The 1111628-nt window shown below is 42.0% G+C and overlaps 124 protein-coding genes, 3 long non-coding RNA genes, 2 other non-coding genes and 2 pseudogenes across 260 annotated transcripts; 64 read left to right on the top strand and 67 right to left on the bottom strand.

Moving 5' to 3' along the window:
• The first annotated feature begins 20615 nt into the window (after window positions 1-20615).
• LOC128256804 (neuroligin 4-like) lies at window positions 20616-63503 on the top strand. Of its 13 annotated transcripts, none has more exons than XM_052987544.1 (14): window positions 20616-21366; window positions 22051-22452; window positions 26760-27184; window positions 27634-27851; window positions 28338-28487; window positions 28554-28987; window positions 29494-29877; window positions 32616-33049; window positions 33484-33602; window positions 36521-36835; window positions 43115-43624; window positions 44137-44772; window positions 54944-55413; window positions 61832-63503. In XM_052987544.1, the coding sequence occupies exons 3-14, from the start codon at window positions 26934-26936 to the stop codon at window positions 62318-62320; spliced, it is 4410 nt and encodes a 1469-aa protein (XP_052843504.1). In that variant the 5' UTR covers window positions 20616-21366; window positions 22051-22452; window positions 26760-26933; the 3' UTR covers window positions 62321-63503. The 13 variants fall into 13 exon arrangements, with proteins under 13 accessions (XP_052843504.1, XP_052843460.1, XP_052843478.1 ...); XM_052987500.1 differs by having other exon boundaries at window positions 20616-20675; window positions 54941-55460; window positions 61798-61937; XM_052987518.1 differs by having other exon boundaries at window positions 20616-20867; window positions 22206-22452; window positions 54941-55460; window positions 61798-61937.
• Window positions 24052-25519, bottom strand: LOC128256861 (uncharacterized oxidoreductase YjmC). The gene is given in 2 exon segments (XM_052987556.1): window positions 24052-25194; window positions 25197-25519. Coding segments are annotated over 2 exon segments (1365 nt in total). The 5' UTR covers window positions 25434-25519; the 3' UTR covers window positions 24052-24066.
• A 3486-nt stretch (window positions 63504-66989) lies between the features above and the next one.
• Window positions 66990-111389, top strand: LOC128252420 (putative transcription factor capicua). Of its 10 annotated transcripts, none has more exons than XM_052980117.1 (19): window positions 66990-67094; window positions 67882-68010; window positions 95684-96899; window positions 96968-97108; window positions 97871-98568; window positions 98835-99059; window positions 99489-99613; window positions 102133-102867; window positions 103004-104304; window positions 104380-104596; window positions 104672-104971; window positions 106852-107003; window positions 107064-107478; window positions 107540-107864; window positions 107921-108087; window positions 108152-108244; window positions 108410-108609; window positions 108673-108868; window positions 109021-111389. In XM_052980117.1, the coding sequence occupies exons 3-19, from the start codon at window positions 95802-95804 to the stop codon at window positions 109035-109037; spliced, it is 6405 nt and encodes a 2134-aa protein (XP_052836077.1). In that variant the 5' UTR covers window positions 66990-67094; window positions 67882-68010; window positions 95684-95801; the 3' UTR covers window positions 109038-111389. The 10 variants fall into 10 exon arrangements, with proteins under 10 accessions (XP_052836077.1, XP_052836081.1, XP_052836080.1 ...); XM_052980121.1 differs by having other exon boundaries at window positions 67798-68010; window positions 98847-99059; XM_052980120.1 differs by having other exon boundaries at window positions 67798-68010; window positions 107924-108087; window positions 109048-111389.
• A 1181-nt stretch (window positions 111390-112570) lies between these two features.
• On the bottom strand, window positions 112571-113432 carry LOC128252422 (uncharacterized). The gene is made up of 2 exons (XM_052980126.1): window positions 113226-113432; window positions 112571-113164 (listed from the first exon to the last, which is right to left on the bottom strand). The coding sequence occupies exons 1-2, from the start codon at window positions 113397-113399 to the stop codon at window positions 112646-112648; spliced, it is 693 nt and encodes a 230-aa protein (XP_052836086.1). The 5' UTR covers window positions 113400-113432; the 3' UTR covers window positions 112571-112645.
• Window positions 113433-115530: 2098 nt separating this feature from the next.
• Window positions 115531-116993, bottom strand: LOC128258059 (uncharacterized). Its single transcript, XM_052989444.1, has 3 exons — window positions 116647-116993; window positions 115862-116234; window positions 115531-115791 (listed from the first exon to the last, which is right to left on the bottom strand). Exons 1-3 carry the CDS (start codon window positions 116809-116811, stop codon window positions 115628-115630), a joined length of 702 nt encoding a protein of 233 aa, XP_052845404.1. The 5' UTR covers window positions 116812-116993; the 3' UTR covers window positions 115531-115627.
• A 965-nt stretch (window positions 116994-117958) lies between these two features.
• Window positions 117959-133042, top strand: LOC128252299 (oxysterol-binding protein-related protein 8). The gene is given in 11 exon segments (XM_052979922.1): window positions 117959-118997; window positions 118999-119155; window positions 124558-124659; window positions 127774-127823; window positions 128337-128483; window positions 128540-128771; window positions 129018-129254; window positions 130328-130488; window positions 130551-130729; window positions 130793-131983; window positions 132055-133042. Coding segments are annotated over 11 exon segments (2967 nt in total). The 5' UTR covers window positions 117959-118721; the 3' UTR covers window positions 132290-133042.
• Window positions 133043-133183: 141 nt separating this feature from the next.
• On the bottom strand, window positions 133184-136592 carry LOC128252303 (zinc finger protein 501). 2 transcript variants are annotated; one of them, XM_052979925.1, is made up of 3 exons: window positions 135818-136592; window positions 135263-135742; window positions 133184-135097 (listed from the first exon to the last, which is right to left on the bottom strand). In XM_052979925.1, exons 1-3 carry the CDS (start codon window positions 136443-136445, stop codon window positions 134574-134576), a joined length of 1632 nt encoding a protein of 543 aa, XP_052835885.1. In that variant the 5' UTR covers window positions 136446-136592; the 3' UTR covers window positions 133184-134573. The 2 variants fall into 2 exon arrangements, with proteins under 2 accessions (XP_052835885.1, XP_052835886.1); XM_052979926.1 differs by having other exon boundaries at window positions 135033-135175.
• Window positions 136593-137220: 628 nt separating this feature from the next.
• On the top strand, window positions 137221-138817 carry LOC128252304 (NAD-dependent protein deacetylase Sirt2). The gene is made up of 4 exons (XM_052979928.1): window positions 137221-137444; window positions 137500-137591; window positions 137661-137757; window positions 137811-138817. Exons 1-4 carry the CDS (start codon window positions 137366-137368, stop codon window positions 138698-138700), a joined length of 1158 nt encoding a protein of 385 aa, XP_052835888.1. The 5' UTR covers window positions 137221-137365; the 3' UTR covers window positions 138701-138817.
• Window positions 138818-147429: 8612 nt separating this feature from the next.
• LOC128252302 (uncharacterized) lies at window positions 147430-152920 on the top strand. Its single transcript, XM_052979924.1, has 10 exons — window positions 147430-147481; window positions 147529-147746; window positions 147836-147989; window positions 148848-149224; window positions 150795-150927; window positions 151405-151585; window positions 151643-151870; window positions 152014-152386; window positions 152446-152577; window positions 152681-152920. The coding sequence occupies exons 1-10, from the start codon at window positions 147430-147432 to the stop codon at window positions 152879-152881; spliced, it is 2049 nt and encodes a 682-aa protein (XP_052835884.1). The 3' UTR covers window positions 152882-152920.
• Window positions 152921-168298: 15378 nt separating this feature from the next.
• LOC128252189 (metallothionein-3) lies at window positions 168299-168498 on the top strand. The gene is given in 2 exon segments (XM_052979701.1): window positions 168299-168323; window positions 168392-168498. Coding segments are annotated over 2 exon segments (132 nt in total).
• Window positions 168499-187103: 18605 nt separating this feature from the next.
• Window positions 187104-262602, bottom strand: LOC128266697 (uncharacterized). Of its 6 annotated transcripts, XM_053003388.1 has the most exons (20): window positions 262154-262602; window positions 250324-250765; window positions 221289-221411; window positions 213354-213524; window positions 213151-213298; window positions 211249-211376; window positions 209281-209941; window positions 208454-208554; window positions 203653-204009; window positions 200870-200925; window positions 200304-200488; window positions 200014-200205; window positions 196601-196806; window positions 196072-196295; window positions 194499-194859; window positions 192624-192688; window positions 191913-192135; window positions 190836-190963; window positions 190634-190744; window positions 187104-190057 (listed from the first exon to the last, which is right to left on the bottom strand). In XM_053003388.1, the coding sequence occupies exons 2-20, from the start codon at window positions 250565-250567 to the stop codon at window positions 189791-189793; spliced, it is 3951 nt and encodes a 1316-aa protein (XP_052859348.1). In that variant the 5' UTR covers window positions 250568-250765; window positions 262154-262602; the 3' UTR covers window positions 187104-189790. The 6 variants fall into 6 exon arrangements, 5 of the variants coding, with proteins under 5 accessions (XP_052859348.1, XP_052859349.1, XP_052859350.1 ...); XM_053003389.1 differs by lacking the exon at window positions 203653-204009; XM_053003390.1 differs by lacking the exons at window positions 208454-208554; window positions 209281-209941.
• LOC128266715 (trimethyllysine dioxygenase, mitochondrial) lies at window positions 216881-218121 on the bottom strand. Its single transcript, XM_053003423.1, has 2 exons — window positions 217874-218121; window positions 216881-217818 (listed from the first exon to the last, which is right to left on the bottom strand). The coding sequence occupies exons 1-2, from the start codon at window positions 218061-218063 to the stop codon at window positions 216914-216916; spliced, it is 1095 nt and encodes a 364-aa protein (XP_052859383.1). The 5' UTR covers window positions 218064-218121; the 3' UTR covers window positions 216881-216913.
• LOC128266723 (eukaryotic translation initiation factor 3 subunit G-2) lies at window positions 218453-219425 on the top strand. Its single transcript, XM_053003437.1, has one exon. It carries the CDS (start codon window positions 218503-218505, stop codon window positions 219316-219318), a length of 816 nt encoding a protein of 271 aa, XP_052859397.1. The 5' UTR covers window positions 218453-218502; the 3' UTR covers window positions 219319-219425.
• LOC128266711 (serine/threonine-protein phosphatase 2A regulatory subunit B'' subunit gamma-like) lies at window positions 221819-223492 on the top strand. Of its 4 annotated transcripts, XM_053003418.1 has the most exons (4): window positions 221896-222012; window positions 222126-222911; window positions 222967-223142; window positions 223194-223492. In XM_053003418.1, exons 2-4 carry the CDS (start codon window positions 222159-222161, stop codon window positions 223282-223284), a joined length of 1020 nt encoding a protein of 339 aa, XP_052859378.1. In that variant the 5' UTR covers window positions 221896-222012; window positions 222126-222158; the 3' UTR covers window positions 223285-223492. The 4 variants fall into 4 exon arrangements, with proteins under 4 accessions (XP_052859375.1, XP_052859376.1, XP_052859377.1 ...); XM_053003415.1 differs by having other exon boundaries at window positions 221819-222911; XM_053003416.1 differs by lacking the exon at window positions 223194-223492 and having other exon boundaries at window positions 221819-222911; window positions 222959-223131.
• A 53754-nt stretch (window positions 262603-316356) lies between the features above and the next one.
• LOC128266718 (mitochondrial dicarboxylate carrier) lies at window positions 316357-317686 on the bottom strand. Its single transcript, XM_053003427.1, has 2 exons — window positions 317239-317686; window positions 316357-316891 (listed from the first exon to the last, which is right to left on the bottom strand). The coding sequence occupies exons 1-2, from the start codon at window positions 317664-317666 to the stop codon at window positions 316408-316410; spliced, it is 912 nt and encodes a 303-aa protein (XP_052859387.1). The 5' UTR covers window positions 317667-317686; the 3' UTR covers window positions 316357-316407.
• Window positions 317687-317756: 70 nt separating this feature from the next.
• Window positions 317757-318351, bottom strand: LOC128266728 (uncharacterized). The gene is made up of 3 exons (XM_053003445.1): window positions 318198-318351; window positions 317956-318149; window positions 317757-317898 (listed from the first exon to the last, which is right to left on the bottom strand). The coding sequence occupies exons 1-3, from the start codon at window positions 318253-318255 to the stop codon at window positions 317860-317862; spliced, it is 291 nt and encodes a 96-aa protein (XP_052859405.1). The 5' UTR covers window positions 318256-318351; the 3' UTR covers window positions 317757-317859.
• Window positions 318352-319472: 1121 nt separating this feature from the next.
• LOC128266732 (metallothionein-2) lies at window positions 319473-319977 on the bottom strand. The gene is made up of 2 exons (XM_053003449.1): window positions 319738-319977; window positions 319473-319677 (listed from the first exon to the last, which is right to left on the bottom strand). Exons 1-2 carry the CDS (start codon window positions 319760-319762, stop codon window positions 319571-319573), a joined length of 132 nt encoding a protein of 43 aa, XP_052859409.1. The 5' UTR covers window positions 319763-319977; the 3' UTR covers window positions 319473-319570.
• Window positions 319978-320604: 627 nt separating this feature from the next.
• LOC128266707 (sialin) lies at window positions 320605-325520 on the bottom strand. The gene is made up of 6 exons (XM_053003406.1): window positions 325361-325520; window positions 323279-323360; window positions 322385-322688; window positions 321555-322095; window positions 321172-321448; window positions 320605-321112 (listed from the first exon to the last, which is right to left on the bottom strand). The coding sequence occupies exons 2-6, from the start codon at window positions 323335-323337 to the stop codon at window positions 320785-320787; spliced, it is 1509 nt and encodes a 502-aa protein (XP_052859366.1). The 5' UTR covers window positions 323338-323360; window positions 325361-325520; the 3' UTR covers window positions 320605-320784.
• A 19572-nt stretch (window positions 325521-345092) lies between these two features.
• On the bottom strand, window positions 345093-345522 carry LOC128266733 (metallothionein-2). Its single transcript, XM_053003450.1, has 2 exons — window positions 345483-345522; window positions 345093-345405 (listed from the first exon to the last, which is right to left on the bottom strand). Exons 1-2 carry the CDS (start codon window positions 345505-345507, stop codon window positions 345305-345307), a joined length of 126 nt encoding a protein of 41 aa, XP_052859410.1. The 5' UTR covers window positions 345508-345522; the 3' UTR covers window positions 345093-345304.
• Window positions 345523-345652: 130 nt separating this feature from the next.
• Window positions 345653-346190, top strand: LOC128266731 (metallothionein-4). The gene is made up of 2 exons (XM_053003448.1): window positions 345653-345925; window positions 345991-346190. Exons 1-2 carry the CDS (start codon window positions 345901-345903, stop codon window positions 346098-346100), a joined length of 135 nt encoding a protein of 44 aa, XP_052859408.1. The 5' UTR covers window positions 345653-345900; the 3' UTR covers window positions 346101-346190.
• On the bottom strand, window positions 346191-362352 carry LOC128266700 (signal transducer and transcription activator). 4 transcript variants are annotated; one of them, XM_053003396.1, is made up of 10 exons: window positions 361976-362352; window positions 352678-353087; window positions 351533-352554; window positions 350988-351464; window positions 350664-350921; window positions 350403-350603; window positions 350216-350336; window positions 349517-349693; window positions 348094-348369; window positions 346191-347495 (listed from the first exon to the last, which is right to left on the bottom strand). In XM_053003396.1, exons 2-9 carry the CDS (start codon window positions 352800-352802, stop codon window positions 348312-348314), a joined length of 2439 nt encoding a protein of 812 aa, XP_052859356.1. In that variant the 5' UTR covers window positions 352803-353087; window positions 361976-362352; the 3' UTR covers window positions 346191-347495; window positions 348094-348311. The 4 variants fall into 4 exon arrangements, with proteins under 4 accessions (XP_052859356.1, XP_052859354.1, XP_052859358.1 ...); XM_053003394.1 differs by having other exon boundaries at window positions 350216-350357; window positions 361976-362351; XM_053003398.1 differs by lacking the exon at window positions 349517-349693 and having other exon boundaries at window positions 361976-362350.
• Window positions 362353-363309: 957 nt separating this feature from the next.
• LOC128266713 (mitochondrial coenzyme A transporter SLC25A42) lies at window positions 363310-368772 on the bottom strand. 3 transcript variants are annotated; one of them, XM_053003421.1, is made up of 6 exons: window positions 368532-368772; window positions 365753-365968; window positions 364940-365243; window positions 364612-364877; window positions 364042-364228; window positions 363310-363976 (listed from the first exon to the last, which is right to left on the bottom strand). In XM_053003421.1, exons 2-6 carry the CDS (start codon window positions 365946-365948, stop codon window positions 363823-363825), a joined length of 1107 nt encoding a protein of 368 aa, XP_052859381.1. In that variant the 5' UTR covers window positions 365949-365968; window positions 368532-368772; the 3' UTR covers window positions 363310-363822. The 3 variants fall into 3 exon arrangements, with proteins under 3 accessions (XP_052859381.1, XP_052859380.1, XP_052859382.1); XM_053003420.1 differs by lacking the exon at window positions 368532-368772 and adding an exon at window positions 366711-367051; XM_053003422.1 differs by lacking the exons at window positions 365753-365968; window positions 368532-368772 and adding an exon at window positions 365354-365532.
• Window positions 368773-369040: 268 nt separating this feature from the next.
• Window positions 369041-370521, top strand: LOC128266716 (uncharacterized). The gene is made up of 3 exons (XM_053003424.1): window positions 369041-369345; window positions 369403-369952; window positions 370017-370521. Exons 1-3 carry the CDS (start codon window positions 369152-369154, stop codon window positions 370341-370343), a joined length of 1071 nt encoding a protein of 356 aa, XP_052859384.1. The 5' UTR covers window positions 369041-369151; the 3' UTR covers window positions 370344-370521.
• Window positions 370461-372075, bottom strand: LOC128266729 (uncharacterized). Of its 2 annotated transcripts, none has more exons than XM_053003446.1 (3): window positions 371936-372075; window positions 370650-370801; window positions 370461-370590 (listed from the first exon to the last, which is right to left on the bottom strand). In XM_053003446.1, exons 1-3 carry the CDS (start codon window positions 371946-371948, stop codon window positions 370537-370539), a joined length of 219 nt encoding a protein of 72 aa, XP_052859406.1. In that variant the 5' UTR covers window positions 371949-372075; the 3' UTR covers window positions 370461-370536. The 2 variants fall into 2 exon arrangements, with proteins under 2 accessions (XP_052859406.1, XP_052859407.1); XM_053003447.1 differs by lacking the exon at window positions 371936-372075 and adding an exon at window positions 371042-371152.
• On the top strand, window positions 371653-383532 carry LOC128266706 (fatty-acid amide hydrolase 2). Its single transcript, XM_053003405.1, has 5 exons — window positions 371653-371902; window positions 371968-372022; window positions 376756-376936; window positions 381097-381144; window positions 381628-383532. Coding segments are annotated over exons 1-5 (1659 nt in total). The 5' UTR covers window positions 371653-371901; the 3' UTR covers window positions 383002-383532.
• On the bottom strand, window positions 372711-374566 carry LOC128266710 (succinate--hydroxymethylglutarate CoA-transferase). Its single transcript, XM_053003414.1, is given in 2 exon segments — window positions 372711-373707; window positions 373709-374566. Coding segments are annotated over 2 exon segments (1332 nt in total). The 5' UTR covers window positions 374444-374566; the 3' UTR covers window positions 372711-373110.
• A 2333-nt stretch (window positions 383533-385865) lies between the features above and the next one.
• LOC128266720 (transcription factor A, mitochondrial) lies at window positions 385866-387746 on the bottom strand. Of its 3 annotated transcripts, none has more exons than XM_053003434.1 (3): window positions 387532-387746; window positions 386866-387468; window positions 385866-386231 (listed from the first exon to the last, which is right to left on the bottom strand). In XM_053003434.1, exons 1-3 carry the CDS (start codon window positions 387597-387599, stop codon window positions 386105-386107), a joined length of 798 nt encoding a protein of 265 aa, XP_052859394.1. In that variant the 5' UTR covers window positions 387600-387746; the 3' UTR covers window positions 385866-386104. The 3 variants fall into 3 exon arrangements, with proteins under 3 accessions (XP_052859394.1, XP_052859395.1, XP_052859393.1); XM_053003435.1 differs by having other exon boundaries at window positions 386866-387444; XM_053003433.1 differs by having other exon boundaries at window positions 386866-387746.
• Window positions 387747-387768: 22 nt separating this feature from the next.
• On the top strand, window positions 387769-388895 carry LOC128266722 (esterase CG5412). The gene is made up of 2 exons (XM_053003436.1): window positions 387769-388341; window positions 388404-388895. Exons 1-2 carry the CDS (start codon window positions 387894-387896, stop codon window positions 388793-388795), a joined length of 840 nt encoding a protein of 279 aa, XP_052859396.1. The 5' UTR covers window positions 387769-387893; the 3' UTR covers window positions 388796-388895.
• Window positions 388896-388960: 65 nt separating this feature from the next.
• Window positions 388961-390568, bottom strand: LOC128266725 (elongin-B). Its single transcript, XM_053003442.1, has 4 exons — window positions 390160-390568; window positions 389860-389953; window positions 389645-389789; window positions 388961-389536 (listed from the first exon to the last, which is right to left on the bottom strand). The coding sequence occupies exons 1-4, from the start codon at window positions 390160-390162 to the stop codon at window positions 389422-389424; spliced, it is 357 nt and encodes a 118-aa protein (XP_052859402.1). The 5' UTR covers window positions 390163-390568; the 3' UTR covers window positions 388961-389421.
• A 252-nt stretch (window positions 390569-390820) lies between these two features.
• LOC128266726 (signal recognition particle 14 kDa protein) lies at window positions 390821-391533 on the top strand. Its single transcript, XM_053003443.1, has 4 exons — window positions 390821-390973; window positions 391031-391103; window positions 391165-391265; window positions 391324-391533. Exons 1-4 carry the CDS (start codon window positions 390950-390952, stop codon window positions 391453-391455), a joined length of 330 nt encoding a protein of 109 aa, XP_052859403.1. The 5' UTR covers window positions 390821-390949; the 3' UTR covers window positions 391456-391533.
• LOC128266724 (uncharacterized) lies at window positions 391499-392351 on the bottom strand. Of its 2 annotated transcripts, none has more exons than XM_053003440.1 (3): window positions 392204-392351; window positions 391876-392149; window positions 391499-391816 (listed from the first exon to the last, which is right to left on the bottom strand). In XM_053003440.1, exons 1-3 carry the CDS (start codon window positions 392270-392272, stop codon window positions 391554-391556), a joined length of 606 nt encoding a protein of 201 aa, XP_052859400.1. In that variant the 5' UTR covers window positions 392273-392351; the 3' UTR covers window positions 391499-391553. The 2 variants fall into 2 exon arrangements, with proteins under 2 accessions (XP_052859400.1, XP_052859401.1); XM_053003441.1 differs by having other exon boundaries at window positions 391681-391816; window positions 391872-392149.
• Window positions 392352-392813: 462 nt separating this feature from the next.
• LOC128266704 (probable transcription-associated protein 1) lies at window positions 392814-397472 on the bottom strand. The gene is made up of 7 exons (XM_053003402.1): window positions 397078-397472; window positions 396853-397001; window positions 394555-395416; window positions 394377-394496; window positions 394088-394252; window positions 393910-394018; window positions 392814-393851 (listed from the first exon to the last, which is right to left on the bottom strand). Exons 1-7 carry the CDS (start codon window positions 397121-397123, stop codon window positions 393617-393619), a joined length of 1686 nt encoding a protein of 561 aa, XP_052859362.1. The 5' UTR covers window positions 397124-397472; the 3' UTR covers window positions 392814-393616.
• Window positions 397473-397630: 158 nt separating this feature from the next.
• On the bottom strand, window positions 397631-399907 carry LOC128266712 (septin-2). The gene is made up of 2 exons (XM_053003419.1): window positions 399657-399907; window positions 397631-398967 (listed from the first exon to the last, which is right to left on the bottom strand). The coding sequence occupies exons 1-2, from the start codon at window positions 399802-399804 to the stop codon at window positions 397859-397861; spliced, it is 1257 nt and encodes a 418-aa protein (XP_052859379.1). The 5' UTR covers window positions 399805-399907; the 3' UTR covers window positions 397631-397858.
• Window positions 399908-400017: 110 nt separating this feature from the next.
• LOC128266705 (cell cycle checkpoint protein RAD17) lies at window positions 400018-402339 on the top strand. Its single transcript, XM_053003403.1, has 4 exons — window positions 400018-400154; window positions 400211-400878; window positions 401203-401663; window positions 401719-402339. The coding sequence occupies exons 1-4, from the start codon at window positions 400059-400061 to the stop codon at window positions 402168-402170; spliced, it is 1677 nt and encodes a 558-aa protein (XP_052859363.1). The 5' UTR covers window positions 400018-400058; the 3' UTR covers window positions 402171-402339.
• A 185-nt stretch (window positions 402340-402524) lies between these two features.
• Window positions 402525-404465, bottom strand: LOC128266717 (protein HEXIM1). The gene is made up of 3 exons (XM_053003426.1): window positions 404292-404465; window positions 403580-404128; window positions 402525-403300 (listed from the first exon to the last, which is right to left on the bottom strand). The coding sequence occupies exons 1-3, from the start codon at window positions 404311-404313 to the stop codon at window positions 402837-402839; spliced, it is 1035 nt and encodes a 344-aa protein (XP_052859386.1). The 5' UTR covers window positions 404314-404465; the 3' UTR covers window positions 402525-402836.
• A 451-nt stretch (window positions 404466-404916) lies between these two features.
• LOC128266708 (loricrin) lies at window positions 404917-408216 on the top strand. Of its 7 annotated transcripts, none has more exons than XM_053003413.1 (6): window positions 404918-405579; window positions 405665-406063; window positions 406133-406322; window positions 406662-406880; window positions 406963-407132; window positions 407189-408216. In XM_053003413.1, exons 1-6 carry the CDS (start codon window positions 405252-405254, stop codon window positions 407236-407238), a joined length of 1356 nt encoding a protein of 451 aa, XP_052859373.1. In that variant the 5' UTR covers window positions 404918-405251; the 3' UTR covers window positions 407239-408216. The 7 variants fall into 7 exon arrangements, with proteins under 7 accessions (XP_052859370.1, XP_052859373.1, XP_052859369.1 ...); XM_053003412.1 differs by having other exon boundaries at window positions 404919-405579; window positions 405647-406063; XM_053003411.1 differs by having other exon boundaries at window positions 404919-405579; window positions 405647-406063; window positions 406960-407132.
• A 2652-nt stretch (window positions 408217-410868) lies between these two features.
• LOC128266727 (dromyosuppressin) lies at window positions 410869-413159 on the bottom strand. The gene is made up of 3 exons (XM_053003444.1): window positions 413043-413159; window positions 411488-411699; window positions 410869-411345 (listed from the first exon to the last, which is right to left on the bottom strand). Exons 2-3 carry the CDS (start codon window positions 411696-411698, stop codon window positions 411254-411256), a joined length of 303 nt encoding a protein of 100 aa, XP_052859404.1. The 5' UTR covers window position 411699; window positions 413043-413159; the 3' UTR covers window positions 410869-411253.
• A 930-nt stretch (window positions 413160-414089) lies between these two features.
• LOC128266703 (acyl-CoA synthetase short-chain family member 3, mitochondrial) lies at window positions 414090-418733 on the bottom strand. Of its 2 annotated transcripts, none has more exons than XM_053003400.1 (5): window positions 418543-418733; window positions 416691-417708; window positions 416018-416328; window positions 415802-415947; window positions 414090-415227 (listed from the first exon to the last, which is right to left on the bottom strand). In XM_053003400.1, exons 1-5 carry the CDS (start codon window positions 418586-418588, stop codon window positions 414715-414717), a joined length of 2034 nt encoding a protein of 677 aa, XP_052859360.1. In that variant the 5' UTR covers window positions 418589-418733; the 3' UTR covers window positions 414090-414714. The 2 variants fall into 2 exon arrangements, with proteins under 2 accessions (XP_052859360.1, XP_052859361.1); XM_053003401.1 differs by having other exon boundaries at window positions 418552-418733.
• Window positions 418734-418833: 100 nt separating this feature from the next.
• On the bottom strand, window positions 418834-422170 carry LOC128266702 (exosome complex exonuclease RRP44). The gene is given in 6 exon segments (XM_053003399.1): window positions 418834-419169; window positions 419172-419302; window positions 419360-420028; window positions 420089-421167; window positions 421228-421672; window positions 421732-422170. Coding segments are annotated over 6 exon segments (2946 nt in total). The 5' UTR covers window positions 422112-422170; the 3' UTR covers window positions 418834-418927.
• Window positions 422171-422566: 396 nt separating this feature from the next.
• LOC128266696 (protein RRP5 homolog) lies at window positions 422567-427300 on the top strand. The gene is given in 6 exon segments (XM_053003387.1): window positions 422567-422725; window positions 422782-425060; window positions 425121-425479; window positions 425482-426684; window positions 426745-426910; window positions 426975-427300. Coding segments are annotated over 6 exon segments (4257 nt in total). The 5' UTR covers window positions 422567-422644; the 3' UTR covers window positions 427144-427300.
• LOC128266695 (bromodomain and WD repeat-containing protein 3) lies at window positions 427205-437197 on the bottom strand. The gene is made up of 15 exons (XM_053003386.1): window positions 437059-437197; window positions 436749-436807; window positions 436589-436618; window positions 436168-436227; window positions 435341-435587; window positions 434293-435100; window positions 434114-434210; window positions 433736-434050; window positions 431647-433683; window positions 431319-431578; window positions 431085-431255; window positions 430592-430865; window positions 428982-430133; window positions 428737-428917; window positions 427205-428676 (listed from the first exon to the last, which is right to left on the bottom strand). Exons 1-15 carry the CDS (start codon window positions 437099-437101, stop codon window positions 427670-427672), a joined length of 6741 nt encoding a protein of 2246 aa, XP_052859346.1. The 5' UTR covers window positions 437102-437197; the 3' UTR covers window positions 427205-427669.
• Window positions 436300-437412, top strand: LOC128266734 (uncharacterized). Its single transcript, XR_008269074.1, has 2 exons — window positions 436300-437050; window positions 437172-437412. It is a non-coding gene; the product is annotated as an uncharacterized LOC128266734 (long non-coding RNA).
• Window positions 437413-437953: 541 nt separating this feature from the next.
• Window positions 437954-441846, top strand: LOC128266699 (zinc finger CCCH domain-containing protein 14). The gene is given in 10 exon segments (XM_053003393.1): window positions 437954-438218; window positions 438303-438528; window positions 438583-438887; window positions 438889-439974; window positions 439976-440014; window positions 440016-440069; window positions 440071-440142; window positions 440144-440876; window positions 440933-441202; window positions 441267-441846. Coding segments are annotated over 10 exon segments (3054 nt in total). The 5' UTR covers window positions 437954-438176; the 3' UTR covers window positions 441494-441846.
• An 82-nt stretch (window positions 441847-441928) lies between these two features.
• Window positions 441929-463623, bottom strand: LOC128266694 (protein crumbs). 3 transcript variants are annotated; one of them, XM_053003384.1, is made up of 14 exons: window positions 462859-463623; window positions 452642-452986; window positions 450924-451925; window positions 450651-450779; window positions 448889-449421; window positions 447857-448401; window positions 447692-447797; window positions 447209-447403; window positions 446344-447115; window positions 446092-446274; window positions 444019-445782; window positions 443772-443896; window positions 443294-443707; window positions 441929-442856 (listed from the first exon to the last, which is right to left on the bottom strand). In XM_053003384.1, exons 1-14 carry the CDS (start codon window positions 463076-463078, stop codon window positions 442626-442628), a joined length of 6564 nt encoding a protein of 2187 aa, XP_052859344.1. In that variant the 5' UTR covers window positions 463079-463623; the 3' UTR covers window positions 441929-442625. The 3 variants fall into 3 exon arrangements, with proteins under 3 accessions (XP_052859344.1, XP_052859343.1, XP_052859345.1); XM_053003383.1 differs by lacking the exon at window positions 450651-450779 and adding an exon at window positions 450074-450394; XM_053003385.1 differs by lacking the exon at window positions 450651-450779.
• A 597-nt stretch (window positions 463624-464220) lies between these two features.
• Window positions 464221-465702, top strand: LOC128266719 (hatching enzyme 1.2-like). 5 transcript variants are annotated; one of them, XM_053003431.1, is made up of 4 exons: window positions 464221-464421; window positions 464487-464554; window positions 464660-465009; window positions 465168-465702. In XM_053003431.1, exons 3-4 carry the CDS (start codon window positions 464689-464691, stop codon window positions 465660-465662), a joined length of 816 nt encoding a protein of 271 aa, XP_052859391.1. In that variant the 5' UTR covers window positions 464221-464421; window positions 464487-464554; window positions 464660-464688; the 3' UTR covers window positions 465663-465702. The 5 variants fall into 5 exon arrangements, with proteins under 5 accessions (XP_052859391.1, XP_052859389.1, XP_052859390.1 ...); XM_053003429.1 differs by having other exon boundaries at window positions 464480-464554; XM_053003430.1 differs by having other exon boundaries at window positions 464221-464434.
• Window positions 465703-466155: 453 nt separating this feature from the next.
• Window positions 466156-467395, top strand: LOC128264290 (astacin-like). The gene is made up of 2 exons (XM_052999699.1): window positions 466156-466559; window positions 466712-467395. The coding sequence occupies exons 1-2, from the start codon at window positions 466182-466184 to the stop codon at window positions 467228-467230; spliced, it is 897 nt and encodes a 298-aa protein (XP_052855659.1). The 5' UTR covers window positions 466156-466181; the 3' UTR covers window positions 467231-467395.
• On the bottom strand, window positions 467381-470884 carry LOC128264274 (uridine-cytidine kinase). Of its 2 annotated transcripts, XM_052999685.1 has the most exons (6): window positions 470439-470884; window positions 470020-470165; window positions 469868-469965; window positions 469759-469807; window positions 467779-467910; window positions 467381-467630 (listed from the first exon to the last, which is right to left on the bottom strand). In XM_052999685.1, exons 1-6 carry the CDS (start codon window positions 470810-470812, stop codon window positions 467509-467511), a joined length of 921 nt encoding a protein of 306 aa, XP_052855645.1. In that variant the 5' UTR covers window positions 470813-470884; the 3' UTR covers window positions 467381-467508. The 2 variants fall into 2 exon arrangements, with proteins under 2 accessions (XP_052855645.1, XP_052855647.1); XM_052999687.1 differs by lacking the exons at window positions 467381-467630; window positions 467779-467910 and adding an exon at window positions 469032-469414 and having other exon boundaries at window positions 470439-470882.
• Window positions 470885-471366: 482 nt separating this feature from the next.
• Window positions 471367-472770, top strand: LOC128266781 (elastase-1). 2 transcript variants are annotated; one of them, XM_053003571.1, is made up of 6 exons: window positions 471367-471590; window positions 471658-471805; window positions 471862-471966; window positions 472101-472219; window positions 472276-472471; window positions 472534-472770. In XM_053003571.1, the coding sequence occupies exons 2-6, from the start codon at window positions 471681-471683 to the stop codon at window positions 472679-472681; spliced, it is 693 nt and encodes a 230-aa protein (XP_052859531.1). In that variant the 5' UTR covers window positions 471367-471590; window positions 471658-471680; the 3' UTR covers window positions 472682-472770. The 2 variants fall into 2 exon arrangements, with proteins under 2 accessions (XP_052859531.1, XP_052859522.1); XM_053003562.1 differs by having other exon boundaries at window positions 471376-471594.
• LOC128266766 (organic cation transporter protein) lies at window positions 472685-478272 on the bottom strand. The gene is made up of 7 exons (XM_053003497.1): window positions 477335-478272; window positions 475126-475572; window positions 474909-475063; window positions 474511-474679; window positions 474310-474451; window positions 474070-474223; window positions 472685-473740 (listed from the first exon to the last, which is right to left on the bottom strand). Exons 1-7 carry the CDS (start codon window positions 477451-477453, stop codon window positions 473205-473207), a joined length of 1722 nt encoding a protein of 573 aa, XP_052859457.1. The 5' UTR covers window positions 477454-478272; the 3' UTR covers window positions 472685-473204.
• Window positions 478273-481004: 2732 nt separating this feature from the next.
• On the bottom strand, window positions 481005-483631 carry LOC128266778 (putative flavin-containing monoamine oxidase AofH). 3 transcript variants are annotated; one of them, XM_053003535.1, is made up of 4 exons: window positions 483403-483539; window positions 483137-483274; window positions 482892-483074; window positions 481005-481932 (listed from the first exon to the last, which is right to left on the bottom strand). In XM_053003535.1, exons 2-4 carry the CDS (start codon window positions 483178-483180, stop codon window positions 481056-481058), a joined length of 1104 nt encoding a protein of 367 aa, XP_052859495.1. In that variant the 5' UTR covers window positions 483181-483274; window positions 483403-483539; the 3' UTR covers window positions 481005-481055. The 3 variants fall into 3 exon arrangements, with proteins under 3 accessions (XP_052859495.1, XP_052859484.1, XP_052859506.1); XM_053003524.1 differs by having other exon boundaries at window positions 483137-483631; XM_053003546.1 differs by lacking the exons at window positions 483137-483274; window positions 483403-483539 and having other exon boundaries at window positions 482885-483023.
• A 907-nt stretch (window positions 483632-484538) lies between these two features.
• On the bottom strand, window positions 484539-486669 carry LOC128266774 (organic cation transporter protein). The gene has a single exon (XM_053003512.1). It carries the CDS (start codon window positions 486385-486387, stop codon window positions 484741-484743), a length of 1647 nt encoding a protein of 548 aa, XP_052859472.1. The 5' UTR covers window positions 486388-486669; the 3' UTR covers window positions 484539-484740.
• Window positions 486670-487897: 1228 nt separating this feature from the next.
• Window positions 487898-490590, bottom strand: LOC128266146 (organic cation transporter-like protein). The gene has a single exon (XM_053002446.1). It carries the CDS (start codon window positions 490043-490045, stop codon window positions 488345-488347), a length of 1701 nt encoding a protein of 566 aa, XP_052858406.1. The 5' UTR covers window positions 490046-490590; the 3' UTR covers window positions 487898-488344.
• Window positions 490591-492867: 2277 nt separating this feature from the next.
• LOC128256548 (myosin heavy chain 95F) lies at window positions 492868-512629 on the top strand. 7 transcript variants are annotated; one of them, XM_052987023.1, is made up of 18 exons: window positions 492868-493250; window positions 505852-506046; window positions 506815-506888; window positions 506950-507079; window positions 507142-507303; window positions 507406-507668; window positions 507728-508134; window positions 508196-508940; window positions 509002-509434; window positions 509504-509745; window positions 509801-510021; window positions 510080-510310; window positions 510718-510762; window positions 510934-510978; window positions 511243-511363; window positions 511554-511671; window positions 511738-511839; window positions 511903-512629. In XM_052987023.1, the coding sequence occupies exons 2-18, from the start codon at window positions 505860-505862 to the stop codon at window positions 512181-512183; spliced, it is 3807 nt and encodes a 1268-aa protein (XP_052842983.1). In that variant the 5' UTR covers window positions 492868-493250; window positions 505852-505859; the 3' UTR covers window positions 512184-512629. The 7 variants fall into 7 exon arrangements, with proteins under 7 accessions (XP_052842983.1, XP_052842975.1, XP_052842947.1 ...); XM_052987015.1 differs by lacking the exon at window positions 492868-493250 and adding an exon at window positions 500989-501696; XM_052986987.1 differs by lacking the exon at window positions 492868-493250 and adding an exon at window positions 505581-505717.
• Window positions 499442-499525, bottom strand: Trnal-uaa (transfer RNA leucine (anticodon UAA)). Its single transcript has one exon. It is a non-coding gene; the product is annotated as a tRNA-Leu (tRNA).
• A 280-nt stretch (window positions 512630-512909) lies between the features above and the next one.
• LOC128256611 (phenylalanine--tRNA ligase beta subunit) lies at window positions 512910-515145 on the top strand. The gene is made up of 5 exons (XM_052987099.1): window positions 512910-513088; window positions 513169-513224; window positions 513289-513446; window positions 513504-514849; window positions 514908-515145. Exons 1-5 carry the CDS (start codon window positions 513031-513033, stop codon window positions 515057-515059), a joined length of 1770 nt encoding a protein of 589 aa, XP_052843059.1. The 5' UTR covers window positions 512910-513030; the 3' UTR covers window positions 515060-515145.
• Window positions 515146-516836: 1691 nt separating this feature from the next.
• On the bottom strand, window positions 516837-536008 carry LOC128256517 (ankyrin repeat and KH domain-containing protein mask). Of its 6 annotated transcripts, XM_052986958.1 has the most exons (19): window positions 535868-536008; window positions 533629-534865; window positions 531076-531114; window positions 530541-530676; window positions 530231-530474; window positions 529988-530159; window positions 529311-529610; window positions 526962-528918; window positions 526829-526893; window positions 526541-526768; window positions 525273-526461; window positions 525118-525203; window positions 524750-525025; window positions 524071-524685; window positions 523718-524003; window positions 522706-523634; window positions 518551-522600; window positions 518303-518482; window positions 516837-517711 (listed from the first exon to the last, which is right to left on the bottom strand). In XM_052986958.1, exons 2-19 carry the CDS (start codon window positions 534796-534798, stop codon window positions 517673-517675), a joined length of 11961 nt encoding a protein of 3986 aa, XP_052842918.1. In that variant the 5' UTR covers window positions 534799-534865; window positions 535868-536008; the 3' UTR covers window positions 516837-517672. The 6 variants fall into 6 exon arrangements, with proteins under 6 accessions (XP_052842918.1, XP_052842892.1, XP_052842901.1 ...); XM_052986932.1 differs by having other exon boundaries at window positions 518551-523634; XM_052986941.1 differs by having other exon boundaries at window positions 518551-523634; window positions 529988-530156.
• A 450-nt stretch (window positions 536009-536458) lies between these two features.
• Window positions 536459-537306, top strand: LOC128256670 (signal peptidase complex subunit 3). Its single transcript, XM_052987186.1, has one exon. The coding sequence runs from the start codon at window positions 536548-536550 to the stop codon at window positions 537085-537087; it is 540 nt and encodes a 179-aa protein (XP_052843146.1). The 5' UTR covers window positions 536459-536547; the 3' UTR covers window positions 537088-537306.
• Window positions 537307-538294: 988 nt separating this feature from the next.
• On the top strand, window positions 538295-541797 carry LOC128256587 (transcription factor Sp4). The gene has a single exon (XM_052987063.1). It carries the CDS (start codon window positions 538553-538555, stop codon window positions 541439-541441), a length of 2889 nt encoding a protein of 962 aa, XP_052843023.1. The 5' UTR covers window positions 538295-538552; the 3' UTR covers window positions 541442-541797.
• A 16-nt stretch (window positions 541798-541813) lies between these two features.
• On the bottom strand, window positions 541814-543922 carry LOC128256666 (telomere-binding protein cav). The gene is made up of 3 exons (XM_052987171.1): window positions 543788-543922; window positions 542615-542897; window positions 541814-542553 (listed from the first exon to the last, which is right to left on the bottom strand). The coding sequence occupies exons 2-3, from the start codon at window positions 542735-542737 to the stop codon at window positions 541822-541824; spliced, it is 855 nt and encodes a 284-aa protein (XP_052843131.1). The 5' UTR covers window positions 542738-542897; window positions 543788-543922; the 3' UTR covers window positions 541814-541821.
• LOC128256620 (CCR4-NOT transcription complex subunit 6-like) lies at window positions 543094-564819 on the top strand. Of its 7 annotated transcripts, XM_052987142.1 has the most exons (8): window positions 543095-543291; window positions 544618-544649; window positions 544835-544963; window positions 545024-545210; window positions 545830-546005; window positions 561544-561612; window positions 562019-562331; window positions 562396-564819. In XM_052987142.1, exons 2-8 carry the CDS (start codon window positions 544643-544645, stop codon window positions 563171-563173), a joined length of 1659 nt encoding a protein of 552 aa, XP_052843102.1. In that variant the 5' UTR covers window positions 543095-543291; window positions 544618-544642; the 3' UTR covers window positions 563174-564819. The 7 variants fall into 7 exon arrangements, with proteins under 7 accessions (XP_052843071.1, XP_052843095.1, XP_052843102.1 ...); XM_052987111.1 differs by having other exon boundaries at window positions 543094-543291; window positions 544835-545210; XM_052987119.1 differs by lacking the exon at window positions 543095-543291 and adding an exon at window positions 543778-543919 and having other exon boundaries at window positions 544835-545210.
• On the top strand, window positions 546836-550514 carry LOC128256604 (Ca(2+)/calmodulin-responsive adenylate cyclase). Its single transcript, XM_052987086.1, has one exon. The coding sequence runs from the start codon at window positions 547545-547547 to the stop codon at window positions 549333-549335; it is 1791 nt and encodes a 596-aa protein (XP_052843046.1). The 5' UTR covers window positions 546836-547544; the 3' UTR covers window positions 549336-550514.
• On the bottom strand, window positions 564811-567901 carry LOC128256594 (NFX1-type zinc finger-containing protein 1). The gene is made up of 5 exons (XM_052987075.1): window positions 567683-567901; window positions 566650-567626; window positions 566423-566590; window positions 565201-566364; window positions 564811-565141 (listed from the first exon to the last, which is right to left on the bottom strand). The coding sequence occupies exons 1-5, from the start codon at window positions 567807-567809 to the stop codon at window positions 564842-564844; spliced, it is 2736 nt and encodes a 911-aa protein (XP_052843035.1). The 5' UTR covers window positions 567810-567901; the 3' UTR covers window positions 564811-564841.
• Window positions 567902-568224: 323 nt separating this feature from the next.
• On the top strand, window positions 568225-572772 carry LOC128256582 (structural maintenance of chromosomes protein 6). The gene is made up of 14 exons (XM_052987052.1): window positions 568225-568388; window positions 568455-568749; window positions 568802-569021; window positions 569081-569354; window positions 569414-569540; window positions 569604-569681; window positions 569744-569916; window positions 569984-570381; window positions 570436-570835; window positions 570906-571368; window positions 571428-572039; window positions 572104-572322; window positions 572379-572509; window positions 572568-572772. The coding sequence occupies exons 2-14, from the start codon at window positions 568468-568470 to the stop codon at window positions 572587-572589; spliced, it is 3399 nt and encodes a 1132-aa protein (XP_052843012.1). The 5' UTR covers window positions 568225-568388; window positions 568455-568467; the 3' UTR covers window positions 572590-572772.
• Window positions 572773-573048: 276 nt separating this feature from the next.
• Window positions 573049-574023, top strand: LOC128266109 (RWD domain-containing protein 1). The gene is made up of 2 exons (XM_053002382.1): window positions 573049-573225; window positions 573279-574023. The coding sequence occupies exons 1-2, from the start codon at window positions 573150-573152 to the stop codon at window positions 573935-573937; spliced, it is 735 nt and encodes a 244-aa protein (XP_052858342.1). The 5' UTR covers window positions 573049-573149; the 3' UTR covers window positions 573938-574023.
• On the bottom strand, window positions 573968-576572 carry LOC128266108 (cysteine and histidine-rich domain-containing protein morgana). Of its 4 annotated transcripts, none has more exons than XM_053002379.1 (5): window positions 576431-576572; window positions 575218-575299; window positions 574604-575154; window positions 574344-574538; window positions 573968-574283 (listed from the first exon to the last, which is right to left on the bottom strand). In XM_053002379.1, exons 2-5 carry the CDS (start codon window positions 575276-575278, stop codon window positions 574020-574022), a joined length of 1071 nt encoding a protein of 356 aa, XP_052858339.1. In that variant the 5' UTR covers window positions 575279-575299; window positions 576431-576572; the 3' UTR covers window positions 573968-574019. The 4 variants fall into 4 exon arrangements, with proteins under 4 accessions (XP_052858339.1, XP_052858336.1, XP_052858338.1 ...); XM_053002376.1 differs by having other exon boundaries at window positions 575218-575400; window positions 576431-576571; XM_053002378.1 differs by having other exon boundaries at window positions 575218-575327; window positions 576431-576539.
• Window positions 576573-578057: 1485 nt separating this feature from the next.
• Window positions 578058-591325, bottom strand: LOC128264507 (uncharacterized). Of its 2 annotated transcripts, none has more exons than XM_053000021.1 (5): window positions 591184-591325; window positions 590821-590873; window positions 582573-582732; window positions 581954-582052; window positions 578058-578357 (listed from the first exon to the last, which is right to left on the bottom strand). In XM_053000021.1, the coding sequence occupies exons 2-5, from the start codon at window positions 590827-590829 to the stop codon at window positions 578215-578217; spliced, it is 411 nt and encodes a 136-aa protein (XP_052855981.1). In that variant the 5' UTR covers window positions 590830-590873; window positions 591184-591325; the 3' UTR covers window positions 578058-578214. The 2 variants fall into 2 exon arrangements, with proteins under 2 accessions (XP_052855981.1, XP_052855989.1); XM_053000029.1 differs by lacking the exon at window positions 578058-578357 and adding an exon at window positions 581283-581722 and having other exon boundaries at window positions 591184-591324.
• A 3372-nt stretch (window positions 591326-594697) lies between these two features.
• LOC128260273 (vesicular integral-membrane protein VIP36) lies at window positions 594698-596617 on the top strand. The gene is made up of 5 exons (XM_052993099.1): window positions 594698-594954; window positions 595017-595132; window positions 595196-595393; window positions 595445-595774; window positions 596131-596617. Exons 1-5 carry the CDS (start codon window positions 594813-594815, stop codon window positions 596335-596337), a joined length of 993 nt encoding a protein of 330 aa, XP_052849059.1. The 5' UTR covers window positions 594698-594812; the 3' UTR covers window positions 596338-596617.
• On the bottom strand, window positions 596524-600567 carry LOC128260263 (adenomatous polyposis coli protein). The gene is made up of 3 exons (XM_052993085.1): window positions 599622-600567; window positions 597349-599562; window positions 596524-596999 (listed from the first exon to the last, which is right to left on the bottom strand). Exons 1-3 carry the CDS (start codon window positions 600258-600260, stop codon window positions 596652-596654), a joined length of 3201 nt encoding a protein of 1066 aa, XP_052849045.1. The 5' UTR covers window positions 600261-600567; the 3' UTR covers window positions 596524-596651.
• Window positions 600568-600882: 315 nt separating this feature from the next.
• Window positions 600883-601663, top strand: LOC128266394 (28S ribosomal protein S24, mitochondrial). The gene is made up of 3 exons (XM_053002886.1): window positions 600883-601021; window positions 601084-601273; window positions 601330-601663. Exons 1-3 carry the CDS (start codon window positions 601004-601006, stop codon window positions 601617-601619), a joined length of 498 nt encoding a protein of 165 aa, XP_052858846.1. The 5' UTR covers window positions 600883-601003; the 3' UTR covers window positions 601620-601663.
• Window positions 601610-602697, bottom strand: LOC128266393 (TBC1 domain family member 7). Its single transcript, XM_053002884.1, has 3 exons — window positions 602096-602697; window positions 601807-602038; window positions 601610-601750 (listed from the first exon to the last, which is right to left on the bottom strand). Exons 1-3 carry the CDS (start codon window positions 602656-602658, stop codon window positions 601667-601669), a joined length of 879 nt encoding a protein of 292 aa, XP_052858844.1. The 5' UTR covers window positions 602659-602697; the 3' UTR covers window positions 601610-601666.
• A 288-nt stretch (window positions 602698-602985) lies between these two features.
• On the top strand, window positions 602986-609645 carry LOC128252832 (unconventional myosin-Ia). 3 transcript variants are annotated; one of them, XM_052980937.1, is made up of 18 exons: window positions 602989-603053; window positions 603365-603573; window positions 603632-603747; window positions 603810-604857; window positions 604928-604991; window positions 605063-605076; window positions 605144-605228; window positions 605283-605377; window positions 605449-605596; window positions 605651-605973; window positions 606086-606333; window positions 606398-607094; window positions 607166-607225; window positions 607308-607639; window positions 607712-607847; window positions 607908-608060; window positions 608112-608239; window positions 608300-609645. In XM_052980937.1, exons 2-18 carry the CDS (start codon window positions 603469-603471, stop codon window positions 608421-608423), a joined length of 3876 nt encoding a protein of 1291 aa, XP_052836897.1. In that variant the 5' UTR covers window positions 602989-603053; window positions 603365-603468; the 3' UTR covers window positions 608424-609645. The 3 variants fall into 3 exon arrangements, 2 of the variants coding, with proteins under 2 accessions (XP_052836897.1, XP_052836898.1); XM_052980938.1 differs by lacking the exon at window positions 607166-607225 and having other exon boundaries at window positions 602989-603573; XR_008267341.1 differs by lacking the exons at window positions 605063-605076; window positions 605651-605973; window positions 606086-606333; ... (5 more) ...; window positions 608112-608239; window positions 608300-609645 and having other exon boundaries at window positions 602986-603573; window positions 605449-605491.
• On the bottom strand, window positions 609575-612039 carry LOC128252834 (uncharacterized). Its single transcript, XM_052980939.1, has 3 exons — window positions 611846-612039; window positions 610704-611381; window positions 609575-610645 (listed from the first exon to the last, which is right to left on the bottom strand). The coding sequence occupies exons 2-3, from the start codon at window positions 611372-611374 to the stop codon at window positions 609682-609684; spliced, it is 1635 nt and encodes a 544-aa protein (XP_052836899.1). The 5' UTR covers window positions 611375-611381; window positions 611846-612039; the 3' UTR covers window positions 609575-609681.
• A 355-nt stretch (window positions 612040-612394) lies between these two features.
• Window positions 612395-613992, top strand: LOC128252835 (mitogen-activated protein kinase p38a). Its single transcript, XM_052980940.1, has 2 exons — window positions 612395-612603; window positions 612663-613992. The coding sequence occupies exon 2, from the start codon at window positions 612700-612702 to the stop codon at window positions 613798-613800; it is 1101 nt and encodes a 366-aa protein (XP_052836900.1). The 5' UTR covers window positions 612395-612603; window positions 612663-612699; the 3' UTR covers window positions 613801-613992.
• Window positions 613993-614173: 181 nt separating this feature from the next.
• Window positions 614174-615480, top strand: LOC128252836 (putative mitogen-activated protein kinase 14C). The gene has a single exon (XM_052980941.1). The coding sequence runs from the start codon at window positions 614287-614289 to the stop codon at window positions 615382-615384; it is 1098 nt and encodes a 365-aa protein (XP_052836901.1). The 5' UTR covers window positions 614174-614286; the 3' UTR covers window positions 615385-615480.
• An 85-nt stretch (window positions 615481-615565) lies between these two features.
• LOC128264121 (serine--tRNA synthetase-like protein Slimp) lies at window positions 615566-617136 on the top strand. The gene has a single exon (XM_052999468.1). It carries the CDS (start codon window positions 615665-615667, stop codon window positions 617060-617062), a length of 1398 nt encoding a protein of 465 aa, XP_052855428.1. The 5' UTR covers window positions 615566-615664; the 3' UTR covers window positions 617063-617136.
• Window positions 617054-624729, bottom strand: LOC128264106 (anosmin-1). Of its 2 annotated transcripts, none has more exons than XM_052999447.1 (7): window positions 624440-624729; window positions 618998-619663; window positions 618818-618936; window positions 618266-618459; window positions 617843-618213; window positions 617710-617776; window positions 617054-617372 (listed from the first exon to the last, which is right to left on the bottom strand). In XM_052999447.1, the coding sequence occupies exons 2-7, from the start codon at window positions 619630-619632 to the stop codon at window positions 617196-617198; spliced, it is 1563 nt and encodes a 520-aa protein (XP_052855407.1). In that variant the 5' UTR covers window positions 619633-619663; window positions 624440-624729; the 3' UTR covers window positions 617054-617195. The 2 variants fall into 2 exon arrangements, with proteins under 2 accessions (XP_052855407.1, XP_052855417.1); XM_052999457.1 differs by having other exon boundaries at window positions 617843-618204.
• A 621-nt stretch (window positions 624730-625350) lies between these two features.
• LOC128264440 (NPC intracellular cholesterol transporter 2) lies at window positions 625351-628855 on the bottom strand. 2 transcript variants are annotated; one of them, XM_052999903.1, is made up of 5 exons: window positions 628344-628855; window positions 627927-627938; window positions 626641-626748; window positions 625574-625743; window positions 625351-625480 (listed from the first exon to the last, which is right to left on the bottom strand). In XM_052999903.1, the coding sequence occupies exons 1-5, from the start codon at window positions 628489-628491 to the stop codon at window positions 625394-625396; spliced, it is 525 nt and encodes a 174-aa protein (XP_052855863.1). In that variant the 5' UTR covers window positions 628492-628855; the 3' UTR covers window positions 625351-625393. The 2 variants fall into 2 exon arrangements, with proteins under 2 accessions (XP_052855863.1, XP_052855867.1); XM_052999907.1 differs by lacking the exon at window positions 627927-627938 and having other exon boundaries at window positions 628344-628834.
• Window positions 628856-629023: 168 nt separating this feature from the next.
• Window positions 629024-631761, bottom strand: LOC128264430 (exocyst complex component 5). The gene is made up of 6 exons (XM_052999891.1): window positions 631650-631761; window positions 630684-631588; window positions 629987-630574; window positions 629735-629924; window positions 629355-629672; window positions 629024-629291 (listed from the first exon to the last, which is right to left on the bottom strand). Exons 1-6 carry the CDS (start codon window positions 631680-631682, stop codon window positions 629193-629195), a joined length of 2133 nt encoding a protein of 710 aa, XP_052855851.1. The 5' UTR covers window positions 631683-631761; the 3' UTR covers window positions 629024-629192.
• A 292-nt stretch (window positions 631762-632053) lies between these two features.
• LOC128252198 (hamartin) lies at window positions 632054-636387 on the bottom strand. The gene is made up of 7 exons (XM_052979732.1): window positions 636255-636387; window positions 635893-636165; window positions 635579-635835; window positions 633153-635514; window positions 632931-633088; window positions 632662-632791; window positions 632054-632604 (listed from the first exon to the last, which is right to left on the bottom strand). The coding sequence occupies exons 2-7, from the start codon at window positions 635984-635986 to the stop codon at window positions 632213-632215; spliced, it is 3393 nt and encodes a 1130-aa protein (XP_052835692.1). The 5' UTR covers window positions 635987-636165; window positions 636255-636387; the 3' UTR covers window positions 632054-632212.
• Window positions 636385-638616, top strand: LOC128252200 (glutamyl-tRNA(Gln) amidotransferase subunit B, mitochondrial). Its single transcript, XM_052979734.1, has 8 exons — window positions 636385-636544; window positions 636602-636746; window positions 636805-636918; window positions 636979-637294; window positions 637352-637776; window positions 637832-637968; window positions 638028-638151; window positions 638215-638616. Exons 1-8 carry the CDS (start codon window positions 636483-636485, stop codon window positions 638440-638442), a joined length of 1551 nt encoding a protein of 516 aa, XP_052835694.1. The 5' UTR covers window positions 636385-636482; the 3' UTR covers window positions 638443-638616.
• A 212-nt stretch (window positions 638617-638828) lies between these two features.
• Window positions 638829-654924, bottom strand: LOC128252197 (rootletin). Of its 5 annotated transcripts, XM_052979727.1 has the most exons (11): window positions 649251-650212; window positions 648057-648800; window positions 647021-647533; window positions 645088-646365; window positions 644078-644229; window positions 642637-644013; window positions 642055-642230; window positions 640000-641987; window positions 639332-639760; window positions 639096-639271; window positions 638829-639029 (listed from the first exon to the last, which is right to left on the bottom strand). In XM_052979727.1, exons 3-11 carry the CDS (start codon window positions 647531-647533, stop codon window positions 638966-638968), a joined length of 6153 nt encoding a protein of 2050 aa, XP_052835687.1. In that variant the 5' UTR covers window positions 648057-648800; window positions 649251-650212; the 3' UTR covers window positions 638829-638965. The 5 variants fall into 5 exon arrangements, with proteins under 5 accessions (XP_052835687.1, XP_052835690.1, XP_052835689.1 ...); XM_052979730.1 differs by lacking the exons at window positions 648057-648800; window positions 649251-650212 and adding an exon at window positions 654832-654924; XM_052979729.1 differs by lacking the exons at window positions 648057-648800; window positions 649251-650212 and adding an exon at window positions 651079-651639.
• LOC128252201 (uncharacterized) lies at window positions 639636-645149 on the top strand. Its single transcript, XR_008267290.1, has 3 exons — window positions 639636-639776; window positions 644576-644992; window positions 645052-645149. It is a non-coding gene; the product is annotated as an uncharacterized LOC128252201 (long non-coding RNA).
• Window positions 652212-654420, top strand: LOC128252199 (uncharacterized). The gene has a single exon (XM_052979733.1). It carries the CDS (start codon window positions 652405-652407, stop codon window positions 654043-654045), a length of 1641 nt encoding a protein of 546 aa, XP_052835693.1. The 5' UTR covers window positions 652212-652404; the 3' UTR covers window positions 654046-654420.
• Window positions 654925-655443: 519 nt separating the features above from the next.
• Trnal-uaa (transfer RNA leucine (anticodon UAA)) lies at window positions 655444-655527 on the bottom strand. Its single transcript has one exon. It is a non-coding gene; the product is annotated as a tRNA-Leu (tRNA).
• A 554-nt stretch (window positions 655528-656081) lies between these two features.
• LOC128263628 (E3 ubiquitin-protein ligase RNFT1) lies at window positions 656082-658910 on the top strand. The gene is made up of 3 exons (XM_052998712.1): window positions 656082-657733; window positions 658295-658510; window positions 658569-658910. Exons 1-3 carry the CDS (start codon window positions 656123-656125, stop codon window positions 658800-658802), a joined length of 2061 nt encoding a protein of 686 aa, XP_052854672.1. The 5' UTR covers window positions 656082-656122; the 3' UTR covers window positions 658803-658910.
• On the bottom strand, window positions 658830-659504 carry LOC128263707 (ADP-ribosylation factor-like protein 6-interacting protein 4). Its single transcript, XM_052998802.1, has 2 exons — window positions 659255-659504; window positions 658830-659184 (listed from the first exon to the last, which is right to left on the bottom strand). The coding sequence occupies exons 1-2, from the start codon at window positions 659439-659441 to the stop codon at window positions 658943-658945; spliced, it is 429 nt and encodes a 142-aa protein (XP_052854762.1). The 5' UTR covers window positions 659442-659504; the 3' UTR covers window positions 658830-658942.
• A 457-nt stretch (window positions 659505-659961) lies between these two features.
• On the top strand, window positions 659962-705463 carry LOC128263684 (eukaryotic translation initiation factor 4E type 2). Of its 3 annotated transcripts, none has more exons than XM_052998784.1 (4): window positions 659962-660462; window positions 661640-662099; window positions 703927-704075; window positions 704257-704436. In XM_052998784.1, exons 1-4 carry the CDS (start codon window positions 660425-660427, stop codon window positions 704336-704338), a joined length of 729 nt encoding a protein of 242 aa, XP_052854744.1. In that variant the 5' UTR covers window positions 659962-660424; the 3' UTR covers window positions 704339-704436. The 3 variants fall into 3 exon arrangements, with proteins under 3 accessions (XP_052854744.1, XP_052854737.1, XP_052854733.1); XM_052998773.1 differs by lacking the exon at window positions 704257-704436 and adding an exon at window positions 704456-705463 and having other exon boundaries at window positions 659964-660462; XM_052998777.1 differs by lacking the exons at window positions 703927-704075; window positions 704257-704436 and adding an exon at window positions 662716-663758.
• Window positions 660489-661620, bottom strand: LOC128263673 (uncharacterized). The gene has a single exon (XM_052998760.1). The coding sequence runs from the start codon at window positions 661476-661478 to the stop codon at window positions 660621-660623; it is 858 nt and encodes a 285-aa protein (XP_052854720.1). The 5' UTR covers window positions 661479-661620; the 3' UTR covers window positions 660489-660620.
• Window positions 663601-667293, top strand: LOC128263669 (syntaxin-1A). Its single transcript, XM_052998752.1, has 2 exons — window positions 663601-665694; window positions 667171-667293. Exons 1-2 carry the CDS (start codon window positions 664823-664825, stop codon window positions 667187-667189), a joined length of 891 nt encoding a protein of 296 aa, XP_052854712.1. The 5' UTR covers window positions 663601-664822; the 3' UTR covers window positions 667190-667293.
• A 307-nt stretch (window positions 705464-705770) lies between the features above and the next one.
• Window positions 705771-710348, bottom strand: LOC128263612 (structural maintenance of chromosomes protein 1A). The gene is made up of 11 exons (XM_052998711.1): window positions 709838-710348; window positions 709632-709780; window positions 709388-709556; window positions 708307-709329; window positions 707674-708243; window positions 707355-707610; window positions 706998-707302; window positions 706838-706938; window positions 706281-706784; window positions 706045-706222; window positions 705771-705981 (listed from the first exon to the last, which is right to left on the bottom strand). Exons 1-11 carry the CDS (start codon window positions 710231-710233, stop codon window positions 705919-705921), a joined length of 3714 nt encoding a protein of 1237 aa, XP_052854671.1. The 5' UTR covers window positions 710234-710348; the 3' UTR covers window positions 705771-705918.
• An 844-nt stretch (window positions 710349-711192) lies between these two features.
• On the top strand, window positions 711193-713402 carry LOC128263643 (heat shock protein 68). Its single transcript, XM_052998718.1, has one exon. The coding sequence runs from the start codon at window positions 711367-711369 to the stop codon at window positions 713272-713274; it is 1908 nt and encodes a 635-aa protein (XP_052854678.1). The 5' UTR covers window positions 711193-711366; the 3' UTR covers window positions 713275-713402.
• On the bottom strand, window positions 713365-714276 carry LOC128263694 (rhodanese domain-containing protein CG4456). Of its 2 annotated transcripts, XM_052998795.1 has the most exons (2): window positions 713564-714276; window positions 713365-713506 (listed from the first exon to the last, which is right to left on the bottom strand). In XM_052998795.1, exons 1-2 carry the CDS (start codon window positions 714025-714027, stop codon window positions 713503-713505), a joined length of 468 nt encoding a protein of 155 aa, XP_052854755.1. In that variant the 5' UTR covers window positions 714028-714276; the 3' UTR covers window positions 713365-713502. The 2 variants fall into 2 exon arrangements, with proteins under 2 accessions (XP_052854755.1, XP_052854757.1); XM_052998797.1 differs by lacking the exon at window positions 713365-713506 and having other exon boundaries at window positions 713527-714276.
• A 771-nt stretch (window positions 714277-715047) lies between these two features.
• LOC128263655 (phosphatidylserine decarboxylase proenzyme, mitochondrial) lies at window positions 715048-717874 on the bottom strand. Of its 2 annotated transcripts, none has more exons than XM_052998730.1 (2): window positions 717680-717874; window positions 715048-716954 (listed from the first exon to the last, which is right to left on the bottom strand). In XM_052998730.1, exon 2 carries the CDS (start codon window positions 716600-716602, stop codon window positions 715259-715261), a length of 1344 nt encoding a protein of 447 aa, XP_052854690.1. In that variant the 5' UTR covers window positions 716603-716954; window positions 717680-717874; the 3' UTR covers window positions 715048-715258. The 2 variants fall into 2 exon arrangements, with proteins under 2 accessions (XP_052854690.1, XP_052854693.1); XM_052998733.1 differs by having other exon boundaries at window positions 715048-716944.
• A 13-nt stretch (window positions 717875-717887) lies between these two features.
• Window positions 717888-719490, top strand: LOC128263662 (beclin-1-like protein). Its single transcript, XM_052998738.1, has 3 exons — window positions 717888-718137; window positions 718191-719238; window positions 719294-719490. The coding sequence occupies exons 1-3, from the start codon at window positions 718023-718025 to the stop codon at window positions 719397-719399; spliced, it is 1269 nt and encodes a 422-aa protein (XP_052854698.1). The 5' UTR covers window positions 717888-718022; the 3' UTR covers window positions 719400-719490.
• A 2-nt stretch (window positions 719491-719492) lies between these two features.
• On the bottom strand, window positions 719493-720558 carry LOC128263676 (splicing regulator SDE2). Its single transcript, XM_052998766.1, has 2 exons — window positions 720333-720558; window positions 719493-720270 (listed from the first exon to the last, which is right to left on the bottom strand). Exons 1-2 carry the CDS (start codon window positions 720426-720428, stop codon window positions 719662-719664), a joined length of 705 nt encoding a protein of 234 aa, XP_052854726.1. The 5' UTR covers window positions 720429-720558; the 3' UTR covers window positions 719493-719661.
• A 162-nt stretch (window positions 720559-720720) lies between these two features.
• Window positions 720721-725842, top strand: LOC128263647 (nucleolysin TIAR). 2 transcript variants are annotated; one of them, XM_052998726.1, is made up of 5 exons: window positions 720721-720804; window positions 722169-723204; window positions 723559-724482; window positions 724613-724706; window positions 724775-725842. In XM_052998726.1, the coding sequence occupies exons 2-5, from the start codon at window positions 722977-722979 to the stop codon at window positions 724933-724935; spliced, it is 1407 nt and encodes a 468-aa protein (XP_052854686.1). In that variant the 5' UTR covers window positions 720721-720804; window positions 722169-722976; the 3' UTR covers window positions 724936-725842. The 2 variants fall into 2 exon arrangements, with proteins under 2 accessions (XP_052854686.1, XP_052854683.1); XM_052998723.1 differs by lacking the exon at window positions 720721-720804 and adding an exon at window positions 720811-720946.
• A 1057-nt stretch (window positions 725843-726899) lies between these two features.
• On the bottom strand, window positions 726900-731688 carry LOC128263145 (spastin). Of its 2 annotated transcripts, XM_052997920.1 has the most exons (6): window positions 730563-731686; window positions 729732-729902; window positions 729400-729585; window positions 729018-729184; window positions 728463-728715; window positions 726900-728404 (listed from the first exon to the last, which is right to left on the bottom strand). In XM_052997920.1, exons 1-6 carry the CDS (start codon window positions 731308-731310, stop codon window positions 727659-727661), a joined length of 2271 nt encoding a protein of 756 aa, XP_052853880.1. In that variant the 5' UTR covers window positions 731311-731686; the 3' UTR covers window positions 726900-727658. The 2 variants fall into 2 exon arrangements, with proteins under 2 accessions (XP_052853880.1, XP_052853975.1); XM_052998015.1 differs by lacking the exon at window positions 729400-729585 and having other exon boundaries at window positions 730563-731688.
• Window positions 731689-732058: 370 nt separating this feature from the next.
• On the top strand, window positions 732059-735662 carry LOC128263229 (mitochondrial Rho GTPase). Of its 3 annotated transcripts, none has more exons than XM_052998243.1 (4): window positions 732059-732987; window positions 733123-734327; window positions 734663-734701; window positions 734967-735662. In XM_052998243.1, exons 1-4 carry the CDS (start codon window positions 732370-732372, stop codon window positions 735100-735102), a joined length of 1998 nt encoding a protein of 665 aa, XP_052854203.1. In that variant the 5' UTR covers window positions 732059-732369; the 3' UTR covers window positions 735103-735662. The 3 variants fall into 3 exon arrangements, with proteins under 3 accessions (XP_052854203.1, XP_052854110.1, XP_052854290.1); XM_052998150.1 differs by having other exon boundaries at window positions 734663-734725; XM_052998330.1 differs by lacking the exon at window positions 734663-734701.
• A 166-nt stretch (window positions 735663-735828) lies between these two features.
• On the bottom strand, window positions 735829-737974 carry LOC128266287 (N6-adenosine-methyltransferase MT-A70-like protein). Its single transcript, XM_053002698.1, has 3 exons — window positions 737754-737974; window positions 737392-737685; window positions 735829-737328 (listed from the first exon to the last, which is right to left on the bottom strand). Exons 1-3 carry the CDS (start codon window positions 737890-737892, stop codon window positions 735932-735934), a joined length of 1830 nt encoding a protein of 609 aa, XP_052858658.1. The 5' UTR covers window positions 737893-737974; the 3' UTR covers window positions 735829-735931.
• Window positions 737975-738337: 363 nt separating this feature from the next.
• On the top strand, window positions 738338-773101 carry LOC128251763 (phosphofurin acidic cluster sorting protein 2). Of its 8 annotated transcripts, none has more exons than XM_052978912.1 (12): window positions 738338-738471; window positions 739073-739579; window positions 757382-757702; window positions 757763-758013; window positions 765350-765657; window positions 767660-768008; window positions 768998-769123; window positions 770912-771530; window positions 771593-772076; window positions 772135-772690; window positions 772748-772864; window positions 772926-773101. In XM_052978912.1, exons 2-12 carry the CDS (start codon window positions 739332-739334, stop codon window positions 773054-773056), a joined length of 3510 nt encoding a protein of 1169 aa, XP_052834872.1. In that variant the 5' UTR covers window positions 738338-738471; window positions 739073-739331; the 3' UTR covers window positions 773057-773101. The 8 variants fall into 8 exon arrangements, with proteins under 8 accessions (XP_052834872.1, XP_052834873.1, XP_052834875.1 ...); XM_052978913.1 differs by having other exon boundaries at window positions 738362-738945; XM_052978914.1 differs by having other exon boundaries at window positions 738413-738430.
• Window positions 773102-774081: 980 nt separating this feature from the next.
• On the bottom strand, window positions 774082-776050 carry LOC128251766 (UPF0692 protein CG33108). Its single transcript, XM_052978922.1, has 4 exons — window positions 775716-776050; window positions 775408-775655; window positions 774403-774499; window positions 774082-774346 (listed from the first exon to the last, which is right to left on the bottom strand). Exons 1-4 carry the CDS (start codon window positions 775947-775949, stop codon window positions 774125-774127), a joined length of 801 nt encoding a protein of 266 aa, XP_052834882.1. The 5' UTR covers window positions 775950-776050; the 3' UTR covers window positions 774082-774124.
• LOC128251770 (U6 snRNA-associated Sm-like protein LSm3) lies at window positions 774607-775258 on the bottom strand. The gene is made up of 3 exons (XM_052978928.1): window positions 775098-775258; window positions 774931-775044; window positions 774607-774870 (listed from the first exon to the last, which is right to left on the bottom strand). Exons 1-3 carry the CDS (start codon window positions 775116-775118, stop codon window positions 774694-774696), a joined length of 312 nt encoding a protein of 103 aa, XP_052834888.1. The 5' UTR covers window positions 775119-775258; the 3' UTR covers window positions 774607-774693.
• A 73-nt stretch (window positions 776051-776123) lies between the features above and the next one.
• Window positions 776124-778847, bottom strand: LOC128251769 (ras-related protein Rab-7a). Its single transcript, XM_052978927.1, has 4 exons — window positions 778696-778847; window positions 777493-777727; window positions 777071-777427; window positions 776124-777009 (listed from the first exon to the last, which is right to left on the bottom strand). Exons 2-4 carry the CDS (start codon window positions 777670-777672, stop codon window positions 776923-776925), a joined length of 624 nt encoding a protein of 207 aa, XP_052834887.1. The 5' UTR covers window positions 777673-777727; window positions 778696-778847; the 3' UTR covers window positions 776124-776922.
• A 46-nt stretch (window positions 778848-778893) lies between these two features.
• Window positions 778894-783287, top strand: LOC128251765 (protein UBASH3A homolog). 2 transcript variants are annotated; one of them, XM_052978920.1, is made up of 8 exons: window positions 778894-779151; window positions 779299-779539; window positions 779593-779788; window positions 779989-780090; window positions 780726-780895; window positions 780954-781266; window positions 781476-782357; window positions 782422-783287. In XM_052978920.1, exons 1-8 carry the CDS (start codon window positions 779039-779041, stop codon window positions 782658-782660), a joined length of 2256 nt encoding a protein of 751 aa, XP_052834880.1. In that variant the 5' UTR covers window positions 778894-779038; the 3' UTR covers window positions 782661-783287. The 2 variants fall into 2 exon arrangements, with proteins under 2 accessions (XP_052834880.1, XP_052834881.1); XM_052978921.1 differs by lacking the exon at window positions 779989-780090.
• A 350-nt stretch (window positions 783288-783637) lies between these two features.
• Window positions 783638-785506, bottom strand: LOC128251767 (uncharacterized protein CG5902). Of its 2 annotated transcripts, none has more exons than XM_052978924.1 (3): window positions 785366-785506; window positions 784857-785034; window positions 783638-784799 (listed from the first exon to the last, which is right to left on the bottom strand). In XM_052978924.1, the coding sequence occupies exon 3, from the start codon at window positions 784635-784637 to the stop codon at window positions 783909-783911; it is 729 nt and encodes a 242-aa protein (XP_052834884.1). In that variant the 5' UTR covers window positions 784638-784799; window positions 784857-785034; window positions 785366-785506; the 3' UTR covers window positions 783638-783908. The 2 variants fall into 2 exon arrangements, with proteins under 2 accessions (XP_052834884.1, XP_052834885.1); XM_052978925.1 differs by lacking the exon at window positions 785366-785506 and adding an exon at window positions 785130-785310.
• On the top strand, window positions 785486-787138 carry LOC128251768 (transmembrane protein 179). The gene is made up of 4 exons (XM_052978926.1): window positions 785486-785693; window positions 785757-785900; window positions 785958-786201; window positions 786472-787138. Exons 1-4 carry the CDS (start codon window positions 785584-785586, stop codon window positions 786673-786675), a joined length of 702 nt encoding a protein of 233 aa, XP_052834886.1. The 5' UTR covers window positions 785486-785583; the 3' UTR covers window positions 786676-787138.
• Window positions 787139-788534: 1396 nt separating this feature from the next.
• Window positions 788535-810662, bottom strand: LOC128251630 (diacylglycerol kinase theta). Of its 8 annotated transcripts, none has more exons than XM_052978686.1 (18): window positions 810362-810652; window positions 806998-807869; window positions 800761-800840; window positions 800586-800688; window positions 800094-800200; window positions 799948-800032; window positions 799672-799872; window positions 797382-798899; window positions 796470-796739; window positions 795968-796397; window positions 795437-795758; window positions 795138-795367; window positions 794930-795078; window positions 794558-794833; window positions 793492-793777; window positions 793246-793402; window positions 793075-793182; window positions 788535-790840 (listed from the first exon to the last, which is right to left on the bottom strand). In XM_052978686.1, the coding sequence occupies exons 2-18, from the start codon at window positions 807107-807109 to the stop codon at window positions 790661-790663; spliced, it is 4614 nt and encodes a 1537-aa protein (XP_052834646.1). In that variant the 5' UTR covers window positions 807110-807869; window positions 810362-810652; the 3' UTR covers window positions 788535-790660. The 8 variants fall into 8 exon arrangements, with proteins under 8 accessions (XP_052834646.1, XP_052834648.1, XP_052834645.1 ...); XM_052978688.1 differs by having other exon boundaries at window positions 794654-794833; window positions 810362-810651; XM_052978685.1 differs by having other exon boundaries at window positions 790698-792101; window positions 810362-810654.
• Window positions 810663-810956: 294 nt separating this feature from the next.
• On the bottom strand, window positions 810957-815038 carry LOC128251631 (AP-1 complex subunit sigma-2). 3 transcript variants are annotated; one of them, XM_052978695.1, is made up of 5 exons: window positions 814879-815038; window positions 814476-814654; window positions 814164-814272; window positions 813960-814097; window positions 810957-811467 (listed from the first exon to the last, which is right to left on the bottom strand). In XM_052978695.1, the coding sequence occupies exons 1-5, from the start codon at window positions 814879-814881 to the stop codon at window positions 811423-811425; spliced, it is 474 nt and encodes a 157-aa protein (XP_052834655.1). In that variant the 5' UTR covers window positions 814882-815038; the 3' UTR covers window positions 810957-811422. The 3 variants fall into 3 exon arrangements, with proteins under 3 accessions (XP_052834655.1, XP_052834656.1, XP_052834657.1); XM_052978696.1 differs by lacking the exon at window positions 810957-811467 and adding an exon at window positions 811866-812627; XM_052978697.1 differs by lacking the exon at window positions 810957-811467 and adding an exon at window positions 812634-813053.
• A 353-nt stretch (window positions 815039-815391) lies between these two features.
• Window positions 815392-821868, top strand: LOC128251629 (bifunctional glutamate/proline--tRNA ligase). Of its 2 annotated transcripts, XM_052978682.1 has the most exons (6): window positions 815392-815567; window positions 815738-816655; window positions 816980-817151; window positions 817207-818269; window positions 818750-820609; window positions 820691-821868. In XM_052978682.1, exons 1-6 carry the CDS (start codon window positions 815525-815527, stop codon window positions 821777-821779), a joined length of 5145 nt encoding a protein of 1714 aa, XP_052834642.1. In that variant the 5' UTR covers window positions 815392-815524; the 3' UTR covers window positions 821780-821868. The 2 variants fall into 2 exon arrangements, with proteins under 2 accessions (XP_052834642.1, XP_052834644.1); XM_052978684.1 differs by lacking the exons at window positions 815392-815567; window positions 815738-816655; window positions 816980-817151; window positions 817207-818269 and adding an exon at window positions 818401-818604.
• A 4131-nt stretch (window positions 821869-825999) lies between these two features.
• On the top strand, window positions 826000-832067 carry LOC128252951 (putative fatty acyl-CoA reductase CG5065). The gene is made up of 6 exons (XM_052981186.1): window positions 826000-826245; window positions 828144-828379; window positions 829510-829904; window positions 830471-830580; window positions 830645-831095; window positions 831597-832067. Exons 2-6 carry the CDS (start codon window positions 828158-828160, stop codon window positions 832012-832014), a joined length of 1596 nt encoding a protein of 531 aa, XP_052837146.1. The 5' UTR covers window positions 826000-826245; window positions 828144-828157; the 3' UTR covers window positions 832015-832067.
• Window positions 832068-832618: 551 nt separating this feature from the next.
• On the top strand, window positions 832619-840180 carry LOC128252950 (glutamate dehydrogenase, mitochondrial). 2 transcript variants are annotated; one of them, XM_052981184.1, is made up of 6 exons: window positions 832619-833201; window positions 837322-837756; window positions 837826-838145; window positions 838480-838684; window positions 839078-839116; window positions 839480-840180. In XM_052981184.1, exons 1-6 carry the CDS (start codon window positions 832784-832786, stop codon window positions 839749-839751), a joined length of 1689 nt encoding a protein of 562 aa, XP_052837144.1. In that variant the 5' UTR covers window positions 832619-832783; the 3' UTR covers window positions 839752-840180. The 2 variants fall into 2 exon arrangements, with proteins under 2 accessions (XP_052837144.1, XP_052837145.1); XM_052981185.1 differs by lacking the exon at window positions 839078-839116 and having other exon boundaries at window positions 832622-833201.
• LOC128252952 (aurachin B dehydrogenase) lies at window positions 840167-842657 on the bottom strand. Its single transcript, XM_052981187.1, has 5 exons — window positions 842499-842657; window positions 842229-842402; window positions 841443-841811; window positions 841103-841371; window positions 840167-840814 (listed from the first exon to the last, which is right to left on the bottom strand). The coding sequence occupies exons 1-5, from the start codon at window positions 842530-842532 to the stop codon at window positions 840545-840547; spliced, it is 1116 nt and encodes a 371-aa protein (XP_052837147.1). The 5' UTR covers window positions 842533-842657; the 3' UTR covers window positions 840167-840544.
• A 519-nt stretch (window positions 842658-843176) lies between these two features.
• LOC128262330 (uncharacterized) lies at window positions 843177-844292 on the bottom strand. The gene is made up of 2 exons (XM_052996514.1): window positions 843885-844292; window positions 843177-843824 (listed from the first exon to the last, which is right to left on the bottom strand). Exons 1-2 carry the CDS (start codon window positions 844158-844160, stop codon window positions 843228-843230), a joined length of 873 nt encoding a protein of 290 aa, XP_052852474.1. The 5' UTR covers window positions 844161-844292; the 3' UTR covers window positions 843177-843227.
• Window positions 844293-844462: 170 nt separating this feature from the next.
• LOC128262323 (26S proteasome regulatory subunit 4) lies at window positions 844463-846072 on the top strand. Its single transcript, XM_052996501.1, has 2 exons — window positions 844463-844621; window positions 844683-846072. Exons 1-2 carry the CDS (start codon window positions 844619-844621, stop codon window positions 845997-845999), a joined length of 1320 nt encoding a protein of 439 aa, XP_052852461.1. The 5' UTR covers window positions 844463-844618; the 3' UTR covers window positions 846000-846072.
• On the bottom strand, window positions 845989-846731 carry LOC128262346 (uncharacterized). The gene is made up of 2 exons (XM_052996538.1): window positions 846533-846731; window positions 845989-846426 (listed from the first exon to the last, which is right to left on the bottom strand). Exons 1-2 carry the CDS (start codon window positions 846620-846622, stop codon window positions 846052-846054), a joined length of 465 nt encoding a protein of 154 aa, XP_052852498.1. The 5' UTR covers window positions 846623-846731; the 3' UTR covers window positions 845989-846051.
• A 48-nt stretch (window positions 846732-846779) lies between these two features.
• On the top strand, window positions 846780-847586 carry LOC128262336 (optic atrophy 3 protein homolog). The gene is given in 5 exon segments (XM_052996525.1): window positions 846780-846911; window positions 846967-847133; window positions 847184-847352; window positions 847398-847429; window positions 847432-847586. Coding segments are annotated over 4 exon segments (498 nt in total). The 5' UTR covers window positions 846780-846911; window positions 846967-846991.
• A 56-nt stretch (window positions 847587-847642) lies between these two features.
• Window positions 847643-848180, top strand: LOC128262355 (putative OPA3-like protein CG43998). Its single transcript, XM_052996550.1, has one exon. It carries the CDS (start codon window positions 847643-847645, stop codon window positions 848093-848095), a length of 453 nt encoding a protein of 150 aa, XP_052852510.1. The 3' UTR covers window positions 848096-848180.
• A 346-nt stretch (window positions 848181-848526) lies between these two features.
• Window positions 848527-849766, top strand: LOC128264940 (putative OPA3-like protein CG13603). 2 transcript variants are annotated; one of them, XM_053000670.1, is made up of 4 exons: window positions 848527-848746; window positions 848802-848970; window positions 849026-849168; window positions 849228-849766. In XM_053000670.1, exons 1-4 carry the CDS (start codon window positions 848605-848607, stop codon window positions 849536-849538), a joined length of 765 nt encoding a protein of 254 aa, XP_052856630.1. In that variant the 5' UTR covers window positions 848527-848604; the 3' UTR covers window positions 849539-849766. The 2 variants fall into 2 exon arrangements, with proteins under 2 accessions (XP_052856630.1, XP_052856638.1); XM_053000678.1 differs by having other exon boundaries at window positions 848560-848720.
• On the bottom strand, window positions 849710-851781 carry LOC128264931 (nucleoporin Ndc1). The gene is made up of 2 exons (XM_053000656.1): window positions 851247-851781; window positions 849710-851171 (listed from the first exon to the last, which is right to left on the bottom strand). The coding sequence occupies exons 1-2, from the start codon at window positions 851642-851644 to the stop codon at window positions 849833-849835; spliced, it is 1737 nt and encodes a 578-aa protein (XP_052856616.1). The 5' UTR covers window positions 851645-851781; the 3' UTR covers window positions 849710-849832.
• Window positions 851782-851886: 105 nt separating this feature from the next.
• LOC128256319 (elongation of very long chain fatty acids protein F) lies at window positions 851887-852908 on the bottom strand. Of its 3 annotated transcripts, none has more exons than XM_052986622.1 (3): window positions 852692-852908; window positions 852524-852628; window positions 851887-852444 (listed from the first exon to the last, which is right to left on the bottom strand). In XM_052986622.1, the coding sequence occupies exons 1-3, from the start codon at window positions 852800-852802 to the stop codon at window positions 851926-851928; spliced, it is 735 nt and encodes a 244-aa protein (XP_052842582.1). In that variant the 5' UTR covers window positions 852803-852908; the 3' UTR covers window positions 851887-851925. The 3 variants fall into 3 exon arrangements, with proteins under 3 accessions (XP_052842582.1, XP_052842579.1, XP_052842589.1); XM_052986619.1 differs by having other exon boundaries at window positions 851887-852471; window positions 852692-852903; XM_052986629.1 differs by lacking the exon at window positions 852692-852908 and having other exon boundaries at window positions 852505-852560.
• A 194-nt stretch (window positions 852909-853102) lies between these two features.
• On the top strand, window positions 853103-882406 carry LOC128256195 (methyl-CpG-binding domain protein 5). Of its 10 annotated transcripts, none has more exons than XM_052986402.1 (10): window positions 853106-853331; window positions 854677-854854; window positions 855695-856502; window positions 862817-862940; window positions 872977-873331; window positions 876690-879058; window positions 879119-879212; window positions 879274-879630; window positions 879912-880302; window positions 881042-882406. In XM_052986402.1, exons 3-10 carry the CDS (start codon window positions 855739-855741, stop codon window positions 881529-881531), a joined length of 4944 nt encoding a protein of 1647 aa, XP_052842362.1. In that variant the 5' UTR covers window positions 853106-853331; window positions 854677-854854; window positions 855695-855738; the 3' UTR covers window positions 881532-882406. The 10 variants fall into 10 exon arrangements, with proteins under 10 accessions (XP_052842442.1, XP_052842406.1, XP_052842424.1 ...); XM_052986433.1 differs by having other exon boundaries at window positions 854643-854854; XM_052986411.1 differs by having other exon boundaries at window positions 854619-854854.
• Window positions 882407-883052: 646 nt separating this feature from the next.
• LOC128256248 (bromodomain-containing protein 3) lies at window positions 883053-884777 on the top strand. Of its 2 annotated transcripts, none has more exons than XM_052986524.1 (2): window positions 883053-883122; window positions 883199-884777. In XM_052986524.1, the coding sequence occupies exon 2, from the start codon at window positions 883236-883238 to the stop codon at window positions 884760-884762; it is 1527 nt and encodes a 508-aa protein (XP_052842484.1). In that variant the 5' UTR covers window positions 883053-883122; window positions 883199-883235; the 3' UTR covers window positions 884763-884777. The 2 variants fall into 2 exon arrangements, with proteins under 2 accessions (XP_052842484.1, XP_052842475.1); XM_052986515.1 differs by having other exon boundaries at window positions 883076-883122; window positions 883189-884777.
• A 649-nt stretch (window positions 884778-885426) lies between these two features.
• Window positions 885427-886111, top strand: LOC128256345 (transcription initiation factor IIA subunit 2). The gene is made up of 2 exons (XM_052986643.1): window positions 885427-885617; window positions 885697-886111. Exons 1-2 carry the CDS (start codon window positions 885546-885548, stop codon window positions 885943-885945), a joined length of 321 nt encoding a protein of 106 aa, XP_052842603.1. The 5' UTR covers window positions 885427-885545; the 3' UTR covers window positions 885946-886111.
• Window positions 886112-886454: 343 nt separating this feature from the next.
• Window positions 886455-897702, bottom strand: LOC128256236 (protein Skeletor, isoforms B/C). 2 transcript variants are annotated; one of them, XM_052986502.1, is made up of 8 exons: window positions 897315-897698; window positions 894305-894808; window positions 893503-893762; window positions 892603-892702; window positions 890367-891143; window positions 889880-890073; window positions 888939-889352; window positions 888634-888808 (listed from the first exon to the last, which is right to left on the bottom strand). In XM_052986502.1, exons 1-8 carry the CDS (start codon window positions 897373-897375, stop codon window positions 888767-888769), a joined length of 2352 nt encoding a protein of 783 aa, XP_052842462.1. In that variant the 5' UTR covers window positions 897376-897698; the 3' UTR covers window positions 888634-888766. The 2 variants fall into 2 exon arrangements, with proteins under 2 accessions (XP_052842454.1, XP_052842462.1); XM_052986494.1 differs by having other exon boundaries at window positions 886455-889352; window positions 897315-897702.
• Window positions 889292-890498, top strand: LOC128256349 (uncharacterized). Its single transcript, XR_008267749.1, has 3 exons — window positions 889292-889430; window positions 889834-890099; window positions 890359-890498. It is a non-coding gene; the product is annotated as an uncharacterized LOC128256349 (long non-coding RNA).
• Window positions 897703-904044: 6342 nt separating the features above from the next.
• Window positions 904045-907569, top strand: LOC128256300 (phytanoyl-CoA dioxygenase domain-containing protein 1). Its single transcript, XM_052986604.1, has 3 exons — window positions 904045-904236; window positions 906207-906864; window positions 907258-907569. The coding sequence occupies exons 1-3, from the start codon at window positions 904213-904215 to the stop codon at window positions 907440-907442; spliced, it is 867 nt and encodes a 288-aa protein (XP_052842564.1). The 5' UTR covers window positions 904045-904212; the 3' UTR covers window positions 907443-907569.
• A 698-nt stretch (window positions 907570-908267) lies between these two features.
• Window positions 908268-910036, top strand: LOC128256294 (aminoacylase-1-like). The gene is made up of 6 exons (XM_052986592.1): window positions 908268-908459; window positions 908547-908891; window positions 908962-909108; window positions 909188-909471; window positions 909528-909661; window positions 909729-910036. The coding sequence occupies exons 1-6, from the start codon at window positions 908369-908371 to the stop codon at window positions 909931-909933; spliced, it is 1206 nt and encodes a 401-aa protein (XP_052842552.1). The 5' UTR covers window positions 908268-908368; the 3' UTR covers window positions 909934-910036.
• Window positions 910037-910127: 91 nt separating this feature from the next.
• On the top strand, window positions 910128-911803 carry LOC128256285 (aminoacylase-1A-like; annotated as a pseudogene).
• A 17107-nt stretch (window positions 911804-928910) lies between these two features.
• On the bottom strand, window positions 928911-934537 carry LOC128256306 (uncharacterized; annotated as a pseudogene).
• A 14854-nt stretch (window positions 934538-949391) lies between these two features.
• LOC128256337 (NADH dehydrogenase [ubiquinone] 1 beta subcomplex subunit 9-like) lies at window positions 949392-950146 on the top strand. Its single transcript, XM_052986642.1, has one exon. It carries the CDS (start codon window positions 949556-949558, stop codon window positions 949979-949981), a length of 426 nt encoding a protein of 141 aa, XP_052842602.1. The 5' UTR covers window positions 949392-949555; the 3' UTR covers window positions 949982-950146.
• Window positions 950147-980894: 30748 nt separating this feature from the next.
• LOC128256255 (homeobox protein homothorax) lies at window positions 980895-1087166 on the top strand. Of its 5 annotated transcripts, XM_052986539.1 has the most exons (14): window positions 980902-982235; window positions 990169-990449; window positions 992635-992776; window positions 1002018-1002068; window positions 1004313-1004363; window positions 1009770-1009955; window positions 1034434-1034557; window positions 1047888-1047935; window positions 1062923-1063018; window positions 1067572-1067595; window positions 1075592-1075740; window positions 1082814-1082890; window positions 1085181-1085239; window positions 1085446-1087166. In XM_052986539.1, exons 1-14 carry the CDS (start codon window positions 982221-982223, stop codon window positions 1085604-1085606), a joined length of 1464 nt encoding a protein of 487 aa, XP_052842499.1. In that variant the 5' UTR covers window positions 980902-982220; the 3' UTR covers window positions 1085607-1087166. The 5 variants fall into 5 exon arrangements, with proteins under 5 accessions (XP_052842508.1, XP_052842522.1, XP_052842499.1 ...); XM_052986548.1 differs by lacking the exon at window positions 1067572-1067595 and having other exon boundaries at window positions 980895-982235; XM_052986556.1 differs by lacking the exon at window positions 1047888-1047935 and having other exon boundaries at window positions 980903-982235.
• The last annotated feature ends 24462 nt before the right edge of the window (window positions 1087167-1111628 follow it).

Genomic DNA, 1111628 nt, shown 5'->3' with positions numbered 1-1111628 from the left:
ATTAAACTTTTGTTACGTATGCTTTTAGTACATGTTTTTTGCTCAGTGCACAACCATCCCACCTTCCCAAAAATTAGCTGTGCTGTTTAGAAATTGTATGTGCCACACATGATTGGCATTGCGATGCAGTGGAGGGGAGGCAGGTGAAAAGGGGGCGGCAGCTCGCACACAACATAACAATACACATGCCACGTGTAGCCAAGCAGCTGGAAAAGGGGGAAAGGAAAGGGGCGTGGCTGGGGTTATGCGAATGCGAAGCAATTTTTATTGATTGCATTGATTTTAGTGCTCGATTCGTTGCGTTCCAAGTAACCGATATTGTTGGGCTCCCCAGAGACTTCTTATGTGGTTTGTCGGCTAGTGCCCTCATTGGGTCAGGTATCCCGTCCATTATTTATCAATTCAGTTGCAATTATTTCTCACTTAACCATAGCCAATATAATCAATTATCTTACCCCTCTATAATTCCCAAAAAAATATATTTAATTAACTTAAACAAGATATAAATTTTACCCAGTTTCAAAATCAAATTAGGCTGCAAGGCAAATTGTTTTCGTTTCTTGTCAAACTTTCAACCGTCCCCATTTTTTTTTCAACTTTACATAGAAAAGGTGTTTGCCTTTAATTGATGGCCAGAAAATTAATTGAGTGGCATTTCGGAGCCAGTCGGGTGGCACGCCCCGAAAATGTTGTCCCCTGCTTTTTCCTCGCCCAATTCTGTTTTTCATGTAAACCAGATTTGTTTAGAACTTTTTTACGTGCAGATTCGCTTTGAAAGTTACTGACAAACTTTTTCTGAATTTAATTTTTTTTTTGCCATTTACAACTCTTGCTGTAATTAACTTTATCGATAAATATTTTTTCCGCCGACTAGCCCGTGGCTGCCGGCCCCTATGTGTTGTAAAAATTTCGGATTTCACGGAAGTTTAACGGTCACTTGACAGCACTTTCTGGCATTTGTTTGAAATATTAATTAGTTTGTTGGCTGGCTTGCTGGCTGGTTAAAAGTTGTGCCTTTCAGTTTGACAGATTGCACAAAAGGCAAATCCATGGAAATGGCGGCGACAACAATTTGGCGGTTTCGTTTGTGAAATTCGTTAACAATTGTTTAACAAGGGTGGTGCAAGCAATGCATTGCAATTTACGGTTCACATACCCATGGCCAGACCCCAATCCAAATCCCCCATGGCAAAGTTACCCCGAATGGCACACACCAGCGGGGGCAGAACGATTGTGATGGGGCTGAGGGCGACGGCTGGCAACTGGAGCAGTGGTAAATACTCGGGCGTTTGTTGTATAATCCCCTGGCGGCTAACAAATGTGCGCACATCCGTATCCCGGCCACCAAAGCCCCGCCTGCAATCCCAGCCCCGACTCGGAGCAAACACAAGCTCAGCTCAACTCCACTCCACTCCACTCTACTCTACCCCCAGGCAAACTCAACTCAACTCAACTCCACTTTCCTCGCCTCGACACGCAAAATGCAAACATACGCATTGCAGTCGGACAAATGTGTTGAGCACACAGAGCCAGAGTCGTTGTTTTCTGGTCCATTGCCATCACCTGGCTATAACTCTATCTGCTATCTGCCGTGTACTATCTGCGATATCTGGGATATCTGGTCTCAGGGTCTCAACTCTGGTCAGCACCGGCTTGTACCGGTGCGCAAATTGCTTAGTGAAAGCAAACAAATTAATCAAAATAAACTGGAAAGGTGTGCCACAGAGCCGGAATCAAACAATGTCGACAAAAGCTGCAGTTCCTTGCACACCTTCGACACCATATCCATTTTTTGTACAGAAAGAAAAATAATCCTTTTTCAAAAATCCTGTTTTCCAAAGGTGTTCAAAACCCAAAACAAAGACAAGATTAGGGAGGTGAATAGAGTTAAAAATGATTAAAATAAATCTAGTGGATATAAAATCACATATAAAATAATAAAAAAAAAACAAACTGGTTTTATTTTTGTGATAATAAGAATTTATTAATAATATTAGTACAATTATTTTTATCTCATTATCAATAATATTAGAATTATATTTATTATCAATCTATAATGATTTGACTGAATAATTTGACTGCTTTTTAATTATTTATAGTTTATAGTTATATAAAGTTTTAATAAGTTTACTGGAGCAATTTTCCCAAATGCAATTTAATATATGTGCATTGCATTATATTTCATGTATTCAAGGCTATAATATCCATATTCCGATTTTTCTGCCACTCTCTGAATTTGACTTAAATAATATATATGTTTTTTCTGCAAGTACATGTGCATGGAGTCATCAGGGACCCGCACTCACAGTTTGCATCCCACGTTCGAGTTTTCCCTCTTATTTGGCCAGTGGCAGCTGCAGGTGGAGCCGATTGAGGTGGCTTGCGGACTGGAGTGAAAGGTCTCCGGAGAGCCGTTGGCTTGGGGTTAACTAACGCAACGATTGGCTTCGTTAGGCAAACCGAAAAATTGAGGTTTGCGGGGGTCACTTTGTTTTCGAGTGGCGCCCATACTGGCATTTCCTAACCCCACAAGCAGTTCAGGTTGCGTGTGAAGGAGCCTTGTCCCACCTTACCTGGGTAAAATATTTTTGGATGCATATTGGTGCATTAGGGAAAAGTTTCGTATGCTTTTTGCCGAGATATAAGAGCCAACTAAAGTTGAGAAAGGTCAGGTGGGAAAATTTGGAGAAGTTTGCAAGGGAAAGTTTCTCTCCAAAATTGGGAAAAACAAGACCAGTATAGATTACATTAGGTAATTTACGTTTAAATAAATAAGAACATTAAGCGTTACGAACCACAAAGTAGGATCCCACTTACTGTTATCTGTTATTCAAAATTCGTCAATTCTAAAAGGAATTTGAAAGGAATTTCAATGGAGAGATTATTACACAAAATTAAAGAGAATAAACTTAAGGTTGGGCAAAAATAACACATGTCAAACACACAATTGTGATTATATTAATCTATTATAATATAAGTTCTCTTCTCTTGTTTGTCATAACCCTACACCTATAATTTATTTCTAATTTGATTAGACACATAAGCAAACAAAAATATTTCTCTACCAAAAACAATGACTTCCACGAAATTAGATTTGTTTTCCCTTAAAATCCAGCACATTAGACTAGGCAATTCCGTCGCCCACTTTTAATTGGTTTATTTAAGGAAACCGGCAGGAGGGTAATATGTGGGTTAAGAGAACCCATTCGACCCGCATTTTCCGGGTGGGAGTTTTCCACAGAAAAGGGGGCCGCATTGATTGTGCAACAATTGTGCACGACGAACCGAAAGCAGCTATAGGTTGGAAAAAATGAGGGGGTTCGGATGGGGTCAGACCTATTGGTTCATCCTCTCACCTGACTTTACCGTGCCGGCGTCTGACGTTTAACCTTTTTTGATGGGGGCGAATAGAGCACGCAGGCCCGTCCTTGTAAATCGTACCTGCGTGCCAGCCTGATAATACCCTCCGGCAATTTTTCGCATTTGCCGCCATGTCACAACCGCCGTTTCGGTTGTTTTGCGGGGTGTCGGGGCAAGAAGGGCGGCCTGGTGAACCGACTGAGCCCCTGACAACGCACGCTAATTGCCATGTATGAAACAATTTTTTTGTTGTCCTGTGTCGGCCTTTGGGCGCTACAACGGACTAAATGGAGCACAAGCCCGGAACACAAGTGACCTGCGGCCAACTTCCTTGTTACTACGAAATCAATTTTCGGCCCACCCTCCTTCCTATATGTTCCTCTTACACTTACGACGGGGTATTGCGAAAATGCTAAATTGGATTGCACACAAGACCAAAAATATGTAACAAAAGGAAATACGACACAAAAAATATAAACTCAATGAAAAAGAGAATACATAACCTTGGAGCTGTAATAAATAAACAAACAATTTATACTACAACATTTATTGGCGTTGAGCATTTGAAGAAGTTGAGCATTTGTAGAACATAAATTTCGATCACTATTTAAGCGGGAGTTCACGAACTGTTATTAGTATACAATATCTTACTTTTATTTTAAAATAAGGTTTGTAAATACAACATTCTACTAATAGAAAGGGGTTCTGCCAACTCAAGCTGGTCGAGTCACGTATATTAGGGAAGCGCATTGGTCGGCTATTTTTTCTTGGCAATTTTTGTTTTTTGAGGATTGCTGATTTGATAGTTTGGCCGCTGGCTTTGGTGTTTTGAGCAGCTGCTTGTGACTTAAGTGTTGGCATCAGCTGTGGTGCCGGCCGAAGAGCGGAAGCCGAATTGGAAAAAGAAACCTAAAACCATCCACAAAGGCAAACAAAAGTGCGAAAAGCTTTCTTTCCGGTTTTTTTTTTTCGCCCTTTAAGAGTGTCCCCTTTTTTCATTGAAGCACTTGGGGGCTGCATACCAAATTTGTCGTGGGTGGATGTAGAAGGAGTTCCCCGCATTAAATATGCATGACCAGAGTGGATCCCCAGGACATCACCGAGACATCGCATCAACTCATCATCTTCGGGGGATGCGTGTTTGCATAATGGCGATGCGGGTGCGAAATGTGTGACGAGCAGAAGCAGAAGCTGAAGCTGAAGCACAAGCCCGACACATGCCTGCTTAATTAGGCAATTTAATAGTTGGCTTTCTTGTTTATGACCGGGATTCCAGGGCTCTGAAGATGTTCAAGTCGCTGGCACGCATGGCCAGGACATGAAACTCTAATTAAGCGACAAATATAAAAGTCTGCTCGGTGATTATTTATTATTTGCCATCGGAATAAGAATTCGCAGCTGTCCTCCATCCGAAAACGAAAAATTACGCCCCAAGGAGCTAAATTTTCTAATTAAACTGAATGCGGGAAAAAAGAATAGAACAGGACAGAACAGAACCGAATACAATATAAAACGGGCAGAGCAAAACAACCCGAAATGTTTTCTAATTAAAATGGAACACAATTCGAAACATGCAAAGAAAAGAAGGCAAAAGCCAAAAGAAAGCAATTTTTGTGAAAAAAATGAAAAGTTAGCAGCCGAACAAGAAAAGTGAAAACATGCTAAACGAAGTAAAAGCAACAAATCACCGAAGAAGGTAGGCGCATACCATCAAAGAGAGTGGGACTAGGACCACGCCCATACACAAGAGTGGTCAAAAACTTTCAAAATTAATTTTCAACTTTATTCTGAAGGAAGAGAATAAAAAGAAATATAATAAACAAGTCGGCAATCAAAAGCACGCACACTCTGGCGACAATGTGTGCGAGTGTCAGGACAGGTCTGCTGCAAATCCTCCCCCTCGCCAGCAACAAAGGCACAAAAATATCAATTAAAATGGCAGCTTGACTTGAGAACTGCTCCTAAACAGGCTTCGTTGTAGTTGTTTCTGGTGTGGTTATTCTTGGTTCTAGTTGTTGACTCAGCCCAACCGCACAGAAAGAAACTTTATAGTGAGGGCACGAATTGGAACTGGTAAGGGGGCAAAGTTGAAGGAACAATTCCCCACTCGCCCAGCCAAGCTTAAAGTTGTTTCTGTTGCTGCGGCAGACAGTTTTGATAGTTGCCAGCAGGGCCCCATACCGGAGTCCCCGAATCCCCCGAAACCCCCGATTCCCCCACCCTACAATCAGTCAACCCAAGTTGAATGGCATCTCGGGCAGAAAGTTCAAAATGCAACCCCTGCTCCTGAATTATTTTCAGACTGACGTGAAGATGACTATCAATAAATCCAGGCACTCATATGTGTATGCGAACAGTAGCGGTAAAGATTTAAGAAACTCTTAACAACAAAAATAAACAAATTACATAAAAGCAATGTGAAAATTTGTATTTTAAATATTAAATGAAATCTTTTAGTCGGACACTAACAAAAAATCTTTTTAAAGCACAGTCTTGCCACCTTGAACTTATTTTGGTGCTTTGATTCTTGGATAAAGGATTATTTTGATCTTAATATCATATTCTTTCTATACTTTTCAATCAAAATATTGTTGTTTTACTGTACAAATATAATATGTCAAAAATTCACCACTAATTATTCAACCCCAACTGTCTACAAGCAAATTGCTGCCGCAGTCGACGCGCAATAGGATGCAAAGTTAATTAATCATACGCACCGCATGCAGGAATTGCCAATAAGTTAAATTGAATTTTAAAATGTGCGCAAAACAGATTCAGCAATGAAGCACAGCACATTGGTAGACCCGAAATGAAATCAATCACAATTTTCAAAAATCACTCCAGAAAATGTTAGGGCTATATTATGAATTATAATTATCTTAAATTACTTTTCAATAGTTATGATCCATGGAGAAAGACTCTTATATATTACATATATTAAGTTTTACATTTTACATTACAAATTAGTAGTATGTTAAAAAAACAGCAACTTCTAAATTTGAATATTTCTTCTGCTTAGAAAAAATCCTTAAACATAATATGAGGTTAAAGTAAATATAAATCTAAAATAAGAAAAAGATTTTGAGCTTAACGTTCCAGATGATGGCTGCCTAGCTTTCTGCTCGAGGTTGAATTTCCTAAATTTACGTCGGCTGTCATCGTATAACCCCGGCATCTGTGTCAGTTTTCATTTAAGCCCTGGCCGTGGCTCTGCTTCTCCTGGGCAACCGACTTTGTCCGTGGCCCATTTCTGCTGTTGCCGCTGTGCACGATGTGATTTACTCCATACAAATTGTGTACGGCAGTCGGTGCACCAGTAACAGCAGCAGGAGCAATCCTTAAAACGGAAGGCGGGCTGAGGCTACAGCAACGGCAACAGCAACAGCAACAGTTAAATGAATCAAATCCATTTCAAAGCTATTCATCAAATGTCAGCGCTTTCGCTGGCCAACCGCGCACCAAGCGAAAGCCACATCCAGTCGCAACAACAACGGTAGTATGTAGATTTAGCTTTAGGGGGTATACATCTGAACGGTACGGTACGGAGCGGAACGGATCCGGGTCCCTCAGCTTCGGTCGTGAAGCTCTGAGGAGCAAACTCGTTTTATAATTGAATTGATCCCATTATGTAGATGAAATCGTTTTTACGTTTCGTTTCGTTTCGCTTCGTGCAAAATGGCGGCCAGTGTCTGGTAGTGCAACTTCCGGCCAAATCAGAGGAGTAGAAATGGGGGATGATGGGCTGGGATGTTGCTGCCTGCCAAAAGCATAAACACCAAATGGAACTTTAGTTCAGCTAAGAGCAAGTGGCGTCCAAGCTGTTGTGGCTGCTTTATTTATACTCTGAACTCTTGGAGTGGTACTTAAAGGAAAAAATATAATTAAAAGGTATATAATTCAAATAGAAAAGTATTTTTAAATTAAAAGAAACATGGTTTCGTACAAGACTAACAACTATTGTTTACATTTTTTTGAATTCGGCAGAACTTTAAGCATTCAAAAAAAGGAGTTGGCAGTATAAGAAAAAATTGTACAGCCAATGTTGGTTATTGTGAAAATAATTTGTTACACATTTTAAATTTGTCTTTTGTAGACTGAGTTTAATGAAAAGAACTTAAGTGCTAATTAATGTGTGGAGTCTTAAGCTTTGTTATTAAAAGCAAGTTTAACATTGTAAAGTTTAATTTAAAAACTATTATTTGACTTAAATTAAAAAAATATGTTTATGTTATGCTATGCTATGCTTAAAGTCTTAAGTAATAAGGTTATAATTATGTTTGTTAAATTATCATTACAGTGGAATGACTAAAAAGTCTATAATATTATACCATACGGTATATGCCTTAGGCACAGTAGTTCTAACTTATTAAAGCAATAAATTAAATTAATAAAAACAATTAAGTCCAGTAGTATTTTATGACATTAAGCTTAAATTATTGTCAGCTTTAGTGTCCCTAATTAATTATAATAATGTTTAAGTGCTTTCGAATAATTTTATCAGTAGTGTTTCCCAGTAAGTTGTACTATAATTATCGATTAGTTTAAAAACGACAAAAAGCACATCAAAAATTTCCCTGAACTCCACTAGAGCATTTGGTTTTCGTAGTTACATTTTCAAGAAACCCATTTTCTCCGCTGCCTCTCCGCTGTCTTTATTGCCTTTGGCTTGGCTGGGAAAATGCAAGGAAAGGATACAGTTTGAGCAAAATAAATTGAATTTAGTGCTTATGTCCTGACATTCGCTTTTAATTTCATTTGGTCTTAAGCCAAGCCACCCTGAAAGCAAACACAGCCAAAGGGGGTAGATATAGAGGGTAAAAGTCCGGGGGCGAAGGGAAAAATGGACAACGGATCGCTGGTTCGCGTTTAATTTGCCACAGTTTCCAGCGTTTTCCGTTGTTGTTCATGTTGCTTTCGCTCGCTTAGTTTGTTTGATTGCCTCGGCTGCGAATGCATCTTGCACTGTCAGTTAGACCACACCCAATATTCCCAGCTACATATACACTGGGAACAAATATCACAACAATTATTCTTCATTTTAAATGGTTATTACAACTTTTTTTGTTTCTCTTAAGAAGTATATTTAAAAAAAATAGTGAAAGGTGTTTTAAAACCTTATGTTTGCTTCTTTTCTAAAGTGATTTACGTAAAGTTAAACAAAAAATTGGCTTACTATCATTAAAATGAACTAGAAAGAAATTATGGTGTTTAATTTATTATATAATTGGCTTTAGATCTTGATTCAGAGGTCAATACTATTTAAATACACTCAAAATAAAAAACATTTCTTATTAAATAGTTGATTTTTTAGTGTAGAAAAAAGAATCATCCGCAAACATCCCGAGGGCAAGATAACATTTTTGAAATCAGCAGTTTAATTACAAATTAGCTGCCGGTAATTCTGTTACCGCTTCCTGGTAATGCTTTCTAATTGGTAATGAGGGTAAATCTGGAAAAATCTCGCCAAGAAGCTCTTTCCAAATTTGCATATCGTATAAAGGAATCATTTCTCTTATTTAGTCACGATTCGGTCAATCAAAACTCTTATGTTCAACTGCGAGTCCACATCGATATCGGTTCGGTTCCATGCATTGCTGCCGCAGACAATGCCCAACTCAACTCTTTCAACAATGTGGCACATTGGAAGTACAAAATGCATAAATCATTTTGCCCGCTTCTCATGCAGCAAACTACTTTTGCATGCGGCACCAAAACATAAATGTTTAAGCGTGTTTTGTTTTGTTTTGTTTGGTTTTGTTTTCCCATAATGAAAGATATGCACACACACACAGCACACACATGCTGGGAAACAATGCTATTCACATCTCGAAACAATGTGTAAGAGGCTGAGCCGCCTCGAACATTTTGTTGCACACAACTTTCAATGGGGGTAAATCTGTTCAACAAAATCGATGCACAATAAATTTCGTTGCAACATTTTTGCGACTGGAAGTCTATCGAGCATGTGGAATGGCCAGAAACCCTTCATCATTTCATTTCAGAGCAGTGCGGTGCAGTGCAGCTGTCCTCGTTTCTGGGTTGAGGTCTAAGGATTATCAATGTGGATTTTGATGTATTACAAGTCCTGGCAAGCTCATTGATATGCAGCAGCAATCGGGGCTGAGCTGCTCTGTAATCGGCGTCAGAGGACTACTGGCATAGGTCGTAATGGAATAGAGAAAAGGGGAATTTAAATTAAAGTGGGCCATGTCCATGGGGACATAAGTATACAAAAAAAATTAAGAGGCTGCATAAATTTTGTAAAGCTGCTTAATAAATGTTTCATAGTTTCTTCTTGTAATCAATAATCCTTACAAATACGAATATTTCCGTTTTTTATAGCTTTTAAATATCTAGTTTTTATACTTATTCTTAAATTCTTTTATATATGATAAAACAAAACAAAAAGTTTTTTGTCATTATAGATATATTTAGAACAAAATTGGAGCTAACATTATTAAAATTTTTAAATGATTGAAATATAAATAGATGCATTTCCATTTTCGTGAAAAAAATACATCATTAAATCATAATTAATTTTTGCAATGCTACAAATAATTGGTTTTATAATTCAATTTCATATATCTGTTTCCAAATAAATAAAGTCCATTTAAAACGTAATTGGAAGTTGGGGTTTTTGAACTAACGTACCCCGAAAATGAATGTTATTTTGGTGTTTTTCCCCTTAAATGCCACCAATGAAATACATTTTTAAAGTATTTGCATATTCCAGTTGAAAGCGGGTAGCCAACTGGTTAGCTGGATGTCCACCTGATTGGCCTTAAGCTGCATTTGTCTTTGACCAACACACACCGATATAGATGCATAAATGTTCATAGTTCAACCTGCAGGTCGTCACGCGCTTTTGGCATAAATTATCCATGGCATATGTGCCAAAGCGATGTTGCCAGCACCGTCCGCATAGGTCCATAAAAAACCAGTACCTGCCTTCCCTTGCACTGACTCAATCCCTTGCCAATCTATCGTGTCATGTCAGCAGCTGCTGTGTTTAATTTACGCTCCCCCTCTAAAACACAGGTAAATCCCGTAAAGCGTTTCCACAGTGCACAACAAAACACCGCCGGACTGCATCCATACAAATGGCGAACGCACACAGGCGGACATCGATATATGTACCTTAAGGGGGCGGATATATGTGCATCAAATATCAACGCCATCATTTGTGTTTTGCTTCCACTGATGTTGTAACTGTTGCCGCTGCTGCTCGTTCTATTGAATAAGCGGGCACCGTAACTGGGTTAATTTATATATATAGTTCGTGGGCTAAGCTGTTGATATAGAATATGGGGATATAAATTGTGAGCATGGCGGGGTAAACTCAGCGTAAAGCAGGCATTGTAAAGCAACATATATTCTTCCACTTGCGTTAAAAATGACTTAAACGAAATGTTAAGTATTTCTTACACATGCAAAGTATTAAACATCGTGAATAAAATATTTGTACATGATAAAAACAGGAGGAAAGTATTTATAAATGTAAATATACTGCGTTTGCAACTCTGTGAAATGTATGACAATGATTATAATTATTTAAAGGTTTATTACATTTTGAAGACTATTTTGGTCAAAGTTCAAAAAGTAGTACACAACAAGTTTTCAAGAGTCGAATGTCAAGTGCTATAAAATTGCATTGCTCGTCTACCTTTCCTTTCCACTCTGTGTTTACTTTCTTCCGCACATCCATCCCACTTCCTGATTCTTTCTTTATATTTTTGTCTACTTTTTTGTCAGCTTGTTGTGCCCATCCAAACTGGGTGACTGAAGACTAAAGAAACGCGGCCAAGAGAAGGAAAACGTATCCGAAGACGAAACTTAATTACCCTAACGATACAGTGGGGAAACAAAAAAAGTAATAAAGGACAACAAGGTAGTATTTTTCAGAGGACGTACAATAATTGAAAAATTAGTAGGCTAATAGGTAATAGGATATTTAAAAATTGTATATTTCTGAAGACAATAGACAGTTTTTTTTTTTTGGTTTTAAAGCAAGCTAAAGTTTTAGATATAGAAGAATAAAAATTAATAAAATGTTGATTACTGAGACTTAAAATCCAGTTCATCTTTCGTACCAAGTCAAGTAAATCAAAAATTATGTTTATATTGTATCGAATGCTTTCGGTATTGTTAAAAAAAGGATTAAAAATATATAGCCATTAATAACATATAACATGAATTAAGATCAAAATTTGAAAACTAAATTATAAAATCTGTCTTGGAAATGTATACTTATAATGCAACTCAAACCTTATACTTAAAGTTAAAAATTCAAAAGGTACCTAGGTATATCGTTAGTAATTTTACTAAAATTCAGTTCAGTAAAATTACCTCTTAAAGGGTATTTCTAAAAATACCAAGCTTGCACTGCTAGGTTGGGTAGAAAAAGTTATTTACAATAAACGGGCCAATTTCCATGACTGTCCAGACAGACAGAGATGGAGTGAGATGGCAGATGGACAGGCGGGCAGACATAAGGACAGACATTCTGTCACATTTAGGGGCCAGGGCACAGTCCAAAGTCCACTTAGGAACAACAAAAAACGGGAATGAAAAGCGCGACAGAAATTGAAAACGAAATAGCCCAACTGATGCCAGAGAGTGAAATGCCTTGCTTATATTTATTTTCCTCTTTTTTTTCCACCCTTGTTCTATAAATATTTTGATAAATTCTTAAATGGCTTAAAGCGCCGGGCAGTTTGTTCAGTGCAGTGTTCTGAGAAAGGAACTGCATGTGGAATTTAAGTAATTTTCCTGGCTAAAAAGGAAACACCCTGCAGGACCGAGCCAAGCAGGTCCCATCAAGTTCATTAATTTTATGCACATTGCCCTGCCAGTCATTCAGTCAGCTGCAGCTTCCTTTCCGATTTGTTCGCTTTTCATTCAAGAAGAACTCGGGCAATCAAATTAAAGCGCTCGACAATTCCGAATACTCAGTGCGGTTCATTGGGTTTTTACCCACTCTGACTTGGCCTCAAAGACTCGGGCTTTCCTGCCTGCCGATTCTGAAACTGCCATTGCCAACTGGGAGTGACATCGAAACTTCAGTTGCACTTTTCGTTTTGATTGCATTTAATTTGGGTTAAGGCCCGTGCAAATGAGCTTTCCAATTGAGCGCCAATCAAATTGCCGGTGTCAGCATTTCACTGTAAGAATTTCGTATGTGGTCTTAATTACATTAATTCGATTTTGGTTGTTTTTAAATTTGATTTTTTATGATACGTTATATTAAGATAGGATAGCAACTTTCAGTTATTATTTGCTACTTTTGTCACCGATTTCTAATTAGAAAAATAATATTTGCCCATAGTTGAAGATTTTGTATTACATTAAGTCCGGACAAATAAAAATTAAGGTAAGCTAAATTAACGAATTGATAAAACCTTAAGCAAAGAGCAGTTACTCGTCAAGGTTTCTGAGTTGTAAAACCACTTTTTATATATCTTATTTGAAAAATCTTTTCAAGTTTATTCCTCAAAAAACAGAGAACCTCCCAAGTTCTACAAACCGAAAACATATGTCTCTGATGAGGGTTCGAATGGAAATCTCCGGGGTATTAAATTAACAAGTTGCCAACAACAGAAATAGGCGCGAACACTTTGCCAAGATTTTGACCAAGACGGAAACGCAACTGGGACGATTCTCGGCTTCCGTCTGTCCTCCAGTTTCACCAGTCTCCACTTGTGTCCCTGTCTCCATCTCCGCCTCCTGTTAGTGTTGCCCTTCCACTTCCTGCTGCGTTTGCCAAGATTACAGCCGCAATGGTCGCGACAAACAGGTCACGAACTTAAACGCACGGAGACACACACCGTATACGTACACTTACTCGAACATACTTCCGTTTCCGGTTGGCTTTCTGAATACAATTAACAGTTAGCGGGTAAAATGGCCTGCCAAAAGGATTGTCTGGAGGAGGGGTGAACTTGGTTTACAAAAGCCTTTGCATAAATTATGAGCAGGGCCGCCAGATAAACGCGATAAATTATCGGACAGACATCGCCAAAGTGCACTGAAAATGCAATCTACTGCATTTCCATACGCTCTCCTTCGCATTATCCTTTGTTTGAGTGTCAAGAAAAACTACACCCCCCACACCAACCCACACAACTCGTGTCAAAGCACCCACACCCACATGGTCTTTGCTTTGTCTTAAGTAGCCAGCCTTGCCATGTTGTTCTCGTTGTTTTTGTGCCGTTTGCCGGTTTGCTTTTTATGGGCAACGCCTGACAGGAAGCGGAAGTTTCAACGCGCAGGCGGAAATTATTGTTTAGCTTTATTGTTTAGACTGCTTTAGAAATTTGTTTGCCGAATTATTTCTGTTCAGTCATCGCTTTTGGTATCGCCGGGCGCTGCGTTCAGCAGTCCTAATTCGCAGGGCGTGTTTTATACCCGCCAAATTTATGGATAGTCCGAAATGTCTGGCCCCATCCAGTGCGTGTGTGCAAATGGAATCGCACAAATAGGCACACACTCCCGAAACTTAGACAATGCTGGGCCCATAAAATAACCGAAAACACAAGCCCAACTCACAAGCAGACAACAGCTTTGCATTCAAAATAGTTTTGGCTAGGCAAGTTTATGCAAAAATACACAGATTTGTATGCACGCTCTGGCAGACGGCAAATGTAGAAACTTAAATTCTAAAGAATGCACATTTACGCAATGTTTAAGTAACCCGTTTATTTGTGCTTGAATTAATTAAGTTTTTCAAATACATTCAGGTTACATTTTACAACGAAAACTTTATTTACGTTACTTCCTAATCATGTTTTTTTCACATTTTACTTAATTAATATTTAAGTGAGATATTTAAAAATTCATATTTAGCTCCAAGCTGTAATACACTTCAGGATACAGTTTTCCTTAAACTCATTCAATAAAGAATTGGGTTATTAAACATTTTTGGGTTTTAACATATGAACACATACATATATCCATATAACTCAAGATATAAATACATTTTACAGTTCAAAAAAAAAAAAAACTGACTATTTGAGATATAAATACATTTTACAGTTAAAAAAAAAAACAGACTATTTGACCAAAAAATTATTGGGGAAAAAAAGTTTGTTTTCTTTCTTGATAGGCTTGATTTTCCTAAATCAACTATATATATAGGCATTTAAACTTTTTAGATCCATTAAGCATTTAAATTACTTAGCTCACAAAAAATTAAAATTACACACAACAAAGTTTTTCGCTACTTATGTTGCGTTTAAAATGCAAATGGAATTAATTTTGAGCGAGATTTGTTTCTCCATTCGAAATTTAAAAAATTATTTTTCCCTCTCCTCTCAATCGATTTATTCAAATTAGAATTGCCTCTCAAATGGTCCGCATAATTTAATTAATTTTAAGACCCTTAATATTTACAAAATTCATTTAATGATAAAAGTTATGTTTGGCATTAATAAAAGTCCGAAAAGCTTTCAAGGTAATTAAACATTTGTCACCCCAACAAGGCCGCGGCAAGAAGACAAAGCAAGTGCTCAAATAAAGTGTGGCTTTTCCAAGGAGGCTGTGGTGGTGGTGCCCAAATATGTATATATGTTTATGCATGTATATGCAGAAGGCATTCATAACGTTTTTTAATGCATTTTAAAGGCACGCTTTCCGGGCGACAGGTAGGTAATGCAAAGATTATGAGCGCAAACAAAGGCGCACGGAAAACAAACCGGAAAGCTTCGCGCTTTCCTTTTAAGCAGAGAGCCTATTAAAATAAATTACAGTGCAGTTTTTTTTGTCCGCCCGCCCTGTACGAAAATTAACAGCAACGAGAAGAGAAAAAAATATAAAACAAAGGAGGGGCTGGCAAAATGTGTTTGGTGGGTAGTGAGGCGGGCGAAGCAGAAGGACTACGCACTGAATAATTCATGAATGTCGCCGGCGCAAGCTGAGTATAGTGTTATATTTAATAAGCTGCGGGAGGGGCTTTCAGGGGGACAGCACTGGGCAGCAGCTGAAATCAGACACAAAGGGCATGACTATCAAAAATTCAAAAGTCCCTCCGCCCCATTCAAACGAAAGCGGGCAGCTCAAATTTGACAAATTTCGTTGCCTACTTTCTGGGGTCTTCGGCCAATGCTTTAACTTAATCATTTAATAAAACTTTTATGCTGACGATGCCAACGCCGTCGTCGATGTCGCCTCCTCCACTTCAAATACTTGTGTACACATTTTTTTTTTTCGTTCCCAATCTCTGTCCCTGGTGGCTGGCGAAGGACACTTATTAGCCCACTGCTGTCCTGTGCTGTGCTGTGCTGCCTTTTTATATGGGCATCTTTGTCGCCCTTTTCGCCGCGTTCTTATATTTTAAAATTATGTCAATTTCTTTTGAGCATAAAGCGCGAATATTCAGCGCACTGTACCATGGAGCTGGAGGTCCTTGGCGGAAGGATGAAAAGATCGCAGTGGGATGACTACCCGGCTGCAAAGGGTCGAACGTTTAAGCTGATTGTGTGTTAATCGCGGTTAACTTGACGGCCGACGCCTATAAAGAGGCCAAAGTTTAATTATAGCCTGTCGCTTTCTGAGAAAACTTTTGTCATAATTATTAAGTTGACGGAGCCTAAAACCTTTCTGTACATTGGAGGCAGGGTCTTATTTTAAAATCAAATATATGTTTAGTTTATAATGAAATGACTAAATAGGTTTAGGGTTCACTATTAAAATTTGTCTTATTATATGGCTTATCACTGCTACGACTTAAAGAATGATGATTATGAGAACTCGTTTTGGGATAATTCTAACTATACTTAAAAGACTAAGCTCTACATTTTTGCTTAATCAAACCTTTATATATATCTTTCTTAAATAAAAACTGCTTTATAACAATTGGTTATACTTAATCTCTAAAATTATGTTTGATATTTTCAAGGCTGGACAAATATTTGTTCAATAAATTGTAGACTTTAATATATTTTCACGAAGTTTGAAATTTTTAAAAACTTTAATAAATATTTCAATTACTTTGCCCACAAGTGTACTCAGTGCGTTGCTTCTTTTTGCTGGCATCGTAAAATGTCAAAAAAATTTAAATGCCACAAAATTCTCAGCATTCGGGGGAAATTCTACAAATCCTTGCCATATAAAATATGCAAATCCGACTCACTTAGCTTGCAAAATGTTACCCCCCTTAGTAGTTTCCTCGATTTTCTCTGTGAGAATTCTTCCCCAGTGAGACGGCGGAGAGACACACCTGAAAATAACTCAATGACTGCCACAAATTTGCCATTTTTATGCGACTCATAAATACTGCCAGCCATCAATGGGCCCGAGGGCTGAGCAAAGGTTGTCTGTCCAGGGTTAAGGAGGGAAATATGCAGAAGAAACACGACGATGCAGGTGAATCTTGTTGGGGAAATAAAAATAAAGCGAAAGTAAAGAAACATCGCTGGTGCACATCACGCATTCGCACCGTGGCACTTCGTGGGCAAACATATGCAAAATCATCGACTCAGTATTTGCATACAAATGCCATACATATGCCTGCGCTGCAGGAGTGTAAGTGTGTGTATGGCAAGTATTTCTGTTGCAATTTCCGGCTACTATAACCGGAAGTGATGCTGCTCAAAAATTCATGCAACCGTAAAAGGAGCAAAGTGCGCCAATAAGCAGAAGGAGAAACCAACGGCATTTCGACGGTTTTTTTATTTCTTTTTTGTTTCGTCTCCCTTTTTGCAATATTATTCCTTGGCAAAATACTCTTTGCATATTTCCTGGCATCGCCAGAAATCGACGGTCGCCTTGCGTCTTTCTCCGCAATTTGCATATAAAATATTTTGTGCGAATTACACACACATTCGAGCATCAAGTGCTGGCATCGCATAAATCGTATTTGGCTCTGTATTTTTATTGATTTATGACAGAATTTTTAATAGTTTGGAAATGGTTATCGATAAATATATTCTATTTATGTATTATTGCATTTTTTGAATCATAAATTCAACGCACAACGCACAGAAAGTCTTATGATCAATGATAGTGGTTACTTCATTTAAAAACGAACTAAAATATGTATCTCTATGACCTTTCAACTCGATTTAAAATTTCCCCTAGTTTTTCTTTATTTATTTCTTTTAATGGAAATAAACAAAATGTTTATTCGGCTTTATTTTATTCGAATGTAGACCGAACTTAATTTCGAAATAAATCTTTTATGTCCGCAGCCCTTTGCCAGTGAAATCAATTCACTTGTGAACAGAGCGACAGCCGACTGAAAGTGGAATGTTTGCTATAAGAATTGTTCGGGTTCACAGAATGTTTAAATGGTTCGCCATTTTTTTCAATTTGAGCCTCAAACAAATCAGAGAAACGGAAATAATTAAATTTTTGGCGTCGGGAAAAATACAATTTTTCGCACGGTTGCCATGCAAAAGGGTCTGGGCAGAAAAAAGCACCGGAAAAATGCATAGCACTGGGAGTCCTGTCCCTGCTGGTTGCTCCTTGTGCCAACACGCCGGATGCCTATGAAATGCAGCTGCTGTGTAAAATGATTTTTGCTCCCTCATTCATTAAAAAACAATTAAATGTGCGACACGCGAACTTAATTACACTTTTATGTGGCCGGCTCGGATGACAACAACCATGCTGCCAATGTCGGCTGTACTGAGGGATCTGATTCTGCCCCCTCATCCATCCACATGCTCAACCCATCATCCAGTACCATTTGTGGTTTTTAGTGCGTGCCCGTCGTGGAAAACTCTTCAACTTGAATATTTTATGGCCTTGCAACGGCCCACGGCCCACGGACCACAGAGCGTGGGCTACATGGGCATCAAACAATTTGTATAATCAACAATTAAAGTGCGGATCGGCTCGTGGCCGAGCATTAAGTGAGCATTGTCTGGACACCCGCCTCCGGCCGCCTGGAGGGAGATTTTCCAATTTGTACTCGCAGCAAATTGCAAAGTTTTGTTTTGCGGTTGTTTCCATCTCGGCAGGACAGACAGACACACGGACAGACGAGCGGAAAAACAGACAAGGCTCCGCATTTTCGGACGGCTGTTAACTTCAATTGCGCGTTAAAAATCACCCCGCAGACCCCCGTTGACGATTTTTCAGTCTTAACCCATTTAAACATGCCTTGCTCTGCGGATCTTGTTGTTATTAATGACATTAATTAAAAATTAAATTTGTTGCAAGCCCGTTCAACGGCGCTCTGTCTGGAATTTGCGTAACATAAATTGTTTGAGATGCTGTCTGAGATTCCATGATAGCTTATAAAATAATTTGATATCCGGTTCTTACATCTGACATTTCGCTATGCCAAGTAACTTTGCGAAAATTTGAAAACATTTCAAGCTGAAATTTTGCGTGCCAAGCTTTGCATATAAAGCCTATAAATTTTAGCCAACGCACACATTACGGTAAATATATAAATATGTATATCAATGATGCTTACACGCGCAACTCGTAACCATGGCGGATGTCCATAGGTGGCATGGCTCAACATTTCAGGAGCCGAGAACTAAGCTTAGCGGCTTTTGGTTTTTGTCAACGCAAGAAATCCCCAAATTAAATAGAAAATAATTTGATTTATGCTTGTGTGCAGACCATTCCAGTGTATATACGCTTTTGGCTGATTAACCATTGTTATTTTTGAATATTTACGACCTCGGAAATGGGTGAAACAGACACCAACCGAGTATTATGTGGAATGAGTGCAATAACCTCTCATTAATCTAATAAGACATGAGACATCAAGCATCACGCATACGCATTGTGGACCGGTCCGACACAGCATGATTTCTACTACTACTTCATTAGACATCTCTGCGTCTCCTCCCTCGAACGAAACTTTTATTTATACATTTATTTATCGGACATTTATCTTGAAATTACTGTAATAACTTGGCGTGCTATGATTTATGCTGGAAAATTATTTCCACTTGTTTTTCATGGACCCCCGTCACCGCCTTTCGCTTTCAATTATGTCCTGGTCGTTTTGTCCTTCGCCTTGTGTATGGATTTTCGATGATGAAATCACACGAACTGCGGTCAGATCGCACGCACGCTTGGCTCGGCAACATTTAGCTAACTGATTTGTCGCCATTCATTGAAGTTGTCATTGTTGCTCTCAGGGTAGTTTTCGGTTTTCTCGGCATTTTTGATGATGACAAAGGATCTCATGGCTGGCGGAATCTGCTGCTGGTAAGCTGATTTGTCTTGTTAGCGTTCTGCCCGTCGACATGTGTGAAATTTCCAGGACTAGGATTTATGTGGCAAAATAAATCACAAAGTTTTCGTATTTAAGTTTGTCACCATTTGAAGGAAAACTCATTTCAAAACTTATATTTTTTCAGAAACCTATAGTTGCTTAATTTTTTTTCAGATTAACTTAGTTTGAAACTTTTGTTGGAAATATTGATACTGGTAGTAGTGCGATATTATTTTGCTCCTTACACATAACATTAACCTATTACAATTTTTAAAAGAAAAGCCAAAATGTTCTTACCAAATTAAATACAAAATTATGAAACAACACAAAATTAATTTGAAAAAAAATGATCTAAATAATTTTTTAAAGAAATATTGGAATGCAACTTTTAGAGTTTAAAATACTACAACTACTTTTATAACAGTCAAGTATTGCACACAAGTAAGCTGTCATAAAAGTCGAAGCTACTTATCACTTGCCTGTGGAACTATTAAAATAATAATAATAACAATAATTTGTTTTGTTCTACACCTGACGTAATAATAAAATTCGAATTTTTATGACATTTTTACCAATGACTCTCCCCTTCGAGCCATTTAAATATGAAATAAAAACTCTGTCATTCGTCGAATAGGATGTGGCATCGAGGAACCATTACCTGCCCCAATAAAAGCTGAGTGAGCCTGTCGCCATGTGACTACGGTAATAACGACGGCATAAAATTCGTAGAAAAGGAAAATCAAAGCGCAAAAACAAAAGAGCTTGGAAGAGGAAGCGGGTGTGCTAGAAGTAGAAACAAAAAATAAAAGCGGCACCAAATTGACTTAATTCCCCATTGTTGTTTTGGTTTTTCCCCGTTATTTTTTTCGATTTTAAGGGGGTGGAGCCATCAGCTGATTTGATTTAAGCGAGAGAAATAGAGAGAGAGAGAGAGCGAGCTTTGAATGCGTTCCACTTCCAGGGTACTCTTCCTCTCTCCGGCGAGAGAGAATAGCGATTTACTTTTGGAGCTTAACCCACATTGCCGAGGAGGCCTGAAGCCTGGCCACCAACGAAGGACATCTTCAATCGTTGGAATACACTCGTTCGTCGTGGACACAACTAAATTCGTCGCGGAGCCGGAAATTTGCACGTGGCAACGGTACTTGGTCCTTTTCTCTCATCTCCTCGCGCTGTGTGTGTGTTGGTGTGCTGATGTGCCGGATTGCGGCTGTGTGTTAGTGTATCATCGCAAGTTGTAAATGTGAGCAATTGAAAATGTGTTTTAGGCAGAAGTTGTCCTTTTATCTATGCGAAATTAAAGCAAATCGACAAACACATCTACGTCCTGTGTGTGCGTGAAATGTAAATGTATGCCAAGGCTTAAGAGTACGTTATAGAGCCGCGTCATCTTCATCTTTGTCTGCTGTCTTGTGGCATTTCTCCATCTTTATTTATTTTACGCTTTTTCTCGTCTCACACAAAATTTTTGTTGCGTAGGGCAGGCGCCTAACAAGTTTTTGTCGAATCGAAAATAAAAACGACATTCCTGAAGCACTATAATGCTCCAGCCACATCGCTCACATTCCACTTAACGGTCATTGACGCTCGAGTGTTTTTATTTCGGGGTAGCAACGTTGCATGGCTTTTATTTGTCCCGTAGCAGCACGACTTGCATGCAATTAGGCTCTTGTAAAAGTAATCGTCGTGGATGGAATAATTATGCCAAGCAAAAGCCAACGACACCGTAACCCCTAAGAGTTGGCAAGCAAAAGTTGCAATTGTTGGCAGCTCAGGTCGTCAAAAGCTAAGGCCAAGACCTTAATTTCCAACTACTTTTTGACAACAATTTAGTAAGATATTTTAATTTGCCTATTTGCCTTCGTAAAATATGTGTATATTTTATACTCAGGTTCTTTATTTTTTAATTTTACAATTTTGTTTATTTGTTGTTGTTTAATATTTTAAATATATAGACATTTTGAAATTCTTTTATTCTTTTGTTTTATAAAACTAAACCAAACCGATAAATCATTTATTTATTCGCAGTTTTAATTTTTATTTGGCAATATTACATTTTGTTAAAAGATAGTTGCGAATGTATTTTTTACTTTTTGTTATTTTTTAATCTTCAGTTATTTTCTGAATAATTAACACCTTTAAATAAAAAAAAGAACGTCATTCAATATTTACTTTGGGGAACATTTTTTTACCAGCATTGTGGAAAGCAAACAAGTTTATACATTTAATCAGTTTTTCACGTTTAAAATTCGGGAAGTTATTACCTGAAAAAATCCCAGTCAATCTAAAAGTTTATAGCGGTTTTTATAATCGGAGCTGAATGCGTTTTATTTTATTTTTATTGTTTGGGTGAAATACGTTTTCATATTATTTATTTTCAAATTAACTAACAAAAAATGAAATCCGAGATATTCGTTCAAAGCGTTAAATTAATATACAAAATAATAACATGGCAATTTGAAATTACCACAAAAAATAAAGAAAATAAATCGCAAACGAATCAATTTCTAACAAAGGAACTAACGAAAACGAAAGGAAACGACAGCGAAATAAGCAAATTAAAGCCAAATCCCTTGAAAAGTGAAAGCAATTAAAACGCACTTTAAAACATGAAATGAAATATTTTTCGGTGCACGATGTATGAAATATCAACAGAATGGTTTCCCAATAGTGTTTATCAATAAGGGAGTGAGTGTGCAATTGTGTGAGCACCTACAAAAGAAATAAAAAGGAAATAACAAATAAAGGAGGAAAAGGATACGCGAGCTTAAAGCAAAAGGAATTTCGACTGTCCCATTTGACCGAGCCGAAGACAAGGATTATTTTCGCCAGTAGAACAAACAATAAAACTGCCAGTAGTCATAAAAGCAGCAGCTATATATATGGATGTGTGTATATAGATCATTGACTTTCAGAAGGTAAGTCGAGCAGAAAGAAGTTGTCAATTTCGCAAAGCTAGGATATGTCTAAAATAAATAATCGTGTCCACTTGCCCTGGGAGATCATCGAATGATTTACCCAACAGAAAATTTGTTCAGTGAAGTCTGTTCTCTGCTCAGATCAATCACATTGTTTCCTAATTTACCCAGCGTCAACAAAAATAAAATCAATTCAATGAAGATAAATGAGTTCAAAGTGAAAACCGAGACGTCAGGAGACTATATATAAACCAGGCCCCTTATCCTAGCTTGGTTTCCACTTTCACTAGCGATTGGCAGCGGTAATAAGCGATTACAATGTCATGAATCTAAATCCAAGTCGCAGCAAGGACGCCGAAGTCACGTGCGTTGGGTAAAAGCAACCGCAGGACCTCAATAGGTCGCAGGTGTTGCGCTCCAAGGAAACCGGGAATACGGATAAGAATAGGGCCATCGACTAGCGACGACAACGCACATCATAAGAACTGGGTGGTGGCCATAATTTACCCCGCCACCCTGGGGCTGTCATAAAAAGTTTCAGCTTATTACTCATACGCCCCCACGGCCAGACTCTGATGAGCAAGGCAATCATATTAATCATTCTGCCAATGATTGGGATGATTTCTCCGCCACTCTCGACCGTTTTTTGCCGTCTTCCATATCGATTTGGATACTTGGCTCTGACAGACACGCACACAATCGCCCAATCAAATACCTGAGTTGCTATTTTTAGTTGGCCCAGCTGTTGGGCCCCCACTTTTTGCGACTAGAAGTACGAGTTGCGGTTTCCGGGGAGTGCATAAATTAGCGAAAATAATTATGCTGATTTTTTCCCCTTTTTATTGCCGTGCGCAAATAGACGCCGGCAGATGAAGAAAGACGAGCTGGTTTTGAACTTTTGAATATTTTAACGCTCCATAATTAGTCGACGGGCAAGGAATTTACTTAAATTTTCTCGTTTTCCTTTCCATATTAGAGGTGAACTTTTGCTGAACGTGTACTAGGCATCATTTAATTTCACCAAAGAGAAATCGAAGTCTGAACTCAAAGTAAAATATAAATCTATTTTATTCCGGTTTATTTTTACATCGTACTATCGTTTTATCGTGATATCGTTCTATTATATAGCTAATATAATATTATAGGTATTCGTTTAGTTCTCGAATTTTTTTTTTATAAATCTCCAATTTAATTTTTTAATTTATTTTCATATATTCTAATTTTGACCTTAAAGTTATATGTAAATTAATTTAATTCCAGTTTACTTTCACATATCAAAGCTTATGAATTTCCTTTAAATACTAGATATTTTACAAGAAATAAAAATGCGTTGAAAATATATCTGCTTTTAATTAAATTATAATTTATTTGAATTTGTTTATATGTTTTTTCTTTGTAAATTTGTATTACTTTAATACACTTTAATTGTTTGCACATTAAACCAGAAGGTCCGTAAGGCAACACAGGCTAAACAAATAATGAGCACATTATTTTTTATTCTGTGCTACCTCACTTCTGGTTTCTAACAAGTATTTTTTATTTGTTAAATTTTATTTAATAAGGCTTAATATTACTTGCTTATATTAAATATGGTATTAAGCAAGCAAGATTTTGCTATGCCACATTCAGATCCTCAGAAATAGCTGCTTCACTAAGTTTGCTGCCATTTATCTTTAGTGGAACGATGTCGAACTTTGTGGCCAGTTCCTCTAGAACGCACAGGGTGCACGGTGACATTGTTAGTCCGCCCTGTTCGTCGACCATCTTCATGTGCTGCATCTCCTTATCGCCCGGAACCATCGCGGTTTTTCCCACCTTGGTGGGCATCGCCTGTCTTAACAACCGATGAAAATCGCCCAATCGGTCTTCGAAAGAGGGACAAAAACGCATTGGGTCGATGGCCACGTAAACTTGGCCCAAATCCGCCGCTGCATTTTCCCTACTATAGACTCCACGTCGTTGAATTTGATTTGCATATCGAGCACCTGTCATCACACCACACAAAATGTCCACCATTGCAGCCATGCCAAACCCCTTGTGTTCCGGCTGAAAGGCTCGTATTCTTTGGGCCCTCAAAGCCTCCTCCGTTGAGGTGGTCTCCCTTCCATTCCTGTCCAAAGCCACTAATTTGGGCACTTCCTTTGACCAGCCGTTGCAATAGGATAGCTCCAGTTCCTCCACCGAACAGGCGGCCATGCCGAAATCGGCCAGAAATTGCTCATGGACACCGGACGCAGCACAGGCAATGGGGTTTTCTCCCAAAATTGGCTCAATCCCTCCGGAGGGCACCAGAGCAGGAGCTGCGTTGGTCATGCACAGTCCAATCATTCTCTGCTCCAACGCTTGGCAGGCATACCAAGAGGCGAAACCAATGCAATTTGAGCCGCGAGCGGAAACCCAACCGACTCCCACTTCCCTGGCCTTTTGCAGGGCCAAGTCCATACAAAAGTTGGCCACCACGGGACCAGGAGCATTATGGCCATCTACCAAGGCTATGGCCTTCTTTTCGGACACGATTCCTGGTGTGGCATCCCCCGCAACGGTACAATTGAGAAGATCAGCTGCAATCGCCGGCAACCGATGGATGCCCATGGAACGCTGGCCCATATAATCGGCTGCTATCAAGGCATCGGCCATTTCACTGGCCGCCTGTTTGGGCACCTGCATGGCAGCGAACACCTGGCTAACGAATCGCTGCGCCTCCAGGACATCCACCAAGCGACAGGAGTCCTGCATCCGTTCTCCTCAACGCCGTCTGGTTTCTTCTGGCCGCCGCACATGAGCAACACCCTCTTGATATTCTGCCACAGGTCCTCGGAGCCTTCGATCTCCTGTTTTGACTTCTTAACCGACTGAAACACACTTTTCATTTCCTTGGCTGCCAAGCTGTTCGCCGCCTGGTTGGTGCTGCCAAAGTTTTCCATGGACAACTTGAGACGCACCTTTCGCAGGGCATCCAAAAAGTTTACCACCAGCTTCATTTTATCAGTTTCAAATGTTATGTTTTTATAGTGTTTGTAGTATTTGTCTGAGGTAAATAGAGTTTCCAAATCTAAAACTTATAATTCTTAGTTGTTGACTATATAATCATATCAAAAGCCTTATAAAAACTACCTTTTACTATGAAGTTTAGTACACATAAAATGCTGGGTTAACTGATAGTTTTAGTTTTTTATTATAAGCCCAGCCGAAACCATTTCGAAATACAAGTTAAGTTAAAAAACAAAATCCCTATTTACTGCGTAACCATTCGAACAGATACATTTTTTTAAGCATATTTCCTCCGCAGCTTTTTTGCTTTCATATTCATTTCGTTGTATTCCCAACGGTTAGCTAACATTTCGCATATGCTTATATATATATATATATATATATATATATATATATATATATATATAAAGAGCTATTTTTTGTTACAAATAAGCGTACATATTCAAATGAGCTACTTACACAGCCACCACTTGCTGTGCGTACTTGGATTGTCAGCGCAGAAACAAGGAGATATCAGCACAGAAATAAAAAGAGTAATGCCAAAAAGCCAGAACAAATGCAATGCAAAATCTTAAAAAATGCACACAAATTGCAATGGCACAGTTAAGCATGTGTAAAGTAACCTTGAGGCATACACCACACAGACACATGAATGCACAGATAGAGATACATTTTGAGGGTACCAGATGCACATTCATGTGGATTTGGAAAATGTTCTCGTGACCTTGTTTATTCGTGTACTTGCCCACCTTGGTTCGCATAAAAATAAAACAGCACTCATATTAAATTTTCTCAGTTTTTGTATGCCAGGCTTAAAATGAAAAATAAATATACTATGGTGTGCAATTCATATTCATGATAATAAACGACCAATTTGTTTTCACGACTATCGGTAAAAAAGATAATTGAATTAGTTAACTTTCAGCAGCTGGGATACGAATATATAATCCAAATAATAAGTTATTTTAATAATCAATTGGTAACTCGGTATTTTCATCAGGCTTGTATTTCTGCATAAATATAAAAAAGGTCTATTCCGATATATAAAATGGAAATTGCATGCTAAAATTTCTACCTTATCTCAATTTTGTTTATATAACTATTGAAATGAATCGTTTCTTCTTAAGAAAAAATCCGACTCGTATCTCTTCAGGGGTATTTGATTATTTAAATAACTACCAAGTCAGACCTGTTCTTGAATTTAAATATGTTTAACGTAAGCAAACTTTTAAACTTTAATAAGCTCATAATATCCTATACCCACACCAACTTTATGCAACCCTTAAATTAACTTAAAACAATCCTCTTATTTCAAGATCAAGATGAAATCCAGCCAGCTGGCAGCTCGTCTTATCATCCCAGCCCATCAGCACAGGTAGTCTAAATGACAAGAAAGAAAACACGTCAATCGAGAGCCACATCAAAATAGGTGAAGACAGTTTGACAATAGCTCGGTCAGGTAGCACAACTTGAAGCTCCACTGTGCCACGATGGGGGAAAGCCAGCTGCTGCTGTTGCTGCGGCTCCTGCTGCTTCCGACCGTCCTCTTTGGCTGGATGGACTGTGCCGAGGCCTCCACTGCGGACATCTACAAGGGCGCCCGGCTGGGCCACCGCATCGTCCAGACGCGATACGGCCGACTCCACGGACTCATCCTGCCGCTGGACAGCTTTCGCTTCCTGCGATCCGTGGAGGTCTTCCTCGGAGTGCCATATGCAACGCCACCCACCAAACAAAATCGGTAAGTAAGATACGAACAAATATGATGTATATAAAAGTTGGTTAAGACTACTTACAAAGTTGTTTTCTTCAACTAATTTTTAATGAAGTTTTTAATCAAGTTTATTTCGTTTTTTTTAAGTGTTTCATATTTAGTAAGTCTAAAGTAAAATGGTGCTGAACAACAGTACCTTTAACTTTTGTTTTATTTAGCTTTTAATCAGGATATGGAAATACAACAAGTTTATTCATTGATTCATAATATTCATGATAAGATTAAAATTAGTGTTGTAATAAAAACTTTAAGTCATAGCAACTATTTGAAAGGAACTCTTTTCATACTTTAAATTTTATTCATTCAAATTTTATGTTTATTTATTTCCTATAGGACAATGTTTTTTCAATAGCTTTCTCTTCCTATTTCTAAAGCAAATATGTCAAGCTAACAAGCTTTCAATTTCTATTATTTAGGTTTAGCCCCACAAGAGCTCCAGCGCCTTGGGACGGCATTCGCATATCGGATAAATACAGTCCAGTTTGTCCGCAGCGATTGCCCAACATTCAAAACGAAACGGCGGCGCTGGAGAAGATGCCCAAGGGTCGCCTGGAATACTTGAAGAGACTGCTGCCCTTTCTGGAGAACCAGTCTGAGGACTGCCTTTACCTAAATGTCTTCTCGCCGGTCAATGGTAAGCACAATAAAGTAAACTCTAAGTGCTGGAATTCCACGAAAAATGACCGCCGCCAAATTAAGCGCAAAAAGCTTCACATAAATCTCATTTAAATTCAATTAATTAAGATTAATCGTATGCCACGTAATGCCAATAATTTCTACGCAAAAGAAAACCGAGAGCTCACGTAACCACTGCGCAAATCTTATCGCAAATGCCACCCCACTAAGCTCACAATCCCAGGGCAGCCGGATCCGGGGAAATCGCTAATCTCAAGCGATTCCTCCGTCGGAGTGCTGGCGCAATCCGCTTTGCACGCAAACGGAAACGTTTAATGGGTCATGAGCGCTTTCGGGCACTTGGCGGTGGTGTGTTGAAAGGGAAAAACGCGATATGACAAGTTTAAACAAAAAAAAAATACAACGGAAATACATTTGTATCATGATTTCTACAGCTGATACTCTAATACGGTTTAATTCGCTTTCCTTTCTTGTGTAATGTCAGCCGGAGCCAATGAGAAGAAATTGCCTGTGATGGTGTTCATACACGGCGAGTCCTTCGAGTGGAGCAGCGGAAATCCCTACGATGGCAGTGTCCTGGCCAGCTACGGAGAAGTGGTGGTGGTGACCCTCAACTACCGATTGGGAATACTAGGTAGGCTATTTGAAAAAAAAAAATTAATTTTACTATTATTCATCATGTATCTTAAATATTCGACAGGTTTCCTCAATGCCAATCCCAATCCGCATGCCCATGCGAGGGTGGCCAACTATGGGCTTATGGATCAAATGGCCGCCCTCCATTGGATCCAGCAGAATATCCAAAAGTTCGGCGGAGACCCCAACTCGGTGACCTTGGCGGGTCATGGAACGGGGGCGGCCTGCATTAATTACCTGATGACCTTGCCCACGATGGCCCGGGGTCTATTCCATCGGGCCATTCTAATGTCCGGTTCAGCCTACTCATCCTGGGCCCTGGTCGAAGATCCGGTTCTGTTCGCCATCAAGTTGGCCAAGGAGGTGAACTGCACCATTCCCGAGGACATCAATCGACATCACGAGCAAATTGTTGACTGTCTAAGGGATGTGCCGCTCGAGGATCTCTACTCTGCCGACATTCAGGCTCCCAATTTTCTCACGTCCTTCGGGCCATCGGTAAGATAAAAAGGCTTTTAAATCATTATCATTCATTACTTGAAAACACTTGATTTATTAAAAAAAAAAACAAAAACAAGACATGAATGAAAGTAGAAATTAAAAATTAATAAGCCATTTATAATTAAAATCATTTCTAGATCGGTTTTCAAAATCCAAGCTATCATTATAATTATTTCATATACTTGAAAAATTACTTTAAATTGCTTTAAAAATTTTTCATTCAAATGTAAGACAATCATCGAATTGAATAATGAACCCTCAGCTCTTTGCCTGACCAAAAGTCTTTACTTCTTGAGGAAAATTTAATGCCATTTTAGAAAAGATTTAGTCATCGGAGAGAACTCATTTAAAGCCATTGATTTCGCTTTTTGTGGCACTTGCTCCTTTTGTGCGCCCTCGCTTCAATGGACTTTATTACTTACTTACGCTCTCCTCTTTTCGTGCCTGGACCACTACTGCTGTCATTTACTTGCGATTCCTTTCCCTCCTCGATTTCAATTTAGGTTGATGGCGTTGTCATACGACCCGGACATTCCAATCTCGATATCGATGATTTAATGGCGCGCAACTCGAGACGTTCGTCAGCGGACTCCGGCTTCCAGTCGTCCGCCGGCGGAGGGGGCGGTCCGGGTGGCGGTGGCGCTGGTGGCGGGGGCGGTGGCTCCGGATCGGCGTTCGGCGGTGGATATTTTGGCGGCGGCGGGGCGGGAGCGGCCAGCATGGGCGGTCACTATGACGTCCTGTTTGGCGTCGTTACGGGCGAATCGATTTGGCGCTTCAGTGCGCACGACATACAAAATGGTTTTGAGGGCGAGAGACGAGATAAAATTATTCGCACCTACGTTCGCAATGCCTACAATTATCACCTCAACGAGATATTCTACACGGTGAGTACAATTATTTTTTATATAACATATTTTTCTATATATACATATAACTGTTAGAGGGAAAGAGATGTCTGCGCTTCGAACAATAAATCTTTTCTATCAGATTTATCTTTCCCTTCAAATGACTTGATGTGGTCTACTAGCCTTTTGCCCTCAGTTAAAGCTTAATTATGCCCTTAATCTTGGAGTTTACTTTGTAACTTGGAAAGTTTAAGCTTAAAAACTTTACAGACAGTTCGCGAATGAAAGAAATATGTTGCGCCCTAGTGAATCATCTATTTTACTTGTCATTTCTTTTTGCTTTCAATTTTGTGTGCAAATTGAGCGTTGACTTATGGATGCTTATGCAAATTTAATCCCACTGGCTATTTTACACACCCAAAAAACCTTTAAATTCTCCTTTTTGTAAAAATATTATATTTATAGTTGTGGAGAAAATGTTCAATAAAGTTAAAAGCTTAGTATATATAGATGCAATCAAATACATTTAAAACTAAAATACAAAAGACAGAAAAAAGTGCATTTCTTTATTTTCATTAAGACTTTGATTTTTACTGCAAGTTTTAAAACCAAACAAAGTGCCCTTCAATTCTAATCCATTAAAATGATTAAAAGCCCCTTAAAGTAGGTGGTGGAAAAGTTCATACTTTCCCTAGGGTAATTGGCTGAAATGAAACACTTCTAGAGCCTAAGCTCAAACAGCAACCCCGGCTGCAACTGAAAAAAGTCAATTAAAATATTGCTACTGTTCTGAGTGCGTACGAGTGTAATTATAATTTCACATTGCGTATGTTTAGCATTTCGCCACTCAAACAGATACACATGCACACTGTATAAATGTGTGTCTCATGTTTCAGGGAATTTGTTTTATGCTCGCTGGCTGGCTTTTTGTTTTTATTTTTGTTTTGTGCAAGCGAGCGAAATGGAAGGCAGTTAACACGCCATTGCTGCCAAAACATTAACACGCTTTATTTGGCAAATGTGTGCAAGGACATAGGCACACTCACACACACACACTCACACACATGAGCGTGTACACATATAGTACACTCACAGATATAGAGACACACATGTACCTACTTAAAAGCGCACAAGCAGCACTTAACCCAAATCACAGCAAACAGCAGCGGAGAAAACAGAGAAGCATCCAACGACAACCGTCACCAGTCGACGTCTGAAACTGGAACTGAAACTGAATCTGTATCTGAATCAGAATCAGAATCAGAATCAGAATCCGTAGCTGTATCTGTATCTGAATCCGCAGCTGTATCTGTGCCTGTGACTGTACCTCAGCCTTGGTCACCATTCAAGGCATTAACACACACGCAACGTGAATGCGCTTATGGGCAGATATATTCACACACACACACACACACAGTCGTATATCAAGAAGTCGTAAATTGCCAGGGCATATATCACGATTATAGCGCTTAAGTCCGTATTTATTTTACTTCATTATACTTTTGTATAACCGCAACGCAATCCCTCTCTTTATACTTCATAAAGCTCAACTTATATAGGTCACAATTCAGCCTTGATTGGTAGGCATTCAAGTGGCCTCAATCGAAACCACAAGCTAATCATGACTTATCAAATATTTTTAATAAAGTAAAAAGTAAAAACACTTAAAATGGAAACCCAATTTATAGTAAAAAAAATCAATGCTTTTCCAAAAATAAATCCATTGCCTGGGAAATCGAATAACCATGTAAATGTATTCCACACACCATTGTTAGAATCGGTTTTTGTTCTTTGTTTTTTCGCTTTTTTTATGATGGGGTTCCTAAATTATGCATGACATCGATTTTACAGATGCATTTTGCGGTCGTTTATTTTTCGCACACATGCTGGGTAGAAATAATCATTGTGGTGGTAACAAGTTCTCATCCTGCTCGATTTGCGGTAGCGAATGGCCACCGCAAACAAGGACAGCAAACAGTTGCAATCCGCTTGTAATCCAGCCAGGATTTGACTTGGCACACATGCAGCCAATGCAAATCTAAAATTCCCCTCGCTCCCTTATACTTCACAAAAGAAAGATAGAACAATCGCTGTAGCATTTTAAATTTTGGTAAATGAACAATAAAACAAAGGAAATTTCGGTGATGCATTTGAAATTTCGAATTAATTGAAAGTAAACAAAAGTAAGAAACTCATTAATTTAAAAAAATAAATAATTCTTATAGTTTCAAGAGATTATAAATATATGTAAATAACTTAAAGCATCTAAGCTTTTACTACACCAAAAAAAAAAAAAATAAATAAACTAAACTATTGTTTCATGAATTTTAAACTATTGAGGATGAAAATTTTTTCAATAAGAAGAGTATTAAATTAATACATCAAAAGTATCAAAATATAACTTATACGCTTTAAAAATAAGGCCTTTGACTACAGTTTTAGACTCTTCGGTATAGAGTTGAAACTTAAAAGTATAGGAGTTATATTATTAAGTAATTAATACTTATATTTTAATACTGTCTGTATCTTGTGTGTTAAATATTTATTTTTCAAACAAAAATCGGTTTTTGTTCCATTTTGAACTTTGGGAATTTATTCAACACTACGAATTATAATTTATATTGCGAACCAAGCAGTTCTAAGTTTCCCAAGAATAGCCGAACTTTGAGAATTTTAGTTATGGACACTTTGAGTTAAACAATTGATTTTACCTGTTTCCAAATTACGAGTATATTTATAAAAGAAAATATTTTTCTATATATATTTCTACCCCCCAGATCGTCAACGAGTACACGGATTGGGATCGCACCTCGCAGCATCCGATCAACACAAGGGACACGGCAGTGGCCGCCTTGTCCGATGCCCAGTTCGTGGCTCCGATTGTCCGTGCAGGGGACATCCTGGCGGCAAATTCCCCGCCGCCAGTGAGCTCATCCTCGCCGGCTGGGTCGGCGGGTGCGAATGCAGCTGCCTCGACTTCGGCTGGCTCAACTCAGCCCTCCGGTCGCTGCTACTTTTATGTGTTCGATTACCAAACGAAGGACGGCGACTATCCCCAAAGGATGGGCACTGTGCACGGCGAGGACTTGCCCTACATATTCGGAGCGCCACTGGTCGATGGCTTCAGTCACTTTCCGCAGAACTACACCAAATCGGAGACGGCTCTTTCCGAGGCGGTGATGATTTTCTGGACCAACTTTGCACGCACCGGGTAAGTTGAGGAAGCTTTGGGTGCTGAAAGTCTTCCTGAACGGACTTAGGACACCTGCTGTCTGCTTGGCACTTTTAAGCCCCACTTTAACGTCTTACTAACTTATGCACTGGGGGAAAATGTGTCACCAAAGCCGAAGCACTTAAAATCTGTAGGTGCTATATTTTGGTGTTGCACTTTAAGCTTCGTGTTTGCTTAGGCAGTGAAGAAAAACCAAAATTAATCTCTTTTTAAATCAGTAAATTTTATATCAAACTTCTAATAAATATATAAGTATTTAATTTTGAAGTGCATATTTTGGTATTTCTGTTATTTTTCTGACCGAAATTAAATCCGTTCAAATTCTGAACATTTATTGTTCTATTAAAATCCATTTAATATTTTCTTAACGACTTGTTAACAGTGCTTTCTCAACACTTCCTTTGCTTTTCCAGCAATCCAAATGAACATCATCGCCAAGACTCGTCGCTGCCCGTTTCAAAGGAGCGCAACCGTTTTCGCAGCATTACCTGGGAAAATTATGATCCGCTGCATCAAAAGTATTTGGAAATAGGTGTGTAAAAAGAAACTTTAGATATCTATCGCATTTTCCTTTATTTTTGTGTGAATGGTTCAAACGAAAATCTTTTCGTAAACTTCTCACGAAGTATGGGGTAGTTTTTGTTAAAAATGGAAATGGAAAACTGTTAAATACCTGTGTATAAATTTTCTTTCATTTTTTGTTTTTAAATGAAATTTCAGTTGCTTGTTAATACGCAAGTAGCCTAAGTAACAATCTCATTTCTAATAAATCGCTCACCCCCAAATGCCTGAAAAATGTTGTACGGCTACTTTGGCATGCAGTAAAAGAGAACTCAAGGAATTCAAGCCAAATAAGAGCTACAAATATCCAAAAATATAAAAGAATAACCTAAGCACACACAGCCAGCAGAAAAAAAGAGGAATCAAATTTAATTTGAATTTTAAAGAAGGCAACGCCCGAACATGCTCTGCTTGCTAACAACAACAAATTGAAGGGGAGGTTTCGGGAGGGTTGAAAAACGAGGGAGTTAACACACAAGTACTTGAACGAAATGTGAGTGGAAAAAAAATCTTCACACCGTCGACTGTCGGTACATTTAAGCAGCAGCAGCCGAACCACCAGGTAGATGAAGGGCAATCAAAACGCCCAGAGATTGTCGAAACATTACCTGAAGTGAGGGGCTGAGAACTAAGGGGTTGTTTGAGGGGCTTGAGGGGGCGGAAGCGCATAAAGCTTTATGTGTGCGTTAAAATGGCACCGTTGCTTCATGTCAAATGTACGAAAATGTTATTAATTTCAAATTTTTCACACCTTTTGTGCCCACACGCAAGGGGAAAATGGTGAAAAATTCAAAGACGATAGAGAGTGACGTGTACATGTCATTTGCATAATGTTACGATTATCAAATACTCTGAGATGTGCGAAAATTAAGTATATTGAAATGAGGACTTAATATTTTATTTTATCAAAATCACGTTCGTTTTGTATTGCCTCATATATTTTATTATACAAGAAAACATACTTGCAAATTATATTTTCTGTTTAATATTTATTTTTAATACTTAAAGCGCGAACTTTAATTAAAAAAATATATAAAATATCAAATCGCATTTAAAATATTTCTATCATAATTTATAAAATAAATTGGGTAATGTTTATAACAAGTTGAAAAGCTTTTGTTGAACACAACTTTATATTTCGTTTGCAAAATTTCTTAAAAAAAAAAGCGAATTAAATGAAAAGTGTGTGCCATCACTCAAAATCGAAATGCCCACTTAATACACACATAAGCTAAAAGCACTCAAACTCACACTCGCACTTGACGTAGATAGCGAAAGATATGCGAGCTTAACGCTTTATGAAAATTACGCACAGGTTATGGCAATGGATTTGCCTTACATTGTGCACACAAGAATGGCTTTTTTTTATATTTTTAGTAAGCTAAGCGCTGAAATGGAGAGGGAGTGAAGCATGAAGAAAGCAGTGCCAGCACGCACTTTACGCACATGTAAGCATTGAAGGACGATGCGTATCAAAAGATATGTCTGCGCGCATGTAGAACATTCTCCTTCTTCACTGAATATTTTCCTTTTTTTTACTTGATTTTAATTGAAACGACACACAGCGACAGCTGCCATTCTACACAGTACCGCCCACTCTTCAACGCCACGCCTGCATTTTGCATAAGCCAGTTGAAAGGATTCCGCCGTGGAGTGGCGGGCACAGTTTTCATTTGATACGACAGGAAACTGAAATCGAAATCAAATAATGTTTGTTGGGGAGCTGGCAAACAAGGATCTCCGGCACACAAAGGCAGCTGTCACACATATGCGTCAAATATATATACAGATCGAACTAAAAGCATATCTTATGTATAAGCCTGTTTGAATGAGAGTTCTGTTGCGTAAATTATGCATCGCCCCAAAGGTGTGCAGTATTTATGTGGATTTCGGATTTGCACTTGCGATTGATGATTGCAGGTGGAAAGGTCCTTCGATCGGCAATCATATTTTCTTGTGAATGCCCATTCCCCCTGTGGACGAGGACTAAGAGTTCAAAGGTGTGTGAAAACTTTGTGAATTCTTGTCAGTTATTTATAAATACATATGTAGAGATGTGAGGGAGTGATATACTCATTCCCCTGTTTACTCTCGAAAGAAGTAGGCTACGATGCTTCATTTTTTTGTGGCTCTGCTCTTCAAAGAAATCGTCTTCACTTGGCTACACTCAGAAAAAATTAAATAAAAAATAAATGAATTTAATAAACTTTATGCAATAGTAATATATAAAACTTAATAAACATCTAATCAAAACATTAAATTTTGTATTATAAAATATTTGTATTCATATTAGATATACAGATAAAATTATTTTATTTATATTTTTGTTAAATAAACATGTCTATTAGCTTGATATACTATTTTAAATTTATGATATTAAATATAAAATGAAACTTGCAAACTATTTTGGCTGATAGCACAAGCCATTATTTTATTAATTCTCTATTTATCTGTAAAGTATTTTCTCGTAGTGCAGAGGGCGGGATCCTAGCAGGAAAAGCTGGGGGCATCAAAAATTAAACAGTTATGTCGCTTTCACCCCGCCAAAGTAAACAAGACATCAGGTCTCCGAACTGTGGGTGTAGTTCTATAACCTGTGGACGGAGGAGGTCTAACCTCAATTGAGCCAAGTGTCTGTCGCTCACCTTTTTGGCATGCAAATGACACGAAAGTGGCCCAAAAGCAGTGGCAACGGCCAAATGGAATAGTTTAGCATTAGAGCTATTTGCATGCATGTTTCGTGTGCGGATGAGTGTGTGTTTTGGTATCTGTCACATGGAAATGAAAATGAAGATGTTTACACTAGCCCGCCCCTATGTTTTTCCGGCCTGCTGGCGGAAGCACCCATCTCTCATACCCATACTCACCGGAATACTCTTTATATTCTAGGAATGAAGCCGCGCATTAAGAATCACTTTCGGGCCCATCAACTCTCGATTTGGCTGCGTCTGATACCGGAGCTCCATCGCGCCGGAATGGAGGATGTGATAGCCCGGCACAATCTGTTCCGCAATCACGACGATATGGACCTGTACGAGGGACCCGTTAAACCGGATCCGTTTGGCATATCCTCAGCCGGCGGAGCGACCGGCTCTACATCCTCGTCCTCCGCGTCATCGCGCCTCCTGCTCATCGATGAGCAATTGATGATGAAGAAGGGACGCGGTCTGAATGCCACCGCCTATTTAAACGGCATATTGGGCGGTAAGTAGAGCACCCCACCCCACCCCAAGACAAACACACTGACACACCGCAGTCGTAAGGTCGCTGCGGCTTGTCACTGTCACTTAAATACCAACAAAAAAAAAAACAAATAAGCCGGCTCAAAACGGCAAACCGAGCCCAAAGGAATAATGCCTATCGCCTTTGTAGATTGTATTTCGGTCTCGTCCCTTTTTGCCATTTTCACAGTCTGCAGTTGTCGTTTAATACGGTTGACAAAGGCCGAGACAAAATGACACTTGACTGGCCCTTGGGCTCGACTTATTTAATTGCAGATTCTGAATAGGTCTGACAATTTAAACCAGTGGAAAACTCCTTTCGATTTATGCTTTAACACTTTGTTACCTATTTATGTTGAATAATTTTTATGGTAATTTTAGGTCGTTTAGCACAAGTGAGTGCTGTCCAAAGGTCCAAAATTCCAGTTTCTTTTATTCTCTGGTTACAAAAAGTATTACTTGTACGCCAAGTACCCGCATAGATAAACAAACTATTTAGTGCAAAAACGGAAATGATAAGTAGGCAAATGTTTTGTTTCTTGTTGAAGTTAATTCACTCAAGGGGATAGGACTTCTTGATATGACTTAAATTTTTAAACTCAATAACATTTAATCCCATCAAATCAAATTTTGTGCACATCATATCTACTTTTCTTAGCTGACCTCAATTATTTTGGCAAAACCATTCAGTTTTTTCCAATATTACTCATACGCCACGTATGTTGCTCTTTGAGATCGAAAGTCAAACATTTAGGATAGTTTGCACATGTGCGCATTTGTTTAATAACTAGACGGAAAGTGAAATATATTCTACATCGCCATATGCGGTCCCTCTCGAATAAAACCAAATTCAGAGGAGCAAACTCGTTCTATTTATTTGGCTCCACCCATTTTTCTCGAAAGGTTTGTTTGTTGGCGAGTGAGTTGAAAATCAACACTTTCGGAAGCAAAGATTTCTGTTTACTCTTGATGTTGGCCTCGGCCTAGTCAGTGTTTACTTCACTTTGTGGTCTGGCAAGTTAAATTGCAAAGTTGGCATTTTTGCGGGGCTGAGGCCTCAACTCTACCGAGTCCCCAGTCCCCAGTCCCAATCCGATTCCCAGCCATTCAGTCCCTGGCATGACATTTCCATTTGACCCAGCCCCGAACTTGGACCTCCAGCTGGGGCTCTGGTTATTGAAATTGCGTCCTGCCCGGGATACGGTTTGGCTTTTGAATTTATATTGTGTCGAGTGCTGACTTTTGGAAATGCACTCAACTGTAATCTCTATAAGCATTAAGTGTGTGTAACCTTTTTTCAAATCTTCCCTTTCCTTTTATTTCCCGCTCCAGCTGTCTGTGGCATGAATTTCTCGTTTACATTTACCCGACTGCCAGGAGGTGGGTTGGAATAAAAGAGGGTCGTCTGTCTAAGATGCCACAAATGTAAATAGCGCATAATTTTAATGCACTTGCCTCCCCATTTGGCCGTTCCCTCGTTTTCAGATGGGAAGTCATTAAACCAGTTTATGTAAAACTCGTTGGCGGAAACTTTTTCAACACTTACTCTAAATTAAGAGCAAACTTTGCTGCTTGTTTTTTCCTCGTTTTCTTTATGTTGCTGCAATTTTTAATAAACTGTCCCCCCAGCTGGGGCAACTGCAGCTGCTTTTCTCTGGCTGCGGGAGAATGGGGAAATCCAACTCAAACATCAAATGCTTATGTGCAACGGCTGTGGGGGCGGGCTCTTGCCTCGTGGGCGTGTCCTTGTTTCAAGCCATGGCAACTGCTTCCACTTCGTTCCACCGACGCTGGCTTATCTCAAAGTCAAAACTAAGACAGTCAATTTCAGGCGAAACTTTCTACTTTCCCCCAGCTAAGTCTCTAAATGCCTCAACCCTCATCTGTTTCCCGCTTCTTGCTAAGTTGGCCAATGCAAAATGCATTAGCTCACGGGGGCAGAGACGTGGACGGGGCGTGGCAGTTGAGAACGCTTTCGCTTGGCAAAGTCGGGTAAATTAGAAAATATTGAAATGTTGACATTGGCCGGAAGAAAGTTGGAGCAATCGTGCTTTCATTTCTCAAATTTCATTTAAATTTATTTTAAGCTTTAATATAATTGCTTAAATTGCTTAAATGTTTTTTTATTAAATAACCATTTAATTTTTATCTTGGGAAAGTAACAATTGTTAATTGATAATTTTAAAAGACTGTTTCAATGGAAACAAATATGTCCAAAAACACTTTAACAGCAATTCTGATTTAATGATAACCTTACATAAGTTAATGTTAGGCTTGAAGGACTAGAAAACTATTTAAACAACTAGTATCCTTTGTTTTGAGCTTATAACGTAAAAAAAACGGAAAATTATAACATATATTTCTTTTTTTAGGTACAAATTGGTTTTTAATATTAAATAACCCACTAAAACGACGATGATTAATATGAAACAAAATTAAATTTAGTTCAATTTGGTAGTTCGGTTTTCGCAGACAAACACCTAATCTGTGACCCAAACAAACAAGCTGGGGAAAGGATGGAGGTCAAAGTGCGACTTCTGGTGGCTAATGTAGAATGCTGATGAGAGAAAAGTGTTGGACCACAGACAACAAATGTTCATTTCAATTAGTGCAGGGGCCAGAAATGCTGCAAAACTAAATCCGACCATCAAAACAAACTTGCAAGCCGGTCAGGGCCAAAAAATACAAAACGCAGATGGAGATGGGACTGAAGAGCGGTAGATAAAAGCGAACTGGAGTGGGCAAAAAGTGGAAATAGAAGATGATAAAATGCCTGAAATGCGACAAACAGCTGTCAGGTTGACAGCCGACGAGGACGCACCCAGGCCACAAAAAACACCCAGCACTAGCTGGGAAATTTGGTGATGAGTGGGTGGGAAATGTCGGAAAATCACAGGAGATCGGATATCCACCGAAAAACCCCAGACTAGCTGCGAGGCAGCGACCGAGTCACAGTGTCATATGGACTCGACATACTTTGACATGCTTTTCATTTAAGCGTTGACTTTGCCAACTGTGCCGCCTTGTCTTGTCTTTCCCCAGATTTCCCTAGCTTTTCCCCCGTCACACCTCCTTTTCCCCTGTCATCGCTGTCGTCACCACCTCAGCCATTGGTTATACAACGTGGCCAGAACGGGGTGGCAGAGATATGTAAGTAAAAGCCAAAAAATCCGCAAGCCAAACGAACAAGTTTCCCGAAAACACAGCAGCCGCAACAAAATATAAATCTAAAAACGTGCAAAACAAAAAGATGGCAAAAATTTATGGAAACAACTTTTCCGCAAGAAGTTTAAGTCGGTGAAGTGCTTGGATTTCTATTTTTCATGGTTACTGTTTTTTTGCCCAGGTTCTGACGGAATCGTCAAGTAACTTTTTGGCGAAGGAGGTTCAGATGAGATAGATTTCTCGGGTCTTTACATGTATATATACAATTCCTGCTAATATGTGTAGGTAATAATTATTAAAATTTTTTCCCTTAACGACATTTATATCGAAACACTGTCTGACTTAAGTTCGGATATATGGGAAATCCTCTCAATAATTAGGGCTACTTTAAGAGACTTACGTTGTTAGCCCAGCTATCCTTCCTAACTCATTTCCAATCCCACTGAGTACGCTTTCAATCCGTCTTGCTGAGCTTTGGTTACCAGTTTTCCAAAACAGAACAGAACAGAAGAAAAAAACAAACAAACCACATCCTACGGTACACACACAAAAGTCAACTCTGTGCTACTTTGCCTGACCTGGATTCCAGGGAAAATGGAAATAGAAAAGAAAACCAGGCAGGATTCGGCTCACCTGAGTTATTTGGCAAAGAGATGGAGATAAAGCAACATGTGGAAGCAGACTTAGCCGAAAGCCTACTGAGAAAATCCTTCGCCATTTCGCCCTCTGATCATTTGCATAATTCCTGCGATTCCTTTTTTTGGGGAAGCTGGGCTGATTAAGCTGGGAAATGTCAAACTATCAGTGAAAATTGAAATGGTTCACTTAATAAATGCCAGAGTCTCCTTCGCAGGATGGCAGCCTCGGCTGATGCCGTTGTCCCGGCTAATATCTAATTTATGCAAGGACATTTCGGCCTCAAATATTTTTCGCTTTGGTGGCACAAAAAGCAGCCAGGGCTTTCGGTTTGATTTTATGGCTTGGGGTTGCTCTACTTCTTCTTATTATTTTTTTGTTGTTTTATTTTTTTCTTGTGATTCCACTAATTAAAGCCACATTAAGCATTGCTTTTTCCCCCTGCCATTTGGTTATCTGTCTGCTTCAAGCTGGAGCCATGTGTCCTCGTAACATAATTATCTGAAGTCCTTGAACGCAAGCGGCCCTTGGAAAAGCGAAATGAAAATGAGAGTACAAATAAAAAAGGAATTAAAAATAAGAGGGAATTGGGGAAAATGGCAAATGCTGCACACCAACTGAAAAGTATTTGTACTTGCAAAATTAAATGCAAAATGGGGCGGAATGATAAAGAGCTTAGTGGCCGGGGTCGAATCTGCTGATGGGGGGATCACAATTTATCTGTTTATGCAATTTAGCAAAAGGGTTGTCCACCCCCACACACACACCCAAACACGCACACAAACACAGAGTGAGGAAAAAAGGGTCTTAAGCATTTTCCTGAGTGAACTCAAGTGACAGGTTGAGAGTTTTTGAGCCCGAGAGCGGCCGCCCTTGCCATCATGATTGATGGACAAAGTTGGTGAGAAATTATTATGTATAGATAGGGGCTAATTCCAAATTGGATTCCCTGGCAAGCCCACAAAAACTTTGAGAGAGAGCTCACCTGATGCTTTTCCGACCAAACAATCTTGAGTAAATTAAATGCCACACTTGAATGAAAATTGAAAAACCCCTCACACAAAGCAGTAAGTGGCTGAAAGGCGGCTGCAAATCTTCACACGATTATTGACACCCGACTTGGGTGGCAGTGGCATATGGACCCACTTTCCCTCCTATTTGCCGATTATTACGAGAGATTTATTTGGGAAATATTTATGCAAAATACGTGCATAAGTCTTTAATCTTGAGCCAAGGAACTTTGGCGAAATTGTTTGATATGCAGAAAATTGAAAGACAAAACTTTGCAGACAAACAGCTAGAGCACAGACACACGGCATTCATTTACCCACACTTGATACAAAACAATGCCAAGTGTAGGAAACACTTGGGGGGACTGCAGAATACAATGCCGGGAAGCTTCCAGCACAATGACAAATACATTTTCAAGGGGAGCGAGGCCAGGCTTCAAAGGCTGCTAGAAACCCATTTGTTTTCTCAGACATTTGCGCTTCCAACTCCTTCAGTCTCTTTCGAATACCTTGGCAAACACAATGGCGGCCAAGTGGAGCGCAAAATATTCCTGCGCTCTTATAGGAAATGGGAATAACTCAGTCCTCTGGACATTCGAGACAAAGGAGCTAAAGACGGAAAGGATTGTAACACAGAAGAGCCTAAGCCCAGCTAATCCGAAAGCATTTCTTACTCAAATATTGTACAGCATTGGAGTTTAACTAACTTTTATTGAATTAACCTGTATAGAAATGATTTATGACTTTCATTATATTTTCAAAACAAATCTGCTTTAATATCTTAAATAAATTTTCTGTTTAATTGACACCAACATAACAAACAGTTATATATTTGAACAAACAGTTTTATTCAAACAACAAAAATGTTGCCAAAAGTCCAAATGCATTAGATATTTACACAAATTGTAAATTTTCGGCTGTTGTTTATTAATTATCTCTGTTTCAGTTTTTGCTTATAAGGTAAAACTAGACAGAAATTTAATATCAAGCTAATGTGTTTAATGACATGTATATGGAATTAGCTGTCTACTTTTGTTTTACTATGTACCAGAAATATAATACTTTCAATTCACGTTCATTATTTCCAGTTTTGTTGAAGCCTGAAACTATTTTACAGGCATTATTTAGAACTACAAGTTGGCTGCAGGCAAAACTTGCTTTTTGTTATATGCTAAGCAAACTATGTTGTGTTTAATTAAATATCAATATTGAATCTCTGCAAATTGACTTGAAGGATGTGTGCTCAACATTAAAGTGTGTCACAGGATACGAAACATAAACAATATTGTGTCCTCGATCACCCCTTCGCCCCAAATGAATAATTTGCCCGCCAGTGGGCATTACTCATCCGACCCGTGAACCGCCTGTCGACCCCCAGAGAGCAAAATGAACTACAGCCAGTCCACGGAGATTAATATGCAACCCACTTCTCGTTTCTTTCGCAATTGCAGTTACCACCGTTGAGCCGAACAACATGTATACGACCTGTATACCCATCGGAGGAAATTACTCGGGCGGCGGAGGTGTTTTTGCACCCACTACTCTGGCCAACGCCTCGTCGGATACCTTGGCCTCCGGTTTCGAGGCGGCCGGCTATGCGGCCTATTCGACAGCTCTCAGTGTAACGATTGCCATCGGCTGCAGCCTGCTGATACTCAATGTGCTGATTTTCGCCGGCGTCTACTATCAGCGGGATAAGACGCGCCTAGAGGTGAAGACCCTGCAGAAGCAGTACCAGCAGCGCAGTCTGCACCAGCAGGTGCCCTACCCACCGGAGCCCATCAAGCACGCCCACTACCACATGGGTCACTCGCAGAGCTCGGCCAACGTGATCGTGGACGTGGAGAGCCATCAGGACCAGGCCGGCCAGGCGGCAATGCTGCTCCAAGCTGCGGCGGCGGCGGCAGCGGCTGCGGCCAACGATGTAAAGCCGCCACCACCGCACATCTGCTCAAATACAGGTGGGTGGGGCTAGCCTAACACAATGACCCATTATACTGGCCATACCAGAACGTAATTCTAAGACTTAAAGCTTTAATAAATGTTTATGTATCTTATTAGATAGATCTTTCCATAGTTAAATTCATTGCCTAAAAATAAAAAGTAGTTCAAAGGATTTTTATTTGTTCCCTTATCAATAATTATACATAAATATTATTATATAATTTATTTTTTAACAATTTTGAAAAAGAAGTTTGAATGTCTAAACCTCAGACTTTATTGTTTAAGTTAACAACTTAACAATGACAAGCCCAAAAACTAAGCAACTGTTATTATTAATAGTAGAGTTAAATAAGATAATTACACCTTTTAATGAAGTACAAATGGTTTGGTTTAATAGTTAAAAAACCTTTAAATTAAATATTTTTTAAACTAGTTATTTCTGTGGCCCCCTCGTGTAGAGTCTTTTCTTACATTTATTATTTTAAATAAAACTTGCTTTAATAACAGTATTTCTTCAAATCTTCTACAGGTATGCAGCAGCAGCAGCAGCAGCAAGTGGGTGGCGGCAGTGGTGGGGCACTAAATAACGGTGGCATCGAGGGGTCAAAGGTGACCACAGACAACCTGGGCAGCGTCACCTACAGCACCAGCTCCAAACAGCAGCAGCAACATCAGCACCAGCAGCAGCAACAGCAGCAACGTGAGCACATGCAAATCAAGGGAATGACCGGCACGCAAACCTTTGGCCGAGGGGGCGTCTCTGGTTCAGGGGGCGTGGCTGGAGGAGGAGGAGGAGGTGGAGGCGGAGGCGGAGGCGGCGGTTCCGCTTCCGCTGGCGCCTCCGTGGTGGTGTCCGGCAGCAGTGTGAGCTACAATCCCGGCATGATGACGCTGCCCAAGTCGGGCGGACTTCATCACGCAGCCACTTTGAACTATGCGCGCAACACGGCCGCCCTGAATTTGGCAGGTGGCGGAACTGCCCTCGTGGACAGTCGCGGCAATGTGCTGCTCACTAGCACCGCAGTGGGACCAGGATTGGGCGGAGGTGGTGGTGGTGGTGGCGGTGCAGGTGGTGTCGGAGGAGGAGGATCCAACAGCAGTGATTGCATGACCCTGCCACGCAATCTCAGTCTGGCGGCCGCAGGACGACACAATCCCACGACAGGTGAGTACCACACAATACATTTAAGCGCAACTCAAAGTCGCTGCAGAGCCAAAGAAATTGGATTTTAAGCTTGCCAAAGTTGCAAGTTTGGTTTACGCTCTCACCGCAGAATCGAGAAAGCAGCAATATTGCGGGCAGGCAGCAATCAAGCTGAAATGTGATAAGATTTCATTTCATTATGAAGTGCTTGTTTCCCCTTCTCTCGTATCTCTTACCTCGTACCTCGTGTCTCGTACCTCACTTATCGATTCCCTGTTTCTGCGTTTCTGCAAGTCTGCTTATTCGATTTCAAGCAAATGAATTCGAGATTGAAAAGCTTTTGTGCGAGCTCACACTTGGCAAGCTGCAAATTGTAAAATACAGTTTGCATTACAATCAGACGGAAACTTTGATGCGGTTGGGAATAAGAGTTTATTGCGTGCCATATAAGTTGGATGAGATGGAATGGGATAAATAATATTTTTACTTTGGCGCAGCAAATATATTGAATAACATTTTTAGTAACAACTTACAGTCTGTCAAAGGTTGAAGATTAATTCAATTTTAATGTCGATTTCCAAGAGGATAACTTATTAGTTCTGTTTTTTTTTTTTTGTCGATTAGGCTAAGGGCAAAGAAATGTTTCAATTTATAAGTTAAATACATTTGTTTTCTTTTTCAATTTAGTTTATTATAGTATTTATTTGGTTGACTACTAATGTATGGAAAAAAGGCCCAAGACCGCTCTTTAAGTCCTTAAATCCAAACAATGGGTTAATGGATGGCTAAAGTTTTCCCCAAACCGAAAGTCAGAAAAAGAGCGACGAGCATGACATTGGAATGTTGGACCTGTCACGTGGTGTACACCCACATACACATAAATTTCCTGCTAAATCATCCCAAACAAACGAAAATATTGCTTAATCAAATTGAATGACCTTCGTGCCAAAAGGTCTGACGGCGCAAAAAAAAAACGCCATAGGCAACAAAAAACGAGAATGTCCGCGTGAAAATTGAAATTGTTCTAATCAGCCGCCGAGGAGGTTGTTTCGCTCTGGTTTCATTTTTTTTTTCTGGGCCGGCTAACACGTGTTATTGAATCATTGGAAAGGAAAAACGAAGCACCAAGATGAAAAACCAGAAGAGGACCGGGAAAAACATTTACGCTTCGCTGGGGTTCAACGGACTTTTGACTTTTGACCACACCGAAACACAGACACCGAACAGGGCAAACAAGGCGAACCGTAATCCCGGTTTGTGGACTTGGTCTGAAGCGGAAATTGTTGTACAAATTATGCTCCACTGATTGCCAAGGTTTGTAGTGTGTTTCCCTGCTCTCCTTGCAACTTCTGTTGCCTGATGAGCTGTTAAATGCGAGAGGAGGCGGCAGGGTGCTCCATCCATCGCCCAGCTATTGACAGTTTCTACCAGCCATCACGCAATAAAGTCGTTATGGGCCACTTCAAGAAATATGCCCCGTCTAATAAATCTCCAATATAAATGGCAAATAAAATAAAGATTCGTTTTGCGATTGTATCCTTCTGCTGCATTCAGCCCCATTACTGTTTTCCAAGTCACGACATGATTTTTATGATAAGATTTTCAATTTCAATCGGCAGACAAATGTAACGATAACGATAAAAGAAAATCTACAGTTCTACCCATAAAGGTAGCGCCAGCCGTAAAACAAGTGGATAGCCACGATAACCGTGAAGCGTATTAGGCCAATAAAAAAATCGCATAAAACTGTTGGTTTTAGTTTAGCATAATAAAATGTAAACATTAACCCCGCTAGCTGTGTAAAACTGGTGGGGCATGCGGTAACCCCACAATCCTTGCATGTGGAATTATGGGAATATTATTGCGGGTCCCGCACTGCAAAGCCCAAAACAATTTCTGCTCTTGGCCAATGTCGCTGGCATATTTGTTCGTAAATACATTTTTAGCCATCGATGGCGATAAAAAAAAAAAACGATGAGGTGACCAGGTCGGCAAACTTCAATTGTTTTTTCAAATAACAAAACTGTTGTTTCTGTTCAATTCATTCCTGAACCTGACAGATGAGGGAACACGATTTAATTTTTCCCAAAATAAATTAGGGTTGAGCGTTGATAATACCAAAAACAAACACATTTTAGTATGGGTTTGACAGATAATTTATACAAAAATAAATTGAGGGACATTTTTTGGCGGAATTTAAAATTGAAACCGATGTTCGGAGACAAATTGAATTTATGCATTTTGATTAGAAAATATATATTTTTATTCTGCTGAACATATTCAATTTTCTCTTTAGGATTTATCAATATTCACAAAACTATTTTGGTTGACTTTTAAATTCTGTAATGTGCAATATAAAAGTAACCAAAAACTAAAATAGTTTTTGTAACATTTGCGGTCAAAAAATAAAATTCATTTTGGATTTTTATTAATTTAACAGCTACATTCAAATAGTAAAAAGCTTAAATTAAATTGAAATATATATAAAATTTTATTTGCTTACAAAAACTAAGCTCGCTACATAGCTACTAAAACTTATTCCAGTGACCAACTAGAATTTGTTAAGAGTGAGAACTAAAATTTATTTAATCAAACATTTTACTTTATTTCCCACTTTTGGCCTACTTCAGTCAAAAACCTTCAGTTAAAACCAATTTTCATAGACGAAAAATTCTTGGGAGTCAAATTTGTAGCTACTTGAGCAGGTTTATGCACTTCTATTTTGTCAGCATTCTAATTGCTGGTCGATGACGAAGAAATGGTGAAAAATACAGATAGTAACAGAAGAAAAGAATGAGCGAAATACATATTTTCCATTGGTTTGGCAGGTCTGAGTGCATTCTTTTTCGTTTTTTGTATAGAATATTTTGTTGCTGATTTAATTTTACGCTCGCGACTCTACGGAAGCGGAAATTCGAAGTGGTTAAATAGGATGGTGGGCGTGCCACTCGACGAGGTTTTCGCTGATTATGATGATGATAATGATGTCGCGCCATCAGGTGGCGACGTTGTCGGAAGTGGCGAGTGTTTCTGTGCTGGCATTTTGAGCGCTCTTTGCATTATTTATAATTATTGCGAATTTTCATATAATTATGCGTGGGCGCATATTTTCAGCGTCTCCCCTGCTGCTTAATTTTCCTTCCCGACTCTCAGCTCTGCATGTATTTTGGATTTTTTTTTCTCTGGCAGTTATTTATTTAAGCAGCAAATTTTTCTTTCCGGCGGCAACGAGACTATAAATATTAAAGTCAACGGTAGTTTGTGTCTTGGCGAGAATCCTTGTGTAATTAATGTTTGTTCTGAGATTTTTGCTGGCTGGCCGTTCGCCTGAGGCACTCAAGTGGCACATTACAGTCCTTGTTGTTGCTGTAACTTCCTCTTACTTTTGTGTTTGTAAAGGCCTGTGGATTATGTGAGTTTGCTGACATTGTTGAACGGCACTTAAATGCCTCATTAGGTTAAGTTGCTCTCACTTAAATTTGTTTTTGTCGGTATATTGGTAAAATAATTCATAACTTAATTGGAAGCAATTTTAATTCAGATTTGATTTAAATTCAATGTTCTGGCAGGAACTGTATATCCAGAAAGAGAAAACAAAGGTTTTTAGTACAATCGATTAAAGACAAACAAAATGACTTTAAAATCAATGACGTGCACTGCTATTATTATTAAAAAGGCTTTTTGTATCAGGAAAACTTAATATTTCGAATACAACATAATCAAGAGAAAACTTTGTCGATTAAGCAATATAGCATAAATTTTATTCAGCTCTACAAAATAATAATACAAGTATTAAGTACTTACCTTTTCCCATTCGCTCATAAATCATAGGAAAAGCTTCATACAAACAATTTACACACACACAAGCTAAGCGTTCAATTTACGGATTTGCAAAGTGAATTGGAAAATGTGTTGGCAACTTTTGGGGCAGTGGAATGCCGCCGTATTATGTTGGCGTAAAAGGGAAACTTTGTTTGGCAAAAAATTTGATTAGAGAGAGACTTAAAACTAAGCTGGCCTCATGCATACATGTATGAATGGGAACTGGAAACTTCGACATGTTCAATCGATAAAAATCCTTAGTCAGCCTTTTTAGGGCCTTAATCATTTTTGATATATATATATATTTTTTTTACTTTTGTGCAATGGGCTTTGAGCTCTTTGAAGCCAGCGTTAAGCACTCAAAGTGGGGCTACTTTATGTTTGCTTTTTTCCTAGTGGCAGTTTTCAATTTATTCAGATTTATACTTAGCATAGAGAACTTTTGGCGGATGAGCGCATCTGTGGAGCTAAAATAAAAGAGCCAAAATCCGACAAAAGAAAAAAAAGAAAAAAAAGGGAGAGTGAGGCGGAAAAAAATCAACAAAATTGAGTAAAAACAATGAAGCGTAAACGATTTTTGCTGACATGTGTGGGGGGGTGCAGCAGCATAAATATAATAAAAATAAGGCAGAAAACAAAAGGCAAACGCGAGTTGCCTGTTAAGCACCCCAAAAAGGTCCAAAATAATATATGATGGGTGGTAAAGTATAGAGAGGAGCCAAAAGCACCTTATCCGTGACGTGACATGATTGTCATCCACATTGTCAACGGCAGGCAACCGCAGAACAACAGTTCCCTTGGCCGCCGGGACATAAACAGCTTCATACAAATGTTATTATTGAAATTTCAGCAGAAAAAACAGGACAAACAGGAAAAAACCCCAGAGGAAAGAGAGTGCAAAAAGTGTTCATCACACATACGCCGTGTGTACGCAACGGAAAATGACAAAAAATGATGAAAAATCTATTTGCAAACCAGCCCAGCCAGCCAACCCCAGCTCTGACCATATTTCTGCCCCATGCCAACAGCATATGTTTGCCGTTTGTCGTTTGTACTCGAAATCCCGACCAGAAACTGGTGCCTCGATGGGAAACAGACCAAACCAAACATTATTCGAAGCCATCGATGCCGTCACATTGTGTGCGGTTTTCTCCCCACATATACTCGTATATGTATTTCCCTCTTTGTTTACGATTCCCCTTCTTTGGTTTTATTATTTCGTCTAGGCTTTGACGATTTTCCCCAAAATGATAGACGCTTGCCAACTCCGGGCACACGAATAATACATACCCCCCTTCCGCGCCGGAAATTCCCTCATCGAAAATAGTTGGCGCACTTTTTTCCATTTGCCCTTTTGTTGTTGTGCATTGCGCACATAGTTAGATAAGACAATATTATTTTATTGCCTTGGACTTGGAGATTTCCGGTGGGGATCTAGTATCACTGTTAGTGGTCAGTTGTTTTGCCCTAGGCAAAGGGTCGCATATAAGGACAGTACTGCAGGAAAAATTGGTGGGAAAAATATATTTTGAGTCTGGGGGGATTGTTGGTAAAGGCAGGGAGAGGCGCCTTTTTATTTAGCCTTTGGGTTTCACCGTTATTATACGAAAATGGTTGAAATGGTTTTATTTGCAACATATTTGAAATCATTCATAAAGATTTTGAATACTATTCCATGATAAAAATGTAAAGTTTTTCTCTTTGAAAGCTAATTTTAGATTATAAGGATGATGAGTTTATGGATATATTTAATACTATTTTATCTTTTTTTAAACTATCTATATATTTAAAAATATTTTGCACATTAATTAAGTTATTAAATCATTTTTAAGATAAAACGATTCTTAAAAATCAAAAAGGCAATAAAAACCGTCTTATTTTCAAGAACTAAGTTCAAAATTTTTTTTGATTTCATTTACACATACAAAAAAAACAAAAAGCTAAATTTATTAGGACTTATTTGGTATATGTTCCTTCCATCATTTAAAATTCTAGTCTCAAAGCAAATACTGTAATTAAAATCTCCCTCTGGTAATTAAAATTACATTTTGGAGGCTGCAAACTCATTTCAACCAGCTTTCAATGCGAAAGCAAATGATTTTATTGTTGCCGGAAGTTGAAGAACCTTTTTCCGCTGGCCATTTGTCATCAATCAATTAGAAGCGTTTCCCCTGTCAAATGTGTCAAACTATTGCATAAACTAACATTAACCCAGGCACAACTATGACCGGCTGGATGGCTAATAAATTTTGCAGACTCGCCAGCGCTGGGCCAACATAAATCTACATGGCCAGCAACTCGTACATATTTCATTGGTGCGCTTCGCCTCAATTTCCCGCTCGAGTTTGCCCCTACATGAGTGTTGCTGGGTTTCATTTCCTTGGCACTTCCTTGCACACTCCCATGTAATACTTTCCCTTTTTTAATATGCTCATTCAATTTACTTGCGCCGGCTCCCGACTGCTCCTCGATTATTGATGACATGACAAACAAGGTACGATTTCCGCCCGGCGTCCCATCGACGAAGTTCGAGAATCATTTTTCTTTCAGCTCGATTGTATTTGTGTGCGCATTAACTTCATTTTGCAATCATGCGCGCCATAAATCCAATTTAATTGTCCTGCTCACTCACACACATACACACACACACACAAAAGCACAGCCATAGTGCACAGATACAAATACGAAAACACACGCATGAGCTGCTTGAGTGCACGGCGGCGTATACCTAATTTTTGCTCGTTCGTGCGCTCGATTCCGCTTCCGCGCAACTTCTAACTCAATGCTAAATAGAAGCACATAAATTTCCGTTCACCACCCGCCCCCTCGATATCCGGTCTGATTTCTTCGGATTGCATTTTGAAAAATAGATTTTTTATACTGTTGCTCCTTTGCTTCTTTATCTACCTGTCTCTGTTTCTGTTTCTGTCTGCGTCTATCTCTGTCCCCCATTGATTTACAACGCACAATTTCGTACCTTCTGCGCAAAACGGTCGAGCTTCAGGTCCAGTCCAGTTGGAGTCGCTCGTTGTGATTTATGTTTGATTGAAATGCTCTAAATTGTATGCTAATCTGGACTTTGACACAAAGCTCATTTGTTGTTGCCCCCGCACTCTGCTGTCCCTATTGCTATTGCAATCGCAATCGCATTTAAATGTTGTGCTTGGCTTTTGGCAGTTTGCCTAAGCGCTTGCTAATTTGAAAACCATTTCGGTTTCGAGCGGCTATCAAGGGGTTGCTACTTCGAATGCTCAAGTAATTTGTCAGGCTTTTGGGTTCTCCATTTTGATTCGAAATAATTTGCCCCGCTTGGGTGTGAACCCAAAATGAATGTGTTGCAGGCAAACGAACTCTTAATTGCCAAGGAATGTTTTGGAGATATTTGGTAATGTAACTTTTATTATGGTTTAAAACTGTATTGAGATTTGTCAATTATTTGGTCATTTATTTCGATGTGTGGCCGAAATCGCTTTAGACTTCAGTTTAGATTTTATCAATTTATACTTGTTTAATAAAGATTGAAGATATATTTCGTTTAAAAGATGTCACACTAACAATTGCAGAAAACACAAGCCTTCCATAATCACGTAGCACCCATCACAAGTTGATGTGATTGCAGACATTATGTGCAGCTGGTTGGGCGCGGTTGGCTCACAGTCTCTTGGCCATTAATTTTAGCGGATCCCATTCCAACAATTTCCTGTCGCATGCCCTGCTAAGTATGCTATATAGTTTTTTTTAATAAGTCCCACAACTGTCAACCGCGTGGGGAAACAGCTGAAATTCAGCAATAAATTGCCGTGAGTGAGTCAGACTAGGGCACGCTTCATTAATGCGACAAGCATGGGGGTGACTGTACAACACCCCTTCACCCCTTCACCCCTTGACCCATGACCCTCCAGCCCTAACTGGTCACAAACAACCAGCACAATTGGCTGCACTTGTGTGTCCATTTAGTTGGGCGAACAAAACCCACAATATGCACATAGCCGAGTGGTTGCACTCACGCCCCCACCGCCCCTTGACCCCTCAACCACCTAACCCCTTAACCCCTTAACCACCCACTGACCAGTGGCTCCTCATGTCCGTGTGGTTAAGTGAGCGCCGTGCGGCTGACGTTTCTGTTTTATTTTGGCCTTTTTTGAGTTATGCGCCGCATTTCCGGTCTTGTCATTTCATACTAATCAACATCCGTTGAGCGGAATTCGGGCCAAGCACTTTGGACTGCATTATTTCGCGGCTTTATGTTCGGGGAAGCCCCGATATTGGGGGTAATATTTTCTGACCCGCATTATAGGCATTTGTTGCAGCATTTGCATTGTAATTGCAACAGTGCGTATAAGTGATGTGCATATAAATTAGATTTGCTTCGCTGCGGCGGGTTCTCGGTTGGGCAAAAAGTCCAACTATGGAAATTGAAAATTTATTGCAAACCCCCTGGCCAGCGTTCGGTTAATGTTTCGGGTGTGGGTGAGTCTGTGGTTAGGCCTGGCTTTCATTACAAATTACGCATACGCACCGTTGTTAATTTCATATTCATAAATGATGGCCGCACTCCCTGGGGAAATTGCATGAAGCACTCCAGCTCTGCGGTCCTTTATGCCACAGGTCCTCTTTGTATGCGAGTGTGTGTGAGTATTATTTATTTCCATGAAAAAAAAAAAAAAAATGGTTAAATTATGCCTCAGTTGAGGCCTTCTTTCACTCGTCTTTGAACTCTGCCCCACCAAGCTTTGTGGCAAATCTCCGCTTTGGTCTACTCCAACTAGCCAAAGCCAGGGAACATAATCTGGTACATTTGAGTCTGAATGCTCTCTTAGGTCCAGTCCATTTGGCCACTTGACTGGCCCGAAAGCGGAGCTGGCCATCAAATCCCCAGAAAGTCCTAGCCATAAACATAAAAACCAAAAGGGCACAATTCTCCACTGGTCCGCTCGACCATCGAGTACTTTGTTGAATTAAACCTCTAATTAGTGAAAGCTGTTCTTGGCCGGGATTAAAGGTTGCTCAGGGACATCTTGATTTTGTAATGAAAATGGCTTTGAATTTTTAAAAGATTTGCTTATAAGATGGGGCTCAGAAAAGCTGCCTTGATTAAAAATATTCATTAAGCTTCCAGCTTAGGCAAAGGCAAGAGGGTTCCTTAATTTTACAAGCTAAGCCAGAGGAAGTTATGGATTAAGGAAATTTGTAAGGGTACATAATTCTCTCAGCAAATCATTAAGGTTAATAAACTCTGACGGAATTATAAAAAGTTTTCTGGAACAGGAAATTATTTCAGTCAAAGAGCAGTAGTTTTTTTTTAATTTATTAGAAATATTTCGATTTTCATTGCTCAACTTTTCTTTTTTATGTAAGCTCTTGCTGTGGCATCTATACATTGGAACTTTTTGCATTATTAAAAAAACTGTTATACAAACACTTTATAAAACTCATTCCGGACGAATTCACCTTTTGAATTTTAGCTGCATCAAAATTTCAAATCTTACCAGGATTTGATTGCTCCTTTTTGCTTCATGACAGTTAGCACTTGCCCGTTACCAACTTCAGTTTATATTACATGACACGACATTCCAGTCGGAGCAGTCTGCTCTTTTAGTGCCGACTCACCAATAAAACTGCATTGTGTCTATAGAACCCAGGCAAACAAATTAGTTCTGCCCAGACACACACTCTGGAGCGAAAACGGGGCACTCCGGGCGTTTGGGGGGCATCAAAATATTAGACGCGTCAATAGCTGGCACATTTTGCACGCTTTGCACTTTGAAGGCAATCGGGGCGACAAGTTGAACGACATCGAATGCTGAAAAGGGCTTGGGGGTAGGGTAGTATGCCAATTCAATAGAACAAAAAGTGCAACCAACTCTGATGAACGCGCACTCTCTGTTGGACGAAGGATGTGGAAGTGGATGTGGATGTGGATGATATGGGAATGTGTGTTTAATGGTTGACATTGTTGTTTACAAATTGACTTTTTGTTGGTGCTGCTGCTGCTGCTCGTCAATAAACATTTGCCTGATAACATGCCAACATATGCATAACGTGCGTAAGTAGCTTACATGCCCATACCGTCAATGCTTCTAAGCACTGCAAAAAAATGTCATCAAAGTTGCCAAAAACTAATAAAATAAGAAAGCAACTTATTAGATTTAAAATTTGTTTTTATTTAATATCAAATCAATTCAACATCTTTAATTTAAAATTCCGCAAGAATTTCTTGATGGTTTTTTATTAAAGTTACATGGTATACAAAGTTAAAGTTTAGGAAAAGGATCAGAAATTCATTAGGAACTAAATTAATTAAACATTTAAATGTTTCAAAGACAATCCAAACTGATTTTGTTTTGTTTTTTTATTTTCTGTGCAGCAGAGCTGCAGCAATATCAACAGCAACAGCAGTCAAGCAAACATCAGGCAAATGGAGCTGTCCTCACTGGCATACAGTCGCATCACATACGCGGACCACGCCCACCGCTCCGCACCGCCTCATCGACGACAACGAACAGCAGCAGCAATAACTCTGCGATGGGCGTGGCCGTGGGCGGGACCGGCGGCGGCGGCGGTGTCAACATGCTGCTGGACCAAACGCCATCCGGCGGCAGCAGCAGCAGCGGCGTGAGCAGCGCTCCCAGCTCCTCGAAGGGCCATCACACCCACTCGCACTCCCACGCCGCCCACCTGGTCCACTCGCACGGCGACGGCCTTGTCCTGACCTCCGCCTCGCCTCTGGGCGGGCAGCAGCAGCTGCAGCAGCATCCGCAGCAGCATCCGCAGCAGCATCAGCATCCGCAGCAGCAGCAACAGCAGCAAGTTCCGCAGGCGGCCATGGACGAGATGCGCGTCTGATAGGTATCGGTCTTTGAGTTGGACTTATAGTCATCAACGGGGTAAGTCTTCTTTATATACATAATTTTATTATGTTTATTTTGCATACACATTAAAATATATTATGGTCAAGAACTGCTATTTTCTTTTCATTTTTTTTCTGAAAGACTTATTTAGTCTGAAATTGAAAATAAGTTTATAAGCTATGATCTCGTAATTTGTATTTAAGAAAAAAAACTGTTTAAAATTAAATTGGACTACATCCGTAAATTTGTTAAGCACTTCTAAAAAAGAGGCCAATTATTTTTGTACTGCCTTGACTTTTAATCTGTTTTAATAGTTTTTAAACAAAGTTGCTCTTTTAATGGATTTTAATATTTATCTACACTAACAAAGTAAAACTTTAACATCTGCAAAAAAAGTAACGTTTTGTAATTGGAGAATTATTTGAAACCTTTATCAAATAGCTTTGGTAAAAATGTATTAGTTAAATTAATTAACTTTAAGATTTGAATAACTAAGTTTAAGGGAAACCACAATATTGTTGATTGAAATCTAAGAGTTTTGTATCAATCATTTAATTTTGAAACGTGGGAATTTAGTTTAATTTTTTTCCAAAAGTTGTTCAGTCACTATCTTGAAGATCTGTTCTTGTATGCCTTGAATCCTTCTCCAAGTTGAACACTATATCATTTTGCTCTGAGCAGCTCTCACCTTCGTCCTTCTCCTCATCATCATCCTGCTCCTTCTCATCATCCTTCTCCTCTTCATTCTTTAAACGCGAAATACTCAGGGGGTTGTCGGTAAACTCGTATGAAATTTCTCCAAACGAATTTATTTCGCATATTCATACAGATAATATTTGCTTTTCATTTCGCGTATTATGCCAAAGCGTAGTCCAACTTCCAATTCTTTGGTGTAATATTTGGGACGCCACGTGGAGTTCAGGGTGGTCAAGACGAACTCCAGGATATCCTCCCAATCTGTCGGTGGGTCAAGCTTCTTTAAGGCAAATGTGAGGTAGTGCGATATAGTGCGGTTCTCCATTTCTGATTTTTTTTTGTACTTCTAAAGAGACATTAAATACAAACGAATATTGACAGCAAATTCGTACAACTGTTGCATTTACTTTAAATCAATTCCGTTCTTACTGAATTTCTTTAAAATAATGTTCTTGCATTTCCCCTGGCCAAATAATGACAAAAATGCTGAACCCTTTAGAGAGCCGAAAAAAATGTAAAGGTCATGACGGGACATCCCAAAAAGGTAAAATAAAATATCTGCGCACACAGGCTCTGATCAAGAATAACAAACGGCATGTCAAACATGCGACAGCAAAAAATTCTGGCTCTTTATTTGATAAAAAAAAGTGAACAAATAAAGCATAAATATGCATGAAAAACCCGAAACATAGCCGAGTTCATGGTTCAAGGTGGACTCAAATGTCGCAGCCACTGGTATGGAGAAATTCTCAAAAGTGGGCGGAAAAAAGACTGAGTGGCTTTAATGGGAACTTTTACGCAGTACAAAAAACAAGTTACTACAAGTAAATATATAGAGGAAATAAAGCCAGACCAGAGGGGAGTGAAATTATAAACGAAATTAAAAATGAAACCACCAGACTAAGCCATAACAAGTGGCAAGGTGCAAGGCAATTTGCGGCATGCAACTTGAAACCGAGCACCCAACTAATTTATGAGCCCAATGTCGGACACTGGAAATTCGAGCTAAGCCAAATTAAAACTGCAATGTGGCCAGTAAAAAAACTTAAAAATTGCATTAGCTAGAGCCAAGCTAGGTAACTATAACTGAGCCCCATTTCCATTGCTGTCAACTCAAAAGGAAAGTCGAAAAACCAAGCAATTATTTTGGCACAACACCTGAGTTAAAGGTAAGCCCATTCTACGGAAAAGAACACTGGACTTTCTGGAATTTATGCTTATATTAACACTAACTGAAAAATGTGGTTCGCTTATTCAAAGTAAATACAAGTGGTAAGTGTAAATAAATTTACACTTAATTCCCTAAGTGATGCCAGTGAAGTCAACCAAATTAAATAATACTGGTGGCAGTATTATTTCATATGGGGAAACGATTTAAATCCAGGGTTGATACAATAAAAAGTTTTAAAAATATATGGAATATTAATTAAAGTGCAATCTAAAGATAATTTATCAACGTTGTTCTGTTTCTGACAGGCTTTAATAAAGTGGAAACATGGAGGAAGATTGGCTTAAAGATTTAAAAATTCAAGCAATACAAATAAAAATCAGGGTTGATACAATAAAAAGTTTTACAATTATAACGAATACTATTTAATGCTTAATCTAAAGACAATTTTAAATGTTGCTCTGTGTCTGACAGACTTTAAAAAATTTGAAACATGAGGAAAGATTGCTTTAAGCTTGTGAAAATCAAGCAAATGGATTGCAATACAATTTATTTATTAAACCCCCTACGTTGGTAGCCTTTTTCGCCCACCGACATGGAACCGGCTGAAAAGATCAAGCCACTCACAGAACATTTTATCACCTACTTTGCTGCCCACTCGCAGCCACTTTTACATGAGCTCGTGTATGTGGGTGTGTGTCGGTCAGGACACTATTTCACCTGGCGTACAATTAAATTTGCATTTCCTTCCTTTTTGTTTAACCCACGCTGCCTGCACAGCCTCCGCCTTGGTTTGCTTAACTTTTAGCTGATTAACATTTCTGCGCTGTGCTCTTGGCGCGGTGGAAAATGCAATTTTCCCTTCCAACTGAAGTGAAAGGGGGCACAGGGCAAATGGCAACTTTTATGTAAATTTACACCCCCAAACACGCACACACACTCGCCCAAAGGGGGCGTGTCGAAGTGTGTATGTGTTAAAAGCGCAATAAACATTAATTTCACATTCTTTTTCCTTAAGCCACTCCACTGGCTTGTGCTTCTTACACTTTGCTTAAGTTTCCTCTGGTACTCAGTTTTCTTTTCGACTTATTTAAATTATGATCAAAAGGTTGGAAATTGGGGGGATAAAAACCAACAAAATTTAGCATAGCCGACCCAGACAATTTCTTTGATTGTATTGCGTAAAGCAACGCAACCAGAGGCTACACTTTAAGAAGCATCATTTGAAAGTTAAACAAATTATTATGCAGATTTCCGAATATGCAAATTACTCACATTTAATCACTAGGCAAATTTTAGAATTCCAATTAATTTGGGCAGCAAACATAAATAATTTCAATTTACTTGCTTAAATGTCTGCTCAATTGAAGTGACCGTCTAACGCATTGCCAAGCAATTAAGTCAACAAATGGCCAAAAATGCATCTTAAGTTTCTAATCAATTACAGCTCCTCGTTACTTTTTAAGTGCGGTTACCTTAGTTGTGTTTAGGTAGGACTTATTAAGCAAACAGAATATTTACTGCGGCTTTCTGTTGCAAAATGTGGCGTGAACTTTATAAAATTCTTTGCTAAAATTACATGAACAAGCTAACAGTATAAAGTAGAATCCGTTCACACACTAATTCTCGCAAAGGATTGTGTGTAATTAGCGCGAAACTTGCAAGTTGCATTAGGCACCCAAGAGCTGGGAGTTAAGTATATAATTTAGCTTTTAGCTACAGGACCCGCACATTATATGGGTTAAATTTTGTTATGAATTAATGAGTTCATAGCGGCATAGTGGCAATGTTCCCGGAAATACCAACTCTCAATGTGCTTCAAATTTTTATGAACTACCTATATAACAAGCTTGACCATGTTAAAACGGAAGCACTGTTTGTTTACATTTCAATTTATTTTATATATTTAAACATAAGCCTCTTTTAAATTTCGTTACGGTTTTATATTTAAATCTTTGAATTTAAAATTGTTATATTTTATTCTGACTATATTCTTGATAAGTCTTTTCTCTTTTAAAGCAAAATATTAATTAATTAAATTAAAATTTATTCTTTGCGCTTATAATTCAACTATAAATTTGTTGGTTATTTCATTTATATTTTTTAGTGCTTAATATTATCATTTTTCAATTTATTTCAATAATTTTTAAAATTTAATATTGATTATCTACAGAGTCTCTTTTGAAATGCCTATTATGAAGCTCCAACACCTTAAAGGTATAATGCAGTAAAAATAATATTTTTAATTACCAACTATTTCCCCATTTTAAATTTATAACAATGAGTGTGCCAATTTTCAACACTTGACTGATGTATATTATTTCTGGGGGAATTTTATACGCGTCAGTTGCCCCGATGGATAGACTCAGTCTCCCTGCTTTTCTCCTGCGGAGCCAGTTGTCCCCCTTTAGCAGTACAAGATATGCAAAGTGGCTGCACAAACATGCGCGTAATACGTTAATGATGGTCTCTGGCTTTTTCCCCCCACCAAAACTTCCCATCGTACCCTTTTTTTAGCCGTAACTTGCACACATTGTAGCAGCGATTTGCATTACGCGCATTACTCAGTTCACTCATTTTGCCGGGGCTTCTTTTCCTTTAGTTTTTGGTATCTTGCAAGTAGAAGGTCTAAGCTGCAGAGCAGCAGCACCCCCTGAAAACCACTCACGCCCCTTCAACGACCCCAGTCAACAAGCTGCGCCAAATTGTGCGCTCAACTGTGCAGCAGCCTTGCCGACCCACCACCCCCCTTAACCTTTTCCATCCTAGCCACCCTAGCCACCATAGCCACCCAACACCAAGCACCACCAACCACCCACGATGGCCAAAGAGCTGGCAAAACAAAAGGCAGCCGCGCATTTTTCGCAACTGCACTTTACTTTGCACTTTTCGCTTTCTTTGCATAAATTCTCGCCCACCCGAGTTTACTGTACTGCTAAAATGGGTACGCATAGCGAAAAAAAAAGAAAACAAATTGGCAGAAAATTGTCACGCGAATAGACCGGAAGATATCCTATATTTCTTCAACCTTCATAGTGATCTTGAGAATTAATAAAGCTATATAAATAAACAAAATCATTTATTTGTTTCTGCTTTTAGATTATTTTAAATATTTAACTTATCAATATTATAGTTTCTTTATTTTCCTTCAGTTCCAATTGCCATCTGTTTGTCTGTTGATGTTTCATTTTGAAAGAAAAAAATGACATTAAATACTTTGTAAACATCTTATTTCTATGCAAACTCCTAACGCATAGCACCCTCCGAATTCCTGTGTACCCAGTATAAAAACACAAACAGTGGTAGTTGAAGAAAAAATTGAAGAAGAGAACTTAGGAAAAAAGGAGGAAGCTGAATAAATATGGCATGCAGCTGCTGCAGAAGATTTCCCGCTGAATTTTAAACTAAACACAAAAGCATAATGGAAAAATAGAAAGCGCCAGCAGAGCGCAATGAAGTGTACGGCCATGAGAAAGGCGTAACATCAACGGATTCGCGACCAAATGGAGCCAAGTTCCACGATAGGACAGATATGCAAAGGGAATAGGTCGGAATATAGGGCGATATAGCGCAGCCAACTGAGTGGCACTGATGGGGCTGCACTTCAGGCAGGCACTGTGTCGTTAACGTTGATGTCGGGGAAAGGGCGCAACAGAAGGGGAAACTCATGACTGCAATCGCCAAGTCAAAGTGGAGAAGTACTGACTCCACTAAAGACGACTTAGATAAAGTGTACAAATTTTCAGAACCGCCAATGAATTAATACATCAATCATCCGAGTAACAAAGGTTTTTCCAAACTGCCAAACACTAAGATAGAGGGCTGTATAACTTACAGCTCAATTCCAAATTAATCTGCGCACAGAAATAAGCTTCTGGAGAGTTAAAAAAAAGCATAAGTAAATCTTAATATTGAATTTTCCTTTTGCAAAGCTGCATAAGTTGCTCACAATATATATATATATATATATACATAAACATACTTACAATATATACGTTTGTAAAACTGTTTGCATTAAATCAAAAAATGACAACAATAAATAAGATTAAATTATTTATATATAAATTTCTCATTCGACATTTAAAAAAAATGTAAAGAGTTTATCTTTTGCAAAGCTGGACAAATAATTATTAACCCACTCATTTACTGTTTTGTGACAAATTAGATTATTCATGAAGCTAATATCATTATTAATCTTAAATGAATAACTGTTAACTATATTAAATTATTATCAATCTTCAATATTAAATTGTCATACAAATATCTTCACACTATTATGACGTAAAACATGACAGTATCTTATATAATATCCACTCAATTTTAATCTCTTTGATTTTTTTATTAAAGCCGTTTGCATTTACGACCAATAAGCTTTCACACAACTTATGAATAATTACGATAAGTTCAACATGTTTTTTAAATTGTTTAATTTTAACTTAACACCAGAAAATATGATTAATAAAGCTAGTGAAATGACTTTAATCCGCAACCTCAACATTTCTTTTGCAGCTCCATAGAAACCCTGAGAGCGGAAACGCCCGAGGAGTTCTTTGCGCCGAAGCATGGGGGGGATGATGACAGCCAACTCAATGGGACACCAACAGATGCCGATGCAGCCGGATTGGGGGCGGGACCGGGAACGGGACCGGGAGCGGGAAAGGCTGGAGGAGCACTGCCGCCCATCTGCGCCAGTGACCACAAGCAGCGGCAGCAGCTGAAGAAGCTGCGTTTCAAGCGGGAAATGCACGCCCTGGCGCTGGAGGGGGGCGATGTGGCCAGGGGCTACTGCTCCTGCGACGAGCAGTGGACCAACTCCTCCTCGCCGACGTCCACCACCACTTCGGCCACCATGTCGCCGACACTGCCAGCTGCCGGAAACGCCGGCGGCGGACGCCACGCAACCGGAAATGGGACTGGGAACTCGGGCGGCAGCAGCGGAATTGTGAAAATGGCGGCGGCGGGAAAACGGGGCGGGCGGCTCAAGCAGCAGCACCATGTGCGCTTCTCCGACGAGAAGAATTTCTCGGATTGAGGACAACAACAAACTACTAGACTGCACCTAATCTCTGTTTAGTCATAGGCTAACATATTTTCACCCTTGTCAGTGGGGCGGAAGTCGAAAACAAATCATCTGAAAACCAAACAAATTATATGAAAATCCGTAGATAAAGGATCGATAAGATCGACTAAGGAACCTGTACATATAGTTCGGAAGTGTTAATTAATTATCTGTGTTTAGTTGCTCGATAGATCTGTTGTGAACCATATATATAAACATATATGAATATAATCAAGTAATCAAATAAGTGTAGCACAAATGCATTTTTTCCATTCATCAGCAAGTTAAACGCAAATATTGAAGCAAATTGTTGATAACGGAATTCTGTTGACGGCATTGTAAATATTCTAGTCGAAATAAACATAAAATGTGGTATTATTTACTTGAAGTAAACAATTAAAAATAAATTAAAGGTACACTAAATACATGAAAAAACACAAACATGGCTCAAAATAGATTAGATTAACAATGAAAGTAATCAAAGGCATAATTGACACCAAATAACTAGTTAATTATTTAATTAATGCTTCGGGATGACCCCTTTTTTTATTGTGTACAAAGACAGTCAAATGCACAAGAGGATAAAAAGAGATGTATAAATGCTTAGTTTACCAATTATTCAAACTCAATAGAATTCTTTTTAAAACAGCAAGATAATTTGTTTTTAAGGCTTTTAGAGAATATTTTAAATTTTTTCTTATTGAAAAACTTTAACAATTTGTTTCTTATGTAATAGTTACCTCAACCTAACGAAAACTGCCAATTTATCATTTTATTTATTATTAAACCTTTTGTTTAGTCTCTAAGATTATTCAAACAAGTCTGCATACTTCTAAGTACTCTTCCATATAATTTGTAAAACATTCTGATTACATTCAAAAGAAGCGTCGCCAAAAACAAAAAAAAAAAACACAAAGTATGATATTTGTATTTCTAAGACTAAATTTATAATCGTCTAGTTTACAATACAAAAAAAATGATTGCAGCACACGCAAAAACTAAGTTAAGTGATTAATACATAAAAAGTTAAACTAAAAGAGATATAAACAAACCATTAAACTAAAAACAAAAAAGCTAAATAAAATAAATACTAAAAAAAAATGTATGTTATTGAAAACATGTTTCCTCGTAAAGGGCACCAGAGGTATTCACATTCCACCACAAAAACTGGACAACGGTTTTTCGTTTCGCAATTTATGAGCTTTGAAAATGCCAGCGAACAGCTAATAAAGACCTTAAGACCCTGGTGAACCCGTTCTAACCCGGAGGATTTCTGGATTCATTTCGTATTAAATGTTCTTCGTTTATGAGCGGAATTGTCGTTCGGTAATTTTAATGGCTCAAATTTTTATGGCAGCCAGCAACGGTTATTAAATCAAATTTTATGTCTGGCCTGCAATATGGCAGAAAAAGATTTGCGAAGTAGGGGAGAAAGTTTGGTAAGTTCAGACCGAAAATTCAAGGTTCCTTGGGAATTAATTTGTATCGTGGAGCTGAGTTTTTGGCAGTGAGCACATCAAATATGTAACCACGCCACGCCCCAGCCCCTAAAACCGCCACTCTATCCGCTCATGAAGCTTGTTTATGTTCGGCGAAAACTATTCCAATTAACTGGCCAAAAACGAAAACAAGAACGGCGGAAAAATAGAAAATGAAAGCTAAAAAAACAAAATGCCCGCTGGTCATTTTGAAACTCTTTTGTAGACTTACTTTTCCGCCCATTTCCCGTCCAGTTTGTTTGTTTTGTTTGATGTGTGTTGCATGCAAAATTGTTTTTATTTTTTGTGGGTCAGTCGCCTTCTCTTTTAGTCGTTTACAAAAAGCCAAAGTTTTATGCGCAAATTTCATTATTTAAAATGTGTTGGTAAATGAGTGTGAGTATGTGTAAAAGTGGAGAGCTTGCGGGCAAAGTTAATTTAAAATTAAATACACTTCACATTTGTTAAACCATTTTGATGAGCACCAAAAGTTTGTGGAAGTATTCCGCGCTCGCTTAAAATTGTCAATTTATGTGCACTTGTTTATAAAGTATTTGGGCGATTTAATTACTTGTCAAAAATGTAACAGTGTAAACTGAATGAAAAAAAAATTAGCTCGCAGATAAAATTTTAAAATCCACAGGTTCAAGCGAGGAAATTCCTGCAGCTTTTACAAAAATGCTCTAAACTATAGCCATCCTCTATCCCAAAGAAAAAGTTTAACCAGCAACCCACGAACCAAGTTAACGTCCCTCGAATCCTCCCCGCATCAACCACAACTTGCCCTAATGTCGGTTTTGAAGTGAATATTCGCTTTTAATGTTTGCTTTTTATTACAAACTAAATGCGAAAAATGTGTTGGCGAAGTGAGTTATGTGAAAGGGAGGTTGGGTTTGGGGTGTCTTAGCTTAACACTTGCTACCTTTTTAATATAAATGTTTTATAGCGGGGAATTTTACAAATTACTTTTTGTGCAGCACCAGTCACACACATGCGGACATAAAAACTTGACGACAGGTGTAACAAATTAGGATTATTATTTTAAATACCAACGTCTACCGCCTTTGCCCTTACATTTACAATGCTAATTAATGCGTTAAGCAAACTGCGAAAGTTTTATGATGCATTTCAGCAGGGATTTTATTAAAGTTTTAACCCTCATGTATTGTTTAAAACACATCATTTTTACGATTTCTTTTACAAACCGTAAAAGCAAAATAATTTTATGAAGCCTTTAATTTATAAATAGGTAATTTTAAGCTGCATCTTGATAAAGGTATCCTGTAATTATTTATAGCAAAGTCAGAGCTTCATTATGTGTCCTGGAGTTTTTCTTCCCAGCCACTGCATCAATTAATTAATTAAACTGATTACACTTTGGTCTTCCTCTCCCAGCATGCAGTCTTTTCGGCTCATTAAATTTGAAGTGTTACATTTTCGTAAGCTAAACCCGACTTCACTTGCCACTCAGACTTGACTGCTCATAAAAGTCTAAAGTTATGGCAATAATAGCAGCACCAACAGAAGGTACAACAATTTGTTTTGGCCGCTGTCGTGTATGAGGCGAACACATTCATATGTTTTCCCACGGCTAACACGACGTATGCGTAATTTATGTAGCTAGCCGGCTGCAGGTGTACAGGTCGCATAGCGCGGTTTTCATATTTCTAAAGTTCTGGCGCAAATTTGATGTATGTTTGCACTTTTTTAAGGCTGTTCCATACAAGCCAGTCTCATTTGGCTGTGACTCTAGCTCGCGTAGATAGTGCTTTCATAAATTATCCACTCAAGAACCTGCATTTTTTTGTTTTTGAAAACAGGCGCACTTGGATCAGGGATTATATTTGAACAGGTAGTGCCAAGTGTGGCTGCACAAACTGGCGTTAAAATTTTTTTTGTCTAAATTAAGTTTAACAATTCGTTTTATCAAAAAATAAAAATTACCCAAAATTTGGTAAGCAGTTTTTTTTAAACAAATTCATAATCCAGGCAACATTGCCAGCTTATTCGTTTGCCAATGGACTTTCCCAACCAATTTTGACAGACTTTAAACAAAATTAATTTGAATTGAGCAAAATAAACAACAGAAATAATTGTTATACTGGTGACATTTGTTCCAACGTAGTTAAAACTACATATCTTAAGGGAAAATTTCGTAGGATTCCAACGAAACTTTGAATTAATTCTGCCCATAACAGCTTGACCGTCCGATTTGGATTAAATGCAATAGATAGGATGGATAAAAATAAATTATATTATTTTTTATTAGCAACCATGTATTAGTGATTTAAAAAAAAAAAAACCCGTTAACAATAATACAACCCGAGATTCCAACCAATGTTATCTACATCAAAGTTTGCCTTTTTGGCCGCTTTGGCGCTATAAAATACAGAATCGCCGTTTTTTAACATAACTGTTAGCAGCAAAGGACTCTTCAATGTTAAAAGGAGGAAAAAGAGCCATAGACTGAAAATTGTTGATTTTGAGTGATTTTTTTAGTGTGACCATTTCTATAAAACAAATTTAAGTCTCAATATAAGAGATGGAAAAACATCGATGTCATCTTTGCAAGACACAAACCCCTTTTGCCGATAGATAGCGGATACTCACTCCATAGGTACTCTCATGTAATTGTAAAACGAGGGCTGGCCGCTTCGAAATTTGGCAATCGAACTATAAGTTTTTTAATCGATACTCCACTTCTTGCACACTCAGCCTGGTTCCGCTCCATTTCTTGACATCCTCTGTTAAAGTTCTTAGCATCTGCTAAATGCAGTCAATATTTAATAAAGTGTTGCCAGATAAGAGTTTTCCCCCTAGTCTTAGTGTTTTTTTGTTTGTCTCGTTTCAGAGGGGAATAATTTTTAATGAATTTTACTATTTACAACTGTGTGTATTTAAAAAAAATTGCAATATACAGAAGTTACCTAATTTGTCAACAAGACTACAAAATATCGAGCACCAACATTAATTTTCAGTACATGTTTAATATGTTTCCATCTCTTTCCACAATATATTTCTTAAAGAAGAATTAATTTTTTTTTGAAATTTAACGTATGATAAATTTAGGTGTAAAACTGGATTTTTTAGGCGAAAATCGGAGTTCTGCGAGATTTTTCAGTGGGAGACATCTGGCAACACTGTTTTACATTTAAAAAAAACTCGGGAACGAAGGCGGACGTGTCGCGGATGAAGGAGGAGCTATTGTGAATTGTTCCTGTGCCCCGCGCAAAAAAAGCCAATAAGAGCAGCTTTTTGTGAATAAATCGGTTCGTGACCAGGTTTTTAACCATTTTTAAGGATAATTAAATCGCTTCGTTCTGAAAACAACGCACTTACGCACACCCACACTTACGCGGTCGCACGCACAAGTTTAGGTGTGGAAACAAGTGAAATAGGGCTGGGAGCACAAACTGAGATATGTTTCTTGCTAAATATTGGATTAAGCTAAAATAAAAAGCAAAATAATAACAACAACAACAATCAATCGAATATGCGCGTGTGACAAAGAGGGTGCGAGTGACGAAAGAAAGAGGGGGACAAGAACAGCAAACACCACACACACACACCTACACGCTGACGTCGACGCGCTGTCTGTTCAGTGGAGCAGTGTTGCCAGCCCACAAGAGATCTGCCCGAAAATCCCAATTAAATTATTAATGTATTTAAATCAGAGTTGAAGAAATTGGTGCAGAGCTTTTAATTTGCAAACTCCTTTTTCCCAATTCGGCTTATTGGCATTGGGGCTATTCTGCTGAGTTGGCAACACTGGCCCCCAGAGAATAAGAGAGAGCAAGCGCGAGAGAGAGCGTCACATGCTGGGGCGCTCATTTCAGTTTTCCTCAATGAACACTTTTCACGGTTTTCGATTCGTTGGTTCGCGTTTTCCACAGTCGTGCGTTGTTTGCTCGTGAAAAAGTTGTAAAGCCCAGCCAACTACAAGTATATAATAAAGCCAACTTTTATTCGCAGTGCATGTGCAGCGCGGGAGAGCGACACCCAGCCCAGTGAGCTGTTAAATAATTTGTAAAGTGTTTGTGTTTTTAACGTGTACAGCCGAAAATTCTTTGCCTTTTGCATAACAAAAACAAACTGAGCAAATAAGTGTTGAAAAAGCCATACTACACATAGACACACACACGCAGAGAGAGAGAAAAGGACGCCTACGTCAATAAGCGAAAAACGGTAAGCGCAATTCTTTTACCCCATGTTGTGTGCTTGCCAATTGGAAAATTTCGTATGTCCCCTCCCGCTCTCGCGTGTTTCCCCTCTCCCTTGCTCGCTCTTACACTTGCTTTTACGTTGTTGGCAAGCAGCGTTTCATCTTCATTCATTTCCACAAACAGCCACACATACCAGCACACCCCCGCTCTCTTTCAGAGAGCTATGGAGTTCAGTGTGACCATGTGTATTTGTTGTAGCTGGTCAGGCCACAAAATTTGTATTCGAGAAATTCTATTCGACTTTTGTTTAAATAAAATTCAACCACGATGCTTTAAAAATTTGCACAGTATATTGTTCATAAAAAACAAAGTTAACAATGGCTCATAGAATTGGGGTTTTGCGCGTGTGTGTTTTGTGTGCATTCTTTATCATTGATATGTTAAATGTGAAATGTTGAAATTCAAATTAAGATCTGCCTTTTTGTAAACAAAAACAATAGAGTGAGAATCAGCTACTGAAATTAGCTAAAGACAAAAGTTACTGGTTTTTTGTTGGTTTAAATCATGATTGGTATTTGAGAATTTGTTGGTAGCAACTAAGTTAACAAAAACAAAGTGCACAGAGAAAAAAATAGTATATGTAATTGTTATTTTTGTTAACTTAACTTAAAAATATAAATGTCCAGATTGGATATAATTTTACTGTTTTATTAATGCTGTGTGTTTTAATAGAGATTTAATTCCATTGAATTAATCAAATATCATACAGTTTTTTTTTTTGTGTGGCACGGGTCCCACGGTTACTAACTGAAGTTAACCGCCCCCAGCCTATCCTCCACACACACATAGATGCACTTACACTTGGACGTGCTCGGGCATAGATGTATGTGTGTAATTAGCAACAAAACCCTCGATGGCAACTGCATCGCATGAGATTTGTTATTGTTATTGTTGCTGCTGCCCGGACCAAATTTCTCTCTCTCTCTCTCTCTCGCTCTCTCCCACCCTTTTCATGGATCCACTGTCTAATTTACATTTGAATGTGCGTGAGCGCGCATTTGTTGATAATTATCAGCAAATTACTAGACGCACTTAGCAGCAGCAACAGACCCAAAGTGAAAAGTAATGCATACATACCATAAGCTTGTACAGTGGGGAAAATAACAAAAAAAACAAAAAAATTAATATCGATATTTATTTTTTAAAAGTTTAAAATCTTATGCCAGTTAACTTAACAGCCTTAAATTAAAACAACTCTTGCAAGTAACTTATTTGTCTTATATTTTAAGAGCAAGTCGTTGTTAAAATAGGCGTATTACCAATAGATTAATAACGAATTTGAACATTTAAAATGCAGATTTCATTCCTATGGTTGGCCTCAAAAAGTGTTTTTTTTTTCTATCACATATTTTCTATAATTATTTTATTTTCATTCGCTTATACGGGTAGGTGGGGTTACTGAATTTTTAAAATAATTAATCAACGACAAGAACTTTTTGTTGCTTATTGGCAAGTCGTTCTGTGAATTAATACAAACACCGATACAGAAATAGACCCGTTGCTATGTCTACGACTTCGGCATGAATATACTATAAAATGGCAGTCCCACTTTGGTGGCAGAAGCTTAGTAATTCACTCACACGCACACACACATCGAACGAAACGCGCACGCCTTATGTTTATTAATTTATTTTATTTGTACACATTTGGTTTATCGTTAGCGGCCAATGTTTCTTTTTTCATTTTTATTATTAACTTCATTATTTGAAGCATAGCACGTTTTTCTTGCCTAGTTATTTTTTTTTTCGTATTTTATTACATTATGTTGATAGTGTGCGAGTGTATGTGCCTTTTATGGCCAGGACAATAAGTCCATTTCGGTATTGCAGCTAGTTTCTCAATTAGGCCAATGCACTGAAAAAAATGTATATTTGTATACCTTACCAAAGAAACTAAGTTAATTTCAACATTAAAATCCAATTTAACGTCATTAGTTGGAACCCTGAAGATATCATCTTCAATTACTACTAGGAAAAAACCATTTACATGATATATGTATCTCAAGATCTTTTGTTTACATGACCAACAAACCGAGAGAACCATTAAAAAGTTGAAATAAGCCACAAAAGCTGCAAACAACAAACAGCAAAACTTCAATAACAATCCATCAAAAAGTTGAAATTGCCCAAATCCAAGACAAAACCAGATCATGTAGCATTAAAAAAAAACCCAGACAGAAGGGCAGGCAGGCAGATCCCCAGCAGTCATGCCCAGATCGAATTATAAACACGAAATGAAAAGAAAAGCATTTGTAATGGATTGTCTTTAAGTTCTGTCTGCTGCCGATTTTGCCTCTCACAGTGACTACAATGAATCGAAGTCTTTATTCCGGCATATGGTCGCAGCCAAAGTTCGATGTCAAGTAGAGTTGGGAAGATAGAACGAAAACATCTGAGGGAATAGGGAGTATAGATGTAGGGTAGTGAATGGCTTTATCGTTTATGAGGTTGACTTTATAAAAATTCGTTTTGTTTAAATTTTAAGGAATCCTAATTTGTTATATATTACATTAAACCGACTTAAATCTTTACAAATTTTATTAAATATTAGATTTCATAATAAGTATAATATTATTCCCTATTACTATTTGTAAAGTAATTATTAAAAGTGTTTAAATCAGGTTTTTAAATAGACGAAAACATATTTAAAGTTTCTAAAAAAAACAAATTCAAATTTTTCTAAACAAAATTTTACAGAAGAAATAACATTAAATTTGGATGAATTAAATTAAAAAAGAATGAAAGTATATAAAGTCCAAAATCGGAGATATTCAGATAATATAAAATATAGATATATAGTATGAAATAATTGAAGGACACATTGAAGACAATATTTTGAAATTGTGCAACTTGGATAAATGTTTTACGTTATCACCCAGTCAGAGAATTGGGGGCTTCCCTGTTGGCCTCCACACTTAATCTCTCGCTACTGAATTCCAATTGGGGGGCTGGGCGGGTACCATCACTGGCACTTGGGGGCTTCTTCTTCGGGCATTCGGTCTGCAACAGGCTGCACAGATGACGATCGTCCGGGAATCGGCAATGTATATATGTGTATATACAGTGAGCTAAGGCGTTAAAGAGTAGAGGGAATGGAGTTGGAAAAGAAAAAAACTCAAAAGACGAACGATAAGGCAGGCAGGCGGCGAAGACGTTGTCAGCCAGACATGGCGTATACGCAGCGTTGTACGCGCTCGTATATATGTATATACATATATGGTAGTATCTGTGTGTTGGCTGTGCTGCTGCTGGCTGATTTTTACTACTATGTACTACGGGTTAACACCAGTAGCTGTCTGACGGCTTGACGTTGTTGTTTGTTTCTTCGTTTTTATTTGTTTTATGCTGGGTTTTTGTTCGATTTTCATCGTTTTACTTTTTGAAGTTCAAGAATATGGAAAGCAAGAAGGAGGTAGATTTGTGTGTGTGAGAGTGGGGCTTTGCAGAGTCGCGTTTTGCGTCTGCTTCTCGGCTCTCTTCCTATAACCCAACACCTTCCCCAGCCCCCATTCACAGCGTTGTTGTTATAAAGACTTTGTCTTCTTGTTTGACACTAACACATGCTTAAGTGGCATAGTATCTGTGTGTATGGCAACACACATTGATGTGTAACTTGTTGTTGTTGCCCCAAACCAGTTTTCATGTTGCGTTAGCTGTTGTTGTTGTTGTTGTTGTGTATCTTGTAGTACGTCTTGCAGACTCGCCCCTCGGCATTCTACAAATACTATAAACATCGAGTTGTAGTACAACTTCTTATGGCATCCAGTTGTGGAGTCTGCAAAGATATTTCTGGCTGGAATTTCCTTGCTGCTTTTTTATATTCTTTTTATTCTCTACTATATTTGCTTTTCACGATTAATAAACGCTCACTATAAGAAAAAAAACCCCTGTGATTCACATAAAAGGATATATTATTAATAAGTTTCTGGTGGGTTTTTTCAGCATAATGACCCTTAATAATTTTGTTATAATTTTCTTGGGATTTCTTAATTTTTAAAAAAATCATTTTAAAAGCTACAGCTATTAGTATTTTATGTAGAGCTCTTAAAGAATATAGTTCGTTATTTAGTCATTAAAATTATTTAAGTCATGATGACTTAAAAGTCTTAAATATATTAAAAAAAAAAGGAGAATTGCGAAAAGAATAATTAGTACAAGTACATTAGTACTTGTTGTTCTTTTTCAAACCGACCAGTTGAATGAGATTTATAAATCCGTGAGGATATATCCATTTCTCCGCTCAACCAGCCTTTTTGATTCACCTCGACTCACTCAATCTGGGGCTCCATTCGAACGTCTGACCTTAATCCGCACCTGTATTCCACTTTTGGTATTTCATCTGCCAACCGACCAAACTGAAAAAAAGGTCCAAAACATGCGTTTGCCCCTTCATGGGCTTACTGCTGTTGCTGCTGCTGGTTGCCGTCGTCAACGTTTTCGGGATCATTAATTACGTCTGCTGGGTCTCGGCCTCTCACAGATTCTCCCTGCGCCCTCTGCTTCTGGCCCAAAAGATCCAAAGAACCGGAATGTTCAAGAAGGAAACAAGAAGTTGTCGTTGAAACTCTCAGATTTGTATTTGCTTTAGTTGGCTCGCACCAAACCAAGCTTCAAACTTCTCCATCTTTTCTTTGTCGAATCCCTCTAACGTTAATGGTTCATATTAGAATTTTATATTGTTCGGAGCTGCCTGTGATAATAATAAATATAAATATGAATCAAGAGGCGGCGGCAAGGGGCAGCATGAACTGGTTTTCATAAACTATAAAAATAATACCTTTTCGTTGATATACTACTGGGATTTGCATTTTCCTCTACCTCCTGTTCGTAGGAATGACTCCGGTGGAGTCCACCACGTTCGACATATTCGATGAGTAAGCCGTCTTGGCCTCATTATCGTTTCTGGTATTACTCATCGCCTCTCCCCCTTTCCAGATCCAGACTCCGCTCATTTACTTATCGAGAATTATGCGCACAGCTTTCGGTTTCTGTGAAAATGTATGACAATTTAAATACAAATTCGATGCGATAGCTAGCGGTCGTCCTGTATTATAAACACGTTCCAAATAAGCCGGCAAATGTTTGTTTGTTGGCCCCAACAATGGCACACATGGCGCAAAACAACATAAATTCTGGTATTTATATTGAAAACATTCCAAAACCGGTTCACAAATCTATGCTGTAATAAAAAAACCACCAAACAAACCGGAAAAATTTTGGGTTTCGGTTATTTTTTATTTCATGTGCCCCGCTCTAAACGCTGCTGTCTCGGGGGCTACCGTTCCAGTCTATGTATCCGTTTCAGTTTCAGAACCGGCCTATGAAGCCGAATCAAGATCAAACCAGATATTTTTAGCTCTTACTTTTCTACAAACAAATATATGCGCAAATTATGAAGGTATGTTTTATTGCAATATTAAAATACGCAAAGATTTTCTTTTATGTGCCGAAGAACTATTGGAATTAAATACTTAACAAGTATAGTTATTTATTCAATTGAAAATGCTAGCCTCAGCCAAATGCTATAATAATAATAATAAGGTGTAATTTGTTATATTCGGTTAAAAGTAATGTGTTACAAATAAGTACAAGCCATTATTAAACACCAAGTGATAATGTCAATCGGAAATTGTGCTTCAAACTGAAAACAAAAATTAAATCAGTGTTTTAATAATCAGATTAGATGTTATATAGTATATTTTAGTTAGAAAAGGCCATTAAAGTTTAAACACAATATTTAAATGTGTTAAAAAAATGCAAAAACGTTGACGAGGTAAACAAGGCATACTTATCAATCTACACACACTCAGAAATTCAGGCACAGTCAACAGAAGAGGTAAAAACAACCAGAGAAAAGCAAAAATGGAAACACACACACACACACACACACACATAAATCGCTGATAACTCAATATGTAATTTAAATTTTTGTATTTTAATAATGATAAGCCGGCAAAGTCGAGAACATACATATGTTTATTGTGAAGAGCGAACACACACGAGTATGGACATTTTTATTGATTTTCTTCAGTCAGTCAGTTTGTCAATTGGTCAAATACTCGCCCTGCCAACTGGAATCGCTATCAGTAAGTAATACTTTTATACTGATACACATAGATATTCGAGTGCAAGTATACAAAAGTCTTTATGTTCCGTACTCTCGAACGCAGATGTTAGGATTCAGATACAATTACCAGTACGTCCAAATAATATTTCCATAACATTGTATTTTTTTAATTTTGTCTACATTACTGAGAATTTGTTTATTTATTCAATTGCTCTCACACATCTCTCGCTCGTTTTCAGTGAGTGAGAACATCTAAAAGCAATGCATCATAGATACGTATATATTCAGATAGAAAGATATACTGACAGACAGACATTCTCCAACAAAGCAAACAAAACAGGCGAACGATGAATTCATTCTTAATGAAAAACACATACATCTGCATTGGTCTCTGTATTTGTTAACAACAATAGCTAAAGGCACAAAATAAAACAAATTTTTATCTTCTTTTGAGGCAAAATGAATGAGAAGGCAATTTTGCAATAAAATTTATTACTTTCTGGGTGTTTTGTGTAGTTTTTACTCAAATACATTTTAAAGCGCTTCGCTTTGTTGGCGTCTAATGAAAATGATCAAACAGCTGTACCAGGCAATAATAAATGATACTTAAGGAACTTTATTTGCCTATTTATGTGAATGAACAGAGAAATGTTAAAAACAAATGAATCAATTAATTGGGCTATTAACATTCTTGAAAAAGGGAAAATTCATTTATTTTTTGGGGCACTTAAACAATGCATTTGCAAATTAGTGGGCCGTAGAACATTTACTTTATTTAAAATGTTGCCAATAAAAGCCTAATAATTGTAATTATTTTTTTCAAAGTAGATAGAAAGTATTTCCAAAAGAAACTTTTTGTGGAAGATGGGGTTTTAGGATTGTTTACGAAGAATTCATTAGTCCTTTGATAAAATTTTATTCTTTTCTTTTGCTCAGTCATTTCAAAAATATTTCCGGTGATAGCTGGACTGAATCTTGTTTCAATATTCATCAGTGACATATTTGTTTGCCACCGCATAAAAGCTCTGAAAACAGATATGAAATTTTTACAAGACCGCACAGATGCCAACTCAGTGGGCTCTGTTTTTTTCGTTTTGATGTATATTATTACTGTTCAACTGATCGTCAGTTAATGCGTTTTTTTCTGCACATTTAAGTTAATACTCTTAAGCCGTTTTCTTGACAAACATTTGAGTGCCCAATAAAGTCGATGAAAAATCCACTGGTCTGCGTAAAGTTAAGGGCCTAGTTAATCTCTATAGTTATAACTCACGACACGTCACAACAAATACAAATAAAAAAGGGGGAAAAAAAAAACAAAAACAGATCGGCGAAATGAACCGAAAACTAAACTCGAAATTAAGATATGCTAAGAAGGCGAATGAAACTTGGTTGATTATAACTGATAGCGGTGGGGGCTGGGCGGTGATGAGAGTTACAGATGTGTGGGGCGTACGTATGTACAAATGTATGTTAGCGGGTTTGACTCGTAAACTTGTTGACAACAACTTTTGTGCAAGTGTTTGTAGTTCTTTTTTGGGTGCTATTGCTGCTTGAGTATCGCCTGTTATTTTATCTCCATATATACATATATACTTCAGTAGGTGGGGATAGGGGGTAGCAAATTGGAGGGGTTTGGTGTTGGGGTTGTAATTTGTATTCATCGTTTTACTCTTTTTTCACTGTTGCTGATATGGCATTTAAACCATATATTGTGTCGACTCTTTACCCATATCACACACTATTAAAAACAAACTTATAAATATACACATGCATGCGCATACAGTACGTTTCGAATCTGTTTGGCGGCAGGCTTAAATTTAATTTAATAACGGTATGTTATCTTTACTTTCAACTATATTTTTTAGACATTTACCAAAATAAGTAATAATAAATGTATTATTGTTTGAATAAAATATTAGAGCATTGTGCAACGAATTAATATAACTATGTTAGTCTTGTTTACCATGAATAACAATGTTTATTTTTATTATAAAATCTAAATTTGTTATACAATTATTGTCTTGAAATATTTAATATATGGTTCGTCTATTTTGCCTGACTTAAGATTTTGTTGGACACTGTACTGCTTTACGGCCGGGGTCTCTGATTAATCTTAACTCGACTGGCGGTCGGTTGCTCTGCCTTCCGATCATTCGTTCATTCGCTGGTTGATTGGTTGCTCAGTCAGTCAGTCAGTTAGTCACACAGTCAGCCAGTTCGTACGCAGTCATGTCATTCATTTGCCATTTCAAGTGCTATACACACTCATGATTGTGTTATACGAACTCGGAATATCTATATAAACGGTCAGTATAGTTTTGTGTGCACTGGATGCCGGCTGTTGTCTGTTTGTACGTACGTATATATATATATATATAAATATATAAAGAGTGTGTTCCGTAATAAGCTTAAAAGTGTAGCTTTTGCTGGTAGAGCGTATGCTATTCATTAATAAGTTGTTTAGCTGTCAACTGTCGGTTGTCATGCTCAATCCATTTTGTATATACTGATTGTTCAGATCTAGTATAGATACATGTGCACTATAATGGATATCATTATTAATTTTCATTATACAAATGACTTATAAGATTATTTGAGCTACAGGAACCAAAACAAAGTGACACCTCAAGTGATATTCTTTGTATTATATAATCATTAAGTTTTATAAAACTTTTAATGGTTCTTGTTAGGCCGACTTATTTAAATTTTGCTTATTAATGGATAACTTTCCATATTCCCTTGTCACCTTTTCTTGCACAATCTCTTAAGTTGGAAATCGATTTATTTTTAAATACCCAAAAATCAAGTTATACACATTCCCAGACATTTGTTTACGTTTCTGAACCGTCTGCTGATTTAATTAATGTTGAATTTGTAATCATAAGTGGGAGCAGGTGTGTGATATTGCTTGAGTTAAAATTAATTTTTGGTAGGCTGATTTCTCCCAGGCTGGGCATTATAAAGGTTATCGTACACTACACTCATACGAGCTTCATCAATCAAGTAGCCAATAAATCAAGTAATCAATTTTCTGATATAGAAAAAATGGTCACGTTCAATAAAAAGATTTAAAAATTGAAGAATTTTAGGATGATTGGGGGTTTACTAGTTTGAATCGGGATGTTTGAACTTAATAGATCGATTACATATTTTTTTAAGTGAGCTACCATTGTGTTTTCTTATGATTAAATTAATTTATATTTACAATTGAAAAAACGCTTGACTTGATCCACTGTGGTTCCCCTCCACCTTCCCCAACCCCATTTAAAAGATTGAGGTATGTACCTGGGCTACCTGTTAAATTGTATAGTAAATAATCCACATGAGGCACACTTTTGAGCAAACTACCAAATTACACACAACCCTTCACCCGGCCGCTTTTATCCCGCTGTTCCACTCAAAAAGCAAATAAACCTGAGTGCCTTCTCCCGCTACTTAATTCGATTTTAGTGGTATTTGTGGTTCGTGTTTTAGTTGTTGTTGTTGCTGCTGCCGAAGTACGGTAGCCTCAAAATCGTTTCGGAGATTGCCTTTCAAGTCTTTGGATGGGGAACTCTTCTAACCAAGTTTAAATTCAGCTTGTAGTTTGCTTGATTTATGTATTTAAACTTATCTAAAATATTCTATCCTATCCCTTTGATATTTTGTAAATTAACTAAGTTTTTCCAAATTTCAAAGGGTAACTTCCAGTCGCATCCGTTCAGTTATTATCAGACTCACCTTATGTAATGCTCACTCACGAAATTCACTTAAGCAAAAGCGTCAGTAAATATCAAAACAAAAAACCAGAGGAAAAAAAGAAAAAGCATGGAATGAAGAACAAGTGTAGCATTTGTTAGATGCCTTTCTTTACATTTCTTTCGACCTTTTTTTCTGTGAGCTTGAAAATAATATTTATTTTTTTGTTTATTTTTTACTTAGGTATTATTTAGGCCTTAATGGCTAAGCGAGAGAGAGATACAGATACTGTGACCACATGCATGTGCGAGCCCGTCCGGCTGTATTTGTATCTCAAAGTTTGTTGTGTATCTATAGTAAACAAATGCGCGTAAAAGAACAACATGCACGTAAGAGCGGCGGGGCCATCGAAAAAATTGGCTCGAAAGAATGGACTGGTAGTGAAAAGAACGAGCAGCATAATGAAACCGACGGCACAAACAGGCGGACACATCGTTAGCGTGCTGGTCGATCCTATCCAATCCCATCCCATCCACTCCAATCCAAAACAAACTGAAACGAGCCCCGCTGTCAGTTGCCTATCGAGATACATGCGGGTGCCTCGGGGGGTGGCGGTGGGCTGGTTCAGGGGGCGGTAAAGTGGAGGAACGGTACGATATTATAAGGACCGCTCCACAGCACACACGTATGCGTAAAAATTCTTTTGGTCTCGCGCGCGCGTAAAACGTAAAAAAGAAAATGAGAATGAGTTGGGAAAATATATCTTTTTCACTTCTCCGTACAATGCGAGTATATGTGCACCACTATACATACATATAAGAACAAAAAGAAACACAATTTGTTGCTATTTGGCCCCACAGGCATCTCAAAGATGGAGACGAACCAGAGGAGTTCATGTCTGGATTTTATATTCATTTATGTGCAATTTTTTATGTCGGTTTTCGTTTATTTTTTTTTTTTTGTGTTTTTTTTCATTAAATTGATTTGCTTGTGTGCAGGAGTTTTCAAACCGGTTGCAGATGGATGTTTTCAGTTTTTACGGTTTTGTTTATTCGGTATTTGCCCGGGCAGCAACAGGATTTGGTCAGAAAATTTACCGTTTTATTGCCTAGCTTATCAATATCACAACCATATTGATTGCAATATATTTCAGCAAACATTATGAAATTGCATTCATGGATATTGGCCCCATTATCAGCTTACTAATAAGTCAACATTTGAACTGAGATAAATGCATTCATTGCATACATGTTTGACTTATTAAGAAAACATTTTTATCTTGAGAAAACTTGGTTTGCATTTCATTCCCTGCCTTGTTTATTACTCTTGTTATATGTTTATAATAAATACCAAGTTCGATTTCGTTTGAAATGTTTTTTGATTTCTTTCCACCGGTCTTATCTAAATCCTCCCTCCCCAGGGAGAGTTCTCCGATAGGAACTCAAGGGAGACCCAAGAAAATGGGCGCCTGACTGAAATACCAATCAAACTCACTTCAATTATGCGACATCGCACGATAAACAGCACAAAAGAAATAACTATATAAATAAATGTGTATATATTCGGACAGTGTACAGTGTACGCGTAGTACGTGTGCACATTGCCAATCTATAAGTAGAATATGAATATATAACGCCAACGTACAACACGTTTTGTTCATTTTTAATTAATGAAACTTATTTCGAGCTGAGACCGACAAGACGCAGACAAAAATAAGGCATCAAAATCAAACAAAACAAAATTTACTTGTAGAAACAAAAATAAAGATGCGGAAGGAAAGTTAAATAGTGAAATGTAAAATACCCTGACTTTTAAACTAGACTATACTAAAAAAGTGAGGCTGTTATCACACACTCATTTCATGGAAAGAGTGGACGGTTAAAAAACTTCTAGAAAGGTTACCTGTTTCTCCAAATCCCATTATGCACGTCTAAAAAAAAATCTTCAGTAAAATTATTGGTTCCGGTTAGTCAAATAGATTAGATCTTTATCTAATCTAACCTCACGATTTTCTATATTACATCATATTATTTAAATATTAACAAGCTTAACCCATGTAATTAAATTAAATTTACATTAGTTTAAAGAGCACTCTCAATATCAATAAACCAGCAAAGATAAAAGTTGACCAACGATTATTATATAATTAAGTGTTCAATTCATTTAAAAATAGTGATATAAATTATAAACATTCCTGTGCAACTTTTAACCTTTTTAACCTATTTAAAGACTTATGCAATAATCCAAATACCCCTTTATTCCCGTTGTCTGCACATATCAGTACAAGTTGGTCTGTGTTTTGTCTGTCGTCTGTTTCTATAGCCTCCATATACATATTTATATTTTCCGCATAAGCACAAACACATTGGCAGTGGATTGGCCATATCTGCTGATGGGTCTGACTATAGCAACAGCGCACTGAATTTTATATCTATTTCTGGGAAAGAGAGCCCAAATCAATTTAGTGTGGTTTTTATTCTAACACCGAAACGAATAATCAGGTAATTTATAAAAAAGAGAGGAACGGTGGAGGCCTCGATAAAGGCCGCCTGTGCCGTGTCCCCCGAAAACAAATGAACCGAAAAAGTAAAAATATTTTGCTACCAGCGTCGTATAATTTTTTCATTCATGCGCTAATCGTTCGAATCATACGCAAACACACCCAGTGCTTTTCTTATAAGTCTTTTTGTATGTGAATGTGTGTGTTATATCTACACACTCGAACGTAGTACGGGTTTATATGGCCGATAAAAATATATATTTACACACTTTGGCCGCTTTCGTACGCTCTACACGCGTCAATGCGACGGCCTCCCACCGCCCACCACCGCCTTCAACCCATCCAAAATACAAAAAAAAAAAACACCACCCATCACCAGTGCACCTGTCAGCCCGAAACTCTCAGAGAACCTATAAACATACTTGTGTACGTATTTTGTGCGGTTTAAACACATTTTAATGCTGCGTAAATAAAGCAAACAATCTGAACAATCCACGTGCTTTCTTTCACCGCCCCGATTTCCCATCGCACCACACCTTTAAAGCTTTTTTCGTTCACTATATTTGTGAAGAAAACGAATATTTTTATTATAAATCTATGTGTATGCATATATTTGGTGGATTATTTTTGCAAATATTTTCTCAAGCCAAAATAAGTGTGATTCTGGTTGAGTACACATTTGGCTTGGTGATCTTTGAGTGATTAAATTAGCGTAATGATAATTTTAGTGATACAAATATGTTGGGGAAAAAACAATTATGACGTAAACTAATCTGAAGGCATACAAAATGTGAATTAATATTGTCTTGGGAAATAAAATCATATAAGTTATTTGTCAAAATTTAATATTGACTACTATTTGCCCATAACCTAGCTATTAAAAAACACACGAATTGAACGAATGTATTTAAAAAGTTATTTTTAAAACATCGATTAGCATTTCATAAGCTTTATTTCTGAATTTTACTACCAACTCATAAAGTGCAAATATTTAAAGCCCATAAATCTTCTCCCAATGTTTGTTTTTCTTTAATTTGGGTAGCGGGTTTGAACCATAGATTGCTGTGCTAATTCTCACTCGGCCAACAAGCGAAATAGCTGGAAAAAATATAAAAAAAATCACCGAAAATTTGCACACATCATAAACGATAGATTGCCGGTCTCGAAAGTTATTAATTCGTTGGCGCCACTCAATCAGCCACCAATGGCAAGAACAACACAAAAAAGGCGTCGTTGTGTCGCCATCAGTCAAAGTTCTTGTTTGATTTACATGTTTATCTTTATCGGCTTGTCTGAGTGTGCGGAATAAATTATACAACAAATATTCCACAAGATTCATGCAACCTCTCGCCACATATCTTTCTAGCTGAATTTTGTTGTTTGTCCCCAGTGCCGCCTTTTGACCAAATTAAGTTGTGTTAAGTTTCACACATAAGCGATACGAGCAACAGCTGCTTCATATTCAAAAGGCGAGGGGAAAAAAAATTAAGTTGGCCAAATACAACTCGCCCTGTAATTAAAAGCCACAAAAGGCAAAAATGTTATAAAGTAAATTTCTCGGAAATTTAGCCAAACAAAACTGAATATACAGTCATATCAATAAAGAGCGACCTTTAAAAGTATTTTTTACGTTAACCATTCCCCCAACTGGCGCCAGAATTGTTATCCAATTGGAAAGGGGGGAAAACGGATACTATTATTTCTTGGGGTCTGCTCGCCCATTCAACAGATTACTTAGAATCGCAGTACAGTAAACAACAATTTAATAAATATTTTTTCTTTTTTGTTTTTCAGGTATGTGTATCCAAATGGAAATGATATATTATGGTTTAATCTGGCGTTTTCCTAAATGGAGTTAAAAAGGATAAATCCAAAATTGGGTAAATCTAATAGTTTACACAATTTGGAGTTCCCTTAGATAAATTTAAATATAACAACGAAAATTTGTATTTACTTAACAAATGAAAATAGTCGTCCATTTGACTTTCTAAATAATTATAATTTATTAAAATTCGATTTAAAATATAATTAAAATTTGTAGATGTTTGTTCGTAAACATTCTCTAGTGATTGTTTGTGCTTACAGATTATTTATTTAGTGTCTAGAGTCTAGACCATAAATTAATCTATATAAACAAAAATTTCTTATACCTATAGCCACACAGAAGCAATTTATACTGGTACTGAACTGATATGATATGTTGATTCTCGGTGAACTTCGACCATTACATGGGCACGTTTCATATATGCAACCTTGATTTTCCTAGCGCATTTTTTGTCGCCTTTTTTAAGGTCTCGTCATCATTTTCATTATTTCACATGCATCAACAGTATGCACTTTTTGTCTCGTTTTTTTTGCTTTTTTTCTTCTTTCTTTCTTAGCTTTATTGTGTGTATAGTATTTTATATATATATTTTTTTTTTGCCCAACCTAATCAGTTACAAAAGCAAGCGGCAGCGACGTGCTTTGGGTTTGTCGTGATTGCACTTTTAATTTACTACGGTCGTAGTACGAAATCGTATGCTCATATGGTGCATATACTCGTATAATACTGCACACACAACAGATATGCGAGTCTGAACAAAAAACCGGCCGGCCCACGCAGGCACATGAATCGGGTTGCCAAGTCGGAGCCCCCAGTCTCCATACCCCAGTGCCCAGTCTCCGGATCCTACGGCCTACACAGAAATCGCTGGTTCTCTGCTTTGACACGATTCCCGGCGACGGTTGATTGGGTGATCAGTTGGGGGGGTTGGGCTTAGATCCAATGAAATTAATTAATGAGTGGCTTGCCCCAAAAGCGTGGGTCGTTTCTTTTTTCTTTGTTTACTATTATTATGTTGTTTTATTTGTTTTTTTTTTTTTTTTTTTTTTTTTTTGCTGTACCGGGCGCCTACTGGTGGCAGAAGCTCATTGAATTTTCGCGTAGGCGTAGTTTTTGGGCTCAAGTTTATTGTTTTCACTTATCGTCTTGTGAAAAGGGTCTTAAAAGCTTTGATTGTAAAATATAACTAATTTAACATGTCAAAACTCGAAGATCCGGCACGATTATAAACGTGAAAAACTTGAAAAGGTATCTTTAATTTCAAAAACTACACAATTTGTTGTGTATTTAATACATTTTATTGAATGAAAGACTAGGGCATAAATCCTCTTAAATTTACTATGTGCAGGAATATCAATTACATTTCTTAGGCTTAGGTAAATCTCTAATCCCAGTTAATCATGGATCAACCCAATCAACGATTTCTCCTAAATAACCCTTTACTAATCTCATATTAATTTCATTATCTCTCGACCCACACACCCAAATCGATTTCAATCGCCCAAGTTTCCACTAATTGTGAAATCCGAAATACAACAAAGAAAACTGGTGGAGAGATTTCTTAGATATTGACTAAGCCTTAGACCAGAGGAGTAGCCAAGGGGGTAAATTCCACGCTTTGTTTCCCAGATGATCTGGGAGTGGAGAGCTGTCGCAATTCCACGCACCTGAACCACTGACTCAGCCACCTGCTGAACAAGTTGGTAGCAGTCGGTGGCTCGGCTTATGAAAATCAAAGCGTTTCATGAGTCAAGCCAAAGTCGGTAATTTCAGGAATGTAGTAACAAATGCCACCACACACGTGAACAACATTTTCATCTGGCGATATGACCAACCAACGACCTTTCAGCTGACGGGACCCTGACATTATCCTTTTGGTTCGCACTTTCCTGTTTGCACAAAGCAAGAATAAACAATAACCAAGAGGGACCCAGACGAAAAAAAAAACCTTAAAAAATGTTTCAGCTTGGGTTGAGTTTTCTCTAAGGTCCACATATTTGTTTAGGTCTTTCGGTCAATCAACAAAAAAAAAGTGGGAAAAAATGAACTGGCCATGTTTAAATAAATAATTTTGAAGGTTTATTTTTAGGCCATCCTCGGACACCACCGCTCACAAAAGGCCAGTAAGCCAATTACCACGGAGGCAGGGGGGTCGGTAAAAGTGTGTAGACGTCGAGGGCATTTTGGTAATTTTATAGTGAATGAAAATTGAAGTTTAAGCTGACCTGTAATGGTAATGGAATTGTCGATCAAATTATATTTGCATTATTAAGAACTGTTACGGTTAGGAACTAAAAAGAATTTTTAGGAAATTCTAGTTTAATTTTCAGAATTATACATTTTAGTTGTAAATCAACCTTAAAATTTGAATTGATTAATACCACGGCTTAAGTTTCAATGCGTTTTATATAAAAACCATCCTAGTATTGGATGTAATTATTATAATTATTATTATTTTCTTTAGTCAAGCGTTTTTAAATTGTATTTATTTCACTTTTTTTTTCCAACTGTTGGTCGTTTGTCTTGTTTTCTCCTTATTTAATATTCTCTCGGCGACTCTTTTTCCAACAACCCGTGCTCTGATCTGAAAATAGAGATAAGCTACAAGCAATTAGTGGCTATATAAATAGAGCATCGTCTCCTCACTGTGGTCAAGTAAATAGAGTGACAAGCCCGCGACTACAATCCGGCCAAAAGCCTTCGATTTGGGTTTATTTATTTATAACCATGTATGTAGTACAATTTCCTTTTTGTGCCTATGTGAAGGGTCTAACCGGGGTCTTACCTTTCCATCAGACCCTAAGCCCCGTAAAGATAGCATGGAAATGGGAATGGAAATGATAATGGGAATAAAAACGAAATAGGGCCAAACACGATGCGACACACGCATTTTGCTAAGTGGTGTCAAATATTTACATGATATTATATTTCAATTTTCTATTCACCTTTACACAAATTTACTTTTGGCAGTTAATTGGAGAGTACGTGTACATGATACACTTTTGAACATTCAATTGTCTGGATTTCTTTACTCTAGTTTGTGTTTAATTTTAATAAGTTTAATTTGAATTGCTGAAAATGAAAAAGGATTTTACAAATTTATAATTCAATGTGAGTTCCAGATATTATGCTGGCCTATATGTCATTTGATGTGTATTTGTTCAGGATCTCCACTTTCAAGTGTTCTACTTTCCGAGATATCGCTTAATAAAGGCGTTTGTTTTCCCCTCGTTAGTAGTTCATTATTTGTATACGAAACGCTGGTTTATTATAGTTAATTGAGGTGTTCGAGGTGGCGTCGGTTGAAGCCAATTACAGTGAGCTATCTTGGTTAGGACACTTGGCCAGCTTAGCTGCTGACGCTGACCAGCACACACCCGGCTCCCATTCATCGATGCCATCGCCAATGCCATCCTTCAACATACGCTTCAGATATTTGCTCCCGGATGGAAAGGTGAGAGGCACAAAGCGCAAAGAGAATAGACGATGCCGAAGATTACAAGGAAATCGGGGAAACCGTGAGGCAAACAGAGGGAAAAGCCACTTAGCCAGCAGCTGACGCACATAAAACTCTCCCTCTCGTGTGGGTGGCGGTGGGCAACGGCATCCTTGAGATTGCCCATGCTCATCGCCATGCCAGCGCACGTTCCGAACTGGGAAACGAACCCTTGGCCAGTAGGCAAATGAATTTTCCTTTTTCCAGCTTTTCCCTCGCCTCCTTTTTAGTGCTAGTGTTGTGCCTCGGTTTGAGTAAATCAATTTGAGGCCCCGTGTTATGTTAAGAAACAACTACAAACGTGTTGTTCACAGTTCATTCATCCCCTATCCAATAAAGCTGATGAGGATGAAGTCCTGGCCTGCCTTTGACACTTTTAGCCATAATAGTTTGCTCTGAAAGCCGGTCCCCTAATCATTTTTCCTTGCATCGCCCGCCTTGCCTTCTTCGGCTTTACTTAAGCAAAGAAAACTGAATTCTAAAGATTTTTCTCCCCTATGCTGGGTTTTTTGCCTTTATGGTTTTTGATATACATTTGTCGAGAAAAGTTCTCTATGCACTTGCTGTTTTGAAAGGGTGCGTAACGAAGGGTAGGCTCTCTCGACGGTTGTAATACTATTTTAAAAAACAGGTAAAGAAATAGGTTAAAAACGAAATGATAGTTTGATACCTTCCCAACAGGTCCCATTAAAATATCTTTTGTTATTATGACTAAAAACTTTTCAACTAACTATTTACGACCATAAATTAAAATCTATTGCGTCTAATGCGAAGCCAATAATAAGTCCAATATTCCCCAAGTTTGGTTCCCAACAGTTATACCAACTATCTTTTATCACTTTACCAAACATACACCGCTTCTGTAGATCCGACAAGAGTTATCGAGTCAAAGTTTTGCTTTAGCCTCATTAGTATTGTTAGTTGGCCCAAAGTTGATAGTAGACTTTAACGGGAACTCGTGAGCGTTACCTTGTTTTTCTTTTATTGATTTTCTTTTTTACCTTTATTGGGTGCAGGCGAATACAATAATAAAGCTGGAACAGTTCGTGATTAAATGTATTAATTTAAATAAAATTTTAAAATCTCATTGTTTTTTTGAGTTGACTATCCTCGCTGTGTTATTGTGGTTTCAGCATTCTAAACTTATATGTTTTCAAATAGTACATAAATACGTACATAAAATTATGATTCACAAGTGAATAAAAAAAATGTTCTTTCATTTTACTTTGAATGCTTGTACCAGCTGCCAAATAGTAAAAAAAGTTTCCGTTTAGTCATTGATATTTTAAACACAATTTTTAGTACCTTCACACACGGTAAATACTTTTCATAAGGTTTTTTTTAGTTTTGTGTAATAAATTAAAACGTTTATACCAGAAAAAATTGTTCATTGCTGGCCGTTATGAAACGTGATGAATTAAACTGAAAAACACAAGTATAAATATATGTACGTATCCCAAATGTATTTGCAATCTCACGCATTTATAACAATGAAATCAAAATACTCCGAGGCACTCAAACAGCAGCAGAATTTGCATTTAGAGCTCAATCAAATGCATTTTTCATAGAACAAACAAGCAAACTGACATGCACACACACATATCAAAGCATATGTATTCGCAATTTTTTATGCAGTTCTTCAATGTATTCGCATTTTTTTTCTGCTGTCATAAATATTTGATAGTGAAAATTGCATAAGAACAGCAAAATTGCAGCGTTTAAATGAACGAAAAAATAAGAACAGGGTTGCCATCTTGATTGACTCGTCGGCAAAACAAATACACTATCGGAGGCGTGAGACAAAAAATAAGAACTGCCAAGCACATTTTTGATAGACATCGATTTCGAATTATGGCAATTATTAAAGGTTGTGCGAAGTTGCACGGGATACATGGGAACGTTCTCATGTGCTGGGTTTGTCGGCCGCATTGTGGTTTCGGTCTAATTTGCGTTAAAAATTTATTTGCAATCAAGTCATTACATTATTACATTGGGTGTTTTTGAGAATTGATATTGTAATGGCAAGAAAGTCTTATCGAAGGTGTTTTTGAATAGTTAATGTGATCACTGATCAAATATCTGAGAAATATGTCAGCTCCAAATTGGAACAGTGCAGAAATATTACAGTTTGTTTTGAACAAAGATTTATATTTCTGCTTTGGCAATTAATGGTTCTTCCGTGAACCCCTCATAAAATATATGTAAGCGTACCCCTCTGTGAGGTTTCGCATTGATTTATTAGTTTTTTATAGGTTTTTTGTAGTATAATTTCATATGCTCATATGCTGATACTTCAAATAAAATGCCCACGATCCTAAATCATCAAAGTCGGTTAGCTTAAGGCAACAATGTGGCCAGCAACATTTCTGTTTACGAACGCCGAAATGTTGCCGTTCTAAGCCAAATAAAATTTTGTTTTTAACCCACTCGCTGGCAAAAACAAATAAACAAACAGTAGGAAAAACCAAATCGGTTTGAGGCAGGGGCTGACTTAGGCACAGTTCCAATTTCTTTATGGCCAGCCGAGAGCTATTGACACGAACGAGAGATGCCGACGCCCGTAGGTTCTTCCATTTTTTTATTTTTTATTTCTGCTCCATCCGCAATCCATCCTTAAACAGTAGCGGGGCATAAAGCATAGAGCTTTGGCTGTTTATTTTTTTGAACAAAATTTTTTTTTGTTTACTTTCATACTTTTTTCAGCTTAACTCTTTGCTCATGCGCCTCCTCGCCCGCCTTTTCCAACGTTTCTCAGCTCAACTTAGCATCATTACATAAAAAAATTAATGTAAAATGTTATAAATAATTTATAAATATAAAAAATATCATACACAATATTTTTAGTAGTAGTTTTTGTTGTAGTAAAATTATGGTTTTTAAATAAATATTAATTCAAACCTTTTTAAGTCTCAGATAAAAATGTTGCTTGTGGCTGCCTAATAAATAATAAAATACATTTCAATTGGGTGGTCGTATAACTTTGATGGAAAAATTCAAGTCAATTGATAACCAATTTCATGGATATTATTTTCCAGTGTACATCCCTATTCGACGTCGTCAGCAATGTCGGCGGCATATTGCATTGAAATTTGCAACACATTCCACTTTGTTGGGTCTTTGGCTACCGTTTGATGATTGCGTCGAGAAGAGGGTGAATAAGAAGAAGGAGGGAGCTGAAATGGGGGATGCCAAAGAGGCAGACAGAAGAAAAAAGTCGAAAAAAAAGAAATGATTTAATGCAAATTTTATGCGCCATACTTTTTCCAAAGCCTTTGCTCCTGTTGCTGCCTCTGGCTGTTGTCGATGTCGCTACTGAACCGCCTTCTCCGTTCTGCATCGTCATATTTAATCATGATCGTGATCAAGATCGTCAACGGTTGTCATTGCTTGTCAACCCAAAACGATGGCAACATTTTAATACGTTTTGCAATGGGGTTTCGAATTCCTCCTGCATTGCTTATTTATTCAGAAGTGCAGTTGTCGTTTGTGTAATTGAAGATGACACTTGCTTGCAATAAAAATATTTGAAAATTTTCTAGTGTAAATGTTTGATTATGTTTCGCTTTGGCTCGAACTATAAAAAATAATAAAATATAACTTGCACAAACGTATAAAATTTTAAGAAAAACATCAACTTTTTCAAGTACAATAGTAAAATAGTTTCCATAAGGATAAAAAGCTTTAAGATATATACATATGTATATAGGAAATAGGCGTGTTTAAGTAGATAGCAACTCACACGGGTACTTATTTCAAGTGCAAATATGCTATGCTTCACGTAATGATAAGTTCACTGATCTTTTGCTGCACACACACAACCCTTTATTTAAAGTGCAATGTATTTTTAGTAATAAATTGTTTCTTAACTGCAATTAGCTGGAAACACCAGGCGACACAAAGACGTACAGCATTAGCAGCTGCAATGCCGTCAATGTTGATAGTGATGATGGCCAGGAAAATTCTTGGCTAACTTCCCTGCCGCTAGACACAGCAAACAATTTTAATTAGTTTGTGGACCTAAGCAGAAACTTTTCGCAACATTGGCAAATTAATCGAAATGCATTAAAGCCAATTAAGAGACTGCAACTAAATTGTGGATTCTAGATGGCGCCAAAAGGCAGAATCCTATATTGTTGTTGTTCCTTTTGCTGCATTTGTTGTAATCAAGAAGATGTAAACCCGTCTGGCTACCGTTAAAGTTGTACTCTTCGTTTATTTTTTTTTATTTTGTTCTCAAGTTGAGAACTGTGTGGCGTAAAAGAGCTCACACCACCGCAGATCCGCTCTTCAGGCTTTACAGTGGAGCTTCATTGACCTGAACACATTATTAGTAACACAAAGTAATTGACGTTAAGAAAACTTTACATTTTTAGCATTATACACTTTATAATGTCGCAAATGTCTCTTTCACCGCTCCAAAAGCCTCTATAGAGACGATTAATTAATTGGCTTTTAATATAAAGATAAAAAGTACAGTAAATCTTTTTTTTTTTTTTTGATTTACTGAAGGTGTTCTATTTATTCGTTTTTTCCTATCATTTTGCGTAATTTGCCACGTCATCTTATCGGTTGGCCTCTGCAATCGGTTGTCGTCGCCCGCGTTGCTCCACATTTCAATTTTGCTCCGCCGAATAGAGGGAACAAGGAATAAACATTTTTTTTGCTGCCCCTTCTGGTTTCTTTCTTCTGCTTTTCTGCACTTTCGCGCGCTTCGTGTTGCCAGGGACAGTCTGCTCTGCTACTGGTGTTGGTATTGGTATGGAGCCCTTCGTGTCCCCAACACACACACTTACGCACACAAGCTCATAGGTGGCACTTCGTCTCTACAACTTTACAACATCAGACAGGGAGAAGGAAGCCTTCGTCAGCATTCAACAACCCGCATCAGTCTTTTTCATTCTTCTCTGCTGCATTCTTATATTCCCCATAGTGCAATTGTAACAACAACAACAACGACAGCCGCATAAGCTCAAGCGCAGCGCATACAAATAATTTACGCCATGCAAGACCGAAAAGCTAAAAATGAGTAAATGCTACCAATACACACACAAATAGTAGTCACAGACGAAGGGAACAAATATAAACCAATTATAAAAATATTAAATTTAGGAAATGTTTAATATTCAAATTTTATAGAATGTCTTAATTGTACAACATTTTTATTTTATTTATTACTTAAGGTCCAAAAAATTTACTCCGGAGGACACTGACTAAAGCAAAAACAATATGTTATTCCATTTACTCAAATATTACATATATTATTTTTCAGATATTACCAGGAAAAAAATTCGAACTTTATCCATTCGTTTTGTCCATTTTCGTGAACTTAGAATTATCTTTAACGGCAGAATAAGTATACAATTAGATTATAGCTACGTGTAAAACTAAATTCTTAAAACGGACAATTAAAAATTAAAAAGTATTCTTTGGCAATGATTACAATTGTTTTTTTTTTTTGTCTATATTTGCGATCATTGTTGTTTTTGACTGTTACACGCGCCAATATAAATCATCCTCCACTACTCTAGTTGCTGTTGTTGCCACTGCAGCACATTGCATTCATGCGTGTCCATGTGTGGGTACGCAAGCTCTGTGTGTGTACGTGTTGTGGGCGAGAAAGCGGGAGGAAGAAGGGTATGCGAATGCATGAGTTGTTTGCATTTACTCTACGCAAATGAGCGGCATTCTGGGTTCCTCGTTCTCAAAATGTTCATGGAGAGAAAGAAAGGGAGGCAGAAAAAGGAGGAAAGAGAGTGGGCGGGCAAAGGGGGACGTGCGCATAACTCACTCTCACTTGATGCTGCATTATTTTGTTCTTGCCTGCTTTGAATGACTAAGAGCTTACTTTTTTTTGTTGATTTGGAGAATGGGCAAAGGACTGTCGACGAGTTGGCAACAGCATAAAATACAACGTAAAAATGACAGAAAATAAATGCACAGAAAAATCACAGCAAACAAATTCACAACGCTAACTGCACTCCCCCGTTCTCTCGGTCTCTCTCTATCTTTTGCTCCCTCTGTTTCACTAGAGTGGGGTTACTGACATTGCAGCAGCCGGGCAGCGACGTCGGCAGAGCTGCGTTTGTACCGTTGCTAAGTGCAATGAGTGCTGGAGAGGAAGGGGGAGCAGCCCAGTGATTGGGAAAGAGTGGGAGGTAGTAGAAGAGACTACCTTTCTGCATGGATTTTTCGGCTTGCTCTCTTCACTGCTCGTGTATTCTACACTTTTCGTTTCATTTTCGATTTGGCGCCAAAACAAATGACCATTAGGGTTCAAGGAACTCTCTTCTAATTACACTGCAAATTAACACAGAGAAAAATTGAAAAACGTTTTACTTTAATATTTACATTAAAATATAAAAATAAAAAGGCTGAACATAAAATAACAATTAAAAAGGCAGCGGGGAGATTTTAACCCGGTCGTTTCTTACACATGGCAATCGGTGTACGCTAAGTCCCAAAATCTTACATGAAATAATTCATTTAATTGATACAAAAAAACCTCACCTTTTAAAAATATTTTTCTTCTGTGTAAAAAATGCTCTTTTATTACATTCACATCGTCGTCTCGTTTGCACGCATGTTTTGCTTTCAATTTAGCACGTCTGCATTAAAATCGATCGCGCGTAGGTATTAGTTATTTTGTCTGTATGACATGTGTGTATTTGTGTCATAAAACTGAATTTGCCAATTAACAACAGCAGCCAACAATAACTAACTAAAACAATAACAGCAAAAACCAAGTGCAATGAGAGTACAAGAAATTGACATGCATGCCAAATGCAGTTGCTGAACCACATCATAAAAAGCAACAATGGCAACAATAAAGACAATGCAGATGGAAATGATGGCAATTGAAAGAGCTGCACTTACACTGATGCACACACGTTCTCTAAAATATAAACGAAAACGAAAATTGCTGAAATTTTGGCAATGGTGCCTACAATAAACAGATAACTGTAATAATGCTCATATGCATTGCAAAGCTTTGTTTTTTTCAAGTTAAATTGCAAGTAAATCCCATTGTTTGGCAATTAAACATATTTACGTCCACATAAAAGTTAATCATCAATGAAGGATAATAATCGTTTATTTACTTTAAGGCTTTAAACTTGATTTAAAAATTAAAGCTCTTGAATTCTTGTATGCATAATTGAGAACTAGATAGTAAAAATGTACATATGTAGTTTACTGACGTTATATCATTTTTTATAAAATAGGTGTGTCCTTTGAGTTTGACAATTTTGTGTTAAAAACATAACACCTGTATTTAAATACATACATATGTTACATTCCGAACTGTAAGGTACAGATGGATCCCAAATCGCCATGACAGTTTTTTATTCTTAATAATTTTTGTTTCGTATTAAAATGCAGATTCAAAGTCATTTTAAATGCCTGATTATAACCGATATTGAGATTAGGCTGTTTGTTAGTTAATTTTTGTCGAAAAGTAAAAAGCACTTATGTATTTTATTGACTGCCAGAAACTGTGAATCGCACACAAGATTCGGATTTCCAGCCATCCAAGTTAAGCTAAAAGCGGTGGATAAGGTTAGATTCACTTAGGCACGCATTGGCAGCAACCTTTCCCCCTCTGGCCCCCTTTCTTCCCCACTTTACCACCACTTTGATGTTGTTTTCTGTAACTGAGCACTCACACAGTCACGCAGAACACTCCCACGCACGTCACATGCTGCAACGCATGAACAAATATAGAAGATATGCAGTTATTTACATAAAAGCTTTATAAATATGTGCATAAGCTTGCCACTGTGTTCTATGGATGTGTGTGTGTGTGTGCAGGGAAGGGAGTAATGGTGTGTAGATGTCAGCTTGTGTCCAACTAATCGCAATCCCAACTCGCTGACTCCACGAGTCGAGTTTTGAGTCTGATCCTAAGGTTGAGCCTTCATCTAAGGCATCATGTTTAGCTTACTTTCGTTCTGACAGAGAATTTTCTTCGTTCAGCAAAAAGCACTACAAAATTACACTAGAAAAAACGTCCGCGCTAATGTCTGGAACAACGAAAGCTTCTCCAAAAAAAAAAACAAACATATAACGTTTGCTGATTAGATCGTCGCAGTCGATTAAACGCTTTATAGAAACGAAAATACATAAAATAGTTTTTTTTTTATTCTGCATATAAGTTAAATTCTTTAGTTTTAATGTTAGATAAAATATTAATTATTTATTTATCTACCTATATACACAAAATTATACATAAAAAGTATAGTTATAAGGAGTATAACATCCAGATAGATTTGTTGTTTAAACGATTGGCCAATTTGAAGTCTTGTTGTCGACGAAGCAAAGCCGTTTCCTAACTAAAGATACCCAGTTGATAGGATCCTTTTCCCACACGTTTCCCAAAATGTCTTTGGCTATTTTTCACAGTGTACATTGGCATTTTCTACGCTTGCCCTAACAACTGTACCAGACACCGTGTCTGCCACCTTTCAGCGTCTTCTTCTCGCCTGTGCAACGCCGCCCTTGTGGGTTTTTCCTAACAATTGCAAGTCGCTGCTGGCAACCTAGCAACCGAAAGCGCGAAAGCCCTGGCCGCAGTAATGAAAAGCAAAGTTGTGAAAAGCGAGCTGCAAAAAAAGAATGGTTGGGCAGGAAAAATAAAGCAATCATTGCACTTGTCCCGCGCAGCAGCAACAACTAGCTGCAGCAACAATATGGCCAAGGCTGCAGGTTTTTTTTATTCATTGCTGGTTGCTACGTTGCTTCAATTTAGCTTCGTTTTCACTGTGGGTGTGTGTGTGTGTGTGTGTGTATGTTTGAGTGAGTGAGTGTAGTAGTAAGTGTGTATGGGCTTAAGCGCTCGCCCACAATGGGCGTGGCAGTCATTTCCCGCAATTACGCCTACACACAAGCAACCTGGGTTGGGGGATATACCGATGTAGATGAATGCGGATTGTGGATGGAAGTGAAAAAGGATATGGCGATGGAGATGCAGGCGGACATGAGTTGGTCCTGCGACCATATTTGCAGCAGATGCCAGCGAGATGTGGCAACTCTGGCCCACAACTACAAAGCTAAACGGACGTATACGTATCATGCCCAGAAGTATGCTACACTTTTTTGAGCCTCAAAGTCTGATGAATTAAAAGCGAAACTGGGAAATGGACGAGGATGGTAAAAGTAGGATGAAAAAAAAATAAAAAATAGATGGACTGGGCAGGTGGTTCTGTTGGGGCGTGGATATAGCTGTGGCAGTTTAGGTATCGATAAGTTTAATAATGTATTTGTTTTATTGTACCTTAAAGGGAATATTTCTAAAAAGTTTAATCAATTGTTTTACACAGATGATCACATAAAAGTATGTTTAGACCAAGTTTATTTAAATGTTTATAGTTTGAAGACCATACAAAATACTAATCAGTAGTCTCTTAATTTTTGTAAACAAGTAGTTTTATTGTTCATGAAAAAATATTTCGAAAGCAATGCATAATTATCCGCCGTTTAATTGTAATGAGCTGATTAAATTTCTTCGAATATACTCGTTGCTCTGTAAATTTGTAAGCCATTAAGCACTTAACCCTCCATAGACGTACCTTTAAACCCCCGTTTGGAAAGTCGAGGCTGCCTGCAGTTGGGTCTACATTTGCGCCTCATTCTGTGTGTGTATTTGTGGTTGCCGGATGTTTTTGACTTTTTGTGCAACTGTACGTCCGTGTGTCTGTGTGGCTTTGGCATAAAATGTTTCAAGTGTCATTTATATTTCATTTTTACCCTTTTTTAATGCCAGCTACGGCCACGCCCACCGCCCACAAGCAAACCCAGACCACTGGTCGTCTGCGCAAATTAAAATGTTTCCGTTGTCGCGTCAAATTCCCACACAGAGACAGAGAGGCCCATAGTTGGGCGAGATTGAATTTTATGGCCTGACGTCGGGCGCCAGAGTTTCTGCGAGTCCTGCGGATCGTGGCAGGGTGTCAGGGTTTTCCGGACGGGGATTCGCTAATTATGAAATGACCTCGACATCGGCGTCGTTGATTTTAATGGTATTCTGTTGTCAACTTAATTAACAAATTTTCTTGCCTTTGCCTTGATTGCAGAAAGGATGTTGCTGATGTCACCGCCGTTGCAGTAGCAACACCAGCCGAAGGAAAACAAAAAAGACCCACTCCTCCTCCCCCGATAACAAGCCACACACATGTTGCTGCCACAACTAAGATGCTCAGCGCTGCCAATGCAACTGCAACAGCAACACATGCAGGAGCAGCAGCCGCGATTGCCGCAGCCGAGACTTATGTCATAACAAACAAACAGCAGCAACATCAGCAGCAGCAGCAACAAGTCTTTGTTGTTGCCGCCAACAAAATGGTGATACCAGCAACGGGAGCAACAATCGCCGGTATACCAACAGCAACAACAACAGCCGCTGTCGAGTCAACAGCAACACAGCAGCATCAGCAGCAACACCAGCAACATGTGCTGTTCCAGCCGCACCTACAGACAACAACAGCAGCAACCAGCACACCTCAGCAACAGCAGCAGCAGCAACCACCTCAGCCGCGGCAACATCCCAAGAAGCGAAAGTTCGATCCAGCCGAGCTGGACAAGACCGAGCAGCATCCCCAGCAGCAGCAGCAGCATCCACAGCAACAGCAGCAACTGAGTGTGCAGAAGCTGCAGAAACCCGCCGATACCAATGGCAATAGCGATGGACTGGCCAACGGCAATCAGCTTCATCGCATGATCGTGAGTTGCGGTGCAGGCACCGGCAACAACAGTAGCAACAGCAGCAGTAACAGCAGTAGCAGTGATATCAAGCAGCAGCAACGTATTATCATTGCATCTCCGCTGCAACATGGCAGCGGTAGTACTTACAAGCAACATGTATCCAGCGGCAACAATAGTCACGCAGCCACAATTATTCATCAACAACGCACACACACGCCCACAACCGCCGTCTACTACCAACAACAACAACAGCAGCAGCAGCAACAACAACAACAACAACGTTTTAGCTTTAATTCAAACAATCAGCAACATGTACAGGAACAACAGCAGCACCTGCAACAACAACAACAACAGCAGCAGCAGCAGCCGCAATCCCTGCTCGATCTCAGCGAGTGGAACAACACGCGTGTCCTAGCCAAAATCCACAATCACTATGCCCCCGGGATAATACGCCAAGTGCAGGAGGCGTCTCCCGACTCAATACTCGTGGAATTTGATTCCACCGAATTGGGATTGCTGTTATATCAGGATGTTTTGCACCAGGGCCGCAACCATGTGATACTCGATGCCAGCCCGCCCATGGCGGATGTAAGTAGACCCAACGAAACTTTTTTGTCATTCGCACATTCTAATGAAGCTGTCTCATCCACGATTAGATTACGCTGGATGCCCGTGTTTGTGTGCGACAACGGTTGGAGGGTCGTGGCTCCGGCAGCTTCGTCTACGTGGAAGGCGTCATCACGGACATCAACCAGGCCACGAAACAATATAGCGTGCAACTGATCGGCGATGAATTGGTGAGGCGAATGGCAAATTTAATAATAAAATGCAGACTGATGTTATATATACAGATTTTAGTAGGGCTTTTGGTTCTGTTAATCTTTCTCTTCTTTTATTTAAATAAGATCAGCTCGGGTTTTCGAATAATCTTTTAACTTTGATTTCAAGTTATTTGAATGGAAAAACTCAAAGGGTTATTTTAAAAAAACACAATTTCCAATATGATTAACGTAACATCTGGGTAGTCATTGCTATTATATAACACATTCTCGAGTATTAATGTATGTTGATGATGTTAAACTTTGTTCGTCCTATAATAATTTGCAATCGGGTTTCGGATTACAGTCTGATATTGATTGTTTTCAGAGTTGGTGTCAATCTAACCTCTTGAACCTGAATTGCCTTAAATGTAACGTAATGACATTTTATAGGAATACGCCTTCATTTATACGCTATCCTCTTCAGTATATGCCACTGGACCGAATATATTCGGTCAACGATTTAGGACCAAAATTAAAATTCGACTGTCACATAAAGTCTAGTTAACAGTCATTTTTATGTGAAGCAAACGTTAAATAAAACTTTTCGGATTTTGTAAGAGGAGTTATTTCCTATTTCAGTTTATTGATAAGTGAGAAAAATCCGAGATTCAGCGTACCAAATTATTTAAGGACATATTAACATGGTAAACGCTTTTTTTTTAAGATTTTAAATTTGTTTTGACTTATAGGCTTTTGTGATCAGTTATAATTATTTTATTGTGAACTTCTTTTTTGCAGGCTAACAACAAAGTCGTACGTCGCGCCGATCTGCGTCTCCTGCAGCCGCCGTGGTGGGATGAGCTTAACGAACTGACACCCACGGGTGTAGCAACTGCCCCAGCATCCAGCGGCAAGCGGAAAGTGTCAGCGGGGGGAGCAGGGTCGGCAGCAGGCGAAGCGATGACCGTGCCCAGTGGCAATATCGTTTACCCAAAGGCGGCCACCGGCACGCCATTGACTTTCGTGGCCACCCGCTACGACGGCAAGCTGCCCACGGCACCGCCCACGTCTACACCCCAACAGTCGCAGCAGCATCTTGTCAAACAAGAAGAGTATTATCGGACGACGGCCACGTCGCCGTTCCCAACGCGACCTCCATTCGCCGGTCCTACCCACGGATCGGAGCAAGTGGCTCAGTCGCATCCCCAGCAGACCAACGGCCTGCCGGACATCGTGATCTCCCCGGGCAGCAATGGGCAGCACCCCAAGATGCAACAGCAGCAGCAGCAACAGCAACAGTCGTCGCGGGGCTACGACGACTACGACTCGGACGACGAACTCAAGCGGGTCGGCATCGGATACTCGCCAGCCGCCGGTGAGCTGGACACGGAGAAGATGAGTGCCTGCAGCAAGAGGAGCAGCATGCAGAGCCGCGGCAGCACGTCCAGTCTACTCGACCAGAGGCTCACTCCACGATCTCATCCAGCAACACCAAGGTGAGTGGGAAACTTCCGATAAAATATTGATTCTTTGGTATATGAAGTTTTAAAGTTTTAATTAATACATAGTATACCTCATTAATAATTCTAGTAAAGCATAAGCGAAGCAAAACTCAAATCAAATTAAAAATTTAACTGTTTACTAATAAATTATGAACCTAACAAGATTGTAATTAACTAAATTACATCATATCCAAAGACTTTGTTACCCTGTTATTCATAACTTATCCACTATCCTTTACCGCTTGCTAATGAACCGGCAGTGCCATCCACAGATCTCAGGCCACCACGCCGCACCGCTTCAAGAAGGGAGACATCGTGGAGTCGGAGTCCGGCGTGCGCAAGAAGTACAACGGGAAGCAGTGGCGCCGCCTGTGCATGCTCTGCACCAAGGAATCTCAGCGGCGCGGCTACTGCTCGCGGCACCTCAACCAGAAGGGCAATAACAGCGCCCTGCCCTCGTCGACGGGCCCAGGACGTCTGCTCAGGTAAGCTCTACTCTTCGTTTTCCTCCATCATTTTCATAATCATCTTTAAAACATTGTCATTTCCTAAGATTAGGAAAAATTATATTTATTTAAAGAAACATTTTTTGATCTTAATATCTTGTTTTTTTTTTTTGTATCAATGTGTCATTTTTAATAAAGAAAAAAATGTATGTAGAGTTAGAAAAAAAGGAATAAAGAGAGAATAATGAGTCTATAAAGCGAACACTTAGGTATTTTACTTAGAGACGGAATGTTAACAAAAAATGTAATTTAGGCTAATGGTAAATCGATTCACAAATTTGAACGATACAACTTTAAGATCGGAAGCAAATAAAATAATTTTAAATTACATTGTATTGACATACTTAACATATATCAATGAGTGATTTTCAACTTACCTGTCCATCTGTTTTGTAACCCATTTAATAGTGACAGCCGATCAAGCAGCAAGACGCAGATCGATGAGGACACCTCTCGCGACTCGGAGACGTCGCCCAACTATCGGGTCAAAGGCCGCTACGATCAGGAGGAGACCGATGCGGCCGTCATGCTGGGTAAGTCTCTGCGCCACCATCACACCTCTTGACTCTTTACGATCCGGGCAGAAGGTATCATAAAAGCATTTAAGATTCTGTTTTGGAATTCGGGCTCAACAATTTATTCATAGTTCGAAGCAATTCATTTCAAGGCTGGCCCTTCCCAGCCCCTCGTGCCGTCCCTTTCGAGCCTGACCAGCGCCGGCTTAACCGTTAATCTATCTCTGTTCACGCAATTAAAGAGAAAAGGACAGCAGGCATAGCGTACCAAAAACGATATTCTTCACGGCGCTTCTGGAAAAATGTTCTTTGGTTTCGTTTTCGGGGCAGGAGAACTTTTGTGCACCCTACACAGCTTAGGGAACCTCTCTCTTCCATACCTTTATACCGAGTTCCCCTATTAAAGTATTCTTTTGGAATGCAGAAGAAACGAATGTTTTTCATTCAGAGCAGAACCGGATTTCTGAGGCACTGTAAAAAGTGTTTGTTAAAAGACCATAAAAAGCAGAACTCCAATTAAAGGCTTGTCAAGCTCCTTTGGAACATTAAATTCACTTCAATAAAGAGGTTTATTTGAGCGATGCATAAAGGTTTTATGATTTAAAATAATGTTTTTAGGCTTATGACTGGTATATTAAGCTTATGGCTAATAATCGGAGAATTCGGAGATATTGAAACGGCTCATTGCACACCATAACAGATTTTATGAAAAATGATAATGAATTGGTAATCGTAATTTAAATATGATTTATAGGTATATAAAGCCTTTTACTATGAAAATACCATGTAACGATGGTTATTAAACTTAATATTTTAGGAAAAGATTAATTTTCGATTTCGGATTTTTATGATAACTTTTAAAACATTGTCGAAACAGTTCTTAATTTCAATAAACTGACTTCATAATGATGCTGTAATGGCTATAACTTTATTCCATAATTGTTTAAAATATAAACTTCTGAATAGTTAAGGATTGGCAATCGTTTAGGTAGGTCTCCTTTTAAGTTTCTCCAAAAGGTTAGCGCACTTGCTTCAGTCGATACAACCGGACCTTTCTCATATCTTGTTTTCTAGTTCGATGCATTTCCAATTCACCATAAAATGCATATCATAAAGTTTTATTGTGGCAGCGCCGTCGTTCTTTCTGTTTTCCTATCCCTACCGTCCTCCCGACCCCTGTCCATTTTTCACACACCTCAACAAAGGTCGTTTGTCCGTCCGCCAGTCCGCTGCTTTTCATGAAAGGTGTCGCTGCTGCGGCGCAAAGGTCGTGTACGATTCCAATTTCGATCCCAAAAACGCATCAAGGGTTCCATTGTCCGCCGGAGAGAAAGAGGGAGAGAGAACTGCCCCTACCACTCCACCCGCCCGGCCACTTGAGAGTGTGACCGCAGCGTGATTTACACGCCAGACGCAGCGACGTCGGCAGCGACAGCGACTGCGCAGCAGCAACGAAGGAAGATGCTCAGGCAGAGGCGTACGAAGGACTTTTATTGGGGGGAATATAACGTGCTTTTATAGAGTTATCAATTTGACATTATCGTTAAGATATTTAACGTCATTCTAATGCGAGTTACAGTTAAGATTAGGGACAAATAAACCCGGTTTAAATATCCTGTGAACATAAATAAAATTAAAATTCTGGAACACCAAAAATATGTTTGGGCGATCATTAAACAGACCGACATACAATTTTCTAAAACCTAGAATAAGTAGTAGGGACCTCTGACTCCTGAGGCCCTTACCCCCTGCGTACTATGCCACTGTGCCCACGCATTCCTGAGCACCTGCAGAAGGTAAAATACGTCGTGATCGCTCCGGCAGAGCCACTTGAGACGAAACAAAGCGGAGGCAGAGACGTCGACGTCGGCAGAGGCTGCGTGCGAAGCGCAACAGATTCTTTTCTTTTATTCAGCTCTTTTCTTGTTATTTGCCCTGCCTTTGATTCGTTTTTACCTAAACAAAAATGCACTTGAGAGCGGCCAGGCACGCACACACCTTTACGGCAGGTAAACAAACATGGCGAGCGGCGGCTCAGAGAGAAGGAGAGAGTCTAAGAGAGATAGAGAGAGCGGCGCTCGACTTATGCTGCTGACGTCGACGTCGCCGCGCCGCCCTTGGAATGAAACGTACGTCTCTGAAGAATCAGATCGACGATTGCCGCATTTATGCTGAAAAGTGGGAACTGTCAAGAGCACAAAAACTGAAGAACCAAGAGCAAGAACGGAAAAAGCAAAGCGATGCGAATGCAGCGGACAAAGCGAATGTGACAAACACACGACGTCGACGAGCGCAGAAAAGTGTATTTTAAGCGGATTCGGTTGGCAAGCGAAGACGAGATTTCCGTGGAAATGCACAAGAGGAGCGAAAGGACGTCATGAATGCGTTCCAGGACTTTGAGCTGGGGGCCAAACTATATCTGCAGTGCTTATGTAATGCCAAGAGATCGAAAGAGAGAGACAGTTTTAACACCCTCATGATTGTATTTATCAAAAGCAGGATTTAATTGTTCACCTTTTTTTTTATATTTTTTATAGTATCCCTAAGCAGCTCTCGATCTGCCACGCCCTCGTACACCTCACCTGTGAACCACGCCGGAGCATCACCGCTAAATGCCATCGCCCATTCGCCGGTAAATGTGTCCGCCAGTCACAGGCAGAACTTTTTTACGCCCATCGCCAACCAGTCGCAGCAACAACAGCAACAGCAGCAGCAACCTGTTGCCGTACCGCTCGACTCTAAGTGGAAAGCAACACCCAGTCCGGTGCTCTACAATGCCAACAACAACAATAATAACAACAATGGCTGGGAAGCTAGCAGCAGCCAGAGCAACAGCAACAATACTCATGTTGCAGCTACGACAGCAACATCGATTGCTAGCACTCAACCACTGCCGCCGCAAACGACGCCCGTTTCGCTGGTGATGCATGCCCCACCGCCGCAGCAGCAGCACCACCAACCTCCGCCGCCGCCACCTGCCAGTTTGCCAGCGCCAGCGGCACCACCCACCAGCGGTAGCAGCAATAACAACAACAGCGTAGGCCATGCCACCAGCGTTATTCGCATCTCCAGCAGCCAGCAGCACCAGCACCAGCACCATCCACATGTGGTGGTATCCGGTGGTCAGACCTTTCACCCTGTGATTGTGGACGCCACTCAGCTGACGGTGCCCCTGCCCCCCACTACGGTTTCATTTCATCAACCTAACACGCCCACCACAACAGCGGCAACAGTGGCGTCCTTGGGTCAGGATAAGATGCTGCCAAAAAACGGTAAGTTAAAGTGATTTATACAAATGATTCCTGGTCCAAAAAAATTTTACTTCTTAGTTATTTATTTAAAAAAAACTTATTTAGCTCAGTTAATCAATCTCCAATTAAAAAGACCCTTTTTGTTCACTAATTTTAGGCTACAATGCGCCCTGGTACAAACTGCTGCCGCATATGACGCCCATGAGCAAGGCACCGCCAGCTCCGGCCACCCCAACCTTGACCACTTCGGGCAGCAACTACAGTGTAGTGATGATGCAGCAGCAGCAACACCAGCAGCATCAACAACAGCAACATCTACAGCAGCAACAGCCGCCGCCGCAAATGCCGCTAAACCACAACAACAACCATTTGATTGTGCCAGCACCACACTGTTCGCCGGGCAAACCGCTCAACTGCTCCATGAATGATGCCAAGGCAGCGGCAGCAGCAGCGGCTGCAGTGGCCAGCCAGAGGCAGCAACAGCAGCAGCAGCAGGAGGAGCCTGACGACCAGCTGGACGATGATGTATTCGAGGCCACTACACCTGGGATCAGTGGCAGCAGCAAGAAGCAAACGGCGGCCATGCGATTGGCCACCCACAACAGTAACATACGCAAGCTGGAGGAGTGTCATGATGCCAGCGATGGAGCAGCAGGTGCTCCAGCTACTTCGGCTGCCAAGCGGAGAAGTCAATCGTTGAGCGCACTGCAACAACAGCAGCAGCTGCAGCAGCAACAAGCTGGAGCGGCCGGAGCAGCGGCTGGGCAGCCGCCAAACAAGAAGATTCGGCGACCCATGAATGCCTTCATGATCTTCTCAAAGAAGCACCGCAAGATGGTGCATAAGAAGCATCCGAATCAGGACAACCGCACAGTTAGCAAGATCCTGGGCGAGTGGTGGTACGCCCTGAAGCCAGAGCAGAAGGCGCAATACCACGAGCTAGCCAGCTCCGTGAAGGATGCGCACTTTAAGTTGCATCCGGAGTGGAAGTGGTGTTCCAAGGATCGCCGAAAGTCATCCACATCGACGGCCACTCCTGGTGGCAAGGCGGGCGGAGCCCCCGGAGTGGGTGACGGCAAGCAGCGCCTGGTTTCAGTTGATGGCTCCGATTCCCTGGAGCACGATATGTGCCCCTCGACGCCAGGAGGCAGCGGCAGCTGTGGTGGCCAGGGCATGTCCTCTGATCTCCAGGGTGACATTATACCCTTGACGATCGACAATTACAATAGCACCTGCGATGAGGCGCCAACCACGATCTCGATGAAGGGCAGCGGCCACGGGAAGCTGATGAAGAACGAGTTGCCCTCCGACGAGGATGAGCAGATGCTGGTGGTGGAGGAGGAGCAACCGCAGCAGCCGGTAAAGAAGCTGGATCTGCACTGTCGCGAGCGGGTAAATGACTCAGACATGGACGACGCACCCTTTGACTTCCGCAAGCAGCAACCAGAAGCGAATCAGGTGATTAAAATCGATTTATCAGACTTTTATAAGTAGCAAACATCATAACCTAACTGGTTTTTCGAATATTTGCAGCGTTCGGCGGAGGAGCTCAATACGCCCGGTGCCAATGGCCAGGCCATGACCGCACCGCCGCTCAGTGGAGGAGAACGCGAGATTACAGTCAAACCGAAAGCCATTAAGGCCCATTCGGTGCTGGAGAGCAACATGCTGTCATATACCCAGATGTCCAACTACACGCAGTACACTAGTCCCAAGAATCCAATCGGTGTAACACCATTCCAACCCACAGGCGAGCAAACCCCCGCTTATCTTCACCCCGCATGCCATGCTAATCGAAGGATTCCCTCAAATTTTTGATCCGCAGGCGGCGCCTTCAAGTCGATGCCCATTAGCCCAAAGGGCAGCGGGTGCAAGCCGGAGGACGCTGCTTCCCTGCAGCCACATATCAAGCAGGAGGACATTAAGCAGGAGCCGCCATCGCCCTACAAGCTAAACGGTGGTTCAGGATCCCTTGCCGGAGGGGGCGTGGTCAGTGCTCCGCCACCCAGCAGCGGCAGTGTCGGTGCCATCTTCAACTTCAATGTGCCAACGGCGACGGCTTTGAGTCAGAAGCAGTTTCACTACCCCATGCATCATCCGCATCGCAGTCCCACGGATCTGAGAGGTAAGAAACCAGAGCCGGGAAAGGGCTCGTAACAGGCTGGGTTTTTTCGGGCATTAAGACAGTTGCCATTGTAATAAAGCTTTGGCATTTAGTACAATTTGCAATACCTGTTGTATCATTTTTAACCCCATGACAACATTGAATTAAAAGCAGTCTTAATGCCTTAAAGCGACACCGTTTTAATAGAAATATGTAGTGTCTTTTAGTTTGGTAACCTATTTTAATCATATTTTCCATATATAGTTTTTATATCATACTTTAAATTTTCATTTTATTTAGTGTAAACAAGAATTGGCATTATTTCTACTATGATTTGTTGACGTCGTATGATTTTATTTTCGTAGTGTTTTTTGCCAAAAATCAAGTGATTTGGTGAGATATAAAAAATTGGAACCTACCCAGACCTTTCATCGATCGCCTCACGCCCAATACCCCACTTTTCATTTAACATTCGCCAGCTCATCTGCAAAGTTTTTCCAACGAAAGCTTTCTGCATAACATAACATCTTTTTCTCTGTTTCTTTCACTTTTTCTCTCTCACACGATTAACACACCCCACTATTGATCTTCCTTTGTCGCGCTGTCATCTTTGTCACCTCACCCATAACAAAATAAATCGGTTGTAGAAGATGAAACAAATAGGGAAGATAGTAGAAAGGGCCCTAAGTCGGGGGAGGATAGCGGCAAGGATAATGCGGTCTTAAATGATGCAGATCCGGACGAAGAAGATGATGAGGATGAAGAAGAAGACGACGACGATGATGAAGATGACGAGGACGATGAGCAGTTTATGCAGGAGCTGGCCAGTGTGAATGCCAGTGCTGGTTTCGATGATCTTGCCCCCTATGCGATGCCAAAGACCGTGATTACGCCCACACCCACGCCAGCGCCGGTGGCCACCATTGTGACCCCAATCAAGCGCAAACAGTTCACCATAGTGCGATCCTTGACTCCGCTGCAACCGTCGATATCCCCGCACCAACAGTTGAAGCATCTGCACCATCGACGTGGCGAAACTCCGCCGACGGTCATCACCCGCGTGCCCACGCCCACAATTAATCACTTCACCATCATACGAACGCAACATCATCCACATCCACATTCCCATCAACACAACACTCCACCACCGTTGTTTTTCAAGCCGAAGGTTCAGGGCTCACCAGTGATTGCCACGGTCACAACCACATCATCACCATCATCATCAACATCATCGAACCCAGCCAGTAACGAAGCCCCTAATAAATTTTCCAATTTTCCAACACAACACCAACCAACAACCACAATCACATGCAATACTAACAACAATGCCACGCCAATCATACGAAAATTGTTGACGCTGCAAGAAGGTGCCGAACTCAGCGGTAGCCACAAGGGCACAGGACGCGCGGCGATCCTGTACGATGCCTTGGTCTTGGACACGTTGCACGGCCAGGATGAAGGGGACGAGGACGATCAAGGGGATGGCGAAAGGGAGGATGGGCCAAAGGTGTCAAGCAAAGAGCAGGTTGCCTCATCCCAGCCAGCAACCATGCTGCTTATCACCGACGTCAACACGTACAACCAGCAACACGCGACTGGCAGCAACTCAGCAACACCAGTGTCCGGAGCAGCCACTCTGCGACCCGTGTCCTTCATAAGCATCAATGCCTGCAATAAGATCACCTTGCCAGCCAATGCCCGCATCCTTAAAGCAACAACGGCAACGGCAACATCTACGACAAAAGCGACGGCCACAAATCATAGTAGTAGTAATGCCAACGAACTAACCATCACAGCAACAACATCGGCTGCTCCTGTGGCCACCAGTGGCTCCAGCATAGTCATGATTAACTCAACCTCAACACCCTCCTCATCCTCCAATTCCACCTCTTGTTCCGCAGCTGCCCACCAAGCGTGTGTGCCATCGTCGCCGGCGGGCATGGGACTGGGACATGCGGCCAGCATTGCAACGCCTCCGGCATCAGCGCCCGCCCAGATCATGGGAGGTGGGCCAGGGCAAGGCCAGAAGATGTTGTTCGCCATGAGCAATCCGGTAAGTGAAATTTAAATTCACTGCCAACACATTTGGATGATATTATGGTATGCATTTCAGTACCCTCTGCTGCAGCGTTCTCACCAGCCAGGTACGCCCAGTCTGGAGCACTTGCAGTTGGACGCCTTCGCGCCAGGAAGTTACATCTTCAAGAACCACAACGGTCTGTCCTCGCTGCCGCCGCCCGTCAGTGCGCAGCCCACGATGCTGCTGCACGGATACACACCAAGCCACAGTGCCGAACCGCCGGCCAGTTCGCCGTCGTACAAGTCGATGCCCTCCACTCCCAAGTCGGCCACATATCTCATGAGTGCGCCGCCGGAACGGAGCATGGAGGGGGGCATGGGTGGCTGTGCATCTGCAGCGGCGAGTGGAGGCAATGAGAACGACATGGAAGCCGATGGACAGCAGTTTATTCTGGCACCAACGCCGGCCCAGCTGGGACGAGCCCCACTTCAGCGCCGCAAGAATCTATGTATGTGGTCTCTCACGATTAACTTTGAACATGCGTTCCTAAACGAATCGTATCCTTTCAGCTCAAAGCAAGTCGGAAAACAATGTGTCCTTTGGAGCTAATCTGGGGGCCAGTAATGGGCAGCACATCAGCCGCAAGTTACACTCGCCCACAATGATGGATGCCTCTTCGCCGATCATTGGCCATGTGAACAGCAGCAGTCTCAGCTCGGCCCTGCCCACGCCCACGTCCTCAACCACTACGCCCAACAGCGATGAGCAACCGCCCCTGACGCCGACCACCAGCAGCAGCAACAGCGCCATCAACCAGCCGCCCAAGTCTCCGATGAAGGGAGCTCCGGGATCAGCGGCAGCGGCCCTCAAAAAGAAAAATGATGAGATGAATAAGTAAGATGATAAAAATTGCCAATTGATGTGCTCATCTAACAACTATCCATTTACAGCAGTGTGCTCAAGCAGGTGGACTTTGAGAAGAAGTACAAGGCTCTGCCGCAATTTCAGCCGGAGGACTGTCAGTCGCCAAGTGCCATCGCTGTGCCCTCCTCGCCACGCGTCTATGGCACGAACTACCGGAAAAAGAACACGGCTCCGCCGTCAGTGCAGAAGCTAAGTGAGTCCCGAAATCAGATAGTCCAGAAAAGTTGAATATATTTATTATTGAATATGCTTTTCAGTGTGCGAGGACGATTCGATTGAGGAGCCAGCCTCGGCACCGCCCACAACCACTCAGCGTTTCTTTGGTCCCGACTTTACCAACGAGCTAAAGGGTAAGCTTAAGCCACACACATTTTGAAATTCAGTTTTTAAACAATTATTGTTAAAGCTTACAGATAAGCTGTAAACTTTAAAATTTAATGATAATACAATTATTATAACTAGTAGAGGAGTTTGACTTTATATGTTTCATCTTTATTTTCAAATGCTTAATAAAGACGACCGCTTTATCGAACTGGAGAGCTCTGACCAAACGGGCCGCTCGCCCAGAACACCAAAGACACCGCTCCAGAGCGCTCGGTCCGATGCCAGCGAGAAGGGGCACCGCAAGGTGCTGGAGACACGTCGCCACCTGGTCATGCAGCTGTTTGCCGAGCACGGTAACTTCCCCACTACCCAGGCCACCATTGCCTTTCAGGTGGGTTCTTCACCACTATATCATTCAACAAGTTGATGTCATAATGTTAAAACTTATTCACAGACCAAGCACATCGATGTCTTTCCGCGCAAACAAGATCTGCAGCTAAAGATACGCGAGGTGCGCCAGAAGTTGCTGGGCCAGGCATCCTGCACTCCGCACTCGGCAGGTCCCAACACACCGTCCGACTCCAACTCGTCGTCGACCACGTTGAGTGCAAATAGCACCGGCTTGAATGTGCAGGCCACCAATGCAGCAGGTAATAAGAACCCCTCTAAAAGAATCTTAAATGGAATTAATTCCAATTAATTATTCTATAGTTTTGAGATTTAAGTTTATTTTATTTTAGTCTTTCATATTTTGAGTTTAATTTTAATTTAGTTTCCCTTTCTCAATGAAAACATTGTACAGATGTTTTTCAATATTAATAAACGACAGGTGGACACCAATAACAGCACTCTGAACAGTAGCCGCATTCCGTCTGCAATGCCACTGAATCAGATGCCGAGTACAAGTACAAGTAAAGTGGATGTGGTCGAGGACTTCGACGGGAACAGGACCAGACAACAGATTGTTTGCTGCATGTGACAAAATTACTTAAGGATAGTAAACGAATCGACAGCAACAACAATTGCAGCAGCGCACACTCAAAAAATGAAAAAGAGATACAAAACAAGCTCACACTTTGCTACAGCTCATGCATGAAATGCATGGTTTACTAGTTTTTATTATAAACTGCAAGTAGTGAGAGAAGTTACACAAAGAAAATAGAAAATATTACAAATTTTTAATTACAATAGGCATACAAAATATGTACAAGCAACGTAATTTGAGAGTGGAGATGAGAAACTTATTACGAATGAATTTATTAAGCAGCTTAATAAATCAGGAGCAACCCACACAGAGAAGAGGTAGAAATTTTGATGAAAATTTGAACTTTTGAAGCACATATGAAGTACATACATAATGAAAGCATTGTATAATCCCGGCGTAACGGCTTAGGTTTTAATTTACAGGCGAAACTGCAACTAACAAATTGGAAGAGCTAAGAGAAAATTACGGAAATAGCGGTTAAGCTTTAACATAAATTGCACATTAATTTTGAAGTGTATTAAGCACAAGCAAAGAATTGTATAAATCAAACAGCAAGAAACTTGAAATGAACACTGTAGTTGTATTGTATATTTAGTCGTAAAATTTTTAAACGAGAACAAATCCCTACAAAACACCCGCATTAACACCCACTTTCACACATCTAAATGCTTTTAAACTGTTTGCTTTTGTTCTCAAAGTTTATGCGAAAACAAATCGTTTTAAATTGTATGTACATTTCCTTTAATTGGCTTTTTACACTGTTGTCTAATTGAATTATAATTTATATATAGTTTTTTATTATTATTACTTTAGCATAGCCTGTTTTTAAATTGTACACACACCGAAAAATAAACTACAAAAAAGAAAATAATTGAAAGAAATTTATTACAGACGATTGAAAGAAAACAAAAAAAAAAGAGAGAGAATGAGAGAACTAACTGTCTTCCACTGTTGCTGCAATATACTATTTAATATTGTTTATCATTTCGGTTGAAATACATTTAGTTGTAAATTAATGTTTTAAGTATGTGACTGCATTTTATTCATATGCAAAATAATATTCTTTGTGAATTGTTTCATTTTTAATGTTGTCGCTGATTTATGTTTTTAATTATGTGGCTTTTTAAACTTAAATAATTTGTCAAATCTTTCTTCCCCAATGTCAGTCACAGTTCTTATCTATAATTAACGTGTTTCCCTCAAGAAGCAACAGTTGCAAACAATTCGCAAAATTAAAGAAAACTCTTACAGATATACACTCAATATAAAAAAATAAGCTAGTGACGCAAAAAAAAATATAGTAACAATATTCACATTATAGGTATTACAATAATTTTAAATACGCAATAATTAAAATCATCAAATATTCAACATGTGAATTTAATTGAATGCTGCTTCCATTTAGTTCCATTCTTGCTGGACGCTGCAATTATAGAAATTAACAAGAACAATAAAATAAAAAATCAACAAATTTTAAAAATTTAAAATCAACTCACGTAGTCGTTTATAATTTTGTTTAGTTTTGTGTTTAATAATATTTTAATTATACTTTCTTTATGACGATAAGTTATAGTTAGCTAATAGTTATTTGTATTATTTAGTGAACAAACGAAATTTTATATGATAAAAAGCAAAAGAGCGTGTAAACTGTAGCGTGTTAATGTTAAAAAATACGAATAAAACAAAAATAAAACCAAGTTTTTAAGCAAATTCGAACCAATGTGTGAACTTAATTGTAGAAGGAACACATAAATTTCCTATTTATTTTCCCCACCTCCCGAACTTTTCCCCTTAGCAAGCAAACTTGTGCCAATGACAAAGCTTAACTAACATAACTCACTTATCGAACCCTTAATGAAGCTAAGTAAAACATGTTTGTCAATTAGGTCAAGTGAAGACATAACACTAATTTTCTGACCTACACGGAGTTCGAAAACTTTAAACTGATACAACAAAGAACATTTTTGGACACCAACATTTCGGACTCAAAAAATAAAACACAAAAAAGGAAAAATAACAGGAAATACTAAACAAACTTTTGGCAATTACTAAAATGAGAACAAAAAGGAAACAATCTCAGTCAGAAAACACACAACAAAAAACGGCGTTTCGGATACAAAATTCTAAAATTCAGGTATTACAAGCAAAACAAAAATACAGATAGTGTTGTATAATGTTAAAAACAATTTTTGAAGAAAGTAAAAATAAAAGATGAACTATTTAGCTATTTATACAAGCAAGGCAAGTGAGCCCACTTTGCGAGTATGTGTAAAATTTATAAGGTGCTTTTATAACAAAATATTTGGTAAAGAAGCAAATCGCTCCTCCCCCACATTAATATATAAATATATACATCTATTTTTGTCAAACGGCATCCACTGTATTTTAAAATGCTTTTAAATGGAGGAGATTTCGAAACGAAAACCCAGAAAGGGTACAAAACTCTTGTAATTCAGTTGTGAGCGATTCGCACATTTTGACGATAAAAGAGCGTGTGTTTTTTATAGTTTTTAATCGAGGAGGGCATTTTTAATCGTAGCTGAGCTCTCCTCAATACGTAGAGCTAAGTATATATCTACAATCATCTGATTGATGACATCTCTAGTGGCAATCGAGGTTACATACTGTTGTTTGCGGTTTGTTTAGTTAATTGTTAAAAGATAACCGAAAAACAAGAAATATTCTTAAGTCAATGATTGATGGCACGATTCTGGAGTTACAATGCGATTTTTAAGTTCGTAGTGAAATTTCCCGACTTATGATTTGCAATTGACTTTTGAAGGCTTTGTAATATAAAAACAAAAGAATACAAATATATATACATATATATACAACTTATTTGTGAAGTTAACTAATAAGCCAGTTATTGTGAAATGTATTTTGTAAGCCACACTTAAGACAAATTACGAATATTAAAATACAATATACAAGTACGAACATATACAGGATAGCGTAAACAAATACAAATAAAAAAACAGAATATTCAATTATTCAAATGTGCAAATCTCATCCGATCGTTAAGAACACGTCGGAGGCAGGGTTTTCGAAAGAAATTATTTAATTAGTGGATCCAAGGAGGATCTGAGCAGAATCGTGTGCGTAGCCCTTGACCTCCAAGACAAACGGTCCTTACCAACAAAGCACAAACACAAACACTCGAAACACACACATATATATGTATGTATAAATAAATATATACGATAATAAATTTATTGAATAAAAGAAAAATATACATTCATAATTTTTGGAGTGTTTATTTATTAGAAGTCTTGAATTTTCGATTTAGGTGACATCTAGGAAACTTGCAAACAAGAAACCAAAACCGGTTTCTTTTTTGGCATGGTAATCAAATAAAATATATAAGGACTACATTTTAAAGAAAACGAATAAATAATTTATTGAGATTAGGAAAGTTGTTTGATTGGCCTCCGCGCAAACAGATTTATACCGATTCCGCCACCTCCACTGGCACCTCGTGAAAGATACTTCTCGCTGAGGACAGAACACTGACATCGGCGCAGTTGATGAAGGTTTCCTGGGCACCGCAGCCCATGGCCCCTGACCCATCCTCACACACTCCCCAATTATTTCCCGCCGTATATGTCCAGCGGAGCACGCAATGGATGCAGTTGAGCTCGGTGGGAAGTTGAACGACTACTGGTATATCTCCAGTTTTTGTGTTGATTTTGTACTTCGTGCTGCCATCTGCGAACTTCAAAGGATACTGATTGAAGCACTCTTCCGACTCGCTGCCATTTTCATCCAGGTTGCAGATGTGGAACCGGAAATAGCCCAGATGATTGGCAGTGATCCTAACGCTTATTTCAGTCTCGGTCACGCCGGCATAGCTCTTTACGATCACACCACTGCCATACTTTCCGCCTAGCTCATTGGGGCGTGGCTGCTCCAAGCTCCAATCATCACCGCAGAGTCCACAATTTCCACCATTTTCGGTTTGTTTCTAAAGGATAAAACGAACATTAATTAAAATCCGTAAAATCTTTTGCTTGCAAGAGCCTTACCCATAAGCCACCGCAATATAATGCATTATCATCATAATTTGTTGGTGCCGAGGAATCGGTGCGCCAACGTGAAGATCTTCCGGGTGGAGTCAACATCATGCCATGGGCATCCAATTCACCCAAGAAGCTAAAAATGCCCAAGCTTATAAGCAGGATCTCCTTGAAGAACTTCATTTCGCTTTCACTTTTGCTTTCACTTTAGTCTGAGTCGACCTAGTCCTTGGCTTATATAGTTCCATATTCTCAACCCTTATCAGTTACCGGGCGGTTTATGCTTGTTTTTGATTTTTCGCCAAATAACCGTGAATGTTTCTTATCGCTTCATAATCTTAATTTTGTTTACGGTTATTGGTAGTTAAAATTTGGGAGAATTCCTAGTATCTAACCTGGGAACTGGCAAAATACCTATGACACATATAAACAATACCCCAAATATTGCTAATGGAATCATTCTAAATTCAAAGACTTTTTTATTGGACTGTTGCTGTTTAGCCCACCAATGCCATTCTGATAACAGTTCATTGCTAAGAAATAATAATAAACTTGTTAACCAAGGTTGAAGTGTCTCAAGTACTATACTATTTACTTATAACACTAGATCGATATCAAATGGATATACAGTCATATTTTAAATTTCAAATGTTGTAAATGTTGTTTGGTTTTAAAAGAAAAGAAAAGAAAATAAAAGAAAAGAAAAGAAAAAAAAGAAAGAAAAGAAAAGACTATTCTGCTTATTATTTTATTTGATTCAGGGAGCAAAAAAATTCTTATTTAAATATAAATTAAAAAAATATATATATCCATGTGCCATTTGTCACATGTCAAACAACCCTATACAATAATAAAATATATTCTATATACTCACATCCAGCAAAAATAATTAATAAATCACAAAAATCCTAAGCTGAATATTGCTAAAAGCTTTATTTAAATGGTTAAGATAGGGCATGGCAAAGATAAATATACTTAAATAATATAATTATTTTTGCAAATAAAGTACAGATAAGCCCGCTGTGCTATTATGGCTGGATATTCTGCGAAAACGTTTTTGGTTTTACAAATGTTCGTTGTTGGCACAACTCTATTATGTAAAATATTGAATACAAGTAAAATTACTAATCTAACGTCGTTATTTGCATAGTTTTAGGCTGTAACTACTATTTTGATTTTATTTTACTTAGCCCGCACAGCTTATAATAGCAACTAAAAATCATAGAATACACCGATGGTTACTCTCATTCTATTAAAATAATACAAAATCTTGAAAGCTTGAAAGAACATAAAAGTAAAATATACATCCTTTTCATTCAACCACACATTAAATTATTATTCTTTAATATACGAGTCTACTTTACGTTTACTGGTACATCATCCGAAAGGCGCTGAAGGACTTGTAAGACACTTGCATGAGCTGCAAAAGGATAAGTTCAAAAAGATCTTTAAGATGCTAAGTGTTTATGAATCTTACAATGCTCATAGTCTCAAAGGGCACGTCCAAGAATATAGTGGCCCTTAAGCAGACGGGCTTCTGGGCCCGCATAGACATCAAAATAAGCATTTTGCGCAATCCGGGGGTCGGATTCCATCCAGTTCATTTCATGCATGGTAAGACAAGTGGAATATACTTATCACACCGCATGGCTAAAATAGCAGAATAGGAGGATTTCCATTAGAGCCGAAATCATAATTAAAACCTGCTTGAAAATATTTGGCCCACCACCATGGAAATCTTAAGGAAATCCGTGCTTTTATCGTTTCGCACGGAGTCAATCACAAACACCATCATTGAGACCCAGACAAAGATCAGTTTAACTACGTGAAACACAAGGTACAGAAGAGATCCAAGGCCGGATTTCTGGTCCGATTTGAAGGGTTACACACCCATTGAACGAAAGTAAATCATGGCCAGAAGCCATGGAAGCTATATGGAGTATAAACTAAATATAATTTCTTATGGTATTACTTAAGGGAGTATTCTGGTCTAGAAGTCTGAGTTTTGGGCATTTTTTAAGTAAGATAAAAAATAAATTAAAAAAAGTTTTAAATAAAAATTTTTTATTTCTTTTATATTAACATTTTAAGAATACAAAGAAAAAAAGAAAGAAAAAAACCCAATGTTCGCTTCAAAGGAATCAAGAAGGTAGTTTCTGGAAAAACCAAGAAACACTTGACCTCGTGCCGGCAAACATAAGAATAACAAATAGAAAAATTAAGGAACTGCATTACAACATAGTTAGTCAATTGCCTGAACATCTCTCCACCTCTTTTCCTTATTAATGTATAATACAAATAATAATAAATACCGTTTATAATGCTCAGATTTTTATTTAACTTTGGTTTACTTTCTGGCTTTTAGCACTTTCAGACTTAATTGGCAGTTAGTAATTTTGTTGACTGGGTTTTTAGACAACCTCGATGGGAGCCACGGGTAGGTCACCACTGACCAGCTCCTTGACCAAATTGCGACCCCAGTTGATGCTCACATCGGCGCAGTTCTTGAAGGTTTCCTGGGGACCACAGCCCAAGGCTCCGTTGCCGGAGTTATCGCAGATGCCCCAGTTGTTGGCTGGAATATATTTAAAACTCGGTCAACTACTGAAGCACGAAAGTATGGAGTTTATTGTTAAAATACTTACCACCCACATAGGTCCATCGGATCACGCAGTGACTGCAGGTAACTCCCTCTGGCAGCAAAACTGTCACATCGAATTCTCCAGCCTGGCTTCCAATTTGCAATCTATCACTGCCATCGGGAAAACGCAGGCGGTGCTGATCGAAGCACTCCTCCGATTCGCCACCGTAGGCATCCAGATTGCACAGATGGAACTCGAAGTGGCCCAAGTGGTTGGTGGTGATCTTCACGGCCACGGTGATGGCATGGCCAGCCGCGTAGCTCCTGGTCACCACGCCTGCTCCGCCGATACTACCTCCGATCTCGTTGGCACGGGGCTGGCCATCCAAGAAGTTGTCGCCGCACAGACCACAACGACCTCCGTTGTTCGATTGGGTCTATGGATTTATAAGTTGGTAATATATTTAACATGCTTAGGACCTTTTATAATGTTCGTTATGGTAAATTGAGATAATATTATAGCAATTTTGCTGAAAGTTACTAGTATTGCAAGCCAAAATACTATTCCATGGATATATTTTAGTTTTAACAAGGATCCTATAATCTTAGCTAAATAATTTAGCAGATGTGTCTTGTGTGGGCTGGTGTTGATTAATTTATAAAATGTATAAACGTAAAATGAAAAATGTTAAGAAAGTTGCCTATTTAAGAAGAAAACCTAAGCTAGCATAAGTATCTATTTTTTACAATTGTTTTCTGGCATTTCCATATCCATTCATTTACAACATTAACTTTTGTGGGGATGGTCAATGTAGAAGAAGCTTCCCATTCTGGAGATCCTTAACTCACATACAAGCCGCCGCAGAATAGTTCGTTATCGTTCCAGTTTTGGGGAGCGGATCCGTCGTAACGCCAGCGGGAGGAGCGACTGGGCGGGGACAGCATCATTCCGTGGGCATCGATCTGCTGCAGACCAATGGCCAACAACAAGGTCACGCTGAGCAGGTACTTCATGGCGTATATTTGGCTTTCACTTTCACAATGCCACCCGCATGGACGCCCACGGTTTTATATGCGCTCCTTTCCGACTTATCACTCCAATTTGGATCGAGAGTTTTACAGTAGCTCTCATGGCGATAACCAGGAGTGATAACACGCAGTATAAATAATAACAACTGCAGTTCCTCGTACCGGTGAAAATCCGCAGAATCAGCACTCCAGATAGGCCCCCGGATAAGCATCTTTCGATTGGCATAGTGAAATATTCATAAAAATGTCGATCGTAAGGAATGCCACTTACAAGAAGTAGGAAGGGATATTGTTAATTCCCTAATCACATTCGTGCAATCTGGAGTTCGTTTATTGGATTAAGAATTCTCAAGTATTGCCCATTGATTGTTTGTTTTGGGTTAACTTCTTATCGGTCGGTGATAGCCTTTATAACTGGGCATGTACATATGTATGAAGGTAGTCATATTATTCATTTAATTTCTAAATATAAAACTGATGTTGAAGCCAACGCACTTTTATGTCAGCACAGTGAGATTAAATCAAGACCTTTCACCACGAACTTATCAAATTGTCAAAAAACTGCAGCGCGGTTTAAGGAAAGTTTTCCGCGAAATCAAAACATTTTCAAGAAAAGCTTATGCATTTATTCCCTTTAAATTAAACTTAATTCATAATTAAAACTAGACCATTTATAAATTTGATGGGATATTTCAAAATTTGTTAAAAATTCGATTATGTATTTTTTTTTATTTAAAAATCAACAAAATTGTATTTACATATAATAACACACGCGAAAAAAATAGGTGTTTTTTTTATTAAAACAACAAAAATTAGTAGTAGTGAACTGATATAAAAATATACAGACAAAAAAATGATCAAAAGCAACATTTAAAAATCCTACTGCCACCCTAAGCTTTGAGTTGACAGTGACAGTTACTTTGCGCAGCCCTGGCTAAGCTGAACTGCATCCCTGGTAAACCGCATCCAGGGCTGGGCAACAGAACAGCTGGCGCCACGCTTGTAAAAATCCTCCCCAAAACAAACGAAGAAAAAAGAACGAAAAGCTTGTTTAGCTTTTACACTTCCAGCGTCTTGGCCGCGTCATGAAAATAATACGCCGCCTGTTTTGTGGGTGGGCTCGTTCGGGCGGGGGGTGGTGACGTCGGCAGCAGCGGTGGTGGATGAGCTCATACGAAAGCGAAAAGAAACAAGTTTAGCTTTTTGGAATACGGACGACTGCAGCTTCAGTTTCAATTGAACGCGAATCGCCAGCGACGCCGGACCGTGCCAGCAAGAGCGAGAGCGGACAAGTGAGAAATAGAGAAAGAGAGCCGCGAAACGAAAAAACCAAAACGAAAATTGAAAATCGAAAAAAGTGTGTGACAAGTGTGAGTGTGTGTGTTAGAATTGTACTAGCTTTGTCTATTAAGTATTGGTATTATTGCTAGTAGCAGCGACTTCTTTGCCACTAATTGGTACCAAAAACTAAAAAAAAAGGCACTAGAGAGCGTGTTACGTGGCTGTCTTTTCAAACTCACATTTCATGTCGACCAGCTGAGCTGCTGGAAACGCTTCTAGTCACAGGCACACACGCAGTTTCGAACTGCATTACTAAATGTTAAATTAAATTAAAATAGCCCCAAAGACTGCAAAGAATCCCAAAATTGTAGTGAAAAAAAACGAGAGGGGCTCAAACACTTGAGCGGCTAAAACAAAATCAATAATTGGCCTGCGTCCGGCCCTTAGTGTGTGTGTGTGTGTGTGAAAGAGTGGGGGAGTTTGTACGTGTATTCGTGAAAACGACAATTGGAGCAATGCCTGCTAATTGAATGAATAAAAGGGGGTAACAAATAAAGAGGAACCACAAAAGAAAAGGATTTTTATTTAGTGCAATAATTGATTGATCAAAAGCCATGCAGCCCGCAACGCCCGGTACGCCCATTAGTAATGCTCCATTAACGATTAATTCATCGAACACCCCTGCTGTCCCAGCCCCCGCTCCTGGCACCAGCGGGGGGGCTAGCAGCACCCCCATACGCATAAACAGTGCTAAATCGCATGCAGGTGGAGGGGACACTCTTGCCCCCTCCACCCCCCACTCGCACTCCACTCCTGGAACACCGCTACAGCAACAACAATCGAGCAGTGTACCCACCGGCACTCACCTGCTGCAGCTGCAGGCGCCCCTGGCCCTCGACTGGAGGTGGCGGTGGAGGTGCCGTGACCCCCTCTGGACTCTCCATGGGTGCATCAAATCAATCGCTGGGTGTTAGTGTTGGAGCCGCCAGCAGCGTCAGCGGGATCAGCATAACGCCACCAAATAGCGCGGGACTGCGTCAATCGACAGGTGAGTTTGGCCCCCTTTTTGCCCCCCTTTTACTCGCCCATCTCGTTGTCGTTCTCCTTCTCCCTCTCTCAATGTCACTCACACTCTCTGTCCCGCTCTTCCACACTTTTCGATACGATCACTCGCAATCGAATCTAATGCAAACGACTATCACCAGAACACAAACACTCACACAATTACGGTCAAAAAAATAGCACAAAAGAAACCATTCATAATCGGTCAAATCAAGTACATTTTGCTGATTAATGAGTCGAATTTCCCCATAAGAGTTTTAAACATAGATGTCTTACTTTTTGCTATTTTTCTGTTTATATTTGATATTGCTTCGCTGAAGTAAGTCTAGATAATATAAATAAGCCAATTTTTAGATTTGAACTGAATTTGAACAAATAATCTTCAGAGTTTTTTTAACACACAGTACAAATTTGTTAGCCGTTTTTATCTTATCTAATCTTTTATTTAACTGAAGCATCATTCAATAACGTTACAAGCAATCAATGAATCGATTTATTCAGTTAGAATAAATATAATATATAATATCAGCAAACAAAGAAAGTATGTAGTTTTTATCAACTCTATAAGGCTATATAAACATAAAGTAACTGAGTAGACCATTTAAAGATAAACACATTCCGATTAAGAGTTTTGTAGAGCTCTTGGTTTGACCGCATTTGTTCATTCGATCTGATTGTCTACTTCTGGTTTTCAGTTTGATTTTCGTTTCCGTATGCTGTGTGCTTTGCTTGTTTTGATTTTAATGCTGCTCACATTTCAAAATTCCTGTTCATTCATCAGCCGCTTGCCGGCTTATCCGTACCCCCATCCATCCGTAATTCCACTCGATCCCAGGGGCCACGCTATCGCTTAACACTCAGCTTTTGTTTGTCATTTAGCGCGCTTCCGCTCTGCGGGCCCATTCATCCATGCGAGATTTAGTCGCTAGTGTTAATTGATTTACATACCAGTTGTCTGGCTCTTTTGTCAGACTGGTTGGTTGCTAGGCTACTTGTTAGTCCGGATATTTTTGGGGTGGCTTTTTGGGGCTATGTGACTGTCAATTTGGTTCAATGGCGCTTGCCATTTGCACCTGTGCGGAAACCCACGGCCAAGGTTTGTCAATTTCCATGTTTTACCAGCTGGGTCCTAGGTAAATAGATCCCAAAGGGCGATGTTCTTCTGCCAGTCCGTATCACTTAGCAAAATATTTAAGTTTTTTGTGCCGATTATTCGAATAATTAAGTTAACCCGCATTTGTTGGCAATCATAGGGAATAACAGAATTTTCTCTAGAACTGATACAAGCGCATTTCGTAGAAATTTAGTAGTTTCCGTAATTTTTTTGATAAAATTCCTTATATATTATCAACCCATAGGGATGACATCACGTACTTTTAGCTCATAATTTTAGATATTCCCTTCAACTTCAGTTTTCAATGAAAATTATGTTGGTTTTTTTTTCAAAATGTTTTCTAAGATCACATTCCAACTAATTTTATTACTCAGCTTTAGGGATGACGTAACATTCAATTAGCTCATGTATAATATATGTACTCAAATTAAGCAAATAAATAAAAGCATTTTCCCAGCGATTGCTTATGTTTTTGACTTTTGTGTATAAATCAAAACAAGACATATGCGACGTTGTGTCAGTCATTTAATTAAGTTTAATCGTACTAACATGAGATCATACTTATAATGTTAAAACTAACACTATGGCTAACGTATCCTACGGATTTTGTTAGGTTTAACTAGCAATAGTATTTATTTTTGCGTTAAAAATACTTCCAATAAAGCAAACTAACATTTACACATGCAATCTAAATAGTAATTTAAAAAGTTCCCAGCTTTTCAGTTGTCAGATAACGCTAGACAACAATTATTTCTGAAAAACTCTATTCATATCGATTTCCATATGAATATTTTACTCTAAGTTCTCAGTAGCTCCGGTAAATTTTTAGGTAATTAAAGCTTTTGTGGCCTGTTAATTTTACCTACAATTAGTACGTTTTGAGTCGTTTGCTAACATTTGTTTAAGTTGTCAATGTCATATTTTATGCGATTTATCGATTAGCATTCGAATTTCGGTTTTTATCGACCGGGACATGGGTGTGCTGTTAGTTGGGGGTTGCGATGGCTAGGTGGGTTACCTGGTAACAGCATCGGTCTACGGGATTTTGCACACGCACCATTTGTTTTGATGCCATTGTGGTTGGTTACTGTTGTTTATTGTTTGCTTTATGGCGTGCAACTGTCTTTAATTTAATTAATTTCTTTTCGCATGCTGTATTACTTTATAGTCCAGATATATATACATATCTGAACACTATCTCCAAACATACATTAAGGAATTGGTGTAAATAAGGCTGGACCTTTATGTGTTAAGACTATATAAAATCAAGGTTAAGGTTAAAGGTTTAAGTATTTGTTAAAAAAATCAAACTTGCCGGTTCTTTTAACAAACCATAATTTGTTTATTATTAACAACTACTATTTTTTGTTCTGAAACCCACTTGAATATAAAGTTTTGCCCCCCGCTAGCTTATTTACTTTCTTTAGTAGGCATTTTAAATTTCCCTTACACCCAAGGTCCACCCTACTGCACCCTAAATCGCATATATACACAATTAGCTGACACAAGCACTCACACTTTTATCCACCTTTCATTCCAACGCGACTTTATAATTACTATTGTAGTCGCCTCGTCTTTTGCTGTTTATTTTTGCTGGCCCGGGCGGTTGGCACAGTGGGCGCGATTAAACAGTATCCACATGGAAATGTGTGCGAAAAACCGTATGTCATAAATGTTTGGAAGAACGAACACCTGCCAAACAGGTAAATACCCCACCACCCTACTCAACTATTCCGCTCTAGGTATTCTATGGCACATTGAATTGTTAATGTGGGAATGGAGAAACTGCGTACAATATAAATAGAAGAAAAATCGATGCATGACTGCAATTTGTGTGATGTCTTCGTTTCTGGGCTAGTCAGAGCTTAAGTGAATGATTTCTTTGTAGGATGTGGCATTTCTATTTGTTATTTATGCTAAGATAGGGCGAATCTCCAATAAAAAGTATTCGTAGTAACAGTAAAAGTTTATTTAAAATTATAGACCAAGATCAAAGATTAAAAACAATTTTATAACTCAAGCTTGTCTAATTAAATAAGCAGTTAGCTGTTATTTCTTAAAATAAAAAAAATATAAAAAAAATATTAAAAGTTGAATTATGAAACAAGCTGTTTACTTTATACGACAACGTATCTCTCAGTTTAAAACTGGGATGATTAAAGATGTTTGTTGACTAAAAAATATTTTTGAATTAATAGATAGAAATCAAAAAAAAAGATTTTGATTTCACCAACATTTTCAGCAGTCCCCAAAGTTTAAGTGAGCTACAAAAAGCAGATAAAAAGAAGGATGGGTAGTAGGTCAGTTTCGCTGCGTTCTATTTTTGTTTTCGCTGAAAATGGCCTTCCTCTTCAAAAGGTCAAAAGTGAGCTAGAGAAAGTAGAAGAGAGATGAAACTTACACCGAGAATTGACATCCACCAAATATGGCTTTGCTATGATTCCATATTCTTAAAATTAAAACATTTAATAGGTTTACCTATACCTAATATTAATTATTAATTAACATTCGTTTTAGAAATCCTATAAATGTTTGTGGTAGGAAACATTTTGCACAAAAGTGAAGATGAGAGTATAGAGCTGATATTATATTTTTTTCCATGTGTACTAAAGAATTCAGCCGACTTATGCATTTACATCTGCATTTGCATACTGAACGTTCCTGCGTTCCTCTCCGAAAATCGTGTAAATGTGTGTGTGTGTAATTCGATGAATATTTTATAGCATGCTTTTGGGCAAATTACCGTGCAATAAATAAAACATTAGAAAGCTAGTTAAGAGTTATTTTGTGTTGATCTCGGGCACATTTTGAGAGTAGTTTATATATGAAGTCTTTATATAGGCCACACGTACAGTGACCGACTGCACACCATAAAGTGTTTCTCCAATGACCCCAAACACACGCGCTCGAACTGAGGGCTAACGAAATTGTAATTGGATTACGTAAAAAAGAAGCAACAAAATAAACTTGGTTGTGGGTTCGTTGAGGTTGGGGGTCACTTAGAGCGGCGCCATTTCAGCGGCCAAATATGACGTCATTTTTGGCCAAGCCCAGCGGGCAACTCAAAATTGCACTTTCAGTGCTGCACATTCTTGCATCAGCTGGCATCCTTTGGCCGGGAATTTACTGCGCTGCCACACGCAAAGGGGAGTTTTGCTGGACCCTGGCCCTAATTTTTCACAAAACGGCAGGTACACTGCCAAAAAAAACATATGTTATTAATTACATTTTAAAAGTATTAATCCTAAAGAGACAAAATTATACAAATGCATATTGCTTTTAGTGTAAATTGACTTGTACAATTTTATTTTACTGTCGCAAATAATATGCAAAATATAAAGTACTGTTAAAACTTTTGTTTTGATATTTATTTTGCATTAGGGTTTAATTTATTGTAAAAATCACATGTTCCACAAAAGATTTAATTCTATTTCCCCAAGCGCATGGCCAATATGTGGGTATCGACTCTGAGCTGAACTCTGAACTATTCGAACTACGGAGGCGTGTTCTAATTGCGTAAATTGATTGCCTGCAAGGCGCTGGCGCTTTATTTAAAATCAATCAGGGCACTCCATTGTCTCTTCCATCCTATCGCCTATCCGCATCAGCATCGCCATCGCCATCGCAATCTTAATTGCCACCAGCCAGGCGGGCGCCTCCTTCAGCTGCGTGCTGAGCTCCCATGTCCGATGGCAGACAATTAAGGCCGTAATGGTAATGGATGTGCTCGGAGGCGTTGCGTCGAGGCTTCCTCACGCTAGATTGGATTAAGTGGCTTAAGGCTTAGTCCTGTCAAGGATTTCCCACTCCAAACTATATTACAATGAACTTAACTTTATGGTTTCAACAATATTGCTTAACGTTTCTCTTTGAATAGCTTGCATAGAAATAGTAATAGTAGTAAATACATTTTACAAAAATACCTTACTGATTCTTAGCTAATTTTGTGTGTATATATATTTTTTTTTGCAATTATCATAATTTTACAATGATTTTTTGATACTTAAATTTTTGGATTTGTATGACTATTGGTATGGAATTCTATGTGTTTCATGTGACCATCCCCCAAGTTTTTGTGTCTGTTTTGTTGTAGTAAAAACGTAAATGTAAAATTTTGTAGGTGTGTATGTGTCGTGCGTATTCCTAAAACTGTCTGTACCAGTGACCTAAAATCTATATGCCTAAAATCCTATATTACATATATCAATATACATATTGCTCGCTTTCTCTTTCTCCCCCGTATATATATGTATGTGCTGCTAACAACTCCTCAGTATTCGATTTCAAATTCAAAAGGCGACCTTCGCTAAAAGTGCTTATGACCAAACTTCCGTCCACGGACAGTTTGAGCAACAGTCCGGCGCCATCATCGCCAGGTGAAGTTCCAAAAAAAATAAATGAAAATTCCAGCACAGTTGAACAAACGTAGATCATCACTTAATCGATCATTAAATGTCATTATCATTCCTATACTTTATTAACTTCTATTATCTCTTATATTTTATCTCTCTATTTTAATAGCATAAACTGATTCGTTTTGCTTTGATTTATTTGTTTACTTATAAACTAAGGGTGAAATTACTTGGATATTTTCGATTAGCCAAATTCCAAAATCTTCATTGATCATTCAATTGATTATTCAATTTTTATTTAGCTTTTCTTTCATTTCGATCCGCATGTTAATAATTATTTCCAGCGCCCGTTCTGCACACAAAATATATAAATTATAGATTGCCACTTTCGATCAGTTATTGGGTTATACAACATCCGCAGCACTTCTCCATTCATCATCGCAAACAAGAAAATTATTTGGACTTACTCGATCGGCACGATCCTGAACACAATCATCATTTAGCCAACTTGAGGTTTGAAATTTTGGCATTTGCTATACTTTTAGTTACACAATCAGCACGTTCGTAATGTTCATGATTATCACCTGATCCGCACACTAAATAGAACCTGGCTAAAGGCGCATTTGTATGCATTGCCCATATGGCAACACCCCCCTCCCAAGAAATCCCCTTTGCCACCCAGCCATGCGTTCCAATTTTGGTGTGACGCATTTCGCCTTTTATTTATGTGTCGAGCTTTTGTTGCGCTTTTTGTGCTATTGTTTTTGGCGCATTATTATCAAATGATTTTGCGATTGTTCGGTGCGAGAGTATTATTAATAAAACTTAAAGTGCCCTGCCACTCAACTTCTGCCCGATGTGGCTGAGGACCCTGGATAAATGCTTGCCATGGCAATCATATCTTATCACCGCATTTATGACACTCATAAGCGTTTTACAGCCTGAAAGTTTCTGCACCTTGATAAGACATAATTAGGACATATATGTACATATAAAAGCACCACAATCGGTTTCTACGTGACGAAAAAGTCAAGGATTTTCCCTACGGTTTTAGAGAAGCCAATGACTGATCCGTATTTTGCCTGATTTATTGGACCCGAGTTAACATCAATATGACAAATACCATGCTCTCAGCCGGTTTAACACTTTCCTTTATCTAGAATGCTCCACATGGCTGATAGGGTTCACAGACATGTTTTGATTTCAGTGATGAGTAATGACCGACATTTAGATATCAACTATGCACACCTGGCTTTTTTTTGGATCCTCTTCTTTTACGGCCCACAAAACATCAGCAGGTGTGAAGATATTTCTATCTATGGTCGGCCTTAACGAATATTAAATGTTGCATTTACAGAGGCTTATCTGACTGACATAATTATGATATATTAACCGGGTGCTTCTTTGGACTTTGCAACACTCATATGTTGTTAATCGAACACTGTCCAAACACGATAGCACAAACAGAAACAGTTAGTGAAGGTCCCCATAATTATTATCTTAACTAGATCCATACATGTTTTATAACTTTTGAAATTTTTTAGACTGAAAAGAAATTTGTTGTGCCCTGTATAATTTTAGCCTGTTTAAAAGGGTGCTGATATGTACAATTTAAATTCAATTGAGAAAAATTTCAATTAAACCCGAAAATTAAATCTCTGTGTTGGGGTAGGTTCAGATTAACTTATCGTGAGCAAACAAACAAATAATGCCGTTTAAAGGGGCTACCACTTACTTTCAACCATCTGTCTTGAAGATGAGATCATATATCAGTAAGACTTGCTAATTACCTCATAGATTTTGCCGGCAGTTGTTTGTCGCTCTCCCGTTTGTGGGTTTAATTTCAAGAGAGCGCAGTCAGCGTTGATATCGTTATCTGGGCAGAAAAAGCACACAAAGTATCTACGTATCCACGCATTAGTATAATGAACTTGCTGGCAGAATCGGCAACTGTGTTGGCCACAGAGATGATCCTCTCACTTTGAGATAATTTGGCTTTGCAATTTTTTCTATATCTTTTTCTTTTTTTGTCAAAAATATGACGAAAGCCAGATAATTGTTGTAGTTGGTTCGGCTGTTCCTCTGCCGCAACGCTGCCACGGTGCTTTTGTCATTTGCCGCTGGTGCTTTTGTTGTGTTTGTGCTTCGTGCGCGCGTTTCGGGCAGACTCAATATATCTCAATCAGTCGGCGAGCGGCCAGCGGACGAGCGGCAGGCAGAAAATTGAAAAGCAGAAAGAAAAACAAGAAAATATAAATGAATAAATAAAATAAACCAAGCAGAGGTCGGCGTCTCTGAATCGGTTCTCGCATCACGCATACGCCATGTAGTGCCGCCCTGTGAAAACGTGAATGAGCGAAACACAACAAAATATGCAAAAATAAATAGAAAAACAAATTCGAAACGCATTTTGGAGCGGTGTCTGGTCATGAATCTCCTTCAAAGCAAGTGACAATTATTAAACCCATAATTCGAAGGAAATTATAATTAATTCTTCGAGCTTTCTTTTTCTCCCATATGTGTGGTTTTGCATATTAAGTGAGACTGGCTCTTTTGGGACGCTTTTATTTTTAGCCGAGCCATAAAAATAATTAATAAGAATGCGAAAGACACGAGGGCATCGGCAGTTGGGCGATGATTAAAGTGCAAGTGCGACACACTTGACAATGTACGAGAGATCTCGAGACCTCAAGACCCAGAGAATCTTTCTCGCGATGAGTTTGTGTTGTGCTGTGTGTGTGTGTGTGTGTGTGTGCCTGTGTATCTTGCGAAATTAAATAAAACATATTTGTAAAATAAATAAACCGCTGACCCTCGGACCTCCGTGCCCCATCGACCATCGCACCTTGAAACATTGTCGGTGCGAGTTTACCTTCTCTTGTTGTAGTTCTTCTTATCTTTCGAATTTTTCGCGCTCCTCCCACTGTTGTGTTTTTGTTTGGTCTCGTTTTTTTTTGATCGGTGAATAGGCGATGGAAAAGTTTCCAAAAAACAAAAAGGGCCCTACTATTTCATTGCTAGATCGATTACATACTTCTCGGAATTCAAATCATCATGTTTTCCATAAACATCACACACCCAACTCCCATGATACTTAGTTCATAAACAAAAAAAAAACCATGATTTTTCGTATTACAGGAATCGCCAATTGGGCCTCAGACAGTCGGGATGGCAATCTGGCAGATAAGGCAAGTAAACCCACACGCAAACCTAACTTTAATTTTGATTTGTTGAACCGAACATTAAATCTGGGTTATTTATGGGGAGGGCAGAGATAAGAGTCGCTACGGTTCGTTGTTGTCTAATTTAGTTATAATCGATGTGCTGGCGGTGTGATAAAAAGTAATAAATATAGGTCTGGGCTCGAAACACACCACGTGTCACATTCCGGCACTAAAGTGACAAATTTTTTCACTTTTATCCGGCAGCTAAGCAAATTATAAATGCTAATTAGATTAACAGTGCGCTTCGAGTTTCGCCTTAGAAAATTAATAGCTTACTAGACAATTGTTGCCGAACATTTGACGTAACCGCTGGCAAAATTTGTCCCAAAAACCCCGTAAACAAAATTATTACGAAATACATCGATGTATTTTAAGTATTTAAATATTTTTCACTTCTGCAATGGGAAAAAGGTTTAGTGCTAGCAATGTATTAAATATTTGAACTTTATTTAATCCATTTGTTTTTCTTGCCAACAGTCAGCTGCTGATGCCGCAAAGCTTAACAGAAAAGAGTCATACAAGGCCCAAAGGAAGAACTATAGGCGGGAGAAGAAGCGAGTGGCAAGCGAGCTGATGAATTCCCTTCAAGATCCGGCGGTTATAGTGCTGGCAGATTGGCTTAAGGTGAGCTTTTAGTGTATTTTATTATTTACATTTTATTAATTTTAAGTATACCCTAGGTTCGAGGAACTCTCAAGTCCTGGACGAAACTCTGGTGTGTGCTGAAGCCTGGCCTGCTGCTTATTTACAAGAGTCAAAAGACCAAGAGCAGCCACTGGGTGGGCACGGTGATGCTCACCTCGTGCCAGGTGATCGAGCGGCCCAGCAAAAAGGATGGCTTCTGCTTCAAACTCTTCCATCCGCTGGAGCAGTCCATTTGGGCGCCGCGAGGACCTGACAAGGAAACCATTGGTAAATTTAGTTGAAATTATAACTTTACTGGTCAAAATTTAATATACTTTTCAATTGTGTATCAAAGCACTACTAAGTTTTGTCGTTCCGTATCAAGTTTAATAAATTATTGACTGCAAACCGGGATTACGATTATCTGTAAAAATATAATTTAAAGTATTTCTCGGTTGTTCGGCTTTAGCTCATTATTTAAATTGTAATCTCTTTAATTACTTATTTAACTACTTATTTAACTATTTCCCCAAGGTGCCGTTGTCCAACCGTTGCCAACCGCTTACCTGATCTTTCGAGCTCCCAGCCAGGCGGCCGGCAAGTGTTGGATGGATGCCCTGGAGCTGTCCCTGAGATGCTCGGCCCTGCTGCTGCGTACCAACAGCAGCACGGGAACGGCTCCGTCATCCAGCTATGTGGGTGAACCGCTGCCCGTCTCGCATGAGACGCAATGGTCGGAGGCGGACTACGAGAAGCATTTCAACGATCAAGGTAAGTGGGCGCAGTTCCTGGCACTGCCGTCGGCCGAGCTGGAGACCACGCGCTCCGAGACCAGCCTGTCCGCCTCGCGGGCACCCACTCCACTGCTGCAGCAGCTCTACAGCAGCGCCGTTAGCAACTGGGAGCGCACCAAGCGGCTGCCGCGTTTCGGTCATCAGTCAGAGCAGCGAAAGAACTCGTACAGCGATGCCTCCAGCGTGGAGCAGGGCATGGGTATGGGCGTGTTGATGGGCATGGTTCAGGGTAAGCGACGCCACTTGAGCCCAATGAGCAAGTCCATGTCCCTGGGAGCCACCCTGTGCCACAGCAGCTCCAGCGACGAGGATGACAACGACTACGATCACAGTCAGACGGGCTTGCGGCCCGTGAGCGCTCCGCCCGATTGTCTAGTGCTGCCGCGCTTTCATCTGAACGTCAAGGGTGAAAAAGCCCCCTCCTTGCTGTCGTTTTAGTTGGTTGATTAACATGTTGTGGGAAATTAAATTGGAAGACATTTGTGTTATTATTTTTTTTTTATTGCAACAAGAAATGATTTTGACAATATTAACATTTATTCTGGCATTTTGATGAGACACTTTAGAGTAATCCAAAATATGGGATCACATTGCTTAAACAACCAAGTAACATTTAATAACAATTATTAAATATATACATGATTTTATATTTCAATTTAAAATACATATATTTTGTCTTATCGAACAAAAGCCTAATGTCCGTTCTAAATTTTAAATGTCAAACTTTTCTTAAAAAACTCTTCCAAATTGTTTTCCCTCCAAGTTAGCTAGTGATAATTAGACGTCATAGTAGCCGTGGAATTAATTGTTCAAAATTCCTGTTTTGTATTCTCACCGCCTGGCATAGGGAGCCCAATTTTTCGACAATTCGCGCTACACATATGGTTAATCTTAGTGCTACAGTTGATTCACAGTATTCTGCTTTTGAGCGCGAGCGACAGGTGGACAAAAGTCCCCTGATCTTCGCCAGACTCAGGCTGCTAGAGAAATGTCAGTGATTTGTTTATTGGTTTTGACAGTCTCATCTCATCGGCTTGGTTGTCTTTTCAGATCTGGACGCAGATAGCCAGAATGAAGCACCCAATGCCGTCATGTCTGGTCTGGAGTCAGAATCTGAGTCGGATGCGGCAGAGCCGGCGCAGGATGATGCCGCCGAGCAGCAGTGCGTGGAGACCTCATATGTGCCCTTCACCGAGGAGGAGTTTGGCGAGGTAAGCCATAGTGTTACTTTAATTTGTAACCAATTAAATGATGGTCTTATATCTACTTCCAGCAAGGGGAGCAGGTAGAGGAGTTGGCAGAGGAGAACAAGAGCCTAATTTGGTGCATTGTCAAGCAGGTGCGACCGGGGATGGATCTGAGCAAGGTAGTGCTGCCCACGTTTATCCTGGAGCCGCGCTCATTCCTGGACAAGCTGTCCGACTCGTACTACCATGCGGACTTGCTCTCCAAGTGGGTGCTACTTGATTACCCATGTCTCCTTACAACTTATTAGTAATCTGTTTTCGATCGCAGGGCCGTGCAGGAGGATGATGCATTCACGCGCATGAAGCTAGTTGTGCAATGGTACCTGTCCAGCTTCTACAAGAAGCCCAAGGGCTTGAAGAAACCCTACAATCCGATTCTGGGCGAGCGGTTCCGGTGCTTTTGGCAGCATCCCAGCGGCAGCCGAACCTTCTACATTGCGGAGCAGGTCTCGCACCATCCGCCCGTGTCGGCATTCTACGTGACGAACCGCGAGGACGGCTTCAGCATCACCTGCTCCATCCTGGCGAAATCGAAGTTCTACGGCAACAGCACTTCGGCGGTGCTCGAGGGCGCTGCCACGATGACGTTGCTGCCGCGCGGTGAGTGCTACACGGCGAACTCGCCGTACGCCCACTGCAAGGGCATCCTGATGGGCACGCTCTCCATGGAGCTGGGCGGCAAGATAAACATCGAGTGCGAGAACACCGGTTACAGGACGGAGCTGGAGTTCAAGCTGAAGCCGTTCCTCGGCGGCGCCGATGCCACCAACGTGGTTGTGGGCAAGATCAAGCTGGGCAAGGAGACGCTGGCCACCATCAACGGCCACTGGGACAAGGAGTGTCGCGTGAAGGACTCCAAGACGGGCGAGGAATCGCTGCTGTTCAAGGTGGATGCCGAGACGCGTTCCAAGCGGCTCACGCGCCATATGGTGCCGCTGGAGTCGCAGGAGCCCAACGAATCGCAGCGCCTGTGGCAGCACGTGTCCGATGCGATTGCCCGCGAGGATCAGGTGGCCGCCACCGAGGAGAAGACCGTGCTGGAAGAGCGCCAGCGAGCGGAGGCAAAGGAGCGGGTCAGCACTGATTCCACCCACATGCCCGATCTCTTCGAGTTGGACAGCTACGGCCAGTGGCTGTACAAGTACGCCGACCTGCGGCCTTGGGACTCGCGCAACGATGTCCGCCAGTATGAGTGCCAGTTCAAGGTGCTCACTCAGACGCGACACAAGTCGGTGCCAATTGTCCACGGCGCCGAAATGATCCATCCCCTGCGCAGCTCCCTCGAGACGCTCTCCCGCACCCAAAGACAATCGCCGGCCGGACAGGCCATACAGCCGGGCTCCGCGGTGAGCAAGGCCAAGAACAAGAGCTTGGTGCTGGCACCGCGTGACACCAACTCGGACTCCAGTCAGTCGCCGCAGGGAGCGGTGAAGCGCAGTTCGTCCAGCGCCATTAAGCAGTGAGTAGATCATTGGTGTTACATGACATTCGGAAACAGATCGTCTATAATCGTAATACGCCTAATTTCAGACTCGCTTTGGCCGTGGACCAGGTGAACCGTGTGCTGGAGCTGCACACCAGACAGCTGAACGAGATCAGCCAGCGCCTGGAGCGCATGCAGTACTCGCCTCCGTCTAGCAACATGAACGTGCAGTCGCATCACTTTCTGGGCGGCGGCGTTTCGCAGTCGACGGTGTTCAAGTCGCTCATCTACGCCCTTATCGGGCTGACCTTCAGCATGATCCTGCGCTGGCTGTTCAAGTAGAGTGATGGTGTCAATGTTGGTTTAGGCTTAAACAAACTTTTGGTCAACCTATAGATTACATATATATATATATATATATATATATATATATTTATATTTATATATATATGCTTACTCACCCTAAGTACAGACAACGTATATGCTTTACTGAATTGTACATTTGGTCCTACTCAATTGCCTTTGCACGATGCCAGAGATTTAAACCCCGACCGAGGCGCGTGGCTAGAACATCCGTTGTGAGAAATTCTAATCACGAACTATTTATAAGATTAAGTGTTTCTCGTATGTAAGTCCAAGTAACAATCCAAGTTTCTCCCTGAAGCAACGTCCATGTGCAAGTTTCTTCCCCATGTATCCCTGGGAACTCTTTAGTCAAGTTAGGCCCTCTGGATAGGTTAGGATGTCGGATATATATATATACATAAATATACACACACGTACGAGTAGATGCACCAGATTTCGTAAAAATTCCAATTTAACCGATGCTATTTGTTGGCAATTTTGGTTTTCCGTTTCCTTCTAAACACAACAATTAAATGACACGATTTAGGGTGAAAAATGAAACCAAGAGGTTATATATCCCTTAAACACCATTTGCACACAGTGCAACATACCATAGAGATTTATCGCGAAAAGTGCTTATAATTATAACTTCTAGAATATATCTTATACACGACCTGTTTTTCCTTTTCCCAAATTAAACCTGCATACCTAAAAATCTTAATAAATTTCCCTTTTTTCAAATCAATACAATTGCGTTTTCCTCCGATACTTTTGCCGATTAAATGACTTATTTAAAAGAAAACAAAATTTTAAACTGTTTATCTCAAGTTTCGTTGATAAACTGAAGGGTAAAATTCGATTAAGCATTTTAATAGAAACTTACATTAAAGGTTTTGTTTTGCATGTTTTATTGTTGTTTTAGCTTTTCGCTTCGCTTACATTTACAAGTAGTTTATATATATTTTTATATATACTATATATTCTCTACAACATTTACGATCGATCTCTGTCAATTCAATTATAGCTGGTTTTACTCGTTTTCTTTTCTCATCGATTCACTTAATTTAGGGACTCTTGTCTCTCCGTTTTCTAAGTTTTTGTTCTTTAAGCGACCCGGTTTTCATTTCTTCGTTCATTAAATTTATTATTGATTATTTATGCGATCGCCTTTGCTCCGCTTGAAGTCATGTGAGTAGAAGATGCTGCTAAATATGCGCTAAGAGTACACTTATTTAAATAGTTGCTTTTTTTCGTTTCGGTTTGTTTCGCTTCCGATGACGCCTTATGTAAGTTTAGAGCGGGCGGGGATTACACACAGTATAGCAATAACTGGTTTTACTTTTAATTATTTTACTTTACTTTGCTGGCGGGTTTAACATTTAACACGACGAGGAAAGCTGAGAAGCCGATACTCGGAACTAATTGGTAAGGATCGAGGGGACTGGGGGCATGGGTGACAACAGTTGCAGTGGGGATAGATTTGGTGTGGATCGATTTGTTTAAGAAATACGCTTGGCCGCAAAAGCAATCTTTTTGACAACTCTAAACCATTTCGCCTAAGTGGAGAATATTTTAAAATATATTATACCATAAAATAATAACGATTCCTCTTTATAAAACAAATTCCTTGTAAAGGAAATACTAATCTTGTATAAAAAGAAAATATTAAGGTTATTTTCTAGCAATGACCAAGTGATAATGTACTGGATTTGTTTGGCTTACAACAAAACAGGTGTAAAACATAAACGACCTTGGTGTCGGCTTAATTTATTTTAAATTTTCGTATGTGTTTCTTTTTCAAAACCAGGAATTATTCCTATGTATAATTTACAATATGGAGTTTTAAAAAGGGAAGAACATCAAAGCTTGTAAAAAATAAAAACTTTTTAGGCTAATCGGCTTAGAAGCATCTAAAGATACATTTTTGCAATGGCTCAAATCGACCCACTCAAGAATAGAATAAAGTTTAGGCTTAAACACCCTGTATCATATCATTCGTGGCTTATGCGAATACGGCTAGCCTTAATTTACAATTGGACACGCATGTGGATCAGCTCTCTACGATATAGTTACATACAATTGCGCTCTGCACAGCAGGTAAATAACACTTTCGAGTATATATTCAAATATAGTATTCATGTAATCGTATTCGTATGCCGTATATGCGATCTATAAGTGTATGTGCTATGTGGCATGCATATTGCACTATTCCTCAATGGCTGCTAGACTGGCTGGCTGGCTGCGGACCTGGATCGCGTCGCGATCTGGATCGGGATTGGGTCTAGCAGGTGTGCACCCTAAGGTGGTTCTGCAGCGTGCTCTTTTGCCGGAACTGTTTGGGGCAGTAGGAACAGTTGTAGGGCTTTTCGCCGGTGTGGATCTTCATGTGGTTGTTGAGCGTGGCCACCTGCCGGAAGTTGACCTCGCAGATCTTGCACTTGTACGGCTTCTCGCCGGTGTGCGTCTTGATGTGATTGACCAGGGTGCTCTGCTGCGAGAAGAACCGCTGGCAAACGCTGCAGCCGAACGGCCGGTCCGGATTGTCACCCTTCAGCATGTTGATGTTGCCCACCACGGTCATGCGGCCCGGCGGTGACCCGCCCGCCTGGAAGTGCTCCACCTTAGTGTTGGCCGCCGCCGTGGCCACCACCGAGCTTACCGTGGTGCTGCCATCGAGGAAATGCAGTAGCGGATGGTGGTCCAGCTGGATGATGTTCGGCGTGCTGCCGTGCAGGTTGTTTGGCAGCAGCCCACTCGTCAGCTGCTGCGTCCCGGGCGCCAGGGGAGCGGGCATTGAGTGATCCACTGCAGGTTGGCGGTACGGTGTTGGAGTTGATTGAATGGTTTGTCGATGTGGGCATGCGTACAAGATTTAAATAAAAGCTTCGTTAGGGAAGAGCGTTAATAATCGATGCACACAGTGATAACAGAAAGCGGCTCATTGGTAGGGCGAACACACAAGCGGCTCACCTGTGGCTGTGACGGCGCCTCCGCCGCCTCCTGCTCCGCCGCCACCAGGCGCGATCTGGTGCGTGTGCGTCTTGAGGTGGTTGGTGAGGGTGCTCTGCTGGCGGAACTGCATGTGGCAGTAGGAACACGTATACGGCTTGTCGCCCGTGTGGATCTTCTTGTGGTTGGCCAGCGTCGCCTGCTGGCTGAAGGACTTGTCGCACGTCTCGCACTTGTACGGCTTGGGATCGATGTGGGTCCGCTCGTGGTTGTGCAGCGTGCTTAGCTGCGGGAAGCGGCGCTTGCAGACGCTGCACTGGAACGGCTTCACCAGCTCCTCGGCCGCCGGCGAGCTATAGCTGCCGGAGTACAAGGTCTTTGAGATTTGGACGCGCTGATGCTGCTGCTGGTAGACCTGATGCATCTGCGACTTCCTGTGCTTGCCACTGCCTGTTTGCGGCTGGTAGTTCAGCAGGGACGTCGGCGTGCTGGACTCCGCCGCTGTTACCCGGAAACGAATCGAGAAAGGGCAGTTAAATCGTTAGTTCCATCTGGATGGCGCGCCCACACACTCACCCTTGTGCGTCTTGATGTGATTGATCAAGGTGCTCTGCTGGCGGAAGTCCTTGGCGCAGATGTTGCAGGTGAACGGCTTCTCGCCGGTGTGGATCTTCACGTGGTTGGTCAGCGTCGAGATCTGGCGGAAGGCCTTGTCGCAGTGCTTGCACTTGTAGGGCCGCTCGTCCGTGTGGATCTTCATGTGGTTGCGTAACGTGGTCAGTTGCCGGAACTTGTTTTTGCACACGTGGCACTGCTTCTTCTTGCGCGGATCATCCACCACCACCTCCTCCTCACTGATGACGCTCTGCACCTCCTGTTTCATGGGCGAGATGGGCGTGTGATTGCCGCCACCGCCGTTGCCGCTATTCGCCGTGGTGGTGGATATGTCCAGCAGGTGGACCAGCGGGTGCTGTGGATGGAGCATGGCCTGGTGGGTGGGATGTTGGATGGCCTGCACGGCGGTCAGTTGGTGCAGGGCAAAGGGGCTCTGCTGCAGGCTGGCCAGGGTGGTGGGCTGCTGCTGGCCGGAATTGGGACCCGGTCCAGAGCCACCATTGGCTCCGCCGCCATGTGAGGCTGGCAGCTGGTAGTGCTGATAGTTGGCCATGGCCGCCGTGGCGGCGGTCGCATGGTTCAGATGCATCTTATTCGAGATTGGATCCTAGCGCGGATCTATAGTCTGCCCATCGGCGTTATACAATGGCAGCCACCGACGAACATCGGCCATTCCCCGCCCCGCCGCCGCCTCCTCCGCCACCACGCTCCTTGGGCCTTCTTTGACTTTTGTTATTTTAGCCGTCTGGTTGCACTTCTGTGTACTTTTGCTGGTGCTGCTGCTTCTTCCTCTTCTTCTCCTCTTCTTCCACACGCTGCTCCGCTTCCACGTAGTACTTAGGGATGCTCAAATGCGCGCCCACTTTGTCGCGCACCGCCCACTGTTTGCTTTGCACCGCTTTGGCTAGGTTTTGGGGCGCTTTCTCCGCCGTTTCTGCAAGTTTTCCAGGCCACGCTCTTTTTGTATCCGTATCCTTATCAAAACAAAAATGACTGGCGTGGTTTACCAGGGATGGGCGAACGGCCAGAGCTGCACCCCCGCCGCACATCGAGTAATCGGCCAACGGCCGGCCAGGGCCGACAGCGAGAATATGCATATCGGTGGGTTGCCCGATAGCAGTTATCGGTTAGTCCTGTGCAATCGGAGGTGGCAGTCTAGCTTTTTTATGTTTAAGGCGGGGCTGGTAATAAATTACATATTAGAAACATCAATGTTGAACCTTTGATTGCAATGGGTTTTTTATTTTTCTTTCACCTTTTACAAATAGTGGTGTTCTATGATTGGTTAACGCAAATGTAATAATAAAATGTATAGAAAAATCTAACTATTTTATAGCTATTGGATATAATTTATTTGACTGCTTTTTTCTATCGATAGTTGGCACTGGTTGCTCGGCGTGTTTTGCTTGCGTGAAAGGAAAACAAATAATCAAAACAACGGGGGGAGTTAATAGAATTATACGCAGTTTCAGGTACTTTCACCAGCCTGGGTCAAGGATTATCCCAGCCATGAGCGAGTGTGAGAAAAAGGAGGAAAAGCCGCCGACGCACTCAAATTCATCATCTAGTGACGAAGAGGAGGGCTCAGGTTTGTCTAGAAACTCAGGTTTTCGCTGTTACCTATTAACCAGTTACGATTTCAGACGCCACAATGGATATGATTCGTCGCTTCTTTGCTCACACTCTGAATCTGGGTGGCTCCACGGACGCAAAGGCAGACCTCAAGGTGGAGAAGGTGAAAGACAGGAGAAGCACCAGATAATTTAATTATCATATTAATTAAGTCTCATACTCATATTGCCAGGTTATACCCAATTTGTCGTTCGAGGGTTTTGCCGACCACTGGCGTGAGCATGGATTCCGGAATATTGTGACCATGGTGGGAGCCGGCATTTCCACTTGTGGGTATAATTGTAGTTACCTCAAGAACCCCTACTGTATGACTGTTTCTCAGCTGCCGGCATTCCGGACTTCAGATCGCCCGGTTCCGGGCTATACAGCAACCTTAAGAAGTACAAGCTGCCACATCCCACGGCCATATTCGATCTGGACTATTTCGAGAAGAACCCGGCGCCGTTTTTTGCCCTGGCCAAGGAACTGTACCCGGGCTCCTTTATTCCCACGCCGGCCCACTACTTTGTCCGTTTGCTGAACGACAAGGGTCTGCTGCAGCGTCATTACACCCAGAATATAGACACTTTGGACCGACTAACGGGTCTGCCCGAGGAGAAGATCATCGAGGCACACGGCAGCTTCCACACCAACCATTGCCAGAAGTGCCGCAGGGAATACGACATGGCCTGGATGAAGGCGGAAATCTTCGCCGATCGTCTGCCCAAATGTGAGCAATGCAAGGGCGTAGTCAAACCGGACATCGTCTTCTTTGGCGAGAATCTGCCGGAGCGGTTTTATACCAGCCCCGATGAGGATTTCCAGGATTGCGATCTGCTCATTATTATGGGCACCTCGCTGGAGGTCCAGCCGTTTGCTTCTCTAGTCCAAAGGCCAGGACCACGCTGCCTGCGCCTGCTGATCAACCGCGATCCCGTGGGTCAGGCCAGTTTTGTGCCCTGGATGGATCCAAATGAGCGATCGCTGCTCTACGACAAGCCCAACAACACGAGGGACGTGGCCTACTTGGGTGACTGCGATTCTGGCGTTTTGGCTTTGGCCAAAGCTCTGGGCTGGGAGGATGAGCTGCAGCAGCTCATTACCAGTGAAAAGGAGAAACTGAATGCCAACCAGCCACAAAAGAAGAACAAGAAGCAGGGCAACGATAAACCGCATTCAGACCCAGATGACACAGCTTCCAGCAGTGAAACCAAGAAGGACGCTTCGCTTTAGACCCAGACATTAGTTAGTACGATTCGTAGTTAATTTGTAGTTGTTGAAGTGTGCAATTTGTTTACATGGATTACGTGGATAAAGCGGACAATGCCATGTGCAGGCAACGCTGGCTAATACCTCGCGTTTCGTTTCTCCTCCGTTTCCGGCATTCAATTATTCAAGTGCCATTTGTGAGCCATTAGCGTGTCCCTTTTCGCCGGACCACCATAAACCGCAAAAACTGATTGAGTTGCTCTGCTGTTTCCGGTGCACAAAAAGCTGAAACCGCCAACAAAGGTTAACTCTCGACATGTTTCTGTTTTGCTTTCTGTCCTGATCCGGCTTCGGATTCGGATTCTGGTGCTGATACTGATTCCGATTCAGTTACATCTGCCGCCCAGCCCCTCGACATCACATTGCTCGACCGCTGTTGTGGGCGTGGCATGTGGAATTCTAACTGCCTGTTTGTGTGGCTTACACAGATGTAGCTCCTGCTGCTGCTGTTGCTGCTGCTGCTGCTGCTGCATCAACTTAATGACTGGCAATCTGTCCTACAGAAATACACACGCACAAAGCGAAAGAGACACACACGGCAGTCCGGTAATGAAGCCTCTGCGGTGAATTGGCCAATAGAAAATACGTACGGGCTGCACTAATTAAAACCAAGCTTGCAACCAGGCCAGCGGGTGACCTCCGGCCGGGGCAGGCAAGCGGATATTGTTAATCGTTGACAGGGGCGCTTAGTGGGTGGTGGTTAAAGGCTGCACAGCCCGCCCATCCAACCGTCCGCCCGTCATCTTTGGCCCTGCCTTGCTGCGGATGCATTAGGAAATCAAATGCAGCCACGGAAATATTGATAGCCACGCAATTTGTTGCAGTTGCAGTTGCAGCTGCAATTCCAGTTGCTGCTACAACTGCTTAGAACTTTGGTAATTAAAGCTAATGGCCTAAGATCTTGTCTATTTGCAATTTTCCCGAGTGTTGCCATCTCAGCGAATGTGTGGCTGCACTGATAAAAGTCTTTACTAAATATGGCTATAAACAGATTTTAAGCTGATTAAAAAAAGGCGAACCCAAAAATGCTAGAAACTGTTTAATCTGATGATTCATTGGCATCGAAACAGTGAATTTAAGCTTTGCTTAAAAATGTTTTAAAAATATATTAAAAAAAGCAAAAAAGAAAAAACAGTTGTTTTTTAAGCATAATTGAATGGAAAACAAATTTTTTTTTTCATTTTTAATGTTTTTAAAAATTGTCCAATTAGAAAACGACTGACGATGGTAAACAAATTTTCTTTAAAGAAAAAAAGAAATTTGGTATGTCACTCTTATTCTATTATATAATTCGATATAAGTTTATAAAACAAAAAAAAATGTTCTCCTGTATTTTTAAATGATTTAAAATAGTGTTTTTGCGTAACCAACTTAAGATCACCGAATTTTTAAAAAAATTTCCAAAAATATCTTTTTATGTAATTTATATCACTTAAGTTTTTTTCAGTGTGTTTGGCCCACTCAGTCAAAATTGACTCAAGTTGGCTCAATATTAACTTAACTTTCACCCCCTCTCCCCACCGACAAATGCGGAACGCCATTAAGTGCACTCCATACACACGCCATTGATAAAGCTGTGTGTGCGATCCGAAGGGGCAGGTCATATTTGTGTGAACATGTTTCATATTTGTAATCAAAATGCGATGCTTTCCTATCAGCCACAACACCACGCCATCCAAGGAGACCACCCACCACCCAGTCCCTCTAAGCCTGTTCATCAATGGCATTGAAAGAAAGGCGCGGAGGGCGTGGCCGGGGTTGATGAAATCGTGGACATTCCCCGATGTCATCAGCGACAGCTGCGCTCGCGCTTTGATATTGAATTCTTGACATGATTGTGTGGCGCACAGCTTGCCCGGGAATTGATTGAGCCCCAAAATACAGTTTAAAGGCACCATAAACCCCGACCGCAAATAACTCAGGCGAGGCTAATAAAGCAGGCATCGCCATCGATTGTATGGGCGCCAGCCACAAACCTATTAAGTAGGGCGTTTATTCTAAAATATTCATTTTTATCGTAGCATAAACAAAATCTTTATGAATATTTTATTATTGCTTTAATAAAATGAAAAGCAGAAGGAGCTACTACTCCGGCTGCCAAATGGCGTCCTCAAAACGCAATTTGTGTCAATAAATATGGGAGCGTGCGAGTGCGTTTGTGTAAAGGGGATAACCTACAGCAGTGCCCACAATAATAGGATATAAATATAATGAAATAAATTAAAGTTCCTGTAGTTATCGGATTTATAAGTTCTTAAGGATTTCCCCAACAAATTTAAAAACACAGTAATAACTTTAAATAAAACACCTATTTATTTTAATTCAATTGCTAAAAAATATACCCTTTGTGTTTACTGTTTAATTTATTTTAGTTTATTATACTTAATAATATAAATTTCTATTGCTGTTCATTTAGAAAGCCTATCTACAACAAAATTATAAATTAACTTTTAATCGAAAAATGGAAAAATGTAAGATAACATTCTTAAGAGTGCCCAGTGCTGTATGTAATGGGTGCTTTTCCTTCCTTTTCGCATATTACATCCTTGGTGAATCAGTAGCAGCCGCTGAAGCTCCAGCATAATCGTTGTAATCATTTTATGTGCATGTTGTATGGCATACTTTTGTAAGCATACATTTTTATTTACGTCTTTGTCAACACAATGCTCCGAAAACGATTGAGTGTGTGGGTGGCAGTAACCCCCTTACCCATATGCAAAATTAAAGTGCGATTTGAAATGCTGCTTGCCGCACGTAGCCAAATTGGCGGTTTTCGTGGCTCCAAATGAGCTGCGGTGGTGCTCGCATGTATAAAATAAATTTTAGCTGCGGCCCGTTTCCGACATCCCCGATTGATGTCGATATGATGAACAATAAACATCGTTCGAGTGGTTTTGCAAATAGAATTATTCTCAACAGCCAAAATAAATCTTACCAGAGGCGCAAAACAAAACGAGTTTAGGGATTGTCATTAATGAAGTGTAACGAATTGGAAAACCAAATAATTTGCATTGATTTCGCTGGTTTTCGGACCGCAGGTTGCATTGATTTGGCGCAGCGGCAAAAACGGGTCCACGTCCAATTGATTGGCCAAAGCCAATCTTCAATGAATAAATGAACGGATGCGGATATATGCGGTGTATGTGGATCCGGATTCGTATCCGTGTTCGTCAGGTGCATTGACGAGTGCATTTAATTGTGGCCCAGGACGCACAGAGCAGTCCGACAAAAGGATTTGGCCAGGGTCCCTGAAATGGCAGGAAAAACTCCTCAAACAGATAGAAAGAGAGGAAAATGATTTAGCCAAAATGGTTGGCAGTAGCTGGACAATATATATATTTTTTTTTTCCTGTCTCTTTTTCAGTTTGCATCTCGTTTTGTTTTCTGTCCGGTTCGATTGGGTTGGCCATCGGTTTTTGCGGTTAATTGAAATTTTTCATTTGGCCCGTTTTGGTCGACGCCGCCTCAGCGGCTTTAAATTGATTTTGAATTGTTAGTTCTAAGCCCCGGGCAATTCCCGGGCGAGTTCGCAGCCTGCGCCAAAATATGCAATAAATTTCTAAAAGCACAACGGCAACAAAACTCTTTTTTGTCACTGGATTATGTAATTGCATAAACTCTCATATATTTAAATGCATACAGATAGGAATCGATTGGAAAAAAACAATTATCAATATTTAATTCGTATGGCGGCTTTTGTGGTCAGCAAATGCAAATGAAAAATGGAAATCGGTTTAGGCCCAAAGTAAAAACGATTCTTGCCCAGCTAAGTCAAGGCATTAGCATTAGGATGCAGTTCGACGCGAAAAAAGGTTGCCAAATTAAACTCATTTAATTAAATTTATAATTTCACACAACGAAATGGGCAAAAATGGCAGTAGGGGGAAAACCCATTTAGAGCGTGAAAGAAACTTGCATTTTGTAAAACATTTCCTCAGCCTGTTTATTTCGACTTACCTGTTTCGCTTGCAGGATGTGCCCGGGCACCTAACCAACTTTTCCCCTTATCCTTATCGTTCTGGCCCAAGTCCGACATTGGTAATTTAGAGAAAAATTCTGGGCCAGGGGCGGACAAGTGACGGGGCAGGGCAGGGGGGTACAAGTATTTTGTACTCGTTACTTGTATTGCCTTTTCGATTTGCACTTTACACGCTTTCATTACACTTCGTTTCCGTAGCAGGGAAAAGCGGCAGGGGAAAGCGAGGAAAGATGGAAATACTTGACCCGAAACCGTTGCATTGTTAGCATTTAAACTGTTTCTTTGCCGTTGCGCTTCACTTGAACTGCACACTCGAGAGATACAAAGACAGGCGAACTTTCCTATGTTAGATGTTCTATTGTTATATACAAATATTTGGATGTTTGAAATTCTGTCTTTCTAAACATAGGCTTCGCTACGATTCATACTCAAAATGTTTCACCCTGGCATAAATTTAATTGTTACCCTTTATAATTTTTGAAACTTCCAAACTTTTCATACTTAAACAAACACAATTTTTGGGTTAGTAAATTATTTATAAATATGTTTTTCTAAATAACATAAATAATAAAATACTTGTCTTAGTTCATTGGGCGCTTTATAATTGCTAGCATTTAAGACGATATTGTACCATTAGTAATAGGAATTTTTAATATTATCCACTTGACAATCTAAGTAATTTAGATAAGACATATAAATAATTTTTTCCACTAAACTGTAATTGATCTTATGTTGTGTATATATATTTATGTATTTAATGTCAATGTTGTAAAAGTTATAATTTCTTAAAAGAGGATCTACTGTAGTTGGAAGAAAGGAATTGGCAAGTGGATGGCGGGTATTATCTAAATACCCAACAGCAAAGTTTTGCAGCTGCAGTCTCATAATCATCCACAGCCGAATCATCGCAACGAGCACTCATCTTAACGTCAGTGGAAATGATTGTTGCCCCCCCCGAAAATGCCACCCACTTTGGCAGCAACCGACATGCTGCCTTGACACTTTAAGCTGCAATTTCGTTAAAATATTTCCAATCGATTTCGTTGGTTTATCGCCAAGTTTATTTCCACTTTCTTGTTGTTTGCAGTTGTTCTGCTACCCGCTTTTCCCCCCTCCGAAGTGCTGCACATTTTCCTTTTCCACTCTGCCAGATCTTACGGAAATGAAATGTGTTTCTATTTTAGTTTCACAAGCTTTATTTTTTTCGTGTGTGTGCATTTACACGCTCGAGTGTTTGCTTCAAACTCAAAGGAGAGGTATTGGTAAATAAAAAAAAGAAGTAGAAGAAATGGCAAACGGCCTCTTCAAATCATGAAAAAATTGCAATTTTCAAGATCCCGAAAATGGTGAACACAAATATGTGCTCCAAGCTGCAGGGGGCCTGGCCTCGGCCAAATGGCAAATGTTTGCGCAAACTTTCAACTCGCCGCCCACTCATCTCATTTTTGCAGTGGCAATCTACATAATTGTGCGGCAACAAAATGTTATAGGGAAAACATTTCCCCCCCTAGCACACGCAGCAGCAGCAGCAACAGCAGCAAATGAGAAATTCAAGGACAACGACTAATGCAGTGAAACCGTAGAGAAACTGATGTCCTGGCTAATTATCATGCAAATATTTACACATTTCCATGAACTGACAGAGAAATCTTGCAGAGCTTGTCGGATGCTTGTCAGATACCGTCAGATGTCACAAATGGTTATCAACCATACGCAATGTGTGCCGGGCACTTGATGAGCTGTGTGTAATTGTTTCTGACTCGGCATTGAGTACGTAGCAGGTGACAGATTGTGATTGTATTACTTTCAATACAAATAATTGCAAATAAAAAAAACAAGATATTTGATTAAAAAGTCAATAAGTATGTGTTATTAAAGTAATAAGGCTTACAAATCAGGTAAATAAGCATTCATCTTATTGAAAGATACCATAAGTAACTAACAAAATAGATAACAAAAAATGATTAATAAGCTTAAGTGAAATTTTTGTGATTATTATGTAAACTTTTATTATAGAATGTAAGTTGGAAGTTAATGAACAGAGATCAACTAGTTCTGTATATTTGGCCAAATTTCATACAAAGCTTTAGAATTGAAACCGTGTGCTAAATTTATAAGTGGTTATATAAATTTTATACATACTTAAGTTTGAGCTTGGCTTTAACATACAAAATTCCTTTTCAATATTTTCTGGCTCCGTCGCAATTATTGATCACATCGTATTGTTAGTCAGCTGCCGCAGAAAATGAGCAAGGGAAAGTCGTGAAAAGCGAAAACTCATTTGCATGGCTTATTCCCTTCGCAGTTTCAGCGGCCGTCAGCCATAATGAAGTGGCACGATTTACGCCGAAGCCTTCATGTTGCCATTGTTTAGTTGGCTGCCAAGGACTTCAAGGACATCGCCTTGTTTCGCTATTCATTAATGCAGCAGAGAGCCTTGATTGCCGCTCCCCACTCTCTGTTATTATTACTATTATTTAAATGCAAATGGATGGGCAAATATGCCTGTATGTGGTTTTTACTGGCGGGTAATTTGGCTTTAACATTGGAGGCAATTTAAAGTTCTTTCTGCGGCGAACACTTTTCATTAGCATGCAATTCGGTCTAGGCAAATTGCCCGCCAGCAGGCACCAGATGAAAGCATAACACAAAACTCTAAGCCACAGACGCCAAAGAGGAAAAGAATTAAAAAAAAAACTTTAGCTAAAAATGCGCCACGCACTCATACTCGCTCATACTCATACGCCCAGCCGTAAACCTTTTCCGTTTTTTGGCCATATGTTTCCACTGTGTTGGCCACTTCTGTAGCTTGTGGGCCACATTGCGGTCGGTTTGCCGGTCAGTCCGCCTGCGGTTCCTAGCCCTTTCTTCCCTTTTCTCCCCTTGTCCATCGCCAGCATGTTGGTTGTGTGTGCGTGTGGCAGGCGTGTAAATTCCATTTCTGCGGACAGACACGCACGCAGACAAACTACACGTAATCGCACAAATCTGCATTTGAGTCTTGATTAGTGTTGCATACTTCAAGGAGCTGCGAATTTGAAAGAATTTCCATTGGGTTTTTAGCAAAAACTAGAATTATCTGCTAAAAACCTAAATCCCAATATGTTTTAATGTGTATACGACATAAATATACAGTTATTATATAATATATTAAATAAATTATTTAATTTTTATAAATGAAAATCAAAAACATTTTATGGAATAATTAAAATTAAGATAAGTTTTTACCACATTTTTTCAAGGCTATTTATTGATTTTTCGTTAGATTAAAAATTCTACATTTCCCAGTCTGAACCTAATAAAAAGGTCAAAATATTATTATGTGAGCCACAAAATCCAAACTAATTTCATAACGTACTTTACCAAGTAAAAGTTAAATCACCTTATCGAACCATTGCCCCGTTCGCTTCATGGCCACATGGGAAAGCGTTTAAGAAAAAAAACACCGTTTCATGGATTTTTAATGCCATTGACTTTCGGACTGGGTTGGTAACACACCGCTCGAGTGTTTAATTGCCCTTCAGTGCCGAGCCATGTGTGTGGGTGGATGCAATGGTTATTTTTTTTTTGCTGGTTTTAGGGTGGATCCCAGCAGGTTGTCGAGGCAATAAAATCGCCGCCTGCTGTGCACTCAAATGCTCAGTACCCAACTGCTCGGCTGCTCCTTCTCCCTTTCTGACTCTTTGCTGTCGTCTGGACGGGATGCCTGTGCCACGATCTGGCTCTGCTTTGGCTCGCCAGGAGCAAATCCTTTAATCTGTCTTTCAATTTCAAATAACCCAATGGTTAAGCACTCGCAACACTCGCACATTCACTCCCAGAGCCTGCTTGTCTCGACTGTCCATTTGTGTTCCCACATCGGCGGTGGCGAAGGCTTCGTCGTCCTGCGTCCTGTGTCCTTAACCCCTTACTGCCCACAGAATTTGCTGGCAGACCAATTGAATTGTTTCAATTGACACTTGGCCCGGTCCCGGCTCAGTTTCTGTCGACCATCTGTGGTCCTTTAGTTTCGTTTGGGGCTTTGTTCGCATTCATAATGAAAGTCAGTCGTTTGGCCGCAATGTTGTCGCTAATTTGTGGGAGCGCTAATTGGCCCAATGCCAGGGGTTAGCCTAGATCACTGAGAAAAATGTGGATTGTAAAATTTAACAAAAAACTCTTTAATTTATTTGTAATATTTAAGTTGTGGCCAATACTAACTATTTTAATGAAGGTTAGTATCCTTAAACAGCAAATCGAAGACAACCACAATTATATTTAAAACACACATTTTTTGTTAGGAAACTTTCTAGTGTTTACCATTGACAGGGTAATATTGCTATGACTACTACTTTAGTACCTTATCCTGCCTCTTTTTTCCTGTGCTCAGGGTTGATAACTTAACTGAAAGATGCTTTTTCTGACTTTTATACTTACGACTCAGCTATGTGAGCTAAACCTAAGCTAAGGGCTTCCGACTGAATTACCTAGGGCACCCTTTTGTAATGTTCTTGTTTGTTTACTAAATTATGCAAATATCGAAATGTGTACGTTTCATTAGGCTAATGTCTGGGCAAATAGCGCTCATTTCCAGTTTGCGATGATAGGACCAGCCGTAGGTTTTCAATTACAGTTCGAATTAAAATCAATTTGCCGGCCAATCGAGGCAGAGTCATTAAATGTCAGTCCTATAAAAACCCCATTTTGGGTGAAATGAAATCAAAAGGCGGTAGAGATGTTGTTGCTACCACTGGTAATGCATTTAAGCCACTTGCTCCGGCTTATAGGTAACGAAATTCGACCCCTTAGCCATCTTGTTCTAATTCCTTTCTAGTTGGTCAATACTTTTCTGGATTTTCATCCATTCTGATTGTCTACAATAATTCCGGAAATGCGACACCTCTTCAAGTGGATTATTTAAGTGCTTTGGAATTGGTTCTCCGGGATTTGCGTCAGCCTATAAGGCTTCAATGGATAAATGTGGCTCTATTAAAGGATTTGACGGCCCTAGAGGATCAAGTTATGGGTGCTCTTAACAGCAGTGTCACCGAGGTGAGTTTTTCAAGATTTCCTTCTAAGGAAGCATTTATGTAAATAATTATTTAACAAATAGTTGTACATATTTCTTTTGATTGGTACAGGGATTTATCACCATCTTGTCGAAGACTGACCACTTTCTTCACGCTCGGTACTATGCCACTCGAAATGCTAATGTGCGTCTTAAAGACAAGCGATATTTGTTTCTTTGCGAGGACGAAAGCCCTGCGGAATTTCTGTCCATGGATATACTGCAGTGTGAGTACAGAATATCGATGTTAATGAAGCCACTTCAGATAACCCCTTTCAATTGAGTGTTTCTGTCTGGTTTCATTCGATTCAACCAACCCCGTCAGCATCAATTTATTAGCTTAAGCGGTGACTTCGCACCACCTCCCTGGGGGCGTTGCAAAACAAGTCAAACTGCAAAAGTTTCCTTTGCCGCACCCACACGAGGGGACTTCCGCGTAAACATGGTCGACAAACTGCCACAGGACGTTCGTGGCCAGTTGATCAAACTTTAGCACTTGCCAATAATTTCAACGCTCGACAGCGTCTTGTTGAATTGCAAACTTGGGCTTTTTTCGGGTTTTGGCTTTTATCTCCCTCTCTTATTTTTATTTCTGTTACGGTCTGCTGTTACCCTGTGGTAATAATTGTATACTAAATATTATACCTTAATATGAAATTACAATATTAAATGCAAAGCATAGTAAGTTACATGATTTAAAAATTTAAATTAATGAGAAAAATATTAGATTTTATATATTCCTATTTGATTTTAATTCATTTTATTTCAAATCAATATTGCTTACATTTTAAATATATTTTCAGATGTTTAAATCAAATCAGAAAGTAGTCAAATCAAAATTAAAACTATTTTTTAATATTTTCATTTTTAAAAAACTAAAAACCGCAATGGATGAGAATTAAAGCAAAAACATATAAATTGACTACAAAATATTTTGATTTACTACGTTTTTTTGACAAATTTGGGAAAGCTTTCAGTCGAGATCTCCCGATATCTAAGTAAAGTCCCTGCTCTTTTTTTTTCACCCTCACCCGATTGTTGTTTCTGCTTGTCCAACAACGGGAAATCGCTGTAATACGCTTTAGTCTACCCCCACCATCTGATGGTGCGACCTGGAACCAAAACGGAGGCAGGAACTGGACCAAAAACAGGACCCCCATCACCACTCCCCGAGAGCAGAGAAGGCGCAGCGGTAAACACGAGAAACAAGGACGATGGAGTGGCCCGATTGGCAGGGACAACCACCACTTCGCCCTACCGCGACATCAATTTCGAGCTGTGGACACAAAAGTTTGTCGGTGCCTTTGGTAATTTGGATGCCCTGCTCCTGGACGCATTCTTGCCGAACCAAACTTTTGCCAAGCGGGTCGAACTTTATCCCAACAAGCTGCTCAATCTGCAGCGCCGCAGCCTGCTCGTTGGCTCCATTACTTATGTCCCATATACGATTACTAATTATGTGGTAAGTAATTGCCGGTTAAGTTTATATTTATCGTTTGTTGTTGCCGCACTGGGGAAAATACCACCTTATTCGTTAGAAATATTTATATGAGAATGTTTTCATTACGGCTAGTTAAAAAAATGAAAACCAGACAACCATTAAACATTGTTTTTCTTTTTTTTTGTCCACAATATTTTTTTTTAGGTTTTAAGGCATGTTATTGAAACTGAAACTTAAACTTAAAATTAAAATGGCTAAATTGTATATTTTCTAGACATCTAGGATTAGGATTACTTTAGATTAATTACATTTATGATGTTTTAAAAATATGTACACGTACAATTTTAAAGAAGTCTTAACACTTATATTTTATATTTATAGATCTTTTTAGCGATTTTGACTGAAATAAAAGAAATGGGTTGTTAGTTAGATCTTTTTTTGTGTGCCTTTCTGATGGCCAGCCAGCTTTACCCAAATGCCAGAGATTTGCACCCCAACATTAAGCAAAGCCAATTGGTCGTCCTTGTGCCCCTCCCCCCCAGCTCTTCCATTCCCCCGAAGTGTGGAGGACTCCTCATCTTCATCAGGCTCATTCACATCGTTGTCTTTGCATTAGTCGGGCTCAGTGTGCGAACTCATCATGAATAAATGTCCAGTGGTTGCTCCTTTGCCCCACATACATATGTATGTGTGGGGATTGTTGGTGCTCGTGTGTGTTCGACGGTGGTTGTGTGGGTGCTTAGTTATTTGGCTTTGTTGTCGTTGTGGGCAACGATTTCGGCAACTAAAATGTAAGCACATGTTGTGATGCGGTGCCCAGTCCATGGTAATCACTGGTGGGAGATGTCAGGAGCCATATCCATGATTTGTCCGACTGCAAATACGGACTGTGGCTCAAAAAAACTTCAGAAAACTTGATCGAACCTTACAATTTGTAATGTGGTGAACGATTAATAACAAATTAACTTAAGCATAAATATTTCAAGCTCATTAAGTATGGTTTTTATTTAAATCATTGTAATTTGTCTTGTTTTTTAATTTGGATTTAATTTATTTCAATATCCACTAAGCGAAAATCTCATAACTAAAAATCTTAAAATCTTAACTTGGTCAGGTATTTTTTTGAGTCCATTAAACTTACCCTTATCCCACTGTAGCCACAGAATGAACGCAAAAAAAACGTGCTTTCGTTGTCATTTGACAAAAGTTTTGTTCGCACTCAATTGTTTGCCTTAAGGACATTTGCACATTTGTAAACACACGCACACGCGGTGAAACTCTAGCTTAAACACACACACCCTCACAGACAGACAAACAGCCACAAGCATGTGCATGTGGTATTGTTTGGGGCTTGGCTTTGGATCCTGCACAGCACCAACATTGATTTAAATTACGTGTTTCCATTTAATTGCCGCCCGACGAGCCAAGTGTCGATGTCCATTTGAATGTTACTTTGTGTTCCGAATGGAGTGTGAGTGGCTTTCCAAATTGATGAGGGTGTGGGCATGGCCCCAACAAGACCATTAACGTAATTAGCAGAGACACTTGATTGGCCGGCCATAGTTAACCATTGAGCATTAACCCATTGCAGCCTGCTGGCCAGGGCGACGTGGATCCCATTCACCCGGCGAAGGCCAACCGTTCGGTTACCTTCGACGGGGCCGAAGCCAATGTGATGAAGACCTTCTGCCAGGTGCACAACTGTCATCTGAGAGTGGAAGCCTGTAAGTCAATAAGGTACTTAAGAACCTTCACATTTTCTTAACTGAAATATTTGAGCTTGAATTTTAAAATTATTTCACAACTCCATTAAAAAATTGTTTTGCAAAACGTTTTAGTTAAAATTTTAAAGTCGTATATACTAAGCCTGTTCAAGAAATCATTTAAATATTTATACATAACATTTTTGCAAACTTAATTTCGAATGAAATATTTGTTGTATTTTTAACTTATATTTATTTACCATATTTGCTATCTTAACTATTTTATTTAAATATTTATTAGAAAATTCTCTAATTATTTAACTTTAATTTCACTTTTTTTTAAAGAAGGAAACTAAGTATAAATTATTTCATTTCCCTTTACTTGTCCTACAGGGATTCCTTTATAACTTAGTTCTCATTTCGATTAAAAAACCAATTATTGAATTGGTAAAGTCTTTGTTTTTTTAAGCTGAGATAATATAAAACAAATTCTTACAGATGGTGCTGACAACTGGGGCGGAATATACGACAACGAATCGAGTGATGGAATGCTGGGCGACATCTATGAGCAACGCGTGGAGATGGCCATTGGCTGCATCTACAATTGGTACGATGGAATTACGGAGACATCGCATACCATCGCTCGTTCGTCGGTGACCATATTGGGTCCAGGCCCAGAGTGAGTTCCATCAAGCATCCTAAACTCCAAAGTCAAAATAAAAGTCTGACATTTCAGACCCCTACCCAGTTGGCGCACTAACATTATGCCTTTCAGTGACTTTACTTGGCTAATGCTTATAGTAACATTAACGATTTGTGGCACCTTTCTGTATTTTATAAAATATGTCAGCTATCATCTGAGGCTTTGTTCCAACCAAGAGACATTTCATCATGGTAGGAAGCTTGAAAAATCCATGCTGGACATATTTGCTCTTTTTATACAACAGCCATCGGCTACTCTGAGGTATACTCGTTAATATCAACAAAAGAATGCTGTAAACATAATATAACATACTTTGTAACACCATAAAATATTTCAGTGTAAATATTTTTGAAATTTATTTATATATATATATTGTCAATTCATTTTTGCATTCTGTCTTTCAGCTTTGACCGATTTGCACCGCGATTCTTCTTGGCGACTCTTTTGTGTGCCACAATCACTCTGGAAAATATATACAGTGGCCAGCTGAAGTCGATACTCACTTTTCCCTTCTACTGCGCCCCAGTAGACACTATCGAAAAATGGGCCCAGTCGCAGTGGAAGTGGGCTGCTCCCTCCATCATCTGGGTGCAGACGGTCCAGAGCTCCGATCTGGAAACGGAACAGATATTGGCCCGCAACTTTGAGGTGCACGATTATGGCTACTTAAGTAATGTCAGTTTTATGCCCGACTATGGGTTCGGAATCGAACGATTGTCTTCGGGTTCGCTATCCGTTGGCGACTATGTGTCCACGGAGGCTCTGGAAAACCGTATTGTACAATACTTAAGATTACTTATCCAATTGGTATTTAAAATATGTATTTTTTTTGGAAGGTCTTGCATGATGATTTGTATTTTGACTATACGCGGGCTGTTTCGATACGTGGTTGGATATTGATGCCTGAATTGAACAAGCACATTCGGACTTGTCAGGAAACGGGTCTATATTACCGCTGGGAGCTGGAGGTAATAAATGTTGTTGGCTTTTAAATTTAACAACGAGTGTTTTATATTTATTTTTGTATCTCATTCACTTTTAATGTAAACACTTCTTTGCCCTTTTCGTCAGTTTATTGACAAGTATATGGACAAGAAAAAACAGGAGGTGCTTATGGATCTGGCCAATGGGCACAAGGTGAAGGGGGCTCCCCAGGCATTGGACGTGGACAACATTGCCGGTGCTCTGTTCGTCCTGGCCTTTGGGCTCACCTTCGCTGGATGTGCCCTGGTGATAGAGTTGCTGATCCACAGAATGGAAATAGGCAAATAATTTGGCCATTAAAATGAAGACCGTTTGTGCACTGCATCCTTGGGTTTCCAGCGCACGTGTCGCAGCAAACATCAAAATCGCATGCTGCACGACACGCTAAAGCCACAAAAACCCCGGATGACTGAGAGACACTAAGGGAAAAATTGCGATGAAGAATTAGAAATTCGCACCTTAAGGATTTAAAAAAATAAATATTTTCTTGTATTTGTAATTGTTTTGAAGTGGCTATTAGAGCAAAAGTAGTCGCAATAAAATAGTTCTAAAAATTTCCTAGTTAAAAGTTGAAAATAAAATAAAAATAATAATTAATTATGTTTTTTTTTATATTTTTATTATTTAACATAAATAAAGAATTTACACTTTTCTAGATAGTAGTTGGTTAAGGACGAGATTTCTCAGTGCTTGGCGGGTGTACCCATGGCAAAAATATGACGACAGTTTGCAGCCTGAAATCGACCACTGGCATTGTTGGCCTGGGATGGATAAGCGACACGGACGAGTGGCCAACTGAAAAGTGAAAAGTGGTCCCATCTCCTCGGATAAAGGGTGCAGGGAGTAGCAGGCTGTGGAGCTCGTTTTGCGGCCCTATCTGCTGCACTTGCCACGGAAATGAGGGTGGTATGGGGGCTTGTGGACATGCAAGCGGAAAATGACTTCTGCCCTGTATGCTGCGGTAATTGGAAAAGCGTTTAGTGCTAGACGAACGCAATTTTGTCGCAGGCAGCATTTTTAATGATGCCCTTAATTATTGCTGTGGGAAGTTATTCATTATCACTAATTTGCCGTAGCTAACAGGCCACTCGCATACGCCTGCCCACTCGAAGTTGCAAGTGTAGGAAAGTCTTTAGCTAAGCGATTTCTCATGGCCTTCTTATCCTACCACTCCGCTCCTTGCTCCACCAACCCTCATCGCTCACCTGCATCTGGAAATACGGCTTGTTCAGGTCGTTAACAGCTCGTTTCAAAGCGACAAACAAGCAAACCAACCAAGAAACCAACAGTAACAACAACCACTATTGCACTCACAGACAGCGGTAACAACAAGTTGGCCAACATGGCGGCTGTGTCATTTCCGTTGTCGTTTCGCCCGTTCCATGGTGTTGCATACCCTTACTAAATGTATTTAAGTTTTAGCAAAAGTAAGAATGTCTTTTTTAGTCACATTGTAAGTCGTAACATTAATCCGGAATGCCGAAAAATGGCTTTTATATTTCATTGTATACTTTTGGACTGATTTAAAGCTTATTCTTTGTGGTACACAAGTTAAAAACGCTTTAGTAATATTGGTAATAATTCCAATTGCCTTTTGGCATATGGATCGCCAAAAAAGTCTTAACAGATTAATTTAATTTTGCGCCTATATTAATCTAACTTAAGCTTAAAATGTGTCTGTCCCAAAGGGTATTTTCAGTTGTATCCTGTTTTTTTGTTTTCTTTATTTCTGGTCCAAGCTTTTGCATATTTCCGCTTTTGTGTTTGGAATTTTTAAGTGAGTGCGCTCAACTTTGTTTGTTGCTGTTTGCTGTTTCTGCTGCTGTTGCTGCTGTTGCTGTGAGTGCTGCTGATTTGCGGCTGCTAATGCAGCTGTTTGTTTCCGTTTGTTACCAGTCACTTGTTGTTGCTGCCGAAGTTTGGACTTTTCGCTCAGCTCAGTCAGCAATATGACAATTTGCTCCTCTTTTTGGGGTAACCCAAAAGTTCTCGGATCGAATGAAATTCGGGTATGCTGATAATCGCCGTCAAAGGGTTCAATATGCGGAAGGAGAGATAGAAAAGTTATACAAAGCCGAAACTCGAGTTCATAACTTTACCGTTTGCACTTAATTAAAAGGGCCACGGAAAAGGGAATATTTTTCACATGCAATCAGCGCAACCTGCAGCGTCTCAGATTTTAACTTAATTTATGGCCAGCAGCCAACAGGCGATAATTGAAATTATATGAAAAGGGAGCCAGCCAGCAAACTGTTTTTCCTTTGGCCGCTGTAAATAAAATAAATCTGTGCGAGGCGTTGTCGCCCGTCCGTGTTGAAATTTACGCGCTCCGATAAAAGTGCTATCCGGACGGAGAGTACGGGGGCTCTTGACTCCGGAGTGGATTGGCACGTGCAACTGCAGCCAGACGACAGCCCCGATAAAATATGAGCTCGATCCGGAGCTTTTCGGCGGCCGAGAGGTTGAGGCCAGGCCTTAAAATTGAATTAGCCTCGACGCAAAGCGAGATTCTTGTGAATTTTTAATGGACCACCATTCGAATCGATCCAATTAGAAATTCTGAATATTTCTTGCCCTGCATAATTGCTTGTGTTTTTTCACTGGGACGACGACGTTGCCCGAACAACTGCCTCCATTTCGCATCTCACAGCTCATTATCAACGCAGACGGATATGCCACCATCTTTCGCTTTTAGCGACAATTTTTCCAAGACGCCGGCAAATTTATCGCTCATAATTATTTCATTTTACAGTCTGCTGAAGTTCCCAGGCAAACGACCTCGTCTTTGACGTGCTTTTAAATTTGCGCAGCATTTGTTTGTTTTCTGCCAGCGTCCTTTTAATATTTCACGAGGTGTTTGCTATTGGCTTCTCCCATCAAACTTCTAGCTTAGCCTAATGCCGCTTAAAGGCATTACACAAATGCACTCGCTGGCACAGTTTTCGGCTACAAGCCGCTATTGTTCTAAGTATAAAGCGCCCAGCAAACATTCCCCCAAACTTCCTCCTTGGGAAAGTGTGTGTTAGAGGGTGTGCGAGGTGGATGGCGCCAATCAACACACATGACTACGCGGCAGGTGGGAGCTACCTCAGCGCTCGCTGCATTAGCATAATAAAACAACTGGGGGAAAGTTTAAGCAAGTGCTTCACTATTCAATTGCAAAGGACGATGTACCCTGTATAAAGTCAAATGGGTTCACAGAAGTCCTTAAACTTAAGTGAAATAATCAAATAATATACTAATTTGTTAGAAGGAGCAAGTGTAATTTATTTAGATACAAGCGATATTTGATAACGTGTTAACAAACAAGATTGTCAATGATGATTCATTATTAACTCATTTTTGGACTACCTTTTGTATATATTTATTATTATTATTTATTTGTTTTTTATTTTCTGACCAAAAATATTTATTTATTTATGGACAAATAAAATGTAATCTGCAAAAAAGCGAGCCATAACATGTATTTCAACTTAACCAAGTGATGAAAAGCTTTTGGAAAAACATATTTTTTGGGACACGACTCGCAAATTTAAAGAAACATGTTAAAAAAAACTACATATGCTTAATACCAGTTGATTGCTTGCATTCTGAACATTCGCTTTTTCTCAAATAACAGGGTATTAAATGCACAAAAACCAGAGACCGCAGAAGTGCGGGGCTGCTTTGGCAGGCTTTTCAACCGATGCAACAGAAACAAAAACAAAAAAACGGCAACGAAATCAAGAGAGTCGGGGGAGCAATTAAGCAAACATGTATGTATTTGTGCAAATGCTGTGGGGCTTGTGCGTGAGTGTGTGGGTGGCTGCGTTTGTGTGCTGTGGGAATTTAGGTAAATTGTTTTGCACTTAGCTAAAAAGTTGGCGTGCCAAATAAATACAGGGCACGAAAGCGGCTTAAGCTGTTATCTCCCGTCCTGTTTCACTTAGCTGCGTTTTTGGTGCGGATCTGAATCCAGAACCGGATCGAGATCGAGGGCCATTAATCACGAACGGAGGCTTAGAAGAGGAAGTATGTATATAGTGAGTGCTGTATAACTTCAGTGACGTGTGTAAAAGGGGCTTTTAGCTCTGGACCCCCCAAATATTTTTTTAAAATGTATGATTGGTTGATTGCTGGTAATTATTATTTATATTTCATAAAATCAGTTATCCTTTTAGAGGATTTTTTTTCGAAGTTTTTTGGTATGTAAGTAAAATATATATGAATTTTAATATTGAACTGTTCAATTTATATATTTGTAAAAGAGTAGTATATATATTTTTTTCTCATTTTTTAAGGTAAATAGTTTTGACAAAAAGTTGTATTTGCTAAATTTAAAAATATTGTTCCCCCCAAAGAGTTTTTTGTGATACCCACCCCTGTAACAGTGTAATTGAGGAGTTACAATTTGACTTTCTTTCACTCTCTCCCGTCTTATAACGGTAATCTTCCCTCTCCTCAGCACTCACTTCCTCCAATTGGAATGACGAGTGACAACAGCAAAGTCAAAGCCGGCAAAGCAGCATCAACAACAGCAACAACAACCCTGCTGGAATAACAGAAATGTAAGTGGGCTCAATCCATTGACTATCCTATCGGAATCTGCCTGAAACAAGACAAATTGCACTCCAGTTGGGATCTATGGCTACCAAATGAAACAGAGCCGCCGCTCAAAGTCTGGCATTTTTTCCCATCTGTAAAGAGTTCGGGCTAGGAATAAGGATAGCGGCAGGAGATGAAGTCCTGGAGGATTGCGAGTCAAAGAGAGTTACCAGGACCAGGGCATAATGGCAAGCCGTGTCGAAATGCTGCTGACGTTTTACATTCAAATGCAGAAGGAAAAGACAAAATCACCTCAAAAGGCATTAAAACGATGTTTGTGTGCTCTAAAAATGTACTCCTTAAATTGATATCCTTTTCTGTGTTTAAAAAAAACGAATCATTGAAAAATTAACTTTGTTTTTTTAATTGTACCAAAAATGTTTAAAGAAATTTTTGTTGTCAATTCTTAAATCCTTAAAAACAACTTTACAATTTAGTTAATATATCTATGCTAGCGATATCACCTTAATTTCAATATTGATCATCCATTTAACATATTATGTCGGGCATAATCAGCTTAAATTTTCTAAGTTAAATTATAAATAAACGAAGGAGTATTGCTATAGTTTTCAAAGTGTTAATATGTGTTTAACAAGCTTCTCAAAATGTTTTCTTTGTGTAAACAATGAATGTCCTTGCTAAATTTGAGTGCATAACTTGTAAATATACCCCTTGGGAAGGGAAATTACAACTGAATATGGATTGTAAGGACAAGCAGGCGGCTGGGATTGTGGAAAAGCTAGTCACACTGGCTGGCATATAAATTTTGCGGTCGGCGGCCATAAATCAGCGTTTGGCTGTCACCCATTTTGCCCTTTTGCTAGTGCAAATCGCAGGACTCGCTCCTGCCCCTCCCCTTTTCCCGTCTCCGTCTTTGGCTCCAAGGGCTGCTCTCTTTAACTGGTCATTAATTACAAATTATATGCCACTCCTGGCGGCAGGAACAAAATCCTTCTGGGCTGTCAGCTGTCTTGCGAGTGTCAGCCAACTCACAAATTAATGTTGACACCGTCACCAGGTCCTAAGCACTAAGAGAAAATATCACTTTATTTATTCGCTAATTTGGCATTTCTAATAAGGTATTTTTTTATAATTATAAATTATATTTCAAACATATGCGATATAAAATATAGATTAGGAAACGATTTTCATGAAATTTTTATAATTTTTTTAAAGATTTGATATGAAAAGTAATTTTGTAACTTTTTTTAGATCAAAATGTATTTTTATTGCACAGATTTTTATACTTATCTTAGAACACTTCGTGTTAGGCTAGGACCATATTCTTAAAAAAGAAATCAAGGTAAATTTTCTAATTTTCTAAAAGCTGATTGTATCGCTATGCAAATATTTTAATTCGGATTTCACTAATATTAGGATTATATTATTGAACTAAAATTATTTAATTATCTTACGACATTTCCGCTGTGTAGGTCTTCAGATTCCGGAGTTGAGTGGCGGCTTCGTTAGCGATGATGAAGCCGCCGCTGCACTTCAAAGACGCATTAATAATTAATAAGATTGTAGCCGGGGCAAAAAACTGTCGACCGGGCGCATTACTTGGCTCAGGTTGCTACTTGGCCACTTGGCAGCTGCCAAAGGATCTCCGTTCCTCCCGTTCCTCCGCGCGCCCCGAGTGTTTGCGTATGCAAATATTTGGCCCCTTTCCTCCGAACCGCTCCGCTCGCCGCCGCAACACACTAACAAATTCCGTTTCAAATTCAGAAAAGTCATTAAATAATTTTCCACACTTGCACTTAACGCCTGCCTAGGCGGGTGGAAAACAGGGGGCGTGGCGGGTCGGAGATACTTGTCCTGGTCTCATGCATGTGGATAATGACGCTGCCAGGGCAATTTGATGTATAAACAAAATTCTGCCGGGCTTTTGCTGCATTCCCTTCTGCATTTGCCACGGTCGGGAACTAAAATATGAAATGTGTTTGTCTGAATGCCACAACTTATGTGTAGGAATCCACTCAGTCGTCTAAGTGGGCTAAAAGGAGTTCCCGACATCTTCGGATGTTTACACGGAGAAAACTAAATTTTTAAGCGTAATAAAACATTATTTAAAAACTGGCTGCATACTTAATGTCTGAATAAATTGATATATAGCTTGATTGCCTTTAATATTTCTTCACTTTCCTCTATAAGTATTTCTAAAGCATTGTTAAACTATATTAATTTTCATACACATTTTTTTTAATTTGAAAAATCGAATAATTTTTTGTTTTCGATGCTCCTATACTAGAAAAGAATTGAATACCTTAAACTCCAAGCTGTTTAATTATCCTCAAATGTATCACTCAAGCAAATTAACTTAGAAATACTTATATTTTTGTAAAATCTGAGATACTAAGGCATACTAAGTGTAGTGGAATGATTTGAGTCCAATATGTTATTTAATCAATACGTGCTTTTGAAATAATATTAATTAGATCGCTTGCCATTTGGTAATTTGCTTGTCAATAGGACCAGAGCTATTCAGATAACAAAACCACTTGAACAAAAGGGCGTGAATAAGTCCTGAATGAAGCTAATGTAAAGTCGGATGGCAGCCAAACGAGAAGTGGCAGGCTCGAGTCGACGGGGGAAGGAAAAACGAAGTTGCCGAGAAGAACTCAGCCAACATTTCCGGCTCGATTGCGGCTTATTTGATTTTCATTAGGCATAACTCAATTTGAAGCAAATAAAATGCGCTCAGCCGCAGATGAGCTGCTTATACAATAACAGCAGGCGGATCCGGAGATTTAGATGGAGATGGAGACGGAGACGGAGCCGGAGCCGGACAAACCAGGAGAATAAAGCGAACGGAAACGGAGAAGAGGGCTGGCAGGGGGCAGACAAGTGGGCCCAAAGGGAAGAACCAGGCCAAGTCCCAGTCATGGTCGAAACCGGAGGCTGGCTGAGGAACTTCCCGACCACCAAGTGAAGATGATAAAGTTAAGCTACCAGCCACACGAACAAGGTGGTTCAGGCAGTCTCCGAATTGGGAAAATCAAGTAAAAGCCAACCTTTTGATTTCACTTCCTGTTAATATTGTCCGTACAAATGCGGTAGTCGGGGAAAGAGCAGTGATGAAAAGTGTCTAAGTAGCTGTACCTCAATAAAGGTTCAGGCATTTCTGTTATTTTTACCTTAGAAACTGAAGGGTCAATAAAAAAGGTACTCTTTGTCTGCCTAATAGCTTTATTATTTTTTCAACCGAAATAACTTAATATAAACTGGTTTATAAAAATGCCAGACAAAACGAATTTTGTTTACCATAAATAATTTATTTTAAGTAGGCTAGCAAGCAACACATTCCTTAGAGGGGTATACTTTTTTAATCCCTCCAGTACCTTAACATTAATATGGAGTTCCCTACACATCACTAAGATTTTAGTGCGGATAATTCTGGAGCACAACCCACAAGCAAAAGTAACTTTGGCAGCCGATTAAGGTGAGATGCCAAGCAATGCAAGCTGAATCTCAATTCAGGGCCTAATCAGCTCTGTCTGTCTGTATGGGGAGCTTATAAGCTGGTGAGAGTGGGTTTGGGTGTTCTGCTCGACACCCTGGGGAGATCATTATATCGTCAGTTTAGTCCCAGTGCAAAGTTTTCTTACCTTTCGACTTCTTAGTCCTGGGCGGCTGATAAAGTATTTATGAGCCACACACATGTAGGCAGTTGAACCCCTCGAATGTGCAGGCGGCGATTCGAGTTTCTTATTTGGTTGAATATAAAATAAAAGGAAGAAATGTTGTCTTTTTTATGCATGAAAAAAGGATAGACAATAGTAATAATTTTAGGGATGAGATATCTTTTTTAAAATTATTTTTAAATAATCCGGTTAAATCCCTTTCAGGATGTCTGCAAATAATTATTTTGGCCTTCTGATCACCAGGAATTAACTAATAAGCTTATATAGAATACGCATATATGGGAATTCTTTTAGTTATGTCGAAAAGTGCTTATAAACTTTGCACTCATTGTTCTAGTCTCTTAAAATCCTTTGGGTTTCAGGCTGAAGCCGCATGTTTTTCTCCACACAGTTTTCCCATCAGCCCCGCCCCTTTTTGAGGGTCAATCCCAGGGACCAGACAACTTTTGCCCGACTTTTATTTGAGTTTTCCTTCACCTTTCTAAGACTCACGTTCGGCGAAAGCTCGGTTTTCAATTTCATTATTTTTGCTCATGCTGGTTCCGATTGTTGTTGGCAGTGCTTCCTTTGTTTGTGGTAAACATTTATGTATTATTTTATGATATCATCAGTAAATATTTTCTCATTTTATTAAACTCAAGCAAAGGGGTCGGAGGAAGTCAAACGTCGAAAGTGGTTGGCAAAGTTTTAGCCGAGTTTGGGGATGAAAGTAATAGAGTTTTGCGTAAGCTTTAACTTGTTTTATCATTGCCTTGTTCTGCCTGCGTGCTATGTGTGCACTAATTAAATATTGAAAAAGAGAAAAAGCATCTCGAAGATAAATCTGTTAAGTGGGGGCAATTAAATCAAAACTAAATGCCGCCTTTCAACATGCCAAAGCCATTTATAAAAACGAGCAGACAAAAGGCGACAAGGAGACCGGGTATCCTTGAGTGAGCCACCTGAACCGCCCAGTTTGCAAACCGCGGAACCACTCCCACTCCAACCCACAGGCACACACTTGCACCCACAAAACCATAAAACAAAAGCCCGAACAAAAGCTAATTAAGTTTATGTCACCGGAAATTTGTTTCACCTCAAAAACCTCGAATTGTGTGGAGCAGCCGGAGGAGCAGCAGATAAAATGTACGTGGCCCCGTTTTAGGTTGTCACACGGAGCGCAACGGCAACGCAATGGAGCACGGCAAAGGGGGCGTGCCCGGGGCTGGGGGCGGAAAGTTCTGAAAAGCTTTCATCTCGAACTTGTACACACTCATTGGCAATTAATCTGCTCGCCAGCTAAGACAAATGTAATGTGGAGTGAACATTTGTTCCCTCAGCGACTGCCATTGCAATTCGACTTGTGCACTTCGAAAAGGATTTTAGTGGGTCCTGGCAGCTCGGTAATTCGGTTAGTCCCAGCTACCACACGGAAATAAACGATGGTACCGAAATGCGTATTCAATAAGAAATTTTTGTTCCTTAAAATCACCATGTGTCTTTTACTTATTGTAATACTTAGCCAATTATGCTTAGAAAAGATTCTAAATAAAATAAAAAAAAAATTCAAACAATTTGTACATCCAGTACATAAAACGAAAACCAATATACGGATCATGAATAAAATTTGTTTGTTTTTACTTTTCCCAAAAAAAATAAATAAAAGAAATGTAAACTAGTAATACGATAATCAATGTTACAATTTTCAGCTCTTACTTATTAAATTCATATATTACATATAAGCAATTATTATTATTATTGTTTCAAGCTAAATTAATGTTGTATATTTTTTACAATAATGACATTAACTAACCTGGCTATGTTTTTTCTCAGTGGAGCAGGTTGCAGGACAAGTCATGCTAATGAATTGATTATCTTAATCCGCTCGGGCGGGGGAGCCAGTTCATTGTGCATAAATCGGAGACGTTGGGTGTCAACAAGAATTATTAGCTTGTCTGGACTGTCAGCCTGCGGCGTGTTAACTTGATTTACGAGTCGTTTGTGGACACTGAGCTTGAAGCCCGGCGCTCAAAGCTTGAAGCCTGACGCTTTATAGCCGATTTTTATGGCCTTTGCAACTTTGCAAGTGCAGCATCAGTAACTTATGCGCCATATAACCAAAAAACGAACGATTGCACTTTGAACTTTGCTCTGTTCTGCTCTCTACCCATGGTAGTTTCTAGATTATTTTAGTTCTTCGGCGGCAACTTCTTGCACCTTGTGCACATTGTCATTTGGCCAATTACATGGTGGTTTCTCGAAGCCACACTGAAAGAAATATTTAAAAATAATTTTAGAAATATATTTTTTTTAGTTTAAATTAATTTGAAATATTGTTTTTGATTGGTTGGTTGGTTATATGGTTTTATCTTACTGAGTCGAAGACCCCAGCAGCCAAGCTAATTATTGTTTAATATTGTATACTAAATTAAATCGGCTAAATATTCAAATACTACTGGCTTTTGTTGGATAGACTTGCCATTTCTTTGAGTGACTCTGCCACCGTTAGCTTCCTTTGGCTGATCTTTAAATGGGCGTGGACAAGCGCACACTTGGCGCTCTATTGACGATGTAGCCAAACTCCTCCCCCAAGTGTGTACTTATGATTCCTCCCCAACGCCCCCAGTTCTCGGCTGATTTTTTTTTTTTTTTTTTTAAGAAATTTTCAGTTTGTGTTACTTTGGCAAGTTTTCCGGTGTCGCTTTTTGCACCTCGATGACTGTTGGCGGCTGTCGATGTCGTTGTCGTTGTCGTTGTCGTAGTTGTTGGCGGTGTGGCGCCGCCCGCTGTCAACAACTCAAAATGCTTCCGTGCAATCGCTTTTTACAGCTTCCGAACAATTTGATTTGATTCCATTAAAAAAGTTCCTCTAGTGATTTCCGTCAAGTTCTCACCTCTCATCGCGCCGCATGTGAAGTTGGCAGCCGTTGCAACGGATACGACATCACTTCAAAAAAAAGTTATTTCCGCTTACAATAAACTATAAAATCATTGAACAAAATTCTGTATAGGCAATTTTCCTGTTATATGTTTTTTGTCTATAAACAACATTTTAATTAAAAATTTTTAGATTTCGATTTCTTCTTTTATGAATGTATAATTTTTTTAATGTTATAGTTTTTACTTACAAAGTTATTTAGAAAAATCAAATAAATACGCTAATATATATATTTTTAAAGTATTTATAAAGTTAAACTTAAACTTAAATAGGAATTTATTGAATATAGTTTCTATTTAATATGCCTGGCAATCGTTTTAATTTATTTTAATGCTTGAATTATTTATCTTGGTTTTAAGACTTTTTTGCAGACCAATACATTTAAAGATTTGGTTCAAAAATATCTGGTTCAAATAGGTATGTCTCAAGATTCGAACGGTAAAAAGCGAATGTAATTATTTTTTTTAGTGCAGAGGCAATCTTCCTGCCCTTTTGGACTTTCTGTTCGAAGACTCTTAAGACTCATAAGCCGTGGTATAGGGTTGAGTGGTGCGAGGGGGTTTGCCTAAATAATTGTGACATTGGCACGTCAGAGCATCACGATGCTCAAAGCGCGCCGAGTGTTGCATACTTTTAAGTAGACCCCCTCGCCAGCCACACCCAACCACTACCACCCATTTCAAGGACTCAGCGCCGTCGTCAATGCATGTCATTTGCTGGCAGATTGACAAACTTTGGTGCGTTCTTCGGGGGTGAGTGTGTGATGAATATGGGGACCGTCAGCGTATAATGTCAGCTTGCAACTTGCACTACTGATGCCAAGCAATTTCAATTGACGACACGAACGACGGCAATTGCCGGCTTTAAAGGGATAAAGCGACATAATGATGGAACATAAGGGTTGCTGAAATTATCATAAAAACGCTTTGGCATCGCGGCAGTCGTTAAACCTTAACCCCCAGCGAAGCTAGTTATAATTGCAGAGTGGGAGTTGTTAAGCTTGAAGTCGATAAAAAATGTCAGATCATGAAATGGTTAAAAATGAGAAATCTAGAAGAATTTCTGCCGAAACTTGTCTAACTACATTGTTTTTATACTGAGTTATTAAATGTGCTTAAAAGCTAATTTCATGAATTTTAGAATGTATATAACATCTAAAAATCAAAATCAAAAGACAGAATGAGCAGATTTTTAGCAAGACGATGTTTTACAACTTTTCGGACAAAAACCTCTATCAAAAAAAAAAAAAGGAACAGATCTGTCCCAAAAAGAGACAAGCATTGGCAGCTCTGTTTTAGAGTGTTATCTAACTGACATTTATGCAAATCGAAATTCGGGTTAAAAGCGTCAGCAGTCAAGGAGTGTAATGTTATATATATATAAAATTTACTATCCCAGATGTTGCCGATTGTCGTCATTCCGTTGGTTATGGAATTTAAGCTCTGCAAATATGCATTTAACACACTTCGGCGTGTCGAGATGCGGCAACAGTCTGCCTGACGTACGTATGTATAAATAAAAATCGCCAGCAGCTGTTGGACGGACGGATTGGGTTGGGTTTCGGATGGGTTGGATATGGATGGATGGCTGCTTGGGACATGGGACGTGGACAGTGCAGTGCGGCGTTTTGAGGAGCATATGAAAAGTTTGGTTCCCATGTTGTCGCATGGAATTTATGATGAATTTTCCAACTCGACGCATATTGCAGAACATTTTTGGGTCCGTTCGGCCTAGGCCTGAATCATCCTCCCCGCTTTTCGGGGCCCTCCAACATGAACTGCAACCACAGCAGCCGCAACGCAGCCAGATCCAGAACCATAACCTGGGCACCATTTGGTCCATGCCTTGTTCCTGGCTCTGTCTCGTTTTTTTTTTTTGTTTTTAACTGAATCCAACCCAATCGCCAGTCCACCCAGCTTTTGCTGGTTGTTCGGCCACATGACGTAGTCGTCCTGCATCCAGAGTACGCCGTCCTGAATCCAGGAGCTGCCCAAGGGTGCGTACTCCGAAATTGTTTTAGTGCTGTTAGAAAATTTCAAATGCGATTTGACATGTATAAAGCAGTGAGTCCGGAAGGGCCAACGGCGTGACTGCCGCTAACAAATTCTGTTGAAATGAAATTGAGAAACTGGAATTATGCAGTTGTGTAATTTCGTTTTTTAAACCTTTTGGCACTTCGAACAATACATTGGTTTCAAGAAGAAATCAAATGAAAAACAAAGGAACTTTACAATATAGATTTACTAAAGCTTGTAATAATAAAAGTAGTTTAAATAAGAATAAAATTAATTCATTAATTAATTAATACAAAACTTAATGCCTGTTTTTTTGTGTCTATTGTGAAACATATATTACGAGACAATATGCATTTCAAGTAGTATTAGTGTATGCCCTAAACACTGAATTTGTACTTCTTAGGATATGTGTGCCTTCCCATTAATTGGTTCCATATTTTTAAGTCTTATAATTTTTTTTTTTCAAAATTTCTAACTAAATAAATGCCAGTCAGCTACGATCAGTCTGTCTGTATTATACTTATTGCTGACAATCCAAAACCACGAATGCAAGAATAAAAAGGTCTTGGAAATGAATTTAGTTGGGCTAAAAAGTTTTAAATAAACCAATCATACCAATAAACAAATACACCTTTAAAAATAAATGTCTAAGTTATAGCACAATATAAACTTTTCAAATAATCTTACACTTACAGAACACTTTAAGCAAATAAGTGACCAAATAATTGTGCTTCGGACTTAACAAATGATAAATATAACAAGAATGGATATTATTCCCACATTGCCAATCTAATCTGCTTTATTATTCCGCTCGCTTTCGGCACTCCATCTCCCCTATATTATTATGCCATTGAACAGACCATAATCATAATCATAGCATTTATCTAATACGCCAGCAAAAATATTTGCTCATTTAATAAGGGAGCGCGATGGTTGCCTCAGGCAGCCATTGACTGAAGTCGATTCGAAGCGACTCTCGGCCCAGAACCAAGCCCACAAGCCAATCCATGCCCCAGCCAAAAATGATGGTGAAACCGAACGAAGCCGGGAGCAAACAAGTCGCAAATTGATTGGCGGGAAAACAAGTGCCCACCCGGATGCCACGCCCCGAAAAAGGCGTGTAAACAGATCTGCGGACCCTAACCAGAATCTCTAACCAGAATCCAAAACCAGGCACAGGCCCTAATTGAGCGTGAACACAGAGAGCATAATGCGAGGCCGAAAATGCGGACTTCAATTTTGATAAGAAGCTCCCAGCTGGAACAGCGAAATTTGCAATTAGCCCCCTAAAAATGAAAATGGCCAGGCAAATTGTCAAAGAGCCGGTGAAATTGTTTACAAACCAATTACAAAACTGCGAGCCTCAGACAATGGCAACAGATTTCCAGCTTGCTGACCTTTGAACCCGACGCCCAACTTCTCCTTTGGACCTTCGGGCGCAGCTGCTCGAAAGTAAAATCCAGCGGAGCGCCAAAAATTGCGTTATCTTAATGAGTTTAAACGTTAATCAGGCAACGCAAAGCCACCGAAAAAGCGCAGGATGATGCGGAAATGGTGGCCATTTCGCTGGCCACTTTAGTTGGCCAGTGGGCCACAAAACCAAAAACGGGGGGAAAAAAAAAGCCCAAAACTGCCGGCTGCGGCAAACGGAAGTCGAAGAGTCGGGCAAAGTCCAAAGTCCGAGGCGGCACGGATGCATATTAAATTAATAATTTGACCTCATCCTGTGAGTGCCACAAGCTAGCAAACTCGAGCTAGAGACTGGGCTAATTTCTGCATCCGCCCGACGAGATTTTTGTTTGCTGATTGCGACAAGGACAACATGGGTGCGAGGGCCAAGCTGCGCTAATGTTTCACCCGAGACCGGGGACCACAGATTCAGAACCGGTCCCCGGCTCTCCACCCACCAACCGAGAGATAAACAATTAAAAACTTTTGCAATTTGCGGTAATTTCACTCTTAACCCCTTGGACGACGAGTGCGCATAACAAGTAGTACGTATTAGGGTTGGATTGGGGATAGTTAACACGGAACAAAATCGTTGTGAGACCAAACATATGTTCCTTGATGCTAATTCAAAAACGATCTAAAAGCACACTCAGGGGCAAAAATTCCTAAATCTAATGTAATCATGGACAACAATGCCTTAAATTAAGTTTTAAGACTATCTTGGACTTTAAAATGGAAAGCGTGCCCATAAGTGGCTCATTTAAAAAACATTTTAAGGAATACATTTTTTGGAAAACAGTCCAGCTGAGGAGCGTTGGTTTGACTTCTCGGATAGCCATTTGTCAGGTTTTACCTCAGTGTAATATATTCATGTATATATATATAATCTTATCATAATTTCTTATAAAGCTTATTTTACTGATAGTGTCGTGAGGTCTTACCTCGTGCAATTTCTGTTGATTTTGCGCACGTTCTAGCTTATCAATCAAAATAGAGTGTAAAATGTTAACGCGTCACTTTGTTGGTGGTTAAACCTATAAATACCCAAGGCACCCACAAGTTATTTATTAACCACATACAAATAAATATTTGTTTAACAATGGCTTGCAAAAATTGCGGAGCTAGTGAGTTACAATTTACAAAAATTAACTATAAAATGTAGATAAATAAGTAAATTAAAATATTTTTTCAGACTGCAAGTGCACGGACACCAAGTGAGGCGACAATTGCGCCTGCAACCAGGACTGCAAGTGCGTGTGCAAGCAAGGACCCAAGGATCAGTGCTGCAAGTCTAAGTAGAAAGATCTATGGATCGATCAAAATAAACAAATAATAAAGACCCCAAGCCCTCAAAGACCAAAACCTCAATCCAAAACACATATCACTGTTCACTGAGTGTCTGCGAGAAATGATATTCGCTTAATTACAATTTGGTACGCATGTCGTGGACAAATATTTACCATGGCATTATGGCGTATGTGGCCCAAGGGCCAAGTCCTCTTCTGGCCAAGTGTCACACATTTGGCCAGGGTCGCGTTGCAAAATGCGCAATTATTGCATTTGTGGCGCGTGGCTGGCGGGATGGCTGCAAAATTTATGCGGTCTCATTTGGAGCGGCGACGAGGACACAACTCGAAATTGTGACACTTGTAAGTGAGCGTGAAATAATTTCGCGCATTAAGTATACGCAACGGGGGCCCACAACAATGCGGCTGCCATTAGGAGTGCAATTGTTTAAGCAATTAATTAGCACTGTTCGCAGTAAAAATGGCCACAGCACAAATATATAAAGCGGCTGCCACTTAAGGACTTCTTCCACTCAGATTTTTCTCATAACAACCCCGGTAAAGTTGGTTTGGCGCAGGGGGGAAGCTCATGTTTCACCCCCAACAATGAACTTCGGTGGCATGGGAAAAATTCTAACCGCAAATTGCGGAAATGCCTGTCTGGCCCGTCTGCCGCTCTAATTGTCTGTACATAATTTAGGCAAACATTTTTAATTAAGTGCAATGCTCGACGCACACACAAGAACATGGCTTGGTTTTTAATTCCGCCATTAATCTTGCAGAGCCATTGCGAGGTGTACTCGAGCAGTTGAAGTCGGCAATTAGGGCGAGTTTCAGACTTTGGTCTTGAACACAACAAACAGTGGCCACTCTTCCTTCCAACGCACAACTTTGTTTACCCTCAGTGGTTTGTTGCTTGTGGCCTTAATGGTTTTACTCTTTTTAAATGGTTATATCAACTAGATCGTTCCGCTTGCTCTGGTTTAACATGACATCCGGTTTTATTCAGCCCAAAACATACCAGTTTTTTTTGCCGTATAAAGCAGACAAAATCTTAAACAAAGTCTGTTAATTATAAAATTGGCCATATCTAGGGCAAGAACTTGTTGAGTTACTTTGGCAAGAGAATGAAAACTTGCACACTTTGGAGTCATCTTGGCTTTCTTATCGCCACGTTTTTGTTTTTCTTGTCTGCGGCACTCGTAACTTTGCCGCAAAATTGCTTGTTTCCGCTTCCGCTCCCTTAACCCTCTTAGCCCCCTTAACCCTCGACTGCCCACGGCCGTCGCCCACTGATAGATGCCATTATGACCTACACTTGGGCATAAGTTTTCCCTCTTGGGCGACGACGTTGTCGTGGCTGAAGCTGCTGGCAGCAATTAAAGCCAATTATTCTGAAATAATTGTTTTAAGCAGATTTCTTGGGCGGTACTTTGTTGTTTTTTTTTGTTTTTCGTGCTTAATTTTTTTTCTGATTGTTGGTTGGGATTGTGACCCCTAATGTCTTGTTTTTTAGCGTTGATGGGCCTTTCGCGTCTGTTTTGGGTTGACATATGCGTCCTTAAAGCGATTCTCATTTTTAAATTGCAATGCTAAAAGCTCGTTAAAATAATTTGTCACAGTATTCTGTTTAATTAAAAAGTTTCAAATGAATGTGCGTTGCCATTAAATGATCCTATCCAGCTTCTCTCTCGCGTTTCTGTGTTTGGCTGCATGCCTAAAAAACAATTAACCCAACTGCAATGGCATGCACTGTATGTGTGTCTGTATCTGGCCGAATTTATATAGAAAACTCGAATTTTCCATAGAGGGGGCAGGGCTTTGAAAAAATGGCATCGAGAAAAAAATTAAACAACATTTTAACATGAGTTTACATTTGATATTCTGATGTTTAAGCCTATTAACTGTGAATAAAAACGGGTTGAAGACATTATCATGCTCAATTTGGTTTAATTATTTACGCATTTAATTCATCCAATATATATTGAGTTTAAATTAAATATTTTGTAGCCTTTTTGCCATATTTATATGCAACATATGCTAAAACAAAATAATTATATCGAAAAGAATTTACAATTTTATGATCAGGATATTTAAAAGATAAAATATCTTTCAAAAGTTAACTATATTTATTTTTAATTTTACTATATTTATTTCCATTTCCAGCTTTTTTTTGTAACAATTTGTCTATTGTTGTGAAGAATTTCATGTTTTAACAATTACAACTTTTAAATATTTTCAGTTTATTTATATAGATTCAACTAAACTTTTTAAATGATTTACATAGTTTTATTGAACATTTTTAGACTAAAATTAAATTTAAATAATAATTTGCCAAAAATATAGAAATAAGAAATTGAAATATTTATTTTCGCATTCGCATTTTAAATTATTACTCTATATAGTGTGCTCCTGGACTTTTTGTGAATTAGTTTGTTATCATCCAATGTGTGCTAATGCTTTTCTGCATGTGCATTTCTCTACGATTTCATTTGACGGACCAAAAAAAAACAAATAAAAAAGTTCCTATACAAAACTCGCACCAGCAATGTTGAATAAATCTATGTGAGTGTGAGTAGTTGTGGATGTGTTTTCGTGGGTGAGTTGAACAATAAAATTTATTGTTGTAGGAGCAATTGTTGTAAGCTCTTTGCGTTTTGTGTGTGTGTGCGTTTGTCACCCATAATGTCCGTGAGGGGCTTCATTGTTCGGCCACATAATTAATTGTCGTAGTTTTTGGGTGTTAAATAATTAGAAAACAAGTTTTACAGCAATTAATCACTCGAAGTGCTCAGGGGATGGAGACTTTCGAGAATATCGTGAAGCAGTCTGTGGTTCAATTTAATGGCCGTAAATTCTTGCCACAGCACAAAGCCTCAAATTAACCTCAACACCCTATCAATGCATAAGGAAAATAGCCTCTAATGCGCTCCTTAAGCTCCGATTGTAACCCATTTTAAATCACAACATAATCCAATAATTTACATAAAATGAAGCCAAATCGCTGGGACACGCATACAAAGAAGGTTGTGACCCACACACAAAGTGGGGAAAAAAAACTCAAAAAATAACCTTCCTAGACTCTACCACACACAAACATTGGACTAACGCAATTTGCCCCACTCAAATATCATTATGTCATAAATTGATGTTGAATCCTTGTTCGTTTATGAAATTTTCCCATTTTATTGTGTGTCTGTGTGTGAGCGCTTATAAAGTTCACAAGTTCGATTTTCCCAAGTGCTGCGGGGTCGTTTAAACTGAGTGTGTGGGTGTGCACGAATTTAAGTTTTTATGAGTGCCATCAGCATCAGCGTCATCATTAGCATCATCATCATTATTCGATTGACCTTTCTAATTGCCAAGGTATCAAGTTTAAAGTGCGTTCGATGAGGGCGTAAGAGATGGAAATTTGCATGGAAAATGTCCCTTAGCAGACAAAGAGATGATGCTAATGAAACGTCAATTATGTGCGACCGTTTACAAGAAGCAGAGGAAAATAGGACAAGCATGGATGACACGTTGCGACTATGCGTTACTTCACGGCCCTTTAGTATTTTTCATAGATATTTCGAATTAGAGATCATGGTTGGTAACACTTTTAGTGATAAAGTTAATGGGTTGCAGATTTAAGGATTTATTTTTTTACATCGATAGAAGTAGAAACGAATTTTTGCGTACGTAACTATCAAGAAAAGTTACTAATACATTAAATCACTTAAACAAAAAGATAATGCATACACTTATTTGAAATTTATTCAAATAATATTATATTTTTTTTTTTTTAGCTTTGACTTAACAGAGCTTTGACTCGACATCAATATACACATACCCCTCGAATTCTACCAATAGCGGGTATAAAAATGAGCACGTGACCAACTTTGTCAACGCTTGAGGCATATCCAATTTAACCCTCAAATTGCCGCCATTATGACAGCATCAGGGTCTGAGGAGTAGAAGAGCCGAGGAGCAGCATCAGCAGACCCCCTGAGTTATTAGCGAATCGTGATTGGCATAAATCAATGCAGCGGGGGATGCAGGGAATGCACCTGCCGTAGACACTTTACCAACTCACTGGCCACTCTTTTAGCCTAATGGGCTTGAAGCCAGTGCAAAATTTATGACTGCCATCCGTCGTGGGGCCATCCCACGAAGGTCCTTGTCGATGACATTGTTCCGCTGCGGGCTCACCCGTAATCTCACTTACATCAAGATGGATGCCTCTGATGCGCCATTTATGCTGAAATCGAAAGCATATCGATCACATTAACATAGAATAGAGAATAAGGACTTGGGCGGATTTTGTTACTTCGCTTTGGCGCATTGCAGATTTAATTTGCATAGAGCGCACTAGATTGTTAAGAAATGCAAATGCCCGACTGGAATAACTCTGCTAAATAGTTGACCCAACGATCTATTTATGTACAACGCTCCGCCGCCCCTTTTCGCCCTCTTCCTCTGCTTTGTATGACAAAATTCTGGACAAAGGATTTAATTAGTTTTTCTTTCATTTGCCATGGGAGCGATGTTGTAATTGCATTCGAACAGATATCACGACACGCGAGAACATTTCGCGCACGAAACTCGGGCAAAAGCCAAATTGAAAATTAGAGGAAACGCTGCTCCGGGAACGAGTGGCGTCAGGATGCGATGGGGCAGGATCAGGAACAGGAGCAGGAGCTGGAGGAGGAGCTAAAGCAGAATGGGGATGCCTTTTCTCTAATGAAATACTTGTGTCGTGCGCCTGTCGACATTATTAACAGCTTCCGAACTTTTGAATTTACGAAACGGGCTAAAAGGGAGCGAAAATGGATTAAAAACTGCAATCGCCAGCGCCAGACACTCAAAGAGAAAATGTGAAAAGTGTGCTAATTTCCATTGAGAGCTGCACTGGAGCAGCAGCATCACAAAGGCAGCGCATTAAAAAGTGTTTAATTCAAATAATGCACTGCGAGAAGTGGGGAAAATATAAGGTTGGAAAGCATACAGCCTTAGAAATTCACCTATATAAAAAGTAATTAAAGTTTACTTACATATCCCATCTTTACCCATCTTATCTGCTTTCAAAAACTGTATTCAATTTAACCTGAAGTATACTAATTTTATACAAGAAGGCATTCTTATTAGCTTTTAAGTTTCGCTTGATGATAGAACACAAATTTTGTTTAGTTTTTAAAAATATATTTAAATTTTTTATACATGAATTTTACATGTTCATAAATTACGCTAACTAAAAACTAAGAGAGTTTAACAACTTTTCTATTATTTCGAAAGCTTATTAGTCCTACGATTTTACTCTGAGTGTAGCTGTTTCTGACCGTGGCCGGAAAAGTAGCTGCTGTTTGGTTGTTTCCTGTTTGGTTGAGTCAAGTGCACCAGTAGCAGCAGTCGCAGTCAGTTTATTTATTTCCACAGCCAGTGGGTTTCTGCCTCGGATTCGGTGGTGCAAGTGGTGCAGTTTGGGAGTGGCAGGTCCTGGATCGAGGCTTGCATCGAATAAGTCGCTGCCTCGGCGACAGGAAGCCAATTTATGTGCTTTGTGTGCATTTTTGTTTGAGTTTGCTATATTTTTTATTGGCAGCACAATTTATTCACGAATATGGTTGCACCAGCCAAAAGCCTCACTCTACACGAGTGCGGGTGATGTTTATTGTATAAAGGATATATGATATTGCTGGAGCTACAGAGAAGTGCATATTTTATGTGAATTTGTTGAGATTTTATATTTGCAGGACTTTACATTTTTTTGGAGTTTAATTCAACAAAGAAATGAATATTTAGTGGTTCAAAATCGTTTACATATTAAATAAATTTTATTTCTATACCAATTGATAAATTCTGTTTCGCACAATATAGGGTATAGCATAACTTTACTTCAGTTTATGAAAAATAATAAAATTTGGTTTTAAATAAATATTGTTCTGGTTTTATTCTTTTCAGTTTGTTTGGGAATGCCCTTGACACTGCAAAATAATGACAAAACATCAATTGCATTGTGCTTTTTTTCATTTTCTCCGTTGGGCTTCAAATTAACTCCGCATATGAGCAATTTCCGATTGAGCGACAATTCTGATATGGAGTTCCTTTGGCATTTTCCGAAGTCAACATGCAATATTTGTCGTTGCTCGTTGGCTGGTGCCTTCTTCATTGTTGTGTGCGGTGCTTTTAAAAGTTAATAAATCCTTTTAACTTATTCCATATTTCAATGCCGCTTCTGTGGCGGCTGTTGCCTGCCTTTTCGCCTTTTCAGTAGTTTAAGTCGAGAAAAATGCCAGCCCACGTTGTGAGCTTCCTTTTGCGCTTGGAATCAATGGGAATACTGGCTGAATAAAAGCAATTCTGTTTATTGAACAACATTATTCAAATGGAGTTGTTGCTCGGCGGAGATTATGAAGTCGTGTTGTTGGCTCGATTTGTTCAACTCAACGCAGAGCAAAGCATCATTCATATCAGTTTCTCGATGCAAACACGACTCATCATTAAAGTTTCTATCTATTTCAATTTCAATCTCAATTTTAATCTGAAGGCCTACTATATTGAGGGGAAACTGGCCGTGCACAGTGGCTCATCATATATCATTGCCATTGTCAAGCTTTGTCTTCCATTTGCGACTTACATATCTCGCATATTGCGTTATTTTTCCGTTTCTGGCCTTACGTTTTTTTGATTTGTTGTGGCAACGAACATTTATATTCCTTCTCGTTTCGTTGTGCGGCCTTTTAACGATTCATTTTTTATAAGAGAACGCGCCGACTTACAGTAAGCTCGGATTCCTTTCAAGACCGGTCCTCCCTATCGCCATGTATTTTTATTATTTATTATCCGTTTTAAATCCCAGCTAAAGATCATTATACACATCAGTGCGTCCGATTGTGAGAATCGCAGCTACTTCTGATTTTCTGATTTCTTGTTTTCGACGTTTTGCCAGCCTCTCAAGCCAAATTCACTACCCCGCGGCACCTGCAAGTTCAGAAATTCCTCCCAAACCCTAGCAGTTCGCAAGTTTTCACCAAAATCTCTGGCAAAAAGGGGGGAAGGACGCACAAGCGCAAAACGAGGCTGGCAAGGAAAACGATTTAACTGAAAATTGAGGTTGAACTTAATCATAAATCAATGCTAATGATGCTAAAATGCTAGAAAATTTCCTACCCATCCGGGGACGCCATTCGGCATTCGGAGTGGATATCACTGCTCTGGAGGCTGAGGCTGGAAGGCGGGGATTTGCAGAGCTGGCATTTGCCAAGACACCGCCCACGTCCTCGTCCTTTGGCCACTTGGCAGATGTCTGACTGTCATTTATTACAATTGCTTTGACTTTTGTTAGTTTGTTGTCGTTGGCGTTTTTTATTATGCATCTCATTGCCGGATATCCCGAATCTCTGGGGAGTGGCAGTGGCTGGCCCTAAAAGTGGGACCTGCCGAACTTGTAATCAGTTTCTCGATACCACAACCCCGTTCATTTCCGTGCTGAGGAGGATAATAGTAATATAACACTAACTGTAGGACGGGAGAAATACATTTACTTAAAATGGCAACGGAGGTCTGAGAAAAACCGCAAGTCATTGAATAGTATTTTCATTCTCAAGAATTTCATTCTGAACAAACTAGAAACACCTTATTTCACAGGGCATTGTCAAAAAGTACGGTTGAAGGCCCCAACAAACGTAATGCTTGACATATAAATTACATTTAACCTATTATTCCAGACACAGTTATTATAAATTTTCTCTTGACGATTGATTTTAGCGCTTTAGGATTGCTTTTTAATTTTAAAAATCTCTTTTAATAAACTATTACGCATACGAACTAGGTCTTATTGAATTTAAAATAGAAATGCAACTTATTCTGACTTTTGTGGTATTAAGAAATTTACCATTTTGAAGGAAGTTCCTCTATCACAGAGTGATTTAGTAATTTTATTAGGTATGCGGGCACCTAAGGTGATACCAGGAGTTATTGAACGTAATTTTCAAATATACTTAACCTCCCACCACTGTGTAGCCATTATCGGTCGGCCAATACCCGTATCCTTTTTAATATACCTTTGGCCAAACAATGCTCGGGACTGATAGCTCGTTAAAGTGACGCCATAAAAGGAGCGCGTAATGTGACGCCAGAGAATTGCAAAATTCATGAGGGCAATGCGAAGAAAATTCAAGTTGAGAAATGGCCCAACTTGGGATGTTGAAAAATGAGTACTCTATTAAAGAAAAATATATGTTTGAAAAAGTTTTATAGTTTTAGGTTTAAAAATCGTTTTTCCCTTCATTCTACACATAACATATGTGTTATAATAGCTTATCTAATCTAACAAAGTTTCCGTCACGTTTTTCAACATTCATCAGTTAGCTGACATGTTTTCACAGAAGGGCATACTACATGGTTATATATTCAAAGCACTTTAAGTCATTTATATTTCGATAAAAGTGTTTATGCAAATCTTGTAAAACGTAATCGTAAAGCGGACGAAGAACCGCCACGATACGAAAGCCAATGTCGAAGCCTTAAAGCGCATTAAGAGTGCCGTCGGCAGATCGGGGAAAACTGAGGAAAAGCTGAGGGAAAAGCGGGGAAAAGAGTGCGAGAGGAATGGCATCCGAGTTGTAAAAATTGAAATAAATGTATGCTGGGGCCCACACCGACATATTGTATGCAAAACGCGGCCGTGTGCGTGTGTATCTTTGGCATAAGTTATGCCTGGCTGGTGGCCAAATGGACAGGGGGTGGCACCACGTCCCTTTCAGCCACCTCTCGCGCCCTTCTGACCTCAGGCCCGACCACAATGGATCCAGACATTTTTGCAAATAGAAAATTGAGTTAGCGGCTCTCGTCCTTCCAAAGCACCCGCCTCAAAAAAACAAACAACACCACACAAAAACAAATGCTTGAGGTGGCTGAGGTGCGTTGAATTTGTGGAAATTGCCTTTTTACGAGCATATTAGCATGCGTGTGGGAATCGCGTGTGCACTGAAAAAATACTTGTCAAATGTGAGGGCCCTTTTCCGTTTCCGCTGTGCGTGTTGTGTTGAGAAATCCATTTAATTAGGATTTGGTTTTTTGATTCTTAAAAATGTACCGTAAGCAAGGTAAGACTTTTTTGAAAAAAAGGAAAAAGTAACATTGGGAAATGGTTTGAAACTTTCTGAAAAATAATTATTCGAATCTGCTTATTTAGCTTTGAATTATTTAACAGAGTAAGCCACTGTTGCTTAAGTCCATTACCGTAATTCATTTGTACATTCTGATAAATTATTTTTAAATTTTAAAGTTAATGGAAAATGCAGTGAAAAAGTAAAAAAAATTGTATTGATACTAAATACTTTATGGATAACACAATAACTTTAAAATTAGATAAATTTTAGCCTTTATTATGTTATTTTTTTGCCCTTAGTAAATGTAAGAATTTTTGTTCCAATGTAGTCATTTGCATGCGAATGTGTGCGTGCGGGACTCGCGTCTAATGTGTCCCCAGTGAATGAAGCGGACCCTTCAGGCCACTGGTTTCTCCTGCCATTTCCCTTTTGTACGCCCCCTGGAAGTCTTCTTGTGCTTCAGATAAATCAATTTACTTTCATTTTATTTGTATACATTAATTTGGCTGAGTACGAGCATGTGAGTTTATTTTGGCGGCATCCGCAACTTTTAAAATGATTTTCCGAATCTTTTGTCCTCTATTTCACCTTCTGCTCAATTTTATTTAGAGTTCTAAATTAGAGAAAGCCGCCAGAATTTGTGACTTTTTTTATATCTCTATTTGTACGTAATTATTCAATTCGAAGCACTCGTTCGCTTGGCCAGCGAATCAATTTCATTTGGCCATTTAGGAAACGCTTTTTTGCTCACCTGAATTCTTCCCCTCTCACCTGTTTGAGTGACGATGGGTAAGCTAACAAAACATTTTCCAATTCATTGGGTTTTACAGTTGCCATCCATTGGCGTCATCAGTGATTTGGGATTGTTGTCGCCCCTTCTGCCATTTTGCGAGATATCAATGGGTTCCCGAGTTGTTCTCTTTGTCACGTACGATGTGTGTGTTTGGTTATATGTGTGTGTGTGTGTGTGTGAGTGTGTGTTTAAGAGACGTCAACAAATGTCAACATGCGATTTGTCAAATTGTTAAGAAATCTATATATAAATGCCAGGCAGCAGCGGCTTCCTGCAGATTTGGTCGAGCGTAAAAATGAAATTAGATTGACATTTGATACATTTCCTGATTTCCATTTTTTGTTGTGTTTTTTCGTATGCCTAGCAGGAGAGATTTGCCTACAGCCCCCGTCCCCGGATCACTGTCACTTTAAATCCCCGGCAGTCTGTCAGTGAGAGCCACCTGGGGGAATATGCATACTTATCCGAGCAGGCGCCGACACACATGCCTCAATATACGGCAAGTGCTTGACATGTTTTCGATTTTTCAGATAAACAAAGAGCACAACAAATCACTAAAGTGAAAAGTGTTCACAAAAATGCGGGCAAAAAAAACGATAACATGAAAAACAATTTACAATTGACATGTAAATAAGCGTTGGGCAGAGTGGGCTGAAGAATCTGGGGAGCTTAGAAGTAAGTTTCATGGCAACGCAGCTGGCATCTTAGTTGAGTACTTCAATAATTTCTTTGCTTTTGTTTCTGCTTAACTGCCGGCTGGTTTTTACCTTTAATCCCGCCAAATAGTACAAAGATCACAATAAAATACCTATAAATACATTTTAAGTCCTAAGTCCGAAATTCCTTGCTAAGTATAGATCCCAGAAGATGCACTAAATTGTATATTTACATTTTATTCCACTACTGTAACCATTTATTTCATAGATTTAATCCATTTATTTAATTGGTATGTTATGAGGCTAACTAATTTTAGTGATTTGTTTATTTTTGCTTTATTACGTATATAGACTCAATAAAACTAATAATTTTGCTGTTAAGTTTTAACAATATTTTGTGTTATTTTTGAGTGATTTGTTTACCATTTTTTAAAGTAATAATGTACATTCGAGTTATGTACCCTTTAATTTACAAAGTCTGAGAACATTTTTGTTGCACATTTGATGTAAGGCTTAAGGCTTGCCACAAAAAGACATTAAACGGAATTTAGAGATGACTCAACTAAATTAAATTGCCTGGATTAAAAGATTGCAAAATATTTAGCTGTGCAAAATGAAATATTGAAGTCAACTGTTGATTAAATATTTCAGACGCTGCTCGTCATTTAACTATACTCTATGTGCGGTAGTCAATAGCTTGACAGACCGGCTAATGAGACTCACTGGGAGACCGCAACACGTTTTGGCACTCAAATATTTATGCGCATCTTTGGCGACATAAAATATTTAAACACATCATCACCATGCACTCTGTCAACACTTTCGCCGCCCTTGCCGCGCATAAATTTTGACCTTTGCTCGGTTCTGGCCCGACTTTCTTTGACAGCATCAATCTGGGAGGAAAAGCCATCGGCAAAGTGCACACAGCCACCGCCACCACGACCACCGTCACTCGGGATCAGTCCGGAGGATTGGCTGCGCTGCTGGCAGTTTGACAGTTTCTTGCCTAAAACCTGCAACACGCCGCGCTTCATTTTTCTTCATTTAGTGCTAGTGGCTCTGGCACAACAGCTTGAGAGCAGGCGCCTCTGATTTATCTGCCAGTCAGCTTATAAATATTTCAAGTGCTTGCATTTTAGTGCACGTGTGCCGCATTATCATCATTGGCCTGGCCAAAAGACCCTGGCCGAGGAGTGTCGGGCATGCTTTTAATATGCAACGAAAATTCCCAGACCCGGACAGTTGAGCTGGTTGAGATTTTCGCCCTCTAAGACACATGCCAGCTGTTAAAAAGTGCGGGGGGAAAAGCTGCATTTTATGCACTTTAAGCTACGCCACACGGAAAATAAAAATATAGTTTGACCTAAAATTGTTAAATATTTGTCTGTAACCCAGATAAATTTGGTTCAAGCTATAAAGCTTTTTTTCTTTTTGCAATTGCTTAGTTTCAATATTATTTTATATAAAAAATTCAATGTTATATATTTTTCGGATAAATACTGAACCAGACGTGCAAAATCCAATTTTAAATGAAATGTAATTTTTATATTTTGATAGGACTGCTTTGCTTTATGTTTATAGAGGTTTAAATAAAACGCTAGTAATTTTTGTAAAATAGTCTCATTTAATGATTTTATTTCATCCCTAATTTAAATATTGAAATTTGTTTCGGTGCAATGCAAGTTTAGCTCAGTTTAGCCACTCCGTCAGGGGTCTAAACTTTGTCTGGGGCTGGTCTTAACATTGATTGTTTTGTGATTGGTTCATTATTTGCAGCTAACTCGGTGGGTGGCTCCCTTTATTGCCATTGGCGGGGTGATTTAAACTAATTAAAATATTCCACAAAGCCAAAGAGGCAGCATCTTTAAAATGCCATCAACAACATATTGCCATGTGTGTGTTGTTCGGAGCAAGTTTACTTTATGGTTGAGGTAATTTAAAGGCACACAGACACATGGACCTGGTTTACAACGTGGGCAATATTAACTAACGCACACACGTACGGACTAAATGAAATTCATGGCATATGTGCGTGCGTTCCATGCGTGTGAGTATCTGTGTGTGCGTGTGTGTCGACTGTGCTGGTGTGAAGCGACATGCATGGCATGGTGATAGTATCTCTGGCCAGCTTCCTTCTCTAACAGCCAACAGCTACTTTGGCCTGGCAGTAACCAAGCCACCGTGCCAGAAAGTGGTTTCCCTTCTGGCTGCTCGTTCTCTGTCTCTATCGTTTTTTTTTAGTTAAACATTTTTTAGGAATTCCTCTGCCGCTGCAGGCCAAATGAGATTTAAGGATGGGATAAGGCGGAGAGGCACACACAATTATGGCACTTTCTGCACTAAGTTCTGGCCACACACTTGGCCCGGTTTGCTTTTCGTGCTTCTTTTTTGGTCCAACTTTTTACTGGTCTGACTTTTTAGCATATTTCCCTTAGCATATTTTTATTTGTAGCATTTATAAGTGAATAAATGCGCGCATTTAAATGCCCCTTCCTAGCCCGGCTCAGCATGCTTCTGGTTCTGGTTTTGGCCTGGGAATCATCGTGTCCGCTCCGAGGCTCATTACGTATGCAGTGGAAATTTTTTTTGCTTCTCCTGCCGCTGCTCAGCATTTTATGCACGTCTTGCCAATTTATAAATCATTTTTGTTTGTCTGTTTGCATTTAGCCTGTTTGCTGCCGTCTGTGTGTTTGGGCTTGGACGTGGCCGGCTACGTGGCGTATACGTAGTGCCACCACTTGCATATGCTCGCTCAGTTTTATTCTGGCCCACTTTATGCCCCTCTTTCGCGCTCATTCGGCCTATACATTATGATTTATTTTAATCATGATGCTAAATGATTTTTTCGGGGCTCATCTTTCACTTTTATGACCTCTGACAAAATTATATTCCTGTCTATTCCCAGGTTTGTAATATCAATAAAGCTCACGCTCTAATAAATCATAACGGGAGCAGCTTATTAGCATGAACAACTTGAGAAAACAAAGGTAAATCAAGTAGATACTCACTCAAAGAGACAGATACAACAGGAATTGCGTCGGTATTTACTGATCCGGGGGGTATGGGGATGTATAACGCTGACCGGTTTATATTTTGACGAGTTTCGTCGAGACTAAAAGCATTTCCGTGTCTCTGTATTAGATTTTCGTGTTGTTTTATTGAATTGTTCGTTTCTTTTGAACACAACGAGATTTCTCTGTCGTGGCAACATTCCTCAAATATAATACTGCCCCTCATCTTGGTTCATTCGGCCGGCAAATGACCCGCATATGTATCTCCGGACCGCCAGACTTTGGCACGACGTCCGTCTTGAAGGACATCGAATAACACGCCACACTTGAGCGGACACATCCGACTGGATTTCAGTCTTGTGTGAATTTGGATGGGCTCGGTCCGGACAGCTGGCATAGGGGATGGGAATGGGGGTGGCCGGTCAAACAGAGGTGGCAATAACAATGGCAATGGGAATGGCAATGGTGGTGGCGGTGGCGGTGGCGGTGGGTCAGTGGTGTTCCAGTGGTGCCACAAGTGCGCTTGTTGTCCGCTTGTTGCGCACTGAATTATTTATTAGGCATGTGTTCTCCTGGTTTTGCACTAAGTGTCATTTTGTTGGCCAACAAAATTTGCCTTGTTCCGTTCGGGGTTTGTGTCTGCCCGTCAAACACTCTGCTCTGCTCTGCACGGCAGACAAAGTGTGTCAAAGTGCTTGAATATTTTATAAGACTTGCCGCTCAAATGATGCACACGAATAAAATAAGAGATGCCCAGGACAGAGAAGCAGCACGACGGAACGAATACGAATATAAAAATTGATTTAAAGTTGTGCTCTGCCGGCCGTAATTAAACTGGAGATTTGCATAATTTGATTTGCGCCGAATAAGCAGCAGGGGCATTCAAATGAACTGAGGAATGTGATAAACTTGCACGTTGGGCACCAGCCTAGTTCCTGGGCTTTTGTTTTACCAACTCTGTTTCTCCTTCGTTTTCGACCAAAAAATCAAGTGAGAAACACATTCCAAAAGTTGCCAGAGAAAATGTGCAAAATTTGCACTCCTCCAAGATTTCATATTTGAGCTCTGGCTCGAACCGAAGCCCAGGCACAGGAATGCAATCAATTTGCAAATTTTCGCTACTTTGCCGCGTTTGCAAATGCTCGAGCATTTGGCTCCTTAGCAGTTTTTCTTACGTTCATACTTATAAAGGAGCATGCATATATTTTTTTGTTCCCTTTCCGCCTCTATTATTTTTCCCATCACATTGCCATCTATTTTGTGTTATTTCTGCACTTGGCTGCTTGTCTGGCGCGCATAGAATGCTGAGCCTGAGCCTGTCTATCTGTCTCGACAATACACAGGAAAATAAACTGGTTATTGATTTCAAAAATTTCATGTTGAGCATACAACGTAGAGCTTAGTTTTAGAAGATAAGTTTGCTATGGCTAGCATTGATAACTTAAGTAATATATTTTTAAGAAGTTTCTGGGATATTATTTAAACACGGTATTAGATAGTCAAACCTACCATACTTATATTTCTTTGAAGAACAGATGTTTTCTTTTATTTATTATCGAGTCTGAAGCTCATATTAAGGTTTGATAAAACTATTATTGGATACATATTTTCTATTATATTTTTACGGAGTTTTAATTTTATATAATGATTAATTTTTGATAGGTTGATATAGTTTGGGAATAGAAATCATTATTTAAAAATTTCCATCTTTGCACTTCATTGTTTAGTTTTTAAATTATTTTACGATACTTTGTCATGATCATTGATTATATAAGTTCCTTATGTTGAAAGAATATTGCAGAAAATATTGCTTAGGAAACTGTTCTGGTGAGGTCTTTTCTTCTGTGGACCCTTTTTACATTTCTCCAGACCTGCTTTTTGTTCCTTGGGGAAGCGCGTTATGCAAATGCAGCTCTCCTGCGTCCTGGCCATGTTTCGTTGCATTTTCCCGGGCCAAAGGTGCTGGTTCCATGGGTTTTTGGCAAATAGCGTAAAAATAGTTCACAGTCCGACGGAGCAATCGAAGCCATCAAAAAGGGCTCACTGATCATTGGTGCGGGGAAACGGGTGAAACTGCTCTAATGAAAACTAGAACTGGGATTCGCACTTCCCTGGAATACCTCTATAAACATGGCTTCTTTTCCTCCGAACCGTACATTTTTCGCTTACATTTGCCATGTGCCATGTGTAAAATCGACAAATAATGGATGCCTCTGCTGGCAAAGCGCATTTGAATATCAATTCAATTGAATTCTTTGTGCTGTGGCTGAGGCTGATTCTGAAGTTGAGGCGTCTCCAGCTGAGGATGCTGCGGTGCATATTTCCTTTTGGCCGTGGCTCTTCCTTCGGCATCCTGGCAATATACATTCCCCTCAGCGTTATGCAAAGGAATTCGTTATGTGGCAATGGCTGTGTGCGGTAGTGTGTGTTCGCCACCTTATGTGCAATAAATTGCAGCGAAAAATGTTGCATACTTTCAGGCCATGTCGACAGAAATTTTAACTTTTCTTCATCTCGTTGCTGTTTTGTGTGGTCGATTTTGGGGCAATTAATGGTATTTTTCTTCCTTAAAGTGAAAAGCAATTTAAATATGCTTGAAAAAACATATCAAGTTTCTTATATCTTTATTAGTTTTACCATTTTTATATTACAATTTCATCAATTGGATCAAATTCCTTTTCCTTGTATTGAAAACTGTAGCTAAAAATTGTAATAAAATTGTAATTAGTAGATGAAACCATATATTTGTTTTTTTTTCACGTTGAGATAATCTAATCCTTTGAGTGAATTTACGTATTTACAGATTAAAACCAGATGAAAAATTGTCATTAATGAGCTTGCTTCAAATCAACCAATGCAGTGCGTTTACTTCTGTGTAATTCTGCTATTTCTATAATGTACATATTCGAAATAAATTATTCTGCTCACTCATCAGAATTTTGCGCTGTTATAAACACGTTTTTAATTAAAATTGCGAAAACAGGCAAAACATAGATGCGGCAATAAAGGCAAACGGCAAACATGTGTGTGGGTGAGTGTGGTCTGTGTTGGGGGAAAAAATATGATGGCAGCAACTTCAATTAGCACAAAATAAAAGGCAATTCCAAGTAGAACAAAGCCAGCAGCGGCAACAAAGTCACAAACAGACAGAGGCCCACTTTTCCCCGTAGAAAGAGATGGGGAGAATTGGAGCGAAAGAGAGGGCGCTTCCGGAGCACACAAAAAGGCGCAACAGTTTTAGCAATAAAATGGCAAACACGTAATCATCGCTGCCTGATAAATATGCGTGCATGACTTCTCCTGTACAGAGGGAATAATACTGACTATATTTTTTTTTATTTAACATTTTTACAAAACTTATAAGAATTATTAAAGCTTCTTGTTGAATGGAAGCTAACGGGTTGAAAATTAATAGTTTTCCTTACATACGTCTAACATTTTAGAGCTATATTTTATATGGATCACAATCTTAAAATCTAGACATTGTCAATGAACATTTCTTAAATGATAACTATTAAATGTAAATCATATCATTTATGATTAGAAACCTAAATAAATCAGGATTGGCCATTATTACTGAATCACATTTCTCAATCCACTTTTTAATAGCCAATTTGTTTAAACTTAGTATAGTTGCGAAAATGATTTTAAAATAATAATAAAGTAGATAAAATTTCAATAAAATTCATAACCAATTTTTCGTAGTATATTTTTCCTTGTGTTTATGAACATAGCTCACTCATCGACCTTCAGCATGTGCACCATATTAATGAACTGGTAAGCCCGCATCGCGTATACGCCCCGTCCCCGCTTTCATTAGGTTTCATTCGCAGTTTTGCTATTCAGGCATCGTCCGTCCTGTGAAGGCTTTATAAAATGCGAAATAAATATGTATGCCTGTGCAAGTGCTTTGTGTAAAAGCATTGCCACTTAGCGGCACTAGGTTATACAAATTGAATCAAAAAGAAATTGTTTACAATTTATGCTTGCTTTCAAATCACGGACAGCGCGGTGAGAATAATATACGAATCCTATTCAAATGTATGTCACAGAGCAGTAGTAGGATGTGTGATTGTGTGGAAATTCGCAACATTTCAACCCCTCACGTGCCGGGAATGAATTTGCTGAGTGTGTGTTAGCTTCAGCCAAGGCATCGGAATTGTCCTCACGTCTAGACATAATTTCTTCAATCATTTATTACCTAATTAAGTGGAAGTATAAATGCCAAACTCAGCATGCCAATGGGCGTGGCGGGTCAAAAGGGGCAGGCAGGCAAGCAGGCGGGCAAAAAAGGAGGGAAGGAGGTCGTGTTATTTTCGTTCTCTTCTGGGCCACCGCCTTTTGTATGCGAATTAACTGGCAAAATTCCAATGATTGACCTTACTCTTTGTTGTTCGAATATGTGTGTGTTTGTGGATGTGGATGTAGATGTAGATGTGGTGTTGCTTGTGGGTGTGTGGAGTGCAGTCGAGTGGTTCCCAGGGAACTTGAGTTTAAGCCATGAAACGGCGTTGCCTTGAGCAAGTGTCTTTGTCTTCGACTCATCTTTTGTTCCATGCCCCCACATACAATGGCATTGTGTGGTTGGCTTTTCTTTTCTCCTCAGTCAGTTCGTTTTGCTTTTCTGCTGCCGCCTTTTTGCCCTTGTTTACTCTGGTTTGTTGGCGAGTGTGCAGGTCTTCTTCATATTGCGCTGTCTTTGTTGTTCACCGCCCCCTGTTTCTTCCAGTGCCGGCACTCCCTGGCACGCCATTGTGTGGCCGGCTTTGTTCGTTTCGATAGTGTCACATACTTAGTCGCCGATCGCTGGGAGGCGTTTTGGGGGTCAATAATGAAGTGCACATCGAGAGTCTGTGACCCAGAAAATCTTTTATCAAGAAAAAACCGAAGCCTTTAACGAATATAATTTTTACTAGTAAATCTTCTTTTCTTACGTAACTAAAACAATGCAAAAATATAAAAAAAATCCTCCGATTTAAATCACAGATTTATACTTACCAAGTGATAAACTAAAATCAAACTCCATTATTTACTTTCTATACTTTGTGGTTTAATTTATTTTTTGCTTTTGTTTTTGTTGTTTCACTTACATTGTTCTTTATTACAAATATGCCACGACGTATCGCTTGGTTTCCATTCGCTTTGCATTACTCCATAATTTATATTTAAATCTATATTTATCCATGCACCTCAATTGGGTTGTATATGCTAACATAAAGCCCAGTAACTTACAAACACACACTCGTTTGCATTCCTAACATATCGTATATATAGATCATTTACTATTAAGGTTTCAACTTACAGCGTTAAACTTAAAGTGTGGCTCTCGTATTCCTCATGCATAATTTTCAAAGTATTTCCTCTGTTTTACGTTTATTACGATGCCTTTCTGATTCGCCCTACTCCATGCTTCAGATTGCCATTTGAGTTTTGCATTTTGTTTCTTTTTACATTAATGCGAATGTTTTGTAGTTTTCTTCATTTACTTCATTTACTTCTTGTTCTTCGTTTTTCATTTTTCACTTTTCATTTATCTGTTTACTTTAACGGTACTTTACATTGTAGCTACGCTTTGTCCGCACCCTTAAAGTGAGGGGATGAGATGAAACAATACACTCGACCTGCCACTGATATGCTCCAAAACTATAACGACTTGGTAACTGCTTTCGTTGGCCATTAAACGATATGGATAGGATAGCAAATGAACTAAAATCCAATGCCCCAACAATTCTACTAATTTGCTCTATTCCTTTAGTAAGTTTATTGCCTTAAATTCGTCTAATATTTAGCTAGAAGATTTTTAAGCAGGTTTCCAATAAACTTTACACTTTTATGTTGTTGCTGCCTTTAATTTTAGGTTAAAGCGTTGCTTTTTCTAGAGACTATTAAAGTAGTTTTCAATGCTTTCTAACGTTCATAACCTTACGCATATGTAAATTTCATTATATATTTAAATATATATTTATTTAGGGGCATATTTAACTTAGATATGCTGCGGTTAGTATTTATTTGTGTCAACAGTGTTATAACTTGCAAGGATATTCGATAGTGATATGGTTTAGCCCTTGGTGTCTATATTACATTATTCTTTGTCTAACTGAAGCGCAGGCTAGGGACTTGCCAGATATCGTATAGGTTAGTATGTGTATATATATATATATATATATGTATAAACGTGATACATATCGCCAAGTATATGCATTAAGGAAGACATTTTTTCATGATTGTGACCATTTTTAATATCCGCACATTTCACACCGCTACAAGTTTCCGTTCAAATGGTCAAGCTTAGACTTTAAGTGAGTAGTGCGTGTGTCTATATGTCAAACACTCAATTAATAATATTCATAAATGTTCCATTCGCTCAGGTGTTGTTATTTATTTACAATAGCAATTTTTCCTCCTTTTTACATACTTCATTTAAGGCTCAACTGAAGTATGGTTAAATTTACAGTTCTTCTTAGCGTTTTTTCAAGGGAATCAAGTAGTCATAAATATTTTATAAGGTTGACTTAGGCGTGTTTTTTGTATATCGTTGTAAATACTATGTATAGTTTTCGTATAAAGAACTATGTACAAAAGATTCGAGCAATCGAGGGGACATTGTAAGAATTTCGTTTCTGTGTAAAACTCGTTTAGGTGTTCATATTGATATGTACTGTTAGTATTAATTACGTAAATTGAGTTCAAGTTGTTAAGAGTATGTACAGCAAAATGAAGAGGCAATCAGGATTTTGGGGCAAGCAATGAAACCTGTTGGAACGAGGCGAGGTCACGGCTGTCGGCCCGCTGAAATTGTGGCAACAATCGAAATGCATAGCGCATAATTGATAATGAAACCGTAATTGTTTTCGCGCCTCCGAACGAAACGGAAACTATGAAATAAATTAACAATAACGTTTTGCACGCTCATCCGCGAAAGCGAGTGTTAAATGAGTTCATTCGCACGCCTGACTATTATTTGTTTGCCCGGCAGAAGGAAAATGGCGGAGGCCAGGCCACATTAAAATGTAATTAAAAATCAAAAGAGAGCTGGCATATCCAGGAGAGGAACTCACATCCTTTAACAAAGTAAACACTGTCAAGGCGGTTAATAATTCTTTTTAATTAAGGCAGCCGAGAACTTTATAGAGCTTAAAGAGCAAACAATAAGACCGAAGGCATGGGCGTTAATTGTTGAATGCTGTATGTGTTTGGGTGCGATAATGACGAACGGACAGGCGGACAGGAGTTGTGTGTATTGTTTACCGTATAAAACACTAGCTACGGATAGTACTTAATACGAATGCCTTCTATATACACGTCACTTCAAATCGAACTATCGAGTTTATCTCTGCTATTAGCTAACAATATTATTATGTAGACAGCAGTTTCCTTTCACTTTAAATTATAGATAAATCTAGATAAGTTTTTTAGGCGTATGCTCTAAATGTTTTGTATATCCCATAATGCTTTACATATGTACGTATCAAAAGAGACAGCAACATCGCCAAGGTCAACAACAAAGCCTCACAAAAATCGCAGCTAAACACAGAACTAGCCCCTAGATGTATACAACACTTTATGATATCTTGTTATGTGCCATGTGCGGCGCGTAAGAGTATGCACCATATCTTTATAGTTTATAGTTATCGCTATCGCTCCACATATCGTAACTTGCCTGGCGCTGTTTCCCACCGATGATCCCCCAACAAATATCTACTACGTACAGCTATGCAATTGTCCTTGCTCTAATCCTTCAGCTATGCGGCTGTCATGTCGCCACATCGCTCATCCGCAGCGTTGTCCAGCTGGAGAGATACGCCAGGGCGAGCGTCGCCGCGTAGAGCAGCCGGTAGCATTGGCATCCGGCAAACTGACCCGGACCGTGTCCACTCCGGGCCGCCGCACTGGTGCTCTCCGGCCAAACGACTTCGACTTCGGACATTTTGAAAATGCTCAGCAGTCGGTGGGATTGGAGCTCACTGTGCTCGCTATTGATTTGATGACTGATGGTCTTCAGTATCGCGGTGCACTCGTCCTGCAAACAGCCAGATAAGCAATAATAGTCGTCGATTGGATTAGTTGAGAAAATGGATTTGCTGACATTCGGTACACAGAGAAAAATGAAGGGGTTTAGCCAACGAAACTTTTTATATTATTGTAAAATGTGGGTATTTCTAAAATAGAGGTTTGTTAATGAAAGATGGGTTATGTATTTCCATTTCTCCAATCTCTTTTTGCTATTTTGATATATTTAAACTCGCGTTTCTATATACAAAAATGATTAAAAATATATTTTTTTTGTGACAGCGACAATATTCTATTTAAAAATCTTCTTAGTATCTGGCATCGAAATTTAATGTCTGAATAAACAAATTATTTACTAGGGCTGAAGTAATCTTTACTGACTTGAAGCATTTTATTTCTGAAATGCAAAGTCGCATCAGAACTTAGTTGCGAAATGGTAGGGTCTTTTTCAAATGAGAATTTTTTCAGCTCAGATCTTTTTTATATAAATATTATATTTTATAAATTTAAAACTAGGAAAAAAACGATGATAATGTTTATATTTTTCACTGTGTATATGTGTGTTGCCTGTGGCATCTCAACGAACCTTCTCCTTCCGCAGCAGCTCAATGTCCTTCAGTTTACCGTCGTGCGGTAGACGCGCAGCAATGATGATGTTCTCCTCGGTCATATTGAACAGGGTTAGGGTGCACTGCGTCTGAAGCGGGGGAAGAGTAGGGCAGCGACGGAATGCAATTAATATATGGCTGGCCATACTTTATTAAGCGTTCACCCGACCGGCGGCTTACCTGATTATCGATGTATGTGGTTACGTACTGTTGCAGAGCTCGCACGGCATCCTGCACCCCCAGGTTGGTGTGGGGCCTCAGCAGAGCCTCGTCGGCGGCACTGTAGCCCAGCAGCAGAAATATCCCACCTGGAAGCAGAAGGGGTCGAAATATGTAGCGAGTGCAACATCAATTGCAGCAAACGTAATTTACTGCCGGCATCCGCGCACAAAAACGCACGCAAGTGCCTTGTGGCAAGTGAACGACGACCACGCAACCTTGCTGCCACAATGGGTCCTTTTTTTGTGTCAAATACGGTCTAAAGTGGCTCGTCTACGAATGAGGTGCTCTGACAAAGGCTTTAAAGAATTGTGTCAGGACTACACCGGCAAAGAAATCGTCTTTACATTTGTCAAGGTGATGGCAAAATCCCCTTTAAGTTCAGCAATTACTAAGCAAAATATGTATTCTTCACTTGCCGAGTTAATAAAAATACATGATAAATTTGGGATTGATTTAATTATGACAAAATTGGGATTTAGTTATCCTTCTTCCAGTTTCAGTTTAGCAAAATAACATAGTCTATTATTTAATAAGAGCAACAATAATAAAATAGTTTATTCTCAAAAAAACGAACAATTTTAACAAATCAGTTTACCAGCATTCTCATATTCTAATGTCTTTATACAAACTTAGATTTGGCAATGTTATAGTTTTGGTACTAGACTTTTTTAAATCACTTATGGTTTTGAAAAATATGCTCTAAAAATGAAATAATTCTAACGGACAACAGACTTAAAATAAATTGTTGCATACTTTTACAACTAGTTTCAAAACTACTGTGAATTCTGTGGCAGCCCCATATATCTTGTGTTCCAAGTGTAGACCTCGTGCGGTGTTCTTAAACCTCAAAGGCGGACAGCCGCACACAAAAATGCTGCTGCATTCTTTCTGACAGACCTGCCTAGTCATTGCCTGTCGCCGGCGATAATCGCTAAGTGCTTAACGCACTGGGAACCCGACACGCCACCTCAGCAGTGCAGCAAGGAGTATCCTTGCCAGAGGAGGGACGCGCTAGAAGGGGAACTCGCAACTTACCTGGCAGAATGTACTCCCCGAGCGGCGGCTTCATGCAGATGAAGCGGCCCGAGTAGCACAAGCAGCGTCCGCGGAACGCCTGGTAGGCGGGCGAGGCGTGACTGTAGAAGGCCAGGGCGGTGCGGCAGGGGGCGAATGGCACGCAGAGGGCGTGGCAGGTGAGGGTGAGCGATTCGCCGCAGCTGCACAGCTCACTGCACTCGACGTCGTCCAAGGAGTAGATCTGAAACGAAAGAATATTCCCCGAAGGTGGAGGCCATGAGTGGTGCAATAAACTGGCATTGTACGGGTACATTACGTATACGCCGGGTGTACTCATAATTAAACGGTGCCACAAACAAGAGCGAAATTTATTTCCAGCTGAAGTTCTATTTATATTTCATGATTTCCTATTTTCCCCAGTACGTGCCAACACGTGCAACACACGAATCACACTTTTCGTACAAAAATATGTTTTCAACTTTCAGCTGGGTTGCCCGTTTTTTTCACCGGCTTAACTTTTAGTTATGTAAATGCGCTAGAAAGCACTTTCTCAACAAAGCCGGGCAGAAAAATAAATGAAATATTAATTTGCACTTATTTGGCTTCGGACTTGGTAATTTCATTTAAATGCGTTAATAATTAAAACACAATTAACTACTTGGACCATGTTTGGGTTGGTATTTGGAATTTAATTTGCAGTTGTTTTTGATATGGCTTTAATTTACTCACCCGCTTGCTGCTGCCTTCTCGAATAAGTTGATCCGACTGGCGTGGTCGCTGGACTACACAGTTTCCTGCAAATAAATTCATATTGAGAGCTTAATTGATGGAATAGTTCATTAAGCTAATTCGACGACACATGATTCTTTTGCATAAACAGGCTTAACACCTTTAATGGAACTTTAGTTGCACCGCATTGTTTGGCTTTAAGTGTGGATATAACAATAGAGGGCATGGTCCTGACTTCGCACCAACCCCAACCGGACAGACATCCTTTTTTCGGTGGCAGGCAACGCACACAATGCGACCCTGCCACTTATGCCCAAATAACGGATGTCCGCCACTCATGTGGAGCATTCATCATGTCATCAACGCCATTACGAGTTTTTCCTGGCCAAAAACTTTTCCCAACGAAGGGGTGTTTATGAGGCACAAATTTGCACATGCATACACACTCGAGACCGGAGTGCAAGACTTTTCCACCTAATTACTACCAACGGGCATTTTAAGCTGCCAAGATGTGACTTAACTAGCACCTGGGGCTTTGCCGTCTAATCAAAATACCTAGTTCTGGCCAACTTTGACAATAAAGCCGCCATAACATGCACATAAATAATAGAAACCTACTGCACGACGTTCAACAGTTCACAATGGTTAAATATAGTTTTTAAATCTCTGCCTCGCCGCACGAGAGAAATCAATTATAAATGAGACACAAACGGGTTCTGCTGCGGGCCAGAAACATTTCATGCAAAATTCAGAGCCAAATGTCCCAAGTGTCTAAATAATTACAACGGACAAGCTGACCACACGGGATGACGAACTGACGATTTGACAAACTGACGAACTGACGGACTGACAAACGGATGGACTGATGGACTGGTGGGCAAACAAACAAACTCATTTACATTTTTAATGATGTTTGTAAACACGTTTGCGACCCACGAGTCCCTGTGATAAATGAATGGACAATGAACGATGTCCTCGGCAGGAGGTTTTAAATAACGGAAGTATTATCACAAAGCAGCCGAGTGATATGTGTGCGTTTGGCATTCAAAACCTAATCGGATTTGCCAATGACCTAGGTTCACAAGGTTCTCCGGCATTTTGGAGGTCCTTTCATGCGATTTGCACACATATGTACTCATGTAATTGCCACATCGGCCGAGAGCAAACTCATTTCCGGCTGTGCGTATGGGTGTGCGGGTGCGGAAACCATTGCGGATTCTGAATTTTTAATGATTGGCGCACAAAATATTAAAATAATAATCACGGCCGACGCTGAGTTATGCTTTCAATTAGCCAAACAACCGCAGTCACCGCATAAATTATGTTGAAAATTCCAAAACGGAAACGATACCCAAAAGTACAAAAATTAAGAGTGATGTGTATGCACAAAAAACAAAAATGCCTGAATCAGGAAGATTTTATTAAATGATTTATGATTTATTATCGATTTATTGAATGGTTATAAATGCTTACAAATTTTTAAATAGCATAAAATTAAAGGTATGTTGAAAATTTTATAATTAAAAACAGTGTGTAAAACGTGAATAGATTTTAAAATAACAAAAAGAGAACGATATAAATTTAAAAAATATAACGAATATTTATTATAACTTCTTTCTACTAAAGTTTTAAATATATTTTTTTCTAAATTAATTTCGTATCATTCCAAATGCCTGATACAATTCATTCTGTAATCAGATTTTTTCTCAGTATGACTGCGCTATAACTAATATAAAGCTTAGACGACGCACCAGAGGCTTGGCCAATATTTCCGGAACAAAGGTAAAACATTTTTCAGACAGATCCGACCTCAATTGGACGCCCAACTCCAACCCGCTGGGAGGTCCAATTTATTACCCACTTGCATTTACTTACTTGGCGGCTGTGTTGTTGTCGTGGTGGCCATTGTTGTGGTTGTTGTGGTTACCGGCTCCGTGATGCTGACGCCCACAAATTCTGTTGTTTCCCTTGGGTCGACGAAAATTACTGGATCATCGAAATCTACATTGCCGCCACGTCCCTTTCCGCCATTTTTACGTCTGCCGCCATTGCCGTTGCCATTGCCGTTGCCGTTGCCGTTACCATTGCCATTTCCATTTCCGTGTCCATTGCCGTTGTGATAATCGTCATTTCCGCCATTTCCGCCACTCTCGACATTTACGCTGGGCAGCGGTATTGAATCGGGCGGATCGAGATAATTGTGTTCCACCGATGTTGGCTCTGATTTCTCCTTTGGCTGCCGTTTTCATTCACATTTTTTGTTGTCATTTTTTGTTCGGTTCGGTTTTGCGTTTCGCGGTTTTTCAATTTTGTTGCATATTTTTTGTTTCATATTTGTTGTTTCGCATTTTTTATTTATTTATTTGCATTTTTTGTGGTTTTTGCGGTTCATTGTTGCAATTGTTCGCCGTCAGTGTTGTTGTTTTGGGGGAGGAAGAAAAAAGTTGTTAAAGAGTTTGAAAACGAATGCGGATATATATATATATATTTGTGTACTGGGGAGCTTAATCTTTTTGCCAGTACGGCTGCAAAGGCAGCAGCAGTGGCTGCAGGTCAGGAATTGATTGCTTTGTCGGCTTGCCAACCCGAGGAACTGGGCCACAAGCAGCAACTGAAACAGAAACAGAAATTTACCGGGACGCGGACCCACACTCGAAAAATGTACCTTTTATTTATCACTTGATAGGGAAGTTAATGTTTTTGCAAGTGGGAAAGAAATGGTTTATACCTATTATTGTTATTATAAAACCAAAACGATTTATATGTAAGTTGTTTATCTTACGTAGAAATGAGAAGCGACTTTCAATCAAGTCATATGAAAAAGGTAAATATTTTTTTTATTTAATTAATTAAAATTAATTTGAATACAAAAAAATCTCATCCTTAGAAATTGTTTTAAAAGTCCTGTAATAAAAGGTTTTTTGACAAGAAAAAAAATGTTTTTTTGCGGTCTCTGTCATGGGCTTTATGAAAGTAAATCTTTTGTTACATTTTTACGTATGTCCCAATTTTATTGATTGCTTTTTCGACCAATAATTGTTTATTTTATTTTTGGAAATTGTAACACGTAAATCGAATCATTTTTTCGAGTGCAGGATACAGTGGCCAGAACAAGAATTCGTTGCTGAATATAGGGTGTGGACTTTGGTTTGACCTGGCTTGTTGTGTGGCATATTGTCCGATTTGCCGTTCGCTCAGCCACGCCCCCGCCGCCCCATTTGAGTCACTGATTGAGTGCTGATTGGAAAACAGAAAACGGACCGACAGATGGACGGCAGGACTAATGGACGGACGGACAACCGCGGGGGGAATTTGGCAGAGGTAACTGTTGTTGATGCCTGTTAAAATCGAACGGATCGGGGCGATTCGAAGGGATCGACCACTAGTTGACCGCAGCGAGGCAATTAGGACCCAAATGGCAGTAGCCGACGCCTAAGTAGGCACTCACCGCAGTGACGTCCTTGAAGATGTGCGTCGCCGGCTTCCTTGGCGTCTGCCTTGGCTGCAGGCTGGTCGTCGAAGTTGTTGTTGTGGTGGGCGGAGGTGGGGGAGGTGGTGCACGCGTGGTTGTCGTCGTCGTGGTTGTTGTCGTCGTGGTGGTCGTCGTTGTTGTGGTTGTTAGGAAACCGAGCTCAGCCAATCGCTTCATATGGAAATCTTTTTGAGCCTCAACTGGCAAAATTCCAAGATTACACAGGAGTTAATGGGTGTATACATATATAATAACAAAATTGTTTGAATAATATTTAAATTTGAATAAATCTTTTGATAATAAAGGGAAGAAAAAGTTTAATTTCAAATCGTTCAAAAGTCAATCATTTAGATAATTGTTTAAAAAAACTAAGTAAGATTAAAAGAAAGAGGTATAAATGAGTCATACAAAATTAAGAATTTATTTGGACTAAATTAAAATGGCGGTAGACTGTATGTTTTTCTTTTAGTGTAGCACCCTTTTATGCAGTTTTCGTGTGACTTACCCACACAGGGGTTCATCCAGAGAAGGCGCCGCCATCCCACGCACTGGTACAGGTGCTGGGGATCCGTTCCCTGACAGGCACAGGTCGTCCTCAACATGGTGCCCAGAATGCCAATCATGGCCGTACGACAGCCACTCGGTCTGCCGGCGCACTTTTTGGTCACGCTGTCAACGGCACAGGCCTGCTCATAATACTCCAACTTGAGTCTGTTTCATAAATAAGAAATACATATAAGCCGGTTAAGTGAATTAAAAGAATACAGTTGAATAGAGCTCTGGAAAGGCTCTACAAAAAATTTTTATTCTTTTTTTTATTTACAATTTTTAAGACCCAACCGGGTTAAGATTTTCAGTAAATCGGAGTAAAAAACTAAACTAAAAAAGACACAACGGTTAATTTTGTTTGTTAATTCTTTTTTATTAAAAAAATAAAAATCATCGCATTTTTTTTGCAAAACTGAATAAACAAAAAGGTTGTGTTATTGCCTTTCAAACGCCGTAAAGTTTATAATTTTCAGAAGAGTCTGTGAAGCCTTATAATGTGGACCGCTAACCACCTTCAATTTGATGGAGCTGGATGCCACACCCCTGTGTGTCCATATTTTTGAATGCATTTTTTTTTTAAATTTACTTCAAATGACAATGTTGCAACGCATTGCACACATTTTTTAAAACTAAATCACCTAGTAGTCCTTTTTGGGCTTTAAAACCCATATTCCTTTTAAGATTCCAACATTATCCTTAATTTTTTCAAGGTGCCATGACAGGCAGCCTCGTAAAACCCAAGTAAGCTCCTCAAAGAAGCTGACATCCCCGTTTCCGTCATGGAGGCAGTGCCTCTGCCGACGTCTTCGTGCCTGTCATGCGCCAGTTAGCTGCAGATGCAGTTCTCGTGGCCGGAGACTCCGGTGATAAGTGGGCTGTTACCTGCACTGCAGCTTCTCTCCAACCTGAGATTGATGTCGGCCAATTTGTGCCTGCATTACTCTCGGCATTCTACGGCATTTCATCGTCTTGGGGCGAATACCCATACCCATTCTGGTGCCACAACAACGCAACTGAATTGGAAATTTATGGGGCCGCAATCTCAGGCATTCGGGTAGTGATTTTTGGTCAAGTGTCATGCGACGAATGTGTAATATTTCAGTTGCAGCTTATCGACTCAAAGCGACGGCTTGGGCCTTCCGATCTGATTGGATGTTGTCCAATTGTGGTTTCAGATCAAAGGTGTCTACATTATACACCTCTAATAAGGGCTTTTCATTTCGGTTCAAAATTTGTAGTCTTTTTTTTAGGGTTAACACAATGTGCGCCACTGACTCATGTATTATTTCATATTCATTCACCATGCTTTTAAGCAAAATTTAGATTTAAAATAGTTAAGAATTTAGTTCGGTTTTCAAAACGTTTTTTTTTTTAGTTACATATAGTAAATTACTTTCTATAAAATAAATGATAACTTTTTTATCAAAGCAACATTTTTGAAAAATAATTTGAAATCAGGTGTTTGGATGGTTTTATTTTTATTAAAAGCTACTATAGTCATTATAATGAGTACTACTTTGACATTGACAAAATATACCATAGCTTTTTCTTTTGATTGACTTCTCTGTAGCACAAAAGTCATTTAAACCACTTCAGTTTTGTTTCAAACTATGTCCTCACAAAAACGCTTTAGAAATGCCAAGACGTTTTTTATAAGGTCTTAAGTTTTAAAAACTTTTACGTTCTGGGTGCGCCAGCAGAACTTTTGCAACCCTAAAAAGACTATATTTCTATATTTCCATTCTTTTATCTCAATCTACGACTGACGCAAAAGCTGAGATTTTCTTGCTCTTTCTTGGTTGCGTAATGCCTGCAACGTGTTGTGCAACCAAAAAGCTGACGCACACAGCCGCCGAAGTGCAGTTTAAAGCGTCGGGGCTGCAGCTTCGATGGCAGCCAAACAAATGAGCATTCCCCGCACCGAACACGTTTGCAAAAGGCACGTGTTGGCGCACAACGCGTCGTATACGTAATAAGTCAACATAAGCACTCCACACGTTTGCCAGCATCTTCTGGTAGGGCCTTTTGTCCCCTCCCATGCTGCAGCATACAAAATGAGCGTCATTAGTCCAATTTAGTTGTTTACCAAAGCAAGTGCGATTCACTTAAAAGGCAATTAATTTTCACAGCCACAGTTACGACCACGTACTTTGCGGTCGTTCAGCCGTAACATGACAACAAACAAACACACACCCCCACCACAGCCCTCCCACCCATTTCTAAGCATGTGCATCCGAGATGGAATCTGCTGGAGGGTGCTGCATCGTATTTATAACTTAACTTTGTGTTTGACACATTCACGCGGTTTGGCCTGCAAGTTTCAGCTGCCGCCGTCGCCGCCGCCGTCGCCTAATGAAGACCTGTTCCGATGAGATTGAGGAGCTGCCTTCAGCCAACTGGTAATTTTATGCACCGCTTGCTGGCAACTACGGTGTTTCGGAGTTTCAGAGTGACAAGCTTCGGCAGCCAACCAACCAACTAACCCGTGCCATGGTGTCAATTTAAGGAGTTCAGCTGAGTGCCATCAAAGTTGCGGCTTGCGCTGACTTTGCCGTGGCTAAACGCCTCTAATTAAATTTCAAGCCGCGCCTCAGACTGAGTCTGCAAAACTCAATTTGGCTTAATTGAATTGGAAGCAAAATTATAAACACGTTTTTGACAGCCTCATATGTGGTTGCTTGGAAAATAAACGAATTCAATGATTGCAAGTTTTTAAAATTAACAAATAAATATAGTTTAAGGATGTTGTGTTTGTTTTGTTTTAGTATTTTAATCAACCGAAAATATGGCAAAGTGGATTAGTTTAAACAAAGAAAGTAAAGGGTTTTAAAATACAGTTTTTATTTTGTATTTCTTTGTTAATTGTTATTTATTATTTTAATTAAAGTTTAAATTTAATTTTATTTTTTTTTTTTAATTTCTTATGGTCACCTGAACCTTTAATGTAATTCCAACTTGATTTTAATTTTGAATCTTTTATTTTAATTTTTGAATCCCTAAAATTTAGTTATGCTGGCTAGCTATGGGTTAAAAACTGATTCTCAATCAAAATCCGGCTGTGCACAAAGCATGAATTTATATATATATATGTTGATGTTATTTACATGTTGAAGTTATATGATTGGAGTTTTATTTAAATTGAAATGAAAAGTGTCAGACTTTTAAGAGTTTAAACTAAAGCAGATTTGCTATAAAGTTAAAGCAAAACGCCAACCAGCCAGTCGCATTTAAAATGTAGCCTTGCAACTTTACAGCTTGCCAGCACCATGGTCGGGAAATATACATTGCATCGCTCATATTTCCGCTTCCGCTTAACGCCCGATTTTTGAATTATGACCCCTGACCCCTGACCCCCGACCCTGGACCCACCTGCACTCGCGGTCTTCCTTGCAGCTCTCGGCGACCACGTGACAAGCGGGCGGTGGATGGTAGTAAATGCCATTGGAGCTGGCCGGATTGCTGTTATCGGGCGGTCGCTGCGCGCACACTGGATGCAGTTTTTCCTGTGCAATCATGCACATGTCGTGCCGATTGCCGTTCTGCTGGCTGCTGCTTGTTTTTCTGAAAGCGGGGAGCAGAACAATGAGCTTGTTGGCTCTCGTTCTAGTTCTCGTTCTCGTTGTCCCGTCTCCTGACCACTCGCATGGCCAGCCACTTACTTGCATAGACAAAAGGCGATGTCCAGATTGAGGTCCTCGTGGGGTCCCTTGTAGAAGGCCTGCAGCGAGGACATGCACGCGTTGCGATTGCACCGATGCAGCTCGCAGTGCGTCAGCATTGGCTGCAAGGACGATGAGCAGGACGGATCTTCCCGGCAAGTGTCCAATGCCGTGTGACAGGTACTCTGCGGGGAGAGAGACACGGCGAAAAAAAAGGATGGATATCAGTATCTAAATTGGTTATTGTTTTCGAACATAATAAAATTAGTTTTGATCGAAATACAACCAAAGCTCGATTATGGGCCCTACAGAACTATTTTCAAAATTTTTTTGAATTTTAGTTTGTGATAGCATATCTCTTTTATAATATCTTATTAGAATTGCCTAATAACAACAAGTATATTATGAGCTATTCGAACTTAATTTTAATACCATTAAATGAATACAAAATTTCATAGCTCTGAAAGCAATATTTTTCACACTGCACTGTAATAAAAGCTACAAATTGTGTGAGCTGCACTTTGCATTTTCCATGTCTCGTTTTGGGGGCTTTTCTTTGCACTCACCTGAAAGTGTTGCTTGATTATTTCCGTTGAGAGGTCAACTTCGACATCCTGACCACCTGCAACCGGTCAAACGTGCCCAAGTGTGTGAGTCGCATTTGCATTTGCATTCGCATTTGAATTTGCATCGAGTAAATGTTGCCCGGGGGAGAAAGTCGTTTGGGGATTTGTCGTTATAGAGTAGAGATGGTTACCGCAGCGGCGATGCGTAGAGAAAATGTTTGAAATAGTTCATTAGTTTTCGATTTGCGCAATTCTTTCCTAGCATATACGATTCGGAAACGGATTTGGCTTTTTCAACCGGCAATCGCACACCCAAAATATCCCGAGCCGTCTGTCTCCAACCAACCAGCTGTTTTAATCCAATTGGTCTTGGTTTGCGCTCAATCATCCACCTTTTTGTTAAAATTAATTGTAAAATCGCTGATTCCGCCAATCGAGAGTGAATGGGATTTAGAACTAATTAAAATTTTGAATTCATAGGCAGCCATTGTTTGTGCATATTTGCTGCGGCTGGGTCTTTATTAATTTAATTTATGTTTATCCGTTTTTAGCCTTTTGTTTGCTTACTCACTCTCAATAGGCTTATTTATTCATGGGATTCAGGTGTAATTCACACATGAAGCTGCATAATGCTTAACTGAAGGCCAGACAAGTGGTTTTCATTTTGCGAGGGCCTATAGGCCTAATCACAACTCAATTACTAAACCATTTGCAATCGGAATATCAATCACAGTCGCTGGTTGGTTCGGGCGACAGCAGTTATCGATTGCATTTTAATTAGCCAACTTTTTGTTCGCTCTTCAGTTTCAATTGGTAATCGCAAAACGTTCAAATGCCCCCCGCATCCCAGCCCCTTGCCTCAGCTCAAAAAATGATCGAAATTACTAAATAAAACTAAACAAAAATGCACATAAATAACGTAAATGAAATGCGAATATTCCACAAATTTGTTTATTGCCTATTACTGGAATCCGGAGGAGGCAGACAGATTGAGAGTGAGATTCAATTGGGGAGTTCAGGGATATTACTTTCAACGTTTTGGGGGCGTGGTCGCAGGGTCTGCAGGGCTGGCAAAACACAACTAAGTTCTATTATATGGATATTAGAGGTATAAGTTTAATAGTTTATTTATTGGTTTCGACTTTAAAAACTACCAAACCTACTGATAAAATATTCTGTTTTTGGGGGGATCAGAAACGATATTCTAGCGTTAAACTGTACTCCTTGTGCTGTATTTAAATGGGGGTATGATTTACTTATCGGGTTTTCTGGCTTCCCAGCGCGGGATTTATGATTCTATGCTAATGTTCTGACGACTGTGAAAATGTGTTTCTTTGGCATACTTTATTGGTTTTCTGTATTTGGTGTGGGTGTGGTCTTTGAAGGGAAAACATAAACGCGTTGATGCAGACTCGGTCGAGATGAAATGAATTTATGCTTCAAATAACGAAAGAAACGAATTAAAAAACGCAAATAATAAGATTTCGTACGGAACAGGGAATAAGCCAAACAGAAAGACGAGCGGCGGCCAAAAAGCGAACAAAAATGTCTTGACAAAATCAATTTGTATGTTTTCTCTTTGAGGGAAGTTCTGCGACTGCTTTTAGCGAATTCAACCTCAGTTGGTAGAATTGGATTGAATAGAAGTCCTGGATGTTTTTGATGTTGATTTTGTATGAAACAATGAACTCGATATCGTGTGAACTTGAATGTTAAATGTATGACACAAAAGTTTGCATTTGAAGGGGATTAAACGATGGCTTGGATCACAAAAAATTTGATCGAAAACGCATTAGTTGTTATGTTTGATTGTAGTAACTGTTATTGTTTTGGATTCAAAAACTGGGTGCGTTTGGAAAAAATTTGAAAAAGTGTGCTGGAATTGAATGTAACAAAATTGGATTGTTTTTTTTTTTTTGGGTTTAAGATTTAATATATATTTTAGGAAAAAATTAAATGAATTTTGTTTAGGTTTTGGTTTTGTTTAAGGTTTTCATTTTGCTCACTTAACATATGAAAAAGTTAGTATAGAAAATATTCACAACTTGTACACATTTTCTAATTTCATTTGTGTTTTCTAGAATTTTCTGTTAGATAAACAAAATGTCAAACAAAATTCATAGAATGGAATTGTTTTTTAACGTATTAGAAGCAAATGGTTTTTTTTATTTTGTTTTTTGGTATATTTTTTGTAGTGAAATTTCAAAAAACTGTCAAAACAATTGGCAAGCTACGTAAAAAGAATTGAACACAAAAGCAGTTGAAAGAGTTCGAGACATGAAAATATTTATATATGTATATTAATTGTAATGTATAAATTGTTTGTAATAGTAACTATAATATGGTTTCTTTTTTTTCGATTTATGAGCAATTGCCAAAAATTATGCACAAAGCCAAGAGGCGCACGGATCGCACCGAGTTGTATATATATATATATTCACCTTCAACACAAAAGCAAAAATTGAACTCGATGTTGTTTATCAAAAAATTTACCTGCAACTCGGGGGTGTTTTTGGTTACAGGGGGACGACACAGAAGGGAAAACATAAAAAACTCACAAAAATCTATCTAAAATGGTGAACGAACAAACGAACAAAAACGAACGAACTTTTTTTGCCTGTTAATTAGTTCTATTGGGTTTGCACACACATTTATCTGGATTTGATTGGCTGTGTGTGGACTGCTGCGTATTAATTTATTTGAATTTTTGCTTGGTTGGTTTGTAGTTGGTCGTGGATTTTGTTATTTATGGATTACGTTCATGCTAATACGTGTACACATACTTTGGTAGTAAACACCGGCGTTTCCGTTTCCGCCGTAGCCCAAGCCCGTATCAATGATATCGAATGGTTCATTATCGGCAGCCGCCGCTGCCATGTGTCGCTGATGGAAGCCACTAATATTGAACGGATAGCTGGGCACGCCGTGCATCGAGCCCGGATAGTTAAAGCTGCCCATGCCCGATCCCAGGCCCATGCCCATTCCCAGGCCGTAACCGGAAACGGATCCGGATGAGGTGACCGTGGAGCCGGAGCCGGAACCGGAGCCGGTGCCCATGGCTATAAGTGGCGTATCAATTAGGGCCAAATTATCATTGAAGATTCTCTGATGCAGTTTCTCGTCCATGCCCAATATTCTTACTGCAATTTGAGGTTAGCAAGAAGAGAGAGGGTAGAATGGTTGTAGTTGTTGTGGTTGTTGTTGTTCTTGTTCAGTGCCATCTATATAGTTGTTTGATTTGTAGTTGTAGTTGGAGTTATTGTTGTGACTGTAGTTACAGCTACGCAGCATTTGAGTTATCCAATCAGATTCGCATGAATTTCTGTATATATTTGGTTGTAGCATTTGGCTTTCTTACAATCAATTTAATTGCTATTATTGTACGTATGTAAAAAAAAACACTTGAAAAGAAAATGATATTGTCGAAATCGAAAGAATTTCTATTCGAAAAGAAAACGATTACAGATAGTGTCAACGAAATCGAAGAAAAACTTGAACAAACATACAGAGGAGAGTGTGAGAAACGGTGCCAGCAATTATCGTTTAAAATTAGTGCAGGGCAGACGGGTAAAACGTTTTGCATTGAAAAAGCAAAGAAACAGAACCAGAATCGCAGTCGGAATTGTTTTCAGCTTCCCAACCGATTTCCATTACAGGTTTTGCGTCTCGCCACGCTCCGATTGCCATTTGCTATCAATGGCGAAACATAAACAGAAGACAAACAGAAGCGCCTGTCTCAGTGTCTGTCAAATGTCATGCGCTGATAGAGCGGGCAAATGGCAAGTGGTAAATGGTAAATGGGAAGCGGGTCGGTATCAAAACGGTTTCCAACCGCAGCAGTAGCTTCGCTATCACCGCTGACACTTAGGAAAAAATCTTACATATTTCTACTATTTAATTTTATTTTTATTTTATTTTATGGAAATTTAAAATTTTGTTTTGGATAAAAAAAAGATAAATCTCTCGAACTTTCAATAATTTTTTTAAATGTTACTTAAAATGTTTTAGTTAGTATATACAAAATTTAAATCGTTAAAAATTTATTAAATTCTAATTAATAAAATATTTTAGCTTTACTACATTTGCTAATTTCAGACCATGAAATCTTAAAAAAAATACCCCGATTGTATTTTTTTTTGGTCCGATTTTTTTCAGTCAGTGCTAGAATAGCTTATCTCGGCGAGAGCACGCCGAAGTGCGCTTCATTTGCGGCGTCTGGCAAAGCTCAAAAGGATGCCAATCCCCGGGCCACTCCCCGAATGCCTGCTGGGTGCGGGGTCCACTGCTGGCGCTAAATGGCCAAGGATTTGCCAGGATACGTGCGACGTACTTATGTTTGTCGCTCGCACTGCCATCGCAAATATTTGCACAACAAACAGAAATGTCGGCTGGGAAGGATGAGTGGAATGTCTTGGGAGGGCGCCTTGAATGGGATTAGCTCCGTTTGTTAACTGTTATCGCGCTTGTAAGCTCCTGTCGTTGAGTGGATCTGTGTCATCTAATTGTTGCGTATACGCAGCGTTGACTCCAATACAAAACGTTTCAGCTGCGCCCGGGTCATTGCATGCCATTTAACATTTAACTAAAGCGCAAAGTTCCTATAAAGTTGAGAGTGCAGAAAGTGGCAGTGTGTCTGCCCATAAACATGAATGTTAGCTAAATGTAACTGCATGTGCAGATACGGTGCGCGAAATTTAAACCAACTCATAAACAATGGGAATAAATTTTGAGAATGTGCTATAATTTGGAAATTACATTCTGGCCAATGCGTGTGATGCTAGAAGCGCGAATGTGTTGGCTGTCCCATATCAAATAGCCGTGGTTTTCATGCCCTAATTGGGAAAGCCGTGAGCAGCTGCAGTACACAGATACGCAGACCGTTAGGGAAACACACACATGCAAGCGCACACTCACACATACACGGGCAGAGGTGCTTGGAACGGTTTGTGGCCCTCTGCTACTTCTAAGTGGATTGTACAATATTATGAAAATATTTATTGCACGCAAACATTGTGCGGATATATCCCAAACGAATACATAGAAATGTGGGTGCTCTTGTGGGCGGTATAAGTTTAATGGGTGGTGCTGGGTGCAGGGAGTCAAGTTAGTTGTTAGTGGGTGGGTGGTGGAGGTGTTAGGGTGCTTGGCAAGCGTGTTTGCTTCGTTTTGTTGCTGGCGCAATGCTGACAAATCGCTTTATTTGCTTTTTAGTTGTGCTTAATTAAATTTTCAAATTGAACGCTCAGCTTAATTTTTATACCGGAGATACCCATTAACTATGGAGTCTGTAAGAACTTTCAATTACGTGAAATATTGTGTTAAATTCATTGAACTTATTTAATTCATATGATGAAATTTTTTCTTTGCTTTGTATGAAAGTATTTCGTAAAAATCTTAATAGATAATAACATAGAAGTCATCATCTTATTGTTGATTTTAGAAGTCTAAACTCTATAAAATTAAGTGTGTAGTTTTCATTTTATTTTATTACTTAAATTAAGCAAAAGTTTTAAATATGGCGACCAACTAATTGCTATTTAATTTCTGTTATGAAGGCATTCTCTAGCTTAAAAGGTAAAAAGCGTGCCGACACATAAAGTGTTGGCCCCTATATTGTTTATTTGTTTTCATCTACCATTGTTGCTTGAATAGTGACATTGTTGATGCCATTCTGAAAGCTTAAAGCCCTCGAGGCCATTGACAATGTTTATGCTTTGCATTTGAGAATCCAATCAGCAACAATAACAATTCAATTAAAACAACGCAGCTCAAATAAAAAGAGTCGCTGAAGTACTGCCTTTAGCTTCGATATTTATGCATATCTCTCGCTGTATTGGGCACTAAATTCGCCCGAAAATCTGATAACCCGGCCAAATTCGGGCTTATTGTTGTGACTGCTTGCGTTGTTAATTTACTGGTCGCCATAAACGTAAATAAAGCAAGTGTCGGTGAAAATGTATGCACATCGGCGAGTGTGTGTGCGTTTGACGTGCATAAATAGTTTGCTAATATTTACAGCAATCCCATAGCTTGGCAGCTGCAACAATGGACAAAGCTGTATGCAGAAGTCCACCATGCACAATGCACCAGGCTGGGGAATTTATAACTTTGTCGAACAGATTGCCGAGTGCGTCGTGACGGAAACAAAACACCATCGATTATGATGGATGGCCATCGTCAAATGGCAAGTGAAATCAGTGGTAATAAATAAAAACAGGGATGCGCAGCGGACAAACAAAGGCCGAAACAAGAGAGGACGCATTGATTAGGCCATTGATTAGGCCACAAATGCAAGCAAGCCCTTTTATTGTATTTTGTGAAATCGTGCAGTCTGTAAATAGGCAGCAACCGAAAGGGGAAAAATTAACTAGGCAGAGAAAATAAATTCAAGTCCACAAAATCTTGATTTAATTCGAAAAGCTTGACATTAACATTAGAAAAAGGTACTCTAAATCATACTATAAATATATATACTTGGAGTTTTCTGTATTTTAAAAAAATTTGATAAACTTTGATCTTGAGTTGTCCAAAAAAATGTATTTTAATAAAAAGCTGGTCACTCAAATCCGGAAAATTGAATAATAATCTCAAGTTTTTATTTTCGTACTCTTTGTCAATCTCGTATTATTTTAAATCAAATTTTATTGTATTGAATATTGTTTTCTCAGTGTACTGTGAATATTTAGAATAGAATACCAATAAACCAAAAGCCACAGTGGAATGCAATGTTAAAGTTCTAAGGCTTCGCTTTCCGATGACGCGTTAAGGGTCCGAAATGCTTATTTATGGGACTTGTGTGCATTGTGAGTGTTTGTGTGCGTGTGAGTATCTGTGCATCCATGGAACTGCAACTGATTGCCCTGCAGATAGCTAATGCCATGGAGCGAGTTGCAAACAACAAAGGATGCCTGCTGGCCTGGCCAAAACGCTAGAGTTTGCCAGCTTTGTTTGCATAATAAGCTTTCAAACTGCGAGCGAGTGAGAGGGCAAGACGTGCGAGAGAGATGGGGGAGAACGGTGCAGTGGGACAATGGACATTGAAGTCCAGTGCTTCTTGGTGCGCTTAAATTCACCTGGCTCTTTGTGGAATACTTACTTTCGCGCCAATTGTCTAATTTATTACTTTGCTTCATTGCTCATTCGCAATGCAAAAATATTTAATTTAAATTAAGTGTGACCCAATTAAAGAACAGTTCTAAACCTTTGGACAAGTCCAAACAACTATCACCCTTTCCCTTCATGTGAACCAAAACATAGAACGAATCTGTTAAAATAAATAAAAGGGGGACTACACTTTCAAACTAGATTTGATTTCATATAGTTTAAGCTTAAAGAAAAAATAATAAACTCCTATTACCAAAATAAAACTGATTATAATTTAGTGATTTTAGATAATTATTTCCCACTTTAATTCTTTTAAAACATTATTTTTTGTCTTGCTGAATAGTTTTTCAAATATTCCTAGCAGTAATATATTCTCGTAAATATCTTTCATAAAAAACATAGCTCGTATAATTTTTAATTGCCGGGGGCGTGCGGATTAAATTACAGGGTAGCCAGGCCAAGTGGAATTAGTAAACTCACCTCGTTCATCCATCGAGGGGCCTGTGTAGGTGCGGTGGGTTATATCGCTGCCGGCAACTAAATCGCCGAGTGGTGCTGTTTTGTGCATTTTGGTGCCAGTGCTGGATAAATTGCAGATTTGTACAGATAATTAAGTGCAAATTACGAAACATAGTGCTCGGGTGTGGGTGTAAGGATAAGTAAGTAACCAAATGCATAAGTAGATTTATCAATTTACATAAATCATGTTTGTTACGGCAGAAAGAAACTGACTCAAGTTGGACATTAATCGGCTTAGGGCATTACAAGTGCAATGGACAATTACAAAGGCGAGGAGCCAAAGGTAATGAGTCATAGACGATGGAGCATCTCAATGCTCCTGGCAGGCATTATAAATTAATTGTGCGTCCAGTTCAGACTCTTGCTCCACTCACCGACTCACCGGGATGTTAACGAAGATGCAATGCATTAAAATCACATTATATAAATGCTCGATAAATGCCCAGGGAGCCGATTAGTTCGAGTGCTCGCTGTTGCTGCTTGTTTACTTGCCAGCAGCCGGACTTATTCATTAGTTGGCTTTTTAACCGGAAATTGTGGCATACCCAGGCGAGGCAATTATTTTAAAAGCTTTTTGCATAAAGTTTTCAGTTCCTTGGTGGTTAAGAGTGGAGTTAATGAAAGGCTGTCTGGAGTGAAAGGGGTGTTTTGGCAATCACATATGTACGTTGTACATATGTGTGCGGGCTCTAAACTTTCTCAAAAAGTTGCCAGTCGAAGATGCCGAACTCAAGTCAGGGGTAAACGGGAGCTAAGGAAACTTTCGAACAACTTGGCCAGCCGCATACTTAGGTGGGCTGGGAATAGTGGGTGCTGCTCCAGCAAGTCCAGAACCAGAGGCAGAGCCAGAGCCAGTTCCAGATCCAGATCCAGATCCCGTTGTGGAACCCTGATCGCCGTGGCTGTAGAAGGTGTGCGAATGCGGATGGGTGTGGGAGTGCGGCCCGGCATCCACCACCACCACCACGTCGTGTTCTAGCGGCTGCAGCGGTGGCTTCTTGTTGGCCACCATCACCTCCACCACCACGTCGTCGTCGTCGTCCAAAGTGTGCGGACTGTGCGAGGCCAGGACCAGGGGATTGTTGATGCCCCACGACGGCGGATGCAGGTAGTGCGGGTAATTTGAATAAATCTCGGCTCGTATGCGGTCATCATAATCGTCGTCCTCCTCCTCGTCCTCATCCTCATCCTGATTCTCATCCCCGTCGCCATCGGGGTCCTCGTCCTGCGTTCCATTCCCCTCGTCCTCCGGATCGTTCAGTCCGTTGGGCTCGTCGTGGTACTCGATATTGTTGGACATGAGCTCGGTGCCATTGGAGCCGTGGTGCCTTTGCCTCGGTTTGGGTTTCGGTTTTGGTTTCGCTTTCGGTTTCGACTTGGGCCGCGGCTTTGCCTTCGGTCTCGGTTGCTTCAATTTGGGCAGACCGTTGGGGAAAAATATTAGTCTATCTGGAAGGGTGGTGGAAGGGGGATGGAAGGGTGGAAAAGTGGAAAAGTGAGGTGGGGCATGCGTGCGGAAAAATAGAGAAAAACATTTAGTGCCGGTGTGGTGCAAATTGTTGCTATTAAAGCAAGTGTGCAACAGTGTGTGCGCGGGTATTTCATTAGTGCAATTAGTGTGTACTTGTGTAATAAAATTCAGCGAAACGAGAGAAAGGGATCATTTTGCTCTGGGGTGCTGTTAATCCATTAGTGCAGGTGAAGTGGCAGGGTGAAGTGAAAAATGAAATTATGCTTTAAAGAGTTTTGGTGGTGGTCTGGCGTGGGGAAATCAAAGCTTTCATCTGACTGAGATTATTCTAGCCCTACTCCTGCACATTGAATAGCAAAAATGACAGGACAAAGACGGCGTGGCTTTTTCAGAGTCAGAGTGTTAGTATAGCTTGGTCTAGCGTTGGTCTTACATCTAGGGTTAGAAGTTCTAGAAGTGTTTTTTTATTTTTGTTTTGGGTGCAATCAATCTAAAGCACAGACTCAGATCGCTGGGTGGCGGTTAACTTTAGCGAGTGACTGTATGTAGTTATGGGCTGATAGCTTACTGCTACAACAAACTTTGATAGTGACAGATAGAGAGCGAGAGAGAGGTAGAGAATTAGAGAGAGATAGAGAGAGATAGCACGGCAGCTTTGTTTAACATTGATATACATTCGTATACGTGATATTTAGGATTACTGAGCATAGCTAATATTCTTACAGTATGATATTTATTGGATATAGGCATATGGATTACTGTTTACTGATCGCAGAACATGGGATTCATTTTGGGTTTTCTCTAGTTTGGTTTTTGATGCAGAAGCGTGCGATAGTTTAGTTTCTGGTTTTTTGTTTAGGTTACTTAAATGGTTAGGCTAGTTTCGGTTTTTGAGCGTTTCACAAAATTACAATAACCAAAGGAATCGAAATCGATAAGGAAACGGAAACAGAAAAGGAAAATCAACTAAGTAGTCAGTTAAGAACAAATGAAGTCACTTTGGGTTTAGGCAGGTAAAGGTGATCATTTACCGTACCCATATAAGGAAAACAAAAACTTGATACCAGAGGTGGACAGAGAAAGAGAGACACATAATAACAGAGGACAATGAAAACAAGAACTATATAGTTTATCCACGATTTTCAAAGCATTAGCTTTCGCTTCTTTTTTTTTTGTTTTGTCTCTCAGCTGTTTGTGTTGTTGCTTGTTGTAGTTGTTATTGGTTGTTGTTACAGTTGTTTTTGAAGTCACGGTCAACAGTCCAGCCTCGCCAGACGAAACTTACCCACACACGGATTGTGATTAACAATATTAAAGATACGATCACAGCGCTTTTTCATATGGTTGTTCGGGCAGATGCATCCGAACATGGGCGACAGCCGTAGGTTGGTCCAGGAATCGTGGCAGGCGTCCCTGAAAAAAAAGAGCCAAGGTGATCCCGGTTAAGCAAACTCATACTCATACTCAACCTCATACTAGTACTCATTCCAACCCAATCGGGTCTGAGCAGTTTCGGGCTTCCAGACCCCAGCTAATTGAATTCGTTTCGAGTCCCTAACCGCCGCAACCGAAGCCGCATCGCCAGCGACTTCCGTTCGCGGGGCATGCAAACTTTAAAATTGCCAATTACATCAAAAATGCATGTGCACGATGAGAAATTTGAGTTCTCTAATTTACATTATAAATAACCATTAAAAACATAAATAATAAGCTTTCAATTTCTTATTCTGTATGCGCTGGTTATACGAACTTTACCAATTTTGAACTCAAACTTAATTTTACTGAGTTCATAAATTGTTTTATGTTTGTCTTCTAAATTAAATAGTTTACATTTTAAAATTTTATAAGTTGTAAATTCATTTAGATTTAATAACTTTAAAAAATGTACTGTTAACTTTTAAATAAAACATAAAAAGAAGATTTTTATTCGAAAATTCAAGTGCGCAAATTTTCTCACGGTGTACCCACACGGCACTGCAATTAATATTTTATCGCATAGGTGGATCTCAGCCCGAACCAAAAACCCGCAGCCATGCCTTGCATGCGTGCGGAAAGTTTTAGGCCGGGTTAAGGGGAGGTTGAGGATGGCAGTTGTTGGGGAAGTGGAGAAGCTTAAGACCAAGTTTTGAAATTGTGCACTGAAGTCAACACCCAGCGCCCAACTGCCGCCGCAAAAAGTCATTTCGAGTTATTAAAACATTCAGAACGTTTGTATTCAAGTGTATCGAGGCAACGAGCCATCGAGCCGTCGAGCCATCCGGGCAATGAGCCAGACGAGTCCTGGCAGGGAGGAAATCGCGTCAGCAAGGATATGTGATGGCTAAAGGAAGCAGCAAGATGCCGGCAAGCAGGAAGTTTCATTTCGCCTTCTGTTCGCTCAACTTGACTCCTGTTTACGCTGCTGTCTTGCTGTCTTGCTGTGTGCGTTGTGTTTTTTGCCAATAAAATCGAATATCGAAATTGAATGTTGCAAGGTGGCATTGCCTGCTTTTTAACCCATGAAAAAGGGGGCGGACACTCCGCTTTTTGCCGACTGCCAATGCAATTTGCGTTTGCCGTTAACCATTAAGCGGCATGGCCACGTTGCGGAATGGAGCAAATCAATTTTCTTATTAAGTCAAACACGTTTAAATTTAATTTTCATTATCGAAATTGGCTCTTGGTAGTGGACTTTGAATTTCCATTTCCATAATTTACTTGACACTTTAAACGGAAAGTCCCTATTATGCCACTAAAGTGAACTATCATTGGCGGTATTGATAAAATAAGGGTTAATCGTTAATTTTTAAGCTTTTTTAACACATAAAGCTGAAATTGGGTCACAAACTCATTATCTTGTCTATTTGCGGCAGTCTAAAAAGGGTTGACTTTGTTGGAATAAATTTTTTATCAATATGGATTTTTGTATTTGGTTGGCAAGGTTAAAATGTTAAATGTTTAGCTGTACCTAAAAAGAACAAAATTATTTTGCTAAAAAGGACATTGTTTTACCATTTTTACAATGAGTTGTTGACTTATATATAATGCATATGCTTTTATTAATGAATTTTTGACTTATTAGTTTTATGTATTACAACCTTGATTAATATTCTTTTCGAAAAATTTATAACTTTAAAAAACCTCTTTGTGAAACAGGGAGTGACTAGTAAGTAAAGTTTATGGAAGTAGTTTATTGCCCTTGACTTACCTGTTTTCCATTTTGCACTTGTTGTCGCGCACTTTGCAATGCGTTTTGAAGTCCTCAAAGAGCTTCAGGCATTTGCGTTCCTGTTGACAGACGGACAGGGCATGGTTGCAAGTTGGTAGTGCATCAATGGGATAAGGATCCTTCTCGGCTGCAAAAATATGAGTTTGAATGTGATGCATGTGCAAAGCGGCTACACGAAGTACCTTTCTTCAGTACGAATCCGCATGGGTGATCGAAGAGAAAGTCCCGAAAGTGATTGCAGTCGGGATCCATGCCGGGCTCCTTGCACAGGCAGGTGGGCCGGAAGAACTGGAAGGCCTGCAGGGTGCGGAGGGCAGCCTGGCACTTGGTCACCGTCACCGTGCTGCAGGACACTGCAAATAGGAGAAGGACCGGCGCTATTGAGTACAACATGTTGTGGCAAGTGAGTGACAGCTGGATCCATTTGGGGGATTGGGCGGATATGCTTAATGATCTTTAAATGGCAGCAGTGCTTAAACTTTGACATTCAATGTCGTGCTGGTTCATTTTGGGAGCTGCACATCGATTACCCACTGGTCAAATGGGTACACTAAGGAAAATTGTGCTTTTAATACCCAATAAAATCAAAACCAACACTAAATTATTACACAGTTACTATCACACTTCAAGCCTAAAACTCCTAGCTGTTGTTCCTTTAAGAAACAAATTATTATTTATAGACATTTGGATAAATATAATATAAAGTTAAAGTAGACTCTGAAAATTAATGCATATTAGACCTTAGTTACTATTCAAAAAGGAGAATACGCTTACTTAAAAAGACAATATTTCTCTACAGATTTCAAGGCCACACGAAACACATTAAATGTAACCTTTTTTCAGTGCAGGTATGGGCCATGACAGTTGTTATAAATGGCAGTCAGACAACTACAAACCAGACACATGTCATAATAAGAGCCTAGAGAGGGGTTGCAGCAACTACTATATGAATAATTGAGTCTCCAAACAAAACGGTCGATTTAAGCGGCCAATGAAGCGCTGCGCAGAGGACGTGGTCCGGATAATATTTTATAACATAATAAATTATGTTACACATAGCCACATACAGCAACGCATTTACGTGGGTGTGTGACAGCTTATTCGAGCATATGACAACTACTATGGCAAACAAAGGGCAAACATCTGTTGGCCATCTATTGTCCTTTTGGCCATAAAACATAAGCCCTACTAATAAACCCGGCTACGCCAACACTTCACAAACACAGCCAGCAGAGCCGGAGACGCACACACATTGAGAGGGACTCGTTTGGCTCGTCATAAGCCGTAAAATCGCCAAAAAGCAAAACAAGCAAACTGCCGGACAATGGGCGCCCAGCATAATGGAACCACGCCATGTGGTTCACGTCACTCAACTGACCCAATCCCAATCCCCACATCCATCCCCATCCCCAACCGCATCCCCATCCACATCCCTAACCCCTGTGATTGCCCCACGACCCCTCCAATAACGCCCTTGTCCCATGCAGACCGGACATGATTATTTGCTAGTTGAACATAAAGTTGCTTCCGAAAGCGGATTTTCGGAACACTGGCATCGACTGCGCAACAAGTGAGATTTTTCACAGGCATCCATCATTTTTATGCCCCTTGGTTCTGCACAGTTTTATTTTGCTTTCTTGTGTATCTGTCTTCTCGGGTTTTCGGATTTGGGGATATTTTGGGTCCCCTCGTGGTGTCAATTAAAGCTCGTTGGCTGCAGATCAGAGGCGAAACGCAGACTACTTTGGTTCCTACACAAAGATGTGCAATTTGCTGTTTTGAAAACTTGTTCAATAAAATTCCAAACGGATGATTAATCCAGATGCCACATATCAAAATAACACATAAGACAAATTTTTCAAAACCGGGTGGGGATTGAAAACACTCTGAAAATAATTATATATTGTACACAAAATGCAAAAACTTTGCATGGGTATAAAAATTTAAAGTATTTTCTTCACCGAAAGTACCAACGACAACTGTTATATAAAATGATTTCGAATAATTTTTGCAATAGTTTGTCAAAATATTGACAGAACCTCTAGTTTTTTCCCAATATTGTGCCATGCAGTATTGCTTTTATTTCTTAAAGTTAAGGTTCGAAGACTTTTCTGTCTGTGTGGCTAGTGCAACTATATTCTTGCTAATATACCGAAGCTCCTAGCCACCGGGTTCTCTTGGCATGTGGCACCTGGCTTTGGTTTCGTCATCGCATGCTGGGCGATCATAAAAAATAAAGCCAAGGCGAGTGGTTTTTATGCTTCGTCGCCATCAAGCGACGCCATTTGCTGTTTGTGTTGCTTTTTTTCGCTGCCGCCGCCATTGCCAATGCCCTTGCCTTTTACTGTTATTGTTAAGTCCTCAATTCGTTTTTATTCGAAACGCGTTTCCGGTTGTTGAGTTGGTCGCTGAATTGGTTCAATGATTTCTTTGTTTGCTTGTTTGTTGTTGCTGCCATCCGACTGTGTGTGTGTGTGTGTGCTGTCCGCTTTTTTGCAGTGCTTTATTTGATTTTAGTTTGATATTTGTTTTCCCTGCCCCGGCCATTGTTTTTATTATTTTTTGGCTTTTTATAGCCGTCTGTAGGTGAAATTTATGAGTCATTTATTAAGTTTAGCTAGCCATCCAGGGTCGCATTAATTATTATCGAGCATATTAATTACGAGTGAGTTAAGCAAGCACTTTGTGTTTGAACTATTTCGGCCGGAATGCCCTGTTTCCTGGGAGAAAACATGTGTGTCCTTTGAGTCCGTACTGCACTGAGTGCGCTTGTTGATTTTATTGAACCATCGACAAGTGCCCGGGTGGCTCAAAGTGAGTGCAGCGTTTTAAAACGGAAGTGGAATGCCGAAAAGTATGCCATGCAAAGGCACGACTGCTGCGCTGCAACTTCCGTCGAAGAAAAAGCGAGCAAAAATATATTTATCGCCCAGCTGGGGCATCGAAGCTGCTTTTAAAGGCTTTTACGGGTCGTGACGGCGCATATGAGAGCTGTGTGAGATACGCGAAAGCGGAAAATCGGGAAATCGGGAAGCCGGGACAAGCGGGCGGGAAAACCTGCATGAAATGCAATTATCATAAATATTCAGACACCGCTCGCTCGCCCGCTCTCTTTAAGGCACATCCATATTTGGAGGACATTTAAAGGACAGCTACGCGACAGCCATTAACCTGCACGGCCAACAAAAAGTAATTTCACTTTTAAATGAAAAAGTTCAAAGTGCGTTTGTTTATGCCACACACACACACACACACACACATACAAAGAAACCCACATGAGAGACTGGCCATAAAAACAAATGCCAAATGATTTTTGTTGCCGGTTTTCTGTATGTGCTCCACCTCCCCAATGACAAAAATTAGACGCTGGCCAGCAATTGTAATCGTAACTTTTTATTATGATGCGTTGGAATTTGCAATCGAAATTGAATTGGAGAAGAACTCAGTTCAGTAGAAGGAAAATATGTTTTGTACAAATTGGAATTTCGATTTGAGACATGGCAGTTTTTAAGAGTCACAATATAAATATTTATTAAATGGTGTACAGCTAAACATAACGAATAACTTTGTTTGATTAATTTATAAAGAACTAATGATACTCAAATGAAAGAACTTCCAACTTTGTTTGATCAAATGATAAATAACTAAAGATACTCAAATGAAACTCCATCTAAGACTTTGTTATATACACTTTCGTGAGGTAAAAAAAGCAATCAAAGTGATTTATTTATCAAAAACTGGTTTACTCTATAATTCCCAGCACTCGAGCCTTGCTTAAAAAGTCAGTTCGCTGCACGTAAGAACCGGACATAGTGCGACTTCCTGTATAAGCCTGGCGACCATGGAGTACCCGCCAGTTGTCGAAGAGCACAATGCTGCCGGGACAGAGCTTCAGACTCCACTGCTGCTCTTCGTCCCTAACAATCTGCAGAAGTTTCCGCAGACTGTCATAGAACTCGGCCATCTGCGGCTGTGGAATTGTATCGAACACAGCCCGATCGTAGACATTGAGCCTGAGTTGAACGAATTCCCCAGTCAGGGGATCCATCCGGATAATGGGGGCCGTGTGGCGATGGTGCTCCCCTTTTTCTACGTACTCCCCGGGAACCTGGATCCTGCACAACACATCATAGGCGGAGGGAAAGCGACGCTTCAGTTCGTGCACCACATGCAGACCATCCACAAAGAAATTTTCACCGCCCGAACCCGAGTGTTCGATGCAATGCAGGGCCTGCAGTCCAGCTGCATCGCAGAAATACGTATTATCCGTATGGGAACCCAGATAAAGTTTGGTGTAAGCGGTGTCCGCGTGATCGGGCTTGTCGCTAAAAGTCCACATTTCACCAAAGAATGTTTTCATCAAGGGAAAAACCCGACGCAGAGCCAGTTCGGTCATGTTTGGAGTGGGCGGCACATCATCGATGAAAACAATGCCATAGCGAACCAGAGATTCAACCAAAGATCTGACCACCTCATCACTGGAAACGAGCTGGGGCAAAGAGAATCTCAAGTGCCGTTCATTCTGCAAAATAATACAACGATTCCAGGGCGTCAGATTAGTGGACTTTGATCGCCGGCTTATCAACCGCTCCAGCTGGGAATCGAAGATAAAGTCCAGGTCATAGCTGGACTGGTGACCGTCACTCCCTAAGATTAAACCAAAAATTAAACTGAGACTGAGTGCAGTTACATTATCACTTACATTGCACTTGTAGTCTTATCCCTTCGCACTTTACCTCCAACGATTTCACATCAGCTGGCAGATCTAAAAGATCGTATCGCCTTTGATTTGTATCCAAATTTAGGCACTCCCCACAGCGACAATGATCGCGGAGCCAAAACTCATTGATCTCCAGACTTTGGCCGGTTTTCGGATGCTTCAAGAGTAGCATGTTAATGTCAATAGAACGACCGAATGATCACAGGAGTGAAAGTGAACTAGTATTTCAAATTCCGATTTGACTTTAGCTCGCACTTAAATAGACTCTTATCTATGGAAGAGGGCTTGCCTCTCGCTCTCAACAAAGTCGGTGATAAGAAACTATTTACACAACATGATTCCCGCAATAATGTGTTCAATTTGGGATTTTTCAATGCTTGTATAGTTGTTTAAGTGCTAATAAATAAGGATAACCAGCCTGTGTTGAACAGTGCATTTAAATTAATCTTAATTTGGTTAGAGTTGTTTAGTCTTTAGTGGAATTTTCAAAATACATCCCATCGAAACAGGCTGCCTTGTAAAGTTTCAGTGACTTTTTTAGTTCGAACTGACAGTATCCCAGTGATTTTTGAACAGTTTCGTAGCAGTTGTTAGGTAAAGTATCTCCAACAATGAAATCCTTTAATAACTCCTGGGCCGACGAGGTGGAGGTGGACTATGTGGACGGACTGCGGCCTTCGAATGAGTACATCGAGGGCGACTACAAGTACGTGACGGAGTACAAGTTCAACGAGGAAGGCAAGAAGGTGAAGGTGGTGCGCACCTTCAAGATCGAGAAGCAGATCGTTCCGAAGGCGGTGGCCCGTCGTCGCAGCTGGGTGAAGTTCGGGGACTCCCGCTCGGACAAGCCGGGGCCCAACTCTCAGACGACCATGGCCTCCGAGGAGATTTTTATGCAGTTCATCGGCTCCAAGGAGTTCGAGCAGGGCCACGAAGTCCAGTTGGACGTGGGCAAGAATATCGCCAAGTGCCGCATTTGCAATGGCGATCATTGGAGCGTCAACTGTCCCTACAAGGGCACCTCCATGGATAGCAAGACCATGATGGAGAGCAAGGCCAATGCTGCAGCTGCCGCTGCTGTCAGCGATCCCAACAAGACGGGAAAATATGTGCCGCCCTTCATGAAGGACGGCGGGGGCGGGGCCAGCGGCAAGGGCTGGGGTCGCGAACGAGACGATTCGTCGGCGGTTCGCATTTCAAACCTATCCGAATCCATGACCGAGGCTGATCTCGAGGAGCTGGTTAAGAAAATCGGGCCCCACACCAAGATGTATCTGGCCCGGGAAAAAAGCACTGGCCTCTGCAAGGGATTCGCCTATGTGCACTTCAAATTCCGCCAGGATGCAGCCGCCGCCATTGAAGTGCTCAATGGCCATGGCTACGACCACTTGATACTCTGCGTGGAGTGGTCCAAGCCCCAGACTTAAAGGGCATTGCCTTATAGCCTTGTTTACTCGATTCTCTGCTTCAATTCGAGAACGGAAATGAGCTGCAGGCGCATATAAATCAAAATAAAACAATTGTTGCACCAAGAGGAAAAAATGTATTATTTTAATATCATTTCCGTTATATTGGCTTGCATATTGTTGCAGCGAATTCAAAGGTCTTAAAAAACTTACACAATTACAAAATCCATTTACTTTTTTTAATGACATGCAACATAATGTAAAATAATTCTATCATTATTATTACCTAAAAAGTTTATCTCTTTACCAATTTAGGGCTGTAAATAATTGAAAGAACAATTTAAAATGTAATAAAAAATTTAAGAAATATGTTCGATATTTTCTGAGTGCATGGCATAGCGAAAGCTCGGCGAACCAAGGCCGATAATGCTTCGTTTTAAATGCGATTTTTCGTCGGGATTTCGCCCCAAACCAAACAAAGGTGAAAGCCACTTCGGGGCGGGCGGAAAAGCTGAGAAATGCCACAAGACGCTGGCCGGACTGAATGAACATTAATAATTAAATATAAGAGCGGACTTATGCGCTGGATACGCGAACGGAGCTCGAGGAGTAGGACACAAACTACGCGACCATGACGATGAACCGGGAATGGAGTGGTGGGTGGACGTGGATGTGGATGTGGATAGTGTTCGCGGAAAAGTCCCGGCTTAGATACACATTTTGAATGAGGGGCGGATCAAAGCGAGGCACAAAAGAAATTTATTTCCATTGTTGTTGCTCTTGCGGTGGGTGAGGCACCGGCTAAAGCGGAGTCTAAAACAAATTACTGAATAATTTATAAATTAACTTTTTCTCCGCCTTTGTTTGAGCGGCAGAATGAATGTGAAGGTGAATGAAATGGGTGGGCAGGTGGATGTAGACCCCGTCAACCACTCATTTCTTTTTCATTTTGGGCCTTCAGGTCATGTGCGTTCACCACACACACTCTTCCAAAGAATAACCAAAATACAGCGGATTTAAATTAAAATGTTTAAAAAAATGAATATCCATTACATTGATTTGTATTTTAAGAATACCAATACCAAAACAAAATAGGTAAAATCCTTTAATACATAAAAATTTAGGTTTAGATTTTAAAATTTTGAATAATTTACGAGTATTTAAAAGTGCCTTTTGTTTGGTGTAATAAATGAGTAAAGATTTGTCAGCCAAAGCTTTGAATTATATAATACAACATAAAATTAGTGTTATGTTTGTATTATCAAAGAGCTTTAAATAGTAATACTGATATAATGAATCATATGTAAGTATGCAAAAGGCCCAATGAAATAAATAAAAATTGTGTTTTTAATTTGGTATTGATATTGGTATATTAAAATTACTTTAATGCGTTCTGGGATATTCAAGTTATATTATAGTAAGTTATTTTTTTTAATGAATATTTCACATGTTTGTGCCTCAAAATGTTACCCATACGCACAGTGCGACAGAATGCATTACATTCAGCCCTCCTTTTCGAACAGGGTATTGCAGAAACAGGCCATCGACTCAACGGGCATCGCAGCTCTCTAGGGCATTTGAATATTCAAATGCCTTTTGCCGGCGTTTCGTGGCCGATTCTGCTCCTCGCTCTTTGTTGCGCTTTAAGTGTACACTGTTATTTACTGTTTTATTGCATGCGCGCCTACTCATGGAACACACAAAATTGCTAAAAATAATTACACAGTTGTCGAAACAGCTACACAAAACCCCCTCGAGCAAATAAAAACAAAGGAAACATGAAATAAAATATATTCAACCGACTCGCACTGGCCGCGGAAATGAATTCTCAAATGACCAAAACTTGCGCATAATCAGCGATGGACGCCACAAGCACTCAAGAGCTCTGCAAATACTTGACACAAAAACCCATAGATTTTGTGTAAACACTTCATCAGCGCGCGGTAAAAATATCGATTTGATTTAAATTATATTTGTTTTATGATATTTACCTGGTATGGGCCCGCAGACACGCGGTATAATTTCCAATATGGCCGAACATGAGGGATCCTCGAAACATAGCTGACGTGCCAGGATACAATTCAGTATGGCCACGACGCCCTTAATGGTGGAACCTGAAAATAGAAAGCAGGCCAAATTTAATATAGTCCCGAGGGTCAACATTTGTACTGCTTTATATTATAAGAATGTTTTTTACCAATAGTTTTATGTCGTTTCTCCATAAAAACAATTGTAGCTTATACAAAATAAAGAGAATTATGAAAATACGTTTATGTTCTATCCCTGAAAAAGATGGATGTCAGTGAAGATAGGTCGATATTTTTAAGCATAAAACTATAGGTATCTTTAGTTTTAAAGTTTCATAAAAAAAATAATTAAAATAAATTCAAAACAGCTTTATTTAGTTTGAATTTTGTTCATCACCACAATAATAATTAGAATAATCCTAAATCTAGTTTTAATTACTTGTAATTATTGATATCAAGTATCAAATTTATTTATATGTTTCTCTGTCACACTTATGTCATACATCAGAACATAATTAATTTGTTTTGTTTTGCTGAGTTTGAAAAGTTTATTTCTTAGCCCCACAAACAATGGAGCTGGAATCGGAAATCACTGGGGCCATTGCCAATCTGCAGGTTTCCCCAAGATCTATAAGGTCCAAAAAGCTGGGGACTTTTAATGCGAATGCCCCGCTAAAACAACGCGACGGTAAGGATCACCCTTCCTTTAAACAAATACCAAAGTTCTTTGTTCCTCCACCGAAACCGGAGGACAAAGTCCGACGGCTGCTTCATCAGGAGGCCCACTCCCTTTTTCTTCAGAATCAGGCGGATGAACTTCTCAATTCTGATGATATGAACGATCTGTGGAAGACGCTGGAGAAATATGTGACTGAGACCACGAGATCTAGGCGACAGCTGGTCAATTTGGATGGTTACCTAAAGGTCGTTTCGGAAGTGGGCGTCAAGTGTCGAAAAATCATGACAGTTGCACTTTTCTTTGAACTGCTGGTAACCTCCAATTTTCCCGACATGCTGGAGATCATTTCCATTTATAACTACATGATGAGTAGAGTGTTGCTTGTCCAGGGACGCATTGGTCTTTCCTTTTACGATGAAATCGGACAGGGATATTTAAATGAGAGCGATGTGGAAAGATATATCACGGACATTATACCCACGCTGGAGCAAGTTAGTGAACGTTTGCAGCCCTCATTCGAGAGTTTTTATGTCTGCACTGTGGTCAAGAAAATATTTTTCTTCCTGGACCATCTGCATTTACGACGTATTCGAATAAGAGACATTGTATCCTCGGGACTGCTCTCGCAGTTACTGGAGCTGCGTGATACGGCGATACCCAAGGATGCCGCGGAAATCAAGACGACGAACTGGTTTTCAATGTCGGCAGCCTTGGAGGTGTACGAAAACTATCTTGATTTAGATAGGGATCACGATGGCATGCTGAGCAGAAAGGAGTTGTCTGAATACGGCTCTGGTAGTCTTACCACCGTTTTTCTGGACCGCGCCTTCGAAGTGTGCCGTACTTATGGCGGGGAAATGGACTACAAAACCTTCTTGGACTTTTACTTTGCAATGGAACATCGAAAAGTGAGATCGTCTTATGAGTACCCTTAAAATAACTTATCAACCCAAAGCCCTTAAGACTCTTCCAGCCTTGCACTACATTTTCCGCATCCTAGACATAAATCAGCAAGGATATTTGACAGCCCAAACTTTGCGGTATTTCTTTGATGGCATTGAAGAGCGCATTAAAGCTGTGCAGGCCGAGGTTGTGAACTTTCAGGACCTCAAAATAACCCTCAAAGATTTGATCAACAGGTATCTTAAATATCCTTTTGTAAATCATCCCTGATTAATTATTCTCCGTAGTGGACAAGGCGCGACTGTGGTCTCCATACTAATTGAATTCGATAAATTCTTGGCCTACGAGAACCGTGTACAGAATCACCAGAATGTTTAATAACCGAATTCCAGGCAGCAGCCACAGCAGCAACATGCAACAAGCAGCAGCAGCAGCGGCAGCAACTCACTTGCGGTAACAACATTAAGCCAAATTTAATTAAACTCCGGACTCTGTTCGCTGCACTTCTTTTATACGAAGGATTTTCATTTGTATTTTTTATGCCAGACAATTGTATGCAAATTCAATGTGTAAAGTTCCTCAAATATTTCGGCTCATACGTATTTGTCTGCATATACATAATTGCAAATTGCTCATAAATATTTATGCCGCTTTTTTAATTATGTTAATTCAGAGTGAGCAGCTTTAAGCATTTACAATGATTTTTATTGAAAATCTGACCTGAAAAAGGGTATAGTGGACAAAAGCATTGCAATTATGTTTATATGTGGCTCTTAGTTTTTATCATAATTTTTTGTTCTGCTTGCTGCTAGAGAGTGGTGGGAAACAGCGCTCACGGTTTATAAAACATTCATTTCAATTTCATTTCATTACGTAAAATAAACCAAGTCATCCGGACAGCAGACTGGGAAGACGGGCTGCTGTCTATCTAAGCAGTCGGCTTTGTAGCCACTGCCTACCGGTCATGGTCCTTCCGCCATGGCCACCTCCTGCTCCTGCTACTGCTCCTCCGAACCCTCTTCATCCGCCGGATGGCCTGTAAAAGTTGTACTTCACTGCTGCTCCTGAGTTTTCCACTTCTTGTTCCCCTTCCCCTCAACCATCCTCAACCTCCCACAGCTGCCCCACGCTCATTAACGAAATGACCGTTTGCATATTGCAAGTCGGGTGGGGAAGTCCCGGCTGAGGGGGAGAGTGAGGGGTAGATTCCGGAGCCGGAATAACAAAAGAAGTGCCTTCAAAAATTCACGAATTGCATGCGGAGCAGCTGAACTTACTCCGGGGCGACTGCAGGAAGTGGCCTACTGCCGGACCGAGAAGTAACCAGAATAGTGGCAACAATTGCATGGCCGCAAAAGTTTCGTCGACTGCCAGTACCAGTTCCAGTGCCAGTGCCAGTGCCATTCGAATTGTTTGCGGAAGTACAAATAAACAAAGGTCTAAGGGGAATCCAGCGGACGAAATAGCAAGTTCGGTTGGACTTAAAGTGTTTTATGGTTATTGGGTGCTTAGAATTGCATTGAGATATGCAGCGCGCGTCTGGCCCGATGACAGCAAAGAAATTATCAGCGAATGGCCGTGGATTGGGGAACAATGGTCCGCATTGCTAGCCGCAAATTGCCAACAGACTGGGACTGGGACTGGGACTGGGACTGGAACGGGGACACTCCGCTCAATCCCCGGCGACCCATTTGGAATCACTTAAAACACACAAATCAAGCAAAAGTTGAAAACACAATAACAATTGTTTTGGGACACACCATAAATTTGCATGCCAAGAAGAGTAATGCTCCCAGCCACATAGAAAAAAAGCGAAATAGGCACATAAATATGCGACCGACCGGCGGTCCTGTTCCAGAGCTCCACCTCCACATCCACCTCCCCCTCCAAAACTCCGCCGACGACAACCAGAACAATTCGTTTGTGTCACAATCAGATTCGGCACAGGCACAAAAATGTTCGCATTTCGCGTTTCGCGCTCGCCATGTTTCATGAATTATTTCCCCGAACCCCAAAAAGTTTTCGACCAAAAACTTTGACTGCAGAAAGAGGCCAGAAAAAAGGCGAAGGAGGCAAGACATTGACTGGGAACTGGCCAGTATTGCAGGCCAACTCCCGCCGCTGCTCAGCGCTGCACTGTTGCAAAATATTTTCTAAAAAGGTTATATAAACGTTTACTGAGTTTGGCTCCTACCCTTAGATTTATTCATTTTTTTTCTTTCAATTTATTTATAGGCTGCCAAAAATGTTATAGTCGCCATGCTTTTTTTTGTAGGCAAAATTAGTTGTTAACAGCTTTATTAACTTTATTAAACTTTTATTTAAATTAAAGAGTTTAACCTTAATATTGCTTAGATAAAAAAAAAATTTAATATTTTTAATTAGGTTTGTTTTTAAGAATTTTGAGAAATCCAGAGGCTTAAGCCAATCCCTAATTCTATAACAAGTCTATAAATAACCATTAAATACCTAATAGCACAAATAAATTAATTAAAAAATGTTAATGTTGGCATTTGGCTTTGGCAATAGTTAAGAAATTAAAACTCTAGCATTTTTCTCTGTGTGGCTTGTTTGCGTTGATTCGTGCGGCGAACATTTCGATTACCATTTTCCCTGGTGGCGCGTTGCAGGCGGGGGATTCCTCCAGTGTTTCGCATTTTCTGCAACTTCGACGAAGCGCCGCCCTATGCCCTTTGACCCCCAGCCCTCCTGCCACTGCCACTGCTGCTGCTGCTGCTGCTTCTGCTGCTTAAATTTCAATTGTGTGCCGGGGGCGCTGGCCCGACGCTGGAGCACTCTGGTGCAGGCTTTAATAAATTATGGCCCACCTCGGGGGTGGCGTTCGAGAGGTATATTGTTGGTGTTGCCGCTGCTGCTGGCCCTGCATGCCACTTGGAAAAAGTTAATACAACAAATGCGCTACCATGCTGCCCAACTACCCGACAGCAACAACAATTGCAATAACAATGACCGCATTACGAGGCCGCGAATGGTTGCTCGAAAAGCCAAGTCGGTGGCAGTGGCAACATCAACAACATGGCCGAGAAATGGCAGCTTTACAACTTCCGGCAAGCAAGGACTATGGACTGCGGACTACGGACAACGCAGGACGAAGGGTCCGTCCCTGTAATATGTTCGCTGTGGCTGCCGGGTTTTTATTTTCCCGCTACTGTTGCTTGGAGGCCATCCTTATGTCATTCGGGATTATTTTGTGGGTTAAAAACTAATTTTCGGTCATGAAGTGGATTTCGCATGTTGCCGACATTCGGCGGCCCATAAATATGCGGCACTGCCAACTACACGGAGCTCACACAATTTGCATGGGCCAGCGTATAAAACATTGATTTCACTCCAGTCGCCGGATCAATGTAGCGACTTAAAGCGGGCGGGCGTGGATTATCCGCAATAATACTCATTCTGGGCGGAGCTGTTAAGGCAAATGTCAACAGTTGAAAGTGCGTGACCAAATTATTTCATTTCATTTTATTTAATTTATGGTCCGGCCCCGAGTGGAAGTCCTTGCCGCCTCGCCTACTGGCATTTAAATTTAACTACAGTCAGACAATGCGAACAGAGCTCGGCGGAAAACAACATTAACAGCAGCAGCAACATAAAATGTCGCCTGCGGCCATTTTCATGGGCAACCAACCGAATTGGGTGTTGAAGTTGGTGTTGGTCCTCGACCAAAACAACGAAAACAACCACCCCCAAAAAGGAACTCCAGGAATGAAAACATTCGAGACTAGTGACACGACTGATGGATACCCGGGATATTTGATGGCCCTTACAAAATATATGCTGTACTTAAAGCATTATCTTCCCTAGCGGAAACATTAATATATTTTAGAATTTCAGTTTTAGCCTTGTCGGTATACCTGTTGTATGCCAATTAAACTGTTCCAATTAAATCTTTTTAAATGTATTTGCATAATATACCTCTGTACGCTATAATTTAAAATTTATCAAATGGTATATCTGGAAGATTTAATGATATTGGCTGTATTAAAAAATTAAAAGCAACACAAAATGCTACCAGAATTGAGATTATAAGGATATCAATATCAGTTTATTTTATTAAACATGTGCAAATGCATGATAGCAGAAAGCATTTTACTAAACACAATATACCCCTGGAAAAGTACAAAAAGCGGGTATAAAAATCTGTCGTTCGAGGGGACAGGGACAGAATAACGAGAATGCTGCTGGGGATTATGGTCAATTATGTGTAAATACAATTATTGTTATTGTTGTCGCTGTTTCATGGTGTTGTTATTGTTGGTGCCTGTATTGATGTTGTAGTTGTTATTGCCATTGTCATTGATGTTTTTCCATAATTATAGTTACCGATGTGCAAGGCATCAAATTTGTTATTTTTACAGCACGCCAGGCTGATGATCGATTCATTAAAATGCACCAGTTTAAAACGCCAGCTAGTGACCTACCCTGCCTCGTAAATGTCGCTCCTTCTGATATTGTCCTTGTTTGGTTGCTTGGCACGTTTCCCGTGATTTAAGTACATTGCCAGCAAAACGAAGAATGAAATCAGGAAACAATACAAGAAATGTAAGTACAAGTAAAGAAGCATTTGCAGAGACGCTGCAGTAAATGCCTTGGTATCACTGGGTGGTCTTTCCTATTCTGGCTTAGTCACGTCACCAGTGCAGCGCTTGCCAAGACTGTGATTTCAAGGGGGTTACGTGGGGTTTTGCAGCTTTAAGTATTAAATTTTTATTTATTTATGTAACAGGGCAGTAAGTCATGCTGAGGAAAACACCTATCTTACCAAATCAAAAATTATTTGTATTGACTTAATATGAAACATGCCTGATATATATCAAAATAATTTAAAAAATATTGTTATTCCCTGGGAAAACGGTTTACAACTAATTATGTTCTCTCTAAAATTTAGTTTACTATTTTCATTGGGGTTATAAAAATAAAGGTCTTATTATAATATGATTTAAATAGGGTTCACATAAAGCATTTAATTATACGCTTGACTTTTATTGCAATTGTCTAGATTTTTTCGTAAGGTTCTAAAAAGTAACTGCCTTAAAAATTAAAATCCAGTTATCCCTGCAAACATAATAATTTGAAACCCCGCGGGGGAACCTATTAGTAAACATCATAAGCTTGTTAACTTCGACACTCCGGAGGGCTCCTCTTAAAATGTATTCCACTTGCTAAATGTTATTCAGCTGCCGGCATTATCAAAAAACCAAAACAAAATAAACACATCAATAAACAGAGTTGACAAAGATTTGATTGCATTATTATAAAACAATTTGCATTCGATAAAAGTCAAAAGCAGCGGCAGGCAAAGTCATAAAAGTCGCGCAATGAAAATTGGAGCACCATCCATCCCTCAAAGAAAAAAGGAAAAAAAGCAGCTGAATCAGGAGCGGAGGCCAAGTCGCTTTTGTTGCTTTTGAAATGAGGAGGAAAAGAAATATGCAAAATGCGCATAAATCTAAAGGCTCGACATGGGACACGGGAAATCACGGCGGAGGCAGGCTTCGGATAAGTTCCCATCTGCCTCTGACTTGGACTGAAAGAAAACGGGATACTAAATAGAGTTTTTATTCGTACTCAGTAATAATCTTTTAAATGCTAACACTGTGTAGTGCTTAAAGAAAATTAAATTTAGAATGGCATTAAATTAACTAAGTCGTAAGTGATCATTTCTTTTGCGAATAAGTTTATAAAATTATATCATTTAACCATTAAATGTAACCAGGAAAAAACTTTATAGCTTATACATTTACCATAAGAAAATGTATCATGATATTAAAATGTGTTGTTTAACTATCAAAATAAAATTTAAGGAATTTTGGAATTTAAAAATATATGAAATATTTTTAGCAAACGATTTTTTAAGTGCTCTCCTCCTCTGTGGGAAATCGAATCCCTGGCTGGCAGTGCGTCCACGTTCGCGCATGCAGAATAAATGATTTTCTATTTGTTAAGTCAAAGTGAAATTGTCTAGGGGCGGGCGACTGAGCGTGAGCCTTGTGTGTGTTGACATTTCTTTGAGCCGCCATCACTCACTGGCTTAGAGAAGGAAAAGAAGAGGGCTCACACGAGCCAAAGACAACATTTTCAGCATTTACATTTCATTTTTTGTCGTTCGTCAAATGTTTTGGCCGCCTTGCCGTCTCATTTACAAGGAATTCCATCGCCCCGCAGCTGGGGAAAGAGGTCAAAGGGCGGCACATATGTCAAGTGTTGCGCTCGGGTCGAAGGTTTTTTAGCGGCAGTGTGAGCTGCAGCACTCCCTGTGTGTGGGTCTCTGGGCCAGCATCTCTGGGCCAAGCTAAAAAAAAAAAATAAAGTATAGGTATACATTTTTATTCTTATCTTCCCGTTCTTTTGGCCCATTTTTTTTTTGTTTTTTCCCTCTCACTTTTGTACCATCTGTGTGCTTCTTTTTGCGCCTGCTGCTGGTGCTGCTGCTGCATTATCCTTTTCCCTTTTTACGTGTGTCCCATTGTTTTAAATTATTTATGCCTGCGTAAAATATTCAAAGCTTTGCCAAATGCAGAACAGAGGCGGCGGAAGTGCGGGATAGCACGGCAGTGACGTGAAATTCGAACGCACAATAACAAAACACAGGAGGCGGCGGCGGGCGGACAGTCCAAGTTATTATTCATAACACAGCAGCGCAGCATCAAAGTGTAAAGAAGTCTGCGACAATTCCCACTGCCATTTTCCGCCGCCCACTCCTGCAGCCAACCTTCAAGTTTACATAAATTATTTACGACCTTCAGCGGGAGCACAGCAAAAATAAAAACAGCAGCCGAAAGGTAAATGTTATTTTGACAATAATGCCGGGCACCATCTAATTTCGTGCTTTGTTTGCCATTTCGATTTCACTTTGCCGGCCAGCAACAGCAAACAAAAAAAGGATTTTTTGAGGCGGTGATTTCACTGTGTTTACTTTCCTCCATGTTCCCCAATGATATTTTAATTAATTTAAGTGCTTGGCCTGGGTTATTTTCACCGGGTCAATTAGGAATTACGTCAGAGATTTTATTGAATTTACCGCCGCCCTTATCAGGCTGTCAGCCCAAAATGACCTTGTCGCGGCCTTAAAGCGCTCAAAAGTCTTAAATACATTCGCGAACAGGAGCAGTGTCCTAATGCCACTTAATATCGGTTCAAAAGCAGGTCATTAGAGCAAGCAACCAGAAACTGTAAATTGAAAATCCAACACCACGAGAAGTGGAGCAGAGTTCAGGAGTTGAAAAGTCGAGGTAGCTGTATTAACTTAGCAGTTTGACATCCAACACCTTGCAACTGTTGCAGCCTCTGAGAACTCAAGTGTGCAATGCACACACTTGAAAAAATGTGCTCTTCCAATACGAAGGAAAATTAAAGTCAATGTAATTGTATATACCAATTGAAATATACATAGATGTACGCAAAAACAGTGAAAGTTATTGAACTAAACATTTTCTAATTTCTCTAACTTATATGAAGGAAAGGTTTTTTTAAGCCACAGAACTCATTTTAAGTTAAAATACGTCATAAAAAAGTTTCTCTCTGTGGCCAGCCTTTTGGCTTGGGTCTTAAGTGGCACTCGGTTTCGGGTTATCAAGCCAGGCAAAGCCGCCAGAAGAAGCCGGAAAACGGCAAGTGTTGCTGGTGGCATTTCTCGTTTTCTCGATTCAGCCGAGAAGTGCGGGAATACACCAGCCACTTCACCACCCACTCAAAGGTAAAGGTGTTCAGCAACTTTAAGCGAAGATTTCCACATTGGCCGCACACAAAAATATTGTCGCGCATTTGTTCGCAGCTTACGAAAACATTTTTCTTAACACGCTCCGCAATTTTTTGCACGCTCCTCTGGCAACTTTTGTTTCGCTCTGTTTTGTTCTCGTCGCGGCTTCACTTTTTCTCGCTCAACTTCAATTTGAAGCGGGCGGAGTGCACAATTTAAAGCATTTACGAGCGCAATTTGTCTGCCGCCTGCTCAGACCGCAGTCAACTCCACTTCCAGTTGGATTCCAAACTTTGCGGTCTTTTTCTGCAAATATTTTTTTTGGGTCGAGAAAACTTCAAACACGTTGAAAGTGTGGGCGAAATGCAGGTTGGCTGCCCGCAGCTGCCGGTCTGACATTTTTCTTGGCGTAAATCTGGCAGCAGCAGCGACTTTAGCTGCTTTTTGCAGCTCATTGAATTTCGTACGCTTTTGTCTGCCAATGCCAATGCCATAAAAGTGGATGCACTTTTTCCCTCTGGCTCTACACAACAAAGTGTTATATATTTAACCGAATTTACTAAAATAATGTTGAAAGTATATTTTTTTTAGATAGTGTTTTTTAATTGAAAAAATTGTTTGTATTAGATGTGCATAACGGACTTAAATATAAATATATGTGAGAATAAATATTATTTTTAGCTTATAGGAGCAGTTATAACCATTTATTGTAAGAAAAAGAAGTCTTATCCTTTTCTTATATTTAGAATATGCTCCACGGATCCTATTTACCTATTTCACAATGGTTACTTTTCTGGATTTAAACAACTTCGCAACAAACTAAACCTATTTGAGAGCATCATCGCAGCCTGCGGGTTTTATCTGAGTATGTGAATATGCACTTTTATCATTTGTCCCTTTCGCATTTTCCATATTCGGAAAGCCCTCTGTCGCCGCTTATTGTCAATACAAAAGTTTTATGCATTTGGGGAAACTTTATTTTTTTGCCGAACTTGTGCGTTAAATTGTGCAAACGGATTTTCACAGCAGATCCTTGAGGCTGAGAATGCGGGATCGCTGGGAGAGTGGAGAATGACTTTACAGAGACTTTCGAGTTGTTGGCCCACACATACCGACACTTGTGAACAAGTTAACAAAACGATTTCGCTGTTTGAAAACTTTTATTGTGTGAGCCGGCAGACAGACAGCCAGACTGCCACGCCCACATCGAGCATATGTATTATTCATGAGGCAGCACACACGCAATCAGGCTGTCCTTGTTCCTGTCGGAGTTTCTGTTTCCGCTGCAGCGATAATCTCGGGTCAATTTCATAAACAAATAAGGCGGCATTATCTGGATCCCATTGAGAGTGCGATTCGAGCCCATTGCCGAGCGGTAATAATGAAGCCATTCCATGCAGACCGGCATACCAGATACGCAGTACAGTATCGGAGTTATCTTCATTACAGATCGATTCACTTGAAGGACACTGACACACAACTCACAGCTGAGGTCATATTGACATGTTGGTTTTACTGAGTTTATAGGCTTTTTGGTTGTATCTAAAAATACAAATGTATTAGAATACTTTATAGAGCGAACACCCTAAAAACTTTAATATATATATTAAAGCGGTGTTACTACATAATTAAAATAAGAAAACATTTTGAGACCATGAAGAAAAACATAAAACGTCTATGAAAGAATAACTCATATTTTATATTTAACTAATTTTGTATTACAACCATTTTTTGTATCTGCAGATTATAACAAAAGACAAACAACTAACAATCATTTAATTTAACTAACATCATATTTAATAGATTGACCACGACTGTATGTGTGGAAGGTGTTGGCCAGTGTCTGCGTGTCGAGACTAATTTAGGCCTGAGTTGACACCATAATTTATAGCGATTTGCACGCCTGTCCCGCCCAATGACTTGGCTCAGACGTGCATGGCCTTTCAGCCACCTACAAAGGGAGTGAAAAATGCCGGGACTATTAATTGTAATTTTCAGTGAGGATTCAGCCGAGGTTAATTGGTGCAAACATGCCGCAGGACCAAGTGGCGTGTAGGTGAATGGCAAATTTCATTTCTGCCAACGAAGGGACTGCTGTCGACAGCAGGACCTCGGACTGGCGCTGCATTTATCCATTTTATTGACGCTCTAATTAAAGTGTTGGGCTCATCAATATGCCCAAGGTGAAGCTGCCGTGGTACCCACGTGTGGGTCCTTGTGTTTGTTAGCAAGGACACCAGTGTCGGCCGGAGCTCTGGCAGCAGTATTGTAGCAAAGTTTGCTGTTATGGCAAACGGAGACAGACAACACACACGACACCGATACAAGGTGAGGCCGGGTTAAGCTCCCAAGAAACACGACACGGCACTCAAAAAAAAAGTGTGTCCACAAAACAGGGTTTTAATATATAAAGTCATTCATCGGCACTGTCAAGATTTGGTCTTAAACTACCATAATGTGGATTATAAAAAAATTAAAGAAAAATGTATGGAAAATACATTTTATTGATTTCTGCTCACCTTTAAAACCAAATTTATAAAATATTTATTTTTCCAAACAATATTATTCACATTAAATTGAATTTAAATGTGGTCTCACAATAATAAGTTTCTTACCCTTTGTGGGTTACAATTTGTATTTTTGTTTCGTTTCTTCATAAGTTCGTTCGAAGAGTTAATCAATCTGGAGTTAAGCCCAATATCCAGGACTTAAAACTCAAATTTGCGCTCTGTGCAGCATCAACTAACCGAACGGCAGTTTCGACATCGGTCCGTATTTTGTGGCAGTAGCTGTACGAGAAGCAGTAACTGTTTTATCGCCAGCGACAACGCAATGGCAAAGGCAAAGTCGCAATAACAACGGCCGGGGTAAGTGACTGAAATTGCCTAGAAACAAAGAATGCTTTAGCAAATTCCCCCTTACGGGCCTGCGGCTTTTGTTGCTAACCACAGCCACAATGCGGTGCAACGCAGAACAAAAGCCCAGAAACGAAACATAGTGGCTAAAAAAAAGGGCTTCGTGTGACGGAAGGGGAATGCGAAATTCGCACAATGGCGGCAACAAAGTTGATGACATGCCGTGACGGGCGCGTTACTCATACGCAGCGTGAGCCCAGATGAGCTTCCAGCCAGGTTGGTCCACTTGACATATTCCCAATGAGCTTCTCGCATCTGGGGCTTATCCACTTTTTTGTTTTTTTTGTTTGCTGGTATTGTGACTTTTCAAACGGAATTGCTGACAAATCAATATGAAGAATGAGCAATGGGCAATGAACAATTTCGCCCCAACGGCCATCGCAATATCATAATTCCCTAATAGCCGAGTCGAAATGTGATATCTGGCATTCAATCACCGCAATGCCACAAAAGGTCAATTGCCACAAAGTAAACAATTAAATTGGGGCCAAAGTGGGCCCAGACCTCAGGCTAGTCAATGTCGGGCCGAATGCCTTTGACAATCCTCCACCGAGTCTGTTTACTGGCACGCGCCCTTGGGCCGGGCAATGAATTTTTGTCGTACTCAATAAAGGAAGCCAACGGGAATGACTGCGACAACGGGGCGGCTAAAATGGCAATAAAAACAGCAATTGATAAGCGAACCAGCATCAGTCCCGCCAAATAAGCCAACAAACAAGAAAGCCCACCAAACACAGGCGAAATGAAGGGCGGGGCAGACAAACAATCAAACGATAAACGGGTGCCAAAAAAAGGAGAGAGGCAGGCACGTGCACTTGAACAAAATTAGTTGTTTTACATTTTAGTTAATATAAATAAAAATGCCTCAAGAACCCTAAGTAATTTTACAGAAACTTTATCTTTATATACTTTTATAGTAAGTTAAATTAAATTATCTACATTAATTCTTTCTTCGCATTTAATTTGATTCATCGTGTTCTTAAATGTTGTTGTGTACAAGCAAAAATTTCTTAATTTTATGGATTACGAAAATGGAAAAAAATGTATGGCTCATTATTGAACTAGATATTTCTCTGCGTGCATGAAGGCAAACGAAGCCATGGTATTTCAACCTCAATTTGGCAAATTCTATTACGATAATATGGGAGCGGCGAGGGGGGCGTAGAAGCGAACGAGCAGCTCGGCGGGGAGTGGGAAAATGGCCGGAAAATGCTTGATGTAGCTGGAAAAGCAACCACACCAGCGGCAGGCAGTTAAAAGCAAAACAAAAAGGCAGCGCTGAACGGAGGCTGGGGCAAGAGTATCGACAATGAGTGAGATCCAATTTCAGTTCGATTCTTATCCAATTTCTGGGCAAATAAGTGAAAATGTTTTCATTTTCATGCCTTTGAGCATTGGATTTGGCCAGTTGATGGAGAGTCGGTCTCACTGTGTGCTCTTAGCGTGTCAATAATTTGTCCCGAGCTCTTTGGCTTGACTGAAGTGTGAATAAGCGGCAAATGGAAATGGTATTAGAAATGAGCAAATAAGTAAAGGATTTCCCAGCCCAAAAAAGGACTTCAGCACTTAAGGAGCTTTGCAGCCAGACCGCAAAGTTTGCCCCTGCCAAAACAGAAGCGTTTGATGTGACAAAAAGTTCTTTTAAATTATTTGATTTTTTCGCTCGGCTCTTTAGCCGAACATCCCCGATTAGAAGCATTAAAGCTGAGCTTATCCAACCATGACAGAAAGAATCTCAGTGGGAGGGGAAAAACGTAAAATGCAAATCTCAGATTTGGTTTGTTAAACATTTGCTTAACCACGAAAACGAAGGCGAAAGACGGAAGTGTCGCCCGCCTTGTAATTTTCCCCCAAAAAAGGACGAGAGGGAAAAAGAAAAGCCAAGGCGGAAGGAAGGACACCAAATGAAGACAACAGCACATGGCACGGGACTCAATCGTGGCCGTCGAGCTGCCAAATATGCCACATTATGTGGCAAGGGCAACATATGCTCGACAACAGTCCGGAAAATCTGCGTGGGGAAATGAGCTAGCTGCCGGCGGAGTGGTGGGGGGATCAGACACAGCAAATAAGGGAAAATTACGTTAAATAGAAAAGAAAAACTTTTCCACTTTTTAACTTTGCCGCTGAACAGCGCGCGGTTGTTGAACATTTTGCAAACAATTTAAGAGCCGCATTAAATTATTGTTACGCTCGCAGCTTAAACTTTAAGACAGGCAGTCCAACTGTGCTGCTTTTGGCCTTATTTTTATGGCCACCCTCGCTCTCGAGGGGCGATAAGAGTGAAAAATGGTAAATTAAGCAAAGCAAAAGCCAAGGCGGCTTGTTATTATTGTTCTTTCTGTTGTTGTTTTGCCAACGCGCGTCAGACTAAATTAGAGCAAAAAACTTAATTTGCCTGCCTTTTTTCTGCCTTTTTTTGGGTTGATGTTGAGCCAAAAAGTCGGCTAACGGCAACTGACAGAAAGGAAAATCAAAGAGGAAAATGCGCAAAATAACAATTATGTTTTAAGGCAATTGTTTTGGTTTTTCTTTTCGGTTTCCCTTGGCCTACCGCCCCCAACTTTTCTTGTTGTTTCGCTTGTTACAATTAGTGTTGTTCTTTTCTACTGTTTGCTCTTACCGTTTATAATTGAGAATGAAATAAGGTTAATTAGAGTAATGGCCACTTTGCCGCTTTGGCTCAAACTCTGGCAGAAAGATCGAGCAAAACATGTTTCCCTTTCGGCCAAGGCTGATTGACACAACTTGGTCGAAGGGCGCATGCAAATAATCATTGACCATTGGAAAAAATCAGGCTGACTAAAAAGAAAGATTTTAGCTGTTTAAATATATTTTAACTCAATTATTTTATTAATAATTAATAAATTTGAAGTGCATTTTTTTTACTTGACTTATTTTTCTGGTGCTGAAAGACTTTTCCTGATCCAATCACTTCGGTTTTTTCAGTGCCAAAGCGTAAGTCATCTTACTCCCTTTTGGACCGCAAGCAAATTTAAGTAGTTAATTTATTTATGACACCCACTTCAGTCCAATGAAGGGCCAGGCAAAGTTTTGTGTGCCCAACTGTGATAGTAAACTTGTCGACATCACACCACGTAGTTTGGTGAAAACACTTTTGAAATATTAAACACTTGAACCCATTTACTTTGTATGACCAGAAGCTGTCGGAAGACGACCGTTATTGGCCCTCTTTATAATCAAAGACAGTTGTGGTTAATAAAATAACTCTTAAAACTCCTTTCTTTGTTCAGAAATAACTTTTCCAATATTTGGAAACATTTCGTGTAGTTTTTAACTTTTTATTTACTATAGCCATGTTGATTTTTTTACTGCTTTAATAAAAAGTAATCTATTGAAAGTTGATTTATTCATAGCTAGCTATAGATTTTGATTATTCTAAGGCTCCTTCTAATCGAAGGAAAATTATGTTCCTAAAATATGTAGAAAATGTTTTTTAGAAACAACTTAGTATTTCAAAATCAAATTGATTTTAACATTAGCTCTTAAATTTAACCGTTAAACAGAGCTTGTGTTCATTTGAAAAATTCATATTTTTAGGACGCATCTTCAACAGTGGTTTTTTTAACCGCTGCTGTAGGAGAGTGTGCCCTTCATGAGGGTAGACGTTAAATGACTTTTAATTGCTGTTAGCTCACGTTGTCTTCAGCACTGCCGGGTTGTTGTTTGCCGTGTCAGGCGATATTCCTATCGGAGGGGTATGAAAATGCTACCAAAATAAGTTTTCCCTCGTCTCGGGCTTGTTTTTTCTTCCATTTTAGTTTTACATATGTAACTACAACAGCAACAAGAGCGGAGGGACAACCAGAACTAGAACTAGACAGACTTTTCGACCAGGCCGCAAAAGTTTTCGTACAATAATAATCACTTTGTAAAAGTTCTGCCTTGGGCAAAACCATTGCAGTTAACTGAAAGTCGCACAAACGTTCAAATCTGGTAAAAGCCAAACTGCGGGCCAAAAAACTTGTTCCTTATACATACGGCGGTTATCTCTTGGGTCCTAACAAATATCGGGGTAACTGAGTGGTGGTTAGTTGGTCAGGTCGTGCCAATTAATATGTCGCCGTGATTTTCACATACCCAAAGAATATGCTGTCAAATGATGACGTTTATTATGTCATAGAGACGGCGAAATTGTGGCATCTCGTGCCACACATAAATGGTCATATGAATGATTAAATCGCGAGCACATTTTTTCCCCACTCGTGTGTTGTTGTGCTTAATAAATTAAATTTTTTAGCACAACGCGCACAGGTTTTTGCTTCTGCTGTCGGTGGCCTTAAAAATTTATATGCGAATTTGATGTGCAAATTCAAATTAAATTTTTGCTGGTGTTGTTGCGTGTGCTAAAACAGCAACACACACATACACGGGCAGACAAATGTGTACATGTGTAATTTTTACGGCATGACTTTGCGACACACACAAAAAGAAAGCCAGCTATATATTTCATGCCAGACGGAAATTCAAAAAGCGGGCAACAAAAAACGACTCCAAAAGGGTTGCCAAAGCATGGCCAACAAAAACAACCACACGTAGATGATGATGTGCAGGCCTATACAGGCAACAAAAATACAAAAAAGTAAAAAAAAAAAAGAAAAGCTCTAACAAAAAAACAGCATACACGCAATTTTGTTGTTGTTTTTGACGTTTCATTTTGAACATTCTGCGTTTTTTGACCTTTTTTGATGAGTGTGTGGCACACAGGCTCATTACCCATATGTACACCACATAGCCACTCACACTCACACTCGCACTCACCCTCAAAGAGCACTCAATCATAAATGAATGCACGCACACACGTGCAGGAGCCATGTGAGTGGCATGTGACCGAACGGGTTAGCATTTGTACAAAAGGAAGTTGTTACTCTGGCTTCCGGTTTAGCCGAATCGTTATTATTTATAAGCGCTCACGTACACTCCAAGAAAATGCCAATTTATCTATGTTCACTTATAAAATTGTATCCCAGAAATCTCTTAAAATCAAACGGCCATATACAGCGTTGTTATAAGTTTTGGTTAATTAACAAACTGGCTTTCCATTTTAAAAAGTTTTTTATTTCTTTAGCCATAGTCTCTAAGCATTTTATAAACATTTAATTTTTATCTTTGATTTAAAATCCAATTACGTTCCAAAAAATATAGATATCAATAGACAATTATTAGCTAGGCATTGGGTAAAGTTTTTGTTTTTATAACATTCGTTTATATTTTCATTTTATATTTTTTCATGTGTCCCAGTGAATTTCTAGCAGAATCGTAACCAATCCACCTAACAAACCCCCTCAAAATTTGGTTTCTACATGGGTCAGCGGATTAAAGGTCAGCAGTGGGCTCCAGCGAATAGCTGACTCATCATCATAAGGGGCGATCGGTGGGGGATCATTAATCAATTAGGCCAACTCCACTGAGCTGCAAATAATCTGTGACCCAGTGTTAGTGTGTGTGCTAGCAGTTCTCCAACTTTGCTACAACTTGATCTGGCCAAAAAGCCGGAAAACAGACCAGGGAATGTCTTTTGGCCGGCTGCCCAAAATGCAATTGGCTTCATGCAAAATTCAGGAGCTTAATTTGTTTGTCCTTGCCGGCCATTTGTTGGCTTTGCATTTCGGGCATTGCCGGAGTTTGAGTTTCAGTTTGCTGTTTGCAGTTTCAGTTAGCAGTTTGCATTTGCCGTTTCCAGTTTGCTGCTGACATTTATTAGCTTGTAAACATAATGCGGAAGCTTTTATGAAGCTTACCGAAAGATTTTCCCGACTTTGCAGTCACATAATTGCCGCAACATCAACAGCAGCAGTAGTAGCAGTAGCAGCCATGCAAACTGCCTCAATTATTTATATATAGTTATATTTCAATTTGGCCAATTGACAGAGAGATGGACAGTTTTAATGCTTAAATTGTTTAACTTGTGCAGTGCCATTAATTTATGCATATTTAAATAATGTGGACGCTTTTGATTTGACTGGCAATCGCTGTGTTTATTCGTTGCATTTTAATTAAATCATATAAATGTCAATAAATTCAGTCGACGCTCAAAAGTATGCTTCAATTAACAGCGCGCATGAAAGTGACCGCACGAATTATAAATTATGCATATTATATCCACAATTGTTGTTACACATCGTTGTTATTTGGTGCGGTTGCCGGTGTTGTTGCCGCAGCTAATTGTGTGTGCCCAAACACACACACTGCCCGGTTTACGGGTTTGAGTAGGTGCACACAAACGAGCAATTACAAATTAGCATATTTCAGTCGAACAGGGGCCACAACAATGGGTTAAGGCGATAAACGGAACAATTTCAAACTCAGACTCTGGTCAATGAGGATAGGTTTAACAATCCTCGCCAGGAAATCGATATCTCCTATTGTGTTCTATAAACAAAGCCCTCAAGACAAGTTAATACATGATATCCTCGTTCATCTCAAAGGCGTACGTTGTTAAGTTTTTGTTAAAAATTAAATATTCTTGAATGTTTATAATAATTGATTTAACTTTATGATAATGTATTAAACCATTCAATTCCAGATTTCATTGAACATCGTTGAATCATTTTGATAAAGAGTCATTTAATAAGTTTAAATAATCTTAAAATATTTATTAGAAATAATTTTCCATATTCACACCGATATTTGGCTAAAAATCATTTTAAACTAGATCCTTCAAAACCGGAGCTTCAAGCCGTCACGTAGTCAAGCCATTTGAATGCCACCGTGAATAGAGATCCTGCATGGAATAGAAATAAATGCATGGAAGCCACCTAGATTATTTTCGGCCTGTCAACAAAATACATGCAAAATGTGAAAATGCCAAGAGGATAACAGGAAAAACTACAGCAGCTGCAGTCGCGGACAACAAAAAATCACGGAAAATGTTTTTCAATCTACAAAGACACGCGACAGGCGCCCAGGTCGCCCAGGGGAGGCAAAAGAAAAGCCATTGAAATATGCAAAGCAGCTGCGGTGATTGTGCAGCGCTTACGAGCGACAACAAGCACAACAAACACAACAAAAGCAACAAATACGGGCAGCTAAGCCAAACGGAAGCGGGCGAACAAGATGTCGACTAAAATCATCGACTGCCACAGCCACGGAAATGGAGCTAGAAACGAGGCGAAATGAGAAGCAATCGCAGAGTGCAGTGCGGATAGGAAAAAGTCGAGCACACAGATTTTTGCAGACACGAAAATACTTTTACTATCCATAAACACCGTTTCTTAATGAAGACGGATAACTTATAAATCCATTTAAAAAAATTATTTGTTTTGACATAAACGTTAAATACTTTTTCGATTTCATAAAAATTACTATTTCTCTTATGTTAGAATTTTTTATATTCTGTCACATAATCATAACTTATTTTAGAAAATTTATGCAAATTACTGTTCCAAAAAAAAAAATCGGTTCTTATACAGGTAAAAAAAAGTAATGCAAATTTTGTTTCCCAGTGTAATGAATTAGCCAGGAGAAGCACAGTCAGTGATTCGCGATTACCCCGAGCTGAGAGGCACACAGCCAGCAGCCGGGAGCCAGTGAAAGTGTTTTCGCAGCCGCGATGTGGGAAAGGCGCAAAATCATGGGCTGTCGTTGGTTCGTTAGAGTCCCGGGTGAACAGAGCAACAATGGAAGTGGCAGGGGCAACACCAATGGCAACAGCAACAGCAGCAGCACCAACACCTTTGGAAACAATAAAGTGCTGGCTGCTTAAACGCATTGTGCTCTCCTCTTGTTGCTGTGCTTGTCATTAAACTCCTTGCAATTTGCAAAAACACCACGCAGCTGCACACACAGGCAGATCATACACGCACACACACATGCTCGTACGTATCGCCATCGCTTATATAAACTTGGGGCGCACGAAACACTTCCGCAGCCGAAAAGCTTTCCGCTTCCGGTTCGCTGTTTTGCTGCTGCTGCGATTGCTAATGCACTGGAGGGAAAATGTTCCATAGAGTTAAGAATAAGGCTTATTAGTTATTGAAATCGATGTTGAATTCTCAGAAATAGGATTGTGCATTGTAAATTTGACTGAAAGTATTTATTTATTTGGATTAAAATAGGTTTAAACCATATTTTGCAACATTCAATTATCCTTTTAATTTGATCTTGTAGTTGATTTTAAAATTAAAAAGCTTTTTACTTAATTTGGATATATTTAAATTGTCAAAAAACTCTATTGTATTGATGTATATGAGGCACAACGTTATAGAATTTTTTCTATCCTTAAAAGGTTGAAATTCAATTATTGATTTTGATTTCTAATCTAACAACTGAAAGAGTAATACACGTAATGAATTTTGTTAGTTTTTTTTTTATATATTATTTTAGTCAGTTTTGTGATTTATAGTTTTTTTTCTAAGTGTTTTGCCGCTTCCCGTTGCAACTTTAAATATTAACAGTTAAGTAGCGTGTGTCGCGGGAATGTGAGCTGGCTGCCTCGATTTTTCTTCTTCTTATCGCCGCTGCCATCGACTGCGTGCAACTGAACGCCAGGTGAACAGCGCAGGAGTCACCGTCACCTCCACCTAGGAGGTTGCCGCACCCCGAACTCCGTGCCAGGTCCTGCTCCTGTCAAAGTGTCATTTAGATGGTAATGCTTTGATACGGGCCCGCGCTCAGGCACATTAACAGCTGCCGGGGGAAAGGGCCCAACATCGATATTCGGTCTGAGCCGCCTGGCGTAAGCGTAAGCGTAAACCACTTACCGGGCTGATTGCCCGCCATTTGTTGGTGGCTTGTTCGTTCGACGCGTTTCCAATTCATTTATTAGCAGTTTTCGTAAATGCCACACTGGCCATTAATTGAAATCAATAAAGTCAAGTTATGGCATATTGCGTAAACGTAATGATTCAGCAATTATATGGCAAACAAAGCTGATTGTCGGAAAGTTTGTCGATATAAATTTTATAAATAAAAAAGAAACTATCAAGAATTTTGTAAATAAGTGTAGTGAATGTAATGTATTAATTTAAGCTAACTTATAATTTATAAGAAAATTGGAGTGCATCGAACTCTGGATTAAGATGTACATTTCGAATATTTAAAACAAATTATATTGTATAAATAGTTGGTAAAAAAAAACCTAATCGTTTATTTATAGATCTAGTCATTAGGAAAATTTCATACAAAAATACCTTTGAGTAAATGTACATCAATAGGATAAATGATTGACTTAATGTCTCAGCAATTATTGAGAAAACATACCTGAAAGAAAAGAGAAACCAAAATGGAGAAATAGTTAGTTAAATTGCAATGGCTCAGAACGTAATTGGTTTATGAATAGGCATTTCCTTATATATATTAACATTAATAAGATTCACACAAGAAGAAATCACATTTGTGCCGGTTTTAATTTTATGCTCAACGACTTTCGACCTGTGGGAGCGGTGAAACGGCGTCTAAAGTGACTTTCTAATTAGTTTGGCTTGTCGAGCGAGGCGGGATATGTTCTCCAGCCCCCAGCGCCACCTTTCTGCCACTCATTTTCCCATCTCGCCATCGAGGAAGACGCACTTGACTCAATTTGTTTCTTTTTTCGGTGGTGGTGTGGTGTCGAGGAAAAAAGGGAAGTCAAAGCCAAAAGCAAGAGAGGCTGCAACCACTTCGACGGTATCAAAACTCATATCTGCTTTGGAATTCCGAGAATGTTTCGAAGAACCACTGCCGAGCTGGAGTCCAAAAGCAGAAACGGTGCTGCAGAAACCGACACGAAACTGTATGAAAGCAGAAAAATGTGAGGCCATAAAAATATGTTACAATGCTTGGTTGCGTTATGAAAGAAATTATAAAGGCAACGCTTTCTCAAGAATCTTCGTGAGGTGTGTCTGTGTGAGGGAGGCTTTGAGTGTGGTAGGCTATGCGAGTGTGTGTGTGTGGCGGGGCGAAGCCACAATTTCCGCAATTAAATAAAAACGCAAACTCAAGCCGCTGGCAATGTCGGTGGAGTGGCGGGGTCGGAACGAGCGTTGAGTGTCGCTTTGGTTTGCCTGAAATATTTGCATATTCCGTTGGTCCTGCCGCGCTGATGAAGTGGCTCACCCACTCGTCCTGCCCCAAACACGAACACACACAGTCTCAGACACGCAACGCGTTAATGTATTTTGATTTCAGGACCGACAGCACCAAACATTAGGCCTGCCTTCGTTTTTTTCTACAGCACTGCTAATATCAAAGAACATATTTCTCAAAATTAGGCTTTAAACTCAGTATAATAGGAACATTTTAATTGTTTTATAAAGGGTCCTTTAAATTGAGAAACATAGACATAGCTTAACTATGCTAAGAAAATTACACTTTAGGGTTCTAAAAATTTATATTTAGACTAAAATCCATTGTTAAAATTTTTTGTTGTTTATATATTGATAATAATATTTAAATTATAAGAATACCTCGATTTTTAATTCTATATTTCCTCTTTAAACACCATGTGAATTAAGTTCTAAAACCTTCTATGAATGTTTTTGATATTTTCCCCAGTGTCTGTGTGAGTTCATTTTTAATTTCACAGACATGCGAGTGGCAAACAGACACGCGTGTTAATATTTCCACCATTTGCTTGGCAAATTTGTATGACTTTTCGCTGTGAAAAAAGAAAGCAACAAAAATACGAAACGAGGGCAAACAGCCGCGAATTTGTTACGTTTGCTTTGGGTTTCGTGCAAATCAAATAAAAGTATAACTTTGCTCATTTGTTGGCCGATGAATTTCTCGGTGCGTGCCGGTATCTGTATCCCATTCATCCCGATCCCCGTCTCGGCTGGATATCTCAGTATCTTTGAAGTTTTGGAGTTGTGTAAGAGTTACAAATTACGAGTATTTGCCATAAAAATATCAACACTGCCGACTGCCGGGCTCCTTAAAATATGCTTTTAATTTTATATGCATAACAAATTTATGCAAAGTGCGCGGTCGCGTCGCCAGGTGTCCTCCGTAGCCATGTGTGTGTGCCGCTTTACCTGTATGTATGTGTGCTGACAGCCTCATGAAATTGTATAAAGATGCTTACTAGGTCGTTGATATGCCTTCAACTCAGCCCGCCATTATATTAAAATTGCGACTACGTGCGGGTTAAATGTATGCCATCCAGTCAGCCAAACGGACCGACATTCAGACATATAGACAGAGCCGGGTCGGGTCTATATGAAAAGTGAATTTTGATAGATGACGAGTGTGGGTGGGGGTGCCAGTGATATATGTGTGCGCCCTGCCGAGGCTGTATTTCAAAGCGCTGCTGCCTAAAAATGTAATTTATTTTTCCAGCTGTGTCAGTTGATTTTGTAGCACATTAAAGTGTCATTAACGAAATGCCACACGCGAGATGAATATATATGTATGTGCTTGAATGCAGCATCCTAATTAGATGGGTGCCAGTTTAATAATGAGAAAATCCGCCAGATACAAGGCAGTGCAACAATATAAGTTCTCTTCGTTTGTCGAGGTCACACACAGGCACACAAAGAGAAAGCTCTCAAAAATTGATGTTAAGCTCTGCAGCTTAAAACATGATCCAGCCAGCACACACACACAGCCAGAAAGAAAGCACTCTTAATAGCTGCGGCCCAGCACAGTTGGAATTGGCTGGATAAATCCCAGCTTTAGCCTGAGCTGTAACTGTGACTGAAGCTGCTCATACATATGTATTTAACCCCAAAAAAGCACTTAATTAGCAGCCTTGACTTTCAGCACAGTCACACTCACCAGGGGCGGATTTTTGCTGGAGTATTTTGGTTTTTGTAAATATATTGTCATATCTTTTGCTTTATTACATTAATACATCGGATTGTTTATCAGCTTTTTTAAGGCTCTTATTTGACTGCTTGGATTGATATAAGTCTGGGACATTATTGGCTTACAATATTACTTGAAGTTATGTCTTTAATTGAGCAGTAAGAAAATATTAAATTTATATAAATTATTGTTAATTTTAAGAACTTTATGAATCTGTAAAAATGTATACCTCAAAGAATATAACTAAATTGAATAAGAATTTTTACAAGGTTTTTGAATAGCGTTTTAACCCTTTTAAGAACCACCTAAATCCGACACTGGCACAAGCACACACACCGGATTTTAAAGAACTCCCGCCAAGTCAGCATTTTTGACTCTTTGCTTTGCCGGAATTTTGTACAAATAAACAGACAATTTTAATTTATTTTTTTTCTGCTTTCTGTGCGCTACGCCCTTGGAGTTCTCCGACTGCGAACATTTTTTCTCATTTCAAGTGAAATCGAGACAGGTCGAGTCCGACCAGCAGCCGCGAACAACCTTTGGCATCGCACTGAGGTCGTCGCCGCCCTCAGTCTTGTGCTGAATTTTTAATTTGCCTGGCAAACAGCAAGGAGCAGAAAGGCGGAGCAAAAGCAGCTACCTTTCGTTGATTTGATGAAGGTCACACTCATGGCGGTGGGATGCCATCACCATCACCAGCGCCATTGCCATCGCCATCTCCATCTCAAGTTGTTCTGTTTCGGGCAGAAGGTTAAGTGCCGAGAGCTTGTACTTCTTGGGTTCTGTTTTTTGGTCGAGTGTCCTACAAATTGAAATGTATGTGGGCTGCAGTTGTTGTCTCCATCTCGTGTTGCATTTTATTGTGGAAAGGCGTCTGTGACATGCATACATAATTTACATTTCACATGTGCGGGTGTTGAATTTAATTACAATTTTAACTGCTGCAAATGCACAATGATGCAAAAACGCACTGAGAACAAAAAAAACAACAAGACCCGTCTTCGATTTTATATTTTATTGCCCTAAATTTGATCATTTTCGTATTTTACTCATATAAATAACATTTATTTATAAAGCTTTTTAAAAATTTCAATCGTTCTAATTGAACAAATTAAATATTTTAATTGTTTGAAATATTGTTAAATGCTTAAAAACTTTTCTGTATGGCCGCTACTATAAAGGTTTATGGACTACTTTGTAATCTTTGTATAACAAACTGAGAGTCAAGTTTGGTTTGCAAAGAATTTAATTCAATATGACATTATAATGTGTTTGCAATCCTTAGTGTTCCATAAAAAGCAGATATTGTTGTGCTTTTGTCTCTGTGCACGCAGTACTTACCGACTATTGATAATGCCGGCCAATGGCACGTATACGCAATAACATTAAATTGGCATTGGCGGCGCTCTAAAAATATGGCCACACTCGAATGCAGCAGCGGCAACTCGAGGCAGAACTGCAGCGGGAAAAGAAGAGCTGCTGCTGACCCACTTTGACTTTGGCTTCATAACTAATTCACGCACACACCGGCACACACACTCACTCACACACATGCTCACATCGGAACACACACACTCACACTGTACGGGCACTACATAAAACATTGTGTTACATGGACCTTCAGGCACCTGAGCGCGATGTGTGCCTCGAATTGGGTCAGAATGGGTTGTTGTTGTGGGCCGGAATGGGTCGGTTCGGCACGGATCGGCAGCAGAGGGTTAAGCGGTTGGGGGTCGAGTCCGGGGTGTTGCAATATAATTAAGGTGGAATAACTTACGAGTGTTTGTGTCCATGCTCGTGTGTTTGTGTGCGGAGTGAAGTGTCTGTTACGTTTAAAATTGATGCGATTTAAGGGTAAGCGTGTTAGCGAGGAGTTGCGGTTGCAACAATATTATAGTCAACACAATGCTTAAGCCCTTTAAAGCTAACCCTCTTTTCGGATTTAAACACCTTTTTTTTGAGCATGTTTACGAGATTTTTAATATTTTTTTGAACTTGAATTGTTTTGGCTTTAGGTTTGACAGAAGTGTTTTTTTTTTTTACTAATTTATACCAATGTGTATCTTGTTTAAAATTACTCACTTCAACTGCAGTACTACTGCAAAAAGGTTTCAATATGATTTTCTTTCAGTTTTCAATCAAACCTTCAAAACCTTCAATTTCTAAACATGGCATCTTTTTGTACTTCGGGTATATTATTTTTCTTCAGAACAAGTTACGCCTTTAATAGATAAACTGGCAACCACTCTTACATCAATAGGAAAATCGAAAGCAAATAGGTTGAACAGCATGGACTCGAATAAACAGGTCAAATATTGTTAAATATGAAATTCCATTTTACATTGACCAACTCCACATATTTTTTTTGTATATGTCAAACGGGGAAAAGCAATCGAAGAAATAACGGAATAACGAAAATTTTATGCTGATTAAAATCTTATGTCATGGCTAAGCCCAACGACAGACAGACAGGCATGCAGAATGCCGTGCAGACAGATGGACCTGCAGACAGAGATCCAATCCAGTCCACGGCTCAAGGAGGCACATCCGTCGTCCTCGTTGGCCACTAAAAGAAATTCCCCATTCAAATGCGAATTCGAACAACTTGTGTACATTCGTGCAAACTCAATCTAAAGGCCATACACATAAACTGCAAGATGTTCTCGACGTTCCACACGTTTCACCTACATTTCCGCCCCACCACCGCCATCCCATATATGTCCAAGTAACATTGTTAGGAGCAGTATGAAAAAAGGCAAGCCGCTTACATAGAACGGAAATTTTTATGTCCCTCAACGTCAAACCCAATGCAGAAAGGACTCTATGTCCTTTTTGCCAGTTGGTTACGTCTTTCACCCCTGTGAGCTGCACGGCAAAAAGTATATTTATTTAATCAGATCAATTTGATGCTTTTTATGTGTCGAAACAGTACCAAGATTTTTTATAAATGTGTACTGAAATATGAAAATTTGAAGTTAACTTAATTTGGTTATTTAACTTAAAAGATTCCTTATGTTAAATGGTTTATATTTGAACGGGTTTGTGGAACTGTCTAGTTTATTACTCAGCTCAGAAAGTATTATATTTTTGCCTGTGTAAGCACTTTCTTAACATTTTAGTCCCATCGGTTCTGTAGTGTTCTCTCGACCTGCATTGCACTCAATGCGTCTGGCACTTTGAGAGCATCGCTTAATGACTAATTTGTCCTGCCAACCTGTGTGTGTTCGGGTCTTTTCCCGTCTGACAGACAGTCAGTCAATCAAGCTTGTTGCATAATAAACTTTTTTCAACATTTCGCATTTGTGCTGTCCAATCGGCCCTTTTCATTCAAATGCCCCGGCTCTTTCAAGTCGAGAGCAAAGGAAAATAAATTGAAACCAATCGATATTTGTGATTATTTAATAAACTCAATTACGGGGACATGAACCCCCCTCCCTACCACTTAGTGCGTGTATTGATCCCCAATCGAGGGGTTAATGCACTTTAACTTTTTCCACGAACCAGTGTCCGTCATAGTTAAAGTTTACTGCAGGAACGGGGAGGACGAGTAAGTCCTGCGGAGTGGAGTGGAGCCTTCAACTTTTTCAACTGACATTTTTAATTCGTGGCTAATTTGACATTTAAGGATGTATACAAAGCTTGCAATTGTGTGGGAGGAAAAGTTTTATGAACTCCGGCTTGAAAACTTTTGAAGTTATGGAAAAAATTGAAAATGAATAGTAATAGTAAATAATAATAGTAAACATTCTCCCCGGGCCATTAAATCTTTTTGTATTTTTTATACATCTTTTATTTTGGCTTTAACAGTTATTTTATGTTAATTGCGTCACTGCAAGCACATATAGAAATCTTTGCCAGAAATCGGAAAACAATGCAGCTTACAACCCAAAAAAATATTATACAACCTGGGCAAGAACTCAATCGAATTCTATATTTACTTAGTATGCTGCAGCCAATTTTTGTTGCTGCTGTTTACGACACGTAGTAACGTTCAGCAAACATTTAAAAGGAGTCAAGTTGGCAGCAAGAAACTGAGACACACACGTACCATAACCCTCTATATCCCCTCTACATTTACCCCACAGTCTGTGTGTCCTACCACACAATAAAATGCGAAACAAAACCTCAATTCAAAGTGAATATAAATTGTTTTACAGCTGACGTTTGCTTTGAATTTCAAATTGTTCCCACACCGCCAGCAAGGCCAATTCCCTGGTTAACCCCCTGTTGCCCCCGTGGGATCTGTGGGACCATTCAGCTGCATCGATGGCTGGATGACTGGCTGACTGGCGAAAGGTCATTGTGTTAATTGGAGCGTAAGTGATGATGATGTCCTTCACTATCTCTGTGTTCCCAAACCCTCGGGTGGATTCCAGCTGCTCATTGAGCCATTAAATATCGCTTGGCAATTAGACTTGGCCATTTTTAGTACCACTATGAATAGGCAATGGGCAACAAGCCGCAACCTGATGCAGTCGAAGAAATGTGGTTCTGCGTTATGCAATTAATTATGTTAAGGGCTTAAGAGTTTTGCTAAATATATCATTGCTATTGCATAACTTAGTTACTATGTATTTAGAAAAGGGGGTTTCACAAATAAATATATTTATTTTTAAATAGTAAAAACACTATTGAAAGCATTGCTTGCACTTCCAAATATTATTAAAAATAGTTCATATATATTTTGATATATTTTTTATGAAACCTTCATTTTTACTAAAACAATTTATAAACATTTTAACTGTATACATATTTTCTAAAACAGTCCTACGCCTGTTAATTTAATTTTGGAAAATATTGAAAATGTATTTTTAATTAGTGTTTTGTGAACATTTTAAGCAACAATTTAATTGTCTTTTTTATTTGTACTATGTTTTACTATAAAGAAAATATGTTTGAAGCATTTGATTTTATTATAATTTGGTCATTTATCAATCTGGCTGATAAAATGGGGAAAGTATGAAATTCTTTGAATTTAAGTTTTTCGCAATTTGTAGTACAAGTACATATTTTGGGTGCACCCAGTTAACCACTTACCCGATCGTCCGATGGCCAGATCCGTTTCCAAGGCCGTTGTGGCCGAGGACAGCGATTTGTCGGTGGGCAGCGCGGCGGGCGGCATGGGCAGCGGCCCTACTGTTGAGGTGGTGGTGAGGTCGCAGCACTCGCGCTCGGGAAACTCGCTGCCCTGCGCCAGGTGCAGGGCACCACCGAAGAGCACCACCCACAGGCTGAGGCAGCAGGAGAGGATTTTCAGGTTTTTTATGCGAAAGCGGGTCATGTTGTGGTTTTATCCTCCTGTTCCGCCACTTCAATTGTTGGTTAAAGTTGATTTTTTCTATTTGTTTTCACCACTCTCGCTGGCTTAATTTACGCTTCGAGCACTGTGCGGCATTATTTTCATGTTTCGTAGTTCGCACATGCTTTGAGCTTTGAAATGTGTTTATTTTATTTGTGCGACTGCATCACTTTTGTTTGCCTTAAAAATAAATTCGGGGATTAAAGCCAAACATTTAAAGGCAAACTCCCTTAGCCGAATGCCAAAATGTTGACTTTTAAACCAGTCTCTGTTAGCATTGCAAAAGCTGGAAAACTGGGCAAAGGAAAACTCTCGAATTGAGTGCCACAGAGGAAAATACTATGGGAAATAAAAGGAAGCGGACATCACGGCCACAGTCAAACTATGAACAGCATTTACAATTACTTTCGACAAAAATGTATATAGACAACAATAGACATAATGCAGCAATAACGAGAGAAACAACTACCGACAAATGAAAGAACAGAGGCGGCAGAGGAGGGCAGAAAGGGAGAGCTAGACGTCGGTTCCGCCCCCTGCAAACACTGAATAACATAAAAACTTTTTCATTTACAATTTGCTCAGTGGGTCTATGGCCATGTAGCAAAACGAAGAATACAGGCGGGTAACAAGAAAATGCTGAAAAGTTTTTTGGTAAATGCGAAAAGTTGTGGCCGCTACCGCCGCTCTTCCTGTTCTTGTTGCTGTTATTCCTTCTGCGGTTTTTGCCTTGCACCGCTCTGCTATCTAAATCCACCGTGTCGGTGGCGTATGCGCAATATGCAAACTGTAAAATCCCAAGCGGGAAAATTAATTCACTTTGCCACTCTAGCAGCGCCTCTATCGGGCAAATCGCGCAACTCAAATGTTTGCCGAATCAATAAAAATATAATTTGCTTCGATTTGGCTCAAAGGAAATGCAAACACTCGAGTGCTAATGCAGCAGGATAAGGAAAACGGGGAGCGGGCAAACACTCCTCCAGTGCACAATCATGTAAACAAACTCCGGCGACAGAGGACGGTCGGCAGTCGGGAGATAGGCAACTGCAACACGCATCTTTTGGCGCAGGAAAAGTGACTCGAGAAAATTATTACCAGGCAAGATACAAAAAAAAACCAACACACTCGCAAAACAAGGGAGCTTCAAATTATGTGTCTCAATGTATAAAACGTTTTTTATTGGGCTGTAATAAATTAATGATTTACAACATGGCTTCTTTCCTCCGTTTTATTTATTCAAAAGCTCAGGGGTGTGAATTTATTTAAAGGCAAAAAAATGGTTAAATCAAAAATTATAGACGTTAAAAAGAGTTCATCTTTGTATCAATATTTACACATTTATTAAGTTTTAAAGCGTTGACCTGTATTTGTAGGTATATCATTTTGCCTTCGTGGCTAGCAAATGAAATTGAATAGGAACAAAGAGTGTGCCAGTTCAAGTGTGATTTAAGGGGTGAGTTTTAAAAAACTGGTGCATATTCCAGGGAGTGAACAATTTTAAGTGAAGAATTATATACCCTGTACCTTTTTTTCTCTGTGAAAGAGACACGTCGCACTGCAGTCAATCAAGTGGGCGTCGTGTGGGCGGCAGGAGGTTGAAGGACGAAGGCCGAGGCGATGAAAGTTGCCAGTCAACGGAGCGAATGCAGGCAAACACAGACGACAAACGGCAGGGGGAAATGGTTGAGGAAAGCGGAGGGGCCCGAAAGGAAAGGCGCCAAGGCGTTTTCCGCATTTCCCTTGTTGTTTCTGCTTGAAATGATTTTTTTTCTACCAACCAGCTAGGCAGCTATCCAGCCAGCCCGCAGTTACCCCCGAGATGGAGATGCGTTTTTTATTTCTCGCTGTGCAAACGCGGCCGCCGTTTGAGATGTGTTCGGGGCTGTCGTTTGCTTTTGAGCCAAAGTGTTGCCATAACGAGCGTAAAATGGCGGCAAAAAGACGACGGCCAAAGACAACGTGCAACGCCGTGCTGCAATCTAAAAACAAACAGCAGCCCTTTGTGTGAGTGTGTGGAAAAATAACGAAGCGAAAATTGAAACTAAAATAAAGCCATGTTTACCTCGCAAATTGTTACATGTGAGCAGCGAAGAAGCGAAAGGAGCGCAGGAGCACAGGAGCACCGTCTCCGCCTCAAAGTTTATTTATTTAAAGTTTTAACTTTTTGCATAAGTTATCGTTGAGGCCAAGAGGCGGCCAGCTGTGCCTGCAATTGGGCTCGTAATGTGTAATAAATAAAGCAAATTAAAGCGCACCGAGTCGACCGCACGAGGGCATGATTCAGGATTCAGGGGCGTAACCGAAAGTCCGGTCTCAGCTCACCAGCTGTGCAAATAATGTCCATATGTGTGTCAGTGGCCCCCGACTTTGAGAGTCAGCTTAACATTTAAATATCTTTAGCTTTTTCTCTTGCCCTTGCCCTTTGACCCCCCTTCCCGCGTTCTATCCACATGTGTGACTGACCAAACAAGCCAATAAATGTACCACAAATTTGTATGTCAAGCTCTCTGAGTCAGTGCATCGACACACTTGGCCAGCCGTCGGCCTGGAAAATAGAGAGAATGCCAAATGCCTTTCACATGCCATGCCGAAAATTCGATTTAAATTGGAATTCCTTTGGTCTTAAGTCCGGCAAATTGCTGGCAAAGGGGTAGTTGAGCCGGATAGAAAGTGACACAACATTTCGCGTGGCATCCCAAGAATGCCGGCCGAGTCAAGTGCATTAAATAGAACGATAGAATATCTAATTAGCCGCCTGCCAGTGTCAGTATCTCATAAAAGTTTCTCCTCCACCGCCGGCTGGCTGAGTGGCAGTCAACAAAATTGCCGGGAAACTTTCGCGGCTCTGATATAATTATGTGCAGCATAACAACATGATACACCATCCACCCCCCTTTTATCCTTTGAGAGCTCCTCATCATGCGGTTGCACCTCGACGCCAGTGCACAGATGCAGTGTCGAGTGACAGTTGAAGACTTCTGAACCGCCTTCTATGCATGACAAATGCAATTGGAGCAGCTGGCAAAGTTAATCATGATCCCTTGTAATTAGCTCTTTAAAAGTTAAGGTTGCGTCACTCATTGCATAAAACAGAATTTTTCCCATTACTTAAAGCCATTTTTAACTAATTGAATTTCTACAAAATTCTATCGAAATTTTTATTCTAGACCACGAAATTCCGACAAATAGTGAAATGTTAATTAGTTGTTTTGTACAAGTTGTACGAGGCGGAAAAGAGCCAAGCAAATTAAAGAATTCTGAAAAGTATATTGCTAAGAAAGCCTCTTCGGCAAAAATTATATTTTTACCGAAAATATGAACCAAAAAATGTAATGCTTAACTAAATATTTAAGATATAAAAAAAAATCACCGGAAATGTAGTAGAAGAAATATTTAATGTTTATTTACATAGTTCTAATAAACAAAACTATCTATGAAACGAAACAGATATACTCCTCTAAATTAAATTTACTTTTAAGAAAACAATCAAGGATATTTATGCAATTTTTAATAGTTTCAGGGATGAGGGTTGAAAGGTTTTGGTTTTATGCTATACGAAATTATCTTCAGCGATCAGTTAACAAAGCCATCAATTTTAGTTGACTGTAATGTGATATTTTAACAAAACTAGCTAACTCTTTCTTAGTAAAAGTTTACTACAGTTTTTGGTCAACTGTCTGCTTTACTCCATTCATAATTACAAGCTAGAGCGAAACTCTAATGAAATTTTAATGGGGAAAATGTTGGGGCAGTCTGTGGGTAAACAATCAGATCCGTAATGAGGGCGCAAATGTTTGCCGCTGGTTTTATCAATTTAGTTCGTGCTGGCTTGTTTGAAAATCAGCCACGAGTCTAGTGGATTTTTTTGACTTATTTGGCCTGTCTGTCTGTCAGTCACACGGTCTCATGTAATATTTAGGACGATTTTATTGTTTGTGAAAGTTCAAATGAGCCTTGAGGCCGCGTCTGCGGATGCTTGCCATCGCAAACTTGTCCGAGCTGTTCTCCTCCTGATTTGCCAGCCACCGCATCTCACCTTAATTCAATGAGAAACACACATGACGGACGAAAAAGCTAACAATTGCTTAATTACCTACATTGGCTTTAAACTTTACCCTTTCTGTCCATATCCTTCTTCAAAGTTCAGCCATAAAATGACAGCCAGTAAAACAGGTGAATCGATTGATTCTACCTCACCGACTGGTTGTGGCACTTGAAAATTCGTGTCTGGCTTCTATTTATATTGACTGTATGGTTTGTTGCCATTTTATGACTTTAATTTATGAGTATTGATTTCAGGAACCCCTGTGCGAACTATGTACGTGTGACTATCTGAGAATCGCAGCAGATGTCGTCAGGGGTACACGAATATTTTTTGGCCGGGCAGGCAGGATAAGTTGGAAAATGAATCAAACATTTAAATTATACGTGGTGAATGGGGGAGGAATGTGGTTCCCCGTAATTGCCCGCAGTTGCAGTGACAGTGACGCACGAAGTCGAGAGTAGTCCCTTGCCCTTTCTGATTTTACAGTTTTACAAATATCGATTGATTGCCCCCTTTAATGGGCCAATTAAAACGATTACACCAATCGTTTGGGCCACTGCCTGGAAGTGGGCCAAAATAAAATTCCTGTCGCACCATTAATAAATGTCGCTGCGAAGGCTACAAAATGTCGAGCAGTGTACGCAAGTTAAAGGCGTAATCCAATCGACCAGTGCACACACACACACATGGTTCAGACTCGGGGGACCTAGGCATGGACCTGGCATTAGGATAATGGATGATTACGGGGAAACGTGTGGCATGGTCTCCTCCGATGTGGCCTGGGTTCGGGATTGAAAGTGGGATTTGGATTGGGTCCGGGTCCGGGTCCGGGGCTCGGCTTCGGTTTCGGTTTCGGCTGGCTTGGCGTGCGGCATGGTGCTATTTACATGCAGCGGCAACGTTAGTCAAAGTCATGTCTCGCACTAAGGTTTAACACAATATGCACATACCAACGCTCTGAAGGTGGACCTCGAGAATCGGAAAACGTGTTGTGTTATTAATAGGACTCAAAAGCATTCAGTATCCAGATAGTTTACTTGTTTCATTACAGTTTTCGCTTTTGGGCAATGCCTTTTGGATATAACTTTAAAGACTAAAAATCTAGTGTTTGTTATTATTTTTTTAATCCGTAAAAGAAGTTTAATGAAGTTCTTACAACTACTGACTTTAATAATATTGAAGGCAATATACACTACTTTAATTTAATTTCTGCTCGTTTTTGTGCCACCTTTTATTGTTAAAAGTATCAAATAACATTTTTGAAATATATTTATATAAAATAATTATAACTATTTCAAGGCATTTAAAATCCAACCGTATTTCATTCCACATGTTTCCTTTGACTATCAAAATGGATTTTACTATGCTGGCGGGGATCTATTAGAATTTCCCAAAAAAACACATACTGGCTCACCCTAACCCACACTAACATGTGTGGGGCCCTGCATAAAGTCAATTTCGTGTACAATTTTATTTGCATACAAGTAGGAGACCAGGAGGGCAGCTAGACAAGCCAGAGACACACTTAGACACACATTTGGCTCGTCCTCGTCTTATTGCATGTCTTGCAATTTATTTGTCTGCCCTTCCAGGACCGCCCCTCCCGCTACCGCTCCCCCTCCACCCTCATCACTGCCCCCACTTATGGCTTATCCCCCTGCAAAACCCACCGTCATGAAAGTAGAAGAAAAATAGCTGCAAAAGTCATTGGATGAATTTTATGCATTGACATTCGTCCCCATTCTGTTGGCCGCTTTCCCGTACCACATGCATTTCCAAATATTGCGGAGGAAGTGCGAGGGAGATGGAAGGCGAAAGGAAAAAAGAGAGGGCAAGAAGACGTCAGACGTCAGGGTTTGCTGCGACAACGACATGTCAAACTGACCCAGTTATGCATTGTTTCCATAGTTTGCTCTTGTGCTCGTTTTTTGCGGTATGTTTGCCCGAAAATTTGGTCAATAATTTTAAACTCGCTGCCAAGGGTGTTGGGCGGTGGTGGGTGATAGGTGGTAATCCGCCAAACCCACAACCACCTGCCACGCCCCCTGTCAAGCCCCATCACATCATTCATATTTGCCGCTTTTGTTGTTTGTCATTGTCGTGTTGCCATTTAGTGTTTGCACTTGCATTGGTTTTGTCGTACTCATTTGTGCATTCACTGGTGTTTTCATTTGAATTTGTTTGCAAGCGGAAAAACACAATACAGTTTCGGTCAATATAATGTAATTACTAAGAGCTTATGCTATTCTTCAAAACAAGACATGACTATTTCCATTTATTTTTTTTTTAGCCAATGCCATGCCTTTTCTGGTAAAACTTTATTCGTTATTTAATAAAGGGGTTTAATTTCAATTTGTGTAGTTCATTTTAAATATTATTTATTGACAACAAAGGCTTTTAAAATCTTAATAAACCATACCCAAAAAGAGAAACAATAAAAAATAAATTTTATTATAAAATGCTAATTTTTTTTGCAAGAGCCATTTCTATGACATCAACTGTAAATAGCTATGTGTTTGTTTTGGCACCTCGTTTCCATTTAAATTAATTTGCATAGCTTATGGATTCACAATTTAATTATCAGCGAGTTAGAAACTGAAATCCTTCAACCACAGCCATTGCCAGGATGTATCGCATTACTTATGGGATCGCAGGGTAAACGTCATTTCAACACAATCACACCCCTGGCGGGGAGTTAACAATGCAAACTGTGCATAGATATAGTGGATATTGGACTGCTGTCTTGGCCCAGGTGTTTGCCCTTTGACAGATTAATTGGGTCAACAAACTGCAGCAGTTTACCCCCAAATCACTTGAGTCGACAGTCTATAATTTAAACATGAGTTTAGCCAGCACACAGGCAAACGCAAAGCTTGGAGTGAACGAGAGGCAATTAGTGCTGGTCGGGACTTGAGCCCACAGACAGGGCTCTTAAAAATATTAAAAACCAAACTACCAACAAGCCACGTTGGACCAAAGTGACCGCATCAAAGCCTACACCGGTGCGTATGAGCAATATGGAAGAGCTCGAGCAGCACTTCACCAAATGCCAAATATAGTTTCTTTTTTTGTATCTCGCCGGATGTTTTCCTTGCCCGCATGATACGGAGCTGGGCTTGCTTGTTAGTTTTTTGGTCCTGCTGCCGTTTCTGCTCCTGAATCTGCTGCATATGGCAGCAGTAGACACGTATGCATACATACATCTGCCGTAAAGTAATTCAGTGTTGTTCCAATAAAGTGCTTCATAAATATTTATTGGATTATCGAACGTATCGGACACACACACACACACACATTCGCAGCGCTCCTGTCTGGAGAACGCACATTGCTCCATTGCCATAATGAATATGAAGCAATGAACATTGCAATAAGCGCACGTATGAATAAATGAGAGCACAGCGGAGCAGAGCAGCAAAACGAAAAGAAAGGGCGGTTGGAGAGGGGAGAAAGGAGCAGGGAGAAAAGAGAAAGCAGAAGGCAGAAGGTAGAAAGTAGGAAGAGGAACCAAAGAAGTTTCCCATCTGAATGGGAATGAATGAATGCTTACGGCAAATAAACTAATAGTTCAAGTGCTTTCAATTGCTGGCTTTCGAAGTTTAATAAACCGCCAACTCATTTATGGCTATTGTAAGCAGCACCCATTGATGGATATATAAATACCATAAATTTATTCATCGACGTTTAATTAACTAACACGGCTGGTCTGCTAATTACATAATCAATTTACACATTTGATACTTTAATTATACACGACCGTCGGCAGCAGCAGGAACATTGCCTGTAATTAAAAGCGGATTAAACCTATAATCTCTGAAATTAAAGCCTTGTTAAAGTCACAAAATGGCGGTATGTAATGGAATTTAAGGCGCCGTGTGGCGCCTGAAATTTGTATTTATTATTTATTCTGACATTTACATCAACAATCGGAATCAGGTGAGCAAACATGGCTCCCCCAGTCGCAGTATCCAGGGACAGAGGCAAAAACTGAATCAGAAAGCACCCAGGGCCTGCAGGTATTTAGGGTGCTTGCATATTTTATGGCCTGTCATTGTTTATATTGTTCAAATCTCTCGCCTCATGTGTGTCAGCCTGGGAATTTCTTACGGCGACTTCATTTGCACATTTTACAGTAACATCGAGGCGTGTAATTCAAGGGTTGACTTCAACGTCGACGACTGCTGACTGCACTGCTGGCAAAAAGTCAACCGAAAGCAACAGAAAGCTGTTGAAAGTGGCTGGTGCCGAGGCAGACTTCGGATATCGTAATGTATTCATATGAAATGACAACTGACAAGAGAGCCAGACAAATGGAAAATCTTACTCGCTCCATTCGGGCCATTCCGAATGACAGGACCAGACGAAGGACGGCCAATACTAATCACACATAAATCAAAAAATGACATAAAGTGTACCAACAGCAGCTGGCTGCTGATCTGGCTGTCAGGCAGCTGGCACATGGCAAACTGCCGACATGGAACACGGAATCGAATCGAATTGAACTCGAGCAAAATCGAAGTGAAAATGGGAGATAGCAGGAAAGTAGGCAAAAAGTAGGCAAATCGTACCATAGATTGCATGTGGTGCGCAAAAGCCGATTGCACTGGCATGTGGAAGGATCTCAGGCGGCGGACGGCATCCTGCAGCTCATGTATTATTAATTACAAATTACAGGCAAAGCACATTAAACATGCATTGTCAACTCCCCCGGGCAAACACGACCCCTCGATTGTAAGCGATGCAGGGAGCGATAAAAAAAAGGCAAAAAATACTGTACTGCCAGCATATCGGGGGCCTAACACAATGCTATTGTAATATCGATTACAAAGCCCTGGAAAGCAACGCGCAAGCTACATATTAGCCTGCGTCGGCAACACTGCGTATGCGTATTAATAAGTGAATGTGTGTGTGTGTGTGGTTCAGGTGTTTCAAGTGTGTGAGGGTCCGACCTCGCATAATTGCTGTCCTGAAACTCGTTATAATAGACCTAGTGTGCGTGGGGAGAGCTGGCGTATTGTCAGCTTATGAATCCACTCCACTTCACTTCATTTCACCCGATTTTCGACCCCTCCAAAAACATTGATTGATTCCCTTTGGTCGGCCAGTGAGTAATTGTTGTTGATTTAATAATTTATTGCGGTGGCAATTATTTAAACCGACCATCGACAAGCCATGACATCAGCTGCCTCGAATAGAAACCGTAAACATTTCGATCGAGGACGAACGGTGCGAATGGCAAATCCCCTTCATAGCGACACATTTGCATAAGCAAATCTGATGCTACATGCAAAGGCAGGAAGGTAGAAAGGGCAAATAAAAAAATAGAAAGTGGAATGTAGAAGCCAGGACGACTCGGCACACGTGTATGTCAAAGCGAATGAGTTGAAAAGCTGCATTAAACAACACTTAGATGTGGCCAAAAGGACGGCAGGAGCGAGTGGGTGCAGCGGTGGAAATGATTCATGATTCGGGTGCAGACAGCGGGGAATTCAAAGTGAAAGGAGCCCGGCGACGAACAAAGGCAACGGATCGCTGAGCAGAAGGTGGTGGGGTGTTGCAGCAAAACAAATATTGTTAAAGTTGTTCCACCAGCAGCTGCTGCTATTGCCACTGTACACAGGGAAAATATTTGACTTAATGTCTTATCCACTAATCACACTGCTTATAAATCAAACTTACATGGGTATCGTTTAAATTCGCAAGCATGTCACTAACTACATTTTACTATAAAAAATATCTTTAACATCTATCTCCAACAACTCGTTTTAAAACATTTACTCAAATAAAAGTTATAAAAAAATCTATTTCAAAATCTTTCGTACTGCAAATGCGCTCTATGAATTATTTATACAGTGCATTGTACAAATTCGTTAGTTTTGCCATTTCTTATAAACATTTAATTATTTTTTAATTTTCATTTATAATTTTTTTTGTAATGAACAATGGATTAACAAACTATTATATTTTAAATTTATTATATTTTAAAGAAAATTGAAATAATGTTTGTTTGAGGAAATGGACATTCAATAAAACTTTCGACTATTTCAATTTTAATTTCAATTTATACATTTTAATTTTTTAATGAGATTTAATGCCAATCTAAGCTTATTTTGGCTTGTGTAGCAAGAAAAAATTGCGCGCTGGTAACAAGGAAAACAAAGCGCACAAGAGGTAGCTGAAAAAAATACATATAGCACCGAGAAAAACTGCATAAAATGTCAAGGTAAAACTAACAAACTGGCTTAGGAGCGATTTAACGGAAACGGAAATGCCAGCGAACGTTTAAAGCGCCACCAACTTCGGACAGCTGCATTTAAAAGAAGCCGAGAACTTCTTCGTCTTGGCCGATAAGAAGCGGGAGCAGCAGAGCGAAGGGGCAAAAACAAAACAGGGCCTCTGAATGGGCCGCTTAATTAGAGTGTAAACGGGCGACAGGCGCAAAGTTCAAATCGCTGCTCAAAAGTAATTAAAAAGTTGCAAATAAAACGCAAAGAATACGGCCAAATTACGCGATTGCAAAGAACTTTGGGACAGTTGGCCGGACGCTTTAAAGCCCCATTTAAATTTCGGATTACAAATGGGGCGGTGGCAACGAACAATTGCAGCAATTTCAACTCCAACTCATTGAACAGCACTTGGAAACTACGCCAACAATTTTACGCTTCGGCCTAACCAGAAATTCCTCGCCAGGACTACTAGTAGTCCGCTTCAGTTGAATGCATTGCAACTATTTTTAGGGGCACTCATTTTTCAGTTGAGTTGCCAGCGGAGTGAGTTCCCATTTGGTTGTTTGGATGTTTGGATGTTACGTATTTAGACGCAGTTTATGCCCAAGTCCTGGCAGACAAGGATAGGCAGGCGACAGGGACAACAGTCGAAACAGCGAGTCATGTGCAGAGATCGCAACATGCTGGGCCTGTGTGCGCCAGGTAATCACGTCATTATCACGTGAAATTTCGGCATTAACGTGAATTTACGATTTGCACATGAGCACGAGCCAAGAAAGGCAACAAACCGGAGACCGAAAAAATAACTACCAAATGGCGGCACCGGCAGAGGAGCCAAGGTAGCGACGCACATAAACTCACATTAAATGCGATTGCCAATTTATTTACTAAGTGAACGCCGCTGAGGCGCAGCAACGTCGCAGGTTGGAATCGGGACTTCAGGAGCCCAGCTGGCAATGTTGGCAAGTCGGCTCAAATTTTAGAGCGGAAATAGTGCGGCAGGCGATGGGCCATGGGGCTATGGGGCTATGGGGTTATGGGGTTGTAATTGAACCCGCCACCCAAAAGTTGTTGTAGCGAATAAACCTGAGCCAAAAACTTCACTCACACAGCCACACAGCGGGGCGAATGTTGGCAACTTTTTTGCATACAATTAACGAAAGTGGCGCACCTAGGTAAATAACATGAAATATTTGCTTTTTCGGAACGGAGCGGAGTGGAATGGAAAATTGAGCATGGAGAATGGTGGGGGGTTAAAGTGTGGAGGCATGCGAGTGCTCAACCGCATTAACCCATTACCAGCATAAGCAGTAAGCAGCAAGCCGTGCGGCAGCGGCAGCTGCTGCTCGCAGTTTTCCTCTTCCATTGCCTTTCCCTTTCGCCGGGCCATACAATTTTCCAACACATTTGCCAAATTAAATTATATACTTTAGTATGCAGTGGCACAAATCTCGGGGCAAAGAAAGCACACTCGACTGATTTTTTCTCTGGGTTTGCTGACACTTTATGATTTACAGCTTAGCTCCGATTTCACTTGGCCTTATCCCGTTTCTGGATATTTTATTTACTCGACGATCATCGCACGCGCCACGCACACATTTCAGCCGTGCCATTTGCAATTCGTTGGCATTCGCATTCGCATTCGTATTTCCGCTTCCGCTCGAGTCGCATCGAAATGAAGCCTAAAAAGCGGTCCGATTGAGTCGCGCTGCCCGCTTGCCATTGGCCGCGCGTCCGTTCGTCACGAGTCTCAGTCGCAAACTGTTTGGCCCGCAGAGATCCCCAGCCCTCGGGTCCTTTCAACGCACGAAGCTGGCCCAAAGGACTCGGCTCGGAGTGCTCGGCTTTGGCCCTTCGGCTTGCCTCGTTTGTCGGGGGAAACGAGAGAGAGCCGTGGAGTGTGTAGAGAAGCATTTGGCGCCAATTTTCGGCTCACGTGGAGATTGTGACTCTCAAACTGTAAGCCGCAAGGACTCGCATCAATAGTTATTAATAATTAATCGTAGGGCACACAGATGCATTTTTGAGTTTTTCTTATGATTTTAAATTCCTTTTCAATATTTTTACAGAATTTTAGGTATGCAAATCTTATAGGTAGCACAAAAAAAAATATGGATTAGTAATTCGAAGAGCTCTATTAATTAAGTGCTTAACTTCATCAGCCAATTTATATTGCTCAACCTAATGTTACCAATTACCATTATTCTTAATAATTAGAATTAAAAGAACAATTTCCTTTAAATGTTGTTAGGAAATACATGCATTGCCTAGATAACAATAATAAAATATAACATATTTTAATAGTTTAATTGCTAACAATTATAAATTTTTTTTGAGGATTATGTCATTAAAGCTCCTACAATTTTAAACTGCATTTGTAGTCTTAAAAGTAGTTTCTTGTAAGCAGCTGAAATACAACTGCCGATAGCTAATCGGTTACATCACCATTTTTGCATTTACAGTAAGTAAATAAATGAATTCTTTATGGCTTAATCAATTGCCAACTGCAGTTGTGTGAGTCTGAAGTAGCGGTTAAGCAGCATCCATTGCTCACAAGCAAACACACACAGGTGGCCAAGTGGAGAGATTTCCAGCTGAGAGAAAGAGAGAGAGGGAGAGAGAGACAAGCACACAGATAGTCGGAGTTTCAGGTGGCCGTGCAATTATCCGTTTTTGTTTTGGTTGCATATTCGCCGAGCAAAGCTCGCCGTGTTGGCCTAGGACTCTGCGTACGAGCCAAAAGCTCACGATTTGACACACAAACGGATGGACGGCGGCTGGAAACGACGACAGACGATGGATGACGACGCGTGGAAGTGTCCAATAAAAATTACGTATACGCAGCGAGTGCCCGAAGCAGCGGCTCAGTGTCACGAAGCGTGCGGTAATTGGCAAAAAGAAAAAAAAACACACAAAAAAATAGAGATACCCCTTCGACACCTCACTGCCACTACTGTCAGCTCAATTTTCATGATTTCAAGCAAAATGAAACAAAAACAGAATACAGGAAACAGAAGAATTCGAGCTGGTATACGGTTAAACATGGTCCCCATTAAAATCAAAATAATATATATATCTATATTTAAAATACATATTTTTAATATGTATACTAAAAAATAAATATTACATTATTGTGGGAGTTATTAAAACCCTCTTGGAAAACTATTACAATTTTATGAAAAAGTTTAAAACTGTGAAAAGCGAACTCAGAGTGGTTAAATAAAAATGATGCATAAATTAAGTCATTACCTAAATCGAGTTTATTGCTTGCTAACCTCGAGGTCACCAATAAAAGCATTAGCTTTAAATTATTCAAATTTTTAATAATACCATAAAAGTGAGTATGAATATGCTCGGGAATTAGTTCTAAAAATAAGATTCTCCTTTTTATGTAAGTACAAGCAAGCCATGGAACAATTGCCCAGCGAATTGGCTGTGGCTCAAGAAATTGGCTTCGATATCGGCATGTCAACATGTCGCAGAGGCTATAAATCTGACCAGACCTTCCGATGGCCAGTGAACCGGTAGGCGGATTCATGAACGCGGGTCCCCAATTGTGCTCCTGAATAGGTGCACGAACACAAGCCGGAGTGTTTCTTCAGAGAGCACGTTGTAATTATCGCGTGAAATCAAAGCGATGCCGAGGACCCAATGCCCTGCCAAAACAATAAGTCCTGGCCGGTGGCCTGGCAACGCGGCTCCTCCACTGCGGGGCTCCTCTGTGCGGTCGGACTTTTATGTTTGCCTGGAGCCCAGCTAAGCTGATTATTTCATTTCCATTGTGCTCGCCCCCGGCATAACTTAATTTTTATGGCACTTATGATATTTTAATCTAATGAAAGTGTAATTACATTGCCATTGCTAATTTATACTCATTGCGGAGCTATTTCTTTTGAAGTATCCAAGGCAACAGGAAACTCCCTAGAGCAACCTAATAGTTTCTTAGTAATTTAATAAATTTTAGTGGAAAATAATATTGTTTTTATTACTTACTGCGAACAATGCGGAGAACAGGAAGTTGGTGGGACTTACCTGTAAAGTAAAGAAGACGTAGGAAATGTTATTCATGTGGTGGGTGCGGGAAAAACTGCTGCTGGCGGGAAATGCTAGCGAGCGCTTCCCGTCCAACATCAAAGACAGCGAAATAACTAAACTTGAATCGATTGCCAGCAGAAATAAAACAAATTTACTTTACTTCTCAAAAAAAAATAAGAAAACATAAACCAATGTAGCAGAGAAACAATACAGAAGGCACAGAGACAATCGGTGGCGAAGGCTCCTGAGGTGGAACCCCTACACACACGCTGCCAGTTGCAAATTGACTTGCTTTTGAAGTACAAAGCATTTGGCGTTGCCATCTGCAGCCCGTTGGCTAAACAACAACATGCCCAGGTTGGAAGTAAATCCACAGTGGAGGCTACACCACAGGCCAGCGGCACGCCACACCATACGAGCGAACGAGGCAGAAGGACAAAGACGTGAGAATTGCTTATTTTGTGAAAATTAGAAAATATCACAGAACGCACAAAAACACTCACACCACTTCATACACACACTGAGAAAGAAGAAAGGGAAATCCAAAATGAAAACAACCATTTGGACTAACTAAAATGCTGGCTTTATATAACAAATATTTAAAATATTTATTTCGATTTCTTTCCGACTTAAAAGTAATAATCAAATACCTTATTATTAAGGCGTTTAAAAAAAAATTATTTCAGAGACAAACTCTACTATTTTTAAGTCTTAAGAAACATTTTACACATTCAGTAGCGTGGCCGTCGTCGTCATGTCGTCAACTTAAAATGTAATACAAATTAAGATTACTTTAATACAAGTTTAAATATTACTTAGCAACTAATGATAAACAATTGTAATAATTATTTCCAAAAATCGAAATAGCCTTTTTCCAAATTTTACTTAAAACATTTTTTTTCAAATTAATTATATAATTATATAGCAACATAAATGTTTTTTGATTAATCGAAATTAATTTTTCACCTGATCTACTAATTTAATATTTAAAAACTTTTTAAAACTCCTATTAAACGGGCTATCTTTTCTCTCAGCGTAATACAAAACATGGCAACACACATTTGCGTCTTGAAGTACGAGCTGAAATCTCCAGTCGACTGTGTGACAGTTGCGAGCTCCTTCAGCGGCTCCTTGGCTTCTTTTCCATCTCGGTTTCGGTCCCCATCTCCATCTCTAAATTCAGATTCAGAGGAGAACCCTTTCTGGCTGTGTGTCAACATCAGCGTGGTTTTTTGCCTTGCAGTCCGTGCATAATTAGAAGCAATTGCAGGAGCCAGCTAGCCAGGCACTCGAAACCGCAACACGGAAGCAGTGCCACCAGGACTCTTGTCGCTTGTCCCTCTCCCTCATACGCATCCATGTCAGCCAGGACAATTGCCGCTGTCACTCAGCCAGTTGATTGGAGTGAAAGTTAAAGTTGAGCTCCTCAAAGTAATTGTCGCCTTGTTTTCGTTCTTTTTTTTCGAGCGACCCAAGCCTTTGGCTTCATAAAATTCCCATTGAGAAATTGCTAATGTTTTTAGGCCCAAAGCAGGACGAGCGTTGTTAAACTGATATACAAAGCAAATTGTGTGCATTAGCCAGGACCCGAGGAGGAGGGTGCTGAAATGTCCTTCCAAATTGAACAATTTTCAATAAAGGCCCGCACAAGGCAGCCAGCCGAAAGGTAGCATTGGCCCATTCTGCTGTGCAAATATATATATGTAGACTGTGCTGAGTGTGTGTTTGTGCCTCGGTTACGGTCAAAGGATACGTATAATAGATTGCCAGTTAGTTGCCTCAAAAAGGGACAAACACGCTTGTATACAGGCGGCAAATAAGCCGAAAAGTTATCAGACCTTAGACACCAAAGGTGTTTCCAGCGAAAGCTATTGAAAAAGTGCTCGGAAATTTTAAATAGCCCGTTGGCAAGGGAAAATGAACTTTTGTTGGAGTATGCCGGAAGGCAATTATCCTAGCTCATTTCCCCCTCTACATCAATCTTTTCCAGTGATAACACGCGTTTTCAATTAGCCAAAATTGGCGCTTACTAAGTTCCACATTAGCCAAAAAAACGAAATAGAAGCGACTCAAAGGGAAACTATTCGGTTTATCAAGCAACACCTGGCTAAAATGTAACTTTGACTAGGAAAGTACTTCAAAACTAAAGAAATGGTTAATAATAAAAAAACATTAGAAATAAATTAATTAAATCTAAGATCGAATGTCGAAAATCTACATACTTATTTATATGTTGTAATGACTACCACAAACTTGTATTTTGAATTTGTTTTCTAAATATTTTTAGATTTCTTGCTGTTATTAATCTATTTCCTCTAATTGCCCGTTCAGGCCCTAATATTATTTAAAGCATTTTATTTCATCTAAGCCTGTACTTTCCGATGAGAACTTCCTTTCAGACCGAAAACAGTGCAGTTTCGTTGCCAAACGAACTTGGATTTCGACGCGTTGTTGGAAGGGTGTATGTGCTTGTCTGTCTGGCTGTCTAGTCCCATTGTCTTGGCAAGTGTGACGAAGTGCTGTCTGTGAATGTGTGCGTGAGTGCCTTACGGAGTGTGTGGGTGTGTGTGTGTGCGAGGGTGTCCTGACTTCCGCTCATAACTCGACTCGACTTTTAGCCACCTCAAGAGGTGACTTGACGGACGTGGCTTATTGTTTCATTTTGCTGCCGCGTTGGCTTATGACTGAAACAGCATACAAAAGCAATTTATCAAGTCTTAATTGTGTGTGTGTGGGTGGGTGTACAGACGTGTGTACTTGTCATTGGTGTGTCAGGTGAACTTAGCTTTAGTTTGTTGTACTCTCAAGTTGTCTCTGTGCCATCCTTTTCCGTCCGTTTTTCCCACAATTCCGTTTACTGGGGGCTGACAATTGATGAACTTGAAAGTGGAGCACAGCGATGGTCTAAAAAAAGTGTGAGCCTAAAAAAATATTGCAAATCCGGATTGACACTTTCCATATCGCAAAGTGAACTCTGCGGCTCTGTTTCATTCCACATTTCGGCGGCATATTTCATGCACGAGAATAAAAAGCTATTAGGGCTAGGCGTGGAGCTGGGAAAACGAGAAAAGACAGCCGGGCAAACGACAGCTGTCTTCAACTGCAGCCCGAGTGCATAAATCTTCCGCGGAAATGTCAGCGCAGGACGAACGACAAAAACGCGCCCAGCACTGTGATAAAATGGCCGGCGTGCAGCTTTTATATGACACTACTGCCACAGACACTCAGAACAAAATTACAAAGCTATCTTAAAACAACTCATTCTGACGCAAAAATATATTTGCAACTCTCATCTTTGGAAAAAAGGATTTCATAGTTTTTTAAAACAATAAATAAATGTTTTACATTAAAACTTTGAACTAAATACTAAGACATAACCTTAACTTAATCTTAAAGAAACTTGAAATCAGTAGAGTCCACTGGAGCAAGCCTTAAAATAGTTTAGATAGTTTTAAAAGACGAATAAGCAAGCCTGTAAATAATACTGATGAAACTGATCTAAAAATGTTTAATACTACTGAGTTCTGTAGTCAACAAAAAGCCTTTTAGCCTTTTCTAAATTTATTTACCGAATAACAACACATTTTATAAATTTCTAATTGTGTAATTACTATTATTTGTATTGTAAGCTAATGGCATTTATTCTCAAAATATTAAATATCCTGGTACTCTTTCTGGTCTCAGAAATATCTTTATTGAGAAATAATCAATAGAGATTTTTCTAAGTGTTAGCTAGTGTTACAGTTACTGGGTACTCCCCGTTCACTCGTTACAGTCTGGGGTTTCTTAAGCTCGCAGATTAAGCCAAGGCGACGGGGCGGAGTAGCTTTGTGGGAGGGGGGAGGGCGGTAGGTCCTAGCTGTCGACAGGCAACAGAATCGCGCGGTTTTTGGCCTCCTTCCTTTCAGCGACAGAGCCAAGTCAAATTGCAAATTGCATATTCAAATGCGGCGGCTTTTTCCAGTCTGCGGCTGTCGCTTGTACAAATACTAAAGATTTGCTCATGCAGTACAAAAATAACTGCCTGACTATGGAGTATGGTATATAGAGTGCTTCGCATTTGACTGGCAGACAGCGTGAAATGAAAGGCGCAAATGTTTTGGCCCGAAATTGAAAATTAAATTCTCAATCCCACCTCCCTGGTGCAATCCCATGAAAAAAGAGTTGCACAATCGGCTTGCACATACCTCATATCTGACCCGATCTGACCTGGAAAAACGAGAACTGTCTTGTGAGATTTTGCCCCAAAGAAATGTCCCCAAAAAGATGCAGCCCCGAAAGCAGACAAGAGACATCAGACGCTAATGCTGATATGGCATCATCCTCTCAAAAGGCAAAGTGCATCCAGCGGCGGCAGTTGCCGAAGGGGTTCCCGTTCCCGGCAAAGTCGGCGGTTGCGCAATATGTGGGTTTTGGCTGGGGGAAACAGTTGCGATTAAGGTATTAGGTGCAATGCAAAAAAATTGGTAACCTCATTTAAAATATCGTATGTTCTTAAAACCATACTTATTGTACTTATAAGCCATACAGGCAATATTGTATTGTCTAGCAAAACATCTAATTTTACGATCAATTTCAAAAATTAAACTAATTTGCTTATTTATTTTAAAAATATTAGATGATTTATTTTTTTATTTGTAAATATATTTTCTTATAATTTTGTGAAGTTCTGTATTGCTTTAATTTGATTGTTAATTTAAACAATATATTATAATTATTGACTAACTTATTAAAATGAAAAGTTCTTACGAACTTAACATTTACAATAAGCCCGATTTATTTCATTAATAAAATCAAACATGTAACTTGCTATTCTTTTAACAATTTTTTTTTATTTTCCGAAAAGTTCCTTAATGGCTGTGCTATAACTCTGCCCCCTTCTGTTTATCCTCCAAGGAATCTGTTTGCGTGGGTTGTGTACGCTAATGATTCAACTCATTTTGTTGGTCTTACTCAATTTGATATTCCTGCCATGCCGGCAGCGCCAGCAACGACAATGCGAAGAAATGGGAAATGGGGCTGGGGCGAAAGGAATCGCGACGGCGACAGGATAAGATGCCACCAAGTCGGAGCTCAGTGCTAAAGGCAGTCAGCCTGCCAAGATAGTTGGCCCAATCGCTGTCCCCGGCGACTAGAGTCGTCCTATAGTTTAGCCAAGCAGCCAGCCAGACAGGCACCGGCACCGGCACCCAGTCAGCTAGTCAGCCACTGATGACAACTTAAGAATGTCATTAAATTCTCATACAGCACACAAAAGCTGCATGTGCTCCATGGCGAAAGAATTGCCACGAGGATTTTAGGGACGATTTAAGTAGCACGGATTTAGTGAGCGGAACAGCAGATGCTTGCTGCCGTTGCCCTGCTGACAACATGGAGAAACATGAAGACGGGCCCCCAAACAGTACAACAACAATGCCAACAGCTACAACAATAGCTGCAAGAACAAATTCAAGAGCCACTACAACAAAAGCCGCAACACTGAACAGTGTCTTTTACTTTTAACTCTATAAACAATTTGATTCAAAGATTAGGATGAGGAGTCAATTGTAAACTAAAACACATTAACATATTATAAAAAACAATGATGACGCTTAATCATTATCAGAACTTATCAATGAAAAGAATTACTTGAATTAAATTGTTAAACACAATAAATATTATACTCAGTTTTTAAGGTATGTGATTCAAGTACAAGTTTTTTTACTTGTCATGTCTACCCTAACTAAACTATATAATTTCTTTTTAATATTCATAAATGGTAATTAGAATATTTGTTACTAAACCTTTTTTTCCATTATTATTTGTCTTCATTTATTTGAATATTTTTAAACGATTTATTAAGCCCAAAAACACGTAATTTTCCACTGTGCGAGGTTTGCATTAGAAATAGCAAGCAAGTAGTTGTCCTTCCTGGAACACAAAAAAAGAAGGAAAACCTACTTGCAATTGCGAAGTAAAAGAAAAGAAAAGCAGGCAAAAAAAAGAAAACCTCCAATTGCTGGTAGATTTTGTTTTTTATTCTTTCTTCTCGCACTTTCTGTTCTTTTTTGCAACGTTTTCCCTCTTTTTTCTAAGCGCATTCCATCTGACATGTGCAACGCATTCGCATTCAAAAAGTCTATTTCCCGTGCAGTTGCAACAATGCGTGTGTTTGGCAGTGTGTGTGTGGTCTGTGTAATTGCATGAACATGTGGTGGTGTGGTTGTGTGTGTGCCCGTGAGAGTGTGTTTGTGGGAGGCTCCTTCTTCCTTTTAGTTCGCCTTTGGGCGCAAGAAACACAAATGAGTAGCGGCTGACGACTGCAAATGTAAAATGCATGAGCGCTGTGGACGGGAGGGGAAAATGTTGAGAAAGGCAAGGAAAAGTGGGAGGAAAAGTGGGTGGTACTGGGATGGAAAATTGGTTGCAAAATTCGGAAGAACGGAGGGGAGAGCAGATATGCGGATAGAGAGAAAGATGGTGGCAGCCAGCGGCTTATTTAGTATGCAAGTTTGTTGGCGACATCAACTAACCAAAATTGCATACACATGCACACTCATCAGACGAAAAAAACTTAAATGTTTGTCCTTTAAAAATTTAATAGCCCAGCCGTTTTCATAGCATATTCCCAGGGCTATACGGCGATTCGCTCCCGTTGTCAATTTAAATGTTACTGCTTCAGCTTACAGAATAAACATCGGAATGATGGGATTTGGTCAACGCAGATGACTGCAATATCTATTTGCTTATGCGCCAGGCATCTCGAAAGGACATGGCCGTGCACTTAACAAAAAACTCCCCAGGGAATTACAGAAATAAGTCCGAAGACATAAATTAATACAATAAATTTCCTTCCAATTCAAATTTAAAGTGTCCAATTAAATCAAGGCAACACAACATTTGCAAATAATTAATTAATTAAATATATATTTGCATGAATGTTGTACTCCATTTTATTTCAGTAATTTTTCATGAATTTTTGAGATTGCACAAACATTTATATAAATTTAGAAGTGTATATCTAGCAATCTGTGCTCAAATATAATTTTATTTATATCATAACAAGTCTATGGCTTACTATCTTTATTGAAAGCTAGTTTTATTGTGTTTAGCAATTATAAGTCTATTTTAATGATATAAGTACTATTTGAGAGTACCAAATTGTACTCATTTTCTGCCAGTGCAGCCAAGCACTTCCTCCTTCTTGGCTTTCAAAAGCTTCTTAGCCAAGAGCAGAGGGAGCCAATACATGGCAGCGGGCATTTATATTAAACATTAACATAACACACGGGAAATGCGAAATTCGAAATGCGAAGACAACGCACTTGGCATGCCCAACATGTTGGCCTGGAGCTGATGGCCCTGGCTTCGTGTGCTGTCATTGTTGATTGCTTATAAAAATATTTATAAAATGCAGATTGCATAAATACAATATGCAGCCCAGTTCAGCCCCCATCCGTCTATCTGTATCTGAATTCGAATCTCTGATCGCTTTTTGTTTGTGCCCTGGCTAATGCGGTAATCTGTGGAAGCCTGATGACAATCTATTTGTGCATTTCTGTTTGTAAGCGTTTATTTATTTACATTGATTCGTTTTTTCTCCCTGGCCCCGAAGGTAATGGTTGTAACCACAACAATTGCCATTGTAATTGAAAACACACACGTATGAAGACAAATGCCTGAAGGCCATTGGGACCCAAGTTGACGGTGTGTGCTTATGTTTTTTCACTGTTTTCCTGTTGCCAGCGCGATTTTCATTTTATTTCGCACATTTTTTCCCATTTCACACATGATTTCTGATTGCCAAGCCTAATGCGCTCGAAAATGTTGAGGAAACCCAGATAAACGAAAGTGAAGACGGCGCAAAAAATTGCATGTAATGAATAAATTTCGAGGCAAGGACAAGGGGTCTAAATAGGAGGTGGGTATTGGGATGAGGGTGTCGAAAGTGGAGGGGAAAGGGCCAAGCCCAAACGCGGTGAAAATGAGCCTGGCAAACGTAATGGAATTGCTGTTGCGTTAAATTTTTCAATTTCATTCAATTTACACGAGGCCCACCGCAGACGCACGCAGCAAATTTTCGAAAGTACTCCACCAGCGAAACGTTGAGCAGGAAAAGCGGAGTGGGCAAGGGGCAATACGTTTTGGGGGGCGGTAAGGTCGATCTGAAGGTTCAGGTTGAAAGTCTCGGGTAACGCCTTGAAGTTTGGCGGAAATGTAGCAATTTGTATGCTGCGCCTAAACGAATTTTAACGATATGTGAAATGATATTCGAGGCTGATCAAAAATGCCAGGCCATGCCACGCCCCCTCTTCCACTTGCCTAAGTGTGTGTGTTCCAGTGTTCTTCCTCACCTTTCGGCAAATTGCCGTGTTCATTAAAAAGTCAACGCCAGCGTCGTAAACTCGTATCTGGCCGGGAAATAGGAGAAAAGCGGGGTACAGAAGCATGGGCAGGGCAATATGCATATACACTTAAAAATAAATTATAATTGATGGGAAAAAATAAAATAAAGGAATTTGTATCAAGGGGTAAAGTATGCTTGCAATCGAAATAAAATGTACAAAGAAGTAGTTTTGCTAATTTATATTTAGTACTTATTTTGATGAAAAATTACTAAATTAAATGAATTGTTTTCCAACAGCTCTATAGGTTTATTTGAAATTTGATTTATTTATTTTTTCTTTTCGTTACTTGGAAAAAGTGGATATAACTTTTACAAAACTTCTCTGAACAGAAAATATTTGCAATTAAATTGGGCACCTGGTTGCACTTGCTTTCTAAAGAACCTTGAGACCTGATTTTTAGCCCATATCCTTATGAATATATAAAAATCGGTTAAGTACCCGAAAAGCTCACCTGGCAACCCTATAACATTGAGTGGCGCCCAAGTTGCCAGCTCCACAATTGCAGCAGCGGCCTGAAGACAAGTGGCGGTGAGGCGGCATTTTGGCCACGGTCACAGCCAGCCAGCCAACTTCGGCTCTCGCTTTGAGTCGGTGTGACCTGGGCTGAGTTGAGTTGTTGCCGCAAACTGCAAAAGTGTCAACAACTTGTAATCACCCAGGCAGCCAAGTGTTGAAGGCGGGGGCGGATGGGGGAGCGGAGTAGGCGTACCAAAGGACAGCCAGCACTTGGTCACATTTTAACACCTGCTCGTTATCAACTTTTGCCGGCAACAACAACATTTGGGGTGGGGAAATGGCAAAAAATGAGAGAGAAAATTGCAGCGACACCCGCAAACTTTCATATTTTTTGGTCAGCCTGGCAGCCCAGCCCTGAATTATGTCAAAGTTGCGGGCGGCAGAAACAAAACCAAAACTAAACTAAAAAAAAAAGAATAATAAAAAGGAAAAGATGCCAAGGGAAGGAAAGGTGAAAACTGCATAGAACAAATGCCGTTAAGCAATTCAGTGGGCGGGGGTCAAAGGGCACGGAGGCACAGGCGTGGCAAGTGCGCCCATCGCTCGTTCATTAGTGTTGTCAGCTTTGGTGTCACAGCCTGAGGCAGGACCCGCCGCTTGTTGTTGACACTTTTTCATGCAAAACAAGTTGGCCAAAACACTCAACCATGCCCCGCTCAAACATTCTGGCCTTAAATTTATGGCGAACCAAAGAAACACAGACCGAAACAATTGTAAATTCAAGCGTGATATAATTGCAGGCGAGGAATGTCTGGAAATAAATTTGGAAATCCCCAAAGCACACAAGGCAAATAAAAGGGAAATCGAATGGAATCCACTTTTTATCTGTTTAACATATTCGGCAGGGTCGTCCCTGGCATAAAACAATTTAGATCGAATGGAAGGGATATTGAAAGCGATTCGGTGCAGCGATAAATGTGTAAATTTTCCGGCAGCACGAACTGATTAAATGCCAATGGAGGAATAAATTCTGGAAATGTGTGTGGCCTGTGACCTTAATTTGAATGCAAATTAAGCGGCTCCTTCTCCAGTTTCTCTGTGCGGCTCAGGAAGCGCCTCCAAATCAAATGCCAACACATTTGACTTCAAAAACTTTTGCCTTATGCCACTAATTACTTGGCAAACACGGGGAAAACTAAAACAGAAATAAACAAAAAACTTGGCCGTACGACACGGAATGTCTTCATAATAATAGAAAATGCAAACGAATAGTTCCGCAACGGAGCACGCCCATCCAAAGCATTACACATACATCTCTGGTCCGACTTGATTAATGGACGCCCACTTGAGGTCCGAAGGCTTAGCAGCTTATCCCCCGACCTTTCGCCTTTGTCTGCCATCGCCCGAAAGTGTCGAAAAGTGAGCAATCACTGCAAAATGCGACGAGCTCTGGGAACAATCACGCAATCTACTTATTACCCATTAAGGCCCCAATTCTTCGGCTTTGGCATCGGCATCGGGATGGAATGGTAATCGATCAAGGCGCACCGGCCACGAGCTGGGTTAGACCACAAAGCCGACACGTCATGTCCTGCCAAGTGGACTCGACGCTCTGGCAGACACTCATCTGTCAGCCAGGAGCTGTCTGTTTGCCATGTCCTGCGAGGTGACAAATCATATTGCCGACAATAAAGTCAACATTGCGGACACAAGGACACGGTGATGGTGATGGTGATGGTGATGGTGATGGTGATGGTGATGGCGGTGGTGACCAGATCGAGGGACGCCTACACATGTCACTTGTCACCCGCCGATGATGCGTCCATGCTAATATCCTTTTAAATGGCTTTAAAGTCGGCCAGAGCCCAAGGCCTTCGCAATTGGTCATGCACACGCAAATATAATTAGGCACGCACGAAAAATGAAAAACTCAACACGCCAAGCGGCTGCCTCCTTCCATTTTGCTCCGGCAAGGACTTCCGGCCGCAGCGACGACAACTGGGAAAACAGCAACGACAGCTCTAAACGGAGAAATAACGAGAATAAAGTTCCGAATTTTCTTTTCGGTGTTCAAAGCTCAAACTTTAAATAATAGAATAAAGATCTAAATTGGATTACTTTTGAAAGCCCAATTGATAGTCATTTAGACTTGAGTACTCGCAATAATCTTTTTGTGTTTCACTGAAATAATTAAATCTGGTTAATCAAAAGCCTTTTTTGAATATGCGAAAGAAATCTTTAGTTGTTTTTTTCGAATTTCATATACATTTAACTGAGTGTAAGATATTAGATATTAGCTTGAACAATATCTTTCTATGAAATAAAACCGAAAAGAACTTGAATACAGATTTTATTTACTTTTAATAAAAAGTTGTTTATGTTTTTTTATGTCTTACGTTTTCTCTTTGTATGTCTTTTGCTGATTTACGCAGTTTACTTCCAAGCTAAACGTAATTTTTAAAATTGTCCAAGATTGGAAATTAAACTTGTATACCCTTTAAAGTTTTTTATTGTGTATTCTCTTTGTAGTGGGTGCCTTCATTTCAACACGACCGCAGCTTGAGTGCTTTTTGAAATATTTTACAAATGCCAATTGAGGCTCAAGTCCTGGGCAAGAGTTGCGTGTCGACTTTGCCCCTGCCATAGGGGCTCAATTAAAAATTTTGTACAGCCTGCTGCAGTAAAATCATGTCATAAGTCCAAGTCGTCCGACTTGACAACCCCTTTGAAAGTAGCCAAACAAAACGACACTAAGCACACACGTATTGGAAAAACTCAGGAGGAATGGAAATGCAAAGGAGTGCATTGAACTTTTCTTGCTTTAAGGTGACAGGAGTTGGGAATTAGTCCAGCCCGGAAATGTTGCTTTTCATTATATTTTATGAAACCGGGACGACACGCCAAGTGTGACGAATGTGAAACGAAACTCAGACCGACAAATGATGACGCTATTTTCAGTTAGGCCCCGAAATCATTGTGGGCTTTAAGATATTCACTACCACAAAAAAAATAAAGGCTGAAATTCCCAAAGAACTGAAGGAGCATCCGCCATGAGTTTAAGCAAATTGCCATAATGAACCCTTTTTTTTCATCTTGCTTTGCCGCCCGTTTTGACGCCTTGCCAATTTTATGTAGTCTCGAGCCTGCCAAGCGAAAGAGTGGGCGTGGCAGGGGCACAGACAGAGACAGAGACAGGGGCAAAGGGTCTGGAACGGCATCGGTTAAGTTTCCATGCGTTTGCCTTTTTCGGTGTTAAAATGAAATCTATAAAAATAAGTGTGGCATGTTCTGTGCCACTCTGGCTTTTTTCTTGCCAGCCCAAGCTGCTGTCTGTATGTCTGTGTGCCGTTTTTGTGGGGGAGTATTTGGGCCAAAAGAGCCCCATCGCATCGCATCGCTCGGCATTTAACCAGCTCACTTTTGGGTTATTAAATGATGAAGCAGTTTGCCGTTAATGACTGCCAAAATGGCGACGCTTGCTGGCATGGCAATCGAGCGGGTTTGGAAATAGGGGGTTTTTGTGGGCTAAGGGAGGACGACGACGTTACGAAGGGAGGACGCCGGCCAGCCCTTTGAGTTTATTGAGCTCTCTAAACCGTTAGCTGGCATCGTCCTGTGTGCCACCAATCTGGTCCTTTTCCTGGGCCTGGCATGTCAGCTTGTTTAATGAGGGTAAAATTAGCGCTGTCTCAAGCTTATTAGCCCCACTTGGGAGTTTGGTTAATGCCAGTCACTTTATGGACCCCAGCACTGCGACTCAAGTCAATTTAAAGCGACTTAATTATTTTGATTTATCGCCAGCGAAGACACTTGAACTATCGATGAACGTTCTTTAAAGTGCCCTTGATTAGCATAAATGATGAGACCGGCGAACGTTAAGCGCGAAATTTGTATGGCTTATGTAAGGGCAGAAAAACGAGAAGGGGTGGAGTTCAAAAGTCGCCACAAATCAAGGTAATGACGTGCAGTTTTATTTTTTTGCGTGTGTCGCTGGACTCGAGGCATTTTCTTTGCATTGCGCATACGCCGTTTGGCCCCAAAACTGCTCACAGGCACGCAAATGAAAATGACCAATGTGCTTAATTTTCTAGCATACTTTTCGGCGCTGCAAGGCGCAAGAAATCAAGAACAACAGCGAGGTCCTAGCAATTGTTCTGGCTCCATTAGAAACGCGTTTCACCACCCCACCTTGCCCCCGGCCATCATCACGTTTTATATGCAAATAAAGTGGAGAAGGAGGAGCAGGGGAACAAAGGCGCCACTCGGCAGTGACCACTTGGTGGCCTGGCTCGACCACTTTCTTTCTAGCTTTCTGGTGATTTGCCCACCCGTGATATGATTGCTCACGCTACCTAAAAGGCGGTGAGTGGACCTCTGGGCCACCTGCATGTAATAATAATTCCTTGGGGCTTTAGCCCCGCCGCCCATAAACATGGTAAATTGTTGCTGACTTTGTGACTTTGTTGCCGGTTAATAAGAAACTTAAGTCACGCAATATAATTAAGATAAACATAATTATAGTTTGCCGTTATGTGTTGGTTTTTACAGTCGCCTTTGTGGGTTTCTAATCGCAATAGTCTGGCGATTGAAGTGCGATTAAAGTTATGCTTTCATGGTATTTACATATTTTTAAATAAATTATCTTCATTTCACTGGTCAGCAAATTTGTGATTACATCGCTCATACGAACTGTGTGCCAGACTTAACTAATCGCAGTTCTTCGCTTATCAAGAAATTGGTGTCTGTCTGTATAGAAAAAAGCTTAAAAACTAAAATCGTCCTTAGAGCAACTTTCTTTAGAACAACTTCCTTTAGAACAACTTTCTCTAGAAGAACGTGTTTTGAAACCAAGTTTAAAACGTAAGTTTTAGTTTCGCCAAAACAGGCTTAAAAGCTTTATATTTGGACACTGGAAACAATTCACAAAGCTTGAGTAAAATACTCAAGAACTTTGTAAAAACCAAAAGCTTAAAGCACAGGACTGGAAAGCTTTCTGCTTTACATTATGAGCTTTGAAAGCTGTTAAAGCGACATGGTTTTGTAAGTTAATATAAACTTTGCACTGCTTTAAATAATAGTTTGAGAGGAACTACATCAAAGGCATCCAGTTTTCCAACCAATAATAATATAAGTAAAAGTATACGAGTCGTGAGGGTCCAATTTCGGTCAAAAAACATAGAAATTGGGAAAGCCCGCGAATCTTCAGTTCGACGGTCTGGCAGCACTCAGTTTTCCACTATATAACAAACTGTATAACAAACGTAACAAAGGGAAAACGGACGTACTCGAAAAACCAATCTCGGAGATCATTTAAACGCCCTCGGGAACCCGCGTCTTGCATTTTGTTGATTATTTCTTAAAATGGTCCTTCTGATGATGAAATTCTTCTCCATGTCGATCCTACCTGCTAATTTAATTTAATAATGGACTCAGCCGTCACCGGGAAACATTAAAAACATTTTAAACAAAAATAAATTGAATTTCCGTTATTGACAAAACATCGCCATTATTTCGTAAAAATCAAAAAATTAAATTCCATCAAAATTGTATTTGGCACTCGACGCGATTCGAGTCGAATTAAATCGACTTAATGAGCAAAAACTCTTTGAACACAAATCGTTTTCCGGAAAATGTGATTAATTAACTTTCGTCCGCTCGCATATTTCGCATGTTGAGATTTCATTTAACGAGTGTAATTAATAATACACGCCGGGTGAGTGGCGGAGATAGGACTTTCGAGGGACTCACCTAAATAAAAAATTCCAATAATCACGGCCAACGGTTTCAGCATGTTGTCATCGGTTGTAGCACAAATTAAATCCAGATATCAGAGGACGTTATCTACTGTTCAACTGCAATCGAGAGAGAAGTACAATTTGTTCAATTAATTATTGAAATTGAAGCGAACAGCTGAATAATAGTCAAGCGAAAATAAAGTAAACTGTGACACGGAAAAATATTAACAATTTCTCATTTTTTTGAGCGAAAATCGCTGTTCGAAAGGATAATGAAATGGCAGAAAATCAAATAGTAAATACGAAAAGTAAACTGTACAATTATGCTGCCAGTGTCAAGGCGTGCAATTGACCGGCTGCATCTTGGCAAATGCAAATGCAAATGCAAATGAAAATTGCAAATTATGCACATTTTGATTGGCCAAAAGCCAGCAGGAAGCGCATAAAATTCATTTGTCAAACTACTCTAGCATAAATAAAATTATCATCCTGATTTAAATAGCTTCTGATGCTTGTTTTATAATTATACAAGACGCAAAGTGAATGCCCTTCTTAATTTATTTTATTTTATGTTGTCAAACTCAAAAAAACTTCTTACATTTTTTTAAAAGCAATTAATACGCACACAAAATTTTAAACTGTGTGGAATTTTTGTGAACTTAACAAGTTACATAATGCTACTCAAACTTGTTTTGTTAATGGGCTGAGATTATGCTAGCCTTTGGCTAAGGCTAATGGTAAAACGAGGGTAACACTCTCAGCAGCCCTCATGCAATTATAATATCCATAATGGTATGGGCTATTCCGAATGCCATTTCGAGTTCACACATTAATTATTCGCAGATTTGTACATAGCCCCAGGGATTTATTAGTGTCGCGTGATTGCATTGTCCTTGCTATTGTTTTTGTTGCTGTAATAATTAATGTGGCACTTTATTGATTTTACAACTTAAATTTCTATTATCCATGCGAATGCTAATGAGGCAAACGGGCATCCAAGTGGCAGTGGAAATTGTTCGATAAAAATGCGAAAATGAATGCACGTAAAAAGGTGAAAGGAACAGCATAAATTATAATTGTGATTAATGGATTCGCGGAATTAGCATGCCTTACATAATTAATATTCATTTGTAACGCAGTCGACCATCAGAGGAAGTGGGTTTTATTTGGAGCCTCTCTTCATTTCGGTTTGCATCTTAAAGATGGCCCTAATTTAGTTCCTCTTGGCCCAGTTAGCCCCTCGTTTTGAGTGCATAGCAAATGAAGTTGGCAATAAAAACCGGCAATTCATCTTGCTTTTCAGCACATTTACAACTTTCAGGCTCAGGTTTTTAGATGACTTACTTTCCGCCAAGCCCACTGACAACATTTTTCGATCCCTGGCATTAACAAGGCATTTCATTTTTTGTGCCACGAGCATTTGAGTGATTAAAGTGGACAACCAGCTGGCCTAACATTGCGAGCCACGGAAAACCACTAAGCTAACAATTGTCAAAAGAACGACCAGAACTCAAGTTGGATGCTTGAGATAAAAACAAAATCGTTATGCATAAATTCTGTTGCCCCGGCAACAGCAAAGAATGGTCAATCCCTTTGCTACACACAAAAACCAAGCTTTTGCAAAATTACTGTTTATCAGAAGAAAAAATGTTTATAGGTTAACTTGTTACATTAATTTAAAGAATTTATAGAATATGAAACTCAACTGGTTTGGTAAATATTTAATTAAGCTGACCTGTAGGTTGCAAAAAAATGTACGGTTAAAAACATAAAAATACTTATCTAGGTATCTTTAAAACATGGATTTTCGGTAACATCAAAATAAATAAATGTGGCATTTACTTAACATTTTATAATTACTAGACAAATATTTCTATCTTTTTTCCATTATTATTATTATTTTCCAAAAACGTCTTTTAATTTAAACTTTACAAGCGTTTTGTTTAATTTTTTTGAGAGTGTAAGGCAACCGCAATGGTCGCATGCCACAAGTAAAGCAAAAGTCAAGTGGCAAGGACGAAAACAAAACAGCCACAGGACGACAATTGCTGTGGCCGGGTTGCGTTTGTGTGCGTAAGGGTACGTCCGTGTAGAGCCAGCCAATGGTATTGAAGGTGAGTCGGGTGCGACCGGTGCGACAGGTGAGCAGAACTATCCACAACCGCTGAGACAGGCGGATACAGAAGGAAACTCTACGGCAGACCAGCATGTAAACGGGCGCATTTCAGAGTAACGCTTCGCTGACGCATTTCCGCCATTTAGTTTCCCTCGAAAATCAAATGCGTGAGCATATGCGATGGATTCTGTGCATTCATTCGATTGATTTGAGTCGTAAGGGTGGAAGATCTTATTAGTAGTCAGACTGCGTTCAATTCGAGTATTTAGTTGCCCACTATTCATAACGAAAATTTGGACTTTACCTGTAATATTAATGGTTGAAAATAAACACACACTTTTATAAAGGTCAATGGCGTTACTTATACTTATTTCTTAAAGCGAAAGTTTTTGTATGGGAAAACTGATTGTATTGTTCGATGATTATTTATTTATTAAAATTTGATATTCATGCGCTAATACCAAACCATATTGAAAACCACATACGCTGTTCTGGCATTTAGTTTTCTACCGAAATAGAATTTATCGGTTCGCTTATGCGTTGGATTTTGTGCAGTCACTCGTTTAATTTAGATCGAATGAAAGGGAAATCTAATTACTATGGCCAGCCAAATGCATAAAATATGTTTTTTGGCGGTCATCGATTTGTGAATCAAAGCGATGAGAAGGTGTTCCAGTTGTTGGGACCACAAAAGGTCCCTGGTTGCGAATTGTAGGCGGCCAGCTGGCTGCTTCCGTTTCCGTCTTCGCCCACCCCGGCTGGTTCAATTTGCGGTTCCATTACTAACAGCACATTGGCACATGCTCAGCCCAGTCCCCCTTCATCCCGGGCTGTCACGTCGAGAAAAGTTGCCACCGACTTTGGCCACGACCCGATCTCCAATCCCCGGGTACTCCGCTCTGGTCACATCCCAGTCATCAGACGACCAGGTTCGGATCACGTCCCGTCCGCCAGGCACTCGGATTGAGGCTATCTGGCTGTTTTCTTCCACCCAGTATGGCAATTTCGGGGCCCAAGCGATAAACTCGAACATGACGCATTACGTAACCATCCTCCCACCACGCACACATGCACACTGAGAAAATAATTAGGCGCCATTACTAATTAACAAAAGAGGTAAATCTTTTTTATATATATCATATATCAAAGTTTAAACTAGCAACGACTTTTTATTATATTTTATTTGTCAAATTATTTAAGGACATTTGTCTTGGGTTAGCAACAAGAATATAAATTATAAAATAACTCTTCTCAATCTTAAAGTCTTAAGTTATATTTTTATTCGCCCAAAAAAAGGTTCCATTAATAATAATAAGGAAAAACCTTTGACTAGTTGATTATATCCTCATTGTAGTTAAATAACTTTACCAAAAGAATATATTGGTTAATTTAAACTCCTTACAGAATGTATTTATATCCAATTCAAATTTCCAAACGGTATTAAGTGGTTTTCTTTATTTTTCTCGGTACCTAACCTGAGTGAGAGGCTGTCTACGTGCTGAGTAGAGTGTAGAGTCTGCATGCCGGCACGCCCCCATGCTCCGCCCACACACACATGAGCCGTTAGCAAAAACTATCTACGTCGCAGAAAAAGTTTCCTTTTTCCACCACGTTCCCAGGAGTAACTTGTACACGATGCGGTTGTGGCTGCAGCTGAAATGTGAATCGCCGACGCCATCTCCCCCGATATCCTGCCGCCCTTAACCCCCGGCAGCCCCCTCGATGGCCAATCGAGTCGAGATGAGCTCCTGCTTCGGTGCCTGTCACTGTGTGCCAAATCGTCTCGAGCATTTAAATCCGACATTAATTGGATTATGTCCGTAGTTTGTTTACCCGAGCCACTCATACTCATCGCACTCTTGTGCATGAATGGGCTACACATGATTTCTAATTTATTTATTTTGCATAATTGCAGACAGGCTTATTAAATTACAAATTAAATTCTCAGCCCAGTCGCTCAGCCAGAAATGCACGAACGATGTTTATCATATAACATTTGTTTGGTAGCTTCTCCGGTATGCAGCAGAAATCATTGAAAGCCAGCTGGGTTCAATGAAATGACAATTAGATTTGATTTTTGAGCTCGATAAATTTGATTAATGACCTGCTCGATAAGGCGTTGTCCGATTATTCAAAAAGCAGGCGTAGATTGCATTTGTCATGAAAGCTAACCTGCCAAACAGGACACCTCAATTTATTTTGGGCATCTGATAAGAAACTCAATAATGAGAGTACGGTTACTTTTACACAGAAAAATTTAAGACATTTACAAACACATTATCACATTTGAGTAGTTTTCTTCAAGTAAAAGTTCTTTACTTTATTGATAAATATTTTACCTAGCAACCAAGTCGTAAGATACAATTCTGTTGGAATTCATGCTTCCATTTTAAATTTAAGCTGACTTGTTTAACTTGTTTACTTACTTACGTATAGGTACAATCATAAATATATTTCCAAACGAAAACAAAAACATTTTACGGCGAAGAAGAGTAGTAAGAGTTGTTTGTTTATATTCTGACTTAACTATTATTTAAAAGGAAAAACTGTTATTTCGAACTATCGTTGTGTAGGTTCAACCCACGGCATGCGAGCAAAAATGGAAAAATCAAATCATAGCTCGCCCAGTAATTTTCATTTGCACATCGGTATCGGATCACAGACAAACTTAAATCATTTGATTTTGCACCCAAAACCGACTGACTGCTCAAATGGGAAAAGCAAGCGAACAACTTCTATATTGTTTCGCAAATTAACTTGCCAGATAGAAATAGAGAAGCATCGGCATCAGCATCAGCGTCAGCCCCATGTGTGTGTCAGCCATCCAGTTTTAGCCCTAATTCGGGCCAAAACCACATTGGCAAAAGCGTGGGGTAACGAGAACATGAACTCTCAATCCAACTGCCAACAAGTTTATAACTTTTTTTTCGGCACGCTCGGCTGCCGGATTGATTCGATTAAAACGTCAACAGTGGCAGGCAGCTGAAGCCAAGGCGAAAACAATTCGCCAACTCCATATGTGTGTGTGTGTGTGTGTGTGTGTGTGTAAGGGCCAAGTGAGTATGCATGTGTGTTTTGGCCCTGTCATATCCATCTCGATCTCGTTTCGTTGCCTGCAAAGTTGTCACACCAAATTCGGCTTTACTTTTATTTTGTCATCTTTCTCGGCTCGTGGCTGTTTTCTACTTGGGGCCCATCCTTTGACATTCTGCCCCAAGGCTGGGGCTCAGGGGTCATGGATCAGGGGTCAGGGCCAAAGGAGGGGGTCACAGGCCTTAGTCTGTCATGTCGTTTGATCTTTTATTGTGTTTGTTTTACGAGGCGCAGTAAATCCCTTTTAAATTGCAAATTCTTTATGCTCGCATTTTCGGCTCACACACAAACACCCCCGAAACCCAAACTCATATGCAACATGGCGGCTTGATTTGTATTCGTTTTCGCATTTATTTGTGAATTTCATCCGCCATTTTATGATTATTATTTTTCGCCAGTGTTTTTTTTTTTCTTTTTGTTGTGCCTTCTGTGGTGAAAGTGAATGTGTGCTGTCACCGGCGGCCTTGTCACTTGGATATTTCGCACCTACCGCGCCCACGATTTCCTGGCCATTCGCCAGCTACCCCGGTGAGTGATAAAAATTTATTGCATCGAAAACAATAAATATTTGATTTGATTCATTTCGTCGGCTCTCGGGTGCCTTGGCTCTCTTCCCAGACAGCTCATGATTCAGTTTCGATTGATTTCGTGGCCCGTTCTTTCGGTTAATTGAAATACAAAACTGTTTATGTGCTCTAAACTTCACAAAGGACATCCGGAAATGGTTGAGCCCTTGACAAAAAATGTAAAAAATGGTTGCGTGCTGTTTGGGGTCAAAGCGTAATTAACTTTGAAGCTCGCCCTCATTTTCAGCCCATCAAGGAGATGAAGGAGCGAATTAGAGGAGCCGAATAAGAAATCCCACAGAAAGGATAAGAAACAAAGCCGTGGCGGCTGAAAGGGCCAAAATCCCCAGCATTTCAACGCCTATTACAACTGCAAATGAACCCATAAACCCATTTAAGCAATGCCCCGAACACGAAAACTTTTCTACCAGCACAGGGGGCATTGGTGCTGAAAAGGAGGGCGTGGGTTCGTCCAGCCTTTCTGATTATTGCTCAACACTTGAAAAGTTTTCGGTCGGCGGCTTTCTGCCTGCCACAAGTTTACTTACACCCACAGCAAGGCCAGCACTTTGAATAAGAGATAAAACTGTTACGTGCCTCGTGTCTGCCTAAATGTAGGAATATTTTTTGTTATCTCACTGAAAAGATGTTTCGTGCACTGCGTGTTTACCTTGGACATTGCTTTCGTTGTCGTTTTTTTTTCTATCCTATATTGGGTATATGGTATTCCTTTACATGTTTGTCACAAGCAATCCTTACAAGTTTTTGTGGGTTTCTGTATCCACAGCACCTTAACTTAAAATACAAATGTATTTTTTACAATTTCCACAATGTAGATGTATAAAGTACAGTTAGTTAATTAAATTATTTTAAGCCTCTTAAGAATTCAGTTAAGCTTAAGTTTAAAACAAATCCCTTCTCTGCTGAACTACTTAAGAAAAATATTGTAATGGCTATCCTTTTTTATATGCTCTTTTTCTTAAATAATTATATTTTTTTTTTACACTCCAAAGTAAGTTTCCTTGTACTCCTCCAAGGCAGCAAAAAAAAAAATACTAGACATACCCAAACCCTTTTTCTAAGTCCTGAGAATTTTAACGAAGAAAGTGGTGAATGACAGAAGGGGAAAAATTCCCTTTGTGCGCTAAGCAAATGCAATGAAAATGCCGAAACTGTAAAAATGAGCCGGGATAGACAACGCGATCTGACGTCACTCAAGTTACTACAAGGAATGCTACCCTTGCCCGATTTTCATTCGAATACCTTTTGCTCAGTTTTTTGCCCACCCTTTGTGCCACATCATCAACAAATCGTCAATAACACTTGACACTCGCTGCCGATTCTCGACCCTTTTGGCCCCAGCCATGCTGAACTTTTTTAAGAAATTACTTTTTTCGGCCAGCCGATAAACACTGAACCCGAGGAGAGAGCAAGACGCGGTTTAGAGCCCATTTCCAAATTTCCCATTTCCCCCCGCTTTTCAGCCATCTGCCTTCGAGTCATTGGAGCCGTTGTCAAAGGCATTCAGGCGAGGCAGACAAGCCACAAGGCAACAAAAAAAGGAAAGGAAAAGTTCCGGAACCTGACCTAACCACCGAATCCATGGCGAGGGAAGACAAAGCAGGAGGCGCAAGGAACCAGAGGCCATCAACGTTTTGACCTTGATGAATTCTTCCTGGCTTGACTGACAAGAGCTTCTGACCCAGCCACAAAATCAACGTGAAATGAATAAGAACGGGGGTTGAATGTTGAAAACAGCCCGGCGAATTTCAAATGCTCTTAGATACATTCTTTCATTGATCTTATGTCCGAAAATTTAAAACTCCATGTTAGCCTTATTACGAAATTAATTAATATTAGTAAATGAGTAGTATATACACTTTATAAAAAAAATATTATTTCCCTAGCTATTTAAAATTTAATTTTTCAAGTTAAGATAAAACTAAACCACTGCTGTTCAGAAAATAGATAATTCCCATGTAAATCATTAAATACAGTATTTACAGTACCTAATTATAAAAATACCTAAGTTTATTTACACCCAAAAATGATATTTTATTTGTTACTTATATTTATTTACTTAAGTAAGTAAATATATTGATATATATGTTGACAATCTACCTACCAAGATGGAGTAAAAACAATCTTTTACCAGTGTACTTTTAAAAAATGAATACAAAGCAAGCAGCCTGGGGAAGGAACTTTTACTTTAATTATTTGTCTCCTTTTGTTGCGCTTGGCTTTTTGTTGACTTTATTTTTACTGGCCCTCCTTATATTTGTCTTGCTGATTCCGCTGAATGTTTAGCTTCCTGTTTCTGCTGCTGTAGCTGTCGCTTTCAGCATTTTTCAGCATTTCCATTCCCAGCCAAACACACGCGTTAGTTTCGTTTGATTGCGAGCTGACGGAGATGCAACATGTTTGAAATTCCGGAAGCGTTGTTCACGTCCTTTTTCACTTTTATTAGTGTATTTCTTCTGGCGTCCTTGTTTCGGCTATGAGTGTGTGTGTGTGTGGGTGTGTCTGGTAGCTAAATTGAATGACTTGCTTGGCTGGGCCTGTATCGGGGTTAGTCCGCCACCCGTATCTCTCCGTATCTCCGGCGATTCCGCAATGTTTCCATTTCAGGCGGCATGTTAATGTCCCGCCCCTTGTTTCGATAGTGACACTCGCATCCGTGAAATGCAAATGTATGCGTGCCTCCTGAACATTATGAATAATTCCGGTTAAGATTCCTTTTCTGCCATGTGCCATTTTTTCCTTACCCATTGTGCTCCTTTGTGGGCCTCCACCTGAGCATAAGTAGTTGCTATTGCTTGTTGAGCGACTTGTTTTGCTTCTTGTGCTGCCATAGCCATAGCTACTGCTCATTCTCATTCTGGCTCTCGTTCTCAAAGCCATTGTAGTTCATTCCCTCTGCCATTCTCCCTCCCAGTCGTCAGCTGTGACATTTATAATGCAAACCGGAAAGCAAAGAGGCAGACAAGCAGCTTGGGAAATCGGTAATTACACTACACAAAATAGTCCTTTAGCTGGTTATTTCTTTAAGCCTAGTATCACCTCAAGAGTTATTGCAAATTTTATTTCTTGTATTCTTATGAGTATTGTCAGAAAAATATAAATAAATAATAATCAACTTAAGTGTTATTGCTAACTTCAAGTCTATGATCCTAAATTTAAAGTACACTTTTAGTTGGATATAGGCATTTGGCAGAAAAATATAAATAAATAAAAACCTAGTTAAGAGTTTTTGGCAAGTTTAAGTCTACCATCGCAAATTTAAAGTAAAATGTAGTTGGCTTGTTTGCCCGTTATGAGATTTGTCAGAAAAATATAACAACTTGAGATAATTCATATGTTCTATTCTTGTGTATTTGTTGTTAAAACTGCTAAATATTATATGATTTAATTTAAATTTCAACTTAAACATAAGGTTAAAAAATATTTAATACATATGATTTATGTTCCTTTTGCTTTAACTGTCACAAAAAATAATAAATTGTAAAAGTTATAATTTTCTTGCATCAGGTTTCAAAAAGTCATTAAAAACAATTCTTATTTTTACCATTTCTATTAATGGACAACTTTTCAAGGGTAACCTTATAATATAATTCCAACTTCTTGTGCTAGGATAGCTAGCTATCAAAAAATATTGTTAATGATTTGTTATTTTTTTTCAGTGCAGCCAAGTCGGTAAGTATGTTCTGGCTCCGGCTGTGCGATACATTTGCGGCTTAACACCAGACCGGGGGCGATGATTAAACCAACTACCTCAGAACGGGCACGAAAAACGAGGCAGCAGGCTGGAATGGATAAAATCCGATTCGATTCGGCTCCTCGAGCGTTTCTCATTACTTCCGCTACATTTGCCGGGTTTTGAATTTTGAATAACGCCAGGTGATAAAAGGGTCTTTGAAGCTCCAATTTAATTTGGGTAAATGCCTTGTCTCCCACCGCCCGGCACGTTTTCAACTCGAAATGAAGATGCGACACGAAATGATTGTTGACTCTGTCTATATGGTTGCCTGGCTTGGGCTTTTGGCCAAATTCGAAGGCGTCAAATTGATGGCCTGCCATTAAATCGAGCACACAGACAGGCACGACAGCTGGGCAAAGCACAGACTTGTCACCTTTCTGCGGTTTTCGTTTGGGCCAGGGTCATTTAGGGGGTCAGGGAGTACATTATGCCGGCGTCTGAATCAACTCAAAAACTATGCATCGGCCATTGCTTTCGTGATTAATCGATCGACATCAGCAGGACCATCAAAAATAATTTACTTTCTCCATTGTGAGCCAGCGGGATTGTGAATTATTTTCATCAAACGCCGCTCAATTATACTAAGTGACACCAGAGGGTCGCTGGCAAAGCGAGCTCTGTCATTAATAATAATAGACCACGCCCATTCCGCCCCTCCGGGCCTCACCCAATTAGCCCGATTCCAAGTGGCCGTGGCCGGGTGTGTGTATATGAGGGTGTGTGTGTATGAGGGTGAGGATGAGGGTGCCTATGTGTGCGGCAAATGTCACTGGGATAATTGAAAATTAATTATGTTGACATATTTGGAAAGTGATTGTTGAGATGGCGACTCATTGATGATGCCCGCGCCATATAATTTTCAGCTGCGACTCCGCCCCCATGTGGACAGTTGCGGACAACCCGCCGACGGCCAGTGGATTACCACAGTCCAGTTAGCCAGCCCCATTCCCCCATCAGGCGGCACACCATCACCATCACCATCACCATCACCATCACCACCACCATCACCAGCACCATCACCATCACCAGCACTCCAAGCCGGCTTAATAGATGCCTGCCAGGTGGCCATTCATTTGGTGACAGCGCGCCAAGCTTTGTCCCTGAATCCCGGGCCACCTAAATGGGCGCCATACATTTTTTGCTCTTTATTTCCCCGGCGCACGGCACAAAGTATTTGGCTTAAATTGATGGCACCGGGCGAGGACTTAAAGCCTGCCCTTCGCAATCTTACCTTTCTGGCTTAACCCTTCGTTGGGAAACGCGTTTGATTAAATATCCTAATTAAATGAGATATAATTCGATAATAAGATACATACACCCAAAAAAATATCCTTAATGTTACGAAAAATTCGATAGGTTAGGATCTTAACAAGGCCTTTATAATGTATATGACCTTAACAAAAATTTAAGGTTATGTAAAGGGATAAATTGCCTTAGTTATTTATAAGGTCAATATTCTTTAAATTAAGGAACTTTATTCTAAAATCAAATTTGTTTAAGATAATACATTTTTGTTATTAGTTTTTCAATAATTTATATAGATTCTGTGCAAATTGAATTATCTAAATAATTACACAGGCAAAACATATTTAATACTTAAATTATTTAAAAGGGATTGTAAATAAAAATTCAGACAATTTTACGCACAAATATATATGCATATAAAAATCAATATAGATTGTTTAAATAGCTTTGGTTCTTTAGAAAGAAAATATATATTTGTTTGTATATAAAAAAAAAATCAACCCTTTTACATTAAAAAAAACAATGTTTTTTTCAATGCTTAACTTATTTTATTAAAGACTAATATACGGAAGGAAAAAAATAAAAGGCTAGGTCATTTAAATCTAAATCGGTTGACAGGCTTTATAAACGGCAAACAAAATTAAATTTAAATTTATTTGAACGTTATTTTATTATTACTGTGTAATACAATAATCGAGCTTAACGACGCAGCAAGGGTTAAAGCCATTCGGACGAAGGGCTGCAGCGTGCACAAGTTAAATGGCAGCGCAAGGGACGGACGGAAGCTGGCCAAATGCTCCGCTCATTATGCCTCTCCACTTCCGCGTGGTCTGGGTGTGTGTGTGTGGGTGTGTGCTAGTGTGTCTGTGTGTGAGTAGGCAAACATAAAGACGGAAATGCAAACCAACTGGCAACAGCAAAAGAAACAACAGGCTCGTTGAAATAAACAAAAAAAGCAAGTACAGAAGAGGCGAATGTAAAAGGAGCGAAATAATAATTTCCAAAGAGCAGAAGTTAGGTTTGCATAAATAACGACAGTTTTGTGCCCGTTTTGTTTGCATACTAAATGAATTTTCTGCATTCAAACGCACACAGTCCCGCACACACACACACGCCTATTAAATGCAACCGCAGAGCAGTTCCTTGTGGATCCCGAGATTAAAGTGTTGCCTACATTTCAGCGCCAAGTGGTCAGCGGTCCTGCGAAGGCAAGCTTTAAACAACTGCTAGCTAAAGGGCCATTCGAAAATTAAACAAAATTGTTTAAATTATACAAATGGCTATGTAAAGTTGGCCCGCTTTTGTTGGCCGGCTATTAATAGCTGGCCTATCACAAAGGTTGGTGTGTGCCTGTCCCACAGACAAACAACTAATAAAGTCCTGCGAACACAGTGAGGTATGCCAAAACCGGTCTCAATGTGGCATTTCCTCGCAAAACAAACGCATTTCGCCACTAACGCGCAAATGTCACGCAAACGTTGTTCTATTCCAGTGCAGCGGTTCTGCCCTGGAATGCGATAAAACCCCCGGTTGGCCCTTCCAAGCGCCACCCACTCGCTGAGGATTCGGATACGGAGCCGGAACCATGACGCTATCAAGCGGAAGTGGCACATGCAGCCGACCGCGCATTGCTTACTCACTCAATCGAGAATGCGAAATACCAAACTCCCGTTGAAATTCCGAAAACGAAAGCAAACCGAATTCATAGCCATCGATGCGTAGCTCGACAATTAAGACGGCCGCTCTTTATAGGGAAAAACACACGGGAGCAATTAGTAGAACCGATTATAAGACACCCCTGTGCAAATACTCATATTTAACAATCGCTTACCACGGCCCAAAAACACCCGCTGCAATTATCGACTCCAACTTTTCGCATTCGACCGTGGTAACCTTTCGGTACAGTAATTATTATGTAGGTTAAAAGCCCCTTTTCCAACCAGAGGCGTGTTGTGTGCGCTTCGAGAGGCAGTCAGACACGAACATGTCCTCAAACACTCACGGACACTGCACGAAAATCCTGCAAAAATTATGGATTTCCGACAGACTCAATAATTAAATTCGAGACTGACCATAAAAAAATTGGTGCGTTGTATTTCACCAATCAAAGGAAATCTTGATATGTATACTCGAAACGTATATAATCTCATATTCTTAATAAATTTCTTCAGCAATCTGAAATTTTTTTTTTGTTTTATTTGATTCTTGGGTTATTAGTTATAGTCGATAATAATAAAAACATAGGTTTGATTAATTTAATAAATAATAAAATGGATTGTATTATTACTTTTATTATTTTTTTAATAAGCTAGCAATTGACTTATAAACAATGTATTCACCATTATTGTTGCCTTAAATAACACAAATTTAAAACAAAATTCAAACTATTATTTAATTAAATGCTTAATTATAAGGCAAATGTAATATAGTTTATATGATTCCTCTTAATTGCTCTCAATATCAACATGACAATAGATTTGTTTTTATTATTAACACTTCTCATTAGGTTCCATTACCAAATGAAAGCTTGTCTGCCTCTTAAGGCAATTGACAATTTCAAACTTCCCCTTACCCAGTTCTGCATGTGTCTTATTTAATGTTAAATTTTAGGCGACTCTTGAACCCTCTTTCTGTTTTTCAGACAAACATTTTCCCAGAGTGTAATCACGCCACCCCAGTGTGTCAATGTCTGGTTTTTAAAGTGTTATTTCAGTGGGCGAGGGCCACCACTTGGGAGGCACTGAGCCAAGCTTTTGCCTGTGCTGTCGGGAAAGTCAGTCGCCAGACTGTCAGTCAGTCATCCTGTCATTCTGTCAGTTAGTCAGTCGATCGGCTGGTCCGTCCTTTAGTCATGCACTATCTGACGTCATCGGCAGATTGCGTGGCCGATTCAATAAAAGGGTTAAGTGTCTTTTGCTTTTTATGTTCACTTTTCATTAGTGAATGAAAATCAATATGTGAGTCGGCCAGAGGAGCTTTGTCTTAATTGAACCAAGCTAAGACCGGGATGCCTTTCAGTCCTTTCTCATGGTCGCTTGGCCCGGTTTCATCTCATCTCTGTGCTGGGAACACGGGCGTACACAAAAGTGTTTACATTGTTGCCGGGCTTTCTGGCAAATCATTTTAGGGAGCCCGGGGCAAATAAACTTGACAAACATTTCAATCAAAAGTGGAAAGCCCCCATCCTCAACCCACAATCCACACCCCACAATCCGCAGGCTCAGGAAAAGGCAAAGGCAAAAGTTCAACTGTCGTCGGCAGATGGGGATTTAAGGCAATGTAAACGCACCGAAGGCAACATTAATATTTACCTAACCGCAGCGTCAACGTCGACGGCAGCAGGTGCACAATTAAAATACATTTTCACGCATAAAAACATTAATTAGTTGTGTGTGTGTTTTTTTTAAAGCAAAGCAGTTCAAAACAAACGGAAAACAGCAAACGGGAAACACTCTGGCAGGCTACTGGTTTATCAGGCGGCGGAGGCGGCGGCGGTGGGAAAATGCAGCCAAATAGTCATGTCCATCCGCCGGCCACGCCCCCAAAAGAGGGCAAGGACAGGGGGCGGGGGCGACAAGCATTTGCGCATTTCTTTCGCGGCTGCGTTTTGCCCCGTTTTCTTTCGGGGAATGAAAGGGACTTGAGGGAATTCCAGCGCGCATAATGTGCCGCATTGCGGTTTTTCCTCAGCGCTGGCAAGAGTTGCTTGCTCAACGCCGCAGGACACACACCAATACAAAGGACACACACAATTACACGTGCACAGACACAGATACAGACACAGTAAGTCCGGCGAAGGCAGCTCCTTGCTGCTGTTTTTGTATGAATCCAAAGTCGCGCATGTTGGGCTGAATTTTGAGCATAAACGGCATAAAATATGTGAGCAATAAAACAGGCGATTGAAATGCTCAAGTCAAAAACTTTTGCGAAAATGCCTTTAAGCGCCATCGGCTGCAGCATTGGTGGGCGGCCAAGAAGGCCGCCCACTGTGCATGCATGTGTGTGTGCTTGATTTATACACCACCCCCTCTTCCACACACATATGTGCGCCACACTTTTCCCATGCCAATGTGCCAAAGTCTAAGCCGGTGAATGAGCGCCATTGAATCCGAGCAGGCAGCCAGGCTGCCTATGAATTGCCTGTTTTAGGCCGGGCTTCTTACTTCTTGCCTCCCTATGCTGGCGCACAGAGTAAAAAATCAAGTATCTCCTACTTATAAGTAATAATTCAGGATATACAATAGTCAGCTCAAAATGATAACAGTCCTAGGGGAATAAAGTTTTTCCAAATAAAACTTTACGATTTATTAGAAATCTTCAATCTGAGGTCTTCAAAAATTTTGTACTTATATGAAGTTTTGTGTTGATCTTTTTCATTTTACAATCGTCTATTTGACTTATTTAATCAAAACAAAATTCTCAAATCAAGTATACCCCTAGTTAAACAATTTAATCAGGTAAAAATATTACTTATACGTTTTTACTTCGCGATTTAATTCCTTATACAATGTTTATGGGGAATAAACAAGTTATTAAGTACAATTTAAATGCTTATAAACATGTTGTTTATTAAACAAAACACGATTTTCTTAAATGATTTAATTAGCAGAATACTAAGTGTCATCTGAAATCTCTTTGACGGTATTGTTAAGCAGCTTTCATTCGAACAAAGATATTTAAAGCTCAAATTCATAAACAATAACACATTTTAAAGCAGCTAGTAACTTGAAAAAATGTATATACGCTTTATAGTTTTTGGAAAACAAGTTCTGGTTTATACTCCCAACATATGTATTAATATTTTTCCAGTGCCAGACATCTCTGGGCTTCGCTTTCGCATTCAGTTTACCAACTTTTCAATGGCTGCCAACAAACAAGATCCGATGCTTAGACTTGTAGGTGAGTGCGGCTTAGGTAAAAGTGTTTGAATTGAGAGAATTAGATGACTTTCAGAGCCCGTGCTGCCAAGATTTCGCTTTCAAGTTATGCATGTATATGCCTGCTTGTCCGATTTTTGGCAAACAAAATGCCAGTTCCACTCACCGCACACAATTCAATCCGAGACTCTATGAAAGCACAGACCTTGGGGCCTCCTGCCATTCGGATCCTTTCAGTTGCCTGCGCTCAAAAATTACTCGTATTTTCGGTGTTGTATTTTTAGTACAACCAAAACGGGCTAATAATAATAGCAACGGCAGATACCAAAACTCCTCTCGCTGCCGGCACGTTGCTATCTCTTTATAAATTCGTTCGCATTTTTGATGAGCGCTGAAGAGTATGCTGCTATTTTGGACATTACCCACAGGCAAATGTCTGTAATCTAATTTTAAAAACGAAATTACATATATAAAGTGAGGAACATTTTCCAGTAAATTGTTTGATTGCTGGTTGCAAGAGCATAAAGGATACAAATTTATTATGAGTCAAACATGGGGCTGTGCTTGTACACGATTTGGTTGCAATGTTACAATGTTGACCATGAAGAATATTAAATAATTAAAAAAGGAAAGAAAAAAGATTTTTATTAACGTAACCCAATTAAGGTGTATCAGCTTTCATTTCTATGAAAAAGCGAATGTTAATAGGTGAGCAAATACTCGCTCATTGTGGGTTTAAATTTCTGTGGTGTATTAAATCAAACGATTAATTCGGTCAAACTTTCCAAAGCTAAGGAAAATTTAAAACTATTTTTCATTGTTTTAAATAGTGTAAAGCTCTGTTTTAAATGAAAACTATCAAATTGACAGAAATAACGAGACTTTTGCGCTTAACTGAGTTAAATATATTCCCTTTACTTTGCGAATGGGGTCAGATTTCTTAGAGTACGTCCAGTACTTCTTACAGCCCCATCCTCTAGTCTTAAAACGCGATGATTACCAGAAATTAAAGCGTTCTCCGTCAGTCTCGTAAAGCGCCCGAGTGGACTCGTAAAAAAGTAGCGTAAAAGCACAAGCTCATCAACTTACTTGGAATTAATCAGCGACATTGGACACAGCGCAGCTGAATGCATTTTTCATTGGTTCGCTTATGCTCGTAAAGGACTCTATCTGGCGTTCTATCGCTATCTGGATCGGGGGGGTCCTGGACCTGGGTGGCTCCTTTGCCAGCGGGCACATCGTTAACGGCTTAATTGCTTGCCCATTTACACACTGTTGACGTCATGGGGGGCGCCAAGTCCCAGCTTCCTGCTGTTTTTGCCCTCTATTTCAGGGCCTTTTGTGTTTTGTGCCTTTATGTTGCAGCTAATCCGCTGTGCGATGGAATTCTAGGCCCCTTCGACTTTGGCTTACGGCCGGAGCATGCGTGTTTTCATTTATGCATATAAATCCGGACAGGAGCCAGGCAGCTGCTTTTACTTATCGCCTAAGCACTTGATCCGCTGAGAGGCATAAAGACATTACATGACAAAGCGATTTTGCGCGACACCGATGTGCGTGTTATAGAGAAAAACTCGCGTGATTCTTTATTTCCATTCAATTAAGATTGCATTCTTTATAACAGTCGAGTAAATTAAACATTTATTTTGCCGCCCGATTTTGGCTTAAAACGCTTCACTTGTTTTTCTCAGAATTTTAAATTGATCAAATTGCTCTAGGATATGCTCTCAACTTTGTTATTTTTACTCAATCTTAGCACTTTAAGTATTTTAATTTGTATATTGCTATTTAATTATTATTTTTTGTGACTCTAAGCTCTAATAGTATTGAAAGAAAATCAGACTAACATTGATATGTATCGTTAAAGTTAGGGCTTTAATTAAATTTTTTCTTTTACATTAATTGATTCTGGGTTATACCCTTTATTGGCTTTTAATTGGATTTTTAGCTTTTAATTGTTTGCTTCACAGTTCACCTGAAAGGAGAAAGAAAAAAGATAATTGCAATTTTTTGTTTAACTATCGACTATTATTTGTGGTAAACAATGATCATTTCCCGCAAGTGACAGCCCAATTAAACACATGCAAGGCCACTCGGCCATTGCGAAGGACCTTCAATTGGGCCACCACTATCTGGATTCCCTGGCGAGCAGGTGAACAAAAAGAATACAAGAGGAAAAAGTAACCAGGATTAAAGCCGCAGTCGGGCGGAGGAGGCCACACTTGGGTTGTAATTACATCACAGCAGAGATTTTTCTGTGCGCCACAGGCATACAAACACACACTCACTCGCTGGCACACACATATGGCATATAATTAGAGCATAATTACAGCTCGACTAATACTCGAGTATCAGGCGAAAAGCAGCAGAAAAGAAAAATTAGCAGCCAGCCAAGAAGAGGGAGCTCCAGCCGGTCATCTATTAAGTATAATCAACGCCACGGCAAGCGGAAATAGACAGATTTCCGGCTATTAAACGCCCAACGGCAAAGACTCTCACCGGCGGCATTCAGCTGACAGCACTGTAAGAGAAACAGTGACCTATAACAGTTTTCACTAAAATCAAAATTAATTCAAAATTGGCTTTCAAATTGTACTGAATATTTAAACACAGTTTTTGATTTGATTGCGAAAACTCCTTTTTGTTGGCATAGAAGTAGTACCATAATTTTTGAATTTTTATAGCAATAAATTAGCAATTAGCAAAGAAATGTTATTCAAAATATTGCCTTAAAAGGTTATTATACAGGAAAAATGGTAAAAGTTAAGATTTTGAACAATGTTCATTGTTGGTTCATGAATTAAAAGTTTTATAAGTAATTAATTTTGCCAATGTCATAAAAACTACTTTTACTTTTAGCATTTCATCCTATTGGGATTTAATTAAAAAAGCATAAACTATAAATAAATGCAATGTTTTAGCTGGAAACAAATAATAAACTCCTTCTTTTGGTTGACTGTATTCCTTTGGAGAATTCTGACCAAATATCTGTGGCACAAATTGAAAAAAAAGAAATGTTAATTAGCTGTAATTTGCTTGCAACATTACTGGGCATCCAGCTAGGTTCGGGGCGCCTCTTGACATTGACACACACACTTACACAGCACCCCATCCCCATTCTGACACACACACACACACACTCACACACACAGCAGGTGTTGCTTTAATGATGTAATACCCCCCTTTGGGAAACATGCCCCCCACACCAGAATCTGGCATAAGCCGGTGAGCTCATTTATTAACATAAACAGTTCATTTGTATTAAACTGACAGTCGCAACATGATAACTGGGCTGGCTGTTAGTTGATTGTGGGTCGATCGAAGACGTGGCCTTGCCCACCCCCTCCCCTATCGAAACATTTTCGGGGGAGTTACAATGAATGCAAAACATAAACTTCGATTAGCGGCAGCAAATAGCTAATGGCCGCCATCAAATGGCAAAAGGCCCGTGCCATTCGCAACCGAAAGTGCTCTTTTGTGCGGGTCGCTATCAGGTTTCTTGTTAGCCAAACGGTTCACACACTTGCCGGGAACGTTAGTCCATTGTTCCACTCGATGGCTGCCACTGGCCACAATTTCGTTTTCGTTTTCGTTACATTCATTTACCAAAAATTCCTTTTTTTTTGTTATTATTTTTTTTTTTTTGCGTGCTTGAGCACGCGATATGGCAATTGATAAAACACTGGGTATTCGATATTTGCCGTCACTGCGCAGGCAGCCAGTCATTGTTAAGACTTCCCAGCCATAAACGACATTCCCATACAGCCGAAACGTATTTTGCCTTGTTTCATATTTTTATTATTATGTGCAGTGTGTGCATGTATCTGGGAAAATCATTAATATTGTCATGTTATTTGCATTTTACTAATTTTGAGCAAGCAGAACTTTGATTTATTACGATTTGGTGGGGGTGGCACCGACGTAATGGCCTACATTTATGGCAGGTTAGTAAAAGAAACTACCTTTAGGAGTAAAACTAAATGTATAAATTTATTACTAAGCCTCACATCAGGGGAACTAGACTTCAAACGGAGACATAGAAACATGTCTATTTCATGAAAGGCTCCATCTTTCTCATTAATTGCATTGTTAGGGCTAGAATCAATTGTTTTTGTCATCGCTTTGCTCCGATCAATAACACTATCTTTATAGGTGCCCCAATATACACAAGGCCGTACATATGCTGGCGTATTTAGAAAACTGATGCACGACCCTCTTATAAATCATGCGGCTTTTGCTACGTCCTAATGGAGTTTGGTTTTAGTTTTTCTGATATTTTTCGACACAAAAACGTGTATCAGAGGAGCATCGCAAAATGGCCCGCGGCTCGAGTTCGACATGGTTCCATTGTTATTGAACAGAGGCACCCGAAAGGATAAAGAAAAAGACTGATGGCTGTATAATGCTACTGCTGCTGCTGCTGCCAGAGTGTCGTAAATTTTGATAAATTTTACAGAAATTTAATTACGCCAGAGCCTATCCGGAGGCGAGCAGGCGCAACTGCATTTCGATTCCGAAACATGTCAGTTGCCAGATAATTTATTGTGGCAGTACCTACGTCGACTGCACACACACACACACACACACACACACCCTCAGTTCCTGTGGCGGCAACTCGAAACCCATTCGGATATCACTTACATGGCCAGCGGTGACGATGGCGACACGTTCCGCGGATATAGGATGCAATCTGCAATCTGCGAGCCGAGCGCCCCTTTGCCTCCGTGTGCATATAGATAATGGCGCAACTAAACCGACATTTTTGGCTGTCAGCTCAACGAACCGCGACGCGAACACGGAACACGGAATACGGATGCGGATACGGATACGGTTCGGGAAACGGGTTACGGTTTACGGGTTACGGGTTACGGGTTACGGGTTATGGGCTGCGTGCTGCGGGCAACGACGGACACGGGATTTTTTGGGGGACCGAACGAGAGGTGGAGGTGTCAGTGTTTAGCCAGTGGCACGTTGTGAATTCGCAACTAGACGTTGCATTTGCGGCTTTGCCGCAGTCTCAATCTGCGTGTAGCTGGTCAAAGGGGAGGTGGTGACCCCGCTTCGCCATAGTGCCACTTTCACACACTTTCACAAGCTCACTATCACTTTTGTACGGATGGTTATTGTGTCGAGCCTTGCCTGTAGGGGCCACCTTTGACCGACACTCGAAGGATCGAGCACGATATTGTTATCCTGGCTGAGTTATCCTCGCGATGGGATGGAGAAAACCGCGCGCTGCGTGTTCATTGCTCGACTGCGGCAAACTGACAGCCGAGGAAAGCGCGCCGCTTTTCCATTTTCCGTTCGCCTAGGTCGTGTCCACAAGCCGAAGCCAAAAAAAGCCGAGCTCTTGGACGGATAAAAAGAGGGCAAAAGAGCAAAGGAGCCACGGACTGCAAGAGAGAGTTACTCTCTTCGTTGCGAAACAAAACTAAAGTCCATGTTTGCTCTGCGATTAAGGCGATTGGGAATGGCCCCTTTTCGGCTGGGGTCTTTTCGCTTCAAATTCAATTTAGCCATTCTACCAGCTGGCTGCTGCAATTTCTCGGGCACTCGAAAGCCCAAAAACCCCCCGGAATACCTCCGAAAAACAAGCCATCCTCCCGCACCCTGCCCAAACACACACACACACACACACACACACAAACAAACAGCGCCGCACATGCAAAGTGCGGGAAAAACGGGCAAACAATTGGGTCAATTGGTCATGGCTGTCAAGGTCTTAAACTTTCGTATTTATGGCATGCCATGCATTGTAATTTTAACTTTAATTTGTTAACTCCCTATCCATTCCCGAACGGCCGTTGATGGCATCTCGATGCCAGCGTTGGGTGGGAGGTGGTAGATGGCTTTTGGCCAAGTTACTGGCTGCGTGCCTTGCATGTGCAGCAATTTCCGCCGTAGTCGCGTGCTTCCGCTCGCCAGCCCGGCCGGACCACGGAATACAGCAGAATGTGGCGGAATCGGCGCTCGGGTCTGCCGGACGGCACTTAAGTATCTGTTGCCGACAAAGTGACACCCTCCAGATAATATCCGCAACTTGCGGTCGCCATTTGCGTCATAACGCGCGTGCCTCCCCTGAATACCAGCATTGATAATAACTACTTGCAGTGCTGACAGTAATGTAGAGCGTAACAAATACGAGGAAACGAGTTTTTAAAGTCTCAACATTTTGCAATTTCTTAAATTTATATGTACACATATGGAGATTTGTTAAAATCTTAAATATATCGATGGATATTAACCTGCCCGATTTGTGCTTACCCAAAATATTAATTTTTTGCTCTGCTTTAGATCTACCTCAGGCAAAACGGTAATTTTTCTGTCTGTACAATAATTATAATATTTTAACCTTATTTCTATTATTGACACAATTAAATGATCTAAAGAAGTCCTAAAATGAAGTGCAATATAAAATTGTAAATTTTTTATTTTGGGCTGTGCCTGCGGTCAATGGTTGGTTATCAATTTAGTAATATATTTACAGTTGCGTTTCTTAGCTAAACTACCTATTTATATAACAATACTCTTTCTGAAAATCTTTTGCTTTGTACATATGTGAAAAAACTTAAGCAAAGTTAACTTAACTTCCAGCCATCAAATATTCGAATTGTACATATTTTCGGGTTTTTTTATTCTACCCTTCGATAGCTTAGCAGTGAGGAATACAAATCCCCGGACATATATCAACCTGAATCATAAATTCCGCTTACATATATCCCGTCTGTCGAATCAATAATTATGTGGGATGTGTCCCTCACTTTTGGGTCGTATTTTTATAGCAAACTCCTGGTGCTAAATGTTATTTATTAGCAAACTTTTGCGGCTTTTGCAACTTTTTGCCGGTCGGCTACAAATTTCTGTCTGTCAATAAAGCGGCTAACAACGCGCTTGGTTCTTCATCTTTGTGTTGCCGATGCTGACGGCATTGGTTGCCGGCGAACATAAATGGCCGACAGTAAATTAATTTACGTACATCACAAGTGCGCTTAATGGTGTGTATGGGCGTGGCCATCGGTCGGTCTGCCAAACGCCCGTCGCTCGTCACCCGTTCCCCTTTGGTTTTTGCGAGCCCAGCTGAGTGGGTCCTGCAGAACCGTTGGGAGTCGAGTTTCCAGTCTTTTCGGCATGGCAAATGCGTGTTTGAACCGAGTCCCGCGGGCGGAGGGTGGCACTCGCACTCCATTTCGAGCTCTTTGCCCTCGCATGTTAGCCGGCCATTTTTCCGCCCTCGGGCAGCTCTGTTTCTGCATCGCTGACATTTTAATTGCATTCGGACAAGTCCAGCTGCAACTGTGACTCGTACTCGTACTGGTACTGGTGCTGGTACTGGGACGTCGATGACAGGGACAGCGAAGCCAAACGGTCCCGGATCACTCAAAAAAATATGTTAATTTTATCTTGTATTCTAATGTTTTTTGTAGACAAAGATGCACTGCACTATTGCCTCACTGCTTCAAAATTCGAAATATCCAATACAGTACTGCAATTCTTATCCGTTTGGGTAATTCATAAGTTTTAATAATGGATTAAGAATTACAGCAAAAAGTCAAAACCAATTCAGTCCATCATTAAAAAAATATGAGAAGCTACAGAATGTTCTCTTAATGTAACAGTTTCCTGAATAACACTACAATAACACTACAATCTATGGTTTATATTTTCAACTAGTGCTGTTAAATATTATTTATATATAACATAGATTATTTCACATTTATATTCTGACTAAATTCAGATTATGTTTGTCCTAGTTTAGTAATTTATATAATTTGACATTTATGTTATTCTGAAATAAAGGTCTTAGGCTTGATTATCATGTATTTCAGTGCAAGGAACGGGCACAGTTGTCGATGTTGGTGGTCCAAAGTGTTGCTGGGGGCACTGACTTTTTGATTTGCTTAATCCCAAATCGTTCGCTGAACGGGCAGAAATGGAGAGATACGGCTAAAAGAGGCAGCCAGCCCGGCAAAAGAAATCCTTTTAAATATTTCAATAGACAGAAGGAGCTGGCTCGGCACCCAATGGCAGCTTCATTTGGCCCGGCAATGACCATTAGGCGTACAATTTCCTTTTTGACGTTGCGCTTTTGCCTCATATCTTTTGTCTGCAGCCCGCCTAAGCAGTTTTCCCTCCATGTTTCTCAGTCCCTGTCCGGAATCTCCCCTTTTTTGTACATCCAAGATACGCCAGACAATGTAGCTAAATGTTTAATGAGCGCAAGTGCAGCGAGCCGGAGGAAAAGATACAGATAGGGAGATCTAGGGGGCCTGGCAAACAAGGAACCGGCTCCGGCTACCGGCTACCGGCTGCCGGCTAGGAAATGAAAGCAGCCGAATCGAAAGACAACATTTGGCCATATAAATAAATAAAATCCGGCTAAGACTACGAAAACGAATTGAAAAAGAATGGGGCCAAGTGTTTGCCCCATCTGCCACCTGCCACACTTAAACGTACGAATGTGTATGTGTTCCGAGTTCCTATGCATTTATGGTTCAGTGAACTCTTTGGTAGACTCTGCTCTTTGTACAAAACATAAAAAATAACAAAGATAAAAGGGATTAAAAGGGGGCTGTTGTGTAGCATACATTTTGTAGAGAATAATATTGAGAAGTACCATATAAAATCAGACTGTTGAACAAATCATATTAAATGTTTGTGTGACCTAATAGTATTCTCCTTTATTATAATACAAGAGTTTAAAAAACTGGGATTTAATAAATAAAAAGTTACAAAATCAAATGTTTTTGATTTCATATAATAAAAGCAACTTCCGATCCAAGTTTATTATTTGAAATCAATTTAAGTTAAGTTTATAAAACTTTCTTTAGCATTAAAAGCTTTACCAAACTAAATGGGATATCATTTTTTATTACTATCCCTACAACTGCCTGCATATTCGAACTATTTTCGAAACCCAGTAAGCCGATGGATATATACATTTCTAGCTTTCAGGCATTGAAGGTTCATTGAACTTCACTGAAGTCCATGGATTATAGGGCACAAGGCACACCAGAAGTTGCTGCAACTGTTGTTGCTCCTCGTGTGCTGGCTCTCATATGGAACAGTGTCACGTATTTTATTTCGTCAGAAGTCGAGGGATTGGGGGACGGAGGGTGACGGAGTATTCCGGACCTAAACTGGCCACCTAACTGGCGAAGCTCTGACGTTGCCGCCAAAACTTTACGAAACACAGTCAAAGTTTCTAATTTAATTGTAAACTCAAAATGTGCAAGGCAGAAAATAAATCCCACGTATATGTAATGTGATTTTCCACCTGCTACTGCGGAGGAGAAAAGGGGTGAGATTCTGCCACGGGTTCAAAGCTTGACCTATGACAAGCTGAATTCATGCGGTATTTTTGGGAGGTTAACGATTCCAAATGGAATTAAGCCGAGCCAGTGAGCCACGAAAATGGGATACTGCTGGCTCGTTTGCCACATTAGTTACTATTTTACCGTCGAGCGGTGTTGCACTTAAAAGCGAAATTTAATTACAGCCAAGCCAAGGGCACCATATCCACATCACGGAACGGATTTGGGCCTCAGCGTGCTTGCTGTTTGTCAGGCCAACAATGCCATAATAGCCCCACACTTGGCCCCGTTTTCAGCCCACCTCGTGAGCCCGCCCGGGACTTCCTTTGGCCGGGTCCAATTCACCTGATCCCATTGTTTTGCTCAGGCTTGACGGCACTGCCAAAAGCGAAAGTTTATAATGGACTTGGCTTGCGCACGGCGAGTGCAACTTTGATTCCAACCGCTCCGAAATTAGTTGACAATGGAAAGCCTGCAGTTGGCAGCTAAAACAGGGGCTAAAACAAGCCACCCGGTCCCCAAAGCAAGCCAAATGAAATTGGAATGTTTGCCTTTGGCTTGAGTTTGCCTCTGACTCTGCCTCTGCCTCGTTCTGCATCCTTCCACTCTGCCTCCTCTCCTCTGTTTAGTTCGCAACCAGAAACGATTTCCGGACACGGACTAGGACAAGCTTGCAATATCAGTCAGCGCGTCACAGTGAGTCGAACGCCGTGGGCAAACACTCGATTGTATTACTGAAACTAATCTCAAGTAAAAACTAGTTTTATTTAATAAATAACTATTTAAGTTCAGCATTAGAAAAGAACATTGTCCTTTGGGATTTGTTCAAATTGGTATGTATAAAACATTCTTATTTAAAATATATTGTTGTATATTTTTAGATACATTTATAAATGATTTTTTTTGGCATCCCCAGTATTTGGCTTTAGTAAAATTAATGAATAAATATAATTAAGCTATAAACGCTATTAAAGCTATTAAAGTAAATAATATGTAAAATCGAGAAGAGCATGCAAAAAAATGATATTCAAAAGTTCATTTATATATTTATTTTTGCTTATTTAGTTCATTCTTTATACATTAGTTCATTCTTTATAAAAAGAGTAATAAATAAATTGACATACTTTGTTGACCAAGAGAACTATGGTTTTAACTCCACTGTGCGAATTTTTTCTCCCGTGACTAGTCCCCCTCTTTGCCCTCCTGCTTGGTCCTAAACCAGCGGGCGTTTCAATTGACATTTTAATTGCTACTCACCGCCGCTGCGTTGCGTTGCCGTCATCGCCACGCAACCAGCGACGCCTGCCGCTCCTCGCTGACACACTCGAAACTCCAGGAGCGCTCCAGTTCGGCCTCCATCCGCTGCCAAGCCACTTCACTCGCCGGGCCAAAGGGGATCCCTCAGTGCATAATTTAATGTGGCTTAATGTCGGCTTATCTGCGCCAATTATTTGCCATCAACAGCCCGCCGACTGCGAGGAGAGGTCATTGACCTGTCTAATTGGAAAGGACAAAGGGGTAATTGCCGGGGTGGGGAGACGGACACCCATGGGGAATCGGTTGCACAAGAGCCAGCTGGCCAATTAATATCATCGCAGATAACAGACCCTAAATGACAAGTTCAAGTCGCCATGCACAGACCTTGCCAGATCATTGCGCCGCATAATTGCCTCGATTATGCTTGACAATGGCGGGCAAATTGCATTTAGGTAGGTGCCGTCTCTCCATAAACTTGGGAAGCTTTAAAAGTTACACAAGAAGAGCCGACGAAGCCCCAGCTGTGCCTTTGCCATCTTATCCCAGGCTGATTCGCTTCTTAGACGGTTCAAGCAATCCACACGGCGTATGCGCAATGTCAGCACAACACATCAATAACGAATTAAACACCTGGCAGTGCCAGTCCCGATTATTCAATTGCCAGTTTCAACTTTAAGAAGAGAGCGAAAAGCAGTTGGTGACCCAGGAATTGGCTTCCAGTTGCGAGCAGCGGGTAACTTGATATATTTTGGAAAATCATTGCTAACTAAACTTGTTTGGTTTCAACACCTGAGACTAACCAATAAACAGAAATCTCTTAAGTTCGAAATGTAAATACCTCAATATTTTTCAAAAGTATACTTTATTGCAAATAGTTAGATAATAAGATTCGTTTCGTAAATAAGAATACGCAATGTTCTCTCACAGAAGAACATCTTAATTTACAACAATTACTTAAAGTATTAACAAACTATTTCAAAAAAGTTTGCTTAACTTTTCTTTTTAAGGAACGAAGGAAAAAAAGTTTAACAGAAGTAAGAATTTTTTAAAATTCCACTCAAACCACTAAAACAAACAAGAAATATACTGAAGTATTCAGCGAAAATATATTATATATATTAAGCCAATACGTAAAATTATTAGGTAATTACGGTTTCTTAAGTTATCAAAATACTTAATGTCGGAAATCACCAACTTTGCCAGTTAGAAGCCTGCAGTGAATTTACAATTATTTGTTGTTAACTTCATAATTGTATTATTCTGTACGCAGTTTAATAATTAATTTTCTCCGAGTGCAGCACGACAAGTCTCTCGTTTTTGCGCTTTCCCTATTTAAATAGTCCTCTCGCTGTCCTCGCCTGTCCCTCCTTCTGACGTATTCCGAATCCAGAGCCAGATTCCAGGTTGCCAGGACTCTAACGGAATATAAAATTTGCCACTTTTGGTTGCCAGTCAACGGCGGATGTTGGCCACTGTTTGTGGCTCTGCCGTCACTGCGATTTCGAGTAAGCGAAATGCGCGTAAAAACTTTAATTAAAATGGAAACCTTCCAATTGCATTGTGGCCGTTGGTACTGTAGGCAGGGTATCGTCTACCGTCTGCCGTTCGCCTTCAAGCGTCGACATTTTAATTAAATTAAAAAAAAACTCCCTGTTGCCGGTCTGGCAGTCTCAAGATTCGCAGACTAGCTGGGCCAGGTTAAAGCCATCCGAACATTTCAATTGTGGCGGCCGTGGCAGGCCTAATTAAATCAGCGGTCGAGCTGGCGAAGCCATTGCGCACTGATTTTAAAGGAAATCAAATACACAATGTACCAGCCGGCTGCCAAACTTGGACGGGGATTCTCGTGGGCTCTGGACGGCACCAACAAAACAAACCGTAACTGTCGCCGTAATCGAAGACTGGCCGGAGACACTAATGAAAATCAATAATTCAGGCAAACAATGGCCAACAGCAGAGCAGGCTTAAAAAGCCACTTGCCATGCCGGCCTGCTCGTGAAGCAGCAATAAGTAAGCCGGACCAGGCCATAAATAAAGCAAAGTATGAGGCGATGAGGCACCTTATGTTACTTAAGCTGTGCAACTGTCGGCCTTTATTCTTTGTTGTTGCCGCTGCTTCTACTGCTGCTGCTGCTGCTGCTGTTGTTCTTCTGGCCACTGTTTCTTTATGGCTGCCTTCGATACACTAAACAAATATTGATAACACGCCTTAAAATGTCCATAAGTAATCAATTTAAAATGATTAAAACTCGGTTTGGATTTTTAAATTTTGTAGTCAATTTGACTTGGATATTTGAATTAAACTCACATAAAAAAAGTTAAAAAACAATATTAATATTCAATAAATTTCTAAAATTACTGATTAAGCACGGGCTGTTTAAAATTGCATTATTTTCAAGGATTTACATTTAAGATTTGTTAGAAAACTATCACCTGACTTTAGTTGACTTTACTAACTACGTAATACTTAAATTAGTTAGTTCTGTTATCAACGTAGTTACGATTTGTTAAAGTCAAAATCGAGCAATTTTTTCAGCTTTACGAAATTTACATGAAACTGTTTTCGGATCTTGAGCTTATTTAACCATTTTAAATGCGGCTTTGGAAATGTTTAGGACATTTATAAGACTTGTATGACTAATACTGCTTTCACAATTTAAAACATATTATTACTGTTGTATGTTGTTATGGGCAATTCATTTTCTAAGTGCTAAGGGCACTAGGAGCCAAATGGGCCATAAAGTTGGCCCGAGCAGAACGGCTGCAATCGATGGCATGTCTATGACAGACAACGAGCTGTTCAAAGGCGATATAGCCGGCATTATAATTGCTAGTACTCCACCGAGGAGCACCCAACAAGCCCTCCCAGCCCCCACCACCTCCATGTTAAAGCCATTCAAGAGCGAACAGTTCAACTTTGTTTCCCTCGAATAAACAAGAACAGATAAAGTTAAGAGCAGGGCCTGCAAGTGAAGCTTTTGTTCGTCTCGTGTATTAAATAATTGAGCGTATGAAAATGTAGCTGAGTGAATTCCTTGGTGCATTAGCTCATAACACAGCCATGCTCGCACTCGCAAATATTTTGTAGTGAAGCACACTTTCGGCTGAAACTTTTCAACATGTTGGAGATGGAGAGCAAATTACATTTTGGGATAAGCAAAACAAATCTGCCCGAAAAGACTGCCACCCAGAACACAGTGGGAGTGCATTAAAATTGCTCAGCACAAAAATGGCAGCAGAAACTGTGTTCCGAGTCCTGAGACTGCAAATTATTTCTCCTTTTTCGCTTTTGGCCGACAGCCTGACACATTGTTTCACACCTTGGTGGCCCACAAATGGAGGAAAATGGCCAAAAAAGAATGGCAGCCGTTCGATGAAATGAAGTGCGGCTTGAATGACATGCAAACTTTTAGCTCTCCCCTGCCCGCAGGACATGCACATCCTTTTGCGCCGTTTGCATTTGTCGAGTTACCAATAAAGTGTCTTTGAGCGGAGTAAATTGACTTTGGCATGACAAACAGTTCCTGGAATCCACGAGCGCGGATGAAAACTCGAGCATGAAAACGTTTGGCCACATGACTTGTACTATCCCTTCCAGCAACAGAAAATAACTTACGTTTGTTTGTATGTTTTTGGCCCTGTATTTTGTGGGCCTTTTCTTCGAGTCAGTTGCTTTTTAGACAATTTATGAGCTCACATTATGTCGAGTCCGTGTGAAGAGAAACAGAAGGTAGTCGGTTAAGTTATATGGTTTTGTCATTCCTCCATATAAAGAAAATCACTTCAATAGCACAAAAAGTGCTGAATATTTAATAGATATTATAAGGACTGTAATTAAAGCATTGAAGTAACTAAAATTTATATTCTTTTTTGAAAACAGCCCTTACCAAGGGTTTTAGTTTATATAAACAGTATTTAGGTTTCAAATTTGTAAAATAGTATTATAAGATGGTGTTTATTTAGAGTATACATTTCTTTAACCACTCGTTTATTACACAAGCCCTTGAATATTACTTTTCTATTTCCCCAGAATGTGCTTGACTTTTTAATGTGCAAATAAAGCGCTGCTAAGCTATTAAGGCACACGAGCGGTAAACAGGAAACCATTTATTATTTATCGCAGAGCTAATGAATTTCTTGACATTCCTGCGATTCATTTGTCTGCGCAAATGAGAGTGACGCGGCAGCCCAAGCAGATTAAATGGGTTATGCATATGGACAGCAAATTGGTAAGTGATCTGATATATGCTCCGTCTATCACCCACACAGCCCAGCTCACCTTGATTAAACAGCCTCGAAGCGGGCAAATATTATTGTGTGTAACTATAATTGTTTACACGGCATACAACCAATAAAATACGCCGCCCTTCGGCAATTGGCTTACACACAGTGCATACTTGTGTGCCTTTTGTTGGTGGCATGTCAGGAGTTGTATCTGTGATTAATGGCTGGCCATATTTCTACACTGCCAGCAATTAGCGCAAACGAAATCAAATTTGAGCAGCGGTAATAAAGCCAAACTGGCCAACGGGCGGTCCCGGCAATAGCCACCATAGCCCCAAATATATATATTTGCCTAATAATAGTGCCTAAGTGGAGAAAAGGGGGCCGCCACATAGTTGCCATTTTATTTATGACACTCGCCGCTTGCCACGCCCACCAACAAGAGATAATAACACGGCAAACATTATTCTTGGCCAACTGGTCTCAGGGGCCCAACTTGCCAACAGCAGTCGAGGGGCATAAAGCGGCGAAAGTGAAATGGAATTGGCATTGGCAGGATGAGCGGCAAGTGGCCAGATAATTATCTCAGTGCATAATCTGGGCCACCAGCATCAGGGTCTTGCCTTTGGCCAAGAATCTCGGCGAGTCAAGTGCCTCTGACTTTCGGTTGTGTCTTGTATCTTGTATCTTGTATTTACAGGAAAATTATGCTGATTATGAGATTGTTCATGCGGGGCGCAAAAGAAGGTGTGACTCCCGTTTTTTGGGGATACGCCTCGACATGTCGCAGCTTTAGGGCTCCCCAAAGATCGATTCCGGTCCCAGTGCGAGTGCGAAAACGTGTCTCCGACTTGCTTTTCTTCCATTAGCCATAGGCCGTGGTAATTTGCTTAATTAGTTAATGAACTGCATGCAGTTTGATGATGCCTTCTTGGCTAGTGGCACTCTTAAAAAGTCAAGCAATTGTACTCGAGTAGAGCGCCACTTCGGTCCGCTAAAATTGGCACACGCATTAAACGCGGCTCAAGCACATTGCTCATACGCCATGTGGGGCTAAAAGGCTTTAAGCACGCTGCTCATACGCCGTGTGGAGCGTGAAACGCTTAAAGCGCCATACATATCCATTTCCAGCCGCAGATAAATGATATACAACAGCCGAATAGTAGACGCAATAAATCCAAAACGTAAACTACATAAATTAGGAATTTTTGTATTTATGCGAACGCTTTCGGGCTCATCGGCTATGGGAGTCACGTAGGCGAGTTTACAGCCACAACTAGGCGAAACCTTTTGCTGATTACGACGTGACCAGCCGGGAGAAGTAAGTATGTAAGTCTATTTCTAAACGATGACTGTCTGGGTGTGTGGCTGCGGCACATAAAATTATTTTAAATTATTTTTGATAATTGAATGAAACACAGGAAAACGTAGAATGATTTAATGCCATATCTCATGCCGCCTTCCCACAAAATGAGAACTTTTTCCGGTTTATCCGCGCATGCGCCACTCCCACAGAGAGAATCCTTCAGGATTCGGGAGACCGAGAAGGAGGCGCATCGAGCACGTGCACTTTGTTTACACAAAGTAATGAAATTTCCACAAACAAGCAGCTGGGAAATTGCCATGTCTACGATGACAGTGTGGAGAGTGGGAGGTGGATGGCTGAGTGGGCCAACCGAAATTGCGCATAAATGCGTCTAATTGCATTAGGAAACAATGTTCCCAATAAGCATTTGACAGACATCAAAGCACCCGACAAGTTTTCCCACTCAATTCAAATTCAATGCATATTGATGAGCTCAGCTTGGAGCGAAAGTCGATAAACAAGCTAATCCGCTAAGGGAAAGCTATGCAAACTGAAATTAAGGAGTTTTCTTTCATAGGGAATGCAAAAATCCAGAACCTTTATTTCAAATGTTGTTGAATTGTTGGCTTCTACTTTTATAAATACACGATAATTTTAAAAATCCTAGCAGCTGCAAATAACAAAATATGTAAAAACATTGAAAAGTGGATTTTAGTTTCATATTCATAGACTAATTAAAACTTTGCATACATATATATCACATTTTCAGTCCTGTAGAACTCTAGTTTCATATTTCAACAGTTTTCATATTTTTCATTGCGAAACTCAAATTTTTCCAGCGGATATCTCCTTGAAATTGATATTTTTTGTGTGCGCCACAAAGAGCTGCGTCCTTTTACGGCCATCCAGCTGGAAATGGAATGCATGGCAGTTGACCTCAGATGCCGGCAGCTAGATCTTTATGCATTTCATTTATCTAAATCCTGGCAGCCTTGGCCGTTCAACTCAACTTACCTCGAAATTTTATGAGCTGGAAGTTGGTTTCGCTCCGTGGCAGCTTAAATTATACCGCATGCATTTGTTTGGCGAGAGTTTTCGTATTTTTTTGTAAGCTGAGGCGATGGCCTCGAGTGCGGGAAATGCAAACTGCCATGTCGAAACAAAGACCAGCTGCAGCGGGAAAACCAGCAACCAGCCAGCGGGAAAATCGAAAGGGGCGGGGGTTTGGGTTAAAAGCTCAAAGATGCAGCTGCAAGAGCGCCCAAACAACAAGGTCATTGGTAGCAAAATAATGGAAGAACTTTAAGAAACTTTTCAGTTTTCAGCCATCGAAACCCATGAGTTTAATTCTAATTAAATTTCAATTTTGGGCATTATCCGCAGCTATCTCAGTCGCAGAGCACTGAAAGTTTCCACAAGGCGGCCTTACGAAATAGGTACAAAATACTTGTAATCCCAATTTGCATAAATATTTACGCTGATGGCGCCCAAATTGCTAGACCCTCACACCATTTGTGTTAATGCGTCTTAATCTTTAATGAGCCAAGTTTCGCGATTCGCGGTTCGGTTCGGTTCACGATGGGTTTGGGTTCGCTTATGGCCTCCGGAGCGGAGTACGTGTAACCAGACATCATGACCCTCTGACGGGGGCAAATGGCTGTGGAAGTGGTTTTTGCCATTGTGCACTACTTTGGCCAAGATAGAAACGATGAGATCTAATTATAAAGATAAACTGTTATGCTTCCTGCTTTCATGTATGTGGCGAGCATTCAAATGGCCAACAAATCTCCGGCAGACAGATGCCAACTACCTTTCGATGTGTTCGGAATTTCTTATCGTACGTTTGTGTTTATTTTGTAAAATGGCTCCACTAAATGCAAAGTCCATTTGGCAAAATCATTTCAGAAGAAGTTCTCAAGTCATGAGTTCAATGGCGCAGTGAATTCTAGTTCACTCTAGGGTTTTATTTCAAGACATCTTAAATTGACAAAAGAGGTATTTTAGGAATTAAACGGCAGGGCATAAATATGGCTTTAATCTCTTATATTGACATTTTTCTGGACATTCTTTATGTATTTTTATTATGCTCTAAATTGCTTATTTTTGTTTGTAAGCGATTGACCTTCGGCACTTTAAGCCAACTTGAAAATAACAATTTAATTCAAATTTAACTCCAATAAAATGTTTAAAAATTCAAATATTGCTTTGAAAAATACATTAAGCATTTGTGAAAAATATAAGTAGCTAAAAAAAATAATATTGACTAATTTTACAATCCCATTTTCTTTTAAAAAGTGTGTATTTTTGTGCAATTGTGTATTTTTACACTTGCTTTGGCTTTAAATCACCTCCGAGTTGCCTTAAGCAGTGGTAAGCTAAATCCAAATTCGCTACCTACAATTAAATTAAAGCATAATTAAATGGTGCGAAATGTTCAGCTTAATCCACCCGTTTCCCCGGAGTTAATTTAACCCCCGGGCTCGCAGATTACTTTGCTGACAGTCAAATCCACACGAGAGATAACAAAGCGAACCGAAGCAGAGGCAACTTCCAATGGCAACTCACTCCCTCGAGGTTCTCGCTACTTATTTTAATTGCCCGACATTTTTCAGAAACTTTTTGCTCGTGCACATTTGGCACGCACTCTCATTCGCGTATGTTTCGTTTGCTTTTAGGGGCATTTGCAGTTCGCAGCTTAATCGACTGATTTAGAAGTTTATTGCATCCTGGCATCTCGGGGAAATGGAGGCGGCCACGAAGGTATTAAAGGGCTCCTCTGCGTGTTTCGTGCCGGGAACTCCACTTCATTTGTGCCTCGGCCGTCGCCGGTTGGCAATATAAATGGACTTCCGTGCATAAAACGGATAATGCCGGGATAAACGGCCGGGCCAGACAAAGCGCCACTTCAACTGCTCGAATTTATTGGCCTGCATTTAAATGGCCGGCAATTCCAAACGCCTTGCTGCGACTCCATTCTGTCATAAATGCACTCGAATAACTTATTGTGTTTAATAATGTAAATACTATATATTGGGCTATTTAAAATTGTTATTACTATAAGACACTTTAACCCATCACATTTTATGTTCAAACATTTGCAAAGAACTAATAACTATTTAACTAAATTTCTGTTAAAAAATTTAAATTCAGGAAACAAACCCACAATATCAATTTTAAATGAATGTAAACAGAAAACAAATATTACTCAATAAAATTTTTACAAATAAAAATAAAACGTGAATAAGTTTTTATTTTGTCTTCCAAAGATCTATTTATACTTTTAAGCAAAACATTTACTTAACCTAACAACGATTATGGATTTTCTTTGACTGCAGCCAAGTAATATTCCACGCCAATTGCTACGCAAAATGCCAACCACAAATGTGCGGCAACTGGTAGCTGTTGTCCTTGACCATCGCATGAATAATTGCTAAGGACCCGGATTGGTTGTTGTTCTTGCGACAGTGCGCACAATTAAGCAAAACCGCAAAAATCACACAATTTATGCAGCAGGCGCAGCATATTAATGACTGCTTATTGAGACGACAACACTGAATGTAACGAAATTTGCATTAAAACTGATTTATGCATTTGTCGCTGTGGTCGTTATTGCCCATGTTTCGACTGGCGTGTTTTTTGCCAACTGATGCTGCGCAGGCACATGGTAAATTTGCATACATTTTGCGCAACCAAATGGCACTTTTATTATGTACTTCCAGTGGGCATCAAATCGGTGCCATAAAGTTTCCGGGTGGTGTTTTGGCTAGAACAACAAGAAACGGTTGATTTAACAACAGCTAATTATTTTATCATCACCCTAAAAAATGAATTAATAAAGTCTTCAAAATGTTGATTTACTTTAAAAGTTTAAAAGTATTTTGTTTAACAAAATTTATATAGTGTTCAGATTATGGAGCCTTAACATGTCGGAAAAATATTAAATAAACATATTTAATGCCTGTATTTATTTTATACAATTTGCCACAACTTTCAACGATAAATATCTTTTTTTCGCAACCAATGAAATAACCATTAGTGTTGATGACAATTGATTTTATAACGGTTTTATCTTTCAAAACAATTAATCCACCACAGACACAGTTTAAATGTTTATTAACACATAAAATCGTTTTCAAACCGTTCAATGATTTTTCACCAAGCGAATATCACCGCAACCCGAGGGTTTCCGATTAAATTCAATTTTGCCATCAACGTTCAGCTTTAATCTGCGCACACATATGTAAGAACGACTATTAAACACAACGCATGTCTACTGCCCGGTGAAATTAAAATTTTTCCATAATAATTATTTATTATAATTTCCTCAGCCACTCACATGAGCAAGCTGATTCTGAGAAGCTTTGGGACGCATTGAATTTTTAATGCTTACGAAATGTAATTAGCTTTGGAGCGGCCTAAGGGCTGGCTGAAAACGAGCTGAAAAGTTGCCGTACAGTAAAGACTGTTTAGGACATTGAAAACTCCTTGGTTGGCTTTATTATATTATGGAAGATGGCATCGATAAATGCTCGAGTAACACTCACCTTGAGTCTTGTCCGGCTCACGAGGCGTATGATTGTTTTCCCGTGTGAAGAAATCGTGTCTCCACACCGACTTTCCTTTCTATTCTCCCATTTCTCGTGTTTCCTGTTAATGGCTTTAATGCGATTACACGACATCAGCCCTGTGCGCTCACATTATGACTTCCTCGCCGAAATGCGAGTTCCACTTTTACACGGCAGCTTCATTAGCTTTAAAGGACATTAAAGCATTCATCTGGGTAATGGAGGTCCTCACCTCATAAAGCATTCATTCAGTATGCCAGCAAAACGGGGCCAAAATAAAAAGAAGTGAATCGTGAAAGCAAAATAAAAGCAGAGAAAAAGTTTGGTCAAAAAAAAATGCAAGTTGCAAATTTGAGATTTTATTTTAATATTAAAAACCTGAAAATAGGACACAAATTGTAGTGATTATAATATGTCAGTTCACTGTAAAAAGTTTTCTTAAATTAAAAAAAATCTGTTTAATCTAAGCTGAATTTAACAACAACAATTTTAAATCAAATTTCTTTTACGTATTGCTCACAGCGCTGCGCTTTTATATTAAAAAAGACCTCTACAACAATCCAATATATTGGAACAGAACATGTAATATCGACACTGGAGATTTAAAACACATTGAAAGGCGATTAAACCTCGTCGCTGTAGCGATAATATGGTCCCGTCGGCTTTGGCTCAGGCAGGTAGCCAAAATGGGTCCTCAAGTACTCGAGACCCACAAAGAGTAAAACAGTGTGCGGCAGTAGTCGAGTTAAGGCGGGCGTATAACCCTTGAAGTAGGCCTGCGGTCCCTCCTTCGAAGTCTTGATAAATGCATCCGTTAGTCCCGAGAACTTGCCGGGCGGAGCGTTCATTAGCCGGGTCTTCACCACGTCGATCGGTTGGGTGAGGGTGGTGGCCACCATGGCCGAGATGATCGATCCAACAATGTAGGTGCCCATATTCTCCGGCATGCCCATTTTTACCAGACTGTCCTTGCTCTGCTCGTAAAAGGCGATCTGGCCCACGGTCATGAACATTCCGCGCAGGGCGGTCATCGAGGAGCCGTTGAACAGGCTGCGCCAGCCCTCCTCGCGGGTGATGCGTACCAGTCCGTCGATGGCGTGCTTGTAGCTGCAAATATGGTATTATAATTATAATTCATTTGAACAATATACATATACAAGTATACTTTTCCAAAAATTAAACCTAAAATGCAAAAATCACTTAAAAATTCACAAACAAATGGCCTTTAAATTGTCCCTAAAAGTTCCCTACCCAACTGTTTATATATATGTGTATTTATCAGTTTTCTCAAAAAATTAAGATATTAAGATTTGCGGCTGAAACGTATTTACTTTAATAAAAAATCTTTTCTTGTTTAGAAAAAAAGTTCATTGGACAAACTTACAATTTCTGACACATATTTTTTTTATATATTAATTTAGGTTTATTTATAAATAAAAATATGAATCACTTACTTGCGTCTCTGCTCTGGCGGCAGTTTGACATCGTTTTGCAGGCGCACGTTGATCAGATCCGCAGGGGCGCCTACATAGCCGCCAATTCCACCAGCAACCGCAGCAAGGGTTGTTTTGCGGCCCATGGTGCTGGTGTCCATCATGCCCGATCCCATCGAATAAATGCCAAAACGGGTTAGCGTATAGGTGTATTGCCGAAGCAACGAGGCCGAGATGCCATTGTACATGGCCAAAACACCCTGTTCCCGGACAATTTTGCGCGTTGTCTGAAGTAAAGACAACTTCTCCGCCTGTGTCTGGACAAGCACCTTCATCAGATCCAATGGATGTGTCACTAAGGCGGCCATCGAACTGGCCACACCTCCAAAGTACCAGCGGGCAATGCGCCGCTGGTTATAGGACATCAAACCACCCTTTCTGATCGACATCTTATGGCTTTACACTAAATTTCGGTCAGCTTTGTATCTTTCTTTGTATTTGTTGTGTATGTGAGGTAAATATATAGTTCACAAAATATAGAAAGTCTATCTAATAGTCACGAGTTTAGAGGCATGGATTGTTTGATTATAGAAACTTAGAATTTTGAGCCGAATCGTTGTGTTACACATAAATTATATCTAATTAAATGTAGTAGAAATTAGGTCTGTTCTTGGACAAATCCTGTGAAACACATACATCATTGACGAAAATTAAATATTTTTTTTTAATATTACTTACTCCCATTCTATACAACATCGGAATCGAAATAAGGGCTCCGCCAACGATAGTAAAGTCCAAAATTCGTTGTTTGGTCCCTTCGTTAACAGTGTTCAAATACAGGTATAAGAGTATAATTCCCGCAATGAAGCAAGCATTTAATAGTATCACCATTATTAAGGCTGTAACAGCTCTAAAAGGCTTGTCCTTATTATCTGGAACAAGATTGTTAAAGTTAGCATTAGTAGAGCCTCTTGCCCTACCTGGCTTAACTATGTTTATTGACTGTGGTAAACCGTCTTCAACATTCCTTACATCCATTCTTTGTTTTTGGTCCGGCTTGTGGTTTGTTTAAATATTTAAAGAAATTTTATTATTGCTTATGACACTCAACGCAATGCCACTTTGTATGCATGAAAAAGCAGAACTTTCAACAAATAAATAAAAACCCAAATAAGAAAGAAAAAATGAAGTATTGCTTTTATAAAACGCCGTATATAATGACTTTTATTGTTAAGGTACATTGCTTATTAAATTCAATAGTTTTCTGCACAACATCCATCCAAACTAGTCCAAGTTTAAGAGCGTTTTCTTGTCACATTATTTACACCTGATTAGCCGAAAGACTGCGACTCACTTCCGCCGAGGAACAAAGCAAAACGAAACAAAACGAGCTCGGCACGCAACAAAGGCCTGCTCGAAACGCCTCAATCACGCACCTCTGATTATGCTAATGGAACTGAACCACTGTTGTTTCATAAATATTTTGACAGCTCAAGCACCGGAAACGGACGCTTGAAATCGTCCACAAGGGCCTGTATTTTAATTGGTCATTTGGTTTTGACAGCTGGAAGTCCATGCCTAGCCACTCGATTGGAAAACTCAACCGCTCTTTAAATAGCCATTAAATAAATAAACCTAGGCCGGAAAGTTATTACTATTTGGCCAATACAGATACACTTTGATACCGTTGGCAGGCCATTTGAGTTGAGAAAAATCTAGCCAGGAGATTTATACATTTTTGGAATGCAATAAAAGTAGCAGGCAATTTTTGAGAAATTGCCTCAAAGGCCAAATACTTGTTATGCCCGAAACCAAATGGTTTATATTGCTACAAATAAAATGCATTTCACTGTCATTGCCATATTGGCAGAGTTCAGTAGCCAACAGAAACAACTAAATAATTTGGTTTCGTTTCGATGGCCAGGCAAATTAAATGGTATTTCTGTTATTTGCCGTTTAGGCAACCATTCAACGAACTTTCAATTCGCATTTCACCGAAATCACCGTTGATGGATTGGATTTTAATTCCGGTGCAAATATCAGCGAATGTACAGATATTTGCAGGCCCAGCCAAATTGTCGCATTGCGAACAGGTTTGTTTATTTTTCCTGTAATTCTCATTTGCGGTTTTCTTAACTGAAATGCCATCTCATGTTTATTATTTCATCATAATTGGTTTAGGCTGTCAAATGCCAAAAATATAATTATCGGATTGTCAAATGACCGAGCGCACAAGCGAAAGTTAAAAAGGAAACTTTTAAATGCTCGAAATCTTCACAAACTTTATTTATTATGGCCAACTCGATGGGAGTTGAGCGTTAGTTTAGAAGTTATATTCAGTTGGTTGGCTCCTTCATTTGTTGCTGCAGCACTGGTCCTTGGGTCCGTTCTTGCAAACGCAATGGCAGTCCTTGTTGCAGGCGCAATTGTCCCCACATTTCTGTGCCGAGCACTGGCAATCTGTGAGTGGTGGAGACCACTTGTCAATTATACGAGTTGCTGCTGTTTTAAATCACTTACTTGTTCCGCAACCCTTGCACACCATTTTGTAGGTATCTTATGTATTGCCTTGGCTGAGGAGAACTAAACTTCACTTGCTTGCTTGTTGGGTATTTAACTGATGACCCATTTCGTCAAAGCCTCCTTCCTTTATACCCATTAGGCTTGCCTCGAACTCGAACGAGTGCAAAATTACACAAATCCAAAACAAATTTGTTTATTTGACCCGTCTTATCAAGTCGTGTGCAAGCCGCGGGCGAGTGGTTCGCAATTTATCAGACAATAGGCTACGTTATTTTTTGCGCACGCGATTGTTCGCCTACTCGCTGCACACGACCTTCCTCCCATCGCCTTATCGGCTGGCCACGCTGCGTATACGTTGCGTATACGCCCCTTATCATGACGCAACCATTAGCCCAGAAGCACACAACCAAAAGTATAAATTGCACAGGCTGGTGAGCCTGCGAGGTATTTTTCACAATTCAAAAGGAAGGAAATATACGTTATTATATGACCAAACTTCAACACCTAAAATAGATCACTTATTTTTCAATGAGTTCTAAATATAAAACTAAACAAGTTCTCATAAATATATTAAGCTAATGCATTAAAACTTAAACTTCATAATTGAAGTTTATTGTAGTACATTGTTAGCATCAACAAGTTTTGTAATAAATGCATACTTACAAAAAAAAAAGTAAGAAATAAATATTTCACATACTAAGATTTTCTAACAATTGTATTTAAAAATCTGATAATACGTAACAGGAAATGTTAAAAGCAGATCTGCAGTTTATTAAGCATACTTTCGGACATTCATACAAAACACCAATGAAGTATGCTTTTTGCCTACTTTTCGGATCAGTCATGAAAAAGAACAACAAGCACTTGTAATTAAATGCCTGGTTTATTCGCAACCACACTCATTGCGAGTGTCGAGAAAAACTAAATGGATTAACATACATAAATACAGACACAATGGTGCGCATATCGCTAGCATCACAAAAACGTAACAACGACAAATACTAGAGCACAAATTCATGATGTAATGAAGCCCAACTAAAAAGCTTAGTCCTTCAATTCGGCGGCTGTGTTGACAAACCCGGTGGTTTGGGTCAACTGCAGTTGGGCCTTCTCCTCGGCCTCCTGGGCCTTCTGCTCGGGCGTTTTGGCCCATTCCTGCAGCTCGCCGGAGCAGTAGAACCAGTAAATGACGCAGCCTACCAGGTAAATGCCCGCCGAAATGAAGAAGATGATGCGCCACTCGTCACTCGTCTGGTTGGTGACCACGTAGCCGGTGAGCAGCGGACTGACGATGCCCGGAATGGTGGCGAAGGTGTTGCCAATGCCCATCAGCACACTGGCGTGCTGCGGCGCAATGTCCAGGTGATTAACCCTGCAAATGAAGTAATGAGTACCACATCTCCGAGAGACTTTCGCTTCCGAACAACTCACGCAAATCCAGACCAGGCGAACGCTCCCAAGCCCACGGCAATGGTCAGACTCACCACCGACCACGCGGGATCCAGCAGATAGGCCGTCAGCATCATGAAAACCGTCTGGGCCAGGAACGCTCCGCAGTTGAAGTTGCGCCTCACTTGAGTGGTCGTCCAAATGCCTTTCACCTGCAGCCAATCAGCCAAATAGCCGGACACGGCCAGCAGGATGCCCATGGCCAAATAAGGCACGGCCGACAGGATGCCCGTTTTGCCCAGGTCAAAGTTGAGTGTATCTAAAATGACAAAGAGATAAAGTGATAAGCATAAGATATAATTTATTTCGGTATTTAATCTTATGCTCTAGGTAATCTAACCAATTTTTTTTTTTGGAAAACTTACCCCTGAGGAAGCTGGGCAGCTGGGTGAGCAGGGTGTAGAAGCCCCAGTTCTCCGAGAAGTGCGAAGCCATGATGGCATAGAAGGGCATCGACGTGAAGATGGACTTCCACGGGTGCTTAATTTTCTTCGAGCCCACATATCCAATGGTCTTTTGTATGTACTCGCATTCCTCCTTCGAGCAGAAGCGATCCAGTTCGGGTCCGGCCTTAACGAAGACAAGCCAAATGAGGTACCAGATCACGCCGATAGTGCCGAATACGTAGAACACGCTTTCCCAGCCGTATTTGGTAGCCAGGAATCCGGAGCACGGCATCGCCACCACAGTGCCCGCATAGTTGCCCGCAAAGGCTATCGATGCCATTCGAGATCGCTCCAAGGGCGGCGACCAGCGGGCCCACACCGCATGGATTCCGGGGAAGGTGACGCCCTCGAAGAATCCCTCGATGATGCGGACGGCCAGGAACATCTCCAAGCTGTGATTGGCGGCCAGCGGGGTGAGCAGCGTCAGAATGGCAGTGCTACCAATTCCTGTACCAAATACCTTTGGGGAAAAAAATATAAGAATATTAATTTCTTGTATTTTTTATTTGGCAATAACTTGCAATAAATCGTGACAAAAAAACAACGGATTAATCTTCCGTTAACTATTCTCATTTAAAAGTTATTATATTTTGAAATAACTACCTACAAAACCGCAGTTAATAAAATGCAATGCAACAAACCAGTTTGTGCCTTAAATGTTTCACATTTCATCATTAAAGCCAAATGCAAAGCATTGGGATTAATAAAAATAAAATCTTAATTAATTAAAACTTGTGTTAGTTACTCACAATGTTGCCACCGATCTTGGTGCCAATATAGCCGCCCAGGAACTGGGTGAGGATGTAGCCATAGAAGAAGGAGCTGAGGATCAGGCCCTTCTGCTTTGAGTCCCAGGGGAAGTCCTGCACGTAGGATATGTTTCCATCACCATCCAGCACTGTTCGGTTCTCGGTCATGGCCACAATGGCCACCGAAAGGTTCACCCGCAATGAGTAGACATTGAAGAATCCAAAGAAGGCCAGCAGCACCACAATGTAGCGCTGTTTGCGCCAGAAGCGCCAGGTGAGTGGTTCGCTTTCCGTGATTTCATTGCTGCGAAATTTATTAATAATTGGTATGGTCAGCAGGGTTCTTCGGTGGAGGTGAGAGCCATGCAAATGGGGAACCGGCAAGTGTTACTTTCCCTTTCGGTTGGCCAGCATTTGCTGCAAACGGTTTCGGTTAGCTTGGTCTGCTTTTTTTTTGCGTCTAGCCCCGCAACCAGTTTTCAAGTTGTGTTATCGACTGGTTTATTCAACCCATATCGCCCCAGGGCCCCGAGGAGTTTGTTTACTTCGCCAAGTATACGGTGGCGTTGGCACAGTCTCACAAAAAAGGTATATTGATTTTATATTAAATAATTACTAAGAAACCAACAAACAATAATATGAACTTAGGCCAATGAAGTCTTAATAAATTGTTTTATATACAAAATAACATTGTAATTATCTATCGTTTTCTTTTAAATTTGTGTTTGTGTTTCACAACTTTTTTGTTTAAATAATTAAAATAAGTTTTTTAAGTATATTACTACCTAAACACACCCCTTACATTAACATTTAGTTATGGCTTGCATTTCTTGGGCACTTGAGGTATGCGGAACCAATTAGAAATAAGTAGATTGCCTTGCGGAAAGTACTCACTTGTTGTGGTGCACATGTTCCAGGTGCTTTCCGTTCTTCGGAGACTCCAAGTCAGTCATTGTGCCAGCCGATCAACGTGAGCCTGAAATACATTTAATTTGTTTATACAATACTTTATAAGTGCAATTGTCTGGCCCGGCAATTCGTGTGCGTGCTGGCGATTCATTAAACTCGAGTTTAAGCTGATTGAACCAACACAAATGCAGGCAACCCGATGATGAGGTCTCATCCACACAACTGCGTGTTATAATTCAGCGATTTGTTAGATCTCGGGTAGCACCCCAACTATATATAGCCGGGCGTTCTGTTGCGTGCCGGTCGCGTAATTGCCATTGACACTGACCGAAGAGCAAACATTTTGCTAAGCAATTTGTAGCCCACTAATGCGGAAACATAATACGTGAAAGATTCGAGATTCGAGATTCGCGATTCGAGATTAGAGATAAGAATAGAAGACTGGGCCGGGCATCCGCCATGGGAACGCATCTTAACTCAATTATCCATTTATCCTATTAAGCAAATAGTTCGCCAATTGCGGCACGCGAAATCTCGCACAGAACCTCACTCTCACTCTGGATGTCATAATCAAATAATTGTGGCGTAAGTGAGCCAAGTCTGGTCGAGTTGATTCGCTTTGAATTGCAAATTGCAGGAATTTTCGGCAATTCCAACACGCGCTGCTTTTGAATGCCAAACCAAATTGAAGCAATTGCACTGCACGCACGTGTTTGAAACCGTTCCCTATGAAATCAGTGAAAGTACCCACTTGTACACACAAAAATAAACTTCATAAGATCTTAACTAGTGCTAAATAAAACCTGATCTGATGAAGAAATATTTTTAGTCACAATACAACCGAAAGACTATACAACTTCGGTTCAATATTGGTCTTCAACACCAATTAAACTTAGTTGGAAGAGATTTTTGTAACACCCTAGTAAATAACTTGTCCATTAATTAGTGAAAAAGATAAGAATGTTATAATTTGTCTACCTACTATAGCTTCAAAAATAGTATTATTGGTTACAAGTAAATAAAGATACTTTATTTGGCATCTTTACATTATTAAAAACAAAAAAAGGAAAAAAAGTTTAATTATACTTATTTTAGGTCTATAAGTACTTGCAGGTACACCCCTACAGAGCTTACAAAGTGCTTATCATTATAGGTTTATGACAACTACCGTGTAATCGTCTATCATAAACCAAAGGAAAGTGCTTCCCGCAAGTTTTCCATGATAACAAATATTTCCACACGCCACGGCGTGCCATAAAACAAGTTGCTGGACGGGTTAAACCCTAATTGATAATTAATGGACTTATTTCTGACGGCTATATTTTCAACCCTTGTATATACTGCTAGATTAGTGATCCTAAAATATCACACATAGCTTGGTTTTGGCCTTTTATTACCACATGGTTATCTTCAGCGACTGCAAACTTAATTTTTCGGGCGCAGAATAATAAGAAAACCTGCTGAGATTTTTGTTTTATGGAGTGCTATTTTGGTATCATAAATTCCTGCCTCGGCTGATAGGTTCGCCTGGGGCAAAACTTTTCGACAGCTTCATAAGAAAGCTGTTGCATCTGATAAGTAGCAGCTTGGCAAAAAAATATTTACCCATTTACTTTTGAAAAGTGACTGACTGAAAAGAGTAATGAAAAAAATTGCACGTGATTGCAGAAACCATTAAACTAAATTGTTTATTAAGTATCAGAAACTATATGTTTTTGCTAAATACAGTTTTTTAATAGCTGTATTCCGTTAGAAAGCAGTCTTTACAAAAAACACGCCGAGGTAAAACGCATTACTAGTTTTTAGCAACAATTAATCTAAATTTCGCTACAAGTCTAATACAAATACAACGAAACAACCAACTGAAAACACATGCGATTTGCATCTCATCAAAATAGGCGGCGAAATGTCTTTAATAAAAACTTTATCGAACGCAGTTGAGCAAACAGAATGTTCGATAAACACCAGCACATAAGCACGAAAACACTTTGCAAAAATTAAAGATACTTTTCAGACTGCGGCACAACTTTTGCGATTCAAGAAACGAGAGTAAAAGTCAAAACGCACCGAGGAAAGTTGAAACTTTATAGCGCGGCTTGGCACTGGAACCCAAACTGCTTGCTCTGGTCTCGATCGATCCGTTCGACTGCACTGCTTGCCGCAATGGGGTTGTTTGGGCTTGAGCAGGTGTGAAGTCGCCGGTAGCTGGCAGTGGACTGAACCATCCAGCGGCTTTCGGCTTAACATCACAACTCGGCAGCAGCGGCAGCTCGATCACATCAGATGGGAGGGATCTGGGACTTCCATCCCACTCCTCAGCGCTCAGCGTTCAGTTCACTTCAATTGAGACACGGGCACGGTCAGGTAATAAAACCAGAGCTAAAACGAGAGAAAGAGGCAGGAACCTTGACGTGATTACTGATAGTGATCGGCATAAAGCTTATCGTTTGATTAGATGAAATATGTGGCGCTTGTAAAGATAAACTGTTTCGGCAGTTTCAGCGACCAGCAAGCGTTTCTGTTGCCTAATTGAACCTGCGAGATTTTTAGGCAATTTCGGTAGCTACTTTTAGCACAAAGAAAATATTTAATCGTAAATTTATAGGAAAAATATTAGAATTCAGCGTGGTATAACATAGGGGAAAAATTATGAAATGTGTTCAGGCATTGTTCTAAGAAACATACTTTTATTTTTCTGATGATCCAATTCCCCTAACAATCTTACAATTTAAAGTGTCTTTTAATTCCTTTTTGTATAACTTACTTTTACAAACTGGTTTTACCCAAGAAAATACCATATCTAAAATTTACTCTGTTTAAGAACATGGGGCGCAGAGCAATTTTAGGAGGCCAAAAATCGTCTCCCAAAAGTCAAACATTGCTTTTCTAATAATAATTTTTTTCTGCTAATAAGACAATCATGTTTATTAAAGGTTATTTTTACAAAAACGTTTTCCTAATTGAATTAACACATTTCATTAAATTTATCTGTTTTTGTCAATAAATTAGCAAACATAATTGATCTTATTGACCGACATGTTTTAGTATTAATTTTCGCAAAGTGTAGGAGTTAACTTAATTATGTTATTAGTTTAATGCTATTCATAGTGTTCCGTTATGAATGCGTATGACATTTTTTGTATTGTTTCGAAATAAATAACCTCGGTGCCAAAAACATATTAGCAAGCAGCTCACCACAGAAATTAACAGTTGGGAATCGAGCACGACTATTCTTTGGCCTACGCTTTAACTAATGTCATCTATTTTCATTGGCAAGTGCGGATTGTTTGCGAGTTGCCTGCAAACAAATAATTGCATAAATATCCGGTTCAAAGTTGTTTATTATATTATTCTAAGACATCCGCTTAATATGATTTTCGTGTAGCCACTAATTAACCAAAAGCTAAAAGTTAACAGCGGCAAGCAGTGCGATTAACAAAGGTAAGCAATTGGGCTTTATCGGCTCTGCCTGAAAAATAAAGTTTACATAACGTATGCGCCCCGTTGGCTCGAAATAATTGCTATTATTTGTTTGCTATATTTTTTTGGGAAAACGCAAACATAAAGAAAAAATTGACTCGATATATAGGAACAACAAAATGCCACACATAGAAAAAGTAAAGTATGAAAATATCAAGTATCAAACAAAATAATAAAAAAGGTTTTTTACTGTCAAAATATTTTTTATACTTAAGCTCTTTGTTTTTATTAAAAAAAAAGAATAAGTTCACAGTTGTTTACATAAAATCCTGAATGAAAAAAAACCTTTTTTTTACCATTTTTAAAACTTATATTTTAAATTGGTTGCTTAAATTTGAAATAATAAGGAGATGTAGAAAGCATTTGAACTTTACGATAAAATAATCCATTCTTTCTGTGCACCAATCGAAATGTTATAATAAAAGTGGCGAATTGATGTTGGGCTTTCTTCTGTGCGTTTTTTCGGGCACGGACATATCATAAACAATTGCCGCAGTCACACGTGCTGCAGAACAAATAAACAAAGTGTTGCAGCTCAATTTACATGCTGCGAGCGGCAGCAGCACGTGACAAAAACACTGGAACTGCAACACTCCGGCCCCGAATATTGGCAAAACAAAAGCAAGCGCAACTATAACAGCAACATGTGGACATGTTGAATTAAAAACGGAAAGAAAATAACCAGAATGGATTGCTTGAATGACAACTGCTGGTGCCTGTCGGGGCCAAGAGTCCCAAGGATATGTGTGTTCAGCAATTAATTGATTTCTGGGGTCTGCCCCGGCCCAAATACCATATGCGGGCTAAATAAGCGCCCAGGGCGATAATTTCACACTTCAATGCAAATCGAAGCCATGCCGTTTGCACACAACTCACTCACTTTAAAACGGGACCGGGTTGCTTGTGACAAACAGGAGGCCACAACCCGTCTTGAAACCAAGGCAAGCACTAAGCATAGCCAAAAAAGGTAACAAATTGGATTCGTAGCTGAAATCCATATTAAATTCGCCATTCGCTAGGGATTTGCGCTTATTTTCCACCGCTCCTCGGACCAGGCGTCGAATTTGCTGCTCGGCGAGCGCTTTGCATTCGGTGACTCCATTGTTTGCGTTTTTGTGAGCTTGCTGCTCTGCCAAATTGCATTTTAATTGTGCGCTCAAAGTAAACGCAACTAAGTGCAAACAATTTCAGCTGAATGCGCGACAAATAATACCAGAAAATCGTTCGCCATCCTTTAAGCGGACTGCAGATTTCCTTTTGCATTTCGAACCCGCTACATCTTCAAGCCGAAAAGAAATGGCCAAAGCGAAAAATACGTTCCAATGCAAATTTGTCTTTTGACTTTGGCTACGTGAGACTTTAATGGTTTTCCTGCTAGTAACTTTAGCAGAAAACTCGAAACTTTTCAACTTCCTGGGCCGTCCCCTTTGATTTCGAGTTGACAAAAGTTCGCAGCGCATATTACAAAGGTCCCATTCTCGGACTCGCAGGCGGTGAATGGGGCTCTCTGCTCATCGTTTTCCCGGAGCCAGGATCTGGGGCGTCTTGTGCCATTGCGCTTTTTCCTACTTGAAATGCAGCAGCTGCTGTAGCAGTGAGCGAACTCAAAGCACAAGTCTTAAACCTCTTCGATTCCCAGTCGCCAGCAAATGGACATTTTATTTCCATTTCATTTGGACTCACGTAATTCCCCGAAGGTTAACGCAACTCTCTGTCGAAGCTGTTTAAATATTTCAGCTGACTGCATAGCCAAACTTTGCCTAATTGCCAGCCAGATAGTGCTGTGAATTTGGGCCATGCCGAAAAGAGGTCAGCAGTCAAGGCTTTTCCTTGAAATACATGAGACCTATTTGAAGGGAACTGTATGTCCAGAATTTAACTTAATTATCATAGGCTAAATATATTTAATAACAACCATTGACGGCGCTGTCAGCCAACACAAAACTTTTATTTCTGTTGAATCCTTTTTAATGATATATTTATGTTAATGACGAAAACATAAATTTTGTATAGCATTTCAATTGAAACTGCCATTTCAAATAAATCCTTTTAAATATTTTTAATATATTTAAGAGCAGTTATGGGCTGAGCTTCTTTGTGAGTTATGAATAAAAAGCCTTCAAGAATTAGCATTTTATTTGAAATACAGACAAAATTATTGGACAAACCCAACTTTTTTGGATCAGTTGGTTTTGTTTAGATTTCCCGAATATGTATATTTGGATATTGTCCAAAAGTAGCAAGAAAAGCTTCGAGGACATGTTAAGTTATATGATAAATAAGAAATTTGTTTCAGTATGGAAATATTTAAGAATTGTCATTGAAAGTCCATATACTAAAATTGAATTTATAAATTAACGGCTATGCGAATGTTTTTAAATCGCTTATGCTTGAAGTCAATTCCGAGAGGGCTTAACGTACGTCAAAGTCCGATTATTGGACTCTCACGAATCGTACATTTGCATCCATGTTCTAATGTCCTTTGATATGTCCACGAGCTGAAAGCTTTCTAATGACCATCATTTAGCTGCAGCAGCTACTGTTGCTGCTGCGCGGAGAGCACGCATCCTGGGTCAAGGATGCACATGTGCTGGCTATATATCCAGTGTGCATAGTCGGGGCAAAGACGGGCTGACCTTGCGCATAATTAAGCTCGTGCACGCAGCAACCGCAACAGCAGCAGCAAGCAGCAGCAGCATCAGAGACATCCGCATGGTTAATCATACGCCACGTTGGCTCCGAAGACTTTGAAAAATTTATTCAGCAGGAGCCGAAAAGCCTTTCAGCACTAACAAGCAGGCGCAACGACAACGGCAAATATTGTGACAATAGCGAAAACAAAAAAGGGGATGGAGCAAGCAGTTCAGCGCTCGCTTTTGTAAATATAGAATTTTATAATAACAAAGCACGTAGCAGGTGCAATTAGTGTGCAAATAAGCGTTTATTTGCCTACCCAGATAGACAGACAGACAGACAGGACAGCCGGGACTTGGAAAAAGCCCGGAAGGGTGGTGGGGGGATGTACATATAACTGACCTCTTTTGCACCCCCCGGCGAAATTAGAATTCAATTCAGTTCAAGCAGCATTGTCACCGGGGGAGCCATATTCAAGAAAATTGCCCAAGATTATGTCAAGTGAAATTTGCTGGCCCATAAATCAAGCAACGCTTACAGGCGAACAACAAGCAGCATCTATTGCAGATACTGATGCAATTGCAGCCGAAGCAAAAGCAATAGCAGCAGCAAAAGCAGCAGCTCAGCTCACTCAGGGGCGGCTAAACAACATTACTCAAGGCACCGAGGACACGAGGACATGCAACATCCAACATCGAGCACACATGCCACACGAGGCAGCATAAACAAGAAAACTAAACCCTGACCAGTTGGGGACTTGCTATTTGCTCACATGCAAAGTGCACTGACACTCGCACACCCTCTACCCACACACCCTCACACACACCCACAAACACACACACGGCACCCAGGAGCAGACTCAATTGACTGCGAGATGGCAACAATGTTTTTATTCTCTCTGTACCGCTTTTGACTGCCTCTTTGGCCCTCTTCTCTTACACCGGAAACAATTGTTTACTAAAGAAAATATAATTGAGAGTCAAGAATTTATACTTTATGATGATGTCCAAGAATTGCTTCAGAAATCATAGAGATATATGAGATTTATGGAGCACTTACAAAATTGCTAGACAACAGCTCCCATAGCGACTCCGCTAAAATTGCATTTCTTTGTTATTTTTCTACTGCTCATAATTAATCAAGTCTTAGCTAATTAAAAGGTTACTAAAAATAGTACGTCAAATTTTAACATTTTTCCATAGTATTTTTGGATTGAACAGATGCTTTAAATTTTGAGGACTTTTTGAGGAATTGCCATTAGAAATCTTCCAAGACGATTTGCAACCATATCAGATTTATTTGGCATGCCTGTTTTTATAAGCACCATTTGGTAGTCTTATATTAATATCAGATTTTGCAACGGTAAGACAAATAAAATTGTTCAACTTAATTTTAAACTAGTTAAAAATTAAATGATATTTATCAAGTATCACTATTTTTGTAACCACATAGTTTTATTTCGGTGTAGTTACCGAGACCGCCAGGGGCCACAACCTGTCCTGGCCTGCTGATGCCTGTCCCTGCCACGCCCCTTCGTCGCCCCTCCCACCTGTGTGACAGTTGGCAGCTGCCTAAAAATTTGCCGAGAAATTCCCAGTGCCCCGAGACCTGATGGCAATCGCAGCAATTTGGCCAGCCTGCCATTCTGGGCAAATGGAAATTAAAATGTTTTTAACCCCGACTGTGTGAAATTGATTGCGGAGCTGGCCCAAGTGCCACGCCCTCCGACGAGCAGCACTCTTACCTCCTCGTGCGGTCGATCATTCCTCATACATATTTGCATGCTGCGGGCAGAAGTTCCGCCGGCAAGCTGCAAACTGTGCTAAAATGTTATTAGCGCTTAATTAGTGCACAACTTTTGCCATCACCTAGGTACTCGACTCGACCACAAAGGCAAGGTGAGCCCGGCTGAACTTTCACCGCAGCTTTGTGTGGCAAAGTTTTAATAATGTTCTGCTAAAATGAATTAATGCGTTTTACCACCAGACTAACTGAGGCGAGAGCCCCAATGAGAAGCGGATGATCCGGGCTAAGATGCGATGAGAACGGCTTATAGCAGGCACCGAGATGAGTAACAAAAAGCGACAGCACACAGCCCCAAAGAGGGGAAAAAAATGCAAAACTGGACACAAAAGTGGTTGGCAACAAATTCATTAAACATTCAGGACATCGCTTCTGTGACAGAAGGGAGTGCACTGGACAATTGTCGGGTCCTGAAAGGGGTCAACAAACTTGACAATTAGACAGAATTTTCCAACAAAAGTCCATGAATACATCATGCGTTCCGAATGTGGAAAATGGTTGCAGCATCTAACAACTAAATCAATGGCCAAATCAATCATACGCTGTGTTGCCACTTAAGCATCTGTAATATAATATAAAATAAGTAGAGTCTTAAATATAACACCACAGTCCTTACTCATTTAATTAAAAATATATGCGGCACATATGCCTATGGGCTAATTAAATTGCTCCGAAAAAGCTGAGCCACCAAGAGGAGCGCGTGAATTTATGGCATGTGCACATGGGGCTATCAACGAAAATTTAATGGACTGCCTGCCACGGGCTATGACATGCCTTTACGAGCGTATTACCAGGCTTTATGGTGCATTCGAAACGCATACATCAGATGGAATGTCAAACATCGCCGAGAACGAACCCCAAACGACTCGATGGAAAGCGCGGCACTAAACGCTTAATTAAATTGCATTTGTCACTAAATCGAAATTGAATTTTCAGAGTAAATGAAACCGAATTCAATGCCTTCCAATTTATGCACACGTCACCCACTGGCGGGCCTTATTTACAGGTGACCTACACCCCCCCTCCACCCGTTTTGCCACACCAATATCTTATTTGTGGACAGCCTGCTGCCGCCCAGGAAAGGTGAGCTATAAATGGAAGCAAGCCAGACATCGCCATCGCACAGCAGGAGCAGGCATCCTGTTTGCATACACACTCACCCTCGAACAGGTGCCCAAGCACACGTACACACCTCCCAGGCGCTCGTGTGCCATTTAAAGCGAATATATCGCATCTGCCCTTACGCCTCAATAAGTTTTCAATGAACACTTTGAAACTATTTTTATAGCGTTTAACATTTACACCTATGCAAATCAATGTGGCTGATTTACAAGCGCCAATTTATACGGCTGCTTATGTAAAATTGTACATGATCTATGGTTGCTTGAGCCTTAAAGCTTTAGAAATGCAAACAAGCTGCCTGAAAGTAAGCACACGAAATATTTTAAGAATAAAGATGAATATTTAATCTTTAAAAGTATGTATAAAGATAGTCGATATAATAATAAAAACTGTTAAAAAATTCCTGCTGGAGTATAGTGTAAGACAAGAAAATTTTATATGTGAGCAATCCCCAAATGTCCACAAAAAGTTATAAAAGAAATAAATAAATTAATTTAAGGCTAATCCGATTTTTGTGAGTTGCATTAGTTAATATTTCATGATTTCATACAAGTTTAAGTGCTTTCATTTTATTTTTGATCGTTCTTTCTTTTTAAAATGGGTTATTTCGACATGAAAAAAGCACCTGAATTGAAGCATAGCCCTAGAAATAGAGCTTAAGCCCACAGCATGTTTCCAACTGTGTGTCTCAGTAGAGTAACATAAACATTGCGTATACGCCGCAGTGTCCTTCTGCGTTCTCTTTTATCCAGTTGCTGGCCAGCTTACCCTTACTTTCTCTTCGCTGATAAGTTCCGCAGTATCCGCACATGCGCCGAGGTAAATATTTCTCCACTGCGGATAATTTTGCAGCACGTGTTTTTGTTTACCTTCTGCATTGTTGTGCTCAGTGCTTCCGCATGGACGTCATTGACTCGCCACTGCCGTTAGAGAATGTGTTTTTTTTTTGCTTAGAGTAACCCAGTTTGGTGCGTGAAACGGCACAGCAGATTCTGCTGCTCAAGTGGCTCGTCCTGCTGCTCGTGCTGCTCGTCATCCTGCTGTTATTTTGGTTGCTTGCGGTGAGCGTTGAGCGTTGAGGGTGCTCGTCCCATCCAAGCCACGTTTGTGAAGTTCGCTTTGCACATTTGTGTTGAGCACCCTTGAGCAGTTGCAGTCCTTCCCGGCCAAGAGCTCCAGTCCCTTTGTCAGTCCCACACACCCACACACCTGCGCTCCGCTCCTCTGGTTTTCGAGAGCAGTCAAGTGGGCGAAATTTGGGTAGATAATGCATGCGCATCGCACGACGTGGAGAAATGGATTTGCATAATTCACTTCAGATTTCTTCGCTGACCCAACTTCTGGCAACTGCTGACAAATGTTTTAGATTGCGGGAAGAGTTCTTTTAGAAATAGCTCAAGGTTATACAGAGTCCAATTAGACTGGGTCACGTTTTTCAAAAGATCTATCATTTGTTTTTCTACAAAATATCTGGACTTACACAGAAACTATTTTTGTTTTTTATATGGAAAATTTAAGGTACTAAGTAATTTAAGTAAGATGAGTCATATTTAATTTGAGTTCCTTGTGGCCTTGATTTTTATCCATGAACTTTATTTTACTTCCAATAATGTTCAAGGCCATGGCACTTGAAAAAAAAAAAGGGACCCAGAAAATATAAAAAATAACTTTTAAAGCAAGTTGCGTAAGTCAGTTCGTAAAAATGCATGCACATTCGAGCAGGCATAGAGACAGCTGCTTCAGTTTGGAATGGGTTAGAAAGAAAACTCACTGAAAACTTAATTATCCACCAACGACCATAAATGTTTTTACTCTCTCGCCCCCAATTTCATGGGTCCTCATATGTGTACGCCTTTGGCGCTTGCACAGAAAGCATAAAATTTATTGGTTGTGAAATTTGCAAAGAGTAAAAATAAAATGAAAACGATTTCAGTCAGGAAAAATTATTGCAAGTTTGCATGCATTATGCCCTCCCAAGTTGCAGTGGCTGTCTGCTGTTCTACAATTTTCCACTGGGAGCTGGCCAGTTGGTTTATGTTTATGCATAATCCGCACCTGGTGCTAAAGACACTGTATCCTTAGCAAGCGGCTGTCTCATGTGTAAAATTCATTTTCATCCTATGCAATTTGGCCGCCTGTTTTCCTTGTTCTCGTTGTGGTTGCTGGGGTTTCGTTACCCTTCTGTTGACACGATTTCTAGGACCGACTCTCTGGCCTGTAATTACAGAGGCGGTCAGTCGAATTTGCCGCAACTCCATTAATTTTGCCCTGCATAAAAAGCGGTATACAAAAAAAATATGCCAACAAATATTCTAAACCAAATTGAAGCGAATTGGGACCAATCTGCATTTAACTTTTGGCTCCGAGAATTTAATGAATAAACCTGAACCTGCTTAATTATTCCATTTCGGGCGAGTTTATTTCAGACACTCGCGTTTTTACGCGGCAATTGAAATTTTTAATAGGAAAATGCGTGGGCGCGTCCACAATCCGCAGTCGACTGTGCCCAGAGATGAGCTCTCCTGGGGGCTCAAGCCCCGTCGCTTTGTGGCATTCTAATTACAAGTCGAGCGGGACTGAAACAGGGAGGGGGGGGGAGGCTAATGAAATTAAAAAACGTCCACAAATAGAATTATAATAAAATAGAGTTGCCAGTGGAAAGCTCTAAGCTCGGTCGAATGAACTCAGCATGGGTCGAGTCGATGTTTTCGCCTAATTAATTGCCATTTGCGGTCAGCTCTATTTGCAATTAGTTACCTTTAATTATAATTAGTTTGATTCCACTATTTAGATTATTCAGCCGCGGTTACCGCAATGATTACCTAATTAACAATTATTGGTATTTTAATTATGTCAAGTGTTCGCAAAGTGCCCAACCCCAGAATGGGTAGTTATTAGTGATCCATCTACATTTGGCCCGGCAAAAGGTCGTGAGTCAGGCCCAACCATTGTGTATGCTGTCAAAGCCAATTAATCCAACTAATCGAGTCGAAGGGCATGCACAATTTGAAGAACCAATTCCCATTCAAAGCGTATTTCAACATTTTTCTAATTAAATAAAAGCCTCGCCGGTCCGGACTGACACAAAGTTCGGAATGTGATCTGCAAACAAACGAAATTTAATTTCAATTTGTCAAAGCCACACAACCGGTGCTCACACATTCGTCCATCTAGTTCCCTGCCAGGACGTTAGAATTTATCACATAAAATATAATTCGTTCAAGTAAAACGCTTTCACATTTCAGGGAAATGGAAAATGGGAATTGGATGGGATGGGATGTGATTGGATTGGATTGGGGCAAAACGGGTTATGTCCGACGACCATTTATAAAATATGCATGGCGCATAGATTTATATTGTATGCGGCGATTATAATGCAAATGCCCAAACATTTTGACAGCTCTCAAAAATGTTTTCCCCCAGCAAATGCCAAAAAAAGCAGCCAAGGGAATGAAATATTTATGTGTTAAATCCTTTGCGGTGTGACGCAGAACAATAAATAATAAAATCACTAACTGGTTTCGCCAAGTCCAAGTCGCTAGTGTCGCCATCGGGATCTGCAGCCACAGCCACAGCCACATCCTCATCCACATCCACATCCACATCGATGGTGTCCTGGGAGACGCTTACCTAAATCATAGTCGAGCGAAAAGCTTTCGCCATAAACCCCGAACATATTGACAGACTCGCATTCGTTGTGATAGCTATATCCGCCCGACGTGGGTGGTAAAGGGGGTGGTTCAGCGGGTGGTGCAGGAGGTGGCTGCTTGGGGAAATCAGCGGCTGCGACAAAGTGAATCGGGCACACGCAGCACACAGATATCGTCAGCCGCACAAATTCCATATATGGTTATAATATGCTGTGAACTAGAACGTGACTATTGGTTCCCTGGTAGATTTTACCGTTGTGACACACTCAAAAAAAATTTAGTAGAAATACTAAATTAAGTGATTTCCAAAACTGATGAAATAACTGTGGCACCCCCAAATCAATTCAAATTTTGAACTAAAAAATGTAAGTCTTTTAATTTTTATGATTTTTAGAAGGTTACTAAATATTAATATAAAATATTTGTTGTTTTGTTTTCTTACAAACTGTTACTGCCAAATACAAATGTGTCATAAAATTGTACTTCTTAACATTTCATTAAAAATTTAAATTTGTCAATATTATAATTGCTATTTATAGCTTAAACGAAGGCAGTCCCTCAAAGAAAACTATTTAAAGTATCTTAAGGAAAACAGCATTTGATTATAATACTAACAAATCTTTAATAACCGTACACAAATACAAAAAAAATATAAATATAAATATTATTTTTATGGTTTTTGTCGTGTAGTTATCAAAAAGCAATCATTGGTCTAGCAGCAAATGACAAGTATTTCAAAGAATCTAGAAATTTAATTAAATGTTTTCACCAGCTTTGAGTTATTTCGAGCGGCCGAAGTTTTATTCACCTTTTGGCACTCCATTTATTACGTATACGCAGCGTTGGTCAGGCCTCAGGCTAGAAGTGGGCAGAATACCGACAGTTTTCGGCTGTTTCGGCATATTTGCACAGGACTGGTTTTTATTAATGCATGAAGGAGACAAAAAATAAAGAAAATTCTGGCAAACAAACTCATTAAACGTCACTTATTGCACACTAATTGCAGAGAATTTTACTATACAGTTCAGTACATTTTTTTTTGTGGGCATTAAGGTGGCGTTGGCGATAGAAAAAGAATTGAAAACCGTTCGCAATTAAAGTCGATTCGCAATCCGAGGGATATATGCGAACCCCCGTCACACTGCTCGTGGCTCCATTAAAGTTTTCGACGTCGCTTAGCTTTCGGTTAGCTGAGAACTCGCTGCTGGGGCCAAACTTTTGATAATAGCACAGCAACTGGGCGGGAGTTGATTGTCTATATGTTGGTGCACATATATGCTGGGGGTGTGGTTCGATGAGGGGAGAATCAAGTCAATGAAGCCAAAACAAATATAGGGAAAAGTTTTCCAATTTTCGATTGCCAATTGTGGAGAATTTTTTGCCAGCAACTTGCTGGGGGAATACGAGAAAGTTTCTGTGCCATTTGGATACGTGTGCTTCTGACCATTTCGCTCTCGATTTCTTGCCCTCTTTCACCACCCTTTTAGAGCTGTGGAACATGCAAAATAATTTCAAAATAATTCTTTTAATTTTGTTTAATTGAGGCTTTCGTTGTGTTTAAGTATTTAATTGGTTTCGACCCGGCTTTAATATGTTTGCACTCATTAAATGGCCCGCAGCATGCCATTTGTCCGAATTTTGTTAACTGCGACTTTTTTGGGGGAATGTCTGTTTCGGCCCATGTCTGGTTAATGGTAAATGCGGAGAATTATTTTGTTTTGGCATATTCAAATTATTTCGCTTTAGCTTTAACTTTCGCTTTGACATCAAACTTTTGCTTTTTATATACTACAACTAGCGCCGAAAGTTTTCCTAACGCAATGCTGGAAAGTTTTTCCACTTCAAGTGCAAGCGACAAGCGGCAGGGAACCGTGAGCCACCCAACCGCCCACCACTTTTCCGGGACAATACAAAAGTTGTACAAGTTTTCACTTGGCAAACAGAGAGAGAAACCCACGGCGACACAGACTAGTTGACTAAGTTGGTGTCTTGATGTCCATTTTATTTGCAGCAACTGTGCAATTATTTATGCGGCAGTCAGTGCTTACGCCATACAGTTCAGTTGGCACGAGCATGTGGCCATAGTCGTTGGCTGCCACATTCCATATTTCTCATGCAACGATGGCGGCGGCACTTTAAACTTGCCATAAGTGTTTGAAATGCGCCCGTTGCATTTATTATTGAGTGGCTTTGTCGCCTGGCAGACAGGCGAGCGATGCACCCACTAGCGGGAGTATGTTTCAGTGGTGATCGGTGTTCCCAACCCCTTTCCCCCCTTTTGGCCCTAGCGCCCCATTTAAATGCAGGGCGAGAGAGATTTTGGCGCAATTCCCCATCACGTGGCCCGTAGCATACTTATCCGGGCAACGCCAGCAGCCACGAGAAGTTGTAAATGCATATTTTATATTTTCATTTCATTGAAACCAGCACGTAGAACGTTGGTCCAGCTGTCTAGGAACTCTACACATTTGCATTTAAGCCGCCTGCAAATATTTGCAATTTCTTTTAATTAAGTTTTTAGATGCAAAATGTCAAGAACTTTGTGGCCAATTTCGGATAAAATAGTAAATCACATTCCTGGTAACTTGTTGTTTTTACAATTCAGTGTTTTTCCTTGTGTTGATGTTTTACCCTCAGTTTGTATCACTATGAAGAAATTAAAAGAAAAGGCTTTAACCTATTTTATGTACTACAAAAAGTACTGGACGGAAACCATGTTTTTAATGCTTATAATAGAAGTGTAAAACATTTGCGTTATTAACAAAAAAAATATTAAATTAAAAAAAGTCGAAAATGTGGTTCTAGTAGATCTGTAAGAGTTCTTGCAAAAGGTTATTAGCGAGCCACTGAAATTCGCAAAAGCCTTTTCATGTTCGCACATGAGACACCGACATCTCGAATTGCATTTTTTATAAGGCAGCAGACGCTGAGAGGCTTTTTCAGCGGAACATAAAGACCAAAAATAAAGTTTGCACTTGCTGCATTATTAAGAGGTTGCAAATGAATGAACACCATTTCCTCTCGACGGCCACGCAATAAAGTCGCTCAAAGATGGCCTATCAAACAAAGTCACTCTGCGATTTGCATTTTCCGTATGGATTTTGATATACTTCGTTGCTTTCCGGAAGAGTTGGCACATAAAGCCGCCGGCGAGAGTGGAGCATAAGTTTGAATTTACGCTCCGCTTGTCGCGCAGATATTGCACTTTATAAATCATCTGGGGAGAAAGCCCGAAGGGCACGTGAAAGTAGACGAAAAATGTGCCCGGCGCCGAAACAAATATCCCCGTAAAAAGAAATTGTGGTTACTCAGCGATGCCGGTGTTGGTTTTCTCTTTTGTGTAAAGTTTATTGGAATTCTTAATGCACTTGAACTCTGGAGAGAAGTGTTTGCCTCCCGAAAATTAGGGGAACATCCTGAAATTGCCGGATAAGCTTGCCGTCCATATCAAGCAGGTCTAGATACAACGAAGCTCGTTTCTTTTTAGGACACTTTTCCTGGACTGCTTCCTGCTCATTTGGCATGGACATTGTGCTTTTGATTCGGTCTCACAAGTGCCTTTCTATTTGGTTGATCTACTCTTGCCATGGCTGATTCGCCTTTTACTGCCGAGCATTTGGTTTGTTTTTGGCCGCCGCCATTGTTGTTGATACGGGCCAAATTGCATCGTGCCCCCTGACGGGTCCTGTGGAAATGGCTCGGCTACGTGATGCATGCCGCTTTCCAGCCACTGATTAGAGTGAGAAGTCGGTGGCACTGAAGAGTTCAATTTGCCAGCGTCGAGCAGGCGAATCGAGTCACCGAATTGCGGCCACATCTCGGTGTATGCAAATGGGTCTCGTGGCCGGGATTTGTATGCAGCATGGAGGTTGGAGGAATCACATTACGAGTCTGTTGACTCAACGTGCTGGCTGTTTGGCTGGCAATTAAAGAAATACACAAAGCCACATAACCATTCCCAAAAGAAACGTCACAAGTGGCTTAAGCTAACGCTTCTATACATTGCCCAAAAAATTGTTGAAAAATGTTTAAATAAAGTATGACCTCGACTTTTTCACTTCGATTTATGTATACAGAACACAAGGTCAATTCACCAACACAATATGTTTAATTTAAATAGTTTACATTTATGAATAACTAAAAATTATTTAAAGATTTAATGACTAAATTTAATTATAAGTTCAATTTTTATCCTCGGTGCTTAAGCTTACCCACCCAATCAACAGCTTGAGTGTGCGGATGCCGGGGCGTAGACTTGGTTTGATTAATTTATGACATTTTCATCCGGCATTGGGCATCCAAGTCACGTGATTGTTTCCAACCACATTAGAGTAGTTCGCACTGATTTAATTTCCGCCCCGGCTGTCGTCAAGGGCCACTTACAATTAGAGCGTCAATTACGTGAAAACGATCCCGATACTTGAGCCCAATTGAGGGTCGTTAAATAGGCGCAGAGCAAAAGTTCAATAATTCAATGCCGAAAAAAATCTAAAGTTTGGCTAAGCCAAACTTCAAGCCCCCACTAATTGGTGTTTAATTGGGTCCGGGGAAGAATGCAGCAACAGCAATAGTCGAAAGTTTGCCAGTGTGCATAGAGCCGCCACGAATTCTGGTTAACTAAAAGCAAGCATTCTCTAAGCCTGGCCAAGCACTTGCCACATTTGCGCTGCATTAAAAATGCATTTCCCCCCTCCTCCTTGCAGTGTGTTTAATAGTCTATGCAACAATGCGATGTGTGTGTGTGTGTATTTGTGTATGTGTGTGCTTGGAGTTTGGGGGCGTAATGCTGATGGCACTCGGTCCCGGGCAGCCATATAATTTGAACATCATGAAGTGCACTTATCAGGACGGTTAGCAAGGGCTGCGATAGATAAGCATCAGCTGACTGAGTGTGTGGGCACAAACTGCATTATACTTACCGAAACTAAAGCAATCTTGGGCTCTCTACTGGTTGGATGAGCAACTGAAGCTCCTCCTAAGCCATTGCTTATTAAAAACACACCACGTCATCCCCGTAGTTTGATTGTGCTTGCACTCGAAATAGCATCCACTTCAGTTTTTATTTTATCTGTAAAAACTTAAGAAGATCAATTGGGCTGCCTTTTTAAACATAGTATTTATAAGGTATTTAATTTTAATATATATATTGAAAAACTGCAGCCTGATCAACCATTTCTTTTGTATAGCTTTAATAACATAAGATTTAAATTGAAATTGATTATAATTTTTAAAAAATTGTAAAAGATAGTGATGTTTTAAAATCATTTTTTATTTTGATTACGCTTTGTAAACTCAAAATATATCTCCAAAATCAGATTGCTTTTAAATATAATAGAAATGTAAACTATAAATGAGAAGAGCATTATAATTTTCCTTCAGTGTGGGATTTCCTTTTACAGTGTAAGCAGTTGACTTTGATTGCCGTTTGGACAACGCGTCGTATGATTGTTTTTAGCTTGGCTGCAGAAGAACGAGCACGGCAGAGCCAAATTGATTTGTGCACGTGCACGGTTAGCTAATAAGGCACGGACGGACCAACCCAATGCTCTGCCGGATGTCATTCGGAAATGCTTTGGAATCGCCGCTGACATTCTGTGTCCCTCGGTAGCCCTTCCCCTGCAGTTCTCCGGTTGCAACTGACACGTTGGACGGTTTTGAGGGGGCCGCTGGCAGGATATGTACATTCTGGACAGCTGCCAGGTCAGGGCGTTGGCCATGTTCACTTAATTAACAACATTACAGCATTAACACACACTCAGACCCGCACACAGACACAGACACAGACACACACACACACACACACACACACACATATGCTGCGAAAGTTGCATTAAAGTTTGATAATAAATCTAACGGTCAACAAGGACATAACTGTTATTTTGTTTGTTGGCTCGTCTGACAGGCGGACACGAGGGTTCGGGGGCGTGTCCCGCCGTAAGCCGCCTTTGTCTTTGCATTGGGTGTCACATCGTCTAATAGTGCATTCGTGCATATGAAATTGCTGTCAACAAAGGGCAGCACCCACAATTGGCGGGGTCAAAGGGAAAGGACGGGAATGGACGGGAAAGGGACTTCCTGCAACCACAGGATGTGCTGCCTTAATGGGTTTGCTTGGCCTTAGTTATGGCAATCACGAGGTGACACATTTACACGCTCCCCAACCTCCAAAGTGCTTGGGGAAATCAGTGACAAATCGAAAACTGAAAACGAAGTAAAAAATAAAAAATGAGAAAAATGCGAAGAGTGCCGGCAAAGCGATTGATAATCGCCCAGGCAGACGGGCGGCTTCCAAGGCCACCCACCTGGATGCTAGTGGGGTGTGGGTGGGCGTGTTTGATTACGCACTTGGGACCACTCCACCTAAACGCGAATATGTGCCAGCGTATCAAACCAATGTCGCTGTTGACAGATTTAATTTTCCTGCGTGCAGGAAATTTTCAATTTGAAGAAAGGCTTAGGGTTTAATTACTAAAATGTTATTAATGCAGGAAATTTTTAATGGCTTTAAGAGATATGTAGATAAATAACATAAATAGCATTTATTTTTTAGTTTTAACTTGAGTGAGGAGAAGCTTAATTTACAAAATTCCACCGCCTAACTAAAATTACCTTCAGTCATTTTTCATGTCTATACCGAATAGTCTAAAACTGAAGTGTAAGAATTTTATATCATACATTTGTGATGTTCATTTAATACTCATTCTCAATTCTTCAATTCTTCGTACCCTATAATTTAAATTTCATGTTTCGAGGGTGTATCGTTCAATAGTTTTGAGGCCATTAAATGGAGCCAATAATGTTATACATTTTACCTTTTATATTTAATTCCTGCAAAGTCCAAAACATGCAGGCATTTCCTTAGAGGTAAGCCAATAAAACAAATTATAAATTAATATGTTTTATGGTGAATGTGTGGTACCCAACTAGCCAAGTTGCCCACTCCCGATGGATTTCGCAACACACCAGACCGCAAATGGTGGCGAGATTTGCAAATTGGCCAAGATTTGTAGTGTTGGCCACAGCGGTTGGCTCACAAACGCAGCTCCGAGCGTACTGGTCTAAAGTTTTCCAGCTCGCTGGGAGGTGGAAATTAACGCAGGGACAACCGGAGCAGCTGAGCTGAAACCAAAACAGGACCTGTCTGGCCGCAGTCTGTGTGTTTTTTTTTCGGGCCTTTTGCGGGCTTTCGGGCCAACGGGACAACGGGGCAACGGGCACCTGGCTAAAACGATGGGCAGGGAGGGCTCACCCGCACAGTAGACGGCTGCCGACTAATCTGTTAATTTATGTTGAAAAGTTCAAGGAAGTTTCGAAGCGCTTAGCAAACAAATTGCAATAAATTATTAAGAATATTTGCGCACAACAGGGGCGTGTGACGTGATGTTGGGGCACAGTTTTTGTGCATTTCATTAATTTATGTTTCGTTGCCTGCCCAAACTTCTCGCCACTTGTGTGGATAATTTGATTTCGCCGTAGAACAACTTTACATCGCCAGGAGGCAAGATTCACACGCAAAGATAAACACGAGACAGGTCCTTCTGGTCCTTTGTCCCCAGCTCTGTGTCCCTTATCCCTTATCCCTCATCCCGTATCCCTTATACCGTCGAGGGTCGAAAGTGGCCAACGAAAAGTTAAAATGTTCTTATGCATAAGTGATGCGCTGGCGCCTCTCGTCCTTTTTCGCTTTTCGGCTGGCGACAAAGTCCTCACGAAGTGCCCGCATTGCAGTTGTTTCCGCTTTGCTTCGCTTCACTTTGCTGCGACATGAAAACTTAATGTCGTAATTAACTGTTTGCGTTTGCGCTTTAAGAATGCCGCCAAAAGCGGTGATGTGCACGAGTTGCGTATACGCCCTGTGTCCCTTAAATCGCGTATACGCCCCTTGTGCCATAAGCCGAGATTTAAACGCATCGCGTGTCCCACTTGCGGTCTGCAACTTTCAATGGCAACGTGTCACTTTATCGGGCACCATTTGGCAAATGGTGTGACACGAATTTCCTGCCAGCAGCAAATCAGAACCAAACAAAACAAAACAAATAGAGCAAAACGAGGTGCGATGATGGAAGCGAAACGGCTGACTGGCATTTCGACTGACTGAACCCAAACAGGAAATGGCTGTAAAAACATCATAGCTCGAACTTCCACCCATACGAATTAACTTTGATGAGTTGGCGCAAAAAGTAGTTACCAGGCGCGATTCCATTTCCGCCGCTTAACGTCATTAAAAGCGCTGAAATTGAAAATTCGGCCAGGAGCTAAGCTCCCAGGGTGTCAAATAGAAGCCACCACGCTCCCCACCTTGGCTTCGTTTCGTGCCCAATTTCCCAAGTGGCAGGCTGTGAAATAAGATTGTCAACTGCAATTAGCGCGCTTAATGCATCTTTCCGATGCGAATCGACTGCAAGGTAGCGTGTCCTTCACGGCTGTCAATCTGCCAGATGTTTATACACTTACCTGCCATCCTGTCAGTCTGCTTACGGCACGCATCCTGAAGGACTGTGGCAAGGACACGGCACTCAGACATGCATTCGCTGCTCACTACTCACTACTCAGTACTCACTTCTCAGTACTCGCCCCTCCAAGTTGCACATTTAAAGGCTGCGGCGACTCGAGTGCCCTTCCACAGCCTGATGGCCCTTCAACCAACGCACCTCCACAGCCAACCACACTTGGCTAAATGGGCCACACAAATGGTGGCGAGCTGTTTTGCTTGGCTGCAAATTAAATAAACCCTAAAGATTAAAAACTTATGACCAAAAGTGAGGCCTCGAGTTAAAACTTCCGCTGCAAATCCTCTGAAATCATTTGAGTCGTTTTTCCTATTTATTCATGGAGTTTAAATAGGTACTTTAGTGCAGAGTGAGCTGAAATTGTAATGTAATTTATAAGATTTAATTTAAATACGTTCTTGTTTAAATTCTTAAAGCTTTTGCATAAGCAATAACCATTTAAAAAAAGGCAACCGCCTAAATTTTTTTAGACAACTGTTGATGTACAATATGCAATTGCAATCGAAAATTGATATCATCAATATTCCGCTGGCTTTAAATTCAAAACTTATATTTAAATTGAGTGGAATAAAACAAAAGCTTTATAATTAAAAGCTGGTCTAAATTAACAAAACTGGTTTCTTATTTTAGTGAATTTAAATAATAAACCTTTCTATATTATTGATTGATTGTTTATTTTTTAACCTCCAGTTCTCTGGGGTTTCAATTAATTAAGAATTAAATTTACTATAACATTACAACGGGTGTTATTCAGGTTCAGTCGGAGATTAGCTACTAAGAACTATATAAATAATGCTTTATGTAGACGCCAATCACTTGGCCTGGCAGCATTTGGCTCCCGTCTTGGCGGCGCATTGGCATTGGCTGTTTCCGGCGCAGTTTCCTCCGCACTTTCCGGCTGAGCACTGGCAGTCTAGAGTTAAAGGGTTTATTCTATTAGTATTCAATTTTATTAGCTCGATTTCCCCGTTCCGGTGGACTGCTACTTACTGTTTCCGCATCCCTTGCAAGGCATCCTGTTGGTTTTTTGGTTTGCTGGTCTCTAGAGTTACCGAAACTTGGAGGTGTTGAAACTTTGTGATGACTTCTGGTGGCAGCACTCTGCTCTTTATACCCCATCCAACCAATCGAAACTATGAGCCGTGCTGACTGATTAGATAAGCAAGCCGTGTGCAGTTGCGCGCGATCAACGTGCGCAAAAAAACCTCATGATTTTTGTGCCCAGCGATGATAAGGCTAATTTGCGCACGCCCTGATAGGAATAGGATGGACTTGGTGGTGTGCAAAGCGCTGGATGTACTATAAGAGCGCTTGGCCACATAGCTGCATTCATCAAAGAGTGCTTTCTAGCAGCAAAGTTAATTAGTTCAAAATTAATATCCTCAAACCGAAGTCTAAGAAATACAACATGGGTTGCAAGGCTTGTGGAACAAGTAAGTATACAAGTTGTCAGGGGGCCAAACCAGGCAGATAATTCATTTAGAAACTTAATCCTCAGACTGCCAGTGCTCGGCCACAAATTGCGGCGATAACTGCGCCTGCAGTCAACAGTGCCAGTGTTCCTGCAAGAACGGACCCAAGGACAAGTGCTGCTCCACCAAGAATTAAATTCATATGCCCTTTATCAAGCTCATCTTAATTCGTGATATATAAACCTTTGGCATGAAATCGTAATAAATACACAATCAATTCACTCAATTTTATGTTTAAAATCAAATCTTTATTGGCCATTTTGACAAGAATAGTTCTTTAGTTATTTTCCACTGTTGTTTTTAAAATAGCACACCCAATTAGCGTTTGTAATTACATTTAGAACACTTACACAATGTACACAATTATTTCAAATACACAGCGAGTATAGGACATTAGTAATATCCAAAATATCAACATTGTTTTTGGCGAGCCTTTCTCAAGTGACTCTGTGTATGTGTATGTGTGGTTTGTGTGTGTGGGTGTGGGTGTTTGAGTTTGTGTATAGTTTTTGGGGAATGTGTGTGTGCGCTAGTTTTCACAATTAAACATTAAAAACTTTACGTACACATTATTAAATTTTGTTTCTCAAATTGTGAGTACACAAAAGGAATTCCGTTTCCATTCGCATTTAAGTGTTTCAAATGTTTATTGAATTGTTTATTTATTTGGGGGTGTACTTAAGTCTTATAAAATTCTTAAGGCTCACATAAAAAGCTAAGTGTAGTGAAGTGTTGTGTTGTGTTATTATTGTTGTTGTTTACATTAATGATTATGTTTACGATCTCTCAAACAAAGGTCGAGTGCTTCTCGTGTCTCTAATAACTGACTAAAAAGGCAACCGCATTTGGCGCATTTGAAATGCATTGCAAACTTTGCCCTGACTCAAATAAAAATGTTTAAAAAAAAAATATACATTGGTTGGTTAAATTTTTGCGCATTTTCAGCATTGGAAGCCAATAAAGGAGGGGTTCACATAAAGCATTTCACAATGATACTTAGATTAAAACTAAAATTAACGCAAACATTCCTTGCGTTGCTGCACTCGTTGATTTGTTTTTCACTTTCGTTAAACTTAGGCTTAGCAAAGTATTTCGTATTTCAAAATTTTAAAATTAGTCGATTAACATTAAAATCAAAATCAAAAATTTAGATTCAACAAATAGTTACTCACTAACTAAACCGATTCTCTCGTCAATATAATTTAAACATAATGCTTTGTCACAGACGAACACGTCTTAGTACAAAAATAAAATTATATGTATTTATATATATATATATATATATATATATATATAAAGGTATATATAAAAATATAAAACGATTAACATGCGGACACATTCCAAAGGTTTTTACAAAACAGAAATTCTAAGTTCAGCATAAGTCAGAAACGTTCATAATCACGAAATAGACAATGTTCTGATTGTGTGCTGAAGGTGTTTGTTTGTGTTGAGGTGTCGCAATTTGCATGCATTGCTCTGGTAGATCTTATTGTGGTTGATGTTGTTCTTGTGGTTTGGCGTTTCACAAAAGCTGCAAGGATAAAGGTAAGACTTGAGTTTAAAATTGATAAAAAAAATTGTTCTTAAAAAGTAGTAGGTTCACGATTAACATGTAAAATCTGCAGCTATCTTGTTTTTCAAAAACATATATATATTCACCACTGGTGGCAGAAAAGCGTCTGTGTACATATACGTATATAAATATATAGATAATCTGCATGTAAATTCGTAGTTTCATTTCGTTTCCTGTACGGAGTTTAATCTTTTCTAGCTAGTCTTAAAAAGCTATCGGGTCCCAGACCAGTGAATCCAACATACTTCCATTCCGAGTTCCCTAAACTTTCTCAAGATTTTCATCTTTACTGTGTATAACATGTGTAAGTAGCGTAAAACGACAATCAACGTTAAAAATACGTTTAACAATTAACTAGACAATTGTGAATATTAAATATGTAGCTTAATAAACCTCTCCATTAAAATTTATAATTTATCTATACTCATCTTAGGAATACACATTTAACAACTCATTTATTTGTTGTAGTTTTCGATCTGACCCCAAGTGCAAACAAAATCTAAGTGCGTTTAGGTGATGGTTTAGGTGGAGCAATGTCAAGAGATTAAATACATACCAAACAAAACCTTCCACTACGATGCATTCCCAAGTCTAATAATTACATCTAGATAACATTAAATAAAACTTTCGAATAGCACAATGAGTCATGCGCCATATCGTTGCAATCGCTGAGGTGGCGTAAACATCATCGTCGGACTTCCAAGATAGCGGCACACGTTCAGGTGTTTATCTGATTTCGTTTATACATAGACTTCTACATGTTTCATAGTTAGTTTAGTTATATACCTCAAAGTTTGTCATCGAATCGAAGTCCGCCATTCCAAAGTCACCACTAAAAAAGATTCAAACAAGTTGGGGTAAAAAACGGAAAGAAAGACATTAATAAATGAATAAAAACCAGGATAAGAAAAAACCATAATCATGCGTAATCAGGCTGGGGGTAAAGTAGGTAAGGTAGGGATAATGCATTATTTGTAGGGCATATAAGAATGAAATGGCAAAGAAGTGCGAAGCGAAATGAATATTTGAGTTTTTTGGAAATTTTAGATTCTATGACCTAACGCTTCTATTGAAGCCAGTCCCTAACACTTTGTAGTGTCGTTAGGATTACATATAAAAACAATAACATCAAATCACAATTAAGTATTACAACAGTAACAAGCATGCAGGCCTCAAAAAGGGCATGCAAAAATATTTTATATCTAAAACAACGATTAGTTTTGAACATTTGTCGAATTTGTAAGATTATTTTAAACCCGAAACTGCCAAAATCGGATGTTTGGTTATCTCAGATCGGCTTAGGTCAGTTTATAGGTGCATGATGGTGCTATTCTGTAAGCTGCGTTCAAAGCGAAATATAGAAGAGGGTATACATGAGCGGTTAGAGGGTTTATAATTTAAAGTTGTTTAAAAGTGTCTTAATTTTGTTTTTAAAAACAAATTTTCTTTAAGTTAAGGCTGAGAAGTTTAAAGAGATGGCAATACTTTGAAACTAAACTGTACAATATAAAAGACTCACTTAAACGTAACATAAATAATTGGTTAAATCTCTTAGGACTTATTTGCGAGTGACTAGAACTATAGTTAATAATCTCCAAGAATAGCCCATCTGAAGGTAATGGATTAAGGAAGTGATTTTTGGCATGTGCTGCTGATGAGGCGATGCATTTGCAATGAGAATGACGGGACGAGCGGCTATTCGATTAGGGGAATAGAGGGGATGGTGGTCAGGACGGATCGATCGGATGAGAGCGCTATTAGGGCGTGAATGAATGCGGACGAACAGCTCGGGAAATATCAACCCGTGAGCGCGTGAAGTGATCTGGATTGAGTGATTTGGATGCTAAACGTAATTAAAGCGTTATACCTTTCGGTAAGTGGTACAACCAACTTAAGCCCAATACCCAGCCATCAGTTATGAATGGATGGTCTGAGTTAAAGGCGATGGCACCGCTTATGCTCAATAATTGGTAACGTACTGTCTAGAGCCGCTCATCATTATGGCCTCATAGATCTCATTTATCACGGGATCGTCGGGAGAAGCGCATTCAACGATTCTCTCTAGGGCCTCGACCGTTTCGCTAGCATCGGAATCTGATTCCTCAGTTCGTGCTACGCTAGGGCTATAGTAATTGAAGAAGCTCTCTGGCGAGAAACTGAACCGTCACCCAAAAATCAATAGCCGCAGAAGGTTGAAAATGAAAATAAACAAAGAGTAGGGTAGGTAAGTTTCTGTGTAAGTACAAATAAGTAGAGTCAAGTGACATGAAGAGCTCATCGAAGTGCTCAGCCAGAATTCCAAATTAATTTTATTAGTTCGTATAACAACAAAGCCTCAATTTTGGGTTAGTCAGGGGGCAAACGCTTTCGGTTTCGTCGTTTTGCCCCTTTTTAACGTTTTCTTTTCGAATTCAAAGTATTGCAATCTGGTTAAACTTTTTGGTCAAAATCATAATCAAAACAACGCAAAGTAAAGCAAAGAAAGCTGAAACATAAAAGGCAGATCAGCCATGACATAGAGGCTTTGTCGATCATCTCGGGCCGAGGATTAGTTCTCTACTCAGGCACTTAAGCCAAGGGGAAAAGGCTCAATGGGTAACAAGTGGATTATTGTTTTTCTTGTTGCTGTTGGCGGTCGGATTGGCGTGTTAGATGTGGCGTCGACATGCAAAACTTACTTTCCCAGTTGCATGGAATCCTGTTGTGACACGTGATGCGGGGTTCCACTAGTGGATCCGTTGTCCCCGTTGCTGCAAACGTGGACGTGCAATTGGCTTTTCACATATCCGGTCACGGGATCTATAACGACGGGTTCAGGTTCTGATTAAGAGTGTTAGACCGTGCCTTCTAGGATTCCAATTTTACCTTGACGCTTCGAGTAGAACTCGCCGAAAGCGGCGTCCCTTTTCACGGGAGACGAATTGCGATCGCTGGGATGCAGCCAGCAGAGCACATCGAGATCTCGGATGCGATCGGCCAGGCTCAGCACCTGGAAATCACGTGCTGTCCAGGGCGCCAGCATGGTGACCAGCCCGTTTTCGTTCACATAGGCGATGGTGACTCCACCTGAAGTTCCAAAGGAAGTTTTAGCAAATCCGTGAAAGCATCAATTGAACCTGCACTCACCTAACTCGCTGTCGGAGAAACGAAGCAGGAAGGTGCCGATGCCACAGACTGAGCGCAGCAGATCATCCTGTGCCTTGACCTTGTTAATGAAGCCCATGATGCAGCCAGCCTTCCACATGCCCAACATGTGATCTTTGGTGAGTTTCATGATGGCAAAGAACCATTCCCAGAAGGTGAAAGACCGCTCGGGCAAGGGTTCCTTGCAGAACTGATTCCACGTAATGTATTCGGACCGCTCCTCACGCTGGAGCTTCTCGTCTATAACCATAAGCACAATTAGAATTGATTAGCATCAAATTTGAGTATTTATAGTATACCACTCACATAGGAAGTCCAGGTTATCAATAGTCAAGGAGCGCCCTGTGCAAGATCCGAATTTAATGTTTAGCGCCACCGAAAGCTGGGCCCAGGTAACACGATCGGTGATTACGAAGGGATCGCGCACAATCTCCGCGAACGCGTTGTCCCAAGTAATGGTGGCCCAAGACTGTGGCTCCTGGTTGCCGTGCACGATCACCACCACCGGGAGTGACAGGGTCCACACGCGGATCTGGAAATCGTTTACTGTGGTGGTGGTGTAGAAGAACAGGGTGAACTTCTCGTCCATGACGCTCTCGGTGCCCTTCTTCTCTGCCCGCTTGATCTTCTTCAGCTGCATGTTGCGGAAGCTGGCGGAGAACACATGGTTATTCTGCTGGTACTCCATGGTACTCGAGGCGTTCTGTATCTCGCCCGACGATTGCCCGGCCACGGTGTTGTCCATCTGGGGATTGCGGGTGACGTAGCGCTGCGCTTGGATCTCTATGGATGGGAATTAGGAAGGATTTAAGTCTCATATGTTATTCAGGAGTAGCCAATTTTGTCCTCACCTGACATGATGATGCACTCTACTGTTGGCGGATTGTTGTGGATGCCCAGCTGGGAGCCAATGAGCCAGCGCACAGAGGCCGCAAAGCGTGTGTTGGTCTTCATCACTTGCGGCGGCTGCTTGTCCACGATGAAGGCGGAGCATACCAGGTGCTTTTGCGCGTTCTGCACCTGTTCGAGCAGGTGTGTTAGCTCCGGTTCGTCGCTGACCAGACGCACGCGCATCGTCTCCTTAACAGCAGCCAGCATGTGGGCGATGAAAGTCTCAAGCATCTCGAAGCAGCGCTGGATGTCGTCCAGGGAGCCCTCATTGAATGGGGCTCCGTTGCCGGCTTGCGCTTGTTGGTGGCGCCAGTTCTTCAGCTCGTGTAAGACCATCTCGTGAAGGGACTCGTAGTACATAAAGCTGCGACGCATTGTGATCACGATGGTGGCCTTTTCGTCGATCAAGCTTCTGAAGGCCACGTCCGCGTTCGGCGAGGCTGTGGAGCTCAGCATGTAGCCGTAGTTCTGGACCAGCAGCTTCAGGGCGTTGGCGCAGTTGCCGAATTCGTTAAGGGTCTGCATGATCTGGTGCTGCACCTCGTAGAGCTCCACCTTGGGTGTGGCCATGCCGAGTGCTGGCGAGGCGATGCCGCCTGTATTTTGCACGTTGTGGATGCCCTGAACCACTGACGGATTGCAGCTGTTGGTCACCGCCATCAGATCACTGGCGTCCATATAGCCGGTAACCATTGGCGAGTTGTTCATGTTGTAGGGATTGAGCGGCATCGATTGGCCTGCGGTGGAAGCGACGCTTTTCTCGGTGACCAGCTGCAGCTCTTTCTGTAGGCCGCTGCGCAGGTGGGTGTACAGCTCGACGGCGGAGGTGCGTTGGATGAGGGCGCAGAGCTCCACCACTCGGAACTTGAGCGCCTGGTCGGTGGCGGTGCGCGTGGACAGAAGCTTCTGCTGCAGGTCCTCGTTGAACTTCAGGGACACGCGCTCTAGTTGCTCGGTGGAGTTGGGTGTGACCTGCTCGGACCTGAGGAGGTGGAAGATAATCGGCTATTAGATCATGCCCTGTTCATGGAGCTTAGCGAACTTAGTCGTATCCTGCTGCTGGCTTCAAACACCCCATTACCCCCCAACATCCCGCTCTACTCACATTATCCTGTCTTCGATCCAGGGCGCCAAGCAGAGGCGCAGGTCGAGCAGGCCCTTCTCTTCGTAGTAGGCCGCCATACGCTGCTCGCAGTCGGAATGACTGGAGACGCGCTTCCACAGGCTCATGCTCTTGATCTACCCAATGGATATGATGATGGTATTGTGATTTTTGATGCTTAGCTGTGACAGCTGAATGGGTATGGTAATCAGTGCAACGTTTGGGATTTGGTATTGGGCCCGATCTCAGTTTCTGTTGTGGGACTGTTTATTTTGAGGCTATTGGCCCGATCAAGGTCCGGCTGGCTTCGACAGGCAAATGAGTCGGATGTGTCCATAAAATGCAATCGCATACATGCGAACGAGATCGTGTTTTTCTGATTTGGTTTGGATTTTAGTATGGTTAGGAGGAAACTATAAATACACAAGCATATGTACATGAGGGTAAGTGCGTGGTTTTGAAAAAATAATGACTCCTAATATTGAATTAAAATGTGATGTGATGGAATGGTTTTGAGGGATCCAAAGGCATATGTAAAACCCAAAGCGATATTAACACTATTTGCACTGCAGCTCGAACTGCAAGTCATGTACCCATAAAGACAGCCAATTGTTGAATTATCTTTCAGGGTTTGGGGTCCCCCTTGGTCAAATAACCAAATGCACACAAAGAAAACGATGTTTGTGTCATAACGAAATGTAAAGAAAATGCTGTTCAGTAAACATATTTGTTACGCCTTCCAGAACTATAACCACCAGATAAAACTGATAAATGTATGGTTGTTTACGTTGGTTGTTTATATTACTCAAAACTAATAAGATTCAAGATAAAAACAGTATGATATTTGAAAGATTTGTATATATATAGTTTCTTTACCTTGCCCAAAATAATTTCATTGTAATATTAAGCTTGTTTTGAAATTGTGCTCAATTTGGTAATGGAAATTTAATTAGTCGTAAGTATTAGAAGAGAAGGAAGCAGATCCCCCAGTCGTATCGTGAGGTCATGGAACATCGCTTTGTGAGCGAGATAAAGAGCTGAATATGAAGGCGAATAGGCCGGCTTTAGCCTTTAATTACCATAACAAAAAATTATTGCAAATGGCAAACACAGCGAGAAAAACCAGCTCGCACGCAAGTGAGAAAGTAAACAAGACGAAGCAAAACAACGCGTGAGGTGAACTCGAGACGCTCCGAACAACAGGTGTGAAAATTAATTGCACCGCCGGGCGAGTCCGATCCGTGGGGAATATGACTCTTTATGGCCATGCTAAATGGTGCTGATAAGGCAGGCACTAGCCGAGCCCTTCTCCATGTCCTCCTTTGGCTCTTGGCCCGGTCCGCACCACCGGCGACAGTTTCTTGTCGTCGAAACGTGACCGTAAATGAGCGGTAACCCAGACGCAGGTCCAGACTCAAGACTGTAGACTCAAGACTGAAGAACCAAACCCAAAACCCGAACCGAAGCGTGTTTGCTTTTGTGGTCGATACGCTAATTTCTGTAGTTACCCGGAAAAAAGGCCAGCGCGACGCTCACGTAGCAAATATGAATGGCACAAGAAAACGAAGAAGTTGAAAGAGTGGTGTAAACAAGGCAAACCAGTCCATTTCCAGTCCAGGCAACGAAATTAGATAAGGATCTAATGACCGAAACAGACCCGAAAATGCAGCCCAAGCCAAAGGGACCAACTCGAGTGAGTGAGGTGGATGATCACAAAAAAACAGGTCGCGATACCTGCCCCAGGAACCGAATTCGGATGTGCGGCTCACTAGGTATGAGAGTCAGGGAGTCAGCTTAGGTAGATGGAACCAATATGATTGTGTGCAAGGTATACTCGCTATACTCGAAGGCAGGTTTATTTCTATTCATAAGTTAATGCTGCTGATGTTGCTGCTGTTACTGCCCTTCGACGCTTTTTAGTCCAAAGCAAAGTAGTTCAAGGTTCTGGATTGGTTGCCTCTAATATGCCAAGTCAGTTGGAAACAACTCCGCGAAGTTGGCAAAATTTTGTTGTCTTCTCTATCATTAGGAGCGCCAACATGCGGCCTTAGAAGAAATTTTCCGCTTTTAATCAACATAAAAAGCTGCAAACTAATGCAGCTACATTGTGAGTCACCAACTTCGAGGGTTATCAGTGAAAAAAACTTGAGGAAATACAAAAGGAAAACCTCGTTCTGATGGACGTGTTGATTTCGCGGATCGATTGACCAGCTTTACGAAGAATTCTCCCTGATCCCGATCCCACTTGGGTTATCTGAGAGGAGCTGAGCCTGTTCGCAGCCACCTGCGAAGCGATCGAGCAGACTGTTTACAAACAATCAAGAAGCGATAGCCAGTCGGGGTATATATGTCACATAAACAATAACAAAGCACAGAAAAACAAACAAATTAAAGTGATATTTAAATAGGATGATATTTGAGCAGGTCTTTACCGAACGATTGGGGGAACTAAACTGAAGGCTATCCTAATTTAACTCCTTACTTTTATACCCAAAACTTTTCAATTGATAAGGCCGAAACGAGAATGGCACAGTCGACATGGCGAACCGTTAAGAATGATATAAAAATTACGCCGAAGTTGTTAGAATAATCATTCCTCATATTATTACCATGCTCTGATAACACGATGGCCAAAAAGGCATTGATGAATCAATTGCTACGAAAGATTGCGTATGGATTAGGGGGAAAACTTGTCGAGCAACCGAACAAGACACTTATCAGGTCAGATGGCCAACTTTGAATAGCCCTCTATTACTTCGAGGAAAAGCGAAAGGGAACTGCAAAACTAGTGACCGAATGTCAAAAATTTGTATGCCAATAAACATATTATTATGAAATTTGGCTAATGGAATTATTATGTTAATTTACGCACAGCTAATGTATGTAATCATCGCAAATAACCAACCGCAGGCCATAATTAAAGTGCAAAATGCACGGATGGATGACTGGATGGCCTCCGCCCTCTTTGGGGGCCTTGGAATTCCCTTTGCAATAGTTTTTGGGGGAGTGCCGTCGTTGGGGACCAAAACTACATACCGGTAGTTTTCTAATACGGAAATGCCTTATCAACGTCTTTAAACATTCTAAACTAATCGCGTTCCAAAAAAGTTACTCATTTGAAATCCTTTTTTTTTGCCCTGAGTTTATCTTGTGATGCTGCGCCAATCAAATCCAGTTTCGGTTTCGCCATCCGCACGAGCGAGCTACGCTCAATGGAAGCAAAAACAAAGCCAAACAAACCAAGAAACAAACGCAGACGCGATAAAAAAGTTTTGTGGCTTTTTTAAGTTTCGGTATTGACTGCTAAAAGCGTAAGATAGCTCTATCATGCGACGTCAGAAAAAAAACTCACTGGGAACAATTTTTGAATAATATAACTGTTAGATAAGCAAGATTACTCAAGGAAGTAAATAAAAAATTTATAATAAAACCATTTTTTTTTACTTATTTTCGAAAAACACTTTAGCTTTGGTTTTAAAAACGAAGTAAAGAAATCAAAGAATGCAATTTTGATAAGCTTTTATTTAATAATTTTCAGAAAATAACCTAAAATACATGTTAATTTTAATAAGCAATAGTGTGCATGTATAAATAATGTTTGCTTTAAGTCTCAGAAATAGTCGGAAAGTATAGGTGCACAAGAGAAAATGGATAATATCGAACATTGGCATAAAATGAAACTTTAAAGAAAATCATCTTTTATAATAATGCCTGTTTTTTGCTTTGCATTAGAGGTACACAACCATTCGGCGTTCAGTTAACCGCAAAAGCCACGATAACCGGTAGTTACCTGGCGACCCAACCACCAACCGCTCCCCCGCACAGCCGACATTAGCGATTTATAGCGCCGTATAGAATGTGAGTTAGTCGGAGGGGCAGAGTTGGAGGGCGAAATATATTTACTTAGTTGCAGCCGCACACACGTTATAGTCGGCGTTATTTATACGCGGCTGGTTGTAAATGTTCACACATGTCCACGGGGGCTTCTGGGCCAAATGGAGAGGTGAAAGAAAACGCCGCCGCTGGCCGGCTTCAGAGGGTTAAAAACGTGTATACCACAGCAGACCTTAAAAGCGCGTCACACACGCAAACACAAGTATACTCCAACCACGGACACAATAAATGTGTAACGCGGTTTTTTTTCATTTTTTAAGTGTATGTATAAATTCATTTCGATCTCTCGACGGCGAAAATGTTTTCAGTTGCAAAACTTGAATTTGCATTGACGTCTATCTTTTCGGCGAGCGTTCCGAGAATCGCCGTTTATCCAATGCATATACTAAGTACATTCATATATTCTGACAAACAAAACACGACGGTTTCATTTGCCGGGAAATAAGACAGTTTGGATTCATATTATACCCACCTTCTAAGAACTGATAATATAAATTCATAATTTTGTATAATCAGTAAAGGTACATGGAGGTCAATGTTGTAAGGCTATGTCTAATCTCTCAGTGTCTCTAGCGACCTTGAGCCTTGAATTTTGCACAATGAAAATGCTGTGCATGCAAAGAAAGTGGTTTGGTTTCGTTGCGGGGAAAAGCGAACTGGTTGGGCGGCTTTTTGCATCCGTTTGTTTGTGGGGTATGTAAAGCAGCGGATCCAAGAAAAATATAAGTCAATTCAGCGTTAGTCGGGGGAAAACCCCAAGCTCATAGTTATCTACAATGCCAATTGTTATGGCATATATGCATTCATACATTCTTGACCAACGGATTGTTTGTTAGTATGTATCCGTATCTGTGCATGAGTATCTGTATCTCAACAAGCTCTCGCCGACCAGCTGCCCACACAAAAAACTGAATTTCTGCTGTCGTTCGGCTGACGGCGTCAAACAAAAACCGAATCGCAAACAAACAGAGAAATACAGCGAGAGATACAGAGAAAGAGGGAGAACAACAAAAAAAAGGCCCAATTGCACTTTTAGCCGTGTGATTAATGCTAAGCTAGTAAAAGCCAAATAGGCGCGTCTTAGATAAGCATTTGGCAATGACTCATCGGCACTGAAAATCGGGCAAACGTTACTTCATTTTGTTTATCTTTGTATATTTTTGTATATCTACGCTGCAAAATCTCTGGGATAAACAATCTGCAGATACAGATTGAGAATAATCCCCAAAAGTAGTATGCACACACAATTTGGCGTATTGCCACAGCGAAAATTCTGGAAAACGTGTTATCTGCAAGGTGGGCGTATAAACAAGATATAGGCCAGATAGAAAAGATCCCCACTTTCTTGCGAACTGAAATGCTTTAGAGAATCCAAGAACCGCTAGTGGAAAGTTTTATGGCAGCAGCCTGGCACTGATAAGAAGGTTTGTAACTACGTATCATAAAACGTGAGACAACTGGAAGACACAGTGACACCTCGGTATAAGGAATCGCACTATCTATAACTTGCCAAATGTTCAAATTTTCGTTTTCGAAGCACCCTATTTTAAGACCGCCCAGAAACGCAGCCACACATTTTTTGAGCCATTTAAGTACTAAAGGTCTATGCAAATTAAATCAATTTAAATAATTATTTATTGACACACAAATACCAAATTGAATGTTGCTCATGTCATATTTAATGCTATGTATTTGAGGTAAGTAGCGAAGACGGTGGAATTTATTACCAATCAGGTTGTGTTTAAGGCCAGTACAATTTTCCCGGCCCCTTGGTGGCTTCTATCCCTCGGTTTGGATCCCCAAGAACGAGGGTTCTGTCTTTGTTGTTTCTGGCTGTTCTTTTCGCTTTTTGCTTTCTGCTGCTTTGACATTTGTGTCAGCCAGCCGTACATTTTGTATTTTTCTTATTCAATTTTTTATAAACAACGCACACACTCACGATTTCGTTGAGGAGAGTGTCGTTTGTGGTATTTTGCACTCATAAAAGTTTAATAAGCATGCCTTTGGCCTGAGGGTGTGTGGGTGTAAGTCGTACATCGACAATGGTACCCTCACCCTCCCCACCATCGTTGCACCACCCCCAACCACCCCCCAAACTGCCTTCTTTACCCCGGCAAGTGTAATTTAAGTAATCATTTATCGTTGTTGCTCGCCTGACATTTTGCACGATGCTTGTCGGCTTTCGTTTCCCATACTGCGACACCGAATTGCTTTGGGTATAATGGACTAATTGCCAGTTGAATCAACATATAATTCAAAATCCCCAAAGTCTTGGAACATTGCCAGAAAGACAAATCAATGCTCGATGACACGCTTGCTCTAATTTTTTGAGCTCTCTTATCTGTTAAATAATTCAATGATTTCACGCCCATTATATTAACATAATAATTGATTTTTATTTTAATTGGTGAAGTGGACTTCCCAAAAAATAATTAATGTTTAGTATTTTTGCCAACGAAAGCTAAAATTTTGAATGTTACTGATACTGTCGCTTTTGATTTTTTTAATAAAATCCGTGTTTCAAATCAGTCAAACACCAGACAGGTTATCTCATACAATTTTAAACACTAAAAATCGCTGTTTTTATACCCTTGCAGAGGGTATTATAATTTCAGTCAGAAGTTTGCAACGCAGTGAAGGAGACATCTCCGACCCTATAAAGTATATATATTCTTGATCAGCATCACTAGGCGAGTTGATCTAGCCATGTCCGTCTGTCCGTCTGTCCGTCTGTCCGTCTGTCCGTCCGTTTATATGCAAACTAGTCTCTCAGTTTTAAAGCTATCTGCATGAAACTTTCCCAAAAGTTGTCTTTGTCTTGCAGGTAGTATATAAGTCGGAACGAGCCGGATCGGACGACTATAGCATATAGCTCCCATAGGAACAATCGGAAAAATAAATGAAAAAAAATTATAACTTTGCTGTTTTTTAATTTTTTTTTTAGTTCTTCGACATTTAGTAATGGTTTAATATTTCAGAATTATGGTTTAAATTTTATCAAAATCGGACGACTATAGTATATAGCTCCCATAGGAACAATCGGAAAAATAAATGAAAAAAATTATAACTTTGCTGTTTTTTAATTTTTTGTTTAGTTCTTCGGCATTTAGTAATGGTTTAATATTTCAGAATATCGGTTTAAATTTCATCAAAATCGGACGACTATATCATATAGCTCCCATAGGAACAATCGGAAAAAAATAAAAAAAACTTATAACTTTGCTGTTTTTTTATTTTTTTTTTAGTTCTTCGACATTTAGTAATGGTTTAATATTTCAGAATATCGGTTTAAATTAAAATTGTAATACTATGGCTGTCATAATAATTTTGTGCCAAATAAATATACCGAATAATTGTTATGACTGCAAGGGTATATAAACTTCGGCTAGCCGAAGTTTGCTTCCTTTCTTGTTTTTAATAACATTGGAATTTTGCCGGAATATAATTTAATAGATTTTCTTATCAGGTGATTAAAACAGAGGATGAGCCAAAATATAATAAACATTAAAACAATATTTAAAATTTTACTGCCAGCATGATATTTGTCTCTGCCCTGTTTAATTACTCCTACCAATTAAATAAATTGGTTTCCCCAACACAAGATCAATTTTAGAAACTTTTATAAGGCTTTGTCCGAATCGAAAGGTTAGAATGTTATATATATATATATATATATATATATATATATTTTAAATATGCAACTTATTAACAACAATGAGACACGACAAACACTCGGAATCTATGGATTTTGAAGTGCTATATTTTCGCGTCGTCTAGTGATTAACACTACAGAAGCATGAGGCGATCAAAAAGGGGGTGCAATAAGTGTAAGTACAGTAGGTACTCATTCTGTTGAGACGGGCAGAGGACTGCTCCACTTACGACTGTAGCACAAACGATTAAAAGCAACGCAGTAAGCGACTTTGATAACGAGGTGTCAATGTAACAAAGTAAATAAGTGGAGTCACCGATAAGGAGCAGGGCTCTATTTGCGCTCAAGGACAGTGATTCGCATAATCGCGAATTAATTAGCAGTGCCCATATCGAAGTTCCAAAAAATATCTTTAAACACATGTAGATTGGATTTATGGCGATAAACTGTTCTGCATATGTGTTCACATCTCTTATGTGAGCATGGAGAATTGAAGTTAACATTCCTTAGGAATTAAGTTGCTTTAATAGTTTGACAAAATAAACGAAAAACATAATTTCACTATGATAAAGTCTACATTTAATTAAATCCTTCTAAGTAAATTAAAATTGATTAATTATATTAAAAGAGATACACGAATAAGTACATTTTAAAACTAAATATTCTAGCGCTTATAACAAAACACATTTGGGGTTTTCGAATTTCGATAAAGAATTATAGTTGGGGGTAAACATTCTCCATCACATTAACGAAAACCTTTGTGACAACTACCATAAATCCCCTGTCCATTTAGCCATCGATTAGACGCCAGACTATGACCAATATTAATCTACTGTGCCCGCAACTATCAGGTTTATCAAATGTGAACCGTCGAGGGGTTAACGTTGGCGTCGCTGACAATCGTAATTTGTCCAGTGGTAAGAGCCAGCCGGGTTATAGCCAGGCCAAGAAGTCGGATTGTAGAGAGAAAGAGGGGGCAAGGAACGAGAACGACAGACGACAGCGTACAAGATATAAGTGTTGAGCGCGCAGAAGTTGGCGACGTATGAAAGCAAGAGTAGCATGTGAATATGAGAATGATACGCCAGGCACAGAAAAAAAATTTGTAAGTTCAAGTATTTGATGGCTTTTAACGGGGACCATATAACAAATTTACATTTTCTCAATAGGAAAATTATAATTTAGGCTCTAGCCTTTGGGCCATCTTATGTGTGATCTTTGATTTGAAAAATGTTTAACGAAAATACTACAAATTGCATTTTTTATAAAAAAAAAATAATAGGTTTCTCAATACAAGGCAATGTAATTTTTAATTTTTGACCTGCGCATTTCTTTTGATATCAAACTACTTTTTTTCCCCTGTGCAGGAGTGCGAGTGGGATGGTTAGATGGGGAACAGCTAATATACTCGATAGCGGTGTTGTTGTTGCTGCCATTTGTGCTATTGCACTCGAAATTCTTGTTGCCTTTGTTTTTATGGGCTTTCCAGGAAACAACAATGAACGAGGAAGACGAAGCAAAATAAGAAACAGGAGCGCGTTGCACACATGTGTGAGTGTATTTATGTATAAATAAAGGTTGAAGTGGAAACACATGATGATGGTGCATTGGTTTCGTGGTTAAAATGCAAAGAACCTTCGTGAAGGCCTCTCGGCCACACACCCACCCACAAATGCAGTAGAGTCCTCCCACCCGTGCATAAATATCCCCCATCCATCCCCTCATTTTTGCTCTTTTCCCCCATTTTCTATTTACCTTTGGTACACAAACACCAGGAAGAAACACTGTGTAATCACACACGGCTGGCTGGTATCGGGATGTTTGTATTGGTAGCCTCCCGCTGTTGCTCTTGGATATTTTCTTGTTATGTATTTGCCGTTTTATTTTTAAATCGCGCTCGCCTCACACACACACACACGCAGTGCGAGAGAGACGGGGCAACACGCACACCCGCGCACGCAGTCTGAATTAAACAAACGTAGAGTCCTGGCAAAAACAAAGTCTATCTACGATTCGCGAATGCAAAGTTGGCAAAAGAATTCAACTGGTAGCGCACTTGAAAATTGCTCCGCTTTTGAACGAATGCGGTGAGTAGCTAAAAAAAACGATTGGCTGTTCGTCGGTGGTGGCAAAACATCGATAGTTGGCTCTTTCTCTTTCTGTTAGTTCAACGATATCGTAACATTTCTCTGCTAGTTCGACGATTTCCTAACATTTCTCTGTTAATTTAACCTCACTCATGTAAAAAAAATACTAAAAAATTGAGCAGGTGGATAGATCAGATAGCCATGACTCGAACCTATTAAGACTGTTAATTCAACAGCAATAAATGTTAATAGCAAAAAATAAACCATTTACTGAGCAAATGACAATAAACAAATGTTTAACAAAAGGGGGATTTACACCTGTTTTGCTTATATTATTGTGGCGCCGCTGACTAAAAAGCGCCGATTGTTCGCACACGCATACATATGCAACTTGGTAGCGGTGCAATTAATTGCATTTAATTGATTTGTCCACCCAAAGTCAAGGTTACCCACAACTCAATTACTTTTTTTCTTTTGTCTACGCTTTTGTATTCCATGCATAAACAGAAGGTCCTACAATTTCACCTGTTGTGCGCAGCAACAAGCAAGCATGCCGCCCACTTCTGCGCGAGGGGGTGGAGCTCGAAGGGGAAGGGGGGGAGGTTTAAGGATGGGTCCCATCAAATCAATAGGCTTTGAATAATTTATTTTCTCCACTTTTGCCCAGTAACTTACCTTTCAGTTTGGCTTTTTGGTTATGGCCTTTTCGCGAATGGCAGGTGGCAATGGAAACCCCTTTTTCAGCTAATGAAAACACCGCCTGCAGCACGCGGCTGTTAAACACTCTAATTCCAATGCACTTAGACTTTAATATCACCTTTTGAAACACATTAAAAAAGTTTGTTTTCGTTTTTTGCGTACTTGAAATTTTGCGAACGCGACTAGTCAATAGAGATTTCGATAACGACAGCCACGAAAAAAATGTTATCGCTTAATCGGTCGTGTTGCCACCTCCCATAATATTGCGCGCGCGTTTTCAAAATCATCAAGAAAACTCAATGATTAAACAAGTTTGTAAATTTTAATAATAAAAAAACACACTAACATATAAGAATTACATAGTATATGCATAAGATGATTTCGCTGGTGAACACCCTTAAATTCATGGCAATTTTTAACCTAGCCGCTTATTGACATCGAGGTGGAAATACACAATATACAAATTGTTCAAAGTAAATCATTAGTCTAGGAGTAAACGAACGGCGTGTACGGTTAAGTTATTGTCCAAGCAACACCAGTCCTCGAGAGGCGAGTCATTATTCAGACGGTTTATTGGCTGATATACTTTCGGCTTACGGCGATAATAAATCAATTATGGTTAATAACAAAGTTAAGCGCTTTCGGGTGCCTTCTCCTTGTCGCTTCTCTCTCTCACAACTAACAGCTAAAAATATCTAACAATTAGAGCATGTCGGTGCTGCACTCCTATCTCCTCAACTTATCCATCGATCACGAGACTTAAGAACAAAGCAGTGCGTTTTTGGTGTGGTGTTTATGGGTGACCAGTGGCAGGGGCTACTTTTCAATCCCCCCTCGCCTCAGGTGGCTCAGGTCCGTGAGCCACGCCTTGATCATGTCGTAGGTGGAGAAGCTGATGCCCACGGCAATGGGGCCCTTGATCCAGTTCATGCTGAGACCCTTGTAGAAGCCGTTCTTGATGCCCTCCTCGCTGCAAAAGGTTTTATTTTTTTCATTTAAAATACGGCCAATCTCATTGCAAACATGTTCACAAACCGGTAGATCTTTGCGAGCGTCTCCAGGATGGTTGGATAGCGATCGCCGCTGGCCGTGTTCACCCGCATCGTCTGCATCCTTCGCCGCACAATGTCCAATGGATAGCTAGCCGTTTGTCCGGCGGCACCTGCCGCAGCCCCGAATGACAGCGAGACTAAAGTATTTGGTTTGCTGCTGCCAACCATTTCTGCAAGCAAACAAATTAGTTGAATTAGTGAGTCCACTTAGCAATTGTTTAAATATTTGGGCGGCACTGAATCATCATGGGCTGTAGTCAAAGAACCTTTTTTTTAGGAATTAATGCATAGAATTTTTTACTGCCAATGAATAAGTCTTTGAAAAATAGCTCAACCAATGGTTTTAGGCTTTTCTCGCTTAAAGTTTCTTAGCACAAACTTAAATAATGGGTATAAAACATTTGTTATTTGCCAGTGAACTGTCTTATGTCTACTAACTATTTTAAAATGGAATTTATGATGCAGAATGAGCTGTTACTTTTGCTCAAACTAAAAACAATAGTCAAAAGTAATTATAAAATCATCTAATTTCCCTGAGGAAATGGGTGCTCACCATAGTACTCCCGCTTGAGCGTCTCGTAAGTGAAAAAGGATGTGCCCGCATAGGGTATCACACCGAGAACCGTCGCCCAGTAGCCACGGAACAATGTCCGCGGACCCTCCTCCACCCAGATCTTGGTGAAGACCTGTCGCAGGGTGCGATAGCCTGTATACCGATCTGTGACTGCCATTCGGGCGCGGGCCAGGTCCAGTGGATACGTCAGCGACTGGGAGGTGATTCCTGCCAGGGAACCCGCCAAAAACCGACGACCTTTGGTGCTGTAAGCAGAAAACCAGTTTGTTAATCACACAAATCAATGGCACAGTAATGGAATACCCACTTGGAGCCATCCTTGTCCACGTGCAGGATGCGGCGCCACTGCTCGTGGGCCGTGAACTGTATGGCTGCGTATGGGACGATCCTGGCCATCGTGGCCGAGTTCCCCCGCCACAGGGCCAGAACGCCCTCGTTGGCATAGGTGTTCTGCAGGTAGCGCAGCGAGGCGCGGAACGAGAAGGGAATATCGTTGCGGATCTGGAAGTTGATTTTGGTGCGGTCCAGCGGGGCGATGACCGTCTTGGCCAGCGCCCCCGCCGCCGCTCCAGAAACCAGGCTGATGACCACCTGGTCGATTTTGTGACGCACTAAAAAGACAAAGCAATATTAACAATATTAAAATTAAATAGTATCTATTTATTAAGTATTTTCTTTGAATCTGATTTAATCACAACATATTGTTCTCAACACTCCATACCTATAGGTGCATCAACTTCATAGATTAACAAATGGAAAGACATCAATCTTAATAATCAAAGAATCCAATCAGTTAATTTGGTATTGCAGCTATAGACCATATTTTGTACTCATAAGCAATATCACAAATAATTTTTATTGTGCTCCAGAATAATTGATAACCGACTGCCTACTGTGCCATTTTTTGAATATAGTTTTTTTTAACAATCAATAACATGTAAGCTTAAGGAATACTTTAACAAATTAAAACTCGAACTACTAACTAAAAACAAATCTATTAGAGTTGCGGACACTCTTGTTCACTTCTTAATCTAACCTTAAGTACACTAAAATTATAGTTCTGGTGCTTCATAGTGTCAATAGGGAATCGAATAGATGGTTACCTTTGGGGTCTACTTACTGGGTGTGACATTGACGCTGGGACTGGCTGTGGAGGCGGGTGATGTTTCGGATGGGGCCAGCTGAGTGCGGGATGTGTCCGCATCCTCCGCTTCCGAGGGCGACGTCGACGCGGCTGTGGCCACCGTGCTCGAGAGCTGACTACCCGTGGACTTGATGGACATGGCGATGTTGGGCTTCTCCAGGAGACGGCTCATGGCAGACTCTGGCTGGGGACCTGAAATCAATTTGAATATCAATCCGAGCCAAGTACATTGCCCCACAGAAGGGTTGGCTTATCGCGACCGCTGATAAGACCTCAATATGGCCAAACACTAATCTAAACCAGCCGAAAATTGCTTTGCTTTTATAAGACTTCCCAGCAGCGCCAGAATATCGTACGCATGTGGGAGCAAATGGACAGCAGCAGACAAAATAATAGAAAAACGAACTAAATTGTTCATATTCATAATTGCGACAAAACAATTTTAAAGTTTGGCTAAATAAAAAACGTTTTTAAGCGGAAATCAAATTAAACAATCAAAAATTCAATTAGTTTTTTAATAAGTTTTAAGCTATTACTATTTAGTTGTTTATTTGAAAAGCTATAATTTGAGTAAAGTTAAGTCCTACGTAATAAATACATTTATTTATCTCTAAAATATCGTTTACAAAATGTAAATTTATTTTTTCTGGCTGCTTACATATAACTGTCTTAATAAACAAACATTTTTTTGGCACCTACAGACTTATGAACATCGTAAGCAATAGTTAAGGTGCAATTCCGTGATTTGTTGTTCGGTTTGTTATTAAGTCAACTACAAAGCACAAGTGTGCAGTTCGTGAAAATTGATTTGAGAGACAATCGATTTAAAATTATAGTAAACAAGAGGGTAAATATTTTGGGCGCAGGTGTATTTATAGAGCAAACATACGCATGCATTGCAATACGCAAGTACATGCAAATTTTCATCTCTCACAATTGTTTCGTAATTGACAGAAGCATTTCTCCCTTGGCATAGGTTCAAAAATAGGCACATAAATTGTTTTTAACACCCGGCGAACGAAACAATAATATTGACCAATATCGAGCTATCTCGCCCACTACAACTTGGCAATTGAACTTTGTTTTGGCTCCAAGTCGAGTCATTCTGCCACTGGAGTGCGAAACTTGGCCAGCGATTATGAAGTTCTCCGGGCTAATCAGCCGGAATGGAATTGATAAGGGCTTGTCCACTTGCTAATTGCGTCTTACAATAGATAGGAGGAGTGTTCGAGAAGAGATCGATCGACCCGCTCTCGTTGTTTGTTCGCACCAAATGCTAAACGAACCCGCAAACCGGTTGGCTACGTTCACTTATTATAAAAAGCAAACAGCACCGAATTATCAGCAGAACGAGTATATAAGAGGGTGTTTGTCTATGTGTGGCACACACCTCCAAAACAATTATCATGCCGAATATTCAAAAAAGGGAACACAATGTGCGAAACAACACGTGCGTTAAGTGGGCGGCACTGGGTGGTGGGTGTGCTGGGGATTGGGCACCATTCCAAGTTTAACAGCTGAGCGCGGCTAAAATTAAATGCTTTTCATTGAGCAGCCGGTGCAGAAAACCTTTAAGAGCAGGAGCGTTCATCAGCGCAATAGAAAATGAATAGAAAACTGAAGCCTTGAACGTGATTGCGTCCATAGACAGGTTCTGGGACGTACAGTGAATAAAGGTAAAGGGAAAACATTGTATATCCCCAGAGAATATATTAAACATTTCAAATATAAAGGGTAAATGACAGATTGATTTTATCCTATAAACAAAAACCCATTAAAAGTCCAATATTGGCATCTAAACTAAACTCTTACTTAGAAAAATATTAAAATTTTATATTTTTAGCGATTTTAATAAGTTTTCCATAGTATTTACTGAATTGTAAATGTGTTTCGGCCCTTTTATCTGGAAAAGTTAAGCCCGAAAATAGTTTTACAATTATTGCATGCCTTCTGGTGGGGCTCAACTATGATTTGCTTTGACTCTCGCTAAGCTCTTTGATATCAGCCCCCATAAAGTGTTTTTTGATAAGGAACTCCACCAATGAAAATCATTTCTCAACCACTGTGCACTGGATGCTGTTGTTGCCGGCACTTGATAAACGTAAACAAGCTCGTTAGGCGGTATTTGTGCACTTTTTTCTCTGCTTTTGCACTCAGTCAAGGTTGAGGTTTACTACGGATCCAGTTTATCCAGCTAGTATTATTCATTTATGTTCTTGCTTTGAGATTTGTTTGCTATAAATAGATTCGCGATGGTTGAGGGGGTGGGGGAGGGGGAGGGCAGATAGTAAAGTTTCAACATCATTTCAGATTGGACTTTGAACCCCTTGAAAAACAACTGGGCGAATGGAAATCTATGTAAATAAGAAAGCATTTTAATTTGCACATACACCTGTGCAGATGTTATTTGCTTGGGACATAATGCGAAACGTAATGTTTTTGCTTGTTGTTTAAAATTAAGTTGAAAGTCTGGTTAGAATACTACGTGACTTAATTCTGATTGGAATTGGCTAGGGGCGGGGAAACAGCTGTTGCTCGCCTAGTGTTGTGGTTGTTTTTACATCTCTTAAATCGGAATCCTCGGGATTTATCTCTTAGCAATTTATCAGTTATCTCTTTTGTTTACTACTGATTAAACAGTTGCAACATCCCAAACACACTCATACACAGACACCTTATATAATTGGGCAAAACGAGAACAACAAATTATATACATATATGTATCACTGTGTGTGTATATAGGCCCCACACGCACCTTTGTTTTTGTTAGCACAGATTCTTTTTTTCGGCCTCTCTTTTTCGCTCCTTCGGCCTTGGCAACAATAACAACAACACTGGCTCTCGCGCACTGATTTTCACTTTTGAAGACACTAGGTGTTTATTCACTGTACCACGAGTTGGCTAATTTCTCAATTTCGGCTGCTTCCTATTTGTTAATAAACATTTTCCGCGCGACTCTGCCTGTTTCGGGAAAGCTCCAAAGAGCTATTGACAAAAACATCGAGAGAGGGCTACCAGACCGTGGAAATAGTCGGAGGGCTACCACACCGCAATAAATAATTTTTAAGCCAGCGCTGCCAGGCCAATAAGGGGCCGGATAAACGGTTGCTCTGTGAAAGTGTTAAGCAATTGTAGATATTTATACTATGTCATTAAAAATAACAGAGATATGTTGCGTGATATAATGACTTAAGATAAACTGATTAAAACATTTTTTTTAAACAGTCAAATACCTCGATTGTTATCGGCTCGGTGGTAGTTGGCGGTCTGGCAACCCCCTGCCTAGCTGACGCAGCCAACTTCACGCGAGACGCAGCGAAAACAAAACCAAAAATAATTGAGGGAACCCAAATAAAAAGCGATTAAAAGAGGATCATGAACGTAGACCTGCGTTCCTACTCGCGCCACTGGCTCACAGAGTTCATCGAGCAGTACCAGGAGGAGGAGTGCCTGTGGCAGCCGAAGCACAACGACTATAGCAACCACGCAGCGAGAAACAAGTCATACGACCGCCTGGTGGAGAAGTTAAAAGAAGTGGAGCCCAATCCGGACAGGGCAATGGTGGTCAGGTGGGTCCGAGCTCCGAAGATTCTTAATATCCTGTAACGCCAATTTACCCTCGACAGGAAAATCAACTCTCTACGCTCCGCTTTTCGGAGGGAATTCCGCAAGACTACCAGTAAAAACGACTACGAGACGCGATTGTGGTACTACGACAAACTGCTCTTTATTGCCGATCACAAGCCCAAGCGCCACGAATTGGGAACGAAGCCCAAACGGGAACTGCAGATAAGCTTCGACGACGAGGAGTCCATGGAGTTCGAGGACGAATCACATCACACGGGCACCCAGTCGCAGCACATGGATTCCATAATGCCCAATTCGTCGGACGAAGTGGAGGAGGTGGCGGCCACGGCCAGCAATGTGGTGGTCAGCAGCCAAGGCGCCACCCTAAGCACCATTTCGGTGACGCCAGCGGATTGTGTGACCTTGGTCAAAAGCGAGGAGCATCAGGCGGCCGAGGCGGCGGCAGCAGCTCAGGCGCATCACCAACACCAACTGGTGGCCCATGCAGCAGCTCAGACTTCCATAGCGGCGGCGGCGGCTCAGGGTCATGCCGTGAAGGTTCTGGAGATCACCTCCTTGGACTCCAATTCCCAGCGAGAAATACAACAGGTGGGTAACTGCAGCAATGCCAGAAATGTTAAGAGTCTACCTATAAAACACCCATCCCCCGCAGGCGGTCAACTCACTGGAGCATCACCAGCAGCAGCTGCATCTGCAGCAGGCCAATGGCCACAGCCAGGGCGTTCCCACGATCCAGATAGGACGCGATCACTACCAGCCCTTGTTTGGCAATGCCGGCACCACCGCCTACACCACCACAGCAGCTCCGAGCACTTCACATCGGCATGACGATGAGTACGATGCCATTGGCGTGAATGTGGCCAGCAAGCTGCGCGCCATAAATCCCACTCAGCGGATCGTCGCCGAGAAGCTGATCAGCGATGTACTGTTCAATGCCCAGCTGGATAACCTCACCGTCAACTCGGCTCTGACACAGTAATCTCCCTCGTCCCTAGGATTAGTTTATGTAGTCTTTGAATTTGTCTCTCCAATCTGTCTGTGTCCCAACCTGCAGCCTGGCCAGCATTTGTCGCCCGGCCAGCCACTGAATGTACCATACCGTTTGTATGTAGTTTTAATTATGCTATACAATAAATAGATTGTATGTTTTAAGCTCATCACAAGTGCCGCTGTCATTCCGCCGAATTTCCTCCTCCCGTCAGCTTGTTCCACACAAATCTGGCAAACTAAACAAAAAGGAATTGCTGTCTTGAAGGGATCACCTTAAGAATTGGTAGTAACGTACCGTAACCGGCGGCATGTCGATCTGTTCCGCCTCCGTGACCAATTTCCGGTTGTTCTGCATATAGCTCCAGCCCAGATGGATCCCCACCAGACTGGGGATCATCACGATGGCCACCAGGTTGCGCGATACAAAAGACGGTTGCTTGGACATCTCTACAAAGTGCGTAAAACAAAATTATTATTATTTAACAGCTAAAAACAACATGGCCGATGTGACCGAACTAGGAAAAGAGCTTTATCTCATCTACGGAAAATACTGAAATGAAAATGAGGCGCCAAAACTGCCGGTTGGTTTAAACTAGTTTTTATCTCTCCGAGCTTGGTTCAAAGTCCAAGTCTTTGGGGATAATAATGGGAAACAGAAAGACTTTTAAGTCGTTGTCTGGCACTTACAGATTTTACTTGTTTGAGCAGATAAGCATACATATGTCATTAGCTCGTTGCGGTCACTGGTTTTGATAACACATGTGGTTGAGGTGGTTAGAATAGATCAATGACACGACACTGGGGAGGAATTAAATTTAGTTATATTTTATTTAGTTTAAAATCTTCATTTCGCATTTTATCAAAATTTTTTTTTGTTTTGCTTAGTACTTATAAATTTTAAATATGTGGTACACAGCTAATTTCACCTTATTTTTAAATTAAATTAACATAAGGAACATACAATTTATTGGATAAAAACTAGTTTCAAATTATTTAAAGTAGTTTATTTTTGTTTATATAAATAAAAAAAATATATAAAAAGAAATCGTATTGCATTAAACTGAAAATAAATTAATTTTCAATATTATTGCAAATAAGCTATATAATAGGGAACGACCTTTAATTCGAGTTTAAGGACCCGCTCTGGCCACACTAATCGGATAGAGGGTAAATAACTGTTAAGCCCACTGTGTCTCCAATCCAAGTCATCTTTTTCCCCATATAACCCATTAAGTGCGAAATCCACACCCGGATCGGATTGGATAGAGGGGGCCGGGGCGGGGTATTACTTTGGGGCCAAACTGGAGGCTAAGACTCGGATGCGGTCTATGCACTTTGCGCACACAACAACACTACAAAGGCAAACAATCTGCTATTGACGCCGACGTCGATGTCGACGTCGTTGTCGCCGTCGCATTGTTGTTATTTCTGTTTTGGACAGCACCTGCAATTTCGAATTTAGTTTTAGTGTTAGTTTTTGGTTCTCGGCGAACGGACGCGCCTCTATAAAGTAGTAAACATATATATATTTTTGGTTGAACTGTGCGAGTGAGTTTTCCCACCCATTGTTTAGCCACCTGCCTTCAATCCTCATCCTCTCCTCCTTTTGGCAGTGCTGAAATCAATATTGGCCGTTGCCCGTTTGCACCTGGAGGAGCTGTTTTCCAGGTAAGCCAGCCCGCGAGTGACCTTGTCCTTCGCTCTCACCCTCCTAATCGACGGACCTCCTGCTGCGATACTTCTCCGCCTGCTGGAACACACACAGAAACGCTAGCCAACCGGCCACGTTAAGGATCAGGGCCAGAATCAAAGCGTAAAATGTCACGATTATCACCTTCTGCCGACGCGTTCGCTGGCGCCAGGGAATGTGATGGGGGCCGAACTGTGGGGATCTCCGGATCAGAGGATCAGGGTCCAGGCTCAGGGAAGGGCTTACCGGCATCTTCGGCGACGGCAGCCCACTGAAACAGCAGCTGCCCCATTTGGGAGCACTTTGCTCGACTTGGTGTATTGCCTAACCACATTGACTATGGCTACTAATCTTATTCATTCTGTCATAGGGAATTTTTGTCAAATGTTGACTTTATGACCGAAAGGATCAATTTCCAATTATAAAGTGTACATTTTTATAAAACTATTGGTGATCAGCATCAGCCAAAGTGATTTTAAAGACCTGCATAAGGAAATAGAAAGCTTAAACTAATTTATAAAATCATTCATTCGTTTGCTTATAAAATGAGCATAGTTAGTATTATATTTTTTAAATAATTCGTATTACGACCATGCAAAAACAAATAATCCAAAAGATCTTCAAAAAAACAAAAGATGTTTTAAAAACACTTAATTTATCTTTATAGGGCACTAAAAAATCAATTTCCTTTTACCGTATGCTTATTTATGGCTTGCACCTTAGCTAAGTACAAATCGGCACCATTCAAATCACTGCTAATTTGTATATTAGGGAGGGTTCGAACTTTACGACGCAGAACTGATTGAAAGTTAAAAGTAATCTTTGGCCTTTTCACATGACTTCTGACCCGACAGTAGAATTAAAAAGTTGTAACGAATTTCTAGCAAAGCGAAGTCTCGTGAAATATAGTTAATTATATGTTAATTTACTTTAGATCTTTTAGCATTTTGTGTGTAACCGGAAGATAAGCTTTGATAGCATTTAATTTACGAATGTTTTTTTTTTTAAGAATCCAGAGACATGTCCGTAAAATTTGTTGTTGGTCTCCGTCCAAAACCTAGACGGTTTATTGAATAATGCTATCCTTCTTCAGCTGGTCTAGCTCTTCCTGCCCAAAGCCCAAAAGTTCTCCCAGCACTTCGTCCGTATGTTGGCCCAGAATCGGAGGAGCTGTCCGGGCATCGTTCCGCCCTTCGCTAAAGACCACGGGAGGTCCGACCACCTTGACGGATCCATCTTTAGGGTGTGACAGGGTTTTGACCAGGCCAATTGCTTTAATGTGTTCGTCCTCGAACACTTCGGGAATAGAGTTCACAGGACCCACGGGAAAGGAGGCACCCTCGAATAGCTTCATCCAGTTGCGGGATGTATCCCCAGCTAGCATTTGCTCCAAGATATTGATCAGCTCATCCCGATGCCTGACACGATCTTTGTTGGTTTTGAACTTCGGATCCCGGGGCAATTCCTCCACATTCAAGCGACGACAAAGGTCCAGAAACTGATCATCACTGCCGGTGCCCAGTGTGAGATAGCCATCCCTTGTCTTGAAGCTCTGATACGGAACTATGCTGGAGTGGGCAGTGCCCATTCTGTCGGCCTCGACTCCCGAATTCAAGTAGTTGCTGCCCACGTTGAGCAACAGGGAGCAGCAGGTGGACAGCAAGGTTCACCTCGATCTTCTGGCCCCGCTGAGTGCGTGTCCTTTGATAGAGGGCCGCCAGAATCGCTCCGTGGGCATAGAGACCCGTGGACATGTCGGTCACGGCCACGCCCACCTTGCTGGGCGGTCCACCCCGCTCCCCGGTGATGTGCATCAGTCCGCCCACGGAGGAGGCAATCACATCGTAGCCGGGTCGCTTGGCATACGGGCCCACGGAGCCATAGCCCGTCATAGAGCAATAGATCAGCTTTGGATTCACCTTACGCAACTGCTCGTAGCCCAAACCGTAGCGATCCAAGGTGCCGGGCACATAGTTCTCCACCAGCACGTCGCTAATCTCGGCCAGGCGATGCAGGAGCCGTGTGCCGCGCTTGATGTCGATGCAGATGCTCCGCTTGTTGCGATTCGGCGCCAGGAAATAGGCGGCATCTTTGCTGTTCTCCAGGAAGGGTGGCCCCCATTTCCTGGCCTCGTCGCCGAAGTGCGGACGCTCCACCTTGATGACCTCCGCCCCGAGATCCGCCAGTACCATGGTGCAGTAGGGGCCGGCGATGATGCGTGATAGGTCCAAAATCCGGATGCCATGCAGCGGGTGTCGCTCGTCCACTTCGCTGGCATTGTTATCAGCGGGGCCTTTGTTTTTATCACCACCAACGGCTGCAAAGTTTCTCAAGCTCTGGCGGCAAACTCCGTAATTAACAAATCCCCGACCGAGTCGCAAATTCTGTGACAACAACATAGTTCTTTTTTGTTGTTGTTCTTGTTGTTGTTGTTGCTTGTGGGTCAACTAATCTGACAGCTATGCGTGTGTGGAAAGTTTTGCGGCCCAACTTGATCCGCGTTCACTTTTATCGTCACTGAAAGTGCCCCTCCATCCGAAAGCCGTCAGAAGCTCCATGTCTTCTCTCTTTTGGGGTCGTTCTCTTAAAACCCATCTAAGAGTGGGAGCTTTTTCACTATCTTAACTCTGAGATATATAGAGTGTACAGATATCGGAGCCCCAAAAAACCAACTCTCTTTTTGTTTGCGATTCACCTTGGGGAGATTCCACCTAGAATGTCGGGAATCCTTTCGAATTTCAATTGCTGGCCACAGTGTAATAAGAGGTTAGTCATCCCGACGCCATATCATTAAGTACAGATCGCAGATCGAGACAAGCTATTATCGTGATGGCTTGTTTTGTTCTGTACTCGGATTATATCACATCTTGATGACATCTTGGATAGCGTGATCTTGGGCTAAACGATCGGGCTGAGAGGCAGCTGAAAGCCATTTGTACTGACTAAAACACGCATTTGTTTTTTCTTGAAAAATTGACCAGCTTAGAGCCTAATATGGGGCAATTATTTCCTAATGATCAGCACAATTAAAAAGCAATTTGAATGTCGTGGCTGGATAACTTGCGCCTGAATGCTTACTATAAGTGTCAGACGGATCAGTGATCTGTAAATACTAACTTTAGTTATCTTAATTGACGAATGCAACTAGTTCATCCACGCGCAGGCAATTAACTAAGATTTGTGCACAGAAAAAGAATTTTATTCAAATTTAATCAACACAGAGTTCCTGTTATATGCTTTTAAATGTTATAAACAAACTTATTTCTAATAGATAGGAGCTGTTGTTTGTTGGGCTCAGATATCGCAAGAACTTAAACCCTGTTAACACAAGTAATTATTAAATCTAAGTATCTATTCAATCTTAATTAATTAGTTTCCCTTTCTAAAAAACATTTTAAAATATAGTGTTGTTATCTTGCGACCAATAATTTCTATCAGTTAAAAGTCGACTTACATTTTAACACCTCATTGCCACGAAATAATTTTCTCTTGTGTATAATGCTAGCTAATTTAAGTTAATACATACCTGTTATACCGAGTTATAACAATAAGTTCAAGGTTCTAGTTCCTTGGAAGTGATTTTCAAGCGTTGGCTTTTCCCCCGGAAACCTCGCCTCGTGGAATCAATATTTATTATCTGAATGACGTAGCAGTTTCTGTGTGCGATGATCTCAGGTTGAGCCGAAGCTGTAACTCTGGGGTCAGCAGCATACATAGCTTTAACAGCCCGATACGATTTAAAGCAATAGCTATAGCCATAGCCATAGCCCATTGGCTGCCGCCGATGTGTGTAATTAACGATATAGAGGTCCTCCCTTTGTTCGCGGCGGTAAACAAGGCGATAGCATTTTAATCACTGGGGATCAAGAGTTCAGTTCGGGTCTTGTAATTGTCGATCTGTGGCATGACGCACTTGCTCGCAATATGGCCAATTCCTTTGGGCCATTGTTGGTGTGCAAGGCAGGCCTTAAGAGAGTCGAAGAGAACGAGCTTGAAATGCGGCGAACTTGTGAGAGATCGGAGAGCCGGGCTTTAAATACTCGGCGGCAAGCTGGGCCAGCGTTTATTTACTCAGCTCGCCTCGTTTGCGTCGGTTCGGCTCGTGCATCCGCCAGATATACATATATATCTATATCTCTATATATATATAGACAGCAATTGAAAGCGATACCGATTCGGTTGTAGATGCAGATGCAGATGCAGACTGAGAAGATACAGATAGACAGTGATTTTTGAGCGCAACAGTGCAACAAAATGAAAGCCGGCCAAAGGCTGCGCATGCGTCGGCAGCGCCCCAACTTGAGTTTTTCGCGAGTGCATCACAGCCACTAAGCAGTTGCCAATGCAGCCAAGAAAGCCACTCGACTATTAGCCAACTGACCAAAAGGCATCTCGCATCTGAGCTGTGTTCGTTGTTGTACCAATACCCATACCCATACCCATAACCGTGTACCCCTGTACCCGTACCCCAAAAATTGTGCAAGCCAAAAAGTCGATTGCAGTCGTCAGCTGCGGATTGCCGATTGCGGATTGCACAATCCTGGCAACCTGTTGTTTGGCTGCTGTGCTGCAGTTTTTGTTGTTTACCGTGTAGAATTTCGACGTATCGGGCGTATCCGTGAGATACGCAGAGAGAAGGAGATCCCTTTTCCCCCATCGAGTGGAGTGTGTAGAGAAAAGGCGTCAAAATTGCTGTGCTACTCTGTTCCAGGATCCTGGGGTACATCATGCGCCGCTTCCTGCGCTCGGCCATGATCGTCTTCAGCTGGTTCGTGGTTCCCTACAGCCGGTACACCAACATCAAGGTGATCCGGCGCAAACTGCCGCCCATCCGGAGCCACCTGCTCGAGATTCCCGCCGTCGACCTGGCCAAGCTGATTCGCACCAGAAAGGTAAGTGAACAACAACAACAGAAAACCCAATTCCCAGCCCAGTTCTGCTCCATGTTCCGAATTGGGTCACTTACGCAAAGAAACCTGGTAAAATGGGTTGGCCGAAATCTTGCCAAATCAATGGAAAGATTGTGTTGCCACAGTAGCCACAGTAGTTTCTGTTGCCACATTTATTAGATAGTTCGTGTGCCAAGCTGTCCATTACTATTGATTGCAGTCATCTGCAGCTCGTCGCAAAAAGATACATTTGCCTCCTGTTCGGCAGAAAGTAAAAACGTATTACTCACAATGACTTTAGTTTTGATTTTACCACTTTAAAAAACGCGGAGCACTGGCCCCTAACATCTCAATTAAACAAGTAAGCCATTAAGAAGGTCGAGGCGAAAGGCTATGGGTAAATACCCTTACAAGTGTACGAAATTGTTTTAAACAGAAACGAAGAGCCATATCAGGGTGAAGTTCAAAGTCGAAAATAGTTCCAGACACTGAAGATGTGTGGTAGTTAGCATAAAATGAAATTTCTTTGATTTTAGTTATTCATACTATGTTTATATCTTAGGTTTTTTATCAAGGGTAAGTTGAATTGAAAGAGTAATAAAAGGTAAAGTGTTTTATACAGATAAAAAAAAGCATGTTAGTGTAAAGTTCAAAGTCGAAAATATATCCAAACACTAAAGATTTTCAGATTTGGTTTTGGTCAGATTAAATTTCTATGATTTTATTTTTTATTTCTACATTTTACATTTTTTTATCAAAGGTAAATTGAGTTGAAAGAGAAATAAAAGGCTAAGGTGTTTTTAAGGCCACAATTAGGTTACAATTGCTACACATTAAATTCTTTTTAACCAAAACTAACGAAACTTGTTGGGACTAATAACCAAAGCTCGAAATGTAAATTTAACATTTATCCGGTGAGGGAAAGAACCAAGCAAACAAGGTTGTTTATTTATAAATTCAGGTAAATTTGTTTTGAACTTGTTACGGCTTTGTTTTTGTAAAATTTCCAAAAAACTTCCTATTGAGAAGTTTACCGGCGTCTGATGGAAATGTTTTAAATTATAATCCCGTTTTTAATGCGTCTCTTCGAAAAACATAACGACCCTAGGCAGAGTAGCCAGATGAAATCGAAATTAATTTGGGTTTTTTTTCCCCCATTTCTACTGTCGTCGCAAGCACTTAAGGCAATTGGCCCGAAACGGAGGGATATAGACACAAGGCATTGAAGAAACCAGCTTGTTAGTCATCTTAAGTATTAACCAAGCACTTTTATGATGCGAGCAGAAATTTCGCAAAACATTATTCACGTCACAAGGTGGCCTAGACGTTTGACTCTCGGCCTCTTTTATCGGAGCTTAATCGCAAAGTATACCCATATCCATATCCACATTAAAGTCCCTGATTTAGGCTGCTGGTGTGGCCATCAATTACATGCCACATGGGTCTTTGTGTCTGGGTTTCTGGGTTTCTTTGTGCATGTGTATCTTGGGCATGGGATGTGCAAGATTTCGGCGTTCGTTGGTCCACATCGTGTGAGGTCACCACTTGAGAGACCTTATCGCGCCACCACCCGCCCTCCAGTTACCATATACATATACAGTACTCTATAGCTGCCTTTGTTTAATCGCATTTGCTGCATGCGCTTGGGTAGTTGAGTTTTTAGTGCACGTCCGTCTGAAGTACACAAGCTACATTTAATATTAATTTTTTTTTTTAGTGGCGCTTTTTAACCGCTTTTGTCTTCGTTCGGTGGGGCACACTCATGTGGTGCGTATGACTGCTAAATATTGTTATTTTAATTATGATTTTTTATATGTTTTTTCCCCTCTTAATTGCCGGCTGTTTCATTGTCATAGGTTAAGCATTGCCTCACGACGGGCCAAGCGTAATGATTTTGTAATTGGCATTATATCAGAACCCGCATCTAGTTGATCGGCTGGCATATTAGATAATAATAATCGCCGTCTTAACAACCAGAAACAGCGTTTAAGAAAGTGATGTTGCTAATTGCCATTGTCCGTTGCTGTTTGTTTAAATTGTGTTTATTAGGTCTTTGTTTCTAAGCGAAAAAAAAAAAGTGGGAGCGTTTAAAAATAATTCGGTGGTTCATAGACCGGTACTAGATGGATGAGCAAACTAAAACCTGCTCATGTGAAATTTGTTCGTACTTGAATCGCATAATTCGTGTTTCGTTTTCGTCGATTTTGTTTTGCTCTGCCACTCGACTGTTTTTAGCACGTACTTCATACAGCATATAGCATACTGTGTCTGTGTGTCGCGATTTCTTTATACATTATACTTAATACTATATGCTCCAAGCCTCCAAGCTCTGTGCCACAAGATCTTTTCCACTTTGTAAGCACATCGAACGCTGGATGGTATCGGTATCGGAGTCGTAAGCTTTTCGGTCGCTGATTTCGAATCCCCTCGAAGCCCTCGAAACCCTCAAAGCCCTCAAATCCCCATTATCCGTTGCATGTTGTCTTGCACTGTGTTTACCTGTTTGGAACCCCCCCTTTGCTGTCACTGATTTATTATTACACTGGAAGTCATTGAAAAAGTCAAGTAGCCTTAATTTTAATTATACTCGTACATATGTACATATGTATGTACGAATGAAGTTCATATACACGTTGGTGCATCGTTTGTGCGTTGCATATGGCTGCATTAAGGCGAAGTAAGGCAATTTGTGTCTCAATCCAGAGGCAATTTGCCAGTATAAAGTCACTGAAGTGCCAACTAAATGGAAGGCCTTCTTCCTCCGATTACCCAGATTAACTGAATAACTGAAATCAAGTTCAGAGGTTAGACTCGATTGCCACTTGTGGTTTGGTATTCGGTAACGATGGTTACGTTGTTTAGCTTTCTGGTTTCATTTGATTGATACCTAAATGCACCCAAGTTCAGTTTCTTATTGTTTCTCACAATATGTCGGCCTGATTGATACGTGGTTCCCCCATCAATTAACTAATCAGATCTATTTGTTTTGCTGCCTTTTGACAAGCGAGTGGGAATGTGATTAATTATAATATCAGCTACTGCTTACGAGGCTTAATTCCGACTCTAAATACTGTTGATGGGTGATTTTAATTGTTGCGTTTCTCGATCTGTTTATTAGTTTATTGACTGCCATTTGTGTTGGGGGATATGTGACTCACTAGAGATCTATTTGATAGTTACGTGTGTTGATCTCTTGATCACTTCGTTATTGGTGATTATTAAAATTTGTTTGCTTTATTGTGTTCCTTGTATAATAATATTTGTATATTATATCATTTTGTTTGGCAGCCTATTTGGTTTGACTGCTAGAATTTCTTTCTTTGTGCCTTAATTGTGACACATAAATATGGAAAGCAATTAATCAATACGTGTTTCAGCCTATGGATCAGCTATTTATTGTTCTTTCTTATTTCCACCTTTTGGTTTTCATATATTTTTCCGATAATCTATCAAACCCTTTGTTATCTTTTTGTTTTGATTCACCCATTCAACTGATAACTTGTTTTCGTGTTTTGATTCCTAGTTTACATTGTCCAACTCCTTAAGATATTAAATAATCATAAACTATTGTAAAATACACTTATTATGATCTCCGTCTGCTTATTTAGCTGCGAAGCTTTTTATTTCCTTAATAAATATGTATTTAATTGATGCATTGTTAGTAAAGAACTCTTCAATAGATTCAGCATTAGAGGTCGACGCGGAAATGAACCTAAAGACTCTTGATTGATATCTCAATCGATGCATGACGATGGCTTATGTAGTTAAGCATTCTTTGACCTGTTGATAAATGAATCAATTTCAAGAATAGCTCACATTGAACTGAGGTCCGAAGAGTTCTGGACCCCTCATTCAGACATTACTCATACGTCATGGGGCCGCTGATAGCCGATCGAAAGTGCACGCTTCGCAAAGTGAACGTCACGAATGCAAGTTATGTTCGAGTTGGCCCGTTCGCTGTGTCTTTTTATTGATTTTAATTTAACACAAATTGCCTTTGCTGTGGCACTGCCATTGGCCGAGGCTCAATAGACTTCGAATTGATTGTTGGGAATGAGAATGAGTATGGGTATGGGAATCGGAATCCGGGTGGAATGTGAGCTGGGAGGAATGCCGGGAGTACTGCGGAAATACTAAAACATTCTTTGCCTTTCCACCTGCAGATTAAAAGCGAAGAAGTCGTGGAAGCCTATATCGAACGATGTCGACAGGTGAGTTACTTATTGCAAATAACGTGCAATTAGCACCTAAACACACAACCCTAATCGAATTAGTAAATTCATTTCAATTATATTTAATAAATGTAATTGGCACCTAGAACAACTTTTGTTATTATAAAATTCCCAGACGGTAATCCCCTTAAGCTTGAAATTCTGCTGAATCATTCAACTTTTATGGGCTTCACCTCTTAATTGAACATTTACGACTTACGCAATTAGTATTACTATACTATACAGTTATACTATATTAAAATTTTTTTTAAATTAAAAATTGTAATACTGTAAATAACTAAGCCTTAGTTATGAAGATTAGTTGGGACTTTTAATTTGAATATTAAGTTTGAAATATTTAAATCTAAATGAATATGATAACATACCTACATCATAATAAGGGAATACGAATGGTTAATGTAATTTTAATCGTGCATCACTGCAACCATACTTAGCCGGAGTTTTGTATTTAATTTCCTGCAGGTGAATCCCCTGATAAATGCCATCGTTCAGGATCGTTTCGAGGAGGCGCTGGACGAGGCCCGCGAGATTGACAGGGTGATAGCCATGGGCATCAACAGCGTGGACTCGATGGAGGAGCTGACCCCGCTGCTGGGCATCCCGGTGACCGTCAAGGAGAGCATCGCCGTAAAGGGTCTGACCAACCAGGCTGGCAGGGTCTTCAAGACGCCGCAGATCGCCAAGTCGGATGCGCCCGTTGTGGAGCAGATCAAGCGCTCCGGCGGCATCATCCTGCTGGTGTCCAACACACCGGAGCTGTGCCTGCTCTGGGAGACGTACAACAATGTGACGGGTCAGACGAAGAACCCGTACGACCTGAAGCGCACGCCGGGCGGATCGTCGGGCGGCGAGGCGGCCCTCCTGGCCAGCGGTGCCTCCCTGCTGGGCCTCACCTCGGACATAGGTGGCTCCTCCCGCCTGCCGGCCATGTTCAGTGGCATTTGGGGCCACAAGCCCACCCCCTATGCGGTCTCCTTCCGGGGTCATCACCCGACGAGTGACTTCCCCAAGTGGGGCGACTTCTTCACCATCGCCCCGATGACGCGCTACGCCAAGGATCTGCCGCTGCTGCTCAAGTGCATGAGCGATCCCACGGGTCCCAAGCTGACGCTGGACCGGGCGATCAGTGTGAATGGAATCCGGTTCTTTTTCATGGACAACGACGGACCGTCGGGCATGATGCGGCCGCTGAGCAGGGACCTGCATGCGGCCATCAACCGTGTGGCCACCGACTTCAATGCCAAGCGGGTGAACATCCGCAAGATGAAGTGGTCGCTGGACATCTCGCTGTCCGCGATGCTGACCATGAAGAACATCGAGACCATCTACCACAAGACGGAGGAGGGAGAGCAGCCCAAGACCGTGTGCAAGGAGACGGTCAAGTACTTCTTCGGCTGCTCGGACAGCATCCTGCCGTCGGTGATCTTCGGCCACCTGCAGAACTTCATGAAGATCATACCGAACTCGCGCCACAAGCACCTGGCCAGCATCATCGAGGCGCTCAAGACTGAATTCAAGGAGATGCTGGGCAACGACGGCGTCTTCCTCTACCCGACCTTCCCCAACACGGCGCACCAGCACTACCAGATCTACCACAAGCTGCTGGAGCCCATGTACATGGCCATCTTCAACACGCTGGGCCTGCCGGTGACCAACTGCATGATCGGGCTGGACCGGCGCAACCTGCCCATGGGCATCCAGGTGGTGGCCAATCCGGGCCAGGACCACCTATGCCTTGCGGTGGCGCGGGAAATGGAGCGACGCTACGGCGGTTGGGTGCGTCCTCCGTCCGAGGACAGCCACAGCGGCAGTGGGAGCAGCAAACAACGTGGCTAGGGAGCTTGGGCCGGACTTATACGGCCTTATACTGTGCGTGATTCATTTGTACTTTGTTTTGATTTTAGTAGCTAATTGTACACTGTCGAGCAGTTAGGGAATTTCAGAGAGACTTTAAACGGATTCTGGCGAATCCCTGTTATCAGCCGGAACCGGCTGAATGGTAGAAAGGAATCCCTAGAGCAACCTCTTTATTTTATCAGCATTATATTCGACAACACATCACAGCGCAAAACATTCGGGACCCTCGAAATTAATGATACCCCCCTTCGCGTCATTACCCATTGTATTAAATTATTGTCAAAAACTCCTCTGAGCTTGTACGTCGTATTCGTATTTGTATTATCTTTACCTATATGTAAATATTCGTCTAGCATCTAAGTGTTAGGTTTATGTCGCGTCCGGCAGAGATCGATAAATATATCCAGTATGTGTATGTACACTTTGTAGCATCTCGTTAAAACAACCTTACAACTTTACGACTTTTGCAAAGAACCAAATTCGTTGAATAAATACGTAACAGAAACAAAATATTAACCGAAATTTTCACTTCTGTGGCGCAACTGCGGCCGAAAAGCAGTTGGCCTCCACTTGGTTGCCGTCGAGGGAGGTCCGAGTCCGAATCCGAATCCGAATCCACGAGTGCTTTGAAATTGGGCTCACCTGAGCAGCGGACCCGAAGACCAAATAAAACAAGTATTAGACGGCTACTAGAGACAATACACGCTCGGATACATGTACCACTTAATAAATGGTTCCACATCGCTGCCCCGGCTCAGAGAATCTGACTACAGTCGAACCATTTTGAGACGAATTTTTAGCAAACCAGATCTTTTTTGATCTTGCATAGTCAGAATGCTTGAACTGGATTATTCCCTTATATTGCAGACTTCGGTAATTTGAAATTTTTTTTTAAGTAAAGATTTGTAATTTTTATTTTGTAAAACAATTTTTTTTTGTAATAAAGCTTTTTTTTTTAGTAGGCCAACAAATTAATTTTGTTTAAAAAAAAAAACGTTAAGAAATATAAGATACATATATCTATGAATTAAAGTTATCTTTTTGTATAAGCTACTTGTATTACCTGATTCACTGGTCGTTTTAAAAAATAAAATTGTTCGTTTTGTAAATCTTCGTTTCAACCAGAATAAAATGCAAAAATGGCTAAACTTGAACCGTTTTAAAAAACATTCTTTGCCACAATTTCTTGAAATGCTCTTTTAGATTATCGACTGTAGTTACTAACTAACTTAGAAGCCATGGAGACTGGGAAATCAGCTAATCTAATAGCCTTAATCGTGCGCATGCGCAGCCGTTTCCCAGCTGCCTGTTAAGTGTCTAATGCATTTTTGTCATTCGAAATGCCGAATTTTGTGCACTGTTTATTGGCCGGGCTAAGGCGAATTTGGAGTTGGATTTGGTGTTCGCTAGTTGTTTGTTATTTTTCTATTGCAATAAAATATGTACATATGTATTTTCGTGTGCGTGTGTAAGTGGTTAGTTTTCGACTTTTGGAGTAGCCCAAGGTTGCGCCAATATGGCTTGCGCAATTCCGCTGCTGGCGGTGGCGGTCCGAACGTGGTATTTGGCCAGAAAACTCTGAGGTAACTCAGATTCTTGCCCAAGAATGTGGCGGTCGTTGGCGTTTCAAAGAGCTCTGGCCAATGCCAGGCGAAAATAGTTATTGGAGTGATCATACTGCATACTGCAATTAGGTGAAAACATTTCGTTTTAATTTGTCTAGAGCGGAAAACCTAAGCGGCGTGACGAAAACCATGGAAATCTTAAGTCATGATTCGACTACCTGTCAGGAAATTACTGGAAGGCAAAGCCTCTCTTTGGAAAGCAGTCTACCTGAGGTACCTGTGCACTCCAGAGAGTCGAAATTGTTTCGAAATCGAGCAAAAGTGGAGTGAGAGGCGTTGGAAGACGAATCGAGCAACGAAGAGAATAGAATAGAATAACGTATTTACATACATACGTACATCATTCGTTAGGTACACATAAATTAAAAAATGGTCAATTTTAAAAGAAATTACCATCAAAAGATTAAGGAATTAATGTCCAAGAAAAATATAAGAACAATTTTTAGAATTCAGACGAGACAATAAAATGAGTAATTTAAGGGTTTATTCTAAAGCAAATGTTTATTTACTTTACTCTTTGTAGAGTAGGAAATACTTTAATCAGCCTAAGCTGTATACCCCAAAACAACAATATTTAACATTTTAAGGGGGCCACAAAATGTGTATATAATCCGTCCCTGATTAAACACTCGAACGGTTATCAATTGTTGCTGCCTGCCTTGTACGCCGAATTCGTCGACCTCAGCACTAATTCGGATCGGAGAGATATGCATAGAGAGGGAGAGCGGAAATATCATTCCAGTCGCCAGCATTCCAGGCTGACCGGGCCAGACCAGCCGTATTCCGGCTTTGGAACTGTGCGTTCAATTGGAAACTGAACAGAGAAGCGAGCGGTTGTGTCCGCCTCTTAGCCAAGGCCTTGCTGTAGTCCCACCAGTCCAAGTTTGACTGTACAAATTGTAACCTTTGTAATCTGCGCATTTGAGGTGACAAATCTAACGCATATTTGTTTACCGTGATCTACGCAGAGAGATTAAAACTGTGTCGATTACCGTGTTAAATCAACTAGAAATCCAGTGTGATATTAACCCCGTAAGACTCAGACACGTGTTGCCAAAGACCCCATTCTTTGGTCAGCTCGCTTTGAAAGAATCCGATGCCACGTGTTTGCTCCATACGCAACGTGTTGGCTGAAGCTTAAATATTGCAAAGGTTACTAATTACTGGCAGCGATGGACACAAGCATTTGCTCTCTGATCAGTTAAAAAAATGTACAGATTTTCGTCAAAAACTGTCTCTATATTTAATGCTGAAACTATTTACATAGTCCAAATGACTAAATGTACCATCGTAAAACTAAATGCAGGAACAAGGGGTTTTAAGTTAAGCTTATGCGGGCTAGCATTTAATCTTTAATGCCTTAACCTTAACAATTTTTAAAGAAGAAAAACGAAAAAACAGAATGAAGTGTGAACTATGAAGTATGTGATGGCGGAAGGCTGGCTGAGCAGCTAGCACTATTTCTCTTTGGCGGCCTGCGACTTGCGGGGCTTCGGCTCCGGCGGATCGATCAGATTGCCATGACGCACCACGTCGATGTGGCCCAGGCGAATCATCTTCTCCTCCCAAACAGTAATCGCTTTCCTACAACATTAAACATTTATTTTGGTTATTGGCAGTTATTGGCAGTATTTCGTAAAATGGGTAGTAAAACATAACATGTCCAAGCACAAATTGAGTCAATTTTATGAACCTATATCTACCTATCTCTAACTTGTACTTTTTCTATTTAAAAGTGGATATCTTGGAAGTGCTTCCGTGTTAACTATGTATTTTAATTGACAAAAAAAAAATTCGGCAAAAAATCACGTGCTCTTTGTAAGACAAATTTTACTAAGCATACTTAAAGGGTGTTCGGCCCAAAGATTTTTAAAGAATTCAAAATAGGATCACATCAAAATGTGCAGAATTCAAAATACACTGGGAAAGCAAAACAATTCCATTCTAAAACAAAAAAACATTAATGCTTGAAGCTGTTTTCTTGACTAGAATTATAAGTCTTTTTGGTAAACAAAACTAAAACAGTTAAAACAAGTGAAGTATTGGGAATCAGTGATTTAAATATAGACAAATATACAGTCGTTGCTTGCTAAGATAAATTAATATAAGAATTAGGAACAAAAATCACAATTAAATTTTAAAAACATTCCACTGATAAGCAGCTCTCTAACGATAACTAGTGCCCCCACAAAAAACACATTCTGTAATATCCACGCACCTGTATAGCTCCATCTCCTTGCGCGCCTCCTGCATATAGACCTCCTTCTCGGAGTCGGAGAGGCGGGTCCACTTGGCCGTGGTCTTCTGGTGCCACTCGCGGTAGGTCTGCTTGGCAGCTTGCGGGGTGTTGGTGCGTTCGCTGACGATGAATCGCAGAAAGGCGGAGGCGGGCTTCTTGGGACGCCCGAGCTCCTTGACCCGCTTGCGCAGCTGGCGCCGCTCCTTGGCGTCCACGATGTCCTGCTTGAGCTGCTTGATCTCAGCGCGCTGCTCGTCCGTGAGCGTGGCATCGTACTTGGTGCGCTCCTCCATGTAGATCTGCTGGTCCTTCTTGTAGTCGGCCTGCAGGCGCAACTTCAGTTGGGCATCGGCGTCGGACCATTCCCTGGACAACTGGCGCACTACCTCGATGGTGGTGATCTTGGGATTGGAGGCCACCAGCTTGGGACGCTGCTCACGCATGAATCGGAAGTAGGGTGTCAGCGGCTTCTTGGGACGCGGCGGCAGGCCCACCTGCTCCTCCAGCGTTTTCGACTGCCCCGCCGGACTGTTGCTGATGCTGGCGGCGGCTAGGGGCCTGGGGGGTGTGAGGGGGAGGGGTCTGTGGTCGGTGTCATTGGCACGATATGGAGCACTGGGTGGCCAATCTTTGGCTACAACTTGCCTGACTTTGTTGATCAGCGAGCCGATGAGGCCGCCCCGTGAGGACAGCAGTGTGGTGGTGTAGATCATGCTCCTGCTGGTGATCCTAGGTCTAGTAAGACGATCCGGTCCAAATATTCAAATAATCGAGTGGAACAACACGGAAAACTTGTTGCATTCACGGAAAATGAGATTTACGTAAAAAATGCGGCTTTTTTTTTGCCAAGAGTTGCCACCTGGCGCGTTTATTTGCCTTCGTGCTGCCAGACAGTATGGTTATCGATTGTTCCCCATCTCTATTAAGCCCATAACCTTGTTTATTATTTGTATTTGCTTCCTGCTAGAAAGAAACACATTAAACATTAGATAAAAATATCAAACAAAATGACCAACAATGATGCTCTGGCGGATACAGCGAGTTCCAGTCGAACTGGCGGCAGCAAGCAACAGCCCAAGCTGGAGATCACCGAGAAAGTGCGGGTCCTGTGTCTGCACGGCTACCGACAGAATGGAGATGCCTTCAAAAACAAGCTGGGCTCCTTCCGCAAGTTCGCCTCCAAGTATGCGGAGTTTGTGTTTATTACGGCGCCACACGTGGCCCCCGCTTTGGAGTCTGCGGCGGAACCTGTGCCGGAGCAAAGGAGCTGGTGGGCGAACAAGGACGATGGAACTTTCAAAGGAACAAACAAAGGTGGTCCCGCCTTTGGCTTTCAGGAGAGCCTGCGCTGCGTGGAGGAGGCGTGGCGAACTCAGGGTCCATTCCAAGGACTCCTCGGTTTTTCGCAAGGCGCCTGTTTCGTGGGCCTAATTTGCGGCCTGGCCAAAAAGAAGTGTAGGCCTTGAATACAGCAGAGCACAATATGATTAGTATAACCAAAAAAAAATTTCCCACAGTGACCTCCATTCGCCCGGAGTTTGCAGTGCTTTCCTCCGGCTTCTTGTCCGGCAGTTTGGTGCACATGAGCGCCTACGAAGAGGCAATCAGCATTCCCGCTTTGCACATTTACGGTCAGACGGATGAAATCATACCAAAGGAGCTGAGTGAATCCCTGGCCGCGCACTTCAAGAACGCGGAGCTGTTGGAGCACAGTGGCGGCCACTACTTCCCGGCCACGGCGCAGCAAAAGCAGACGTTCATCAACTTCTTCCAGGACCGACTACAGGAGTACTTGGAGCACCAGGAGCTGCAACAGAGCGGCAATGCCTCCTTTGTGGACAGCGGGGCGGAGGATGACAACGATGCTGAGGTGGCCGCCATGACGGCCGAACTGGACGAGAGTGATTAGCTGAAGAACAGGGTTTTTTCGTTCGTTTTTAATAATAACTAAATCTTATTATTACAAAAATAATGATTTGATTATAAATTATAATATAATTAGATCCCAATATTGTTTAAATATTCACTCTGCTTACGGAGGATCAAGCGGATGGGGTACTGAAATTGCTGCACGTTCGCTCAATTCTCACATTTACTTTTTATGACTTTGTGTATTTTCTCAACAAATTCGTATAAATTCCATTAAAAAGAAACAAACAAGTGGGGGTAGGGTGTAAAGTTAAAGCCGAATATTATAAATCCCATTCCAAAGTACAATTTTGAGTTGGAACCATAGTTCCTTGCTATGTAAACAACGAAAAATGCATATTTAGCTATTGGTACTGCGGCCGCAGTTGTTGCTTTTCTGACCAGGCATGGAGGTTGGAAATCACAGGCAGATCTCCCTCATCCTTCCGGGTTTTCGTACATTTCGTTTGCGGGGGACAAGCGAGCGACAGTAGTTTAGAGTCTCTGGATTTAGCGGATTTAGTTTGTCTCGTTCTGCTTCTGCTGCTGCTGTTGCTTTTGTTGATGTGTTTGCTGCTGTTTGTTGTTCTCGTAGGGGTGATTGACTGACTGACTGACTGCTGCTTTTTATGCAACCTGCTCCTGTCCGTTCGAGGCCTCTTGGTTTTTCATCACTTCAGGTAAGTCTGGTGGTGCCGAGTAGGGTGTCATGTCCAGTGTCTCAAAGTCGCCCACCTCGTTTCTATAAAAAGAGGGCAATGAAGTTGCTGTAAGCCTGTAAGCGGTACACGTGCCGCTCGCCCGCCTTGTCCGCTAGATAACCCGCACCCGGCTTATCAGCGACTCTCACCTGAATGTCAAACCCAGCTGCGCCGGAGCCTGCGCCTTGGCCGTGGACACCGTCACGCCGTAGTCCTGCAACGTGCTCTCGTCCTCCATGACGTCGTTGTCCTGATTGTATAACCGCTGATCCACAGGCTGCACCTTGAGTATGCCTAAGCGGGGTAGCCAATCATGGAGTTACTTAATAATAATGCTGCTCTATAAATAGAAGCCAACACTCACCCTCAATCATTCGCTTCAGCTCGGCAACCGTTGTGTTCTCCTTGGCGTCCGTAAAGATGGTGGTCTTCTGCCGCCTGATCATGAGAAATACGTCCTGCAAAAAAAAGGGCAAAACGTGTGAGGGTTTCCGTTCGATTCGGTCAAAGTTCAGTGAGAGGTTTTTTAGTGTGTCATGCCTGCCGCCCACGTAGGAAACACATACTCTGACTACATAAGCCTTAAGTATGTAGAGATCTCTGGCATAAAAACCTAAGATGCACTGCATCCTAGCTGGCCACCAGCTGGTGGTTAACCACTCACCATGTTGCGGAGTTTGTGGCGCTGGCTGGGGCTGCGGCGGCTGCTTGAATGCGGGTTAACCAGGTGGCTATGGAAGGTAGAGTCGATTCTAGAGCTGACGGCGTGGGCGGCGCTTCCTTTAGCGGTCGCGGGCGTTCGTTTCGATCGGCTGGAATTTTCCTACTTCGCTTGCACCACCGCTGCTGGGCGCTTCTTTTTTTTCCTGTCCCGCTTGTCCGGAGTTGGGGGCGGCGCGGGAGGGCGTGGCGTGCGGTTCGCGGTACCGTGTGTATTGTATTGTTTGTGCAACAGCTTCCTCGGTTGCCCCGCACTTGTAGGTTTTCGTAGTTTTACGATTTTTTCTGGCCTTTTTCCTTTTGCTGCTGCTTTCTCAACCAATTAGAGCTGTCAAACCATCGATGGCAATATCGATAGTATCGATAGTTAAGGCCAGCTTTAACCATATACGTTCTCACTAATATCGTGATACTATTGGGGCATATGTATATTTAAATTTTTAAAATGAAATACAAGGTTTTGTCTTGTAACAAACATTTCAATTAGTAAGACTATATCAAACTTTAAAATATTTTTGTCCAAAATAATTTATACATGTAATTTTTTAATTGCATTTAATTTATTTTACTTTGTGTTTTCTTTTTGTTTTGCTGTGAATTGCATTCCACATGAAATGAGCATTGTCAAAAGTTACGAGCTTGTGCAGCCCTGATGCAGACTGAAATGCACTAAAAAATCCCACGACAACTGTCAGTGTCACTTTTCTCGTTTCGCCTGTTTTATTTGCCACGAAATGGTTTTGCTGGACAATTCGAACGTAAATAACACTTAAAACTCTGCAAATAATTGGTTAATAAAGTGTATTTTGTTACAGTTCATCCTGCGCCTGGAAAAGATCGCCAATGCGGCCAAGAAGGACTCTTCCTTTACGCTGACATTTAAGCGCTGTGAGTGATGTCCCCCGAAAAACATATATGTAGGGACTAACAATTATTTCTTATCCCCAAGATGATGGCCATGATAAACCAGTGCCAAGAGCAGGCCGACCCCCATTACCCAAACCGGAAACCTACATGTGCCTTATGCGAGCCCAGTCCAAATCCCAAAAGGTAACGCCGATCAAATTCCTCCTTAAAACTTTGTAAGAACAGACCATTTCTCCGGCAGATTTCCACCGTCGTCCGACAGGAGGATGTGCCCACCATGATGGGCATGTACTCGCAGTTCATGAAGAGCAAAATGGATGGTCTGAAGCGTGTTAAGAAGGTCAAAAGCAAGGCCAAGGCGACAAAGGGTTGACGGGGGAGTAGGTCCTAGCTAGATTTTATTTGACTGTTACCAGGTCTTTCGTTTTAAATGCATCATTTTCTACTGTAATTTTGTTGCCTTTTATTTATTTAGTATTCATATTTCATGCGACGCAGATTGAGCAGCCATTTGGGTAACTCACCAAGCCTCAATCCGTAAATGAACTTTGGCCTTATCAGGTCCATCAAACTATACAGATCCTCATTTAAGTCGATTCCATCCAGGAGATCTTCATCTATGAAGACCACATCGATTCCTTCTCTGAGACCTTGATGAAAGGAACTGTGAGCCTTGGGCAAAAAGTCCAAATAGCCGGAGAGGCGATCCACAATCAGATATTTTGCGTGGTCATCTACAAATGGATACGGTTGGTTCACAGAGGGAAATATAAGATGAAAAGCGTATACCAACTATCTATATAGTACAACGTCGATTCAAAGCCACTTTCGCTTTTTCCCGCTGGTATCAACGTTATTGTGATCTGGCTGCCGTCATACTCTATTTGAGTAGGCCTATTCGGCGGAATGGTTTTAAACTTGTAATTCTCGGAGTTGAAGACGCTGGAATTTTCTTGGGAGCGCAACCGCAGTATGTCCTGCTCAGATCCAACTACGCATTTGCACCAATTTCCGGGAACGAGGTGCTCTTTAAAGGCGGCAGATGAGAGGAGCAAAGCGCCGCGATGCTGTAATGCCACAGGACATTGAAAGTATTTAAAAATTGAGTGTTTATTACGTACCTCCTCGAACAAGCCGTATTTCTTTCCAGTCTCCAGTATCAAGGGCTGTCCAACTTCATTAAGAAACATTATTTATTATCCGCCAAGTGTTTTGGAAATGGCTTTTTTTTTCTGGTGTGACCAATGCGCTCTTTCTGGACAATCTCAAGTCTTATATATGAATTCGCCGCTAGAAATGTATTTCGCCGTGTTTTGAAATTAAAGCGCGAATTTAAAAAAAACAAAATGAAGTAGGTACTTACTGTAAATTTTAAGATTTATTTCTAACTCATTAATTAATTTTTTATGGAGACTTTTTCATTAAATAATGTTCGTGATTTTCAGCAAATGCATGATTTTAAATGTGGAAATATTATGAAAGAGAAACCCATCAATCCTTGAAAAGTCTTAATATGAAAAAAAAAAAGAAAATTATAAATAATCCTGATCGCTCGAAGCTGATTATTAATTATGCGGGCTCATATTATTGCTTTTGCTGGAATTATAAACGGCTTTAAAAGGTTGATTAGGCTTTTTATAATCGGAATCGGTCTTAGTATACGTCCCCAAAATTTGTGCATTACTGTGTTTACCCCTTCTTTTGTTTCGCTATTAAATAAAATTTCAACCATTTTTAGAATTATAATTATATTGGTTTTCTTTAAACTTTTCGTTTTAGCTAAACGTACATACTGTTTGTTTTATATCTATCACAATGAATATTTGTGTCGCGTGTGTTTTAGTGAGGATGCGCTTGTCTTTGTCAAAGAATTTGGATCACGATACAATGGAAACAATCAAATTGACTTATGCTAGCATTTAGCTCGTCAAGAACATCTTCTCACGCATAAGTTAAGTGTAAATTTTACCAGATTTATTTTTGCTTTCTAGAACAAAGACAGTCTTTAACAATATCCAAAGGGATCTGCAGTTGCGTTCCCGAACCCTGCTGCACACCTGATATTTCGATTTAAATGGTAGCTTGTTACTCGACATTTGGCCATTGATGAGCAGTTATGTGCGTAGATGTTGGAGAGAGATGATTTCGATAATAACGTAAGGATAGATAAAGTGTATGGAGACATAAAAAAATTCTATCATCTCTATTCATGTACATTTGGGTTGGTATTCTCCAAGTGCTGGTGTACAACATGAAAATGACTAGAGCACATGAGAGTGCTCTTACAAATAATAACAAATAACTATCACACCTGATCTCGCTTTCGAGTCCAATCAAATTTTGTAGAAACGGCAAAAGCTGCCTTGGATTTCACACCGAGGTTTGAGTATAATACAAACCAATTTCAGAAAACAATATCGATTTCACCAAATCTGAAGGAAATTGCGAGCAGGGCTTCGTAACTTAGGCGCCGAAATTAAATTAAAACGGTTAATTTGCATAGTTAACAATATTCCAACCGAACACTCAGGGTCCTAGTTGAAAGTGTTGTAGCGCAGGTTGCTATCGACATCGCCCACATTGCCGCCAAAGCCCGGACTGGGCGGCTGGTCCGCCATGAGATCTACGCTGGACTGCGAGTGCCGCCGCTGACCCGGCCACGTCCAGGCATCACGGATGCTGTCGAACAGACGCTGCGGGAATGTCTTGTACTCCATGTCCACCGACTGAGTATCGCCGAAATTAAAATCGGCCACTTCAACATTGAAGCTGTGGAAATGAACAGATTACAGAAAGGGTTTGCCAAAGTTAAGCTCAAAGTTCTCACCGATTTCCCCGCTGAATATAATAGGACACGCCGAAAACAACTAGAATTACGGCCACCAATGTGCAGGTTACGGGCACAACTACCACCGAAAGCTGAGACTGACGCTGAGCTGTAAAGTATACAAAATATTTAATTGGTAAACAAATATTTAGTAAGGGGTTATTTGATTTTTACCCACCTTCATACATGTTTATGGTGACCTGATTGAGTGTCTGGGAGACTTCATTGCGGATAAAGAAAAGAATCGTCTTGCTTTCGCTGAAGTATCGCTTGTATTCGTATGAGCAACTATCTAATGGTTCATAACGGTCGCACGTCTCATTGCCCGTGGAATTGTAAGGTGCTGTAAGGAAAAGAAATTGGTTATTGCCATAAAACGTTAAAATAGTAAAACTTAAGGTAGGTGATAAAAGGAAAATTTGTTCAAGTTATGGATTTTATAATCCGTTTTAACAATGTCTACTCACCAGTAAAAACTCGCGTGCAAAGCTCAAACGGTGGCGATCCCTTGCAGTTCACATTAAGGTGAATAATCTCCCAGTGCTGCAGCCAATTCTTTCCCGTAGTGCCGAAACCGGTTACGGGATCTGAAGGTTGTTACAAATAGATAGTCAAATAATATTCTAAAAATTTAAATAAACTAACCTTTAGATACAATGCGGTGCTGAAAGTAGCCGTAGATCTGCTTGGGATCCTGGGCCACAAATTTCTTGCTTATGCAATCGAATGGCGGTTGAGTACCGGGCACTACAGTGAGCTTGGAAAGTCTGCGTACGCCCAGCGGATTGACCAGTGCCACGGACAGGTTGCCAGCGGAATCCTTCTGCCGCTTTAGAGCGCTGGTTAGGTTTAGACCAAGAAGGGCGGCATTGGCGTGCATGGCCTGAATTAAATCACGTTTGGCTCGGGCTGGTGGCTTTGTTGTAGTGGTTGTCGTAGTTGTTGACGTTGTTGTGGGTTTTGGAGTGGTCGTGGTGGCAGGAGTTGTTGAAGTTGTTGTTGTGGCTGGAGTTGTTGTTGTCGTGGTTGTTGTAGTGGTAGTGGTTGTGGTGGTTGTTGTGGTTGTTGTTGAGGGTATTGGCTCAGGCGGTAATTCCAACGTAGCCACCACTAAAGCCTCCACGTCATAGTATTGCTCTGCTTTCGGATATGTGGCCTGATAGTCCAGGGCATTGGACATGCCCAGATATGTGCAGTTTTGAAACCAATACGTCTGAATGTGGTATCCCTTGGCCCGCAAAAATGCCATATCCAGCTCGGATAGCAATATGCTGTGATTAACCGCCTCCTGTGTGGACACAAACATTTGCGGCCGAGTCACATTGTTCTGAATCAGTTCCAAGCTGCCGCCCAACAAGTTATCCAGCTTGATGTCCTTTCGGGCCTTGGCCTCATTTACCCAAAAAATGAAGAACTTATCCACCTCGACCTTGAGGACATGCGTGGCCGGTTGCTCCTGCGTGTAGACTACAGTCCAATTGCTGCTGGCGCTGGTCGTTTCAATCTCCTGCAAGCACAAAGGCAATTGATTAAAATAATTGGTAGTGGTTTTAGGCTCAATAAACATGCAAATTTGTCTACAATAGTAGCCACCAAACGCCGCTGATATGACCACGTACCAGGCACAATCGGAAAAAAAAACTGTCGCTGAATAGTAATTGTGTAAAATTAGCATTCAAATCCGGTGACGCCATGACAATTGAATCAGCATGGCTCAGACTAAAACTGGAAAAATGCTCGTCTGTTTGCATATCTGAACCCAAGCTTAAGGGATTAAAAGTATATATCTGCTATCTATAAATAAATATTCGTATCAGTCATGAACTTTATTTTATAACTTCCGTCTGATTTCGAAAGAATTAACTGCTATCTTAAAGTGCTGGGAAATATTGCAGACTTGGGAAAGATTGTAGAGTCCAAAACCATAATATGAATAACCTAACTCTAGGCGCTCCGTTGAGCTCAGCTTAGTCATTTAGATGTGCCTTATCGACAATGAACTCAATGTTAGTGCTGACTGATTTCAACGTTATAAAAATAAACCTCTAATTACATTAACCCATGACCAAACCTTGTAAACATTCTTTCAGTAACAGAAACTTAAATGACAAGAATTTCGATTTGTATTCTGATTTTTTGTTAAACTAATTGGAGCTAACTGCACTAAATAATTAATTTATTGAAACCCTAAGTTGCACAGTGTTTTAAAGAAGTTTGTCATTAGGCAATAACCAAAAATGAAAGTATTTTAACCAATAACAGATAGTACGTTATGGTGAGTGAACTTCCAAATTGAATTTGATATTAAAATGCTTCAGAACTAAATCTTAGGACTTTGACAGGTTAAGTTCTTGAACATTTCAATTTTACAGAATCCAATCTGTAAAATTAAAAAGTTTAAGAACTCAACCTGTTAAAATTCTACAGATTTAGTACTGAAACATTTTAATTTCAATTTCACTCACCATAACGTACTGTCTTTTATTGGTTACAATCGTATATATATAAGTATACCCTATTAACGTATACTTTAACGCAACACTTGAATACGTGTTGTTTTGCGTTGTATTAAGTTAAGTAAACTACCAAGAGTTGGCTCATCGAAATTTTTCAATTCTAATAGTATCTGCCTCGTTTCAGTGAGTGGTAAGGGCTTCCTAATTGAGTTCTTTAAACTTTAAAAGCGAATTTTCCATTTTACATATGTAATATTCCCTTAAAATAATTACTAACAAACATTAATAATTATTTGGGTTTCCCATATCGTTTTCACCCAGTTAAACTGAAACCAGCTTTCCTGACAACTTTTATGAGCCAGTTTAATGGGCGTACACCGTAAACACTGGCCCGATAGACTCGCTTGCATTTGCATTTGCAGGCAATTAGTCATGGCACTCGGCTGGGAGCATTCCTCCTTTGTTGTGGGGGATGTGGAATCGTTACCTTTCGATGTCCAGTACTGTCGCTCCAGGTGAACTTGTAGGTTCCCTTGCCAGCCGGTTTGCCATTGTCGAAGAGCTGGGCAGACACATTGATGGAGGATCCGATGAGGGCCTGATCGGGGGCCGTAATTGAGACCGTGTAACAGGTGACTGCAATATGGAGTATCGTTAGTTTTGGGCCAGTTTGGAGTATTATTGATTTCACTGCCATTTCTATTATCCATACCTGTATGCAGAAGAGCGTAGAAAGCTAGCGCCGCTTTTAGCGACATGTCGGTTGGAATTTCCCGTCCACTCGATGATTACTATGGAAAATCACTTGGGTTCGCCCCTGCCTCGACTCCCCCTCTAACCATTAAATTGCAAAATCCAAGCAACAAACAAAACTTATAATGAAAAAAAAAAAACAAACACAAAGGTTTTCTCACTTTTCCCCAACTGCTGCACCCACTTTCACGATCCTTTCTCGACGTTGAACACGTTTAATTGCTTTCGTTTGGGTTTTTGAGCACTGCTCTCCACTAGTACTGCTGCATTTGCTGCGGCGATCTATTATTGCGTTTTTAATTTGTTCTACAATTTTTTGCAGCCAGCAGTAAATGAGTATCAAAATAGTGTGACCAGGTGGCTCACATTAAAACGAGTTTAAAATGGCCAAGTGCAACTAAATAATTCCGCGTTGCGCCAAGTTTAAAAATAAATTTAAATGCCCATCTAATTCCTTCGCTTTAACCAAATGCGTCTGTAGTTTTTGAAAAAGTCAATCCAAAATATTCACCTTTTGTGTTTGTTTACCTTGTTAAAATACTAAGTTCGGTTTATTCGTTAGTTGTAAATACATAATCATATATGTCTGCGTACATATGCGTGTAGTTGTGTATATGTTAATATTTGAAGAAAACCTAATAGTACAAATGAAAGACAACGAGATGAGAAAGCAATAATTACTTTGGGATAAGCGAACCGCACAGAATTCTCAATACATTGCTCGGCGGCGGCGCCGGCTCCTACTTCTTCTTGCTCTTGCCAAGAGTGAGCGTGTGGTGGGCCACCAACTGCTGTTTACGCCTCTGGAAGTCGAGGTAGTCCTCCTCGAGCGCCTTGCGCGACTCTTCCAGCTTGCGCTTCTCCTCGGCGTGGTCTCGCTTCAGTTTCTCGAACTTGGCGTGCAGGTCCTTCTCGCTATCCTTCAGCTCGGCCTCCTTCTCTTTGACCCGCTGCACGAACATCTGGCGCACCTCCTCCTCCTTGGACTGCAGCTCGGCCAGGTGGTTGGAGCGCTTGGCTTCGAACGTCTGCTGGAACGAGATCGGCTTGTTGTCGCTGTCCACATCGCTGAAGCCCATCTGCTCCAGTCGCTTCTGGCGATACAGCTCGTAGTGCCGCGTGTGAGTCTTCTCGCGCATGTCCTCCATGTTGGTGCGGATGAGCATCTCGCGCAGCTTCACAAAGTCACAGTGCGTTTCGTTCTCCACCTGGACCGTGCCCCAGGGATACTGGCGAGCGCGGATCAACTTGTTGCCCACCTTAATAAACTCCGTGCTGCCGACCACGGCGAAGGGAATGTGCGAATTCATGCTGGTGTTCGTCTCGGCCACCGTTTCGTCGTCGGTGGGGAACTGATAGATGTGCACTCCATTGGTGTTCAGCTCCTGGATGATCTTCGCCTTGAAGCGCTGCAGCTCCACCTTTGAAATGGTATCGGCTTTGGCAATCACCGGAATAATGTTCACTTTGCTGTCCAACTTCTTCATGCACACCAGATCCAGCGACTTGAGGCCGTGCCCGGTGGGGCAAATGAAGTACAGGCAAATGTGAATGCGACTGTCGTGGCATGTCACCAACGATCGCTTGATCTTAAGCTCCTCCTGCAGATAGTTCTCGAACTGGGCGTCGATGTAGTCCACCACTGCCTTGAACGAGTCGTCCTTGTTGATTTGGTCGCCGTAGCCCACCGTGTCGCAAATGGTCAGCTTGAGCCGCACATTGCTCTCCTGTAGCTCGTAGGTGTGTGCCTTCAACTTGACGCTGGGAAGAGTGTGGGGACTTGGCGTGGACTCGAAGCTGGTGTTGAACAGCGTGTCCATCAGCGTAGACTTGCCCAATCCGGTCTCGCCTGTGAAAAGAAAGAAGATAAGAGGTTAGATTGGTGTCAGAATCGGGGGGAGCGGAACCAAAGCCCAAGTGGGCTCAATTGGCCACAGAAGCATTGCGGCATTGATGTCAGGGTGAAATTGTAGAAAGCAGCGGGGGAAATCGATTGCCGGCCACTCTGCATACTAATCGTGGCTGGGCGTCTGGTTAAGGCATTTCAATTGTTTACCCACATGTATGTATGTAGGTGATTCACTTTATCAGATCTGAGCAATGCACTCCAATATCAGACACTTGAGTACCCAAAACAGCAACGCTCAAAGTGATAGCATTTAGGAAACCAAAGATATTTTAATAAAGATAAGTTCTAATTTAACATTTTAACACGACTTACATTTCTTATCTTTTGGCGCAACCACTTTTTAACTGAGCTAAGAACGGCTTAATGAAAATTAATTTCTTAATTACTGTCTTAAGACCCATATTGGAAAGTGAATTATTTCGAATTGAAGATTTAAGTATCAGCAAATAAACATTGACTTCGAGCGCAATTTGACTTTATATAGCACTTTTTTGACAATACACATTTACTGAAATTTGCGAAATCAATGCTATTGCCTTGACCGCCACTGTTTTTACATGCAAGTAAAACTTCGGTTGATTCACTGTGCCGCATACACACACACGGAAACTGCACCCGCATATACACACCTATACACATGACGTTGAAGACGAATCCGTTCTGGACACTCTTGTTGACCAATTGGTCCGGCAGGCTGTCGAATCCCACATGGCCGGATTGCTTTAGATTGCGGAGGTGCACCTCCTTCTTGTTGACAAAATCCACTTCGGCGGACATATTTTCCAATAATCCAGGCAAAGATCGGCTCAAAAGTATCGCGCAAAGGCGTCGCCAGCAAGTCTGGATATGTGTGACCGGATGCCGGGGCAAGCAAAATACCAACGGCTTGAAACGTGATTAAACAGGAATTACACTGGAAAGAGAAAATCATATAGTGAAAAAAAATTTTTAACTTTTAAAATTAATTTGATACATTTTAATTTTAAGGAATCACTATAACTGCAGTGTATTTAAAAACAACATACGAGCAAATGAAGACATTTTTAAATATATTCTTACGTTTTTACCAGCTGGTCACTCTTCAAAATAAGAAGAAGAGGCAAAATCTAAAAATGAGCGCAAGGAAGGTAAACAATTTGAATTTTCGGTTTTTAAAAATAAATAAAGAATAATTAATGTTTAGAAAACATGGGTGAGGTGCGCCTTTAGCGAGATGAACATTTCCACCACTCCAGTTACTCCGGAGGCCACTCCTGCCAAGCGCACCAGAAGTTCAAGAAATGTGAGCACCAGAACTTCGAGGTCTCAAAGTGGGAACTCAACTCCAAAGCAAGTTTTGCCAATAGAATCCGTGGATCTCACAGCCGTAGATGATGAAAACGATGCGGAGAGTACTGGCCCAACCCCAGAGGTTAAGGCAAACTGGATGGAGAGCTTTGCGCCTGCTGCGAGCGAGGATTTAGCCGTGCATCCCAAGAAGATTGGAGAACTTCGCGATTGGCTGCGCCACTGTGAAGCAATGCGAAAGAAATTCCCCGCTCAAATGTGCCTACTCACAGGACCCACTGGTGCGGGCAAAACTGCCACTTTGCGTGTCCTAGCCAATGAGTTCGGCTTCCAGGTGCAGGAGTGGATCAATCCTGTGGACTGCGAGGTGGTCAACGCCTTGGGGGATCAATCGAGTGGCAGTTCTTACGTGGGCTCCCATCTGGAAGCCTTCAAGAGCTTCCTACTGCGCGCCTCACGATACAAATCCCTACTGGACTCGCACAGCAAAAGACTGCTCCTCGTCGAGGACTTTCCCAACGTTTTGCTCAGCGATAAGGAGGCCAACTTTGAGGAGATACTAGAGTAGGTGGCAAGCCATTACATTTTTGAATAGCTTCCTAATTAAAACCCAATCTTACATTCTACAAATCGACTAACTATACACATATGTTTTATAAAAACTCGACGAGCTCACAAATAATTTTTTAACAAATTACCAACCCAATTAAATTTTGTGTTGTTATATTCCGAGCTATTTTGAGTTTTTGCATTTACTTAATTAAAGTAGTTTTAAAACAAGTAGTAATTTGGATAGGTGTTTATCACAATAAGCCACTTTTTCTTTATAAAAAATATAGAATAGACCCATAACACTCTATTTTAATAAAAACTCCTATAATTTTTTAGTGAATACTCAACCTACGGCAAATCCCCATTGGTGTTTATCGTGGCCGATGCGAAATCTCGTGGCTTAAACATCAGCTACCGCCTTTTTACGGATCAACTAAAGGCCAAACATCGCATTGAGCACATCAGCTTCAATTCTATTGCATCCACAATAATGCAAAAGTCGATTAAAGTCTTCTGTTCCGTGATGCAGCAGCCGCAAAATAAAGCTACTTACACGTTGCCCTCGTCCACTGTGGTTGACTCAATAGTTGTGGGTGCCCAGGGCGACATTAGAAATGCATTGATCAACCTGCATCTCAGCTCCTTGAAGGGGGTTCCAAGCATGCCCACCAAGCAGTTAAATGTCAGCGTAGCCACCAAGGGACGCAAAAAGAAAATGCAAAGCACTCTGAAGTCCATTGGTAGAGATGAGTCCATAACTTTGATGCACGCATTGGGAAGAGTGCTGAATCCTAAGTGTGAGTCAAATAAAACAATCTCTGTTTCACCTTTTTTAACAATTGAGTTTTGCAGTTAATGAGGAAAAACATATGCTGCACAGCCCAGAGGAAATAACCGAAGCTTTTAGCACAGAGCCAAGAAATTTTGTAAACTTTGTACATGCCAATTATCTGCCACATTTTAAAGACATCGAGGATGTCGTGGCCGCCATTAATGACTTGGGTCTCTCAGATGTTATGCTCGATGAGTATCGCGACAGTTCGTTGTCCACAATGGGTCTAAACATTGCTATACGGGGTGCTATGCTGGCCAATAGTTCCCCCGTGAGCGGTTGGATGCCAGTTCGGGGACCCAAGCGAATTAATATACATTCACAGGCCACTTTGGCGGAACAAAGACTTCTTGGCGTGGGTTACTCGGGCATTTCCAAATCGCTTTATGCCACCGAATACAGCTCTTTTGTGAAGTGCATAGCTGGCAAACTTTCGGAGTCCCAATCAAGCCAAAGTACAGATTCTATTTAAGCTGAGCCCATTCGCTAAATTTCATAGAAGATTTTAATAAATAAAGTTAAAATTATCTTATATTAGATCTGATATATAAATATGAAGAAAATGCATTTTTGAAAAGACGTCCTTGAGACAAAATGGAGACATAATTTAAGAAATTAAGCAAATTTTTAAGCAAACATAAACTTATACATTTTTTAAATCCTGTTTAAATATTTAAACCTAAAAAAATTTTCTTTTATTTATTTATTTTTATTTTTTAAAAGCTTGCCTGTTTAAACCGAACAAAATTGTATTTTTTAAAAGCCTTTAAACCAATTTTATATGAAGTTTATTTGCGTCGGCAATAAGAATGAAGGGCCACAAATATTCGAATTCACGATTTAACTTTTTATTTGCCTACAAATCGAGTTATCATTATAAAAATTTCATTAAAATCATTAACGCTTCGAGGCAACATCTTTAAGTATTGTATACAACGCAGACCAACAAAAAACAATTGGGAGGCATCGTTTGCAGATAGTAAAATAATGGATGATTAACTGATGATTGAAATGAAGACCGCTCGTTTAAGCGCCCACAGATGACTTAAAAAATAAACAAGGTTTTGTATCCATATGTCGCCATATTCTACCACAATTGAGTCTTCTATTTACACAGAGCGAAGTGCTCCACTCCAGCCTATTTGACCGTTGCATCGCCCGGTTTTAGGACATCGCTGGAGTTGTCGTCTTCGTCCATTTGGTTACCATCCAACAGGCGCTGTCGCTCCTCATCGTTGGCGTGGCCATTATTCAGGTGGATCGGGGACCTGGATCTGGAGCGAGTATGGCTCCGCTCGTGCCGCTCGGCATGCCCGTTGGCGATGTTCAGTCCGGCCACGCCCATCTCGTGACCATCGCTGCTGCTCGAGGATGTGCTGGAAGTTGTGCTTGATGTGGTGCTGCTGCTGTCGCTCTCGCTGTCCTCGCTGGAGGAGTCCATGGGTGTAGGTTGGGGCTGCTGCTGTGGTTGTTGCCTGGCCTGCAATTCGCAGGCGGAGCTTGGGGTGGGCGCCACCGCCGAGGGCGGCGAGGCTGCGGCCGCTGCTGCTGCCGCCGGTCCAGCTGTCGTCGAACAGGCGCGCAGGAAGTGGGAGCGCAGAACTAAAAAGGGACAAGTCAAAATAATTCATAATGTAATTCACATTTGATAAAAGTCGGTATAAAACGGTGTATGACGAATTTTGGTTTTTTAATTTTAAAATTAGTTATAATAAAAAGAATTGTTTCATTAACAGATATTGTTGTCTAAAAAAAGGATGCAAAAATATTGAAGCTGATAGGGGTATATCTCGAACCTATTTTCGATTTCTAAAAATTTCTACACATGTCCTACAATATAATACCAAATTAACTGCTTAAATTAAGAATCGACCCACTCACATTGATTCTCCCTCGTCAGCTGGCGCATCTTCTCGTCTTGCGCTCGTATCTTAGCACCAAACTCCTTGGAGACGTTCTGGGCCTTGGAATACCGATCCTCGATCTGCAGGCACTCCTGGATAAGCTCCTGCTTGCTCATCGTCTCCAGTCGTTCAAGCCGCGCCCGCTCGTAGACATTGGAGAATTCCTTGGACAAGAATAGCACTTGATCCTCCGCCTGCGAGCCAAAGCAGTTGTCATCGGAGTCGTCCTTAGTCACCTCGGACATGTGCTCCTCCATCAGGAAGCGATTGGTGTTGTACGGGACGAGCAAGGACCGCGAGCGGACCAGCTTGGTGCGACTGTTCTGGCGCGTATTCCCCTCAAGCGTGGCTCCTGCACCCGTTGACATATCGAGCTTCCACTGTGGATACTGATTTTTGGTTTTTTTGGGCAGCATCTTGGACTTTTTTCCGCGACGGTGCTTCCTTTTGGGCATTCCTGCCCCGCCACTTCCGCCTCCGCTACCCCCACCCCCACCATCCAAGGGTCGCTGCTGGGCGCCACTTTCTGCAAAAGTAAATGTAAAACTAAATTCAAATTTTAACCGCCAAAAACATGCAATTGCAACTCTGCCAAGCGCAGTGGCAAGGAAGAAAAAAAAAACAATTTAATAAGACAGTCGCCATTTGTCGCTTGCCTTTTTCAGCACTCTTCGAGTGCCGATTTTCACCTTTTTTTACTGCTTCTGCCATTATGCCAACACAATAATAAGTTGCTCAATCACTTAGTTAACACTTTAAGAGCTAATTAGAATTTTATTGCAAATCTATAAGCTTTCGAAGTTTATTCTAAGCGACTAAAACTCTTTTGCAGTTTGGCCAGGTGTTGCCAGCTGGATTTCACCAAAGGTCTCCGCCTAACGCCTGCCGAAATCGGCAACTTGCAACCACATTGAAAATAAATTGGCGCGAAATTGAAAATGTAATTCGATTAATGTTATACTTATTTATAATCATAAAAACTATTATGGTGCATATTGTACAAAAATTTGAAACCTTTTTTTGCAACATGGTAGCCCTTAATATTTTTGTTAAGAAGCTTAGCTGTTATTGGTTCAATCTGAAATCAAGTTATATATACTCGTATTTGTTAAAACTTACTAAAGTTAGCTTGAATTCGTTAATTTGTTTAAAATCTCCTATAAGATTTCAAATAAAATGGTTAGAAGAGAATTTTTGTAGAATGTTGTTATACAGCTTAAATTTAAGTTAGCGAATATAAATACAAAAAATAGCTGGTTTCTTAGCCGAAGTTGACAGCCCTGCCTGAAACACTCACACAATGGCGAGTGGGCAGCGCTGCAACAAAAATCAATAGTCGCCGCCATATTTTTTCACTCGACTCACAGACCAACGCGCTACCCGAATAATGTTTAGTTAAATAAGTTGATTAAGATTAGTTAAAGTTGAAAGTGCATCGAGTACGCGGCAGTGCAATTACCAAGTGACCTTTTGGCAGAAGCGATTCCCCGTCGACAGTAAAATTAGCCTAAATCGCCAGTCTCCGGCATCCGAGTGCTCTTCTTCTTCCTCCGGCTCTCGCAGTCTTAAAATCCGCGTTTGATTCCAAGGATACCCAGTGCCAGTGTTAGTGCGCGTGTTCCAGTGTGCGAGATAAGTCAGCCAGGAGCATGGAAGGATCCTCAGTGTCCTCCCCTTCGATGGGCGGCCCACGTGGCGGCGGTTTCCGCGGACGCGGTGGAGGAGCCCCCATGCGAGGTGGCTTCGATCGCGGACGTGGTCGTGGCGGACGCGGTCACTTCATGGGCGGCATGCGCGGCGGCGGCGGCAGCGGAATGGGCGGGGGACCGCCTATGCAGGGCATGATGTCGGGTCCTCCACGGGGCATGCGTGGTTCCCGCGGCGGAATGGGCTACCAGGGACGCGGCGGTGGCTACCAGCCGCGCGGTGGAGCTCCCATGGGTATGCGCGGCGGACGCCCTCCCTTGTACTCACAGCGTAAGCTCTCCATCCGACCCCCTTGACTCCCAAACGCACCTTGTAAATCCAATCCAATCCAATCTAGCTCCCAAACAACACACAGGTGCCGACAACAACAAGACCGTATCTCCAGTGCCCACTTCGGCGATCAGTGGAGAACAGCCAGCGGTTGAGGCAGCCGGGGATGAGGTCAACGATGGTCAGTCATCATCAGGCGGTGTTCCCTCAAGCAACTCGCATGGCGGCAGTTCCGCCCCTGGTGGCAGCAATGGCGGAGGACCTCCTCCGTATCTGGGCCGTGGTCGTGGACGCGGTGGTCCCTTCAGTGGACGCGGACGCGGCGGCGGAGGTTATGAACGGCACATGAACGGCAGCGGCGGCGGCAGCATGTACGGCAGCTCTCACAGCCACCACAGCAATTCCCTAGGCGGTGGTCCGGGCGGAGAGCACGGCTCGATGCCCAGGCGCGGAGCCCCGCGCGGCAGGGGCGGCTACAATCAAGGTATGAGTCGGCCACCCTTGCATCACCATCAGGCACATAATCCCAATACACAACTCGCACCGGTACCAGCTCTCAAACGCGGCGCTCCCGGTGGTCCTGGTCCCAAACGAGGTCGCTATGAGGGCGGTCCCTACGGTCAACGGCCCATGACGCCCAAGTACCACTCCACCCAGCAGCACATGGGTGGCGGCGGAGGTGGTGGTATGTCCTCGCAGTCCTCCTATGGCTCACCGCCAAGTCATCATGCGCCAGCTCCAAGGTAAGCAAAACACATACATTCAAACCCTTTCTAGTTTGCTTATAATTAAGCTCTGAATTTGGACAAATATGAATTTTGCACAAAGCTAACATAGGCATGGTATATATACAAAAAATGGTTTGGATGCCTTCATCAGATTAAGGCCAATTTTTTCGGCATGATAGTAAACTAAAAGTACCTTTAAAGCTTACAAAAAGTTTTGGAGTGTGATAATTATTTTTGCTTTCCATCAGGACGAAAAAACGGACCTTAGATATTAAGCTTAAATTATCTAACTTTTAGGAAACATAATTAAACCTAGCTAAGATATCAGCTTTTAACAAAAACTTTTATTCGTAGCCACCACAGCTACCAGACCCACGACCAGACTCAGCAAGTGGATCCGTACGCACAGAGCGGCTACAGCACCCAAACCACTCAGCAGGGATACAACGGCTATGGCCAGAGCGGCAGCAGCAGCTATGCAACTCACACATCGCAGACAAGTGCTCCGGCCAGCAGCAGCTATGCGGCCCACCACGGCACTGAGTACGATCAGAGCCAGTATCAGAACTACAAGTGGGTTACCTACTCTTGACTCTCATTACCCCTCCGATTATGCTGAGCAGATGCTAATGTAACGCTTTGTGTCTCTCAGCAGTTCGACCGGCTACGCCGCACCCCAGGACACGCGCTATCAGTCGTACAGCCAGGATTACAGCCAGCAGTACGGCTCAACTGCCGTGGACTACAATGCCACCGGGCAAGCGGACTACAGCCAGCACGGACAGCAGAGCGCTGGCTATGATGAGCGCGCCTATGCAGGTTATGGTAGGTGATTTCAGTGCCCTCCAGTTGCGCCATCCGTCATCGGTGTCTTCTTGCAGATTCGCAGGCCTACTCCCAGAACTATTCGAATGCAGCCGCCTACTACTAAACAACCGCAATCCCCTCCCACCCCTGACGGCACACTAGAGATCAGAACGCTGCGCGTGCTCCGATAGGCCAAGAAACCAAATAAAAAGGGATTAGGGCAGACAGAAATCGAGTAACAGGAAGGGAATCTATGTTTAATGCAGCAATTAACTTGCTATACATAATACACAACACCCACACACGCGGACACTAAGAACATAAAATTTAGTTGTAAGGATACAGTTCTCTTTTTCTTAGCATTTAAGCCAACTCGTGTTGCAACGTCTTTCTATATAAACCCCCTGCCCAAATTTATTTTTTCCATTTGTTTTTGTTTTGTCTCCCCACGAACCCTGATCAAAAATATTGAAAATACCTGCATTGCCTGTTGTTTAATGTTTTCTTAATAGACAACCGGAGCTAGCCTGCACTGAGCTCCAGCCTAAACAAACATTTATGTGCTCCTTCTTAGATTCATTTACAATTACGATTCAACTGTGACCAAAGTATGCTAAAATCATATTTTTTATATGACGGAAAACCGCGAGTACATACATGATCTTCTCGATGAACTAAACTAAATTTAAAATTGTGTGAGTCATGTAAAATTGTATACAAATGAATGCAATGTATATTTTAGTTGTTAAGCTCAAAACCGCAAACGACTCTCAACACACTGAAAGTTGATTTCCAATCCCTATATACTCCTGAAAAGCGATTATGATTTTGCAAGAATGTGTTTTTCTTTTCTTAACCATTTTGACGTGAATGACAGAAGCCAGTCTTGTTATTTTCTTTTTGTTTATACAGATATCTTATATCTTTTCTTATAGCCACAATTTAAGCAACAAAAATTCGTAATTATGTAACTCCTTTAAACTAAGCTGAGAAAAACAAGTAACGAAATACACAAAATATATTAGCAAAAGATGCAAAAATCATAACCATTATCAAAGTCAATAAAATAATGTTCAAAAATGTTTTAAATGCATTAAACTTATTTAAGCGTATATATTATTATTTTAAATATTTTGTTTACACAAAAATCAATCAGTAAAAATGCAAATAATTAAGCAAACCAATCAATCGAAAGTCGAAATGAGTGAAAAAATGTGAAAATCAAAAGACTGAATATATTCACGAACCGAACCAGCACTGCAAGCATACAAATCATAATATATCAGAGACAAATGAATGAAACCAAAATCGAAGTATTAAGTATTTACGAAAAGATATCAAAGTTCTACATGCAAAGAACAAGTAAACCCCAAGCAATTAAAAAGTGCCAAGTATACCTGAACAACAAGATTCAGGAAAAATCTTAAAAAAAAAAACAAATATGAAATACATTTCGCAATCTCTACGTCATCAATCAATCAATTATTAAGATAGTGTCGCGAAAATATCGAGAATGTTCTAAATGATTGAGCCCCTAACCATTAAATCAGATAATTATCTAAATTTACAAAACAAAAGCACTGAAAGTACAAACAAAGAATATACAATTTTAAACATATTTTGGTAAGTTAAGGTAAAAGCCAAAACGAAAAAAAACTTAGCACATGTGGAACTCAGCTTGCTTAATAGATATAATAATATATTTTATTACATTTGTCTTGTGCAAAAAAGTAATATTTGGTAACATTCAAATTTTTATCAGCCTAAATAGTATTTTTATATAATATTAATACATAAATATACATAAATATAGTAGTGATTTTTTTATACATCTCTAAATTGTTAGCAGCTGTTGAGTTCTTCATAAAAGCAAGAGCGGCCCTTGCCGCGCTTACCATATGAATTGTAGCATTTAGTTGTTTTTTACAGGAATGAGAAATCATTATTAACAAAATGATAGCGTTAAACGATTATCAAATCTGAAGGAAACGAACAATAAAGGATATATCAATGGTGGTAATTTGAAAACAAACAACTTAAAAGACCAAGTAAAAAATACAAAGAAACCAAAGAAATTATGAATCTATGAAGTATTTTGTTTAAATGTTGCAATTTTATGTTATTTATATATTTTTGTTTATGTATAAAATGATTTTATTTGTTATAGTTAAGACAAATGAACTACCGTAAATCCAGTCTTAAAAACACCAGCTTAAGAGAATATAAAAACGAATGTTGATTGACAAGACTGAATGAATTCTCCATGTGATAAAACCTTAATAGAACCAAGAATGAAATCAACAAATTTATACAAAATATATATATATATAAATATATATATTAAAATCCCTTCAAAATGATAGTAAAATGCCTAAAACTACTTTTAGTTTTGAATTTCTTGACAATTTACTTGATCAAAATTTAACTAACATTTTTGAAAAAGCTATAGACAACACGAAAGCAGAATGCTCAAATCATTTTCCCACAGAGGAAAAGGGCTTAAAAAAAAGTCCCATATATATGGTAACATAATGAATAAAATAAAGAAAAAATCTGAAAATCTAGGAAAAGAGTCAAATGTTAAAAGATCAGACAAAGAAAATCATTTGCGGATAACATATATTTTTAATTTAACAGCTTTTGGCATTTTACGCATATGCATAGAAATCAGAAAACCGCATTATTTCACGTTTTTGTGTCAATTTGATTTACAATATCTTATTATTTGTTTAGTTTTTTATTGATTTAATAAAAGCGTTAAAAATGGCAAACATAATATAATCCAAACATGCAATTAAATGGAAACTTTTAACTTTTTCAGCGAAAGAAAAATATTAAAAATGAGCGAAAGTATCTGCGCACTGTGGGACCCATTGACCAAATACGCTTTCACAAAATATATTTCTTCTGGTTCTCAAGATTATACAGTGGAATAAACGTTGATGAAGTTTTCATAACCATCAAAAAATACTAAGTGCCTACCGTATCAATAAAAATAAATTTGAGAAAAATTTACAAAACATTTTTTTTTTAAGTTAAGTTTGAATGAAAGTTTATAAACTTTCATAACTTTTAACTATGATAATGACGTAAATAAACTACCTATTTAATTTTTTTTCTATTTAAAAAATTATTTCAAATTCTATATTGTAACAACTGTTTAAAAATGTTGAAGTTAAATTATAAATTGTATTTATACTTGTTTAATTTATCACAGTTGCATTAAAAAAACGATTATAATTCAGGCATTATCAAGCCAGTAATAATTTTTAAACAACATAAATTGCAAATATAAATTGTTTTCCGAAATAATTCTTAAAATTTAATTGAGGTTATCCAAAACACGAACACTAAAGCAAAATGCCGTGAACGATTAATTTGCTAATAGTATTTATATGTTTTTAGGAGGATTTAAAACAAATTCTAAAGAAATCTAATAAAACAAAATGTTAAAATAAATCGTTAGCATTTTTATTCCTTCGATACAAAGCAAATTACAAAGTTTTCTTTCATTAATACAAAGGCCCAGGTGAGTTAAGGCATTGATATTATTTTTTGATAAAATCAATCTAACTTGAAATTTTTGTTTTCTCCATCGTCTCAATTTTTTGAAGTTTTAACCCCATATTTTTACGATAATAATACCTCAAAATCCAATTTCAAATAAATGCCAATTTAGTTGCATTTTGTCATGCATTGACTTATTGAGAGGAAAAGTTTGTCTTTATTTGAAAAGGTAACAAATTTGTGGATTGAATTTGAAAACATTTGCTGGTTATTTAATAATAGTGCTTCATGCAAGGGAAGTATGTGTGATATATTCAAACGTTATTTTTTTTTTGTAACCAAGAGATCAAATTTTATAACGTTTCGGGGGTCATTGAATATGTACAAATAGTTATTCCAGTTATTTTTATATAAACATTGGACACATCGATTTGCTATTTAATGAACTAGAGGGCTTCCAATTGATTAAAGTTCTGAGTTTTCATCGATTACATTTGCATAATAATGTTGAAGACGTCAAAATAGTGTTGTGCTTTGGGTGAACAGAAACGATTTCGCCGACTGTGGTCAAGGTCCAGTGTCGTTGTCGCAAGTCAAGTATGGGGTGCAATTGAATCCTTCGAGTCATGTCCTTAACGACGTTTGCCAAAGCGCAGGAAGACGTGATCGACATCTGTACGTTTGTTGTAGTTCTTCAGGAGGTCGTCAGAGTTGGCCACTAGAGCTGCAATCGAACAATGATATAATTTAAATCATTAAAATGACAGCGTAAATATAAGAAAAGTAGTAAATGCTTTCTTGAAACCCTTTTTACATTTTCATAAAATGCATAAAAATTCCAAGCAGTTGATTTAACTGGTACTTACCGGATGCCTCGTTGTTGACGTAGGATTTCAAGGCCGTTGACAGTTGATCGGAGTTCTCCAGGGCCTGGCAAACCTTCCGGATGTGCGGAGGCATCTCCTCGACGATGCCGGCCTGGCAAAGTGGAGGACCCTGAGTTGCAGCCCTAGTGGTGGCCACGGTCAGCAGGACGATGGCCAGGCAGCAGGCGACAAAGAACTGTGCGAAGGACATGCTGAAAATGGGGACAGAATTGAGCAGGAAGCAGAGTTAGCTGGTGTCACGCTTATTAAGTTATTTGGTGCGCAGCAAAGGTTGGCCAGCAAGGACACCATCTGCACACTCATCTTGGAGGGCTGGAGGGCGTCTTATCCCACACCCCATCCAACCCCACTGATTTTGATTAAGTGTAATGATCTTAATGCTACGTGCTTGATTGCCACTCGCTGATGATGGCGTCGCCATGGCAAAGTATTATGCATAAATGGAGTTCTACTTGGTTGCCGGCTCGCGAACGAGTTTCCATTTTAAATACCATCTAAGCAGGCGACCTTAATGCTACCCTAATATGTTTACGCGGTAGACAATTTGTTTCTATTAGCTTGGGGAAAGGCAGCGACAATCTGTTTTGCGTCACCTCCTCTGATGATGATGATTACGATGATGAAAGTGGAGGCAGCACTCATACGCCCCGTTGCAGTTGGCATGCAAACACCTGCGCCAGGTGCGACATATGCGAACGTGTTGCTCCTACATCTGTTTAGCTTAGATAACCATCACCAGAAATCGGGAGCAGGAAGGCGGTGTCAACAGGTTGGTATGCATAGGGCACGTTCCAAGGATCCCAACTGATTTTGCTTGTTTTTGCTAACTAAACAGACACCATTTAGTGCGCAACAGAAACTACTTTTTTAAAGTCAATATTCTTGAAAAATATTTATTTTATATAAAAGATTTCAAATGAGCAATTTTTAATAAATATAAAGAGGTATTAAGCAAAAAAATTTGGGAAATATGTTTGTTTATGTTTTTAGTAGTAAAATAACATAAAAAACATCTTAAATTTTTAATTTTTCTGTCTAAGTATAAGCTCATCGTTACTTGAAGATGTTATGAAATCTGTATATTTGAAAATTATAAGAAATTCGTTTTATCTATGTTGCTCAAGAAAAAAATTCAAAAACTTAAACTTCAAAATTTGATAACCAAACCCACATTCCTGTCAAACTAAAATATCTAGAAAAAATGTATAGAAGCTCTTTTATATTTAACACTGCACTAGTTTAAAAATAATTTAATATGTCATAACGGTTCTTTAATTTTAAAAGTTTTTTTTTCCATTTTTTATTTTAATCCACAAATTTAGTGTATCAATTGTGTATCAGTTGCTCAAGAAAAAAATTCAAAAACTAAAGGAAATTTCAATAGTTAAATAACCAAATCCACATTACTGTAAAACTGACTGCATAAGCTTTAAATAAATTAGGTGGGCCAAAAAGCGTTCTTGAATTTTAAAAGTTTTTCCTATTGTTGTATTTTTATCCACAATTTTGCACGTCTTTAGACACAAGTACCAACCTGATGAGGGTTTTAATATTTGGATGCTTCCGCAGAGTAGTTGAGGGATAAACTTGTTAGTTTTTGTCACTGGGGCTCAGCTCGTTTGCTCCGTTTGCTGGACTTGTTGAACGCAAGCACTCGAATGATGTCCTGTCCAGCCAGGACATCAGCTTTTATTTACTTCCGCCGAGGACGAGCGCAGATGGCACGGTGGCCTGTGATTGGCTGACGGGGCCACACAGGAGTCGGGGGACCACATGTTGCGCTTTTGCCAGGATACTTGGTGGGCGTGCTCAAACATCAGTATCACTCATACGCCACCGACACCGACCAGAGCACGATGCTGCGCCGCACAATGTGTGCACTTGGCAAACTTTCGCCGGCAGCGGCAACCCCCCAAGCTGCCCAATATGTTTATCTATTATATAAGTTTATCAGCTCTTAATTATGTTGTAAAAGTTGCCGCTTTTTATGACCAGTGGCCGGCAACCATCACCTATTTATTGGTAGTTATAATCGCTTATGGCCCATCGAACGTTTACTGTCCGTCCCACGGATCGGCTTTAAGCCCCCAACTTTAAAGCCACTGCACTTTGCTCCACCGATGCGTAAGCAGAGTAATCTCTTCTTTATGAGACTGGGATTTGCACGCGAAGCGTTGCAATTAATTTGAATTTGTGCGTGTTTGGCATGCAAAAAAGTGAGCTATACGAATTTCGACTGTGACGTCAGGCACTCATCTTGGCCATCTTGGGCATCTTGGTGGGGGATAACCTAAATGCAGACATGACCACGGATGAGTCTGCGACAATTCGCATTTACCAAGAAGAAAATCTAATTTATTGGCCTTTTATGTCGTTAGCTAATGGGGAAATGAAAGAAGAAAAAATAATACTTTACTGTGGAAAGTACTAAAATCGTATTTAATATTATATTTTTTAAAAATAATTTTAGCACTTAATGCAGTGCAAAAACAATTTCTAATTGTTTATTTATTATAGATAATAATTACCTTACCTTAAAACAAAAGTCCACATTATATTTGCAAAAATAAAAAACTTCATATCATGGTCTTGTTTTTTTTTGTTTATTAGATTAATATCGATTCACAATACGTATTCTGAACAACTATAAATTTAGTATGAACAGTATTTATACGTGAAAGTTATATATGGCCTCTAGTTATACCCTTATTTAATATAAATTACTTCCGAAATTAAATAAGTCTGTTAACATAAGATCTCCTTAATGTCCAGCTACTTATGGATAATTAGCTCCATACTGCCACACGCAATGTGACCCCGGATTCCAGAGCCAAGTAATTGGGTTACGGTTAGCCTTAGCCGTATTATGCAATGCCAGTGCCATATGTGAGCAGAAAATAAGGGGAGTTTAGGTTTAGGTATAGGTATACGTCCCACATGAACCAACGCTTCGTAGGTCCGACAATGTATCGCGAAATTTGCACAAAATTTGAATAAACTGATTGAGTTTCAGTTGTATGGGTGATAGTGTGTCAGTGCAGGAAGAATAGGTCACATCAACGATTAACATTTAAATTATTTTCGCCATTTTGCGGCCTACGCAAATAAATGGAGGAAAAACCCCAGCCAAACTTGCTTACATTTTATTTTCGTCTTGGGAATCGTACAAGCTAAGGAGTAGGTAGTGGGCTGCCAAATTTAGCCCTTCAGTCGAGTAGCTTGGCCACAATCGGTTCCGGGGCGGACATGGCGTAGCCCAGTTGCCGCAGAGCCCGCCGGATTTCGATGAAGACGCTGGCATCGTCGATGGTGGCCGGCAGGATGACGCGCTCGTTCCGGGCGAAGTCCGCCATGGCCTTGCGCATCGTCTTGCCGGATCGGGTGCGTGGCAGGTTGTTCACGGACGTGATCAGCCGGAAGGCGGCGATGGGCCCCACCACGTCGCGGATCAGCTTGATGATCTCCGTCGACAGCTTGGCATCGGTCTTCTGGCAGTTCTCCACCGGAATGTACAGGCACAGCGGCACCTGTCCCTTGGTGGCCTCGGGAACGCCGAAAACAGCCACGTCCACCACGTCCGGATGCCGGAGCACTGCGTCCTCCAAACTGGAGGTGGACAGCCGGTGTCCAGCCACATTGATCACATCATCGTCGCGGGCCGTCACAAAGATATAGCCACGGTCGTCCTTATAGCCGGCATCCATGGTATCGTAGTAGCCCTGGGTATACGGGGTTTTAAGTTTATATGTAAAGACCAATGAAAGAATTTAGGGGAATTCAAAATACACTGCTAGCAAGAAGATTACAGCCTAGCTAATATAGTTATTTATTTTAAAATCTTTACAAACGACCTAAAATTTTAGTAGCTAACAATTTAAATTACATTTGGTAAGGATCTTAAGGATTTTAATTTTTATATTTTCATGGATTCAAATGTTACTACCGACCATTATATAAAAAAAAGGATGAAATACTTTTTCCCTTATATCTTCACCATAATGTCCTTTATCATAACATTTTGTGTTAACTTTTCCCTAAAAATAGGTCAAGAAACTATAAAAACTTTTAAGGATATTACCAGAAACTGAATTTCTTAGTAGAAATTGAAACGAAGTTCTATAATGCCTAAAGAAGATGTTTTAAAACTACAGTACTTAATATCAAGTTTTATTAACTATTGTTTGTACTATTAAATATTTTTAGTCTTTTAAGTACTATTTTTTTTATACCAATTTTTTTATACCTATTTCTATCGATCTTAAATTTAAGTCTAATTATTAAAAGATAGCTCACCGGAAACTTTTGAAAGTACAGCTTGCGGAAGAGGTCCTCGTTCTTGTAGAGGGTGGCCATGTTGCCGGGGGGCAGCGGCAGCTTCAGCGCAATCCTGCCCAGCTCCGAGATCTGTGCCTCACTGCCGTCCGGCTTCAGGACCTTCACTGCAAGAGAGATGTCCCAGGGCTTAAGTATGTGTGGTAAGTTGGCCAAGCTATCTGGAGCATCACTCACCGTCGTAGCCCATGAGGGGCAGGCCCGTGGAGTAGGTGGGCGGACTGAGGCTCTGCCGGAAGCCCAGGCAGGTGGCGGTCACCGCGGAGCCCGTCTCCGTTTGCCACCAGTGGTTGAGCACCGGCACCTTGAAGGTCTTCTCGATCCAGGCCTTGGTCTCATAGTCGCAGTGCTCGCCGGCAATGAAAATGGCCCGCAGCGACTTCATCGAGTACTGTCGTCCGTGACTGATGTCCGGATCGGCGCGACGGATCACCCTGAAGGAGGTGGGTACCGAGAAGATCGAGCGCACCTGGTACTGATCGATAATCCTAGGAAGAAATGGGTGCCTTATTAAATACGAATGCGACTCGAAATTGAAAGCAAATATATATTTTTTAAGTGCCTGTTATGGATTCTTTAACCCGATCATTGGATTTAAAATAATAATTATGACCACTGAAAGTAAATAGGTATTATATGGCGCCATCTTCCCAAAAAATGTACATTTACGCTTATAACTTCTACAAAAATGCTTAAATTTGGAAATTTTTTTAGGTGTCGATAGATATTAATCGAATAATTATATACTGCATTATATGAATATGAATTTTAAACCCAAAATCTCTGGCTTATTATATTATTCTCACTATATGAGTATTTTATGTTTTTTCAAGAATCAAGATGCACTCACCTGAAGTACTGACCCGGATCCGGGGTGCGATCCGGCTTGCCCTCGTACATGACGCTGGTGGCTCCCAGGCAGAGGGGACCGTAGCAGATGTACGAGTGACCCACCACCCAGCCCATGTCCGAGGCAGCCCACCAGGTATCGCCGGGACCGATGCCGTAGAGGGTGCGCAGTGTGTACATCAGGGCGACCAGGTGGCCCCCAATGGTGCGCAGCACTCCCTTCGGCTTGTCCGTTGTGCCCGAAGTGTAGAGGATGTACAGTGGGTCGTTGGCTTCGATGGGAACACAGGCTATCGGCTGCTCGCCCTCGGACATCTTCAGGACATCCGACCAGAGAACATCGCCCTGCGGATCAAGCTTGGTGGTGTCCGGGGTGATATTCTTCCGCTGGAAGATTATGTTCCGCTGCGGTGGCCGCCAGCGCGACATGTTGATGGCCGAGTGCAGGATGTCCAGGTAGGGCACCACCTTGCCCGGCTCCACGCCCACATTGGAGGCGATCACCAGCTTCGGTTCCACGTGCTCGATCCGCGAGCAGAGTTCCCGGGCAGCGAAGCCGCCGAAGACCACCGAGTGGATGGCGCCCAGACGCACAATCGCCAGCATGGCAATGATGGTCTCCGGAATGAGGGGCATGTAGATCACCACGCGATCGCCCTTGACCACGCCCATTTTGGCCAGGCCGCCGGCCAGCAGGACAATCTGATCGTAGAGCTCCTGGTAGGTCACACGGCGCACCGTTCCCGTCAGCGGACTGTCGTGGATGAGGGCCACCTTGGCACCCCTTCCGGCCAGGATGTGCCGATCGATGGAGTTGTAGCAGGCGTTCAGGTAGCCACCCACATACCACTTGGTGAAGGGCGGACTGCTGTTGTCCAGCACCTGTTGCCAGGGTCGGTCCCAGTCGAGCAGGTGGGCCTGTTGCTCCCAGAAGGCAGCCGGATCCTGGACACTCTGCCGATAGGCCTCCAAATACAGCGGATCGTGCGCCTCCACGGGCATGCCGCAGACGGATCCGCCTAGGGGAAGAGACAGAGAGAGAGAGAGAGAGAGAGAGTGGAGCAGCAGGTGACCATTAGTTGGGCGGGGGGGAGGTGGGTGAAATGGTTCATTGATTCCTCTGTTAAGTTATGCGCTACCAAACTAAAATACAGCACTAACACTTGATTTTACCTTACCGCGAGCTCACCAACCAGTCAGTCGCATTGAATTTTAAATTTTCTAAATGTCGCGGTCACTCAACTGATTTGTATATATATATATACATACATATATGTACAATGTACATATACCCAGGCCTTACAGCCATGTACTACTTATATACGGCCCGACCAGACGCTGAGCATAATCCACACGTCATTGCCAATGGCCCTTGGACCTGAATGCCTCCGATTTGCATAAGCTAATCGAAGCCATTAATATGTAGTCGTAACAATTTGGGGACACAACTAAACTAAACTCTAATTAATCACATCAAAGTCGCATCGAAAGTTCATTATTTTAATGGGAAAACAGTGGAATTTTGTTTTAAGTTTCCTCTAATAGGTTTTTTTGTTACACAAACTTCAAGTGTAAGGTCCTTGGTCCTTGGAATTATAAGGTTTTGAACATGTTTTGATTAAAAACCACTGAAAATTAATATATGTAATTTTAGCCAAATTAGGGGAACAGATTTTATTGCGCAATATATACCGAATTATTTTATCTCTCGTTAAAAAAACACTATGATTTTTCAAGTTAATTAAAACTGGTTTAATCGGCTTTTGATTTTCCTGATATATGCATTCCGTAAAAATCATGCGATTACACATTAGAGAGCTTCCTTATGTTTTAAGCTTCTTTTTTTAACTTACTGGCCTTACAATTCGTATTATTTACTGCACCAGGACCGGGTTCCATTACAATTTGAAAATCTTAGTTACACACGTATATGTTTTTCTTGGAAGTTCCCTTTTATAAGTCTTTGGATCAAATGAGCTGAGCACAACCGTCGCACTGCAGTCGAAACTTTGCAATGGGTCCGGAGAATGTAGAACGCAAGTAGAAAACCAAAACCTTTAAGAAACACGCGATCAAAGGTTTGCTTTCGAAATTCTCCGATATTGGGAGAGTCAAAGCGATGGTTAAACAGTATAAGAGAAGAGTGGAATTATAGAATTAATTCATTTGTACAAAATGATTGTAGTTACATGTTTTCTTTGCTTAGCCTAATTCAACTTAGTTTTAAATGCAAAGGGATTACTTCTTTTTCTTGTCCTTCTTAGTCTTCTTCGGGGGCGGGGGCGTGGCAGCCGGCTGGGCATCAGTTTTATCGCTTTCCGTTTCCACACTGAAGCCCTTAATGTACGGCTTGACCAGTCGGAAGATCAGCTTCTCGTGCTGCACGTTACTGGAGTCCAGGCTAAGTCGAACGGTGACCGGGTCAAAGGAGTGGAAGACCACGTCGCCGCATCGCTGGGTGTAATCCTCCTCATTGAAATGAAAACGATCTCGCTCTTTGTCCGTTCCAGACCGTCCTTGCCCTCCTTGTCGGACTTCAGATACAGAGTGCCCTCCAGGCCGTATTTTGGGATGAGCACTTGCAGAGCGTTTTTGCGGACAAATAGCACATACCTGGGGATGGTTAACACCTTGTCAAACAGTTCTCAGTTAGAGGTTCACCCGACTTACCCTTCCTCGTCCTCCTCCTTGCCGCGGAAGAAGAGATGCGTGTTGAGGGCCACCGAAGCGCGTCCTGCATACTGGGCCATCTTGTGGCGGTAGTTCAGGTTGTGGCACAGCTCCTCGTTCGATTTGCGCTCCAGCAACTGGGCGTAGGTGCTATCCGCGCCAATGGAGGCGGCCAGCAGGCGGTGAACCATTATGTCGGAGTAACGACGGATGGGCGAGGTGAAGTGCGTGTAAATGGGCGCGGCCAGGCCGTAATGGAAGAATTCCTCCTTCTGCAGACTGCCGCTGATGAAGTACACCGCCTGCATCATGCAGCGCGTGGTCAGGATGCGGATCATGGTGTTGAAGTACGGATTGTCCGCCTTGACGCACTTGTCCAGCGAATACGACAGCTCCAGACCCGACTCGATGTCCACCTGGAAGCCCTGGTAGCGGGCGGCCTTCACCAGCGGATCGAAATTGGTGGGCGGCGGCCGGGGATGGCGACGCAGGACCGCACACTCGGAGAACTCCGTAGCAATGTGCTCGGCCACGGTGATGTTGGCCAGCAACATGAACTCCTCCACCATGGAGTTGGTCTCGCGCATCTGCTTGACCTCCACTTCGAGAGGTTCGTGTGTCTCGCTGTCCACCTGGAAGCGAATCTCCGGCGAAGCCAGGACCAGGGCTCTGTAGATTACGAGTTGGATGATTTTCATGTACCTAAACGGCGGAACTAAATAAACTCACCCATTGTCCATTCGCCGTTTCTTGAGGATCTTGGCCAGCCGATTAAGATTCCTCAGGGACTTGGCAATTTCATTCTGCTGCGTGGAGTCATCGATAATCACCTGTGCTTCCTCGTACGTCATGGCACGCTTGGACTTGATGACGCTCTTGTGGAAGCGCTTGCCCAACACATTGGCCTCCTGATCCACCTCCCACACGCAGGAGAAGGCGAAGCGCTCGACGCCGCCAACCAGCGAGCACAGATTCGAGCTGAGCAGCTCAGGGACCATGTCGATTCGCTTGCCGACCAGGTAAACGGTGGTTCCCCTGGCGCCTGCCTCCTTATCCAGCGCATTTCCAGGCCGAATGAAGTGGCTCACATCAGCGATGTGCACACCCACCTCCAGATTGCCATTGGGCAGCTCCCTGCAGTGGAGTGCATCATCGATATCAGTGCAGCCGGGCGGATCCACTGAGCAGATGTACAGGTCCCTGAGATCCACACGCTTGGCATAGTCCTCCTCGGTGATTGTCCAGGGCATCTGCGGCAGGAAGCTCAGCACCTCGTCCGAGAACTTGCAATGCGGCACGTCGTGCTCCAGCAGAATCACCTCGTTCTCGGTGGCCATGTCGCCGAGGGGACCCAGGGAGCGCACAAAGTGTCCGTGCGGGTAGCGCGAGTTCCGCGGCCACGTGTCGATGGTCACGATGATGCGTTGATTCAGCAACTTGGCCGCCTGCCTAGTTTCGATGCGGATGCGGGGAATCTTGCGGTCGGCGGGCACAAAGATGTGCCGATTGGTGTCCTCTATCAAGCTGGGCTGCAGGATGCCGCAGTACTGGCGCCACTTGCGGCGCACAATGCCCACAATCCGTCCCGTGGGCGTGCGCTCGGCGGATGTGGCAGCGGCTCGCACCTGCTTCAGCATGTCCTTCTCATCCTCGGCGCGCTCTTCGCTGGGGACCTCATCCGCGTAGACGTTCTTCTCCTCCAGCACGATTTCACTGGGCGCCGACCACTCCTCTTCGGGCAGCAGCTCCACGGCCACTAGGTCGCCATCCACAGCTCGGTTGAGGGATTCGCGGCCTTGGATTAGGATCTGTGTAGAAATAATTGCATTCATAAATGCTATAAAGAAGTGGTATATATCTTAACTTACGCCTTTTTCAAACTGCTCCACATTGACACTGCCCTCCAGATAGTTTTCTCTGGAGGCCTGGAAGGCGCCCTGCAGCAGCTTCTTCTGGCGCAGACCCTCCAGCAGCTCCTTCATGCTGAGATGCGGCGGATACTGTGGCAGACCCTTCTTCTCGTTCTCGAACGTCTTGTGCGACAGCTTGTCCACCAGAAGTGGAAAGTCCTCGAGGGATTTCACGTACTCTGCGGCGGAGGAAACCAGAATGCCCTCGGCCTCGGCCTTGGCGCGATTTCCGGCATCATCGGTCAGCAGGATAACCCGTGTTGCAGCTCGGCCAGTGCGCTGCAAGTCTTTAGGGGATTGCGAGGCCTGTAAGTGGTTATCATACCATTTGGTGGCCAAACGGATGGCGCGATCATTGCGATCGTTGGCAGTTTCATCCGGTTCACGATCTGCATAGGTGTCCCTGTGGGATAAGGGATTATTGCAATGGGCGTTCTTTCTTAAGCATATCCATTAACCTACTTGTGGTGCTCGTTGACAAACACATAGAAGTTCCTGGTGCGATCGTGAATGAGCTCATTGAAGCGCTTGTATATGGACGAACTCTTGTGCTTCACCTCGTTGAGCACCGTGGAGAGGACGACCACGTTGCGGAGCACGTCCTCCTCCAGAACATCAATCTGATCCAGCACCACATTGGTGTCCAAAACGAGGTAGTGCGGGCACTTAAAGAGGGTGCTCCTAATCTCGTGCTGCGAGGTCAGCTGGTAGACCTCATTCTGGAAGCACTGCCGGCACAGATCGGACCCACATCCGATGTCGTCGCGCAGATAATGCTCCCGTACGATCTTCAGGATATTGCCGCGCTTGGTTTTACGCGTAAACTCACGTAAAGTTTGCATTTTGTTGAGTCGCGTTCGAATCGAATGCACTCCACATGTGAGCCGGAATTAAGAGGCCTTTGCACGATCTTTCGGTGGTAAAAATGATTTAAGGCCTGTTCACACTATGGTCGCAGTATAAATCTTACTTGGTGTTGAATAAACTGTATTATTTATTTTTAAAAATCAATGCAGTAAATCATGGCAGTTATTTATATAATTTGCAAGAAAGCCATTAGTTTTTTTTAACTTATATAGCCGTTGCATTGAAAAACTCAAAGAATTAATAAAATATTTATAAGTTTGTTAAAGCACTTAAAGATTTTAGAAATCATAGGTTTCGAACCTTTGCGACAAATTATCTGCGATGCCAGTGTGAAGAGGGCATAAGTGCCATGTGGTTTGGGTCTTCGCTAGGTAGTAAACAGCACCGTTTCTGCAGGGCTAAATTAGTACCATTTTGTGAACTGATTTTCTATATCGGCGCTTAGCACGTGTAGTACGCACGTTGCTTGAATTTTGTTATTTAAAACGCTAAATTACACAGCTCACCGATGGTACCGAATGAGAAAAGTTTCCCCCGAGGCGGGACGATCCACGCCGAAGCCAAATCCTCCGACATCAGCTCAAATATTGTGGGTTTGCCCAGTGAAATCTCCGAAATCTCTGTACATACTTTTCTGGCCCACAGGTTTTTGGTGCGTCGCAGAAGAAGACGAGAAAGGCTCCGAAAATAAAAGAAAACTTCCTTAACGACCTCGCAGAGGAACAGAATGACCAACTGGAGGCCTTCTCTGCGGAATCGCTCAGCCTGGACACGCTGCAGGACGACATGCTGGTCATGGGGGTGGTCAAGGAGACGAGCGCCACCGCCCTGCAGATTGCCCTGCCCGGCCGGATGTTCGCCCGCACCCTGGTGGCCGACATATCCGAGGCCTACACCCGCGTGGCCAAGGCGGCCATGTCCGGGGACACCAGCGAGTACCACGATCTCACCGAACTTTTCCAGGTGGGCCGCATCGTCTACGGCAAGGCCATCAAGACAGAAAAGCTGGGCAGCAGCCGCATCAGCCTGCTGCTGTCCCTCAAGCCGGCCGACGTCCATGGCAGTCTGCATCACAAGAGCATCAAGAAGGGATTCATCTTCTCCGGGGCCGTGGCGGAGATCCAGGAGCACGGCTATGTCATCGAGACGGGAGTGCAGGGACTGCAGGCCTTCGTGGCCTGCGAGGAGCCGGCACAGACGCTTCATGTGGGCCAGCTGGCGTTCCTGAAGGTCAAAAAGGTGCAGCACAACGCCCACCAGAGCACCTGCACCTGTGTCCAGGTGGAGCAGGACCAGCTGCGCATCAAGAGCCAGAACGAGACGAACCTCGACTACATCCTGCCGGGCAGCATTGTCAGGTTCAAGGTGGCCAAGCTCCTGAAGGATGGCCTCAAGGGCAGCATCATGAACGAATCCTTCAGCGCCTACGTCAACGAGCACCACCTGGCCAACGCCCTGGACACCCTGGATGCCTACGAGCTGAACGAGGATTACAATGCTAGGGTGCTCTATGTGATGCCTCTCACCAAACTGGTGTACCTAACTCTCAACCTGGATATCAAAGCGGGAGACGAGGTGGCAAAGGATGAGGAAGAGCAGGAGGAGGAGCCCCTCAAGGTGGGCTCCGTGGTGGAAAAGGCCAAGGTTCTGCGGCTGGGCAGCGGTGGAGTGGTGCTGCTGCTTAACAAGAAGCTGAAGGGCATCATCTCGTACGGTTCCATCAGGGCCAACTTCAAGGGCAACTACGACAAGGACGAGGTGCTATCCAAATACGCTCGCAAGACCAAGCACAAGGTGCGCATCCTGGGCTACGACGTGATTGAGTCCATGTACTACTGCTCCGACGATCCCAACGTGGTCAACGAAAAGATCTACAGCCTGGAGGACATCAATGCCGGCGACGTGGTCACGGCGAAGATTTTCAAGAAGGACGACAAGATCAAGGGCTGGTCGGTGAAGATCGGCAAAGTGAACGGCATTCTGGAACAGTTCTACATGGCGCCCAATGTCCGCTACGATGTGGGCCAGTCGTTGAGGTTCCGTGTCCTCGAGGTGAACTCCGAGCGCAAGGTCTGCTATCTGAGCAATCGCAGCGAGTATTTGGGCAAGGGATTGAAACTGCTCAACGATTACTCGGCCGCCCAGGTGGGCAACGTCTATACGGGCACTGTGGTCCGCTGTGAGGACAACTATGTGCTCGTCAAGTTCGGCAGCGGTGTTAAAGGAGTCCTGCACAGGCAAAGCCTGAAGGAACAGAGCTCCTTCTTCGAGGGACAGACCGCAAAGTTCCGCATTCTGAGTCGCAGTAAGGACCAAATCACTTTGTCCCTGCCGGAGGACAAGTTCCAGCTGGGCGAGATCTGTCCCGTAGAGATAACCAATGCCTTGGACGCCGGACTGGAAATTAAAATCACCTTCGCCGCCGAGGATGACGAAGAGGACGACGAGGGCAACCCGGTGGTGGAGGAGTACGTGGGCCTCATCCCGCTGCGACTGCTTTCGGACCACCTGGAGCTGCTCCACGCCCAGATGCGTGTGCATCCCGTGGGCTCCCACACCGAGGCAGCCTGCATTGTGCAGAACATCTTCAGTCTGCGCGATGTGGCCTACTTCAGTGGCCAGCTCACCAAGGACTGGCATTCGGTCCAAGTGGGAGACATCATTCGCTCCTACGTGAAGAATGCCACCGAGCAGGTGGTGGACCTCATGGTGTCCGTTCGCAACTACAACAAGCCAGTGAAGGTTCACGTGAAGATGCTGCGACTAAATGCCGTGAAAAATGCGCCCGTAGAGCTGGTTCCGGAGCAGCTGCTCTTAGTGAAGGTGCTCAGCAAGGAGCCGGAAACCAAGACACTTACTGTTTCCGCCAAGCTCACCGATGTGTGGAGCGGCGATCTTAGTGATACTGCCAAGCTGGTCGAACGGTAGGTTCAGCAATCAAAGTCATTGAACCCCTTTAAGGCATCTTAAAATCTCTATTACAGCTATCTGGATGAAGTGGCTCAGATAAAAACAGCACTGCAAGAAACCTCTGCACCCATTGCAAAATACTCCGTAGGCGACAAAATCAATGTTGTCTTCAAGGGGATCGATGCGGCTTCCCATGACTGGGTCTATACTGTGGAGGGCAGCACCAAAGTTTCGGCTCTGCTGCTCTCCAGTGTGGCAGGAACTGCAACAGCTCCCGAAGCGGGCACCAAGCAGCAGGCGATCATTCTGTGGATCGATTACTCCAGCGACGTGCTGCTCATCAGCAACAAGAAACTGGACATCGCGCACATTTCACCAAGCGGAGAACTGGCCACCAATCTGATCGGCAAGGCGGGCATGAAGGCCAAGGTGCTGCTAAACTGGAGTCCGTGGCGGTGTGCTCACTGAAGAAGGGCGCAAATCCGTTGGTCATCTGTCCGATTCGCTTGCATCCCAACGATGTGGAGAACTCTGGAAGCGCAGAGCTCAGACAGGGAGACTTCTGCAACCTAGCTTTTATTCACGATAAGCTTCCGATCGCTGTGCCCGAGACTGTATGGCGCCTCTGGCGAGGAGTTAAAAGGTCGGCGGCTGACGAGAAAAGCCAAGTGAAAGCCAAAAAGGCCAAAGTTGAGGAGCCGTCCAAGCAGGAGAAATCTAGCATTGAGGAGATTTCGACGAAGAAGAAGGCCAAGGCGGAGACCGCACCCACCAAGCGAAAGGCTGAAGAGACAGCAAAAACCACCACTAATGGCCAAAAGAAGACTCAATCCTTGACCAATGGCGTAGTCAAGGAAAAGCCGAAGCAGAATGGCAAGCTCTTCTTTGAGGACAAAACTCCAGCAAAGAATGCAAAGTCCGAAACACCAGTAAGCAATGGAACTGAAAGTAAGGCGCGATTACCGGGTGTGTCCAGTTTTTGGGAGACCGATGTGAGCCAGTCAAAGGAAGCTTCCAGCGACGAAGACGAGGACCAAGACGCAGAGGAATCGCAGCAAAATGCAGCCAAGAAGAAACGTCTGAGTGCCAAGGAGAAGGCCAAGGCAGAGGTCAAGGAGGAGCAGCGACTGCGGGAGATTGAGGAGCGCAATGCCGACCCCAAGGCCCGTCTGGAGACCATCGACCAGTACGAGCGACTGGTGATTGCCCAGCCAAACAACAGCATATCCTGGCTGAAGTACATCGCTTTCCTGCTGTCCAACACGGAGATCGAAAAGGCTCGCGGTCTGGCTCGAAGAGCCATTTCAACGATATCCTTCCGCGAAACCCAGGAGCTGCGGAACATGTGGAGCGCCCTGCTCAACATGGAGCTTGTCTACAGCAACAATTTCGACGACGTGCTCAAGGAAGCCTTGAATTGCAACGATCCGTTGGAAATCTACATAGGTGTTGTTGATATTCTAAAGAAGAACAAGAAAAAGGAGCGGCTCACCTCGGTGCTGACCACTATCCTTAACAAGTTTAAGGCGGAGCTCAGGGTGTGGCCCCTGGCCGCCGAGGCTTACTTCTGGCTGGGCAAGTCCGACCAGGTCCACAATCTTCTCCAGCGCGCTCTGCGTGGGCTGCCAAATCAAGATCGTAAGTTTATTGATACTCATCCGTACTGAATTGAATTGAATCTTTGAATTACCCCTACAGACATCAACTGCATTGTGTCCTTCGCCAAGCTGTATGCGAAGAACGGAAACAACGACATGGCTCAGACACTGCTCGACGATGTGGTTACCTCCTATCCCAAGCGAATCGACATCTGGTCCGTATATGTGGACATGCTGATCAAGTCGGACTTAATCGATGCTGCGAGGTGGGTTCCACAAAAGTCCATTACAACTTAGATGGCGAAATCCAATGTCTTATATCATTTTCAGAAACGTTTTGGAGCGCGCCGTTTTGCAGAAACTAAAACCAAACAAGATGCAAGTCATCTACAAGAAGTATCTGCAACTGGAGGAGAACCACGGCACGGAGGCGACAGTGGCCAAAGTCAAGCAGCAGGCGGAACAGTGGGTGAAAAACTACGCCAAGGCGGTCAAGTAGCTCCATCCCTCCGCCACTTTTAGGTCATAGGCTAGGATTAGATTAACGTCAACAAGTTACATACAGTGTTTTTTCATGATACTTTATTCTAAAACTATTTTAAATGAAGTGTGATTCCGAGTGCTACCTTTTAAATATATATGTATGACAGTACCTATATATTATAGAAATACATATAAAACGTTGCTTTGGCCTTGCCCTCTCTACACATAGAATGTAGGGTTGATGCCATTAATGAAATTAAGACTTGAACAAAAATCGAACGTATTCTGCCACTGTGTGTGATGGACATGGGTTTAACACTTTACGTTTAGGCATAGGGATGTGACGGATTTGGGTGGGTTTTGGGGTGGTGGCTTGGGGACTGGACAATGATCGTGGTACGATGATACCGACAGTTACAATGACAAGTGATGTGGTTTACTCTTACATATTAATCAATAATAAGAAATAAGATGCTAGCAAATGTTACAATGGTTTCTTGGATAAGCAATTAGATTTAATTTATACATAAAACAGTCTGCGGTCACTCTTTGAAGATGCCGCGCGCCTTGGCAGAAGGTTTGCGCACCCTGCCCCGGCTGCTCACGGTCACCCGCTGGTCATCCGAGTCCACCGAGCTGCCCTCCTCCTCGTCCTCCGCCGGCTCCTGCTCGGCGGAGGTCTGTGATCGCTCCTGGGAGCTGGCATGGGCTTCCCCATTACGGACTCGTTTGCTCCGGTGTGAGTAGCATGCCGCCGCCTCTTCCTCCTCGGACTGCTCGTTATACCGCGGTCTCTTTTGGTTTCGACCGGCGCGCTGATTCCCGCTGCGGTTGCTCCGACGACTTCGCGGTCCCACATAGTCGTCATCGTCGTCGATGTCGTTGACAAAGGAGTTATTGGACGGCGGGCGACGGGTGCGTCGCAACGGGCGATCTTGCGTGGTAGCCGAGGAGGAGGAAGTTTTCGCCTTGCGACGGGTGCGGCCGTTGCTGGGCGAGACGTAGCTGGTCAATGGCTGATTGTCCTCCGAGTCGGAGTCCTCATCCTCGTAGCTCTGCGAGCTGGAGCCTCCATCCGTTCCCTCGTCGGAGGCAGCCGCTTCCTCCTCCTCGTGCTCCTCGTCGTGGGAGTTCTGCTGACTGGCGCGTCCACGCAGACGCCTTGTGACCACGTTGCTGGTACTGTTGCTAGTGCTATTCGTGGTGGAGGTGGGTCGTCGGTGATTGGCTATGGCTGAGAGCAGACGCGTGTTCTCCAGAACATCCAGACTGGAGTCCAGCTCGTCGGCATTCCGTTGATGGCGCGACAAAATGCGTCGCGGTGCCCTCGATGCATTAACATTGCCCAGGTAGTTGTGGTCGTGGGTGGACACCGCCGGCTGATGCTCTGCCCGGGAGCCCGCCGCCGAGGACGTCGTGGTGGAGGTGGCATGTGAGCGGGTCATGTGTGTGTTCCGTTCTGGCGGCGAGGCCAAGCGACGACGCAGGGACAGCGGATGAGGAGCTGCCGTGGACGTTGAGCTTGATTTTGCAGGTGATTGGTAGTTTCCTGCAGGAAAACGGTGATGTTATAGTGACTTATAGTAAGTGAATAGAAATTCCTACTCACTTTGCTGATTGTTGGCCAGCGGCTCGTTGTCACTGTCGTCATCGTCGTCGTCGTCGCTCTGGACTGGTCGCACGACGGTGTTGCGGTTCGTGCGCAGCTGACGGACAGGACCAGCTGCAGCCTGAGCCAGAGCGGCTCGGCTGGTAGAGGGCACGTCGTCCTTCGTGGGCGTTGGCAGTATCTGAATGGTACAGATTAAAAATGTTATAATTTACAGCTTAGAGCCAGCACTATGAACAACTTACCTCTTCGGCTTCTTCGCTTTCCTCCTCCTCCTCATCCTCTTCCTCGATGTCGCTCCCGCGTCCCCAATCCATCAGCGCCCGCTTGGCGCTCTGCCGAGTGGGCCTGATCACTGGAGAGTCCGTGTCGGACTCGATGATGCGGCCGTTGCGGACAGGCAGGTGGTAGCTGTGGTCATTTTCGGCGGCCAGATGTGTCGAAGTCCTGCTCCCGTTGGCTCTAGTGTTTCGCGATCGAGCTTCTAGGTTGGAGCTGGCGCTGGCAGCCGCTGCGGCACTCGTGCTGGGTCCATTGTCGGTGGGCTGGGACCGGCTCGTTGCCGAGCGACCCTTTCGACGTCCCACCTGGCTGTCCTGAGTGCTCTCGTCGTTCTGCGAGTGGGAGGCCGCCTCCTCCGCGGAACTGCCGATGACGCGACGCGAACGACGAGGCGAACCGGCGGCCGCTACAGCAGCAGCAGTGGCTGGACTCTTGCTCAACCGTCGCCGCTTGCTGGAGTGGCCGTTGTTCGGCCTCTTGCTGGACGGTCGCTTACCTCCAGGCCGTCGGCGACTGCTGGGATTGTAGCTGTCCTCGGAGTCATTGGCATTGGAGTCATCGCTCAGTCGTGGCCTCTGCCTGCCGCCTCGACGCGTGCGTGCCTGCTGGGGCGAACTGTCATTGGACTGGGCTCTCTCCTCCTCATCGCTGCTGGCATCGGAGGTGGCCTGCGCACTGGTTTCCTCCTCCTCCTCTTCCTCCTCGCTGCTGCTGCTCTTGATGCGACGCTGCTGGGCGGCGGATGAAGAGGTCACGCGATTGGAGCCAGAGGAGCTGGCACTTACGGCCACGCCGTTCCGACGACGGGAGCGAACCCTCGTGGCTGCCGCCTCCTCGTCATCATCATCGTCGTCGTCATCGTCATCGTCCTCATCCTCACTGGAGTTGGCCAGCGGCAGCCTTCTGGCAGCCGCCGTTGGTTTCTGATTGCGACGCGTGGACCGCTCCTTGTTGGTTCGTTTGTTGGGGCTGCTGCTGGAGCCACCGCGTCCTCCGCCTCCACTGCTGCCCGACTTGTTTTTATTGGCGCGCCTGCAGGCAGCCTTCCAGTTGGTAACTACCGTCTTGATGTGCGACTCAAAAAGCGCACTCAGCCGCAATGTCATGGCATAGATCTGAAAAAGGAGATGAAAACACAAAGGCCATCATTATTGGTTGTAAAAGTAGTTATTTTTTTTAGTGACGTTTGTTAGTGCCTGGCGCTGGGAGATGGAAAACCTTACCGCTATATTATCCTATATTAGTTGATAGTCACGTAGATCGTCATTCATTTGGTTACACATTATATCAAAATGTTTGATGGGTTAGATTTTATTCGATTGGTTTTTTTGATGGTCATGAGTTAGGGTGGTTAATTTGAAGATCGAGATCGAGATGGAAGGCATGTTCACGGAAGGCAAAAGAAACGTAAAGAACAGATGGATGAGCTTGCATATGTGTCTACGTGAGTGAGTGTGGGATGGGGGTCACAACTTAAACGAAAAGGCAACAGCTGAGAACGAGGGCCGATCTCAGTCTGGAAATGCAATAAATGACGATCTGTAACCGATCTGCCAGTCTGCTCATTGCTCACCTGCGACCGCTTGTTGGTGTTGTAGTTCTTCGAGTTTTGGAAGATCAGTCGCACATCCTTGGCAAAGTCCAGCGGATCGTTGTAGTTCCCGCCCAGCAGATCCTCCTTCACCGTGCGCAGATCCATGGGCGTGGCAATGATCTCCAGATAGTCGGGAAAGTCGATGGTGTCCACGGGCTCACGGAACGGCACCGAATCCGTCCGTGCCCACATCAGATCTAGCAGTTGCCTGCAGTCGGCCCGCCAGTCTCCCTCCGAATGAATTCGAGTGGAGCTAAAAGATTGGATTGATTAGTTAGCAATGATATTGAAAGACACAAAAACAAAATAAAATAGCATATGGGATACAAAATAATATAAAAACCAAACGAGAAAGCATTAAAGAATTGATCCATAAACACTTTTAAAAGAACATTGTACTTGCAAAGAGTTTTTTTGTTTAATGACTAATAACTATATAATATCTCTGAAACTACATTCTTTTCGGGCTTACCGTCGGGCGGAGGATACTCTTTGCCTTGCTGCTGCTGCGGCGGCCGAGGTCGTTGGTCCAGAGGTGGTCGATGGCACCACATCCGAGTCCGCCTCGTTCTCCGACTCGGATGAGTGGTACACATCCGCCAGCTGGTGATAAACAGCAGCCACATCTATCTCATCCGCTTCCCTGCAATGGATGACCAATTTATTTTAGCAAACACTCGAGAGGAACTCTCATCCCTGGGCTCACCTGATGATCCGCAGACACAGGTCTGTGACAATCCGTGAATGCTTGACGATGATGGCATGCCGACGGTTGTACTGCTCCGCATTGGTGGCCAAGTAGCGCACATCGAACTGGGCTGAAGTGATGCGGCGGTAGAAGTGATTCTCAAAGCGCGACTTTACCGTGGTGAGGTCGATGGGATATTCGATCAAATAGGCGTAATCCGGATAAATGTTGAGGTCGACGGGGGCCAGAAAATGCTCCGCAATGGATAGACGCATTACCTATACAAACAAGGAAATATAAGATAGAGCATGCAATTAAATCTAGCATAGATAAATCCAATTATTACCTGCTCCAATCCGTTGATTATGCGCCTGCAGGTGCCATCGCGATCGCCGCGATGCCACTCCTCCGACTTGGGCTGGTACAGGGTGGCGCGTATCTCCTCCGGCAGCACCGGAACAGCGCCGCCCACCTCTTCCGGCGCCCGTTGCTGGTCGATGGGCTCCATGTCCCAGGGACTCATGAACTCGTACTCGCCGTTGTCCCAGCGCACGCGGAAACACATGAAGGACGAGTCGGGAAAGTCGGCGGAGAGTGCGTGACGCGATTCGATCTGACCCATCCACCAGCCGTCGACGATCATGCAGCGGAACCGATCTCCAATGCTCCAGTTGCGCTGCACGGCCAGATCGAAGGTCTGGCGCAGCACGAGGAAGTCCAGGACGTCGGGCATGTCGTGGTACTTGATCTTGAACGACGTCCCCGTCATGTTGCCCTCCTCATCGATGATCGCCAGCTTCAGGCAGCACAGTCGTGGCGGGCGAATCTCGTACTTGATGCCAATCACACGGACCAGCTCGTGGTCACGCAGGGTGTGAAAGTTCCAGGGCTCCGAGCTGTGCGACAGCTTGTAGACCTTCTTCAGGCGCACTGCATCCAAGTACTTGGCGTGTCCCTGCCGGAAGTAGACCACCTCGTCGCCCATCTGGGGGTAATAGGGCGCCTTGCGAGGAATCACCTCCGACAGCCATTCAGCCGGACGATACAGCTCCGGTATCTCGCCATTAGCATCTGTGGGCGGGAACCACACGGTCTTGCGCCCAACCTTCCGGGCCGTAACCTGTCCACCCCTGGCTCTGCCTGCCGCCCTCTCATCATCGCTACTGTCATCGCTGCTGCGAGGTCTTCGAGAGAGGGGCTTACGCTTGGAGCGCTTGGGCGGCTCCAGATTTGGACCAGGCGTGTCCGCCACCCAATCCGAGTAATCGGAACTGTCCGTGTCCGACTCGTCGCTGCTGTCCTCCAGGTTTTCCTCCACATTCGAATAGCTAGTGTCGCCGGATGTGTTGCTGGACACGTCTTCCTCCTCTTCTTCGGGTGGTGGCGCCACCTCGTCGTAGCGCTCCGGCTCCTGATCCCGCACAGCGCGTGTGCGGTAAGCCGGCTGCTGCTGTACAGCTCCGGCCTGGGCGCCACGTCTTCTTCCTGCTCTTGAGCCGCCTCCATTGGCACGGGTATTCCGCGGCCTGCCCACGCTGCCCGCCTGCTGCGAGGATGCTGCACTGGCAGTGTTGATCATGATGGGTCGGCGGCGCATCTCGCGTTTGTACTCTTGCTTCTCAAACTGGCCGGCGGAGTAAATGGTCTGCTTGAGGTTCTGCAACTGGGGGTATTTCATGGGACGCACATAGGTGCGGCGGATGAACTTGATTGGCAGCACCTGCTGGGCTTGTGCCGGCTGGACAGGCGCTGCTGCCGGCACTGCTTCTGCTGGTGCCTCTACCGGTGGTTGAGACGGTCCTGGCTGCTCATCAGCCGGCAGTGCAGCAGGCGCCCCCCAGCCCTGGCGAGGCGTGCTCATGCGACTGCCCAGAACATTGCCACGAGAAGATTGTCTGCCATTGGAGTCGGGCAGTTGACGATTGGTTAGGCGCTCGAACGACTGGTTGCCATTGCTCGGATTGGCATCGTTGGCATTGACACTAACCGACTGTCGATTGGCCAGAGCTGCAATCATGCGGTCTATGTGGGAGTAGTTGGCTCCGGCTGCTCCTCCGGCCACAGCTGGGGACATAAGTGCGGGTGGGGGTTCAACGGGTGCAGCGGCCACAGCAATATCGCCATCACCAGCTGCACCTCCATCTTCGATTACAACGCCATCCACGCCCACCGTAAGATTCGGGATCAATTGGTCCAAGCTACAGCTCTCCCGGCCTGGCACAAAACGCTGGTACCTGGTGGGATGCGGGTTGCCATCAGCGTCGACCAGAAAAGGCGGAGGCATTAGATGCGGCATTATCTGCGTTTGCTCGTCCACTACATGCTGCTGGGCATCCCGAATTAGTGGCCGGAAATCCGTGTGAAAGAACAGCTCCGTGGGCAGCTAGTTGATTTATATTGATTAATGAGCACCAATCATTAGGTATTTAACTCACCATTTTGTATTTTTCAATGCACACACCCAAGCCAAAGATCAGGATGTGTCCATGCGAATCGGTGGCAGCTATCATCGTGCCATCCGGCGACCACTTGGCGTCGAACACACTGCCATGGCCTTGGCCATCGATGTCGTTCAAAAAGTTAGCCACGCAGACGCCCTGCTCTATGTCCCACAGAAACACCTGGCCATCGTGGCCGGCGGAGAGCAGGACGTGCTCATCCCTTGGGTTAGACTCGAGCACATAAAGCTCATCCCTGTGGCCACGCAGAACACGATGCAGCTTGGCTGACTTCGAGTCCCAGATTTTTATCTGTTTTCAGGTGGGATTATCAATTGTTAGTGGACGTTTAAATGGAGACTGCAGTATACTTACGCTAAAATCATTGACGGCGGTGATGACATAACGATCCGAGGCATCCCAGGCCACCATGGTGACCTTTAGCCTCTTGCCCTCCTCTGGTTCCGGGCAGCTGAAAGTTATGAAAATATATTGTTGTTAATAATATTGTTTATTTTACCCAAATTTGGTAAAATTCTTTTAACGTTTCATACCTGGCCAGGCGTTCCGTCATGCACAGCTTAACGCTTTTCCACTGCTGCGACTCAAAGGTCCAGATGTGGGCGGTGCCATCCTTGCTGCCCGAAATGAATCTCAGCCCGCGGTGCGACCACTGCACCGAGTCTACGGCATCCGTGCAGGCCTCCGTCTCCAAGATTCGTTTCGGCGGATCCTCGCCCATCATGTAGACGCGCACATGGTGATCGGCTGAGCCGGCGGCCAGGAACATGCCACCCGGCGAAAACGTCGTGCACATCATCTGGGCCTGTCCAGGCCGCAGCTTCTCGTGGTACTGAAATGGCCTCGGGTCGAATGTAATCTTTTGGCCGCGCTTTGCCGAGTACTGCCAGAAGGCGATGGATCCGTCCGTGCTAGTGGTCACCAGATACTTGGGATCACTGCGCGGCGAGGGACAAAAGTTCACCGACGTTATCATGCCCGTGTGGGCGGACAGGACTGCGATGGGCGAGGTGGTCTGCAGGTCCCACACCCTCAGGATATGATCCAGCGACCCGGCGGCCAGCATTGTGTTGTCCAAGTTGATGGCTATGTCCGTGATCTCGGAGGAGGCGCCGCGCAGAGTGGCCAGTAGACGGCCATCTGCCGCGGACCAGATCTTGATGAGCAGATCATCGGCCCCGGTGATGATGTAGCGACCAGTGCGGTCGAAGAGCACACAGTACACCGAGGATAGGTGACCCACGGTGCGGCGGAGCAGCTTCGTCCGGCGGTAAAGGTCTGTGGGCACGAGCAGCTTGCGACGCACATCTCCGCCATGCTCTCGGCCAATAAGAACACGGTCTAAAAGAACAAAAGTGGGTTTGTCAGTAAAATAAAAATGTTGGTTTTAAATTTATGTTGGTTTTAAATTTATATAAATTTATATATAAGCTCCGAAAATCAATTGGAAGAGGTCTTTATCACCATTTCTGGTCAGTAATATAACATACATTTAGTAACTATAACATGTTTATATCTAAGTTGCCCAAAAAATAATAAATCTAAACCGGTGTATTGTGTCATATTCCTCTGGCTACTCACCCAAGTTGTGTGTAGGTTTGGTCAGGCGCGAATCCGGCAGAGAAACTCCATGGAGGCGGGTGCAGTAATCCTTCAGGGAGCGGTGACAGTAGACGGTGTCCACGGTGCGCAGGAGATTCTGGCGGCCGGTGCCCAGCAGCGAACTGATTCCCGGCACACTGGGAGGCAGGTCGCGATCGACCAGTGGTCCCAGGCGTCCACATATTTCGAGCAGATGGTTGGCGCCAATATGCTTGTACTTTCGTTCCTGCGGATTCAAATTCAAAAATTAACGCCCATCAATCTATCGATAACCAGAGCGATAAACGCAGCTCTGTATGGTTGCCTCGCTCGCACGCCCACAAAGTGCTAGCTGCTCACGTACGTGTGTGCGCATGAGCCATGTATATGTGTGGGAAAGCAAAATGTCGGATGGCTGCAACTAATTGTTAGGACTAAAATTACAACGCATTTGTTAAAATTAATAGTTATTCAAAAATTTATGTTTTTTTGTGGGTTTGGGAATTTTTGCTATCGCCTTTTAGATTTCTTAATTTTATATATTATTTTTTGCATATTAAGTTAATAAATGTTTAGTAATTCGTTAATTTAAAATGGCATACGATTGATGTATTTAGTTTTAATGTTGTTTTTAAAACAAGTAACTAATTTTTGATGTTCAACTTTTTTTCTCTATCCCCTCATTCGTGGATGATGTCACAGAGGCGCACGCACGAAAGAGACAGAAAATGCAAGCAGACACACACTTACGCAAGACTTACGCCGATCAGAAAAGGAATTAAACGATAACTTTAAACGCTAATTAATCAAATTATAGAAACACTCACCAATTCGGCAAAGGTCTGTTCATGCTCATTTCCCTGCCAGTCGAGGCGACGCGGCAAGACCTGGAAATGGAATGGGAGTATATATATATGTATGGTACATATGTTTGTTTATATAGACTGCCTGTTATCACTTGCACTCCGTGACGTCGTCGATGACGTCGCGGGGGCATCCCTATTAATTTTTTTTTTCTCTTTTTGGTCGGACTACAGACTATATCCCGTGGCCCAAGCAAACCCACAATTCAGTTTGATTTCCAACTCTCAGACAAGCGGACGTATTGGTGGGCTTTGTCGTCACTCGCTGCCGGCAGCAGAAACAACAACAAAACCAAAACAAAGCGTATAAACAAACGCGGTTTTCTTCTTTTTCGAGTCGGGTCGAAAATCTATATATCCCCCGCACAAGCCCACCGAAACTCACCTTCTTCTCCTCGAGTTCCCGGATCAAAACCTAAAAAATGGACGTGGGGGAATAGACCAGAATTAAAGCGAAATTAGTAAAATGTTTGTAAACAAAGCGGGTCGCGAAATTGCGCTCTTTTTTTGGATCTCGATCCCGAGAGCGTTGGTTTTCAACCCACCTTTGCCGTCTCCTCCAGCGGCCCCGCAGCCAGGAACTTGGAGATGAGGAAGTACAGCTCTGCAAGATAGGGAATTTCACGGGTTTTAGTGCAACAAGTTGTTGGAAACGGACTCGCACGGAGTCGCCAATATGGAAAATATATCAGGCAAAAGGGGACCCGTGCAATTCACACGGCCAAACGCAGCCAAAAACGCAGCCATTCTATTCGAAGGGCGAGAAACACAGACACACACTTCGAGCAGAAAGCCAAGGGGCTGCGATCCGGGGCCCGTATTCACACACTCGCCACGCCCCCGGACGGTACGCACCTGGCTTTATCTCATCACCGGAACTGGGCTGTCTAGTTTCCATTTTTCATTGCGAATTGCAGCTCCGATTATGACAAAATTGCAGTTGCTTTCTTCTAAAATTCTTTTCGCAGCTTCTTCTTCCCGTGTGACATTTGAGTGCCATTCGGCCCGAAGGTTCGCGCAGGCGTATCGATAGACTGCGCGACGCTCACGAGGTCACTATCGATTGTAGTTCCGCTGGTCTGTCGGAAAATTTTCGTATTTGAATTTTTGATGGGGAACACACTTTTACAAAGGGATGCTTCGTAGTTTTCTATGTTCTCTAGCTTAAGCTTTTATTTATAAATAATAAATTTATAAAAAAGGGTTAAATGTCGTCCCTGGGGCCTAGTTGTTGTTGTAACGTAAACTTGAATCAACTTCTAAAGTTAAAATTGTTACATTCTGCTTACTGCTTAATGATATAATAAAACACAGCATTTGTGAGTTTTATTCAACTTAGCAGGACTTACTTCTAGTGCCTATAAATAAAACTTAAATCTTTTGATTTGTTAAATAAATTACAAATTAATCAGCTAGAGAATTTATGATTCTTGATCTAAAAAGGGTTACAAATCTTGTTGATAAGTTATAGTTAGTTTACGTTTTTCTGTTCATAATAAATTTCATGCAACAGTGAAATAAATATTCCCAGTTTACATATGTACTAATATTTTAAATTTTTTCATTCGCATAAAGTATCGATTATTTTTTGAGTACTTTAGTAAACATTCGGGGCGAATGGCAGGGCCTATTTTTAATGTTAAATGTTGTTTTTTTCAATTAACAGTGCATAAACTTCTCCAATTTGTGTTTTCTTAAATTTAGGATCACTCAGTTTAGTTTACTTATCACAAACAAAACAAACAAAGTCTTTAAAACAATTATTTACCAACAATATAGACTCCGAAAAGAATACCCCTAATACTGACCACCCACCACTATTTTTGGATATCGGAGCAGCTGCGATAATTATATTTGGGGAAATTTTCCCATTTTCTCATGTAACGAAAAGTAGATCTACCGCAAAAAGTAGGCGTTAATAAATAAATGCGCCCGAAAACTGACGACTGCAACGGATAGAGCATCAACCGAACATGGAGTGCAATCTGGGCAGCGAGATTGGCCAGAAGATGCGCGTAAGTGACTGCGGAAAATCAATGAACTCGTAATAACTCTGAATGAATACCCCAAAAATAATTGTTTTTATATCCCGCATATAGAGCGCCGTCAAGGCGAAGCTGCTGGAGCTGGGAACCGGGGGATCAGCCGGTTTTATAGACGACGAACTGCCGGACTACGTGATGGTCATGGTGGCCAACAAACGCACCAAACAGCAGATGAACGCGGAGCTAAATCTTTTCCTGGGCGACCAAACGGACCTCTTCGTCACCTGGCTGCACGAGGTGCTACAGAAGCTACAGGAGGTCACACTGCCCACATCCAGTGGTAAAATTATACCCTCTCCTTGTTAATACACCCATTTACCACCTTTTATTTTAGCTTCCAGTAAGAAGCGGAAGTCGCGCGGCCAAGCAGAAGCTGCCAAGGTCAAGGACAAGGACAAAAAGGGCTCCAGGAAGGACAAGAGGCCACATCGCAAGTCCGGCGATGAGCTGACTGAGCCGCAGCCCAGTTCCGCGGATGCCATGCCCATCATCAGCTCCATCACCGATGTCTTCGCCGAGGAGCTGCTCGAAAAGGCAAAGAAAACCCTCGACATCGATCTCAACGCCAAGGACGAGATACTGCACAAAAAAAAGAAGAGCAAATCCATCGAGGACGAGGAGGCGTTGGCCAGCAGGGGACCTGGACTTGCCCGCCATGTCCGAGATCAGCTCAACCACCAGTGGTGTCAATCGACAGAAGGATCTTGCCGAGCTGGCTGATATCCAGAAGAAAATCCAAGCAGCCAAGAAGCATTTACGCCAGATTGGCGAAATCGAGGACGAGAGCGATGAGGACGACGAGGACCTTTTGAACTTGAGTGTCCAGGAGGAATCCGTGGATCAGGAGCCCGAGGAGGAGACCCAGCAAACGGAGGCGCCTCCCCGAAAGGCTAAGAGTCCTATTATTTTCAATAGACGAGAAAAGACACCAGAAAAGCGACAAGAGGCTGAGCCGAAGATTGACACTCGCCAGGATGCCGCGGCGGAGGAGGTAGAGACCCCCCAACCGGAGGCGTCGGCTGAGAAGTTAAAGGAAGACCGTTCTGAGCGGAAATCCGTACACGCTCGACTCGGCTCCAAGGCCCAGTTGCCGCCAGAGCGTTCACAGCGCAGCCAAAAGGAGCTATATGTGCCGGCCCATCGGCGACGCAGTGAACCCGAGGCGAGCAAGGATCGGGGTCAGCGGGAGCGCTCCCGGGAACGACGTTCTAGCCGTGACAACTCCAGGGACACCAACCGCAATCACCGCCAGCGTCGCTCGCCCAGTCCAGAGGCTCCGAGCACCAAACAACGCATTGGTTCCCGGGTTATTGTGGCTGTGAACAAGCCGCCAGTGCCGTCGGACGATGAGGACATGGCCGACAAGCCGGTGAACTCCGTGATCAAGATCAAGCCCCGGCCGCAGGTATCTCCCAGGCGGCAAGCCTGCAAGAACCTTCTGCTGCGAGCCGTGGCCGATGCACAGCGCTCCACAATTCTGGCCAAGACTTCCGCGAAGAAGGAGAGCGAGGAGGCGGTGAAGATAACCAGCAGTTCGCTGGGCAAGCGCAAATCGTTGGAAAAAAACGATCGGGATCGCGACCGCGAGAAGGAGCGTGGCAAGAGGAGTGCACCCGGCAACGAGCTCTTTCGGCGCACTACTCGGGAGTTGGTGGTTAATGTAACTCAGCGGGATGGCAAGCGAGCGCGGCGATCCAATGAAAGTCGCACCGAGATCAAGGTGGTAGGAGGAGGAGTACACCCCTACTCTGAGGACTGAGGAGGCCTGAAACGTATGTGCCGCAGCTGCTGGCCAATGTGGATGAGCTGGATTTGCACATCAAGCTCCCACGATGAGCCGAGTCCCAGCACCGGAGCTCTCAAGACCCAGTTTGTGGTCACCTTGAACGGGGACTAAAGCGCTGGGCGGAAACAACGCCAAGGAAGGCTCCTATCGGAAACGGCCGAGCAACTCGCGCAGGCGCTCCTCCTCGCCGGTCTCCACACCACAAGTGTCCTCCTCCAGCGCCGAGCCCACGTCCACGACGGCGGACAAGCGACGCCGATCAAATCGGGATAGAAGCTTCTCGCGCTCGCCAACACAGAGTAGCGGCTCGCCCTCTCTCCAGACGACACGTAGCCTCAATCGCAACGAGGTACTTCGGCAGCCGCAAGAGATTAAGAAAATTATAATTAAAAACGACACGGACGAGGATGACGAGATGCATGGTTCACCGAAGAAACGTTCGCCCAATAAGCGGCCACAAGCGACGGCAGCCACAACCTCGGCCAATGGCCACAAGGACAATAAGGCTAAAGCTCCGATCGAGGATCGCTCGACCACTCCGCCACTGCCGGCCAAACCTAAGCCTCGGGCAGAGAGGACAGCCTCCAGCAAGGAGAAAACCATTAGATCCAATTCAGTACAAGAGCCAGCGGCAGCTTCGTCCGCAGGTGTATCCACTTCCACGTCTACAGCTACCAAAGCCAAGCACACGCCCATACGGTTCACGCTTAAGAACGAGGACGAGCCGAGTGCCAATCGGAAGCGTCGCTCCGGCAGCCCAGAACGCGATGCAGTGGCTCCGGAGAAACGGAGGGTACCCATTCGCAATGCAGAGGACAGGAAGTACGACAACCTGCCGGCACGTAAGTACAGAGTATTTTTAATTAAACAAATCATGTATCACATCGTTCTGTTCTAGTAAGCGCCGTTAGCGTGGATTCCACCGTGCTGAAGGTGAGCAAGCCCAAGGAGCGCTGCAAGTACCATCCTAACTGCACGAAACAGTTCTGTGAGTACTACCACCCGACGGCGCCCTGCAAGTCCTTCCCCAACTGCAAGTTCGCGGACAAGTGCATGTACTCGCATCCCAAGTGCAAGTTCGACATGGCCTGCATGAGCATCGACTGCAACTACGCTCACGGCGGCCAAAGGGATCTCAGTCATGTGCAGCTTGCGGCGCCACCACTTTGTAAGTGATAGCCACTTCCACTTAGTTCCCCCACTAATTAGTTTTTTCGCTTTCCATTCGACAGCCTCTCACGTCATACCGGTGCAGAACTACAAGTCAATATCAGCACCAGTCACCTCCACGACGGCAACTACGATGTGCAAGTACTACCCAAACTGCTCCAAGTTGGGATGCACCTTTTATCACCCGAAACCCTGCCGCTTTGGCAAGAACTGCGTGAACAAGCTGGAGTGCATCTTCTACCATCCGGAAATGCAGAGCAAATTCAAGTGGGTGGCATCTTTGGGTTGAGCACACACACTATGCATTAAATCGATATTTAGCAAATGTACTCTGGACTCCCGGTTAACAACAAATCTTCGATACCACTCTCTTTCATTTGTATAATTAGGCGAGCTTGGACTTTTTTTTCTTCTTTATACACGGAGTTGTATACCTATTTAACTTAATTTTTATTTGCATTCATCCTATTGCTTATATTTAATAACTTTTATATTAGTCATTAGCAGCTCTCTCACTGAAATGATAAACAAAACTAAAGTTTGTTGTTCATGCGGACTTGTTTGCATTGAAACCATAAAGTACACGTCACGCTAAGGTTGACGAATAAATTTAGCAATAGTTGCTACAAATTGGAAAAGGAATCATTTTATTTTATTGTTTGCCGGGGAACATCAGAAGGTATTGAAAAACTTGTTGTGCAAACTTTAATAAATAGACAAGCAATTGGAAAAAAGTCGAAATATTTAATATTTATTATATAGTACAGTCTCTTAAGTTTACGCTTAGAAATTCTAGAGCAAAATATGTCTTTTATTTGATTTACTTAACCAATAGTTTCTCATGATCTTTCTGGTTGTCATTGCTTTTCGTTACTATTTTTTTTTTTGTTATAAGGCCACATTTACTGATATATATACTGGCGTATATATAGGCATATAGGATTTTCAGTTTTTTGAATTCGATTTAGCTCAGCTAATTTAGTTTAGGAATGGGCACAAATATATTTACAAGAATACTCGTACAATACGTTTGAAAGGCTTCCGTGCGGAATGTGGAGGGGGAATCGGTGTCAGAGCTCAACTTTGTTCGCAGCTTTAGGATTTACATATACGAGAAATCGAATACTGAATCTAAACTATCGGAACGTAACTACATAACGACTATAGGGCGGTACGTCTGTCATCTAAACTACTAGAATAAATAGACAACGGCATTATCAATTATTAACTAACTAAAGCGTGGGCAGGGATCGGGGGCGACTGCTGCTGCTGTTGCTTTGAGCACCTTAAGATGTAAACAGTAACTAGGGGCGTACTTAGAACAAAACATTGCGTTTCTCCTACAGCTAGGTGTTTATGGGCGGATTTAAAAATATCTCTCGTTCGCTTTGCTAATCGTCGCTGATGCTCAAAACTCAAAACTAAATAAGTCGTTCCTCAGGCGGTGGCTTCAGCACGTTGTCCATTTCCAGCCTCGGGTTGCAGTACTCCTGGGCGCTGGGGCTGTAGGTGCCCCTGGTGGCACGCTTGTTCCTGGCCATCACCAGGAAGGTGCCCAGCAGGGCTCCCGCGATCAGCAGCAGTACCACCACCACGGGTATGACAATGATGGCAATGTCCGTCGTCGAGGGTCCATCCTCCTTGGCCGTGATCTGAAAAATAATTAGGATTTGTTGGTTTTAGATCAGTAAATTTAATGACTTATTATTTCCAATCCAAAGACATGTCTGGGCAGGGTTGTCTTGGATACGAAGGGTCTAAAAGATTTTTTAGCTATACCCCTTTTTGAAATAAAAAAACAATCGAATAGTAAAAATTCTCCCCAAGCTATTTGTTAATTAGAAGTAGGAAATATTAGCTTGCTAATGTAAACAACATGAATTTTAAGTTTTTACAACATTTTAAGTATTTTGATTTTCGATTTTGAAATTACAAATGTAAACTAACTTCAAGGTTTTATTTTGAAATTCTTTTAAATTAAAAGCCTGACTAAAGTTTAATATTCCGTTTGCCTTTTCGAAATTCTTGAAGATGGTCTAAAATTTTCTGCTACCTGACGGTTTGCATATTATTGTGATTATATACTCACCGGTACCGTGCAATTTTTGCCCGTGAATCCTTCCAGACACTCGCATTTGTAGTCCGGCTTGGCGCCGCAGGACTCCACGCAGCGACCGCCATTGGAGCAGATGTCCGAGGCGTTGCAGGGATCCGTGAAGTTGCAGTATTGCCCGCAGTACGGTTTCTGGCAGATGCACTGGAAGGAGCCGCGTTTGTTGAAGCACCTGCCCAATCCGGCGCAGTGCTCGCCCTCCAGGCTGCACTCATCAATGTCATTCTCGCAGCGGAGGCCCTCGAATCCAGTGCCCTGGCAGTCGCATTCGTACTTGCCCACCAGATCCCTGCACTGACCATCGTTCTGGCAGGGATTCGACTCGCATTCGTTGATGTCCTGCTCGCACAGGCGACCCGTGTAGCCCAGACTGCACTTGCACATGGGGGACTGAAAGGGCAGGGTTTGGGTAACTAGGTGTTTCGTAAGGAAATACCCTTTCAGGGATACTCACCATGCCAGTAGTCAGGCAGAGACCGCCATTGTCACATGGCGTCAGTTCACAGAAGGGAATGTCACAAAGAGGACCCTCGAAGCCGGGCACGCAGGTGCAGGTGAAATTATTGCCAGTCGCTCCATCTTTAGGAAGAGAAAGTAGATCAGTTAAAAATGGAGTAAAGTGCCGGTTGTAAACGGTGCAGCGGATTAACGTGGTGCCCCCTAATTCTAATATGTTAAGAGAAACGTGGCATTATACTCACTGAATCCATTCTGGCAGGTGGATCCGTTCCGGCAGGGCTCGTTCTCGCAGGTCATCTGCTTGAGCACGTCGCACTGGGGACCCATATAGTCCTCCGGGCAGTCGCACAAGTACGCAGCGATTAGATCCGTACAGTTGCCCCCGTTGTGGCAGGGCTGGTCCGCACACTCGTCGATGTTCTGCTCGCAGTGCTGACCCTCAAATCCGGGCTCGCACTGGCAATAGAAGGCCGCCACCTGGTTGATGCAGGTGCCGTTGTTGAAGCACTCCGTGTTCAGGCACTCGTCGATGTCCGTGCCGCAATCGTCGCCCTCGAATCCAGCCTGGCAGGTGCAGGCGTACTCATCCGATGGAGCCTGACAGAAGCCGGCATTCTTGCAGTCCGACTGGAAGCACAGGATGCAGCCCTCCTCCGGACGGGTGGTGTTCAGCCGGAACTGGGCCTTCAACTGTACGGAAACGTTCTCAGTGCGCGGATACAGCTCCGCATTGGAGAAGTAGGGCAGCAGCAGATCGCCCACCCTTGCCTCGCCCACACAGCCCTTGAACTGGGAGCCCTGCTGGGCGGACAAAGTGGATCCCCGCGCTTGCCGAGATTCTGGCATGCCGCCCAAGTAAACCTGAGTGCTGGAGGCGATCAGGGACTGGAAGGCCGCTTGGTCGATGTCCGTGGAGAAGGCTGGCGACGGGTCCACCATCGATTCCCAGCCCTTCCACCCGCCCTCCAGTTTGCTGTTGTGTGTCCTCAGGTAGATGCGACTCCACTCTCCGTCCGTGTTCTCCTTCTCGAAGCGAGCAGACTCGCCGAAATGCAGGGCACTAAGCTTCCAGGTGATGGTCACTCGTCCTCCGTTCACGCCAATCTCAAAGAATCCGTCCACATTGTCGATGTACAGCAGAGTTCCGCCAGCCCGCGTGCGGAAGGCTATATCAATGACCGGTTTGAGGGTCTGCTTGGGAGTCGCTTCACCCACAATCTCCTCGGATGGGGGCTCCTGGAAGTAGAAGAAGGCCAGAGGGGAGCGCTCCTGACCCGTAAACGTGATGTTGGTCAGACACTCGTAGCCATCGTCCAGATTTTGGCACACGCTCTGGCCCGGACAGGTAACCAGTTGGCAGAACTCGATCTCCTGGCAATCCTTGCCCTTGTAGCCATTGGGGCACTTGCAGCTGTAGTCGTTCCATGTGTTCCTGCACTCCGCATTGTGCCGGCAGGGATTCTTCCGGCACAGATCGTCGGACACCTCACCGGGCAACACGGAGGCGCGATCGATAGTCACGGCGCCCAGGGGCTTGGCGTTCACTTGGACGTCCGTCACGTTCAGCGAATACATCTCCACAATAAGGTTGAGCGAGCCGTTGCTCACCTTCACGTCCTGGATGATGCCCTTGAAGTAGTCCCTGCTGTCGTCCGCCTCCTTTGGCACCGTAATGTCCTCAATGGGCACACCTGCCCCCGGCGCCGGCACTGGACCCGGTTCCGTGGTCGCCCCCAAAAGAGATTCGCGCGTGGGTGCAGGTCCGCCCAAGTAGAGCACCTGTGCGTCCAGCAGACCCGTCGTCGACAGCGTCTTGCGGAAGTACTCGGTGCCATTGAGCTTGACCTGCACGAGCGTCTGGTTGCGCACCACCTCGATCAGGTGGTTATAGCCGTTGTCCAGCTTCTGGCCACCGACGGTGTAGGCCTCCGGAGTACCGCTGAACTGCATCTTCACCAACAGCTCACCGCCGTGCAGTTTGGCCGCCACATACGAGTCGCCAATATCTGTAGGGAGCAAACAAATAATAATGTTAATCTGTATTTATTAAGCACATATGCATTAAAACTAAGATAACTGGCTTTAAACTTCTTAGGTACATAAAGTAGACGCTAAATAAATATAAATATTAAAAGCGATATGAAAGAGGTTATAAATACATCTTATTTACAAACAACAATATTTACAGATAATGAAGACATTATCTTAAGATCCTAAAATCTTAGGAAAGTCGATCAAATTTAAATGTTTCTCATTATGTGCTCTCAGATAAATCCAAATATGTGTGCATTAAAAACTCTCCTGATCAAACTCACTTTTGGTGGGTGCCTTGCGAGGATCGGTGCCCAAGTAGAAGACTTGACCGGTCGGCTCGCGGGTTCGGATGAACATGGAGATGTCCAGAATGGAGCGAATGGCGCGCCTAGCCACGTCCGTTGTCTCCACAATCACAGCCGAATGGGTGGTGTTCTCGTGGCCAAAAGTGGCTGCAGTCATATCTAGAAAGTTAATAAGTAAAACAAGGTTGAAAGATCAGGAATCACTGGTATTAATCCAATAGTGCTTACTATGCTGACAAGTGTGTCCAAAAAAGGGTCTAGGACAGTGGCAGGCGAACGTGTGCCACAGATCCGTGCACTCGCCATTCGAATGGCAGGGATTCGGCTTGCATTGCTCCGTGCGTGGACATCCGCTCTGGACATTCTCCAGCTTGGTATACGACTCGTTCGTACTCTGCACGTCGGGGAAGATCCATTTCCCGTTGACCATGATGTCCTGCATGCAGCCCACAAAGGCCGACGGCTGGTGGGTGAGGTGGCGCAGGTAGGACTTCAGATTGGGTATCGTGCCGCCGAGATAGGTTCGCGGGAACGAGGGCTGGCTGTTGTTGGCCGTTTCGTAGGAGCCCACCGGGAATATGGCCTGCTCGTCGTTGGCCGAGAGCACTAAGTGCGATGTGTTGATGGCTACGAACACCTTGTGCCAGTTGCTGTCGTTCAGCTTGGAGCCGATGAACACGCCCTCCCACTTGTTCAGTAGCGAGGAATGCAGATTCAATCGTCCGTTAATTAGCTCCAGAATGTAGCTAACCGGCTCATTCTTTTCGCCGGTGGTTCCAAAGGCCAGCACTCCGTTGGGCAGCGTCGTCCTGAACTGGAGATTAATGTCGTAGCCCTCCTCGCGTTCCGTGGTCACCGAAATCAAGCTGGTGGCCACCATGGACAAGGTGGTGGTCTTCTCGCATTTGTCGCCCTGAAAGCCGTTCTCACAGGTGCAGTTATATTGATGGTCTATCTCATTGACCAAGTACGGCAGGCAGGCGCCTCCATTCAAACATGGCTGCAATAGAGAACAAAAATTGGTAAGTGTCATATGCTATTATTTCAATTCGATATTGATTTAAACATGGTAAATAGCGATTGAAAGACTTACATTTGTTTCACAACCCTTGAGTGGTACGGAACAGTTTTTCCCCCCATAGTTCGCATCGCAGTCGCAGTCGTAGTCGTCGATCTGGTCATAGCAAGTGCCTCTCTGGCAGGGATTATACCGATCGCATTCATCGATGTTGATCTCGCAGTGGGTGCCCTCAAAGCCGGGTTCGCATTCGCAGGTGTAGGCGCCAATCTGAAAAAGTTAAACAAGTCCATGTTAAATCTCAGGGTTCAGAAACAAAATATTCGAAATGTGTTGACTATTAAGAAAACAAGATGCTAAGTTTAATAAATTACCCATTCTTTAAGCTACAGATATAACAAAAATTAAAGTTTAATTCAAGAAAACCTTATATAACAAACATGTAAAAAAAAATTTAAAAAATTAAAAAATTTTTTTAACACTTTTTGAAAAATAATTTGGCAGTTTTTAAAGTTTTCTCAGTGGTAGAAGATTTTACTATCATCGAGATTTACTTACCCCATCGTTGCATGTTCCATGCTTGCTGCAGGGATTGCTCTCGCACTCGTTTATGTTGGTCTCACAGTTCTTGCCAATGATGCCGGGAACACAGACGCACTCGTAGCTGAGTAGTAGATGGGATTAGTTAGGGATTCGGGTTGGAGCTAACACCAGATGACTTACCCGCTGGCATTCTCGAAGCTAAAGGGCTGGCTGAACACCGGGGGCAGATTCATGTTCTGGCTCATCTGGTAGATCGTCATGTTGGACCGCTCCATACAGTTGCCGTTGTACTGGCAGGGATTGCTCTCGCACTCGTTGATGTCCTGCTCGCAGTTTTTGCCCTTGTAGCCCGTGTGGCACTCGCAGGTGTAGTCCTTGACTTGGTCCAAGCACTTGGCCCCATTGGTGCACGGATTCGAGATGCACTCGTCGATGTTCAGTTCACAGTTCTCGCCCTCGTAGCCCGTGCCACTGCAGTCGCAGCGGAAGCCATCCAATTGGTCGATGCACTGGCCACCATTCAGGCAGGGATCGCCTACGCAATCGTCGATGTCGATGTCGCAGATGCGACCCGTCATTCCCGCGATGCAGTTGCAGGTGAAGTTGTTGATCCTGTCAATGCAGGTGGATCCGTTCGAGCAGGGGTTGCTGACGCATTCGTCGATGTCCACTTCGCAGTTCTCGCCTTGATATCCTGGCTGGCAAACGCATTCGTAGGCATTGATCTAGATACAAATAGTGGATTAATATGGGTTTTTTTTTAGAATATAATAAATTTAAATTCAACACTTATATTTATGAAGAAAGCTGAAGTATGTACAGGATACACAACGGGAGTATAAAATTGGCTTTTAATAAGGAATTATTAAAACTTTTAATAAGTAAGTTCTAATCATTTGAATAGTTTTGAGGTCTTCAGGGTCAATTTATTTTATATATATTTATATATATATTTTTACATAGCATTTTATAAAACCACCATCCTATTTTTAAAACTAGCTTACTCTTCAAGACACTAATTCATTAATATCAATTTTAACAAAAGAGCAACAATCAGATAGTTCGCTAGCCCAACGAAAACTAAAACTCACTTGTCTCAAAATCCGATGCTTTCCGAATTTAAAGAAAAACAACTAATTACACTTTATTAACAGACAAATGTTCAGTCACCAGAGGCAGTCTCGGATCCGCATCCGACTGCCATCTACCTACCTTGTTGTTGCACTTGGCTCCATTGAGGCAGGGGAAACTGAGGCACTCGTCCACGTCGGAATCGCAGTGGATGCCGGTGAATCCGGGCGTGCAGTAGCACTTGTACGATCCCTTCTCGTTCTTGCAGATGCCGTTGCCGCATATCTTTGGATGCACGGTGCATTCGTCCACATCGTTGCCACAGGTCCGTCCCGTCCATCCGCGCATGCACTTGCACTCGTAGTCTCCGTTGGGAAGGTCCACGCACTCGCCGCCGTTCTGGCAGGGCTGGGTGGCGCACTGGTTGCACACCTTGTTGCCCGGACAGAGGCACTGGTTCTGGACACATACCATCGGCTCTTGGCAGTTGAGCGGCGAGCAGTTCTCGGCCTTCTCGCAGCGATCCCCCGAATAGCCCAGGGCACAGTAGCAGTGGGTTCCGTTCATGGAGCAGGTGCCTCCATTCAGACACTTGCCATTGGTGGCGTTACAGTTGATGGGGGTCAGGGCCAAGGCAGACGCACCATCGCCCGTGCTCGTTTGACAGTTGTAACCTGAAAATATTGCTTTGCATTAGTACATAACCGAACTTTGGATATATATATATTAGTATTTATATTTTTATTAAACAAATCTATTTTATTATTCTTAAGTTCTTTTCAAGTGTTTACCGAACATCAATTGTTTAAATATTTATACTTTGCTACATATTTACAGTTAGTTTATCTGGGGTTGCACTAAAAGTTTTAATGTCATATTCGATTTAAAACTAGAGTCTTGATGGAATCTTATAAACCTATTTAAAGAATTTGAGTATTAATATTAAATTCCTTTAATTCTGTCCATGATATCTACCTTAAGGGTTTCTTTAGCTTTACGGTTGTTAATAATTATTCCATGTTATCTAAATGTTTATTTTAATATTAATTGTGAATACGTGTAATTAAGATAACTGGTTTTCTGGCTTCTACGTGATTTATTTAACTTTTGATTTATCGTAAAAAAATAAAACCCCTCTTTCTAATTAAGTTTCTTCAACTGAGGTACAGAGAGCAAAGATTCTGGCAGGACTCTAGTCAAAATCAATATAAATTTAAATTCAACAATAACTAGGGCCATTAACCGCATGCAAATTAAACTCATTTTAAGTGGACCATCGTCGACATGCACACTTTTAGGACAACCCCGGACAGATGTATGCCAAACCTGTGTATCCACTAGCACAAATACAGGTATAATTGCCACTATAGCCCAGGCAGGTGCCACCGTTCAAGCAGTTTTCTTGGGGACATGCATTCAGGGAGGCCGAGCGTTGGGTCGCCGATTGCAGTGGCTGTTGTTGTGGTTTTTTGCCAGCCGTGGTTGTTGCCAACGTTGCTCTGGCCGTTGTTATTGGAGGTGTCTTGGTTGTTGTTGTTAGGGTGTTTGGACTAGCTGGGACAGGGATGGCTGTGGTTCTTGTCGTTGTTGTTGGCTCTTGTTCTGGTGTCGGTGTCGTTTCAATTGGCAGGCAATGACCAATGGGACCTACGTTATTACCCATCGAACGCAACGTGATATTGTACAATATAAGATTAAGGCATTAGGTTATAGCTACTAGATCGGGCAATATATACAGTTAGTGTTGGTGGTGGGTGGTGGTTGTGGGGGATTATCGAATAAGCAGATGACTACGTGTAATGTACTGTCCAGCTTCAAGGCAGTTTTACATTTTATAAAAAAAAAAATATATATATATATAAAATCCCTTTTAGCAAGCTACTCCGCCACCCTGGCGACGTACTCAGTTTTAGTTCACAACGCTTGCGTTTGAGCCACTCGGGCGATATGTAGCGCTTCTTCTTTTCGCTGGGGCACAGCGTGGAGTCGAGCATGTCCAGTTGAAGCGGAGTCAGCGGCTCCAAGTCGGAAGCTTGTGTTTCATATTTTGTTTAATATTAACCAGAGAAAACCAGTGACCGTTAAGCCCAAAAAAAGCGTATAAAAAGTCAATTGTAAAAGTCATGCAATGCCCAATGATCCCCGAAACCGGAAACAAATGGAACGTGAAACTCACCCGAAGAACCTGGCTTACACACGCACTTGCCGCCCACGCACTCCGAATCAATGGGACACTGCTGGGCGCAGCTGGGAGCGATTTGGCACAGTTCACCAGTGTATTCCGGCGGACACAGGCACTGGAACCCGATGGCCTTGTCCAGGCAGGTGCCGCCGTTCAAACACTGCTGCGTTTGGCAGGTCATGGGTCGATCGCAGATCTCACCGCCCCAGCCGTCCAGACACTGGCAGGTGTACCATCCGTAGGTATCGAAGCATCTCCCGCCATTGAGGCACGGATTCTTGTCGCACTCGTCCACATTGGTCTGACAGAAGGCGCCGCTGTATCCGGTGCCGCTGCAATCGCAGCTGAATCCATTGATCCGATCGATGCAGCTCCCGTTGTTCTGGCACGGCTGCGAGGCACACTCATCCGTGTCCACCTCGCACCTGGCACCCGCATATCCTTTGGGACACTCGCACGCAATGGCGCCGTTGCCGGCGCTTCCGCCGAGCACGACGCACGCTCCATTGTTCAGGCAGGGATTCGTCTGGCAGAGCGGATGGAGGTTCACCTCCGTCTCGCAGTGCTTGCCACTGTGGTTGGGATCACAGAAGCACTGGTAGTCCCCACGGGAGTTCTCCAGACAGGAGCCACCATTTTCACACGGATTCTTGGCACACGGCGAACCATTGTCCTTCTGGCAATTCTTGCCCGAGTAGCGGGCCGTGCACCGGCATTCGTAGCCCTCGGCACTGGATGAGCAGGTGCCATGGCCCATGCATGGGTCAGTCAAACAGGAATTCTCCGGCAGCCGGGTGAAGAGATCGTGGTCGCTGCAGGGACCCGGAGTCAGTGGACACACTCCGAAAACCACGTTCTGCACTGTGGAGTTGTTCACAAACTGCAGACCAGGTCCATCCAAAAGACAGCCGGAGAAGGAGTTGCCCAGTATCAAGATGGCATCCTTGTAGCCAATGTCCTGGTTCGTCAGAAACTGGCTGTTGTAGGTGGAATTGGCTGAGGAAAATAAAGAAATTAAAAGCTTAGAAAAGTGTCTTTAAAAATTATAATGTACGCATTATATGTGGTAACCAAGATAAATAAAACCGGCCTATGTTTACATTGAAGGGTCTTGATTAATGTAATCATGTTAAAAATTATTATTCAGCTTCAACCCAAAATGTAGATACTTTTAAATGTTAGCACTAACCTTTTATCAAAAAAAATTATTTTAAGCCAACTTTTCCAAAATTCTTGGTATATTTTTCTATATTTTTAAAATGTTTTCTTTATTAAAGAAACTTGATTTCATTATTCATATCTTTTAAGGGAAATATGTTTTAAGCGTTTGATTCTAACTCATTAAATATTCCTTTGGTATTGCTCTATACTGTTAAGACAACTACATCGCATTGATATAAACTTTCAACCATGTTTTTAACAAAAATCTTTAATATCTGGTGATTATTCTATTTTTAACGTTTATAATTTAAACTGATGTTTTTTTCCTGCCTTTGCACTTATTGTGTACAATTGTTTAATTGATTTTTCCAATTAGTTCATCATTACCCCTTAACGGCCACAATTGCATTACTTAACCCTCGTGACGTGATTTATTCCTATCTGCTTGGCCACATTTCAAATTTGTCCACGGTTGACCCGATTGAGTGGGCTGTGGAGCTCATTCCGCTGGGAATCCAATTTGGGACAGTGAGGGGGATACGGTTACTCACCAAATATGCTTGCCGCACGATCCACATGCAGGTAGAGATTTCCGTACTCGTACTTGAACTGCAGCGTATGCCAGCGGTTGTCCAGCAGTTGGTAGGGCAGCTTGACGTCCAGGCGATTGTTGGGCCCATGGACCGCGGGTCCCGCCAGAGATATTTGCAGAAAGTCGTTGAGCACTGAGATTACGATGGAGTTCTTGTTGTATTGCTGGGCGAGGATCTCGCCGCCGCGGCACGAGCGGAAACTAATCGCCGAGTGGTCCCAAATGGGCATCGGCGTGGTCAGGCGGAGGTAAGTGGAGCCATTAAAGTACGCCTCCCTCTCTGGCATCGCCACTGAGGCGACATCTGCAAGAGAAGATCAAGATGGCCAGGGTTAGTGGGATTAGGACTTGCACTCGGAAAAAAGAGTACTGTTTGAATAAAAATTAATTATAATAAAGTCGTTACTATTAACACTTTTTTCCTAAAAAAAATTCGTAGACAACATATTTTAGAATATATAAAACGACTTATTTTATAAAAGTTAAATTCAAAATTTTTAATAATTAAGAACGAAGACATTAAATAACTACTGTTAAATGTTCCCAGCCAACAACTTCTAAAGGAAAGTGTTTTAAAAATGTTAATATATTTTAAACAAATTTAAAAAGCAGAAATATGAAGTTATCAATACAGTGTAATTTTTCGCTGAAAGCAACAGACTGATGGGTAAATTGAAAGAAATAAAAAGCATGACAAGGCCAGGTCGGTTCGGGCCAAGTCGGGCTCTCATTTAACTAATCGCATTTCATTCGCATTTGGCCAACGCATTTGTAACCGTAGACTTCCTCATTTCGCGTATTTGGCACACAGCAAATGGCCAATTGGTTTACTTTGGCTTACATTTTCGCAGTGCTGTTTAGTTCAGCATTTTTGCCGCGTCTTTGTCCATTGCTCCCCGGCTAAGAAAGTGTTTTGTCTTTCGAGTAGCATTGACCAAATTAGATGAATTGCCATGGCCTGGCACATGCCACTTAAATGGTAATCAGTTAAAAACCCCCTCTTTCAACTTTCATTTGCGCTGATCACCAAAGCGCAGAATCAATTCCCGCAACAGTGGCAGAAAAAAAGCAGCAAAAGTAGAAAAATCAGCAGCCGTAGACCAGAAGACTCCATAACTGACTTCAAACTTTTTCTTTATTATTTCAAAACAAAAACAAATAAATAGCAAAGCGAAATTAACAAGCTGGGTGCACAAGGCGTTAAGATTTGCAAAAAAACTAACTATGAATGTACCATATGCACATAAGAGTAAACAGACTTGCATGTTCATAAGCTGGTTTTTATCAAAAGTCTACAGATCACACGAAAGAAACAAACCAAAATCTTAAAACGAAAAGAAAGCGGCACAGGAAAAAGTTATTACTGAAAGGAAATCGAAACAAAAAACGGGGAAACTTTTCGCTTTTTACATAAATCCTATTTATATATATTTTTCAAATTAACTATCTTGTTTTAAAAAGTCTTGTTTATAGTTTATAAAAAAAATTATATAATTAACTTTAAGTCTTCAATTTAAAGGCTAAGAGATAATAACAATAATAAGTTCAAAAATTAATGTTTTATTGATTGCTTCGAGATCTACGTTTAAGTATTAAATGAAATGAAGTAGCTTTTCTTTTGTTGAACGACATTGTTTTATGTTTGAGATTTTTTTTTTTTAAGTCTAAACTGTAATTTTGTTTTGAAAATTGTTTAGGTCTTTTGTATTATTGGTAATGCCTATATACCTTGCTGATTTTCGACTGTTAAAATATATTGTCGTTCAATAGTTGCGCTGTGTTTGCAATGACACAAGTTAAGGTTTATTACCAAAAACAAAATGTGTATTGAGGCTTGCCTCGGCGATAGAGTTGGCACTTGTGTACTTATTTTTGCACTTCCCCATACAGAGAAGAGATCATTTTAGCACCTTCTGGCTCGGGTGAACCCGTCTGTAGCCCGCTGTGCCCTTTGGGCTGCCCTGACCCATGGCTGCCACGAGCTTAGAAAGCGCTTGGGAGACCTCGACAGAACCTGAACCATGTTTAAACAACGGGCAACAATACACAATGCTTTTGAGGCCATCGATTTTGACGACTCTTTTTGCGCGGTCTTCTCAAACATTTTATTTGGTATTTAAAGGCGATTTGCTATTTGCATTGGCAGTACTGTTTTGTTGTCATTTCTCATTTCTGTGATTATATGTGCCAGGTGAGAAACGGGAGTGCCAAGGGGGTAGCCAAGACGCAGTCAGTGAACAAGTAAATAAGTAAAGAAGCTCATAATTATATTATACTCACGTACGAAATTATGCAAAAATACTATAAAAATCACACACGTACTCGTGGAAAAACTACAGTTTTATAGTTGAAGAAACCAGTGGATTTTTAAAAATATACACTAACTCGTCATTTCGGCAAGAATGCAAATATAACAAAGTATTTTAAATTTTAGGAGCTGTGTTCAAATTTTTGTACCTAAATTATTTTCATATCTTACTGTGTGAATCAACATATAGAACCTGAATAATACTTTGATTTTATGGCTTAGAATTGACTTGTGAGCGTTGCCGTAAGCAAACGGAACGGAAATTTCATAATCATAACCACCGGCAAGAACAATATTTCTCTCTTTTATTTTTTTTTCCGTTCGCTCTTATGCCTATTAATTTTATTTCAGTCATGAATGACTCGACTAAGGCTTCGAACTTTAACTGCAAAACTCTGGTTTATTTCTGCTTCAGAAAGCGGACGAATTCTTTTAGCGGTGCCATAAAAGAAACAGTTTAATAGTTTTTTATACGTCTTTTGTCAAGAGCAAGCGTTAGTGTTCTGCTGGAAATGCTTTTTAAGCTTTTAATGATGTCTCGCTTGGAGTTTTTTGGGGACAAAGATTGTTTTGTGCCGGTTCTTAAGCAGGGGCGTGGCCAATGGCTAAGACTTAAGAAATTTAAATGAACTTTAAGGCAATATTGTGACTGCTTAAAGACTGTAAAATATGTTTGAACTTGTATGTATTATGCAAATTTCTAATATACTTTCTGACATAATGTGATTGAATAAACTTGAAAGAATTACTGTTACAGGTAAAATACCTGTCTTAATTTAATAAAATTTGATTATGTACTTGTTGTGTCGTTAAAATACCAACTTTTTAATTAGTTTAAATTAGTTTAATTTTTAGTAATAGTAATTTTTATTAAAAAAGGCAGTTTGTTGAATTTAAGGTTAATTTGGTGAAGCACGCAACACATTGCTTGTGAGCTTTTCTTTAAATTTGCTTAATAAAATGCTTACTAATTAATTTTGGTTTCCCCTATGTTTAAAACCAAAATAGTTAGTTAATTATCTATTTTAGGAGTTCCTGAATTGTAAGCCCCTATACTTTGGTAAATCTTCCAATTTGAAAGAGAAAACGCTCGAAATCTTCAATACAAAGCCGAGATAATCACTCATTTTAAGTTCCCCATTTCAAATTTCCCATGGTATTTACCACTGGTAAGAAAAAAGTGATTTATGCAAAAAGCAGTTTGTGCGGAAAGCACGCAAAACTTTTTAAGGAGGAAACAGTAAGTGCATCAATAGTACAGCGAATTCCTGTCCCGCCCTCGCTCACACGTCAAGTTGGCCAAAGTGAGAGGCTCTCTCCCGCAGACCCAGTTAACAAAAACATTCAACTCGTTGCAACACTTGCCTGCAGTGTAAAACACAACATAAGTAGATGTATGCAAATTAACTCAGCTCGCTTTGCTTTGATTTTGCCTCTGGCTTTGCCTGTGCATTTCGCATTTTGCACTGCATTCTGTTGGTATGACTAATCAGCGTCAGCATATGCAAAACAACACCGAGTACAATACCAACGTGGAGTGTCTACGAACAACTACGTTCACAATTTTAGCAGCGATATTTTCCCTATTTTAAATTTAAATTTTAATGGATAGATTGTATAATTTCCTAATATTTAAACGCATTTTTATTAAAATTTAAAAAAGAAATGCATAAAATATGGTTTTAATAATTTCAATATGTTTCAATGTATGGTTTAATATGGAATAATGATTCATAAAAGTGGGACACCTTACAGCAATTAATATTATTTTCATGTCAGCTGTATACATAGTACATATTTACATCGTTAGCCAATAAGGTTATTGCATTCATTAAATTGTGAAACAAAATGCAGTAGCTGTTTTTCCCAGTTTTTTTTTAGTTCTGTCCCAATATGGTTTTGTTAGTGAGCAACATTTCTCCTTAAATTTCGCAGAGATTGTTTACTACCACCACCTACTCCCTTTTACTAAGATCCAACCCTTATCCCAATTCGTGGGTTCGATGTTTGGCCAAAATAAAACAGGTTGTTAATTGCGGTAACGCAAACGGTTGCTGAGGATTGTTTTCTGTTTTTTATTTCATTTTCCTCCCACACAAAAACAAAAATGTTAACTTAAAACCAGTTATATTATGATACGATAATTTGGATATAAATTATAATGCAATAATAAAGTTTTAGCAGCACTGTCTCACAACAAGTTAAGATCAATTTAGATATTTTAAAATTTAAAAAAATTTCCGCAAAGCTGTGAAAGAAACATAAAATCGTTGCTTAAATTTTCGAAAATAAATTTTTTTCTGTGCAACTGTTCTTCTTTTTGTTTATACGAGCAACCCTCTGCATTTGGTCATACTTCAATTGTTTTAACTCAGTTTTAAGTGTTGTTTTGTTGCCTCACTTGCCAACCCACACAAAAAACACTGTCTTTTTGTATTGTTGTTGCCTGTAATTTTTGCTCTAAATACTTTTTACTTTTTTCGTAGCTTTTTGTAACAAAACGCCCCCGAAAAATTTCATTTTGCTCTCGATTGTTTTCTTGTTTTCTTTTCGCTTATCGGATGTTCAAAAATTGCATAAATTACTTTTGACCGATTTTTTCCGTTTCTGTATTTAATTTGTTGGCTAAAACGTCAACAATAACAACATTGGCTCTGTCTAATTAAATTCAAAATTTTTTAATTGCACTTTAATTGTTGCGTTTTCGTTTTCAGTTTTCGGTCTCTGTACGTTTTTCTCTATTAATGGAAAAGTGAAAACGTGTCTCTATTAAACTTTAATTACAGATTGTTGATAATACGATTATCAAAAAAGCACATGATGTTCAATCAACATGGTTATATCTTAACATTTATTTGGGGAAAAGATCATGTATGAGAAAAATCGATATTTTCTTATTGTAAGCTTTACGTTTTTATTATCAAATTTTTTTTACTTTAGGAAAAAAAAAACATGTTTTAACTAATTAAAAGCAGGAACTACAGAGCTCCAAAAATGGTTACTAATTAATAACAGTTCCGCTATGAATATTTATATTGGGAAAAAGTTTATGTGGGTATGAACTTCCATTAGGAAAATGAATTATCCATTTGTCGAACACATTTTTAAATGAAGTATGAAAATAAATAAATAGCTTTGGTTGTTTTGTAATTAAATTTCTTTATTTTTTAATATGAGTTGAATGTTATGGCAAATAACTGTTTCGTTGTCTACAACAATAACTCAATAATATAACAAAGATAGGAACTCTCTTTGAAATATCTTTGATGTGCAATTAGCTTCACCTTTTGGTTAAAGACTTGTAAGGTGTTAAATCCCTGTTCTTATGTCTAACACGATTTCAAAGATTAGTTAGTTCCCATGTCCATCGCTCCATTCTAAACCTTACACAATTTCAGCTCTTTCATGTCTCACTGCACTTTAGTCCCGAAGAATACCTGGCTCTGGGCGATCATTTGTTCGAACACCTTGTTGGTGCAAAGAAAGAACCAAACGAAACTGAGATACGAATGCGTTCCCACACTTATTTCCGCTTTGGCTTCCAAGAAATGTGGTGAGGAAATATTTTAAAATATTTAAATAAAACCGCTTCTATTATATATTATGGCAAGAATACACTCAAGCGGTCAGAAGCTAATTAGTTTTCATAAATAAACGTTTCCCATGAAAGCTGCAGATTAACAGGCACAAAAAACCCGCACCCACACTAAAAATTCGAGTGCGTCAACGGTTTCGCTTAGTTACTCTATGGCATTTTGCACATAAGAAAAAATAAGCTAAATAAATGAAATTGGCACGAACTCTGCACAAATAAAAGCATTGATATCAAGGCACATCAACTTTTATATCAACATAATTATGAAAACTTGAAAGACAACAAATTATAAGTTACAAAGGGTAGTTTTTGAAATGAGTGTATTTATTTAAATACTTTAATTCTTTGCTTATCAAAGCTCTTCTTCCGAAGATAGTGTTTAAGTATTCATGTGCTTATATTCTAAACAATACCAAGCCTTTGACCAAGTACTTATATATACAATTTTTTTCTCTATGTAAATGTTCCTTTTATAAACATTATTCACTAATATTTTGGTTCTGGGAATAGCAAAATTACTCTTAAGCGATAAGACTCCCAAAATGAATGCTTAGAATGGAGCACCCTCAAAAATAGAGTCGCTCGCTCTCTCCCCCGTTCTTTTGGCGCCATTGTTTTTTTTTTTTTTTTGTAAGCCGCTTCTGCGCAGGCGCGCCTGGGAACCAGTTTTGTGGTTCCACCACTTTATGTGTGTTGCCAACAAGGCGGCCCTTGTATATTCTGTGGGCCTGGAAAAGGGGGCGGCCAGACCCGTTCACAAACTGGCACAAAGCAATGAACTGTTGAATAAAACAAAACCGAAAACACGCCTGAGAATCTTTTCCGGTGCGTCCTCAAAGAGCAGAACCATCAGAGCCACCAGAACCTTTAGATCCACCAGTACTGTCGGAACCCACGAAAAGAACAGAACCCACAATCTGAGCAAACACAGACTTTGGGAGAATAAACGCAGTCTGTGGGCGTTTCACTACGGAAAGGTTTTCAAAATAAAGTAAGGGGTATGAGTAATTATAAAAGTTTTTATAAAATTATATCAGGAAGTGACTATGCACTTTCAGGAGGGCTTTAGGTAAAGACGTTCATTGTATAGTATGGTAAACATGTAAAATTCAACAATATTTTCTTTATATTATTAAGCCTATAAACTGAAAATAAAATTTATACACATAGTATTTTGAGTTGTCCTAAAAATTTAAAATATTCCAGCTTTTTCATGTAAATATTAAAACCACGCATTCTGACTACATTAATTGCATTCAGAACGAAACTGTTTCGTAATTTCCCACCTTAATTATCAAACAATTTGTGTCCGATTTCAGTGCGTTATAGCCCATCGTATCGGTGTTGGTGTGACTCAATGCTAACAATGGTTTTTGTTGTTGCTGGCAGTACGCTGCGTATGCAAATAGCGAGAGATAAAACAGCTCTACGTGATCACCGCGATAAAGACAATCCAACAGACAGCATTGAACAACGCCCACAAATTTGAAACATTTGTTTGCATCGAAATTTTTTGAAATAATATCAAGTAAAAGCGAAAGCGGCTTTGTTTTTTTTAGTTTGATATTTTGTTTCTCCCTGATTTTCTCATATTTGCGGTTTTTTATGCAGCGGTAAGTCCCGAAGGTAGCTGGCTAATCGATGCAGTCGCTGAAAACTGAAAACTGGCAACATTGCAAGTAGAAATTAGAAAGAACCATAGGTCGAGTGAACAGAATTGAATGCTACCCACTAATACTCCATTGTTTTAATAAAAAGAGTTATTTGTTTCTTCAAACATATAAAGTTTTAGTCCATTAGTGATTTTTGGGCGATTTAGAAGGCTCGGTCAAATTTGTACATTTAATAGGCTATAAAAGGTTTCTATAGCACTTCCACCCCTTGCTACATTTATTTTCAAGAATACCATACTCCTTATTTTAAGGGAGTGGGGCAAATCAGATCTTTTAAGTCATACCCTGGCTATTTTTATAGAGCTGGCTAACGACTTGCACTAATGGCCAGCGTCAGGCAATGGTCGCGGCCGGTTGAATAGGCCCACGGAACACGGCCCACGGCCCATGTCACGGCCGATTGCACTTTAACACTTGACCAGGCCAAAGCACCGGACACCGGAGAACGCGGGTGTGTCCCGCACACAATTTCCATTCTCGGTTTCCATTTACGTGCGAGTGTATTTCCACAAACCCGCGGGGTCACGTGTTGTTATCGTTAACGCAATGCAGGTAGGCAGTTTTGCTTCATTTGGGTATTCCCTCCACTTTTCCTGCGTGCAGTGTACCTGCGCCGCGATTTTTCCCCAGAAAATGATGGATTATATCTGTTTAGGGTGGAAATTCAAAGGAAAGCCTGACAGAAACAACTCTCGAAGTGAAGATGACGCTGATGATCTTCGCTGTCGGTGTCTGGATTTTATAATGGAAGCTGCTATAAACCAGTTGCTGTGATGCATTTCAGGGATTTCCCAACTCAAAGATGGAAAACCTTTCTTTGTCTCTTTCCCTCATTTGCTGGTTTTTCATTGGCGATCATAAAAGAAAGTCATTTGATAAATTCGAAGATAAAAAGCACCCACAATTTATTATTTCTTAGGAATCATTAATGTTTACTGTTTACAGCCGAACACATTTTTATTTAATGTACAAGGTGGGCCAAAAGAAGTCATACGGTGTTTTTGAAAATGTATATCAATTTTGAATACGTATATGAGGATACTTAATTTTATAATGAAAGATGCTGTCCTAAACCAGTTTCTCAAATGCATATCAGGGATTTCCCTTCAATTTAATTGAAAACCTATCTCTTTACGGGTTTTTTATATCATAAAATATCTTCTTCTTAAGCTGAATGCATCTATTACAAATAGTTTCTACAATGCTTTTTAGGGCCTTCAAAACATTAAGCTGGAAAACTCGTTCTCTATCTCTGTTCCCCTTTTGTGTGTGTTTTCTTTATCAACATATCAACGGAATTGCGGTATTGCTGACGTTGAGCTGGCCGCGCTTTTGCAACTGTTGTACTTCACTTTCCGGCCAAAAGATAAGATTGCCAGTCACAACAGGCAGATGGTTGGTCGGCTGGCGGTGTGGTACTCGGATTGTAAATAAATAAACCAAATTTTTAAGGTCGTTTTTGCACAATCCGATGAAAAAAGGGGGCAGGCAATGCTAAGGCAGCAACACAGTTGAGACTCGGACAATATGTAACAGATAATTACACATAATGAGTCAGCAAGAGTTGTGAATCAATTATTATGATCATTATGCGATCAATATCATTGCTTTGCAAATTTGTGATGTCTTTCAAAACACTCTGAAAATGCAGACAAGTAAGCTATTGTTACCGAAAATTCATAGCTTTGTCAAGAAATGCATAGATACTAATTTTGTGCGTTTCGTTTCCTGGTCTATTATTTACATTTCAATGTGAATTTTAAAGCTCCAAATCCATTATAAATTACTCATACTTTTTAGGGTGCATTTTATGTAAGTTAAGTTGTAAGTTGATATTATGTTTATAAATTTCATCTTTATAAAATATACACTCAATTTACTATATAATTCATGATTGTTTCATATAATTTGATTAATTACCTTGCAAGCCAAATGAAAAGAATAGGCCCTCCAACTAAATATAAATTTATACGTAGACTAAGGTTCTATGCATTCCTTTAGCTTGAGAGATAAGAATGAACTACACACAACCATCCAAAATAAGAAATGAGTGGATAATTAACACAATCCAGCTATAGGTATGCCAGCTTCATGAGTCACTTCTTAAAGGAAAACCCGTTCAACAAGTTTTTTGGATGCTCGAAATAAATTGAAATTTCTTTGGCCGAGTATGACTTTTCCTTTGCCCAAATCCCCAAGTCACAATTTTCCAAACTCATACACACACGTGATCTGTTGCTCTTGTTTCGACTTACGAGCTTTTGAAACATCAGCAAATGTTCAGTCTAAAGAATGCCTGTGGCTCAGCAAAAAAAAAACAATTTACAGTAAAACTTCTTTAAATGAAACTTCTTTAATATGGTACTTTTATAAAAAAAAAAGAACAGTAACCCAAAAAACAAATTATTTTTGTTATAAAACTTATTTTAAAAATTAAATTTAGAATCATAGTTTAACTCATGGAGATTTTACTGTTTCCAGAACCATGAAAACATGATGTTGCTCCCTGAATGTCCCTGACTATTGTTCCTCTCTCTCTCTCTCTCTTTTTCTGTCCCCAAGGACCAGAATGTCCTCGGCTCTCTCTTTCGTTCTCTCACCTGTTGCTAAGTAAATAAGTATGAAGAGCGGTATCCATTGAGGCGACGAATAAACTGAAATGGCGCGCTTGAGCAAATGCGACGTAATTTGAGCTGCGCTTTTCGTGCGGTCTCGACTTCTCGCTGTTGTTGTTGTTTCTGCTGACGCCGCTGTTGTCGTTGTTGTTTGCCGTTGTTGTTGTTGTTGTGTCGGCGGTGACGCATTCGCGATTATAGCCATGATCGTTGATTTGTTGGCTTAAATCGTGTTTTTGTATTGGAAAGGGTTTCGTTTGGCTTGCTTTTGGCTATATTATTTCTATTCAGATGATACTCATTGAGCTTATTTTTGTTGTTAATTGCATTCTCCCTTTTCTCTCTCTCCTTTTCTTTCTGCTCCACGCACACACACACGGACTCGGCGCTTGGCTTAGAACAGGTTTATTTTAAGTTTTATTTCTTTTTTCACTAGTTGTATTATTTGCACACTTTCGCACGCGACACTTTCTAGCCTGAATTTGAATATTGAGCACAGAGATTCCGATTTGAGCCAACTAATTTGCCATTTCTTCCCAGGCCACAATTCTTACTAACACACACACGCGCAGACCGAAGAGTTGGCTTAAAAGAGAGTTCTGTTGTTGTTGCTGCCCTTTTGAACTGCAAGCAGCACACACACTCGCGCGAGCTCACACATTAGCCGAAAACGGGGAAAAAAAGTTTCGAGCGGAGCGACCAAAAAACACGTCCGACCAGCACGATAGAGAAATTGGTAAGAAAATGTTTAGCGGCCTAACTAACAGGCTGAGACAGAGAGACTCTGCTGAGAACAAATGTGCGAAGCAAAGGCAATAGGTTTGCAAGAATCAACTCAGTGCACCTGAGCAGTGCAGATATATGTGTATTGTGGGAGTCGATGAGCAAACGCTCTCAAAATGTCTCTCTCTCAAAGCCGCACAGTGGGCCGATTTTCATACACTTGGCGCCAAAAATAGGAGTAAAAACAATTTGAAATTATAAGTTAATAATATTTAAGTCATTTGATTTTATATTAAATAATAATTACATAAATTTATTTATTTATTTATTTGCTTGATGGACTCGAGGTAATAATGAATTTATATAACACAACGTTTTAATAAGTTTCAGTTAAAAATAATTATTGTCAGCAAATAATTTATCATTTAAGACTACAGCCGATCTGCTTAGTAGAGTTTGGAACCTGTCAGTTCCATTAAGTTGTGACACGAACCGAAGTGGAATTGGAAAATACAAATTAGGGCGGGAAGTCAATGAAACAAAATATTTAATGATTGAAATCTTTTCAAATTAAACAAAATATGCGCAAACTTTAACAATCTACTTTCATAATCGGAGCCCCAAAAACATGCAAATAAAAACTTTGAAAGAAACTATAAATGTGGGCCAAACGAAGCTCACCCTTACTTTTCGGAGCATAACCCGATTAGAGTTAAAAAATTGTTAGAAAACCCCAAATCTTAACTGGAAAAAATTCCACACTTTACTAACAAATTGGCGGAATGCATAAAGCGTACATAAATCAAGAAGCAAACGGATAGCCAAGTGCGTACTTAATGTAAATGTAACCGCCTACAAAGTGCCGACTTATCGTTTCAATAAGAACTCAGCATAAACAGCCACAAATGAGTGAAACAAAATCGCCGGCAACACGAGTCGTATATTTTTGGAGGTCTAGGTGAGACTATATAATGCCAGCAAACTGGGCTAGTAATCACAACAGTTGGAGTACTTGCCAAAATGGAAAACTCGCAAAATAAACCACGGTTGTCCTTACTCCTAGTTATTCTGTGCATTTCTCTGGGAGATTTCATGCCCCTGGAGGATATGGACTCTCAGGAAATGATTGACCTGACAGATCTGGGGGATACTGTGTTTGGCAATCCGGATGTGGAGACCACAGGAGCTTTGGTCGAGGCTCACAATGAGGAGTCGTCACAGAACCCCGAGGAATTGGGCACCTACTATGAGGGTGATATATTGATCCCATTGAGTTACAGGAATGCCCGATCCAATGGAACGCGAAATGGCATCCTGGCTCTGAGTTCCCGCTGGCCGGGCGGCGTGGTGCCCTACGAGATCAAAGGTCCCTTTACAACTCAGGAATTGGGAAATATCAATCATGCTTTTAAGGTAAGATTTTTAAATATAACTAAAATATGTATTTTCCGAGATTATACTATCTTTACATTCTTAGCTTTTTAATAGGATTTGTTTGGGCCTTCAAATCTCAAGTATTAAATATTTATTTCGTAATAAGAAATTATTTGAAATTATTAATCCTCCTTCAGGAATACCACACCAGAACTTGCGTGCGCTTTAAGCCCAGGACAACAGAAAAAGATTACATCTCGATTGGGAGTGGAAAGTCTGGCTGTTGGAGCAGCATCGGACGCTTGGGTGGCCGCCAGGAGGTGAATCTTCAGTCTCCCAACTGCCTGCGAACATACGGCACTCCGATCCACGAGTTGATGCACGCCTTGGGCTTCTTCCATGAGCAGAATCGCCACGAGCGGGACTCCTATGTCCGGGTGATGAGCGACAACATTAAGCCCGAGATGATGATCAACTTCGAGAAGTCCAGCTCCAGGACACAGTCCGGGTTCGGTGTGGAGTACGACTACGGCAGTGTGATGCACTACTCGGCCACCAGTTTCACCCGGAATGGCCAGCCCACGTTGAAGGCGTTGCGCGTCACTTCCGATGCCAGCCAGATGGGCCAACGACGCGGTTTCTCAGCCGGAGATGTGCGCAAGATCAACGCCATGTATAAGTGCAAAAACTAGATTAATTTAACATGCCTTACCTTTATGGACACCCGATGCAAAAGAACAGTAAAAATACATATATATAATTTTATAAAGCATACAAATAATGTTTTTTCTGATACTCTATCTGCTAAAACAATACTAACCGAAAAAAACACACCATTTTAGTTAGAACATATCATTGTGCGTTAACAAGTCCTCAAACAGTTTCTGCACCTTTAAATTTAGCATGAGCTTAAAAAAAAAAAAATGCAGTGACCGGACTAAAACTAAAAAAATGCAAATGCAAAAATGCAATGCAAATTGCAAAATGAAAGCGGTAAATAAATCAAGACTTACTAGATAAGCAAATGCTAACTTATTAAAATTGAAACTGCAGCCAAGCCTTATCGTTTAACAAATAAGTTTGGTATAAATAGAAACAAATAAATAAGAAAAAAAATCACTAACTAGTGATCTATTTTGGTAGGTCTTGTAAAGACTATATAATGCCAGTTAACTGGGCTGGATATCACAGCAGTTGAAAAACTAACCAAGATGAAGAAGTCGCAAAGTAAACAAGTGTTGATCTTGCTCCTAATTCTTCCATTTATTTCGCTGGGATATTCCATGCCCCTGGAGTATATGGACTCTGAGGACATTATTGACCTGTCGGATCTCGACGAAAGCGCATTTGCCAATCCGGATTTCGAAATCACAGGAGCTTTGGTCGAGGCTTACAACAAGGATTCGCCTCAGAACCCCGAGGAACTGGGTACTTACTTTGAGGGAGATATCTTATTTCCAAAGAGTTTTAAATATGCCCGATCTGGGAAGCGGTCGTTAAGTTATCGTTGGACGGGCGGCGTGGTGCCCTACGTGCTCGATGAATCGTTTACACCGCAGGATTTGAAATTTATTAACCATGCTTTTAAGGTAACAATTTTAGAAAATTTCATCAAATATTTGGTGACTCCCAAGTTTTGAACTCCTAACGAATTTTCAATATTTTATTTTATCTACATAAAACTTTGCACTTTTATAGCGTCGAAATGAATTACAATTTAAAGTTATTAAATCTTTTTCAGGAATATCATACCAAGACCTGTGTGCGTTTTGTGCCCAGGACAACAGAAAAAGATTACATTTTGATTACAAATATTGTAACGGGATGTCATAGTTCCGTTGGACGCATTGGTGGCGCCCAGCAGGTGAATCTGCAGTCTTCGGGATGTCTACGTGATTACGGAACTGCGATCCACGAGCTGATGCACGCCGTTGGCTTCCTTCATGAGCAAAGTCGCCATGACCGAGATTCCTATATAATGGTTATACACGAAAACATTATGCCTGGCAAAGAGCAGAACTTTGTTAAGGGCCACCCACACAATCATTCCAGCTTTGGCGTGGATTACGACTACGCCAGTGTGATGCACTACTCGCCCTATGCCTTCTCCAGGAATGTTTTGCCCACGCTGGTGCCATTGCTCAACACTCCTGATGCCAGAAAGATGGGTAATCGACACGGATTTAGCGCAGGTGATTTGCGAAAGATCAACGCCATGTACAATTGTACTAACAAATCCGAAAAAAAGCTATTCAAATAAATAGCAAATATTTTAACATAAATTGGTAAATGTCTTATAAAGCGCAAATAATATTACTTTTTCTAAAGCTTATCAAATTATACAAATTTTGTCCGCAAATACTTTTAGAGCCATTTCATTTACGATTAACTTTTCCAAATCCCGAATAAATAATTTATAACTCAACTTCGATTTACTGAAAAAATATATCTATGGGTACAATATTTGGTTACAGAATTAACATTCGGCTATGACTGCCGTGGGTTGTACTGCTCCGGGGATTCGAAAGCCATTCCAGCCTAGTGGTGGGGCAGGTTCTTGTTCGTCTCGAAGAAGAAGTTGCCCTGCATGTTGAGCTCTTTGCAGAGCGTGGAGAACCGCCGGATGGCGTTGTAGGTGCCGAGGTGGCTCTCGCTTCCATCTTTCACGGAGAAACACAAAGCATAACAGAAGGTACTATATTTACAGCAAGGGTCCGATCGCATGCATGGGGTAATTAGTAATCCGGGGTGATCCGCTCCAGTCAGCGGACGGTTAGTGGGGACGCGCCTTTTGGATGGTGGCCTTACCTGGGCCCGCGAAACCAGCACTCGTTGCATTCAAGTCCAGATTCATGTAGAGTGCCATGTTTCCGGTCGATCCGTGGCGAGAGCGATTGTTCAGAAAATCCCGGATGTGCTGAACGATCAAATCGATGGCCACTGAAAGTAAAAGAATGCACAATTAATTCACAGTCAATTAATTTGTATCAAATCGTAATGCTGCATTTTCGTAAGCATTGCAACTCAACGTGAAACTATCCACTTACCTTGCTGCTCCTCCAGAGCTCCCCCGATCCAAGCGGTCTTGTCTAAGCCAAGGACTTAATCTAGCTCTAGTTAGTAGGATCTATTACTTAATCGCATCTAAGCTGGGCGGCATATTCTGTTATTTGTTACTCTGTTGTGTCGTGTGCTTTAAATCAGCTGGTTATGTACTTACTAAATGAAACACCGATTTATCTTCAGGCCCTGCTAGGCAATAGTCTATCCTAGCATTTGTATATTTGAGACTGGCATAAAGTGTTTATAGTACCAACGATTTAGAAAAACTAAAGCCGCAGGAGCTGACTTTTGAGATGCCCGGTACTAAGGTAAAATGGGAAAGATATCCCTACAACAGAAATTGTATTTTCATTCAAACGTATTGCTTTTGGAACCATTGCTTATATTGAAACTATATAGTTTCGATTTGACAGTTTCGAAAGTGCTTTATCTAGAAATATGACATTTAGTGATGCAATTTTATAAATATAACATTTTATAAGGGATATTGAGTTGAAAAAGGTTAGAAATAGATAAGCAGAAAATGTTTATAATTGAGTTTTAGGAATGAGTTAACTATTTGTTATTATTTTAAGGACAGTTTAATCTGTAAATATCGGAAAACTATGCAGAACTATACAGATAGAAACCGAAATCAGTCACAAATTTTTAAAGTCTTACAGAGTTTGAAAGTAGTAACGGAAATTGAGCTGGTAAAGGTTTCGTATTAACATATACTTGTAACAAAGCATCAACAAATATTAATTTGATTAGAGTGGTTAACGAAGTATCGGGCATGTAAATATAGATACAATAGTTAGATGTGTAACACGTGTGGTTTGGTGAGTAGAGTGCTTAAGACCTCGGAAGGTAACCAGATTTGGGGCTAGGCACCAGGTTAGACCCCAGGGATCAATATTAACTTTATCATTTAAATTGATGCTATAACATAAGACCAGAGTTAGACTGGGAACGCTAACGTAGGTTGGGTTATCTTGATGAACAGAAACGAGCTTACATACACACTACCATGTATTGTTGAACATATGCAAGTAGATACTAAAGATACTTTTAATCTTAAGACTACGCTAATTGGTTACGATGAGAAGACCAAATGAGAAGCGATGCCGGCGCTTATTAATGGACATTTGTCTTAGTGTGCTGCGGCGCCTTGGTTTTCTATATCTTTCATAAGTTTTCGGGCTTTAGTTTTTGGCAATTAGTACAAGCTCAAGACGCGGCGTTAGGACGAGGAAGTGGCCGCCCCAGAAGCGAGTTTATAATTGCGATTAGTGATCTCGCTTCATGCTGGACGCCGCCACCCTGACTGTGTTGCTGTGCTGTGCGCTGTTGGTGGTGGCGAGAATCTCCCCGATATGGTGTACAATAAGATCAATGGCAACTGCAAGAAATACAATAAAACAACAGGAACAAAACGAAAAGAACGGAAAATCGTAACGCAAGAGATACAATTAACAGAGATGAAGGAAAAACAAAGAGGGGATAGAAATGTTGATAGGCATGTAGTACTTAAATGTATGTAAACATCAAGCATTCTATGTGGTAAGGTCTTGTTGTCCTCGGACGGGTTAATAGAACCAGAAACAAAAGAACAATTGCTAAATCTATGGTTATTGGGCAACCAACTCAACGAGACACTACAAACGCTTAGAGTGTAAGAGTGTGTTTTGTAGGGGCATAGAAAATAAACTAAAGTGGACAGGTGTCTGGGTGCTGCTGCCTCACCTGTGTTGTCGGCGCCTCGCGGTATAATAACGTCAGCAAACTTTTTCGTCTAAAAAGAGGGAGTGGTTGATTTGTAATAAGTTATGGCACTTTGAAAGGCGTTACTTACGGGCGAGCAGAATTCCTCGAAGGCGGGCTTCACGAAAGTCATGTACTGGGTGAGCACTGCGTCCAGATCACGGCCACGCTCATTTATATCACGTGGCACTAGTAGAAGGTTTTTTTATATATTATTCGGAATTAGGCAAAGCCACGACTCACCTCTTCTGGCCAATCTGGTATCGGAGTCTGTGTCCACGAACAGCTTCATGTGGAATAGGTCGCGTATTTTCGGAAAGTAAAAGACCAGGATGCCCTCAAACAAGACCACATCGGCTGGGTAGATAACCAGCATGTTTTCAAAGTCTCTATGGGGAAAATAAAGCATTATAACTAAAACATTCTTATTCTTTCTCATTTCACAGAGCGTTCTCTCTTTAAAACATTTACTATTTCTGCTTGTCTACCAATAAACGTGTTTAGAAAGATCCCATTAATCTAATGGGGCCAATAAGCTGATAGTTCCCGAAATAATGATTACCCAGGAATTAACAAGACTATATATACTTATAGTCATAGGGAAAGCCTATATTCAAATATGAAAGATGCTGGAGCTTACATATTCCCCGGTAGCTACTCACAGCGAATTGGTGCGGTAGTCGTAGCTGGGAATCTCCACTTTATGGCCCTGAAGGATGTTTTGTAAAGTGCTGAACATGAGCTCCTCGTTAAAAGCGTCCGGATGGTCAAAGTTGAAAAGGCCCTTCTGGGCCTTGGCCTTCTCGGCGGCCGTCAGTTCCCGGTAGAAGCTGTCCTGGCTGATGGACACCACCTGGCGCTGCGTGTGATCCATTTCCGCCTGACCCAGCTGCTCCATTATCTTCTTGCAGACCGTCGACTTGCCGCTGGCCGTTCCGCCGGCCACGCCGATCAGAAACGGGGACTTGACCTCATCGTTGGCTGTTCCGTCGCCGTTGGGAAGTCGCAGCGAGTCCCCTTTTTTCAAGTCCTGCATTTTTAAGGAAATCGAACAGTTGAAAAATGCCTCTTTTTACCCACGCAAACAGCTGATTAGAGGTGGAAAAACATCGATGACAGCATAAATTTCAAAATATCGGTCTTATCAATGTTTGGCAGGGACTATCGATATTTATCCATCCATCTCTCTCTGTTTCTGTTAGTTCGACGTTTCGCTAACATTTCTCTGTTAGTTCGACATTTCGGTAACATTTCTCTGCAAAACACAAACCCATCTCTAACGATACTTTCTTGCTACTTTTAATTTCTCACAGAATCAATATTTTATCGATATTCCGGAAGTGGAGCGTTGCCACACTGTCCGAATAAGAACAATGTTCGTTACTTTGATTTGAACCACGTCATGTTTTAAACTTTTAAATAAGGTTTTAATGGAATTTTAAAGCAATGAAATAATAAGTATATACATGCAGTTAATGCAAATTCCTATACATATATAGACATTGCTGACGCCGGCGCGTTGAGATTTGAAAACAATTACCAACGCATTAAAGTTGGAAATATTTGCACAGCTTGGGCTCTTGTTCGAGTGCCTGAGAATGCTTTTTATACGTGTATTTGCATAGTAACTGTTTCTCTATTAGCAACCTGCTGACGGTCATATGTCAGTGTCTTTTCAAATCCCAATCATGAAGGCTGCTCAAGATTTCAGCCCCTGGATATGGTTTTATCTACTGTTGTTGAGTGACTTAATTAATTTTGGATCTAATTCCTGCCAGGCAGTGCCTATCGTCGGAGGTCGGATCGTGTCAACCGTGGGCAGTACACTTCTAAACTCACTCGCATAAGCCACTAAATTTAACAATTGAACTTAATTTAAAGGGAGCACAAGTAAATACCCCTTCATGGTCTCCTTACAAGACATAATTACGGGAAATACCACGATCGGAGTTTCTTATCGACATTTTTGCGGTGGCAGCCTTATCAGCGATCGATGGATATTGTCCGCAGCTCATTGTGTTTGGAGGAAGTAAGTCTGCAGTTTGCGAAGGACCTTCTTAGATCGGACTATTTTTCTGTTTTTAGAAACATTCACAATGTTGCTGCCTTTATTGGCCATGAGAATATTGAAAACATTGGGGAGCTGGAACCATATGGTCTAGAAAGCGCCGAGTATATTTACTTCCAACCGTGAGTAATCCGTTGAGTCAAGTTTAATACTCTCCTTTAAGAGAGATCTGAGAACTATAGAAACTGAAATTGACTCAACCAGTCCAATGTCTATTGATTTCGACTTACTTATTTATAATAATCTTCTTATGTAGCTCAAACTTTCGGAACGATATAGCTCTGTTGTATATGAAACGTCGCTATTGGAGTGCCGTGAGCAATGGCCTCCGTTTCGCCCAACTGCCACCACAGGGCATGAAACCAGACCAAAATGGTAAGTCTCTCAGCAGCCCGCATATTGACACTATCGTTAGTTCTTGAAAAGCACAGAATCCTGTCGCATTATTGGCTATGGAGCAACCCAACATGCTGGACCCTGTCAAAAGAGACTTTTTGAAGCCGAAGTTCGGGTGATTGGCAATCAAAAGTGTCGGGATATTATAGGACACATCTGGGCGCCCCAGAATGGAGCGAATACGGTGTGTGCCCTGGGCAACAATCAGGATTCCTGTCAAGGAGATTCTGGGTAATCTTTAGGTTACGATGTATTTACAACTTGAAACTAAGTTAACTAATTCGTTCCATTAGCGGCCCATTGATCTGTCCTTATGGCGGGAAGGACTATATCTACGGCCTTGTGTCCCACGGACTGACTTGTGGCATCCAAGGTATGCCCAGCATCTATACAGTGACCAAACCATACTACGAATGGGTCCAACTGCTGGTGCAGTTTTAGATCTCTGGCGAAACGTATAAATAGTATATTTATTATGCGATATCAAACAGAACAGTTATGAATATATGTATACTTGAACAATGCAGAAATAGCACGGACTAATAACGAACTTAGGCTAGGTAATAATATATGTCTAGAACTTTGTATTAGACTAACTATAATGACCATTTCCACGGTTTGATTTATCAGCATGTCTTTTTTTATTCTCAGAGATGTACCCTTAAAAACTGAACATAACTTTTTTTTTTATTTATAATAATTTTGCCCAAAATCAGGTACTTTAAGTTTATTATGTATTAGGTGCTTTTCATCTCTGAATATTTTAAATAGCAAACCTGAGGTAAAGAAGTTTTGTTGATTTTAAATTATTAAAACTAAATGGCTAAAAGTCTCTTAGGTTAAAAATCAGTTATAAAGAATTAGGTAAGTTTGTTAACTTTATAAATTTAAAAATGTCTCGTGTGCTGACAAATCAAGTCGTGTAAATGGAATTTAACCTAGTTGCAAAGGAAGTCTGCTGCGATCAGTGCTTCTCGGGCTGCTCTGCCGGGGAGGAGGCCGGGGCCGGAGTGTTCTCCACCTTGTCGGACAGCTTCCCCGTGCTGGTTTCCGGAAGGGTGAGGGTCAGCAGGCCAGCTACTAGAACGCAGCAGCCGCAGATCGTGGTTGGAATGTACCAGCCCAGGGCTCCCAGGCAATCGACCACATAGGGGGCCGAAATGGAGCCCACGTGGGCGAAGGTCGAGCAGGTGCCCAGGGCCGAGTTCCGTATCTGGGTGGGATACAGCTCGGCTGTGTAGAGCGTCACCACCGAGTAGGTGGCGCTGATGCCGAAGCGACCCAGCATGGCGAAGGCCACGATCCAGGTGGTGCTGCCGGCGGGAACGGAGAGGACCAGCAGCAGGGACACGCCCGTCCACAGGAACAGGAACATGGTGGTGAGGCGACGACCCGTGAAGCGGAGCATTATCACCGGCACCAGGTACGAGGGTATGTCCACCAGTCCGGTTCCAATGATGTACAGATACCTTGACACTGACAAATTGGCGGCATTCAGAGCTGCAAAAATCAATAATTTGAAAAGCTTGTTAAAGTTTATTAATTTAATTTTGCCCGATGCTTTCTTAAATGTGTTTCTACCCATATAATGGTATTTCAGGCACATATAGGTAAGGCTAAAGAATTCGCCTTTATTACAAGTTTTACAATAATCTTTAGATATGTATTTCTGGCTCTGAATACATAGTCGAGAGTTTATAACATTTATCTAAGATTACAAATTTAACAAATTGCAAAAATAAAAAAACTTAAATTAAATGTCGAAATTAACTCTCACTTTTAAACTGTAAGTTCTGGTTAAAACAGGAATTGCCTGATAAACTACTCACCCGTCACATAGTAACTCAGCGAGGTTACGCAGAACATGAAATACGAGGCGAAGATCATCTTGCGTACGCTGGGATTAGCATACAACTCAATGATGGACTTAAGGGGACCATTCCTAAGCTTCGCCCCCAGCGAGAAGCCCACTTCCGGCTCCAGCTGCAATGGCAAAAGATTTGGTGAGCTTTCAGCTTGGCAAGCAGACATAAATATCTATATATATGTTCTGGGAACTTTGCACTCACCAACTTCTTATCGGTGACGACTGCAGCGGAGGATGCAACTGCGGGCTGAACTTGGTAGTGGCTGGGCTGTCTGAACAGAATCTTGTAGACGCGATCGTATCGTTGGTTTGTGATCAGCCAGCGTGGTGACTCATTCATCAAGCTAAGGTCAAGTTATTAGTTTCAGAATCGAACAAATTAAACTATATTAGGCCAACTTACTAGCAGTTTAGAATGAGCAGGAGCGAGGGAATGGTCAGGGCCAGTTGCAGATGCCTCCACGGCTGGATGATGTAGCCAACAATGGCCAGGATAATCATGCCCACCGGATAGGAGGCTGAGAAGGCTATGGACATCCAGGAACGGTGCTTCAAGCAGATGTTCTCAACAACTGAAATATAGGTAAAATATTAAATTAATTTATATAAAAGGTGCATTTTTGCTCAGCGATTATTATCTGAAGTTAGAAAATGTTTCAGATAACTAAAACCAAACTGTGTCTTATCTTGTTAACAGTTGTGCAGTATGTAGCACACAATAATGCATTCTGTGTTATGTTAGGGCATGACTTTTATAAGGCGGCTGAACATCAATACTTCTTTTAGAGCTAAATGACTTACTCATGGTGAAGGCAGGATAGAACAGTCCGGAGGAAGCTGCTCCCAGAGCAAATCGTCCTGCCAGGAAGAGACTGTACCAGGGCGAGAAGGTGCAAAAGAAGCTACCGACAATGAAGAAGGCAGCGCCCAGGGTAAACGAGGTTTTACGACCAAATCTGCAAAGATACCAGAAGTCAGTTAGTTTGATTCCATAAAAAGCAACCATTTGTAAACTCACTTGTCCGCCAGGATGCCAAAGGAAAAGGAGCCACAGAACTTTCCCAGTGAAATGGAAACCTGAGCGGAAGTACGCTGGATGCTCCTGTCGCAGGTTAGGTCCCAGTCGGAGACGAAGGTGCTCTCCGGATTGGCGAACTCGTGGCGACCCTTCGCCTTGCAGGACACCTCGGCCGGCTGGGCGATCTCCGACAGGTGGCTGGTGTAATTGAGGGCCGCCTCGTAGGACATCTTGGCCAAATGCCCATAGTTCCAATCCCACACCGTGCATCCCCCGGTCTCCAAGCCCTTCCCCGCGATCTCCCGCTTCTGGGCCAGTGTCCAATTGGCATCCTGCAGGTCCGAGATGCCGCACCACTGGTCATCGGGCAGGTGGCCCAGCAGCGTGTAGGAGGACACATGGAAGCCGTTCAATATGTTGGGCGTTACGCACAGAAAGAAGATGGCCCTGAAGGTAAGGGAAAAAGTAACGTAAAGTGACAATAACTTATTTGCCGATGGGGAACTGCTAATTGGGATTTTGTTTTCGCCAGATACTACATCTCGAATCCGGACAAATTGTTTACAACACGCAACTCCAATCGGTCGCACATTGACACCGCTTGGCTAACTGCTCGTTGGAATGCAAATAATAACGCCAATCAAAACATCCGAGTAAAAACAAAGCTGCGAAGGTTTTTGGGCGAATGATTCGGCCTGGTTATGTATGCCGCTCACATAATCACTTAATGGCAGTTAAAGATTCGTCAGAGCATATTTAGCGAACGGCAGTGTTGTCGTAAATCATTAAACAAATCGGGTAACCGGAACGCAATGCGCAATATCTACATATCCGACTTTTTCACGTGACTCCACCACCCTCCAGCACGTAGAGTTCCGCGAAGATCGTCGAAATTTAAGTCACACCCAACTATTCGGGGGTAAAGACTGTAGTTTATAGGACTTCCTCACATGACTCAGTTGAATGACTTTAAGTGCTCGCGTCCTCCAGCCGGAGTGCTTATCGGTTAGGATCCATTACATGGCCCAATCCCGATGTGGGTAATGGAACCGGTACTCGATCGCCACGATCCCACATCGCCCGCTTACACTGCGCCTAATAGAGTATGTAGTACCGCACACATACAATGTGCGCTGATATGCCAGATTTCCATTCTATATTTAAATCTTATACCGGGCGATCGCCCACATGACCGTTGCCCCACGATTGGAACCCAGCTGGATGACTCTTCGATCCCGGCCTAAAATTAACATCAGGAAGGGGCTACCTACCCACCTATTACCACAGCTGCGAAAGTATACCCCAGCAAACTGATGCAAAAAGTTAATTGATTTTGGGCTTAATTGTGGTGAGTAGCTTGTGGTTAAGATGGGGTGCCAATCCACACTCACGGTTCTAATTGCATTGCGCCCAATCAAGCGGAAAAACTAATTAAATCGGTTTAAGCACCAATCGCGGGGAGAAAAGTGTACCACCCTGACGAATGTCAACAATTTCTAAAAGCTCAACCTTTAAAAGCCAGCGCATTGCATTCGTCATGAAGTGGGTCAAGTGGAACCTGATTCAAGCCGAGCTAAAAAACTGCTTCCTCAACTTCAAACGAAATATGTCAGAAATTTGATTCCCACTTTCCGCACAGAGCCAATGATCTAAATAAAATCGTTGAAACCTTGATAGCAAGCAAAGACCTGATTGCAAACTAATGCAGAGTGGCCTCAAATTGGCAAAATAATCGATTTAGAAGCATTAAAGGATGTTTTAAGTTTAAATATACATCTTCTATTTACGCAAAATTTTAAAAGCAGTAAAATCTGAATCATTACAATTTGTGCCAAATAAATAAATACAAAATAAATAAATAAAAAGTATCGCTTAAATGCCACAATCCGTTATTTAATTAAAAACAAAATTATTAGAACTGGTTATGTATGCACTTGATAAAAAGGTCCAGAACCTCATTTTCCATGAAACATTATTATAGTAAATAAAAATAAAGAAAAATTTAAGTAATAGTAAATATTTCCATTTTAATTACAACTATTTAAAGCCTTACATGAAAATGTTAGCTTATTTAGAACCTGTTTAAAGTTTCTAAAGGATTGGTAACCTTCCTACGAAGAGGGTTCAGCATATAAAACATTAATTTTTTTCCTTTCCAAGTTTTTAGCGCTATTAAAATAATATTTCTTAGAGTATTTGATCTGCTTACCAGACAAATGCTCCGCCGCTGCCCACGATTTCCAGCTGTTTGGTGAGCAGATCCTTCATGCCCTCCTCGCTGATGAGCTCGCGACTCTTCTCCGGATTCGATTCTCTCGATTGGGTCATGTTGAAAGATGCAGTATCACAGCTGCTTGCGGTATTCAATATTCGAAATCACACCCTCCCAAAAGATGATGATGATGATGATGATGATAATGATGTTCTGCGAGGCAGACGACTGACCCCACGCAAACGAACGAATATTGCAGATTGCAGGGGAGGTTTTGTGTCTTCTCTGACACTGAACTTGGATTCCTTGGCTTGGTACAATCTATTTTTGATTTGGCGCAAAAACAAAAAGTCTGGATTTGGATTCGTTGATGGAGATTCGGATCTGGCTTAGGCACCTAATCGAGGATCCGTCAGGGTGCATTCACACCGCGAGTTCCAGATGCAGATAAGACGCTCCTCCGCTCCCACTGACTGATATACTGATCACTTTCACTTTCGCCCTCGTCTGCAGTCGCCGTCGCAGTCCGTAATATTTTTGGTTTTGGGACTCTGTTGACGTTCCTGCAGTGGCTGTTTATCTATCGGCTGGTTCTATTTTCCCATTTCTCCTCGGGCTCGCTGTTTATGTTTTTTCAATTGGTAATGCAGCACATGGGAGCGCTTCGCTTTGACGGACAGCGACACGTTTTTATTGTTTTTTTGCTTTTTGCTTTTTCCTTTTTGCTTTTCCTTTTTTGTTTTCAGTACTCGGTTGTTGTTGTGTTCGAAATAAAATTTCCCTCAAGTTAAAATAAACATGAAAAATATTTTCGAGGGGTATTCTTATTTATTTATTTATTTTTTTTTTTTTTGGTGCTGCCAATGCAACGCGTGCAGTTGCGTTCTCTTGCCGGTTTTCGCCGATATTGCTATCAACTACTTGTCGCTTCGGGAGCGTCTCACAAACTAAGCCCACGGGAGTCCGATCGCAGCGTTTTGTTTGCCGCTTCACTCTGCCATTTGGTGGTGCTAAGGGGATGGGTGGATGGGGAAGGGGAAGTGGGAAGGGGGAGCGGTAGGGGCTGAGGCGGTACTAACATCGCACTCGGTCAGTGCCGCCCCTGCCGTCTGTGATTCACTCGGGATCGCTCGGCTCTTCCCGATCCAAATACTCGAGGCGGCATATGTATTTATGCTGTTTCTTTTTTTTCGAATTCGAGTGCAAGCATTAACAACAAATATAACAAAAAATTAATCACAGTCATAGAGCGTCTGAAGAGAGATTCTCGGCGAATGTCAAAATAACCAAGGAAAGCTCTGATTTTTTGAGTATGCTTGGGGTACTAATTGAATAATTTGAAAATACCAAAGATGTGTGTATTTGTGGCAGCTGCCGTTGTCAAATTTCCAGAATTAGTATAAACGTATTATTAGATTTAAAGCGTAGTTAATTTTTTCAGACAAATTACTCAATATGTAATTGCATTTTTCAACGAACCGTAGGCGAATTACGTTTTTAGGGTGAGCAATTTATTGGACTATATATATAGGGTTATATTTAATTAATATTTCTTTATTTCTGGTGTACAATAACTTGATGAACTGATGAAAGAGGTTTGATACCTATTAAAAACATTGAGTTTTCATGTAAACATTTAAATTTTCTCATATTGTCTAGCATTTTTTGAAAATGTGCGTTATAATTTTAACATCCAGACCAAAAAAAGTACCAACAAAGAACGTTTCTTGCTGGGACAGCTCATTATAAATGCGTCAAACAACAAGAAAACATTTAAATACACTCCCGAACACTTGAACATATGGTCCTAACCTCTCCCTCTTCAGTAAATCCCTTACAATCCATTAAACTCGCGCTACCCGAACCTCATGATATATATTTACATTAACAGGCCTTTTAATTCCGTTGTCTCTGAATTTCATTACAATATTCCCATTTGCTTTGGCGACATTCGAGAGTGTTTTGTCGGGTGTTGTTTACATTTTTGTTTTCGAGTTGCGCTATTCGAAATTCCCAAAGAGCAGAGCGCATTTCTGAATGGGATTGTTGGGAACAATGTTGAAAAATTGCCTACTCATATTTTCATATTCTTTTGGCTGACTTGTGAATGAATCTAGTAATAGATAGTTTGTATTTGAACCAACTTAAACCAGAACTCTGAGTCGGGATGATTAAAGCCTAACCGGATTTCTACGCAGTGACCTTATAAAGTGATTCGATTAAGGTTAACCTGCGTTATCGGTGAGCATCGAGAGTACTCGACTCTGGCCAAGATCAATTGAGCTCAATAAACCGATCGACGTCAATATCTTAACTACTAACCCTGCGGGACAAGCTAAAGATAGAGATTGACATTGGTGGGTGATGGTATTGTATGGGATGGGATGGGATTGGATGGGATTGTGGCATATATTCCGCACATTCCAATTATGGATTTCTTTGTTATCGCATTCTAATTTTAGCCTTGCCGCAATTGTTTTTCACTTGTTCGGCTTTAGTCGCTTCCCAGGCGCATTCTATTCATCTGTGAAATTCGCTCGAGAGTTGGCCGTACTAACGGTTCTATCTACCTAGAATACCTGTATTCTAGCCGCAATTAGAGCTTTATGTTCCTAGCCCGTTCGCATGTTGTGATGCACATGGGCGTGCCGCCATTAACAATTCGATTGTCGCTGGATTGGGCTGGAACCCAGTATTATTTTCATTTGGCTTTCATTGTTTTCCAAAGGCACGTGCATTAAACATACGGATATCTATAATTCTTCAATGGGGTGGTGCCTTCAAGTCTTACGTTTCCGAGCTTTGAGGCCATCGGCCAATTCACTGGGTGCTAATCTAATAATAGCCACCTCATCTAGATAATCGCCCAGATTTCTTTATAATTTAATAAGCATTGTCACAAAGAGATATATGGCAATTTAAGGAGATGTCAAGCCTAATTTAGAAATGGCTCAGCAAAAACTGCACAGGGAAAAAATATTGTTAACATTGTAAAACAAAATTCTTTAAGTAAATATAAAGTTTATATTTCATTTCATGTTAATTGCTACTCAAAAAATGCTTTTTCCATTTCCATAAAGTAAGATAAAAGATTGCTGAAGTTATTGAATTGTTTGTTTAATTTTTTTTTAAGCCATACAAATTGTTGTTAACTCTGTAGAAAAAAACCACTTTGAAGGCAAAAAAAAGTAAGTTAATATTTATTCGAGTTTTGACAGTTATTAAACATAAAAGTACACTTTACGTGCCACAACAAAAGCCCAGCTTTAATGATGAAAAAGTGATAAACCAAAATGAAATCAATGCTTGTAAATATATAGTTTTAAAAGGTTGTAAATGGTTGCAATATTGCATGATTTATTATTTAAACGAAACCTCCCAAAAATAATTATAAACTACCTAATTGTGCCACAAAATTCCACTCGATACCTTACCCCGCAGCATCTGTGACAACCTTTCAGATGATAATTCCTACTTACGAAGACAGCACAATTTAGCCAGCCAGGCGTTGGCGAAGCTTAAGTGAATGATTGCCGACGAAATGGGCCGAGAATTGTGCACGATTTTGTACAAATCGAGGCGTTGCTAGACTCACTAAATTCAATGAGCGTGTCTAAGGCATGACACTCGACTACTTATTCCCCCCAGACTAATGCCCAGACTATGGTCGCATTCAAAACGGGTACTTTAATTTCTATGGCCACACGTGTGTAATCCTCTAGGATGCGGATGCCCTGGCGTAGCCGAGATTCAGCAGCCAGATGAGTCCGAGAACAAAGAAGCTGTAGAAGGTCACGTTGTAGAGATTGAGGCGACTGAGCAGACCCCTGAGTCTGCCGGTTCGAACCTCTTCGTTTGGACTCTTTGGCCGCTCGTCGAGCATGTCCTTCCAGCTGACCACCTGGGGTCGGACCACAAAGAGGGCGTTGACAGCTGCCCGGACACCACTCTGCACCGCTCCACCCATCAGGCTGCGATAGCTGGTGCCCACGGCCGAGGAACTGGACCAGATTATCCGATGCCAGGGCTTTGTCTGCGGCTTGTGCATCGCCGTGTTTAGCTCGTCGGTTGAGCTCTGCCACTCCAGAGGCTGACGCATTTCCTCGCCAAACTGGGCCGAAAGCAGATCCAACACGTCCTCCAGGACATCGTCCTGCTCCTCCGGCGAGTGCAGCATGTAACCGCAGAGGGTGGACATTCGACACTCGTGTCCACTGACCAGCGGCCGGGAGCTGAGAAAGTTGCCGGAGTAACCGAGCTCCGCCCAAACGGATTTGCCATATCGCAGGTGGAACTGGGTGATCAGGCGGCAGGGTTTTTGGCCAGCTTTAGTTGCCGAAGGTGGCACAAAGGTCTTTGGAATGCGTGGCTCAAACTCCAGCTTCTGCACCTTGTTCCAGGGTATGGCCAGGATCACAGCCTGAGCCGTGTGCTTCTGCGCCAGCTCATCAGTCACCTGGACATAGTTCTTGAAGTGCTCCACCTTCACGGCCCTACAGTTGAGTGTAATGGTGATGAACTGCATCTGCTCCAATATGTTCTCGATCAAATGCTGCGTGGAAACCTCATAGAAGCTGCTCGGGTAGGTGAAGTAGCTAAAGACGAGGGGAGTTATTAATATTTAATGGGGTCAATTAATTATATTAGCGGAAAAAAGTTAATTGTGGGAAATAAATTATATTTTGATGGAAAGATAAAACCTGATGGATTGTTACGAGCTAATCAATCAAAATCAGTTAAGGGTAATACGTAAACCTATAATAGGAGTACACTGAGGTGTGGTAATCGGTTGACACATACATGATCTATTCAATATAACTACATCAAGTAGTAATCAATCTTTTTTTCAAAGGCAGATGCTCAACTGGGGTAGCAGGCCCCTTTTTATCATTGTTTCAGAATGTGTTTTGCACTTAAAAATGCTTATATATTTTGATTACTGCCTTATAATTATTTTTAAACTTTAGTTTAAGCAACTTTCAGACATTTATTTCGTGAAACTAAGACACTTACACAATAAATACTTTTTATACTATAACATGTTAAGAATAAATGCTGGAACACTCAGCTCACAAAAGCAATCAAATTAAAATCAAATAATTAGATTAAATTATAAAAACTAGAGAGGAAAAAACACTTAAAGCCTGGATTGAGTACAAGACGCTATATTGTTGCATAACGTCATAACGACATATCTTTTTAGCAATCAGCGCATTAAACAGAACAAACCATTTAATCTGCCAAAAAGTTAAGCATTCCTATTCAGGAAAGCACCTTAATTTCTGGCTGTTTGTTCTTGGAAACAAATACCACATAAATTTAAGACCATAAAATATGCCAATCACCTTTAAAAAATAAATAAAAAAATTATATAAATAGCTTTACAATTTTCTACTAGTAAAAAAACTATTAAGAAAACTAGGAAAATTTATAAATATTCAAAACATTATTATTTAAAACAGTTTTTTAGTTTGAATTTGTATCCTTGAAGAAATCTAATTCTTTATGAAAATGTTTCTATAATTTTTCCCATTTGAATGATATTACCCCTTACAAGTCAATCATCGTTTTGAGGCCTCCACAAGAACTGCATACGGACATGAAGACATCGTAGTCTACTTCGTTGGCAGGAACACCACATACCAGTTCCACCAGGTTGAGCATAAAGTTTCGCGACTTGCTAAAGAACAGATGGTGGCAGATATGCTGTTCCATGTTGGACACTCGTTCCCGAAGGCTTTACCAAATAAATTTAAATCAAAGTACTACAAAAAATAATGATGATAATCCTTAACCCACTTGAAACGCTTGGAGCGAAACTTGGGCATCCGCAGGTCCAACATTTCTATGTAGCGTCCCAGCTCGAATTTGGCCGGCAGAGCGGTGAGTCCTCGATCCAGATCCCAGCACCTTAGCAGCCTGCCATTGTCGCTCCTTCTGCGCCGGGGTGACAGTTGGATTAGGGTCAGGAAGTCCAGCATATCCTTCTGCTCGCCATCCACAAGTCTGGTGCCATTCTGGCCCAGCTGGCCCCCCAATCGATCGCCCGCCTCGATGATCCTCACCTTCAGGGTGCTCTCCTTGGACAGGATTTTCAGGGCAGAGGCCAGTCCCGAAAGACCCGCTCCCACAATCAGTACGTCTAGTTCCGGAGTCTGTGTGCCAAAGGGCAGATCCATTTGAACCCCGTTTCCACGCTGTGCAGCTGGTAGGCAATTTTAACATTCATTTTATTTGAAAAATGTGAAAGCTTCCGCCAAGGCAGTTTGACATGCTCGGCACAGTTTGAGAGTATTGTTCCCGAATGTTAGGGTATACCTTTAGGCTCATCATTCAATATCTTCCAACATAAAATCATTCCGTCGTTCAAGGGTAGATAAGTCGACTGTTAATATTAATTTATAAGCAGTTGTTGGTTTATGCTTGCGGCTTTCTATTTATAGCAATTTTCTTTTGGTTTGATAAATTAAGTAGGCACGACCACGCCACTTCTGGCACTCAAGATAAGTTTAATCAAAATCAGAACTCTGATAGACTGATAGCTTTTTAACCACGAAAATTGTAATAATACAATAAGAGAGTTTTTATATCAATATTATAAATAATTTGCCCAAACTGCCCCTTAAGTTTCAATATTTGTTTAAAGCTAGTACTTTCATTCTTTGTGGATAGAATATAGATTTATCAAACTTTATCTGTTTATTATTGTTTATTAAACTTTTTTGTCAACAAAATATTTATGTGATAGTTTCTTATAGGTCGTTGAACCATATGTGAAAGTCATTCCTAGTTTTTTTAAAAGATATCGAAATGATGTACATACTTGAGCAGTCCCCTGAAATGTGACCTTAACGAGGCTGTGTTCATGTGCGTTTGTTGCTTTGGTTTCCTTATCATTGACACCGTTGACAGTAATCAGTTTTATCTTTGCCACTGATTTGTGAAGGGACCTTCGATGGCTATAATTAGTACCAATTTGAAATAGAAACATATGCTGGCGAGACTTTCGCTGTCGAGCAAGTGCATTAGGAGCTTGCACTCAATGAGATTGGACATTTTTCTTATCAGCTGCGACCATTTAGACCTAATTTTTATAATGAGCGAAGTATTATCGCCCCAGCGCCTGAGACGCGCCTCAATAAACAAAGTTGTCATAAAGTTCGTTGAACAGACTGAACACACTGAGCAGACACAAGTCGCATTTATATTTACTTGTCTTTTATTAAATCGCTTGTAAAGGTAAAATAAACAGAGTTGGGAAATCGGAATGAATGGAAATCTCTCTGGTGGAATGGAAATGCGCAGAATGCTTAAATTCGTTTAAGTGCTCAGGGCGCGACCCAATTGAGGCCGGCCATCAGAGTGGATTTAGCTAAATGGCAGTCTGGCAATCCGATCTTCAATTAGCCGCACTTTTCGTTGAGCATCCCGGCCAGCTCTTGGGAGCCGCCCACCTCGGCGGACTCTTGTGGCTCCGTCTTCTTGCCGAAGTTCTCCCCATCCTCGATGGTCTCCGGCATGGGTTTGTTGAGCGTTTCCGGCAGCAGCAGGGACAGCAGTCCGGCGGTGAGGGACAGGGCGCCGCAGATGATCAATGGCAATGGGCGCCAGATCTCGCCCAGCAACTTGAGGTACGGCGCCAGGATGCCGCCCACTCGTGCCACCATAGAGGAGGCGCCCAGACCCACGTTCCTAACCACCGTCGGAAACTGTTCCGCCGAGAAGATGTATATGGTGCCGTAGGAGGCGGTGATGGCCAGCTTTCCTATCATGGCACAGGCGATGATCAGCCAGTTCATGTCCGCGGGCACGAAGATGGTGGCCAGCAGACTGACCCCGGCCACCATCATGGTGCCGCACAGGATGGAGCGACGACCCCACCGGTTGAGGGTGAAGAGTAGCAGCACATAGCCGGGGATCTCAACGGCACCGGAGATCATAAAGTTAACCAGTTGATTGCCACCCAGGTTATTGGTGTTCCACGACAGACCGTAGTACACGCCGCTGTTCACAAACCAATCGAAGAAGATCAACAGGGTTTTCCGGCGAAGATTGGGAAACCGGAGCAGATCAAATACGGTGGCCGCCGGCTGGGAGGCCGTCAGTTCGTCCTGTTTCTTCTTCTCGGCCACCTCGTCCACCAGCTGCTCGTAGATCTCGCTGGGAATCTCGACCCGGTTCTCCTTGGCCGCCTTCTCGATAATCACGAAGGCCTCGTCCTTGCGACCCTTGAGCAGAAGCCAGCGGGCAGACTCCGGAATGATCCAGTAGTAGCAAATGAAGAGCAGTCCCGGCAGCGTCAGGGCAATCTGCAGCCAGCGCCAGTCGTGGATGAAATAGGCGAAGCCGGCGGTTAGCATAAAGCCCACGGAGAAGAACATCTGCATGGCCACGCCGGCGAAGAGACGGTACGAGGAGCCCACCATCTCCAGGGCAATCACATAGGCCACCAGGAAGACCCCGGACGTCGTGGCGCCCACGATCATGCGGGAAATGGTGTAGCTGAAGTACTCCGGAGCCACGGCAGCCAGCACGCCAAAGATCAGCTGAAGCACCAGCGAGGCGAAGAAGGTGGGCTTGCGTCCCAGCTTGTCGGACATCTGGCCAAAGATGAAGCTGCCCAGGAGCACGCCCAGCATGAACAGTGAGTCGCTGGTGGCACTCAGCAGACTCCGGCTGCACACCATGTCCCACTCGGTGACGGCACTGTTGAGGTACTTGCTCTGGTCGTAAACGTAGCGGGAACAGCTCTTGGTTGCGTTGCTGCTCCGGGGCAGGCTGCCATTTAGGTACTCCTCCGAGTACTCCACATCGTAGTAGACGCACACCTCGTCCTGCGGATACGAGAGGTTCCACAGGTGGGGCGGCAGATCATAGCTACTCCCGTTCTCGAAGGGCAGGGCACATCGGAAGTCTGGCTTGGCCAGCAGGAATACCCCCGCCAGCTTGTGGAAGGCGCAGACAATGGCCGGCAGACAGAGGAGATAGTAGATGCGCTTCTGGTAGGGTCCAAATTCACCCAGGTGGGTGATGACGTCGTCGTAGCCCATTTTCACACCTGTGATTTGGCGTTGTCAACGGCCGAGTGTCGTACGATAACTGGCCAGCAGTTCAATGGTCGCGGCTCCGTGACGTATGCTTAACTTATAAGCGCGGCGCGTTGCGTATACGCCCGGTGAACGTGAACGTGAACCCGTTCGATTGTGCAACAATCTGGTTGGAAACGGAACCAGGTTGCAGCTGCAGCTGCATCGGTCTCCAGCCAGCGAATCTCGGACTGAATCGATCTGAGAGCGCGCGATCAACCGCTCGCCAGCTGCCTCAGTCTCAGACTAAAAACACAAAGAGCGCTGGGGGTTCTGAGGAACGCAAAACGACCGCCTATCTCTCTGTCTGTGTGAGCGGTATCATTCCGGCAGTGTGTGTGTGTGAGTGTGTGAGTGGTACAGCTCTCCGCTGCCGTTGGCCGTTCAACCCTGTGACCAATTCACTGATCAGCGATCAGCGCCGTATCAATAGTTTCCATTCCGAAACAGGGATGAAGGGGGGAGTTGCAGCTGCCTCAATCACTGGGACATCATACGATGTCAAGCAACTAGAGCCAGCATGAACATCTCCCGACCAAAGAAAGAGTCCACCGATCCGATTTTAGCCTCATTTCAAATTCCAAACTGTCATAAATTCTTGAAACTCACAGAAGAGTTAACAGTCGAGGTCATAAAAGTAGTAAATATTTTATGCTAATATATGTTTCGATAGATTTTATAATTTTGACTTGAATGTATGCAGTGAAAACAAAAACTACGATTTTGTAATGAATATAACGGACTTTTTTGCTTTAAATATATTGTTGCATACTTTTAGATAAAACGTTTAAGTGGCTCAACATTTGTAGTGTTTCGGGTTAGCATTTTATAATAAACTTCCAATTCATAACATTCAAAAATAATCCAACTTAATGCATATAAATAATACCCCACAAAATTAGTTGACAATGTTTTGACCGCGTCAGTATAAAACTATATGTGTACCCTGTATACGTATTTATGCCTGGTGCATGTATATATTCAATAAACGCTCTTTAAAACACTGCTGCTCTAATCAATGTTGGACTCTCTTTTATTTTGTTGACTGCTCTTTGCTGTATTTGCGTTTGCTATCTCAAACACTTGCAAGCTTGTTTCAATATTAATTGAAATATTCCGAGAACATGTTGCAGTGCAATCTAAAATAGTCCATCGGAAATAGACGACCCACTTTCCGGCCAGCCACGTAACAAGATCAAGTGCAAAGTGTTCGGCGAGATGTGAGTTATGCAAATCATATGCATTTGCCCCGAGAATCGTATGATTATAAATCGCATTCCAAGTTATTTCTGCCATTGTAGCTGGGCACATGGTAATCTCGTGATTAAGAATTCAGAGCGGTCCACTTTTCATCGACAGTCTCGTGTCTTAATGGCTGATAAGACACGGCTACGAAAATAAACACAGCGGAAACACGTTTTAAGTTCGGCCAGTCCGGGTTTATGAGGGGTCAATAACAAGGCAAGGAAATAGATTTAATCTCTCGGAAAAACACACATTTTATTACGAAATCATCTCCATGAAATACACTCATATATGTAATTGGTAAATTATAGTTAAATAGATTTAGGAATAAGTTATCCAGCGACAAGGATAAGAAAGAAAGTTTTCAATACTTTTCCAGGTGATTTCCCAGGGAAAACCACCCCTAATTCTTGGCAATCTTACCCTGTTCTCTGGCTAAATGCTAACGTGGATATGATTGATGCTACCCATTCTATTCTTTTCTTTTCTTTTCTTTTGTCTTGTTGTCTTCTCTTTTTTGGTTGCGTTTGAGATTTCAGAAATTATATAATACTTGGTCTACACTTTTACGGTAAATGCCCGGCCATTGGCCTGGCCGAATTCTAGATGCCCTGTAACCACTAGTCTCAAAGTTCGTTAGTTTCTGGAACAAGTAATGGGTTAGCCATGAGATTTCCTAGAACTTGTGCCCGTTGGTCTTGACTCCATTCGAGTCAGCCGATCCGTTCAGCGGCTGCGACTCTGGTGTCCGTAGCTGTTGCTGGCCGGCTTCCAGGTATACATCCCCCTTGGTCTTGCGTCCAAAGCATTCGCCATCCGCAATGGTTTCCAGCATGGGCTTGTTGTGCGTCTCCGGCAGCAGAAGGGTCAGCAGTCCGGCGGCCAGTGAGAACGAGCCGCAGAGGAGCAGCGGCAGCGGTTGCCAAATGGTGGACAAAAAATTGAGGTAGGGCACCAGCATGCCGCTGATGCGGGCCACCATCGAGGCGGCGCCCATGCCCACGGTTCTCACCACCGTCGGGAACTGCTCGGCGGAGAAGAGGTAAACGGTGCCGTAGGAGGCGGTGATGGCCAGCTTGCCCAGCATGGCGCAGGCCACAATGAGCGTGTGCATCTTCCCCGGAATGATGACGGTTGCCAGCAGACTGAGTCCTGCCAGCACCAAGGTGCCGCACAAGATCGATCGCCTGCCCCAGCGGTTTAAGGTGAGCAGCAGGAAGATATAGGCTGGTATCTCCACGGCGCCGGAGATCACAAAATTCAAGAGGTGATGTCCACCCAGATTGTTGGTGTTCCAGGAGAGGCCGTAGTACACACCGCTGGTAACCAGCCAGTCAAAGAAGATGAGCAGCGTCTTCCGGCGCAGATTGGGGTAGCAGAAGAGATCCCAAACGGAGGGCGGAGGACTCTCATCCTGATCGCCCAGCTTCTGCTTGGCCTTGTCCTCGGCCGTTTCGCCCTCATCCAGTAGGTCACTCAAAGTCTCATTGCTGATTTCCAGTTTGTTGAAACGCGCTGCCCTCTGCATATTGGCTATTGCGCACTCTTTCCGTCCCTTCGAGAGTAGCCAGCGGGCGGATTCCGGAATGATCCAGTAGTAGGACAGGAAGAGGAGTCCCGGCAGTGTGAGGGCAATCTGCAGCCAACGCCAGTCGTGCACAAAGTAGGCGAACAGGGCCGTCAGCATGAATCCCACGGAGAAGAACATCATCACGAAGATGCCGGCGTAGAGGCGCTTGTCGGGCCCCACCATCTCCATGGCGATCACGTAGGCCACCAGGAAAACCCCTGACGTAGTGGTACCCACCATCAGTCGCGCCAGCGTGTAGGTGAAGTACTCCGGAGCCAGTCCAGCCACCACTCCGAAGAACACCTGGATGACCAGCGAGGCAAAGAGGATGGGCTTGCGCCCGTACTTGTCACTCAGTTGGCCGAACACAATGCTCCCCAGGAGCACGCCGAACATGAACACGTTCTCACTGATGGCGGTCATAAACTGTTTGCCACAGACCAAATTCCATTCGGTTAGGGCGCTGTTCAGGTACTTGCTCTGGTCGTAAACGTAGCGGGAACAGCTCTTCGTTGCGTTGCTGCTCCGGGGCAGGCTGCCATTTAGGTACTCCTCTGAGTACTCCACATCGTAGTAGGCGCACACTTCGTCCTGCGGATACGAGAGGTTCCACAGGTGGGGCGGCAAATCATAGCTACTCCCGTTCTCGAAGGGCAGGGCACACCGAAAGTCGGGTTTGGCCAGCAGGAAGGGTCCCGCCAGCTTGTGAAAGGCCACTGGAATGGAGGTCAGACAGATGAGGAAGTAGATGATCTTCTGGTAGCGTCCGAATTCGCCCAGATGCACGATGGCCTCATCGTAGCCCATTGCGGAGTTTTTTCCTCCCTATTTTCCCAATTTGCGAATTTGAATACCAGATGTCTTCGCGCAGCTGACTTCCTCGAGCGACGCCGGTACAATGAATCACTAAATCGGAACCGCTGTGCTTTTTGGCACTATCTCGTGATGTCGACACACACAAAACCACACTCGGCAGTTCCCAAGAAATAGAGTGCCAAAATCGAGACTCTCTGCTGCGTTGACGTGTACTTTGCTCCCGGCGGTGGAGAATCAGTTAGAGCGAGAGACAGTTAGAGAGTGCCGGCGTATAATTCTCCGTTCCGGCAATTATCGGCCAACACGTGTTGCCAAAATTTCTGGCCAGAGAGGAAGTGGAACCGAGTTGCGAAAAAAAACCGGCAGCGGCACTGCGCCAACAATGCGTCACCTTAGACCAATGGAACCGAACTAAGCACTAAGCAACATTTTACCAAAGCCCAATGCTCAGTGCAATAGCTCAGAGACCAGACCGACAGGGCCAACAAACGCTTATGGTGTGATGGCTGTGTGTATACCCGACCCGCTCTGGTACTCGGATATATCCGAGTATGTTTATGTTGGCGAAACAGAAGAACGGCAAACAAATGCCGGCTGCATGCGCACTCTCAGTGGAATCGGGAGAGCGGCTCTCTAATACCACGATTACACTTCCAGCCACTCCAGGAGAGGGGGTAGAGGGGGACTGGAACTGAGACTAGGACAGAGCCACCCCTAGTCGTGTTGCTAACAACTAACACAGCGATCCCAATTGTTGGCAGGAAAACCATCTACCAATTTCCATTTGCACGGCCGCCTGAAGCCAGGTAAATGGAAATTCGAACGCTACATTGTATGGCCATTCGTCAATCAGGCGATCACTCAAAAGGTCTGGCGCTCTCTCCTCTTCCAATTGAGCCGCGCTCCGACAGCCAATTAAGCGAATCTCACCAAAAACAAAAAGAAACCATGGGATAGAGGGTATCGACTTGGGGATGCCCAGTATTTGCTTTTTATTATCTAACCTAAACATTTAAGGAAGCTAAAGAGTAAGTAGTCAACCTTTTTAATATAAATAGTTAGGTTAGGTTTATCTTTTAAAATAACTATTTTTCGACATCCCTTAACTGCACATTCAGAAGTGTTATTTTCTATTTTTAAAAACTATATTAAATATAAAATTTAAGCAGTGGCCCTTTTTTATAGGTCGACTAAAACCGGAAACATGCCATGATTCATATTGGTAATTTAAAAAGTCTATGCATTTGCAAAATTCGTTGAGTCAGATTGTTTTTGAGAGTAAGGCGTACATACGAACAAACACTTTAGGGCATTAACCTTATTTCCTTAGGTAATTATATCATAAATTTAGGTAATTTGGCTTTTTGCGTTTTCTCTAAGTGTAGCAAGCCAAGTTTGAAACTTTCTTAACATAAACTTTTTTAAAAGTCTGTAACGCAAACATTAAATTCTCGTTTTACAAAAGTTCTCCAGAATATTTAAAAAAAAATACAGTACTCCCCTATACCCTACGAGCAACGACTATAATAACTCTCTCAATTGAGCTCAATTAGTAAGCGTGGCGCAGTCCCGTTATGAGTGGGCAAAATCAAAGGCGAAAAATCATACGATACCAAGAGGGCCCCTTCATCCTCATCTCTTTCTTCGGTCAGTTTAATTCATCAAATTCTTCAGATGGGGCATCAGCTTGCAGGGTGCAGGGTTTGCGGAACATTTGGTCCGCCGAATAGATCCAAGTGGTGGTAACTGTTTTAGTAATAGACAGAAAACTAGCTAATGAGTTCACTATTTCCTTGGGTAACCCACCCCTTTTGGAACCCACTAGAACAGGACAGGCGCTATGTGCAGAGTATTTTTCCTGCTCTATAGTTCTGGGGTGCAGGCTGTGGAACACTAAAATGGTTCCTTTCCCGGGAGTGTCAAGCCACCTTGCTCAACATCATTTAACTGCAACAAATAGTTGGCTGTTTAATATTTAGTCTGTATAGAATAAACATAATCATTACAAAGTCTGTAGCATTTTTAATAGCTGCAGTGACTTACGTAGAAATTAACTGTTGCCAGTCTGTCGCCTCTTAAAAAAAAAAACACAAATTTGTATGTCTTTTCGTATTTTCTGCTTGGCTGATATACTTAAAGGCCCAAAAGTAGGCACCGAAAACTGCACCCCTTTTCTAAGTTTGATATTTGATTTTCTCAAGCTATTTTCTCTCTTTCAATGTAGGTTTGTTGTTCCAATAATTATTTGCAATACAAATATTTTAAGTCCGGAGTTTCAATATTCTATGCAAATTTTTCGATTTAATAAGTGTATTTATTATTATTATTATATATTTATCAGTAGGATCAGACAGCCCAAAGTCATTCCAACCAGGGACAAACTACTGCTGGGGATTGATCGTCGTCCAAAGCGGTTAAGAGTTAGAAGCACGAGTATATGAGCTGGTAACTGCAAAGCTATAAAAAACTTCAGGGAAATAAATATTAAAATTGGTTGGAAATTAATATTTTTACAGAATTTTTATGTAAAAATCGAAAATAACTTTAGTTTTCTGATTTGAAGATAAACTGCTGGTTAACTTAACCAAACAAATAATAGGCAACTTTAAATTGAATGTTGAAGATATTCAAACACCGATTGCTATAAAAGAAAATCGATGTTTTCAAAAATTCAAGCCAGCGATTATATCGATATATCGCCATTTCTTGCACCTCTATCGGTCAGCTGTTGCGCGCGCGATAGATGCTCTCTCTGCGCTCTCTCGTACGTTGCCTTTTGAAATTAAACAAAAGTGGTTTGTTTGTTGAAAGGCGGTTTTATTTCGACTCGATTTCCCAACGCGACGGTTCGCGATCCAAAACGCAGAGATCTTCTCGTCGCCGCTCGATCGTCGTGTTGAGTTCAAAACCGAGAAGTTGAAACTCGGGCAAACACAACACCCAGCTGGAAATACTTCAGATTTTTACATTTTTTTCGGGAGTCTCGCGTCGCGCGGGGTAATTAAATTTTAAGTTCTAAATTACTGGACATTCTGCGCTGCACGCAAGACGTTTGTTTGAGAAAGCCCGACCAAAAGCCGCGGCGGAGATCGATTCCAAGTGGGTGGCTCCTTCCTCAATGTCTGTGCGCGTCCCCGGAAAGCTAGTCCTCAGTAACCATTTATAATCGCCCTCCGAGATCTGCAGAAGTCCACAGGTAAGTCGCCTCTATCTCCAGAGGATTGGGCTTGGGAAAACGGGGGGAACCCATTGGAACGCTAGATTGTGAGTGCTCTCACCTGTAAAGGCGGATTTTGTGTCCCCCTATATTTTTTTGTTGACTTGCACTTGCTCGTCTGACATTGGCAAATTCTTGTCCATTAAAGTCGATTACCTATTCGTCGGTGGTGGAACTAAGCAATCGATTACCAAAGACGGAAGTGATTATACCCTAGCTAAGGGCAATGTGATTTTGGATGGTCACAAACGCTTAAAGCATTCGCTTTTTAAAACTCTGTATTATACTTTTGGATAACTCGGAGTTTAATCTTGTTATCTACATACATATGTATATAATTGAATATAGTTTTAATTTGTATAACAACCACTTAAATTTTGCTACGTTTTTTTGCTGATAAATTAGTTTTTAGAAAGTTATAAAACCAACTAGTTAGGTTTAGGTTCCAATAGCCTTGAAAAGTTACGGGTTTCTCGGACATGCAACTAGACAGTAATTTGGAGTCTAGGGTTTCTAGGCCATAAACTGTCCTACTATATTTCTGTATTATAGTTCGCTTTACAATAATATTTGTTTTCAAAGGGAGAGGAGGCTCGAGGGCAAACCTGACCGTGAATCAAACAAAAGAAGAGCGCAGTTGCAACTGCAAATGTCACCACCAATTCTTACAATTCCCACAGCTGTCCTCCTACCACAGCCCGCACCCACACCCGTTCCATTCCATATGTACACACATATGTACACATATATGTATACCCTGAAAAACAGAGAAATGATTCTATTTATAGGCAGAGCCAGGCAAAATGCTGCCCCATGTCAACGTCGCCTTCGTGGTTCATGTTGTTGTTGAGTTTTTAAAGCAAACTCACAGATAGATTTGTGTCCCGACCATTTTAATTGAGTGCGGAAATGAGCAAACATTTCTTGGAGCCCCCGACCAGGGACACAAGTGTCGTCGTTCTTCCCGATCGACAGTCTGATTCTCCATTCGAGGCACATTTCGTTTATTTATGTGGAAAAGCAGGGAGAAGGAGGAGGATGACGGGTTGGGTTAAGGTCTCATGGCGTCGACGCCGCTCCTTTGCGCATGCGTGTCCATGTTGGCAGACGTGCCCATCCTATTCTGAGCACTTTAAAGCCAATTAAACGGGTTCGACAATACCCTTTCATGTGGCGAGGGTATTTGCCAACCTCGAGGGTGAGGACAAAGGTGCCTTTTTTTAAAAGAAGCGAACAAAAATGTTAATATGGGTGCTCAAATTAAAAATAAATGTATATATGTACCTTTAACACTGTTTTTGAGCATTTTTGGAAAACTGGAATTCATAAAATTTCTAACATATTTCTATTCATTTAAAATATACAAAATTTTTCTTTTGTATTTGATTTTTATTTACAAAGTTGAGAGAACCCTTCTTTACTTTATTTTCTTAAATAATAAATAAATAAATAAATATTTTTTCAACATTAAAAACTTTTTATTGCATAACGAAAATTTTGTTAAATTTTAAGCATTTATAATTAACAAAACCCTTACACATATTTTTCAAATATATGTACATTTAAAGTTATTAAAAAAGTTCATATCTGTTTATGATTGCACATAAAAATATACCCCTAAGCACTATGCCTACCCCAACAAGGGTGAGCTTTTTTCGACTTGCTGGGCGTATAATTCCAGACCCTTCGCGGTCCGCCAAAGGTAGCCTTGTTGTTGTTGCTGTGCTAGCTGTCACTCAACCCCCCCTTTTCCCCGGCGGGACCACCGCCTCGGCGATCGGGCGAATAAGGCTCAACACGCGCCACACAGCTGACAGGATCCTGAGTTCAGGATCACGATCCTGATCTCCTGATGGCCGCCCGTCCATTGTCACCGCCGACAGCTGCTTATAGCGAAACCAAATATACAGGCAAATATACGGACAAAGGCGTCGGACGCAAACCCACTTCGGAGTGGCCAACAGTTGGGCTCGAGATGCGTTAGATCAATTTGCATATAATACAAAAAGAGAAACACTGAAACGGCCGACGATTGTTCGAAGATTCGCAGTGAAAGTCAGCCGAGTGTGTGGTTTAATTGCAGCTTTTGTTTTGATAGTCGATTAGCATAATTCGAGATGTATTTTACTCCTATCGTGGCTTCGCTGATTGTTATTTTATGTTTCTTTTGTTTTATGTATTAATTTTTTTATATTTGCCTAACGCAATACGTGCTTATAACATTTTAGATTAATAACCACTAGGAAGGGATCGTTTCTGTTTCCTGTTAAAAAATATATATATGTATATGCACATATGATAAGACTATGTCATAAACAGCAACGGTGATTCAAACTATATCGCTGGCTCATTGCAAAAGGGTCTATGGTTTGGAATGCGACTGGTTTATGATATGAAGCTACTTAAGTTGATATCAACAAACTTGTCTTTAAAAAGTGATTATTTTCTTTAAAAAAAATATGGGACACTGGATAATTAGTTGGACTCCTAAGCAAATAGTAATCTAACAAAAATCAAAAATATTTTGAGACACTGCCTTTGTATCCAACCTTTTATTTGTCAATAACTGTTACTTTTATTTGATTAATGACTACCAGTCTATTTATAAATTTGTAACCATTAAAAATTCGTTTACGAAAATAGATTTGCATAGCTTAAACTTTCGATGGGAAAGAGGCACGACTTGTTGTGATTATTTAATATTTTCTTAGACTTTGGTTGCTTGGTTAACAAATTGTAGTTCCCATTACAAAGAAAGCGACAAAAATAATTATAATTCTGCTGAAATTTTGTTGGCGGCCGTCAAACAATTAATTGTGCTGAGAACGGAGATAAGATTAAATGTGATACGATAACACACATTTGGTAACTCACACACTAGTCGCCAAATAAAAACAACGGCTGGCTAACATGGTCCGGAGACAAAGCCCAAAACGTTGACCCAAAATAAACAAAGATCCCCTTAACTTTCCCCGTTTACAACTGTGTGTGTACGCCAAGTGCAAAGTAACGACTTGCAGGTTTCCGCCATATGGAAAATCTGTGAACATGTGTCGGGCAAAATGAGTTAAGGGCCCCCGTCACACAAATCCATCAACGTCTGGAAATGGCTTGGGTAATGGCAATGGGAATCGGATTCGGAATGGGACTAAAACCGAGACTAGGTCTGGGTCTGGATAGTCGGCGGTTAGCATTTGCATTTTAATTGCATCTCCGAATTGAAGGAAATGGGCAGCGTTAATTGCCGTTTGGCTCACAAAAAACGCTTTTCAATTGTCGGTAGTTTTCCGGCTTTTTCGGATTGCTTTTGACTGGTCCGCATTAATTGGTTCCACTTGCGCGACGTTTAACTATCGACAGACATTTCTTTGCCTTGAATCGCCTCTTCTTCGTGTTTTTTGTTCGATCCCGAGTCGTTGAACTCGCGCTGCAACCAAAAGCACTCGACTCTGCATTTGTGGGGCAGCCCCCTCACATAAACTAAAAAACTAAACTAAAAAAAAATTAAAATCAAAACAATGACAGAGAGAGAAAGAAAATAACAGAAAAAGATTAAACAACAAAACGCTACGAAAACTTGTTTCGGTTGTGACTTTTGCGCATGCTCAGCGTTTTGCTTGCCAACGCTTTACGGTACAGTGAACTCTGGCCCCGTAGCCGTTCCCGCTTTTGGTGTGCGGACCATAATCATGTTCCTGTGACGTTTGGGCCATAAATTTTACAGCTGCAGCTTCTATTGTTGCAAGTGTAATTACTTTTCGACTTTTTTAGACCACTTTTCCCCACTTTGGTTATTTGGATGGGTCAAGTTGGGCCAGTTAGCAGGAGTGACTCATCACTCTGCTCCCATTTGGTGGCCAATGGTCACTGGCAGCTGCAAAATCTGCGGCCAAAACGAGTTCGACTGGTTGCCCAGCGATGGCTTTTAAATCCATGCAACCGCTACAGTCAGGAATAATATTATTGATTTTCAATCGATTTGTTCTGTAACATTATTTCCCCGTTTCGAAGGTTATTGTATTTAAACAATTTTTTGTAAAAATGTGAGAGACAAATGTTTTCTAACTGTAAATTTAGCAGATCGTGGCTCAAATGAATACAGTACATAGATATGGGAAAGTTATATCATCGGCGTGTCAGGAATATTTCACTTCACTTGAAAATAGTTGGAATAACAAGAATGTATACAACTTATTGATTTAGGGTAAAGTATATTTTATATTATCAACTACTTAGAATTGAGATAATATTTATTTGTAAGTATTAAAACATTTGGCTCAGTGTATTGTGAGGTTTTGTGGCCCCCGCGGTGCAATATCGCTGTGCGAACCTGTCGCACCGTTAGTGCGTCCCTCCATCTTCGCGGACTCGTTTCCCTGCTCCTGGATCACGTGAGCCCCGTCTTGACTGGTTGAACTTGATATTGATATCGGAACATGGTCAAGGAACTGACCGGAATGGAGAACGCAACTGGTTTCGGGATCATAGGAGAGCTGTGAGCTGTTCTCGCTGGTTAGCACGGTCCAAACAATGCCAATCTGGCCAACAATGCTCATTGGATTCCGATGAAATGCTCCCCGCACAAACGATTCGCTAACGGTTCGAGCTGAGCTTCTTTCTCAGCGCATTTGGCCTCAAATTGCCTCCAGTTCTTCATGGGTTGTAACCCAGGAAAGTGTCGCAATTATTACACAATTTTCGTTGCTCGCTGTCTCGTTCCGACTTTGTTTTAATTTGCCTTTGTGTGAGCCACAAGCAATTTGAAATGTTTCGGTTTTCCACAGTGGTAGAATGGCACACGAGCTGGGTTTTCGTTATGAAATAATGGCAATTGTTTCGCTTGCAATACATTTTCGTCTTCTCGTTTTCCCCTTTTTCTTTGCCTCGGGTTATGTTTATTCAGGGAAGTGGCGCAAATATGCTATCCCAAAGACCCACAAAATAAATAGGTCATTAAGTGGAGTTAACCAGAAGATATGTCAATGAGTTATATAACAAAATCATTTCTCAAAGTATAGGAAATCAATTTTGTATACCAAAGGGGGAAAAATCCATAAACTGATGTGGATAAAATTAATAAAAATAAATCATATTGTGTAACAAAATCCAATCTTCTCATCAGAGTTAATTGCCACAGCTATGCTTCAGTTTCCTTCAATTATTTATCATTTTTCTTACAAATTTCCCCACCCAAATTCAATTGATTTAAAAAAGGCAAAGTTTCTTTCGAGAGATCATCTTCTCACATCACTCAAAGTTTGCCCGCGAGTCAAATCAAATACACAAAGCCGCTTAAAATGCGTTGGTTCCATTAATTATTACCTATTCCAATTTAAGCCCGATAGGTAAACCCCTTATGGTCAACCGTTTGCCCTTAATATTTCTTTAACTGTTTTTTTCATTTTCCCATTTCCAAAGAGCATTGCGCAATGCAACAGAATGAATAACAAAGCGCATGCCAAAACAATAGGCTCATAACGAACAACATGTTTATTAATTATTCAGCGAAGGCAACAGCAACAACGGTCATTTATTGTGTTTGTTTTTGGTTTTGGTTTTGGACATCGCCCTGCAGCTCTTTGGGCCAAACCGGAAGCTGAACCTCGTCACTTGCAACGGTAGAGCAGTTTTCAATGACACAGAATTACACGCTTTTTTTAGAACCCCATTTCACTGGAACTGTTACATTGTTTAATATTTATTTACGGGTAGCATAGTGTAGTGTCTTTTACTTTTTAAAATATTAAACAACAATTCGTATGGTTTGAAATTTGACTTCAATAACCATATTCTAAAGTTCTGCAGCTCACGAGTTTAAATTGCTAGCTTTTTCAAAATCACACATATAAATAAATTTATTGATAGAAATTTCCATCCATAAATAAAATTTGAAAAGAATTCATTATTTCACACCACTTACAACACTTTTCTTATCACAAACAGCTTAAAATCACATTAGGTTCATATCAGAGACCCATTTTTTAGTTTAATTGGAGTAGAGTAATATTTTAGCAAGAAAACTTACTTCCATTTAGAACCCTTTGGAGATTACTTACATTATCTTGTAAAACCAAGTACATACAAGGTTACAGCTAGGTAGATTTGGGTAAGGGATGTATGTAAATAATTATTAAATAAATAAAAGAGAAACAAAAAAGAACAACAACTTTTGTCAGGTGTGGGGTTCGAACCCACGCTCTCTCTCGAGAACCAGAGCTTAAATCTGGCGCCTTAGACCGCTCGGCCAACCTGACTGCGTTGAGCGTCACGACAAACGAGCTATAAAAGCGAACGGCTGCCTGGCTGCCATTGCCAGTGCCTTTTTCGATTGTCTGGGGGTGTTTTTCTCCTCGTTCTGTATTGTATCTCATTGTTTGAATAACGAAAAGATACCTTATTTGTCGTAGTAGAGGTTATAAGGGATTAAACTACTTAATTATAGTTTTTTGCACTAATCTTTGGTATAATGAAAAAATAAAACAAAATTTGTATTATCCTTAAATTGAACTCGAACCCGGGACTTTTAGATTTCTAGAGGGAAAGTGCTACGCCCAAAACATTTATAAGTTTATTTATAGAATGCTTTGCTGCACTCGTGCAAAGACTGAGATGGCGTAATCGCCAATTTCCCTTTTATTTCGTTTATTTCGCTTTGTTTTGTTTCGTTTGGTAGTATTGATCAAGCGATTTCAGTACAGCAGATAGGCATACAAAGGCCGCGAGTTCCTCCCCCGACCGCAACCCCTGTTTATTTTTTAGGTACGCAAATGCCTGTCAGTCACAGCCCAGCGAACTGCTCTCTCCGTCGGTTTTTAGAAAGCTCCTGCGAAAGCTTTTGTGCTGCCGCTTATCAGATGCATCTGAACGGAACCGAATCTCTTATCCGCTGCTGGTTGGTTGTCCCCATCTTAATCGCTTTGTTTACCGGAGCCCCAGAAGCTTTAGAGGTAACCCCTAACCCATGCACCCCATTGTGGTATAACACCCCTTGTTGAATGCCCGTCAAGCAGCTGTTGCGTCAATGGTGTATGAATAACTCAATTTGCCAATTGGAGTGAAACACAAGCACCGCGGGATGGCTAAAGAATATGGAATAAATAATTACATACAAACTTATACCAGTTATTCGTACATTTAAGCTCACTTATATAGCACTAAGTGCTCACAGTGAGATACTAACAACTAAAATCAACTTTGGAATTATGTTTTAATTAATATGTTTTATATATAACTATTTGTCACTTTAAAAACTGAATTTGTTTGGTGGGTTCATTAATTAATGGTTTATGATTATAGAACCCGGTTCGATTTATAAATTGGTCAACTTACGTAGCTAGTACTACGTACATGAGCCCAGCTGTGCGTGTAAACAATTCCGGAAGTTGTTATTCACGCCGCTGCAACGCCGCAAGCCTTCCTGGTTCACCATCAGCCGGGCTCCGGCTCCGATGACTCCGTCGCACTTGAGGCAAGTGCCACGGGTGCCATTGTTTGGTCCCGCTCCCGAATTGGGGCACAAACAAATAAAACATTTTGAAAAAAAATGCGCCTGGCACGCAGCTGGAATTATTACTGTGCCACCCACTCTCCGACATCGGTAATTGCGGATTCGGCGCAGTTAACGAAGCCGAATACCGTATACGATAATGCGGAGACACGATGGGCAGCAACCCCGAGTTTCGCAGAGGGGCATCCTGCCCAGAATCCGGCAATCCGCAGTGCATGTCGCGAGTTTGATGCAGTCGTCACGCCACGTGTCGCCCCGTTATAATTCCCAATCGTATTTTTTCGGGGCGGTTGCCCGAAACTGTAGAACTCGGTTACTGGGTGAAAACTGCACGGCAACAGCAGCTGTGAAAACATCATCATCGTAAACAGCAACAACAACAGATATATCGAGCGATGCATTTGGAGTCAAAAGTTCAGCATCGCAACTGATTTCCTAGATATACATGTCTACCATTTATCTATGCACGCATCTGCTTTCGATCTCGTATTGTATTTACCTCTCAATGTAGGTCAGAAATTGCCATAAATTTAGCAATTGGCCTGGCCACAAACTAAATGAGAAATTGCAATTAAAAGTGAAAAGCTGCATCTCTTGGGTAATCCAGCGGATGGGCCAAAGGTGCCAGCCAGTGGAAAGTGTTTAATCGATAGTGAAAAGCGCCAAAGTGAAAATCAATTGTCACTGCCTGCAGCATTTGTGGTAGTCAACAACAACAACTAGTCGCATCCCGAACGGTTTCACATACAGTCAACCCCCTTGGTGACTCACCCGACACCCTTATTCGTACTCCTCCCTTTTCTCGAGTGTCACAGTGCCAAAGTCTTCGCTCCAGTGCATTGCACTGCAATTAACCTATTGGGCACCCCAAAATGGATTTCTATGCCAATAACAATGCGGTGCACTCGGCCAGCACGGGTAAGTTCAATTAACTTGGCTTAATTGTCGGGCATTCTTATCGCCAGACATTATTAAGAGTTGCCAATAGCTTTTGGTTTAGCACTTAATTTTTTGATCTAGATTTGAGATTAATTGGGTGTCGTAATAATTAACGATCATGTGAGAAGCGCAATTAAAATGAATTAAGTGTAATCTGATGATTGTAATTTAAATTAATTTGCAAAACGCGAATAAGTTTTGCCTTGTGTCTTTTAACATGTCTCATGTAAATTATGCTATTACTACCGAAGATTAAACTTCTATACTGATATCAGTCACAACTCGAACGAGAGGTTAAGCATCGATAACGAAACCTGCATATCGGTCAAAAACAGTTTTAAGAACGAAGAATTTGCGTTTCCAGTTCATTGACTTGCTACTTTGCAACTTCTGATTAATTCTAAAATAGACAATGACGAATGCCTACCACATATTAATGAAAACAAACAGGAAAACTGTGCGCATGTTTTCCAAAAGCAGACAACATTACAATAATAAAACGTTGGCACGCAACAATGTTTTTTTTTTTTTTTTTGGTTAAAGAGAGGGAGACTGTAAACAGAGTAAACGGTGATATCACACCCAACAGCACCCACTCTATCGAAAAGTAAACATTGTCTACTCCATTCCTTACAAAAAAATCACGCAGAGGCGTCTGCTTTGCGGACTTAGCTTCTGGCTAATTGCTATTCGGACATGGTTTAGGGCTTGGGTCGCGGGTCGTGGGGTCATTGCATGTGCTCGGATTACGTATACGCACGGTGGACCCTAGCCAAAACTAAATAAGCCTGTTAGCTGCAGCAGGTGTTGCCCTGCCCATTCGAAAGGTTCTTTCAGGCTGCACTTCATCATTTACGGAGCACAAAAGGTTCGGTCCGGCTTCACATTTCATAAGCTTCTTGAACATGACTTGGCGGTTCCTTGGATACCCATTGCCTTTACCTTTGCCTATGCCTTTGCCACTTCACTCCCCTGACTTTTGGAGGCCACAGTCACTGTGTGTTCTTGATTTTCCACACCTTCGCTTCAGCTCTTGCCCATTGTCAATGTCGCCTTGAAGCATTTCCTTCGCCTCCAAGTCATTTGCTGCTTCCACACTTGGTTGCCTCGTATCACTCGAAAAATTATTTTTAAACCAACACTTAAACTGCTACCATTTCAAAAAATTATTCATTTTGGTTAAATTAATTTGCGTCTACCACCTTTTTGTTGATATATGATACTAACAAAACCAAACATCAAGCTGAAATATTGTATACATTATAATTAAATTATATATTACTTAAAAAGTTACAAACGCATTGGTAAATCACGTTTTCTGACATAAAGTTTTAACTTGGATTTAATTTTTGAAGACTTAAAGAGCATTTTGTTCAAATGTAACCATAACTATGCAATTAGGCATTTATTCGTTAATGATAGTCCCTCGAAATCTTATTTAAAAACCGGAAAACACATTTTTCCTAGTGTCGCGTTGAGAGCAAAAAAAAAAAATGAGTGAGAATCTGGGAGACTTGCGGCTTGCATTTCCATGCCTGGCCGTCGACAAGAATGCAGCTGGGCCAGTTCTTCTGCCCCCCATAAACGGCCATCAAACGCTGGCTTCTTTTTTATACCTCCAGCTCTCGGTTCCTAGGCAACACTTCTTTTTTTTTTGCATGCTCTGTATGTGCTTGTTTTTTGCACAATTTGTAATTTATGCCGCCATCTCATGCTGGCAGCAGATTCAAGTGGCCCAGACATATGCGAAAGCAGAAGACTGAAAAGCGAAGACTGAAGTCCCAGGAGAAGTCGACAACGTGGCCGTGATTGTGGCTGTCTTGCATATGGAAGAACCCCCTCTATCGTCTTGCCAATCATTATTTCTTTGCTCTCTGCATAATCAAGATTATGTTAAATTGTCTGAGTAATTGTTGTTAATTTGCCTGGGCACATTATAAAGCGATTTCAACCATATGGCCGGGGTTAAGCTCCGCTTTCTTTCCACAAACTGGGCTAATTATGATGGATACATTGCAGCCGTAAATTGTTCACAACACTTCAATATCAGCATGAGATGAGCGTGACTCATTTTGTTAGCTGCATACAATATTACTGGATCGATAAGACTTAACTTTGTTCTTAATGCAGTGTCTGTCGTGGCCCGAATTCGTTAATTTAGATTAGAATTTAAATTAAACTACATTATGAGTCAACACATAAGGAAAGTTGTCATATGATTTTTTGAAGAAATTCAAAAGAAAGAATTCTTTTTGGATAAAAATTGGTTTGTTTAGAAAATAAAATATATTTAAGTTTGTTTATTAGGAAAGCACCCTACATCAGCCCTTTTACTATATACATGGCTTTTAAAAGGTGTTTGTTTAGCTTTCGTTTGCGTTATCTTTCAAATCGATAACGAATGAATATCAGGAAATAAACGTAAAATTTAATGTCAAGAGTGGTTAATTGGTGAAAGGAAAAGATAAATAAACACAAGAAGAGTGTTTTTCAAACAAAAACAACTTGGACCGCTGTTTTGTACACATCTGTCATCGCTAAACGTTTTCTAAATGACATCCATAACTGCAGATCTATTGAGAGACACCCACTCACCAAAACCAGTATCTCAGCATCCCCAGCATTAAAGTCGTTTGTGTTTCTCTCTATCTTTTTTGTTTGGTTCTCATCCGTCAAAGCAAAGTCACACAGGCCAAACTGACTCATTTGACGAAACAAAATAAGGCTTAACAATCATTTAATAATTTAGCACTTTGCGCAAAATTTATCTTGATGAATGCGGGATAGGGGGGGTGGACGAACTGAGACCCAACAGCAAAACCATTGTTCCCCCACACAGTTCCCCTAAAATTCGAGAGCATTTTGTCGCACTAACACTCAAATACTACGAATATGTATTCGTATAAATCTGGATGCACTGCGGGGAAAAGAGCGGGCACCATTAACCTAGCCAGAGCTGGAATAAATGGATTTCACCTTGACGCGTTCGCTAAAACAATAATTCCAACGTCACTGTCTCGCTTTCCGAAATCAGATGTCAGGCGGGGAAGGTGTTGAGGAATCGAGATATATGTAGCTTCAGAGCTTGCTGTAAATAAGAGCTTGCGGTTTTCTACATACCTATATATCCGAATGATGCTAGGTGTTTGGCAAATCACATAACAAGGCCGTACACCTACATACGAGGAGATGGATACAGCAGCATATCATTTACCAATTTAGAATAAATTCAAAGAAAACATATTTTGAATTTAATGTATTTTATGTTTTAAATAATTAAATATTTATTTTTTAAATAAATAAAACTATTGGCTAATTCAGGGAATACTCCAGCACTTATTACACTCTAAAGATATCTTAGATGACAACGTTTGAAACCCCAAAGAATTATTAATATTTACAGAAAAGATAAAAATCACACGCAACAAATATTTGAGCTCCCCAACCAATATTAAATCTATCCGTCACTAGGTTATCTAAAACTAGGCATTATATTTTATCTAGCAACTTAGCCACAAATGTTACATAAAATGCTACGACAAAGGGGTAGAAGATATTGTAATGTTGACCGCGATTGTAGCTGTGGGCTTATCAACTGCTCTACACACACTACGCCCATGAGTCAGAAGGCAGTGCATGACCAAGAAAGGTAACCAGCGAATAGACATAAACGAAAGGCGAAAGAAGCAGAGACAGACGAAAAACAGAAACTGCCACAGCGACAGCAGTTAGAGAACAATGGGCACCAGCTCCAGAGAGAGGAAAGTGCTACTAGTTCCACGGAGAGGGAGAGTCCGGAGGGAGAGCGACTCACAGGTAAAATGGAAAAAAAAACACCGGCACCGGTAACCCATAATGACTCTGCGAGAGCCACAGAGCCCATTCCAACCGATCGCTCCACTCACTTGTCTTTCCACACTCAAACGGCGAGGAGCGTTCCTGGTCGGGTCCTCGGTTCTCGGTACTCCGTTCTCGCTTCTCTCAGTGTTAGTAGTTCAAGGTAGATAAGATTTTTGCCGTTGATATTGCCCCGCGGCCATACACTCTTACCTGACATAATAAATGTAAAGCTAAACTAACTTGAACGTATTTAATATCGCTCTAATTTGGTGTTTCTCACCTTGCCCTTTACAGTGCGCAAAATGTTGGAGGACACCCAACTGGTGTGGGTGCGAGATGCCGCCGAGGGCTATATACAGGGCCGGATCACGGAGATCGGCACCAAGGAGTTCGAGGTTACGCCCACCGACCGGAAGTATCCAAAGCGCACGTGCCACTTTGACGACATCCACTCCTCGTGCGATGGACCCCAGGATCACGATGACAACTGTGAGTACTTTATTCTGAGGATACCAAAGTTCCAACGAAATGAAAGAGATAAGAGCAAGCTTCCGTTTTCGAACATTATTGTGCCGGTTGTATTATATAACAAGAAAATGAAAGAACACCCAAAATTAAGTGTTGTTGATCTTGAAAGTGTAATTAAAAATTCCTTGAACTTAAACTTGGCAAAACGAAGCTTACCAGAACCCAAACTAATATTTATCACTTTAGATGCATGAGTCAGCATTTATTCGAATTATCTTCACAGACAAAGATTTCCCGAAGTGGAAGGTTATTAGTGCAAATATATTTTAAATTGTTCCACATACTTGTATAAAAGCGTTTTAAAAGGTTTAAACTTTTAATTATGTCAAGAAAGCTAAACAACACTAAGAGTTCAGTAGGGTAAAGATAAAGATATAAAACGTTCGTGATCTTGAATCCATTTCGACAATAAAAACCCATATATGCTGCTGAAGATAAGATCGCTTTGACGTAAACGATACTAGGAATTTAGAGCAACATTTTTCAGTGCATTAGGCTCAAATTGAGCGAGTGAGAAACCCACATATGGAGTAATGTGACAGATCTGGCGAAATGCTACATTTCTCAACCCCTTTCCTCTTAGCCCTGGCTGGTGAAAATCGTTAGCTATGCTTGCTTACCTGACCCCCGACCCCTTCAGACGGACGGGAGAAAGTGGTCGGAGGGTTTGGGCCATAAAACCCGTATAATTTCAGGCGTTTTACTAACCCAGATGATTTTATGTTCCAGGTGAACTCATGCTGCTTAACGAGGCCACATTTCTGGACAATTTGAAAACACGTTACTACAAAGACAAGATCTACGTGAGTACTTTAAATAAGAGCCAACGCAAATGGGACTAAGTTAAGCACTTTTTTTTTGAAGACATATGTGGCCAATATATTAATCGCCGTGAATCCGTATCGTGAGATCAAGGAGCTCTATGCACCCGATACCATTAAGAAGTACAATGGCCGTTCTTTGGGTGAACTGCCTCCTCATGTCTTTGCCGTTGGTAAGTTTGATTAATCTTCGTAAATCTACAAGGGTATAACTAGTTTAATTATGAACTAACAGCGGACAAAGCCATACGGGATATGAGGGTCTACAAGTTGTCGCAATCGATCATCGTGTCTGGAGAGTCGGGTGCCGGCAAGACGGAGTCCACCAAATACCTGCTCAAATACCTGTGCTACTCGCACGACAGTGCCGGTCCCATAGAGACCAAGATATTGGATGGTAAGTTTCATATGAACAACTTCCTTTGTTTATATAACCTTAACCTTAAGATAAATTAACTTTAATGCCGCTTACTGATGAAATTCTAATATCATCCCATAGCCAATCCCGTGCTGGAGGCCTTTGGCAACGCGAAGACCACTCGAAACAACAACTCTTCGCGGTTCGGCAAGTTCATCGAGGTGCACTACGATGCCAAGTGCCAGGTGGTCGGTGGTTATATATCGCACTACCTGCTGGAGAAGAGTCGCATCTGCACGCAGAGCGCCGAGGAGCGGAACTACCATGTGTTTTACATGCTCCTGGCAGGAGCACCCCAGCAGCTACGCGATAAACTGAATTTGGGCAAACCAGATGACTATAGGGTAAGCATAGAAATGTCCTTAAATCAATATCCATTTCATGGTTAAATCTCCCTCGGCAGTATCTCTCCGGCTGCACTCAGTACTTTGCCAACGCCAAGACGGAGCAGCTAATACCGGGCTCTCAGAAGTCCAAGAATCACCAGCAGAAGGGACCGCTCAAGGATCCGATAATCGATGATTACCAGCACTTCCACAACCTGGACAAGGCTTTGGGTCGTCTGGGTCTGTCGGATGCGGAGAAGCTGGGCATCTATTCGCTGGTGGCAGCTGTGCTCCACCTGGGCAACATTGCTTTCGAGGAGATTCCCGACGATGTGCGCGGTGGCTGCCAGGTGTCCGAGTCCTCGGAGCAGTCGCTGACCATCACCAGCGGACTGCTGGGCGTGGATCAAACGGAGCTGCGCACGGCTCTGGTGTCGCGTGTGATGCAGAGCAAAGGAGGTGGTTTCAAGGGCACGGTTATCATGTAAGGGATTGAGCCTAAAAAACTATGGCTATCTTTTAATAACAACCAATCCTACTTGCAGGGTTCCTCTGAAGATCTACGAGGCGAGCAATGCCCGGGATGCCTTGGCCAAGGCCATCTACAGTCGCCTCTTCGACCGCATTGTGGGCCTGATCAACCAGAGCATTCCCTTCCAGGCCTCAAACTTCTACATCGGCGTACTCGACATCGCCGGCTTTGAGTACTTCACTGTGAACTCCTTCGAGCAGTTTTGCATAAACTATTGCAATGAAAAGCTGCAGAAGTTCTTCAACGATAATATACTGAAGAATGAGCAGGAGCTTTACAAACGGGAGGGTCTTAATGTGCCGGAGATCACGTTTACCGACAACCAGGACATCATCGAGCTGATCGAAGCCAAGTCGAATGGCATCTTTACGCTGCTCGACGAAGAGTCCAAACTGCCGAAGCCCTCGTACTCGCACTTCACCGCCGAGGTGCACAAGTCGTGGTCGAACCACTATCGCCTGGGTCTTCCCAGATCATCAAGACTCAAGGCCCACCGCACTCTGCGGGATGAGGAGGGCTTCCTGGTGCGTCATTTTGCCGGAGCCGTGTGCTACAACACGGAGCAGTTCATCGAGAAGAACAACGACGCCCTGCACGCCTCGCTGGAGGGTTTGGTCCAGGAGTGCGAAAATCCCCTGCTGCAGACCCTATTCCCCTCGGGCAGCAGCGCATCCATTCGCGGCAAGCTGAACTTTATATCTGTGGGCTCCAAGTTTAAGACGCAGCTAGGCGAGCTGATGGAGAAACTGGAGCAGAATGTGAGTCTTGAGTGAAATTTTTCGAGGCAGTAACCAGCAACTAATGTTCGTTTGCTTTCAGGGCACCAACTTCATCCGCTGCATCAAGCCCAACAGCAAGATGATCGATCGACAGTTTGAGGGCAGCCTGGCGCTGGCCCAGCTAAAGTGTTCGGGCACCATTTCGGTGCTGGAGCTCATGGAGCACGGCTATCCATCGCGTGTCCTCTTCGCGGATCTGTACAGCATGTACAAGTCGGTGCTGCCGCCGGAACTGGTTTCACTGCCGGCTCGCACCTTTTGCGAAGCCATGTTCCAGTCGCTCAACCTGAGCGCCAAGGACTTCAAGTTCGGCATCACCAAGGTCTTCTTCCGGCCGGGCAAGTTCGTCGAGTTTGACCGCATCATGCGCTCCGATCCGGAGAACATGTTGGCCATTGTGGCCAAGGTCAAGAAGTGGCTTATTCGATCGCGTTGGGTCAAGTCCGCACTGGGAGCCCTCTGCGTCATCAAGCGTGAGTTTTTATATTTTAAATAAATTATTTATTATTAGCTTTTAAATGTTTACCATTTCTCCACCTTAGTGCGTAATCGAATCATCTACCGCAACAAGTGTGTCCTGGTGGCCCAGCGCATTGCACGCGGTTTTCTGGCCCGCAAACAGCATCGCCCGCGCTACCAGGGCATCGGCAAGATCAACAAGATCCGGATGAATACGCTCAAGACACTCGAAATTGCCAGCGGCCTGAAAATGGGACGCGATGAGATCGTCAGTGGAGTGAACGATATCTACAGGCAGATCGATGATGCCATCATGAAGATCAAGGTGAGGCTTGTTAAATGTCAGCTTTAATTGCGTACTGATCCTCAATCCCTCACAGCTGAATCCACGCATCACTCAACGCGAAATGGACTCTATGTACACCGTGGTCATGGCCAATATGAACAAGCTCACCGTAGATCTGAACACGAAGCTCAAGGAGCAACAGCAGGCCGAGGAGCAGGAGCGTCTACGCAAGATTCAAGAGGCCCTGGAGGCCGAGCGGGCTGCCAAGGAGGCGGAGGAGCTGCGTCAGCGCGAGGAGGTCGAAAACAAGCGACTGTGAGTAGAAGTTTGCCAGAGATTTTACCTGGTAGATAACCTCTAATTCAATTACCAGCAAAGCTGAGATCGAAACACGCCGCAAGGCTGCCGAGGTCCAACGCCTACGCCAGGAGGAGGAGGATCGCCGTGCCGCCTTGGCCCTGCAGGAGCAGCTGGAGAAGGAGGCCAAGGACGATGCCAAGTACCGACAGCAGCTCGAACAGGAACGCCGCGATCACGAGTTGGCCCTGCGCTTGGCCAACGAGTCCAATGGCCAGGTGGAGGATAGTCCACCAGTTATCCGCAAGTATGTGAACATTTTGTCCATGCGAAACGAAATGTTACGTGACCTAAAATACTTTGTTTTCTGAGATTGTAATAGGGGATGGGTACGGGATATATATATTTTTTTCTTCTAAAGAATGTAAATCCTGCAAAGTAAATATTTAAAATGTTTTGCAATTTAGCTGATAAAAACAAGTTTTTTCATTGTATTACATTCTGATAGATTATTAAGGGGACTATCAAAAATGTCTGTATATTTTATAAATTATATATTGTACATATATTTATAAATGGCCTTAAATAGTTATTAAGTCGTTATATATTTAATGAAACTCACCGAATTTTTCCTTTCCCCCTACACGGAATCTACTCCACACTATCCACAACAATCCACCACCACCCAACACACAATCCAATCCAACAACACAGTGGTGTCAATGACGCGTCTCCCATGGGTTCCAACAAACTGATCAGGTATAGCACGCTTTATGAATTACCTATGTCTCCAACTCTTGTAAATTTTGTCAATCTTTTCTTGCTTTCCCAAAACACTAATTGGACAATGACTCACAACAAAAAAAAAAAAACAACAAACAATTCTTTACTACTTTAACTTCTTTTACTATCTGTATATTTTTGAAAAAGTTTTTCACAAGTTGTGTCAAACATTGCTTCGCGGTACTTGAATAAGTGAGTTGGTGCTGGTTTTGAAATCATTTCATACTAACTGAATTACTAACACCTAAAGTAAAGAACTCATGCCCACTAATCCAAAGCATCTGTAATATACTACTACTAGAAAACTCCCATTGGCTTTTAGTTTTTGACTTTCAATATCTTTGTATCCTGTCACCATGAACATTTAATGCCATCAATGACTCACTTTGTTTGCTTGCGCTGTTACTTTGCTTATTTTGATACAAGTACTAATTGATATTCCCCTCCCTGTGGCAGATCGGAGAATGTTCGAGCCCAACAACAGGCCCTGGGCAAGCAGAAGTACGACTTGTCCAAGTGGAAGTACTCAGAGCTGCGTGATGCTATCAACACTTCCTGTGATATCGAGCTGCTGGAGGTGAGTTGGTGGATTTATTTGGATGTTATTTAAACTCGCACCTCTTTTGGCCAATTTAATAACATTTACATAACAGCATTTACATTTTTTGTAGAGCAAATTGGGTTCTGTTTGACAATTACACAAATACTAAAATAAAAAAAAGTCTTTTATATCTATTGTTATACTAAACCCTTGGGATTATTCACAGGCATGCCGCCAGGAGTTCCATCGCCGCTTGAAGGTGTACCACGCCTGGAAGGCAAAGAACCGCAAGCGTACCACTATGGATGAGAACGAGCGTGCCCCACGCAGCGTAATGGAAGCTGGTTAGTGAGGCTAGCCATGTCCCAAATTTATATTCTCAAATATATAGTTAATAATCCCCATTTCAGCCTTTAAACAGCCTCCTCTTGTCCAGCCAATCCAGGAGATTGTGACGGCCCAGCATCGCTACTTCCGGATTCCCTTCATGCGAGCCAATGCGCCGGATAACAGTGAGTGTCCTTCTCCTTGAAATTTAATTAAACAAACAAAATAATACGATTAATCGTTAACAGCCAAGCGAGGCCTGTGGTATGCCCACTTTGATGGCCAGTGGATCGCTCGCCAGATGGAACTGCATGCCGACAAGCCGCCCATTCTTCTCGTGGCTGGCACGGACGACATGCAGATGTGCGAACTGAGCCTGGAGGAGACGGGTCTGACGCGCAAGCGCGGCGCCGAGATCCTGGAGCACGAGTTCAACCGCGAGTGGGAGCGCAACGGGGGCAAGGCCTACAAGAATCTGGGAGCGAAGCCAAACGGGCCAGCTGCAGCAGCAATGCAGAAACAACAGTAGACGCCTAACAAACAGGCACTGCATAAATCAAACATTGCCGTTTCGGTGGTCAAAAGGTCAAAATTAGTGGCTAACGAAATTCAAAAATAGGTTTTTGCCAGTCAAATTTTACTGAAAGCGACCACGTCCATCAAAACATTTTTAGTAAATATAACGAAATATATTATTATAAATGTCCTCATTTTGAATTTTGTTTTTGATCCCAATTCTCTTTACCCGCTCATTTTGTGGACCCGGACTGTTGTGGGGGCCTTATACAATAAGCTATACAAAATATATATATTTTGATTAAGTGAATCTTTTGATGTAAAAGGAAACGGCAAGTTGTATTTAGTATTTAACGAAGTACTATTTAAATTGTGTATTTAGTTCACTGCGATGTATTTACATAATTGAATATATATTTTACAGTATTTTAAAAATAAATATTTGAAGTACATAAAAGAGTTTTTGGTTTTGACAAAACTAAGTTTTTATATCTATTTATCAACATCATTTTGGTCGAAAATCGTTGCGTTTTTTAGGTAACGGTATCTGTTATTTTGAATTTTTTGTAAAGCAGTGCAAGCAGTGTTCTTTTATAGCCGCCGTCCCGCGCAGTCTGGCAACACCGCCTTCAATTGTTTTTCGACTAAAATAAACCGCACGCGGCAGTGATATTCGATATATCATGTGAATAAAATATCACGATATAAATATTTATTTTTATTCAAAATATATCGATATATTGATATATTTTTCACATCCCTAATCGCAATTAAAATAAGCCGATTTTTCTGATAATAATAATAATATTTAATAAGTCTGAGTTAAAAGCCCTGCGGGATTAATTTTTGAACCAGTCAGCATGCCTACCATTGGAGTTAAAAGGGATCTGCTCTTCGAGGCGCTCGGCAAGACCTACAGTAAGTTTAAAAAGACCACGTGTAATCACGTTTTCGTAGAGTGGATGTGGATTGCTCTAATGTTTACCCCTTTTCCGCAGCCGATGATGAGTTCCAGGACTTGTGCTTTGCCTTTGGGCTTGAGCTGGATGAAGTGGTAAGTGCACCCTATTAAACCAGGCTATAAACAAATTGAATATGCAATTCAATAATCCGCACAGACCACGGAGAAGCAGATGCTGACCAAAGAGCAGGGCGATGTGGCAGCGGCTGCAAATGCCAGCGAGGAGATCATCTACAGAATAGACATACCAGCCAACCGGTACGATCTGCTCTGTCTGGAGGGTCTGGTCACGGGTCTGCTGGTGTTCCAGGGAAAGTAAGTTGCTCACATCTTACTTTTTCTAAAGAGATCTCTAAAACTAATTCTTATCAGGGTGAAACCCCCGAAGTTCCAGTTTGTGGAGCCAGCCAAAAGGCAGGTCCTAAAGATTGACCCTTCAACGGCCAAGATTCGTCCCTATGCGGTGGCCGCAGTGCTCCGTAACGTGACCTTTACGCAGGCCTCCTACAACAGCTTCATCGATCTGCAGGACAAGTTGCACCAGAACATCTGCCGCAAGCGCACCCTGGTGGCCATCGGCACCCACGACCTGGACACCATCCAAGGACCCTTCAGCTACGAGGCTCTGGCGCCGGAGCAGATCAAGTTCAAGCCGCTTAACCAAGCAAAGGAGATGACTGGCAGCCAGCTGATGGACTTCTATGCCACGCATGCCCAGCTGAAGCAATACTTACCCATCATTCGGGACTCCCCGGTTTATCCGGTGATCTACGATGCCAACCGAAAGGTACTGTCGCTGCCGCCCATTATCAACGGCGACCATTCCAAGATCTCGCTGAAGACCAAGAACGTGTTCATCGAGTGCACGGCCACGGATAGAACAAAGGCCAAGGTGGTGCTGGACACCATTGTGTGCCTGTTCTCCGAGCACTGCGCCCAGAAGTTCACCGTGGAGCCGTGCGATGTGGTCCAGCCCGATGGCAGCGTACTCTCCTATCCGGAGCTGGAGGTGCGCGAGGAGCGGATCTCGGTGAAGCGCGCCAATGCCTACATTGGCATCGAGGAGCCCGCGGAGAAGCTGGCCGACATGCTGACCCGCATGTATCTGGAGGCGAAGGTCGATGGCGACTCGCTGGTAGTGAAGATTCCACCCACGCGGCACGACGTTATCCACGCCTGTGACATCTACGAGGACGTGGCCATTGCCTATGGTTATAACAACATAAAGAAGTCCCTGCCTGCCTTCATGCAGATAGCCAAACAATTTCCGCTCAACAAGCTGACCGAACAGCTGCGCGAACAGGTGGCCCAGGCAGGCTTCACCGAGGCGTTGACCTTCACGCTCTGCTCGCGTGATGACATCGGACGCAAGCTCAACAAGAGCATTGAAGCCCTGCCAGCCGTGCATATTGGCAATCCCAAGACCTTGGAGTTCCAGGTAGTGCGTACGACCTTGTTGCCCGGTCTTCTCAAGACTCTGGTGGCCAATCGGAAGATGCCGCTGCCGCTGAAGCTGTTCGAGATCAGCGACGTGGTGGTGGCGGACGAGAACACGGAAGTTGGGGCACGCAATGAGCGCAGGGTGTGTGCCGTCAACTGCAACAAGACCGCTGGCTTCGAGGTGGTCCATGGCCTGCTGGATCGCGTGATGCAACTGCTCTCCGTGCCCTGGAAGACGGCGAACTTGACCAAGGGATATTACCTCCAAGCAGCAGAGGGTGAGATATTTGAAAGTTTGTGTGATTGCAAGTTTTCAGTGTGTTTTTCCCCTTTCAGACCCCAGCTATTTCCCTGGCCGCTGCGCTAATGTCATGTACGACAACGTGGTCATTGGCAAGATTGGAGTCCTGCATCCAACAGTGCTGCAAGCCTTCGAACTAACCACGCCCTGTTCGGTGGTAGAGTTCACCATTGAGCCCTTCGTCTGACAGATTTAATCGATCAACAAAATGTTTAACATTTTCCAAAGGGTCACAAATAAATTATCACAAATTAAATAAATAAAAATCTTTAACGTTTTCGCAATTTTACTTGGTTCCTCGGCAAAGGTATGCTCTTTAAGTTAAAATGTTGTATCGATTTGGTATCGTTTTCTAAAAAAGTTAACCAAACACATAAATTATAAAATTGTACCTTCCCAAACATATTAATATTACTCAGGTAATTTTTTTTTTTTTTTAATTTTTTATTTATGCTGTTTAATGTTCTTTTTTATATTTTTCCTTCAATACAATAATAATAATTATAAGAGTAATAATAATCCGTAGTATACTCATATAGTATGTGTGTATTTAATATATGTAGTTTTTGTTTTTCTGTTTTGTATTTTTTTTTTCATACTTTTCATATTTGAAGTATATTTATATTAATTTTTAAATTAATAAATCTATGTGAATTTAATTTCTTTCGCTTGAAAAAAATTCTACATTTATTCAGTATGCTTTTTGTTTATTCTTTTCATCGTTTTGTTTACGGTTTCTCAATCAAGGATGCATCATCTCATAACGGCTGTGTCCTCAGCTATTCGGTTGTGTATTTTTTGTTTGTCAACAAAAACGTTTGTTTTTCGAATAAAGGTCCTGTCGGGCATATATGTAGGTGTAGGTGTAGGTGTAGATGTGTGTGGATGTGTATGTGGTATATATATTTCTCGTAATTTGTTGTATCAAATAACTTAAACGAACAACTCCACATTATCATTACATTATTTGCTTGCAGCTAAAATATTGAAAAATAGAAAAAAAGTAGTTTCATGCTCACTTAAATTATCTTTTATTTCGTATTTTCATATCCATCATTATCATCGATAAAGTATATCTTGTAATCGGGTTGTTTCGTGTTGTGTGGCTATGCGTGGGTTGCTTATTTATTAATACGTTCTCTAAGCAATATATCTCAAGCATCGTTTTTTCCTCTAGAATTTTACAAAGCAATTGCCTGACGACCCACACCTTTACCTTTGACCCTTTTCCCGCTTGCGGATCTCACTCGTGCATATTGGTGGTGCGATCCTAGATCGGGCAAGAAGGGGTTTATCAAGTGTTTTTACATATCTCTGTTTTCTTTTGTTTTGTTTTGTTTAGTATAGTTTTGCTTTCTTTGAAATAAAAATTTGTGTATCTCATATATGCTATTCGCTACTATATAGGTAGGTATATATTTTATGTACGTCTATGAGCAGTGTCGGAAAAGCATCAAAGATGGCAAGCAAGCGCCGCTTCGTCGTCTCGTTTCATCTCGTCTCATCATCTTTATCATATATCGTTTAGTTCTCGTAAATGGAATATTAAAACGTTACTCGACCATTAATTTCATCTTGTTTTTACTTAGTTATTTAAGCAATTTCAATTTCTACTAGCTACATTTTTCGGGGGACCGAACAAGGAGTTTCTCAGACCGAAGAACACCAAACTATGTAGCTGCTCCGCCTTGGGTTTTTTCGTTCGTCTTGGTTTGGTATCTTTTACAGGCGTATCTTTAAGTAGGGGAGTAGTTAATGGTATGTAAATGTGGTAAGTTGTTGAATTAAGTAATTTCTTTTCGCGCGTATCTCTTCAATTCATACTCATTGTTTTCAATTTATAGCGTATGCATGCGTTTTCATAGCTTTGTTCTAGTTTCCGGTTTCGTTAGCTTCTTGTTGTGGGTGGTTTTTATTTTTTTTTTGGGGGGGAAAGGGGGTTAGAGAAAAGTGCGCGCCTAGAATTTACAGTTTTGACATTCATTGGTTGCCTTTATTAATGTTATTAAATATATTTATATAGATGTATTTATGTATAAGTGTTGTAATAAAAGTTTGTGTGTGAACTTTAGCTGGCGCTAAACATTTCAATTTAATGTTTCATTCATAAGACTGACTTTTAGCTTAAAATAAATGTATTTGTGTTTATGTATGTTTGTTTTTGTGTGCGGGGGAGTGGTTAGTGCATGTGTGTGTGTATGTGAAAGTTACTTTTCGTTTCGTTTCCCCTCTCGCTCATCACACAAACAATAAGCTACCACTAACTTCATGCTTCTTCTTCAAAAAAATATCAATACATTTAAAAATAAATAATATATACGGCACCCAGTTGCCTGGGCGCCACTTTCGAACATTTTTTCTTCTTTTCTTTCGCTTTTATCATTTGCATTTCGTTTGCTTTTTTAAGATTTCTTTCTCTGGTTAAATTTCAAGATAACCTGCGAATTTAAATAATCACCCAAATTCAACAGATTTCAAATCGATAAACTAAAGAACAAAGCCATGTTGCAATTTTCACATGAGTTCGTTTTGTTGTTAGTTGGTTTCACGATGGTTGGCAGGTAGTTAGAAGTTTAAGTAGTGGGGGAAGAAGCCGAGAATCCGAATAGAAAACGTAGAAATTCAATAAATATTATTTCGCTTTGCATGTTCAAATCAGTGAGATGCTTATGTTGTTACTGCTGCTACTGATGTTGCCTGGGTCCTGGTATTTTGGAAGACTGCTCATCTATAGCTGCCCGACTCAGTTGCTTGAACGGCAGGTATCGAAGAGTTCTTCCCTTTGAGTGTCGCCGGGCCATCAATTGGACCAGTTGGTGGTGTAGTTTGTCCAAGGCATCTGGCGAAGAAATACAAATTGACATTAAATAAAAATAGGATTGCTTTTTAAACTTATTTGGGAAGTAGGCAAGATAGGTTCGATTAATGTTAGGAGCTACTCCAGTTGCAGCGCAAAAAAAAACTTTAATTGGTATTTTATTTAACAAAAACTACCTAATTGTTTATAATATATTCTTACAAAACATATATTAAATACATTTTAGTATTTTTTGTATTACTAAACATCTGCTTAATATACATATGCTCCTTCTTTGATTTTGTTTTTGCGAAAAAACTTGTATTGACTGGATCATACGAAACAAAAAATGTTAATAAACTTAATATTTTATACAAAATATTATATATAAATATAAATAAATAAGGCTGCTAATAATCAGAAAGATCGGCTCAGTAGTTTTTGGTTAACGATTGAAAAATTACATTTCGAGAAATTTATTTTGTTTGAAATAATTAATTACAATTTTTTTTTAATTTCAAAATTACAAGTGGCGATGGTGAAATTTACGAACTGAAAATGTATTTCAAACGGATCTATTGTACTTTGATATTAAGTCAAATGTATTTTATTTTCGCGCAATTGAACACTCACGTGCTTATCGTGGTGATCCCACACCTCCATCTTGTCCGGCATGTGCGCGGAGATGTCAACCGCTCCAGGGGCGCCCACAAAATGCTGATAGCCGTACGAGGGCATCAAGTTGACGTGCTGCTGCTGCTGCTGTTGGTTCATGTTCGGCAGCGCCTGCATGTTGTGATAGTCCATTGGCATCTGCAATCCGCAAAGAAACCATTAAGCATGACTTGGAAACTAAATCGATCGATCAGTGGCAAACTCACATTCATTGGCTCATGCTGCTGCTGCTGCTGCGGATAGGGTCCGTTGTTGTAGGGCCTATACTGCTGTTGCTGCGGCTGCTGCTGCTTCAGCCAGTTGAGCGGCTGTTGCTGCTGCTGCTGCTGCGACTGCGGCGGAGGTGGCGGCTGCTGCAGACCTGGCGGCTGCGCCTTCGGCTCGTGCGCCCATGGCGGTAGAGCGCTGGTCAGGGCATCGTCCATGCTAAGCGCCGAGGCGGCCACGTTAAAGTTGTTAAACTTCCAGGAAGCTGCACGCTCCGTGCCAATGGGGCGCGGCATCTTGCGGATGTCGTCGTGATTGGGCGACATGGCAGATGGGGAGCCCAGGCCCGCCATTCCGCCGGCCCCGTTCTCCAGGTGCAGCATGTCGCGACCCGTGTACGTGGGATACTCTAGGGCACCGCCATACCAGCGCTGTGCGGCTGCTCCGCCCGGCTGCCTGGCTCCTGCTCCCGGTGGCTGTCTCCCTTGGTTGCCTCCGAACATATTCGACTGGGCTCCACCCTGTGGCGGCGGCTGCTGTGGCTGCTTGTTGCCCTGCGCAAAGAGCGAAGCGCGTGGATTCAAACGCAACAGGTTATTGCCATCCACAATGTACGGCGAAGTCGAGGGATCCATGGGATAGTTGAGCTGCTGCTGCTGTTGCTGTTGTTGCTGCGGGAGGGAGGTTCCCGCCTTGTCGTAGATCATTCGCTGCAAGTTCTGCTGATGGCGATCGATCATGGCGGCGGCGGCGGCAGCAGCTGCTGCTTGAACTGCCGATAAATTGCCAGCGGTGGCTGGATTGGAACCAATCGCTCCGAACGTGGGTGGAGCCCCGGCCTCTGCTGCAGAAATCGGCATAGGAACATGCCGCTGAATGGGAACTGTGGCCGTGGGCGGCTTGATAACGCCCGGTGAATGGGCAGCTGCCGACTCACCCAGTGTCTGGATTCCATTGATAGAGGGCTGGCCTCCCGTGGCATTGCCTTCGTTGGCGGACACCATCGGTGATCTGGGTGGCGCTGCAGCAACTCCTCCGCCGGCTCCTCCACTGGTGATTATGTTCAGGGCCTGCTGCACACTCTGCTGGCTGGATTGAGGTGGTTGCTGCTGCTGCTGTTGTTGCTGTTGCTGCTGCTGCTGTTGGATCACATTTCCCACCGGCGGCGAGGTCGAGTGGTTCGACGAAGCCTTGGAACTGCCCACGGGCGAGCTGAGAATATTACGATTATATCCCGGTGCCTTAGATGCATCCGCCTGTGGCAGACCATCGCCCACAGCTCCTGCTCCTCCTCCGATACCGGGATCGCCCAACTTTCCCCACTGGGATTGTTGGTAGTCACTGAAAAGGCAGTAGGCGCTTGACAACTTGGCGGCCAGCTGGGCACTGAAGCTATCGCTGGCATTGTTTGCTGCACAGGCGGCCATTAGGTCGTTCAGGTTTGTGTTTATCACCAGATTCTGCTGGGCCGTTTGTGGTTGCTGTTGCTGGGGTGGCTGTTGTTGCTGCTGCTGCTGCTGCTGAGGCTGTTGGGGTTGCTGTTGTGGCTGCGGCCCAGGTGCTGGCTGGGATTGCTGTTGTTGTTGCTGCTGCTGCTGCTGCGGTTGTTGCTGTTGGGCTTGGGTGGGTGAACCTACTCGCTTATTGGGCGGGGCAATAGGTGCAATGGGTTTCACATTGCTGTTGGCGGTGGCTGCTGCACCGGCTGCAGCTGCTGCATTTACGGCGGCCACATCCGCCACGTTGAAGGTGCCAATTGGTCCAGCCAATATGTTGCTGTTGCTGTTGCCGCTGCTGCCGCTTCCAAGTTGGGCAACATTGCCACCCACCGCAGTTGCAGCTCCTCCTTGTCCAGCGACCGGCTTTCCCCTGCCAAATGGAGCCACTACGCCACTGCTGCGTCCGCCTGCAGAGGTGATCACAGCAGCGGACACTCCTCCCTCTGCCTTCTTGGGTGAGGACTGGGAGATGGCAGCTGCCTTCGCAAAGTTCTGTGCACCGGGAGCCACGGTCGAGGATTTGCCCAGAGCAGTTGTGCTTTTCTGTGCGGCTGGCACGGATTTGGATGAGCCCTCCGCCTTGCTCTTGGCCACTCCATTTGAAGAGCCACTTCCGGAACTGCGACCACCGGTTGTTTGCTGGCTGAGATAGCCACCGCCGCCCCTGCCATTGCGAGAACTAGAGCCACTTGAGGATGACACCTTGGAGCTGCTGCCATTGGATTTGGCAGACGTTGAGGACCGTCCACTTGTGCTCTTCACGGGCTGCAGCTGCTGCTGCTGCTGCTTGTGCGCATTGCTGTAGGCAGTTCCCGCCGCTGTGGTGGAGCTGGCCGACGAACTGGACGATGTGGAGGTGGTGGATGCAGCCGATGAAAAGGTATACGCATTGACACCGGCCGCGGTGCGATTGTCCCAAGTGCCCACGGCCATCGGAGCGTTTGTCCCGCCACCGGACGACTGTTTAATGCTGCTGTTGATCCTGGGCAGCATTTGCAAGATGTCCACATCGGGGTCCTTGATTAGGGCCAATATCAGCATATGTGCCTGCTTGGTGGCATCCGTCAGGCCCTTGATCGTGATGCAGCGCTCCGACTGGTTCTTTCCCTGCTTCTCCACCTCTATGTGGGCACCGGTGGTGGCCCGTATGGCGTTTATGTTGCTCCCGCCACGTCCAATCACCCTGGAAATGGCGTTCACCGGCACCTGCACCTTCTTGCAAGTCATCTCGGGCACCGACGATGCCGATGAAGTTGCGCCCGGGGCCAAGGAGCTGGAACTGTTGCTCGAGCTGTTGGCCAGGTGATGGTGCTGGTGATGCGGATGGTGCTGCACGCTGGTGGCCGAACTGGTGGCCGTCACGGGGGCAGGAGCCCCACTCGCTCCCACCGCCGTAGTCTGCTGGGTGCTGCTCTTGCGCACCACCTCCTTCCAGCCGTCGACTTCGCTGCGCTTGGCAGGATTCAGGCTGGCGCTGCTGGTGGCTTGTGACACTGGCTTGGACACTTCTTTGCGGGTGGTGGTGTTGGCGCTGCTGGTGTTGGTGGCGGTGCTGCTGCTAATGTTGCTAGCGGACTCGCTGCTTTGCAGTTTGCTGGAGTTACTGGGCTGTTGCTTTGCGGGCAGAGCCACCTCCTTGGGCGCAAGGTTCTCCTTCTCACGCTTGTTGTTGCTGCTGCTGCTGCTGCTGTTTGAGCTGCTGTTTTTCTCCTCCTTTTTCTTGATAGTTGACTCCTCTTTTTTCAATTCCAGCTGTCGCTTCAAAGGAACAGCCTGCTGTGTGACAGGAGGCTGCCGGACAACTTCGATTGCCGGTTGCTTTTTCACAGAGATGCCCTTGAGGACGCTGCTCGGAGTGGATGTACTGACGGGTGGCGTGGTGGGAGCTGAAACCGGTGGTTCCACGGTTACCGCCTTGTTTTTCGGCTGCTTCTTGCTCTTCTTTCCCTGATTGTTGTTTGACCCCGCCGAGTTGGCTGCCGTTTCTACAGCCTGAACGGATTGGCTGCCGCCTACTAAGCGCGCTCCCTTGGTGTCGCCGCTGGAGCATGAACCCTGATCAATGCCCGAGTCACCCTCCTCACGGGCGGCGGCCGGCGCTGCCTCCTCATCCTCGTCGTCCTTGTCCGAGTCATCGTCCTTGTCGCTGGCATCATCGTCATCGCCCTGCATATCGTCTCCGCCAGTTCCGCTGCCTTGCTGCTGGCGGCGCTTCTCCTCCTTCTTCTCCATCTTCTTCTTCTTCTTGCGCTCACGACGCCGAGCGGCGGCTGCCTTGCGACTCTCCTCGCGCGTCCGCTCCAGATCCAGCTCCTCCAGCAGGATCGAGGCGTTCTTGTTGGCCTTGACGGCCTGCGCCTCCTTGGCGCTACGCAGGATTTTCATGCAGTCATAACACTTGTCGATCAGCTCCTTGTCACTGATCGTGCCAATGAAGCGGATCATCTCCTGGTCGGAGGGGAACTGCGACACATACTGCACCATCCACTTGACAATCTTGGTGTGACCCTTGCGGAAAGCGGCCATCAAGCAGGACACGCGTCTATTGTCCTGTGAGTCAATATCAGCATTGTGGTCGTAAAGAAGCTCCACCACACTGAGATGCCCGCCATGGGCGGCCAACCAGAGTGGGGAGTTACCCTTCTTATTTTTTACCTCTACACTGGCGTTACGGGACAGGAGCAGCTCCACAAACTTCTGGTGCCCCTTATCGGCGGCGATGGTCAGAGCAGTGTCCCTGGACGTGGGCACCGGCGCCGCATTCACATCCGCCCCCTTGTCCAGCAGCACGCGACCCACCTCTATGTAGCCACCCGAGGCGGCCTCCATGAGCGGCGTCAGTCCCGTCTTGGCCCGATGCTCCACATTGGCGCGTCGGTCAAGCAGCAGACTAACGACCTCATGCCTGCCCTGGAAGCAGGCCAAAGTCAAGGCCGTGTTGCGGTTCGTCTCGATCTGGGCGTTAATATCGGACCCCTGGTCCAGAAGCAGCTTCACTGCCGGCGTGTGGCCATTCATGGCGGCCAACATGAGCGGGGAGATGCCCAGCTTACTGCCCGTGCGCGAGTTGATCTCCGCTCCGTGACTGAGCAGCAGCTTAATGATGTTCACATAGCCTCCGCTGGCCGCCAAGCTCAGTGGCGTGTAGTCGGACACGTTGCGGTGCTCCTTGTTGGCCCCCACGCTGAGCAGAAGTTCCACCACCTCGTAGCGGCCGCCGGAGCAGGCCAGCGATAGCGGCGTATCCTTGGTGCGCTCCGATTGGGCCTCGAGCTCAGCGCTGTGCTTGAGCAGAATGTCGACGACCTTGTCGTGACCAGCGGTGGCGGCCAAAATAAGCGGTGTGAATCCCTTCTTGTCGCGGTGCTCGATGTTCGCCCCCCGATTGATCAGCAGCTCCACCAGCTCCTCGTGTCCGCCGGCACAGGCCAATGTTAGGGCGGTGTCGTGGTTCGACTCCGTCTCTGAGTCAATCTCAATGGTCTTGTCCACGCTCACGGTGGTCGCCACGGCCAACTGGTTCTGGAGTTGGGCCTGTTGCTGGGCGGTTGCGACCTGGGGCTGTTGATGCTGGTTGGTATTCACTGTGGACGAAACGGTGTTAAATTATGACTAAGCCATGAACCCACCAAGTTTTATGGACACAAATGATTTAAAGGAAACTCACCTTGACTGCCGGCTGGTGTCTGGCGCATCACACAGCGACGATCCTTGCGCGACTGCTTGTCAATGGCCTTCTTGGCTATACCGCCGGGCATCGACTTGCTGGCGCTCACACCGCTGCTAGGCGTGGGTGTAGGCGTGGCCATCGGCCAAATGGATAGCTCGTTCTGCGGCTGGCCTGGCTGTTGCTGCAATTGCTGTTGCTGAGCAGGCTGCAGGGCAAATTGCGCGTACTGACCAACTGCTGGCTGCGGCACTACCACGGAGGCAGGATGCGTCTGCGTAGCCACCTGGAGGGGAGTTTAAAGATTTGACATAAGCCTCTGGCCGCTCTTCCCTTGAATCGTGCCCACTTACCTGGTGCTGGACACAGGTGGGCGCCTGCATGTGCGGCGGAGGATGAAGGAGCAGCTGTTCCTGCAGGTTAAAGTGCTTTTGCTTGAGCGGCAGTGTTTGGACACCCACAACGGGAGCTCCTGGCACCTGGCCGCTGCGCTGGAGCAACAACTCTTGGGCCACCTGCTCTAGTTCACTCTGGGTGGGCGGACGCTGACCGCCGGTTCGATGCTGGAAGAGATGGGCCTGCTCAGCGTGCAACTGCTGCTGCTGCTGCTCGGTGAGAGGCTCTGCAAAGGCCTGTTGTTGCGCCTGATGCTGAGTCATGTTCGGCGGCAACTGGAAAAGCAACTGCACCGGCGGAGCATTCTTGTCGCCGCTCTCCACGTTGTAGACAAAGTTGGTGGCGGGCTGCTGCTGCTGCTGCTGGTGCTGGGCGGCCAAAGCCTTGATAGTGCGCGCATTGGAGTACTGCTGCAGCTGCTGTTTTAGCTCCGGATCGGATTCTAAGGCGAGCTGCTGGTGCTGATGAAAATCGCCGGCATTGGGCAAAGCTTGATGGTGAAGCTGCTGCTGCTGCTGCTGCTGCTGATCGTCCGTAAATGGCAGCAAAGAAAGCGGCGTTTGATGGAGTTGCTACGAAAGAAATGAGTTAAGATTATAATAGAAATCAAATCTGAGGAGAACAAAAAACACCCACCTGCTGGTGCATTTCCTCAGCCTCAATAAGTCGCTGGTCGAGGGGGATGTTCTGCTGCATGGGATAGTCCAGGAGAACGAGATTCGCCTGTCGCTGGGCATCCTGCGGAACATCGCCAGGGTTAACGAGACCCGGCGACCTTACCACGCCCACCAACTGCTCCTGTCCAGCCCACTTGGGCGACGACTGAGCCCAGTTGCCAGCAAACCTGCCCTTGCACATCTGGTTCAGGCTAAACTCGGCCAGCTCTGGGTAGTTCAGGCTACTTGCCAATTCCTTTAACCAAAATGTCAAAGAAATGATTATTCTTGGGCTACAATTTTATCGAATCCAAAGATTCATACTATTTTAGTGAGAGGGAAACTTGCCTGGAATATGTCCTCCATTTCGCCATCATTGGCAAAGTGCTCCAGGCCGGAATAAAGTTCATTTGCGCTGGCGCCACCATCGTCTTCTGTAAATACAGAGTAAGACAGTTCAGTTAAGAAATGAGTAACCGGCAATTCATTATCTGCTAGCTTACCGCATTGCTGATCTCCCTCTTGCTGACGGAACTGCAGCTTCTGGTGGACTGCAGCTGCTTTGGCCAGCTGTTGCTGGAGCACGTTGTTCAGCGCCGCGTTGCTGCTGGCTGCCGCCTTGAGGTGGCTTATTTGGGGCAGGACCTGGACCAGCTCAGAGTTGGTGAGTTCGGGCGGGAAGTCGCACAGCGACTGCGAGGTGAGGATAAGGTTCTCCAGCCGAGTGGTCATCTTGCGCTGCTTGAGAGGCAGCGAACTGGCGCCACTCTTAGAGTTGTTGTTATTGTTGCCGGCTCCTTGATCACTGTCGGGTTCGTCTAAGAAGAACTCGTCATCGTCTCCGTCGTCCTCCTCATCCTCGCCGTCGCCACCAGCTTCGTCTTCATCGATGTAGTCCACCTCCCCGTCGTTGTCCACCTCAGCATCTTCGTCCTCGTAGTTGAGTTTATCAATCTCTCCGCTGTTTGTGTCCTGCTCTTCATCATCATCATCCTCGTCCTCATCATCCTCCTCCTCCTCCACAATGATGCCATCTTCACGCAATGCGGCAGCCAACTCAATCGGCTCGGGCGGCAATGTGTTCTCCTCGCCATCTGCCTCAGCTCCACCCTCGGCGTCATCATCGCAATCGCTCTCAAGCTCCGAGCCAATCTCGTCCTGATCCTTAGTGGCCGCAGCCACAGCAGCAGCTGCTGCTGCCGCCGAGCAGAGCGTGGCCAAATTTTTCATCTCGGCCCGCGGTTCCGGTCCAAGACGATCTGCCTCGGTTGGCGAGGACATGGTGGTCTCCTCCATCTCCGGCGGAGTCTCAGTGGGCGATTTGGGCTGATCACCAAAGAAATTGTGCACTCCCACCATATGCCAGCCGTCCTTGAAGAAGTTCAGCTGGGGTGTGTTTAGGGCAAGGTCTTTTCTGCCCCTCGAGCCGTTCACCGCAGTTTCCAACATTCCACGGAAATCTTCCATGGCCGTCTTGCGCTGCAGGGCTACATCCAAGGATTGTTGCTGCTGCTGGTCGACGTAGTTGCCACTGCCAGTGGGGGAGGCGAGAGGAGAGGCCGGTGAATTGGAGTAGGCCACGTTCCCGGATGAAGACGCTGCTGCAGCTGCAGCAGCTGCATTGTCCAGAGCAACACGCTGGTGGTGCAGTTGCAAATGCTGCTGAAGTTGCAGATGCGTCTGCTGCATATGCTGCGAAAATAAAAGGCTTAGTTCATTTGCTTTACGAGGAACTTTATGCATAGATGTGGTTATCGAGCATAAAACTTACCAGGTTATTATAGATGGACACCATCGGGTTCTGCTGAAGGTTTGGCAACACCTGCTGGGCGTGCTGTGCCGCTGCTGCTGCCGCTGCCGCCGCCGCTGCTGCAGCTGCTGCTGCTGCGGCTGCTTGCTTGCGATTGCTCTTGTTGGTGGCCTTAACCTTGGGCCTGTCGCTGATGGCTGTGCTCTGGAGAACTTCCGAAGAGTGGGTAATGGCTCCGCCAGAGTTTCGCTGAAAGTTCCAAACAAATAGTTCTAGAGGATATTCTTATAATGGGAATAATTGACATACCGCTGGGATCTGGGCGCAGGCACTATTGTCCTGTGCTGTCGGTACGGGCTGATTGTTTTCGGCTCCTGTTCGCATAAAATAAATTGAAATACCCATCAGACATACGAACTAGCATTAAATGCCAAAGACTTACCTTTCAGGGCTAGCTCGTTGGGGTCACTGCTGCTACACTCCGGCGGCAGTTCGCCCTTCTTCAGCTCCGGCATGAAGCCACGTCGGCGCTGCAGCCGTGGATCCTCTCCAACGCAAGCGAACTGCGGAGCCTTCCCATCCTCTCCCAAAGGCTGCGTACGCACCTGCTCATTTTGCTGCTGCTGATCCAGGGGACAGTCGACAAACTCTACTACCTCACCGGTTTTCTGAGAGCGAACGCGGTTCGGGAGCAAGCCCTTCAGCATGCCCTGACTTTGCTGTTGAATCACAGGCTGCTGGCAAACGGTGTGGAAGAGTACCGGAGGCGCTGGCGGCGCCTTCTGCGGCGGCTGGAGTGAGTTAATGTGCTCCATGTCCAGATCGAAGTGCTTGCACGGTACCAGTTGGTGCTGACCGGCTGCAGGTGGCTGTTGCTGCTGTTGTTGTTGCTGCTGTTGTTGCTGCTGTTGTTGCTGCTGCTGTTGCTGCTCGAAGCCAGGCTGCAGGTGAAAAAGTCGCGACTTGGCAATGAGGCCTTCCTGCTGCTGGGCACCGAGGGTGGTCAGGTCGATTCCTCCGACCTCCCCATACTCCTCCATTCCAGCCTCACTGCCTGTGGTGCTGGCTCCTGCTCCCGCGCCCATGCCCGCTGTCGCCGTGAGTTGCAGCTCGCCGGCGTCCAAGAAATCGCCAGTGCCCAAGGCCACGATGTTGGAGGATCCGTTGCCGGCACTGCTGAACTGTTGCTGGTGGAAATGCTGCTGGTTGGATGCGCGTGCCGCCTCCGACAACTCGTGCAATCCGGGGGGAGCGTTGAACTGATGCTGCAGCTGTTGCTGGATGATCTTGTGGGACTGCAGTCGCATTTGATGCGGGCCAGATGGGACTGCGGTGGCTGCCGCTGCCTGGCTAGCGTTCGCAGCTGCTGCCATCTCCGTGGGCGAAATGTTCGGGTAGCGGAACAACAGCTCGACCACACGTGTGTGTCCACCCTTGGAGGCCTCAATCAGCATTGTGCTGTTGTCCTTCAGCTTGTGGAACGGGTCGGCGTTGTTCTTCAGCAGCAGCTCCACCACGGACTGGTGGCCCCCGGCACAGGCTAGCGACAGGGCAGTGTGGTCATTACTGGTGGTCTGTTTATTGACATTGGCGCCCTTCTGGATGAGGAACTTGACGGTGCACAGGTGTCCTGCTCGACAGGCCTTCATCAGCGGCGTTCGTCCGCCCTCGGACTCGTGCTCCAGCTCGGCTCCGTAGGATAGAAGCACGCCGGCCGCATCCGTGTGCCCGTTCTCGCAGGCATGCGTCAGGGCAGTATCGCCTGTCTGAGTCTCCGCATGGACATTGGCCTTGTTCTTGAGCAGAAAGCGCACCAAGTCGGTGTGTCCCTCCTGCGAGGCCTCCATAAGGGGCGTGGAGGCGCCAAGCTCCAGGTTTGCGCCCTCCTTGATCAGAAAGGCGGCCACCTCGCTGAAGCCACCGCAGCAGGCCAACGTAAGAGCTGTTTCCTGGGTCTCCTCGGTCGTGGCATTGATGTTTGCACCCTTGCTGAGCAGCAGGGCCACCATCTCCTCGTGCCCCTCGCGAGCGGCCTCCATGAGCGGTGTGTAGCCCTCGTCGTTCACCTCCTCAATGTTGGCACCCCGCTCGATCAGCAGGGTAGCCAATTCCACATGGCCCCCGCAGGCGGCCAGCGTTAGAGGTGACTCGAAGGAGTCCGTGGGCATGTTTACCTGTGCACCGGAATCCAGAAGCAGGCGTGCCACTTCCACATGGCCGTCCATCGAAGCCTCCATCAGGGCCGTATGCATTTCGTCGGTCTTGTGCTCCTGATCGGCGCCGGCCTGAAGCAGAAATCGGACCATGTCCAGGTGACCCTTGTAGCAGGCCAGTGTGAGGGCGCTCTCCTTGAACTCATTCGAGTGGGTGTTGATGCCGGCTCCATGCTCGAGCAGCACCTAAATGGTGACAATAATACCCGATTAGCAATTAGCAAGGCAATTGCAAATAAACATTTCTGCCAAATGCATCAGATAAGATCAAACTAAATCACAGAGCTGGCACCTTGCCCAGACCAATCATTAACTCGATTCAGGTCACAGGAGGTATCACCGCTCTCAAATCTCGGATTATAATCATTTTGATTGTATACAGTAAACACTCGAAAGGCTCACATAATAACATTATACTAACCTCTTTAATTTGTTATTAAAGTTTATTTTTTCGTTTTCTTTTTGCAAGTTTTAAAGGATTGAGGAAAAACTCTTTCATGGAGTATTCTTAACATGAATTTAATTTTTTTTTCTGCACTTTCGAGGTCCTAAAACTCAGTTTTATTGGGGTCACCTACCTTTGCTACTTCCACATGGCCGGCGGAGGCGGCCTCCATCAGGGGCGTGTGTCCGTTCTCGTTCTGCTCCTCGACGTTGGCGCCGTGCTTGAGGAGCACCTTGACGACATCCACCTGGCCACCGGCGCAGGCGAACATGAGCGGGGTGTTGCCGGTGGCGCAATGGGCGTTCACATCGGCGTGGTGGCTGAGCAGCAGTTTGACAATGTCCAGGTGACCGGCGGAGGCGGCCTCCATCAGCGGCGTCGAGTCCTTTTGACCCTTGTCCTCCACCTGGGCGGCAGACATGGCCAGGAGAACCTGTGCCAAATAAACAGACAGTTGGATATAAGGTTACGAGTCAAATACAAGGTGTAAGGAAATGCATTTGCATGGCTAATCTCTTTGTTATTTGTCCTTTTCCGAAAACCGCAGGATGTTTGTCTGCGGCTCTCATCTCGAGGTATTTATCGATAGGCCAAATCAGGATTACAAAAGTGCAGGGGTAGCGTTGCCATATTGTCAGAAAATTACAGGTACAAAAATATTTATGCCGCTATTAAAAATTACTTATATATTTATTTATTTATACAATGCTAACTAGTAGTTAAAACTAGGAGCTTACAAAAATTGTGATTAGAGCTAAAGCTGCACACACAATTATCATGCCAACTCTATAAAAAACGGGATAACCATACCTGAGCCAGTTCGTAGTAACCCGCGGAGCAAGCCATCGAGAGCAGGGATTCGCCATCGTCCGTGGAGGCAGCCGCATCGTTGAGGTTGACGTTGCCCTTGCAGAGCAGCCGCTTCACCGTATTGACATCGTTATCCGTGCAGGCAGCCACGAGGGATCGGGAGAAACCACTGCTGCAGCGAAGGGAGATACATGGTTAGGATTAATACACGGGACAATTCTGAAACAGGGGGCTAGAGCTCACTTCTTGTCGCGGGGACTGTTGGCACAGCGCATCTTGGTGAGCGCCTGCTTGGTCTCGTCGATGGCGTGGGTGGCGTGGCGCAGGACGGGTGCCTTCTCATTGGCCGCGGCCTCGAGCAGGGCGGTGAGATTACTTGAACGCTTGTTGTTGGCGTCCAACAGGAAGGAACTCACTTCGGGCGCGTCCTCTTCCTCGTCCTCATCGTCGATCTCCTCGTCGTCTGCGTCATTGTCCTGCATCACATCTATAAGGGAAAGGATTGTCAAGGGATTAGCGATCTTATTACTTTGTTAAACAGCTCATTACTCACCTATCTCCTCCTCATCCTCCTCGTCGTCGCCTTCGGACTCATCAGAGTCCTCCGACTCTTCCTCCGTTTCGTCCTCATCCTCACGAACCTCGCCCTCGTGCGGGCAACTATCCGGATCCGATTCGGGAATATCGTCCTTTAAGAAAAAAATATTCATTTCGTTTTGTTAGGCTCTGACACATGTCAAATCGAACTAATTTCTACCAACGAACTTAAATCTTGTACTGGGGGTGAGTAGTAAGAAGTTGCCTACAAATATACTTATTAAGCTGGAAGTTACAAATTAGAGAAGCTATATAATAGTTGATCAGTAGAGCACATTCTTGTTGTCTAAGGCCAGCAACAAAGTCGTGTGGTTTTATGTGTGTTTTTGATGTGTGCGAGGAGGAAGCGGAGTAGTTGGGTTAATAACCGATCAATTGTTTGGCGAAAATTAATAGTTTAGTACAACTGCCTTCGGTTAATGTTGGATTTTGTTCGTTTTAATTTTGGAGCGGGTTGGGTAGCGGTTATATAACGCGAAACTGAAACTTACCAGGAGATCTGGCCTTAAACACAAGAATGCCAATAGGATCTACAAATAAAGAGAAACGAAAGAAACGTATACATAAATAATAAAAATTAACGCAAGCAGAGAGTAGAAATTGGGGATTGTATGGAAAAGTTCAGCTTTATGGTGGGTCTACGGCCGATTTACATGGACGAAGGTCTTGAACAGAAAATCCAAGCTGAATCGGAAACTTCGTATCATCGTTTTGGTCAAGTTTAGCAAAAGCGTGCAAAAAGATGGCATGTCGACCATCACTGCCTTGTTGTATTTTGCTTGTCAGACGCCTTCAAATTCGTGTATTTTGCTTGTCAGACGCCTTCAAATTCGTTTATAACCAAAAATTTAAGAGTCTATTTTATTTTTTGGGAAGTTTAGCATTTAGAAGTTTTAAATGTGACAGCAACTGCATAGTGAACCATAGGAAATTTCAAATAAGTGACGTTTGGACGGCGTTGCCAGTGCGGCCAAAAAAATGGAGGCAGGTTGGCCAAAATATGTAATTATCGATAACAGAGGGAGAGGAGAGGAGGAGACAACAAAAACAAGCAATAACAAGAAATTTAAATAATTACATTTTTCCCCTACACTAATTTTCAGTGATATTTTGTTGATTTTTAAATTTTCAGGAGTAACTTATTACTGAAAAAAAGGTTTTTACAAAAACAGTATAGCACTGTTGCAGTCACCAATAATCCTGTAAACTTCCAAATAGTTTTTATTGCCTTGGAAATTTAAAGAACCGTATGACTCAGAAAGTGCAGTTCATACATCGATTTAAAAACTGAACGCACACACTCCCACCCGCCACGTAAGAGGTGCATGTGTGCGTGTTGAAATGTGTGTGTGTGTTTACGCCCACGCCTTAAATTATTGAACCAAAAAAGAAAATGCCGAAAAAATTGCCGAAATACATTTTCAACACGAGGCCAAGTGCTGTCTGCTTAACCTTTGATGAATGAACAGAAACAGAAAATAAAAGAACATAACCAAGCGGATAAACGGTGGCGGAAAGAAAATCGAAGAAAAGAGAACCTACAACAAAATATTCATCATGAACGAGTTCAACAGCAGCCGAGCTGTTCGTTTGTTCTCGTTGCTGCGAAATGGTATGGGTGTGTGTGTGTGTTGGTAAATTTGTGAAAAAGAAAATCAACCGTAAAATGTTTGCACGCCACAGCAAAATATAATCAGCAAATTGACCAAAAAAAAATCGAAAAAGTTCATTACACTCTAAGTGCGTTATTATTATTATGGCTCTTATTTATTATTGTTATTTTCAAGTGTTTCACTGTTACCTACAACAACAAAAAACAGCAGCTAGAAAGAAGCAGTAGCAGCGACGGAGTTGCCAGATCGCCGCCTGACATCTTTGTCACGCTGCCCAAAAGAGAATTCGCGAAAGCAGCCGAAAAAAAAAGTATGTACATGTGCAAGCACCGAGGAAATTAAACTACTAATTTGCGTGGGAGAGGCGGGGTCAATTACAATCGCTACCGATGCAATGACCTTTTATTGAGTAGCTGCAGCATAATAAAGCTCTTACATTTTTAACAGTTCACTTTTATAATTTTGTATTTGAGCATGTGCTAGTGTGCTAGACAAAGAAATAGGTATTTATGCACACAAACACACAGTAGCGAGCGTTCGAACAGCTGATAAATCATTCACCCACACAATCAGGAGTGAAGGGCTTTCACACACATACGCAGGTAAGGGAAAGGGGAGAGAAATGAGAAAATTTTGCTGCAACAACAAATGCGTGGATATATAATACAAAAATGTGAGGTATTTCCCCACGTAAATACAGAATTACCACCTGAGATAATGAGAATCTGTGAAGCGGCAAGTAGGGATTTACTTGGAAATATAAACACTTGCACAGCTAAGATAACAAAATGTTGGGTATTTGTATTTTGATAAGGTGTGTCAGCCGAGTGATAAAGCAACGCTTTTAGTGATCTGCCTAAGCTTAATTGTTTGGCCTTTTAATATGACTCAGATGTCTTCAGAATAGGGGGCCTATACAGATTTTGTATTTTATTCGAACAGAAAATATATATTCCCTAAAAACGTTTACAACAATTTTAGAATAGCATTACCTAAAGGTATATTTCACGTTATCTTTTCTTTAATATAAAAACAACGCAACATACTAGTTTGCATTTCAGCTCCTTTTAACACTAACCTAAAATGGAAGAGTATATGCTAAAATAAAGTCGAGCTATAGATTATTTAATATCAACAAAACGACCCGAGAAATATAATAGTACAGTAAAGTTCGAATTGATTATACGTTTCTATATATGACTAATAACTAGTTCTACTTCAATAGATTTCAAAGTATATTGAAATGTTCCACAGAGTTTTTATAGGCTCGAAGGGCATGCAGGGCAGATTTAAACGAATTCCTTTATAGATACAGTACAAATCAAGCGGTTCTATACACTTGGCTTGGAGTTTAATGGAAGCTGCAACTGAAATCTATTCAGCACTACGCTTAAGCTTGAAAGCATTATATCAGGCATCTGAAACACTCACCTCCGAGACAGACTCTTCCTCCGATTCGGACAGGTCTGTGGTAACTGGCTGGGGATAGAACTCGGTGTCGGTGTCCGTGTCCGGCGTGATGATGTTCTGCAGCGCCGAGGAGAAGACATTTACGATGCCAGCCGAAGAGGACAGCGAGGAGGCGTTTGATGACATGGACGAGGTGGCGGACCGATTGTTGGCGGAGGCCGAGGCAGCGGCAGCCGCATCCTTCAGCTTCTGCTTGAGCACGGCAGCGGCATTGGCCACATCTACTGCGGGGTTGAGGGCCATTCTGGGTCCTCCTGCTCCTGATCCACCGGTAGCAGCGCCAGCGTTGCTATCGGCGGCAGCGGCTGCGGCGCCCATCAGCAGAGTGGTTGCGGCGAATTTCAAATGCGCCGAATCCTTGCTGGTCAAATTGGGGGTATTTCCGGCCACGGGCTGCTGCTGCTGCTGCAAGGCAACCTGCCGCTTCAGGGCGGCCACTGCTGCTCGGGTCTTCTTCGAGGACGAGGAGCTGGAGGAGCTACTACTGGGGGCAGGAGCAGTTGCATTTGCAGGAGCGTTGGCAGGCAGTGCTGGGCTGGGCGCTGAGGCCACGGCAGCACGGAACTTTGCGGCACTTCCTGCTGCAGTGGTGGTTACCGAAGCGGGATTGGCTATGACCGTAGTACCGCTACCACCGCCACTCCCACCGCTGCTGCTATTCGTTGTTGTTGCTGTGCTGCTGCTGCTGGTGGCCGTGGGCGGTGTGGGTGTGGCCGAGGTCTGACTGCTACTGGTTCCAGACATCTTGGCAGTGTTATTGGTGTTATTGTTAACTTTCAATCGGCTGGTTGGGGAGGCGGCAGCTTTATTAATGGGTGTTGTGGTTAATGCGCCTGATGATGACTCCGTCGTCGTCAGTGGCTCATTCTTGGCCGTCAGGATCTTCCGGCCACTGGATTTTAGACTATTACTAGCCAGTAGAGCGGAGGCTATTGAATGTCTGGCGGCGGCAATACGAGGTAAATTATGATTGAACTGTCTGTTGGGCTTTTGATTGGTGTTGTTATTATTGGAGCCTGCGTTATTCTTGCTGGTTGCTTTCGGTTGGTTGGTTGTGGTTTGTTGGTTAAAATACGCCGTAGAGCGCACATTCAAGTCATCGCATTCATGGGTTTTCGCATCATTATTCATTTTACTCTCTCGCTGGAGGTTGTGTTAATGGGGTTTATCTTCTTGATTTACTTTCAATTCACGCGTCCTTTTGGGTTTTAAAAAGGGGAGAGAGGTTTGAAATTACAAATTTTTTCTATGCTTTTATTTTTTGCGAGTGGGTAAACAAAAAGTACTCCCAAGTAAATCTTACTTTAAGTGAATTTTACTATTTTGTTGATGTGTTTTTCAAGGAGGGGCAGTTTATAGATCGTAACACAAAAACATATCAACAAAATAGGTTCTTCGGTTATATTGATTTTTGGATATTGTTAGGAATTGGCTTATATACATATGTGCGATGGGCAAAGAAACTAACACACATACACACTTAAGCACCTCGCACGCACACACAAACAGAGGCCAGCGGAGTGGCAACGCCGCGCATTCTTTCACTTTGCCTTCGCACACTCGTTCGTACATCGTTCAATTTAATTCTCCCATTCCATTCAATTTTCCCCTGTCCACTGATTCACATTTTTACACCGAAAATTCTTCAGGTGCGAAACAAAAAAACACTTTTATTCACATAATTCCGCCAGGTTTATTTCGCTAATTTCTTTTATTTGCGGACACAAGACAATAGATGCGCAATTAGGACTTGGGCAACGTGCTTCACTATTTATATAATCGCAAGGAGAAACGCCGCCTAAACGGCCAATCAAAGAACGCACATTGCGCGTTTAATAACTCTCGCGCATATGCAATTGCAGTACTTTATTTATAAAACTTTTCGCAGCAGTTTCGACTTCGCCCGAACGGACGAAGAAAAAATCACTTTTCGACTTTGGCGTATGCGTTTCTCGCTTGGTCGATAGCCTCGTCTCGCTTGCGCACACGCGATGCAACGACGCGGCCAGTCGGGCCGCTCTTGCTGTCCCGGTCGCACGCGCAGACGAAGGCAGAAAATAGCAGAGCGACAAGGGAAAATTTTTTTGCCACTATTCCGATGGCTATTTTCACCAATTAAGTGCCGTTTGCGGGTCAGAAAACTATCACATTGTGTGCCCCACACAGTCGCCAAAAGTTTAGCGATATTTGCGCGTATTACCGTTTAAAATTTATAGCAAATTAATCAATTTTTCAGCAGTGTTAAATTCTCTGTCTATCGTCAGAGTTTCGGATCGCCATATTATTCCCGGATATTGAATTGAACTGGGAAGTGGAACTAGTTCCTTTACCGGGGCTGCCACCTGGCGATGCCATTCCCGGTACAATCGGGTATCGGAGGCAGACGATAACAGTTAATTTGGTTTGGTGTGACTGCACTGTCAGCATTATGGGATTTATTCGTTTATAACTAAGGAAAAAATTTAAATTATAAGCATTTTCAGATTTAGGAACTTGGATATATAGAACCTTTTGTTAACATCCTTTTTTATTAATTAATTTTTATTATTAATAACACTTAAGGTTTTATTACTATTTATAAAACGAAAAAATAAGTTAATGTCTTACTTGCTAAATTAAGATAGAACGGTTTTTGTCAATTAAAAGAAAGCACCACAAAAAAAGAATATAGATTTTATTTATATTCTAGGAGATACTTTTTGGGTTAAATCACCGGTTAATCAAAGCTGAGCTCTGAACCACTGGACTATTTGAGTTTCTCTTATGCGGAGAGGATTATTGTAATGGCCAAGCGACGGTCGCACTAATTAGGATTTTTTTTCCAAACTAACAACACTACGTGTCATTTGCCGGACTTGCAGGGATTTCAACGATTTAAAGATGCACACGGTATTAACCCGAGGAAACGCCACGGTGGCATATACGCTGAGCGTCCTGGCCTGCCTCACCTTTAGTTGTTTCCTGTCCACCGTTTTCCTGGACTACAGAACCGAGGCCAACATCAATACGGTTCGAGTTCTGGTGAAGAATGTGCCGGATTACGGAGCCTCGCGGGAGAAGCACGACCTGGGCTACGTCACCTTTGACCTGCAGACGAACCTCACCGGCATCTTCAACTGGAACGTGAAGCAGCTGTTCCTCTACCTGACCGCCGAGTACCAGACTCCGGCCAACCAGCTCAACCAGGTGGTCCTCTGGGACAAGATCATCCTGCGCGGCGAGAACGCCGTGCTTGACTTCAAGAACATGAACACCAAATACTACTTCTGGGACGACGGCAACGGCCTGAAGGACAATCGCAACGTTTCGCTCTACCTCTCGTGGAACATCGTCCCCAACGCCGGACTCCTGCCCTCCGTTCAGGCCACCGGAAAGCACCTATTCAAGTTCCCGACCGACTATGCCACCTCGTCCATTTAGAGCTAGTGCAAATGCAAATTTAAAGCTGGTTCCGCTTGTGAGCCGCAGCTTGTAGTGTGTATCTAATAAAAACCCCCAAATAAAATCTCGTTGTGAAGATTTCGGACTGAAAGATCTTTCAGTTAACTCCCTCAAAATCGTTCATGTTTATAATTGTTTCGTATTTGTGGATGAAGGTAATACGAAGTATTAGCAATAAATTTGTAATAGTTAATTCAATTCTGCACTTTTTTTTTCATACATGCAATGTTAGTACATCAAAATTCTCATGAACTTTACCTTTAAAAAACAGATTTTTTCGCTGAGGACTGCAAAGTCTGAAGCAAATCACCCAAATAAATATATAAGCCTAATAATAGATACACCCAAAAAATTTTTATTAATAATAACAATATTTGTAAAGAAATTCGGATTCGCATGCAAGAGATTGGGATTGGATCGCCATCAGGTTACTACTGCTTGTTTCTCCAGGATCTCCTGGACAACTTTTCGAATTCTTTCGATGACAATTAGTTGATTGTTGGGAATGAATCCCAAAAATAGATCACGTTCGGGCGAGTAAAAAAGAAAAATAACTTTATCATTACAGTTTGAGCTGGAGATGTGGATGCAGCAAGCGTAGCCAGAGTTCATCTTCTTAGTTAGCGAATCTAGGGCTCCTCCTAGGCTAGGTCTAAAAATCACAAGTCTGGAATTCTTTAGCAGCCCTCCGCCAATCTTAGCAAGCAGATGTTTGGGCATAATCTGCGTTGGCAGCTTGGACGGCCAGTTCTGCGCCTTGATCTCGGGATGGCCATCAACAATCTTGCAGCACACGGTGCAATGCATTGTTTGTAGATGTTTCGGTTGATCCGGCTTTAATTTCTCCGACCATTCCAGCTCTCCTACCCAAATAGTTTCCCTCTTTATTGTTTCGATCTGCTGCGGAGTAGTATTTTGTTCCTCAAGCAGAAGATCCGCCATCTTCTTGGTCAGGCAATCGAGACCCGCGGCGTCGAACTCCATGCTTATTCAGTGGGATTTCGGTTTAAAAGGGAATGACACGCTGGGACAACCTGTCGCCGAGTTCTTTGTTTTGCTTATCGGCGCACTTCTCCTACCTTTTTCTCAGCGGTTATCGCATTGGCGCTATTGATTGTTCGATTGGCGGTCATCGGCTATCGGTAGACTTCACTGTGCAACCCTGTCTCGTCACACTTCTTCTTCTTCTGCGTTTGTGTTTGTCAAAACAAAATTAAATTAAAAACCAAAAGCTCGAGAAATTGCCTTTGAAATTCGGGTTTTCTATGTGTTCGAATGTAAGCGACGGTTCCCCGCGCACCAGTGTACATGAACCCGTGTGTGCCATCTGCGTTTGAATGCCACCAAATCTGCTGGCAGTGTTGCGCGTCTGAGCGAGAAAAAAACTGGACATGTTTCGCTCGAAGCACTTGTGACTGCCGAAATCTCAATTAAAAGCGCTGCCATGCTGCAGTACAAGAGTGCCGCCAGTGCGGCGAACAATGCGCCCCCAACCACTCCCTCGGCAGCCGGCGGATCCGCCAAAGCGGCGCCTCCAAGCGGACCGAGTACCGCTGCCCCACAAACCCAGGCACAGGGTGCTCCTGGAGCACCCACCATGCAGCAGATCATCAACATCCACCAGATGCCACCCCAGTTCGCCGGCGGAGCGGTATCTGGTGGCGGCCAGGCCTCTGGATTGCCGCAGAATATGTTCCAGATCGTCCAGCCCATGCCCATGCAAACGGTGAACATCGATGGCCAGGAGGCCATCTTTATACCCAACCTTAATGCCCAGCTCGCCACAGCGCAGGCAGTGAACATCAACGGTCAGCAAGCCTTCATTACGCCCAGCGGTCAGATCCTGAGGGCTCCCCAAGTGGCGCCCAATCCGGCAGCCTCCAACTGCATCCAGCTGCAACAGCTTAACGGGATGGCTCAGGAGCAAACTCAGCTGATCAGCATACCCGGCACGAACATTCAAATACCCGTCACCAATCTCATCCAGCAGCAGCAGCAGGTGCAGCAAGTGCACCAGGGCGCAGTGCAGCAGCATGCACAGGGAACGAATGCTTCTGGAGCCACCGCATCGGGCGGAGCCGCCGGCGGGACAGTGAGCCAGCTGCCTGGAAGCATCACCATCCCGGGCACCAACCTACAAATACCCACCTCGGTGGCGGCGGCCAACGGATTGCTGGGAAACATCTCCAACCTGCTGGGTGGCGGTCAATCCATTAAGCTGGAGAACGGCCAGCTGCAGTTGCGTCCCCAACTGGTGCAGTTTCCGGCGCAGGCCGTGCCCCAGCAGCAACAAACGGTGGCCGTGCAAATACCCGTGCAGACTGCTAACGGCCAGACCATCTACCAGACGGTTCATGTGCCTGTTCAGGCAGCGGCAACGGCCGGCGGAGGACTACAAAACCTAATGCAGGCACAATCCCTGCAGATGCCCGCCGCCTCGCAGATGCAAATCATCCCGCAGTTTTCGCAGATTGCTCAGATTGTGACGCCCAACGGGCAAATTCAGCAGGTGCAACTGGCCATGCCATATCCCCAGCTGCCGCCAAATGCCAACATTATACACATTCAGAATCCTCACCAGCAGCAGCAGCAGCAAGTACAGCAACAACAGCAGCAGGCCCAGCAACAACAGCAGGCGCAACAGCAACAGGCACAGCAGCAGCAACAGGTCCAGGCGCAACACCAGCAGCTCCTCCAGGCCATCAGCGAGGCCTCGGCCGGGGGACAGCTGCCGCCCAACCAGCCCATCACCATCACCAATGCCCAGGGCCAACAGCTGACCGTGATTCCCGCCCAGCTGCGTCAGAGTGCACCTCCTGCCCCTGCGCCCACTCCAGCTGCCGTGCCCACGCCGATGCAGCTGCCCAATCTCCAGGCATTGCCCATTCAGAACATACCGGGCTTGGGTCAAGTGCAAATCATCCACGCCAACCAGTTGCCCCCGAATCTACCGGCCAACTTTCAGCAGGTCCTGACCCAACTGCCCATGTCACAGGCCCATGTTCAGACCCAGGGCCAAGTGCAAGTGATGCCCAAGCAGGAGCCGCAGAGTCCCACGCATATGATTACCAGCATTAAACAAGAGCCGCCGGATACCTTTGGACCCATCAGCGCCACCGGCAATCCACCGGCACCCGCTTCCACGCCGAGCACATCGACGCCGCAACAGCAGCAGATCAAGTTCCTGCAGACGGAGGGCAGCTCCCTGTCCAGCCTGAGCATACCAGCCTCTATTCAGATCACGGCGCTGCCACAGCCAACGGCGAATCCACCGAACACCCCAGCTCCAGCCACACAATCAAATCCCATGTCGCTACCGGCGAGAAGCAAAGCCAACTTGGTGAGCACCTCTAGCACTCAGATAACAATTGCACCAACCGGCGGCCAAGTGGTGGCTGTGACCACGCAGGCTAGGGGAGCGTCTGCCAGCATAAGGAGCACGAACAGTGGCACGACGACGATAACCACTCCAGCCCAGAGCAATCTGAATGTGAGCATCAGTGTGGCGAGTACAGGAGGTGGTGGCTCGGGAGGCGGCGGTGCAGCGGCAGCTGGAGAGCCGAAGCCCCGCCTGAAGCGAGTTGCCTGCACCTGTCCAAACTGCACCGACGGCGAGAAGCACTCGGACAAGAAGCGCCAGCACATCTGCCACATCCCCGGTTGCCAGAAGGTGTACGGCAAGACCTCCCATCTTCGAGCTCACTTGCGCTGGCACACTGGCGAACGTCCGTTCGTCTGCTCCTGGGTTTTCTGCGGCAAGCGGTTCACGCGTTCCGATGAGCTGCAGCGCCACCGGCGGACTCACACGGGCGAAAAACGGTTCCAGTGCCGCGAGTGCAACAAGAAGTTCATGCGCAGCGATCACCTCTCCAAGCACATCAAGACGCACTTCAAGAGCCGCTCCGGCGTGGAGCTCATCGAGCTGAGCATCAAGCAGGAGGGCAAGAGCGGCAATGCGCCGAAGAGCATTAGCACGATGAGCGGCGTTGTGACGATAGAGATTCCGGGCGGCGGAGCGACGACGGCGGGCAGTGGAGCCTCCAGTGTGGCGGCCACGGTTGCGGGCTCAACTGTGACGCCAGGCGGGGCCACGATCGTTCAGCTGCCGGCTGCAGAGGCCACCGGCGGAGGCGACAGTTTCGGCGAGGACGAAGATGACGAGGAGGATGAAGAGATGACCGAAGAGGATGAGGAAGATGAAGAGGAGCTGGACGAGGACGAACTGGATGATGGCGAGGACGAGGAGGACGACGACGAGCCGGAACTGGACAGCGGTGATGAGGCAAAGATGACCATTGCTGTTAGCGAGCCGGGCGATAACTCGTCCAACTAGCATTCGGAGTCGCTGTTCATGGAACAGTTCTTGTTTGACCACTTCCCGTAGCACCCACCGCCCCCCTGCCACGCCCCGTGGGACCATGTAAACTAGTTCTAACTGTAAATTGTACATAGCGTAATTATGTAAAAGCGAGCATTTCAAATGTTTAACTCCGTGTACAGTTCCGGTTGCGGATCATCCTAGCATAGTGTACATAGTATAAATCGAGCCTCGTATTGTAGCTAAGATTTTATTAATAATTTTATACATTTTTTAGAGACTCAATGTTTTTAACACGTTTTTTACACACCCTTCACATAGACACATAGAAGGATAACGAAACTCAATAAAAGCAAACTTCGATTTTACAATTTGAGACTGTGAAGAATGGCCAGCTAGCACTCGTCCTCCTGTGTGGAAGCGGCTTTCACTTGGGTGCCAAACACTTCGTAGTCCGGTTCTGTGTTTTGAGTGCATGGCTGGTTCTCCGAATCTAACTCTGGCCCTATTGACATGCTTTCAGAATTGACATCGTATACAATTCCCAACCAGCTTTCTGGCATCTGGGTATCTGGACATGGGTCGCTTTGTTGGACTTGCTCCTTTTCTGTATCATTGACAGATTGCTGATGGTGTAGTGGTTGGTGCTGCTCCTCCTCCTCGTCCGGGTCCCCAATGCCATAAAGCCCATCCCCAGCCTCAACTTGCATTATAGTGTCTAGATTTGTGTGTTGTAAAGGAGTTTGCATTTCTAATCCAACAGATGAACCATTCAGGCCAGCTGAAAGGGATTCTTCTGAAGAGGATTCAATTAAGTAAACGGGACGTTGCCATCGGTCCAGCCTTCGGTTGTTATCCTGCTTGGTCAAAGCTCTGTCAACGTCTCTTTGGTTTGCCACTTCCTCATCCGAATACGGTTTTACCATCCCACGGCGCACAGCCTTCATGAGCATGGAGTCAACGTAACGTTGGGAGCGATTTTCCAGTCGTTTCTTTCTGTCGAATCGCTTTTTGGCGTCGAACAAACAGTTCATGGAGTTCATTCTCACTCGGACCTTGGTCCGCAGGCACAGCTGCCTCACTTCGTCCTCACTATACGTCCGTGCCAGATCCTCATCGGTTATTTTCTAAAAATACAGTATACTATAACTAAAAATCCGACTCAACAATAAATTCCAGTTTCCTTACCGTTTTATTGTGCATCCATAGGCATAACTCCTTATCATCGCTTTTCTCACACATGCTCAGCACCAATTTCTCCTCATTGGCCAGGTATTCCCTGAGGTACTCTGATATCACCATCCCAGGCATTTTAAGACACGATCCCAGTACAATTTAATAAAACTAAACTATATAATTATTATTTAGTTTCTTTTCGCGGTCAAGCCGAGACAAAGCCGATAACTGTCAATCGCAACGCTATGGCTATCGCACGAATCTAGCTATAGGATGACAGATTTTTTTTGGAAACCTAAAAATGTGAAAAGAAAATCAAATAAATGTTGGAAACAAATAACATATATATAACAAAATTGTAATAACAAAACAATCGTTGGTTTAACTGTATTTTTTTGGTTTTTTTTGCTGTTAATTCGCCATCCGATAGTTGGCAGCCCCGATTGCGATATTCGGGATTGGCCGATAGACAGCGAGTGGACAATTCTGCATACGCCGAAAAAGCGCACAAAAGAGAAATGGAAAACGAAGGAAAGCGAAGAACGAGAGTTTACACTTAGCAGCAGCAGGCCAAAAACACAAATAAATCGCCAAACCAGAGTCGGAAAATATAATAAATACATTGTGATCAAAGTCGAGATAACACCAAACAGAGCGTTGACCCAAAAAAGTGGCTAGCAAAGCAAACAGTACGAAATCTCTACGTGTTTTTATTTCAATCCTGCAACTCTGTGACCGTCTGTGTGTGTATGTGGGAGTGTGTGTTCGCTTGTTTTGTTTTGGCTAAAATCCCATTTATGTACATTGTTCTATGCAAAAACAAACGTTACCTAGCAGTTTATTTCGAAATTAGGCCAGACTTGAGTCAGTCAAAATAGCACGCATTTTGGCCCAAATTTGCCGTGGTATCGTCCGCTGATAAAACCGAGTGGCAACCCCAAGTGGCCACCATGTATACAAAAACAAGTAACGACGATGAAAACGAGTCGCGCGATAAATAAATGGAAAGCGGAGGCGCAAGCAGAAGGAAGAGCGACCCAAAACGAGTAGGGCAATAGGCAGAATCGTCGCTTTTGTTTCGACAAACAGGCACAGAAATAATCAAAAAAAAAAAGGGTCGCTTAAAACGTTAGAATTTCCAAAAAATTCACAGTGAGAACGAAACTCGAGATTGCGGCGACTTACCTTTTCTTTCAAAATTATTGAGTAATTTGCGGGCGGAGATCGGAGAGAGCGCGTCAAACGAGCGGAGGCGGCAAGTAAATTTGAAGCCCGATCCGAGTAAGGTGACTTCCTGGGAAAAGTGAACTGATCCAGGTAATCCCAGGTTCCAGATTCCAGGTATCCCCGATTTCCAATATGCGACGTTCGCCATACGGCTCTTCTTCTTGTTTTGCCCGCCCACGCCATTCGCCTTTCTAACTGTTCAGTGTCTCCGTGTGTGCCTGTGTCTTCATGTGTGTGTGTACTTGCACTTTGCGCGCGCTTGCAAGTCCTTTTTGTTTGCATTTAATTATGATTTAAAATTTATCATCCACAGCTGATCAAAAATTAATAGCAGTTCGTAAAAGAAATTTAAAAGTTTAAAGTTAAAAAAAAAATGTTTAGGTAATTTCTACTAAACCTTCTGTAAATTCTGTTTCACGTTAAAATGATATGTATAAACAACATGTCTTTTCCTTAACAGCTTTACAATGTATTTTCTGACTACTGTTCAGCTTACTAAAACCGTTTTAATGCATTGAATTTAACGCTTATGCTAAAAACAAAGATGTGATAACTTTGTATACAATTAAATTATTTAAATTTACATTCAGTTATCTTCAAAAATAAATACAACTTGCCAGTTTTACAAAAGAATATTTAAAAAAAAATTATTTGTAATTTTTTGAATACTGCTGTTACTTTTTTCAAAGCTGTATCTCTGATAAGTAAACCCGAACCTAAACCTCAAACACCCCCTTAGTTTACTAATACAAAATAATAATTGAAACCACTTTATTAATATTTTGCAGAGACGCTTATCATCAGGCGGTTATTATGAAAGGTTATGATTTGATTCCAATTCTCCTAAATACATTTAAGCTAAAACTAAAAAAGTCATCTTTGTTGCTAAGCGAGGTTTTGTCTCCTAACATGAGCCCTAACTTCCTTAAAACAATTCCAGTTCTTAACTTTCCCTATCTGTTTTTATGAGTACTAATATTACATTTTTCGATATATCCTGAACAGGCAATCACTATAAAATGTCTCGTAACAAAGACAAATACGACAGTGCCAGTCGAAGGCAGCAGATCTTTTTATCGCAGGAGGATATTGCCGCCGGCAAGAAGACAAATTGGAGTGGTCTAGAGATTACGGGTAAGTGGTGCTTTGTATTCCGAGAAATGCTCGATAATTCACCCCTATTGTTTAATCCAGGTTGCGTCCGCAACATAAGTCCGTCGCTGTGGGAGTTCGAGCACCTTACCGCCCTTTACCTGAACGACAACCAATTGCTGCGATTGCCTGCAGACGTCGGCATGCTGATCAGCCTGCGGACCCTGGACTTGTCCAGCAATAAGCTAAGGAGTCTTCCTGCTGAGCTTGGCGAGCTCATCCAGCTGCGGTGAGTGCCGGTTGTGGGGCAGCGTCTAGTAAGAGTTCCTCAAGTAGCTTAAAACATGCCACCAAATGTGTCTAAATATCCTACAGTTATGGAGTAAAACCTTGTCTGGAATGCATTACATCCGTAAGAGTTCTTGAGAAATACAGCTTGAAAAAATGGTCAATTTAAATTAAATATGTTGAGTTTAAAATTTAGTTCAAGTTAGACCCTCTAAATTTAAAATAAATTAAAGATTAGTTCGGTTTAACTGTTTTTTTTTCTAAGGGGTTTAACTGTTTCTCCTTAAAAAAAAAACAAAAAAAAAGAACCAATAGTATATTATTATTAATCGAAGGGTTTAAACAAGTGTGAAGGGATTTTGAACTTTTAAATATAAAAGTAAATAATAATAACACTTATACATTTAATTGCAGAAAGAAATAAACATTCATGTTTTCCAGTTACTCTATTATTATAATATTCTTTATATCGAGGATTGACTTCAAATACTTTAGTTTGTTACATAACCAAATTTGAACACCAAACGTAATTAGTTTAATGAACTGCTGCCTAAACTTAAGCCCTATTCATCACTGGTCCGAGCATTTCACTCACCCACTCCACCTCCTCCTCCTTTTAGGGAACTGCTGCTGAACAACAACTTTCTGCGCGTGCTGCCTTACGAGATCGGTAAGCTGTTCCACCTCGTCATACTCGGCCTCATGGGCAATCCGCTGCAAAAGGAGTTCATGAACATCTACAACGAGCCGAACGGCACGCAGAAACTGCTCACCTATATGCTGGACAACTTGTCATGTGAGTCCCCCCGTATATACATTATATCTGTGTGTGTGTATGTTTGCCAGGTGCGTGAGCAGCTCCTGTCCAGGTGTGCGTCCGTTTGCGATTGTGTGGGGGTAAAAAGGAAAGCACGCGAAAAAAGGCTTCCGAAAAGAGAAAGTTTTTGGTTGAGCTATGGAGCCAAGGGTATTTTAACTATGTGATGGGACTAGAATTTCCCCTTAAAATGTTCGATCTTCGAATGACCGGTAATCTAATAATTTGTACAATTACAATACATACCTATGTATATATAACTTCTTTTAAAACATTTCTGACTTAAAAGCTGGTTTTAAAAACATGCTTACCAATTCGATTTATTTCTTTGCCCAAACAGTATAAACAAAATTATTATTATTCCGAGGTGTAAGCCTTTATAAATATCCCACCAATAATATTTGCTAATTTAGCTTTGGAAAACTTTTTTTTAAACATTTTGTTTGCAATTTTTAAAATAAAAATAAAAGAGTTTACTCCTACAAAAGACCTGTTATTAAATTGTAAAATTATAAGGGCGCCTGGAGACACTTTAACAATAAAAAAATATTTGGTTATAAATAAACGACTTACTAAAGCATAAATGTACTAATGATAAACTAAACGTAAGTTTAGAAAGATTAACTTAGAAACTATTGAATTCATTAAACATATGGAATGTAATTGTTTAAACTGTAAGTACAATTTTAGTTTATATATTTTTAAAAATATTACATATTTAGGGATTTTTGTGTTTAGATTACGTGTTTCGAAATTCCAAATTAAATAGGTAAAAAACGTAATAGTCCTTAATAGTGTTGAGTACCATAGGCTAAGATGTTACACATAGTTAATCAGCAATTCCTCAGCCCAGGATAGGCCATAAAACCTGTTGTCGCAGCCATAATTAAAGTTCAAACTCACGGCTGCACATTAATGCCAAAAACATAATGCCCGGGCATCAATTAAAAATGTATAATTAAATGCAACAATTACAACAATTGGCGGAGTCGGCCGAAAGAACTGCCCGACCTCGACATGCAAAAGCCGAAAGCCAGCCTCTCTCTGTTTTTCGATTTTTGGATGTAAGAAGTTGGCTCGAAAGAGAGCCGGCTGTATGTATAGCGTTTGTGTAAACCATGTGGAACGTAAGAGAGACTGGTCTTAGCGGCTTTTACTGTTAGCCGGCCCTCGGCAGCGATCGCGCCAGCAGCTGACTTCAGTCTGCCGCTCGCTTGGCTACGAGGCGGACGCACTTGCTCCACTCTGCTCTCCAGTCTCCCTTAGCTGGAAACCCGTTCGCGACCGTCGCGCATGCGCCGTGTGTTTCGTAATTGCGATCGCGCCGTGTCCCAGTTTCTTGGCGTTCGCTTTTCATTTCGTTGCGGCGGCATCCATCGACTGCTCGACTGTTGTTGGCCAACCGGAATTCCTCATTGAGTTGTGGCCCAAGCCGACGAACCAAAGCAATCGGCCAAGTGATGTGCAATCGACTCGACCCGCCGCCAGGATTTAGTTTGGGATTAAGACAACAACAGCATGAGATCGCATGTGGCCGTTTATAGGGCGCCAGAAATAGCACCACCGCCACCCAACTACGCTCCCCTGCGATACCATCAGCATCCGTTGAACCATTGGCCAGGAAGCCAACAGCAGCAGCAGCAGCAGCATCCTGCTCCAGCTCCTGCCTACCGACTGCATCATGATCCGCCGGCTGCACAACCGCCCACTTGGGCAGGGCAATCGTCTGGTCCAGCATCCCAACCGGTTGGCTACGGGGTGGTCAACCAGCAGCGGATTAATGAGTGCGCCGGCATACCACTCATCTCGAATGCCTCCAGTCATCTTTCGCCCGGCCAGCGCCAGAGATTGCTGAGGAAATCCACCACGAAAACATGTCCATCATGGCCACCGGGTGGGGCCACCATGTCCCAGCTGGCTGTCCATGCCCAGGGCATGCCGTTGCTCCAGCAGAACGGCAAGCAGCATCTTCAACAACAACAGCAGCAGCAGCAGCAGCTTCAGCACCACCAGCCACATCACCACCTCCAACATCCTGTGCCCAACAACTGGAGTGCCTATCAGCCGATGAGCAGTCAGGCAGGATTTAAGTTGGCGGACAAATCGCGTGCCCTTCGCTACCAGAATTCTGCACCGCCCATGCTCAGTAGCCAGGAGAAGCCGGCAAACAATGCTTCCAGCCACGAACAGGCCCCTTCTCCGGCGGAGACCTGTCTGCCCAGGATTATCAAGCCGCGAAAGCGTCGCAAAAAGGATCGCAAGCCGGGCAATGGCGTGCTGCTCAAAATGGAATCCGATATGCAGCCCAAAATTAGCAACCCACGCGAGGCGTATTCCTCGGGCGGAGGGGGATCTTATCACCTGCCACCCGGAATACTGCAGCATGATCATACGCACGGAGTGTGCTTCTGCCGGGAGTGCGACCCACTGCGTTCTCTATGGGATTATCCGCTCCGGCGATCGCTCTCCGATGCCTCCTCCAGCGAACAAGGAGGCGGAAGCAGGGAGTCCTCCTCCTCCACCTCGTCCACGCACTCGGACAGCTCCTGCGATAGCTCCATTTGCAGCCAGAGCCTGGCGATCGGCTCGTCGGCACTGCGGGAGGAGACCAACGAGGAGTTTGCTCCCATCACCGGCGACAGCAGCCGGGCGGAAATTGTGGGTGTAATCGGATCCCAGCGGAGTCATCCGTGTGCTGTGACCACGCCCTCTCAGTGCATGAGCGATGATTCCGGCTACGGCGACATCCTGAGTGGTATCAACATAGCCAACGATCTGTTTGCCAATTGCTTCAGAGGCAGCAAACTGGGCCACGCCTCCTCCACCTCGATTTCCGCCCAGGCGGAGACGCTGCTGGATGAGAGCCTCAATGAGATATCGCGCAAGCTGATCGAGACCTGCAATGCGGCCGATCAGGCCGGATTGGGATCGGGTTCGGGATCGGGAGCAGCCAGCGACAGTGGTTTGGATAGCGCTGGCAGCCACAGCTGCGATTCGGGCCTCGTCTTTAACTTTGAGCATTTGAATCTGACGGATGCGACGCCCACAGCCTTGAATTTTCTCGTGGATTGCAACAACAATAGCAGCAATGGCAACGGCAACGGCAACAGTTTGGGCCTAATGTGGCGCGGAGGAAGGCAGCCAAGTGGAGGCGGAGGTGGTGACGGTGGCGGTGGCGGTGGCGGTGGCGGCCACGATGACAGCCAAGTGGCAGCTGCCAAACTGGGCCCAGACAGCCGGGCCACACCCACCAGGCTGATACTGGGCACGGTGGGCAAGCTGAAGCCAGCTTTTTCCACCATCTCGTGACGACGACGCCAGCGGAAAACTAATCAAAAAATAAAACAAAAAAATTCACTGGCAACAAAAATGAGAAAACCGAAACAAGATATCGCATCGCATCGCATCGCAGAAGAAAAGTGGCTCATTTTGCGACGATTTGGAGAAACGTGAGACGAGATAACGATGCGTGGGCGCCTTTGGATGAGGAAATGTAAATCTCCTGAAAGCATTTTTGAATTTCTACCCAACCCGAGTTGCGCAACTCCGGCGAAGACAGCAAAGAAAGAAGAAAACCCATTAAATGGATACAACGCACATGTGAGACGATCATCACATCGTCATCGCGATCGGAGCGAAAAACAAAAGGCCAACGAGTTGACCAAATGGGCGCAGGCAGGCAGTTCGGTACGATCCCCGGCCAAATGGAAACTTGTGAACGACAGACCGGGACTGGAAACATTGTACATACCACATGCACACTCCCCAACAACGAATCCAAATCCGAATCCCAATCCGACTTCCACTTCAACTTCAACTTTCACTTTCACTGCGGCGGTAGCTTTGGCGACGGCGACGGCGTTTTGTATATCTGTATTTTTTTTTCAAGACATTTTTCTTTTCTTTTTCTTTTTGCCAAGACCACAGATTGCGGAGCTGCGGGTGGGGGTTACGGGAAGGGTGCGACTCTTATGCAGATTTTGTGGCGCAAAAAGAAGAAGAAACTGTAGAAATCGCATAGAGATGCGATTTGAACCCTAAAGATACTATAATCATAATCATACCCATATCTATATATTTACTTTTTACATACATTTAATTGTTGTTGTTATTTGTGCATTAACGTTACCCCATAGGGCCAAAAACCTGTTCAATTTGGGATTTTTAAAGCGAGGGCCGTGCGTTAACTTTTATCTTTGAGCTAAGCAACGTTCCTACATTTTAGTTGTGTATCTTTATCGTTTTTTGGGTTCCATTTAATGTTATCTGTTTAGTTGGTTTGGTTTTTACTTAGTCCGTAATCGATGCGCTACAACGTGAACTTTTATAGTTGATAAGTTTGTTTAAGACCTAAGTAGTTGTCCTTAGATGGAAAAAACAGAAAGGATCTCTAAAGGTTTTATTAAAGTCTTAAAGGATTTGCAATCCTATTTTTCATTCTTTTACACAATGCGTTTTAAATAGTTAAGGTATTTGACTATATATTATATATATATATTATATATTTTAAATTTTATGTAAATCACTGACAATGAACAATTGCCTTACAGTTTTAAAACGCATTGTGTAGCACTGAACTGAGAGCTCATTTCTTCCGATTGAATTCGTATTCGTAAATTTAATGCGTCGGTTTAATTCTCGGAGGCAATTATAATAGGCGATCGGTATCATGTCATGTTATATTTACTAATTAAGACTCATATTTCCGACTTGTCTGCATTTTGAGCCGCATAAAACAGCCGAAAGAAGATCTGGTGCACAATTAATTCCAACTGAGATCACCAAGCATAAAATCTAAATCTGAAAATCGAGAGCAGCCCTAGTTACCTGCTTAGCTGTTGTAGTTGGCGAGTAAAAGTTTTCGCCTTTTTTTAATTAAAAGAAACTCACGAACGCGCAGCGCGCGCAGAAATTGCTTGAAGTTTTCCGCTCTGCTCGACTCCGGCTCGACTTGGCTTGAATTTTCTTGGCTTGGCTCGAATCGTGTTGGCTGAGGAGTAGTCGTAGTCGTAGTCGACGATCTCAGCATAGCGCCAACGGTTGGAAAATGTCACAGATTTTCCATTGGCAGGTTCCGGCAGACAGTTTGTGTTACCATTCCCCAGATAGAAATTACCACTTGAAGCTAATTTATTTAATTAATATTTTCACTAGTTTGTATTGTGCTCCCTCGTATTATTGTACTATTTGTTTGTTCGTAAGCATCGTTTTTGCACAAATAACAATCCTATAGTTAACCCATCAATACCACACCACACCACATTTGTAACCCACACAATATGGCCAACTTATTTATTTTGATTAAGCCGAACGAGAACTCAATAAAAAGTGTAAACAAAAATGTCAAACAAAAAGAACTTGATTGCTGTTTTGATAGCCCCAAAAATAGGTGTTGAAATAACGAAATATCGAAATTACAAAAAAAAACAAAGGTAAACTCCATCATCTAATGAGGCACGTTTGAGACGACTTTGGAGCCGGAAAAACAAACAGAAGTCTGCGTTTTCTAGGCTTACACACTTTGAAATCCCTGCTGCACGGCTCGAAAATAAGCTTTCCAAACACAAGCTAAAGCTCTTAGAGCCGCTGCACAGATTTCAATTACCGCAGCCCCGAGTGGGAACCTTTCACCTGGATGAATCTGCTTGTGCTTGGTTGCCGGCTTTCGCAAAAAGATTAACCGCTGTCATAACCGTAACCGGCAAATTAATTTCTGGTCATTTTGTGCCTGTCATTAGGCTAATTAATGTCTCCATTTTAGGGCCTCATTTGGGGTTCTGGCTTGTTAAGTCAGCTTGTAAAGACGCCCGACTACCTGGCGACCGGCCATTAGGGCTCCTATTTCTATTTCTATTTCTGGTCGCTCTTCTTTCGCAATAGCCGGCAAACCTTTGGAGGTCCGTGATCCATGCTCCATGCTCCATGCTCCAAGCTCCGGACCCGGACAACGGTCGAGCTTTGAGTGGGTCAGTGGATAATTGGGTCATTTGCAACACTGTTTGCGCCATCAGCCACCATCTAGCACCGGCGAACCACCGCACCACCGGCCAGCAGCGGTGGCTAATGTGTTTTGGCTACGTCAATAAATGCGTCGCGTCGCTTTTGCTGTTGTTGTTGTTGTTGTTTTTGTTTCAGTTGTTGTTGTTCTTGGCCATAAATGATATTGCCGCTGGCCAACGAAGCGGGGCCATTTTTCTTAGCGTCTTCAAACATGCTAGTTTTTCTCTTTTCCCTCTAGCCTCTGAAGTTTAATTGTTTTTCCTCACCTTCTCTCGCTGCGGGTACTTCAAGTTTGTCGTTCTATTTGCAGAGTTTTTGAGATGTTAACCCTTTTGACCGCAGTGTTAGTAGTTAGTGTCAAAAGAATCAGTAAAAGATTGGTTTAGGTAAAGTCTTCAAATATAATTTTTTATTTAATAAACAAAATACTTAAACATGTTTAAAATAAATAATAAAATAAAAATAATTATATAAGTAAATATATATACAAATATAAACTTTGCTCTTCTAATATATGTGTAAAATTGTTTAACAAACGTTTTTACATCAGTTCAAGTAAAGGGTATTACTTTCTTACTAACGATTTTGCTTCTTTTCCTTTTTCTGTGATTTTTCAGTTAGTTTCGTTGTGTTTCCTCATCCATCGCCCCCACGTTTCCTCTGCCAATTGGTCTTGCCGCTTTTCCAGTAGTCTTTTCTTTGGCTAGAAATTAGCATTTCGCCATGAAATTGAAAGTTGTATCTTCCAATTAACTTGGCCAGTTCAGTGGGCCACACACCGGTAGTTCATCATCATTGTCTGCAGTTGCCCAAGTTCCTATCTCAACTTCCTTTACAAAGAGCCACAAAAAAAAAAAAGCGGTTAATCCGAATAAAGGCCAAATGTCTACGAAAAAGGTTACGCAAAATGTCAAACAGTTAAGAATCCAAATCCTAACGGCCACAAAATGTCATTATTACATTTATTCTCCACTTTTAGTGCCGTCTGCTCGTTCGCTGGGTCGTCTTGAAGTGGTTGTCTTGCTTTTTGTTGCCACTCTTGTTGATTTTCTTTTCAGCAGTTCTCGTGTTGACTTCGCTTTGGATTTTCACAGACAACTGCTGGTTGCTACTTGTCTGGCACATTAGCCAAACTATACCGCACTATTCATGAGCCACTCCACTCGAAGAAAGATGAAGGGCTCCACTTTTGGAATAATTTGGTGGTGTAAAATTTGTATTCATGTTGAGCAATGTGTAAATTAGATTGTCTGTGAAGATACCAGGTACAGAAGAATTCATTAAAAGTCATGTTCCCCTTTCCGTTTTCGGTCGAACTGCGGGGACCCTTAATTAATACATATATTATTAGGTGTATTAGCATGGGAATATCTACTAAAATACCAATTTACATGCACAATTAATGTTAAACACTTGACAATTTAATTACAAATTAAGGTTATCCACTATTAGAAATGGTTCTAAGACAATGAAACGGTCCATAGCGATTGTTCTAACTTCATAATTTTCTTTCCAATAGCAATACAATAACTTACTTATTTAACGCTTTAGGTACAGAAAAAGTTGCTAAGCTCAATAAGCGTAAGCGTAAGAAAGTTGCAGAACTGAAAGTGTGTCAATATTACCTAACACAAGTTAATTGGGTTGCTTTTTTCCGATTTCTATCGAAGATTATCATGCTTGATTAGGTCACAACCAAAGATTGTAGGCCCAGAAGCAAAAGATGGTCATTAGAACCAAAGGAGTAAGCGATTGGCATCGGACCACTCATCCATCTCATTGTCATTATGCCAGGCATTTACATTTCCTACTATATACACATCCAAGATCTCACAACGCGTAGCTGCTGCTTCAAATGACGAAATCATTTGCCGGGGGATGGGCTCTAATGTCGCCTGTGACGCAAACTTCAGCGGAAAGAAAGAAGATGCACTGCACCACCGTGGCTCAAAGCCCATAAATCAAGTGGACGTAGGGCAGCCAAAGGGCCAGTGTTAACTTTTAACTCTTTCTGCCATTTGTGAGCGGGTTGTGCTTCATTTACTGCTGCCGCATTTGAAACCTTTAATACCCTATAAAATTATATATTGTTTATAATGGCTTACAATATTCGCAACCATAACAATTTTGAAATTCATTATATATATAGATTCTAACCACGATTATAATACTGGATTTCCTTTGCTACTATTGCCTAGATTTTTATTAGTTGTTTATCGGTTTATTCCATAGGGCTTCCTGTTTGGTGGCACCTTCTACTTTTGTTCTAATTATTTTATTACATTTTATCTGGTAAATACCTATCAATATAAAAAAACGTTGGAGAGGTTAGTTAAATTCTGATCCACATGGTGTCGATTTAGCACGTAGGGTTTCTTAAGGGTATTACGTTCTTCGGTCTTTAAAGCCGTATTTTAACTTCTTGTTGTAACTTATTCTTCGTCTTTTTTTGTGCCCGCTCACGAAATGGGCACAACATGAATTAATTTTTTCTGTTTCTGGCTTTTTTCCGTTTGCCACTCTATGTAGGTTTATAACTCGACTCGTCTGAGCTTTATTGTTACTGCTGCTTTTCTGCCCGATGACGAAGTTTTTGTGTGTGCTGCATACGATGATGCTGCTGCTGTGCCTGCCACTATTGTTGTAACTGTTACCTAATCGTTTAATTGGCTTAAGTCAGTTGATCTTTTTCTCCTCTCGTCGCTTTTATTACACGTTTTCTTGTTTTCGGCTTTTATTTTATTTAATTTTTATGACAACTTTGTGCTTTGTAATGCATTTTAAACGCATCGCAGAGTCATCGATTCCCACAACGCGTTTGCCGATTTAGTGGAGCATGCCGAATTGTTATGTGGGAAGAGGAAGTGGAGCGAAATTATACAAGAGGTCCTCGACTTATTTGTTACCCTGTAAACGTTTTGGGAGCAGAAACTGAAACACATATTAGTAAACCAAGGAAAAGTAGTTTTAAGTCTCACAAACAATGATTGATATTTTTAGAGTCATATAATTTCCAAAATCAAAAAAAAAAAAATTTTTTTTGAAATATAACTAACACTTTTTAATAATCTAACTCCTTACAATAATAGTATTCCAAATAATATTTATATTATTACCATTTTTTGGTGATCTAAATATTGTTAACCTTTTTGGCCAATATACCCCGACTTTCGCTCCATTTATGTATCGTTAAGTATGACAAAACGGCCCCAAACAACTGAAATGGTTTATTTATATAGCGAAACCGGTATTTATAACTGCAATTGGGAGTGAAGAAGCAGCCGCTTGGCGATGATGATATTAGTGCCAAAAATTATAATAGTGTGGCGAGGGCAATAACAAAGCAGCTGATGATTTGGGCCGGTGCCGAACCCCGCCCCTTCGCCACGACCCGCCTCTTTGTCCGCCTTTGTGAATGTTAACGGTTATTTCGGTTACGAAATGTTAACTTTTTTCGGTTGCTTTTTATATTATATTGTGCTTTGTCATTGCGAAGCTTTTTCCGTTTTTATTTTCATTGCTTGTTGTTGGGCTGATTCGTTGTTTTTTAAATCGGTTTTTTGTATTTTTGTATTTTTATTTTGTAGAGTAATTCGCATAATTGGCCCATATTTCTTATAAATATGCAACAGAAATCGGAAATGTTTTCGTCTGGTCGTCTCGCCTTTATTATATTGTTTTAAATGCGGAAGTGAGCTTACCAGCCTGTTTTCGTTTCATTTTCTTTTGCCGGTTGTTTTATTTCTCGGTCTGAATTTTTTGGCTTATCAAGGTTGTTGTTGCGTAAAAGGAAGTGCAAATGGTTAGAAAGTTTTATGGCCAGGGAATGGGCTCGAACTGCACTGGGAAAAAAATCAAGTATTTCCTGCTTAAGACCTGTCAATGCGGGCCAGCAAAAACCATGCATGTTTACTGCGATTTCTCTATAGTCATTTTACGTATTTAAGAAGTCATTCCTAATGAAACCCCTCACGAATTTTAGCACTTCATTTCACTTAAAGAAACTTACTTTTCCAATTTATTAGTTTAACTAGACTGGTCTGACCCAGTATACATTTGACTTTAAGGAAATCGTTTGAAAGGGGTAAATTTATTAGTTCTTTGAATGGTGAAATTTTATCATAGTGATTTCGCCTTTTAAAAAAATATGGCAGCTGTTACCAAAAATGGTCGATTTGATAAAAGCGAAATTTACGAGAAAATGTTTTGGGCTTCTACAGCGATTCAAAGCAGCTTTGCAAGCACAGCTCGGTATTTATTACTTTTGCCCATTTGCGTAATAATAAATTTTATTTCACCAAGTGATTGTAGTGTCGATTCATTTTATATCTAAAAAAAAAAAGCATCTTATATATTGTGTATCATTTGTAAGAAGTTTATGGATACACGATGAGTGGACAATGAGTAGTTTTAATTTGTTTTTAGTGTTTCTTAACATAAAGTCTTATTGGAGCTATACATGTAATTCCATAAAGTAGATTTTATTTTATTTTTATTTATTTTGAGTTTTGTTAGCAAGCTTGGAAGAAGAGTTCATTTCCCATTTGTGAGCAGGGCTTTTGAATGGACGGATGTTTGTAAATTTGTATGGCTAAGGCTGGTTGGCTGGATTGGATGGCCCATTACAGGCTGTGTCAATGTCAGCAGACTACAGGCAGAAGGCAGTAGGCAGTAGGCAGTTGTCTCGTCGCCGCTTTCCAACTGCGGGAGAGAGAAAGTACCCGACTGCGACTGCGAGTGCGCGCAAAGATTTAAAAGTGGATCAGCGAAAGAAAAATAAACGTAACCAAGCAGCGTGCGGCATTGTTGGCCGATCGCGTGAACCAGCCCCTGCCTCCTACGAAGATGCTGCCACTGCCTGTCTGCACTTGGAAAAATTTATATTTTATCACAGCGAAAGTGAAGTTTTTTTATCCTGACTCCCACATAGTAACTACTTTCTGGGAATTTCCCCTACTGCCTAACCATTCAACAGAGATTTAATATATAACAACTTTTTTCCTTATACAAATTCAAAGTATGAAAATGCGCTTCAAATAACTTAAAATAATTATTTATTAAGTAAACATCTTGGGAACTACAATAATTACTATTTATGATTACTATTTATGATTAGTTTGGTTTTTCAATACAAAGTAGTGTAAGTAATATTGTTTTGTAGGTAATGTAACACAATTGAGGTTCAATTAAAAATGGAAACCTTAAAGCTAAGATCGAAATTAAAAATGTATTAAAAATTATACTTTTTAGTGGACTAATCAGCCAAAATGAGTCAACCAAATGTGTCTTGCCAAAAAAGAAAAAAAAATCATGCAAATTAAAAACAAAGTAAATAAAAATTTCAATAGTCCTTTATCAATTATCGATTTGTTTTAATAATTGAAATAGAAAATTTGATAACTGTTCAAGTTTTTTCATTGTGTGCCTTGGCTGCTCGACGGAAAGAAAGCCCACGCCAGTCTGTGACTCCAACTGCTGATGGAGTTGCCGATGGTGCTGCTGCTGGTGGGAATGGTGATGGGGTGCTCTGCCGATGGAGCAGAGCTACCTCTGCATCGGCTGTTGCCACTCGCCATCCGCTCGCCTGTGCATAATCACTGTGCGCGCACATTTTCAATTGATTTTCCATGTGACGCAGCACAATTGGAGTCTTTTGAATATGGCGCTCACGATCAGTCGCAATCTGTGAAACCCGGCATAAAATGCAGTGGAAAATGCTGTCCAACTGGTTTCCCACACGCACATAAGCAAGGAGACGCACAGTTGTGGCCAAAAGAATAGCGATTCAAAGGGATTTTCCCTCACAAATGCCTGCGCCAATTTCTTGTGATACGTGAATATTTCTCTATATAAACACAATCAGCTAAAGACGCTGATGACCACTGATTTCATTTGACTTACTACCATTTTTGTCAGGTTACAATTTTCTATGCTATTCTTTTGGCCGCATCTGTGTTTTCGAATGCACTCTGTGTATGGAGCGCCTGAAGTGCACCTTAAATTGTGTTTCATTATTATGATTTTAATGCCAGATTGTCTTAAGTGGAAGCATCGCATCGACGGCAACTAAAGTGGACTGACAACCAGTACCAGTCAGAAACTGGCAACTGGCAACCTGCAACTTGCAACTTGCGATTGCTGAACGCCATTGAACATTGGCAGTCAATTGCTGCTGCGATCGCATCGAGCGAGGAAAAACTGGTGCAAATGAAACAAGTTATCTAATTGCAGTGCTCGAAGAAGTGTGGCAAGTGGCGAGTTGACTTTTGTTTTCTATTCGGAGTAGGCCTCTACTCCGCTTTACCCTCGAAAACCACCTCCATCTAGCAACGTTTTGTGCATACGAAATTGTTGGCCAACACACACACACACACACACACACCAAACAGGCTCTGCATTGGCCTCTTGGCGTTTTTAATCGCACCAAATTTCAATTTGAATTTCACTTTCTTTTTCGATACGCTCACTTGGGTTTTTGCCTTTCGAACTTTTGTTTGTTGTCTTTGCCTCAGAGAGTTGTTTTTTTTTTTTTTTTGTAAATTTTTTTTTTTGTGCTTTGCTATTGTATTTTTTTTGGTTTCTTTTTGTTTTCAAATGCAGCAAGCAGCGACCATGAAATCTTTTGGATAGAAAGGGCTTTCTAGTGGCGCCCGAGGAGGGACGTTAAAAAAAATAAACCATGGGAAAGGCGGTGGGTGGGGTGAGAGGAGCTATATATATATATATATATATATATATAGGCCGACACGACATGGCGTGACATTAGGCTGCGAGGCGAATATTGAACCATCGAATGCCAACTTTGAGTTAACCGTGTCAAGAGAGAGTAAACATAATTGATATGCATCTATTAAGCAGTTAATAATCTTGATTGTGTGACGGTGGAAATTTATGACTGCTCGAGCTTGTGAAATTATAGAAAGGATTTGATATAAGAACTATAGTCGATTAATAGAAGCGATTAATTCTCTTCGACTTAAATAAGTAAAAATTTTAAACCCGAGATGGTATGTTTGGTGCCATTCTCCGTAAAAATTTTCAAAGACTTTGTATTTATTTGTAATTTGCAAAGTAAAACAACTATTGACAGCAGAAATACCACCTCAGAACATACAAAAAGTGGGACACCAAACAAACATCTTTCAATTACCATTCAAGAATAAAAACCAGTTTCGTTTTCACTTTTATTTTGGTAATGAGAATTCTCTTACAAAGTTTTTAGCTACTCGGCAAAGATGCTCTTCAACATAAGGGGTTTAAAATCTGTATAACTTGAAAATTATTTAATCAATAAAGGCAACTTCAAAATTTAAATAGATTAATATATATACAAATAAAAAATAAACAAATTTAACTTTTTTTTTCAAATGATTAGAATAGCATAAAGATGATGGAAATTAAATATCTGTGCCAATAGTATTTTTAATTTACATTAAATGTATTAAAAGGCAGCCTACGTAGTCCAACTTTCCACTTACACTTCTACGAGCCCCCGCAAAATGTACGAACTCCAATTCAACTTCCACCAGTGCCGCCTAAAAAAATATGGCACGCTTCGCTGACTGAACAAATTTGTTTTAAAATTTCGTTGATCGCTTTGTTTTCCAAAGTGTTTCCGATGTGTGTGTCTTTTGTTACACCTGTCCATGGGGTAATCACTCACAAATTCGGTGAAATTATTTACCATGCGTCCCAATCAGCGGATGGGAGTTTTGAGTGGGTGCGTGGGGGTATACTTGGTGGGTAAAAGTTTCGTAACTCTAGCCCCTCAGCCGAACACCTTTGGCCCACTGTGAGGATGATGATGACGATGGCGATGAGGAACCCCACTTGAGGGTGTTGTTTGCTCACAACAGTTGGCATTGAGTTTGCTGTCGAAGTCTTTTGTTTGGCATTTTGTAATTCAACTATTTAGTTAGTACTTACGCTTCAAACACAACGATCATTCACACACGTTACGTTGCTTTTTTTTTTACCCCTTTCTCGTTTCGGTGACTCATTTGCGTCTTCTGTAATTTTTGTGGCGCCGTTTCAATTAAATAACCATTTGCGTAATTAAAGAGCAACGAGAGTGCTGGGTCCTAAAAACGAATTGTACAATTAAAATGCAATCAAAAGCTGTGTTAATGTAGTCATTAAAGGCTGTCAGCAAAAATACAAAAAAAAAAAAGAGAAGCACAACCGAAAACAAAACAAGGGGCAAACAGCAACAAAATTATAAAAAAAAAAAAAATCATCAAATTTATTAAAAAGTGAAAGTTTTTAGTCGACGTCGCCGTTTGCACAAAATTACCGGAGGGAAAAAGAAATGCAAAAACAATCAACAAGTCTGTGAAACAAAGCAAAACAAATCGCCAAAAGCATCGCTACCGCTTCGTTGTGAGAGCGAGAGAGAAGAGCGAGCGAACCGCTAGCCAGCGGAGCGATTGGGTTCCACAATCCCATTGCCGTAGAATCGCCGCAGAGCGGTGCCAAGTTCGATTTCAGGCCGTGGCTACCATCGATGCGACACGATGTCGTAAGCAGCGGCTCAGTCACGGCTACCAATTCGAGAAACTGCGGTGCGGGTGTGGCTTGCAAGATTTTCCACCCGCACCGCCAGCACCATCACCTGCAGCCATTTCGCACGTTTTACGCCCAACCGCATCAGATGCCACAGGTCGCCTTTGCCCCACCACCCCCCACTCCCGTTAGTTGGAGAAACCCATGTACCAGCACGCGGTCGCCCAGTGCTCCCCCATCGCGCAGTAAGTGGTTCCCGCAGCATCAGTTATGGTTGGGTAAAGGTACATATTCAGAAGGACAAAGATACTATAACAAACAAAGGTGTAAAATATTATCGAAAAAAAAATTCTTTAAAAAATTTAGTTGTCATTAAAATAAGGGTACACTATTTTAAAAACCTATAAAGAGTAAAGGCATAAAGATAATTTTTTGGTACTTCATTTTTAAAAGTACCTAGAAAAGGTGCACAAAATTAGATAGATATTTTTACGTACTTAAGCATAGAACAATTCTTACAATAAATTATTTATTATAATATATAAAACCTTAAAATATAAAAGGGTGCATTATTTTGATTAGTATTTTTATTATTATTATTTTCACAGTAAGTAGTGCTATAAAGAAGTAGCTGCTTATGTACCTAATGGGTACCCACATCACTGCCCTGCCCCTCAGTGGAGTATGCAAAAACCGAAGCACCACCTGACCTGACTGGTGCTGGTGGTGCCGCTTTTGCGGTGGGGCAACCCAAAGGCGGAAGCAATTTGATTGCCTGTGCATGTCACTTTCACCGCTTGCAATCTCTGCACCCAGAGGGCAGAGGGGAGCTGGAGGAAAAGTGGCTATGGGAGAACGTGGACGGAACCGCAGCAGTGTGTCAGTGGGGTAGCGCAGATACGGAGTGCTCGTGTGCCGGGGACTTTATGTGCGGGTGTTAATTTCATAATCTCTTGCAACTCAACATTTTCACTCGCCCAACTAACCGAACATCCGTGTGTCTTTTTCTTTGCAGTTACCGTCAATCCACCGCCCCAGAGGCCCTGGCTGCCACTGGCCAAGCCCAACAAAACGCGACCAGCCTGTAAGTTGTAATTAAAGCTTAATAGTTCTTAGTTGGCCAACAAGAATTTTCTATTACCAAGCTATTTGCAGCTGCCCTAGATAGCAGAACAGGCCGCTTTTGTTTCAACTCTATCGACAAGTTGTTTAGCTAAATTATGTACCTAAAAGATAGTTTTCCTTTTAATTGGATCGTACTATTTTAATAATGATCTAAGCTTTACTTATTGGATTACTACAGCAGCATTAAAAAAATAAAACCACGTAGAAAGGCAATTTCTGTTCATCTCTTGATCCAATTACGCTTAAATATCTAATTTAAAATACTGTAGATACTTTTAATAGTTACCCCTAGTATTTTTCATTTAATTTTCAAGAATGCTGTCGATTGATAAACAATATTAAACATTTATTTTACCAATTTCCAGGCATTTTTACGGTTATGTGCTACAATGTGCTCTGCGATAAGTACGCGACGAGGCAAATGTACGGATACTGTCCGTCGTGGGCGCTCTGCTGGGAGTACCGGAAAAAGTCGATAATCGACGAGATCCGGCATTACGCAGCGGATATCATCAGTCTGCAGGAGATCGAGACGGAACAGTTCTACCACTTCTTCCTGCCAGAGCTCAAGAACGATGGCTACGAGGGCATCTTTTCGCCCAAGTCGCGAGCCAAGACCATGTCCGAGCTGGAGCGGAAGTATGTCGATGGCTGTGCGATATTCTTCAGGGCGTCCAAGTGAGTACAAATGTGGGAAAGCAATTTGATGAGATACCAACAGATGCCACTACGTCTGCCACAGGTTCACGCTGATCAAGGAGTCCCTGATCGAGTTCAACCAGCTGGCAATGGCCAATGCCGAGGGCTCCGACAACATGCTGAACCGCGTGATGCCCAAGGACAACATCGGCCTGGCCGCCCTGCTCAAGGTGAAGGAGAACGCCTGGGAGCCGATGTCCGAGGTGACGCAGATCTCGCAGCCGCTGCTAGTCTGCACGGCGCACATCCACTGGGACCCGGAGTTCTGCGACGTCAAGCTTATCCAGACGATGATGCTGAGCAATGAGCTGAAGACAATCATCGACGAGGCGAGCCACAGCTTCCGGCCGGGCCACAAGAACGATTCGAATGCCGTCCAGCTGCTGCTGTGCGGCGACTTCAATTCGCTGCCCGACTCGGGCGTGGTGGAGTTCCTGGGCAAGGGGCGCGTCAACATGGACCATCTGGACTTCAAGGACATGGGCTACAAGTCCTGCCTGCAGCGGCTGCTCTCGAACGACACCAACGAGTTTACGCACTCGTTCAAGCTCGCCTCCGCCTACAGTGAGGACATCATGCCGCACACCAACTACACGTTCGACTTCAAGGGCATCATTGACTACATCTTCTACACGAAGACGGGCATGGTGCCGCTGGGCCTGCTGGGACCCGTCTCCAACGATTGGCTGCGCGAGAACAAGGTGGTGGGCTGCCCCCATCCGCACATACCCTCCGATCATTTCCCGCTGCTCGTGGAGCTGGAGCTAATGCACACGGCCAGCCAACAGGCGCCCCCCAACGGGCTGATCAATCGCCGGTAGCAATAGAATCGACGCGGCAGACCCACCACCAGCAACAGCACCACCACCAACACCACCCTGATGACGACGACGACGGCGCCGGCGGCCACGCGCACGCCGGCTGCCAGCGGGGGAGGAAGCGGGAGTGGGACTGCAAGCGGGAGCGGGAACGCCGGTGCCGGTGGCGGAGTAGGTACAAGTGGAGGCGGAGGCGGTGGCGGCGGCGGCGCACTCATGATTCCCGGCGGCTACAGGGGACGAAGCTGCAGCAATAGCGGATGCCATCGACTGACGGCAGCCCTTGGAGGATCGACCAGAAAAGCAGCCAATCCCCCGATGCCAGCGGACAAGCAGGCCTCCGCTCCACCGCATCCCGCTCCCAACTGACGTGGCGATCTGCTCGCACCAAGATTCGGTTTTAGTTTTGATTTCTAGCCCCGGTCCCTCCCAGCTCTTGCACCAAACCAACCCAACCCAACCCAACCCGAAACCCAACCCCAAGAACCCTAAGTTATAAGCTGACGACGTTGTGGAGGTCTCGCCGCTTTGTGCGCTGGATCGCAAAGTGCGCTCACCGAAGCAACCCATTAAATAAGATCGTAATCGTAATAGGAAGGAATATAAATTACTTGCTGCACTCCTCTTCCGCGCTTTTCGTTTTGATTTTATCAACTTCACGTTTTCTCACCATCGAATAAATCCATTATATTACAATAAGCATGTGCAAACTGTTGAGTTCTTGAAACACCCTCACCTCACACTCGCATAGCAGAAAGTAAATATGAGCCAATTTCGTTGAAGACAATTATTAGCAGCAGTTCGTAAAAAGTACCCAAAACCAACTATGCATTAAGTAAAAAGTAAAATAACATCCGTGTAAAAATTAAAACGAAAAAATGCAAATTTCTCTGATGAATCCGATTCTAAATGTTTTTTTTTTGCTCCTGTCAAAGGAAACTACAAAGTCATAAGATACAACATATGTGTATAGATACTTTTTGGCCACGTAAATTTTGCCGGAAACACTCCGGATGTGCAAAGTAAAATAGATCCTTAAACTAGTTGTTAATGCGGCGCGGATTTATGTAATGTATAACATTAGAAAGAATATGGATCCATTAACTCTTATTTTTGAGTGCATTGGGGTAGGTCGATTTGTGAGGATGTTAAAAAATCAACTCAAAACTCTAAGGGGTGGAATGTCATGCACTGAGGTTTATAAGAAAAATAATTTATTCTTGCAGAATGCAGGAGCTTCTAAGGATCCGCAAGGACTGTGAAACTCAATGGATTGCTTTCCGCCTCTCTGATTCTATAGTAGGATAAATAAATATACCCACCCTACTGTGCATATTTAGACTTAAAGAGATCATATATAAATACAAACTATGTGTACATACTGGCGTGCAGCAAAAAATACAAAATAAATGTCGGTAAAGAAATATTTATAAGTATCGAATGGCCCAAAAACCATCCGACATGGAAACGTTTCAGCACACACAATTCCATGTCCGGCCCTCATTGTAAACTCCATTCAGTGTCGTGGTGTAACAAGATAGTTATATAAACTGGTGGTATAAACGAGGCGCACACACCATCGGCAGGCGATCTTTGTTCACCGAAAACCCCTCATCAATACAAATAAAGTCAAGAGAGAATCAAACGTATATACACATTTTGTTTATTTATTTAACATACATTAAATGCTGTCGGGAAAGCCTCTCCTATGGAATCATTCTCCTCCAAATGCTTGGCAATGGGGCTCCAAAGCTTTGGGCAGGACTTCTGCAGCATCTCCAGATTACCGATGACATAAAGTGCCCAGCGTGCCCGAGAAAGAGCAACACACACGCGGTTTGGAAGTCGCAGAAAGCCAATTTGGCCGGACGGATTGCTACGCACCAGCGAGAGAAGCACTATGTTGGCCTCCAAGCCCTGGAAACTATCTACACTGGCCACCTGGACACTTGAACGATATTTGCGATCAAGCTGTAGGGCAAGACGAGATCTTAAGATACAACAATGCTTGTTAAGTAATATTCACATACCGATTTCTTAATGCACTCAATTTGCGCATTGTAAGGCGAAAGTATCACGATATCACTATGCTGATATTTGGCCCTCTTGATAAGGAAGTCAACGAATTTTGCCAGTACGCCAGCTTCGTAGGGATTCTCGAAAGACATGTCCGAGGAGCGTTTCTCCGGTTGGTTGTGCTGCACAAAAAACAAGTTCTTTTCCATGAGCCGAATGTCTTCGTACTCTTTTACTGACTCCGAACAGAGCAGTTCGTCATAAATGCTGGGTACAAGGAGCTCCGAAATGCACGGACGCATTCGGTACTGCAGATTGAGCAGAGAGAACGGCATGCCCGCCACGATGAGGCGTTCGAAGAGGGAGATTTGTGGCACCTGACTACTGCCGGTAAAGGGTTGCAGTTGCTTGTGATCGCCGACAAGGATTACGTGCTCCGTGTGCGGCGTAAGACAGGCCAGGATGTGGGCCTCCTGAATTTCGGCCGCCTCCTCAAAGACCACGCACTTGGATTGCAGCAGCCGGAAGAGGAAGTTTAAGCGAGCAGCACACGTGGTGGTCATGGCCAGCAGATCCTTGTCCCTTGCCAGAAAGAACTGGAAGACCATGCGCAATGTGTCGATGCGCTCGGCCACCTGGTGCAGCTGCTCTTGAGCCAACAGAGTCTTCTGGTAGCTATCCTCGCTGCCATCGAAGTTGGAGTACAAGCCCTGCAGGTACTGGAACTTCTCCTTGTACTCGCAGTTCACCAGCCACCAAACTCGCTTCAAGCGAGGCGGCACCAGATCCGGATTGATCATGGTGCGCGCATTAAACTTGGCTATTTGCGGATCTCGCGTCTGACTGCCAAAACGAAGTATTTCCTTGGTGTATTGCGACACCTTCACCAGGAACTTGTCCAGCGAGTCGTTGGTATAGGTCAGCACAATGATGGGTCCCGTGCCCAAGACTTTGGCGTTCTGTATCAAACTGTTCACCAACCCGACAGAGAGATGGGTTTTGCCCGTGCCTGGAGGACCCTGGATGATGCTGAACTCCCTGCTTAGGGTTTCCTTGAAGGCTGTCCTCTGGCTCTCATTGAAAGGCATATTTTCTGGCGGTTTGTCCAGCGTAAAGGGTTTACCATTAAGGCTTAGCTTAACTCCTGGCTTAATGTACGCTGGCGGTCGTATTTCAAACTACGTAATCGTTAAGGTATTGAGCTTAGTTATTATTTTTTTGTTGACATTTTCTTACCTCTCCATCTACAAGATAGCGACGCATGGGAAACTGTTCCGTGCTGCACGTGCTTAGGTAATTGTGAACCCTGAGATAGGGTTCGAAAAACACGGGCGTCTGGAACACAAACAGTGGTCGATCGTAGATGTTGCCAATGTTAAACTGCTTGACAATCTGCACACTTAGCTTTTGATAAAGGCGATAAATTAGACAAATACCTTATTATCAGTAAATACATTACTCACACATCCCTCTTTTAGTTTTTCCGGCTCTGTGTAGCCAACGGAAGCCAGAATGAGATCATCAAATACTAGACTTGTTGTGAAACAAAGCAATGCTCCTGATTTTATTTTGTCCAGACTATTCCTATTGTCTTTCTTGGAACCTTCGTTGGATTTTACTTTGAGAAAAACCAGGCTATGACGCTGGGCCTCGGCAAACTGGGAATTTAATGTCAGATATGCACTGGACCACAGCAGGTGCTGCTGCTCCAGCTCCTGGAGGTCTTTGCCAGCGCGCAGCTGCTGCACAAACTCGATTAATGGGGCAGAAAAATCCTCGCTCAGTAAATGCCGCTGACGGTTTATATATTGTACAACTTTATCGCACAGGGGAGGTTCTTGTGCTGTTAGTTCTTGAGCCTCTTCTTTCCCCAGAAATTTGTCCAACGTCGGGTAGATTTGTCCCTTTACATTAAGCAAATTTATGCCAGTAAATGCTTCCAAACCATCAGCCAAGTCGGATTTAATGGAATGTGGCAACTTTTTGTACAGTTCCACCAATTTGTAGCCCTGCTGCCCAAGAACTCCAAACTTATGGGCTCGTAGAAGCAGCCACTTAATGTGGCTCAATATTAGGGCCGAATCGGCATCACATTTACCGGCAGAGGCCTTGGCCATCAGAAGATTCCGGATCTTGTCCAGCAGCACAGACTCCCGGCTAAAGGCGGACAGAAACTCCTCATCGAATCCGCCCAACTCGAGTTGACACAGCGACTTCAGAACCTCCACGAACAGACTGACACGCTTCACACTGTCATTGGCCCCCAATTGGTTGACGAACAGATCTCGTTCCTCGGACAGGAAGTAAAGGAACATGTCCACGGGCGGCATTTTCAGAGCCTTTGTCAGTTCGGTCAGAGAGAACCGCCCGGAGGATTTTCCATCCTTTCCGGCATTCGCAGAACCGGCCTCCAAGTTCAGTTGTTTTATGTAGTCCCCCACTGAAATCAGAAAACTTGATAGGACAATTGCTATTGTAGGCTGAAGAAGAACTTGCCCTCGGGTGCGCGGCATTCTATGTGTTCCTCAGCATTCTCTCGCTCCTGGGACTTCACCTTTTTCTCCAAGCTCTGCACCAGCTCCTCCTCATCCTGGTCGAACCAATCTTCTTCAGAGCCTGACATGGTATTAAGTGTAATAATTAAGAAGACGCAGTTTTTTTTTTTCTTTGTTCTTTACGTTGCTGCAAAGCAAAGACGCAGTTAAAATCCCATAAATAAATAATAGTAGGCATCAGTTAAGCGGATCAACAAAATACCAAAGAAGATGTGCAAAAACAATTAGTAAAAAGTCGCATTATATGTTATTTAATAAATCATTAAGATAATTAAAATTTTATATATTATATTATGTTTTTTACAAACAAAACATATTTGGTTTTGTTTTAAAATGCAGGCAAAAAAAAATTTACACAATTAAAGCCAAATTATTGTTAAACATATTTCAACAAAATATCCACAAAGGTTATTATTTTACTAATAGCTGCAAACGAATATCTACTGTACTTGCTTATTCTGTGTTTTTATTTTAGCATTTCAATGCTTACATCATCTGGCCACACTGCTAATCGAACAAGCTGATTTTTGTGGCGAAATACATATCTCTAAATTGTTTAAGAAACTGCGCTTTGGTTTGTTCTGCATCTGAATTGAATGGACCGCAACGTTTTTATTAATTTAAGCTAATTAATAAGAGTAAGCCAAGTAAGTCTTCAGTTGGTTAATACCGTATTGCTTACTTTTAAATCGGCCCGCGCTTTTTACCCGCAGAGAAACAAACCAAATGGAGCGGAGTCGCAGTGGCGCGGTTCGTCGGAGAAATGCGGCTGACTCGGATAGCGATGGCTCCACGGCTGCCCCCAGCCGTAAGAGGAGCAAGCGGTTACCCCAAATCGAATCCGAGACAGATGTCGAGATGGAAAATGTTGAATATCTCGAAGAGGAAGGGGAGGAGGAAGAGAGTTTTGAGGAAGCGTCTACTTCGCAGGCGGCAAGGTCACAAAGCTCTAGGGCGTGCCAAACAGGTCGAAAAATGTCACGGCGTGCTTGCAATTTTACCTTACCGGTGGGTATTGCTGAGATGCGAACCATCCTTTACTTATCGAAACCTTTTCTAGACTGAGCTGTCCATTCCAACCGCCTTTGATCGCTGTGGCAAAGTGATTTCCATGCGCCTCACCAACTTCATGTGCCACTCGAATCTCTTCATGGAGTTTGGCCCCAATATCAACTTCCTGGTGGGCAACAATGGAAGTGGAAAGAGCGCCGTAATCACCGCATTGGCTTTGGGCCTGACCAGCAGTGCCAGAGCCACCAACCGAGCCAGCAGTATACAGAGTATGTTCTCATATAAAACCATGTCTAACATCCAATTATCACACAGCTACATATTTCAGAATTAATTAAAAACGGCGAGGCTAGTGCCACCATTGCCATCACTCTGTCCAATGCGGGATTGCGACCTTTTAAGGCGGACATCTTTGGACCCCATCTCACGGTGGTGCGCCAAATACGACACTCTTCCTCGACCTACGACCTCCAAGATGCTCGCGGAAGGAGCGTTTCAAAGAAAGTGGCTGAAATTCGGCGCATGCTGCTCTGCTTTGGCATTAATGTGGAGAATCCCATTTTTGTGCTGAACCAGGAGGCGGCGCGGGAGTTTCTGAAAGAGTAATAAGATCCACAGCAGCCAGTGAGAAATGCAACTTAAGCGAGTTTTATGTTTACAGATTGGAGCCAGCTTCGAATTACAGGCTGCTGATGAAGGCAACTCAACTGGACGTTTGCACTAGCAGTCTCACCGAATGTCATGCTCAGAGGCGCCATTTCACACAAGACCTGGATCAGCTAGAAAAGGTTGAAGGAGCTTTATGTTATTATATATCCCGTCTCTAATTTGTGACTTTCCAAATTCAACAGAAAAGAGATGCGGTGGCCAAGCAAGTTGAGGCTGAAGAGGAAAAGCTGTCGATCCTTAAGAATAAGGAAGTAGTCAAGGTATAAAATGCAACATAAATATAGTAATATTGAATTAATGAAAGCCGTCTGTACTTAATTAGGAAAAACTGGAGCAGTGCAGGGTAAAGTTAGCCTGGATGGCTGTGACTCGTTATCAGGAAGAGCTCAACAATCTGGAGCATTCTATTAAACTGATTGAAAATAAGAAGGCCAAGCTGGAGCACACCACATCCAAAAAAGAGAGTACTCAAGCCACAATGACCCAACAGCTAAAGTATGTAACTAAATACCATAAAATTTGTGACTTTTTACATTTGCTTCCCGTTCTTGTAAATCTTCAGGGAATTTGAGGCGACTAAAAATCAAATTTTAGCGACCTACAAGATCCAGGATGAAAAGCTAAGAACAGCCAAACGGGCGGTGCAGGATCTGCTCTTAAAGACAAGTTCTATAAAAGCCCAGATCGGAAACGCCGAACGACGCATGCGGGAGGATCAACACGCTTACGATGAATGTGAGAAACTGATTGGAAACTACCATGCCGATTTCAACAGGGTGAAGGAGCAGCGGGAGGAGCACGCCAACAAGATGGAAGCGCTAAAGGAGCAGGTTGCTAACAGCGAGGAGATCATTGCCCGATTACGAGAAGAGCAGCAGCAGATAAAGAGAGAGATTACGTCGGTTCAAGAAAGGGTGGATGCCATTAAAAATGAAAGAATTAAGTTGCACAAATCAAAACGTAGGTAAACTACCATCTACCTAAGTTCTTCTGTCACATTTCTACTTCTTACAGAGAGCATAAATTGGGAAATCGAGGCACTGTCCCGGAATAAGTCCAACAAACTCTCTGTCTATGGCGAGCAGGCGATAAAGGTCGTTCAGACTTTGCACACCCAGTATGCCGGCTCCAATATGCATAGGATGCCCCGAGGACCCTTGGGCCAGTACATCAGTGCACCCAATCCAAAGTACCGGGATCTGGTTGAAAACCAGCTCATGTCCTGCCTGCGATCCTACATCGTTAGCTCCGACAATGAGCGCAAATCGCTGCGGGAATTGCTACAGAATAAGTTTCAGGGTGGAAACATTCCCACTATTATCACCAGTCCGTTTACGGATCGTGTTTATGATGTGTCCAGAAACAAGGTGCGACCCACCACGCCGAATACCACAGTGCTCATCGATGAAATCAAGTAAGTGCATTTCATAATTTTTATTTATTTAGCTCGTGTTTTAATAATTAATTATTTAATATCCATTCAGCTGTGACGATCCTGTGGTAATGAACTACCTCATCGATATGCTGCGCATTGAGACGGTCCTGGTGACCGAGTCCAAAGAGATTGCCGAATTTCTCACATCCGACCTTGAGAATGTGCCGCCCCATCTGACGAAAGTGCTGGTTCCAAATCTGGGACTTGAGTACATTCCGACGCCCAATTATGCCGTCTATTCCACTAGAATAAATCCCGCAAGATATATACACATAAATGTCGATGATCGCATTCGCCAGCTTCAAATGGAGCAAAGTGAACTTCAGGAAAAAGAGGCTTCTCTGGAAATTGACTATATGCAGCATAGAAAGAAACTGGAGAGCACCCAACTTGAGAGTACAAAAAAGAGTTCCATGATTGGCCAGAATCAATCAAAGAACCAGCGGGCCATGCAACAGATAATGGAGTTGCAAAACTTTGATTACCAAGAGCTTCCGGAATATGATCGTCTGGTAAGTCCATATCCTGATAAAGCCAAAGTCCTATAGTATTAAATTATGTTTATTTTTAGAAATCACATTTAGCTGACAGCGGTGAGAAAATTGAGAAATGTAGGGAGGAACGCCAAATGCTACAGCAAAAACTGAGTGAAATCCAAGAACGCAGGGCGCAATTCGAGGCAACCGCTGCCGATGAAAGCAAAGTTCTTGAGGGGATCAACGAAAAGCTTTCCACACTTGACACAGAAGCTCGCGAAGTGGAGTCCAAAATTCGGAGCCTAGACCTTCACTACGAGGAAAATACTCGAAATTTTCAGAAAACGCTGCAGCTCGAACGGAAAATGATCGGCGAAAAGGAGACTGTGCTAAATGATTTGGAAAAGGCTCGCATCGAGGCTGAGAAAATGGGGGAGTTTATAGCCACGACGCAATCGGAGGAGAAAATACGCGAATCAATTAGTCGCTACAAGTCAAAGATCAAACAGGTGGAGCAGCTGAACTACAATCCCGAAGAAGTGGAGCGAGGGCTGATTACCCTTCGAGACGATCTGGACCTTCAGGCCAGGCACTTGGCCGTGGTCGATTCCGTGATCAAGAAGCTCCGGATGGCGTATCATCAGCGGGCACAACTGTTCCAGAGATCACGCCATCACTATTTTACCATGGTTCAGTTTCAGTTTGAGGTATATTTTCAGTTCTTATAATATTATAATATCCTAACAAAATCTTTATTTTGATTATTTCCAGCAAGCCCTAGCCATGAGACAATTTAAGGTTAGTTTTGAGACCAGTGACAAAGAGAAAACGTGGAAGATCAATGTATTCCCACCCAGCGGAAACGAAACTTCTAACACCAGGAGCTTGTCAGGCGGCGAGCGTTCGTTTACCACAGTGTCCTTGCTGAAAGGACTTTGGAGCACTTCAGACCACCCCTTCTATTTTCTAGACGAATATGACGTATTTACAGTAAGTGTTTCAATTTTCATGTTTTTGTAATAGCCTAAAAATTTTACTACTTTCAGGACGAAGTAAACCGTAAGTTTATTACGGAAATCCTTATTGGTGAAGGCTTGGAGTGGATGTCGCGCCAGTATTGTTTCCTTACGCCACAGGACACTGCGGTCGAGGCCAGCGACCACATTACAGTGCACAAGTATGGCTATTTTTTGAAACATTAAAAAATTGTCTTCATTGTACTTCTTCTTTTTCAGATTGGAGGCCCCGGATCGGTAAAATAAATTAAATAAGGCAATAAAAAAAAATAGGTTGCAGGCCGACAAAGCATCAGTATCAACTAATTTATTGGAGTTTCTGAAAAAGTGGTGAACCTTATTTTAAGCAGGATTTCGAATGGCAATTTATAGTTAAAATTTAAGTTCAATGTTTCATTATTAAATACAAACACTAAATTTTAGAACTGTTAACTGTTTTTTAAATAAACATCAAATCAAGATTTAAAATAACAACTGACTTTTTGATCTGGCAACCTTGGTAAATGCAGAGTGGCAACGCTTGCGAATCATAATCTTTCTTGGGCACGTTCAAGCTGCATGATGGGGTATGATGCTTATTTATAGATTAACAAGATTTAATTTTTTTTTTATTTCGATTCAGAATTAATTTTATCGTAGATATCCGTTTTATTTGTTTATGTTCGGACATTTGATAATATTATTTTTGATTTGATCAAGCAGTCTGATCGTGCATTAATCATCAGGCAGCAAGTAACCTCAAAGCGGCGGCGATTTGCTTGCTCTTATTTATTGTTAAATTTGTTTAACTAGCACACAACAATGAGCCGAAACTACAGGGAAGATCAGACCAATGAGGTCGAGGCGCTGGACTCCATATATTGTGGCGAAATGGAGAGTGAGTACCAAGGCTTTTCCTTCGAATCCAAGCTTTTAAACACTCTTTCACAGTTCTCGCCACGGAGCCACACCACAAATTCCAAATTCCCATTGCTACCGAGGATTACAATGCGGACGAGCCCGAGAACGGGCTTTCCTGCAAACTCGTCTTCACATACACAGCCACTTATCCAGATGGTGCGCCCGTGGTGGAAGTCGATGAGCCGGAAAACTTTGAGGACGGCTTCGAAAAGCTCCTGCTGGAACACCTGCAAAAGACAATCGAGGAGAACCTGGGCATGGAGATGATATTCTCGCTGGTAAGCAGCGCCCAGGAGTGGCTGAACGAGCGGTGGGACGAGCACAAGTTCCATCAGGACGAGCTCCGTGAGCAAAAGCTGCGGGAAGTGGAGGAGGAGGAGCGCAAGAAGTTCGAGGGCACCCGGGTCACGGTGGAGTCCTTCCTCACGTGGAAACTCGACTTCGAGGAGACCACCGGTATTGCGGCCAAGCGGGAGAAGAACAATGTGTCCAAGAAGCAGACCGGCCGCGAACTCTTCATGTGCGACAACACGCTCAACGATTCGGACATCAAATTCCTCTTGGAGGCGGGTGAGAACATTGAGAACGTCAAAATCGATGAGGCCCTGTTCCAGGACCTGGGTGAACTTGATTTGGATGATGATGATGACGAGGATTGGGTGCCCGGAGCCGAGGACGACGATGATTAAATTACACCGGTTTTAGAGTAAAGTAAACGCTTCTCCAAGGCATATTTGTGTATTGTAAATAACATTAAATGCCAACTCTTTATTAATCTAGGTTGTTTTGGTTTTGTAAGCTCAAATCCGAGATGTTAAGGCCGTAGCTGGTCACCGTCTTGATGTCGTCCAGGTCGAAAAACTCATCGTCACTCTCATCCTGCTTTGGCTTCTCCTCCTGCTGGCTCTTCTTGGCCACAGGCAGTTTTTTATTGGGGAAATTCAGGTTAGACCAAGAGCCAGGTTCCAGTTTGGGCAGCGTAATCTCCACTTTTGTGCCGTACATTTGTGCGGTAGCCTTGCTTACATTGACAATCTAAAAGGGAGACCAGATTATGATGTTTTATTTTGAAAAAACGCTTAAGTCAGAACTTACTCCACGCAGTTCTAGGTCCAAGTCAAACCGGGCGTTTTCCTGCTCGGGGAAAACCAGATTGACATGCAATCGGATGGGATTAAGCTCAACCAGACTCTGGCTGTAATCATATTTTTTGGCATAGATGGCCACAACCACATTGGTGGCAGTCTGGTGCCAATCGTAGCGGCAGTGCACTACCTTTTTGTCCTCGTTCTGGAATGGTAGTTCGAAAGATTAGTTGGGTTTCTAATAAGAGCTCTAATCTCCCTCGAACCCACCTCCTTCACCCACTTGTGCTGGCCATAGGCGCAGCCCTTCTGCGCCATGAACTGGGCAAAATCCGAGGTCCGTTTCTGGCAGCACGACCAGAACTTGAGGCCCTCGTGGAAGATGGGCACTCCCGGATGGTAGGTGCACTCGCCGTAGTCGCTGCTGGTGCCCGCGAAGGAGTAGGAGCATCCGTTGTTCTTGCAACTGGTGCCCACATCGATGGTGTCGCCGGATTTCTCTGCCACCGGAGTTTTGCCCGAAAAAACCATCTCTTTCAAGGCGGGAGCCACCGTTGGCTCTAGGACGGTAAGCGGGGATGCTATGGGCGGACGGGGCAGTGCTTCCTTGATGGGGGCTCGCACCTCGATGACCTCGTCCTTGTCCGATTCATTCTTAGCCGGCTTCTCCGGCTCCGGCGGCTTGACATTGGAGTGCTTGGCCAGCGTGCAGCCCTTGATGTTGAGGAACTCTGTGAAATCCACCGACTTCTTGTTGCAGCAGGACCAACCTTTGTAGGCGTCGTGGAAGAACGGATCACCCGGATGGTGTCGACAAGATTCTGGACGAGATTTGGGAGGTTACTTTAATATCACACATGTGCTTTAATATAACCATCGCTTACCATCATTGTTGGTCGCCGGATCGAAGGTTTGGCCACAGCCTCTGTTGTAGCATTGTTCCATTATAAATTTGTTTTGGTCTCGCTAAATGTATAGAAAATTCGCTTCAAATCTAGAATATTCGCAGTGTATGGCAACCAGTGTGACCGAGCAGCGTAAATGGGTTAAATCTCACTTTTTTATTGCTGATCGGGTAACGGTATTTAGACATAAGTGTTTAATGGTAACTCGGTGCGGAGTACCGCGAGAATTCAAATTCGTTTAAACTCTCTTACAAACAGTTACAAATATTTTTGACAATTTATTAAATTGTCATTAATCTTTTAGAAGTAAAATAGTTTAAATAGGCTATTAGTTGGTCTGAGCAGCTCATTTTTCGACAAACTTGTATAAATCTTAACATAAATAAACTTAAACTTACTTTTTCGTAAAAGATAGAATTAGAATTAGAGACAAGTTTTACAATCATAGCCTAAGTAAAATAAAATGCATTTATTTCCTTAGATTAAAAGATCACTAAATACACTACCACTTCTCTTAATTTTACGTGTTTATTTGTGCATTGGTTAAGTTAATAGCTTGAAATCGGAGCCTTGTTAATTTCCCGATCTAGTATTAATATTATTTGATTTTGCCAATTATTAAAACCATGTCACGGTTAAAGCTGTGACTCTAAGAACATAAATTTCGCCTGAAAACCTATTATACTAACTATAAACACAACTTGTGACTGCCAGTGCCTTGGAATATGTGACAAATAACAGCTTTGCGGGCACCGCTCATCGCTGGTGGGTTTGGAAAGGCCAACAGTCTCAAATGCAGAGCAATTAAAAGTGATAGTAAATTTGAAATTATGTTAATTACTGCCACTGCCTGGTCGGCCATTGGCGTCTTTATAGAATTTGCTAATTGCGAGACGGAATTGAACTAAAAACCATTATTCGCAAATCACCTGAAGGTCAGTTGTTGGCAGCATTTGGGCTACGTGATTTTTGCACGGAACTGGCTAGGCGACTCTTTGAAATTAGATCAAAGAACGGGAGGGAACCGGGAGTAATTGAAAGACTGGTAACTGGTTCTTGGGGCCCTCAGGTAATGTCTCCGCCTTGCATGATTGTTTATTTGTCACACTCAGTCATATACACACGTTTTCGCGGTTTCATTGGTTTCATTTTCATTTATTGCCCGCGGTGTCGGGGCATAAAATTTACTTACCCACAGCAAAAAAGTGGATATGATTTGATAATTTTACATTTTCGATTATTGAAAACAAAAAATGTCAGTGGCACTTCTGGTTGAACTCGTAAAAATAACTGTCAATCAAATTGTTTAAAAATTTGAAAGATGGAAATAGGTTTGAAAATACTTAAAACTGTGAGAAAAGTTGACATAATTGATGTCATATTTTTTGTACAGTATTGACATTTAAAAAATTTTTGGAAAATGAAAGTGTCTCTAAACAAATACAGATACATGTGGAGCTGTTTTTTTTTTCCTGTGCAGTCGGGCAAACTGTCGTTTCGCTGGAAATTCTTGTGGTCAACAAGGTTATCAACACGGCCGCCCTGGCGCTGTTCCTGTGCCGCACTTCAAATAAAAATAAAATTATGACAAAGTCGGCGTTTTTCCGCAGCTCCACAGGCACATTTGGTTTTTAACTGCGCCTGTGAATCATGCCATTGCTAATGATCCGTTGCCCATTGTTGTGAAACCGACCGAGAATTGTAGACTTTTTCTTGTGCGGTGCAGAGCTCGGCTTTTGGCTTTTGACAGTCGCAGAAATACAAATAAATAAATAAATATAACAGGCCGCAGCGGCGGTGGCGGACACTCTTGTTGTGGTGGTCGCAACATCGCCAGTGTCACTGGAAATTAACACCGCCCGGTTTGACTTTGGCTCCAGCGTTTGTCTTTTGCCCCGGCCGCCCGGGCGTATACGTAGTTTAGCATACAATGGCAACAGCAACAGCTAAGCAACAGCAGCAGCAACATGCAATTGTGGCGCTGCTGTCATGTCATGTTGCACAGATTTCCCGCAATGGCCATATTCGCCACATTCCAGAGCCACTGACGATGCCCCAGACGTGCGTGCTCCAAATGCCCGGCTTCTCTTGCCAATACTCACCCTACCAATCCTTATCGCCAATTGCCGATTGGCTGCCAATTTCCCAGCTGAAGTCTTTAACTGGAGGGATGTTGCAATTAGGTCGCCGCAATGCAAATGATCTGCGCGCTGCACGCTCTCAAGTTCGTTTCCCAAGTCTTTTGTTTTCAATTCAAATTCGTGCTCCAAAAAAAGCTCGGACGTCAGTTGATGTCTTGTTAGTTTCAATCATAACTTAGTAATAATATAATCAGATGGCTGATCTTATTTGAGTAATTATTTTATTATTGTTTTAAAATTATAAATTCACTTTGTCTGATTTGTGATTAACCCTGTGATACTTTAGTCTAGGCTTTTGGTTCCCATAATTAAGCAGATTTTGCTTTTATAGTTTGTGATAATTATCTATGTTATAATTAATTTGAACTTTTTGTTATTTTTCGCAAGACCTTTACTTTGAAAAACATTCGAAAAAATCCAACAAACTTTTTAAAACTAACTAGAATAAAAATAACTTAAACGTTCGAGTAAACTTACCCTCAAACTTTAATATATTTCATTGCCAAAAATGTACAAAATTAGAAATCATAGTTAGAGATCCAGGTGAATTTTATTGTACAAAACTTTTCATGTGGAATGAATTACTTGATATAAACAAGAAATTGACCTATGCCTTTTCTGACGACTTGAGTTTTAGTTCAATTCAGATCCTTGTTTAAGTTAAAAACGCTCTTCCTATTTATTTGTTAATAAGAGTTAACACATTTATTTACAAGAAAATTGTTTCTAGTCTCCAGCTCTTGCTCCTAGTGCTCCGGCAGCAATCAGTGCCTCCGCCACTGACCACTCAACATGACTCGGGGTTGGACTTTGGCCACAGAAGGATCCGTCGTGCTCAGAAGTATCTAAACCGTGTGGTGTACGGACTTCCGAAGAAGTTGTATGTCGCATAGGCGGTGTCGGGGGTCTGGAATGTGGTGCTAAAGAACGTGGTGGGATCCCCCGTAGCCGCCGCCACAGCCGCCACAGCTGCCGCTGCTGTTCGAACAAACAAAAGCATTTTAATTGGGTTTCTCACTCGACGCGGCGTGATTAATATTGGATTTGTGGATGTTGGGCAAGTGCACTTGGAGGGGGTATTAATTGTGGTTGCTGCGAGTGCCAAGTGGTGAATTCCAAGCGTAGGCGTCACCCAATGACACGGCTCGAAGGTTGCGCCGGGCTCAAAGCTCACTCAAAACTCCGTCGTCAATCACAATCGCTACGGCAATCACGGAGTCGACGTCACAGTCGTTGGCCGATCGCCTTCGATTGTCCACCAAGTCGTCCGTCCGTCTGACAACGCCCAGCTACTTTGATTAGAATGTCGGTCACATTTGACCACTTCGGGTACCCCTGCCAATTGGTATGTACACTGGAAAAATGCATGCTCTAATGTATGGATACTTTGACGATATCCTGCTTAACAAAAACATTTTTAGGCTGATTACTAACTTTCGAGAATCAAACACTCTTAAGCGAAGTATGAAACTTCCTATTAAAATAATAGCATGTTATGCTTAGTTGCCTTTTGTGTTTGTAAGCATTAAACTATTTTGAGCTAATTTTAAGTATTATGAAAAGTAGCTCCAGTATCAATCTTATTTTGTATGTAAAAAATTATACCAAATAATAATTCAGAGCAACAATATAAACTGCTTATACAACTTCACTTGCTAGAAAAGTTCAGTAGGCTGTCAAGTTTGTTTTCTAAGTCTTTTGTTTGCCCATTTCAAAACGGATTTAGAAACGAACACGGTTTAATGATTAATGGTTGTGCATGTCTTAATATATTTCAAGAACCAAAATTCGAGGATGCTTTTGCTTAAAACAACTTCTCTGTGTGTAATTGTGGTGGGTGGCTGTGGCCGGGGATTGCCCAACGCGCAAGCCAATCGCCGCTCGAATTCATGCTTGGACCTAAATCAGGGGAAGGAAAAATGGGGCGGAAAAGCTGCCATTAATCTACGCCAGTCTTGGGCAATTGTTACGCTGCGGCTTCAGTTATAGATCGGCACTGCCATAACCATTACACATTGCCATGGCCTGGGGCCAGTGGGCTCCTAGCCGCAGGCAGTCCTCATCAGGAAGCCGAGTCCCACTGCGTAACCATTTGGCTTTATGGCTTTATGGCTTTGCGGCCTGGGGGAGAGAGAACTTTCGGCATGCAAAGTTAATTACACAATGGCCGGTCCTTGTCGACTCTCAGGCCTTTCAGCAATCGTGCATAAATTGTCAAATTGTAAAAATTATCTCAACTTAGCGTCGCTGCTTCGATCGCTTTTTACGCTTTTTGTTCCAGTCCATTGTGAAATATCTCTCCATTCATTTGTACAATGAGTTCGGAGTCGGAATTGGAGTTGGAGTTGGAGTCGGCATAGGAGAAAAAGTTGCTCCATTTCTGCATGCTCAAAATCGATATGCAAAAACAGAGCAAGCTGCGCTCGCAAAAAGCGAAAAAAAAAAAATTAACTGGCAACATATTTTGCATGCGGCAAAAGCATAGCAAAGCGAGCAAAGTCGCATTAGTCGCGCATATCATTGACTCCGTCTGGCCACCGTCTGCTCCGTCCCCCCATTCCAATGCGCCATTCCTCGCCAGACCAGATTCCGCTCCTACTCCACTTTGAATCCGGCACGGGACCATTTGCGGTCTGGCTTGGAGTCGCGAATCGCGAGCAGCAATTGTTGCTCCAGCACCTGCTTCTACTCGGATCGTTAAGGAATCTGTTTATATTCTCTGCCACTACAGAGGGTATACTTATTCGCCCGATCTTTAGGTTCATTTAAAGCTGATGGTTGGGTTTCTATCCTAGCTCAACTCAGAAGCTAGGAATGTATTGGAATGCATTCTTAAGCAATTAAGAAAATCACTGACTTTTTTTTTAGCCATTTACAAGGAAATTCACACATGCTCTTTTCTTTTCTTCTCTTTTTGTTCCTTTTCAAAATTTTGCAGTTAAGCATGTTACACATAATATTGTAAATAAAATTTTTAAACAGGATGCATGAAATAAATAAAAAAAAACTGCAATTATTGTTTTTAATGTCTAGTCAATAAATATTAAGATAACTATTTATGAACTTTTACTTTAAATTGTTAGAAAACTGGAAAAAGTGGCAAAGTTCGTTGTCTAAGTCTTTTGCTTATTAATTTTAAAGTTTCAAGCTACCTAATAAAATTTTACCTTAGGTTTGTATAACAGGGAATAGTTAGCGCAAAATTAACTTTCCTGTTCGTTTCCCAAGTCTTTTGTTTGACACTTAAAATTTTATGTTGTATTTTAAATCGATTAAAACTGGCTGTTTATAGTTATTGTAGTGTTTAAGGGTAGGTTTTAAAGATTTTTAAAGTATAAGGTAAACTTTTAAGCCAATGTCCCTGTAGACTTTGTTTGTCTCATCAGAGAGATTACACCTAGATAGCCAAGGGACAAAACGCCTTAACTGGCTTGTCTGCCCATTTGCATAATCATCGTTTTTCTGGCTCCCCAATTGGCCACAAGTGGCCACAGGTCTGCCACCCGGAGTACATGTGCTCGTCTGCGGCCTGATCCGCCAAGTGTGAAGCTGCACTGGTGGGGAGAGCATGCCCTGGTCGAGTTGGATGCGGTCACAGTCGATGGTTTCCCCGGTTCCGTCTTCGTCTTCGTCGGCGTCGGCGTCTGCGTCCCAGTCTCTATATCCCGCCATCGAATCGCGATGCCGCCGCACTTCAAAGCCGGATCGGAGCTGTTAATTAGGCGCTAGTTTTATGTGCGCTTAAAATAATTGCCAACATGGTGATCACTGATCAGCCACTCGAGTGCTTATCCATATATAAAACATAAACATAAACATAAATTCAAATAAAATGGTGCATTGACAAACGAAAATTGCAAAAATCGAAATGCGGTGGTGGTTTTTTTTTTGGTTTTGTTTAATAATATTTTTCGGTTTATTCATAATTTTAATTTAGCTTCTGGTTACAAATAAAATAAGGTAAAATAAAAGATAAAATCATAATACAATTCCAATTTGAAACATAAATTATAAGAAAGCAAAAATCATAAGAGAAATAAAAATACAAAACGAAACAATAAAATGGGAATTAACATTGGGATTTCAAGCTAATTAAACTAAGTAATGTTAAGTTTATTTTAAGGGGAGGGGAAGGGGGGAAGAGGTGCCGAGTTAGTGGGTGTTTTTGTGGGCGGCTGTAATTAGCTAAGAGGGACGCATTTCCGTTTCCGGTGCTGGTGCTGGTGTGCAAAGTGTGTGTGTGCTTTGGGTTAATTACTGCTAGTCGGTGTGGTGTGGTGTGGTGTGGGGAAGATTTGGTATTCGGTGTGGGGAAGATTTGTTACTTTAACCAGAGAGTTTTCCTGCGAATAAGACATTTGTGTGGTTTGCAAATTAATGTGCAACTATTTAACAATAACAAAGAGATAACAAAAACACGGCTACATATTGCACTAATAAAGCTTTTCTCTTCTAGGAGTGTGTGGGTGTCTTTGTGTGTGTGTGTGTGTGTGTGTGTGTGTGAGTAAGTGAGATGAAGGAGCACTAATCAATATTTCTTTTTCAAACAGTGCGTTTAAAGAGGTTCGCATTACTTTGCTGGGGCGGCACAAAACCGTATCCGGAGGCGCCTACGACCACGCCGCTAGACTCGTCCACTGCATCTGGCGGGGATGGGGGGAACACCACGGGTCCTGCAAGAAAATCGGGTCAAAAGTGTGAAAATATTACAATATTGATATAGTTTCTATAACTGAAAAATATATTTAAGTAACTTTTGTTTTGTTGAACAGAAATAGGAATATAATTTAATAAAATTGTATAATTATACAGCTTAATTTGGATATATTTGGCTATTTAAATTATTTTTTCAGAAGTTTTTTTCTTGTATATCGTGATTGTGTAGTAAATAATAAATACTTGCAGCACATAAATTATGCTCTTATAATTACCGAATATTTTATTATTTAAAACCATTATGACTACTTAATAAAAACGTTGTTAGCTAACTTTTGCATTATAACTGATTTTATTTATCGTCCACAATTCTTACAAAATTATTTTACACAACTAAAACCATTTATTTTAAGAACAAAATCTTGATAGATAGATCGTTTGAATACTTATTACAAACATATCAGGTTAATATACCTATTTTGTTTCTTAATTCGTAAACATCTGCCCAAATAGAGCACACATCATCCACATACTCACCTCTGTTCTGTCGAGGATCTCGGACCTGTGTGGCGGATGAGGGTCCCGCCAGAGCCACGGGATCGAATCCGAAGCGAGCCCGGCTGGGGAACTGTCCCAGAAAGTATTGCTGACCCGCGGCGAAGGCCACGAAGAGGCAGAGGGCGGCGATGGTGACTAACTGCAAGTGGAAGTGGACAATGCACATGGTTAGGGGTATTTGGGTATTTGGTTATTTTTATATTACGAGCGGATTGCTAACATACGAGTATGACCGAAGGCATGCACGGGCCAATTGCACTGGTTACACGCTGGCCAAAGCAATTAAGCCGTGGAAATGTGTGCCAATGCCATAAGCCGACAATTAAATACCGAACGCAAGACAACGCAGAATGCCACATGGCTCGCTTTCGGTCCGGTCAAGTGCAGTCGCCTTGAGCACGAGCCAGAAAGCCAGAAAGCCAGAAAGCCTGGCCAGAAGCTCAAAAAGCCGGAGTGCCAGAGTACCGGAGTACTACTAACAGTTCCAGTTCGCCACCGATTCCAATTCGGTTCTGGTCGATGGCCAAAAGACCTAAGCAATTTGCCCAAGTCAACTGGTGCAATAAGCCAAGACGAATTTATGACAAATATGGCCCACATTTATTTCGTTGTTAATAAGGGATTTGTCAGGTGGCACATTTATCCAGACATATGCTCTCTAACTGTTGGACATTTAACCAAATAATTGCTTTGGTTAAAAGATAATAGTTTTTGGAGAAACAGCTGGAAGCCATTTAGTTTATATATTTTTTTTGGAAAGTTGTTATTTAGTTTTATTTCTTACTATTTTAAATAATTTCTTGGATTGTAATCCGTAATCAGCTAACCAGTTCTAAGTATGCACATTTTTAAACGACCACTGATCCTTTTTGCGAAATATTTAAATATCAGCCTGATTAACGTTCTCCAAATTTTTAATTGGACATGGAAGCGGTATAAAAAGTGTGAGCGATTTAAATTTAATTGTTCATTTAACAACCCAGTATGTGGCAGTTGATTTTTGATTGCAAGTGCTTTAGAAAAATAAAATCTTAATTACAGTATGGCTTCAGGAAGCTTGCAGCTGATTTGTGTCTCCCAAGGCACAGTAAATTTAAGTGGGTTCCTTTTATGTGATTTTTTTTCTTTTTTTCTGCTTTGCTTGAAACATTTTGAAAGCCGCACAAAGCCAAGCAGCCAAGCAGCCAAGGGAAAATGTGCGCTTTATTCGCTTTACTAAGTTTATTGAATGCACATCACGTTGAGCCGCCACAACTGCACCGAAGTGTGATAAATTTGTTAAATAGCAATCACGGCTGCGATTATTTTCCCGCTGACCCCAATCTCCTCGATCGCCTGGGATGCAAATCGATTCGGATTCGGATACGGACTCGGAATCGAAGACGGAGGTGGGTGGGAATGGGGGCCACATGCTGTGCAAATTGTCTGGCTGAGTGGTTCATAAATCCAGCAGTCTTTGGATCTGTTTGTCGAACGTCTTAGTTATGGCCCTCACTTGGCCGGCAGACTGACTTTAATCATAGGGCAGACTTGACTTAATAGAACGGGTTTCTTTTTTTCGATCGATTTTCCCCCATCGATTGCACCCATATACCGTTTGCAACCTGCTAATGCAAATGTTGCCAATGTTTCGGGCCTCATTAATTGCTTAATGGGCCGCGCCTTGGCTGCCTGATTTCTGCGAGGGTTCACAAGCGAACCCTGTGGGTCCAAGCTGCAACAATAACGCTAATTGCTATTAGCCAAAATATGCTACAAAATAATCACAAAATATGCAAACAAGGCGGTCGCTAAGTTGCCAACATGCAGCCAGTGCGACTTGTGAAAAAAATAGTTTTAATTAATTCGTGTTTGCTGTTGTTGTTCTGCCTCAAGTTGTTGTTGCTGCTGTTGTTGTTGGCCAGGCAGAGACTGCCACGCTATTGCCACATCCAAATCTACGTCGAAAAGAGTGCAAACAGTGGCGCAGGAATCGAACTCAATTTCAGTTTCAGGCAACAGAGTTCTCAAGAGCGGCGAACATGTGATCGTTAAGGGAAATACTGACAGAATACAAGAGTGTCTGTCATTTCGACTCACTGGAGCAGGGACTAATGATCTGATCTGGGGACCAAGCTGCCGAGGGTCTGTAATTCATTTGCAACGATTACTCCACAACAATTTTGACTTTAAACTGCGGAAACAACATTAATTCATTGCAGTTTCATTACAAGGTTGTAAAGTTTTTTTTTTTAAATTTGAGACATTTATTTGAAGCTTATATCTGTTATTGTGTTTAAACATTCATAATTTATTTACGTGTTATTCACCTGCAAGTGGATGTAAAACCTATAAACCATCCTACATAAATGGCTTAAACGGAAATGAGACACAAACCGCTTGTAGAGAAGGCTTTCAAAACATAGCCAAACAAATTAGATCCATCTGTCTTGACCAGTGGTTCGAGTGGTTGGTTTGGCCGGGTTCTCCCCTCCATCTGTGCCACTGCCAGCCAATCTTGACCAGAGAACTCAGCCACTGCCAGTCAACGTACTCTAGTATCTCACGTAAACACATGTAGCCGTCAAAAAGTCGTCAGCCGGCTGTTTGCATCTGGAATGCGAGAATTCCGCGAGAGCAGCCCCACAGATGCCAAATTTGAAAGTAATCGTTTTGGCTAATTAAGTGGCTTTTAATTGGGCTAATTAGCGGGTGGTGGTGCTGGTGCTGGGATTTAGAACAATGCCTGCGGTCTTCATGGGCTTCCACCCCCTGCACATTCGCCTAGCTCCTCACATTCCGACAAATTAGCCAAACAAATGACCTTAGATATGATTTCGTAACTGGGCGACTTGGGCTGCTATAAAACACTCTGGCGGAGCACTAGCAACCACACCAGAAACCACACCAGATAGCACAGCACAGCACACACCACACAACACACAATTCAGATATCGAGGCACTCGACGGCTGCTGCTGTTGGCCAACGGCGGCCCATGCGAAAACATATACCATACCCATAGCCATAGCCATACCCATACCCACCCACCCACAACAATGATTAAGTGCAGCAACATGTGAGCGTGCCAGCGCACATATAGTGTAGTGTAGTTAACTTGTGGAGCCAAATAAAAAGCCAGGCATACATAAAATCACTAAACAACGACAGCGACTTGGGGCACCGGCCATGGACGGACGACGATAGGTACATTGTCTCGTTAGCCCGCAAAAGCTGATAGCCCCTGGATTTGGGGTATAATAGCTCTGTCATGCCGCACAGATACTGCAGAGCCGACTTTTGTGGCACCCGCAATTGAATTGAAATTGATTCGTACGTTTGGGAGCACTTGACTTGTAATAACCATATTTTAGGCACTTTTAACCCGCAAAGAGGGTCGCTTTGTGACATGTGTACCTAATACATCATTATATGGTGGGATTCTGTCACCTTAAAATAGTATTTTTTATGCGAGACTCTTTAATTTTAATTGATCTATAATAATTATTTAATTAATATCAAAATGTTTTAAGATGTATCCGCTTATCTTATCTTTTATCATTTCGGTTTCTTTAGTTTTGGTTTAATTTTAGTTCAGGCTCAATTTATATTTAATCTTCAATTCCTACAGCGGAACCCTATTAAGTTATTTTTGAGGTATGTGCTTAGTTTTAAAATAATCATACAAATATTTTATTGCCTTGATAAAATAAGTAAAGGCAAATAAAAACCTACTTTTAGATTACCATGAAGACGAGAAAACGGGTCTAAGTGTATTCAAAGGCCAGCACTACACAAATCTAGTTTCCCCTTCCAATTTTTCATTTACTTAATTGCTTATTGGTTATCAGTTATAAACATTTTCAAATCTTAACTATCAATTGTTATAGTTTGCCTGTTCGAAAGTCCTGAACTGCTCTAATTTAGCCACTTTCTACGGGGTATTCACTCCACAGCATAACTCCATTTAGCCATGTTACTCCCTTCATATTTTTTATTTGATTTTTCATTTATGCACAGGCATTTATTGGCTTTTAGATTTTGATTGGCTGCCAATGTGCGGCTTAAAATAAATTATATTTATTGCTTGGCCAGCCAGGCAAGAACAGGTAATCGAAACTGCACTATCAACGAATGAGTTCCAGAAGTTTATTGGCTTCCAGTCTAAGATTTGCATGAGTCAGAGGGAGCCTGGAAAAACTGAAAAGCTGATGGATATCCAGGTGGCAGGCGAGCAGCTGCTAATTAATCTTGCTTATGTTTAAACGATTTGTCATTTGCCCAGTTTGTCGGTGGTTTGGTCGGGCGTAATTAATTTTATGTGAAAACTGCACGCAGATGGAAAAGTGAATGTGAGTGGAGCGAGACAATTGAACTCGCCCCGAACACGAGTTATTATTGTTATCTTTTGTTTACGATAGCAACGCCCAGTGTTGGCGGTTTCTTTTTTTTTTTTTTTTTTTTTTTTTTTTTGGCAGATGGGGTCAATGCTCGATTGAGCAACGATTTGGCTTTAGCTGACTTTCAACACGGAAGCTTGAGTTAAGAGTTAAGAGTTAAGAGCTTGGACTCTCAAACGCAAATAACGCTGCTTGTCCAAAGCTGGATCGGCGCAAAGTGTTGGATGTAGTAGGTGCAACCAACAGCCTCGAAAATGGCAACGGCTATAGCTATGGCTGCGGCTACGGCAAAATCCAAATGAAAATCAACATGAACTAAAACAGCAACAGCAATAGCAACAACCGACGACTGCCGCTTCAAATTACTTTGAATTGTGTTTAATAGGTGGGAAATGGAGTCAGTTGGCGACTTCGGGGCCGGCTGCCCCGCTGATTGTTGCCCAATCTATTGTCAATGTAATTGTAATTGAATTATTAAACATCAATTTGGCTAGGAAGTGCAAATTGCCAGCAGTCAGCGGTCGTGCAGCGTGAGAATCGAGATTTTCCTTTTTCCTGCAACACAAATGCCATAGAAGGCAGCCAAAAGCAGCCCAGTGAAATGGGTTCAAGTTCAAACTGGTTTCCAGCTGCAAGCGGGCGCAAAATTTGTATCGTTTAGAGTCTGACAAAATGCCAAACACAGCGCCAGACGACGTAGACGCACATGCCTCATAAATATGGTAATGGACCGCGAATATCTAGCAGAAATGCCATACTTTTCGCAACTGTCATGGCAACTGGCGCATGTGGGCAGTTGAAATTTGGTCGCCAACTGGACATGTGTACTGGACACATGCACTTGCCATGAGCACTGCCATATCGCACTGGCCTGACGACTGGCCAACCGAGTGACTGACTACATGGACACATGGACTCTTTGGCCATCTGAATCCCGCACTGGAGTCGTGCGATTGCGACAGCCCAAGCCACGCAGCTCGCCAGCCCGAAATCCTATGCCAACTCCAACGCTAATCGCCATCCAGAGACGGAAAAGCATAATAAAAACTGTTGTGCCCGCTCCGTCCGATGCGACGATATCGAATGACATGGCCTGGAGCCCCAGATGGCGGTGTCTCCGGCTCGGAATGTCCCACTCCTGCAGAAACGAAAGTGGTCGATGGCCTGCAGGAGGCTGACTCAAATGCCTCTGCTTGGAAGTGGTATAAGATATGGTTCCAAAATGAATACCATCAATAGTATAGTCCAACTACATTTTAAAAAACATCTTTTATTTAAGATCAATTGTAAACTTATTTTTTTGAGCGGCAAGCAAATCATTTTTAGTCGAAAAATGTATGTAAAATAACACGATTTTAGTTGAATTTCAATTATTTTAACATAAATAATAAAAATGTTCTTTTTTGGAGAAGAAAATAAATCAATAAGATTATCATTTTAAACTAACGCTATCAGTTAGATATCAATATTTTGAAATATATTTTTATGTTTTATACTGTTTGGTAGCAAAAAGCTTAAGGCTTATGCAAAGTTCTTAAAAAATATGAAGCAGTCGCAAAAGCTGACAAAAGGTTAATAAATACATTTATTGCAAGATAGTAAAATGAGAACCTAACGTAAAACCTCTTTAAACCTTTTCTTATTTATACATATTTTTATGAACCATTTCCACAACACTTTTGAAGACTTCTGTAATAGAGTGTGTCGTTGTTGCAGCCGACAAACCCAAAGGCAAAAAAGCAAAACTGTGCTAGCGGTAATTATGCATGGAGTGGACTTGCCGTCGTCCCCGTACTTGGGCATTTAGCAATCGGCACTTTCCGGCGCGACATCTTCATTAGAGTTAGAGGCAAGCCAAGCGCAACCGAAGCCAAAAACCCAGATCCAAAATACAAAATACAAAGTACGACATCAAATTGTACGAGTACGTATGGCAATTAATTTGAATTTCCACACGCAAAGCGTGCAAAAGGCAGCAAGCTTTAAACCTTTCGACGGTCGGACATCTGCTGGAGCGACTAACAGAGTTGGCTGAGGCAATTAATAAATCTTGTTCGTGTGCATGGTCGAATCCTAATCGAGAGCGACGTTGATGGCGGTTTCCCAGGGTGCCAGTTTTGCCTGGATAGCCCCTAACCCCCCACTCCCCCTATCTCTTCATTTCAGCACCCAACTCTGGGTGCATTGCATAAGCCATTTTCCAATGCAATGCACGCTTGCATTTTTATAATGTTTCAGTTTTTCTCTCACAATTTTCCACGCACAGCTTCGGTTCATTTGATTCATTCATGACTGCGTCTGGGGCTTGGTTGGATAGCTATTGGTTTTGCCATATCGCTTTTGGCTTTGCCTGGGAGTCGGCTTGGCACACGCAATTGGACACGAGAAGTTGGTCAGCCGGCCATTGGCAATTGGTCTTGGCTTTGGCATTGTATCGCGTGTGTATCGCACTTTTCAATTAAGTTACAAAACGCATGCCCCCCAAGCACGTTTTCGGCTGGTTTTCTTGTCCAATCTGTCTGCCCGCCGTCTGCGAACTCCGCACCCCAATCCCCGATCCCCGATCACCGATCTCCGGATCACAGATCTTTATGGCCTTCATCGTGAACTTGAGAGTTTATGTTTTTGCGCGTACGCGAGCGATTTTGCGTGCGTTTTCCCATGTAATTGCGGGCTACTCGACTTGATTGCCAACTGCGGGGCGGAAACTCTTTAGACTTCTTATTAAATCTGGTTAGAGGCGTATAATTTTGCGTTTCATTGACCTATAAATTATGACATGATTCAGAATCGGATGAGAAAATTAGTTAAATTAACCGCTTGGCATTACCCCTTTGGAAAGACTACGTAAAAATATTTTATTTCGGCTTTATCGTGTGTTGGAAAGATTCAATGTTAAATCCAATTCATTCATTAGCAGTTGGGAAAATTCGAATATTAGTATTTACTTTTGAATGGGTTTATTTCATGAGCTTTTCAATATTTCCGTCTTATCACATTTAATTTTTAAAACTTGTATGATTAATCCTTAAGACAGTTATCCAAAATAATGATAATAAAACCCAAAGGGCGGTTTATAATTTGTATAATATTTAACTTGCGGAAACATAAACAAGCTAAAATATGAACGAAAGAATAAAATGAAACCTTGTTTAAGCAAACATTATAATTTAAATCCGAAAAATGTTCATTTTAAAGCAAAAACATTTTAATTTGATAATAAAAAACCAACTGGTTTAATCAAAATCAAATGAAAGTGAAAATACAAAATACAAAATTACGAAATACGAACTTTAATGCGATATTGAAAGAAATTCAACACATTAAATATTGAGTCAATCTGATATGGTTGCCCAGCATCCAGTCAAAATATCAAGATCAAATTATGCCGAAAAACCTTGTTCAAAATATGCATATTTTGGCCATACGCATTCAAATTTCCATCAAATTTTCAGCGCCTTGAACGTGGATGGATATGGATGGTCGCCGAAAATAATGCACATAAACTTATATGGCTTATATGGATATAGACATATCGAGGCGGTGGCCTGGCTTTCATGGCCCGCTGACACACGACGCCGTGGACCATAAATTAGAGTGCCAGGGTCCAATAAAAATTCTTGGGGAGCGAACAATGCGCTGGTCGACCGCGGCGGCCATTTGACAACTGTCAAACCGAAATAGTTGACTTCATTTGCGGCTTAAACGAGGCTCAAACGTGTTAACAATTACGGGGCATTAGCGGCCCATGCAAATGCCGTGACAATTGTCGCGAAAAACGAAAGACTTAGGCAACGAACTTGCAACACGAATTGCAGCTAACGCAGAAAAACCGAATAAAAATACTTACGAATTTCATATTTGCTGGCTGATTGAGCTGCTGCTTGATGTGCGTGTGAGAAGCTGCAATTAGTTAACAAATATTTGAATTATATCTGACTTAAGCACTGTCACTTTTCATTTGCTTGACACGAAACGGTATTAGCTTTGAATTTATAATCGACTGGTATTTCATTAATTGTTGACGTTTCTTTGGTAAATTCTTGAGTTTCGAGTTTCGTTAACCAAATGCATTAATGCGTTATTTTGATGGCTTTATTTTTTTGTTTGTTTTTCGTGTGTTATTTATGGATGGCAACCGACGAGCACGCGAAGCCAGGAAAAACTGAATCCAAAGTCTAGTATATAGTACTCCAAAAAGCTGGGGCCTTACACGGTGGATATTTCGTGTGCGGAGCTCTCGGCTTTTGGATCTCGGATCTCGAATCTCGAATTTCGAACCGCTGTACGTCGGCCTGTGGCAGTAAAACGTTTAATGAATTCCAACAGATATGCTCAGTTGATTTTATATAAAGCATGGCCCGATCTCTGCCAACGTCGACTGCTCTGCTGGCGTGCATTTGTTTTGAGTGGCTTTTTGTTTCCCGGGCTTTGAGTGAGTGAGTTATTTTTGCTTTTCAGTGGGTCTACGTGCTTTTGGCTTTTGCCTTCACCCCCGGGCCACGTGATGTTTGTTCTCTGCAAGGGGAATCGCTGGTGCTTAATGTTGATGGCAAACTGCAGTGGCAGTAGCAGTAGCAGTAGCACTCGCATCAAATTCAACTTTCTAGCGAATCAATATTCATCGTCTTGGTTCCGGTAACCAGTTTTGGGTGCACAAACGGGTCGATCAGCTGGCGATGCTGATGCCGATATCTATGCAAATCCGTGTATCTAGCATATGTAATTGGAAAGCTACAGGCAACACCTTGACTTGATTGCAGGTGAAAACAAAACAACAACCACTTGGCCCGCGTCGGCATTAGGCAATTTCTTCCGCCTCTGTCACTTCCACTTGACCGTGAAATTCGCTGGAGATTCGTTTGATTTAAATGACAATTTACGTTATGCTCGCTTCTGTGATTAAGAATGGCAATATGCATAATCTGAATCATAATTATATGATCACAATACGCTCGTTCTCGGCCGGAAGCTTGGCATTCCATGCCCCATAGAATCCGGCGGCATCTTTTTTCCCCCTCCTTAAGTGTATCGTTTAACGATTGACATTTATGTGGCCGACTGTTTGCTGCTGTGTGGCCCTTAAAAAAAAAAGCGATAAATGTGAAATTCATGAGGAATGCTTGTCATGCTTGATTAGCTTTAATCTTATACGATTTGCACACTTGTTTGCTGCTATGCGAGCAATGCGTTCGGTCTGGAGTTTTTATGTTAGTTGTTTTATGCGACCAGGCGAGGGGAGGGAGGGGAAGGGAAGGGGGAAGAGCAGTAGCAAGTTCAAGTTCAAATCACAGCTAGCCACAAATGCTCCTTGGCTGGCTGCAACCGCCAAAGTCGAAGCGATTGGCTAACAATTGATACTCTTCCCGAGGAGTGTACTCTGACAGGTATGAAAGTTTGTCATGAAATGTAAGTAGGAAAGGATTAGATTATTAAAATATAGATTAAACATCTGGGATATTAGAAAAATTATAGTTTTAATTAAAACATTTTTATATATATTTCTGTATAAGACTTTTGCTAAAAATAGACCTAAGTACCTACCATTTTAATTTGTTATAAACATTTTATGAGCTTTAACGCTTTTTTCTAATTGATGTAGGCTAACCAAATTAATTATAAGTTGCTTAATATTTCGGTTTACATTGTAACAATGGTCGATATAATAATTTAATAATACTTTTAAAAAGTTTGGTTCATTAAGTTGATTTTTATTAGCGTTGTTAAGTTTTTAATGCTTACCTAGTCATAAACTTTGTCAAAGATTCAGCATGTTTTTAATTATTTATTATTTGGTTAAGATACTCCAGTTTTATACACTTTTATACCTTTTGGCTCAATATAGGTTAATTCCCTGAACTCAGCTCTATGATCGAACTTTATGCCAGGGTATTGTCTTAGGTCTAGCTGGCCTTCCGTTCTGTTCTCTTCGGTTTTTGCATTGTCTTCAGACGACGGCGAGAGGGTCAAGTTCAGTTTCAATTGCTATTGCTGTAAGCGAGGCAATTAATGCGGCTAATTGTTGATTGCCATTGATTTATGCTGAATCAATTAGCCAATTGCCTTGCGCGTACTCTGGCTTTCTTTGCTTGATTTGGCAGCGGTTTTGGTTATCAATCATTCATTGGCTCAAGCCAATGAAATGCTGAGCGGCCTCAGATTTGGCCTGTCTTGGCCTGGCCCCAGGTTATTGCCACTTTGAGGAATTGAAAAGTGCTGCTTGTTTGGGCCTGAACTTGTCCGCACATGACAGCCGATAGCTGTAGTTTATAAATGAGCTTTTAAGCGAGCTACTAATTGCCAGATTCTATCGGGCCATAAGTATCACTATAAATAGCCGCTGACGCGATGGTCCAACCATGATAATTGCTACATCCTGCTGCTGATCGGGTGGGAAAACTCTGGACCCCACGGGCCATTAATCAATCCCCAACTTCCATTAGGGAGCTTTCGGGGCCTCCGCCACTCCCCGAAATCGAGGATGATGGTCCCGAAATAACCGCCATATCTCACTCGAACCCATGAGGAAGTCGTATGAAGTCGAAGTCGCAGTCGAAGTCGCAGTCGAAGTCGCACAGGTGAGTCAAAGTCAAATCGCGCGGGGCGACAAGAACGAATGACTGCGAAAATATATCGGCAGCTCAGCGGAAACTGGCTCAGATAATGCACCTGTAGTTGTTTGGGGAGGTGAAAAGTGAAATGATTTCATAAATGACTGATATAATTAGGCACGTTATATGCCAATTAGCGGCGTTTTGAGGAAGCAACAAGCCGCCTTTCACAGGTGACACATCTTGCACCGTTAGCGGCATTGCTAATTGTGCCCAAATCAGAATCAGAATCATCCAATGAGCATTTAAATCGGAATTATTGCTGCATTCTAAAGTTCCTGAAGCATTTGCATTTTTCTGCCGCCTGTTCTCACGACTCCGACCTTGACAATGACCCCCAAAGTCGACGGCTAACGCACGCCGAGGAGGAAAACTCTTGGCTAACTGGTTTTCCCGCCCGATCTCCACCAGATCACCATTAGATCCAAGAGTCGCAATACCCAAGGCGTGAAGGCGCCAATGTGCGTGTGCAATAAGCCATAAAATTGTCTCGCACCATGACAAACGGGCTGTGCGTTGTTGGCGTTGTAATCCGAGCCAAACCGATTAAAAAGTCAAACTGGTTGGACGCGTGAATTTAGCGCCAAAAGAGGGGAAGCTGTCCCAAACCATAATTTGCATTCATCAGTTTAGTGGTCTAAGCTGCACTTCCGTAACAATTTATTGCCTGCAAATTGTCCCACATTTGTTTGGACAAAACTGTAAAAAATTAATTGCAAAAACAGCCGTTTTATCACAAAGACTTCACATAAGTCATAAATAATGATTTATACGTTATTTTAAAGCTCATGAATTTATTGGTTTAGTTTTAATTTTTCTTCCCAAGAAAGTAAGTTACTTACAAAACTCTTACACATTTAAAACCTTTCAAAATTCATAATAAGTGTTAATTAATTTCATTATGAGTACTATCAGTACTAGAAAGCGTTTTCATCTATCTAAATGATTTTTATGATTACTTAAAATAAACAATTAAACCCTATCAAAACACATTCTCGAGCATTTTTAACTATTTAAATTATTTGGTATAGGTATTTGTGCTAACGGTTGATAGGCAGTTTCGATAACAGCACACAGAAGTGCCGTCCGACCTGCAATCGATAGGCCTCCGATAGTTGCCAACCACCGTCAATGAATCACAGTTGCTCACCACTAAAAGGCCGGCGAAAAAAATTTTCTGCAAATATTATTTTCCGTGTAGCTTCATCCAACTGGGACACCGAATGCAGCCATGACCAAGTCGTTGCGCGCACACCGTTCCCTGGCGCTGTTGGCGCTTCTCGTCGCCCCATTTGCGGTTCTGGCCGATGTGGATAATCCCAGGGAGCCGGACTACATGAAGCGGGAGCACAGTCTAGTGCGTCCATTTCAAGGTGGGTTTATGGGCTCTGATAAGGTGGAGTACGTGTACCTCTAACGTGGCTTGATCTTTCAGGCGTGGGCGTGGTACTGCCACACTGGGACTTCCTGGGCAACACAATGGTGACGAGCAACTACATAAGACTGACTCCGGACTTGCAGTCCAAAAGCGGCGCCCTTTGGAATTACACGGTAAGCAGGAGGGTTGATCTTCCACTGACCTTATGAGTAATCCTAATACTGTTTTACGCCCAGCCCGTGATGACCCGCAATTGGGAGGTGCATGTGGGCTTCAAGGTGCACGGCAAGGGCACTGAACTCTTCGGCGACGGCTTTGCCATTTGGTATACCAAGGAGCGCATGAAGACAGGCCCAGTCTTTGGCAGCAATGACCACTTCTCCGGACTGGCCATCATCCTGGACACCTACAGCAATCACAATGGCCCACACAATGTAAAAGCTTTAGCCTAAATCTGTAAACCTTTATTAATCTTGAATTTGCAGCACCAACATCCATATCTTAGCGCTATGGTAAACAATGGCAGCTGGAGCTACGACCACGATCGCGACGGAACGCACACCCAGCTGGCGGGCTGCGAAGTTCGCTTCCGCAATGTGGACTACGAGACGCTGGTCAGCATTCGGTACGAGAACGACATACTGTCGGTGTCAACGGATCTGGAGAACCGCAACGAGTGGAAGAGCTGCTTTGTCGTCGCCAACGTGGAGTTACCCACGGGTTACCATTTCGGCATGTCGGCCACGACAGGCGATCTGTCCGACAACCACGACATCCACAGCTTCAAGTTCTACGACCTGGACTCCAACTTAAATGTAAGTTTACCCCAGAAGGGGAATACGCTTGACTCAGCTGCCTGCTTATCGGCTAAAGAGTGCAAGGAACCCGAAAGCCGGGTTAAGTCATTATATCTATAGGTAGCAACAAGCTTCTAAAAAAAGATTGAACTTGTTTTTAATTGCACCAACTTGCGATAATTTAGCAGGAGTGGCGTCAAACACACGGTTCGATTTCAAATTAAAATTCAAATCGTATTAATCTTTCAAAAGCTACAAAATGTTTGTCAACCAGACACGATAAATATGAGTGTTATTATTATATGAATATCATGTTACTCGAAACCCGCTTAGCTTTACTTGTTCAATAAACCACAATTTTCTTTCATTCACAGCACGACGAGATTATCCGTCGCACCAATATCATACCGAATGCCAAGACCTTCGAGCCGCCGCGTGAGCACAAGGAGGACCCCAAGCCGGGCATGTCCAACGCTAAAATCTTCTTCATCCTTCTGTTCGTGGTGGTCGTGGCGGCGGCGGTGGCCATCTTCGCCATCTCCTATTTCAAAGATCGCAATGCGCGAAAACGTTTCTACTGAGCTCTCTAGCCCTGGAGCTAGTCCAACTAAGCATCATGTTGGGAGTATCCCGGACCTCAGTTGAACCCCACTTTAATTTATATATAGCGACTGTATCCCATTTCTAATCACCCTTTAAGTTTCCTTAATGTTTCCATATGAAATTTTTCTTGAGAGGGTAGACATAATATTACACGTGTTGGAGAGTTAAATTTAAGTGCAAATTTTTAATCTGAACTATAGGAAAATTGAGACCGTGAGAATATTATTGCATAGACAAGATTAAAAGCCACCAAACAAACTCATGCGCTTCTCACTTAACCACACATCCGTTGCTAGTGCTGGCGTCCGGCTAACATGGACTCAATCTGGCGCACCTGGTTGCTGACAAACCTATCCCGGGCACTCATCTCCTGCCGCTGCCCCGGCGGTTCTCCCTCCGACTCCAAAGCGTCGTTGGACTTGTGCATGCCGCTGAGGATGCACTGCTCAAAGAGCGACTTGGATCTCGCATCATCGTCCTCGTCGTCCAGAGAGTCATCCGAGCTGTAGCCCGTCTTGTCGCCATCCTCCTGCTTTTTTTGCCCATTTGTCCTGGTCAGAGTGCTGGTACTGGCATTGGCCAGGCTGGAACTAGTGCTAGCACCACTGGGTTGAGGCCGACAGCTTCCCGCCGCAATAGCCTATAAAATTAAAGAACAAAATTTATAATTATGCGGACAGTGGGAATATATTTTTAACCAATAGCTACATTCCATTACAAACCCAGTCAGTAACTTTCTTTTTAAGTGAGAAAGGTCTGCGATACTTTTGTAAAAAGTAATATATCAAATGAAAAAATAAAAAACTAAAGACTGTAGTTCGAGTTTGTGTTCGCCCATGTAATAGGAGCAGGCAAAGCCTAATAAGAATATTTTTACTTCCTTCACTTTAACAAAGTTTAGAGATTCTAATTTGGTTGGTTTATCAGCTCACTTTGATTTCGTTAAATGTAATTTCCCCTAATCAAAGAAAGTTTCTCAATTTCCTTACCTGACTGAGTAGATTGCAGTCATCATCCGAGTCCATGGAGAGTGAACTCAGCGATTCGCTTCTCTTCGGCGGTAGACATGGCTCTGCTTCATTTTGAACTGCACTCCGTCTGGGAGGCAACTTGGGTGCCTCTGCCTGTGGCTCCGAAGCCCTCATGGGAAGTTTTGTAACCGGTCCTGCTCGTCCAGAGCCCACCGTAAGTTGGGAGAGTCCAGATATCACCGAAAAGTTGCAGGGACTATCCTCCACATAGTACTTGCTCATCTCATCCGACACTGGCAGATAACTGGGTAATGCGCCGCAGCGCATCTTGGAGATGGCATCTTCAGCCGGAATCCGAGTGTCCAGGCCGGGGACATCTGCTCGTGGCGCTGGCACTGGCGGCTCTTCATTGGCATTCAAATCGTTCGGTATGGACAGAATGGACAAATCGCTGTTGCTGGGCGCCTTAGAAAGCAGAGCCGGAGTGTCCTCCGTACAATAGCTACGAGGAGCATCTCCATTTCCGTTAATGTCATTTGTACGCTGTTCTCGAATGGCGTTTGCATTAGAGTCATCCAACATGCTCAGGTTACTAAGACTGGTGGCACAGGAAAAGGCGGCAGGCGTGTGCTCCACGTGGAATCTATTAAGCTTGTCCTCGAACACATTGCCAGGCTTTCGGTCAGGAGTCTCCGAATTATTTTGAATGGGCACCTTTCGATCCCTTCTCGGCGACTGCGGCATACTCTGGGTGGGCGAATCGGGTAGTTCGGAGGGGGAGATGACGCCACTTTGCATCCGGCTGTACTCGCTGATCACGGAACCATTATCCTCGCAGGCAATGGTCTCGTCGTCACCCACCAGTGAGTCCATCGAGCTGCGACGCGAGAACATTAGTGGAGTTTCCAGAGCAGAGTCAATGTTTTGGGGCGTATTCCGGTTCTCCAGTTGTCCCGGCTGAATTGTGGGCTTCGTTGGCGTCTTTGGAGCCGAACACTTTTCCGGTTTTTCAGTCAGGCTGTTGAGGGAATCGAAGCGACTGAAGCTGCCGGGGGTTCCCTCCTCACAGTAGTTGATCGGTCGCTCTGCTGACTCCGTCTCCGCTTCGGTGGTAAGTTTTTGCTTGGATGTCGAAACCGTCACATTTCCTGGACCAATTCGGAGCTCCGTAGCCGAGGATGACTTGGCCAGTTGCAACTCTTTGGTCCTAATCTCAACAGTCTCCGTCTTCAGCTCTGGCTGTGCCAACTGAGCGGATCGTCTTTCTTTATATCTAGCACTAAAATCTGTGGGCTGGTCCAAGTCAATCTCAAAGGTCTTACTGCTATTGGGTTTGTGCTCCATGTACTTCATGGAGTAGTCAATGGGCTGTTCCTCTGTGGGTGTGACAATCTCAAAAGGGTTCTTTGCGCCCTCCGACTTGGTTGAGTATTTAGTGGAGTCGGATTTGCCAGAGTAAACGGACTCCCGACTCTCACACTTTCTGTTGAGGAAACCAGTCGTGCTCACTGTTGATGGTCGTACCTTTTTCAGCGATCCAGTGGGATTGGAGCTGAGACGCAGTGAGCTGAATCTGCGTGGTAGGGTACCACCATGGCCTGACTCCTTGTCCAGCGGCAGGGAGCCACCATCTCCATTGGGCATAAGCTCCAGGGTGGCCCTAAAGTTTACTAGATTCTTCAAAGCCGAGGCACTGCCCTCGGCAATCATGGAGTTCTTGGAGCTGATCAAGACGCGCAGCAACGGAATAGCATTGTGGTCGATGAGGTACTGCTGATCCTCGGGACAGCGGGCCGAGAGGTTCCATAAAGTGCCACAGGAGTTGCTGACCACGGTGAGACTTTCCGACTTTAACTGCTGCAACAGAATGGCCAGGCAATTGTGTCGGCGCAGGATTTGGCGGTAGGGCTCACACACAGCAATGTGGCTGGAAACGTTCCGCAGTATGCCTCCGGCATTTTCAATTATCTTAAGTGTTTTACTCGGACCCTCGTAGCTGAGCATTCCCACCAGAAACGCCAGTGAGCCGTCCACCGCACAGAACTCCGCTTTGTTTGTACTGCAGTGCGCCGACAGATTCCAGAGGGCAGAAAGTATGGCTTTTAGGGTATTCTCGCTTTTGTTTTGCATGGCTGCCCGGGCCAATGATGTCACTGTCCCGAGCTCGTTGAAGATGGTCTTCATATGTTTGTCTGCGCGCCAAGAGAGATTGCGAAGCACTCCAGCAAGGACCTTAAAACATACATACAATTTCAAATAAGTATTTGACTTCAGACCTAGACTGAACCCACCTGTAGCAGTTCATCTGGAGCCGTGTTCAGCTGGGCGATCACCACCTCCATGAATTGGCGCTGGCCGCACAAGTATGACTTGTTGTGGACGTTCTCATCCCCGAAGGTGAGATTCGTGAGGGCCATGAGGCCGTAGCTCCTCAAAGCGTTGCACTGTTCCCTGCCAGCAGCCGCTGGTCCATGGACCGCATGATCGAGATGAACCAGGTTGGGGATCGCCTTAAGGGCCCCCAGTTCGCACATGGTTTGCCGGTGATCCTCGTCAAAGCTGGCTTTCATTAGTAGCTTCATGGCCGCCAGGGGATGCCGATCCTCATCATCCGCAATGGCCTCGCCCCCGCTTTGCAGCTGGGTGCGCAGGAAGTTGCAGTAGTCGAGGATCTGGTCCAGCAGTCGCAGCATCTTTACCTCCCGCTGGCGCTCCTTTTCCTCCGGGTGGCTGTGCACGATGTTGTGCAGCGCCTGGCTGGCGTATTTCCGCGCCGTGGAGAGACCTTCGTCGTTGGCATGGAGGATCTGCACCAGAAGTTGGATGCAGTCCGAGCTGCGCAGGGCGGTACATGTTTCCGGATTGCGGGACAGCTCCAGGAAGTTGCGCGTCAGCTCTAGGCGTGTGGCGTCGCTCTCGTTCAGCGTCATGGTCTTTAAATGTTTCCGCTGCAGTTCTAGTTCCTCTGTGTTTAGTACATTCAGGTAGCAGGAGTTCCAGGAAGAGTCTGTCGCTCCAACAGGTAGTTCACTTGATCTGAAATCCTCGATCTTTGTTTGAGATGGCCTGCGTTTAAGCCATTTTCCAAGCGCGCAGGCTCAGCGGTCTAGTGATGCTTATTAAGGAATTTCGTAGCCAGATGCGGTTTATATTCAGCGGCGTCCACATTGCAGGTTCATGATATGTTGTGCAATATGGTTATAGCTAATTTGCAAGCATGCACACGGCGGTCAAGACAAAACATTGTTATCAGTAAAAAACATAAACAGTTATTATAAAATGATTTTTACAGATCAAGCTAAATTTTTAAACATTGTTTGGCAACACTGGTGGGCCTGAGACCAAAAAAATCGATACTTATTCGATTGTATCGAGATCCAACTAAATGTGGGCGCGTAATTTGAAATACAAATAATAACGGATAACATAATAACGGATACATTATAATATTATAATATAATATTATTATAAATAACTATTATAATAACAATAGATCCTTAAATTTTAAATACGATTGTCTCCTTTTTCCTTTTAGTATACAAGTATATATTATTTAATTTGTAATCACAAATATCGAGTGTATTCTTAAACATGTATTTGTCCACCTCTAGGAAACCGTTACGTCACGTCAATCAGCTGTTGCTGGACGCAAAATTGTTTCTGCCGGAATATAATGAACTTCTTGAAAAAGGTGAGTTAAATAACAATAAAAAACATGTACTATACATTTTAAATACTCCACTTCCGATGCAGCTGGTGCCCCAGGTGGCTGCGGAGGTGCAGCACCTCAGCCGGTCAAGTATCCACACAAGCGCCGTCTGCTGTCGCGTGCAATCAGGGCGATACCGCATAACCACAAAGCGAAACAGGGCGCTCACCTACGAGATGGCCAATCCGCCGCATTTTATTGGCCACCGCAAGTCCTGGAACTCTTGGAACACATGTGAGTTGGGGGGACAGTTTATTAGGGATTTATATTCAAGCCCCCTACTTTTTTAGCCACGCTAAAGGATGCCCAACGCCCGTCGCAGACTGCCATCGAGGATGTGTTCATCCGGAAGTTCGTCACTGGCACCTGGCACGCCCTTGTCTGCTCCGAGATCATCATCAAGCGACAGCACAACTCCATTCGGATTGCGGCCCTCATCAGGCAGGCGATCACCCCGCGTAAAATGTATTTCCTCATCGGTTATACGGAGGAGCTGCTCTCCTACTGGATGCAGTGCCCCGTGACGCTGGAACTGCAGACGGTGGGTGACAAAAAGGACGTGGTCTTCAAATACATTTAGTTGCTTTGGTTCCTTATATGTCCGATATAAAAATGTTGTAGAATAACTTAATGAGTGTACTCGACTTCGCTGCTGTTGTTTTGTAGAGATTTTATGGCCTTGTTTACGATGACACCGTCGATATCCTTCACCTAACGAGGATTTCTGGTTACCAAAATGTAATTAAGCTGATTAAGGAATAACCTACCGTTTCTATCAGTCTTTTGACGTCTGTCAGCGATTTTTGCTTAAGTAATAGGGACTTGATGTCCTTGACTAGTTCTACGAAAAGGAAAACCACAATCTTGCGGGAGCCACCACAGACTTTGTCCCAGATCTTGACCAAAACAGTCTCGCAGATGACGCCAGCGAAGCAGGTTATGTACCAGTTGTCCAGCAGCGTTGAGTTGCCATCGAACAGGCCCAACTCCTCCAGGTGGCTAATATAAAGATAAATAAGTTACTTGAGGTACAACACTAAACAATTGGTAACCCACTTGAACAAGGACTGATCCTCGCGCTTAAGCATAATCTGTGTCTGCTCCTTCAGCTTGCCGCACTCCTTCTTCAGCTCGCGGGTGTACTTGTAGAATCCCTTGGCTATCCAATAGGTCTCCACGTCGTCGTTGAATATCGGAAGCAGGGTGCGCACGATTTCGATGAAGTGTGTGTCGTCCGCTTGCAGACTGGCACCTGCATTGCCGTGCCACAGTCGATTGGACTCCAGCAGCCACATGGTGTGCATCACCAGTTCCTTCTCCTTCTGGTCGGCACACCGAAGCACAGTCACTGCCCGCAGCAGATCCTCGTACATCTCGCGCCTCTGGTCGCGAATGTACGCCGTAGACGCCTTGTGGAGCGGCTGAATGCCCATGACGAGAGCCCATAGATAGCTCCTGTGGATGTTGGGCACTGTGTAGTTCATGCAGAACTGCTTTAGCTTGTTCAGGTTACGGACGTCATCCTGGAGGAGTTTGTTTAGCGACTTCTTCTCTTCCACGCTGTTGATCAGGCACTTTTCATAGTAGCTGGATCGAAAGTTTCGTTCGTCGGTGTTCATGGTCTGCTCTATCTGAAATAATAGCGATGCAAGCCCCGTCGATGACAACAAATAGTTGTTTACTGCGCATGTCGAGCTGCTGATACCCTGCAAATAAGTAACATTTTATATAAAGTCATCATTAGCTAAAAATTGTCTTTATTTTAAAGAACTGAAATCGTACAAATTTATAAATTCATATTATTGTATTGATTTTGTAGAGGTAGTTAAACTTCAAGTAGCTTTAGCTAACCTACAATTTACATATAAACAATATTCACAAACTGATAGAAAATCAAAATACTCTTTGCTAGGGTATACGAATCGATAGCTCGCCAAGAATCCACATCGATTCTGTTATCGATGTCTGGGCCACCACTAGTACCCATTGGATGCAAAATGTCTTTTCTGAAAAGGTAAACAAAATGTGCAAATCGTGGCGAGTACAGCCAAATTTTCGCAAATCCGGAGCTCGAAGAAAACAGTTGGTATTCGTGCAATTAAGGATATAGAAACCCGGACTGCATCCGCGTGATATATCTGCGTGAACACGAGCTCGAGGCTGTTGCTCGCCAGCACATGAAAATCAATAATTGAATCACAAAATCAAAACACGGATTCGCCCAGATGCAAGCAGGCCCGCGATAAATTATGCAATTCTTGGAGCCATTAACAACCCCCCTCCCCTTTCCCCAACCCACCGTTCTCGTTTTGGCCCCGTTTGCAGTTGATGTATTCAAATTCAAATGCTGAGCTCGATTTTGGCCGTTGCCGTTGTTGTCACTACTGCCGTGCATGTGCATGTTGTTGTAATTGGAGCAGGAAATCGCGATGGAGCAGGAAATCGGCACCTGGGACTCGGTGCTGCTGGAGAACCTGTCCGAGGATAGCTTCATAAACAACATCCACCAGCGTTACAAGCGCGATCACATATATGTAAGTCCTACATTGCCCACATTGCCATACAATCCTATATGTAAATTCCACTTTGCAGACCTACATTGGAACTTCTGTTGTGGCTCTGAATCCATATCATCACATATCCGAGCACTCGCTGTACAATGTCCGCAACTATGGCGACAAGGGCATCTTCCAGCTGCCGCCCCACATGTAAGTATTATCGAGCGGTCTGCACCATCGCCACTTCATAATATGTTTGCCAATCACCCTAGCTATGGTCTCACAAATCTGGCCTACCAGTCGCTTAAGGATCAGAGCGAGGACCAGTGCATACTGCTCACCGGCGAGAGTGGGTCGGGCAAGACGGAGACCTTCAAAATGATCGTGAACTTTCTGACCCACATACAGGATCGCTCGCACTGCCCCGCCACCCCGAATGTCCTGCGAAAGCAATCCTCGACCAGTTCGAACAGCGGGCTGGTGCCGCACGCCCACAGGCGCGCCTCCAGCAGCTGCTCCGGCACTGCCAACTTTATTATATGCAAGAACAGGGCGGAAAATCCGCCGGCCACTATTTCGCGGCGACAGAGCCCCTCGCCAGGACCGTCGCAGCGTTCGCGGACGCGGGCTGAGAGCATTGAGCGCCAGAGCAGGCGCCATATGCGCGAGAAGATCGTCGACTTTGATTTCTCGCACCACAAGAGCAGCGAGAACATCAGCAGCCTGCTCGAATCGCATGCCCACCACTTGCACCCGACCAAGTCGTGCTTCAAGCACCAGCAGACCCAAGTAGGCGCCTGCACTGCCTTGCCCGCGGCTGCCAAGGGTTCGCCCAAGTATGCTGTGCCCTCCGTCTACGGCGGCTGTCGCCAATGCGGCCACAGCAAGTGCGTCCGTGCCCAGAGCCTGGAGAAAGAGGAGCGGGATGAGCTGCGAGGCAGCACCTGCCGTTTGTCCACCATAGCCAGCACCACCGCCGCCCACCCGGCTCATCCACATCGCGGCAGCTGCTCCAACCTGATTCGCCAGCACTCAACTGAGAGCCAGCCGGAGCGGGAACGTGATCGGGATCGAAGCTCCCTAATGGGCTCCACGCAACGTATATCGCTGTACGATGCACACAAGCTGAGCAAGGTCTTGGGCGATCTGCCGCCCCCGCCGCCCAGCTCCGTTTCACCCACGCCCTCGGCCAGCTCCTCGCTGCACAGGCGCCACAAGTCGCCAACGCAGAGGATGCGCGAGTGCGTCACCTGTGCGGATGTGTTCCTGGAGGCCATGGGCAACGCCTGCACGCTGAAGAATAACAATTCCAGCCGATATGTGAGTAGCGTAAGATTAGAAAAATAATATGGTAATTTTATTTAACCTATTTTTTCCTTTGGGTTTTCAGGGAAAGTTATTCGATATCGAAATTGACTTTAAGGGCGATCCGATGGGCGTGCACATAACCCACTGTAAGTAAAACCTCTTGGAAATAAATAAAAATATTTATGATGATATTTATTTTGTCGTGCTTACACTTAAGATATGCTGGAAAAGGTTTGATCTAGTTTTAATCATTTCATAACACTAAAATTGTTATTATTTAATTATTTTCTGCCCTCAGACCCGTATAACAGACACTGTCATCGGAGAGCGAAATTTTCACATATTTTACCAGTTACTATTAGGGGCTGATCTTCAGTTGCTAAGTAATATAAAGTTGAAAACTGTTTATACCTTTACTAAGAATTAAATCTTAACAGAAGCGCTTAAGCTGTATCGAAATGTAGAGAAGTACGAGCTGCTGCGCAACACAACTGCCATGGAGGAGGATCGTATGAATTTTCATTATACCAAGGTGGGCTATTCATTGAAACAATTAATGTTCCACCAAATAAACTATAGCTTATGTCTACTCTTCAATTTCAGCGATCTTTGGATGTATTGGGCCTTAGCTGTGAGGAAAGCAACTCTATTTTTCGGGTTATCGCTGTTGTTCTTAAGTTGGGAAATTTTATTTTCGTACCTATTACCAACATTGATGGTACCGAGGGTTGTCAGGTGTCCAATGTTTACGGTATGCTTTAATTGAGTTTCAATGGACATGATCTTAATACGTTTTCATTTGCAGAGGTTCAAGAGACAGCACAGCTCCTTAATATAGAAGCCCAAATCCTGATCAACTGTTTGACCAGAGCTAATAGCTCGAACAGTGCTCAAGAGGATGTGGGCTGTGAAATGGATGCCAGACAAGCGGCCACCAACCGAAACACCCTCTGTCGTACTCTCTACAGCCGCCTCTTCACCTGGCTGGTGAACAAAATTAATGAGTCCCTGAAATCGACTCAGCGCGAAAAGAACCTGGCGTTGCTTGATTTTTATGGATTCGAAGTGCTGGAGCACAACTCCTTTGAGCAGTTTGCCATTAATTACAGTGCGGAGAAGATCCATCAGGCAAGTCAAAATTTCTACTTAGAAACATTTAAAATATACTTAAATGCACTTATTGTCCGTTGTGGAGATTTCCAATTTTATTACTTAAATTGAAATCGTTCTTTCATTTCAGAATTTTGTGTTCCATGTACTGCGCTCTGAGCAAGAACTATATATCCGAGAAGGATTGGAGTGGTCGCGGATTGACTATTTCGACAATGAGTCAATTTGTGAGCTGATAGACAAGCCCAGCTACGGCATCCTTAGCTTAATCAACGAATCCCATCTAAATAGTAACGAGGCTTTGCTTTTACGAGTTCAGCAGTGTTGTGCGGGGCATCCAAACTTTATGACCACCGGCAGTAACTCTATGTGCTTTCAGTAGGTTCCTAAACATGTTTTTAAGGTATATTTTTATTAAACATTCACGGTATTGTATTTGCAGAATACGTCACTTTGCGAGTGTGGTAAACTACTCAATACATCGGTTTCTTGAGAAGAATTCAGACATGCTGCCAAAGTACATCAGTGCTGGCTTTTACCAGAGTAAACTCTCTCTAGTGCAGAGCCTATTTCCCGAGGGAAATCCCCGACGGCAGGCCACCAAGAAGCCCAGCACGCTAAGCTCGAACATCCGAACACAGCTGCAGACGCTGCTGGCCATCGCAAAGCACCGCCGCTCTCACTATGTATTCTGCATCAAGCCCAACGAGGGCAAACAGCCGCACCAGTTTGATATGGCGCTGGTGCAGCACCAGGTGCGGTACATGTCGCTCATGCCGCTGGTCCACCTGTGCCGCACCGGCCACTGCTTCCACCTACTGCACGTCAAGTTCTTTCACCGTTACAAGCTGCTCAACAGCCTCACTTGGCCCCACTTCCACGGTGGCAGCCAGGTGGAGGGCATCGCTCTGATTATACGCAACTTGCCGCTGCCTTCGGCGGAGTTCACGATCGGCACCAAGAATGTGTTCGTGCGCAGTCCGCGCACCGTTTTCGAGCTGGAGCAGTTCCGCCGCCTGCGGATCAGCGAGCTGGCCGTGCTCATCCAGAAGATGTTTCGTATGTACCATGCGAGGAAGCGTTTTCAGCGAATGCGGCGCAGTCAGATGATCATCTCGAGCGCCTGGCGCACGTGGCGGGTGAGCAGATTTCTATAAAAATTGTTACTTGCATGATGTCCTTTACTTTACTTTCACTTTCTGCATGTTAGGAGTGCCGATTTGGCATTCCCTTCACTGGTCGTAGGCATTTGTGGAGTTTATATCGTGTTGTAAGAATTGCATGCCTTATTTTCATGTTTTTAAAATATTTTTTGCTTTTCTCTGACTCACAACTTATTTATTTTCCTTTAGGCCCGCGAGGAGTATCGGTCCTTGAAGTACAAACGCCAGGTTAAATGGGCCATCGAAGTGATAGGGCGTTACTACCGCCAGTGGAAGATCCAGCAGTTCCTGCTGACTATCCCCCTGCGTCTGCCCCCCAACACGTTGAGCCCGCTTTCTTCAGAATGGCCAGCGGCTCCTGTTTTTCTGGCAGATGCCTCGCGACAGTTGCGATCCATCTACCATCGCTGGAAGTGCTATGTCTACCGGAACTCGTTTGACCAGACAGCACGCAATCGAATGCGAGAGAAGGTCACAGCCAGTATAATCTTTAAGGACCGAAAAGCCTCCTATGCACGAAGGTACGTATATACTTGATTTTATTTTAATTTAGCTTCTTGCCCTTAAATAAATATTTAATTATTCTTCCGCAGCGTGGGCCATCCATTTGTGGGCGACTATGTGCGACTGCGCCACAACCAGCAGTGGAAGAAGATCTGCGCCGAGACTAACGATCAGTATGTGGTCTTTGCAGATATAATCAACAAAATAGCGCGCTCCAGTGGAAAGGTAAGCTCTAAAATTCGATTCTATAGTAGGTTTTTTTAGAATCATATTGCTCGCTTTCAGTTTGTGCCCATTTTGCTGGTATTGTCCACCTCATCGCTGCTGCTGTTGGATCAGCGAACGCTGCAAATCAAGTACAGAGTGCCTGCATCGGAGATTTACCGGATGTCTCTGAGCCCCTACCTGGATGACATTGCTGTGTTCCACGTAAAGGCGGTATGTATCAGTTAATTCATAGTGAAAATCGATTAATTGTATGTTTTTCAGTCTGAGTTTGGACGGAAAAAGGGAGACTTCGTGTTTCAAACGGGTCATGTAATTGAAATCGTGACCAAAATGTTTCTAGTCATACAAAATGCCACAGGCAAACCGCCGGAGATACACATAAGCACTGAGTAAGGACAAACAACATAGGTGTTTATTAGTAAGCACATCTAACTGCATCAACCTTTCAGATTTGAAGCAAATTTCGGCCAACAAACTGTCATCTTCTCGTTCAAATACGGCGGCATGTCGGACCTAGCACAAGGCCCACCTAAGGTCACGCGCAAGGCGAACCGCATGGAGATAATTGTGTGATCTTCGGCAGAATCGGAAACTAATCGTGGCAGCTTGTTGAGTCTGCTGCTATCATCTTCTTCGCCTTAGGCAGAACTCGGGTTCGGCGGTCCGTATCCATTATTCTCACCAGTCATCATGCGATTGCAATTACCATTGCCCTCTGCTGTGGTTGGAGTCTCTCGACTTTTATATGGTCCCAGGGATCAAAATACAATTTTAGCAATATATTAACACACTCACACTCAAACATACATAGAAACACAATTAAGTTTTGTTCACAAGTGACAATCAGAGTAACCAATTTGTTGTCAAGATTGTGCCAAAAGAAGGAAACTAGAAATGCCCCAAGGAGTAGATGAGGAAAGAGCGAGCTAATTTTAAACTGCACCGTCTTATTTAACTTTGTAAATGTAAAGTCAAAGCGAAAGAAACTAACGAAGTGAGCAACTGAATTTACGCATCTAATTTGTCAACTAGGTTTAAGTGTAAGACATGCACCAAGTCGATTAGCATTGCAACAATAAGTATGTACTGTAAGAAGGCACAGGAAGCGGCGCTGCTCGAAGGGATCGGAAACAGGAGCAGGGGCGAAATGCAGGTGCTGGATGGGCAGAGTTGGATTTTACACAAACTATGATATTTCCGTTATAGAAACCAAGGCATTTCTCTTACATTTAAGGTTTCATACACAATAATTAGTGAACTAATGCTAGAGAACAGACATATAAACCAAACCTCTTTATATACCGGAAACACAAATGAATCCAATACATGCAATTTGCTGCGACTTAGCGAGAAATACAACTTTTCCCAAAAAAAAAAAACAAAAAATGTTAAACAACTATTTACAAAGCAGAGCAGAAGAGTAGTTAAATATTTCAAATAAATATATATATATGTATACACCATACGAAATTAATAATGAGTCTATATAAAAGCGACAACAAGAAAAAACAGAAGTCAAGTTTGTTACAAGTTGAGAACGAATGTATGTAGTTGTTTATATATAACTTGTTATTGATAGTTCGGACATCTAACGTAATTCAACCAGGAGCTGCGTTTTCCAAGCTCCAGCGAGTTCACAGTGAATCTGCCACATTCGAATTCCAGCAGTTTTTATTTGTATTTAAGTTTTAAGCGAAAACTTCGAAAGAAAAGCCAAATATGAGTAAATCGAAACCCAACCAGTTGGTAGTTTATAAAACAAAGTTTAGCAATAATAAAACATACACATAGTTAATTGTTTGTACACACACCCAAAAGGGGAGCGATCCCCTTACAACTTGGATTTTGGCTTCTTGAGCATGTCGCGCAGGATGCGACGCAGGATCTTGCCACTGGGGTTCTTTGGAATTTCGTCCACGAAGATCACGCCACCCCTTAGTCGTTTGGCGGGCGAGGCGTTGTCGTTGACAAACTGGATCACTTCGTTTTCGGTCAGCTGGACATTGGCCTGCTTCACCACGAACGCCAGCGGCAGCTCGCCAGCTTCCTCGTCCGGCTTACCAATGACTGCCGCATCCTTTATCTTTTCGTTGGTGAGCAGCAGTGCCTCAATCTCGGCGGGCGGCACCTGGTAGCCCTTGTACTTGATCAGCTCCTTGATGCGGTCCACAATGAAGAACTCAAACTCTTCATCGTAGTAGCCAATGTCGCCGGTGTGCAGCCAGCCGTCCTTGATGGCCGTCTGCGTGGAATTGGTGTCTCCGATGTAGCCCTTCATTATGCCGTCGCCCTTGAAGCACAGCTCGCCCCGCTCTTTGGCTCCCAGGAGCTTGCCGGTATCGGGATCGATGACTTTGGCGTAGATTCCCACCTTGAGCACACCCACACTGCCGGGCTTGCAGAACTCGTCGTTCTGCACCAGCACACTCAGCGTGGACTCGCTAAGACCGTAGCCCTGCCGAATAAATGGCACTCCGATGCGCTCCTTGATCTGATCCTCGGTCTCGCGACTCAGTGGGGCTGCTCCACACAGCAGGACCATCAGGGAGGACAGATCGTACTTGTCCACGATTGGGTGCTTGGCCAGGAAGACCATCAGCGGTGGCACCATGAAGGCCATCATCACACGATACTTTTCGATGGCCGCGAGGAAGAGGTTCTCCTCGAACTTGGGCAGATACACGAGGCGGGCTCCCCGGCAGGCGGTGGTTATCAGCGTCAGGCAGCCAAAGGCGTGGAACCAGGGAATGACAGTGAGCAGTGTGACCTCCTCCATGGGTATTTGGGTTGGCTGGCTGTTGAGGGAAGAGCTTTCAGTACAAAATCCTTTCGTAACCGACCTTTTAGACTTACATTTGGGAGTCGAGGGTGGCCAGCAGATTCATCTGGGTCAACTGAACTCCCTTTGGCAGTCCGGTAGTGCCCGAAGAGCAAACAATCAGGGTCACATCTTGCTCCTTGTTGGCCACTGGGCTTAAGAAATCCGGCTGCGTCTTGAACTTATCGTTGTCCATCAATTCATTAAGGGCGTAAATGTTCTTAAACTTCTTGGAACTTCCGCCGAAGGAGATGATGCCTTTGACGAACTTGTTCTTGCTCGCCGCCTTGGCAACCCGATCAATGGTGATCTTGGAAGCGAATATAATCTTGGGCTTGGACAGGTTGATGGCGTGGTCTACCTCGCGGTCGGAGTAGGTCACGTTGAGAGGAGCCACCGTAGCTCCAACTGCGAAGCCGGCGAACATGGCCAGGGCAAAGTTGACGCTGTTCTCGCTGGACAAACCGATGACGTCGTTCTGCTTGACACCCAGTTTCTGGAGGATGTAGGCCAGCCGGACAATGGACTTGTGCATGAAGCTGGCCGAGTACTCCACTCCATTGACGGCATCCACCAGCACAGACTGTTCGCCGAAGCTCTTGTATTTGTCCAGGATGTACTGACCCAGGGATCTGTAGTCCTGGGCCTCCCGTTCGGTCACAGGACCGCCATACACGATGTTCCCCGGCAGTAGAGTCGAAGTCATTTTGTTACTGCAAAGAGGAGAAAACTTGACAGTTAAAGGTGTGCAATTTATAATGGGTTGTAATACAAGATAACTGCTTTTTATCTACCAGAAAATTTTCCAATATATGTGAAAAAATTGTTATGGAAACTTATTCCCTGATGCGGCTATAGGGGTGGAAGTTATAGCAACCCTTGAAACTATCGTGCTTCTTGTACTCTAATTACCACACTTTGAACCCCCGGGGCTATCTTATCGTATTCGGACCATAGATCTTTTACTTCAGCCGATAGTGGATTATAGAAAATCTGCATGTTTGCCAGTCCAGGTTCCAAAGGTCGTAGTTCGCCGCCGATGGATTGACATCCTCCAGCTCCCCCGTATCATTTGCACTTAATTTTCTGCGTAAACACTAGTTGAACCTTGTAATGTTTATGTTTAACACCGCTAATTTATTCATTATCATTTATGTTCTCCTGTCGGTCCACTTACAGTCACTTTTTCTAGGTTACGATGCGAGCGGGAGCGGCTTCGGTGCGAAACTAACCGTTCGATGTGGGATGGCGAGGCGGAATGTCAGGCTGTGTTTAAGGCACGATTAGATTAACGTATTGATAATTCCGGCGGTGCAACTGCGCAGACGCGAGCAGTGGCTAAGATTCTTTCATTCAAAGCAAATAAAAAAGTGCATCGGAAAATGGGTCAGGGGGTGGTGGGGGAAGAATTCGCAGAAAAAACATCAAACAGCTGTTTTGAATCTACATTCGATAAATATTCGTCGCACTTGAAAACTGACGGTCCGGCAACGCCATGTGTTTATTTTTATTTATATGCGGTACAATCACGGATGTGGGCGTTTGATTTTTTTATACATTTAAAAATAAAATACAATATTTTGTATTTTGGTAATTTATAATATAAGTATTCCAGAGAATAATTGAAATCCAGAGAGTTCAAGTATTTTCTGCGCCTCTATAATTGTAAATAGTTCTTTGTTTAAGTTCACATAGTTTTAAATGATTTCTTTTAATGATCCCCAACATGCACTCTTATTTAGATGTAGGGCATATAGGTTTCGCCATCGATCGAGCGACTTTTCCGATTCTGATTCACGGATTCCTAACACGCATCGGAATGGAGTAATAGCACAAATATAGGAAATAATGCCAGCGGACAGTGCTTAGTTGTTAATAATCTTGGGCGTGGAGCAGAGGCCTTAAACATTGCCGCAGAACTGCCTCAAGATAAACGTAATCAGCGTGGTATTTTCGATCGCACGGCTGTTTAATGGTTAATATCTCGTCGATAGGTACCAATAATTTACTGTGACGACGCCCAGCGAAACCATGTCTGCGTCCATAACGCAGAAATTTCACAAGTTGGACATAAACAGGACGGAATGGGAGGTCCCGGAGATATATCAGGAACTGTTGCCCGTGGGATCGGGGGCCTATGGACAGGTGTCGAAGGCACTGGTTCGGGGCACCAACATGCATGTGGCTATTAAGAAACTGGCGAGACCCTTCCAATCCGCCGTTCACGCCAAAAGGACCTACAGGGAGCTCCGACTTCTAAAACACATGGATCATGAGAACGTGATCGGCCTGCTGGACATTTTCCATCCACATCCGGCCAACGCCTCGCTGGATAACTTCCAGCAGGTTTACCTGGTCACCCACTTGATGGACGCGGATCTGAACAACATCATACGGATGCAGCATCTGTCTGACGACCATGTTCAGTTTTTGGTCTACCAAATACTTCGGGGACTAAAGTACATCCACAGTGCCGGAGTGATCCACCGCGATCTGAAGCCCTCGAACATTGCCGTTAACGAGGATTGCGAGCTGCGGATCCTGGACTTTGGGCTAGCGCGTCCCACGGAGAATGAAATGACCGGTTATGTGGCTACGCGGTGGTACCGCGCCCCCGAAATCATGCTCAACTGGATGCACTACAACCAGACGGTGGATATCTGGTCGGTGGGCTGCATCATGGCGGAGCTTATCACCAGACGCACTCTGTTCCCGGGCACCGATCACATCCACCAGCTCAACCTGATCATGGAGATGCTAGGCACGCCGCCAGCCGACTTCATGAAGAAGATATCCTCGGAGAGTGCCCGCTCCTACATCCAGTCTCTGCCACCCATGAAGAGGCGCAGCTTCAAGAAGGTGTTCGAGAACGCCAATCCGCTGGCCATCGATCTGCTGGAGAAGATGTTGGAGCTGGACGCCGAGAAGCGGATCACGGCCGAGGAGGCTCTGGCCCATCCTTATCTGGAGAAGTACGCCGAGCCCAGCGATGAGCAGACCTCTCCGCCGTACGATCACAGCTTCGAGGACATGGATCTGCCAGTGGACAAGTGGAAGGAGCTGATCTACAAGGAGGTCACCAATTTTAAGCCTCCGCCGTCGTTTGCCCAGGTTCTTAAGGACGTAAAGTAAAACTCAATCCACCCATCAAGGACTTGAAGTATTAAACAGGGCCACTTATTTTTGATACCATTTATATTTACCAAGAACATTGTTCAAATGATGCTTTTCGTACTCAAATGTAGCTATTCCTAGTGTTGAGTAGTGTTTTTGTTTTGTACTATGTTTTATTAATTTGTTTTAGCTTGCCACTAATATTGTACTGTATATTTTACAATAAATTCGTAAAAAAAAAAAACTTTTTAAATATGAAACTATACCGATATTGCAGCCTAATTGGGCAAAAATAACATTGTTTAATTTCCGATTAAACTTTCTTTATCAGTTATTAACATTTTTCCGGTCATAAAGAGAACTGAATCATATATGTATTACCGATTAGATTAAGAAACGTTTGATAAGAAATGCATTTAAGGGGTGAGTGGGTAATTGCGAATTTAGTAAGCTATGTATCGTCGAACTTTAAGGATTTGTTTTTTGAAGTTTTAGTCAACCAAAATGGCGGGATTCGCGAGAGTAAATGTAAACGAAAGCGTTTGGGAGATTCCAAACATATATGAGTTGGTCAGACCCCTTGGCGCCGGTTCTTTTGGTCAGGTCGCCAAGGTGAGGCTAGTTGGGAGCCAAAATTACGTGGCTATGAAAAAGCTGTTGCAGCCTTTCGAGCAAGAGGAGGACGCCAAGGGAACTTATCGCGAGATCCGTCTGTTGAAGCATATGAATCACCCGAACGTCATTCGCCTGCTGGACGTTTTTCACCCGCCTATGCAGATGAACGATTTTCAGCAGGTTTATCTGGTGACCCATCTGATGGACGAGGATCTGCACAGTTTCTCCCGCGCAAACAGGATTTCCGAGTACCATATTAGGTATATCCTTTACCAAATACTACGAGGTCTGAAGTACATTCACAGCGCCGGCGTCCTTCATCGTGATTTGAAGCCCGGTAATATTGCAGTGAATCAAAATATGGAGGTGCGCATACTTGACTTTGGTTTGGCCCGACTCTCCGCCGATGATATGACCGACTTTGTAGGGACCCTGTGGTATCGGGCCCCCGAACTGCTCTTCCTCTGGGATAAGTACACGAAGGCCATCGATATGTGGTCTGTGGGTTGCATCCTGGCGGAACTTATATCCGGTCGTGCCTTATTTCCTGGTAGATGCTATATGAATCAACTCGAGCGCCTGCTTGACATAATGGGTAGACCGTCGGATCAGTTTGTCAGCGGAGTAACCATCGATCATGCACGCAATTATTTGAGGATGTACCCGAATCGGAGAAGATGTGATTTCAATCAGATGTTTCCGGATGCCAATCCTTTGGCCGTGGATTTGATGGAGAAAATGCTCGAAATGATACCCGAAAGACGCATTACAGCCGAGGAGGCAATGCACCATCCGTTCCTAAGCGATTTAATTGATCCACGCCATCATGACGAGGACGTCGCACCAGCGTATGATCAAAACTTTGAAAATATGATATTGAATGTGAATTGCTGGAAGGAGCTTATAACCAATGAGATACGAAATTTCAAACCGCCTCCGTTATATGCTGCGGCCTTGGAGAGGGCGTATTTTCACTGCATACAATAAGTTTCTAATTTTAAGTTATTTCTATAATTTATGTTATTATTGCATACTACTATCTGTAACCTTTAAAAAATAATTTTTTAAAATAATATAAACGAGCTATGCAATAAATATTGTATACAAATCAATTGGGATATTTTCACATTAAAAAAGGGGAGTCCCAGATATTAAAAAAAAAAATGTTCGGTATTGGAGTACCCCTATCAAATCACCTTGATCTGGCAGCGCTGGCAACAGCTGATTCTGCCGGTTTATTTTGTTGTTGCAGTTGATAATAACAATAATGTTTAGTCTGCGAAATGTATTAAAAAAAGGCCTTTCGGCGAGAAATACGTGCAGCAGGAACATCTCCGCCCTCTACATAACTGGCGACAAAGCCAACGAGAACTATGTGACCCTGCAACCGTATCTGGACTTCAAGGGAACCTTCAGCGACCGGCAATCTTTGGAACAGAGCATCGCCAGTCGGGGCTTGGACATCGCATTGGAAAATGTGCTCAGCAAGTACCAGAAGTATGAGACGCACCACGCCCAACTGGCCAAGGTGGCCGAGGAGCGAGAGGCGGTGACCAAGCGGCTGAAGGAGCTAACCAAAGCTGGAGGCACTGCGGAGCAACTAGACGAGCTGAAAGAAAGTGGGAAATCGTTGCGCAACGACTTGAAGGCCCTGAAGCAGGCACTATATCCCATCGAGGATGACTTTATACACGACTACCTGCACTTGCCCAACCGGCTGCATGAGCAGTGTCCCACTGGCGGCCAGGAAAAGCTCCTCTATCGCCACGGCCTGCCGAAACTGGAATGCGAATCCACCACCCACTTAGCACGCCATGATCTTATACACTTTGTGGACAACAACCGGTATTATATGATGGACCAGGCAGCTCACTTTGACGTCAATGCCATGCAATCCCTGGCCCGCTATTTCGTCGCTCAGGGTGACTTCATCCAAACTGCCAACCCCGACTTTGTGCGATGTGTTCTTCTGGAGGCGAATGCCACCCCCTTGGCCGACTACCACCTGGTGCAGGAGGAGCACCTGCAAAATAAGATCAATACGGCCTACCTAACTGGAGGAGCAGCCTTTGAGAGCTACCTCGGCGCCATGACTAGGCTGTGTGTGTATCCTTCCGTGCTGCCCCTGCGTTATGTCTGCTGCGGTCGAAGTTACAATCGGTCGGACACAGAGCTATATGGGCCCACTCCCAGTCTTTATACGGCGACCCAAACAAATGCGGTGCAAAGTTTTGTGGCCACTCTATCGGCCAACGAAGCCGACTGTCAACTGGAGCACATACTTAATCTGGCCACAGACTTTTACAAAGCTTTGGGCATTCCCTTCCGGGTGGTTTATGCATCAGCAGAAACACTTACTCCGGCGGAAAGCCTTCGAGCGGTCATCGAGGTGTACGCCCCATCACTGCAACGCTACGTTTGCGTGGGACGGATCAGCAACTACGGAGATTTCGTCTCCAAGCGAATACTGTTCAGCACACGACGAGAGAAGCACTACGATTTCCTTCATTTGGTGGGCGGACCAGTGCTCTACACCTCACGACTGATAGCAGCGCTCCTGGAGCATGGCGTCCGCCTGGAAGACTGCAAACTGTTGGGGTCCTCTATCCAGAAGCCCACCCAGCAGCAGCAGGATTTGCAAGAGTTCAAGGATCTCTTCAAGTAGAAAACGATTTTGTTCAGTTTCTCTGTGTGTGTCCTTAAGTCTAAAAATAAGTAAAAGTTAAGTTTTACATACAAGTATTTACAATCTAGTGTAATCTCATGGTCAGTAGTGGGTTGAGCCCACCGGCTGAAGGCTAATCGCTGCACTTGATCTGCAGCTTGGGAAATCTCTTGCGGAAGTTCTCGCACTTGGGCGTGGTGAAGGTGAAGACGTTCCTGGAGTCGTCTAGCACGGAATTGGGACTGGATCTTGGAACCCTCAGCACGTAGGTGGTGTTGTACTTAAGTTTGCTGAACTCCAGCGGGTCCCTCTGCAATCAAAGGGGAGTGAATGATGTTGATATAGACTCGTAATTATTAGTTTGATCTTTAAAGTTTGGGCATAATACACCTATGCCATGACCCATTTACTGGCAACACAGTCTGGAAAATGTTGATTGCCATGTGGCCACGTACTGGCTATTGTGAAGACGTGTCTTCCGTGTCAAAAGAAGGAAACATGATTGCGCCTTGTTAAACAATACCCCATGGTCAACAGTGTTCCATTGATTTGCCCTTCCCCGGTGGTCCGGCCAATCGGCACGAAGTGTTTCGACATGTGGCTCGTGGCTCCGATCAAAGCATCACCAAATCAAGGGTATTACTTACTTTGGCGCGAATCGCGCGGAACTCGCGCTGCTCGCAGTTCGTCTCCTGGGGACACAGTTCATAGACTCTGCAATCGGATTGGGGTAACAGCATGAAACTTCAGCATTTTGGCAACTTGTTTATAAATAATTACTTCTCCTTGTGTGGCTGGAAGCCCAGAATTTGCACAATCATGCCAAACTTCCGGTTCAATCGGAAACCCACTTCATAAGTGGCGGCCGCTGTCCGATTCGCAATGTTGGGCGAAACTTCATTGAGGCCAGCTGGCGCCGGGGTCGTGACCCATTCCGAGCTGGTCGAGCTGCTAATGTGATGGTGCCTGCGCCGGTTGCCCGCCCCGGTGCACTGCAGCGGGGTGATTGGCTCCAGGGGCTGCAGCGTCGTGTTGAACAGCATCGACTTTTTTTCGGACTTGAGACGACGCGATCCTATGTAGGAAATGGCTTGCACCTGGATGTAGTACGATGAGTTCGGCAGCAATTTCTTGATCTCAAGCTGATGGGTCTGAAAGCATTAGATGCTAATTGTCTTGTTCCACACACCGGGAGCCACTTACATCCTTCACATACGTGTCCAACGTGATCATCGAGGCCTGTTTACTGTTTACGTACAAGGACCAAGTGACCTTGTATTTCTCGACGGGCAAATTGGATTTCGACGGACACCACACTAGTTTTACGTTCATGTAGCGTCCATCGAACTGCTTGGCAATGATCTTTGCGTCGTTGGGCGGCTTCGGTGGCTTGGGGTCTAAGGAGTATTTGCAGCTGTAAGTTAGTTGGTAAGCCTACTTGATAATAAACAGCTAAATATATAATACTTCTGATCCTTACTTATGGTTAATTAGTTTTCTAAAATTGATATTTATCAAGTGACTATATAACTTTTATGTGGAAAAAAAAATATATATTACATTGTAATGGTTAGAATAGATTTTCGAATGTAAGTTCCCAGATAAACTTGAATCTAATTTAATTATTTTTAAAACTTATGAAGCATTCCTCCTAAATTTAGCGTATTCTAAAAGTTATATTAATAATTTTAGTATAAGGGGTTGAAGCATTTAAAAATAATTTGTATCGCACATATCATATCTTAATTTACTTACTGCCCGTTGAGGGAAATGGGTCGCTGGGCTCAGAATACCCCCGGAACCCATAGGCGTTTACGGCAGCCACCCGAACCTCGTACCATCGGCCTGGTCGCATATGAAAGAAGATATACGTGCTGCGGAAACGAAACAGACCATTAAAGAACTCCTTCGTGGATATCGCCAAGTTAAACCTACTGCTTGCTGTGCCCGATGTTCTCCTCCATGGTCTTCTCCACCTTCTGCCACTCCCAGGGCCCGAACTTTCTGGGGGCAAAGAGCCGTACTATGTGCGAACGGACCTCCACGTGGAAGTAGTAGACCAGAAGCGAGGACTCGATCTTCAGATCGACGCCGTGACCTCGTGACCTCCTGAAGTACAGGATCTTGGGTATTGGAGGCAGCTGCGTGTTGTTCCTCACGCCCAGAGCATCCACGCACATTGGCCCGCAGCTGGAGGCACAACACTTCTGCACCTCGGGGCATTCGTGATCATACTGACAGCTGTCCAGGCATGATAGCCCGACCCTTGTCTGCCTTCCGATTTTGGGACAACTGCCGGCTCTGGGTCCCAACAGCAGCTCCTGGATGCACTTGTCCAGGCACTGCTCCCGCTGAGCCTTCGTCGAGGGAATGGCGCCACACTTGGCCAAGCACTGCAGCTCCAAAATCTTATCCTTGACGTCGTTGCTATCCCGGAACCAGTGTGCCAACTTCTGTCGCTGCAGTTGATTGGACGAGGATGTGGAGAAGGCGGATCCATTGGCCACGGCGCTGGAGGATAGCTGGCCGAGAACGAACAGCGCCAGCAGCGCCACTTGCATGCTGACCATTCGAACCGATCCGATCCTCGTTGATTGCAATCTGCAAATGATCATGCGTCAGGTGATCAGCTCTCGGTTTCTGGACATTCCGTGCGTTCGTAATTTGTGCCGATCATCAGCAGCAGCCCGCTGATTATGCTAAAGGATCACCCGCTCTGCTCCTCCCCGACCTCGGTGCGAGCAGCAGGAGAACCGGTTTCACCCATTTTGCATGACCAACTAACTAATCATTCTTCGCATTTGTGCCGCCCTGCCCCGAAGTCGAGGCAATGAAAATGCAAAAAATACATAAATGTATCTCAAGTGCTTGACAGGACTTCAAAGCGCGCATCATAGTGCGTGTGCGTGCCACGAGAGCATCGGACGGATGGCCAGACGAGGCCAGCGATCTGAGCTCTAAGAAGAATTCTAGCTGCCCTACACATCACAATTTGGGCAGATAAACTTAGCCAACTGAGTTAACCCTGTATAAGTTAACCATCTAAAAGTTAATTATCTATTAAATAACCATCTATAAGATTTCATTTTGAATTAAACTGATAGGATTTACTTTCACTGAAATACTAGATTTTAAAAAATGTATATTGCTTTTTGAAAATTAAATTATTGTAAATAATAATTATTATTACTTTTAAAATTTGTCTTTGGCGTTCTCACAAGTGCTTGATTAATACTTTTTGCTTAAGTGTAGTAGTCTTCGCACCTTTCTAAATACTGACAGCTCTTTTCATCATAATTTTGCATCTCCGATTCTGGGAAGTCTGGCACAGACTCCTAAAAATTCTTCACCTGTTTGCCATGGCCATCAATGTGCTCACATCGATTCCATGTAGGGTACTTAGCACGCAAATGGGAAACTAATGTTTTATGGTATGGTCGATGGTCGTCGGTTTATGTTGTTGTTTTGGTTTTTGTTGCGTTCGAATGCGTGTGAATGTGCAGGCAGCGAAAACAAAATCGAGAAAAATACGACTACGACGAATGTGCGAGAGCTGCAAGTGGATGTCACCACATTCGCATCCATAGTCCCAGTCACATCCAAAGGCACATCCATAGCCACCATCCGCAGTTGGAGGGGCGGTAGAAGCACCACCACCAGCAGCAGCAGCATCATCAGATCAGAAGCCTAGCCAGCAGATGCCGCACATACCAAGGCGATACAGACACTCTGGGAGCATTCGAGTGGAGAAGTAGTGCAGTGATGCGGCGGTTGGTGGTTGGTGGGGCAACCAGGAGATGCCATGCCGCAGCACAGTTGAGGTCAGCACTTTAGAACTGAGCTATGCAACCAAAGGGGCCTCATTTCCAAGCAAGTTGTTAATGTTTTTCGAGCTTCTCAATCTGATAGTATTGTAAAAGTGCACATTCCCACTTAAAATAGGTTTTTGTGTCTTCGTAAGCCCAACATTCAATCCACTACAAAAAAGTGGAGGGCAACATTTCGTATGAGTAATTAATTTTAAACAACTTTTTTTCGGCCATTTTTTAATATAGAGGTTTGCGAAGGATTGATCTCGCGGCTTCTACTTCTTATCTTTATTTTATATTTTATAGCCAATAAGGAATTTATTTTACCACTTTAAAATTAACAGCAGTTGGTCACCGCCATGTATGCAATCATATTTGTTATCTAAGTGCTTCTTAAATTCAACAGTTAAGTTGGACTAGTTGTAACATTAAAATATAAAAGATCCAGAACCTCTAGGTTCTCCAATATAGTTAATATTGTATTTTATGAATATTGAATTTTAATTTTGTATTTTTTATGAAGATAAATTCAGAAAATTGAACCATAAAAGATCCAGTTGGAGGTTCTCCGATCTAGTTGTAGTTTATAAATTTTAGCTTTTACATTATTGGTAGATAATCTTGAAAATAATGATTTTACTAATGCATTTCGGAAACTTCGTTAGTATAGGGTCCACACACACTAATAATAATTTTACTTAAACATTTTATGGATTTATAAAGCCTCAGAGACATTAAATGTAATTGGAGACCTTCTGTGCTGACCGCAGCTGTAGGGACTGCGTTTCGGATTGGGATGCGATGGATTCGGGGAGAGCAGGCCCGGGGCTGCCTAACTGAGGGACATTAAGCGACAAATGAATGTGCGCGACGATCGACGCAAGAAGATGAAGCGGCGACTGCGACGACGACGATCACCAAGAGCAGACGAGATGAAATGCACCAAGTTCCGCGGAACGAAAAATTTGCAACAAAATTGGGCAGTAAAGCGTCGTCAATGCGGGGATTGTGTAGGGTGGGGGTTCGGGTATGGGGCTTGGGGATAGGGGATAGGGGATGAGGATGAGGCTGAGGTTGAGGATCGCGGCCGCGACTCTTCCAGATGAATGGGTTCTGTGCCTGACGCTGATGAGACAGTCGAGTCGAGGAGCGCGGTCGTCGCAGCCAGGCTGGCTGCCGTTGCGTAGAGGCGATTAATTGCTTTTAACGATTCAAAAATTCAAAATTACATTTTATGCTTCACGCACACCAAGGCGAAAAGGCACTTGGCGAGCATAGCACAGTACACATACGGTGCACTTGGAGAAACTACTCCAAAAATATAATTCATTTCAGAAGGATCTGCATAAAATAAACATTTATCTTCAGAAGTGTCCATTAACTACAAAATTTATATTCTAAGGAACATTTTTGAGGCATAATAAACATTTTCTTCAAAAGTTTTTAAAGCCGAAAACTGCCTGTTCTTACTGGCATTATAATTCAACTTTGTAACTTCTTATATAAAATTCTTTAGAAACCGTAAGCACTAAAATATAATTAAGGCCTTGTTGTTTTAATAGCGTACGATACAATAAAAAAGGATTTAATCAATGGAAAGGCTAAAGCAATTTGCCATGATAACAAAACTAGTTTTTATTATCAACTTAAAAATTTTTTTAAAATTCAATTTCCCCTTTTTTGTGAAAAATTAATGTTGTGGGAGAAATTAATGTGCTTAGGAGTATTCAAAAAATACTCTAGTATAAATTAAGAGGTCTAATTTAAAAAACATTTAATTTAAGGTATTACATTTCCTGCGAGTGTACAAAAAGGGGAGTTGCTAAGGAGGGCAGCAGTTGGAAATGGGGATGAGGATGAGGATGATGGGGGGCACTAAGATCCGGATCGATTTCGTTGACGTCGTTGCTGTGATAAATCGTTGGTGGTTGCTGCTGTTGCTGGAGTGTTGCTTTTGTTTTGCCCCCAGTTGCAGCTCCGTCTCCGTCTCCATCCCCAATCCTTGTCCTCCGTTCGGGGCTTAGTACAATAGCAATCGACAATGGCCAGCAACCTCCAGGCAAGGCAGCAGCAGCAGCAGCAGCAACTGGGTGTAATATGATGCAAATCGTTTAACACTTTGACCAACAGCAGCAACGTCATCGCATTGTTGCCTTTGCTTCGGCCGAAGTGCATCGGTGGTAAAAAAAATAATCGTTAACATTCAAAGAGGGCAAGTAACAAAACACCAACGAAAGGGGAGAAGAGCACACATCAATTTTGGGGCCCAGGCCAGAAAGCCAAGATCAAATTGAGAAGTTCGATAGTCGGACTGTTATCCACGATCATTGCTGAATCACAGTTAACCATTATGTAAATATCAACTGATTGTTTACTGCTGTTATGCATTCAAAGAAATCGTGAAGTCTCCTTCTCAAATATCATGAAAATAAAGTGTGATTCCATATCATATGAGTCAGAAGTCAAAGTTTTGAATGCATGCAAATTTAAGCCTCTAGAATTCATCATCAATAAATAAAAAACAACTATGATTTCTTGCAATAAATTTCCTAAAATAAACTTATATTTTATTAAATATTAAAACCTGTTCCTTGTTTAAATAGATCAGAATGACTTAAAAATTCATTAGAAACCTGAGAAGTAGAATTTGAGATAACATGTTCCATTCAACGACATTCATCCATTTTGATTACTTGAGAGATGACCTAGCTTGCAAACTTGGTATTATGCCCTTTGTTGTCAAGTGCGGTATTCCCGGATCACATTGTGCCATTTAAGCCCCCGAGGAAATCCAAGCAGCCCCAATGGAAGCCCATTTATGGGGTTCAAGCACCCAGCTAGGCATGTGCGCAAGCTCAAGCTCAACCGGAGCGAATCGGAGTAGGATGTGTGTTCATGGCGGTGTCGGGTTCTACGGCAGGTTCTGAACCCGAAGCCGTGCTCCAAGGTTCAGCGTTTTGATATGCCATATTTGTACTTCCGATTATGGTACATTGTTATAGTGTTATATATATTTCAAACAATCCTATAGAAATCGCTTTTAAGCTGAACAATTTATATAGGACCATTGATAAATAGTTCGGTATCTAGTGAAAGAGCTGATATTGTAAAACTATTAAAGTAAAAGTTTTACCTAGTATTTTTTTTTTTACATTACTTATTATGTTTTGGAAGAAAATAGTTGTAAGTGTATGATAGTTTATGTTCTGGATGCTCATTCTACAATCGTACAGCGCAGCTTACAAAAAGAATCATTTACTTTTAAAGAATTTAAAGTTTGAAAGTTTAAGATATTCGAAATGTTCCTGAACAATTTGTTTGAAATATTTATTTTCACAGTGTTTAAGAGGCGAGTAAGAAACGCCGGAACTTGAAGTGTCCATCTAAGAAAACTTCTACCGTGTGGCCGCATGTCAACCGTGCACCGTTCAATGGGATTCATCCTCTTTTTCACCCCGAAACCGCCACCACCATCCTTACCCATCCGCAATTAGCGCGAAGGTAATCTTATTTACGCCGACGGAATTGCACAAATGGTGAGTAGTGCGAAACATTTTTAGGTACTCACGATAATGGAAACACTTTTGGGGAAACACTCTCGGATGCACTGGCTCCACTTCGCCTGCTGCGATCTGCGAACTCGTACACCTACGCAGTCGGAGCGCCTTCTTTGATCGCCTTCTGCCACTTTATTATTATTTAATTTGCCACTCTGTTCCGATTTCCGCTCCTGGGAACTGGCAACTTGGAGCCCGATCCGATCCAATCCGAAACCCAAACCAAACCGAAACCGAATCTGAATCTGAATGTGAATCTCAAGTGGGAGCTCTTTTCGTGCGACCGTTGTGCTGCAGCCGCCAAGAGAGAGTGACACACTGAACGGCCACGGCCTGCAGGGCTCGGGCCCCAATTCTCCCGTTCTCCCGCCGCTCTCTCGCACAGTGGGCAAAGTGGCAAATCTAGTGGGCATACTTAATTACCTTTGAAATGTTTTAAGGACAAAAAATATCATGGTTAGACAAAAAAAACAATAACATCACAATCTAATTTTAAAATGTTTAGCATATTGCTTATCGAACATAAAAGTATCCAAGTTAAAAATGTAAGAAAGATTTTAGTTAATAATTAAGTAAATTATTTTATTCTGTTTTTATTCTGAATAATTGTAGTTTTTAACATTTCTGTCGCGAAGTAGAAATTCTCTTGTAGAAATTCTCTTGCGTTTTACAAATGTTTTTAGAGTTCAGATATTTTTAGAAACTTCGAATTTTAATTTTGACCACTGTGCAGTGCTCCACTTGCTCTCGCACCTCTCCGCGGTCAGTGTGTGTGCCAAAAAAGAGATCCCCACCTCTGCATCTCACACTCTCTCCCTTTCTACTGCTACTCGTAAGAAGCCGCGCCTCCCTTGTTTTCATTCAAAATTTCATTAAAGGATGCACACACGCACGCATGCACACCCACACACACACTGGTCTGTTGATTTGCATGCACCAATTACTTTATTTTCGTGATTACACATTTACACTGTGATTACAACGGGAACCTGAAAACAGATTAGGTTCTGATCGTTTGCATCCTTGGATTCCCACAGCATGCTCCCTTTCATCTGCAACACAGAAAAAAAAACATGGTGTAGAAAATTATGAAATTTTTTATATTTGTTTTAATAAATATGAATATAAATGAGTTCCGAACTTACCACCGGAAGAGTTTCATTAACAAAGACGTTGGCCCAGTAAGCTTTTCCATTACTCGCACTCTCTATACAACCATGATATCCGTCGCAAGGATCAGGAGTAATGGCCGCCCGGGACTTAATGTAGTTGAACACCCATTGGACTTCGTGCTTTAAAAAGGATACGCCGTTGCCTGGAAATGGAATCGAATTTATTCGACAGATTTTAGTAGGAGCAAAAATACCGAAGGAATACTCATAAAACGCAAAAAGCCCTCGCAGTTCTAATTAATTTTAACAATACATTTTGATGTATAACTAGATTAAGCAGCCCAAAGTCAGCAGTAAACTTGTTTGAGAAATATACCACATTTAATACCACATTTGCAAAAAAAATATATATATAACAAAAAATACATCTTTAAACGAAAAATTTGTTTTTGCTATTATAGTTCTATTCAAATATTAAAATTGCTTTCTGTGAACTATTATGTTGACCCCAGGTGTACGTTTGTTTATCATACTCTGAACTCTAAGTCCAATTAAATAAATCTGTTTTGCATGGTCCCTTTAATCTTTATGTTTGGCCAATCTTTGTTACAGCCCCCTATCGGGTACTACAAATGTTCAATTCGTGCTGAGATCAATCGTTTCAATTTCGACTCCATTTATGCTGACTCATCAAAATATCATTAAGCATTCATTATTTTATTTATGGATCGACTTTGGGGCGGCCCCCAGGCTGCAATCGATGTCAATATCTCAATGACTGCATCGGAGTAAACAGGCTACTACTGTTTAAATTTCGTGAAATTTTGTAGATTTACAATCTTGGATCAAATTTATTTACGACTGGGTCTAATCATTATTGCCATCATCATTTGAGCACGCAGTGGCTGTTCTACTACCGATTTCTATGGGGGTTCTATTTCTATACACCCGCCCCGTCAAACATCCGCCATCCACCTGATCGCCCGCACTAGATCTATTTTTGGTTCCGAGTGACTTTTGCTCAGAAAGCGACCAGTGGGTCTCTTTCTCTGAGGAAATGCGATCTTGTGTTATCAGTGCGTTGATACTTGTATATTTACCATTATCATCGAAACGAACGGTAACCTTAACGATAGCGTTTCGGGCCATGGAGCAAGGCAGTTTCGTACAGCTCTCGATGTCCAGGTAGCTGACCTGGTACAAGGAACCTAAAAATAGTAATATTGCATATAGTTGTAAGTCCAGCTTAAATAAATCTTTTAATTTAAAGATATCATCCCTAAAGCATTTATAATTTAATAATACATTTAATTAATAATTTAATGTTATTTTTACTTTTTTTTAAATAGTAACGCATTTGATTAGGACTAAATGAAATCTTGAGATAGGAAATAGATAAAAGGCTCCAAACTATATATTGAAATTATTGTACGTGACATTCTACATGCATTCTAACTACATACCACATGGCAACAATTTAAGAACCAATCTTTAATAAACAACTTTCCCAGCAACTAAGCCGAGTTATCTGCGATTTAAATACTCACATTTCTTTATAATCTGGAATCTATGACCAAGTGCACTTTCCAAGGTCTTCAAACAGTTTCTAGCCTTAAAAGAAACCGTGCTCAATACAGATTGCAACATTCTGGTAATTAAGTTCTTCATTTGATAACTATTCCGGGGCATTCGCCTGTCTATCAGCGTCCCAATATATATATTGAACGATAATCGCCCGTAAGGGTGTCACATCTGCTTGTTTAAATCTATAACATAAATCACTAAATTGCCCACTTCACAAATACTGCGTTTAATCAAGCATTGTAAAAACCAAAATACAATTAATAGCTTGTACCCTGGGAAACTTTTACAAGACGGCAAAGTTTTAATGCTCTGAAATAAACTTAACTACTTAATTGAACATAGTTAGAAATAGTTACATGGCTACGATCTGGTTTAATACTTTTGTTTTATTGGCCTTAAATCAGTGTTTGTGATGCGTTTGACAAGAGTCTGAGTCGATGAAATACGCTATATAAACCATGTTGTACATAAACCATGCCATATATTAACTTATTTTAAGTGAATCATTATTTTTGTTGATGTCATTTAATTACTGGTATTTCCAGCTACCTGAACGATTTTAAATTATAATCTCATAAAATTTGCGATTGATTAATTGTTGCAATATATCATAATAATATGTGACATATCAACGAAATTTTCCAATAATGCGTTGAAAATTTATGCGGCACAATCCGGAAAATACCCTTCATGACAGTTGTATTTTATTGAAAGTCTTTTATTTTGTTTGCACTTTAATTTAGGTGAGATAAGCCTTATGCTATTTACAATACTCCTGATAGTAATCAATCGACATACTTACTACTCGATGACGCTACAAAAATTTTAATTCATAGAAATTGGGTTGATCTCTTTTATCAAAGATGGTCGGGTGAGGAGACGATCATGAAAATATAGAAACTAGTGAAAATCACTTCAGATGTCTGCTAGGTAAGTATGTTCTAGGTTTCATACTTCGGTAAGTCGATTTTTTTACAAGCCGGGAAAGTATTCAAATTTGTTTGCTTTCGAGAACAATTACCAAAAGGTTGACTTGGCTTTTATTTTTTTTTATATTTCGTTTATTTATTTTTTAAATTAATCAGATGAAATAATATTCTTTTTAAATACTTTAATGTATTACCAATGTTTGTACATTTTGAATATTACTTCCTCTTTGTGATTTTAGGATTTTTACAAATCGATCCACCGAATAGAATATAATCTGAGTTGTACTCACCGCAGTCTTCGAAGGGCAACGATCTTAGGGACAAATATTTTTTGTAAGCCGCATCTGTGGTGGATTTGATCACTCCGCCAGTTATTTGGTGCACAGCGCAAATGACGAAGAGTAATTTTAGGTAGTAATCCATGAAGGCGCCGCGCATGTTTTAATCAACTGTTCGAGATCTAGATTCGCGATTCGATTAGAATGTCAAACAAATCGCGTTTGTTCACGTAGGTGTGCGAATAGCTTCCAAATGTCAAAAAAACAATAACAAAGGGGTTTGATAATAAGCTTCACGAGCAGGCGGTGTTTATTTTGGCGATACGATTTGCTTGGTGGCTAATAGGTGACTGACACCAAGAATAGTGGGTCCCAACCATAAAGTAGCCGACCAAATAACCTGGCTTCTCTCCAGCGAGAGAGTTCTTGTCCTCTCTGAGGAAACGTAAATAAATAAATACTTCGCGGTCGCTCAAGCAATAAACTTTGATTTATTGACTGGAAGCCGATTGCAGCAACTAACGCTGACTTTCGTTCCAGCTTTGACTGATACCGATTCAATTAGAAGATTTGATAAGGGGGACTTCCGTGACGTCATAGGGTCTTGTGTGGGTCTGGGAGTGGGTGGTTGGGTGGCGGGCACGCGTGTGAATAACGCCTATAAATACAGTAAATAAATCAAGTACCTCTGATTTGTAGATAAAAGTAACCAGCCACTCGACTTTAATTGAAAGTTAAAGAACAAAGCGAACCATAATTAATTATTAGATGATGTCCCCTTCAATATATCAAATTAATCCACAGAGAGCACCGTGCCAGGTGGAAAATTTCGGAATGTGACTCAAGCGGGCGCTGGACTCCTTACTCAATAATACCCTTCAGGTAATTAGTGTTCTTGATGATTCGGAAATCAGTGCGCAGCTGAATGAATTGTCGCACCACAGACTTGTCCAGATAGTTCTAAAGTGGATAAAGATGGTAGCGTAAGACTGGCAGACAAAATCAAAGACACCGCACACTTACCAGAGTGTCGCCAGTGCAAACCTCTTGGAGGTTTTGCGGCTTAACAAGTAATAGATTGCACAATGCATGGAGAATGTCAAAGAGCTGCGTCACTAGAGGACTATCCAGCTCGCGAATGCACTTGCGATACTCGTTTACGTCGCAGATGGCGCACATGGCTCCAGCCGTGTTGAATTGCATAGTCTGCAAATGATCATAGATGACCCGGTGAAGGCGAGTTCCGAATTCCGTAAGAACATTCTGCAGATTCTCGCCATCAACGCATTTTTTTATTTGGACGATCACAGGTTGTAGGTTCTGCACAACTTGCAGGCAGGCCTGGGCAAACAAATTATACTTTCTTAAATACAGAAAAGCTTTTGTAAAAGCAGATATCTTACCGCCGAGGAAATGGTATCCACATCAGTCTCCGGCTTATAGTCGGTTTTCTTTTGTTCATACTGCAAATAGACCTTAACCCAGCCAATGACAGCGCTGATGGAGCGGTCCAAACCTTGATCTAGCTTCGTCTCGATCTGTTCCATCAGAATACGCTTTTTGAAAACGTAGTCCGAGTACTTGGGAGTATTACTGGAGAAGAAATGTTTTCTTATCTTGTATAAGTTAATATAACAATTTAAGTCTAAGCTTACCTCACACAGGGTATGACCGATGTGTGGCACAGCTTGTCCAGCAGATGGACGATGATGTTAGTCTTTTGCACCACATCGAAGAAATACAGCTGGGGAAAGACTCTGCCCTCGGCCAGCGGCACCGCTTGCAGACCCAACTCCAATGCATAGTCCACGTGCTCGTGCATGAGGAAACGCAGCAGAATATCGTTCAGCTTTATAGCATTGCCTGGTAGCTCAGTCTCGTTGGACAAAAGACGACAGCGCTTGAGCGAGGCCTTTGCCTCCTGCAGCATGTTGATAGCTAGTTCCTCGGACAGAAACGTCTCTCCGCCGTAGTCCTCGATGGCGGCAATGTTAATATTGGCCCGCGTGGCTATCAGCACTTCCATGTTGCGTCGAAAGCCCTTGGTGGTCGCCGTCTTTTGGTGCTTCTTGCTGGCATAGAACTTTTCCAGTTCCGTAGAACATTTCGCTGTTAGGCATTTGGTCTCCATTTCAGCATATCCAGCTAGATGTTTCATGAAGATCTGCTGTGTCAGTTTATGCAGCAAGTCGTCGTCGATAGTGGACATGTAGACTTGAAGATCCGTTGACAATTTAAGAGTGCTGCAATAAGAAATAATGATCAATTATGCTTTAAAAACATCAGTATTCCCTCTTCATAAATTAGTTGACTCCAACTTTCAATATCCTTAGATTCTTGGGATAAACTCACCGTGAGTATAGTTCGTACAAGGTCCGCAGGTATTTCTCTTCGTCCTTTTTGTCCTCCAGTTTGGTCATCGCGTACTGGTGCAGCTTCAGCTGGTAGATGTTCAATATGAACTTGGACATGACCTGCTGCGGATTGGCAAACACCTTCTGGATGATCTCGTAGTGGTGCTTGCACAGCGGCACAATACCTATGAAGATGTCCTTGCCGCTGTACGGCTGCATCTGGCTCTGCTCGATGTACGCGTCCACACACTGAGTGTAGCCCTTGAACTGGGACAGGATTTGGGCCAGGGTCTTCATGCGTTCGATGTCCTCACTTTTCTGGGCAGTGGCAAACTCTTCGATTAGCCGCCGTTCGACTTCGTCGTATTTCTTTTCGATTTTCCGCTTTGACTCGGCAAAGTTCCCGGGCGGCAGATCTTGCGAGATGGCATATAGTTTCTGGATCACATCGGCGGCCTCGCTCAATCGAGCGGCGTCAGCGAAAATATCATTGACAATCACGGGTCCGGCGGCCAAAAACTCGGCCATAAAGTTGAGCAGCTTTTGGGCCTCCACGGAGCGACTGCGCGGCGTGTTCACATTCTCCAGCTGCTCGCCCAGGTGCATGATCTTGCCGGCCACCGAGTTTATCTTCTCGTCCAGCTGGCCGAACACATCGATGGCCGTCTGGTGGCGTTCCTGTAGTTTGGCGATCTTCTTGGCGTGTGACTCCTTCTCCTGGCGCAGCGACTCCTCGAGCCGTTCGCACTTGCTCTGCTGCTTCTCCTGCAGGATCTTTAGGTCCTTAATGGTCTGGATAAAGGTGTCGTGCAGGGCCACAGGATGAAAGTCCTCGCTGTTTTGCAGCTCATTATTGGTGCGCCAGGTGAGGCGTTCTATGAACTCGCCCACTTCAAAGGGCTCCTGTTGGTTATGGCATATATGTTTAGCACCCGAGTTCAAGTTTAATAACTTCGAAACCCACCTGTTCAAACTCCTCCATGTATTGGGACAGCATTATAATGATTTATACTTTTTGATGATCTGATTTGTAGGCGTTTCTTTTCTGCTTCTTCTTCCTATTATTATTGTTGCTTCCGCACAGCTGTTGTTTTTGGCGTTGCCACTCTGGCCCGCAATTTTCAGCTGGCAATGCCTCTCGATTTGCTTGGGTTTTTTTGTGTAATTTAAATGTTTGGCGCTTGTTATATAACTCAAGTCGATTTTACTTAATTCGTTAAAATAAAACATAGTTTTTATGCTTGCTGATCTTAATTAAATTTTTATTATAATATGAATGCGCGCCTTACTTATTGCCTCGTATCAAAACCATTTTTTTTTACAACAAATTGCAATGTGCTAAACAAGTTAAAATTTCAAACATTAATATTTTGTATAACTTTTATAATTATTGCGTGGAGTCAGCGATTTATTAAACCTTAGTTACAGTTTTAAACTGAATATGAAAATATGAAGAACCAATAACTTTTTTTGTATATTTTCTCTGAGGGTGGTTTTCCCAATAGACATTTGTTTAGCGAAGGAAAGCTAGTTCTTTTTTACAAACTGCGTCTGCTGCTCCTGCTGCAGCTGATCCAGTTGCTGCTGCTGCAGGTGGAGATGCGGATGCGGATGTGGGTGTGGGTGGGTGAGCGTGTGACCCATGCCGCCGGAGGTCGACGGCAGGTCCAAGGCGTGCGGCACGATGTTGATCGCACTGGCGGTGCTGGCCGAGGAGGCTAGATCCACGGCCGGCAGACGCACTCCGTCCTCGAACTGGACGCCGGCGGCCATGCTGCTCAGCACGTCCGGTATCGAGGGTGTATCCACCAGCTGTTGCAGGTTCTTCAGCTCCGTGGAGCGCAGGCTGGCCGAGAGGCTCTCGCTGGAGGCCAGTGAGGTGGACAGCGGGGAGTTGCGCTCAATGGATGAGGCAATGTCTGTGGGGTGAACCATTAGGAAGGGTTTCGTAACCCAGGGGCAGCGCCGGCACTCACCAGTTCTGTCCGTGTCCGGCGAGCAGGTGTTGTGACCTGCTATTCCTTGCGGTTGCTGCATCATCATCATCAGCTTCTCCTCCATCTGCATTATAATCTTCTTCTGCACTTCGTACTTCTTGTTCACGGACTGCAAGTAATTTATTGATTAGTTATTTAGCCTTGATTAATAAACGCAATTGAAGTTATGACATTTTACTAAATAGCCACTATATTTAGTTTTAAATATAAATAGCTACTTTCTTCACTCTTCTTGTTAGTAAACGCACCTTGAACTTTTCCTCGTACTCATCTTTGACCGTGCTTAGGAGTCGCTTTTGCTCCGTCATGGCCTTCTCGCTGTTGGACAGCTGGGCCTGGAGGTCGCTGATCTTGTGCTTCATGCTCTCTAGCTGTGATGTCTTCTCGTCCAGACTGTGCCTCAGCTCTAAATAAATTTATAGGGAATGATGAGTAAACATCCGAATAATATAAACACAACAAGTACGCACCCTTCAGTTCCAGGTGGCTGCTTTCTTGCAGCATCTGCAGTTCCTCGTCGCGTGCCCTGAAATTATCGATCTCGGCCAGACGGTCGCGACAACGCACTTGCACCTCGCCCATAATGATGAACTCGGCCTCCAGGCGCGCCAGCTCCTGTTTGCACTGCAGCCCCATATCCGCCTGTTGCTGGGTGTGCTGCAGCTCGGTGCCCAGACTGAAGACCTGGCCTCGCAGCGACTCCAGCTCGTAGTTCATCTCCTTGTGGCGCGCCACCTCGCTGGTGAGGCGCGTCTGCAGGTCATCGTTGGCCTGCCGCAGGCACTTCTTCTCCTCCAGCTCGTGCTGATACTTCGCCCTCATCTCGCCCAGCTCATCCTGATGCTTGTTCTGCCGCTCGTTGGCTATCCGCATGGCCTGGTCCATCTTGCTGGCCAGATCCTTGTTCTTCGCATCGAAGTTCTTGAGCTGCTCCCTCAGTCGATCCCGCTCCATTTCCAGGCTGCGCTTGTCCCTGCTCCGGCCCATGAGCCGACGATTGCGCTCGGCGTGAATGGAGCGCCGGTAGCTCTCGTACTCCAGCTGCAGGCACATCAACTGACCCTGCTCGGCGTCGAAGGTCTCATTGGCCTTGATAGCATGCTTGATGTACTCGTCCAGGATGTCCTGCGGGTAGAGAAGGCTCCGCTCGTAGTTGTTCCGCTGCTCCTTGCACTCCAGCAGAAGTTCAACCAGCCAGTTCTCGTACTGCGCCGTTGCACTATCCACGCCATCCACCGTCTGGGTGGAGGCGTGGGCGCAGCTTCTGGCCGGCTCCTTGGGCACCGAAATGGCCAGGATCCGGCCGCTCCTCTGCAGGCGGCTGCCAGTCTTTTGCGTATTTCCATTCTCCGTCCTCTGCCGCTGGCCAGGACAGTCGGCCTCGTCGTCGTTCTCCTCCAGATGCTGCTGCTGCAGTCCGGCCAGGGCTGAGCAGGATTTGGTCCGTCGCATTGGGTTCTCTGCCTCAACACTCCAACTGGCCTTCTTGGCCGCTGAACTCCTGCTGTCCGCACAAGTGTTGCCACTGTAGCTGGCCATGCGGTTGCGGCGCTTCTTCGCCAGCTGGTGCATGGATCGGCTGGTGGGCATATGGAGTCCTCCCACGCTGCACCGACTGCGGTCCGTCTCGTTGCACTCGCCGCAGACGGCAGCGACCTCCTGAGTGGTAGCTGGATGGGCAGAACCACCAGCGAGGGATAACTCCGAGTTTATTTCAGGCAGGCTGCTGGGAAACGGTGCGTTTACAGACCTCTCCACGTTGTGCCTGTCCTGGATGACCTGCTGCAGGCGTCGCTCGAAAGTGGTCACCCTGGTGACTTCCAGAAACGTGGCACTGCCCTCCTCGGCCTCTCGACTCACATCCGGAAAGCTGAACTGACTCTGCTGGTCCTTGCGCATGGGCGAAGAGGGCTGGCTCGTGGCGAAGATGGCTCTCACCGCATGAGAGTTGACAGCTCGACCTGGCTGCTTGATCTCCCGCACATCCTTGAGGGGCGTCGTTTCCGGGGTGGCCTCCACAGCAGCTTCGGGCGGCGAGGATCCCGTCATGCCTACCATTAGCTGCGAATTCATCGCCGGCTGGAGTGGCAATATAAACGACGTGGTGGGCGTCAGAGGAATAGCGCTGCTGGTCGTGGCAATCTCGTTGTGCGGACTCCAGATCGGACCCAGATCCCCGCCCGAGGCAGATGAGTCAAAGCGAGCGTACACGTTCCTCGAATGCTGGCACTCCCTCAGCTGGTAGCTGTAGTCCGTGTTCGAGGTGTTCGAGGTCATGCGGCTGTAGCCCGGGGTCATGGGATACGCATAGCTGCCGTCTTCGTTGCTCGCCTCGGGTAAAAAGACGGGCAGCGACAGGTTGGCGCACTCCATGACCACGTCGTGCGGCTCCATCTCCTTCCAGCGTGTGTTGTTCACCTCCGTCTCTGGCGTGGCCGTCAGCAGCATGGGATGCACTCGCACCGTGTCCAACAGCGGCTTGATCGTGTGCTGAAAGATGCCGCCGCCGTTGCCCCGCTTAATGAACTCCACCAAATAGGCCATGAAGCTGCATGGGTACATGCCGTACAGGCGGTGGAACAGCATCTGCAGCCCCAGCTGCAGATGTACGAGCTTCTCGTCCGGCAATTTGTTGCTGTTCTGCATGCCAAACTGCAGGTGGACGAGCTTCTCGTCCGGCACTTTGTTGCTATTCTGCAGCTTCCACGAGGCCAAATGCCCGAATACCTCGAACAGGTCGTTCAAGAAGTTGGGCACGGAGTTCGGGATGATCGGCAGCAGGGTGATGATGCACAACAGGGCGCTCATCAGCGGCACTATCTCCTTCTCGTGCTGCAAGAGGAAAAGAAAGCCATGCTGAATCTGGCCAAGACTAGTCACTGCACCCCGAACTCACCGTTAACAGCTTAAACACGCTCTTGATCAGTCGGTGCTTCTCGATCTTGTACAGCCAGGTGGGATGGTGGCGCACTATAAAACAGAACACCTGGAGGCTCTGCACCCGGTGCTGGGCCTGCTTCAGGCAGTCGTCCAGCCGGTCGAAGATGTAGCCATCGTGCGGCGCCTGGGCCTTGACCAAAACCTCCAGAATGCGCTGAGATCCGGTTTTGAAGAAGTAGTCCAGCATGAACGGCACCACCCACTGCTCCTTGTCTGTGGAGGAAACTAGGTGATAGTTGTCACCTAAGGGACATCTGAACATGGACTCACTCTGGGTCAGCAGCTCCACCAGTTTCCGCTTGGCCTCCTCGTTCTCCAGCGTCATGTTCGACTCCAGGTCGCCGATGATCTTCTCTATCTCCATGGTGGCGGGTTCCTTGGCTTCCTGCAGCTGTGATTGATTTTACCGCCCACCCGCTCGGTTGGCTGCTCCTGCTCCGCTACTCCACTCCACTCCTGGTCCTTTCGCTACTCCACTCACTCGTCGTCGTGGTTGTCTTTTGCAGAGCTGCGTGTGCTTTTTCTTGTCTTGGTCACTGTCAACTGACGAACAAGCGTTGGCATTGAATTCCCGCTGACTTCGATACTCCACTCTATTGTGGCTGCTGTGGTATACTAAATTCTACGCTTACCTCTGCTAAACTCATATTTTTTACATGTTTGTCTTGAAAATGGAAAAGGTTATTTTTTTTGTGATATTTCTCTTTTGCTGTTATCGCCAGCCAGCCAATCGATGGTTTTGTCTGGCAACCCTGCGGGCAAAAGTCTGGCAGCTTGGGCAGCAATCAGCTGTTTTGGCGCAACTTCTAGCGGATGCCGGTGCGGATACGTTATGTTAATAGCAAGTTTAGAATAACACAATGCATTATTCAATAATTCGGCGTCTTGCCACGCAGCCCAAGTTGGCAAACGTTCCAAAAAGGTAATTAGGTAGAAAAATACTGTGATGATTATATACATATGACGTTTTGTTTTATAGGAAATGGAAAAGCGTTGTGGGCTTGGAGGTGCATGCACAGATTGCCAGTGCATCGAAGCTTTTCTCCGGCAGTGGTTCGTCCTTTGGAGCACCCCTTAACTCGTCGGTGGCTTTTTTCGATGCCTCCATACCGGGCACTTTGCCGGTGAGAATGGGAGATCCCAGTTAAGGTGTCTTTACTAATTGTATTACCCTGTGCTCAGGTGCTCAACAGAAAGTGTGTGGAATCCGGCATCAAGACATCACTGGCCCTTGGCTGTCGTGTGAATGAGGTGTCCATGTTTGATCGCAAACACTACTTCTATGCGGATTTGCCGGTAGTCACTATATGGAATATTACATCAACCCTTTAAAACATGCCTCCCCCTCCTACCTAGAATGGATACCAAATAACGCAGCAGCGGGCTGCCTTGGCCAATGATGGAAAAATGACTTTCCCAGTGATAACGCCAGGCAAGAAAGTTTACTACAAGACGGCCAAACTACTGCAGCTACAATTGGAGCAGGACAGTGGGAAATCTTTGCACGATGATTATCTCAAAAGAAGCCTAGTTGATCTCAATCGTGCCGGGCTGCCCCTCATGGAGCTGGTATTTGCCCCGGATTTGGAGACTGGTGAGGAGGCAGCCTCGCTGGTCAAGGAACTGATGCTGATACTGAGGCGTCTGCAGACCTGCAGCTGCAAAATGGAGGGTAAATCATGATTCCACTAGTGCTTCCTACTTAATTTGAATATATGTGTCTTTACAGAGGGTGCCCTGCGTGTCGATGCAAACATATCCATTCACCTGGAAGGCGATCCCTTGGGCGTACGCACAGAAGTCAAAAATATTGGCTCGGTTCGCAGCATTTCCCAGGCCATCACTTATGAAATAAATCGACAGCTCGAAACTGTAGCCAATGGCGGTGTGATCACAAATGAGACTAGAAACTGGGATGCGGAAAATAGGCGCACAGTGGCCATGCGTGACAAGGAGGTCCTGCAGGATTACAGATTCATGCCGGAGCCAAATCTGCCACCTCTTCATGTAAATCTGAAGCCGGGCTCAAAGTCAACTGAGGATTTGCTTTCTGTGGCAGCTCTTAGCTTGGAAATTCCAGAATTACCAGAGGACACACGGCAGCGTCTGCTGGAGCAGTACAACCTGAATGCGGAAACTGCCATCATTTTAGTGGTGGGTATTAGATCTTAAGTCTATACAGCAATAATTAACATTGATTTATTTCCAGAACGAGCCCATTCTATTGGATAATTTCTTAAGCATCAGTCGAAGTTTAAGTGATATGCCCAACAAAGTAATTTACAATTTTCTTATCAACGACTTGCTGACCTACTGCAATAAGTTAAACTTGGATGTGGAAAAATGGTAAGATATCAGAAAAAAGTAAAGCTACATTTTTAATTTTATAAACATATTTTACTTAGCTCCATCAGTGCTGATGGTTTGAAAGATATATTGAAATGCCTACACTCCGAGCAGATTAATCTACAGGCTGCTCGACAGCTTATTGAACTGCTGCACAATAACCCCAAAGTCAAAGTCAACGAGGTAGGTCCCTAAGGCCATTAAACAGAACTTAAATCTTAACGTATACTTCCCATTTTACATCAGCTTATTGAGCTGCACAACCTGCAGCAAATCTGCAGTCCAGAGGAGATCGAGGAGCTCTGCCAGCAGGCCATTGCCAACCAGGCCAAGGCAGTGCAGCAGTACCAAAAGGGCAAGGCCAAGGCTTTGTTCGCCATAGTGGGCGAAGTGGCCAAGCTGTCGGCCCAAAAGGCCAACATGAAGTTGGTGGTACAATGCCTTGAAAAGCTGTTAAAACCCTCCAAAAAATAAGAGCATAGTTCAGATAGTTGTGTTCATTAGAAGTGAGTTTCTCTTGTATATATTTTATAAAACATGCAGTCGACGAACCGCACTGTATATAAGATTACATATGCTAAGGATTAAATATAATTGCTTGGTTTCGTGCTGACTAGTTCGGTGTTCTGGCCAATATGTAAATGCAAATGATGTAAATTGTCGTGTGATATATGGTTCGGTGTTCTCCCTCGTTCAGGGAGAATCGGAACTCGTGACCCTTTAATGCATAGTAATTTGTGTGGAGATGAAAACATGGCATCCTCGCATAACCGGATGCCCGAATGCGACTGGATGGAACGCACTATATTCGATTGTCTATCAGGGCAGACAATGAACAGCTAGAATTGTACTAAGGCAAACGAGTTGAAATGAACGCGATTATTAACTGAGTTGGGACTGGAGCAGTCCAGGAAGCCATCTCTAAATAAATGCAAGTGGCAGTGAGCGTTTCGTCTTCTTGGCGGGATCAAGTTAAACCAAATCTCTTAACATCGCTCTAATCGCGATCATAGTCCCGGCAGGTCGACGGCGGCAGACTCATCGAAACGGCTGAATCGAGACTGGGTTAGAAAACAGAGGGTAAGTTAAAGTTGAATTCCGTTGAATACTTAGTGTTACACACTCACCGTCGACTTTCGCTTTCCAGGAGGTGGGCATCCACCGGGTGCTGGGACACGTTGCGCAGGGAATCCCCAAGAGTGCTCCTCAGGTGCTGCATCTCCCGGTTGGCCTTTGAGCTGCGTAGAATATACTGTTGCCGCCTCTTGGCCTCCTGGGCCAACTGCTCGCGCAGCATGGAGATCTATCAAGAAGGTATTACTTTTTAGTCCGGATTAAAAAAAAAATTTTCATTAGTACCCACCTGATTTTCCAGACGCAAAACCTGCTGGCGATGCGATTGCTCCCTGGCGTCTAGAAGCTTCTCGGCGTGCATTTGGGCACTGCGATAGCGATCCCCGTCCATGCCCTCATGACACTTGGCGCTGTCGTTCATCCGCGCCTTGCATCGCGCCAACTCCGACTCCTTCTCCGCCAGCAGTGTCTCCAGGCGGCGCACCTTGAGTCGCAAATCTCGAGTCTCCTGCTCGATCACACTGTGATCCAGTCCACAGTTGAAGGATCCGCCGCCTCCGATGCTGGCGTTGACTGCGCCCACATCGTAACGATTGGAATCGAACTCCCCGGAATCAGCCGCCCCAGCATAATAGGAGCTGGACTTCTCGGCCCGATCGTAGGCGTTTCCACCGGAGAACTTGCTCTTCCGCTCGCACTCCAGCTGCTTGACTTTGTCCTGTGGATATTCGGAGGTAGAGTATTCGTTTGAATTTAAAACTGGTAGAAAGAGTAAACTGCATGGAGATCTTAGAAGAGAAGTTTTTACTATAACTATTTTTTTTAATTTAAAACTAAGGATGACAGCTCCACTTATGGGAAATGCTTTGGCAGCATATCAATCATACACAGTGTGACCGATTATTATTAGCAATGCCTTCAAGATTAACTCTCAATTATCATGACCCTTCGACCCACCCGTAGTGTCTGCAGCTTGCTGCGTAGCTCTGACTTTTCCCGCTGCGAGGATTTCAGCTGCCTGCTGAGTTCATCCTCGCCATTGCCAGCTCCATTGCCGTTGACCATGGCCTTGTCGCCGCCGCTCTCCTGGTTCCACTTGGCAATGCGCAACTGCGACTCGAGGGCCGAACGCTGCACCTCCAGGTCGGTGACCTGTTCCTGCAGCCGCTGGTTGCCATCCAGCTGGGCCTGCTGGCTGCGGCGCAGCTCGTTGAGATTGGTCTGGGCGCTGTCCAGGCGCTCGGTGAGGATGCGCTTCTCGTTCTCGGCGGTCTGCAGGGACTTCTGCACCAGCTTCAGCTTGTCCTCGTTGGCCTGCGAGCAGTGGCCCTGCTCGGAGAGCTCCTTCTGCAGGGTCTTCAGCTCGCCCCGCAGCTGCGTCTCGCTCACGGCGGACTTCTGGAGGCGTTCCTTCAGCTGATCCACGGTGGACTTGAGCGCGGTGCAGCGATCCTCCAGCTGGGCGAGAGCGCGATTCTGGTTCTCCAGGCGCTCGGCCATCTGCCGAATGCTGCAGTCCTTCTCCTGCAGGGCCATCTGCAGCCGGGTGAGGTCGCCCTCCATGGCCACCCGCTGGAGATCCAGTTTGCTGGCCCTGCCCTCCACCTTGGCCAGCTCCTCCTGCAGCTGGCGCTTCTCGTTGTCCAGCTTGGCGCACTGCTGCCGGCTCTTCTCAAGCCGCTCCTCGTTCTGGCCATTCTCCTCGGAGGTGGCCGCCAGTTGCATCTCCGTCTGGGCCAATCGTTCCCGCAGCAACTGACACTCGTCGCTGCGGTGTTTGAGCTTCTCCTCCAGCGCCTGGATGGCGGAGATCTTCATCTTACGATCCGTTTCCAGGTTGCTCTTCTCCTCCTGCAGGTTCCTCAGCATGGCCTGCAGCTTGCCCAGCTTGGCATCGCATTTCAGTTGCTGCTCGGCGGCATCTTGCAGCTGTTTCTTGGCTGCCCCCAGCTGTGACTTGTAGTCATCCTTCTCGCGCTCCAGCTGCGCCACCTGGTGCATCAGGTTGCGGACTCCCTTGCGCACCAGATCCGGGTCCACATCGATGGGTCCATCCGGACACTGGGAGGTGCTTCTGTTGTCATAGTCGCCGCAACTGCGAGATGGACTGAATCTCCTCGAGGGACTCAGTAGGCGATGCGACAGATTCACACTGCCGTCCACTTGGATGCCGGCAATCCGGCGCAGTGTGTGCACCACTGAGGAGAGCTTCTGCTCGGTCTCCCGCTTGTGCAGCTCCACGCAGGACAGCTGCTCATCCAGGGCCCGGATGCGACCCTCGGCTCCGCCCAGACGGGCCTTCAGCTCCTGGATCTGCTGCGTGGCATCCGCCAGGCAGACCTCCAGGTTGTGCTTCTGGTCCTCCAGCCGCTTCTCCCTGCCACGACCCTCCTCCAGGCGCTGGGCCAACTCCTGCTCCCGCGCATGGAAGCGATGCTCCTCCTGGTTGTTCTGGCACCGAGCCCGGCCCAACTCCTGGCGGGTGGCACACAGATTGGCCTCCAGATCGGACAGCTGCTTCTTGATTTGGCAGAGCTCCTGCTGCGCCCGCTCCTTCAGCTCCACTTCGGCCACCAGCTTGGACTGCAACTCCTTGCCACCCTCGTCCTTTTGGGCAAACTCCACCTGTGCCTTCTGCAACTGCGCCTTGGTGGCGTTCAGATCCTGTGTGGTCTTCGTAAAGTGATTCTCCGTCTCCTTGAGAATGGTGCTCAACCGGGTGCGCTCGTTCTCCAGCGAGTTCTTGGTGTCCTCCAGGTTGCTGATCTTCTGCAGCGCCTCCTCGATGGCGCGTGCCTGCTCCCGCTTGGCGCTCTCCACGCGCTTCACATGGTCGCGCAACTCCTTGTTGCTGCCGGAGTACTTGTCCCGCTCGATGTTGCTGTCCGCCAACTGCCGACGACAGTCGGTCAGCTCCTTGCGCAAACTGTCGATGAAGCCCTCGCCTGGAGCAAGAATTATGGGTTGTCTCTGAGGGGTTTTCTGGTGAGCAGCGTTTGTATGGGTACTTACCCTCCTTGGACTTGCGCAGTGCATCCTGCAGCTCGTTGTTGGTGCCCTCCATTCTGTCCTCCTTCAGCCGGATCTCCATCTTCAACTCTTCACTCACACGGCACAGGGTATCGCGCTCCTCCCGAATGCTACTCAACTGGAGCTCCTGCTTGCGAATGCACTCCTCCAGCTTAATCCTGTGGGACAACACGAATAAAATTGAGACAAAGTGTATAATTTAAATTTAATTCAAGCCGTTGAAAAAGTGAGTAAGTGGCATTGATCAAGAATCCTTCAAATTATATAATATTCGTTTAGTCACCCTTAATTGAACTTATTTTGGTGGTTCGATCAAATATTATTTTACTACACTGGAGAAACCATTTTTGGTTTCATATACCATTGAAATGTAAAATATTAGTTCACTATGATCATTGTCTTGCGATCTTAATCTGTCTAAACAATTATCTAAAGTTTTTTAATTTTAAAAAATTTTAATTTAATTTAATTATAAAAAAGAATGCATTTTGAAACGGGGACGAGAGAAATAGGATGTCTAAGTTTAAAACACTTTCAAATCACTGCATTTAGAGTTCCACTCACTTGTGCTCCTCCTCCTTGGTGCGCATGTGCACCATTTCGTCCTTGAGCTGGGCGATGGCCGCCCTCTGCTTCTCGTCGCGGGCATTGGCCTCCCGCCGGCTGCGATCGAGGGACTCCTGCTCGGTCTTGAGATCCCGGGAGACCGCCTCAAGGCGCTCACCCACCGCCTGCTTGTCCCGGTGGGCGATCAGCAGAGCCTGCTGCTTCTCGCTCTCGGCCCGGATGAGGGCCTCCTCGTGCTGCTGCACCAGGCTCTCGAGGTGGGCCTGCAGGGTGGCCAGGCGCTCCTGCAGCTTCTCGATCTCGTCGTCCTTGGCCGTTTGCAGGGCCTGCAGGGCCTGTTGCATCCGTTTCTCCAGGGCGTTGCGCAGCTGCAGGATCTCCTCGCCATGTCGCTTGGCCGCATCCTCGGCACAGGCCTGCAGATTGGCGATCTTCTGGTTGAAGTCACTCTCGGCGGCACGGGCGGCATTGAGCAGCTGCGTCTTGGTCTCCTGCGCCTTGCGCTGGCACTGCTCCAGATCCTTCTGCAGTCGGGCCACATGGTTTTTGAGCGTCTCCTCCCGCACCAATGCCTCCTGCAGATCCCGCTCCAGCTGGCTGCGACGCTCCTCGGTGGCCTCCAGCGAGGTGTTCGTGTCGAAGAGCACCGACTCCAGGGACTCCTTCTCCGAGCGCAGAGCGGCCAGCAGCTCGTTCAGACGGTGTGTGTCCTTCTCATGCAGATCGATGACCACCTGCTTCTCCTCCACATCCTTGACCATCTCCTCCAGATTCCTGTTCAGGCGACTGTTCGTTTCGGTGGTTTGCTCCAAGCGCTGGCGCGTCCGCATGAGTTCCTCGTTCAGAGCCTCCTTCTTGCGGCACATGGCTGTGAGCTGATTGTGGATATCACCGCGATCCCGGGTGACGCAGGCCAGATCCTGCAGAATCTTCTCCTTCTCCAGCTGCAGGCACTTGAGCTTTTCGCCGGCGGACAGGTTGTCCGTCTCCAGTTCGAGTCGAGCCTTGTCCAACACCGCCAGCTCCTTCTTGAGCTCCCCGATCTCGTTGCATTGATCGACGGACTGGAGGCGCAGCTTCTTGCGCTCCTCCTGCGCCTCCTGCAGGCAACTTTGAACGCTCTTCAGCTCATCGCTGGTGGAGCAGCTGTTGTTGGATAGCTTCTCGTGCTTCTCCTGCAGATCGCACTTCTCCAGCAGCAGCTTATCCAGGTCGTATTCCAGGTCGGACTTCTGCTTCTCGAGCAGATTGATCAGGTTGTCCGACTCGATGCGCTGCTGCTCCAGGAGATCACGATTCAGGCTCACCCGGTTGAGCTCCTCGCGCAGGGAAATGGTCTCCTCCCTCAGCCGACTGCTGCGATCCTCCTCGGATCTGTTTTAAAGGGAATCAAAGGGGATTTGTTGGTTTCCTTATATATAGTCCTAAGATAACCTACCTCAGGTTCAATTCGGTGATGTTCTTGTCCTTCAGAATACGCTGGATTTCCAGCTCGACGGCCTTTTTGTCCTCCTCCATGGAATCGATGCGCTTCTGAAGTTTTCCGCAGTTCAGCTGCAGCTTCTCATAGTCAGCGCTCAGGCTCTCGAACTAAATAAATAGCACCAAAACAAGGAGATAGTGTTTCTGTTTGCTCATCAAAAGATATGTGTGTTAACAATATTGTTACATTTGTTTGCCTACTCAGCCTTTTAGGCTATCGTTAAATCTTTAAAAAAGCTACATAGCTATCACATACTATTTTCTACAATTAGATTAGCCTATTTGCGTCTTTTGTATATTTGAAATTCTGCTTACTGTTATATTTTTAGTAATTAAGCTTTATACATAAGTTAATCAAATATAAGTATTTTAAAACAATTCTTGCTTTTACTTCTAAGACAATATGTAAACTTATTCTTTGATATTTTTAAACGTCATTTTCTACTCTTTTAAGCACTATTCCAGATCCTGACCAACCCATTTAGAGATACGAATTGCCAGTGCTGATGAACTCAGCCCCTTGTTATTTATTTCCACTCACGCCGGCTGCAAGTGCAATCTTGGCAGCCATAATTTGTAACTCATCGCAGACATGGCATCACCCCGGATTTGAGTTGGAAACATCATTAATATAAAATCTGCTGCGTAATCAGACTCAGACGCAGACTAATCAAGTTATCACCGATCCGCCCCCAATCTGCCTTGACATCCACACTTGGAAAAAGCCAGAGATTCTTTTGTAGTTATTAATGAAAAATTGAGATTGATTCAAAACTTTTACCAGCCATAAACCAAGTTATGAGCCAAATTTACATTTTCTAGTTTTGGTAACAACTTTCAAAGGCGATTTTCAAAACGTTGGCATAAAATTGTAAGTTGCACTGCGTAAACTGGTACATTAACCACCTTAACTATATCCTTATCTTTAAGTTAAGACGTTTTATTAATCATTATTTACCCACTTACCGCACTATTGATGTCGGCCCGTCCCATCTCGGACTGCTGCTTCTGGGTGCGGACATCGTCCAGTCCCCGCTGGAGACTCTCGCGCTCCTGCAGCAGTTCGGACAGCTTGGAGTTGCTGCTGTCCAGTTTCTCGGTGAGCTGCTGCATCTTGGTGGTCAGGAGCTGCTTGGTGCCCTCGCTCGTTTCCAGCTGCGACTTGGTGGTGCGCAGCGTTTCGCTGGAGTGTTGGAACTTCACCTGCATGTCGTGGAGGGCCAGTTGGTACTTGTGCAGTGCCGCCTGGACGGCTGAGATGGTGCCCTCGGCGAAGGCTTGAGAGGCACGTGTCGAGTTGCGGCGAGGGGATTTTCCACCACCGCCGCCGCCGCCGGTGGTGCTGCCGGTTCCACCCGCCACAGAGGCGGCATCACGCGAGAGGTGCATGTGCTGCATGACCCCGCCGGTGACCTCGGCGTCGGCCTCGCGATCCGCGTTCTCCGCATCTTGAACAACTGCTTGCGCAATTTCGCGCATGGAATTGTTCAGACGCTCAATTTCGTCGCTGTAGCGACTGGCCAGAGCAGCCTGCGACTCAGCCTGGGCACAGCGATCCTCCAGCTTCTTCAGCTGGTTCATCAGCTCGAGCAGGCGCTGATCCCGCTCCATGATCTCGTGGCGGGCACTCTCGTACTGCACCTTCAGGGTGGCCAATTGGTTCTGCAGCTCATCATTGCTGCGCTGCGATTGCTTCAGCTCCTCATCCGCCGCCCTCTTGGCCTGCTGGTGGGCAAAGGCCACTGTGGCATTGCTGCCGCTGATGTCCTTGCCCACGCAGCTGATCTCCTGACCCATCTTGGCCACCTCCGCCTTCATGGCCGTCTGCATTTCCTTGAAGGACCTCTTGACGGCCACCACCTCGCGCCACATTTTCAGCAGGCGGTTGTGCTCGCTGTTGTAGTAGTCCTTGAAGGCCTGCTCCTCCTCCTTGAACTCGTCCTCCTTGATCAGCAGCTCATCCCGCAGGCCCGCCCAATCGTTGGTCAGCTTCTGCAGGTCGTTGGTCAGGGCCTCGTTGGTGCGATTCGACTCCTCCAGTTGCTGGCGCAGCGCACTGTTCTGGGCCAGGACCTGCTCGCAACGCTGGTGCTCCTCCTCCAGCTTGCGGCACAGTTCCGCGGATCCCCCGCCCGTGACCAGGACATCGTCGTGGACATAATCCCGGCTGCAGCTGGGCGGCGGCGAGTCCAGTGACGAGCTGCAGGGCAAACTGCTCTGGCCCAGGGTCAGCGAAGTGGAGCACTGGGGAAAAACAAGGTACGCTTATTCAAACGTCATAAATCATCATGGTAAATCTACATAATCCATGGTATTGATTTCACTTTTTTTTTGTATATATACTCATATGTATTTTAATGATAATTGCAATCAAATTAGCCTCTGACTTCCAAATTATATAAAGCACAAAAACAGAAAAGCAATTGAGTTAAAAGAAAAGTAAATTTATTACTCATACGTCATGTGGCCTTTACTGATTAATTACAAAGTTTATTTGAAAATTATTCTTTATACACTTCACTAAGTGAAGTGAACTTAAATATAGAAGTCAACTATTTCATCATGTGAAAGTAATAAATCCAATAGAAAAATAAGCTTCGACTTTTGATCACTCATACGCAGTGTTGCCTTTTAGTTTTTGATTAAGACTTTAATTATTTTATTAAAATGAAGTTGTCTTACAATAAAATAAATAATTCAATTAACATAAGTAACGTGAGTTTAAATATTTTTTGTAATCAACCAATAAAAACTAAATATTTTAGAAGTACAATATAACAAGTATATCCAACACCACATAGACCATACTTTGAAATAACCATGAATATAAAACTACTATTTACTTTTAGTTATGATTAAGATTTTTTGGTAGAACATGTACAATTGTTTCCGTACTTACCAGCACCTGACTGGTGGTGGGACCCGTGGTCAACTTGGGTCCAGTGCCCGCCGTGGGCTTGATGGTCTCGTGCATGCGGTCCTCCAGATCGCTGCACCGCTGACGGTACTGCTGGATCTTCGACTGCAGCCGGCTGACCAAATTGGCTTGGTTGTGCTGCGCCTGCTTGTAAGTGTCCAGGCGGCGTCGATAGCTATGCGACTCGTCGGCCAACCGCTGGCGCAGCTCCTGGTTTTGGCGAAGCAGGGCCGAGGGATCTCCCCCGCTCCCGACCCCTCCTCCTGCTCCTCCTCCTCCTCCGCCCGGCGGTCCCGGACTCATCATCCTCGGCGTGAGGGCGCCGGCGGCGGAAGCGGACACGGAGGCGGCACTGGCCGAGGGGTCACGCCCACGCTGGCTGCGCGAGAAGGGCAGGCGCGAGGCGGTCGCCGGGGGGTGGGTTGGTGCCGCCGGCTGAAGGTCGACGGCCGATGGGCAGGGCGTTTGCTTGAAGTTATCGCGATACGCCTGCATCTGTGGGCGAAGTTGGGGATAAGAGAGTGAGTTTGATTTACCCCTACAATGATATTGCTGTGTTGCGGTTGCCTCATCATGCAAAAGTCATATAGTTTGGTATTAGAGCTATGCCTTACCCTCTAGTTAAATTAATAAATTTGTATATTTATATATTTTTTTTTTAATTTTTCAAAGAAAACATTTAAAAATAATTTTTTTCTATTATCTATTCCAAAAAACAAATTATAATTTTTTTTAAATATATTATCACCAAACAATTTCAATTGCAACATAATGTTACGTGTTTTGATTTAAGAATTGGATATTAATGCGTATGCATAAAAAATTATTAAGATATTTAAAAGTGTATTTATTGTATATATGATTTAAAATGTATATTAATAATTGTTTTTTAATTTTGCTTATTCTAATTTAACAGAGTATTTTTTAGAGCACTTTATAAAACTTATAAAAATTGTATGGTTAATGGTTAAATTATAAATTATGGTTAAATTATAATGCTATAAAATAAAGACCCTACCAAGCATTATAATCCAGCCAACCCTTTCAGGTAAAAAGGAAAGGGTATGGGCGACATGAATCGGAACTTTCTGGCCAAAAGTTTGGCGCCTCGCCTACGCTCCAGAACGACTCGATAAGTTAGTCCAAATTGATTTATTAACTTGTTCCGGGACTGGAGCCAGTCGTCATGACAGCTGCACCGAGGTGATGTTCCCTCGCAAATAAACAAGCTCAGGGCCCCCCATCATTATCCTCCAAGGAGCCCAGAAAAAGATAGGATTTCTTTCCGGCACGTCCATACCATAAATTCGAATGATATTTTTTGGGGGGCCCACTTGAGGAAATAGTTTTTGGACCTGGGACGGCACGCATTGCACAGTCTGTCACCAGGACAGCAAGTGTTTGTGTTTGCCACCCCCATGCTTCTTAGTCCAAGTCCCAACTCCTCCCCCCAAAATAATAATAATTTCCTTGTCGTCGTATTTATTTTAATAAACAACATTTCCGCCGTTGTTGAAACTTCCTTTGACACGAATGCGTCTTCTATCTTTGAGCTCCTTATGCTGTGTCACCCACCTCCCCATTGCCATTTGTGTTTATGCAAACAGTAAAAAATATAATAATAATATCCTTGATAGTGCGACTATGATTTGGCATGCAATCTGCGACTGGTCGCTTGTACTTTCTATTTTAGTTCAGGATTTATTATCACCACGGGCTCAGACAAATGGAGGTCGGAATTCTTGTTTATGAGGAGAGTGGGCTAAGATATTAAATCAAGAAAATATCATTGCATGTTTTTAGTAAAAAGATTAACAAAAAAACCTTAAAAAAATAAGCTAATTTAACTCACAAGAGTAGTTTTGTTAAATCTAAATTTAAAAAGATGTGTTTTTTTAAGTAATGATAAAGTTTACAAGTTTATAAATAATGAAGTTTTTAAAATAATTTAAAATCTGTTTTCTATACATTTTGCATACAAATTAAAGTCTTGTTTCAGACCCTTTCTGTTAAAAAGTTTTAATTTAAACTGAAATTATAATAATTAACTTCAGTTTAAATTTAAATAAAATTATTATTTTTTTCATATTAATTGTATTGTTTTCTTTTTCAGTTAATATTTTAATTTCACTTCTGAACTTATTTTGCTGATTTAAATTTGGATTTTTCAACTCAATAAGATACACCTTTTAAACGGCCATCTCAAACTTACTTCTCACTGCCAAATTGTGGCTGGATGCACCACTTAAATTCTTGAGTTGAGTTTTGGGGCAATTCCTTTTGTTTCGCTTTATTTTTCGTCCGAATTAAGACCGCGCACTAGACACTGTTGTTAACTGATTGAGCTCCAATTGAATACTCATCAAGTTATCACGGAATCCTGGGCCTCGAGCGCCGCAGAGCTCCTCCGCAAGCGTGTCCTGCCTGGTGGCAATTGACACAAATTTGCGGAATGCGGAAGCACTAACTAACTGGCAACTAACGCTCCTCGGGAGGGAAAGTTAATCAGGGCCTAACTGGGCTGGTTTGTGGGCTAGGAAACGACTAGGAATCGAACTGTCTGCGCCCGCGGAACTGAGCCAACTGAGCGCCCAGCCAACTTTTCGCAAGGAGGAAGAAAGGATTCCCCTTTCGAACTAACCGCCATTAGGGCCTGCTCCGTCTGGGGACTGCAACTTCCCCGGCTGCATAGGACTGGGGCAGAATAAACATTGAATTAACAAATTCCTGGTTACCACCGGCAACCGCAATTGATTACGGCAAGAGGAGCTCACAATTATGTTTGGCGTGCGAGTGAGCAACAAATGCAAATCGTGCCTCAAAGCATATTCCGAATGCGGTCGGTCAAATCGGGCGATATCGATGGGGTATATAAGACACAAAGGTGGTGGGTGGTGGTTCATGCCCAACTGCTTTTAATAAGTCAACTAGCTGGGCCATAAATTTGGAATGCACAGGAGGTTCTGATGATGCGATTAACCCTTTTCATGATTTATTTGCGGTGAATATAAATGAGCTTCTTTGAACAGTCGAACCCTTTGATATATAAATATATTGTAGAGTTGACGAAAGGTAGATAGTAAACTTCTAAAGGATGTTTATATCGTAAGAAAACACAAATTAATTGAGATTTTGAAGATCGTGCCCAAAAACTACATACATTTGAAAAAGAGGGAAAAAATGCTCTTAATCAAATATATTTCTCATCTTTATTTCCTGAATTTTTTTTAAGAAAACACAAGTTGTTTTAGTTATTTTGTGAAGATCTTGTGTAAGAAAAAGGTAAATTACCAATAAGCTACTTTAAGAACCTTTAATTTTCCTAGAACTCAATATTTATCATCTCAGTACTTGATGATTTCCATGGATTCACAAAACCCAAAACGTTCAGGGCAGTCAGCATTATCTATAGTCACGTAATGCCCCGATCGCCGCGAACACTTCGTTAGCCTTCGCTGAAAGCAAATGTCAAAATGTTTCCTGGCACAGGTTGCGAATTCTATTGCGATGGAGGACCTTTGGGTTATCGCCATCGTTCATATCAGAGAACTGCATACTTGTGCAACCCACACACGGCTTTATAATATAGTGGGTACATAGGTGAGACAGCTATTTCTATGGCTGAACAACGAAAAAATGTCAGAAAAATAGCCCGAACCTAATAATTTAAATATATTGCATTTAAACACGCTTATCAGTGTCCGCTTTTGACCTGAGAAGCGACCTTGAGGGAAAATATCAAAGTGCCAGGTATACAGAATTATTTCCACACAACTCGTGTACAGATGTGGAAACCACTATGTGTACGCGTAGACTCTCAAAGTCCGAAGATTGGTTATGCGTTCGCCACTAAGGTGTTTGTTTGCTTCACTTTCAGTTTTTAATCTCGGCCCGATGCCATAAGGTCTATACTATGTGTAGGTGTGAGATTATTTCCAAGCATAATTTTGCCTGTCGCGTTTCTCTTTCTCGAGTTCTCGGGTTCTCGGGTTCCCGGGTTCATAGTAGACCCCCTTATCAGCAGAAATGGGATTGAGTACCTTGCCAGTGTGTGTGCTCCAGACCAAAGTCCCATTGCGCACTAATCTGGATGTGCTTTAAGACCCATCACTGCATCGATCGAACTCTCCGAATTCTCCTGCACATCCCCGGTTGGGATTCGGATGGGGATTGGAAATGGGATGGGGAGGGGAGGGGAGAGAAATTTCCCCGATTCTCCGCCTTCTCTCTTGGCAACGGGCGCCACTTCGCTGGAACCTTCAATCTGCGGTGATGATTTATAAGTCGATTGGCAAAGATCACAGACGGACGGAGGCGAGCGAATCAGACGGAGAGTTGGCGACAATAAGCATCACGTTCACACACACTGTTCGACTGATCAGCCATACAAGTCTATATGTGCGGTAGCTAATTACCGCTACACTGAGAGACTTTCATCGTTGTTATGTAGAAAGCTCTGGTATTTCATAATCTTGATTTGCCAAAGTCGAAAAAAACAATACTCAATACATTGTATTGCCTTTAATGGGAACAAGGCACTTATCAGACTGGAGTTTTAAATTAGTCTTATCACCATCACAGAATATGTTCTACAGGTATAAAATAGCATTTTTTAAAATCTTTTTTAATTTTTTTAAATATCCTTATAGATTCCTAATAAAATAAACAAGTAAAAATTAATGCCTTCTCGATTTTGTATTGTCAATTAATTGATATCTTTATAAATTAAGATATTTGAAATATTTGAAATTAAATCTGTTCAGATTTAACAATCTTGGCAGCTTCTTGAATTTTATGACCATAAGCTTTAGCATAGCAACCATTAATGTATTTATTTGATAAGACCACCAGCATAGCTATTATAGTTACTGACCTACCAGAATTCCAAGCAAATCACTACTTCTAAGGTCCATATTCGGAACTTATGTACTTTAAACTTTAGAGGTTTCCATAGTGTCTGAATCTGATAGTGCTATTTATAAGCTCTTGGAAATACTTGTTGCCGAAGTCTAATTCCAGCGGCAATAAAAGTAGTGCAATTGACTTATCAGTGCGATAAAGGCCCATTAGACCTAATCACACGGGCACATATCGGAAAGAATTTAAGCGTTTGCTGGTTCAACTAGGTTGTGGAGTTTTCTGGCAGTGCAGGTGTAGACAGGGATTGGCCGATCCCAACCGATGGACAACCGATGGGTTATCAACGACCGCCGCTGCATCCCATAGGTTTAAAGTATAGCTCCTATTTAAAACACGCTTTAGTCACAGTTCGGATTTTGCCAGCAGCAGCACGGCAGCGATAATCGAAGATTACACGGCAAATACAGAGATAATACGGAGTGGAATACGCGAGTGAGAGAGTGAAGATGTCCCAGACCCTGGACGACCTGCTGTTGCGGCAGGAGCACGCCCGGCAACTGCGCCAGGCCTCGCGCTCCAAGTTCCGGCGGATCAACTCGCTGGACCTCATCCCGGAGCACCCCAGCCAGTCGGAGGAGGAGGAGGACAAGGATGCGCAGACGCCGCACAGGCATTTCGTGACCCTAAGACGCCAGCGAACGGCGGACGGCAGTCTGCTGAGGAGCCAGTTCCAGACGCACACGCCGCCGCAACCCAATTTGGGCACTCGGGTCCTGCTCTTTGGCCCCCAGTTGCTGATGAGGCTGCTCCTGACCGTCCTCAGATATGTGCTCTACATACCCCTATCCATTGCGGCGCCCAGCTTCTGGCTGTCGGCCCTGCTCTGGATCTTCTGGAAGCTCCTGCGGGTGCCCATCGCCCTGGTCAAGTGGCTGCTGAGCAGCGATGAGGAACTGGGTGCAGTGCAGCGGCAGAAGACCATTCTCCTGAGCTGCGGCAGCACCATACAAACACTGCACTTGGCCAGGAACTTCTACGGTTCCGGCGCGCGTGTGGTGGTCTTTGAGTTCGAGGGACTGTTTGGACTGGCCCGTTTCTCAACGGCGGTGGACAAGTTTTATGTGGTGCCCAGACCCACGGCCAGCAATCCGGACCAGTACATAGCCGCCTTGTGCCACATTGTGAAGAAGGAGCGACCTTCGGTCTACGTGCCCGTGTGTGCCACCAGTCCGGCCTACTACGATGCCCTGGCCAGACCCCACCTGGAGGTGTTGGGCTGCGCCAGCTTCATTCCGGGCGTGCAAGAGACGCAGCAACTGGACGACTGTCTGCAGCTCTTCCAGCGGTGCGAGCAGCAGCAGATGGCTCTGCCCGCCCATGTGGTGTTGACTGCTCCTCGGCAGTTGCAGCAGATCTACGAGAGTGGCTTCGTGGGCAGCTACAGGAACATCCTGATGGCCGCCGGAATGCAGGGGGTTCTGGAGCGGCACAAGTACATATTGCCCAATAGGAGGGCGGAACTTAAGCTGAACCAGCACGAGATCAGCGAGAGACAACCCTGGCTGGTGGTGAGGGATCAGCCGGGCTACCACCACTATGTCACTTGCACCACCGTCAAGGACTCGCGGGTGGTGGCCAACGTGAGCTGCAGGGTGGAGCACCACACCAAGAACCTGATACCGGTGCCGCGGGACGACGAGGCGCAGATAGAGCTCTGGCTGCGCTCCTTCTTTGCCAAGGTGCGCTTCCAGCGGCCCATCAATGGACACATCAGCTTCCGGCTGGTCAAGAGCCCCGCCCATGGGGGTCAATTCGTGCCCCTCGGCACGCGACTGGGCGTGGCCCTGCCCTACATATGCCACAATAGATCGCATGCCCAGCTGCTGTGCCGCGCTATGAAGTGCATCCATAGGCGGGGCCTGCCGGAGGACGAGCTGCCCAACTGGAGCTGGTCGGCCCTGGAGCGTAGCACCTCGACCACGGCCCTGGACAAAAGGGAGGCTCTGTTCGCCTACTGGGACCCGCTGCCGTATTGCGCCTACTATCACTTCCAACTGCCGCTCGAGAACGTGAAGCTGTTTTTGCAGCGCCGGAATCGCTCCACGACCAAAAGTTTATCGCCCCGCATCACGGTGCCGGTTCATTGAACGGTGGGAGCCACAGCCACAGCCTCAGCCGGAGCTACTGCATCAGCAGTCAGCATCTAGCATCTAGCATCCATCATCTAGCATCAGGCGGGCCAGCGAGAGAGATTACACAGACTGATCAGTAATGGAATATATAGAATCACATATAGATTATATTTTCGCATTCTATACTATTTCTTTTTTTTGTTTACGCCAATGGGGTTCAACATCCATCTAAGAAGATTAGGCACGTTTAAAAAACATGTACTGCGCGCACACACACACACACACACACATACACGCCGCACACCACACACCATATGCACATGCAAGAATATAGAATATATATACCATACTAAACTGTACAATAAATAATATTTATATTTTAATTGCCCATTTGACTGCGTTTTGATTTCGATTCGACTTCAGTGTGTGCGGTGCACGTCTTTGTTTTGGGTCCAAAAAACTCAACTGACCTGCTCGATTGTCCTTCGCGTTGGACCACACGTATGGCATTTTAACAAAGTTGCTTTATAGAATACAATTTAGTGGTAATTTTATCAGGCTATTGTTGGAAAATAGTAACTTGATTATCTGAGGGTAGTTTTTAAACCAGAAATGATTCATAAATACATACATTATTAAACATGACTACTTAAGAGTTTCGATTTAATCAAGTTGGTTGTTTGTTATTTCTCTTTTTGTAATCTAAACAATGTTGGTTGATAGTTTTTAAAACGTTTCCATGTTTATTTAATTATTATTAGATTAGATGCTTTTGCACAGTAATATAACTATTTAATTTACCCATTAAGTTTAATACGAATTTTGTAGGCTGCATCTGTTTAATATTTACAAAGTTTTTATTCACTTTTCAGTTGTTCTTTGTTTACATACACAAACTAAACTGACCTGACGGGTTGCAAGGGTTTGTCCTTGGTCCTTCGGTGGTGCCTGAATTGATGGCGGTGGTGGTTTTGGCCACGTTTCTTGGTCCTGAACCCGGCCAGTTGTTGTGGACGCCTCGGGTTACCAGGCAACGGCTTTGGGTCAGCTTAATTGCGGTTGGCCGGCGGTAACTGAGCCATTTCCATTATCCTTATCAATGGGCCAGCAAGGTGCATATGAGGGTGATCAAAACTCTGCACCACGAAATTTGAAAATTATTTGCATAATTTAAGAGGGTAGAAACACACTCTTTTCTCGTATTCAAGCGTGTCAAATAGAGCTCAGATGTAGTTGAATAAATTCATTTAAATTGGCTATAAGTCAGCAAGAAATTCTAGTTCAATTGAACAAAGACTTTATCATAGTTAAATAAGTGAAATGGTTCTGGTTTTTAAGAGCGATTGGTGAAAATAATGTTATAATGCTAAAAAACATTAAAAAAAAAGAATTTAAAAGACATTAATATCCTTGTGCCAGGTGTGGGGTTCGAACCCACGCTCTCTCACGAGAACCAGAGCTTAAATCTGGCGCCTTAGACCGCTCGGCCAACCTGGCTGAGGAAACATTCTGCCCAAAGTAGCATATATGTATTTTGAGCTATTGTTGTGGATTCTTTATTTATACAAAATACAAAATCTGTTTAAGGATCTTCATTTATATTTGTAAACAAAAATAGCTGTACTCAGGGTTAATAGTGGTGGTCAGAAAATCCAACTAAGGTTCTTACAAGTCTGGTTGATTATTGTTATTTAAAAATACGCCGTATGAAAATGATGAAAAATTCGTGGCCCCTTCGAAGAATCTCTCTTACGCCCCTGTAAAAAATTATTTTAGGAGAAATAGTATTTTCATTACTTTCATGAGCAGTAAACCCACATTCCACACATGTTCCACCCCAAAGTGTGCCCGTACGCACACTTTCTTATTAAATTATGCTTTATGATATTAAAATAAAAAGTATGTTATTTGTTGTTATAATGATTTGTATAAATTGATTTTTCCAAACATAGAAAAATGTTATCAATCTTTTTGAAATTGTTGATAAAGTTGTCGCAATAGTGTGCCCAGCTGGCGGCGTTTTCAAAATGCGAGCTCTTTTGCGTTGGCGTTTTGGTATTCTGGATGGGAAAAGAATAATAATAATTGCCAAATGGTGATTGGATGTGGAACAATGAACAGCCCCAAGGATCCTTATCGCGGAGGAGGCGGTGGCCCCCAAGACGGCGGTCCATCGGCGGGCGTGTCCATCAGTATCGAGAGTGACGACAATGACTCCACCACTGCGGAACACGACTATCTGCTGCCCACATCCTCGTCGTCGGTGACCTCAGGAGGTGGCGGCGGACAAGGTGCTGGAGGATCGGGTATTCCTGGGGGATCGGCCAACACCAGCATCAACCTGGAGCACGGCCAGGTACCCACGGTGCGGAGCAGCAGCCTGAGCGGCGGCAACAACAGACACGGCAACATCCTGTCCACCTTTTTGGCCCGACAGCGATCCTATACGCCGGCCACCAACAGCAGTTCCCCGGTGCGGGTGACCACGCAGATGAACCGCCGGCTCCAGCAGTCCCGCAGCATGGGCGCCAACACGGGCGGCAGTCTGGAGGAGCCACCGAGTGCCGGAGCAGCCAGTGGCCCAGGCTCATCGTCCGGAACGGCAGCGGGTGTCCGGCAAATGGGTTTCTGGCGTGTCAATCTCAACGATGTCTTCTCCCTGTCAACGGCCCCGTCGACGGAGGCACTTCGCTCCTTCATTACACATTCCAATTTCAGGTATCCAGCAGCTGCTGCCGCTGCTGGTCCTACTTCACCGCCACCAGGAGCTCAGCCAGCCGCCAATCCCGTAGACAACTCGCACATACTTCTCAGCCAGCAGCAGCAATCGCTTCCGGAGCCAGTTAGTCCTCTACGATTCAGCCGGGTGGGCGGAGGAGCTGGACCCACTGGAGCTGGATCCATGGGCAGAAGCATCTCGCTTCGCGAAGGAGAGATGCGGCACAATCACGGCCTTAACGGAGGACGGCACAACGCCAGCATGATCGGACTACACAGCAATCCGGTGGCCTTCGTGGAGCACGAGCTAAATGAAAGTGATGGCCTGGGCGATGGCGATGGCAACGGGGAAAACGGAGGCGGAGCAGGTGGCAATGCCCTGGCTGAGCCCCCGGAGAATCAGCCAGACGACGAACACCTCATCTCAGACGACATGGTGGTGCAGATTCTGAGCCATTTTGTACGATACCTGCCGCTGATCTTCATACTGTTCATCAAGTTCATACACGACCACCTGCTGGGCATTGTGGATCTTCTGGTGCTGCAGACGGTGATATACAATGTGAACCGATCGGTGCGGAATCAGGTAGCCCGGCTGGCCCAGAAAAACTATGCCGTGATGGTGAGGGATTCCTGCCTCATTGTGGTGGTTGTTGCAGTGCGTTTGTTCCTGGCCACTGCCCCGCCAGATCCCTTCGGTCTGATTGTGCCGCCGCCCAGGAAATACTTCAAAATGGAGATCACAGCGCTGCCTTATCACACGAGCTCCGAGGGGGACAAGCTGCAGAATGGCAATCCCACGACGTCATCGGAGAGCCTCAAGGCCTCCATTTCGACGGACACCTACGATGCCCTCAGGGTGATCCCGCTGGGCATGTTGCTTTACTACATTGCTGTGAGCGATCTCATTTTCAAGCTGCTGACAATGCTGGTCAAACTTATAATTACAATGATGCCGCACCATATGATGAGAACCAAAGTGCGGGTGAGTAATGCCTTTACAGAGGGATCGATGGCCGATAAACGTTAAAACTAAATATTGTTGTTGTTGCATCAGAAAAAGATAACTATCCACTTGAAAGTGCAGTTCTAGATTAGAAAGAAAGGTAGTAGCTTTATTGACTTAAGATTTTTTTTCTGTCTTGTCATTAGCCCTTAAAGTATTTGACTCTATTTTTAATAAACCAAACTTAGTGGGTTTTAATTTAGGTCCAAATAGAACATAGATAATATATAGAATTTGGCCTAATACAATTTTCTATAGGTGTTAACTTTAATGGATATTCCTCAAGCATGACTCATTTAAAAAATCCAGTTTTCAAATGCAACAAGACTAACGATTGACTCGTGTTTTAAATAATTAATATATAAAATCCAATGTTTATAATGGGATGACACAGAAATCTCTTCGGTTAAGATTTGTGTGTACATCATTAGTGAATCCCAAATGAAACTTAACGGAAGAGATGTCTGGTTTGTGTCAACCTCGTATGTGTACGTATGAATCGCGGGATTCCCTAAATAATCATATTGTTTATGTACCCAGGCTCGTCTTTACGTGCTGGTGGAGTACATTTCTCAGTTCTACCGGGCCATGACCCCCATTACCCAATGGTTCCTGTTTCTATACGAGTCCTATTCGGGCCTGGAGATCGTGTCCGGAGGACTTTTTTCCGCTCTGTACCTGGGTGCCAAGATATTCGAGCTGGTGGAGCGCGGCAAGTCGCTTAAAAAAGCGATTGTGACCTTTAGGAAGAACATTGTAAGGATGAGTCAGTTTTCTATTTGTGATCTCCCATTGATAATACGATTTTTTCAAGGACTCTGAGCGGGCGCCGACCAAAGACGAGCTGGACGCAGCGGGCGCCCTGTGCCCCATCTGCCATGACGCCTTCAACACACCCATTGTGCTGGAGTGCGGCCACATTTTCTGTGATGAGTGCGTCCAGACCTGGTTCAAGCGCGAGCAGACCTGCCCGATGTGCCGGGCCAAGGTCAGCGACGATCCAGCCTGGCAGGACGGCAGCACCACCTTCTTCCATCAGTTGTACTAGCTGCGCCACCAAAGAAATTTCCACGGATTTCGCGTGTACATATAGTCGCTAGCTAGCCTTTTGTTTAATAAAACTGACAGTTATTAATTATTACTACAAGACATGAAATGGCTAAAGTGTTGTCCTTTTTTGGTTTTCAGCTATTTGCGACGCCTGGCGGCGTCCAGAGATCTGGCCTCGTAGAACTCGCCGTCGCCGCGGGTGGCCTTCTTGTTGATCTCAACGTGGCGCTCCTTGGTCACGATCTCCTCCAGCACCTCGCTGTCGCCCTTGATGAGGCGCACGCGTCCCGTAACCGGATCCACTTCTCTGCGGATTTGGCTCTGGCGGCGCTGGTACTCCTCCGGAGTTTCCGGTGCGTGCGATTTGCTGTTCATCAGTGCTTGAGTTTTGGGGGGCAGAGTGTTCAGCAAACACACACAGGGTTTTACATTTAGTTGAGTCTTACGGACCTATTGGTATTGCAAAGTCCTCGTCCTCATCCTCCTCCTCGGGCTGTTTTTGTGGTGGTGGAGCGGACGGAGGAGATTCCTCCTTTTTCCGGCTGTTCTTCTTGGATTTTCTAGACTTGTGCTTCTCCTTGTGCTCCCTGCGCTTTTCTTTGTGCTTTTTCTTTGATTTTTTCTCACTTTTACCCATTTTTAGCGGCTTGCAAATGAACGTAAACAAACTGATTTTTAAAGAGAGACAGCAAAAAGTCGATAAGCGGGTACCCTGTAAATGGGTACGCAATTTTTTTTTGGGTGAGTTCCTGCTAGGGAAGGTTTGGCACCAATTTCAAAATTTTGTATTTCGTTATAAGTATTAAGGACCAATACAATCTTGAAAATGTTAGACAATGAATAGACTTTACTATATTTTAACATGCATTGAACTAAATAAATAAATGTTTATTGTTCAGTAACTGAATAACTAACTTAATTTAATACAATGACAGAAGTACTTATATTATTTACTAAATTTTGAAAGCATATATTTTTTGTGGTTTTTTTTTAATTGAAAATTTGTGGAACAATTTTTAAGATTAAAATAAGTTAGAAATCATTAAATAAATGGTAATCCCCTTTATTACACGGTATGCAACTGCCCCATCAACAGTGTTGGCCAACGTCTAAATCGCCCCGCCACTTGCAGCACTGGCCCATTTTGACAGCGCCGCGTGGAATGTGGACCACAAGTGGAACTTAATCAGACGCATGTTGTGTTGTGTACAAAAAGAAACGTCAAACTAAAGTCGAGCGAACCAAAACGAAACGGCCAAGAAATAAGCAGACCCACTGGAAACCCACAAGGAGCAGCACAGGACATACGATTATTAACCAGAGAGAGCGGCGGACCCGTAGCGAACCGCTCCCCCAAGAAGCGGCGGCCCCATAAAACTCGCCCATAAGAGAATCCACCAAAAAACCCACTCGCACACACACACACCAACACACAAACACACGCGCAGCCAAGGAGCAAAAGAAGAATTGCGCCAGAAGAAGAAGCAGCATCTACAATCTAGTAGTGCAACCACCCGGATCCACAGGTTCTTGTTCCAGCGGTTGGAGCAGCGCCACAGGAACAGCCAAGGAAGCTACAGAAGATCACCAGCAATTAGCCCAGACAGGATCATTGCCAGGATGAGCATGGAGAAAGTAGCGAGCAAGCAGTACGAGTCGTAAGTGGAGCACCACCCTCCTCCACCCACGCGAACAACCCACCGCCCACCCACTCCTCAATCACTCCGCCGCCAACAACAAAACTGGGCCAGCATCACCTTCGTTCTTGGCCAATTGTTAGGTTATGTTCTGGCTGCATTTACGTGCGCCCAATGCTTTATTCATCCTGATCCTCCTCCGAGTGGCGGAACAGTATCTCGGCGGCCATCTGCTCGTCCTTGTCGCAGGCGAGGTAAGCTTGCACGGCCATAATGCGCTGGAAACCCAGTGCTTCCAGGCGCTCCACCGCGGCAACTTCTTCGGCGGTAAGGCTGACCTGCAGGGTGGGTAAGGGTACGTCCACACTGGCAGCACTGTCACCACCTGTAAGCATAGCCTGGTAGCTTTGAATGGCCTCAATGGCAGACGGATCGATTTCGGCCAGTCTGTTCAGGATCACCTGCAGCAGTTCCGGATTTTCGCGTATCATGCCACGCACCCGGGCAAGGACAGGATCCCCCACTAGTTGATCCAGTGCCTCAGATGCCTCGCCACTGGGAGGAGCAGCTGCAGCGGGCTCCTGAGGAATCCCACTAATTAGATACTCTATGGCACGTTCCGGATGATTGAAACTGGCCCGGAGAGCGGAGCGCACCTCTTGCTCGCTATAGCCCATGGCCATGAGATCGCAAACCCGCTGCTCATCGATAGTGAGTGAAGGCGCCACCACTTGTGTGGCCGACCCACTGTGTCCATCAGTTAAAGCCGGAGTGCGCGGTACTTGCTCCTCCGGTGGCTTCGCTTGTACGCTCTTCTTGCTCATCAGCACGATGAACGTGCCCTCGGTTATGTTGTATTCGCTAAGCGGAAGGGCATCCTCCATGATGCGGCCGCCATAGATCAGCTGGAGACTCTCCACGGGCAAGGATACCTCGGGTAGACTGCCCAGGCGCTGCTTCAGAGCCCGTACGTCCTGCGAGTCGCTCATGTCCAGGCTAAAAGTGCGTTGGTCCAGCATGCGGATGGACAGCTTCATGGTGGCTGCCTTGTAGAATAATTTTGTTGGCTAGTGATTGAGAGAGATGTGGCTATGCGGCAAGCGGCTGATCTGGTGAACCTTTTGTTGAATTTGATTTCTAAGCCTTGACATACTAATCAAAAGCCTTCTCTCCCGTGTGTCATGCACGCGCGTTTCAGGAAAATCTGGCCAGATCTCGTCGACAGCGACGACAGCGATGTGGAGAACGAGATAGATGTGGACAAGCTGCCGCCGCTGGAGGTGGGTCCCGGCGAGAACCGGCTGCAGCACACATACTGCCTCTGGTTCTCCCGCAAAGGGACGCAGCGGGCGGCCTCCGACTACAGCAAGTCGCTGCACGTGGTCGGCCGGTGCGCCAGCGTGCAGCAGTGGTGGTCGCTCTACTCGCACCTCATCCGGCCCACCGCCCTCAAGCCCTACCGGGAGCTCAGCCTGTTCAAGCAGGGCATCAAGCCGATGTGGGAGGACCCGGCGAATAGCAAGGGCGGCCAGTGGGTGATACGGCTGCGCAAGAACAAAATCGAGCGAGCCTGGGAGAACGTCTGCATGGCGATGCTCGGAGAGCAGTTCCTCGTCGGCGACGAGATATGCGGCATCGTGCTACAGACGAAATATCCGGTAAGTTCCGAATATCCTTTACCAAGCCTTTGATAGAATAACCATGCCGGGATAGCTTTAGAATTGTCAAGAACTTTTCTAAACAAAGGTTAATTTAAACAGTATTATGTATTAGACTTCCACCGACTTATTTTCGTTATCTAAATATCGCTGTTCTCCTTAATGGCCCTTTACTTCTTTTTCTCTCAAACCCAAAAATTTCAAGTTAATTTGTCGATTATAATTAAATATTGGTTTTTAGATAAAACTTTAGAAAACAATTTTTTTTTTTAATTTATTTAATCTTTTTTTTTTTATTAAAATCATTAGGATCAAATGGTTTTAAAATTTTAACTCCATTAAAAGTGAAATTTGATTGTTATTACCGATTAAACAACTAGCCAAAATTTTCTAAGTGACCTATTGGCCATCGTCATTAAATCATACATTTTAAAGTGATTTTTAAGTTGAAAGATCTTTAAGGAAGTTAATTTTTAAAATTTCCCTCCAAAAATTACCAGTGCTGTGCAACGTTTCGAACTGATCACGGTGCCCAACAACCCTGTGCATTACTTAATTTTTGCACTTAATCATAAATGTGCAATTATATATTTTTGCATATCGGCTTGTTGCCCAGTTCTTTTTCAGCTCGCAATTCGCTTAAACAAAAGTGCCGGTCGCGATTCATTCATAAAAATTCACGCGCATGACGTTTTTCAATATGAATAGGTTCCACAAACAAACCCGTGCTGATTGTTGTTGTTGTGGAAGCTGACGTAATGTGCCGGCATTTTTAGCACATTTAACCAAGCGTTTTCGGGGTATTTATGCGGTAATTGACCGCAAAAGTGAAAACAAAAGCACCTGGAATTTTAACAAAAGTGAAAGGCTAAACAAATCTTGCTTATGCAAACATAGTACAGCAATTAAGAAAAACAGCTCTCCTCCCACATATATCCCACATAAACACTCGTTTTGCAAAAAAAAATTTCGTATTTAATTGTCAGAGCTGAATTGGTTTGAGGACTAGCTAGATTCTGAAGAAAAAATTTTACACTTACAAAAAGAAAACCATTTTGTATTGACAGTATCAAAAATATTTAAATAAAACAGTGAACTTTTAAATACTTGTTGCTCGATTTTATAGTTTTTTTCAAAAAATTTATTGAACTATTCGTAACATATATAATATATGAATTATTTCACATAAGTTGTGTTAAATAATGAGAGCATTTAAGCTGAAATTAAGAATTTTAAGTGTGCAAGAAAAGAAATGAATATATGGAGGTGGATAAAAATCGATAGGACTGAAATTTTAAAAACAAACTATATCGACTCTTCACCGCTAGCGAGTAAACTAACATATCCGTAAAAAGACCGTTGATTTTAAACAGAAATGTTAGGAATCCGTCGACTTTCAACATTTCTGTTAGGAAATCCAAGTTCTCAACCCGACCAATCGATGTTGCCATCGGTGTTTCTCCTCTATCGGGTTTTCTCCACCTCTAGCGGTCACAAAAAAAAAAATTTCCCCGCGCGAGGTGCTGCGTTTCGTTTCGGCGCATCAAAAACACAAAAAAAAAATTCACTGCCGCCGGGAAAATTCGCGAAATAATCTTCGGTTTTTTTTGTGAAAAAAATTACTAAAATATTGTCATCACATTTTCGAAGCAATGTGCGGTTGAACAATAGGCGACAACAACAAATCGTGCCACCCCAGACAGCCAGTGTGCAAGAGCGTGAGAGGTGGTCGTGCGTCCCTCTCTAACACACTCACAACATTACACCGCCGACGACGCGTACGCAACAAACGAAAATAAAACGCAAGCGAAAAGGAGAGAGAACGAACAAATAACGCCCACCGTAACACCCCCCGCGAAGAAGAAGCAGATAAAGACGAAGAAGCAGCAGCAGAAGCAGACGGCAGAATTGGAGCTTTGCGCAGAAATCGATTTTTTGCCCATTTTAAGAGATTTTCGGTAGCCTCTCCCACTGCCGAAATTCGTGAATCGCCCCTGCGTGCGTGTGTGTGTGCCAGTGCGAAAGTGAAAAGATTAAAATTATATAGACCCGGGGTGCGTGGTTTAACAAAAAAAAGTAGTAGTGAGTGAGTCACAAATAACAAAAAAAAAGAAAAATTAATTCAGCAGCAGCTTTAGCTTTTTAGCTGCTGGCATTGAAGAGGTGCTCTGCCGCAGTCGACGTCGCTGCCGCCGCTCCGTGTGCCTCTCTCACTCTCTTTCTCGGAGCGAAATAACACCACACACAAAAACATATATTATTATAGTAATATTAACCAAAACGCCAGCTAAAGTGCCAGTTAAGATAAAATTATATACTAAAAGAAACCGAGAAGAGAGAGCTGCCAAGCCAAAAGCGAAAAATCAATAAAAGGTCTCTCTCTCTCTTGCAAAAGTGGGAAAAACGTGCAAACAAGTTAAAAAGCAAACCTGCAAAAAGCAAAAGGAAAACTCCGCGCGCGTTTACACGTGTGGTTTATGTGTGTGCGTGTTAACGTTTAACTGCTAATCGCAAAAACGCAATCTGCGAAAACCGCGTAACAAAAGCTTACGTAAATCTTGGGGGAAAAAACGCCAATAACAACGAAGCATAAAGTATCAAGACGCAAGAGAGATACTAAAACTAACTACCAAATTACATAAAAACTAAAAAAAAAACCCTAAAATCAGAAACCCCACAAATCAAAAACCCCGTCAAACCCAGTATAATACCCCGTCACAAAGATGACTAAAGACAGATTAGCCGCTCTCCATGCCGCCCAATCCGATGACGAGGAGGAGACGGAGGTGGCCGTCAATGTGGATGGCCATGATTCCTACATGGACGACTTCTTCGCCCAGGTGGAGGAGATCCGTGGGATGATCGACAAGGTGCAGGACAACGTCGAGGAGGTGAAGAAGAAGCACTCGGCCATCCTGTCCGCCCCGCAAACGGACGAGAAGACCAAGCAGGAGCTGGAGGATCTGATGGCCGACATCAAGAAGAACGCCAATCGGGTGCGGGGCAAGCTCAAGGGCATCGAGCAGAATATCGAGCAGGAGGAGCAGCAGAACAAGTCGTCGGCGGACCTGAGGATTCGAAAGACGCAGCACTCGACGTTGTCGCGTAAATTCGTCGAGGTGATGACCGAGTACAATCGCACGCAGACCGACTACCGGGAGCGCTGCAAGGGAAGGATACAGCGTCAGCTGGAGATCACCGGACGGCCGACCAACGACGATGAGCTGGAGAAGATGCTGGAGGAAGGCAACTCGTCGGTGTTTACGCAGGGCATCATTATGGAGACGCAGCAGGCCAAACAGACGCTGGCGGACATCGAGGCCCGGCACCAGGACATCATGAAGCTGGAGACGTCAATCAAGGAGCTGCACGACATGTTCATGGACATGGCCATGCTGGTGGAGTCGCAGGGCGAGATGATCGATCGCATTGAGTACCATGTGGAGCACGCTATGGACTATGTGCAGACGGCAACTCAGGACACCAAGAAGGCGCTCAAGTACCAGAGTAAAGCCCGACGAAAGAAGATCATGATACTGATCTGCCTTACTGTGCTGGGCATCTTAGCGGCCTCATATGTTAGCAGTTATTTCATGTAAATCTCGAATGCAATTACTTACACGCCACATTTACACACATACTTCACACCAAACACACACACAATCTCATCAAGACCCGATCTATAAACATAGAATGTTGCGCAACCCACCCAGAGAAATTGCAGAAGACAAAATCGAAACTTAAACTGTAAGAGATCGCAACCAGTGAACCCCCGATAGAGAAGCACACGAAATTAGGGCTCGATTACACCAATTATAGCTAATAAACATATATAGAGAAACATGTATGGTTAGTAAGAAAGAGTCTCAAGTCCCCTTATATACACATGAAACTCAAGTTATAACTACCAGAATATTTAGTACTTGTAAACAAATTGCTAATTGAAAATTTATAAAACTAAAACTAAATGAACAAAAAATTGAAAACACAAAACTACAAGACAAGTAATTGCAAACAAAGAAAACATGAAATTTTATTGATTATTGTTATAATGCGAAGCAAAAAACGAGAATTATAATAAAAAAAGAAACACTTCACTCACACACAAATCACACACTCTCTGCAAATGCTTTGCAGGAAAAAAGAGAAAGAACATCTTGTTGATTTCCTCGTTTTTCCAACTTTGAAAATGCATTTAGTTTTCGTTTGTTTAGCTAGTTTAGTTCTCCTGTTAAAAACTCACACTTAATGTAGCCTCATCACCACCACACTCACACTGAAAAGGAGGAAAAAGATGCAACAAATCTCTAGTTAACTTTTGAATATTTATAATAAAAAGATTGTTTATTATGCGAGATAATAACTATATTGACTATTTACTATAATGCTATTTACTTAACATGTTCATATTTATTGAATGCATATAATATATATAAATTATACAAAACACACAGCATATATATATACAAATATAAAACTAGATAAAAATCTAACTCAGACGTTCTCAATGATGATGATAAAGCGAAAACAAAAACAAACAAAATACACAAAACCGAAGCTCTAAAAGTTGAGGAAGTTGGCGGAATGCTGACTTTGAAAGGCTAACCAATTCAATCACACTCACATATGCCCAGCTTCAAATAAATCGGTAAACTGTTAAACTTAAATTTGATTATTCAGTTTTTTCAATTTTCTGTTGCGCAAACAATTGGACAAGTTTTTTTTGTTGTTTGACTTCCCTACAAACTAGTTTTTGGTCGTTTTCCGTTTTGTAATCGCCAGAAAAGTAAACAGAAACTAATGGATTTCGGTTTATTTCATTTCTCACACTCACCAAACACGCTACACACACTTTTTATTACTTTTTCTTTCTTGATTAACCTAATTTATTTTTCCTTTCTTCCCTCCCCCCGCCATTTCATACCAAAAACTAACAATCGGAATGCCAATTTAAATATATTCCTCAAACATAACACAACTTTTCTATGGCATGCGTCTGCTAAAAACAATTTAACAAATAAATCAAACCAATCGATCAACTTATCTGCACTCACAATAAAAAACCATATAGAATCCAAGCAAACAAGTAGCATGCTCATCAAGGCCTATAAAATGCATAATCTACACATATTTTGTAGTACAATCCAGACAATGCAAAATTATTATAATAATAAATAACAGAACGTAATGTGTATTAATTTTTGAGAACTATTCTGACTCAAAAACACGGAGTAATGCTTTCGCTTTTAAGTAGGAAATGCAAAATTGTTAATGCACCAAATAAACTTACGCGAATCGGTGATTTTCTGTTGATTACACCACCTGCAAATGTCAGACCTGCAATATGTGCACGTTTTTTTTATTTTTTCAATTCACCTTTTGATCTTTTGAATGTAAGAAAAAGAAATTTGAAAACTGCAACGACAACAGCAACAATCAGCACGTTTCCAATACAACAGCAACAAGAATTGCAAAAACACCCAGTAAAACACCGCGTTTAGTGAAAAGAAAAGCGAGAAAAACTTGCACAAACCCAAACGAATTTCGACGCCAACTTCGTATTATGCCAATCAATCAAACTGCATTTTAATTTAAACCACAAAAATGCAATCAAAAGCCCGAAATATAATCAAAACAAATAACAAATAAACGCGACTCCGCCCTGCCACGCCCTCGTATTTTGGAAGTTCCAGTCCGGGCTCCTGTTCTCCAACCTTCCAGCTTCCATTTAAAAACAGCTGCACTGCTCCATTCCCCCACGATGAGGTGAGTAATACACAATAATTATTCAACATTAAACATTATTTTTATCGGCAATTCCCGCTATTACTCTCTCTACGCCAAGGTTTCCCTCGTGACTTGTCGCGTCCAGCATTGAAAAATCGTTGAAGGTCGCGTTTCCATGTCCTCGAAGTCCCCTTCCCCCTTTGTCATCCTCCGCCCCCTGAAATTCCACCCATTTCTATTAACGAAATCGTGCCCTTTGTGTTGTGACATTTTGGGTTTCAAGAGTGCGAAACAGAGGGAGCAAAAAAAAGGGGCTAAACAAGATCTTGGCAAACGAATGAAGCAAAACAAAGAAAAGCTAATTATACCCCATATTGTAGGGGAACTTGGGTATATTGATTCAAAGAACAGAGGCTAGAGTAATTATGAAACTTCCTGCATCGCCAAAACATCAGAATTCCCTATAAAAGTATTCAGTTTTGATTCTTCTGATTGCTTACTTCATAGCCATATTATTATAATAAATCCAAGACCCAATAAATATTGAAATGACTAAATAAATTAGATAGTCCATTTATTAATGCTCCACTTGCTTTTCTTCTCCCTGACGCTTTCATTTCTGGCTATCTATCGTTCGGCTTGTTTCATCTTACTGTCATTAAAAAAATGTTTAATTAAAACACACTCTCTTGAACTAAATGGGATATGGACAATTGACGAGATAATGAATATTTATAGTACAATAATTATTAATGCTTCTAATAAAATTTATTGTTCTCCTTAATTACATTATTATCCCATTTAACAACTAGTGGAGTTGATGGTTTTTATAAGTGAAATCAAGTGAATGCACTCGATCTCTCATTAATTACGGATGCTGCAGAAAGCCCTACTTAGTATGTCTCATTCGTATATATTTTGCAGCTTCGTCATCTAAATAAATAAAATTGTTTTTGTTGCTTATAAGAAAAGAATTTTGCGTTGATGATCTCACTTTTTTGGGTTGTATTTTCTTGAAAGCGCAGATCTGAGTACGTTTTTAAGCTTAAGTGTTTATCGGGTTTTGAAACCGCAAGCTGTAAAATCTTTTAAACTAAACTCAGACTATTTTTATTTTGTTTGTTTTTATTATGGATCTTTCGAATCTTTCTTGCACTCTGTTCATTTACTTATTAATCTTTTGTGTAACTTTTTGTATACGATGACCCCCAATGAGAGCGCGATATCGTGCCAGTTGCGTGTTTAATTTGAAAGCATTATCTATCTCTGAAAGTTTCTTATATTCTACGCCGTTTATCATGTATCATTTCATTTCATTTTTCCCATCACTTCCTGTCAGCGTGTTCTGAATGAGCTGAACGAGTATCGCCCCTCTAATGTGAGTAGAACATGCAGAGAGTTCGCGCCTCCCCCGATTCGGAATGTAGGTTTTGAATTGAGTCATCGCCGTCACCCAGCGACCTTATTCTTTTGTTCCCTTCACCTCCCTGGTGGTTCACCAATTTATTATAGGCGCATGCACTGATAAAAAGTGTAGCTCACTATATATGTATCTTAACTCAAATAAATAAATAAACTCAAAATTATACTTATTAAACCACATATCGTCTTCGCAAGAAATATATATAATATTAATATATATAATATATATATTAAAAACAATTTGTTATGTATTTTAAAGGTAAATAATGTTGATTAAATGTATACCAAATTACTAACGTATTTGCACTCCCCCCACACTGACTAAGCCAATTCTTTTAATGACGATTGGACGATAAAAATTTATTTACATTCTACCCCAATTAGTAATTAACCGGCTTATTTGAGTTGTACAAATATACTAGACATAGGAACGCAAAAAAAAAACGATGAGGTGTTCAAACAGACTAATGAATCATCAATGTTATCATTTGATAGTAGTCTATCAGTTGGCTTAGATAACAAACGTGTGGGCAGTGCGTGGCTCCCCTTTTACCTGTACAAGTAGAGAGAATTCGACCGATACCACATGCACTCTTACGAATGCAATTAAAAGTTTAGCCCTTGAGTGACGTCCCCCTATCACCGCATTCTCATGTAACAATTTTTTCAATGTCTTTGCCTTTTTACCTTGTGCTTCGTCACATGGCTTTTGTTTGCCTTTTTTCTCAAACCCCCATGTGGTAAAAATGCCCGCAGCAATGTGTACCCTACTGCAAAAGGTATATTGGGTTCAGCATTCGTTTTGTCCACCTGTCAAACAAAAATAAGTAAAACTATAAATACCAAAATGGGTACACAGTATTCTTAGTACGACTCCAACCATTTTCTCGTTAGTTTTGGACCTGTGTCAGCCTTCAGTTCTTTTCTGCTATCAGAGTTTGATGACACCACTGCAGTGCCACGCCCCTTGCCGTTTACACATATATCTGCAAGTCATGAATTCAATTTATAAATTTATATATTTTTCACTTGTTATTTGCTGCTATTTGTATTTATTTATTTGTCTGTATATCTATTATTTTGGTGGCTTGCCAAGTCCAAACAGTCTTTTTTTTTTTTGATTGCGATGTGGGAGTTTTTGTGATTTTTTTTCTGCTCTTCTTTTATTTTTCGTATCTCAACTTTGTCTGGTGACTCACAAATCTTACCGGCTTATGACCACATTTTTTTTGTTGTTGCTGGCCGTCAGCCTACGCTTTGATTTATTGATTCACAAGGAGAAGTAATTTTTACGAACCTAATGAATATCCAGTACATGTTATATCTATGTGAACTTGAGTGAGCTTGGGCACTTATCTCATCTCGGATGTGAGAAGTTTTTTTTAGAATCGTCATTGTCATGTTAACTGTTGAAACTTGGTGATGCTTGAAGATGCTCTCGACAACTTGAAAACTTTTTGATTTGCAGGGCTGAAGTTTTGCCTTGTGCTCTGACCATGTAAGAATTTGCTATGCATAAAGGAAAAGGAAGCCTGCATCCTGCATTGCTTTTCTTACATTTTCCACATCCGAAGCAGACGCAATGCTTGGAATTGCTGCTGTGAAAATTGTTAATAAAATTTACGTTTTTCAATTGAAATGACTTTAAATCTATTTATTTCTCTTTGCTTCAAAAATTAAGAGGAACATTAAAGGGGAGGAGCTGGAAAAAGGCATAGCTATCAATTTTCCTCCCTGCCTTGAAACAATTTGTTAATTGAAAACAAATTTGATGGCACGTCGGAAGAGTTTTATCTCTGAGGTGTGTTGAGAAGAGGGGTGGGTTTGGGTTGATTTCTATATGACCCATGGGGGCCATCCAACTGGACAAAAAGCACACATACACAAATGTGGGCGTAGATTTTGTTAAGCCAGCAAAATTAATTTAGAGTTTGCTTGTACAACAACATTTCATGGGCTATAAAAAGTATGTGTAATCCCAAAAATATAATTAAATTTACACAACATTTTTGAGCAAGCTTAAAAAGCGAGGAAATTATTTTGCGAAATGGTATAAGATGATTGTAAATAATCACTTTATTTTTGGTTTTCCAAACATAGATATAAATGAAATTATAATGTTTTGATACATGTTGGAAATGAACTTATGTAACGCATATTTAGACCAACTTGGCCTTTAGGGTATTCAGACATAAAAGACCCCTAATACTTGTGGCTGTACCCTTTTTTTGTGGGGTCTCCTTTGTTTTGCGGAAAAAGTTCATTCGCCTACTTTTATGTACTCCCAAAGCAACATCAGATACGCCCTGCTCGAGCCCACACCCACACCCACCTGCCCTCTTTTTTTTTTTTTGGCCAAATTATATGTGTATTTAATGCTGCTGCAGTGGGAAAAACAACAAAATGAAATGAGTTCTGCTGGGCAGTTAGCAAGCGGTAGGAAAAACAAAAAGGGAAGCTTGAGGAAAACCTGACCCAGTAATACGATGTGGGTGGGTTTTTTTTTTTGGAGGTCCGTTGTTCCCATAACCACCGAAAGGGTTGAAACTGATTCCCATTTCCAAGGCTGACACAGGCCTCTGGCAAATTTTCATATTTCCCCTTGTTGTTTTCCCTTCCACAGAAGCATGCGAAAAAAAGTAAAAGAAAACTAAAACTCTCAAATTTAAATTCCATGCGCTTCGTTTCATCTCCAATTTCCTTTTTTAAGTTGGCCCACAAAGACGAAGAAATGCCAGTTAACCAAGCGTGAGTTAAAAAGAAAGAGTGAAAAGGTTAAGACCATAAATATTAATGGTTATGTCGAACGGTTTTACCTTTAATTAAATGAACTTATAGAGCTTGGGTACGTGTTCGTTCAGATGTTAGAAAGCATTATTTGTGCAATGAACTTTATAAATGGTGTTAATAAATCAAGACGTTAAAAATCAAGATTTAATTTCGATTTGTTAAGCAAAATATAAATTTTATTTAATAAAGGTTCCATTTTCAAATCGTTATAGCTGAAAATTTAATGATGTATAAACTTTTTACTGCATTTAAACTTTTTGAAAACGAGAAACAACGAAAATCGAGTTTTGTGTAATTTTATTTGGCGCTGATTGGCCCCTATTCGCACCTCCTCAAACCGCCCACTTCAACTTCTTCTACCTCCTGCTTTATCTAATTAACTTTGTCACGAAATTCTCGCAAGTTCAAAAATTTGCATCTTCGCAGCTGCCAGCTCTACAAAAAGTGAAAAACGACAATGTAAGAGGCGAGGGAGCTGCAATCATCAAAAAGGCACCGAGTAATTACTGTTGTCAACGAGGAGGAATTGCAGAAGGACAGACAGCCGGACAGAAAAAAAAAAATTCCATCCGAGCGGAGGAGCAACAGTGGCCTAGAATGTCCTGCCAGAATCCCAAGCTTCGAGACTCCCAAACTCCTCAGGGGTTCTCAGTCGGTGGTTGGCAAAGAGGCGAGAAAAATGACAAACCTATCTCAAATGGCTTCATCAACTCCTGCAAGTCACTGAGAAATGGACTTGGCATTGTTAGCTCTAACCCAATAAGGATTGCAAGGGGAGATGCTCCTGGTTTTAAGAAATTAAATTAAACAAAAATTCTGAATACTAAAAAATACAAAACAAATTTTTTTACAAATTGTTAAATATATTTTATTGTTTCAAGATAATTTATAGCCGAAAGCCCCAGCAGTTATTGCTCACGCTTCTCATGTACCCTAGTTCTATTCTTATGCTTATAGTGTACGTATAAATAAATATTTCCTTGTTAAAGGACATCAGATACCTATTATCAAGTCAGCCAAGCGCTGTAAAAATTTATTTTCAGTTTGTTGTAACTGTAACGCAGCTATCTTATTTGTACTTATTTATAAATAAAACATTGCACTGTGAACAGTAAACGAAAAACCCTGAAAAATTCCGTTGCATACTTCAAGGTGTGCTCATAATTTCATTTCACGTGATTTCAACTTTTGCATTTTGCTTTTTGCTACCCCATCTCCAAGGCAGCTATTTTGCTATTACTGTTGCTGCTCCTTTGATTTTTGCACAGCGGGTAATAAGGAGCAGCGACATCAGTGACGGAGCCGCATTAACTTAACCGCATCAGGGCAATCAGAAAAAAAGGGAGAGGAACGAACTTCTTATGGTTCTTTGGCTGATTCAATTGCTGGCATTACCTCTCAGTGTGCATTCGCCATTCCACCCACACTCCTTACCCTTTTCGACTTTTTTTCACGTACTTTTCCTGCTGCCTTTCACCATTTTCCTCTTGTTGCTACGGAGTATGTCTTAGTCTTAGCTGGCTGCGGGAAACGTCTATCTCTTGAATGAATGGAAAACTGCAATGCCGAGCTCTCTTTGGATAATGTAACTAGGTTAAAATGGTGCTATCCTGGGATTTGTGAGGATTTTAAGAAGGTGGGGGTAAATTCACCAGCTTAAAGTGATAGAAATTAAAATTAAAAGGTGTTAGACAACATTTGTTGCATTTAAAAAACTCTAAATATCATCTTTTACAGCCTTTCTTTTACCTTAAAGAACAGCATAGTTTAAATTTTAAATATTTTATGTATTTAAAATCATCTGGCAAAAAAAAGTCCCATTCCCGTCCTTGAAACAAGGTTTTCCAGGGTATCACATAAAAACTGTTTTGTACTTCATGTACCCCTATATTCCCTTAACATTTTTTGATTGCGCCACAAAAGCTTCAACAGCTCACCACCCTCTACGCGAAGCGAGGAGGGTAGTTTTTTTCTGGTATCTTTTGGATATGCAACACCACCTTCTTCCACGCCCTCGAACCATTCATTCAACCGCTTGGAGAATTGCGAACATTATGCCCGTGCACTTTGGGGCATACTGGTTTAAGAGTTGTGGGTCGTGGGAGCTGCGACTGCGATTGTATAATAAAATTAAATTGCGAATTGCATTCAGGCGACGGGTGTTAATGTCTTCTTTGTTGTACCTCTCCCTGTGCCCGCACTGCGGTTGCCAATGGCCTTGAAATGTCACTGGCAATTCCCGAGCAGTTGGGGCAGCTAATAAGATTTAATTTGAATATTAAATCGCATCCGATGATATGATAAACTTTTCTTGAGAATTAATTAATTGCTGAACGCTATTCTCTTGGAATGAGGTTATCCTCGGGCAATTAGCCGTATCCGTTTCACTGCTCCCCTCTCGACCACAACCTCGTCCTGCTGTGCAGCCTTGTGGGGAAGGCTTTTACGAGCTGCCTTCGAGCAATTTTGGACTGACCATGGAATGCTTTTATGCGTCCATAAGATAAAGAAATGGAAAATTTGTTGGTGTGTTTGCTTTAATCAACAAAATTTAATTTAAACAATTTTATTTTTTATAATTATTTAGAAATAAGGAAAAATTGAGATAGCTAGTTAAAACTGAACATTAAAGTGAAGGCCTCCGCTTTAAATCCCAATATAGCCTGCATTGCGTATACGCCTCGTTATACTTGTAACCACCAGGATCCCCATAAAAGACATGTATTTTTACAATAACATTTTTTTTTGCTCGTACCTTTTTCGTTTTATATAAAAGTTATCTTTTAAGTAATTTTTTCTTTGCTCCTGGCGCTTTTGTGGCTATAGCTCTCTGTCGACTTGTGGGACAATTTGTCCAAGGCGTTTCCTTCCTGGGGGCGTGGCAGCAGCAGGGACATGGCTGTGTCGACTTCCTTCCTGCCTTTCCTTCGAGTTCTTTGTGCGTAAAATACAAAAAGTGAACAACAAGGTGGCGATATGGAGTGGGTGCGGTGGTCAAAACATGATGCGTGTGTCAGCGTCTCTTAGAAGCAGGAAGTTATGGGCGTGTGTACACTAAAGGAAACAAAAGACGGAGATATAGAAAATATTTTATATTTTGAACACATTAAAAATATACAAACAGTACAAAGCTTAGTAGTAGCACTACGAGTAAATTTAATTTTTATGATCAAACATTGTTTAAGCACACTTAAACCTTCTTTGGATCTTTAAATGGAAAAATTATGATTTTTTTCCTGTGCCCTAAAAAAAGTGTAGCTTTTGGTTTTTGTGGCTTACGTCATATTTTATTGTTGCTTTGCATACTTATATTTCGAAGGCAGCCTTAAAGGATTTTGGCCTGGTAAAATGCCGTTACCATGTTGTAAAATTCATTCACATTACACACATGTGCGAGGGGTGGTGAAAGGGTGAAGGGCGAGAGGTAAAGAGGGAGACAGCAGCAGCAACAGCATCATCATCGTCGTCATTTTCAGTCGGTCACAATGTCAAACAGAACTGTACACACAAACATTGGAGTCGACATAAAAAAAAAGAAGAAAGTAACCCAAATGAGTGAAACAAAAATGGCAAAAACAAGTCCCACACACAAGCGCGCACACACTCGCATGCACCGCTCTTCGTTCTTTCCGTTTTGCCGTTTTTCGTTTCCTTTTTGTACTGCTCTTCCTTCCTTTCGCTTTGGGGCTTAGGCAAGTAATCCATTTCGCTTGCTATTTTTAACAGCGAGGAGGCGACAGGCAGCGCAGCGGCAGAGCCCCAAGGGTCGCAGGATCCAAGGATTCAAGGATCCAGGCAGCGCTGCCTGCGTCGCAGCTGTGGCAAATCAAAAGCCGCACACACACACACTGGCATACTAGCACACGCACCCCTTGGGTTAGGCCACCTTATTTTGGCGCTCGCTGCGCAGAGCGCTCTCTTTGGCTCACTCTCTTTGGCATACTCGCACACTCTCTTTTTGCGCCTTTCAATTTTCATTTTATGTGGCACTGTGTTAATTTCCACACGGCACACAACTATATCCACATACACACTAAACAAAAAGCAACAGAGGCGAGAAAAAAAATAAAATTATAAACCTTGGTTCCTTTCACCTCTGTCCGAAATTCCCCATTCCCATCCCCTTTCCTACCCCTCTATCCTCAAAATTAAGTCTCTCCGTGTTTTTTTTATCGTATATTTGTTCTTTCTGACACTTGGTTTTTTCACTTCATGAGTGAGGAAATTATTTAATTTCCACGTGCTCAAAATTGCACAGAAAGTGCGAATACTTTGCTGATAATCAATTTAAAGAAGTAGACAAAGATTTTAAATTGTATAAAGATTTCAAAATAAACACATATTTTGAATTGGTATGGTTATATGTAATAGTGCTGCTTTTGTAAACTCCTTTCTGTGACCATTTTGAATTCAAGGGATTTTTTCCTCGCTGCGATTGTCTAGTTAAGTTGGTCAATTTATTTGAATCGCCCGCACTTAAATGGGCGTTATATCACATGGGTGGCTGTATCCCCAAACTGGTTACCCATTTGGTTCCCTTCCCGGTCAGAAAATCGCATTACTGGTCAGCCAAATCGGTGCGACCCCCTTTCGCTGCCCATTTCCTGAATTACTCTGGTCTTTCGGCATTAATGTGGCTTCGGATTTGTCTGGAGATTACAACTCCCCGGCATTATCCCATAAAAGCGGATAGACCACAGCACTCACTTATCGCTGCAGGCATATCATTTAATTTCAACATTATTTGTCAAATACAATAAGGGAGAGATATCGGATGTGGAGCGAGATGGCAACATAGTTTCCTTGCCTTTTGGACAGGCACCAAATAAAATGCGCTATTAATTAGTTTTCCTAACATTTCTGGCTGCCAAAAGGCCTCTGGATAGATAAATTTCTCCACACAAATATACACGGAAAAAGTTTCCCTCTTTAAATTGCAGTGTTTCAAACAACTGAAACAGATTCGAATGTTCTGTCATGATTACAATAAGTTAAACCATTGAACATAGCTAGGATGGGTGGTTTGGAAATTTGTTTGTTTAACTATTACCGCCAATACTTTTTATCCTTTAGCTCTAAATAGCATATTAAGCGATGGCGATATATTCATAATTTTTAAAATGTCTATATAGTTTTAGGAGTTCTAAAGATTTTTAGAAGGATTAAAACAAATTATTTACCTAATAACAATTTTTGGCGAAACTGAAAGACGACAAGAAATAAACAAATATGTATGCTGATATTTTTTCTCAGTGGCTACACACTCGGAAACTTTTTCTCTGCTAACACAAAAGTTGAACCCACAAGTGCTATGAAAGCCTTCCCTTTGCTTCGCCGCAGGATCTCCACTGTGAACGTTGTCGGAAATTTTTGTAGCCTTTTCCGTCGCGTCATTTTAGCTATCTGTGTTCATGACTTGTAATTATTTTTGCTGCGCTCGCTGCTCTTGTCTCTTGTTGTTCCTGTTGCCATTTCTGCCTTTTGGCTTTTTTTCGTGTCCTTTGGGCACAATTACTTTTGGCACAAAATTTATTTTTATTTGCCTGGGGGTTGCGCCTGTACTATTGGAATTAATCAAACCCAGAGCGCCATGTTGTGTGCAACATAATGTCGAGTTGGCTATGTGTTACCCATACTTCACGCCCCGTTTGATTGAAGCAGATGCCGCATTGTGGATTGCATGCCAATATTTAAACTGCAACTGATTGATTGATAGCAGGCAGATGGTGAGTGGGTGTGTGTGGCGCAGTCTAGGGATGATTGACCTGTTAACTCTATGTGGGATTGAACAAGCCCCGCCCACACAATCCTGAAAAAAGTTGACCCGGGGTAATAGGTTTCCCTTATTTTTGACGTCGATTAAATCAGCAGTATAAGGGTTACGATAATTTTAAATTAATTTAGACTAATTAAAGCTTAAATGATCAACAAAATAAAAAAAAAATATTTTTAACTTTGGAGAAGAACTTACATCATAAAAGTGTATCGAACATTCCCAATTTTTAATAAAATGAACACATTTTTAAAAAACATCGGAACAACTTTTCGTTTCATAAAACAAAAATTCCAAATAAATTTTAACTTTTCTAAGAAAAGTTGAAAGCTTTCTAGTAAGCGTATTACTACCACAAAATTCTAGTCGAAAAATAACCTAGCCCGACCCAGTTCGCTGAACTCTCCTTTCGGCCTGTGCTTCAGGTGTAGCTGGCCCACCTGGCTACGGTTTATTGGCCACCACCTGCCTTTTCCACCCGGGGACCTGGCTCATTACATAATGAAATTTCACTCGAAATTGGAAATTGGGCGAGCCCCGAGCGGTTAAAACAGTCACAGTCATTGTCATTGCTTATCTTTTTAGCATTTTTGTTGTTCCTCTTAATTTGCATTTATTTCAGGCTGAGAAAGCACAAACCAGAAAAAAAATTCAAAAAGCAAACAGTTAAGCGAGAAATTTTATGTCATAGACCCGGTTTAGACCCGCTCGCAACGGCCAAAAGTTTACGTCTCTCATTTTTCGTGCTTTTCTACCAATCCACCTTCATTTCGTTAATGTTCCAGGTCTTCAAGGCCAGGGCATATCAAATTGTTTAACGACTTTTTCTTTATTGTCTGTCACCTTAGACTTAGTTTGCTTTTTGGTGGTTTGTTTGCTGTTTTTTTTTTTGTATCCACTTTTGATAATGTCTACCGATGACGGCATTGAAATGGTGTTGTTGTTTTGCCCGTTTTTATGAGCTTTCTCGCAGCCAAATGACTTTCAGTTGTCAGCAAATGTAAATTTACAAATGGCCTGAAATGAAGCGCCAACTACCAGAAATGGCCTTCTACTTACTCATTTTGCTCGTTATAAATGGTTCGTAAAACCCCTTGATTTAGTAATGCATGGAATCATGAATCTGGCTCATTCTATTGGCTTAAATTGTGAGACTATTTTCATGCCAGAGTGGACTAACAACGATTTGTATTTATTTTGTTAGGCGTATTTTGTAGGAAAACCGGGGTAAATGTGCTCAGAATATGGATATATAAAAAAATGTCCACTTTATAGTTACAGTCACTTTATAGTTAAATTGAAAACAAAAACTTCACCAAATGCCTTCAAATAGTTGTATAAATGTGCTTTAACGCTGCTTGGATTTTAGATGAGATTTTCGTGGACATGTCCTCAGTTGTCAACCCCTTAGGCATTAAGCAAAGACTTTATTATATAAATTTTTGGATACCACGCTTTCTTTTCTTTATTTTTGGCACAGGCATTTTCCTGTCAAGAAAGCTTTTGGAGCTCCCCGAGATGTGAACTCTTTTTTTCTTTTGCCTTTTTTTGTTCTTCTTGCAATTGTTAATGCTAATCGCACTTCCTGCAGCTGCAGAACGAAAAAATCTTTATTTTCTTTCTTGATTGTTTGTTAGTCGTAGTTTACTCGTTACTCGTGCCGTTTGTTGGCTCAAAATTTATGCTTAACGTTAATTTGGGCCAAATGAATTTCAGAACATGAGGAGTGCCATAATGTTGATGCCAAGTGCAGCACAAATTTGGAGTAAGGCCAAGAAGAGGGATGTCAGAAGGGATGATGATGATGATGATGATGGCGTCGACCATTCCGCTAAAGCGGCATTTGTGCATCATTTACAATAAACGTCGGTGGGGGCCGTCAACGCCATCATTAAAAAGCACAATTCCGTGGCGCTTATGTCCCTTGAAGGTTGGAAGGAACGAGAAAACGAGGGGTATGACGATAATATTATGAGTTACACTTAAGACCGGATAATCGTCTGAAGACTACTTCAATTTCAGGGGAATTTTTGATAATTTTCAGCGCGTTTTTCTGAAAATAGAACTTCCTCTTAAGATACATCTTCGTGTATTAAACACAAACAAGCTTACTTTGCAAAATTCCTGAGGGTCTTTCTACAAGCCATTTATTCAAATGTTCAGGCTTTCAAAAAGGGACACAAAAATAAAACCCAACGCCCACAAAGATAAATTAAATGCAAAGAGATTCAGCCCCATCTCACTTTATTTGCTTATCTATTTATACGAATTATTTGTTGCTTTTTCCCCCATTGTTTCTTGTTGTTGCGCCTGGATTGGACTCCTTGGCTAAATTAATAAATTAAATTGGCGTGCAAACAATTTTCTGGATCTCTCGCCGCTTTTTATTGCATTTGCATTCGTTATAAATGCTGGATGAGATGGGTCCGGTGGGCAGAGGGCCGTGGAGTGACGGCTGCTTACCATGTCAATCATGATTATTGTGGGTATTTTTTTTCTTTCCTTGACTTTGACAATAGCTATTTGCTATAATTTAAAGAGAGAACTATATCTTGTAGGTGAAAGATTTTTCAATGTCACGATCATTTTCAATATGGTTTTTTGGGCCTGACAATACTTTCTTTACCTATTTGTTCCTAATATACTTATCTAATGATTTTCAACTAGCCTTCAAAACGAGATGAGGGTAGATGTATTTGTATGCGTATATATTTATTTCGTAATGCTTTTTAGTTAATGCATAAGTCACGAAGTGATATATTTTAAAATGAAACATACAACATGATTTGTAAAGCTTAACATTTTCTATTTTCGAAGTTAACAAGTATTTATGATCGACCATAAAGTAATTTTGTTTTTAGAAGATTCTTAGTCTCAGCTTTCTTTTAATTAAACATCTCCCAGTTTGATTAAAGCTGCCACTTTTTCTCTTTTTATCAGCCGCACGTCTTGTTTGTTTTCAAAGAGCCCCTTTACGCTTAGGTATCTTCCCATCCCATTTATTTTTCCCGTTTTGCGCTGTTCAACCAATTCGAGTGGCCCATAGTCTTTAATTTGGTTTTCGGGTCTAGAACCGAATTTTTTGCTTATGCCTTTTTCTGCTGGTGCTGCTGACAACGCCACTTTTGGTTATTCAAGGAGCGCAATAAAAATTGTTTACCCCTGTAGATCCCTGCCCGCTTTTTCACCACTTCTTCCTTTTGGCCATTTTATGCTAGTCCTGCCACACGCACCGACCACAAAAACAACAACGATAACAGCAGGAGGAGAAGAGAGAAAGAATTTTCCTGAACAATTATCGCATTGGGTTTTTATAACTGCGCCTAGACCTACGAAAATTGTTGTGACTCACGACGCATACACGCACAAAAGTCATAGCTAATAATAAAAACATACATATATACATTTTCTTTTGGCCAGGAAAATATCCTAAGGCGCCAGTCGAGCCCTGGTTTTGTTGTTGTTGTTTACTGCTGACGTGTGCATGCCATAAAATTCCAGCAAAGTAAGACGACCTTGCCTTGGCAACAGAACACCACGAAATGTGGGTGAGATATTTTATTCTGGGAGTGGGCACGACGATTCCTTGGCTGATATTTTGGCTAGCGAGTATCCGCCAAAGGGGAGCCATCAGGAATGAAACTCAATTTGCATTACATTTACTTTGTTCGCATAACATTTTATAGATGTACATTTGGGCGTGCACAAAAGCCAGATACAAATGTACACACCAATTGAAGATTTTATGACCGAAGGAGGAGTTGTGGGTTATGCAAAGGTTGAAATAAGCTGAGAGTTTGCAGGGTAATTGATTTTTAGGTGTTGTTTAATATGCGTAAAAAACAAATAAATTATGCGGCAAATAAAATAAGAGCTTAAAATAAATTTTAATTTCAAATAAGAATTGTTAAATAAGATTTTGCAACTATTATTTTCTGTTAGGATAAGTCTTCAGCACAACTTTTTTTTATTTCAGCTTTTTGTTTCGAAAATAAGAGCTTAAAATAAACTTTAATTTCAAATAAGAATTGTTAAATAAGATTTTGCAACTATTATTTTCTGTTAGGATAAGTCTTCAGCACAACTTTTTTTTATTTCAGCTTTTTGTTCCGCATTTCGTTTTTGGCGATGTCAGCTTTCAATATGCTTCCCTCCTGCAATGAAATCGGATATGTTTTATAGGATCATATATAAAACTTGATTAGCTGCTGCCATTGTCGATACACACTTGGCGCCAGTTTAATGAAGCAATCAATCCAGCCTCCACAAACCTCTTTGATTGGGGCCAGCAAGGAAAAAAATAAAACTTCCCACTGACCCATCGTAAATCTCTCAGCGGGACTGAGAGATGCGTATAATTTTTGAGAACCCAATGCCGTGCTTTTTGTTTTTTCTTCGCTTCAGCGGATAAGAGAACACAAGCGGAACCCCCCAAAAAAGTGTTGCCTACATTTGTGGGACTACTCACTTCCTTTTCGGGCTCGTTTAGATATTGCCCGGAAAACAGAAGCCTGACCTTTGACTTGGTTGTTGTTTTTGCCACGGCGTGTGTATTTGGGTGAGGTGACCCAGGCCGAGGCAAAGGAAAAACTCAAAGTTCACCGCTCGAGGCGCACTTGTAACTTTCCACATAAATTAACTGTCAAAAAGGGCAGCACTCGTAGAGGGAGAAAACATCCTGCCGCCCAGGAATTTCCTTGTAAATTTGTCTTGTAATTACATTTGCCAGTTGTTGTTTCTGTTTTTGCTTGCCACTGTTTCTGTTTTTCAGTCTAATAACAATCATAATTAATCAAAAACTTGAAAAACAAATAAAAATATTTTAACTTTAATTGAGTTGAAGTGTAGAAAGAAAATTGGGTATACGCATATTGCGAATGTTCTTGTGTCTGCAATACTTTATTTTAATTATATAATTTATAATAATTAGAATGATTAATTTAATTAATTTTGAATAATGCATGTTGAATTAAGCCCATGTTCAATTTAATAATCAAAACCATTAAATTATAAATAACAAATAGTTATTTTCTCCAAGCATTAAGGAAATTGGAAAATAAACACAAATTAGTTTACTCATATTGCGCATACGACACGTGTGCACACGTCTCTACAATAATCTATTGGAATTAATACGATTACTTTTCATAATTCTCTTGTTAACAAAATTTATAGGGGGAATTGGCCAATAAAATCAATATTTAATTTCAGCCAATTTGCAGTGAGCATGCTTTACGCATTTATTTTTATACCCTTGCAGAGGGTATTATAATTTCAGTCAGAAGTTTGCAACGCAGTGAAGGAGACGTTTCCGACCCTATAAAGTATATATTCTTGATCAGCATCACTAGGAGAGTCGATCTAGCCATGCCTGTCCGTCTGTCCGTCTGTCCGTCCGTTTATATGCAAACTAGTCTCTCAGTTTTAAAGCTATCTGCATGAAACTTTCCCAAAAGTTGTCTTTCTATTGCAGGTAGTATATAAGTCGGAACGAGCCGGATCGGACGACTATAGCATATAGCTCCCATAGGAACAATCGGAAAAATAAATGAAAAAAAATTATAACTTTGCTGTTTTTTAATTTTTTGTTTAGTTCTTCGACATATAGTAATGGTAAAATATTTCCGATTTACGGTTTAAATTTCATCAAAATCGGACGACTATAGCATATAGCTCCCATAGGAACAATCGGAAAAAATAAATGAAAAAAAATTATAACTTTGCTGTTTTTTAATTTTTTGTTTAGTTCTTCGAGATATAGTAATGGTTTAATATTTCAGAATTACGGTTTCAATTTCATCAAAATCGGACGACTATAGCATATAGCTCCCATAGGAACAATCGGAAAAATAAATGAAAAAAATTATAACTTTTCTGTTTTTTAATTTTTTGTTTAGTTCTTCGACATATAGCAATGTTTAATTATTTCAGAATTATGGTATAAATTTTATCAAAATCGGACGTCTATAGCATATAGCTCCCATAGAAATAATAAAAATATATAAAATAACTATCTAATAATTGAGCTGCAAATAATCATAGTTTCAATGTTTTTTTTTAGCACATACTCAAGTAAATCATAATTTAAATGTTTTCAAAAGTATTTAATTAATGCAATAGCTGCAAGGGTATATGAACTTCGGCTTGCCGAAGTTTGCTTTCCTTCTTGTTTAATAATAAAAAGCATTCATTAATGTATGTAAAAAGTACAATGAAAAAGGTTTACCGCCATAATAATAATGATATTTCCATGGCCTGTCTTAAATTATACATACGGAGGCGCATAATATATGCCTAGGATATGAGCTAAGCATACCTGTCCTGTTTTACTTACGCGCAATAACAATTTAAGCCCCATTTTCACTGCGGCAAGGCCAAATCTATATGCGTTTCTCTGGATTTTCTTTTCCTTTGTTTGCTGATGCATAAATAAATCTTCAAATTAGTCAAGTCAAATGGGAAATTTGTCAAGTTTTGGCTGGTCTTGCTTTTCCCTAATGCGTGCGAAGATAGTCGCAGTTTTTCCAGCTTCCCTTTGTCTCTTCTGTGTTTTTGCGTCGATAAAACATTTTGATTTATTTAGGAGTTTAGCCAAGGCAACAGTGTTTGCCTTGGCACTAGCATGTGTGTGAGTGTTTCGTCCCATCCTGTGTCTGTATCTATCCAGATATATATACCTTAGCTATATATGTTTGCACATCCTTCCATGGAGGATTGTGTGTAGCAGCTTTCTTGGGTTCATACCCATGACGTTGACCTAGCCTTGCAATCGCTTTTGACTATTTAATTAGTTTTGGGTGTGGGCTGTGGGCGTGGCGTGTTCTGATGCGAGTGTTTCAAGATGTTTGCTAATTAGCAACAATTTGCGTCTCGCACACAAGACATAATAAATGCTGAAACCCCGGAGTTCATTATGAAAAATGTTCTCCGTTTCTTGCACTTTCCTTTCAAAAAGCAGCCTAATGAATAGTCATAAATTTGTTCAACTTTTCCCGCAGTTTTCGCCATTTTCTTTGTGGCTGGAGGTGTTTGGCGTAATGTCTGGCCAATTTATTGGCAATTTCTTTGCCATCACCTGATGCTGGAGCCACGCCCTGGCATAAATTGTATCTCAATCTCGCCGCTTCTCGGTTTCCCTGCCTAAATTTGACATTTCTCATATCAGCCTTTTCCTTTTGGGCCCCAACTTTGATTTATATTCGTTATTTGGGTTTATTTTTGTTGCGATTTTGTTTTTATCAAGTGCACACGCTGGCTAAATCACTCGGGTGAGTTATCAGGCAATTGGGAGCCAGAACAAGTGAATTTGTTGGGCCTGTCAGTCAGTTCACCAGTAATGATAATGGCAACCCGATAAGATTTGCAGCTTAATAATATTGAAATGGAAATCCAAGTAGGAAATACTTTGTTCATAAGTAATTGTTGCTTTAGGATTTTGAGTCTATCGTTGTGTTCTCAAGTTCTCAGTTCAAAACTTGTGAATGAACTGTAGAAATAAATTCGGGGTAGATGAAGGTCAAAAAATACAGATAACGAAACAAGCCTTCTATGAGCTAAACATTTGCAGTGCAGACTTAAAGTAGATAAGAATTTAAAGTGGTCCGGAAGAATTGAAATTGAAATAAGTAAAATAAAGCCACAGAAAAACAAAAGCAAATGACATTTTGTTTTACTTATATTAAGTACATTGCCTTTATTATACCCATTTTCTTTACAAACATTTATCATTCACTCTTTTTATACGCTGGCAATTTTTCTTTGCTTCGTACGCAAAATGTCAGACGAAAGAGTTTTTGTGTATTGTGTATGTGTATTTTTTGGGTGATTTGCATTATGATATTGTTCTACTGTTGGATAATATATATTTTATGTAGTGAGAGTGCATAGCAAAAATAATTTTTTGACAGAACACGTGCCATGCACGTGTACAGCTAAAAAGTAAAAGAAAAAAGTCGGAGTGGATTAGAATTTATTTTCCAACCAACTTCAAACACCAAAAATGAACAGAAACGAAAAGTTTGCTGGGCGGTTGGTTGCATTTTTCATAAAAAAAATCCGAAAAAGCACCCAAAAGCAAGCGTCATAAACCGGAGAAAAAGACGATGAGAAGCAAAAACCATTTTGCAACAGATAGGGGCGGATATAAGAGACTGGAGTGAACTCTAAGGGGGGTTTGGGGGGGATAGACATCTCTCATTTGGCCGCAAAAAGTTTGGCATTGTGGTCTGGGTCTTTCTCCCTCTCCCTCTGTCTATCTATCGTTCGCCCTCTTCCTCGCTCCTGCTAGTTATATGAAACAATTTTGAATTTCAGTATTAAAAGCCAGTCAGTCCTGCTCCAGTTTTCACCCCATCCCTTAGCAACGCTTTGCCCATTTGTCGGTAATTAATTTTGTGAGTGGTTTTCCATTAATTTCAGACCATTTTAGATTATCGTTCTGGTGATGAGCTTCAAAATCAATTAATTTCCGTTCTGTTTTCCATTGAACTAGAGTATGCAACATGTGACAAAGATGCCTTGATTTTGCTTTATGCTTATGCTTTGCTTTTGCATATCTTGCTTCTGAGTGATTTTATTAATTGGTAGACAATATCCTTTTCCAAATAAATTTATAATTCTCCAATAAAGCTAACAGATTTATTTAATTTTTGCACTTTAACATACACAAATATAATTGAATAAAGGTTTCTGTATTCAATCGGACTAAAATGCATTGTATTAAAGATTCATTTAATTAAATTAAAGGCTAAAAATTCTCTTGCCTTACAAATGAAATTTGGTTGAGAACATTTAAAGAAAAGCAAAAATTACAACTATTTTAAGTTTACATTTTCGAACAACTTTGTCTTGTGGCTGTACTTTATGTGGGGTGTGTATCCGTTACCCGATACCGACCGCTAGTACTGTCGCATCCTGTCAAACGGCAACAGCAGCTGCCATCGGATCTGTGGGCGATGTCCTTGTTGCAACTGCGTTAAAAATCACTTGGCATGTCCATAAAATCCTCTCCAGATCCTCCGTTTCCAGTAGCGGAGACTGCAGCCGACACAAGCTTAATAAATTTCAGCATATAACCACTGCAAATAAGGAACTTCGGCGCGGTGGCTGACAAACATTCGGGTGGCGGAAGGTTGTGTGGGTGGTGAATCAATCGATGGATTTTCTGCTTGTCTGGTTGTAATTTTCGATGTTCCTTTTATATCGCCGAACAATGTTTGATCGCTTGGTTGAACGGCTTGCTTTTTCTGCATTTCTGCATCCTTGACAGGAGATGGTTGAAAAATGTAGCCTCCCTGCCTGCTGTTGAATGTCCTTTTTGGTTCAACTTTCAGCAGGACTCGCTTTCACAATCTTCAGCGCATTTGCTTTCAAAACTGGAGAATTTGCATAGTTTTCATTTAATTTTCACGCAGTTTGCAGGTGAAAATTGTTTGCTTTTCGGTCCGGTGTGAAATGTTGAGCAAATGTATTCTGACACGGCGGATATAGCCAATTAATTTTAGGGAGACGAGTTTGAATTTTACCACAACCATTTCATTTTAAATGTTTATATAACGGGAATTTTATGTGAGAGTTACCACAACTGCGACCACAAAATTAAATAACAAGATAAACTTTGTTTTCAACCATATATCTGAAAATAAAATGATTCATAAGCTAAACCATGTTTTCATCGCCCTGCAGGTGAAATTCGCCGGGAAATGCCTGACACGCCATTTTCCTGTAAGCAATGTAAAATTCATTAAATAAACAACTTTCGCTAATTTGTGTAATTATTTATATTTATGGGACAGCTGCAAATTTCCGCACGTTTCGCGCTCATCCTGTCTGTTGCTCCTGGCGTACACACACACACACACATATGCTCGCCTGCACACATATCCAATGCGAGGTTGCAAATTAAATGAGCGCCCATAAGTAGGCAACACATTTCATATATTTTCAATGATTTTTTCGGGGCTCACGCACAGGCAGTTTTCAATTCCCTCCCTTTCCGCCTCTCTTTCTCTCTCTCTCTGCCTCTTCTCTTGCTTTTCCTCTTCGCCGCCATTCCTTTTAAATGGCTCCCATTTACTTTCCGTTTCCGTTACATTCTGTGCACGACTTGTGTTGATAAGATATCACGGATATCGGGGTTGCGAGCATGGAGGAGGTCGTCGTTTGCCTTTGTCTGCCTTGTGCCGCTCATGTAATTTGATTCGCTTTGGCCGACGTCGTTTTTAGTGCAAATATGGGTTAATGCGATTTTTATGTCATTTATTTTACTGATTTCGTTTCTCTCTTGATGGGTATTCGCTGTTGGAAATTTGCTTGCCAAATATAGCAGTTTAACTCAACATATAGTCCAACTTTATGTCCTTCTCTCAGCCCAGACAATTATTTCTTAAGTCAGCTTGTTTAAGTTCATTCTGGCCAATAATAATAGTAATCAATAATATATAGGTTTTTTTTGTTTTTCATATTAACTGTCAGTCCACACAATTATTTCTCATGATAAATTTGGTTAGAACCACAATGTGTAAATGCCTTCAAAACTGGGCACACGGTCAAGACAAATTGTTAATTTTCCTAGTTATGTATGCTCTGAATCAGACAGCGTATACTTGCGAATCTTCTTTTGTTTGTCTTTTTTTTTTGCAGTTATTAATCGAAATACAATTGGCAAATTAAAAACCGATGTATAGTGGGAACATGGCGAGTACTCGTTACTTTGTGTTATGATTTTAAAGCATTTGCTGTTTTCATTCAAAACCACTCAATAAAACAACTGAAAATCTTTAAAAGCATTCGAATAATATGTCAAACAGACAATTTATTATCCAAGTTGGTCTTGTTACAATCCACATTGCGTATAAGGGATTTCAAAGCAATCAAGACGGTGTGTGTGTCAACCCCAACTGTTGACACTTACATGTCAGCCGCATGGAAGCCATGCTAGCCACAAGGTTTTGCAACATCAGCAACATGTACACTCTCATGGTCATGCAGCTGTGTGTGAAGGACTGCTAAGGGATTTGGGGGACACCAAAAAGGCAATCCCCATAACCAGGCAGCTTAAAGCGTATTTTTTATTTGCCATAATTTAAATGAACAACATTCAGTAGATTTGCATCTGAAAAATCCAATTAAAAGCAGAACAAAAATCGATAGTAATTCATTAGAGTTATTAACAGGCGCGTGGTGGCAAAGCCAGTGCGTTTCGAACAGCACTCGTTATGTAAGATGCAAAAATATGACAGAGATATGTGTATATCGTGTATGCATAGTAGATCGGAATGTTGAGCGCGTCACTATATGTGCATGTCAAATGCGCGTGATGGCAACGCAGCAGTAGTGACCTCATCCACAGACCGAACTTTCCCATACCACCCACTAATCCACCCACTATCCACCCAACAATCACCCGCTCGCATGCGGCATGTGGCAAAAAGCGTAATATGTTTGTGTTTGTTAAACAACTGCTAAATATTCATGCATATAAACAGAGAAATGCACATATGCCGGTGTATAAATCCATCTAACACTGAGATACATTTATATTATCAATATATTAATCTCTAAATCACTTACAGAGACAAGTTTTGATTTGCAAATTAAAAAGCATGAGTGGTTGTCACAGAATTCTCCAACAATGAATTCCAATTAAAATACTTTGCCAAAAATGAATGAAAATAGGTTTCTGCATAACGTTTTGTGCCACATTTATCGATTTAAATGAACAATGAAAACTTTTTAACCAAAAGTATTTTTATTTTGAAAGCTCTACGTCTATTTTTCACATTCACATACCGTATAACAAACTTTTAATTGCCTTCCATTTCGTGCTTATTCATATATAATGCATTTCCTTTGTTTACGGCATATCAAATGGAAACTGAAATTGAAAAGCTAAAGAGAGTGATTAGCTGGGATAGCAAACAAATTTCTGTTTGCAGTTGCATGCTTTCGTTCACCATGACGCATGAATATTTTATCAGAGTTTGCAACGCATTATTAATTAGACGTGACTCTGCTTTTGTTAACTGCTGCGTTTTTTCAGTATATCGATTTGCGTATGCATCTGTTCGTGCAATGATAAAAATGTGTGAAAACGTGTTTGGATTTAGTCTTTTTTGAGGCAAACTTTCTATGACGTCAAACGGTGTCGGCAGATAACAAATTAATATTTTCCGTGTTTAGCTTTTATTTTGTGTGAGTGTTTTTAAATATTCACGCCCTTCTCTATGTTAATTGTCGCTTTCCGGTGAATCATTTTTACTCATTCCCAAGCTTTGGTGACCGCCGCCAATTGACTCTAGTCATTGTAATTATATTTAACTAGATGTGATATTTTGTTGCCTCTATTTAGCTGCAAGTCACGCTATGTAGATACACTGGAGAAATTAAATCATTTAGGGTCTAGATCAGTATCACAATAAGTATTTAAGCAGTGAGTATATTTAAGTATTTAATATCAAAATATTTTTCAATAAACCTTAAAGTTTCTCAGTGTATGTGTGAAAGCACGAATAGATTGTAAATAATTGATGTAGCTGCTGGTTTAAATTAAATATGTATAATTAACTTTAATGATTCCTCGAACTTTTAGCAAGTATTGGCTTCTAACCCTAGCAAAAGATGCTAGTAATATGATACCGTAATCTATTTTCAGCAACTTAATTGACATGCGCACTGGCTATATTAAAATATTTTTCTGTTGATGCTTTTGGAATTGTCCCCTTTTTTCCAGCGTAATCCCTTTGGCATTCGTCTGACTCACTCAAATTCTTTTGTGGAGCGGACAATTGGGCGTCGGTTGATTGCAATTTGTGGCGGCTTTTGCTTTTTAATGGCAACTTCTCTGTTGGCTTTTTTGTTTTTCCCTCTGCAATTTAACGGCATAGCGAGCATATTTGCAGTCTCATTTTAATAATCTCCCGCTGTCGGTCCTTTTGCACCCGTAGTGCCATCTGCAAACAACGCGAAAAATGTTGCCATGAAATATTTACCGCCTCCATTTGTGCCAGTGTCTGTGTTTGGGCGTGTAAATAAACGCTGCATAAATGAGGGCGCGCTTCGTGTGTTCATAAGCGCTGACAACTAGTGAGTGCCAACCTTGTCATTGTTTTAGAGTATTTTCTCTTCTAAAGTTTTCTCTAATTCTTCCTAGTGTTCTCAGTTTTTTGGGTGTTTTTTGTTAAGAAATGCAATACAAATTTCATTTGAATTAGAATTCTTATAGTTTAAAAAAATTGTCTCTAAACTAAAATCAAAAAAATTGGAGCAGGCCTGCACTTTCTCTACACTGTTTAAACTATTTGTTTGCTCTGTATCTGGTGTTTGTTCTCTTTTCTGGCTTTTCTACCTCTTTTTTGACTTTGGGTGAATATTGACCGAGTGATAGAAATGGTTGAGCATAGCCTGTCTGTCAACACAGAAAAATCTGCACTGATAAAACAGTTTAAATCGTATTAAATAAATTGTTTTAAATACTCAGGTTAAGGCTTCATCTGATTATTAAGAAGTTCTATAAATTATCCAAATACACTTATTTGTTTATGTTGATTATGTTGTTAAAGTTATTTTATGAATTTGATTGTCATTAAAGAACCTTTTAAGGAAACGTTTTTCTCTAACGACTTTTTTTGTAACAACTGCTACTGACCAGCAAGCAAGTCAATTAAAGTGCAGTGCAAACACTGAATCTGTCACGTGCAGATGAGTTTTGCAATGCATGTCGTCTTTTTGGTTTCACGCTTTCGTTTTTTTTCAGTTTTTCCTTTCTGCTTTCATGTTTCAGCTACACACATAAAGAAAAACTCTTTTTAATAAGTAATTTCATTTGATGGAAATGATTTAAGTAATCCAATATTTAAAATAGAAAATCTAGAATCTGCAAGATTTGCTTTCAGAATAATAAAGGGTGCTACTGAAATCTTATTGAATTTAATTCGGTTTCTGAGCAACTCTTTACAAAATGCAACTGTATATGAATAAATCAATTGGTCAATATGTGTTTGCTATAGAGAGTCTATATTTAATGAATACAATCTAATCTTCTTCATAAATCTCGCAAGTTTGTGCACTCAGAATTTATTTTCCTTTCCCCTGATGAATATCCGGTTAATATATACTTATTGTTAAATTTGACAATCGTTTTGGACATTCTCTATCTAGATTCTTCAAAGCCACCACCTGACCTCTTTTTACCCCGCTGCAGCCATTTCAGCGATAATATTGTATAGTTCGCATTTCAATTTGTTTGCGGTGACTGCTCCTGCGTGATGGGGCATCGATTTTTTTTGTTCTAGCTATTTGCTGACCACGCCCACTTGATTGCATTAGCCCCGATCGGGGGGTTGCATGCAAAATGCGATGGGCCGGCACATTCGCACCCCCTGAGAGAGGTCAGACCAACTCCCTGTGGATTTCAGTTGTGCAAAATTTATTTCGCAACGCCGTTGCTAAGATTCCCTCTTTTGTTCCGCAGCTAGTAGGGAATGGTACAGTATATGGTATGGTACATATATCTAAATGTGTATAGTTTTATGCTTATATAATACGTGACGATGTCTGCATGGCAAGCACACACAGTCGCCGCAGCGCAAATAGCAACAGCTTGGCCTGAAATAAAAGGAAGGCGTTGCAGAAGCTGAAAGAATATGTTGTAAGTACGTGCGTCTAACATGTGTACTTGGCTAGTCGGCCATATAAGGCGGGGTTTCCTCTTTCCCCTTGGATTCCTAATAGGGGTTGGCCCCAATTTGGGGCACAGATTGTGTGATGTGTACACATCGTAAAACCGAACTGAAAATAAAAAATTGCTTGTCAAACCATCCAAGGAGGGCTAAATGAAGGAGAGAACAAAACATATAAAGTATGACCAATTGGAGAACTTGTTGAAACCTTCATCCTTTTGGCAATAGCCCATAAAATTCTTAGAATTTTATTGAAAATGTCATGTTTTTATAAAATAAAGTTTTTCTTTGAATAAAACATTTTAGTAGAAATTTCAAATGGGATTTAAATCATATTTTTTTAAGTCCCACTGTAGCGAGAGTATTCCCAAAATAACAAAAAAAAATATTCTAAACCTCTTGCACTTAAATATTTTGTGTCTGTGCACATTCTCGTCTAAGTTCTAAGCAGTTGAGCACATTGTCCCTGGGTAATTGAGCCCGTAGCTGCTGTTGAATTTCCCACTGCATTTCCACCTTGCCAGTTTGGAAGCCAAATAATTGGCCTTTGTGTTTAGAATGGGTCACAGTGGCTTTCAGAACACTCCCCTTCAGCACGGTTAAGTAATGGCTCAACAAAAGGACAATGAACCACAATTTGGCAGTGGTTTTTACGTAAAGTTTAATGCTAATCTGTGCATTATTTAAATTTTCCACACACACTTTAATCTGTGACCAGCAGTTTGATGCATTTAGGTAAAGTGGTGGTAAAAGATTGCAATTAAAGATTTCTCGACAAAAAGATTTGAATTTGAGTTGTCTTCTATGCATTTTCTTAAACCTAAAATCTCCTAGATACACAAAAATTCAATTTGGGATGGCAGGACTTGAATTTCCTTATTTACGATCTTTTCTTAACATTGATTACGTCACTTTGGTTTTTATGTCTGCTTGTGCTGCCCTTGTTTTTGTGGGTGGTTGTTCCAAACAAACAACTTGAGAATTTCTGCCTTATCCAAGTGTCTAATGAAAGTTTTTCGGCAAAAACTTTTCCCGATTAACATTCTCCATGTTTCGCTCTTTTCGCCTTTGGTTTTATTTTGATGAGAAGGATTTTGGTTACTCATTGCCTTTTTCTTTGTTGGATAGGTCGCCATCTTGGCCTTTGTTTTTATAGAAAATTTGAATTTAACACGCAACTTGATTAAGATTACATAGGAAAAAAAACTGTATTTAATAGCAACATAAAAAAAACTAAAAAAGTATTAATAAAAAACATAAGTTTTAATAAATATAAAAAGCTGAAATAATATAAAGAACTTGTAATTTAATCAGTATTTTTCTTAAATATCTACTCTACAAATTAAAAAAAAAAAAACAGCTCTTTAACTTTAAATAAAAATAATTAATTAAATTAAAATTTGTATGTTGTTTTAAAAGACTAAGCCTGCCAAAACTTCGATAGTGAAGGGACGGAGTACGATGATAAAGCTTGATTGAAGACCAAAGTTTTTCTTTCTGCCCGGGGAGCAAGGAGAAAGTCCGGGGACAAACTGGAAAAAGGGAATGAGCCAGAGAGCGAGACGTGCTAAATTTGGAAATGGAAATTAAGTTAACGCCGAAAGCAAGGCAGGGCGCACATGCGAAACTGGGAGCAGGCGCCTCCAATATGGCGTCAGGTGGTGGCCAGCGGGCTGGGGTGGGGCTGCTGTTGCTCAGCGGGGGGTGGTGGGTGTTTGGGTGGTCGTTCTGGGTTGAACATAAATTAAACTCCACTTGACAACAAGGAACTTCGCTGCTGTTGCTTTCCAGCTCCTGTGGTTGCTGAGGCGGCTTTGCTGTGCTTGCTCATTTGGCTTGTCGATGGTGGTTGCTGTTGTTCTTGTTTATTGTCGCAGGCTAAACAAACAAACACTTGACAGCACGCACGAACCTACACATGCTCACCCACAAAACACACATCTCTCGCCCTCTTGTGGGTGTGCTTATGCGAACAAAAAGTAAATTTACATTTAGTGCTGCATATTTTAGGGGTTCCTTAGGCGTCCTTCGTTGTATTTCTAATAAAAACTGCAAACTCTCTAAAATCGATTTATGTCATTTGCATTCTTTGCCAGTTTTTTTGTGTACACAAAAGAACTTTTCAGTTTTCTATTAAGTATTTTTGTAAAATTTCTATAAAAAAAAAACACTTACATTATTAAATAAAATTTAAACAAATGTATTATTACAAAGGCTATTTTTAAGGCTTGTCCTGAAGGTAGTTCGAATTGAAAAATTGAAAAATATAAGCTGTAGGCAGTTATTCTTGAAAAAACTGCAAACAAAAGTGGGCAATTAAATGTATATAGTTTAAATTTAGAAGAACCATAACGCCCTTGGCTTAAGTCTATATATAAATGTATAAAAAGCACAGCGTAGGAGCTTAAATCAAATCGCATAAGTTGGCAGCTTTTAATGAAGGAGCAGGGATGAGCAAGGCTCATGCTTTAGAGATGCCTTCTTCGACGCCCACCACTTCATCAGGCATTCAAAATCCTCAACTTCAGCGGCAGAGTTAAGTCGCTGCCAGTTTAATCCAAAGTGCCTTCATCCTTGCGTTTCCAATCCCTCCCTGTGCGTTTGTCGTTCTGCTCGAGTTGATGAAACGAGCAAGTCCCAGGACCTAAGTCCATGTATTTATGTGTACGGTAGGTTTTGGGGCCATGAAACTTTTCAGACCTCGCACTGGAAAATATCCTTTTTATCACTTTGAGTTAAATTTTCTCAAAAGCAGTCGAGATTCAACCTATAAAATAAAATAATTATGATCTTGAATCAATATAAAACAGCTTTAATACCCAATACCGTTGTGAATTAAAAATATTTGTAGAGAGTGCTTTTTAATATGACGATTTCTACGATTTTAAAAATTTCATTGTTTTTCTAGCTGTGTAAGTTCCATTTAGCATAGAATTTGTCCTATCCGAGGCAATGAAATCAGAAGGGCGAAAGGGAATTCTAGCCCCACACGAGATATATATATATTTTTAAGGGGCAACTTGGGGGCGGGGCTGGGAGGTAAACTTGGAGCAGCGGTCGTGTTTGGGTGGTGAGTGTTTGCCTTGTGGGTGGCTTTGAGAATGTCGCTTGTCTCTCCGACCTCGAGTCATAAATTGGGCACAGTGGCAGCATAACAATAAGTCAGAAACACACACTGGGCTACTGCTTGCTTTTGCGCCCTTTCCTCTTTTTTCTCGCCCATCTCAATTTCATGCAAAAACTTGGGAGAGTCAGAGAAAGCGCTTGACTTGGCAACAGTTTTCTGAGTTCCCACATCCAGACTGTGTGTGTCCGAACATGGGAAGTTGTCCAGGGCGACGCCGTCATTTGTGCAAACATAAAAGCATTGTAAACAAACCTGGCCAAACGTTTAATGCCATCACACAAACACACAAAGGACCCCCAGCATAAGCTGAAAGTTAAACCGTTAAAATTGGTTTACACAGACGTGTGGGGAGGTACGAGATTCCTCACTGTATAGGGGGAGTAAATAGGGAAAGGTATGGCATTGGTGGTTGTGGAGTGTGCCACTGGCAGGAACCATTGTCGTCAGATAGTTTTCATACCCGCTGTCCTCTGCCTTTTTGCCAACAAACCAGAGTTGGCCAAGTACTTGAGCCACATCCAAGTACAGTGGTAATCCGAGATCCAAGTTTGCAGAACAAAAAGGTATGTGGCTGGCAAACAATTTTGATATCCCAATCGATAGTTTAGTATGATCCAATAAAAATTATGTATACGCACGGTAAGCAGGCAGTCAATAAATCAGTCAAATAAACTTTGAATAGCAACGTTTGCTACAGTGCGATCTTATTTTAACATAATATGTATATCATTACATTGATTTCTGTGGCAAAGTTTTAACTTTTCAAACCAAGAACCATTATTTTGACATTTTAAGCCAATAACCACTTTATGTGGACTTCGCTGGCGAGCAGTACTCTCGGTACTCTTGCTTATGCTGATGGCCCAGTAAAGAGCCTACCAGCCACTAGCTCATCCGGCCACCTTTCGGCCCTTACTCCTTTACTGTCACTCAACCGCACGCGCCTATAAGCAGGCAATACATTTTAACGGTAATGGAGAACGGGAAAATCGAGGACAAAGCAGGAAGTCCAGGAGGGGCAAGTGGAAGTAAGTGGACGTGGGCGTGGGCGTGGGCATGGGCATGCTGGCTTACTCATCACTTATGGCCATTATGTGATTGTCGTCGCATGGCAGGCGCAAGGAAATGTATGTAAATCCAACCGCATTCTCTCTGCAATTCCGAAATGTGTAATGATGACGATAATCTGGATGATGATGTTGATGAGGACAACGTACCTGCCTGCTCTAATTTGCATAGGTGAGCGACAGAGTGCATCTACATCCCACACACTGTTTGTGTCACTATACATATAAATAAATGCATATGCATTTATTTGTTGTGCTGAATGCGTAACAAAAACTTAAAAGGGGTACAAACAGTAAATTTTTTTTTTAATTCCGCAACCTGCAAATAAGAGTTGTTAAAAGATCTACTAAATAGTTTTCTAAGTATAAATTTAGGAATTTTCACTTCAAGCTAAAGATATAGGTTGGGTTGTGAAGTTCTAGCCAAGTTTGCAGCACTGACTGCAGTTTTTTACACTCTTCTTGCCTCACAAACCCGTACCAGGCCACCACCTATTCCCATTGTTGACTGTCGGACGCAATTTGCAATGGGGGCAGGGTCCTTGATGGTTCAATTTACAGCCCGGCAGCCTCGCTTCTGAAATCAATGTGAGGCCGTGTGGGTGCGTCCTGCCACGCCCCTGATTGAGTTACATGCTGCATTACCCATGCAGCCCCGTCCCCACTGTCCTTTCTGGTCAGCATTCAGGCAGAGGATTTGCGTACACGAGCCACATAAACAGGGATGGAATCCCGATGCCGCCACCTACACTATATAGTCAGTCCACCTACAACCCCCCATTCCATTAAGCCACCACCCAAAAGGTTGGATACTATCCAAGACCACAAATCCCCAGCATGCGCCGAGTTTGGAGGTAAGCGGCACAGTGGGTTATGGGTTACAGCACGTGTCCAGCTTTGCCAACATTTCTCGCCCAGGCAATTTGCTCCTGCGGTTCGTCCCGCTCTCTGCCACTAACCCATTCTGTCTCGTTCTGCTGATGGATGACCATCAAAACTCCCACCATTGTCGCCCGCGCTCAGCATTCTTTGTTCTTGCTACTCGATTGGCCGACTGAACACCGACTAACATCCCTTGGCGACACAAAAGCCATGGCTTTTGCCAGATTTTCATTTGGCTTTTGTTTACAATTACATTAACAAATTTTGGTTGAATTTGGACGATAACGATTAAAATGCTCCAGGGATTTTGGTTAAAAGTTTACTTCCCTCTCACTAAATATGTATTTACTGACGCTGTTCATCTTATAAACAACTCCTGATAACTTGTTGGACATTTTAATATAAAATTCTTACTTTAATTAACTTTTTCTTTCAAAAATGATGCTTGGGCTAAAAACAAAAAACTTAATTGAGAAATAGTTTGCTGAGTTAGAGAGTCAATTGTCGTACTCCTCTATTTGTTCACTTTCCTTCCACTGAAATCATAAATTTTAAATTTAGTCAAGTGCTTGAGCTCCTTCCCAAAGGAACTCGCTCGACTCCAGTGCAGTGGTTGTCTCCCTGGGAGACGAACTAATTTGCATACTTTTTGAGCGCGCGTTGTATTTCCTTTGTTTCGGAAGGAAAGAGGGCTGGCTTACAGTAGGGTTGGGAGGATTTTGCTTTGGAAGGAGCTGTCCCTCAATTAAACTGTCATGTCAATGTCAGTCGCGTCAGTGGGGCGACATTGAAGATTGGCGATGGCCATCGGGGTTATCGGGGGATCTGTGAGGGATGGTCGTCGTCGAGTATAGGTTCCATTTTCCTTGGTCTGCGTTCGCTTTTACGGCCCATCCGGGCCCAGCACGTCACTCGGATTTTAAGTGCCAACCTCCAAACCCACCTCCTTATAGACAAACCTCCCCTTTTGGCTCTAGTTCAATTCAATTTGCTGCTCTGGCTGTTGCTATTTCAGGCCTGGTCTCCAAATGGCAGGCACAGCAGCTCAGCCGTTGCCTTTTGACATTTGAAATTGATTCTGTGCGATTTATGTATATCATTTCGACCCACACATCCTCACGAGGGCGTAATATGCGGTTGTGTCCTTCGATTTGTGAGCTATGCAAACAGCAGCAAATTATCCTGTTTTTGCGGGATTTATTACGATTTAATAAAGTTGATTTAAGCCGCCCAGCTGCCTTTGAGCAGATAAATATTGATAACTAGGAAACTCACTAGCTCTGATAAAGTGTGGTTATCTTTGTAAAAATATTAACGGTGTTTGAACTAAAAATAATTTTTGTTTTTGGGCTTAAGTAAATAGAATCACACTTCAATAGCTCGGCAGGGAATTTGGACCATTACACCTGAATGTGCCTTGAGCATTATATGAAAACTTAAATGTAAGTATTTGGTGTTTTCCCAACCATATGTTCAAACTTAGACTAAGACAGCAGTTAAGAGTGAGAATTTAAATAACCTTTATGAAGATAGGTGTTAAATTCACTTTACAACTGCGGCAGCATTAACTGAACTGAACTTTAGCGAACGAAAAAGAAACACACCAGCCCTACTACTATAATTAATGATTGACTCGACTTAATGCTTTTTCTATTTCTGACCTTTCCTCTTCACGAAGAGAGATCAATTGAAAGGCGACTATTTTTAAACATTGCGTGGGTCAGACAACAAAAAAAACAAATGGGCAAAAACGGCAAGCAACAGCAGTGACGCAAATTCTGCGATTCCCACACTGAGAAAAAAACATAAAGTCTTAATTGAAGATCTTCAATTTACTTTATTTTTACTAATAGTATAAATTGTAAAGTAGGCTATGATGGTAAAAGCAGAAGTCAAATTTTAATGTACTTTTCACTAGTTTAAACTAAATAATAACTTGTTGAATTTATTTTCTTTGTGTGTTGAAAGTTTATTGGCTGGTCAGTGGGATATTGCGATTCGGGCTGATGTCATCAGCCAGGCGACAAGGACCCATGGCTTCTGTTTTTCTGACGTTTTCGTCTTGGTTGCCTAAAGCCAAATTAAATAAATAGAAAATGCTTTCTGCTTGTGGCCGGCCATCGCTCTCCTCTAATGAAATTCTAACACGCGCCACACTTCAAGTGGGCGATGGATGTGTGTCCTGGTGTGTGGTGTGCCTCGGTATTGGTGACCAGCTGGTCATAATGAGCCACTTGAGTGGCGTACACGCATGCAAAAAGCATTCGAGGCTAAAGTCGTTCTGTGGTCGGTCGTTCGGTGGTTCCGACATCATCTGACCTTCGACTGTAGACAATGCCAGAATTCTGTGTGAATGGGTGGGTGTTTGGCATGAGCGCAACTTCCTGTTGCTGGACCTTTATCCGCATGGAAAGGGAAAATATCTGCCAGGATACTAAGTTATATTTTGATGTAATTTATTATTCTTCGTTCCTGGAAACAGGTTTAAATCTTTTTAACTGGATTTAGGATTTACTAGATGGTATTGAACGACGTATGTACTCTGCGTATATCCTTTTTTTGAATACCGAATACTGCCACAGATGCACTGAAATTTCATTTCCGCTCCTCGTTTGTCGCATGGCTATTGCCAGGACGTGTCTTGCACTGGTTGGGTTGCATTGGGAAACGCGCAGAGAGAGTATAACAATTTGCCGCAGCTCCAGTTTGATAATCATTTAACACTTTTTCGTATATTTCTCGCTCTAGATAAAAACCAAACGCAGTCGCCCAATGCATACAAATGAGCGGAGGAGCTCGGGAGTCACGTAGCCAGGACGAAAGAGCCAGCAAGGACCACCCATCCAACGAAGCGGCGAGGAGCGGTGACTCTAATTAAGACAGGGCCAAAATTAATGGAACCCACGAGTGGCGAAGCGTTTTCGGTGTTCACGCAAATTAAATTCCAACAAGTTTATTTGCTGCAAATGAGGCAGAGGCAGAAGGAGGAGGATGTGCTGGTCTTAATTTAATTTTCCCACCCTTAACCCTTTGTGTCCCTTAGCACGTGTTGCCATTTACCATTTAGAAGCGAAGGCATAGGCCTGAAAACAAGTACACTTAAACACACAGATGCTAAATCTAATTCGTTCGATTTGAATTCGTTAGACTTTTCATGTAAATAGTCATTATAATTATTATTGTGGTCTACATTGAGTTGTGTCTTGAGCAATATCAGTGGTAAAGCTTGAGAAACAGAAAATTGTAAACATAAATCTAATATTTATTATGAAAGTTCATATTTGTGCATCTCGCCAATGCTATTATTATAAAATTAAAATAAATGAGACGATTGAAAAGAGGGCAAATCTATTAATTAGTAATTATTATAATGTGATGTTATATATATAAATCAATCGACAAACATGAAAACTAAAGAAAATTAAACATAAAAAAATGATATATACAAAATGTTTAACCAACGTAACAAATTTCACTAAGTAGATTTTTCGAATTAAATTTAAATAATAACTAAAAAATATGGCAATTCAGAAAAACAAAAAAAAACTTTGCTGTATACACGAGATAAAATTGCGTTTTTCTACTAAAACTGAATATGTAAAATGATTTTTCAAATCTAGATTTACCCATTTACCTTACAATATAACAAAACAAATTATACAGATATAAAATACAAATTCTATGTAAATGTTGTGCGTATATAAAAGCAAAAACGTAGAATCCCACATTTCGAGATCTTTTTAGTTATTTGTTATGTGTGTGCTATATCTTCTTCTATGTAAACATAAAACAACGCTTGGCTTCGTCTAGCAAACATTTTGGGCCTTAAACCAACCTACTCAAGCCGGGGCCTTGGTGTACTTCTTATTACCCAGCATTCTTCAGATCAATATATCTATATACCCCTGGGGAGGGGAGCAACCCACACACTAATGGTTATTCTCCATCTACGTGAATGTGTTCGTTTCTAAACTTGTATAAAAGCACGCACCCCTCTCCGCTTAGACACAAAATGTTTGTAAGATATTGACACAGAAAACGAAATTTAATAATAATATAAATAATGTTTCCGGGAGTAAAGGAAGATGACATTTTAGTTTTTCTACTTGAATCGCATTTCTTCCACTTTTCACCAATCAAATAAAATGTAAATGAGAAATTTAATACGAAGAATTGAATTTTGAGTCTCTTCAATCCTCAAGCTCAAAACAAACCCAAAAAAATGAAAATAAACTAATTTTAATTAAGTTTTTAGGTTCCATTATTTAGTTCTCTTGTTATTTATATGTTTAGCTTTAGTTTTTGTCTAATTTATTTATAAGTTTTGGCTCCGCAATAAATACAGACATTTATATATATTTTTCTTTAATTTGTTTCATTTTGTCATTTTTATTTCGTGAACGTAAATAAAAAAAAAATCTATGAAACGGATAACAGATTGCTAAATTTAGGCGCAAAAGTTCAATTAATAAAAATTAGAATTTTAATATTAACATAATTTGGAATATTTATATATACATACGCATATATATAAAACTCTATATATAAATAATTAGTAACAAATCAAATCAATTTCCATAACAAACGCCAGAAAAATAAGAACAAAAAAAATATTCTTAGTGGCGAGTGCAACAAACACTCGTGCAATTGTACTTTAAAATTGAATAAAATTCAAAAAACAAAAAAAAAAAACAATGAACAATGAAAATAAAAGGAACGAGTGGAATGGAATCAGGCGTCACAAGCAACTCTGTTTGCGTAGGGTTGCCAGCGCCAGCTTGCTTGCAGCCTTTAGAAGGAGACAACAACAGTCGAAACACAAGCAGACTCACTCACACAGAAGGCTTGAGATCAACAGAGCAAAAGGGATAGACAGGCTTAGCTTGAGCGATGAAACTAGTAATGTTGATGATGAATATTGGTGGATGTGTCGTGCATTGGTAGCATCAATTGCAACAATAATTCCAGGCATATCGAAGCATTTTTACTCAGCACCCAGACGACAGCAATCAGCAAAATCGGCAACCAAAACTGATGGCAATAACAAGCAAAAGAAAACCAATTTGGGATCAGTAAGCGAAGACAACAGGATGTTGAAGATACCACACACAGAGACACACAATCACAATAAAGGACGAATGCAAACAAGTTAAAACTTAACGGGATTCACATATGTATATTCAAGAAGCAATAATGAAAGTATATTTCCAAGTATGATAAAACAACCAAGAAAGTCAAGAACTAACATGAATAAATATTTATACATACATATATTTTAATTATAGTTACAAATTAGCATATATATATAAATTATACATACATACAAATATATATACCGAAGATAGTCCAAATAATTTAGCAAAAAATGAAAACCAAACGAAGTAAAATTTAATATTTACAAAATATTAAAATATCAATGTGCAATTTAACAAGCGTTTAAAACACCACACTGACACAGCCACACAAACTTAATGCTACACCTATATATACACCCACATATGTAAACCGATTATAAACATTATATATGCGTATATAACAAGTCGATACGAAATAACGATCCATTTATAAACGAGAGAAGGCGAGCGACAAACTTTAGTGGCAAAAAAAACAATTAAGTTTTGTGTGCACACACGAACACCACAGTAAGACCTACTTAAAAGGAAATCAAAATTCAACTAACAAAACCACACAAAACGAAGCCGTGCTAAATGCTACAAAAAGCGGTTCAAGTCAAGTTTTTGAGCAAATACTCATAATTGTTAAAAATGTTTAAATAATATAATAACAAAAGTAAAAAAAAAAAATTAAACAAACAAAATCCCTAACAAAAACAAATTGCATATTACCATATATTTTCTCTCTCCTTAGACAATTTAGTTAATTATGAAAAGTAATTAAAAACAAACATTATAATTAAGTGTTAGTCTTATATATAAATAAATATATGATTAATAAAAATGAAAACGATAAATCCAGTAAAAGAAAATCACGGAACAGCAGCCGACGAAAGAAATGTGAAGAGCACAGTAACAGCAAACAAGTGAAATTAAAAACTCAGTAAAGAAACAAAATCGAAATGAGAAAAACAAAACATAAATTAAGAAATTAGATTTGCCTTTGTGTTAATATCAAGTGTGTTTCTTATTACCATTATTATTATGATTTTTTCATTTCCAATTGGTCAGACGTGTGAAATGATTTCCTTACATATTGATTGAGAAATAAAAATTATTAAACAAAAAAGCAACAAAAGGTGTTTTGTTTTTCATAAAATTCCAAGGGCTATCCCACTTCGCATGGTTTCCCAGACTCAATAACTATATTTTCTGTGTACCCAACTCATTGTTTGTTTCACCTACAGGAGGATAGCTTATCAGTATGGAACCGGACTGCCACTGATATGACCAGTACAACACGTATCCGTGATACGTTACGCAGAATATTAAATATACCTCTAACAACGGCAATGGAGTATAAGATACACTGTGATAGCCTTAAATATGTTTCAATGTAAGTATCAAATTTAAGCAACCAAAACATAATTTACAATCTTAAAGAAAGTTAACTACAAGTTAAGACTTAAATTCCGCTTTGAAATGAGTGTTGCGAAACAATTTTGTAATCAAAATATTGAGACTACCTAACTTCCTAACTAATCTAATAATCCGAATACAACCTGTACCATACGCAGGCCCAGGCGTCGAAATCGAAAGCTGGGGAATCCGTTTAATCGAAATCGATACTCCTTCAATACAAGAAATGAAAGATCATGATTAAACGTCTTTGATGATTTTGGATAGAGGTTATGGTTTGGGTGGGGAAATGGGTATCGATACGGTCAGCTTACCACACACTAATAAAGTATCCAATATTCTTCTCTTATATTACAGTAATAAAGGCCCATTGAAAAGCTGAAATTCAGTGAATAACTATAAACAAAAGAAAAACAAAAACAATAATTACACAAACAGATAATATAAGTCGCTAGTGAAAGCAGCAACAGTCACAAGTTCATCGACAGCACACACAAGAGTTACACCAAAAGTTAGCACAAGGAACCATCGTGGACACAGAAGAACATCAGCCTCATCGGAACCGAACCGACAACATTGACAGCCAACCGCATCAACAACGAGGGCAGGAGTGGCTGCTAACTCGGCCTCAGCCTCATCCGCCCCAGAACCCAAACATCAAACCAACCCATAGCAAGGCAAATTAATATTTAAGCGCTAATGAGACAAATCTTTGTATTTTAAACGAGTTTACAAAGTGTGTGTATATATGAAACGCCATAAATATTTTAGTTTGTATGTATAAAGTTTACATTAGGCATTCCCTACTAAAGAAAATCAAAGTCCCCTAACTGCCTGATACAGAAGCCTTCAATCTGGCTAAAACTCTATCCTAGCTTATTTTGTATTAATTTACCGAACCTTATCTCAATCTCCCCAAAACGATTGGACCACCTCTCCCACAATCGTGCCCTTGTATTGTAGCCTTATCGATTATCGCCATAGCCGGCAGGCAGCCAACACACAAGATAATGAATCAATGAAACTGACACACTTACTTACTAGCCGATACTGTATTTATCTGTTTGCAATGATTATTTTAAATTAATGATACAAACCGAAACTGAATAATCAAATTGTTTGTTTTTGTTCTTGAAGAAATACAAAAAGTTTTTTACGTGAAGAAAAAAAAGAGAAAAACTAAAAATTGAAACTAAAAGCAAAACCCAGTTGTTTTACATATGCCAACCACCCAAGAAGCACCACAGCCATCATTCGAACCACAGTCTCACACATCCGAATATTTATCTATCCCGAAAACTTTCTCCGGTACAGTACAACCAACGCAAGCCCAAATAAAGGAAACTATTAAAGATGCAGAAAATATTTTCAAAACAGCTTGGAGATTATTATCATTTTTGGCGTAAGTGTTACGATTCCCTTATTGTTTATCTAATCGTTACAATATTAGATGACTGGGTTTGATAAATAAATTTGAGATATTTATTCGATGACCTTGCCTTACAAATGTTAAACCTGTGGATTTATTTGACCTATGAGCCAGTGGAAATATTATGAGCTGTAAACCTTTTTATAAGCCATATTTAACAAACTAAATTATTTTTTAAAGATCGTGTTTTATTTTCAGAGTTAACTATTTTTCATCAGATTGGAATTCTAAAATCGAATCCAAGATTAAAATCTTTCAAGTTGTGCTGTTAAAATCAGCTTTATATTTAAAGACTCAGAAAGCTACACATTTACTGGCTTTATTTGTTGGAAATTGATAGCTTTACTTTAAAGTATAATCTAATGCTTAATATTAATCCGTTATATGTGCTTTACGTGTCCTCGAACGATGTCAAGTCCATTATATAAACATTTGATACGAGGCAGTCACCTTCCTGAAAGTCAACAGTAAACAAAATTTAATAACTGTGGGTTTAAACTTAGGTTTAAATACGTACCCCAGGCGTAATGCCTACAAGTGCATCAGCATGACCATAGAACTCCTCTTTTAAGGAGATAACGATGGTTTGCAAGTTGGTCGTGTGATCTCTTATGTACGAAGCGACCTTGCCAATATTGGTGTTGTCCAAGGCAGCATCAATCTCGTCCAGCACAAAGAATGGCGCTGGATTATAGCTGAGAAAGAAAATAGTTATTCTAGATATTCGGTCGCTTAAATTAGAAGTTAGGTTACCTGTGAGTGGAGAAGAGCAGAGCCAAGGCAGCGATTGTTTTCTCACCGCCACTCAAATTGTTCATGGGCTGGAATCGTTTACCGGGCGCCACACAGTTGTAGTTAATACCGTCCAGATACGGTTCCTCGGGATTATCGGGTCCGATGTACGCCTGGGCCGCCTCGTTGCGAGCCAATTTCTTGTAAATTCCATCGATGGCATCCGAAATGTGCTGACAGCAGGCGACGAAGCGCGAAGATCGCTCGTTTTTTACCCTCTCAAATGCCGCCTTGGCCTTCTTGGCCTTTTTTCGCGCGTTCTCGAACTCCTCGTTGGTGGATTGCACTTTCTCCGTGACGGCATCCAGTTTCTGCATAGCCTTCATGTTTGGCGTCTGTATGCGCTCCAGGACGTCCAGTTTACTTTGCAGATCCTTTTGCAAGATTTCGTGGGTTTTTTTGAAGCCGGAGTCATCCTTCAGTTTGGTATACTCTCGTGGTAGCGATCCGTAGTCCACCTCAATTCTAAGGGTGTATTTTAAATAACCAATTTAGGGATCAACGATTCAAAAACTTACAGATTTTCCATTGCCGTGGAGGTGGAAGCCACATCCGCATCGCTCTGTCGCACAGCATCGTCCAGCGAGCCGCGCAACAGGGGCACCACTATGCAATCCGTCTATGAAGAACAATAACATTAGTATGCATTAGATTTAAAGCTTATTAATTAAAACTGACTTTAGCTTGTAAAAGTATGTTTTGGCGCTCGTTTTTCTTGGCCTCAATCTTCGACTCCACCGAAGACAAATGGCTTCCCACGTTATGGATCTCCTTAGCCAGATTTGCCACATCCCGACGCGCTTTGGAAATATCCTCCTCCATATCGTCCACGGCTTGCTTCTTGGACTGCTTTTCCTGTTTGAACTTTTCCATTTTTTCTTTGTCCTCGTCAATTTCCTTTAGATAGCGCGCCTCAGCGGTTTTGAGTCCCTCTAGGGCATCTTCCTCATCCTGCACGCTGCGTTCCCAACGTTCAACGTTCTCTGCAAGCCAAGCCAATTAGTGATTAAGAGTTTGCTAATTTGCAGTACATACTTTTTGTGTCCTTTTGTTTCTCGAAGTCCAGCTGCGAGTTTATGGAATCTATCTGCTGCTCGAACTCTGCCCGCTTGCGTGCCCGCTCCTGCTGCATGACCAGCTCTCGCTCCTCGTACTGTCGGATGTTCTTAACGCCCAAGCGTCGGCAGAAGGAAGCGTATACTTTGTCCTCAACATTGTTCATGTTCTCCTTGATTTCCTGTATGTGCTCCTCGCGATTCTGCATACGACGCTCGATCTCATTGATTTTTGGCTGCGAATTTAATAAAGATAAAATTACTAAATGTAAATGTATTTAATTTGAAAATCAACTCACTCCGAAATCGTCCAGCTGGGTTTGCACCTGCTTTAACTGATTGTCATACTGACTAATTGACTTCTTGGATGACTCCAAATCTACCATACTATATTTAAGACGATTCTCAAGGCCCTTAATCTGCGACTCCACAGTAGCGAGTTCACTCTGTTTGCGCGACTTTTTAACCAGCTCCTTGAGCTCTTCTTGCAAGCGCTCCTTCTGCATTTTAAGCTGAGCCATATGCTTCTCGTCCCAGCGCTTGGCCTTGCGCGCCAGATCGTGACTGCCTCCAGATATGAGACCCGACTTCTGGTAGAACGTTCCGTCTAAAGCCAGAGCATCAAAACGCGATCGATCAATCTCGTAGGCCACCTTCATGGCGTCCTCGGGAGTCTCGCAGACTAAAGCGTTGCCCGTTGCGAAAAGGACAGCACGTTCGATCTCCTGCGGCTCAAACTTGAGTACATCGAAGACGAGTCGCACGTTGCGGGGGTCGCTGATGTTACGAAGCCGCTCCTTTAGGGGCTTCACTTGCAGATAGTCCAAAGGCAAGAACGTTTCCACCTCCAGCATTTGCTCTTTTAAGATCTGTGGGAAAATTTAATGGTTGCTGATTCCTTGCTGATAGCTACCAGATCATGCAGAACTCACCTGAATGCAATGGCGCGCCGTCTTCTCAGTGTCCACGATGATGGCTTCCATGAACTTGCCCAGCACTTTGGTGACGGCAACGTTGTAGCGCTTGTGCGTAGGCTGACACATATTGATCATGCGGTCGTACACTCCTGGAACCTGCTTCTTAAACAGCTCAACCACCTCCTGCTTCTTTTTCCGCCGCGCATCCTCGTGCTTGTCGCTCTTGGCATCGCCAAGTTGGTCGCGAACGTTCTCTAGCTCGCGTTGCTTCTCGGCAATCTTTTCCTTGGAGCTACCAACATCTCGTCGGAGCTCATCCTTGATGCGATTCTGCTCCTCTAGCGCCGCCTGCGAGGATTTAATGTGATCCATCAGTTTGTCCCGACGCTTTACAGCTTCCTCGCGCTGCAGAGTCAGTTTCTTGAACGACTCCTCTACGGAGGCGCGGCGATTGGTCTCACCATCGAGCGTGTCCTGTTCGGACTTCTGCTCCCGGTTCACTGAGTCCAGCTCGGAACGGTACTGGGTGGCTGTGGCCTCCGCTTCCTGCTTAAGGCGATCGTATTCCTGCACGAGACCCTCCTCCATGTTGACGCTCTTGCCCCGGCGCTGAGATTCATTCTCGATCTCGTCCTCGAAGCGCTTCTTGAGGGCCTCCACATCGGCCAGCTGCTTCTCCAGCTTCCGGATGTCGGACTGGTGGGCATTGTCTGCCTCGCGCGCCGTCTCCAGAGTCTTTTGCAGAGAAGCGAGCTTCTTCTTGCAGTGGGTAACCTTTTCCTTGGCTTTAATGTAAAGCGGCCGGCGTTTGTTCATCTGGGTCTCAAACTCACGTATCTCTTGATCGATTTTGGCCAGGTCTCGAGTTATCTTACCGGCGTCCTTTTTTTTCTCGCGCAGGATTTCATCGGCGGCTTCTTTACGGGTCTCCACTGCCTTCACCTCCTGTTGCCTCACCTCCAAATCGCCGGTATACTTTCGAATATCCCTCTCCACGTGGAAGAGTCTAAACAGTTGATACTCCACTTGTTTCTCGTTCTGTGGGAATTTAAGGTGGTTACTAACTATATATGAATAAGATTAAAGCCAGGCATACGTATTCGTTTTGCAACCGAGTGTACCGATCGGCTTCCATTTTTTCGTGTTTGGCCTCCTTTCGTTCCGCCGCAATGCCCTTCTTCTTTTGGTAGGTGTACTGTGTCTCCTCCTCGGCCACTATCATTTCCTGCTTGAGGCGATTGTAGTCATCTTTGAGCAGGCCAGATCTGCCAATGTAAACAAAGTTTACGAGAAACAAAGTTTGGAAATCCAGATTTCTTAGGACTCGTGTTAAAAGTTACCCGCTGATTTCCTCAAACAAAGCCGTGCGTTCCTTGGGCGTCTTCATGGCTATGTTCTCCACAGCTCCTTGGAAAACCAGAAAGTTCTTGGCTTTTACATTGATGCCAATCTTCTCCAGCTTGTTCAAATAGGTGCTGCTCGAAACGCTCTAAAATGGGCATTCGATTATGTTTGGTGGTAAAGGCACTTTTATCATGATACGAACCTCTCCGTTAATGCGAAACTCCGAGGATCCGCTGATCACTGCGCGCTGGAAGTCCATATGCCGATCCTGGTTGAGCACGAACTTGGCCGTCACATAGCAGCTGCGGGAAATGGGCTTGCCAATGGAGGAGCCGTGGATTAGATCGTTCAGACGCTTTACACGCAAACTGCTGGTCTTCTCTCCCATCACGAAGCTGATGGCATCCATGAAGTTGGACTTTCCGGATCCGTTGGGCCCTATGACCGCATTAAATTGCTTCAGAGGACCCACAACTATGTGGCCGCGGTAGGACTTGAAGTTCTCCATTTCAATGTACTCCAGAAACGCCGTCTCGTCGTCCGGCTTGCGGATTGGCGCCGCTATCCTGTGCGACACCTCATCGTCCTCGTCGGCCATTCGCGCTTTCGGTTGCCAAAAAATCCACGAAAAATAACAATAAGAGCGCGAAATGAAATTATTTTTTTTCGCTAGAAAGTAACGCTAGAGATGGTAGGGTGTGAGAGTGAATATATCGATAAGATGCCATATTCGATAGGAAGGACTTGTATCGATTACATCCTGTAGGGAAATTATCGCTGCTTTTGTTTACAATTATTCAAAAAAATTTAACTTATTAATTTATGTTTAAGTAAAAAATATTTATGATCCTAAAAACCAACAGTTTTTGCTTAGTTTACCAATTGTTCCGGTATGCCATACAGACGTCATTATAATGAAATGCAAACTATTTTTAAGTATGTATTGTTGCGGTCAAAATATTAGTATTAATATTATGGAAATAGCAATCAAAAATAGTTTGGAAGCAACTTTTGAATACTATAAACTTAATGAGGCATCCACATATATCATAGTTATATTTTAGACCATTTTTAACAATGAAAATGTTTTCAAGTTTTAAGCTTAAAACAATGGACATAAGACGGCAGCTATACCGTTCTGTAAAAAAATAGAGTTGAATTGTTGCATGTCAATAGCTTAAAGCAAGAAAATCCCATAGAAACAAGCAATATTGACAACAAAATCCAAAATATTCATACATGTTTATACAGACGTCAATAACATAAATAAACAGAATCTAAAAATATGAATTGTTTAATGAATCAATAAGAAAACGTGCCAAAAATAGATTGCAGACTAATATTACTTTAATGGGCCTAATCGAATGCTGACCTAGGACACTGCAAATTATATCCCTCGATTGTTCCTGAACTTTCTACTCCTTATATTTTCCAACTTTCGCTCGCTCTCACGCGAAAGGTCTCGAGTATTCTGCTCTCTTCTAGCAGGGAAATCTCGAATTTTCCGCTCTCTGCGGCTGGGTATAAATAGCGAGACAAATTTCGCAACCGCCACATTTGAAATCAAGCAGCCAAAGTGCAAGAAAAAGCAAGAATCAGTCCAAAGTGACAAATAAAAACTAAAATTTATATTAGAAGGGAATTGAAAATCTTGTAAAAAGTTTAAATCATTTAAATTAATAAAAAGAAAAGACAGTCGATTTTAAATTTAAAAGCAAGAATACAGCAGAGATGCCAGCCATTGGAATCGACCTGGGCACCACGTACTCTTGCGTGGGCGTCTTCCAGCACGGCAAGGTGGAGATCATAGCCAACGACCAGGGCAACCGCACCACACCATCGTACGTGGCTTTCACGGACTCGGAGCGCTTGATCGGAGATGCCGCCAAGAACCAGGTGGCCATGAACCCAAGGAACTCGGTGTTCGACGCCAAGCGGCTGATTGGACGTCGCTTCGATGACCCCAAAATCCAGGAGGACATGAAGCACTGGCCCTTCCGCGTGACCAACGACAACGGCAAGCCCAAGATGAGTGTGGAGTTCAAGGGCGAGGAGAAGCGCTTCGCCCCAGAAGAGATCAGCTCGATGGTGCTCACAAAGATGAAGGAGACGGCCGAAGCCTATTTGGGCAATCCCGTGAGAGACGCCGTCATCACAGTTCCGGCCTATTTCAACGACTCCCAGCGCCAGGCCACCAAGGACGCCGGCGCCATTGCAGGTCTGAATGTGCTCCGTATCATTAACGAGCCCACCGCCGCTGCACTGGCCTATGGTCTGGACAAGAATCTCAAGGGAGAGCGCAACGTGCTTATCTTTGACCTGGGCGGCGGAACCTTTGACGTCTCTATCCTGACCATCGACGAGGGTTCGCTGTTCGAAGTGCGCTCAACGGCAGGAGACACCCATTTGGGTGGCGAAGACTTTGACAATCGCTTGGTCAACCATCTGGCCGAGGAGTTCAAGCGCAAGTACAAAAAGGACCTGCGTTCTAACCCACGCGCACTTCGACGCCTCCGTACGGCGGCTGAGCGGGCCAAGCGCACCCTGTCTTCCAGCACAGAGGCTTCTCTGGAGATTGACGCCCTGTTCGAAGGACACGACTTCTACTCCAAGGTCAGTCGCGCCAGATTCGAGGAACTGTGCGGCGACCTCTTCCGCAACACACTGCAGCCTGTGGAGAAGGCCCTGAACGACGCCAAGATGGACAAGAGCCAGATTCACGATATTGTTTTGGTCGGAGGCTCGACACGCATTCCCAAGGTGCAGAGCCTGCTGCAGAGCTTCTTCGGCGGCAAGAGCCTGAACTTGTCCATCAATCCGGATGAGGCGGTAGCCTATGGAGCTGCCATCCAGGCGGCCATTCTGTCGGGCGACGAGAGCAGTCAGATCAAGGACGTCCTTCTGGTGGACGTGGCCCCACTATCGCTGGGCATTGAGACCGCCGGCGGGGTGATGACCAAGCTGATCGAGCGCAACAGCCGCATTCCGTGCAAGCAGTCCAAGACCTTCACCACCTACGCGGACAACCAGCCGGCGGTGACCATCCAAGTGTTCGAGGGAGAACGTGCTTTGACCAAGGACAACAACGTACTGGGCAACTTCAACCTGACTGGCATTCCGCCAGCTCCCAGAGGAGTGCCCAAGATCGACGTCACCTTCGACCTGGACGCTAATGGTATCCTGAATGTGACCGCCAAGGAACAGGGCACTGGCAACGCTAAAAATATTACCATCAAAAACGACAAGGGTCGTCTCTCGCAGGCGGACATCGATCGCATGCTAAGTGAGGCCGAGAAGTATGCCGAGGAGGACGAGCGACACCGCCAGCGGATCGCTGCCCGCAACCAACTGGAGAGCTACGTGTTTGGTGTGAAGGAGGCGGCCGAGCAGGGCGGCGATCGCATCAGTTCGGCGGACAAAAGCAGTGTCCTGGAGCGCTGCAGTGAGGCGGTAAAGTGGCTGGACAGCAACACCACCGCTGAGAAGGAGGAGTACGAGCACAAGCTAAAGGAGCTTACCCAGTTCTGCAGCCCCATCATGACCAAGATGCACCAGGGAGCTGGCGACACTCAGCAGGCTCCCAATTGTGGACAGCAGGCGGGCGGCTACAAAGGCCCCACCGTCGAGGAAGTGGACTAAGTTACTCAATTAGACGTTCCACTAGTGTAGATCTCATAACCAAAAATCCTCCTGGCCAAAAAATAAGATATTTTTAGTTCGAAAATGCTAGTTTTTAATAAATATTATTTATGACCTGCCAAAACCTAGTCGATGTGTTTCCTTTACTTTTGGGTAGATCTTAGATCTTTGCAAATTAAATTAAATTTTAAAGTTTAAGAACTTTGATTTGTTCAATAAAATGTGGTATTACCTTTAAAAAAACAATGTAGGTTAAATTTGGCAAACATATTTAATGTATGTTATTTACTTGGGAAGACCCTCTTTTTTGGCCCAATCTAGCCAGGATCCCTCGTAGTTCTTTACGTTTCTGAAGCCCAAGGCGGCGGCAGCTTCTGCAGCCTTAAGGCTTCTCTTGCCGATCTTGCAATGGAATATAATCTCCGTATCCGGCTGTGGCTTTTCTCTACCGTATTTCGACTTGAAGAGCTGATCACTGGCGGCCAGCTCCTGGCTAACCACGCCCAGAGGAATATTGATGCTGGCGGGGATTTGTCCGGTCTCTTTTAGCTCTTCTGGCTCCCGGACATCAATGAGGAGCTTATGCTGTTCGCTAGGCAGCTTCTTGACCACGTCATAGTCCACGATTCCAATGGCAGGTGCTTGGCTGCTATAGAAATGCTGCAGGAACTTGTTCTGGGAACTCCTGGTGGCATTCAGCTGATTCTGAGACCTGGCGGCCCTTAAGGCCATCATGCAATGTCGCATTAGCATTTTAAACTGCTTAATAAATTCTTATGTATATCCACAACAAAAATCTATTATGAAACGAATGCCGGCTCTCAGCTGTTAACACGAATTCACCATACCAGAGGTGAACTTCGCTGATGGGTGAATTTCGATTGGCGCGGTCTTTGAAATTAATTTTGTTGTTTGTGTTATATGGAAGATGTCAATTACTTGACCAATTTGAATCGGATATCTGAGTGATACATTTCTAGACGTTTGAAAACTCGGGTATTAGTTTTGTATTTAATAAAAAGGTTGACAATTGAAATTCGATTTCTGAGTAGTCATTAAAATTATTTGTGTAACAAACACATTTAAAGTGAAATTAATATTTATTCCGTAATATTAAAAAAAAAGAGAAGTGTTGAAGCTTTTGTTTGCTAAAATTAGCAACTCTACTCTCTACGATGGCGCCAACTTCGAAAATAAACTTTTGATTACCCTAATGCCGGCTGACGCAGATTCTCGTTCGCAATCAAATCTGTTGCCAGGGCGCATAACCAACAAACCAACACTTGCGGACTTCGTGGAGTGTCTGTGTCAAGGCCTGGGACCAAATCACCCGTCACCGCCTGATAAGTTCAACGTACAAGATTCCCGCCTGCCGGGCTTGATTGAATCAATTAAACGGAATGGATTGCGATCCCGGATTCGATGCGCAAGTAAACAATGGGTGGGTAAGGCATAGACGACGAGGCATCTCGCCATCGCCAGCGGCACGCGCTCTTCTAGGCAAAAGGGAGTTGGATCAGGTTCAGGTTCACGCTCGCAGATAGCCCGGTTGACTTCAGGGAAAAAATACAAGTGTGGTCCCCCAGAGGGTTATTCGGCCCGATAAGCTGGTTACAGAGGTAGTCTTCCTGGATCCTCATTCACTGGGGGTTCAACGACTGCGGTTCCCACCGGTATGCCTTATCAAAACGTCTCCTGATAACGCTTAGCCCACCTCAACAATCGGTGTTCTACTTAAGAAGCGCGTGCCGAAACGAGATAATTGACGTGCAGTTGTTGTACTCAAAGATATTTCGACGTTTTATTGTATAAAAAATAGCTTAAGACTACTGTAATGGCAACAATACACAGAGTTAGCTTCGCATGATGTTCACAAAATACATTTGCCTTGGACACGAGCGTCTAATGCTAATACAACGAGTGATGTGAACAGACGGGTGACAGGACTTTGCACTGATTCGGTACAGGATTCTAGTTCTTCCTTTTATTTGGTGCCCGCGATGTGGCCGAGGGACTCTCCCACGCGGATCTTCTGGCCGGCGACAATGTCAAATTTAAAGTTTTTAGGCGCCTCGAAGAGCAGGACAATGGTGCTGCCCATGTTGAACTGACCAACCAGTTCGCCCTTACCAAACTCTTTAGGCGTTGCAGTGGGTTGCTTGTCCAGAACCAGTTCATCATACTCGTAGGTACTGGGCGGATGCTTGCCAACATTTAAGCCAGTCCAACGGTTCGTCTTCAGTTCGGCATCCATGTAGATTTCGACGGATCCCACATTCGTGGCACCCACGGCGGTGTAGGAGAAGAATCCATGCTTCCACTGTCCCATGTACAGCACACGTTCGTTGAGGCAGAACAGACCAGGCAGCCAACCGGCCACTTTGGGACTTACAGACAGCAGCTCTCCGGAGAAATGACGACGGATGGTGGGCTTCCAGGCGGCGGGTGAGTGGAATCGGTGGTAATCTCCGGGGGCCAGGTATATCACACACTGGTACAGCTCCGTGGAGCCGTCGTTCTGTTTCTTGAGTGCCTGTGCGTAGGAGGCGCCGGAATTGGCCTGCTCCAGAGTCTGTAGTGGGCCCAGGAAGTCTTCGATGCTGTAGTTGACACCCTTGACCTGCTCAATCAGCGAGTCCGAGGCGCTGCCAAAGTGCAGGACCTTACCATCGGCGGGGGAGACCAGAGGAGCTTCCCGATTGATGGTGCGAACACCTTCTCTCAGTGGTCTGGTGAAAAACTCGGCCAGACTGTTGTAGTGCTCGTAATCCGGATACTGGGCCTCGCTCAGATTGACGTTGAACGTATTCGAGTACCAGCCGTAGACATAGGGACGCAGACTAGGAGGCAAGTAGCAAGCGGCCAGCCAGCCCCAGCAGCGGCTGAGGATGCGCAGCGGCAGAGAGCAGTAGATGCGCGACTGCAACTCGGAGGCTGTCCTGGGCTGGCCATCCCGCTCGCAACGCTGCTTCTGCAGCTGCCACTCGATGGCGCCGAACACGCAAATGCCCATGGGAGCCCAGCGCAGCAGGAAGCCCGTCCAGCGTGAGAGGATATTGCGCCGGAGCTGGGCCAACTCCTGGCTGGGATTGGGCTGCTGTTTCTGGTGCGGCCGACGGTGGTGGAGTGGTGCCTCTTTGGAGGCGGGATTCGAGGAGAACTGTCGGAAGTGGCGCAACACCGGGAGGCTGCCGTTCTGAGCCTGCGTCTGGGGTCCCTTGATAGGCTGTAGTTGCATCTGGGCCGGCTGGTGCTGCTGCTGCACCACCTGCCTGAGATTGCCGGCCTTCAGCAGGAAGCGGCCACGAGGTACGAAATAGGAAACCATTGTTGCTCTTGCTGTTGCTATTGATAAACCGCAGCCCCCGCCTCCGCGCTAATCACGTAATCACGTACGTGTGCCCAGATAAAAATGGCACGATGTGGAACTGGTCTCGGCTTCTGTTTTTGTTTGTTTAATCTGGCGCGTTAATTCGGCTGGCTTTTAAATGACTGGGCGGCGCAAATCCGCAAATCTAAAAATCCGGCTAGGGTCTAGGAACAGATGCAAAACAAAAACACTCTCATGCGGTTTGGGGATTCTAGTTGGGGCTGCACTTGTGTCAAAATTCTAATGTTCGGGAGAGGATTTCTAGCCGTTCCAATTGTTGCTTCCGTATAGTTGTGCTGCCTGCAAGAGACTGAAAATTTGCCATGGGTCGTCAAAACCGAAGAGCCTACAGTGTGACCACTGCCAGTGCTGCCAGCTAACGAATTTAGCATTTAAAAGCTATTTTCTAGACGCCAAAATCTGGGATGCCTAATTGTTCCAATATTTAAAACTACAAATGATAGTATAATAATCACAAACCCAGTTTTTCCCTTAGTAATAAACGCTGGCTTTAAAATAATTTATATTTGTTGTCGTGAGTGCAAACCTTTATCAGTTTCTCTACTCAGTTTATTCATATTTTATGTTTTTTATTTTTTTCTTGGAATTTCTTAGCTTATCGTTGCTCTGGCGTACCGCAATAGATTGCGGAGTCAATGTCCTTAACCTTTAATACTTTGCCTGTATGTGGGGCAACTAAATGCGTCATTTCACATCTTCGAAGTGCAAACATAATTCAGTTGACGTAATCATCTTAAAAATTGTTTGTAGCAGAAATTCAAGAACCTTTAAATTTGTTAAACACTTTCATAGCCATTGAAATGTAATTAAATTACCAAATTACCAAATCAAATACCAAACTGCTTTATTAGGCTTTTGGGTCCCCGCAACACCCTTAAACACCTTAAAATTATTTGAACGTCCTTAATTTCCAATTAGTAAAAACGTATTAAAAAAAGCTAGATCTGGCCTTTAACGTCAAGCCACTTTGGCAGCACTGGCGACGGCATAGCGTCTAATGTTCTTGTTGCTCACCAAAACAAAATAAAAGCGAAACCGCTCGAGTTCTCTCTTATCAGCGGAAATCGTGGTCAAGGCCTGCGCCTCCACGGCACGCTTAAGCCTCTTCCGCGGACACAATTGAGCAATGTTTTTGTTTAAAACTGGTTTTTTTCGTTATTTCTTTCTTTTTTATTGCACGCTTGTTGTAGGTTGACAGTTTTCTGTCCGATGTACTGCGCCATTTTGCGACTCTCTTTTTTGGCGGGGTGGCAACACTGGCAGCAGCTGAAAACAGCTGTTCAATTATTTGTTTTTCCTCACTCGGTGGAAAATTTAATTGTAAGCACAAATTGAAGGACAAAATATAGCGGCCACAATGAGCGAGGCGGAGAAACAGGCGGTGTCCTTCGCCTGCCAGCGATGCCTGCAGCCCATCGTCCTGGACGAGCAGCTGGAGAAGATCAGCGTGCACGCCATGGCGGAGTTATCGCGTATGATACGAATAATTGTTCTGTAAAACACTCTAATGATTCAATCTTTGCAGTGCCCATTTACGGAAACAATGGAAACACCTTGGACCCCCAGGACGCTAGCAGTTTCGACCACTTTGTGCCGCCCTACAGGCTCACGGACTCAATCAATGGCACTGGATTTATGCTGGTATCGGACGGCCGGGACAACAAGAAGATGAGTGTTGCGTTCAAGCTCAAAGCTGAGCTATTCGACTGCCTGTCCTCCAACTCGGAGATTGACCATCCGCTGTGCGAGGAGTGCGCCGACTCCATGTTGGAGATCATGGACCGGGAGCTGCGCATCGCCGAGGATGAGTGGGATGTGTACAAGGCATATCTGGACGAGCTGGAGCAGCAGCGTGAGGCGCCGAATGTCGAAGCCCTGGACAAGGAGCTGGACGAACTAAAGCGCAGCGAGCAGCAGCTTTTGACCGAGCTTGCGCAGCTCAAGGAGGAGGAACAATCGCTTAACGCTGCCATCGCTCAAGAGGAAGTGGAGCGGGAGGAGCTTCACGAGCAGGAGGAAAGCTACTGGCGCGAGTACACCAAACACAGGCGTGAGCTGATGTTAACCGAGGATGACAAGCGCAGTCTGGAGAGCCAGATCGCCTACTCCCGGCAGCAGCTGGACAAATTGCGAGACACGAACATCTTCAACATTACCTTTCACATCTGGCACGCCGGGCATTTCGGTACCATCAACAATTTTAGGCTGGGCAGGCTGCCCTCTGTGTCCGTGGATTGGTCAGAGATCAACGCCGCCTGGGGCCAGACCGTGCTCTTGCTCTCCGCCCTGGCCCGCAAGATCGGGCTCACCTTCGAGCGGTATCGCGTTGTGCCCTTTGGCAACCATTCATACGTAGAGGTTCTCGGCGAGAACCGGGAGCTGCCACTCTACGGCAGTGGCGGATTTAAATTCTTTTGGGACACCAAGTTCGATGCTGCCATGGTGGCCTTCCTTGACTGCCTCACCCAATTCCAGAAGGAGGTAGAGAAGCGCGACACGGAGTTCCTGCTGCCCTACAAGATGGAGAAGGGCAAGATCATCGACCCCTCCACGGGAAATTCCTACTCGATTAAGTGGGTTTTTGAAATTTCCTCGATTTTTCTAATAATAATGCCCAATTCCTTGCAGGATCCAGTTCAACTCCGAGGAGCAGTGGACAAAAGCTTTGAAGTTTATGCTGACAAATTTAAAGTGGGGACTAGCCTGGGTTTCTTCGCAATTTGTGTCGCCGTGATGTTTCTCTTTGTAATACAAATGTTTATTTATACGATTACCTATTAATCTTTTAGTGCTAAGTATTAAATCAAAATCTTTCAAAGTTTTAATGATGTCCAGTCAGTTTATTCGGTATATTCACATAACTATTGGGTCTGCTTATTTCTATTATTTTTTTCGATATTTTCACATGTTTTAGTACTTGTAAATTTATTATTTAGCGGCATTTACATATGAAGTGGTACAAATAGTCCTTCCTATTTAATTGTAAACCTATTTCTCTAGCTTTTAATGGTCTTTTTCTGCGCCCCAAGTTCCTCCTCGCTGTCCTCCGAGTCCGAGTCGGATCCTGAGATGTCATCGCCTATCCAGAGGGTGCCCTTTTTCTTCTTTTTGGCCTTGGTTTTGTCTTCGGCTGGTGATTTCCTCTTTGTGCCACTGGTGGATGATTCCTGGGCCTTCGCCTCCTTCTCTTTGATATCCTCTGCCTGCTTAAGTCCTTCCTCAAAAGCGTCGTTCACCTTCTCGGTGAGATTGGCCCTGGCCTCCTCGTACTTCTCGTCCTTAAAGTCGTGTTTTGGCACAGCCAGCAGCTTCTCGATTTTGCGCTTCTTCCGCTCCTCCGCCTCCCGTTCCCGCTCGCCCTGTTTGTCTAGCCAGGCGCGCACTCGCTTTTCCTCATTGATGTCCCTCAGTCGACGGCCACTCAGATCCCGGCAAGCTTCGCGATTGGTGGTCTTTTCGATTTGGGCGCCAATGGCTCGCAGCATGGATCCGAATCCTCCCTTGCCGCCCAGCTGGCGCAGGACGCAGTGGACATCACCATGAGGGAGTTCTTCAGACAAACGTTTGCCATTTTTTACCAAATAATAATCTTTAGGTTGCAAGTTCTGAAAATTTGTCACTTTATTAGACAAACTTATGAAATCCAGCAGGTCAATATTACGCTTACTGTGTTCTTCTCAATCTGGCTGCATAGCTCATCATAATTAACGGGACTCGCACAATTAACTAAAATTTGGTTGTTTATAAAAATATTAATGTCCATTTCGACGTTTTCCCTTTTCGATAACGATTGTTATTGCTATTCCTCTTTGTTATAGATCTGCTGCCGCGGCGCGCTTGTTAGAAAGAGAAGGCCGTGATGCAAGCGTTATCGATGGCCCTAGGGTTGCCCCCTTTTCGAATATTTTTTGTAAAATTAATAAAAACCGCAAATTAGGAATTGATCTTGTATAGTATCCTATTAAAACACCGTGTGATAACCCAAGGTGATATTATTTCAAAGCAAGCAGGCGTATTTCCTCATTTTTCATTACATTTCCCAGATTGCCGCCATTGCGTTTTTGCTTTTCAACGAGTTGGCAGCCCTGGCTCTCGCACACAAAAATCTCATTAATTAGTTCGCATTTTAGAAGACGAAGGTAAAATTTTAGCGACGCGTTAAACGTACATTTGTATCCTCAAAAAACAACGAAAGTTGTGCAAATTCAATAGAAACCGGTAGCGGCTAAACTTAATCGTTGAGTGAAGTGTGCGAATCGAGTGCTGACCAAGTAAAATGTGGTAAATTTACAACCGCAGCCACGTCACAGAGAGCGCATTAAAAGAGAGTGCGGATTTTGGCAGCAAAATCCGAGTCTGAACAATGGGCATTATAAATTATTGCACTATCGCGCGGCGATAAATGTTAAACCTAGTTTTCGGCATCGGGGCGGGGGCGTGGTAGCCGTGGTAGGCGGGGGGAGCGGCATTAAAAGATGGCAGCACAAAAGCGAACTAGATATGTACATACATATGTACATATAGCGGCAAGCTGAAAGGCTAATGAAAAGTCCCGCATTCAAAAGGCATTGGTATTAGTATATTGGCATTAGTTTAAATACATTCAATAACCAAAACCGAAAAAAAGAGAAAAGTGGCGACTCATGTGAGCAAAACGCAAACAAAAAGACCAGCGCAAGACGCCTCTCTGCGCGTTTGTGTGTGTGTGTGTGTGTGTGTGCGAAAAGAGAAGAAGAAAATAAGCAGCAAATGAGCAACAAAAACCACCCCGCCATTCCCTTTTCGCCGTCTCATCTTTTATGTGACTTTGACTGACATTTTCTAGCGCCGCCGCCGCAGAAATATTCAAAATCAAGTTTAGTGCTATGCAAATTAAAATTGTATTTCGCAAAGAAAAAAAAAACAAGAATCTAATGCAAACGTGTGTGCGCCCGCCGGTTTCGCAAATTTCCCTCCTCTTCTCTTCTTTCTCCCTGTTTTCTTTCTCCTCATTTTGTTATCGACGGTCATTCATCTTCTAGTCGATTTTCGTTTTTCCTTTCACCCTTTTTTCGACGTAGCGTTGTAGTGTATGTGTGTTGTGCGTGAGTGGCCCAAAAAGAATTCGGGTAAAGTGCAATACAGAGTACAGAAATTTAATAATTATAAACTAAATCATTTTGCCAAGCCCGCAAATTCGTTGCGAATGAATGGCTATTGTCAATTGTTGGCCATTCGCTTTGTTATAAGAGCTGGCAGTCTCTTTCCCTCTCCCACCCTCTCTCTCTAGCTCTCTTTCCGTGTGTGCGGGAGCGTGCGTCTGTGTGTGCGTGTCCCTGCACTGCTTTGCCGCCTTCTTTGTTCCCCTCATGCGAAAGGGGCGGGGCGGGGTAGTCGATTTATATCCATACATATCATTTGCCTAGCTAAAGCCCCACCGATCATGTGCTGTTAGACCTTGTCCCAGTCTTCCGGTTATCAGCCCTCAACTAACCCAAATTCTCTCTTTCTCTCTCTTTTGCAGCAGCAGCGATTCCAGGGGTCAGCTTCGAAACCCAAATACAGCACTTAACCTGCGAACTTTCACACCGTTCAACATAGCCAACTAACTTTTGTACAAGAACAAGCAGCCGCAACCAAGTATTCATATATACATTTATACAATCCTGTATATTGGACCGGACTATTTAAAAATCAAACCCCCAAGATAATCGAAGGATCGAGCGATTCAACTGTACCACGTACCGTACTATCCCTAAGGAACCCCGAATCCAAATTCGAATCCCAGGCCCCCCGGAAGCGGAGTTGCCCGATCATATTCATATTGCGACGAATCGTATATTCCAAAACACTCCATTAGCGTTTAGTTAGGACAGATATATTTATACATATACATATAGATGTTTAACGAAATTTTCAATTAGGCGGCAGGTTAGGAACGAAGAAAAGCAATAAACGACGAACCTCAACGTTAGGCATAAAGATCTACCAACCTAGATACCAGCATATATAGTTTATATAATCCGAAAGCAAATACAAATCCAGCCCAGCCAAGTCGAGAGTGAGTTAAAAACTAGTAGAATATCAAAGTATTCAAATTTCTAGCCGAGTTCTCTGTTATCAGCTAGCACCTTTTAGATCACCGCAAAGACACCTGTTTAATTAGCAGATACTTAGATTTTGTACGTAGCTAGGAAGATCTGAAATTTTTGATACTGTTCCTTCCGATTAATGCGGCCAGTTGCAGTTGCAATTCCGATCCGAGTGTAGATTGTCGCAGTAGCCTAGTGTAGATTCGGATCGAAGTCACAGTCGCAGGACATCCGCCAGCCATGGACGAGTCGCAGCCCAAGACCCTCTATGTGGGCAACCTAGACAGCACCGTGTCCGAGGACCTGCTCATCGCCCTCTTCGGCACCATGGGTCCCGTCAAAAGCTGCAAGATTATTCGGGAACCCGGCAACGATCCGTACGCCTTCATCGAATATTCCAACTATCAGGCAGCCACCACAGCCCTGACCGCTATGAACAAACGTCTCTTCCTAGAAAAGGAAATTAAGGTAAGCAAACTAAGAGCTCTAAATTGCTGGTATATTAATTTGCCCATTCCATAAAAATTAATTTTCTTTATCCATGTTATTCAAGAAATCTATGTCTATTTACTAAATCGCAGAGAAAAATTTATTCAGGGCTAATGTTAAATGATATCTCGGATTTACTTAAATTTTTTATTGTTGCTTATTTTTTTTATTTAGTTTTGTCAAAAAATAAAATATTAAAGAAGACAGTACCACAATACAACTGGAAATAATATAAATCGTTTCAAAGTACTCAGTTTTTGTTAAATTTTATTTTTCATAAAGTTGACACTTATTTAAAGGCACATATTAACCAATTGTATTCCCAATTCTCAGGTTAACTGGGCTACCAGTCCCGGCAATCAGCCCAAAACAGACATCAGCTCGCATCACCACATATTTGTGGGCGACCTCAGTCCCGAGATTGAGACGGAGACACTGCGTGAGGCGTTCGCCCCCTTCGGAGAGATCTCCAACTGCCGGATCGTGCGCGACCCGCACACCATGAAGTCCAAGGGCTACGCCTTTGTGTCGTTCGTAAAGAAGGCAGAGGCGGAAAACGCCATCCAGGCGATGAACGGCCAGTGGATTGGGTCGCGATCGATACGCACCAACTGGTCCACGCGCAAACTGCCCCCGCCGCGCGAGCCGTCGAAAGGCGGTGGCCAGGGCGGCGGCATGGGCGGCGGACCAGGCGGCAATGGCTCCGGCGTAAAGGGCAACCAACGGCACACCTTCGAGGAGGTGTATAACCAGTCGAGCCCCACCAACACCACCGTCTACTGCGGCGGCTTCCCGGCGAACGTCATTAGCGACGACCTGATGCACAAGCACTTTGTCCAGTTTGGTCCCATTCAGGACGTGCGGGTCTTTAAGGACAAGGGCTTTTCGTTCATCAAGTTTGTCACCAAGGAGGCAGCAGCCCGCGCCATCGAGCACACGCACAATAGCGAGGTTCACGGCAACCTGGTGAAGTGCTTCTGGGGCAAGGAGAACGGTGGCGACAACTCGGCCAATAACCTCAATGCGCAAGCCGCTGCGGCAGCAGCCTCGGCCAATGTTGCAGCCGTGGCAGCGGCAAATGCGGCGGTTGCCGCTGGAGCGGGAATGCCAGGCCAAATGATGACGCAGCAACAGATTGCCGCCGCTACCGGAGCGGCGATACCCGGCCAAATGATGACACCCCAGCAGATTGCTGCCGCCACAGCAGCGCAGTATCCGTACGCCTACCAGCAGATGGGCTACTGGTACCCTCCAGCGGTGAGATATGTTTTAGCCAATAACTTCTTGAATTTCTATGGCACCTTCTAATCTAAATTAAACTGAATTTTTCTAAATATCTAACTTTTTTTAAAACGTGTGTCACTAACTTCTATATCTATTTTTTCAGGCTTATCCCACAACCCAGATGCAGACGCAGTACATGCAGCAGGGCTACTACCCCTACGCCTACACCACCAGTGCTCAGCAAGCGGGAGGTGTCCGTATGTATCCCATTCTTGCCCCTGCAATCTATTGAGCTTTATTTAATAAATAAATGTACCACTTTCAGCTGCCGGATACCGCATGGTGCCGCCGAATGTGGCATGGGGTGTGCCCGGAACTGTGGTGCCCGGCGTAACGGCCGCAGCTTCCGCGGCCGCAGCAGCGAACGGTTCACTTGCCCCCCAGATGATGTACAGTGCTGCAATGCCACAATACCAGACCCAATGAGCTGAGATGTGACGCCAGCTTCGACGCCGTCTGCAGCATCCGGGCAGTCGCCCCCAGCCGCAGCCACAACCACCACTGCTGCCCCAGCTAACGCATATGCAGCAGCTGCAAGCGCACTACGCACGTTTAGGTTACGTACAATACCGAGTAGTCCCAGCCAAGTCGGAACCGCTCCTGGCCCTGCCGGTCAGCAGCAGCAGCAACATCGGCGGCGGCGAGGCAGCGAGAGATTAGAGAGGCGCACGAGTATCCAGTTGGAGTTGTGGCTACGGTTGCGGCTGATTGCGGTGGGCGGAAGCGGATTCGATGGTTAGGAGGGTAATCTTTTTAACCCTCCTTCCAAGTCGAAGGTCGAGGCGGTGCGTGGAACTCAACTTAAAGTGAACCACGCCGGCGACACCTGAAACAACATCAACTGAAAAGCTCTGGGCGATGGGCGGGTAGCTGTAACAATCTAATCCAATCTAAGTACGTGTTAAAATAATTTAATGATTTGTAATTTAAGCAGATATAGGCGTATAAACGAAACGGAAACAAAATAAACCGAATGAGAAATTCAACAAAAACAAACAACAGAAAAAAGGCAAATTACGCGCGACAACAGAGCAGAACATAAAAAAAAACACAATCGAAACAAAAAACGTGACAAAGCAAATTGTAATTGTAACTATGTGGAACATGTGTCAACGAAAACTGAAGACGAAAACGGAGGCGTCAGTAGGATGAAAGGATAGCCACAAGCAAGCCGAATGCAAAAAAAAGAGGAAAAACAAATTTAGCCACTAAGAGAATGTAAATTCGAGCATACATATTGTATATTTCCAATGTGGAAAACGAAATGCGATATAATTATGTAAAATGTAAAATAAAGAAACAAAAAAATATATAAAACAAGTGAGAAAACGAACGAATGATGTTTTTAATAAGGACAAACACTTGCAAAAAAGTCTAGTACTCAAAATTAGCACATAAATGCTGTTCACAGTCGTCCGATTTTGTTGAAAATTAAGGAATTTGGAATAATTTTCATAAAAATGCCAGTTTAAAAATCTTTAAATTTAAATAATTTTTGGCATTCATTTGGTTCATGATGGGGCTTCCTTATGGCTTCCAGGTTGAAGGAAGAGAAGGCGTCCGTTGACACTCTTAATCTATTGATTGGCACCGTACCCTGGTTGTCAACACAAGTAATGCTTGTGTGTGGATAGTGACTCCTTGAAGATTAGGTCTCTGGATGGATTATATATCTGATAAGACAGTTAATCAAAATGTAATGTATAAACTTTTTGACGAAAACAGCATCGTTTCGATAGGAGCTACAAGATAGTTTTTTAATAGACAAACAAGTGCATGTTGACTACCCTGGACAAGTTAATTAAAATATATGCATACACTTTACAGAGACGAAATTAGCTCCTGTATGAATTAAAAAATGTTGCAAACATAATAGTATTTTCGGCAAAAGTATAAAGTTTTAAGTTAAGTAATCCTTAAAGCAGTGCCAAATATGCGATCGGATGGATTGCTTTAAAATACAAAATGAGTTTAACAGGGACTTTCAATTATTTTGAATGTATCAAGTTATTTCAGCTACTTATTTCGAGTTAAAGTTTTAAAGACAAATGCTCAAGCACAACCAATACTTTCCAATAAAATACTTTCTTTTACCATTAACTATAGTTGATAAGGATGCAATTAATGTTTGTTGAATTCGATTTTATTTAGCGTAATCTATAGATTTATTTATATATATATATATTTATATGCATGTAGTTTTTGATCTGTGTTTAGTAATTAGTCATTGAACTCAAATTCCGGGTGGGCGAGCTGCGTAGAAGCTGGTTCAAAGTACCGCGATAAGCGACATGCGTGTGTGCGGGTGGTAGATATATCTGATCGATCTGATAACACCAGATCCATACGCAACTGCTAGGTACAACATTTTAAGAGCGTTACTAATAATATAGGTGACTCGGAGACGATTGTATTTATGGCCGTAGGTACATAGATTGAAACAAAGGAACTAAACTAGACTAACTATACGGATAGTGGTAACTATTAAAACTTAAATCCGATTCTGCGCTGGTAAATTTATCTTTGTGGGTGTGTATAGTTTATATCTCATCGGTCTTAAAACTACACTTACTTCTAGATTACATGTAGCTTGTGGATGGGCACTCAATGTACAACAAAAATATGCTCTATTGGTTTAAGGATACAATGGAAGTAGTTGTGAACTCATTGGGCAGTCTGTCCATCGAAAAAAACGCCACTACATGGAATGTTCCAAAGCAAAGTGCCCTTGAATAAACATCGGAAACGAAAACAGGGCTTAACTATTGTTCCAGCAACTCCATTGGATAGTATAGATATTCTTAGAAATACACTAGGTTAAATGAGTATAACGATAATGGAGCTGCATGACAGATTTCGCACCACATGGACATGTCGGTAAAACGACGAAAAAAATACAATAACCTTAAGCTAAAATACACAGAATTAGTATGAAAACAAATCATATTGAATTATTCACTGGTTAGAAGTCTAACAATGATTGTGAAACGATAATTCTACAGATTGAATGGAACCGTAGGTAAAAGCGAAGAACCATGAGTCACATGATCAAAACTAGTGAAACGGCAAACGGTTACATTCTGACACTCACATCACAGCTGCTCCACTCAGGTGTGATGGAGGCGGGCAGGTTCGCTGGCAAGGACAGACTAGATGGTGATGTCGCCGTAGTCTTGTGACCACTTCTCGTAAGAGTTGAGGCTCTGCGGCGCCACAGAACGTCGGATGCGCTTCAGGGAGCTGTGGAAGTCCTGCTCCGTAATTGCACGCATCGCACTGATGTCCAGACACTTCACCTGCTCCACGTTCAGCTCTCGGATGGGCTCCAGAGCCGCGTCCTTGGCCAGGGCCGTCAAGTCAGAGCCCGAGTAGCCGTCGGTAACTTTGGCCAGGCGACGCAACGCCTCCGTATCCAAAGGACTGCCTTGCTTCTGAAGCAGCCGATTGAGGAGCAGCTCGCGAGTCTGCTCGTCGGGCAGTGAGACGTAAACGCGCTTCGTGAATCGTCGGAGTGCAGCCTCGTCCAATTCCTGCGGCCGATTAGTGGCGGCCAGCACCACGATTCTATCGCCGTCTGGATTACCAGGCAGCCCATCAAACTCCACCAGAAACTCGGTCTTCAGGCGGCGCGATGCCTCATGTTCGCTGCTGCTGCGCTCCGAGAGCAGCGAGTCCACCTCATCAATGAAAATAATCGAGGGCTGCATGTGCCGTGCTACTGCGAAAAGAGCTCTCACCAGTTTCTCGCCATCGCCCACATACTTGCTGGTTAGCGAGGCAGCGGAAATGTTCAGGAAGGTGGCACTGCACTCGGTGGCCACGGCACGGGCCAGGAGTGTCTTACCGTTTCCGGGCGGACCGAACAGCAGCAATCCTTTGGCCGGGGCACGTAGACCTAAACAGGAGGAATGGCTATAGACACACTTAATGTAACTCCCTAGTAGCAAACATACCCGTAAAGAGCTCCGGTCGGACGGATGGCAGTATGACCATCTCCTGAAGAGCCTGCTTGGCCACGTCCTGGCCGGCGATGTCCGTCCACTCCACTTTAGCACCGCCCTCGACAATCTCGTCGAGTATCAGCTGCACCAGCTTCTGCTCCACGCCTTTCACACTGACCACCGGAGTGCTGGCTCCACTGCCACTGGGTCCGTTGTTGTTAATGGGAGTTCGCGAGCGCTGAGGCGGCGTATTGCGACCCGATGACTGCAGAAGGAAGGAGAACATGTTTTAAAAATGATCATAGTATACAAAGCTATTAGATTTAAATCCAAATTTTTGACTTTGGCTTCTTTTTCTTAATTATGATATAAGTACCCTGGGAATTGCTTAAAATAACTGCCTTAGCTGCAAGTCTTTGTAAACAGCTAGGAACTAACAAATAAACATTTTATTGTACGCAATGATCAAATTTTTGTAAGCTGAGTCCATCTTTTATCATTTTTGCCTGCGTTGTATATTCTACAAAAAAAGGCAGATATATTTTGTTTACATATCCATATACTCACGAACTGACGCCGAACGGCGGGAGGCGTGGCAGCCGTCTTGGCTGGCTGCCTTTGGACTGCGCCCACGGATGTTTTGGAGCCAAGGTTGCGCGGCAGCGTTTGTGACTTGTTGGTCACGGCCAAATTGCCGGGCCGCTTGGTTCCAATGGTTAGTTTGCGGCCAGATGCTGTGAAAGAAACAAAACAAGCCCGATCAGAGAAGAATAAGCCAAAAAATAATACTATTTCCAAGCTAAAATTTGGGAAAGCGAAATAAAAACGGTAATAAAATAAAGTGCCAAGTGAGTGGTGATAGGGATTGATTGATCGATCTGCTTTTGCTCGCTGTTGCGCTGCCGGGTGAGGATCTTGTTGGGTGCTGGTGAGCTGGTGAGGAACTTACCGGTGGGCTGGGCACTGGTGGTGGCCTTGGGCCCGTAGCCACTGCTGCGCACTTTAAGCTTCATGGGTTCGCTGGTCATGCCAGCCAGCATGGGCTCCCTGGACTTCTGGGGCTTGCTTTGAGCCTGCTCCTTCTGCTTCTCCTTTAAGGAGAGCCGCTGCATTTGCAAGTCCTCCTCACGCAGCGCTGCGCGTTGGATGAACACGACAATGTGGACAAAACCAAGGTGGACAACAAAAAAAGCAGGGTAAACGTGCAAAATAAAATAAACAAAAAATGAGGTGAACAAAAACTATGTTTCCGGGGTAGAGAGAATATGGGCAGCCACTCACCCAGAAAGTGGAGACGGTCCCGGGCCATCGAGAGGTTTGTCTGCATCTTGTCATGCAGCCGCTGAGCCCGATCCCACACATCCCCACGGCCACTCCAGCAGTCGACAGCGATGCCATCCTCCAGCTCTTTGATGCCTTTACGGTAGAGCTCGATTGCCAGCTCTTTGTGACCTGGAAAAATATATGGAATGAATGGTTGAGCAGAATTTGACTTTGGAAATTCCAAATTGGAATATCCGTTACCCTAATCTAAGCTGCTAATTTTAAAAAGCTTAAAGACTTTGAAATACTACAAATATGTAGTAGGTACAAATTGATTCTCTTATTTATTCTTTCATAGATCTAGGTACTCATAGATTGCATCCTTTAAATCTTTTACACCAGAAGATCCATGTTTAATCATATTAATTACGGTAATTTAAAAAAAAAAAATTTATTTTAATAGATTCCGCTGCTCTTACGGTTAGAATACGACTTAAACCCTGTTAAGAATATATAAATTTTAAGTGGCCAGAAAAGCTTTGGTTTCTCTATTAGATAGTTCTTGGACGAACACTGTATTTTGAAAATACCCTTGTGCACTTGTGAAAACTTTGTATGAAAAAGCATGGTATTGAAGGACTGCCAGTCAATAAAAGCCTATCAGGACAGGCCACTCCCCCTATTACTCCTTCGCCTGACATGTGGGGCATCTTTTGTGCGCGCGTTTTGGCTTATTGATTCTCACATTCGACAGACAACAAAAGCGGCCAGCGGGCGATGACTCATTGAGCATCGAGTACTCGAACTCGAACTGGATCTGCCACCCCCGTCACCGTCACCGTCACTCACCTTCGTTCTCCTCGTCAATCTTGAGCGCCTTGGAAATGTACTCGAAGGCGCGGCGATGGTGATGCTTCTGTTTAGCCAGCAGGGGATCACCGGGACCAGGTGAGTACCCGCCTCCCGGACGATTGGCGGCCATTTCCAAAGGTTGAATTGCCCTGTAGCGCTGTGGCTGATTTGACAACTGCTGCTCCTGGCCAGCACCCTCGCTATTCAGCTCGAGAGGATGGTTTAACTGCTGCTGCTGGTCCTTGGAGGAATTCTGCACTACAATTTCTATGTTGCAGTCGCGGCGGTGCGGGCGGTAAATCACCTTTGTGCTCGCCCCGTACAAGTAGCGAAAAATACAGAACAGCTGATAAATCAGCGAGCGCAGAACGTTAAAGAGAAATATGATGGGGAAAGAGACGACGTAGAGGTTCTGCTTGTGCACGGAGGAGGAGTAGCCGTACTGATGATGGTGGCCGCTACGCGGTGTGCACGAGGTGGGGGTCAGGTCATCTGTGGTTGTGGTGTCGTCGTCGCCGTCCGGTGAACTGCCCGGACTACGGCGATTCGAGGAGGAGCCGCCACCGACGGATGAGGCACCGGCGACAACGGCGGCAACGTTGGATGCGCTCGACGAGCGGTGCGTGGACTGGCGGCCACTGATGACGCCGCCCGATGATCCTGCTCCGCCGCTGGACTTTATCGGTGACTTGGTACTGCTGCTGCTGGCGCTGGAGGAGGACGACTGGTTTTTGGTGCGTACCATCGATATCGATTCCGCGCTGTCTGCGCGTCCAGCACTCCGGCCCCCGCTCTCCTTGCCCTTGTCCTCAACCCCGCAGAAGTTGCACGGGGGAGTTATCCTTTAAACTTAAATGGTTGGCCGTGGCACGCGTCGGTGTCGTCGCCACACAAAAAACAAATAAACCACGGACACACTCTATTATTGTCCGACGTTGTAGCAAGTGCTCATTTTGCTGCTATCCGAGAGTACTGATTTTTCTTCGCACTTACAACTCTCCGACGTTGAAAACTGAAGCTAAGCTCTGGAGCCCCCCGCCAGTGCTGCCCAACTATCGATTGCCAAATCTGGGGTGTTCGTTACATATCCAGAAAAATAGCTAGATTCAAAGTTTGAATAGCGGTGTACAATGGACATATTTTGATGCTTCCTTTTTTTTATAAATATTTATTAATGCTTTAACTTGATTTATTATATTTATATTCAGTTTTGGGTTATTTGCCTTTCAGTGGAAGTATAAACTTAACATGTAACTGTAATATGTAAAGTTCAGTTTTCACTTCAATTAATTTGTAATTCTAAGCTAATGTAATAGCTAGAATATTTTTAACAAATTGAAATCTTGTTTGTTCAAAGGCCATTTAAAACTATTATTTGTAACGGAAAACTGCTAAGATGGCATCTCTGCTTCAATGCCAGCTGCTGACATAGTTTCCAGACGGTTTTAGAAATTTAGTTTTCAATACAAAATTAAATACATGAGATAAATATAAACAACTGGGTCTGGCATATTTCAGATTGTTTACATTAGCATAATTTGAACACAATTTTTGGTGAAAGCTTTGAAAAGCATTGCTGTTTTTGTTACAGTGACCCAGTGTGGCAGCCCTGGTAGCTGGGCTGTGGGAGCGATATATCGGTATCGTAATCTGGTACACCAACTGCCATTCCATCTCTTTCTCGTTTGTTTTTTTTTGCGTTTTTGCATAACAAAATCTTAAAAATTCGCCCAAAACGCAAGCAATAGCGGATACGGAGACCAGGAGACCACCAGCGGCACAATCCCATTGCAGAGCAGACGGAATGGGACAGTACACGGCGACGCAACGCAAGAATGTGAGGATCCTGCTCGTGGGCGACGCCGGGGTAGGCAAAACGTCGCTGATTCTGTCGCTGGTCAGCGAGGAGTACCCGGAGGAGGTGCCTCCGCGGGCCGAGGAGATCACCATTCCGGCGAATGTGACGCCCGAGCAGGTGCCCACCAGTATCGTTGACTTTTCCGCTGTGGAGCAGACAGAAGAGGCCCTGGCCGTCGAGATCAACAAAGCCCACGTAGTGTGCATTGTGTATGCCGTGGACGACGACGACTCTCTGGACCGGATCACCTCCCACTGGCTGCCGCTTGTGCGGGCCAAGTGCAACCCGTCGCTGGACGGCGAAGGAGATGCCGAAGCGGAGGCGGAGGGCGATGCTCAGTGCGAACCCGTACGGAGACCAATAGTCCTAGTGGGCAACAAGATCGACCTGATCGATTACTCCACTATGGACAGCGTGCTGGCCATTATGGAGGACTACCCTGAGATCGAGAGCTGTGTGGAGTGCTCGGCCAAGACGCTGCACAATATCTCCGAGATGTTCTACTACGCCCAGAAGGCGGTGCTGCACCCCACTTCACCACTGTACATGATGGAAGAGCAGGAGGTAAGTGGTTCATAGTTTGAAATTTAATCTTTGAACGTTTATGACCTATACGGTCAAGCGATAATAGATCTAAAATTAAACTGGACCCCTTTAAACGTTTTAAACATCGTGGCGAATAAAAAATCCTCTTTTCAGCTCACATCTGCCTGCAAGAAATCGCTGGTGCGCATCTTCAAGATCTGTGACATTGACGGGGACAATCTGCTGAACGACTACGAGCTAAATCTGTTCCAGCGACGCTGCTTCAACACGCCCCTGCAGCCCCAGATCCTTGACGAGGTCAAGGCCGTAATACAAAAGAACGTGCCCGATGGTATCTACAACGATGCGGTCACCCTGAAGGGCTTCCTCTTCCTGCACTGCCTGTTCATCCAGAGGGGGAGGAACGAAACCACCTGGGCGGTGCTGCGGCGATTTGGCTACAACGACCAGTTGGAGATGTGCCAGGAGTATCTAAGGCCCCCACTGAAAATACCGCCTGGCAGCAGCACAGAACTCTCGCACCGGGGTCAGCAGTTCCTCATCGCCGTCTTCGAGCGCTATGATCGTGATGGCGATGGAGCCTTGTCGCCCGAGGAGCACAAAATGCTGTTTAGCACCTGCCCCGCCGCACCGTGGTCATACTCCACGGATATTCGCAAGTCCTGCCCAATTAACGAAACTACTGGCTGGGTGACCTTGCACGGATGGCTCTGCCGCTGGACACTCATGACACTGATCGATGTGGTGAAAACCATGGAATATCTGGCCTACCTGGGTTTCAATGTTCATGAGAACGACAGTCAGTTGGCGGCAATACACGTTACCCGAGAGCGTCGCATCGATTTGGCCAAGCGCCAAAGCAGCAGGTCCGTGTACAAGTGCCATGTGATTGGGCCCAAGGGATCCGGGAAGACAGGAATGTGCCGGGGCTTCCTGGTGGAGGACATGCACAAGCTTATCGGCAAGGAGTTCAAAACAAATGTGGTGCACTGCATCAACTCTGTGCAGGTATATGGCCAGGAAAAGCACCTCATTCTTCGAGACATAGATGTGAGGCACGCCCTCGACCCGCTCCAGCCGCAGGAAGTCAATTGCGATGTTGCCTGCCTGGTCTTTGACTCCTCCAATCCCCGCTCCTTTGAGTACGTGGCCCGTATCTACATCAAGTATTATGCGGAGAGCAAGATCCCAGTGATGATAGTGGGCACCAAGTGCGACATGGACGAGCGCCGGCAGGACTATTTGATGCAGCCATCGGAGTTTTGCGAAAAGTACAAGCTGCTGCCCCCACATCTATTCAGCCTTAAGACCAACAAGAAAGAACTGTATACCAAGTTGGCCACAATGGCAGCTTTTCCGTGAGTAAACCATTTGCGTATTTGGGTGTTCTAGTTCAGCTGCTGGCAGCTAATTGAACTCTAATAGGGTCCACAGTTTGATGCCTGTTCTATTAACTAATACACCTGGCTTAAAGCAGTGAAATGCTTTTTCTGAAGTTGAACCATGAATTCACTCTTAAAAGTATTTCACCCTTATAGTAGATTTAAATTGCATCTAACACACGGGACACATTTTGGATTAATGGTTACTTATCTTCTTATCTTCTCTTTTCCCCTTTTTTGTGTGATGGTTGGTGTCTGTTTTTCTGTGTTGTTTGATGTTTGTGCACGTCGATGGCTTCGCGGATTTGCAGGCGCTTCCAGGCCGCCTGGATACTGTTCTACAAGCACAGGTTGGTACAGCTGTGGGAGTCGGCGTAAGTGTTACCATTCAAACTGAACTCGTTACTAATGTCAGCCTTCTATCTGTTGTTGTTCCATCTGTCACGGTGCCCGTATTACTTCCATGAGATGCGCACAGATCCTCTATCCATATCCGCTTGATTAACGTGGTGTGCGGCAGCATCCTTTAGTTTTTAGTTTTACCCTTACAATACCTTTTTAAATCCTTCCACTGCTTCATTCGTTCTAATTCGATTCTTTTTATTCCCCATGCAGTCACTTGCGGCAATTCGGCTTGATGACGGAGGATCCCAAGCTGTGGTGGAAGGCGGGACTGGGCGTAGCGGCGGCCACCATGCTGGGATTTATAGTGCTGAAGACCATCAGTGCAGCCGGAGCGCACTCGCGCTAGAGGAAGTCAATGGACTTGGAATAGGGATTTACAAACACACGTTTGCCACAGACACGTTAATGTTCAAGAAATTCATGTAACTTATTAATTACTTCTTTGCTTGCTACTGTGAATCCAAATTTGTTGTTACGAAAACCAAAGCAAATGATGAATAGGGACACACGCCGATGTTCTCATTCCTGACTTGTAAATACACTCGCCAAGTACACTAGCAGGAATCAGACAGAAGCAGTGGCCAGTAGTGGACAATGAATAGCGGCGGCCAGTCGAGCACATTGTGTATGTTGCATTTCTATTCGTATATTACCCTAACTTAAATCATGTACTCTCTGATAAGTCAAATAATTATTGTTACCATCATAATCGAGTAACCAAACAACCGATATCGTGCATAGCTGATAGTGATATGTACACGTACTGGGTTCTATATAAAGCATATATACTACACCTAGAAAATCGCCAGATTCGGTGATATCGCACTTTTGTAAATACGCGCAAAACTCCTAGTATGAGCAATAAATCTATCTGTGTGTGTGGATTTACATATATCGAACTTTAAAGGAATGAATATCCTAGGATTTTTATTTTGGGAGACTGTTTTTATTTTGAATGTGTTGAAATTGGCCTCTAACGTGCGATTTCATTTATTTGCAGATACTTAAAAATAATTATTTAATAAAATATTTTGAGCCATTCATAATGCAAAAGATACTAGCGACGTTTTTGTTTGTAAAAAGCTTTAATAATAATTTATCTTATTATAAAAGAGTCTGTACAGGACTCTTGCTTGTCGAGGTCTCAAATTCATACAGAAAATACTATTTTAATCCTACTTTTGTATTCCATTGATAGCCGCCGCATTGGCAGCTGCTGGCGACATGCAGTTGCCATCCGGATATCGCTTCTGAAACTGCGTGATGAGCTCTGGATCTACTAGCCGTATGCCATCCAGCTGGTTTCCCAGAGTTATCCAGTTGGGCTGAATGTTGTGCGGTCGCCCAAAGAGTTCGATTTTGCGGGTACCGGGGCTAAGCCGCTCGATGATGCCGTAAATCTCGTCCGGCTTGTGCGAGGTTGCCCGCACCTCTGCCACGATAACGTCGCAGTCGAGCCCTCGGTTAAGATTGGTGGGGTTGCCCTTCATGCCCACCAGACAGTGCTCCTTGCCGTGGTTCAGCCAGTGACCTGTGCGTCCGGTGCGAATGATCCGCTGCAACTGGTTGGTCTTTACCCAGATGAGCTCGTCCACGCGCTCGTAGCCCCACAGCTTGAGACAGTCGCGGCCGAGTTCCATGGCCCGTCCTGTGACCCACAAGAAGATCAGACCATCGTCTTGCAAAGCAGGCACACCCAATGCTCTCATTTCATCGTCCGACATTGTTCCGTAGGGCAGCTCCATATGGATATCCCAGGGAGGATCGGCCATCACCACCGCGAACTTGCCCAGCACTGTCATGTCCAAGAACCGCAGATCGCATTGAATCCACTGCGGCGGATAGAGAGTGCAACTGGAATCGATACTGCGCTTGAGGCTCAACTTAGTCTTTACATCCGTCGGTTTGTTTGTGTTGATATGCGGCAGGGTGTCCACCTCGTAGTGCACGTACTTGCAGGTGGCCATGTGAAAGCAGGTGTTCAGGAAGCTGCAGTCTCCCAGTGACTCGTCAGTGTGCGCCTGGATGATCTTCTTGAAGTGCAGTTTAGTGCATTTGTCCGTTGTCTCGCTGCCGCAGGTGTCACTGCCATCGGTAGACTCTTGGGACTCGGCCTCGCAGTTGTTTAAAGCCTCCACAATGATTTCTCCATCCTCGGCTGTAGAGTCCACTGCCTTGGTAAGCTTTCCGCTGCTGCTTTCACCCGCCTCCACATCTGTGCGTAGTTCTTTCTCATCCCTTCGCTCCTGTTTCTTTTTGGCTGCCATTTCAGCGGTGGCCTGTTGTGCTTTGAGGCACTCCACCTTTGTGCCGTGGGAGCAGAACTCCATGACTTGCGCTCCGCCGTGGGATTTGAACTTCTCCGCCACGGAGCGCTCCTTGGCCGTGGGCTTGGTAAGAAGCTCCAAGATCTCCTCGCCCACCTGCTTACTCTGCTTCTCGCGGGTGGAGGGCATGGAGAGCAGCATCATGATGTCGTCGGGGGCGTCCAAGCTGGTGGATTCCTTGCGCGCAGCACTGGAGTCCAGTTTCAGACTCTTCTCCTGCGGCTGATCGCCATCTTCGACTTCCACTGTAAGCGTAAAAGGAAACTACTGATCTAAATGGCTAAAGATACTTTTTTTTAGAAACTCACATTTTCTTTTGGCTTCCTCTTCTTTTTGTTGACATGTGTCATTGGTGTCCTCCAAGATCTCCTTCAGCTCCTTGGGCTGAACTGAGATTATCTCGCAGCCGGCCTCTGTGCCGATGGTAACGTTCCGGATAACAATGGCACCTTGGTTGGCCAGTTTGCCAAGAATAAAGTTAACCATCTCCAGACTGCTGCCGGCAATTTTCTCCACCACCTGCGTGGACACGATGGGCAGGGCCAGGGACAAGGAACTGAGTGTCTGCAGCACCTCCTTTTGCACCTCCAGGTCGGCCTCAACTGAGAAGGCAGAAACATACATATAGGTTTTCAGACATTCCAACTTGTTGCCATGGCCAGGCACTTACCGAGTTCCTTTTTGGGGTTCGTCAGATCCTCTTGTATGTCCGAGAGAATCTCAATGCGCTCCTTCTTGCGCTTCTCCAGCTTCTCGCGGAGCGTGTTTCGCTTCGTCTTCAAAGATTTTATGTCCCAAGCATCTGCCATTGTTTATAAGTCGCCGGCGGCGGATTGTAAACAAAGTAATTTTTTTACAGAGAGTAGTTAAAAGTGTGACCGTGTGAGCAATTAAAAAATTAACCCAGTAACTTACTTTTTTTTAGATAAAGTAAACCTTTTAATTCTTGATAACTTGGGACTTTTTTTCAAGAATTCTACATGGAGGTGTTTTTAGATATAAATTAAGCTTAAATTTAAAGCACAGTTTGGTCTACACTGCTTTACAATCAAAAAGTCCGCCTATTTTCAAGCAGTGTTGAAAATACTGTAATAAATAAATATAAAAGTTTCTTACAATTTCAGACAGCTATATATGCCGTGTTTTAAATAATGTTATCTATGTAAATTATTTTATAGTCCCAACTACCGTTAGTTTCCCTTATATTACTTGTTGGTATATTTAAGTGTTTCAGGTCCGCCCAGTTGGTATTTTCCAGGGCCCCAGCTCCGGGCACACTGCTCCGCTCCCCATTGCACCAACGGAAGCTGCGCCGTCGCTGCTCCGCAACAATTTGACCAATAAAACGTGCTGAAACTCATAAATAATTGATTAAAACCGCTCAAAACGTAAATATTAATCTATTTAGATAAACAAGTGAGAAAATCGGCAAAAGATCGCGCGTGAGTGTCGAAGAGAAAAAGAGCGAGTGCCGCCTTTTGTTCGCTCCCCGAAATTCGTGGCGTTTTCTTTTTTGTTTATGCGCGCAAGAGAGAGTGCGAAGCATAAGTGCGCACCCACACACACGAGTGGGGATTTGCGAAAATCGAGTGGATGTATGTGTGCGCGCATAGCATTTGCACACATTGTTATTGTTGGGGCGCTAGAGAGAGGAAAGAGAGAGCCCAAACTGGGGCCAGATTTTTATAACGGCGACATTCGCACTTTTACTCTGGAGCATGACGGTTCTTTAGCGGCACTTTCGACGCGATTTAGAGCTGCAGCCAAAGCAGCAGCAGCTTCCGAGTCCGCTCCGAATCCACAACCGAATCCGAGTCCCCAGCAGCCGAGGAGCTGTCTAATCCGCAACAGATTCGCAACGCGTAGATATTGATTCAGTGCGAGTGCAGTTGCAGCGCGCCCCCCTCAGAAAATCAAAACCCCCACCCCAACATTACCCACCCCTCGTTTTTCTCTGTGTATACTACAGCTTTTCGCTTCTTTTTTAAGGCGGCGGCACGCCCTTCCCCAACGTGCGTACGTGAGCGTGTGTGTGTATATGTATTGGCGGGCTAACACAAAAAAAAAAAAAATACAAATTGAAAACTTGAAAAGTTGGAATTGTGAAAACTATCAGAAAAATATGTGCCTGCTCGAGATATATTCCCCAGTGTGCATCGGAATAATGTGGAACAATAGTACATAAACAGCAGTCCAGAAAACGCCTCGCGAACACGAAAATAAATTCGAAAACCAGCACAGAAACAACATGAAGATGGTAGACAAGTCGTCCAAGTTGGTGGATAAATTTGCCGTTATCAGCGGCACCGGCGGCAGCGGAACCGGAGGTGGCCCAATCAATATGCCCGTCGGAATGTCCAGCACGGCGGGATTGGGCGGCGGATTGGGAGGAGGTGGAGGCATGACCAGCGGAGGTGCCAATGGCCAGAAGCCGGTGCCCATGAAGCTTTTTGCCGCCTGGGAGGTGGACCGAACGCCACCCAACTGCATCCCAAGGTGAGTGTCAACCAATTTCACATATTGCAACGAGATACAGTAAAAGGAAAGCAGCACCTTGCCAATTTGTGTTTCATTTATTTGCCATATACATTTATTTATAGTCAACAAGAGTGGTTAACTTGTCGGTCGGCGGCATAGCTTACTTTTATTTATATGCCTTCAAACTGAAATCCAGCTGAGCTGCTTGGTTCAAGCGAACTATTTACCGTGGTCTTCAAAAATAGATTTTTTAACGTTTTGTGAACTTTTTTTTTGTACCAAATACATAGAGGATACAATTGTTGAATAAAAGTGCTTGGATTTAAAGGTCCTACAGTTTTGATTCCTTTGAATAGATAGTACAAATCAGCAGTTTGTTTACAGCATATTGTTGATTTTTTGCCAATTTGCTTTCGTGCTGGGTTTCCGTTCGATTGGGTTTTGTTTTGTTCCTATTTTTAGTTAACAAAAGCAAAAACTGTGAACAAGCGCGCTTACTGTTATTTAACAGGCTTTGTTTTGTTGTTGCCGCTTTCAAAGCTGACTTTTATTTATTTGCCTGTGCCCAAAATACCAATGAAGCTTACAGTGCATAATGTATTGACTTTTTGACCCAAGAACTAATCGATTGGTCCTGTTTAAGATTGTGGAAATCAAATTTCATAATGTTGTATTTAAGAATCCAGGAAGGAAAATGTAAAATGTTTACCTTCAAAGTTATGAAACAAAAAGATTAAAAGGTTTACGACCATGACCTTTCTTATTATTTTTATAATACAAAACAATGTTGAATATACATATGTGCCTGATAGTAAATCTGACCACAATTAAATCCAAACCTAATCCAGTAGTAAGTTTGAGATAAGACAGTCAACTTAAAATAATTGTGTAGCACATACAACATTATGACAATTTATTTTTCTTGGAAAAAGAAATCGTGGAATAGTTTGTTATTTCAGAATTTAATTTAAGATCAGAAGGAGAATTTTCAATGAATGTAAACTATTACAAAGCTTTTCCCAGATGTAATGCTGAAAAACAATTGTATTAATTTTGTAATTTTCTACATAGTGATGAAATTCGGTAGAAATTTGATAGCACTCACCAATATTCATTCATAAATTTTATAGAAATTTCGTTTTCGCAATCTTTATATACATATGAACATGCTTTTATCTTTGGATGGCGATCTTGCAAATAAACTCGTTAGTTTTGTTGCTTTGTTTTTGCTTGCTTTCTTTCATTCCACACGTCTTGCGCCATGCCTTTGTCCCAGTAACCCCGAAATGAGTAATGAGTAATGCCTCATCTTTGGCTGCTATTCTTCTGGCCTGGCTGATAAGAATTAGCGGCTTATTTGCATGAGGATGAGTCAGACTTTGTCCAATTTGGCTAAGATGTTGACGGTGGTCAAAGATTAATCTATAATTTTGACAGATACCCCGCTGCGACGCAGAAATTAGAATTTAGGCAATGCAAAGGCGCACTTTTGAAGTGAGTTTAATCGCTTTTGTGTATTTTAAGACCTCTCTAGACGATAAGCTGGTCAAGAAGAAGGGCAGAAGGCGTTAAATTCTAAACAGTGGAAGGCCCTGACCACGCTGGCGTCCCAAGAAAGTCTAAATACGTAAACTGTAAAAAAAAACACATACAAAACGCTATCCATAAATAATAACAATTGAGTATAGAGAATTTCTAAAAATGTCTAAAAAAAATTGAATTAATTGTTGCCAGAAAAATTTCAAGCAACAAAAAATCAATTTTATAAAGAATATTGTTTTTGCTCCGTGTAGAAGTACCAGCAGTTGTTTTGAAAGTATTTGCTAAGTATTTGATGGCCAAGGCCAACTCTGCTCCTCTTGGCTTTGCTTTGCTCCTGACACTTATTTTGGTGGCTCTTTTTTGTTTGTTGAAAGGTCATAAACCGCTGCTCCCGCCTCTGTTTTATCTTTGGGATACATTTTGAGTTTGGGTTTGAGTTTTCCGTCTTTGTTTTGCTTTGTTTGTTTATAATTATGCGCCCGCTTGGCTGGCTTATAATTAGAAACTGAAGCTAAGCAAGCAAATTGGGAATTTTTCAGTCACCAACTTTGAACTCTTTGACCGAAAAGATGAAGCCGAAACTTTCACCAGGGCTTAAAAGCCAATAAAGACAGTAATTCCCCTTTGGCTAATTAAAAATGTCATTTTGGCTAATTGCAGCTGAAATTACATTTAATTTATAGTTATGCCAGCACCATGTGTCGTCCCATTTCCTATTTCCTTGTTTCCCTCTGGCTGGGCAAATAATATCTTAATGTTGATTTTATCTATTCCTGAATGCGGCACGTAGAGCATATCCAGACTTTGATTAGGGCTCACGCGGCATTAGCGCAAGTTTTCCTTGCGGTCGCCAGCCGTACGTGACCCGTCTGATCTGGCGCATTCGTCTGACCCGGCTGATTCACCCGACTCAGCTTGACCCGTCGAAGCCATCAAATTCAAATCAAATCAGAAATAAGAGGGGAACACGCCAATCACACTCATGTGGCAATGTCAGGGTCTGAAATGCATTTAAGTTCAAGGCGTAGAAAATTATCCTTGGCAAAGTTTGCTGTGTATCTCGTTTTAATTTATCTAATTTGTCTGAGGGTTGTGGAATGTTGGATGTCAAAACAGAACTGCCTCGCTGTTTATTTGCTTTCGTGGAATATACGAGTAAATGAAACTTTTTCCATTCTGATTAACCTCGCTGGGAAGGAGGTAAATCGCATTATCTTTATCTTCTGTTATACGCAGCAATTCATTTAATATTCATATGAAAGTAAGCCATATTTATTCAGAAACGCACAATTAAACTGATAAATTGGATCTGCAGTGGTGCTCATAGACTTGTATATGTAATAATTTTTAGTTATATAGTATTTCAAAAACGAAAATCCTAAGATATCCTTTTAAGTGCTTCTACAGAAATGTGAAATTTAGAAATTTAATGTTTAATGATTAGAAGGGGCTTACAGATTTGTTTTATTTAGATATGACAAGGTTTTACAGCCAATACAAAATATTTTTATCTGGTAACCCCAGCTATATCCTTATTTTTATCATTATTTAAAGTACCATGCACAACCCTTGTTATGAGGGGTGCCTCTTATCAGCAGGACACTTCACAGCGCGTTTTTCCCACCATTTTCGAAAATATTTTTCGAAGTGTTTGGTTGGCTTATCGGGACAGAAAACAAATCTTAAAATTAAGTGGCACTAATCATCCCCCTTTCACCGGCCACCAACGTCTATCTACGATTTCTTTCTGTTTGCGCAGTTGTAAATTTTAGTGGTTACCTGAAAATTAAATTGCATTTTCAGGCATTTACAAATAAATTATTTAGTTGCGACCAGCGTACGCAATAAAAGTGCACTTGGGATAGGTTCGGTTAATTTGTTAATTGTGTTGTTTGTTATTTGCGGTTCGCCTCGATTTATTTTTACAGCAGAAAATTTCATGTTTTTCATGTTCCCAAGGAAGTGGAACACGTCGAGTGATGGATCGATCGAAGATACAGCTCCGTACGCGACTCTTTCTTTCTTTTCCTATTTTGTTTTTGCCATGGTCTGATTGTATTTTAAGTGACAAGCTTGTTGTTTATAAATAAATGTGAAATGTTTTGCGGTGATTTAATTTGTGGTAAACATTCTGCAATGTTTTCCTCATGGCTTCGGTGTAATTTATAAACTGCGCCAATGTTTTACTAGAAATTAATTTAAAGCCAACCGAAATAAGATGCGGCAAAAATGGTCTGTGACATATTTCTCAGATCCAATTTGTATTTGTGCCTGCCGATCGTGCCAGCTGCTGAAGACGAGGGGGGTTCGGGGCTCTTTTATCTGTATCTATAAGTAGAATTTATAGCGCGACAAGCGACAGCAGTTGGCTGAATTTTTGTTTTTTCGCTGTAGCGCGTGTTCCCCACGAAAAGTTAGCCTTGAACTTTTTTTCATCTGCTCTGGCGTTCTTTTATTTTGCACAAGCCCAAACAGTATCTAGAGCATCATGACAGCATCACATGTATCTTTTCGTGTGTATCTGTATTCGTATCTGATGCTTTACCTGCATTTGCCACTACATCAGTCTGTTTGTTTGACAAATTGAATTCTTTTCCCTCGGCTATTTCACTGCATTCGGTGGCAATATTTTTTGTCTTTATTGTTTATGCCAAAATGTTATGTCATCAGAATTTTCAGGTTTTCAAATGAAATTTTGTATTAAATTGTTCTCAAAATCTACTGAAAAATTGTAAACAGTTTTGAATAAGGGAAAATGAATTTAACAATAAATCGGTCAGTAACCGAATATTGTCAAAATTAGTTAGATAATACTGGCTTACAGTATTTATGTTTATATTGATGAAATCAATGTAATTTCTGGAGGATTTCATTAATTTCAATTTGTAAGCCAGTGTAAAATGTAAATTATGTCATAAATTTTTTTGTGGCTTAGTGCATTGCTTGTATAAAAAGGGGGAACTATTTATTTATTTGACTTTATAAAATCTCCGTCGCATATGCCCAGCTTGCTGCTGCACTTCCGGGGTGTACCAATTTATGCTGATAGCTTTTCAAATTGATTTTGGGTGCACATTTAATGGGATTTACTTTATTCTGCTGCCAGTGCTGCTGTTGCAGTTTCTGCTGCTCACCGTTGTTCCAACGCCATCTGTGTTTCATCGAGATTACCGGCGACGAGTCAGCAGCTGTGCTTTTGGCCATGACCGATGATTCAGGTATGCAGGGTGTGGAGGTGAGCCAGTGTGGGAGTTTTTTAGTGCCTTGTGGGCGGGGGAAAACCCTTAGCAATCGGTTCGTTGTTGAACAACTGGAACACAAGAAAGATAGATAGAGATAGGGAATAGAAAGTGGTCAAGCACTCGAGTTGCTGCAGCTAGATCGAAATTGAACCGAAAACCTAAACCGAAACCCAAACCCAAACCCAAACCAATTGATTTCCTGTTGCGTTTGCCGCGCACTGACCCAAATTCTTCCAAACGAATTTTCCCATTGGGTATGGAGAGCCCCCTTCAGAGACCAGAAGCCGAGCCTCGACCTAAATTCTCTATTGCACTTTGAGGTGGGGAGCTGCGAGGTGCCCTCCCCTGAATCTGGTGGCATCGCCTCTAAGCGCATTAACCGCGATACCGAGCCAAGTCGAGTTGAGTTGAGTTGAGTTGAGTTGAGCTGGTGGCGTGTTAATGCCCACAGCTGGCAAATCTCCTGGTCATTAAGGTCTACGGGGGGCGGTGGCGGAGGGGGAGGGTCGATGGAAAAGTGCAGCAGAAAGTCAATTAAATTCAATGTATGGCAGCATCAGTAGCCAAGCCATGGGGAAGTGTTTGACCAAGTCAGGTGGGGATTAGTGGCGAGTTTCTCTTTACGGAATGTTTGGAATTAAATTAAATTATAGTGTTCTTGAAACCCAATCAAAACTAGATACTTTACTGATAAAAATGATGATATTAATCATTGATTGAAAAGTATTGATTTTTTATTACACTTAATAATTTAATTTAATTTTGAGTTAAAGCTGCATTACATTGCATTTTAAGGTATAGAATCTCTCTCGTCAATCAATGTATTTTATATCCAACCTTAAACGGTTGGAAGCCCGAACCCAACAAAGCAATGTTCATTTCCGCGACAACAAAGACTGTCTGCTGTTTTTGCTGTTGTGGCTCCCGTCCTGTCCAGCCTTTTCCGAGCGTTGACTCATCCAGTGTTGGTCGAACTGCTTCTGCCTGCACCGGATTTTCCATTTTCCCCCGTTTTGTTTGCACTCCACGGCGTCCAAGACGAAGGCGAAGGCGAAGGCGATGATGCAGGCGTGGAAGCATGGAAACGTGGAGTACCACGACATTGTCCAGGCATGTCAACGTCAAGTTTGTTGACTCGCCCGGCAACCTGCGCCCAAGTGGAGTTGCAAAAACAACAATAGCAACAGTAACGACAAAAACAGCAACAACAACAGCCGTGCAAACAGCGGCAACACGAACGGGAGCAACAACAACGGCAGCAACTGCAATAACAGCCGCAAACAACGAGCAAGTTGGCGAAAACTTCCGCTCCCCCAAGTTCCAAGTCCCAAGTTCCATGTTGGCCAAAAGCAGACAGGCCAAACGAGCTACGGATGTCAGCTGCATAAATCGTTCGCCTCAGATCCCAACCTCCAGCACCTGCACCCCGTTTTTGACTCTTCGATCTGCATGTGCATGGTACAGGAGGTTTCGCTAAGAAGATTCACTATTCGGCACCTACCATTTAGTTATATATATGCTGTTCACTGATTAACTAACCGTTTTCTTTCCTAATTCAGTATTTTTCTTGTCCTAGATAAATTAAAATATTTCACATTCTTTGAATAAATTTAAATTTAGCTTTTATATTTAAAAAAAAACCTAATCACATAAAGAATTTACCAACTGAATATTATAATGGGATTTGTTCTCCATTCAGCTCTAAACCACCGATGTTTGCCTCAAGGAAGTTGTACTGTATACACTATAGCACCCAGCTGTAGATAGTGCCTCCCATCGAAAGCTGTTCATAAGAGTGCAATTTATTAGCATACAAAGTACGTCGTCTAGAAAAGCAGAAAGGAAAAGAGCAGAACAAGGCGTTGGCGGGGCAGGTTTTAGGCACTGAGAGAATGAAACATTGAAAGTTGTTAAACCTGGAGTGGTTTCCTCTGCTGGCCATGAAATGGTCAGGTTTGGGGAGATTTGTGTGCAGTTCCCAGCCTTTGTTCCCATGCATTATAAGCTGTTGACCCAGCATTTCATTTTGGCACAAAGCGGGCCAACAGATACATGCAAAGGAAAGATACAAGGGTTATTTAAAAGCCGATACCATAGAGCTAATATAATATACCGCTGCAAGGCAGTAGTAACTAACTAATCTAATCGCACAATTACTTTCCCCCCATATGTAAGACAATTGATGGACTGTGATAGAGTAATCGATTAGATAAAGCCGGGGTTATTTAATTATTAAACAAAACCTTTAACGAATAGATAAAGTTTAAGTGAGTATATCGATTATACTATGTGTATTCCAGTCAATAATAAAAAATGAGTAAAAATTTGAATCAATTTTCTTTGTGAATTTGTAGTTCTCAATTAAAATGTGTTCAAACAACATACCTAACATTGTGCTAATTAAAAGCGAAAATTTTTGAGATCCATTATAATAAGTTGCTAAATATTGGATTCAAATGTAAAAGAGTAAGTTCAACAAATATATAATAAAGTGTTTGTGATAACACACCCTTTAAGTTATTATACTATACAATAATAGCTGACACATCAAAATGGCTGATAGAGTCATGAAATAATTTTCGTGGCGCTTTATCAGAGCCCGGCTACAAATCGATCTTCAATTAATCCATTTACGATTTCCACTGCGAGGTAATCCTATTCACAGCCGTCTATATATTAGGTATGCGTGTGATCGGATGTTGACCAACGTCGTTAACCCAAAGGGAAATAAGGAAAAATGCAAATGCAAAACATATTGATTTATCCGAATGTGTGAATCGATTGGGGTGAGGGTCGGTCATTCAAAAACCTCTGGCCAATTTCAGCTCAAGTTGGAATTAACTTGTTATTCGGTCTCGTGCCGGCAGACGGCAAAAGTGGTTTTTGAATGACTCATTGGAAGAAAGCCACAACTTGAAAGTGAAAGGTTTCGTTATATCTATTTTCGGTTTTCTTTGGCCAAATTCGTTGCCAAAAAAAAAATAAGTTGAAAAACTTTTCAACGATTTGAAGCCACTTTTGCGACAATTATGAAATTGGAGCGGCCGAGTGGTTGGGTATTTAAGTGGTCGTCTGTTTCAGTCAAGTTTCAGTAAAAAGAGCCCGCTTGACACGAATTCCGGCAGATGATTCTCGTTAATAAATACGAGAAAAGTAGTTTATAGCTTGCGTATTAACATAAAACTTTGCCAATGTTGTACTTTGACTAAAATGAGCCTGGGGTAGCGGTCTAAGAGAAGCAAGCAGCCGAGTGGCAGCTTCTCTGCAAGTCACTTGACATAGTTCGTGGTTCAGCCCCAGCTTTGTGGGTGTTTTTGGGGGATTGCGAGGTTGGTGGTTGCGGTGCTTTGACTTCTGCTCGAGCTTTATTTCTACGTAGGAGTTAAGCAACTTTGGCTTTTCGCTTGCCTCTTGCTTGACAACAAAGTATTAAAACCGATTTGTGTAATCTTCTTTCGTTAACGAGAAATTATAATAAAGACTTGTTTGGTGCCAAGACTGTTACTCCCAAGTGAGAAATCATTCTTATCATTTATAAAATGTTAACAGCTTGTTTATTTCGATATTGCAAATAATTAACTAACTTTATTTCATATTTAAGAATGCACTTTTAAAATTTGTTTCGTAGTACTGTTAAAAGTGGTCTATATTTCCACTTCAACTGACTCATCAATAGGGGAAATTTCCCGTTGACTATTCCTAAGAAGAAGTTGGATTCATCCGACGATGAATCCGATGAGAATTCCAACCTACTTTTACTTGTTTTGGCCTTTGGCAATTAACAAATTGAATATATCTGAAGAATTTTTCATTTTGCGGCAGTGTGATATAAACAAAAGGCTTTCATTGTTTATATCTTGTGGCATTGTGCCTATCGGTGTCTGTGTATATGTCTTACATTTATACTCGACTGTAAACAAATCCAAAGTATTCATAAGTCCGAGCTCTAACAGATCATAATTTTCAGTTTATGGTTATACAGTGGAATTTCCAGAAAACGAACCAATTGTTATATTGCTTAAAATAAATACAAAGAAAAAACTTAAACTCTTTATTAAGAGTTATAACTAATTTTTTATAGCTATAAAACGACTAAGAACTCTTGTTGACTGGAAATCCAATAAATGTTAGACAACATCTGACATTAATAACAATTAAAAAAAAAAATTATAACATTTACACCCTTTTAAGACGCAATGTTCAAATGAGAAATTCTGCTTTTGTATGCCTTGCCCAACGCACTGCAAACTTAAATATTGGCCAGAAAAATGCAATTAAAATGAGAAATGGACGGCCAAACAAGTTGGGAGGTGTTGTGTTGGCTTCCACATCCTGCTGGGTTTGACGGACCGCACGCTGCGTCCAATTTGGATTTATTTTGGTGGAGAGAGGAGTGTTCCTCCCAAAAGGTTTTTCCTATAGTCCACTCAGATAGTGTCATTCGCTGGTTCATTTTATTGGATTGCCTAACACTCTCCAGCAGCGAACACTTTAAGATTCTCGATTCTGGGAGCGGCCGGCCATTAACTCAACGTGGTGTCGCTCACTTTTTGTTGACTCTTGGAAAATGTCGCTGTTAATCGCATTTGGCCCCTTGCTCTTGTGTTTACCTTCCACCTTGTACATTTTCTTATGGATAGATGTCTATGTTTTGTGTTCGGTTTGATTTTCAGAGGGCATGAGAGGTGGATAACTTTTCAAATTTATTTATAGCGATTTATATAGGCGATTTAAATATAAAACAATTTGCGTCAGCCTAGCTTAGTTTAATTTATTACACATTTAGGTTTTTTATAAAATTTGTCTAGAATATTTATGAACTCTCGAAACGTATTTTGACACACTTTTGCACGTAAGATGTGGCAATGTTTAATTATTTTGGTAAAAGCTTTTTTCAACGAATTAACTTAAATAAGAGGAAAACAAATTTCAATTATTTATTTGTCCTGTTTATTTTTAAACCCTCGTTAAGACTTCAGACACCCATCCTGTCGAAACGAGAGTTAGTGCGTTTGATGGACTCGATCGGCTTATGGCATCAATACCTTATGCAATCAATCGAATGGCATTGGCAAAAAGCAATTCTAACCATGAAGTCGAAGCCAATCCGAAGCCGCAGCAATGCCCAAAGCGGAGAAAAAAAGAGAATCGAGAAAAATCGAGTTGTGGCTGAGACTGAGAGGGTCATATGATATATGGGTCATTAACGAATTGTGCGACGACTTGGAATATGTACAAATAATAAAGACAATAAATAATAATAGGTATATGCCACAAAGATTGCTCGTTAAATAAAAGTTTAGAGGGCGGCGTTCGCTCAATTGGAACGGCAACTCGCAGAAATATTAAATACAAATTTAAAATAAATAAAAAACAAAAATTTTAAATTAACAATGGAGCGCACTGAGTCATTTCGCGATCGGTAGTCACCCATGTGGCGAAGTGGGAGCTCATCAACCCACACACAAAGCATATAAGCTTATTTGGATGGTGTTATATGTCAGCTAATTACCTCATAAAGGCCACGTCATAACCTCACCAATTAAGCCTCAGTGCAAACACCCAAAAAAAAAAAGAAAAAGATAACAGTGGATTTGTGAAATCGCCAAGTTGAGCAAATTATATTATGAGCATATTATGTTGCCATAAAGCTAAGAAAAACTGCAGGAAATCTGAAGTTTATTATGAACTTCCTTATAGACATACTTAAAGCAAAAATGCAACACAAAGCAGCCAGCGTAGTCAGGCTGAACATTTTTTATTGCACAATTAGTTTTTTTCAATTAAATGCGGCAAAAAAGTGTGGAAGTTGAAAGTATCTCAAGCAAAACAATTTTATTACAGTTTACAAGCTGCTATAAAATGAACTAATTGTTAAATGCATTGTTACATTAATTGGGTGTGAATAAAAATTATTATAATAACGAATTTAATATTTATGAGTTAACCTTTCATTTATATTAAGTCGCTCTTGAGTTAGTCATGATTTAAATATTGATTTTAACCACTTTAGAACTGCATTGCTATCTAAAATGTATCTTACTTTTTAACCATTAATCATTTGTTCAAACGGTTCCCCTAACTGCAGAATCAACATAAGCCATTAATTAATGATAATTTGTTTGTGTACTTGTACGTGTACGAATAATTCCACCGGCGCTGACCTGTCCTAGGTCACTTACATTCACGTTGTGCTGGTCATTTTCCGCTATTTTCCGTCGGTTAAAAGCCACCAGCTAAGTGTTATCCACAACAAATCGCCACCCCCAGGGCAAATCTCATGAATGATTCAGCTGCTCAAAGTGGAAAAGCGAACAAGGTGTGAAAATAATTACGAGCCGTCTAAAGCCACATCGACAGCATTCCTTACCGCTGGAATTCAATCGATGTTTACAATATTTATAATAAGAACGAAAAATAAAGGAAGGAATGGAAATGGCTGTAGCCACTTAAACTATTTCTGTTTTTCTATTTTTTATGGAACCCCTCAATAATTGATAGACCATAAGTTTCGTGTCATATTCGATACGGTTGTGGAGTGAATGGACCGGAGTAACCTCTTCAGATGGCCTGCAGCAGTTGCCCACATGGGTTAAGTTTTGGGGTGGTGCATGGGAGGCGGGTATAAAGCTGAGAAGCCACACCCACTTTAGACATATGACGTCGCCCTTGTTGTTGTGACTTTGGAAAACGCAAACGTAAACTGCCATTTAGTTGATAATTGTGGCAAATTACCAACGGTAGTTACATCGATTTTCATACCCTCTCCCTAATGGGTTAAGGGTGGAAGGGTTACTGAACTCTAGCTTCTATCCAATCAATATATTTTAATTCCATAAATTTTGGTTATATGTCTTGAAACTAGTTAAATGCAGGCATTTATCAAAAATATTTGATTTGCTTATTAGTTTTACATTTTTTTAAATGCTTCTTTAGTTTGTTGACAGTCAGTTTTAATGTGTTGATCACGTGACAGCATAATACGAAGCACAATATTGTTTACTTAATCCAACTATATTTATTCACTTAATGAACTTGATCGGTTAGCTTGATCAATATTTGTTCAAAACTGTATAAACCTCGATTGGATCTTAAATGAGTTTAATAATGAACTTCTTAATTAAATGTTAGTTTTAATTCATTTAGTTTCTGTGTGACTGAATAATAACATTTTAAGCAGGGTATTGATTGTGTGCCTCTTATGCTGGCTGCCCGAATTCCACACACTCGGTTATTAGAATTTGAATGGACAGCGTTTAGTTCTCTGGTTTTGTCCCCGAAAACATTCCCATTTAACATTCCGAATTCAATTGCAGCTCGCCTTCGGTTGCCATTGTTTGGGCTTCGTCCGTTTCCGGGCATTGTCTCGTTCGTCGGACTGTCAGTGCGCCAGTCCCCCAGTCCGCCAGTCTTTCAGTCATTCAGGGCCTGCGTAATTCTCGCATAAATTAACTAAGCACCCCGATCTGCCGCCTCCAGTTCCCCGGTGTCGTGGCCAGTAGTCGGCATGCATAAGTAAGGCTCACTCTCCGGAAAACTTCGGATAGCAACGCATTCCGCATGCAGTTGATCAATAATGCAATGACCCAAGCCAGCGGCAGTCGGGCGCCAAGTAATGCCTAGGCTGGAAACTTTCGGAACACCCTAATTAAACGCCCCAAAGGAGCCAGCGCCCCGCCCCCCACTTTGCGACCTCTTCTAGCCACTCTCTGGCGGCACCACCCACTCGTCGGTTGTAACCGGTTTTCCAGTATCGTGCCTTAAATTCATTTAACCAGTGGTTTCAAACCAGACCCTGCGTCCGTGACTCATGCTTCGCAATCCTTGCTAAAACTCAACCAAACAACTCCCAAGCGAAATGGAAATGCAAAAAAAAAAAATAATAAAATAAAATAAAGGACACCAAATAAAACACGCTTAAATGAAACCGTAAAAGTTGCCCATAAGTCGCGACAAAATGACATAAACTAGCTTAGCTGATGGCAGCAGTTGATGTGTGTCTGGGTTTCGGTTTTGGCAATACCCTGGAGGTTGTGGATGTGTTTTTCTATAGGACCCAGACATGTATTTTCGAGCTTGTTTTTGTTTATTGGTCAGCTCCAGAATTAATTTGTAAAAAGGTTTGATTTAATAGTTAATCTTAAAATGGGCATGGTGCACTGATTAAGAAAAATAATTTTTAAAGGTATTTTTTCCATCAAAATATTTTATAATTAGAGGTTTCATTAAAATAATTAGGTTTTATTACGTTCCTCTTTACTTGCATCACTTATACGCCGCGTATCACCCACATGTCGGCTATCAGTCATTAGTATAACTCATTCGACCAGTGGTCCCACATAGCTTTTGCCCACTTGTGGTTATAATCGTATGTCAGCGATTTGCTGATTTCTCGAGCTCTTTCGCAGCTTGACATCTTGAGTAAGACTGCGACTGGAGGAGATTGCTGTTCTTGGGTGGCAGCTATCCAGGCTATCTCTTTGTCATCGGGCCGATCAGTATTGTGGTCAAGTCTTTGTTGTCTACGAAACACAGACACTTGTCGTCGCTGCAGGAAATGCAATGTGTAATTTGCATACAGCTCTCTGGCGACTGTTAAGCAATCCACGAGTCGGCCCCGCCGACTGACTATCTTAGTGAATCATAGCACACATCATCCCGGGCTCATTCATACGGACAGCAACTGCTACACGCGAATCCACGAATAACTTAACAGAGGAAACAAAACTACAAATTAGCATGTTAACAAAGTAGCCAGTTACTGCCAGTCCGTCTGCCTGAATGTCCATTTGCTCGGGGTGTTAACAGCCGCCCCACGGCAAACTCACAACTTACAACAGCTAATCAACGAGAAAGCAAATGGAAATGGGAAATATCTCACTAAGCAAAACGGAGGATGAGCGAGGGTGATGAACGCGATCACGCAACCTGGGGCCACGTTTTTGCGGCCAGTGTCGTTTTATTGCCGGAATTGATGTCAAAGGTGCTGCTTGCTGATCACATCGCAGGGAATTGTAGCGGAATTGCGGTGAAGGCCAACGTCCGATGACCGCACAGCATTCTGTTTCATTTGCAATGGTTGAAATACACGTAATTGTCCAACTTGTTTCTAAAAATGGTTGTAATCTTTCCCCTACGTTGTCTCAGATTATCATATATCCGAATAGTAAATCTTTAATTTTTGTGAATAATGGTGTCCTGTTTTCAGTAAATTTGCGGTATGGATGAAACGTTTTCAATTGGTGTCAATAATTTCTTTTGTAATTTAACAGATTTAAAATGCCAAAGTTAAATAATAATACAAATTAAACAAATTTTTAATTAATGATGATCTTCAAATTGTAATCTCAAAAATTCTTAAATTTGTCATATTATTATATTGATTATAATTTGTGGATCTAAAAACCAAGTGGAGCTATTTATCAATTCAATTCGGCGTATTTATTTTTCCAAATTGTTAAGACAATGCGTAGTCATGCATCAACATAAATTCACATTTCTGCTGCCGCAATCGAGTATGTCAAGCAAAATGTTTAGCCTTTATTGAGGCTCTGGACCGGCGGAAATCAGCGGAATGATGGACCCTCTCCTTCTTCATCTGGAATCTTGCGCCAGTGACACAGTTTTCCCTTGTCTCAGTTGTCTAAAGCTATTTTGCTCGCGCTCTTCATTTTGATTGAGGCGATTTGCGGACTCAACTTGTTTTTATGTAGCATTTTCATTTTGCTTTTGCATTTTCTTCCAATTTTTCGCACTAATCAGTTTTAATTTTTATTTTTTGCTGCGTTTATTTATGCCGTTCAATGTGGGTGCAGGGGGTGGTAATGCTTATCAACGACGACCACTATCGTGGTTCTATTTATACTCATAGTTGTTGATTAAGTAATTAATACCATGCCGCTTGTTGAGTGCTTAACCGGGTAATTGGTCTGATTTCTAATTAAATCAGCTCTTTGAGGTGTTTTTTTTTGTGCTTCTGAGAGACTATAGTCTGTAGTTTGCTTTTATCTTTATCCCCTGGATCAGCCAATCAATCCCGTAGGCCATAATTCATACGCAAGCCCAGTGTTAGTTGTCCGGTACCTCAATTGGTCATTTATCAAAGCTCCTTCTCAACAAAGAAAACATTGTTCGCGACTTGGGTACGATGAACTGGAAAGAAAAGATCCAATCTTTTTGGTCGGGGGATGGCGGGATGACGGGTAGGCACTCAGGGAGATAAAGACGCGAATAAAAGCAAAAAAATGAGAAAATGCTTTCCGGCAGCAATCGACGTGTGTCATTCATGAACACAGCACAAAAAAGTCAAAGAAAAAAACCATGACAATAAAAGCCCAACGAAAATAATGGTCGAAAACGTAATGCCAAAATTGTAAACGGGCAAAAAGTAAAACTCACAGAACCCACAACTTTAAACCTGAAATCGAGGCTTTGTTTGCTTTAAAATCTCGACCAGTCAACGACATTGCCCAGACGAAAACAAATATCAAATGCAATAAAATCAAATAAACTCAAGCAAAAGCAAAAATCGAATAAGGTAAAGACATAAAGTACAAGCAAAACGCGCCCCTCGTTTTCTTATAAACATTTAAAAATACTCCCCACACGAGAACAACAATAAAATGTCAACTTATTTTTAACAAACAATGCGAACATGCCCTGCAAGATGTCAAGTGCATGCAAAACAAATTGAAAAGGTGCGGGATTTTGGGGGAAATGTAGAGGTTCTGATCAAATCGATCGGTTTGACTGGTAAATCGTCAGTCATGACAACGTTAGTCACTTGAAAACTCATTCCTAAGGCCGATCACATTTGGTAAATATAATTGATATTCCGATCTGATCTACGTGATAAGGTTGATGATGTATTATGGCACTTGGGAAGCGCTAGTCAAATACGGAAATATATTCGGAAATGTTCTCGGAACTTATGTACATAGTATAAATGACATTTTTATGGGTTATTATTGTTTATGTTAACTGGAAGATTACTTCATGAAAGGCTATAAAAATTACTCTCTTATAATTCGAAAAGCTTTGTGGCTAACTGAAGAATGCATAAAACCAATCCTTAAAAAAGTATTATAATTTTTTATTTTTAATTGAATTGAAATTTAATTTTCTTGTTTTGCGAATACCGTTCTATTGATAAACTTGAGTTTTCTTTGTAAACCATTTGCGTTTTATTTATGTTAACCCATAACCAAGTCTTTGAATGGCGTGAACTGTCTGTCCGTCCGACTTGCCTTATAAAACCTGCCCTCGTCTTGTCACCCAGTAAACCTTCTCCCTCGATTCCCCTTGTAATGAAATTTGCATGAAGCAACAAAACGAATGTTTTGAATTATTAATTAAGAAATTAACTGCGCGTTGTCCGTGACTATGAATCCAAACATGGCCTCTCGGACATTCCAGGCCATGCGCTTTCATTTTGCAGTTATTGAATTTAAAAGAGGGGATTGCGATTTAAAAAAAATTTGGAAATAAACTGAAATTGGTTATTGTTGGCATTAAAACCATAAATTTAATTGTAAGTTCTGTAATAACATTAAAAAAAAAATATTTTATATATTTTAGAAACTAACAGAAAATCTGTTGGCCGTGCATTTATTTAAACTATAAATGGATGCTTTACAAAATGATAATTTAAAAAGCATTTATGTAATGTGTATTCAAATTTAATAACTGAGTTTTGATTGAGTTTCCATTGTCTGGCAATCAATGGCTGGGCATAGTTTTGACCGCGGTCCACACATTCATCTGCATCTGACCATCGCCTCTTCAGTCATCTCCAGTTGTTGTCCATTGTGAAGCCTCAAGCCGTGGAGTCGCGTCATCATTGTCTGCTTAGTCAGCTTCATTTGCATATGTTTCACACCCCACCATGCCGGATATCATACACACTATATCTTGTTGATGATGCACCCGTGCTCCAAGATCACCCAACTCCACCCAACTCAGGCCAGCCTCGCTGATTTGACCAGATGAGTGAGCAGTTCCAACAAAAGGCTTTCGGAGTGCGTAATCTCTTTCTCCGCACGGGGCATTACCAGGCAGAAATTAATCAGGAAATAAATTATTTATACTCATACTCGCATATACGGTCTGGACATTGTCTTGTGCTGCCAAAAACGTTACAAAAATTATATATGCCGGGTTGCCTGGCTGCTTTGTGACAGTGCGAAAAGTAAAACGAAAACTGAAATCCAATTTCCTTTATGGCACACTCGATTATAATGGTCATTACATCTGACTTTGCTCAAAATGTGGGGGGCTACAGAGAATTTCCTTTGAAAATCGCACAAGAGAAAACTTTAATTTTAATGTATTTCCTCTCCACTTTTCATCAGACATTTGGCTCGTGCATGTTTTCCTCCAATTTCAGTTGCTTTTATTTCATTTTCCATTATACAACTTTTGTTTTCTACTTGATTGCATTTTACTTTTGATTTTTCTGCTTCGCTTTCCAGGCCTTGCAAAGAAAATCTCTTGGCGTGAAATTGTTTTTTTTTTCATTTAGATTTCGATGATCGATTGTTCAGTGCATTGGAAATGCATTAAACGAAGTTTTTCCTTATTTTGGCCAATGTTTACAAGACATAAAGTTAAGAGAAAACTCAGATTGATCAGATCAGTATATAACAGGTTTTTACTTTTTATGGCTTTTTATAGGCTTTCTTTTAATCAATAAAATTGAAATTGCATATTTTATTTTGCATGTTCTGTTTATTTTGTCGTGTGCTTAACTCTTGTTTCAAGAGAACATTTTTAATTTAAATTTAATGCGCTGTTTTTTGTAAACTTTAATAATTTTCTTATAATTTCTTTACTAGTATATCCACATTTATTTATGAAATTGCTAAACATAAACATCACTCGTACAAATATTATGCAGTTTCCGTCACTTAGATACATAGATCCAATCCCTTTAACAATCTCACAGCAAGTTCAATGTTATTACGCCGTAATCTCAATTTTTTCCCTCTACTTTATCGATTTTGTGCTAATTCAGGATGTTTTCCTCTTCACATTGCAGACTTTGCTCGCTGACAATAACACGCCTGTCCATCCTGACCCCTCTGCCCGGGGACACCACTTCGCTGTCGCTGGCGGTGAAGATGCAGAGCTCCAAGAGGACGCTGCGCAGCCACGAGATTCCCATCAATGGGTCTGCGCTGACCTCCTCCGCCCCCCTGCAGGGCAACTCCCCGATGTCGGTGGCCGGAGGAGCTGGTGGCACTCCGGGAAGTGCGGGCACTGGAGGCGGCCTGGGCGTGGCTGTGCCCCTGACGGAAACCGAGCTGGACTTGCACTTCAGTCTCCAGTATCCGCACTTTATCAAGAGAGATGGCAATAGGTGGGTATTGCATTATACTAAATATGGTTTTGCTTCATTTTTAAATACCCTTTTCCTTAGTAGACTGGTTATTTTGCTGCAACGCCGCAAGAAATACAAATCACGCACTATTCTGGGCTACAAAACGCTGGCCGAGGGCATCATTCGCATGGACGCGGTGCTCCAGAAGTCGATGGACATGATCATTGAGCTAACTGCTTCCGGCAAAAATGGTCGGCCGGGCACAGTTGTCGCCTGTCTGCGCGCCGAACGCGTCTCTTCCATTCCAGTTGACCATGACAATAAGAACAACAACAGCGTCCTGCTGGCAGGTGAGCTTACCTATATCCCATAGATAAATATCCTCTTGAGGAGAGATAGATATTCGCCATATAAAAGGTTTTAAAAGATGTTTGGCATATTGAAATGTGAAGACCAAGTGATAAATAAATGTAAAGTCTTATGTTCAAATTTGTTGGCACTCGCGGCAGAGCTTAAGTGAATGCTCAAAAAATGTATTAAAATGAAATCCAAAACTGGTTTTTACTCCTTTAGAAACATATTCCTGTCTGACATTAAGATATCATAAGTCAAGTTTATTATCTCAGCAATTTCAACCTCGGTTAATTTGACTTTAAAGTTTTGGTTTTGCTGTCCGATGACATGGGACACTTCGATCAGCGTTTCCTGAACCAAACAGTGCTAAGGAATTTATTGCCAAATCCATAAAATACAAATAAATAGACCCACGAGTCCCAGGCCCAGTCAAGATTAGAGAAGTGCTAATGACGCAAACTGGGCAATTAATGACTCAAGTGGGGAGGGAGCAGTTTGGAGCACCGACTGCTCCACTCCATGACGGATGAGTGGCTGTCCCGAGATCAGATGATGCTCCCAATTTGAGCTGATGTTTATGGTAATTGCTTGTGAAACAATTCGAGGGGGATGAAGCAGAGTTAGGTGGCCAGGAGTGACGTCAGCGCACGCATTTCAGAATTTATGCCATGAATTTCCCCACGACTACGAAAAGGCCCCCACATGGCAACAGAAGTCTCATCCATGGAAATCTAATTGAAATTATTTTTCAGCTATTTCTGTTTGACAAGAGAATGGCGTGCGAACCGAAAAGAGCGAGTTTCGTCGAGAGGAAATTCAATTATGAAAATAGCGCTGAGCGAGTGGAAAACTCATTTACCATGCGGTTTCCCATCGGCAACATCTGGTGGTTCTAAGCAAAAGGGAAACGGCAAGGAGTGGCCATTTAAGATGAGATGGAAAAGGGCACCGAGTGCTCCTGTGGAAGTAGTTAAGCTTTTGAGCCCTTCTTGAGGGGATGGAATAAAGGGATTTTCAGTGTTCTCACGTCAACCGGTCAGGGCCAAGGTAAAGGTCAGCCACGAAGCTCACCTCTAACCGGGCTGATGAAATATGTATGACATGCAAAATTGAATCTTTGCAACGTGATTTTTCGGGGCAAACTTTTGCATTTTCTAATGGCAAACGGAACGCCAAACTATTGGGAAAAATCTTTCATTGGGTATTACTTGGTTGAGGTTAAAAAAGTTTCGATACATTCAACAAGTGGATATTACTTTATATTTAAACCTTCCTTGCTAAGTTTAAGAGTTTTGGAAAAATAATGATTTATTTCTTTTTTCAATGACAGTTAATAAAATATAGTATTGATCAGGGTATTCCCACTTTTGGTTTCATAACCCTAAATTACTTTTCCTTCCAAAACGACTACCGTAAATCAACTCCATTTGGCATAAATCATGCCGTTGCCACTACTCGCTTCGGACACTTTCTGCCGCACCCGAGTATTGGCTGGGGATATCCCTTCTCGGGGGCTGGGTACAATGACTGGTGGCCACCAGAAGTTCGCTTGTCGCTGGCCACTTGGCAGTGGGCCAAGGCACGAGAATTTGGCTCCCGTGTTCAATCCATTCGTTGGCAGTGACAGTCAGACCCATACAGTGAGGGTCAGCACTTGAACCCGAGCTAAATGAACTTAGTTATAGCCGTGAGGGGAACGGGGTGGAACATATAGACACAGACAGCTCTGTTAAATTACTTTGGGTCTCGCTTTCTAATTTGCAAAAATGGAATTCAAAAGCAGAACAGAGAGCATGGGCAATGCGAGGAAAACCTTTTTGCCTCAACCTCAATTTGGTGTATTGATTTTCTCTTTATGCGGTCCGGCCTCCAAAAACGCTGCTGATGGTATTCTGTTCTTGTTTTTGTTTGCGGGAAATGGTCGGGTGGAAAATCTAGAGGGCACTGTGGATAAAGTCTATAATGTTTGTCTACTGAACAACTCGTTATTATTTTCATAAAAAAAAACTAAGAAATAGCCCTTAAAAAGCTACAGGTCATAGTTAAACGGCTCTCAACGTATTGTTTTAATTTCTTAAATATTTTTTTTGTATTTGGATTAAGCAATTAAGGATTTAGCATCTACCTCCCAATTTGTTTTGTTCAAACTCAAAGACGTTTTATTCTTTTTATCAGTTATCTACCTTAACTCAGTCGAGTAAATAACCAAATTTGGAACAATCTGGATGACAATCTCATGTTTTTTCCGTGTGGGGTGGTGTGAGCCTGATTGCCGCAAGGCTGTGTGCTGTTGCCGTCGCCCAGTTCCGCCCACCCAACTCAGCCAACTCAGTCCAGTCAGCACCGCCCACTCCGCACCCGTTCGCATCCATGCCCGCAGGTGCCAGGCCGCGTCAGGCACCATTAGCAGCCGGACGCTCCTTCAGCGAACAGCGAGAGCAGCGGAACTTGTTTGTGGGTGGATTTTTAAGCGGGGTGTTGCGATGATGAATTTTCCATGGCCGAGCATAAGCTGGGGGGCGGCAAAAAAAATAAAAACAAGTACCCTGTGTAAATTGGTAACTCAGTACCCTAGTTTTCGAGAATTCGAATGGATTTAAAAGGGATTTTTTAAATAAATGTGTATATGTACTGACTGGCTAAGTACCCATAAATATTTGATGAGAAGGGTTTAATCAGAGTGTTTGGTTTATTTATATTTTATGGCAGTAACACTTAGGGTAGATGCCAAAAGTTTTAAAAGCCATTTAAAATTTAGAGGGATTCAAATTGAGCTCGCAAATATGTCGTTCTTATAATAAGGCTCAACAAACTCTTTTAAATCGAATTCTCTCTCTCTCTATGTTCAAAGTTGTTTAATCAAATATAATAAATCATTATTGGAAATGTATCTTTAATCATCTTAAGGTCGCGGCTTTTCTTACTTGGCAGCCGTTGATTTTTTGGTTAATAAAGTCCATAAATAACTTTCAGGACCGAACGAATCAATCAAAAACTTGTAAGTCTCGGCCCATATGTGCCGTATCCCTTCGATTAAGGTCTTATAATTTATGTAGGGGATAATACCTACGTTCTTCTTAGCCTGCGGCTGCTGCTTCCCCATCTTATGAAGCTTCTGCTGATGACAGCTCCGACAGTTTTTTTTTTTTTTTTGCTGTTGCCACAACGACAGGAATTAAGTCATTTGTCCTTGAGTGCCAGAGATAAACGCTGTGCAGAAGTGACATGGAACAAGAGGGAAGGAGGCTGTTCTGGGCCTCTAATGACCGTACAGACACCCCTGTACAAGTGCCCTCCCGCCCCCTGCATACTGCTTTTTTGCGCACCCCAACCATTGAGTGGTTAATGGTGAAATGCGTAAATTATGTCGAGGGTATTCGCATTGTTCACTTCCACACTGCTGCTGCTGTTGTTGCTGTTGCTGTTGCTGTTGCTTTTCCCCCTCTTAACATCATCTGCTGCCTCATTGGCTGTCATCTAATGACAAGATTCGTGTGCTGGCCAAGGTCAAACCAATGTATTGCCTTCTTGTGCCAGTTTTCTATTCCTCTTGGCTTGTTTACCCGGCTCTTGGTTCTTGGTTCAAGGGTGTATTGTGTTTTTGCAATAACAAATTTATTTTAATAGTATAGTTGCCCTAGCTTATGTTATATGTATATATCTGTCATTCGGAATATTTACATTATAAAGTAATCCCTATTTTTATTAAATTACTTTCTGCTTTTGCTATTAAACGATCAATATAAAACTCTAGCTATATACTTATAAATTTTAAACATTAAAACATTATAAAATATTAAAAATGCAAATTATTTGTTCGACCATATTGTTTGCTAGCTTAAGAATCTAAAAGTCGGAAAATTTGAATTGAATTGAATTAGTTATGTTGGTTTTTACTCCGTGTTGCTTTTGATGTGGTTTATCCGACCTCCCGGACAGCCACTAAATCAATGTCGCTCGTCGCTTCTCAATACGCTTTTCATTACTCATACGCAGCGTGGCACCACCAGAGCGTGGGATGAAAGTACGTTGTGGTGAGGTAGAAATGGCAATCCGAATGTTCTGAATCGAGAGCTTTGCCCATGACACATCTTCCATAGCTTTCGGCACCACTTTGTCTGCCATTATTGTCTCTCTTAGCCTTTGTTTACTTGTTTTGCCCAGCTCCCATGTGGAAAACACTTTTCGTGGAAATTCCTTGCACAGAGGTGTGTGTGTAATATACTGTCTCGCCTTCTTGGAAACGTATGTAAGCTAGTATCCCCAGACAGGGAAAAGGTCATTAAAGTGTTTAAGAATTGCATGCAATTATAAAGGAATAGAAACTGAAAGAACTGAAACTGGAAAACAGGAAAACAATGCCAGGTCGACGTCATTAACTTGTCTGCGTAATTGCAACAACGAAGACAAACAAAATAATTGCCCTCAAGTAGGAAACTTCTATTCTCTTTTTTTCTTTCCACAACCAAAACGCAAAGGGGCAAAGATAAATATGGGGGCCGGAATAATAGTCAATAAGCTGGAATGCAGCTTCTGCTTTGGCCTTAATTAATCATCGCTGCCAGCAGTTTTTCTCAGCCACTCTATCCCTGTCTACCTCACCGTTTACCTTTCTGCCCGCTTTTTAATCATTTTTGTACTTATCACTTAACGGCTTTGAGGCTGTCAAAAGTTACACTTAGCCGGAGTTTGCTCTGCACCCACACAGCCAGACTGGCAAGTATAGCTCATCCACATCCACTAGCACCGCCCCGCACGCGATAGATAACCAGATACCAGTTGAGAAGCCAGAGACCCGGAGTCGTACCGCCACCAACACCCACTGCCACCCACTTTCCGTCTTTCTCTTTATCTTCTCTTTCTCGCGGCAGACAACAGACCTCAGAAACCGGCCGGTAAATAGCTTTGGCTAAATGATAACGACGGCAAAACATGCTAGCAAATAAACAAACAAATTCAAGTAGCAGCCATGTAGTTAGGACCTCGAATATAAAAATACCTTCTATACAGTTCATTCATAAATAACTCTTTAAAATATATTGCAGAACAAGATATCAGAACAGTAACTCAAAATGGAGTTCTTTTAAAATACACGAATGATCTTTAATCCAGTTCAATACCGGGTTCTAGGACCCCAAGAACTTTTTTTTAAATAACAACAAAAACTTTTAAAAATAGCCACCATGTATTTGACAGATAAGAAACCTGCCAAGGTGCAGGCAACTATAAAACATGTTTGTACTTACATATATTGCTAGATAAGGTGTTAATTTGGGCTTGACTAATAAAAATACTATATTTTTGAAAAGCGGAAGAGCTAAGCCCATTTTATCGATTACCAAAAAACAGTTGATAAGCGTTGGTATCTAAGAAATTCTTCTAAACAATTTTAGTGCATCAGTTTATATTATTTCTGTAGAAATAATATAACAGATGATAATCGTTATTGAAACGGACTGAAAATGGGAGTGGAACTGGTAGCCGGTTCTTTGAAAATGAAGTGGAAGCAGTATGGATTGGGAGTGGGAACGAGAAAGGGAGTGGGAATCGGAGTGCAACAAGTGACATCGGAAAGGCGATGACACAAATCTTATCGCAAACAATGTAATTGTCCGATTTAAGCAAGTGTGCGAAGAGCTCTCTATGTTCTCCATATAAACTAGTTCACACGATCAAAAAACACGCTTCATCAATCTAGATCAACAGGAACTGCTGCGTAAATGAAAAAATGGATAAGTCCAAGTACTTGAAATGTATAATATAATAACTGAAGCTCTTAAAATTCAGCGTACATTCGGTTAAAAATTACATTTTGGCTAGGTAGTTCACACATTCAATAGCCACTGCTCCATAAAAATAAATAATTTGATTCAAACCTTAATAATCTGTATACATTGGGGTATGTATCAATGGGCTGATAAGTTGCCCTTTTTATTGCTACAGGGAGGCACTTCCCCTTGATTTCCACTTTACACCCACTTCCTATCCAAGTTTTAGTTCAATTGCCGGATCGAAGCGTAAAAATAGCTTTAATGAGCATTTCCCATGCATTGAGCTTTTGACACTTGTTTAGTAATATCGAACAACAAGTCATATATATGTAGATAAGCCCACGTGTGTGTCAGCGAGTGTGTTTAAGTATAATAGAATATATCGAACAGCGAACGTTTGTTCTTCCCCCCAATTGCTCTATATTGATTTGAGTAATTTCGCTCGGTGCGCGAGTAGCTCATCTCTCTTTGCTTGTGATTGTTGTTAGTGCCGTCTCTCTTATACTCTCATTGCACTAGGGCTGTCGAAATTTCAACATAAAAAAAAGCTAAACGTTAAAAAAAGGCTATAGATTTAGCAAAATCAAATATAAGGGTGATTTTTTAAGTGGCAATATTTTATTCTAATATTTATTCACTTTTGGTAGATCAATTTTGCCGAAAAAATAATAAGTTGGTTTTTTTAATAGTAGTAGCCTAAAAATAATAGCCTTTTGTCTGGGGCTACGGCATATAAAAATAGCTATATCTTAAAAGAGCTAAGAGAGCACCACTGCACCCCACTCTTCCGCGCTCTCTTTCACTCATCGCAAGTGCACAAAACGTGCGGAGCTTCAAGCAATTCATTCATTTCACTGAAAAGCGCTCGACAGTTCACACACTCGGCACTTGACGAAGAGAAAGAAGCGGCAAGACAAAAATCAAAATAATAATACGGCAGACAAACAGATAAATCGGGCGTAGTTAAAACCAAAACAACAGCAACAGCTAAAAGGACAGTCAACCGTGCTATCGTGATTAATTTATAAAACAAAACAACAAAAAGCGTCGTGGTTTCGGTTTAATCTAATAGAGTTCATAAAAAAACTCAGTTAACTGTGAAAAGGTAGTGAAACATTTACCGTTTTAGTGGAAATTTAAAATAGTTAAAATTTAAAACTCTACAATATTATATGTTAACAATCCTACAAGTACCAATAAAGATTTGGCAACGTGAAAATAATTTTATTTTTAAGTTTAAATCTTTTATGAACAAAGTAAAATGTAAAAATTTTGTTGGCTTACGACTATTCCAATTACTATGGATCTTTCTTAAAATTACACTAATACGAATATGTCAATACCAATGAGCCAGTGTAAATGAATAAAAAAAATAAAATAGATACTTAACGGTGTGGGCACTTAACCCATTGTATTGTACAAAACAAACCTGTCACGAACTGAGACGGTTTATAACAACGCAAAAACCAGTTGGCTCAGAGCGTTTATCTTAGTTTATGCAGCTATACAAGTTGGCCATAACTTATCCGAAAAATACTTAAATGTTTATCTCGTTCCGCAGATCGCGTTGCTGAGTATTCCGACGAGGACGAGGAGGCCGAGTTCAGTTCGGGTGAATTCAACGACGAGGCCAACGAACTGGGCCTGATCCGGGGCTACGATCCCAAGGATCCGCGGGACTACAACCATCCGGCCAAGCATGATATGCGAAAGTATCGCAACAAGCTGCAGCGCTCCGGAATCGAGGATTGCGCTTTAGTGGGCCACCACCCCGGCAGCATCCAGCACCATCATCCCGGCGTCGTTGTCGACAGCGATAGTGAGTTCGAGATGAAGGACAAGAGCTCGTCACGGGCCAAGTTTAGCCGGGTGAGTCAAAGAATCGAATCGTGTAATTCCGGCCAACTGTTCCGCGTGGCACCCCAAAAATTGTCTCTTACCCGAAAGTATTTTCATGCTGCTCGATATAATTGCGTGAAACAACGTCAGCAAACGGGGGTCTTCGGCTCGTGGGCTCTAAAATTCATTATGCAAAGTGAATAAATATCGTTTAGTAGTTATCTATATAGATTACAAGCGCACATTCGCACATATGAAGTGAATTCAGGGGCAGAATCATTAAAAACTTTTTAATCAGAGGGTCAAGAATGCTAAGTTAGATAAAATGTTTTGGCAAAGGCATTTATATATGACTATAAACCCATGTAAATTAGTTTCTGGATATGAAAAAATTAAGTAGCTTTACTAATTTCATGAAAATACTTCAGTACTCGTTGCCTGCCAATACCTAATATTTTTGCCTTTTGAGGAATTTCCCAGAAACTAGCTTACGCTAAGCTATTAGGGCATTTCCATATTATTCACATTTAGCAAACTCTAGTCATCGAAAGTATGCTTAGCCTTGTCTTACATTGTTAGAACCTTGTTGCTATCTCCTCATTCTTGTCAAGGCATGTGCCAATTGCGAAATATTGTCAGTTCCTTGATGCTAACCCAGATCCGCAGGCAAGATACACAAACCGACCCAAACAAAGACCCACAACCGGCGGGCGAATCAAATGAAATATTTATCAAAAATGTATCCCTACAGTATAGCAATAGAGTGGATATATATAAACTTATGTTCGGGATTGCCTCAAACGAGGTGGCCAAGTATTTCTGTGGCAAATAGTTGACAATTGTTGGGGCGGCGGCCTTGGCGTGTCGCTTACTCGACTCAATTTGCTTAGATTCGCCCATTGGCATACATTTGATGCAATGGCTATATCTCAGGGCTATATCGGGGCCATGAATTTGCAGAACCTGTGTGGATAGCGATCCAAAACTGAATGTAAGAGAGTTTCCGCATGACAATGGATTGAAGTTTCATGACATTAATGTTTGTAAATTAATACTGAGAAGTGGAAAGAAATTATGTTTTATATCAAAAAGTTTTTATTACAAATGTCAATTTACAATATTTGTATATTGTTCCTTTGTACTTTTATATTTTATTTATGCGTTTTTCCTTAGAAGTTTGAGTACTAATCACAGCAGAGACAATTTTCTTAGGCTACCGCTTAAATATTTAAACAGCGCCAGGCCAATTATAAACTTTTGCCTCGTCCTCCTTTCTACTTTTCACGCAACTGGAAACATCCGTAGCACAGGTGTAAAATTAGCCTGCGGCTTTTATTGTCATAGCTTCTGCTTTTTTGTTGCTGCTGCTGCCTTTTTATCGCAGGATCATTTTGAATGCCTGCCGTAGATAAAAACATGACTAATGACAGGTTGGGTCTGGGCAGCACACAAAAATAAAACAAACAAAAAGAAACCGATGAAAGCGGGGTAATTAAAAGAGAACGATGCATAAATTTTAACAGCCATCCAGTCATCACCGCTGTCGCAGTCCTTGAGATTTTGTTTAATGGCCTATAAGCAACTTTAGATTTAGCCAGTGGCAATTAAGAGCGATTAATAGGAAAAAGTAGGAGCACAGAAAAAAATAATTTCAACTTAATATGCGCTTTACATTTATAAGCAAGCTGGTTTTCATATATCGAGATCCTACAGCTTAAATTTCCTGTTTAACAATTTACTTGGTTTATAACTGAACTTCATTTCAGGGAAGTGTAGCCTAAATACTTAAATTATTCGAGAAAATATTGCCTATGACCCTTACATTTTTTGTAGTGAACGTACGAAACTAAATGTATAGTAAACATTAACTTTGACTTTAAAAGTTTCTGATATTTTTAATTACATATTCTTTATAAATGAGGTGTAGCTAAAGTTTTGCAGTGTTATAAAGCCCTTTCGTAAATAATAAAAATATCGATGCAATAAATTATTAATATAAAAAATGACTTTTATACACCTCTTCCCCATTTAGACGATTTCGCTGCAGCAGCGCAACTTGAAGCAGAAGATCGTGGCGCTGCTCAAGCGGTTTAAGGTGAGCGAGGAACTGGAAGGGGAGTCCGGCCATCGAGGAACGGCGGCGCTGCGCGGCGAACGCGACCTGGACGCGCTCTTCCAGGAGCTAGAGTCGCTGTCCTGCTGCGAGGGCGATGACTCTGGTCCAGACATGGACAGCATATCGGTGGGCTCCACGCCGAAGCCGTCACTGCGCCCCTTTTTCACCAACTCGCGGATAATGCTTCACGATAACATCACTGGGAATGGCGGAGATCTGAATCAATTGTTGGGTGGAGGTTCCGGACCCGGAATCGCAGCTGCTGGTGAGTCCGGAGGCAGAGCTTTAGATGTCGGGTAGAGGGGGCTTTGCATTTTTGTTGATGTGTTATTAACTGGAGTTTGACTAAATAACTTTTGCTATATGAATTATATTTGGCTTCCTAATGCGTTGCGTTCTGCATATGAGTTTGTGGGCGTTGCGTTACGTTGCGTTGCGTTGCGTTGCGTTTGCCTTATTTTAATATATTGCCCAATACTGACACACATAAAACTCCACGAAACTGCGCTTGTCCGCTCTGTTTTAATTAAACTCAAATTAATTTTACAATACTTATTCCAATTAAACCGTTTTCCATAGAAATGGGAATGGTATCAACTCTTTGCAAATAGCTTTCGCATTAAAAAACAACACGCTTTTCCAGTAAGTTCTTGTGAACAGAAATTATAAACACAACTTTGTTTTAATTTCACAAATTTTCCGAAAATGTTTCGAACTTTTTCGAACGTGCCGGGTTTTATTTTTGTCCATTATTTACTGCTGCTGTCTGCTTGTCCGCTTGTCGGCTGTTTTCCATTGTCAACAGTTTGGGTCAAGGTTGAAAAACACGAAAAATAAGGAAAAGTTGCGGAAAAGAATGTCACACACACATATGCATACACAACACAGCATACCACACACTCACACAGTTGAACAGGACAAATTGTTTCGCCTGGAAATTGGAGGCATGGCGGTGCGACAGAGACGGAGACAGTTAATTGTCCTGTTGACCGTCTGTGTCATTGCCGCCCACTGAGTAAAGTGGGCGTAGCCTTGCACTTTTTTCCGGGCGGAACAGCAGCGCAATATAAACTTTTGTAGCTCTTGCTGAATTAAACTTTCAACTGTGTTCCATAGCTGTAAGTCAACTATTTTCCACTCGAAGGCTTATCTTAATTATATTACGTAAAACAATAGTTGAACAACAACTCCAAAAACAAACAACAAACAAACAGAAGATACATTTTGCATGGCTTGAACAAATCTCTCTTGCAGGCAACTCTGAGCGCCGATCATCGGATAAGAGCGACCAATTGACCAATTCATCTTACAATCTTGAAAATAACAAAAACCAAAAAAGCATTCATTTAACAAACAATAACAATTCGGCAACAACACCAGGTCTGTGTACATTACAGCAAAATCGAAAAAAAAAAATTACCCCAAACACCCCCAAATCAAAATTTATAGAAATATTACACACGACTTGCATACCACCGAAATAAAAACACCGAAAATGAGACCACAAACAGTTGTGCGTATCCCAATCATAATAATATATAGAGCATTCTGCAATTCCGTGTCCAGTTTGTGTTTAAATGACATCAATCAGATACATTTTCCATTCAGAAATACCCAAATACTTTTGACTCCTCTTCTGATCGTTAAAACGCCTCACTGAAATATTAAAAAACTAGATTTGTTCAAATATGTAAACCTTTTTTTATTAATCATTGTTTTTTTTACTCTAATAAAAGTTTTTTTATATAACTTAAGAACCTTATTGTATTCAATTAAATGTTTTCCATATTACTGCTCTCAGGTTAAAAAAAAGTTTAAAATTTTCAAAGAAAAACAAATATATATACATTTTCACCATTTATTCAAAATGTGTACCATTAGTATAATTTTTTTGGACCTATAAAAATTGTGTAAACAAAAAACATAGTTTTGTGAATCAGAAAAACTCAGTTCTAAGGATTAAAGGAAGCTTTTTAATATTTCAAAGAGGCTTTTCCCCAAATCCCTTGCCTTGCCCCACACTCACGCACAGCCCACACACGCATACATTTACACAGCCACACAATGCCACAAGTACACTGTAAATGTAAACGTATGCTTTGCTCCTACTTAAGTTGTTGCACCACACCGCTCTGCACCTTTGCATGCTTCAAAATGTGGGGTGGGATTACGGGAAATCTTTGATTTGTGCGTCAATTTCATTGATCGTTTGTATATAGTATACCTAGTTGAGGTGCATGTTTGTGGGGTCTTAAAATAAACATCCTAGCCCTTTGCCCCAAAAGAAGCCAATGTTCCTAGCATGTGTGAAGTTGTGTGCGAGTCTGTGGCATGACAATTGAACCTTCGACGCACTTGAAGCGGTTTTCCAATTAGCCCCGACATGGACGTCAGACCAGACCCCCGAGAACAACACCCTTAATCACAGCCCTATGCCGCCAGTCCCGCCCCATACACTTGATGAATTCTTGGATTTGTTTGTTCTCCCGACTTGTTCCCCCTTTTCTTTTGGTTTTTCCTTCACTTTCACTTTATTTACGTGTCGTGCGTTTTTTTTTGATTAATCGGCGCATGGCTTTGAAAATTCAAGCACGTCAAGCCGGAAATTTCTACCTCAGAAAAATATGGCCACTTCCCCCACCTTTAGCCCACCCCATTCATGGTCATAAAATAAAGAAAGCTTTAATTATATTTTCGGTCCGCGTTTTTATTATTTATTTACACGGTGCTCCTTGGACTGGGAAACTCTTCGCAGGGGCGTTCTAATTCGGGACCGACTATTTGTGGCCGCCATTGGGTCTCACGATTCTGTTTATCTTGTCTTGTTTGGTCTCCGCATGTCTTGTGCCCCCCGTTTCACACCCTCCCTCATCAGACCACTTCCCTCACCTGGGATCACATCATAATGGTTTGGTCTTTGGAAAAATTATGAAAAAACAATCTCGAGACATTTTTAAAAAATGCTAAGAAATATATAAAGCTATAAGGTTTTTAACAACAATTTGGAATTTAAATAGATAAATAATTAAACGGCTTAATAAAAGCTGAAGCTTTCTTTGTAATTTTATCGAAAAACCAACACCATTTTGCTGACCCGTGCTAAAAAACCATTCACACCCTGACTTTACCCTTTTAACCAGCCTCTTATCTCTTTTATGCTCCTCACAGATCGTGGGGGTAACGATAGCTCCGGCAACGAAGGCAATGCTGGCTATACGGATGGCCAGAACTCGGATCCGCAGAACAGTCCGCCCAGAGACAAGGACTACATGCGCCTGCAGCAGATGCAGATGCAGCAGCAGCAGCAGCAGCAGCAGTTGACCCCAGTGAGCTCGGTGGCCGCCAGTTTGGGAAGTGGCAGCGTTCAAACGCCCGCTCAGACGGAAAAGCGATCGAGATTGTTCCGAACCTCCAGCAACACACCGGGAATCACAGGAAGTGCAGGGAACAGTGCCAATGCCATTAGCGCTTCAGGAGGCGGCAAAAGGAAGCATACCCTGAGCCTGAGCGCCGAGCCGAGATCCATGCTGGAAACTTGCCTCTCGCCCACCAACGTGGAGCCACGCAAGCTGCTGCTCGACCAGCTGAGTCGCGTGTTCGCCGGCGAGGACAGCTCCATACCGGAAGTGGTGACCATCATCAGTCCGCCGGAGGCGCTGGGCGGCAGCGCGTTGCTGGCCAAGTTGGTCACGCTCTTTGCGAACTCCTTCAAGCCGGCCTTCGTGCCGCAGAACACCGCCGAGGTCAAGGCGGTGCTGCAGGCGCTCATGGCCAAGATCCAGAAGTAGTAAGTGTTTGCGTTCCATCATCAGATTGAAATACCTTATGAACTGCATTCTCCTTCCTTAGTTGCAACTCGAACGCCAAGCCACCGCACACGGTCAAGGTGCTGCTGATTGGTGGAGATTGGCTGCAGGGAGCCACCCTGCGGCACTACGTGGAACTGATGGGAGTGCGGCCTCCAGACTGGCTGAATCACCTGCGCTTCTACCTGGTGCCCGTCGGCGGCAGCTGCGGCAGTGTGGCGCGTCACCTCAGCCAGATGGATCAGGCCTATGCGGTCATGTTCGGCTCCGACAACTGGGCGCAGCTGTGCGAGAGGGCGGCGGCCACAGCGGCAGCGGTCAGTGCGGTGACCACGGTGAATGCCACGGCACTGACGACCAACCTGGCGGATGCGGCCGGCGTTGCAAAGTCGGACATCGCGGAGTTGGTGCAGCGCATCCAACGCTATCTGCTTGCGGCTGGACCATGCACACAGATACCCATCGCCGAGGCCATGGTCAACTACAAGGATGAGGATTCCTGCCAGATATTTGTACCGTTTGTTAGTGTAAGTAGCGAAACAACTTAATCGACTTTCGAATATTTAACGATCCTGGTTTCTACAGGATGTTCGCATTGGATATCTGGATGCCCAAGCTTCACTGGATCTTGAGGAGATTGCAGCTGGCTCCAACGCGGCCGCCACTGGACTGGGCTCCGGATCTGCCTCCAGTTCAGCCATCCCCATCAGCAGCCAGAGTTCACCGAATGTGCATGGCGTGGTGTCCGGTTCCCCGCCCCAGCAGCAGAGCTTGGGACGCACCTCGCCGCCCCTGCAGACGCCACCGTCATCCGCAACCTCGCATCGGGAGCGCAACACCAGCGAATCGCTGAGTACGCCGTCGTCGCTGCAGCAGCAAACCTTCAGTGGAGCTCTGGCGGCGGCAGAGGCGGTGGAGCTGCAGGTGGACTACTGGCCACTGGTGCGGCCGGGCGAGGTGCATGCCAAGGAGTCGAAGAGCGGCATGTCCAAGGGCAGTGATGCCGGCGGCAAGAATAGCATTAAGAGTACGTTTAGGAACCTGCAGGTGTGGCGATTGCCACAGCATGCACAGCAATTGGGTGATATGTTTAATGGACTGACTGTTAGTTTCGCCACCAAGGAAAAGAAGCAAAAGCAGAGTAAGTCGTTCTTTGCTGAAGATTAAGATGGCCCAGCTCACTGCTTATCCCTTTCAGTTATGCGCTTGGGCAAGAAAAAGGATAAGGAGCGTGATCTCGAGAAGGAGCAATGTGTGGAGGGCGTGGCCCGTTTGATTTGCTCACCCAAGCAATCGCATCCAGTGCCACTGAGAGGTGAGTGATAACCACTTGCAGCTAAAGTTAGATTCCTCTAAGTCCCCTTTCTGTTTTGCAGTGTACATCGATGGCACCGAGTGGACGGGAGTCAAGTTCTTCCAAGTATCGTCGCAATGGCAAACGCACGTCAAGAACTTCCCCATTGCGCTTATTGGCTGCACCCCCATGTCCTGTGCTGAATTATCCTAGTCATTTTAACCCACAAGCTCACACGGGACACCCCGACAACCCCAAACAACACACAGATAAACAGACACAAACAAACTGAAATGTGCTTGGCGCAAGGGAGCCAGTCACTTGCGCGGCAATAAATATTATAAAACTGAAAAGAATGATAATTTATTTATAATTAGTGTTTGTAAATTTTTAGTTAATAAACCGTTAGCCTGTAACGATTATTTTAGTTTGTGAACTTATAAGATACTTTCGACTCGCAATCAGACACAGACAGACAAACAGACACAACCAGCTTATTGATATACTTAAAGTTATTATAAACTCGTCAAGGATGAACAAAGCGTATCAAAATATCCTGTATAAGAAGGTCTAGAACTAAAAGCAAACTTTGTAGTTACCGTTTCAAGAGTTTCAATGGACACTTAGCTCCTGCCTGTTGGCATGTCCTAGCATATATATCCTCTAGAATCTAGACCGACAGTACCCAAGCCATCGGGAGCATTAGGCCCCATGATCTCAAAATCGTTGCTCCCGTCTGGCCAACTATCAAAAGTATCTAAATGTTGGGCAGCATGCTAAAAACTTGACATATTTAACCAAACCCGTCGTCTATGTACTACCTAAATCAGAAAAATATCTGTGTGTGAAATTATATACAATACATACTATATATAGTATACCTGTCTAATCAACCATATACAAACCATGTGTACTACTCTAATTGTTGTGATTTTTGAAATTTCAAAGGCGGAAAAGCGTAAATTTATACATGTATACATAAATCTATATACAGCAGCCACTAGCAGGAGACAGTTCGATATATATCATTAATGTATATTATATTTTATTCCCCCAAAAATCGCATTCTTGTCCCCGTAGTAGTTGCGAACCGATTAAATACCAAAACTCTGCGTGTTTTCCCCATTTTGAACTGAAAGATGGAAGGGTGTTTGAGCTGGTGCGTTGATTGCGTTGCAAAGTGAAATATTGTAAGGCGTGTAATTTAAAATTGTACTATTAAATATATTAAAGTTAAATACGAAATGATCAAGACTCTTTATTGAACACATGTACGTAGGATCAGCGCACATATTGCATCGGCTGAGGCAGGCCGTTGACTAGAATTGAGCGCTCGTTAAGGCCCAGAGGACCACTAATTCCACCCGGTGGCAGCAGAAAGTCATTATCCGGATAGCCCTTGGGCTGGGCAAACTCCAGCAGATTGGCATTGCTCTGGCTGAGCATGTCCAGTGACCAGACGGCCAGATTCCGGGTCTTACCGTGGCGAGCTAAGACATAGTACTGCGGAAAAGTTATACATTAATGTTGGATATAAGCCTATATCATTGACTCCTCACCTGGTCCTGCATGTCCACCAGGTAGCCCACAATCAAAGCCCAATGAGCTCGGTGGCCGGATTTCAGACATGGCGCATGGTTAACATCTGCATCATATCTTTGTGTTATAAGTTACCTCTGATGTAAGGATATCCCAAAGGTATAATTTTAAAAACTTTTAAAAACTTTTGTATACACATAAGCTAATGATAAAAATAACAATGGTTGTGTTTTTAAGATTTTTATTAACCTATACAGAAACAGTTTGTATAAATGCAGGCGATTGCACTTAAAACTGAGCATGGTGACTTGCTAGCCCACCCTCATGGGAGGCGAAACCAGGATGACTCCATCGCCTCTTACAAACAGCATGGGAATAGTGCGTTTGGCGGTCTTGTAAACCTCCTCGTAGGTCTCCTCGTCGATTTCCACGGTGGTCACCGTCTCCTCCGCGTCGCCTAGCACCATGTTCAGATGCTGATCGAAGGCCTGGGGAAAGATTTATCCTGCAGGATAGCTGTCTATTTAAGAAAATAGAAACCAACTTACATGGAGACGTCCTCGGAGTTCCCGTTCGTTGCGCATCTTGACATACACCTTCTCATCCAAACTCAACCGGATGAGATCCAAGGGCTCTTTCACCGGCAGAATCACCTGGCTAAGCTGTAAGGTAAGGAATTAGGCATATAATCTAATGTTTCTTAGCTTTGTATTACCTGCTCTGTTTCGTCGGCCATTTGCTTAAGAAATTTTCACTTGTTTACAAATTGAATAGCAATATATAAATATTCTGCAAAAATCAAAACGCCTGTTTATAATTTTTAGCAGAAAGCGTGCGCGAGTTTGCAACACTGGCAGTCAACAGTGTGCTGTAAACCGTTAAAAAGTGCTGTTAAGCGCCAGCGGTTTTAAAAGTTGGAAATAACTGAATTTAAACCATAATTTCAAAGTCAGGCCTGGTATAGTCAATATCTTGATCTCAAAACCCAAATATCAGGTTCAGTAAATATTTTGTAAAAAGGATACGGTACTAGAAGGCAGCCTCCGGCCTTTAATAGCTCCTTAACTTTTTTGCAGTTCAGAGGACCCACATGAAGCTGGCATGCGGCAGGTCCTGGCATGTGTTTTTTGGTGAGTTCAAACAAATACTGAGCACTAAATAATTCTCCATTTAAGGTGTACTCATGGGCAATGGCATCCTTTAGAAGATCCGCCGACGGCGGATGACCACCAAGCAACATGCTCAAGGCCGTCAGTCCGCAGGTGGGGCCAACCTTAGATAATGGAATCATTTAAAATTGAAAACTATTAAACAGCTAAATTTCTTAACAAACCTGGACAATGCTCTTCACGGAGTAATATTGGCAGTGTTTTGGGGGAGCATTCTCGAAAACACGACCTAAGAAACAGCCCTTTTGCACTTCGGGGTACTCCCAGGCCCAGCTACACTTGTCGGTGGTTATATTGCCTACAACAGGTTCTTCAGTTGCTGCAGCAGGTGCTCCAGACCGGACCACCATTGGTGGTGGGGGTGGAGGAGCCGGGCAATCAGGTGAAGTATGCGACATTCAAGAGGATAAAATAAATAATCTACACTAGTTAAAAGACAACAGCCGCAGCTGTTTTTCCAGAAGAATGTTAAGTAACAGTGCAGGTTATCGACAACTAATATGTCTCTAGTTTGCAACTGTCCCACAGTGGCATAAAATGATTGAAACCCGCGAAAAAAAAACATTTTTAGCTTAATTATGTTTTATTGTAAATTTTTCATTGTTTATTTTTTAAACTAAACCACAAAGCATGAAAATTTAAAAAATAATTCAGTGGAATAAAGTACATACCAAATATTCGCAATTTACATATATGTATTACCAAAACAAGGAGAAATTTTACATGGAATACTATTAATAGTTATAGGATATATCGAGTAACGTTATAACTAAACAAAATTCACGCTCAAATGTTTTGCAAAAGAGAGTTGTGTGGAGCTGAGCCAATTACGATTGAGTTGCCAATTTGGTAGTGCAGGAAATTATGTCCTTAATTACATTAAAAAAGTTTTCTTTTTATTAAATTTACAATCACAAGATTTTTTGTTTGTTTTGAAGATACTCTGTTATTGTATTCTTAATGTTGCTGTTCTGTTGCAAAAGCCAGCAGCGTTGCGTGCAAAATTTGACTAATACAATGGCAAAAATAGTACTAGGGAGATAGGCGGGCGGTCAGAAACATGAGTTATTAAATACGAGTACACAGAGCATACTTATTCATTGAACGGTTTACTTAGGTTTTAGGAAGTTGGGTGTATTGGTAAAGCCCTTGCCAGAGGCCCGTTTAGAATCTGCTGATGTTGATCTGAATCTGAACTTTGCATCCTATCAATTAATTAATTACTATGCTGTTTTGCTGAAATTGTTTTACTTAATCATAGAACACTTTCCTCCGTCGTCCTTTGTGTTATTTGCTTCTCATGTTCATTATTATGTTGGAAATATTATTTAATAATATAAATTGTGTAATTCTCCAGGCTGCGTTGTTACATTAGCACTGACAGTTGTCGGGGTTTCCAGGACGATTGTTTTGCGAGCCCAAGGTGATCTGATCGGGGAAATCGTTGATAACCTCAGCCTGTTCGGGGTTGAGATATTAGTCTTAATGTAGGATAACCATGTTGACAGGGGCTACTCACCTCCGCCTCCAACTCCAGCGCATTCTTTGCTATGACTTGAAACGCCATCTCCACATTGATTCCCTCCTTGGCGGACGTCTCGTAATAGGGTATGTCGTTCTTCGATTGGCACCACTGTTGCGCTCGACGCGTGGACACCTGGCGGTTGTCCAGGTCCACTTTGTTGCCCAGCACCACAAAGGGGAAGTGCTCGGGATCGCGTGGACTGGCCTGTATGAGGAACTCGTCGCGCCACGAGTCGAGATTCTTGAACGAGTTGGGCGCCGTCACATCGTAGACCAGCACGCAGCAGTCGGCGCCGCGGTAGAATGCCACTCCAAGCGACTGGAAACGTTCCTGACCAGCAGTGTCCCAGATCTGTCAACAGAATTGTAGGGTTTTAGTCACTCATTAAAATGGTTTTCAGAATTCTTAAAACCTACCTGCATTGTGACCACTCGGTCGTTGACCACCACTTCTTTCGTGCAGAAGTCCGCTCCGATTGTGGCTTTGTATTGGTTGGAGAAGCGTTTGTTTACATACTGATTCATGAGCGAAGTCTTGCCCACACTACTGTCGCCAAGGATGATGACTTTCAGCAGGGATTTCTTACGGCCTGACATTTCGATGTATTTCGTGGGGTTGGCTTACTTGGGGGTCTCTCTTTTGGCTTTGGCGCTGCAGGGCAAAGAAAGGTATTGATTGGATGTTAAAAATACCTTTACAATTTTCTTTAATTCGATTAAAAAGGTAAAAAAAATAGTCGTGGATTAAAAGTGTACGCTTATGCTTTCAAATATATTGAACAAATGGAGGCAAGCTTTTCAGTCTGGACAGAGTCCATCTGCCGATATCTCGGATTAGTGCTTCCTGTAGGTAAAGACGGTTTGAAAATCCACGTTGTTAATACTAGGATTGCGAGACGTTTTAAACAGATTGCAAGATAATTTTTTGTAAAAAGCCGTTAAATTACAACTTATTTTAAGAAACTTTAGCTTGAGGATATTTAGTATCCTATTTATGAATATCAAAGCTTGGCGACAGCTGTAAAATGTTTGTAAAACCAGACAATATGACGCAGGTTGGTGCCATGATCCGTTGAGCTGAGTGATAAACACAAACGCATGAGTCATTCTCAATGAGTGATCGCTGGACTGTGATAACAATAGAGGGGGGAGGAAGAAAGCACCCGCATTGAGGCGATAAAGCGTGATCACTGCTTATTAGTTGCTGCAGCGGAGAAAGTCCGCAGAGCACAGACAAAGACGAGGTCATCCAGCATGGAGTGCTAGGAAACCGAGCAGGGAAAACGCCCATTTCCTTGATTTGCAAAACCCGCAGGGGGAGTAACCATGGGGCAATCGAAAATAGTGCGAAATTGGTTTCTCGGTGGTCAGATAACCTTCTCCTTTTCCTCCGCCCCCTTTGGAGTCCACGAACAACTTGTTTTTGTGCTTCACCACCACCGTCACACCACTTTTTGCGTCGGTGTGCGTGGGCCTTTGTGTGTACGTTTTTTTCGTGTATGTGTATGTTTGATGTGGGGCTCCAATGGCATTTTCCATGCACTTTTTGCCTGCTGCGTAACACTCTGTTTATGGCTGCGCTTTTGCTTTTCACTTTATTTCTTTGCCACGGACACTTACTTTGAACACTATTGAACACTCGACGAGTTGTTTCTTTGTGGTGCGCCTCGATTTTACTAAAATATTTAATTAATTACGCAGTGAATTTTGTTGTTGTCTCGCTAGGAGAATCACTCTCATCTCTACTGGTCAGTGCGGGCTATCGATGGTGCAGTCGATGTGACTATCGATAGGTCTTGTCGTATCTTCAGGCTGCCGTTAGCCAACACTGTTTTGTGTGGCCAATTAACGAATTGTATCCTATTTTTGTTGAAATTATCACTGAAAATTATTGAAGAACCACCAAAAACCAAAAGCTGCCAAAAGCTGGTCTTCCGAGGTCGACAAGGAGGCTATAATCAACATGGCCACGCTTCCGCCGCGCAAGAGTCAGACGCCCACGAGGATCTGCATCTCCAAGCAACATCTGACGCCGCTCCAAACATTGCTTCAAATGGGCTTTCCCAGGCATAGGGCGTGAGTTTTCTATACAGTCAATTGGGGGTCACCGCTTCCTCGAGATCCCACCCAGATTAGAGGCTTTGGCGCTTGGACGGTGACCGACAAACAGGCTGCAGCTCCAGAGAATCAGAGTATTGATTTTTTTTGTTTGCATCTACACAGGGAGAAAGCTTTGGCTTCCACGGGCAATCGAGGAGTGCAGATTGCCTCAGACTGGCTGCTGGCCCATGTCAACGATGCCACCTTGGACGAGTGCGCCCCCAGGGAGTACATCATATATGCCTGTCCCACGGGTCCGTTTCTGCAGCAGTTGGAGGAGTTCTGGGCCAAGTCGCGCCAAATGTGCGGCTGGAACGGAGCCCACAACTATGTTCCCCATATAACCCTGGTCTCCTTTTTTAAGGTGAGCTTAGGCAGGATATTTTGCTATATTCCCTCAAACAACACCTATTGCAGGCCCCCGATGAGTGCTCGCTGCAGCTGTCCAAGGCTCTCAAACAGGTGGTGGACATGACGGGCGCTCTGTTGGATCGACCCCTAAAGCTGGAGCCCTACATGAGCCAGAACTTCATGGGCTTCTTTGTGGCCGAAGAGGATGCCAACTATCTGAAGCGACTGGCCTTGCAGTACGTCAAGGAGGTGTCCAACTCAAGTACGAACTTTCCTTCTGTTGGTTGCACTCTCTTTGGGTTGTTTTGGTTTTCCTTCACGTTCTGTTTGATTTGATTCGATTTGATTCGATTCGGTTGATGGTTTCCCATTTTTTGGAGTGGCTTACACGGTTATGTTGTTCACCTCTCTCCCTGCACACTAATCTCTGGATATCTGGATAATCTGGGTAATGCTGCACAGTCATTAGCGATACCTATGAGCAGTTGGACGCCATTGTGGCCTGCTTCCCCTGGTGCGGAGCTGTCTCCTCGGGCACCCGCTGCATTCCGCGCAGCAGTCGATGTAAGCCATTAGCTAGTGCCATTAGTTTGCATAAAATCCTATCTGACTCTCCCGAGCCCACACTTTCTTATCACCCGAAGCATGCCTCACTTGCACTAGCTTACTAATCTATACACCCTTTTGGTAAAATTCGACATGACGCTGCTAATTGTAGTTTATTGTTATTTGCAGTAGAAGCTGTAGATACCAAGGTGTGTCGATTTGTTTGGTTCTTATAAAGTGCATTAAAGATTTAAAGCTAATTTGCTGTCCTTTTTAATTTTCTATTAAAATCGGTGTTTTCCTTAATGAATTTAAATTTGTGTACTTTATATATTTACTGCTTAATTGAGGGACTTCTACAAAATGATGGGTGGCTTTCCATGTACCCTTCATTTAAGTAGTTAAATTCTAGTATAACTCTCACTTTTGAGATAGCATAGCATTTTATAGTTATTAGTTTCCCAATACAAAAACACTATTTCAAAGATAATCATGTATGACGAAGATTGATTTTCATGACTATAAATTGTTATCAAAAAATCGACTCACCCTGCTAGATACAAACGCTTATAAGCAGCACCGCTTTGGTTGCCATTCAGTAATCGTTTACCCCGCTTAGCGATCGGCCACTAATAGATTCCGACTACCCGTAGCCATCTCACTCGAGCCTCACGTAAAGAGCCTGCACCTGACGCTTGCCTACCAGTTCCCGCAGGCACAGTTCAATGCACTGAAAGCACTCGTGGAGACACTAGACGCCAGCTGCGCCTCCAATTGGGAACTCCGTCTATACTCCCGCGATCCGCGCCTCGCCACCAAACAAGTTAGAACTGCTAGCTTCCCATCCAGGATGCGTTCTAACCCCGCATTGTATTTTGTAGGTCCAGAAGGTTGTCTATCCACACAACCCGCACGAGACGGATGAACTGGAGCTGCGCATCGGTGACTACATCTACTTGAACACCGAGGTGGTGGACAGTTCCAGCGACGGTTGGGCCGAAGGCATCTCCTGGTTGACCGGGAGCACGGGACATCTGCCCGTCAACTACACCGAACGCACTGCCGAATCGGATGCCTGGACCCTGCATCGAGTGGTGCAGCTGTCCAAGAGCGTGGCCTCCTCCTTGACTTCTGCCGAGGATCTGGACATTGTGGACGGACGCAGCATATCGACGGAGCCCGAGGAACGTCAGCGTGAGTTGCACTATCAGTAATTGATCACATTTAAACCTTTCTGGGTCAGTTAAGTACACAATTTTTGCAGAGTCACCTGATACCTATTGATAAAAACTTAATCTAAAAATAATTAATACCCAATTAATGTTTATTGAAATTATGGGGTACAATATACATTCGCAAAGTAATATATTACTTATGTGTCACTTCTTTTTGTTCCTCTACAGACACAGCACATCCCGAGATAATTGAAGGCTCATCCTTTGAGGAATCCGAACAGAGCGTAGAAAAGTATCTGCGACAAACTCTGAAGCCTTGCCTGGAACTGCCCTCCGTGCAACTGCTCAATAGCCACAACTTGGCCCATCAGCACAATCCGAACACGCCCACGATCGAGATAACGACCAATATGTCTTCCTGCTCCACCTCCGTGTCCAAGCAACCTGTGGACGAGATCTTGGTGGAACCGCCGTCACCTCAACCACCGCGTCCGGATGACACGCTCAGCGTCCATTCAGACCACTCGCTTCAGCCAGGTTCACTGGATGCTTCGCATGCCAAGAACCGAAAGATCTACATCATGCGGCATGGCGAGCGCGTGGACTTCACATTCGGCACATGGATTCCCTACTGCTTCGATGAGTTCGGAAACTACATGAGGAAGGATCTGAACATGCCGAAGACGCTGCCTCGTCGGAAGAACAGTCCCGAGGGCTGGCAAAATGACTCGCCGCTGACCAATGTGGGTGTCTATCAGGCCAACCTCATTGGACAGGCTTTGTTTGAGGCCCAGGTGCAGATCGACCATGTCTACTGTTCGCCATCGTACCGCTGCATCCAGACCTGCACCAGTGCACTGGAGGGGCTAAAGCTCACGGGCAAGCACAAGATCAAGCTGGAGCCGGGCCTGTTCGAATGGATGGCCTGGTATCCCAGCGGAGTTCCCGACTGGCTGAACAAGAACGAGCTGATCGAGGCCAAGTACGACGTTGATCTGGACTACGAGCCAGTGCAGCCGGCGTCCGATCTAACCGTTCGCCTTAAGGAGTCCACGGAGCAGTTTTACGAGCGCAACCATGACGTTATCCTGCAACTGCTGGAGCAGACAAGTAATTAGTCCAATGTCACCTTAAGCTGCATATCTCTAATGCGAATTTCATTCTCCTCCACCAGCTGGTAACATTCTGGTTGTGGCCCATGCAACCACACTGGACACATGCTCGCGGCAGCTGACCGGTGGAGTTCCGCGAAGCACTAATGAACTGCGCCAGGTGATCCACAAGATCCCCTACTGCAGCCTAGCCACGGTGGAGCAGGTGGACGGCGTCTGGAAGCTGGTGGAGCCCGAGTGTCTGCCGGTGACGCACTCGAAGAACCCGCGCTTCGAGTGGAACGCCTTGTCGGCCACCTAGTGCCAGTGCTTAGAGCAGTTTCAGTGCAAGCATTGAGGCTGGATCTCGATTGGGATGGACTGGGAGGTGGATCACACGCGGACGGAACTATACGTAAATTGTTTGCTTTGCTGCTCGGAAATTGCAGCTGCATTAAGTTGATTGTACTGCCATAAAAATTGAAAGTTATTTAGACTACAATGCGATGGAATACGATTTTGTTGCGTATATATAGACAAAAGCATCTATGACAATTGCCCTGCTTGTTCGAGAGCGAGCTGAATGGACTCATACTTTATTGCAATCAATGCGATCTATTAACTATATATTGAATATATATACATTTATACAATACGCCAGTAATTATAATAATTGAGCGCTTGCTCGCCGCTTTAGCCATAAATTAACTTGCTCTGTTACTAGCTTAGTTGTTAAACCATTTGATTAGCCTTGCTGCGTAGCGCAGCTTTTTTGTAGCAATATATCCAAGAGGCAGATTTGCCCTAGCAACCTGTTGAGATTACGCCGTACGTAAAGCCCGAACATATATCGATATTATCGACTAGATTTAGAAGTACAAACCCATGTAACAACGCACAACATAATGGAACAATAAACAATATACATTGAATACGTGTAATGCCAAAACATTATATACTACATTTCGCTTGCGCGATCCCCAAGAGTAAGGAAAGATCATTTTTTGCATTGTCTTGTGCGACTCGGATGGGGTCGACCTTTATTTAATGCGCATAGAATTAGAATTAGTAATGTAATTGGTTTATTTGTTAAATCTAATAATATAATTGCTGAACATTTTACTTGAATTACATATCTGCATTTTTGTAATGTATTGATTCGGTAATATATATCCCTATATATATGCTTGCTTTGTTTAGTTTGTGTGTGTGTTTGATTTAAAAGAGAAACCAGCAAGGCCGCGGCTAAAACATCGAGCAAAGTAATCCGTTTACAAGGGGATTCAACCTAGTGTTTAGTTATTTTTCGTTTGAAATTGTTTACGGATTTGCCGCTTAAGTATATCAAGCATTTATTGGTATATTTAATAAAAGGCGTTCATCTCACGCCCGTTTTGGAGAATTTGTGAGGGCTTTAAATGGTTGTTGGAGGTGTAATAACTCAAAACTCGGATCAAGCGAGCGGCCGCCAAGCTGGCCCAAACTCAAAGGCTAGCAGCAGCAGGAGGACGACAGCCAGCAAGCCTGCCCTCAGCCAGGATCATCGTCTCGCCGCCGGCCTGTCCAATTGTTAGCACTGCACCTTGCCGAACTGGGCGCGCCGCTCCTGGTGCTCGCGGTACTCCTTGTAGTGCATCTGGATCTCTTGCGAGCGATAGCGCGTGAGCTTGATGGACTTCCTTAGCTCCTGGGTGATGGCGGCCCGATAGCCGCCCTTGCGCAGGAGCGAGTCAATGGTCTGCAGCTGGTCCCAGCCTTGTTCGGTGGCCACCTGCGGCAAATAGGTGGCCGTGCGCTTGCAGCCCCGCTCCGTGAGGAACTCGATGCGGATGCCATGGACGCCCAGCTGCCAGTCCAGGTGGCCCTGCGCCTCCTCGAAGTTCTGCAGGATCGAGACCGAGACAGTCAGCCGCGGCATCTCATCCCTGGAGATGGGGGCGAAGCGCGAGTCCTTGAAAGCGCTGGTCAGGGCGTACTCGCGCAGTCCGTGGTGTAGTTCCATGGCACTAAAGGTACCAATGCACCCGCGCAGCCGCTTGTCCCGCCCAATCTTCCAGGTGACAAAAAGCGGGTAGGCATCATTGCTGAACATCGGCACCGACGGCCCGTCCACGTTGTTCAGCTCACAGTCAAGCACCTCGAAGCAGAAGAGGCACATGTCCGGCACCGCCACGCTCTTCATCCCGTGGCCATTGGAGAACCGCTGCGGCTGGTGCACCATCTGCTGGTGCTGGTACTCCGCATCCCCGTTGCTGGAGTGCGGCTGCTGCTGGTAGTTGTTGTAGTGGGAGTTTGACATTCTGCTCCTCACGAGGTCAAGTACACTAATTACGTTAGGTAGGTATTAATATGTTAAGGTTAACAGCTAATGGCAGTGCACGTTGATGCTCTAAGTTCAATTAACACAACAGAACAGCCCCAGTTGGAGTTGCCACAGAAACGCCGCCAGTCCTCTAATCTTCTGCAATTCGTTGGGGGTGTTAGTATAGTTCAGAACTAAATGTTGGCCTTGGCTCACCTTGTGCTGGGTAAACTAGGTCACCTGCTGCCCTCCAGTCTGCGCTAGCCTCTTGCCTGTGAATCCTGGCACCTTGCTCTTGATCCGGACCTCGTCCCCGTGTTCCTTGGCTGCCGTCCTGCTGCTAGTTAGCTCATAAGCACCTCATTGAACTGCGTCCGCTGGTCCGGTTCTGCGTCTGCAAAGGATCAGGTAGACAATGCGTAATGTAGAATGGAGGAGTGTGTGCTACACTAGGTTTCCATGCATATAGATCGCCCAAGCGATCTTCACCTTCGTTTCACAACAGCCTCTATAGGAAAATCGGGGAAGTGGGGAAAGTTAGAAGAGAAAGCCCCCCTTCCCTTTCCCAGCCTATCGCATTAATTGCTCTTTGTTCGCCCTGGCTGTTACCCCACCCCCGCGCTGGCCACGGGCCACGCCCCACACATGCACACGGCCCTTTGTTCTGGCTGGCTTATCTGGAAGCCAACGAGCACTATGAGTACCCCGCAAGTACTCTATTTTACCTTTTTTTAATGTAAACAAATTTTACACTTTTTTACGAGTTCAGGGCGAACTAGAGATGGACTTTCGAGAGCCAGGGCCTCCTGCGTAGATATCGATGGACGCGCATTCCGATGCAAGCGCTTGCAGCGCGCTGTTCAACACTGTTCATCGATAACAGTGAAAAGTGCATTCCGTGCAAATTGTATTGGTAAATTTAAGTTTTTGTTTAAAACTCGTAATGGCCCTGGCCAATGTGCTACAGTTGAGCCAGATCGCTGGCCATGTCATCCTCTTCATCCTGTCGCTGTGCATCATTGTGCCATTGTTTATAAACCTCGACCAATTCTGGTACGAAAGTGCGCAGTTTTCTCTTCGTCCCCAGTTAATAATTGAACACCTTCATTTTCACAGTGGACACTGTCTCCTCTTCACAACTGGCAAATGGCGGGAAGAGGACGGGATGTTCGATGTCCAGTGGGCATCCAGTGGCTTCTGCAACTTTTCCCTGATTACCGGGTTCTTTCTGCTCATCATTTCGGTGGTCCAGATATACAGGTGTGCACATAAGACCGATTTTTTTGTACACAGATTTACTATTTGTCATCATTAAAGGTACGCCCGCATGAAGGAGGAGGCCTCTTTTATAGCTCTCTTCATTGACGTCGTCTTGGGCATCTGGATGCTGGCCATGTCCATCTTGTCGGCCGTATTCATTACCCTGGGTTTCATTGTCTGGTGCGATGGCATGACCGAGAGATTCCCGTCCTGCGCTATTTCCGCGGGTCAGAACATCATCCGCGGCGACACGGAGAAAATTAACACCTCGGGATTCTACATCGAAATGGGCACCACTCAGGTAAGTTGACACAAGAAAACACAAGTAGTATTGGTACAGGGTACAGGAACCACAGCACACTTAGTTATTGCTTATTACTTGTGGCAATTACGATATCAATTTCTATAAAGTGACATATTTGACCCAAATGGGATCATTAAATGCTTTCTTAAACAAGCAATAATCAAATAATCGATAGTCCAAACTTCAAGCTTAGAACATAGATCTGCTTTTCAATGTAGCTGACCCTTTTACAGACATGTCCTAATTGGTTTCCTTAATCTCTTCCAGTTTGGTGCCTGGGGTTCTTTTGCTATTTCCGTGGGCATCGGCGTAATCGCCCTTCTTAAACTCATCGACAACCACCAGGTGCGTAACATCAAGGTTTCCATGTACTTGGAGCGCCAGCGGCTGGTGAATCAGCAGCAGTACGATGGCAGGTCAACCCCCCCGATCGTCTCGAACGCCTCATCCGACTCGGAGCAGAACAAATAGTTGACGTTTGTAAACAGCCAGCAGTTTATAATTCTCTACGTATTTCTCATTATGTGCGTCGTAATCATTGTATGTCATTTGGTCCTCGTTCTTATCATCGAGGCGGAAACCCAGCAGCACACCCTTTCTATGTAATGAAGCTCGTAACTAACTAACGATATTAGCCCTAGGATTTAAGGAAATTTACGTGATATGTATTGTATAAATGTATTTAAATGATTATTCCAAGTTGCAAATATAGTAAAATACTATTATTATTAAAATGTTTAAGCCGTAGACCGGATATTAAATGGGAACTGCAGTTAAAATTCATAATAATGTTCAAAATGATTTATGTTTTCAAATTTTGGATTCGAACTTTTCAAATTTTAGCTTTAGTCTTCACAAAATATCATGTTAGTTATTGATAAATTTACAACCAACATTTCAATGCAATCCAATAAAGAATTATTGCACCCCATGATTGATTTAATAGCGTCCAAGCTAGGCTTGCTTGATTGCGAATAACCACAAATTTAATTATTTACTATTATGGTTACTAAAGAATTCATCGTAATCTTAATTCCGATGTTTGGACAACCTTTTTGTTAAATCGTCATTAAAATATCAAAAAATCCACCTAAAACGTAAAACTAAAGTTACATTGCTGATAAATAAAGAACAATTTTTAATGGGTCAAGCCTAACATCCAAAACGTATCTTGAAATGAAAAAAAATAAATAAATAAATAAATAAGTTTTAAATACAAAATTTTGCTGATAAACATTTCCGGTTAAATACTTACTTATCGGGAACCTCCCCCATCAATCCCAAGGCCCGTGAACCACAACAAGTCAGTAATTATACAATAGAAACAGTATGTTATGTCAGTTACATTTATTTTGCAGTTATCTTCTGTGTTGTGTGTGTTTTTCTTGTTGTTGATGTCATTCGAATCTGTCGTAATGTCAAACGGTTTTGGGTTTGGATTTCACGTTTGCATTGCAACATAATGTTCTTATAGACATTAAAGCGACGCTATTGTACATTTAATATTAAATTCCGTATTTGCTTGCGTAGTCTGTTACAATTCAATTAAAAATTTCTTGATCGCATGGCATTTATAGCCCCTGATCGCTGTGTTTTGCGTTTAAATTCAATCTTTTCCTGCACCGAGTTTGTTTCTTGAATGTGGAGCAAAAATGGTGGAGCTTTACTTTTGGTATAGAGAAAAATAGTTACTTGTACATTTACGGGCTTTGCGCAGCTAAATCTCATCGATATCTGCATATCTGCATCTACGGCTGCTTGGAGTTTGGTTTTCTGTTTTCTGTTTTCAGTTATCTTTTTCTGTTTTCTGGCATTCATGAAACAATTTCTGGGTTCTTACAATTAACACTACATCAATGTATGTACTATAATTAGTATTTTTAGTTTTTGCGTTTTTTTTTTTTGTTTTATGGGTAATCATGTTTTGGATTTCTTTGAATAGCATATTATTTAAACTTATATTCTATTTTTGGTTTTTCTGTGTTTTGTGTGTTTTCATATTTTGTTTTGTTTTGTTTTCTTTTATTTGTTTTTTTCTTTTTTCATTTTAAATACATTTAAAAAACATAACGCAAGGGGTGTAAAAAACGATGTGCAGTGTGTTCTTGTTGCGGTTTCACTTTGTACGAAATAAGGCGATAAAAACCAAATCTCCTGCGGGCTGCGATTCAATTTGCTGGGAGCTAATCGATCCAGTAGATGCCAATTTTGGAAGGCATCCTGGAGGATGGGCCGGATGACGACGCCGCGGCGCCATGGTCGTCGAAGGCTACGCAATCTAGGATGATAGTGGGTCAAATTGTAAAGCAAAATCATAGGTTTTTTCTTAATGGTTCAAATATAAGAATTGGCTCTGGCGCATGTTTCGTTCAATCCATTGCATAGCCGACGACTGGCGGCACCGGGCGCGTCCTCCGATCTCTGCCGGAAGAGCAGAGACGTATGTCACGGAAATCGGTCGAGTGTGCTCCGATTAACCCCAGGCACTGAGCCCCTTAATCGCAGCCGGAGGTGATTTGCCGAACGCAAAGGGTGGTGGTGTTCTTTTTTTTTTCATTTTTTTTGGTGTGTTAAGCTCAAACTCCCGCCCTGCCGCCACCCCACCCACCTGTCCGGAAGCCGAATCCGGACCCGAGGGCGGGGCCAGCAGAATGGGCCTGGATTTGGATTTTGGTGAACACTGCCATGCGATTTCCGTGACCTTTCCATGGCAGTGCGTGTCTGACGGCTTGGGGGAAAAACTCTGGTCTGTTCGTGGGCGTGTGTCTCTCGGTGTGACCTTGTGTGGGCGGCGGGCCGGCAACCGGGTGCGTCCCGCCCTCTGAGATCCGGCTATTCCCGCACCCAACTGGGCCACGTCGTCGCTCGTGTAGTGTGCCAGAGATGGGGCGAGTGCGCAGGCGCATAGTCGCTAGGGCGGGGGATCCGCACTCGACCCTTCCCTGGCCCACATCCCTGGCTTCGTGTGTGTGTGTGTGTGTGTGTGGTTGGCGTGTCGTTCACATAAGACGTAATGTAAAATTAGTTATAAAACTTTCAAAAATTGTTTTCTTTATAAGCGCTTTAAAGTTGAAATTGTAGTTTTCGGATTTTGCGTCTCCACATTCCACTAGTCGGATTTCACATCCAAAATAAGTTTTCTTCATTTTTAGACAAATGCAGGTGAAATACTTGCGATGCCGTTACCTACTCTCGAAAATGCATTTTACTATTTCGCGTGGTTTCACTTATTTATTTATTTTTTTTTTGGACGCACAGCAGCGGAGAAAATTCATACCAATTGCACAATCCAAAGGTGTTCTATTTAATTCAATGGCAAACAGGACAAGCTAAGCCCGCCTGCGGTTTTCAATTTTTGTTCGTCCCAATTAGTATTTAGCCAACTATGCAATTTGCAGCTTTTTCCCCTCTCCAAATTTTCAATATCAAATCGATCCACACAACACAAAAAAAGTTTCGTATAAATTTTCCCGCATCTGCTGCACGTTTGTATCTTGACCTGGCTGGGTGTTTTTTCTGTTCTCGTTGGTTTCGCTGGAACACAACAATATTTACCTAGTTGGTAAAAGCATTTCTTCTTCTTCTTTGTTTTTTTTTTTTTTTTTGACATAATTTGGGGTTTCTCACTTGGTTTTTACGCGATTTCATTTAGTTATAACAAACAATTTTCAACAATTTTGTACTTTTTGTTTTGTTGTTTTTTTGGGTTTCTCTAGCTTTAGCTTTGCTTCTCTTTGTTTTTTGTTTTTTTTTTTTTTTTCATTCTCCCTGTTTCATTTACTACTGTTTGCGCTTCTCTCTGTTTAACGGTATCACTAATCGGTTTCTGCTGTTGCTTACATAGGAACAAAACGAGAAGGAACATAATTGAACTTGAATTTGATACAACTTTGGCCAGACTATTGCTGAGTGTTTTGAAATTGAATATCTTCTTTTACACTATACCCTCTATTGTTTGTATTTGTGTTTAACATTTGAATTACATAGTTTAGTTTTCTGTCTGTCCGCAGCTCTTTCTGCTTGCGGACATTGTGGGGATTCGAGCTGTTTGAGTTTAACGTACTTATTACAGACGTGGAAAGGCGGCGGCCGGGTTCGCTGAGCTGCTATAACTGATCGAAATTCGATATAATTCGATCTAATCTTTTGGACTGGACTCCTTCATACAAGTAATTTTGATTACAGCTTTTGATTTTCGAGTTGCCTGCTGTTTGGTCAGTGTGGACTATGGACTATGTGGTTTCTGCTTCTTCTTCTTCTTCTGCTCCTGCTCCTTTTGCTTCTGATGCTTCTTCTGCTTTTGTTGGTTTTGTTGCTTTTGCTGCTTTTGCTGCTGACTGGGTGGGGGATCGGGTGGGCTTATCGTGGGTGGGGGTGTCTGTGGGGTGTAGGGTGGTGCAGTTTTTGGTTCTGCGCTGGAATTAGCACGTTAAATCAGACGCTCGCTGTACCATATTCAGAAATCCGTGTTGTTCGTACCGCCGTCGCCCTCGGCGCCCTCCCCGGCCACGCCCACCTCGCCCACACTGGGCGGCAGGGCCAAGGACAACTGGGGGGCGGCCGAGCCGGCCACCATCATGGTGGGTTCCGTGTTCCGGCGTTTCATTTTAAGCTTGTTCTTTTTCAACATGGTGGCCTGCATTCAACGGTAATCATATTGATTTTGATTTACATTTTGATGTTACGAGAGATATAAAGGGGAAAAAAATTTAAAAGGCAAGCGTCCGGTGTATCAATTAGTTAAGATATTCATTTTCACAGAGTAAATTGGTTCGCGTTTGTTTGGTATTCGTGTGATTTTGTGTATTTTCATTTGGTTAGAGAGAAAAAGAGAGTAAGAAAATAGAGCATTAACGTAAAGGAAATAATTTTCGTTTGCCTTAGCTTAGGTTCGTTATAAGTGCTTCAAAAGCTAGCTGATAAATCAGGCAAAATGCAACGGAACTCAATCAACTAAATGGTTTCGGTTATACATATTTCGATACTGAATGATGGATTACGAAAGCTTGCATTTGAGAAACGGAACGGAAACGGAAATGGAAATTGAAACAAATTTGACCAAGTTCCTTCAACGGAAAAATGTAAAGAAAATTATTAAATAATCGCAAAAAAAATTAATCAAATATTTGTGGACAACTTCTAGACGCAGTGGCTTGCTGTGTGTCTGTGTGTGTGTGTCTGTGTATGGTGTGTGTTTATCGTGTGGGTGGTGTGTACTGAGGTGGATTGTGGTGGCCTCAGTTGGCTAAGTTCAAGTTCAATAGCGGTGGTCACAGTTCTTATTGTGCAGTGGGTGGTTGGTTTGGTGGGTGGTGTGTGTTTCTGGGTGGTGGTTCAAAGTATTTAGAGCTTGACAGCACCAAATTTTATTTACAACTATTTTTTCTTTTTTTGTTTTTACTTTAAATTTCTTATTTCTTTTTGGCTCTTTAATGCTATTTCTCGCTTTTGGAAGATAAGCTTTTATTTGCTTTCGCATTGGAGTTTTGCTCTTGTTTAAATATTCGATTTGCGGTTACAAATTGGCCATCGCTCTGCTGATCTGTTATGGGTGGTTATACTTTTCGGGGGTTATTGAGTTATCTGGCTATCTGGTTTTATGGATTGAAACAGGAGAACCAATATCGCAGCCCGGTAGCCAAGCTCTATGTGCTGCCAAAGCCGGCAGGTAGGGCCATCGAAGCCTCCTTTTCCCCATTCTCGGCCAGCTGCTGCTGCTGTTGCTGCTGCTGTTGCTGCAGTTGTTGTTGAGACTGGGACTGCGGGGATCCCGATACCGAAACCGATCCCGATGCCGATCCCGATCCCTGCTGAGCCACTGAAACACTCAGTACTGCCGGCGAGATATGCGGCTCGGTGTTGCGGCGCTTACTCTTCGTTTTCTTCAGCATGGTGGCCTAAATATATAGCGTAAAACACACACATTGTCAAATCCGACATACACGCAGGCACACGCACATCAAACAGAGAAACATTTTAGAACGCTACTTAGTTGTTCTTTTGCCAATTTCATTAGTTTTCAACTCTTTCTTTTTTTTTTTTTCAGCTGCCATCAACAAATGAAAAATGCAGAAAAAACGTGGCTATTTTACATGGTAAGGGGGTGGCTCGGGGTGTTTCGGGTGGTGTGTGCTCTATTAATTAATTACGACACATCGAATGGGATTTACCAGGGGACAAATTACAAGCTTAACATACAGAACACGCATATCCAACGCACACGCAGAATACATATTGTTTTGTTTTTCAATCAATGACAAGTGGTTTTGATTTTTTAGGGTTAAAAAAAAAACATAATTAAACCATTAGTTTTTGTAAATACCCTGAGATTTGAAGGAAGGTACATTTCTTTAGCATTACTTTTTATGGTAAATTTTATGTTCTAATTTCATATTCAATATTCGACTGATCATTGTCAGTAGTCAAAACAAACCGATTGCCATCTTGTTTTAATTATCAACAAATACTGTTCGTCTTTTTTGGACTAAGGAAATAAAACAACAGGCATTCCTAATTTTATGTCCTAATTGTAGTTCTTTTTGTTGTGCCTAAGAATGACTTAAATCTAAATTTTAACTGTCAAGTATGTTGTGGATTTGGGGTCAATTACTTTTCGTAAGAGGGTGTATTAATAAAAATAAAATCAAAAGATAGGTAAATTATAAGTGAGGGTAAAGCTCGAAAACAATAAGAGTTAGAAAAGCGCATATTTGGGCATGGTTATGGACTTGGTTATGTTTCATTTGTGTGTAAATTTAAACGGGAAATGAGGGCATTTTTAAGAAGCAGGCATGCCAAGGAACAAAGGAGTAGCAGATACATGCATGGAAACGGCAAAGGCTAAGTCCAAATCGGAAAGGAGCCACCTACCTTAAGGGCCGACTTGAGGACGACCACATCGCCGGGACTCTGGATCCAAGGCTCTCCATCCACCTGAACGGGCATGTCAGTATTAAGGTGTATCTTGATATGACCGCCCTACGAATAAAATTTATTATATTAATATAATACATCTGGAAGGGACTAAATGTTGATGATTACCTGGGCTATGCGCATAGCCGTACGAATTCCGGATTGGATTTGACCCAAGTGGACCACTCCCGTAACGCCCACCACTTCCAGCATGCCATCGTAATGGTTGGGTGTGGAGAACTGGTCGTCCTTGTCGGGACCCCAGGGATTGGCACCGCTGCCCCAGCTGGAAATGGGTTATAAGTTTCAATGATCCAAACGAAATATACATAACACTATAAAAACAATCAAGCATTAAGTTTTCTGCTAGCTTACCTTAAAATATTCAAGATGATGATACCATCGACGGGTGGCAATTCGACAATCTTGCCATCGACCTCCAGGCGCAGCTCCTTGTGCAGATCCTTGACAGCCTTGCGACCTACGATCTTGCGCAGGCCCATCTTCACATAGTAGCCCTTATTGCGCAGCCGCGAATTGAACTGGTTGGGATTCTCCTCTCGCGCATTGTGGAAGTCCAGGCAGAGGTCCGCATCTATTCCAATGCCGAAGTAGTTGTTCATCACGAAGATCTGTGAGTTGTCCTCGTTCTGGGCACCACCTGGATGGAACACGAAGATCGGTTAACTTATTTTCGTTACCCGTTTTTGGAACAAAACACATTGACACATGACACCGAACATTGAACTCACAACATCGAGGTGGATGATATCCACTTAATATACATAATAAATTTACCAAAGTTTTGGTAGGATTTTTCGGTGTCTTGACTTTTTGGAGTTTTCCTTACCTTTTATTGAAATCTTAAGGGATTTTGGTCATGCAAATCCACTCAGGTATACATATTTTCACATGAAAACTAAACAGCATACATCATTGGGTACCAAACTGGACTTAAATAGGGACTTGGGGCTATCTAGGGGTAAAGTGATGCGATGTTTTTGTACACAGAACCGTAAGAGGAGTACTAATTGATTAGTAAAGATTATTTTCTACGACTTGAACTATATCAATTGATTCACTGTATCTTAAACCATCTATTAAAATTAAAAATAGTTCTAACTAGTGTTGTTTTGTTAATATTGGATATTTAAATAACTTAAGACTTATAAAAATTGATTATTTTTTTTCTATTTTGAAACCTAAGATTGGTAAAGTTTTCGATATCGTATAGTAGTTTTGTGTAAAACCAGCGAAATATTACAGCCGGATCAAAGCACGGATTTAATTACAACACAAAAGAAAAGTGTTGGGATATGGGTATGTGGGACTGGGACAGGACAATCGGGTCGGAATCTGTGGGGTTAGGCTCTGGACGGGCTTACGAGGATGTTACGTAAAGAAAGAACACACGAACGAAGTTTTGAAAACACCAAATGACCTGATATATCACTCGATGTCAGAGCCGGTAATTGATGATGCTGATTGGTTTGTTGCGATTGCGATAGGTGTGCTTGGTGTGCCTTCTTCTTCTTACCGGTTGTTTGCGAGGGCGCCTTCATGGCCGGCTCCTCGGGCTTGTCCTCCGGATGGAAGACAACCGTCCAGCGGTCCAGCCGGATCTCCTCCGCCTCGATGACGTCGCGCAGCAGGTTCAGTGGATCCTCGCCGCCGGTGTAGCCGGAGCCCCAGCACAAAACGCGAGCCAAATCATTGCCTGCACGAGTTTGGGTGGGTTAAAGCGATGGATTGGTTATATTTTGTGGTACCATATAGTTAGTAAAGCTGCCATTTTCACAGATCTTTGACTTACCAGTTCCCAGCGGCACTATGGCGCATGGTGGACTGGAGCACTCCGAGTCCTGGCCCACATTGTCAAGGCATTGCAGCACCCAGCCAATGGTGCCGTCGCCGCCGCAAACTAGAATCTTGTAGTTGGTTATTTGCCGGAATACATACAATCTAAAAAGGTATGTAATTTCGATTAGTGGATAATATGTAACTCTACGATTTGAGCCTACCCAGGCAGAGGACCGCCGTTGTCCAGATCGAAGACCTGATAGGGATTCAGCAGCTTCCTAAAGCTGGAGATCAGCTCCAGTCCCTGGCAGCCACCGGACTTCACGTTGACGAAGACCAGCAGTGGCCTCACATCGGAGGGCACCATGCTGGGCTCAATGTTCGGCAGCAGCAGCACCAGCAGCTTCTTGTCCTCGATTATCGTCTCGCGGAGATTGTAGAAGGCGCGAACCTGCAACACACACATTCCCACATGAATGGGGCACTTTTTTTTGGGGCTGCCATATTTCGAGAGACTCACCGCCTTCATGGAGTCCTCGAAGGTGAGCACCACGGAGCCGTACTCGTAGTAGATCGGTCCGATGCTGATGAACTTGTTCTCGTCGGTTACGTACTTGTTGAGGATCTGCTCGTAGTTGCGCTGCGACAGACCAGTGGGCAGATTGCCCACGAACAGCGCGATGTTGGGACCGTGCGGATCCTGCTTGTGCTGCATGTAGAAACGCATCAGCTCCATCTGGCGAATCGAGTCCTTGCCCAGCTGCTTCATAATATCCCAGGGCCTTTCGTTCCACGACAAGATGCGCTCGGTCACCCCGCGATCGAGCAGCACCTCCGAGCATCTGAAGAATAAGGTGGTTTAGTATTAAAGGATATATATATGACATAGGACAACTTTTGTTTGTTTTTTTTTTTTTAAGTAAACATTTATCAGTGATTAGCGCACTGTTAAACTTGCTTTACAACGCTTTTTGCTAATTAAAAGGCGCTTCATTTAAGACATTTGTACTTTTCTTCTACCATCAGCGTTAAAAAAAAAAAAAAAACGCACCTGTAGTCCTGTATTTGGTTATCCTGCAGCCCAAACTTGTCCAGGGCGTCGCGTATCAAATCCTTAATAACTGTGCTATTATCTACAGGAACACTGACATAGGGATCCTCCAGCATCGAGCACTGCAGCTTGCCGGGGTAGACGCGCACATGGCCGCGGTCGCGGTCATGGAACCGCAGGTAAATGGCCGGCCGCTTGCCCTCCAGGTGCGTCAGGTTGAGCACGGGCGTGGGATCCAGCATCGGGGTGTCCTCCATGCCGGCCGGTGCGTACAGGTCGGTCAGGTAGAAGGCCTGCGGGTCGCGCGTAATGTGGAATGCCCGCAGCGCGGTGGTCAGCAGCTGCTCCAGCGTGTAGGTGCGCTGCACGATGATCACCCGGTACTGCTGGCGTCGGAATGAGTTGTTGCCATCGAACACCTTGATCATCTCTGTGGATGCGAAAGTATCATAAATGAATTTTAATAGGGGGCCATAAACAGTGTCCAGACTTTAGCTCCTACCTATATCCTTTTCCTCGCGCTCCTTCTCCTTCTTCTCGCGATCCTTCTCCGACTTATCCGACTTGTGGCCGGAGCCGGAATCGGGCCTGTAGTGCCCGGAGGAACCGCCTGCGACCGATGCCGAGGCACCAGCTGCCGACGAGCCTCCTGCTCCGCCGCCACCTGCGCCACTGCTACTGGGTCCATGTCCCGACTCGGTCTTGCTGGCCGACTCCTCGTCCTTAAAACGGGGTGTGTCGCCGCTGCTGAACTCCTCGGATATGCTGCGTGCTGGGGGTCACAGGAAGGTGGGTCAGTAACTGGCCAGATCCTCGCAGGAACAGGCAATTTTAGTAGCAACAAAAGCGGCCTCGGCCTAGTGTTAGATACTTAGTTAAGCTCGGAAAAGTAGGCATCACACAACTGGTTACATAACGTAAATGGTTTAGCAGTATTATAAACATTTTAAAATTTGTCATCTGCTATAAAGTAATTTTTTTTTTTTGAACATGAATAAAAATGTAAACTGTTAAAACCTTTTCCGGCTTAAAATGTACAAATTTGGCAATTTAAAAACACTTATTTTAAAAGGTTTTAATTTGCTTATATAAATACTTATTTTTCCGAGTGCTTTTCATGCGGTTATGTGGGTGTTAATGATTAGTGGCATTGCAATGTGGGGCGGAATGGTGCGGATGATTAGTGGTTCAATGGTTAGCGATTAGTGGGAAGTGGCTTGGTGGCTCAACGAAAAAGGGGTAACGGGGTAACCAAAACCAAAACCAAAGCCAAAACGCAGTGGTTAGCGCAAACTAATGACCAGTCGTCTCGCCCAGGCCCTGATCCCTCTGTTAGCAGGGACTGAGACTGAGTCGGAGACAGAGACAGAGACAAAGAGAAGTTGAAAGAGTACGAGTACGGTTGGCTAGTCACCTCTGCGCTTCTGGTAGCGCGGCTTGCGCCAGCCGACGGAGAGACCCTGCCGCACCTGGCGGAGCAGCCGGCCCAGGACATGGCCATCGCTGGCGTCACTGGCCCTGGACCGACTGCTGGCCCCGCCGTCGCTGATGTCGCCGGCGAAGGCCAGGTCATCGCTGGCCCCGCTAACCCCGCTCGGCCGATCGTCCAGGTAGAGATCCTCGAAGCCCACGTCGTCGTCCACATCGGTGGCGTCCAGTCGCCGCGCCAGCGTGTGGTAGTTGTCGTCGTACGCCTGGTAGTTGCCATCCTCGTCCTGGATGGTGATCTCGATGTTCTGCGACAACCTGTCCAGGCTGTAGTTGCTCTTGCCCCCCGCTCCGCCGGCGTTCTTGGGCGATCTCTTCGAGCGACGGCGCTGGAACAGGCCGCGTCCGTACTTCTTGTAGCGCGCGACGGCCGTAATGGCCGCCGACTCCTGGAAGGACTTGCTCCTCCCCACCGGCGACAGCTGGAGCAGGGTGGCCGGGGCCGAGGGCGAGGCCGAGGAGCAGTCGCTGGAGTTGGAGTTGGACAGCGGCGAGCTGAGGGAGCCGCCCTTGCCCGGCGCCTTGTGCTTGGCCATGAGTATGGGCTTGGGCTTGGGCTTGGCCTGGGCCAGAGCCCCAGTCTTGGGTTGCTGGCGTCCGCCCTGGACGCTCAAGGCGTGTCCGGACTTTTCCGGGGCAGTGGTGGTTGGCTTGGCGGACGGAGCAGCCGCTCCTCCCGAGGCATTGCTGTTATTACTACTATTATAGCTAAGGTTGCTGATCAGGTTGAGGCTGCTGTCGAGGTCGTCGGTGTTGGTCAGCTCTCCGCCCGTGTCCGAGGTCTCGTAGCAGCTCTCCCGCGGCGCCGTCTCCGCCGTCTCCATCTCCATCTCGGCATCGCCGTGGTAGTCCGTCTCGCTGACGTCCCGTGGCTGCCGGCTGCGCAGCGATCGCCGGCGAAGCGCCACGTCGCAGTGGTCGTAGTCGTCGCTCAGATCGCCGCCGCTTATATCACAGACTCCGCCGTCTACGTCGTCCTCGTCCTCGCTGGGCGAGATGCCCCCGCCGGAGGAGCCCCGTTTCCGCCTCCGCTTGCCCTGGCCCAGTTTCCGGAAGAGATTCGTGTAGAGCAGGTGCAGCGAGGAGTTGGCCGAGGGCGACTTCTGCAGATTGCCAACCACATGCGACGTGGACGTGGTCAGCTGCAGCGCGCTGTCCTGCTCCGTGTTCTCCTCCTCGGGCTCCTCCTCCGGCTGATCCCGATCCCGATTGCGATCCTGCTCCGCCTCGTTGCTCGTTTCGCCGACTGTGAGGCAAGAGGGCGTGGGCGAGTGGCAGAGCGAGATGGAGCCGCAGGAGGTGGGTGTGGGCGGTGTGGAAAAGAGAAAATGTTGTTTCGATTGCTCGCGCCTCTGCCTGTGGAGCTCGAGCAGCTCCTTCAGGCTGAGACCCGCCAGGGACACCGATCCCGCACCCGGAATCGGGCAGCTCAAATCCGGACTGGCTGCCGGTTGCGCCCAAACCAACACACACAGAGAGACACATCATCAATCAAACGGAAAACGCAAATATTTTGCATAAAACCCAAAAGAGAGAAAAGAAAAGAAAAAAACGTAACGAAAAATAAATCAAAAATCAAAAAAAGTATAGGGAAAATTGAGGAAAATCATCGGTGGGATTGGTGAAGAGTGAGAGAGAGTGGTGGTCTGCCATGATCTGAATGAGCTGGATGAGCTGGAGCGATGTGATTTCTGATCATTGGAGTTACTGTTTTCGGTTTCTTTTTTTCAGTGATCGGAGTGTGCACACAACACAACATCGATAGCAACTTTTTGGGGGTGGGTGAGTATTGCTACATCGCTATAGAGGGTGAGTGCGCCAGCCTACACTGAGAAAATGAGTAAATAAATATATTGCCCTCAGTATATTACATCGTGATTGTTGAAAAAAATATTAATATTTTTAAAGAAAGGTAATTCCTTTGTCATTTTCAAAATGGTTGTATTAAGTTTTGAAATATAATTTTGCTAAATATATAATCTTAAGTAATGTTTTAAGAAAAATAATTATTTTGGTGTATAAATTTGTTTGAGATATTCTCTTTCAATTAAGTGAAACTGATACAGAGTTCTTAGCAACAAAATGGGTAGAAAATAGTAGCTGGGGACTCTTTTTTTCTCAATGTAGGATATGGCCGATTAAGAAGTTGATTTTGACTGGACAGGGATATCTGAGATCGCCGGAATATCCCTGTGTGGACAGGAAACTGTACTTACGACACGAGTAGTCACGCACGAGCGAAGTCTTCGATTTGACCTGGACGCCGATAATGGCCTCGATGGGCACCTCGGTGCGCGGAATCGAGACTGAGTGCGGAGGTAAGTAGATAGGTTGTAGAATACCAAAATTACATTCGGTTGGCAGGTACACGCGACATCCAGCATGGGTCGTCATGCCACACCACTCGCAGCGATAGCCTGGTTGTAAGAGAAGAAAGTGCCACAAATAAATGAATTCTGAGCGCGGTTTGGGTGTGGATGTGGCCAACTCACCAGTGAGACATTCCGAGGACCAACAGGTTTTCTTGCAGTAGGCGCATTTGGACGTTGATGGAAGATTGCCCTCTCGCCAGTGATGCTGTTCGGGTGGTATATTGCATTATCCTACTGATCCTGGCCAGACTGGTGAATGCACTCACCTGATGCTTCACATTAAGCAGCTCCTTGCCCGGCACATAAGTGGCATTCTCGGTGCAATCGGGCACGGCAAAATCTTGGCACTCAATATGCGCGAAATATTCGCAGACTGTGGGAAATTATATTATTGAAAGGTCGAACAAGGAGGAAGTGTTAGTTACTAACTCAAAATGGTCAGGAAGTCTAGGTGTTTGTGCTGACATAAGCCCATGTTACCTAAAACCTAGCATACTTATGTGGTGATAATAAATTGGGCTCAATAACATTCCATTGAATCCAACTTAGTGAGATATATACATAAATGGGCAGGATATTGGTTTTGTACATCTATATAGTAATGAACATGCGCTTGATGCGTCGAACAAAGTGTCGCAGCTCAATAAGTGAACAGCAGTGAGTGACACGAAACAGGACTGCGCCAAAACCCATCATCAGGGGATCGGGGGACAGGGAAACAAGGGACAAGAGACCAATACATATATACTGTCACTTACCTAAACAATGCACCGCTGGCGTTTCATCCAATCGCTTACGGCAGACTGTGCAGAATTTTCTCTTGTGATGAGTTGGCTCGGACCAACAATGGGCAACGGGATTCTGTGCGGAATGACACATGACAGCTATATTCGTTCTGGATTGTGAATGCGAGTGCCACTGATGGCTACGTACCTTTATAATGCATGGAGCGATGCCGGAACAGGGCGTTACCACGCTGCTGACACATCGTTCGTGAATAATAAAGTTGCAAACTGCAAGTGGGAAGAGCAGAGATAGAGGTGTGGTTATGCAATGTTTCGGGAAAAGTTCAGAAGCTATTTTAATGAGATTACAATGCTTAATTGTTATCTAAATGGAGCAGGTACAAGTGCCATTACGTATACGTAATATCCCCCAGCCTTAAATAAATGGGAACCAGACGAAAAGATTATTTAAAAATATACAGTTTGTATTTCAATGGCTTGGGCACTAAAGCTTTGTATGGGTCAAACAAATTTCTCACTTTCAAAAAGTTTACATAAAAATGGATTACGTATACTTAACATACCTGAATTTCAAAATCTAAGGTAGAGATTTTGAATAATTTAAAGTGTTTGTTTGGTTGTCAAAAACAAATAGTATTAACCGAAATAGAAAATTTAAGAAAAGTCAAGAGAAATTATTACATCTTAACACATTTCCAATAGTAAGACAAGTTCTCTAATTTTCTAATAAAAACATTGTTGCTGATCCCTTACCTAACATCTACATCTTAAAATCTTTAAAATAGTTTTTTGTATAAATATTTTGAGTTCCGTGAGAGAACTGTGTTCCAAATGGACCTCCAGGACAACCACACCCCACTCCGTCCCTGCGAGCAACCGCAAAGTCACCGCGTCATTGGCAGCCTGCATGCCATTCATAGTTGCCGAGTTCACGGACGAAGGCACATTCATTGAAGCTCCCCGCAGGGCAGCCTGAGGGGGGTCGAGGGGAACAGAGGGGGCAAGTGGCAAGCTATGAGCTAAGTGGCCAAGGCAATGGAACTGGGCGAATGGGAGGACTAAGCTAAGGCACAAGGATAACTGCACGCACAAAGCCCGGCTGCCCTTTTTACCCGCCACTTTGGCGAAAAGTGAATCCTAGCTGCACTGAAAGAAATAGGATCTGATTGGGCCCTGATTTTATGAAAAGTATTGTTTCTACAAAAACATCTTCACTGGTTCCATTCATTTATCTATTTCATAAAACTGGTAGTTTTAAAACAGAGTTAAGATCGACAATGATTATCACATGAAAGTTTGCATTCATACCCTTTATATTCAGTTTATGTTTGATCTAGACTAAAATTGAATTGATGTAACCTATTTACTCAGAAATATGGATTTATATTGCAAAGATTCCAACTGATCTAAAGGAAATCGACAGTTTTTTTTAGTGGCTACCAGAAACGAAAACCGAAACCCGGGCAAAAAAACGCAGCACCCTCCTCTCTATATTCAACATACTTACATACCTACTTGTACATATGCTTGTGTTTTTTGTGCACCAAACTTAACATAGATATCATAGTTCTATTTTTAGACCGCCGTAAAAGTTGTATTTACACATAGACAAAAGTCGGGCGGCATACAATAACAAACACTTGCTGCGTTTGTATGTACTATAAATGCATAATTATCTTGTGTGGGGGGTGTGCAGAAGGAGGTGAGAGGAAGAAAGCTGAAAACTAGGCCGCTGACCTGAGGCGCAGTGCTGACGTCATGAATGAACTCGTGAATGTGTTTTAGTTTTTGGCCCGTTTAATAAATAAAACAGCGGGCAGTCGTCGTCAAGCAGTGCAAGCAGGGTGAAAAAAGAGAGATGGAGAAGGACAAACGTGACGCTCGCCTCGCTGCAATGGAAATGCAAAACATAACTGTAGCTTTACTCAGCTAGCTAGCCGTCTCGCTCTGGCCTGAGTTTTTTCCAAGTTTTTTGTCGGTCTGTTGTTGTTTTGTTGCACGTGCGGTGGGTGGTTGCTTGGGTGGAAGTGCAGAAGCAACAGCTGAGCGTGTATACGCCCTGTGGGTCAGCGGTTGAAATCTAATGCATTCCTGCATTATGTATACCAGCAAAAATTGTGTGCTTTCTCTCGCTCTCTTTCCCTCTTTCTCTTCGCTTTTTTTTTGTGTAGATAAGCATAAGCAGACAAACAACGACGCCAACGCATGGGGAAATTTTCGATATGCTTTTCTTTATGCTTTCCTTCTGTATGTTTGAGTGTGTGTTTGTGTGGGGAAATTTTGGGTCAGAAACTCAACACACTTTTACTTTTGCCTCGTTTCTTTTTCCTTTCCCTTTGGCCAAAGGCAATAAACCAAAGAAAAACAAAAGAGAATAAAGAAGAATAACAAGAAGCAGCAGCACAAAGCCATACTTAAAGCACACACCAACATATAGGCGGAGGAAAAAGGACGAAGGAATAAAAAGAAGCAGAGGGAGTTGGGGGTTAGGGACAATTGAATACGCTCAAGTTGACATGCGTAGTGCGTGAAGAGGAAGCACAATTAAAATTGATATTTGCCCAGAGCTGAGTTATACAATTCAATTGAGATGTAGCCGAAAAATACTTGGGCACAGCAGGAAGCGAAGCTGAAGAAGAACAACTTCGTTGAATTAAAAATAGCTGGACACACTTAAAAATAAAGTGACAGTTAGATGGCGCTTATCAAACACGCAAAAATCATATTCCCCAAATGTCACTGCACAGCAACAAAAAAGGGGCCAAAATTTCATTTTTTTGGCCAAAAACCAAAGTAGCTATGGCTCCTACTCCTCGCTGTAGCTTTAGTTTGTAACTTAAAGCTTACAGTTTGTAAACAAATAAATTCAATTTAATTTCTAATAATTGTTAACCAATTTCCATGGACATGTCCTGGTACGACCACTAAATTATAAATTTGAGCTAACTATTAGGTTTATATCACATCAACGTTAAGCAATTTCAGAAAAACTAATTTAATTTCATAGCAATCTATTTTAATGATTGCATTGACTATTAAATAAATGCAGTTTCTATTTCGGTGTTCAAATGGGAGGGGATAACATTTATAGAATATAGCATAGTTCCTTGTACTCTTTCCTTATTTTGCAATGCTTAACTGGCGTTTAATCGGACTTGTCTTGATTTTATTTTGGTCGGAAGCGCTTTAGACTGGAGATTTTTACCGGCTGGCCTGCAACGTCAGCAGTGCCCTCCCTTTTTATCGCTCATTTGGATATTCCTCCTCGCAGTCGTTCTCAGCGATGTGCTAGCCAAACTGACGACCCCAAAGTCTGTTTTTAATACTCTTATCGAGGAGCGAAATGTACCAAAATCATAAGTGTTGTAGTTTTTGTATACAAACTTATTTTAATTAAAGCTCAATAGCTTTAAATATTTATATTATACTTATTGGTCTATGTTCAATTATTAAATTTTCCAAATAATGAAAACAAGTCAATATTGATGGTTGCTCTTTTTTCAACAAGAAAGTTATAAAATTTGTATATTGTATATGTTCCATATTAATTAACTCCTCAACATGTTTTAGATGATTTTGAGGAAAGGTACGTTTTTGTAGACCTTTCATTATAAATATTTACTTAGGCAGTATGAAAACCATGCTATAGTGTATTAATTGATCGTTTTTAAAGGTTACCCTTTGTTGCCTTTCTCGTTGTTCGCTATTCGCTTTGGTTATGAATGAAGAGCGTCGACAACGAGGCAATTAACAAGGCAAATCCCCCTTCCATTCATCACCCCCATTCCAAAAACGCCAGCCCCTCACACCACTAGGTTTTCGGTTCCGCTGGCATCGTCGTCATGTTCCATGGGGGCCATTGATGACGCACTTTTAGCCCTTCGCTGCTATCGGCAGGGGCACCTCGCTCGGATTCTGATTCGGATCCGGATCGGAGGGGAGAGGGATGTGGGGTTGGGCTGGGTTGGATTGGGTTGGGTTGGGGTTGCATTGAGGTGGTTGGTTCAGGGGCGCTGCTACCGGCATGTAGATATCTTAAGGACCCCCCTACCCCCCTAGCTCATGCAACCAATTTGATTTGGTTGCGCACCTGCTGCTCTTGTTGCACACCGCCTCCGCTTCCCCTGAAAAACCAATTCACAATTCGCCTGCGGCCTGCTCTGCATCTGTGGGTGTAGGTGTTTTGCACAGTGTACGAGAGTGCATTTCGCATTTGACCTACTTTCGAGAATCAGAGAGCCTGTGCACTATTTCTAGTCGTTTTCTGGGTAACTGCGTGGGCCGGATAGCTACATCTGCAGTTCCAGCTTCATCCAGGACCCAATTAGATATGAAACTTAATTATGAGGGCAGTTTGAATCATTCGCCCACCTAAAAAACGCCTCTGCACAATTTGCATTCAACCAACGCGGCGTATGAGTGTTGTGAAGCAAAGGAGCTACGCCCCCGAGAGTATGCAATACACACTTCACATATTCTTAGCACTCATCATGCTATATGGTATTTACAAACATATATGTCTACTTTATATAAAAATAGGATGTTTCGCCGTCATTAACACTTTGCCAAAATGCACTGAAAATGTCATAGGCAAGTGCAAAGAAAACAAATCGAAATTTCGGGATGTTTGTCTGTCGAGCGGGCAATAAATTCGCTGGCGAAATGGTGGAATAAACGAATGAGTGCATTTATGGAATCTCGTTTTTGTTCATTCATATCTTTATATTTTATGATCTCTCGCATTAGCCATTAAAGTGAACAGATCAACAAGCCATGGTTCGCTAAAGAAGACCAAAGGATATAAACAGCTAGGTTTTAAATAACGTTTATATATTATTGAAATTCTTTTGATTGTAAATAAATTCTATTACATTAAAGGAATTACAAATTACAAATTACATTATAAATCAGTTTGTTATCAAATGATAAATTTGATATTTTATTTTGGACTCTTTCTAATCAGAAATTTTAGAAATGTATATAACTCTTTTTCAAAAAAAATAACAGTGCTAATAGTGATAAAGAATTAGAAAGGTTGGAGAAGAATGTGGCTTCTAAGGCCGCATAAAACGTCAATCGTGATTCGCGATAATTATCATAATAGCAAAAGCCAGAGCCACAAATTCGATTAACAAAATTGCATAAATAAACAGAGATTCATCATGATGCAAGGCGCCTAACACGCTTCCCATTGGGAGATTCAGATGCCTCAGTTTTGTGGATTTCATATCTTATTTTGTTCCTGCTTCGTTTTGATTCCAACCGAATCGCTTTGGTTTGGCTTAAATTGCGCTGGGCGAGCGTTGTGCTCTGTTTTATAGATTTCCATGGCAATGGCACAAACGTTTACCCGAATCTACATTTATACACAACGAATCGGAGCTGACTATGACGTCGTTGGCGCTCCGCTCACGTCACGACAGACACGGCCAACAGCCGTACAATTTGAAAAAGTTCAAAAGCGCACACTTCTCGGCCGCAAATAGCCCGATGATGCTGCCCCTATACCATACTATAGCCTATACTACACTACATGCTGTCGGTCCATGCAATCTGTACAATCCACACAAACTATAGTTGACCCATTGGTCATGCGGTGATGACGTTGGATCTGCCGGGTGAAAACTTGTTTAGTTTTATTTGGGAAAACAGAAATAGATGTATTTCAATGGTCTTAGCTGCTGTTCTGAATTTGCGTGGATTCCGTCTTTTAATATTTTATATTTTAACCATTAATATAATTTTTTGTACGATTTAGTAATTTAACTTTTCGTCTGCTAAGTTCTTTGGTTTTATGTCAAAATTAAAATTTTGAGTTCCTCCTAATATCATTAGTCATAAAAATACTAAAGATAATATGAAAATCCCTAAATTAACTTATATTATTTTATTACCCATTCAGACGGACAACTCGTCTTTATACTGTTTAGAATTCCGTCAATATTCACTGCTGAACTTTTCTTGCCTTCAGATTAATACACAATTTCTTCCCGCAATTCTGTTTTATTGTAATACTTGTGCAAGTCTTTGTTTTTACAACCTCCTCATCGCCATCATCAGCGGCCGCGTTTCCATTCCAAGTTTATGGCAATTTAAAAAGTATTTTCAAAACTAGACGGAATGTATTTTTACATCTGCCGCTGCCGTTGAAGATGTTCGATGATTTGCGTGTTACCTTTTCTCGGTTCTGTTTAGTGCCCATTAATTACAACTTATTTTGAGACTAAACCGAGAACTGATAGACAGGCACAGTTCAGGAAAATTAAAGAAGACTTTGGTCTTATAATAGATTTCGTAAACTAAAATAGATGCATCTAAACTTAATTTCCTAGCAAAAGCGATCGAAACAATTAAAATGAATGACTATGCCAGTATGATCCCCACACCTTACTCAGGTATTGCATATAGGGCATTTGCTACTCACCTTCGCAGATATATCCCTGCTGGATGAGGCCCCAGAGCAGATCCGAGCAGTGGTGACAATATGTTGGCTTATGAAATGTCTTCTTCACGAATGAATGCCCACCATCCGCCATTTTGTTTGCCTGTGTCCGCTGCCCGCCCTTCTTCCGGTCCTTCCGCTTCCGGTCTATCCTGCGCCTTTTTGTGCTGCCTTATGCGTAGCTGTTTCTCTGTGCGTTGGCCTCCTTGAGGTTGCTGCGATTTCTGTTGCTGTTGCAGTTGGATCTGCAATTTGTGTTGCTGCCGCAGCTAAAACTGCAATATTTTTGGCTGTTGCAGTTGCAATATATGTCGCAGATGCAATATCTGTTGCTGCGGTCTAGATGGGCTATTTCGAAGTGGGATTCTTTCGGTTTGGCAAGTTAGGCCGCTGCTGCCGGTGCGGGCGTCGACGCCAGCTGAGGCAGCGCTGCCGTACCGACCGAGGGCGTTCGATTGGCGTGGGCGTGGCAGGGCGAGAATCCGGCCAGCTTGAACTGCTCTTTCTGATCCTGCTGCTGCTTCTCTGATTTTTCCTGTTGCTGCTGTTGCTGCTGCTGCTGTTGCTGCTGACAAAAGCGATGCGAAAGTGACGACGGCGAAAGTGACGGCGACGACGGCTGCATTTTCATCCATTGGTCAGGTGGCGGCTCCCCTATCCGGACATTTGCTTGCCGGGATCGGTGTAATTCCTCGCGTTTACTTTAATTATCGTTACTAGTTTCTATATACATATTGGCTATGTATCATGTTGGTTAAGATTTATGCATCTTTGGTTTGCTTAAGCGTTTTCGGTTATTACTTTCTTTGGTGGTGAGTTTTTACTGTTAATTATTTACAATATCTGGCGCTGCACTAAACAAAAAATTGGTAATTTGTAATTATAAATTTCCATCATTTATGTGTGCCATTTTGGATGTATTTATTATTTGTATTTTGTATATAACACTGCACACAGGCGCGGACACACACGTAGGCACACTTCACTCGGCGGGCGGTCTTCACTTTACTACTACTAAAATCGAACGGCCGCAGCAGCAGCAGCAGCAGAAGCTCGGAAAATGTTTTTCTTCGACTTCTTCGCTCTTTCTTTGCCTTTCCACTTTCCGCTTTCCTGCGCTGATATGTGGGCGCCGAACCCCCCCCCCCCCCCTCCCCAAAAAAAAAAATAGCAGAGCCAAAAAAAGGAAAACGTTTCCCGATAATAAAATCCACAAGAGCGGGAGTTTCCACAGGGAAAAGCGAAAGAAAGAGAGAGAGAGAGAGTAGTCTGCGCGAGAGAGAAAGCACGCATCATGCATGGTGAATTGGCTAAAAAAGTTCCCAGTATTCTTGGAACACCAGCACCATAAAAAAGTAGTAGACATCAATATAATAATAGAAGTGGCAAAAATATGATATCAACAGCGTGAACTGGTGGGTGGGAGAGAAAGGGAGCGAGAGAGCGAAAGCCCAAACTGCATTGCTTAATTTTTCCCAGCGCGATTCTATTAATTTCCATAGCCGCGGCGCCCTCAAGTATGCAACATGTTCTGCGGTGAACCAATTATCAGCCCCCACTACCGAACCGCCCACTGCGAGCAGAGCTGGCCAAGGACAACCCAGTCAAATATTATATCATACAGGTCCTAATAATAGACGGAAACAAAGGTAACGACACTTGAATTTTTCAACTTGATGACAATAAACGATAGCTAACGGAAAGCAAACCCACAGTGTGTGTATACGAACAGTTAAGGTCGGCATAATAGCCCTTGAGAGTAAGAATCTTGGTCTTAACAGTGTGTGTAGGTTTTAAACTGTAATTTTCTAGTAAACTAAGGCTTTATTGTCAGCTCTGATGGATATTTAGCTAAACATAATGCTGAGCTGGAAATTAAAAAAGTAATGAAATCAGGTAAAGGTAAAACTGTAAACTATCTTTTGCATTTAAGGTTTGTGGTCTAAAACGTTGTATAAAAGTCTGACCATTGGCTCTATATCTCCATAGAGCACACTTTTACAATGGTTTTGGACTAACCTATGATTTCTTAATTTATATTTTTTACTGCCCAAGTATAAAAAACAAAAATGTGGAATAAAAAATGTATAATTTTGATCCGTAAAGATAACCCAATAGCAGAGGTAGAAACTGCCCATTTAGCTAAAAAGTTGTGAACTTGGACTGAACAATACTATTATTTGGGCCGCAACTGTATGAGTGGAGCCAGCCTGACGACGTGGAATGTCCAGGACCCGTTTCCCGTGTCCATATATATATAAATATATCCTGGCCACCAGGCGATGTCCTGGCGTCATGCGCACCTTCCAACTCACCACACAGCCGCTCGAACTCAACTCCACCACTGCGGAGCGGTTCAACAAAATTGGCCAAGTTTAAGGATAAATCACAACGAGCAATATTTTTGCAACAAATGCGATGAACGGGGGTGTGGGGGGTGGGAGTGATGAAAACTTTGCGGCTTTGCTTTTATTCGGGAAATTATTGTTTTGATTTGGGCTGGGAGGGAAATACTGAAAATTATGGATGCTAATGGGGGGCCCAAAAAAGCAAGATATATAGATTTCAGAGGCTGTGTATACACACATTCTACAACTGTAGACAAAGCAGCCGTACTTCGCACCCACTGGGGCCATGGTGGCGCCCACCCCGTCCTCAACACCCACCGCCCCCCCTGGACTTGCCACCCACTTTCCCACCCAATGCTGCGCGCTTCGCTCTTTTCGGGCCGCATGAGCAAATCGCAATAGATAGAGAATTTTTTTCTTTCTTTCTTTCGCTGGCGCGGCTTGATTCCTTGCCACCATATATGATACATATGTATATGTATATGTATATCATATATTATGTACAAATGTATCTAGCCATTGAGCGAGTGGCCTTGTCTTTTTTCATTGGTAATGCCTTGAAGGAGTTCATTTCGTTTTTGGAGCCCGATTCGACAGGGAAAGTCAGGCCTGAAAAATGCAGCACTTGGCACATATGACAACGTAATTTTCACACACACACTCGCGATTTTGGAGAGAGAAATTTTATGTACCATACATTTTTGAAGCTGCAAAATTTTGCACACTCGATTTTCACACTGCTGCTGCTGCTTTTTCTAATTTTCCATTCGATTTTCCCCGCACTTCAGACTTTTTCATCTCCGGATGGAAAATTTTCACCGCACAAGGAGGGTTTAACCGAGTTTTTCGCGAGCTTTCAACGGGTTTTTCCCGAGTGTTCCACGAGTTTTGTGCACTTTCTTGCACACTTTCGCCGCCTGCTGCGTGTGTGTGACAATTTTCCTGTGTGCTGGGCTATGAAAATGGAAATCCAGTGAAAATCCGCAACCGTTACGTACGGAAGAGCACACCTAGCTGCTGTGTGTGCTCCGCTGAAGACGATGGCGCTCTGCGGACGGGCCCGCAACTTTCTCGCAGCGCAGCGCCTATATCGCTGCTCCGCCTGGCGCTCTTGCTCCGTCCCGCTCCCACTTGACGGGGCTCCACTCGCCCTGTCTCGCTCGTCGGTGTGGTGGGTTCAAGTTCCTGTGTGCGTGCGCGCCCAACAACAAACAGGGGGAAATTTTGTGGAGCTCCCGTTAGCCAGAGAGCAAGGGAGAGCAGGATGCCAGCGCTTGTGCCGTCACATTCTCCCTCTCTATTTCTGGCTCTCTCGCCCGCCCCCAAATAAAAATGAAATCAACAATTTGTTGGTCGAAGAGCTGCCAACTTGACCCCAAATAAATGTGGCCAAGTCGCTATGGGAGGAAAATAGCCCAAAAGAAAAATTGTTTTGGAGTCAGCTAAACAAATTAATTAAATTGTTTAAATATTGCTGGATATAACCATTTATTGGATAACTGAAAATATATATTAGAGAACAAGTAAAGTTGAAAAGTAATCATTTTTCTGAAAGCTTTTCCCAATTATAAGATCAATGAACAACTTAAATAATTGAAATATAGAAACTCTCACACTCAATACGATTTTTATTTGTAGCAAAAAATGTATAAAGTAAACAGAGCTTTGATTGGTTACTTTGGATACAGCAATTTTCATATATTTATAGGGCTTTTAACTTACAACTATAGAGTTGAGCACACCGTCGATTAATCGCTTCGCTTTACTTTGCTTATCTCTAAGTTAATCTTTACAAGTATGAATGTGTATGAGCAACCGCTATTGCTGCTTTTGTGGAGTAAAATGTGTTGCAAATTGCATTTGCCAAGCGAAATTAAGAGTAAGTTTTACAGCACTTCTATACACAATCTTGTATGCTGACACAGGATGGTTAAATAATAATAGAACCGATATACTTTTGGGTTACGTTGAATACAGATACACGCATACATTTAAGGCGACTTTAAATGGGTTCGATATAGATAATTTCTTTCTTGGGTTTTTTTGTCATAGAGGCAACCTAGCCCAGGCCATGATCGTCGAAGAAACTCTGCGGGGTCTCGTCCTGGAATGGGAGAATGCTTAGCTTCAGTTACGTAATCTATACTTAACATCGCTCTGGATAAAAGGCAACCAAGTAAAAGCTTCTATACTAGGGGATATACACCTCATAAATAGGCTATGAAAAACGGGTAAGAAGATATAACAACTAAAAACAAAAGGACACCAAACGGGTGCACTAAGCCAGACAGAGGGGGAGATAGACAGTTTGGAAAGAGTGGCGTTTAAAGGTCAGATCAGTGGAGAGTGGATCAAAGCGAGCGTCAAAAGGTCAGAGCAGTCAAATGGTTCAGTCACAACAGCAAAGACAACAATTAAAATGATAAGTAAACAATTACATTAAATACAAACTGAGGATCACCAGTTCTTACCATAATAATATAGCATACGAGTACATTTAGCTGTTTTTTCAAAATACTTGCTTTTTATTTTAACTTGTTTTTCTTCAGTTACAAAACACAGAAAATTTGGCTAAAACGTACAACACACATACATAAACATATATATTTGTAGATATACATAAACTAGACTTTATTCGGTTACCACTAAGGGATGATTATTACAATTTTTATATATCGTTCTTATTTTTTCAACATTAAAGCTTACTTGTTTTTATTGTAAGAATAGTATTGCATATATTCCCCACTAAATTAGTTATTGCCCATTTGGTGATTGATTGGAATGATCTTTCGATTTTTTAATGTAAATAGGAAGAAGAATATTAATTCAGTTGAGGAAACCCCAGATGAAACTACGTAAGGTCGGCTTGTTTTGCATGAACTTAGCTGGATCTAATATATCAGTGTGTTTTTTGAGAAAGAGGGTGTATGAAAAACCGCATGCCAGATGCTCTGATGTTACTTTATATTATATAGCTTTGTGGGATTTATTGCTTTTAAAGCCTTACGCTGCTTGGCTTCTTTTTTTTTTCGAATTTTTTAGCGCTTCAGTGCTGTACAACAGCCAGAACTCACTAGCATTGATGAAACAGTGTTGGAAAGTGCCAAGTGCAGCACACATTATCGCTGGGGGTGTTTCTGTGGGTGTGTTATTGTGTGCTTGTTGTTTCTGGGTGTGCGTGTCATATCAACTACATAAGTTCTAGGGTGTACTAGTTCTTTAGAGGAGTCCAATGTCTCTTAAAGTGCCCTCAACGGCTTCGTCCTGGAGTACAGAGAATAAGAACAATAAGAACGAGAAGAGTAGAAGGAAAGAAAGTAGTGATAGTGGTAGTACGAGAAGAAAGTGTAAGTGTGTAAGTAGAACATGTCCAAAAAAGAAACCAATTTCAATCTGGCTTTGCTTTTCTTTCATTTACGGCACAACTTGGAAACACGAAATGCATATTATATGGATGAACATCACAGCGCAGCGCGGGGAAGGCGGGGGAATTAAAGCTGGGCAATATACACATATGTACAGCTGGGCGAAGGTTTGACTGATCTGACCTATCGACACTCCACTAAGACTCTTTGCAGTACGGGTATATAACTTAATGCACTTTACACTGCTTCTTTAGGTTGGGTTTTTTTTTTCTTCTATGTTAATCTGCTCTTTTTTTATCGATTAATTAAGATACTCATTGAAGTCCTGTGGTTGTTGTTGGTTGGTGGTGGTAGTTGTTGTGTTAACATCGATTTATGCAGTGGCGGGTAGGGTAAGCGTTAATAATAACAAGAGAGAGGGTACATGGGTTACACATTTATATATGGTTTATATGGTATGGCAAGAATATGTATAGTTTAACATCGGTTCTAGTTAGTAATTCAGCTACAAAGGTCATGCAAAATAATCAAGCCAACTAAGATCGAGATCTTACTACGATTCGGGTTAGGAGACTTAAGAAATACAGGTCACAAAATCAATATAAGCAAAAATTTGACTACAAATGGCAAACAAAGATTTTAGTTTTACTGCACATCAACATCTATGGCAAGTTCAATACTGTGGCGATCAAAAAATTTCTGGTAAGTTCTCACTATTCACAATTCGCTTTCGAGTGGGCAAGTTTCATAACTCAAGACGGCATGCAATGACAAATAAACAAATTGATTGGGTGCGTGTGTGTCAGCTAGGTGGTTTACATCAGATTCGGAACTTAAAGTTAATGACAATGCTGCTGCCAAACACACACGCATACTGCTCTTAGAATCTATTGCAGCGAGTAAAAGAACTCTTCTTGCTTCGAGTGGTTAGAGGTGTTCGGTTTACAGTACGAGTAGAATAGTTATTAGTTTCGATTGCACAAATTAGAGAAACAAGAACAAGTAGGTAAGAGTAAAGTATAAAGAGAAAACTGTGAATTGGATGAGGTATGACATTATAGACGTTATAGATAGGCATATAAATATAGATGCAAACAAACACTAACGAGGAAACGAAACTAAAAACCAGTAAGTTGAATAAATATGTAAAACAATTAACAATATCCGGCTTAGGTAGAGAGTGACACAACCGTTTTAGGCATTACAGATCATATGTCTCGGGTGTACTGACCTCTTGGAGCAGATCCTGCGAGGCGATAGCCTTAAGTACGTTCTTTTTGGACGTCTCCTGGATCTCTCCGCCTATAAGCAGCTCGTCCAGGATAAAATAGGCCTTCTCGAAGTTAAAGATGATATCCAGCTCGCAGACCTGTTTAGAGAAAAGTAAATATAAAACTTTGTAATGCTGTTTATGGCAGTGCCATTATTAACTTACGCTGCCAAAGTACTTATCCAACAGCTCCACATAGCGATGAATGATCTCCAGTGTCAGCAGCTCGTTGTCGTTCTGCTCGATGGCGCAACAAAAATACAAGCTGGCATACCTTTAAAGTTTATACAGTAACGTTAGTATCTATAAAAACATTTGTGTAGAAAATGGTACTTCTAAGAAATGTCTATCTTAATATATTTAATATTTAATATTTAAGGCCTAAATGTCTTATCAGTTATCATTTTACCAAAGCTATCTTATCTAAATACTTTAAATCAGGAATCTTGTTCAAACTGAATTAAACACCGAACCCACCTCTTGTAGACAATTTTGCAGTCCTTCCACTCCAGAAACGAGCACATTTTGGGCTTACGGGCCAGTATCGTGGTGACCAGTTCCCGGGTGATCTTCTTTTTCACCTTGTCCGGATATGCCATGTACCATTTCTGTAACCGCAGTTTGCCCTGCCGGCTGAACAGCAGCATGAAAAGCATCTAGAATCGAATAGCACCTTTGTAAGTACAGAACCTCTATTGATTTTTGTGGTTTTCATTAATTTTTCATATCTTTTTAGGCCAGCGAAGCTCCCAATTCCCACTGACACAGTCATCGGGCACGCACACACATTCACACCTGGAGCCACCGCATCGTCAACATTAAAAACCGTATCCGATCACCTAAGAAATCACTTTTCCCATTGTATTCCCTCAAACCTCACCATTAATTTTGTTTTTCCTCTGTGTGATTGAGTTTTTCCGTGCACTGGGTGTACGAAAAATATAGGAAAAAACTATTTTTCCATGCAGCAACTGAACATAACACACATAGAAAATTCTTCTTCTTGCAGGGCTGACATTCGCAGTGAACCTGTCAACGCTTGTAAGCGAATGGCAAGTGCAGTGGGCCTCATAAAAATAGAGCCAAATAATATATTTAATAAAAAAAATTCACTTTAGAAAAGAATTGAAAAATATTGTAAACAAAAAGTTCGATTGATATTTCAAGAACATTTAGAGTACACAATTTTAAGTTTTAATAAAATCTTTATGAAAAGTTCTTGAAAAAATTGTTTTAAAAATTTTAAACAATTATCCAAAGCAAAAATAAAGTCCCACCAAAATAGTTTTCCTATATATTATGTTATTCATTCGTTTAAAATTAATATTAATTAGTAATGATTGTTTTACTGTATTTAAGCGGTGCGATATTTGCCACTCACAGGCAACTATCGCAAGGGAACTGCAACTCTTTGGGTCATCTCTATTGGACTGTGTAGACGTTAGCAGCTGGCCGTACTCGTGCCGTTTAACAAGCCGAGAAATTTCGTCATTTCCACTTAGATTGCAAGCGAACAACCTGGGACGATGTCAATAAAGCTCAAAGCGAACCTTAATAATCCGCCGATAAGTAAGTACCCAAAGGATGCCGGCTGCAGTGACCTTCTCCGCCCGGAAGATGTGCGCTTAGTGAGGTTATATCCGGATCGGGGTCTATTTATGTACACAATATACACATCCGATCCCTCTTTTATTGCATCAGTTTTGTATCGTGTGACATTAATTGACTCACTCGCTTAGGTGGCCTGGCGACGGCGCATCTTATCAATGGCTCGGTACCCGTGGAGATTGTCTGGAGCAAGGAGGAGACCTCTCTGCAGTTTCCCGATAATCGCCTGCTGGTGTGTCACTCCAACAACGATGTCCTCCGCGCCCTGGCCCGCGCCGCTCCCGATTACAAGCTGTATGGAGAGACGGCCATCGAACGGACACAGATTGACCACTGGCTGTCCTTCTCGCTGACCTGCGAGGACGACATCTCCTGGGCGCTGTCCTTCCTGGACAAGTCGATTGCCCCGGTGACCTATCTGGTGGCCAACAAGCTGACCATCGCTGACTTTGCGCTGTTCAACGAGATGCACTCGCGGTATGAGTTCCTCGCCGCCAAGGGCATTCCGCAGCATGTGCAGCGTTGGTATGACCTCATCACCGCGCAGCCGCTGATCCAGAAGGTCCTGCAATCCCTGCCAGAGGGAGCGAGGGTAAAGAGGAGCCCGCAGGCCTCCAAGGAGCAGGCGCCCGCCAAAACGGGCGAGCGCAAGCAGGAGGGCAAGTTCGTGGACCTGCCCGGTGCCGAAATGGGCAAGGTGGTGGTCCGGTTCCCGCCAGAGGCCTCCGGCTACCTGCATATCGGACATGCCAAGGCGGCACTGTTGAATCAGTACTACGCCTTGGCCTTCCAGGGCACGCTCATCATGAGATTTGATGACACAAATCCCGCCAAGGAGACCGTGGAGTTCGAGAACGTCATCCTCGGCGATCTGGAGCAGCTGCAGATCAAGCCGGATTTGTTCACGCACACCTCCAACTACTTTGACCTGATGCTGGACTACTGCGTCCAGCTGATCAAGGAGAGCAAGGCCTACGTGGACGACACGCCGCCGGAGCAGATGAAACTGGAACGCGAACAGCGCGTGGAGTCGGCCAATCGCTCTAACTGTGAGTTCATCTTACATTTTAGGCTTTGCTATGGGCTTACTATCCGCTTTAACAATTCATGATGAAATATGATTTATTGTTAAGAAGAAATTCCATTTAATAATTTTCCAGCTACCAGCTGTGTCAATTTCGTCAGCTATTATTTTCCAGCAATATAATGATGTAACTCCAAATGATAAAGAAAGATTGATGTTTAAAGATTGCTAGATGTTATTGTTTTAAAAATGATTTGACCTAAAAGGAGTTATAGATTGCTGAGTGATAATTATTTTCGATATTCAATTCTCATTTTAAATTTGTGTTAATTTTCTTTGTTTTTCTCAGCTGTTGAGAAGAATCTATCCCTGTGGGAAGAGATGGTAAAGGGCTCCGAGAAGGGTCAAAAATTCTGCGTGCGCGCCAAGATCGACATGACATCGCCCAACGGTTGTATGCGCGATCCTACCATCTATCGCTGCAAGAATGAGCCCCATCCTCGCACAGGAACCAAATACAAGTTAGTAAACCTCCACGTTCAATTGGCACATGTATATAATAGGTTACCTTTGCAGGGTCTATCCTACCTACGACTTTGCCTGCCCCATTGTGGACGCCATCGAGAATGTGACCCACACCCTGCGCACCACTGAGTACCATGACCGTGATGATCAGTTCTACTGGTTCATTGATGCCCTGAAGTTAAGAAAACCGTACATCTGGGAGTACAGTCGATTGAACATGACCAACACGGTACTTTCCAAGAGGAAGCTCACCTGGTTTGTGGACTCTGGCCTGGTTGATGGCTGGGATGATCCTCGCTTCCCCACGGTGCGTGGTATCATCCGTCGCGGCATGACTGTGGAGGGACTGAAGGAGTTCATCATTGCCCAGGGAAGCAGCAAATCGGTGGTTTTCATGAACTGGGATAAAATCTGGGCCTTCAACAAGAAGGTGATCGATCCGATTGCCCCTCGTTACACTGCCTTGGAAAAGGAGAAGCGCATTGTGGTTAATGTGGCAGGTGCCAAGGTGGAAAGGATCCAGGTGTCCGTCCATCCCAAGGATGAATCGCTGGGCAAGAAGACAGTCTTACTGGGTCCCCGTATATACATCGATTACGTGGATGCCGAAGCATTGAAGGAAGGTGAAAACGCCACCTTCATCAACTGGGGCAACATCCTCATCAAGAAGGTGAACAAGGATGTATCGGGAACCATCACTTCTGTTGATGCTACACTCAACCTGGACAACAAGGACTTCAAGAAGACCCTCAAGTTAACCTGGCTGGCTGTGGAAGACGATGCCAGTGCCTATCCACCCACATTCTGCGTTTACTTCGACAACATCATTAGTAAAGCTGTTTTGGGCAAGGACGAGGACTTTAAGCAGTTCATTGGCCACAAGACCCGTGATGAGGTCGCCATGCTTGGCGATCCTGAGCTGAAGAAATGCAAGAAGGGTGATATCATCCAGTTGCAAAGGCGTGGCTTCTTCAAAGTGGACAATGCCTATGCTCCACCCAGTGGCTTCACTAGTGTACCCTCGCCCATTGTTTTGTTCTCCATTCCCGACGGCCATACGAAGGATGTGCCCACTTCGGGCCTGAAAATCAATGCGCCGGATGCCAAGGCTACGGTGAGTTGCACAAAATCATTTCTATAAACTGGCTTGAAACCGTTTTACATTTTTATTTGTGCTTCATAGTAAAAAATATTTTTTTTATAAATTAAATAGCTTAAGAGGGTACACAAAGTTCGACATAGAAGTATTATTTTCACTATATGAACAATATCAGCTGTTTGAGCTTACACATGCTTTTCACTCTCCCACCGTGGCTCTCTGAAGCTCTTCCACCTACTCTTTATTTTGTGCCGCGTTGGTTCGCCATAGTCTTCTTCTTGGGCCAAAACCAGTTGTATGCTGAACCACGAAGCGTGTGGATCGTTATCGCCAGCCACGGTGTTTCTCCAGTAAGACACCAAATTGAAAGAGGGGCTCGCTGATTAATGCATTGTCGCCCTTGCTGACGTTGCCGAAAAGTTTTAAAAAATAAAAAGACGTTGCAGCAATTACGCTTTTATTTTTTAACACAAATATATATTTAATTTCTTACAGAAAAAGGCATCCTCTCCTCCAAAATCCTCCGGCCAAGCTTCCGAATTGGACAGTCAAATAACCCAACAAGGCGATCTAGTGCGTGATCTTAAATCCAAGAAAGCTGCCAAGGATCAAGTCGATGCTGCAGTCAAGAAGCTGCTTGCCCTGAAGGCGGATTACAAAACCGCTACCGGAAACGATTGGAAACCAGGACAAGCTCCAGCACCCGCTGCTGCGACCGCTTCTACTCCCACTGCCAACGACGCCGTTTCGGTTAATGCTAGCATTGTAAGGCAGGGCGATTTGGTTAGAGATCTGAAGGGAAAGAAAGCTGCCAAGCCAGAGATCGACGCCGCTGTGAAGGCACTTTTAGAACTGAAGGCTCAGTACAAATCTCTCACCGGTCAAGAGTGGAAGCCAGGCACTGTACCTCCCACTGCCGCACCTGCTTCATCACCTGCTCCTGCTGCTACGGCCAACGATTCGGTGTCCCAGATTCTAAGCCAAATTACTGCCCAGGGCGACAAGGTGCGTGAGCTGAAGTCAGCTAAAGCCGATAAGGCCACAGTTGATGCTGCAGTAAAGACGCTGCTCAGCTTGAAGGCAGACTACAAAACAGTAACCGGAAGTGACTGGAAGCCAGGCACCACAGCTCCAGCTCCAGCTCCAGCGCCAGTTACAGTGAAAGTCAAGCAGGAGAAGAACCCAGAACCTGCTTCTGGGCTTGCTGTGAACACTTTGCTGAACAAGATTACCCAACAGGGTGACAAAATCCGTCAACTGAAGTCGGCCAAATCGGAGAAATCCCTGGTGGACGCCGAGGTAAAACTTTTGCTGGCTCTAAAGACGGACTACAAATCCCTTACCGGTCAGGAGTGGAAACCAGGTACTGTTGCACCCGCTCCAGCAACCGTGGACGTTGTGGATCTCACTGGTGGAGATTCAGGCAACGGCGTTGCCAGTGTCTTGGGCAAGATTCAGGCCCAGGGCGATAAGATCCGGCAACTCAAGTCCGAGAAGGCGGCAAAGAACGTAATCGATCCAGAGGTGAAGAATCTGTTGGCTCTAAAAGCGCAATATAAGACTCTGAGCGGTAAGGATTGGACTCCAGACACAAAAGCGGAACCCACTGTAGTGAAAAAGGAAGTCAGTCCCGTTGCGATGGAATCGCCAGTTAAGGATGAGCTCACCCAGGAGATCAATGCTCAAGGGGAGAAGGTGCGTGCGGCGAAGGGCAACAAGGCAGCCAAAGAGGTGATAGACGCGGAGGTGGCCAAGTTACTGGCTCTCAAGGCCAAGTACAAGGAGGTCACGGGCACCGATTTCCCCGTGGCCGGACGCGGAGGCGGCGGTGGAGGAGGATCTGCGAAGAAGGCGCCCAAGGAGGCTCAACCAAAGCCAGCCAAGCCTGTGAAGAAGGAGCCTGTTGCCGAAGCCTCCGGCGCGGTAAAGAAGCAGACCCGTCTGGGTCTGGAGGCGACCAAGGAGGAGAATTTGCCGGACTGGTACTCTCAGGTGATTACCAAGGGCGAGATGATCGAGTACTACGATGTGTCCGGTTGCTACATCCTGCGCCACTGGTCCTTCGCCATCTGGAAAGCCATCAAGACTTGGTTTGATGCTGAGATTACGCGCATGGGTGTCAAGGAGTGCTACTTCCCCATCTTCGTGTCCAAGGCGGTGCTGGAAAAGGAGAAGACGCACATCGCGGACTTTGCTCCCGAGGTGGCCTGGGTGACCAAATCCGGTGACTCCGACCTGGCCGAACCCATTGCCGTGCGCCCCACCTCCGAGACTGTCATGTATCCCGCCTACGCCAAGTGGGTACAGTCCTACAGGGATCTGCCCATCCGTCTTAACCAGTGGAATAACGTTGTGGTGAGTATTTGCATGCAGCGGATAAAGCGCAATATATGTTTTCAAATAACTAATACTATGTTTTCTTTGTTGTTGTCACAGCGCTGGGAATTCAAACAGCCAACGCCTTTCCTGCGCACCCGCGAGTTTCTGTGGCAGGAGGGTCACACCGCGTTCGCCGGCAAAGAGGAAGCCGACAAGGAAGTGCTGGACATCCTCGATCTGTACGCCCTGGTCTACACCCACCTGCTGGCCATTCCCGTGGTCAAGGGCCGCAAGACCGAGAAGGAGAAGTTCGCGGGCGGTGACTACACCACCACCGTGGAGGCATTCATCTCCGCCTCTGGTCGGGCCATTCAGGGAGCAACCAGTCACCACTTGGGCCAGAACTTCTCCAAGATGTTCGAGATCGTGTACGAGGACCCTGAGACGCAGCAGAAGAAGTACGTGTACCAGAACTCCTGGGGCATTACCACGCGTACCATTGGCGTGATGATCATGGTGCATGCGGACAACCAGGGTCTGGTGCTGCCCCCACATGTGGCCTGCATTCAGGCCATTGTGGTGCCCTGCGGCATAACCGTGAACACCAAGGATGACGAGCGGGCACAGCTGCTGGACGCGTGCAAGGCGCTGGAGAAGCGCCTGGTCGGCGGTGGAGTGCGTTGCGAGGGTGACTACCGTGACAACTACTCGCCCGGCTGGAAGTTCAACCACTGGGAGCTGAAGGGAGTGCCGCTGCGCCTGGAGGTTGGTCCCAAGGACCTAAAGGCCCAGCAGCTGGTGGCCGTGCGTCGCGACACCGGCGAGAAGATCACCATCCCCCTGGCCGAAGTGGAGAAGAAGATTCCCGCGCTGCTCGAGACGATCCACGAGACCATGCTCGGCAAGGCGCAGGAGGACATGACCAGTCACACCAAAAAGGTGACCAACTGGACCGATTTCTGCGGCTTCCTGGAGCAGAAGAACATCCTGCTGGCTCCCTTCTGTGGCGAGATCAGCTGCGAGGACAAGATCAAGGCGGACAGTGCCCGCGGCGAAGAGGCCGAGCCAGGAGCTCCCGCGATGGGCGCCAAGTCGCTGTGCATCCCCTTCGACCAGCCGGCTCCCATATTGGCCAGCGACAAGTGCATCAACCCCGGCTGCACCAACAAGCCCAAGTTCTACACGCTCTTCGGACGTAGCTACTAAATGAAAGTGAGCTGGAAGGAAGCCAGGCTTCGTTGTTTCTCCAAAACATACTTTTAATGAATAAAACTCGATTGGTTAGAATCCATGGACCCATATGTACTCTGATTTTGCAAGGACCCTAACATTCGTTTTAAATTGATTAAAAGCAAAATCTAAAATTAAAAACAACTAGTGGAGTGCAGTTTATAATTTTAATGTGTGGTTATTTACAAATTTCTGATTTTGTTTCTGAAACTTTTAAAATTGGGTTCAATAAAAAGGGCTAATAATACCCTATAGATATTAATATTTTTCTATTATTCTGCTTACACAATTTTCACCCTGTAGGCTACAACTGAATAACTACCAAGACTAATTTTAATTGGCAATTTTCAATATGTTGTCCAACTATTTAACCTCAGTTGCTCCTTCCCCTTAACGGAGATAATTTGATCTATGGCATTGCCCCCATAGTTCTTAAATTACAATTTATTTATTTCGATACTTTTTTTTTTAGTTCCGTGTATGGAGAATAAATTATTTATAAACTTTTTTTAATATGGAACAGTAGACTTTTTAAAAAGGTATCAATCCTATCGCCCGCCAATTAAATATACAACTATATGTCAACCACCATATATCAAATAGATTGACTGCGGTTATTATATTTGATGGGACTATTTAATTCCCACTAGAACTTTACTTAATTTTTTATTTGCTTTACCCAAGTAAAAAAACTATTACTATTTAATATAGGTACTCAAAAACTTGCAATATGCACATGCATTTTTGTTTTTAAAATATTGCACTTTAGTTACACCAAGCCGAACATACCCCATACCCCTTTAATCTGTTAATACCACCAATTAAAATGAACTTAGCAGCTCCATTTCAATAAACGGATAATTTTTCGTTCAGTTGCAATCAGTGGATTCCATCTTAAACTGTTTGGCGGTGGGTTGAGCGTATGACCAGATATAGGAACTGATACCAATATTACCACCGACCGATCCCAAGAGCCCAAGTCATTTAAATGTCCGAGTTCGTGCTACACCGCTCACCCACTCGGTTTCCTCCATCTTTCACAATTATAAACATTGTAATTAGTAATAAATAATACAATTGTCATACATATGACTAGGTCGCAAGGCGAAAAGTGGTTTAGGAATGTACCCTAAGCTGGGTGAGAATGAGTCCAGCTAATTAAATGTATATCTTGCCGCTAAGTGTCAGCAGCCGGTGGCGACTTGTTTTAAATGGAAAAATAATGGCCGAGCCCACGCTGCGGATGGGGAATGTGGAAAAAGGCTTCGGACCAGACCTGGAAAATATTGCGTGCCGATATGCGTAAACATCAACAACAACAGAACGACAAATGACAAGCAAACCCAGTCAAACTGTGATAAGCAAATATTTCCATTCGCATTGAAAAGGTAGTTTTCACAACTGGTTTCCCCTGGGCCTAAGTGATGCAATTGGAAAATATAACTTGTCAGTAAAATTATAATAATACGTGTTTTCTATAAATTTTAATAATGAATCCACGCCAATTCTTCAGTGCGGCTGTTATGAAAGAGACATTTTTTTTTCTATTCGACTACGTTTTACAAGTGTAGTTGATCGCAGCTATAAATCCTTTTCTAAAATTTTCGAACCGACGTATACTGTATGTAGTTGCGAAACGAAGTTTCGATATAAGCATCGTACATAGCTATTTTGTTGACTCGGGTCAAGCCTTAATGTGTTCTACTTAGTCGTTAATCGAACCTCGAACAAATAGCAAATATTTAGTGTTAGTCAGTATCCAGTAGCCGCGAAAGCAACACAGATACGCAATTATGTTTGATTTATGGCGGCGGTCTCGATTCGATGGGTGGCGGTAGTGAGGGTTAGCTCTTGGAAATCCCATTTATTCCATCCGTAGCTCCAGCTTACCTCTTAACTCCAGCCCACTTGGAGTAATCAATTGCAAAAAAAAATTGCATAATGATGCCCGCGACTGATTGAATGCATGGTACATACTCGTACATGTACAGGTATCTACTCAAGCAACCTGTTTATAATTGCCGGATTATTCATCGGTAATGTACAATCGAAAAATATGATTGGGAGTTGGAGCCGGAGACATTTAAGGAAGTAAAGAATCGAATAGTGAATCCAAAGAATAGAGTATTAAATTATGATTTGCTTTCAAAAACCAAGATTTCCTAACTTAAAATTAAATGTGTTAATTATGTGGCTCTTTATAAAGAACAGGAATAAAGAAGGAATCCAAATATGGGAAAATCTTGATTTGTATAAACTAGCAAATGCCTTCTAATCAAATTTATTTTTTCGTAGATTCCCAAATGACTCATTTGATTTGACAAATATTTTAACTTAATTCTCACATTACATTTGGATTTTCTTAGTGAAAACAAAAACATTTTGCGTTTTATATTTAATAATGTACGTCAATGGAATCTTTGAGACTAATTCCGCAGATTAAATAACAATCACAAGACCAAAACGGAGTAGAAAATATTGTTAGAGTTTGCTATGATGGAAAGCTAAAATTGTTCAGTGCAAGTTTTAGATTGCTATTCCCAGTTTCTAATATTAAAAGTAACTTTTAGTCTATAAACTAAAGAGGTGTGAAAGCCCAATATTAGCTAGCTAGTAAACATATGGAAATCAAACAGGATCCAGCTGAGATCAAATACTATGGAAAAATTTTCACATGTGTAGTGGAAAACCCAAATGGCTAAGATCAAAAGCCATTTCCAAGGAGTTCTGTGGACAACTAGGCACGTGTGGCGAATTCTCTTCCGCTTTAATGGAAACGAAGCCCCGCTGGTAACTGGGAAGTTGAAATTTGGCTTAGTAGTGCTATTCGCGGACCGGTGACAAGACAGTTTCCTCGGTTCTCGAGCGTTTACAGAATTAATTAGAGTGTAACTACGAAATGGGCTGCACCAGGGGCGTCCATCGACTCTTGGGCCGTCACAACAAATTATGTCATCAGAGAAAAGGGAAATGGAATTGGAATTGGAGTTGGAATACAACAGACGAGCGGCGAAGCCTGTTATTAGCCGCAAGGCCCGTAGGCCAGCAAACCAGGCGGAAAAAAAACGAAAACGTAACGGAGACGTAGCTGAATCAGAATTTCAAGGTCGTCGCATCACGACATCTTCTGCTCGGTTGTTACCAGATTGTGAAATCCACCAGCGATCCTGTGGCTGTCCCCGACTCCCCCGTCTCACTGACCAACTCACCTGACGGGGCAACTTTTTGTACCTGGCCATTATCACAGTTGCAGCCGTGGATCAGGTTCCCCAAGAGGAAAAAATCTCTTCTACAGCCAAAAATTGCATGAATGCATTTTAGCACGGAAATGTGCTGGTATGAGTTGTATGAATTTGTGCATATACAACTACAGTGAAGATTCATAAATGAAAGTATTGAAAAATATTTAAATTTTAATTTTAACATTTTTTAGCAAAGAATCAACCAAGCTAAAACAAACTGAATCATATCGTGTTTGAAAACATACAAAAAAAAACAATTTTCCGACTTTATATTTATTTGCTTGCTTTCCCGTTAACATTACGTAGCGGCTTTTCCCCTAAATTTAAATACTTAGTATTTTCAATATTTATGAAACAACCAATTTGGTGGGCTATTTATTGAAACCTTTGTACGAGCAGGTGTCAACAAAATGATTTCACAAATATTTTGGACTATTTATATAGAAAGGTTTTCTGAATACATTAGAATATTCACGTATTCATGTATTTGTTTTAAACAAAGTTAATATTATATTATTATAATTAAAAATTGAGTTAAAGGTAAATAGAGTTTACAAAAAATTTCAATAAATCCTTGAAATCTAGAGTGTTTTCGAGATTGTGCTAAGAAAAAAGTTCCAGCTACAGAATTCGGACTGTATATATGCATCTGTTTGGCTGCCATGGATGACATGCGTTTTTTTAGGGCCACCTCAAGTGGCTGGCCTTGGTTTGGAGCGGCTCCTTTTTTTTGCGGTCGAGGGGAATTTTGTTTTGGACTCCGGCTAGGGTTGCCAGGCTGCCGAATCTTTGATGGCCAAGAAAGCAGTCGGGAGGTGCATTAGCACTGCCCTTGCTCAACTTGGAGCGGCTTGAGTGCCGTTTAATTGGCTTTAATTCGAGTGTTTCGTTTCGGTGTGTGTTTTTCGGCTTTATAGCCTGGCTGAGGGCAAGCTCATCTTGCGGCTAGTACAACCCGGAAAGCAGTACGACTCACTTGGCTTCCACACCTGTCTGCGCACACGTTCACTGAGCCAGTGTTTGTGTGGCGTTGGCGAGGCAGCGACGCCGACAGAGCCGAGTTTCCTTTGAGCCGAGTATAACTTCAAGCCAATTGCCCGCTTTCGATTCAGTTGCCGCTGAGTATTCAACCGATTCGATTCGAGACCGCCAATACCACTCAAAGATTCGCCAGTCATCGTCGTTGTCAACGCCTGAGAAGTGAGTTTTAGATAAAAACGAGGTGCTAATAACTTGGCCATCCTAATTCCCCCGTGAACTTTGGCCCCGAGTGTGTTTGCCCTATAAATTGGCACGAAAAGCCCGAAAGAAAACAAAATTCAATCCAACAATGGCAAGCAAAAAGTGTGCGAATGTCATGATTTGCGTGCTTCGAGTTACGTGAATCCGTCCGTCCGCTAAAAAGGAGGCGTGAAATGTTGTGTACAGTGTGTGTTAGCTCAGGAAAAAAAACTTCGACCAGAGCAGATTGAACAATGGGAATGAATTTTAATGGAAATCATTGCAGTCAGAATGGCAAAGAGCAAGTGCAATCAAGTTTGTGTCTTAAGTCTTTTGTTAAGCCCGCGAAAGGAAACGTGCAGAAAAGGATTGGACACCAGAGGAACATTTGTTTTTTGAATCATGAATAATTCAATGCGATTGCAAAATAATGAATATTAAGGAAAATTATTTCCTGATACTGGAACTATTTGTGAAACGCTAAAAATAAAGAAAAGCGACAATTGATATTAAAGAAAAATTTAAAAAAACATTTTTTTTGACGAATTAAAGTTTTTAAAAGGACTTAGAATATTAATACTTAATCTGTGAATTACACCGCATTAAACATTAAATCATCATCATCAATACATTTTAAGCCTCGATTTTGTAGATCTTTATTAAAACTTAAATAATTAAAAGTCAAGAAAAGTTTGCAAAGCAAGAATATGTGTATAAATTAAAAAGTGATTTATAGGCTTGTAGAAAATACAAACAATACCAACTGCATAATTTACACAATTAAACGTGCTGTGTTTTATAATTTTTCAGTCAATCAATATAGTTGGTTTGTAAGCTACATGTTTTTAGATTTAGAAAACAATTATATGCTTATAGCTTTTTCAATCATATTACAAATTTTTGTTAAAGAGAAAACTGTTCTCTTGTCTTTTTCCCCTAATAATTTTTTCTTTACGAATCGCTTAAAGTTGGTAACACCAATTCATATCAAATAAGTGCTTAGCTTTTTGTAAAAAGAGCAGGAAACTTTAATTAGAGAGGTCATAAAACAAGAGTGAAATGCAGAGGTTTGTAATGCATGGAAAACTCTAAGAAATAACCCCGGCACGAAGCTGTCAACAGTTCGCTAATTGCTTGGACTTCCACCCGCACTCGGGTTGCCCAAGACCGTAATGCACTTAAGAGTAAAGAGCCCAAAATAAAAACTCGAAATAAAGCAATGGACCAAACATTAACCCACTGCGGGACGGACACTTTCCAAACATGATAAACAAACAAACGGTGGCCGCTAACAGGTCTTTAACTTGTCGCTGTTTACCAACATAAACAGATGATGTGCGAGGTGTGATGGGAAGCGGCCATTCGGAGGCTTTCGGGGAACAGACCCCGAAAATCCCAATTGGCCACGGCAATTACACGCGGTTGGTCAACACCTCAGTTGTCTCTGCATGATCGTATTTCATCAGTATCCGCTGCTGACATTGAACAAGAATCTTGCCCTGAGTAGGTTAGACAAACAAACGGTCAGCGAATCGATCTTGAAAATAAATGGTTGTAATATCACCTCATCATAACTTCCTTTGGTCAATTTTGCATTTTAATTAAAACTATTAAAATGGCAAATTCCTTGGTTATATTTAAGCCATAATCCTGTATGTTTAAATATGTTATATCTGGTATTAAGTTTCATCGTTGTATTAATGTAAATGTAACCTGTTATATTTTTTCTCAACTCAAACCAAAACTCAAAAGACCAAATTGTATTTATATTTGTTTTTTAGAAACCAGAGTTGGGGGAAAGTTATTAAAAATCTTAGTATACCGTGTCAATAAATATATATACTTTAATACATCAAACTCTTTCTTTCCGTTTTCAGATTGCTGCTTAACCATGGACATACTGAGGAGCGATGCCGAATGCGGCGAGTCCGATATTGCCAAGTTCTATGCCAACAAAACGATCCTGATTACCGGCGCCACCGGATTTATGGGCAAGGTTCTGGTGGAGAAGCTACTACGTAGCTGCGGGGATCTGAATGTCATCTATCTATTGATACGCACCAAAAAGGGAGTCGATCCCAGCGTTCGCAAGGAGCAGTACTTCAAGTGTGTGGTAAGTCTATCCAATTACCTCTCACTTTTTTTTTTTTACCGGAAATCAAAACATTCCATTATTAAATGCTGTAAATTAGATAATTTATGGCTCGTAAATATGGCCCAGCCCTCACGCTTTAAGCAGCTTAATTAGCGTCTACTTGGAGAGCCACTCTCCGCTGTAAAACGTGACGTATACTTGATGGCAATGCGAACTGCAAAGCAGTGCATAAAATGTCTATGAAATTATTGTATGCGTCATGTTGCCTATCAAATGTTATTTGAGGGAACTCGGATTTTCTTACATCCGATAGTTTGGGGTTTACATTTCTAAAACTGATAAACAAAAATATACCGATAATAAATTGCGACACGACTTAAATAAAACGAACTAAGATTGATTGATAGGGTAACCACTAAGAATATCACTGGGACGTCTATATTTCGTAATTCCCATAATACATTTTAGAAATCAACGGATATTGCTCATTACTACATTTGACTAACTTATAATATTAATTGAATAAATTGAGTTCAGATGAGACGTCAATACCTCAGTTACCAAAAATGATGTGTAATATGTGACTGAGTCATAGATTCCGACTCGCCATTCGGAGTCGGGCCAACCGGCAATATAAATCTTACGAAATCTAAAGCGATCGCAATTGCCGACCTTGCCCACCAGCCGATAGTCATAATTTCCACTTCAGGCCGCCTGACAACTCCGAATCGCGACGCACTCGCACGTGAACTCAGATATAAATTCTATATAATTATATGCCATAACTGAACTAATATTCCGTTTGCCCTCCGCCAGAGGGAAAACCTCTTGTGCGACTCCCGCAAATTACCAAATTATCGCACAGCTCGAAGACACATAAATCTGGTGTTATGGCGGGGCCCACAAAGCGACCCACTCAAACACATCCACATCCACGACGCTTATAAGTCAAGGTGATCATTATTGGTTAAAAAAAATCCAAAAATTACAATGACTCTTAATTGTTGGACGTTATGGCGGCGCTAAAACCAGCGACATGGCCCATTAGGCCATTCTAGCCAGCAAACGGCAGCGACTTCGGATCCGAATTGCAATTCCAGCGCCATGGCACTTGACTAATGAGCGACCGCCTCTCATTTTGCTTTCAGATCTTTAGCAAGCTGCTGGAGAAGAATCCCGGCATCGTGGACAAGGTGCGCGTGGTAAAGGGCGACCTGCTGGAGCCGGACCTTGGCCTGAGCGCCAATGACACCAACACACTCGCCTCCAACGTCGAGGTGGTGTTCCACTGTGCGGCCAATGTGCGCTTCGACCAGCCGCTGCGGCCCATGGTCATGATGAACGTGGTGGGCACCCTGAAGGTCCTCCGCCTGGCGGAGAAGATGAGCCACCTGCAGGCGCTGGTGCACGTGTCCACCTCCTACTGCCAGTGCAACGAGAGCGTCCTGGAGGAGCGCGCCTACCCGGCCCCGCAGAACCCCTTCTCCATCATCGAGATGGTGGACACGATGGACGACGCCGCCCTCGCAGAGATCACACCCAAGTAGGTTTCACCTGAATGCAAATAAATTTAATGGGCTCCAAAAAGATCATAAATTTGTTAGCTTATGTGAGCAAAGCAATTGATTAACGTCATTTTGAGTATGCATGAATGAAATGAACTCGTTCGTCTAGTTTGAAGTGATTATAAATTTTCTGCTAGCAGGTCTCCCAAAGTACATCCAAAACGAAAACGCATCTTGAAAATGAATTTTTTATTCAAATTGCTTTATTAATAACATTTTTTCAACTCTCGATAATTAATTTCAAATATCATAAATTAGTAAGCTAATTGAGATCAAAGCAACTGGACTATTATTATTGTAAATATGAATGAATGAACACGTTCTTTTCGTTTTAAACGAATTGCAGAATTATAAGCACTTTTATAAATTCCGTAAATACCTATATGTACCTATACGTTGGGTACAAATTAAATATTTTCAGCCGTTTTCAATAGTAAACAAACGTTTATAAAGACATAAACATTTTAGATACTCCCAACGTTTTGAGACTCCTTGTAACGCGTACCTTGGCACCTAACAACTTGTTTCTTTGTCTTGTTTCCAGATTACTAAACGGCTTGCCGAACACGTACGCTTACAGCAAGGCGCTGTCGGAAGATTTAATTTGCAGATACAACAATAAGCTGCCCATAATCATCACAAGGCCCTCGATTGGTGGGTATTGGAGTGCCGGCATGTCGGTGCCTCCTGGCTAATTGCTTTATCAAACCCGTTGCAGTGACGGCGGCCATTCACGAGCCACTGCCCGGCTGGATCGAGGGCGTCAACGGACCGACCGGCCTGATGATCGGCGCCGCCCGCGGAGTCATCCGGTCGATGCACTGCAACCCGGACTACGCCTCCACGGTGATACCCGTGGACAAGGCCATCAACGGGATGATCCTGTGCGGCTATCAGCGCGGCAAGGCCAGCCAGGAGAAGGGGGGCCAGCAGCGGGGCGTGGAGTTCTGCAACCTGTGCATCTCCAGCAAGGCCCTGATGTCCTGGGGCGACAGCATCGAGACGGGCCGCCGCTTCTTCTACGAAACGCCACTCAGCTTCGCGCTCTGGTATCCGGGGGGATCCATCAAGAAGAACTACTACCACCACCTCTTCTGCGTCATCTTCTTCCACTATCTGCCCGCCTACTTCATCGACTTTTGGCTGCTCATCTTTGGCCAGAAGCCCTTGTAAGTACAAGCACTTTTGATTTAATGTTTTCAAATGTAGACAAAATGTCTCAATATATACTATACAAAAGAAAAGACCTATAGACTTAACATTTAACTGAAATGATAATAAAGGAAAAGTAAAAGAAAATATCTGACTATTCAAAATGTTATATTTAATATTTCAATTAAATATTTTACCATTATATAAAATACTATGCATTTTAAATTGCTAGACCTAATATTTTAAAATATTTTTAATTTAATAAATAATTAATAATAAATATTTGATTTAAAAAAAGCAAATGAAAATTTAAAAAAATGTTAATATTAAAAAAATTAAAAAAAAAATTGAAAATAAGCACAAAACATTTGGATTTTCTAAATTGACAAAATGTAAAACCAATTGAATTGGACTTGTATGTAAAAATGTAGTGAAATGTATTTTTAATAAGTCGGTCAACAGACGGATATTTTTGTCTAATATTTGTCTGTAATAATAACTGTGTACATTTTGTCCAGCTTGCTGAACGTCCAACGCAAAGTGTCGATGGGTTTGAAGCTGCTGCAGTACTACACAACGAAAGAGTGGGAGTTCCGCAACGAGCGCTTCCAGGAGATGAGTAGCCAGCTCAATGCCCTCGACCAGGACCTCTTCGACACGTCGGTGGGCCAGGTGAACTGGGAGACGTACATCAGCAACTACATCGTGGGCATGCGCACCTACATCCTGGGCGAGAGCGAAGCCACTCTGCCCCAGGCCCGCAAGGTCCTGAGCCGCCTGTACGTCCTGGACTGGGTCAGCAAGGTGCTGTTCTGGACCCTGACCTTCTGGTTCCTGTGGACCCACCTGGATGGCTTTGTGGCGAGGGGCGATGCCTTCATCCGATCCTCACTCAACAACATTTACCACGAGCCAAACAGCACCATACACGCATAAGTACTTTTGTAACTAAGTTTTTCAAATATAGTCCGCAAGATTTTCTTTTTTAAGTCAACAATACTTTGGGTTTATTGGGTGACTTACGCATTGCAACGGCACTTTGTAATCTCCCAAGTTCAAATAGCTGCATGCAGTGTATGTATTAACTGGGAATTAAAGATTATCATTCATCTTGCGTATGTAACTCTGATGTCATTAATAAAATAATTATGACATGGCTACATATGTATATTAAAAGTGTTTGTTATCCCTTATTGAAATCGACACTCTGCCCACAACAATAAATCATAACTTAATCTTAGCGTCAGAGAAAAACGTGAACGTGAAACCGATAACATATAGTCCTAATCTGTCCCTGGCAACGAATACATCCACCACCACATGTTCCAAGCGGGCACTCGTGGAGCTTTTCAGAGCTCTCGAGAGTGGAAAGCTCAACGTCAAATGTGGGCAGCGCTGCAGCAGAGGGAAAGCAGAGTAGAGATGGGAAAACATCGATGTTGTCCCGCCAAATATCGATTAAGCCGATATTTTGAAAACATCGATAACACCGATGATTCTGCACCTCTATCGAATAGCGAGCGGTTATTGTTCAGTTTCAAGAGAATATATATATTTATCTATACGAGCTCCTCGGCCAGTTTGGAGCGGCGTTGAGAATCGAGTGGTTGTTGAGCAGCGGAGCCAACAGCAGTGCAGAGCAGAGCAGCAAGCATAGAAGAGCAGGAACCTAAGCCTTAGCCCAATCCAAATCCAACCCAGCAACATGTATCACCTGAAGAGTCTGGCTCGCCAGGGTGCCCTGCGCCAGAATGAGCTGACCACGCTGGCCAAGGCCCTGCCCACGGCCGTGATGCACTCCTCCCGTGGCTATGCCACCGAGCATCAGATCCCCGACCGCCTCAAGGACGTGCCCACCGCCAAGGACCCGCGCTTCTTCGACATGGTCGAGTACTTCTTCCACCGCGGCTGCCAGATCGCCGAGGAGTCGCTTGTGGACGACATGAAGGGCAAGCTGACCCGCGACGAGAAGAAGCAGAAGGTGAAGGGCATCCTCATGCTGATGCAGCCCTGCGACCACATCATCGAGATCGCCTTCCCCCTGCGCCGCGATGCCGGCAACTACGAGATGATCACCGGCTACCGGGCCCAGCACAGCACCCACAAGACGCCCACCAAGGGAGGCAAGTTAACCCAAAATAGTATTACCCCAAATCCGCTGGAGAAGTCCATTGTTTTGAAGTCGTAATTTGGCAGGGGAGTGCCCATTTAATAATGCCTATTTCCTTTAAAGGAGTCATCTTAATCCTAGTAATCCTAGGCTAGTAATGTTCTAGTTTTTGAGGTTTAAATTCGAAAGAGAGTATATATGTATGTATTTATATACAAATTCTTTAGTTGATTCCCTTTTCGTATTACCTAATACAAATATATAGGCGCAATTTAGGTATACTTCCTTTACTCAAAATTCCTCTACAATTAATTGGATATTTAAAGCCAAAATATTTCAGCCAAGTACCCAGTTGTTGCTGGCTGCAAAATCGATTTTTCCTTGGGCACTTCTGGCATTATGTCTTGCCTTTTCCGAGTTATGTAACTCGGTATGAGCCATATAGCCCCGTTTTCCCTGCCTCTGCGCATGTTCCGCCGCCTGTTTTGTTTACGTTTTAACCGACAACATCCCGTCCCCACCCCTTTTTTTTTTAGGGTTTTTAGACCAAATTGCATAAGGCTCAGGCGTTTGTACACGTGTTGTGTTATTAGATTTCCAAACCCTTCAAGTGTGCCGCCATTCAAAAACAGATGTACGATAATTATTTGCGACCCTGTTTTGCACACATTTAATTATTTTCGAGCTGGCAAAATTTATTTCGATTCTTTCGATGTTTGCTCTCTCCCGCTGGTGTTTGTTTTTCCTTTGGCTGGGTGCTATTTTTAATGAACTCTTGTTTTGCTTTCCAATTGAAATGAGAACACAGCGACGACGGCACAGTGTGTCAAGTGCTGGTTAAAAAAATAAATGCATAAGTACGCCCCCATTCCACCGAAAAAAAGTCTCTTGTTGTCAGGCCATGCAAATTGTCTGTTCCGAATTCTGTGCATGTTTCTTGACTCGCATAATTAATTATAGAATCAGTTCAGAGCTTATCAAATGCCAAAAAAAATAGTGAAAATACTCGACAAGGGACTCTTATCTGACCTTGGCTATGCGCAAAAATAGAAAACAAAAACAGCTGAAAATTCTATGCCCCTACAATTTGTTGTTTACGATTATTGCCACGCTCCTTAGCACTTTATGATCTTGTTTTCGAATCCAGATCGATCACATGGTTTGGTTTGGGCACAAAAAGCTGTAAACAGCCTGTTGCCAAGTGACTCTCGTTAATGATTCACATAAATATGGTTCTGCTGTTTCAGTCAGAGGTGCTAAAAGTTGCTAGTTTGTTTATTTACTTGGTACTAGATCAATGAACAGTGTTTAATGGCTACCATTTTGGGCTGGCCATGCTCTAATTAATGCTAATTCCTGCTGAGGCATCTGCCATTTAGCTGTTAATTGTTTAATATGTTCTGCGTACATTGAGTCGGGTTTCGAATTTCGGCGAAATTGCCTTTTAAAAGCCGGCTCGTGAATTTCGTTTCATTTTGTTCCCACTTCTCCTGAATGTTGTTTTTTTGTGTGCGCATGAAAAACTGGTTTCATTTTGCCCGGGGTGTCTCTCAGATCGGTTATGTTCACGTGATAGTCACGATGTGCCAAAAAAAATTTGCACAAACAACGAATACGTCATATTCTGTACCAATGTGATTTTCGTAGAGTTTAGGTATCAATTTAAAACTGACTTGAACTGGTCTGTGGCACTTTTTTTCATATGTCGATGAACTGATCTAAATTGATTAGAGTCTAGACAATTAAGGGGTCTGCCCTGTAATTACCAAACAACTACAAATGATGCAGTCAGCAAAAAACACTGAATAGAACTCGTAAATATAAAAACTTGTGGACAGTTCAACAAAACTGATAATGTAAGGCCGCCCTATCACCATCATGCATATACGGCTACAGTTGCCTTGACAAGTATGCGTACGCATGCATATTGCACACATTAGTTCAAGTAAATAGCATTTCCCACAAGTACTTGTCAGTTATCTTGTTGACAAACAAGTTTCGATTTTATTACTACCCTTGAGAGTTGCACTCGAAATGTCGCATGCAAATCGCTGTCAACCGTGTTTCATTGAAGTGGATGAGTACTTTCCCCCATGGAAAACAAACAAACCCTCCAAAGATCTAGTTTATTGCTAAGTTGTTGATCACGAATGAATCGGAATCGAAATGGCATGTTTTTCTGGGCGCTGACTCTGCTGGGGGGGCGTATATACATATATGTACATATGTGTCACTTCCGTCCCAATCTTGGTGCCGTATCTTATCCAACATAGAGATCTTGGCAGGCACCAAGGTCCCCGAAATAAAAAAGATTTCGGAGAAGGCAGCCCACACCCGCGTAGATTTTGCACTCAGCATTTTAATCATATGGCGCAGAATTCTGGTCAGCTGACCGGCTGAGGCAACCGGTCTCTGGTCGATCCGAAAGATCCCCGCCTGTTGCCAATGGGGGTATACATATAGACGTGGCTATATGGCAAACACAGCCCCACGACCGAGCCCCCAAATGTGTTATCGCACCGATTGTATAAGCATACACACCAGCTAGGCAAGGCTAGCTGTCGGTACATTAATAGATTCATTTTTTGTATTTATTGTTTCCCCTATACATACATACCTACTTTTTGGTAAAAAAAAAAAGACAAAAACGACAACAAGTCGCCTGATAAAGCCGGTTGCCGCTGGTCTTCTGGCATTTCAAATTTCTGCTGCTGCTTTGGATGTTTTTTGTTTTTATGGTAAACACACACATAAGCGAAAAGAAAGGCGAAGACCGGGGCTTCGGCAAAAATAGAGAGGGCTGTGGGTTTTGCTGTCGTCAAGAGTTGTGGGTACAGTCAGCACAATTCTCAGCTCGACTCGCCATTCGATTCCACACGACGATTAAGCTCACTCAGCAGAAAGCCAAGGAGAATGAGCAAACGATCAAGAAGAAAGGGTTTCCTGGCTCAAAAATCTTGAAATTTTGGAAGAAAACCTTCTGTCGTTATTGAGTTAACCACTTGTTCAATATGATTAACATAGGAACTGAGTTGTCCATTTTTGTTATTATTATTAAACAATTCAATTTGTTTAAAATTCTTGGTATATGAGGAGCACGTAGATAATCACATACTTACCTAGGTATTTATCTCTTAAAGCTTACAAAAATAAACAGTAAGAAAGATACATTCAGTTTAAAAATTAGAAATACCTTGAATTCTATTTTTAAATTTCTAGCACATATTTTTCTGTTAGCCGAGACATAAAAAAGTACCATAAATCCAGAATGCTCCTTCAAAATCCATAATACATAAATAAATTCCAGTCAGTACATAATGATTTGTAATTTGCAAATTCGTGTACTCATCGTATTTTTGTTTATAAGTTCCTGTTGTCGGGCCCGCACGTATTCACACAGCTGATAATTTCGAGTGCAAAAAACGAATGATGATTTGGATGTTTTTTTTTTTTTTTGAGAAACCTAATGCTTGCTTGATTCACTGTCGTTATCGGCATGGCAACACAGTATACAACTTAGTCCAAAGAACTAAGCTCATTTCGGATTTTATAGTCTTGTTTTTTGGGGGCTCGTCGGGAGGTTCAAATGGGGAAGTAATTAATTCAGCTAGCTCTACATCTACATATTGAGGCCATTTTATGGAACTTGCTCCTGCCAATAAAGAACCATTTATCGATCGATAAAAGCGGGCACTTTGCTCTTTCAAGTTTTTACAATTGAACACGCTTATTAAATTCGAATTACAGGCAGAAAATATTGTGGCTTATCTAATCGGAGCTTTCTGGAAGATATCAGAATTAAATGTGCCAAGCAAATAAAGATAAGAACTAAGGCGTTTTATGGTTTCTGTTCTTGGGGCTGTTGCGACATCACCGAAAGGTTTCCCCAAGTCTGCCAGATGCAATAATTTGCTTTAGGGCACGTGATTGAAAAGGCCAGCCAAGAATTGTTAAATTGTATCATCGCTTCGAGGAAAACTTTTGCTTTCCGCGAGGAATTCGTGTAGTCTGTCGGCTATTTTTGGATCTGTCTGTTGGATTTAGGCCAAAAATGAAAGCTGCATCAAGGCCGGCATGTTCTGAGTACACCTGTCGTATACGTAATGTGCTTATGCAATTGCTTTCCCTTGCAGGTATCCGCTTCTCTTTGGATGTGTCACGCGATGAGGTCAAAGCCCTGTCCGCCCTGATGACCTTCAAGTGCGCCTGCGTGGATGTGCCATTCGGCGGCGCCAAGGCCGGCCTAAAGATCAACCCCAAGGAGTACTCCGAGCACGAGCTGGAGAAGATCACGCGCCGCTTCACCCTGGAGTTGGCCAAGAAGGGCTTCATCGGCCCCGGCGTCGATGTGCCAGCCCCCGACATGGGAACCGGCGAGCGCGAGATGTCCTGGATTGCCGACACCTATGCCAAGACCATCGGCCACCTGGACATCAATGCCCATGCCTGTGTCACCGGCAAGCCCATCAACCAGGGCGGCATCCACGGACGCGTCTCGGCCACCGGTCGCGGTGTCTTCCACGGCCTGGAGAACTTCATCAACGAGGCCAACTACATGAGCCAAATCGGTGGGTGTTTTGATCAAGCATGTCTGATGGCAGAATGGGAATTTATACTCGATTTATCTTTGCTTTCAGGCACCACTCCCGGCTGGGGCGGCAAGACCTTCATCGTTCAGGGCTTCGGCAACGTGGGCCTGCACACCACCCGCTATCTGACCCGCGCCGGAGCCACCTGCATCGGCGTCATCGAGCACGACGGCACTCTGTTCAACCCGGAGGGCATCGACCCCAAGCTGCTGGAGGACTACAAGAACGAGCACGGCACCATCGTGGGCTACCAGAACGCCAAGCCCTACGAGGGCGAGAACCTCATGTTCGAGAAGTGCGACATCTTCATTCCAGCCGCCGTCGAGAAGGTTATCACCAGCGAGAATGCCAACCGAATCCAAGCTAAGGTAGGAGGACGCTTTTTTTGCAGCGATTCCCTTATTAAATAAGGGGTTTTATAGGGTGAAACGTATTTCAGTTATGCTATTGCACAAAGCAATAGCAATAGTCGAAAAGTTCTTGCCAAAAATATAAAATATTCTCTTTTATTCAATCTATTTGACTACAGAAGACATTCAATATTTAAACCCATAAGGTGATTTTGAAAGAAGTTGAAGAAGATAAAACCTTCTAAATATCAATAGCATTAAACATCATCTAGTTCATTTAATTTATTTTCCGTAAATTAAAAAAACAACCCCTTTTCAATAATTATTTGAATGGACTTAAACCAATTTTCAGATCATTGCCGAGGCTGCCAACGGCCCCACCACCCCCGCTGCCGACAAGATCCTGATTGATCGCAACATCCTGGTCATCCCCGATCTGTACATCAACGCCGGTGGTGTCACCGTCTCCTTCTTTGAGTGGCTGAAGAACCTGAACCACGTCTCGTACGGTCGTCTGACCTTCAAGTATGAGCGCGAGTCCAACTACCATCTGCTCGGTAAGTTAAATCACATTTGTACTTTAAAACCATAGGCTCTTGAAGGCACTTTGCTCCTCATCTCTATCTATCTATCTATTTCGGCTCATTGATCATGCCATCTCATTGATCGGTTTATGGATTACTTATGCTATAATTTAGAGAACACAAAACCCGTACAGAATAGCGAATGCTCTGTCAGCACTTGCTCTTCCCAGATTGGTTAAGAATTAAACTTGGTTCTTCTCCTTCCAAATTTCGTTTGTCTTTACTTTACTTTCGATCCTATCCACCAACACCAAAAACCAAACCTCCACCAAGAGACTCTAAGATCGTAATTTAATTTTGAAGTATCATCTAAGTAATTCGTTGTTTATTCTTCTTCTTTTTTCCGTTTCTCTATCAACAATGTAGCCTCAGTCCAACAGTCAATTGAAAGAATCATTAATGACGGTACATTCTAATTATTAATTCTTTTTGTTTCCACCTATCCATCATGTTAACACATTCCTTTTAAAACACATTTTTACGCCCATCTAAACCTTTCTTCTTCTGTACATATTTTTGTAGTTAGTTTGTTTTGTACCTGTTCCGATTTTATTTGTTCTTTGCAACATCCCCAAGGACCCATTTTTATACTATAACCACACTAACATTCGAAACCATCAAATCCAGTGCTTAGAACGTATTTCTAATCCCATATCTGTAGTTGTTCGATGGCTTTAAGCCTTGTCATATATGTTTCCCTAAAAGCATGTGGCACTTTCAACTAATCGCTTTGTCCTTTTTGTATCCCCACTCGTTGTCTTTCCGCAGAATCCGTGCAAGAGTCCCTGGAGCGTCGCTTCGGCCGCGTGGGCGGTCGCATCCCCGTGACCCCCTCCGAGTCGTTCCAGAAGCGCATCTCCGGCGCCTCCGAGAAGGACATCGTGCACTCCGGCCTGGACTACACCATGGAGCGCTCTGCCCGCGCCATCATGAAGACGGCCATGAAGTACAACCTGGGCCTGGACCTCAGAACCGCTGCCTACGTGAACTCCATCGAGAAGATCTTTACCACATACCGCGATGCCGGCCTGGCCTTCTAAGCCCGATGAGTGTGCTGATTAGCCCCCAGACTCTTAACTAGTTAATTAAGCAATCGAACTCAAGAGCATAACTATTGCTATTGCTCCATGCACCGCCGTCTTAGATGAAAATGTCACAAAACCGATATGCAATAATCGTAATTTATACCCTCGGCAATTGGAGCTGGCCGGAATTACTCCTTTTAACAAGCAAAGCAAAACAAAACAAAAGCCAACTATCGCCCATGTTTCGGATTAAGTTAAAAAAGTTGCGAGCTTATTATTGTTGATTTTCTGTAATTTTTAAGTTAATGAGCGTCAAAGTGAAGCAATTGCATTTTCAATTATGTATCGCAACGTCTCGTACCGTCAAGTCACGTTTATCGTACGATCGCTCCGTTGCCGTAACATTAAAATAATCAAATATACACAAAACTAAACTCTAAACAAGTGTGTTTTAATTGTCAACTGCAGTTGGCCACTTAGCTGATCACAATGGAATACAATTGCTATAATTATTATGATATAATTACTCGTACGTAAAAACGTATACATCGTTGGATCGATTGGAATGTATCAAAAATATATGGGTTCTATAATACTATAAGTACACTTTTGTGGGAAAAAGAACTGAGATACAGCACAGCGTACATGCGAGAGTATCGGGGTGCGTATACAAAATGGAAGAGGAGTCATAATCGCTAAAAACTATTGCCAATTTCAATAATCTCTTGGCATACTAACTACAGGGCATAAATGTCTCCGGATTTGAGTGCATGTCAACGTGGTGCAATCTTTCTTTAGGAGTGACGACTCAAAGAACCAAAGATTTGGGAAACAATTGCTGCTTCACATAGTCGTTGATCATCTCCATGAGCAGCTCACGATTGAGCTTCGGATGCTGCAGCACGTAGCCAAAGTCTTTCAGTTTCGTGTTGTCCAAATATAGGTGCTTGTGCTGGAGCTGCTCCTCATCAAGGTACGGTGTCAGCGGGGTGTTGTCGATGCCATTGCGCTGGCAAATCTCGGCCCAGGGTGCCATGTGCTTGTCGTTGATTTCCCCAACGGTGTCCGTGGGATAAAGCTAAAAGCGAGAGATAAATGATTAAAAAACCATAGCTTAGTGCACTATGCAGTGGGGTTTTTGGAAATACAAAACAAAAAAAAAAAAACATAGTCTTTGTCTACACATAAATTTTACAAGCTCATTTACGAGCTTTTTGTAGACGTTGTATATTGCGTATATATGGTAATTATGCAGTTTTAGTAAGATTTCTTGGAAAATCTAAACGAGAATACACCTTGCTTAAAACTTGTTAATCTTCTTCTGACTAAATATATTAACCAGATACCTCTTTATGGAGCTACTTACTTTTGCCAAATTCGACATGACCAATCCGAAATAGTCTACATTAATGTCGAAAATATCCACCAACAGATTACTAATGCTGCCCTGCGTCGATGCTGAATCATCGACGACATTGTAGATGTGCCCAGCGGTCTTGGGGCTCTGAGCCAGTTGCCAAACGGCGGCGCACACATCCGATACGTGCACCGTATTCAAACGCATGGCATCGTTCCACAGCAGCTTCATTGTCTCGTTGAGGTATTTGTAAATGGCAGCGATTATAATGCGCGGCACTGTGAACGGAAGGCAATGGGTGGTGGTCAATTACATCAATTATCGGGCATTAGCCAAGGGAGAGACTCACTCAAATAGCGCTTATCGCCAATGCCATAGACCACGGGCAAGCGGACGACCGTGTAGCTGAGATCGTCAATGTTGGCCAGCTCCTTCTCCACCTTCAGTTTCTGACGGGCCACGCCCGTCCAGGGATCCAGCTTGCAGTCCTCCTTCAGTGGCGTCTTCTCGCTGCTGTTCACACATCCGGAGCTCAGTTCCACGTAGCGCCTCACGCGGTGGGCGGCCGCCTCGTTGGCGCAGTTCAGGCTGAGCTTGAGGATGCCCTCCTTGTACACGGCATCATCCTGGTTGGCGCGCGTCTCGGCCGCACAGTTGATGACGATGTCCCAGGCCCTTCCGGTCGTGGGGTGTGGCGCAAAGGCTGCCTTGCAAGAGGCTGTAAACACAAAGAGTAGGGTTTCAGAACCAGTTTAGGTGCAACTGCATTAGGGTGACTCGTTTTGAAAAGAGCTCGCAAGAGGAATGCTTGGGTAATTCTTTTTTAACTTTCTTGCTGCTGAGTCGACACTATACTTCCTTTTAGTATAAATATTTACATATATATAGTATACTAATACCATTACTAACCACTACAACCATTTCTACAGTTCCCAAGAAACACGGGGCCTAAAAGGTCATTACTTTATCCAATTCCATAAAGATTTTCTAAAGATGCAAACAGTTTAAATTCAAATTTCAAGACGATTCCCTTAGCCTTCTACTAGATCTAAAGTTTCCGGTCAAGAAAGAGATTATGATTTCAGCACTTTTTGCAAGACCCCATAGAGTGAACCACCCTGGTGTGATTACCTACCGGCATTTATAAGGTTGGCACTGCAGAACTCCACCCGGTCACTCTCGAAGACCCGCTCCTGCTCCCCGTTCAGCCAGGCCATCTGAGGAGGCGTCTTATCGGCCAGCCGTATTTCCTGCGCCAGTTCATTGTCCAGCAGATAAGTGGCCAAGTTGCGTCCGATGAAGCCGCAGCCTGCGGGGCACAAAAAAGCGATGCGTATGGTGATAAGCGGATGTAGGGGCGGGGTCCCAACGGGGGGCTGCTGCACTTCTTCGAGCGACTACTTACCACCCAAAATCAGAACAGTCGGCTTCTCAGACATGCTGCAGGCGCGACACAATCAACCGGAATGGGAAATGAGTCAAGTTGAGAGATATATTTGTTAGCGGTCGTTTCGTTTTTGTTGTTTGGCTGCTGTTTTGTTAGTGTGACCGGAGAGCACCTCTGCCGAAATAGCAAACTCAATTGTGCCCAGCCGATCCACTACTGGTCACACTGCGGCGCCCTATTTCAAACGTATATGGCCCTCTTGATAAACAAAACACAATTATGTTATCTGACCTAACCTTATATTTTATATAAATGACTTGACCAATTCGGTTCACAAACATTGGAAGCTGCTATTAGAGCATTAAAAGCTGATGGAATGGTGGAGAAGCATCCGAATGGGGTCGGAAGCTGACTGCTTTGGACCAACATGACATCGATTGCGGCCATGCAGTTTATAACTATCACTACTTAGTAGACTACATAACATCTGTTGTTATTTAAACTACACTTTGTGTAATATTTAATATTAATAAACACGCTCTAGCCATTAACAAGCTTAAATAAAATCATAAGTGTAAGCTGCCTCAAACACTTTTTGAAAGTCGGATAATTACTTTCTTTTGTAATACTTCCTAAAACCAGAGTTTTAATTAAAGAAAAAGGATATGAAAATAAAATGAATGATTTGACAATTTATTCTGGGCACTTGCACGACCATGACAGACTTTGTGGCTATCAACAGCCATTTCAACTGGACCACAATTCTCCGGACTTCTGGTTGGCTGGAGCCCTGAAGCCGCGAACTATGACCTTCGCCTGCCACCAGCCGCTGGTTTCTTTGGAGGTTTTTAAACAGTCGTTAGCCCTGTTGGCATCTTCTTCAGTTTTATCCAGATCCAGCAGGCCAAGGTCCTCGTAAATGGCCATCTCCTTGCAGCAGTGCATTTTCGTGGATGGATTCTCGCTGCAATGCAGAAGATGGAGGTGTATGTTCTTGCAACTGCGCGGTAGTTGACTTAAAACGTCTTTGGGAATCAGATTGGACGAGTCTCCCTGGGATCCATGAGAATTTTCATTTGCTGTAAGAAGTTCCATTTCCAAAAACACGCTGGTGGCGTTCAGTTCCGTGGAGAAGAGGGTGTATAGCTCGTCGCAGGTGAGTAGCCGGAGCAGGGCCTGGTTTATTTGACCTTCCGGCAGAGCATGGTGCTCGCAATAGTGGTCCCTGGAAATGGAATCGTGTGGTATATGCAGAGTATAAGCCTCCGAGGGCAAAAACGTATTGTTGCCGAACAGAAATCGTAGGCTCTTCACTTCTGAGGTCCTGAAGGCTTGTCGAATGAGCTGCAGGCAAAAGAGGATAACAATTAGCGAAAGGAGTCTTGCGCAACAGGGAAACCGAACCTCTCTCATGTCACTAATGGAATTTTTGGTGGCCGTTGCCTTAGAGCGCTGCTGGTTAAGCTGATAGTGGGCAAATGACTCCGTCGATTCTCTCATCTCGTCTGCATCCGACCATTTATCCACATAATATTTGTATGTTTTGTACACGAAGGGAATTTGGCGGCGTTGGTAGAGCAGGAAGTCCAGGATGCCGTTCACAAACTCCGCCGCTGTTCCGGTGGTTAGAACCTCAACATTGTCGAGCTTGAGGTTGATATTCTTGACATTTTGATCCATTAATAGGCCGTAGCAAAGTATATTTAAATAATTTCGAGAATTCGCGCTAGAAACCAAACAATAAACAATTTGAAGGCGCTGCCAGACTGTCTTCTAGTAACTGTTATGTTATCGATCAATACATAAACTGTGACTAATAAATAGGGCCATTTCCACTACCCCAAAAAATGTGAACAAAAATTCAAAAACAAATGGTTGCAAAGACGGAACCAGACCATTATCATTAAAACGGGGGCACAGTTATTCGTTGCCTATCTAATCTGTTTTACATTTTTTTTAAATTATTTTTTCACTAGTTCACCTATAAGGTTGCCAGACTTCCGTATTTCGTGAATATGGTACCTCAGTCGCAACCAACTTCGCGTTACTTATGACTAGTAGAAATTCTGTTTTGTTGCCGACAATAAAAAGTCAAAAAGTTCAATAAAGTTTTAGTAAACGAGCAGCACCTTAAAAAAATGGTAAATCACATCCAGCAAAATACCCACATCCGGTTTATCATCGGGAGCTATCTTTTTGCAGGGACAAAACCAATCGGCCCAAGGGGGAGCTGGCGACAAGAAGGATGACAAGGACAAAAAGAAGAAGTACGAGCCCCCAATCCCGACCCGCGTTGGCAAAAAGAAGCGCCGCGCCAAGGGTCCGGATGCGGCCATGAAGCTGCCCCAGGTCACGCCCCACACGCGCTGCCGCCTGAAGCTGCTCAAGCTGGAGAGGATCAAGGACTACCTGATGATGGAGGACGAGTTCATCCGCAACCAGGAGCGCCTAAAGCCCCAGGACGAGAAGAACGAGGAGGAGCGCTCCAAGGTGGACGACCTGCGCGGCACACCCATGTCCGTGGGCAACCTGGAGGAGATCATCGACGACAACCACGCCATCGTGTCCACATCGGTGGGCTCCGAGCACTATGTGAGCATCCTGTCCTTCGTGGACAAGGATCAGCTGGAGCCCGGCTGCTCCGTCCTGCTCAACCACAAGGTCCATGCCGTTGTGGGAGTCCTCAGCGACGACACCGATCCCATGGTAACCGTGATGAAGCTAGAGAAGGCTCCCCAGGAAACGTACGCGGACATTGGTGGGTTGGACACACAGATCCAGGAGATCAAAGAGTCCGTCGAGCTTCCGCTGACCCATCCCGAGTACTACGAGGAGATGGGCATCAAGCCGCCAAAGGGCGTCATCCTGTACGGTCCTCCAGGCACTGGCAAAACTCTCCTGGCCAAGGCGGTGGCCAACCAGACCTCGGCCACGTTCCTGCGCGTGGTGGGCTCGGAACTCATCCAAAAATACCTGGGAGACGGGCCCAAGTTGGTGCGCGAGCTGTTCCGAGTGGCCGAGGAGCATGCCCCCTCCATTGTGTTCATCGACGAAATCGATGCTGTGGGCACCAAGCGCTACGACTCGAACTCTGGTGGCGAGCGCGAGATTCAACGCACCATGTTGGAGCTGCTTAACCAGCTGGATGGTTTCGATTCGCGCGGCGATGTCAAGGTGATCATGGCCACCAATCGCATTGAGACCCTGGACCCGGCGCTGATTCGTCCCGGCCGTATTGACCGCAAGATCGAGTTCCCGCTGCCAGATGAGAAGACCAAGCGCCGCATCTTCACCATCCACACATCGCGCATGACGCTGGCCGAGGATGTGAACCTCAGTGAGCTGATCATGGCCAAGGATGATCTCTCCGGCGCCGACATCAAGGCCATTTGCACGGAGGCCGGTTTGATGGCTCTGCGCGAACGCCGCATGAAGGTGACCAACGAGGACTTCAAGAAGTCAAAGGAGAGCGTCCTGTACCGGAAGAAGGAGGGCACGCCCGAGGGCCTTTATCTATAAGTCTACAGCAGATATATTTTCAGTTAATTTTGATAATTCCCAAACACATGCATTAAACCACATTAACACTAGATTCGCTGCCCGTTAAGAATAAATTTGTAGTTGATGGGAGTTGCTGCGCAAATTTCGCCAGAAGGTCGTCCACGTAGGTTCTTTGTTTCTCTGATATAACGTTAAGAGGTGCCCCCTGATGCTCCAGATATTTAAAGTGCGATTTATCCATGGCATCCGCTAGTTTTAGTTGTTGGTAAGCCTGTTGCTCTGTGCTCAGTTCGGCACTTTCAGTCCCCGCATTTTTCAGAGTTTCATAAAAGGCACTTAGTTTTGCCAGTTCAAAGCCTGTTTTGAATCCATCCTCAAAACCGTCGTCGAAGCTATCTTGAAAGACCTTTTCTCTTCCATCGGAAATACCATCTGCATAGCTTATCTAAAAAAGGAAATCGCATTTTTGAGTCGTATTAACTAAAAACTATTAGTATAAAACAGCTGATTTCTCAGAAAAGCTGGGCATGCAGAAATCGGTTTAAAAGTACCTTTGCAACTTTTTCTTGCACGCGCTGGTAATTTGTTGAGCTTATCTCTTTGAAGTCAGTTTCCTCATCAGAGTCTCCTATCGCTGACATTGTTTTGTCCAAATAATAGCAAAAAATCAAACAACAGTTAATAACAAATGAAATGCGAGTTTCTGGGCAACAGGTGTGACCGGGTTTCAAATGCCAAATAATACAATTTTATACAATTATCCAGTTTTTACCTACTCAATAATTTCAGAATAAAATACAAGAATTTGATGAGCTTATAAAACTTGCAAAAAGAAAAAAAAAACAGGATTCGTAGTATATGATAAAGTTGATTTGGTAAGGTATCAAATCAAATTGCCCGCCCCCTTAGAGCTGCCAGACCGCCGCTTTGGTATTTCCCATATAGTTTTACAGCACTGGCGAACTTTGATTTTAAAAATTTTCAGTTATCGAAAAAGCTGAGATAAAATAATGGTTGTCGGCGCTTTTCCACTGGTAAAACTCGCATTGCTGGGCATCAAGCACATAAGTAAACCCATTAGCAATCTGATCAAGCAATCGGCTAAAAAGAATCAGTCATTTAAAACCCTAGTTGTCGCCCCACCAGCAAGATGTAAGTAGTTTTCTCAAGTCGGGAATCGATTCAAAGATGATTGTTTCCAGTGTATCACGTAATTGATGTGCGCTCAAAGATGTGGATGCTGGGGCTGGGCCAACCTCGGCTTATTCCCCCCTTGAATGAAGCGATGTCACTTCAAATGGGCAGCGATATCCTGGGCGAGATGTTCATCTTTCTGCTTGGTGCTACGCTCATTGTAGCAGAGTTCTCAAGGTTTGCTACCTATACTATGTTTACTAATTCTAATTTGTATTTTAGACAGGCGAAAAATGACAGAATAAAGCAGGAAAAACAAAGATGCATCGGGAGCAACTGGAGGAAAGAATTGGTGACCTAGTCCATAAGCTATCCCGCCAAGAGAAAGTTATCAATCAGCTAAAAACAATGGTTAGGCGTAAAGATAGCGATTGCGGATGTATCGACACACGGGATTCCGAATGTAACTGAAGGGGTTTTGAGAAACCAGTCATCTTTAATCCGTTTTAAATTTAAAGTTACGGATAATGGTGATCGGCAGTTTCCCAGTGGGAAAACTTTTTGTGTTTGGCTTGAAGCGGGCCAGCAAGCCATTTGGCGATCTTCTGATGTGGATGGGCAAGCATCACCCATTCATTCGGCACTATGTCATCATACCGCCAGCACAACTTTACAACGCTTTTGAAGTACGTTCCAAAATGCGGATGATGCGATTGAAACAGCCAAGGAGGATTCCTCGCCTAACACCTCCAATCGCCACGAGATTGGGGGCCGATATGCTAAGTGAGGCTATTGTGGTTGCGATTGGACTGGGACTCATATACTACGAGGTTTCAAAAACTTTCAAAAATGATCAGAAGAAACAGCGGGAGTTTGATGAGCAAAGTAGAGTTTTGGATGAGCGCGTAGATCGTATGATTGCCGATATGGAGCGGCAGGAACAGGACATCATCTGGCTAAAGAAGGCCCTAAAGAATTGAAAAGTGATAGCTTATAGCATTTTGTAACGACTGTATTTAATCCATTTAGTTCATTTTACTAATTTAAAAAATTTGGAATAATATAAACTAATCAAATCAGAGTATTTTATTTAAACAAATCTAAATTTCATTTATAAAATAAGGTTTAAAATTTCTCTTTTATAGTTTATATTCCACCTGTGCTTATCATGTCTTAAACTAAATGCAACATATTTTAATATTTAATATGTTACAAGCAAAAAAGCATGTATGGAACAAATCTTAAGAACTCGCGATCTACTTTATTAAATTTAAGTACTAAGTACTACTACACGAACTCCGTACATGTTTTATTTAAATAGATATACAAATTAAACATCCTTGGCTCTCGTAAATGAACGGCAAAAAAAAATCTTTAAATTTGTCATCTCTAAAAACGAGCCTATCGTGCATCGTGCACACAGCTATCCTGTACACATCTCTAATTTTGCACGAATATTTTGTAATAGCTATTAGTAAGAACTAAAACAATGGTTATTGGCGTCTTCCCGGCGGCCAAGCTCGGCGTCTTGGCCATCAAGCAAATCAGCAAGCCGATAGCCAACGTGATCAAGTCGAATGCCAAGTCCAGTCCGTTTTTCAGGAAGTACGTTTGCATGCCGCCGGCGCAGTGTAAGGAAATCCGATATGATTAGATGAGATTACGGCAATATTTCCACATTTTCAGTCTATAACTGGGTGGAGGTGAAGACCAAGATGTGGGCGCTGAACATGGGTGGCCGGGTGACTGTCCCACCGCTGAACGAGGCGATGGCCATTGAGCTGGGTGCCAATCTGCTGGGCGAGTTCATCATCTTTACGATCGGAGCCGGTCTTTTGATCTTCGAGTACTCACGGTAAGTGCTCAAGAGTTCCTAGTCAGCCCCGAGCCTAATAAACATCGCCCTCTAGTCAAACCATCAAGGAGAACAAAAAGAACGAGTTGGCGCAGACGGAGAAGATGGAGCTGACTAACACGCTGACGGAGATGAGCTTCCGACTGGAGCGACAGGACGCACAGATTCGGGAAATGACGCGAGTGCTGGCTGATCTAGGTTCCATGCCCTCTAAGCCGTAGAAATGTACAAGATGATAACACAACGCCTTCTTTCAGATTCGCGCAACATCTTCCGCTGGCACAAGGAGCCCATTCAGGAGTACGTGCCTTTCGATCCCAGCACACCGGACCAGAGCGCCAATGCCAGACACCCCAAGTCCGCCGAGAGCTTGTATGACCCGCTGGGCGGCATGGCCTTCCGTGCCCTGCACTTCCTGGACACGCAAATCTTCGTGGACGGGCGCAACCGCAAGGGAAAGGAGGCACTGAGGCACCTGGATGAGGTGGCCGAGCAGCTGGAGCAATCGTTAGGAGAGGCTGCCAGCGTGACCGTCGCCAGCCCACTACCAACGAAAACAGAGCTATGACCCAACCGCCGGCTGGAGCAGGATGTGGCGCTGCTCATGATGGCAGTGGCCATGGAGGAGCAGTGAGGCTGTCCGCTCGTACACATTCACCCTGCAGACCATTTCATCTGTGCTAGTTATGATCAAATCGCGTGTTACCATTTCGTACTCTAAGCAAAAAAAAGTCAATAGTTTTGTATAACTATTGTACGTTTGTAGTTATATTTATTAATTTTTATTGTTACCGCAGACAACAACTAAAGAAAGAGATGAAAAACAGTGTACAAGATGAGTGTTTAAAGTGATGGATGGGTTCTACTCCTGGCAGACAAGGGCCTGCAGCTGGTGCAACTCTTCGCCGGGCGGCAGAAGATCGCCGAGGTAGTCGCAGAAGGAGCTGCAGATGGCATACAGACTTCGGCGCACAGCGCATCGGAGAACATTAAAGTTGGAGCTGGGCACTTTCAGGTTGCCTATCACGCTGCTCAGCTTTTCCAGCTCATTTCGTAGCTTGTTTATCGCTTTGATAACGGCCGCTAGATCGTTCTGCACCACCCCATAAGGATCTTCTTTGAGCGAGGCCACGCAAATCTGGGCCAGAGCCTGCGTCAGGTACACCACTGGCAGCGAGTTGGCCAGCAGGAACGTGGTCTTGGCGCCCTCGGGTTCCGTGAAGAGGTAAACAATGCCGGGCACTCGTTGAACTAAACGCTGCACGGATTGCTCCAACTGCTTGGAGACGCGCTCACACCAGTTGGGCACATGGCGAATGCCATCAGCCGGTCGATCCACTGCATCCTCGCGCCCTGGCGACACAATGGGTCGGATGCCGTGCATCTGGTTGTACTGTCGCAGCAGCAGCTTCTCAGCCATTAAACTGGCGCTGGTGGATTCGCTGATCTTGGGCATTGGCAGGCTCTGGGCGCCCTTGAGCACGCTGATCTTCTGCATGGACTCGGTAAGTTCCTCAGTAAAGCTGCCCAGAATACTCACACACTGGTCGCAGAGGGCGCGCCAATTTGCTGGGCGGTTTCCCGGCTCCGTAAGCTGGAAAATCTCCGCTCGCTGTGGCGAATCCTTTCGCAAAGCCAACTTGTAGAAATAGTTGGCTGCCAGGCACTGTACTACATAAACATTGAAGACTCCGAGTCCCGCGACGATAGTCACCTCTTGTTCGTGGGCAAAGGCCGCTCGCTGTTTGGACACCACCAACGGCAGATCCTCGGAGAGCAGCATGCCGTAGAAGCAGCGCATGAGGTGCATGTTGCTGAGGATCTGGGCAGTGAGGAGATATCCATAGAAAAGCAGGCGCACATTGGTGGCAACTCCGAAGAAACCCTCCAGTCGCTCGTCCAGGTCCACAGAGAGAATGTGGCTGAGTTTGTGGCACATCAGGGGTCCAAAAAGCCAAAAGGCGAGGGTGAAGCTGAGAGTGGGGAGCAGTGATCTGACCAGCGATCGGGCCAAGCTGGCGGGCAGTAGTTCACGCATCTTTTCGCCACGGGATTGCTCCACGATGGGGAATTCGATTGAGACCTCTTGACGCATGTGCACGCACACAAAGTAGTAGCAGCCGGCGGCTGTGCCCATTCCGAGCAGATAGACATGGTAGGCACTGATGCACTCCTGGCCATAGCACGTGTAACGCAGATGCCTGGGGGTGAAAAAAGTTAGCAGTGTTAAAGACAACGACCATTAGGGTCTTTTAGCCAATTTTAAGCTCTCTTACTGATAGTCCGTGTGGAGATAGCCCGTGTAGAGCCAGGCGGTGAGGAATCCGACCAGGAGATGGGCGCCAAGGAGAAGCAGCTTGCGGGGACCGTAGTGGATGAGCCAGCGGTAGCGGGTGGGACAGTATGGACGCTCCGACAGGTGCTGCTGGCACAGGGAGACGCCGTAAAGGACGACGGAGGCTATCAGCGGGATGCTGGCGAACCAGGTGTACCAGCTGGCCACCAGGCGCAGGGTGCCCGTCACCCAGGAGAGCGGATGCAGCAGCTGGAAGTTTACCGACAGCAGGAACACGGTGAGCAGCAGGAACTGAATGGCCACGCTGAGGAGCACTGCGCGCAGACAGCGGCCGAGGAGCAAAAGCTTGCAGGCGTTGCTGGAGGAGCTGGCAGACATGATTCCAGTGAGAGATGACGAACCATCGGCTGTTTACTAATAATTTAGTTTAGTTCTATGAATATTAATTGCAATTTAGCAAATAATTGTATATATTTCGACGGTTGCCGGCAACGCGCGCGTTTTGTTGTTGACAGTGTGACCGTATGCGGTAACTAGAGCTGGTCATAAATCGATAACTCAATAGGTATTTTAAATCTATACAACCGTTACTATTTGAAATGTTATATATATATATTTAAATAGCTAAATTTGATAGTTTAAAAATGCCAATAATTAAATTAATTATTCTTTTCCTTTTGTCCCATATAGCATTGAACGTAGAAGTTGGCAAACATGACGAACATGACCGCAGCGGAGCAGCTGACCAGGAAGAGGGTGCCCTGCGAGGCCTTACACTCGGGCTGCATGGCGGTGAAGGCACAGTGGCCTAACATTAGGACGAACTGCATCATTTGCAGGAGAGTCAGGTACCGCTTCCAGCGCACCGTCTTGCCCTCAATGGCCGAGTAATAGTAGCCATACATAAACACGTGCACGATGACATTGAAGGAGCACAGGAAGAAGAGATGACCTCCGTAGCCCTGAAAGCGGATTATCACGTATCCCGCTGTGGGCATCAGCACGTGATGGAACACATGGAGGAACGTTATTTGCGCGTACTTCTTGCGCAGCACACAGAAGACAGAGTCCAGTAGGTCCACGATCTTGTTTATGTAGTAGGCGTAGCTAATGCTGCGCTCCCAATCCTTTAGAGGATGATCCTGCGGCAGGACAGTCATGCAGCTCAATTTGTATGGCTGGAACACGAAAAGAAAGTAGTAGCCCTGCGGGCGGACCTCGTTACTTTTTAGTTTAACCTCACGAGTACAGACTCACGGGCAACAGCATCATCATGTTGTAGCAGATCTGGAACATGTTGTAGTACTTAAGCACTCCCCGCAGATTGTACGGTTCTCGGTGCTCCATAAACTTCCGGCCCGCCTTAAAGACAACCAGCATATGAAGGTGAAAACTATTTTGGTCTTATACTGATCTCTATCTTACCTTGAAGACGACCAACAGATAGCTGGTGGTGATGATCAGGATGGGACCCGGTCCACTGGCCAACGGCAGTTGTTTGGAGTCCGCATAGGGTGTGCTGAATATTTCAAACATTTCTAACGCTAGTTAATTTTAATTTATTTTTTTGTAGCCAAATATTTGAAAACTCAGCCTTCTTTTCGCTTTTGTACTGTTTGATTTGTTGTTTTAATATGTATAATTTAAATGTAGTCATTTTTGAAATTAAAACTCCATTGCTTACATTTTTAAATTTAAATTTTAAAAGAAAATGAAACGGAGTACAATTTTTTGGTGCCGCCAAACAACATCGATGAGACCGGTATTTTGAATACATCGATGACACCAATGATCAGGCAATGCCAGGACAAACGTATCTGGCAACGCTGTTAGGAAGAAGTGGCCAGATGGAGAATTTTTAAGTTCGCTCTTTTTGTTATCGATGTTTTCTGGCAATAGTGCATTTCACAGGCAACAGCGTATGGTCACATCACAATTTGTTGTTGTCGCGGTCGGAAAAGTGCACGGAGTTACGGTCAGCGCCCGTCGATTTTCCGTTAAATACAGCATTAAAATTCCAATACAAATGCGTGCACTCTTCGCGGCGAAAAAACACCGTAATTAGGTGTGTAAAAGGGCGAATTAGCCGGAAAGAAAGTGAAAAAAAGTCAAAATTCGGGCAGTAGAAAATTTTTGTGTGCGCGTTTGCCAATGAGAGTGGAAGTGGGAGCGAGAGAGCTTGCCAGAGAGAGAGCGAGAGAGGGCCATAATATTGCGTGAATCGAACGAGCGACACAAAATTGTTGTAATTAATTCATATTTAATTGGCATTTGGCGTAATCCGAGTCTGTGCATAATAAAGCCCAAGACGAAGTGCAGTTGTCAGTGTTGTAGCGTAATGCGTATTGAGGTCACTTTGTACATATTATAGCAGCAGAAACCGCAGCATAGGCACGCGTTTAGTGTGTGCGTGTGATTGCCCAATACCCATACCAGTGCACTGAGATAGCCACCAATATTTCGTTTTCATCCCACTGCACTGTGGGCCAAACACACACTTTTCAATTACACATAAAACTTTAATGTGGCAAAAATAAAGTTGAACGAGAGCTCCACTGCTAACTTAGCAGCTTTATTACACTATCATAAATAATAGTATTAATACAAGACAACAATTAGGGAATTTCCTTTACAGGAGGGTACATGCTCTTTATTAAAAATTTCAAGTTAATAATTAATGCCAGAAAAAGTGGTACTTCGTCCATAGTGCCCAGCCCAAGGCAAACAGCTGCTCTCCGCGAGCGTTGTTTGTGTTGTTTGGGCGCTGATCGACGGAGCAGAACCGCAGGGCAGGTGGTGTCAACACAAACAAACAAGCACGCATTAATTATACTACTTAAAAAACAGTCTGCAAATTGTGCTAAAGTAAAAATAGGGGAGAGAAGGGAGATAGTGGTGTGGGTGATGCCCAGCCCCCCACCTCCCACAATTCCCCCCTCGCTCTCTTTCCTTTTCTCTGCTTTGGTGTCTTCATGCTCCATTCACCTACTTTTACGCGCTCTCTGCTCTCCACTCTCCATTCGCTACTGCTGACGTTCGTTTTCTGAATTTTAATGAAGTCATGAGCAGATTGTGCACAGAAACAAAAAGTAGTATTTCTTACAAAGAGGAAATAGAGAACTTATTTTGTCCAATAGTATTTTATACCAGCTAAAGGCTTATCTCTATACTTTTTAATATAATTTTTATACCAAAAAAATAATTTTTATATAAATAACTGTCAAATTAAAATTTACTAACTTGATATTAAAATATTGAATGTGTATGTTCTAAACGGGGCTTTTATCACCTTCCTACCCAAATTGTTTGAAAAGTGTAATCATCTAAGTGGCTTTTTTCTGTGCACCACAAGCAACAACACAACTACAACACGCAGCTAAAGTACAAAAGTCGTTGTCGCATTATTACAGCAAAAAGAAGCAGAGTGGCATACAAAATAAAAATAATACAGAAAAAAAGTGAAATTAAGTGTTTTAAAAAAAGAAACCATAAAAACATGAACATGACATGGCCGCGTCTCGTTTACACAATAACTCAAATTTAATTTAATATGCTGGCAAATGAGCAAAGCGAAAAGCACGCTAAGAGGTGAGCGAATAGCAGAATAAGGGGGAAAAACTTAACAACGCATAAATAACGAAAGGTGCGGCCTACGATTTGTTGTTTATACGATCGCCCAGTTAGCAGTATCTATTTAAGTGCGAGTACGGGTTTTACGGCCTTGTCTCCTGCTGGATGTGCCTGAGATGGCGAATAAACCAGATTTTGGGCACTTCCATGTTCATTACACGCACAGCGCATAAACGCTGATTGGGCTTCCAATTCTCCTGTGTTTGTAAGTGGTCAACTAGCAGAGCAAAACAAAGGCCACAACGCAATTCCACTCGATTTAGTTCGAGGTCTGAGTCAACCGAAAACCCAGAGACAAAGCCCCCAGATAAAAACCCATAAATATCTGCAATAAAACCAAGTGGGGGCTTATAAGGGTTTCATAAATTAAAAATCAATTGTTCCTACATAAAAAATATTTAATAACAGATTTCAAAAAATTTTAAACAACGTTCGCAATTTAGCATTTCTGATTTGAATATTGTTATCCATTCACTTTTAGGTTGTTTTTAAAGATAAGCACTTCCAGTTGGCTTTTTTTTACAATAATTTCATAACAAGAAGTAGATTTTTAATTTATAATTTATGTTTTTGAATTGACGTATTGATGTATTGTTTTTAGCAGGCGTTTCCCAACTCTAGTGATTAAAAAAGAAAATAGGGTTATAAATAAATAACAAATTATAATTAGTGGTAAGCACGAATTTCTTTGAAAACTATCACTGTTTCATCTTTATTATATAAATAACTAAAGTCAATTTAAGTGATTAAACATTGTGATAGACTGTGATTAATGGGGATTTCCTTGAAATTTTGCAGGCCCTGAATCGCGGAGGAGCTACTAAACGGCTGCTGTTATCGCCATGGCCGCCGCTTCTGCTGGCCAGCAACAGCAGCAACATCAGCACCAGCACAAACTGAATATTGCTGGGAGTGCTGAGACAGTGGCCAGCGAGATGCATCACCAGCAGCAGCAGCAGCAGCAGCAACAGATCAACATGTTCAAGCAGCAGCAGCAAATGTTGCCGCTGCATCAACAGCAACAGCAGCAACATCATCACTTTTTCCAGCAGCAACAGACAAAATTTGTATCGCGGGTCGTTACAAGTGGATCGATGCAACAGCAGCAACATCAGCAGCATACGCAACAGATACTACCAGCTGGCTTGGTTAATGGCAACGGCAACGGCAGCGGCAACATGATGCAGGCGTCCAATCTACATCTGCAGCAGCAACATCAACAGCAGCGCTCCAGTCAGCAGCATATATTTGTCTGCCCCACCAACAATCAGCAAATCCTGCTGCAACATCAACAGCAGCAGCAGCAACAACAACAACAGCAACAAACCAAACAGCGCCAGGCGCAAATAAAGTTGCCAATAAAGTCAACGGCGGCAGCCACAGTAACGGCAGCAACTGTTGCTGCTACTGGGGCAACGCATTGCATGCCGACAACAATTGCATCGCGTCAAATGAGTCAGAACAATCAGCTCTATGCGAAGAATGTTGCCAAAGCCAACAATGCCAACAGCAATAGTAGTAGCAACAGGAAAACTACCAGCTACAATGGAAATTTGGCCCCGGGCTGGCGTCGCTTAACCAACAACAATGAGGTGGCCTACATCAGGTAAGTGGTCTCCCATAAGCCAAACGGGAATATCAGGGAACATTAGTGCTTACAGGATATCTCCAGTTTGAGCACTCTTCGTCAAAGAAAGAGCTTGTTGATTCTGTCGCTGGGCTGTTGTTCGGACATGACATTTACAGCACTTTGGGGGCCCCGGCTAAAAGTCAATCTGGTTATTGTCTGCAAAACGCAAACGCATTCGAGAAGCCATAAAAATGTTCAGCGATCCCCTCTCGGTACAGGAAATGCCACTGTCCGAGGGCTTTGAGGTGGCGGAGGGGGCGCATGGTTGTTTAGTGGGCGTCTGGGGGGTTGCAGCCAGTAGTCGTGTCAGAAATGTTTTTGCAACCAGGCACAGGCACAGACACAGACACAGGCAACAACTAGCAACCATCAACGAGTCGGGGGCAAATATTTACCTGGCATTATCTGCGAGTTATCATCAAGCACACATAATTACAAACTCAAATAAAATGTTTACTCAGATATGTTGAAAAGCATTGAGTATGTGGATATATCTGCTGGCCTGGGTACTTGTAATTGTTCTCGCAGTCCAATCGCCTCAGGGCCAGAAAGGGGGGCTCTGGGTCTCAGTGTTTTTTTTTGGACTCTGCGCAAACAGTTTGCGAGTTTGTGGCTGTTGCTGTTGCCGTTGCCGTTGATGCCGATGTTGGGTAATTGTTGATTTTATAAGTGGCTGGCACTTCTGAGTGCTTGACTCGTCTCGTTGGGATAGTTTACCTCGCAGCTGTTGCCCCGAGCTCATTTGCCCAGAAAGGGTTGGCTTTGTGTCTCTGTGGTTCTGGGATAACTGCTTTTCGAGCCACCTGTGCAGATTATGGCTGCGAATACTCTGCTCGATTGGCAGATTGAAAGCTTCCAGGGAAAATGTTCCTGTTTGTTTTTTGAGCACCAAGCCGAGATTCTCATTATGACAGGCATCATAATGATTATTGGGCTTTAGAACTCGACTCACGTAGTCGGAGTGCCAAGAAGTTGCAGCTTATCCGACGCAGTCCATTTACCGCCAATGTCGCATTTCACTCAGCCAGTCACTCTCTGGGCCATTACCCTTCCAGGACACACTTTGAGGGCACCGCTGGCTGCCACGTCCACGTCCACGTCCTTTGCTTCACGACCCGCTGGCCAGAGCCAGAACCAGAGCCCGTGCCCACTGGTATTTACTTGTGCCCGGCGACGACATGACATCGTGTGTCAAGCGTTGTCATTGTCCACAGCCGGCAGCAAAAGCAGCAGCAGCAGCAGCAACAACAACAACGGCAGCAGCAGCTGCTGCTCATTTCCACGTTGCGTGTTGTTGCCGGGTTTTGTCGGGTTGCTGGTTGCTGGCTGCTATTTGCTGTTTGCCCAAGCGGATGGTCGCCATGGCCCCCTTGCAAAATTTTGAATTGAGCATTCTTTTTTGTGTTTCGGTAAGCCAGATAACCCGTCAGTACGCCAGCTCTGTTGTCACAATTTCGATGACAAAAAATATGTGTTAGAAAAAAGGGTGAACAACTCCGAACAAGGGTAGCAGTAAACAGTACTTTTATTTTATTAAACTAAATTACATTGTTTGCGTGATCTTACCTAATTATAAAATATTTTAATGTTCTCAAATGTTCAGATAAATATCAGAAATGAACTAGAAACAACTTCATATTACTTTATTTCACTTGGTATAAGAATTTATTGATAAAGGAAAATTAATTATTCAGTTTAATAATATGCTAAACTTATATTTTCCCCTCACATAACCAGCTAAAACGACAGCTCTGGCGTAATGAATACAGCTTTCTGTTTAGCTTCCGCCCTTGCCGCAAGTAGTTCGCTCGTTGGCTTCGTTTCGGCTATTTCTCGGAAAGAATGTTGCACAAATTGTGTACTAAATCAATAATTGTTGCGCAAGCATTTAAATCTTGCTGCCGTAACCGTTGCCGTTGCTGTTGCTGTTGCTGTTGCCGTTGTTGTTTGCTCAAGTGCTAAATGCTTTGGCGCAACGTGACATCAGCAGAGGGCGAAATAAAGACTGTGACCAGGTCAAAGCCAGCCAAGTCGGGTAAGGACGCCCACTGTGCCGCATCGGGCGCATAAATCATAAATCCAAAACGGCAGCTGGAGATCGCCGATCGAATCGAGTGGAAACGCAAACGGGCCAATGCGCCCCGCCAGCCTGTAAAGAATGCGGAATAGTTTGGCCGGCGATTCAAGCCGTTTTCAATTTTCCTAACGTGTGTATGCACCCTGCCACGAGGTCTCTGTGCCTCAATGCCCCTGTCCCTCCTGCCTCGGGATGAACCTTTCAGCGGGCGCGTAGGTTGCATCAGCAGTTGGTCCGGTCCCTCCTCTATTTGTCTAGGCCACCTCCGCACCGCACCGCACCGCACTGCTCCAGTGTCAGTCAGCCGGCCAGGCAGTCATTCAGCCGGAGTGGCAGACAGATAAAAAGACGGACAGACCTTTGAAATGTGTTTATTTTACTGACTTTTAGGCATTTGTTGCGAATCAGCCAGCTTAGCTATGGCTCTCTGACTTGTTGACTTTGGTCAACGCCCACCATGCGAATTTGTCGTTGCTGATATCGTGGGAAAACCCCGGAAAGTTTTGCCTGAAAAGCCTTGTTTTTGACTCATGGGATTTTACGATAATTAGAGATAGAGATTTGCACATTAAACTCCGTAAAGATCATTATTATGTCTTAACTTTTATATTCTTGAATTCAAACTGGTTAATTTTATTATTATTTTCCTCAACAGTTTAAATTGAAATGAGCATATTTGTCCGTTCATTTATATATTTTTTTAAATTAAACTTTACAATTTAATATGATTTAATGTTTAGGATTGCAAAATCTCAAATATCACAATTGAAAGTGGGTTAAAGGGTATAATGGGTATAAATGGCGTCGATTCTTGAATCAGGTACGTCCTTTTGGTTAATTTTTTTTTGCGTGGGCATGATTCATTTTGCGATTGGCCGCATTTGTCCGTTTTTGTGGGCTGTTCGCTCTTCGCTTTCTTTTCGCGTTGTCAAGGACATGACGCACAAGGACACAAGGACGGATAAAGTCCCGGCCAAAAGGATGGCCTCCTGTCTGTCTGTCCCTGACTGCTGGGACCCCTCCTCGGGCAGTGGCCTCCGACTCCGGCTGGTCTGTCTGGCTTTGTGCGATAATTTTTTACAGTTTCATGCGCCACAGCGGAGCTGGCCCACTGCTGATGCCAATGCCTTTGGGCCAAGTGGTTGCTGTTGCTGTCGGTTTTGTGTTTGCGCTGTTTGGGATTATTAATTTAGTAATAGGCTCAATCTCTGCTGGAGGCTCACGCCCAATCCCAATCCAATCCCAATCGCAATCCCAGTCTCAGCTGTCTGCACTCTCAACTCTTTGCCGGGCTCGAGGGTGCACTCAAGGTCACCGGGGCGTAAAACTTTTCCACCCAACTTTTCCACAGTGACTGGTGGGTGGGGTGTAGTAGGGCCTGGCAAGGCGATGGCTGATGTTTGACGGCTGATGGGCGATGGCCACTCGACAGCAACTCGTTGGCACTTGGCGTTTTGTGTGTAATTTATTAAATTATTTTAACTCGTTAGACCAACGCCTTTCATGTGGCCACAGAGCGGGAAATGTGGTGGGTAGGCTGGGATTGAAGGGCAGGAAGTTCCTGCAGCCGCTCACGTTATTAGCGCATTTTGTGCAAATACCACAAAAAAAGTAAGAGGAAAAGAAAAAATTTAATGAGCTACCGACTTCTTGGGCAGCCACAGGTAGAATAAAAAACTGCAATTAATTAGTCAAAGCCTTTGATCTGAACTTCAAAGTCTACACAAAAAAAAGTATACTAAAATTAAATATATTTCCTTCAAGTTAACTATGAACGAAAAATCCACTTTTAACTTTAAGTAATGCAGTAGCGTATTAAAACAAGTTTTTAGTGTCACTTTATTCAAAGGAAACATATTGTCAATCAATTACATTTTTTAAAAGTTTATTTCATTGCATGGGCATCGGGGTTTGACTTTCAGTATCTTTAATGTAAACGAAAGGGGCTTCACAACGTTAATGGGCGAAGAGGATTTCAATTATCTGCAATCGAGGTGTGTTTAACTACCTTATTCAGCGTATTAATTTTTTCTCTGTGCATGATTCCTGCTGCGTGTTTGCCCTGCTGCTTCAACTGCACCAACTGCCCCAACTGCCTCAACTGCGGTGGTAAGCGGTGGGCTCTTAAGCCTCTCGCCACGCCAGCTGCATACAAATTGAGCCATAAGCTTTTGGCGTTGATGATTCTCCTTCCCGCTCAAGCGACTCTCGCCCTCTCTGTCTCTCTCTCGGAGTCCTTCGTGATGTCTGGCAATCGACTTGCCATCGATTTTTCCAATCTCGAACGTGGCTCAGTCGCACATAAAGCTCTGGGTCTCGTAAGTAGTTAAAAATAATTAATAAAACAAACCAGAACCAGTTTCCTTTTCCCCATTGATGATGATTCTGGGAGTTGCGCTTGGGATGAAATGAGATGAGATGCAATGGGATGCTATGCGATGCGGAGGCATCTCCTGTTTGGTCAGCTAAAAGGGCTACTCAATTGACAATTCGTATACTCGTTTAACCCGTAACACGATTCTCGTTGCTGTTGCTGTTGCTGTCGTCCCTGTGTTGCTGCTGTTGCTGCTGTTGCTGCTGTTGCTGCTGTTGCTGCTGTTGCTGCTGTTGCTGTCGCTCAATTATATTGTTGTCTCTGCTGTTCTGCTCCTCCAGCTCACAGCTCACAGCTCCTGTTGCTGTCGTCGTCGTTTCATTTAATGCCCTTGCCGCTTTCACACTTCATGCATTATTCAGATTTCCCATACGGGCTTAAAACGTCAACACGCAGAAAAAAATTGTAGAATTTTTTCAATTTTATATTAAAAAAAATGCTTTTCGAAACCTTAATAAGGTACAAAATATATTTATTTCGAATTTTAAACTTTACATATAAATATTACTTTAGACAGTTTATAAAAGTTTTTGTACCATTTTCTATATTGTATTAAAAGAGTATTTCCTTTGGTTTTACTATATTAACATTTACTATTAACCTATTTAAAGTCACAATATTTTTTTAGATACTTAACTGTCAACGTAAATCTTATATCGTTATACCAAATCGGTCTAGCTTTCACACAAAAATAAAATAGGTGATATTTTCCCCCTGTGTATTCTTGTACAGAACTTCAGGGTCAGAGGAAGTGAGGAACTGCGCCGAACTTGAGCCCCGGCATCAGTCTTTCGAGAGCGAGTGCTTCACCTCCAGCTCCAGCTTTCCTTGGACGGCGTCATCATCAGCGCCCTTGATTCCTTCAACGTGCTCACACTTTACAATTAATAAGCAGCTCCGATTTTTTCCCTCTGGTTTTTTGCGTTCTTTGTTTTGCGTACACTCGAATGTTTTTTCATATATACCGAAGTAACCCCAGCTCATGCGACAACACATTTATGTCGGCAAATTTGCGGTCATGCGTGGCCTGATTGGAGGGAAGGGCGGCGGCGAGGTTCGGTTTTTATAAAGGGTTAACGTGTGTTGAGATGGAAAAACCGCCCGGTCCATTCCGCAAGGGGCTTGGCATTATTAAAACTGGATTCGCTGGGTTTCTTTTCTCCTTTTTTGGCATTAAGTGCCCGAAATTTAAATCAATTTTTTGCCTTTTCATAATTTTATGGCGCATAGGCGCGTTTTTTCTGAAACGCTAAATATGTGCATATGTATGAGATCGCCTTTGTTCTCGCAGATGTTGAGTTTCCCCCAGAAATGTGCCTTTGTCGCGTATCTGTTGCGTATTTTCTCAAGACATTTCAAACCGAAATTCCAGCCCCAGAATCTGAGTCCCTCAAAGAATGCCAACTGTATTATAACGTAGTTTCCCGAATGGTTCGCAGCAAATAACTATATAACGCAAAAACCAAACCAGTTTGAATTATGCGCAGATCGACGCGCACTTATTTGCCATGCGATCGGTTCTGATTGGGATTAATTTATGTGCGCGTCGTTTTACATTGTCATGTTAATGCCCATTATGCTAATGAGTTGTTAATCAAGCACTCGTCCATTATCCGTTGCCCTCCGTAGTCACTTAACTGCGGCTAATTGCCCTTGGGATATTGGGATAGTGGGCTGTAGTGGGAGGATGGTTGCCTTAAACACCGACCTTGGCTAATTGTATAATTTCCATAAAACAAATTGTGCGTTTAGCTGGTGAACAACAGCATGACTGCCTTCACCTAATTAATCTCACCCAGCCAACTAATGCATTTATCTTTTTAACCCTTTTAACTCCAGCCCCTCGGGCAAAACGATGCGCACGCAGTTCCAGATCAAGGACTATTTGCTCACTCAGGGTACCTGCAAGTGCGGCCTGCCGTGTCCGCTGCGCCCCGAATACCTATTCGACTTCAATGCCCAGGTGAGTCTAATAAAAAAAATCACAAGGAATATATCTTAGAAATATGTGTATGCAATCGCATTTTACTTTACTACCTTAAGGGACAAAACAAACAATTTTATATCGGACTTCCTTGATTTAAAAATATTAACATAATGCCCCATTTTATTGTGAATTGCGAAAATCTCTATCAAAACTTTTTAACAATTCACCTTTTGGTCTAAAACACTCAATAAGTCCATTTCAAATGAGTTTTGCCAAAATACATAGTTCATATTACATTGTTTGAGGTCAAAGGTTATAAGAATAAAAATAAATTGCTATAAGTAAACCTACAATCAAGTCCATTTTAAATACCTGAGAACTTAAATGTATAAGTTTTTGTTAAACACATGATTACAACTTTTCCATTGGCTCATTTATGTTCAGATTACACACATTGTTCCAATATTTTTTGTTCGTGTCACGGTGACATCGCCCGACAGCGAGTTGGACTTGTTTGTCTCATAATTGGCTGTAAATACCGAGCCATGAATGAGCTGATCCAACAAACGGGGGAAGCCAACGCCAAAGCTATGGCTATGGCTTATAGCTTTACCTATACTAAATCTAATTGAATGTGCTGCGAGCTAACTAGCTGGCTAAGGGGAAAACGGTGGGTCAACGGGTGAGGGGTGGCGACTGCGGAGGGACTACATTGCCGACTTTCACTGAGCTTTACTCGACTGCAATGTAACTGCCGCCGAGGCCCCCCCCCTTCAATAGCCTCCTCATCGCTGGGGCTTCCAGATTAACGCAAAATATTTGTAAAACCAGTTTGACAACAAATCGACTGTGACGACGATGGCAGCAGCAGCGACGTCGACTGCATAATCACGGAGCCAACTGAGCCGATTCTCCATGACCATCTGCCGCTTTTGCTCTGGAGCAGCTCCAATTTGTATATATCTACCATCTATATGTTTTTGGGGCTGTATGTGAGTGCAGTGCAGTGCGGTGCAATGCAGTGAAAATCGCAGTGAAATCGCCTGCAATAAGATTAATTTTCGACAACAAAAAACTGTTAACGGTAAATCACGCCCAGACATCGACTTCAGTTAGCTCTTTTTCGTCTTGTTTTGCTCGTGGTCTTGGTCTTGGTCCTCTTTTTATTATTATTATTATTTTTTGGTCCGCTCCCCGGCATTGTTGTTCTCGCAGGTCTTATTGGCTTCTGTCTCGCCTTTCAGCATTTGTCCGTTGTCTCCGACTTCGAACCCCTGGCTCCCCCTGCTGAGGTCATTAATTTGAGTTTATGGTTTCCCTTTGGTTTTTTTGCGTGACGTTGATGCCGTCAAGCGCCAACGCCAACGCCCGACAAACCGACCGAACTGGAACCCCTCCCCTTTAGGCCACCATCCCACCCGCGCACATTCAATGTCCTTTTAATATGCTCCAGCAAACTTTTAGCAGTGCACGGAGGGAAAAAGGAGATCCAAACTTTAGGAAATTTCCACAAATAATTATAAAAACATTACTTTCTTAAAAACAGCCATACAAATTATAAGTTATAAATTAAATTAATTAAAATTAATTTTTCAATTTAGAATTTTACTTAAAATGTTTTAAATATAAGCCAATATCACAAATCTAAAATGTTTTATTTTCGTTTGTGTCTGGTTCTAATGACCCATAAATTGTAAAGGCGCAGATTCAGGTCTTTTTAGTGTGTTCTATTAATAATATTTTTGTCAACCTCAGCCAAGAATGTTTAAGGTGCTTTAAAATTGACAGAAATGTTGGCTAATTTATGATTTATTATAAACAAAAATATATTTGTAGTACGCCTTGTATAACTATAATTAGAATAGTCAATTAAAAGTTATTAAAATCGAATGAAAGTTGTTGATGACAAACTATTATTATAGGCTGCTTATTAATAAGACTTAATTGGTTTCTATTATTAAGCCTTAATGTTATTAAAATTGATCTCAGTGCACACACACGCATTTTAAGTTGAATGCCTGAACCCGCCAGCGTTGATTGTCGTCTTTTGTTGCTCTTGCTGCTGCTCCAGCTGCTCCGTCAATCGATATTTCGGTGCAATGCACTTATAACTTAGCTCATCCCTGCCCCATAACCAGCACCACCACCACCCCCATCCCGGCCTGCCACGCCCACTTGGCTGCGCATCGTTTAGCTGCCCCCACAAAGAGCTCCGCACAGCTTCCATTTGAGTGCTAAGCTGAGCTGCGTATTATCAAAAGGCAACCGCAATTTGTTTACTAAACACTTCATTGTGCCACCGATAGTCCCCACTCTTTTCCTCTTTCTCCGCCGTCTCTTTCTTTCGGCCGTTCCCACATTTTCTGACCACAAGTCGTCTGTGTGTGAGCTGTGTTGGCCATAACTTTGGACCCGGGATAGGTATTGGGGGATTTGTGGCAACTGTTTTGGATTTCTTTATTTGTATGCCTTGTCTGCGACGCGTTTGGCACATTCAACCCGAACATCGCGTTTCATTTTGGCCATGATTGATGGGCCAGCATGATGAAGTCTACGTTCGCTGATTTGTTTTGATTACGACCATTTTATGCTGTCGCCTTAACTGCCTTTCTTTCTTTCGAGATCTGAGCTTCGAGGTGTGGTAGGTTAGGGATTTCGTTTGGTTTCTGTTTGTCTTTCTGTGTTTTTGCCCCTCTTCTCTTTGGCTTTTTGCCCCCCCAAACCATATAGAGTTTGGTGAAAGTCTTGGCCAGAGCTAGACAAAGCGGCTGTCAGTCACTGGAGTCGGATTGAACATGGCCATCGTATAGCCTGGCAGGCGCAACTTGTCATGCGCTCGAGGTTGGGCCAGCAAATTATGATGTCGTCTTGGTATATTCATGGAATAGTACGGGCAAGCGAGGGGAATTGCGGGGCAAGCCGACAAACTTTGAGTGTTTTAGTGGCTGCGATTGGAAAGTTGGAGCTGCAAAATAATGCTAAGTGGAGCAGAGAAGCTGACGGACGGCAGACAATTGCAGTTGCAGACATAACTAGTTTTGAGTGCCCCGGCCGAGATTGCCCAAGTCTTTGAAAGATACTCAAAAAAAATAATACAATATGTTGGCTACGATTAGATCAACAACTCGGACTTGTTAAAAATTGGTAAAAAAAATATTAAGAAAGTTTTGAATAAGAATAATAATAAATATATCGTTTATTGAAACAAAAACGTTTGGATGCATATTGAAATCATATTTACTAAAAAATATTGTTTTCAGTGCAGTTTCATGGTTGAATAGCAAGCTAAATTCCAGTCATCCAATACCACATAATGGACAGAGAATGAAAAAAAGAAATGCTTTTGAGGGAAGCAAATGCAATCGGATTAGGCCTTGCCATACTGATTGATGTACAAAATGGGCTCGTAGACACCAGGGCGTATTCGTAATATGGATTGCTGATACGCCGTGTGGTTAATTAGACATACGCATCGAGTGAAATACATGGTAATTACATCGCATTTGGCATTTGACTGCGGGTCTTTAATTATGCCATATATAAAAGCATGCACATATTTCTCTACGACCGCAGTCCATGACTCAGATTTTGGTTTATGGCCTTTTAAATGGGAGGCCGGAAAAAGGGGAGGGTAGTAGGTAACCATGACGCAGGCAGGCTAAACGAACGCTTTGTTGTCTGTCGACTGAGCGGTTCTCAGTCAGTCAGCTGCAATTGTCGATAATTAAACAATTATTTACAATTGAAATTTTCAATTGCTAAGTGCAAATGAAAAACCGAAAACAAAGCATTGGCGATTGACTCGGTTCATACGGTACCGCTCGCCAGCTTTTTTTGCTTTTCATTTTTTTTTTTCGATAAGTGCGAGACAATTGAAATTGATTTTCCACAAGGCGTCCCCAATGGATTTCTATTTTGAGAGCATTGCACGCAGCATTTCGAGGGACGGGCGGAAACAAGGGCAGGTCTCAGGCAAGTTGAGCAAACAAATAAAACTTTGGCCCCAGTTCGTTTTCCATTCACTACCATGCAGCAAAGGCAAAGGCAAAGGCAAAGGCAATGGCAAAAGCAAATCAAAATCTGAAGCCAAAGCTGAAGCTGAAACAGCCCCAGCAAGGCAAACAAACAAACTTGAGAAGGTCAGCGCCGAACGATGTCAGCAGCGTCGGCAACGTTGTTTCAAAATTTTACAGCTTACAATAAAAATAAAGGCAATATTAATTGTTTTTGTCGTTGTTGCTGCTGCTGTCTGTTTACGATATACAAACTCACGCAGTCAGAATGTCAGAGGCGCATGCATAAAATATTCTATCCAGGGGCTCTTTGGGAAAATGTTTATTGAGCTTATTCGTGATTGCCACACTTATCTCTATATTTATTGAATGCAGGCTTTAAGATGTAAGCACTACAGTTTTAAAGTTAAACAAATGTATGTAATTTGTACTTATGTGTGTGCTAATATGCTTAAGTCAAATGCTGATGGCCATTAAGTAAGTTGAAATAAATAAGGCTATTAATTTCCGTGGTAACAAAACTGCTATTGTGAATTTAATACATTATTTATAATTGGGGCTTGTTTGATACATAATAATAAAGTTCATTTTAATTATTCCAAAAAGTTGTAAGCCCCAAAATGCCTACACGACTTCGCCACTGAATCTACAAACATGCCTGGGAATGACTTGTGGCTCGATTACGCCCAGCCGACTTGAGCTGAATGTGCGTGAAGGTTGCCTGCCAATCAGCGGCAATCCATGGCAATCCACGGCAATCCGCTGCTTCGAACTGAGAGCTCCGGACTGTGTGTACTAGTACTATAACTATATGGCGTATTGCGGTGTCAGGGACAGAAATCGAAAGTGAGCCGCAAACGGCGGCTATCGCGGCGCATTGTTTCGGTGTCACTCATTCATTCAGGGCTATCCCCGGGAACCTGGGGCAAGTCCTCAATCAACAGTGTCCCAGACCCCAGACCCCAACATCGTTCCCAGTTCTCGCCTGTTTCTGACGCACACCGAAATGCAGCCAAGCACGTCCGTCATGCGGAGCACTCCACCTCCTTTGCCGACAACTGCCGCTGCACTTTTCGGCCAATTTGCATTTATAAACATTTGCCGAGCGAGGCCACGGATACGGATACGACGCCGGGCGAGGGCAAATTGTAGCAGACAATTTAGCATATTCATGGAACAACAACTAAAACAATTAGGCGGCAGGTGGCATGTTGGATGGGGATGGGGGATGGGGGATTGGGCTGTTGTTTCCACCGATTCGCTTCGCATCTTCATCCACAACTTGCTCTTGGTTTTTTCGGGGGTAATTTGCACGTCACTCGAATGTGAGCAGGAAGATTTGACTTGTCTTGACTTGAATCGCCTCGACTTCATCCACTTCTGGCTGTCTGTGCATTCTACCAGTTTTGGTGGCGAAAATTGAATTCCATTCGCGATCCCGCTCCATTCTCGCATTTCGTGCCCAGTCATTTGGCCGGGCGTTTTTATAGAAACTTCATTAGTCCAAATTAAATGTTGTACGCGCCGTGAGCAGACAGCGTGGCAGTGCCAGGACCCTGGGTGCAACAGGACCCAAGCATCGAGCCAAAGGCACGGATGGCAGACATGTCGAGAGCTGTGCCTCACTGAACCGCTGAAGAGTGGTTGCCAGGCAGCCTGGCAGCCTGGAAGCCAGGCTAAAGTGCAGATACATCCAGGTAACCAACGTAGACGGCGAAAAGTTCTTTCGACCGCAGCAATTGAGTGAGTCACAGCGGAATGGGAAAAGTTGTTTATCTCACGACCGAAGAAAATCAAGTTGCCAGTTTAATCCTTTAACTGCCCCGAAAAAAAAGGTTTTCTATAAATCGATATTAACAGCAGCAGTTCTCCAATTTCCTCAACCCACGTTTTTCATTTGTGCACAGTAAAAATATCATTTTCTATTGTTTGGTGCTTTTTCATTAACATTTGCATTTGAATGGATACATTTCTTTTACAAAACGTCACAGCGTTAAGTTGGACTTACCAAATTTTTTACAAAAACTATTTTAATGAAGCAGTCAATCGTTTCATAAAAAACATTGCCTACTTTTTGTCGTGTAATTATAGCAAATGACCTTAAAACCTTATATGCCATTGTGTTTCTCGATAAATTGTTTGATGGCAGACAGAAGTAATATAATTTGGACTGCAAATCGTGCGCGCTAAAGTGCATTGTCGCTTCAATTTGATTTAATTTCCGCTTAAAGCGAATCCTGCCAACGCGGTAGTGAAATTTACACATTTTGTGTGTGTTCTTGAAGGGTTTCTGCTTTTCAATTTAGTTTAAATGTGCATCCTGCTGGCTGCCCGTCCACTTCCTACTCAATGCCCCCAGTCAGAAACTAACCAGAGAATCGAGCATTACCCAGAGAATTGCACGCGCGCCCGGCGACCGTTGAGCGATTTCCGTTGTGGGTTACGTCATGCACTGCACTCGCTTTTGCTCGCAGTCCTGCGGGGCGTAAAAAGGGGCGTGGCGTGTGTGGGAGGGAGCGGCAAGAGGGGGTCTGACAGGAAAATCTTGCTGCAGTCCTGCAGGACTTTGCACTGGCGCTGGCGCTGGCGCTGGCGACGTGACTGAGCGATTACTCATATCCGGCAGCGCCGCAAGTTCCTGATGTGAGTGGGCGCACAATTGCCCGAAGGAGGTCCGTGTCCATGTTCATGTCCATGTCCGAGCTTGGAGTCCGAGAACCCGAGACAGAGCCACCACCCAGCCCCCACCCCCCACACCCACCACCACCCCCGACAAAGGATTAAAGCTGTCGGGCGGCAGCCGCTCGACAGTCATTATGACGTTAATGAAAACCAACACCGACGGTGCACCTGTGCATGCTTCGCACTTGCCCTTCGCCGCCAGCATAAGTCTCGCCCAGCTCGTTTGCATATTGGCCAAGCCTGGACACTTCGACACCCACTGCTGGTGGGCTTAAACCACCCTCTTCCGGGGAACCGGGAAACCGGGGAACCACCGCCCAAAAACGCTCCTGCTGTCTGGCACACAGTTCGTTTTAATTTTCACAATTATGCATGCAAAAGTGCAATGTTTGTTGGTATTTCGCTGGCATTTTCGTTTGGCATTTTGTTGCGTGTTGCACACACGCCCCCATTCTCAGCCCGGTATAAGCTCAGTTAATACGTCAAAAATGCAAAATGCATGTTTCCCAACAAGGATTGGACACTTTTCGGTTTGTGTAAATACTGCAAATCCATACTATGTATCGCGCATACGTACTTTCAATTATGTATCCGTATGGTGCTCCGCTCATGTATATAATGCCCTGAATTCATTAGTCGCACGCTTTGGTGGAGTGGTGTGTCAACGCGTCGCCTCAACGCTTCGCTGGATGCGCTGCTGCTCCTGCTGCTCCTGCTAATAACCATTTTGGTGGCCATTATGCTGGGCCAATGGGATATGCTCGGTTTGGGCCACGGTTGCCGCGAAAATGGCCTTCAGTCATGGCAAAACGAATGTGTGACAACAAAGATAAATATCAAGGGCCCGAAATGGGATATACCTTTATTAGGAGTGATATACTACATTCTTTCATTTAATTAAACATTTATTGTGAAAAAATAAAGATTTATTAAAAAAATCATAAAATTGATAAATCGCATGTAACGAGTATGCAAATAGTCGCCTATGACATATGTGTTGCAAATGAAGTTGCTGTTGCAGTCGTTGGTGAGGCTGCTGTCAACAACAGAAGTAACAGAAGCGACATCAGCACAGCTCTTGCTTAATTATTTTTCCATTAAATGCCAATTAAATTTGGATATTATGTTTGAAACTCGCATTGAATTTCCTGTGCAGCTTATGCCGTTGCCAGGGCAACGTTTGATTGCAGTTGCATTCGGGTATTATTTTTGTGTACCATTTTATTGTGTATATATAATTTGCCAGACAGACGATGGTGAAGGGGAAGAGCTTCCTCCCAACTGGGTGGTGGCCATCGTGGCAGACGACCCAGTTGGCAATTGCAAAATGTTCTACATCCATTTGTTTGTTTGTTTGTTTGTTTGTTTGCTTTCTCTATGCCAAGAGTGGAGCGGATGAGCTGAGGTTGTCAGGGGGATGAGCTGCGGTTTTATTGCATTTCAAAAGTTGAAATTATGTTTGCTTTCTGCGGCAAGGCGGACGCCGACTGCCTTTTGACTAAGTGGCAAGCAAAGCTGCAACAAAACAGCACTTGGAGTTGCCTTTGAGCCAGCAGATTCACAAGTTGCACTCGAAAGCCCAGACATTGCTGGCGGAAAATGGGATTCAGGAATGGGTCTGGTGTCCCCTAATGGATTTATTTCGTCTGGCTGGGCGTGGTCAATTAATAAACTTGGGTTGTGCTTACACTATGAATTAATTGACTTTGGCTTATTAAATTGATAAACTTTCGTTGTATTTACACTACGCGTAAATTGGCTTTTAAGGGGGCTTTTAGAGTAGTACATTTTGCACTCGAATCAGGCAATTACCCCAGAGATGGCCTCCAGTTTCACGTTTCATTATCCCCTGCTTATTTGCCAATGATTCGTTTAATTTCAACACTTAAACTTGCAGAATACACTGCTACCCACTCCAGATCCCTCGGGCTTTTGCCTTCGTCAGGTTGCTTGGGCCACTTTATTGCCTTCTCCAATTGCTCCTTTTCCACGGTCTGTCGGTCAGTGCTATAAAAAGCCGAGGAGCGGATGAACCAGAGGGGCGGGGCGGGGCGGTTCGGTTCGGTTCGGGGCGGTGGAACATTTTAATGTTTAATAACCAACTTTGGTCTGTGGAATGTTCACTTAAAGCATCCAGTGGCGGATCCTAAAAGGTCCGTTCCGAGTGTTTTGTACAAATTGCTGACCCAAAATGGTTGCGACACGTTTCCAGCGCTTGGCTGGCCAATGAAGCAATTGCCATCCACTGATTGAAATGGCAAAAAGTGCACGGTCCCAAAAGGGTCGTCCATCATCATCATCCGTCCGTCCGTCCGTCCCCCTGTTCCTTCTCCACCTTCATATAGTCGTCATGGTTGATGAAGGCGGAGGATGCGCCTGTTGCGGGGGAGGCCTGCCAATCGAAACCTTTGCCGGCGATTCATTTGCATAAATTCCATGCGCACCTGCTGCTAAAAGGAGAGGAGGGCTCCGTGCGGTCGCCATGGCAACTTTTGCCAGTCTTTTGATCTGCTCAACTCGATAATGATGAATGCGATGCATTTGATTGGATTACATGTGTACTCGGCCGGGGCTTTGTTGGATATTCATTTACAAAATGCTAATTGGGCAGTGCCTAAGCCTCAGGCCAAGGTCGTATTCTAATCAACCCGATGTTTTGACGCATCTCATCAATTTGCACAAAAGGTGGGAGGCGTCAGTGCTGTTGAAATAATTTGAATGGGATTACCGAAATTTGATTTCCTTCTGCGAGAGGGAATACTACTCAGTGCACGGAATCCTATCAAGCGTACTAATCTGTTCAAATTATCTATGAATAGGCCTTAAATTATTAAACGACTTTAATCGTTGAAGCATCTGTAGTGATTTAAAACTGTAAATCGTACATTTAGTTATTATTTTGAAGACCCAAAATAGCGATTAAAAGTACAATTAATTAAAGTAGAGAAAATTAAAAAACATTTTTGAGTAGTGTCACGGAAATACCGCCTAATCAAAGGGTATACAAAAGTAAGCGCCAAATGGCGCCTCAGGCGCTTATCTAATTTTGAACGAATGCGACTCACGTTTCTCATGCAAATTAATAGCGCACACCCATCGTGAATGAGTGTGTGAGTGCGGTTTTATGCGCCAATACAAATATGTTTAGAGTGGACCACTTGGTGTGCTGTTTGGGATTCTAAGCGCGCTGATTAAATTTTCGATTTCGTATTTGACAGCGAGTGTGGTCGTCGTTTGCGGTGGTTTCCGAATTGAGGGGTTTATGGGTGTTCTGCGGCTGTCGCTATCGACGATTCTGTCGAGTGGCGGCCCCTAATTTGATTGTTGCATACCATTTACACTAATTATGCCAATTTGTTGCCTTATGCTAATTGCAGGTGCCCAACATGCCTCTCAAGTTGCCAACGGAGGCGCCAACGTCGATGCCAACACCTTGCCTGCATCAGCGGCGATTTCTTGAATCTCAGCAGCTTCAGTTGCCACAACAACTGCAACAGCAACAGCAACACCTACAGCATCAGCAGCAACAACAACATGCTGTCAAAGATGTATCTGTAGCCGTGTCCGTATCTGGGCCAGCAGCTGTCAGCGAAGTGTTCTCCACATTGATGACATCGACAGCAAAAACGACGACAACGGCAACACCAACAGCGGCAACATCCATGCCAGCAGCAGCAACATCACCAGCCCAAGCGGCAACAACCACCACAACACATGAATTAGCCAACAAAGGTGAGTGGTAAAACACATCTAAATCCATTTAAGTACGGGGACAATATCTAAGACCCTGTTAGATAAGCGGAAACCATATTAGCCAAGGTTGTCATCATCTCACAAACATACATACAAGGTATTAGAAATATATATAGGATTACAGACTATGACGTTAAACATAACCGAGCAAATATTTAAGGATCAACAGCTAACATAATACAAAAGAATTAACCAAGATGAATATGCATCTTGATAGCTGGTGAAGAGCTAACTTATGTTTCTTCTCATGCTATGAGATTTGTTATATAGTAAACAGCAATCAATTGCCAAGCAAACTGATTTGAAAGATGTAAAAAAAATACGAATAATGAGTTAGTAACGGCTTTCTTTTGCACAGAAAATGCACTTTGAGTATTTTCCATTTCATTTGAGAGCTCTAGCAATGACGGACGTTTCCCTTATTTATCGGTGCCATGGCAACCCTGGCTGTCAAAGCTCCCCTGCGGGTGCTCAAAAGTATGCTATGGAAAAATGTGATGCCTGCATTTTTGCGCAACTGCAAAAATAGAAATACGACGACAACGACTGACGACGAGCAAGACGAAGGCGACCAAGGATGCACTGGCGGGGGGAAAGAGGAGGGAAGGCAGGATATGGCCGGAGGTGAGGCCAGGCCAAAGGAAAACTAGTGTAGATACGTGCGAAAAGTGCAGGTTGGGCCAAGGAAAATCCTAAGCAAAGCAAAAGCAAAGCCATGCCAAAATGGAGCACAGCAGGAACTGCACACAATCACCCTGGCACACTCCCATTCACATTTTTGCACTTACAGTTGGGCTCAGCTAAATAGCTTTGAAGATTTGATTTAAAAATCTTACACACAATAACAATTTCAACAAAAGTTCAACATTTTGTTGCACCCATTTTCAAAGGCCTTTAGAAATTTAAATTCTTTGCTACTACTTCAAAAAAATATTCTTGTTGTCGACATAGATTTAATTGGCTTAATCTAAACTAAATCTAATTTAAATGGTTGAGCTATTACTTGGACCTGTGCTGTGAGCACACATGCACGTGTGTGGTTGTACAAACAGATGCAATGGAAAAGGTGCTCGATGTTGACTGTGGCTGCTGCCAAGTGAAAAACGATGCCTAGACAATGATAAAGTGAAACTGCACACATCGAGGGGGCGGCGGAGTGGTAGATACAGATGGATATACCATACACAGGAAAATGGACGTGTGGGGGGGGGGGGGGGGGGGGTGGATTTCAAGGAAAGAAAAGGATAAAATCGCAAGGCGAGCGAGCGAGCGAGCGAGCAAACACAAACACAGCGAAAGCAACGAGTTCAACAAGCTTAAAACAGCATACTACGGTTGCTTTCGGGAGCTAGGAGACGGTTTGTTTGGGCATTGGCAGGAAGTGCATTTCGGATGCTTTCCACCCGTTTGTCGTCTGTTTGCTTGCCCCCTTCCAACACCCAACACCCATCCCCGCCCCCGAATCTTCAGCTTGTTTTGATTTTGTCTTTTGTGTGACCAGTCAAAGGAAGTTAACGCGCTCCAACAAAAACCAAAGCGTTAGTCAAAGACATGTCCCACCCGCACAGCACTCGGTTTACCCAGCCCCTGGATTTTCCCAGCCAACAGCTGCAGGCGCTTTAAGTCGACCAGAGAGCAGCATGATAAATAAATGTTATGTTTATTAAAGACCCCCGACTGCTGGGAAACATTTACACTTGAGAACGCTCCGAGCAGTTTGGACAGCTCGCATTGGGGAATGGGGTTTCGATGGCTTGGGCTTTGGATAAAGCCACACAGCTTCTTGAAGGTGACGCAAAAAGGGAAAACTGCTAAAGTTCGGCGTTGATTTCTGTGACTCAGGAAGCCAATTAGCAAGATATACAAAACTTTTCCCACTGAAAAAGTCATTTTGCATACAATATTGCTTCAGTTGTTGGTGGGGTATATTAAAAATATTGTGTATTTCGCTGGTTTACATAATATAAGTGAATACATTTTCACTGTTAGAATTGATTGATAAAATACAATAATTACAAAGGTGTTTAATAAATGTCAAAGCATATGTTTCACTTATCTTAGTCTTCAGAGATGGTTATGTAACCTTTAACTATCTTGAAACATTTTGCAGTGCACTTTTGTGTAAGGGTATTAATATTATATGCTGCTGCTCGACGAATGTTTGCATTGGATTCCCTCTGCAATCATCCGGGAAGCACTTGCAAAAACTTTTATTCTATTGACACCGCACCAATTCAGCCTCCGACTTTCCCCTTCCGACCTGCCCCCCCCCCCCCCTGATCTGCCAACGCCGCAGGCTGGCGGAGTTTTTGAAAGGGTTTTCCTTCCAGCAATTCAAAGCAATTTGATTTCCATTTGAGATATTTGCTCGTCGAGTGCAAGGAAAAAGGAAAACAACTGCAAAACTGTTGCCAATTTGGGGAAAAAGGGTTTCGCAGCTCGCACATTTATTCATTCATTTATTTCTGAAGGTGGAGATGGAGTAGGCGTGGCAGGGGCGAGGTGGACAAGGGAGACAGTTCAGCAGTTGGGCAAACATTTGGCAAACATTGTTAAAAACTTTAAAATGAAAAGGTTAATTGAAACAAAAGGGACTTGATGGCAAAAGTTTAACCGAGCGCGTCCACTGCGTGCCGCCCACCAGCCACGCCCACTGCCCATTTGCACCACCGACAACACATTCAGACGGGAGCGACCACTTGCAATCCTTGGGCGGGTTGAGAGTCCAATCAGCGTCGCATTAAAAACCCCACACAAAGCAAAAGTTTTCCACGATTTAGAAATTTTCGCGGGCCATCGCAGATAATTGGTGGGGGGCGTAGAGGGTGGTGTAAAAGTTGGTCAGACTGCGGTCTGTGTGGGTGTGGCAAGTATTTGCAAAAACATAAAAAAAAAATAGAAAAATCTCAACCTTGGCTAAATGAATTTAAATTTTGTGTGGCTGGTTCTGTTCTTTATTTTTTGTGTAGGTATTTAATTTTATTTTTCGAGGGATGCATCCCTTTTTTTTAAGGGGGTTAAGCTTTTTAATTATAAGTCTGCCATTATATGCTTACGCTTGAAAACCAGCGACTGACGTTGCGCCACCTAAACCCTTTTTTTTTTTTTTTGTTCGAAACATTTGCCGCACGTTTGTGTGCTCTGATTTCGGGATTCCTGTTGCTCCCCCGTTTTTACTCCACCACGCTTACAGTTGGCAGGACCTTTTGTGGGTGGTGTTTCTCCGGGAGGACACGTTGCGGGCACTTTAAGGACGCGACGCGCTTTGCATAAGCAAACCAAGGATATCTTGACCTTTCACTGACTTTGTCTTTTCAATTTGTTGCTCCATTTACAGACGCTGATTGCCACAAATACGGCAATACCAAATTACCTGCCTCGGTCCGGACCACGACCACGCCCACGCCCGCTCCAACGCCCACGCCGCCGCCGCTCCCGCTTCCGAGTGCGATGCCAACTAGTCAAACATTAACATTGGGCGGAGCTCCAGTTGGCGGCCACCCCAAACGTCCAGCTGTGGGCCATGTGATAAAACAGCCCGCCACCGCTCTTGCGCCGCCGCCCACGCCACCGCCCACCCCCCTAATCCAGCAGCAGCCCAACTTCAAGGACGATCCCGCTGGCTATCTGCAACAGCAAACAGCTCTGCTGCATAACAGCCTGGGAGTCGGCTTGGATGCGACCAAAACGTTGGCCGGAGCTTCTGCTGCAAGATCTCTGCCACAAGAGCCCGTCGTCCACAGCTCCCAGCAACAACAACAGCAGCAACAGCTACAGCAGCAACAGCTGCAACAGTTACAGCGCCAGAAGATCCGCCGCCTGTCAATCTTTGGCAAATGGGAAACGGATCCAGAATCTGTGGTTAATTCGCAACCAGCTACTAGCGGTCGCTCCCTGCAAGTGGACACCGCTGCCTTTGCCCGACCCCAGAAACCGCAGATAACCAGCGTAACAATGGTGCCAGCGCCCCAAGAGTCACCGGTATCGAGTAGTGCCGGCGAGGTGCTGGAGAAGCGACCCGAGCAGGTGGGCGCCATATCCACCAGTCACGAGAGTCCGCGACAGAGCCTCTCCTCACCCACGGACTCAGTTGACTCGGCCAAGAGCACGCCCTCCGCCTCGCCCAAGCCCCAGATGCATGTTCAGCTGCAGCCACAGCTGCTGCAGATGCGCACGCAGACCCAGGCGAATCTTGCAGCTCCAGCGCACGTATCCGTGCCCGCTCATGTGCGTGTGATGCGCCAGCAGCAGGCGCAGATCATTCCCGGCCAGCGGCTGCCAGTGGCCAGCAGCAGTGCGGCAATGGCCACGATGACGAGGAGCATAGTGACCTCCACGGCGGGCACGAGCACGATCACCGGTCGGCCAGTGACCACCACGTTAACCAGCTCGAATCCCACCGTTGCACAGCTGCAGACGATGGCGAACGCTATGGGTGGAGCTGGTGGGGGAGGGCAGTTGATAATGACGTCCTCGGGCCAACTGCTGGTCATACCGACGCCCAGTAAGCAGACGGCGCAGCACCATCGTCCCGGTCAGCACGGACAAGGGGTCATCATCCAGCAGCAGCAGCCGGCGGAGTTGCATCCCCAGCCAGGAGGAGGCTATATTGTCAGCCAGCCCGCTCCGGTGGCGGCGGCCAGTTCCAGCAGCAGCAGCAGCAGTACTGTGATCTTGAACTCCGGTGGGGCCAAGCTGTTGCACCACCAGATCATCACCTCGCAAGCCGGCCAGATTAATCAGGCGGCCGGAGGCGGGGCAGGAAATCAACCGCAGACCGTGCTGCTCAATACGCTGCCCAATGGCGGCTACATCGTCCAGCAGCAACAGCAATCGCAGACGCTGCAGCAGGCGGAGCAGAGCCTGGCCATGCCGCAGCCGCCGCCGGCGCAAACCCTGATCATCAGCTCGCCGGATACGAAGCGGAGGGCGCGGAAACGCAAGAACTCCATATGCCACACACCGCCGCCGAGTGGCTCGCCCGCCAAAACCCTGTCGCCCCAGATCTCGCCCAGCATCCCCAGCCAGGCACCAGCTCTGCTCCACCAGCAGGCGGCGGCAGCGGCGGCGGCTGCTCCCCCCCAGTTCCAGCAGCAGTTCCAGCTGAGTCCTGGTATCCAGGGCATTGTGGTCAACAAGCCCAATCCGCCGCAGGCCCAGCAGACACAGCAGCTGCTGCTGCAGAACGGCCAGATTCTCCAGCAAGTGAATCTCATCGGACAGCAGCTTCTCATGCCCGCCGGCCTGGTGATGGGGCCGGATGCTACTCTGTTGCAGATCCAGAACATGCCCACCACCAGTCTGATGACGCCGCAGGGACCTGTGATGCTGCGCACGCCATCTCCGCAGAGCAAGCCGTCGTTCATCTCGCCGAGCGCCGGCGGCCAGCAGTACTTGGTGGGTGCCAACGGGCAGTTGAGCCCCATCGGGCAGATCTACTCCACGCCCATGGGTCTGGTGATGCCGACTGGCCAGCAGGGAGGTGCCTCCTTCGTGCAGGCTAGTCCCACGACTACCACCATCCAGATTCAGCAGCAGCCAGCCCCGCAGCCCACCCAGATCAGTTTGCAGCCGGCGCAGGCTACCTACATGACGGAGTCGGCGATGGGTCGTCAGGGAACGGCGGCCAGCCCGCCGGACACCACCACCTGCAGTCCACGGAGTCCGGAGCGACCTCCCAGCCATCGGAGCAGTGGCAGCGATATGGTGAGTGCTTGAAAGCAACAAAAACCCTTGAATTTTTAACCAACGATTTCCCTTTTCTAGGTGCAATGTGTGTCCAGTTCGGAACCGGATGCAGCTGTATCTCCACAAAGCGTGGAGAGCCGGCAGTCACCGTCTTCAACGGACTGTGAGAGGAGTAAGTGCGTCCTCCGCCTTTTGGTACAAATAATTAATTCTATGACCTCTTCGCCAAACAGCCATGTGCCACAACAATCTGTTCACCCAGCCCAGTGGCATATACAAGCACTCGGAGCCCAAGATCAGGCGCATCCACATCACCTCGCAGGCGGCGGCCGAGAACGGGATTAGCCTGATGCAGGGACAAGGTATGCGACTGGCCACTTCTAACACGAACTCCACATCCGCATCCATGACCATAACATCGTCATCCTCGGCACCACTAACCACCACTGTGACGGCGGGTCACCGCCAGCTTGTGCAGCGCCATCAGGCCTTGCAGCAGCAGCAGCATCAGCAGCACACCCAAAGCATCTCTAAAAGCCATCCCAACACCTTCCTCCACAACCACAAAGTAGTTAGCGCTGACTACCAGGGTAAGGCCCCATCGCTGACCAGCACTAACTGCATCCACACGCTAACCCACCACCACCACCACCACCACCACCACAACACCAACACCACCACCCATTTGGCCACTGCATGACCGCCTGCACCATCTACAGCACCTGCACCTTTGTTTAGTTTGTAATCTCTGCCCTGTACTTCGTCTGTACTCCGCTGGTGCTGGGAACACCGAACACCGAATACCGAACACCCCCGAGTAACCAAAGCCAAAGCCCTAGTCTCTATGTGTGTGTGTGTGTGCCTTTCGTAGAGTCGCCCACAACGACGCAGCTGACAACTCCGATCCAGGATGCAGCACCACCACCCAGCAACGCCGAGAAGGCGGCGGTCCGGACGCTTACGAAGCGATCGCGTCGTCCGCAGCGAGGGGCTGCCCGTGCCACGCCCCTCCTGTTGCCGCCGCGCTCCTTCGCCATTGGGGAACTGATCTGGGGTCCGGCCCGTGGCCATCCCGCCTGGCCCGGGAAGATCGTCAAGATGCCCGACGGGGTGTGCACGCCGTCGCAGCAGTTCGACCACGTGTGGGTTCAGTGGTTCGGCGGCGGCGGTCGCTCCACCTCCGAACTGATTCCGGTCAACTCGCTGCAGAGTCTCTCCGAGGGTCTGGATGCACATCACAAGGCCCAGAAGGACACGAGAAAGTGAGCATCGAACAAGGGTGGGGATGGGGAATGTCTAGGCAAATATCAGGGCCGGGCTTGCAGTTAATCCAAGTTGATCCAACAGAGAACGATTTCAGGGACTTTCGGCAATAGGTGAACACCAGACCAGCACTGTAGAGCTGTATGTTTCATAGATCTTTTAATATCTTTATTACATTTCTGATCTAAAATTTGTTTCTATATTGAAGTACATGTATTTTAATACATGGTTTTTATTTCCGTTTGTAGTTTATTTTTTCAGAACTTTGATACCTTACAATTTAAGTAACATAATTAGTTTCATTTGTAGTTTATTTTTCTAGAAGTTAAATTTGTAGTATAATTTTGCAGCCTTTGTAGGCTTATCTTGCCAGTTGGACATTTGATATTATTAGGTGTGCAATTTAGCGATAAATCGGCATTTAAATGCATTATTAATTAATTTAATCATTGTTTACATTTTGACTTTTCATTTGCTAATTAATGTTCTTGTTTCTTTTTTTTTAAATGCGCTCAACCAAATCCAAAAATTAAACCCTGACCTGCCAACCCCAACGTGTATAACTCTGTGTGTGTATGCATAATCATCATCATCATCATGACCAACAACAACCCCACTCGAAAATGAAAAACCAAACCAAACCAAACTCGTACCGTACCGAACCGAACCGAAACGTACCCAACCTGAAACCAACCAAAAACTCAACCACATACACACACCCACCATGCGACCACAAAGGAGCCGCAAACTGAACTCGCAACTCGAGCGGGCCATACAAGAAGCAATGACTGAGTTGGATAACATTTCAGCCTCCTCGACTCCCGCAGCCACATCCTCCTCATCGCCATCAGCCACCACTGCTGCTCTGCCAGCATCGGGGCCATCTGTAATTGCCGGACAACAGCAGTATCAGCAGCATCAGCAGCAGCAGCAGCAGCAGCAGTCGCCCTCTTCAACGAACAACAAAATAAATGGACTCGCGCGGAGCAAGCGCCAGGCCAACACAAGTGGGGCCAGCATGGTGCTGACCACCAGCACGGCGGCCACACTGAGTGGCCTCTTCAATCAGCAGCGAGCCAAGCCCATACGCATAGCTCCGGCTCCACCCGTGGCCACAGCACCGGGCACCGGGCACATGGGGGCGATGCAAGGAGCTGGAGCGACTGCAGCCTCGACTGGGACGGGGAACGCTCTGGCCCGGGCCGAGATCCTGAAGCTGGCCAAATGACCAGTGCTGTCGACGATGTCGTCGACAGTAAGCACAGCCAACTACACGCTCGTCATCGGACACAAGTAGCGCCACGCAGGAGGCGATGCCGCCGGGCCATTCAAATAGCTATCCACATACGATACGAGTATAGAGTTTAGTGTTAGATGTCAGATGTATGATGTCAGACAGAGTTTGTTGATTTGTATTCTTCTTTACCAGACTCTCACACGACTCCCCGCTTAGTTGCGTCGCTGGGCGGCGCGCGCCACACTTTCGAAATAGACAATAAAACAACAAGATGATGTTAATGGAAATCAAGTTACAAAGAGTTCTTACCATAAGCGATAGGTTTTGCTTCTTAGAAATTTTGCAAATGTTTGCGTTGTTTTGTATATAGTAAACACCCCAAGCTACATAATATGTATGTTAGTATTAAGTATTTATTTATCGCATATAGATCCTTGGTTTTTATAGGTTTTGTTTTCGTTGCAATTTGTAGGTTTACCCATTATTTTTATAAATAGGTAGCTTAAGACTTAGCCACTAAGTTTAAAACCAATTTATTCATAAAAGAAAAACAGAAAACGCGAAAATGCGTTTAATAATTAAATTTGCTTTTTCAAGCAATCAACTTCAAATCAAAAGCAGCTACTGGTTTTCGTTTATTGCGTATGCCCAAAATGCTTTTTAAGCTCTAGGAGAACAAATTATTTATGTCGAACACAAACAAACCCTGAGAAGCGACGAAAGTATAATGAGAGAAATTATATTTATAAATTGTTATTATTTATTTAGTTGAAACTATTGTAAAATTATAATTGTAAAACAAAATACAAGAAACGAAATCACACTTAGCGGAACCACACAAAACAAATAAAAATTGAAAAACCAGAGATCATATTTAAGTTTTTATTATTGTGGTTATCATCATTTAAGATTTGAGCGGAGGACTTCACGGGTCTCCATTGCAATTAGTCCGTATCGCTTGTTATATTCTTGTCAGCCATCTCTTCCTCGATCCAATCTCGATAAAAGTGCACCCTGGTGTACACATTGGAAAGGCTTGGCGTACCACAGCCTAATCCTGCTATTGTTATCCCCATAATAAGCAGCGGGCTCCGGCGATCCAACACACAGCATAGACTCATTTTTATATCCTTCTGGTAGACTATAATGTTCATTTAAATACCGACACCTTTGTCCAAAGTTCTGAAGCTTCACTTTCATCAGTTCCTGGACTGCTCGAATCGTCCAGCATCCGTCTGACGCCATCTAATTGCTCCATGTGTTCAACTTTTCCAAAGCATTGAGAAAAAAATTCATAAAGAAAATAAACTCAATTCAATTTTTCTTATCAATTCAAATGGGTGTAGATTGATGTTTGGCATTCTAAATGGAGAAAAAGTATAAGCAGAAACCAAGGTTTGAGATTAATAAAATGGTTTTGCGAAGTGCATTCCTGATTAAACAACACACTAACATTTATAACGAAATACCATTGACTCTTACGTCAAATAGTATCACTTACAAATCATAACAAAAATATTCAGTAAACTCCGGGACTCCGAGCTGAAAGGAGCGGAGAATTCACCGGTCGGTTATACTAAATGTAAGAACTCGGGTTATTTTATATTGACAGCTCGAACTGCTAAAGAAATGTTTAATATTTGCTTAGCTTCAAGCAGAAATTCACATCTGCTTAGCTGAGCTAACCAAGGGTTTATGGCCGAGCCGAAGTCGGAGGAGCCGCAGGCCAAGCCTCCGCCGCGCAATGAACCGGATCTGCAGCCGGTGAATGGGATCGTCCAGCCGCCGGTCATTCCGCCGCCGAATCGACCAGGTCGCCGGACCAATGTGCTGGAGAACCTCAAGTCCGTGCTGAACTGCATCTGGCGGAGTCGCTGGGCCTATCACTTCCGCCAGCCCGTGGATGCGGTGGCCTTGGGTCTGCCCAACTACCACAAGTTGATCAAGCACCCGATGGACTTGGGCACGATCAAGAAGCGCCTGCACAACAACTACTACTGGCAGGCGGACGAGGCGCTGGATGACTTCGAGCTGATCTTCGAGAACTGCATGCTCTTCAACCTGGAGGGCACCTTAGTCCACCAGGCGGGCAAGGAGCTGCGGAACGCCTTCTACACTCGCCTGGCCTCGATAGATCTGAGCAGGGAGGAGGAACTGAAGCCCAAGCAGGAGAAGCGCAAGAGAAAGGCTACCGACGCACAGGACACTGCTCCGGTTTCAGCCGTGGCACCTCCTCTGGCTCCAAGTCGAACTTCAAGGCACTGTCCAACACCCATTCCTGGGATGAGCCCCCTGCCAGCTCCCCTTCGCCATATGCTGCCGCCTACTCTAATCCCCACTTATATGCCCAATTCCCTGGTAAATCCCTTTACTTCAATGCTCCCGTTTCCCTCGATAATATCGCCACTGAAGAATCCCTGGGAGTTGGCCCATTTAAAACCAGGAACTTTGGGTAACAATTTGAAATTGCCTTCAGAAAAACAGGCCACTCCGCCAAATCCCTATCCACCAATTGTCCTGCCACCTCCGTTGACTTCTGCTCCTCTTGAACCCTTGATTATGCCTCTGCCAAAAACTCCACCTTCACCTCCTCCACCTCCTCCGCCTCCTCCGAAACCCAAGCCAACTGTCATATGTTACAAGTCTCTGGACCGGATGATCGAGAAGCGCCACTGCGATCATCTCTTGAGGTCCATGGTGAAGCGAAAGCGGCGCCAGTTCACGTGGGCTTTCAATCGGGCGGATCACTGGCGCAGATACTCACAGAATCCGGACTACGACCACGACCGCGAGGAGAAGCTGGACTGGAAGGTGTTGCAGGATCGCTTGGATGCGGACATATTCCTGAGCCTGGAGGGTTTTGTGAGCTCAGTGCGAAGGATGTTCCAGAATGCATTGCGCTGCTTTCCGGACGACGGACTGGTCAAGACCTCGGTGAAAAAGTCCAATGAGATCTTTGAAAAGAGGCTGTGCAAGTACAAGGAGCTGATAGCCAAGGCCAAAGAACGGGCACGCGAACTGGTGGCCTCAAAGGAAAAGGATGTGAACGCACTTAGGCACCCAAGTGATCAGGAGGCAAGTGGTACCAAGATTGAAAGCGAATTGGAGCCCGCTTCAGAGGGTCTAAGGAAGTCGGAGACCCCGGTGGAGAAACCCGATAAAAGTGGCATCATTTCTCCATCTCCTAGTAAAGGAAGCAGTCCTGTCAACAGGACCCCTTAAAAGCTAATAGTACTTATCACACAAGCTTCGCTCTTCAACAAAATGTTGTTTATTAAAAATATCTTATCACATTGTATTGCATAGATTCATATTTTACTCAAGTTATTACATATATTTTAACTTTTATTACAGCCTTAACTGATTGAGTGATTTTGTTGTATGTATGATTATGAAAACTTTCATTTTTAAGAAGTATATTATTGTTAGCAATAATATACGTGAAGAGGCCATATCCAATATATACATTTTAAATCAGCACTACCAACCAAGTTCAGAGACTATAGCAGGCATTGTTCAATTATTCTTAAAAATCTGTATATTATTTATTACAGAGTTTTGTACCTTCTTGGTTAGAGATGGAAAAGAATAAGCTACGGTCAGATAGTTTTCTGAGACCTACTCCGCAGTAAGCGGGGACCTCCACCGCAGGTAGCAAAGCCTTACTCCGCGGCGAAGACACGTTCGATTTGCTTTTAAATTTTGATTTTTTATTATCGAACGTCGAACTAACAGCGAAATGTTAGCGAATCGTCGTACTAACAGCGAATGTTAGCGAAACTTCGAACCGACAGAAGGCAAGAGAGATGGATGGATAGACATCGATAGTCCCTGCCAAACATCGATAGGACCGATGCTTTGAAAAATCGATGTTGGCATCGAAGTTTCTCCACCTCTAGCCGCCCCCCACCCCTCATTTGAATCCACCAAAAAATAAAGAAAAGTGTCAAGTTTGCGAAAATTAGCAGGAAAAATCGTAGATAGGCCGAATTTAACGGAGCCACGATGTCTTACCAACTGTACCGCAACACCACGCTGGGAAACACCTTGCAGGAGAGCCTGGATGAGCTGATTCAGGTGGGTAATGGGCCCGCAAGATGGCCGCAGCCAACCAGAACGCAGTGTAATTTTCGGGATTCCATATTGTGTTCAATAGTACGGCCAGATCACGCCCGGACTGGCGTTCAAGGTGCTGCTGCAGTTCGACAAGAGCATCAACAACGCCCTCAACCAGCGGGTCAAGGCCCGCGTGACCTTTAAGGCTGGCAAACTGAACACCTACCGCTTCTGCGACAATGTCTGGACACTCATGCTCAACGACGTCGAGTTCCGCGAGGTGCACGAGTTCGTCAAGGTGGACAAGGTCAAGATCGTGGCCTGCGACGGCAAGAGCGGCGAATTCTGAGCACCACCGATCCGATCTGAACACCACACCACACCACACACCATTATTACCATTACAAGTAGCTGTAAGATTCGTAGCCGATAAGCTGGGTTGGCCACCACAAAATACCGACCGTGTGATGCAGCAGGCATTGCAAGAAATACACTGTTAATTCATAGTTCAACAAGTCGAGAATGTCAGTTATTCCTGGAGGATTTATTTTTGGAGTCCTTGTGAGGTTGGTAAACCATTCAAAGTTCACAAATTTGGGGTCTAGAAACCATACATACATACGTTTCTGGGAAAATCTCAGTAAAATCCTTTAGAATTTCCTCTTTAAAGTTCTCACTTTCGTTAGGATTGGTAATTTAAATAGGTTCTTAATATTCACAATAAATGTTCGAGAATTCACTATGAAAACGAAGAATTAGCAAATGACGAAAGGAGATTTGATATTGTTGAATTCATTTTCAACATATTTAAATCTTTTAACATTGCGTATGAAATACGATATAAAAACTCAATAAAACTCAGATTAATTCTTGGTTTTTATTTCACAACGACTAAAATGCGGCTTAAGCACAATCGGTTAGCTTAGCTAATAAAATTCATGCGTTCGTTTAAAATTAAGAGCATCATAATTGTTAAAAGAAAACTACGGGCTAATACAGGTTTACGAGTAAATGTAACGTGGTTATGAGAGTACACCCCAAAACGGTTCGGTTAAATGCTAGTTTTTGTTTATAATTTCGCTATTGCAGGTCCTACGCCCGTCGGCCCACTGGCTTCAGTAGCTGCAACTTGGTGGAAATGGGTCTCAGCGATGATGAGGACAAGAATGGCGATGATGATGATGTGGCTGTGGCTATGGATGTGGATGTGGATGCTCGTGGCGAGGAGGAGTACGACGGATAGATGGTGTTGCCACTGCTGGTGGAAAATCCGGGAGTGGTGCTGGTTCGACTGAAGGGCGCCGGATGTGAGTACTCCGACACGGGCTGGGGCTCTGTGCCGCCGAACTCCTGTGGCAGCTCTCCCCTGTAAGCTCCGAATTGCGGCGTGGTTCGAACTAGCTGCTCCAGCGGTGTTAGCCCATACTGGGCATGGCGCTGGTGGACCGCTCCACTGTCGGCCGCATCCAATTTGGGCGGCAGCACCAGGCTGCTGTCCACCACCGACTTGCCATCGAAGGTGTACAGCGCTCCACTCGGCAGACTCGAATGGGGAACCTTCCGGTTGTCCGGCGGCAGGTAGTAGGTGTCAATCCGCTCCGCAGCGGCCGCCACGCGGTCATCCATTTCGAGTTCCATCTCATCAGCGTATATGTCTTCCTCTTCGGGTCCGAAGAGGTCCTCTAGGTGTTCGGGTTCCGGTTTCTTTGTAGTACTGCTTTTGATCTCTTTTGGAGTGGTTGGGGCTGCCTTCTTGGTGGTCTCCTCTGGCACCTCTTCATCGTCCCCCTCGGGCGCTGCCTCTAGTTCCAGCTCCTCTTCGTTTATCTCCTCGCCAAAGAGCTCGTCCAGGGTGGGCTTCCTCAACTCCGAGGCGGCGGGCAGGGCGTGCTCCAGAGCTGCCGACGGCAAACGCAAGGCTGAGGCCGATGGACTTACCTCCTTTATTTTAACCTTCAATATCTTTGAGGCATTGGTACTGTCCAACGGAGAGGGTATAAACATGGGCTCAAAGCTCTGCGTTTCACTGCCTCCTTGTTGAGCTGTCAGGAATAGTGTGTCCGTTTCCATCACCTCGTCGATTTCGGTTCCCGGATCCTCCCGACGATGGGCCACCTGCTCAATGATTTCCTTGGGCAACTGGACCCCACTGCCGTCCGTTCTCATGATGGGTCGGAAACCACTTTCCACGATCACGGTGTCGGGCTTGAAGCCCTGATTGACGGCCGGTCGCATACTGGCGATTTCCTCCTGGGAGGGTTCCTTCACAGGGGGACGTTTCATCAAAGGCGTGGTCGTGGTTGAGCTGGGAATAGGGCTGGAGCTTGCTGAAGGTTTCTGATCACCCTTTCCCGGCTGATTAAAGAATGCCGTGTTTTGCAGTGAGCCCTGAGGTTCCAGATCCACATAGGGTACTGGAATTTTGGGCTTTCCCTTGGCCTTCAGTCGTTCGCCTTTATGGCTCAGCCCGAATCCTCCGCCCAGTTCAGTGGGCTGTCCCAAAAGCAGGACGGAGGCAGCCAGCGGTTGCAGCGGGAAGGGCTTCTCCTTGACGAACGGCTTGAGCAAACCCGGCACCGGCTTCCTGTAATGGCTCACGATCAAGGAGGGCTGCTGCAGGAGGCCGGGGAGGGGATGCAGGTGCGGATGCTGCTGCGGCAGCACGGGCCTCGAGGCCGGCACCTTCTTGATGGGAGCGGGGAAGGGACGACGGCCGGGCAGCTTCACCGGATGGAAGAGCGGAGCGTTCTGCGGCGGACGCAGAAACTCGGACAGGCCGATGGTTTTCTGGGCCAGCGCTGGAAGATTAGCGGTTAGGTTTTGGTGATGCAAATGGAGATGCGGGTGGGGGGCAATGGCATGCTGCGAGTGGTGGTGCAGGCGATGCAGGTGCGGGGGATGGTGGATGAGATGGGGGCCAGGGCCGAGGCCTGGGCCTGGGCCAGCCGCGAAGATGGGCAGCTTCAGGGTGGCGGGGGATGGTGAGGCCGATGCTGATGGGGATGGGAATGCGGATGCGGATGGAGATGTGTTCAGCTTGTGGGCATGGGTCTCGCCCAGCAGAATCTCGGGTCGCGAGCTGATCTCGGTCGGGGTCACGTTCGGTTTCTGGTGCGGATGCGGATGCGGATTCGGGTTCTGGTTGGGATGGGGGTTCAGATTCGGGTTCCTCAGTAGGCTCTCCTCGAGAGCCTCAGCAGCGCGGATGCCATCTGAAATCAGTTTGGTTATTTCCGAAGATTTCGTTATTTCAAAACTCAGTTTGGGCGGTGTTCCGTTCATATTGTGGTTCTTAATCAAATCGGTTTGGTGCTTCAATAAAAAATTATCGTTGGCGCTGACCTTGGTTTCGTGCCGAACGGACGCCTCTCCGGCGTAGTCCTCGTGCACGGGCGCCGGTTCCGGTTCCGATTCCGCCGGCAGCCGGATCTCGTGGCGTTCGGAGGCCGCTCCCTTCGGACCGCCCGCCTCCGAGTCGCAGGCGTCGTGGACGTGGATCTTCCATCCCAGGTAGCGGTGCGTGAAGCAGTGGTAGTACACTGTGTCCGGCGTACTTCTGTCTGGCTTCCAGCTGATCACGCCCGGCTCTCCGGCGTCGCACTTGAGGGTCAGGGTGCGCTGGTACGCGCCGAAGGACTGGTAATCGTCGGCCGGAGGACCCTCTACGTCCGGCGTCCAGTTGCAGAGGCGACCCACTCCCGTGGGCGTGACCTGGCCAGATCGGGAGCGATGCACTCCGGCGTAGATGCGAACGGCCTGGAAAGCGAAAATCGACATTAAAACAAAAAATTATAAATTGATTTCATAAGGAACACACTGGTAAACAAAACCAAAGTAAGTGCCACGATTTTAAACTTAATTTAAATATATTTCGATTTGATTTTCACACATTGCGGCCTTAAGTTATTTTAAAGATGGAAATCGTAAAGCTTTTTTTTATTATTTCATTTGACTATTTTCGGATTAGATTTTAATATCTTTATATCTTAATATTTATTCGTATTTTAAACGACATTCAACTTAAATATAGCATATAAAACAAAAAGGACTCATTTAAAATGTATTGTTTCCACGTTATTTCAAATATTTTAATATTAAGTCATAAAATGAAATAAGCATTGCGTTTAATATAACAAAGCTATATTTAAATTTAATATGAAATACCGTATTTTGAATTTATTACCCAGTTATTTATTTAAACCATTCAATTTTTTTTTAATCATTATACTATTTCCAGGATGATGTCTTGTCCTAGGATGATGTATTAAAAGCAGACATCTCACCTTCTTTTCCTCCTCGCGTTTGTGCTCGTATCCTCCCACAGGATCGTCACTGATGTAGAAAGGATGGTACTTGGCCGGAATGTCCGGATTGTTGCCGCCCTCCACCACAAAGGTGTAGGTCCTGCCGCGCACCACATGGATCTCGGGGATAAGTAGTCCGTTGATGTACCAGGAAATGCCCCAGCCGACGTGACCTGAGATATACGCAAAATATAATTGAGTTAAGTGCAAGAATATATATTGATATGAATTCGGGGAGCAATGAAACTATCTTCAGAAGATAATAACTTGACTTGACATGCTATTCAATAAAAATGTACAATAACATAATTTTTTTAAATAATTTGTATTTAAAATGTTTTTTTTTTTTTAAATTCATACGATTTACTAGATTGCGCACAAAAGGTTATTGTTTATTTGTTGTTTAGAAAATCTTATTTTTTATTTAACCTTTAATATAAACGTGGGTCTACTTTCAGAGACTCACCTGTGATGGCTGGATAACCGTGTTTGCCGCCCGTGGGACCCATCTGGGCGTAGAAGACTCCGTCCTCTGGCTCGTGGCACTGGATGGCTGGGATGTCCCAGGCGCCATTGCTGTTCACTGGCTTCGGTGTGGGCACTGGTCGCCGTTGGGTGACAATGGCGGTCTCCGGGCGCCTCTGCGGTGGCTGGCGATGCAGTGCCTCCGCCCGGTTCTCGTAGAACTCCTCGTCAGGCTCCACATGGGGTCTTCCCGCTGGCGGATAGCCCGCTCCACCCGTTGAACTCTGGGCTGCGGGGGCGGAGTCTTCCTGCTCGGAGGAGTTGCTGCCAGGACGAGCGCCCTCGGGCAAGGGACAATTCCACTTGGGCTGGCGGCCGAACTCGATCTGGTGCAGGTGCTTGTTGTAGAACGTGTGGAAGGAGACCTCTCGGAAATCGTTCAGCGGTCCAATGGCCCAGACCACCGACTCGGCGTCCGTGATCGAGATGGGCAGATCCAGGCGATCCGTGGCAGCCAGGGATCTTTGGTAGGTCACAATCGAGTAGCCATTGACCATGGCAGCATTTAGCAGCCGTATGGAGTTGGTCTTCTCCGAGATCTTGGTGTCCGGACAGGCACCACGTCCGCCCGAACACTGCGCCTTGCCCTCCAGGAAGTAGTCCGTTGCAAATCCGTTTCCGGTCTGGGGATCCACCCAGGCCACCACCGCATCTGCGCCAATCATCTGGCTGATGTTCTTGCTCGGCGAGATGCCGAACGACATGTAGTGGTTCGGATCTGTGGGAACATTAAGATTATGAGTGGACTTCGAAGATTTAGGTGGCTGACATACATTAAGATTATGAGTGGACTTCGAAGATTTAGGTGGCTGACATACAGCCCAGAAAAAAATTTTGAATCAGACAAACTGACCATGAACATTCTAAGGAATTTTTCAACATTTAATCTGCCTACTAGTGGAACTACTAAACTGATTTGAGTTTTAGAAAAGTCTTTTAAAAATAAGCAACTATATCTAATAACTATACAATCTCATTAGTTGGGAGGTGAACAAAGCTGAATATTCATTTTCCAATGACTATTAAATAATGTTACGAATAAAATTAAAGCAAAGAGTAAAAAGTTTTTCAAATAGCAAATAAAGTTTTTACTATTTTCTGCGCTTTTTGGTTGATATAAAAATCATTTGTTTTTATCCTGGATTTGCTAACGGTTTTTTTTTTTTTATGAAAGTCTTTAATAATGATTTCATTTGGTCCCTGCTTAAATCCTTTTTCAAGTGCAGTAAAATTCTCGGAGCCCCGCAATCAATGAAAGTTGCTTGCTCCCATTTCTGGCCAGGTGAACCGGTCGGCCGGCAGTTTTCCGGTGAAAATTCCTGGCGGCATTCTTAGCGGTTGAAAATTGCCCATCTCGGAGTAAGACCAGTGGCGAATGGACATGGCCAAAGTATGCCCACGATGCTCGTGATTGCAGATGCAGCCAGCCAATAAAAGCAGCCATCCATCCATTTGTCCACCCCATCCCAGCCAGCACTCGCGTTGCGCAATAAAACCAGTCGTCATAATTCGCAACTTGTTATTCTGCCAACGACGGTGCTGCTGCTGATCGGTCAATTTGGATGCCAACTGGATTTTATTGTTGCCATCGCGTCCCCCTCCCTGCTAACTGTACTCGATAAAATGTCAAAGCATCATAAATCATAAAAAGCAGCAGCAGTTGCAGAAGCCAACATGCCTTGGGCTTTCCGCCGAAGGCTTGTCATCAAATGGGATAGGTCAGGTAAAGGGATTTGGCCCCAAAAGATATATATTGGCAATTTCCAAACATGTTTGGCTGCTTTTACGGCCATTGGTTTGACTTTAAAACTTTTGTAGTCAAAATAACATTTTGCCGAACAAAGCTCTGTTTTTAAACAGAATTTAAATTTAAATTTGTAAATAGGTCTTAATTAAAATGCCAGAGAGAGAAGCATTTTAACTGGATTTTAAATATTAATAAACCTAGCCTAATTTTGCTTTTCGCAACAGTATAAATAGGATAAAAATAAGTAATTAAAAAAATAAAAACTTAAATAAAATTATCATAAGGCATTATTCATTCTAAAAGTATATCTTTTCAATTGTATTTATTTGATTTTTTTTCACTGCTGAATGCCAGCGCCTATCGTTTTACATGGGCGGAACTGTTTCCGCATTTTGCGAGCAATTAGCACCCAAAGATCGGCCGGACTTACCCAATTTGGCCACCAACTGGACCACGATGCTCTCGCCGGCCACCGCCCAGCGGACCTCGAAGGCTAGATCGTCGTAGAGCACCTCGCAGTTGAGCTTCGACTGGAAGAGATTGGTTGAAGGGAAGGTTCGATTGGATCGGAAACGGAAGTGGATTTGTGGATTTGGATTTCGTTTGTTTCGGTGGTTGTGCAGTGCGGGTGTGGGTGTGGGTGTGTGTACGTGTGGGTGAGGGGTTGGAGGGGGAGGAGAAAGCGTTGCCAAAATTAGAATTTTGATCGTACCCGAAATGTTTGCATTTTTGTTCTGCTGTTATCGAAAGATTTTTGCTTTTGGAATGGTTTTATTATACAAAATGAAAAATGTTTTTGATTTCGCTTGGGGGTTAGTAGATCACAGGAATATATGTGTTTGTGTTTCTCGGTGGTGTGTGCGGTGTTTATATGTGTGTTTTTGGTGTGTGGTTTTTGTGTGTGTGTTTTAGGTTTCGAGGTGGAGGAACAAATAGGATTCGGTCCCACACAGATTTCATTTTGTATAAGACGCTCCCGGAGCTCAAGCAAAAGCTGATCAAGACAACAAAACACAAATAACAAGCAGGTGAGTATTACATAGACACATATATTATAGAATGTGTTGCACATATGTATATAAGTATATATATATTTTGGATCTCTCCTCCGCCGTCCATCCAGCTTACAGTCTAGGAATTTCCGGTCACGACTCGTGATGCCGGATCCGATTCGATTCGATTTGATTGATAAATATAAATATTTGCAATTACACAACAATAAATACGCTTGCATAAATAGAGTTACAACACACAGTTACACCCATCAGCCATCAGCCATCAGCTATCAGCGCTGCAGCTCGCTTAGGATCTGTCTGGCGTTCTTCTTTACCTGTGGACTAATGCCGAGCATCTTTAGCGAGGGCGGCACATTGAGGCCCTCCGGCAGGCGGACATGGCCGAAATCGACGGTAAAGGCCTCGCACCACACGCCAAAGTGGCCGATGTCGAAGATGGTCAGATCCTCGGGCAGGGTCAGCACGATCGTCTTGCGCTCGTAGCGGCGCAGCGGGTTCTCCTTGCCGTTCTCGTCCGGAATCCTCAGACCCTCGGACGTGGGCCGCTGGCCACGCCCCACCCAGAACTTGGCATCTGCAAGTAATTAGTTGGAAGTCAAATGCAAGTCCAGCTCACTAGTAGAAAAACAAAGTAAGTACTTCTGTATCAGCTAATTTACTTTTAAATAAAACTCAGCACATCAAATTGTATATGTTCTTTCCGGTTTTGTTCACCCACACCTATGTCTAAAGCATTTTGTTGATCCAGTGCATTTGGTTTTTATTATTTTCAACTTAATAATGAACTTCAGGGTGAATCCCCCTTAATGAAAAAACATATTGTTATAAATAAGGCATATCATTATTATCGCTTAATTTCGCAGTATTCCACAAAAGTATTGCTTTGCAAATGAGTTCCAAGTACTTGGGAACATTTGTTTATTGATTTTAGGTTAATTGATTTGTAAAAGCCATAAGCAAGCATAAAAGTATTTGAAGATTTTTGATAGTGCTGTGAATATGAGTATTTATTCGGCTAATCGGTTGTTTTTTCTTTGTATGTTAAGCCCCATTGCAAAGTAACTATTGAAACAATTATAATAAACTTTCATAACAATGTTTTAAAGCAGTACTCACCTGGCGCCTCGCCGTCGTAGCTGAAGTTGGGCACCAGCAGCGTCTGGGCGTCCACGATCACAATGTTGTCGGAGGAGACTCCGTGCACTCCCCTCAGGGCGCTGATCTTCTGCGGACGCGGGAAGTCCAAGTTGGCCGGAATGGCGACGTCGCCGAAGTTGACCGCGAACTCATCGCACCACACCGAGAACCATTTGATGTCGCGCAGCGTTTTGCCCTCGGGCAGCGACAGGGTGACGTCCTTGTTCCGGTAGCGGCGGGTCAGGGAGGCGGTTCCGCCCCTCTCGTCCCTCAGCCGGGCGGCACCCTCGTTGCTGGGCCGCACCGTATTGCCCACATAGAAGTAGGCCGCCGGCGCCTCGCCGTCGTAATTGAACTTCTTGATGAAAATGGTGCGCGAGTCCACGGCGTACACATCGCCGGAGACACCGTGGTGCAGGCGGGTCAGGGCTCCGATCTTGGTGCCATAGTACGGGTAAGCCGCGTCTCCGAAGCTGGCTAAGCCTGCAAACACATAAGCAAAAGTAAGAATTGGTGGGGCAAGCGGCCATAAACAAAAGACTTAGGCAACAAACTTGGCACTAGCTGAGCCAGTGGGCAATGAATACACACACGAAATCTCCGCAGCCACTTAGCAACCACTTAATTAGTCATACACTGTGGAAAGTCTATAGTCTTAGATTAAGAATGTTTAAAATGCATAGCATGTGGGAAAAAATTATATTATTTCGTAAAAGCACTTGGAATTAAAAATGTCTACTAGGAAATATGGGTTTGTATACAAATTTAATAACATGAACAATTTAAAAGTAACATGATCTCAATTTGTGTCTTAAGAACATAAAAAACTTTAATTCTAAAACTACATAATTTTAAAATTTAAGTTTCCAAAACTACAAAATAAAATTTGTCAGTGTAAATATTATGTTTGTTCGTTTTTTTCAAAGTGTATTTCCTTAGCTAAAAATTCAAATGAAATAATGGTTTAAAAGCGTTAAGTCCATTTAAAAATATAAAGCTGAGCCTGTTTATAAATGGGTTGCTAATGGATACTACTATTCCCACCAAGTTAGTCCTACCAGTCTTTTATAAAATATTGTTATATATTTTCAGTGCTTTTAATTTCCATATCAACGGGTTCTGGCAAACAAATAAACCAAAACAATCAAATCAAACACAAATCTACGCAAGCGGTGTGTCGCAGCTTTAACTCGATCGCAGTTTTGTTCTCTGGACCACAGGAAGTTTCGGATTTACGGATTTACGGCAAATAAACTTTGAAAACAATCCGAAAACTCGTGAGGCGTGTAACAACAAAACATAAACGAAAAAAACAGGTCTTAATGGGAACTAATTCTCGTTAGGAGATGAATGGTTCTAAGCCGATTTTAATAGGCCAACTTTGTTTGCTTTGTGGGCTGGCGAATTTCGTTATGAAAAATTCCCACTTCACCTTCACAAACTTGGCCGTTGAGTTCGGTTTGGCTCTTGTTGTTGTTTTTGTTGTTGTTGCTGTTGTTCAAATTCAATTTATCTGTGGTTTATTACAATCTTTTTGTTGGTGCTGTGTGTGCTTTGTTTTTTGCATGGGCCATAAACACGTTTGCTTTTTTTAACTGCCATCAAATTGTCTGTCGGGGCGACACGGTCGCCATGGCCTGCAGTTATTTTTTATTTTTGACACAACCCGATTGGTTTTTTACCCGCTGGCCGGTTCACTTTTCCGTGGCCATGGCTTCGGCTGCTCCAAATTTTGCGCAGACGCGGACGAGTCTTTCTCGTTTGCCAGTTCGCAAGATTGCCAGAATCTGGCCAGTTTGTCGGCCACGGTTCTGCCCAGCCGATTTCCGCCTGGCTGTCCCAGAATCCATCATTGATTTAAAGCTCACGGGGGCACTTGCGCGATCGTATTCGTATTCGTAGTCGTATGCAAAATGCCAAAGGTGTAATTAAAAGCACCGCACGGCAACAACAAACGCAAAGCAATCGCAGTCTTATTAATGATGATCGGGCTAAAGCCAGACGGAGCCATTAGGCACTCAGCTATTGGCCAAGCGAACCCATCGAACTGGTTGGGGGCAATTGCCAATCATCTGAAGCGGCTCGTATTGCAAAATCAATTGGCTCCCAAAGCATAAAATCGCACACAAAAAGACATAATTCAATTGAAAATATTTTAAAAAGTTCGATATTTTTTAATTAACACAACACAATGAATTGCCAATAAAACCTAAACGAGAAACCATTAATAAAAAAACGCATGTAATAATATCCTTTCAATCTTTCGAAATTTATATTTCTCTGTTTATCGGACCTGCTCGTATTGATTTGATACTTTTAATGGTTTAAATTGCGATGTTATAAAAAGATAGGTACATTCCGGTGCTGGCTTAAATAGAAATGAAAAAAAAACACTCAAAACAAAATAAAATATTAAACGATAATTTTAATTTCTACTTTAATTATTTATTATTCAATAATTCACAGAGCCTACTTAACAAGCTTAGCTGTCAATTAGCCGATTAAGTGAACCCTGTTCATTATTCGCTCTGACCAAGCAACCCAGAGACCTACTTTCCCAGCGGCTTTTCCAGTCGCTAGGAGGTCTTCGAAATGGTATCAAGGAAACAAGCCAAGCAAGCAATTTATGCAAATCTCGGGTGGAAATGCTAATGCAGTCCGTCAGTGGGACAATTGTGGAGTTGGTCAGCGGTTCAACGGTCAGCGCGATCATAAAAGCTGATGAATATTCATCTGGCTGGCTGGCTGGCTGGCTGGCACCGCACTCACAAAAGATGATATATACATCGGATTCGGATTCGTATTCGGCATGTCATTGAGCTGTGTGGGCTCATTGTCTGGGCCATAAATACAGGCCACTAATCTAGTTTCTGTTTCTGTATCTGCATCTGTATCTGTGTCTGTATCTTTATCTGCAGCTGTGTCTGCATGGCTATCCGTTCAATTTGCATCACAATGGCACTTATAAATCATTGCCCGGGGTACTTACAGCTTAATGCGGCCAATAGGCCAAATAGCAGCAGCCAAGGTTTATCCTTCATTGCCAGCATGGCTAACGGTTGCTTTGCTCGTGGATGAGCTTGTGGTTGTGCTTCAGTGTGTCTGGTGCTTTTGGTGAGACAGTGTGGGTGTTTGGGCTGGGGCCCCGATTTTGTTTGGATTTTGGAATTGGCAGGATGTGATATCCTAACACTGGCAATCACACACACACTGGTTAAACTCTGGGTGGGGAAGAGATCTGCACTCGCGAATCGAAGCCGATATGGGATCTTTTGGGGGGTTCCACTGAGCCTGGGATCTCGCGACCGGACGCAACGAACTCCAAAACCGCACTGATCGCCAACGACGCTGCGTCTGCGCTGCCAGCGAAGAGTTGAAAAACTTAGCAAACTTGGCCCGCTGCCTCCACCGCCTCCTCTCCGCTCCCGCTCTCTCTGCCGACGCCGGCAGAACTGTTCGGGGTCTGGTTGTGCTGGCAGTGTTGCTGCTGTTTCAGAGGCTGGTGTTGCTGCTGCGCCACTGTTATTGCCATGTCTGCTCTGATGTTGCTGCTGTGTTTTTGGTGATGCTGATGCGGTATTACAATTGCTACTTCTGCAGCTGATGTTGCTGCTGTTACTTTGAGTTTCGATGTTGCTGTTGCGGCCATCCAATAACTATTTTAGATGCTGTTGTTGCTGCTGCTGCACCTTTTATTTTACAGAAGGTGTTGCTGTGCTACCATTTTTATTCTGAACTGTTGTTGCTGCCGTTACTATTAACATTGCACTCGTGCAGTTGCTATTTTTGATATGATTATGGCAATTGCTGCAGCTGATGTTGCTGCTGTTTAAATCACAATGGCAATATGTTGATTGTACTCTTGTTGCTGCTGTTGTCTTAGTGTTGCTGGTGTGCCGTCACTGTTACTGCCTTTTTGTTGTGATCACTTGGCTCTCCAGTGACCCACTGTTGTTAAGGTGTTGTTATTGCTGCCTGTCTCATCAGCGTCGGCAATAATTACTGCGTTGTTGGTGGCGTAGCCAACTCTAAAAAACGCCAAACTTCAAACGTCTTTCTGCCGCGGCGCCTTTTCGGCCAAGTCAAATACATTTTTTTGCACACCCTCTGTCATTTTTCTTGTCTTCTCTTGTGTTTTTTTCGCTGCTCATTTGGCTGTTTGTTGCTGGTGAATTTAAATTAAATGTTATTCTGTGAGTTGAACTTGTTTCACTGCTCATGCAATTTATTTTAGTCAAATTATGGCCCAAAGAGATTCGGAAATCTCGAATGCTCGATACCCACTTTCGTTTGGCATTACATGCAGTTTTTACTTCCTGCACGTTTAATTTGTGTATTCCCTTTTGCCTCTATTTTCGTAAAATATCACCAAAAAAAATACATAAATAGAATACAAAAAATAAATGAAATAAAGTTCATATGAAACATAATACTATTAACAGAAACTTATTTTTGAGTTTTAGTTAAGATCAGTAACATTTAAGGATTAATTTATTTACTTTAATTTTTTCAGCAAACACAACTTAACTTCAACTTGATTTTGTTTGTGCTGTTGTTCCAGATCAGTTTATTTTGGCAAGTGTTGATGTTATCTCTTTTTATGACTAAATAATATTTAAAAACAATTTGTTTTCGTTTATGTTTTTCTTTTGATTGCACTTTCGATTGCTCCCGCCATTACCGGATTACCGGATTAGATAACTCTTTCGTGATGAATTAAATCGCCGGTTCGAAGGTGAAAGAAAACAGATTGGCGATTCGTGATACGTTGCCAAGTTCACAGTTTTGGGATCGCTCGTTTTCGCTGGCGGCTATGAACAAAAAGGGAAAAGATCACAAAAGGTCAGACGGTAAGTGTGCGGTTACCAGCGCTTGTTAGCCGTTTGCTTCCCGCTTACATAATTCAATTAGGGCCTCGGCCAAAATGAAGATAATTTCTGGGGGCCCAACAAAGCGGCGACATTGGACGAAGTCAAGGCGAACACCGAGTCTAGGTTTGGGCATCCTTTTGTTCTTGGCCAAGGCCCTGAATCTTTTGTGGGCTTTGTGCCTGCATTCCGGCTTTGTTCGCCTTATAACGCTTGGCTTATAATCTCCCCTTTTGTGGCAATAACAAAGGCAACGGCGACTGCGAATCAATAACCTCTGGCCAAAGATGATTTTTGTATATCCCAAACGGCGTTATGATTTTTGCAAATTCAAATTAGGTTTCAACAGATTTGCCTAAGTGGTGCCAAAACCGTTTATTATTGATTTTTGCAACTTGGTGTTTGGTGGAGCTGCTGGCGACGTGATTGGCGATTATGCATGGGGAGCGTGTAATTATAAGGGAAATGCTGGAAATACTGAAATGAGGCAAAAACGCACATTTCGTATAAATTACCGACAGTCATCATGTTTCAGGTCGCTTTTAATGCTTCTTTCACTTTGAAGACCGGCAGACGAACAAAAAGGCATGTTGTTGCTGTAAAACGCTTTCATAATCAACTGGCTGCGAAGGTGGAGCCATCGGGGAACCTCTTTTTCCAGCCGCCTTTTCCACTCCCCCAACTCCCTTCTTTTTACCAACCAAATTAAGGTTCGCCCTGAAATGCACTTAAAAAAAACAATCCTTTTAAAATAAAGAATAGCATGTGTTTGGGAGCTCATAATTTAAATATTACAAAAATAAAAATTAAACAAGAATTAATGAAGTATTATTTTTTTTACGTTTTGTAAAAGAAATTTATTCTTAATTCTAATTATTTCAACATGAATTTTATTAAATTATGCACAACATACTTATTTCTTATTTTATGGAGGAAATCCCAAAATAAAATTAGCCAATATTTAAATGCCCTAGTTTGTGTGTGGGCAAAAAAGAAAAGTGGTTTTAGGGCCCATTTTTGACCAGTGCGGGACTGCCTCAATGTGCGTAATTTGAATTGCCATCAAATTAGTTTTTAATTTCTCAACTGGCATTGGGAACAAAGCGAGCCCCGGCCAAACCACTAGGCACACAAAAAAACACGAACAAACATTATTAATTTAGCTACCACTTTTGGCTGCCCAGCTGGTCTTCTTCTGGCCACTTTCGCATTTGCATGGCCATCTCGGCTGGGGCCCAATAGATTTATGGCTCTAAGTCGCCGCTGTCCCGCTCTTTCGGCGAGTTGATTGATCCGAAAATTATGCATGACCACGATAAGGCCAGGAGATCCCAAACAAAGCCGACCATCCACATCCATCCATGATGAGGTCCGAGCGTGTCGCGTAATTAGCCTTTGTTATGCGAATTTCTTTGGGTGGATTTTATCGTTGATTTATGTCCCCCAGTTGGAGGTGGAATATCGTCTCTGGGATCAGTGCTTGAAGAAAACCTGGCCAGTTCATCATCTTTCTGGTGCGGAGAAAGTGGCTCGCTTCTGGGATCCGCATCTAGTGCATTATCTATGCGTCTGGGATCATTTCCCTTTCCTGGCTTGCCGTCAGCATTTCCTCTCACTTGCATCGTGCATTTTAAACATCGTCGAATATCAAGGTGCAAGCTTTCAATACTGCTGCCAAGCCACTCGGTCTAAGGTCAAGCTCGAATCGTTTAGATCGGCATGGGGGGCCTGTCCCAAATAAATAGATTAAATATAAATATATGTAGTATATTAAGCATAATGCCAACATCCTATTTGAAAAAATAATCACAAAAGAGAGGTAGTCTGTGAGTATCGAAGATAAAATTACCCTAAGGAATAGCTTTACATTATAATGAAATTTGGAATTAACTGTAAGAAATATTTGTATGCTTTTCGAATACATTTACATTTTTGAACAAAGGTGTTTACTGATAATAACCATTTTCAAAACATTCTTTAAATATTACCAAAGTTAAATATCTTTGGAGACTTTTTCAAGTTGATTCTGTTAAAACTGACGTTTAGCTTTTATTTCAGTGCTTCCAATATTTTATTGGCCGTAGTTGTGATTATAAGCAGATCCACCGCTGACCACTTAATTACAGGGTATGCAAATTGGAAAGGTAGCTTAGCTCAATTTACGGCCCGCTGACAAGGCACATTCTAATCGTCAGCAGAAACGAAAATAACATTCACCTTCTATGGCCAAAAAGCAAAAATAAATTCAAACAAAAACAATGTGAACAAAGCTAAGTTGAATGTGTTATCAGTTTGTTTGTTTAGCCAGGCCAATCGCGTGCCTTGCATGCTAATTAATTTAATTAGTCGCGCACACAGCCAAGAAGAACCAATGAAACCAAGAGATGACCTTGGGTCGATGGGCGATCGGAGATGGTTGATGGGTGATGGGTGATGGAGTGGGAGCCCCTTGGCTGCACATTGTTTATGACTTGATTGTTCAGCTGCGAACACCTTGCCGCCCCTTTTCGCCTCTTGCCGCCCACCTGCCGCTTCTTCGGCGAGTCAAGGTCACAGCTTCTAATTTGAATTTTACAGCATGCACTTACTTTTTTGCTTTGCATTGCGAATAACGCTGTTTGTATTTGCCTGCCTTATTTATGGCCGCAGCGCGGGTAATTAATCTTTTGTGGAGCCGCAATAGATGCGAAATGCGAATGCAGCATCAAACGTACGTGTACTAAGTCACAGCCACATATGTACTCGTACAGTATGTGCATATGCCATTCGTTTTTACTGGCTGGCATAAATTTCCTGCCTGCTTATTTATCATCTTGCCATTTTCATTTGGCGACTCTCTATGGCATTTTCTGTGCAATTAAGTCAGTTGGTTAGTCGCCGGGTTTAGTTAGTGGGTGTGTGGGGACGACTGAATGCCGAATGTTGGATGGGCCGAGGTGCAGTCAAAAAGTGGCACTTTGCGGCCTTTGTTTGTGCATACTGCTCAACACAGCATTGAAGAGGTGCAAATATTTGAGCATTTACAGACAAGTGCGACAGACAAGTCCGAAATTAAGTTGTCAAGGAAATATACTTATAACACATAATAAATAGGCGGCTAGCTTGATTGGAATGAGTTGAACTAATATGGGAGCATGTTTGCTTTGCTTAAGTATTTGTAAATAAAACAACAATTTTAACATGGAGCTAACAACACAGAGAATGACATGGTTCTAAGAGTTTTGGTTGAATACAAATAAAAGTTATTTAGGAATTAGTTTGAATAAAAAGTTTGTGTCATTTTTAATTGCTAGCGATAATTTTTTTTAAATAACTGGAGTGGGCCAATTTTAAAAATTAAAAAATAATTTCAAGTGTCAAAATCATAACACAATTTATTTGAAAGTCCACATTAAATGAAGCTCATGAACCAAATTAAGGTGTAGTAATTACTTCAAATTATAAAAAACGCAAGTCTCTCAGCTTTGTTAGCCACTGTTAAAGCATCTGCAATTAGCCATAGAGCAACAATAGTTTTGCATACATTTCTTGCACGCCGTGAAAAGCCGATGAGGCAATCGCAGTTACAAAACCAAAAGTCAGACGGAGAAACAAACGAATAACGGCCCACGCACAGACGGCAATTAACTGGTACACAGACACACATAAAATGCACTCAGAAAAAAATCAAATATGATTTTCAAGGTGAAGTTCTTGAAAATTGAGTATTGATCTAAGGTAGTATTTTCCTTTATTCTAGCTAAACTCAAACCGTAATCTGCAGTGATATATATTCAAATTATTGATACTAAACATTTTTAAGGTAAGCACTGCATATTCGAATTTTTAGCCTAATCTGAACTTCAATATTTTTTTCTATGTGCCGGTTAAAAATGTGCATATGACTTGAGGATACCTAATAAACATGTGAATGTATGAGCAAATAGACAATGAAGTCATGTGGGAGACCCAGACCTCTGACAGATGAACACAGCCGGCACACGTGGGAAAATAAAGGAAAGATTTGGGTTTTTCATAGGGAAAGAAAGAAAGAGCAATTTAATGCACGCTGATGGACACCAGAATTATCTGGAAGATTGCGCCACAACTATAGCTCAAAACTATACTGAACAATCTAAAGTGATATTTATTTATCAAAGTCAATGGCTAGACTGGCACACATTAAGGCTGATAAAGAAGCCGACTGCCAAGACCAATATGAATAATATTAAAGGAAGGCATGGAACTAAGGCAAGTCGAAGTTTTCATACTCTTGCACTTACAATAAAATAAATATGGCCATCTTCTTATGCGGCCAGACCATTTTTGTGAAAGGTACATTACACTCACTCAGATTTTAATGAAATTCAAATGTTATGGTCAATTAAGTTACGATTATATATAAGTAATAGTGTTACTTGTAATAAAAAGTGCAACATTTAATTACTTTAAGTTATTAAAAACTACATTTTATTAGATAAAATTTCAAAGTAATCGTGGTCTTAAAAATAGGTTATAAGCAACTTTTATTATTATTAAGTAAATAATAATAATTAAATATATCTGATTTCTCCAATTCGGTCACCAGGTGACACTGTTGAGAATTATTAAAAATTAAGTTAAATATTATTTAATTGTGAGCGTCTGACCAAAATAATATTTGTCTTTAATACGAAAGGGTATGAAAACAGAGGCAACGACACGCGCTGCTCGTTAACAGAGCTGCTTGCTGTTATCTAACAGCCCGCTCTCTATGTTTAGAATATGTAACGGTTAAGCGTCGCGTGGGAGCTGCCGCCTCTCTCCCTCTCTTTCTCTCCCTCGATTTCAGACCGTCTGGTATTTTCAAGAGTTTTCGAAAATTTCTCTACCGATCAGTTTCAAAAGCCACGCCAAACAGTGCAAAACGTTCTCGAGCGCTGGAAAAAAAAGCAAAACTAAGACAAACCCCAAACAAAAGTTCGGAAGTTCGCGTTCTTTGAATCGAAAACAAAAGTAATATTGTTAATTAATTTCCAAACAAACATAGTCGCACACAAAATGCATAGCAAATTGTTGGACGAGGTGGGTAATCACATTCAATTCGCATTCACATTCGATCGAACAATATTTCCCATTTTCCCAAATCTATTTGGGAACGCATCGTATTATTTATTGGAAGCACTCTTAGTTAGTCATACCCATCCTGGGATGACTTGTTCCCACAGAGTCATCGTGTTATTTACAACCATCAGCATCATAAACATTTCGTTGGCTCGGAAAATTCGATGGCGGAAAAGCATTCTTTTGTTGCTGCAGAATAAAGAAACGACAAAGCGAAGTTGCCCGGTTGAGGAAATGTTTTCAGATTATGGAAAAATTAAAAACAAATTTGGTTAAACAAAAAACGTAACGATCACACTAACTGCCAGACTAGTTTTCAGTTGGTGTGTGGGGCTCGTAATAATGATATGCCACCCAGTCTGGGGCTTAATTATGGTTAAGAATAGTTTGTTGACAAACTCGTTTGAAAATAGGCAACGACAAATAAATGAAATTGAATATTCAATGCAGCATAAAATTGATTTAGGTTTTTTATCGGACTTAAAAGCCAATAAAGGTGAACCCAAGCTGGAAATTATACAATCAGCATTGAGAGAAACACAACTTTATTTAATAAACAATTTGTTAAGTTAAGTTTTAGCTATAAAGTCTAAAATTTGTTTTCTCTGCGTAGTCTACACCCAAGTTCTAGTTCAACAAGCTATTACTTAACATGTGGATTACAAAGTAAGTGCTAAACACAGCACAAATAAGCTTCATTGCACTGGCGATTATCAAATTCAAGCGATTACAAAATAAGTTGTTATATGACATGCGGGCAGCATACGTGATGAATGCAACTACTGATTGTGGCCCTCTGGTGTAATTTTCCATGCACATGCTATTGTAACTCATATGCATAGAGGATTCCGGAAGATACCCCTCTAGTCAGTCCCCTTTTTTCTAATGATTTATTTTCGCGGATCTGTTAGCGTCAGATCGACAGCTGACCCGATCGCTTCCCTCTTTTCGATCACTTCAGGTGTGCTCGTTCGGCGATTCTTCGTAGGTTGCCTTTGAGTCACGGCAACTATTTTTACTCTCGTTTTTCATTTTCAAAAATCTCGCTCAAGCAATTTAAATTTATTTAATTTAACCACACTCAGGCCAGCAGGAACAGAGAAAAGAAAAGTAAGAGAGCACCCACAACAAAAATGATATATTTTATTATTTGTTTACCAAGCCGAAATTCTGTTGCCCTTCTGTCAGAAAAGAAATGGCTTTTACTACACTTCGAACATTCATCATTATTTGTTTAGATGCCATTTCCAAGTGTTTTGATTTCAATTGCGGTTGCCAACCCATTATAACGTGTGAATTTTTAATTTTACGTTGACTGATTTCAGTGAATGAGCACGGATTTCGGTCTGTGGGTTTAGTTTATGTCAGGCAGAATTAACATTTTGACGTGCACGGGAATTTGTTAATTAGCGAACGTTAAAAAGGTGAACAAAGACCACTAATACACAGAGTGTAATTTATTTAAAGTTTTCAGAAGACAAATTCCTTAAACTAAAATTAAATTTCTCCTTTTTGTTAATGTTATAAAATTGAGCATATTTTAGTACTTCTTTAAATATATATAAGTTTTAAATTAAATTTTTCGAGCGGGTTAGTCTGTCCTTAAAACTTGTGTGCTTTCAAATATATTCGGTTCTCTGTTTTAAGACCTTTATGTTTATGTTTATTTTCTTTTTTTTTTTTGGTCAAAGTGTACTTAGATGCGATAATAACAGAATATAGTAGTATACCCCAGGGTTCGTAATTGTGAAGCGCGTGCCCATTATGCAGTCGGTCAATTGGTCAGTTGGTGCGATAACACCACCAGCCCCCTTAGAGTCCGGTCGGAGATTGCCGGGTCCGCCAGACGAGACGGCGCAGGCGATAAGCTGTAGCTCGAGATTACGTTCGTGAATTAACGGAGACCTTCACCCGCTTCCATTTCTTTTCAGCTGAACGAGAATGGCTATATTGTCATCGAGGACTTCCTCACGCCCGAGGAAGTGGACTCCCTGTTCCAGGCGGGAAGGGCCCTGTGCCTGGATGCCCCGCAGAACAACAGGAAGATCTTCAGCACCATAAAGCAGGAGGATGCCCAGGGCAAGGAGATGTACTTCATGGAGTCCGGGGACAAGGTGCGCTACTTCTTCGAGAAGGGGGCGGTGGGCGAGGAGGGTCAGCTGTTGGTGGACCCCATGATTGCCCTGAACAAAGTGGGCCACGCCCTGCATGTGGAGCATCCCACCTTCAATGCGATCACATTCAGCAACCGTGTTCGCGAGATCTGCTGGCAGTTGAACTACAATAAGCCCGCCGTCTGCCAGAGCATGTACATCTACAAGAATCCCGGAGTGGGCGGCGAAGTGACGCCCCATCAGGACTCGTGGTTCCTGCACACGGACCCCAACTCGGCGGTGGGCTTCTGGATGGCCCTCGAGGACTGCACCCTGCAGAACGGCTGTCTGCAGTTCATCAAGGGATCGCACAAGAGCGGCGTCCACAGGCGGTACCTGCGCAATCCCGACAAGGACGCCAGCGAACTGATGGTCTACGATCGGGCAGCTCCCATCTATCCCCAGTCCAGCTTCACGCCGATGCAAGTCTCTAAAGGTGAGTTTATTGATTCTAGTTTATTTTGAAATCAATACCATCCTCTTATAAAAAAAAATAGTCTAATATCAAAATATCAACTCAATTTAGGGTATATATTTTATATGCTTTAGATAGCTGCTTCATTCTCTCTTAAAGAATTTATAAGTCGAAGCAATTAAACAGTTGATCAAACAAAAATTAGAAAGATATTAAATGTTATAAAAGTTACTTAACAAACATTTTTGGAACTAAACAGAATAATAATTACTTATTTATGTAAAGGCAAAAAATTATAATCCACTATTTCAAAATATCTTTTTATGTAAAATTAAATTGTCTAAATGTTCTACATAAGCAAAATTAGTGGTGAAATGATGTACTTGATTTTATGAACTGCTCTTTTCCTTTCAGGCACTTGCATCCTCATCCATGGAAACGTGGTGCACAAAAGTGAGCCGAATCGATCGCAGAAGAGTCGCCACGCCTACACTTTCCACGTCATAGAGACTGAGAATAACGTCAAGTATTCAGAGGACAATTGGCTGCAGGCGCCGAAGGACAAGCCATTCCCCGTCCTTTTTGAGCGCAAGGCCTGAGGATCTGACTGGGATCGCAGCTCGGTATTTTCGCAAATAAGTCATTAGTGAATCTTTAAGTTTCGTTGTACATGCCGCCAAAATGTATGCACTAATTGTAAATGTAATAAATGAATTTGTATTTGAATTTAGACTGGTCTTAAGCAGTGCTCAAGCAGGTATGAAACTCTGGTGTCGAAGCAGTTCTTTAAGCTGTGGTTGTGTTAAAGCAGTGTGCAAGCAGTCGATCGGCACAGATAGTACAGAGCTACTGACCGACCTTAGAATGCATTTATACTTATCAAATTTAAACGAAAACAGAGAGGGAGACCCACACATGAAGAGCACGCTGAATGTTCTACAGTAAATACACATTAGAGTGGAAACTAATTTGGGTTGGTAAATAAAACCCCTACCCAGACAACCAAATTTATAAAATTTTATAATCTTTATGATTAATTACTTTGGAATGGTGATGTAGTGCTACAATTTAAAATTTATTGAGGAAATTTGTAATTTACTATTTACACTCTTTACTTTCATTTTGTTTATTTATCTGCTTATAAAAAATATAAAATTACGTGATTACAGTATAAAAATATTGTATTAAATTTTTCTATTTTCCTAAACTTAAAATGCAAAAATCCCGGTGAAATAGGAACATTTGACACAATGGAGTCCATTCAATGAGTTTTGACTGTAGCCATAGAGTGCAGCAAGTAATCCCCCCAGCGGCATTGAAGTAAACAAGTTATCCACCATCCAAAATTCTCGTTCTCAATTTGATAAAATTATCTGTGTGCGCCACATCTCGGGTTACGATCGTAGATAAGTGTATTAGTAGTAGGGCACTGGAACTCGACTCAGACACTAGCTAACACAAGTCAGTAGGCTGCTAGCTCTTAAACGAAACGGATCGCTTATAATAATCCGAGAGCTACTTAGAAATGTCATCCAGCAAGTGGGAATCTGATGAGGAGATCCAGTATTTCCGCGAGTATCTGCGCATTCCGAGTGTTCATCCCAATCCGGATTACGGTTAGTATCTGGAAGACGGGAGACTAGTCCGATAAATAACAAGTGTTTCATAATATATTTAAACAAACATTTCATTTACCTCCATAGAGCCATGCCTCGCCTTTCTCAGGGGTCAGGCCGAGCAGTTGGATCTGCCAATGGCGGTATACTATCCAGCAAATGATCAGAATCCCGTGGCCATTCTGACATGGGAAGGCCTTGAGCCCGAGTTGCCCAGCATTCTGCTGAACTCCCACATGGATGTAGTTCCCGTGTTCCCAGAAAATTGGACCCACCCACCGTTTGGAGCCGAAATCGATGAGGAGGGTCGTATTTTCGCCAGGGGCACACAAGACATGAAGTGCGTGGGAATGCAGTATCTGGCAGCGATTAGAGCGCTGAAAAGAAATGGAGCGAGACTTAAACGAACTATCCACATATCCTTTGTGTCGGGTTAGTATTCAACTGCAATATATTTAATTAAAACTATGTGATCATATTATATATATGTCTTCCCAATTAGATGAGGAAATGGGCGGTCGTTTTGGAATGCGGCCCTTTGTGACCACCGATGAATTCGTTGCCCTCAATGTGGGATTTGGAATGGATGAGGGCTTGGCATCACCCGGCGAGGACATTCCTCTGTTCTACGCAGAGCGGTCCGTGTGGCGTAAGTTGGCAGTTATAAATCTCAAAGTGTTTTTATTACATTATTCTGACTTTTTCCCCCTTATTCCTCCACAAAAAAGGTGTTTATTTCCACATCAGTGGCACTGCCGGTCATGGATCCCTTCTGCTGGCCCACACGGCAGGCGAAAAGCTAAACTACATAGTTGGAAAGATGATGGAGTTGCGTAAAGTTCAGGTCCAGAGACTGCAGAATAATCCAGAGTTGGTCATTGGCGATGTGACGACCATTAATTTGACCAAAGTCAGTGGCGGAGTGCAGAGCAATGTGGTGCCCCCTTTGCTGATGGTGGCCTTCGATTGCCGCTTGGCTCTGGATGTGGATCATCAGGAGTTTGAAGCTGATGTAGGTCATCTTGTGAGCTTTGACTTTCACTATTTAACCTTTGAGCATTCTTTAAGCTTAACAAATGGTGTGACGACGTGGGCGGTGGCATCGAAATAACCTACGAGCAAAAGCAGCCCAAAGTTCCGCCCACTGCAATCGATGATAGTAATCCCTTTTGGCTGGCTTTCAAGGAAGCAACCGAAGAGTTGTAAGTATGACTTCTACACTGAATCAGCTCTGATTAACACATACTAATAATAACATTTATACTTCAGGAAACTCTCCATCAAACCGCAGATTTTTACTGGTGGAACTGACAGCCGATATATTCGTCAGGTTGGCATACCAGCTTTAGGCTTCTCCCCCATGAACAATACTCCCGTACTTCTCCACGATCACGACGAGTTTATCAGGGCGGACACCTATCTAAGGGGTGTGGAGATATTTCAGAAAATTATAAGCAACGTAGCTAATGTTTAGTATATCCCCATTATCTACTGTGTTGTACATGATAACGGCTATAATATAAATAAACTTCTATATTACTTGTTTTCAAAGAGATGGCTTTGATAAACCTTTGGCATCTGTCGCTCGTTTTTATCGTGCAGATTAAAGGTACGTCTGGAGATTAACAAAAGTAGAAAAAGATAACCTAGTTCCAGTTTTGGTCTCAGTTTTATCTGAGCTCGCGATAGAAACACAATGATCGCCGCAAACTGGGATTCCAATCAGGAGATACAGTATTTCCGTGAATATCTGCGGATTCCAAGTGTGCATCCCAACCCTAATTATGGTGGGTATCTAAAGCGAAGTGATTAACTTTAACTAATTTAAAATAAACAATAATTTAAAGTCTAAAATGAGCAGTTAAAAATGGCCAAATATTAAACAAAGTTAATGCCTATAAAACAAATGTTGAAAGTAATTTTTATTTTAGAGCCCTGTGTGGAGTTTCTGAAGCGTCAGGCTAAGGATTTGGATTTACGAATTAAAATCTACTATCCACTAAATGAACAAAATCCCGTGGCGGTTCTGACCTGGGAGGGTCTTGAAAAAGAATTGCCCAGTATTCTGCTGAACTCCCACATGGACGTAGTTCCCGTGTTCCCCGAAAACTGGACTCATTCACCATTTGCAGCTGAGATCGATGAGGATGGTCGTATTTTTGCCAGGGGATCACAGGATATGAAATGTGTGGGAATGCAGTATCTGGCAGCCATTAGGGCTTTAAAAAAGAGTGGATCGAGATTTAAGAGAACCATTCACATTTCCTTTGTGCCAGGTATGCATACTGCTTTATCCATTTTACACCGATCACATTCTTGATCCCAAGAGCTTCTTACTCAGATGAAGAACTGGGAGGAAGAAAGGGAATGTTTCCTTTTGTAACCTCAGAGGATTTTAAGTCCCTGAACACAGGCTTTTCCCTGGATGAAGGAATAGCTTCGCCCACTTCAGAGTTTCCAGTTTTCTACGCCGAGCGTACCGTGAAACGTAAGTGGAAGGGAAATCCTTGGCAGGCTCTGACTAATTTAAACATTTTCGCAGGTGTAATACTTAAAATTAGTGGATCGGCAGGACATGGTTTGCTTTTGATGCCAAATACGGCGGGCGAGAAGCTGAGCTATATAACCGCCAAAATGATGCAGTTCCGGGCGGGCCAAGTAAAGCGTTTGAAGGATAATCCGGAACTGCAGATCGGCGATGTGACCACCATCAACTTGACCACTGTGGATGGCGGAGTGCAGAGCAATGTGGTGCCTCCACTTCTAACCGTCTGCTTCGATGTTCGGCTATCTTTGGATATTGATGTCGAAGAGTTCCAAGCAAATGTGGGTCTATACATTCAAGTATAGTATTTAAATGTAGTAAATGTAATGCTTTGCAGCTGGCCAAATGGTGCGAAGAGGCTGGCGGCGATATTGAGTTAGAGTTTAGTTCAATTTGGAGAAAAGGACACATTCCACCCACTGTCACGGACGAAACTAATCCCTTCTGGGTGGCTTTCAAGAGCGCCACTGATGAGTTGTATGTATTGAAGTATCCTTAGTTCTCGGAATCTCTAATTTTCGTATTTTTCAGAGGTCTGTTAACCAAACTTCAGGTCTTTCCCGGAGGAACTGATAGTCGCTATATTCGCCATGTGGGAGTCCCCGCTTTGGGCTTCTCTCCAATGAATAACACGCCAGTTCTTCTGCACGATAACGATGAGTTCTTGCATGCAGACATATCTGAAAGGTGTGGAGATATACCAGAAAATTATCGTCAATTTAGCCAATGTTTGAGTTTTTAGGCTTTCGTTTTTACTATTTTAAATATATATGGTTTGGTGCTGCCAGATCCGCGAATTCAGTCAGACACTCACGACTTCCTGCGTTGCCAGACTGTCTCTTCTCTTACGACTTGTGTATTTTTACTTATACTATAAGTTTAATTTATCATATACACACTATTTGACATTAGTTGATACACAAACCAAGTAAAATGTGATTGCGTATATAACGCGTATGTATTTATTAGCAAGTGCACGAACCAATTGTGTAGAATAACTTACACGCCGGATAATTTGGAAATGAACTAAGCAAGTACACCTACCTTTCTCTTTCTTCATTTTCGTTTGAATTCTGACGGTTACGTTTCTTTAAGCTTTAAATAACTCGAAAGACTTTCTGTCTCCAGATTTGACCTGTATTTATACCTTCTTTGGCTTATAAAAATAAATTATGAAGGCAAAAATGTACTGTAGTAATCTGTAGATTGAAAGACAAAGCACTTTTATTCCATGGGATAACAAATATGAGCTAAGTTAGTTTTTCTTTATTGGTCTAAGGCTTAGAGAAATTTGACTAAAGATTATTTTATTTCAAATCTTTCTTGTTATATATTTATAATTTAAAGTTTGATCAATTTCGTTAGGACGAGAGTGAAATTCATATTTTAGACCTTGTAAGCTGTATAAATTCAGAAAATAATCTAGTATTAATTAATCTCTGTACAACTTTCAGGCATATAGTAAAAAAAGGGGAGGAAAACTAAGCCAAGCGATGTTGATGAGAGAACCCGTAACGAAAAGAAAAATCAAGTTTTAAATTACGAACCTTATAGACTAAATAACAAATTGTATCGTTAGCCAATTTAGTTTGTTTATCTGCAAGATTAAAAGCACTTTTCGAACCTCTTAAAATCTCGAGCCACAATTTGGCCCCTGAAACTGACCAACATTGTCGCACACGGCAGCCTCTTTTTGCGACTTCTTTTGGTCTGCTGGTCTTTTGTTGGCTGCTGCTGGCTCTTACGTGTAATGTTCTCTCATGTTGCAAAACGATTTGTTGGGGGCAAGATTTATGAACTTGTTCCCAGCGACAGCCGACAGTGGTGAACATGCCGCCTAATTAGAAGATTTTAATTATCTGTTTTCAATCAGCTTCCATTGAGATAGTGATAATGCTGCCGCAGCCCGGTGCTTGTCTGCAATCCCCCCCACCTATTTGCTTATTTTGTATTTTTTGTTTTCGGTGCTGCTACCTTGCGGCCGTTTGAGCCAAAATGCTGTTGACGTTTCGCCGGCATCGGAAATTCGGCAAGGTGTTGTTGGTATCGCGGCCACGCGCATGCTGCCAATAAGCGCTGTCAAAGTGTCCCAAATCGATTAGAATTGATTTTGAAAGGGCCGCTGACAGGCGCAAACGGACCCGCGAGCAATCATCCTCGATACAATGGCGCGGATTACAGTTGTCTGTCGTGTTCTATGGACTTGCCACTCCCATTCCACCATTCGCCAGCCAGCCAGGACCCATCGGCAGTCCCCCAGATATCCCTATCCCCTATCCCCTATCCCAATCCCAATCCCAATCCCAATCCCAATCCCAATCCCAATCCCAATCCCAATCCCTTTGCTCCAGCCCGGTTGCGTGTTTAAGGCCAAACGGAGAGGCGATGTTGCTGTCATTGACGATTTATGTCAACTGCCGCCGCGGCACAATATTCAAATTCTTTGCATTCACTCATCACTTGTCGCCGGCGAGCCGCCTGTCCTCGCCGCTCATGAGATATCAGCCAGGGGTGTGCTTTTCAAGGGATCACTGTCCATCTAAACCTACAGGAAGTAATCTAGAGTAAGATCTCTTTATGGGATATAGATACTATCAAGTGAAGTCGAGATATATGTTACAGGTCAAACATCAGTTATGACCTAACAATACAGAAATGTGTTTATAATCTAAGCCTAATAATAAGCTATAGAAAAGGTGTCTGCCATATCTGCTGGGGTTTTATGCTAATTATAAAATATTTAGTGCACTGTTAAACGTCTGCGCTTATGATGTTTGAGGAAAACTGCTTAATTCATTAGATAATGTTTATTATATTCTAAAAAAGGTTATGAATGGATTATTGGTAAAAAAAAGTTATTTAGTTTTATTACAAAGTATGTAAACAATCCCCTTTATCATGACTGTTAACCACGTCCCTGTAGAACGACGAATGCTTTGAACTTTTAAATCGCTGAGCTGCAAAATAATGGGCAACGAAATACCTGACGAGGGTTGCTTGGGAAAAATCAGTGTATTGGAACTTTTTTACTAGCCCTCTATTCAAATTGCACATCTGCAAAAAAGAAAAGCAAATAAAAAAATAACACATATAGTTATAAATTATATTAATAATATTACTCTTTCTAAATTAAACTTGACTTTTTCTGACAACTTAAGTCTGTACCATAATTTTAGGTCTAATTTCATAGTTTTTATTAACTTAATTTGCATTTCTTACCCCTGATGTTTTACTAACTCTAGTAGAACTTTTAAATCCACCCACTGGCCAGCTTTTGGACCCAGCACGCTCAAGCTCATCTCCACCTAGTTAACTCGCAAATTGAATTCAAAATTAAAATTTATTTAACTCTAATGGATTTGGCAACCTGAGTGGTTGCCCCGCCCCCAGAAAAGGGCGGTTGGTCGGTCCTTCTTATCGGGTATCTGGAGGATGAATTCTGGCGACTGGATGGATGGTGGGCTCTGAATCTGAATGTGAATTCTCGATATCTGGTGGCCGCTTCGCGCGTTTTCGCCACACCAGGCCAGGCCGAACTCGCTGCGTTGGCTTGATTTGACAGGATTCATTGTCTCCGCCACTTCAGTGACTTCAAGCTTACGCGCCTTCCTCGTCTTGGCCTTATGGATCTGGAGCTGGATCTGGAGCTGGAGAGGGAGAGGGAGAGCCTGAGTTGGATGCGTATTGACAGTTTAAATGCGTCCATCACGTTGGCTGAACCTGGGTCGACGAGGCTGACGCTGACGGAATTCATTTAAATACATTTCGGCCTTAAGGGGCCAGACGTGGCTATTCGCATTGTTACTCAAGAGGCTTAGGGCACTGAACGAATTTGGTTATACGAAAGTACAAAAATCGACTGAAATTCAAAATGAAAACGATTTAAAGCAATATTTGACATTTTTAAATGCATCTTATAGTTTTTTGAAATTTTTTTTATTGATATTTAACTATTACCTGTGATAATAACCTTTAATGATGAGCCACTAAAATAATTGCGTTTAATAATCAAACATTAATTACTTTCACCATCCATCCTTAGACCATTTATACATCATTTTGAAGTCAGAAGTAAGACTTTATTAATTAAATCATCTGTTCTTACAGTGTAATGGGCAGTAAATTGAGACTGTATCGTGGGATATTAACCTATAAAGATAAATCATTATAATAATTTACAAACATTAATTTTCTTTCAGTGTGATGGGCAGTAAATTGGGCCGCGTCAGGACCAATCGAATGGAATTTATATGCGGCGCATTTTCGTGGCCTTTGATTGACTTGTGTCACTTTGTCTCATTTGTCAGACGAACGCCTTCGACCAGGACGGTGGATGTGGATGTGGATGTGGATGCTCATCATCGAGCGCCATCGTCATCCCTTCTCCTGCGATCCTGGCGCTTAAGTGTCAGGTGTCTCACTTTGGGCCACTCAATTGAAATGTTCTGGCGGATAATTCGGGGACGAGAATGGAGAGGATGGGGACGAGAATGAGGGCCCCATTCTTTGTGGCAACTAAATGACACAAGGCGGCTGCATTCAAATGCCCATCAAGTTGTTACACAATCGAGCGGGCAGCTCGTATCCTTTTGGGCAATATCCTGCTGCCGCAGAGCAGCAACAACTCTCGAACATGGGATTTATGACAGCTGTATGGAGTGCCCACCAGGGGGAGGAAATGTCCTGCCTGCTAACCGGAGATGTGTTTCATATCCGCCACACGCTGGCCAACTAACGAGCGAGCATTCCACACTCGCACTTGGATTACCATTGCCACAGCCATGTCCATTCACTCTGGAATTGAATGCCGCAGCTGAGGACCCGTGACAGCCAAGATTTGTTTGTTTGCCCATCCAGCTCGGCTAGTCCTAAACCCGAAAGGGTTCCACATCACACGGATAATACCACACGTCTGATTGAAGCGGGCCTCCATTGGCATGTCCTTCAATCCGCCTGACAGCCGCAAACTTCTATCCCCCGTTCCCTATCCCGATCCCAATCCTCCTCGCATCGCATCGAATCTGATTCCAATGATTCCGCTCCTCCTGCCGCTGTTAACATGGCCATTAATAATTGTTGGCTGCAGAAGCGCTGCCCCAAAAGTGTTCAAAGTCGTAGCCGCCTTTGCCCGCCGGCCAAGTGCAATTATTAACCGAAATGCAGCAATTGCAGCCACTGAGGCAACCGAGATCACATCCCTTTGCTGCATCATTCACAATTACTTTATGCCCCGAAATCAGTTGTTAAAATGGCTTCATTATAAAAAAAATGTAACGTATTTAAATATTTCAAATAGGAATTTGATCACTGGCTTAAGAGATTTCTATGGGAAAACCTATAAGTTATATAAACGATTTGATTTTTATTCGTAAAAAAAATCTGTTTTTTGCCCCCTCAGCAACAATAAACAATCATAAATTTCTAATCTTACTTTACATACACTAAACATTTATACATTAAAGTTTTGTATTTAATATATTAGCTGAGATAAGCTTCTTAGGTAATTTTTAAGAAATTTAGCCAATATTTTTTAAGAGTATAATTTTATTTATTTTTGCATCTCATCATAAAAAAATTTGTTTTCAAGCTGGGGGGACATCAAAAAAACATTTTTTAAAAAGAAAAATGGTAAAATACCCACAGACAAATAAAATGTTATGTTCTAAATTTCTAATAGTGTTTTTTTAATTTCAAACAATTATTTTATCAAAATATTCTCTTATTTCCAGCTGCAGTTTTTTGCTGTTGCCCACATGAACCCCAGCATAAATGAATTAACATATCAAGATCAGCCGAACCCATGATTGCAGCCCCGAAAAACCTCGTTTCTTGTTTGCAGCCTTGATTTAGATAATGCAAAGCGCCTGACTACTTGTTGCAATTATGATTGCGCCACAATCTCGATGGCCAGCTGCCGTATAGTTGCCGATCTCGGAACGCCCAGAGGTGTAGCCTGCTCGATGGCAAATTGAAAGGCAAATTCAACTGGCAAAGACGCCCCCAAGCAACACGCCCATGCAATGGCTCCGAGTTGCAAGCTGCACTGAAAGAAATCATCTAAGTGCTGGATTCCATTACCGTCTTCATTTTACATTAACAGGAGTCTCCATTTGCATTTCTTTTGGCACTTAAACTATAAATTTGACCAAAGTCAAGTCATTTTTAGATATCTGCTTTTGAGCTTAATCTTTGATTAAAATTTTTTTAATGCTATAAGATATTTTTAGATGTCATAATTTAATTTAATTTATAATTATACATATTTACTAAAAAGAAACTTATTCACTAAATATTATGTAAGAAAGTGCTATATCTATACACTTTTGTTAAAATAGCTTTAATGGCATATACCTAAATTGGTCTTCAATAGATTGGAGCATTGTAGAATCAAGAATTGCTTATCAATTGATAAACTTTGAAAAGGGAATTTCAGCTGTTCATTTTCATGTCATATTAATTAAAACCAATATTGGGTTTCTTTCTGTGTGGAGAGCTGCGATCTTGGTATTTGCCACAATTGCCTGGCACTTTGTTACTGTCGGCGGCTATTAAGCGACTCATTTTTCGCCGAGCTGCACTATGTGGGCATGCAAATGCAGGGCTCGACTGTAGTGGCTACCGGTCGGGATTTTGGATGAAGTTTCGGCCCGAGATGCAGATACAGATACAGCTGCGGCAGCTGTAAGCCTGGAAGCCAGGAAGCCTGTAACCCCAAGCAGAAGGTTGCGTAATTTGCTCGAGAGCGGCAGAGTTTTTGATTTCCTTCAAATTGGCAAGCGTCGCACAATCAGGCGGGCTGAAAGCTGAAAGGCCAAGCGATGGCCCCTCTTCGGCCAATGGCCTCTTGAATTGAATTCAAATTTCAATGCAATTTTGCATATCCAAGCGCATTATTGCCGCTTGCCAACTTACTTCCCAGCTTCAGGCTCAGCTTCAGCTTCAGTCTCAGTCTCAGTCTCAGCTCGGCATCGGCACAAAGCCTATTGAACTGTGGGCCATTTCGGCTTTTGAAGTGCCGCCAGTTTTAGCCTTTAGCCAGCTTTGGCCTCAGTCGGCCGCCTTTGTGTCCTGATGCCCACCATTTTGCCAACTTGCCGCTCGGCTCAATCTCAACTGCAACTGAATTACGCAGAATGGATTCGGCCATGAGAGGGGGCATCAGTGCACTGTGAGAAAAGTGTTAGATTTAAATTATATTAAGAAACAGCACTTTACGGCAATACAAATATCAACTGTACCAGTGAAGAAAAGTAGACATCGGTACTTTAAATACTACACGATATATAAATGTTATTTAATTTCCGCTTAATCAAAAAACAAGAAACTTATGTGAATTGTAAATTTGTAATAATTTAAATTTATATATTATCTGAAATCACATTTTTTTAACAGATTTTATATTTATGGACCGAAAATAATCCAAATTTGAAACTTTTAAAAATTAAACACACAAATAAAACCGTTTTTTCTATTGCCTCCAAAGTGTAAAAATAGCAGGCAAATATATAAACAAATTGGTGTAGAATCTAAGTAGTTTTTTAAAAATAAAAGGGTTAAATATTTTTTATAAATTATACACACAAGTACATATTTTCTACAACACCGAATCAAGATACTAAATAATTTTTAATGCTGAACAAAATATTTAAATAAAAAATAATACATCATCTTGAATTCTATTTAAAGGCTAAATACACAACCTAGCTCGTAATTTTTTAAATATTTAAGCTTTATTTTCTCATCTAATTTTCCAAAATTCGACAGCCCTGGGGCAAATATTTTTCAGTGCTGTCGAGAAGGTGGATGCAACTAAGCTGCTCACCAAGATGGACTGAACGTCAGGGGCACTGCGACATCAGCCTGCGATTTGGGCTGGGGATTGCGGATTGGGGAGCTGCTCGTTCGGCTCTTTTTATTCGTGGAATCAGAATATTGACATTTTTTCAACAGCGACAACAACAGCGGGGCGAACATTTGCTACATTTCGCTGGCTCCCAGTGTTTTCGGCTGGGTTCGGATCGGTTCTTGGCCGGAGGAGCGAGAACAATGGCCAAGATGTGCCAGAGTGGGCAGGCATCATGTGGCGACGACAATCGCATCAGCCTCCAAACTCCAGTCTATACTGCCCCTGGATCGGGCAGCATTATTGCAGCACCGGGATCGGGGCACTTGGCTTTTGGTTCCGCTTTCGGCCTCGTTTAAAGCCGCCAATTGAGGGAACTTACTTGGCCACAATTGGGGGAGCGACAGAGATGGAACTGGCAAGATTTGTGTTCCTTCTGCTCCTGAAAGTGTCCCCATCAGGTGTGTGGTGTGTGGGTTTGGTGGTTTCAATGTTTTGCAATGTATGCTACGTTGGCCAGACTCGCGGAATGAGCTACTTTTATTGGTGCACAAGGTGGCAAGTCGTTTAGAGAAATTGAATGACAAATAAGCATGCTCAACTGAAAAATGAAGAACAAAGTCAAAAAATTATATCTTAATATAACAGAAACAGTTGGCCCCAAAATATTCAGTCAAAACTTTGTAGCCCAAACTTACAACAAAATGCTCTTGTGATACTGGAAAATCAAAATACTTTAAGGAAAACTTATGTAATCATTTTATGTTTTTAAATATTGTTAGATACATGAACATATAAAAATTATATTTACAAAAATAATCAAAGCTCAAAATTCGTAATAAAAAATAAATTAATGTTGTGGCTTTAAACTATTATCAAAATGCAATACAAATAAAGATATTTCAAAACATAAAGCATTATTAAGATCTTTGATTTGGATTTTTAAAACAATATTTTTTTTATATGTTTATGCATATTTTAGATATGTTTAAGTGTTAGATATATTTATGTTTTTTTATCTTGATAATGGTTTCCTGAAACGACCAATGGTTTGTTTTCACACTAAGTGTTATCAGGCTTATCATCTTCTCTGATTTAATCTTTTTTGTTTTAGATAATTACACCATAAAATATAGTTTTCGTGTAGCCCTTCCCCAAGTAGTAGGGTGCATCCAGCAATTGCCGACAAAAGTACATATATGTGTCGTTGGATCTCGGCAACCGCGGTGGCTACCAGGTTGCGGCAGAATGGATGCTGGACTGGCTGAACTGGCTGAGCTGGCTGGTCAATGGAGTCATGTCCATGTTATAAGCACTTAATCTGATCAGCCCTCGACTGGCGAGGCCTTTGTTTCTCCGCCTGGCGATCGTCTGCCTTGCTTATTTTCGGTATTTGCCTTTTGCCCCTTTGGCATCGGCCGAAATCGCGACTAAATTATTTGGCGACTTTTGGCCTGGCTGGGACTAATTTGTTGCTGGCCAGTGGCCAACATCAATTAAAAGCGTTTGACTGAAAGCCTTCAAGCCGGCGAAGGTGAACCCTACTCAAGATGTCTATCTGTCTAGGGAGCTTCCTTGGGGATCTGCGATCTGGGATTTGGTGGGCAGGATGTTGAGGAAGTCGTAAATCGCCTAACAGTTGAGCCCCCTCCTTCCTCCCTTCCCCTTTTTATTAGTATTAATTTGTGTCTGCTCGCTGTGTACTCTTTTTTTTTTTTTGTGGTCTGTTCTATATACAAACTGCGGTAGGTTAATGTTAATGGCTGGCTCAAGTGGCCAGGAAAATACTTTCACTTTTGGATTGGCCTACGGATTTGGAATGCGATTTGGATATGGTTTCGGATTTGGATTTGGACTGGGACTGGGACTGGGACCACACACATGGGCACTCGTGTTATGTGTCGCACACACACACTGCGATAAACACAGACTATCAAAACATTTGGAGAAAGGCGAAGAGAGATTGTCAGTCAGGCTCGCAGGCCGAAGTGAAAGCGGTAGTCAAATTTTTATGGCTGCCCAGCAGGAGCTAGCTAATCCGAGGTCGGTGCTCGAGATACTCAGATGCTCATACACTCAGATACTCAGATACATAGATACGCAGATATGTCCTTACAATTGACTTTGCGGCTGCGGCTGCGGCACAATGGCAAATCCTCCGCTGCGACAACTGCGACATCGACAATGACAGACGTCTTGCGGGCCTTTAGCGCATTATTTCACTCCGGCGTTCTGCATTTGCATACGGCTTTGTGGCAAACAGCAAACGGCAAACTGCAAAGCGGCGGCAGCAAAAACAAAAACAAAAACAGAAACAAAAACAATAACCAAAAGGCAAAAAGGCGAAAAGCCGCTTGGCCATTTCGTCATGCTTGATTGTTGAGTGCCTCCTTTTATGAGCTGATCTCTGGCGAGGCCCGGCTCCTGAAATTCGTAGAAAACGCCACAAGACACATTGTATCGCGGCACAGTGGTTGCCAAAAACTAAAACGAGATCAGCTCAACTGGGTGTTATTAGCCTATTATCCAGAAAAGGTGCCATCGGTATAGGACAAAAGATTGAGATATTGCAGCTGAGGGTGCAAACTTTCACTATGATCTTAGCTGATTTTTGAGCTTCACTTTGTGGTTTGGTTACTTCTTATGATTCAGAGAAAACGTAAATAAATATTCGAAACCAAAGTCATAAGAATAAGTTTAGATTTCAAACTATTTAAAACATTGCCTACAAAAATTATAAATTGTAGTTTTAAGAGGCCCTGATCATTTTTGTTGCCTATTAAACTAGATTAACAAGTTTCTTTCTTAGTTTCGAGTTATAAACAACATAAATGAATATTAAAAAGTTAACACAAGGTATTAAATAAAATTACATTTGCAAGTCTTCTTAAGTCGGTGTTTAATATTTACATTTAAAGGACGTGGTTAACAGTTAAGAAAATTTAAATTTGTAAAAAATATACATTAAAATAATGTTACAATGGTTTAAACAATATAAAAAAAATAAAACAAAACTGTGAAATATCATTTGCAATTAACTATGAATGTTTTTAAATATAGCTTGCTTTGAAGTGAGTCCTTCGATTTAAAACCAACAGTTTCCAAATTCTTTGATTGAAACATTATTTGTAAAAGCAATGAGATTAGCATAATTTAAACATTGGCGCTTCAGTATAAATAATTTTAAATAATAATAATAATAATTTTGAATTAATACGTTTACCTTAAACCACTGTATATCTTTAGGTCCCACTATATGCTCCCCTCCAATCTTCATCGTCCAATTGCCCAAATAAGGTGCAACAATTGCAGCAGTTGCTGCTGTTGCCACCGCTGCAAGTTGCAAGCTGCAGAAATTGCAACTGAAGCTGGAGCAGAGACTGCCGGCAAGTCTTTTGTTTTTGATGAATGATTGCAATTTATTTGTATTGTTGCATTGCTGGCATTCATCGCCAATTGCATTTTTGATTATGTGAACTTATTTCCGCCGACCCAATGGCATCAAAAGGCGTTTTGCCGACAATGCAAAACACACACTTCCCCTTTGGGCCCCAAATCGATATGTGTACTTGAATATCCCATAGAGGAGGAAGCTGCGGCCCAAAGTACGAGAGTATTTCGATTTGGTTCGATCTCGATTTCGATTTGGCGGTTGCCGTTGTTTGTTTATTTATTTACATTTGAAAGTCCGCCAAGCTTCTTGCTCATGTTGTTTTTAAGTGGTGGCGCCAATGGCCAAATCGATTGGAATGAGGTTCCGTTTCGGAATCAGATTCAGATTCATATTCAGATCGAACGCCCTGCCCTGCCCTGCCCTGCACTGGATGCATACGCTTTGTTTAAACATAAATTTTTCATTTTTTTAAATCAATAAAGCTAAAAGCGCCAGAGCTAGAGCCAGAGCCAAACAACGCCACGAGACCCGGGAGAAATATATTTATACCACACTCCCCGAATGGCTGTGTATTTGGGTTTCTAATTGAGCTTGACTGAAATTAAATAAATAAACAAACCGAACGATTCCAATCCCATTCCCATTCCCATTCCCATTGCCGCATATCGATGCTCGTCATCATCGCTCCTCGTTTGGTGGCCATCATCCGCGCCAGACTTCTTGGTCTTGCGGCAAACATAAACAGCCAACTGCTACAAATTAGCCAGAGGGAAGAACAGCCAACATCCAGGGAAAAACAATCCACAGCCCTTCGAACATGATGGATTTGCTGATCAACTGATGAGCCGACTGCTTCTTTGTCTTACATCTCCAAAATGTTTAATGCCACGGCGTATATCTTACAAAGAGTTGGGTTTCGCGGGCTGTTTAGCTTATGGTTGTCAATGGGCTATTTGTCATTAGGCCAACAATAAATTGGCTGGAAACCGATTAGAAAACATGGGTGTAAGGATTAAGATCTAATATTGTCAATGAAAGATGCCAAAAGGCAGGCAAACTGGTTTCATATTAATTTATTCATTTTGAACATTGCTAACATGTAAAATTAAAAAAATAAATTGTTTTTTATGTATTTTAAGAAATAAATTTAAGCACCTATACTATTTTTAATATTCCAATAAATAAAATATTTACTTTCATTCATAAAACACATGTAAAATGTTTATCAGCTTGTCATTAAAATACTCATTTATGTTAAATCAAGTTTATAATTTAACCATGACTTATATATAGCACCGTCTTATAAATGGGTAATAAATTAAATAAATTATATTTAGCTTCACATGTTACAGAAATGTTTGATTTGACTTGACAATGCTATTTATGGCATTATAATTAATACGATTTGAAACTATAAAAATAAAATTATATAAGCATTTTGGAATAAATTTGTCTAAAAAAAATGTAATTTTGATTTAGCCATTTCTTGAACATATAAAAAATTAAAAAGAACACAGAAGCAGAACAGAATGAATGCATAAGTTAAGCCCCATTCAGATAATCTATTTAATAAGCAGTTGATTTATTTATTTATTTATTAAATTAAGGTCTGTAACTTACGTCTTCATATTTTGTGCTCCCTTCTAAAGACTATCCTTTCATAGTTATAAGCACTGTTCGATTGCAGACCTCTTCATCCGCACTCATCGCCACTTGAAGTTCAGCCAACTCTTTTTTGACAGCAATTAACTGTCAGCCGTGTACTTGATACAACAGAACATGAAAAATATTCCACTCGATTCGCTGGTGAAATGCCATAATCATAGCGTAACGTTTATATGAGCAATTTATCAATTTTTCAGCGCCAGGGCATTTATCAGATAATTGCTGTTTGCACACAAACAAAAGGCCGAGGAGAAAACCGCAAAATCATCAGTTGTTGTTTGGTTACTTGGGGCCTCGAAAATGCAATAACAATAAAAGCGGACCGGTTAATTGGCCCAGAGAGCGGCTAACTGACAGCTAAATTGCCATATCGCGTTGCATTTGGCCGCGGGGGTTTGGGCCAGGTTAAGTATCCCCCTGTTTCACTTGGCCCACAACTGTCAAAGTCGATTCAAATCGACTCAAAAGTCGCAGTGTTTTGATTTGATTTAATTCGATTTGTTGCCAATATTGATCTGCACTTGTTGCTTGCGCTTTTTTCTTTGTTTCTTGACTTAAAGTTCCGATTTTCTGGCCTCCCATTGGTTGCCCAAACGCAGAGTGACCGCATGACCACGCCCCCTTGGCGGAGCAACAGCCAATGGCGTCCATCGCCATATTTGAAAAGAGACGGCTATAGAGCGGGTTGGAGCGAGAGGCGGCATAGCCACCACCAAATGCAGTGGGTGAACGCTTCGTTTTTTTTCCTTTTCGGTTTTTCTCTGGTGGTAATCATTCAGGTACAGCCGCCAACCGCTTGGGGGCGCCACTCTACAATTAACCCTGAGAAATAAACTGCAAAATGAAAAAAAAACAAACAATCTCCATCCACGTGGGTGTAGATTACGATTTTTTTTTTTTGCAGCGGGGGAGTGGCCAGAAAGAAATGCCTGGCGAAAATATTTAAGTGCTGTCAATCAAAAGCGTTGACAAGTGGCCTCCTCCCCCACAAAAATGTTACCACTGAAATTGCAGCCCGTTACGTGGGGCATTTAAAATTAACTACTTGAGATGTGTTTCGAGCGATAAGAGCGCTTACACGAATGCTTACCAGCCCGATGATTAATTACCAACTAGCAGCAACAAAAACCAGCACTGCGGGCCAAAAGAATATGGCAGGCAGCTGGTTTTTTGCTGCCTTTGTTTTCGTCTTCTTCCCTCGTCTAAATTAACTTGCTAGCCAACAAGCGGAGAGCTAAAAAGCAGCGAGTGCAGTGCAATGCAGCAAATGTCTGTGCCAACATGACGACAACGTTAAGGGCCCACCGATGACCGTCTGAAAACTCATGGGGTTTACGGGGACAGCGGTGGCAGCGGTGGCAGCGGCCCTCGAAACATGCAAAAAATGTTACGCCATTTAGCGGAGGGCCTTTAAGTTGCAACTACCCCGAAAAAATAGGGTCAACACTTGCCTTTCAAGTCGGAAAGTTGACGCCAACAGGGCTGGAATAATGTCAAAAGAAAATCAGTTTATACAAAATCATAATTTTAATGTGTATAGCTGAAACAAACATCTATCTAGCTCATCAAGCACAAGTACTCTTAATATTTATTGACATCAACATATCTTTAAATACATCCGACATGTTAACTTACTATAGTTGCTATTGATTTTAATATTGGTTAAAACATTTTTATAGAATTTCTAAAAAATTGTAAGATTTTAAAGTAAAATATTGTTTTTTTGTAACAAAAAAATTAACAAAACAAAAGAATATATTTCAGTAATCTTAAAATATACCGCACTATTTTTCTCAAAACGCTTAGAGAATAGCAGAACGTTTTTGTTAATTTCGGGAAAAACATTTGAAAATATTATAGATTTTAAATAGGAGATCTAAAATTAGTGAAATTGGACCTCAAGCCTTTCTTTAGGAAACAAACAGAAAGGTTTTTAATTGAAAATATTGTACTTGCTAGTCAAACTATAAAATAATAACCGATATTCGTTGTGCTAAAAAATATTTTCAAGCTGAAAATCTGCGAGCTCTTTAAAAATGGCAAAGACTTGGAGAGTTTTATCTTAGCCACTCCGCTCCTGGGGCCCAGACTTGTGGCCATTGTTGCGTGGCGAAGGCTCATTGGCCCAAGTCGGGCCCAAAACCAAGCCCTGCTATATAGCCCTATTTAGAGGGGGGATTTTCCGGGGGTCCAGCACCCCACTGGCATAACTCAAAAGAGCGCGCACACCGTTAGCTGCGAAAATTGCATTTGCATATGGGTGCAAACAAAGCATAGACAGACGAATAGTAAATGTGGCACAATAAGTAGAGAAGTCAGGGGCGTGTCGGGGGCTTGGTGCAACTGCACCCAGTTCACTATGTATACAGCAATCGGCAGTTTGCTAGTGCCATAATAGTAATGGGAATGGTAATGCCAACGGAGGCAATGGAGGCAATCGAGGAGCGATGGCGGAGGCAACGACGCGGCCTAATGGCAATGGTAATGGTGGCATGCATGCATGCATATAGGAAATACAAGATTGCGATCTGGCCCAAAAAAAGGGGCAGGCGGGGGGGTAATGCAACGAATGGACGGAGAACGGTACGACACAATGGCCGGCGGAAGTGATAAATTAAAATTATTTTTCGCAAGATTTTCCCCCAATCAAATGGCAACGTTTTTGCCCACGTTTCGATGGCTGCAAAAAGTATTCAAGACGCTTTGATTTGATAACAGAATGAAATGCCAGTGTTTCTTGCGGCTCGTTTTTCCGTTTTTCCGTTTTCCCCCAATTGTTTCTTGCGTGTGTGTTGCATGCAACATTTTTGAAATATTTTTATGCACTGTCGCACAGACATGCCGGCTTGACCAATGGAACATTGTTTTCCCTTTTGCCCTTCCACCCAATCCACTCGCCATCCGCTGGTTGCAGTGCACAAACTTTGCCCTGAAATTTCGGAATTTGGAAACTGTTGTGCTGGAAACAGAGTACGCAAATTTTGCGAAACAATTTCAAGTCTTGCGATATCGGCTGGATAACATTCGCCGGAAAATTGCGTTGTGGTATTGTTTTTAATTTGAATTAATTAAATGAAAGTTGCAAGGAAAATGGAACTGAACGAAACTGATTTGCATATAGAAGTAAAGGAATGGGAATTTATTTATCACACAACGGTTAAGAAAAAGATTGTCCAAAACAAGAATACTATTTTCTTGTAAAAACTATTTTTCTTAGAGCCAATTTATTTGCAAGTCATAACAAACAGATTTATTACTATAAGATTACCTTAGCTTTTGGTATTAATCACATTTATATGGAATTACACTTTTAAAAAATTAAATTTTCCCTTATCAAGAAGTTTGAGTTACTTTAATTTCAAATTCCTGCGTTATCTTCCTTTTTTCCTTTTTTACATTTGAAATATAACCTGCTCACTCGTAGTTGACATCATTCCAAGATAACATTGTAAAATAATGATAATTTATTTGCACTTTCTAATGCAATAAATAGTAATAGTAATAATAACAATGCAAATACTCTGATAGAAATTTTAAAAAAATTAATTTTGATTAAATTACATTTGCATGAAATACTGGTTTTCAGAAATTAAAGACGATTTAATGAATGAAGAACTTTTTTTTATATATAAATTTAAAATGCATGCGAAATTGTACAATTTATCTGAAGCTAATAGCTTTTCTACGTCTTAAATCTGAACTGCTCATTCGTGACCGACATTATTCCGCCCATCGAACAGGGCTCACAACTAATAAGCCTTATGCAAGTTAATTCCTCACATGAGCCGGCAATTGAACTTAAATTAGCTGCAACTGCATCAGCTCGAATGACTGTCATGCTCCACCCACTTAGTATTTATTTTCTACTTTTCTCGGTGCCTTAGGCAATGGGTCAGTTGTCCCGGGAGGTGGGTGAATATTTCATTCCAGGTGATGACCCGTTGCCGAGTGTCGCCTAATCGGAGTTTATGCTCGCCTGCAGCTCGCTGGCCAGTCGACTTACACACAGATTCCTGGAGATTCCTACGGTTTCGGCGCAGATGCGGTTCCTTCTGCGCAGGCGTGCCGGGCTACATAAATCCATCGATTTAAGTGCCGCTTGCAGGAGATTTCACAGCCACTGGATGGTCAGCAAAAGGGGGGCTTCGAAAGGGGGCCCAGGGGCGGGGCAAAACGGGGGTAGCCTCGGTTGGCGCATGAATTTATGGCACAGCGTCACATAACTTTGCTGCCGCGCGTAACAAATTGCCAAGGAAGTAACGAGATTTAGTGGAAATTGTTTAATTGTGAATGCAGATGCAGTCGTATCCGAGGGATACTTGTTGCATACATGTGGATACTTGTGCATATACACTTGGCGACCCTTTCTGGCCAGGCTCGAAACGCGGCATAAATTAGGCTTAAGTCTAGCAAATTTATGCCTTATGAGTGTCGCCTTGCGTCGCTCGAAATGAAGTTGTTAGCCGGGCCAACATCATTCCACTTCCATTTCCATAACCACTGGATAACGCTGGGGAGGCGGGGACGTATAATATACGATTTTATTTTTCTTTAATTTTTATGGCGGACCGTTTGTCAAGCGCAACGTAGGTGGCTTGTAAATTGAACACACAGCGACATGTCGAAAGTTTTTCCCCCACCGCCCCACTTTTAGTTTTTAGTTTTTTGTCTTTTTTTTTCTCATCCCATAATTTTTTGCCGCATTTATGGTTTAGTCGCCGCGATCCGTTTTCTTTATTAATTACAACGAATTTTCCGTGTGGGCCGGCGCTGGGTGCGCACATTGACATAAATTGCGTGTCGCTTGTCCAATTTTTGCTTGTCGCACAGCTGCATAGTTGCAGGCCAATCGGGGGGATAATGGGGCAGAAAGGGGTTAAGGGGATCGCTGGAGGGGATGATCAGGGGGAGCGGCAGGGCGGAGTGGGGCAGACGGCGGGACAAGGGCAATCTTACAAATGTTGGCCAGCTCATTTGCTTCAATTCCATTATCGCCTTAATTTTTTATCGCATCAAAGGCGCAGGGAGGGATGAGCAGAGAAGCAGTGTCTGGTATGCACTACGCAAAACTTTAAAGTCCAATCAAAATGTATTCAAATGTATTAAAAATAGTTTCTTTTAATTTTAAGCTTATTATTTTGGTCCTTTAAAGTACATGCAATTATCAATTTTAACTATTTTTAGAGCAGCACTTAATATGTTATATATTTGCCAAGCGTCACTAGCATTTTTTTAGCTTGTATACTTAATAAATACCTATTATTATTAAAAAGCTTTTTTGCTACAATTAGAAAAAATCTAAATTTTAAAAGTTTATGTTGAAAAGTTCTGTAGATCAGATTATAAAGGTCAGACAAATACCTTAATGTTTTTATTGAAAAGAAAAAAAAATAAAGGTTTTAGGATAAAAGCTTATAGCTTAAATCTGTTGAATTAAATAATTTTTTTTGGCGAAAACTTGTATCATAAAGTTTGAGAACTTGACCTTAAATTCTGAACTTATAATGTTTAATGATAAAACTGTCTAAAGTAATGTGTCTTAAAAATGTATGAAATGAGTCATTTAAATACTTATTCCTTATTGGAGTATACATTTCTCCGAGTGTTCCTGCACCTTTTGGGAGCATCTCGGGCTGGCCACATCAAAGGATGCTCGGCACAGTCGGCGGCCCCCAAATGGAGGCCGGGCACTCGGATCGCATCCATCCCATGCGGCGCGGGCAGCAGTCAGTCATACCCGTAAGATACAAACACGCAATCCCGCGGCTCCAATCGTTCAGTTCCGTCCCTCCCCGCAGTCCAGCTTTTGTATAAATGGCAATGGAGCAACAGCATGACGTTGTGCAGCCTTAAATTATCATATGCCCCAGCAGTCGCCGTCCGTCCGTCTGTCCGTCGGTGCGTCCAACAACAATCAGTCGCCATGCCCCTTCAGCCCGCCTCCGCCTCTCCGCCCCCCAATCACCAATTCCCATTTCCATTCCTGCTCCTCGGGCTTTGGAGGCTCTCTTAAAATCGCGCATCCTGCTGTGAACCGCATTTACGTTCGATTTTTAATTTGAATAGTGCGTCCCCCGATCCCTGGGATTTACCCTGCTCCTCTTCGCTTCTTCCTTTTTTTCCCCTTTTTAATTGTGCGCAAAAAATCAACTTAAATAATATTTATGCATATGCGCTTTTCGATTTAAATAAGTTTCTTTTATTCCGCGCCCCACCTTAGAGAGTTGATTGGCCGTACCATTCGAATGGATCTGATGGGAACGGATCAGTTGGACGGAGTTTTGTGGGCCCTGAGGGGATTCGCTTGCCAAACTGTTGCGTGGGCTTTGAAAATAATTGCCAAAATTTACTCAAAATAAGAGTATACCAAAAGAATATAAAGTCGCAAAGTTAAAAGTTCTATAGAAGCTTAAAACAAATGATAAAGTCAAAATGGGCAGTAAATAAGATTTTTTTTTAGTTTTAAAAAAATATGATTTGCATACTCAAAAATCTAATTTATAACAAAATCTTTTCCAAAAATAGATGTTGTCTATACAACAAAAACTGAAAAACTAAAAGTTTGTTTGCGCTATTGCTACAACTTAAAATCACAAGCCACTTATCTGGCTTTCCGCTCCATTTATCTGACTAAGTATCGCTCCATTTATGTGACTAAGTATCGAAAACTCTCTGGGCAATTTCTCCTCGGCCATTCCCATTTCTTTGCTCTGTTTCCAGAGCGACTATTAAAGATACAAGTAACAAGCTCCTTATCAACGCGCATCCATCAATCGCAAGTTATCGCTGAGCAAAGCGCCACTCCTGCCAATAACGTGCACAAAGTGACTCGAAATGACTCAAAGTCGTGCCTTCGCAGTAGACCAAACTATTCAAACTACCAGAAGAATGATGATAATGAGCCACAATCTTTCTGCTGCCGCATTAGCATAAATAAAAGAAAAACGAAACCAAAGATCTTGTGTTTTGTACTGTGTTTTTTGTTTTTATCAAATTTGAAAATATCAACATAAACATGAAATAAATGTGTCCGTTGATAGTCTTATACACGATTCAGATGCGTATCTGAAGAGTCCATCCGCGTTTCTCTTTCCCTGTCTTACTGACTGAATGTCTGACTGTCTGTCCCACAAAAAGGGGTCGACGATGGGTCAAGCCAAATGCGATCAGACTTCTTCGGATCGCTGCCTTTTTGAATTTCGTTTGGGGCCGCCACATTAAAATACTCAATGTGTAAGGTCTTAAATTTAAATCTGAAATCTGAAATCCATAAGCCATTCAATACCACATTCATAGTTTGTTCTCGCTGGCGGGCCAGCGCGGCCAGCTCTTGATTTGATTTGCATCTAAATCAGATACTGCCGTGCAATGGCCCAATCTGCCTTTCAGCCCCTCCATAACTCTTCGATCGCGCTGAGTTCGGCTTTTCCTCGCCCAGAATTTTAATACATTTCCCTGGTTCTGTTTTCGTTTTAAGTGTTGGCTGTCGATGACTTTTGATTGCCCCTGGCCAGGAGGTCATTAATATTTCAAACATACCCAAGGATAAGTTATGGGTTCCCCCCATCCACCAACACCACCACCACCACCACCGCCACAACCTCTGCCACCGAAAGCCACCCACAACATCTGTTGGCCCTGAAAATTTGGATAATGCACTCCTCGATTGGGCTTATGCTTATCGGGCCGGGAATGTCGGCATTCCAGGGCAATCGGACAACCTGCTGCTGTTCTTGTCTGTTTTTCGGCAATTCTCTTACGTTCCCCGCTGACTTCTGGTGACATACACATGGCCATTGGCCGGCACAAAAATTGCGCAACGAGCACTTTGGCACTGAAAAAAATAAATTCTGTGTAGGAAAACATAGAAGATAGTTTTAAATTCCGCTCACACACAAAATCTAAAACAACACTCTTTATCCATGTTCCATTAAATTTTCTTTTAAATATTTTAAACAATTCAATTGGGTGCTATATTTTGAAAAATAATAATAAGGCACAAGACAAAATAAAATATGAACAGCTAGTGCATCATATTCTTGTTTCATAAGACAAAAATATATGTAGTTCTAAAGGAAACCTGAAGACTAAGTGATTATTTAACAACTACATTTGAATGAACTTTACTTTATTTATTTTAAAGTTTAATAACATGTTTAATGCATGGCATATTTGTCATTTAAGAGCTGTTTAGTGAGCATACATTAATTTGACTGACTTGTGTTAATGGCAATTTCAAATTAAATTTTCCTAAAATTTGTTTCCAGTGAACATGAGCGTCAATGTGACGGAAACGTATTCATGTCTCCGCGATGGGACATTTGGCAGCATGTTTTCGGCGCACTTGAGAGATTAAAGCGATTAACATTTGTTCCCTGTCCGCAGTTCCCATTCCACTGTCAGCCGTCCACTGTCCAGTGTCCAGTGTCCAATGTCCCCTGTACGTTTGTCCACTTTGCGACCTGCAGGTCGTTGCGCATGCGCCTTCCTCGGTTTCTTTTTCTCAAAGGCCTCACCTGAGACACTGGCATGGCCATTGCCATTACCATTGCCATTGCCATTGCCATTGCCACTGCCTTTGCCATTGCCTCCTACCGAAGACGCTCGAATTCTGGGGAAGCGCGCGCATAAATCACACGCCCTGACACTTGTCCAGAAAGTTGTCCGGTTTATGGCCCCCTGCACCTGTGGCCAGTGGTTCGGGTTAAAAGTTCAGACGGATGGGTTCGCCCTCGGGTTTACAAGCATCATTACGCCTTGTTTCCGCCGTGAGCATTATCTAATAGTTATAGTTTTAATTGCCATTTAAGTTGCGTTTCCGGCAAACGCGACCGGAAAGTTCGGTTCTGTGTGTGTGTGGCCATCCCGAGCGATCTGAGTCATGGCGACATTTATGCCCGTTTTATGGACTGCTTCCACAGAAAGCTCTTTCGAATTGGCATCATAATGGCAGTACTTCTCAACAAAGATACTAATCGGCCGGGTTATGGCCATCACGGTCACCCAGCAACCCGGAGACACGAGGGCGTCGCTTTTGGCCAAAAGCCATATAACCATTGTCTCTGTTGATGTTTCTTGTTTACTGGCTTTTATTAGATTTTAAAAGAATTTGATTGAATTTACTGTGGGAGCTGGCATTCATAATTAGACAGATGGATGTGAGCATTTGATAGATTTCAAAGATAGTAAGCTGTTGGTGTGGGCTGTTTAGGCTGTCACAGGTGACACACAGATAAATTTAAAATTACGCCCCAATGAAATGATACAATTCGCTACATTAGTTATTATACCATGTTTATTATATTTCTTACTTATTTATTACCTTTACTTAAGCTCCAAGTGGTGTTAGCCTTCTGCTTACTTATTAAATATTAAATTCCCTGACTTGGGAAGTTTTTCTACCTAAGCCACACGAGATGAGAACTTAACAGCGAAACATAATCACTTTCCTTCATGCCCATAAGTCATGATGTGTGCACATGCACACAAAGTGTTACCCCTTTCGGTCCGCTGGTGATATCTCCCACACATTTTCCCCGGGCCATATCTCCTTACCAATAATTCTCACATGGCTTTTCGTGCATTTGGATTTATGTTAATCCATCTAAATAGCTGCCAACAGTTTGGACACATGCACGACTATATTTGCCCGATGTGTTCGGGATTGATCTGCCACCATCAGCATCAACATCAACTCATTCGAAAGGCGGTTGTACCTGTGCGGACCCGCACATTTATCCAATGGATACTATCTATCTGTGCGTTGCCCTTACCCCGTTACCCTTGTGTCGGATGGACGTCTTTTCTAGAAAACAATTTAAATTGATTTCAATCAAAAAATGCCTTTTTGTTTTCGGGATTTGTGTTTTCAATTTTCGGCATTGGCTTAGGCTTCGGCTTTGGCTTGTCCCTCTTTCTACCCGACACTTGCTGGATGGCTCTCAGTCTTCAAAGGTTTTTTTCGGATTTGTCGGTTTTTGGTTTTCGGGAAAAAAGGGACACACGCTTTCAGCGTAAAGATCACATTTAAACGAAACAAAATTTGACTTTATAATAATGGCAGGGGATGTCTAAGCCAGCATATAGCATATAGCATATAGCACATAGCATATCCAGATCCATGCGGAGAGCATCGATCCACGAGATACAATACCGGATTATGGCCTTTTGTTGCTGCCTTTGGTATGTAGATATGGATGGCGGCTCGAAGCTCTGTGACTCTTTGTGGGCATTCTTTTTTCTCCTTCCTCCCTTTTGTGTGCGTGTCTCTTTTCGTTTGTGTCTTTTTTCTGTTGTTGTTTTTTTTTTTTTTTTTTTTACCCGGCTTCGATGGGTTTTGTCTTTTTCTTTTGGGACTTGATTGAAAATCTAGAAAATCAGGTTAATAGCTTAGGTGACAGCCGCCAGTGTTGTATGTGCGGTTGGATTGTTTAGAACCTGATAAGATTGATTTGGGCTGGAGATACTTGGGCTCTCGGTCTCCGATTCGTAAGAGCCTCATAGGTGCTCACATTAAAGGCGGCCCAGCCCCAGCCCCAGCCCCAGCCCCAGCCCGTGGGCAATCGATCCGAGATCCCCGATCGCAGAGCAGGTCCAGGTCCCGAGGTGCCACGGCGATCTCTATGGCTCATTGTGATCGGCACTCAATTAGTTGGCTTGATGTTTAATGTTCGATGTAACTTTTGTCAGGCGCGAGGGGCAGACAGCGTGTCAGTGGCGGTGCTTTTGGTGGCTTTGTGGCCGCGTCTGCGGCGTGAGTGTGCAGAATCCGCCGTAATCTGGCCGCAACTTGACGAGAAGTACTCCCTATTCAAATGAATTTGTACACTGAGCACGAATTCTTCATGAAAGTAGAAAAAAGAACAGAAAGAAAGGGTCGTTGTGATAGGGCCTTAGCAAAACATTTTTAATTTTTATGCCATACTTCAAGCCTGAGGAGCTTTGTAATAAACATTTTCTAATGAACCTCAATTTATTTCGAATTACTTATTATTGTAAAAATGTTGTGTTTCTGTTTTAAAGAAAAAATACAATAAGATAAATATATTTTTCCATTAGTTTTTGTTGTAAAATTAATTTATAAATAATCACAATTAAGTGTGCATGACTCTTAGACATTACCTAGAATATCAACAATAAGAAACCTCAAAACATTTATCAGTAATATAGCCCCATTGTGATTTCAGACAGTAGTTTAGTATGATTTTATGATAGCAGTAACCGTTTTTTTTTCGGTGTTTAAATATTCAATTACCAACTTTGGCCTTTTGCATATGCTGGGTGTTATCAAAAGAGAAATCGCTTTGTAATTGATTTTGTTGTTTGTATCTTGCCCTGCCGTGCCCCATTATTACTGGCATCTCTTATCCGTCTTTTGTCTTTGAACCTTTTTGTTTGGCATTAACTCTAATAGATGTTTAGTTTCGTTTTTGCCGCGAGTGCCGGCAAAAAATATAACCTTTTATTCAATTTGTTGTGATTGTGATATTTTTAGATTTTCTGGATTATAAAAATCGAATTTTTGATAAATTTTTAAATATTTTTCTACTCCATTTTACAACCATTAGTTTCCACTGTTGATTAATCCTCAGGAATTATGGATTAGACTAGAGGTTAAAAATACGATTAATTCTTGTTTTCGTACATGCAAATTCTCAATTAATATTTTTACTCTTGCAAGTCTAGCTTCACCTTTTGAACAATTCCATGAAATAAATCGTATGCAATTGATTTGATTTGAGCATTCCGAGAGATCGATGCTGGGTAACTGACATATCCAGCGGGGTGCATACTTTGATTTGCATTTTGCATTGACATTTGAACATCTCATAGCCAACTGTCAGAGTCGGGCACTTACATTCAATTTGCGGACCTTATTCGCATTAAGACTGGCACATTACCGGCAACACTTAACAAGCAATTAGCGGGTAATGCTGATTTGAAAACCCAACCTGAGGTTTCACTCCCAGTTCGGTTTTGGGCGGGGAGAGATCTTTCACTGGCCACAGCCCGTCTAAACGCTTTTCTAATTATTTTTCATTACTCGGTCTGTCGCGTCGCCGGAGTCGGGACATAAAGTCGCTTACTTTATTGGCCCATCACTCATGGCCAGCTGAGCTGAGCCGCGTTCGGCTGAGCTTTTGCGGTCGCCATTACATTGAGTTATGAAATGAATTTCAAATTTCGCGCAAAGAGCGTAGAAATAATTACAATCTAAACAGAGGCCCCCACTCGAGACCCCGTTGCACATTGCACATTGCACATTGATACGCGCTCAAATGCATTCGTGATTTATCAGCCGGGCGGTGGCGGCTGGCCAGTAGCCAGTAGCTCATCCAAAACCACTATACATGGCTACTGGTACTGGCTCTGAGTCAGATACTTGGGACAGAACACGGAGAAAAATATAACCAAAACGTGTATCAGTAATGCGCATATCTGTAATAAATTGCTTGCCATTGTGGCATTTCAAAACATTTTTACAGAAGTGATCCTGAACTTGGGGAGTTGTTGCTACGGAACTTTTAAAGCAATAGATGCACATTTTTTTGTATGTACTTTTGTTTTGTATTTCGTTATTAAATTATCATGGATTAGTGTGATTTTAGGGCAAACTAAATATTGATAATTTTTCTTTAAAAAAATATCCACGAACCCTGTAATGAAAATAAGTTTAAATGTTTGTGGCTGACTAAATAATTAAATAAACGTTTTAATAAATAAAACCAAATTAAATGATATTTTTCAAAATTTTCCTCTGTCCACTAGTTTTAGCAAACTTGTCCGGTTTTATCCAACTTGGTCACTTTGGTCTCCGGATTTGGTTCATCATGAATTCTGGGCGTTTGTGAAAATAAAAACTTTTTGCATAAAGTTTATGAAGGATTAGTAGCTGGTAAACGGGGAGGTATGGGAAATGCACGAACGGAAGAGGATACAAATCAGATTTCATAAGAATTTTTGATCAAGTGTCGGGTCAGATTCAATCCAATCGGAGTAATTTGCCCATCCCGTTCTTAAACCATTTCTGTTGCTTGGTGTTCGAGTCTAATTTCCGCCATGTAAATCGCTTGAAAATTATAAGGCAAGCCAATTGGATCCAAAGAGTCGAGATCCGAGATCCGCACTGAGGACCCCATGGAGAGCCGCAACCGGCACAGATGTGACCATCAGATGAGATGAGCCACTGGGGCGGCAACAAAAGGATCCAGATACAGATACAGATACAGCTACAGCAACAGCTACAGCTACAAATGCCGGACTGGAAATGGCTGAATAAATGGCAATGTTCCGAGCAATTTTCGTTATAATTAAATGCACCAGCGAACGGCAGCAAAAGACAGGAGGCCGACGAAAATTATTATAATTAAATGCACCCGCCAATGCGCATTTCAAGCGAATTGTTTTATAATTTCCAACTGCAGCTGGCTGGCTCGCCTTGCACCTGATCCGAGTCCAAGTCCGACTTGGCAATAAACTAAATATTTCCGCCCTGAAATTTATTTTATTTCGATATTTGCTTAAGACAAGCGCGCGGCCAGACAAATGTTTAACAATATTTTGATGGCCGTTGGCATAGCAAATTAGCTCGGGGATTCTTGCGATCGATCGTTGGATGGATGGATGGATGGATGTATGTTGCATAAATGCATGTCATTGCAATCGAATCGAGGGCTGTTCTGTTCGCCTGGCTGGATGGATGGATGGATATGTAACACCTTTCGGGTGTCGTCTCAAAATGAATATGTCAAAATTTACAATTCTCATGATCACACGCGCCACGACGACGATGACGGGCACAAAATCGCATAAAAATGAGCATTTCCTTTGAAAGATCCTTCACATTATTGTTGATTCATAACACTTGTGCGCCAAAATGGTAAATGGTAAATGCTCGATGGTAGATGGTAGATGTGGATGTGGATGGATGATGGCAAAGAAACCGCAGACGCACGGCAACACTCCAGCGATGATAATAAATCAAGGCGCATTAAGAGCGTTTTCAATTTCATCGTAACTCGCAACGCAACCTGATCAAGTCGCGCATCTCCCATCTTCCATCTTCCATATCCCATCTCGCCTCTCGAATCTCCATCCGAATCTTGAGTAGAAGATGAAGTCTCGAGATGAAGTTGCTCAGGTTGATGTGGATGATTTTGGTGATGGTGCGCCGTTGTTGTCCCACGTCATGTTCTACATGTTGGCGAGCACCATTTGAAGGTTGCCGCCGGCCCAAAAGATGAGGAAACCGAGACTGGCCCATGATTTATGTCTATTGGGAGTTTCGTTTGTTCGGCTGCCCAAGAAGCCAACGAGCACCGATAGTCCGTGCTCGACCGCCTGATTATTTATTATTTCTTATTGATTCGGCGTGGGGGCCCGACTATTGTCTCAGCTTTTTGTGTGGCGCCTCCCTGTTGCTTTTCACGCATGTGCGCAAATTTTCCACTAATTTCCCTACCGATATTAGGGCTACACCCAAAGAAAACTGCATTAAAATCAATATAAATTTGTTTGTAATTATATACATACATTTATTTGAAAATGTATGTCGATATTCTAATATATTTTCTATTTTATTGATTTTTGTTTAATAATTAAAACATAATTTTGCGCTAACATTACCCTAAGTTCCATCCCTACTTATAGCTACACACAAAAAAAACTTAATTTTAAACAGTAATAAAGAGTAATAATCTGTTTTTAAATGATTATTATAATGATTCAACACTGTAAACTCATTCTTGTGTTAAAGTAATTCTTCTTCCTACATAAACGACATTTTTGAGTTAAACCGATACGATATTTCCCCCAGTGCATCGTATGGCACAGATTTGTTTTGTGTAATTCGTTGCGCATTCCACTGTGCGCGCCATTTCGTTACGCATGATGGGGGATCGAGAGACATGGCGTCTCGCCAACTGACGAGTTCAAGATGGATCGTTCCGCTTGGAGTCCGACAACGAGATCCAATCCAGAACCCCCCTTGGAGGTGGCCCAACCCCTCATTAGAGTTTCGGGGAACACACGCAGGCGCAATGCCACTGGGCTAATAATAGGTTTGACAAAAGATTTGACATTCCCATTTGGGCAAATGGGCAAAACGTTTTCGCTTTCATTAACGTGGTCCCAGCGATCCACTCAGGATTTGTCTCCATAACGCTCCTGTTGACAGCGCATGCGGGCAGCCCCGACAAATTCCACCAAGTTGTATATTTGAGATAAACAGCGGCTATAATGACATTTGATGAACCATAGATTGACAACAATTGCCACCGGGCCCCTGATGAAGACAAAGCGCAGCTCTAATGAAGAGCTAACTCCCAAATTAAGTGCTAAGTCAAATTAAGTGGATTAAGCGAGGCAGCAGCTAAAATTTTCTTTGTAACAAAAAGATTATTTAGTGACTTTTCTCACGCAGTCTATCCGCGATGTCATTAGTAGCTGTGCTGAATATATTTTTCCAATTAATATAAATAAAAATACATAAACTTATTTTAATTAATTTTGGATTGCAAATTAAGCGATTTCAAAACTGTTAACGTAGTAGGCAAGTACCCAAAGATACTGCAAAATCTATGTAGAAAATAAAGGAATAATTTTTTCATTTCTTTTTATGACAATTATTAATATAAGGACATAAATTCTTACGCACATTTTTAACTCAGCAATCAATGAACATTAAAAGATATAATCGCTTAATGCTGTATCTTGGCACAAAAAAAGAAATTAAATGTGTATATCTAATTTCCCAAACAGTCGAAATTCATCATCCCAAACTTTCACGTTTTGCATCCATCGACAGAATTGTAATCCTTTCGATTCGAATTGCCCTACTGCAATGGCATATGCATTTTCACGGTCTTCAATTTCTCCATGGCCCAATCGAAATCCATAATAGAGCGTAACGAGCGAAAACCGCATTTCCAAAAATAAGTTTCACATGATTCGATTATTCGATTATAACTGTGAAAAGCATGAAGAACCCAAACGCCGGAGATCGGAGTTAGTGAATATGGAAGCGGAGTTGTGAGTGGTTGGTTGATTTGGATGGTTGGAGGGTTTGTGTGTTTTAGCAACAGAAGGCCTCATGTCCCTAATTCAATGTGTCAATTGTGTAGCATCTTCGTCAGCGGGCCTGAGTTCCCGTTCTGGCTCTCAGTGGCTCTTCAAACCCCGAGAACCGTCCTCGTCATCGTTGGCGGTGGTTTCTGGCACTGGCTCAGGCTCAACACTGCAAAAAATAATTTTAGAAACACTGTCGACATTTTTAGATAGCATCACCATAAGCCATTGGTGTAGAAATATTCTGTCTCAAGATATATAAAAATTGTTTCTCTTTGAAAAACACGGGTAAACCCAAATATAGATTTATAATATTAAATAAAATAGTTGGAGTAACAGTCAGAAAATGTAGAACGGAATTATAAAATCTAACATGTTTAATCATTATTATAAAAACAGAATTTACTTATATTTTCAATTAAAAAGAACAACCTTTTTCTTTTAATATTTGTTCAGTTTTCTTAGCAGTAAGACTTATTAATATAGGTAAATAATTGAACTTATATTGTAAGATAAGTCTTCTTAACCAGAAGGATTTCAGGATTTCGGGCAGTGTGATTCGGGTTCTGGGTCTGTTTCAGTTTCAGTTGCCGTTTTCCGTGGGCCCAAAGAAAAAGGGAGTTTGATTAATGTAAAAGCTGCCACTGATATGTCACACGCATGTCAAATTCTGACATTTGACATTTTGCCAGGCCCGCCGACGCTTCGCCGTTTGCCAGGCTCTTTTGGTTGGATGAGCAACTGGCTGCCTCTGCCTCTGCCACTGGCTCTGCCCCTGGCTCTGCCATCCAACCACCAGCAGCTTGAGTGCAGGCCTGTTTGTTTTTTTAATATAGTATATCATGTATACCAGCAGGGATGACGGGAGGGCACCGGCACCGGCACTGGCACTGGCACTGGCAGTGGCACTCAATGCGTTAATACATCCGTTAGAGTTTCATTTTGTTTGCCGGAGTTTCAGTCGCTTTTCGACCGCCCAACCCTCAAAACTCACATCCTTCCGCTGGCACTTGACAACGACGACATTTGCGCATAAAAAATGCAACATTATTTGACTGCGAATTAATGTTAAATTGTTGTAGCGAAAATGAGGATTCCGCCCGGATCGGACTCTGGCCGTTGATGTGGGAAATGTCACTTTTTGACAGCTCGACGGGAGGAGGAGCAGGCCGACAAGTGTTCGGATTGCCGTTACCGTACACATTTTGATAAATATTTAATTATATTTATGTAGCCATTTCTGTAGCCATTTTCGCATCCAGTCCACTTCTTATTTCCATCCCTCAGCAGTGGCCTCCTCCTGCCACTTGGCTTCTAAGCATTTGATTAATCGCGGGCCAACGCAATGTTTCACACACTCTGGTCGAGAGATCAAAGAGGAGATCATCATCGCTGCTCCAATCCCGCTCCCGATTCCCGTGTGTGAAACTATTCGCGCATTATGTCTAAATAAACAAATAGTAATCCAAACGAAACTTCGATCGATCGATCCCGTCCGAGTTCCCAATTCCGTCCAAATTCGAATCCAAATCCATCCCAAAACAGAATTTGTTGTTCGATCGATGGTAATATGGTGAGCATGTGTGGGTGGAAAATTTATTTGAAAAACAATTTTCATGTAAAGTATGCGCATACAAAACTGACAGCTTTTGGTGTAAGAGAAAAATCAACAAACCTGCCCGTGCGGGGATTATAAATCTGCAATCCACACTGACCCCAACAATCTAAAGTGGGTGTTAAGCGATTTTCAGGCTTTGCAGAGGAATTTATAGTCAGTTGAGTAGACAAATAGTTGCCTGTTTGGTTGGTTATTTAAAGCTTATTTAAAGGCGTTGCAAGCTGCACATAGTTGGCTGTTTGTTTAAGGGAAAATGTCTTAGTAAACTTAAGTTTAAGTACTAACTTAACCATTAAGAGGTTTTTTATAAAGTAGTATCTAGTATACATATTAAAATTCCGTGACTTCCAAAATATCTGATAAAGTAATGTTGAATTTCTTGCTAAATGGAGCCTTCCGTTAAAAGCCTACCCCAACTTATATCACATATATCTTTGGCGTCAGACTCCCCTTAATAAATCCCCATAAATATTTGGAGCTGCTCACGCACACGACCTGAGGTGCAAGATATTGGGCATCGGGGGCACCTGTCGCCACAGCATAAATTCAGGCACACTCAATTGAGCGGCGGCCCATGCAAGCAGATCCATTTTCATTAGCGCAAATGCGGGGCGTTCCGCAATGGGTCTGCCGACATGCCAAAAAGTGCAGCCATCAGACTTATTTACGGCACCGATGGCGGCGGATCCACCTCTGAACAACCCACTCAAACTGAGAGAAAAAAGGATATTTTGAATGATAAAAACATCTTCATTTTTTATAACAGTCATTATCAAACGTGGCTAGCGTATTATAAAGCCAGTTTTAATACGTAGAGAGCTAGTGTAAATTAATAAAATAAATTTAAACGAAAGATCATTGTACACTTCATTTTTATCCATTTCGTTTTCCTGTTAAGTATAATGTATACGTTTTTTTTCGCCGTCAAAGTATTGTGTACGTTTAACAATATAATAATTCAATAGATTCATGTAGCTCTAAAGTATGAAATTCTTATTCTCTCTTAATACCCAACATGTGTTGGAATACCTGAAGTATTACTTTATTTTTTATATTTGCTTCTAAGCCATATTTTATAGACTCTTTCTCAGTGCAGCTACCAACCAGATTTATGCGCCACGCTGCTGCGCCAGCTAAAAATCAAAGCCAAGTATATGGCCATAAATAAATATCGGTCGAGGCGGCTAAATCAAATTTGATTGCACAAATCGAGCATCGGGCATGGAACATCGCCCGGTTTTTGGCTACCTGAGAGTTGGCAATTAGTTATTCCAAACATTTTTGGACCGCGGCCGATAACACGTGCAAAGTCGTGGATTGGAGGGGCCAGGGGCATTAGTATCTTAACCATTTAAGCATTTGGATGGACCCGTGTCCATCTTCATCTTGAACTTTTTCGATGGCCCCTTTGTTTGTGTGAGAAGCCGAATGGGAATTGAGTCGGCTGGATTATAATTTGCATATTAATTACGTTGCTGTGGCCGACTGAACTGCGCTGAACTTTTGCTTCGACAGCGTCTAATCTGTAACCCCCAAAAAATTAAAAAAAGATTAATTTAAAGCGATCAATGAACGCCATTTGTTCATTAGCCAGGTCCACACGGATCTCTCGGAACTTCTGGGCAAAACGAGCTCGGCGCCTTATACTATTGGTTTCTGTTTATTATTTTTTCTTTTTGGCGGGAGGGAAGCCAATCAAAAATTTAAATTAAGCTGCAAAGTTCAAAAACTAAGCTAACATTTGTTTTTCCATTCTGGTAAATTAATACGAAAGCGCTAAAAAAAAATCGCGATCTGAGCTATTTCGGTGTGCTGACGCATATGTTTATAAACGTTTGTGCAAAAACTGAAGTTGCAAAATGGACAAAAATTAAATATTTTAATTAAAATTAAGAATCTGGCTTAAGGCAAAAGTTAAATCTGTTATGAATTAATATAAATGGAAACAATAAAAAAATACTTAAATTTTAAAATAATAAGTTTACTTTAAACTTGTATTCAAGGTCAACCCATTATAATATTATATTAAAAACCTTTAGATTTATTTACGAAAATGTAAGTATCGTATGCAGGCATCCTGGATGCGATCTTCAGTTTCGAAACGCACTGTTTAAGTATGCACCTCTCGTGTTTTTGGCCAAACAAAGGTCAGCATTATCATCCGAAACGAATTCCCTCTGAACAATCAAATTAAGCTCATGGGATTCTCGGCTGCTGCTTTAGGAAACCGAATTTGACTTTTAAATGTCAATGAGGTTTCCAGTCCGATGCGGTCAAATGAGCTAATGTATTAAATTTAGTTTGGATTGGGTCGATTTCGATTTGGGTTATTGACATTAGCACCTCCTCCCATTTCGTCATTAAGTATGCATACAAATAAAGAAGATCACTTGGATAAATTGACAGACGAATTAGTCAAGATCCTGAAAGTGGTAATGGTATTCACATTAATTATGTAAATCGCTCATCTAGATAGGGATTACTGATATTTACAAGACGAGCGACGAGCACCCCGTGTGTGATTGGCCACATTTGCCAAAACCACATCATCCGCTGCTGCAGCTGCGGATGACGGATATTTGCAGTAGATCTTTGACCCTACTCGAGCGAAGCCTCCCCAAAAAGTCGAAAAGCCAAAAGGCAACCAAGTGACGTGATGAATAGCGTGCTAATTGTTGACAGACAAGCGGCAAAGCGCATGAATGTCAATGTACAACAAAACACATTTGATTGAGATCGCTGGCCGGCACCAGAAAAGTACAAGGATATATGAAAGGGATACCCAGCAGTTGGTGGTTGACATTGAGCCGCCTAACTCGTCACAAATTTCAGGTTTATCCTTTGCTCACCCTTCCACTTAGGTCCTGAATTTTGGTGCTACAGCACCGGTGGATAAAAGTTCCTCAAAGTAGCCAAGTTTAGTTTGGAAAAATATTTCCCATTTTCATGTAACAAAAAAAAACTTGTGTTTGGATATTTTATAAGTCTTTTGATTAAACCGAACAAAATTGTATGGGAAAAATCAGTAAAAAATACTTCTTAATTATTTAATTAATTTTATTAAAAAAGGAGCAATAATTCCTCAAATATTTGTAAAAAGAGCCCGTCGATTAACCTATACCAAAAAAAAAAAAAACTTTAATACATTTGTTTTTAATAATTAAATAATAACGCTCCGAACAAATGTACAAGTTTTCACCAAGGGACTTATAAAAACTGCCAAAAAATAGCTATTTGGCCAGCACCATCACGATCCTGCTGCTGCAGCCATTGAATACAAAATTGACTTTGACTTTTTGACAATTATTAGTTGAACGCATGTTGAGTTTGCTCTTTTGGCTGCCTTTCATTTGTTTTTCCAAGCGCGAAATTGTTTGTTGTTTGTTCGTCAATTGAAATGCAGGAAGAGAGGGTCGCCTGGAAAGCTGTTTTCTGAGGCTGTTTTTGTTCGAACTTCCTGCGATTGTTCACAGTCTCGCCGGGCTGACAGATCTGTGACAGCCCCCGAACTCTGATTCCCCGATTCTGGTGCCCATATCTGATGGATGCCACTTGGGCCATTGTTCGGCAAGTGCTAATGTGCTGCCCGCGCTGCGGAAATGTTTCGTTTTCTGCCTGGCCAGGCCAAACGGATTCTGCGGTCTTTCCGAAATTGTTAATCAGCCAAATGCCAGCAGCGCCTATTCAAATTCAAATTTTGAAATATTCCAATTTCAATTTGATTCTGGTTTCCTTTTTTCTGTTACCAACACTGAGGAAAAACCATAAATAAAGATTTAATAATACTTGCTACAAATAAGTAAATACATTTTATTATCAATGCTACTTATAATATATAAACTAGTTATATTCTGATGACAAAAATAAGCATTTGTTTAGTATTTTCTTTATTGAAATACTTTATTTGTTGATCTAGCTTTTTATGATTAGACATTTACTTAAATTAATGAAAATGCAGATTACAATATATGTTTCTTGAGTCTGTCTTATGAATATAAATATATGTGTAAAAAAAACGGAAATAGGTACCCAGTTTTTATTGACAAATATAAATAAACCAATCCAATAAATAATTTTGTTGCCTGTTTCCATATGCATTTCCCCTCAGTGTAACTTAGAAAAAAGGAACAAATCGAAAGGACACTGTTACCCTGATTTGGTCCAATCGTAATCCCCGAGACATGTGCAATGCGCTCTGTTTGTGTGAAAGTCAAACGCAAAGTAGGGAAAGCAAATGCCAAGGAGGAAAACCGAGAAGAAAAGAATGAAAGAAGGGAAAAAAGATTTAATGTCGACTTTGGGTGATTTATTGCCAACAAAATTGCGTCCAGACCAGCGCTCTTGTTGAGTGCAACGCAGCGAGTGAGTGTATAGAAAATAGAATTGAAATAAAAGGCAACAGGACACACAGAGATACAGATACAGATACAGATTCAGATACAGTAACAGAAACAGACAATTTGGTTCACTTCGGATGGCAGGCAGGAAGGGCAGGAGGTCGCAGGGATGGAGGATGGTATCTGAAAGGGCCGAAATGTTAAGATGGAACTAATAGCATTAAAAACTTGCGTAAATGCACAAAGATAATTTCTATTTTTGAGGGTGTGAAATGTATACACACAGAGACAACGGGGAAAGTGATTTTGGGGTCGGGCGATATAGATAGACTCAAAGATGGATTCGAAGTCGGAATCGAAACTCGAATCTTTAAATCTCTGCATCCGAGCTGCGTGAGAAATTCGTTTGCTGTTTTTATTTTTAATTTCTTTTGTATGGACTCGACTGTTCGGTTTCCTTGTAATAGATCAAAATATTTTTGGGTCAAGGGGAAATCCATTGTGGGGGATGAAGAGAAATTAAAAAAGCAACTTCTGAAAGTCAGAACTTAGGGGAATGTGTAGGTACCAGTGAAACATTTTGAATAATTTAAGAATGCTCTCTCCTCTCTGCTTTATTAAAAATGTATCGAGCTCAGCTGCGTATCCGTGAGATACATTTGCACTTTGCACTCTCCATCAGCCATTTTATTTATTTATATCTCCACCAATTACTGAGGTCACTCGAAATTAGCTAATTAAATAAAAAGGTATAGTCGAAACGTTGTGCATGTGACAAAAAGTTGCGTAAGGGAGGGGAAACTAAGGGGTAAAAGAGGGAGCTGGGAGCTGGGATCTGAGGGTTAAGGGTGTGGGTTCTGGGGTCTAATGGGTTCAAAATATGCTGGGGATTCTTGGGCTGAATGATTTATGCCTTGCCCAGATTCACTGCAGAAGTGACAATTGCGTTGGGGTTAATTAAAATGGATAGGCCGAGGATTCGTTGGGCTTATATTTTCCGGGGAGGCTTCTAAGTCAAGAGACTTAAAGATACATAGAGAGTTTTCTTTCTGTAAATATGTTTTGTTAGAATTTAATTTAGATGGTTTTTGAATATGATAAATATGGATTATGGTAAATAGAAATTTTTTAATGATAGGTCTGCATTCCAGCTGTTAAGAATTGTTACAAATTTCGGAAATATACACTAAAATTCTCTATATAGTAAAATAATTATATTTGTAAGATATGTCAAATACTATTTTAGATACATTATTTATAATTCAATAAAAATATTTATTATTGTATTTAATTGTCAGACTGGTATGCACCTTATTTTATTTATTAACCAGCAAAATACACTTTAAGGACTCAATAAAAAATATTTGAAACCTCTGCTAATGAAGCCCGCGCAAAGCAGAAAGTTTTTAAATCAATATCAGCTCAACTTCGACATGTGGGAAGATCCAAACCCAGAACCTCAGGCCTTGGGCTTGAGTTTGGCCAGCTGGTCAAGTGAATCGGCGAGGAGAAAGATACACAGATACACGACATGTACGGATACAGATACAAACGTTGGCGATGGCAAAAACCAAATCCCACTAATGTGCTTAAATAAATTTTGCCAGCGTTTAAGCCAATTAGTCCGTCGGACATTTTACTTCTTGTCAACTTTGTTAGCGGTACTGGTACTGCTGGCCGCTTTTGGGGTCGCAGCCCACTTGCAACTCGGCTTGATTCTGCTGACAACGTGCCTCGGATCCGCTGGTTGCCCCCTTCTGGTCCCCCCGACAAGCCCTCCAGATACTTCTTTATTTTTTTTTTTTCGTTTTTTTCTGTCCATTTTTTCTCGGCCAGTGCTTATGCAGCATAAAAGTCCGTGGGATTAAAATTGTATCTGCGCTGTCGGCTGCCGCTTTTCATGCCCTTTTACGCATTTTTGCCATTTTGCTTTAGCCTTGTATCTGTTCTTGTTTAAGCCCTCTCTTTTTTCGTATATTTTCGGGATTATTGAAGTGCAATTAAGCTAAAATGTCAACGTGGAAAAAATTAATCGTTATACTACCCTTTTTATGGCTTTCCCCCTGCGTTTTTTCTTTCGGGCAGCCAACTCATTTGTGGTCCTCTCGTCTAATTCATGTACATGTCAAAAATCGTCTTGCATTATGAGAGCCGAGTTGTCGAGTTGTCGAGCTACTTATAACTTACAACTGAAGATGCCGACGGATTCGGACTGAGATTCCTGTTCGCCGTCTGCGTAATGATTTGTAATTTATGATTTTCGGCTCCAGCCAAAGGCTATCTTATCACCAAAAACCGCAGCAGCAGCAGTAGTAGCAGCAGGAAAAGCAGCAGAAGCTGAAGCAGAAGCAGCAACAGCAGCAGACTGACTACAATTGTTTGCCCAGTTACAGATACTCGGATATGGCAGATACAGATACATTGCTGCTACCGCTACCCATGGCTGCAACGCTAATCGGCGAGTTAACATTTTATCGCTACTGTTCTGGCACTATGCAAATATGTGCTCCTAAAAACAGATCCCCAGATATAATGACAAGAGACCAGTACCATTCGCTGTGGCTGAGGCAAACTCAAATATTTTCGTGTTTGCCGCACGGCTCTGCGCGTTGACAGATTTGCGGGGCAATAAATCTCGGTCGGTTTACTATATTCCCTCCCACTTACTATAAATTTTTATCACAATATCTGAGCGGGAATGTTTAGAAGGCAGCAGTAATTTTGTTATCTTGTCAGGCCAGTGTACGACACGTCCACCTATTTGTACAATATCTACCAACGGGGTGGAGGTGGGGGTGGCGTTCTACTGGGAGTCGGGAGTAGAGAGTAGGAAGCGGTACCGAAATCGGTAGTTGCTATCTATGAGATATCACCGAGCTAGCCATGACGTTGGGTCGCCTTGTCGCATTATGTCAATGACGACAGCAGCGCCATGAATGTGCACTGATTGTTTAGCTTGGTAATTATACAATGGAGCCATCCACTCGTACCCACTGTACCCTGTTCCCAACAAACTCCCGGAGCCCCAGTTCTGTCGCGAATGATGAAATCACAGGGACAAATGGCTGTCTAGCTGGCAGAAGGTTGAAGGTGGATCTCGTGGCGTGGGAACATGATAATGAACTCATATTAGCTGTGAGTGGGACAGGTAGACTGAATGCATTTCATTTAGTCGGCTTTAGGATTACCTAGAATGTTTTATATGTAAGCATTAAACCGACTAAAACTGCTCTTCATACTTACGTTAACTTATATGTATATTCAAGGATGAAATAAATCTTTTACACTTAACATGTTTTTTGTACCTTAATCCATTACATTTAGAAAACGTGTCTTATTTGTCCATGTTTGGGTTGTTCCTCACAATTTTACAGCAAATAACAGCTGATGTATAACTTAAGTTATAAAGTGTGGTCACACATTTGGAGTAATCGACTTAACTTAGTTATCGATAGGAAATATGTCGCAGTGTAAGAAGGCCTTAAATGACATACAAAGAAATACAGCCCTTTGATACTTTATACTGATGACGCTGCGAAATTCTTTCACTCTCTAACTTTTGACAGTTGCTGTCGTAGCCGAGGCTGTAATATAAAATTAAAAGAATTTAACAAATCGATTGGCTTAAAATGGCCCAAGTTCCTTTGGCAATTGTCTCCCATAAGCGCCAGGTGTGCAGCCTGTACAAGAGGGCTCTTCGCAATTTGGAGGCCTGGTACGATCGACGCACCGACTACCGATACCGCGCCGTGCTGCTCCGTGCCCGTTTCGACGAGAATCGCTGCAAGGATATGGCCGAGGGTGTCGTCCTCCTGGCCTGTGGGGAAAAGGAGCTCTTCGAGACGAAGCATTACCAGCCCCGGTTCTTCACCAACAGCATCGGTGGCATCGCCTTCGAGCGAGAAGTGGAGTGTCCGGACTGGATGCTCGACTTTTGGCATCCCCTGGAGAAGGCCCAGTACCCAGAGTACTTCGCCAAGCGGGAGCAGCGCAAGAAGGAGTACGTCACCTGGTGGGAAAAGCAGTACGGCAAGTCGGATCCCCAGGACCACTAGTCTCAGAGTACAGCAGTCAAGTCATGTCTATATTAATAAATCTGTTGGAGATTGGAGAATGTACATAGACAGCGGGATATGAGTCAGGATTAATTCAAACTTCAATTCATCGAAATATACTAGAAAAATCAAATTTTGGGTTATTCTCTTCTTATTTCTTAGAAAGTCTATTGGAGGAACAAAATAAAAAATTATGATTACCAAAAAAATGAATAAGAAACGATGATAAATTGAATAATAGATCAAATATGATTATATGATATGATTATATTTGGAAATATTAAATAGAACAATATGAACTTTTTAAAATTAAAATAACATTCTACGATAAATAATCTATATATATAAATTAAATTTTAAATGAACGTTAGGAAATGTTTTTAAAATACATTCCGTAATTTTTCAATAGTCCTTATATGATAATGTTAAGTTGCCAAAATATTCCTCAGATTTCAGCAAATTAAAACCCCATTTGAGCATTAAATAAATAACTTGCTTTTGGCTTTATTAAATAAACATTTCTTGATTATGTCTAGCGATTAAAATATCCCAGCGAAACCTTTTCCCCAACCTCTCAACCTACCAAGCCCCAGCCTTAATTTCCTGTCTAGTTCCTCCCACCCAACGGAGCTATTTTAGATCTTTATCAGTTAACAGATATGAATGTCCAATGTCGTTATGACGAAGTGGCCATGTCCCCGCCGCAACTCAAACATAATTTTTTGCACCTAACAAATATCCCCAACGCCGTGTGTCCATGTCGCCAGCATGGCTATCAGCTCTGGGCCATCTGCTTAGGTGATGATATTTAGTTGACATCAGCCTGCCACTCTACCACTCTGCCACGCCCCCCAACGCCCTCCGGCCTTTTGGCCATGGTTATGACAGACAGGCACGCACAGCTCATGGAGACACATTGGAGGCCACAAAAATCACGTGTCTCAATTGTTTTTGGCGATTTTAATGGGCCTGAAAATAGGAAAAGGGCAGGGCATAAATTAAATTTGAATAAAAAACCAATTCGTCTTCGTTAGCTGGGCCACCGATCCATCGGAGACCGGAATCCGGAGACCTAGAACCAAAAAAAGCGGTTATGACATTTGGCCAGCGGAGGAGAAGTCGAGTACAAATGGAGAAGCGGTGAGCTAAGTGACCGCAACGCCCACGCAGCTCGAAGGACCCAACTTCTTCCGACTCTGTTACCGAAAAATGGGTAATTGCTTAATTATGAAAATTCCCTTTGTAACGCCTGGTGTGCGTGAGGGCCGGAAAAAAGGGGCTGGGCCGTGGTCAGCCGCATTTTTACAAGCAATTGCCAGTGGTCCGAACGAACCATCAACCATCTGTCCATCTGTCCATCCCTCCATCCGTCCGCGCAGCGGCACTCTAATTAAATTATCAAAAATTCATACTGACAGCGGGCAAGGGATCGCGCCAACGACGGATTCCCTATATTGACCTCGATGCACTAAAAAAAATGTATTAAAAGTTAAAGGTGATCCAATTCTAAGGTTTACGGCGGTTGGCTTATTTTATTAAAAACCTAGAATATCTTGCATCCTAATGGGCAGAGTATAATAGGTTCGACCTATATAAATTACTACAAATTATAATTAATCATCTAACATTTGTATTATTTTAAATTTACTTTCAAATCAAAAAATACAAAATATAAAACTCATACAATTGATTGCTATTCTGAATACGAGAGCGGTGTTATGTAATTTTTTTTAGGATCCTCTTCAGAAACACATTGGCTTTCAAGTTGAAATATTTCTTTTTTTCTTGATATAATTAACTTTTGAATTTGTAAGTCTCCAATCCAATTTTCAAACTTTGCAGTCCCCGGTTTCTCTGAGTGCACCTACTCGACCAGCTCATTAATTCGCATGTAGTTTAGCTCATCCTTCGGCCGCCTGGTGACATTCATTTGCCGGCTAAATGCTTTCTGACATTGTTTAATTGCCATGGCCTGCTCGACGGTTGCCTGTTGGCTCCAGCTCCGGCTCCGGCTCCTGGCTTCGACTTGTGCCAGTTTCAGCTCTGGGGAACCCTGCTTATCGGCCGATGGACATTTGATAAATGATTGCGCCTGCAGTTTGCGTTTCAATTTGTTTACCTTGCAGCAGGAGTGTGCCCAAAGTGTCATCCGCCGCGTTGACAGCTGTCAAAATTGCGGCGCTGGCGCTGTGAGCAAAATCGATAGGCGGACTACCAGTTGCCACTGGCTTTTCCGCGAGCTTTCCTCTCGACTCCCAAATCTGCGCAGTGAGATTCCTGAGCTTCCGCTCAGCATCTCCCCGACCAGAAAAAAAGTAAGCAGAAGAAGAGAGTTCGCACATCCTTTGTTTACAATGAACAACTCCAGCAATTTGGGAGGCTGCTGCTCTGGGGCTGCAGGACCTACGTTGATGACGGCCCGGAGCAAATTCTCCGGAGAGGAGAGTCCTGTATGCAGGACTATCTGACTCCTCTGTGTGTGTGTGTGTGTGTGTGAGTGTTGAGCGCAAAGTGTCAACGCGTGCTTTGGCATTCTTCTACGGCTTTTTTTCCCCCCGGTTTCATCAGAGTTCCAGACTCGAACCGGGCATATGGCAATCGATGGGCGCATTGGCAACGCTCAGTTGTATAAATATTTTATTTATGCAAAAATCCCATCTGTTGTACTCGTACCTTCAGCCAGGGGGTTTCTTATCATCGAAGGGTTCCGGCGTGCGTGGGTGTTCTTATCGGCCAGGGGTTGCAATTTTAGCATTACATTTTATTGTGCGTCGTATAGGTGAGGGGGAAAATCTATTAATATTTGAAGGGTATCCGGAAATGTGTTACAGTTCTAATGCAGCCCAACTTGTTACAAATATTATTTACTCTAACATTTCAAAACAAGAAAAAAACAAGTTCTTTGTTTTTATATATCTATTGAAATTTATTTTACTATCTCCGCTGTTTTACCAATTGTTTCGCAAATGTCAAAGGATGCTGAATTCCATGAACTGGTTAAATATTAAGAAAAGTATTAATATATTTTATATGACTTAATACAAGACTCTTAGTAAAACCGTTTTAGGAAAGTTAATTAACTAAAATTAATTAAGCTTAAAAAATAATTCTTTAAGAGCATTTCCAAGGTCGTCTTTGAAAATGGCAAGCCCTGGCAAAGAGCTTTTTATTGTTTTCGGTTTAGACGCAGCAGCCGCTGCCAAAGGAGAGAATGTTTTGGCCGTGTGGTTCAGTGGCTCAATGGGTTCGGGCTCGGGGGGTGGGGTTTTGGTGTTTTGGGTAGCGTTTGGGGAGGTGGTGCCGGGTGGGGCGCAGCGGAGCACAGCACAGCACAGCACAGCACGGTACACAACCCACAACCCACAGCCCACCGTGCACCGCTGGTCGGGTTGAAAACTATTCTGTCCCGTGCGCTTTGATGCTCACTTCACTTTTCCACGTTCCACGTACTTTTTTTCACCAATTTTCTTTGGCCGAACTTTTAGAAATGCTTTCGCTGTGCGAGTGTGTGTGTGTGCGTGGTTCGATGGCGGCAACGTTTTTGGTCCTTGATGCTGGTTTGGGTTTCGCTGGGAGACGCTGTGAGATTTTGGCTTTTGTCGCTCTCTTTGACAAACTCAACGCAACGCAACGCGACGCGACGCGAGTGGGCTCTTGGCCAGGCTTTTGTTGTTTCCAATAGAACAAAAAAATAATAACACAAAAAAATTCATAAAAATAAAATATGTGAACTCACCCACGGTTAATCTATTAGTTTTTCAAACAACTGCATGTGCCGAAAGCAAGGAGCCTCGAAGCTAGAAAAATCGAAATAGTCGCGAGATTAGAAATTTTGTGTGTGTGTGTTCGTGTGTGTGGGAAATGGAGAAAGGACATCGCGTCGCCATGTTAGACGTGTTTGTTGTCGTTGTCGCCGCCACGTTGTCGGTGAAGTTGTGTCCTGGATGCTGCTAAAACAAGGATAACTATATCCCATCCTCGGCCTGGAGGACCGGAAAATGGCGCAGGAACTGGTAGTAACTCCATAATCCCCACCAGAAAGTGATAGAGGGAAAACCCGCCAGCGGAGGAAAGCGGGAGCACCGTTAAACGTAGACGTTATCCCGTAGACCCCCCGGAAAATCCCCGTATCCCCCAGAAATTCCCACAGTGTTTTAGTTGCTCACTCGCTCGCTCGCTCTCTCTCTCCCGCGTGTGTGTGTGTGTGTGTGACTTTCTCTCTCTCGCGCCGTCACTCTCTTCGCACTCTCTCCGCTCTCTCTGGCGTGACATGTTTATGTTTTGGCCACCGACGGCGCTCTCAGTTGCCAATTTTGACAGCCAGAACTGTCAGTGTACAGTGGCGAAATTCGGGAAAATACCCCGCAAAAACCTCGTTGACAAACCGCATCTTAAGGTGCAGTGAAATGGACAAAAACAAGACTCAATTACATCACTTAATGGTTCCTAGTTGAAACTAAACTGATACAAAGGACGCAACATAACGGTGGATATCTCTGGGAAACAGGCGGTGGATTGCAAAACTGATTGGTTAGTACAAATAAAATTAAATTAAGTCAAACAAAGCACTAAAATATGTAGGTGTAATAACCAAAACAAGTAAAGGAGACGTTCAGCGTTTCCCCCAAGAATATAGTAATTAGTAAACATTCTATGATTTAAGAAGACACTTGCTGATCTTATATTTTAAAATTTTTAACAAAAACAATTTTTGTTTTGTAATATAATTATAATTGTTAGTATAAAGTATTTTGTAAAAAAAAAAATGAAAATTGTCCCATTTTAATATTAATGGTTCTTGCTCAAGTGTTTGTTTTATTTTTTCCTTTTAAAACCCAACAAACAACGAACTCAAATATTATCCTAGTAAAGCTTTTCATAATTATGATATATAAATTTAACTCCACAATATAAAACAGTTCATATAAATTCGTGGACTTAAGTTTCTACTTAAATATTTCATTCAAGTTTAATAATTTCATTTTCTTTCTGAACCCAAGTGAACTTGCTTTGTGCTCAACAAATCATTGGCATTTCATTATTGACTAAGTAATCAAACGCTATTACGAATTTGAGCCACCATCCTGCATAATGGCCCGAAAGCCAGAGACCGAGTCCGACTAAACCACCCACAATATCTAATATTTAACAAGCCCAAACGCCTCCGCACGCCTGAATCTAATTTAGCCCGACCACGACTGGGCGATACTGACAATTTTAAATCAATTTGCTTATTACAAAATGCCATGGAGAGATCCCAAGGCGCCGAGCGCAAACACGCAAATATGCAAATGCTGCAGAAAGCCAAAGTGCAGAATGCCAAATGTCGAAATGCAACTGCATCTGCCCACAAAACCCACACACATAATCTATTTAATTAAAACTCTATTATTAGCATCTATTAAGTATGCAGTGTGACAGTCGCATGGAGGCGAAGTGGGGATTTTCTGACAGGCAGGACATTTGTCAACGGAATTTTTCATTATTTTAATTAACTTTCTCTTCACCAGCAGAAAAAAATCAGACCACTTCGTGTGCAGACAACGCAAAGCCAATAATTGTTTTGCTTTTTTTTTTTTTGCCATTTTTTTCGCCATTTCGTTGCACTTCTTGCCCAGCAAAAACAAAAACCATTCCGTTGTCCTTTATCCCGCTAAATCGCATTACTATCCTGTCATGTGAAATGTCAACCGTAAAGCGTCAGTTGATTGTTAATTTCACTTTTATTACCACTCGCCGTAGATGTTGTTGCTGTTACCGCCATCGTTGTGGATCGCCACATTGTCCACCATTGGCCAATTGTCGGTGGCCTTTGTCTTTTGTCGCCGCTTTTGAGCCTCGTCCAAGGACCTCCGGTGGCAGGTCGCCCAAAGTCGCTCTAAATGGGCATACAGTGCGGTTGTAAGTCGCTGCTTGGATGACTTTCAGTTGCAGTTTTGGTGTCCGGGGGCCTTTTGGCCAGAGACAAGAGATTGGCAGGTTTAGCCAGGCATTTTGCCATTGTTTCTCCCGTTCGACTGGGCCATTCTGGTGGGTGATAATCAAAATGGATTTCAGCCCGAAATGGCAGATCTCGTTTCACAGAAATGGCGAAATGGAAAGCAGGTGGTGAAATGGTGAAATCCATATATGTTTATTAAATATTTTGTATGGATAAAAAAATAAAACTGGAAAAAGGAGGAAGTATAACAAATAAAATCTGTCGTTAACTGAAAAAGTCTTTTGTTTGATATTTTTCTATGACCATTAAATCTGCGAATCTCCATAAAAGTTATTTCCTTCATGACCACAATGATGGCAATGTGTCACCTGTTACACTTTGTTCTTTGTCCCACTCTGCCCCGGCAATCAAGTCGCAATGAGCACACATTGGCGGGCAAAAAGAGTCGCAACGTGCATTTGGTCAATTGTCTCGTTTACAAATTGCCCCGCCGCCCAGAACAGAGCTCATTTTCATAAATGCAACGACAGTGGCGACGTCCAACTTGCTGCACGTGGCCTCCCTTCCTTGCTTTCCGATCTGCCCGATCCGTCGCCATTATCCGGCAACTATTTCAGAAGCCCCATCCCTTTTTCAGCACAACCCACACCCACACTCACATCCACATCCACTTCCACATCCATGGACACAACGTCTGTCACTGGCTATTCCCAAAGGTGCAAACAAAGTGATTATACTTAGCCATTGTTCCGACTGCTCGGAAAGGTGAGCTGGGAGTTCGCCGGGAGTTCGCTGGGTGTTCTGCGGGCAGTTTATTAATTGAAATGTTAGTGCGGCCACAAGAGCAGCACCAGAGTAGTCTTAAATAATAGATTTGTATCGAGAATTGCGGCCAAAACGATATGGCTACAGATACAGGCAAGTCAGATATTTGATGCTCATTAAGTTAAGTGGTTTTAGTTTTTCCCCAGCACCACCGTTCTCCCTTTGCAATTTATGTTTCGTAGTTTTCCTCCATTTACCTTGAGGATTGGGAAGTAGTGGCACTCAAAAAAAAAAAGTTTGTGTTCGATTTTCACACATCATAAATGTAGCTAATATGAAATATTATTATCCATTTAAATTTAAAATCTATTTTTATAATATACATCCAATATAATTATTTACCAATGGAAACCGATAATTTATATATAATTTAGCTCATTGGCTTATTTGTATACCAACAAAAATGGTCTTTAAATTTAAAAGCTTAGCTTGGAAAACATTTTCCGAGTGTGCAAGACCAAGTCGGCTCACCAAAGAGGTTTTTCCGAAGATGAATCGGTGCTCGTTTGTTTGGAATCCACTGTCGCCGCAGTGGGTCGAACCGATTCCGATATTGGGCATTAGCTGGGGAACCGAGATTCGTGACTTTTGTGGCCTTTGTCTCCGCTGAAAGAGCCGGTGATCCCCAATGGGATCTTTTTTTCTTTCGGTTTTGTGTAAGGTGCACATTAGTAGTAATTTTTAATGGTTTACTTTTCGGTTTTGTTAGCGGAGGCTGTGAACGGTTTTTTATTTAAATTCGTTGTCTTCTCTACGATTTTAGTGGTTTATTATTTAAATGAGGGTCGGGGTTCTTTCTCGGCCTGGCTTTTAGCTTTTGTTCGCCCTCGAGCCTCAGATTGTTCGTTGTTGAAATTTAATCAATTTGATTTATTTTCCTCTTTCAGATTGTGTTGAAAATATTGTTCAAACGCATTGTCTCCATTCGCCCATCCATATTCCAAATAACCCATATCGCATGGCATTCTACACGTGTTTTTTTTTTTTTCGTGGTAAAAGGGAGGAAGAGATTCCCCGAGGGGAACGGAGGGAGCCATATTAACATAAGCAGCTGAGGGCTTAGATATTTTCCAAGTCAAGACCTTTAAAAGACAGGCGACATTTTTGGAAAGACTTTTATACCCCAAAAAGGTTGCGTTTCTTCAAGCCAAGATTTATAGTTTGTTGGAGCTTCTTTGGTGCTGACATGGAAAAATAAAAGTAATTGGAGTTACCAAAAGAGGTCGTAGGTACAAGAAATAGGAAACGTATACTTTTGATTCAGAAAACATTTTATAGCTATGCGAAAAGGGTTTCAAAGATTTTTAATTAAATAAGGAGTTGCTTCCTTTTAAATACAACTAAGTTAAGTGCACTTTTTTCAACATATTTTAAAAACGAATAAATTTGGTATGTATAAAAACCAACTTTAACTAACTTGTTTGTTTATTGAAACTATATAATTTATAATCGACTCGTAAACTTTTAAAAGTCCGCTAAGGTGCTAAAAATATTTACAGATCTTATAAGTGAATATTACTCATAAAAAAATTAAATACCTAAGTAGCAAATAAGATCATTAAATGTTATATTATAATTTAACATGGTCTTTAACTTTATATCTACGTTTAATAAAATCCTGAACAATTGAGAATAGCTTAAGCATCAGCTAGTTAAGCATTTTCGAGTTCAAATAGTTATGGGATGTTATTCTGGCTGCTCACTTACCAAACAATTCCATGGCTTCGATCAACTTCAGCATCAAATCGACTGCTCATTTAACTTCTTCGAGTTAGCCCCAATCTCTGGCTTATCAATAGCAACTAACAAGCCTAACCAGCTACCACAAAACACGACACCAGCACCACCGCGCCCAAAAGTTATCTTTATGGCCAGAATGCAATCGTTGGCAAGAGCAGAGGAGATGCGACCACACCCCGTTGCGGATTCCCAGCGAGTCAGCCCACTTTTGTTGATGAGAAATTACATTTGAACTGCGAGCAGCAGATGCCAATCTTATTAATGTTGTTAGTAGTTTCTGGCCATGCCAATGCCTTGTCGACTAGCCAACATTTTTGCATGCAACAGCAGCAACAACAACGGCAACATCTTAGCATCCCCCCGACCAGGCCGAAATGTATCAAATTTCAATGCACAATCATCACAATCAAAAAATAGAAATTCTGAAATCAACTTTTTCCCCTTGGACCACCCCGCTCCACTGAATTGGACTTGGACCTGGATGGGATTTGGATTTGGTCGTGGTCGCCCCGGCTTTACTCTGCAGTTGGATCCTCACACTTGGCATTTGCCGGTGATGTTGCTGTTGTTGCTCCACCAGCAGCTTGTTGTTGGTAATATAAGATACGAAATCAAAAATACATCATTGCCAACAAGCCAAGGCTGCAGAGGCTACAGCCATAGTTTCCAAAAGAATCGAAACACTGCAAAAAATGGCTTAAACATGTAAAGAGGATTAGAACACCACTAGCTAAACAATCAAATTTTTTTTAATTTTATTTAATTTTATGTTTGAACACAAATCATATAGATAACTTCACAATTTGTTTGCCAAAAGCTGATGGATCTTTAAACAACATTAATACAATTATTTAGTCGAGTAAATTTTAAATTTTAACTTGTTAGAACTAACATTTAGATTGAAGAATTGAACTAAATTGGTTTTTAATAATTTTTTTATAACTAAGGTCCTACAAAAACAAATTTCACACTGACATTTTATTTGATAGAGTTTTTAAGGAAAGCATTTTTTCCTATAGTTATCTTTTCAAAGAAGTATTTGCCTTTTTTCTCTGTGCAATCGCCTTGGAGCTGAAGTCCAGCTTAAGCAGCTCCATCTGCATTCCCCGTCCGATGTCCAATGTCCGATGTCCAGTGCCAGTTTTCAGTTTCCAGAGTTGCAAGCCTCGCTGATTGTATGCATGTTTCGCTTTTCTTTTCGCCGCGCGCTAAATGAAGTAAGCAAACGTTGATTACATGGCCTCAAGTGTGCGCCTGCAAGAGCGGATTGTGGATTGCGGTTTGGGGATTGCGGATTGGGGGTTGGGGAATGGGGATTGGGGATCGAAAGATCGGGGGTTCGAGGATCCAGGGACGAAACACCACTGTCCTCGTCGTCGTCGTTTTTAATGATGACTTCAAATGAGACGCTGTTTATACGTTTTTCATGCAGATACAGCCAATCTGCTGCGTTTGGCCAAAAGGCCTCGCCATATAATAGACTTGATTTTCGTCTGATTAAACGAATGTTTGTGGTAGCTCTCCTTCAACCTCCTCCCGACGTGTGGAAGTGTGTTAATTTTTAATTAGAGTTGTACTGTTATTTGTTGTTGTTGTTGTTGTGTTGTCTGCCAGGCTGATCAGCTTCAAAAGGGTTAAGAATGCAATTGACTCTGGCTCGCCCTCTTGACTTCACACGGCCGCCACAAATTTGCAAATGCAACGAGACACGAGTCGATTTTAAGGAGGAGTTAAGCAAGCCACATCCGAATGGGTGGGTGAGCGGGGAGGGGTGTTGGTGATCTTAGGGACAACATCGACTGCCATATAAGGTGGGGCCAACAGCAGCAGGGACAACCTCCTCTTTACAACTAACATGTTCTTAATTACAACGAAACGCCGAAGGTGAAGCCAGGTGAACCGGAGGTGAGGCCTCCCGATTCGATTCAATTCGATTCGATTCGGTTTAGCTTTGATCTGAATGCTAGTACTGGGGCTTCAGTCTTCCTATTGCTAGTATTGTTATTGGTCACTCCACTCTGGCCATGATATGCAAATAAATAAATAAGAAACTGGGCGAAGGCAATTGACAAGCTCATAAACTCCGGGGCTCGCGCCTCAAAGGAAACTCAATCTGCTAGATGCAAATGAAAACGCAATCATATTTTATGTATGAGCCTGACAAAAAATGCAAATAAAAAGAAAATCAGCGCGAAAAACATGCGAAATACAATAAACTTGAGTCGCCTCACATGTGGCTAAAGATTGGATTGTCGTGGTCGCAGATGTTTTGGCCATTTCGCAGAGGGTGTCTCGATGCGAAGTGTGAGGCCCAAGAGCATTAATCACAATTACCAGCTGATGTCATAATGTAACTCCAAGGCGTCGCAGCAGGCAAATTGAACTTTAAATGAGTTTTCCAAGTTCTGTGTGGTTGGGAGCTAATGTTTCTATCTAACGACCAAAACAAGTGGTTGGTGACTAAATTTGGGCTTAATTCGTAACCTGGGAATAAATTCTTTACAAAATTACGTTCCATCCGGACTAGCATTTATTTAATTATTAATAGAACTTTACTTGCAAGTTCCTTAAAAATAAATAAATACAAAAGAATTCTTGAAATACTTTTCTGAAGATAAATTAGTAACGTTTACCAATTTGATGCCAACAATTTTTTTTAATTTTCAATCAAAAACCTTGTGTGTTATTACAAATTTTAAACGAGTGAATGAAATTAAAAATTATAAATAAAAAAAAACTGTGAGATTCTAAGACAATTGGAATATAATGCGACAAAAATTTCCCATTAATTGCAAATGGAAATTAGTCGAAAATTAAGTCGAACATATTTGATTTATTTACGATTTTTGGTAGCTTGAGTCACCCTGGTCCAGGCCATTGTGGGGCGCTTTTTGACTGGCAAATGCAATGGCCATGGCCACTCCGACGAAGACAACAGCGAAGGTGTTAAGTTATGGCACAGTCTGCAACCACACAGCTGGGCATCCAATTTGGCCCACCACAGGCTGCGGCCCCTCATCCCGCATCCTCCTCCTCCTCCTCCTCCTCCACTGGGGTCCACCTCCAACTCCTTGGCCAGAAATTAAGCATCAGCATCGCATTTCGCATTTGCCATTTGGCGTGTGTGTTGGAACATTCCAATGGCTCTGGGTGGTTTCCACTGCTGTCACACTATGCAGAGAAAAAAAAAACAGGAAAAACCATAAAAAGAATAACTAATTGAGAGCATTTGGAGTAAAAGGTAAAAAATGCAAAGCAGACTGTTCCACTGCTCATGAAGTACAGATTGACTTTTAATAAAAGATTATTTTTGTATTTTCCATATCATTAGTTTTATTAAAGTAAAATGCACAAATTGCAACAAATAATTAGTTATTTTTATTTTTCCATAAAAAAATACAAAAAATAATATTAATATGTATGTACCAAATTCATTCAATATTCTTCAATGATCTGCTTTCATTAGGCTTAAAACTAATACTAAAAGGAACGACATATTTTTCCGGTGCAGGAAAAAAAAGGACAAGAGGAGCTGGAGGGGTGAGCCAACCACTCGCTCTGTTTTGGCCAACGAGCGAGCTACGCGATTTGATTTATGGCCCGTTGTCAAATTATCCTTGATAAGTCATTAATATATTTTGTTAGTTCTTTTGCCAGGAGTGGCTACCCCTGGCGCCCTCCTCAACCCCTGGTCATACATACCTTCCTCATCTACGAGCGTTTGTGTTTCTCGATCCCGACATTTGACTTTTGGGGCCCCGACACTTTCGTTTGTTCCAATTCACATGGCCATAAAAACTGCGCCTAAATAGCTCCCGCTTCACAACATAATTTATGTCTTTACCAGCTCTCAAATGAAGTGGCAAATTCACACTTTTGGAAAACCACTCGCCCCTCCGAACGGCAGTAAAGGCAGTAAAAATGTAATTGCGTGGGGGGTAAGAATACGAGTAACATCATCATAAAAAGCAATTCACAAATCATAAATATAAATATAAATGAATTTCGTGCGGAGGAGCAATCGAATCGATCGCATTTCGCATACAATAAAGCAATCTGATTTTCGTATCATAAACTTAAATTGATCTCTCCTAGCCGTCGAACCCTCGGAACCGCCAAGATATCGGAACATTGGCTTTGTGCCAGCCGTAAATCTTCGGGCCTATCAGCATCTCCAGCGAGGTAGGGAGATTTTTCGAGAGGTCCAGTGTTTGCGCATGCGCACGCGTTCGGGTTCGAGTTAGCCGGCGCTGATAGATTTATGGCGCCAAATAAAATGCCTCAAGACAACCAGCCAAATCACCAGGCCCAGCACAGCACAGCTCAGCTCAGCTCGTTTCGGTTCGCTTCGGCTTGGGGTTTTTATTTTTCTCGGTGGTTTTCGGCTGGGAAACAGGAGTTTTGGTGGGGGGCTTTTGGCTGCCGGGCCAGCTGGTTAATCAAATAGTAAATGCGAGAAGAGTGCAGTAAAACACGATCATTGACGATATGCGGCCATAATGCAGCTCCGTAAACCGACGGGCATATTAGTTTCGACTCAATCAACCTGGTTTCTCAGGATCATGGGAAAGCTTAAAATGATAAACAACCATAAACAACCATCTTTTAATAAAATTGGTCAAATTGCGCAACTCTCCTTGATTGTAGTTTCAAGATTTTTAACAAGTAACAAGTAGTCATAATTTCGTAACTAAATAAAAAACCCATTAATTATAATTTAAACTTAGTTTAAACGATAATGGCATGATATTTTTAAAAAATAGTATAAATTTAATGATAATCACAAATTAACTTTGAACGCGAATTAAGGTAAAGATAATGAAGCTAGCCAAATTTATCTGTTATTTTTATTCTTAAAAAAATTTTTAACAGTCAAACTTTAATCTAATGCATAGATAGTTAAATCATGCTGCAGGAGTCACGAATAAATGGTATTCTCAAGAGCAGGGTACATTTTTATAGCGCGCCGGAATCAAATCTAATCACTTAGTGGATGAATCGCGGGCACGCAATTTGCAAATCGCCTTCATGATCGCGCCATAATAATTCCTCCGATACGATAATTAGTCGCAATGCGATTATAAAACATTTCCCAGACCGGAGCAAGAGTTTGGAGTCTGCCGTTCGTGGAGGACACTGCGCATGAGTAACGCGCCGCGGACTCAAGATTTATGGGCTGACGCTCTGGGGGAATTGTGGAATGGGTCGCCAACTGGGAAAGGGGTCTAAAATTGGCCCAGGGCAGCAGCTGTAGCTGGACCACACTACGAAAAAATCATTTTAATGATTGGGTACTTTTCTAAAACTATAAAATATAATGTTTGCACTATACATTGTATTTGCAAATTTATAAGATGCGTTGGATGTTATTGTATCATTTTTTAGACCCATTTCAATTGATTATATACAAAGTTTAACAAATGTATAAAATCTAGAAATCTAAAAAGCAATGGCCAAATTTTGAACACTTTTTATGGAATTTTAGACCTCAGTTCCAAATGGATTTAAAAATTTCGAAAAACCACAGTTTTTAAAGATACCTGCCCAAGACTCTTGATATCAAAGAGACTTTTTCGAGTGCATCCTTTGCATTTGGCCTTCTAAATTGGTCTCCCTGCGATGGCGACACTGCTGATGTCCGAAAGATCTTAGCCGCTCAACGCTTTGCTCCAGGCATGAGCGCTCGCTCTCGTAATTTATGCGCTCAGATCGTTGACATAATTGGATGGGGAGGAGTTTTCCACGCCACATAAGCAAATTGATTGAAAACCTACAACAAAATCAACGGAGCAACGGAGCAACGGATCTACGAGCTATAAAAAACAAAAAATAAACGAGAGAAAACGAAAACTTTTTCGGAGCGACATGCAACAATTTTTATGAAAAATAATTACACCTTTGTACTTTGTCAATCAAAGTGAACACGACCCAGACGGCAGAGGCAGAGGCAGACAACATGTTGAAAAATCGGTACAACATTTCATTGAGTCAACACAAATGGGCCAGGCTAACTGACTGCGAGCCACGTAAATCTCATTTGAGCCTCCACTGACATGTCGCAGGATTAAGTTGTCAATTGGCTCAGCTATACATATAGTTGTGCACCCCGCACTTGCCCGCGATGCGAGTGCAAAAATATTGAAATTACGGGGGGCTTAGTTGCAATCTCAATACAATGATCGCATTTTGATGGATTCCCCATGATTTACGATGCGGCAACCAGTCGCTTTTGGTCTCCAGCGGACCAGCAACAATTAACGAGCCCCATTTTAGGTGTTGCCTGCCACAAGCCGAAGACGGAGCTCCTTCCACCTGCCAATAAAGATAATTTATATACCTTCAAAAGTGTGATGGGTGTGTGTGGCTGGTTAGTTGGATTGCCGGATAGTCGGATAGCAGGGTTGCTGGTTTCCTCGTTCTGGCCGGACTGATTAGTTCAGGGCTCTGCCATCTGTGGCTTTAAGTCAATTAGTCGGCTCTCGGCCGCTAAGATTGGCAAATGGGATGCAATTGATTTTGGTCCAATCATTTTTGGGCAAGAGGGACGTGATTAAAGCCTGCTCAGGGTAGAAAACTTATTCAGATTTGTGTAGAAACAACTAAGCTAATAAAACAATTAAGCTAATAAAATAATTCAATTATTTTGATTGTTTCTTGTTATTTGTTGATTGTTAAACAGGAAATAAATTTTGGAAAATTTTAATTATTTTAATAAAACCTAAAAACCCAATTATAAATTATATTATATTATTATTTATTTATGATATAATTTAAAAAAAAAGGGAAGCCAACGAACTGCTGATACAAATTAAAGACCTGTACGTACAACTTTGATTAAATTTCACTACAACAAATCACTTTTCCGTCTGCAAAACCGTGCAATTTCCATTCATGCCAAAAGTTTTTGTTCTGACATTTATACGTTACCAATAGCCATAAACATAATTGCGCACGCGAGGCAATAAAATTGGCCAACCAGGAAAAATAGTGGAAAACAGAGGGGAGTGTCACAGTTTTTCGCATATCACGACAATGATGCAAGCTGTCAACTTCCCGCGGTGTTCATAAAAGTCTTGTTTTGTTTGCGGCACCGCAGATAGACGAACGAGCGAACTCACAGATACCCGGAGCAAACCAAAGCCCAAACTGCAAGCCCCAAACCCATTCATAGATACTCGTACGTTCATGTGAAGTGGGTGCCATTGAATTTGCATTGTTATCGCCCATTTTCAGTGGGAAGTTCGTCAATATCCATTTGCAGATTCTGGTTTCGCGACCCCCATCCTTCATCACATCCACCCATATCAACTGCACATTCCTGTTGCATATTTGCGTTGCAGCAGCGGCACTTATCACTTCATTGCAGTTTTATGATGCGTCAAAATTGATGCTTAACGGTTTTTCGCGTTCTCGCCGCATTTAGAGGCACTCCGTGTTGACGGTTTCTATCTGTCTGTGTCTATGCCTCTATGTATGTGTGTGTGTGTGTGCCAATTTGCGAGTGTGTGGGTTTGGGCCTGGTCCCGAACCATGGCCAATGCAATGAATTTGATTTTGATGTTGATTTGCTCGTCTGCGAAATGTGCCCAACTGTTGCATGCGGCTCAGTTTTCAATATTCATTGGATTTCACATCCGGGTTGGGTTATTCCTCTAATTGAATCTTGTCTGGATGGTAATAGCTTAGGATTAGACCAGGCTGGTGGTGAAAATCTCTGAAACTTTCATGAGAATGTCATTATCAAATTTGTTACATTCAAGGAAGCACAAATACAAGTTCCAATGGACTCTAAAGTTAAACTGTAACTATTAATGTTTAAAAAAGATTTTGTAGCGATTGTGTAGCAATCTTCATTTACTATTTTGTAACATATTTAGCCTTTATTAGTAAATCCACTTGCTTAAGGCCAAAGGATAGTTATGTTCCTCAATTCGTTATTTAATACTTATAAAATAAACAAGCCAAATACAATTAACATAATTATATATTGGCGTTACTAATTTCATTTCAACACGACTCGGCACCTTAAAAAAATAATTATATAATTACAGTGTTTTTTTATTCGTTATTTTCCACCTTATGGTGACTATTTGTACCTCCGAAATACCTTTAATATAGCTCTTATCACCTTGACATTTCTTCCCTCATTCCCCCAAAATGCGGGGGACGAGCAGCACGTCCCATTCCAGTTATGTTTCGATTGATTTTATTACCGATTTTAAGGTGGTTTTTATGTTCTAACAACAATTTGAGGAAATTTTACGACAATATAACTTTGGGGGCAAACAACTCTGTTTCCACTTTTATTTTGCGCCATTCAGAAGAACTTTTACGATCATTTAATTGAATCGTGAACATATCTTTGCTTTGATTTTCCCTATCAGTTTTTTTTTTTTGTATGTTTTGTGTTTTTATTTAACTATTCGATTGGAGCAGGCAAATGAGCCAGTGAAATATGGTTACGACCGATGCAGAGCATTAAATATTTATATCGACAACTCGTTAAAGGCAAGCATAAAAATCAAAAACTGAGTTACTCAATTATTATTATCCGGGGATTGAGTCACTCGATGGGATCTGATCTTGTTATACACTCCCAGCCAGACAGCCAGATCGACAGCTGAAAGTAAAACTGTACAATTTACAAGGCAGGCGAGCATGTGGCAAAGGACGACGAAGGACGAAATTACTCAAACAAAATGGTCGTAAATCGAGAGTTTGACTTCTTGTCGTCAAAGTAGGCAAACGAAACAACCACCGAGCGGTGGTTCAGGTAGAGCGACTTCAGCTATAGCACATATTGTAGTTTCCCCCGAAAAATGCAGCCTGAGACTTCGGGGAAATAATAGCAACACTTACCGATCCGGAGGTTAAAGGTTACCTTACCTCTCCCTCTGCCTCTGCCTTCTTGTCCCTTTCTGTTTCTGGATCGAGGGGCGCAACCAGAAATTGAAACAAAACAATCAGCGATGCGCAGCAAAGGATGCGTTGTTAATTTCATTTACCCTGAAAACTCACTTTCGCTTTCTATGAGAGATCTTGGGATCTCGGGATCCTGCCATTCCAACCACTCCACTCCACTCCACTGCACTCCATTCCATTTCTTTTTATTCCTGCCATCCATCGCTGCACATGTAAGACGACACCTTGTCCAATGCAATATGTCCTGGAGTCCAGCATACACTGCGCAAAAGGGATGTCCTTCGAATGATAACAGCAGTCCGAATGGTAAAGGGTTTCATTTTAATTAAAGGATCTCTAGAAAGTTGTATATATACTTCAAATGAGATTTACGCACCCACTTTACAGTAAATCAAATCAAATCTTCTTTCCTGTTACCATGCCCTTTACTTCTAAAATTTTTATTTAAGGAAAAACGAATATCAATCTGTAAGGACACAAACTCTTCTTGTTTTAAATTTAATAATCCTTTTCTCACTGCACCACTGAACCGGCTGCACATCCTTTGGTTGATTCACCTTAAGACTCAGAAAAAAAGGGAAACCAACTCGAAATTTAACAACTGGCTAAATTTAACGATCATTTTGTGGCTGTTGTTGTTCGGCTGGATGGATCGTGCGATTTAACACGTAATAGTTGATTTCGCTAATAGAAGGCCAATCATAAAAGCCACTTTTATACGCAATTTAAGTGCCTGTGGTGCGGGACAATCAGTATCAGTATTTCAGCATCAAATTAAACGTTCCACACGCGGTCGGTCGGTCGCCCAGACGTTTTACGATCCCACACGGATCGTAAAAATAAAATTTCTTCCTGCCTTCTTGCAGCAACCCGTGCTGTGCCCCAAAATGAGGCAGCGACTCTGGATGGAACGGAATGGCTGGACAAGTTTTGTTTTTATGCGATTTCCTTTAGTTGTAACAGTAGTTTTAGCCGGACATTTAGATTGCCAATTGCTTGATGGCTTATATTATGACCGCAATGAAGTCCGATCGTAGATAATCCCAATGGAACTGGATGAGTCAGTTAATTTTCAAAAACGAGGTAAATAGTGGTTGATCCAATCAACTAAGTTACAAGTTATGAGAGACAAGGGGACTAGAATTTCCAGGAATTTAATTTTCTAGAAAAAGATAATAATATTAATCTAAAAACAATTTTAAAAATGTAATAAAGTGGCTCTTTTGAATATTAATTAACTATAGGGATTACCTTTTTTGCAAGAGCATTTGCACTGCGGCCATAATCTCGCGTTTCTTGTGAAATACGTTTATAACCGTAAGACAATAAAATCAGTCATCAAAATTTTGCATGCCAATAAACTTGGAGTAAAAGGTTATCAATATAAAATTAATGTTCCCACCCTTGAATGCCAGATTTAAAATCTTCCCACAGAAGCCAGAAAAAAGCCCCGTCACCTGTTGATTGCCCTTTGGCCTCAGGTGAATCAGGAGCCATTTTCGGGTGAATTTTCGGCGGGTGGAACGGAGTCACTTATCAGGCCAAAAGGCAAACAACCACGCGGGTGACTTAACCAAATCGCTGCTCAACAATGAATTCAATTCAGGCAGCGTCTGCCACCCAGCGATCGAATATATATATATATAAATATCTCCATACACAGACCCATGTATATCAGTGATTGAGCGATCAGTTAAAACGTTTCTTTCTTATTTTATTTTATTTTTCCATGAAGTGAAGCAGAATGATTGAGTGGCTTTCATAGACCGACCTGCATGTTCCATTCCATTCTCCACGAAAGGTATTTCCCATGATTATTTTTGGGGGTAAAGCAAAAAAAGATAAAAGGATACAGTGCGTACCGAAAATGTAAGGCTGTGTACACTGTGTGAATAAAAACGGAACATAAAAATAAACGAAAATGAAGGGTATACAAAATATAAATCAACTGAGAAATTATGTCTATCCTAAAACCATTTATTATTTAAATCTACTTGTTTTGGTCTCTCAATTTAACTGGTTCTTTTAGATTCCGAACTCTGAACTAAATTATTAATATACATTTTTATAATTTATGTATTTAAATGCGATTTTATATGCCTGAACCGCACTGTACTCGCAGAGAATGCGTAACCACAACATTAAGTCGCATTAGGCAGTGTCAAAAAAAGCATTTACCTTTGCGATAGAATGTTTGTCTGCTGTTTTTGTTTGCCTTCGCCCGCTCCACCTGCAATATATTTCAATTGGTAACTTGACATGTCCGTCCGTCCGCCCGTCCGCCCGTCCCACTGTCCGTCCGCTTGGCCCACTGTACTCAATCTGGAGAGGGCTCAAGTGGCTTAATTACAAAATACCTGTCTCGGCTCCACCTCCTCCACCGAAAAAAGAAGCCCATCAATTAGGGAAAACATTTTTGGGGAGTTGTCAGTTGACCACGTGGCCAAGGATGCCGTTGGCCCATAGTGAGGGCCATAGATAACCCGTGCTTAATGAAACGGCCGATAAGTTGCTCAACTTTAAGCGGAATACTTGTCACGTTTGACAGGTTCGTTAATGCAGCATGTTGCATGTAGCATGTAGCATGTAGCAGTCTGCAGGCTGCAGGCTGCCGCTTGTTTTGCTAGGTGTGAAATGCCAAATTAGCCGAAAATTTACGACCCGCATGGATATGGATAGGCTTAACCCATTACCAGAGAAGCAGACAACCTGTTATGGGCCGAAGGTCCTTGAAGACCACAAGGCCAACACTCAATAAATTAAGCGTACAACTTTTTCTAGTTCTCGAAAAGGTAAAAATGCTCGTTGTTCCGCTCGTAAAAACTTTGCCATTGTTTCAGCGATTCGCAACTTTACGACTTTCCAAGTGCACCGCCAATGGGGAAAACTCTCCGGCCCAAATAAAATATCAATAAACGGAGCAACAATTGAATTTACACCAAACAAAACTTTTTGACAGCTTGTAAAGCAGGCAGGGGGCCTCAGGAATGGATTGGTGGAATGGAATGACAGAACATTTGGGGAACCAGGGAGACATTTTTACGACGAGCCCACGGCGAAAGGGTCGGTCGAGGGTTACACTCGCCTCTCGTCATAATTTTCTATTTATCGTGTAATTTGTAGCGCAATTTGTTGCTCGTAAAACTCTCAAGTGAAAATGCCATCATCGTCTTTAGCGTCATCGTCATCATCGCACTGAGGGCCCATATAAAACTCGTAAAATGTGAAAGTTGTCTCTGTGTGTTTCGGGGTTTGTGAGTGTAAACATCAGGAATTGACATCACAAATTGTTCTGGCCGAGTTCATTGAATTTATGGACTGCCTCGCACTTATGAAGTCACAAAATTGTCCATTTCTTCAGTCGTAAAAAACATTTGTGGGAGATTTTCCATAGGGATATCGCTCCAAGGTGGCAATTGTTGTGGTCTAGCTAATTGTGATTCCCTTTTGAATTAACTTAAGGCACTTATTTAATTATTTATTTATGGCATGCTAATCGCCATACATTACTGGCCTCAAATATATTCAATTGTTTCGGAAATAGTACATTTAATTGGTCATATTTATGATAGGAAATATAATTTCAATACCCTTTTGCTGCTGGAAGACCTTGAAAGAAAACTTTACTTTGAACTTAAATATAAATTTTTTACAAATAATCAACAATAAAAACCTAACATTAGCAAATAAATATTTACAAAGACTTTTTAACAATATACACAATTTTGCAGAATATTTAAACAAATGACTTTATTTTAATTTGTATACATTTTAATTGATGTTTATTTTAAAAAATATTTTTAAATATTTGGAACTAGTTTCAATACTTAATGACCAGATTTTATTGACAAACTGAAGCTTTGTATTAATTTCATCCGCATTCTAATGAAACTAATCAGAAACTTATTTTTTGCCATAACATCAATTACAAGTCACATAAATTAATTTTGAGCTGTAAATCAAGCGTCTACTTTTTGGGAAAATGGCTTTTCAGCCAATTGCTCAATAAACTGAAACGAGCCTTGCTTTTTTTGTTATTTTCCGGTAAAACCCACAGGGCGTATACGCAATCTGGGAGATCGCCACCCATACACGCGCAGGCATATCCATCATCACACAGACGTACGCGCAGACACACGAAAGTATTTTGCAAATTTGCGCTCAATTAATTGCAAATAATTCATTTGTTGTTTGCCCGGCCGGCCAACCCATTGGATCAGAAAGAGAGGGCCGACAACGGTACGCAGTGGGGTATTTTATGGCATTTTGATTTGATTTTTGTCAAGCGGTGGCAGCATTTTCCCCTCTTTTCCGCCACCTCGCCCCCAGCTTCCAGGCCTTTGATTTATTGCCGACCTTGTTATGTGCAGGCGCATTAGCGATATATCCATTTCACTTTCCATAATGGCATAATGGTGGCGGGTTCGGAATAAGACCACCCCTCGTCCGCAGAAGCTCACGGGCCAGAGCGAGACAACAGGGGCTTTTCCAAGTTGTCAAGTCCGGAGGGGAAATGCTCGCCCTCTCTTTCACTTCCTCAGCGGCTTCGGCTCTTCCCCTCGCTTTTTATGGCAACGCGTAGAGTGCATCTGAAATGAGGGGAAAGCGGGGAAGTGGGGCTTTCGATCGCCAGGAATTGGACATTAATCGAAATTTATGAGTTTTGATAATTAGGAAACGCGATTAACAAGCCAAAATCGACGTCAAAAAGGTGCCTTTTTTTTATTTCGAGTTAATGTAATTTTTCTGTCTCTTTAACGGTGGAGATGTTTCTTATCGCCTTCTTTTTCAGTCTCCAACCTTTTAATCGATTGGCGAAGTTTGGGCCCTAAATTGATTAGTTAAATACTCTTTAAACTCTGGATGTTGTTAATTAAAAACTTTAAAAATATATATTTTTAACATATTTTATTGTCACAACAATTGTTTTAACAAGATTTAAGTAACATTACAAGAAAATGAAAGAAAATATTGTAATTAATAGGTCTTATAAGGGTCCAAAAGAATGTACGAATTTATTTCCACTATATTATTTCAATAGGTTAAAAAATTTTTTAAGTTACCGAAACACCAAAAAGAACAACTGAATATGATTAATTGATTTTATGTTAAATATATCCAAAATTTAATGGGTAAGACATTTTTTAATAAGTTTAAGAACAACAAATTCTGAATTTTTATAAGATACACATTTCAAGAGCATTAAATATCTGGATTGTTACTAAGTTTTTTGGGTTCCGTTTCGAATAATTTTTTGTGGCTTAACTTTTAATTTGCTTCAAAACTGAAGCTTAACTGACAATTAAATTTAATTTCACGTAAATGCCAATATAAAAAATGCAATAATTCTGCTGAAACAGCAAAGTCGCGTCAGTCGGTATTTGCTCATATCCAAAATCCTGATTTCCGATTTCTGATCCCAGCAGCATTTACCCGTCTTTGAAGCGGCTGTTGTTTTTATTTTTAGTCGCGCTCGAAATCAATTTATAAATTTCGTTTCATTCGGTTTTTAATCTTTGAGGTTTTTTGTTTTTGTTATGCAAATGGACGGTGAGCAAGAACAACAAATGTTATATATTATTTTTGGCCAGCTTAGTCAGCCGGTTTGGCAGCATTTCCTTGGTTTGGTATTTTATGGCATTTCGCAAGATTTAAGAGTATAACATTGCTACAATCCAGTTGGTCGCCAAATGTGAACCAAAAATGTTTAACTAAAGGCATAAAAAGGTCACTGGGGTCAGGAATATTTTGACTAATTGGACTGAATTCGAGATAAAAAATTTGTTGATGAATTTTATTAGAATAGAGTATCAACTGCTTATAAAATTTGTTTATACAACTTTTTGCATTTCGGATTATGTAAATTTAGTGAAGCTCTAAATTAGAGAAGTATTTAGTCCGGAATTAGGTCAAACTATATATATATTTTTCTTGTAATTGTATTGTATTTGAAAAACTATTTATATGATAACATGTATTTCCTCTTCACATTAATATAAATGAAATATTTTAAAGCTGCTATTACACATAAATATTTTAAAGATCTTATTCAAGTTTAGTAAGCTTATTCAATTTTTTTCAGTAAGTTATAAGCATTACATTGTTGACAAACCATAACATTTAAAACTTTTTAACTAACTTTATGAAGTTGTGACGTTTCAAGGACTTGGGATTTATGTTTAAATTAGTGAGATTTCCCCAAAGCTCTTAGCTTATTTAGCCCGACCTTGAATCCTTGCAATATGTTGCACTTTTCGGTTCTTGTTTTTCTTCTCTGCAAAGCTTACTCCTTTTCGGCTTGTGCAGCGGCTCAAACAGATTGAATTTTTGGCCAAAAGTTTTTAACAAGCCCCAGAGTCCGAGGACTCCGCAAAAAGGTCTCCGAGGCTGAAAGTCCACAAACTGTGGCCCACACGATAAGGAGGGGGCCCAGCGAGGCGGGGGCAAGGCTAAGAGTAATTGGTTAGGTTGCCTTATCGAAATACACACAGAAAACTGGAGGTCCGCGAGGGAGGGGAAACGGCGTTTAATTAGAGTTTGTTGTTTATTTATTTATTTATTTGCCGGCCAGCCAGGAGCAGATTCTTTTGCCTTCTTCCATTTTCGGGTGACCACATCGAACTTGCTCCTGGGTAGTTCATGTTGCTGCCGGGCTCCTCATGTTGCTCCTGTGTTGCTGCTCGTGCTGCTCTCGCTTCCCCCGGCTGAACTGCATTTTTGTGTGCTGACCATTAATAATTTCATTGAGTCGATATGGTTGCTGTGTTGCTGTGTTGCTGGTGTTGCTGGTGTTGCTGTTGTGTGTTTGTTTTCCTCCTGTTGTTGTTTGCACAACGGCAGCAACATGCAACAGCAGCAGTAGCAGCAACATCGACGGCGGCTTCCGTTCTCCCATCCCCCTGGACAACCTTGCTTCCTGCCCCCTTTCTTATATCGCATTCCACACCCATGGCTATGATTTAAGTTTATTTTCACAGTATACAATCGAAAGTCTTAAACATATGAATAGAACTCCAGTGAAATTTTTAGTTTTTAAAAGATTTGTTCACCTTTTCTTTGGCCACATATTGCCATGCTCATTTTTTAAGAACAACTACTTCTTATTGACAATTTCATAATTTTAAATCCTAAAAAATTATTTATACTTTTAAAATAAAATAATAATTTTTTAAACACCTTTTAAGATAACATATTTTCATTAAAATGCTTATTAAATTGTTGATGTTATTTGGCTCCGGCATCCCATCTTTATTCGTTCGTTTGCTTCAATTTCCTATTAAGAATTTTTTTGGCACTTGCAGATTGCAACCAAAGGCCACGCCTTGGAAAATCCAGCCCCCCAATCTCAACCCACTGACCACCCCACACGGCCACCCCCTTTCCCTGGCAACTGACCCCTGTTTTTGGCTGCTTTTCCTTCGCTTCTGCTGCTGTTGGTCATGCGATAATAATATTTGTTATTTACTTTGGCGGAAGGAAAAACCGAGGAAAAAAACAACAAGAAAGAAAACCTCGAAAAAATAACGGAAATGCACATAAATTTATTTATTTTGTGCGTTTCTTGTTGTTTTCCTTGCCGAAATTTTTCTAAGACGGGCTTCTCATTCTATCGCTTCTCAATTAGATTTTCTTGACATTTTCAAAATAAATTTCGTTTTGATGACATTCTGGCTAAGATTTTCTTTCCAAATTGTCTTGGCATCAATTTAAGAGTAGTTTGTCGAGAAAAAAGATTATAATCAGCTAAATTGACACAAACAAGTACTTCTACTTTTAAAATAAGTAGTCTATATTATATCAATAATGGAACATAAGTTAAATATATTTTACAGTCCAGTTACTTGGTCCACTATAGTTTTTCAATCGAAATAAGTTTTTTCCCCTGACGAATTGAAGTCCCTTTAGCAATCGCTTTGGTAATCCTAGAAGTGGTATTTCATTCCTTAATTTAGTTATTAACATGATGCATCTTCTGGCCCCCGCCCCCATTTGCGCTAAGTAGTTTTTCATAGGAAAACGATTTCCTCCATCTGTGTGTAAAAGTGATTTTCACTTCATTTCGATGGGCTCACTCCCCCGGAAAATTCTCCCCTCCCCTCGATTGCACCCTTGACAGTTTCAAGTGGTTTTCCAAGGCAATCAATCAAAAGGCAGCTAGAAGGAAAACATTTCCCGACAAATGTGCCAGGAAAAGATCACCGGTCCGAGAGGGATGAGTCACTTGGGAGCGGGCTGAGGATTTTCGGGCGGGGTGCCCAACACATGTGGTCGCAGGCGGACGGACAAAGGACTCGGTGCATCTTAATCCCCGATGCCTTCCGCTCATTTGCATTTCCCAATGTTTTCCCTACTGACTTTATCCTCAAATCAACTTGGCCTATCTGCCTTTCTCTAACTCAATTTTCCTCTCTCTCTCTCTCTCTCTTGCAGGTAAAGTATGATCAAAACCACGGAGCAGGTAAGTGAGTTGGGAACATCAAATCAAATGGAAATTAACTTTGTGGCAAAAGTTTTTAAATGGAAATTTTATTCGATATTAGGAAATTTATAGTGGACGCTTAAAAGAGTGAAGAAATACTATTACATTGCTAAGTGGCACATATTAAAGGGAGTACATTATTAATTGTCAAAACCTATTAGTTTATCTTAGTAATAGAAAAGTCAAGAAACTCTCATTCACTGTTCTTTTTATATATTTATATTAGTATACATATAGAGAATAACTTGAAGTTATATAACGTTAAAATTTATTTTACGTAATAATCAGTCTAAAGCTGGTTAGGCTCCTTTTAACGAATTTTATTTAAGAATTTAGCATGGTAATATTCACATTCAAATTATAAATGAAAGCTCCTCTATTAAACCGTACAATTTTTGCCGAGTTTGAAAATCCAATTTTAAAAATATTTTCGGGTTTACTCTTTTAATTGTCTGCTATAAATTTTCATAAAAAAACACACCGAAAAAAGGAAACCTACATTTAAACAAAATACAAAGGCTCTGCCGGCGGTGTCCTTGAGATTAGCGGGGTGGCGATGGGCGTGTGTAGGCCACGTTTGTTGACAGACCCGTCGGCTGGCCGACACGGAATTGACACTTTTGTCGGCGGCTGTCAAATGCAGAGCACAACAGCCCAAAATGCCAAAAGGACATCGTCCTGGATGACCCGGCACATTTGTTTAACCAGCAAATTTGCCATCGATTTTTCTTCGGGTCAGTTAAAGTAGGCTGAATGATGACACGAGGAAAACTAAAGAAAAATCGAAATACCTTCGCTGCAGAGAGAAAAGAAGCGATCAAATTTAAGAGATATATTATGCATTCATATCATTAAGAGAACTATATTTAACGTAATATCATCAAATGTGATCGTATTTTTCTCACTGTGTAGAGGGTGTGAGTCGCAATAGATCAGGTAGATTTATGTGCAAGTGTCCTAAGCCTTTTATGGACCTTCTCAAGCGTTGAAAGTCACAAAAAAAATTAGTAGGCAAAAGGAATTTCAAGGAAGAAACAGGTAACTATGCAGGTAAACTGGTAAATTTCAGTGTTAAAACAAAAAATTGTTTTGATTTGATAATAAGAGTTTCGAAATAAAAATTGTATATATATAAATAACTTGCGACAATCCGATTAAAATTGGATCATAAATCAAAACAAAATTATATAGTCCAATTTGCGCGTTTGAAAGAAACATAAACATAAACGCTAAACAATAAAAACTAAATTAAATGTTTCATTTAATAATGCTATAAAAAAGTGTAGTTAAAGTTATACATGTTTAAAGAAAATTAAAAATTTGTATATCAATGTTAGCCGAAACATAAATGTAAAACAAAAAATGGAGTAAAACATTTTTGCTAAGTATAAAACAATAAAATCGAAAGATTATTTTTAAAATTAAAAAACAGTGATCCGAAATCGAAAAACCGCAATGACCTCAAAACTGTTTAACTTAACACATCGAGTGAATCTAAAACTGTAGAACAGCTGTAGAACGCGTTGCCATAAAACACATCGTGCCTCTCTCTCCAACGCAATGCAACGCAGGCTATCCCACTCTGGCTCTGTCGGCACTCTCTGCTCTCCGGCGAATTCGGACAAAAACAAACCATTAAGGACGCGGCGAAGAGAGCGCGTGCACTTGTCTGTCAAGATTATGGCGGTTTCAGTCACTTTTTGTTTTTTTTTCCTTTTGCAGCGAAGAAGAAGAAGAGCGCCGACGGCAACTCCTATTTTTCTTCATGTGCCATTTTTTTATTCGGGCTTTTGCTTGAGTGAGTGAGTGAGCGAGCGAGATGGCGCCACATCAAGTTGATATCGTGTCGTCGTCTTCATCTTTTGCTGTCGCTCGTCGTTTGCGTTTGATAAATTGCGTTTATAAGAAAGAGATGAATTGTCATGCACACAACACACACTTCTCTGCCGACGTCGACGTCGCAGTCGGCGTCGCTGCCGGCGTTAACATCACTGTAGGTGAAGGCAACAGGGTATATGTGTGAGTGTTTAAATCATATTGGCTGCCCCCCATTTGGTGTGATTGTATGGGTGAGAGCTGTCCCCGCTCCCCCATCCCACTCACTCTTCCCTCTCTTTCGCTCGTCTGGGATTGGAAGTTTCCAAATGCAATTTTCCTTGAGGTTTTCCCGAGTCGATTCCTTTTCGGCTTTTTATTCCTTTTTTTTTTTGCCTTTGGTGGGTGGAGACCCAGCCCCCTAAATTCGCTCTCTTCCCCTCTTCTTCGCCTCTTGATTATTTTCCTTTTTTCGGGTGATTTAAATTTCATGGTCCCTTCAATTTGGCAAAGTTCTAAATATTAAATTAAATTCCTGCCTTGTTTCAGTTGGGGAAATACTTGTGCTTTTTTCGGGCCGACAGCCCTTTCTTACTATTTTTTTTTTTTTGTTATTTTAGATTCTCATGATTTAGTAAATGCAATTTCTTTTGAAAAAACACAAACAAAAATGTAAGATTGCAATGCGCAAGCAAAACGTAGTTGTTAGGGGCCCTTTAATACATAAAGCCTAAAATAATGTTATTTGCTCGTCTGAAGAAATATTAAATATTCATTAAAGCTTATTTGCTCTTCTCAGAAATGTTGATTATCGCTTGTTATCATTTTTGATAATAAGAAAAGGTGTTTCTTTGAATTAGAATTTGGTTTATATTAGTCAGTAAACAAGACCGATTAATTAGAATTCAAAAATCTATTATCATTTCTTAGTAACACAATTATTTGCTGTGAGAATTACATTATATTTTATTATAGTTTGATAGGATCCCAATCCTTGAACTTTGTTGCCGCATCAATCGATCTGCTGATTCGCGAATTTAATTTGGCCATTAGACCGAACAGTTCCCACACTAAGGCTTTTGCCTAATTTATTGCATTTAATTGATTCGATTTTATGTGATTTTCGTTTCACATAAATTACTTGTTTCTGGCCACAGAAGCCGCACAAAAGTTCGCAAACAGAAAGCCAAGTAAAAGCGAACTGTGAGCCGAAAAAAGGCGACCGCAAATCAATCAAAGTCTCATAAATTTGTCAAAGTGTTGACAGGACACAGACCCCATATCATAGGGCCCAAGATATCGGGCTTCGATATCGGACTTCGAGATTCCCAGATGCCCAGATGCCAGAGATGAAATGGCAACCAGATTAAGTGCAACATCATCTTTTTGACCAGCGAAAACAGACACGGGAAATCCTTTTGGCGAGCGTCGGAAAACAAACAAGGCTATTTTTCATTTTCCTAAAAACGGCGGCCAAAGCGCCCCGTCTCTTTCCCGCCCCCATATCGCCCTCTCTTTCGTCGTAATGGCAACTGCAGCGCCAAGCCAAAAATACGCTGGTGAAAAATTGCCTGGGAATATGTGTTAACTGCTTTTTAAACTGCCACGAGGACGACGACACGACAGCAACAAAAACAGCAACAATAGCCAGGATTTTGGGGCCAAAACGACGATGGGGATACCCTGGCTTGTAGGGATATAGGGTATCAGGAGTGGATAATAAACTAGTAGACAGATTTTTAAAAAAATTTCAATTAAATTAAAAGAGTTATAAAACAGTTTAAGAACAAGGAAACTAATGAACCCGTTTTAAAATATGTATATTCAATGGATCGAAACTTACGAGATGCAACCCATTAATATTATTTTTGGAATCACAAATATTTTAACGCAATACTTACTTTAAAATTAAAATTGAGTAAATTAAAAAATTGGATAAATAAAAAAAAATACAAAATGACTAAATAGTCTAAATGTCTTGATTAAAATAGTTTCAACGACCAGGAAAATTATTTTGGTGCTTTAAAACATTTTTGAAGAAATGTTGATAAATTAAATCCAATTAATTTTGCTAAGATCTAGAATGTAAACAAATTTTATTTCAATTAAGGCTGTATTGATTAATAAAACTTAAATGAACTTTTTTATGAACATGCCATTTTACATTTTCCTAAAAGTTGTTATTACCCTCTTAAAGAGTATTAATACAAAAAAAAACATTGCCGCCAGACAGGAGCGCAGAATGACCTGCAGGATATGCAATTTTCAGTGAATATTTTTTGGCAATTTATCGCCGCGCTATTTGTTGTTGCCTGCGAAGAATGCGAGAAAGAGAGGGGGAGAGCCAAACAGCTGTTTGTTGTTGTTGTCAGGATCATATCCTTTCAAAGTGGCCAGATCGCCGTCACAAGAAAAGGAAACTGCAGAGAAAACTTTGTTTTGTCGTCGCCGTCTATTCTTCTTCTTTGTTTTGTTCAAGCTACTTCTCTTTTTTTGCCGCTTTTCTTCGAAGGCGTTGCCAATTCGCGTATGTGTTGTGTGTGTGTGTGCGAGTGTGCCAAAAGAGAGCGAAAAGTGAGCGAAAGCTGATGGACAACTGAAAAGCGCCCCCTTTCTCGCTCTCTCTCTCTTTCAACCTGTAAAGGTGCGGCGAAAGAGAGCCAAGCTGCCAACTGCCACTCACTCAAGCGAAAATAACAAATGGGATTGGTTTTTGCTGATTTTCAACGCCACGCATCGCGACGCCGGCAGCGACGTCGACGTCGGCAGAGGCGAAAAACCCATAAGCCGTCTCCTTTTGGCCAAAGCCAAATAAATTTCAAACGCGGCGAACATTGCGCAAAAAGAGGCGAACAGAGAGAGGGAGACAGAAGTGACAAGTGTGTGGCCCTGTATGCGGATGACAGAAGAGGCGTACCAACAAATCAGTCATCGTCGCAGGACTTGAGAGCGCCTGCGCTCTCTTTCGCCGCCCGCAATTCGCCGGAGCGTGCGCATAAACAATGTCCACATATACTCCTCTCGCTCACTCTGCCTGAGTTATGGCCCTCGCCGTGTTAATGGCACAATTGTTGCATGTGTGCCCGAGAGAGCGGGAGAGCAGGCCAGCGAATTGATTGACAACCAGTCGGCACTGCTCACTCGCACGCTGTTTTGTTGCTGCACTGTTGCTCTCCGCTCTCCAAATGTTAACTAACAGCCAATGTTAAGGCCGTCGTAGAACGAAATTCAAACGTATCTGGCGGGTTGGTTTTTCGATGAAATATCTTTCATCCGCACAGTGTATTTTTGACTGCGAAGCGCGTACGACGTGTGTCTGTGTTGCGTTGCGTTTCTGTCGTTAACGGAAAAAGAAGCGAGAAGCGTTGCCGTCGGTGAAGTTTATTATTATTATTATTATTGCCGTTATACGCGCGTTTTCGAGGGAAAAGCCATCATCGATCACAACAACAAACAACAACCACAACATTAAACACTTGGAAATCGCGCGCGTTTTTCCATCGCGTCTCGTGTTGCATTACGTTTTTTAGTGTGTTTTTTGTATTGAACAAAACAAACCAAATTCCCCATTTGCGAAATATTGGAAAAGCCCAAAATACTATTATTCGAGGGCCGCGGAGGGAATTTCTTTAAACGAGGGGATCACACCGATCCCCCCGCACAAAAACGCAAATTGCCGTCGCAAAAACACAACATAATATATCACCATAAATATTAACAATATAATTTGTTCATCTCTAGTAACGTAGTATGTAGAAGCAGCTGTGATAAATAGTGCGCATATTATACGAAAAAAGCAAAAAGAGTATACGACAAAATACAAGCAACCACAACAACTACTACTAAATAACCAAGGAAAAAGGCAAAGGAAACTCAGAGAGAGGAAAACGGAAAACGCCATGGATTTATGACAACAACAAATGCTAAACAACACAACAAATGATGTTGCAGCAACAACAACAATACATGAGTATACCAAGAACAACAACAAAAACTGCAACGGCAACTAACCGCAAATTGTATACGATTTTTATAAACCAAACAAATTCTATGTAAATAATTATTATAACAAAAAAAAAAAACAAAACAAAATAAAAGCAAAAAACATTCAAAAACAAAAACAGATCTCCCGCTTAAAAAACAACAACAAACGCGCGCGTAACAACAACAATACAACAAGTATACAAACGTAATAATAATACATAAAATCTAAACAAATGTGCCTGTGTTAAAAAAAAGAAAGCAAATAAAGAAGCAAAGCATTCAAAAAGCAGAAGCTTCCGAATAGATGTAAAAGTGCAAAACATATAAAAACCCCAGAAATAACTACCCAAAACTCAAATCAAGAACTGGAAAGTAAAAGAGGGACTCCACACCGGCAGCTACAGTAGAGCTCCCCTAAAGCAGAAGCAGTTGAAGCGGCGGAGAGGGACGTCGGTTTGAGTGTTGCGCCCCCATTTGTTGTTTCTACTCCAAAAGTGGCACAAATCGGGTTAGACGTCGCTCCCAGAGCATTAATGGCTCAGCCCAGGGTAAGTAGAGCCCCCAGAAATCCAGAATCTATATAGAAAACCCATGGGCAGGTCCTCACAGAGTGTTGTTATCCTAAGAAAAGTAGCGACGGTAAAAAACTAGGGTTTATTATCATGATAATACCAAGTCAAGAAGTCAAAAGTCCGTCGGCCCAAATAGTTCTTAGATGACTCGGTTTTTTAGTAAGATTCTTTATCAGTTTCTGAGTCATTTCTATACCTAGAAGTTCAACTTCAGAATAATATATAAAGTATAAACATCGAGTTTCTTTTTTATTTATGGCCTCAAAAATTTCTTAATTTACACCAGTTTAATCAATTCAATAGGGAATTCAGCTCTTATTTATAAATAGAGCCCTATCAAGCTGAATTTTAACCAAGCATTTGTGAGTTGTGTGTGATGGAGTAGGAAAGAAATCATATTTGATTTATGCGGGTTATTTTCTCGTACAAGCTTATGTAATTAACGTAGTCTATAGCCATCGAATCTTTTTGGTGAATATGTTAGTACTCTATTTTAGAAAATGTCTGTGAAAATGAAAGATATTAATAATATGAAATGCTAGGTCAAATTTTCCTTTAGTTAAAGTGAAAGTACCAAGATAATACATTAAAAATCACTGTCAATGGTTGTTTCATTCACCAGAACAAATGATTTTTGTTATCTGCAAAAATATTATTTCACAGTTAAATAAAAATATAAATATAATTGATATAGTTCTTGGTATTAAACAAGTTCAAATTGCTCTAACTCACAAGTAGACTACTTGTTTTCGCACCATAAATATTTATTAGATTTTCGTATAAACACCGCTGGGACCTTCACCTCCAAAGAGCCCCCTGCTGGAGATCTCCCGATGTTTCCACCATTTTCCATCACGTTTATAAGGCATAAATTCTCGCCTCGGTTTAAACGGAGTAATAATTTTTTACAATCCATCTGGATCGTAAATTATATGCTAATCAGGTGACCGGCAGTCTCCGCCCTCTGCCTCTTCAATATTATTACCAAATCGCAGTTAGACTTTATCAATTGATTATCATGGACATGCGAAGTGAACTTGATTTTTATTTAACGGAGCAAAAAGACTTCAAATATGGCTGTGTGTGTTACCAATTAGCGAGTGTGTGAGGTTGTGAGTTCGTGTGTGTGTGTGTGTGTGTATTACCAAAGGTGGGACGAGCTCTTTGGGAGCATTAAAAAATAAAAAATCAAAATGAAAAATATAAAAATACAGAAAGGAAAAAAAGAAACAAGAAAACGAAATGCCCGCGGGATTTTTGTGTGGTGTGTGTGTGTGCCTGTGTTACTGGCGAATAAATTTACCCTTGTAGTTTAATACCCGATTCTGTCCCGAATCCACCTCTCTGAACCCCCTTTCGTAATTCTCCTGCGGCTCTTTTCCCGAATCGCGCCATTTCAATTCCATCAAATGAATTTTTCGAGTCGGGGCAAAAGATATATACGGGCATTCTGTCTGTCTGTCTGTCTGTCGGTCGGTCTTTTGGTCTGTTGGTCTGTGTGCATTTGATGCATATAATTTTATTGCACATTGCCAGCGGCCGAGAGCGATCCATTCAGTTTCTACCGCTTCGCGGTTTTATTATTTACAATTTTATTTTTACCATTTTCCATGACTACTCTGCTATAATTTGCGAAAAATGGCGGGAAGCAATTTTCGCGGGTTCTCTCGTACTTTTCTCACCCCATGCACATGCGTTTTTATATATATTTAATTTGATTATTTTATGCCACCAAGAGAAAGAGAGGCCGAACAACACAAACCAAAAAAACGAAAAACGAAAAATGTGCAATTGCAATTTGTATAAAAATGTGCATTGCAGCTGCTGCAATTGCCCCCTCACCCGCCTTGCCGCCAACAGTTCGTGTGCCATTTCAAACGCCTGCGAAATGCAGCACAAAAATTGTTTTGGTGTTATTTTAATTTAAAGGTTAACCGCAGCGTAATTTGTGGCATAAAATATAATTCGTCTATCGTGTGCCCGTTCTCGCGCCTCTCCCACTGTTCGTTCGAATACTTTTTGTTTGCTTTAGAAATAAAATCAAAATAGAAAAGATCAAGGAGAGCGGAGCAGCAGAAAATGCCACAGTCGATGTTGAGGTTTACTTTAGTGGCCGACAACATTTACAAAAGTTGATGGAAACATTGGGAATTCGATTTAGTTGCTAGCCCACATTTATTTGTTGAGGGAAAAGCTATTAAGAAATAGATTACAAAAACATGTTGAATGTGTATTATTATATTTAGGGGATTTTAAATTTTGAGAAACTTTGCTTTTAAAGTCCATAATATTTTCTGAATTATATATACATTTTAATTTTATAAACGATAATTTATTATATTGCGTTCAATTCCATGTGTATTATTAAAACATATTCTTCAGTGAATTTTGTGTTTCTTGGAAAAATATTTTTTGATTCAAAAATGGCTTTTAATAATATTATATTTTTCCAATCCTTATCAGACTGCAAAATGTTTGCCTTTGCTAGCGGCTAACCTTCGTTGCGAATTCTTTTCTAATTAAGTGGGCAATTCTTTGCATGAGTCATGGCTCCAGAAGAGTCCCCATCTTTTATCTGGAGACTTCAGATATATCTCGGGTTTGGTTGAGAATTCGCTCTGCAGACGCTTCACATGCCAGCGAAAACTGAGCGAGTAGGAAGCGTCGGGCTGAGAGGAATATTTATAAACAAATTACATATGCATATTTCTGCAAGGGGCACCGGGGGGCCCAAGTCTCTATATGGGGCCCCTCGTCCCCATCTCCATCTCCAGCTCCATCTCACCCGATGTTGTTTTCCGTGTGCTAAAGAGCTTCATGTTTAATGATCAAATTGCGTGCCTGATTCTTGGTTCGGTGCCTGCTGGTGCTATAGTTGTTGCTTTTGCTGTTATAGCCATAGTAGTATTATTATTTTTATTTTCCACCATACTACACATAGTTGCCAAGTTTGACGAGGTCGCTAGCTGCCGTTGGAAGTGTTTTCATTAGTTTCATTTCTTTTTACATTTACGCTTAAAAGTTTTTTAAAAAATCTTCCTTTTTTCGTTGCCGTAATTTCCCTAACATTAAGTCAAAGTGTTTCGCTAATATTCATCGAATAAAATGGAATTACTGTTGTTTAGTAGAAAACTCTTTCAGGGAGAGATCCAAATACAAATACAGAGAATTGTGGAGGCAAAAGTGTACAGACAAAAATGTGAAGAAAAAATGTGTTGTAAAGTAGAGGAAAAATCATTTAGACAAGTTGCACGCCGCTCATTAAATTAAATGAGCCATCAGCACGCAATTTATTTTCGTATTTTTGAGTAACTTTTGGCCCCGGCCAGAAGACGTCGGCAAAAATGGCAACTCCAAAAGACTTTTGTTTCTTTCCGCTAGGAATTTTGTTGGGAAAGTTGGCCAAGTCCTCGGCTCAGAGAAATTTAATTAAATGATTGTAAATGCGCGATTTGTTAAATAGAGTTAATTTGAATTGGTGCGCCCAATACTTAGAGTATATTTTCTATAGTTTGTATAGAATATAAAAATATAAATAATTTTCAATTAAACAAGAACATATTTTTTTGTTGAGTTCCATTTAAATATTCCATACATTTGGTCTTTTATATACATTTATTTTATTTGCTTGTTATACTGCATTTTCTACCATTTCCCGTCAATTCAAATTTAAAACATTTGCCTTAAATTTCAACAATTAAATTGTCTTCGCTTTCTTAGCTCTTTAAATTCCCAGAAAGAAGCTAAAAATATATTTTAAATACATTTTCTTTCGATTTATTTTTGATACGATATTTTTGTTGCTTGTATTTTCTGAACACACGAAATTTGAATTTACCTTTTTGGACAAATTTTGTTGCTGTTGTCCGACTCAGTCGGTTTTTTGTTAATCATCTGCCAGTTTTTTTGTCCGCGAGTTTGGGGCTCATTTTAATTTAATAAATGCCACGGACTGACGTCATTTGTTGTTGATTTTTGATAAATGTTAAAACGCCAAAGAATTCATTTATATTTTTTTCCCTTTGGTCGATTTCAATTTGGCTACCGAGCATCTAATTTTTCTGCTTTAAATTTATGCATATATTTCAGTGTTTTATTTTTTCGCTTGTGTTAAGTATTTGTTTTTAGATATAAATTAAATGATAGAAAAGAAACAAAAATTAGCGCACGTTTTCGACTGTTCTCAAACTGCCGTCAACGTTTGATGTTTGCCTACTCGATAATATTGTTATTATAAGCAATAAAATTTAATAATATCGCCTAGGATGAAGCGTGTTTGGAGTTTTGTTGGCAATGCTGCAACTGTAAATTAAAATAACACCCAGGCACGCAACAAAAATTAATTGTCTAACACCAAATAAAACTTTTGAGGCCGCCAAAAAGCTGGGCGTGACTTTGTTCATCGGGGGAAGGAGGCGTGGCAGAGGGACACACCTACAACAGCGGTTCGTCTGCTAATTAAGCAAACCCAAAGCCAAAGCCCCAGAAAAAAAAGGGGAAAGAATTATAGAGAAATACAGAAGAAATGGAAAGAAATTCAAATACAACATGATAAGCAATTAATTTTGATTAGGCCTTCGACCGCGCCAGCGCAATTAAGAAGTTCTTTTGTTTTTGTTTTATTCGGGGTATGAAAATACAAAAATACAATAAATAGAAAAGGCGAAAAGCAAAAGTGTTGAGGGGCGAAAGAACGCAAGAAATCGATAAACGAAGTCGGTTGTACAACAAACAAATTGAGGCCTCTATGCGGGGAAAGTGGATGGTGGACTGACTATTCGACTGCGACTATGTGTAATGGCGGCCATTGTCACCATTTTGGCTAAAACACCAGCACACACACGCTCCTCCATCTCTGTCTCGCATTTTGGTCTGGCTGCATTTTTGCACTCATAACTCTTCTGCCGCTGCCACTGCCACTGCCACTGCCGCTGTCGTCTGGCCTTTGGTCAGTTTTAGGCGTCGCCAGATAAAGCCCACCCACCCATTTACCCCTTTGCTAACGGCACCCATTCCACCCACGATAAATGTCCTTGCTGTGCGGCTATTTCCGGTGTTTCGTTTGGGCAACATTTTCAGTTTCAAGTTCACGCAGGATTTCGGTGCTTCATTTTGGGCATTCAGCTTAAAGCGCAACACAAACATGGATTTCAATTTTAAAACTTTTTATCCATTGGCAATTTGTGTATATATGAATGTTAGTTATTTTTAAATATTTTTGAAATTTATAAATGGTATTTATTAATGGTAAATGCTAAATTGTTTTATTGTGTGACATGAATTGGTTTTTCCATAACATACTTATTATCATGAAATTATATGGTACGTTTTTGCTTAATTTCTTTTAAAAGTTAGGCTCAACTAAAAGCAAGAATCTACATATTAAAGCGGTGCCTGAAAAATACAATTGAGTTGTTGCTGCTTAGTTGGTTGTAGGCTGGCTTTAGCAATGACTTAATGTGGCCCAAACACGACAAAAACATACCAAAAATCACAAACACACAGACAGACAGACAGGCAACAACTGGGACAAGAGCTGGATAACGCAACTCCCCCGGAAAAAGGCTGCTCCAAAAATAAAAACAAAATCGTAGCTCCTTCAGCGCCTGTCACAGACAGTTTTGAGCACCACCACCCACATTTTGTTATGTTTGTTGTTGCTGGTGGTGGTGCTGCCATGGGGGGCATCATAAATTTTTGAAGGATTTTCGACGCTGAACTTGTCAAAATCAGACCATGGGCCTCGACTGTTTGGTGGTTGGTTGGCTTATATTGATCCGCTTGGCCGAGAGCTTTTCCATTCAACAAGGTCAATGGCTTGGTCACTAAACAACAACCAAAAGAGAAAAAATGGGGAAAAATACGGGGACAGGGGACAGGGATAGGGACAGAGAGCGAGGGAGATAGAGAGAGCCGACCCGAGATCATCAATCAAAGTTGGCCCAAATGGTTCGGGGAGTTGTACCAAAAGCAAAACCGAAACCTAAGTGTATTTGCCTGTTCGATTTATACCCCTCATTGTGTTTTCTTTTAGATTTTTTTGTTTTGTTTCTGAGCTCCTCTTCGCGGCGGCGGCTCAAATTCCCACATTACTTATGTACAAGTACAAATTGTGGTAATTTTCAAGATCTCTTTGTTGGCGATGCTTTTGCACCACAATTTCCTCATTTCTAAACGAACAAACCAAACCAAAACCATACCAAACCGAACCGAACCGAACCGAACGCCAAGAAATCGAAACAAAAAAGCAGCGTTCGGCTGCCGCTGCCACCAACACTAAAATTAGCATAACAACTTTATAGTTTAACAGCCATGAACTGAACCCCAGCGAACCGAAAACCAAGCCAAAACGAACTGACTAACCCGGACAAGTCGGTAGTATCTATGAGTTTGTATCTCGTGCATGTGCACACAGCCAACAACGCCAAAACGGAGGCAGCACGACCGCCTCACTAAACTAATCTCTGGTGTGTATCTCAAGGATTGCCAACCTCAAAGGTTGACAATCGTCGCAGAAGCTCTTTCCCTGCCACTCTGCCTCCGCTTATTTTTTTTTTTTGTTTTCGAGCCACCTGCGATTTGAAAAGCAGCTGCCATATGAGTCGCACTGCACTATTTCAAAGTATAGATACAGATACAGATACTCTGGCTCTGGCTCTGTCTCTGTCTCTTCCTTCCCAGCTGCAAATCCTTGACATTTTCGCCAAAACACAAACGGACTGCAGCCCCCTTTTCGCACTTCAACTCTCTTACGGCAAGTCAATTGCTCATTTAGTGTCAAAGATTTTTCCAGGCTGATAAAAAATCAACCTCAACTTGAGCGGTGGAGAAAAGTGGGAAAAAGGGGGGACCCAACCATCATCTCTTGTCGCTGCACAAAAATCTTTTTGTCAACTTCTTCTTCTTCATGTTCCCTCAAATTATGCAGTGTGAAACGGAGAGGAGGAGTGTATCTTCAGCCGACGCCACTTGAGTACAAATGATAAAAATCTCGCACACAGATACTCGCACACTTGGCCGCCAGTTGAACTTTTGTTGGAAAAGAAAAAAATATATAAGAAAAATCATTTCTCAGTTGGTTTGGTGTTATTATTACTACTATTGTTGTTGGCGTTGCACACAAACCTGTTTGCAATTGCGCGGCTTCACAAAATGTTGTACAACTTTGGCCGGAGATAGAGAACAAACACACACTCGAAATGCTTGGACAGATTAACTGATAATATTCAAAATTGTCTGCTGCTTTTGGCGCTTAATTAATATGCAAAAAACGTTGAAAGAAAAGACGAGCGCCGAGACAAAGTAAGGTAACCAAAATGTTTAGGAGCACAGCTGTATGGGTTGGCAAATGTACGAATATATATCCATATAATGTCGAAGCAGCGGCAAAGTAATCACAAGGTCGTCAGTTTTTGCTGGGGTTTGTATTTTTTTTTATCGGCATGTTCTTCATTTATTTTTTTGCTGGCTGAGAGTCTCTAATTTAGAAAATGTATTTAAATATGTGTGTTTAAAAAAGATTTCATGTCGCCGCTAATTTGACTGCACTCAGAAAAAAACAATAGGTCTGAAATTAGGCAGTATATTCAGGCTTTGAAATTTGTGCCTTTCTTACTGAAATATAGGGTGTTAAGAAATGGTATATTTCTACTACTAATAGTTAACTTGTTCATATTAACTTATTATGAAAAGAATACAATAAACAGGAAACAACACTCTTAGGATTCCAATAAAATGTAATAAAATACAACCAACACTGCACTAATTTTTTATATTTAATTAAATAAAAGAATCACTAATATAAAATGATAATATAAACTTAAGACTAGCAGTTTTGGTTGGATATTTTTTCTTGTGCACCTTTCAATACCCCACTAATGTACGATTTTGCTCTTCTTGGACCTTGCAGTATGACGATGGCCTACACGGCTACGGCATGGACTCCGGAGCCGCCGCAGCGGCCATGTACGATCCACACGCCGGTCACCGGCCGCCCGGCCTGCAGGGCCTCCCCTCGCACCACTCTCCGCACATGACGCACGCAGCGGCGGCGGCGGCCACAGTGGGCATGCACGGCTACCATTCGGGGGCCGGGGGTCATGGAACACCTAGTCATGTATCGCCGGTCGGTAATCACCTAATGGGCGCTATCCCTGAAGTACACAAACGTGATAAGGATGCGATTTATGAGTAAGTACATGGCAGAACTAATGGAAATCGACAGAGGTGACAACCCTGTTCGTACATAGTTCGTATGACCCAAGATGATCTTGTTTTGTCAGATTCAGATTAGAAATAAGTATTTAATACGGAATTTGGAATGTGGAAAACGATTTTAGTAAACTAGCTTCTTTCGATTGCTGTCAAGTTGGCACTGATTTAATAATGAAATATATTTAATGATCAGTGAACATATATTCTGCAGTGGATAATTACTTTAAAAATTCCAACGTCATTAAAATGTATTAGATGTTAGAAGTTATCAATAGGAACATTTAAGGTGTCGATTTTACATACATAATCATTTTTTGTGAAATTAGTTCAGTGAAGCCAACAGTAAATTAAAAAAATATATGCAAATTGAATAACACGGAATTGCCCCTATTAATGCATAATCAGTATTAAAACGATCTGCATTTAATCAATATTCGAACTCATTTCAAAGGCTTGCCCATTATCGATTTATAATTTTTGGCATGTTCTCGATGGTCCAACCCAATTTGCCACCTGTTTTCAACTTAGCAAGGGAGTCGACATCGTTTTAACGCACGCGTAACTTGTCGAAAGGGAAGAAGTTATCCACAAGGAATCGATCCTTTTTTTTTTGTAGGGACAAATGGGCGTGATCCTCTTGCGTTTTTCGCAAAATACAAAATTATGGGTTTGCCTTTACGGCTGAAACTCACACAAATATGTCCGCTTTTTCAAATTCTATCTTGGGGGTGTGTCAGGTGTTTAGTGACGGACACGGAACATGAACGTGCTTAGGCATTAGGGAGTCCAAAAACCAGCCAACCAACCAAACAACCAACCAGCCAACCAACAAACCATCGAAAATGAGGTGCAGTTTCTCGCTCTGCTGTTCGGGTGATAATTTGCCAAAATTGTGGTTTCTTCTCCGTTTGGTTTTTGTATCTTTCTTATGACTTTTTGCGTTTTTTTCTAACCCGATCGTAGCTTTTTTGATGTCATTGCGTGTCCTGACAATTTTCGTGTGCTGCAACTGTTTTGCCAGCTGTCTGAGTGCTTGAAATGCCTGTTTGCCCACTTTTTTTCGCTGCATTTCTTGTGCAAATATTTGCTTTAAAAGGGAATTTCATGAATGACTTATGAGGACTTCAATCAGCTGTTTGATGACTGTTTGATGATTGTCCCTGTCTCGAGTGTCTGCTCAAACACGATGATTATGACTTCATTGAGCACCTGCCATTATGATTATTATTATTTTTTTGGCACCTTTTTCCCAAATTCAAATTGAATTTATGGTAGAGGCAATACAAAAGGAAAGAGCTCTCTGTTTAACACCTTCTTCAGCTGCTCTTTTTGCCTGGTCATCGTAAATGAGTGTCAGGCGGTTTTATTTTAGCCTTTTTTCTTCATTTGCTGCTCTACTCCTGATCCCAGTCCCAGGCCAAAAACGCACTCAACTGTGAAAGGCTGAAACTCCGACTCGGACTCGGACTCGGACTCTTATTAATAGTTTGTTAAGCGCAGGTCGACACCCCCTCTTTCGGTCGGTTTTTGTGCCATCTAATGGGTTCTTTTTCTGGTCAGGGGTCCCGCCTAATTTTGTTCAGGTGCAATTTGTGCGTGAACAGCTACAAAACAAAAAAAAACTATACAGAAATTGAGAAATTGGGCAGGGAAAAACTACTCCTGAAATGAAGAACAAAAAATGGTCAAATCATGTTGAGTTGTTGAACTAATCCGTCAGCATGAAGAGGGGGATTATTTATGTGTGTGTATAAAGGCTAAGATACAGATACAAATACAGAAACAAATACAGTTGCAGATGGGAAAGGCAGCTGCTCATTTGCATTTTGCTGGTCAGGAAATATCCTGGCTTTTTAAGGGAATCCAGAAAAATAATTAAGATGAACTTTGGCTAAAAGAGAGTATGTATATAAAGCTAACAAAAATTAAAATAAAAACCTGCCAAAAGAACTAAATTGTTTGTTGTTTGCCTATTTATTCATTTAACAGTTAATATATACATTTATTAGCACTTTCAAGATTTTTATTTTTGCCAACCAGGGAGCGATAAAGATAGCGATCGAAAGGCAGCTGCTAATTTGCATTTTGTAGGGCAGGAAATGTCCTGAAATTTGACCAACAACTGATGTATTATGTATTTATTGTGCCATTCTCGTTGCAGACATCCGCTATTCCCGCTCTTGGCGCTGATCTTTGAGAAGTGCGAATTGGCCACATGTACGCCGAGGGAGCCCGGGGTGCAAGGTGGCGATGTCTGTTCGTCGGAATCGTTCAACGAGGATATTGCAATGTTCAGTAAACAGGTAAGAATAATGGCCCCAGCTTTCGGTGCCATCGATGGTGGTAATTGGAGACGATTCCTGTGTGCGGTGTGGGGAAAAGAGGGTATATCTATCCTATTTCTTTGGGCATCCCTCGCCTCGATGGGAACACATGGCCCACATGTGGCCACTAAATAAATATAAATAAAAATAAAAACAACAGCGAAATCGCGGCACACGAACTTAACGAAGCAGGCCGCTAAATGATCGGATTACATTGCCCCGAGGATCGTTGAGGATCGATTCTCTTCATCTCAATGAGCGGGGCAGTCTGCACTTAATTACAGTCCCCGCTGACAACAGCAACATCCCGGCAGCAGCAGCAGCAGCAGCAGCAGCAGCAACATTCCCGCGGCAACAACAACAATGTCTTGCTGCCATATGTCACAAATATGCGATGTGACTCCAGAATGGCGCTGCCCACACTTGACACTTCCTCCCCGGCCGCGTCCACGCCCCGTTTAGCGCCCCCTTTTTAGAGTTCATAAAACCGATACTGAAGATACTCTGCCACACACTGACATTTGGATAATTTACGATGTTTTAACATACAAATTATAATGTTGCAAGTAGATGTTGTTGCTGCTGCTGCTGCTGCTGCTGCTCCACATCCTGCTCCCCATTTTCGTCCGGCAGCTATTTTTATGAGTCAGTGAAGATCGCATTTGAAACAGTAGACGCGCAGAATCCAAATGATGATGATGATGCCAAAACAGAACTTATGGCTCCATTCTACGCTCTGCGACATTTTTGGCAAACAACAACTGCAACAACCGACGCCCCCAGTTGAATATTATAAAAATGATGTTCTTATTTATGGTCCATTTGGAATTTTGACAGGCCCATGCTATGGGCAATAAAACCAGCAACAACAACAGGAACCGCAAGAACAACATTAAACAACAGTCCAACACCATCTCAAAGTCGAGCCACATTTATCAAGATGCTCCATACGTCGTCCGTCTTTTTGTGTTTTGGGCTGGGTGAGATTTTGATAGACTTTTGTCAGATTGTCAATGAAATGTCACATAAAGTTGAGGCATTCTGGGGATCTGGCAACGCCTTCGAACAAATTAAAACTTAAAGATGAGAGTTTTTATAATGTCAAAACAAAAAACAATGGGAATACTATGTGAAATCGTAAATTTTAGGGAAGGAAGTTCTTAATATGTAAGAGCTTAAAGAAGTTAATGTTATCACACATTTGACTTTCCCAATTATGGTAATACAAAGCCATCTTTAACCAATAAATGAGAATAAAAAGAACGTCTCGGGATTCTGCAAGACGATCTTCAATGATACCATCTTGCAGTTGACATTTGTTGATCATTCACCGAACCGAACGTCAACAACTAAGTTGTCGCTTGCATTTCGTTTTTATTTCGGCTCGCCTCGAGTTCAGTATAGTTTGGCTGAGTTCTTTGCCTGTCGTTGTTTTCGTGGTTGTTTTCGTCGTTGTCGGGCTGACAAAAATAACTCAAAAATGTCATTCGCCCATCGAATTTTAACAAACGAGCAGAGGAGCAGAGAGCGTCGTTTTCTTCGCCCCAGAAGAGGGGCTAAAAATAAGGCATTGGCACTTTTTTACTTTGCCTCGTAGTTGCTGTTGGCGCAGTTGTTGCTGCTGCTGCTGCTGCTGCTACTGCTGCTGCTACTGCCGCTGATGACGCCGATGCATTTTATATAGATAGATTGCATAGATATATCTCTTCGTTGGCACTCTCCCGCTATGCTATATATATTCACTTTAATTTGGACTAAGCAACTGCGTAAAATGCGCCACGCCAACGCCAGCGGCAGGGTGATATTTTCCTTATTTTCCCTACTTTCCGATCCCCGATCCCCGATCCCCGATTTCCGTCCCCGATCTCCTCTCGCAAGATCCTCTTCTTGATGGTGAGCATAGTTAGGCGACTTTTGGTGTTGGCGCTGCTAATGATGCAGCTAAGGAAACGCTTTATAATTTCTCTTTAAAACCAGCAACATGTGATGCAAATGATGAACAAAAAAATAAAGACCACAAAAAGTATAAGAGAAGTGCGCGCACATATGTATATATAAAAATAAAATGCCCAGCAAAAGTTCGTTGTCTGATCATTTCTTTGTTGCGGATCCCCAAATGAGACAAAGGCACATCAGCGTCTAAATGTGCAGATAATTTTATAATTTCAATTTAAGTAATGTTAAATGAAAATAAGCTTGTTTCCTGACATTTCGCTAATAGTTTGGACATGCGATGAGTTGATTTGTTGCACGCTTCATGTTGCATCTAGGGAGATCCGTGATGATTAATGAAGTGCCTCTGGCTGTCCGTCCTTGACATTTGTCTGGCTGCCTAACAACTGTCACAACATTTCAAGCTGACCAAAAAAAAAAAAAAAAAAAAGCAGGTAACAGAGAGTTCTGACCGAAACCGAACAGGTTAAGTCCTAATGCCAATCAATGTTTCGGTGTTTTTCGGTTTTCTCTGGATTGGGTTTTCCCTACAAAAGGCAATTTACTGGCTTACCTTTTTCCAGTCCCCCTCCGCATTTCTCGTTGGCCCTCCCCGGGTTTTTTGTTTCGTAAATTGCATTTTCTGATTTCGTCCGAAACGCTGGAGGAGGATGGTTCATAATCAGGTATGAAAGGTTACGCGTCGCATTTGTGTTTGTATTGTCAGCCAGCAGCAGGAGCACAGGGAAGCCAGGGCCACAGCCTCGCTGGAATGTTCACTTTGCCGAGGGATCTCTGTAGGAGAGATATCTCTGCTTGTCCCGTAGTCCCGTCGTCTCCTTTCTCCTCTACGCATTTGCGTTTCTCCGTTTCTCGGGGCCCAAGAAAAAGAAAAGGAACTTAATCTCTTTTGTGCAATATTCCCTGCTTCGACTCTCTGTTCGTTGTTTTGTTCTTTTAATGATAAAAAAAAAATATATATACAGAAACCTTTACCTTTTTATTTGGAATTTGGTACCTTTTTAATCTCTCTCGCTCTGCGGCCCTCTTCCTCACCCTCTCCCCCTTTCTAGTTATATTATTAAAGCATTGTTCTTTTGGTTTTGTGCGATCGCACAACCCTTAGCGGGTTTTGAATTTCTTGGGCAGAACAATCAAAAGAATCCCTCTGTTATTTTTATTTTATTTTTTCTTTTATTTTTTAACCAAACTGCGAAATGAGCAAAAGCGCGCAGACGCAACTGTTTCCATAAAAAATCAAGGGGAGTGGCAGGGGGTTGAAAGTTCTTTAATTTTTCGGAATTGCGTTGCATTCATACTGTAGATGTTGTTGATGTTGATTGCCGCAATTGCACAGCGTGAATTGATTTGGCACAGCAGCCGAGAATTAGGGGGGAGGGGCGAAAACCGGACGCGGGGTGGATTTTCCAAGATTATTTACTTAACAGTTGCATACGAGCCACAATCCATTAGCAGCCAGCAGACAAGATGCGTTCCAAATTCCCTCAAATATTTGTTTATGGAACCACTTGGCGCCTTTTAAATGTGATTATTTAGTTAACTGCCTGCATATCACTGTCTCTCTCCCTCTCTCCCTCTCTCCGTTTCTATACCCATCTCATTCCGAGTTTGTGTTTGGATTATGGCAACATTTTCGGGCTGCTGCTGCCCGGAATGACTTTCAATATTTGTTCAGTAGTTTGACCCTTTCTAACAGCTCTATATATGCCACGGAATAGAATGTGTATCTGCTAGATACATAATGTCTGTTAAACCATTAGGGTGTCCCATCAATTTGCGCTGGCCCAAGAAATAGAGCCACAAATGATAGTCTACGCAAACAAAATACACCCATTTGAACTGGCTATCTAATGGTAAAATTGTAATATCAGAAATACGAAATAGACCGAAGATCAATATGGATTTATGATCGGATTCCTTCTACTTGTTTATGGAAATGGTTTTCTCCTGTCATCTCTTTGGGAAATATTTCACTCTTTCGCTGTGCCTTTATTTATGTGGCGTTACTTGTGGGGAAAATCCAACGCACCCCCCCTAGAAGCTAACCCAAAATGATTTATGAGCGGCGGCTCCCGAGACGAGATGTCTGCTAAACGTTCTCAATTAAAAACCAAAGCACAGCGAGAGGCTGTAAAATGACAAATTGTGGCACAATTGACAGGCGGCGGCCAACTTGTCAACCATCTTTTTTGAAATAAAACATGAACCTCTCTCTGGTTATTTGCACGATTATCAGTTAAAGACCGGATGTTTAGAGGCAACATTATTACAATTATCTCTAGTTTCTGTTATTTTCTTTTTCAGTTCAGGTACGAAGTGGCCAAGAAATCTCTTGGCCAATGCAAATATTGACATTGTCTCTGCCGCTCTTTCTTTATTTGTCCTACCTCTGTGTGTTTGCTAACACACTAAAAAGCGTTAGAAGTAGTGTATCTGAGCGGTAGCTGGCCCAGTGCGTTTACTTTTGGGTCGTAAACTCAAGTATCTGGAGTGGAGTATCCCCCCTCGGGGAACGGGAACCCCTGCTCTTTCCAGCGGGGTGTACACATGGGGTTATAAAAAGAAACTGCCGGTGGGGGTCGTCGAGTCTCTGGTTTTGTTTCTAGTTTCTGCTTGTGTCACCTCAATTGCGGCTGGTTTACTACCGATATTGTGCGCCCATTATAAAGATATAGATAAAAACAACTACAACTATGACAACGCATTCGCTTTTGTTGTTGTTATTGTTTTTGTTCTATTTATGTTTGTTGATGCCGGGTAAAAGTAATCAACGACATTAAACAAGTCCAACATCATCGTCATCGGCTAGGCAAATAAAGCTCACTTTTTTCCTGTTGGACTTCGGTTTTGTATTACAACGAAATTATTGTTATTTTTATGAGTGGGTTGCAACACAAGGGCGCCGACAAAGTTTTTAAACAGGGGTGAACAAATGTTTTTTATGTGGCTTATTTGTAATTAATTTTTTTACAGTTCTTCTTCACTATAAATGGCCATCGTTTTCTACTTAGCCCCCCCAAGAAAGAAGTCTCTGTTTTTTGGTTATTGTGCAAGCTTTTAGGCACCTAAGCGTGGTTCCATTTTACCATTGTGTAGGTGTGAGAAACCCGATATGGTTTTGTCTCGATTCGAGTTGGTCTCCGTTTGTATTTCGCAGTTTGAGGTAAGTGCAATTTTGCAGTGACTGAGCTGGGATGTTGTTCTTTTTATGCTGTTGCGGTCACAAGTTTGTTGAAGTCTAGACCGAAACAAAAATAATCTCTTCCTCGCGCTTATGAAAAATGTCTCAGAGCTTTTGCTGCCTGGCCTCTATCTTCATCTTCGGCTGTTACTTTAATTTGGTTTGTTTTCCCCGGGCCACAGTACAAATCTTGATAAAATTCCCTCAGACACTCGTACTCGCTATCTCTTTCCCAAATACTTTGTTGCTCTTTTTGTTTGTTTATAATGTTTAAGGGTGCGGGGGGAAAGGGGAGGGAAAACCCGCATGCGGCTGGCGCCGTGGCACGCAACATGGAAATGAAAATAATATAATGCGGCTACGTGCTGCAATTTAGGCGCCTCGCTTTTCACATCCCCCGCTGACTTTTGGCTCCGCAATTAGAACAACTAATAAGAGGTTCCAGTTCCAGGTCGAACTTTGAACTTTTGTTTCCTAGGTTCCTTAAAAGAAATAAAAATTAAAGTTCGCTGGAATTCTAATAAACAGTCTTTTTTTCTATTTCATTTAAATAAAATAAGTAATCATTCAATTGTTTCGCTCAGTAAATTATAGGAAACATATTTATGATTTTAAAAAAAGTGTAAATAAATATATTATATTTAGCAGTAAACAATGATTTAAAAACTGTAAAGTATTTGCTTAAGTTAGTTTCCACTCAAATTTCAATTCATATATTTCTTAGATGACTTGCATTTAGTTTGTTTTACGCATGGGCCTTTCCCCCTTTTTTTTATACCGCTTGCGAATCTCTTTGCAGCCCTTTTCCTTGTTATTGGGCTGTGTTATCACTGTTATCACTGCACTGTTTTCTCAAGTGGCCGGAGGCTCAGCGGCGATCGACAGGCAGCTTTTGACGGCAGCGACAACTCGAAGCACGCTGGCTACTGTGCGCTGATTCCAAAAGTCGGTGCTGGCGGTGGTGCACAAATTGCTTTATGGCCCGGTCCGGGCTGGAACTCTGACTGGGGCTTTATGGCCACATTACTCAAGTGGCTGCAGACCAAAGGCCCGTACTATTGTCCCTAGTCCGGGGCTATCTCCTCGCTCCCTCGCGGCGGAATGATTTTATAGCCTCGCGACCTGGCCATAAAATCATGCCCAACCGTGTATTGGCATTATAAAACGAATATAGTCCGGCTAGAATGAATGCTTTTACTCAGTCTTTTATGAACCCAGATTTAGTCGCTCGGTTTCGCTTTCTTCGCCTCTCGCCTTTCGATAATTGTCTGAGGAAATTTCTTGATTGAATCATAATTCGACTGACTACGACATTTGTCTAAATATATATAGATATGTAATTTTTATGACAGGGAATGATAGCACGTGGTTGATGAAATGGTACTGATTTCAAAATTCCCCCCATAATCGCTCGCGCGGGAAATTTATGACCACCTACGCCAGCGAGTTTCGATTTTTATTTTATTTAACCATAGATTTTTTTTGTATCTTTGGGGCCAGCGATTTGGGGACGCGACATTGTAAACCTTTCGCCGGTTGTATAATTGCATTTATTGGCATCATAAAAAAGGCGCTTTGAAGAGCAGTATCTAAACAGTAGTGATTTCTTTTCGACCGTTGTCGCAAAAAAAGCAAAAAAAAAAAAATAAATAAAAATAAAAAACAAAGAACAACAGAAATAGAAATTTATGAGGTGCTCATGTGAAACTGATTAGGAATGGGGTTCGCATTGGGTTCTCAGGTTCCGTTGGGGCGCGTGACGATTTCCGCACACTTGATTTGAGTCAGATTCGAAATAAAACTAAACTATAAATACAAAATTGTCAGCTGCAGACGCCCACGCACTGCAGCATGTTGACAAAACTGTTGGGAAAGCAGGGAAATTATTTCGTTTTATTCCTATTCCTATTCCCATTTTCATTTTCATTTCCATTTCATTTTCACGCCCCAACTGATGAACATTCGTATTTATAGACTTGTCTCATGCTGTGCATTTTAGTAGTTGCCCGCATGATTTATATATTTTTAAAATCATCTCGTTCTCTTGGCGAAGAACTTCAATTAGGATGGTCGTGGAGATGAGTGTGTTCAAGGTTTCGGGGCAGCCATTTTTTAAAGGCCTACCTCCGGTAAAGTGCGTGCAATATGCCCGGCCGGCCAACTTCTGGCCGACTGCTTTTCATATCAGTTAAAGCCAAAAGCGCGAGCCGAACGAACGGGCCTGCATAGCGAAACCAGTTTGGCAAGTTCCCATTTTATCTGTATCTCGGTGTGTGAGTGTGCAACACCATCAGCCAACCAGCATTTGAAAATGCAACATAAAAGCCAACAGGCAACAACTTTTGCAAAATACCCAACACGCAACTTGGGTCCGCTTTTCGTCCCCTTCTGGTCCCCCAACCTCAACCCCGCATTTTCCCCTTTTCGATCGCGACTCTTCAATGGCCGTGCTTTGTGTTTGTTATTATTGTATGGTGTATAGTGTATGGTGTATGGTGTATGGTATGGTATATGGTACATTTTGTAGTGGCTGCCCCGGCCTCACAATGGGGCGTTTTTCTCATACGACCATCGTACAATGGTATGGAAGTGCCCACATATCTAGATACAAGTCGTCCAACTCTTTCCCGCCTCGCCGTCCGTGTGCAAAGTGTGTAATTATTAGCTGCACATGCCTCAGTTGATTTCAAATTGCCGTTACTGCCTTGGACCGCTGGACTCGAGTCTGCGTGGGTTTTTGCATCTGGAAGATCATAGTTTCCAGCTGTAGGAGATCACTAGGGCATACATTACTTAATATCCTTTATTTTTCGGGTTATCGCTTTAATAGTCTCAAAGAGTAATGATAGAAACTTACTTACCAAAGTGGTATCAATAAATTTCAGTGATTCTTATCAGATCTTACTTTAAAGTTACTCCAGACCAAAAGCTTGGTGTGGCATCATGCCTATTTAATTATTAGAGTGACCTTTCTCCTTGCAGAGCTGCTTTCATTTATTATCTATTCCATAGATTCTTATGAGAGATTTCTTGTCGATGTTTTACTCTTGATGCGAGCCTATTTTAAATGTTTAAGATTGGTTTTTAAGAAACTTATGTGTTAGTTTCAGTTATTCCCGTATCCCCTTTCAGGGTCAGGTCTTTTATTCCCGGGACAATATACAACCCTGTCTGTGGACCGCCCGCTGCAGGGCAACCTTGTTGCAAGTTGCTGGGTGGTCAACCAGCCGCAACTCTGCACAAAAACACCAAAACACACACGCATTTGGACAAGGTCAGGTCGACTGTCGACCGTCGACCATCGACCGTTATATAAGATATCACAGCGGGTGTGTGTCGTCGATTTGTGTTTATCTAACGACCGAAGACCGAAAACTGAAGACCCCAGCTCGTCTTGGCCATTTATTGTGGCTCAGTTCCGTGAGAGCCAGCTAACACCGAAATCGGCAAGAGATTTCAAATAATTCGCACAGCATTTGATGACCTTCTCGGTCTGTGTGGCATTTTATCTAGCCAGATATTGCCTTTGTGATCTTTATCTAAGTGTGTGGTTTATTTTTATATCGCTGTGTGTTCGGGATTGCTATAAAAGCGAGAATCTCTTTTATGGTCACAGCGAGTCGCATCGTCACCTCTTCGGGGTCTGGGGTCTGGGTTTTCGGCTTTGGGTCCGCTGACGAGCTGATGAGCACAAATGTTGCGTTTCCCATGCTCGCCGTGGAACCGATTTGCTTATGGTTGCTGTTGTAGTTTTATAATGTGTACAAAATATTTTGGTTTGGCATGAGCTTATCGGCGGCCAAGCCATCATAAAATAGCAAAAAAAAAAGTAGAGGGCCAGTGGTGAGGAGTCGGTTCTGAGACCAGGACAGCTGGCAATAGTCTGTACAGAGCGGGAAAAAATCTACATTGGGCATTTGGGATTATTAAGAGGAATATTATTTAAATTATTATTTATGCATTCATAATATAAATGGTTTCCACTGTACGTTGGAACCTTTTAGTAAAGTCCACGCACCATTTATTTTTCTCTCTGTAAGTTTAACACTTACTAACCATCGTCCTCCTTACTCTTTCTCTTTGCAGATAAGATCACAGAAACCCTATTATACCGCAGATCCCGAAGTCGACTCACTGGTAAGTAAAAAAAGCATAAAAAAAAGAATGAAACCAAACTGGCAACAAAGTTGCCACAGTCTCCTTGGCAGCAAGTTGCCAAAGCCAAAGATCATGGCTATTTTTTTTCTTCTGTATTTTACTGTGTGTGCTTGTGTGTGTGCATCACCTTGACCCAAAACAACGACGACAATTGAATAATTTTCTTTTATTTAGAATAAATCACAGTGAATTTAGCAAAAGCGCAAAGCCACAGCAACGAACGCAATTTATGAGCATTTGTTCGTCAGCCCGAACTGAGTTGTTTAGTCATTTTATTGGACAGCGTTGCCATACTTTTCGCTCTTGTTTTGTGCCTGTTCTCGGGGGATATAGTATAGTCGGGGCGAAATCGGGGCATATAGCGGGGCCGGCGACGAGCGAACCCATGCGAACGACAATATGAAGCAGAACGATTTAATGATGCATATGACATTTTTGCACTCTCTAAATGGGCTGCCTGCAGCCTTGGGTGTGCAAAGAGAAAAAAAAGTAAAAAATGCAAAAAAAAAAAAAAAAAAAGAAAAAACCATAGCAACAATGGAGCCAACGTCTTGACTTTAGTAGAATATGCATTCGCTGTCTTGGGCAAAAGGGGGAGGAGGGAGGAAAACGGGGGCCCGATCCAAGGCAAATGCCAGCAGCACAACCTTGGAGATCATCATGATCGCCGCTCATGATGAGCTGAAATCTTCGAGGAGCATTATTATAGTTTAGGGGAACGGATCTCATGCTAATCTGCCAAAGGAAATGATCGTTAAAAGAGCATCGAGATTTTGAGCCCTCAGATAGGGCAGATACATTTCAGGGGATCAGTCAGAAATAAAGAAACGAAATGAGTCAGTGGTGCACTGGAAAATAAGAAAAAATCAGATGATGAGAAATAATACAGAACAAAATATTTTAAAATGGAAGATAATACTTTTTAGAACCGCTTAGTATCCTAACTTTATTTAGAACAAATTTTTAGTAATTGAGTGACCTTACACATAGATTTTTTAGCATCGCGCGTATCTATTGAAAAGATATTTACTTTTTTTGTAATCGTGTATCGAAAATCCTTTAACCACTAATCTTAAACATGAGGCATTAATACAACTCGCCCAGCAGATCCTTCTCCTTTTTTTTTTTGGTTTTTTTTTTCCTGGCATTCTTCGACCCGACGAGTCATAACAATTTTTATGTGCATAAGTAAGGAAATAAGGGGCGAATGAAGGGGGGCCAAAAAGAGATCATTTCGGAGGCAGCATCCAGCTGAATGTAAATCAAGACGGAAATGCCGCGTGCAAAGAGTGCAAAAAGTGCAAAACGAGCCATGCAATTGGCTAGCAGCTAAGCTAAAGTTGGATGATGAAAAAACCCAGATGTATATATATAGCAGAGAGTCTGGCGGAGTATAAAGAGATTATGGGCAAAACTAATTTTAATTGCCGGCAGTCGTAAATGTGTCACTCACTTACCCACTCACTCACGGCGGAGTTTCCTCTTGTGGCCCTAATTTTATGCACTTGCAGATTAGTTTATTAGTTGTAGTACAAAATCACTGAAAAACCCCCCGAGTGCCCCCTGTTTTTGCTCCGCCACATCCCTCATCCATACATACACATAGATCGTCTTGGCCATGGCCGTGTGTCTATCTCTTGGCCCGCTCGCGTCTGCGTACTTTGGCCATAAATCATTTTGGCATGCCACTCTGTGGTTGCCACTCCCCCCGCGGGCTCCGCCCCTTTATCCGCTATCGTGTTTGAACATTTAAAAGTGCATTTAGTAACACTCACTTAAAGGAAGAGGCAGGAATAAAAAGAAACCCCTTGCTATAAAAATGTTTATGGCATGTCTTGGGTTAAAATGGAATTCCTGGCAGTAGCTGCAACAATAACCAAAACCAAACAGGCCACACAGCAGCAGTTAGCAGCATCGTAAAAATGTCAAATGTCAAAGTGATGTTTTAATTAGCGGTCTGGTCACACCGGGCAAAATGCAGAGCCTGTGTGTTTATGAGTGTGCAAGAGTGTTTTGTATAATCAATAAAATGTTCTATTAAACATTTTTATTATGTTTACTCCTTTAAAGTGCGACCATGCGCTTTTAATTATTTTTTTACTTGAACTGAAATTTGATATGAGATGCTTTAATTAACAGTGTGGTCACTCTGGGAAAATGCATGGGTTTTTATGAGATTTTGCTTAACTTATTAAATTTGTATTTCGTTTCCTCTCTTTACAGATGGTGCAAGCAATACAAGTACTTCGGTTTCACCTTTTAGAATTAGAAAAAGTAAGTAACGACTTTAAAGATCTTTACCCTAGCATAGTATACCACTTAAGCCAGCTAAAACATTGCCATAGCTTTAATATCGAAGTTTATTTATGCAACGTCATCAAAGCAGAAAAAGCAGCATTTGTTTAGTCATTGCAATTAACTGAAAAAGCCAGAGAGCCAAGCCAGGCCAAGTTGTCGGCAATCATTTATCAACGCCCCAAAAAGACCACCCAAAATGCTTAACCAGGAACCCAGGACCCAAAAACACAGTCTCCAGCCAGCAGGCCCATAAATAAAACCGGGCCCAAACGCCGGGCGAAAAAAGCAGGCAAATAGTTGCCAACGGGCGCGCATTTCAATTACCAACATTTGTGTTGACATTTTATTGAGCCATGTTGCAAAGGGGGACATAGAGTCCCGCAGCAGGCGACCATATATCTGCAGTCGGTCTAATACACTTGCAAAATGTCTAAATTAAACGAAGAAATAAAAAAAAACGCAGCTGAAAATTGAATTAATTGCCAATCAAAGTGAAATATTTGTCGGTGGGGGCAAGGGGCACAGGATGTTGGTTAAACCACAAATATTTGGCCAGCGGCAGGTGTTTTTTGTAGTCGGTTACAGTTTCATGCGTAAGATAAAAAAAGGAAAAATAGTTTCTAAACAATGGAATGCATTCAGGTTTCGGCTTCTCTTTTGTTGTTGATACATGAGGTGTGATGACTGCAGAACTTCCCCTCGATTTTCTAACATAATTCCTAGATAACGCAGCCACATAAATTATTTTCCCAACTTTAAACGAGGGGGAGGTTTTGTGCTGAGAGGGTTCTACAACACCTACTTGATTATTAGACACTTTATTGTCTAAATGGAAAAATTACAGGTTGCCTAATTTGTTTTAATTTCAAATAATATGCAAGCGGCTTCGGGTGCGTGTCTCTCAGTCTGTGACTTAATGGAAGTTGTTCCTCAAACGTGGTCGTAATTAATGCCGGCTACCCCCTCTTTTATGTATTTTGTTGTTTTTTTGTTGCTGCTGTGCTGAGAAAATTAATTAGGCAAATGCGCAACGAAGCGTGGAGCGAACCTAAACCGAAACCGAAACTGAAACCGAAACTCAGAGCCGGAGTTTAAGTCCGAGGCTTGGACCTAAGCCGGCCAGAAAACCCGTCCGAAAAGTCGCTCTTCACTCTTTTTTCAATTAAGTCTTAAGTAAGAAATTATGCAAAACATTCTACACGAACCAAAAGAAAAAGCACAACAAGACAAACGCTCTGGGAATATATAGTAGAGTAGCATTAGTGGTGATTGTTTAATATAAAAAACTTCAACATTATTGGTTCGAAACATTATAATTCTCTTTCGATTTAATAATGCTCCTAATAAATAAACGGAAGAATTTAGATATAGCAAATCCTTGAAGTGCAAAATATTTACCATCGACCAAGTAAATGTTTGCTAACCCTAAGAAATACCTTAAGTCATTTGCTGCGGAATGCAGCATATTTTTTTTGCGGAGAGAGTATGGAGAATGAATATGGGCTAATGACAGCGAATAGGAATCGAACGAAGAAGAGTCAATCAAGGTGCAATTAGTATTGCAGTTAATCACCAAACGCTTTCTAAGTTTGCAAAACAAACAGAAGCACAAAACTAGTGCAGTAAGCCAAGTTAGTCAGTCAGTTGGCCAGCTGCAATTTGTTGCAGTCAGCCAGCACCCTGTATAGAAAGCCAGAAAAGAGTATAAAAAAATAAACATTCAAGATCTTTATCAACATCACAGCAGCAACGGCGGAGACCACGACAGGTTTTTGTTTTGTCATTTGTCACTCACACAGCTTACGACACACACGAAAGCAACAAAGAACTGTAGCAACTTGTACAAAAAACGTAAAATCGAACCAAAAAATAAGGCATAAAAAACACATTCATTTATATGCAGCCAACAAAATGCAGCGGTCGATTTTTGGTGTATAAAATAAATATAAATGCAAAGAACAAAAAACTACAAAGAAATACAAAATATACTTAAATAAAATGTGCGGGTTGACTTGCAAAAAAAAAAAAGTACAAAATACAAAAAACATACAACATCTATATGGGAGCGAGTAAATGTATATCTGTATCTGTGCATATTTGTTGCCGCTGCTAAAAACAACAACAGCGAACAGAATCAGTTAAAAAGACGTTTTCAAGACTTGTGTCTGTCAAAACTGGTTTGGCAGTCTCAGTTTCTCAGTCTCGGAGCTCCAGGCTTTGGGCCCAGTCTCCAGCTTTTTAGCTCCCCAGCACACGGACAATTCTCGTCACAGAGTCACATGCAAAAAAAAAAACAAAACAAAAAAAACAAAACTAAATAAAAAATAAAATACAGCAAAAAATAAGGGGAGAAAAAATCAAGCAGGCAGGCATTGCAATTGACAAACAGACAGTGGGACGGTGGGACAGTTGGACAAACCGACCGATGGACAGTGGGACAAACAGACGGAGCCGGAGACACAACACGTTGGGTCAGTTGCACACGCTTCTCCGCCGGCAGGGGGTATGGGTATGGATATGGGTATGGCTAGTATCGAATCGGGGAATCGGAATCGGCTGGGTTAATGCCGGCATGGGGGCATAACAGAACCACCAGTAACAGCAACAACAACAACAACAGCAACAGCAACAGCAACAACAACACCACCACCACCGATTTGGGGGCCTTGTTTTGATGGCTTGGCCAATATCGCTTCGGGATCTCTCGCTAAAAACACCAGCAACATCGCCATCGACAGCTGTATGCTTTTGGCTCAGCCGATGGATGATGATGCAAGCTGAGGGATGCCAAGACAACTGATGAATTTCTCGGATTTTTCTTGCCGAATAAAATACAGATAAATTTATATAACTTCAGTAAAACTTAAGTAGGTACTATAACATAAAATATCTTGTTTTAATGACAGATCTAGAAGTAGTGTACAAATTTTTAGTATTTTTTTAATGAAGCAATTTGGCAGAAATTAATTTTAAAGCACTACCAATTAGGGCTTAACATAACTAGGACCAAAGTTAATTACCTATTAAAAGCATTTATGCATTGCATATTACAAATAATTACACTGCATTTAAATGTCATAGAGAGTGAAGTAAACTTGTTAGACAGACTGTGTGTTGGAGGTTGCGTGCCGAGACTTTAGATGGGGAATATTCGTCGTTAAAGCTATCTATGAGCGGAAATCGAGAATTACCACTGCGCAGATTGGAGCGATTTGCATCGAGATTAGAACAGAGGAAGCTGCGCGGGAAGAGGTGAGGAGGTGCGGTCGGGAAAAGCCCATGTTGCTGCTGTGAAAAGTTTTGCTTAACAGGATGTACAAATGAGCGTCAGCACTACAAGCGACGCCCTCTGGTTGCTGCTGTTGTTACAGTTGCCGTTGCTGTTGCTGTTGCTATTGCTGCTGTCCATGTCCGCCTGTCGCCCTTGTTGCTTGGGGGCCCACCCAATGTGCAACAGCAACGGCAACAGCCGAAGCAATGTGCAACAGCAACATGGGGGCCGCTGGCAGTCATAAATATCGCAATGAGCCGTTCGAAAATGTCACATACAATGCTGACAAATTAATCAAAAGTTATCAGCCAGCCGGCATCGAAAGTCCGCGGGTCTCTGAAGGGCTCAAGCCCAAGCCCAAGCAGAAGCAGCAGCAGCAGCAGCAGCAGCAGCAGCATCGCATAAACATATCAATTTGGTGGGCGCTCTCATGTTGCATGTGCGCGGCCACAGCGGCAACATGTTGCTGGCGTGCTAATTGCACGCTTTATGGATATTGTTATGGTCACTTTGACAGCTACAAATGCAATCATAAAACCGAGACTCCACCAGCAACATGTTGCTGCTGTGCCAGCTTATCAGCAACGGCGACAAATTTGACATTGTCCTGTCATAAACCAGTTGTTGGACGTTGCTTTTTTATCATCTTTTTTCGGTGACAATAACATTGAAAGCAGCCTGCAAACGAGTTTGACAAGTTTGGGCAATGGGCAACAAGTTAATAGCCTGGCTGTTGCAGCTTTCGCAGGCCAAAAAAGCCAAAGTAAAGAATCAGCAGCGGCAGCAGCAACACGGCACAGCAGCAACAACAAACAATTTGCATAAGCAACGCGCACTTTTTCGTAAATTAAATGCCTGGCCCCGGTTAAATGGAGCACCCTGTTGTTGTCGTTGGTGTTGCTGTTGTTGCTGTAGTTGCTGGTGTTGCTGCTGCTCTGTCTGCTCTGTCTGCCAGCCATGGCCCAGTGCAATTAATTTCTTTTTAGCCGTGGCGGCGGCTGCATTCCTCTCTTTGTTGCTGCATATTTGCATATATGCCTGACTCACACTCACTTTGGCCTTATCGCATTTGTTTTATCACACACACACAAACACACGGGGCAACAGCAACAACAGGGCCTTAAAAACGCATTCTGTTGGCCAAGTCTTCATGGGTCTTTTTCCCGCTGACGCCAGCGATCTTCTCCATGTTGCTAATGCGAGTGTTGCACGTGCTGCTGTCTCATGTTGCTGCTTGCTTTTGCTGTTGCTGTAGCTGTTGCTGTTGCCGCTTAGTTGTTGGCCTGGCTGGTCGGCCTGGTTGGTTATTTGGCTGAAAGTGTGCCCCGGGGCTAAGCTGCCTGCCTCGTTCGCCGGCCACTTCCTTTTCGGCCAGTGCATTATTTCGTACCTCTATGCATATTTATGGGCCTTGGTTAGAGGCAAAGCCTCTGCCTCAGCCATTTTTGAGTGCCATCATCATGGTCATGGGTCTGGCGATGGAGTCGCAGTCCGAGTTGGAGTTGGAGTTTACAGGTAACGCATCAAAAGCAATTTGCATGCCATTTGCGGGGGAGGGGGCAGCGGGTCGGGACAACCGGGATGAGCAGGTTTCTGGTTGGGACAAGAATGCGATGGCGCTTAGTATGGCAATGTTTAAGCTGGCTTCAAGTATAGATATAAGCTATAAGTGAAAAATAAATATCAGCGATAAAATCAAATCTAATTTAAGTAAGCAATATTTTAGTCATTGACTTTAAACAGCAAATGATCAAAAAACATTTATTCTAAAATTGAAATATAAAATATTTTAATATATTAAAATTGTTTAAACCAGATTTTATAAAAACATCGTTGATCGTTTGCTAAGCTTTCGTTAATGTTAAGCTAAAGTATATTTCTATATATTTATATTATAAATATAAAATTACCCTTAAAACATAAGACCCCTGAGAAATATTGATAGTTAATATAAAGCACACCCTTTAGAGAGTAGCACCCCCTCAAGATAATGCAACCACCCCGCCCCTGATGAAATCGTACCCCCGAATACCGACTCAAAACTGATGATCTCTTCTCTCTCTCTCTTCTACCACCTTCTCTGCCTTGTCCGCGGGGTTGTCTCGTTGCAGGTACACGAATTATGCGATAACTTCTGTCATCGGTATATATCGTGTTTAAAGGGTAAAATGCCAATAGATTTAGTGATCGACGAACGGGACACCACCAAACCACCGGAGTTGGGATCGGCGAACGGAGAAGGGCGCAGCAATGCCGACTCCACATCGCACACCGATGGAGCTAGTACACCAGACGTTGTGAGTACCCCCTTCGCGGGAGCACATGGTCCTATATTGGCGAGCTACAATGCGGTGGTGCACCCATGTTCGTAGTACGATAACGACCTTCTTGCAAAAACGAAGCGGGTGCTCACAATGCCCTGGGATTAAATGAATCAATAATAATAATTGCGATCAATCAATACGATATGCCAATCGAGCGAATAACCGAGCGATAACCACAAAAAAGTAAAGAAAAGAATGTTGCTGCACACTGTATAAGCAAATTAAGTAAAATTAATTCACTTTGTGCGAACAAACATAATATTAATATTGATGAATTCAAATCCAAATCCGAACGCAGAAGAAGTTGTACGTCATTATGAACACACACAAAACACCCACACACACATTGTAAATTAGTCAGAATCAGAAAGCGAAGAAATCCGAAAAAAAAGCCACAAAAATATTATTAAATTGAAAAACAGATACCAAGCAAAAATCAAGCGAAATGGAGAGCAGAGGAATTTCCTAGCCGGAGCAGCAGCAGCAACAATATCTACGGCAGCAACATGCAACATGCGACGGCGGCAACAGTTGCAGCAAGGCAGCAACATCGGCGGCCAGCAGCAATCGAACCGAGGACAGTAACCGACATGAGTGACGTACTCCAGCGACAAACGAGCTTCCAAGGGGCTTCGGCCACAAATCCGAACCGAAAGACAACGAACCGACCACGAACGATATGACCAGAACCGAGCCGAACGAACGAATCACGAATGTATCTCACGGATACCCATTACTGTTGCTACCGCTGCCACGGCCAGAATTTGTTTGCTCTCCTCTGTGTACAGTAAATGCCATAAATTTAAGTTCCAAAACACTGAGGACAGCCGTGGGCCGGGCCGAAGTGAGTTCACTTTTGCCTGCCACACGCGCTTTCCCAGTTCATCTCACTCCCTCTCAAAACAGAAACACATAAACACAAAGCATCAGTTTATATATCTCAAGCAGATTGTAAATGATAAAGATAAACAGACAAACAAAAAATGAACAAAAGCAACTGAGCAACAATAAGTAGAGCAACAAACAATTTCGCTTAATTTGTAAAAAGTACCAACAACTAAAGAAACAAAAGCCAGATAAGAAAAGCATAAAGTAATTGAGAACTAAATTACAACAATGAACAATGTTCCAGAACTTCGTTTTTGCAAGAGGCCCATATAGCTCGCCAATATATTATTAATTATTATTAACAAAAAACCCAACACTCACACACACCATTAACCAACTATTTTTGATTATTTTTCTTTACTTAACCCACACTGAACACCCAAAAAAAAAAACCCAATCAACAAGAATTGAAGTAATGAACTTATATTATGAGAAAGTTTACTAACCCCAAAACTAACCAATTTTTAACAATTTTACATATGCACATAACTCTATATAGAGTTCTATATAGAAACTATATATAAATACCCACAAATACGCATATATTATATATGTATACTGATATAATATGATATACGAGAGCTGGCCCTGACTTTTCTGCCCCGATTTCTTTGGGTACAGTCAGGCAGACAGTGGGATCGATAAGTCCGCTTATCGGTTTTTGAGTTTGTAAACTTGTAAATACTTGACATCCCCGTCCTTCCTCTCTCAACAACAACAACAACAACAAGCTGACACTGACATAGCCCACAAAAAATTACAAAAAAAAAACAGATAAATACCAGACACGGAGTATACCCCACATTTCTAAAATCTCTCTCTATCTATCTTACGAAAAACCTTACGTAAATCTGTGCCAATTACTTGGAAAATGATCACAGCCCAGCACCCAAGACTTTTCACCGCTGGAGGAGACCTATGCCAGCTACCGCATCAAACACGAGGCGGACTTTTAGTCCCGTCCGACTTTTTATCCCTTCGAGTTCCCCCCACAGTTCTCTATAAATAAACTGAAAAACCTATCTAAAATAGAGATAACGCTTAGCCATGTAGTTTGTAACTAAAATCAAGTCTAGGCTGCGCTTAAGGAAGTTCACTCGCAAGTGAAAGAAAGAAACAAACGCTAAGAGTATAGTTAATTCCTAGAAACTTCTAAAACATAATTTCTATGCTTAGTTTTCAATTTTTTTGTTCTATATGTTTTCGGGAATTTTTCACTTTAGCAAACGTGTATACGATTTTTCAAAAACAAAACGTCCTTTTCCCTTCGCGTGTTTTACAACATCGAAGTGAACTTGCCAAATAATAAGAATACGTAAAAAAAAACTAAATGAAAATATTAACATATTTTCGTTAATCTTTTTTGTTCAACTCTCATCATGCAACGCATATACGTAAAAAGAGATACCAGAAAAGAAACCCCAACCTGAGTTCAAATGCAAAGTATACGAATAAAACTTTATTGTTTAATAAATAAAAACAAAAACGAAATAAAAACTTAAAGTTAATTTAATTAATTGAGGATTGCAATGCGCCTATACGAACGACATTTTAAATGAGCCGATAAACTTTCAAGAACAATGATATACGTAAATCAACAGCATCAATAAAACGAACTAAACAAACTTTAAGCATTTACTAAAGCAAATCGAAAACTACGCGATACTATTATTATTAAATAAATATAAAAGGAGAGAAAGCTAATGTAATTTAATTGAACTAGAGAGCAGTCGAGAAACTTAGAGACCCCTCGCTCCCCTCCCCCAATTGTATACTATAGCGTACGTTATATAGTTCTTAGTCAGGCCCCAAAACCCCCCCCCCCAAAAAAAAAAAAAAAAAATCCCCAAATTAGGAGTTGTATGCTAGGCGTAAACTAAACTTGCAATCGAAACTCAAAGATACGAAAAACATTAGCAGCAAACCCTTCTTCTAGCTACCAAAACCAACCAACAAAACACTTTCTACTGCTAATTTCTACTACTATTTTGAGTTGTAGACTACTAAACCAACAAAACTACAAAAAATGTACTTAAATCGAACTGCGAACAGTCGGTCGCAGCTCTTCAGCTATATGGGCAGTCATTTGTATACTTAGACTATAGTCGAACCGATTCCCAGCGGTTTATTATAGCCAACTAACTAAACAACAACAACAACATGAAAAGCTTTTGTACTATTTTTTCAAAACTACAAAATAAAAACTTTCTTGCAAAATTATAAAAAAGAATTTGCAAACAAAAAAAATTAAAATAGTTGTTGTACTTTGTCTCAAACCCAGAAAAAAAAATAAAAAGCTTGTATGTAAGAAACTAAACTTAAACTTGAAAAATTGCTGTAATTATGTAATAATTTTTCTATTAGCATAATTCGCCGCTTTTTAGTTAAAAACAAAACACTGTTGCAAAAAAGGAGAGAAACTACGAAGATAAATACATTGTTTCCTATGATTTTTGTGTGAGCTTTTTGCATTTTCGTTACATATTATTCTTTAATGATTTTTGTATCAAATGTTTTGCTAACAAAAAAAAACTACAAAAATTGAAAAAAAAATGAAGAAAACATTTTTTATTGTTGCATTGTAAAAATAAATTTAAAATACAAACACAAAATACTGAAACTGAAATACGTAATTGCTTTAGGTGATATTTTATAAAAATATAACACAAGTAAAAATAATAATAAAAACACTAAAATTAAAAAATGATGCAAAATATATACGTAATATGTTTTAAAAATCGAAAGAAGGCGCTTTTTTGCTTTTTACTATTTTTAAAATATAAAATAAATAAATAAATTAACAATAATTTGAGCATACATTTTTTAATAATTATTATTATTATTATTGTTTTTACAAACAAAACATTTTATTTAGTTTTTAGCAAAATTGTAAAATGAAATAAATGTTATAAGAAATGATGGAGAGAAAACGCAATCAAAAATTGAGAGGAAAGAAAAGTAAAATATAAATCCAACAACAAAAAAAACCAGCAACTTCTATACGATATACGAATACATTTTAATGTAATATTTTTAATTATTTATATGTATACTAATAATATAATTAAAACAAGGAAAAACAAAAACCCAGAAGGATTAAGTAAAAACAAAAAAGAACTACAGAGTAAAGTTTAAAGAGTTAGCCAATAAATATATGAAACAAACGAAGAAACAAAAACAACAAAAAACCAAAATATATTTGAAAAGTATAAAACAAACTGAAATTGATTTTTTTCTGACTACCTTAGTTTTTAAGCAAATACGGATTCTAAAACATCAAGCAGAATGGAACTGGAATTGGTACGACACGACAGAACATCATCACCAATGGATTTTATGCAGATTAAACCAAAGATGGATGACCTTAAACTGAAGCATGGGAAACTTTCCAATTTTCAGCTGGAATTTTTAGATCAACAATTGGGCGTCAGATGAAAGTTAAAAACTTTAAATGGAAATTAATTGTATCGCTTAGGGACCTTTTTCTACTTTTCAGCCGTGTTTGGAAACGTCTTCTTAACCTACGAGATCTTCCTAAGCAATGGTATAATTTTCTTTAGGCTTTCAGGAAAATCGGAACGGAATTTTCGATTTTTGAAATTACCTTAAGAGAGTATTACTCATTTGCTTGGAATGGGCCTGACAATTATTTTTAGCATGTGCTTAATATAGTTAAGATTTTGTGACTTTCAACGCAGATTAGGACATTTGCATAAGCTATCTACTTTAATTATCTCAATTTTGAAAATACCTCAATGACTATTTATATCTTAAATATAATATCTTAAATAATTTATTGACATTCAATTACAATATTTTAAATCTATTTTTGAAAGAATAACTCCTTTGTTTGAATTGCTGACCAACTTGTCAGATATTTTTACCCTGTTCAGGAACTGGAAAGTGAACATAATTCTGGCTCCTGTTCCATTAACTGCGGGTGTAAATTGAGAGGAGTTCGGCTCGTATTACCCCAGCTGAAAGGCAAAAACCGGCGGCACGTGTAAGCCGCTTAAAGTGCAGAGGGAGGATTTCGATCCAGAATTGGGGGTGCTGCCTCCTCTCGAGTGTCAGAGGCTCGGGGATCACTGGATAAGTGCGCCAGATCTCTGAAATTCGAGCAGTGAACCCGATCGGATCCAGGCAGCTGCCACGAGGGGAAAGAACGTGTGTAAAACACCTTAAATGACTCTTTTTTGAGCGGCTTTATATTCCCTTTTGGGTGCGTGTTAGATGAGTTCGTTCGCTTAATGGTGGCTACATGTAATTTGGCATTTTGCGTGATTGCCCGGGGCGTGTTTCTGGGCTCTTCAAAGTCAAACCAATTCCATGGCATTTTCCCCAAAGAAAATGCTCTTTCGTGCTGCTTGAATTTTGTATTAATTTCTCGAGCAACGCCCCAAAACAAACGCGCACACAATTTTCCAAGCAGCGAGATGTAACCTATAATTTTAGAGGCATTAAGTCAATCCACTCCCTTTCCAAACTCTCCAACTGGTTTTGAAATCGAAGACCCAACCAACCCAACAAAAAGTCGGATGAAAAAGTACAAGAAAACATATCAAAGGATCCAAGACATTTGGGCATTGGCTTTGGCTCATTAGCCGCTTCTCTCACCTTAAAACTTTTGGGCCGAGATACGAGTTAGCCAAAAGGATTTCTTTTTTATAATTTACTTTTACGTGCTTTTTTGTTTGTTTTTGAGTCTTGCGGCTTTTGGCGTCGTCATACTGTCTGCGTTTTGTGCCACAAACGAAACCGCAGAACCGACTTGTCCCGAAATTTGTGCATTCATTTGTGAAACAAAGACGGACCATCGCCAAGTCCAAGGCTACAATTAATAAACCAACAGACCACGAAAGCCCTACAAATGCCCGCTTCCCAAAAGCCCCAAAAAAACTGAAAGCTTGATCGTTTTTTTTGTAGAAACGAGGCAATAAATACCCTCGGGAGATTTTTAAAGTGCTGGGTATTAAATGAGTTTATTAGGACAAATTAGGGAAATTATAATCAGATTATATTTTTGTATAAGGAGTTGTACAACAATGTGTTAAAGTCGTTTACTCTGGAATCTTAAAGTACAGTGCTTGGCAAATAAACCTTCAAAGTTACAGGGTATCTAGCGAACCCAAAAGCTGTGCGTGCTTGACGATTTTGCCCTTGTGATCCGTCGATCTTTTGTTATTATGTATGAAGTGTCGCGTTGGAAGGAATTTCTCAACCAACAAAGGCAACAAGAGCAGACAATCCACAGACAGTTTTTGATGAGTGAACAGGGGGTGACCGCAAAAATGTCATCACTGCTAATGTTTCAATGCAGTTGCCACAAGATTTCGTCTGCGGCTGATCTGATGGTCTCTTTTTTTTGTTAGCTTTCGACGGCAATTTTTTGATCAGAATTTGGTTTCGCCAGGGGAATTGCACGGACTGAAAGCGTTGAATGCGATACCTTTTGGGTCACAACGATCTTTGTGTGGCGTGAAAAGACATGCCAATCTGACGGCTATCCCATTTTATGACCAACAACAAAAAATCCAAGTTAAATCTTTTGCTCACAAAGTTAATTTCTAGTCGTAAACATTTTATAGAATATTTCCATTTTAACTGTTTGTCTCAATTCCAGGAAATCGTAGATGCTTGGCAAAAAACATTTTTGAAATCTTAATGAAATTTTGCTGCTCAAGTGTTGCCTTCAAAGGGCGGCGGCCGACAGGAGAAAATACTCTACTCTACCTGATTGTGTCAACCCTTTTTTTTGTCGGTGCTTTTGCCATGATTGAGGGAGGAGCGGTGGGGCTCCGGCCAAAAAGTATCAATTCAATGGAAATTTATGCCGTAAAAATGCCACAAGACAAGCCAGAAAATAAAAACACACAGTCTTTGTCTTGGACTGAAGCATTTTTTCCAATGAACACAGTTTCGGTTTCATTTTTTGCGTTTTTGGCTTTGTGAAATATTTTTGCACTGTTCCTCTATCCCGTGGCCATTCAACTAAGCTGCAAATCGGTTTAAGAGCTTAACGAAAAGGCGAAGGAAATTATACAAAGTCCGTTGGACGGTTTACTTTTGTGTCATTAGGCAAATGCAGCACCTCTCCCTGGGCTTATTTTGTTTTTCATTTTTTTCTCCCATGCTCACCTGAGGGAAGCCCTATGTGGGAGCTCAGCTCAGCTCTGAACAATTACCATTAATTACCTGGCGTACTCGCTGCACTTGGCACCGCAAATAACGCCACTGAAGTCCACTCGAATATCAAAAGGAAAGGCCAGGACAATTTACGCTTGTTTTAAACTCGATTAGTCAGCAGTTGATCCTATCATCGGATCGCCCCCTCACCCTGATCCCTTTGACCCCATTGAGTGCTTTTCAATTACCAACACGCAACTGACCACAGAGAATATATAAAAGGGGGCCCTTAAGTCCGCTTAGCCCGTATTGACCACTTGTAAAGTGTAATTGAATCCCGCTTAAAGGGCATCTATTTCCTATGATTCAAACATCAAAAAGGGTAGCCACTGACCGCTGCTAATTGAATTTGGCTCAAGTCTTCGAACCCTTTTCCCGGCGTCCTCAAATATTTCCTTTTTCGCAGTGCAAAAATATAATTTATTGGTTTGAAGATTATTTTGATTCCTTCAAGCTAACATAAATATGATTTTCTTAAAATTGAGTTGTTAATTTTTTAAGTTTTTGACAAATTGGCAATACTTTTTTGAAAACATTTTTTTGTAAATTTAGAACCAGTGGAAAATTTTTAAATTATCTATAATTAATTAGACCAAATCTTTTTGTGAATTTATATTTAATTTTCATATTTTAATCAATCCAAACGAGTGGTCAACTATTTTTTCTCCGTATTGGTAGGGAATATTTGATGCATTTTCAACATTCAACATTGTCATTGAACCTTTGATTGATTTTTGGGCCACAAATTGCAATTCGGCTCTGGCTTTCGCCCCGGTCTTTTCGACTGATTTCTGGTTCTGACTCAGTCCAATGATTTTCGCCCACATCTCCGAGGACATAAATCACTTGCACTTAAACCCGCTGCTGGCGACGTCTCCGTTTCTATCTCTATTTCCCCGTCTGTATGTCTGTCTGACTGTCTGTTTGCCTTGGCCATTAGGCCCAGTCCTGGACTTTTGGCTTATGTGGAAGGGTGGTTCCCGGCCTTTGTTATTGTGTTGGCATTTCTATTGGCCCGGAAGCTGTGCGGCTAGCATCTACAAAATAGTCGGTCCAAAGTTGTTTGCGGGGGCAGCAATTTTTATTGCCTTTTTGTGCTTTATTTCCTGCGCACTATTTTCGGGCCTTAGAAGTTTTCCACGAGGAAATCCTGGGAATGGGGTTCGGCTTCATGCCTGAATGGCGCGCCGAGCATTAGATAATGGTGTTCCTGCTTATTGCTTACATTGGCTTTTTCTTTATCCCCACATCTCGGCGTCTTTGGGGGGATTTTCTATAATTTGCAGGCAGCTTAGCAAATTCCGCAGTGGCCAGGGCAGGGCAGAAACTAGCCGAAAATAATTTATTGCATATATAATAGCGCACGTGCCAGGGAACCCTACTCCTTTATTTATTTTTTGCCTTGGCCTATTTTGGTTATTCTTTTTATATAAAGAGCTCCTTCTAAACAATTTTTAACAAAGTGTGGCAAAGCAAACGCCAATTTGTATATTTGTTTACCGATATTAGCTTCGCCATAGTACACTTAAGGAAAATAATGTCTTCCTCAACTTCAACTCCCAAATTAAACTCCTGGTAAAACTCCTATATTTTCTGAGCTTCAACTTTTAATTAACCAAAAAGTTTGCAGAGCTGCTAAGTGCAGCTTAACAGAAATTTCAATGGAACAAATGCCGCATAAATCTCTAAGCTACTTTTACTTGCCAAACACTCAGCCCTGAGAACTCTCTCCCCGTTTCTCCAACTCTCTGTAAGTTTTTCTCAGCATTTCTCCGCGTTCGCTGAGTGCCTGGCTGCTTATCCGCCAAGGCAATTCCCATTTGGGCCACATATGCCCGGCATTATGGGGCATAAATAAAAATGCTTGCCACGCTCGCTGCTAATAAATGAAATATGATGCCACCCCCATTGAAATTGTCGTAGCTCCTGTTTATTGGCCCGGCCTCAAGTTTTCAATATCTCTGCATATTTCTGCACGGCGACACAATTTCTATATTTTGGCAAATTATTTTCTCGGTCGGGTATTGGGTTTCCCCCGGGCGGCTGAGGGGAAAACCACCCACTCGAAACCCTCTTAGGTGTGTTTTTTTTTGTTGTTGTTGTTCTTTTTCCTTGTTGGCTGTTGCTTTATTTGGTAAGCGCGGTGCGAAAACAAAATTGACGTCAATTACGCAATGCACACAAGGCGCTGAATTCACTCCCCGGCTTTACCAGTCAGACACCAGCTTTTCCCGCTTTTCCCGCTGCTCCCCTGCCTTATATTTGGATGCCTCTGCTCTCACTAATCCGCTTCGGGGATTTGGGGAATTCTTAAAACAGGGCTGCCGGCGCATAGCATACTTTTGCGGGAGGAAAACGCGAGCAACACTTTGCGTCAGATGCTCTCAAGTTGCTGGTTTCGCACCCTCTGCAATGTGTTGTTGCTGTTGCTGTTTGCCGGGCGCTAATTAACGCATTAAATCATATTAATGTCGCCAAATGTTTCAAAGTCAGCCTGCCTCGCTCTGCTTTCGTATGCTTATTGGGTTTCCTGCGCGGACTTTTGGTTCTATCAATAGGCCGGCGTAAATGGCCTTTAATGCAATGAACAAGTCGGGTGGGTTTCTGAGTGCTCATCTTGCTGTTGGAATATCAGAAAGCTGCTGGTTGAAATGCCTTCTTTTTCTTTATTTGTATTATTATTTTGTAATTGAAGATTTGGTAGTTATTTATTACATTTTACACATTATCATAAGATGAAGAAAAATCTACATATAAATTAATTATTTTATGTAGGTTGCGGTCACAGTGGCTTTTAATTTTGTATATAATTTATAACACTCCCATTGTTAATACTTATAATAATAATTTAACACACAGATAATACTTGTATTATAGTTTTTCCAGTTCCTATAATTTTCTTGAATTTGCTTAATGCCGCCACTTCAATATCCTGCCTTGCAATTTCTAATACAGTTAAAACAATCTCTCCGTAAAAACTTGCACATATTGCAGCTGATGTTGCCGTCATCTTCAATAATTCTGGTAGCTTAGATGTTGCTGATGTAAAAGTGGCTAATGTTGCAGCTTATGATTCTAGTGTTGCTCTTACCCCAGCGATCGTCTCCTAAGTTGCTGCCAGCTTAGATGTTGCTGCTGTGCCAGCAACTCCGGCTTCTGATGCAGAAAAATCACAAATTAATTAAAGAGTCTCGCTCGGTTCTGCTTCCTTCTTCTTCTCGCCTGCTTCTTCATCTCAAGCGGACACGTTGCTAATAAAACTTATATAATAATTGTTCATAAAGTGTACAATATTATGTGTTTTCAAATGAGGTTTGGCTGGCCAGACGCTGATGTTGCATGTTGCTTGTTGCATGCAACTCTCATCACAGAGACGAGAAGTGAAGAGAAGCCATGCCGTGTTGTCAACTATTTCTTCGGTTCATAAAAATTGTTATTAATTGGCACTTAAATGCTCAAACGCAAAAGTTGAGAGACGACGACGACGAACGTTGATGCTGTGTGTTTGTCTGTCTCTCGAAGCGTGTTGTGAAATTTAAGCTTTTTAGCAGTTGTTGCTGTTGTGTTGTTGATGTTGCTGTTGCTATGTTGTTGCTGTTGTTATTGCTGCGTTGCTGTGTTGCTGTATTGCTGCTTGCCGTTCGTTCGTTGCATGTTAACCTTTGGCTCGCTTGTAATGAATGCAACCGAAACGAGCTGCCGAGGAACCAGAAGAAAGAAGCAGGCTGCAGAAGAAAGAAGGAGACAGCAGAAGACGGCAGCAACAACGGCAGCTGGAGACTTACTTAAAGCTCTCCATATAAATTTCCAGACTTCATGTGGCACTTGTTTAAAGTCCATTTTGTGCACTGCGTGAGTGTTTATTGAATGTTTTTGAGGCCCCAACTCCTCTTTCCTTTTCCCGCCAAAGAAAGTCTGTCTCCTCGCTTCGAGAAATATTAATAAAATGCCATCAAATGGCAATAAAACTCAAGCTTCATACAAAAGAAATCAGAGACAGGAGAGAGTCCAAAAGTTTTATACAGTCTTGCTTCCTTAACATTTTTAAAAATTAATTTATCTCTTACTGTGTAATTATAACAAAATTTACACTGTTTTTGAAAGTCATATTGTTTTCCGTGATAATGATATATGTAAAGAATCTTAACAAATAATCTTCTCTAAAATTTTAAAAAAATATTTAAAATATAATTAATTAAATTTTAGAATTTAAAAATATCTTATAATCCAATAATATATATTTAATTACAAAATCCTACCCACCCAAACATTTTATGTGTGATTCCTTTAAAGAGGCGTGACTGTATTTAACGTTCCGATTGTGTTAAAATCGAATTGCAATCTTTAAGCGCCCCAGCAATGTTAATTAAAATTATAAAAATACAAGAAAATTAAGGCACCCAGCAATGTGCAAGAGAACACCTTGAAAATATAATTTCTGTTTGAGCCAGCAGGCTCCCCAGCTAGCGGCCCCTCCCCAAAAATCGGATGGGGCATCATACGTATATATATCTGAGATGCTGCCCCGTTGCCATTTTTGGTCGACCGACCGCTGTGAACTGACTGAATGTCTGACTGAGTCGGGCCCGTGGCTCTTGGCTTCGAATTCGATTCCGTTTCCAATTGCCAGCTCGCCGAGTTGGCCGAGTGTAAATGATATATTTGGGGGGGCATCGGGGGCGGAATAGGGGGAATGGAACGGAACGGACCGGACCAAACCGTCTTGTCTGTCATTTCGGAGCCACACAAAGCTTCCAGGCCCGAGAGCTCCGGGCCCCAGACCCGAGCCGAGTGCAAATGACTTATAAGAATTTAATATTTAACAACACAAATCAATTCAAAAATCATCAGAGGGGTGCAGCAAAAGTCCAAAAAATAAAAAAAAAAAACACGGAAAACACAAAAAAACGAAAAGGAAAAGAAACTCATTTGTTGCAGCTTCTCGAGGTTCGCTTTCTGGACAAAGTCTCATTTCGGTTCCTGCCTTTCGGTATCACTGCGGAGGCAACGAAAATGAAACTTTTACGTTAAGTTAAGGAAACGATCCGGCTGACAATGTAGGGAGGGTTGGGGAGGGGGGCCCAGCCCAACCGAGATGATGATGATGATGATGATTATGCCGGAGTCTGAGCCCAAAGTCGTTAACATGGTGGTCGTTGCTGTGTTGTTGCAGCCTTTTTGTGGTCAGCGCAAAAATTATGAAAAATCTCAAAAAGAGCAGAGAGCCGCTTTTTTCTGGCTTTTGGCCATGGCCTTTGTATGATTTCTTTCTGGCTTCACTTCGATTTCGAATTTTTCGTATTTTAAAATTGTATTTTTAGTGTCAGCTCCAAAAACTCCGCTTCCCTCCCCCCTCCTCCACCCTTGCAAAGCACAAGGCCAGACATAAAATTAAAAAGACACACAAAGCGATCAAGAAGCAGCAGCAACAGCACAAAAGATGCATCTCCCGCTGCGACCCGAAAAGAATCGAAAAATAATAATAATAAAGTAAGGAACTGAACGCAAACCGAACAAAAGTCTGCATTGAACAAACTCACAAAAATTCAAAGAAAACATAACAAAAAAATAAACATATATGGAAAAAAAATATAATTTAAGCAATAATTAAACAGAAAGCAAATGTGCAAAAAATAAATTAGGAACCAAGTGAGCCACCGGTAAATGAATATAAAAATAATAAATAGGAAATGACAAAAGGCTGATTAAAATCGAGTAACAAAGAAAACGATTTCCAAAATAATATGGATGCAAGGCAATGCCAAATAATGAAATCTTATTAAAATAAGCCAAAATGAAACTATTATGGACAACCATTATAAACTGAAAAATTTTATAGTTCAAATTCATATTAATAATTTGGAAAGAAATTATAAATTAAATGAAAATAAAGTGAAAACAATAAAGAGCAATACCTAAAATAAATTGAACATAAATTTAAAAACAAACAGCAATTCAACTAAATACCACTAAAAACCACTGGTCGGAGGAGACAAATCCCTGAATGCGAGAAGCATGCACACGAAAATGATCGAGCATTTAACACGGTCGGGGCAGAGATTCCGATACGGATTCAGATGCCGATGCCGATGCAGAATCGGTATCGAGATCGAGATCGGGGCAACCGCGCCATATTGCATTCGCCAAAGAGTGGGGATCGATGGGGCTATATGGCGGTATGGCGATATCGCGGGGATATATCGGGGATATGGCGGGCAATCTGTGGCAATACAAACACTTTGCACTCAACACCCATTTAGCTAGGCCGCCTGGCCGATGATGATGATGATGTGGCCGCCAGCCGACAACAGAATTGTTTACAATACAAAAATAAAAAAATTGAAAGAAAAGAAAAGAGGGATTGAAAAACCAAAGAGCGCGGAAAAGTGGGGGAAATTTTGCGATCGATTGCAGCGGGCAAAGGAAAAGTGTGAGCAACCGCAGCGGCCGCGGAGAGAACTGTAAACTATTTACAGCCTAGCAGGCTCAATGATTGTTTTGCTTGGGCTTGTTGCTGCTTTTATACAATAAAATTTATTTGATTTCTTTACGCCGCTTTCATGCCTCAGTATTTTCCTTCAATTTTCCCCTGCACTTTTGAACGTGTACGCTTCGCTGAGGAGCGGGAAAATGCAGCACTGGGAAAATGCAGGGAAAACGACGGACGGTTGGTGTGGTGATGATGATGACGCCAACTTCGGACTGGCGGCGGTAGCTTCGCTTTTATAAAAATAAATTGTTCGCAGACGTAATGATGCGAAAGCAATTGAGAATTCTATATATGCAACTGTCTGTATGTCTGCATGTCCCTCTGCATGTGGCTGTGAATTTGTATCTGTGTGCCTGCATTAGTTTGTTGTTTGTTGGAATGCGTAGAATTTCAATTGACTGTGGGCAGAACGAGTGAGCTAGAGAGGGGCAATAGAAAGACTCACTTACACTAGACAAAAAAAATATTTTTAAATCAACTTAAGAACTAGTAAAGATCACCTTAATATTGATAATCATTTTGTTTGGAAATGAATTCAAAACAAAAGAAGAATGATCACATAATCGCCAAACAATGTCATCTTTAAAATATCGATTTACCAAAATATTTAAAAATGGTAAAACTAAAATGAGAATAGACTTCAAGAATTTTCATATGTTCTGTAAAAAAAATACTTCGCAACTATGGGCAAACACAGTAAATTTTATTCTCCAAATAAAAATGTCCTTTACAAAATGTATTCTTACATTAGCTTAGAGTTTTCCATTTCGAAAAAAAAGTAACCTAATTTAGGATTTAAAATTTGAAGTTATATTTCCCTAAGTGCAGAGTTACATGTTTAAAGATTACATTGTTTCAAGTTACCACAACTCAAGTCATCTAAGATTAGAGTTTTTTTGTAAGTGCAGGGTTAGTTAGAACCCGTCCAAAGTCAAATCTCCGTCTGGCAACCTTTGCCACCTCAATCTCGGTCTGGCAATCGCCATCCCACAGTGATCCTCGCATCGTGATCTCTTCCTTATCGGCGGTGGACCATCGATAATGATTATTTTGACAGCCAACTGACACGACGACCATGAGATCTCTCTCCATTTTTTTCCCCTGATTTGCCCAGTGTTGGCTAACGATCAACAAACGCAGCTGGAACCGAGATTCGGATCTTTCAGTTGATTGCTCGTTTTTTGGGCATCTAGTTTTAGGGATGGCCGACACGCCCCGAAGAACAGGGAAAAAACCTCAACAAAAAAGTTAATTGTTATGTGCCAGCTACCCCCTGCTAAGTATGGTACTATGGTATAGTAGTCATCGGTTGCGGGAAAGAGAACGCTATAGATATAGAGTCGAGGAATCAGAGCTCAGAACGCACTCATCCTGGGCATCCTTGAAATGCGCCTGCGTGGATTTCGGTACAGTCTGGCGGAGTTAATCCGATTTGTTGCGCCCCCTAACCGAAAAGTCCGGACGAGGGTGAGTTATGCGGCGGTCCTGTGATTGATTGCCTGATTTTGTCAGGGTTTCAGGGTGGTTTCCGCACCGCACACAACCCTCGCTTCCCAAAAACACACTGTCCGTCGCGACGTTCCGAAGTGAAATTGTTTGAAAACGCATTTAATTGCATCTCATTGCCATCTGACTCCTGCCAGTTGCCATCTCGTTTTGGTAGGTGAAAATTTGATTAAGAGAAAGGGGGTCGGTGTCTTCGGTCTGGCCAACATTTTAATTATGGCAATTACAAATTGCAATGGCAAGCGCAGAAATTGCAAAAATCACGCATTTTATTGATTTTTAATTGCAACTCGTTGCATACCAAAGTCAACGTCTCGAGGATCGCTGGTGGAATAAAAACAAAAAAAGGAAAAATACAGGAAAGATCCGGAGACATGGGCATTTGTTGTCTTTAATTATGTTGTTGATTGCCCGACGTCCGTCCGTCTTGGCCCGTCATTCTGGCCATTTAGGTGCGAACAACTAGTTGCCTCTCTGTTGCACAGCCACACCAGTTAGTCAAGTTAAGTTGTCATAATTTTTGTCGTTCAACAACACCTGCAGAGTGTACATGCACACATATAAGCCACTCTCGAGGGCCAAGTCCGAGTCGCAGAGCGCGCCAAATGCCGCAAATAACTCAGTTAATATAATTAAGTTTTGCACGAAATGTGCAGCAGAAATATGCGAAAAATGCCACGCAATCTCCACACTAAAAACAAAGGCAATAACAACACGGCCAGGCCTTTGGGGCAGAATGAAACGAAAGTTTATGAACTTGTCCAAGTGTACATTAGTGTGTTGTGCTGTTTTTTTTTTGTGTAATGGCTGCCCCAGTGACTCTCGTATATGTGCATGCAAATGACGTAATGACAATGTGGGCAGCACCAAAATTATTAACTTGGTTCAGAGTTCAGCAAAATAAAACAAACAGAATTTAAATAATGTCGCCTAACTAACTTGGCAATTAAAGACCTGAAAGTGGCAGAAAATTAAACAAAATTTTAAATGCATTATATATACACTTCAATTTTAGAGCTTCTATTTATTAACGTAGTTTTCTCTGGCATCAGTCATCTACTACTACACAAAATTCAATTAGGATATATTCAGTTAGGATATATTCAATTGAGATGTATTTTGAATTGTAAAAGTAATCCTTTTGTAGTTCTCTAACTTTTAAATTTCACACACCTTATTATATGGCACATACATTTTTTGCTTCTATAACAGATTGCCAAATGATTTTCCAGCGTAATTTAATTACGTTTTATAATCGGCTTACCGGTAGAGCAAAAGAGAGAACGTCTGGCACCTGTTTTCCACCGAATGGGAAATCAAATTTCATGCCAGCCAGCCAAAGCCAAAACATTTGCATACAAATCAGAGCCCAGCAACCCTTCAAATGCCCAGACACCAGAAACAAGCCAACAAGCCACCCAATGTAAAAAAGCACAGCCTTCTAATGTTATTTTGATGTTGTCTCGATGGGTCTTCAATGGGTGTTGGTGCCGGTGCTGGTGCTGCTGCTGCCGTTGGAAACCCGCAAAATGCGTGTTTTAAATCCAATTTAGACATTATCTAATTTAGGGCATCTCCGACTGCTGACTGCTGACTCTGCTGACTGACTCGAGTCGCTTGGGGCTCTCGCTTTATGCAAATCTATGGAAATTTCATTATCGCACACCCCTTTTCTCGGTCTGAAAACTTTTTTCCCTTAACATACCCGGCTAAATGCTGTAAAAGGCGCCAAAAGATGTAATAAACTCATTTAAACTCATCGCTACCGTTGGACTGCGCTTTTTCCGGGAGTTTGGGTAATGAAATTTTTGTTAGAGCATCTTTTGCCCGACCATGATAATATGCAAATGGCCCGGCCCAGTGGGACGCACTCCTCCCAGCCTACCACACAACCAATTCTCAAAAAAAAAAAAAAAAAACACCACTTCCCGACTAAAGTGAATCTCGGGCAGCGTTTCGTGTTGCAATAATCAAATTTTCTAATTTTTATGGCCCTCTGTGGGGCTGACAAACGGCGAGTAATGGCCAAAAAGTGAGGCTCACGACCAGGTCTAATTGATTTGGCAGTGGCCGGCATGATTCAACCTTAAGTACTCTTTTTCTGGAGAGGCTTTTCGGGGGAACTGCTGGGAGTGGGGAATGGGGATGGGAATGGGAATGGGAATAAAATGGGAATGTGGCTGGGAGTCGAGGGGCGGAACTTGTGCCTCGTCATGGACATGGCGACGTCGTCTTCCAGTCTGCTGCTCGCACTGGCCATGATGCGACACTTTTGGCCAGGCTTTTAAAGAGTCGACCGCCTCTCTATTCAAAAGACTATCTCAAGCTGGGGAAAAAAGAATGAAATAATACGGAGAACTCAAAAGCGCCGTGCTGAAGTTCGCGGCAAAGATGACGGGGCTAAAACTCAAAACAAGAGTGTTTGGATCGCATTCAGATGAGGATTTTAGAACACTCAGACAAAATGCGTGTGGTAAATTAAATACTGACCCTAAAATGGAAGAAGCAGACTAGATGCATTTCTCACCTTACCAATATTATCTAACTTTTAAGCTATATTTTGTAGAACTTTTCGATTTGATAAATTGCTATAATATAAACAATTTTGATATCTCAAATAAAAGTATTTATCTGAAGGTGTTCATGAAAGCCTCTTTTCATAAAATTAGCATAAAAAAGTGCTGAGACTATTTCAGACTATACAGAACAAATTATACATTTCAAAACCCCCTTTTCTCAGTGCACTTCTATCCTACTAAAGGGGCAAAAAGGGAAGGGGGGGAGTTTATTTGGAATGCGTAGCTCGCGCGAATCTTTGATCTACATTTGAGTCACTCTGGGCCATTTATCAGTGTGTTCATATCAATAATACTGTATGAATTTCGTATTATGCTGCCCGGTGGAGTGACTCGGCATTTTCGGCCGCCCCACCGCCACATTTTTTGAGGCATGACTCGCCAGACAGCGACAAATCCTTGTAATGCCTCGACTCTGGGCATGTTTCCTCTAGTCCGGCTAATTTCAGCTGTCAGCTTATCGGTCGGGCCGGGCCGGACCGGGCCGAAAGGAACAAGCCGGCGATAAGTTGGCCCAGGCCAACACCTTCGTCGCTCTTGCCAATTGCAATCTATGAAATCTCTCGCTTGCGAAATGAAAATGTTTGTTTTCGGGGGTCGGGGCTCGGTGTTTGGAAATGCGCTTTCTGTTGGGGGATTTGCGTTAGCCGCTGACAGGGAAACGTCCACGATGTGTCCGATTTGGGATCGGGATCGGGATCCTGGCTAGCCCGGTCCCATGTCTTGGCTAATCTCTGGGCCAGGTTGTCGTCTCTATCGGCCAGCGGAATCTATTTGACACTGTCTGGGGTCTTGGGTTTTTTTGGTTTTTGGTTTTTGGTCCCGGTGTCGTTGTCGTTGTCTTTCCGCTGGATTTTTGTCTGTCCCGGGAGACTTTTTAGCACGCCACAAAAAGGGGGGCAACAACAAAAACAACAACAAAAATCGGGGAAAAGCGGGAAAGGGGGGGGTGACAGTTTACATGAAATTACTTTGCATACACATGCATCAAATTAATTACACGATTAATGTTCTCACATGCAAGCCAGTCTGCAAGTCTCTTATGCAAATCTATTTCTCGCGATCATTGCAGCATTTGCATGTTGCTATCTTGATATCTTTTGCCGGCAAGAAAATGATTCCATTGCCTTTCGTGATTTCCCCCGTTTCATCCCCAGGAATTTGTGTTGGAATTGTGTGAAACATGCCATTTGAATAATTATCTTATTTGCATGGCAGCCGCAGCGAGAAATGCACTCAAGTGCAAATTAAAAGAGGAAAAAAAAACGACTAAAACGGGGAAAAAATCTACAAACTAGAGTCCAAAGTTCTGGAACCCCATCCCCATCTCTCTTTCTCCGACTGGTTAATCTCGGGCTGTGTGAGCGAAAAGTTCAAATTGATAGCTCCGAGATTTGTGGAGCAGATAAACCCGATCTGTGCGAAATGCAAAATCGCGTGCAGCTCCATTTGCTCCATTTCCGCTGGGTCTTTCCTCTCCGATCCCTGCATTTGTGGATGTGTTTTTCCCTGTTTATTTTCGGGCCTGCAGTCTCAACGTTTCCACTGTTTTCTATGTTTGTGTAACATAATAACAAAGGCAAACAAATGATAAGTTTGATAGAGTCACAATTGCGCGCCACCGCTGGCCTTATCTATTTATTATTTTACCTTACTTATTCTTGACTTTTTCGTGTTTGCTTGATTCTGGAGCAGTTTCAGGTAGCTTCTGAATTTTATTATCAAAATACTAATTTCATTGTTTGCCCAAGATTTCCAAATTTTGTTCTGTTACGCTGCCTACTTCAATTTGGCTGTTATCAGCCTATAAATATTTAATCACAGACCAGTACTTTGGGCGTTCATTCGCTCAGGCCTTATTGTTATTCTGGGTTTCACTGCTGTGTTGGCTGCTGATAGCGGAGCATAGGAAGCCAAGATTTTGGTTAGATAATGGTCACAAGGGTGCTGCACCGTGGCGTATGAGTAATGTACCCTTATGTATCTATGAAGTTGACTTATTTCGTTGGTTTACTTTCATTATGTCAAGTGTTTCGACATGAAATTAAAATGTTGCTCCTCGAGTTGGAATTTAACTGGAAAATTAAATTCCCGTTGTCTGCTGATGTCTATTCGAATTCTTTAGATATGATAGCAGCCTTAAATGTGTGTAATTATTGGTGTTTAATTAAAACACTGATAGTCGATGACTTAAGTGCTGATTACTGTAGAGTTTTTTTTAAATTTTTAATTTGGTAAGGCACAGGGAAATTTTCTGCTAAAACCTTAATACCTTTAATTTTGCTAAACTTCAAGCAAACTTTAACATTGCCAAGCCATTTTTTCTGTCTGTGTGTGCACAGTAATTGTGTGTAATTAACTTGCCATTTGATTGAAATTATACCTCGCACACACATTTACTCATATGTGGAAAATTCTTGGCGAAGCAATTTGCCTGCCAAAAGTGATGGTTAAATGAGGAGAAAAGGGGAAAGATTTCAGTCAGCCATATTGAATTGTTCGGGCTGTTGCAAGGAGTTTTGCACCTCCACCGGCTCTAATTAAAAATTCAACCCCCCAAACAAAATGGCTCACACACATGAACAGCTTTTACAGCTTGAGCAAATTTGAAAAACAATTAAATGCCATGCGCGCAATTAAATACACAAAAGGTGGCAACAGCAAAAGTGGGTGCAAGTGGGTGGGGAAAGCGGGAAAAAGCAGGGAAAAGTGGAAAAGGGTGGAGCCCAACAACAGCTAAAGCAGCTGCTGCTCAAGTGGCACACACTTACACACACTTGGGTTGGGGGTGGATATATACCGTTAATTAAGCAGCCTGCTAACAGAAACCCAACGCCAAAGAGTCTTCAGCCCGAGAATTCCGGCTGGAGGGCTGGCTAAAGCCAAAACCAAAACCTAAGCCAAAACCAAAACAACAAACATGACACAAACAGACAAACAAAAGCTTTTGTTGCCCCAGAACAACGGCAAATCCATCAAAACAAACAGCCAGGAGGGATTGTTCAGAGGATTGGGGATTGGGCTCAACTTCCACTCTACTCGCTGCCACTCACTTTTCCACATCGAGCATTTCCCATCTCCCGAAAATCCTGCGAAACCAGAAACCGCACGGAAAACTTTCATTCGCAGCGGCCGTGTAAAAAGGATTTAATTATTTGCTTTAAGGATATGCTCATCAAATGGGGGAGAGAATTTGTTCCTGAGTGTTTGCCGACAAATAGAAAAAATATGTTTCACGTCCACTTGGCAGGGCGTTCGGTAAACAAAATCAAACCAAATAACAGGAAATGCGTACACGGACGAAAAATTAAAATAGTTCTTAGGATATATATCAACATTTATTAATTCAGTTTGAAATTTATTTAAAAAACGTCATTACAATTGACTAATTCTTTAAGTAACTGTATCTCTGCAGGGTACATGGTCACACTGATTGTTTCTTAGAATCAGTGTTGCCAGGTTTCGAAAATCAATTAAAAATGCGGTGTTCTAATTGTTAAAGTTATCTGATGTTTCATTAAATATCTGACAGTTTTCAAAACTGATATTTGTTTTGTTTTCTGTCTATGATTATTTCTGTTTTTTTCTTGAATCCCCCTCTTATTCCCAGCTTAGCAATAGTTTGTATTTTTAATTGTGAAATGAGCCTGAGGCATAGGCTTAATCCCAGAACCAGACGCAGATTCGGACTCAAATTTGGCCGCGGGTTAGGCTTCGACTTACCCCCGGAAACCCTCTGCCGAATGTCATTTGCAGGATATGCGCTGCCGGGCAATTACGGCTGGATGGAAAAGGGAGGGAAATCTCTGCTAGTGCCACGCCCATTCCGAAAGGGAAAAACTTCCCACGCACCAAAAACTGAGTTACGAACCGTAATTTGATTGTTTTGCCTTAGTTTTCGGGGGACTTAGGTTGAAGAGGGCAGGGTTCCAAAACTGTTGATTGTAGTGATTAACCGGCAAGGAGCTGTGACAGAGATTTTTGCCAAATTACAGGGCTCTATGGAAATTGCATGTTTTGACTTTTGGGTGGAACGCAGCAGGTCACGCGTCGATATTTGTTCGACGTCGACCCTCCCACCAGCAATTATCTCCCACTGCTGAGCCGACTTAGCCAACTCATTTGGAAAGTTCTCAGATTGACCGCAAGTCAAACTTCTCGCCGGCGTAATGAAGTGAGCGAAGCCTTAAACAATTGAGCAAAGTTTTTCCATACTTTAGCAAATTTTTATGATGCACGGGAAAAAAAGGAGCCATTACACTGGCTATTGTCTGGCATGGATCAAAGAATTTCTTTTTTTGAATTGCCAATTTGGCATGGTCACACTGTGTTATTTTGCTTGCAAAGGTGTGGTCAAGGTACAAAAGTAATATTTATAAAACAAAATCCGAATTTTGATTGCTGCAACTAAAGTTAAAAATATTTATTCCATAACCATTTCATTGGTCAGTATTCTTGACTTAAAAACTAATCCGATTTTTTAACTCTTTGTTTCCACTAGTAGAAATCAAATAAGAAAAATGCTGCACAACTTTAATTCCTCTGAATGTAACATAAAGCCTACTTCTCAGTGTAAACTTTGATGGTTTCGGTCGTAACTTTTTTATGACTCACTTGGCCCTAGAAATTTGCGGTTGTTGTCTCGGTCGCCCATCTACACTCGCGCTCACCCAATTGTCGCTGCTCCACTCCAGATATCATCAAAAATTTAGCAAGTTGAGTGGGCGGAGGGGAGGGCATTAAATAAATAATTTAGCTCCGGCAGGTAAACGAAAATTGTTTCTTGATCATTTTAATGCACCCAAAGGGCCGCTCCCCCCGAAAAAAAACTTTTCACGATGCGGGAGCATTACGTGACGTGGAAATGGAATTGGGGTTAGATGGGTGAACCCCCTCGTTTCGCTTTCATTAATATTAAAAGCAGTCCCCACAGCATGGACGCTCATCATTTGAATAAAAACCGATATTTGTTAATAATTGTCGCAGGACATGCGAAGGAATTCGATAGCTTAATTTGTGGAACGGGACGTTGGCTAATTGAAAATGTAATTAAAGCACGCATCGATGGCTCGATGCCTCTTCAAGGAGCACGCCTGGCATTTTGGCCAACACTCGGGCGTGTTCCGAGCTCTCAGCTCCCAGTAACCGGAGACACCTTCACAGGGCTCAAAGGCCGCCAAAATAATATGGTAAAAAATGAAATAGAACTCCGGCAAAGTGTGCGGCAAGTGTGAAAGATGCGAGCAAGTCCAGAAGACTTGGTCCAGACCGTCAAGCCTATCGAATTTCACTGATTCGTTGGGAAAGTTTTTATTTTTGTTTACTCTTTTGGCCAGCTCTTTTTATGGCCATTTTATTTGATTTCAGCTGGCTAATTAAATAGTTTCGTTTTGGCCGGCGGTCAGTCTAAAGCTATTGTGCCTTGTCTTTGTTTATAAGCCATTAAAGCAACGACAATTGCTACAATTGCAGTCGGTTCCAGGGACTTTATCGCGTCCGTTTATGGTGGAAATTGTTTATGCGGCTATCAAGAGACACCTTATGGCTCATAAAGTGGAGGGATGGGATTGGAGTGCTTAAAATGCAGACGGCGTTGTCTAATTATTAATAGATTTGCGGCAGCGAGTGTGTTTGAAATGGAAAGTAGGCAAAAAGCAGGAACCAATCCATTGGAACTTGGCCAAGTCGCTTTATCTAACTAAAAACTAGGGATTATCTTCCGTATGATTGTTCTAATCCCTACAGTTCAATGATCCCCCAGCTATTCTAACAAATCAAATTTCGACCATAACAATTATACGCAAACAAGCCACAAATTGTCTATAGCAGGGCGCTATTAATATGCGATTTAACAAATATTTAGCGAAAACACATTCAACTTGTGCCTCGAATTCGTAATGAATCAAAAAAGCGACAAAATACACATATTTATTGTATTCGAAAGTCAAGAATTTTTACGAGCTTGGGAAAATAATAATTTTATGGCTAAAAATTGTAGCTTGCACGTGCACGAAATTAATGCGAAGCGTTTTGTATATTTGTTATTAGCAGAATTTAAATTGCTCTTCGATCGATTTCGATCGCTGCGGTCGCTGAATACCTGGGACGTTGACATTTTTGGTTTGTGCATAAGTTTTTCCCTGTTTTGTTTTCATTATTCGTTTATTTTTTTTTTGCAACGTTTAATATGCCATCGTTGTCGCCGGCTTGTTGTCCATTGCCGATGACGATGTTGATGATGATGGAGATGGAGACGAGTTGATTCTACTCCTAGTTAGAAGACGGCCAGATCGCCAGAGCCAGTCGCTGCATATTAATTTGATAACTTATATATATATATATAGCTATATTTATTTCTGCACACGATGTTGTCTGGTTTGGTTTGGTTTTGGCTTTGGTTTTGTATTTTGTATTTTGCTCTAGGCCTAGGCCACGACAATCTTGAACATTTGTTTGTCCACAATATGGCCAGGCTATGGCACTTTTGACAACTTGACAGTCGTGCAGACAAGTCTGTGGGGGCTGGGGGGATCGGGGAGGGGTAAGGGGGAAGGGGAGTTATAGCCGGGCCAGGAGGCGGAAGAATCCGGACAAGACGGACTGACAATGTCTGCCTTTGGCATTGGCCATGGCCATATCGTCTGGGGCTCATTTAATGGCCAGGCGTGTCAATTTAAAGCGACATTTATAACCAATTTGTAATCAATTCTAACAATCAGCTAACGCATGCCCCACCACACACTCTTTTATCTCTATTTTGTGCAGAATTTATTTGTTTATGTTTTTTAAACGTTTATTTTTGCAGCGGCCGCCGAGCTCATCACTGTCCTACGGCGGCGCAATGAACGATGACGCCCGATCGCCGGGCGCTGGTAGTACTCCCGGTCCACTGTCACAGCAGCCACCTGCCCTAGATACATCAGACCCTGGTAAGTCCACCCTACGTTCTCTTAAAACAACTATTTGGGTTTTAAAAAGATTAATAGAATTTTGTGCGGCTTATTTTTTCTAAATGGGATATGCTTTTGAACATGGTTGTACTTGACAGTATCGTATTTATTTCTAAATTAGATTGGGAAATTAAATTCAGGGACTTAAAATTTAAAAAAAGGATTTAAATGTTTCAGTTGCACAGAAATTGTTTAGAAGGGCTAATATATTGCTAGAGTTTTTTTAAAATTAATTTATTACACATATGTATCGTTAGCTATAGCTTATTCAGATATCTCCTACATTTCTAAAGCCTTAAAATTGAGAATATCGTTAAATTTAATCTGATTTTAGCCAGTTTCGATCGGCTTAATCCCTATCGAATGTGTTACACACTTCACACCTCTTGAGGCGGCTGTCTCCCTCTTTTGATTATGTTGTTTGCCTCAATTTCAAGTGCCGCCAAAGCTTTTCGAACAAGCTCGCAGCGTAATCGTACAACAACTTGACAAAAAAATAACAACAACCAAGGGAACAACCACAGCAAGTACGGCAACAACACCACACATGAGCAACAACGTTTCCTAGGGACAACCCTCAGATCTTGGGTTTTGAGGCCCTAGACTGCCTGTCTTGTAGATCGGAACTTGGAACTCGCTGCTCGGAGCTGTGGACTCTCCACTCCAAACTCCACTTCAACCTGCAACTTGAAAAGAGTTTTATGTGTATTTTTTAGTATTTTCCCCGCACTCGTTGTTGCTTTTTCAATATTTTTTCGAGTGCGACTGACTTTGCACTTGGCGCTTCTTTTTGAAGATCTCGTGCTGACGGAGGGAACGGGGAGTCAGGTGAATTATTTATGGTGATAGGCAAAAATAATATTTTGTTTTTTGTTGTTGTTGTTTTTTATTTCCTCAGAGAGCGCGAGTGCGTTGTTTTCCCCTTTACTTGTGTGGCGGCAGCGAAAAAAACAAAAGCCCTGGCCAAAACAGCACTCGAAAAAGACACTCTGGGGCCACTCGTCTTCTGCTCTCAAAAAAATAAAGGAGAAAAAACCAAAGATTGAGTGGGGGGCCCCAAGGTGATAATGCAGTTTCACTGCCAGAAGAATTTTAGCACTGAAAAAATATGGCTTAAGAATTAAAGCTCCAAAGACTTATAATATAAAATAAGTTCAACTATTAAACACCTTTTTAAGCTGAATTATAGGTACAGTTCTTACAATATTAAATACAAGATTTTGTTAGGTAAACCAATATGAAAGCCCCTAATTGTTTGCTGTGTAGAAGAAAGGTAAGGGGTTTGAAGAGGGCTTTGGAGGGTATAGAAGGCGTTCCGCAGCCAATCCATTGACGTTGACGTCAAATTCGAAAAACTTTAAAGCGCGCCGAACAGCAACTTTAACGATTGTGTGCGAGTTGTTCCGCCGATGTCTATATACATATAGATTTTGTATGTGGTCGTGAGTGCGCGCCATTTTGATTGATTTATCTACACGTCGCTTGACTTTGTAGACAAATTAAATTTCGGCATAGTTCAAGTTGTGCACTCTGTGGAGCACTCAATGGAAATTATATACAGTTGAATAATTTCTACCAGCGCGCAAAATGTTCATGTTAATTTTGTGCCACAGCTTCTTCTTGTTTTTCCAGCGATAAGAAAATGGCCAGCCCCTCCCCCCTTCGCTTTTCCCTCCTGCTGTCTGTGGGAAATTTGCGTCGCGTATTTCGGGCGTAGCAAATAGATATTTTCCACATTTTAAGTAGACAAGGCAACGGAGGGCGGAATGCGGTTGCCAAAGAATATATTCTCCGAGCTGCAGAAATTCCACTGCAAAAGAGTAGCGGGAAGGGAATATTTTTCTGTCGTAATTTTATGCACGAATTCGTAAAATGTTATTCAAATGGAAAATGTGATTTTTATCAATTTTGACAGGAATTTCATGCCCCAGCCGAGAGCACAAAGAAAAGGAAGGAAAAAAGAAGAGTGCTCAGTGCACAAGGATGCGCGTCCTGAAATCTCCACGAATTGTGCGAGAGGTCATGGCAATAGGGGAATGTTTCCCCAGACCTTAAAGATATTTAAGGTGTATAATTATATATATGTATATGGAGGAAACCTAAGCGGGGCAATAGATTTCCCTATAAAAACAGGCCACTCCAACTGACAGCCGCAGAAGTCAGACTAACAGACCCTGTAATTACACATCACCCTCATCAACTTCAGCCAGACTTCAATTAAAAAATATTTCAGGATGACGAGCTAATGCCTCGTTAAAGAGCCAAAGATACCCAAATTTAAAGCCCAATCTGTTTATTTACACGGCAAGTCGTCAAGTGTCGCGCTTAAATGCAAATCAAAACGAGATCAGTCCCGGGGTCAGGGAAGTAAAATTGGAAACGAAAATAAACAGAAGCGGCGGGCGGTCGGTCGGCGGGTCGTTGAGCAGAGCAACCCCTTGATTTTCCCTACCCTCCGCCAGCGACATTGATTGAAAATGCTGCGTGACGTAAATTAACTTTCATGGGGGTTGGGTCGAAAAGTGCGTGTTATCCTTTCCGCTCGGGAAGTTCGTCAAGCCGCAAGACCCACACAATTGCCAATTGTTACAGTTTTAAAATATTCTCGCCAAAGGGCAGGCAGAGGGGAGGGATTTTTATATGTGGCAGCTTGTTTTTGTCACTGCGGCATCTAAATCCTACCCGACCTTGTGTGAAGTGCACTTTTTTCCCTGCTAAGGCGATTATCTTTGGCCGCTCTGTTGTTCTAGCCTATTTACATTGATCAAATGTTTTACAGCAACAAGAGAAATAACAATAACAGGAAGCTCTAACTCTGTTTTGTTATCTTACCACGCACAATTAGACAATTTCCATTTGTGCCCTCAGCGTTGACAGTTTTTCTCAGGCATTTCACCCAGTCGCCTTGGGAGTTTTCTGAGTCTTTTGTGATGTGAAAGCATTTTCCTCACTTTTGGTTCACTCACTCCTCCCTCTTTTAATTGTATTGTCTGTTTTGGTTTGGGAAAGGAAGTGAACACGCTTTGAGGTTCTCTTGGATTCTTCATGCAAATTTGAAGAGTGCCTTTTTTATTTTGAACAAATCAAGAAAATATTAAATAAATTAATGTAAAATTATTACTATGTTACAAGTATAATTATAATTACTTTTCACTTCTCAAAGTTCTGTCAAATTTCGTATGCCCTCAATCACTCAAATGTATCCCTCAACATACATATGCAACCCATTCATAATTCACACCTAACCAGCATTTGCTGATCCATCTTTTTATCGTTCCCACAACTTTTTAACTCTTTTGTCAAAACGCTGACACGAAGTTCCCAAAGCAGACAGCTATTGACAAAAAAATGAAATTAAAATTTTACGCATTAACGAAACCTTTGAATAGAATGGCAGAAATTGCCCATATCTGTTCGGGGGTATCTCTTCGGAATAGGAATAGGAATACGAATCGAGATCCCTAACCCCTAGAATCCGGCAAAACGTGCCAGACCAGCTGCTGCACGTTTGGGATTCCGCTCGGGTTGATTCGCACTCGCACTCGTAAAAATTGAAACAGAAATGCGATGTTTCATAATGAGGAGTGGGAAAAAACGGCAATAGTCGGGGGACCAGGACCAAAGAGAGCTTATGTAACATTACGTCAAACGGCACAAAAGGCAATACATCTTCATCCCCTAAAAAGCGACAGAACGTACAGCCGGGACTTGTTCTTATTTTACAATGAAAATTTACGAACTGACTGTTGCTTTTTTTTCCGTACACATTATCATATTTCTGGGCCGACACGCCAATGAATAGAATGCGCATCGAATTTCCCGACAGTCGGCCGGGATCTTCCCGGGGTAACCCTCACATCAACGGAATCATCAACACCAGCTTTGGGAGTTTCTAAAATTTTTGTTTTTTATTTTTCTGGGTTTTTTGGGAGGATGAGGCGGAAGGTCGACGGGAGTTGACAAACAAGCAACACCAAAAAGTCTTCGAGGGTTGCTCAAAACTCCCGAACAAAATGCAAACTTCCGTGCCATCTCTTTCGCACCTGGTATAGCCGTCTCTTTCGCTGGGAATCGCGTTTCATGGGTGGTCGCTTTTGACTTGAAATTTGTCTAGCTTTACACTTATCGCCATAATATAGTTATGGATCTGCCACACTGGCGGTCGCATAAATTAGACACAGCCGGACGAGCACTCAAGCCATCAAGTGATAAGTCCGCGAATGAGATGGCAAGCCCGCATCAGAGCGAGAGAGAGAGAGAAAATTCTATAAAGAAAAGTTTTTTTTTTAAATTTCTGTCCCCGCTTTAACCTCAATGCTATTCATTCTCAAGGAAACATTAAAAACCATGTACTCCCGACTTTTATTATTCATTATTTTCGCATTCATTTCGGACTGTCTTTCAACTGCATCCGAGAAAGAGACGGACGTATGCCGAAGAGAAAGAGAGGGCGCGATGGTGGCGTGCCATTAATAGAGCTATCAAGTGCCGTATGCTGCTGATGACAGTGGCGGAGCTTATCAAGCTGCCAGTTTTGCAGTTTTGCAGTTTAAAACTGCATTTCTCAACACACAAATCACAAATCACTGCGCGGCATGCAATCTCTCACACAAATCATTTCATTTTTGCCCGACGAGCCAAGTGTCATTAGCGTCACACGTCCCGATCCCAATCCCGATCTGACGAACCCCCTTCTATATGCCTCTCCTGGTGCCAAGTGTTTATTAGTACGAAGCATTTATCAGCAATTATAATTATACGGCTCTCTCTGGCCGCTCAAGTGTGTGTGAGCTGTGAGCCCTGACGACCTCTCATTTTCGCTGAAACCAGAATCAATGACATACGCCGGAGATAGCAACGAAATCCGGAGGGAACACGGAGAAAAATCAGATTATCTTTGACTAAAAATGATCATATATAAGTTTTACATAAAAAATCTTAAAGACTCTCAACCTTATCCACTTCTTTATAATATCTAATCAAATTATTTGTATTCACAAGGGTTAATAATTAATTTTTCTATAACATCAAAAAAAGTATAAAAAATATACTCCAAAAACAGTGCTCGAACTTTTTTAAAGATCCTTTGTAAATTACCAAACAATTTCTTCGAGAAGTGGACATATTTTCAACGACCCCACTGTATGCTAAATGCTTTTTAAATGCCCAGCCAAGCAAATTAAGCAGCACGAGTTTTAGTCAGGCTAGCCTCTTGACCAAACACGCCCATTGCTGGAATTATCCACCGCCTCTTTCAGAGTCCTTGTATCCGTTTTGTTTGTTTCAAAAACAAAGCCACGGAAGCACCTAAGAAATTACAGAGAAAGAAAATATAATCAAGGTTCTGGTTGAGTGTTCATGTGTTTTAAAATTAACAATTAGTTTTTGGGCCAAATAATGAAAACAAGCTGATACAGTTTATTAATTTTTTAAATTAAAAAATAAACATTTGGGCATATAATGTCAATTTCCTATATTTCAATTATTTCTTGTGTACCATTGTTTGCGCCCACTGACCGCAGAGGGTGTGGCAGCAGCACCTCCCCAATCACCGCCCGCCTTTTTTTCCTGTGCAAACATTCAATGACAAATTGTGCGCCTTGCGGCTGAGTGATGGGCGTGGTCGGTGGTTCTGTTCACCTGACCAACTTGGCCCTCTGTTTTGTTTTGTTATGCCACCTACTAACTTAACTTAACTAACGAACCAACCCCGCCCTCACTCCCGTCTGCCAAGAAAACGCCCACCTGGTTGGAGCGTGTCGGGGGCGTTTTGTGAGGAAATTTTGACATTTTGTAATGCGTTCTCCACTGCCCTCGAAAAACAAGAAATTGTCTAGCGTCAACAGGAGGAAAATTGTATGGAAAATTGTTGTAACTATACGTGTATTTATATATACATTTTCTGGCCCAGCGAAATGGAAATTGTAGGTTAGCCTAATGATAAACGACATTAGCAAAGGGGAAAACGAGACGAGAGGGAAACAGACTTCTTGGCGATGTAAATGGGCTGATAAAGCGTTGATCACGAGGGCAAGGAACCAAAGATGATCATTGAACTGTCTGCAAATTTGAGTCACTTCGGCGGCAATTGTCTCCAGTTTTGCGAAATAAAATAAGAGCCAGCCAGCAGAAGAAGGCGAAATACGGAATTTCTGGGACTTGTAAGCCCCCAATTGCCGTCCCCCAACCACACCCACTACACGGAGATGTATACACATGTGTCTTGCGCTAAATTTAAACAACTTTTTCGCCCGGCCATATAACGCTTTCAATGGAAAAATATCTTTTGTAGCGCCAAATGGCGCCGTGGCACAAAGGTTCCATTTCGCCTGGCGTTTTCGTACTTATACTTATTTTGTTGTTTTTTTTTTTTTTTTTTTTGCGAACCATTCGTTTGCTGGCTCTTCAAATATTCATTGAGTTTGACTAAAAGGCCCCGGCAACCCACTGCCATTTCATTAGCCCCGCCGAAGTTGGTCGAAACATATGGAGCAGACAGCCGGAGAAATGGGGAGCGAGCCGGAGCTCCTCTTCACATTTAAATGCGCACATAATTTCTAATTTGTGCGTCTAATTTATGGGCTCCGAGTGGCAGCGAGAGACCCCAAAAACTTAGCACAACAAACTTGCCAATTTAACGGGCGCCCAACCAGAAAAAGTGAAGTAAAATAAAAGAAAAGCGAGTAGTAGTAGAGTTGAGTGGAGTGGAGTGGAGTAGAGCGAACTGAAGTGAAAGCAGGCGGCAAAAAGTTTTCCTCATTTCGCACTTGTACGCCAGAAATAAGAAATAAATAAAGCCATTTCTTCTAATATACAAAAAGCCTCGAATGAGAAAATTACTTTTTTATAAGGAAACCCACAGAACAGCCACCCGAAAAGAGAAAGTAACCACTCACACACACACACACCCGCCACTGGGCCACACCTTGATGTACAGGGTGGGTGGTGGTGTACGAGTACATTGCCAAACATTGCCTAATTTGGAATTGCCTATGAAATGTGCATTAGAATAACTAGAATCTACTACCGAAGTGTCACCCTTCGCAAAACGAAAAACTCCCCAAAAAGGTGTGTAATAAAAATAAATGTCTGTCGTTTGTTTATATCAGGCTGGCGGCAATTTCTTGGCCAAAAAAAGTTGCGTATTACTTTCCGTCTGAGTCTGCGAAGCAAAATCCTTTGCAAACACCTGGTGTGTGGTCCACTAAGGAAAAAACTAAAAACGAATAACGAAAAAGAGTTCGAGGGAGGGAAACACGCACATTGATTGCTCAAAGGGCAAAAAATCGAACTAAATTTTACGACATAAACATAAATTTTATGACAGCCCAGAAAGAGTAAACGCGCGAGTCGGGAAACCGGGAAAAGGAAATCAATTTTATGCGCTCTGGCCAGAAGTAAGAACAACAAATACGGGGCCCCATCAAAAGCTGGGGCAGCAGAGATCTATAAAATCTATGTGAGAACTATTAAAAAGTCGTAAAAAGAAAACTATGAAGGGGTGCGATGAGGAGTTGGGCATTTTGTGGGTGAGTGTGTTTTTACGGGCGGCCTTTGGCTGTCGTAAAGTCGCCAATGGAGATTTATTTCTGGCTTATCGCCTGGGAAATGGCGTAAAAACAATCGGACCGAGCGGCATTAATAATGCCATTACAAGTGTAATGTAATAATTGTCCTTGGTCATCACGGCAGGCCCTGCAATTAGGTCGCCTCGAGTTCCATTGCATTATTCGTGTTGGCTTGTATATATTTTGTTACTTTTCTGTTTTTTTTGTGTTTTCGGGCCCTAATGTAAACGCATTTAAACGCAATTACTTTTCACCCAACGTGTGTGCGTTTGTTGTCTTTCCTCTGCTGGTCAACACGTACCAAAGTCATTTCTGTGGCTCTCCGATGTGGCTGATGATGATGATTGCCGGCGTCGCTTCGAGTGTCGTCATAAAGATCTTTTATCAAAACGTTAATGGATTGACTCATACAGGCCGCTCTCTATCTCTTTTGTGCACGGCGAAAAAAAAAAATATTTAAAGGTCAAACGGCACTTGTGTCGAAACTTTTTCCCATAATTCCAAATAGATTTTTGGTAACTTAAAATAACCAATGTAGCAAAAATCCTATTTAAGTTATAAGCTATTAATTTATGGTAAAGTAAGAGTAAGCCGAAATTTTTTTTCAGTGTAATCTTGCGTGCACTTCTGTGTGCATAGAGTTTACACGTGTCTGTTGGCCGAGTTTTTGGGACAATTGCAGCGGCCTCGGGTCTTTGGCTCGTGTAATATATAATGGGAAGTTAATGAAATGCTTCACTTCTCCCTCCCCGCTTATCTGCGTTGAAACTATTATTAATTATAGGCGCACCCTAATTTCCTGCTAGGCCGGCTATCATTTGGAGTCCCCAAAGTCGTCAGAATGTGCTGAAAGCCTTTATTAATCGCATTTTAATGAAACAGAAACAGCAACTTTCCGGCCCCGGGGTAAACCCTTTTCTAGGGAATCTAGATCTATAATACGATCCTAACGGACCGATACGAGCCTAGTTGTTAATGATATGGTAAATGCCGACTCCTCGGAGAGTTCGCTGCGGCATATTATTAAAAAGATTAACCAGCCTTCAAATGGCACTATGTGTCTATCGCTGGTTGGCTTTTATTGGTCGGACCACAAATGAAATTAAATATTCGCAGCGATGCAAAAAATGCATTAAAAAAAAGTGGGGCTCTGCGGTTGGCGCATTTGTTGTTTTCGTTGCATTATCAGGCGCCATGACAAGAAAAAATACACGAAAAAAGGCAACAAATAAATAAAACATGCATGTGGAGAGGCTTATATGGCCCATCTGTCTCTCTCTGTGTGTGTAGGTGCATTGTTGCTGATAAAAAATTCATTAATTCATATACAAAATGCAATTAAGCGCAGTGGCTGCCACAATAAAAGCACGAAATCAGTGATGACCAACTAAAAAATAAGTAGTAAAAGCTGTGAGTTGTCGATAGTTTTGATACCCTTATTAGATCAATTGATAAGCTTTTCATTTATTTTAACTATCTTTACAAAAAAATCAAAGCACATCTGCCGAAAAACATCGGAACCAAATGCATACATATATAAAGCATTTTGTGCAACATATTCAGCATAATAAGAATGGTATTGACTATATGAAAAGTAAAGAAACTAAATTATTTGATTACAAAAGTCACTTTCACCCAATACGAAAACACCCTTTCCTGATCCAGGGTATCAAAGAGAAAAATGCTGCATAAATAAAATAGTGGGCAGTGGGCAGTGGGCGGCGGATAACAGCAAACGCAGCAGTTAAATTAACAAATTGCATGCATATTTTAATAAAATAAATATTTTAATAAGATTAAACTATAATGCAGCCAAATGTCAAAGCCGCGCGCTGCACATTCCCTAGCGGATATCAGAGAAAGAAATTTGAATAAAAAACTGATTGCTCTGTTTTATTTTTGTTTTTTTTGTTTAATTTATGCGGTTTTCAATTACCTTTTGATATGAATTAATGACCGGCATACAATGCATAATCCTGGGGCAGAATATCGCACACACTCCGCTCAGCTCACATAATTTAATTAAACATTTTGTGGCAGGTGGGTGGTGGGCTGTAGGTGGGCTATCATGTTGAACTTGTCTCTATCCGTCCGATCCCCATCCATTTGCCTTTCTTCTGCCAATAGCTTTGTGTTGCATGTTGCTGCTGCATTGCTGCATTCCTGCAACAACTGCAAGCGGCAACAACAACTGCGCCAAGAGCAACAACATTCTTTTGTTGCTCGCTGGGGCAGCAAAATTTCATGCCTGTGTAAACTATTTGTCGACAATTTTGTCTGCTACAAAAGTCCGCATGCCACAAGACCAGACCGTACACCATACACCATAGACCATACCCCATCGACTAAGGCTCCAAGACCTGGCTTTTCGAATCGGAATCGAGAGGAAAATCGAGTGGAGCGGCGTGGATGGAGCGACCAAAGCGTTGAAGCGCGCGCCGCCGGCACGAACACGCTCAGCCTTTTGGCCCTGGCCAATTGCCGCTCTAATGACTCCGCTCCTGAGTGCCAAGCTCCCTGCCAATCAAGTGCAGCTCTTCGAGGCGCATGCAAAGTACATAAACAATGATGGAAATCAATGGGTGCACTTAGCAAAAAGGGTTAGAAGAAAAAAGGAAAAAACAAAACACTGAAATTAAACAAAAAAAAATGTATAACAAGAGCTTTAAGTCAAAGGGCTCACGACTTTTTAAATTAAATTCAAAGAGACTGCTAACAAGAGCTCCTAAGTTGATTTATGAATTTGGCTACAAAATATTTTTTCTTGACAAAAACATTAGTGAGCCAATATTAATTGTCCAGAAATAAGCTGTTCTTTTCGCATAAGCGCGCTCAAACTTTACATCATGTTATGTTTCGCATCCCATTTTCTTTCAATGTAATACTATCACTCTAGAGGTTACCCTCCTTATCGGCAATGAAAAGTTTGGCGCGTTTAAAGTAAGTTTACGTGTAGCACGGCAAAGTGCATTGATAAGGAGTGCACCCCTGTCTCCCCGCCCTTTCTTTGCCTTTTGCTGATTAGTCGATCAATGTTCGGTACGAACGGAATCAAGCTTTTAAATATGCAAAAAGGAGAGGTTGAAAAAGCGAAAATAAAAAATATACATACAGCGGCATTAAGAGCTCTTAAGAGCAGCGACTTCGAACCAGTTTTCGGACCCTCTTCCTGCCCTTTCCCCACTCCTTGGCCAACGCCATTATGGCTCATTATCGCCCCGAGCAACACAACATCTTACATTATGCTGATGAGTTTTTTGGCCATTCTAATAGGAAAAGGCCTCGGCTAATTTATAAATATCTAGAGGAAAAAATACGAAAAACCAAAACAGAAACAAAACAGGAGAAAAAAAGGGAAAAGGGAAAAGCACCACCGCCTCTTTGGTGGTTTGTTCATTAAACGACTGCCACGCCCACCAATGGCTGTTCATTAATTGTTGACAATGATTACCTGGGCCATCGCAAGACGAGAAACGAAGAAAAAAGAAGCACAACGAAACGAATCGAAATGAAACTAAGGCAAAAACCAAGTCTCGAGGCGAATGCAATTTCAATTTTCAACGACAGGTGATAAATAAATCGAGACGCAACGAATTGAAAGCAGCAGCGGTGGCATCGGCAATCGATTCGTTGCGTTGCGAATGAAATTGCGCCATATTTGGGCGTTATTTGTGGCCCGGCTTTCCGACCCTCCGACTCTCAGACTCTCCAGGTGGAAAAGGGAGGAGGCCGCAGCCCCAGGACAGAGGTAGTAAACCAGCCCAAACGGGGACTCCAGCAAACTCCTCCTGAAGCCTCCCAAAGACCCAAAGACTCAAAGTCCAAGTCCAATTCCAAGTCCGGGACTGAGACTGAGGCGTTGGCAATGAGCGTCGAAGGCATTTAATTGCCACCGCGGCATTTTGACGTCTACGCATCAGGGAGAAGGGATACACTGAGCCAAATATTACCATAAAATGTGTTTATTCCTTTTAGTTTGACTGCAATTAATAATTTTATCTACTATTGCTTTATATGAGAAATACACCCCTAATACATGGGATCAAGTAATTAAAGCCACATTCATATCATTGCAATTTTTTTTCACTGACAATAGCATTAATATTATATAATTTGAAAATATTAATATAACTTTTAACCTTTAATTATATAAATCAATAGTTTAAAAGCCCTAGTCCTAGATATTGATATTGATATATATTTATTTTTCATGTACCAAAAAAATATATATTTTCTTTTTTCTGTGCTTTAGCAACGAAAGAGACGGAAACAGAGCAAAAGACAGAGACAGGGACGCAGAAGACTTTTTCGAAAAGGTGTTTTGTCGCCAGTCGGCCAATGCTACCTCCAATTGAGTGCGAATTGGCATTTCATTTGGCGCATTTGGCATTTTCGGGGCGCGTTGATCATTTAGCCGTGTTTAGTGTCCGTCGTTGTTGCGCTTTTTAATTTCGTTTTGTGATCAGCACAACAACAAAAAAGGGAAACAGAGCCACAACAACAAAATGATTTAAGATGTTCGACTGTCAGTGGTGACAACATTGACAGTAAAATTATTTCTACGCGCTGCAGAAGGTTAATTATCGTTGATTTATTTACAAAAACAAAAAAACTCCAGCTGGGTCGTAAAAATGAAATTAAAATTAAACTTACAAGCCTTTTACCACAAACGGAAATAGGGAATAAGTCGTTGTGAAATCAAGCTTTTAAGGATTAACTGGTTTTGACTAACAAAAAAAATTCGAGTCGACTGCAAATGCTTATGGTCTTAAAATATCCATAAAATGTCACAATAAAATCACTTGAAATAAAAAAATGAAAAAAATTATTAATTTATTGAAATAAAATGCGTGCAAATAAAATGCGGAAAAAAAGATAAAACACGGCATAATCAATAGCGAAAAAATGTACCATGACAGCCATAAATAATTAACAATACAAAAAGAGATGAAGCCGGAGAAGAGGATTCTGCGTTAATTTGCATTTTTGTTTTATGATAACAAAAGCGAAAAAACAAACGAAAAAGCGAACAAACATGGCAAACCGCAGGCAAAATTAAAACACGAGCACAATGTAAAAATATTAAATTAACATTAACAGGGAAATGAAAGCGGTTAGCGTGGGTGAGATTTCTACGTGTGTGTGCGCTTGTCAAAGTGAATTTAAAATAATTATTGTACATTATGCGCCGCAATGCGTATTAAATTAAATGCTGCACAATAATAAAATTAATCAAGCACCAAAGCAAAAAAATATGTATGCGTATAGAATATAACGAGGCAGGAAAACCAAATATTGCAGAAAGGTAGCAAACAAAAGCCAAACAAAAACTATATCGTGCAATAACAGCAACAATAAAATGCATGTAATTAAGCGTTTTAATGCTTCATTTATGGAAAAAGGGGAAGCAGAGTGGGAAAACATGAACAGCAAAATATCTGCATTTTTAATACCTCACATAAAAATTCTATACCTGTTCCGTATGTTTACTGATTTTGATTACATTAAAAGGCAAACAAATCTATCATGTTTAGTTTAGGAACTTAAAAAGCTCTAAAATTGTTTATTAAATCAGAGAAAAATTAAAACTCAGTCCAATAAACATTTACTTTTACATCAAGGGTAAAAACATCAGATTTTTCTGGTTAATCACAAATTAAAATTTATTGACAATTAGCGAACTGCATGCGGACAGCTATAATTGATATTAATTCCCCTATCCCGCTCTCTTCTCGTTGCAGATGGTAAGTTCTTATCATCACTCAATCCTTCAGAACTAACATATGATGGTAAGTCACATTCCACATTAAGTCATTTAACACATTTATATCTAAATAGAGTTGATTGGTAGTCCGTAAGTTGAAGACATAGTAGAGTAGATCCGAGATCCGAGATCCGGAACACGTGCTGCCCTTCGGTTCGCACATCAATCAAAGCTGGCCGATGGCCAAGGGCATCGATATAGATCGGTGGGGCTTCCGTTCCCCTTTGATGTCTGATGTCCGATGTTCGATGTCCGATGGGTGATGTCTGTCACTAATCCTGTTCGCGATCACGTTCCTGCCGGGCCCACGCCCACTTTGCTCACGGCTGCGGCTTCCTGTTGCTGCCGATCTTCAAAATGAGAAATTTCTTTTTAATTTAGACTTAAACAGACTGGCCGGGACAGCTGATAAAAAATCATTATAAAGTTAAATTTTAATTAAAAACTACAATCGATTAAAGGGCGAAACGAGGGCAGGGACGACGGAATACTGTCTGCGGCTCATAAATTGAACATCGGCGGTCTCCTGTCTCCGGAGTCCGGAGCTTTCAACGTGCATGTGGACCACGCCTCCTGAAAACATCCGACAGACGACGTCGATGATGATGAACTTGTGCCAATTTTTGCGCTGCGAAAATCAGTGGCAGTTTTGTATGATGTCCGAGGGCCGATAGTCGCCGCATTACGGCATTATATAAGCGCATTTCGCTTTCATTAATGAACATGGGGCAAAAACGAATGGACGAGCGCCCGGCACGTGAATTGAAATTTGATTTATGATCGGCGAGCGGCACTCCATGTGGGGCTTTTCTTTCTGTATTCTGTATTCTTTGTTCTTTTTTTTTTTGCTGGCTAAGCAGCCTCCTCTGGGTCGTAAAATCCCCAGCTCAGGATGCAGTTTTCCCCTCTTTATGATGCGTTAAATTGAGGAATGGCGTGCCAGAGCATTTAAATCGTTAAAAGGCAAGTGTAGGGACGCTCAAATATAACTCATATCCGATTGTTTTTCCTGCACCGAAAGAAAAGTCGTAACAACGACGGATTGCTAAATCAATCTTTTTGACCTTTCCAATTTCAAAATAGTTTTATTTTGTGCTACTATTAAACATTATTTGCGTTCTGATCCTTCCAAACATTGCCAATCAAACAATACAACCAGACAGTAGGGCATATTATTCTTCTGAAATGTTCTTTGAAATAAGTTAAAGTAAAGAGCGTTTATCATATTGATAAACTCATTGTGGTATTGATGACAAGCACTACCTTTTTCGCTGTGTGAACTCAAGTTCGAGAGACCCACTAACCTACAAAAAGAGCTCTTATTTTAGGCTGGCCAAAAGGAGAGCAGCCGAACAATATGCCAAAAGTGTAATTTGTATTATTTCCTTCGACTGGCCGTGGGCGGTGGGGGGCGTGGACCGGGGGCGGGGGGGTGTGGCAGACGGCCGTGGGCCATGGCCAAGAACAGGACAGACAGGGACGGAGACAGCGAGCGTTTAAGCACAACTTTAAATAATCGTCTGTCAGAACTGTCAAACAAGCCGGCAAGCGCTAGAATTAATGGCACACACCCAGCGAGAGTGGGAGTGCGAGGGAGAGGGCAGACTGGCGGCAGAAGGAGACAGCTGCAATTTGTTTAACCCTGCGCAGGCGCAAAGCGTCCGTTGAACCTGCAGTCCGTATTTTTGTGCCTGGTATTTGTGTATGTGGAGCACAAGTTGAATTATTGTTCCTGCGATTTTGTTTTTTTTTTTTTTTTTACTTTTAGCGCAGTCGCAGCGAGTTAAAAACAATGCCATTGCCATGGCGGTGCTTTATCAAATGCCCCTGTCTCTTTCACTCCATATACAGCCCTCTCTTTCTCCTCAGATATAGCGCTCCCTTTCGGCATGTGTTTGTGTGTAAAATTAATGTTGTTGCGCCGCAGCGGGCGAACTTTCAACTGTTGCTGCTGCTGCTGCTGCTGGCTCAAGATGAAAAATTATTGCTTTTAATTTATTGCATAAACAAAGGCTACGCCAGCGGAATAAAAATGTCTGTGTGAGTGTGCCTAAGTGTGTGTGTGTGTGTGTGTAACGGTTCTCAAGGTCACGCGCGAAAGAGACAGCAACTGGGGGCTTTCCCCGGCTTCGCTGCCAACTGTCAAAAATGATTTAGTAGTCCAAAGCCGCGTTTTGCGTCTGCTGCAAAAGTGCGAAAATATATGTGAGGGCAGCGAACGTCCGACAGCAGCTGTCAAATGCAAATACAGCAACACAGCGGCGGCAGCAGCAACATCGCAGCACGGCGGCAACAGCAACAGCAACATCCTCGCAGCAACGCTCACACGATTTGACAACAAATTTTGACAGTTTAGCAAAGGTCACACAGAAAGTAAAAGTTGACAGGCCTAGAGGTGTGTGCGGTCAGAAAAAAGGGGGTGTATTTGATAGATTGACATCATTGGGGCTTTCATTCACTTGTCAGGAGCACAGTTTGCGAAACTCTGGCCGCCGCTGAAACATTACTTTTTTATAGTTCATTGAGCCACCGAAAAGCGAGAGCGAATCATTGACAGCCAGCCACAATAAACTGACAAATCAAAATCAAAAACAAACCAAATTAGCTAGTCATAAAAACGTCTGAAGTGAGGGAACAGCCATCGAAATGGCAACTGCTGATAGATCATTTCAAATAAAATACAACGCAGACGCGTGATTTATGGCGTTTGATAAATGAGAATTTAATAAATTTTTAGCTTATTTGGATTTTCAGTTTTTAGTGCGGACGGCAATTAAAACGTGTATGGAGCAGGCAAATGGTGGCGCTCGTTTCGATAGATTAACGGGGTCTTAATGTTGTTTGATGGGGTCTCAGTTTTTTGTTTCGCCTGGTATTCGAATTTTTTATTTTCGAATTTATTTGCTTTGCCATCAATTAGCGAAGAGAGCTTTGATTTAAAGCTTAGACCTTAACTATGGTTAATGGAAAATATTAGCCAAATTGGCTGTCGTTTGTATGGAAAACCTTTATGATTTTTTTTTAAATTATTTTTATAAATTTGTAAAACATTTTCTCTGTGTACAAACATTGCTTGGGCCATAACTTTCCCCAAATTGAATAGCCAACCGTTTAAGTCACTTTCTTTGATGCTCTGGCTCATCATAATTCCTCGACAGCCACCGAAAGTTCTTTAGCCAGACACAACCCACATAAATCCAGAGGTCCCTCCCAAGTTTTTTGTCCTCCTGAATTATGCATGCAACAAATTGTATAAAAATTTCTGCAACTTTACGTTGTTACGTGCAGAAATTTGGAAATCAAGCGAAGCGAACCCCAGAAATTTGAGGCGCACTTGTCGAGGGTAAATAAGAGGAAAACCAGAAGGACGAAAGGACCGGCAGGACTGTGGTCCCTGGTCGCTGGTTTTCTGGCTTAGCCCGGCCCCAGTCAACCCCCAAAGGATATTCTCGAATATTTATTTTTTCCTCTTCGCTCAGCGTTTACAAAGTGATTACTTCTGTTTAAAAATTGATGTCTCGATGTTGGACACGTTTTCAATTTCCAACGAAGTGGCGCGTGCTGCAGCCCCCAAAAACTTACAGGTGCCGGATACATTTCCCATCGTCAGGAAAGAGGAAACTCAGCTCAAAATTGTCAAAAGAAATTCCTTAAATGACTTTGTCAAGTCGTTAAAAGCGAACACAATTTGGTGTCGCTTTTTTGTCTCGTTTGGCTTTAATCACCGATTGCTGTCATGTCCGAGCTGAATGGCAATTAAATGGTCTACGACTCGTTAAATCATTCATGATTAACTCACTTCAGCTCCCTGTCCTTGAAGATTTAGTGCCGTTGAGAATCGTTAAAGATATGCCTCACATTTCGGATCGGAATCGAAACCGAAATCGAAAACAGAAAAGCAGACGGACTGCTGTCGCATAATCGATGAACTTTGATTGGCACTCATAAAACCCGTCAACCGGTTGTGTTTTTCTCAAATAATATATTATAATTGCCGCCAGCTGAAAAGGTATCTTGGCACAAAAGTCTGTTGGCTTCGCTAGGCCCAAATGGCTTTTTAATTTGGTCAACGAAAACGGGTTGGAAAATGTTCGGCGATGTATGTTTTTTGTGTCTGCGGGTTTGACATTTAATGGCCTTTTGCCTTTGGGGGAATGTGTGGAATGTTTCATTTGCATATGCAGCCTGCGCCCTCAAATATGCAGTGCTTTTTGTTCCACCAACATAGCAAGAAGGTGTGTTCAGTGGGGAATTTCGTACACACAAAAACAGAAGGAATTTTTACGTGTGAAATGGTACTACCAAATGGTTGCATATCCTCTTTCATGTGAGCAATATGAATTAAAACCTAAAATAAGTAGTTATTTTGATTCTATTGATCAGCACATCAGCATTTTTCTTACTGTGCATTACTGTTTTGTTAAATTTATTTTTGCCTTCCCAATTCAAGGGGAAAACTTTGATTAAACTTCTTGCCAATAGCAAGCAGAGCTGGCATATATATATACATGGTGTATGTCTGACCAACTTTCATATAAGTAACATAGATAGCGCGCCCACAGAATAATCGAAGGGAAAGGAGAGGTTGGAGTAGCAGAAGGATATCCATTTGCCAAAATAGCAAAACTTGCATAAAAACTTTTGCGCAACAACTTGGACTTTTTCATCAAACAAAAGCAAAAGGAAAAATAAGAGGAAAATGAAACAAACTTTTAATGCAACCACCCACATTTCGCCAGCAAAAATAAAAGCAAAAACAAGCCGAGGATAGACAAACTTGCAGTACGCCTCCTCGTCCTTGTTGCCGCCCATTTGCACAGCTGTCAGTCAGTGGAAAATATTTCCCAGCCAACGGGGAACGAGACGGGTAGAGTTGGGGCGAAAGAGAAGGATAGAAAACCGGGAAAGCTGGGAAAGCAGAGCCAACATGGCGAACAAAAGTTTTGCTCGCTGCGGCAAAAAGCGGAAATGCATTCAAAATCTAATATGGCAGCCATGGTCATGAGCAGCAGCAACAACAACTGGGGCTCTGCTCCCCGCCTTCTTAAAGCCACCCACCTCCTACCCCACTGCCGCTGCAAAGTAGCAGCTAAACAAAAAGGCTAAAGAGTGCCAAAGAAGAAAATGCAATTTTCTGAAAAACCCATTAAATGTTTGCCATCAAAAAAAAATATATAGAGAGTGGGGCGAATAAAAGAATGAAAGCTAGAAGAAGATGGGGCAAGGAGGCGAAATAAGAGATGGAGTAGCACCAACTGCAAATAAAGCAAACGACGAACGCCAGAAGATGGCGGCGTTTGCCAGTGATAGACTGTGGGACTATGTGCAAATATATAGCTGCTAAATTGTACATGTCTAAAAACTACAGTCCAACTTCTCTAAAAACTAAGTAGAGTCATACAACTTAAAGAATAAGTTTTTTATTACGAAAACAAAATTATCAGGTTTCCGAACAGGTTTCATTTTAGTAATAAGACTTAGCACATTTACCACTTATACCATTTTTTAAAATATAAAAATGTTTTAGATCATAAAACTAACTTTTTTGATTTTTTAGTTCAAAATGTTAAATGACAAGGCAGTTCGTTGAAATAGTAATATTAAATGTTGGGGTATTTTATTCGTATACTATTTTTCATGTCAGTTTATAACTTGCATTAGAGAGGTTCGTCTGTGAGCCCCACTCTCCATCCAGTATGACTTGCAATTTATACATTTTCTGCTCATTTTTTTGTGGCTCCTATAAAGCCATTAGCAGCACTTTAAATTGCCTCAAAATGTGCTCAAAACTTAAAGCCGGAATCGCTGAGGCTGGGTTCACCAGGCTCACATGTCAGAGGCACCAAAGGCACAATGTGCTGATAGAGCCATTTACGCCGTCAGCACATAATGATGGAGTGGGAGGGGCTGGGTGGCAAGAGCAGGAGGAGGAGGGCCATTTGGTTTCAGGATGCTGAAGGAGCAGCTGCAGCGGCTGCGCTTTTCTGACGGATTTCCCCGGCACATAGCAAACACACAGAACAGCAACCGTTGCCTTGGGCTTAGACAGACGAATACGTCCGTAGATGCAGACGTGGCCAAGAGCCAGCCAGGAGCCAAGGATATCAGCTAGCAGCAGCTGTGCCCCCATTGTGTGTGTGTGCGGCAAGGATATATGCCTGACGATGAAATTTAATGGGGTGCTTTGATGCGATTGGTTTTCATATAACGCAGGCGCTTAAAATCATCGAATCATTCAAAAGAAAACTGAGCTGACTGCTCCAGCTCTCGCACACACTCACAATCACATGAGAGCAAAGCTTTTCCCCCACACACACACACTTGTACACTTGTAGAAACGCAACGCTTGTGTATAAGATTTTTTTCTGCCGACTGGAAATAAAAGAAATGTAGAAAAATACTAGAAAAAAGCAAAAGCAAAAAAAAAAAGGAAAACACAAAAAAAAAAATGGAAAAATATAAATGTGTGTGTGCTTGAGCATTTTCCTTGGCTCCACTCGGGTTTTATATAAAGAACGAAATGACGACGACAGCTTGAGAGGAAAATAGGGAGAGAATAATGGAGGGAAAGCCAGTCGGAGTTGGTCGGAGTTTTCGCCAATACGCACACAGACAGCTGCCACACAAACGTACACAGCTAGCTTTTGGGATGAAAAAAGCTTTTCTTCATTCTAGTTTTCTCCCCGTTTTTTATTTATCCCTTCAGCTCCTATTTCTGGCTTTCCTTTGTCACAGCTATAAATTTTATATATAGGGGTTATATTGAGTCTAGAAGTTGCTATTTTACATGTGAATTGGCTCAGTGGCTGGGCGCCATTTAAAAATAAATATAGTTGGGCGCCATATTTGTCTTTAAGTTGCCCATAAATCCACAAGGTATTCAACAAGTTCTCAGTGCATAAATTGTGGAAAACAATGGCAAGCTGATACATTAACACTTTAAGCCACTGAAACCAGCCCGGGGGAAATGTCTGGGGAAAATGCAAAACTCCCGAAAACTCGCGGCAACCCCATGACAAATCGCTCTCCTTTCTGCCTGTCTGCGTGTATGTGTGCGTTTGTGTGTGGAAAAACGCAGCCAAGCAGTAAAAACAACAAGCCCACACACACACACACCCGTATCGATTATTGTAGCATACTTACGGGCGTCATTTCATTTTATTTATTTTTGGTAGTTTGGTAACCAGAAAGCTGGCAGACAAAGAAAATAATGAAAGTCATGCTTGGTCTTTAGATTCCTTGAGCCTCTGCTTTTTTTTAATTTTTCTGCCTGTAATCACAATTTGTTTGTCTGCGCCTACACTTAATGTAGTCGAACTTGAGGCGATCTGGAGTTGTGCCGTCTGGGAAAATCATTTTACAGCTGGCGGGCCAAAGTTTTCCCCAGTTGACAGGCGACTATTTAACACGCGTCATAGCATGAGTTTTATGTGCACACACACACACACACACACCCACCGAGTCGGGAAAATAAAAGAAAAACCAGTGTCAAGGTTAACGACCAATGAATTTATTTTGCTTGAATAAATTTTACGATAATGAGGAAATTGTCGTTGTCGTTTTGGGTATTTTTAATGGCCGTAATGTTGGCGCTCTATCTCTTTTTCTGTGTGTGAGTGCTGGTTAATGTGACGTATACAGTTTTAAATTTTTCGTATTAACTAGTTGATCTTTAAGTTACATTTCTCGGTAGTGGCTTACCTTCGGCTTATCAGAAATGCCGCAAACGTTTTTCAATTTCCGGCCGGCATAGTTTAACCACTCAACGGTGGTGGCTTTAGCAGCACAGGACCTCGTCCTGAGTTCTGGACTTGCGACTCAGGACTCGGCCGAGTCGAGCCAACTCCATTTTACGTAACATTAATTCTGTGATTTATTAGGGTCACGTGACCGTCAAACGGACGACTGAAATTGCACGAGTCACGAGTCAGCCAGACGACCACAAAATATCCATTGCCAACACGGTGAAAAAAGCATAACAATATCGTTATTGTCTTCTGTACTTACAAGCCAAATAACTTTGGTATTTTCTGACTTATTAGAAACAATTAAAAGATCTTTATAAGAGAAATAACTGATGTTTGGAAACGACTAACATCAAATCAAATAGAAATGAAGGGTAAAATTTAATACAGTTTATTAGCTGCTTTGTTTTTTCAAATAAGTTGAATGTTTTTTGTGTTCGCTTAAAGCTTTTTAAGCAGTTATTAAAATTAAAGATAAATAGTTTGCGATTTTGTAAGATTCTTAACTATTACCCTATAAATAATTAACTTCGTTGATATTTTTTCTCTCTGCACGTGTTAATATCCTTACCCACGTGTAGAGCTCATCAAAGTCTTTCAATTCAAATCAGTCGTGCAAAAATTGCCTTCGAAATCCGAAACAAAATTCTTTGTTCGGCCCGTGGAAATTGCGGGCAGGTAAACAAGTTTCTCCACCTTCGGCTGTTGCCTGGTTAGGTGTCATAAAGTGCATTCACATGAATGCGATAAAGTTTATTGTCAGCCAGCTTGTGGGGCTTCAAAGGGGGGCCCAGAGATTGAGGGGCCAGATGCTCAAAGGAACAACAAGAAAAATTAATACCAAAACATTTGCTGGTCCGTATGTCTGAGTCTTGGGTCGTTGTCCGTCCGTCCGGGAGATCGCACACGCCTACGCAAACATGTCGCAACTGCCATTTCAGCTTAAGTTGGTCCATTGTACGTTTATATTAGTCGCGGGCCAGATAAAAAAAAAAAGAGGAAAAAGGCCAATGGGAAGAGCTTGTGTGGGCAGGTCGAGGGGAAAGGGGGGCGGGAACAAGAGTTACGAGCGGACCGATCCAGACTTTCAAATTCGCTTCAAGTGTAAAGCGATATGCGGCGCAAAGGATGTCGCCAAAACTGATGACACAGGTACAGGCCCAAGGAACGGAGTTCCGTAGCTTAAGTTACAAGTCATGTTCGAGGTGTGGCCCTTGATTTTTTTTGAAAAACGAGCGAATCGCTTTAAGGCCTTGATTTTCAAGCCTAAACTAAAACCACTTAGTCTGCTTTAATGCATTAGAACTGGCTCCATTCACCCATACATATACATATTTATATATATGAAGGCTACCCCGTTTTGGCAGCCATTATTTTCATAACTATGCGCGAAAAGCTTTTTCATTTAAATTAAAACAAAAGCAAACAACAAAATTCCTCAGCGAAAAAATGTTTGAAAAAAAACTGGAAAATGCTGTGAAAATGGCAGCGGAAAATGCCAGGCAAACTACAAAAACAGTGCAACAAAATAGATAACTACTCTGTTTTTTTTGCTCTATGGTCGTAAAGCAGCTGCAGCAGCGCCACCTTCCGGCCATCATGGTGAACTAAAAAAAAAATAAAACACAAAAATTCATTCGGTGCATGTGAATAATTACACAAAAAGCTAAGAAAAAATAATGGGGCGAAAAACCAAATGAAAGATTGCAGAGATGAAATGCCAATGCAATTTGGGTTAACAATATTTGGTTTGTTTTTTTTTCCTTCAGCCACCTGGCTTTAATTTTCCGAATAGAATTGAATAAAATGGATGGAAATCAAATAAAGGCCAGTGAAAGATTGTTTTCTATCACCATGCGAGCTTAATCTAATCAATTTTTGGTTAATCTTTTCTGGCATTGGCTTGAGTGAAACAGCACAATTCATTCACAGAAAAGTGAGAAATTGTAACTATTTCCTTTGCTATGAAATATTCGGGGTCTTTATCAATAGGTATTTTTTAACATTTTTCCAAGAACAACAACTTGATTAACATAATAGTTTATTAATGTCCCTAATTTTTGTCGATTTGACTTGGCATTGTTTTTTATTCACAAGTTTTTTGAGGTGGTATAAAGATCTTTTATTCTCAGAATAACTAATCAAATTTTTATTGAACTTCTTCCTAATTATTTTCAAAATTTTTGTGAGCTATTTATATTTGTTTCTCTTGTACAGCTAAAAAGTTTTGATTGCGGCCGCTCTCTCCAGAAATTTAAAGGCAACCTAAGTATTTAAAACTGCCGACGGCAATGCAAAAATATTCATACTTATAAAAGGAAAGACTGAGACAGATAGAATACCTGTTTTCCTAACTTGTTTTCCAGTTTTCAGGGCCACCCCAAAGGGTTCCCCATAAGCTATGCAAATTCCATATTCAGCCATAATTTTTTGCCATTATTTTTTTATGCAAAGGCAAAACTTGCTCGCCTGCCCTTAGAATTTACTAAATGAATCCATCAGATAGACCTTTAATAAGAGAGTCACGCCCCTCGAACCACCCGGCTTTTGGCCGCCCACACATTTTCGCCCCCTCGATTTCCTACCCATTTTTGCAACTTTTTCCCCTTCGTTCATTTGGCGCGTTCAACCAATTGGAAAATTTACACGTGCAAAATGTTGAAAAATTGTTGCGGTTTATGTATTTTATTTTAAATTTTTTTCTGCCGCCGCTGCTGCAGTCGCTTGAAATTGTTGGGCATAAAAATTGAGAAAAGCCAGCGTAAATTTCCACACGGCAACAATTTCGTTTTAAAGTGACACCATATACAAATGTACAGATACGTATTTATTTTTTTTATGTTATTTAAATGTGTTCACATTGTTGTTGCTGTTGTGGCTTTTTGTAATATTTTTAATTTCGCCCAGGCAGCGGCATAAATCATTTTGTCGCGCATTGCAAAAATTCCAAAAGAGCAAAGCGAAAAAATTACAAAAATTTTTAAATTAGCTCGCATGGGAAATGGCTGAAGAGGGAAGTGTGTGGGGGGCGAAAGTGGATGGTGGTGGGGGGTGAGCGGAATTAAATTTTCATATGAAAAACTCAGAGATAACAACAACAACAACAGAGGAAGGGGAACAAAGCCAAATAGTAGAAAATTGGAAAGATGAAGTTGCCTGAGATAGCAGGACAAAGGGGGTGATGAGGGGAGGAGGGGGGGCAACAAAAGGGGGCTGCTGACGAAAAAAGCAATTTTCAATTTTTCTACACAAAAATGCCAAACATGCCGGGGCTGAGAAAGAGAGAGGAGAAAGGGGGCTGAAGGGAGCTTGTGCTAAAAACTTTGACGACAGCCAAACTGTGAATGGTGGAGGGGGTGAGGGGGCGGTGCGGACGAGGGGGCGGGGCAGCGTTGGCGTTTGCGCCTTGCAGTCGCTGGCAAGTGATAAATCATTTCAACTGTCACTTTCGAAACACAATTTTATCTAAACACAGACACACAGACATTGACTCGCACACAGACAAAATGCGACAGACACAAGTACACAGAGAACAAATTCTTAAGAATATATTAAATGGCGCAACAGTTACTTAAATATTTAAATATTCAAAAACACACTCTTATTAATTCATCTGTTAACACTATTAGGTGTTTTTTGCACCACTTTAAATTCTTTTAAATTGCTAGGCTTAAAATTACCTTAATAAATTTTGTCGGACTTTACCCGTGATATAGAATACGGTTTAACTTCAATTTTAGATTAACTATTTTTTGTAGTTTCTAAATAATATCAATATCACAAAAATATTTTTTGGTTGTTATACCATTGTGATATTTCTAACCACTAAAGTATCTAGATAATATATTGAGTTTGAGAAGGGGGGTGTATATTTATGTAAGTACCTCAAGTATTTTAAACTTTATGTTAATGAATGTACAACTCTATACTTTTTTTCACTGCACTGAACGGAATTGAAGATACTTTGGCATTGGGGTGAAGTGAACTCTATGGAAAATGGAAAATTCGTTTCGTTGCGTCTGTTGTTTTTCTTTTTTTGGCTTTTCGGGCGGGCGGGGAATACTTTTGACCGTGGGTGGGGGAAATAATGGGTGTTAGTTATAATGTGTGCCAGTGTGTGTGAGGAATGCATGGGTGATAAGGCAAATGCATTTCGAAGCTCTGGGGCATCTAATCAATGCCTAAGCGCCATTTATCAGGCCCATGGGCACTTCACGAATTTCGGGGAAAATCGGGGCGAAAAGTGGGGAAAAGAATACACTTAGCTAGAAGCTGAAAAGCGATTGGGGTCGCCACCAAAATAGTTTCACTAAAAATAGAACATCTTTCGTTGCGTTTTACTGACAAAAGGCAAAAATTCAAATCAAGCAAAGAAGTAAAGAAAATTAAAAATAAATGTATAGTCAAGAAAATAAAAACCCACACACAACCTTAAATCATTTAAAGAACATTCAATAGAACTTTGGCACAGACAAATTGAAACAAACTAAAAATAATAAGCAGCAGAAGAAATGTAAAGACTTAAAATAAAATGCAACAACCGAAATTAAACATAGAAAAGCTTACCGCAATCCCAGAATTTTTTTTAAACATTTCAAATTATTTAAGCGATAAGCAAAAGGCACCTAATTGGAACAACCACAAACCAGCAAGATCATTTGAAATACATTTTTGAACCAAGTTGAACGGAAAACGACAATATAATTTAAAATACATATTAAGACAAGCGCACCATAAATGTTTTAGCACATTCTCAGAATCGAGAGTTGTGACATTTAAAGGCCCCATAAACAAAGAAATCTTAAAAAGCATTTTGACTTAAAATTATTTTTGTTTTGTGTCGTTTTTTAAGTTTTTTTTCCTGTTAAAGCGTAGCGAATTCGCCTTGGTTCGGTTTATTGATTTAACATTGCATAAGGTAATAGAAATAAAACAGCAGAGGGACGGACTCCAAAAATCGAATTAGTCAAGTCACAAAAATCGAAAATCATTAACTTGGCACAAAAACAAAAGAGTAGAAAAAAACCAAAAACAATTCAATTCGCTTCATTCGCCGCACTTGAGTGTCTTCACTAGCTTTGTCTCGCTCTAGCGCAGTAAGAGAGAACAGAGCAGCTGCGAGGCAAATGGCGCTGCCTTCTTACGATATTTAAGCAGCTAACTTACGGTACGATAATCTCTTGTCAGGGGAAATATACGCGGCCATCACAAGAGCGAGAGCGCGCTATACTGTGTGTGTGTGTGAGTGTGTGTTTGTTTGAGAGAGCGATTTTAGCAGACTGTTTGGCTCTGTCTCTTTGTGTTTTTGTTGTGTTTTGTTTTGCTTCGGCTTTTTATTTTATTTCCTTACAATAAAAACGACAATAAAATTTTTTAGTGCAAAGATTTATGTGTGAACAGTTTTTTTTTCGGCTACTCATTGTAGCTTCTGTTTGTTTTGTTGCCTGCTAGAAATCTCTATTAATTTAATTATTGACTTTGGTTGGCTGCATTGAAAAATACAAAATTTTGTTTTAACTTTATCCGTTGGGAAACTTAACATTTTTGTAATTACTTTTTAATAAACAAGATTTTGTATAAATTATGGTTATGGCTAAGAATATGTCATAAAAAAATTTGTATTTACAAAATTTTAATTTTTCTGTTTTTGTCAGCGTATGTTCATTGGCCTTTAATTTTAGTTATCCGATAAAAACTATTTTTAATCTGCATATAAATGCAGAACACAATATTACATGCACACAGAAATTTATTTAATATTTTATAAAAATGCTAAACTAAATATTAGAAAAAAAGGAAGTTTTTGACTAAAAAATTCAGAAATTTAAAAGAATTTGTCTTACTAAGAATAAAAGGCTCTCCGTAATGTTAAATTAAATGTATTCGCGCAGCAAAAACCACTGAATTGATGACCAATTAGAGAGATATTATTCTACTGTTTATTTTTTTCGGAATTTATATTCGACCATATTATGTTACATTTTAATTGGACAGGTGCAGTTTCACTGGCAATTTAATATTCCTTTTCAAAAAACAAAAGAGTCCTGCATTCGTTTGCCCAATGGGGGCGTGGCAGCGGTGGGGTGGCTCATGTAAGGTGGGTGGGTGTAAGGTTATGCATCAGCACCACCCCATAAACACCCCACAAAAGCGTTCATAAAACGTGCCCATTTACTACCAAGAAAATTGCCCATTAAGAAGAAAACGAAGCGTAGTCTGGCCCCCAACTTCTCCTCGTCTTCTGACCAGAATAGAAGGAAAGCAGCGAGGAAAAAAAAAAGAAAATTTAAATAAAGGTGCGTTGGTTGTCTGCCCCCGTCGTTGAGCTCAAGAAAGTGCTTAAAAAAATAATAGAAATTGCCCGGGAGATTGGCCGAGGGTTGCTGTTGTTGTTCCTCTTCCGCTGGGCACGCCCCTCCACTTGCCGCCCCCCGCGCCTTTTTTCTCTCGCCTTCATTGTGCTTTAAAGCCAATAAACCAAATTATTATTAGCGCCATTTTCATTCTGCGTTGGCCCTGCTTTTTCTTACACTACGTATTTCATTTAAAGTTTTATAAGCTTAAAGTGTCCATTGAGGTTCTTATGTTTATATTTTGTGGGCCATTTTTTTGAGGGTTTCCTCGTGAACGACCTTTTCGTTCAGAGATACCGAGATTATTGGGAATTTCAGGTGGGGGACGCACCTGTCACTCACCGAACTTTGACGAAAGCCTAGAGCCAACTATCTGCAAACCTTCCACAAATATCAAGAGATATATGCGTTGGCTTAACATATTCAGCGTGCTGTCAATATCGGTTGAAAAGCATTAAGTTGACAAGTGTTGCGAATTGTGTCAGTCAGTCGGTGGCTTAGAGTGGCTCAAGATCTTAATACTGCTGCGGATGCCTTAACTGGAAATGAGTTTCAGTTCGTTTGCCGAAAGGCTTAGGAACGTGGAAAATTGAATTAATAATTATACGTGGTTTTCCCGTCCTGATAACTAAGTAGTCGAGCGATAACTTACTGAGGGTCTTAAAAAGTTTTTCGTAGATTTAAACAATTTGTAGCACGCTTTATAGGTACTTTTATTAAAGCAGATGATTAAAATGAGTTAACATGAATTTATGTAGTTATAGTTTAAGGCTTAGGTTATAGGGACTTTAGACTTTATTGTTTTTACTCTCATTTGTTCATTACAATCACACACGAGACATAGTTTATAGTACATAGGCTTACAGTCCAATTTTTAATAGATTTCTAATGATCGGCTTTTCTATCTTTTTCAGGACGATGGTGTCGAAGAGAATGGTCCTCACCTGCCGATGCTCGCAATGCGGACGCCTCCCGGCGATTGTATTCCTCAGTCTTCCTCGGTAGTCCTGGTAAGTAATCTCGTTGGTTCCACTTACTCGAAACCCTATTCCATTCCACAATTATCTGTCTGGCCAACCGATAGGGTGGCTTATCAGCGGACTTGAGCTATCATCACGAGACCAACTGACGTCAACGTTTCCATTAGATTTCAATAATTTACAACATCAATTTTTTGCCCGGTCTCTGCCTTTCCGCCTGACAGTTTTTTGTGGCCTCTTGCCGGTTGGTTGTTGGCTGGTTGTTGGTCGGTTGTTGGCCGGTTGTTGGTTGGCTGCTTTTAATTTCTGCTGCCCCATCGATGAGGAGTCTGCTTCTGCTGCTGCAAAAGCATGAGATCAAGCGGCTCAGATTGTGCCAGAGAGTTAACGTTAATGGCAAAATACTAACAATGGCTGCTGCCGAGAGTAGGTAATTTCTATAATGATATACGAACTGGCATCGCCCAACGGGCAAAGGCTCCTCCACAGTGGAGTCACAGTCGAAGTTTCAATCCAACACGGAGAGAAAAGGAGCCACTCTAAATCTGACGAAAAACAATTGGTTTATATTTAATTTGGTATTTAAATGAAGTAAGACTTAGGGTATGCCAATAATAGGCCAAATTAAACTTACAATTTGGGGAGCTGTTTGTTAAATGAACTATTTTGTGATTTGAATTCCTTTATATTTAAGTACCTATTTATTTGTAATGTTTTTGAAATACAGAAATTTGGTAAAATGATAAAGGTTTTTCCCAGTGAACTCATTTTAAAAGTGCGCCTGATCGGCGGCCATGGATCAGATCAGACGTCCCGCCTGCGGCCCCAGTATCTTGAGTTTCTCAGTCTCAGCCAGAGTTTCAGCCTGGCCAATACCAATGCCAATGAAACGGCCATCAAAATGGCATCGACATGGCTCCGGCGAACGCCTTCGATTGTCTTCTCAATGGCAGAGTGGCCCAGAGGTCCATGGACCCCAATCGCGGAGTCCAAAATGCGTGCCAATTACATGCGGCCGCAGCTTTCTTCTAATAGCAAATGCTGTAATCAAAATTCCATAACATGCCCAAAAGCCAACCTGCCCGTTCTGGCTGGCAATTCGTTAAAGTCAATTTGCAAATCATTTTTCCATTGAAACTCAATCTACGAACTACGTGAAAATACCGAAAGGCAAGGCCCGCGGCCCTCGGCCTCCTCAGACTCTTTTTCATCCTCTTGCCGCATCGATAATAATGATTTTCTTTGAAATGCATACTCGAGAGCTCAGCCAGGCTTAAAAGAGGGCCCCCAGAGCCTCTGACAGACAACTTTGTGTGCTCCACCTTTTGCCCCGTCCCGTCCCGTCCCGTCCCGTCCCGCCCCTTTTCCCCAACCCTTTTCCGAAGGCTTCGAAACGTGGTGTAATAATACTAAATTGTTGCTGATTATCCTTTTGGCGGTTTGCCTTTGGACATGTTCTCCAACCTCGGTCTTCTGGCTTCTCTCCCTCTTTTGCATACGCTTCGACTGAAAATGGCGTCACAGTCACTGCACATGCAACACAAAAAGCAAAAATGAAAAATAAAAAATACAAATAAAATAAAAGCAGACTCCACCACTCCACCACTCGAGCCTCATCCTCATCTCTTCTTCGGAGGCCCGAGATTCTCGGGTCCGGAGGTGCCCTGCTCTGCATCTCTATTTTGCTGCAGCCGATTTTGAAAGAAATCAAGCAAGAATCAAAGCCCGAGCCGCCGCAGTCTCTTCAGGTCTGGAGTATTATGGAGTGCGGAGCATGGACTCCGACTCCAATTCCGACTCCACTGAAGAGGAGGCCCCGGAAGGTGTACAGAAAGCCCACTTCAATAGTCACATAAATAGACTGTGAGTCGCGCTCGAGAGTCTCGCGTAGCTCGGCTCTGGCCAAATGAAAATCGTGTGCCTGGGTTCCTACACTCAAAACAACAAAATCAGGGATCAATGGCTAATATATAGTGTAATTTTTTGAATTTTGTAATGTTTTAAAAGGAAGTTGTTAGGGAAATACTTTAATATAAGGCAAAAAATTGGCGTCCCAGGTAGGGCTTATTAGAAATACGGGCTTTCGCTTTCAGAAATCAAGAAAAAGTAGTTTGCTTCAAGGACAGTAGATTTTCATAGAAAAAATTTTTGTCCCAACACTTTTCAGAGAATTAAATATATTGGAAGCTATTTTTAATTCGTTTAAGTACACATTTTTACCCCCAATGTTTCCAGTGTACACCAACTTCTTCTTCTATTTGTGGCTCTGCCATTTTTGAGGTTTTTCTTCGTTTTGGGTGCTTCATTTTTATGCTTCACTTGGCCGCTTTGGCTTTGTCGGCACTTGAGCTGCTCTTTCAGCCAACTCTTCGGAAAGTCGGCTAAAACTAAAATCAAAACAAGAAAAGACCAAAGCGTTTTCCAGCCAACGTTTGCGGAAAGCTTTTTGTGCGGCCAGCATTTTGGTAATTACCGTTAAATGACCCAAGTCCGAGGCATAGAGACAAAGTCTCCAGCGCCTGTCAGATGTCAGGTCCCAAGTGGAAAACAACAACCATGCGAAAGACAACGGACAACGGACAACAAACAACAAGACGAACAACGCTGCGTTCTGCCGCCAAGTTGTCGCAGTCCTTGACAATTGTCAACTGCTTAAAGCCTCAAGGCTGATTCGCCGTCTGCAAATTAATTGCGCCCAAAAGCCGAGAAGAAGTGAAGAAGAGAGGCTCATGAAGAAGAGGAGCAGCAGCGATCTTGGCCCGGCCGAAAGGCAAACAAATATTGCATACCAAATGCCAGCCAGCCTGTGTGCAAAGTTTTGTCTTCGTTTTGTTTTCCTCTCCGCCGTCTGAAAAGTTGCACTTTGCATTTTAACCAGAACTTTGGCTGCGAAATCAATTAACAAACAATAAACGTTTGTTGGCCAGGCCAGACACGTATTTTATTTAAGTATCTAGAATATTAAAATGGGATCAGACACGACACAAGTTTGTATTGGAGGGTAACAAAAAAACAGAGCTGAAAAAAAATTGAAGCAATGCGTTGCTGACATTCATTGAAACGTTTTCGGAATATCTGAACGATTCCCAGCCGTCTTTGCTTTCTTTCTGCAGCAGCGTTGATAAATTCTCGAGCCTTTTCATTTTCGAACTGCAATGTTAAGCACTCGGGCTTAAATCCAGAAAGCCAAGCCGAAAAGCTGCACTAAGAAAAATTCTACTAACACTCATATATTCCTACAAATAAAAAGTATTCAAAAATAGTCGCTTTTTATATTGTTTCATCTATTGAATTATGAAGTAACTAAATAATTGTAATATATTTTAAGTGCTACTTTGAGAAAGTTCGATTTTTGGAATTATAAAATGCTAAATTAGTGGCATATTTTTGGGTCCAATTATTTCTCTCTGTGCGCCATCAACTGCAGCGAGTGCCACCCAGCAATCGTCGACAGTCACCGCATTGCCATCAACTTAAGACGATTATTTATGAACTGCTCGGGGGGCTGGGGATCCTACTCGGTAACCGAACCGAACTGAACTGAACCGAGACTGGAACTTGGGAACTTGGTCTGGTGATGGCCGTTCCAGGACACTGACATCCAGCGAGTAGAGGGAGAAGGAGCCTGTCCAGCGGAAAGAGACGGAGAACGAGACAACAAACCCGACACCGACACTGTACAATGTACCAATGCGTGTTCGATGACTTAAATGACAAGAGGAACGCGTCCATTGCGATGCGAGATGCCAAGGCTGCAATTGAGCTGGCCAACCTCAACAGCCGAGTTCACAAAATACTCTTAGCCATGTCATTACAAACTGACTAAATGACACCAGTGAGATGGGCGGAAGAAGGCAGTAAGCAGGCGAAAAATCATGTATGAGACAAAAGATTTAAGGCAGATTTTTTCCTTTTTCAGGTAAACTTTTCAGTTCAGTTTTTCTGATCCTTGGATCTCAGTTAAGTGATGCAAAGATCTTGCAGAGATTGAATATTATGTTTATGTTTTAACCCGTGAAAAGAGATTTGCATAACGCCCCCAGCAAAATCGTAAAAAAATTCAAAAATCACAAAGAAAACAAAACACAATTCGCCTAACAAAAAATATGATTTGCGTGCGAAAAAGCCAAAAATAAAACTGGGAAACAAAATTATTGCCAAGCTCTAAAAAAAAAGGGGTAATAAAATAAAATGTTGGAGCCGAAACGGGCTTCATCTTTTGTTTTCTTTGAGGCTGCATTTGATTTGCTCCAAATATTTTGGGCTAACACTTGGCGCTGATTCCACAGGCTTCACATAGTTTTGATTGATTGCCACCCCTCCTATTACTTCTGCGTGTGAATATATATTTCATATTTTATAGCCAACGAAACCCGAAAAAAACAAAAATTTGCGGTCAGAAGTCTGCACGAAATTTTTCATTTTTTTTGCTTTTGTTGGGCTTGAAATTTTGTGTGTTGGGTTATGGAAAGATTTATTATGGTTAAGTTTGAGAAATATTTCGGCTTAAGACAGGTTGATATTTTCGTTCCGAAACTGAACAAATAATTAACTAATTTTTTGCCTTTTATCTTTACTTGCAGACAACTTCGGAACGAGTGCAAGCGGTAAGCTTTCTCCTTATAATTTTATAATTATTATTACCAATGAAGTGGGGCAGCCCCAAAATTGACACGCCCCGAGATCAGAGTTGTGGGCCTGACTTTTGCCAAAATGGAGGCACCAAAAGAGAGGAACGAAGCGAGGCTGCCCATCTCTGTTCCGCACTAAACTGAAAATTGTAGACTTTGAGATGCGGAATGACAGGACCCATAATTATAAACGCGCATAACCCATCATCAGTTCAGTTCAACTCAGCTCGGGCCTCTGTCTTTCGTTTTCAGTTTTCAGTTTTACGTTTTCAGTTTCCAGATCCCTTGATTTCTGGTCTTTGGCTTTGGGGAGAAGGAACAACTAAATGCCGGGGCATATAAATTTTGTGATTAAGAGCCATCTTATCATTATTATAGAGTGAGCGCACGCTCTGTTCGGGTTGCCAGTGCCCTGTGACTCTCGAGAGATGGGGCGAAAGGGACTGGGAACCTGGTGGGGATGTGAAACCAAAAGGCAGAAAAAAACAAAAAAAAAATATATATATATATAAAGAAAAAGAAATACCAAACCGAACACTCACACACGATGAGATATTTCAAAATGTAGCTGTGCGTGAGTGCGGGTCGGTTCAGTTCGGTTCGGTCGGGGTTTTTCGATGTGTGTGCGCCCCTCGCAGGCATTATAGGATTTAGTTTTTGGGATTTCGATTTCTCACACAGGGAGCGGGGTCGAAAGAAATGTGTAGAACATATTGTTGCTGTTGCTGTTGGGTTGCGTTTCCGAAGATTTCCTGTGAAATACTTTAAGCCCAGAGCCTCCAACTCCTCACCAACTCCACTCCACTCCACTCCACTTGGGTTTCGGTTTTTGGTTCTCTGATTCTGATTCTGATTCTGATTTTGTTTCGGCTTTTTTCTGTGTGCTGTGTTTTGGGTTAAACATACTTGAAATTCTTGTTTCAATTTTGGGCCTGGCGGACGGGGGCCCTCGCTTCGTAATTTAATACGCTTTCAAAATTAAGAAAAATACACACATCTACCAAATACATGTATCGATATGGCCGGGAAGGCCCCAAAGGTCACAGCCAAAGATTCAAATTCGAAATTAGTAGGGAGAACATAAATAACGCGAACAACAAAAACCACACTCCGTCTTACAAGCGTGTTTTTTGTCTATTTCTTCGTTGGGTTTAAGTTGGAAATATTTCATTATTATTGGACAGTTGCCGAGCGGTTCAAAGATTCATTTCATCTGATCTCCCATCGCATCTAGATTCTTTAGTCTTTTTTTTATTTTTAATTTATGCTGTCTGTTATTTAACTTGATTTGCATATTCTCAAGCCAGAGGGGGAAAAATAAAAAAAAAAGATTGGAGTTGTTTTCTATAGTATAGTATAGAATTTTTCTGCTTCTCGTTTTTCAATCTAATAAACCATTTTGTTGCTAAGTACAGCGGCGGAATAAATGCGAATTTTTTGCTCGCCCTCACTCTGCGTTTTTGCACTTTGCTCCCTGTTATCTCTTTCTTTTTCGCGCGCCCTCTCTCTTTCTGGCCAGACTTTTCCCCTCCAATATGGCCGACAAAGCTGCACAAAATGGGGTAACAGCGTACAGAGAGAAAAAAGATTTTCACATGCAAGCGGCGGAAGGGAAAGACTGCAGGAAATAACAAACAGAAAAATACAAAAAAAAATCAACAAAAAAATACAGCAGAAATTTCCTTGTCTTCATGTTTTCGTGACTGATGCGTTATAATTTTCAGGCTTTTAAAAAGCATTTTCTGTGTGTGTTATTAAAAAAAATGAGAAAGAAGGGGGAGGAAGCTAAAGAAGAAGCAGAACATCCCCAATGCCTGGAACCGCCTTGAATTTTTCGCGTTGTCTGCGCCGCAACTGCAATTTCGATGTCAAAAAAAATCATCTGCAGACATTTAACTTTTTTCTGGCTTGTATTATTTGGTTCGTGTGCTAAACGAAATTACACGCTTATGAATTGCTTAATATCTTGTATCACAGGGCATAGAACAAAAAAGTGAGGGTAATAAACCAAAGGAGGAATCAAATCGGAGTCAGTCACCTGTGGGCCCCACATCGCAATCTTTCTGATTCGTTTTTTCGTTTCGCAAAGGTGTCAATGCGAGTGCATAAAGAGTAATGAATACCCGAACAGCCGAAAACAAATTAAACCCGCTGCCATTAATCTTCCCAGCCAACTCCCTTGGTGGCAGATCAACTCCAGAGCTCCGTTTCAGTCGCAGTTCCTGTCTCGGTTTTATTCTGGGACCTGGATACACCGGCAAGGTGAGATGCACTTCAACGTGTCTCATAAATTCGACCGGATTGAGCGCACAGAAATCTCGTCTTGCCGCCATTTGCATACGGCTTAAAAAACGGACTGAAACGAACCGAGGGGTTCATAAATTTGGCAAATTTGACAATTATGCGCATTAATAATAAATAAAATTGACAATAATTGAATTTGAATAATTTGATTTTGCAAATGGGGAGGAGAGTCAAAAGAAACGGCGACTCCATATGGCTAATCTGCATATAAGGCGGTGCTCCGTCAGCTTTTTTCCCTCTTTCTTCAACTGCTTTTTCTTCGTAGGCGTGAAAACATGTGTTGGCTTGGTCGGTTTCTCATTTTATTTTTTTGTTGCCGGCCTGGCCTGGAATTTTAATAAACTTTTTGCCAAGCAGTTTCCATTTTATTTTACTTTTTTTTTTTGAGCCTATTGAATGAACTCCAGCATCAGCCTGAGAACCAAAATCCGAAGAGTCCAAGGCGAACCGCAAAATCCGTACGAAAATAATGAGGCATGAACATGTTGCAGCATCGCCAGAGTTTTTTTTTTGCAACATTATTATTATTATTTTTATTATTATTCCCCCCATTTTTTGCCGGCCAGAAACAATGCAACAAGCCGACAATGATGATGGTTGTTGGTTGTTGCTGGCCGGCTCAAAATATTGCAGCGGATCACACAAATCCTCCATAAAAAGCCTCCTCTCCCTCAATATATATATGTACATATATATTCGTGTGTGGATGGCAAAGCCAAAAGCTAAAGCGGCTTTTGTGTTAATACTTCAAACTGTTTTTTGTGCCTGCCTGGGAACAACAAACACGAAAAGGAAAAATCACAAAAAATGGCCACAAAAATTGCTATTGACTTTGGAGTCTGGTTTGCCATATGCCTGAGTTCTTGTAGTTGTTCTTATTGACTTGTTGCCGTTTTATGGCGTTGCGCGATTGGGTGATCCATCATCATTTTGCGGCCTCCGATAATTTGCAGTTTATTCATCTTTTTCCTTTTGGGTTCGCACATGAAATTGGCCTGGAAAATCGAATGGCCAAAAGGAAAGCACTTGGCTGAGCAGTGCTTAAATCCTATCATAATAATTGTTTAAGTCATTCGAGTTGTTGAGTCACAAAATACTTTCCTTTTAATTCGAAATCTAACACTAAGTTTGCACTCAAGTGTTCATTTCAAAATGTAGCCAAATGGCCAAAATATAACAAAACTGCAGCTGTACAGCCATAATTCATGGATCATTGTCAAACCAAGCAAAGCCAAACTATGCTTATTATTCCATGCTTAATTAAGTCATTTGTTAGTGGCACTTAAGCTTTATTAATTTGCCGATCGTATGCATATCACTTAACTGGCCACCGTCTAAACCGAAATGAATTGCTCATGTTTACCACAGTGCCGGGGAGGTTCAATAAAGCGTTTCATAAACAATGAATGCCGGGCCATAAATCAGCCAACTCAAGCTCAGCTCTGATGCTGGCTAATAAGCGGGCTAACACCTCGGAGGTCCCACTTCTCGGGGGTCCACCGCTCGAGTGTTTACTGTACAGCCACCCACTTGACAAACTCGGCGCACTGATGAGCATGCTGATGATGACGCCCTTTCCAGTTCCAGGGCTTTTGACAGGCGCTTCTGTGCTTCTCTGTTTTTCTCCGTGGATTTCTTCTGGCCTCTCTGCCGCTGAAGTGTCTGGCTCAAGCGCAGCTTCTTGGCCAGCACTTGAGCCACGGTTTTGTCGAGTGTTTGCCTCTGCGTTTGCCAAGCTGCAGCTGACAAATGCCCGGGGGCGTTTAGGCCACCCAGGGCGTGCTGCTGTCTGATTTCTTTTGACATGTTTTGAATTCAATTAACCGGCCTGGACCGCCGCCGCCGTCGCCGCCGACGCTGCTGTTTATTATCATTTCGGGCCAAACTCAATTAGTTAGGCACCCTGAAAAATACTCTACGCCCGATGAGCTTAAGCAGACTTCCGCCATGTTGCTCGTTGCTCGTTCCCATTGGAAAATGATTGACAGACGATTGGCATGGATTTGTATAAACAAACTGGGGGAGGAAAAACTCTGAAAACTCTGGCCCCGCCATTCGAAAATGGAAAGTTTTCTTGCGCGCGAGCGGTAGCATTTGGCGTTCCTCAGTTGGTGCGGGCTATAGTTTATTTAAAAACTAATTGAAAACTGCTACGGATTCCCCTCGCAGTCAAGTAGTTTGGAAATATTTTGCCAGCCAGAGAGGGAAAATATCTGCAGCCCTCCTTGTCTTTCTCCATTCGCTTCTTGTCCGCTGGAAAAGCAATTTTATTTGTTTTTGCTGCTGCAACTTGACGGGTGGAAAAGTGCATTTTGTTATTGAATTTTATGCAGCCTGCACAATAAATGTATTTATATATTATTTTGTTCTTTATTCAAATAGAATTTTGTACACATACAAAAATGTTACACTTAAGTATGGCTTAAATAAAACATTTTTGCAGTTTGAAGGAGCCACTGCATCATTTAGATATTTAATTTGGCTTTCTGGACTAACCAAAGTCACAGAAGTGAAGTTTATTCGCAGTGTTAGAAGCTGCTGGCTCTGCGAAAATCTTAATCAATCGGGCAACTTTGCGCAAGCATCTCGAGGCATTTGGGGTTTTGTCAGCTTTACTCTATAATTGCATTCTGGGGGAGGGGAGGGCGGAAGCATGGGGAAAAGCCAGCAGGAAACTAAAAATGTTTTGTATGTCCGTATAAAGGAAAAATCGCAAAATTTACTGCAAATTGGAATTTTGCGCAATTGTAGAAGGCAGGAAAAAAAATGAGAGCAAAAAGAGCGTGCCGAAAACAAACATGAAAATGTGGCAAGCAAGGCAGACCAACTGTAGTTTTTTTTGGGAGCTTTTTGCAATAATAACAACACACACATCGTATATACATATAAGTCTGTCTGCGTTTGCGTCTTTGGCTCCTGCATCCTTCGTCCTTTAAGCCAATAATAAATAAAAATGCTGCCTGGAGTTTGTGTGTGAGTTGTGTGTGTGAGCTGTGTGTGTGTTTGTGTGAGCCACCCACGAAAATTGCCCCGGCATCAAATTTATTTTCCCCGCCCCCAAAGCAAACTTATTGGGAATCGAGCGGGCACCATAAAGTCCACAAAGTTATAGTGAAAATTAATTAAGTTTTGCGCTGCGCTTAACAATTCAATTAAAAGCAAAAATGCAAGCGCCTTTATCGCGTACAGCGAAAAGCACTTTGGAAAAAGCTACGAAAACGCATCGCGTCCTAATCGGTTTTCTCCCCTTTTCCCCCTTTCCCCCCGTTCCCCACATTCCCCCTCTTCACCCCGGTTTTCCACTGGCCAGACGAGTGCCCTTTCAAGTGGCACAAGTGCTTTTGCACATCGTTATTATAACAATAATAAGCGAGCCAGAAGATGCGGCTCTGGCCAAAGATTAATTGTGTTTGGGTCTTGAAAAAAACCAAAAAGAAAAGAAAAAATAAAGAAAAAATAAAAAGAAGAAATGGGAGCACACACCGCAAACCGAACTTGGAGTCGGCGTAAAGTGCAATCCACTTGAAGGAATTTACATATCACCAGCAGATACCAGCCGCTGGATCCATGGAGACCCCGAACCCGGCAGACCCATCTGCATCTGCGACTCCTGACCATGTTGCAGGCAAATGCATTAATCAATTTCATGTTTTCTTAAGCGCGCGCCCGTCGCGATTTGAGTGCCTTGGCCCCCTTCGCGGGGGTAAAATGGGGAAATGGGGTGGATCGGCGGCGATCGGGGGTCTGGGGATCCCCCTGCCGCCCTCCATGAGTGGAATAATCAATTTCGAGGATCATAAACAACTTTTAATGAAGTTGTTAAGTGCCAGCAGCTAGTTGGCCCGGCTCTCTTAGCATTTCTTCTCCGCTCTTCGCGGCTAAAGTGCAGCTCACAGTGCTCGATAAGCTTGTGTAATGGACGCCTCCTCCTTGGCTTTCATTTGGCCAGATTCCGTTGGCCAACACACATGCACACTCATACACACCGTAGACCAACGCATTTCCATAATTGCTAAATTATGCAAACAATGGGGCGATGTTGGGGGCGAGGCGCTAGAAAGGTTCCAACAAGTGATTGTTTTGGGAACTTCTTTTGTTTACGTTTTTCGGCCTTTTTTCTTCTTTCTGGTAAATTAATTTTAAAACTTTTCCGGCTTGGGGCTCCTCTGATTTTGTTAGTGGCTTCAATTTTCTTCATTTCTTTATCTGAGGGAATAGTTTCTCCTGGAGCTTGTATTGAATATTAAGCAATGAAATTATACAAATAGTGAAGGAGGAAATGTAAGCTATATCTTAATGGAGAGTATAAAATGGTCTTCTTTATCATTCGAATTTATCTAACCTTAAAAACAAATTATACAAATTCTTCCGGCTCTCTGTGCTATTTTTGAATTCCGATTTCGATGTGAGCCCCTGAGTCTTCGTCATTTCTTTATCTAAATTGAGAGTATAGAGTGGTCTGCCTTTTCTCACTCGAAATTCCCCAGGTTCTGTTTGGTTTTTTGTGTTTTTTATTTGGTCTGCTGCCATCGGCTTTTGTTTTATGGCCTATTTGGAAAATCCCCTCCCTCCTGCACTCTTGTACTTTTCTGACCACTCGCCAAGCGAACGTCTCCATCGGCGACTAAATTAATCAAAACGAACTTCCGGTTTACGCAAAATGGCGTGAAGTCTGCCACCATTGAATGTATAATATTGAGGTGTGGCCCAGTGTGTGTGCGCTACTGTGTGTGAAAATTAATGAATGAGTTAACTGAAAAATTAATGAAAAGCAGCCAAAGTGAAGGTGGAGCCAAAGCAAATGCCAAAGGTGTTGTGCAAAAGATAAAGCATGGAAAATTTATGAAGGAATTAAACAAGGGGGGTTGGGGGCGGCGAACGAAGGCTACCAAGTTAGACATTTGGCGTTGGGCAATATTTGTTTTGGGCCCCGAAATCTGATGATCATCGTCGCCATCATCATCGAGGAAGGAGCGTGAAATTATGCAATCCATGGTTCGAGGGGAGTTGGGTCTGGTTTATTTTGTTTGCATGTGCGCAGCGATTCGGGCTTCCTGTTTGCTGGCATTTGAGTTACTTAAGTGTAACTAAAACTTTAAGTAAACACACAAATAACATACTTAATATTAAACAAAAATATACACACAGTCTGGGGAGATCCAGTGATGATGATGATGAAAAGGAAAGCACACAGGAAACGCCTGGCCCAGAGATTTTGCTTTTCGGCCAACGAGGCAAACAAAAGATAAAAGCCAGGGGAGTTTAAATTAACCAAAAATTATGCACGAACATTACCAAAGCTAAAGCCAAAGCGGCAGACCTGACAAATATTAATTTTGTTTATAAACAAGTCTTGGAGCCCCAGTCTACTGACCTGCAGCCAGTGCCACAAACAATGTCATCCATATGATTATCGTTACGACCGAGCCGAGTAATTTTATGCCCACTTGACAAACAGCCATAAACCAGAACAGCAAACACAGAAGTTGGAAGTCTTCTTGGAGTCTTCTCATTTTCGGGCAGCTTATAGTGATATGTAAAGCGTAGTAACGTAGAGGCGTAGTGTGTGGAACTGTGACAATATTGACATAGGCCTTAGAAGATTCCCCACGAGCACCAGCACCTTTCACTCTTCTCACTCTTCTCCCATTTCTGCCCGATTTTCCAGGTGATGCCAGCAATGCCAGCATAGGAAGTGGCGAGGGCACCGGCGAGGAGGACGACGATGCGAGCGGCAAAAAGAACCAAAAGAAACGTGGCATTTTCCCAAAAGTAGCAACCAACATATTGAGAGCGTGGCTGTTTCAGCATTTAACGGTGAGTACCGACAGTACCTTCATTTCCACCTCCGATTTCTGGCCAATGGCTTACCCGCACGTCAGAGATGTTATCGCGATCTCGGTGGGAATCTCTGACTGGCCGGGGGCTGGCCCCACCCCCTTCAAACTGGGAGCTATACCAGCCCCGGTCTGATAAGCGTGTGCTCTAGGCACACTGCGCAAAAATAGCTCTTATTACATAAGAATGTTTTTTTTAATTCGTTTATAAAACGGACAAGTCAACGAAACAACAATATTAAAAGAAAATAAAGATACACAGAATATCTGAAAAAATATTAATATATTCCTTCAAAGCCTATCCAACTAACTAAAAAGTGTTTGATTTATTTGAAAAATAAGTTGGAATAAGTATATATACAGAAAATATAGCAGAGAAAAATCTACTAAGATATAAAAATAGTTTATGTTAAATTTAAAGTTCGAAGCTAAACAGAATTTGCAGGGGATTGAAAGAAAAATGTACTCTCAAATTTGTTCTCTCAGTGCAGCTATTGTTTTATTTTCGTTGTTTTTTTTTCCAACGTGTGGCAGGTTGATAAGATTACCGCATGGGCTCCAATGAATGGCCTGCGTCAATGGGCGGCGCAGTGGGTGGGGAAAGGCTGGGTGAAAAGCTGGGGGAAAAAGAAACAGGAGGGGGAGGCAAGGAAAAGCCTGCACGATGATGTAAACGATAGCAGCCAGGGGAGGCGCCATTGGAACCTTGATTATATGGCCATTAGGGTGGGAAATGCAAACAAGATTGTGTGCTGTACTTGATCAGAGTGAAGAGCCTTCCCCCAACCAGCTCCAACTGCCAGACCCAATCGCAGTCCACTCACTCGGCCTAAGCATCCATTTAGCCCTTTGGCCATTTATCCATTTGGCAATACCCTTTCGGACCTCGGCAGCTTCTTTGCCCGGTCATCGCGTCCAATTAGATTTCCATTTTGGGGCCATCAAAGAGCTTGGCTAAACGGCCTCGAAATGCGGCACTAAAAACAAATTGCCAATGGCAATAACTATTCAAAGCCAGAAACTGCAGTTCAAAGTTCCTTTTTCGGATTTCGGAGATGCCAAACGGAAGTCCAGTCCAATCCAGCGGATGTGTAATACAAATAAACAGATTTGTTATGCGCCACTTTATGTTAAGCTACAAAAAAATAAGAAAAAAAAATATATAAAAGGAGGTGGCTAAGGGTTGAATGTGAACGAGCCAAGAAAGAGGCAAGCAAAACTATAAGATTTTATGCTGGACGGGTCAAGGAAGTTGCAACTACGTTTTTTGGCCATTAGTTTTGGGGATTTTTTGTGAGTCTGCTGCTGCCGCAGCTGCGTATGTAAAATGATAGAAATCTTAATGGAATCCGGTAAGCGAATGTGTGTGGCCAGAGTTAACGACCAAAAGCTGACCAGCGCGATAAGCCAGCGAATCGGAAATTAAAGTTGAAGCTGCGTTTCTGGCCCAAAAATCGTTTTAAAACGTCAGCCACCCCCCGGGCGAAAAGTAAAGTAAACGGAAGAAGCATTAGCCCAACCACCCCCATTTCCCCACCCCACGGTGACATTGATGAATTGCCGTTTAAATCAGCGCATCACTCATGTTTGCCCAGCGGCAGCGTCTCGACTTTCACAGCCTGCACATCCTCATCCTCATCCTGATTCTCATCCTTGACTGACTCCGTCGTCCCGGCTTAATGCCATTAACAGTTTTTCAACGCATTAGGGAAATTGTTTTTCTTTTACGCCGACATGCGTTCGAAACTTTAATTTCGTATTCAAAGGCCTTCGATTTGGCATAAAACAATGATTGCCAGTTTGATTTATCGGTGTAGCCTTTGAATTTATTTAAGGCGATCCTATGACTGATGTATTTTCGAAGAAGACATACTTTTAAATGTTTTAAATTGCTTTAAATAGGATGAAATACTTAATTTACGTAAATGCAAATGGCGTATTAATTTACTTAGGGAAGTATGTGTAGAATGTATTTAAGTTTATGTTTTATTTTTCTAAATGCATATGCTCTATATTGTAAAGGGTTGTCTTACAAATTGGAAACATATGTATTCAATTGTTTTGTCAAACTTGCCTGATAAATTTATTTATAGGAACGTCGTTTTTAAATCGAAATCCGAATAAGACTTAAGCCAGACCCCAAATAAGACCGCAGTGATGGTGCTAATGAAGTGCATTGCATTCTGAAAATGGGGGCGGGGTGCTTGGGGCCGGGTTAACTGACTGGCCAACCAAAAAACAAAAGGCAGACGGCAGCAGCAACAACAACAAAAGCAAAAACAACAACAACAACAGCAAAAGCAACATTGAGGGCATTGCATGGCCGCCTTGTTGTTGCTTATGGCTGATTGCCGTTGTTGCAAAAATGTGCTTGCTGTTGTTGCTGCCGCTTGGTTGCCATAATTATGGCAGGCGCGCGAATATTTTGTTTACATTTGGCGCGCATTGCAGACAGGCAGCAACAACAGCAACCAAGGCAACGACAACGACAACGGCAACAGCAACGGCAACGGCAATGGCACGGCAGCAACACCAGCAAAAAAAGACTCATTTCGCGTGCTCCGCCTACTCGAGCAGTCGGCCACATGTGTGTGCCCATGTGTCCATGTGCCCATGTGCCCATATGCCCCGGGTCCGTTCCCATTCTCGACTTCCCCCCAAAAAACCCTCCCTAGCCGGCAATTTTCTTCCGGCTGTCTGTTGTTGCTGTTCTGCTTTTGGGCCTACGTTTTGCCGTTGCCGTTGGTATTGCCGCTGCAACTTGCAACCCCCGAAAAAAATGCGCACAGCGCGAAATGTTAAACCTTCGCAAAATGGCCAAAGGAAGCCATACAGGGAGGTGCTGGGGCGCAGAAAGGGCGTAGTGGGGGGAATTAGGTGCAGCCGCGGTGAAAGAGTTGCATTGTTGTCAGCAGAGTCATGTTGCAACGGCACTTAGTGTGTGGCATGATTCAAGGTGCCGGCTAAAGACGAAACTGCAATGCGCTTCATGAATGAAGAACAAAAAGCAAAAATTAACAACAAAGCTAAGCTTCATTTTTTTTGATTAGAATGAGCATATATATATATTCTATTGTGTTAATAATTTTTAGCTACGCAATTTAATTTCACAAAAATGAAAAAAAAGCAAATAGTTTAATAGATTTTATTAAATTTTTTTCATATTAAAATTTGAAATTATAAGTTTTTTTTTGTTTAAAAAAGGCTTCTCTTCACAAAGGGCTTATTTCAGAAGCTTTTTTTCTAGCCTTGAGCATATATAATTAAATGCGAATGTTTCAATTCCAGGCGTAGGGCATCTTTATAGCATTATAACCCTATCGCGGTGCTGCAAATTATTATGATTTTTTCCAGCCCCCACAACATTGCGATTAGTGCTGGGTCTTCTAGCTCACCTTATCATTGGGGTTTTCAAGGGGCGAAGACGAGGGCCAAAAACACTCATTTGGCTTTGTTTAGACTGGAAAAAATCTTTATAATGGCCAACAGTCGCCTTTTCTTCGCTGTGGCATTGCAATTTCCACCGCTGCAATTTGCTGCCAACGTTGTTGTTGCAGTGGAAGTTGGTGTTGGTGTTGTGGATGTTGCTGTTGCTGTTGCAGCCGTAGTTGTTGCTGCAGCAGTTGTTGCTGTTGCTGTTGCCGTTGGCTTGTTTCACAAATGGCGTCGCATTTGGCGTTGTTAATGGCGTCGGCATCGCTGGCATCGTGGTCTTCGTGAGCGGAGGACATGGGTGGTGGGGCAAAAGGGGCGTAAAGAGGGGGCCCCAAAAGGGGGCAGACTTCTTGGGCTTGTTGTGCCATGTGTCACGGCGTTGCAGTCATGTTGACATCATTGGGCCCAGGTCCAATGAAAGGGGGTCTCTCTTCGGGGCCTTGGGCCTGCCACCACTTGTCAGCAGGGGGATGGTGGGGGTCGTTGGAAACCCCCTCCATGTGTGTGCGATGATTGTTTTAAATTCATTTGCCAAGTTTAAATAAACACACAACAAAGTGAAAATATGCTGGCAAAAAAAGTGGAGCGAGTTAGGTTGCCACAGGGACAGAAGGCAGACATCAGAAATCAGAAAGAAAGAGACGGCCAGCCCAGGGATGGAAAGAGACGGCCAAAGACTGTGGGCTGGGGCGACAACTTAAAGGCGTGACAGTAATTAATTATTTTGTCGTATGGTAAATTAATAAACCAAATGGACTTTGTTTCTACTTGACATGTTATGCACTATCTGTATGTGTGTGCATATATCTCGGCGTGTGTGAGCGCAAAATGCATAATTGCTTTCATTAGTCTAATTGGTGCAACAAAGTGCAGCTGAAAGAAAAACGCTTAAGCAGACAGAGACAGCAGGTCGAGGGGAAAGCGGGACGGACTGCTAAGCTCTTGGGAGTACACAACGAAGAGTAGGCGTTGAAAGAAAAGCTTTTGTAAATGAAATATATGCACTTCTGATCCCCCAAGAGTCGGGCAAGTCAACGAACTTGACCTGCCAGATATATAAAGGATTATATTCAGCCGGGCGAAGTCTGTCGTATTTATAGTTTTTAAAGAAATCTTTGTCTCTGTGAATGCCATTTTTGATGTAAATTTCTAGATTACTCACGCTTATTCTTAGCTAGGCAATCCCTTGGGCTTTCTACGATCTTCTTATTCAATAAGATTTCACTTTAAAACTACTCACATCTGTTGATTTTCTTTGATTTTAATTGATCAATAGATGGAATTACTTAGTTATTACTATTTAGATATAGATTTGACAGTCAGTATACCAAGTTTGTCACTGAAATTACTAGAAATACACTTCCTTTTCTCATCAATAAAATCCGAAATTTTTCCTGTACCCTGCTTATTGTTGGACTCTTAATTATTCCTGGTTTACAATACATTCTTCTTGCCCATTGACAACCACAAAGTTGTCCCTGCTACGGCCAGATGTCTCAGCTCGTGTTGGCCACAACATCAAATCAATAACCAGACTCCACCTGCATCCAGATACAGATTCAGACCACCACTTCCTTGGAGAAAGCCATCTCGGCAAATAGATGTGCGCCACAAAGTATGCTATAAATTCCGTTTTAATTTACCTGCATGTAATTTATGCCTTCTGACTTCTTGAACATTTTATGTGGACGAGAAAACGAGGTGCAGCAACGGAATGGGGAAAACATTGCCATTGGCATGTCCATTGTATTTACATGGTTCCTACGTTTATTTGTCAATACGCAAATTTCATATAGTATTCGGTATCTGCTGTTTGTCGTTGTTGTCCGATGTGCGGGCGTGTCAGGCTGAAAGTCCTGGCCTGGACAGGACAGCAAACAACTATTGCTGCCGGACAGCACGTACAATTTATTAAACACAAACAATAAGGCAAATGCATTTAAGGGGCACAGGCCACGAGGCACCGGCCAAGCCTTCTTCTCTGCGGCAGGGCAACAACGGCAACTAAATTGCATTACGGACGGCCAGAAGGACATGCCAGCCAACACACAGATGCAGACGAAGACAAGGATGTGCAGCGTTGCACATTTCGATTGGAATGGCCCCGCCTTATATGGTATATATGGTATAGCCCGGATGTGAGTGCCCGTGTATGGGTGACAGTTCATATATTTTTGGGGTCGTCGTAAATTCCCAAGCAATTTCTTAGCCAGCCCCATCACGACCAAATTGCATTCGCAGACGGAATCGGGCTCCTCTGGCATCACAATTATCGACTGGTGACGAGTGCCAAAAAGCTATAAGAACCGCCCACAGCTGCCGGAAACGGTTGCGGCCAGTCGAGGGTTAAAACACAAAGGCTCTTCGTCCTTCGTCCTTCGAGCACGCGCACAAGAGTATCCCGAGTTTTCGAGGGCGAAACAAAGCCAAAATCGTTTGACGGGAACTTCCGTTGAACCGAGATCCTTAGAAATAATTTTTTGACAGCCGCCAGGTGACTGGTTAAACCCCTTTTCGTCCTTTACTGCACTGATAAAATTATGTTATCTCACATTTAAATGGAAAAAATTATTTTAAAAACTGCCATATTATTTCACAATTATACTTATTGTGAAAAAGTTTCTAAAAATATACATAAATTGACCCTTTACCTTGATTTTCACAATATAAAATATGTAGAAATTGTTCCCTGTGTCGCAGCCCAAAGCAGCATTAATGAAGTGAATTTGTGCTGCGATCGAAATCATTGAATCAACAAAAAGTGCACAACAACTAGGCAAATAACACAAATTGTAATAAGCGCCAGTCCAGTCGAACGATTAGATTAGCTGCTGGGCAGCCGTGGGGCAAAGGGTGCGGGGTTGCGGCTGTCCAGGGGGAGTGGCACTTTCACTTTAGTCGTACTATTTACCCACTGACGCCACTATGTCGGCGGTTCGACTGCAAGATTTATGGGAAGTGGACTACTCGGTGGCATTTGTTTGCCCATTTGGCGCTTGACACGCGCTCCCATTGCAGCAAACGCCTCTTTTAACCCCCTCCCTTAACCCCCTGAAGGCAGCGGCAATTGAGGACACTTTGAGTGGCACTGCTGATAAGAAGGAGGCACTGCCACCGCCGCCCGATAAAACAAAAACACCCGAAAATGCTGCGATTCAAGTGCAACCATCGATGCGGGCTGACAGGTTCCCATTCGGTTTTATTGCGGCCATGATTGATCGATTGTTTGGCCGGCTCGCTAGATAGATTGTAAATTTGGGCACTGCAACAGTTTTCCAAAACTCCAAATTCAAGTTTGGTGTCAGAGCAGGGGGTACACTTTTTATTCAATTAAATTAAAACGACTTTAATTTGTAAAGCAAATGATCTGGAGTTAACTGGCACAGATAAAGACATTAATGATACTTAAAAAGTATGTTAACAAGTATATTAGCCACGATAAAAATGTATGTAGCTTAAAATACGAATGATGTTTTTAATAAATATTAAAAAAATATATTTGAACTAAATGCAGTTGCTTATTTATTATTTTAGTCAAAGGCTTTTTAGTATAAATAATTAGTTAGTTTTATTTTTACATATAATTCATATTCTCTTATTCTTCGCTTTTTATTCCAGCATCCCTACCCATCCGAGGACCAGAAGAAACAATTGGCCCAGGACACCGGCCTAACGATACTGCAAGTGAATAATTGGTGAGTATCCGTTATCCGCACGAGATCCGATCGGATCTTCTCAGATATCATTTCAAAAACAACATCATAATGTGGTAAACGATGCCCTGGGTTGTCCATTATTCACACGCTTTATATCCCAACCTGGTCGTAAGACTTAACCCGAAACCAAAACCAGAGCACACACGAGAAAATACAACTATCTGGCCGAAAACAAATTTATAAGGCAGCCCACGCCAAGGAAATAGAACCTGCCACGGGCCGACAAGCAAGAGGTGAAAAGAATGTGGCAAACAAAATTATGGGCCTTGTTACCTGGGACTGCAAACTGGAAATCCTAGAGATCCCGAAGTGCATTAGGCTTGAGACAGGGCCAGGGAAACGGAACGTAACGGAGACGGCAACTTCATCAAATTTTGCACATTATGCGACAGGCTGCAGAACTTGACACTCGGCAAGACTGGCTGCTAAGCCGCAAACTGCAAACTGAAAACTTAAAACGGCAAATCGCAAATGGGAAATGGGAAACGAAAATAGGCAAGATGGAAAAGCTTGGGAGCAAGTTAAAAGCGCTGCTGAATCTTTTATGCAGCTCGGGACGAGGTGGCTTGGAATGCTTTTAAGCTGGGACAGGCCACAATAAAATCCGGCGAGAAATGTGTGAGAGCTCGGCCGCCTGGCAGGCACTCAGCTCAATTAAATTGAATTTCGCGCTCACCGAAGCAGACTGCAAATTAACAAATAGTAGCCAAAGGACCCTGCCCTTCCGATTCGCTTAGGCACGCAACGTTGCGTAGATAGAGGTCGGAAAATGGGGAAAAATAAGGAAAAACGAAAGAATGAGAGAGGGAAAACCTTGGCAGAAAATAGCAAAATAAAATGTTGACACTTTCGGTTATTTATGGGCAGAGGCGGACGACACCTTTTGCTGAGCAAGTCGGTCCAAGCAGGACACTAATCCTGGGGGAATAGCCGCCGAGGCTATCTCTCTAAATGTGTATTTATTTTGCGCAATTTGAGGCAGAAAAAAGCCAGCATAAGAAGCCATTCAAATGACCAGGAGAAGCTCGAGAAGTCCATTAACACCCAATAAGATGGCCAGACGGCAGAAGTAACTTTCGTAATCGAAAAAGTTTCACTTTTTTCCCTGCTGCCGAGCAAGTTTTAAATATTACCGCTTAGTTACAGCTGCAGAAAGAAAGAAAGAAAAGTTATAATTATGGCCTAAGTAAATAAATAACTTGGCAAATGTTTGCTCACTTCTGTGAGTTATCCTCCAGATTTGAACCTACATTTTTTCCACCATCTGCAATCATTCCAATCAAGTGCGAGGCCAGCGGGCAAATCGATTTGCAGCTCACATCTTCGGCTGCATCTTGAAGAGCGAAAAACGCGAAAATATCTATATGGCAGAACGGAACTCAATTCCATTTTGTCGTTTTGATAAACGATTTCAGGGCGTTGCAACAATTTCCGCCCCAAAACGAGCAGAAATCAGGGGCAGATTGCAAACGAACTGCAAATTGAAAAGTCAAAGGGGCGAGCGGTGAAATGTTCCCTTTTTCAATCCGTTTGAGGAGGAGTTCCCAAGTGCATTAACCCCAGCTAACTTGGTTTTGGCTAATGCGAGTAGCTATATCCATTGCCGTCCTTGTATCTGTTTCTGTTCACTTAAAAAAAATACTTTTTACCATCTTGCTTTCAATAAGGCCAAGAAATATATGATTTATTTAAAAGTGATCCCGAAATTAAACGCAAATGTTATTGGTCAGCTAGATTTCAGCAGATTGGGCAAGTCCTGCCATTTAAGTCTTTAGTTTTTCTCAGTGCATCTGTAACTGATTTCTCTGGTGTTTTTCCTTTTCCCTGTTTGGGTTTTTTGCTGTGTGGTTTCGTTGTTTGGCTGATTTTTTTTTTCTGAGGCCGTGTCAAAGCTTGCGGGTAACATCGTCTTGGCCAAGTGACTGTCACTCCACCGGCGGCTTTCTGCTTTAATCATTTTGCTCTTTTTGTGCTTATTGCGTCGCCACTGATCCTGCGGATCAACTGCAGCCACTGCTTATTATTTCTTATTGCATTTATTAAACGACAATCATAACCAAAGTCGGCGCGGCCCATTGATCTGGCCGTGGCAGGGCCGCAAAAAGTGTGACTCTGGCGGAGATTTGGTTTGGTTTATGGCTAAGTTGGGCACATAAAGCAGCGCGGTCCCGGCAAATCCGGGCCAGTTCATGCATAATTCATTGCCCCTTTTCGGTTGTGTGTTTAATTAGGGAATGCCACTAAAACGATATCTCTTGTGTGCTTACAGGTTCATCAATGCGCGGCGGAGAATCGTCCAGCCAATGATCGATCAATCGAACCGAGCAGGTAACTATCGCTCTCATTTAGACATAAGAAAAAACGAAAAAAAAAAAAAATATCCATAACTATGAAATGGCGGTGATCTAGTTAAGAATTAAGTGTGGTGAACCGAGAGGATCGCCTCGCTTACTTTCGCAATCCACTCGAACGCAATTTCTAATTATGTGCATTTTTTCTCTCTTTCCCTTTTTTTTTGGGCGACTCACCAACAGTCTATACACCGCATCCAGGTCCCTCCGGATATGGCCACGACGCCATGGGCTACATGATGGACAGCCAGGCGCATATGATGCACCGTCCGCCCGGAGATCCGGGCTTCCACCAGGGCTATCCGCACTACCCGCCCGCCGAGTACTACGGCCAGCACTTGTAATCCTCGTAATCCGGCCCACAACCGGAAACGGAACCAGAGAGCTCTCCGGAAGCGATCAAGCCAAAATCATAGCTTAAATTTTTAACACCACCACCATCAACCAACTGGAGGAGAAGGAGCTGAATCACGAGGAGCAGGAGCAGGAGCAGGAGCAGCAGCAGGAGCAGGAGCAGGAGGTGTCCGATCCGATCCCAAAACTAGCATACCGCGTGGCAATATCAGTCAAGTAATAGCAAACAAAAAACACAAGCAAAGAACAACTGTAGTAAAATCTATAAAATGATATTAGCTAAGCAACAACAACAACAACAACGGCAGAACTCAGAACAACCACAGCAACAACAGCAGCAACAACAAAGGCACCAGCAAAAACAAATTACATCAAAAAGAAACCAGAAATTTTAAAGAAACTATTTGTGTATACCTTAAACATAAATAACAAAAGCAGAAAAAAGGGAAAAATAAAAACAAGAAAAAGATATTTATGCATAAACAAAAATGAAACGCTTAGCTATAAGTTAAATAAACAAAATAAAACCAGAGTCCCACACACACCCACATACACCCGAAATACACAGACAGAGATACACAACAACAATTTGAAATGCAAATTTTTATGTTCAAAGCTGCAGTATGCGACACACACACAATTTTTAAAGCATGAATTTAGGCGCAGTCCAGCAAGGAAACAAAACTTAAAACTCACACAAAATTAAAGCGACATTTCGTTCGGAATTGTTATAGATTTTAGTTTGAATTTAGAGAATGTCCCGCCCCACCAGAAAATCAAGAAAAAACAATAGCAGCACGAAATTCGATAAAGTTTGAATTTAATTGCGGAATTGAAGGAGAATTCTTTGCTAGTTCTTAGTTTCATTTTAGTTATGTAACAAGTCAGTTGTAGTAACGCTTTGTTTTCTATACCTTTACGCATATGTATTTGTACATACAAAACAAATCGATAACGAACTATAGATACACACGTACATCTATGTTTAGGCGATAGAACCCTACTATATCCTACGTTTAGACGATTAATTTAAATAAATTGAATTGTTTTCTAATTTTACGCCTTGCAACACTTAAGTAAAAACGAAATGGAATTTAATTTTTACAAAAAAGAAAGATCGATGAGAAGGGAGCATTTTGATTTGAATGGAATTTGTTTTAGAGTTTTTATTGTGTGTGGATCTTGTAGTATTATTTTCCAACTGAAGCACACGGACCGATTTGAATATATATGTATATGTATGGATTTTATGCGAGATACAAACAATACGATACAAATAATAATAATGGCATAGGCATATACATAACTCTGAATATGTATACGTAATATTAATAATAAATTATGCTTACGTTTAAACTGTACTTTTATTTATGTATTCTAATTTGTATGCGTTAATCCTTAGTTAACTATTATTATTATTATTACATTTACTTAATTAATGATTTAAATTTAACTAATTCAAAACACTGAGCAAGAGGATAGAATTGTACGAAAGATGATTTATTGATGAAAACAAAAATGCATATATGAGAAAATATTTGAAAAAATAACCTTTGTTTGTGTTTTCATTTGATTTTGGTTCGGCTTATGATTTTCTTACAGCGGGGCAAGGACTTATGATTTTTCAGGGGATATAAGCCTTATCGCCTCTCCCACGATATCTTTATTTTATACTCTTGTTGGGTCTTTTGGCAAAGGAGTGACATGCTAAGGAACTGAATTGAATTTACATTGCTTGTGAATCTGATTAATATTAAATGGTAACGAATATACGTAAATGCAGAGGGCAACAAATCGAAATTTAAGTATTTAGTTTTGAATTTATTAACTATATAAAGGTTGAAAGTGTGGAAAGCTAGTACCTATTTTGAAAATACAAACACGAATTAAGATCGATTGCTTAGCCTGCTCTTTGAATGAAACTTGAGCTTCTTTTGCATGGGAAACCACCATTTCTTTGGCAGACACACTTAGGCAAACTCATCTAACTACTTACCGACTACACTCGAAACAATCACTCAAATGTATACGAACTTCTCTAAGAATCCCCAAGAATGAAAACCTTATGCGAATTTTTTGCACCTAACAAGCGAAGCGATAAATTTATTTACAAGATTTGCTAAACTGCAAAAGCTGTAATTACGAAATGAAATTGAAATTGAATTTGAAGGCAAATCGAACATTTTCACAATTATACAACAGAACTATACGATATACGAGTACGAGTACGCATCGCTAGTAATTTATTAGACTATATATAAAGTAGTTAAATAATCGACACAACAATTGACTTGAGAAACGTTTAAACGCAAATTGTACAGAACGCCTTAAATGAGAAACCAAAGTGGAAGCATTGAATGAATGATGTATACGAGTCTATATACAGAACATAAACTATACCTAGTTATACCAAAATAAATTTTAAAAATCTTAAATAGTAAATATCTATATATCATAAACATTATGGCTTAAGAAAAGGGAACCAAATGCAGTCGAATCGGACGGCGGCGAGTGATATCGCACAGTTGGTGGGTCAGAGAATTCTCGAAGATTTCCAAGTATTTTGTATGAGCTTCTTTTATATGCACCTTCAGCATTCGATCCTCGGGATATCCAATATCTGCCCAGAGTATCTGAGATATATGCTCGCTGCGCCGGGCCGACAAATGCTTGTAAATTAAATCAGTACGATTGATTTGAAGGGATATGGCAATATGTGTGCGTATCGGATCGGTGTGGATAAGTATCCACAAAAATCCAGATAATGAGTTATACGATTTTTTAAACGCATTGTGTATGGACAAAACGATCTAGGAGGCTTTTACGTTTGAAATCATTTTCGTGTCAGAATTTAAATTAAAATGTGATTTTTCTCGAAACTTTAATGTATACGCCGTAAATATTATGAATATGATTATTAAGTGCTGCAGCAACATTATTATTACCATTATGATTATTACGATTGATAATACGATTATAAATTTACATATTCGAGTGTAATGTATGTAATAAATATTGTACATTTTTGATAACTTCCCTTAGAGAACACTGTAAATATAGCGCAACATTTGCATAGATCACTCACACTTAAGAACATTATTCTAATTATAAAGCTAAGTCTAAACCTAATCTAAAGCTAGGTTCTAGCGGTTAATGGTAAGGGACGATTGGGAGGAGAAATGCAACCCTGAGCATAGACTAAAGTGCACCAGAAAACAAAAAAGACAGAAGAACAATTTATACAACTTACCCACGCGACAGCATCAAGTAAATCCAAAAGAATGAAAGAGCTAGAAATAGACAAAGACACACTGGCGGAAGAGAGAGGGGGCGAGCGAGCGAGTGAGCGAGAGCGAGCACTTGAGTTAGAAAGGGAGAGCTAACTCAGCAGTTGCGAAATCCAGAAATTAAATCAATAAAACAAAATAAAACTCTAAGAAGTAAAAACTATAAATATATTTATATGGAGAATTGAATTAAATAAATGTTTGTGCGTGTAAAAATTAACTTTAACTAAATTGCTAGACTTAAAGGCCAGAATGAATTAAATATAAATATATTGAAAGGAAACAGTATCATTAAATTAATTAACTAATTGAAGCTTCTATGTAAAGAACTAAAAACCAATTAACGAATTCCTGAACCTGTTGTGGCCAGCAATCGCAAGACAACTGGCTGAGGCACAACAAGGGCGAAACAAAATATGAGGAAATATTGAACATAATTTTCAATTGTAATAAATTATGAAATAAAAGATTATGAAAACCAACCGAGACTGTCTTTTGAATTGGCATGCAATGTGTGTGCTTGGTAACGGGTTCACCGCTTGACCTCTGACCAAAGTCCAGCCTGGGAATGGGAAATCCTGGCTGTCCTGCATCCTGACAACTGACGTGGGTCCGCTCGCAATTTGCCAGCTGTCAGTTGGGCCCCGAATTCAAACTCGAACTCAAGCCCAAACTCCTTCGCCAACTGACCCTGCTTTCGACCCGCTCTTGACCGTTGCGTGCCCCGGTAAATGGCCAATGTCCAATCCACTGTATATTATATATCTACGGCGCTCTCTCGACCAATATAATTGAACTATAATTGCCCCGAAATGTTCGTGCGGAGCACGCTTCATCTGCTCGACTTCCGCCCGGCTTTCGTGATCGTTTAGAGCCGGCATTAGCTGTGTCCTGAGTTGGTGTGAACTGAGTGCACTTCTCCTGGTCTACACACTCAAAATAACACTCTAAAATCTGGTATTCTCTAATTTCCAGATCAAATGGTTTGTAAGAGTAGTAATCATTTTCTTCCAAAAATAATGTTTTTGCTTGCGACAGTAATTCTTAACGAAATAACTTCGTTTTGGTTTCTAAATTTAGTTCGGAGAACCACATCCTTTGGCTGCCATAATTAAACAAAAACTGTCTAATATGAGATTATAAGATGGAAAGCCAAGTTTTGAAATATTAATTTTAATAACGAGGCTATAGCTGTTCATTTTTGTATAATTTTTTTACTATGTACTTTTTTTTAAAGTGCTGCTCCAAATACCAGGGTATTCTCCACTCCATTGGGCTGTTGTTTTTTGGCAGGCGCTGCTAATGCCAATCGAATGGCACCCGACAACAGCTGCGTGGATTTCCACGCACCCGCCCGAGTGGCTGTCCAAGAAATTCAATTAATATTAATTAGCCAAGGTGTCGAGCTGGTGGCTCTCCCGCTGGATCTCCGGATCTCACGCTGTTGCTCCTCGCTGGCCAACACTCACTCATACTCACACTCACACACACGCACCATTTCGGCCACTTTTCGGACGGACACACACGCACACAGATAAATGGAGTTTTAATCATTTTCCAAGTGTGAAAATTAGTTGCGTTTAAGTTGCCTATAATTAGTGGCCAGTGGAACGCAGTCGTGGAAACCCCCGCTTTGTCCGTCGGCGGCTGTAATTACTTTTACGAGCTGTTTACAGCTGCTCCGAGTGGTCATTATGTGGTGGCGTATAAAAATTTCTGCTGTCAATTTATGCAAATTTCTTATTTCCCCCCAGGCACAAAAGCACACACAAAGTTTCTGTTCCGTTCTGTCCACCTACATAAAGTTCTTTAAATTGTCTGCACAATTGCAGAGGACGACATCCCGGGATTCCCGCCCTGCGGCTGTTGTTTTTGAAACTTTAATTTATTTTCATTGCGCATTTTGATGCTCGTAATTCCCTCGTTATTGTTGCCTCCTGTTCCCGGCTTCCCATTCCTCCCATTCCTCCCATCCCTCCCCGTTTTCGCTTTCCTAGTGTTATAATGTCACGCTCGGTGTTGGCATCATTACTTCTGCCATTGTGTTGCCCTCGCTTTGCATATGAATATGATTTGGGAGCGAAAACATTGTAAACTGCGCTTACACAGCCACAGCCCTCAGTCCTCAGCCCTGGGTCCTTAGCCCTTCGCCTCATCCCCAGTGGTTGCTATTTTAATTTTGCTTTTTTTGCCTCCCGACTTTGTTGCGCTCTCTCCACTTTTATAATTTCAAAACAGATTAATGTTGCGCATATGTGACACCATTTTATGCGACGGGCTTATCTCCTTTATGGCATCATCGTCGGCATCACGGCGCATCTCCGCTAGGAAAGTGCGACCCGTTTGAGCCGAGGGTTCAGCGGGTTCAGCCGGGGTCTTAAGTGGGATCAGCATCGGCATTGGGTTAAATGCCCGGCCAGATCAAAGCAGGTGCGAGCGTATTATGAGCAATTTCAGCCGAGGGGGAGATTGCGTTCTACTTCGATTTGGTCTTTTTGAGGGGCAGTTTGGCCAAGGGGTTGGCGAGAAATGCGGTTAAAAGTTCAAGGGTTTCCCTTCAAAAAAGCACAAATGGAAATTCAAACTTTAATTTTAGTTTTAACATTAGCTTTGGCATCTTAAGTCTTAAATACTTCTTAAAAGAAATGTTTACAAATTTTCAGGATTAGAAAATAAGAAGAAAGATAATAAATTATTCTTGATTAAAAAAAGAAACTCATGTGCAAACAAAAAAAAATGCAATTTAATATTTATATATTCTTAGCCCTTAAAAATTTTAGTGAAGCCTCAATATCGTTACTTTAATTTATGGTTCACGATAACAAAGAAGCTTTATTTAGCTTTTTTTACACTACAGAGCGGTAACTCGGAGCATCACAATAGATATAGATTTTCTTTTGTGCCTGCCCAGTTTCAGTAATTTGGCATTCATTGGCCTCAGTTCTCTCGTTTCCCTAGCCAAATCTATTTAGCAGCATTAGCCATTGTCTTTGGCCCGTAATGTGATATCGCAGCGAGAGCCATCCATTCAAGACACGCGTTTGTCAAGCCATTGCCATTCGTGCCCCCACTGACTCACTCACTCACTCACTCATTCATTCATTCATTCATTCATCCATGGCTCCATTCACTCGTCTATAGCCCGGAGCTAGGATCTGGAGAGCTACGAAGTCCGAGGCTCGGCTCATTAATGCACTTTGCATAATCGCAAAATCATTCAGGCGACAGACAATGGCGATGCGATGTGTTTTTGCGGGGGCGTTGGTGTCAAGTGGAGTAAGAGCTGGAATTGAAATGTTTTCGGATAATTTAAATGACTCGAATTATGTAAATTGTCGCCCCAGACAATGCACTTGGCGGGGGAATTGGCAATGAGGAATGGGGAACGTGGAATGGGGAATGCGGGGGCAACTGAAAGCCAGACGATATCGTGCGGCCCGCACTAGATTCACTTACAAATTTAATTAAGCTCAATGAAAGTAACACCACGAACGGCGGCTGGCATCGTTCTGAGATCTGAGATCCGTCCGTGTGGCGACAATCCAAAACTTTGTTTTGACAATTTATTCAATGAAAAATTTAGTGCACTGCCAGTTGGGTATACTCTGGATGCTGGAATGCTGTCCGTTGGTTAACTGTCCTCTGTCCGCTGGTACGTTGTCCGCTTGACCGTTGTCCGTTGTCCGCCCACGCGAACTGTGGACAAACGGACAGCTTCAATATGTCATTGGGCTGACTTTTGTCTCGATTGCCTTTGCACTTTCATCGCGGCATGTCGCGTGTACTTGTCCCACTTACTATACTCGTACGTTCCTGGCATAATTTCCCTGTATCTCTCGGCGGCTGTATCTCTATCCGTATCTGTATCTGTATCTGTATCTGTATCTCTCCGTGCTGATGTCTGCATTTACATAATTGAATTTGTTTGCTTGATTGTCGAGCTGTCGATGGTTCGTTCGTTGCGGGAGGGATCATCAAATTGACAATTGCTAGTTCCGGTCGTTTGCAGTTTGAAGTGCCATCGATGCCGGCCTGCAGAAACACGAACTCGGGAGTTATGCTCGTGCAGAGATACAAAATCTGGAAAGGGCCCTCATCCGCCGGCGCAAAAATCAACGCAATTTGTCAATAAAAATGTAACTCGAACAGATTGTGAAGTGTGCGAATGTGCTCGAAACAATCGGCGGGCATAAATTATGGTCCATATACGCTATATGGATGTGGTGCTGGTGCTGGTGCTGCTGCTGCTGCTCCGCTCGATGGTGCGATGTGGTGGCTTCTGTGGTTGCCTCTGGTTTCTGTTATGCGGTCGGTGGTGGTGGCCTCCATCTGCGGGCTTGTCTGCGATTCCGATTTTGGGATGCTTGACTTTAATGCGTATAATGATTTCCAATGCAGATTAAATGATCAGATTATGGGGCACTCGAGCTGCTTGAGAGATCTCTGGAGTGGAGTGTGCCTGCGGGAACGGTTCGGCTTTGGTCCACCCAAATCGGGTTGATTGCGACTTTAAATGCGTATAAATGCGATTTCCAATTATTGGCCATTACTAATTAAAGCACATTTCACTAGGCTTACGCAATTCAATTATTTAAAGCTACCTCTTTCTCTCCCTGATAAAATGCCGCAAACGAAAAGCAATTTAATTTTGAATTAGTCGCTAAGACAGTCTACTTATGTGCCAATTTAAAACTTTACATATGTGCACAAACGCTTATGTAGAACCAATCAAATTTAATGCATTTAGCTGCAATCAAAAATGGCTGTTCTTTGCAATTCGAACTCGCACACATTTAACATCTCTCAGGCAAAAACCTTTCAACAGAATTTATATAAATGCTGTCAATGCAGGCCGGCCTGCCACGCCCACTCCCACGCCCCCTGTCGGTTTTGCCAGCCAAAGTGAAAAATACATTTGAATAAAAGTGCACAGGGAAAAACAGAAAACTGAAATGAAATCTTAGCAAATATATTTCATTTAAAATCTTGGCTACCTTAGAATTTTATTTTATCTTTTCTAAGTACCACTTTAATCATGCCATATTGGATCTTCAAAACAAATATTTATATAAATATATTTTGTATATATTAAATAGAATGTTTTCTATAAGTGTGAGGGTAATAAATTTCCCCAGTGTGGCTTTGGGAGAGTTAAGGGTTCTTTAGCATTGAAAAGTAAAACATGAGGAAAGTTTCGTACTGCAGATGTAGCTGCAATAGAATTTATATTGAAAACTAAGGAAAATGTTGCAGTCGGTAAAGAACAAGACATTTTACAACAATTGCAAATGTCTGTGGCCCAAACTGTGCGCATGTCAACAAATTTACCAAATTTTCCTCCTTTTCGTAGTGCGTGTGTGTGCCATATTATAAAAGTCACAATAATAATTTCTTAAAATCTTTGCATATTTTTGGCTGCAGCAGCAGACGATGATGATGTTGCTGTTGTGGCATGCATTTTATTTTATGCTTCCTTCCGTTGAAAACCCCTTCTACAAAACAAGTATAGTTATATATACGTTCTCAAGATTCAACCCACACAATGAGATGAGAGAAAGACACACATGGATGGATTTTTCGGTGGGGTTGTTTATATATCCGCACTTAATGCTTAATTCAGTTACAGCTGCTCTGCTTTGACATTGTTGTTGTTCTGCTTGGCAGAGTGACATTGTTCCTGCTGTTGTTGTTGTTGTTGTTGTTGTTGTTACTATACCATTGACAATGACATCATCATTATGGCGTACTCAGCTTCCAGTTTCAACAGCAGCAACTACGGCAGCAACATCTACAAGAGCAGCAACATCGACATCAGCAACTTCCTTGTTTGCCAACGTCTTCTTATTTTCTGGCTCCTCATCTTACTCCTTCTTGGCTCCCTGGTATAAAAACCATTCTTCCTCTTCGGCGCTGTCACATCTTTGTTATATTTTTGCGCAAAATAAATGAAGTAAAGTAATATTATTGCACTTAGACCGCATTAAGTTGTACGTGGCAATCTGTGCTCCATTCTGCTTGCCTGCGATACGGAGCAAGTGCGCCAGGATGCCAACGATGCCAAGGATGGGCGCCTGGGGATTGGGTTTAGTTTTCAAATTTAAGTGCCAGGGATTCGCCACGAAATTAGCCAAAGAAATGGCTAAGAGGAGCTGGCAGCCCTCGCTGCCTGCTGATGATGATAATAAAACCATAATCAAGTATGCGTACATTGCACTTAGCCGTGTCTCTTTCTCCCAATAACGCGTCGTCTCGCTCCATCTCTCTGTGTTTTTCGCTCCCTTTCTCTGGCCAACTCGGTGTCGCCAACACAGTTAACAATGGAAAATTGCTGTTGACATGATTTTGCACTTTCGCATCGACTGCATTCGGCAATTAGATTTGTCTCTGCATTCTCAGTGCATGTTGCTCTCGTTCCCCAAATGTTGCTATTGCTGTTGCTGTTGCCGTTGCCCCTGCAATGGTGTTGCTGTTGGATTTCGTGTTTTTGTGGTCATTCGAAAAGTGCAACGTTGCAATTCGGCTGCTGCAACGTGGCCATTGCGTAATGTGCGGCTGTCAATTTATTTGAATTATTTCCGAACCCAAAATGCCACCCTTTTTCTGTGGCCACTCCCCCTCCACTTTGGGTGCCGAAAAGGTCGGTAAAACGGAAAGCGCTTTTAATAATCCAATGGCCAGTACCCCGAGCCCAGTCATCCTGCCTAGGTGTCATTTATGCAACAGTTTCTGTTTTATGGCACACGGCTTGAGACGTTTTCGGTGGGCTGGTCACTTTTGCAGGCCGTAAAACAAAAATATAATTATGACGAGGGTTTGCACTCTCCGAATGACGAGCTGTGCGGAAGGGGAAGAAAGTCTTCAAGTGCGGCCTTAAGTCTTAATATATATGCTACATGAGAAGCGTCAGCCGCTGAGTCGTAAAATGGGATAGCTTTACTGGGAGTATTCTAATCGGGCAGTAGAGGCACCTTAAATACGCTGCAATAGCTCAGGCGTCTGTAAAATATATTTAACAAACATTTTCTAAATGAGTTTTCTGATTTTATTTACAACTTGTTTTTCTGACTTAATCGATCTTCATGAAATGAACTATAAATATTTATTGGTTTGAAATCAAAATAATTAACAAGAAAACGAAAAGGTGTCACTTAGTTATCTTTTTTATAGTCAAAAATATTAAAAATGACAGAAATATATAAAAATCCCTAATTTCTTTTTGATTTTATGTTCAGGAAGTGTAGCGCACTTTAAGCTATCGGCATTGTTTTGTCCGGGGAAGCAACAAAAAGCGCATAAAAATCGCAAATTGAAAGCAGTCGCAACAAAAGTGCCGCCGCGAAAGGCTGCTCCACCTCCCAATCCTCATCCGCATTCTCATCCACATCCACATCCACATCCATCTGCATCTCCACTTCCATCAGCAGTTCCATCCGGCGAGATCCATTGCCAGTGGCCGATACCCGATGGCCAGGGTTAGTGTCAGGCGCTGACAGACGGATGGACAGACCTTCGCCGGACTGGACTCCTGACCAAGTTGTCGGAGCTGGAGCTTTCGGTGGGTGGACACCACTTTAATTAGCCTGCGTTCGAAATGGCATTGAAAGTGCCGACCAGAGCACTGAGATGGATAGGATAGATGGCCCGAACAACATGCCAAATGCACGTGAAAAAATTATCTATGTGGGTATAAACGAGATCTCTGAAAAGTTTACTTTATTTAAATTCAATTCAAATTGACGTATTTGACATTCAATTACTATTTTCTCCGATGTTTGCTTAGAAGCTGTAATCACCTGTCTGATTTCATAATTTTACATACTAAGTTGACACTTCAGCCGTTTGACAATCGGAATGTCAAGATCTCAAATAGGATATCAGCAGTATAAAATACTTGATCCTAAGAAAACTTAATGTGCTCAGATATTGGCTAATTAAAATAATTAAATAATTACAAAAATCAGAAATCTTCCATGTTGATCTCTTAACTTCCGATCTACAACAACATGTTTCTTTCTGTGTGCAAAAGGAGCGGCGGGGATGTGGATATCGATGGATGTGCCACGGGATAAATGAATGAATTCCTGAGTGCTTGGCGAGCATTTGGAGCGGACCAATGATGATTTGTTCCCCGACTTCTGATTGCAGTTGGTCTTGCTTCTTGTAGTTATTTTTTGTTTTTGTTTTTTTGGTGTTGCTGCTGCGTTTGGCGCGTAATTAATTCTTATAACAATTTTTCATTTCGGGACGCTGAATGAAACAACAGCAGCAGAGGCACTCGAAGGAGCAGCAAAAAAGAATGTGTTTGCTCAATGAAAAGTGCCAAAAGTAATTAATTTCATGCGAAATGCAACGGAGCGATGCCAGCCCCTCGATGTTGCCCCTGTGTTTTTGTCATTTGTGTTTCGTGTTGCGTGTTGTGCGTGTGTGTGTGTGTGTGTGTGTGTATGCGGTGTGTGTGTGTGTGTTGCCCATGTGGCTGTGGAATTACTCATGCCAGTCGATCTCTTTGCCGTATTTCCCTGTGCTGATAATTGCTTTAATTTTCTATTAATAAGCTGCAAAGGAAGCTGCTAACAATTAGCCGCCGTGTTGCATACGACTTATGAAATGGCAGTGGGTCTGCCTCGAGGATTGGGGATCTCGAAATCGGAATACAGCGACAGGGATAGGGACAGGGACCAGACGGCTGTCGGATTTCAGTTGAAAATACAACGCGACGACAGCGTCAGGTTGCCAAAGTTCGCTGTTCGGCAAACATGGCGACAGTTGCCAGTTGTGGCAATTAATAATTTTTCCCGTCCTGGGCCCTGAGCATACGCCATTAATTATGCCGGCTAGAGGAATTCGGCGGCGGCAGTGCAACGCAACTGTCATTCTGCCACCGTTCGGTTTTCGGTTTACGATTCGAGATTTTCCGGCAAATAGACAATGAGGCAGTGGCAGTTTCAGTGGCGAGCTTCATTCGTTTTCCAATTAATTGAGGCACGCGCGTTACTTTCACTCCTCACACTACGCGCACTCGCTTTCGTTTTCCTGCCACATGCGGGCGGTGAAATGGGGGCGGGGGCGTGGCATGTGGGGCGTGCCCGGCTTAATGGCACTTGAAAATCAAATTGGTAAAAGCAATTAAACGACGCCCCAAGGACACATTACAGCAGCAACAACAAAGGCAGACAAACAACACACACACACAACAGGCACACACAACACACACACACTCTCCCGAGAGCAGATGAGATGATTGCCTATAAAAAAGAAATTCTAATTATAATTTAACGCAAATTCGTTGTCTGCGCCATCGACAATATCCTTTGCATCATATATATATAAAGCACATTTGCACTGAGAAAAAAGATTAAGACTAGGGTCTATGAGATTGGTAATGTATTAAATGTTTCATACAACTTTAAAGAGCGGTAAAAGGCAATTACTTTCATTAAAAATTCCATTGGAACATAAGGGGCTTACAGTGTTGATCAATTATAAAATAGTTGATCAATTCAGAAATACAAATACTTTATACAAAATTACAAACACTTTTTAAATTGTTGCAACATTTAAAATATTTTCACAACAAAGAAATATAAATATTTTTCTCAGAGTGTGTCTTCTTATGGCTGACTAGTTTATTTTTGCGTTTAAAGCTATCGAATGCTTTTGAGGTTTGGCCGAAATTTTGCAGCAGCCACCCCAGAGAACGAACTGCCTTGAGGGTTGAGGGGGGTGGTGAGTGGTGAGTGGGTGATGTGGGTTGTTGGTGTTGGCGGGGTTGGAGTAAAAGGGGGTGCCAGAGCGTCCCCTGTTGCGCAAGCACAGGCGCCTTTGTTGGCTGAGTCCTAAAACAGTCCGCCGCACAATGCGTCCGTCAATTGCAGGCGCACATCTCGTTGTCCTGCAGCTGACAGATCCTTTCCTTTCCACCAAACCGAGGAGGATATGCCGAAAGTCCAGGGTGCCTCAGATTCCCGGTTTCAGCTCCATTCACTCAGCGAGCTATTCATTTTTGCGCCCGATTTGAAGTTCATATTTGCAGACGAGTCGCGACTTTTTCCGCTTTTTTCCCCGGCATTTGTTGTGAACGCTTCGTTTCATAAATTGGTTCCATTTCCCATCCTCTTGCAGTGGAAAAAGCCTTTATGGTCGTCTACTCCATTTATTGGCGTCGGCGGCTGAGCCGCATAAATCTGCGAGTCGCCATTTTCTTATTTATTAAAATTAAAATATATATTTGGGCATTCTCTGTTATATTGGCTGCGCTAACGGCGGCTTCTTCTGCTGGTTTGCCTTTATTTGTTTGTCATTTTTCGAGGATTTTTGTAAATATCCATTAGGAAGCTTAAATGTTCAGGGGCACTTAGCGCAGATGTTTTATTTGCCCATTTACTTTTTTGGGCATTACACGACTATAAAACTTAAAAACATATCTTCAAAGTACAGAAAATATAATATAAGAAAAGAAAATGAAATAAAATAGTTAAATAAGCTATGAGACTTGTTAGCGGAATAAATAAAAGGGCTATTTTCACCATCAACCATTTTATCCGGCACTTACTAGTTTCTTCTGTCTAGTAACTCTTTTTAGCTAATGACTTTTCCGGCTTTGTTTTATCGTTGGCTTTTCCCAGTTAATCCACAAGATCGGGACGTTATCCACTCCCACTTCCCAGCGAGGCTGAAAATGTTGAACAAAAAATATCCTTTGGCTGGGCTGGACATAGTGTATTAAATTATAGCACACACCGAAGGTCATGAATTCCTATTTTCCCATTTTACGTATTGCTTTTCCTTAACCCCTCTTCACCACCGAAAGAAACAACAAATAAATGAAAATTGTCTAAAAGCAGAAAAATAAACTAAACTCGCAAATTCGCATTTTTTTCGAGCACGCAGCAGACCCCAAAAAGCCGGCAAATGGGGGAAGTTCCAGCTCCAGCTTCAGCTTCAGAATCCAGCTTACCAATTCCATTCCATCCTCGAGCTGAACCCAATATCAACACTGCGGGAAAAGGGCAACAAACAGGGCAAAAAGGGGGTCTGGGAAAAAAGCAAACGCAAAAAGTAGCGAAAAAATAAGAGAAATTGTATAAATTGAAGTCCTTTCGGACCATATATCACTTTACTTGACAGAGCAATTCCCTTATCTTTGAGAAATCCTGTCGACTGGAAAGTGCGCAAGGACGACGAGAGCAGGACCAGAAGCTGAAGCTAAAGCTGAAGCTGTAGCAGAACCACGACGAAAACGAGAACGGAGCCGGGAGACAGGACCAATGCGGGCTGCACTGAAAAAAATTGAAAGTGGGTTTTTAAGTAATCATCAATAATATTATAAAGGCCCTAGAATATTACGAAATTTTTAATTCTTTACCATGTTAACTGTTTATTTAAATTAGTACTTAGTACTTTAAATGGACTTAGTAATCCCCAGAGCTTATAAATCTAACTTTATATTTAATTTTATTGTTGTGTAAGATAGTCTTTTGAATAGCATTAACTGTTTTTTTCATAATTTATTTACATGACTTTTAATGTGCCATCTGATGATTTAAAAAATGTACATATCAAATTTTAAGCTAGATATTAAAAACAAAACAAATAAAGACACAATAGAAAAACAAACTACACACATCAAGAATGCAACTGTGTTAGATAAAATAGAATTTAAGTTTATATATGACACAATATTTTTGAAGAAGTTTAATTAGATTTTTATAATTCTACTAATTTTTCTATTAAGTTAGATACTCATTGAACAAATAAGTCTCAGACATTTTTTTGATAATCTTTTTTTTCCTCAGTGTGGTCATGCCGAGGCAGCTAAGCTCAAGTTTAGCCAAAGCAACTATGCTGGAGGAGGGCGGAAATGGGAGGGGCTGAGAAGAGGGGGCTGGGGCATGGTTGGCACTTTGGGGCGTGCTTTAGTCGGAGGCGTGGCATAGCTTAAGATGACAGCGCGCGCGGTTTATTTGAATTTCTTATTATGGTGAAGTAACCCAGACCCAAAGCCAACACTCTGCACGGGGATGCTGGAGGAGGCGGGGAAAGCAGCTTTTCTATTTTCCCGTTTTTTTTTGTAATTTTCCGGCTTTTCCTTTTAACAGGCGGCGGAGTGGGAAATCCTTTTGCTGGGCGGATTCAATTAGAGCACCTTTTTATGCAAATTTTCCCGTTGAAAGTTCAATAATTGCCGATGTTCTACAAGCCAAATCAATGCAGGCAGGTAAGGCAACCCGCCATTAGGGACCGTCCTCCAGACGAACGCCCCCACACCTCAGGAAAGCCCCCCTTTTCCCAGATCTCTGGCATAATGCAAAGCGAAAGACAGCTCTTCGCATCTCGGGGTTGCTTTGGAATTAGTTTTCTAACCTGCGGGCGCGTAGCTGATAATTAAAAATGCAATTTTTTATACATGAATATAGAAATCATAAAAAACAAACTGGGAGGGAAACGAACCCGCCAAGAAGCGGAAAAGGCAATGGAAATGGGAAAAGAAACCCAAGACAATGACGGCTTCTTTTGCTTTGGTTTTCGCTTTGACGCATAAACCAAAACGCAAAATGTCGCCCCTGGGAATCCAGAGTTTTCCGGAGAGGTGGGGCAGCAACCCTTTGAAGGCAGAACCAAACCAAACCAAACCAAACCACCGCACCAATCCTGGCCAACAAAACAACTTCATTTTGCATTATCCTGCCTGCCGCTCGACGCTATCTACCTTTGCCGGCCCAAAAATCTTAATGGCAATTTGAGCTGATTTTCAATGTTACAACTGGGAGTTAACCCCCTGCCAACTCTTTATCAAGCCATTATGTGAGCCAGTCAGCCGGACTGATTGAGTCATCGATAAGTCCGGAGTTTGGCCGAAAAGCGAGCCGAAATGGAGTGATCTGCCCGTTAGCATTCGCCAGTTTCCAGTTACCAGTTCCCAGTTACCAACTACCAGTCATCTGGCAGGTGAGCAGATATAGAGATTTGGCCGGAATGGGCTGGCAAACAAAGCTCATGGCCTGGCATTTTCCCACATTCGTTGGGGAAACTTTGTGTTTTTTTTTTTTTTTTTGGTCAGTCTGGGTCGGCTGGGTTTTAATGAGGCGTTAATTAATTGCGCCGCTTGCCCGTTCTGACGTCGCCGAGAGCCCGAGATTTATGGTTCTCTACCACTTTTCCTGCTCTCTCTCTGGCGGCCTTCGCGAAAGTGTTTATTAAATTATTACATTTGACATAATTGGAATTTATGTGCCACGATTCGAGGGCCGAAACGCAAATCTCATCACATTCAGCCGGCTTGTGAGTAGAGACTGAGAAGCAGCGACAAATGCGCGTCATGTAAATGCTGAAAAAATGGTAATTTATTAAGTCAAGTGTGGGACTGTCGCTTAATATTTTATTGAGATCAATAAATTTTTTTTATATTGTCGAAGTACAAAATGCTGTGGCTTTTTAAACTAATATGATTTGACATTATCATTTTAAGATTTTCCTTTCTGTTAAACTTTTCTTCGTGAGGTCTACGAAGTGAATTAATAAAATATAATTTTATAGCCAATTTCGGATAAAGTTATCATAATAAAATTTTTTTTTTTAAATATTTAAAAAAGTTTTTGAAAATAAAAGTTTAAACTAATAGAATTTCGTAATGAAGAAAACTGATTTTTCTATGCACCAACCAATTTTCTTCTAATTGTATTTTATATGCCGAAAGTGCCAAGAGCAAATATAAGTCCCCATCAATATCTTATTTAGAAGTCAAAAATTGCCACCCCACCAACTTAAGAAGTACTTCCACCGTATCTCCCGTTTTTTATGTCCACTTCCGGCTAATTAGAAATCATTTTAAGCGCCTTAAGCCAATTGCCCGGGCCAGCGAACAAAGCAAACAATGGCAAACACATCTAAATGGCCGTCAAACAACAGTAAAAGCGGCACACAGTAACAACAACTGAATGGGCAACCCCGTGGCCATCTTAAACGCCTGATCTCTTGTCTCAGCGCACATAAAAGTCATCAAATTCACTGAAAACAACATTTGGCTTTGCGTTTACGTTTTGCTGTCATTGTCACGGGATTGTGGATGGTAAATGGTAAATGGTGAATGGTGACTGCTAGGTGGTGGGTGGTGGAGCGGGGCACTTGTCGCAGGAGGAAATGCCCGGAGACAGGCACACATTCGGCTTTTAACTTTTTTGTAGCCCGTTTGGCCGCACCCCCTTAACCATCGACAGCGCCGCCCGCCGCACGGGGTTTTATATACCCATGTACCCCGCAGCAATCAACAAGAGTGCCGATGGCCCCGAAGCCGTGCATTGCGTCCTGGTGCGTTTTGGGTCTCAGACTCATCCGGAATACTCATCCTCGAATACTAATTCTCGTTCACAATCCCATAGCCATACACTGTAGGAATAACAGGTTAAGATAGCTACACAGAGGAAACCATATTTGTTTAAAATTTAATTTCATTATAAATAAATTTTTAAATAATTGATAACAACATAGATTAGAATCCAAACAAACAAACAAACCAAATACCGTAGGCTATCTACTTATCTTAAATTTTTTTAATGATTTGTCTTAAATTTATTTGGCCCACAGTATGAGTATGAAAAAGAACAAGCCAATTACAACATTTTATGAATTATGAATCACAAATTCTTCATAATAAACTTTACTATTAAAGTTCGAATTTTTCAGTCTGGCAAATATAAAGCTTCGTACATTTAAAACTTCAGGGTGAAGGAAATACATCAACCTTTTCCCTCAGTGCACGGCAACCCCATTCCCAGTCTGATTCCCAGCCCCATACTCCCGGAGTTGTCGCTGTCGTTGTCGTCTTCCCTGAGGGAAACGTCAAACAAATGACAGTTGATTAGACAAACATCTCGACGGCGGTGGCGGCGCAAAACGAGCATCAAATGGAAAATTGTGAAATTATGCAATACGCTCTCGCACTCACGGGGAACGACATCCGCCGGAGTCAAATGAAGTAGTTCTGGACCCGGGCACTGGGCGATCTTAGCTGGCCGATAAGATTAAACTCCGGCGTACGCACCGAACAGCAATTCAACCTTTGGCTCTTCACTCCCACTGCCTACAGGGTTTGCGATGTGTTTTTTTTGTTGTTGTTTTCATCTGTGAGTTGGATAACAGAAACAGACAGAAAGTCGGAGAGATGGCGCACAATGCCGAAATAATTGAATGCGATGAGGCTCAGAGCCGTCGTTGTCGTCGTTTTTTGGCATCAAGCCGTTAAACAACAGGCGTAACATCAGCAACAACAACAACAACGCCAACAACAATAGCAGCAGGAGCAGCCGCTTTGGGGATTTTTCGAGGGGCGAAAAAGTGGGCAGGGGGAATGTGCCTCCAAATGGGCCTCATAATAATTTGTGAAATAGGCAATATCAGTCAGGGCAAGTAGTTACAATTACTTAAGTGCTCCCGGCAGCCGAAAGTTTCGGATGGCGAGTGAAATGGCTGTGACGGGTCCTTTGTTGAAGAGGTTAAGGTACAGAAAGTCCACCAAAGGGAAATGAATGATTTGAATTGGTTAACTACAACGCTTGCTTTTAGAATGTAAAACTATATTTGTATTCGTTACATAAGAAAGAAAAAGTCAAACCTATTCGTTAATAAAATTTATAAATATTTCAAAAAGGTCTCATAAATATTTATAGCTTTCTTAAGTATGGATCTTATATACTCAAAGGATACTAGCGCAAGAACTGACAGTAATGCAGACACTTTTTATTCTAAGCTTAATACATGCTTTACTAGAGTGGGAAAATTCTTAATTTCGCTTGTATATTGTTTTTTTCTTCCCACTGTAAGAATATTGAGTGGTAGTACCAGGTGTCGGAAATACAATACTTGAAGAAGTGGCCCACAAGCAGCATCTTTAGGCCACTCAAGCCAATCTGCCAACACTCGATTGCATAAACAGCGATTTATCACCGGCCCAGGCACATTTAGCGTATGTTTGCCCAAAAGCAAGCCAAACGGAATTCAAATTCCCCTCCAGGATACAAAGGAGAATGCACTCACCGAAGGAGCAGGAGCAAGAGGAGGAAGGGGCGACGAGGCAGGAAAAATAAATAAACCCACTGGAAAATCCCCTCGCCACTGAGGTCCGAAATGAAAACAATGCAAAGCGCAGCAGTTTTCAGTTTGCAGTTTTCAGTTTCCAGCCCTCTACCTTGTTAAAGGTCGATGGAAAGTCGGAGGAAAAACGGGGTGAGCGGTGAGCTCAGCTGCGTTGAGTGGAACGTCTGTTTCTAGAATTGTTGTTTCGAGCGGAGGCTGAGGCTCAGGGTTCTGGGATCTACCTCTGGCGGCTGGCAGGAAGACCAGTTGCACAGCGGAAAAAAATGATCATAGTAATAGCTGGTGAGAGGAGCCAATAGAACAAAAATCGTTATGTGTTAAAATGGATAATAAAATAAAATAATCGTATTAAAGAGTTCACAGAATTCACTATGTAAATATTTGTTTGTAAGAAAGAAATCATGGAATGAACCTAATAATAATCAGTTAGTAAAGTTGTTATTGACCTGTATTTTAGTAATCATAATTTAGACAATATTTTCTCGCAGTGCAGCAAAGGATATAGAGAAGACTGCAGGATGCGGAGAGGTGGGTTCTGCTCACTGAGCACTGAGCATAAAAAATGTCTCCTCCTGCCGCTCCTTGTTGTCGTTGCTTGCTGCCATTGTTGTTGTTGCGTGGGCGAATGCTTTAACAAACAACAGAAGCTGCCGTTTCCCGTTTTGTTGATGAAATAAAATCCGCCTTTTGTGCATTTAATTTTTAGAATGCCCCAGACAAAAGCGCAGGCAACAACAAAGGGCGTATCCAAAAATTTAACGCAAGCGGCAGCAACAGCAACAACAGAAACCTCACCCACAACAATGCCAGTAAATTCACAATGGCCTGAAGGACACTCTGTGAATAACCTGGCCGCTTGCCGTTGTTGTTGGCTGTCATCTAACAAAAGGACACCAACTGCAGCCAGCCTGCAATTTGATGCCCTGCTCAGAAGAAAAGGGTTGATTTCTTATGGATCTCCAGATCTCCCAGACCCCGTCGAAGAAGACTGTTGACGAAGACGACTTAATTATTGGCACGCGTTGCAATTTTTCGCATTGACTTTGGCGGCGCCACGTGGCGTATGCGCAACCTCCGCAACCGCAACAATGCCACATCAACAATAACCATAATAACAAAAGCATTTGCAGCGCCAAACAAACAATTTGAGAATATCAAACGCCAACAAAGTTAAAATATCCTGTTGCACGCAGAAAAATATGCCAAAATGACGAACTGTCAAATTAAATATTGAAACAGGTGTTAATCAATGTATTCTTTTTTTGTATTTACTCGACTAAATGTATATATTTTAATGTTATACTTTTTTGTACAAATTATACAAAATTAGAAAGGGACTTGACAATCTTTCAATTAAAATTTAAGTTTTCTTTGTGTAAACGAACAATTTTTAAGGAGCCAGAAAGGCGTTAGGAAGTTGCTGTAAAAATTACATCAATGGATTTAGCAGAGATCCTTCTTCTATAGCCCTCTCCTTCCTTATCTCTAGTCCTATCTCTTTCTCATCCATGGCCAAGAGGAACTTGGATTCAATGTGAAAATAATTTCTTTATCCTTTTTATGTGGCCATTTGGCATGTGCCGTTATGCCAAGCCCAAAACTCAAGCTCCATGGCCTCAGAGGGGGCGAAAAAGTGGGCGTGGCTGGGTGGCGTGGTGGTAAGGAGCAGCATCAACGACTTCGTCGCCGTCGCTGTTGTAATAACATCCCCCAAATGGGTCATTTGCGTATCCTCAAACAGCGAATAAAAATCAGTGAATAAGAAAAACAGGAAGTGTCAGAGGACATCCGCATGTTTGTTGTTGCCATTCCGCAATTGTCGGTGTGTGAGTGTGGTCCATAAAAGAACCAGAGTGTTCGGGTCTCAATACTTTTGATTAAGAGTTCGACAACGTAACGTTGCTAATTGCAAACGACGCTCCGACGCACGATTTATGTCGTGACCGAAATGGTCATCCTAGTCCTTATGCTCCGAGTACTTTCGCTTCCGATCCCTCATCACCCCCGTCACCTCTCCCTTCCCCTGCCCATCCCCCTGCAGTACTATGCCAAAAAGGGCAACCTCTGAATGGGCATGTCTACTAATTATCGCAGGGCGTGCATTGTATTCTGCTCCCGAGTGTCAGACTGTCTATCTAGAAAAAGGTTTTTCGGGCCATCGCAAGACCCGAATCGAGGAAATTTAAACCCAGGCCGTTGGATGGGGGAGCATTAGAAAAGAAGTCCATTGGAGTGTTATCGATGGAATTGGCTAGGGTTACCGAAACCTGATTACATTCGCTGTGGCCAATATAAAGCGGATTATGTGGGTTGCAGTCCAAGTCTGCGGGATCGGGGTGGATCGGCGAAAGTGGCTGGGAACTGGCGATAATCCCATTCATATTGGCACTAATTAAAGGCAAACTGGTAACGGTACTGCGAGGGTGATGTTCTCCAAAGGTCACATTTCCTCCATCTGGCAGAAGTCTGCCATTGTTATAATCGGTTTGAAACAATAAGTATTTTACGAAGCACAATTTTAACTTGTAAAAATGAGAAAAATATGCAAAAAACAGACCAAGATTTAAACGTAGATTTTTAAAGGACTAGTCCACAAGACTTTTAAAATATACCAATTTGAAATCAGATGTCTGTAGGAAAAGTTACATAGGGGTTACATCATCAAAATGTCAAAAAAATCTACCAAAAATTACAAACCTAGAATTAAACGCAGATTTAAAGAGGATAAATCCACAAGATTTTTAAAATATACCAATTTGAAATCAGATGTCTGTAGGAAAAGTTATGGATTTAAGTCTGCAGGTTTTCGGTCACTTTTCAGTAAAGTAAATTTTTGAAAAATTTAGAAAGGGGTTACATCGTCAAAATGTTAACAAAAATCGACCAAAAATAACAAACCAAGATTTAAAAGCAGATTTTTAAAGGACTATTTCACAAAACTTTTAAAATATACCAATTTGAAATCAGATGTCTGTAGGAAAAGTTATGGATTTAAGTCTGCAGGTTTTCGGTCAATTTTCAATAAAGTAAATTTTTGAAAATTTAGAAAAGGGTTACATCGTCAAAATGTTAACAAAAATCGACCAAAAATAACAAACCAAGATTTAAACGCAGATTTTTAGAGGACTAGTTCACAAGACTTTTAAAATATACCAATTTGAAATCAGATGTCTGTAGGAAAAGTTATGGATTTAAGTCTTCAGGTTTTCGGCCACTTTTAGTAAAGTAAATATTTGAAAATTTAGAAAGGGGTTACATCGTCAAAATGTTAACAAAAATCGACCAAAAATTACAAACCAAGATTTAAACGCAGATTTTTAGAGGACTAGTCCACAAGACTTTTAAAATATACCAATTTGAAATCAAATGTCTGTACAAAAAGTTAGGGATTTAAGTCTGCATTTTTTGGTCACATTTCCGTTAAGTACATTTTTGAAAATTTAAAAAGGGGTTACATCGTCAAAATGTTAACAAAAATCGACCAAAAATAACAAACCAAGATTTAAACGCAGATTTTTAGAGGACTAGTCCACAAGACTTTTAAAATATACTCATTTGAAATCAGATGTCTGTAGAAAAAGTTATGGATTTAAGTCTGCAGGTTTTCGGTCACTTTTCAATAAAGTAAATTTTTGAAAATTTAGAAAGGGGTTACATCGTCAAAATGTTAACAAAAATCGACCAAAACTTACAAACTAAGATTTAAACGCAGATTTTTAGAGGACTAGTCCACAAGACTTTTAAAATATACCAATTTGAAATCAGATGTCTGTAGAAAAAGTTATGGATTTAAGTCTGCAGGTTTTCGGTCACTTTTCAATAAAGTAAATTTTTGAAAATTTAGAAAGGGGTTACATCGTCAAAATGTTAACAAAAATCGACCAAAAATTACAAACCAAGATTTAAACGCAGATTTTTAGAGGACTAGTTCACAAAACTTTTAAAATATACCAATTTGAAATCAGATGTCTGTAGGAAAAGTTATGGATTTAAGTCTGCAGGTTTTCGGTCAATTTTCAATAAAGTAAATTTTTGAAAATTTAGAAAAGGGTTACATCGTCAAAATGTTAACAAAAATCGACCAAAAATAACAAACCAAGATTTAAACGCAGATTTTTAGAGGACTAGTCTACAAGACTTTTAAAATATACTCATTTGAAATCAGATGTCTGTAGGAAAAGTTATGGATTTAAGTCTGCAGGTTTTCGGTCACTTTTCAGTAAAGTAAATTTTTGAAAATTTAGAATGGTGTTACATCGTCAAAATGTTAACAAAAATCGACCAAAAATTACAAACCAAGATTTAAACGCAGATTTTTAGAGGACTAGTCCACAAGACTTTTAAAATATACCAATTTGAAATCAGATGTCTGTAGGAAAAGTTATGGATTTAAGTCTGCAGGTTTTCGGTCAATTTTCAATAAAGTAAATTTTTGAAAATTTAGAAAAGGGTTACATCGTCAAAATGTTAACAAAAATCGACCAAAACTTACTAACTAAGATTTAAACGCAGATTTTTAGAGGATTAGTCCACAAGACTTTTAAAATATACCAATTTAAAATCAGATGTCTGTAGAAAAAGTTATGGATTTAAGTCTGCAGGTTTTCGGTCACTTTTCAGTAAAGTAAATTTTTGAAAATTTAGAATGGTGTTACATCGTCAAAATGTTAACAAAAATCGACCAAAAATAACAAACCAAGATTTAAACGCAGATTTTTGGAGGACTAGTTCACAAGACTTTTAAAATATACCAATTTGAAATCAGATGTCTGTAGAAAAAGTTATGGATTTAAGTCTGCAGGTTTTCGGTCACTTTTCAGTAAAGTAAATTTTTGAAAATTTAGAAAGGGGTTACATCGTCAAAATGTTAACAAAAATCGACCAAAAATTACAAACCAAGATTTAAACGCAGATTTTTAGAGGACTAGTTCACAAGACTTTTAAAATATACCAATTTGAAATCAGATGTCTGTAGGAAAAGTTATGGATTTAAGTCTGCAGGTTTTCGGTCACTTTTCAGTAAAGTAAATTTTTGAAAATTTAGAAAGGGGTTACATCGTCAAAATGTTAACAAAAATCGACCAAAAATTACAAACCAAGATTTAAACGCAGATTTTTAGAGGACTAGTTCACAAGACTTTTAAAATATACCAATTTTAAATCAGATGTCTGTAGGAAAAGTTATGGATTTAAGTCTGCAGGTTTTCGGTCACTTTTCAGTAAAGTAAATTTTTGAAAATTTAGAAAGGGGTTACATCGTCAAAATGTTAACAAAAATCGACCAAAAATTACAAACCAAGATTTAAACGCAGATTTTTAGAGGACTAGTCCACAAGACTTTTAAAATATACCAATTTGAAATCAGTTGTCTGTAGAAAAAGTTATGGATTTAAGTCTGCATTTTTTTGGTCACATTTCCGTTGAGTACATTTTAGAAAATTTAGAAAGGGGTTACATAATCAAAATGTCAACAGAAATCGACCAAAAATTACAAACCAAGATTTAAACGCAGATTTTTAGAGGACTAGTCCACATGAGTTCTAAAATATACCAATTTGAAATCAGATGTCTGTAGAAAAAGTTATGGATTTAAGTCTGCAGGTTTTCGGTCACTTTTCAGTAAAGTAAATTTTTGAAAATTTAGAAAGGGGTTACATCGTCAAAATGTTAACAAAAATCGACCAAAAATTACAAACCAAGATTTAAACGCAGATTTTTAGAGGACTAGTTCACAAGACTTTTAAAATATACCAATTTGAAATCAGATGTCTGTAGGAAAAGTTATGGATTTAAGTCTGCAGGTTTTCGGTCACTTTTCAGTAAAGTAAATTTTTGAAAATTTAGAAAGGGGTTACATCGTCAAAATGTTAACAAAAATCGACCAAAAATTACAAACCAAGATTTAAACGCAGATTTTTAGAGGACTAGTCTAAAAGACTTTTAAAATATACCATTTTGAAATCAGATGTCTGTAGGAAAAGTTATGGATTTAAGTCTGCAGGTTTTCGGTCACTTTTCAGTAAAGTAAATTTTTGAAAATTTAGAAAGGGGTTACATCGTCAAAATGTTAACAAAAATCGACCAAAAATTACAAACCAAGATTTAAACGCAGATTTTTAGAGGACTAGTCCACAAGACTTTTAAAATATACCAATTTGAAATCAGTTGTCTGTAGAAAAAGTTATGGATTTAAGTCTGCATTTTTTTGGTCACATTTCCGTTGAGTACATTTTAGAAAATTTAGAAAGGGGTTACATAATCAAAATGTCAACAGAAATCGACCAAAAATTACAAACCAAGATTTAAACGCAGATTTTTAGAGGACTAGTCCACATGAGTTCTAAAATATACCAATTTGAAATCAGATGTCTGTAGGAAAAGTTATGGATTTAAGTCTGCAGGTTTTCGGTCACTTTTCAGTAAAGTAAATTTTTGAAAATTTAGAAAGGGGTTACATCGTCAAAATGTTAACAAAAATCGACCAAAAATAACAAACCAAGATTTAAAAGCAGATTTTTAGAGGACTAGTCCACAAGACTTTTAAAATATACCAATTTGAAATCAGATGTCTATAGGAAAAGTTATGGATTTAAGTCTGCAGGTTTTCGGTCAATTTTCAGTAAAGTAAATTTT

This window comes from Drosophila gunungcola, chromosome 3R (assembly GCF_025200985.1).
Source record: "Drosophila gunungcola strain Sukarami chromosome 3R, Dgunungcola_SK_2, whole genome shotgun sequence".
Classification (NCBI taxonomy): Eukaryota; Metazoa; Arthropoda; class Insecta; order Diptera; family Drosophilidae; genus Drosophila; species Drosophila gunungcola.
This window is presented reverse-complemented; position numbering and strand designations above follow the sequence as displayed.

What these genes read in the sequence shown, in the direction of transcription:
- LOC128256804 (XM_052987544.1), top strand. Translation starts at nt 26,934, where the DNA reads ATGGGGGAAAGCCAGCTGCTGCTGTTGCTGCGGCTCCTGCTGCTTCCG. An exon ending in TCAAAAGTATTTGGAAATAG is followed by an intron (nt 33,603 to 36,520) that starts GTGTGTAAAAAG and finishes TTTATATTCTAG; the next exon opens with GAATGAAGCCGCGCATTAAG. An exon ending in CGGCCATGGACGAGATGCGC is followed by an intron (nt 55,414 to 61,831) that starts GTCTGATAGGTA and finishes GAAACGCCCGAG; the next exon opens with GAGTTCTTTGCGCCGAAGCA.
- LOC128252420 (XM_052980117.1), top strand. Translation starts at nt 95,802, where the DNA reads ATGCTCAGCGCTGCCAATGCAACTGCAACAGCAACACATGCAGGAGCA. An exon ending in AACACCATTCCAACCCACAG is followed by an intron (nt 104,597 to 104,671) that starts GCGAGCAAACCC and finishes TTTGATCCGCAG; the next exon opens with GCGGCGCCTTCAAGTCGATG. An exon ending in TGTTCGCCATGAGCAATCCG is followed by an intron (nt 107,004 to 107,063) that starts GTAAGTGAAATT and finishes TATGCATTTCAG; the next exon opens with TACCCTCTGCTGCAGCGTTC.
- LOC128252422 (XM_052980126.1), bottom strand. Translation starts at nt 113,399, where the DNA reads ATGAAGTTCTTCAAGGAGATCCTGCTTATAAGCTTGGGCATTTTTAGC. An exon ending in TATATTGCGGTGGCTTATGG is followed by an intron (nt 113,165 to 113,225) that starts GTAAGGCTCTTG and finishes TTTATCCTTTAG; the next exon opens with AAACAAACCGAAAATGGTGG.
- LOC128258059 (XM_052989444.1), bottom strand. Translation starts at nt 116,811, where the DNA reads ATGAAGTACCTGCTCAGCGTGACCTTGTTGTTGGCCATTGGTCTGCAG. An exon ending in TATTCTGCGGCGGCTTGTAT is followed by an intron (nt 116,235 to 116,646) that starts GTGAGTTAAGGA and finishes ATAAATCCATAG; the next exon opens with ACCCAATCGAACAACGGAGG. An exon ending in CCGATGGACCTATGTGGGTG is followed by an intron (nt 115,792 to 115,861) that starts GTAAGTATTTTA and finishes AATATATTCCAG; the next exon opens with CCAACAACTGGGGCATCTGC.
- LOC128252303 (XM_052979925.1), bottom strand. Translation starts at nt 136,445, where the DNA reads ATGCATCTGAACCATGCGACCGCCGCCACGGCGGCCATGGCCAACTAT. An exon ending in TCACATCAAGACGCACAAGG is followed by an intron (nt 135,743 to 135,817) that starts GTGAGTGTGTGG and finishes TCCGGGTAACAG; the next exon opens with CGGCGGAGTCCAGCACGCCG. An exon ending in AGGCGCCGTCACAGCCACAG is followed by an intron (nt 135,098 to 135,262) that starts GTGAGCCGCTTG and finishes GCCAACCTGCAG; the next exon opens with TGGATCACTCAATGCCCGCT.
- LOC128252304 (XM_052979928.1), top strand. Translation starts at nt 137,366, where the DNA reads ATGAGCGAGTGTGAGAAAAAGGAGGAAAAGCCGCCGACGCACTCAAAT. An exon ending in CAGACCTCAAGGTGGAGAAG is followed by an intron (nt 137,592 to 137,660) that starts GTGAAAGACAGG and finishes TCATATTGCCAG; the next exon opens with GTTATACCCAATTTGTCGTT. An exon ending in GGGAGCCGGCATTTCCACTT is followed by an intron (nt 137,758 to 137,810) that starts GTGGGTATAATT and finishes ACTGTTTCTCAG; the next exon opens with CTGCCGGCATTCCGGACTTC.
- LOC128252302 (XM_052979924.1), top strand. Translation starts at nt 147,430, where the DNA reads ATGTTGTTGCTACCACTGGTAATGCATTTAAGCCACTTGCTCCGGCTT. An exon ending in CCACTTGCTCCGGCTTATAG is followed by an intron (nt 147,482 to 147,528) that starts GTAACGAAATTC and finishes ATTCCTTTCTAG; the next exon opens with TTGGTCAATACTTTTCTGGA. An exon ending in GTCCATGGATATACTGCAGT is followed by an intron (nt 147,990 to 148,847) that starts GTGAGTACAGAA and finishes AATACGCTTTAG; the next exon opens with TCTACCCCCACCATCTGATG.
- LOC128266715 (XM_053003423.1), bottom strand. Translation starts at nt 218,063, where the DNA reads ATGCTACTCTTGAAGCATCCGAAAACCGGCCAAAGTCTGGAGATCAAT. An exon ending in GATAAGACTACAAGTGCAAT is followed by an intron (nt 217,819 to 217,873) that starts GTAAGTGATAAT and finishes GTTTAATCTTAG; the next exon opens with GGAGTGACGGTCACCAGTCC.
- LOC128266723 (XM_053003437.1), top strand. Translation starts at nt 218,503, where the DNA reads ATGAAATCCTTTAATAACTCCTGGGCCGACGAGGTGGAGGTGGACTAT.
- LOC128266711 (XM_053003415.1), top strand. Translation starts at nt 221,895, where the DNA reads ATGGAGCTGGAATCGGAAATCACTGGGGCCATTGCCAATCTGCAGGTT. An exon ending in TTGCAATGGAACATCGAAAA is followed by an intron (nt 222,912 to 222,966) that starts GTGAGATCGTCT and finishes AAAGCCCTTAAG; the next exon opens with ACTCTTCCAGCCTTGCACTA. An exon ending in CTCAAAGATTTGATCAACAG is followed by an intron (nt 223,143 to 223,193) that starts GTATCTTAAATA and finishes TATTCTCCGTAG; the next exon opens with TGGACAAGGCGCGACTGTGG.
- LOC128266697 (XM_053003388.1), bottom strand. Translation starts at nt 250,567, where the DNA reads ATGACCCGCTTTCGCATAAAAAACCTGAAAATCCTCTCCTGCTGCCTC. An exon ending in ATCGCCTTTTGTCTATGCAA is followed by an intron (nt 200,206 to 200,303) that starts GTAAGTGGCTGG and finishes CCCCGCTTTCAG; the next exon opens with AAAAACAAGCAGCAGCCAGC. An exon ending in GAGAAGGCAGCAGCAAGCGG is followed by an intron (nt 192,136 to 192,623) that starts GTGAGTAAATTA and finishes CTTTCGTTTCAG; the next exon opens with ATCTACTCCTTGGACGACGT.
- LOC128266718 (XM_053003427.1), bottom strand. Translation starts at nt 317,666, where the DNA reads ATGTCGATCAGAAAGGGTGGTTTGATGTCCTATAACCAGCGGCGCATT. An exon ending in CCGCCAGAGCAGAGACGCAA is followed by an intron (nt 316,892 to 317,238) that starts GTAAGTGATTCA and finishes CCATATTTGCAG; the next exon opens with CTACAAGCACGCCATCGACG.
- LOC128266728 (XM_053003445.1), bottom strand. Translation starts at nt 318,255, where the DNA reads ATGGATGTAAGGAATGTTGAAGACGGTTTACCACAGTCAATAAACATA. An exon ending in AATAAACATAGTTAAGCCAG is followed by an intron (nt 318,150 to 318,197) that starts GTAGGGCAAGAG and finishes ATCTTGTTCCAG; the next exon opens with ATAATAAGGACAAGCCTTTT. An exon ending in CGATGTTGTATAGAATGGGA is followed by an intron (nt 317,899 to 317,955) that starts GTAAGTAATATT and finishes TGTGTTTCACAG; the next exon opens with GATTTGTCCAAGAACAGACC.
- LOC128266732 (XM_053003449.1), bottom strand. Translation starts at nt 319,762, where the DNA reads ATGGTGTGCAAGGGTTGCGGAACAA. An exon ending in GTGCAAGGGTTGCGGAACAA is followed by an intron (nt 319,678 to 319,737) that starts GTAAGTGATTTA and finishes CACCACTCACAG; the next exon opens with ATTGCCAGTGCTCGGCACAG.
- LOC128266707 (XM_053003406.1), bottom strand. Translation starts at nt 323,337, where the DNA reads ATGACTGACTTGGAGTCTCCGAAGAACGGAAAGCACCTGGAACATGTG. An exon ending in GAACATGTGCACCACAACAA is followed by an intron (nt 322,689 to 323,278) that starts GTGAGTACTTTC and finishes TAAATTTCGCAG; the next exon opens with CAATGAAATCACGGAAAGCG. An exon ending in CCAAGATCGGTGGCAACATT is followed by an intron (nt 322,096 to 322,384) that starts GTGAGTAACTAA and finishes TTTTCCCCAAAG; the next exon opens with GTATTTGGTACAGGAATTGG.
- LOC128266733 (XM_053003450.1), bottom strand. Translation starts at nt 345,507, where the DNA reads ATGCCTTGCAAGGGATGCGGAAACA. An exon ending in TTGCAAGGGATGCGGAAACA is followed by an intron (nt 345,406 to 345,482) that starts GTAAGTAGCAGT and finishes CTTTAACTCTAG; the next exon opens with ACTGCCAGTGCTCAGCCGGA.
- LOC128266731 (XM_053003448.1), top strand. Translation starts at nt 345,901, where the DNA reads ATGGGTTGCAAGGCTTGTGGAACAA. An exon ending in TTGCAAGGCTTGTGGAACAA is followed by an intron (nt 345,926 to 345,990) that starts GTAAGTATACAA and finishes CTTAATCCTCAG; the next exon opens with ACTGCCAGTGCTCGGCCACA.
- LOC128266700 (XM_053003394.1), bottom strand. Translation starts at nt 352,802, where the DNA reads ATGAGCCTGTGGAAGCGCGTCTCCAGTCATTCCGACTGCGAGCAGCGT. An exon ending in GATTCCATGCAACTGGGAAA is followed by an intron (nt 349,694 to 350,215) that starts GTAAGTTTTGCA and finishes GTGACGGTTCAG; the next exon opens with TTTCTCGCCAGAGAGCTTCT. An exon ending in ATGATGAGCGGCTCTAGACA is followed by an intron (nt 348,370 to 349,516) that starts GTACGTTACCAA and finishes AATCTTTTTTAG; the next exon opens with TGGTGACTTTGGAATGGCGG.
- LOC128266713 (XM_053003420.1), bottom strand. Translation starts at nt 366,750, where the DNA reads ATGCCAAGGGAGAAATGCTTCTGTCAATTACGAAACAATT. An exon ending in CTGTCAATTACGAAACAATT is followed by an intron (nt 365,969 to 366,710) that starts GTGAGAGATGAA and finishes AATTGATTTCAG; the next exon opens with GTCCCCAGCCAGAGTCTGCC. An exon ending in GCTCAAGCGGGAGTACTATG is followed by an intron (nt 364,229 to 364,611) that starts GTGAGCACCCAT and finishes GTTTGCTTGCAG; the next exon opens with AAATGGTTGGCAGCAGCAAA.
- LOC128266716 (XM_053003424.1), top strand. Translation starts at nt 369,152, where the DNA reads ATGAACGTAGACCTGCGTTCCTACTCGCGCCACTGGCTCACAGAGTTC. An exon ending in GACAGGGCAATGGTGGTCAG is followed by an intron (nt 369,346 to 369,402) that starts GTGGGTCCGAGC and finishes TACCCTCGACAG; the next exon opens with GAAAATCAACTCTCTACGCT. An exon ending in CCCAGCGAGAAATACAACAG is followed by an intron (nt 369,953 to 370,016) that starts GTGGGTAACTGC and finishes CATCCCCCGCAG; the next exon opens with GCGGTCAACTCACTGGAGCA.
- LOC128266706 (XM_053003405.1), top strand. An exon ending in CTGGAGGAGCTGTTTTCCAG is followed by an intron (nt 372,023 to 376,755) that starts GTAAGCCAGCCC and finishes ACTCTGTTCCAG; the next exon opens with GATCCTGGGGTACATCATGC. An exon ending in AGCTGATTCGCACCAGAAAG is followed by an intron (nt 376,937 to 381,096) that starts GTAAGTGAACAA and finishes TTCCACCTGCAG; the next exon opens with ATTAAAAGCGAAGAAGTCGT.
- LOC128266729 (XM_053003446.1), bottom strand. An exon ending in TCGACATGCCGCCGGTTACG is followed by an intron (nt 370,591 to 370,649) that starts GTACGTTACTAC and finishes CTTTTTGTTTAG; the next exon opens with TTTGCCAGATTTGTGTGGAA.
- LOC128266720 (XM_053003433.1), bottom strand. Translation starts at nt 387,599, where the DNA reads ATGATCTACACCACCACACTGCTGTCCTCACGGGGCGGCCTCATCGGC. An exon ending in AAGGAGATGGAGCTATACAG is followed by an intron (nt 386,232 to 386,865) that starts GTGCGTGGATAT and finishes TTAATGTTGTAG; the next exon opens with GAAAGCGATTACTGTTTGGG.
- LOC128266722 (XM_053003436.1), top strand. Translation starts at nt 387,894, where the DNA reads ATGACCAACAATGATGCTCTGGCGGATACAGCGAGTTCCAGTCGAACT. An exon ending in CGGCCTGGCCAAAAAGAAGT is followed by an intron (nt 388,342 to 388,403) that starts GTAGGCCTTGAA and finishes AATTTCCCACAG; the next exon opens with TGACCTCCATTCGCCCGGAG.
- LOC128266725 (XM_053003442.1), bottom strand. An exon ending in GCTGAAGCGAATGATTGAGG is followed by an intron (nt 389,790 to 389,859) that starts GTGAGTGTTGGC and finishes TACCCCGCTTAG; the next exon opens with GCATACTCAAGGTGCAGCCT. An exon ending in CAGCTGGGTTTGACATTCAG is followed by an intron (nt 389,537 to 389,644) that starts GTGAGAGTCGCT and finishes CTCTTTTTATAG; the next exon opens with AAACGAGGTGGGCGACTTTG.
- LOC128266726 (XM_053003443.1), top strand. Translation starts at nt 390,950, where the DNA reads ATGGTTTTGCTGGACAATTCGAAC. An exon ending in TTTTGCTGGACAATTCGAAC is followed by an intron (nt 390,974 to 391,030) that starts GTAAATAACACT and finishes ATTTTGTTACAG; the next exon opens with TTCATCCTGCGCCTGGAAAA. An exon ending in TACGCTGACATTTAAGCGCT is followed by an intron (nt 391,104 to 391,164) that starts GTGAGTGATGTC and finishes CTTATCCCCAAG; the next exon opens with ATGATGGCCATGATAAACCA.
- LOC128266724 (XM_053003440.1), bottom strand. Translation starts at nt 392,272, where the DNA reads ATGTTTCTTAATGAAGTTGGACAGCCCTTGATACTGGAGACTGGAAAG. An exon ending in AATACGGCTTGTTCGAGGAG is followed by an intron (nt 392,150 to 392,203) that starts GTACGTAATAAA and finishes GTGGCATTACAG; the next exon opens with CATCGCGGCGCTTTGCTCCT. An exon ending in GACGTTGTACTATATAGATA is followed by an intron (nt 391,817 to 391,875) that starts GTTGGTATACGC and finishes ATCCATTTGTAG; the next exon opens with ATGACCACGCAAAATATCTG.
- LOC128266704 (XM_053003402.1), bottom strand. Translation starts at nt 397,123, where the DNA reads ATGTCGCTAAAAGCGGCGCTAGCTTTCTACGCTCTTCTGCATACAG. An exon ending in CTACGCTCTTCTGCATACAG is followed by an intron (nt 397,002 to 397,077) that starts GTATGGATAATA and finishes TCCATATTGCAG; the next exon opens with TCACCTGTTACACGGTCTCA. An exon ending in TATATTCAGCGGGGAAATCG is followed by an intron (nt 393,852 to 393,909) that starts GTGAGAACTTTG and finishes TCATTTCCACAG; the next exon opens with CTTCAATGTTGAAGTGGCCG.
- LOC128266712 (XM_053003419.1), bottom strand. Translation starts at nt 399,804, where the DNA reads ATGTCCGCCGAAGTGGATTTTGTCAACAAGAAGGAGGTGCACCTCCGC. An exon ending in CTTCAACGTCATGTGTATAG is followed by an intron (nt 398,968 to 399,656) that starts GTGTGTATATGC and finishes TTCTTTTCACAG; the next exon opens with GCGAGACCGGATTGGGCAAG.
- LOC128266705 (XM_053003403.1), top strand. Translation starts at nt 400,059, where the DNA reads ATGAAGACATTTTTAAATATATTCTTACGTTTTTACCAGCTGGTCACT. An exon ending in TAAAAATGAGCGCAAGGAAG is followed by an intron (nt 400,155 to 400,210) that starts GTAAACAATTTG and finishes ATTAATGTTTAG; the next exon opens with AAAACATGGGTGAGGTGCGC. An exon ending in AACTTTGAGGAGATACTAGA is followed by an intron (nt 400,879 to 401,202) that starts GTAGGTGGCAAG and finishes ATAATTTTTTAG; the next exon opens with TGAATACTCAACCTACGGCA.
- LOC128266717 (XM_053003426.1), bottom strand. Translation starts at nt 404,313, where the DNA reads ATGGCAGAAGCAGTAAAAAAAG. An exon ending in GGCAGAAGCAGTAAAAAAAG is followed by an intron (nt 404,129 to 404,291) that starts GTGAAAATCGGC and finishes TTACTTTTGCAG; the next exon opens with AAAGTGGCGCCCAGCAGCGA. An exon ending in GCTGACGAGGGAGAATCAAT is followed by an intron (nt 403,301 to 403,579) that starts GTGAGTGGGTCG and finishes GTCCCTTTTTAG; the next exon opens with TTCTGCGCTCCCACTTCCTG.
- LOC128266708 (XM_053003407.1), top strand. Translation starts at nt 405,252, where the DNA reads ATGGAAGGATCCTCAGTGTCCTCCCCTTCGATGGGCGGCCCACGTGGC. An exon ending in CATCATGCGCCAGCTCCAAG is followed by an intron (nt 406,323 to 406,661) that starts GTAAGCAAAACA and finishes TTTTATTCGTAG; the next exon opens with CCACCACAGCTACCAGACCC. An exon ending in AGCCAGTATCAGAACTACAA is followed by an intron (nt 406,881 to 406,959) that starts GTGGGTTACCTA and finishes TGTGTCTCTCAG; the next exon opens with CAGTTCGACCGGCTACGCCG.
- LOC128266727 (XM_053003444.1), bottom strand. Translation starts at nt 411,698, where the DNA reads ATGTCCTTCGCACAGTTCTTTGTCGCCTGCTGCCTGGCCATCGTCCTG. An exon ending in CGTCAACAACGAGGCATCCG is followed by an intron (nt 411,346 to 411,487) that starts GTAAGTACCAGT and finishes GTTCGATTGCAG; the next exon opens with CTCTAGTGGCCAACTCTGAC.
- LOC128266703 (XM_053003400.1), bottom strand. Translation starts at nt 418,588, where the DNA reads ATGGAACCCGGTCCTGGTGCAGTAAATAATACGAATTGTAAGGCCA. An exon ending in GATCCGGGTCAGTACTTCAG is followed by an intron (nt 416,329 to 416,690) that starts GTGAGTGCATCT and finishes ATTTCTTCCTAG; the next exon opens with GATTATCGATCAGTACCAGG. An exon ending in GCCCCTCATGGGCTACGACG is followed by an intron (nt 415,948 to 416,017) that starts GTGAGTGATGCT and finishes TCTCTCTTGCAG; the next exon opens with TGAAGGTCCTGAAGCCGGAC.
- LOC128266695 (XM_053003386.1), bottom strand. Translation starts at nt 437,101, where the DNA reads ATGGAAACTAGACAGCCCAGTTCCGGTGATGAGATAAAGCCAG. An exon ending in AGAGTATCCTCCGCCCGACG is followed by an intron (nt 430,866 to 431,084) that starts GTAAGCCCGAAA and finishes CCAATCTTTTAG; the next exon opens with CTCCACTCGAATTCATTCGG. An exon ending in ACACCAACAAGCGGTCGCAG is followed by an intron (nt 430,134 to 430,591) that starts GTGAGCAATGAG and finishes CTCCTTTTTCAG; the next exon opens with ATCTATGCCATGACATTGCG.
- LOC128266694 (XM_053003383.1), bottom strand. Translation starts at nt 463,078, where the DNA reads ATGGCTATAATCGCGAATGCGTCACCGCCGACACAACAACAACAACAA. An exon ending in TCGCAAGGCACCCACCAAAA is followed by an intron (nt 445,783 to 446,091) that starts GTGAGTTTGATC and finishes TGCTCCCTACAG; the next exon opens with ATATTGGCGACTCGTATGTG. An exon ending in GCAAAAATTGCACGGTACCG is followed by an intron (nt 442,857 to 443,293) that starts GTGAGTATATAA and finishes ATTATTTTTCAG; the next exon opens with ATCACGGCCAAGGAGGATGG.
- LOC128266719 (XM_053003428.1), top strand. Translation starts at nt 464,617, where the DNA reads ATGGAAAACTCGCAAAATAAACCACGGTTGTCCTTACTCCTAGTTATT. An exon ending in ATATCAATCATGCTTTTAAG is followed by an intron (nt 465,010 to 465,167) that starts GTAAGATTTTTA and finishes ATCCTCCTTCAG; the next exon opens with GAATACCACACCAGAACTTG.
- LOC128264290 (XM_052999699.1), top strand. Translation starts at nt 466,182, where the DNA reads ATGAAGAAGTCGCAAAGTAAACAAGTGTTGATCTTGCTCCTAATTCTT. An exon ending in TTATTAACCATGCTTTTAAG is followed by an intron (nt 466,560 to 466,711) that starts GTAACAATTTTA and finishes AATCTTTTTCAG; the next exon opens with GAATATCATACCAAGACCTG.
- LOC128264274 (XM_052999685.1), bottom strand. Translation starts at nt 470,812, where the DNA reads ATGCAGGACTTGAAAAAAGGGGACTCGCTGCGACTTCCCAACGGCGAC. An exon ending in GACTACCGCACCAATTCGCT is followed by an intron (nt 470,166 to 470,438) that starts GTGAGTAGCTAC and finishes TTTTCCCCATAG; the next exon opens with AGACTTTGAAAACATGCTGG. An exon ending in TCGAGGAATTCTGCTCGCCC is followed by an intron (nt 469,808 to 469,867) that starts GTAAGTAACGCC and finishes CCCTCTTTTTAG; the next exon opens with ACGAAAAAGTTTGCTGACGT.
- LOC128266781 (XM_053003562.1), top strand. Translation starts at nt 471,438, where the DNA reads ATGTCAGTGTCTTTTCAAATCCCAATCATGAAGGCTGCTCAAGATTTC. An exon ending in GAGTATATTTACTTCCAACC is followed by an intron (nt 471,967 to 472,100) that starts GTGAGTAATCCG and finishes CTTCTTATGTAG; the next exon opens with CTCAAACTTTCGGAACGATA. An exon ending in CATGAAACCAGACCAAAATG is followed by an intron (nt 472,220 to 472,275) that starts GTAAGTCTCTCA and finishes TGAAAAGCACAG; the next exon opens with AATCCTGTCGCATTATTGGC.
- LOC128266766 (XM_053003497.1), bottom strand. Translation starts at nt 477,453, where the DNA reads ATGACCCAATCGAGAGAATCGAATCCGGAGAAGAGTCGCGAGCTCATC. An exon ending in AGCGGCGGAGCATTTGTCTG is followed by an intron (nt 475,573 to 477,334) that starts GTAAGCAGATCA and finishes CCTTACCTTCAG; the next exon opens with GGCCATCTTCTTTCTGTGCG. An exon ending in CTGCTCATTCTAAACTGCTA is followed by an intron (nt 474,452 to 474,510) that starts GTAAGTTGGCCT and finishes ACTTGACCTTAG; the next exon opens with CTTGATGAATGAGTCACCAC.
- LOC128266778 (XM_053003524.1), bottom strand. Translation starts at nt 483,516, where the DNA reads ATGGATCTGCCCTTTGGCACACAGACTCCGGAACTAGACGTACTGATT. An exon ending in TTTCGCTCCAAGCGTTTCAA is followed by an intron (nt 483,075 to 483,136) that starts GTGGGTTAAGGA and finishes TATTTGGTAAAG; the next exon opens with CCTTCGGGAACGAGTGTCCA. An exon ending in CTCAAAACGATGATTGACTT is followed by an intron (nt 481,933 to 482,891) that starts GTAAGGGGTAAT and finishes CCTCGTCTTTAG; the next exon opens with CTACTTCACCTACCCGAGCA.
- LOC128266774 (XM_053003512.1), bottom strand. Translation starts at nt 486,387, where the DNA reads ATGGGCTACGACGACGTCATCACCCACCTGGGTGAATTTGGACCCTAC.
- LOC128266146 (XM_053002446.1), bottom strand. Translation starts at nt 490,045, where the DNA reads ATGGGCTACGATGAGGCCATCGTGCATCTGGGCGAATTCGGACGCTAC.
- LOC128256548 (XM_052987015.1), top strand. Translation starts at nt 501,651, where the DNA reads ATGGATTTCTATGCCAATAACAATGCGGTGCACTCGGCCAGCACGG. An exon ending in AGTCCACCAGTTATCCGCAA is followed by an intron (nt 510,311 to 510,717) that starts GTATGTGAACAT and finishes CCAACAACACAG; the next exon opens with TGGTGTCAATGACGCGTCTC. An exon ending in GCTTCGCGGTACTTGAATAA is followed by an intron (nt 510,979 to 511,242) that starts GTGAGTTGGTGC and finishes TCCCTGTGGCAG; the next exon opens with ATCGGAGAATGTTCGAGCCC.
- LOC128256611 (XM_052987099.1), top strand. Translation starts at nt 513,031, where the DNA reads ATGCCTACCATTGGAGTTAAAAGGGATCTGCTCTTCGAGGCGCTCGGC. An exon ending in GGCTTGAGCTGGATGAAGTG is followed by an intron (nt 513,225 to 513,288) that starts GTAAGTGCACCC and finishes TAATCCGCACAG; the next exon opens with ACCACGGAGAAGCAGATGCT. An exon ending in TTACCTCCAAGCAGCAGAGG is followed by an intron (nt 514,850 to 514,907) that starts GTGAGATATTTG and finishes TTCCCCTTTCAG; the next exon opens with ACCCCAGCTATTTCCCTGGC.
- LOC128256517 (XM_052986932.1), bottom strand. Translation starts at nt 534,798, where the DNA reads ATGAATAATGATGCGAAAACCCATGAATGCGATGACTTGAATGTGCGC. An exon ending in GTTTAAGGCCAGATCTCCTG is followed by an intron (nt 530,677 to 531,075) that starts GTAAGTTTCAGT and finishes TTTTTCTTAAAG; the next exon opens with GACGATATTCCCGAATCGGA. An exon ending in CAACGAGCTAGCCCTGAAAG is followed by an intron (nt 526,894 to 526,961) that starts GTAAGTCTTTGG and finishes TTATGCGAACAG; the next exon opens with GAGCCGAAAACAATCAGCCC.
- LOC128256670 (XM_052987186.1), top strand. Translation starts at nt 536,548, where the DNA reads ATGCACACGGTATTAACCCGAGGAAACGCCACGGTGGCATATACGCTG.
- LOC128256587 (XM_052987063.1), top strand. Translation starts at nt 538,553, where the DNA reads ATGCTGCAGTACAAGAGTGCCGCCAGTGCGGCGAACAATGCGCCCCCA.
- LOC128256666 (XM_052987171.1), bottom strand. Translation starts at nt 542,737, where the DNA reads ATGCCTGGGATGGTGATATCAGAGTACCTCAGGGAATACCTGGCCAAT. An exon ending in TATGGATGCACAATAAAACG is followed by an intron (nt 542,554 to 542,614) that starts GTAAGGAAACTG and finishes CTGTATTTTTAG; the next exon opens with AAAATAACCGATGAGGATCT.
- LOC128256620 (XM_052987111.1), top strand. An exon ending in GGCGAGCTCATCCAGCTGCG is followed by an intron (nt 545,211 to 545,829) that starts GTGAGTGCCGGT and finishes TCCTCCTTTTAG; the next exon opens with GGAACTGCTGCTGAACAACA. An exon ending in CAACAAAACGCGACCAGCCT is followed by an intron (nt 561,613 to 562,018) that starts GTAAGTTGTAAT and finishes ACCAATTTCCAG; the next exon opens with GCATTTTTACGGTTATGTGC.
- LOC128256604 (XM_052987086.1), top strand. Translation starts at nt 547,545, where the DNA reads ATGAGATCGCATGTGGCCGTTTATAGGGCGCCAGAAATAGCACCACCG.
- LOC128256594 (XM_052987075.1), bottom strand. Translation starts at nt 567,809, where the DNA reads ATGTCAGGCTCTGAAGAAGATTGGTTCGACCAGGATGAGGAGGAGCTG. An exon ending in AGAATGCCGCGCACCCGAGG is followed by an intron (nt 567,627 to 567,682) that starts GCAAGTTCTTCT and finishes TTCTGATTTCAG; the next exon opens with TGGGGGACTACATAAAACAA. An exon ending in TTGAGTGCATTAAGAAATCG is followed by an intron (nt 565,142 to 565,200) that starts GTATGTGAATAT and finishes CTTGCCCTACAG; the next exon opens with CTTGATCGCAAATATCGTTC.
- LOC128256582 (XM_052987052.1), top strand. Translation starts at nt 568,468, where the DNA reads ATGGAGCGGAGTCGCAGTGGCGCGGTTCGTCGGAGAAATGCGGCTGAC. An exon ending in ACAATGACCCAACAGCTAAA is followed by an intron (nt 569,917 to 569,983) that starts GTATGTAACTAA and finishes GTAAATCTTCAG; the next exon opens with GGAATTTGAGGCGACTAAAA. An exon ending in GTGCTCATCGATGAAATCAA is followed by an intron (nt 570,836 to 570,905) that starts GTAAGTGCATTT and finishes ATATCCATTCAG; the next exon opens with CTGTGACGATCCTGTGGTAA.
- LOC128266109 (XM_053002382.1), top strand. Translation starts at nt 573,150, where the DNA reads ATGAGCCGAAACTACAGGGAAGATCAGACCAATGAGGTCGAGGCGCTG. An exon ending in ATATTGTGGCGAAATGGAGA is followed by an intron (nt 573,226 to 573,278) that starts GTGAGTACCAAG and finishes ACTCTTTCACAG; the next exon opens with TTCTCGCCACGGAGCCACAC.
- LOC128266108 (XM_053002379.1), bottom strand. Translation starts at nt 575,278, where the DNA reads ATGGAACAATGCTACAACAGAGGCTGTGGCCAAACCTTCGATCCGGCG. An exon ending in AGCACAAGTGGGTGAAGGAG is followed by an intron (nt 574,539 to 574,603) that starts GTGGGTTCGAGG and finishes CTACCATTCCAG; the next exon opens with AACGAGGACAAAAAGGTAGT. An exon ending in TGGACCTAGAACTGCGTGGA is followed by an intron (nt 574,284 to 574,343) that starts GTAAGTTCTGAC and finishes TCTCCCTTTTAG; the next exon opens with ATTGTCAATGTAAGCAAGGC.
- LOC128264507 (XM_053000021.1), bottom strand. An exon ending in AGATCCTCGACAGAACAGAG is followed by an intron (nt 582,053 to 582,572) that starts GTGAGTATGTGG and finishes ATTTTCTTGCAG; the next exon opens with GACCCGTGGTGTTCCCCCCA. An exon ending in TTTTGTGCCGCCCCAGCAAA is followed by an intron (nt 578,358 to 581,953) that starts GTAATGCGAACC and finishes TTGTTCGAACAG; the next exon opens with CAGCGGCAGCTGTGGCGGCT.
- LOC128260273 (XM_052993099.1), top strand. Translation starts at nt 594,813, where the DNA reads ATGACCAAGTCGTTGCGCGCACACCGTTCCCTGGCGCTGTTGGCGCTT. An exon ending in TCTAGTGCGTCCATTTCAAG is followed by an intron (nt 594,955 to 595,016) that starts GTGGGTTTATGG and finishes TTGATCTTTCAG; the next exon opens with GCGTGGGCGTGGTACTGCCA. An exon ending in ATCACAATGGCCCACACAAT is followed by an intron (nt 595,394 to 595,444) that starts GTAAAAGCTTTA and finishes TTGAATTTGCAG; the next exon opens with CACCAACATCCATATCTTAG.
- LOC128260263 (XM_052993085.1), bottom strand. Translation starts at nt 600,260, where the DNA reads ATGACGCTGAACGAGAGCGACGCCACACGCCTAGAGCTGACGCGCAAC. An exon ending in CTCCAGATGAACTGCTACAG is followed by an intron (nt 599,563 to 599,621) that starts GTGGGTTCAGTC and finishes GTATGTTTTAAG; the next exon opens with GTCCTTGCTGGAGTGCTTCG. An exon ending in ACTGCAATCTACTCAGTCAG is followed by an intron (nt 597,000 to 597,348) that starts GTAAGGAAATTG and finishes TTAATTTTATAG; the next exon opens with GCTATTGCGGCGGGAAGCTG.
- LOC128266394 (XM_053002886.1), top strand. An exon ending in CTGGAACTCTTGGAACACAT is followed by an intron (nt 601,274 to 601,329) that starts GTGAGTTGGGGG and finishes CTACTTTTTTAG; the next exon opens with CCACGCTAAAGGATGCCCAA.
- LOC128266393 (XM_053002884.1), bottom strand. Translation starts at nt 602,658, where the DNA reads ATGAACACCGACGAACGAAACTTTCGATCCAGCTACTATGAAAAGTGC. An exon ending in GAGGATCAGTCCTTGTTCAA is followed by an intron (nt 602,039 to 602,095) that starts GTGGGTTACCAA and finishes TCTTTATATTAG; the next exon opens with CCACCTGGAGGAGTTGGGCC. An exon ending in TCAAAAGACTGATAGAAACG is followed by an intron (nt 601,751 to 601,806) that starts GTAGGTTATTCC and finishes AATCCTCGTTAG; the next exon opens with GTGAAGGATATCGACGGTGT.
- LOC128252832 (XM_052980937.1), top strand. Translation starts at nt 603,469, where the DNA reads ATGGAGCAGGAAATCGGCACCTGGGACTCGGTGCTGCTGGAGAACCTG. An exon ending in GTGCGGAGAAGATCCATCAG is followed by an intron (nt 605,974 to 606,085) that starts GCAAGTCAAAAT and finishes CTTTCATTTCAG; the next exon opens with AATTTTGTGTTCCATGTACT. An exon ending in AAAGCCTCCTATGCACGAAG is followed by an intron (nt 607,640 to 607,711) that starts GTACGTATATAC and finishes ATTCTTCCGCAG; the next exon opens with CGTGGGCCATCCATTTGTGG.
- LOC128252834 (XM_052980939.1), bottom strand. Translation starts at nt 611,374, where the DNA reads ATGACTTCGACTCTACTGCCGGGGAACATCGTGTATGGCGGTCCTGTG. An exon ending in GCCACCCTCGACTCCCAAAT is followed by an intron (nt 610,646 to 610,703) that starts GTAAGTCTAAAA and finishes TTCCCTCAACAG; the next exon opens with CCAGCCAACCCAAATACCCA.
- LOC128252835 (XM_052980940.1), top strand. Translation starts at nt 612,700, where the DNA reads ATGTCTGCGTCCATAACGCAGAAATTTCACAAGTTGGACATAAACAGG.
- LOC128252836 (XM_052980941.1), top strand. Translation starts at nt 614,287, where the DNA reads ATGGCGGGATTCGCGAGAGTAAATGTAAACGAAAGCGTTTGGGAGATT.
- LOC128264121 (XM_052999468.1), top strand. Translation starts at nt 615,665, where the DNA reads ATGTTTAGTCTGCGAAATGTATTAAAAAAAGGCCTTTCGGCGAGAAAT.
- LOC128264106 (XM_052999447.1), bottom strand. Translation starts at nt 619,632, where the DNA reads ATGGTCAGCATGCAAGTGGCGCTGCTGGCGCTGTTCGTTCTCGGCCAG. An exon ending in CCCATTTCCCTCAACGGGCA is followed by an intron (nt 618,460 to 618,817) that starts GTAAGTAAATTA and finishes AATACTCCTTAG; the next exon opens with ACCCCAAGCCACCGAAGCCG. An exon ending in TGGACACGTATGTGAAGGAT is followed by an intron (nt 618,214 to 618,265) that starts GTAAGTGGCTCC and finishes TAATGCTTTCAG; the next exon opens with ACCCATCAGCTTGAGATCAA.
- LOC128264440 (XM_052999903.1), bottom strand. Translation starts at nt 628,491, where the DNA reads ATGCGCGGCGCCTTCATGGATTACTACCTAAAATTACTCTTCGTCATT. An exon ending in CGTTCGTTTCGATGATAATG is followed by an intron (nt 625,744 to 626,640) that starts GTAAATATACAA and finishes TTCCATTTCCAG; the next exon opens with GCAACGGCGTATCCTTTTTA. An exon ending in TTAATGAAACTCTTCCGGTG is followed by an intron (nt 625,481 to 625,573) that starts GTAAGTTCGGAA and finishes TCTGTGTTGCAG; the next exon opens with ATGAAAGGGAGCATGCTGTG.
- LOC128264430 (XM_052999891.1), bottom strand. Translation starts at nt 631,682, where the DNA reads ATGCTGTCCCAATACATGGAGGAGTTTGAACAG. An exon ending in TGGATACCATTTCCTCGGCG is followed by an intron (nt 629,673 to 629,734) that starts GTAAGATATCTG and finishes TTGTTTGCCCAG; the next exon opens with GCCTGCCTGCAAGTTGTGCA. An exon ending in TTTGCACTGGCGACACTCTG is followed by an intron (nt 629,292 to 629,354) that starts GTAAGTGTGCGG and finishes TATCCACTTTAG; the next exon opens with AACTATCTGGACAAGTCTGT.
- LOC128252198 (XM_052979732.1), bottom strand. Translation starts at nt 635,986, where the DNA reads ATGGAGATAGAGAAGATCATCGGCGACCTGGAGTCGAACATGACGCTG. An exon ending in CAGCCACCTGGAACTGAAGG is followed by an intron (nt 633,089 to 633,152) that starts GTGCGTACTTGT and finishes AAATTTATTTAG; the next exon opens with AGCTGAGGCACAGTCTGGAC. An exon ending in GCCGGACACGGACAGAACTG is followed by an intron (nt 632,605 to 632,661) that starts GTGAGTGCCGGC and finishes TTCACCCCACAG; the next exon opens with ACATTGCCTCATCCATTGAG.
- LOC128252200 (XM_052979734.1), top strand. Translation starts at nt 636,483, where the DNA reads ATGCATTATTCAATAATTCGGCGTCTTGCCACGCAGCCCAAGTTGGCA. An exon ending in AAACTGCCATCATTTTAGTG is followed by an intron (nt 637,777 to 637,831) that starts GTGGGTATTAGA and finishes ATTTATTTCCAG; the next exon opens with AACGAGCCCATTCTATTGGA. An exon ending in AACTTGGATGTGGAAAAATG is followed by an intron (nt 637,969 to 638,027) that starts GTAAGATATCAG and finishes TATTTTACTTAG; the next exon opens with CTCCATCAGTGCTGATGGTT.
- LOC128252197 (XM_052979730.1), bottom strand. Translation starts at nt 647,533, where the DNA reads ATGCAGGCGTATCGCGATAACTTCAAGCAAACGCCCTGCCCATCGGCC. An exon ending in GGGCCGACATCAATAGTGCG is followed by an intron (nt 644,230 to 645,087) that starts GTAAGTGGGTAA and finishes CTATTTATTTAG; the next exon opens with TTCGAGAGCCTGAGCGCTGA. An exon ending in TTTTGCGTCTGGAAAATCAG is followed by an intron (nt 639,272 to 639,331) that starts GTGGGTACTAAT and finishes CCTTCTTGATAG; the next exon opens with ATCTCCATGCTGCGCGAGCA.
- LOC128252199 (XM_052979733.1), top strand. Translation starts at nt 652,405, where the DNA reads ATGTCCCAGACCCTGGACGACCTGCTGTTGCGGCAGGAGCACGCCCGG.
- LOC128263628 (XM_052998712.1), top strand. Translation starts at nt 656,123, where the DNA reads ATGGTGATTGGATGTGGAACAATGAACAGCCCCAAGGATCCTTATCGC. An exon ending in TGATGAGAACCAAAGTGCGG is followed by an intron (nt 657,734 to 658,294) that starts GTGAGTAATGCC and finishes TTATGTACCCAG; the next exon opens with GCTCGTCTTTACGTGCTGGT. An exon ending in TGACCTTTAGGAAGAACATT is followed by an intron (nt 658,511 to 658,568) that starts GTAAGGATGAGT and finishes GATTTTTTCAAG; the next exon opens with GACTCTGAGCGGGCGCCGAC.
- LOC128263707 (XM_052998802.1), bottom strand. Translation starts at nt 659,441, where the DNA reads ATGGGTAAAAGTGAGAAAAAATCAAAGAAAAAGCACAAAGAAAAGCGC. An exon ending in GGACTTTGCAATACCAATAG is followed by an intron (nt 659,185 to 659,254) that starts GTCCGTAAGACT and finishes CCAAAACTCAAG; the next exon opens with CACTGATGAACAGCAAATCG.
- LOC128263684 (XM_052998784.1), top strand. Translation starts at nt 660,425, where the DNA reads ATGAGCATGGAGAAAGTAGCGAGCAAGCAGTACGAGTC. An exon ending in GCGAGCAAGCAGTACGAGTC is followed by an intron (nt 660,463 to 661,639) that starts GTAAGTGGAGCA and finishes CGCGCGTTTCAG; the next exon opens with GAAAATCTGGCCAGATCTCG. An exon ending in AGCCTTAAATATGTTTCAAT is followed by an intron (nt 704,076 to 704,256) that starts GTAAGTATCAAA and finishes TACCATACGCAG; the next exon opens with GCCCAGGCGTCGAAATCGAA.
- LOC128263673 (XM_052998760.1), bottom strand. Translation starts at nt 661,478, where the DNA reads ATGAAGCTGTCCATCCGCATGCTGGACCAACGCACTTTTAGCCTGGAC.
- LOC128263669 (XM_052998752.1), top strand. Translation starts at nt 664,823, where the DNA reads ATGACTAAAGACAGATTAGCCGCTCTCCATGCCGCCCAATCCGATGAC.
- LOC128263612 (XM_052998711.1), bottom strand. Translation starts at nt 710,233, where the DNA reads ATGGCCGACGAGGACGATGAGGTGTCGCACAGGATAGCGGCGCCAATC. An exon ending in TTGTTTGAGGAAATCAGCGG is followed by an intron (nt 709,557 to 709,631) that starts GTAACTTTTAAC and finishes TTACATTGGCAG; the next exon opens with ATCTGGCCTGCTCAAAGATG. An exon ending in CGGCGCGCCATTGCATTCAG is followed by an intron (nt 708,244 to 708,306) that starts GTGAGTTCTGCA and finishes ATTTTCCCACAG; the next exon opens with ATCTTAAAAGAGCAAATGCT.
- LOC128263643 (XM_052998718.1), top strand. Translation starts at nt 711,367, where the DNA reads ATGCCAGCCATTGGAATCGACCTGGGCACCACGTACTCTTGCGTGGGC.
- LOC128263694 (XM_052998795.1), bottom strand. Translation starts at nt 714,027, where the DNA reads ATGCTAATGCGACATTGCATGATGGCCTTAAGGGCCGCCAGGTCTCAG.
- LOC128263655 (XM_052998730.1), bottom strand. Translation starts at nt 716,602, where the DNA reads ATGGTTTCCTATTTCGTACCTCGTGGCCGCTTCCTGCTGAAGGCCGGC.
- LOC128263662 (XM_052998738.1), top strand. Translation starts at nt 718,023, where the DNA reads ATGAGCGAGGCGGAGAAACAGGCGGTGTCCTTCGCCTGCCAGCGATGC. An exon ending in CGCCATGGCGGAGTTATCGC is followed by an intron (nt 718,138 to 718,190) that starts GTATGATACGAA and finishes CAATCTTTGCAG; the next exon opens with TGCCCATTTACGGAAACAAT. An exon ending in GGAAATTCCTACTCGATTAA is followed by an intron (nt 719,239 to 719,293) that starts GTGGGTTTTTGA and finishes AATTCCTTGCAG; the next exon opens with GATCCAGTTCAACTCCGAGG.
- LOC128263676 (XM_052998766.1), bottom strand. Translation starts at nt 720,428, where the DNA reads ATGGACATTAATATTTTTATAAACAACCAAATTTTAGTTAATTGTGCG. An exon ending in GCCAGATTGAGAAGAACACA is followed by an intron (nt 720,271 to 720,332) that starts GTAAGCGTAATA and finishes ACAAATTTTCAG; the next exon opens with AACTTGCAACCTAAAGATTA.
- LOC128263647 (XM_052998726.1), top strand. Translation starts at nt 722,977, where the DNA reads ATGGACGAGTCGCAGCCCAAGACCCTCTATGTGGGCAACCTAGACAGC. An exon ending in GCTACTGGTACCCTCCAGCG is followed by an intron (nt 724,483 to 724,612) that starts GTGAGATATGTT and finishes CTATTTTTTCAG; the next exon opens with GCTTATCCCACAACCCAGAT. An exon ending in TCAGCAAGCGGGAGGTGTCC is followed by an intron (nt 724,707 to 724,774) that starts GTATGTATCCCA and finishes TACCACTTTCAG; the next exon opens with CTGCCGGATACCGCATGGTG.
- LOC128263145 (XM_052997920.1), bottom strand. Translation starts at nt 731,310, where the DNA reads ATGGTACGCACCAAAAACCAGTCGTCCTCCTCCAGCGCCAGCAGCAGC. An exon ending in GATTGACGAGGAGAACGAAG is followed by an intron (nt 729,903 to 730,562) that starts GTGAGTGACGGT and finishes ATATTTTTCCAG; the next exon opens with GTCACAAAGAGCTGGCAATC. An exon ending in CCGACCGGAGCTCTTTACGG is followed by an intron (nt 728,405 to 728,462) that starts GTATGTTTGCTA and finishes CCTCCTGTTTAG; the next exon opens with GTCTACGTGCCCCGGCCAAA.
- LOC128263229 (XM_052998150.1), top strand. Translation starts at nt 732,370, where the DNA reads ATGGGACAGTACACGGCGACGCAACGCAAGAATGTGAGGATCCTGCTC. An exon ending in ACATGATGGAAGAGCAGGAG is followed by an intron (nt 732,988 to 733,122) that starts GTAAGTGGTTCA and finishes TCCTCTTTTCAG; the next exon opens with CTCACATCTGCCTGCAAGAA. An exon ending in GTACAGCTGTGGGAGTCGGC is followed by an intron (nt 734,726 to 734,966) that starts GTAAGTGTTACC and finishes TTCCCCATGCAG; the next exon opens with TCACTTGCGGCAATTCGGCT.
- LOC128266287 (XM_053002698.1), bottom strand. Translation starts at nt 737,892, where the DNA reads ATGGCAGATGCTTGGGACATAAAATCTTTGAAGACGAAGCGAAACACG. An exon ending in GAACCCCAAAAAGGAACTCG is followed by an intron (nt 737,686 to 737,753) that starts GTAAGTGCCTGG and finishes CTGCCTTCTCAG; the next exon opens with TTGAGGCCGACCTGGAGGTG. An exon ending in AGAGGAAGCCAAAAGAAAAT is followed by an intron (nt 737,329 to 737,391) that starts GTGAGTTTCTAA and finishes TTACGCTTACAG; the next exon opens with TGGAAGTCGAAGATGGCGAT.
- LOC128251763 (XM_052978912.1), top strand. Translation starts at nt 739,332, where the DNA reads ATGAAGATGGTAGACAAGTCGTCCAAGTTGGTGGATAAATTTGCCGTT. An exon ending in CAACAGCGTCCTGCTGGCAG is followed by an intron (nt 758,014 to 765,349) that starts GTGAGCTTACCT and finishes CTCGTTCCGCAG; the next exon opens with ATCGCGTTGCTGAGTATTCC. An exon ending in TATTTGTACCGTTTGTTAGT is followed by an intron (nt 772,077 to 772,134) that starts GTAAGTAGCGAA and finishes TGGTTTCTACAG; the next exon opens with GATGTTCGCATTGGATATCT.
- LOC128251770 (XM_052978928.1), bottom strand. Translation starts at nt 775,118, where the DNA reads ATGGCCGACGAAACAGAGCAG. An exon ending in TGGCCGACGAAACAGAGCAG is followed by an intron (nt 775,045 to 775,097) that starts GTAATACAAAGC and finishes CTTACCTTACAG; the next exon opens with CTTAGCCAGGTGATTCTGCC. An exon ending in AACTCCGAGGACGTCTCCAT is followed by an intron (nt 774,871 to 774,930) that starts GTAAGTTGGTTT and finishes ATCTTTCCCCAG; the next exon opens with GCCTTCGATCAGCATCTGAA.
- LOC128251766 (XM_052978922.1), bottom strand. Translation starts at nt 775,949, where the DNA reads ATGTCGCATACTTCACCTGATTGCCCGGCTCCTCCACCCCCACCACCA. An exon ending in CCGTGAAGAGCATTGTCCAG is followed by an intron (nt 775,656 to 775,715) that starts GTTTGTTAAGAA and finishes CCATTATCTAAG; the next exon opens with GTTGGCCCCACCTGCGGACT. An exon ending in GGAGGCTGCCTTCTAGTACC is followed by an intron (nt 774,500 to 775,407) that starts GTATCCTTTTTA and finishes TATAACACAAAG; the next exon opens with ATATGATGCAGATGTTAACC.
- LOC128251769 (XM_052978927.1), bottom strand. Translation starts at nt 777,672, where the DNA reads ATGTCAGGCCGTAAGAAATCCCTGCTGAAAGTCATCATCCTTGGCGAC. An exon ending in ACCGAGTGGTCACAATGCAG is followed by an intron (nt 777,428 to 777,492) that starts GTAGGTTTTAAG and finishes TTCTGTTGACAG; the next exon opens with ATCTGGGACACTGCTGGTCA. An exon ending in CGCTGGAGTTGGAGGCGGAG is followed by an intron (nt 777,010 to 777,070) that starts GTGAGTAGCCCC and finishes AACCCCGAACAG; the next exon opens with GCTGAGGTTATCAACGATTT.
- LOC128251765 (XM_052978920.1), top strand. Translation starts at nt 779,039, where the DNA reads ATGGCCACGCTTCCGCCGCGCAAGAGTCAGACGCCCACGAGGATCTGC. An exon ending in CCCTGGTCTCCTTTTTTAAG is followed by an intron (nt 779,540 to 779,592) that starts GTGAGCTTAGGC and finishes CACCTATTGCAG; the next exon opens with GCCCCCGATGAGTGCTCGCT. An exon ending in CGCGCCTCGCCACCAAACAA is followed by an intron (nt 780,896 to 780,953) that starts GTTAGAACTGCT and finishes TGTATTTTGTAG; the next exon opens with GTCCAGAAGGTTGTCTATCC.
- LOC128251767 (XM_052978924.1), bottom strand. Translation starts at nt 784,637, where the DNA reads ATGTCAAACTCCCACTACAACAACTACCAGCAGCAGCCGCACTCCAGC.
- LOC128251768 (XM_052978926.1), top strand. Translation starts at nt 785,584, where the DNA reads ATGGCCCTGGCCAATGTGCTACAGTTGAGCCAGATCGCTGGCCATGTC. An exon ending in ATAAACCTCGACCAATTCTG is followed by an intron (nt 785,694 to 785,756) that starts GTACGAAAGTGC and finishes TCATTTTCACAG; the next exon opens with TGGACACTGTCTCCTCTTCA. An exon ending in TCGAAATGGGCACCACTCAG is followed by an intron (nt 786,202 to 786,471) that starts GTAAGTTGACAC and finishes AATCTCTTCCAG; the next exon opens with TTTGGTGCCTGGGGTTCTTT.
- LOC128251630 (XM_052978685.1), bottom strand. Translation starts at nt 807,109, where the DNA reads ATGGCGGATGGTGGGCATTCATTCGTGAAGAAGACATTTCATAAGCCA. An exon ending in GCCAGCGGTGCATTGTTTAG is followed by an intron (nt 800,201 to 800,585) that starts GTAAGTGACAGT and finishes AATTTCCCACAG; the next exon opens with TCTGCGAATATTTCGCGCAT. An exon ending in CGGCTATGCGCATAGCCCAG is followed by an intron (nt 793,183 to 793,245) that starts GTAATCATCAAC and finishes TTTTATTCGTAG; the next exon opens with GGCGGTCATATCAAGATACA.
- LOC128251631 (XM_052978695.1), bottom strand. An exon ending in TGGATAAGTACTTTGGCAGC is followed by an intron (nt 814,098 to 814,163) that starts GTAAGTTAATAA and finishes TTCTCTAAACAG; the next exon opens with GTCTGCGAGCTGGATATCAT. An exon ending in CGCAGGATCTGCTCCAAGAG is followed by an intron (nt 811,468 to 813,959) that starts GTCAGTACACCC and finishes CTCCCATTCCAG; the next exon opens with GACGAGACCCCGCAGAGTTT.
- LOC128251629 (XM_052978682.1), top strand. Translation starts at nt 815,525, where the DNA reads ATGTCAATAAAGCTCAAAGCGAACCTTAATAATCCGCCGATAA. An exon ending in GTCGGCCAATCGCTCTAACT is followed by an intron (nt 816,656 to 816,979) that starts GTGAGTTCATCT and finishes TGTTTTTCTCAG; the next exon opens with CTGTTGAGAAGAATCTATCC. An exon ending in ACCAGTGGAATAACGTTGTG is followed by an intron (nt 820,610 to 820,690) that starts GTGAGTATTTGC and finishes TTGTTGTCACAG; the next exon opens with CGCTGGGAATTCAAACAGCC.
- LOC128252951 (XM_052981186.1), top strand. Translation starts at nt 828,158, where the DNA reads ATGGACATACTGAGGAGCGATGCCGAATGCGGCGAGTCCGATATTGCC. An exon ending in AGCAGTACTTCAAGTGTGTG is followed by an intron (nt 828,380 to 829,509) that starts GTAAGTCTATCC and finishes TTTTGCTTTCAG; the next exon opens with ATCTTTAGCAAGCTGCTGGA. An exon ending in ATCTTTGGCCAGAAGCCCTT is followed by an intron (nt 831,096 to 831,596) that starts GTAAGTACAAGC and finishes CATTTTGTCCAG; the next exon opens with CTTGCTGAACGTCCAACGCA.
- LOC128252950 (XM_052981184.1), top strand. Translation starts at nt 832,784, where the DNA reads ATGTATCACCTGAAGAGTCTGGCTCGCCAGGGTGCCCTGCGCCAGAAT. An exon ending in CAAGACGCCCACCAAGGGAG is followed by an intron (nt 833,202 to 837,321) that starts GCAAGTTAACCC and finishes TTTCCCTTGCAG; the next exon opens with GTATCCGCTTCTCTTTGGAT. An exon ending in CCAACCGAATCCAAGCTAAG is followed by an intron (nt 838,146 to 838,479) that starts GTAGGAGGACGC and finishes ACCAATTTTCAG; the next exon opens with ATCATTGCCGAGGCTGCCAA.
- LOC128252952 (XM_052981187.1), bottom strand. Translation starts at nt 842,532, where the DNA reads ATGTCTGAGAAGCCGACTGTTCTGATTTTGGGTG. An exon ending in TGCCAACCTTATAAATGCCG is followed by an intron (nt 841,812 to 842,228) that starts GTAGGTAATCAC and finishes TTGTGTTTACAG; the next exon opens with CCTCTTGCAAGGCAGCCTTT. An exon ending in TCATGTCGAATTTGGCAAAA is followed by an intron (nt 840,815 to 841,102) that starts GTAAGTAGCTCC and finishes TCTCGCTTTTAG; the next exon opens with CTTTATCCCACGGACACCGT.
- LOC128262330 (XM_052996514.1), bottom strand. Translation starts at nt 844,160, where the DNA reads ATGGATCAAAATGTCAAGAATATCAACCTCAAGCTCGACAATGTTGAG. An exon ending in CCATTAGTGACATGAGAGAG is followed by an intron (nt 843,825 to 843,884) that starts GTTCGGTTTCCC and finishes TTTTGCCTGCAG; the next exon opens with CTCATTCGACAAGCCTTCAG.
- LOC128262346 (XM_052996538.1), bottom strand. Translation starts at nt 846,622, where the DNA reads ATGTCAGCGATAGGAGACTCTGATGAGGAAACTGACTTCAAAGAGATA. An exon ending in TGCAAGAAAAAGTTGCAAAG is followed by an intron (nt 846,427 to 846,532) that starts GTACTTTTAAAC and finishes TTCCTTTTTTAG; the next exon opens with ATAAGCTATGCAGATGGTAT.
- LOC128262355 (XM_052996550.1), top strand. Translation starts at nt 847,643, where the DNA reads ATGGTGATCGGCAGTTTCCCAGTGGGAAAACTTTTTGTGTTTGGCTTG.
- LOC128264940 (XM_053000670.1), top strand. Translation starts at nt 848,605, where the DNA reads ATGGTTATTGGCGTCTTCCCGGCGGCCAAGCTCGGCGTCTTGGCCATC. An exon ending in TTGATCTTCGAGTACTCACG is followed by an intron (nt 848,971 to 849,025) that starts GTAAGTGCTCAA and finishes ATCGCCCTCTAG; the next exon opens with TCAAACCATCAAGGAGAACA. An exon ending in GCGAGTGCTGGCTGATCTAG is followed by an intron (nt 849,169 to 849,227) that starts GTTCCATGCCCT and finishes GCCTTCTTTCAG; the next exon opens with ATTCGCGCAACATCTTCCGC.
- LOC128264931 (XM_053000656.1), bottom strand. Translation starts at nt 851,644, where the DNA reads ATGTCTGCCAGCTCCTCCAGCAACGCCTGCAAGCTTTTGCTCCTCGGC. An exon ending in TATCTCCACACGGACTATCA is followed by an intron (nt 851,172 to 851,246) that starts GTAAGAGAGCTT and finishes TTTCACCCCCAG; the next exon opens with GCATCTGCGTTACACGTGCT.
- LOC128256319 (XM_052986619.1), bottom strand. Translation starts at nt 852,802, where the DNA reads ATGTTTGAAATATTCAGCACACCCTATGCGGACTCCAAACAACTGCCG. An exon ending in ATCTGTTGGTCGTCTTCAAG is followed by an intron (nt 852,629 to 852,691) that starts GTAAGATAGAGA and finishes GTTGTCTTTAAG; the next exon opens with GCGGGCCGGAAGTTTATGGA. An exon ending in ACATGATGATGCTGTTGCCC is followed by an intron (nt 852,472 to 852,523) that starts GTGAGTCTGTAC and finishes GTCCGCCCGCAG; the next exon opens with GGCTACTACTTTCTTTTCGT.
- LOC128256195 (XM_052986446.1), top strand. Translation starts at nt 855,739, where the DNA reads ATGGCCGCCGCTTCTGCTGGCCAGCAACAGCAGCAACATCAGCACCAG. An exon ending in GGAGCAGTGGCAGCGATATG is followed by an intron (nt 879,059 to 879,118) that starts GTGAGTGCTTGA and finishes TCCCTTTTCTAG; the next exon opens with GTGCAATGTGTGTCCAGTTC. An exon ending in AGTTAGCGCTGACTACCAGG is followed by an intron (nt 879,631 to 879,911) that starts GTAAGGCCCCAT and finishes TGCCTTTCGTAG; the next exon opens with AGTCGCCCACAACGACGCAG.
- LOC128256248 (XM_052986524.1), top strand. Translation starts at nt 883,236, where the DNA reads ATGGCCGAGCCGAAGTCGGAGGAGCCGCAGGCCAAGCCTCCGCCGCGC.
- LOC128256345 (XM_052986643.1), top strand. Translation starts at nt 885,546, where the DNA reads ATGTCTTACCAACTGTACCGCAACACCACGCTGGGAAACACCTTGCAG. An exon ending in GCCTGGATGAGCTGATTCAG is followed by an intron (nt 885,618 to 885,696) that starts GTGGGTAATGGG and finishes TGTGTTCAATAG; the next exon opens with TACGGCCAGATCACGCCCGG.
- LOC128256236 (XM_052986494.1), bottom strand. Translation starts at nt 897,375, where the DNA reads ATGCTGGCAATGAAGGATAAACCTTGGCTGCTGCTATTTGGCCTATTG. An exon ending in CCTATTGGCCGCATTAAGCT is followed by an intron (nt 894,809 to 897,314) that starts GTAAGTACCCCG and finishes ATGTGTTTGCAG; the next exon opens with GCTTAGCCAGCTTCGGAGAC. An exon ending in CTACGACGGCGAGGCGCCAG is followed by an intron (nt 893,763 to 894,304) that starts GTGAGTACTGCT and finishes AATTACTTGCAG; the next exon opens with ATGCCAAGTTCTGGGTGGGG.
- LOC128256300 (XM_052986604.1), top strand. Translation starts at nt 904,213, where the DNA reads ATGCATAGCAAATTGTTGGACGAG. An exon ending in ATAGCAAATTGTTGGACGAG is followed by an intron (nt 904,237 to 906,206) that starts GTGGGTAATCAC and finishes ATTTCTTTTCAG; the next exon opens with CTGAACGAGAATGGCTATAT. An exon ending in GCCGATGCAAGTCTCTAAAG is followed by an intron (nt 906,865 to 907,257) that starts GTGAGTTTATTG and finishes TTTTCCTTTCAG; the next exon opens with GCACTTGCATCCTCATCCAT.
- LOC128256294 (XM_052986592.1), top strand. Translation starts at nt 908,369, where the DNA reads ATGTCATCCAGCAAGTGGGAATCTGATGAGGAGATCCAGTATTTCCGC. An exon ending in TCATCCCAATCCGGATTACG is followed by an intron (nt 908,460 to 908,546) that starts GTTAGTATCTGG and finishes TTACCTCCATAG; the next exon opens with AGCCATGCCTCGCCTTTCTC. An exon ending in AAGGAAGCAACCGAAGAGTT is followed by an intron (nt 909,662 to 909,728) that starts GTAAGTATGACT and finishes TTTATACTTCAG; the next exon opens with GAAACTCTCCATCAAACCGC.
- LOC128256337 (XM_052986642.1), top strand. Translation starts at nt 949,556, where the DNA reads ATGGCCCAAGTTCCTTTGGCAATTGTCTCCCATAAGCGCCAGGTGTGC.
- LOC128256255 (XM_052986539.1), top strand. An exon ending in TTCAGAACTAACATATGATG is followed by an intron (nt 1,047,936 to 1,062,922) that starts GTAAGTCACATT and finishes TATCTTTTTCAG; the next exon opens with GACGATGGTGTCGAAGAGAA. An exon ending in GGCTGTTTCAGCATTTAACG is followed by an intron (nt 1,075,741 to 1,082,813) that starts GTGAGTACCGAC and finishes TTTTTATTCCAG; the next exon opens with CATCCCTACCCATCCGAGGA.